This window comes from Stenella coeruleoalba (genome assembly GCF_951394435.1).
Source record: "Stenella coeruleoalba genome assembly, chromosome: 16".
NCBI classification, from domain to species: Eukaryota; Metazoa; Chordata; class Mammalia; order Artiodactyla; family Delphinidae; genus Stenella; species Stenella coeruleoalba.
Window position 1 is genome coordinate 49,568,703 of NC_137162.1, and position 1,153,433 is coordinate 50,722,135.

Sequence of the window (1,153,433 nt, forward strand, 5' to 3'; positions counted from 1 at the left end):
CCAAAATTCAAAAGGAGTCATGTACCAAAATGTTCATTGCAGCTCTATTTACAATACCCCGGAGATGGAAACAACCTAAGTGCCCATCATCGGATGAATGGATAAAGAAGATGTGGCACATATATACAATGGAATATTATTCAGCCATAGAAAGAAACGAAATTGAGCTATTTGTAATGAGATGGATAGACCTAGAGTCTTTCATAGAGAGTGAAGTAAGTCAGAAAGAGAAAGATAAATACCGTATGCTAACACATATATATGGAATTTAAGAAAAAAAAAATGTCATGAAGAACCTAGGGTCAAGACAGAAATAAAGACACAGACGTACTGGAGAATGGACTTGAGGATATGGGGAGGGGGAAGGGTAAGCTGTGACAAAGCGAGAGAGAGGCATGGACATATATACACTAACAAACGTAAGGTAGATAGCTAGTGGGAAGCAGCCGCACAGCACAGGGAGTTCAGCTTGGTGCTTTGTGACCGCCTGGAGGGGTGGGATAGGGAAGGTGGGAGGGAGGGAGACGCAAGAGGGAAGAGATATGGGAACATTTGTATATATATAACTGATTCATTTTGTTGTAAAGCAGAAACTAACACACCATTGTAAAGCAATTATACTCCAATAAAGATGTTAAAAAAAATTTAAGTTAAACGTCTCTTCTGAATTCCTGTTACATCTCCTTTCCTCTTTCTCTCTATTTGTACATGTTTTTTTCCTTTTTTATTTGTTTTGTTGGATGTTTATTTTTCACAACAGAATATTGTCTTCTAATCCATTTTAACCTTTTTGTATTCATTATTTTAAAAAACTTACTTATTTTTTGTTCTAAATTCCCAATGCATAACATTATTCTTATTTCATTACTTTTATTAGTAAAATTTTAAATCTGTAAACTCATCTGTTGTTGCACCTTTGCTACAACATATAACTCTAAATACGGTGCTTTTATAAATTTCATTTATTTAAGTGTATTTATTTCGAACTCTGTGCTAAGCCATTGCTAAGCATTCATGATATAAGTATGACTATGATATTTTTCTTACTACTTGGAGCTTACATGAGTGAAAAAGAAACTGGCAAATAAGGATTTATAAAACATCATGGTAAGTATTAAAATAGTATCCACAGGGTCCCATGGAAACACAGAAAAAAGGAAGCGCATGTGCGAAGTATCATATAATGTTATACAAATATTAAATATTACATTTATTTTGCTTTTTTGCCTGTGTCATCTTTAAGGCTTTATCCAAAATGCTTGACTCTACTCTTGTGTATTCCTCTATATATCTAATCTGACCATCTCTAGGCAGCTGCAGGCTTAGAAATCTCCTTTCATTCATAGACTGGACACCATGAGCTATAAACCAGCTTGAAATAGCAGCATTCCAGTTTGGCCCTTATGGTATATTCTGTTTATTACAACACAGTATTTTCCAAATTGGCTTCCAAAAATGATAGGTATTCTATGAAAACAGTTGGGAAATCTCTAAGTCAGAGAATTATGTTTTCTATTAGATTTTAGAGATTTTAATATGCTTTGAAATCTCTGAGTAAGAAATAAAATATACACAAATTTTCATATTAATTTTATCATGGGTTTCTTTGATCTGGGAACTTCGCAACAGAATTTGGTAACAGCTATTTTATACTACCATGGCTATACTGGGTGTGTGAATCTGCCAGCTTTAGAGAAGGAGACTTAGAAAGGCCACTGTATTTATCTACATGTACTGGGAAATGTTAATTGTAGGATAAATCACAAGTAAAACAAAAGGTACACACATATACAATAAAATATACAATACAGTATGTAAATATATATACTATTTAATATACAAATCCTGCTGTGCCTTATAGTATTATAAAACAAAATTGTTTTAATGAGACTTACCTATGTGTGAAATGTTTCCTAGAGAATAACTATTAGACAATTTAGGGGAAAAAAAATACCCGTTTGTGAGACATTCAGCAAAATGGCATGAACAATGTAAAAAATGATTGCAAGACTAACTTTCCATTTTTAAATTGGTAGGACTTATGATTCGCATTTGCAGGAACCAAACCATGTCCAGCTGGGCCAAAGGAATAACAAATTGAATCTACCCCTACTTGGATGACACCAAAGGGACTCACAGTGAGGAGACAATTTCTGTACTCTTAGGACATGGAAACCACTAGGATTGACTGAAGGTTGGTGATAATTCAAAACAGGACAGCTATACAGGCCATCTTTTTCCAAAGTAGAATCTTATTTAACTCCATATCACTTTTTCTTTAATTTTTTTGAAATAATTTCAGACAGAGAGGAGTGTTGCAAAGCTAGTTTCTGTGTACCCTACACAGTTTCTCCTCATGTTAACATCTTACATAACCATGGTACAATGATGGAAACTAAGAAATTAATGTCAGAAAAGTACTAAGAACTAAACTATAGACTTTATTTACATTTCCTCAGTTTTTCCACTTTTTAAAAAATTCTAGGATCCACCCTTGCATTGTACCTTGCATTTAGTTGTCATGTACCCTTAATCTAAGTGGTGATGCGTCGTCGATTATTCCTTGTCTTGGTGACCCTGACACTTCTGAAGTGTACTGGTCAGGTGTTTTATAAAACATTCCCTGATCTATATTTGTATATGTTCCTATGATTGGACTAAGGTTATACATTTTTGGAAAGAACACCTGAGTGGTGATGGCCCTTTTATACTGTATCATAATCAGGAGCATGTGATATCAATATGACAGGTGATGTTAACCTTGATCACTTGGTTAAAGATGTGTCTGCCAGGTTTCTGTACTGTAAAGTTGTTATTTCCCTTTCCTTACTTTATTTGTTAGATCCACTAAATCCAACCCGCGCCTAAGAAGTGAGGAATTATGCCTCACCACCTGGGAGAAATATCAAGGAATTTGCAAACAGAAGATGGGAATAAAGACACAGACCTACTAGAGAATGGACTTGAGGATATGGGGAGGGGAAAGGGCAAGCTGTGAGAAAGAGAGAGAGTGGCATGGACATATATTCACTACCAAACGTAAAATAGATAGCTGGTGGGAAGCAGCCACATAGCACAGGGAGATCAGCTCGATGCTGTGTGACCGCCTAGAGGGGTGGGATAGGGAGGGTGGGAGGGAGGGAGACGCAAGAGGGAAGAGATATGGGAACATATGTATATGTATAACTGATTCACTTTTTTATAAAGCAGAAACTAACACACCATTGTAAAGCAATTATACTCCAATAAAGATGTTAAAAAAATAAAATCATCATAGTAGTTAACAAATATTTCAAGAGAGATACTTTGAAGACATACAAATATCCTATTTCTCTTTAATATTTCTTCTACTAAATTTGGCATTTATCAGTGGATTTTGTTTGAGCAATTATTACTGTGGCATCCTAATGATTAGTGATTTCCATTTCTGTTATTCTTCTGTGTTTATTAGCTGGGATTCTTCTGTAAGGACAAGTTGCCCTTTATATACCTCATTTAGTTATTCAGTTATGCATTTATGTATTTATTCTTTGGGTTATAACTCAATACTATTATTTTCACTTGTTGCTCAAATGATTCCCACATTGGTCACCGGGAGCTCTTACAGATTGGTTCCTGTGACTTTCTGACATGCCCCCATGCTTTTATTTTTCTTCTTTTTTAAGCATTTCCTTAATTCTGGCACCAATAGAAACTCCAAGCTTATCTTATATTCATCTTGTCCCAGCCCTAGAATGGTCCATTTCTCCAAGGAGGCCACAGTGGTACTTGGAGATCAAGATATTCTTATTTCTGTTTCTATATTCATACATAACATTAAAAAATGTAAGTTCATACTGATATATATGACTCCAGTCCAACATCACGGGTTCATTCTAGCATTATCTCTTTGCTTATTTGTTACATCTTTCTCTGACAGTGAAAAACCTGGCTTTCACTGTATAAATACATATGATTTTGTCCAAGCGTAGTGTATATGTAAAGTAGTTTAGAATAACTAACCTGTACTCCTGTGAGAAATACATTTACCAATCAGACTACAAACACAGTAGTGTTTACGTACAGTTCTTTTTGTCCTTAGCCTTACGATATGACATCTGCTTGAAATCACTGTTTTCACAAAGATAATTAGGTAAGTTCTTTTTTTTCCTATACCTTAGTGTGGTTATGTTTTCCATTTGTAATGCAGTTAGATTCATTTGTCAGTTCAGATTACATTTTGAATTGCTGGGACTTACTGATTTTTCTGCCTACTTGTACTATCAATTGAGAGAGAAGTGTTGAAGCTTCTGATTCTAATAATGGCTCTATCTCTCATTTTACTTCTACCAATTTTTCCTCATGTATTATGAAGCTCTTTGTTAAATGCATTATTTTCAGATTAATGTATCTTTTCAGATAAACTATTTTATCATTAATTAATGTCCATCTTTGGACATTAATGTTTGAAATGTACTTTCTGTGAAATTAATATAGCTACTTCAGTTTATTTTGGTTAGTGTTTGCATGATATATTTTTTCATCCTTTTAACATCTATTTTTTTATTTAATGTGATTTCTTGTAGATAGCAATAGTCAGGTCTTGCTTTGTGTTCAGTATGACAATCTCAGTCTTCTAAATAATTTTTTTATAACATTTCCTTTCAGTGTGATTATAGATAGTATTGGATTTATACCTACCACCTTATTAGCTCTTTTCTATTTCTTCCATCTGTTTTTAATTTATTTTTCTTCTTTTTTTAACTTCTGTTGGGTTACTTGAGAACTTTATTTCCTTTAGTGACTTATTATTTATACCACTTTAAATATTTTAGGGGTGGCCCAAGAGTTTACAATATATATTTTTAAATCTGAGTCTACCTTCAAATAACAGTAAGTGTAAGGATCATGCAAGAGTAGATTCCCAATCTCTCATCCTTTGTGATAGTGTCATCATATCTTTTACTTTTAAACTTGTTATAAACACACAATACAGTTATATTAAATTTACCGTAGGACATCAATTATCTTCTGCAGGAACTAAAAAGTAAAAATTATGGCTTTTATTTCACCACGATATATTCTATTTCCAGTGATCCTCATTTCTAGATCCAAATTTTCAAATGATATCATATTCTTTTTGCCTCAGGAATTTGTTTATATTTCTTGTTGAGTAGATCGTTAGCAATGTAGTATCTCAGAGTTTGTTTGTGAGAGAATATATTTATTTCCTGTTCCTCTTTAAAATAAATTTTTTTTTTTAGTTACCATATGGCAAAACTGACCTTTTCTTGGTGTATGTTTCAACATACAGATTCACATAACCGGGACTCCCTTGGTGGTGCAGTGGAGGTGACACGGGTTCGATCCCTGGTCCGGGAAGATCCCACATGCAGCGAAGCAACTAAGCCCATGCGCCACAACTGCTGAGTCTGTGCTCTAGAGCCCACGAGCCACAACTACTGAGCCCACACACCACAACTACTGAGCCCGTGTGCTGCAACTACCAAAGCCCGAGTGCCTAGAGCTCGTGCTCCACAACCAGAGAAGCCACCGCAACAAGAAGCCTACATCCTGCAACGAAGAGTAGCCTCCTCTCGCTGCAACTAGAGGAAGCCCATGCAGCAACAAAGACCCAACACAGCCAAAAAGAAAAAAAAAATGATTCACATAACCACGGACACAATAAATAAACAGAATAGTTTTGCCCCTAAACAGTCCCTCGTCCCTTTGTGGTGATTCCTTGGGTTTAGACGGTTGGCTGTTTTCCAGAAGTTATTTCTCAATGTCTGCTTCCTTCTTGGCTTTGTATCTTTCCTTTACTCTGTGCTCTGGAAGGAGTTTGTCTCCTGTAGTTTCACAGTTAGTACTCCACTGTTATTTCCATTCTATAGTTATTAGCCTGTTGGAGGGCAGCAAGTGTTTGTTTGGGGGGGTGGTACCTGATGTTTTGACTAAGCATCAATCTTCGGTAGACATTATATCCCTTCCTAGCCATCTGGCACCTCCTCTAGCTTTTGGGCTGTGCCTAGCACATATTCCTGCCCTGCACACAGAGTCAGATTCTTTTTTGTTTTTCATTTTATTTTTTTTCTGTCTGCTTTACCCAACTGTAATGGATGCCCAACAGTGCTTATAGGTAGAACTTTGTGAACTACTCTCACTGCAAATAAGGCTTTTAATCTCTAGAGGCAATAGGGGAGATGCAAAACCTAGAACTTAAATAACTGAATTTTAAAAACTCATTTTAGGGCTTATCAGCCAACTGGTCACAATTAAAAGAGGATTAGTGAATGAAACATAAAACTGAAAAATATTCATACTGAAGAATGGAGAAGTAAAAGCAAGGAAAATACAGAAAAATAGAGTTAAAGGCATATGAAGTATGCTGAAAAGATATAACATACGTGTAATTCAACTCCCAGGAAGAGAGGAGAAAAAGAAAATGTGGAAGATCGATATTTTAACAGATAATGGCTCAGAGTTTTCTATGAACTGGAAAGTAATACAAAGCCACATATTCAAGAAGCTGAATATTAAACAGGAGAGGCATTTGAAAATCATACACAGACGCATAATAGTACAACTACAATCCAAAGACAGAGAAATATCTTAAAAGGAGCCTTGAGCCAGGGGTAGATACATATATTAAAGTGGCAATAATAAGGCTAGTAGGTGATTTCTCACTATAAATAATGGAAAAGGAAAGACAATTATATTATATATTCAAAGTGTTGAAAGAAAAAAAAATCTGTAAATTTAGAATTCTATACCCAAAACAGCCTTCAGATATGAAACAAAAATAAATATATTTTCAAACAAACGCACAAAACCTAGAGACTTTACCACCAGCAGGCCCACACTAAATCTAATATTAAAGTATATATTTCAGGAAGAAGGAAAAAATAATCCCATATAGAAGCTCAAGAGAGCATAAAGGAATAAAAGCAATGGAAAGGGTAAAACTGTAGATAAAAGATAAATTAATGCTAAGTACATTAAAACAATAATAATGTATTATGGGGGTTAAAACTATAGAATTCAAGTAATTAAAAGAAGACCATGTATGGTAGGAGGTGATTAAAAATAGACACTGTGTTATAATGTCTTTGCCTTGTCTAATAAATGATAAAAGTACTGATGTACATTGAACTTTAATTACTCAAGGATGCATGATGGATTTTCTAGGGTAACAAGTTAATAACAAGTGGATGCAGGGAATGGTAAATAGTAATAATAATAATATTAATGATAATTCCTAAAAAAAGGAAGGGAGAGAAAAAAAATGAGATGGTAAAGTGTCAAATAAGAAAATGATAGATTTAAACACAAAAATGGACACTGGATGTAAGAAAACTAAATAATTCAGTTAAATTACAAAGATTAAAGGGCTCTAAATTTAAAATTTGATAAGATATATATAATAGGAGACAAATGAATACACAAAGTTTGAAAATTAAAAGATCCAAAAAGATAACCAGGCAAGTATTAAAAAGAAAGAAGGAATAGTAATATTAATATCAAAGTAAACTTTAAGGCAAAAACCATGGATAAACAGGAATATGTAATAATAATAGAAGTTTTAATTCACCAGGAAATTATACAAACTTTAAATTTCTATGTATCTAATAACATGCCCTCTCCATTAATTTCCAAGGGCTGCTGTAACAAAATGAGAAACAAGAAACATTAAAACAACAGAAATTTGTTCTCTCACAATTCTAGAGGCTAGAAGTCTGAAATCAAGGTGTTGCCAGGGCCATGTTCCCTCTGAGACTCCAGGTAGAATCCTTCCTTGCCTTTTCCTAGCATCTGGTGGTGATGGTCAATCCCTGGAATTCTTTGGTTTGCAGCTGCATCTCTCCAATCTCTGCCTCTATCATCACATGATGTTGTGATGATAGGGCCACTGTGTGCCTCTGTGTCTTCAGATGGCATTTTCCTCCCTGTGTCTCCACTTTCCCTTCTTATAAGAACACTCATTTTTCGTTAGAGCCTACCCTAATCCAGTATGACTTCATTTTAATTTATATATGCAAAGATTCTATTTCCAGATAAGTTTATATTTACAGGTTTGAGGGGTTGGAAATTCGATGTATCTTTCCAGGGGACTCAATTCAACCCACAATAGCCTCAAAATATGTAAAGCAGATATTGAAGGAACTAAAACAAAACAATTACAGAAAGATGAAGCCAAGACCAACGTGGATGATATTAATATACCATTTGTCACCGATAAGAATAAAAAGACAAATCAGCAAGAAATTTGATTAAAATAATGATTAAAACCATGTATCGAACAGCAATAAAATATACATTTATTTTTAAGAACACATTGGCTAGTAACCAAAATTGACCAATTGCTGGGATGAATGAAAATTCCAAATCACTGAAATTTCCAAAACTGAGTGGAAAGACAGTTGAGATGCTACCAATCGTTGAAATGCCTTTGGAAACAACGATTTCAAAGATGCAGTAGAAAAGAAAATACTAATACAAATACCAAAAACAAAAAAAAAGGGAGGGAGGGAGAGGGAGGGAGGGAGGGGGAGAGAGAGAGAGAGAATAAAATATAAACTGGAAACTGGAACAAAGACAAAAATAATGAACCGAATCATAATAAAATATGCTATTATGCAAATAATATGCAAATATATTTAAATCTGTGCTCCCTCTCTAGATCTGTGATTCCAGGTGAATTTATAACCTTAAACATGCAGAATATATGCAAGGTCTTTACTTCAAAAGGTTAAAAGAAAGTATCAGGGCTTCCCTGGTGGCGCAGTGGTTGAGAGTCCGCCTGCCGATGCAGGGGACATGGGTTCGTACCCCAGTACGGGAAGACTCCACATGCCATGGAGCGGATGGGCCCATGATCCATGGCCGCTGAGCCTGTGCGTCTGGAGCCTGTGCTCCGTGACAGGAGAAGCCACAACAGTGAGAGGCCCGCGTACCACACACACACACACACAAAAGTATCAAATTAAACCCAAAAAAGGTAGAAGGAAGGACACAATGAGGACTAGAAAACTTACTAAAATCAAAAACATATCCATTTTACAGAAACTAAACAAAGGCACAAAGTTATTTGAAAAGACTAATTTATTTCCGTTATGTATTGAGGTGCTCCTATGTTGGGTGCATAAATATTTACAATTGTTATATCTTCTTCTTGGATCGATCCCTTGATCATTATGTAGTGTCCTTCTTTGTCTCTTCTAACTGTCTTCATTTTAAAGTCTATTTTGTCTGATATGAGAATTGCTACTCCAGCTTTCTTTTGGTTTCCATTTGCATGGAATATCTTTTTCCATCCCCTCACTTTCAGTCTGTATGTGTCTCTAGGTCTGAAGTGGGTCTCTTTTAGACATCATATATATGGGTCTTGTTTTTGTATCCATTCAGCCAGTCTGTGTCTTTTGTTGGGAGCAGTTAATCCATTTACATTTAGGGTAATTATCGATAAATATGTTTCTATTCCCATTTTCTTAATTGTTTGGGGTTTGTTATTATAGGTCTTTTCCTTCTCTTGTGTTTCTTGCCTAGAGAAGATCCATTAGCATTTGTTGTAAAGCTGGTTTGGTGCACCTCAATACATCAGGCAAATACTAACAGCCATAAAAGGGGAAATCGACAGTAACACATTCATAGTAGGGGACTTTAACACCCCACTTTCACCAATGGACAGATCATCCAAAATGAAAATAAATAAGGAAACACAAGCTTTAAATAATGCATTAAACAAGATGGACTTAATTGATATTTATAGGACATTCCATCCAAAAACAACAGAATACACATTTTTCTCAAATGCTCATGGAATATTCTCCAGGATAGATCATATTTTGTGTCACAAATCAAGCCTTAGTAAATTTAAGAAAATTGAAATTGTATCAAGTTTCTTTTCTGACCACAAAGCTATGAGACTAGATATCAATTACAGGAAAGATCTGTAAAAAATACAAACATATGGAGGCTAAACAATACACTACTTAATAACGAAGTGATCGCTGAAGAAATCAAAGAGGAAATCAAAAAATACCTAGAAACAAATGACAATGGAGACACGACGACCCAAAACCTATGGGATGTAACAAAAGCAGTTCTAAGAGAGAAGTTTATAGCAATACAATCCTACCTTAAGAAACAAGAAACATCTCAAATAAACAACCTAACCTTGCACCTAAAGCAAACAGAGAACGAAGAACAAAAAAACCCCAAAGTTCGCAGAAGGAAAGAAATCATAAAGATCAGATCAGAAATAAATGAAAAAGAAATGAAGGAAACGATAGCAAAGATCAATAAAACTAAAAGCTGGTTCTTTGAGAAGATAAACAAAATTGATAAACCATTAGCCAGACTCATCAAGAAAAAAAGGGAGAACACTCAAATCAATAGAATTAGAAATGAAGAAGGAGAAATAACAACTGACACTGCAGAAATACAAAAGATCATGAGAGATTACTACAAGCAACTCTATGCAAACGAAATGGACAACCTGGAAGAAATGGACAAATTCTTAGAAATGCACAACCTGCCAAGACTGAATCAGGAAGAAATAGAAAACATGAACAGACCAATCACAAGAACTGAAATTGAAACTGTGATTAAAAATCTTCCAACAAAGGGGAAGATGGCAGAAAAGTAAGACACGGAGATCACCTTCCTCCCCACAGATACACCAGAAATACATCTACGCCTGGAACAACTCCTACGGAGCACCGACTGAATGCTGGCAGAAGACCTCAGACCTCCCAAAAAGCAAGGAACCCCCCACGTACCTGGTTAGGGCAAAAGAAAAACATAAACAGAGACAAAAGTATAGGGACGGGTCCTGCACCAGCGGGAGAGAGCTGTGAAGGAGGAAAAGTGTCCACACACTAGGAAACCCCTTCACGGGCGGAGACTTCGGGTGGCGGAGTGGGGGAGCTTCAGAGGCGGAGACTGCGGGTGGCGGAGTTGGGGAGCTTGGGAGCCGCGGAGGACAGCACAGCAACAGGGCTGCGGAGGGCAAAGCGGAGTGATTCCAGCGCAGAGGATCGGGCCGACCGGCACTCACCAGCCGAGAGACTTGTCTGCTCGCCCGCCGGGGCGGGCGGGGTTGGGAGCTGAGGCTCCAGCTTCTGTTGGAGCGCTGCGAGAGGACTGAGGTTGGCGGCCTGAACACAGCCTGCAGGGCATTAGTGCACCGTGGCTAGCTGGGAGGGAGTCCGGGGAAAAGTCTGGACCTGCCTAAGAGGCAAGAGACTTTTTCTTCCCTCTTTGTTTCCTGGTGCACGAGGAGAGGGGATTAAGAATGCTGCTTAAGAGAGCTCCAGAGACAGGCGCGAGCCACGGCTAAAAGTGCAGAGCCCAGAGACAGACATGAGACGCTAAGGCCGCTGCTGCCGCCACCAAGAGGCCTGTGTGTGAACACAGGTCACTATCCACACCCCCTTCCGGGGAGCCTGTGCAGCCCGCCACTGCCAGGGTCCCGGGATCTAGGGACAGCTCCCCCGGGAGAATGCACGGCGCACCTCAGACTAGCAATGTCACGCCGGCCTCTGCCGCCGCAGGCCCGCCCCGCACTCCGTGACCCTCCCTACCCCCCGGCCTGAGTGAGCCAGAGCCTCCGAATCAGCAGCTCCTTTAACCCCGTCCTGTCTGAGCAAAGAACAGACGCCCTCCGGTGACCTACACGCACAGGCGGGGCCAAATCCAAAGCTGAGCCCCTGGGAGCTGTGAAAACAAAGAAGAGAAAGGGAAATCTCTCCCAGCAGCCTCAGAAGCAGCGGATTAAAGCTCCACAATCAACTTCATGTACCCTGCATCTGTGGAATACACGAATAGACAGCGAATCATCCCAAATTAAGGAGCCCTGTGGATGAAAGGCTTTTGGTGCTGCAGCCAGGAGTCAGTGCTGTGCCTCTGAGGTGGGAGAGCCAACTTCAGGACACTGGTCCACAAGAGGCCTCCCAGCTGCGCATAATATCAAACAGCGAAAATCTCCCAGAGATCTCCATCTCAACGCCAGCACCCAGCTTCACTCAACGACCAGCAAGCTACAGTGCTGGACATCCTATGCCGAACAACTAGCAAGACAGGAACACAACCCCACCCAGTAGCAGAGAGGCTGCCTAAAATCATAATAAGTCCACAGACACCCCAAAACACAGCACCAGACGTGGACCTGCCCACTAGAGAGACAAGATCCAGCCTCATCCACCAGAACACAGGCACTAGTCCCCTCCACCAGGAAGCCTACACAACCCACTGAATCAACCTTAGCAACTGGGGACAGACATCAAAAACGGGAACTACGAACGAGCAGCCTGCAAAAAGGAGACCCCAAACACAGTAAGATAAGCAAAATGAAAAGACAGAAAAACACACAGCAGATGAAGGAGCAAGATAAATAACCCACCAGACCTAACCAATGAAGAGGAAATAGGCAGTCTACCTGAAAAAGAATTCAGAATAATGATAGTAAAGATGATCCAAAATCTTGGAAATAGAATAGACAAAATGCATGAATCAGTTAACAAGGACCTAAAGATGAAACAAGCAATGATGAACAACACAATAAATGAAATGAAAAATACTCTAGATGGGATCAATAGCAGAATAACTGAGGCAGAAGAACGGATAAGTGACCTGGAAGATAAAATAGTGGAAATAAGTACTGCAGAGCAGAATAAAGAAAAAAGAATGAAAAGCACTGAGCACAGTCTCAGAGACCTCTGGGACAACATTAAACGCACCAACATTCGAATTATAGGGATTCCAGAAGAAGAAGAGAAAAAGAAAGGGACTGAGAAAATATTTGAAGAGATTATAGTTGAAAACTTCCCTAATATGGGAAAGGAAATAGTTAGTCAAGTCCAGGAAGCACAGAGAGTCCCATACAGGATAAATCCAAGGAGAAATACGCCAAGACACATATTAATCAAACTGTCAAAAATTAAATACAAAGAAAGCATATTAAAAGCAGCAAGGGAAAAACAACAAATAACACATAAGGGAATCCCCATAAGGTTAACAGCTGATCTTTCAGCAGAAACTGCAAGCCAGAAGGGAGTGGCAGGACATATTGAAAGTGTTGAAGGAGAAAAACCTGCAACCAAGATTACTCTACCCAGCAAGGATCTCATTCAGATTTGATGGAGAAATTAAAACCTTTACAGACACGCAAAAGCTGAGAGAGTTCAGCACCACCAAACCAGCTCTACAAAAACTGCTAAAGGAACTTATCTAGGCAAGAAACACAAAAGAAGGAAAAGACCTACAATAACGAACCCAAAACAATTAAGAAAATGGGAATGGGAACACATATCGATAATTACCTTAAATGTAAATGGACTAAATGCTCCCACCAAAAGACACAGATTGGCTGAATGGATACAAAAACAAGACGCATATATTTGCTGTCTACAAGAGAGACACTTCAGACCTAGAGACACATACAGACTGAAAGTAAGGGGATGGAAAAAGGTATTTCATGCAAATGGAAACCAAAAGAAAGCTGGAGTAGCAATTCTCATATCAGACAAAATAGACTTTAAAACAAAGACTATTAGAAGAGACAAAGAAGTACACTACATAATGATCAAGGGATCGATCTAAGAAGAAGATATAACAATTGTAAATATTTATGCACCCAACATAGGAGCACCTCAATACATAAGGCAAATACTAACAGCCATAAAGGGGAAATCGACAGTAACACATTCATAGTAGGGGACTTTAACACCCCACTTTCACCAATGGACAGATCATCCAAAATGAAAATAAATAAGGAAACACAAGCTTTAAATGATACACTAAACGAGATGGAGTTAATTGATATTTATAGGACATTCCATCCAAAAACAACAGAATACACATTTTTCTCAAGTGCTCATGGAACATTCTCCAGGATAGATCATATCTTGGGTCACAAATCAAGCCTTGGTAAATTTAGGAAAACTGAAATTGTATCAAGTATCTTTTCCGACCACAAAGCTATGAGACTAGATATCAATTACAGGAAAACATCTGTAAAAAATACAAACACATGGAGGCTAAACAATACACTACTTAATAACGAAGTGATCACTGAAGAAATCAAAGAGGAAGTTTTAGCCACAGCAATCAGAGAAGAAAAGGAAATAAAAGGAATCCAAATCGGAAAAGAAGAAGTAAAGCTGTCACTGTTTGCAGATGACATGATACTATACATAGAGAATCCTAAAGATGCTACCTGAAAATTACTAGAGCTAATCAATGAATTTGGTAAAGTAGCAGGATACAAAATTAATGCACAGAAATCTCTGGCACTCCTATACACTAAGGATGAAAAATCTGAAAGTGAAATCAAGAAAACACTCCCATTTATCATTGCAACAAAAAGAATAAAATATGTAGGAATAAACCTACCTAAGGAGACAAAAGACCTGTATGCAGAAAATTATAAGACACTGAGGAAAGAAATTAAAGATGATACAAATAGATGGAGAGATATACCATGTTCTTGGATTGGAAGAATCAACATTGTGAAAATGACTCTACTACCCAAAGCAATCTACAGATTCAACGCAATCCCTATCAAACTACCACTGGCATTTTTCACAGAACTAGAACAAAAAATTTCACAATTTGTATGGAAACACAAAAGACCCCGAATAGCCAAAGCAATCTTGTGAATGAAAAACGGAGCTGGAGGAATCAGGCTCCCTGACTTCAGACTATACTACAAAGCTACAGTAATCAAGACAGTATGGTACTGGCACAAAAACAGAAATATAGATCAATGGAACAGGATAGAAAGCCCAGAGATAAACCCACGCACATATGGTCACCTTATCTTTGATAAAGGAGGCAGGAATGTACAGTGGAGAAAGGACAGCCTGTTCAATAAGTGGTGCTGGGAAAACTGGAGAGGTACACGTAAAAGTATGAGATTAGATCACTCCCTAACACCACACACAAAAATAAGCTGAAAATGGATTAAAGACCTGAATGTAAGTCCAGAAACTATCAAATCTTACAGGAAAACATAGGCAGAACACTCTATGACATAAATCACAGCAAGATCCTTTTTGACCCACCTCCTAGATAAATGGAAATAAAAACAAAAATAAACAAATGGGACCTAATGAAACTTCAAAGCTTTTGCACAGCAAAGGAAACCATAAACAAGACCAAAAGACAACCCTCAGAATGGGAGAAAATATCTGCAAATGAAGCAACTGACAAAGGATTGATCTCCAAAATTTATAAGCAGCTCATGCAGCTCAATAACAAAAGAAAAAACAACCCAATCCAAAAATGGGCAGAAGACCAAAATAGACATTTCTCCAAAGAAGATATACAGACTGCCAACAAACACATGAAAGAATGCTCAACATCATTAATCATTAGAGAAATGCAAATCAAAACTACAATAAGATATCATCTCACACCAGTCAGAATGGCCATCATCAAAAAGTCTAGAAACAATAAATGCTGGAGAGGGTGTGGAGAAAAGGGAGCACTCTTGCACTGCTGATGGGAATGTGAATTGGTACAGCCACTATGGAGAACAGTATGGAGGTTCCTTAAAAAACTACAAATAGAACTACCATATGACCCAGCAATCCCACTACTGGGCATATACCCTGAGAAAACCATAATTCAAAAAGAGTCATGTACCAAAATGTTCATTGCAGCTGTATTTAAAATAGCCCGGAGATGGAAACAACCTAAGTGTCCATCATCGGATGAATGGATAAAGAAGATGTGGCACATATATACAATGGAATATTACTCAGCCATAAAAAGAAACAAAATTGAGCTATTTGTAATGAGGTGGATGGACCTAGAGTCTGTCATACGGAGTGAAGTAAGTAAGAAAGAGAAAGACAAATACCGTATGCTAACACATAAAAATGGAATTTAAGAAGAAAAATGAAGAACTTAAGGGTAAGACAGGAATAAAGACACAGACCTACTAGAGAATGGACTTGAGGATATGGGGAGGGGGAAGGGTAAGCTGTGACAAAGTGAGAGAGTGGCATGGACATATATACACTACCAGACGTAAAATAGATAGCTAGTGGGAAGCAGCCGCATAGAACAGGGAGGTCAGCTCGGCGCTTTGTGACCACCTGGAGGGGTGGATAGGGAGGGGGGGAGGGAGGGAGACACAAGAGGGTAGAGATATGGTAACATATGTATATGTATAAGTGATTTACTTTGTTATAAAGCAGAAACTAACACACCATTGTAAAGCAATTATACTCCAATAAAGATGTAAAAAAAAAAAAGACTAATGTAATTGATAAACTACTGGAAGCAATGAACAAGCAAAAATGGATTGATGGGGGCTTCCCTGGTGGCGCAGTGGTTGAGAGTCCCCCTGCCGATGCAGGGGACACGGGTTCGTGCCCTGGTCCGGGAAAATCCCACATGCCGCGGAGCAGCTGGGCCTGTAAGCCATGGCCGCTGAGCCTGCGTGACCGGAGCCTGTGCTCCGCAACGGGTGAGGCCACAACAGTGAGAGGCCCGCATACCGCAAAAAAAAAAAAAAAAAGTTTAGATGGCATAAACTCCACTGTTAGAAATGAAAACCATCCCAACAGAATCTGATGCCAGTTTTAAAAGATAATAAGAGGACACTATAATTTTGAAAATTTTGGTGAGATAAGTTCCTAGAGAATACTACTTAACCAAACTTGACACAAAGAGACATAAATAATCTGCCAATTCCTAGATCTATTAAAGAAATTAAAACTCTAGAAGATATACTTCCCACCAGACAACAGCCCAACCACAAGAACAACTGAAGGCTGAAAGGCTTTGACCAGTGAACTCTACCAAATATTTGTGAAAGAAAAGATACAGATGTTAATGAACCTGTCCAGATAACAGAATAAGAGGGAATTCTGCCTAGTTCATTTTATGAGATCAGTATAACGATAGCAAAAGCTTACAAGGGGTCTGCAAGGAAGGGCAATCTCTTGACGAACATAGGAGCCAAATTCCTGAACACTCATTATTAAACCAAATCCAGAGTTACAGAAAAGCAAATGTACTCTTTTAACAAAGTTCTTTTTTTTTAATTCCAGGAATTAAAGTTTGATTAAACATTTGGAAATCAATTACTGTAATTTACCACATTAATAAAATAAAGGCAAGCAATCACATGATCATATTTAAAAGATCGGTTGAGGTAGAAAAAAGATTTAATTAGTAAATTATAAAACATGCATTCTCATGAGTACACACACACAAACACACACACACACACTCCACTCATGAATTCTTTATTTCATATATGAATTGTCCAAGTCCTAGCAGAAAGAAAATTTAAATACTAAAATTTGTTGGAATGCCTTTAGAAACAATAATTTCAAAGATACAGTAAAAAAGGGAATCCACTTGCCAGAGCAAAGTAGATGTTGGTGGGAGAATGAGTATTGAGCTAAACTTTTGGGTAAACTGCTACTTTTGATAGAATGCAAAATAAAATTCAACGTGACACTATGCCTCTTTCCTCAGACGGAGCCCAGGGGAAGTGATCAAAATTCAGAATGGAAATGGCTGCAGGCATGTCAGTTGCACACAGCCCTGAAAGGGGCTCAGAGTTTTTCTAGCACAGGAGGCTTCCAGAGAAGGAAAGCATCCCTCTGCACCAGGAGTAACATGGCCTTGGGGAAACGATGGTTTCTCAAGTCCAAGGTGATGTGGTTACAGGCACTAAGTCTCCTGTATCATAAAAAGGTGCCTGAGTGAGCTAAGGGAGAGCTGCACAGCCAGGAGCCTGAGGATGGGAAACCAGAGACTGTGGTCATCTGTGTGGACTGAGACCCCCAAACCCAATGCGAGCCATGAAGTCTGAGCATAGGCAGCATGGTAAACAAGGACCTAAACAAGTTACTTCCCACACCACCTGAAAATCCTGACATATGCAAAACTTTGGAAACCTAGACAGTACTCTGAGCAAGGCTGGTGGGTAGCCCTGAGTGGACTATTCTGTTTTCAACTCCAAGCTACTGATGCATCATGTCTCATTGGAGAAAAAAATAAAAAAGGAAGCTACACGTTTCCTACAGCTCAGTTGCTGAACTGCTAAATGAGCATTCTGGGATGAAAGATCTAGCTGTGGAATTTTGGAGCAGCCGGGAATCACTGTAGAACTATAGTCTGCAGTCGTAATTAGGAACATGATCTAGGTCAAAGGCTAGCCAAGGTGAGGAATAGGGATGCAGCTTGGGCACAGAGAAGGGCTACACTCTGGGGTCCAGGGACATGGGTCCTGGTGTTAGTAGCACCATGTACATGGACTGTGAGAACTAGCCCACTTCCATTCATGGGAAAGAGGTAGAGGATTTATTTCATTTGACTTCTCAAGTGCTTTTCCAATTAGCCTGACAAATGGGAATGGCCCAGAGGTCTACTGAGACCTGAGTTTGGCCCATACAGAGCGCTGCTCTCCTTGACTAGGGCTCAGGCGGCACATCCCCATCACTAGCCTTCAGAAACATCCGTCCATCAGCCCAGCACCTTCAAGGGGCCTCCCAACAACCCTGGATCCTGGAAGGTTGCATCTTAGGGATACAATAAGTTGCTAAAAGTTGATCACAGAAAATGAGATTTATCAGGAGAAATAAGTACCCTGGTCCAGATTCGCATCTGCACTCTGTTCTCAAACAGGGCAATGCCAACTGACTTCCTCAAATCTAACCTGCAAGATGGCACAGGGTCTCCACACTACTGGTAGGGGGACAGCCTACTGGGACCTTCAAATGTAGCTTAGCTCCTCTTTTTATATCATTAATTACAAAACATGGAAGTCAGTATTTGTCATACCAAAATAGGAATGGCCCATATGTTGGGATTTAAACATAGAATAAAGTTTGCATGTCTCGCTCCCCCTTCCCTCCAAATTCATCCCCTCTGGGATGACATATTTTTTGTTTGCTCTGAACTTGGAAATAGAATGTTTGTGGCTCTGAGACTCTTCTTGTCTCCTTACTTTATGGGAACAGTGTAACATACACTTCTATTTTGGACAGAGACCTTCTGTTCTGAAAATTTGGGGGAGAGAAAGGCCTGCGGTCCTTTGTCAATACAGCATATGTCAGTGTGAAGCAGAATTAATTTTCTGAAAAAGAGAATGTGTTTGTCTTTAACCTTTGAAGGTGTTGTAGCCGAGGACAGATAGTGGCGCTGGGGATCTCAGAGAAGCTGGTTTTGTGGATGAGTAAGGAAGCTGTGTGGGAAGAACCCAGGTGGAGGTTTCTTTACAGGGGGTCTGGGTGTGAAGTGCGATTGGCATAATTTCTAGCGGGTGCTCTGTGGCACGATCACTAGCAAAGGCAGCCTACAAAGCCATGGGCTCCCATGTCCAAGTCACACGGAACACCACGGACTCAGAGACGGCAGAGGGCTTGTGCTGCCTCCTTTATAGGCCCACATTACTTACAAATAATTTCTTATGAATTTATGACAATGGATCATGTTTTAACTCTTTGAGTTTTGGTTTCTCTGATTATGCTTGGGCAGAGGGTGCAGTGGAGAATGCAGGGGCTTCAGAACCAGACTGGGAATTTGGGGTACACCACCCATCTTATCTGAGCTTCATTCTCTCCTTCTGTGTAATGGGAAGGATAATCAATAATAATAATTTGTCATGCAGATTAAATATGGGAAATGCATAGAATACACTTGGAAAGCAGAAGGTACAAGTTACATTATATGTTGGCTGTTTTTATTATGAAAATAAGATAGGCATCCTCTGAGTAAAACTCTGGCCACCCAGCTGTGAACATCATCCCTCACTGTCGTCTTCTATCAGTCTAAGTAGGATAACAATTCTGTTCTCCCCCATTGTTTTTATTAATCAACCAATCATGGGTCAGGAAATATAATCTCCTTATTCTTTCTTCCGAAAAATGTAGTTAGCATGCTGAATACAGCTGTGCAATGTGGAGTCTTCACAAGTTTGACTTAAGCGTAGGTTGCATTTAAGGACACACACGTACACACATCTATAAAACTGAAAGCATTTGTTTAGGCTTTAATCCAACTTCTCTCTCTTTGGGGATGAGGACTTTGAGACACAGAGAGTTCAAATACAGAGTCAGAGCACCTCAGAGTTGGAAATGACCTCAAGAGAAGCGGTTATCTGATTGCAGATTGTATTTCTTCCACTACATCCCTGAGGAGTCTATTCCTTTCCTTTGCTTATTCATCTCCAGAAAACTCCCTAGTCCAGAGGAAGAGCTCCGATGGTTCAGCAGTTTCCTTTCAGTATCAAATGGAAACCTGACCTCCTAAAGCTTTCACTCTCATTGCAGACCTGGGTTCCTTGAAGAACGAGGATGACCCTCCCACATGCTGGTGCCTCAGTGATTTCTTGGCAGCATCATGCCCTGCTCAGTCTTTCCTTTGTCAGAACCTTCTACTGTCACCTTCCCCACCCTGAATGATGCTCTGAACTAGCCCAGTGTGTGACAAACAGAAATAGATAGTGGCATTTGACATCAGACGGAACCTATGGAGTCAGATTTCTGATTTGAGAAGTGGCATTAAGAGTTAACCACCTCACAGTCACATTGTGAGAAGATGTAGCAAATGTGTTCATTTCTTTGCCTCCTCCCATTTCTGTACCCATATGATTGAACCAGAAATACACTGTTAGCTGAACTGTGGAGGAATAATTGGTAGGAGTCAGATCTTCTTCCTTGCTTACGGATAAAGCCCAAAATTAAGGAAACGAGAAAGAAGGAGACTGTTATGCTGCGTTCATTTTTCCCCCCCAAACCACTGCATAATTACATTGCCTCAAAGCACATAATTAGAACTTATAATTCTTATCTCATTATAGTAGCTTCGAGCTTTAACAAATTTTAAATGTAAGTGATATTTATGGCCTATTATGTTTATAAAAGGGAAAAAACAAAACACAGTGAAGATGCAATTTAAGTAATGATTGTTTTTCTTGATCTCCCTTTCCCCACCCCTGTCTACAAGATAAAGGCAAGATCTCATAGTTGTAGATACTCTTCATCACTTGGCTATGTGTTTCCTTTTTTCTGAAAGTCACAAAAAATAAGGCCTTAGAAAATCAGCTGAAATGTAGTTTTTTAATCCAGCCTCATCCAGCAGAACACAGGCACTAGTCCCCTCCACAAGGAAGCCTACACAACCCACTGAACCAACTTTAGCCACTGGGGACAGACACCAAAAACAACGGGAACTATGAACCTGAAGCCTGCAAAAAGGAGGCCCCAAACACAGTAAGATAAGCAACGTGAGAAGACAGAGAAACACACAGCAGATGATGGAGCAAGATAAAAACCCACCAGACCTAACAAATGAAGAGGAAATAGGCAGTCTACCTGAAAAAGGATTCAGAATAATGATAGTAAAGATGATCCAAAATGTTGGAAATAGAATAGAGAAAATGCAAGAAACATTTAACAAGGACCTAGAAGAACTAAAGATGAAACAAGCAACGATGAACAACGCAATAAATGAAATTAAAAATACTGTAGAAGGGATCAATACCAGAAAAACTGAAGCAGAAGAACGGATAAGTGACCTGGAAGATAAAATAGTGGAAATAAGTACTACAGAGCAGAATAAAGAAAAAAGAATGAAATTAACTGAGGACAGTCTCAGAGACCTCCGGGACAACATTAAACGCAACAACATTCGAATTATAGGGGTTCCAGAAGAAGAGATAAACAAAGGAACTGAGAAAATATTAGAAGAGATTATAGTTGAAAACTTCCCTAATATGCGAAAGGAAATAGTTAATCAAGTCCAGGAAGCACAGAGAGTCCCATACAGGATAAATCCAAGGAGAAACATGCCAAGACACATATTAATTAAACTGTCAAAAATTAAATACAAAGAAAACATATTAAAAGCAGCAAGGGAAAAACAACAAATAACACACAAGGAAATCCCCATAAGGTTAACAGCTATCTTTCAGCAGAAACTCTGCAAGCCAGAAGGGACTGGCAGGACATATTTAAAGTGACGGAGAAACACCTACAACCAAGATAACTCTACCCAGCAAGGATCTCGTTCAGATTTGATGGAGAAATTAAAACCTTTACACAAAAGCAAAAGCTGAGAGAGTTCAGCACCACCAAACTGGCTTTACAACAAATGCTAAAGGATCTTCTCTAGGCAAGAAACACAAGAGAAGAAAAGACCGATAATAAACCCAAAGCAATTAACAAAATGGGAATAGGAACATACATATCGATAATTACCTTAAAAGTAAATCGATTAAATGCTCCCACCAAAAGACACAGACTGGATGAATGGATACAAAAACAAGACCCATATATATGCTGTCTACAAGAGACCCACTTCAGACCTAGAGACACATGCAGACTAAAAGTAAGGGGATGGAAAAAGATATTCCATGCAAATGGAAACCAAAAGAAAGCTGGAATAGCAATTCTCAAATTAGACAAAATAGACTTTAAAATAAAGACTATTACAAGAGACAAAGAAGGACACTACATAAGGATCAAGGGATTGATCCAAGAAGAAGATATAACAATTGTAAATATTTATGCACCCAACATAGGAGCACCTCAATACATAAGGCAAATACTAACAGCCATAAAAGGGGAAATCGACAGTAACACATTCATAGTAGGGGACTTTAACACCCCACTGTCACCAATGGACAGATCATCCAAAATGAAAATAAATAAGGAAACACAAGCTTTAAATGATACACATTAAACAAGATGGACATAATTGATATTTATAGGACATTCCATCCAAAAACAACAGAATACACATTTTTCTCTAGTGCTCATGGAACATTCTCCGGGATAGATCATATTTTGGGTCACAAATCAGGCCTTGATAAATTTAAGAAAATTGAAATTGTATCAAGTATCTTTTCCGACCACAACGCGATGAGACTAGATATCAATTGCAGGAAAAGATCTCTAAAAAATACAGACACATGGAGGCTAAACAGTACACTACTTAATAACGAAGTGATCACTGAAGAAATCAAAGAGGAAATCAAAAAATACCTAGACACAAATGAAAATGGAAACACGATGACCCAAAACCTATGGGATGCAGCAAAAGCAGTTCTAAGAGGGAAATTTATAACAATACAATCCTACCTTAAGAAACAGGAAACATCTCGAATAAACAACCTAATCTTGCACCTAAAGCAATTAGAGAAAGAAGAACAAAAAAACCCCAAAGTTAGCTGAAGGAAAGAAATCATAAAGATCAGATCAGAAATAAATGAAAAAGAAACGATAGCAAAGATCAATAAAACTAAAAGCTGGTTCTTTGAGAAGATAAACAAAATTGATAAACCATTAGCCAGACTCATCAAGAAAAAAAGGGAGAAGACTCAAATCAATAGAATTAGAAATGAAAAAGGAGAAGTAACAACTGACACTGCAGAAATACAAAAGATCATGAGAGATTACTACAAGCAACTCTATGCCAATAAAATGGACAACCTGGAAGAAATGGACAAATTCTTAGAAAGGCACAACCTGCCAAGACTGAATCAGGAAGAAATAGAAAATATGAACAGACCAATCACAAGCACTGAAATTGAAACTGCGATTAAAATCTTCCAACAAACAAAAGCCCAGGACCAGATGGCTTCACAGGCTAATTCTATCAAACATTTAGAGAAGAGCTATCACCTATCCTTCTCAAACTCTTCCAAAATATAGCTGAGGGAGGAACACTCCCAAACTCATTCTACGAGGCCACCATCACCCTGATACCAAAACCAGACAAGGATGTCACAAAGAAAGAAAACTACAGGACAATATCACTGATGAACATAGATGCAAAAATCCTCAACAAAATACTAGCAAACAGAATCCAACAGCACATTAAAAGGATCACATACCATGATCAAGTGGGGTTTATTCCAGGAATGCAAGGATTCTTCAATATACGCAAATCTATCAATGTGATAAACCATATTAACAAATTGAAGGAGAAAAACCATATGATCATCTCAATAGAAGCAGAGAAAGCTTTTGACAAAATTCAACACCCAGTTATGATAAAAACCCTGCAGAAAGTAGGCATAGAGGGAACTTTCCTCAACATAATAAAGGCCATATATGACAAGCCCACAGCCAACATCGTCCTCAATGGTGAAAAACTGAAAGCATTTCCACTAAGATCAGGAACAAGACAAAGTTGCCCACTCTCACCACTCTTATTCAACATAATTTTGGAAGTTTTAGCCACAGCAATCAGAGAAGAAAAGGAAATAAAAGGAATCCAAATCGGAAAAGAAGAGGTAAAGCTGTCACTGTTTGCAGATGACATGATCCTATACATAGAGAATCCTAAAGATGCTACCAGAAAAGTACTAGAGCTATCAATGAATTTGGTAAAGTAGCAGGATACAAAATTAATGCATGGAAATCTCTTTCATTCCTATACACTAATGATGAAAAATCTGAAAGTGAAATCAAGGAAACACTCCCATTTACCATTGCAACACAAAGAAAAAAACTATCTAGGAATAAACCTACCTAAGGAGACAAAAGACCTGTATACAGAAAATTTAGGATGGACTGATGAAAGAAATTAAAGATGATACAAATAGATGGAGAGATATACCATGTTCTTGGATTGGAAGAATCAACATTGTGAAAATGACTCTACTACCAAAGCAATCTACAGATTCAATGCAATCCCTATCAAACTACCACTGGCATTTTTCACAGAACTAGAACAAAAAATTTCACAATATGTATGGAAACACAAAAGACCCCAAATAGCCAAAGCAATCTTGAGAACGAAAAACGGAGCTGGAGGAATCAGGCTCCCTGACTTCAGACTATACTACAAAGCTACAGTAATCAAGACACTACGGTACTGGCAGAAAAACAGAAAGATAGATCAATGGAACAGGATAGAAAACCCAGAGATAAACCCACGCACATATGGTCAACTTATCTTTGATAAAGGAGGTAGGAAAGTACAGTGGAGAAAGGACAGCCTGTTCAATAAGTGGTGCTGGGAAAACTGGACCGGTACATGTAAAAGTATGAGATTAGATCACTCACTAACACCACACACAAAAATAAGCTGAAAATGGATTAAAGACCTAAATGTAAGGCCAGAAACTATCACACTCTTATAGGAAAACATAGGCAGAACACTCTATGACATAAATCACAGCAAGATCCTTTTTGACCCACCTCCTAGAGAAATGGAAATAAAAACAAAAATAAACAAATGGACCTAATGAAACATAAAAGCTTTTGCACAGCAAAGGAAACCATAAACAAGATGAAAAGACAACCCTCAGAATGGGAGAAAATATTTGCAAATGAAGCAACTGACAACGGATTAATCTCCAAAATCTACAAGCAGCTCATACAGCTCAGTAACAAAAAAACAAACAACCAAATCCAAAAATGGGCAGAAGACCTAAATAGACATTCTTCCAAAGAAGATATTCAGATTTCCAACAGACACATGAAAGAATGCTCAACATCATTAATCATTAGAGAAATGCAAATCAAAACTACAATGAGATATCATCTCACACCAGTCAGAATGGCCATCATCAAAATATGTAGAAACAATAAATGCTGGAGAGGGTGTGGAGAAAAGGGAACACTCTTGCACTGCTGGTGGGAACGAGAATTGGTTCAGCCACTATGGAGAACAGTATGGAGGTTCCTTAAAAAACTACAAATAGAAGTACTGTATGACCCAGCAATTCCCCTACTGGGCATATACCCTGAGAAAACCATAATTCAAAAAGACTCATGTACCAAAATGTTCACTGCAGCTCTATTTACAATAGCCCAGAGATGGAAACAACCTAAGTGTCCATCACTGGATGAATGGATAAAGAAGATGTGGCACATATATACAATAGAATATTACTCAGCCATAAAAAGAAACGAAATTGAGCTATTTGTAATGAGGTGGATAGATCTAGAGTCTGTCATACAGAGTGAAGCAAGTCAGAAAGAGAAAGACAAGTACCGTAGCTAACACATATATATGGAATTTAAGGAAAAAAAAATGTCATGAAGAACCTAGGGGTAAGACAGTAATAAAGACACACACCTACTAGAGAATGGACTTGAGGATATGGGGAGTGGGAAGGGTAAGCTGTGACAAAGTGAGAGAGTGGCATGGACATATATACACTACCAAACGTAAAATAGATTGCTAGTGGGAAGCAGCCACATAGCAGAGGGAGATCAGCTCAGTGCTTTGTGACCACCTAGAGGGGTCGGATAGGGAGGGTGGGAGGGAGGGAGACGCAAGAGGGAAGAGATATGGCGACATATGTATATGTATAACTGATTCACTTTGTTATAAAGCAGAAACTAACACACCATTGTTAAGCAATTATACTCCAATAAAGATGTAAAAAAAAATAAATAAATGTTTTTTAAACAAACTTCATTGAGGGTCTATTAAGCACCAAACAGAATGATGATTGTATTGGATTTTTTTTTCTTTCTTTCATAATACTAATGTGTTTCCAATATCTGTAGACAATAGGGGTTTCTGCAGCTCCTGGCAAGTTTCAAGTGTAAAGGGCAGGGAGACAGGGCACACTTCTGCTTCATCTACGACCTGAGTCCTGGTCCTGGACAAAGGCTCCTTCCCTGGATGGCATGGTCTAGGCTAGGGGCAAGCTGAGAGCTCCCGGCGGGAGGAGAAGGGTGAGGAAGGCATGAGATGGGGGTGGGGAGAAGATTGTGTCCATACCCCCAGGATGGCAAGTAGGCAACACCCTTGTAACTCAGGAGGATGGAGCAGCAAACCTGACTCTACTGGAGGCTGAAATTGTATCTGCTGAAGGTATCTGATCTAAGGCTCGGGTTCTGTGAGGCCACAGGGCTTGGAGGCCAAGAATTTTCTGTTACATGGTGAAGGTAAGAGTCACAGGCATTAGCAGGAACTCTGAGTTGACACAAGAGGTGCCAGGAGTTGGATCCCACCACAGGAAATAGGAAAAAGTAGGGCTGAGCAAATGCACATCAAACCAGGAACTGGGCAGAAAGCCCATTAACAGACTGAAGGCACCAGAGGGGCTCATCTGGGACCGCTCCTTGCTCCAGCGTGGCACCTGGAAGCACCCTCTGCTTGGATCCACTGTGGCCTCACTCACTGTGGGAGGAGGATTCTAGCTACACAGCCAGGCAGGCTGGAATCCGCAAGCTCTGGGACTCGGTGGTGAGCTTCCTGCTGTAGCTGGCAGAGCGCTGAGCTGTCTGAGGTGGACAGATTGTCCCTGAGCCCCCAGGTCCTGATGCCAGGGGACCTGGACACAGGAAGCAGCTTCTGCCTTAACGATAAGGGGTGGCCTTAGCACCTCACTCTGATCTTCTGCTCTCCTCCAATCTCATGGTACTTCTCTTGCTCAGATAAGATGCTCACATAGGAGTGATGAAGATTAATTATTTAGTGCCAGAAGAGGGTGGTATTTCTGATGATGAAGAGTTTCATGTAACTGCTAAGTATTATTATAATTAGGGAGCTAAGCAGATACATTTATCCTGCATCTACTAATTAGGCAGGGAAGTAAATTAATTTTTCCCTATCATGCTCATTTTGCTTGTCGGTTATTTTTATATCAAATACAAGGAGAAAACCTTATCTCTTTCAGTATGGATTATATATGCTGTACTCCTCTGTCCAACCAATTTAGATAAAACTGGATCCACCCTAGGGAAATTTCACTTGGGGAAATGGTGGTGGGAGGAGATAAGACCTCCTTGTCCGAGTGAGTTATAAATAGCGGACAAATAAATAGAAAGTCCCAGATGCTGTTGGGAAGAAAAAAAAAAGTCTGTATTTTTTTTTCTTCTCCGGTTACTATATAATTAGCATGAGCCACTGTTCTCCCGGCTTGAAGTGTATGAGGGAGAGAAGGAGGAGGTGTGGAGGAAGACAGCCAGGCCCAGGACTGAGGAAGGAGCTATTCTTCGTTGAGCTTCCTAGAGAGACTGGAGCTCTAGAACAAATGGTACACAAAAAGCTTCTGGTCCTAGTGGGGTACCAGGAGGAAAGGAACATCGTTGCTCAATGGAACTCATAGACAAGACGTTCTGGATGTATGTCCACGATGTGTCATGTCTGCATTTCATTTCCTCTTCGAGGCCTCATTCCCCAGGAGTTGTTTTAATAGATGTCAATCAGTGATCTTCTCATCACTTTTCCCTGCTGCATGTACCTTCCAGGGGGTGTTCATCTGGTCCTCGGTGGTGTCCATGTTGGCAAACTCAGACAAGCTCATTCCCTATCTGGCCTGGGATCCCATTCTCAAATAGGCAAGGCCACTCCAAGACTAGCTCCATCCGAATGAAACCCAGTCCACTCTGGGGTGTTACGAGAGAGGGGTGTTACTTACTCTTGTGATCAAGGGGGATCATTCTACTGCTCTATCTCTTCCTCCTTGTCTCTTACTCAATGTACACACACACACACACACACACACACACACACACACACACACACACAGTCATTCAGGCAAACACATCTCAGCTCCTGGAACCAGCAGGAACTCGATTGGACTGTCTCAGGCCTGCTGCCTAGACATAGCCCCACCTATTTCTGCTCCAGCTCTGTTCTGCCACTCCAAGACAGGATCCAGACTAGGGTAAGGTGAGCAAGGCATCTAGTGCACAAAATTTAAAGGCACACTCATTTTCAGGAGCTGATCCCTCACCCAGGATAATCCTGAAAGTGACGGACTCCTTAAGTCTCAGGCCCTGAGTGCTTCATTCGCCCCACCCTAGTCCCTGCTCTGCTCCAGGGTTCCCCAGGATTTACTCATTAAAGGAACTCTGGAGGCTGAAGAGTGATCCCCAGAGATGTCCAGGTCCTAACCCCTGGAACTTGTGAATACGTTACCTTAAATTGCAAAAAGAGCTTGGCAGATATTGATTAATTTAAGGACCTTGAGATGGGGGAGGTAATCCTGCATTATCCAGTTGGGCCCTAAATATGATCACAGTGTCCTTATAAGAGGGAAGTAGAGGGACATTTGGCGACTGAGACAGAAGAGAGAAGGCAACGCCATGACTATAGCAAAGAGAGCAGTATTTAAAGATGCTACGCTATGGGCTTTGAGGGTGAAAGAAGACACCAGCCAAGGAATATGGACAGCCTCCAGAATCAGGCAAAGGCAAGGAAACAGATGTCCACAGAGGAAGCATGATCCCTTTAATTTTGACCCACTAAGAACCGTAAGAAAATAAATGTGTGTTTTTTTTAATAGATCTTCATTGGAGTATACTTGCTTCACAATACTGTGTTAGTTTCTGTTGCACAACAAAGCGCATCAGCCGAATGCATACACATGTCCCCATACACCCTCCCTCTTGAGCCTCCCTCCCACCCTCCCTATCCCACCCCTCTAGGTCATCGCAAAGCACAGAGCCGATCTCCCTGTGCTATGCTGCTGCTTCCCACCAGCCAACTATTTTACGTTCGGTAGGGTATACATGTCAATGTCACTCTCATTTCGCCCCAGCTTCACCCTCCCACCCCATGCTCTCAAATCCATTCTCTATGTCTACCTCTTTATTCCTGCCCTGCAACTAGGTTAATCAGTACCTTTTTTTCTTTTTAGATTCCATATAAATGTGTTAGCATACGGTATTTGTTTTTCTCCTGACTTACTTCACTCTGTATGAAAGACTCTAGGTCCATCCACTTCACTACAAACAACTCAATTTCTTTTTTTTATGGCTGAGTAATATTCCATTGTATATATGTGCCACATCTTCTTTATCCATTCATCTGTCAATGGACACTTAGATTGCTTCCATGTCCTAGCTATTGTAAATAGTGCTGCAATGAACATTTTGGTATATGACTCTTTTTGAATTATGGTTTTCTCAGGGTATATGCCCAGTAGTGGGATTGCTGAGTCATATGGTAGTTCTAGTTTTAGTTTTCTAAGGCCATCGACTTTGGGGTGATTTATTACAGCAGTCATGGGAAATGAATCAGAAGCCCAGCTCCTTCTACCCTTGGCTTCCCCCAGACCATCTGGGATGCTTCTCATCGTGCCCCAAAACATGGAATAGAAGGACACAGACCTTGCACCCACACAAACCAAAGTTGACTCTTGCCTTCCCTTCAGACTCTGACTCTTAAGTCTTTAGCCTGTTGCCAGAGAGGTGGCTTTTGCAACTCTGAAGCTCAGAGCTGACATAGGTGGTGAAAGTGGAATGCCTGGGTATGAGGCAACAATGAAGGGATCTTGGTAAATATCACAGCGAGCTTTATCTCCACGAAGATGGTGAGCAAAGCGATTTATACACTAGGATATTTACCCATGAAGGTAGCCCAGTTCACCCTCGTTATGCAAGTAAGTAGACAGAGTATCTAATCTCACAGTTAATAAACAGCAAAACAGGGGTTCTCTTTTCTCCTAACTCTTATTTTCTCCTTCAAACCAGGAATTTAGAGCCCCCTCCTGGAGCTTGCAGGATCTGGAATTTAACATCTGCTGCCTACAATGAGCCTATAATGGACCAGGGACAATACATCCCTGACAGCCATCAGTGATGCAGCTCTGTTGGTATGGCCCCACCTCTATTAGTTTTTAGGGGGGTAAAGTTTAAGATCTTACCACTGCTTAGGATGCCCTCTGTGATGTGGCCCTGGCCTCCTGCCTCACGGGGCACGGTGGGTCATTGTGCTGCTCCCCACAGTTGCTCCCACAACCTCTGGCACCAGTCTCTGTCACTAAAAGAATCATGCATCCCCATCTCCCCTGGTTCTGTAGACACACTCGCTTTTGCACGTGCCCTCTCCATTTATTCTGCAAGTGCTAAATCAACAGTATCTTCTTTGGCTAACTCTCTTCTGATACCCTTTGGGCAGAGTGAGGGTGCCCTTCTAGGGTTGCCACCAGAAGCTCTATCTCACTGCTCTATGATTGTTTACTCTCATTCGTTCTACAACAGACAGAATCTGTATCTTACAAATTCTGCATCTTTCCCCTAAGTTTGCACTGTGCCCAGCCCAGTACATAAAGGTCACTCAATAAAGGTTTGTTCATTGAGTGAATAAATGAATTCATAAGTATGATAAAGTAAAATGTTATTAGTGATAGCAATTTCTTTCTGGTATCTCTGAACAGCACCATCTAAGACTTGCTCCAGGGTGAGATAAAGCCTAAGAGAATACTTTGGAGGATAAACTGAAGTCTGGCCCTTTGGAAACAGGGTGAGGGAGGGCTGCAGAGATTTTTTTTTTCTTCTTGGTTTTTAAATTTCATTTCAGTAACTATAACCCATCTCACCCACAGTGGAGCTGTATGTCTTGTAGAGCACATTGAATAGAATGAGTGTGCCTGGGAGATTATGTGGGGAATTGAAGATGAACATCAATTTACCTGGACCTGAAAATAAAAGTTTCATGGTAAGAAAAATCAGTAACGTGAATGTTCCCTTGAACTCAGGTAAGTGAATGGATGAGGCTAAGCAGTGATACTAGAAAAACATGCCACAGGATCTGGGGGAGTGGAAGAAACTTGTAGGGCAGGGAGGGGAAGCCTGAACAAGGAAACACAACTGGAAGACTTATTCTTCTTCGTCCTTCTGCTTTACTTCTCTTACTTTCAGCATGAGGTTGCCCTAGGGTGTACCTGGTTCATGAAACTCCTATTTTAAGAGTATGCCTTTTATCTTAGTGATTATGTATCTTAGTCTCCAAATTCTGTAATTTTTTTTATGTTTTATAGAGGTATGATTGATTTACAATGTTGTGTTAGTTTCAGGTGTCCAGCAAAGTGAGTCAGTTGTACATACATATATATCTTTTTTTTTTTCAGATTCTTTTCCTTTATAGATTATTACAAAATACTGAGTAGAGTTCCCGGTGCTATACACTAGGTCCTTGTTGGTTATCTATTTTATACATAGTAGTGTGTATGTGTTAATACCAAACTCCTAGTTTATCTCTCTCTCCGCTTTCCCCGTTGGTAACCATAAGTTTGTTTTCTAGGTCTGTGGATCTATTTCTGTTTTGTATATAAGTTCATTTGTATCATTATTTTCTAGATTCTACATATAAGCAATATCATATGATATTTGTCTTCCTCTGTCTAACTTCACTTAGTATGATTAACTCTAGGTCTATCCATGTTGCTGCAAATGGCATTATTTCTTTTTTATGGATGAGTAATATTCCATTGTATATATGTACCACATCTTTATTTATTCATCTGTCGATGGACACTTAGGTTGCTTCCATGTCCTGGCTATTGTAAATAGAGCTGCAATGAACACTGTGGTACATGACTCTTTTTGAATTATGGTTTTCTCAGGGTATATGCCCAGTAGTGGGATTGCTGAGTCATATGGTAGTTCTATTTGTAGTTTTTTAAGGAACCTCCATACTGTTCTCCATAGTGACTGTAACAATTTACATTCCCACCAACAGTGCGGGAGTGTTCCCTTTTCTCCACACCCTCTCCAGCATTTATTATTTGTAGTCATTTTGATGATGGCCATTCTGACTGGTGTGAGGCGATACCTCATTGTAGTTTTCCTTTGCATTTCTCTGATAATTAGCGATATCAAGCATCTTTTTATGTGCCTTTTGGCCATCTGTATGTCTTCTGCAAAAATCTGTAATTTCAAAAGCTAGGAAGTCTGGGAAGATGTGAGTTGAGGGAATAAATGACAAGGTGAGTGAGGAATAGGTTTCAATCCTTGACCAGAGAAAAACAAGCCCTACAAAATATGTTTGGCCTAAAAGGTAAAAAAGACCCTAAGTACAGAAGCATTTTCTGTTTCCAGGTTTAATGGAAAGAGAAGCATGTGTTAAGTCCAATAGAGGAGAGAAAAGAGCATGTCCCCTGGGGTCAGAGTGGCCCCAGGCTCATGTCCCAGCTCTATCACTTGCTAACAGAGGGACGGGAAGGTACCAGCCAGCCTTGCCTCAACTTCTCTCGCAGAAGTACGTTCATATCCTCTGTGGCTGTGGCTATTGTACATGACAGGACACACAGACTGTCCCTGACACATGTAAACACACTGCGGAATCACAACAGGTAAGTTCCTCCTTCCCTGTAATTAGCACTGGTCTGCTCATTCAGATGCAGAAATACTACCGCATAGCATGTTAATGGTTTATGGCATGCTTATTATTTTAATGTCACGACATCACCCTCCCTGACTCTTTCCTGGGAAGCTAATTTTAAATTTCTCTAGGTTGGTTATAGGTTTGCTACAAACATCCTCTACATTCTTTTACAGTATTTCCCAAGCTGATAAGAGGAAAGTACAGCCAGACCTCATGGGAGCGTAAACCCTTTAGGCCGACATGATTTTCTATCTCACACTCTCTTCTTGTTCCAGGGGCCACTCAACTTCTTGTCTCAGTGAAACTGACTTCTTCTGCGAGCTCCCTATTTTCTCTCATGGTTTCTGTATACTCGTCCCCCGGACTTCGACTTGCACGTGATGTGATTCCAGCCATTCCTGGCATCACCTCTGGTCCCAACACCACTTACATTTCAGAACAAAAGTCTAAAGCACTTTGAGTTTCTCAGAGTAAAAATATAATGCAGAAAATAAGAGAGATTCTTCTTATATTGGCCCAGGTCCCATCTACTGTGGAGAGGGCTAAGTTCAAGGTCAGGGTGGTGATGTATATGCCACGAAAGACTCAGGCTGGGGAAGCTTGATTTGCATTTCTGGTAAGGGAGGTAAAAGCACATGGTCCAACCTTTTTGAAAAGAAAAGTTTCAGGAATTTGAGAACAGAGTTTTAAAGTTGCTTGGAATCTTTGATCTACATATTCTACTGGTGGGAGTGTCATGTAAGACCCTTATACTGAATTTGGAAACAAACAGTCACAAAAATGTTCAATGAAGCATTAATAAAAGTGGAAAAGAAATTCTCAGTAATAAGGAAATGATCACTTAAATTAGAATCTGCTTCTGATGTATTATTTAACCATCACAATGTATAAGCATGATGACCATCCATTGAGTTAGTTAAAAATAAAAGTAAGATTCAAAACAGTACATACAGAAAAATCTAAAATATGCTAAGAGTATGCATATACAAAATATAAAAAATGTTTGCATCTGGTGGCCTTGGTATACAGATCTGCATTTTTCTTCCTTTTTTCTCTGAAGTTTCGTGTTTTTACAAATTTTGTATTATGAGTGTGTATTATTTTATACTAAAAATTTATGCTAAGTCCTATAACTGTTTTTAAGAGAACTCTTCTGGCTTCCTCTTCCATTTTATCTCCTGCCTATTTCTGGAAACATAAACCAAGACGTGTGCATGGAGGACACAATGAGCAGAGTTACACTGATAGAGGGTTTAAGAAATAAGTCTGGTGTACTCCAATTGGTGGCAAGGAAAATATCCTAAACAGGGCTTTCATTTTGCCAAATTTCAATTAACCTTAGGCCTTTTTAGATATGTTAACACTTTTTTTTTTGTCAGCTAAATGATGATTACTCAGTTTGCATGCCTCCTAACCCTCATTAACTCTTCTACTGAATCCTCACAAATTACAGCATTTGAGAGATGCATTCTGCTACACAATCACAAGAAACCTTAGAAAAATGTCACTGATCACTTGCTTCTTCTTAGGGAAGAAAACACTTAATTAGAGTTATTGGAGGTCCATCAATATAGTCTAAAATAGCACCCATTCTGACAGAGTTTTTAAGCTGATCTCTGAAAAAAGCTGGTGACTATTTTGCATTATAATAACACCTTCCCTCTTCTGTCCCCGCACACATTACCCTGGAAAGTCAGACTTCTTCATGACTGAATGCCTCTTACCTGCATACCCCATTTGAAAACTCCATGGTCAATAAGGTAACTTCTAATACCATGGGGAAGGAAGAAACATCAACACAGTACCATCATAGGCCAAATAGGACTGTTGTCCCCCTCTGAAGCATACCTAGCACCTATGCCACTGTAATTTGCAAAATTGTATCTTAATTTATATGTCCATGTATTCATTCATTTACTCAGCAAGCATTTGTAGAAAAGCCTAGAACAACTATGGCTAACACCTAAAAATAAACTGTTAGAAGAACTATTAGAAGAATATAAAGTACATCTTGCACATTTGGCCAGGCAGTCCTTTAGGTGCTGGGAGTATCGCAGTTAACAAGGCAAGATCCCTGCCCTCATGGAACTTACATATACATACATAATTGACATAGCATATACACGTGTGTTTCTATTGGACCACACACCATGGAGACTGTGTGCTGCTAGAATGGGTTTGGGATTCACAGAGACTTGAGTTTAAACCCCTGGCTCAGTTATGTATTAACTTCATGGAATTCAGCAAGTGACTTAACCTCTCTGAAGAACCAACTTAAAAATGGGCAAAAACCTTGACAAAGATCTCACCAAAGAAGATATACAAATGGTAAATAAGCATTTGAAAAGATGTTCAACATCATATGTCATTAGGGAATTGTAAATTAAGACAACAATGAGATACCACAACATACCTGTTATAATGGCCCATCTCCAAAACACTGACAACACGGAACGCTGGGGAGGATGCGAAGCAACAGAAACTCTCACTCGTTGCTGGTGGGAACACAAAATGGTACAGCCATGTTGGAAGACAGTTTTGCAGTTTCTTGAAAAACTAAACATACTCTTACCATTAACATGCAACGATCATGCTCCTTGGTATTTATATAACACAAAGGAGTTAAAATTTATACCCACTCAAAATCTGCATGTGGATTTTATAGAGCTGTATTTATAACTGCCAAAACTTAGAAACAACCAAGATGTCCTTAAGTAGGTGAATGAATAAACTGTGGTGCATCCAGACAAGGGAATTTTTTTCAGTGCTGAAAAAATGAGCTATCAAACCACCAAAAATATGGATGAACTTTAAATGCATATTGCTAAGTCAAAGAAGCCAGTCTGAAAAGGCTACATACTGCATGGTTCCAACTACGTGACACTCTGGAAAAGGCAAAACTATAGAGACAGTAAAAAGATCAGTGGTTGCCAGGGCCTGGGGGAAAGGAGAGATGAATATGCAGATCACAGAGGATTTCTAGGGCAGTGAAACTCTTCTATATGATACTACAATGGTGGGTATATGTCATCATGTATTAGTCAGAACCCAACACCAAGAGTCAATTCTAAACTATGGGCTTTGGGCAATTATGATGTATCAGTGTAGGTTCATTGGTTGTAACAAATGTGTCACTCTGGTGCAAGATGTTGACAGAAGGGACAGTTGTGCAGGGGCAGGGAGTATGTGGGAACTCTCTGTAACTTCCTTTCAATTTTTTTAAAGTGAAACTGAGACCACTCTAAAAAATAAAGTCTTTAAAAAAATGAACAATTATTTACCTCTCATACTAATAATGCAAAATAGCCAATATTTATTTGATGTTTACCATGTACCAAGTCCACCTATTTCTTTTTTCATATGAAAAAAACAAGATTCAGAGTGGTTAGATCACTTGCTTAAGGCCATGAAGCTAGTACTGAATGGATCCAGGTTTTAAACTCTAGGCTATGTGACTCCCAAACCTATTTTAAGAGTGCACCATCTCCATGGTGTGTGGCCCAATAGAAGCATATTCACACCATGAGTAATTACAAGCTTGAAGCAGGAAAGTGACACACAACACCCAGAGCAGCATTCTCAGGATCTGAGGCCAGGCAAGATCTGCAATGGCAGGCTGGGGGCTTACAAGGCAGAAATACAACCCTCACCTGAGCATTTATGCTATATGATGGACCTGCCAGGTATTCTTTTATTGCCATTTAATAATAATGACAGTAAGCTACAAGGAAGGTATTATGTATTCATTTAAGACACCAGGGAACCGAGGCTCAGAATGTTGAAGTACTTCCCTAAGGGCTGAAGACTTGGCTGTAGTAATGCTTGCCTTTGTCCATTCCAAATACTATCTTTCATTTGCTGGTGCTGAAATATTATTTGTACTTCATCAGTTCAAACAGATTACCAGACACTTATCCAAGGTACCAAAGGACCGAAGACACTGCTGAAGGACACTGGAGCCACAGTGTCACAAAAAGAAACAGACAAGCCAAAGGAGCAGAATTCTCAGGTAGCACAGAATCTCCAGTGCTTAAGGGTCTAAGCAGTGCTTGTTTTTCTGATCCCCCATCTGCTCTGCTGGATTAGGGACCCTTGGGCACCTCATGGGGTAGATCACTCAAGTTTTCACTAAGACTCCGAACTGCTCATTCCCTTTCTCATTTCATTTCATCCATGGGTCATGGATTCTCTCAAATGAGAAAATTAATTGTAATTATTATTTTTAAGAATGTGCATCTTGGTTACTCTTTTTATTCATCTTGAAAACTAGAGAGCCTCTCTGAAAGAGTGACATGTCAATGAATGGGAAAATGGGAGGGAGTGTTTCAGCTTTTAAACTGTTCTTGAAAAACAGTGCAAGCCATCTACTGAAAGAGGCTTTAGTATGGAAAACCAGGTGGTCAGTATCACCACAAGAGATGTGACAAAGAGGATTTAGTAAAAGGTTAAGGAGAAGCAGGCTTCTTTGATTTCCATGATAATGACTAACAGGGTACTTCACATTATTCAGGAAGACTCACAAGTGCTTTGTCGATTTTAACCTGTGCACAAGTCCTTGTAGGTGGGAAGGACTTTTCAAGGACACTCTCAACATGGATACTCTTTGTTTCCACCTTTTAGTATTTATGATATTGAGATTTCTGATACTCACTACTTTTATAATCAGTATATCTGGTATTCTGATTTACATTTTGGAGAATTCCTCTATTCAATATATATATTTATTTATTTATTTTAAATTTTGATTGGAGTATAGTTGATATATAATGTTGTGTTAGTTTCAGGTGTATACAGCAAGTGAATCAGTTATACATACATAAATACATATACACATATGTGTATATGTATAACTCTTTTTTAGATTCGTTTTTAGATTCTTTTCCCATATAGGTCATTACAGAGTATTGAGTAGAGTTCCCTGTGCTATACAAGAGGTCCTTATTAGTTATCTATTTTATATATAGAAGTGTGTATATGTCAATCCCAATCTCCCAATTTACCCCTCCCCCTCTTTCCTCCCTGGTAACTTTAAGTTTGTTTTCTACATCTGTGACTCTATTTCTGTTTTGTAAATAAGGTCATTTACCATTGTTTTAGATCCCACATTTAAGCAATATCATATGATATTTGTCTTTCTCTGTCTGACTTACTTCACTCAGTATGACAATCTCTAGGTCCACCCATGTTGCTGCAAATAGCCTTATTTCATTCTTTTTTATGGCTGAGTAATATTCCATTCTGTGTGTGTGTGTGTGTGTGTGTGTGTGTGTGTGTGTGTGTCTCTGTGTTGAAGCGGAGACAGGAAGGTCAACTCATTTTCTCTTTCAATGACTTTCAGGTAAAGAGCCAGGGATGAAGTGAGGTATTAGCAGGTTCTCATTCAGCTTATGAGGTCTGATAGACATTCACCCTGTTTAGCACTATGAAAAATATGCCTTCCCTGGGAAATGATGCCTTGTTGTACTATCCCCATAATAGGGAAAATGTTTTACTGTTCTTTATCTTTTACTGAATCATCTTCCCATTTGCTCTCTGGATTCCAACATTCAGGTGATGTATCAATACCATCCTATTAATTTAGAAAGAAAAATGCCAGGTTTTATACATTACTTAGGTAAGTAGGGATGAGTTTGTTAAAGTGTTGATAAATCACTACAGCAACTGGGCTCAAATTGTCAAAATTTTCCCAAATTTCATTTGATTCCCGAAGTTTTTAAAGTAAAAGAATTATTATGATTTCTAAGAATTAACATCTCAATTACGATTCATTCCTATAGCCAATACATCTTCTGAAGTTTGAATGTGTACACAAGAGCGCTCAGATACCTAGAAATGGCAAGGCTTTAACACTCGATGCTTTGAGTGCTTTAAATGGGATAAATTACAAAATAAATCACCTGCTTTTGTGAAATAATTCAAATTTGGATGATGTAAACATGGAGCTAATTATTCTTTCCAATTACCTTTAAGAAATAGCCATTGCTTTAAGGATTGTATAGGATGTAGACTGCACTTGGTAAAACAGCAATTCCTGAATTTTCTCTTCCAAATTTGTTAAACTGATATACAAATGATAAATAAGCACTTGAAAAGATGTTCCACATCATATTTCACAAGGGAAATTCCAATTAAAACAACAAGATACCACTATACCCTTGTTAGGATGACCCAAATCCAAAATACTGACAACAAATGCTGGTGAGGGTGTGGAACAAGAGAAACTCTCATCCATTGCTGCTGGGAATGCAAAATGGTACAGCCACATTGAAAGACAGTTCGGCAGTGTCTTACAAAACTAAACATACTCTTACTGTATGATCTAGCAATTGTACTCCTTGGTATTTACCCAAAGAAGGTGAAAATCTATGTCCACGCAAAAACTTGCACATGGATATCTATAGCAGCTTTAATCTTATTTACCAAAACTTAGAAGCAACCAAGATGTCCTTCAGTTTAAGTGAATGGATAAACTGTGGTATACCCACAATGGAATATTGTTCAGTGCTAAAAACAAATACGCTGTCAAGCCACAAAAACTATGGATGAGTCTTAAATGCATATTTCTAAGTGAAAGAAGCCAATCTGAAAGGCTACTTACTATATGATTCCAACCGTATGACATTCCGGAAAAGGCAAAACTATAGGAATAGTAAAAATATCAGTGTTTGCCAGGGGTTGTGGGGAGGGAGAGATGAATATACAAACCACAGAGGATTTTTAGGGCAGTGAAACTCTTCTTTATGATACCATAAGGATGTATATATATCATTATACTTTTGTCCAAACCCATAAAATGTGCACCATGTGTGACCTATAAACTATGGACTTCGGGTGATATTGATGTGTCAATTTAGACTCAATAATTTTAACAAATGTATCACTTTGGTGGGAGATATTGATAGCTAATGGGGGAGGCTATGCATGTGTGGGGTAGGAGGTATGTGGGAAATTTCTATACCTACCCCTCAATTTTGCTGTGAACCTAAAACTGCTCTAAAAAATAGTTTTATAAAAAAACTCTGTATGCTGATCCTTTGGTATAGTGTTTGGAGAGAGATATGCCCTCCTCACTCCCCACATTCCTAAGCATGTTTGCATCCAGTGGATATAATCAAACCTTGGTAGAGAGGCAAGTTAAATATAAGCTGTTTGTCCCCTTAACTCATTCTATTTCTCTCCTTTGGTCATACCTATGTCACTCTACCCTCATTTCTCTGCAGAAAACTCAATTTTTTAAAAAAGAGAATAAATCAATATACCTCAAAGATGATGTATTTTCTCTTTAATTCAGTCATTTGACAAACTTATATTGTGCCTATAATATGTGCCACACTCTTTACTATGCTTTTAGGGGGATCCTATGTAGAATAAACCATCATCACTCTTCTCAAAGAGGGTAAAAAAGAGGAATATTAGATGAGGGGAATTTGGAAATAAAACACAAAAGCAATAGAGAAGATTTTAAAAGCCCAACATTTGTTTTTTGAAAAGATTAACAAGATAGACCTCGGGCAAGACTAAACAAGAAAAATCAGAAAGTACAAATAAATACCAAGTGAAAGGGGGTGATAAATTAGACACATTAGAAAGTTAAGCATATTAAAGCAACAATTAGAGAAGCAAAAACCAGATAGCATGCACCAGATAGCAAGCTGTTCAAACTCATTAGTAATATGAAAAATGCAAATTAAAACAATGGACTATCTCTTTAAACCGTGTAGATTTGAAAATTAGAAAGCTGGATGGTGCCAAGTATTAACAGGGATTAAGAACTCTGGGAGTAAGAACCTTGATTTACTGTGAGTGGGAGAAGACTAGGGCTATCAACCAGGAGAGTAAGCTAGCAGTACCGAGATCCAGCATTTATGCCCCTGGTTTTACATGCCCTGAGAGTTAATTTTATGTGTCAATTTGACTGGGTTATGGGATGCCGAGATATTTGTCAAACATTCTGGCTGTGTTTGTAAGGGTATTTGTGGATGAGATTAACATTCAAATTGATATACTGAATAAAGGAGATTACCCTCCATAATGTGAGTGGCCCTCATCCAATCAGATGGAAGGCCTGAATAGAACAAAAAAAACTAACCCTTTCCTGGGGTAAGAGAGAATTTTTCTTGTCTGTTGGCCTTCAAACTGGAACATCAGCTTTTTTTCTGCCTTTGGACTAGAATTGAACATCAACTCGTCCTGGGTCTCAAGCCAGAAGCTTTTGAGTCTGGAACTACACCATTAGCTCTCCCGGGTTTCCAGTTTGTGATTCACCCTGCAAATCTTGGACTTTTCAGCCTCCATAATCATGCCAACCAATTCATTATAATAAATTTCTTTAAAAAAATTTTTTAAGGCTTTTTTTTTTAACATTTATTTATTTTTGCCTGCACCTCGTGTTAGTTGCAGTACGCGGGATCTTCACTGAGGCATGTGGGATCTTTGGTTGTGGTGCGTGGGCTTCTCTCTAGTTGTGGCATGTGGGCTCCAGGGCACGTGGGCTCTGTAGTTTGTGGCACGCGGGCTCTCTAGCTGAGGTGCATGAGCTCAGTAGTTGTGGCCCACGGGCTTAGTTGCCCTGTGGCACGTGGGATCTTAGTCCCCTCACTGGGGATCGAACCTGCGTCCCCTGCATTGGGAGGCTGATTCTTTACCACTGGACCACCATGGAAGTCCCAATAAATTTCTTGATATATTAATACATATACACACACACACACTCTATTGGATCTGTTTTTCAGGAAACCTTGACTAATACACATGCCAAAGTCTTTATTTACCAGTCCGTAAGAGGACATAGATAAGGGTGCTCCTTTTATTTGTGGAGGTAGAGAGTGGCTAGGTCAAATGTGGTGTGAGTCACATCATGGAGGGCTATACATTAGTCAGAAGCAATGAACCAAACAGAGCTGAAACAGAGGGATAATGAAGACAGAGTGCTTAATGAAAAGTTAGAAACAGAATTAGATATATTACACAATATCATTAGTGTAAATTGAAAATGCATATGTGTAAAACAAGAGTATACATTTTGTAAAACAAATGACTGTTTAGCAAGGATACAGTTTTTTATAGTAATGGAAAGATATATGGTAAATATATTAGAATTTTGCCTAACGCGGGTGAGAGAAATGAGAGCAAACTGTGTGGAAATAAGAGGAAATGATTAAATTATTAAAGTAATAAACAAATAAGAGGAGAGCTTTACATAGGCCAGCAGAAATAATACACCAAGAACTCAGTAGTATGATTAACTTAACTCTGTACTTTGAAGGGAATAAAGAAAATCTGATATCATCTAATATCTACTTAGATTATTTTAGACAATTAAAAAAAAATCAAGCATTCCAGGGTGAGAGATTCACAAATTCTTAGCATTGGAGGGGTCCCTTGAGGTCACTGGCCCAATGTACCTCATGATACTGAACATCCTCTCAGACCTCACTAGGAAGTGTGTGTGCAGCTTGGGACAGAGCACTTGGGTGGTGAAGAGCTCAGAGTCACCTACAGCAGAGACAACGCTGTCTTTGGGTAACTGTGACAGCTAGAAGGATCTCCTTCAAAATGTGATTGAAAATCTGTCTCCTCAAGATTCCTGGCTGCCTCTAGGTCTTGGTTTCCTTTTTCCTGATTTCCTTTGCCTCGTGATAGTCTCAACATAACACCATAGATGTGAACATTTTTCTTTGTATTTAAATCTTCATTGTCATGATGCTGTCTTAGGAATGCTTGGATAAAGGGTCTTCCTTCAATCTCCCAACCTTACTATACAACCCAAAAACATATTTCTACAGCTTACAAAAGCCCTGTGAGGCAAAGAATTACCTTTATTTCTTTCTTAATTGGACTGGAAGTGTAATTAAGAACCTCACAGATGAATAGAATTAGGTGTCACCATAGAAATAATTGTTAGATAAAATATAAAAGTCCAACCTTAGATTTGTAACCATGATCTATTAAATATATATTTTTGTTCTGAAGGGTCATGGTATCTAGTCAGGACAGAAACATCAAATAGAAATGAAGTTGGATGAATATTCAGAACTAGGTCAGCAAATCCGAGATTCAATCCATCAGAGTTATTGCATTCTCTATCATTGATGTCCTTTCATTTAAAAGGATGACACAGCCTTGCTCCTATAAAGAGTCCATTTACATAAAATATCATGGACTAACTCAAGAGAAAAATACCAGATAGCTCCAATTCCTTAAAACGTCATTATGAAATGACAGGTTGGGTGTTTCAAACTAATTCTTTCACTAACAACAAATAAAAAGGCTGGGAACACGTAGAAAGATTTGTCTTAATGACATCAAAGACCAAACGAGATATTGAAGGTTATTGGACCAAGTCACTGGCTGAAAATAGGAGCAGGAAGTGTAGAACAGAATGCCCTGCATGGACATCCTCCTAGGAGTCAGGAGGTAGGCCACCAGGAGGCAGAGCTCTGTGAGCAGGTGGGAGGCAGGGTGGCGTTAAGCCAGGGCACTACATGGCAGGGACCAGAGAGACTCTGCTCTTGTCACGCGCACACACGCTGAAATCCTGTCCCCTCCCCCATCTGTGCTTCCCTGACAAACAGCTGAGAGGTGAGTGGAGCTTTTGGTTGACACTTGGGGTTGACAGGATGGGAGCTCAGATCCACCAAAAGCAGGATCTGTTTGAGGATAACACCTCAAACAACAGAGGTTCTTAATCTTTTGTTTTTTCCTCACGGACTCCTTTTCACGGTCTGATGAAGCTTATACACCCCTTCTCAGAAAAATTTTTTTTAATGCATTGTAATGAAATACTTAGGATTACAAAGAAACCAGTTATATGGAAAAGCAGTTATCAAAGTGTACTTTGAAAGAAAATTTATCCTTTTTAGTGTGTAATTATATGATTTTTGACAAAAGAATATATTCCAGTAACTACAGTGACAAACAAGATATAAAACAGTTCTATCACCTCAAAAAATTCCCCATGTCTCTTTGTTGTCAACCCCTCCACTAAACCCCTGCCTGGCAACCACTGGTTTGTTTTCTTCCTGAATAATTTTGCCTTTTCTACAATGTCATATAAATGGAATCCTAGCATGTAGTCTTCCGCGTTAGATTTCCTTCACTCAGTATAATGCATTCGAGATCTATCTAAGTTATGCATATCAATAATTCACTCTTTTATTCCTGCATAGTAGTCCACGGTATTTATGTACCATGATTTGTTTATCCAGTCACCCCTTGAAGGACATTTTGTTTTTTCAGACTTTTTATGATTAGGAAAAAAGATGCTGTAAACATTAAGTACAGGTTTTATGTGTGTGTGAACATATGTTTTCACTTCTCTTGGATAAATAAGAAGTGTTGGGTCTACCTGTTTTATCGAAAACCCAAAGTTTTAGAGTATATAGTAGAAATGCAGAACTCTTTCTTTCAAATCCTTAACACGTGCTGTCTTAAGGTGAAACTACTTCATTCCTTGGAGGATTTTCTATGCGTTTCAATCAATGGGAAGAGACTTTTATAAATCAGCAAAGTCACTGTTTGCTGATAATGGCTTTTTTCTTAATAATTTCATTAGCATTTAAAGAAAGTTTCTTGATTTTCATGATGAAGGATAAACTTTTCCCTTGTTTACTTGTTGATTCACTTTGTAAACATTTTCCCATTTGAACAGTGTGATTATCTTATTGTGGGTGAGGTCTCACTGGGCTCTAGCTGGTTATTGTGCCATGTCTGGCAGAATTGAAGTTCAAGGTCTTATCCAGGCTAAGGGGTTGGCCACCCTGTCTTGAGAGTGTTTCCTTGAGCAGTGGCAAAAGTAATGGCAGCCTAATGTGTGTGTTGGGCGGGGGTGGGGGGAGGTGGATCCCAGACCTGCATTAGAGAACCTGTATTAGTTCCAGCTCTGTCACCAACTAACTACATGAACTGACCAAGCACTTTGTCTCCATGGGCATCAGTTTCAAGGCTCAACCCTGAGGTGAGTAAGGTGCTTAGGACACAAAACTCCAGGAGGCAGTGCCTCTCAGGGCAGGGCTTGTACCTGTAAGATCTGGTGAGCGAGTGCCCTTCAAATTTTGCACCCTAGTTGCCTCAGTCCCCCAATCCCAGTCCAGGCAGAGATGGTAATTTCTCGGAAAATTACATATTCATTTACTCTTTGACCCAGCAATTCCACTTCTAGGAATTGATACCAAAATGCACAGACAAAAATATAAAAAGTTATAGGCTCTCAGCATTCTTTGCAGGAATATTTGAAATATCAACAGACTAGAAACAAGGCAGGCGACCAACAGTCTCCAGATAGGAGAATGGATGAATAAACTGTAGTATTCCAGAGTGAACAACTCGAATAAACAACCTAACCTTGCACCTAAAGCAATTAGAGAAAGAAGAACAAAAAACCCCCAAAGTTAGCTGAAGGAAAGAAATCATAAAAATCAGATCAGAAATAAATGAAAAAGAAATGAAGGAAACGATAGCAAAGATCAATAAAACTAAAAGCTGGTTCTTTGAGAAGATAAACAAAATTGATAAACCATTAGACAGACTCATCATGAAAAAAAGGGAGAAGACTCAAATCAATAGAATTAGAAATGATAAAGGAGAAGTAACAACTGACACTGCAGAAATACAAAAGATCATGAGAGATTACTACAAGTAACTCTATGCCAATAAAATGGACAACCTGGAAGAAATGGACAAATTCTTAGAAATGCACAACCTGCCAAGACTGAATCAGGAAGAAATAGAAAATATGAACAGACCAATCACAAGCACTGAAATTGAAACTGCGATTAAAATCTTCCAACAAACAAAAGCCCAGGACCAGATGGCTTCACAGGCAAATTCTATCAAACATTTAGAGAAGAGCTAATACCTATCCTTCTCAAACTCTTCCAAAATATAGCAGAGGGAGGAACACTCCCAAACTCATTCTATGAGGCCACCATCACCTTGATACAAAAACCAGACAAGGATGTCACAAAGAAAGAAAACTACAGGCCAATATCACTGATGAACATAGATGCAAAAATCCTCCACAAAATACTAGCAAGCAGAATCCAACAGCACATTAAAAGGATCATACACCATGATCAAGTGGGGTTTATTCCAGGAATGCAAGCATTCTTCAATATACGCAAATCAATCAATGTGATACACCATATTAACAAATTGAAGGAGAAAAACCATATGATCATCTCAATAGATGCAGAGAAAACTTTCGACAAAATTCAACACCCATTTATGATAAAAACCCTGCAGAAAGTAGGCATAGAGGGAACGTTCCTCAACATAATAAAGGCCATATATGACAAGCCCACAGCTAACGCTGTCCTCAATGGTGAAAAACTGAAAGCATTTCCACTAAGATCAGGAATAAGACAAGGTTGTCCACTCTCACCACTCTTATTCAACATAGTTTTGGAAGTTTTAGCCACGGCAATCAGAGAAGAAAAGGAAATAAAAAGAATCCAAATCAGAAAAGAAGAAGTAAAGCTGTCACTGTTTGCAGATGACATGATACTATACATAGAGAATCCTAAAGATGCTACCAGAAAACTACTAGAGCTAATCAATGAATTTGGTAAAGTAGCAGGATACAAAATCAATGCGCAGAAATCTCTGGCATTCCTATACACTAATGATGAAAAATCTGAAAGTGAAATCAAGAAAACACTCCCATTTACCATTGCAACAAAAAGAATAAAATATGTAGGAATAAACCTACCTAAGGAGACAAAAGACCTGTATGCAGAAAATTATAAGACATTGATGAAAGAAATTAAAGATGATACAAATAGATGGAGAGATATACCATGTTCTTGGATTGGAAGAATCAACATTGTGAAAATGACTCTACTACCCAAAGCAATCTACAGATTCAATGCAATCCCTATCAAACTACCATTGGTATTTTTCACAGAACTAGAACAAAAAATTTCACAATTTGTATGGAAACACAAAAGACCCCGAATAGCCAAAGCAATCTTGAGAATGAAAAATGGAGCTGGAGGAATCAGGCTCCCTGACTTCAGACTATACTACAAAGCTACAGTAATCAAGACACTATGGTACTGGCACAAAAACAGAAAGATCAATGGAACAGGATAGAAAACCCAGAGATAAACCCATGCACATATGCTCACCTTATCTTTGATAAAGGAGGCAGGAATGTACAGTGGAGAAAGGACAGCCTGTTCAATAAGTGGTGCTGGGAAAACTGGACTGGTACATGTAAAAGTATGAGATTAGATCACTCCCTAACACCATACACAAAAATAAGCTGAAAATGGATTATAGACCTAAATGTAAGGCCAGAAGCTATCAAACTCTTAGAGGAAACCATAGGCAGAACACTCTATGATATAAATCACGCCAAGATCCTTTTCAACCCACCTCCTAGAGAAATGGAAATAAAAACAGAAATAAACAAATGGGACCTAATGAAACTTCAAAGATTTTGCACAGCAAAAGAATCCATAAACAAGACCCAGAGACAACCCTCAGAATGGGAGAAAATATTTGCAAATGAAGCAACTGACAAAGGATTAATCTCCAAAATTTACAAGCAGCTCATGCAGCTCAATAACAAAAAAACAAACAACCCAATCCAAAAATGGGCAGAAGACCTAAATAGTCATTTCTCCAAAGAAGATATACAGACTGCCAACAAACACATGAAAGAATGCTCAACATCATTAATCATTAGAGAAATGCAAATCAAAACTACAATGAGATATCATCTCACACCAGTCAGAATGGCCATCATCAAAAAATCTAGAAACAATAAATGCTGGAGAGGGTATGGAGAAAAGGGAACAGTCTTGCACTGCTGGTGGGAATGTGAACTGGTACAGCCACTATGGAGGTTCCTTAAAAAACTACAAATAGAACTACCATATGACCCAGCAATCCCACTACTGGGCATATACCCTGAGAAAACCATAATTCAAAAAGAGTCATGTACCAAAATGTTCATTGCAGCTCTATTTACAATAGCCAGGACATGGAAACAACCTATGTGTTCATCATAGGATGAATGGATAAAGAAGATGTGGTACATATATACAATGGAATATTACTCAGCCATAAAAAGAAACTAAATTGAGCTATTTGTAATGAGGTGGATAGACCTAGAGTCTTTCATAGAGAGTGAAGTAAGTCAGAAAGAGAAAGACAAATACCGTATGCTAACACATATATATGGAATTTAAGAAAAAGAAATGTCATGAAGAACCTAGGGGTAAGACAGGAATAAAGACACAGACCTACTAGACAATGGACTTGAGGATATGGGGAGTGGGAAGGGTAAGCTGTGACAAAGTGAGAGAGAGGCATGGATATATATACATTACCAAACGTAAGGTAGATAGCTAGTGGGAAGCAGCCGCATAGCACAGGGAGATCAGCTTGGTGCTTTGTGACCACCTTGAGAGGTGGGATAGGGAGGGTGGGAGGGAGGGAGACGCAAGAGGGAAGAGATATGGGAACATATGTATATGTATAACTGATTCACTTTGTTGTAGGGCAGAAATTAACACAACATTGTAGATCAATTATACTCCAATAAAGACGTAAAAAATAAAAAATAAATAAAACTAAATTGTAGTATTCCACAGTGGAGTACTAAGCAGCTGTTAAAAGTAATGAGGAATATCTCTATATTTTATTGATAATTTGAGGAGTTCTCTAGAATATCTTACTGACTAAGAATAAAGGGGAGAAGAGTGTATAGCTTGCTATCACTTATACAAGAAAATTGAGAATACCAAATTGTGTGTGTGTGTGTGTGTGAGCTTAAATATAGTTGGGGGATGAAGCAGAAATATTCAAGGAGGGACAGAGTTAGAAACTAGACATCTTTGAATGTACTTTTTTTTCTAAGATTAATTTTGGAATCAGATACTTGAAAAATTGATGAACCGGTTTGCAAGGCAGAAATAGAGACACAGATGTAGAGAGCAAATGTACGGACACCATGGGGGGAAAGGGGGGACGGTGGGATGAACTGGGAGATTGGAATTGACATATATACACTAATATGTATAAAATAGTTAGGTAATGAGAACATGCTGTATAGCCCAGGGGACTCACCTTCACTTTGCTGTACAGTAGAAACTAACACATTGTAAAACAACTATACCCCAATTTGAAAAAAAAAAAAGAGAGAGAGAAGTGATATGGAAAAATGAAATTAAATATTTGTCTATTTGGTGGCTAATCATTCAGGGTGGAACTGTTACAACTGACTCAAAAACGCCAATCATTTTACTCTAATATCCTAGTGGGATATATTCTCAAAGAGAAAAACTGCAAAAAAAAAAAAATCTCAATTTTTTTTTTACAGTAAACATATTGTTGCTGTTATTTATTTGTATTTGTCTGTGAGACTACTGAGTATGTGTATTTTGGGATTCACTGAATGAGTAATTATATGATATTCTAATTCAATCAACCCTGTTTCCTGGAGTACCGAGATTCAAACTATAATTTCTATATCTATTACACAAAATAGATATATAAGATAGGTTTTAGATAGAAATAAATATACATGCACATACACACAAGTATATACAGAGATTACCTACATAAATACATACATATGTGTCTATGTGTATTTTCTAGCTCTGTTCCTTGAAAATGCCTTGAAAACATAACAAACCAAATAGCAAGGAACACTCACGGCTCACAGATTATAGTCTTGAAATGCCATTTCGTACCCAAAGTAGCCAGAGCTCCTTTAAGAATGACTGCCTCTAAGTCTGGGGCAGTGTAAGATGATCATGGAATATCTTTTTATACTGGATAACGAGAACTCTATCAACTGGGAGGGTCATATGTAAACAAATTTGAAGTCAACCCGAGTAAGTTGTTATTGGCAAACGTAGTACAATTTGAGCGTCACTAGCACTAATTTCTGCTATGAATTTAAACACATAAAATATGTATAAAACTGTAAGGTGCAATATGATACTGAAAAAAAAATAACCTTGGTGACTACTGGTAACTTGAAAATAAAGGGAAAGAATTCAGCATGTTATCATGTCTTCCCATGTCACCAAAAAGTAGATGAGGCAGATTCTCTTTACAGAAGTATTCTAGCTAATGCATAAGGAAGAAATGAAAAAATCAGAACATCATCACTGTGTAACACATAGTGAATTCATATATCGAAGCACTGGTCATTAACTACTGCTAACATCACAAAAAGTGGCAAACAAATATTCCATATACCCTGATGAAATACACAAATCTATATGCAAAGTACCCTTGTCCTCACTCAGATCAATCCTGAACCTGATCAAGCCTTCCAGGTTCAATTTAGCAAAATATGAAAGACAGAACAATATGTTGAACAACATATTATGTTAAATAACAGATGCTAAAGAACAACTTTAGGGCTGTAATCAGCAAAATTCAGCTTGTACGAAGCTCTACAAGATAAATAATCCTGTTTCTTCAACAAGTACATTGTAAGGGGGATGGAGAAAGATGGAAAGGAACTTAAAATATGGAACTTAGCTGAATACTGAGTCAAAGAAACTTTAAAACTGATATTTATGAGACAATTGGAAACTTGAACATTGTCTTATTTTTTGCCTTGTGGTCATGGCTGCTTGACTCTATACATTTATCAATACTCATGGAGTTGTACACCAAATAGGGTACATTTTTCTATATGTAAATTTTAAAGAATTCTAAACAAAAAGTAGCAAACCGGGCTTCCCTGGTGGCGCAGTGGTTGACAGTCCGCCTGCCGATGCAGAGGACACCGGTTCGCGCCCCGGTCCGGGAAGATCCCACGTGCCCCCGAGCGGCTGGGCCCGTGAGCCATGGCCGCTGAGCCTGCGCATCTGGAGCCTGTGCTCCGCAATGAGAGAGGCCACAACAGTGAGAGGCCCGCGTACCGCAAAAAAAAGAAGAAAAAAAAAAAAAAAAGTAGCAAACCAAATCCATAAAAATAAAAAGTATAGTACCTCATGCCCAAATTAAGTTTATCCCTTGAATACAAGGGTTTTTTTTAACATTAGAAAAATCAAACAATTTAATATAGATGTTAACAACTTAATAGAGGGAAGAAAGACATGATCACCTCAATAATGTTTGAGGAATTTAACATTCATTTTAAAAACTCTTACTGAAATGTGAATAGGACTCCCTTAATTTGACAAGGAAATCTACAAAATGCATAACAAACATCCCATTTAATGATGAAATGTTGAAAGTTTTCCTTTGAGATCTAGAGCAAGACAAAGATACCATCACAGATCGGGTTCTCTTGAGAGCAGACACTGAGATTAAAGCATAACCAATATCTGAAACATAAAACAGGATAAAATGGAAATAACAGGAATTTAGGTACTTAATGAGGTTTAATGAAACTTCTGCTCCAATTCTACATATTGTCTACTGAATCATGATACAAATCCTATTTCTTGTTGTGCTTCACATCACAAAAGTATGAGGAACACCACACAGAATAGAGTCCAAACAGCTTTGTAAGTTACAGGAGGCTTTCCTTAACCCTGAGCTTGCCTACCCTCTACCTGCCTCCATCCTCCTGTTCCACACTTCTTTTATCTTTCTTTTTAGCATTATTTAACAACTTGCAGTTTTTAGAATGCACTGTATAATTTCAGGTCCTGTCTGTTTGCAAAAGAGAATCCTTCCCTAACTCACCCACCGAGTGCATTTCTACAGGTCGTTTAATGCCCAGCTCTAGTGCGTTCCCTGCAAAGGTGATTCACTGCCACCTCTCTGCCCCCTTGAATATACTTCCACTATAGTACTTAGTATATTTCCATTATTTGTGACAAGCTTCTTTATCTCTGCACAGGGTGTTTTTGAAGGCAGGTATTATGCCTCAATTATCTTTTTAACTGAGATAACAGACATTTTAGGAAAGTCAAGAAGTGAGGAAGGGAGAGAAGGAACTGAGCCTTGAGTAGCGGAAGTACATTTCCAGCAATGTCTTTACTTAGGCTTGAGCAGCGTGTTTAGGATTTGAGGTAGCCTTTAAATGGGGAATCCTCCCAACACCTGTTGTCACTCACTGCCTGCCAAGCCTAGCAGCAAACACGTTGAGCCATACTTTCCCACGTGGACCCCTGTCACCCAGGCGCAGTGACATGCCCCCACAGGGCTACTTTCCATAATGAGAAATGGGCCACGGAAGCATTTTGGCTAATAGGCAGCACTGAATTGTCAAATTATCCTCTGCTCTGGGATAGCAGAAGCCTAGCTTCTGTCATCATGTGCTTCTCATTACTGTTAGCTTTATTAGCTTCATGATGCTGGGTAGAACCTGAGGATGAAAATCTACAGATAGCTGAGCTTGAACTCTAGCATTTTCTCCACCAAAGCCCCAAAAGTGATTCACTAATGAATTGGGAAAAGAAGTGCTTCTTAGGGGATTGTAGAAACCATTCTTTCTCTAATAATTCTGAAAATATTTTCTGAGGAGGTATGAGCCCAGAACTGTGCATGTGAGGATACACTGATAAATAAAACAGATTTCTCATCCTCAAGGAGCTTAATAGTCTGGGAATTCATGCAGACCAACAAAGAGAAAAATGTAATGGTGTAAATATAAAAATAGAGATCTGGCCTGTGTGCTTCCCACACTTTAATGTACATACAAATCAGATGGGATACTCGATAATATGCAGGGTCTGAGTCAGTAGGTCTGGGATGGGTCCTGAGATTCTGCATTTGTAACAAGCTCTCTCATGGTGCTGATACACTAGTCCAGGAACCATTCTTTGAATAACTAGGAGCTGGAAACATAGGGAAATGGAAGTGTATCCTCTGATAGCGTGTGAACAGAATAGTCTTCCCAAAGGCTCCAAGGCTTGAACCACATCTTGACAGCTATGTCGCTGTTTCCATCCTGATCTAGAGGGGTTATAGGCATTTAAGGTAGAGAGATGAGCATGCCCACAGTCCGTTATGTTTAAGGAACTACAGTGGTGTCATGGCATGAAGCAGAACCATGAATAAATCAATGACAGGTGACAACCAGGGAAGGCATAGACCAGATGTTCAAGGGCATAGTAAGAAGCAGAAACTGTATCTTGTAGACACTGAGGAACCATAAAAAATGAAGATAGTGTATGAAAATATATGTGCCTTTTAAATGCTGGGGAAAATGAGTGCTGCTGTACCTGTGAAGTAATTTATTTATGAATAAGATTAAGGAAATGATATCAACCCAATGGTTTTATGAATATATTTTAATATTTGCATATATATACATAGATAGTCATATATATATATATGATTATATGATGTGTGCAGATTATTTTATGCTTTTCAAAATGTTTTAGCCCAAATGGAAGCAGAAATAAATGAATTCAAGATTTAAAGTTAGAACCTATATGAGTTAGGGAAAAGTATCATGTCAGGGTTTTTTTAGTCAAGTAAAATTCACATAAGATAATTTCACCATTTGAAAGTGCATAATTCAGTGGCATTTGGTACAATCACAATGTTTGTGCAACTACCACCTCTATCTAGTTCCACAACATTGTCATCATAGGAAATGGAAACCCCATACCCATTAAGTAGTCATTTCTCGTTCCTCTCTCCTCCCAGCTCCTGCCAACCACTAATCACTGGTAAAGGACTTCTGTTGTTTTGCTATTTGTTTCTTTGTGTATTATGTCTTTTTATATGCCTATGTTCCTCCATTACTGCCTTTCCCAATAATCTATAAATTTTTTCTAGTGCATCATTTTGATTTCCTTCTCTTTGTGTGTATTTTTAGTTTTTTTTTCCCTTAGTGGTTACCATGAGATTACAATCAATATCTAACTTTATAACAGTCAAATTTGAATTTATACCAACTTAGTTTCAGTAATATTCAAAAACTCTGTTCCTTTACAGCTTTATCCCTCCTCCCTTTATGTGTTATTGTCCCAGTTACATCTATATACATTATTTGTCCATTAACACTCATTAATAATTATTGTTTTATGCCTTTGTCTTTAAATTGTATAGGAGAGGAAAAACAGGAAATGCAAACTAAAATGCAAAAATACTGGTTTTTATATTTACCTCTGTAGCTACCTTTGCCAATATCCTTTGTTTCTCCACATGGCTTTGCCTTACTGTCTAATGTCCTTTTACTTCAGTCTAATAGACTTTTTAAGCATTTTTTGTTGGACAGGTCTACTAGTAATGAACTCCACTTTTTAAAAATCAGAGACTATTTTAATCTCTCCTTCATTTTTGGAGGATTTTTTTTCTGGATATAGAATTCTTTGTTGACAGGTTTTGTTTTTGTTTTTGTTTTTAATTTAAGTACTTTAAATATAACATCCCACTGCCTCCTGGACTGTATGGTTTCTGAAGAGAAATTAACTGTTAATCTTACTGAGGCTCCCTTATACATAACAAGTTGCTTCTTTCTTGCTGCTTTCAAAACTCTATCTTTGGCTTTTGAAAATTTTACTATACTTTCTGTTATCGTGGATATTTTTGGGTTCATCTAGTTTGCAATTCCTTGAGCTTCTTGAACATGTACACTCATGTCTTTCATCATATTTTGGCCAATATTTCTTTAAAGATTCTTCTGCCCCTTTCTCTCTACCCTCTCCCTCTGGGGCTTTCATTATGCATACGTTCATTTGCTTGACATTGTCCTACAGGTCTGTTAGCCTCTGTACAATTTTCCTCATTTTTTTTTCCGTATGCTCCTCAGATTGGATAATCTCAATTAACTTATCTTTAAAGTTTGCTGATTCTATCTTCTTCATAGTCAAATTTGATATGAACCCCTTTAGTGAATTTTTAATTTCAGTTATTATACTTTTCAGTTCTAGAATTTCTATTTAGTTCCTTTTTACAATTTCTGTCTCTTTATTAATATCCTCTACTTGATGGGACATCATTTTCATGGTTTCCTTTAATTCTTTGTCCATGTTCTTCTTCAGCTCTTTGAACATAGTTAATATAGTCTTTGTCTAGTAAGTCCAATATCTGCTTTCTCAGGTATGGTTTCTATTAATTTATCTTTTTTCCCCTGTGGCTGGGACATATTCCCTTGTTTCTCTGCATGTCTTATCACTTTTTGTTGAAAATAGTCTTCTGAATATTTTACTGTGGCAACTCTAGAAACCATACTCTTCTCTATCCCTGAGTTTGTGCTCCTGCTTGATGGGGGTTGTTTGTTTGTTAATTGACTCTTCTAAATTATTCTTCTAAAGTCTATATTCTCTGCCATATGTGGCCACTGAAATCTCTGTTCTATGAACTTAGAAGTCAACCAGTGTTTTGACAGAATTTTCTTAAATTCCTGGAGACAAGAAAAGAAAAGAAAATTCTCCCAATCTTCGTAGATTGGCTCTGTGTCAGAGCACTTTTTCAATGTTTAGCCAGGACATTTACAACTTTGCCTTAACCTTCACTTCCTGCTGTGTGGAGCCTGAAGATCAGCCAGAGGTGAAAACTTAGTCTTTTCAGACTTAGTTACTAAGAATATATCTATCTGTGGGAACGGGTTTGACCTTCTTGATTCTCCAGTGTCCACAGGAGCTTTTTAAAGCCCTTATTCTCCTCATATATCTCATTTCCCAGCCTCTTCTTTCCTAGGAGTTTTGGTCTATTGTGCTTGTTCTGGCTGTTTTCCCTTGCCCCAAGATGCTGCACTCAATACTTTTGCCTTTAAGTACTTTCACTAAAAGCTGCCCAGCCCTGGGAATGCTCCAAGTCAGGCAAAACCAATGTCAGCCTTTGTGCCCATCATTAAGGGAGCTGCCAGACAGGTTGAATCCTAAAACCAAAATCTTTTTTTAATAATAAAATATTTATTGCTCCTATGGTACTTGCAACATGAACCAGGTGTTCAGACTGCTTTTTTCATGGCTTCTGACATTCTGGAGAGTGGAGAAAGGTAGATGGGTGATGCAAAATGCCACAGCTCTCTCTTACCATAGTGAAGCAATTTCTATCTCCATTAAACTTTTCCTTGGCTATTGTAAGTTTCTGACTAGATTCCAGAGTTCTATAAAAGTTAATTCTGACAGTTTTTGCCAGCTTCTTGATTGTTTTTCTAGATGGACAGTCTTGGAGCTCCATATTTCACATTTGTTGAACTCACCATGATATTGTTTATACAGCCCATGCTGTAATCTGCATTTGTTTGTTTGTTTGTTTGTTGGCCATGCCACATGGCTTGCGGGATCTCAGTTCCCCAACCAGGGATTGAACCCAGGCCATGGCAGTGGAAGTGACGAATCCTAACCACTAGACCACCAGGGTAATCCCCTGTAATCCATATTTCTGCCCAATTTGAGCAGAATAGAGAGCAATGTTGAGTGTTAATTATGGAGGAGTATTTACTTCCAGAGAAATTCTTTTTACTTCTGAGGCAAAAGGATTTCTGATCTTCCATCTACCTTGATTAGGTCTCATTGAGCTGGCCTCATAGGAACACAACAGCTCTGATCACAGCTCTGATCCAACCACTGGCTGAGAAAGTTACTTGTATGTTGCTTTGGGGTGCACATACCTCTGTGCCTCATCTTCGCCTTTTCCTCCTCGTCTCAGATAGGGCTTGTTAAAATGTGACTTTTAACTTTCTAGTGATCTCTGAGAGACTATTTTGGAGGCAGGTCTGGGGCATGTATATCATCCTTAATACTTAGTTATTCATTCAATGTTTAGAATAACTTCACACATACCCTATGCCAGGACAAAGCCAGGAACTGGGGAGATAAGGAGGAATAATGTGTGGTCCTACCCTCATATAGCTCACTGGCAGCAGACGCTGGGTTCCAGATCAAAATAGTCTATCATTATGTAATTGTGGGGAAAAGATTCACCCTAAAAAGAAGTGCAAACTATTAACCTACAGCCATGACTTTTGTTCGCAAGAGAGTGTTAGCAGTTTCAGCAACATACACTTCTATCTTCTCTCAATAAATTCATTTAAATATTCTAATTTGTGCCTTTGTTTTCTAAGTAAAAGCAAGCAACTCTGAAACCCAAATGGATATCTAAAAATCAGAGCGGATCTGTCACTGTTTGATCCGGCCTCTTAACTCAATGTTCACATGAAAGCCAGTCACTACACAGTATGCTCCTTCCTTTGTTAAGAGGTTATGAATGATAATGATCCAAGTTCTAGTAACTTTGTGAAATCTTATTGGTAATTTGAAATGGAAGGAAAATAATTAACAATTAGTTTTGTTAGTAAAATTTACATGAAATCCATTTGGGGAGGTGGGGCTAAAAGGCTAAAGAGTAATAAAGACACAGACCTACTAGAGAATGGACTTGAGGATATGGGGAGGGGGAAGGGTAAGCTGTGACAAAGTGAGAGAGTGGCATGGACATATATACACTACCAAACGTAAAATAGATAGCTAGTGGGAAGCAGCCGCATAGCACAGGGAGATCAGCTTGGTGCTTTGTGACCACCTAGAGGGGTGGGAGGGCGGGAGACACAAGAGGGAAGAGATATGGGAACATATGTATATGTATAGCTGATTCACTTTGTTATACAGCAGAAACTAACACACCATTGTAAAGCAATTATACTCCAATAAAGACGTTAAAAAAAAAGAGTATATTTAACCAAGATTGAGTAAATACTGGATTACTCTCCTTTCATAAGTGAGTAGAAAATTGGACAAAATCTATATGAAAGAATAGGTTCCGACGGGTAGGACATGATTGCGATCTCTGAGTGAAGAGAAACAAAGGAGGTGAGCCCTATAATCACCCTACATTTCTGAGCTGCTTTCCAGAGAATGGTTTTCCAGTGGGAGAGAAGGAGAGCCCAAACATACAGATGTGGTTTCATTTCATTGAGGACAGAGATTCATGGAGGCCAAGGCAGCTAGAATTTCCAGGGCAGATACCAGAAAGGAAGAAGTCACATAAAGAAAAAGCAACGGAAATATTCGTAAGTTTCATAGGTTTCTATTTGAATCTTTGTCTGTTCATATATACAATGATTCCCCCACAAGGCCAGGCAAAGAATGATCAAAGACCTTACCTATAAACTGAGCAATTGTCAGACCTCACACAGGGGTAAGAAACTTTCTAGTTCCAACCAACCAATGTGGAGAGGCCTTGCTGAACATCTGGAATATTCAGTAAATAGCTCAGTAGGGAATCTTACTAGGAAGGCTAAACTATCAAACCTGGAAGGAAAATAGTCAACATTTTAACAGCTTTACTGAGATAGCATTCACATACCATATATTTCATCCCTTTAGACTCTGCAGTTTGGCAATTCCTCAAAATGCTACATGTAGGGTTGCCGTAGTCCCAACAATTCCACCTGGAAGAAAACACAAATCCACAGAAAAACCTGAACAATATATTTCATAGCAACCTTATTCATAAATACTTAAAAAGTAGAAGCAATTCAAATGACCATAAGCTGATGAATGAATAAACAAAACATGTTATATCCGTACAACGGAATGTTATTTGACAATAAAATGGAGTGAAGTTCGGACACATGCTCCAATATGGGTAACCCTTGAAAACATTATGCCCAGTGAAAGAAAGCCCAATTAAGAAAGACAACAAATTGTATGATTTCTTTTATATGAAATGTCCAGAACAGGCAAACATATAGAGATAGAAAGTAGCTGAGGGCTGGGGAGGGGCAAGTGGGGAAGGGGGAGTGACTCCTAATTTGGGGGGTGATAGTATGTTCTAATATTAGATTGTTGTGATGGTAGTACAAGTCGATGAATATAATAAAAACACTGAACTGTACGTTCTAAACGGGTGAATTATAGGTTATGTGGATTAAATCACAATAGAGCTAGGAGTTTTTTTCTCCCATGAGTTTCGTTTTTTGTTTTTTTTTGCGGTACGCGGGCCTCTCACTGCTGTGGCCTCTCCTGCCGCGGAGCATAGGCTCCGGACGCGCAGACTCAGCGGTCATGGCTCATGGGACTAGACGCTCCGCGGCATGTGGGATCCTCCCGGACCGGAGCATGAACCGGCGTCCCCTGCATCGGCAGGCGGACTCTCAACCACTGCGCCACCAGGGAAGCCCTCCCATGAGTTTCAAAGGGCATTAGAACTGGATATAATACCTGGTTCTGTAATGGATGCTCATGAACAAATAAATGAATTATTAAAGACAGTTACAGAAATTTGGATATGGAATGGACATTATCAAGACAAAGAATATTGAATATTGACATGGAAGCATAAAGGTAGACATTGCTTCTCCCAAATAATAAAATAAACACATTAACAACAGAAAAAAAGGTAATTAAAAATGTAAAAAAAAAAGTATACTTTTATCTAATTTTGGTTAAATTAAAAAAAATAACAAGTAAGTGTGTGTGTGTGTCTACACATATGTAAAGATTTGGAAGGACATACAATATAAGAACATGCTCTTAATTAAATTCTGGGTAATAGATGATGTTTCTATTTTCTCATTTTTTCTTTCCTTTTTTTTCATTTCTTTACACTGTACACATATTTATTTTATAATTTTATTTTATTTGTATATGTCAAACAAATGCAAAGTAGAGAGAATAAAGTGACAAACCCCCATGCACCCATCATGCTGCTTCAACAACTATCAGCACAGTCTATTCTGTTTCATCTGAACCTCACCCTTATGCTCCTTGTGTTATTTTGAAGCCAATTAAAATGTTACTTTTAATTCAAAGATTATCATCAACTTGATAATTAACTTGATATAAAAGCATAGAAGAAGGTCTTTTAGGTACATATCAATTTGTGATTGAGAATAGAATAAGGACGCGGTAGAGTGGGTGGCTCTTTTATGATGGAAAAGTATTTATGGAGAATTTTTTAAATCATGCAAAACAGAAAGATAATTTTTAAAAAAGAAGCATTCCTCCATATGTATTAGAGGCATAAGGTTTTCCTCAAATTAGCAAAGGTCCATGGAAAGAAGCTGAAGAAGCACTGAACTAGAAATCAGGAGATGAGTTTTACTTCTATTTCTGTCACTGTAACAATAATCTCTTGAGTCACTGCTTATAAGGATCAAGCATATTATTCACTCATTCCGATAATATCTTTGAGCATCTACTATATGTCCTGCATTGTCCTTATTGCTGGAGATACAGAATAACTTCATTTCCATATTAGTCAAGACTCTTTGGCGGTAAGTAATAGTAACTTTGACTCAAACTAGCTTAGCCAAAGAGAAGATGCAATGGCTTACACAACCACAGAATCTAGGGATGGATCTGACTTCACATGCATCTGGAATCAGAGGCGATTAGAGTTTCATCAGGACCTAGTCTTACTATCTCTCCATCCCATCTCCTCAGCTCCACTTTCCTCTGTGTGGGCTTCCCTTTCATGCAAACTCTCTCAATATGGTGACCCCTGGCAGCTCCATGGTTATATCCTCACTGCATCAAGACCAAGGGCTCTCGGTACTACCTTTCCTCCTCTCGGTCAATTATGATCCCATCTCAATATATTCTCTTGCGTAAAATCCAGAGTGCACCAAGTGAAACGTCTGGCACATTAGCTGCTACGTAAATGTTCTCTCTTTCCACCGTCTACCTACAAGGCTGCATCACCTATGCTTGACAACCAAGTTGTTTCCTTTCTTTGTTTTTTTAATTTTTAAAAATCATTTATTTTTTATGTTTTTATTTTTAATCTATGATCTGTCCTCTGAGGCCATAGTTTGGAAACGATCCATAGCCCATTGACTCATGATGATATTCTGGGCTGATTTTCAATGAATCATCATTGGATGTTTCCCTATTGAACCATCAGAGATCCTGCATGGGGTTACTTTGCCAGTACAACCCACGTTATTCACACTCAGTGCTGATGGAAAAAAACTGTGCTTGTGTTTTCACAGTTACTTCAGGAAAAGAAATGCCCATGATTCCCATCTCTCTTTTGAAGAATTACTTATAGTTTCCCTATTATCCAATGGAAAGTCGCAGCATAACATAGTTCTCTTTTTTCCTAAGGGCAGTGTAAACATCTTTCCTCTCTACTTTCTCTTTCCTTAGAGTCAAGGAGGTATTCCAGAAAGAGAACGTAAAATGGTGTAAAATCCCTCTCATCATCTGCTAGCTGGGGCTTCCTGGAAAGTCATTTGGCCCTTCTGAGCCTCATTTCTCACAACTATTAAATAAGGATAGTAGTGGACCTACCCCACGATGGAGTTCAGAGGATTACGGAAAACTGGTTTATAAAGTTCTAACATACTGCCTGGGACAGACACAAGTCACCTTTCCTCCTCCAATGGCACAGCATGTTCAGATTTCTTTCTTTAGGTCTCACTGTATTTGTTTTTGTTGTTGTTATAAATTTATTTATTTGTTTGTTTATTTTTGGCTGCGTTGGGTCTTCGTTACTGTGCGTGGGCTTTCTCTAGTTGCGGCGAGTGGGGGCTACTCTTCATTGCGGTACGCGGGCTTCTCATTGCGGTGGCTTCTCTTGTGCAGCACGGGCTCTAGGCACGCAGGCTTCAGTAGTTGTGGCACGTGGGCTTAGTAGTTGTGGCTCGAGGGCTCTAGAGCACAGGCTCAGTAGTTGTGGCGCACGGGCTTAGTTGCTCCACGACATGTGGGATCTTCCCGGACCAGGGATCGATCCCTTAACCCCTGCATTGGCAGGCGGATTTTTAACCACTGCGCCACCAGGAAAGCCCCTCACTTTACTTCTTATATGACCATTACTTCTATTTCTCCTATTCATTCATAAATCCCTTGAGCTTGTGAATCATGCTTTGGTTCTATTTATTGTCCATGGAGCTGAGCACAATGCCTTTTCGTGCAGAGGGGCCCTAGCCAATGACTCATAGCTGTAAAAAACGTCATAACTTTGATACTCCTATCCCCAAACTATGGGTAGGAATATATTAATGATACAAGCATCTAATAACCCCACTACATGTGAGACTGTGTTATGTGATTTGTCTATTTTCTCATTTGATCTAACACTGTGAGCATAGGTATGGCTCCTTTCTCGTTTTACAAATGAGGAAACAGGGTTGTAGATGCTAAGAACTCACTGCACAGTCATTCAGCGGGTGAGTGGTGGGCTTTGTCCTTAAACCCAGGTCTGATTACGCTGGACACCTAGCCCCTCTGACTCGACTGCACTGCTGCACATCGCCCGTCTTAGGACTTTGGCATCTCAGTCTGGTGCAGTATCAAAAGACCAGGCTAAGATGTAAAGTCTTCAAGAACCCATACTTCATGGTACAGGTGTATAGTACTGTGGGAGCAGAGATGTGAGTGCTCACAAAGGCAATCAGGGGAGAAACCTGGGCTGCAAGAATTCCTCTCTAGTCCTAAAGCCCAGTCAATTACGTGCAGATAAGCTCTTGTTCCAAATAAGCTCTTGGGCGCTTAAGTGTGGTGCCCATTCCCTGCTCTGGTCCCTCTGAGGATCCTCTTTATGTTATGGTTCCAGGTCTAGCCTGGATTCTCTGTGGATGTTTTGTTTTGAGTCTCAGACCTGTGCCCCACAAGGACACCCCCTCCTTTCCCTCCTGCTACACTGAGGGCTTTGACGTCTTAGCTCCCTTCGCAGCTTCTGCCTGCCAGGTGGTCTAGTCAAACTCTAAATTGTTGTGGGAACCTGGCTTCTCCACCTCTCTTTTGCAAAGTAGCATCATGCTTCACTCTTGAGATTTAAAATTTAACAGCATACATATTCCTACAACAGGAAAACATTTCAGCTCCCTTTCCACTGACTTTTTGCTACTTTAAACCTTCAAGCTTTCTCTTTTCAATAGCACTTGGGTCATTGCAAGCCCTGCCCAGTTGCAGGTGGATAGAGCCCAGTCTAGGTTTACAAAACAAGAATGGGTCCCAAAGTGCTGGGTGGAGATGGTAGAACTACCAGGTATTTGACCCTTTGATCTGGATTCAAAAGGAGGCAGGAAAAATGCACCTGGGGCCAGACACTGGGAAATGAGTGTAGAAGGAAATGAAGCAGGACCCTGAATCCAGATCATGTGACTGGAGAATAGGGTAAGAGCATCATGACTCTGGAAGGCAGTGATGGAGAACCCTACAGATGGAGGCAAAAGGGGTTAGACCAGGAAAGGTCTAGCCTGCCATGTGATACTAACGAAAAGAGTTGCTATCACCTTACAGATGTTATTTCTTTTCATCTTCCAAATAGATCTTTGGTATATATTTGTATATCCATTTTAAAGATGGGAAATTTGAGGTTCAAGTAGGTTAGGTAATCTGTCCAATGTTCTAGAGACAATGGGTGGCCAAGATTTAGATGTTGATTTGTCTGATTCCAGAACTCACACTGATTTTCCAGAGATACTGTATTTAAGGAGCTACACTTCAATATTATCCATGGAAATTAAGATGGTCTCTGAACCTAATGAACTGATGGGGCAGGACGTTACTGATGTAATGCCCAGTCAGATTGCTTCGCCATGGTACTACTCAGGTGACTGTGGTCCCTTATGGCCAAAGGAGACAGGGCTGGTACTGCAGGAGCTCACACACGTGGATAAAGGGTTAGCACTAGAGGGCTTGACCTGGGGCCCCTTGGACGTGGCAAATAGCTTTACCCTCCTTATTTCTCCACTCTTTGACATTTTACTCCCCTTACAGGCTTTCTCTCTCATGCCCCCATAATGTGTCTGCAGTGATTTGAGAAGGTTCACATGCTTTCCCGTGTCCCTCCATGCTTGTAATTCCACAGGGCATGTTCTAAAAATAAAATGAAGCTATTCTGAAGTAGGAATATTCATTTGCTCAGAGCTAAGCTTCTGGGGAGCTGCAGGCAGTCACCGACACATTTTCAGAGACCTGTTCCATCTCTTACAGCACTGTCATCTACTGCCCGGGCCTCAAAATACTGCAGCCTGACTCTGTAGCCCAGTATGACCAGTGCAGATTCTCTAGGCCTCCATTTCATTAAAGATAAAATATATTCAGTGAGGATCAAAGCACAGAATGCTCTAAGCATCCCTAGAGCAATGGTGGGAGCTTGGGAGCCTGCAGTGAACGATTGGCAGCGGCGCAGGGCATGGAGGTGGCATGCAGGGCAGGGAGGCTGTGGGAAGAAGTTATAGAGAAGTAGACTGTGGTCACATGAGGACATTCTAATAGCCTGAGCTGTCTGAGGATGAAATGAACCATTCTGGAAGGCAGAGAGTTTCTTGTCACTGAGAGCGGGACTGTAGCAGCACTTAAGGGTACAGGGGAAGCGCTCACCCCCGCTGAAAACCTGGCCCCCAGGCCTGCACAATGGGGACAGAGTTCTGGGAAATAACGAGTTGAAGTGCTTGACCATGAAGGAAGCCGTTGGCCCAGTCCCATCCTCTCTCTGCGGCATTCCAATTTGGACTGTGTGGGAGCAGGGTGGTAGCTCCCCGGCATCAGCAAGCTGGGTGTTGGCATCAGTCCAGCTTAGCAGGGAGCAGAGGGATGAATGAAGCCAAGTGGGACATTTGGCAGCATCTGACAGAGGAGGGCCAGCTTTGCTTTCTTAGAGTACAAGGTCAAGTCTCAGAGAGCCCACCGAGGGGGCGCTACGGTCCAGGCGGGTGTCCGGAACTCTGCAGAAGCAGAATGATGTGCCCTAGACTCAGATGGTGTGGAGGATGGTGGGAGGGAGTGTTGGGGGCAGGGAGAGTTCCTTTGCTCCGCGATCCTGCCATTGGGCATGAGGTTCTTACGGAAGGTCAGTGTGACACTGCCCAGGGAAGGGCCTGTGTGTCTATACCCACTGAGGCAGGGCAAGCAGGAGCTGACCTTCCCTGCAGGGGCTGGGTGACTGCACCTTATACTGCCTTCCATTCTGAGACCACAGCATCCCATGGCCTGAGGGAATCTGGGATTCAGCCAGAGTTGTGTTAAGTGTACTTAGAGGCATCAGTCCTTGGTCTAAAGCAGTGATTCTCAAAGTTTGGCATGTGTCAGAATCACGTGGATGGCTTTTTAAACCCTGAATGGCCGGCCCCACCCCCAGAGTTTCTGATTCAGTGGGTCTGGTTGAGGTCTGAGAATCGGCACTTCTAACAAGTTTCCAAGGTTGCTGGTGCTGCTGGTCCAGGGACCACCCTTTGAGTAGCTCTAGTCTAAAGTAATACTAAGAAAAAAAGTACCCAGGAAAGTGGTGCTTAGTCTTGATGCCAAGAACTAGAGATATCCCAATAAACAAGACAGAATCCCTGGCGTCAGTGGCTTATTATCTAGAGATACATGAATGGGCAGTTACCAGGCAGAGTACTGCCAAGACAGGAGTAATTAATTACTGGTGATGCTGAGCCTGTGTGCACATGCGTACTGAGACATACAGTCCTGGGACACTAGAGAAAGTTTCTGAACCACTCGACCTTGAAACTGGAAGCTGATTTTAGGGTCAGAAAACCCTGCATCAGCTCTTGGCTCTGCCCTTGGTAGCCAGTTGACCTTAGATGAATTAATTAGGTTCTTTGAGCCTCAGATTCCTCGTTAGCCAAGTGGTCCACAGGCACTCATCACCATGGCCACGGGCATGTTCTAGGCACAGGGCCATAGAGAGTAAGCCTGACAGCTTGTCCCTGTTCCCAAGGAGTTCACACTGCTAGTGGCATTGGGATTGGGGACAGGACACTACCATGTAGATGCATAAATGAGATAAGCTGTGACAAAGTACAAACAGGATAGCCAGGACAGGGAGAGATGAAGGAGGACAGATGATTTTATAGACGGTTGTCAGAAAAGGCCTCCCTGAGCAGATAACGTTTGAACTGAGGTCTAGATGATAAGAAGAAGACTGTATTTGAGTAGATATGTGAGTTCAATAACTCTGATGGTCAACTATCAATAAAATATGCTTATTATTATCACCATCCTTCTCTTCATTACACTTACTGTTGTTGTTATTCTTACAGTTATTACAATGACTATCATGCCAGGAATGCAAGCATATGAGTGAGGCCCAGAGGAGCGCGCCCTCCCAGGTACATTCAGAAAGGTCATAGGTCAGCAGCACTGAAGCACAGAGCATTCAGGGGGCGTGAATGACAACACCTGAGATCCAGTAACAGATCTGCGGAGCTGGCCAAACCCTGGACGTTGTCCTTGGGAGCCAGGGGAGAAATCTGGGTAGCAATGTGACATGTTCATATTTGTGTTTTAGGAAAAGCACCTGTCATCTCGTTTTCTCCTGTGTGCGGCGTGGGGAGTGGGCGGAGGTCAAAGGTTGTGGGCGAGGGGGAGACGCTAGCAGTCTACAACGGGAGGGACCGGTGGGGCAGGTGGTGACAGAGGTATTTAGGAGGGGCGATGAACAGCCGTGGATTGTTCTGGATGGCAAAGGGGCTCGGGCCATGGAGAGAGCCTGCCACAGGAATAGGACGCGCCTCTCCCCAACCTCCCTTCAAACTACGAGGAGGCAGGGCTTTGGGGAACCTGCTGCGGGATGTCAGCCAGGTGACTCTGCCATGTGGGCCTTCTTTCTGTCAAACAGGATATTTTTCTGCTTCCCAGAGAAGAGTATTGTGAGGACTAAGTCAGATGGCAGGTATGAAAAGCACTTTGGCAATTGTAAAACATTGTGTCAAATGTGAGGTGCTATTTTTATTACCCTTCATTTCCTTGTATAGAATGTGACCCAATAACTGGATGACAGTGTCTGGCTGCTCCAGAGGCAGCAACAAAGGAGGCGATGGCAGGCCCCGGGTCCTACCTGCCAGGGCCTCTGGACATGGCCTGAGCTAACTCCCCAGGGGCCCACCTTTCTCAACAATGCCCTTAATGTATCTCTCATTTAAAATGATTTGCTAGGCAAAGCTGTGTACAGCATTAGAGGAAAGGCGGCAGCCTCGGGTGATTCAGTGCCTGCAAAGAAATAATCCCCATCAACTCTAATGGGGGTTAAGACGGCAATGACATGATTACCAAGCATCCTCCCATGATTAAGCTGCACGGCAGCTGGCTCTGGATGCAAACAGGCACTCCCAGCAGGGGCTCCCTGTGCAAAGCATTAACGAGAACTTAAGATAAATTCCTCTTCATTGGGCTTTGGAAATGGAAACCTATGTAGGGCAAGGCTGGGCGTGACACACCATGGAAGTCATTTTACTCATAGCTGATCCCTTCCTTCTTTCCTTTCCTCTCTTTTCTCTTCCCGCCCACTTCTATTTCCCTTCCTCCTCCTGTCCCTCAGGTCTTTCCATCTCCTACTGTGACATTAGGAAGTAATCCCCGAGGCATGTACCCTGATGCATTTGGAGCCCAGCAGTTCAGTGATGGGGGCATCCATGGGAGCTTCTCTGCGTGGGTGCTACGGGGGAGAATTGTGGGAAGCCTGTGGTCACACACACACTTGATTCTGTCCCTTGGAATGTGATGCACAGGTGAACACGTGGCTTTCCCATCCTTGTGTGTGTACACGTGTGTGCACTGTGGCCCAGCAGTGCCTCCTGTCCTCTCGCTCCAGCCAAGCATCTTGAGGACTTGCTCAGAGCACAGTGGCTACTTGAACTGTGAGGCCCCTGAGGTTCCAAAAGAACCTGCAAACATCAGCAGACTCATTTGCTGTGAAGGATTTTATATCAAGACTCCTACAAGGGCCACAGCAAAATAGCTCAATCTCAGATTGCATCCACAGTCGTGGGTCTCATCCGTTCTCTCTCCTTCCCTTCCCCAAGTGATGAGCAATCTTGTCTATCCCAGCTCAGCTCCTAGGAGCTCTGCTCTCACCTTCTCTCAGACTGAAACCTTGAACTAATGAAACTTCAAAGCTTTTGCACAGCAAAGGAAACCATAAACAAGACCAAAAGACAACCCTCAGAATGGGAGAAAATATTTGCAAATGAAGCAACTGACAAAGGATTAATCTCCAAAATTTACAAGCAGCTCATGCAGCTCAATAACAAAAAAAACAAAAACCCAATCCAAAAATGAGCAGAAGACCTAAATAGACATTTCTCCAAAGAAGATATACAGACTGCCAACAAACACATGAAAGAATGCTCAACATCATTAATCTCTAGAGAAATGCAAATCAAAACTACAATGAGATATCATCTCACACCAGTCAGAATGGCCATCATCAAAAAATCTAGAAACAATAAATGCTGGAGAGGGTGTGGAGAAAAGGGAACACTCTTGCACTGCTGGTGGGAATGTGAATTGGTACAGCCACTATGGAGAACAGTATGGAGGTTCCTTAAAAAACTACAAATAGAACTACCATATGACCCAGCAATCCCACTACTGGGCATATACCCTGAGAAAACCAAAATTCAATAAGAGTCATGTACCAAAATGTTCATTGCAGCTCTATTCACAATAGCCTGGAGATGGAAACAACCTAAGTGCCCATCATCGGATGAATGGATAAAGAAGATGTGGCACATATATACAATGGAATATTACTCAGCCATAAAAAGAAACGAAATTGAGCTATTTGTAGTGAGGTGGATAGACCTAGAGTCTGTCATACAGAGTGAAGTAAGTCAGAAAGAAAAAGACAAATACCATATGCTAACACATATATATGGAATTTAAGAAGAAAAAAAAATGTCATGAAGAACCTAGGGGTAAGGCAGGAATAAAGACGCAGACCTCCTAGAGAACAGACTTGAGGTTATGGGGAGGGGGAAGGGTGAGCTGTGACAGGGCGAAAGAGAGTCATGGACATATACACACTAACAAACGTAAGGTAGATAGCTAGTGGGAAGCAGCCGCATGGCACAGGGATATCGGCTTGGTGCTTTGTGACCGCCTGGAGGGGTGGGATAGGGAGGGTGGGAGGGAGGGAGATGCAAGAGGGAAGAGATATGGGAACATATGTATATGTATAACTGATTCACTTTGTTATAAAGCAGAAACTAACACACCATTGTAAAGCAATTATACCCCAATAAAGATGTTAAAAAAAAAAAGATAACAACAACAACAAAAAAAGACTTCTACAAGGGCCACAGCAAAATAGCTCAATCTCAGATTGCATCCATAGTCGTGGGTCTCATCCGTTCTCTCTCCTTCCCTTCCCCAAGTGATGAGCAATCTTGTCTATCCCAGCTCAGCTCCTAGGAGCTCTGCTCTCACCTTCTCTCAGACTGAAACCTTGAACCCTACAGGAGGTCCTGGATCTCCGTAGGAACAGACACTGGATTGGGTCCCCCCTTCTCAGAGCTGCTTTGCCCCTTCTCCCAGGGCCTATGTTGGCATAGGTTATCATCTTCTCCCCAGAGATTACCGCCTTTCCAGCGTAAGACAGTATCCATTCAAGGCTGCACTGTTTACTGCGATAGGGACCACCGTCCCTGTTTGAGCTTCAGTACACAGCTGGCATTTCCATTAGTTCAATAAATGTTTACTGATTAGTGATTAGTGGGGATACAAATGAAAATAAGACATAGCTCCTGCCTGTAAGAAAACCACAATCTAGAGGAAAGAGAAAGATGTAAACAAATAAGTTCAGTAGATTATTTTAAGTGTCCTTTATAATTTGGAGATGTTTGCATTTACAGATATGTGTTCAGCTCTGGAGAAGCCAGGGTGGAATAGAGCATCTGACTCATAATTCCCAGGGATCTCGTTATTACCGAGAGTGACAATAATATTACAAGCTTTACTGTGATCTTCAAGTATCTGTAAGCACTAGTTCCATTAACTGCCAAGGAAACTGAGGCTTAAAGCAGTTAAATGACTTTCCCAAGGCCAGACATCAAGAAAGTGGCAGAGCTATAAATCAAATTCTTACCTATTTGACTCCAAAGGTCTCACTCTTTACCTTACCCCAGCCTGCCTTTCTCTGACACCCTCCTTTTTGGATGGAGACTTGCTACCAACCTGCAAAATGGTGGAGGGTGACCCTTTTTATGTCAGCATGATGTTTCAACTTCTGAAATCAAGCAGCATCGACATGTGACATGACAAGGGAACATTTTCCCCATTCAGAGGATCATTAACGGAAATGAAAGCCGGTGGATCATTGTTACGCACGAGGAAGCAACATAAATGGAAAAATCTATGAGTGTCATATCCATAAGTCTCTGGGGAGTTTGCAATGGAAACAAATGGGCCAGAGTGTGAATGGGTAATGCTTCACCAATGGGAACCTGGGAACCATCAGGCCAAGCTCTCAGCAAAATGATCCATTCTGTTCAGCATGAAATGAATTCTCTGGCAAAATAGAGGAAAGGCAGCTTAACCACCTGTTTCTCAACTGTAAGATCTTATGGATCTGGGTTTTGTCTTCGGGAAGATGAAGGAATGCTAAAGCATATTCCTTTGGGCATGTGGACAGAAGCTCGGCGGATTCTCCTGCAGGTGGCTTAAAGCCCTTTGGCCATGGCCCTGCAGACTTGGCAGAGCTTGGAGATCAGGGCTTGTTCCACACTCCTCAGGTTCGTTCTAAAGATGGCAGCTGGAAGATAAGGCCACTCCAGGAAGTTGGACACGGCATCCAACATGATGCCTCTTAGAACAAAATCTGTTCAGCAAGCCCGGGTCCTTTCTGACAAAGGGACAGTTCCTAGTTGATCAGGGGGATGTTTGCTCATTAGGCCAAAATTTTCACTCTGTCCCTACTTGGGCATGGTCCAAATTTCCCCCAAATCTCTGTCTACTTGGGAATTCCATTCTGCTTCTCCTCAGAAAAGTGTCTTCCTCAGGAAGATTTCATTGATCATCAGTACCAAACTAACAGCCCCTCCCCCTCAGGGTCCTTATGCAGCCACTGGAAAGTGTGAATCATATGGAGAAATTTGTTTTTCCTTGCCCACCATCTATCCTCACTTTGTATAATAGCACCAAGGTTTTCGGAGAGGAACCTACAGGACAGATATTTGTTCTCTTCTTAGGATTCAGTAATTTTATAGAAGAGAGGTTCTGGGCAGCTTCCATGAAATAGTATGATCCCATCTCTTCTTAAAAATAAAAATAAGAATTATAATGATGCATTAACTTCTATTGCATGCTTAAATACATGTACTGTATTAAGCACTTTTCATAAATTATCTCATCTAATCACCACACATACATCTATGAAGAAGACTCTTATTCCCATTTTATAGGGACTGAGAATCAAGGTGCCAATAGTACAGAACCAGGTATTTACACCCAGATGTCTCTGACTTCAAAGCCTTTTCCTTGACTACTATGCTCTGTGCTGCCTCAAAACTCCTTTTTTTCAGATATACAATACAAATTTGAGGATTGAATGCCCTGAGGTGTACTCAGTAAAGAACATTATTTAATTTTGCTTCGTCTTAACATGGAGAGCTTTGTAAAGCTTTTCTAGGTACCACTGCCACTATCAGCAGGTCTGTCCCTTCCTGACCTATATGTTCAGAGGAGGACAATCCTGTAGAAGTTGGAGTAGTAGTACTGGTGGTGGTGGTGGGGATGGTGATGATAGTATTTACTGAGAGCCTATCATGTGCCAGGTGTTTTCCACGTATTATCTCATCTAAGTCTTACAATTTTGGTAAAGAGTGAGTGTTATTATCATCCCTATTCATAGTAGATGAGGACACTGGGATTTTGAGAGCTATCTTGCCAAAGGTCATACTATTAGGAAATGGTAAAACAGGAATTTGAACCCAGACCCACCTGAATTCTCAGCCCCTGGGTGGTGTCTGCTTTTCTCCTAAGCAATGGCAGGCTGCCTTCCCTCGGGGAAGGGCCAGCCTCCAACCCAGCAGAGCCCCACCCACGCTGGTAGCTCAAACTCTAAAAGGACATGATGATTTTCTTTCAAGAAAGAAAAAGGAAGCCTCTTGTCCATCTGTCACCCAGCCTTCTAAACTGTAAAACATCGGAACCTGTGGAAGCTCTGCTGTGACCACAGAGCTCTCCAGCAGGAGGCTGGACACAGGGAGGGAGTCCCACAGGCCTCATGGCAGCAGCATGGGATCATTCTATGTGGAACCCTATAGACCAAGAGTAGATTAAGGCTTCAAGATACACGAATTTCAAAATTGAAGCAATAAAGCACTTTTTTTTTTCTCGGCTGGCAATTGCCCCTTAATTGGACCATGAATAGCAATTACACTATAAAGCCTAACAGGAATTCGTGGGTAATTAGAGTGTGTCTTGGGTGGTGGGTTTTAATGGAGGAATCCTGCTAATCATTGAGTGACTTTCACCCTCTACCAAGTGATAAAATCATCATGTAACGCCTATCAATCATTCAGAGAAATTGCAAGTGTGATTTTAATTCCTGTTAGAGTAAGACTAAGAAGGCTGGAAATCCACTCTGCCCAGAAGGCTCTGTCTGTGTCCTTGAAGAAGTGGAAAAAGCAGAAGCAAAGGTGCTCCCATGGTCTGGGAACTTACAATGCTCTGTCTGTAGCTGCTTTTTACACAGTACTAACTTCAGTCCTCAGTACGGCTTTGTAGAGAACATATCTTTACACCCAATGCATAGATAAAAGCATCGAGATTTGGAGTAATTTACCCAAACTCATATAGCTAGTAAGTGACAGATCCAGAATTTAAATCCGCGGGCTTAATTTATGTCACGCTCAAAGTTCATGACCATTTAACTCTATAATTGCTCAGCATTTATTGAGTACCCACTCTAGGCACTGGCTTTCCACACATCATGCGATTTAATACTTTCAACAGGTACATTGGGTAGGTGCATTTTATCACATTTACAAATGAAAAAGTAGAAATCAACAGGAATGGTGGAAGTTCCTGTTCTGGACTATCACCCTCTCCTACACTTCCCATCTCACACCGCCCCACCCCCCGCACATACCACATTTCTTCTGTCCCTCCATCTCTAGTTTCAAGAAGCTGAAGCCACACTTTTGGGGTTTCCCTCAAAAGCAGGCCGTGAGCCAACAATACAAGAGATACCCTAAGAAGCACCAGGGGGATGGAGAAATGGCACAAGGAAGTTAAGGCAGCCAAGAAAGGATGAGCTAGCAAGGAGGCTAGCAATGTTAGAGCCTGGATACGGCCTCACCGGGAAGCTAGAAAACAGTGTAGACCACACATAGCACTCACTGCAGAGCAACAGGGTGGAAAGTATGCATCTACCGACTTCAGCAGTCATAGCTGGGGAATCCGGAGGTGGGAGACTTAATCCTTCCATGCTTTCAACTTATGACAAAGATAGCAAAATAGGTTCCAGAGCAAGAGAAGGCCCTCAGCAAAAGAGTTCAGGCACAAGTGGTAAAGACCAGTTCAACAGTAATGGAACAAACTCGTCTTCAATGAACCAGGAAGCAAAGGAGAGGCAACAGAAAGAATAGCTCTGGAATGCGATAGACCTGCTTAGGTCTGCTTGCTGTATCATCTTCTGGCAGTGACTGACCTGGGCTAATGTGCTCACCATCTTCCATTCAGTCTAGATCAACTCACACATGAGCCAGGGAGACTGAGGCACACATCCAGAGTGGATTAGAAGATTCTAGGGATAAGACCTGTCCGATCCCAACACTGTACTTATCTGGCAGACATTTGCTGCTCAAGAGAGTAAGTCACCTGCACCTTGAAAACTGCTTTAAAACCAAACAATAAAAGGCAATTTCTGGTCAAATCATTCTTCAGATGGGTCCTCTAGAGAGTAAAATGTCACTTGTAACTTCTCTATCCAAGGGGTCATGGATTTCTTTGAAAATCTATTGAAATCTCCCAGCTCCATCCCAGAAACACACACAGAAGATACAAAAAGATAATCTGCAGGAGACAGAAGAGATACTTCCACAATTATCTGGGGGAATCAATATGTAAACACAAGTACATTTAGTGAATTTGCTGGGTTTTGCCTACTATGAGCATTCCCTAGTCATAATCCTGGTAGTGATGTAAGCCTGTGTGGACTCTTAGAAGAAAAACATCATTTTTGGTGTCTCTGAATGGCTGAGGGCCAGCTAGGACCCTTATTCTGTATCCCGGTTCCCAGCAGCATCAGGACCACATGTTTCAGCAGAGACAGAAGCATGTTGTGAGTCATTTGCTCAGTTCGGCTTTGGGCCATTGGTTTCCCTTCATGTCAGTGTCCTTCCAGAAAATGATTTAGGTCAAGCTGTAGCATAATTGCTGACTGGTTTATTCCAAGCTCTCAAGTATAAGCAGAAGAGTGATGGAAAATACAAGCCAAGTTAGGAGTTACTTAACCTGGCTAAGAGACGTCAGTCTTCCATGGAAAATATACCAATCTGCTGAAATTCTGGATCTGAATTTTGATTTGTTCCTTTTGGGAAAGGAAACCTCTACATGTGGGTGATATAATATCCCACCACCTTTTTTATAACTGAATTCCTAAACTTGGCTTGCTAAGGTTCTGCTTCCCTACCAAGCAGCGTAAATCAGAACTACACAGCACAGGGACCCATTACTTACTTGACATTGCCCTGTGTCCACATTTTCTTCTCCCTTTACTCCCTCCTGCAATATTTCGGGACAGAGAGTTGTGTTCTGAAGCTTCAGAAGAGGAGTCGTACTAAATCTACTTTGTGCCAAGGGCCTCTTCCATGTAAAAATACACTCTGTTCCACTCAGACTCCGAGGGACCGAAGAGGGATCGCTTAACCGCAAGTTTACTGCCGAGCAATCCCGCCACTAGGCTCCCTTCCCGTGGAAGAGGAATCTGCTACCATCCGTATGTGACAAGAGCAAGTGGCTAGGGGACTAAGTCACTGAATAAGGATTTATTCCTCCTTCAGAGATGAAAAAAGAAGCACATTTATGTCTTTGCCACACCTTCCCTGTTATCTCTTACCCTCATTTGTCCTCAGTAAAGTATATAGTTATCAACAAGCCTTTCAAATGCCATGCGACAAGGGTACACAAGAGTGACAGAAAAATAGCAAGAACTCCGCCCCTCCTCACACCCTCCAGTCTCCTGATGTATCTCCCTAGAGATCAGCACATTGTGGAGATATAGACACACAGGCTTAGGAACCAGGTAGCTGTGATCAGAGAGCTGAGCCTCACCTACCAGCCGTGTGACCCTGGGCAAGTCCTCTCTGAGTATCTATTTCCTCAAAGCGGTGACACTCATATCTGTTGGGGTTGTCGAGAGGTTCATGTGAAATACTGGATGTATTATAAGTGTCCAACAGATGAGAGGGCTCTTCCCCATTGCTCTGGGTTCCCGGAAGTCTATATCACCTTTTCCTGCCTCATGTTAAAGTATAACCACATTACTGTGGATCCCACAAAAGCAGACAAAAAGAGACATTTTTAAAAGGATGTATAACCATAGGAAACATACCTGGCATCCTTATACCTTACTGAGACCTAGAATAGGGTTGTCAGGTAAAATATGGGGTATCCAGTTAAATATGGTTTTAGTTTAAGTATTTCCAAACTTGTGTAGGATACACTCGTACTAAAAAATTATGTATTGTTTACCTGAATTTTAAATTTAATGGGCTGTCCTGTATTTTGATTCATTAATTCTGGCAGCTACTTGTGTCTCACGACTCTCAATTTGCCTTACCCGATTGAGCAATGTTAAGAGCTCAAGGGCACTAGTCAAATGACGTTGCCCTAATTTGGATCCCAAGCCCAGATGACTGTCCTGCCTAATCTTAACCATGTTTTAGGCAACATTGGAAAGATATTAACAAGCTTCAGGCAAATAGACACAAACATCTTTTTTATGCTATGGAGGTTTGCCAAAAGCAATACAATAGCAAAATGAAAACAGAGCAGGCAGAACCAGATACAACACGTGACTTCTTCGTTCAGAGGCAGCAATCTATAAGGGAAATTTAAGTTTTGCCATAAGAGTGTGGAGATATACTTTTATGATATGTAGATTTGCCAGGAGCAGTATAAAGGCAAGATGAGAACAGAGTGGATAGAATCCGTAGAACGCGTGTTAACTCTCCATTCAGGAGCATCGATCTCCAAAGAAATTTTAACTTTTTTTTGTTTTAACAATATTTCTTTGTGCTAACATAAGAAATAGGAGAGGAAAACTTTCCAAAGGACAGATAAGATTTGTCCAGATAGAAGATTCAGTGTGTCCTTCTAAATGCCTGATTTGTGGTTCTCCTTCTTTTAGAGGAAGGTGGTTCTTTGGAGAGGGGTACAGGCAAGTAGACTCTTAGAAGGATGTGCATTGGGAAAATCTGAGATCATAGGCTAGACCCCATAATCTAGATGTTTTGAGGCATTTCCAAGTTTGCTGTTCTCTTGTTTCAGCTGTCTATTGTTGTATACCAACCACACACCCCCTACACACACACACACACACTACTTACTTAAATAACCACCATTTATTATCTCTCACAATTCCACAGATCACGTGGGCTTAGCTAGGGTGCTTTTGCTCCTCATGCTTTTGGCTGGGACTGCTGTGGTAAACAAGCGGACCCTATGGGGTTTTCCCAGAATAGACCCCACCCCCATGTCATCTGCCTGCCTTTTGTCTGTAGAAAAACTTCAGTCAAAGAATAAATTTAATCAGAGAAGTGAGAAAATGCAGAAAGGAAAACAATCTAGCAAGGCAAAATAATAATAGTTTAGCCATTAAACAAAGTCAAGAAGCTTTCTTCCTCAAGGACTACAGATAATATTCTGAGCCACGTCCTTTGATCTGTTTGGCAGACACTGAAACCCCCACCAGGTGGAAGAAGTTAACTATATGCTGCCCACAGGCCAGAGACCCAAGACCAGTTGGAACCAGAAGGTTGATAACGTTGACTCCCAATTACCTCACCACCAACCAATCAGAAGAATGTTCACCAGCGGATCACGCACCCCACAATCCCCCTCCCTCACACTGTCTTTAAAAACCTTTCCCTGAAAGCCTTTGGGAGATTGGGCCTCTTAAGCAATAGCTGCGTGGACTCCTTGCTTGGTGCCCTGCAATAAACACTGCTCCTTCCTTCACTACAACATGCTGTTAGTAGACTGGCTTTACTGTGAGTACGGACAGTGGACCCAAGTTTGGTTCGGTAACACTACCACCTGTAGGCTTGGCGAGGCTGGAACAACCAAGATGACGCACTCAAACGGCTGATGTTTATTAGCACTGTTGGCTGGGAGCTTGCCAGGGGCTGTCACCTAGAGAGCTTGCTGGTCCTCTACCCAGACTCTCTAACTGCTTGAGCTTCTCACAGTGCAGCCACTGGGCTCCAAGAGAAAGTGTTCCTAGTGCACAAAAGCTGCACATCTCTTAAGGTCCGGACTTGCAAAATATGCAAGGTCACTTCCACCACACTCTATTGGTCAAAGCAGGTCCAAAGACAGCCCACATTCAAGTGGAGAGGAATAGGTTTCACCTCTAGATGCAGGAGGTGGCAAAAAATGACCACCACCTCTCATTACCCACAGTTCATCTTGTGGCCACAGATCATTTACATTCCTCCCACACGAAAATATACTCCCATACACCCCAGGAACCACAAAAGTCTTATTCAATTATAGTATCAAACTTAGGTTTGAAGTCCAGGATCTTGTCATTTAATCATGTTCAAGAGTGTATGAGAAACTTACCCTGATGTGTCATTCCTTGGGGGTAGGTCTTTTAGTATGGTTTCATCTCAATTTGATGACCTAGGAATTAAAGAGATACAATTTAACATGCAATGATGAAACAGGCGTAGAATAACTACTAGAGAAACTCACGTTCACAAAGGGAGGAAATATGAGGTATAAAACATCACTATTCCATAGAAATCTGAAATCTAGCTGGGCAAATGTCACAACTCCCCCTCCTTTGGGGGCAAGGGATGCATATTGATTAGGGCCTGGTTTTGCTCCCTCACACCTTAGCTTTGTTAGGTCTGGTTCTCCTGCAGTCTTAGCTTTGTTGTCTAGGCCCTTGGTTCTATCTGAATCATCTTTCCTGTATGTTTCCTGTATGTTTTCTTATATTCTATATTCTTTTTTTTTAATAAATTAATTTGTTTGTTTATTTATTTATTTTTGGCTGCATTGGTCTTCGTTGCTGCGTGCTGGCTTTCTCTAGTTGCGGGGAGGAGGGGCTAATCTTTGTTGCAGTGCACGGGCTTCCTACTGCGGTGGCTTCTTTTGTTGTGGAGCACGGGATCTAGGCGCACGGGTTTCAGTAGTTGTGGCACACAGGCTCAGTAGTTGTGCCTCGCGGACTCAAGAGCGTAGGCTCAGTAGTTGTGGCGCACGGGCTTAGTTGCTCTGCAACATGTGGAATCTTCCCGGACCAGGGATCGACCCTGTGTTCCCTGTATTGGCAGGCAGATTCTTAACCACTGTGCCACCAGGGAAGCCCCTTCTATATACTTTTTTTTTTAACATCTTTCTTGGAGTATAATTGCTTTACAATGGTGTGTTAGTTTCTGCTTTAAAGAAAGTGAATCAGTTATACATATACATATGTTCCCATATCCCTTCCCTCTTGGGTCTCCCTCCCGCCCACCCTCCCTATCGCACCCCTCTAGGTGGTCACAAAGCACCGAGCTGAACTCCCTGTGCTATGCGGCTGCTTCCCACTAGCTATCTACCTTACGTTTGGTAGTGTATATATGTCCATGCCACTCTCTCACTTTGTCACAGCTTACCCTTCCCCCTCCCTATATCCTCAAGTCCATTCTCTTAGTAGGTCTGTGTCTTTATTTCTGTCTTACCCCTAGGTTCCTCATGACATTTTTTTTCTTAAATTCCATATATATGTGTTGTCACACGGTATTTGTCTTTCTCTTTCTGACTTACTTCACTCTGTATGACAGACTCTAGATCCATCTACCTCATTACAAATAGCTCAATTTAGTTTCTTTTTATGACTGAGTAATATTCCACTGTACATTTGTGCCACATCTTCTTTATCCATTCATCCAATGATGGACACTTAGGTTGTTTCCATCTCCTGGTTGTTGTAAATAGAGCTGCAATGAACATTTTGATACATGACTGTTTTTGAATTATGGCTTTCTCAGGGTATATGCCCAGTAGTGGGATTGCTGGGTCATATGGTAGTTCTATTTGTAGTTTTTTAAAGAACCTCCAGACTGTTCTCCATAGTGGCTGTACCAATTCACATTCCCACCAGCAGTGCAAGAGTGTTCCCTTTTCTCCACACCCTCTCCAGCATTTATTGTTTCTAGATTTTTTGATGATGGCCATTCTGGCCGGTGTGAGATGATAACTCATTTTGATTTGCGTTTCTCTAATGATTAATGATATTGAGCATTCTTTCATGTGTTTGTTGGCAGTCTGTATATCTTCTTTGGAGAAATGTCTATTTAGGTCTTCTGCCCATTTTTGGATTGGGTTGTTTTTTTTGTTATTGAGCTGTATGAGCAGCTTGTAAATCTTGGAGATTAATCCTTTGTCAGTTGCTTCACTTGCAAATATTTTCTCCCACTCTGAGGGTTGTCTTTTGGTCTTGTTTATGGTTTCCTTTGCTGTGCAAAAGCTTTGAAGTTTCATGTGTTTGTATTTTTTACAGATCTTTTCCTGTAATTGATATCTAGTCTCATAGCGTTGTGGTCAGAAAGATACTTGATACAATTTCAATTTTCTTAAATTTACCAAGGCTTGATTTGTGACCCAAGATATGATCTATCCTGAAGAATGTTCCATGAGCACTTGAGAAGAAAGTGTATTCTGTTGTTTTTGGATGGAATGTCGTATAAATATCAATTAAGTCCATCTTGCTTAATGTATCATTTAAAGCTTGTGTTTCCTTATTTATTTTCATTTTGGATGATCTGTCCATTGGTGAAAGTGGGGTGTTAAAGTCCCCTACTATGAATGTGTTACTGTCGATTTCCCCTTTTATGGCTGTTAATATTTACCTTATGCATTGAGGTGCTCCTATATTACGTACATAAATATCTACAATTGTTATATCTTCTTTTTGGATCGATCCCTTGATCATTATGTAGTGTCCTTCTTTGTCTCTTCTAATAGTCTTTATTTTAAAGTCTATTTTGTCTGATATGAGAATTGCTATTCCAGCTTTCTTTTGGTTTCCATCTGCATGGAATATCTTTTTCCAGCCTCTCACTTTCAGTCTGTATATGTCTCTAGGTCGGAAGTGGGTCTCTTGTAGACAGCATATATACAGGTCTTGTTTTTGTGTCCATTCAGCCAATCTGTGTCTTTTCGTGGGAGCATTTAATCCATTTACATTTAGGGTAATTATCGATATGTATGTTCCTATTCCCATTTTCTTAATTGTTTTGGGTTTGTTATTATAGGCCTTTTCCTTCTCTTGTGTTTCTTGCCTAGAGAAGATCCTTTAGCATTTGTTGTAAAGCTGGTTTGGTGGTGCTGAACTCAGCTTTTGCTTGTCTGTAAAGGTTTTAATTTCTCCATCAAATCTGAATGAGATCCTTGCTGGGTAGAGTAATCTTGGTTGTAGGTTTTTCTCCTTCATCACTTCAAGTATGTCCTGACACTCCCTTCTGGCTTGAAGAGTTTCTGCTGAAAGATCAGCTGTTAACCTTATGGGGATTCCCTTGTGTGTTATTTGTCATTTTTCCCTTGCTGCTTTTAATATATTTTCTTTGTATTTAATTTTTGACAGGTTGATATGTGTCTTGGCATGTTTCTCCTTGGATTTATCCTGTATGGACTCTCTGGACTTGATTAACTATTTCCTTTCCCATATTAGGGAAGTTTTCAACTATAATCTCTTCAAATATTTTCTCAGTCCCTTTTTTTAATCTCTTCTTCTTCTGGAACCCCTATAATTCAAATGTTGGTGCATTTAATGTTGTCCCAGAGGTCTCTGAGACTGTCCTCAGTTCTTTTCATTCTTTTTTCTTTATTCTGCTCTGCAGTACATATTTCCACTATTTTATCTTCCAGGTCACTTATCCGTTCTTCTGCCTCAGTTATTCTGCTATTGATCCCTTCTAGAGTATTTTAAATTTCATGTATTGTGTTGTTCATCATTGCTTGTTTCATCTTTAGTTTTTCTAGGTCCTTGTTAAATGTTTCTTGCATTTTGTCTATTCTGTTTCCAAGATTTTGGATCCTCTTTACTACCATTATTCTGAATTCTTTTTCAGGTAGACTGCCTATTTCCTCTTCATTTGTTAGGTCTGGTGCATTTTTATCTTGCTCCTTCATCTGCGGTGTGTTTTTGTGTCTTCTCATTTTGCTTATCTTACTGTGCTTGGGGTCTCCTTTTTGCAGGCTGCAGGTTCGTAGCTTCCGTTGTTTTTGGTGTGTGTCCCCAGTGGCTAAAGTTGGTTCAGTGGGTTGTGTAGGCTTCCTGGTGGAGGGGACTAGTGCCTGTGTTCTGGTGGATGAGGCTGGATCTTGTCTTTCTGGTGGGCAGGTCCACGTCTGGTGGTGTGTTTTGGGGTGTCTGTGGACTTATTATGATTTTAGGCAGCCTGTCTACTATTAGGTGGGGTTGTGTTCCTGTTTTGCTAGTTGTTTGGCATAGGGTGTCCAGCACTGTAGCTTGCTGGTCGTTGAGTGAAGCTGGTTGTTGGTATTGAGATGGAGATCTCTGGGAGATTTTTGCCATTTGATATTATGTGGAGCTGGGAGGTCTCTTTGTGGACCAGTGTTCTGAAGTTGGCTCTCCCACCTCAGAGGCACAGCACTGACTCCTGGCTGCACCAAGAGCCTTTCAGCCACAGAGCTCAGAATAAAAGGGAGAAAAAGTAGAAAGAAAGAAAGAAGGAAAGAAAGAGAATTAAAAGAAAAATAAAATAAAGTAAGGTAAAATGAAATAAAGTTATTAAAATAAAAAAATAATTATTAAAAAAATGTTTTTTAAGTAAAAAAAAACAAACAAAAAAAAAACGGACGGATAGAACCCTAGGACAAATGGTGAAAGCAAAGCTATACAGACAAAATCTCACACAGAAGCATATACATACACACTCACAAAAAGAGGAAAAGGGGAAAAAATCATAACTCTTGCTCTCAAAGTCCACCTCCTCAATTTGGGATGATTCGTTGTCTATTCAGGTATTCCACAGATGCAGGGTACATCAAGTTGATTGTGGAGATTTAATCCGATGCTCCTGAGGCTGCTGGGTGAGATTTCCCTTTCTCTTTGTTCGCACAGCTCACAGGGGCTCAGCTTTGGATTTGGCCCCGCCTCTGCGTGTAGGTCGCCGGAGGGCATCTGTTCTTCGCTCAGACAGGACGGGGTCAAAGGAGCCGCTGATGCGGGGGCTCCGGCTCACTCAGGCCGGGGGGGAGGGAGAGGTATGGAGTGTGGGGCGAGCCTGCGGCGGCAGAGGCTGCCATGACGTTGCACCAGCCTGAGGCGTGCCGTGCATTCTCCCGGGGAAGTTGTCCCTGGATCCCGGGACCCTGGCAGTGGCGGGCTGGACAGGCCCCCCGGAAGGGAGGTGTGGATAGTGACCTGTGCTCGCACACAGGCTCCTTGGTGGCGGCAGCAGCAGCCTTAGCGTCTCATGCCCATCTCTGGGGTCCGCGCTTTTAGCCGCGGCTCGCGCCCGTCTCTGGAGCTCCTTTAAGCGGCGCTCTTAATCCCCTCTCCTCACACACCAGGAAACAAAGAGGGAAGAAAAAGTCTCTTGCCTCTTTGGCAGGTCTTTTCCCCGTACTCCCTCCCGGCTAGCCGTGGTGCACTAACCCCTTCAGGCTGTGTTTATGCCGCCCACCCCAGTCCTCTCCCGGCGCTCCGACCCGAAGCCCGAGCCTCAGCTCCCAGCCCCCACCCGCCCCGGCGGGTGAGCAGACAAGCCTCTCGGGCTGGTGAGTGCCGGTCGGCACCGATCCTCTGTGCGGGAATCTCTCCGCTTTGCCCTCCGCACCCCTGTTGCTGTGCTCTCCTCCGTGGCCCCGAAGCTTCCCCCCTCCGCCACCCGCAGTCTCCGCCCTCGAAGGGGCTTCTAGTGTTGTAAACCTTTCCTCCTTCACAGCTTCCTCCCACTGGTGCAGGTCCCGGCCCTATTCTTTTGTCTCTGTTTATTCTTTTTTCTTTTGCCCTACCCAGGGACGTGGGGTTTTTCTTGCCTTTTGGGAGGTCTGAGGTCTTCTGCCAGCGTTCAGTAGGTGTTCTGTAGGAGTTGTTCCACGTGTAGATGTATTTCTGATGTATCTGTGGGGAGGAAGATGATCTCCGCGTCTCACTCTTCCGCCATCTTCCGGGATTCCCCGGCCTTTAATGTTTAACGCGATGTTTTAACTAGGATAAGAAACACCTGCCTGAGTTAGCCAGCGCTGCCTAATCAGCCGCTCCTTTAAACCCCTCCCGTCTGGGCGAAGAACAGACACCAGAGGATGACCTACATACAGAGATGCGGCCAAATCCAAAGCTGAACACCAGGAGTATTTTGAATAAGATGCAATCCTACATTTGGAAGCAAAAATAATTGTTTCAATATATTCAGTTCTTCCTTCTTCCTTTCCTCCTCCACACCTGCTAGTATTGGAGGGTCTTCTGCAGAGGCGGGGGGTGGCTGTGGCTCACTGCAGGGACAAGGACACTGGCAGCAGAAGTTCTGGGAAGTAATCCTTGGCATGAGCCCTCCCAGAGTCCGCCATTAGCCCCACCAAAGAGTCTCCCTTCTATATTCTTGATGCTCTGACATTTGCGGCCTTCATCCGAAACAGAATGCCCCTCCCAAGGCTAGCTAATTCCTAGAGATAGGCAACACCTCCCTTTATAGTACACCTTTGATATCAATCAATCCAGAGCTCACACCTCCAACCATTTCCTTTATTAAACTCTCACACACTAAGCCAATGATTCCTCTGTCCTAAATCACCCCAGGGGAAAGACACTTGAAAACTGGGAATTACCCCTATAACCTAGCGCCCACCTGAGATTATTCAAACTATCAAACCCTTTAAACCTAGCATATTCTACCCTGCCTCACCCATTCCTTCCTACAAAAACCCTTAATTGGTTTTTTGTCTCTGGATCATACACGCCCCTCTCTGCCTCCTGACCTTCCCTGGCCCTTCCCCATAAGGCCCTGCATGGCATGCCTTCAGCTTTTAGGGATCGGTGAGTGTAAACTTCTTCCCTCATGACAGTCATTTCTGTGTCTGCTGTCGTACCATATTTGATTAAAACAAACCCTGGGAACATTTTAATACATCTTCTTTTACATAAGAAATAATTCATGTTTACAGTACAATAGCTTTCTCAGGCTGCTTCCTGTCTAAAGAAGATTGCGAGCATGGAATCTTCCTCATTTTCTACAATCAGGGTTCAACCATGAAGGAGATCCACTAAAAGCACAGTGGAATAGGGGATTTGTTACAGTAATTAGAATTTCCACAGTTTGTGGAAGGAGCTGGGTCAGTCAAGGTCTAGAAGGAAAAGGTACAAGATCGTAGGAAAGTCACAAACTCGGTGTCCTGGAGAAATGGAGCAGGCGGACAAGCAGAAGCTGGCTGAGAAAACACCAAAGTGGATGGGGAAGAGGGTCTGGAAAGACATCTACGGAAAGCTGCTGTTTTTGTGTGACTACTGCCTTTGGGGGCCTGCAAACAACTTTCTGATAATGGCCAAGGACCACTATTGGTTAGCAGAGCCAGCATCTGGAAGATCAGGACACACAGCAGATGAGCACAAGGGTCAGCTGAAAGCCATCGGGCACGATGCATTTGACCTTCATCAAATCTTTGCCACACCTGCCTTTACTTCAAACATTCAGTTTCAGTTTTTCTCTCCTTTGCTGAGGACAGTGCTTCCCACTTCCTACGGCAGGAGACTGTGTCTCCCTTCCCTAACTCTTTGTGGACAGACTTGATTCACAGTGTCTGAAGCACTTGCACTCTCCCAGCATTATCCAACCCCCCTTTGCCTTCTGGTCCAAGAGAGAAAATTTAATTGATGGGACTGTAATGCAGTTAAATCTTGACCTCACTTGAGCTCATTCCTCCCTCTCTCCCTCCCTTTCATCTTGCCTTCCTGCCTTCTATCCTTTCCTTATGCAAGTTCTATGCATCGAGTACCTATGATGTACCTAACACTGTGCTAGGTGCTGGGGCAGGTCACCATCTGAGTAACTGAGTAAAGGTACAGCTTCATTTATCTGTGCCTGCCTACCTTATTTATTCATCTAACAGTTGTAATTTGAGATAACATTTGCAGGACTTTGTGCTGGGGTCAGGGAGGCACCCAGCTCATTCTCTGGCAGAGGACAGGAGACACTTACTAATAGGTAAGGTAGATATTGAAAAGGCCAGAGGGGAGTTGAAGACAAACTACTGGAAGGTTGAAAAGATACACTAAAGTCAGATTACGAGAGTCTTTTAATGTTTGTCTAAGGACTCGGCCTTTTTCTGTGCCTAATGGGAAATCATTAAAGACCTCTGAGCTGGAGAAGGCTATAGTGAGAGCTGAGCTTTAGGTAAGTGTATCAGGTAATGCTGCAGAAGGATGAGGAGATGAAGATGACTAGAGTTAGGCTTATCAGTTGGGGGCTGAGGAAAGGTGAGCTATTACTGATTTATTAAATGAATCTCCTTGGAGCTGGAGCCTCGGTGGTATGCATCATCCCGGGATGACTGCAGGTATCTCTGAGTTTTCACCACTGTGGACATGGGAGGTACTGGGCAAGGGTTGTGCCATCCTGTGGCTGGTGGGGGTGTCGAGATTGTAGGGCCAGGGTTTAAGGCATTCTGGAAGACAGGGTATTTGCAGGACTCAGGACACCATGCCACACAAGTTCACTTCATCCCACAAGCACAGTAAACTGTTCTCTTGGCCATGTCCCCTCTGACAAGTGAAACTTCTCTTGCTACCAGATCAATAGTCACTGAGCTAAAGAATTGTTAGAGATAATTTTTAACTCAGTGGAGCATAGTTCCTATATATCGTATTTATTTTTACATCCATGTATTCACAAATATCAGTTAAGTGTGGGCTGTGGCACCGTGATATATAGAACATTAATGGTGGTAGAGATGCGAGTGTGCCTGTTCTTTCCCTTATCAAATGATGGTGATGGCAGTACTTTCTTTTCTTTCCTTTTTAAAATAAGTAAATAATGTCATAACTTGGCAAAATAAAATATCAGCAACCTTATGTTAATACCCTACCTCCCCTGCTGGTCCGTGACTCCAGGGTAGAAATCATTGCTTCATGACAGAGGCTGCACATTGTTTTTATCCTGTTCAAATGATTATTATGGACTTATAAAGGCAATGATGATATTCCTATCAAGTTTCTGCATGACAAGAATAGGAAAGGGGTCTAATATGTAGATATCTAATATGCTGAATCATGATCCAAAACTTTCCAAAAAAATTGCCAGTGCCTTCAGGAGACAGATTATGGAAGTAGCTGGTGACACACGGCAGCGTGGTTCAGACCACAGCTGCACACTGGGTCTAGAGCTGGCCGGCCTACTCTAAGAGCAATACTGACAGGGGGAGTCAAGGAAAGACTCGCCAGGATGTAGAAGCCATCGTTTCAGAACAGGAAACAATTGGAAGAGAGTCGTTTCTTCTTTTTTTGTTTTTCAGCCATGCTGAGAGGCTTACGGGAGCTTAGTTCCTGACTAGGGATTGAACCCTTGCCCCCAGCAGTGAAAGCACAGAGTCTTAATCACTGGACCGCCAGGGAAGTCCCAGGAAGACAGTTGTTTCATAAAAGAAGAGATGGCTTGAGGCAAAATGGAGAGAGTAGCCTAAGAATGCTCGTAAAAAAAAAAAAAAAAAGTTATACAGTTGTATTATAAAGAATTTTGAACTTTTTATGTGTCCCACCAGGAGGCAGAACTAGGGAGAGTGGATGGAAACTACAAGAAACGCTGTTGCTAACAAACGTAGTAAGGTAGATAGCTAGTGGGAAGCAGCCGCATGGCACAGGGATATTGGCTCGGTGCTTTGTGACAGCCTGGAGGGGTGGGATAGGGAGGGTGGGAGGGAGGGAGACGCAAGAGGGAGGACATATGGGAACATGTGTTTATGTATGACTGATTCACTTTGTTATAAAGCAGAAACTAACACACCATTGTGAAGCAATTATACCCCAATAAAGATGTTAAAAAAAAAAAAAGGACTTGGAACAGCATAGGGAAAAAAAAAGTATGGCCATTCCCAAGGGCAAAGGAAGGTTAAAAAAGGAACAATAGGTGTATCCACATATGTGGGTGTAAATAAAATCTAGAACATCCCCCCCCCCCCCAAAAAAAAGAAATGCTGTTGGTCTCCTATCAGAAAAAAAAAAAAAAATCCCTCCAATATTAGCATTTACCCCGCAGGGGATATATCATTGCCTTGTCTATGATCTCATTCAATTTATAGCTCTGCGATGTCCAGACCTCATCTTGGAGCTTTGGGTGGATCCCCAAACAAGTAGCCAGTACGGTGCCTGCTCCTAGTAGGAGATGGATAATTGTGCAATGAACTGAATTAAGTGGATTCACTGCTTTGGTGTTGATTTGTGTCCAGTATGGCAGTTTTTCATACAATTCTTTTCGTCCTCACTCATCATAGTTAATCCACAGATAAGGACTGCCCAGCACACGAACGTTTTAACTTGTATTCCCTGTGGTATATAACTTCTTGAGGCTAAAACAGTGCACTTCCTCAGTTTCTCCATATGTACAAAAGAAATCCCCAGGAGTCCATAAGCCTAAATGATACGCACTTGGAGATACATAAAGATAGGATATCTTGTGATACTACTCTTTCTGCCACTTGTTGACATTGATTGACGATGATTGAAACTCAATGGAGCCAGGTAGAAATAGCAGGGAGGAAGGACATAAGGCTGCCTGTGGGGGTCAGGAAAGGTTTCACAGAGGAGGTGATATTTCTGCTGAATTTGCTAGGTCAGCGGTCCCCAACCTCTTTGGCACCAGGGACCGGTTTCGTGGAAGACAATTTTTCCATGGACTGGGGGGCTGCGGGGGAGGTGGGATGGTTTTGTGATGATTCAATCGCATTACATTTATTGTGCACTTTATTTCTATTATTATTACATTGTATATAATGTAATAATTACACAACTCACCATAATGCAGAACCAGAGGGAGCCCTGAGCTTGTTTTCACTTGCCACTCACTGAGCGGGTTTTGATATGAGTCTGCAAGCAGTTGATTTATTTTGGTCTCTGTGCAGTCAAACCTCTCTGCTAACGATAATCTGTATTTGCAGCCGCTTCCCAGCGCTAGCATCACTGCCTCAGCTCCACCTCAGATCATCAGGCATTACAGTCTCATAAGGAGCACGCAACCTAGATCCCTTGCGTGCGCAGTTCACAGTAGGGTTCGCGCTCCTATGAGAATCTTATGCTGCCGCTGATCTGACAGGAGACGGAGCTCAGGTGGTTATGCGAGTGATGGGGAGTGGCTGTAAATACAGGTGAAGCTTCGCTCACTTGCCTGCCGCTCAACTCTGGTTCCTAATGCGGGTTGGGGACCCCTGTGCTAGGAGGGCAAGGGGTAGAGGGTTGAGGCAGGAGGTGAGAGTGGAGAGCATGGGTAGAGTCAGTCTGGAAGTGTTAGGGGCAGGATGGTTTGGGGAACTCAAAGATGTGATTAGATATGGTGTGAGCACATATTTTGAGAGACAAGAGGTTGATGGGACAAGAAACCAAGCTACACAGACGAGGAGACATGGTAGTCTTAAAAGGCAGATAAGGGGTTAGTGACATCCTGCAGGTAGCTGGGCTTCTCAGGGTGGTCTATTTTGTGGATCATGGAAGCTTCTAATGATGTGACTTTCCTATCTTTAACCCACAACTACTTAGATAATTTTGAAAACTTGTTGTATCCAAAGAGGTTGCCATACAATGACTCAGATATCTAGTGCATTATCTTCCATCAGGGAGATGGAGCATTGGTAATCATGTTAGAAGAAGATCCTTATTTTCCCCTTTGAAATAAATGTTTTCTGTCCTCTCTTGTCCTATACCTATTTCTCATTCTGCTGGCAATAAGAATCACAGATTTGACAAATGAGCAGGTAAGCTACCTTCAGACTAACAACAAAGGCATTTTAAAAAATTACTATATTATATTTTAAAATAAGCTTGAGTTCTCTAAGTCTTCCTGTTTCCTAAATCTATGAAACAGGAAGACTTAGAGAAGGTGGGCCTTCATTGTGAAGAGCAAACACTCCAAAATGACCCTTTTCCCTGCACAGACCTCTTAAAGCCAAGACTACTTGTGTGTGAGAATAATGTTTTGATAAAAAAAAAAATTTATAGCAGAGTTCCCCCACCTTGGATTCATCAGCAGGTATTAAGACATCCTTGAAAATGACATGAGAAATTAGGAAGATTGTCCTAGGGCCACCAACATAAAAGGCTTAAGGAACCCAAATGGTTTTAATAAGATAATTAGAAGCCACAGCCTGAGGTGAGGATTACAACTCTCTCCTTTGTCTTTTTCAGTAGAAAACACATGAGAAATAATGATCCTTAAAGCCATCAGAGCAAAATAAGGTTGTCCAGAAGGGATGGAAGTGTGTGTCTGTGTGTGGGTGGGATGCTGGGACTGGAGCAAGCCAAGCAGAAAAATTGCAACCATTTGCATGATGAATACATCTAGGCAGCCTGTCTGTACCACACACGCTGGAATGAAGGACTGGCTGGTCAGACAGGAGACAGCTGGGAATTCTGATAAAGCAGAAGTGAAGATGGAGTCACACCCCACCCATGCCTGAGCCCTGCGAAGCACGGGGCGTGTAACACTTTCATGAGAAAATGACCTAGCAGGTAAGATAAGGCCCCTCTTTTCCTCCTTTACTTATCACTACTGGCCGAGGTCTGGGTGCTCATTCCCTTTTCCGTGGGGCCCTACTGCCTCCTGGGAAAGCGATCCTGACCATCAGTGGCCCCACACATGGTACTGTGGTCCCCCCCAGCATTCTCAAGCATTGTCCACCAGCTTTCCTGTCCTTTGTCTCCTGTTCCTGTTTGTCCCTTCTCATCTCTTTCTTGCAATGGTGACTCTAAATGATTTCAAATAAATATGACCCTGCAGAGCAAACTGCTGTTGACAGTGAAAAGACTTTGGTTACAAGTACTAGTTATTTGGCAACCAGTACTACTGCTAGGACTTATCCAGCACACAATAAGCATGGCACTAAACGCTATTAAACAGTGTCTCATTTTTCCTCACAAGAAACTTGGGAGGGAGCAAATTTTTATACCCAATATCGTTTGTGGCTGAGGAAACAGAAAGGCCAGGTAACATGTATGAGGTCACACGGCTAGTGAGTGGCAATGCCAGGTTTTGGAGCCCCAGGCCCATCGACACTCTCTGATAATGGCAGTGGGGAGCAGGTTGCAATCCACCCTCCCTGCTGATCACTTACCCATGAGAGCAGGAAATCCAGGACGCCTCTTTGGTACACTCGGACCTCAGCAATTCTGACAAGTCTGATTTTCTGAATTTAATTTCCGTGACTCTTGATGAAAAGAATCAGAGAGTTGCCCCCAGACCTTGTCGACCAGGGAGATTCCCCAGGGCTCACGCACCCATGAGCATGGAATTTGGAAACATACTGGGGGCTGCCCCAGCCTCCCAGAAAAGCTACCTGTGAGCTGGGTGAACACTGAGCTTCTCCATGGAAGGTAATATTTTCCCCAAGCAGCTATGATGGGGGATAAATGAAATCCTGTATGTAAAAGACAGTACAAAACCTGTCACAAAGGATGTGCTTGGAAAACATAAGTGCCTGCCCTCATTCCCTCTCCTGTAATCTGCAGGCTCGTGCCAGGCAGGCCCATGGACAGCAGCAGCCAGGTGGCATGGCTTCATGTGGAACATTTCCCGGTGGCACGGTCAGAGACAGGGACAGGCTGAATACCCCTTTTCTAGAGCCTGTACAGGAAGCAGCATCCTGAAACGTGGAGATCATGATGTTGGGGTAAGAAACTTAGGGTAGAGGTGACCTGGCGCAAGTCACTTAACTGTTTTCAGTTTGTTGATTAAGTTACCTTCCAGACCCTGCTTCTGAGCGTGTTTGAAAGTTACATACGATGACACCTGAGAAGTATCTGGCATGATGCCTCGTTGAGAGGAAATGGTTAATGCGTGTACACTCTCTCTTGACTCCTGTATTTCCTTTCGTGTTCAGATTCAGACCTCTGCCAGGGGTTGATCTCTGATAGGATTTGGAAGATTAACAAAATGAGCTCTGACTCTCGTCAGATCCAGGACTCCGTCCAGGTGAAAGATGCACGGTGCCCTGAGGTGAGTGCCGCCTTCTGGCACGGAGGAAGCAGCATGAAGGATGAGCCTTCTCCCGCCTCAGCACTGGGTCAGGAAGGCAGAAAATCACACTCACTGGGAGCCGTTCTTCATTTTCTGCAATGAAATTTGGAAGGATCATCTTCAATCAGTATCATTCTCCGGCGGAGAAGGAGTCATTTTATATGTTCCTTCTGATTTCCCACAAAAAGAAAACCTGGATGAGGCCAGCCCTGGGCATCTACCGTCCTCCCCATTCACACCTCCCCCACCTGAAACACCTCCCGAAGAGCACAAAGTGCAGCCCACAGACTTGGGGAGACTGCCGTTCTCTGTAGACCCCATTTCCACCTTGTTTCTCGGAGGTGCTCCACAGCTGACACCCAGCGGGTGCGCTGGGGCTCCGTGAAGCTTCTTGTTTCTGCATCCTGTGCACAGAGGACATTCAAGGGGGGCTCTGTAACACCCCCGCCCCCAAACACCAGTCACCGCCCTTGGCCATGCCTCGCTCACAGATGTCCCCACCTCCTTCATTTTCTTTTTGCCTCACTTCCAGGGCTGGAGGAATTATAAACGTGTACTCTTTTTTTTTTTTTTTTTTTTTTTTTTTTGCGGTATGCGGGCCTCTCACTGTTGTGGCCTCTCCCGTTGCGGATTACAGGCTCCGGACGCGCAGGCTCAGCGGCCATGGCTCACGGGCCCAGCCACTCCGCAGCATGTGGGATCTTCCCGGACCGGGGCACGAACCCGTGTCCCCTGCATCGGCAGGCAGACTCCCAACCACTGCGCCACCAGGGAAGCCCTAAATGTGTACTCTTGCCTATGATTCCAACATGGCACTTTGCCAAATGGCCTTAAGGTTCTTGACCAGAGACACTGTCAATTTTATTAACGTCTAGAACTTTTCTTTCGGGTCTGTTCCAGCAGGATGACCACTTGTTTTACCCCTGTCTATAGATGAAGGCTGAGCACAGTCTAAAACATTCTGTACGCCAGCCATGCCTCATCCTCTCACTGCCGTCTTCTCTGTTTAAGTCACTCTCATGGGTCACCTGCATTTGCTGTAGTAACTGCTTGCCTTGTTCCCCTGCCCATGTCTTGCTCCCCCTCTTCATGTGCCTCCAGAGTCTATTCTCAGAGCAGTGGCAACAGAGGGACTCATTAAACGGAAGTAAGAGCTGCTCAGAACTGGCTTGTGTCTTCCTCTCTTCCAAGGAGGAAAAGGCTTTCAGTATCCCAGCCTCCCCTTTCCATCCCAGGCTACCCACGACCTGACCCCACCTCCTACTGTCTTCTCTGCCCCTTGACTCCCTCTTGCTGTCTGCCGACATGCTAGGCAGGCCTCTGCTTCGAGGAATGCTCTTCTCCCAGAAATCCAGCATTTTATTTTTTTCTTCATTTCCTTTTTTTCCCCCCTCAAATACCGCCTTTTCATTGAGGTCTTCAGCAAACACTCCATTTTAAATTGCAGTTTTTGCCTCCTGTACTCTGGCATCTATCATTCTGATTCCCCTTCCTTGCCTTATTGTTTTGTTCACAGTACTTATCATGTTCTAACATACTATGAGGATAGGAGTTTTATCTGCATCCCAGCACCTAGAACACTTCCTGGTACATAGTGGGCTCTCAATAAATACATGTTGGTTAAGTGGACTCTAATAATTGCAGCCAGGTCTGGGATCTGGTCATCTCTCCATCTATCCCCTCTCAGTTTTATTCCTCACTGCTATGCACATGGCCTTTGACTAGACGCAGAGACCCAGAGCAGGAAGATGATAAAGGCATCACCCCTTTCTTCAGAAAACAAATCTATCTAGACTTTTTTCCAGTCATTATCTATGCCCTAACTCTAACTAGTTTTTCATTACCACGTGTCATTGACTTTAAAGGACTCTTTGGAGTGCAGATGACCTTGTACACACCTGTTTCCTGTTCAGGGGCCAGCGTGGAGATGAAGGATGGTCCTGCTCTTATTATAAGTTGTCAAGAGATCTCCTTGGCTTGATCCATCCAGACAACCTTTATTCAGAGGGGAGAGACAAATCAGTCAAATCAGTTATTTGACAAGGTGTCAAAGACACTTCAGTTATTTGGTTGAAACAAGATTTTTCTATCAGTTAGGGTGGTTTTGTTTAGAAACGTGCCTTCCCTCAAAGACTCTATAAAGTACACATATACTTAGTTATTCAAACCCCTAGAGAATGAGCCCAAACGTGCCTCATTTACTTGTCCTAAAACCAGGAACTACTATTTGTGGTTGGACATGGTGGAGAGCTCCTAACTACTTCCCTATGTCAGTATTTGTGAGCTTCGGTAGTCAGGGTCAGATAGGTTGCACTTGAGGGTGGATGGGAAACTAATATTTATAGGGTGGCTACACTGGCCAAGGGCTTTACATAAATACAGCTCCTTATTTCTCAGAATAACCCTATGAGACAGGTTTTATCATCACATGTTACTGATGAGAAAACCATGGTGCAGAGAGGTTCAGTAATTCTCTATTTGATATGTAGCATCAGAGCTGAGATTTGAACCAGGTACTGACTGATTCCAAGCCCAGGTTTCTTTAGTGTTTCAATCTGTATTCCTAGTCTCATTCTTTCTCTTCTAGGTTACTTCTGTGGCCAGTTGAATAAGAACTGTGTTTAAAATAGTCAAAGGTTCAATAGAAAAAGCAGATTAAATATCCAATCTTTTCCCCTCGCATGATCCTTGGAGTGTATCTGCTCTCCAGCTCTGTACATAAGCACTGAGGGGTCAGCCGTTCTTAATATCCAAGGTCAACCATTACTTATTTAATTCAATCTTAACACTCATCCAACTGCTAGAGAGAGAAATCTACCTTAAACTGTCTTAAGGAATAAAGGAAAAGTGTTGGCCTCCTAAAAAGTCACATGCGTAGCACCAACTTCAGCAATGGTGGAACACAGGTGCTAAAACTATGGCACTGGGATTATGTCTCTCTTTATCATACGTCTCTAATTTCTTTCATATCAGCATCACAATTAGCTACACTTATCTTACCCGAGCAATCACAAGAAAGAGCTATTATCTTTCCTAACATATCCAGGAAAATGCAGGAGCTCAGTCTCACTGGCCTGGTCAAGGCCATGTGCCCATACTGAATTCACAAAATGGTCAGGATAATGGAACAATCTGCTTAGCCAGACCCAGGTTGTGAAATGGAGTCAGCCCCATTTCCATACAACATGTACTAAAAAATTGGGAAAATGCATTTTCAAAGGCAAATCAGGGTACTATGACCTGAATAATGGCAAATGATTGCTGGACAGGCAAAACCAATAAATAACCATCAAACCAACAGTGTGATATACGATAGCTTGCGTACCCTATATGTATATCAGTTTCCTTCTCTGTAAAACAAACATACTGTGTATCTCACAGCATTTGAAAAGGATCCAATGATATAATGTTTGAAATTGCTTAGCACAATGCTTGATGCTTTGCAAGGCCTCCAAATAGCATTGTATTATTTTATATTACAATGTCCCAGGCCTCATGACTTCTACATGCAATAGCGTTGAATTATTTTACATTACACTGCCCCAGGCCTCACGACTCTCTTCTCATGCCTTCCTACATGCAACTGTATTGCTGTATTTTCCTCATGCCTCTGGCTCCTTATTTAAATGGTCCGGAATTTGTTAGACAATCTGAATTTTTGATGGCCAGAGGGTCCATGGGAAGCTGGAACTTTCAGAAAGGCTGCTACAAAAGCTGTTGGCAGCCATCATCTTTCAGCGGGAGTTGTGTGTGTGTGATTTGTGTAGAGACGGTATGAGACGGAAGTACACATCTCATTATCCTATTAATCCTCTAACATGTTGCTATTTGGCCATAATCTCCTTTCCCCAAAGACGAAAAGGGAGAGGGAGACAACAACAGTACCGCACATAACAGATTGTGCTTTGATACCCATGAATGATCTGGGGGGAGAATCACTTCATCCACAGAAAATACTTACTCCATAAAATTTGGCCCCAGTAGCAATTAACTGGTTGGGGAATATTTTCGGGGGGAGGGTGAGTCATATTAAATAAACTATGGAAATAAGCTTCTGAGGACAGCTCTTCCTTTCCCTTTCTTCAAATCTGTTCTGTAAATATTTCAGGATAAGTGCTGAGAGCTGACTTTTCCTCCCTGGTGACACATACCATTGTTTCAGAAAACATGGTTTATAAGCAAGTTTCTGTGGAATGCCTTTTTTTAAAAAAAAGCAGCCAACTTTACTTTTCACTCATGGAACATGAAAATGGCTGAGGAAACAAAGGAACTCCAGGGAGCAGGTAACCATGACAAGGACAATGGACAAGTCAGTCTTCTCATTTTGCTTTTAACGCATTCTTTGTCTGAACACAATTTTTTTTCCTCATTCCAGGAGAAGGTGGATGGCAATCAACACTCACTCATTAAACCAGCCTTTGTTCTAGAGTCTAGAGATGTATCTATGAACAGAACAGACGATGTCACTGCTTTCAAGATCCTATGCTCTAGTCAGGGAGACAGAAAATCAACAAGTAATTAAGCAAGAAAAATATCAGAGAATAAATGTAAGCCAAAAGTTAAGCTAGGTTTACGTGACAGTGCGTAGATGGCAACGCTGGGGCAGGTGGTGGCAGCAGGTGAGCTGATGTCTTGCTAGATCCTATCGTCAAGCCAGTGCACACATCCTCCAGCTGCTGGAGGATAATCCTGTGGCCAGTGGCTTAAATGCGAGACCTTCTCAGGAAAATTGTCCTTGGCTGGTAGGAGATGCCCTGGAGTCAGCCAGTGATGGATTGATACAGTGGTACAAAAGCCTGGCTCCTTCCTTCAAGGCTGGCCACCTATGAGGAATGATTTACCCTCCAGATCCCCCATGACCATCACAACCCGTAGATCAGGCCAAGCTAGACATTACCTAAGATCACATCTCAGACCATGTCCTGGTTCTCTTTTCCTCTCCCCCTCCTTGCTGCCCTCACCCTTCTGTAGGTTTTTCCTAAGTATACACTTTAAACAAAGCATGTGCTCCCAAACCCTTCTCTCAGGCTCTATTTCTAGGAAACACAGCCAAGACAGTGGTCGAGGAAAGTCTCTTTTGAGTTATCATATTGAAGCTGGGAAATGAGTGATGAGAAGTAGCCAAGAATGCAAACATCTGTGGCACAAACTTGACATATGCTTAAAGCACCAAGAGAAGATCTTGGGTGGCAGGCACTAGGAAGAGGGAAGGTGGAAATAGAGGAGGTTGGAGGAGCCCCAAGAGCTGGGCCCAGATCTTACAGGAGGAAGATCCTGGATTGTAGTCCAAGTGTAATGGGAAGCTATTAGAAAGCTTTGAGCAGTTGTGTGTTCTGACTTACGTTTAAAAAATTCCTCCAGAGGACAGAAACTCCTGGGGTCAGAATAGAAGCAGGGAGATCAGGTAGGAGACTACAGCGATGACGTTGGTTGGACTAACAACTGTTGTGTGCCTGTTATGTGTCGACAGTTTACCTACACTGTGTAAGTTCTACTAACAACTCCACAAGGTGGGTATTATGCTACCCATTTTAGAGATAGGGAAAGCAAGATAGATTGTTCATATAGCTACCGTGAAATCCCCCAGCTATTAAGTAGTATATCTGCTATTTAAACTAGACCATTTGGTTCTAAAACTGATGTTTTTCTTACTATACTACCCTCCTCATCTGATTTCCTGGTGTACAGTTTTCTTTGAAAATAGCTCAATCACCCTGGCTTGCAATGTTTGGGTCATCAGAGGTGCTGAAGCCTCTGTGTCCCACTGGGGATATGAGTTCATGCTGAAGCATCAGTCTGTGGGGCCCCTGAAAGACTGGCTGCCATTCTTCAAACACATCTGTTTGTAATTATGAGGTGCCCTTACACTTCCCCATTTTGTCAACATAATTACTCTCAATTACATGAACACTCCACCCTGACCAGCCCAGGGACCCACACCCCTGCCAACTACAATGGTTGATTTCCAAAGCCCCTGCCACTCCAGGCCAAACATATGGACCCTCTTCTCAGTTTTAAGTACAAGAGGGTTCAGGTCCAAATACAGTATGAATAGTAGCTACTTCTTGCTCTGTCTGTATCACTATGGCAATGCAAGAAATGGTTAAGTTACTTAGGGCCTTCTTTGAAATTTACAATGACTTTGGCAACTAGAGGGAAATTTTTAACGGGCATTTAATCTGAAAGTGGTTCTCTTGCCACAAAAAGCCATGGCAATCCAAAATCTCCTCCTCCCAAAACGATGCAGAGAGAAAAAGAGAAACCAAATCTGTTTCAAATAATTTAGAATTAAGGCGGAGGAGATGTACCCAAATTCAAGAAGTGCACAGTTCTTTTTTTTTTTTTTTGAAATAAATCCATACATGTAAAGTCCTTAGGACCAGATTCATAGTGACTGCTCAGTAAGTGTAGCTAGCTATAACTATTATACTCTAATTTTTTTTTTTTTTTTTTTGCGGTACGCGGGCCTCTCACTGATGTGGCCCCTCCCGTTGCGGAGCACAGGCTCCGGACGCGCAGGCTCAGCAGCCGTGGCTCACGGGTCCAGCCGCTCCGCGGCATGTGGGATCTTCCTGGACTGGGGCACGAACCCGTGTCCCCTGCATCGGCAGGCGGACTCTCAACCACTGCGCCACCAGGGAAGCCCAAGAAGTGCACAGTTCTGAAGAATAGCAAAACAGGAGCAGCAGCAGTGAGAGCTTTTTACGTGGTTGATGAAGAGTCTAGATTAAAATCCAAACTTTGACAAAGGGCGGTTGAAAAGTTTTCTGTAGTTAGTGTAAAACCCTGAAGTAAATATGAGATGAGTCCAAAGTGCACTAAAATAGGGAAGAAAAAACAGGGGATTATCACTTACTTTGCTTCCTCTTGCCAGGCATGTTTAAAGGTGTTTTACCTTAATGATGACATTTAATCTTTATACCAATACTATCAGGGCGATTATTGTTATTCTGGTTCTCTAATGGAGGAAATGGACTCAGAAAGCGTAACAAGTAGCCAGAGGCTATAGACTTCATAAATGGCACAGAAGTCACCAGAGCTCTGGTCCCGGTGGTTTCAAAGGCTACGGTAGCTTTTTATTTATTTATTTATTTTTCGGTACGCGGGCCTCTCACTGTTGTGGCCTCTCCCGTTGCGGAGCACAGGCTCCGGACGCGCAGGCTCAGCGGCCATGGCTCACGGGCCCAGCCGCTCCGCGGCACGTGGGATCTTCCTGGACTGGGGCACGAACCCGCGCCCTCAGCATCGGCAGGCGGACTCTCAACCACTGCGCCACCAGGGAAGCCCTACAGTACCTTTTTAATCTGCAATAGTGAAAATGGAAAAGCGAAGGAACTAGGGAGAAGCAGAGAAGAGGAAGGCAACATCACTAAGGAAGAGAGATTTCCTTTGGAGATACTTGACCAAGAAGATCAAGCAGCTTTTCAATTTGGCGTGGAGCGAATGAACAGAGATAATACAGAATCCCAAAGCATACTAATTATAGCTTGGTAAGTATGTATGTGTGTGTGCACCCAAAATAGCTATGCACAATTGCCCATCATTCATTGCATAGTGCAGATGGCTCAGTTGCTCTCAATATTCCTCTTTGACCCTAGTAATACTGAAGAATCATTGAAGTCTTTGGGACCCACGTACCATGCAGCTTGCGGAGCAGGTGACCACGCCCCATCATAAGACAGAGCTTAAGCAAATTCCATCTCCACTGGGGTAAGGCAGAGCTTAACCCTGTCCTGCTCAAAGGAGGCTCATTAATTGTCCTGGTTCTAAGTCCAGACCTGTAGAGATCACCTGAAGTTAAATCCATATGCAGGGCAGCGCTGCTGATAAGAGTCTTTCCAAAGAATTCCTTTCCCACGAGTGTCTAATTGGGTCCCTGTGACAGAGATATAAAGATATACAGAGTAACAACAACCACCAATTCCCGAATCTCACGTCAGAGACTGTTGTAAGCACTGTGCCATGCATCATCAATGACAGCTCTGTGAGGCAAGTAGAATTAAAATCCCCACTTTACAGGTGAGAAAAGTGAGGCTTAAGAGAAACGAGAAATAAAGCCTTGCCACGGCCACGCTATAGGTCAGTTTGGCACCCTAATCAGTACCCTTAGCATGTTGTGTCTCTCTCAAGGCTAAGTGCAGGTTAGAGCCCCAGGCAGGTGCAAGGAGGCCTCCTCTGTCTTGGGTACTGGGAAGAACAGAACAAAAGAATTGGACGGTAAGGGGTGCCACCGTGTGCCAGGCACCCTGGGAGGATATATATAGAGAGATGCTTTAGGATTGAACCCTCACCACAATCATGCTGGCAGGTTACTTTCATTGCCCACATTGTGCATGTGTGTAAATATAAGATTGAGGCTGTGAGTGTGTTCCCCAAGGATATTCATTCATTCATTCATTCACTCAACAGCCCTTCACTGGACATCTACAGGGGATCATGTCCTGTTCTGGAAGCTGGAATGAATGAAATAAGTGACATTACAGCTCAGGGAAGGGGCTGCACACTAATCAGACAGTCACAAGAATGGATATATGGTTACAACTGTCACAAGTAAGTGCTCGCCATGGTGCTCTCGGAATGTATGTCTCCTCAGGGGGTCAGAGGAGGCTTCCCACAAGAACTGATGGCTGAGATGAGGTCTAAAGGATGCATAGGTGGTGAAGGGGAGAGGGAAGATGGTTTTAGGCAGATAGAAAAGCAAGTATGAAGACCCTGTGGAAGGAGAGAATGTGACCCATTTGAGGAGCTGAAAGAGAGCAGAGGGGGGAGCCACAGGGCCATGTGAGGCCAAAGAGTTTGTGTGGAAGCCAGGCTTGGCCGAGCCACGTGAGACCACAGAGTTGGTGATGGCTTGACTCGCAGCTACGCCCAGCCCTTGTTGTTTGCTCTGTCACAAACAGAGCCTCTTACAGGATGGGGAACAGGTGTACAAGGAACTGGAATCTTAAATGGTACACTGTCCAGTGGCTCCAGACATTATAGCCTGTCTGACCTCTCACAGGACTGAGACCTTACCAGTAAAGGCCAGGTAGCACTTATTTAGGAAGCCTATATTCGCTAACCTGGCATCGAGGTCTTTCCCAGTCTTTCCAGTTTCAGGATAATCTACTCTATGGAACTCAATCTTCATAAGACTGGGTCCCTGATACAAGAATTCCTACCCACCCAACTCTATTCAATACTCGAGTTTGGATAGCAGACAATTTGGATAGTGAGGGATACATGGACTTGGTGGGATTCCATGATGCTCTCTGAATGCCTGGCCATCCTGTGGTGCCACCTCTCTGTTCACCTGAGTCTCTGCTGAGCTCAGATCTCATCAGTGACTTGCCTGGACCTCGTGTAGACCATAGTCACACGGTGCCAGCTATCTTTACAATGGGAACCGTCTGGCTGCCCACCTGTATGAATGCCGGACACCGGCTGCCACCCATCTGCCAATTGTCTGCCTACCCTCTACTTGAATGTCCACTCTGGATACTTGGGTCCATCTCAGCCTTTTGCCGGGACCACTTGTCTGCCACCTGTTCTCCCCTCCCTGGAACAGATGACTCTCCTTTGCGCTTATCTTTGCATATTTGTGTTGGGTTCTGACCTCAGCAATCACACTCCCTCTGAGTCCTCGAGGCTTGGAACCTTCACATCCAGGCCATCCAGGCCCTAAGTAAAGCCAGCTGAGTTTCCGCAGGCCAGGCCTTTGCAGACAGGGACTGGATTTGTCTCACTGCTCTAACCCTGGATTGTTGCTTTATCCGTGGTAGAGTGTGAGCTTCTACTGATCTCCACCATATATTCCCAATGCGATGCATTTGTACCTTTGCCTCATTTCTTACTTTGCTTTCCTGCTCTCCATACTTTTCCGGGGTCTGAAATTCCTGCCACATGCCTCTTTCTAGGGGAAATCCTTGTCCCCTTAAATCCAGTCTCTGCCAGAGGTTTTCTGCCGAACTGAATGTACTGCCTTGAGCCACAGACTACCTCCCACCGCACTGTGAGGGACAAGCATGCCCTTTGGAAACTTTGTCTTCCTAACTTACAAAAGTTGATTGATGGATGTTGGATGGATGGATGGAAGAAATGATGGTGCCTGGCTTAGGAGGGATGAAGGACTCTTCAGCATGGCCTGGCAGGTGATATGGGTCGGCAAACATCCATCTGGTGCTTAAGTAGATATTAATCTCACCCATATCCAAGTGCAGCTGAAAGGCTCAGGGACATAGTGGCTATTGGGAGCAGCCCTTGGAGGCAAGAGGTGAGTTCTCTGCTAAATGTAGACTCAGTCCCAGGCTCACTGGGGATCAAGGTCAAATTGCTTCACCTCACTTGGTCTTGTTAACTCAGATGGAAAATTGGGTTAGAAGCAAATCACATACATGGAGAAGAGCTGCAGCTACCCAGGGCCACTTTTACAGCGTAGTGGGGTCTCTGAGGAAGGAAGAATAGTTAAGATGGATGCGTAGACAGGAATGAGGAAGGGATGCAGGCTCCCAGGGGACTGGAAATCCCCATTAGCATCAGGAACATCATGCTGGAAAACCTTTTTTCGTTTCCTACCACAAGTAGTTGTCGAAAGTCCCCGCCTTCTGTCAGACCACAGTGAGGATGGCTGCCTAGACTTGGGTTGGGCCTCTGTGGGTTGCAGAAACAGAGTGGGCATTTGGGAATGAGCATTGCCCTGGGGATGAAAGCTAGTCAACACATGGCTGACCAATGAGAGCAAAAGAAACAGCTATACTGCGTCCTGTCCCACCACCCTCATCTTACAACTCAGCTCCAGCTAGAAGCTTTGGTTCCCTGGCTACTTCCGGGCTTCTCAGGTGAAATTTTGATCAGCACTGATTCTGTCCCACAGACCTCAGAGCCGGACAAGTAACTGTGTGTTCTGGCTGTACCTCAGCACCCTTGCCCACTCCTCCCACACTCACTTCTGCCCAAGTGTTCTGCTGGCCCATGTCTGAGAGGAACAACCACCAAAACTTCCTGTAGGAAGCCAATGCACTGCAGGATATTTTCATAAGGAGAATTTATCAAACCCCATTGTATGAAGATCATGATGGAAGAGCCTGAGTTAGGTGTGCTCACTCTCTGCCCCTCCAGCAAAGCACAGCCTCTGGAAAAAGAGATAAATTGGTATCCTCCATTCACTACAGAAAATGAAAATTTTCTGCTGGGTACCCAGAGCCGGACAGGAAACCATTGATCATCCTGAACAAACATCCTTCAATAAATCTTTATCTCTTCTGAAGATAACTGGAAGGACAGTGACTTCTGAGTTTACTCTCTTTCAGTAGTCACCTCTCTTTGACCCTTCTGGGTATATTTGTTTTCAAAGACAAAATGTACTACATGGTCCCATCCATCAAGGTGAAGGAACCTCAAATGATTTCCTATTTCAACTCCAATGTGCTGAGCTTGAGAATTCTCGTAATCCACTGGCTTTGCAAGGTGCTTGGCCTTTTCCATCACAGCTAAGCACATCATGTTGCCTAATTCCTCAGGAAGGATGTACCCACACTACTAACCCCATTGCTCTGTTTGGAGTTAAGACTTCCTCTCTTTTAATGAGCATATTCATTTGTTCATTTCAAATGCAACTGACCATATGCCCATCACTGTTCCAGGATGCCCAATTGTTAAAGCAGATATGATGACAGATTTGCATGTGCCTGAGCTCTCTGGATCCCAGCTTGCTTATTAGTGCCCCCTGAGGTATGCAGCTGAAGCAAAGACAATCATTTTGGTGATTCTATACATTCTCGGTTGTAAAAGTCATTTAAAACACTGAAAACCTTAAACTTGGTATTTTTGATTTGCAGGACTCTTAATTAGCTGTGTAGCTGGTACATCAATATCTTAAGACCCATATTCATTAAAAAAACTAGGTTATTATAATGTATAACTTTTAATAAAACCTTCCAACTATAGTAATGCAAATCATAGCAGCCCTGAAAGCTCTATGAATCAATGCCACCACCTCACACCCAGCTGTGGAAGTTATTTGCTATTCACACAATAACCTTTAAATAGAAGAGTGTGTTCTTAAGCATACTGGGCCTCAACAAGGGGCCCACCCACATGACGAAGAGGACTGGCCTCTGTGTTGCACGTGAAAATATAATGGAAAGAATTTTAATGTGGCAGAAACGAATGTCAACTCTTACAAGAAGAATTCACAAGTATCTATAGAGTTCGAAGATCATCGACACAATGCAGATGGTTCTTTTATGCAAGTGTATGAAATACAAAAAATGATGGCTCCTCTGAACAGAGGAAGTTGTCAGATCTCACTAGGAAGGCTGTTTGAATAAATTTTAAAATAATGAGGAACCAAATGACTTTTACAGTGGAGTAATCTGGAAAACCCCTTGTTTACCGAGTGATCAATGCTAACCTCACCGATAAGGGCATAAATTGGCATCATGTGCCTCCTGGTTTGATGTGCTGAATAGAGCAGAATATTGCTTTCATAAAAAACTGCAAATAGAACTACCATATGACCCAGCAATCCCACTACTGGGCATATATCCTGAGAAAACCATAATTCAAAAAGAGTCATGTACCAAAATGTTCATTGCAGCTCTATTTACAATAGCCAGGACATGGAAGCAACCTAAGTGTCCATCAACAGATGAATGGATAAAGAAGATGTAGCACATATATACAATGGAATATTACTCAGCCATAAAAAGAAACTAAATTGAGCTATTTGTAATGAGGTGGATAGACCTAGAGTCTGTCATACAGAGTGAAGTAAGTCAGAAAGAGAAAGACCAATACCGTATGCTAACACATATATGTGGAATTTAAGAAAAAATAATGTCATGAAGAACCTAGGGGTAAGACAGGAATAAAGACACCGACCTACTAGAGAATGGACTTGAGGATATGGGGAGGGGGAAGGGTAAGCTGTAACAAAGCGAGAGAGAGGCATGGACATATATACACCACCAAATGTAAGGTAGATAGCTAGTGGGAAGCAGCCGCATAGCAAAGGGAGATCAGCTCGGTGCTTTGTGACCACCTAGAGGGGCGGGATAGGGAGGGTGGGAGGGAGACCCAAGAGGGAAGAGATATGGGGATATATGTATATGTACAACTGATTCACTTTGTTATAAAACAGAAAGTAACACACCATTGTAAAGCAATTATACTCCAATAAAGATGTTAAAAAAAAAAAAACACTCTTAGAACTAATAAATGAGTTCAGCAAGGTCACAAAAAAAAAGAAAAAAAAAAAAAAAGAATATTGCTTTCATAGTACTTGTACCAAAAATGTATAGCTTGAATCTAATCCCGAGATAAATGCAAATTGAGGGATAGTCTAAAAAAAAAAGTTTGATTCTTCAAAAACATCAAAACCATAAAAAGGAAAGAAAAGGGGAGAAATCATTTCCATTTAAGCCATGACCCTAGATTAGCACTTGGATATAGATTAAAGATCTATTGATCAATCTATTTAATCTATTTATCCATACATAATTTTCCCTCTAAATCTGTGTATGTATATCTGAAGAGAAGAAGGACATTCACATAACTATACACAGTTATCAAGTTTTGGAAAATTTAACACTGATAAAATAAACAAAAATATTATCTAGCTCTCTGTCCATATTCAAATTTGCTGATTGTCCCAATAATGCCCTTTAGAGTAGGGGTTTGCAAACTACAGCCCACCTGCCATCTGTTTTCATAAGTAAAGTTTTATTGGAACAAAACCATGCCCCATTTGTTTACATGTTGTCTATGGCTGCTTTCGCATTACAACCACAGACTTGAGTAGATGCAACAGAGACCATATGGTCCATAAAGCCTAAAATATTTATTATCTGGCTCTTTACAAAAATAGTTTGCCAACCCCTGCTTTAGAGCTATTTTATTCCAGTCTCATCCAGGGTAATATATTGTACTCAGTTGTCAGGTCCTTAACATCTCTTTTAATCTGAATTAGCTCCTAACCCTTTCTTTGTGTTTCTTAATCTTGGCATTTTTTTAAGACTGCAGGTTTGTTTTGTAGAATTACACTCAACTTGGGTTTATCTGATGTTTCCTCATGATGAGATTCAGGTTATGCATTTCTGGCAAGAACAGATGGATGTTGCATCCTTTTCAATACCTCAGATTAAGAGACATGTGAGTTTATTTTTTGTTTTTTTCCAGTTTCATTGAGAAATAATTGATATATATTACTGTATATGTTTAAGGCATACAACATGAAGGTCTGATTTACATATATTGTGAAGTTATCAAAATAGGTTCAGATAACATCCATCTTCAATACAATAAAAAGAAAAGAAAGAAGAAAAGAAAAAAAATTCTCCTTGTGATGAGAACTCTTAAAATGGTTTTATCCCAATATTGATGATGGTAGCTTTGGTCAGCTGGCTAAGGTGGTGTCCTCCAGAAGAAAAATATTTTATTTTGCTCTAAAAGACATTATCTGGAAGATTAGTAACATTCAAATACAGGTTGTATATTTGGTAACAGAAATTTTGGCATATTAAATTTCCATTTGATCATTGTGATGTGGTTATATTAAAAAGTCCTTGTTCTTAGGAAATTTGTACTGAAGTATTTAGGGATGCAGGGTCATTATAATTACCACATATCAAATGATTTGGCACACACACACACACATACACACACACGATGTAAATTTGGAAAATCTTAACATTTGGCCAAATCTAGGTAAACAGTATGTAGGTGTCCACTGTATTATTCTTACAACTTTTGGGTAGGTTTAATTCTTTTTTAAATAGAAGGTTAAAATAATGATGGATCTATATTACCTGGCACATAAGACAGAACAGAGTGTCAGGAGAACAGTAAAGAAGTGAGACTGAGAATGAAGAACATCTTCCCCTCTGTACTGGGGGGAGCAATTGTGTAGACTCCAGCGGATAATAAAGGGAGCTCCCAGAGGGGAGATCCCAGGCCATTGTCACACTCCCAGCCATAGCATTTGCCCACCAACTGGATAAAATCGATTTTTATTTAATTGTATAGAATGCTTTGGCACAGTTTTGATTTACCCATGAAAGCTACAACTTCCAAATCACTTAGAGGAAAAAAGAAATCAAGAAGGAAGGAAAAAGGAAAAAGAAAGATGACAGTAAGGAATTGTAAGAGATTTGCAGTAAGCCAAAATTTATCAGTTATAAAAATAATACATTGAGAGTCCGCCTGCCGATGCAGGGGACACGGGTTTGTGCCCCGGTCCGGGAGGATCCCACATGCCGCGGAGCGGCTGGGCCCGTGAGCCATGGCCGCTGAGCCTGCGCGTCCGGAGCCTGTGCTCCGCAATGGGAGAGGCCAAAACAGTGAGAGGCCCTCGTAACGCAAAAAAAAAAAAAAAAAAAAAAAAAAAAAAAGTCAACGACCTGATTCCTAGAAAAGAGAAATAAGATGGGTATGTCTCTGGCAGCACACACACACACACAAAAAAAGGCAAAAATAAAAACACAAAAATTTATCACATTATGCAAAGTAGCATATACACGCAGAATAAGAATGGGTGAAACAATTACAATGGGATGCAAAATGTCATTATAAGCTTAACAACATGCAGTTCATTGATAAATGCATGACTTTCTAGAAAAATGTAAACTACCAACACTTATTCATGAAAAGTTAGAAAAGGGAAATAGGCCATTAACTATGTTAGAAAATGACAAAAGTTGTCAAAGAACTTCCTCCAAAATAAATGTTTAAACCAAATCATTCTTTGAAAGAATTTTATCCAATGCTATTTAAACTGTCAACATATAAAAAATTAATGCAAATTTCTCAATGAGCAGCATAAAACTAGGGTAAAACTGATGCAGAACTTGAAAAAAAGATAGCACCAAAAGAAAACCTGCAAATCTCACTATGAATATGTGTGGGTACAATCATAAATAAAATATTTCAAAACGTTTAAAATGATATACTATAGACATGTAAGTGTTAATCCCAATAAAGCAACAAGTCAAAGGAATTAAAAAATTTTGGAAATCCTAATACGTAATTAATAGAGGAAAAAAAAGGTCAATATGATTATCAGAAAGATAAGTAGAAAAGGTATTTGATGAAGATTTGCATCAAATATACTATTTTAATGTAGACCACTAGGAAGATAAGAATAAGCCCTCAGGGACTTCCCTGGTGGTCCAGTGGTTAAGAATCTGCCTTCCAATGCAGGGGACACAGGTTCAATCCCTGGTCAGGGAACTAAGATCCCACACGCCTAGGGCAACTAAGCTAACGCGCTACACCTAGAGAGCCCACGTACCACAACTAGAGAGAAGTCCACGTGCTTCAACAAACCTCCTGAGCGCCGCAACTAAGACCCGATGTAGTCAAATAAATAAATATTAAAAAAAAAGAATAAGCCCTCTGTTTGAAGTCAACAGCCATCATTATGTTAAAATGACATACTAGTGACACCGCCACTAGAGCCCCAAAGGGTCTCAGGGGCATTGCTGTTATTTAACATTGCTAAGGTCAGTGCAAGAAGGCAAGAGAAATAAATATGACAAACATACCTATAGGAAAATGGAAGAGGTGACTGATTACTTGGCAAATCAAAAGAATTTACTCAACAAATTTAGAAAGAGTGAAATAATCTAAGGAAGCTAGTTTACATATAAGTCATGTTTAAAGATTTATCCTACCATTCAGAAGTAACCATTTGGAAAAGATTAAAAAAAACACTCCCTTTCCAGTATCATATGTATTATAAAAATTTAGTAAGTAATCTGCAGAATTCTTTTGACCAAAGCCATAATTTTCACTGAAGGAAATAAACACTTTATATGCATTATATAATGTAATCCTCATAACTAGACTATGAGGTAGACATAATTATCTTCATTTTGCAGACAAGAATACTGATTCAGTAACTTGCCCAAATTCACAGACTTGAACTAACATATATTACATTTTATTTGGGGATCATAAAATAATATAAAATATGCAGTAAAATAAGAAAAGACGGTAATAGGCAACCAACAGAACCCAAGACATTCAACAAAGCATCTGAATAATACATATGATATTTTTTAGTCACTGGAAGAAAAGATTAAAAGAAAAATTAAGCAACTGGTACACCACTACAGAAAAGCATAATTTAGATGCTCATGCCACGATACACACCAAAAATTTTCTGATGGATTATGAGTTAAGTGATAAATAAAAACATGAATACAATTAAACAATGGCAAATATATGTTAAATATCAAACTGGGGAAACCCTCTAAGAATAACATCAAAGGCAAATGACGAATATCGTTAATAGATTTTACTAAATAAAAATAGAAAAGTTGTATACAAAGAAACTCACTATAAATCATAATAGAAGCAGAAAACTGAAGAGTGTATAATACAGGCAAAGAGTCTATGTTTTTAATCTTAAAAAAAAAAAAACTCCTGCAAATTAATAAGTAAAAGTCTAATACGAAATAATCAAACTAACCTACTTTTAGGTATATACGCCAGGTAAAAACTAGAAACGTGTGCTTAGATAAGTTTGTTCTGTGAAATACTGTTTATAAACTCCAAAATCGGGGGAGTGGAGATTAAACATCTAAAAATATCTGTACTTTAAATTACGGTACACAATGTTATACGACACATTAAGAATACTATCACATTTTATATATTACACATAATGTACAAATGCGATGTGTACATTAATGGAAATATATGATTACTAGTATATTATTACTAGCATATTCTTCGTGTGATGGTGCTCACAATTCTACATTTTTTAAAATTATGAAACTTCACATTCAGTATGTTTTCATCTTTGTGGGAAAAGCATCCTTGTAAGAAAGATTTCAGAAGGATTTGCACCAAAATTATATCAGTAATTTATTTGGAGACGTGGGTAACATTTCATTTTTTCTTATGTCTTTGGTGTTTACAATTACATTTTAATGTGCCCCATGATCTTCCACTCACCCTCTAGTCATGGCCTCTCTACTAGGTGTCAGGCGTTATGGAAGCTGATGATACAGTGCTTAGCAAAACAGATGCCCTCTGTCCATCTCAGGGAGGAGCAGCCAGGAAACAGATGAACTAACCAGTTGGTAAGGCCATTAGTTACAAATGCATACAGGAGCTCTCAAGGTACATGTAGGGAGTAATGGGGTTCTCCTTCCAATAAAGTAATTTCTCTGAGCAGGCAATAGTAGAAATGGAACCTGGAAGATGAGGTTAAATTAAAGTATTGAGGGAAAGGTGTGGAGACCACGGGAACAGCAGGTGTCAAGCCTCGGGAGACAGTGGTTAGTGGTGTTACGAGAAGGGAAAGGAGACAGCGGTGGCTGAGTGGTATGAAAAGTGGTGGGAGACTTAGGCCAGGACAAAGAGTTTCGTTTTTATTCTAATTTGACAAAAGCCTTTGGAGGTAACACAGCATCTGGTTCACCCTGGAGGCAGACAGGGTGGAGGGACGGGTGCGGCTGTGTTGGCTGGGAGGCCATGACAGTGGTCCAGGGTGAGGAGGGCTTTGGGCAACATTATGTGCAGCGTCAGCCAGCAAAGTAAAGAAGATGTGATCCTAGGTGATGCGATCCTGACTGCCGGAGACAAGAGTAAAGATTCTGGGGTAAGAGGCCATTCGGTCACTGCAGTTATCCAGGCCAAGACTTTGGAGCCATCGTTCCTTGTTCCCCAACTCCTCTCTTTATACCACTCATCCAATCAATAAGCAGATCCAGTTTGCTTTACCTTCAGGATGTCCCCGGAATCCAATCCCTTACCTCCTGCACAACGAGCACCCACATCCTGTAGTCTCCCAGTTGCTCCCCCCTTTCCTGTCCTTTCCTCCTTTCAATCTGCTTCATCTCCATATAGCAGCCTACACAGTCCTTTGAAAACCTAAGTCAGGTCACGTTACTTCTTTGCTTACTATCCTCCAGTGGTTTTTCATCTTATTGACAATAAAACCCAAACACCTTGCGTTTGTCCACATGCCTCCCATACTCCTCTCTGACACCATGGCATCCTTGTCTCTCACAACTCCCCTCCTCTAGCCACACCGGTCCCTCGCTATTCCTGGAACCCTGCGAGCAGCTTCAGCTCAGGGAAGGCACCGAGCCCTCGCTCTGCTTGCAGTGTTCTTTCACCGGATATCTGTAAGACTCCTTTCCTCACTTTTTTCAGGTCTCTGTTTAACAGGGAGGCCATCCTGGATACCGTATACGAAACTGCCCTCTGCCATCGTCTAGGTCAACTCCATGAGGGCAGGGAGCTCTCTTGGGTTCGTGGCTGTATTTTCAGTGTTCAGGACGTTACCTGTCCTGAGGCAGTTCTCCTTAAATGGTGGGGGAGTAGATGAGTTCATTCAAAACATTTACTGAGAACAGATTAGGAATCAGAAACCACACAGATGCTGAGGAAGCCACTACGTACTAAGAAAACATCACAGTCTAGAGGAGGAGGTAAGTGGAAGAAAAGGGCTGCGGAGTGGGCAGGCGCTGGTGGTCAGCTCCGCGGATGCCTACGTCATGCTGAGTGGCATCTCACTAGCTCTTGCAGCTCCGTGATGTGGACACATGCCCTTCATCCTGAAGAGGGAGATGGAGAACCATGGTAGGATTTCCTTCAAGGGCTGATATGATCAGTTTTGTATCTTAGAAAAATGTCTCTAAGTGCTTTATGGAGCTGGGAGGGCAGTGGGAGCAGGGAGACAGGGGGCTGCTGTGATAGGCCCTATGAGAAAAGACCCTTGTTTGACCTAAGACAATAGATTCATGGGGATGGAGAGAAAGAAATGGCTTTGAGAGAAAGGTGGAGGCAGAACCCTAGCCTTCAGTAATGCAAAACAATAAATCAGGCATAATCTTGAGAGGCAGATAGAATTTCCAGAAGCCATCTCACTTCATCTGCTAGAGTTGTTCCTTTTTATCCCTTTCAATAAAGGCAATTATAAATACTTTCAAACTGTCTTCTTCATCAAAATCGAGGTTGTCCTTGTGCACACTCAGGAGAAATTGATGTCACTATAACCATTCAGCCCTATAGTCAGTCACCTGCCCACACTGCTCAGTGAGTGATGAAACACTAAAGTGAGGACCCTGGCCCAGGGTCTACATGGCCCAGTACTGGTGCCAAGTTTATTAAAGCTTTATCCTGGCATTACTAAAATCTAAACCTGTTGTCAGACTCAGTGGAGAGGCCTCTTCTCCTATAGCATCACCATCACTTTTTGACACTGTAGGCACCCACATGCAGCCAGACCCCCGGTCCCCAGGGATCCTGTTTAACTCCAAATCCAAGACTGCTTGCCTTGGCTTCTCTGCCCAGAGAAAGTGTCTAGGTTAGCGGGACTTTGGCTCTCACATAGAAGGCTAGAGTTTGGGCAAATCTAGCACTAGAGCAACAACTACATGAAGTGGAAATATTGCAAAGTTAGAGAAGAATTTTTTTTTTTTCAGTCCAGAGATTGGTGGTAGATCCCAGGGTATTTAGTTATATATATATATATATATATATATATATATATATATATATATATATATATATAGCCCTGTGTTGACACTAACTCAGCAGTGAAGAGAGAAACAAACAAACATCAGAGGAGCAGAGAGACACAAAATCCACATAGAACCAGGGAAAGTGCTATATGCCCTGTAAGGGTAACGCCACTTTCTTAGACCCCAGTGTGGCTTTGGACAAGACTGGGTTAAGCTGGGCAGGAGGTCCACTGCCTCAATATCTTTATTGTGGATTTCACTGGAAAGGGATCAGGCCTCTGCAACTAGGATAGCTGGGGCACTGGCAGAACGGAGCAGTCACAAGATAAAAAGTACCTCAGTAAGGTGGGCTCTACGTGACAGGTCCCCTGGCAGGTGGGCATCTGATGGTACAATGTCAGTACCCAGCATGCAAAAACTGTCACCACCGTGCATTTATTCACGCAACAAACCCCTCATGTGCATTCACTGCTGGGCAAGAAATGTGGGAAAGTGCTATCCTTCTCCTTTTTCAGCTTCCCATCTAAAAAAGGACATGACACAGCTATCCAAGCAGCCCTCCAGAAGATGCCACTGTTCAGACCAAAGACACCAGAGACCCTTTGACTGAGCCTTCCCCACCCCTCTCTTGAGATGTGCTTTCTTTCTTGAGTTGTGAGAAACAGTTTTCCACGACCAGCTACTGGGAGTTACGATGCTGCTCTGATCTGATGATGGGAGCTCAGCGCCTTGCTTATCTACACTTTTATTTTCTTGCTTTTGAATTTGCAGGTCATAATAAAGCATTGCATGTCCACAGACCAGCCAGAAGAATTAATTAAGGAGAGCCTTTTAATGTAAAAAGCAGCTTACTGAGATAATGGAAAAGGCCTTGGTCAGATTTGGCTTAATTGGAATTTCAAGCAATTCCTGGCTTGTCGTACCAGGGATTTTTACTGTTATAGACAGGATGAGCAAGCTGTTTAAAGAGCTTATGGGCAGAAATGGACTCAGAGATTTTGGCAGAGATGGATTTGGTTCAAACAATCAGGGCTGCCTCAGAAAGTGGTAAGCAGGGAGCATGGACTTGTTCTCTTGTCACTGCACGGACACGTAAGGCTTTTAAGCCTCCGTTGTCTCAGGTAACTCAGAAACCAAGAGATGAACTGGAGGGTCAAGTTCCAGTGCATCACACTTGCTGCCCGTTCCTAGATATAAATACGAAATGAAGCAAAGAGGGACGAAATGCAAAGCATGGGCTTTGGAGTTTGAAATGTATGCTCATGCCCTAATTCTACCACGTACTTCCTGATATAGCCAAATGATAATTCCCGCTCCCAGGAGCAGTGCGGATGTTAACCGTTAACAGAACATGTTAAATGCACAGTGCTCTGCTGTGATGGGTAGTATTCTCTGGGTAGGACACATCAGTGGGCAAGATAAAGACACTTAAAGAGGTTTACAGTGTGTTGTAGACGGCCAACAAATTATATTAGCTGGGATGAAGCCTTTTCTATTTGAATCACTAACTAAGCATTAATGAGCAACCGAAAGATAAAGCCAGTTGAAATGACTGCCTTTAAAGGATATGGCAGGGTTTCAGGAAAGAGGACAGTGACTCTGTCTTTTTGTGGGCTGAAGTGTGCAGGGGCAACAACAGAAGCTGACTGAGGATTCGTCTGACTGTCCCACAGTAGAGCTCTTTGCCTTTTTCCCTGAGTCCAGACGCTACTCATCATAAACATCTATGCCTGCAATTTGATGGGACCATCTGAAGGGCTGTTTGTCTGGAAATTAGCCTGATTCACATCTGAATTACCAATGATTACCAATGATTAGTTGATTATGTCTTGACTTGAGCTACAATTGCTATTAAGTGCTATATGTCACCTTAAAATATATTCCACTGAAGACTATTTCCACTTGCTTCTTGTTGTATTGAGGCTAGGCTGAGATTCTCTTAGCACACCTAAGGGACAGCTTTGGGGAACAAACACATGGTCTCTTGTAACATTCAGTCCACTTACTAGGTCAGAGAGTGCAAAGAATAATTCCTTGGCTCCAAGATAAGGATGGGAACTCTTTCAGGGTGTCAATTTCCCTAGTAGAAACACTGTTTCTGCTTTAGTGATAACAAAGAGAAGAAAACTGAATCCAGGGCATTGTCCTGAAGCTTTTTCCAAGTAGCATATATATATGACTTTGAAAGTAAGCAGCCTTAAATAAGTAAGACCCTAGAGTCAAGAAAGAATCCAGAAGAATATGCATTTACTGGAATAAATAACCTTCTAAATACAGCAACCAAAGCTTCCCCAACGCAACAGAAAATTCCAGGATGAGCTTTTCAGAAGAGGCTGGATTATAGCATTTTATATGAAGGAAAAATGGACCCATATCCATTACTCTCCTCAATGTTTCTTGTACCAGTGCCTGATATGAGTATATTACTCTGAAGAGCTTTCATGTTTGCCCTCCAGTTTTATGTACACATCAACCCTAATGGGTATCTCTTTTACTCCCATTTACATGTTAGGCTACCAGGGCTGAGAAAAGGGAAGTCATTTTCCCAGGTTCACACAGCCATAAGGAGTGCAGTTGAGATGTGGAACACAGGCTCTTTCCTCCAATGATTGAGTGTTTTACTCTACAGTTTCTGGAATACTGTTTTGCTTCCATTTTTGCAATTCTCCAGAGCACTTTCCTGGAGGTTCTACCCTAAAACTCCTACCAGGACCCCTATCCCAGCAGCAGGCAGATCTCAAGACCCTAGCACCCTAGACCAGGGGTTCTCAAGTGGGAGTCCATCTCAGAGTTACCACATTTCTGGGCCCTATTCCAGAGTCTTCTAATTAAGTAGGTTAGGAATGGCCAGAGAATTTGCATTTCTTTCTTTTTTTTTTTTAATTTAACAACTTCATTGAAACAGACTTTACATACCGTAAAATTCAACCATATTAAGTGTACAATTCAGTGATTTTTAACAACTTGACCTACTTATACAACCATCACCACAATCGAGTTTTGGAACGTTCCCATCACTCCAGAAAGATCCTTTGTACCCGTTCGCTGTCATTCTCGGCCCCTGACAAGCACTAATCTACTTTCTGTCTCTATAATTGGCCTATCTGGAATCATACAATATGTGATCTTTTGCATCTATCTTCTTTCACTTAGTGTAACATTCTTGAGGTCCATCCATGTTATAGTACGTTGCAGTACTTCATTCCTTTTTTATTGCTGAATAATATTCTATTCGTTGGCTACACCACTATTTGTTTATCTATTCACTGAGAATGCGCATTTCTAACAAGTTCCCAGGTGATGCTGACACTGCTGTTCTAGTGGCTACACTTTTGAGAATCACTGATTTAGGCCAGCGGTTCTCAACCTTGGCATCCCATGTCCAACTGGAATCTCCAGAGAACATTTTACAAAATACCACTCAGACCTCATCTATATTCTGATTTACATGGTCTGAGGTGGGGTTTGGGAACTAGCACTTTAATAAAACTTCCCAGGTGATCTGAATGCACAGCTGAGGCTGAAAATTACATCTCTAAACCCTTGCTACTCAAAGTGGGTTCCCTGGACCTGCGGCAGCAGCGCTTAGCCTGGGAGTCTGATGGAATCTCCGAATCTCAGGTCCCAACCCAGAACTCCTGAATCAGAATCAGCATTTTAATAACATCTCAAGGTGACCTTAGATACATGAAAATTTGAGAAGTGCTGTTCCAGAGCAGGGCAAAATGCTGAGGAACAGAAGACAGGAATGAAAGGGAAATTTCACTTTCAGATTGAACTGTAATGAGGTCCAAACAAAAGACCATTGATGAACAGGTTGTTCCTTTAGTATGAATTGCCAAGATGAGCTCTTGCATTGATTAAATTATGGAACAGTTGCTGACCTTCCTTCCCAGTCCCTGTGGCTACTGATGAACTTACTGAAGGAAGCTGGGTTAAACTGCCTGCTCTAAATAGATCTCATTCTCTTCCAGAAAGTGTGGCTGGTACATGTTAATGACTTGTTTTGTGTCCATGCTAATGAGGATGGGCTGGGATTCCTCCAACAATCTCTTGTCTGGACTGCTGAAGTCATGTATAGATTCCATGGAACCTTAATATCTCGACCAGATTAGGACAATTTTTTTTTGGTGAACCTATTTAGTTCTGGGCATGGAGAGGTATTAGGGTACAGAGATCAAAACCCAGTGTCTGTCTGGAGGTACCTGGTATACTAAGGGGGGCAGAGGCTCAAAGATACATGTAACATTCAGTGTGATGAGGATAATGGAAGCCCCAGAAGGGAAGACCCATAACCACATATTGAGGGGGAGGTGTAAGCCAGGGAAGGCTTCCTGGAGAAGATTCCAACTGTCACTTGCCCTATTCACCTCCCATATATTGCCTGGTATATTTATATCCTGACCTTTAGGCTTACAGCCAGTGCCTCTTCTGTTGGTGACTGCAGATCTGTACAGTAGTCAGCTCTAGAACTTAAAGTTTAGGTTTCTCTTCCCTCCCTCCCTTACTTTAGATTTAAATTTTCATGCTGCAGCTGCCTGAATACTGAGGGCTTAAAAAACATTCGAAACAAGTGGAAAAGAATTAACATTCAAGGGATGATCTCATTTCAATCCTCAAAATAACTCCATGAAGTAGATAATAATATATTATCCCCATTTTACAAGTTCAGCAACATAGAGGCATATCATCTTGTCCAAAACCCCCATCTAGTAAGTGGTGGAAATGGTCAATCCAAGGTTTTTCCCGGGACCAGGCTGCCCCTCAATGGGGCTGTTTCATGTGTCAGTGGCTCAGCAGACACTAGAGATGCCCCAGTTGCGGTAGTGGTTGGGTCATTATTCTCAGAAACAGACTATGATGATCTTGGGGGCAGTTGTGGCCTGTGAAATGTTGCCATGAATGTGAGTGGATATGAGAATCCCTTCAATCTGCTACGTCTATGATTCCAGGCCAGGCAGCCAAGGGGCTGGCCTGAAAGTGTGCCCACCTGATGTTTCCACGTGTTCCATTGAGAATCCATGTTGCGAGGTCAACACTGGACTCAGACCCAGGGAAGAGCACATGCGTCACAGCTGCAGAACAATTCTGCTTTGTTGGATACCAGCAGGCGAGTTAGCTTGAAAACAAATTATGCCTACGAAAGGGTTGCATGGGTCCATTGTGGACGGGCCTGCAGTATAGCAGGTTATTTCTTGTCCTTAATTACACTGTCCTCTGATGGGGATGGAAAATAAGGTTAATCCATTACATTCTGTCCTCAGAATGGAGACCCCCTTTGATTATTTCAACTTTTAAAATACTCATTTTGTGTGAATGAGTATGATTGTTGTTTTAAATTTGTAAATTAATATAATCAACGAAGAAATCCTAATGAAACTGTGAATTACATTTATTTGGCATCTACTCCATTAATGTCTAACATCTAAAAAGCATAGTTAATTATCTCAACATGGTTAATTGCTGTTTTCTTAAATAACTAGTAGGCCACATGTAAATGATCTTTCAAGCATTAACATTTCATTTGTGGAAAAGTAAAACACTGAACAGATTGCATGATACATTAGACCGAACATGATCTTTGGGCCTTTCATGCTGTATTAGGAGAATGGCAAACCAAGTGAATGATTCTCCCTTACCATCCAATCTAAAACCTCAATGGCCCAGTGGAGCAAACATAACTATACTTGGAAATATGATGAAATTATCAAAAGGACAGTAAGTCTGCAGCATAAATTGTGAAACATAAGTTAGAATTCTGTTTTTCTTATGACTGTAAACTTTGCATTTATTTGTCAAGCTAGGAAACAAAAATAATAATGTCTAACATGTAGGGAGCACTTTCCAAGCACTGTGCAAGGGCCTGGTGCATTTTCTTGCTTCAATTCATTCTCATAACGGTCCTATGATGAAGATAATGTGATTATCTTTCCCTTTTATTTATTTTTTTGCGGTACGTGGGCCTCTCACTGTTGTGGCCTCTCCCGTTGCAGAGCACAGGCTCCAGACACGCGGGCCCAGCGGCCATGGCTCACGGGCCCAGCCGCTCTGCAGCATGTGGGATCCTCCCAGACCGGGGCACGAACCCATGTCCCCTGCATTGGCAGGCGGACTCTCAACCACTGCGCCACCAGGGAAGCCCTATCTTCCCCCTTTTAAAAACCCAGGCAGGGAAAAGTTAAGTAACCTGCGCAAGGTCATATACTAGTTTGGTTGGGATTGGGATGCTTATCTAATAGTCCCTATTTTCCTCCTTTTACATAGGGTTTCCCAGCAGCCTCTTTTGGTGGGTACTACTTTAAAATACCAATGACCCCACCTTCTCTGCTTTTGAGAACCTGAGCTCAGCATCAAGTAAGACTTACGATACCCACTCTCCAGAAAACCTGGGAACCTTCTATAAACCTGCTTCCCATCCAGTGTGTTTGGGACAGATATGTTAGTCTGTTCAAGAAGCATGTTTGCTAGATGGGATGGCAATGCTTTTTTATATTTTCTCCTTCAGAGGCAGGATAAAGGGCTAAGGGTCATGGTAATCTTGGTGAGTTGGAGACAGTGTAGTGTGAATAGCGATAAGAACTCTACAACCAGAGAGTGGATATGCCATGATGCTAATGCAAGAGGAAAAGGTTGTGTGTGTAGTGACGGACATGAAATAAGAACATGACATTTAACTATAAATGTCAATCAACTAAATATGCTCAGCTAAAATACTATACCAATTTAGAACTTTGTTAAATCTGGAAAAGCTGAAAAACATAGAAAGTGAGTGAAGAAACAAAGTCATGGTGATAAGTGGGGTGTGGTTGGTCAGGGCCGATGCATATGGCAGTGAGGGTGAGAGAATAATTTGACCATGAGCACCGCCAAAGACATGGTTCAGAGCACAACTTCCTTGTTAACAGTACTTACTACATGTACTTACTTAATATTTCTCTATGTAACCCGAGGACCTAGCAAGAGATCAGTAAAGTTTCCTGAATGCATAAATGAAGAAGGAAAGTAAAGGCGGGGGGAGTGGGAAAGAGAGAGAAAGAGAGAAAAGAAGGAAAGAAATAAAAGCTTAAGTTCCAGCCATATGAGCTTTGTTTTTGTTTTTTGAGTTATAATTAACACACATATTATATTAGCTTCAGGTGTACAACACAGTAATTCAATATTTTTATACACAAGGAAATGATCACCAAATAAGACCAGTTACCAGCCATCACCAAAGTTGATACAATATTACTGACTATATTCCCTATGTGTACATTATATCCCTGTGATTTATTTATTTTATAGCTGGAAGTTTGTACCTGTTAATCTCATGTCACCTATTCTGTTCGTCCCTCAAAACCCCTCCACTCTGGCAATCACCAGTTTATTCTCTGTATCTATGAGTCTGTTTCTGTTTCGTTTGGTTTGTTCATTTGTTTTGTATTTTGGATTGATGTATGTGAAATCATATGGAATTAGTTTTTATCTCTGACTTATTTCATTTAGCATAATACACTCCGGGTCCATCTATGTATGTTGCCACAAATGGCAAGATTTCATTATTTTTTTAAGGCTAAGTAATATATTTATATATGTATATATAAATATATTATTTAGCCTTGAAATATTATCCATTCATCTATCCATGGACACTTAGGTTGCTTCCATATCTTGACTATCAGAAATAATGCTGCAATGAATATTGAGGAGCATATATCTTTTAATTTAGTATCTATGTTTTCTTTGGATAAATACCCAGAAGTAAAATTTCTGGATCGTATGGTAATTCTATTTTTAGTTTTTTGAGTACCCCCATACTGTTTTCCACAGTGACTGCAACAATGTACATCCCCACTAACCATGCACAAGGGTTCCCTTTTCTCCATGTCCTCTCCAATACTTGTTATTTCTTGTCTTTTTGATGATATTCATTCTGACAGGAGTGAGATGACAGCTCATTGTGGTTTTGATTTGCATTTCCCTGATGATTAATGATGTTGATCACCTTTCCTTGTGCCTGTTGGTCATCTGTATGTCTTCTTTGGAAAAATGTCTATTCAGATCTTCTGTCCATTTAAAAAATTTTTTTTATTGAGTTGTATGAGTTCTTTGTATATTTTGGGTATCAACCCCTTCTTGGATATTTCATTCACAAATATTTTTCCCCACTCAATAGGTTGACTTTTTCTTTTGTTGGTGGTTTCCTATTCTATGCAAAAGCTTTTAGTTTGATGTAGTCCCATTTGTTTATTTTTCATTTGTTGTCCTTGCCTTAGGAGACATATGAAAAAAATATGTTGCTAAGACTGATGTCAAAAAAGTCACTGCCCATGTTTTTGTCTAGGAGTTTTATGAATTCAGGTCTTACATTTAAGTCTTTAATCCATTTTGAGTTTATTTTTTACATGGTGTGAGAATGTAGTCCAGTTTGATTCTTTTGTACGTAGCTGTCCAATTTTCCCAACACCATTTACTGAAGAGACTGTCTTTTCCCCACTGTATGTTCTTGCTTCCTTGTCATAGATTAATTAACCATCTAAGCACAGGTTTACTTCTGGGCTCTCTAGCCTGTTGCATTGATCTACATTTCTGTGTTTGTGTCATTACCACACTCTTTTGATTACTACAGCTTTGTAGTGTAGTTTCAAGTATGGGAGTCTGACACCTCTAGTTTTGTTCTTCTTTCTCAAGATTGCTTTGGCTGTTCTGGGTCTTCTGTGGTTTCATACAAATTTTAGGATTGTTCATTCTAGTTCTGAGAAAAATGCTATTCATATTTTGATAGGGATTGCATTGAATCTGTTGATTGTGTTTTGTCATATATAGTCTTTATAATGTTGAGATATATTCCCTCTATACCCACTTTGTTGGCAGTTTTTGGGGTTTTTTTTTTAAGCCATAAATGGATGTTGAACTTTGTCAAAAGCTTTTTCTGCATCTATTGACTTTTATCCTACTTTTTTTTTTTTTTTTTGGCGGTACGTGGGCCTCTCACTGTTGTGGCCTCTCCCATTGCGGAGCACAGTCTCCGGACGCGCAGGCTCAGCGGCCATGGCTCACGGGCCCAGCCGCTACGCGGCATGTGGGATCTTCCCAGACCGGGGCAGGAACCCATGTCCCCTGCATCGGCAGGCGGACCCTCAACCACCGCGCCACCAGGGAAGCCCTATCCTACTTTTTGTGGTATCCTCCATTTTGTGGTGTCCCCAACACATGGGTCCTCTCTCTTCATCTTTGCTCTATTATAACAGCAATTCTACTAGTGATACTAGTCCATTTTTTTTATCCTACCTCATCTCTCAAAGATCTCAAGGCATATTATCTGTAGGATTGGTCTGAAGAAAGTGCCTGCATCAACAGCATCATATCCAAAGTCAACTCTTCTATCTTCTCTGAGTCCCAGCATCTTCCCTTATCTGCTAAGGTGTGACATTTACATCAGAGTCTTACTGTCCATGAATTTAATTCCAAAGTGCCCAGTGGGTATTTTCTCTCCCCAAAAATGCCTATACGTCCCTTCTGCAAATAGAACTCTTGGGGGCCAGCCCTGATACAGTGCACCATCTCAGAGTCTCTTCTCAGACTGGTTTACAGAAGAGAAATATCTCTGCAACCCTTGCTACATTATCAATGAGCTGACCAAGGGAACATCGGAGGAAGAAATGGAAAGGGACTTAAGGAAAATTGACTTCTATAGCCCACCCTGATTGGATATTGAATTGTTTCTTGCAAGGATGACTTTCTGTCCAGTCATTCTATGGAGTCAGCTGTCAGTATATTAATGTGATCCCTATGCAGTCCAGAGAGAATAATGATAACCTGGCACAGACACGATTACACACTGACAATTTCAGGGCTGCCTCTGCCATCCTTATCCAGCCCATCAACTTGCAGCTTTCAAGCCTCATTCTTGGTCTAGGCAGGGGACTGCCAGCCCACAGGGGTGTGCTCTTCTTTAAGGTCATTATGGGCATGATGGGGTTGTACCCTGAATATCCTGTCATTTTCCCCAAATGCCAGCAAAATATTATTGAGTCTGTTCACAAATATGATACTGTTTTCCCAACTGTTTTGACATTGAGGTTAGGTCTGCAGCAATAACCCAATGGAAAATGTAGCTAAAGAGATGATAACGTGCCACCTGGGAAATGAGGAAGCATCAAAACTCTAATTTCCACAAACAAATTTTCTGAGCACTCACTGATGGGACAATCATATTCACCTAAATCTTTAACTGAGCATTTACAAACTATGGTTCTATTAGATTTTAAACCAGACTATATTTGAAAATGTGTTTTTATAGAAAAACTAATTAAAATAACCTGATATTGTATCTAGTGTGAGACTTAAAAAAACAAAAAGACTACAAGCTACAGAACAAGAATAAGTAATAGCTCTACTTTTCCTGGTGGATATAATGAACCAAAGAGATCTTAAAGCCCTGCTGGAGATTAGGATGAACCTTAATGTAAAATTTGGCACGTGTGCCAATTTTTATTTAATCTTTCAGTTATATTTAATCATACTTCTCCTTTTATGCAGGGGTATTGTCTTCAAGTTTTCTGTGAAGGGTGTACTTTTGGCCCAATGCCTCCTCAAGGACCTTGCGCTTCGATCTCTGAGCCAGACCCATCCAGCGCCCAGTGAGGAGATCAATCACTCAGACATCTCCCAGGACACCAGGTCAAGTGGCGAAAGTTCGTCCTCCAGGATTCTTGGTCCTCTGGACTTTTGTAGCATCGACTGTCAACTTGACAAAGTCAGCTGAGTTTTTGTGTGCAATCCCCAGACAGCATAAGGCAGAGCAAATCCTGAGAGGCCAGCACTAAACTTTCAAGCTTTTTAAAGAAGAAGACTGATAGGACATTGGTCTGCAGTAGGAAAAACAAACCACATATATCCAGCACCATTTAGTAACTGCATCAACATGGACCAATTGAATAACCTCTCTGGACCTCTGTTTGCTCATCTGTAAATAGGGTGGTTGCCCATCTTGCAGTGGGTGAGCTGTCTCTATAGAGCTCTAGACCTGTGTCTTGTGATCCCACCACACGTTCCTCTGAGAACACTCAGAGGGGCCCATTCATTGTTATCCTCTTCTCCCCACCTCCCCAGTCATTCAGCAACATAGACAAAGGGCACAAATCTGTATGTGACCATGATGGAACTTGAAGGAAGATCAATAAGACCTAGGAGAGGGTCCTTGAATAACATCCTCAACCCATCGTTGCTCTGGGAGGAAAAGTATCCACTGCCAAAATCCAAGCATGTATCCCATTAAATGATAAATGCAGGAAGGGCACAGTGGGGCAGTCATTTTGGCAAAGATGCTCAGATTATCATAGCCTTGTCAGATCAGCCTGGAAAAGAGCCACTAGGGGATCCTAGTGAGAGTTCACAATATCTTGACATCCAACAGAGGTTGGCTAGCCCAAGGCAAAAGAATTGTGATGTCCCAGCCTAAGAGTTTGCATCTTATCTGTACAAGAAGAGGGGGAGGCTGGGAAATGGGGATCTGCAGATGGGGGCAGCTGGGATTTTTTCCTAAGTATTTCTAGGAATTATATTCATCCTGTTAATATAGGAGTTAGATGAGAGAGAAGGATACCTCTGGTCACACAGAAGTTTGAGACATGCTGGATTAAGGTAAATGCTAGACCTTTAGTACATGACCTATCATTCATTCCTATTCCCAGCATTTCAAGTTGCAATACCATCTCTCTTTCTCTATAGTGGGAGACGAATTCAATGACTTGCCCAACGTCACACAGTTAGTTATCTCAAGTCTGCCTCACTCTCATGCTGATAGTTTTCTGTGAGAATGTATTCCTTACTGAAGAAAGGAGTGGGCAGTGTTTTGAAGAGGACTTTAAGAAGTAAAAATAAAGCTTGTCAATGAAGGCCATGGAAATCAGAATCAGGCCTGCATGTGTATGGGCAGTATGCAGCTGATGGCGCTCCCATACTTTTAAGCCTGGGAAATATTAACATCCCAAGGACAGGCATAAGCCACATTCTCTGTCCGTGCCTAGAACAGAGTCAGAGCAAGGTAGATGAACACTCTGTGTGGAGAACAGAGGCCTTATTTGACTAAAAAGTGTCACTTGCCCTGCCTTGTGGCCAGTCGAAGTGCAAGCCTCTTCCCTGCTGGGCACTGGGATTAGTCAGGTGGCCAGAGGCAGGACTACCTCTTTCCAAAGCCAGAGCGAACAAGCCCATCAGGCCTCAGGGGCTTGCAGCTAAAGGATGCAAAGCCTTTCACTATTTTTGAGGGGGTGGGAGTGGTGAGGGCAGCCCAGGAGTCTCTGTCCCTCTGATTCTTTGAAACGTGGGGAAAGCATTGCTGTGTCATTCTCCTTTCCTGGAAGCCTGCCCACTTTTCCAGCCAAGCTCCTGTTTCTTTTTTATCATCCAAGCAATATCTCCACTGGCCATCCCTGGACATGACTTAGCTCTGCATGTCTGGACTCTGAGGGTTAAGCTCACAGCCTCCTTCCTTAGAATCAATGCCCTTACACGCCCCCCACGGAAATAGCATGTGCCAATAAGTGCATTCAAGCCTTTTCACAACCATTGGTCTTTTGTTGTGATTCTGGTCTCCCTGGACTTGAAGGGCCGCAACTTCTCCTCCCTCCCTCTTAGTCTGTGCCCCTCCTTTCCAGTGAGTTGTACAGGAGTTTCAACCCTCTCCTGAACGCAGTTGCTTCTGGGGATTCTAAGACCACAAATGGTCACTACCTTTCCCTGGACATGGAACCTCAGAACTTACATGGTTCAAGGCTCTCAAAATTAATTTAATATCTAGACAGGACTTCTCTGCAAAGGGTTTGCTTGAACCATGTTCTTTTAAATATATCTCTATGGGCAACCCACTTTGTCTTGAAGCCTCCAGAGGACAGTGTCCCTGCCACTCAGGAAAGGCATCGGTCATGTGGAGGGTGCTTGGAAATGCTCCTCTTCAGAGAGGCACCAAGAGCTCCCTGGGCCCGGAGCTCTCAGCAGTGAGAGCAGGAGGCAAGGGGGACTTTGGGGCAGTGTTGTTTCTGAAGGATGGTGTGGTGTGGCCCTGTTCTCAGAAGCCCCAGGGTTCTGTCTATAAGTGACTAGAGAAAGCAGGTCTCTGTGGCTACCTCCAAATGGAGGGATATAAATGGCACTAGTGTTAGGCGCCAGGGGGGCAAAACCGTCCAACTGCTGATTATGCGGAAATCAAGTGCTATTTTCTAATATGGAGAAATTACAGGTTGAAAATGTGATCCCAATGGAAACAAAATATAGTGGCTGATCCCGTCCGTCATTCAAATCCTAGTGTCAGCAGGGAATTCCCATGCCATGGGTTAAAATATGATGGTTTGAAAGGGAAGACATTAAAGCATAAATACCAGGTATTTGTATTTTACTTTACGCAAGTTCTTGACCATTTAGCTATTTGGTAATTGCTCTGCACAGCTGAGTAAATATACAGTGAGTCCCAAATCATTCAATACTAAGAAAATGGAGCCACATATATATAACACTTTTCCTTACAACTTCTCGACACTGAGGTTCGTGATTCTTTCTAGTTGTAACTGGAGGTCAGCTGGAATGTTGTAAAATGTCAGAACTGCCAAACATTTTCTTTAATTTCCAATTCAGAAATGTCAGCCAAAGTGATGGGAAATAGAAAACTAGATCTCTCTGAGCACATTTTTTTTTCTTTCCATTCCCCACATCTTTCCTCCCTGAGCAGGTTGGGCATCTCTACAAATAAATGCATTCATTCCCTTCCTTTCTCCCCTCTGGTAGCTATCTTTTCAGGGCAGGGCAGGACCTATAGGAGTGAGATTGACCCAGGATATACAGAACCAGGAGCCTTGTCAGTTTTGTGCCTCAGGACCTTTGCACATGCTGTGCCTTATGACTAAGAGACAACCCTCACCTTACACTCTTCTGGCCAAATCCTCCCTCATCTTTCAGCTCTCGTGTTAAATGTCATTTCCCCAGACAGGCTTTATCTGGCCTGTGGAGACCACGCCATATCTCCTGTGATTAGTTTTCTCTCTATCCTAGACTTCTCTTTTATATTATCACAAGAAATGACAAAGGGATTCTGAGTGGTCAGCAGGAGTCAGAGAACCAGAACATGGGGTCTTATAAGGCCAAGGGAGCCGATTGGCACCTCATCAATATGCACACAATGGTTCAGCCTCTCCAAGAGCATCAGGATCAAAGCAAGCCATAGGGGGCAACTCCAACTAAAGACAGCTGGGACAGACCTTTGGGCAAACTAATTTGTCTTCTTGCTCTGTGGATATTCTCATACTCTAAGGATTCCATCACTGCCCCAGACCCACTTAAAAATATTGTATTTTCAACCAAGTTCTGCTGGATTTTAAATATATATTAAATATATATATTCTGCTGTCTTGAAAATAATTCTCTGGCATGAATCTATGAAAAATTCCTGGCTTTTCTTCTTTACCTTTGTCCTGAGAATCTGTGTCCTCTTACTAGTTAACTCCCCTCCCCTGGTCTCCTTTCTGGATGGCTCTGAACATATCTCTTAGACTTTGACATCTGTCATATCTCAGCTGGGGTCTGACCTGTCACCAGCCATTCTCAGCTGGTCCTTAAATATAAGTGTTCAGGCCTTAGCCTGTGTTCTGAGGAAGAGTTAAAATCCCCAGCCAAAAAAAAAAAAAAAAAAAAAAGGGGATCTTAATCTTTAGGAGGAAAGAACTTTAGAATAAGTAGTTTTATTTCTCCATGCGGCAGACATTTTATTCTTGAATTTAATAACCAGAGCTCCAAACCCACCTAGAGCAAGAGAGTCTTAATGATGAGTTCAGAGTGTGGAAAAGGAACCTCTGATTCCCTTTGGCCTAAATTGAGAATTAATCCCAATAATGAGGAATGGTCCCGGGTCTGGAGTTTCAAGTCAGATGTCTCCATCTACGGGTAAATGCAGATTGTTTGTTCTTATGATGCCAGCATCTTTATATCTCGCCAGGTCTGCTCTCATTTCCTGATGTCTGCAACTTCAAAAGATGAGACACTGACAACTTCAAAAGAGGAGCAGCCTCAGCCAGTGTCATTTCTAAAACAACATGTGCTTGTTGAGGGAAGTTACGGCAACTTTCATTAGTGACTCTACTGCTACATTCCAGGACTGGTTGTGTGTATGGAAATGTGCTTACCTTACCCTATAAGGATTGCTACCCAACAGCTCATTTGGGCTTTCACAGATCATTATCACCTCGTCAGAGAGGGCTGCAGGTCAAACTCTGGCACCAAAAATCCACTGTAGGTAGGTCCTTAGTGGCATGACTACTTGTGCTCTCCTCTTCAGAATTCAATTTACATGCTAATTAACCTTTTGTGCATCGACACACATTTACCTGTATAGAGTAGTCACTCTCTTCTTCCTCCAATTTGGTAGCATTACCATCCCACTAAGAAGAAATCATACTCACTGGGTCTTTGCAGCCCAGAATTGGGGGCACTCCTATTTCAAAACTCAAGAAGCCGTGTTCATTAATTTAGCTTCCAGAGGTGAAGAGCAAGGACAGAACTGCCTGCATTCCTCAACACAAAACACAAAAGAGGGCTTTTTTCCTGCCTGAGTCATTTTGCAGGGCAGTATGGAAATTGGTTGTCTAACATTCAATACTGGAGATTAAGTGACTTCTTTCCATCCAAATGTGGCTCCAAAGTCTTCAAATTGTTACTAAGGGAACTGTTTTGCCCTCTATAGTGTGTTTGTGTGCAAGTGTTCTGAAGCACAAAATGCCAAACTGTGTGCATTAACCGAGGTCTGCTCCTTTGCAGATTTTACTCCACAGTTTTAATTCAAATGTAATTGACCATGACAATGCTGAAGGCGCTAAAACTCTTCCTTTATTGGAATTAACTGCAAAACATTTCACCCATTGGTGAGATATGCTGTACAGGAAGGGCTTATGCAAACAGCCTGCTGAAAATTCATAGATAGGAACATTTCCTGGAAAAGAGTAAAAATGGAACTCAGAGGACAGTGGCATGAAAAAGAGGGCAAATCAAGCACATGGGCCAGCTCTGACTCCTCTTTGATTTCCACCATGTATTTTTATGGCCGTTTAATGAGATGGACCAGCCATGACAAGATGAGCTGCTGTTGTGATGCTGATGTCTCTCAATTGCCTTGATGCTGCTTTTCCCTGAATGATTTATAGATTCCGCCCACACCGGGCATTCTACTAGGGACCTCAGCGTGGGAGTTGGAAGAAGGATGGCAGATTCGGAATTCTATGAAAACACTTTCAGCATTTCTCCTAAATTGGATCCTATAAGTCTTTCTCAGAAAATGTAATTGAAATTGGAGTCTGTACCTCTAGTTGAGTAAGACATGATATGAGAAACTTATCAAGACCCTGAAAGGACAAATGGTGTCTGGGTGGGTATTTCAGCAGTGGTGAGAAAGCCCTGATGTTTACATGGGGTCTAGGAGACCTCAGAGAGCCCTTCAGGATAACCTCAACAGGAAGCATTTGTTGATCACCACCATCTGCCACCACGACCCACTGCCTCAAAAGAAGCCTCTCCCCACATGCCACCAAGCGGCTCCTCAGATATCTATAGTAACAGTTATGAACACTAAATTGCTCTTATGTATTTGTCTTACCCACTAGAGGGAGAGCACTTCAACACCATAATTGTGTTACCTTTGTCTTTATCTTTCTAGACCTTGGCACTCAGTAGGTGGTCAATCAATACTTGAGCTGACCTTTTTAAAAGGCTGTCTAAAGTGTCCATGACGGCAGCAGCAAGAAGAACTACAATCCTGCAGCCTGCGGAACAAAAACCACATTCACAGAAAGGTAGACAAGATGAGAAGGCAGAGGGCTATGTACCAGATGAAGGAAAAAGATAAAACCCCAGAAAAACAACTAAATGAAGTGGAGATAGGCAACCTTCCAGAAAAAGAATTCAGAATAATGATAGTGAAGATGATCCAGGACCTCGGAAAAACAATGGAGGCAAAGATCGAGAAGATGCAAGAAATGTTTAACAAAGACCTAGAAGAATTAAAGAACAAACAAACAGAGATGAACAATAAAATAACTGAAATGAAAAATACACTAGAAGGAATCAATGGCAGAATAACTGAGGCAGGAGAACGGATAAGTGACCTGGAAGACAGAATGGTGGAATTCACTGCTATGGAACAGAATAAAGAAAAAAGAATGAAAAGAAATGAAGACAGCCTAAGAGACCTCTGGGACAACATTAAATGCAACAACATTCGCATTATAGGGGTCCCAGAAGGAGAAGATAGAGAGAAAGGACCAGAGAAAATATTTGAAGAGATTATGGTCGAAAACTTCCCTAACGTGGGAAAGGAAATAGCCACCCAAGTCCAGGAAGCGCAGTGAGTCCCATACAGGATAAACCCAAGGAGAAACACGCCGAGACACATAGTAATCAAATTGGCAAAAATTAAAGACAAAGAAAAACTATTGAAAGCAGCAAGGGAAAAATGACAAATAACATACAAGGGAACTCCCAAAAGGTTCACAGCTGATTTCTCAGCAGAAATTCTACAAGCCAGAAAAGAGTGGCGTGATATACTTAAAGTGATGAAAGGGAAGAACCTACAAGGAAGATTACTCTACCCGGCAAGGATAAATTCAGATTTGACAGAGAAATCAAAAGCTTTACAGACAAGCAAAAGCTAAGAGAACTCTGCACCACCAAACCAGCTCTACAACAAATGCTAAAGGCACTTCTCTAAGTGGGAAACACAAGAGAAGAAAAGGATCTACAAAAAAACCCCCAAAACAATTAAGAAAATGGTCATAGGAACATAACATGTCAATAATTGCCTTAAACGTGAATGGACTAAATGCTCCCACCAAAAGACACAGGCTTGCTGAATGGATACAAAAACAACACCCATATATATGCTGTCTACAAGAGACCCACATCAGACCTAGGGACACATACAGACGGAAAGTGAGGGGATGGAAAAAGATATTCCATGCAAATGGAAATCAAAAGAAAGCTATACTCATATCAGATAAAATAGACTTTAAAATAAAGAATGTTACAATAGACAAGGAAGGACACTACATAATGATCAAGGGATCAACCCAAGAAGAAGATATAACAATTATAAATATACTTGCACCCAACATAGGAGCACCTCAATACATAAGGCAACTGCTAACAGCTATAAAAGAGGAAATCGACAGCAACACAATAATAGTGGGGGACTTTAACACCTCACTTATACCAATGGACAGATCATCCAAACAGAAAATTACTAAGGAAACACAAGCTTTAAATGACACAATAGACCAGATAGATTTAATTGATATTTATAGGACATTCCATCCAAAAACAGCAGATTACACTTTCTTCTCAAGTGCTCACAGAACATTCTCCAGGATAGATCACATCTTGGGTCACAAATCAAGCCTCAGTAAATTTAAGAAAACTGAAATCATATCAAGCATCTTTTCTGACCACAACGCTATGAGATTAGAAATGACTCACAGGGAAAAAAACGTAAAGAACACAAACACATGGAGGCTAAACAATACGTTACTAAATAACCAAGAGATCACTGAAGAAATCAAAGAGGAAATCAAAAAATACGTAGAGACAAATGACAATGAAAACACGACGATCCAAAATCTATGGGATGCAGCAACAGCAGTTCTAAGAGGGATGTTTATAGCTATACAAGCCTACCTCTAGAAACAAGAAAAATCTCAAGTAAACAATCTAACCTTACATCTAAAGGAACAAGAGAAAGAAGAAGAAACAAAACCCAAAGTTAGCAGAAGGAGAGAAATCATAAAGATCACAGCAGAAATAAATGAAAAAGAAATGAAGGAAATGATAGCAAAGATCAATAAAACTAAAAGCTGGTTCTTTGAGAAGATAAACAAAATTGATAAACCAGTATCCAGACTCATCAAGAAAAAGAGGAAGAGGACTCAAATCAATAAAATTAGAAATGAAAAAAGAGAATTTACAACAGACACCGCAGAAATACAAAACATCCTAAGAGACTACTACAAGCAACTCTATGCCAATAAAATGGAGAACCTGGAAGAAATGGACAAATTCTTAGAAAGGTATAACCATCCAAGACTGAACCAGGAAGAAACAGAAAATATGAACAGACTAAGCACAAGTAATGAAATTGAAACTGTGATTAAAAATCTTCCAACAAACAAAAGTCCAGGAGCAGATGGCTTCACAGGTGAATTCTATCAAAGATTTAGAGAAGAGTTAAGACCCATCCTTCTCAAACTCTTCCAAAAAACTGCAGAGGAAGGAACACTCCCAAACTCATTCTATGAGGCCACCATCACCTTGATACCAAAACCAGACAAAGATACTACAAAAAAAGAAAATTACAGACCAATATCACTAATGAATATAGATGCAAAAATCCTCAACAAAGTACTAGCAAACAGGATCCAACAGCACATTAAAAGGATCATACACCATGATCAAGTGGGATTTATCTCAGGGATGCAAGGATTCTTCAATATACACAAATCAATCAATGTGATACACCATATGAACAAATTGAAGAATAAAAACCATATGGTCATCTCAATAGATGCAGAAAAAGCTTTTGACAAAATTCAACACCCATTTATGATAAAAACTCTCGAGAAAGTGGGCATAGAGGGAACCTACCCCAACATAATAAAGGCCATATAAGACAAACCCACAGCAAACATCATTCTTAATGGTGAAAAACTAAAAGCATTTCCTCTAAGATTAGGAATGAGACAAGGATGTCCACTCTCAGCACTATTATTCAACATAGTTTTGGAAGTCCTAGCCACGGCAATCAGAGAAGAAAAAGAAACAAAAGGAATACAAATTGTAAAAGAAGAAGTAAAAGTGTCACTGTTTGCAGATGACATGATACTATACGTAGAGAATCCTAAAGATGCCATCAGAAAACTACTAGAGCTAATCAATGAACTTGGTAAAGTTGCAGGATATAAAATTAATGCACAGAAATCTCTTGCATTCCTATACACTAATGATGAAAAATCTGAAAGAGAAATAATGGAATCACTCCCATTTACCAATACAACAAAAATAATAAAATACCTAGGAATAAACCTACCTAGGGAGACAAAAGACCTGTATGCAGAAAACTATAAGACACTGATGAAAGAAATTAAAGATGATACCAACAGATGGAGAGATACACCATGTTCTTGCATTGGGAGAATCAATATTGTGAAAATGACTCTACTACCCAAAGCAATCTACAGATTCAATGCAATCCTTGTCAAATTACCAATGGCATTTTTAACGGAACTAGAACAAATCATCTTAAAATTTGTATGGAGACACGAAAGACCCCGAATAGCCAAAGCAGTCTTGAGGGAAAAAAACAGAGCTGGAGGAATCAGACTCCCTGATTTCAGACTATACTACAAAGCTACAGTAATCAAGACAATATGGTACTGGCACAAAAACAGAAACATAGATCAATGGAACAAGATAGAAAGCACAGAGATAAACCCATGCACCTATTGTCAACTAATCTATGACAAAGGAGGCAAAGATATACAATGGAGAAAAGACAGTCTCTTCAATAAGTGATGCTGGGAAAACTGGACAGCTATATGTAAAAGAATGAAATTAGAACACTCCCTAGCACCATACACAAAAAAAAAACTCAAAATGGATTCGAGACCTAAATGTAAGACTGGACACTATAAAACTCTTAGAGGAAAACACAGGAAGAACAGTCTTTGACATAAATCACAGTAAGATCTTTTTTCATCCACCTTCTAGAGTAATGAAAATAAAAACAAAAATAAACAAATGGGACCTAATGAAACTTAAAAGCTTTTGCACAGCAAAAGAAACCATAAACAAGATGAAAAGACAACCCTCGAGTGGCAGAAAATATTCGCAAATGAATCAACTGACACAGGATTAATCTCCAAAATATATAAACAGCTCATGCAGCTCAATATTCAAGAAACAAGCAACCCAATCCAAAAATGGGCAGAAGACCTAGACATTTCTCCAAAGAAGACATACAGATGGCCAAGAAGCACATGAAAAGCTGCTCAACATCACTAATTATTAGAGAAATGCAAATCTAAACTACAATGAGGTATCACCTCACATGAGTCAGAATGGGCATCATCAGAAAATCTATGAACAACAAATGCTGGAGAGGGTGTGGAGAAAAGGGAACCCTCTTGTACTGTTGGTGGGAATGTAAATTGATACAGCCACTATGGAGAACAGTATGGAGGTTCCTTAAAAAACTAAAAATAGAATTACCATATGATCCAGCAATCCCACTACTGGGCATATACCCTGAGAAAACCATAATTCAAAATGCCACATGCACCACAATGTTCACTGCAGCACTATTTACAATAGCCAGGTCATGGAAGCAATCTAAATGCCCATCGACAGACGAATGGATAAAGAAGTTTTGGTACATATATACAATGGAATATTACTCACCCACAGAAAAAGAACGAAATTGAGTCAATTTTTGAGATGTGGATGGATCTAGAGACTGTTATGCAGAGTGAAGTAAGTCAGAAAGAGAAAAACAAATATCGTATATTAACGCATGTATGTGGAACCTAGAAAAATGGTACAGATGAACCGGTTTGCAGGGCAGAAGTTGAGAAACAGATGTAGAGAACAAACGTATGGACACAAAGGGCGAAAATCACGGTGTGGTGGGGATGGTGGTGTGCTGAATTGGGCAATTGGGATTGACATGTATACACTGATGTGTATAAAATTGATGAGAACCTGCAGTATAAAAAAACAAATAAACAAAGAAAAAAAATTAAAAAAATAAAGTGTCCATGACTTGCAGAAATGTGCTCTTGTTATGTCCTTTGATTATGTTTATCTTCCCACCCCACATTTCCCAGGCAGGTTAGTATGGAGGGAAAATCTCTCACATCTTTACAGAACATTTCATCCCTTGGCCCCTTAACCAACGAGCACCACCATACACTCATGCCTCCAACTGATGAGGATGATATGGTGCCTGCTATATTGACAGGAAGCTGGGACATTCTACTTAGAAAGCCAGCAAGTTTCCTATTTCTACAGCTATGTGGAGGGGGTTAGATAATCACTGCCTGCCTTAGAAGGAATGAAAGAACCACAGGTCTGGACAGCTACAGTGGGAGGAAAGACTGTTATTTCTGGCCAACCCCCAGATAACATTCATGTACAAAATTCCAGGGGAGGAACTCTTAAATCTCTGTAAATGGTGTTGAGCAAACCCCACCTCAGACAGAGTCTATGTCCTGGAAGCCACTCGAACCTGGAGAACCTCACACCCTTTCCATCTCTGGTTTAAAAAGATTAAACTGATTAGACCAGAGGATACCTGGTATGAGCAGGTGGGAGGTTGGGAGTTGGGTGGGGGAACGTAAGAGTTGGGGGTGTTTGTGGGGTAGGAGACCAATATAAAACTACTCCCATCTTATCCCCCATTTCCTGTTGCTGAAAAGCAACTGGACATTTCACAGATTGGCATCCGGCAAGTAGAGCTTTATGGATTATCTAGCCTGAGACCCCAGAAAAGCTCAGGCTAGTAGAACACTTGGGAGCGAGGTGAGCTACAAGGGAAAAGGGACCTAATATTTCCTGAACTCCTACTATTGCCAAGCACTTTACATGCATTATTTCATTTAATGCCCACAAGATCCTGGAGTCTAGGTATTCTTCTCTCCATTTTAGAGAAGAGAAAACTGGCTCATAAACAATTTATGTAAGGTTTAAAAGTCATTAAAATGGATGAACTGGCTACACTGACTCATTCCAAAGCCTATGATCCGTTTTACTAGGAAAGGAGAAAATGGAAAATGAAGAAAAGGCAATGGACCAAGGAGAGAAAAGAAAGAGAAAAATAAAGGCTATATATGCCATGAGAAAAAAAGATGAGGCATCTGGGCTCATGAGTCTCTTCCCCTTAGTCTGTATTGGAAGGACACCTCGGGATAAATAACAGTGAGCAGATTTACTGGCCTTCTGATTCTTCCTGCTTTGCCTGAAGATAGTTCTCTTCTATATTTGGTTCTTCATTTTCTTCAGGGGGTAATCTGAATTTTGGCACATTTCTGTATGAATATGCCTGATGAAGTAGGCATAATGACTGTGCAAAAACTACATTAATTTTCAGGTCCTTATAACAAATACATGAATAGCTGCATAAGTCAGTTCCTTACAGGAGAATGACTGAGTGCTGAGGTGACCAACCATAACACTGTTTTTATCTTGAGTCAATGAGCAGGACACAGGGCGACCTTCAGGAGTGCAGGTCCATTCATGCTCAATGCACACTGTCTAATCTGTCCAGCTGGATGTGGGAGTCAGGAATCTGGGTTCTGGTTCTCACACCCATCACTGGTTGGATAAATTCACTTGGGATAGACACTGAGTTCTCATTGTTTGTCTTATTTACTGAAGTATCATTCTCAGATTAATTTTGCCTTTTTAAGCTTGGATACATCCTGATTACATTACCCTTTAATCTTAATTTAGCCACATCTGTCCACTTTTTTACTGAGAATTCTTTCATTGCATCTAAGAATGGAAAATTCTCTTCCATGCGTACACGTAATACATATTTACTTCTATTTTACTAAATTGTTTTGTGATTTTTAAAAATTTAAATCCATAAAATTTATTTTGTAGTATTGTATAAAGTAGGGATATGGTTTATTTCCAATTATTCAATACTAGTTATTAAATAATCAACTTTGTCCCTATTGATTTATGATGCTTCTTTTAAACTGGCGGATATTTTAGCTCAAAATTCTCGTGTACTATAAAAATAACGCTTTTCTCCAAATATTCTGACTCATTTTATAGAGGGAGAAGATCCTCCACAGGAATGTTTATAATTTATAGGTGGTTTCCAACCGTGTGTCTTTTCTGCCTTCTCTCTCTCTCTCTCTCTCTCTCTCTTTCTCTGTCTCATCTCTACCCCTCCAAATACTATAAATCTTTGTTTCCTCACTGTCTTCTTTGGCTCTTTCCTCTGACTTCTGGAATAATTTCTCAAATAGTTCTTTCAACATAATTTAACTTTCTGCACCTTCAATTTTATTCCTTTTTGACCCCAATGCCAATTTTAAACCTGACATAGCTTTTTTATTTTTGGTTTTGTGGCAGACTTTAACATTTTTAGCTTATACTATTTTATCTCAGAATTTTGTCTTTTTATCTCACCTGTTCTTTCCTTATATGTCATTTTGTTGTTTCATGGTTCCTCTTTATCTTACCAAGAACACAAATCAGATACACTTTTTAAAAATTTGATCTATTTTCACAGCAACTGTCAAAGATAGGCTTTTCCTCTGAATCCTCCACACCTATTATCCTGCAGACTTTTCTCATAGGCCACAATGTCACATGCAGCGAGAGAGCAAACTATTTGGCAGAGAAACAAATTCCCTCAGCTCTTTGTAGTGTATTGCCTCTGAAGGTCCTGAGAAAAAGAGTGCAGGGGATACACACTGTATCTTATTTGTCACTAGCCTCCACTTGGCTATTCTAAATCTGGAGACACTCCCAAGTAAGGGGTCATCCCAAATCTCCAGCCTCATGCAAATATGAATCCAAAGTTTGTAAATGGCCCCTCTGCCCCCTGTTCCAACCCAAATACTAGCCAGAGTCCTAACCTATTTTCTTTACACAATCAAAGTCTCATCTTCAAATCTTGTGGACACGGGCTTCCCTGGTGGTGCAGTGGTTGAGAGTCCGCCTGCCGATGCAGGGGACACGGGTTCATGCCCCCGTCCGGGAAGATCCCACATGCCGCGGAGCGGCTGGGTCCGTGAGCCATGGCCGCTGAGCCTGCGCGTCCGGAGCCTGTGCTCCGCAATGGGAGAGGCCACAACAGTGAGAGGCCCGCGTACCGCAAAAAAAAAAAAAAAAATCTTGTGGACACATTTTCAGCCCATGAATAGGGAGCCACCTTCGATGACTATCTTCACCAATGGATCAGGTATGTGGATGGCCCTAGACAGCTACATACCCATTTGGATCCTCATAGAAAATTTCTTTGGGGCATATAGCTGGAAAAGTGTGCCCATCCTCTGGCCCACATTCTGCTAGCCTGAAATACAATTGCATCATGATGCCACCACCTAATTCTCCCAGTAGAGAATGAAAATATAGGCCATGGAGAATATGTGGTGGTCATTAGTCACCTTTTTTTTCTTTATAAACTAATTGTGATACCCAAAACACTGTTTGTGTGCTTCTCCTACAATACTCGCTGCTCCCACCTCACATAATATACTTAACCTGGGAAAACTATAATTCCCAAAATGTCCCAACCCACCTTCTCTAACTTTTAGCAACACTGTATAGTGAGGGTTATTTTCTGATGGGATGTAGAAAGCCAGAAACAGGAGAGTGATAGGAATTAGAAATGGATGGTAGATATATGATTTTTGCTTGATGTAGCACTTGTTTCATCCTTGCACTGTCAAACGTTAGTGTGCGTAAAAGTCACCAGGGAATGTAGTTAAAATGAAGATTCTAATTTAGTAGATCTCGGATGGAGCATGTGATTCTGTGTTTCTAATAAGCTCCCAGATGATGCCAATGCTGTTGATTCATGGACCACACTTTGAGGTGCAAGACTGTGAGCTCCTTGAGGCAGGGACCATATTATATGAACTTAGCTCAGTGCCAGGATTGTGACAGACACTTTCCAGGCATTTCTTCTACTGAATTGAAATGAAGCATTTTGGATTTGAAAGGCAGAGCACTCAGAAAAGACAAAATGTGCTTTTTAATCTGGCTGTGCTGGTAACACAGTTATACCTCTTTGTCTTAAAAGCTGACTCTTAGACATTTTTGAATTCCTAATCCCTAAATGACCATGAGTTTAGAATTTGGGGAAAAGTTTGATGGAGATACACTCAGTTGTTTTAATCACAAAACCAAGTTTTCCTTCCTGTATATTTGAGCCTTCTGTGGCTCAATATCCCCCTTTCTCCTGGGCTGGGTGTCACCCTACTGAGCACAACTATGTTCACCAAATGCACATAACAAGTAGATGTGTTCACACAGACACACATGACCATGGTCACCAACCCATCACCACCCTCACCATCCCAGTCCCTCCAACAAATGGCATTCCATTGTGACTTTCACACAACACTAGTTCTGGTGGAGTTTATATCAGTATGGATCCACTCAAGAGATAGAAATTACACTAGTAATTTTATCAGAGGATAGTTGATATACAGAATTGTAAACCGGGTATAAAGTTGTTCACTAGGTATCATGGACGTGGCAAATGCAGGAAGCAGCTCCCACCCCAGAGCTGGGCAACAAGGGGAAGACGTTGAACTTATCGAAAATGAGAAGCTTCAGAGGAAGGGCCCTGAAAACTGAAACTCAGATCCCCAGGGCCGGTGTCTGAGCTTGAGGGAGAGGACCCATGGGCCTGGGCCTGACCCTGTAAGGAGGTGCTGGTATCTCAGAGAGGGATGTAAGAAAGTTGGCTCTGCAAGTGTTGGGAAAACTGCAAACTGGCTTCAGCTGCTGCTACAGGAAGGAAGTGCCTCTGCCAGGGCAAAGAGTTGTTGCTGGCGGGGGGGACACAGTAAAAGGAAGCACAAGGCAAAAGGAAACAGACAAGAAGGAGCTTGTCTGCCTCTTCTTCCTCCGGCCTTCTGTCTCTACCTAGCGTCCCCTATTTGAAGGTCCCATCAAGGAGAATCTAGTCAAACAGAAATGTGATTTGCAGAGGTCCAGCCTCAACATGGCAGAGCTAAGTATGGAAAGATGGGTCTGGAGGCAACAGACAATAACCAACAGCTTAAGAACTGATACACCCATTGTGGGGGTGGAAGGAGTTGTATAAGTAAATAGATTTGGGGAAAACTGGGTTAAGAAAGTGTAAATATCAAAGTAAAATTGTAAAGTATCCTTTGCCTTAAACTATGAGCCCCTATGGTTTTCCATCTATTGAACAAAGCTTTTTCTTACTTTAGAGAAAAAGTAGCTGCCATCAAGAACACAGGAACCACTGGAGGAAAGATGGAGGCTCTGACTCAGAGATGTTCTTCTTTTCCATCAAAAGTGAAGGGGAGCTGGAAGTTCTTCTGGTTCTGGGAGGCGGGAATGAGAGGAGGATAACGAAAGAAATCAGGTGATCAGATATAAGAATCTTGGTTGCTAAAGCTCTAGGAAAAGAAGATGAAAGAGTGACAGAAATTCCAAGGAGGTTGAAGGAAAAGCTGTTTGGAATTCTTGGAGGGAATTCCCCTCAACAGAGGGCCTGGAAATGACACGGGAGCAGCCACATTGTGTGCTTAGGAAGAGGGATAACCAGAGACAGCACCCCTGCTCTCTGCTCCCTTGTGTCATGGATGAAATCTAAAGTTCTGTGTGCTTCCAGGATGTAGGAGGAGGTGGCGAGGTACTAAGACCATGCGCTTTCCCTGGGATCAGTGTGAGCAAGAAGAAAGAGTTCCTGTGGCAGTGGACATCTAGTTAGAAGATATGACCTAAATACAGGGATTTGAAGGGCCAGCAGGAGCCATAGTGAGGTTAAGTTAGCACAGAGTCGTCAGGGAACTCTGATTAAAAAAAAAAATAGGTCATGGATTTCACCAGCCACAAACGTGAGCAGTCGATACTAGTTGGATGCCAAGTGTCTGGGCAGGGTGACGGACATCACTACAGAGGGCTCGTGAGTCCAGAGGATGGCACAAGCACCCTTGTGTAAGGCAGTAGTCCCTTTCCAACCTCCCTGAGGACCCAAAGAAATCTTCAGCAAAAGAAAAACCAATCCCGGTAAGGAGTTTGAACTTTGAATTTGACTAAATATTTATGAGTTTATCAAAACAACATCAAGCTAACTTGAAAGTGATTTTTTTAAATGGAAGAGAATGAAATTACTTTAGGTGATGAGATTTTTCACCACCACTGCCGTGTCTCTCCCTCTCTCCCGCGCTCTCTCTCTCTCTCTCTCTCTCTCTCTCTCTCTCTCTCTCTCTCACACACACACACACACACACACACACACAATTTATCTAGGAGGATACAGGGGGCTTAGGAAAACGATAAGAGACCAAAAATAAAATTAATCATTTAAAAACCTTTCTTTTTTTTACACCTGAGCATAGCCTGCAATTGTGAAACTTTCACTACACAGTCAATCAGTTGCCTCCATCACTTGACCTCTCCAAACTTTTACTATAATAGTGAGCATGTGACTTGCTAAGAGGAGGAAAACACTGTTCCCCTGAAAATGTCCTTAGAGAAATGTACTGTAGACCACCCTTTGGGAAATCTGGATCATGTTTTACTAAGCATCTACTAAATGCAAATAATTGTGGAATCATTTACCCTGAATCGTCACGAATCCTCAGATAGGCAAGATAGCATTATGTCTGCATTACAGGTGAGGAAACTGAGTCTCAGAGAGGTTAATTCTTAGTCAAGATCATACACCTAAGTAGAGTAAAACTGCCATTCAAGTTCACATCTGTTTGGTCTCAAACCCACTATATAAATCAATATAAAACCAAGTGCTAAATAGAATAAGCACAAATTACAAACAAACCAACAAAACTAGACCATACAGAAATAGAGACACAGGTGTAGAGAACAAATGCACGGACACCAAGGGGGGAAAGCGGCGGGGGGTGGTGGGATGAATTGGGGGATTGGGATTGACATGTATACACTAATATGTATAAAATCGATCACTAATAGGGCTTCCCTGGTGGTGCAGTGGTTGAGAGTCCGCCTGCCGATGCGGGGGACGTGGGTTCTGTGCCCCGGTCTGGAGGATCCCACATGCTGCGGAGCTGCTGGGCCCGTGAGCCATGGCCGCTGGGCCTGTGCGTCCTGAGCCTGTGCTCCGCAACGGGAGGGGCCACAACAGTGAGAGGCCCGCATACCGCAAAAAAAAAAAAAAACGATAACTAATAAGAGCCTGCTGTATTAAAAAATAAATAAATAAAATTTAACAAAGAAAACAATCCCATTTACAATAGTATCAAACATAATAAACTACTTAGGAATAAACTTAACCAAGGAGGTGAGAATTTGTACAGTGCAAATTTCAAAACACTGATGAAAGAAATGAAAAAAAAAAACAAAACGAAAAAAACCCAGACCGTAAGTGCTCTGTGATTGGAGCCAATAACCCTCTGTCCTTAAGACAAATACAAGAAAATAGCTTAGAAATACAGTTGCCCAGAGGTCTAAGCAAAAGCATTTACCACTACATTTCAGATCATCTGAAGACAGATTATTTCCACTTTATTTTATCTATCCAATTTTTCTTACAAAATTGTCAAGTAGTATCTCTAGATTTAATTTAATTAAAGTTGGCCAAAGGGCACAAAGACAAGGAAACATACTTTGTAAGAACATATCAGATGCTATTATCCACAGTGCTGCTCTTAATCACTGCAGAAGTCACAGAGGGCACCGCTGAGCTAATTTTTACTTTGTATTTTCCTTACTAGTTCATATTCATATCATCTCTGGCATCTCACATTATTTCAGTTCCTCCATTCTAAAACTGGCACGTATATAACCACATGGCTTTTCAGCTCTCTCCTTCCCTTCCACAGTGATATTTTAGGTAGCCAAGGTGGTATGCACTGTTTTAAATTTTTTGCCTTTTATTCACTCTCCGTGGCATTTTGACTCCTGAACCCCCGCTCTATTAATGATTCAGGCAAAAGCCAAATACAATTGACTAGTAATCAAATGTAGTGGATTCTTTTCAGTTCTCATTCTATTTGGTTTATCTGCAGAAGTTGACGTCAGTGTAACACCCCATCATTTATGAAAACCTCACTTTTCTTCCTTAATTCCTATAATGTCACTCTCTCCTGCCTCTTACACCTCTGACAGCTCTTTCTCTTTTTTGTCAAGTCCTCTTCCTTCCACTTTCTCTAATGTGATTTGCAATGTCTGTCTCTATCTACCTAAAACTAAACTTGTAAATACCCATCTTTTCCCAACTCTGAACCAATGGACGCTCTTTCTAATCACTGACTGAACATCTGCATCTGGATAGACTACAGATGAGCTGACATTAATAGCTTCAAAGTCTGCTTCGTTTTCCACCCACTCAAACCTGAAGTTCCTCCTTCAACCAGTTTTGTTTTATGAGTCTTCTGAACCAGCTAAAGACCTCACACCAGACAATCTAAGTGTTGCTCTGGGCACTCCTTGGTTGGATATCGTTACCGTCCGCTCACTGCCAAGGCCAGCAAATCCGCCTCCACTGCCTCTTCCCTGCTCCAGGTAAGAATCACCTCTCAACGGTGCTGCTGTGACTGTTTACAAACATGCCTCTGCCTCTAGTCTTTGTGCCTACAACCGGTCCTCAAACGGACTGACAAGACCATCTTTCTAAAACACAAATACCTTCACAAGACTCCAAAAAAATTTCTGACACTAGGAAAATGATAGCTTCCCACTACCTCGTTATTTTGTTGTAAATCCATGTGGCACACACTATTTTTAATACGCTGGCTTCACGCCACTTTTGCAAATACACTTTTCTTCTCCTCAAAACCCTCCTGTCTCTATATACTATAATTCTCCTCATTGCCTATAACACTCTGTGTAATTTCAGGACTCTAGACCTTGCTCATTTTGCTTCCTTTCTTTACTATTCAACATTGTTAAGATGCACTGCAAATGTCAGTTTCTGCTGCTCCCTAGGATCCTGGAACAAAATCGATTGCTCACCTTTTCTCTTTATGAATGTGTATAATGTCAGCACATTGCACAAGCACAAATTGTAGTATATAATAAAAAAAGACTGTTTTTGACTTCCGTATTTCAATATCTGTTAGGCTCTGTAACTGACTGCTTCACTCTTAGAAAATAATAATTTCTCCTGTTCCTTCATTTTGCAAGCACAGCCTCAATTGAGATGTTAGGTCAAGTTCCGAAAAAACTTAATAAGCTCCAAAAATAACACTGGCTACTTGGGAGTGGCAGAAGATGCCATGATTCTTCTCTTTTTTTATCATTTATTCTAGAGAGACAGAAGAAGAAAACAGGACAGGGAAGTTCTTTCTGGAGCTGGCCCATCCACAAGGTGTCTTGGTGGTCTTCAGCCCTGGCCAATGTTGATAGTGACTCTCCTGGGTATTTTTGCAGAAATTTGGAGGCTCCCCTGCTAAGGCACAATGCATATAATTTCCCACACTCCTTCAACTACCCAGTTCACCCAGTGCCCTGTTTTTAGAGGTCCACATTCACTCTCATTGAAGTTCCATCACCTCTTACTTAGTGTTCTTGAGAAAGCCACAAAATAGCTCCAGGCTGGCTGTCTCTCCCACAGAGTATGCATGTGGTTCCCAGAAAATGCTCATCCCTATTTGAACTGCCAACAGAAGGGAATTCCCAGAAGCAGCAGCAACTTGCCTTCTTCTCTACAAGTAGAGCAGTTTGCCAGCTTATGTTGCCTGCCCTCCATATACCATCACAGAATTCAGTCCCCTTTCCAGTCTCCCCCATATCTCAAGTCCTCTGTGAGATGAAGTGAAGGAAGTAGCATCCTCACCCATCTACCCCACCTTGGTGGGAACCAGGTAAATCAGGTAACATGTCAGTTCTTGCCAAAGAAATTTCATTATGGTATCTTATTTTTGTCTCCATTCTCTCAATCTTTTATAGCTTAGATTTGTTTCAGGATTCACTGTTTAAAGTGACCATGAGTCATGAAATCAGTTACCAGTCACTTATTATGAAATCCTGCCTTTTAGTCTGGTATAATTTACTTTACAAGCAACATCTTTAGCACTTTGGTTTCCTAGTTAAAACTTTAATTTCAATATCCTATTACACACAAATTCACACACATGCATGTAAAATAGTTGGGAGCAGAAAATGTTTTTCCCAAGTAATCTTAAATTTGGGTAAGCCCCACCTCCTGGGATTGGTAAGAAATCCAATATCAACTAACCACTTATGCCATGAAGATTGTGTGCATTTTTGCCCGTGTGCTGTGACAGTTTACTGGGAATGGCATTAGTAAGGAGGAGTGACTTCCTGATAAACTAATTCACCCCAAAATGATAGCTATGAAAGCTGAATTAACTTAAAATCAAAACAAGAGAACAAAAACCCAAAGTATCTATTCTGAGGGCTTTGGAGACTAAACAAAAGCAGATAATATTTATTAATTTAATTTAATTTAATTTTTTAAACATCTTTATTAGAGTATAATTGCTTTACAATGGTGTGTCAGTTTCTGCTTTATAACAAAGTGAATCAGTTATACATATACATATGTCCCCATATCTCTTCCCTCTTGCAACTCCCACCCTCCCACCCTCCCTATCCCACCCCTCTAGGTGGTCACAAAGCACCAAGCTGATCTCCCTGTGCTATGCGGCTGCTTCCAACTAGCTATCTATTTTATGTCTGGTAGTGTATATATGTCAATGCCACTCTCTCACTTTGTCCCAGCTTACCCTTCCCCCTCCCCGTATCCTCAAGTCCATTCTCTAGTAGGTCTGCATCTTTATTCCTGTCTTGCCCCTAGGTTCTTCTGACCATTGTCCTTTTTTTTTTTTTTTTTAGATTCCATATATATGTGTTAGCATATGGTATTTGTTTTTCTCTTTCTGACTTACTTCATTCTGTATGACAGTCTCTAGGTCCATCCACCTCACTACAAATAACTCAGTTTCATTCCTTTTTATGGCTGAGTAATATTCCATTGTATATATGTGCCACATCTTCTTTATCCATTCATCTGTTGATGGACACTTAGGTTGCTTCCATGTCCTGGCTATTGTAAATAGAGCTGCAATGAACATTCTGGTACATGTCTCTTTTTGAATTATGGTTTTCTCAGGGTATATGCCCACTAGTGGAATTGCTAGGTCGTATGGTAGTTCTATTTTTAGTTCTTTAAGGAACCTCCATAGTGTTCTCCACCAGCAGTGCAAGAGTGTTCCCTTTTCTCCACACCCTCTCCAGCATTTATTGTTTGTAGATTTTTTAATGATGGCCATTCTGACCAGTGTTAAATGATATCTCATTGTAGTTTTGATTTGCATTTCTCTAATGATTAATGAGGTTGAGCGTTCTTTCATGTGTTTGTTGGCAGTCTGTATATCTTCTTTGGAGAAATGACTATTTAGGTCTTCTGCCCATTTTTGGATTGGGTTGTTGGTTTTTTTGGTATCGAGCTGCATGAGCTGCTTATAAATTTTGGAGATTAATCCTTTGTCAGTTGCTTCATTTGCAAATATTTTCTCCCATTCTGAGGGCTGTCTTTTCATCTGGTTTATGGTTTCCTTTGCTGTGCAAAAGCTTTAAGTTTCATTAGGTCCCATTTGTTTACTTTTGTTTTTATTTCCATTTCTCTAGGAGGTGAGTCTTGCTGTGATTTATGTCATGGAGTGTTTTGCCTACGTTTCCCTCTAAGAGTTTGATGGTGTCTGGCCTTACATTTAGGTCTTTAATCCATTTTGAATTTATTTTTGTGTGTTAGGGAGTGTTCTAATTTCATTCTTTAACATGTAGCTGTCCTGTGTTCCCAGCACCACTTATTGAAGAGGCTGTCTTTTCTACACTGTATATTCTTGCCTCCTTTATCAAAGATAAGGTGACCATATGTGCGTGGGTTTATCTCTGGGTTTTCTATCCTGTTCTATTGATCTATATTTCTGTTTTTGTGCCAGTACCATACTGTCTTGATTACTGTAGCTTTGTAGTATACTCTGAAGTCAGGGAGCCTGATTCCTCCAGCTCCGTTTTTCTTTCTCAAGATTGCTTTGGCTATTCGGGGTCTTTTGTGTTTCCATATAAATTGTGAAATTTTTTGTTCTAGTTCTGTGAAAAATGCCAGCGGTAGTTTGATAGAGATTGCATTGAATCTGTAGATTGCTTTGGGTAGTAGAGTCATTTTCACAATGTTGATTCTTCCAATCCAAGAACATGGTATATCTCTCCATCTATTTGTATCGTTTTTAATTTCTTTCATCAGTGTCTTATAATTTTCTGCATACAGGTCTTTTGTCTCCTTAGGTAGGTTTATTCCTACATATTTTATTCTTTTTGTTTCAATGGTAAATGGGAGTGTTTTCTTGATTTCACTTTCAGATTTTTCATCCTTAGTGTATAGGAGTGCCAGAGATTTCTGTGCATTAATTTTGTATCCTGCTACTTTACCAAATTCATTGATTAGCTCTAGTAGTTTTCTGGTAGCATCTTTAGGATTCTCTACGTATAGTATCATGTCATCAAAAGCAGATAATATTTAGAGGGGAGTCAAAATTTAGACACAGTGTCTAGTGGGGAGTGAGTTCCTCCCCACCTTTTTTTCCCTGTGCTATCTTTTGCTTTCCTTCTCTTTCTGTCGTTCCCTCTTTCTACTTTTCTTTCTTCCTTTCTTCCTTCCTTCCTTCTTTCCCCTCCTTCCCTCCTTTCTACTCTCTCTCTCTTACATTTTACATCCAGGGCAGCCATAGTTACGATGATCACAATTGCTCCAGGCAACTACAACTTTGATAGAAAATCCACTAGTTTTCTTATTCAGTGGAGAGAACCCTGGCACTACAAGGATGAGCAGAAAAAGAGAGAGAAACACTAGAAATGAAAGATCAAAAGAGAAGTACAGTTATGGAACACTAATTCTATATGTAAACTCTGTGAAAGTTTATGACTGACTTCTAAATCACATATATGTGAGGTAAACTGAAAGTAGCTTGAACTTGAGCTCAAAGAACTGAACTGGCATTTGGACCACTGCTCACCACAGATGATCAGCTGGATTTGAGTCTAACAAGTCAATTCCCTGCTTAAAAAAATCAACAACCTCTGGGGAAATATGAGAATCCAGAATCCTCACAACATAACATTCAAAATGTTATGATCCAAGATGCAATCCAAAGTTACTTGGCATATGAAAAACAAGAAGAAAGATATGGAACAGATGCCAATCTTGAGATGATATAGATGCTAGCAATATCAGATAAGGACATTAAAAAGTCTATTACAAGTATGCACACTGAAATAAAGTAAAATACACAGACAACACACTTAAATTGAAAAGATAATAAATGTCAGCAAAGAAACAGATAATAAAAAAATTTAAGAAGTTGGACCATCGAGACCTGAAAAATTCAATATGTGAAGTAAATTTTTCAACAGATGGGTTTAATAAGTGTAGCGATGAAAAGGAAAGAATCAGTGAATGCAAAGATGGATTAATATAAATCATAGACTCTAAAGACAAGAAAGAAAAGTATCAAAATAAGTTAAACAGTCTGGGAATCCTGAGGAAAATTTCAAAAGGTTCAGAAGAGAGGGAGAGAGAAGAGGGAGAAAAATATTTAAAGAATTAATGTCAAAAACTTCCCAAATTTGTTCAAAAACAAATATACAGATTTGAGCAGCTCAGTAAACACCAAACATGATACATTTGAGGAGAACCACACCTAGGCACATCATAATCAAATTGCTAAAACACAGTACAAAGAGAAAAAGTTTGAAAGCAACCAGTGAATATCAACACGTTACATACAGGGAAATAATAATTTGGATGACAACAGACTTCTGCTTAGAAACAGGGGAGGTCAAAAGATGGTGAATAACATCTTTAAAAAGAATAAGAAAGGGCTTCCCTGGTGGCGCAGTGGTTGAGAGTCCGCCTGCCGATGCAGGGGACACGGGTTCGTGCCCCGGTCCAGGAGGATCCCACATGCCGCGGAGCGGCTGGGCCCGTGAGCCATGGCCGCTGAGCCTGCGCGTCCGGAGCCTGTGCTCTGCAATGGGAGAGGCCACAACAGTGAGAGGCCCGCGTACCGCAAAAAAACAAATAAACAAACAAAAGACTAAGAAAAATGACATCAGTCAACCCAGAATTCTGTAAGCAGCAGATAGCTTAATAAATGAAGGGAAAATAAAAACACTTGTAGTTAAAGGAAAAATAGAGTAATTCATTGTCACCAGACTTTGTAGCACAAGAAATGTTCACAGGAAATTTTTCAGCATGAGTGAAAACTAGGCTCTTCAGAAATAAATGAAAAGCATTTGAAATGGTAAACATAAAAGATTATTTTTTTCTCTTAGCTTCTTTACAAATATATATGCTGCAAAAAAATACATAAAAAATGTAAATTATCTTACTTGTGTAAGTGGATGCAATACATATAACAACTATATGGAAAAGGAGGTGAAAAGATTAAAGAGCCTACATGGTTGCAGAGCTTGTATATTGCACATGAAGTAATACTATATAAATTCCAGGTAGAATTTGAAAATTTAAGATTGTATGTTGTAATCTCCATAGCAACCAGTATAAAGTAATGGACAAAGGTATTTTAACTCCTTGTTAAAATGAGAAATCTGCAAGATGGCCAGGAAGGAGGACATCCCGCCCTTCCTAACTCCTCCCAGTTCAATTTAAGTAAACCCTCCCTTTCAATGATTCCTGTGAGAAGTTTGTTAATACAACAAAACGTGCTCAGAGAGGAGTGGCCAGGTTCAGCTAATTGTTTCTCTCTCAGGATTTGATGCTGCTTTCCCAGCTAGCTGCTTAGTGCACAAGTTCATTGTGACTCTTTCTGTCCGACACGTGAAATTGCTGGGCTGCCAGTCAGAAGATTTAGAAGAAAATGTAGTAAATTATAGATTAGATGTACATGAAATACATGTAGAGAATAAAACATAAGCAGCCCTGTCATAGAGTGAAGGGAATACAAGGTAATTCTCTGACGGCTGTTGCTACTGTGATTTTATTTATTATATGTTATAAATCTGAAAGTATGCATTTACTTTATTGTTTTTGCAATGCTTTAAAAAAAATTTTTTTTTTTTTGCAGTAAGCCCTTTGGCAGTAGTGAACAACAAAAGTAAGAGCAAATTTCATTAAAAAAAAAAAAGTGCTGAAATTCCACCTCTTACAAAAGCTGATGACAAGCCTGTAGCTTAATTTTTTATCAAAATTTACTTTTTACTATGGGGCCATAGTACTTTTTCTTGCTGCATGGGAACAAGAAGTCAAAAATTGCTAAGAAGTGATGGAATCCACTATTAAACTTAGTACTTTGACTGGATTGCACTGGCTAGGATATCCAATACAGAGTTGAACAAAAGTGATGAGACCTTCGTTTCATTTTTTAACTTACAAAGAAAACTCAGTATTTCAAAAATAAATATGATGTTTACTGTAGATATTTTAGAAGTACTCATACTAGTTTGCTATTTATTTTTTAAACATAAATGGTTATAGAATTTCACCAAATGCTTTTTCTACATGTCATAGTGATCACATGGTTTTTCTCCTTTCTTTTTGTGTGTCAGTAACATTATTGATTTTCAAATGTTAACTCAGCATTACAGATCCAGATAAGCCTTATTAGGTCATGATAGATTATCTTTTTAATATATCATTGAATTTGATTCACTAATATTATGTTTAGGATTTCTGCATCAGAACTATGGTATAGGTATCCAATATAATAAAACCAATGTCTATTAATTCAGAGATATTTTAAATGATATTATTTAACATCTAGGTACCCTCTTTCTCCTTCAAAATTGTCTCATCATGAAAGATAAATTATATGGCACATAATAATATACCATAGCTTAAAATAAGAAGAGCACAGTCAAAAGATTCTGAGGTATAGCAAAGTTCTGGGAAGGATAAGGAAAACACTGGTTGAGGATACAATGCCCAAAATATCTTGGCATCTTCAATAAAATAGAAAAAGACATATCCTCAGTGAAACAAGAGTAGAAAACCTTAAGCCAATGAAAGATAGAGATGGAAATTCAACAGAATGCAATAAGGAATGAAAAAGATGAGCTTTACAGAGAGGTGGATGATCACAGAAGGAGTTACAAGGCATCTACACAACCAAAAAACAGAATTAACATCCATGTTAGAGCATAAAAAAAGAGCAGGTCTGAAATGGCTGAACACAAAATCAGTAGGACTTTCAGTTCAAATGGCAATTTAAAACCACACATTTAACTTGCCTCTCTAACAACCCCACTAAAATGAATAATGAAATATAAAATTGGTAGAAACATGTATCACCGCATGAAACTAAGGAAACATGGCACCCAAAGGCAAAAGAAAAATTCAAAGGCTCTGTGAACTAGAGCATAAAAGCTCTGGATAAAAGGAAGGGCCAACGGTCTCCAACAGAGCCGGCTGTGCTTAGGAGTGGGTGGACTTCCTCCAGCAAATCCTCAACATCAATTCCAAATTTCAAGAAGCAGGACCTGAAGGCAACCTTCGGCCATTGCATAACTGGCTCAGTTCAAACGCAGCCCTACAAGGGCGAGTGGTAACCAGCACAGCAGACCTGTTCTTGTGAACATTGCTCTAAAGAAGGGAGGAGGTCCTGCTCTAACTGGCTGCAAATGAGGGATGACCTTCTCCTTAAAAAATGCATATACTAATCAGATATCTCTAAGCTATCATAAAAAAAGCAAAGATAAAAACAAGAGAGAGAGAGAAAAAAAGAAATCCAGAGAAAAAGAAAGCCAGAGAAAAGGCCTTCTGTACCTTCAGAGTGTGCAGGTACATTTACCTCTTGTGCTTGGACCACTATACATCCATGCAAAAAAGAAAAGTCAGCAAATGTAAACATGTTCTTCTCACTCATCCAGCCCTAGAAATCTGAACAGTGCTCTTCATGGTCTCTAACCATGCCCATCTTGATTCCCAATATTAGACAGACATGGAGCTCCCTCTTTAATGAGAGTAAACAGAAAAAAAAAAAAAAATATATATATATATATATATATATATATATTTTTTTTTTTTTAACTGAGGAATAAGAATAGATGTTTCCTTCTAAGACAGATTATTCTAAGAAGAGGTATTCTAAGGTTCTGAAGGTATTCTAAAAAATACCTTCAGGAAATAGTTTACTTCATATACTTATCAAGATCTGAGATTAAAATAAATGTGTGAAAAGAAGTAAATGAACAATGAGAAAATATTGTTTTAAGATGAAAAATTAGATTATCAAAAAGTGTAAAGTCAATGAAGGTTGGGAATATCAGAAACAGTGATATTCTGTGGAAGCCCAGAAAACTGTGGAAAGACAAACAAATTGTGGAAGACAAAGGGTGGATTAAAAAATCAAGTTTGTGAAATATCAAGTGGAGCCCAACAGAAAAGGATAAGGAGATAAATGCAAGTTCAAGGACAGAATCTATGAACACAAGAGTATTTATGGAGAAAGACACACACATTCAAGAAAAGGACTATAGAATAGATGAATAAGCAATAAATAAAGAAAAAAAAGAGAAATTTTACTGAGTTGAGGATTGAGGCTTCACACTGAAAATTTTTATTAAAGAAGTCTACCCAGACTGTTGATGGTGAACTTTCTGAAATTAAAAAAAATGAAAGGAAAAAAGAGAATCTGAACTCTTATTTAAATGACTCACTGAGCATAAAAATTTCCCTCTTCTTTCTCTCAAAATCTCATGAAAATGACAAAATTTCTCTGATGTAGGGGAAAAAAGGTAATGCTATAATATTAAAAATGCCTTCAAAAGCAAAGAAATATAGAGTATTTCTGGACAATATTAAGCTAATACAATAATATTGATCACCATACCTAATATGTCTGAGGAACCTTGAAACTTATGAAACAGATGAGAGAACCTCTGAAAAATTAAGTTTGTCCAAAAGAGACCCTCAAAAACAAGGTCACAGAGAGCAAGAGCAAAGGAGCTAGAACAGAGTGTGGGCTTATTTTAATGTGTAATTAAAGGATTACAAAATAGTTACTGCAGGTCCCTGCTTTCAGGCCTGCTGTCTGTTATATTTTCCAACTGGATAAAATCTGCAGGGCCACTTTTTACTGACTGTGGGAATTCAGCCAAAGGGTCTATAAAGGGGTGACTTCAGACTTTTGTCCCCCCGATGGGGGACAGGGCCACTTACATTGTCCACATAGGTTCTTTCTGCACCTTTAAGGTACAGCCTGCCTACTTTTACCTTCCTGTCCACTGGACAGAGCTGGTCTCAGCACTCATCATTGTGGCAATCACTACTGTCATATGTGCCAAGGAAATTTTCATGAACCATGATCACAGCTAAATCTATAAGTGTATTAATATATGGAAATGAGCAAGGAAAAAAATCATCAGACATTGGAGGAAAAAAATAATTAAAAAAATTTAACACTATGAAAGGGAGAAATCAAAATCAACAAACAGGATAACTTACACTAGCGGAATCAGAGTTAGCACTGAATACAGGAAGATTTTTTAACTGTCTTGTATTCATATTTTCATAGAATGAAAGGATGCTCTGAAAAATAGAAAGTAATTGTTTCTTTAAATTAAAAACATGATTACTAAGGTTAAAAATACAATAATAACACAAAGGTTGGATAGCAAAATTGTCATGGATAAAGATTATTTTTGTGATTGGGAAGATAAAGCTGAAGAATGATCCCAATGTACAGTTTAAAATTTCAAAGCAGTAAGAGTTGAAAGATACTAAGCAGAAGACATGGAGGTTAGATCTACAGTCGCCAATATCCTTTTAAGATTCCGACTGACATCCAACTTCTCATCTCAAACGCTGAATTCTAGAAAGTAGCAAATAAGAATGAAGGATTTTTGAACTAAAAAAACCCTATCCCTATCAAAACTTTGATCTAACTATGAGAAAAAATAGACTTTTTAGACATCAATGGAAAAAAGCTATATTTTACTTACACTTCTTTTTTCACAAAATGTATTCACTAACATATCCTTGCAAACTGAGAAATGAATCTTAGTATGTGGAGGATACATAATGACAAAAGTAGTTAACTTTAAATAGTCATAGGTAATAATGCTATGGAACCTAATCCAGCTGTTAAATAAGTGTTCTAGGGCTTCCCTGGTGGCGCAGTGGTTGAGAGTCCACCTGCCGATGCAGGGGACACAGGTTCGTGCCCCAGTCCGGGAAGATCCCACATGTCGTGGAGCGGCTAGGTCTGTGAGCCATGGCCGCTGAGCCTGCGTGTCCGGAGCCTGTGCTCCGCAACGGGAGAGGCCACAACAGTGAGAGGCCCGTGTACCGCAATAAATAAATAAATAAATAAATAAATAAATAAATAAATAAATAAATAAGTGTTCTAGTTCCAAAAAATTAGGGTCCAAGAGGAAGAGAAGAATTCAAATCCTATGGAAAACAGTGTGGAGGTTCTTCAGAAAACTAAAAATAGAATTACCATATGATCCAGCAATCCCACTCCTGGGCATACACTATAACTCAAAAAGATACATGTACCTCTATGTTCATAGCAGCACTATTCACAATAGCCAAAACATGGAAACAACCTAAATGTCCATCAACAGATGAATGGATAAAGAAGATGTGGTACATATATACAGTACAATGGAATACTGCTCAGCCATAAAAAAGAATGAAATAATACCATTTGCAGCAACATGGATGCAACTAGAGATTATCATACTAAGTGAAGTAAGTCAGAAAGAGAAAGACAAATACCATATGATAACCCTTCTATGTAGAATCTAAAATATGGCACAAATGAACCTACTTACAAAACAGAAACAGACTCACACACATAGAGAACAGACTTGTGGCTGGGGGGCGGGGGAAGGACTGGGAGTGTGGGATGGGCAGATGCAAACTATTATATATAGGATGGCTAAACAACAAGGTCCTACCATATAGCACAGGGTATCCTGCGATAAACCATAATGGAAAAGAATATATAAAAGAAAAGAATGTAAAAAAAATACCCATTTCAAAGCTATAAGACCAAAGAATAAAACTGACAGATTACAAAATTTTAAAAAAAGAAAAAGACAGAGAGAGAGAATTCAAATCCTACTAGAGTTTTTGCCTGTTCTATGGGACTCTAGGGTTGGGCTATGGTTAGCAATCCAGTTTTGACAAATGTGTCTGCTTACAAGTTAATGTAATAACTAGTAGAACAGATGTGTGAAGTAGAAAGTCCAATCCATGAGGACAACAGAAAAAGATCAATCTAACAAAACTCAGGGTAAAGGAAAAAAAATCCATTGTAACTTAATGAAATAAAGCTTAATAAAGAGAAAACATAAACTGTGTCTAGAAACGTTGTTGATTATATTTTATGAAAATCCTCTCATTTAAAACGACCTGGAAATAGCAGATAAAATTCAATAAAGATTACTTTACTTGCCTAGCTGAATTTTCAAGAATGTTAGAGAAATCTTTATAGTCTGACATCTAGTAATTGGGATCACAAGCTACAACTGAAGACCTGGCTGTACTAAGGGCATTTTCCAGTTATAATAAAACCAGGTTTGGCTCTTCACAACCTCAAGATCTTTAGGAGAAAGGGTCTTAGGTGAATATAGGCGGGAGTTAGATTGAATCCATCATATAAATCCCTCAGAAGGTTATACTGTCAGGTAAAGATACATGTTTTCAAAGAAAGGTAACACAAAACTTTGATTGCTCTAACCAAAAGCAAAAAGTCATAATTTCAGTCTTGCCCATACACAGGTAAGGGGATTAAATTTATTTGAATGTTCCAGAAAGTACCAATTCTGGATGTTAATTTAAAGAGGTTCCAGGTTCTTGACATCCTTTTCAGGAGAAAAAAGAAGACAGCCTTCTCAACTTTGTCACTAATAAATACCTGGTGAAAATGAGCTCATGCACAGAAAGAAGTCATTAAAAGCTAAAGTAAGCTGAAACAACAATCAACAGAATTAAATTTCCAAGGAGTTTAGACAGAGGAAAAATTAGATACAGAACATGAGACTTTTACTGAAAATGTTTAAAGAAATAAAAGAGAATCTAAAATATGTAAAAGAAGATGCTATTTATGAAGAACATAAGTATGTGAAAAATGAACCAAATCAAACACATTCTGAAAATTAAAAATTATACTCATTTAAATTAAAAACTCAGTGAATAGGTTAAAACACAGAATCGACATAACTGGACAGAGAAATAGTGAAAGAAAAGATTGATTTCAAGAAATAACCCAAAGGCAACACAGCAATTAAGCATATGAAAGACAGATTGAGACCCAGTGGTAGACAGACTGATAAGGACCAACATACATGCAACTGGGGTCCAGAAAAAAAAGAGAGAATGAAGGAGAGACAGTATATATTTAGTTAAGTCTATAACTAATCAAATGCCTCGCTCTTCAAATCCTAGAAATAAACCAAATCCTAATCAAAAAAACTAAAGTGAAAATCATACCTGAGTGCTAGCTACCATAACAAACCCTAAAATGTTTCATGGCTCAAACCTGATAGAAGTTAATTTCTTGTTCACATAAAATCCAAAATGAGAATGTTGATTATCGAGTGTGATCTATCATTTCTGCTCACATTTTTTTGGCTGGAAAATAGCTCATCAGTCACAACAAGGTGCAAAGAAGAGTGGAAAATGCAGGGTAGCTTTGAACCCAGGAAAAGTAAGAAAAGGACATTGATGAATGCACAGTGTTTTATCTGAAACACCTTACCCTTCTCATCATGAAATATTCATTTTATCCTTCCCCCTATAGGAGGAGATAACCCATGCTTATCTGGCTCAAAGTTCGGTATTTCCAGATGATTCCCATTCCTCTCCATCAGGTTTGTTTGTAAATCACCATGGGCCAGTGATCTGGGAATAAAAATATTTTATTTGCTCTAATACACAGCGGTGGAAAAGGCATAGAATCTAACCGGGCAGGTTCTGTGAAAATCAGCTGCTTGTATGTGGAATGATTTTCATTCTTCTCTCTGGCCAAATCTGAAGTGGGTAAGGGCACACATATTCTCTCAGATATTAGGAGTTACTATAAAGTTATGTAGTAACTAAACTAGAGTATTAATACCACAGTAGTAGCAGTGCCAAAGGTTTGATGGTGGAACTTGATGATGGAACAAGTTTTTAGTATCACTTAACGTGCTTCAGAGCCTCAAAAAGAAGAAATCTGAATTTGTTGGTAACAGAAAAGGTGCAAAAATGCATAAAAATAGATGAATAGGCCATTGAAACAGAACAAGACAGTCAATGTATATATGCCAATTTAATATATGCAGAAAGTGGCTTTTCAAATAGGTGAGAAAGGAATAGATTATTCGGTTATTCAAAAAATGGTATTGGGACAACCCACCACTATTCACTTGGGATCAAAATATAAATATCTCACACCATACATAGAAACAGATTCTAGATAGATAACATAACTTTTCAGTGCTATAAAATATACTATAAAACATAGAGAATATTTTCATATTCTTATATAAGGTAAAATCTTTCCTAATGAATATTTAAAAAAAGAAACTAGAGGCTACAAATTTGACAAAATAGATTGTATGTATTCCAAATGAAGTTTTGTTTTGTTTTTTAATTACAGAAGATGTGGTAAACAAAGCCAGCAGGCAAGGAAGCTTGAAAAATATAATCCTCTGAAATACAGAGCAGAGGAGATAAGAGGAATGGATTTTTGGCAACAAACAGACAAATAGACTGATACAAAGTGCATTTTAGACTGAAGAACAGAGTTCATTAAATGAGTGGGTCATTTCACACAAAAGGCTATTCTTATTTCAACAAAAGGGAAGAAGTTAAGCAAGCCCCTCAATCTGTATATATGCTTTCAGTTATGGAAAAAGACAAGACTGCAAACAATGACCTGAGGTTTAGTGCTTAAGATCATCCATGTTTTAAATGTGGAATATTTTGCTTGTAGCAAAGACAGCGGTTATGTCTATTTCAGGCAGAGGAACACACCAAGTGCTATCAAAGAGCATGTGTGTAGTCACAATGGGCCACTTAAATTTGAATGGCACTTTGATAACTGCACAGTGCTTTTGGTTGTGTTATCTCATTTAATCCTCTCAAAACTACACTAGTCAGATAATATTGACCTTCTTTGTTTAAGAGAAATAAAGTCTCAAAGAGAGTTAGACTACTTCCAAAAGGTTAGACAGTGAAGGCAGGAGTCAGGATTTAAATCCAGATCTTCCTTGGACACAAAAGCAGTGATATTTCTACCCCTTCAACTATGACCTCTCTCTCTTTATTCAATTGAGTTTAAAACATTCTATAAATAAGGTTAAAAGACATCATGGCTCAAGGAAAATGATTTGCAACATATATAATACATAAAGCATTCATGGCTACACTCTTTAATGTGCTCCTTTGCACCAAAAGATAAAAGGCAAAGAAACCAACAGAAGCATAAGTAAATGACAAAAATGGATAATTTAAAGATAAAATGTATAAATGTTGAGAATAAACTACATTCTCTCATACTGATAATTAGGAAGATGGAAATTGAAAATGTAACTGCTACCTCATTTCTTGCCTATCAATTTGGTAAAGACATTTGATTATATTTTGTGTTGGATATTTATATATTTCAGTGTTTTACAGTGTGTCACTTGATGGTCAGAATACAAGAGAGATGCTATTGATTGATTAGAAATTGATCAATTGATTAGAAAGCAACCCACGTGGTTTTTTCTACTAATCAAGACCAAGAACTTGCCAGAGAAGACAGTGAGGCTTTATCTTCAACTCTCATTTCTATCAGAGAAGATCTGCTTATATGTTAAATCTCTGGATAAGAGTTTATTTTTAAAAAAATTATTCTGTCAAGAAGAAAAAGAGGGGGAGAAGGAGAAAAAGGAAGAGGAGGAAGAAGAGGACAAAGAAGGAGGAGAAAGGAAAAGAAAACAATGAAGAAAAATAAAGGTGTTGGAAAATCCTTGTTGCATTGGAGAGAGTGCAGGCATTGCGGAAAGCAGTTTCAATTTGACATTTCTTCCACCTCTCATTTCCTATGTGGCCATGTATAATTTGCATAACATGTATGAGCCCCAATCTATTCACTTATGCCAATATTTTACAATTTCTACAAAAGCTAAAAAAAAAAAGCCTTCAGAGGATAGACTGGTAACTCAACTGATTGAAGGAAACTAGTGTAATCACAGTAGGGTGTAGTAGGTTCTAGAAGCAACTAGAGAGTAAAAGCACACTAAAGGAATTCGAATACAAAAGTTATTAAAAGTATCATGCAAGCTAAGTAGGTCATCTCTTGGCACAGCTGACTGGACTGCGTTGGGAGTTTGAGCCACTGATTTACAATTACGTTACATGGTAGGTTTAGTCCAACTTTAGGGCGTAGTGCTGTTTTATGGCTACAAGTATAAATCAATCAACTTAAAATGTGGAACAAATCACTTGAATGGTCTTATTTTATGGAAATACTCAAATAGAACCTGAGTGATAAATCATCTTTCATTTTGAATGGTGAGCCAGTCCTCAACAAGGATGAGTCTCTTTAAAATATTTATTGTCTTAACTGAATATTAATTAGCTTAATTTTATATGTCTGCAAATGTTCTAAAGCTTCATTAAAAGTTTTCTTCTTGATTAGGCTCTCAATAAACATATTGATTAATATTACAAAAAAAGAAAAGATCTGAGCAAGGCTCCTCTGTGGAGGACATCTGCTGTTTCTATTTGCCTTGGGTTCGTTCTACCTTTTCTGCAAAGAGTACCTCGAATTACCTTCAAGGATTTCCTCCACAAATCCTTAGGTGACATCACTGCAGTGACACTAGGCTTTTCCCATTGTCCATGCTGCCCCGACTCAAAGCGCCCTTGTCCCTCCTTTGCTAGCTCTGGGAATAAGAAACCAAGGGCTCACAATGAGGAGCAAGCCCAAGTATCAAACATCAGCAGTTATTTTTCTCAGTCTCTCCTCTCTCTGCATCTGCTCTATCTTTCATTGCATCATTAAGGGCCCATTTCTCTACTGCCATCAGTTCCTGCCATTTGTATCTGGGAATTCAGATATCTAATGAGAGACTATTTATCAAAGCCACCCCAGAACTGCTTCCCCCAGTGCCTGTGCTCTCTCTCCAATACAAAGAATGATGATGGGTCCCACTTGGGTCAGATTCCCACCACTGGACCAGCCCACTTGGGCTAGAGCCACACCGCTCCCACTGCAACTGTGTTGATGGGGTTTGGAGAAGGAGGGACTATTCTCAGGAGGAAAAAAAAAAAAAGGGTGCTAGAAATGCAAACAGATAGGCATCTGCCACAAAGCCTGGAGATAGAGTGCCGTGAACGGCAAAGGAGGGAAAATGCCAGGATCATTTCAAAGAAAGATGGAAAGTGTTAAGAGTGACAAAGGCTGCAGAGCACACAGTACCATAAGGGTTGACAGGAATCCCTGGATTTAGCAATGAGGCAGTCACAGATAACCTTGGCGAGAATGCAGCTCGTTGGGTGAGGTGTGAAGGAGACTGAGGTGACCACATCCAAGGGGCTGAGAATGCTATTAACCCAAGTTAGAAAGAATATATCCTTGACAAGAATGCTAGCAAGTTAATTTTGTTTCTTGTTAAAGAATGAGCATGGTCATAGGCTAATAATCTCTGGACTTTATAATCCCTGGTTTTCTACCACGTGAGACTGGGAAGGGAATAGGCTCTGAGCGGATACTGGGGAAAGGACCACACCCCGAGTTTTTTGGCGGTTCAGGATCTCCTGTGTGTTCTTTTTTTTTTTTTAACATCTTTATTATAGAGTATAAATTGCTTTACAATGGTGTGTCAGTTTCTGCTTTATAACAAAGTGAATCAGTTATACATATACATATGTCCCCATATCTCTTCCCTCTTGCATCTCCCTCCCTCCCACCCTCCCTATCCCACCCCTGTAGGTGGTCACAAAGCACCGAGCTGATGTCCCTGTGCTATGCAGCTGCTTCCCCCTAGTTATCTATTTTACATTTGGTAGTGTATATACGTCCATGCCTCCTGTGTGCTCTTAAGAAACCATGTCTCTTTGCCATCCAAGGAACATATGCAGTGACCACAAGGAAGGCTCACCACAAAATATCTCACACTACCTGTACCAACAGATTAATTTATATCAACAATACCATGTCTGTTCAACTCCCTAAGTTATATCCTTTCACGTCTATAAAACATTTTCTCTCCCCCGTGTCTGCCTTCTCCCATCAGTCTGACCACAAAAAGTCCTCTCTCCTCTAATATCAATACTTTCCTTTGCGGAAGTTTTCTGGAGTTACCCACAGAGAGTTAATACTTTTTCATTTGAATTCTGCATCTCTGAATGTCCCTCATGTAACAGAGACAACATTATATTATGATGGTTCATGCACTCATCTGACTTACTTCCCAGGTGTTAATGCTGACCAGGTCAGGAAACGGTGCAGCCATTACAGAATCTCAGGTGTGGGCTGGGGCACAAGACACAGACCAGAGCTCAGGGGTACACTGCACTTCTCTTCCTCAACTGGCCCGCCTTGCAGGATCGTTTGCATACCTACGGGAAAACACCTGTGACGTGAATACACCTAAGTAAGATATCTCCGCTCTGGAACCATCTTGTGTTCTGTCTGCCCAGCTTTCTCTCAACACCTGAAACATCCTGGCATCCTCCAGCTTGCCTCACCTACTGGATGAGACCAGTCAGGACTCAGCCCCACATACTCTGTTCCATTCTCTGCAGAAAAGGTGACCCAGTGTTATGAGAACACATGGGATTTACCCAGCATCTGGACTCAGCACAGAGAAATGTTATATATGAAACGAGGCCACTTGGTGGGGTAGTGCTTGAGTCTCAGCTGGGAAGCTTGCAGGCCACATTTGGCCTGCAACCCTTCGGAGAAGAGGGTGAGCCAGCTCTTTCCAGAAATGGCAGGATGGAGGAAAGGAAAGGGAAAGGCCGGTTAGCAATAGTTGGTGCTCACACGTGTACAACTCTGACTCTCCAGAGAATAAGTTAGCATTTGTTTAGGGATCAGTGACAACAGTACTCACTAAGAATAGGTGAGATTAGCAAGTGGGGCAAAAAAAAAAGTCTTTGGTGCCTCTGTTTAGGGGATCTTCACTGACACCTTGGGTCTCTCAAGGGGAGAAGCCATGAGGCTTTGTGGTTAAAGGCACAGGCTCCAGAGTCCAGGTCCATCCCTGATGGGCTGTGTGATCTTCGACAAGTTACTTAAATTATCAGCATTTAACTTCATTTAAAATTTAAATTTAAAAGTCCTAGCTGGCACGGTTGTTGGAAAGATTATAAAGCATAGAAAGCACTTAATACGTGAAGTGCTTAAGACAGTACCTAGTAGGTGTTCAATGAACAATTATTAACTGGAGGGTTTTCAGATTTCAGGATTTCCAGAAATTTGTGTTTTTAATTTCAGGTAAATGTTTCATTTATTTGATAGGTTTTGTTTTCTCATGCCATCAGTTGTGGTTTTGGGGGGAAGTTGGGAGAAGCTGAAGGAGATAATGCAATGGACTACCCAGTAAGATGCTATATTTGACCGGAAGCCTCAGAGAAAAGTAAACTACATTACTATAGTTTTAATTTTTAAGGTATTTAATTATATTCCAATTATTTGTAATTTGATCATCCCAAGTGGCATAGCTCATATATGCAGTCTATTTAATAAACTACAAATTATGTTTCTTAACTCACTATTCTGGAAAATCTGCCTTAATTGATTTCCCAATTATTGATGACGTTTTGAGCACTTGATTCTGCATGAACTTCTATAAGGAAGGATAAAACAGACTAGTCCTATGTAAAATGCCTTGTCACAAAGAGTTAATGCACTGTCAATGATTATGTTTTTAAAGTTATTTTAAAAAGCAAACCAGAACCCTCAGCAACTTTCAGCCTTCCAGAATATGACAGTAGGCATAGTCAGGGAACTGTTCCGTGCTTTTCTCTACCACTTTTGTGGAGTCTAGGCTCTCCCTGAGCGCAGCCCTGCTTGCTTCCTCAAGTTCCTCTCTCATCACTCTGCCGGGCTCTGTTTGATCCAGCGACATTGGCCTTCCCTCTTCTGGTTTCTGATTCTCCACCAGCCATTTCCTCTCTCTGGGCCTGTACCCACATTACTCCTCTGCATGGTAGGCTCTCTGCCCTTGTTTTGAGGCTGTCTACCTAGGTTTAGCTCCCAGCTTAAGTGCTTCCTCCTCAGGGACACCTCTGATACCATATTCTCCTCCCCGATCCTTTTAGAGCACCCTGCACTTTTCATCATAGCCCTTGTCACAAATGCATTTAAATGGTTACTTATGTAATTTTCACTTAATTGTAGTCATCCCTATTAACATGTATTTTTCATATTGAGAGAGACCATGTCTTTTTGATTTACTGCTCTATTCTGAGCATCTAGCCCAGTACCGGTTCAATAAATATTTATGAACTGGGTGAATAAGTGAGGAAGCTTGTAGGAGAAGCCAAAGCTGTTTCATCTTGAGGCTGGTGCTCAGGCTTTTGAGCTGGACAGGTTTGCGATGGAAACACAGATTTGCTATTTAATTATCCTGTGACTGTGAGCAAGAAACTAAATATCTCTAAGCCTCAGCATTTCCCCTTCTGTGACATGGAGATAATATAGTACTTCCACATAAGGTTACAGTAAGATATAAATCAGGTTGTGTTGTACCCACAAATACCTATTATAGTGCACAGGGTAAGTACTCAAAAATTCCCAGTGCTCAAAGCTCACTACTATTAAGAGTGATGTGGAGTAGAAATCTATTTCCATGATAAATGCCTTGCATGTATCATTAAAACTCAGCTCAGGCAGCTGATATCATAGCAGAGTTAACATCAATGGCAGCTCAGTTCTTTCTGAAAGCTGATTGAGAGTGTAACTGACCCTGATATAGCACAGGCAGACCATCTGCTGCCTCTCCAAGCTCAGCCTGAGAAGCAGTCCTCATCAAGTTGTAGCACTACACAGCTTCTCCCACGAGAGCTTCTGGCTTCCCAAATACAGCCAAACTCCCATCCTCAATTATACTGTTTAAAACAATGTACGGTGTCTCTCCTTCTGGGAGGGCTCAGCAGGGGCTCTTATAATTATCACCTAAGCAACATTCTAGTCACTAGCCAGCATTAGGAAAGAGAATGTTCTGGTAACATCTGGTCTGGGCATACAAATGGACTTCACATCTAAGTATAAAACACGTAGCACTCACCACACCCAACAGTCTACACAGACTGGTAGGATACATGAATATCTAGCTCCTTACATGCCAGTCTCTCCAACATATCCATTTCAGATGCAGTCTGTCCTTTACATCTGCAAAACAAAATCATTTTAAAAAAATCTGTTTAATAACTTTTTCTTTCTAATTACACACTGTAGAAAATTATTTTGTACCAGAAGGAGCACTCGCCCCTTTAGAATACAACTTCTGGAGAACTTTGTAGATAAAAACAATCTTGAGAAAAAAAGAACAAAGCTGAAGGTATCACCCGCCCAGACTTAAGACTATACTACGAAGCTACAGTAATCAAAACACTATAGTACTGGCACAAAAACAGACAAATAGATCAATGGAATAAAATAGAGAGCCCAGAAATAAACCACGTATGTATGGTCAATTAATCTACAACAAAGGAGGCAAGAATATACAACAGAGAAAAGACAGTCTCTTCAATAAGTGGTGCTGGGAAAATTGGACAGCTACATGTAAAAGAAGGAAGTTAGAACATTTCCTCACACTATATACAAAAATAAACTCAAAATGGATTAAAGACCTAAGTGTAAGACCTGAAACCATAATCCTCCCAGAAGACAACATAGGCAGAACACTCTTTGACATAAACCACAGCATTATTTTTTTGGATCTGTCCCCTAAGGCAAAAGAAATAAAAGCAAAAATAAATAAATGGGACCTAATTAAACTTAAAAGCTTTTGCACTGCAAAGGAGACTATTGACAAAACAAAGAGACAACCTATAGACTGGGAGAAAATGTTTGCAAATGATATGACTGACAAGGGGTTAATATCCAAAAATATATAAACAGCTCATACAACGCAACATCAAAACAAAAACAAAAAAACCCACACAACTCCATCAAAAAATAGACAGAAGACCTAAACAGGCATTTTTCCAAAGAAGACATATAGATAGCTAACAGACACATGAAAAGATGCTCAACATTGCTAATTATTAGAGAAATGTGAATCAAAACAACAGTGAGATATCACTTCACACCTGTCAGGATGGCTATCATCAAAAAATGTACAAATAACAAATGTTGGAGAGGGTGTGGACTAAAAGGAACTTTCCTACACTGTTGATGGGAATGTAAACTGGTGCAGCCACTATGGAAAACAGTATGGAGGTTCCTTAAGAAAACTAAAAATAGAGTTACTATATGATCAAGCAATCCCACTCCTGGGCATACATCTGGAAAAGATGAAAACTCTAATTCGGAAAGATACATGCACACCAATGTTCACAGCAGCACTATTTACAATAGCAAAGATATGGAAGCAACCCAAGTATCCATCAACGGATGAACAGATAAAGAAGACATGGCATATATGAAATATTACTCAGCCATAAAAAAGAATGAAATTCTGCCATCTGCAGCAATATAGATGGACCTAGAGAACAATATGCTTGGTGAAATAAATCAGACAGAGAAAGACAAATACTTTATGATATCACTTATATGTGGCATCTAAAAATTAAAACAAACAAACATATATAGCAAAACAGAAACAAACTCACAGATATAGAAAACAAACTAGTAGTTACCAGTGGTGAGAGGGAAGGGAAGAGGGGCAACATAGGGGGATGGAATTAAGAGATACAAACTACTATGTATAAAATAGATAAGCAACAAGGACATACTGTATGGCATAGAGAATTATAGCTATTATTTTTTAATAACTTAATGGAGTATGATCTGTAAGAATACTGAATCACTATGCTGAACACTTGAAACTAATATAATATTGTAAATCAACTATACTTCAATTAAAAAATTAAAAATAAAGAAAAATTAAATCTTAATTGGGGCAGCTGTTTTTAAGTGAATTCATTTTATAATAAAATTTCAAGTAGTACATCTGAGAGAAGACAGTGGCTAAATGGCTACTAAGACAAGGCTGGGTTCGTTCAGACAGAGATGGTTTAGGAGAAAGACCTTCTTGGCTATCTTTCCATCATTACTGAGAACAAATACATTACATGCATATAAAAGGGAATTTCATATTGAGGCGAGTCTTAACATTTGAAACTACCCAAGAAAGAATAAAAATTTCAGCTTTGCAATAGAGTTGATGCTGGAAAGTGGATGCTCAATCAGGGATTATAGTTGCCTGCTCTCTTTTTTTTTTAAATTTTTATTATTTTTGGCTGCATCAGGTCTTAGTTGTGGCACATGAGCTCTTCGTTGTGGTGTGCAGGCTCAGTAGTTGTGGTGTGCACGCTCTCTAGTTGTGGTGCAAGGGCTCAGTAGTTGAGGTGTGTGGGCTCCAGAGCACTTGAGCTCTGTAGTTGCAGCACGCAGGCTCTCTAGTTGTGGTGCGTGGGCTCACTAGTTGCAGTTCACAAGCTTAGTTGCCCCGTGGCATGTGGAATGTTAGTTCCCCAACCAGGGATCGAACCCGTGTCCTAAAATTCGTTCCTTTTTCAGTTTGGTTGCTTTTACTTGTAAACCTTGTACTTCTTTATCATGATACTCCTTTAGTTTTATCCAAAGATCCTTAAAGTCATTAGATACATCTGCAGAACTAGGGCTTCTACAACTGCTTCCTGAGACGTTCATCTTGCTTAATATATGCTACTCTTCTACCGCTTAATGTTTTCTGACCTTTTCTGTTACATTAGACAGGTATGAAGTTGTCTTTGGCCAGTTTAAATACCCAAAGTCACACTGCTAGGACACAGCTACAGTTACATCACGGCTGGAACTCAAGTTGTGATGCCAATGAACTCCAAAATACTTGGCTTGCAAGACTGCTTTGAGATTCTCAAAAGCCCCAGCAGGAAAGCGAGCTCACTTTGGCACAGGGAAGAGATGGCTGTTTGCTCTTCTCATTCCCTCACTAATCTGCAAAACTGCCAGCGGCCAAGCCACCTCCTCTGGGCAGCCTGCTCTTTCCAGGGCTGCGGGAGGGCCCAAGGGCCACCGGCCCCAGTTGCCTGACCTCTTGAATCTAGATGAGGCCATGTGACCAAGTCTTGCCAAAGATAAATGAGCAGATGTGCTGCTTGTTACTTTGGGGCAGAAACATTTAGGAAGTGGGTATGCTGTCTTCATCCTCTATTTCCCCTTCCCTCAGCTGTTTCCCGAGGAGCCTGAGGTCAAAGGGATGGTGAAACCACAAGTTGTAAGGAGCGTGATTCTCATAATTATTGCCCAAAGAAAAGTCACCTGTTGACCAGGACTATCCATATTGTACTGTTTCAGGGGCCAGACGTTTTATTTCTGTTGTCTCAAGGCACTGAAATTTTGTTAGTATTTATTACAGCAGTTAACATTACCCCAACTCATATATTCTTTTCAAAGGAAAGAAAGTCACACATTTTTCAGAAGGTTCTTGAGATCTTTAAGTCATCCAAGAAGTGGAAACATCTGCATGGGTGTGTCTAATATAGGACAGGATTTATCACGGGCACATGTCTGTTCTACTTGCTGAAGTGATATCTCTGGAGTTTTTGACTTTGGCATGCTATGGAATTCTGATAACTATTTCTTAAATATGATCAATTACTAGTTTGAGACACTTCCTAGTTTCTGGCATTTTGCTCCTTGACTTCATGCCCCTGTCATGGACATCGGGGACCACAGAGTCACTATGTGCATGCTCATTATTTCTCCCCCAGTGCACACAAGGCATGACATGTGCAATAGTCAACCCTTTCACTGAGAAGTAGACCAGAAAGCCATACCTCTAATAATCCAAAAATTATAAAGAAAATGAACTCACTGATCATGTTGCAGGCAGACAAAGGACTTAACAATTCTCAGAAGTGGCACAAACTTAGATAACCAGATTCTAGTCCAGTCATAGGATGTATCTGACTCCAAAATTGAAGTTAGGGTAAATTTTAAAGAAAAGTTCAGGTTGATTAAGCCAACAGTGGTCATCAAAGTCAGAATTATTATTGTTGTTGTTGTTTTTAACACATCTAAAGAGTCTGCTTGAGTAAGTTTGGAACTAAGCTTGGACAACTGGCACTTTAAACCAATTTCCCATGTGCTTACAATGTACAGTAACACTTGAGAACTACTGTATTAACTGTAAATCGTAACGTATAAGCATCCATGAAAAGGCAGTGTTAAGGCTGAAACAAAAATATAAATGGAAGCATTTTGTTCTAATGTTAAACACTAGAAATGGGAAGATACAGCTTTTTAAAGGAGAAAACACATATATTATCTGAGAGAAGCTATCTAAATTACAGGTCTTGTTCTTTTACCATCGTCTTGCCCAGGTACCTCGGCCATATAGAGATAGCACACTCCATTGTAGGTTCTTAGTTGGATGGATAAATTTCTGTAAGGAGAGTCTCCATTTCTGAAGCTATATCAGGGTCCATGATGGTGTTGGCATAAGGATATATTCAGGGAAGGCAGAAGATGGAGTGCCGTAGGGTTGTCCATCCTTTATGGACACGTTTCAACCATTCAATGCCAAAGAGATTTCATAGACTCTCTACTTAAAAATCCTAATGCTGGTAGAATAGTCATTAGAGTACAGGTTTGGATTTTCAGGTCTAAAACAGAAGCATTCATACCCATGGTAGAGAGTTGGTCTAAAGGAAAAGATAGAAAAATAATTACCTTGTTCTATGCATTATACTAAACATTTTATTGACAATTTAAGGCTTTACCTTCCAAGAGGTAAGTGCTCAACTACATTTAATTTTATTTATATATATAATTTATTTATTTACACAATATATATTTAGATATATTCTGATATAATTGGGGTGTTAGCATTACCTTCCCATGGAGGAATTAAATCAGTATTTGATAAAAAGTTCTTTCCTAATCCTAGAAATTCATTGACATGCAGTGTCCTGTCCCTTCTCCTTGACAACACCCTAAAGGCAACATAGTATCAAGGGACATATGTAATAGAGAATAAACAACATATTTCAAATATGCAGAGTCTATACCATAACTTGAAGCCTCATTCTTTATTTTTTTTTACTGCTCCTATTAGGCCCACAAAACCATCACTGCAATTGAATGAGAGGTTTCACTTCTAACACTCCTGAGTGATGTCGAGATTACTAAGATGTATGGGTGAGTGACTTCCTGATTCTGAAATCCAGAAATCAGGGTCTTCTGTTCCAGGGACATCATCCACACCCAATGGTTCTTTTCAATATTTATTCCTTGGGAGTCAATACGTTGTGAGCAATTTCAGTGGCTTATTTATCACATTCTCCTGGTCTGTTACTCCCTTGTTACCCTCTCTTTCCAAACATGGAAACAGCAGGCCCACAGCAATGACAGAATCCCAAAGTTGCTATTACTCATTCTAATGAGGTGCCCTGGTACCTCTCATCCCTCCCTCCAGACACACCATCATTACCTGTGCTCATTTATAAGCATCTCTGCATATTTTCAACAACCCTGCCAAGGCTTGGAGAAGCTCCTCTATGTGATGAAATAATCAGAGAAACAGTGACTTTTCCGGTGGTTAGGCTCAGGGTGAGCACTGCTTGGAAGAACACGCCATGCTCTTCAGGCGAACTGCTGTGTCAGGGAGCCAGGAATGCAGCTGAGGGTTGCTCACTAGGGCCAAAGGCAGCATCAAAGGAATGATGTGAAATGTGAAAAAGAATCAATAATCATTCTTCAAAATAATGCCTTTTCAAACACGGCAAATGTCACTGGCTTTTGGCAACACTACTTGGGATTTATTCTCTCAAAAAAGGGCACCACCACAGGGCTGGAATAAAAAGCCCTGGTATGTTATTCTTTGAAATGGCAAAATGACAGAAGAGTGGGCATGGGAATTCAGATCCAGATGTAAATTAAATGTGCATAATTCCTCGAGGCATTTGCATCCATCTCCCCTTAAGGGCTGTGCTGCTAAGCTAGTGGGTCAGGGTAGGTCTAATGGGGGTGGGGGTGGGGGGAGGACAGGAGGGGTCTCAGCAGAGCCTGGATGCTCTCACACACTCCCACATCCCAGTTTCAAATAAACGTCAAAAGTGGGCGCTAACTTCTCGTTTCCTCTGCCGCTTCTGCCTTACATGCTACAACTCAGTGTTTCACTCCTCCCTCTCCTCTTGTCCACTTCTGAACATGTTAATCTCACTCTGATTATTCCACTTCTCTCCTTCCCTTGACCTTGAATCAAGCCAGCTGGGTCACCATGATGGCCTGTCCTCTAGTTTCCTGATGCTGAATTCTACTTGCCACCATGCACCAGTCATGTTTACATCAGAATAATGGGTGCAACACTTAGATCTGCTCATACCACACCTCCTGTTGACCTCTGAAGATGTTGGGGGATGATCACCCAACACAGAGTTCAAGCATCTTGAGGTACATTTTACATCCTTCCCAATGTAGCTCCAATCTTTTCAGTGCAGTCTCCTATATGAACCCCCAAATCCCTATACTGTAGCTACAGCCACCCTGCAAATATACCATGCTTAAATGTATGTCTTCTCCCAACTGTCCATGTGGCAGCAACTTGTATCCATCCTTCAAATACCATTGTCTATAATGGAAGACTTCATAGGGATTAAAAGAGCTACAGGTACACATTGTCCAGGATGGATCTCACAGACCAAAGTTGAGATAAAGAAAACAGTTACCAAACAAAAACCCACCCGTATCATATGAACCCATTTATATCAAATTCAAAAACAGGCAAAATAAATTCATGGTGATCAACCAGTAGTTACCTCTTGGAGGTGGGGAGGATTGGCTGGGAAGGGGCACAAAGAAGCTTTCTTGGGATGTTGAAATGCCCCACCCAATATCTTAATCTGAGTGATAATTACCTGAGTGTGCACATATGCAATAATTCACTGAGCTATACAATGAAGATGTGTGAACATTACTGTATGTATGTTATACCCCACTTAAAAAGAAAACAAATACCAACAGATAAGTGACATTTTGGAAGAAGCATTTCCTATGTCCAACTGGCCACTGCCACCCAACTCTGCTCATAGAATAATCACTCTCTCTTTTATGTTCCCATTGTCTTTTACAGCTTAATTACAACAGATGGCCCTTATTGGTGCCTCTTTTGTTCTTAGCCTTGGGCATCTTTATGAAAAGGGATTGACTAGCATGTTTCTTCTCCTCCCCAGCACTTAACACAGTGTTTAGTCAAATGTTGCTGAATGAATGCAATAGGAAATCACAAACAGAATTGCGTGGGACCCCTGCAAATGTGGAACCATTCCTGCTATAAACGTCTCCTAGCAGGGCTATGCATTTCTCAACAGGCAGAATTCTAAACTGCCACCCTCTGTCACCAAGGTGTCTGTTAATACACTGCACCGTCTTCCCCAATAAGAAGTTGAGTGAAGGCAAAAGAATTTATACTACGTGATGACATTCAGACCACCCTGCTCTGGGCTAAGAGAGCGCACACAGTGAGGCTTGTCAGCTGTGTGAACATTAGGCTGGTTAGTTGTTTAAAGAAAGCAAAATTAATTTTCAGCTGTCAGTCAGTTGAGCAAGATTTGCTTCACTTCTGAAATTTATTGACAGGCTCTAATAACCAGCACTTAAATTGTCTTTTCTGGAAGCAAACAGCGAAAACCAAAAGCTAGAAATCGGATGATCACCTCTGGTTCCCAGGCAAAACAGAAAGAGGCTATTGTGGTCATATAGTTTTTACAGCATTTTCAAATTTTAATAGACATTTTTGTTATTGGAAGTTTCCCAAATTAGCTTGCTGTTTTTCTTTACTACTGCAAGGTTAATATAGTCTGAGTGTTTTCGGCAAGGTTTACAGCACAGAGAGTGGGGGTAAAATAAGAACTGTGATTACCTATAATAAAGAGGGTGTTGAAGACTCAGATTCAACAACCATTTTATTGAGGGACTTCTGGTGATGGGCACTTTGACATATTTTTATTCAACTACTCTTCCCCAAAAGAGGGATTTATTAGACCTAACTACAGATGAGGACAATGAGATTAGTGAGGTAAAATAATTACCCAACATCACACAGTAAGGTTAAAGTCATTTAATATAACTCACACTAAATCCTATGATGTCTGGTGAGGTAATACCTTGTGATGTTATAGATTCAGTTTTTAGGAAGACACAAAGTCCGTCCTAGCTTCCCTCAAAACTCATCACATATGTTTACTTGACTTCAATAAGCCAGTCTCCCAGCCATACCTACCATACCAATCAACTCAAGGCAATATGTATCAATAGCTACTGAGAAAGACACACCTGTTCATCTATTATTTTTGCACACAATAGGGAGTCATGAGGAGAAGAGAATAGCCCTTGCTCTCAAGGAGCCCCCAGTCTACAATTAAGGGACTTGACCACTTCTCCAAGGTGTACAGAAAGTTGGGGTTGGTCTTAGTGTGATGATCTCTGCGCTTGCTACTCAGCAAAGAAAAAAGCAGCAGCCTCCTCTGAGGTTGCTAGTTGTTGCCCTTGTGAGTCATGAGCCTTGGATGTCCAAGGGCTGCAGGATCTTGGATCCCAGGGGACAGCTATCTTTGTCTCCTGGACTTCCCGCTGCAGGTTAGACAGCACTTGGATTGCCAAAGGAATTGAGGAGGTAGACAACGCTTGAATGTCAGGGACTTGGTGGGGAGGAGGCAGGATTTGATCTCCTCTTGAGGAACTGATTATACCTATGGCAGACAAGAACTTAATGGGGAGAAGTGAGTTGTAGGTTAAAGATCTTCAATTCCACAGAGATTAAGTGAGGACCCAGTGGGTGTTGAGGTTGTGAGCCCCAGTGGGGAAGGTAAGATGTAAAAAGTTGTCACTCAGTGTGGGAATGGACCAAATAAAGACAGGGGCAAAGTGTTACGGGGGCACAGAGGAGGTCACATCTAAACCCACCTGGAGTAGCTGAGAAAAGTCAGGCAAAGAAAAATGGAAGAGTATTCCAAGATGAGACCCTAGCACGTAATCTGGCACACAGGCACTAAAGAATTAGTTGTGTATCTGGAACGATGGGGCTTTGACACAATTAGAACACAGGTTTGTGCTGCTGGTTGTTTTGAATTGTTTTTCTACTTGTGGGTTTCTTGTTTGGTTGTTTTGTTTGATGGTTTATGTGATTTTTCTTTTTCTTTTAAAAAAGTATTCCAAAAGGTGAATTATCTCATTTAAAGATAGAAGATCAGGTCCTATCTATATTAGTCAGCTTTCTCCAGAGAAACAGAACCAACAGAATGGTTGAAAGAGAAAGAGAGATTTATTTTAAGAAGCTGGCAAATGCAATTGTGGAGGTTTGGTAAATCCAAAATCTGCAGGGTAGGCTGGCAGGCTAGAGACCCAAGGAAGAACCGGTACTACATACCATTCAAGCCTGAAGGCTGGCTGCTGGCAGAATCCCTCCTTGCTCGGGCGGGGGTGGGGGGTGGGGGTCAGTCTTTGCTCTATTTTGACCTTCAATTTATTGGATGACCCCCACCCACATTATGAAGAATACTCTGCTTTGGGGCTTCCCTGGTGGCCCAGTGGTTAAGAACCCGCCCGCCAATGCAGGGGACACGGGTTCGAGCCCTGGTCCAGGAAGATCCCACATGCCACGGGGCAACTAAGTCCGTGTGCCACAACTACTGAGCCTGCGCTCTAGAGCCCACGAGCCACAAGTACTAAGCCCACGTGCCACAACTACTGAAGCTCACGTGCCTAGAGCCCATGCTCTGCAACAAGAGAAGCTACCGCAATGAGAAGCCTGTGCACCTCAACGAAGAGTAGCCCCCGCTGGTTGCAACTAGAGAAAGCCCACACGCAGCAACGAAGACCCAACACAGCCAAAAATAAAATAAATTAATTAAAAAAAAAAAGAATACTCTGTTTTACTCAAAATGCATCAGTTTAAATGTTAATCTCATCCAAAATAGCCCTTCATAGAAATATCCAGAATAATGTTTCACCAAGTATCTGGGCACTGTGGCCAACCAAGTTGACATAAAATTAGCCATCACAGGTCCATAAAGTAAAAAGACATGTTTAGAATTCCCAGGATTTTGTTTTTTATCTTTTGGGTTATACAGAGCCCTTGAAAAGTTTTAATCAAATAATGATTTATAAAATAGGTAGGGCTGCATTGCAAATGGTGCCTAAATTTTTAATTGAACAGATGCTAATGATATTAACTGAAACAAATATAGAAAGAAAAATAGGATTTGGTCACGTTGAGTTTGAAATAGCAGTGTGACAGCCAGGTATAAATATGCAGGAGGCATTGGAAACACAGGCATGTGTGTCTGTGCAGCTTAGAAGATATGAATTTTGAAATTGTTATTATATAGTTGACAGCTAAAATCACACATTTACAGGAGGTAGAGAATGAGGAAAGAACTGAGGATGGTATTCTGGTATGTACAGGCATTTTATATAGCAAGAGGGAGCAGGGAGAGGGTAAAGGAAGATTAACTCCAAAAAACACTTAGAATAAATGGTGAATAAACATAAAGAAAAGGTCGCAAAATGCAGAGGGGCGGGACTTCTCTGGTGGCACAGTGGTTAAGAATCTGCCTGCCAATGCAGGGGACATGGGTTTGAGCCCTGGTCCAGGAAGATCCCACATGCCGCAGAGCAACTAAGACCGTGTGTCACAACTACTGAGCCTGCGCTCAAGAGCCCAGGAGCCACAACTACTGAGCCTGCATGCCACAACTACTGAGCCCATGTACCTAGAGCCCGTGCTCTGCAACAAGAGAAGCCACCGCAGTGAGAAGCCCACGTACCGCAATGAAGAGTAGCCCCCGTGTGCAGCCATAAATAAATAAATTTGTTAAAAAAAATGCAGAGGGGAGAATGGACATTGAATTAAAGGAAGAAGAGTAAATTATGAACAAAACAAAGCCACAGTGGTCTTCTTGGTAAACTATTCTAAATACTTGTGGGTATGAAAATATCCCACCTGGAAAGCTGAAGGAGGGAGACAGAGGGTAAAAGGGAAAACGGTAGATGGAGATGTGAGAACTCTGAACATGAAGAAAGCTGCTACCACTCAACATCAAAGATGAGTGCAAAGAGGAGGAAGAAAGAATACGCGATCCACCGAATAGCAGAGGTGGGATGGAAAAGTTGACACACTGTCAGATGAATCATTTGAAAACAAAATGGTGGAGGAGGTAAAGGGTCTTTTAAAGACCTTAGGGGAGTTTTCTATAACTGAGAGGAAGGCAGAGTTTATTCCCCAGCCCTTCTTTTCCTTCCAGGTGAAAGGTCATCATTAACATAACACTGGCTGGACTCTCTCTGTCCCCCCACCTAGTCTTCCCCCATGGTGTGTGGAGGGATTTATGTTCTTGGTAAACATGGAAAGAATAAACTCAGTGCACATGACTCAGGGCCTCCCTCTTCCTCTTAGGAGCAAGCCTTGCCAGCAGAGGGTGCATGCCCTCGACTGCTCTCTGCCATGTGGCCAATGAAGGGGCAGGTCTGTCTATCTAATCCCGGGGATCAGTGTTAGGGCCATGACCTACAAACATCTGCCTTCCTCTCCAGTGTCATTATTATAGGTAAGAGAAGAGCTATTTTGATATCACTTCTGCTAATTTTTGGTCTTAGTGCTCCATAGATTCATCTAACTATGCATAAAGGAGAGGATGCTGTTATTAGGCATTTGATTCCTAACAAGGATTAAAGTAAAGATGAAATGTGCATGTTTTCTCATCCACATCTAGACTGAGATATTGGAGGGCAGAGATGGGCTGTCCTCCCGCTTCATTGCCCATAGTACCTACATGACCCATAAGAAGCACCCAAACACATCAGGTTTAATTAATGATGATTGAAATGTTTCCTAACTTCGACAACCTTCATTTATTCTCTTTCCTAAATGGTTAGGGAGCAGGAAAAGGCAGACAGACAGAACATGATTGTAACGTATACAATACAAAACAAGCAAACAAGCAAACAAACAAACAAAACCCAACGTTCAATATGTAGGAGGAGCTCCTACAAATCAATAAGAAAAAAAGACAGTAATCAGAAAGAAAATGGGTAAGGAAAATAAATGAAGCATTTCACATAAAAGGAAATAAAGTGGTCAATTAACAGACAAAATGATGCTCAACCTCATTCACATCAGAGAATGAAAATTAAGCAACAATAATTCTGTTGTTTCACAAAGATTAAAAAGATTGATGATATCTAATGTTGGTGAAGATTCAGGGAAATGGGCAGTGTCTACCGCACTTTCAACGGGGGTGTAAATCAAGGAAGCCTTTTTTGGCAGGTGATCTGGCAGCAGCATCTAAATATTTACTGTGCATATTCTTCTTCCAAGCAACTCCATGAATAAAACTTTATTCTTAAACAGCATGAATACATAATATCAAAAGATATGGGCAGTGGTGATCTTTTCAGCATTGTTAGAAACAATCTTAGTGTTGCTTAGCAGGGGCTGTTTAAACAAATTATGATATAACTATATTACATTATGGAATGCTCCACAGCCAGGTCTCTCAACCTCAGCACTGACATTTCAATCTGAACCTTGATATTTTGAGCTGGATCATTCTTTGTTGTGGGAGGATGTCCAGTGCATTGTAGGATGTTTAGCAGCATCTAAACATGGCCTCTATCCTTCCTGGCACCCATTTCCGCACAACTGTGACAACCAAACATGCTTCCAGACATTGCCTTATGACAACATGTTTCCAGACATTGCCAAAAGACAGCCTGTGGGCCTAGAGAAAAATTACCTCCACTTAAAAACCACTGTTTCACAGATATACAGAGGAAAGTTCCTAGTAAATATCTAAGTATTTGAAATGGTAGGGTTCCAAATCATAGTTTCACACCAGTGGAAAGAGCACGTTACAGAAAAATACATAGAGCACAACATTAATGGCCTAAAAAGATATATGTGAACATAAGCATTGAGTAAGAATAGGATGAGTATAGGAAAATAAACACTAGTCCCCTGTTGCCAGTGGTTTACTCTGAGTGGAGAATGGGAGTTTTTTTCTTTTAATTTATTTTTTATTGAGGTAACACTGGTTTATAACATTATAGAAGTTTCATGTGTACAAGACACGTGAAGCATTGTGTTTTAGTACACTGTAGTATGCACTACAGTGTGCTCACCACCAAAAATTTAGTTTCCGTCTGTCACCATATAGTTGATCCACTTTAGCATTTTAACCTTCCCCCCACCCCTACCCCTCTGGTAACCACCACTCTGTTCTCTGTATCTATGGGATTGCTTTTGTTTGATTTGTTCATTTTCTTAAAAAAATTTAAGAAAATGTTTTAGTGCATCTAACTAAAGGAAGTTAGAAATTGCATTCCACTACAAGTAACAGAGCCTTGAAAATAGTGATTTGAACATGTCCAAAGACAGGCAGTCTAGGGTTGGACTGTGTCTTCCAAGACCAAGGTCCTATATTTGATCGCAGGTAGGCTTATATGTCCAACACCTAGTGCTCACGGGATGGCAGCTTTACCGTGAGCACCAAGTCTTCCTTCCAGGAAGGGGGAGGACAGTGGGCACCAGGTAAGCTGAACTTACCCCCTCCACATACATGTCATTGGCCAGAACTATGTCACATGGCCACATTCATCTACAAGGAATGTATTTTTTTTAAGCTGGCATATTATCAACTTGGACACAATCGATGTAGGCTTCTAATAATACTGCCACACTTGTAAACCTCTTTGAAAATGAAGAGGGGAGGGGAATGGAAAGACGTGAAGGAAGAAAGGGATGAGTGTAGAAGGAAAGATAAAATGGACATAGACCTTGAAGACAGTAGACTTGGGTTTGAAACCTGCTGTCATCACTTCCATAGTTATTGATGAACGTCAAATTAGTTACTTAGAGGCTGCTTTCCCAACTGTAAAATGCCTATCTTACAAGGTGGCTATAAGGATTAAATAAAATTAGTTTTTGTAATATGCTTAAAACAGTGATTGCACACAATAAGTGCAAAGAAAAGTGGATTTTCTTCTTCTCCCTAGAATACCTACAGTCTATTAAATATTAAAACATACAGGGGGACTTCCCTGGTGGTCCAGTGGTTAAGACTTCGCCTTCCAGTGAGGGGGGTGCCGGTTCAATCCCTGGTCGGGGAGCTAAGATCTTACATGCCTCGCGGCCAAAAAACCAAAACATAAAACAGAAACAATATTGTAACAAATTCAACAAAGACTTTAAAAATGGTTCCACATCAAAAAAAATCTTAAAAAAAAAAACACGCAAGTGCACACACTTGGTTCTCTAACTGTTTCATGGATGTCATATTGGATTATAGTGAGAGCTTCTGCTCTTCAAGGGCAGGGACTTTGGCATCCTGTGGGATCCCCTAGAAGATATGCATGTCTTTTATACCACATCCACATTCACTGGACACCATGTACCTTCTGCCCTGGACACTGGGCAGGGCTGATGACACAGTGACTCTACACAGAGGTGAGGCTGGACCTTCAAAGTGAGATCCCAGTGAAGGTAAAAGATGACTATTGTGAGGGCAAGTCCCCCCAGCACATAAACAGGACTGACCTTCAGGATCTGGGTTGGCTATGAGGCTACAGAGACTCAACATGGGAAACGAAGGACAGAGAGATGCTCAGAAAGGAACAGAGGGAACCATGTAGTCTTCGCAAGGTGGAAATTTTGCTGAGTGGAAGTTGTGTTTATGTGGTATGGGTAATTATGGAGGGCACCAGAAACCCTGGTGTGCGTACACACACACACACACACACACACACACACACACACACTTTTCTAAGGCTGGAGAAATCCCCCTGATCATTACCCCTCTTAGACTACCCACTTCAATTCCACGCCCAAACACAGCCCCATCTCCACCCTCTCCTCTCATTAAGTGTGCTCTCCTTTTGGACATCCCAGTCTCTGTCATGGGTTCACAACTGAGTCCCCTTTGACTCACCCGCCAGTCATAAAATCACCTGCCAGTCTTGCCTTTCACAAGACTTCCTTCCTTTGCATTTCCACGGCCATCATTTAAGGTCTGTGGATGGTTTACCCAATCTCCTTACAGTTCTCCTCACATTTCATCTCTACCTCCCCGTCACCATGCAAAACGTTGTCTATTAATTTCTGAAACACAGTTCTTTTAATTACGTAATGCAGTATTACCCTTATTTTCTAGGTAAGTAAACTAAGGTATAGAGAGATGAAAGACCTTGATGTGGTCTCTCTAGCTCCAAAGCTACATGTTTTTTCCTCATAATACCACAGTGTCCCTCAGGCATCAGGGAAATCTCCTCCCCATGCTTCTGGAAGGTGGTTGAGTTCCTGCCTTGCTCAACAGCTTCCTGCCTGTGTCTCAGCTGCTTTAGCATCACTGACAACCAAGCCCTCTACTGAGATCCCTGCTGGAATCTGTAGTGAAGCCAACATCAGGTCAGTATGCCAGTTACTCGGCAGTAGAGTCAGGGAGGGATGAGTGCCAGTGCCTGTAACTTCTGTGCTTTAATATTCATTTAACTTTGTAGAGAGTAATTATATTCCACTCATTCTTCACCAGCTGGTATTTACTTCATCCTCCATCAGGTATCAACAGAGCATGGGGCTGCAAGACAGAAATATTACTCTGGCAAACATAAATATTTCATTTTTCACACCACAAATGTGTTGATGATTTATTAATTAGCCTAAAGGCTTCTGCCTCTGCAGAGCTGAAAATGAAGCCTTTCTGCTCTGTGGATTGGGTCTGTTTGGGGCACAGTGTCTGTGGGTGATGCTTAGCCGGGAACGTGGCCCAAGTTTGGCAAACAGCCTCTGGAATGCCCAGTCCAAACTTTGCAGGCCCAGCTTTGGGTTTTGACTATGTACAGAAGCCCTGCAGAGAACTTTCCTAGCCTCAAAAGTATTTTATCTTTGCCTTTCCAGAAAATGTAGCTGGGACCAAAGCCAACTGGTCTACCTACCAGCTGGCTACTAAGATAAGGCTGCTGACCTGCTAAGGGGGTCACTACCTGCCTTTGACCCAGCTTTTGAGGTTACAGGACTCATCTCAGGGTTAGATATTCAGGAGACCCAATGGAGCCTCCCCTTGAACTTTAGCCACAAATGTCAGTCAGTGACAGGGCTCAGAGTCCTCTCTTTCATAACTGTCTGAACACTATGAGAGGAATAGCTATCCTAGGGGTGAAGCACTCATGTGACAGAGGTCCACTCCAACTGGGACCTACACATCCACCCTATGCAATTCCCTGAGCTCTCTGAAGAGACTTTCATCTGGGTTCTGAATAAGTCATAAACTGTTAAAATGAAGAGTAAAAACAGAGCCCAAAACATCAGCTTTATTGTTGATAAAGCTAAATGAGAGGCCACAATTTGGTGTCAGGTCCAAGTGGTCTGCCAACCCTTCACAATTGTTTAGGGCAGTGCTTCTCGGGGTGGGGTGGTAATGCAATTTTGCAGTATCTGAGACATCTGTGGGGATGCTATGGGTGTCTAGCAGGTGGAGTCCAAGGATGCAGCTAAAGATCCTACAAGGCACAGGAGAGCTCCTACTAAACCCCACACCAACCCTAACACAAAATCACTTGACCGAAATGTCAATAGTGCTGAGGCTGAGAAAACTTGGGCTACACTTGTAGGCAGCACATCTGCGGTAAACATGAGTCTGTAAAGCAGACACACTTACACAGGTCATCCCACTATTCCTGGGGAAGAAGAAAGAAGAATGATAACCCATACACCATGCTCAGAATCTCTGACAGATTGTCATTGAGAGATGCAGTGGTGGTTGTTCTCTACCCAAGTAACTTATTCTATCTTCATAGGTAGGAGTAAAGGGTGGGGCAGGAGGCCAGGAGCATTCTTGGGAAAATCTCCCTCAAAGATACCAGGAACAAGGAAAACACTCTCCCTCTTAACAGTATCCATCCTCAGACTCTAGCCAGACATGTAGATGAACTTCAAACACCAGCAGGTGATCAATGTAACGATCAGGAAGACATCCTGCCGCGTTCCCTAATTTTAACGTGCTTCCCCTTCGTTGTCCAGCCTCAAACCCTTGGCTTCCTAACCTGACTCAGATATCTGTCCTTGGCTCCACTGACTTGCCCCAAACCTTACCCTGGACCTCAGCCTGATGATCCGACTCCTTTCTCCTTCTGGGGTTTATGATCATTTCTCTGACTCCTCATGTATAACTGAAGCCATAGACTCTATATGTAAAACTGAACCGGCCCCTGGCTAGGGATATCCCGGTAAAAGGGTGAGAAATCCATACATGGAAGGTTCCTGGGTTGGACAAAGTTCTTGATATTAAGAAAAGATAGCAATCACTGGGTATTTACTCTGTTTCAAGACTCTCCCAGTACTTTATCTATTTTCTAACTATCAGCATTACACGCATTGCACACCACTAGTACCCCTGTTGTACAGATGAGGAACACAAGGCAAAGGCTAAGAGGATGCAGTTTTCTCAAGATGGCATGGCTAGTAAGTAGCACATAAGGATGAGAATTCAGACCGTCTGGCCCCAAATCTGCCTTTGCTAACCACTACCCTACACCATGCCGGGGGATGGACATGAGAAAATGAAAGACAACTTCAGTGTGGGGAATGCATGACTAAGTTACACACAGGTCACTAAACGGAGACAAAGGGGACCTTAAGTAAGAGAGGAGGTTTCCCCAGAGAGGCAGTGTTTGAGGCTTGACAAATGAGGGCTATTTCGAGGGCTGGGGGCAGTCTTTGGCGGGGCTCTTCTCGCAAAAGCACGAGAACAACAGAGGAACCGTGGCAGTTTGGTCTTGCTAGCTGAAACATGGATCGTGAAGACAAGCACTAAAGTGGAGCAGCTGGTGAGGCAGGCACAGTCTAGATCACAGGGGACCTTAAGACACTGCATAAGCATCTGACTTTTTCCAGAAGGCAGTAGCAGAAGGCCACAGGTCATTTGTGTCTTAGAGAGGCTCCTCTAAGCCCTAGTGTGGTAAACAGGTTGTAGGGTGATATTGGTCAACTAGGCCCAACAAAAAAGTTCTTATGATAAGGCCTGAACCAAGTCAGGAGCATTTGGGCATGGGCAACAGCAGACAAATAAGAGAGGTATTTAGAGGGTGAAAACCTTTTGGGGTTTGAGTAAAGGTAAAAAACAAAATTTCTGTGTAAGTAAAGGGAGAGTTTCCTAACAAACCTAAAACCTCATAATAGCGAAGTTCCAGCACAGGGCACAGCCATCAGTGGCCCAGGCCACAAGAGGTAGGAAGGAGAGAATTCCCTAATGGTGGCAGCAGAATCCGTTCAGCATATTGGGTTGGCTAAAACGTTCATTCCAGCTTTTCCGTAGATGTTATGGAAAAACCCGAACTTTTTGGCCAACCCAATACATCAAAAAAGCTCTCCCTTCACCAGTGGCCCTGTCCACACAGTTGTCAGGCTGGAGCCACAGGCCTCAAGATGAATAACCCACAGCCTTTACATTGGCCAATGTAGCTGGAGAAGCATGGACTGAATTGAACTAAATGAGCAATTCCTAATTCTTATTTTAGTGAATAAGGAACATCATCCGATAAAATTAGTCATCATTCAAAATGATTAACACTAGCAACTTCCCATGAAATAAGTTAACCCACTTGATTTAGGGAATCTGGAAACCTTCCATAAAACCATTATCAACATATAGATAGTTTTCATTATTATTAATAAGAATCTGGTTTAGGCAAGTTGCATTAAAAAATGCTTTTATGCATCAGTATTGAAACAGATGATATTCTTGGAGATGGCTGACGAAGCCTCTATTTACAGATGCTGCATCAAGGTTGTATGCAGGTCTGTGAGATGACCAGCCTCCCGCTATGGGTGACAAAGTCCATGCAGGTCACAAGGATTTTTGAGAGGAATCTGTGGCAATCAGCCTCAGCAGAACCATTTCCTGTGGGAAAAGCCAACGAATATTTGTGGACCTGGGAGTACCTGAGAACTCAGGCTCCAGGTCAGTTTTCCTATGCCAATTCTACTAAATTCTAATAATAATTTGTTAAATGAGATGCCTGTGTATCAAGTTTATTTCTGATATGATAGGTTGATGTTAAAGCAGAAATTGGAAATCCTTTTATTTATATTCCTCTAGGTGTATTTTTTTTCCATCTCATTTATTTTTAAGCATTTCTAAAAAAAAGAAAATTTCAATGTAATAATAAAAAATGTACAGCTTCAATGGAAGTAAAGTAAATGTACAAGAAGTGTCAATGTCTTCCTTATAAAGTAGAATGACTATCATCTCAGAGCACATATTTATCTTAACTTCTGTTGAGCTTTGAAGAAAATGAATAATCAGGAAGTGAAGAGGAGAACAGTGCACCAGATCACTATGGATCCTTTCTTCAAGAGGTTATAAAGAGACACTTGCTCAGAGACTCATATAGTAACACAAAAAGATGAATTCCTAATGGCTGAGCAGTTAAATATTTTTAAAATAAAGCAATAGATCCCTAAAAAATAGAACTGTATATTTATTCAACCTCTGCAGGGAGGACGTTTGAAAACTAAGATTCAGTAGAAGAGATGACAAAGGAAAAAAAAGACAATTCTGACTACCTCAAAGTAAATATCACATGTAAAATAAAAACTTAAAAGGCCAATAAGAATTTGGAAAATATTAATTTATTGATATATTTGTCATACACAAATCTCAAAGTTGATATCTAGTTGATATCTAGGGTGTCTAGTAGCATCAGTGATGAACCAAAGGTAACATTAAGTGAAGAGAAGTGCCTGAATGTGGTTATTCAGTCAGGTATTAACTACATAATTGCAATCCTAGTACATGAGTCATTAGACATATTGCTACATAAAAACAAAAGCCTAGATGTTTATACTTTGGGTGGTCTAGGAACCAGATGACCTGATGAATGCAACTGTTGAAACTACTAAAAGTTCTTGGCAAACAGAGCAAACATTATGTTTACATTTATCAATGATATTGATTTAAAAAACAAAAACAAAATAAACAAACAGGAAACCTCCAGCTTGATAGAAGAAATGGCAAATAGTCTCTGGAGCAAAGAAAATTCAAAATAAGTGTCAAAGAATTTAAATATATGAAGTTTCAAGGAATGATATTTCTTGGTTAAAGATGAAAGCAAAAGGCATATGGTAAAAATCATGAGCGAAGGACAGAAGAAACAACATAGACAAATCAGATCAGCAAAATGTCTAATAGAATTATCAACTTAAAAATGTAAGCTTAAAGGAAAAAAATTGAAACTGTGATTGAAGGACAGGAAAATATAGAATATAACCAAAATAGATTTTTCAAATTATCAAATTGAGATTCTAGAAGTGGAACAAAGTCAGTAAAGAAAATTTAAAAATTCAATAACTAAGTTCAACAGCTAATTCAACAAAGCTGAAGAGTAAAATAAAGGATAGGATCAAATGAAATTATAAAGAATGAAGAACAGTAACAAAGACACAGATAATTGGAGAGAAATTTTAATAAACATTCAAGGTTAAAATGCCTAACATAAGATCTGTTGGAATTGCTAAGAAAATGAGAGCTATTGAGAGAGAGAATTTATTTGAAAGAACAGCTACAGTAGTCAAGATGATGTGATACTGGGGTAAAGACAGACAAATTAAAGAGGCCAGAAATAGACCCACACAAATATGGACAACCCATTTTTGACATGATGCAAAGGCAATTCAATGGAGAAAGTATAGTCTTTTACAAAAAAATGGTGGTGGAACAATTGGATGGCCATATGCAAAAAAAAAAAACCCAAAACCCTTTAGTCCATACCTCCCACCACATACAAAAATCAAAGGGATCACAGACCTAAAATTTAAAACTTAAACTATACAATTTCTAGAAAGAAAACACTGGAACAAACCTTTGTGAACTTAGGTTAGCTGAAAGTATCTTAGATATAACACCACTATAGATTTTTGTTCCCCCAAATACGATATGCTGAAGTGCTAATCTCCAATACCTCAGAATGTGACTTATTTGGAAACAGGGTCTTTACAGAGGCAACTGAGTTACAATGAGGCCATTAGGGTGAGCCCTAATGTAATATGATTGGCGTCTTTATAAAAAGGAAACATGGACAATAGAGATAGCCATGCACAGTGGGAAGACTTGGAGAAAAGATACAGGGAGAATGACATGTGAAAGCAGAGGACTGGAGTGATGCAGCTACAAGCCAAGGAACGCCAGAGATTGTCAGCAATTACCAGACACTAGGAGAGAGGCATGGAACAGATTCTCCCTCACAGATCTCCAAAGGAAGCAACCCTGCTGACACTTTGATTTCAGAACTATGAGATAATAAATTCCTGCTTTTGTAAGCCAGGTTGTGGTGCTTTGTTACAGCAGCAATAGGAAAGTAACACAAACACCATAAACATAATTCATAATTTTTTAAATGATGGTAAATTGGATGTTATCAAAATTAAGAACTTCTGTTCTTCAAAAGTATTTGTTAACAGAATAAAAGGATAAGCACAGACTAGGAGAAGATATTTGCTAATCATTTATCTGATAAATGATTTATATCCAGAATATAAAGACGTCTCAAAATTCAATAATAACAGCCCAACAAAATAAAAACAGCCCAAAAGAAAATGGGCGAAAAGTTTAAAGAAAAAAAAAAAAGATGTACAATGGCAAGTAAGCATATGAAGAGATGCTCAACACCTTAGTCTCTAGGAATTGTAAACTAAAATTACAATGAGATACAACTTCACACCTATTAGAATGGGTAAAATTTAAAAGACTGATCATACCAAGTGTTGGCAAGGATGTGAAGCAACTAAACTCCTATACATAGCTGGTGGGACTGTAAAATGGCACACTTTGGAAAACATTTCTGCAGTTTCCTAAAAAAGTTAACGAACACTAATTTATGATTCAGTCATCCCATGCCAAGGTATTTACCCAAGAGTAATAAAAGCATATAAACATATAACTTATATCTGAATGTTCATACAGCTTAATCTGAAATAGCCAAAAACTGGAAACAACCCAAATGGACATCAGCAGATCAACAGATAAACAAATTGTTTCATATCCACACAATGGTATACTACTCAGCAGTAAATAGGAATGAACTATTTTTACACACAACAGCAAGTTTTTAAATAATTAATGTAAGTGAAAAAAAGCTTGACATAAAAATTATATACTTTGTGACTTCATTTATACATAATTTTAGAAAATGCACATTAATTTATAATGACAGAAATCCAATTAGTGGTTTCCTAGGAATGGAGAGGAAGGGCTGGGAGGGGCATCAGGGAGGGATTACCAAGGTGCATGAAAAAATTTTTTTGGGGGTGGATAATGGATATTTATTATCACGATAGTTTTGATAATTTCATAGGTGTATACATCTGTGAAACTTATCAAATTATATACTTTACATGCAATTTATTATATGTCAATTATACAAAAGTATAATATTACAGAGTGTAAATTTATGTGCATTTTCTTTTATGCCAATTATACAAAATATAATGTCAATTATACAAATCATAATTAAATTGGATTTAACCCCCCAAAATATAAGGGAATAAAGACATGTTTATATTTTAGTATCTTCTTTTATAATAACTATAAATTGAATATAACCTTTAAAAATCGTGAATCACTATGTTGTACATCTGAAACATATAATACTGTACGTCACCTGTACCTAAATAAAAATTTAAAAATGTGATAAGATAAATAAGAGGTAGAATAAATGCAACTTTGTAGATGAATGCTCAGCCTCTGGACAGAAGCAGACTTGGATTCATAATCCTGAATCAGCTACTTACTCATAAATGTGACCTTGCTCAATTAAAAAAAAAAAGAAGAAGAACAGGGCTTCCCTGGTGGCGCAGTGGTTGAGAGTTCACCTGCTGACGCAGGGGACACAGGTTCGTGCCCCGGTCCGGGAAGATCCCACATGCCGCGGAGCGGCTGGGCTCGTGAGCCATGGCCGCTGAGCCTGCGCGTCTGGAGCCTGTGCTCCGCAACGGGAGAGGCCACAACAGTGAGAGGCCCGCGTACCACAAAAAAAAAAAAAAAAAAAAAAAAAAAAAAAGAACATTGGAGGAAACAATATGGCATTAAAGCACATCAAGATACCAAGAGGAGCACAAGTGTATTAATTATCATTGTGGTCCGTGTCCACATTGTACCTGACTCTGTAAAAACATAACGTGACTGATCAGGATGCGATGATGTCTTTCATCTCTGTCATAGGGCTGCCACTGAGTACTGCTCCGGTCTGATCATCAAAACTACAGCCATGAAGAATATATCATCATCTTGCCAGAAGACAATTTACCAGTGACTAGTTCTTTTCCATGAATGTTTTTGGTCAGTTCATATTTGAAAACAATGTGGTGAATCACAACATAAATAGGTTTTATAAGCTTGCTCAAGGTAAGATCCTGGTAGGATACAGGGTTTAAAAGAATTTTCTGTTTTTTCACTATAAAATTAATTTTTAATCACAATTTACACAGTGTTTGAGTTAATATTCATATTATACCCATATTCACTATTGACTCACAAAAATTCTTAGTTATACTGACTTTCTATTTCCCCCCTTTTTTCTTTTGTTTAATTTTAAGATCTATTTGATATAACTGTCCCTAATACACATCACATATTTCATAAAAGTTTGTATCCTTACAATGTTAAATAAATAAAACTTCCCCATAAAATAAAAATTGTATTTAATATATAATAAATATTAAAGATAAAATATCAAATAAAAATTGCATCAATGACCATAGAACAATTAGAAGGGAATGTCTCTTAAAATTATGGAAATTTTTTTCTTTTGAGCTTTCTTTTGAGCTTTCCAACTTTTATTTAATGAGTATATACTATATTTATAGTGAAAGCAGTATCCTACAAATCTCAAAGTCTTAGGTTAAATTATTGTAGCGTGTGATTAACTGTTTTTTGATTAAGCATTACTTTATGATGTAGGTTATTGAATAATACAGAGAAATGGAGCTAAATAACTTTTATTCCTTGTGTCAAAGTATAATGTTCCACTAAAATGGCCAATTGGGTATCAGATGATTTGCTTCATAGGTCCACAAAGGGTGCAAAGTCTCCTAAAATAGCCCCTAAACAGCAAAATGTAGGCCAGAACATCACAAGGGATGCATCTGATGAACTGCATATGACATAATGTAAAATTCATAAATGGAAGCTGTCTGATTCTAAAAATACTTGAAATACTCAAAAGTAGCCAAACAAATCAAAATATTTCCAAAGGGATGCAAGCACTCACTCTAATAAGTGTAACACTGTGTATATCCCATAACATGCATTTCATTGTGTAAATACGGATTTTGAGTGTCACTAGGAAACTTTCGATTAACCAAATTCGTGCCCATCATGGTGATGCCAGTGGGCTGGGAAGACCCACTGCCAGCACACAGACACCTGGCAGAAGCCAAACAAATGTCTGAATGGAAAGGGAAGAGGCACCAGGTTTAGTTGCCCTGGGAGGGAAGTTGACAAGAGGAAGAAAGAGTCTCAGAAAATGCAATCAGTTGACACTCAGTGCTAATATGTGCCATATATAGTGAATAAGAGATCATTAAGAACATGCAGCTAAGAGAAAGAAACAGAAATAAACAATATCATTGTAATATTATAAGCTCAGTATCCAGGTCTGTAAGAAGAGCAAACGAAGCTTAGAAGAGGTATTGGCATATCCGCTTTGAACATTGGGGGATAGAGCTGGGGGTCAGTGAGGAGCTGCCCAGAAAAAGGCATATTTTCGGAACTTAAACCTGAGTAAGATTTTTGTCAAATAGAGAAAAGGGCGAAAAGAATGATAAGGAAAATTGAAAGGGTGTGACTTGCTTATAAAATCAAAAATCCCTTTTCAGTACCAGAGTTTAAATACTTCAGGTGAAAAGTGGCAAATGTGAGTTCAAAGTTAGTTAGAGACAGCGTTTAGAGCTGAGAGAATGCAGGGCTGCATATCTGTAACTTCTTCCTTAGGCATCAGAGACTCCATGAAGGTACTTTCGATGTTGCTGTTGTTTTGTTTATTTTCTTAAGAACAGAAATGAAACATGATCATTATTTTTCAAAAAGCTTTGAAGAAAGGAGTACAAATGGAGGCAGAAATTATTTTAACAGTCCAAGTGAGAGATGATAAGGGACTGAACTGAAGCTCTGTTACTAAGGAAGGACTATAAAAAGACTTTAGAAACATTTTGAGAGATGAATAGTCAGGGCTTGGTTCAAAACTGACTGTGAAGGTGAGAGAGAAAGAGCAGTAGATAAGGACTCTGAAAGTTCTAATTATGACAACCCAGCAGATGGCAGTATCATTAACCCAGATATGGAATGCAGGAAAAAGAGCTGGTTTTTAGGAAGCAGATAATGAGTTTAGCTTTGGACATGCTGATTTGTATGTTCCTCTGGTATATCCAGAAATGTAGAAAATGGAAATAGAGGTCTGGAAATTAAAGGTGAGTTTTGAGTTAGTGAAATAGATTTGAGACTCAAGAGTCCAGTGCTGGTAGTTAAAGCTCTCAGAGAGGATGAGAGACTAATAATCAACAGGATATATGTGTTTGGGTGCTCACTGTGTGATCACTTTACATATATTATTTTACTTAATTCTTACAACGACCCCATACGTTAGGTACTATAGTTGCTTCTCCTACCCACAAGAAGCTGATTCACGAAGGGGTTAAAAACTTGTCCAAGAATAGAAGTGACCAAGCTGGGATTCACAACCAAGTAGTCACAGCACAGATGCTTAGCCAACACTTTTACTTTCCTCAGCCAGTAAATGACAAGGAGGATCACGAATATTTGGGGGGCAAGTCTAGGAAGAGAGACCAATGGACATCACAGAAGATAACCAAGGAGAGTGTAATGTTAAGAAAAGCAAAGGATGAGAAGGTTTCAAGGCAAGAGCAACCCACAGGGTCAAACACTGCAGAGAAGTCTCGGATGCCTGAGTAGGGGGTCGGGGCCAGAGAGCAATCTTCTGGGAGGAGATGGGAAAGGAGGCTAGACTGCAGGGGCCTCTGGTGGCCATAGGAGTGAAGGGACAAGAACAGTCAGAGCAGAAGACTTTTCCAGAAAGGAGAGAAAGGAGGCAACAACTTGATTGGTAACAGAATGGAGGAGAGATTTATGGCATTTTCAAAAGCAGGGGTTGTCCTGACCTACATGTCTGTCTTGACTCATATAAAAAAGCTAAAGTCTGCAAAAGGGGATCACAGCCTTCCCACCAAGCTTGTCTGAATACACTTTAGGTTAACGTAATAGGTCAAAGGGAAGGCACTAGTGTTTAGGGTCGCAGAAGCAGGAACTCCGAAAGGTTGAAGGAAGCCCACTAAGACGGCCCCCGCCAGAGTGAAGATCTTGAGTGCCACAGCCAGGAGGAAGCAGGGACATCGGCATACAGACTGAACAAAGGACACCCAAGACCTTGAAGCGGCACTCACCTAAAACTGCCTAAATGGTGGGGTCTGGGAATCCAGATTTAGCAATGGACTGAGGTGAGGCCCATGTGGTTGGGGGAGGTCTTAGCATCCCCCAAGACAGAACCCTCTTCTTAAGATGACTAATGTCCTTCTAAGCTTCATATTATTCCAGGCTTTGGAGTTTTTGTGCATCACCCCCCCCCCGCCCCGCCTCACTGAATTAATATGCAAAAGAATCTGTCTGTGCTGGGGCACGAGAACACTGGAGGTTACTGGTTCTCAGGGTCCAGTACGGCAGAGGCAGCACCCAAGCCAGAAGGACATGCAGAGAGCCAAACACAGAATTCACGATTCTAAATATAAATTACTGGGAAGTCAGAGGTGGCCAGAGACTTGACAGAGCCTTCCTCTCTTTTTCAGTGAACTTGGGTCTTGCGTGTAATTCCCACACCCACGAACTTTCTCCTAGAAAATGACAGCTAAAACCTCCATTTGGCACCACAGGGCAAGGAAGACATGGGCCTTTAATAGCGGGAAGGAAGGAGCTCTCTGGCCCTGCTCTTCGAATCAACCTACTCAGTACTTAGAAACCCACGTCATCGCAAATCAGCCAGGTACATGGGACCTTAGACAATGGAATTCTGCGACCACCTTCTATTTGCCCACCCTAACTCTTAACTCTTGACATTCTAGGTTCTCTAAGATCCCCTTTCTCCCAACTAGCCTTCCAATACTTTTCCAAGGATATCACTTTTATGCTATCCCTACCTCTTACCTGACAGCCATGTTTAGAATTGCCTATCTGAATTAAACTCCAAGATTTTCAAACAACATAAATTTAGTATGTGCTTTCTGGTCCCTGAAAGATAACTGAAGATAAAAGGTGTGCCATTTTCCATCTGACTCCAGGGTCCAACTAGCCAAGCTCATCTCTTGCCTGGTTTTCCACCAAGGTGAGCAATGAACAGACAAGAAAATAAATCACAAAAGCTTGGGGATGGGGTGTGTATCCTTCCCTGTCAACTGTCCTGAATGATTCTCTTTTCTCTTCCCCAGCAGAACCACATTGGGAAGCCCTCTGTTGTCACTCATTATCTTTGATTTGGAAAGAACAGAACCATTTTGCATAATACATGGGTCTCCCCTAAATTATAAATATGCTGTGACTTCAAATTTTCCCCACTGCCTCTGTCTATACCTTAGTATCAGCTTAAAACTTGTCTTCCCAGAGTCAGGAAGATGAAAGGAAAATTAGATGTGGCAAGATCAGAAGTCAGAGCAAGGAAGTAACCATGTGTCCTGGCCAGCTTCTAAGATGTATGAGAACATTGGACTTAACTAGATTCTCCCACAGCTCATATGAGTCTATTCTTCTGTTTCATTTGCTTCTTCAGTGGCTTCCAATGAGTCCACTGCTTCCCGAGAGCTGGAATCTCCCCAGGTTTGCCCCATTCTGTGCCCTGTCTCCCAGGACCCTGTTCAGCCTGAATCCTGACCCGTGCACTTAACTTGTTGGGATAATTAGAAAGGATTCTGATTCAACTCAGTGGCTTGCTCTACTGGAGGCCAACTTTTTAAATGGCTGATTGGTATGGTTGTTTGTTTGCAGTATAAGATTTCGTAATATCAAATCATATCTGGGTTCCAATAAAAAACAAACATTTTAATACCCTTTGCCTTCTGTTGTTTGGTTAAAGTAAACTAAAGCAGGGATAGATTTAGAAAAAATAAAGAGCTCAAGGTAATAGCTGGAAAATAACTTCAGCCACGCAGTTTTGCCAAATGTCCTGACATCCACTTCTGCTCAATGCAGTGATGTTGGGTCATGGGTTTTCTCACCTTGCATGTTGCATATCTCCTATACTTGTTGAAAAGTCAGGCTGCCATTGAGGGGTTCCTGCTTCTCTGTTTGTTTGTTTGTTTTTCCTGGTTCAGGTCCAAAACAAATCTACTCTTAGAAATAAGGCCAAATAGTAAACAGTTAGGTGGTATAATTCCTGAGAAGCCAAGTGGTAGGATAAGGGGCTATTGTCCCTAATCTAAGAGTAGTAAAGGCAGTATCCAGACACTCTGTCCCCTCCTGCTTATCCCCACTGTTACCTCTAAGAACTTACTACAAGGATCCCTGCAGTATCCCAACAGCTCACTCTTGGCAATGACACAGTGCTTTCAAGCCCACTGGTTCACTTTGTCAATGGGAGGGATCATTTCAGCCAAGGAAACCAAGGCATACAGAGTTTAAAAATGTGTTTTGGAAGCTTGTCTTCATTAACACCCATGGAGAGAGCCCCATGCTGTCCTAAGATCATGTTCCCTGTTGTTGAAGGGGCTTATTAGATTCATGAACTTCCTAGGTATTTACTGGCTGCATACACACTTTCTAATTTAATAATAAACAACCAGGGTACAGGGACTTGTTTCCTTTATCTTATATTCTACAGTACTTTGCAGGCACTATGTACTAAAACTTGGTTCTCAAGTTCAGTTGAATTGAACCTAGCACCATATTCTACACGCTTTTGTTTGCTTTTGTTTTCTTCTGGTATACTTTATTTTTTATTTATTTGTTTATTTTTATTGAAGTATAGTTAATGTACAATATTCTGTTAGTTTCAGGTATACCACAAAGAGATTCAGTTATATATATATTTTTTGATTCTTTTCCAATAGAGGTTATTACAAGATATTGAATACAGTTCTCTGTGCTATATAGTAAATTCTTGCTGTTTATCTATTTATATTTGACAGTATTTGTTAATCCCATACTCCTAATTTATCCCCCTCCTTCCCCTTTAGTAACCATAAGTTTGTTTTCTATGTCTTTGAGTCTGTTTCTGTTTTGTAAATAAGTTCATTTGTACTGTTTTTTAATTTATTTTTGACGTGTTGGGTCTTCATTTCTTTGCGAGGGCTTTCTCTAGTTGTGGCAAGCGGGGGCCACTCTTCATCGTGCTGCACGGGCCTCTCACTATCACGGCCTCTCTTGTTGTGGAGCACAGGCCCCAGATGCGCAGGCTCAGTAGTTGTGGCTCATGGGCCTAGGTGCTCCGTGGCATGTGGGATCTTCCCAGACCAGGGCTCGAACCCGTGTCCCCTGAATTGGCAGGCAGATTCTCAACCAGTGTGCCACCAGGGAAGCCCTGTACTGTTTTTTAGATTCCACATGTAAGTAATATCAAATAATAAATGCTGGAGAGGAGAAAAGGGGAACCTTCCTGCACTGCTGATGGGAATGTAAATTGGCATAGCCACTATGGAAAACAGTACGGAGATTCCTTAAAAAACTAAAAATAGAGTTGCCATAAGATCCTGCAATCCCACTCTGGGCATATATGTGGAAAAGACAAAAACTCTAATTCAAAAAGATACACGCACCCCAATGTTCACAGCAGCACTATTTACAATAGCCAAGACATGGAAGCAACCTAAGTGTCCACTGACAGATGAATGGATAAAGAAGATATAGTATATATATAATGGAATATTACTCAGCCATAAAAAGAATGAAATAATGCCATTTGCAGCAACATATATGGACCCAGAGCTTATCATATTAAGTGAAGTAAGTCAGACAGAGACAAATATTATATGATATCACTCATATGTGAAATCTAAAAGATAGTACACGCTTTCTCTATGTAATAGTCTAATTGCAATGTGTAAGCCTCCACTCATCAATCAGATCCCAGTTTTCTCAAGGCATAAAAATCTATCTTTTCCTTCATTCTGTGCAGTTCTAGGTACACACTGTAAGAATTTCTGGGTGAACTGAAATAAACAATCTTTATGTTTGACTTCTTCTATAGAAGTTGTTTTTTGTTTTGTTTTGTTTGTTTCTGGGTTTGTTTGCTTTTTGTCTTAATAGGAAGAAAATGTTTACATTTTTTACTTCCTTGATCCACTGAGGACTCCCCACCCTCCATCCTTTAAAGTTGAGTGTTGTATGTGCCCTGCGAAGAAATTAATCAGAATCTTTTCCTCTTTAACAAGCCTCCTACTGTAAAGGTATGTATTCCTAGAAATTTATTTGTGTTTTTCCACCTGTCTCAGGGTGCTCATATAGGTCAGGTGTTCTGCAAATTATTTGGTTTGGTGGGAGATAATGCTTGTGCTCATTTACTGTGAGTGCTCTGGGGTGGGAAATAGCACTTGGATATTCAGTGTCCCGCTCAATACTTGACAAATTACAGCATAGGTACGCCGTTAAATTCCAAGTGTCAAGTGGAAGCCATAACTCTCTATTAGTGCCAAGATAGTCCATGTCTTTGGTCAGAAAATGATAATTCAAGGCTTCTTCTAGGAATGTTAAGAGGCTAAGATTACCTTTAAAGACTGAGCTCTTCAATTAAAAAAGATGTAGTTTGACTTTTGTTTGTATTATATTTTGGTGGTTTGAGAGGTTAAGATAATAAAATTATCATATACAGGCTGTGATTATTGTACTTTTTTAGGTTAAATCAACTTTCAAAAAATCTTCCATCTGCATGAGAGGATGTCTCGCTTCAAGAAGCCAACATACAAACAACTGGAGGAGACCACAGATGATGAGCTAAGCCCCAAATAAATAACACTGAGTATCTTATTTAATAATCAAATAATTACTAACAGAACAAAGCTGACATACACAAGTAACGCTGCATTTCATCACTAAAGATCATTCCTTGGACCATCGTCATTCCCTGCAGAGGAGAAATTGTGCCCACATTATTAAAAAGTCCATAGATGATCTGAAGGCACATACCAGGAAAAGACTGGCATTATACCAAGGAAGAACTGTGTTTGTCTGAGAATGGAACCAGGCATACTCTCGGGGCTCAGGTAGACAAAGAGGTTGGGTTGATATTAGTCAATAAGTCAATACCAAAAAGGCTTAAGTAAAGCAAGGGTCTTTGCACTCATAATTTCTACAGTGTTGTGCATCCATGTTGTTCACTCCTTAAAATATATTTATTGATGGCCCACTCTGGGCCAAGCACGGTGAGAATTGACAGAAAAAAAAAAAACAAAACTATCACGTGAAAAACAGACATGGTTTCTGTCTTAGAAAAATTTTGCAACACATAGACTTAAATTCCTTATCCATTATATGCAAAACATTCTTGCAAATTAAGGAAAAATACCAATACCACTTCAATAAGAAGAAAGGGTCAAAATTTTTAATCAAAATTCTATAAAAAGATATACCAAGAATGAATAAATTATGGAAAAGGTATACTTTATCAATAAATAAAAACAAGTATTTAGAGACTGATTATCACATACATAAGTAAAACCATGAAAGCAATAGAATGCCTACTGTTGGTAAGTATAATGATGGTTGATGAGTTGAAATTGAAATCTGGTTGATGAGAATTTGGAATTGGGAGATTGGGATTGACATATACATATACTAATATGTATAAAATAGATAACTAATAAGAACCTGCTGTATAAAAATAAATTAAATTAAATTTAAAAAATAAAAATAAACTGCAACAAAATTTCCAGGTTGTAAGTTTGCAATATCTACCAAAAAGAAAAAAAGCTTCACCCATGACCCTATCATTCAAATTTTAAGAATCTATCCTAAAAAATAATAGCACAAGTTATTATGCTACACGCATATTATAGCACCTTTGTAACAACAACGACAACATAGAATAATAGTCTAAATGTCCATTAATAGGGAATGAGTATAATGAATAAAAGTATAGTCACACAATGGAATACTATATATTTGTTTAAAACAATGAGATTAGTATGAAGGCAGAGCATGAAAACGAAAACAATGCCCCATAAAAACAGACCAGAGTGACCAGCAGAATCCCTGAACAGCTGGGTCCTTACCTTGGTATTCCTTATACTTTACTGTAAACCCTCTGGTCTGGCTGCACCCCTCAAGGATATGCTTTGAAACTCCTGGAAAAGCTTCTCCACGGCTCCTGGTGAACAATTCTTACCGCCCATCCCACTCCCCATCAACACTGCCTCCCACTCAAGGAAGTGGTCATGTTACCTGTTCCTGGAGAACATCTCACTCTCATGCACTGACTACCGCCCCATGTTCGTCCCTATTATACCAACATAAAGAAAGGAAGTGAGGACCAGCTTTGAGTGTCTGGTGAATGGTTATCACAGGCAGGGGAGACCCAAGATCCAGTGCAGTTGTTTTTTACCTTGAATACTGAGATCTTTAAGATACTTTAAAATTGACACTTTTTTAGTCTTACCATTTTTACGCTTCTTGCTCAAACTACTGTTGAGGGAGGAGAGGAATAAAGGTGGACATATGTGGGTCACGAGCTAAGGGTTGCTTTCTGCCTATTCTTTGTGGCTTCAGGGGTGTGGTCCAAAGCCAAGCATCCCAGCAGATGTAGCAAACTCAAATTCAGTTCTGGCATTAGATTATCTGTGGGCATTGGATATGGTGGGGAAAGCAGAACCAGGGAGCATGGAAGTGTTCATTCAAGCAGGTGGAACTGGAGAGACCCTGATGATTCTCTCTGCGTTCATTAATTCAACACACCCAACTCCGGTCAGTATCCCCTCTGAGGGTACAGAAGTGAGCACGATAAACACGATGCCTGTTGTCATAGAGCTTGCTGTCTTTTAAGGGCAATGTACAATTCTGCTTTGGAATAGGATACTGGAAAGAGGGCACATAGGAGCAGAATACACAAACATACATATACACAAACGCACAAACTTTCTTTTCTCTTCTGAACACTCATTTTGAAATATCTTGTATTTTCTTTCTAGAAAATGGGTCTCTGTAACAATGGAAATGGCTGCTGTCTTCAGTCCAAGGGGATATAGGATTGTGTGTTTAAGGAGATACTAAATAAGCTTTGATTGCTGCTTGAATGGAACTTTCAATTTCAACTCTTCACCACTCAAAGCTCCCATGATGGATTAAAGTGGCAACAGGAATCACAGCTGCAGACCCTACCCCTCACTTCCTTAAGTCCAGTTGCAAGCTTACTTCACCCCTGCTGTGCCCTTGGAATTAACAGCAAGAGTGAAGGTAACCGATCTCCCCCATCCCCACCCCTGAAAGACCACACACAATGCAGCTGGGAGAGGGCAGTCGCCACTTTGAGTCACAGCCCCTCACCCCACTAAAGCTCTAAAGCCGACGGATTCCTAGACGGAGAACTAGGGGAGCCTCCTGGGCTGCAGGAGCATCTGATTCCTTTTCCTGGATGCTCTCTAGGGGTCAGATGCTGGGCCTAGCAAGATGCCCACGGGACCTGAAAAATGATTGCTTGGGAAGGCCTGACTGGGCAGGAGCTGAGACCGCTTGACCTGAAGTTAACCTTGTGTTTTTATCTCTGCTGCACTATGTACTTTCTGATAAATCTAGTAAGTCTCCTCTTGTTTAAGTGACAGGCAGTCGGGATGGTGATTTTTGCTTCTGGCAAATCCTCAAAGGGGAACATCAACCCACACATCCCAGAAGGGAGGAGAAATAGGTCAAAACAGAAGCAAAGTTGAATTCCTTAGCAGTGGGCGGAGCTTAGGAGGAGGGGCCCTGCTTTTGACTAGAGACCCCTCTATGCGCCCCAGCAGACACAAGCACCCACAGAGTGGTGAGGGGGCTCCGTCTGACTCTTGGCCCAAAAAGAGAGTTGTGGGCACATGCAAATCCAAGCAGCACAAGCAGGCACATCACAGCGGACAGCCCTGCATCCCAGTGCTACTTTCCTCTCCTTCTGAGATTTCTGTGTTTTCTGGCCAGCTTCCTGGCCTTTGCTTTATTGATCCTGGTAACTGTAGAGAAGAAAACGGAAAGACCACCAGGAAAATTAAATTAATCTACACTAGAAAGGGCAGAAAGCTATGCATGATAGGAAAATAAACAAATAGAAGTAGAGCCAAAGAGATAGGAGGAGAAGGGGAGAGAGCGAGGAGTCAGCCTAGGTTGTGTTTACAGAGGGTTCATGGGAGTTGGTAGACGTGAAAGGAGAGATCGAGGGGCAGCTTCAGCGCCTTATAAATGAAAGGGTAGGAGAGACACCAAGGAAAGGAATTTCAGAGTGTTGGATGTGGGTTAGCTAGTAATCCCTATCTAGTGCTTCTTAAAGAGCCCTCAGTAAAAAAGTCAATTGCTTCTCAGTGCTCTCTGGATATCATACTAGTTTTACTTCTGAATGCAGCTCCATGTATTTGGGCCAGTTTTATGTGGATTACATGCTGATTAAACAAACGTGGTTCAGTGGACTTTCGAGTGCCTGACAGCCAAGCCGTCCAAAAGGGCCTCCAGATTCCGCAGGCTGGAGCCTGAGCCAGCGGATAGCCCGCGATTCCGGGCCAGCAGCGGCTTGGGTACGCTCAGTCTGGAGGTTGAGAATCCTCAGGGTTGTGGCTGAGAGCGCTCAGAAAGGCGGGAACCATGTGCCATCATTTCCCCCTAGACACCCTGTCTGTGCAGCAGCTTTTCTCTGCCACCTTTGGCTAAATGCGGTGGCCATGCTCAGCTCCTCCAGCCACTCTGGGCACTGCTGATCTTTCCCTCTTCCTTGGAACAACCTCTTTGTGTGGCGTCCATAACACCACTCTCTTGGTTTCACTCAGCCTTGCTGGGCACCCTCTCCCAGCTTCCTTCACTAGCTTCTCCTCCCCCAGGTTCTACGCTCAGGCCATTTCTCTGCCCACATCACTCCCTGAGTCATCTCATCTGGCTTCATGGCCTTAAAAGCAAACAAATGATGACTCAAGATTTAAATCTCTGGCCTGAACATCTCTCTGATCTCCAAAACCACATTTACAACTGCCCATACGACATCTCCAACAGATGTCCGACAGGAACCTCAAACATCACAGGGCCAAGGTTGAAATTCCACCTTGCCCTATTCCCCTCACCCCCAAACCTCTCCCCATACAGCTCAGTGTCTCGACAAATGCAATTCATCTGTTCTAATTGCTCAAGACAAAATACCCAAGTCATCCTCAAATTCTCTTTTTCTCATACTCCCCACAACCAGTCCGACAACAAATCCACTGTCCGTTTTCAAAATATATGCCGAATCTGACTACCGTCATACCCCTCACCATCACCACCATCCTGATTCAAACCACCACCACCTCTAGCCTGAACTCCCACAAAATCCCCCACCTCGTCCTCCTGCTTCTGCCTCTGCCAGTCAGCATACAGAGTAACCTTTCAAAGGGGCAGCAGGATAATGCCACGCCTCCACTGAAAGCCAGCCAACAGCTCCCCAGCACTAAATAAAACAGTACACGTGCACATACACACATCCCGGAATTTTCTTCCCCGTTTACTTTGTTATATCATCTTCCACAGCACCAATCACAAATATACTGTATATTTACATGTTTCTTTATTTCCAGTCTCCCCCCTAGAATCTAAGCTCCCTAATAGTAGGAATGTGTCCTGCTTTGTCTTATCCCTTATACCTGGAATTTTCTGACACATGGTAGGTATTCAATTAATATTAAATTAATAGATTATTGTTCTGAGCTTTATGCTTCCCTTTCCCAAGACAGGATATACCTTGCAAGGAACAAGGGTGTGAAATGGGTGCATTACCCTTCCCAAGTAGTTGCTATTCTCATGCAAGAGTATTTTATTTCCCTGTCCCAGTGATTCCAACTTGGCTTGGTGACTTGCTTTCACTAAGAAAATAGGAGTATAAGTAGCGGATACCACTCATAAGCTGATGTTTTAGGACCCACAGTGTGGTTCCCCATCACTCTCATCCCAGATAGAGGCTAACCCTGCATCTCTGGTCCTGGAATGAAGATGTGGGACACAGCCCCAGTCCATCCATTATAAAGACACGGGATGTGAGTGAGAAAGAAACACCCTGTGTTGTAAGCCACTGTAATCTGGGGCCAAGTGTTATGCAGCAGAAGGTAGCCTACACTCAGCTGATGAAGGTATGTATGGGGGGACCTTCACTGGCCCGTGGATGTTTGTGTGGTGCTGTGTTCCTGCCTTGGTGAGCGTGTGCTCTCTGGGATGAGTGGGCTCGTCCTGCTTAGCAGTTCTTCAGGGATGATCCTCCAACTCTCCAATCTGAAGAGGACAGGTAGAGGGGCCACTCTAGGATTTTAGCCATCCCATACAGGTATAATGTGGCCGCTTTACTTTTCCATGATGTGAGTTAGGATCAGTGACGCTGACACACATTCAAAGTACATTGGCTATAATTTCCAAACTTGCTGCTAGACTTACTCATTCTGAGAAAGTCTGAGGAAAGAAAAGAGCCAGCTGACAAGCTCTGTGCCCTCAGCCTGGGCCCAGGTGCTCTGTTGGGGATGCAGAGAGTGGGCAATTCTTCCAACAACCTCTGGGATGAACGAGGGAAGAGTGATAACTAGTTGATGCCAGGTGGTGAGGCCAGCCATGGACCTCATCTGTGCCTGCTTTTTCACAGCTAAAGGGTATATCCTCCAAACACTGAACTGAGCGCAGCTTCCCCCAGGCAACATTCTAAATCATGGGCTCTGGCTGTGTGTGGGGTGTGTGTGTTGATGGGGCCCTCTTTCCTGGGCCCACTCACAAAGCAGACTTTGAGAATTTAGACCCAGGATTTCCACAGATCCATGCACAGCCCTTGCGATTTCAAGGGTCTCCGTCCTAGGAGAATGTGCACCCCTCTCGCCCAACTTCTTTTGGACCACAGAGAACTGAGCAACAGGGTGGGGCTGGACTGCTGCCTCCCACACTCTCTCCTGGCCATTCCCTGAGGTCTGGCTCACCTCAGACAGACGTTAGGGCAATGCTTTGCATTTTATTCCCGACAGAACAATGCTTCTTCTCCTTTTCCAACAAAGGAATTTTCCATCATATGAAACAAAGTACATTCTGTGAATTAATGAGACAAGGAGGAAGGACTTGAGCTTCCTGTGGAGGCTCTGGGAGGGGCTGAGCTGCCCAGGAAATACTTAGAGGCATTTTTCCAAAGTAACAGACCGCAGTAAATTGGTAAAAGTCAAGAGCTGTTTTCCGGAGCCCACAGAGACTGAAACTCGCAGCTGGGACCCAGGCATGATGTCTAACCTTTGCCTGCCTCCTGTGCCTCTGTCCTAGCGTGGAGTTTCTGCCCAGTCCTCTCCAGTCTGTGAAAGCTTCTGTCTTTAAAGTTGGATCATCTGTCAGTCGCAATTACTGCCCTGGCCAATGGACATGGGGGATTTGATCAGATTAGGCCAGTAATACAGAGAACATACAGTTTATGCTCATCATCCATTGCTGTTAGTCAGTTATGAAGCAAAGATCACGTGGACGCTCAGATCTTGCAAGATGTGTTTGTCCCTGAAGCTTCAGGGGTGAAGCACCATCGTCACATACAGCTATCTCCTGAGATGAGAATCTGTCACATTATTTTAGTATCTAAGGAGCTTACAGCCAGGTCATCTATTCACAATCTCATTTGCTGTGCATAAAACTCGCTTTGTTGCCACTCTTACCAGCAGACAGAGAGTCCCACAGAGAATTAGATTGGATTAGAGTGAGCAGGAGAACTACCATACATAATCATTATCTTTGCAAACCTCCAGGTTACAAATAATAGCCTCCAGGACAGGTGCAGCACTGCAGATGCATTAGGTTCTGTCCACACAATGTTGTCAACCAAGTTACACAATAATTTTTTAAAATAGGATATGCCATTTAAAACCATGGATACGTGGTTATTCTTTTTTTTTTTTTTTTTTTTTTTTTTTTGCGGTATGCGGGCCTCTCACTGTGGTGGCCTCTCCCGTTGTGGAGCACAGGCTCCAGACGCACAGGCCCAGCGGCCATGGCTCACGGGCCCAACCGCTCCGCGGCATCCTCCCAGACTGGGGCACGAACCCGTGTCCCCTGCATCGGCAGGCGGACTCTCAACCACTGCGCCACCAGGGAAGCCCTACGTGGTTATTCTTAAACCTTGAAATATCTGGTAATACTGGCTCCAGACTTCAACACGACAACGGTATACCAGAACTGAATAGCTAATTGTTGGACTTGAAACTAGCATACGTTCTTCAGTTGACCAGAGTCTCCACCACTCTCTACTGTATTATTCACATCACATCTCTTGTGGTCATTTGACCCTGTGACCTTAAAAATTTTTGTTTAGTGACACAGCTGCTAGCCAAAGACAATCAGATACTCTAATATTTTAGCTTCATCTCAGGTGGAATGTAAAGCATGTTGGGCTCTGGTCAGGATGTGGTCTCCATCCTGCCCCCTCTGTATTGTGCCATCATTGTTCCACGAACTAGGCACTGCATATCAGATTCCCTGTTTATTACCCCAGTGAAGATTTTGATTTAGGGATCGCTTTCCTGCGGCTGTTATGATTACAGAGGGCTTTTCTGGACTTCAGTCTAATCCACTTTTTTTTTTAAATGTCAAAGTCACGTATTTTAATAATCTCACATATTCATATTTTCTTCCATGTCATTCTCTGAAGATCAGCTTTTTAAAACTATTTTCTAAACTTTTAATTTTATATTGGAGTATAGCCGATTAACAATGCTGTGATAGTTTCAAGTGCACAGCAAAGGGACTTAGCCATACATATACATGTATCCATTCTCCCCCAAACTCCCCTCCTATCCAGGCTGTCACATAACATTGAGCAGAGTTCCCTGTGCTATACAATAGGTCCTTGTTGGTTATCCATTTTAAATATAGCAGTGTGTACATGTCGATCCCAAACTCCCTAACTATCCTTTCCCTCCATCTTTCCCCCCTGGTAACCATAAGTTCATTCCCTAAGTCTGTGAGTCTGTTTCTGTTTTGTAAATAAGTTCACATGTATCATTTCTTTTTAGATTCCACATATAAGGGATATCATACTATACTTCTCTTTCTCTGTCTGACTTACTTCACTCAGTATGACAATCTCTAGGTCCATCCATATTGCTGCAAATGGCATGATTTCATTCTTTTTAATGGCTGAGTAATATTGCATTGTATATATGTACCATATCTTCTTTATCCATTCCTCGGTCAATGGACATTTAGGTCGCTGCCATGTCTTGGCTACTGTAAACAGTGCTGCAGTGAACACTGAGGTGCATGTATCCTTTTGGACCATGTTTTTCTCTGGATATATGCCTAGAAGTGCGATTGCAGGGTCATATGATAGTTCTATTTTTAGTTTTTTAAGGAAACTCCATACTGTTCTCCCTAGTGGCTTCATCAATTTACATTCCCACCAACAGTGTAGGTGGGTTCTCTTCTCTCCACACCCTCTCCAGCATTTATGGTTTGTAGATTTTTTTGATTCCGTCTGCTCCTCCTGCTTTGAGCAGTGGCCAGTCTGGAAGGGGCATTTTGAGAAGGAGATGCAGTCTGTTTGATGGTTTCATTGTTGTCCCATATAGCACCATGTTCAGCCTGTGAATGACTTGTTGTCTCCTCCTAAGCAGGAAGGTTCCTGCTGGTGGATAGGAGTTTCATAGTGACATGTCAGCATGATTCCAGAGTTTCCTCTAGACATATAGAGCAGTAGGATCTGCTGCACATTATGGCAAAAAGTATAGGCTAGAAAGCCCATCAGATATTTACATCTCCCTGAACACAGCTAGAATTGTCACTTGTGTCCCTCACCACTACAGGAAAAAAAAAAGGCCGTCATCTCTTTCTTGCCTTTAAAACACATGTGCTAAGCAAAAGCAGACATTGGACAGGAGTGATCCATCTACCAGAATGACCCGCTGGTCTGCTCCTGTGTTCACTGCTGCACTCACTGGGCTGAAAGTCTTGACCTGAACTCTCATCTAGCCAATGGCAGCCTTGGTCTTGCCAGCTACTGCCACTCAGGGGTGGGTTTCACATCTGATGTCAAATGAATCAATGCAGACAGTTCTCTCTGGACTCCGGAGTCCACCCAGTACTGAGATCTGCTCCTGCAGTAAACAAGTGACCTTCTCTATGGATCATGCTTTTCATATAACCCCAATATCCCTGAGCTTGGGTTAGAATTTGGATGTTCCCTCATTGCCAACTCCCCGTCTGTTTCTTTCCCTCAGTCTCCACCCTCTGAGCTCAGCTCACTGCCTTCCATTCTGAGGAGACTCCATCGTACCAGCTGGTTGGGCTAGTTCTGGTTAGAGCAGGACCATGCATCAAAACTCGAGTTGATTAGTTACGAAGAATTCCTTTTCCTGTTGCTTGCTTATAGAGAATTCAGATGAATATAGAAGAAACAGAAGGAAATAGGTGGTATCCCATTATCGGCTCTCTGGAAAAGAGCCCCGGTATACTTCATTATTAATTTAGCCTTCAGAAAAGTGCTGAGGATCAAACACCCATCTTCTCCACAAATGACTATTTAAATGTAAATCAGATCACGTCACTCTTTTCTCAAGGAGCTTCCAACAGCCACCTGCTGCACTGAGAATAAAAGCAAAGTGTTGCCTATGGCCCACAGGGCTGTCATACCTTGGTCCTGACCTATCTCCTGCAGCTCACCCTTGCCACATGCTTCTCTTTGCACTCCATGATCCAGGACAATCACCTTCTTACAGTTCTTGAAAGGCCATGCACACTTTCCCTCTTCTGGACTTCCATCTCCATAGATCTTTTCTCTCTGCCTAGATCACTCTTCTCATGGATTCTCATAGCACTCAGGTCTCAGTTTCACAGCAAGACATTTTCTGCTGACCCTTCTAGAGCAGGTCACTCTAATCCCCATCACTGCACTTTACAATTTTCTCTCACAGTACTTATCAAAACTGGTAACTTCACAGTAATTTGTTTTTTAACATCTTTATTGGGGTATAATTGCTTTACAATGGTGTGTTAGTTTCTGCTTTATAACAAAGTGAATCAGTTATACATATACATATGTTCCCATATCTCTTCCCTCTTGCATCTCCCTCCCACAGTAATTTTTTAAAAATTGTGTATTGTATGCTTGCCCAACTAGACTATTCATGAGGCTAGAGATCATGCTTTCCTTATATACCAATACATCCTCACTGCTTGGTAGAAGTTCAATCCACCTTTTTTGGATATATAAACAAATTCCAGTTATCCACAAATGAATAAAAGAATTAGTAGTACTAAATCAAATCTCATTTTCTGAAATTTAATTTTGAAGTTATCAACAATCTATATATAGGTAGGGATGCAGGGAATCCTAGAATGCTCTCTTTCTATTCTCTGCTATCTCAGGCCTGAAATTATTTTACCCACTGAGCTTTCTGTTAATTTCATTTGGCATTTGCTGTCACCTGCTTCATCCACGCACAGGAGTAATACCTATAAAAGGGCTGAGACCTTTCTCCTTTGTCTCTAAACTAGAGTAGAAGTGCATCTGTAGCCCTATCTCATTCAAACTATCTTAAGACTTCCCACCTTTGACTACAGGGATTGACTGCCCAGCGTTGGATCTCAGCAGGATTACAAACAGAATTATCTATAACTTCCCTTTTGCCACAGGCTTTGTTTTTCTTATGTTCAGGTTTCCTCTGTGAGTTGGAGAACATCAAAACAGCACTTTAGAGAAGATCAAGAAGAAGAGAAGCATTAATGGCAAATATCTTCCTCTGAATGTCACTGGTATCCTAAAAAGCACTGAAGAGCAGGACGGAGACCAGAGCTTTGGCATTTGACACATCGTCGTTGTTTTTTTTATGACACAGAGAACACTAACTATGAAAACCTTACTCAGAATTTATCCTTTAACAATGAGCATATACTTATCTGTCAAGGGAGAATAATACTATTAACATCTCAGGATTGTTTTGAAGATAACATAAGACAATAGGACACCCAAAATAGTGTCTTGATCAAAAAGGTATTAATTTCACTCCTTCTATGATCTTCAAAGGTCACTCTTCATCTCCAGTTGTAGAAGGAGCAAAGGTCCCCTCAGGAAATTTCCACTCTGGCCTATGCAGTAACCCAGAAGAGGAGGGTCTCTAAAGCATTACACAAAGCACCCCCTCCCATAGTGGAAAAACTGAGTCTTCAGAAAATCGTAAAATACTACTTAGTAGGACGGCCTCTGAAAAGAACACACAAATGAAACCCTATCACCCCATGACTGGGCAACTTTGTCACAAGCTGCTTCTTCCCTCCCTCTACTCAGAGTGATATGTCACCGGTCACTTGATGAAGGATCTACCCAGTTTCTTCATTAATTTTCAGAGTATTCAGAAAGCCTCGGTCTTTCTGTAGTTTGTAGGTACCAAACTTAATGTTTTCTATGAATCTACTGGTGATAAAATGAGTGTGTTTTCCTCCTTTGTCTCAATACTTAAAAGTCCTCTTGGTCAGATCCTCAAGGGGGACAGGAACTGGTAGACAAAGGAAACTTCTTGTCCAGTTAGTGTCCACGTATTTTCTGAGAGAAAACACTCACATGGACACCTCAGCCATCCTCCTGGTCCCATCTTCAGCTTCCACTTTGCCTCTGTGTAGGTTTACTGGAGTCCCAGCTGCCCTTTTCAGTTATACATTGAGCAGTGGCTTTTTGGGCACTTCTTGGTCCAACTGAAGATTCTAATATTGTATTATCTTTGAAACAGATTATATTTCCCCAAATTGATTAGAACACTTTCACCCCACATCCTCATCTCTGACTTTGCTCCTTCAGCATTAAGTGATAGAGTCTTAGCCCCTCCCTCTTGAATCTGGGCAGGAATGTTGCTCATATGGGACCAACAGAATGTGGCAGAGTGATGCTGTGTGACTTGCAAGGCTGAGTCATAGAAGGTGATGTAGCATCCATCTTATGGGCCAGGACACTGACTTTTGGAGCCCTGAGTCATTGTGCAACATGTCCAACTACCCTGGGACCACCACAGTGGGAAGGCCATGTATAGGCACACACCAGTTTAACAGCCCAGATGAGTTCCCAGGAGAAAACCAACAATAACTACCAGTCTTGTGCGTGAGTTGTTTTGCATATCCAGCCTGGCAAGCTTTCACAATTCTGCAGCACCAGCCAACATCTGACTGCACCTACGTGAAAGAACCCAAGTAATATGAGCCTTTTCCAAATTTCTGGCCCACAAGATTCTGAGCAAAACAGAGGTGGTTTTAAGCTATTAAGTTTTAGAGGAATTTGTAAGGCAGCAGTAATAACTAGAATAATCCTGGATGGGCCATAGTAAACAGGTTTTCCTAGCACCTGGTTTATCTGGATTAACTCTAGTTTTCAATCTTATGCCCGAGAAAAAAATAAACTGAAATAGATGTCTCATTTGAAGCTTCCAACAGTCTATTATATGCCTGGAATTAAACTTTCATGTTCAAGCTGCCAGTGAAGATATGGAGCATGTATGTCCACGGCAAAAGTATGTTTGTTGGAAATCAGATTAGACAAGCTAGTCAGGAATGTAACTATTCATTTTGATAGCAAATCTTTTTTCCTTTATTGGGAAGACGATATGAATTCCTTACTCCAGAAGACTTTGGACCATAGCCCTTGAAGGTTGGATAAGGTGGTTTAAAGATTCAAATATCCCTGGGCATTGCAGAGTCTCAGCAATAAGAGATTACCAGGAGCTTATTTATCTGTGTAGAATGTCACCAAAGAGAGGTTTCTGGGATTCAAAAGGAGGAAGCCCAGCTTTTGGTTTCTTTATGGCTGTGGGTCAGGAGAGAAGAATCCCATGAGTCTTCCTCACACCTAAGTGCAGACTATATTTGGCATCTGGGAAAGATTAAAAAGGAAGAGACACAGGGCATCAAAGATTCTGCACACTTAATATTCATCTGAGTACTGGAATCACTATATCATTTTAACTCTAAGGACCAAAGTAAACAGTCTAGAACTCCGAGGTGAAAATGAGAATTGTGTCCTACTGCTCCTATTACAGTTAAGTACTCAGTGAAATCAGTGAGAAGGCTTGCATGGATTACAAAGCAAATCCAAATTACATTTCTAATTAGCCCACAAAGAGAGAATAATTCTATAAAAATAAACAGAGGTAGGTCAGCATGAGTGGATTTATGTTTTAAATTCAAGGCATTTGAAAAATGTTTCTTGGTAGGAAATTGAGTACCACTGAGACTTAATTGTGGAATAGTGGGACAATACATATGGGAAAGCAAACAGAAATCATGGATCTACTACTTGTCATGAATATCTTTCCCTTAAATCCCACTGAAATAGGTATAAAATCTTCCGAAGCAAACAAACAAAATTTTCCTGAATCTGCAAGGATGATTAACAAAATATCTGACCTGACTCATATTTAAATATGACTTTCCGAATACTACTCATGTTGCTGGTGAGAAGTTTTCAGATGCATCTTCCTCTGAGAAGTTCTTGAATCACAGTCATATTAAGAATAGTCTACTATCAACTAAGCAGCTGGAACTCTATTTAAAAGTATTAAAAATTTTTGATAAACTATATGTATTAACTGCAAGAATACTTTGGAAGGTATAAAACAAGAATTGAAAATAGGCAGTGACAAGCCAATTTTGACTAAAAGGTATTTTTGAATTGTTAATCATTTTTTCTTTCCTCCAGGTAATTCAGTTTTCCAAGCTCATTGCCTTGGGAAAAGAATGTGATGAGAAGATAAAGTGGGAGCGAGTTAGGGCCAAAGTCTTGGCTTTGGTTTGCAATAGCACTGGTCCTTTGGTAATGGAGTGCTGTCTGTGCATAAGCATCATACATGGGAAACACATGACGGGAGATAGTGGTCTCCTTCCAAAAGCCTCACAGACCAAAGGGTGGTTAGGAGTTGGAGAGGGATGGGAGTGATACGACGAAAGCAGAGGAATTAGTGGACCTCAGTAGTAGTTACTGCAGGGCTCAGAGAACTGCTCCCTTGGAGCAGCTCCCACTTCCATAATCTCTATTTCATCACATAAGTCCATTGTTTCCCTCAGCTCATGACCCTGATATGAAAGGTCTTCCTTTTTTATATATAATGGCCTCTCTTTGCAATTGTACCTCTTATTAACATTTTAATATCTGTTAAATCTATAGTAATGTTCCCTTTTATATTCCTGCTATCGGTAATATAATCTTCTCTTTACTCTCATGTTCCCCCTTGCTAAGGAAATGTCAGTTTAAATGATGTTTCAAAGAAATAATATTTGGCTTTTTGATTTTTAATCAAGTACTATAAATAAAATAAATTAAGTATAAATAAAATACTCCTTATTTTGTGTGTTGTTTCCTGACTTCTTGTGATACATACTTAGAACATCTATTTTCAGTCTTTTATTTTATAACATATCAAGTGAAGCTCTAAGATTCCTCTAAACATAGCTTTAGTTGTATCCCACAAATTTTAAAATGCTATATTTTCATCATTATTTGAGTCAAAATATTTTCAATTTTCCATTGTGATTTATTCTTTGGCCCACGGTTTATTTAAATGTGTTTTACTTAATATTCAAGTATTTGGGGATTTTACTTCTAGATGGATTCCACTGTGGTCAGAGAATAAACTGTATGACTTCAAATTTTTGAAATTTGTGTGGGTGGCTTTCAGGCCCATCGTATGGTCTATTTAGATAAAAATTTCATGTGTACTTTAAAAGATAATATATTCTGCAGGGTTTGATTACATATGCATAATCAGATGACATTTGTTTCTATTTGTTAACAGATTTGTTGTTATTATGAAAGTCTTCTATAGCTCCATTGATTTCGTATCTCCTTTTCCTACCAGTTACTGGGAAAGAGATGTTAGAATCTCCACCATTATTTTGGACATGCTGAAATCTTTCACACTATCACTTTGCTTTATGTATATATTTAAATTTACATAATTTATCTTATTAAGTGCAAACAAATTTATGTCTTTATAATTTCCATTTGAGCAAAGGCTTTAATCATTGTGATATCTCTTTTTATATTTTTATTCTTTATTTTATTTTACTTTATTTATTTATTTATTTTTTTGCGGTACGCGGGCCTCTCACTGTTGTGGCCTCTCCTGTTGCGGAGCACAGGCTCCGGACGCGCAGGCTCAGCGGCCATGGCTCACGGGCCCAGCCGCTCCACAGCACGTGGGATCTTCCCGGACCGGGGCACGAACCCGTGTCCCCTGCATCTGCAGGTGGACTCTCAACCACTGCGCCACCAGGGAAGCCCTATTCTTTATTTTAGCACGAGACTACTGGCAATAAATTCTCTTTTTTTGTTTGTCTGCAAAGTATTTTTCCATCATTTTTGAAATACAGAACAACAGGTTAGAGAATATTTTCTTTCAGAATTTGGTCTTGTTTCACCCTCTGTTGTTTGTGTCAGTCTTACTGCTGCTTCTGTGAAGCTAATGGGCCTTCTTTTCCTCTGGCTGCATTTAAGAGTTTCATTTTGACTTTGGTTACATCAGTTTTACTATAATGTATTCAAGTGTAGATTTCTTTGTATTTGTTCTGCTATGGTTTGCAGAACCTCGTGAATTTGGTCTTGAGGTCTTTCATTAGATTTTGTGAAATCCTTACCCTGTAACTCTTCAAACATTTCTTATGCCCCGCTTTTTTTTTCTCTCTCTCTCTCCTTTCCTCCCAAGACTTCAATCACACATATTTAGACCTCTTAGTGTGCCCCATTTTTTTCCTTTAGATTTTATCTTTGTGATTAAATGTACATATTTTCTACTGCATATCTTAGTTCACTATTACTCAGTTCTGTTGCAATCAAACTTCTGTTGAACCCAGCTATTGGAATTAGTTCAGTTACAAAATTTCCACTTTACTCTTTTTATAGGTTCCAGTTCTCCATTGAACTTTTTTATTTATTTTCCTGGACATGTGAACTATAGTTTCTTTACAGTATCTGTCTGATAACTCCAAATGCTGGAGTTGCATTGTACATCTGGAGGTTTTGGGGGTTTTTTGTTTGTACGTTTGTTTTTTTTTTTACATCATGGCTCTGTTCCTTTTTTCTCTTGATTTTCAGCCATATGGTCATTTTTTACTGTCATGTTTAGTTAGTTTTATTGTATATTTTTAAAATATAGCGGCTTTAGATGATTTATATTCTTCCAGATAGGATTTAATTTTCTTCTGACAGACTACCTTGGGAAGACTACCTTGATTTAATCAGGAATTAAGATGGCTTCAGGTTGTGTTTCAGGCTTTGTGAGGACTGGCCTTCTTCCAGTTTGCTCTCATTCTTAGGAGGAGCTGTTCAGGGGTCTCAACTAAATGTCTGTGTTGTTTCCCAGATCCCTCCTCCATGACAGGCTTTAAAATTCTCTCTCTCTCTCTCCCCCAACTTCTCTCTCCCAATCTCTCTCTCTCTCTCTCCCTGAGATTATGTACATCTCTTAGCTTTTTAACATTTTAAATATCTGTTTGGCTTCTCAGTCTCTTAGGGATTGGTAAATGCCTCCAGAGAAAACTTCATGCAGAATGTCAGGCTCAGTTTTCTATGACACCCCTTTCTTTTGAATTTTGGACCCTCAAATCCACCCATTCCCAAAACTAAATTTCAAAATGTGGGTCAAATTAATAACAAGTTAACCCAATCTTGATATATATATCAGTGTCAGTCTAAAGAAAGAGTGAATGTGGGGTAGTTCTGTAAAAGGAATTTCATGTAAGAACTAGTTAACAAGGCTACTGGAAGCATCGCAAAACCAAATAAGGGAAGAGAAAGCAATCCAGAGATTAGCAACAACAGAAAGCTGCTTCTGCTGGTAGGGCAGAACAATGTGATGAAGCGTTTATAGAGGGCAGGAGCCAAGTCTATCAGGTAGACACCAGAATCAGAACAGAGGCTTCCAACAAGAGTGGCGAATCACATGGGAGACAAAGCCAGTGCTAAGAAGAGAGCAAGAAATGTGATTCTCCCCCCTCCCCTGCTGCCGCTCAATTGTCAATGTGTCCTTTTGGATAAACCTAACTGGTAGTTGGGAAAAGAGCCTGAGAAATGTAGGATCAGTCTTCTTTGTGCAGAACAAAAGGACACTAAATTCACCTACATGCAAAAGGCAAATGACCAAAAAGGTTCTTTTGGAGCCAGGTGGAGGGAAACTAATAGAAATATAAGACTTCCAATTACCTTCATTGACTGATTAAAAATATTCTTAGATTAGATATAAGTTGAAGGAAGTTAAAGAAAAAAATGGCTCTTCTGAGTCAAAGATTTTCCTAAACAAATATTAACCAACTCTGGCAGAGATCAGTCATTTCAGCAGCAGCCAATTTAGTGGGTCTTGGCCAAGATATATTTTTTTTGGGGTTTTTTTTTTTTTTTTTTTTTTTTTTTTTTTTTTTTGCGGTATGCGGGCCTCTCACTGTTGTGGCCTCCCCCGTTGCGGAGCACAGGCTCCGGACGCGCAGGCTCAGCGGCCATGGCTCACGGGTCCAGCCGCTCCACAGCACGTGGGATCTTCCCGGACCGGGGCACGAACCCGTGTCCCCTGCATTGGCAGGCGGACTCTCAACCACTGCGCCACCAGGGAAGCCCCCAAGATATTTTAAAATAGAATGGAATGGAATAGGATAGAATAGAACATCACAACTCATAGGGACTTTGAGACAAAAGTATTTGTTCAAAAAGTTTTAAATCTCGGCCATCTAGGTGAGTGATTTAAAGTTGGTTTCATTTCACTGAAAAGGAAGCAGACAAGGATAATTTCATTTAAGAATATCAAGTCAAGACCCTTTAAAGAACAGAGAAAGAGGAAAGAAGATTAAATGCTCTTGGAATAAAATTCTAAAGTGCCAAGTGAAATGCAAATTTTAAATATTCCCCAGCTAGTCAATAAATCCTTACAAATGTGTGGATTGTTCATCAGAATTGAAATAAGTTCTTGAATTTTGACTTTAATTAGTCTGGGTACATGCTGTTTAAAGAATCTTTAAATTTAGACCGTCACCTGTGTTGTGAAACATCCGACAGTAAAAACAAATTACCTCCTCGTGGACTGATCTCCGTTTCCTTCATTTTTCTCAGATATTCAAAGTGAAGATAACACTGACCCCCTCACTGGGTCTTCATGAAGTATTTTTGGCTGGGATAAGTGTCTCTAGTCAAAAGAAGGGCTTAATTTCTGGGAAGGCAATTTTAGTCATTTTGATTAGACAGTTTCTGTGACAAAAGGACTAAGAACTGGATCTGAGTAGAGCCAGCTGTATTCCCTTTATTAGCTGCTGAGGTGTTAGGAGAGGGATCTAAGGTAACTGATGACCCAGCAGGTGGGAAATGGGTGTGCATGGAGGACAGAGAGCTCTCCTCTCAGCCAAAATTGTGATTGCTTGTGTTACTAACAGGAGGGTTCATTCTGATATTTTATTACTAATGAAAAATTTATCAGTTAAGATCAGTTGGGTTGCAAGAAAGGGAAAAGTCAAATCATATTCATAAAGGGAGTGTATTAACCTTCAGTTCTGGAGATCAGAGGTGGAGCTGGTTTCAAACACAGTTTGATTGGAAGGTTTGACAATCCATCAGGACCTAGGCTCTCCCACTCTATTTATTCACTTAGATTTCCACCTCACAGCCTTCATGCTCAGACTAGTGGAGAGCCTCATAGTCACAAAAAGCCTGAAGCAGCTTTGGAACTTAAATTCTCTCCTGGTCTCAGGTAGTGTAGGCGAAAAGGAAAGAGTTTCTTTCCAATGACTCCCTGCAAAATCTTTTGTATCTCATTGACTTTGACTGAACAGTATATCCTTGAATCAATCATTGTAGCCTGATGACTACCTTTAACTTAGGTCACATCCTCCACAGAGGTCTATGCAAACACGTGGGTTGTGAATGGAGGACAGAGAGTCGTTCAGAGGGAGATGAAAGTATTTGACAAAAGCGAAGAAGGAATGAAAGGTGGTTAAACACACCCATGATGAAAACACATGTCCTCTTTATATGGTGGCCAAGTCCACTCAGCCACAGCACACTGTCTTCCTGAGGTGAAATGTGTTTTTGTTTGTTGTTTGTCGGTTTTCCCTGTGCTCTTTTCTCATTACATCTTTGAATGGAAAAGTGTGGAGAACATTCCTGAGAGCAAACTTTGGCTTGAGGGAAGGGAAATAAGAGCCTTACCGTATGCTATTAGCTACCATGACCTCTGTTTTCAAAAGCTAATTTGCTCTACTTAAGACATACAAACAGATATTAAAACAACAGATTGAATATCTGTTCATTTGCATTCCTAATAAGGAATAAAACATTGTCAGCAGAACTAAGTGCCCCTTTGAAAATCTCCCCAATTCTCTTCCTTCGTTTCCCAGAAAAATATTATCCTGAATTTAGTGTTTTTTATTCCTACACCTTTATTCATATATTATCTAAAATTTTTATGACTCTCAATACAATATGTAGTACTGTTCTGCATGTTTTTCACATATGCAAATATATAATTATATTAAATATACATATTATAAATATATATTATATTAAATATATATATTTCATATATATGTAGTCATGTTGATTACAACATTTTTCTCAATTATGTTTGATATATGTAGCTCTAGTTCTTTCATTTCACTATTGTGTTGTAGTCCTGTTTTTTTTTTTTTTTGGTGTTTGAATACATCATAATTAAATTATCCTTTCTCCAGTTGATGGACATTTGTATTGGTTCCATTCTAGCTATTAGAATCAATGTTGTATGAGTGTCTTCTACCTGTTTGCTGGCATACATGTTTAAATACCTCAATGGTAGAAACCAAGAAGTGGAACTGACAGCTCTGGGAATACAGGCAACTTCAACATTACTGGTTATTGTCAAATTGTTTTTCAAATAAGTTGTACCGACGTACATATTCACCAGCAAAGTACAAGTATCCCTGTGGCTCCACATCCTTGCCAACATGATACCATCAGATGTTTTCATTTTTACTGTTCTGACTAGTGTGAAATTTGTGGTTTTAGTTTGAATTTCCATAACTAATGACACAGAACATTTTGACATATCTTTACTGACTATTCAGATTTCTTCTGTGAATTTTCTGTTTACATTTTTGCTGATCCCCTGTCCACACCTCAACACCCCCTCTGCTGCTTATTTCTTTTATTAGTGCTTTGTAGAATTTTGTATTATTCTGTATATTATTTCTTTCACTGGGGAGAGGGGTGTATATATATTTCAAATATCCTTCTTCCAGATTTTGCGTTGTCGTTGTATTTCTTAATAAACAGAAAATGTAATTATAATGTGATCAAAATTACCATTTTGTTTTTATGATTTGTGTTTTCTGTGCCCTGATTAAGAGATCCTTCCTTACCTCAAATTTAGAAAGATGTCTTCCTGCATGGCAGCTGGGCTTTCCCTGTTACTGAACTTCATGATGATGTTTATACAGAAGAAAGCCCATCTCACAGACAGATGGCTGGAGAGCTTTGCTAAATTAGCTGTGTCTTTCAATGTCTTTGAAGCAAGTGTTCCACACCAATGTGGAATGATTTCTTTGGGAAAGATCTTTCATCCCCTGTAGGATGCCTGTGGATCTATATACAGCTGAAAGGCATGTCCCATCCCAGTGGCACATAATGTGAGTGCTGAGGGGCAGCTAGAGGAAGGGGCCTTGAGCACAGGTTCAAATGTTCACAGGCGTATGCCAGAATCTCTTATGCATCTTTTTTCCCCACCACACCCCCCTACACACACACGATGTCCAGATAGGCAACCTGGTCTGTGCAGCAGGGCGATCCATACTTAAGCGGTGGTTTTGCGCACCACTGTGTAATTTTAAATTTGAAGCCGAAACACTGGTGCCTGTAAACCCCGATCAAGTTCAGGAACCCCTCTCTCTCTCTTATACTCTATCTCCCTTACCTACTCAAGAACAGCTGCATTTTAGCATTTGATTTTTTTTTTCTCTCTCTACTGTGAGACTTGCAATATGAGGAAAACAGTGAGGAAGACAGGAGAGAAGGTAATGGAAGGTAAAGCTTACAAAACTAGAAAATATTTCCATCTGCCAACTAGAGAAAGCATTCTGACTGTGAAGCTTATGGGGTAGCCACATTTATCCCTGACAGAATTCCGGGAATCACTTTACCTTAAGAAATTTTCTCTAGCATCAGTACTTAGTCTAGTGGCCACGGCCATTTGAGGCACTAGGTAACAAAGCAGAAACTAGGGTAGCTTGTCACCGAGGTTAAGCCTACTACTATGGGGAAACAAGCTCTGTGCTGTGTCAGTCTTAGATGAGGTTGTAGGAATTAGGCTCTTTGTCAAACTGCAATAAAATCTCCATTCTCCTCCCCAATCTCTCCCCACCAACCATCACTATAACAACTCACATCTCATAATAAGCAATCAGCTCCCCTGTAGTCTCAATCTACTGACTGCACCACCAATCAGTCTGTGAATTGCCCAGGTGCCTCTGGAGGCTTCCTAACACTTCAGCATGTGCCCTGTATCCCCAAAGACCAGCATACTTGCATTTGCAAAGGCCCCCTGAGCAGACAAAGAACAAGGCTAAAATGTTTGGTGTGGGGCCAGGGGAGGACATAATTTGATGTGACAGTAATAGGCCCCTCCATGCAATGGCACTCAGTATTTCGGTTTCTTCAATTCAGTTTCTGTTTCTTCCATAATTCTTATTTTTAAATTTTTTTCATTAAATTGAGTGATAAAACTGATTCATGATTCAACATTGATTTTATGAACTATCATATATTAAGTAGTTAACATATTTTTCCCTCTTGAACATCAGGATAAAGAAATTATGTTGGGAAATTTGAGGTGGGGGTCATGCCCCTCTTCTTCCCTTTCTTTTTTCCCCATGCTGTGCTCCTCCCCTTAAGTTATGAATTCTGAAGTCCTCTATCGAAATAAGCATCAGGGGTGTTGTCACTCAAAGCTCAAAGTGAGATCATGGGGTCTCTCAGACCTTGAAGAAAGTCTTACTTATTTTAGAGGCTGTTATCTTTTTCAAAAAAGATAGACTCAAGAAATCTTTCACAAATCCTTTACCTTTCATCCTGGCTATCCAAGGCAATTCATTTTAATTCTGATTGTGCACTTTCCTTTGTTCTTCCTTAACAAGCTTTAGAAAGGTGGATGTCTGCCTCCCTGGGAGAGCCTTTGTCCAGCCCCGTAGAGCTCTGGCACCATTAGCCTGACCTCCCCCCTTCTAATAAAAGCAGCATGCCTGGGGCTCCTGGCAAGAGCTGGGCACAGGGAGGAAGGGCAGACCAGCTACTCTCCTAACAAGAGAGAGTTGATGTGAGTATTCTTCCCTAGAAAAGTATGGAATGTCTCTCAAGGAGATAAGCCATGACCACAAAGTCTTCTACCTGGGAAGGAAACATGGTTCATACTCATTTCCATCTCTGCCTTGAAAAGACTGTGATTCTGCCCACGGAAACATGTCTGGAATCAGTCAGAAGAATAGGACCATCCAGCATGATGTGGGGTAGGGAGTGGGTGAGGGGTTGAAGAAGAATGAGATTAGATGATTAGATGATGGAAGTGGGGGAAATCCTTGACAAACAGATTCTTGCTGTGCCTACTCAGCCCTTCAGCAAACAACATCCTCTGGATGATGTTCTGCATCAAGATGAAAGAAGAGTGTTTTAGGTCTAAGAGTGAAAATTTGGGATCCCAGGTCCTGTAACTGTTCTTGTGCCTGGAGTAGGAGCTTCTGAAACATGTTCAGTGTCCACAAGCCAAGTCGACACGACACTCAGATCACAACCTCACAAGAGAAAACTTTCTTGGAGGAAGTATACATTTAGATTTAAGGCAATTCTCACTCATTCTTTCCTGAGGTGGTTTGCTAGTGTTATTCATTGGGTCTTATAAACAAAACTTTGCAAACTGTTGTTCTAAAACTCCAAAAGCAGAATGTTTTCTGCAGCCAGGCTGATCCAGAACAGGGTCAGAGGGTTAAAAACATGTCCCAAGTGTAGTACTTCCTGAACTGGTTTCCTTCTCTTCACCTGAAACTTTTTGACTTTTCACCCTTTTATCAGCTTCAGATTCCTGGAAGCTTAGTTTCCAACCATCTTCACTCTGTCTCTGATTTTTTTACTATAAGAAGTAAAGACAGGTTGTTTGACCTGAGGAGATCCAGCACTGAGGCACACCTGGCTCTTTGGTGGGACTGATATGGCAGACTTTGGGAGGGCTCATGCCAAGGAGTATTTCCGAGAATTTCTGCTGCCAGTGTCCTTGTCCCTGCGGTGAGCCACAGACACCCTCTGCCTCTGCAGGAGACCCTCCAACACTAGCATAACTTGAAGTCATATCTATGAAGCCAGAGCTGAAATTAATGTCAGGGATCTGGAGCCCTGTTCTGTTGATCCCCCTCCTACAACTGCAGACATTGGACACTTTCTGAGAGCTGCTGTGTGGCGCTGGGTCTTGGTGCTCCGGCTGGGTATCAGGCCTGTGCCTCTGAGGTGGGAGAGCCGAGTTCAGGACACTGGACCACCAGAGACCTCATGGCCCCATGTAATATCAATCGGTGAGAGCTGTCTCAGAGATCTCCATCTCACTGCTAAGACCCAGCTCTACTCAACAACCAGCAAGCTCCAGTGCTGGACATCACATGCCAAACAACTAGCAAGACAGGAACACAGCCCCACCCATTAGCAGAAAGGATGCCTAAAATCATAATAAGTTCACAGACACCCCAAAACACACCACTGGACACAGTCCTGCCCACCAGAAAGACAACACCCAGCCTCATCCACCAGAACACAGGCATCAGTCCCCTCCAGGAGGAAGCCTACACAACCCACTGAACCAACATAACCCACTGCGGGTAGACACCAAAAACAACAGGAACTACAAACCTGCAGCCTGTGAAAAGGAGACAACAAACACAGTAAGTTAAGCAAAACGAGAAGACACAGAAATATGCAGCAGATGAAGGAGCAAAGTAAAAACTCACCAGACCAAACAAAAGAAGAGGAAATAGGCAGTCTACCAGAAAAAGAATTCAGAGTAATGACAGTAAAGATGATCCAAAATCTTGGAAATAGAATGGAAAAAATACAGGAAATGTTTAATAAGGACCTAGAAGAACTAAAGAACAAATAAACACTGATGAACAACACAATAAATAAAATTAAAAATTCTCTAGAAGGAATCAATAGCAGAATAACTGAGGCAGAAGAACGGATAAGTGAACTGGAAGATAAAATAGTGGAAGTAATTACTACAGAGCAGAATAAAGAAAAAAGAGTGAAAAGAATTGAAGACAGTCTCAGAGACCTCTGGGACAACATTAAGTGCACCAACATTCGAATTATAGGGGTTCCAGAAGAAGAGGAGAAAAAGAAAGGGACTATGAAAATATTTGAAGAGATTATATTGAAAACTTCCCTGATATGGGAAAGGAAATAGTCCATCAAGTCCAGGAATCGCAGAGTCCCATACTGGATAAGTCCAGGGAGAATGATGCCAAGACACATATTAATCAAACTATCAAAAATTAAATACAAAGAAAAAATATTAAAAGCACAAAGGGAAAAGCAACAAGAAACATACAAGGGAATCCCCATAAGGTTAACAGCTGATCTTTCAGAAGAAACTCTGTGAGACAGAAGGGAGTGGAAGGACATATTTAAAGTGATGAAAGGGAAACACCTACAACCAAGATTACTCTACCCAGCAAGGATCTCATTCAGATTCAACAGAGAAATTAAAACCTTTACAGACAAGCCAAAGCTAAGAGAATTCAGACCACAAAAACAGCTTTATAACAAATGCTAAAGGAACTCCTCTAGGCAGGAAACACAAGAGAAGGAAAAAACCTACAAAAACAAACCCAAAACAATCAAGAAAATGTTAATACATACATACATATCAATAACAGCCTTAAATGTAAATGGATTAAATGCTCCAACCAAAAGACATAGACTGGCTGAATGGATACAAAAACAAGACCCATATATATCCTATCTACAAGAGACCCACTTCAGACCAAGAGACACATACAGACTGAAAGTGAGGGGATGGAAAAAGATATTCCATGCAAGTGGAAATCAAAAGAAAGCTAGAGTAGCAATTCTCATATGAGACAAAATAGACTTTAAAATAAAGATTATTACAAGAGACAAAGAAGCACACTACATAATGATCAAGGGATCAATCCAAGAAGAATATATAACAATTGTAAATATTTATGTACCCAACAGAGGAGAACCTCAATACATAAGGCAAATGCTAACAGCTCAACAGTAATACAATAATAGTAGGGGACTTTAATACTGCACTTTCACCAATGGACAGATCATGCAAAATGAAAATAAATAAGGAAACACAAGCTTTAAAGGCCGCATTAAACAAGATAGACTTAATTGATATTTATAGGACATTGCATCTAAAAACAATAGAATACACTTTCTTCTCAAGTGCTCATGGAATATTCTCCAGGATAGATCATATCTTGGGTCACAAATCAAGCCTTGATAAATTTAAGAAAATTGAAATCATATCAATTATCTTTTTCCAACTGCAACACTATAAGACTAGATATCAGTTACAGGAAAAAATCTGTAAGAAATACAAACACATGGAGGATAAACAATACGCTACAAAATAACCAAAAGATCACTGAAGAAATCAAAGAGGAAATCAAGAAATACCTAGAAACAAATGACAATGAACACAAGACGATCCAAAACCTATGGCATGCAGCAAAAGCAGTTCTAAGAGGGAAGTTTATTGCAATACAATCCTACCTCAAGAAACATCTCAAATAAATAACTTAACCTTACACCAAAGCAATTAGAGAAAGAAGAACAACAACAAAAAAGAAACCCAAAGATAGCAGAAGGAAAGAAATCATAAAGATCAGATAAGAAATAAATGAAAAAGAAATGAAGGAAATGATAGCAAGGATCAATAAAATTAAAAGCTGGTTCTTTGAGAAGATAAACAAAACTGATAAACCATTAGCCAGACTTACCAAGAAAAAAAGGGAGAAGACTCAAATCAACAGAATTAGAAATGAAAAAGGAGGGCTTCCCTGGTGGCACAGTGGTTGAGAGTCCGCCTGCCGATGCAGGGGACGCGGGTTCGTGCCCCGATCTGGGAGGATCCCACATGCCGCGGAGCGGCTGGGCCTGTGAGCCATGGCCGCTGGGCCTGTGCATCCGGAGCCTGTGCTCCGCAATGGGAGAGGCTGCAACAGTGAGAGGTCCGCAGACCACAAAAAAAAAACCCCAAAAAACAAAAAACAAACCTAAGAATAAACCTACCTAAGGAGACAAAAGACCTGTATACAGAAAACAAAAAGACACTGTTGAAAGAAATTAATGATGATACAAACAGATGGACAGATATACCATGTTCTTGGATTGGAAGAATCAACATTGTGAAAATGACTCTATTACCCAAAGCAATCTACAGATTCAATCCATTCCCTATCAAACTACCAATGGCATTTTTCACAGAACTAGAACAAAAAATTTCACAATTTGTATGGAAAAACAAAAGACCCCAAATAGCCAAAGCAATCTTGACAAAGAAAAATGGAGCTGGAGGAATCAGGTCCCCAGACTTCAGACTATACTACAAAACTACAGTAATCAAGACACTATGGTACTGGCACAAAAAAAATGTATAGATCAATGGAACAGGATAGAGAGCGCAGAGATAAACCCACGCACATATGGTCACCTTATCTTTGATAAAGGAGGCAAGAATATACAATGGAGAAAAGACAGCCTCTTCAATAAGTGGTGCTGGGAAAACTGGACAGCTACATGTAAAAGAATGAAATTAGAACACTCCCTAACAGCATACACAAATATAAGCTCAAAATGGATTAAAGAGTTAATGTAAGGCCAGAGACTATAAAACTCTTAGAGTAAAACATAGGCAGAACACTCTATGACATAAATCACAGAAAGATCCTTTTTGACCCACCTCCTGGAGAAATGGACATAAAAACAAAAATAAACAAATGGGACTTACTGAAACTTAAAAGCTTTTGCACAGAAAAGGAAACCATAAACAAGACCAAAAGACAACCCTCAGAATGGGAGAAAATATTTGCAAATGAAGCAACTGACAAAGGCTTAGTCTCCAAAATATACAAGCAGCTCATGCAGCTCAATATGAAAAAAACAAACAACCCAATCCAATAATGGGCAGAAGACCTAAATAGACATTTCTCCAAAGAAGATATACAGATTGCCAACACACACAAGAAAGAATGCTCAACATCATTAATCATTAGAGAAATGCAAATCAAAATTACAATGAGGTATCATCTCACACCAGTCACAATGGCCATCATCAAAAAATCTACAAAAATCTACAAAATCTATAAATGCTGGAGAGGGTGTGGACAAAAGGGAACCCTGCTGCACTGTTGGTGGGAATGAAAATTGATACAGCCACTATGGAGAACAGTATGGAGTTCCTTAAAAAACTAAAAATAGAACTACCATATGACCCAGCAATCCCACTACTGGGCATATACCCTGAGAAAACCATAATTCAAGAAGAGTCATGTACCAGAATGTTCATTGCAGCTCTATTTACAATAGCCAGGACATGGACGCAACCTAAGTGTCCATCGACAGATGAATGGATTAAGAAGATGTGGCACATATATACAATGGAATATTACTCAGCCATAAAAAAAATGAAATTGAGTTAGTTGTAATGAGGTGGATGGACCTAGAGTCTTGCATACGGAGTGAAGTAAGTCAGAAAGATAGAAAAAATACTGTATGCTAACACATACATATGGAATCTAAAAAAAAAAAAAGTTTCTGCATAACCTAGGGGCAGGACAGGAATAAAGACACAGACATAGACAAAGGACTTGAGGACACGGGGAGGGGGAAGGGTAGGCTGGAACGAAGTGAGTGGCATGGACTTATATACACTATCAAATGTAAAATAGATAGCTAGTGGGAAGCAGCCACATAGCACAGGGAGATCAGCTCAGTGCTTTGTGACCACCTAGAGGGGTGGGATAGGGAGGGTGGGAGGGAGACACAAGAGGGAGGTGATATGGGGATATAGGTGTACGTATAGCTGATTCACTTTGTTATACAGCAGAAACTAACACACCGTTGTAAAGCAATTATACTCCAATAAAGATGTTTATATATATATATATATATATATATATATGCCCCTAAAAAAAAAAAAAGAAATAAAGACCGCTTTGCAGAACGCCCTGTGTGTGAAGCAATCAGCCTTCTCTCTGAAACAAAGATTAAAATTCCACCATAGATGAACCTGGATCACTGGATTTGACTTCATGGGTGCCTCCTTTTCTTTCTTCCATTCATACATCTGTCCCAAGCGACCCCCTTAATGGCTCCAAGGATATATCATGTCCATATGTCACTTTTAACCTCTGGCCCAACTACTGATGCAGGTTTTCTAAAACTTAATCCCTAAGCAAGAGATAGCACAGAATTTTCATCAAGACTTGGCAAAAACTAAGAAGGAAGAAAGAAAAATAAAATAAACATAGAAGGCTCACAGACACAGAGAACAGACTTGTGGTTGCCAAGCTGGAGTGGTGGGAGAGGGAAGGATTGGGAGTTTGGGATTAGCAGATGCAAACTAATATATATAGGATGGATAAACAGCAAGTTCCTACTGTATAGCATGGGAACTATATTCAGTATCCTGTGATAAACCATAATGGAAAAGAATATGAAAAAGAATAAAATTTTTTAAAAAATAAAATAAACATAGAGAAGATACAAAGCATAAAAAAAGTCATTTAACTTTCATTCATTATTCAATCCTTTATTTATTCAACAAGCATTTATTGAACACCCATTAAGTGCCTGGAGCTGAAGATACAATGATGAACAGTACAGAAACTCCTGCCTTTGTGGTCAAAGAGCAGTTTGGGTTTATACTGCAGAGGTTTGTGGAGCTCTATAGTACCTTGCTTCTGGGGATCCAAATTCCTCTTCACTTTCATACTCTTGTCCAAGAAAAACAAACAAGTAGTTGAACAATCCAGGAAGAAACTGTTATCCCATGACTTGGAATCTAATCTTCAATACTAAAGAGCTTCTGACTCTAATTTTCTTCCATGATCCTCATTTTGTCCTCATCATTTTTCACTGTGAGCTACAGAGCTTTACACATCCAGGAATGGGAGGACACTCCACTTGTCAGCTACAAATTTGGAACTTTATCATCAACTCAATGGATAAGTAGAAATCAGGCATTTAGCAGTGAGTAAAGGAAATGCTTAGGTTCACAAAAAGGAAGATTTAAGGTTGGAAAGAACAGATATAATTCAGCCTTGAGAGATATTAGCAAAGCTAGATCTCAGACCCAATTTCTCCTGAGTTGTCTTTCATGTTGTGTGTGTGCATGTGCATGCATTACGGTAGCTAGGACACTGATAGAGACCACATAGGTTTTCATATTACACATAGTGGACTGACAGGATAGAGAATATATTTAGGACTGTATAAACTACACCTAAATCCGGGAAACTACTTCTTCTGCATTTGGGAGTGCCTATCTTCCCTGGCCATGCTGGCTACATAAGCTTCTCTATGTAAACATCCAATGTATTCTAGGTATTCAAAACCATGAGAGGACTGGGATTTGGGAGCTAGGAGATGACTGAACTTGGAACTGAACTTGGAACTGAACTTGGAATTGTCCAAACCCTGGACAATTCAAGAAATAATGGTTTCAGTAAACACTTCAATCAGATAATCACAAGAACTGATAAGAAGTTCTAGACAAGATTGTCATGGGAAATAACAACTGGATGTACTAATTACTTGACTTTACAGAACAGGTGATGATTCCTATCACCCAAGATCTGGGAAATGGATGTTGTTCTTGACCAAATTATACAGGTCCCATCTAATTCCTTGAATTCTCTGGGCAGGTCCCCTCCTTCAGTACAAATACAAATGAAAGTACAGTGAATTTGTAATTTGAGATAATGGTAGTACCAAATGAGGCAGATTAATGAGGTACCTGCATCTTGTAGAGGGTTCAGCAACGCTTTCTTCATCCATTTCTCAATTATCTCTAACAAGGAACTTAATTTATATTTTGTCACCTATTTTCAGGCCAGGAGAGCTATTCTATCAGCAGCATGTGCTGGTTAACTCATGAGAGCAGAGGAATGAAGATTCCCCAGGGTGAACTGTGAAAGAGAAACAACGGCCTCAGAAATCATTACTTTCATTTTATTAAGTCTGTATATTTTTCCTTTTTATATAGTGAACATTTGCTTCTTGGGAAATTGTTTTTTAAATGAAAAAAGAAATCGGTGAATGTCACTATCAAAGAAATGAGTCTAGTGAAATAATTCACAGGCTTTGCACTTGAGAGATGTTTGAAGTAACTACGGGGTGTTTACTTTGGAGAAGAAAAAACTTAGGAGGTCCTGATGATTAGCTTCATGATATAAAAAGGTCAATAGTGTGAAAGAGAGATTCAACTTAGCCTATGTCAACTCAGAGAACTGACCTCAGGATAGCATTTTATTATAAAAAGCTAATTCTCTAAAAATCAGTGTTGTTCTGTAATGGACCAGAATAAGAGTCCCAGGGAAGTGGTGAGGTTCCTGTCACTGGAGGTACCCAAAATGATGGATGACCTTTTGGAGTAGAATGTAATAAAAGAAGAGAAAAGTAGGAATGGTCATAAATTACCATCTATTCTGTGCTAAGACTTTTCATATGTCATTTAATACCTGTTTCCATGAGGTAGATATTATTTTCCCAGTTTATAGATGATGACACTGAGGCTCAGAGAAATGAAGTCATTTGTCTAAGATGACATGCCTAGAAAGTGAAAAGCCAGAAGTAGAAATCCAGTTCCACGGTTCTTTCTAAAATATTTGCTTTTGAGATAGAAGGAATAAATAAGGAGTTAGTCTAGTTGTCTGTAACTATGCTGCCTACTAAATCATCCTGACCACTGCCACTGATGCAAAACTAGAAGGTATTGAGCCTTGGGTACACAACTATCTCAAAGCTAAGGAAAATTCCACCTGCCACCTGGTTCTGTACAAATCCTGGAGACCTCCGAATCAAATTAACAAGGAAGAGAAGTAACTGACATCAAGGGAGATTGCTTCTACCCAAGATGCCAGATCAAGACTTCCTACTTTAGATAAACATGAAACCCTTGCTTTTCTTATTTCCTTTACTTTGGCATTGGCCTGGAAAGACTCGTCCGTATCTCCCAGGCCATTGTTAAGGAGGGTAACCTTTCAGACTGCCGGATTTGTCATCAAAGATTCCTATCTACCCATGATCATCTAGATCAGATTCAGAAGAAATCACACTAAGAAATCTCACCAGCAGCACCTGTCTCTGCAAGGTATTTAAGATGACTCTTTGCCTCAGGCTAGGGAAATGCAGTAAAAACCTGACTAATCCCTGGATTGAACAGGTAAACACAGCAATCCCTGTGAGTGAACCCACAGGGATTCCCTGGTTAGGAGATACAAATGAGAATATGATCAGAAACCAAAAGCCTCGTAATTATTAAGAGTTGACTCAGATGTAATGCTGGTCCTGATGTTTGCTAACTAGGAGAACTTTATCAATTTATTTATCATCTCTGTGCCTGTTTCTTCATCTTTAAACTGGAATAATCACCCTACTTATCTTGCAATTAAGATGCAAAAAACAAAAAAGCACTGGTACATGGTATGCACTCAACAAATTTCAGCTATTACTGCTCATAGTATCAGTTGGAACTAAGAAAAAAAAAATATTTCCAATACATTTGAACATCTAATATCAAACAGGAAACAAATACAGATCGTCATCTGCCCTATTTGATGAAAATTTTTGTGTCTTCTCCTGAAGACTCTGGGACCATGCTTTCTCCTACTCACTCAACCACTACTCAGTGACAAAGGATATTAGAGCTGGGAGAACTGACCCCAATTTCTTGGCTTTCAATTCCATGCTCCCCCATTCTAGCTTCTAGGGCTGGCCATGATGCCCCTGCCCTCAGCTGCAGAACAAATCCTGGCCAGGGTGGACAGTCATGCTTTAATCATGCTCTTAAAGCCCATTACCCTGTGGGCTTGTTGAGGTTCCTGCTGTCCTGAGCTTCCTCATCCAGCCACCTTTCTGGAACTGCGCTATGTCTGGGTTCCAGCCACATTTAAAGAACTTCTGCTACTGTGCAAAGCTGCCCTTTCATGTGGGTTGAACCCCATCCTCTATGACAACCAAAATGAGCTGAGAAGCCTCCTAAGGCAGGTTGGGCATCCAAGACCATGAAGCTCCCCCTGCATGTTGCTGAGTAGCCGGGGAGGGTCAGGGGAGGAGGAGTGTGGCCAGTATCTATTCCACGCTTATTGTCTGCAAGGAACTGAGTTAAGCAGTCTACAAAAGTAACCTTATTAATGTCTCACAACAACCCCTCAAGACAAATACTAAGAGTATCCCCAGTTATCGATGACAGCTACTACATGATGGAGACTCTATCGGAGCATAGCTCTCCCTTGCTCTGAAATCCAAGATTTAGGCCACCGTGTGGTAACTGTTCTTGATTAATATAACTGCTTAGAATTAGGATAGGCAACTTTTGGGCAGAAGAGGGATTCAGGGGGAAATAAGAGTGGGGGATTAAGGAAAGCATTACTTATTAACTGAAAATAAAGAGAACTTTATTGAATCCCACAGGGGAAATACATATATTTAGCATTATGGAAACATTTTACCTTAATATATGTGAGTAGTAGAGGCTATTTCCAATCTGTTGTCTCGAAATTGGATGGACTCCGGAAGTAGTTCTTACTCCCTTGAATCTCAGCCCCAGCCTGGATGGGTCTCAGGTTCTTTTCTTTTCTTTCTTTTTTTTTTTTTTTTATAAATTTATTTATTTATTTTTGCTGTGTTGGGTCTTCGTTTCTGTGCGAGGGCTTTCTTTAGTTGTGGCGAGCGGGGGCCACTCTTCATCGCGGTGCGCATGCCTCTTACTATCTTGGCCTCTCTTGTTGCGGAGCACAGGCTCCAGATGCGCAGTCTCAGTAGTTGTGGCTCACGGGCCCAGTTGCCCGCAGCATGTGGGATCCTCCCAGACCAGGGCTCAAACCCGTGTCCCCTGCATTGGCAGGCAGATTCTCAACCACTGCGCCCCCAGGGAAGCCCCTCTTCCTTTTTTGAAAGGTGTTTTGTGTTTTTTGGTTTTTGGTTTTTTGGCCGCACTGTGTGGCATGTAGAACTTCCGCAACTAGGGATGGAACCCACGCCCTCTGGAGCGGAAGCGTGGAGTCTTAACTACTAGACTGCCAGGGAAGTCCCAGGAATCAGGTTCCACACGCAGTTCTGGACACTGTGATTGGACTTCACCCACCACACTCCAGTGGAGACCAGTGCCCCCCAGTCATCCCAGCTTCCCCTCCATTTCCCTACATACTACTGAGCTCCTAGAATGCGTTGTGGCTAAGCATCTCCAAATGGCGACAACATCATCCCAGTCAATACAAGTGATTTTCCTGGGAAATTATGTGCATGTAAGTTGATTCAAGAAGAATAAGCAAGAACGGAAAGCTGGCATCATGATGCATTTTCTAGCAGTCATGCCTTTCTATGAAATGAATAGCATATTCAAGATACTTTTAAGGTTTATAAACAAAGGCACTATTCACAAATGCATCAGCTGGGTTTAAAGGAACTACAAGAGGTAGTGCAGTGCCTTGGGCTTAGCGTCAGGGACTCTGTTATCCACCCCTAGGCCCAAAAGGATGAGGGGAGAAACTATTTACTAGACTCAAGGTGGAGAGAATGATGTAGAGAAAGCTTCCTTGAGAGGAGCAGAGACCTTCAGTTGGAAAATACAGGCAGCCTTAGTAAACCTTGCAGGGAGGGAGCTGCAAGAATTAATCTCCTGGTCCTACTCTTCTTCTACCTTATCATTATTTCCAGTTACAGCTCCCAAACCCATAGGATAGCAAGAGAAGTGTACATGATCACTTTCCAAGGCAGAAAATCAGATGGAGAAGAGAGAAAAGTAGATCTGGAAAGTAACAGAAAGCAAAAAGAAAACCACACACATAAAAACAGTTATGAATATAATTACACATCACAACTGCTTAGCTTATGAAGACTTATAAGAAGTGCTATAAGAGGTCTGAATAAAATGTTATGAATTAGAGCAGAAGCACACTTGTGCCTTTATTCAAATCCTTCTTAGAGTATCTTCTTCAGAGAGAATTGGTGTTCCTGCAGCACAGAAGGGTTAGTAAGACCAGTTTCCAATGTGGCCAACCAAAGACTGAGTGATATACAACAGAGCCAGTGACACACGGTGCTATGAACTAAACTGTGTCGTCCCCCCCCAAATTTATATATATAAGCCCTAAGACCCAATGTGACTATATTTGGAGATAGGGTCTTTTAGGAGGTAATTATGATTAAATAAGGTCATTAGGGTGGGATCTTAATTTGATACGATGGGTGTCCTTATAAGAAGAGGAAGGGACACCAAAGATCTCTCTTTTTCCAAGAGAGAACAGAGGAAAGGCCATGTGAGGACATAGCAAGAAGGTGGCCAACTACAAATCAGGAGGGAAGGCTTCACCAGAAACCAAACCTGTGACACCATGATCTTGGACTTCCAGCCTCCAGAACTGTGAGAAATCAAGTGTCTGTTGTTTACGCCGCCCAGCCTGTGGCATTTTTGTATTGGCAGCCCAAGCAGACTAATACACATGGCTTCTGAGATTCGTCACCAGACTTTTTGTCACCCTGCCTAGTCCACCCAGCCCAGCCTTGTAAGATTCTCTAACTGCATTACAAAGATGATTATTTCAACCCCAACAAATCCTCCCTTGGACTAGTAAGGAGTTTTACCCCTGATGCTCACAGATCTGTGCTTTGCTACCTTTGTCCACAAACCAGAGAACTCAGAAGGTAATACCTCCCAATCCCCAAGCACTAAACTGTAACTATCCAGCCAACCTGTTGGCCATTAGAAAAATGGATTTTGTCGGTCACAATCCAAGGCGTTATAATGTGCGACCTCTGAGTACCTTCTTGATCATCACAATATGGTCTTTTGGCTTCTGCCCTTTGAAAGTATCATTTAACTCCCATAAACATACCTTGTAGATTATAGTATTATTAAGATCATAACTTTGGACTTTATAATGCAGTCTCATGATCCATTCTCTTTACCCCACCAAGACATTATAAACTGGAAACTGGCCTTCAGACTGCCACTTCAGACATGATAAGATGGTCTTGTGACCATACCCCTTGGACATTATAATGCAGTCTCCAGGCCAATGTCTTGGGATATTATGTTATAGCTTTCTGGTCATCAACTTGGACCTTTCAATTCGGTCCACTGGCCACTGTCTCTGACATTTAGTTCTAACAAATAGATGAATACCTAGGGTTTTAACTTTGCCCACTTCTGGCTTGCTCTCCTCTCTCTGTGCTCCCCTTCTTGCCATCCCAGCAGACCTTGTGGCAGAGCCTGTGTGAATTATGACAAGCTGAAAAATCTAAGACTTGAGCATGCTGGCAAGTTTGATTTTTTTTTTTTTTTTTTTTTTTTGCGGTACGCGGGCCTCTCACTGTTGTGGGCTCTCCCGTTGCGGAGCACAGGCTCCGGACGCGCAGGCTCAGCGGCCATGGCTCACGGGCCCAGCCGCTCCGCAGCATGTGGGATCTTCCCGGACCGGGGCACGAACCCGCGTCCCCTGCATCAGCAGGGAGACTCTCAACCACTGATTATTTTTTCTGCAATTCCAACAAAGTGGAATAATGGAGTTATCTAACTGCAGGATACAGTTAGAAAATGCATTTCCTTAAAAAATCAAAATGTCAGTGCAAGATAAAGCATCTAGACTTTGTTCAAGTCATCAAAATTCTCTCTTATTCTTTTAATTTAGTGGAAAGAAATGTCAGTTGTGACCAATGTCTCCTAGATCAATATTACACTTCAGTGCTCTATGAAGAAATGTACAAAGGGCAAAGTGTGACAACCCATGGCGTCTCCTTATTCTTGCCTATGGGTCTTTGGTGTTGATGCTCTGCAATGGCTAATAAGGAAAAGTTCATGATGTTGCCATAAGGAGAGTATTCTACCCACATAGCAGGGTCTCTCCAGCCTTTAGGACTACCAGGGAATGGAGAAAAAGCAGACACAGTTGATCACCACTGCTCTGTGCCTCGAGTTATAATTTCAGGCTTGACTGAGAAGTCTTAACACACAATTTCTCTAACTTTGAAGCTTAAATAAATATCTCTAGGTTTCTATTTTTTAATTTCCTTTTTCAAAGCATTAACTCAGGTCTCCTTGTTGAGATGCAGTAGATGTCACTGAAAGGAAGCAAAGCTGCATGCCCACTGCTCAAATTCAGGTATGCCTGTACATGTCTCGTCATGTTCTGCTCAGTTGCTAGCACTGGTTCATGTCATGGTATTTATTTTACCCTCCTATAAGGATGAGGTAAAAGCGCAGTTGAAGCTGAGGGCTCTCCCTGAGTCTGGGACAAAGGGAACGAGAATAAATACCATTCTCTTAATTCCAGGCACTAACGTAAACAAGAAACTTGTGTCCTCCCCCACGCCCAACTCCCACAACACACACACACACACTTCCCTGCCTGGGGAGTAAGCCTCAGAAAACCAGTTTTGTCCTTGACCAGTAATTTAGGGCTTTACCCAGGGCATTTTCTTTCATAGTATCTTCAGTCTTAAAGGAAGATGTTCCAAGTTCCCAGGGATAAAATGAAAGACTGAATCAAATTCAATAGTATAATTCTTGGTTTTTCACTCTAAAAGTCTGAGTACAAAGCGGACCTTGTGGCTGAGCGACAGAGCTATATTCTTCACTGGCCATCTCAGAAGGGCAGTAGAAAAAACCTTGGTAACGGAGAGGAAAACAACGCTGAAAGTGAGAGCAAGGGTGTTTGTGGAGAGTAGGTTGCAACAGAGGAGTAACAATGATCTCTCTGGGATGCTGGTATGACATCAGCACAGAGTGTGTGGAAGCCCCACCTAAAGCAAGAGAGGAGGCCTTTTCTGCTTAGACTTTAACTCCATTAAAAACATGATATCAGCTCACATTATTTTATTAGTGATATAGTATCTATCTAAGGCCTATATTAAATAATTCTATATAGTAAGTGACCTTGGACTGAAACACCTTCAGGACCACCAGTGGAGCAGAGACATATTAATGACTCCTGATGTGAAAACATGCCTGAGCTTGATTATCTGCTGGGACCCCGGCACGACTGGCCCCCTTCTATGCCCTCTCTTACATCACAAGGACTACAAGCCTAGGAGCTGCATTTCCTAACCAGCTGGGTTCCGGTTTAGATTCTGCCAGTGAAAGGCACTCATGTGAGAGATGGAAGGTGGACAAGAAGGTGAAGTCATAGTTTTTGTGGCAGATACAGACAGATGCATGGGTTTCAGCAGATGGTAGAGTAGTGCCCAGGGTTTGGAGCGTATTTGAGTGAATCACTCACTTTGGCGCTATGTGAAAGTGAGGCATCTCATGCAGGGGGTGGTTTCTGATGATTCTATCACATATTGATTTCCTAGAAGCCATTAGAAGCTTTCCCTATCGCTCCCTCAGTCCATCTAATGGTATTGTAGTTTTCTACACAAAATAGTTTCCTGTTTGGAATTTTACGGTGCTTTCTACTTTCCTGACCAAATCCCACCTGGGAAAAGGATACTACTGGGATGAGCGTAAGTGGGGTGGCTTAGGAAGAAGCACCTGCTGGGGGGAGGATAAGACATGTGAATATTTCATCAACTCTTCTGGGGACACTGAGCTGTATTCTTCTTGTTGATACCCTACGTTTCTACCAATATGACTTTGGGCTATTTATCTGGGGAAATTATCACTGTACTCATGTAAACATAATTTACATCTCTCCTCCCTCCTCCCAACCCTATCCCCTGCCTTGTTCTTTATCTTATTAACAAAGAAAAGAGACAAAAAATGGTTCTAACAAAGAGCCCATTGTTCTTTGTTACCTTACACACTAGCCCCTGCCCCTCATTCTACCTTCATCTTTCTTAAGGAATTATAATTACTTATATTCTATCTTCATTTGGTTGTTTCCAGTGATAATTCTAGTTTTCTTCTGGAGTTTTTTAACTCTCTGAATCTATTGTAAATTGTAGTAGGCAGACTTGTATCATTCTAACATGAAGACATATAACAAGTATTCAAATTTTCTGAATCAAGATTTAAAGGCAGAAGTTGTTGTTTTCAATCTCCCTCTTGACAATATCTCACGTTTTACTGGTCTTTATGGCTGCTGAGCCAGTGCATCAAGGTAATGTTGCCACAAAACACCCTATAATCCTGAGTTTTGTGTCTCAACTCCTGATTGAAACTAATAGCTGTGAGCTCACTGTTTAATGCAGTTTAATCTGAAGTGTTATTAGATATAACACCTTCTACTCATCCACAGTGAAGCCATCATTCCCTCTTCTCCCAACCAGAACAGTCCTGAAAACTTCACAACTTAATGAAGTCCTCTTTCCTCCAGGACATGTATGGAAGAGTCCAACGGGCCCATCTCATGGAAGCTCCTATATACCACGAGATATACCCACTTAGCACGGAAGGAGAGCAGATCTAGTTAAAATGAGACAAGAGGTAAATCCAGTTAACCAGACACACAGAAACTGCAAAACATAATCCTATACCAAAAGTAAATGAAGTATAAGGCACCACTGTCAACTCCTCCCTGTTTTGGAACCTTGATATTTCATCGACTAAACTTGAGGTGGGACCATGTGACATGTGGACCAAGTAAAGACATCAGTGTCAATCCATATGAAATATTAGTAGAACTTCATTCTTGTTCTTTTTTGATAAACTATTAAAATAGAAGCCCTTATCTTTTTTAAAAATGCATATTGCAATGGATGATCTTGAGCACCCCTAGAGTGTAAACAGCCCATTTTGGAAACCACTGGTCAAGAACACTGCTTCGCACCAGGTGGTTCATGGGCCAAGAAGACAATATTCTTTTGTCTTCCACTAGTTCTTCACTTGGTCCACTGCCCGCTTCTGGCCTTTAAACAATGGCTGTGCTCCCTCCACTTCTCCATGATATCCATTATGAAATGTGTTTGGGGCTGAAAAGTATATTTGTAACATACCTATGAACCAGGATTCTGTCTAGAAAATGTGTCTTTTCTTCTAGGTGGTAATTTTGGAAAACCAAGACCCAGAGGACTTTTTTGACTTTTCTCCTCACAGTTTATTACCCTGCAGTTGAGCGGGGTGTGAGAAAGAGGAAGTAAAAGTGTACCTTTGGGTCAGTTGACTAGCAATTAGTAAACAGTGACCTGGACACAAGATGGCTAGCCAGCCTTGTTCTCAGAGTGGATCCTGAGTGGGGGAACGCACGAGCCTGAATCCCAGTTCCCTGGGGCTCCACGAACCTCCCAGTAACTGCTGCAGGGGACCTGAATCTCCTCACAGGTGCCTCTCAGGAGCCAACCATGAGGACAACACTCATCATGACAGATGAATAACACTCCTCTTCAGAAATCTTTCTCTTAGAGTCATCAGTGGTTCCATTTTTGCTTCAGCTTTACATGGAGATCTCAGAGACCCAGAGAAGGTTAAGGAGAAGTCAAAATTGAAGTTGTAGGTGCTCAGAAGGAACTTTAAATGCATGAGTTTCATCAATCCATGAAAAGAGATCCAAACTTTATATTGAAGTCAATGGGCAGTTAAAGAAGGTTTGTGCACATAGGCATGACATAATCAGACCTATGTTTTAGAAAAAATTCTGGCAGTAGCTTGCTTGGGAGAATGCCAAGTGGTTAGAGTTGATTCTCTTGAAACACCCATATTTTCTGAGTTTCTGGTATCCTTGTGTTTTAATCAAGTGCTCCTTTGAAAGTGCAAGCTCTTTTGTCAGCAATTTCAGTTCTTTGCAGAGCGTCTGGTTCTATCTGGTTGCCCATTGCTGGGCCTGGGAGAATCTACCTCACATAGACCCAGAGAAAAATAAGAGTTCAAGTCAAGACTCTGTGACTATATACTGAGTTCCCAGGTCTCTGGAGACTTCACTACCACATGCCTTCTTTCATTTCCAAAGGAAAGAGCTTTTGTCTGTCTTCCTATAACATTGGCATCAGCCCTCTCAGTAGTAGACTTAGGAAGAGGTTCTCACAAAATAAGGGCTTCCATGTGTGGCAAGGAGGGGAAATGTGGTGAGGAAACATATATCAGTTCCACAGGTTTACTGTCAAAAATCACAAGGGTGAAAATGACCTGAAAAATTTGAAAGACCCTGTCACTGTTATTTCAATGCATGGGTTTGGGTAGATATAAATTCAACAGCTTGCTTGTGAAAACCTATAGCTAGATTGATATCTCCCTTAGCCATCAAAATAATCAAGGAAAGAGGAATCTGAAAGGAAGAAAGCAGGGAGAGAAGGGGGAAAAGAGAAGCATATTTTCTGGACATTAGAGGAATGGAAAGGGGCTGGCATCAACTTTCCCACAGCTTATGTTAATGCCAAGTGTTCCATATGCTTTTTCTCCTCCAGTAATCCACGGCTATAGAAATATACATCCCCAGACCATGTGCACCTTCACTATGGCTACTCCACTGGCTTCAGCACAGAGATAGTTTCCTTCTTTGTGAGTGCTCGAAAGATCTGTTTGTGGTTCTTGTTTTGAAGGAGAAGCCACCCTCTGGTTTGGATATCTCTGGGTGAGGACATGCTCATCTGCCCCAGCCTACACCTGAGGACTAGACAAAAGACCTCTGTGTCTGTGTAGCTCTGCTGTCCGCCTGTAGTGGTGAGGTCATCCTGGAGGAGCTACTTTTGCAGACCACCATCCTGAACTACCCCAGGGGCCAACATTCACATTAAAACCTATTTGAATGGTGTCCCTGGAATACTGACCCTCACCTTCTGCAGGGCTGCCCGTGGTAACTGTGTATTTGGTACCCAGGGCATACACTGATGCCTGATATTTGGATACCACTGAGCAACAGATATCCTTGTGTCCTCTAAAACATATCCTCCCCTAATTGTGAACAAGAATTAGGAGTCTAGACTCAGAAAAGACAATCATCCCAGAGCAAGGTCTCCCTAAAAAGCTCTCACCTCCCTGTACCTATACATGTTAGAGTTCTGTCTTTAACTGTCAATGTTTCCTTGTTATCATATAACATCACATCATATCACATTACATCCTATTACATCATATCCTATCACATCACTTAACATCACATCACATTACATTACATCATATATATAAGGAAGAAGGTCAACATGGAGTCCTGGGAAAGGTACACTGAAGGATCCCAGGAATCATCAACCCTACGGAAATTATGTAAAATGTTTTGCCTGTATAAATATCTGCATTTTTTCATGAAGAAAAATTTCCATAGTTTTTTTTATCAACTTCTCAAAATGTTTTAAAACACAAAATGGTTAGCAACCAGGAGTCTAGAGGTAATTCACTTCTCATTTGGATATTTTAGCCCATCATTATTTGGTAGTTTATGTGGTTTCCAGTTGTCTCTTTCCTCAGGGGTTCAGAAGCCCTGACCACTTTTTTTTTTTTGTCTTTCTTTTGCTCTACTTGAACTCTCTTTCCTTGCTTCCTGTGCCCCCCTCCAGGCTTTCCATTTATCTGTGTGCAAACATACCTGCTGGTCCAAATTATCACTCAGAAGAAATGTTTCATTTCTCATTCGGGAGTATTAATGGCCATAGAGTCTGTATGCTTATCTCATCTGTGTCCCAAGAACGTAAGACACCTCCAACAAGGAAGGTTTTCTTTTCAAATAAAGCAATCTCACACTTGTCATATTCCTCCCTGACAGAATGGTTTGTCTTCCCTGGCTTGCGTGCCCCTCGACCTCTGGAAGACATTTGCCACTTGGGAGAAGATGCCCACCGTGGGGGCAGCCTCTGAAGTTCATGCTTCACACTGGTCCCTTTGTCACCCTTAGTAATTTACAGCAGTTCTCTTGGTACAGTAAGTGTCTAAATGGGAGGGCAAAGCCTTTACCAAGTCTCCTCATAAATGTGCACAGAATATTATCCTGCAATGAACTCCCCAATCCAGGGCACAAAGTAGTCGTATATACGGATGGTTTTCTTTTTTCAGTTTTTCCTGTAGTCTGATATTTTGTTCAGTGTCTGTTGGCGATGGTGTAGTTGTGGGCTACCAGTATATACATTTCCTCTTTCATGCAGCAAAACCCACAGGTCACAAGGCACAGACAATCACTTCTCCAAAACGGTTAATTATGTAAAAAATTCCTAGCCCAATACTGTCATATTGCTGTACATTTTTCAGGTTTGCATAAATATTTTCAGTTGATCTTCACAACAACCCTATCAGGTTGATAGGGAGAGGGTAGTTAGTATCGTATTACACAGGCAAAGACATCTTCAAAGAGATTAAAGTTACCCCATACACTAATAGCTAAGAAGGATCAGACCCTGGAGGATTTTGGTTTTTTTTTTTTAATCAAAGTCCAGTGCATATTCCATGATATGATACTGTATCTGAAATTTGAAAGTACACAAATTCAACGTTAATATGCCTACAATCATCCTTTGACGAGAAGTCTCAATTTAGTCTCTAGGTTTCAAGGGCAAGAAGGTAGAATTTTCAAAGGGTGCTGGGGGTATGACTTCAGGATAGTTATGTAATTCTAACAAATGTCAGACTCCTAGAAGATCTTCCCTTTTCTGAAGTCATGAATAATCAAAGTGATTACAAAAGTGATTCCATATTCTCCTTTGCATCTCTCAAAAGAACACAAACAGGAAAGCAAGTAATACTTCATTGCAGTGCCTCTGATGAACCCAGGGTCCTCTGTCCCATAAATCCCAGATCTCAGAGCTACTCCAGAGCAGCAGCCATGTCATCCTCCCAACACCCCTCCCTGAACTCGCCACATGGCTGTTTATCCCTCTTTACTCTACTCCCTTAAACACCCATCTTGTAGCTTCTTCATTTGTTTATTGACACAGAGATTCGGGCAAAGTACTTCTGACTTCTCTCCCAAATATCAATCCAAAAGTAACACAGAAGTGAAAGGAGTGAGAAAAATGGACAAGAGAATTGATCTTCTTTCTGGTGGCCTGTGTACTTAACCTGCAGATAAAGTTACATCACAGGACCACTAAAACAAGGTAAAAAAAAAAAAAAATCATTGCATACTAATTAAATCATTCTACTTCTCCCTCTTCTTAGTCCCAAATATTTCATAGTTCTCTAGTACATGTTTTACAAAATTATCTAATTCAGACAACTCTACTTAGACCATGTTAGGAAAGAATTGTTTATTGAAACATAAAGTCATTTCATGATTCATCATTTTATGTTTCATGGGCCCTTGACTCTTGTCTAGTCTAATAAAAAGAGCAGCACTATTTAGTCCTTAGCACATCAGGGACCTCAGTTCCTAATCCTTCTCACCCTTCCAATTCCTCTGCTAATGATTATATGAGAAACTTCAGCTTCTGGGGCAAAGATCCTACTGCTCTGTCAGAGAGAAAGAAATGTGGGAAATTTCTGGATACTGATAGACTTTAGGCTCCTGTTCAAATGTAAATAGAGAGAGAGAGACTTGAGGGCAGAGAGGACAAAAAATTACTGTTCTTAGGAATTTGCAGAAAAGGAAACTGAAATGGCCAAGAAACATACAAAAGATGCCCAATCTTACCAGTACTTAGAGAAATTAAAATTTGAACCATATACAGTATGATTCTACACCAGCAATTCTGCAAAAATTTTAAAGTATGACAATGCCAAGTAATGATATGGTATAGAGACATGAAGACATGTATTACACTACTGATGGGAATATAAACTGGTCAACCACCTTAGAAACTATTTGGAAATATCTAATAAAGTTGAAAATTTAGGTACTCTACCACCCAGCAACTCTATACCGGCATATATATTCTATAGATCACCTTAAAATTGTGTCATAAGGAGCTGTATATAAAAACGTTCACAGCATAATAAATTGTAAAATTTTCATACAACGAGATACCATACAGTACTCAAAGTAAGTGAATACAGCTGGAAAAATCAACATGAATAAATAAATAAATCTTACAAACAAGGCTTTGAGCAAAAAAACAAAAAACAAAAAAAACAAAACAAAACAAAGCAACTGGCACTAGAATATTTCCAGTATAATACAATTTACATAAAGTTGGAAAACATGCAACTAAATACCATATAGTCTTTAGGGATACTTAGATGGGGAAGAACAGCATAAAGAAACGGGTAGGTGTGAGAACAGCCAATCAGTATACCGGGCACATTTTGGAGGAAGGACCTCCAAATAATGGGATCAATGAGGGGTATACAGGAAGTTCAACTAATTTTCTACTTCTTGGATGTACTATGCATTAGTGTTTATGACAGTTTTCCTTACAGTTTCAAATGTATAAGATCTTTCATGCTTTATTATTTAAAAAGTTCCAGTGCCTTGACTGCATGTTGGACCTCACTACATTACAGCTTTACTCCTATCACTCAACTGGGTTCTGGAACTTGGCATGGTGGGAGGGGGACTGGGGTGGTCACTGCCAGTGGAAGCCAGGTGAGAAGGTGTAACAGTTAGGACGGATATGTTCCATTGATCTGCCAAATAGAAGGTCAGCAATTCCTCTCAACATCATGAGAAGGTCATGAGTGTAAAAGAAAAAGAAGACAGGACTCAGAGTGTGGTTTACTGCCACTTCTGAAAGTGTAGTTGTACTCCCCATTAAAGGGGAATCCATCCTGGCATGGAAACAAGTTTTCTGTGCAGATGTTTGGGTTTAATGCATCACTTAGGCTCCAACAAGGGAGGCTTCACCTTGAAAGCACAGCTGGATCCTCCTGGCTGGCAGGTTCTATTCTCCACATTAAGGGGTCAGAGAGTAGGAGGGGTTGTGACACCTGTTCCCTAATTAACAATTTAGAAGTGCTTATTTCTCCAGCACTACCCTTGGTAAAGAGAACTGCTAATTGCACTTCTGGGGCTTCAGTGGCCTTGAAGCATAGGTACATGTGGGCCCAGGACAGGACTCTCTGTCTTAAACCAACTGATCTTCTGCCAAATGTGAGGTCCTCACCTGGAGATGAGTTACTACATATACAATTCAAGGATGAAGAAAATGGACAGGCGATCATGTCAAGGGAATACGGTGAAGGTAGACAGGTCGGGTAAGGTGGGGGAATCCACAGGGTAAAAGACACTCATCTGGCTGGTGAAACACTTGTAGAGAAAAGTGTGATCATCAACAGGTGCAAGTGCAAAGGATGGCAGCAGATCGCGGAAGGCAGTTCGTGGCCATGGAAGGCCAAGATAAGGAATGCAAGTTTTTGACTTAAAGGCAGTGGCAGGTATGGGGTATTATGCTGTGATTAAAATGCAATATGATGTCCAGAACTTAGAAAGATCGCCCTATGCTACATCTTTTGCTGTATTTTCCTGTGCAATCCATTTCTCCTTACTTTGTTTTTACACACCTCATCAAAGCATGGAACAAGCGAGCAGGGCCTAGGAATGTGCAGAGACAATACTCACTTAAAACTCTGTGAGCAGGTTAAGGAACGAGCTGTCAGGATGGAAAGTAAACTCACCTCCCCAAAGAGGGAGACATCCATCTCCTCAGCCAATGAGTTGGATAAGCTTTGGGCAGATGACTTCCAACCATAATGTGGTGTTGTTCTGAAATGAAATGAGTCACCAAATTATTGGGGGGTTTACAATCCTGGCTAACTGGCTAAACTCTCTAAAGGCTTTGGAAGATGCCAAGTGAAGAAGTAGACTGGTCTTCTATTGGTCATGCTTTCAAAGAAGCAAGCACCTTCCAGCTGTTGAGAGTTGAGCCCTGCTGTGCCAAGCCACGCCACAGTATCCTAGAAAGATGGTACCTTTCCTTCGCCATGATGAAGGAGGAACCCAAGAGGAAGTGAAGACCCAAAAACTGAGTCCTCTAATATTTTGACCAAATTCTTAGTATAAATATTCTCCAGGAAACTTTGAGTATTTTCCCATTTCATCTTTGTTCTAAAACAAGAATAGGACTCCTATTTGAGGTCTGAGGGAAGATAGAGGGACCTTCAAAATCTTAACTATAAGCTTGATATGAATTGTTTCCCATGGGAAACCTCTGGTTTTAAGCTTCCCCAGTCATGGACTACTTTGACACAGTAGAGGGTGTGGCACAAACTGCAAGGGTTTGCAGCATGATTCTGCCACCCTCCAATTCTATAATCCTGGGCACATTACTTAACCTCCATATGACTCAGTTTCCTGATCTGTGGAATGGAGAAAGTAATGATCACTATCCTTAGGGTGCAAGTGAAGATGAAGTGAGTGCTGGGAGCTTAGTATCTCCGAACAAACCCATTATCCAAATTGTTAGTGTCTGTGGGTATGTCTGTGTATGTGTGTGCAAGTGTCTTTTCAAGATGAAGACAAGTGGGTTCCATTTCACACCACAAAGCAAGAAATTTAATAACATGTAACAGCAGATATTTCTTCTCCCCCAAACACTTCTTTGGTTGCTAGTGTTTAGGACTCCGGCTATTGGAACACTCAGCCTAGCAACTATAATTCCCATGCAGCTTTAGACCTCAGGTTTTGATCTTTGCTGTTCTTCCAAACCCCTTTCTTACTGCAAGAAACTAAGCTCTGTCCTAGCTCCCCCAATCCCTAGAGTCCCTGTCCATGGTTTCTGTTAACCTTCAAAGAAATAGAGGGAAAATAAAATAACACATTCTTTGTCTTGTTATTTTCATACTAGGAAACTGTTAGAATCTGGACGTTGTCCACCTGCCTCATTTAATGTTCTGCTTAAACTAGAGTTGTATCTTGAGTTGATAAAAGAAAAAAAAAAACTTAGCACATCTACACCTCACACATTTATCTCTCTTGTGTGTGAGAACATTTAAGTTCTACTCTCTTAGCAAATTTCAATTATGCAATACAGTGTGATCAACTATAATCATGGTGGTTTTTTGTGTGTGTGTTTTTTTTGTGGTACGCGGGCCTCTCACTGTTGTGGCCTCTCCCATTGCAGAGCACAGGCTCCGGACGCGCAGGCTCAGCGGCCACGGCTCACAGGCCCAGCCGTTCCGCAGCATGTGGGATCTTCCCAGACCGGGGCATGAACCTGTGTCCCCTGCATTGGCAGGCGGACTCTCAACCACTGTGCCACCAGGGAAGCCCAACTATAATCATGTTTTACATCAGATCTTCAGACCTTATTTTATTTTATAGTTAAAAGCTTATAACCTTTTCCCAACCTCTCCCTATTACCCTCAACTCCCAGTCCCTGGAAACCACTTTTTAAATTATCTGTTTCTATGAGTTTGACATTTAAAATTTTTTTTAGATTCCACATATAAATAATACTATGCAGTACTTGTCTTTCTCTGTCTGGCTTATCTCACTTAGCATAATGCCCTCAATTTCCTTCTTTCTCATGGTTAAATAATATTTAGATATATGCCATATATAAGCACATATCACATCTTCTTTATCCATTCATTTATTAATAGACACTTAGGTTGTTTCCATATCTTGGCTATTATGAATAATACTGCAATTAACATGGGAGCACAGATACTTCTCTAATACTTTGTTTTCATTCCCTTCAGATATATATCCAGAAGTGGGATTGCTGGATCATATGGTAGTTCTATTTTTAATTTCTTGAGGAACCTTCATACTGTTTTCCATAGAGGCTGAACCAATGTACACGTCCATCCACAATACACAAGGGATTCTTTTTCTCCATATCCTTGCCAACACTTACCTCACTTGTCTCTTTGATAAAAGCCATTCTAACAGCTGTGAGGTGATATCTCACTGTTTTGATTTGCATTTCCCTGATTATTAGAGATGTTGATCGTCTTTTTCATGCACCTGTTGGCCATTTGCATGTCTTCTTTGGAAAAATGTCAATGCAGTTCCTTTGCCCATTTTTTGATAAGATTGTTTTTTTGCTATTGAGTTGTATGAGTTCAATGTCAATTCATTTATGACAGAGGAACCAAGAATATACAGTGGGAAAAGGATAGTTTCTTCAATAAATGGTGTTGAGAAAACTACACAGCCCCATGCAAAAGAATGAAATTGGACCTCTCTGTTACACTGTACACAAAAATCAACTCAAAATGGATTAAAGACTTGAACGTAAGACCTGAAACCATAAAACTCCTACCAAAAAACATAGGGGTAAGTTCCTTGACATCAGTCTTGGTAATGATTTTTTTTTCTAATTTGACACCAAGAGCAATGGTAAGAGAAACAAAAATAAACAACTTGGACTCCTGGACTCCATCGAACTAAAAGGTTCTGCACAGCACAGGAAACCATCAACAAAATATAACATAGGAGCAAACTATAACATAGGAGAAAATATTTGCAAATCATATATTTGATAAAGGGTTAACCTCCACTGCCATTTAAAAGTCTTTCAGGATTTAGGTTGCTCTAATCCTTGAGAAAGTATTTACTTTTACTTACTTTTAATATATGCTACATTCTAAAAAGTTTCAAAGTGATATACTTTTCCGAAGGGATCCTTCTACCTCCTCAAACCACATATTTGTCAGGTTGTGGGATGTGTCCTCACAACCTGATACAAACTACTTTCTAGAAAGTGAGGTTTCTCCATCCAATATTTTACATGAAAAGTTGCCAAGCATCAACCAAAGATGCTTTGCCATTGCTCATTTTTACAGCATTTATCAATTACCTGACATTTGTAAATAGGATGTTAGACTGTCTGAAGCTTTTGTTGGTCTCTCAATGGTTATTCACAAACAGCAAATAGTCAGAGACAAAAAGTCATGAAGTTCAACACACTTGAGCTGTTATAAGGGCAATGAAGGATAAACACAATTCTGCCAGGGCTACTGTAAGGTTACAGGTGTGTACCGCTTCAAGAAGGGCAATTTACACCATGAAATTGGATTAACAATCTCTCAAATGATCAAAATACAAGTATGAACGTGTTTCCTCAGAAAGGATTTATGTTTTTTAAGGCAAGATATGTTAGCCAGCTCAGACTGGCATCACAAAATACTACAGACTGGGTGGCATAAACAACAGAAATCTATTTCCTCACAATTCTGGAGGCTGGAAGTCCAAGATAAGGGTACCAGCATAGTTGGGTTCTGGTGAGGATTCTCTTCCTGGCTTGCAGATGGCCACCTTCTTGCTGTCTGCTCACATGGCCTTTTCTCAGGGTATGCACGTGGAGAAAAAGAGAAAGATTGATCTTCTGCTCTTCTTATAAGGCCACAAATCCTATCAGATTAAGATCCTAACTTATGACCTCACTTAACTGTAATCACATCCTAAAAGCCCTATCTCCAAATACAGTCACATTGGGGGTTTGAATTTTAACATATGAATTTTGAGGAAACACAATTAAGTCCATAGCACAAGGTAATATAATAAAAGGGATTCCCATCATAGTTTGAGCATCTGTGATTATTCAGTATCTCCAGGCCCCTTAATGAGAACAACACACATGGATACTACCCAACCAGTGGTGCTTATACTGGTGCAAAATATAGTTTCTCATGATCATACCATTCCATAATACAAATGCATTTCTCTGGATCCTTAGTAAATCTGGAATTGTTTCTTAATGGCAGTAAAAATACCAATGAGATATTCAGCTAGTCAGAATGTCCTCAGCTTCTTGGCTCTCTTATCTGTTTCTAGCTATAAAGTGTTTCATGTTGAAGGCATGACATAAGAACAAAGTTTCTATAAGCATTTTAAAGATATTTTCCTGTTTACCTTCAAAAAGGGGAAGATAAAGATTTTCAATCTTCCAAAAATTTTAGATGGAAAATCCCATAGAATTGCATCATGTGGTTCACTCATTGTCCTGAAGCAAAACTCCTATGCAACTAAAGCTCCTTCAAAAGCAGTATCAGAGCTGTACATGCATATGGTAGAGATTATCATGTTCTCTTATCACTTATATTGGTTTCAGTAAGATCTGTAAATGTTAGGCCTAAATCAAGAACTGATAAATTCTAGCATGGGGTATGTGGCCCTCCAAAATAGACAACTATCCTTGATCAGTGAACTGGGTTATTCTAGGTAAAAATAAGAGAAAATAACTACTATAATTGAAAGTATACATTCATCAGAATCTAAAGACTTCAAACTCTGTGCTAGAAACTCTCTGTATCATAGGGTAAGGATGGAGTGGCGGTGGTATAAAGATACATATCTGAACCTTTCTCTAAGAAATGTACTATGTCTTTTATTGCTAAACAACCCACTCTCAGGAAGTCATTGGCGTGTCAAAAGTTGACATCTCTACGGAAACATTTTTCAGGAGGGGAAATTAATGCTTTGACGGGGACATCTTTATCCCTGTATTAATTCAATCCCATGTCTAACTCAGAAGTGACTTAAAGACTATATTTGGAAACAACGTTTAAGACTCTGTTTCCTTCTTTCCATGCCAGGCAGAAAAATCTTCCCTCTGAGGTCACAAAACGTTCTACCTGCCTCAAAGTGCATATACTGCATTTTTCCCCCACCAAAGTGCATATATTTATTTGTTTAACTGTCTGATACCTTTTGTCAGATTAAAATGTCACTGATAGTAAGAATTACATCATATTGCTCTTTGCTATGGTGATAGGAGCCAGAACATAAAAATAGTTCCTAGATTAGTCCCAGCATATGTAGTTTTCTGAAGTTATATAGTGGGGTTCAAAATCGGCATGCATTTGTTGTCAGGAGCACAAGGTCAAAGGAGACAGGAGGTGAGGCCCTGAGGTAAGGGACTCTGACTTTTTCAACTGAGACAAACATGTCACGTTAGCTAAGTCAGTACCCTGGACAGTGCCACGTGGAATGGTTCTAATAAAATTTGATATGCTTTTATCTGTAAAAAGCTCAGAATGATGTTCTTAAAGTTCCATGGTTGGCAAAAGGACAAACAATGCTTACAATGAGCTTTGTTCTTACGGCTCTTGGGATCTGTCCTCACTGTTCTTCCCAGCTTTTAGTAACATCTTCATCAGAAGTGACATTCAGGTCTTGCTGACCATTCCATTAGGATATCTATACTTCTGAACAAATATAACCAATTGACAGGATGGAATTTTTTACTTTTCATGGAACTTTCTTTTTCCTTTATATGCTTTATATGATGGTGAGTATGGAGTAATGACCATGGTCCTTAATAGATATGAAATGGATAGACAAAGACTATTCAGCCATATTTCCATAACACACCTGGCTCACAAATGATTTCTCCTATATGTTTCATGGTAAGATAGTACTTGTTACGTCAGTGCTATGTGCTGTCACACCCTTTGGGGTTTCTGATTTGATTAAAAGAACTAACCTCACTTTTTTTCTTGCTTCAAAACTTCTATTGCCTTTATATGTGCGCCTCCTTTCTGCTTAATAATACAGCTTTACCTCTGGTAAATCATAACTGAGATAGCAAACACATCATTAGGTAAGCAACCTAAGCTGAAAATTGGCTATATTTTCAAAATGCTGATGCATGGGATTTGGAGGTCTTACCTTACCTGACAGATGGCCAAAGAAAATGGTTACAGCAGATCCCTTCCTCCACACTTCAATGCTTTGTTAAATAAGAATATGCCTATTTAATTAATATTGATTTAACACTGACTGTCCTTGAGACATATTACCCTCTGACACATTTTTACCTTCAAAACTGCCAAAATTGCAAAATGTATAATTATAAAAAAAATTCAAATCCATTTCCAATCCCAGGGTTATTGTGGTTTGTTATCACCAATTCCCAGCTACTCCATGAAGGAGCTACATGTCTCAGCAAGCAGCAATGCCTTTATTTATGACCCCCAGAGATTCACTAGTTTTGCCAGACATTTCTCAGAGCATGTCCCAGGTCACCCAGGAGTGGAACGTTAGTGCAGGATAAAAGATTCTGACTATATTTGTCTTATGATCCTGGCATTTGTTAGAACATGACAACTTCACTTTGATAGAAATATTAGGTAGTTATTTCTTTGTAAGTAAATAACATAAAGAAGGGATTTATCACTTGGAAGAAGAGGGCAAGTTTATTATTCTTGACACCTTCTATCTGCATTTGAATAATGGATAAATAACCAGAAACCCTTGTTTACCTAAGGTAAGACTTTTTTTTTCTTTCATTTGCAAATTTGCTTATTCAGTTCTCACTCTTGGATTGCATCCAAGTTTCAGAGAAGGCCTTTGGGTAATAGTCCCTTTCTAGTAAAACCCCGTCCCTCTGTGAGGGGAAATGTACACATCATTAGATCCAGCAAGCATCTTTTGAGATCCACACTCCATTTTCAGTCTCAGAATAGTAGGCCTGTCCTCCCACATATAAATTTTACTCAAATATCTTAATTAATCAGCACCCTCATTTGTGTGATGGTGCAAATCACAACATTTTTTCTAACTCTGACCCCTCAATGAATGAATGATATGCAAGAAGGCCAAACATCTGTTGAACTTTCCAGGTAGACACTGACTGGAGGAGGAGATGGGAGGCACTCATTTCAGCCCTAACCAACCGGAAGTCATCTGCCCTTGGAAGTCCTCTGTCCAAATCTGGGCAAAAACAGTATTTTCAGAATAGCGTGATCAGAGGCTCTCTTCCTGGGGCAATGTAAAGCCAAACGTTAGAGGTCCAGAAGTGAAAGATCTCGGCTACTTTTATCTCTAGTAATAATGGGGTGGATTTGTAAGTAATAAGACAGAAAATAAAGAAAAGCCTGGGACTAGGGTGAGCCATTGCTTCACCTAATTTAAAGAAAGATGCATGGTCACTCAGACTGGTATGATATTCTTGATAGGGTTGAGGTTAAATGGTTGGGCATGAAAAAGGGTCAAGATAAAACCAGTTGATGTAACAGAATGATTCTGAGTTGAAGCACAGAAGTTAGGGCTGGTAGAGGCCATCTCTGGAGCAATCTTTGCTAGAAGCATCAGGGACAGTTCCCCTAGTTACTGCTGCTGTGAGAATGGGGTTTTGCCAAAACAGCTGCCTTATTTTCCTTTCTGGTATGACTTTGCTTTTCTTCTTTGCTTTGTTTCTATGGTAATCATGGCCCGTTTCTTTGGATCATGACTCTGTTCACTATCTAGTCAACATCCATGGCCACAACTCATTTGCACACTCCCATGAAGTAAATTATCACAGAGAATGAGTGTTTGGGGTGTGTTGAAGACAGAGAAATGATATCAAATGTCTCTGTCTGAAAAACTGTAGCAACTAGAAGAGTCATATAATTGTTCCAGAAAGTTCTCACTTCCCATTCCAATCTCTGGAATAGCTCATCCACTTGGCACCTTCCTCTAAGAACACAGCCACACTGCACAAAGGACTTGTATCAATGCAGAGATCACAAGGAAGGTTTAGTGGAGTCTCTCATGCACATCTCAGCATCATCTTCAGTCCTAAAAAGGCAGTTGTCATAATTTCACATGTGGGCATCTTCCAGGAGCCCCTTGGGCAAATAAATGTCCCATCAGTCCAAAGCTTTCTGATTCACACCATACAGTTCCCCAAAAAAAGGAAAAATTGTATTTTGGAAAAAAAAATAGAACTAAAAAGTTGTAACTGTTAACTATTATTTTCAAGTAAAGCATCTCAAGATATGTATGCTTTTTTCCAGAAGATGTTTTATATTATTTCTACAAATATAACATGTCATGCCTGCAAAGTTCACATTAGGAATGTCTGCTTACAAGCTCTGCCAACTCCTTGTTGAATATTTCTATGAAAGAACACAAAGAAGGGGCTGCTCCTGAATCTGCCTCAAGTGAGTCATGGAGTTTTGACTTTATGTCACTGCTGCCAATCATTTCTGCTCCAGAGAAGACTATTAAAAGGATTCGACAAATCCCACCTTTGAAGCTCTCTGTGGTTATAGTCAAGCTTTCTATTTTGATTCTTCCTAAAAGGTGAATATTTGAAACAAAAGGACCTTGCAAGTATCGGGAGGACTGAAACCAATGTTGTGATATCAGAAGGGTTAGTACCACTGGTTGGACTGAAGAATGAAAAGGCAATCATATGAGCCTTTGATTAAACTCTTGTCTCTTGCTACCTTAAACCTTCTGCCTCATTGATCACTGCATATAAACAAAAAATAGACCAAGGCTGAAAACTGGAGCCATACTCTATTTTGACATATACTTAAAATAGGGAGTAAACCCTAGGCAATGAAAGAATCATGGACTTGGGGCTCTGGAATGTGAAGGTGGGCTTATATTTCCCCATTTATTTACTAATCTGCCTTCTTTACTAATCTGCCTTCTTTACTATATCTATATCTATATCTTTACTATATCTATATCTATCTTATATATTACTATATATCTTTACTATATTACTAATCTGCCTTCTTTACTATATCTATATCTTTACTGTATCTATATCTAGATACTATATATCTTTACTGTATAGTAGATATTTACTATATCTCAGCCTTCAGATACGTTCCATATACTACAAATTGTTATACTTTTTCCTTATGTAACAAAAAAGTATGGTCCAGTAAGAGACAAACACCCATGAACAATGCTCAGATGAGCTCAAGCATCTCCTGAGTATTTCATTAGCCATCCCGGTGTTCAGATTGACTTATGCGCCTCAGGTCCATCGTTTCCTCACCATTAGCCATCGTTAGACCATTATGACTCCCTGCAGTCCCTCAGCTTACTGCTTCCAGGGAGGAGGTGCAATCGTGCCCAGTGGTGCTGAGCTAGTTTTCACTATCGCTAATTTTCTGCCAGAATCTATGAGTAATGTCACATTTCATGCTGTTCCAATAAAAACATTTACTCCCTGGCAAGGCTAGTAAAGAGCCTGATGGAGAAACTACAGAAAGTCCCCATGGGGGCAAAAGGTGACTGAGATTTTGTCATGAGAAAAACTGAGTACCCACCTAGGCTGACACAGCAGATCAAAACAAAGAAAAAAGAATGAGGTCATCAGGTCATGACCCAAACACTTTGAGACATTTATTCATTTACTCAAAAATATATTTTTAGCACCTACAATGTGCCAGACACTGTACAAATAGAACAGTCATGTCTGTTGGACACAATCCCTTGGAGCCAGAAGGTCTGGGATCTGCTCCATGTTTCCACCTTACTGAGCTGTGCAACTTAATAAAAACAGCTTAACTTTGTGAGGTCCCTGGCTCCTAATCTTCTAATCTACATAATAGTCATCTGTTTCACAATACACCTATGTAATAATCTATATAATATAACCTATATAATAATCATTCAAATCTTAACTTACTGATAGAAATTCATGGAAAGTGGCATTATACCTATTGGAGGCATATATATATATATACACACACACACACACACACACACACACACACACACACACAGACACACACACACACAGAGGGGGAGAGAGAGAGAGAGAGAGAGGGACAAAGAGAGAGACAGAGAGACAGAGATAGAAACAGAGAAAACCCTTAAGAGGAGGATATTCTCCTATATAAACACTCATCTTCTAACACTGTAGAAGAAAGGTAGGTCCTTCCAACATTCAGCTAACAAATATGTGTCATCTCCACATTGCTGTCTACCCACGAAGCAAACACAAAGGTCAACTGGACATGAGAGAGAGTAATGGGAGTACCCAGTTATCTAGGGCATAGTCTTAAACATTATGCAAAGTTGATATTGAGACATCAGGAAACATGCCTGAAGCATAGTACCTTCAGAAGAAGGTACTGCCAATTGATGGAAGTCTCTAGGACCATCCCATCATTTTCTCTATATTTACAGTGTCTGAGGAAATTTGAACATATTTACATGGATATACTTTCTCCTATGATGGTGCTTTGCTGAAATAAATCCCCCCTTCTGTATTAGCCTCTAACTTGTTATCACTACTGCTTTGAGGCATCTGACTCAGTTTATATGAAGACTATAGGAACATATAGGTAATATAACTATAGGATTTATTTAGTATGCTCCATACAGGTTGCCCAACACCCTCATAGACCCACCCCATTAGTTGTGTCTCAAGGTGGAAATGGGATGCCTAGAACCCTAATCCCTTAATCCTCAAGTGGCCACCATGAGGTAATACACCCTTATTAAGCAGAATACACACTGGACATTGCCCTCTATAGCCACTGACTGGTGCTGCTTCCAGGTGCCAGTCTGTTCTCCTACCATGGTTCTAGAACCATATCACCTTCATGGCCCTTCTAGTTCATCTCATGGTCAAGAAGCTGCCTAAACAGCTTGCTTAATGCTCCCTTCCCTGGAAACTCACCCTGCTTACTTCCTGATGTTGGGTTGTGGGTTCCTCTTGAGAAGGAGGCATCCAGAGGCCCATTTTTAGGGCAACAAGAATAAATAGAAAGACATTTGCAGAATGAGTAGATCCAAAAATTAAAAGAGGAATTGTGGGGTCTCTCAGTCCAGTCCCCCAGCCATCTTCTACCAAAGCCCCTCTGTGGTCTCAGGAACTTTACTCTGTTCCTGAGAACATGTCAGAACTCTCTTCTTAAGAATGAAGAATGAATAAAGGCTGAAATAAAATGAAGAATGAAGGGCAAAATAGGTGAAGGTGGTCAAAAGGTACAAACTTCTAGCTATAAGATAAATAAGCCCAGGGGATATAATGTACAGCATAGTGACTATAGTTATCAATACTCTGTTGTGTATTTGAAAGTTGCTAAGAGAGTAGATCGTAAAAGTTCTCATCACAAGAAAAAAAAATCTGTAACTGTGTGTGGTAATGGATGTTAGCTAAATTTATTGAGGTAATAATTTCACAGCGTATTTATAGATCAAATCATTATGCTGTACACTTAAAACTATCACAATATTATATGTCAACTGTATCTCAATTTTAAAAATGAGGCTGAAGTGACGGGACTTTGAGTTTCCCCTTAAAAATCTGCTAATATTGCCTGTCCACCTCTACCTCACCCCATCCTCAGCCTCACGCTCTTGCAAAGGAGAGGACTGATGATCATTTCTCCCCAGGCGGTATTTAGACTTTAAGACTGAGACAATCGGTGGAACAGAATAGAAAGACCAGAAATAAACCCACACACCTATGGTCAATTAATTTTCGACAAAGGAGGCAAGAATATCCAATGGGGAAAAGACAGTATCTTCAGCAAGTGGTATTGGGAAAGTTGGACAGCTGCATGCAAATCAATGAAGTTAGAACACACCCTCACACCATACATAAAAATGAACTCAAAATGGCTTAAAGACTTAAATATAAGATATCACACCAGAAGAGAACACAGAAGAGAACATAGGCAAAACATTCTCTGACATAAATCATACCAATGTTTTCCTAGATCAGTCTCCCAAGGCAATAGAGATAAAAGCAAAAATAAACAAATGGGACCTAATCAAACTTATAAGCTATTGCACAGCAAAGGAAACCATAAACAAAAAGAAAAGAAACCTACAGAATGGGAGAACATATTTGCAAATGATGCAACTGACAAGGGCTTATTTTCCAAAGTATACAAACAGCTCATACAACTCAAAAACAAAAAGACAAACAACCCAATTGAAAAATGGGCAGAAGACCTAAATAGACATTTCTCCAAAGAAGAAAAACAGATGACCAATAGGCTCATGAAAAGATGCTTAACATCGCTAGTTATTAGAGAAATGCAAATCAAAACTACAGTGAGGTACCACACCTTACACCAGTCAGAACGGCCACCATTAAAAAGTCTACAAATAACAAATGCTGAAGAGGGTATGGAGAAAAGGGTACCCTCCTACACTGTTGGTGGGAATGTAAATTGGTGCAGCCACTATGGAGAACAGTACGGAGGTTCCTCAAAAAAATAAAAATAGAGTTGCCATAAGATCCAGCAATCCCACTCCTGGGCATATATCCAGAAAAAAACTATAATTTGAAAAGATACATGCACCGCTACGTTCATAACAGCACTATTTACAATAGCCAAGACATGGAAACAACCTAAGTGTCCACTGACAGATGAATGGATAAAGAAAAAGTGGTGTATATACACACACACACACACACACACACACATACACACACACACACACATATACACACAGACACAGGCATGCGCACGCACACACACACACACACACAATGCAATATTACTCAGCCATAAAAAAGAATGAAATAATGCCATTTGAAGCAACATGGATGGACCTAGAGATTATCATACTAAGCGAAGTAAGTCAGAAAGATAAAGACAAATACCATATGATATCACTTATATGTGGAATCTAAAATACAATACAAATGACCTTATCTATGAAACAGAAACAGACTCACAGACATAGAGAACAGACTTGTGGTTGCCAAGGGGGAGAGGGGGTAGGGGAGGGAAGGATTGGGAGTTTGGGATTAGCAGATGCGAAGTATTATATATAGGATGGATAAACAAGGTCCTGCTGTATAACACACTATATTCAATATCCTTTGATAAACCATAACAGAAAAGAATATGAATTTTATATAGATATATATATAGATATATATATGTATAACTAAATCACTCAGCAGACATTAACACAACATTGTAAATCAACTATACTTCAGTACAATTTTAAAATATAAAATAAAAATAAAACTGAGACAATTCAGATTGCTTTGGAATACTCTATATTGAACATAGTAGTCTATGAGCAGTGTTTCTGGTAACAGGCCCACCTCCTCCATCACAGCTAATTTGGCTAGCTGTGTCCATCTCAGCTGGCGAGGGCAAGTGGAGGCAAGGTAGAATTACTAGCTAGAATTATTTAGACATTACCTGGTTCTGCCTAATATTCCTGCACCTCTGTACTTCCTACAGACAGACACACACACACACACACACACACACACACACATCTGTCTTCCTGATAAGCCTTCACTCATTTTTCAAACATCTACTGATAAATGGCCTGAAATTGCAGTGTTCCTCCTTGATCATGGTTCACAATTATTAGCTTCTTCCCACGGTTAAGCACTGCACACCACTCCTCACCCTCTCCCCTCCTCTCACTAGCTCCTCCACTCCCAGATTTGCCAGCGTGCTCCCACTACTCTAGGCGTACAGCGAATTCAACAGCACATGTGGATGTGCCAGTCTCTCCTGGGAACCAGTAACGACACAGCTTCTCATCCCATCTCAGCCTTCTTGACTTCTTGCCCTCATTCTGCCAGTCTGATGTTCTTAGTGCCCATGAAATTGAAGATGAGAGAATGTTTATGAAAGAAATGGCCACTTTTAAACTCCATTTTATGCTCACCTCCCAGATATTGATGGGGACCTAAGAATAAGCTAATTATTATCTAGTCAAGAATAAAAGGCCCTAAACAAAGAACAAAGTTTTACTTAGATGGCCAATAGACTGCCATTTGGCAGTACTGACTTGTGGCAACACTTCTCCAACTTTTAGTTTGCATAAGAATTACTTGAGGGAGTTTCTTACAAATGAAGAATCCTAGTCTCTACCCTCAGAATCTTGGAAGCCTTGGTGGTCCCCAAAATATAGGTATATGAGGAGCTTCTGATGGAGGTGGTCTGTGGACAATACTTTGCAAAACACTGGTTTATGGTTAAGAGAAGAGTTTGAGGCCATGCTCTCTGCTTTACATGAGATTATTACTTTTCAATTAATATCTTCTGTGATTATATGGCACAGAAGTTTCATTAAACAAGATTAAAGAGAATACAAAAACTTACATGTTTGTCTGTGCCTTGAATGCTGTGAATATACTTCTGAAGGCAATCTGTATCCCTTTTTATAAAGATTCAGATTTCAATCAGCAATTGAATTCGATGACAGTCCCCATGAGATTAAACAAAATCCCAGTGGACACCCTGATTTTTCTGCTACTAGTTACATTTAAGGGCTATTATCTATAGGACATTAAGGAGGATATTATCTATAATCCTAAACCCTAATTTAAAAATACAGTAATATTACAACTTAAAAAGAAAGTTTTGTGTTTAATACTCTATCTAGGTGCATTCGAAGAGAAAAATACTGATCATTGTGGAAGATGCTTCAAGAAGTCCTTGGATTTAAGGAATATACACAAATAAGCAGTCAAAGCAAGGTAAGGGAACACTAACAAGTATTATTTCTTAAGTATGCTACATAAGGTAAGTATTGCTCAACATATAAAATGCATGTGAGTAGAAAACACTAAAAGGCAAAATATAAACTGGGAAATATATATAATATTGATTTAAAAGGTATAATGGTATAATTACATAAAGAGCTCTTGACTTACTGCTCCTCCCTTGCCCTAGAGGATCTTCTCGTTTTCTCCCTTTCTGCCATTCAAGCAAGCTGCAAACCCTCTGAAAAAAATGCCTCTGCACGTCTAGCTCCTGCAGATTTAGCGTCTTCAGTGGAGTCTCCTATTGTGGGTCCCTGTAGCTGACAGGGTCTTGGTGCTCTTGGCCTGGTGTCAGGCCTGAGCCTCTGCGGTGGGAGAGCCGAGAACAGGACATTGGACCACTAGAGACCTCCAGGCTCCATGTAGTATCAATCAGCAAGACCTCTCCCAGAGATCTCCATCTCAACACTAAGACCCAGCTCCACCCAACGGCCAGAAAGCTCCAGTGCTTGATGCCCCATGCCAAACAAATAGCAAGACAGGAAAACAACCCCACCCATTAGGAGAGAGGCTGCCTAAAATCATACTAAGTTCACAGACACCCCAAAACACACCTCCAGATGTGGACCTGCTCACCAGAAAGACAAGATCCAGCCCCACCCACCAGAACATAGGCACCAGTCCCCTCCACCAAGAAGCCAACACAAGCCACTGAACCAATCTTACCCTCTGGGGGCAGACACCAAAAACAACGGGAACTACGGACATGCAGCCTATGAAAAGAAGACTCCAAACACAGTAAGTTAAGCAAAATGAGAAGACAGAAAAAAATGCAGCAGATGAAGGAGCAAGTTAAAAATACACAACACCAAACAAATGAAGAGGAAATAGGCAGTCTACCTGAAAAAGAATTCAGAATAATGATAGTAAAGATGATCCAAAATCTTGTAAATAGAATGGAGAAAATACAAGAAGAGTTTAACAAGGACCTTGCAGAAGTAAGAGCAAACAAACACGGATGAACAACACAATAAATGAAATTGAAAATTCTCTAGAAGGAATCAATAGCAGAATAACTGAGGTACAAGAACAGATAAGTGAACTGGAAGATAAAATAGTGGAAATAACTACTGTAGAGCAGAATAAAGAAAAAAGAATGAAAAGAATAGAGGACAGTCTCAGAGACTTCTGGGACAACATTAAATGCACCAGAATTTGAATTCTAGGGGTCCCAGAAGAGGAAGAGAAAAAGAAGGCATCTGAGAAAATATGTGAAGAGATTATAGTTGAAAACGTCCCTAACATGGGAAAGGAAATAGTCAATCAAGCCCAGGAAGTGAAGAGAGTCCCATACCGGATAAATCCAAGGAGAATCATGTCAAGACACACTTTAATCAAGCTATCAAAAATTAAATACAAAGAAAAAATATTAAAAGCAGCAAGGGAAAAGCAACAAATAACACGTAAGGGAATCCCCATAAGGTTAACAGCTGATCTTTCAGCAGAATCTCTGCAAGCCAGAAGGGAGTAGCAGGACATATTTAAAGTGATGAAAGGGGAAAACCTACAACCAAGATTACTTTACCGGGCAAGGATCTCATTCAGATTCGAAGGAGACATTAAAAACTTCACAGACAAGCAAAAGTTAAGAGAATTCAGCACCACTAAGCCAGCTTTACAACAAATGCGAAAGGAACTTCTCTAGGCAGGAAACACAAGAGAAGGAAAAGACCTACAAAAACAAACCTAAAACAATTAAGAAAATGGTAACAAAAACATACATATTGACAACTACCTTAAATGTAAATGGATTAAATGTTCCAACCAAAAGATATACACTGGCTGAATGGATACAAAAATAAGACCCATATATATGCTGTCTACAAGAGAGCCACTTCAGACCTAGGGACACATACAGACTGAAAGTGAGGGGATGAAAAAGATATTCCATGCAATTGGAAGTCAAAAAAAAGCTGGAGCAGCAATTCACATAACAGACAAAATAGACTTTAAAATAAAGACCATTACAAGAGACAAGCACACTACATCATGATCAAGGGATCAATCCAAGAAGAAGATATAATAATTGTAAATATTTATGCATGCAACATACGAGCACCTCAATACATAAGGCAAATGCTAACAGACATCAAAGGGGAAATCGACAGAAACACAATAATAGTAGGGGACTTAACACCCCACTTTCACCAATGCACAGATCATCCAAAATGAAAATAAATGAGGGAACACAAGCTTTAAATGACACATTAAAAGAGATGGACTAAATTGATATTTATCGGACATTCCATCCAAAAGCAACAGAATACACTTTCTTCTCAAGTGCTCCTGGAACATTCTCCAGGATACATCATATCTTGGGACACAAATCAAGCCTTGGTAAATTTAAGAAAATTGAAATCATATCAAGTATCTTTTCTGACCACAACTTAATGAGACTACATTATCAGTTACAGGAAAAAAAAAACTGTAAAAAACAAAAACACACGGAGGCTAAACAATATGCTACTAAACAACCAAGAGGTCACTGAAGAAATCAAAAAGGAGTTCAAAAAATACCTAGAAACAAATGACAATGAAAACACGACAACCCAAAACCTATGGGATGCAGCAAAAGCAGTTCTAAGAGGGAAGTTTATAGCAATACAATCCTACCTCAAGAAACAAGAAATATCTCAAATAAACAACATAACCTTACCCCTAAAGCAACCAGAGGAAGAAGAACAAAAAAAGCCCCAAAGATAGCAGAAGGAAAGGAATCATAAAGATCAGATCAGAAATAAATGAAAAAGAAATGAAGGAAACAACAGCCAAGATCAATAAACGTAGAAGCTGGTTCCTTGAGAAGATAAACAAAATTGATAAACCATTGGCCAGACTCATCAAGAAAAAAAGGGAGAAGACTCAAAATCAACAGAATTAGAAATGGAAAAGAAGTAACAACTGACACTGCAGAAATACAAAGGATCATGACAGATTACTACAAGCAACTATATGCCAATAAAATGGACAACCTGGAAGAAATGGACAAATCTTAGGAAAGCACAACCTTCCAAGACTGAACCAGGAAGAAACAGAAAATATAAAAAGACCAATCACAAGCACTGAAATTGAACCTGTGATTAAAAATCTTCCAACAAACAAAAGTCCAGGACCAGATGGCTTCACAGGCGAACTCTATAAACATTTAGAGAAGAGTTATCATCCCTCCTTCTCAAACTCTTCCAAAATATAGCAGAGGGAGGAATACTCAAAAATTCATTCTACAAGGCAACCATCACCCTGATACCAAAACCAGACAAAGACGTCACAAAAAAAGAAAACTACACGTCAATATCACTGAAAAACATAAATGCAAAAATCCTCAACAAAATACTTGCAAACAGAATCCAACAGCACATTAAAATGATCAGATAACATGATCAATTGGGATTTATCCCAAGAATGCAAGGATTCTTCAATATACGCAAATCAATCCATGTGATACACCATATTAACAAATTGAAGGATAAAAACTATATGATAATGTCAACAGATGCAGAAAAAGCTTTTGACAAAGTTCAACACCCATTTATTATAAAAACTCTCTTGACAGTAGCCATAGAGGGAACTTACCTCAACATAATAAAGGCCATATATGACAAACCCACAGCAAACATCATTCTCAATGGTGAAAAACTGAAATCATTCCACTAAGATCAGGAACAAGACAAGGTTGCCCACTCTCACCACTATTATTCAACACAGTTTTGAAAGTTTTTGCCACAGCAATCAGAGAAGAAAAAGAAATAAAAGGAATCCAAATTGGAAAAGAAGTAAAGCTGTCACTGTTTGCAGATGACATGATACTACACATAGAGACTCCTAAAGATGCTACCAGAAAACTACGAGAGCTAATCAATGAATCTGGTAAAATAGCAGGATAAAAAAATTAATGCACAGAAATCTCCTGCATTCCTATACACTAATGATGAAAAATCTGAAAGAGAAATTAAGGAAGCACTCCCATTTACCATTGCAACAAAAAGAATAAAATACCTAGGAATAAACCTACCTAAGGAGACAAAAGACCTGTATTCAGAACACTATAAGACACTGATGAAAGAAATTAAGGATGATACAAATAGAGGGAGAGATATACCAGGTTCTTGGATTAGAAGATCCAACATTGTGAAAATGACTATACTACCCAAAGCAATCTACAGTATCAATGCAATCCGTATAAAACTACCAATGGCATATTCACAGAACTAGAGCAAAAAATTTCACAATTTGTATGGAAACACAAAAGACCCTGAATAGCCAAAGCAATCTTGAGAAAGAAAAACGTAGCTGGAGGAATCAGGCTCCCTGACTTCAGACTATACTACAAGCTACAGTAATCAAGACAGTATCATACTAGCACAAAAACAGAAATATAGATCAATGGAACAGGATAGAAAGCCCAGAGATAAACCCACGCACATATGGTCACCTTATCTTTGATAAAGGAGGCAAGAACATACAGTGGAGAAAAGACAGCCTCTTCAATAGTGGTGCTGGGAAAACTGCACAGCTACATGTAAAGGAATGAAATTAGAACAGTTCCTAACACCATACACAAAAATAAACTCAAAATGGATTAAAAACCTAAATGTAAGGCCAGACAGTATAAAACTCTTAGAGCAAATCACAGGAAGAACACTCTTTTACATAAATCACAGCAAGATCCTTTTTAACCCGTGTCCTAGAGAAATGGAAATTAAAACAAAAATAAACAAATGGGACCTAATGAAATTTAAAAGCTTTTACACAGCAAAGGTAACCATAAACAAGACGAAAAGACAACCCTCAGAACTGGAGAAAATATTTGCAAATGAAGCAACTGACAAAGGACTAATCTCCAAAATTTACAAGCAGCTCATGCAGCTCAATATCAAAAAAACAAACAACCCAATCCAAAAATGCACAGAAGACCTAAACAGACATTTCTCCAAAGAAGATATACAGATTGCCAACAAACACATAAAAGGATGCTGAACATCACTAATCATTAGAGAAATGCAAATCAAAACCACAATGAGGTATCACCTCACACTGGTGAGAACGGCCATCATCAAAAAATATACAAACAATAAATGCTGGAGAGGGTATGGAGAAAAGGGAACCCTCTTACACTGTTGGTGGAAATGTAAATTGATACAGCCACTATGGAGAATAGTATGGAGGTCCTTAAAAAACTAAAAATAGAACTACCATATGACCCAGCAATCCCACTGCTGGGCATATACCCTGAAAAAGCCGTAATTCAAAAAGAGTCATGTACCACAATGTTCATTGCAGCACTACTTACAGCAGACAGGACAGGGATGCAACCTAAGTATCCATCAACAGATGAATGGATAAAGAAGATGTGGCACATAAATACAATGGAATATTACTCAGTCATAAAAAGAAACAAAATTGAGTTATTTGTAGTGAGGTGGATGGACCTAGAGTCTGTCATACAGAGTGCAGTCAGTCAGAAAGAGAAAAACAAATACCATATGCTAACACATATATATGGTATCTTTAAAAAAAAAAAGAAAAAAAAAGTGGTTCTGAATAACCTATGGGCAGGACAGGAGTAAAGACGCCGACATAGAGAATGGACTTGAGGACACGGGGAGGGGGAAGGGTAAGCTGCGAGGAAGTGAGAGAGTGGCATTGACATAAATACACTACCAAATGTAAAATAGATAGCTAGTGGGAAGCAGCTGCATAGCACAGGGAGATCAGCTGGGTGCGTTGTGGCCACCTAGAGGGGTGGGATAGGGAGGGTGGGAGGGAGATGCACGAGGGAGGGGATATAGAGCTATATGTATATGTATAGCTGATTCACTTTGTTATATAGCAGCAACTAACAGAACAATGTAAAGCAATTACACAGCAATAAAGATGTTTAAAAATAAAAAGAGCTCTTGAATATAAGACACAAATTATCCAATGGAAGTAGTAGCAAAATTCACAAACCCTACACTCATAAAATAGAAAATATAAATGGACATTCAACATTTGAAAACGTAATCCAACTAATTAGTAAAAAGAAAATATTGATTTTAATAATGAGATGTTTACCCTAAATAAGCTAGAATTTTTCAAATGATAATGCCCAAATTTAGGAGAATAAGAATTTTAAATTAATATGACCATTTTGGAGAACAATTTGACAATATCTTACTCATTAATTCGTTAAACATATAATTATTGAATACCAAGCCTGACCTGAGGCACTGGAGACACAAAAGTGAGCAAAATTTCTTAAACACCTTAAAAGTATTTATATACATTGACACAGCAAATACTGATCAGTCATTTATGAAAAAGGATGTTTACTATAAGATTATATATAAAACTTAGAAATAACCCAAATGTCTAACACAGGGGCATTTGTTAGATTATTGAGGGTATATCCATCTTATGAAATTATGCAATCATAAAAATAAATATTTAGAGGCATGAAATATATATTCACTACATATATTTAATTAGAAAAAGAAGTTTATAGAAGAGTATACATAGTATGATCCCATTTCACAGAAAATACATATATTCATATTTATGTCTGTATAGAAAAATGTCTGGAAAGTTATACATCTAAGTATAACAGTACAGAATTTTTATTTTAAATTTACTCTTACTTTTTATGCATTTTTCTAATATCTGCTAAGTGTAAATTGCTTTATATAAAAAGTTCTTTTTTTCTCATGGATTTTTTAAATTAAACATTTTTATTTTGAAATGATTGTAGACTCCCATGCAATTATAAGAAATAATACAGACTAATCTTCTGTACCCTTTACCCAGTTTCCTTTAATGGTAATATCTTGAAAAACTATAGTACAATATCACAACCAGGATAATGACATTTACATATTCTAGATATAGAACATCTCCCTCACTGCAAGTATTCCCTACATTGACCTTTTATAGCCATGCCCACGTTCTTCCTGCCCTAAATCCCTCATTAACTCTGGAAACCACTAATCTGTTTGCAGTTTTATAATTCTCTCAAAAACGTTTTATAAATTGATTCATACATATGTAAATTTGGGGGACTGGCCTTTTTCACTCAGCATAGTTCCTTGGAGATTCACACAGGTTGTTGTGTATATTGCTAGTTCATTGTTTTTAATTACTGAGAATTTTCCTTGGAATGAATGAACCACACTTTCTTTAACCACCCATTGAAAGACACTTGGGTTATTTCCAGTTTTTAGCTATTACAAATAAAGTTTCTACTAATATCCCTGAATACATTTTTGTGTAAACACGAGTATTCATTTCTCTGGGAGAAATTCCCAGCAGTGTGGTTGCTGGGCCATATGTAGGTGTATTTTTTTTTTTTAATCTTGAATTTTCTTTTATTTTTTTATACAGCAGGTTCTTATTAGTCATCCATTTTATACACATCAGTGTATATATGTCAATCTCAATCTCCCAATTCATCACACCACCACCACCACCCCCTGGTAGGTTGACTATATGTTGACTTTAGTTTTTTACAAAACTTCCAAATTGTGATCCATTTTTTCAGTATTCACCAGCATTTGACATTATCACTATTTTAAAAATTATTATAGCCATTCTAATAGGTAGATAGTGATACCTCATTGTGGTTTTAATTTTCATTTTCCTAAAGACTAACAATGATGAACATCTTTCATGTGCTCATCTATACCTCCTCTTCAATGAAATGTCTCTTCATGTCTTTTCCTCATTTTCTAATTGGATAGTTTGTTTTTTTCCTGTTGAAATTTTTGATTGTTCTTTATATATTCCAAGTACTAGTCATTTGATGGATATGAAGTCTATGATCTTTTTAAAATTAACTTTTGTATATGGTGTTTGATTTTTTTTAATGTTGAACCAGCTTGCATTCACAAATAAACCCCATTTGGCTGTAGTATATAATTAGTTTTACATATCACTGAATTCTGTTTGGTAATATGTTGCAAAGGATGTCTGCATTTATATTCATGAGGGATACTGCTTTTTAGGCTTCTTCTTTTGTACTGTCTTTATCTGGTATTGGTATCAGGGCAATATTAACTTCATAAAATATATTGGGAAGTGTTCCCTCTTTTTATATTTTATGGAAGAGATTATATAGAATTGATGTTAATTATCTTTTAAAATAAATTTATTTGCTTTTATTTTTGGCTGTGTTGGGTCGTCGTTGCTGTGCACGGGCTTTCTCTAGTTGCGGTGAGCGGGCGCTACTCTTCATTGTGGTGCATGGGCTTCCCATTGCTGTGACTTCTCTTGTTGAGAAGCAAGGGCTCTATGTGCGCAGGCTTCAGTAGTTGTGGCACGTGGGCTCAGTAGTTGTGGCTTGCGGGCTCTTGAGCTCAGGCTCGGTAGTTGTGGCGCATGGGCTTAGTTGCTCCATGGCATGTGGGATCTTCCCAGGTCAGGGCTCGAACCCGTGTCCCTTGCATTGGCAGGTGGATTCTTAACCACTGTGCCACCAGGGAAGCCCCATTAATTATCTTTTAAGTATTTGGTAGAATTCTCCAGTGAAACCATCTGGCCCTAGAGATTCCTGTTTGTGGAACTTTAGAATTAGGAACTCAATTTCCTAAATAGTTATAGGGTTATTCAAATTATTTACTTCATATTGGCTGAAGTGAGGAAGTTTGTGCTCTTCTAGGAATTGGTTAATTTTATTTAAGTTGTCACATTTACGTGTGCGAGTTGTTCATAGTATGCCCATGTGTGTTAAGTTCTCTATGGCTGCTGCGACAAATTAATATAAACTTGGCGGCTTAAAGCAACAGAAGTTTATTTTTTCACACTTCTGGATAAAATTAGTCCAATATAACTTTTATTTGACCAAAACAAGCTATCAGCAGGACCATGCTCTCTCTGGCAGCCCTAGGGAACAATCCATTCTTTACCTTCTTCCAACTTCTGGTGATATTTCCTGACTTGGGGCCATACCACTCCACTCCCTGCCTCTGTCATTACATGTCTACTCCTCTTCTGTATGTATCCAATCTCCCTCTGCTTCCATCTTATAAAAATACATGTGATGGCATCTAGTGCTCATCTAGATGATTCAAGATAATCTCTCCATCTCAAGATCATTAATTTAATCACTTCCACAAAGACCTTTTTCCTAAATAAGGTAATATTTACAGGTCCTAGGGATGAGGACCTGTTATCTTTGAGGCCACCATTCAACCCGCCACACCTTATTATCCTTTTTATGTCTGTAGGGTCTGTAATAATATCTCTTGTTTCATCCCTTATGTTGGTAATTTGTGTCCTCTCTCTTTCTCTTCTTTTGGCCTACATGGGGCTTGCACAGCTTCTTGAGTCAGTCATTTTGTCTCAGACCTTGTTTCTTCCAGTACTTTTTCTACCCTGCCTCTCTCTCCTCTCCTTCTGAGACCTAAATGGCACAAATATTAGAGATCTTTAGATCATTAAATATTAGGACCTGTTAGAGTCCCACCGGTCCATAAATTTTATTCATTTATTTTTCAGTCTATTTTTATTTCATTGTTCAGACTGAGCACTTTCTATTGGTCTATCTTCCAATTCACTGATTCTTTACTCTCGCCTCTCCCTTCTGATGTTGAGTTCATCTATTGAGGTGTTTATTTATTTATTTATTTTAGCTACTGTAATTTCCAGCTCTAAAATTTCCATTTGGTTCTTCTGTTTCTTTGCAGAGACGTTCTTTTTATCCACTTTTTTCAAGCATGTTCGTAATTGCTAGCTGAAGAATTTTTATTTTGGCTGCTTTTAAATCTTTTTCAGATAATTCTAAGATCTCTGTCATCTTAGTGTTGGCATCTAATGATTATCTTTTTGCATTCAGTTTGAGATCTTTCTGGTTTTTGGTATGATGAGTGATTTTTTTCATTGATACTTTGACATTTTCATTTGATCTCCTTCCTGGGTTGCCTCTTGATGTGTTGGCTCAATGGATCTTGTCATTGGAATTTATATTTAGGCTGTGATAGTCCTCCCACCCACTCTTTCACACACACCTTTGAACAACCCTTCCTTACTCAGATAGCACACATCTCTCTCCCCAGTATTCCACTACTTTAAAAGTAAAATTTGAAGCATTTTTATCTTAGCTCCTTCATAAATCTGGTTCCATGAAACTTGGCATTTTCACAGAATTTCACTGGTCCCAATCTCCCGTGAAATGAAAGTCTTCTTGTTATGAGGTTGCAGTAAAACTGCTGTCTCCTTTAGAGTCCCCTCACCTCTTTACTTATGCATTTGTCTCTGACTTATCTAACTCAAAAGAACTACAGGTAAGCCAGTTAGTTACATATTAACTTGGATAACCCTGAAACAGAAATAGCACCAAATGTGTGACCAATGCTCGTGAGTCAATAAATAGAAAGCCAGGTAGGAAGTAGAGTGGGTGAATATGAAGGCATGTGGTTTAGAGTGAAAAAAGGTTTCAGGTGACACAAGAATTGTAGAAAGGTGACAGTAAACAGAGGGATTGCTTTAATTCATGTTAGAGGTCATTTCATTTCTAAACCAATACATTTTCAGTTTGACTTTTCATCTTGACTTGAGCATAGACAATGGTTGTAAAGGCAAATTTCAGGGGCATGTGAGTTAATTGTTCATCAGATTAGGCCAGTCTCCAAAATGTCATTTGCTGCTCTATCCTGCCAAGTAGACCTAGTTTCACACTCACAGGACTTTAATATCAGGGCCCAAGAAGATTTGCACCTCCCAAGATCTGAAGTAGCTCAAAGCAGATTTTCTCCTTGACACATGAACTTCATCAGTTAACCTGCCTCACAGTAGTTCTCAAATACAGACCCTACATGGGGTATTTGCCCTTCTGCTGCTTCTAGCCTCAGCCTCAGTAAAAATCAAACAGATAAACAAATACAGGCTTGAACTGAATTTCAACAGCATTGCTAGATAAATCTTTCAGAGTTTATTTGATACTGGCTGTGTGTATAATATAGCCTGTTTTTTTTTTTTTTTTCCTCCTCCTGTTTAGTTTCCAGGTAGTCTTAGGTTTAAGTGTTGGCCTAGGGACTTAATACCACCCCTGCTCTTCATATATAAATCAGAATTACAAGATCCCTTGGCCTTCTGTTCTTCCTGCCTTGTAATGAGCCAAGAATGGGAAGTAGATGTAATCTTCAGGCTCTTTCATGCTGTGACACATCAGCTGAAAATGACATCCGGGAAAAGGCTGTGTTCTGATCATAATAAATGTGTTACATAATAAATGAAGCTACAGTCTCATGTATTGTCTGTGAAGTGTGCTACATAACTTTTCTCTACAGTCATTAGCCTTCATTTTAATGTTTCTCTTTCATTAGCTTTCCTGAGCAAAAAAGCTGTAACATTTTTTTTTAACATCTTTATTGGAGTATAATTGCTTTACAATGGTGTTAGTTTCTGCTTTATAACAAAATGAATCAGTTATACATATACATATATCCCCATATCTCTTCCCTCTTGCGTCCCCCTCCCTCCCCCCCTCCCTATCTCACCCCTCTAGGTGGTCACAAATCACCGAGCTGATCTCCCTAAGCTATGCGGCTGCTTCCCACTAGCTATCTAATTTACGTTTGAACTCTCTCACTTTGTCCCAGCTTACCCTTCCCCCTCCCCATATCCTCAAGTCCATTCTCTAGTAGGTCTGCGCCTTTATTCCCGTCTTGCCCCTAGGTTCTTCATGACCATTTTTTTTTCCTTAGATTCCATATATATGTGTTAGCATACGGTATTTGTTTTTCTCTTTCTGACTTACTTCACTCTGTATGATAGACTCTAGGTCCATCCACCTCACTACAAATAACTCAATTTTGTTTCATTTTATGGCTGAGTAATATTCCATTGTATATATGCGCCACATCTTCTTTATCCATTCATCTGTTGATGGACACTTAGGTTGCTTCCATGTCCTGGCTATTGTAAACAGAGCTGCAGTGAACATTGTGGTACATGACTCTTTTTGAATTATGGTTTTCTTAGGGCATATGCCCAGTAGTAGGATTTCTGGGTCATATGGTAGTTCTATTTTTAGTTTTTTAAGGAACCTCCATACTGTTCACCATAGTGGCTGTATCAATTTACATTCCCACCAGCAGTGCAAGAGGGTTCCCTTTTCTCCACACCCTCTCCAGCATTTATTGTTTGTAGATTTTTTTAATGATGGCCATTCTGACTGGTGTGAGATGAGATCTCATTGTAGTTTTGATTTGCATTTCTCTAATGATTAATGATGTTGAGCATTCTTTCATGTGTTTGTCGGCAATCTGTATATCTTCTTTGGAGAAATGTCTATGTAGGTCTGCCCATTTTTGGATTGGGTTGTTCGTTTGTTTGATATTGAGCTGCATGAGCCGCTTGTAAATTTTGCAGATTAATCCTTTGTCAGTTGCTTCATAAAGCTGGAACATTTAAAGCTAAGTAATGCAAAATGTTTAAGCAATGCTGCTAGGAGCCAGTGTCCTGGAGATATTGTATATTGAACAAGTTATCACCATCAAGTATTCCCCAGGCACTGAGGCAGCAGATTTGATCTTGGGCATTTGCAAAAAGCATTTCAGATGTGGTCCCTTAATCAGATAGCTTAAAGTCCAAGAGTTATAATACTGGTATTATAATAAAATAAAATAGAGTAAATGTAAACATATGGCAAATAAAGGAAAAGGTGGGAGAGGTAGGTAGGTAGATAGATAGATAGATAAACTGAACTTAGGTAGAATACATTCAAGTAACAAATATATTGTCAGTAGACTCAATAAAATCTTGCAGAGTATGCAAAGTTAAGGGGCCATATGGATAATTAAGAAGAGAAGGCTTGAGCTGGACCAGTTAAGCAAGATTTTGTGGAAGAATGATTATTTCAGGATTTCCTTGCAAGCATTCTAATAACATGTAAGGCATGTTTGGGCTAAGTTTCCAAGTCAGAGGAGCATGATGTAAATTCATTTATGAGATGTCAAAGGGTTGGGCTGAATTGTGGCTTAAGAGACATGGGAGATTAGGTGAAATTCTGAGTATGGATCATAAATGTACAGGACCCAAAGGATATCCAGACAATATGGTTAAAAATTTGGGCCAAAAAAGGGGGGGATTATTTATCTAACAAGAAGCTTTTGAGACATAGCTCACTTAGCTCATACCATTCAGAATCTCCAAGGTTGGCTATTTCCAGAGCCTGTCATTCCTGGAATAAACACATAGGAAGCTTAGTCTCTGGTTTACTGAGTTATTCATGATCTGGCAGCCCGGTGGACTTGCTTAGAAGACCAGGATCAGGGTCTAGGACTCCTAAAATCCAGGGAGTAAGCATCTGGGTGTCACTCAAGTCATTCACATCAGTTGAGAATCTTTTGGAAGCACAATGGTAAAGACAAAAGACTTGGAGTCTTGGAGTCTAGTCTCATCTCTGTGATTAGCAGATATGTGCCCTTGGGCAAATCATGCTGTATACGTGAGTCTCAGTATCTGAATCCAGAAAATGTGGAGTTTCTTCTACATTAGCATTTCCTAAACAGTCTTCAAAAAGCTGTTCAGTGGCTCGTGGTAGATTATATTCAAACATGGCCACAAAAGCTCCTTCTTCCATTCCATGTGCCACTTTGCAATGTGACTATTCTTCCATCAATAGTGGACATTAATTTATATGTCCCTTGAATCTAGCCTGGCCTTGTGACTTACTTTGTTTAATATTATACAGCAGAAATGATGTTATTTGATTTTCAAGGCTAAAGAAGCCTTATAGTTTCTGTTGTTTGTCCTGAGCCCACGTTGAAGGAAGATTTGGGGAGGATGAGAAACCGCATGGAGGAGAAGTGAGGTACCTCAGGTGGCACCAACTGCCAGACCATCTTGGAGTTTCCAACACAGGAAATCTACAGAATTGTGAAAAATAATCCATCATTGTTTTTTTAAGCCACTAAATTTGGGGGTTATTTATTATGCAACAATAGAAAACTGAAATGGTGTTCAATATCAATATGATTTTATTATCAAATAAATTAGTTGAAGATCAACTGAGCAGTATAAATAGGTTTCTCAGACTGGACTGTCAGAGCTTCTAATGTGCTGACATTGCTTTAAAACTCCAAACTGTGAGAGAGATTTGTATACCTTGTCTGCCAGACTTATTTAATCATTGTTTTCTCTAGAAAGCTGTCTAATCACTTGTGGGTCACAGTTTGGGAAACACTGATGTAGTTGAATCCCAAAGGCCCTGCCAGTTCTAGCATTCGAAAAATCTGCAAATGAAGCAGGGAGGGTTTTGGTCACTATTTCTTCTTGATTATCTTGATGACAAGAAAACTCCTTCCATAGTTGGTTGTTACCAAATTTCATTATGCACTTCCACTGAAACCATTTTTTAAACTATTAACAGAAGAAAGCAGTGTTGGAGTTATTAATGAGCAGTTAAATAGAGATTTAAGAGCTATTAACCTGCAGCTTGGTGGTGGAGTCTTGGCTGTCAGGTGGTGTGGGAGCCTGATGGATGTGGACCCATGAGAGGCTGTCACAATGATGAAACAAGCAAAGAGCAGGCTAATAGATTTATCTATTTCTTCTTGGCAGATTGTAATAGTATATGGAATTGTCCTGCTGATCTAGGGATCTACAGAAAGCTCTTAATAAAAAGAATGCGATTAGAAGAAAAAGAACTGCATTCTCTATACCCTATACTCTCTCAGACTAGTCAAATGATCAAAGGGTATACATGTGATGCTTGTGTGCACATATGTGTGAGAGTAGATGTCGGTAAGGGTTTTGCAAGTCCTGTTTTTCATACTGATTAAATGTGGCTCTTTGTGCATATTTATGTTTATCAGAGTGTTTCTGACTTTGTTAAGTTTGTGTGGCCATCTGTACATACATTTTCTTTGTATATTCATGTGGTTTTTGTGTGTGGAGGCAAACATGCATACAGATAAATATGGCTGGGACAGTACGTGACTGATAATGATCCATGGTTCTCTGTGAACCTGCAGGGCATAATGTAAGGTGACAGGAATAAAACAAGAGCCACAGGAAAAGGAAAGGGGCCATTGGGACACAGTGGTTTCATGAGGTCAGTACACCATATAAGTACCTCCACTGAGGGGAAGTTTTGCCTTTGTCTGGGGGTGAGTGAACTGGCTCCCTGTCTTAGTGAGTTCATCCTCCATTGTGGTAAAGGAGATCAGAGACAGCAAGTGGAAATGAATCAATAAGGAAATGCAAGCCTGGGAATCAGATCAGCAACTTCAATCTACTCCTGGCTATGACTGGCCCGATGTCTTATTTGAGATAGAAAGTTGAGAACTATAATAAATAAAGCTTTTTTTTATAGCTTAGAGAGGAAGAGAAAATTCTTCCGTTCTCTCCCCACTTAATTAACATTTGCCCTAGGTAAACTATTACTCTTTTGTTTTTTGATAAATTAGTCCAATCCAAACTCATTTGGGTTCCTGTCATTTAGTAATTTCTAAATTCATAGAGGTCCTCACTCTTAAGTAGTTTGCAGCATTTATTTAGTGTCAAACCCTCCATTCACATTTTACATGCACTGTTTTATTTAATCTTCCTAACAGCTGAATTAGGTGGTATTGTTATGTCCATTGCACAGAGGGGCAAGTGAAATATGGAGAAGTTCAGGACCTGGTCATAGTCACACATCTGTGAAGATTTCAGATTCACAGCTATAGCGGATCGACCCCAAAACCCATGCTTCTGATAACTGCACTACACTGGTTCTCTTAAGAAGAGAATTGCCCAAGCTTACCTCCCATCATTTCTTTCTGCTTGGGGTCAGAACATGGGCATGGAAGGACTTTCATTTGGTTCCTTGGGGCTGATGAAAAAATCTGCTGGCTTTACCCCACTATACCTGCTTCTCAAGAGTATACTGAGAAAAACTGTGGTCACCTAATACACACACCTAGAAGTAAGGGAAGGTACTCTCCTTGGGTGGAATGATTTCCTCAACTCTGCTTCAAGTCCAACTACTAGAGAAGGAAGAGATACCCTGCTCCAGGAGCAATGGCTAGAAGGGGTCTGGAAAAAAACAACTGGGAGCAGGTCACTTGGCTCTATGACCCCAAGTAACAGTGTGTTGAGGCCTCTGGTAGCTAGGACAGGTCATGAAAATTAATGACAATAAATCCATTTTAACCAAAACAATCCCTGAAGCTCATTCCTTCTGGATCAACAATGTTCACAGCTTTCCATGGGGCAAAAATCAGCTGCTATGATCTGAGCAGCTTGGAGCATGTACTACCAGGTTTAATCTACAAGCCTTGAGCTTGTCAAACAGGCAGATACTAAGTAGGCTAGGAAGTTTCCATGAGGTTATAAAAAATTCACTTCTGCAGAAAACTTAGAATTAGCCCTTGATAGTGCTCTTCCTTTTGATTATAGATAAAAAGATGAGATAATAAAATCAGCATGAGCCTCTGGTCCTGACTTCCTAGGCTTCCCTCATAAGAAACTGACAACTTGTGGCCAAAAGGGGAAATATTTTGTTGGGTTAACTTGCAAAGGAGAAAAGAAAGGTGCCAACGTTTAGCAAACACCTACTTCCTACCAATTACTGTGATGGGAGTTCCACACACGTTGTCTTATTTGATGCTTATACCTGCCCTAGGTGGTATATAGGATTGTTTCTATTTTATATTTGAACCTCCAGGGTGTTACAGCTGATAAGAGGCAAAACCTGACACCAACATCAGTACATTCTCTGTTTTTGTTTTGTTTTGTTTTCCACTCTACATCTGCCTAATCCAGGTCATCATGTTATTATTTAAAAAATTTGTTTATCCCCCAAACACATAGATGCCTACTACCTCACTACCAAGGGGGAGCTTTGAAACTGGCAGAAGACAAAATGGCACACAGTGAAACAGGCTAGTCTGGTGGGATAGAAATTTTGTGGGAAAAGTGAAAAGATCCTAAACAGAACCTGACTGCAGAAAACCCTCCTTTGCTTTGGGGAGTGGGGGTCTTGTCTTCTGCATCCAGTAACTAAGATGGGACCCATGACTACCTTCTGCCCTTTCCTTGGTATATCCAAGGGTAGCCAGTAGGGAGCTTCAGAGAAAGGATGTCCATGCAGCGAGCCTCTGAAGCATGCCTTCAAGTGTCGGTCTTGGACTGAGACAACAGCTATCCTGCTTAGTCCACATAGGGCCAATCAGCTCATGAGAGTAGAAGCCATGTGGGCATGTGGAGCTAGAGCTCCTGCTGGTAAACAAGACAATGTCTCCGGCATACCCCTATGCATACATCCTTCCCCCATGTGGAGGGAAGTGTCAGGACAGGGATCCAGTATTCAGACATCTAAATTCTGGCATTATCTCTCATCACGTATTTATAATCCTGCTTTACACAGGAGGAAATTGAGGGCTCTGAGAGATAAGTAACATGAAACCAGTAAGTGATTGCACCAGGATTGCAGGAAGTCCGTCTGAATCTAAAGTCTATTATCTTTCTCCCCACCCCTCAGCTTCAGTCTAGGAAGTTGTCTGAGAAGGGCCTGGCAGTAGGTTATGGTTACAACCCCAAGACATGTACTGAAATATTATGTTCAGGGCTGACACTGTGATTTGCATTGCAGGATACAAAATTACGTATTGCCCCTGCCCTCCAGAAGCTCCTGATCTAGTGGAAAAGACTCAGTAGAGTCAAAAACAAACCATAAGAAGGGGGATAATAAAGGTTTATTGCAGAGATTTATAAGAATAAGACACATTAAGTTTATATTCTCCTAGGAGGCATGAAAGACAGTTTTATTGTAAAACCTGGTCTCTGAAGGAATGGCAGTTTCAAGAAATGGCAATACATAGGACCTTTCAAGCAGTGAGAACAATATGAACAATGACAAGGGGCTCGAAGCCTGAAGGACATATTCAGGGATAAGCAAGTATTTGGGGGGTCACTGCATCAGATGAAACAGAAGGAGACTGGAGAGGAGCTGAGGCTAGAAAAATAGTTTTGAATTCGAAAACAATATTAGCTGATAATAGAGAGGCTTCCATTCCAAGTAGTCTAGAGTGTATTCTTTGCTTAGGACCATATTCTTTGCATAACAGGGAATCCCAAAAGTTCCCTGGTGAAGGACTTTAGGAAACTTCTCTGGTGTCTGTGTAGAGGATCAACAGAGCAGGTGGAGAACTAGAGCCTGGGAGTTCAGGCAGGAGTGTTCATTTATTTAAGAGTAAGAATGATGGGTATGTTTCTCATCGTCTCACTCTGATCTTTGTCTTTCTGCCACTATGTGAGGCACAGACCCAAAGCCCTAGTATGAGCCTTTTCAAGCAATGGTTCACAGCTGGGAAGTGATGATTTTGCTAAGCATCCAGATTAAAGATTTAGGGTGGGATTATCGGGAAACCTGTCAGAGTTTAAAATATCTAGTTGCACAAAGAAATCTCTGTCTTCAGTGTCATAGCAAGGAACCAAAAGAGGGCCCCAAAGGCAGTGTCTCTGGCAAAGCAGAGGGGGCTATTCTCTTTTCCCTTAGGGTACTAAAGAGAGAATATTGACCACGGGATAACATTGTGCAGAAAGGGAATCCAGTCGTCGGGGCATTAGCCAACCAAGGGTGTAACCTGTAAGGAGACACCGGGTTCCGTTTCACAAAGGTTTGGGTACTGCAACTTAGTCTATCTACCACAACCTGTGCCAATGCTGGGATAAGAAGTTCAAGTTGAGTGTCAGATCTAACTGTTTCTAATAAAATTCTAGGCAGGCTTGGTTGTCTGTCTCCTTATCAGGCAGGTGAGCCTGGAATGGGTCTTCAGTGGACCCCAACAGACAGAAGGACAGCCTTCCAACCAGATACCCCAGGTGTGTCCAAGCCTGGTTGTACTCAGGTATTGGTTGAGTCTGGACTCCTGCCATGAATATCTGTTCAAGCCCCCTCGTCCTATTGGCTTTCACTGTAGTCCCCACCCCTCTAACCCATATGAAGGACAGGTCTTGTTCCATTTGCCCCTGATAGAAGTAGATTTAGTGGAGCCATGTCACTACATCTTCCTGCCTATTAGTGCCATACTCCAGGGATCCTGGTATTTTTCCCATACTTATTAGGACAAACCCTTTGCTCACTAACTCCAACCCATGCTAGCCCAATGGTTCCTAAGCTTTTTTAAACAATGTATTTTGGGCTACGTTTTTTCTCAGTGGATCTTGGTCTACCTTAGGGTTTCGTTCTATTCTTGGCCCCACTAGACCTTGCATAATCCTACCCTCCAACCACTTAAAGTCACTTTTAAGTAGTGTGACCTTATGTAAGTTAAGAAACTGCTCCCCATCTCAGTTTCTGTAAGTGAAGAAAAATGATACCTCCTTCAGAGTACCGTCAGGAGGATTAAATAACATCAAGCCTACAAAACTCCTGAGCACAATGGCTGGCATGACTCTGGCTACCCTCAGATCATGAGGGGCAAAATGGAGAATGGCGCTTCTCGGGGAGGGGATCAGAATGTGTGGATGAGAGTGGGAAACGTGGAGCCTTTTTTTCTTTCTCTTTTCAAAACTGATCTCCCTGCAAAATATTTAACTTCAAGACACTAGTCTGTGACCCGTTTTAGACACTATTGTCCAAGGCGGTCTGTGCCAGCTCAGCAGTTCACCCAACTCTGGCTGGAGTATGATGATCTCTTTTCCAACAATCTTTCACCCTTCCAGGTGCTCCCTATTTCTAAAGTGAAAAATTCTTAAAAGTAAGGATAGGAGTTGTGCTCCCAAAACATAGGCATCTTAATAATTTAGGCTGTGTCAGGTGCCCCTTCTATCTCCTACCACAACACTTTGCACTTGTCTCATCATAGGACTTGTTTTGCAACATAGGTTCTAACGATACTCATCCCTGCAAGACTGTGACCTCTGAGGGCAGGTGGTATGTAGTTTTCCCTGTTGTACCACCTGGGAGAAAGCCAGGCACACAGTAGGGGCTCAAAGAACTTTTGTAGAAACAAATGCATGACTGAGTTAATGCAAAAGGTCCAAGGGACTCCATAATCTGGAGACTCAAAAACAAATGGAGAACTAACCTAAGTATTCATCAATGGAGGAATGGATCAAGAAGATGTGGTATATATAAACAATGGAGTATCATTCAACCATAAAAAAAGAAAGAAATCTTGCCTTTTGTGACAACACACATGGACCTTCAGAGTATTATGCTGAGTGAAATACGTCAGAGAGGACAAATAGTGTACAATTTTATTTATATGTGGAATCTAAAAACAAAACTCATAAAAACAGACAAAAGATTGGTAGCTGCCAGAGACAAAGCGAGGGGGTTGGGAGAAGTGAGCAAAGTGGGTCAAAAGGAACAAACTTCCAGTTATACATAAGCCCTGGGCATGTAATATATAGCATGGTGACTGAGTTTGCAATACTATATTGGATATGTGAAAGTTGCTAAGGCAGTAGATCTTAAAAGTTCTCAAGATTGGTTCAAGATGGCGGAGTAGAAGGACGTGCTCTCACTCCCTCTTGCGAGAACACTGGAATGACAACTAACTGCTGAATAATCATCGACAGGAAGACACTGGAACTCACCAAAAAAGATACCCCACATCCAAAGACAAAGGAGAAGCCACAATGAGACAGTAGAAGGGGTGCAATCACAATAAAATCAAATCCTATAACCATAGAGTGGGAGACCCACAAACTGGAGAACACTTATACCACAGAAGTCCACCCACTGGAGTGAAGGTTATGAGCCCCACATCAGGCTTCCGAACCTGGGGGTCCAGAAATGGGAGGAGGAATTCCTAGAGAATCAGACTTTGAAGGCTAGTGGGATTTGATTGCAGGACTTCGACAGGACTGGGGGAAACAGAGACTCCACTCATGGAGGGCACACACAAAGTAGTGTGCAGATCGGGAACCAGGGGAAGGAGCAGTGACCCCATAGAGACTGAACCAGACCTACCTGCTAGTGTTGGAGGGTCTCCTGCAGAGGCAGGGTGTCGCTCTGTCTCACTGTGAGGAGAAGGACACTGGCAGCAGAAGTTCTGGAACGTATACCTTGGCATGAGCCCTCCCAGAATCCACCATTAGCCCCACCAAAGAGCCCAGATAGGCTCCAGAGTTGGGTTGCCTCAGGCCAAACAACCAACAGGGAGGGAACCCAGCCCCACCCATCAGCAGGCAAGCAGATTAAAGTTTTACTAAGCTCTGCCCAGAAAAGCAACAGCCAGCTCTACCCACCACCAGTCCCTCCCATCAGGAAACTTGCACAAGCCTCTTAGATAGCCTCATCCACCAGAGGGCAGAGAGCAGAAGCAAGAAGAACTACAATCCTGCAGCCTGTGGAACAAAAACCACATTCATAGAAAGATAAACAAGATGAAAAGGCAGAAGGCTATGTACAAGATGAAGGAACAACATAAAAGCCCAGAAAAACAACTAAATAAAGCGGAGATAGGCAATGTTGCAGAAAAAGAATTCAGAATAATGATAGTGAAGATGATCCAGGACCTTGGAAAAAGAATGGAAGCAAAGATCGAGAAGATGCAAGAAATGTTTAACAAAGACCTAGAAGAATTAAAGAACAAACAGAGATGAACAATACAATAATTGAAATGAAAAATACACTAGAAGGAATCAATAGCAGAATAACTGAGGCAGAAGAATGCATAAGTGACCTAGAAGACAGAATGGTGGAATTCACTGCTATGGAACAAAATAAAGAAAAAAGAATGAAAAGAAATGAAGACAGCCTAAGAGACCTCTGGGACAACATTAAATGCAACAACATTTGCATTATAGGGGTCCCAGAAGGAGAAGAGAGAGAGAAAGGACCTGGGAAAATATTTGAAGAGATTATAATAGAAAACTTCCCTAACATGGGAAAGGAAATAGCCACCCAAGTCCAGGAAGAACAGAGTCCCATTCAGGATAAACCCAAGGAGAAACACACCGAGATGCATAGTAATCAAATTGGCAAAAATTAAAGACAAAGAAAAATTATTGAAACCAGCAAGGGAAAAACGAAAAATAACATACAAGCGAACTCGCATAAGGTTAACAGCTGATTTCTCAGCAGAATCTCTACAAGCCAGAAGGGAGTGGCATGATATACTTAAAGTGATGAAAAGGAAGACCCTACAACCAAGATTACTCTACCCAGTAAGGATCTCATTCAGACTCCATGGAGAAATCAAAAGCTTTACAGACAAGCAAAAGCTAAGAGAATTCAGCACCACCAAACCAGCTCTACAACAAATGCTAAAGCAATTTCTCTCAGTGGGAAACACAAGAGAAGAAAAGGATCTACAAAAACAAAAAACAAAACCCAAAACGATTAAGAAAATGCTAATAGGAACATACCTATCAATAATTACCTTAAACGTGAATGGATTAAAGGCTCCAACCAAAAGACACAGGCTTGCTGAATGGATACAAAAACAAGACCCATATATATGCTGAGACCCACTTCAGACCTAGGGACACATACAGACTGAAAGTGAAGGGATGGAAAAAGATATTCCATGCAAATGGAAATCAAAAGGAAGCTGCAGTAGCAATATTCATCTCAGATAAAATAGACTTTAAAATAAAGAATGTTACAATAGACAAGGAAGGATACTACATAATAATCAAGGGATCAATCCAAGAAGAAGATGTAACAATTATAAATATATAAGCACCCAACACAGGAGCACCTCAATACATAAGGTAACTGTTAACAGCTATAACAGAGGAAATGGACAGTGACACAATAACACTGGGGGACTTTAACACCTCACTTACACCAATGGACAGATCATCCAAACAAAAAATTACTAAGGAAACACAAGCTTTAAATGACACAATAGACCAGACAGATTTAATTGATATCTATAGGACATTCCATCCAAAAACAGCTGATTACACTTTCTTCTCAAGTGCTCACAGAACATTCTCCAGGATAGATCACATTTTGGGTCACAAATCAAGCCTCAGTAAACTTAAGAAAACTGAAATCATATCAAGCATCATTTCTGATCACAACGCTATATGAGATTAGAAATCAATTACAGGGAAAAAAACGTAAAAAACACAAACACATGGAGGCTAAACAATACGTTACTAAATAACCAAGAGATCAATGAAACAATCAAAGAGGATATCAAAAAATACCTAGAAACAAATGACAATGAAAACACGACGATCCAAAACCTATGGGATGCAGCAAAAGCATTTCTAAGAGGGAAGTTTATAGCTATACAAGCCTACCTCTAGAAACAAGAAAAATCTCAAGTAAACAATCTAACCTTACACCTAAAGGAGCTAGAGAAAGAAGAACAAGCAAAACCCAAAGATAGCAGAAGGAAAGAAATCATAAAGATCAGAGTAGAAATAAATAAAAGAGAAACAAAGAAAACAATAAGAAAGATTAATAAAAGTTGGTTCTTTGAGAAGATAAACAAAATTGATAAACCATTAGCCAGACTCATCAAGGAAAAGGGAGGGAGGACTCAAATCAATAAAATGAGAAATGAAAAAGGAGAAATTACAAGAGACACCGCAGAAATACAAAGCATCCTAACACATTACTGCAAGCAACTCTATGCCAATAAAATGGAGAACCTGGAAGAAATGGACAAATTCTTAGAAAGGTATAACCTCCCAAGAGTGAACCAGGAAGAAACAGAAAATATGAACAGACCATTCACAAGGAATGAAATTGAAACTGTGATTAAAAATCTTCCAACAGGGGCTTCCCTGGTGGTGCAGTGGTTGAGAGTCCGCCTGCCGATGCAGGGGACACGGGTTCGTGCCCCAGTCTGGGAAGATCCCACATGCCACAGAGCGGCTGGGCCCATGAGCCATGGCAGATGAGCGTGCGCGTCCAGAGCCTGTGCTCCGCAACGGGAGAGGTCACAACAGTGAGAGGCCCGCATACCCCCCCCCCAAAAAAAAAAATCTCTTCCAACAAACAAAAGTCCAGGAGAAGATGGCTTCACAGGTGAAATCAATCAAACATACAGAGAAGAGCTAACACCCATCCTTCTCAAACTCTACAAAAAAATTTCAGAGAAAGGAACACTCCCAAACGCATTCTATGAGGCCACCACCATCACCCTGACACCAAAACCTGACAAAGATACAATAAAAAAAGGAAAATTACAGGCCAATATCACTGATGAATATAGATGCAAAAATCCTCAACAAAATATTAGCAAACAGAATCCAACAACACATTAAAAGGATCATAAACCATGATCAAGTGGGATTTATCCCAGGGATGCAAGGATTCTTCAATATACGCAAAACAATCAATGTGATACACCATATTAACAAATTGAAAAATAAAAACCATATGATCATCTCAATAGATGCAGAAAAAGCTTTTGACAAAATCCAACATGCATTTATGATAAAAACTCTCAAGAAAGTGTATATAGAGGGAAACTACCTCAACATAATAAAGGCCATATACGACAAACTCACAGCAAATATTCGCAATGGTGAAAAACTGAAAGCATTTCCTCTAAGATCAGGAACAAGACAAGGATGTCCACTCTCACCACTATTATTCAACATAGTTTTGGAAATCCTAGCCATGGCAGTCAGAGAAGAAAAAGAAATAAAAGGAATACAAATTGGAAAAGAAGAAGTAAAACTGTCACTGTTTGCAGATGACATGATACTATACATAGAGAATCCTAAATATGCCTCCAGAAAACTACTAGAGCTAATCAGTGAATTTGGTAAAGTTGCAGGAAACAAAATTAATGCACAGAAATCTCTTGCATTCCTATACACTAATGATGAAAAATCTGAAAGAGACTTAAAGAAACAATCCCATTTACCATTGCAACAAAAAGAATAAAATACCTAGGAATAAACCTACCTAGGGAGACAAAAGACCTGTATGCAGAAAACCATAAGACAGTGATGAAAGAAATTAAAGATGATAGAAACAGATGGAGAGATATACCATGTTCTTGGATTGGAAGAATCAATATTGTGAAAATGACTCTACTACCCAAAGCAATCTACGGATTCAATGCAATCCCTATCAAATTACCAATGGCATTTTTTACAGAACTAGAGCAAAAAATCTTAAAATTTGTATGGAGACACAAAAGACCCCGAATAGTCAAAGCAGTCTTGAGGGACAAAAACGGAGCTGGAGGAATCAGACACCCTGACTTCAGACTATACTACAAAGCTACAGTAATCAAGACAATATGGTACTGGCACAAAAACAGAAAAACAGATCAATGGAACAAGATAGAAAGTCCAGAGATAAACCCATGCACCTATGGTCAACTAATCTATGACAAAGGAGGCAAAGATATACAATGTAGAAAAGACAGTCTATTCAATAAGTGGTGCTGGGAAAACTGGACAGCTACATGTAAAAGAATGAAATTAGAACACTCCCTAACACCATACACAAAAATAAACTCAAAATGGATTAGAGACCTAAATGTAAGACTGGACACCATAAAACTCTTAGAGGCAAACATAGGAAGAACACTTTTTGACATAAATCACAGCAAGTATTTTTTGATCCACCTCCTAGAGTAATAGAAATAAAAAGAAAAATAAACAAATGGGACCTAAGGAAACGGAAAACTTTTGCACAGCAAAGGAAACCTTAAAGAAGTTGAAAAGACAACCCTCAAACTGGGAGAAAATATTTGCAAATGAATCAACGGACAAAGGATTAATCTCTAAAATATATAAACAGCTCATGCAGCTCAATATTAAAGAAACAAACAACCCAATCCAAAAATGGGCAGAAGACCTAAATAGACATTTCTCCAAAGAAGATACACAGATTGCCAACAAACACATGAAAGGATGCTCAACATCACTAATCATTAGAGAAATGCAAATCAAAACTACAATGAGGTATCAGCTCACCCTGGTCAGAATGGCCATTATCAAAAAATCTACGAACAATACATGCTGGAGAAGGTGTGGAGAAAAGGGAACCCTCTTGCACTGTTGGTGGGAATGTAAATTGATACAGCCACTGGAGAACAGTATGGAGGTTCCTTTAAAAAGTTAAAATAGTGTTACCATATGACCCAGCAATCCCACTACTGGGCATATATCCAGAGGAAACAATAACTCAAAAAGACACATGCACCCCAATGTTCACTGCAGCACTATTTACAATAGCCAGGTCATGGAAGCAACCTAAATGCCCATGACAGACTAATGGATAAAAAAGATGTGGTACATATATACAATGGAATATTTCTCAGCCATAAAAAGGAACGACATCGGGTCATCTGTAGAGATGTGGATGGATCTAGAGACTGTCATACAGTGTGAACTAAGTCAGAAAGAGAAAAACAAGTATCGTATATAATGCATATATGTGGAACTTAGAAAAATGGTACAGATGAACTGGTTTTCAGGGCAGAAACTGAGACACAGATGTAGAGAACAAACATATGGACACCAAGGGGGGAAAGCGGAGGTGGGGGGTGGTGGTGGTGGTGTGATAACTTGTGAGATTAGGATTGACATGTATACACTGATGTGTATAAAATGGATGACTAATAAGAACCTACTGTATAAAAAAATAAATAAAATTATATTTTAAAAAAATTTGCCTTCCAATGCAGGGGATGTGAGTTCTATCCTTGGCCAGGGAACTAGGATCCCACATGTTGCAAGACAACTAACCCCGCACACCGCAACTACTGAGCATGCAAGCTACAGCTAGAGAGCCCGCACTCCACAACTAGAGACAGAAGCCCGTGTGCTGCAATGAAAGATCCCATGTGCTGCAACTACGTCCCAATGCAGCCAAAAATAAATAAATAAATACATAAAATAAAAAACTCATTGTTTTAAAAAAAAAGGTCTCAGCGCACACACACACACACACACACACACACACACACACAGACACTCAAAATGTAACTATGTGAGGTGGTGATTATGCTAAGTAAACTTATTGTGGTGATTATTCCACAATATGTACGTATGTCAAATTATTGTGTTGACACTAAGCTGATATAGTGTTTTAAAAAATGGAGGGCAGAGTAACTAGAAAGGCAAGATACAGTTTCTGATCTATTTCTCCAAGTTTCCAGGGAACTGATTAGGGTTTAGAGCAAACGGGTTTTCTCAGTTTATTCTGCACAAGGGAACTCTAAGGCATTATTCTTGCCATTCATGGTATCTGGGGAGCAACACTGGTCTTGCCCAAATAACCTCCGTTATTTCATTCCTCTACTCTGTGCGAACATGAGCAAGACATTCTAACCTCAGCCTCATCCTGTGAGATTTACAGTGGTTCTGTGCCTTGCCTCATGGCCCTCATGAGGTGAGACCTGGTGTGCAGATGAACACAGGGACAGGTAACAAGTGGGCCTAAGACAAGAACACACATTGTGTTCTTCTCCATCTGCCTGAGTTAATTTTTAATAAGGCAAACAATGAATGTTTGAGCTTCTTTCCTAAAATATTTTGACTAGCAATTTAGTGAGTGAGAAGGTTTTAGCCAGGCTGTCTCCAAAACAGTGAGTAAACAAAGTGAAACATGCTAATTTTGAAGAAAATTAAACTACTGATAGCAAGCAATTTGGTAAAATACTCATCAAAGTGTGGGAAAGGGAGGGAAAATAGTTGCCCAGATTTGTCCTATTGGGATCCTACTGTACCACCAAGGATTTGGCCCCATTTGAAGATCTGGGGGGCTAGACTGTATGCTGTAGTATTAACATTCTTTCAGCAACATCTTCACAAAGTTAAGACAAGTAATGCCAATATAGCAAAAAGCTCTGGATATTCTGGGGCTCAACCCTACTTCCTCCCTCACTGAGCTGATCTGCACTGAATTTCTTCATTCCAAAATGTCCTCAAGGAGGACCTTCAAGATGGCAGAGGAGTAAGCCATGAAGATCACCTTCCTCCCTACAAATACATCAAAAATACATCTACATGTGGAACAACTCCTACAGAACACCTAATGAATGCTGGCAGAAGACCTCAGCCTTCCCCAAAAGCAAGAAAATACCCATGTACCTGGGTAGGGCAAAAGAAGAAAGAATAAACAGAGGCAAAAGGATAGGGATGGGACCTGCACCTCTGGGAGGGATCTGTGAAGGAGGAAAAGTCTCCACACACTAGGAAGCCCCTTAACTCGTGGAGATAGGGGGTGGGCAGGGAGGAAGCTTAGAGCCACGGAGGAGAGCACAGCAACGGGGGTGCGGAGGGCAAAGCGGAGAGATTCCCACACAGAGGATCGGTGCTGATCAGCACTCACCAGCCCGAGAGGCTTGTCTGCTCACCCGCTGGAACGGGTGGGGGCTGTGAGCTGAGGCTCAGGTTTGGAGGTCAGATCCCAGGGAGAGGACTGGAGTTGGCTGTGTGAACACAGCCTGATGCGGGTTAGTGCACCACAGCTAGTCAGGAGGGAGTGTGGGAAAAACTCTGGATCTGCCTAACTGTCAAGAGACCATTGTTTCAGGGTGCGCGAGGAAAGGGGATTCAGAGGACTGCCTGAACGAGCTCCTGAGACAGGCACGAGCCGCAGTTATCAGCGTGGACACCAGAGACAGGCATGAAACACTAAGGCTGCTACTGCAGCCACCAAGAATACTGTGTGTGAGCACAGGTCACTATCCATACCTCCCATCCCGGGAGCCTGTGCAGCCCGCCACTGCCAGGGTCCTGTGATGTAGAGACAACTTCCCTGGGAGAACACACAGTGCGCCTCAGACTGTTGCAACATAATGCCCACCTCTGCCGCTGCAAGCTCGCACAACATTCCATACCCTTACCTCCCTCCGGCCTGAGTGAGCCAGAGCCCCCTAATCAGACACTCCTTTAACCAGCTCCTGTCTGGGTGAAGAACAGATGCCAGAGGGCAACCTACATGCAGAGGCGGGTCCAAATCCGAAGCTGAACCACAGGATGTGTGTCAACAAACAATAGAAAATGAAATTTCTCTGCACGGCCACAGGAGCAGCAGATTAAATCTTCACAATCAACTTGACGTACCCTGCATCTGTGGAATACCTGAACAGAAAATGAATCATCCGAAATTGAGGAGGTGGACTTTGGGAACAATGATATATATATTTTTTTCTCGTTTTCTCTTTTTGTGAGTGTGTATGTGTATGCTTCTGTGTGTGATTTTGTCTGTATAGCTTAGCTTTTACCATTTGTCCTAGGGTTCTGTCTATCTGTTTTTGTTTGGTTATTTTCAGTATAGTTTTTTATCAATTGTTATCATTGGTGGATTTGTTTTTTGGTTTGGTTGCTCTCTTCTTTCTTTCTTTCTTAATTTTTTTTATTATGTAAAAAATACTTTTAATACTTATTTTTTATTTTAATAAATTATTTTATTTTACTTCATTTTCTTTTCTTTTCTTTCTTTCTTTCTTTCTTCCTTCCTTCCTTCCTTTCTCCCTTTTATTCTGAGCCGTGTGGGTGACATGCTCTTGGTGCTCCAGCCAGGCATCAGGGCTGGCCCACTGTGGTGGGAGAGCCAAGTTCAGGACACTGGTCCACAAGGGACCTCCCAGCTCCATGTAATATCAAATGGCAAAAAACTCCCAGAGATCTCCATTTCAATGCCAAGACACAGTTCCACTCAACAACCAGCAAGTTACAGTGCTGGACACCCTGGGCCAAACAACTAGCAAGACAGAAACAGAACCCCATCCCTTAGCAGAGAGGCGGCCTAAAACCGTAATAAGGCCACAGACACCCCAAAACTCACCACTGCATGTGGACCTGCCCACCAGAAAGTCAAGATCCAGGCTCATCCACTGGAACACAGGCACTAGTCCCCTCCACCAGGAAGCCTACACAACACACTGAACCAACCATAGACACTGGTGACAGACACCAAAAACAAGGGGAACTAAGAACCTGCAGCCTGCAAAAAGGAGACCCCAAACACAGTAAGTGAAGCAAAATGAGAAGACAAAGAAACACACAGCAGATGAAGCAGTGAGGCAAAAACCCACCAGACCTAAAGAATGAAGAGGAAATAGGCAGTCTACATGAAAAAGAATTCAGAATAATGATAGTAAAGATGATCCAAAATCTTGGAAAGAATGGAGAAAATACAAGAAACATTTAACAGGGACCTAGAAGGACTAAAGAGCAAAAAATCAGTGACGAAAAACACAATAAATGAAATTAAAAATTCTCTAGAAGGAATCAATAGCAGAATAACTGAGGCAGAAGAACGGAAAAGTGACCTGGAAGATAAAATAGTGGAAATAACTACTGCAGAGCAGAATAAAGAAAAAAGAATGAAAAGAACTGAGGACAGTCTCAGAGACCTCTGGGACAACATTAAATGCAACAACATTCGAATTATAGGGGTCCCAGAAGAAGAAGAGAAAAAGAAAGGGACTGAGAAAATATTTGAAGAGATTATACTTGAAAACTTCCCTAATATGGGAATGAAAATAGTTAATCAAGTCCAGGAAGCAGAGACAGTCCCATACAGGATAAATCCAAGGAGAAACACACCAAGACACATATTAATCAAACTATCAAAAATTAAATACAAAGAAAAAATATTAAAAGCAGCAAGGGAAAAACAAGTAACACAAAAGGGAATCCCCATAAGGTTAACAGCTGATCTTTCAGCAGAAACTCTGCAAGCCACAAGGGAGTGGCAGGACATATTTAAAGTGATGAAAGGGAAACACCTACAACTAAGATTACTCTACCCAGCAAGGATCTCATTCAGATTCAACAGAAAAATTAAAACCTTTACAGACAAGCAAAGGCTAAGAGAATTCAGCACCACCAAACCAGCTTTACAACAAATGCTAAAGGTACTTCTCTAGGCAGGAAACACAAGAGAAGGAAAAGACCTACAAATGACAAACCCAAAACAATTAAGAAAATGGTAATAGGAACATACATATCGATAATTAGATTAAATGTAAATCGATTAAATATTCCAACCCAAAGGCACAGACTGGCTGAATGGACACAAAAGCAAGACCCATATATATGCTGTCTACGAGAGACCCATCCCAGACCTAGGGACACATACAGACTGAAAGTGATGGGATGGAGAAAGATATTCTATGCAAATCGAAATCAAAAGAAAGCTGGAGTAGCAATTCTCATAACAGAAAAAACAGACTTTAAAACAAAGACTATTACAAGAGACAAGGAAGGCCACTACATAATGATAAAGGGATCAATCCAAGAAGAAGCTATAACAATTATAAATATTTATGCACCCAACATATAAGCACCTCAATACAAAAGGAAAATACTAACAGCCATAAAAGGAGTAATCGACAGTAACAGCATCATCGTAGGGAACTTTAACATCCCACTTACACCAATGGACAGATCCTCCAAAATGAAAATAAATAAGGAAACACAAGCTTTAAATGATACATTAAACAAGATGGACATAATTGATATTTATAGGACATTCCATCCAAAAACAATACACAGTCTTCTCAAGTGCTCATGGAATTTTCTCCAGGATGGATCATATCTTGGGTCACAAATCAAGCCATGATAAATTTAAGAAAATTGAAATCATATCAAGTATCTTTCCCAACCACAACGCAATGAGACTACATATCAATTACAGGAAAACATCTGTAAAAAATACAAACACATGCAGGCTAAACAATACACTACTTAAGAACCAATAGATCACTGAAGAAATCAAAGAGGAAATCAAAAAATACCTAGAAACAAATGACAATGAAAACACGATGAAACAAAACCTATGGGATGCAACAAAAGCACTTCTAAGAGGGAAGTTTATAGCAATACAATCATACCTTAAGAAACAAGAAACATCTCAAATAAACAACCTAAACTTACACCAAAAGCAGTTAGAAAAGAAGAACAAAAATACCCCAAAGTTAGGTGAAGGAAAGAAATCATAAAGATCAGATCAGAAATAAAAGAAAAAGAATTGAAGGAAATGATAACAAAGATCAATAGAAGTAAAAGCTAGTTCTTTGAGAAGATTAACAAAATTGATAAACCATTAGCCAGACTCATCAAGAACAAAAGGGAGAAGACTCAAAGCAATAGAGTTAGAAATGAAAAAGAAGTAACAAGTGACACTGAAGAAATACAAAGGATCAAGAGAGAGATTACTACAAGCAACTATATGCCAATAAAATGAAAAATCTGGAGGAAATGGACAAATTCTTCGAAATGCACAACCTTCCGAGACTGAACCAGGGAGAAATAGAAAATATGAACAAACACAAGCACTGAAATTGAAACTGTGATTAAAAATCTTCCAACAAACAAAAGCCCAGGACCAGATGGCTTCACAGGTCAATCCTATCAAACATTTAGAGAACAGCTCACACCTATCCTAAAACTCTTCCAAAATACAGCAGCGGGTGGAACACTCCCAAACTCATTCTATGAAGTCACCATAACCCAGATACCCAAACCAGACAAAGATGTCACAAAGAAAGAAAACTACAGGCCAATATCACTGATGAACATAGATGCAAAAATCCTCAACAAAATACTAGCAAACAGAATGCAACAGCACATTAAAAGGGTAATACACCATGATCAAGTGGGGTTTATTCCAGAAATGCAAGGATTCTTCAATATATGCAAATCAATCAACGTGACACACCATATGAACAAATTGAAGGAGAAAAACCATATGATCATCTCAATAGAAGCAGAGAAAGCGTTTGACAAAATTCAACACCCATTTATGATAAAAACTCTCCAGATACTAGGCACAGAGGGAACCTACCTCAACATATTAAAGGCCATATATGATGAACCCACAGCCAACATCATTCTCAATGGTGAAAAACTGAAACCATTTCCACTAAAATCAGGAACAAGACAAGGCTGCCCACTCTCACCACTATTATTCAGCATAGTTTTGGAAGTTTTAGTCACAGCAATCAGAGATGAAAAAGAAATAAAAGGAAACCAAATCGGAAAGAAGAAGTAAAGCTATCACTGTTTTCAGATGACATGATAGTACACATAGAGAATCCTAAAGTTGCTATCAGAAAACTAGTAGAGGTAATCAATGAATTTGGTAAACTGGCAGGATACAAAATTAATGCACAGAAATCTCTGGCATTCCTATACACTAATGATGAAAAACCTGAAAATGAAATTAAGAAAACAATCCCATTTACCACTGCAACTAAAAGAATAAAATATCTAGGAATAAACCTACCTGAGGAGACAAAAGACCTGTAGGCACAAAATTATAAGACACTGATGAAAGAAATTAAAGATGATACAAACAGATGGAGAGATATACCATGTTCTTGGATTGGAAGAATCAACACTGTGAAAATTATACTACTCAGAGCAACCAACAAATTCAATGCAATCCCTATCAAACTACCAATGGCATTTTTCACAAAACTAGAATAAAAAATTTCACAATTTGCATGGAAACACAAAAGACCCCAAATAGCCAAAGCAATCTTGAAAAACAAAAACGGACCTGGAGGAATCAGGCTCCCGGACTTCAGACTACAGTACAAAGTTACACTATGGTACTGGCACAAAAACAGAAATGTAGATCAATGGAAAGGGATAGAAAGCCCAGAGATAAACCCACGGACATATGGTCACCTTATTTTTGATAAAGGAGGCAAGAATATACAGTGGAGAAAAGACAGCCTCTTCAATAAGTGGTGCTGGGATAACCGGACAGCTACATATAAAAGAATGAAATTAGAACACTCTATAACACCATACAGAAAAATAAACTCAAAATGGATTAAAGACCTAAATGTAAGGCCAGACACAATAAAACTCTTAGAGGCAAACATAGGCAGAACACTCTATGACATAAATCACAGCAAGATCCTTTTTGACCCACCTCCTAGAGAAATGGAAATCAAACAAAAATAAACAAATGGGACCTAATGAAACTTAAAAGCTTTTGCACAGCAAAGGAAACCATAGACAAGACGAAAACACAACCCTCAGAATGGGAGAAAATATTTGCAACTGAAGCAACTGACAAAGGATTAATCTCCAAAATTTACAAGCAGCTCATGCAGCTCAATATCAAAAAAAAAAAGAAGAACCCAATCCAAAAATGGGCAGAAAACCTAAACAGACATTCCTCCAAAGAAGATATACAGATTGCCAACAAACACAGGAAAGAACGTTAAACATCGTTAATCATTAGAGAAATTCAAATCAAAACTACAATGAGATATCATCTCACACCGGTTAGAATGGCCATCATTAAAAAATCCACAAACAATAAATGCTGGAGAGGGTGTAGAGAAAAGGGAACCCTTTTGCACTGTTGGTGGAAATGTAAATTGATACAGCCACTATGGTGAACAGTAGGGAGGCACCGTAAGAAACTAAAAATTGAACTACCATACGATCCAACAACCCACTACTGGGCATATACCCTGAGAAAACCATAATTCAAAAACAGTCATGTACCAAAATGTTCATTGAAGCTCTATTTACAATAACCAGGACATGGAAGTGTTCAATGACAGATGAATCGATAAAGAAGATGTGGCACATATATACAATTGAACATTACTCAGCCACAAAAAGAAATGAAATTGTGTTATTTGTAGTGAGGTGGGTGGACCTAGAGGCTGTCATACAGAGTGAAGTAAATCAGAAAGGGAAAAACAAATACCATATGCTAACACATATATATGGAATCTAAAAAAGAAAAAGAAAAAAAAAGGTCATGAAGAACGTAGGGGCAAAAGGGAATAAAGACACAGATCTACTAGAGAATGGACTAGAGGATACGGGGAGGGGGAAGGGTAAGCTGGGACAAAGTGAGAGAGAGGCATGAAAATATATACACTACCAAACGAAAAATAGATAGCTAGTGGGAAGCAGCCGCATAACACAGGGAGATCACCTCAGTGCTTTGTGACCACCTAGAGGTGTGGGATAGGGAGGCTGGGATGGAGGGAGACACAAGAGTGAAGAGATATGGGGACATATGTATATGTATAACTGGTTCACTTTGTTATAAAGCAGAAACTAACATACCATTTAAGGTAATTATACTCCAATAAAGATGTTTAGAAAAAAGAAAAGAAACCTGGAGTAGCAATTCTCATATCAGACAAAGTAGATTTTAAAATAAAGAGTATTACAAGAGACAAAGACGGACACTACGTAATGATCAAAGGATCAATCCAAGAAGAATATATAAAAATTGTAAATATTTATGCACCCAACAGAGGAGCACCTCCATGCATAAAGCAAATGCTACCAGCCATAAAAGGGGATATCGGCAGTATCACAATCATAGTAGGGGACTTTAACACCCCACTTTCACCAATGGACAGATCAAGTAAAATGAAACTAAATAAGGAAACAGAAGCATTAAAGGACACATTAAACAAGATGGACCTAATTGATATTTATAGGACATTCCATCCAAAAACAACACAATATACTTTCTTCTCAAGTGCTCATGCAACATTCTCCAGGATAGATCATATCTTGGATCACAAATTTAAGAAAATTGAAATCGTATCACGTATCTTTTCCGTCCACAATGCTATGAGACTAGAGATCAATTACAGGAAAAAAATTAAAAAATACAAACACATGGAGGCGAAACAATACACTACTAAATAAACAATTGATCACTGAAGAAATCAAAGAGGAAATCAAAAAATACCTAGAAACAAATGACAATGAAAGCATGACGGCCAAAAACCTATGGTATGCAGCAAAAGCAGTTCTGAGAGGGACGTTTATAGACATAAAAGCCTACCTCAAGATACAAAAAAAATCTGAAATAAACCACCTAACCTTACACCTAAAGCAATTAGAGGAAGAAAAACTAAAACAACCCAGGGCTTCCCTGGTGGCGCAGTGGTTGAGAGTCCGCCTGCCGATGAAGGGGACATGGGTTCGTGCCCTGGTCCGGGAAGATCCCACATGCCGCGGAGCGGCTGGGCCTGTGAGCCATGGCTGCTGAGCCTGCGCATCTGGAGCCTGTGCTGTGCAACGGGAGAAGCCACAACAGTGAGAAGCCCGCGTATCGCAAAAACAAAAAAACAGTAAAACAACCCAAAGTTAGCAGGAGGAAAGAAATCATAAAGATCAGATCAGAAATAAATGAAAAAGAAATGAAGGAAACGATAGCAAAGATCAATAAAACTAAAAGCTGGTTCTTTGAGAAGATAAACAAAATTGATAAACCATTAGCCAGACTCATCAAGAAAAAAAGGGAATAGACTCAAATCAGTAGAATTAGAAATGAAAAAGGAGAAGTAACAACTGACACTGCAGAAATACAAAGGATCATGAGAGATTACTACAAGCAACTATATGCCAATAGAATGGACAACCTGGAAGAAATGGACAAATTCTTAGAAAAGCACAACCTTCCAAGACTGAACCAGCAAGAAATAGAAAATATAAATAGACCAATCACAAGCACTGAAATTGAAACTGTGATTAAAAATCTTCCAACAAACAAAAGCCCAGGACCAGATGGCTTCACAGGCGAATTCTACCAAATATTTACAGAAGAGTTAACACCTCTACTTCTCAAACTCTTCCAAAATATAGCAGCAGGAGGAATACTCCCAAACTCATTCTATGAGGCCACCATCACCCATATATCAAAACCAGACAAAGATGTCACACACAAAAAACTACAGGCCAATATCCCTGATGAAAATACATGCGAAAATTCTCAACAAAATAATAGCAAACAGAATCCAGCAACACATTAAAAGGATCATACAGCATCATCAAGTGGGGTTTATCTCAGGAAGCAAAGATTCTTCAGTATATGCAAATCATTCAATGTGATATACCATATTAACAATTTGAAGGATAAAAACCACATGATAGGGCTTCCCTGGTGGCGCAGTGGTTGAGAGTCCGCCTGCCGATGCAGGGGACACAGGTTCGAGCCCCGGTTGGGGAAGATCCCACGTGCCTCGGAGCAGCTGGTCCCGTGAGCCATGGCCGCTGAGCCTGCTTGTCCGGAGCCTGTGCACCACAATGGGAGAGGCCAGGGCAGTGAGAGGCCCGCGTACCGCAAAAAAAAAAAAACACATGATAATCTCAATAGATGCAGTAAAAGCTTTCAGCAAAATTCAACATCCATTTATGATAAAAACTCTCCAGATACTAGGCATAGAGGAAACTTACCTCAAAATAATAAAGGCCATATATGACAAACCCACAGCCAACATCGTTCTCAATGGTGAACAACTGAAACCATTTCCACTAAGATCAGGAAGAAGACAAGGTTGCCCACTCTCACCACTATAATTCAACATAGTTTTGGAAGTCCTAGCCGTAGCAATCAGAGAAGAAAAAGAAATAAAAGGAATCCAAATCGGAAAGAAGAAGTAAAGCCGTCACTGTTTGCAGATGACATGATACTATATATACAGAATCCTAAAGATGCTACCAGATAACTACTAGAGCTAATCAATGAATTTGGTGAAGTAGCAGGATACAAAATTAATGCACAGAAATCTCTTTCATTCCTATACACTAATGATGAAAAATCTGAAAATGAAATTAAGGAAACACTCCCATTTACCACTGGAACAAAAAGAATAAAATACCTCGAATAAACCTACCTAAGGAGACAAAAGATGTTTATGCAGAAAACTATAAGACACTGATGAAGGAAATTAAAGGTGATACCAACAGATGGAGAGATATAGCATGTTCTTGGAATTGGAAGAATCAACATTGTGAAAAAGATTATATTACCCAAAGCAATCTACAGATTCAATGCAATCCCTATCAAACTAGAAATGGCATTTTTCACAGAACTATAAGAAAAAAATTCACAATTTGTATGGAAACACAAAAGACCCCGAATAGCCAAAGCAATCTTGAGAAACAAAAACGGACCTGGAGGAATCAGGTTTCCTGATTTCAGACTATACTACAAAGCTACAGTAATCAAGACAGTACAGTACTGGCACAAAAACAGAAATATAGATCAATGAAACAGGATAGAAAGCCTAGAGATAAACCCATGGACATACGGTCACCTTATTTTTGATAAAGGAGGCAAGAATATATAGTGGAGAAAAGACTCCCTCTTCAATAAGTGGTGCTGAGAAAACTGGACAACTACATGTTAAAGAATGAAATTAGCACACTCCCTAACACCATACCCAAAAATAAACTCAAAATGGATTAAAGACCTAAATGTAAGGCCAGACACAATAAAACTCTTAGAGGCAAACACAGGCAGAACACTCTATGACATAAGTCACAGCAAGATCCTTTTTGACCCACCTCCTAGAGAAATGGAAATTAAAACAAAAGTAAACAAATGGGACCTAATGAAACTTAAAAGCTTTTGCACAGCAAAGGAAACAATAAACAAGATGAAAACACAACCCTCAGAATGGGAGAAAATATTTGCAAATGAAGCAACTGACAAAGGCTTAATCTCCAAAATTAAGGCTTAATGTCCAAAATATACAAGCAGTTGCATATTAAAAAAAAAAACAAACAAATGCAAAAGTGGGCAGAAGACCTAAATAGACTTTTCTCCAAAGAAGATATACAGATTGCCAACAAACACATGAAAGGATGCTCAACATCACTAAGCATTAGAGAAATGCAAATCAAAACTACAATGAGGTATCATCTCACACTTGTCTGAACGGCCATCATCAAAAGGTCTAGAAACAATAAATGCTGCAGAGGGTGTGGAGAAAAGGGAACACTCTTGCACTGTTGGTGGGAATATAAATTGATACAGCCACTATGGAGAACAGTATGGAGGTTCCTTAAAAAACTAGAAATAGAACTACCATATGACACCAATCCCACTACTGGGCACATACCTGAGATAACCATAATTCAAAGGAGTCACGTACCACAATGTTCACTGCAGCTCTATTTACAATAGCCAGGATATGGAAGCAACCTTAGTGTCCATCAATAGATGAATGGATAAAGAAGATGTGGCACATATATACAATGGAATATTACTCAGCCATAAAAGAAACAAAACTGAGTTAGTTGTAGTGAGGTGGATGGACCTAGAGTCTGTCATACAGAGTGAAGTCAGTCAGAAGGAGAAAAACAAATACCGTATGCTAACACATATATATGGAATCTAAAAAAAAGGTTCTGAAGAACCCTGGGGCAAGACAGGAATAAAGACACAGATGTAGAGAATAGACTTGAAAACATGGGGAGAGGGAAGGATAAGCTGGAGTGAAGTGAGAGAGTGGCACTGACATATATACACTACCAAATGTGAAATAGATAGCTAGTGCGAAGCAGCTGCATAGCACAGGGAGATCAGCTGGATGCTTTGTGACCACCTAGATGGGTGGGATAGGGAGGGAGGGAGGGGATATATGTATACGTATAGCTGATTCACTTTGTTATACAGCAGAAACTAACACAACAATGTAAAGCCATTATACTCCAATAAAGCTGTTAAAAAAAAAAATGTCCTCAAGTCCATCAGAAGTCCTCTGTTCACGTTCTCTTCTCCTTTTGTTCATTCCCGTCCCTTAGTTTTGTCTCATTTTGAAAGGACAAGACAGAGCTTTTTCTTCACCCCAAGCCTGGAGCTCAGAGAATCTGGAGACCCTTTGGTCTGTGACCGCTGAAGGAAGCGGACTGCTTTGCATGCTCATGGTTTCCTTCCTTGAGCTTGAAATTGGCTAAATGCATTCCAAGCTTTTCCTATGCAAAGCAGGATATTGTTCTTTTGTTCTATAATTGATGGTTGCAGCTAGCATACCTGTAAAAATGCAAAGGCTCATCTTACAATTAATCTTTTGTCTCCAACTTTTCTATGAGAATTGAAGTATTAAAATGCAAATTCGTAGGGCAATACATGTGCTAACACTGTCCAACTGAAAGCTTCCCACCCCCAACAAACTGTACGTGTTTCCAAGCAGTTTCTGGGAACCCTGGCACCCCCAAGTGGACAATCCCATGCTGGAAAACAATAGATACGTGACCTAATCGTCCCCACTCCAGCCAACAGCCAGCCAATAGCCAGTAATGAGAGTGACTCCATCCTAGACCAGCCAACCCTCTGCCAGCACACCAGCTGATGAAGACACCTAAACAAACCCAGCAGACATCAGGGGAACCCAGTCCAGACCAACAAGAACCGCTCATTCATAGATCTATGATCAATAGGGTGGGAGGGAGGGAGACGCAAGAGGGAAGAGATATGGGAACATATGTATATGTATAACTGATTCACTTTGTTATAAAGCAGAAACTAACACACCATTGTAAAGCAATTATACCCCAATAAAGATGTTAAAAAAAAAAAAGACTGCATAAAAAAAAATTTTTAAAAAAAACCAGTGTTTTAAGCCACTAAGTGCTGTAGTGGTTTGTTATGCAGCTACAGATAACCAATATACTAAAAGCTATGGTTATTTCATCTCTTCTTTTCTCCTGCATCTTTGCCTTAATTATTCAGAGAATTCACGAGTGTGTTAACTCCAGCCTGGTAGAGTCTGTGAAAAAGGCTCTGCAAGGCCAGATAGAACAGCTTTGCAGCACAGATGGAAGTATAACACAGATTTTTTTTTTTTTTTTTTTTTTTTTGGTCACTGTCTCTGCCTCCAAATACTTGTTGAAGTTGCCATGAAGACCACACAATTCCCTCCTCAATTTTCTGGATAAACACAATCATTTCCAATGTTTTTTTTTTCATCTATAATTTTAGCTTCAGGAAATATAGTAGTCATGCTGAACAAGAATAATCAGAAAGGCTTCTTGGAGGATGTAGGAAAGTACACAATTCTGAAAATGAGTTAGACTTAGTTAGATATTAAGAGGAAATTTCCTGTTCAGGGAAAGGAGAATTGGGCAAGGAAAGGCATTGATTGATTCACCCACAAATATGATTGAGCAACTACTCGGAGTCAGACTCCATTCTAGAAAGTGTGGATAAGTCCGTGAATGAAACAGACCAAATTCCTTCAGGGGAACAGGTAATGAGTGAAAAAGTAAAATATTGTCAGAGGGTAGTGAGAGCTGGAGAAAAATAAAAATTCGGATTTCTGGGGTGTTGGAGAGTGGGTTGCAATGTTTGAAAAGGTGGTCAGAGAAGGCCTCATTCAGAAGATGACACTTGATCTGTGTCCTGAAGAAGACTAGATTGTAAGTTTGGCAGATATACAGGGAAAGAGCATGCCAGGCAGAGGAAACAGCAAGTGCGCAAAGCCCAAGGAATTAGCAGTCTAGGGTCTGCAGAGAAAAGCAAGGAAGCAAGTGCAGCTGGAGCAGGTTGATCAGGGATAGGAGAGTAGAGGGCAGTAGAAGATGAGATCAGAGAGGAAATGGGAGAGGGGCTTTGTGAAGAATCACACTGGCTGCTGTGTTGAGCACAGACTATTGGCAGCAATGGTGGAAGCAGCGACCCCCATCAGGAAACCATGAGCATAATCTAAAAGAGAAGTGACAGTGGCTTGTGCTCTAATGGTGGCTTTGGAGTTTGATATGGAATATGGCACTTGGAACGCAGGTAGATTTTGAAGGTGATGCTGAAAAAATTTGCGGATGGACTGGATGTGCTCTGTGACATAAAGAGAGGAGTGAGAGTGAATCTACTGTTTCATAATTTGCCACTTATAAGAAAGGGCAATCAGGTCTGGGTGAGAAAATACGAAGTTTGGTTTGGAACAGGAAAGTATAACTCCTATGATGCAGTCTGCATATCCCAGTTTGGTCAGTTTGCCTGAAAAATGTGTTATGGGCATGAAACTGGTGGGATGTGAATCAAGAGAGTTTGGGTCAAGATGATGGAAGGTTCTCGAATGTCTTAAATAACAGAGTCAAGAGTTTGAACACTTTTCTGACTGTGGGGATGGGGTCATAGAGGGCCAGAAAATACTTTGAAACTTGTTGTCCATTAGTGGCCCTCAGAGTGTGGTGGGGAAGGGAGTAGGTTATAAAAATCAGGGGCTACCCACTCAAACATTTAGAGCAGCCAGGTAGTGAGTACAAATGAATGAAGCAGGATATAAGAAAGCAAAACCCAAGCTGTCTGTTAAATGCAACTGACTGTTGGTCTCAATGGCCAGGGGACAGTGTGATTGAGACTGGGACCTTCCATCCCTGGAGGGAAGTTGCCATTTATCTCCCAGGTATTATGGCCATATATAAAAGCATTCCCAGCATTGTCAGATCTTCCAGTTTTTGTTTGTTTGTTTGTTTTTTAATGAAAGCTAGAAATCTGGATTTTTATGTGAACTCTCTAGATTTGTATAATTTGGCAAGCTATTGATTTAAACACACAAATACACATACTGGAGGCAAAACAACTTGCAACTTGAGAAAGATGAGGCCCACTGGCTGCTAGTTCCAACCTCTGATAGAGATGTCCTGTATACCCTGCTTTGTGGGAGATCTGATTCAGAAGCCAGATTCTCAGGCCCCCTCAGGACATCCTGACTTTCCCATCAGTCACCATCAGAGGGTAACTACTGGCTCATTCCTGGACCGTGGTCCTTGTAACTCTGACAAGATGATTTGGCTCAGGGTGTGATGAGATCACCAGATCATTGCTCTCCTGCTCCCATCAGAATTAGAGCTTGTAGCAATAAGACTGGTAGTCTTCCTATATATATTCCCTCTGCACACACTGCAAGCACTGCAATTCTCTGTTGTAAAGCTTTCCCTGCATGTAAAAGGCTATTCCCTTAGAAGACTGCAGAATCTGAACCCCTGGGGACAGCCCTTTGTCACTGACAAAAGGAGTTGGTGCGTATATACTGAAGCTTCATCACTTCTTGGGTAAGACGACTCTGAAGCAGCTTCCACACCATCTCCCAGAGGCCCCCAGCCAGACTGAGCCCTAACTGCCAACAGTAGTAACTTACTCATTAGTACTCCATAGACTGACTTCAGTCCCTTACTGGTGTATCCTGGCACAAATATGTGTGTTCAAGTCCTTGTCCCAGGGTCCCCTGGGATAAAGCATCATACACTCTCGCTTGTTCAGTGGCCAGAGCAGCAGTGTGATTAGGTTGAGTACCCACATTTGCAAGCTCCTCTGCTGGGGCTGGATTCTGAAGCATGTGGAGACTCTGTGACAAACAGGCTGATTTTTGGCCCTTCCAAACCTGGTTTGATTGACAAAGGCATACAACTCTGCTTGAAACAAAATGTTTTTTAGCTCTGTCGTAAACAAGCTAATCCACAGACAAAGTACTCCCCCTGCTTCCTCTCCCCTCAGCCCCAGCACAATTTGTTTGGGATCCTTGGTTGACCTTTTAATTGTATTTCAGTGGAGGATGGAGAGAAAAAATAAAAAGCCTCCCATCTGCATTCATACAAGCAAATGACTACAGCTTAGGGCAAAGTCTGTGATCAAAAAAGGGACAGGACACTCTACCAGCTGCCTAGATAAGCCAGGGACCTTTAGAGCCCAGCAGACACCCCAGCTCTGTCCCCCACAGCTTTTAGGGAATCCCTTCAGTGGAGCTAATTGGGGGCTACTTGCATCTGTTCATCTGGCTTAAGAAGAAAGAGAAGGAAATAGGACAAAAACAGCTTAGGCAAGCACTGAACTCAGCAAAGACCCTGATCTGATTTCTGGGGCATCAGGGATGGTTCCCCACAGGACTACATTTCCCCTTCCTCCTTGTCTTTCTCTTGTTATTTTCCTGGTGCTTAAATGCTGAATTTTGTCCTAGTACTACAGTAGGTACAGTCAAAATAAAGCTAGACTGGAAAGACCGTGAGGGCAAGGAATGCGTGTGTCTCATTTTCTGATGTGTCCTCAAGGCCTAGCACAAGTCTGCCAATAGTAGGCATTTATTTAATCACTATATGCTGAATAAGTAAGCAAATACATAAATAAGTCCTAGGGAAACAGTTTCAATATAAAAAGAAAACAAACTTGTTCTTACAATGTCATTAATAGATTTAAACAAACAAACACGCAATCCCCCCTCCCCCCCCCCACCGGCCCACCCACACCCACACACCAGTTCTAGGTGCAGGAAACACAGCAATGTTCTAGCTATGCAAAAAAGGTTTAGGAAACATTTTTAGTCTGACAGGGATACTGTTGCTCTGCCTCCTTCTTTTTCTGTTTATTCTCAACAGTTGTTAACAGGGTCCCAGAATTTTAAAACCATTATCTTATTTGCTAAATTTTTAAGTCACATTTGCCTGTGATTTGCTGGTTCAACGATTGCTCAAACCTTTCCTCGCTCAGTTTTCTCACCTATAAAAGTAGTTATAATAATAACATCCTCCTTAAGAGGTTCTTATGAGGATTAAGCGAATTATTTCAGGAAAAGTACATGGAACAGTCTCTGGCACATGGTAAATTCTGTTAGCTATTGTGATTACCTGACTTCTGAACAATGGTAGAGTAAACAAGATGACATGAACCTTTCTCCACTCTAAATCCCATCAAATTATTCTTCACACCTTCCAAAAAATGTCATTTCTCAGCAGTAGGTGTGACTAAACCTGGTGACAATAGCTTTACACATTTCAGAGGAACCAAACTAATAAGCATCTCTCCATCACTCATGAACCTACCTCCACTGCACCCAGCATGACCTCACCAACTCCTGTTTCAGAAATAAATTCTCTACGAGTAAGACTGGAAGAAAGGCAGCCCTTATCACAGCCTCCTGCGCAGTCCCACTGTGGGTCTGACAGGCAGACGGAGGAAGTGGGCCTGGGACCCCACTCTCATTCCCCACAGCACTGGAAGAAAGCTGCCCTGAGGGCCTCCTCTCAGTCCTTAGACGGTGGCCTCCAACCTCCAAGCCTTAGGCGGAAAGGGCAACCCTCTGATAAGAAAGAGGGCTGTGAATAAATAGATGCAAATAAAGATGCACAACCTGCAGAACTCCCTAATTTCAGTCCTTGAGGACGCAGATCCCTCAGCCCCTGTACAACCAGCTGTATTCAAGCTCTCCTAACAGAAATAATACCCAGTCAGCCAGCAGATTCAACCCAAACCAAAAAAGTCTGCTCAGCCACTTAGAGAGGATATAAATACTTCAGTACAAACATATAGACGGATGGGAAATGAAGAGTTGGAATGAAGAGCTTTCTAACTCTGTAACTAACTTGTGATCTGATTAGCTGATGGGCTCTGCTCTAATTGGGTCTTATGAGAAGCTTCACTAATAACCCATACCAATCAATTTTTGTTAAAAGCAATCCTGTCTATGCCGTATTCCACAAAATCTGGACTTTCCTATTACAGCTGTCTTAGAGTGGGAGAGGGAGAAAGACAGAGATAGGAGCAGGCAGACAGAAAGAGGCATAGAGATAGAGATTTGGTTAGACGTGTTAGCAAGGCAGCTTGCCAAATTAAACACAGAATTAGCTACTTAGGAATTCATGCATTTAAAATTTAAATATAAACAAAAATCAAAACAAAACAAAACTTGATTAAAACTAATTCCAGAGAGAAGTCTTGGTATTAGCTTTTAGGACTGAAAATTAAGAGGACCTGAGAGTACAACTGTCCATGATACGGTTTGGTAAAAAAAAAAAAAAAAAAAAAAGTTGTGATGAATAAATTCTCATTGATATCTGTGGATCCATTTTTTAGGGCTACTGAAACAAAGCCATTAACTGGGTGGCTTAAACGACATAAGTGTATCGTCTCAAAGTTCTGAAGGCTAGAAGTCCAAGATCAAAGTGTCAGCAGAGCTGGCTCTTTTTGAGCGCCGTGAAGGACAATCCGTTGCATTCCTGTCTCCCATCTTCTGGTGGTTTGCTAGCAATCTTTGGTGTTCCTTGGTTTCTGTGGCATCACCCTACTGTCTGCCTTCATCTTCACATGTATTCTCCCCATGTGCATGTCTGTCTCTGTGTCCAAATGTCCCTTTCTTACAAGGACACCAATCATATTGGATTAGAACCCACCTCAACGACCTCATCTTAACTAGATCATCGTCAATGTCCCTATTTCCAAGTAAGTTCACATTCATAGGTACTGGGGGTTAGGGCTTTGGCATCTTCTTGGTGGATACAATTCAACCCATCATAAGCTGAAGGCCTCCATTTTTAGTTTTCAACACAAACAACTTCTTCAAGTGAGTAGAACTTTAGTTTAGCTTAGTTTCATTTAGATACACTTAGTTCCTACAGAAACTCATTTAATTTTGCACCTTAAACAAAATTTTGTGAGGAATTTTTTTTTTTTCAGAGCAGAACTTCCAATCTGTAGGTCAATTTAGAAACTTGACAAACTTTCACAGGTACCATCTGTATTAGTTTCCTACAGCTGCTGTAACAAATTACCACAGATTTGGTGGCTTAAAACAACATAAGTGTATTCTCTTACAGTTCTGAAGATCAGAAGTCTGAAATGGGTTTCACTGGGCTGAAACCAGGGTACTGACAGGGCTGTGTTCCCTCTAGAGGCTCTAGGGGAGGATCCATTTCCTTTCCTTTTAAAGTTCTAGTGGCCACCTGTATTCCATGCCTTATGATCCCTTCCTCCATCTTCAAAGTGCACCACTCCAATCTCTGCTTTCATGATCACATTGCCTTATTCTCTTCTGTAGTAAGTAATTATATATCCACTTCTTCCTTCCTTTGATAAGGATACTTGGGATTACATTTAGGGAACACCCAGATAATCCAGGACAGTCTTCCCATCTCAAAATCCTTAATCACATTTGTAAAGTCCCTTTTACCATATACAATAACATTCACAGGTTCCAGAGACTAGGACCTGGATATCTATGGGCGATGTTGTTCAGCCTACCATACCACCCATCCTAGATCAACTCAAATGACAGTCCACCCCATTTTCACAAAGAAAAACCTTAAAAGAGCATTAGATGTAGAGAAAAGGGAACCCTTCTACACTGTTGGTGGGAATGTAAATGGTACAGCCACTATGGAGAACAGTATGGAGGTTCCTTAAAAAACTAAAAATAGAGCTACCCACTCCTGGGCATATACCCAGAGAAAACCATAATTCAAAAAGACACATGCAGGACAATGTTCATTGCAGCAATATTTACAATAGCCAGGACGTGGAAGCAACCTAAACATCCATCGACAGCGGAATGGATAAAGAAGATATGGTACGTATAGCAACGGAATATTACTCAGCCGTGAAAAAGAACGAAATAATGCCATTTGCAGCAACATGGATAGACCTCGAGATTATCATATTGAGTGAAGAAAGTCAGACAGAGAAGGACAAATATCATATGATATATGTGGAATCTGAAACAATGGTACAAATGAACTTATCTACAAAACAGAAATAGAGTCACAGATGTAGAAAACAATCTTTTGGTTACTAGTGGGGAAAGGGAGGGAGGGATAATTGGGAGATTGGGATTGACATATATACCCTACTATATATAAAATAGATAACTAGCAAGGACCTACTGTATAGCACAGGGAACTCTACTCAATACTCTGTAATGACCTAGATGGGAGAAGAATCTAAAAAAGAGTTGATATATGTATATGTATAACTGATTCACTTTGCTGTACAGAAAGTAACACAACATTGTAAATCAACTATCCTCCAATAAAAATTTTTTAAAAAGAGCATTAGTTTGCTAGACGTTTCCTCAAACTTCCAGTTTTCTTTTCAGGTATAGGTTCCTCTTTCAACATCTTATCAAAGGAAAGTCTGATTTCAAATATAATAATGCCCCATTGATCAGTGCATGGATAGATCTGAACTGTAAGAATATTTGCAACTATTATTAACCTTCAATTCTGCAAACACACAATAATTTCTTATGCATTACCATTTTTACAAAATCTGTGCTGTATGTTTTCTGCAGGATACTGGGAATGAATGCAGCAAAATCCTCTTGGCAAATCAAATCATTTCAAGTTTTATAAATTAGAGATGTTTAGCACCTCTTCTTTTAAATTTACTCCTTAATAATTTTAAACCACTTTTACATGAACTCAGAGCATGTTCCTGTCAAAGTGAATAAAAGAATAAATTTGCCACTGTAGAAGTAAGATTACTGTTCAGAAAACATTCTCTCTTACTCTCATCATCCTAACCTCTATGGAGAAATTCTACTTTGCACCCAATGATGTTGAACTTAACACGTGGCCTTTTTTCAATGTGGATATAGGTGGAAGTGACAGTGTATCACTCCTGAGCTTAAGCTTTTAAATGCTTGTTGTTGCAAGCTACTGAGTACATGGTTACATAGCATTTTATAGCAATAGTTGATAAACACGGTCACTAATTATTTTTAATCATTATAAACCAAGAGTAGCTCCAAAAAGCAATTGACCTTGATATTTGATTGTTAATTAATGTATGGATAAGACATATAACAGCAAAAACATTCACTTTAATGTCAATCAGCATAATATTTATTATTTTGTAGATTAATGTTTATAATTTTCATTAATATGAGTTATTCTTAAATTAAGCTATCAGGAAAACAGCAGGATGTGAAGTTATACATATAATACAATCTCAACTGTTTAAAAAATTTATAGAAAAAATAATAGTGAATTACTTATGGTAAAGTTTGTTTATTATCTGAGTACTTTGTTGTTTCCTGAATATGATCCACCTGATAGAATTTAGCTATTTTCTACATATTATCCTATATTATGTTTATGATGTACCTAAAATACATAATAACAATATTTGTTCTTGAGGAAAAGAACCCAGACGTTCATTTAGGAAATTGAAACATGGATCAAATTTCAAGTTATGATAAGGGGAGAAGAAAGGTATGTGCCCATGATGAATATTAATTATGAATGGATAGATAAGGTTAAGTTTTTAATTTCTTTCTCTCCAATATGCAAGCTAGCTGGGAATATTGTGTTTTCATTTTTAAAAATCAAGTGTTTTATTTTTTCCTTCTCAGCTGAAAGCTGATGATGTACAATAAATGTTCAAGTAATAAGAGCTCCAGAGATATTATCTTCAAAAATTGTGCTATGATTTGGCTTTTATTTTTAAATAACTGATTTTTTAACATTTATTATAATACACCTACAAAAGGTAAAACAGCTGATTTTTCAATCATGATTAATTATATGAGTTTTCCCTTTTCTTACCTAGAAGCACATAATTAGAAAAACTTCCACTTACTTTTATGGAGAAGATCAAGGCTGTGAAGTTGTCATACCATATATTTCTCAAATTCAGAAAAGGAGGAGTCTATGTTTTCTGAATATCCTGGAGTACGGGGCCTTTAAGGGTGAAAGAAAATGAATTACACCAAGCCACAGCTTTCCAAAAATATCTTGCAAAATAATAATTTTCATTTATTAGGGCACATATGCATTCATTTAGCAAGTACTGAGTTGTACCACACATTGTTTTAAACAGGGAAGACCAGAGGTAAACAAGAAATTAGGGTCCCTGCCCTTATAAAGCTTAAATTTTTTAGTGAATTAAAAGCTAGTTGCCTTTTTAAAGGATGAGAAGGAGAGAGAAATTCTGATTCTAATGTCGTTGAGGTCTTTTGTCCCATTTCAAAGACAAACAAACAAAAAACCCATGAGGTAAAAGCATTGGAAACCACCTAAAAGAAAACTCTAAGTATGGGCAATCATTTACTTTAAATAAAAATTTTCTGAAATTTTATTAAAATTGTAGCTGTCTAAGCTCCACCCAGGTCAATTAAATTAGAATCTCAGGGGAGTAGAGACCAAGAATTTTCATTCTTAACATAAATTCACCTAAATTCGTAGAGGCAGAGAAAGTTAAGCAAATTGAAAAGGCAGAGGAACTGCTCTCAATGGAAAGACCAAGGGAACACCACTGAAGAAACAAATAATGAAACAGAAATAAAATTTACCAGATAAAGAATTCAAAACATTATTAATAAAAATGTTAACTGGGGCTTCCCTGGTGGCGCAGTGGTTGAGAGTCCACCTGCCAATGCAGGGGACACGGGTTCGTGCCCCGGTCTGGGAGGATCCCACGTGCCGCGGAGCGGCTGGGCCCGTGAGCCATGGCCACTAAGCCTGTACGTCCGGAGCCTGTGCTCCGCAACGGGAGAGGCCACAACAGTGAGAGGCCCATGTACCGCAAAAAAAAAAAAAAAAAAAAAAAAATGTTAACTGATCCCAAACCCCCTGACTACCCCTTCCCTTCATCCTTCCCCTGGTAACCATAAGTTTGTTCTCTAAGTCTGTGAGTCTGTTTCTGTTTTATAAATAAGGTCATTGGTATCATTTCTTTTTCGATTCCACATATAAGGGATATCATACGATATTTCTCTTTCTCTGTCTGACTTACTTCACTTAGTATGACAATCTGATACAGAAAAACGGATATGTGATCTGGAAGGTAGAATAATGGAAATCACCCAATCAGAACAGCAAAAAGAAAAATGTTAAAAAACTGAAAACCATTTAAGAGATTGCTGTTATTAGTGTGTACCAATAGTGTACCAATATTCGCATTATAGAGGCCCCAGAAGGGTAAGAGAGAGGAAGGGATCAAAAATATATTTGAGGAAATTAGGGACGAAAACTTCCAAAACCTGAAGAAGGAAACAGGTATACAGGTACAGGAAATACAAAGGGTCCAAAACCAGATGAACCCAAACAGACCCACACCAAGACATATCATAATTGAAATGGCAAGTTAAAGATAATTCTAAAGGCAGCAAGGGAAAAAAGGTCATATACAAGAAAATCCCCATAAGGTTATCAGCTGATTTCTCTGCAGAAACTTTGCAGGCCAGAAGGGAGAGGCAGGATATATTCCAAGTGCTGAAAGGGAAAAACCTGTAACCTAGGATACTCTTTGATATAAATTAGCAATATTTTTTGGATTTATTTTCTAAGGGGAAAAAAATAAAAGCAAAAGTAAACAAATGGGAATTAAACTTAAAAGCTTTTGCACAGGACTTCCCTGGTGGCGCAGTGCTTAAGAATCTGCCTGCCAGTGCAGGGGGCAGGGGTTCGATCCCTGGTTCAGGAAGATCCCACATGCTGCGGAGCAACAAAGCCCATGCGCCACAACTACTGAGCCTGCGCTCTAAAGCCCACGAGCCACAACTACTGAAGCCTATGTGCCTAGAGCCCATGGTCTGCAACAAAAGAAGTCACCGCAATGAGAAGCCCAAGCACCACAACAAAGGGTAGCCCCCACTCGCCGCAACTAGAGAAAGCCCATGCACAGCAACAAAGACCCAATGCAGTCAAAAATTAATTAGTTAATTAACTAATTTTTTTAAAAAAGCTTTTGCACAGCAAGGGAAACCAATGACAAACTGAAAAGACAACCTACTGAATGGGAGAAACTATTTGCAAATGATATGACTGACAAGGGGTTAATATCCCAAAATATATAAACAGCTCAATATCAAAAAAACAAACAACCTAAGCAAAAAATGGGCAGAAGACCTGACTAGACATTTTTCCAAAGAATACATACAGATGACCAACTAGCACATGAAAAGATGCTCAACATTGTTAATTATTAGAGAAATACAAATCAAAACAAGATGTCACCTCACACCTGTCAGAATGGCTGTCATCAAAATGACCACAAATAACAAATGTTGGCAAGGATGTGGAGAAAAGGGAACACTTGCACACTGTTGGTGGGAATGTAAGTTGGTGCAGTCACTATGGAAAACAGTATGAAGGTTGCTCAAAAAACTGAAAATAGAATTATCATATGATCCAGCAATTTCACTATTTCACTCCTGGATATATATCCAGAAAGAAGAGAACACTAATTCAAAAAGATACATGCACCCCAATGTTCATAACAGCACTATTTACAATAGCCAAGATATGGAAGCAACTTAAGTGTCCATCAACAGATGAATGAATAAAGAAGTTTTATATATATATATATAGTTATACATATATATATAATAAGTTATATGTATACAATTATATATATAATGGAAAATTACTCAGCCAAAAAAATAATGAAGTTCTGCCATTTGCAGCAATGTGGATGGACCTAGAGAATATTACGCTTAGTGAAATAAATCAGACAGAAAGACAAATACTATATGATATCACTTATATGTGGCATATAAAAAATAAACAAATGAATGTATATAGCAAAACAGAAGCAGACTCACAGATATAGAAAACAAACTAGTGGTTACCAGTGAGGAGAGGGAAAGGGGGAGGAGAAAGATAGGGGTATGAAATTAAGAGATACAAACTACTAGTATAAAATAGATAAGCAGCAAGGATATATTGTACAGCACAGGGAATTATAGCCATTATTTTTAATAACTTTTAATGGAGCATAATCTCTAAAAATACTGATTCACTATATTGTACACCTGAAACTAATATAATATTGTAAATCAACTATACGTCAATAAAAATTGTTTTAAATAACAAAAAGAAAAGGACCAGGGGTGAAAGAGCAGCCCTCACCTAGGACACGTCCATCTTGAAGCAGAGGGAAAGAGAGGATGATGGGCCATTCTAGGCTCTTAAAGTTCTGGTTCAGATGTGACACATACCAGTTGCACTCACATTTCACTAACGAAAGCAAATCAAATGTACAAACCTATTGACAGAGGGGCGAAGTAGCATCTACTTGCAGGAAACATAATCTAGAGGGGGTCCCACAGAGAGCGGAATAGGAATACTTGGCTGAACAGTAGTAATATACTACCTTAGACTTCTAATTATCTAATTTATATTTTATTTCTTTGTTTTGTTATGCAATATCCACTATCTTTGCTGAAATTTTAGTTTAATGATCTTTTTTTAATCTATGGGATTTTTTTTCTTGTAATGAGATTTTTTATGGTACTCTGATCTTTAAAACTTTCTAATAATACCACTTTTTAAAATTTTCTATTTTCTTGTGTGTCACTTTTGGTTGTTTAGATTGTTCATCGCACAAACTTTTAGTTGATGTAACCTACTGGTAGCTAAAATAGACTCATTCAGAAAAGATTTATGTCATGGTTTAATTAATTCATTCTATGACCCATTTTCCTTACTACCTTAGTGGGCTTTTCTCCCCACTCATCCCCCACAAAAATCCCTCTACTCTTATATACTCACTTTATTGCTGAATTTCTTACACAGTTTTAGTGTGTTAAGTGTCACTCTTTTTGTTTTATTGACTGTATAGGATTTTTCCCTGTTACATTAATAGAGTCATTTCAGCAGGACATTGGACGTAGGAGGGGGACAAGAGTGTGAGCTGTGGTCACAGTATTGACCATCATCTTAGAGAATCAATGAAATAAACATTCAATCCAAGAAGCAAAATTTCTCTTTAAAAGCCCTCAAAGTGAAACAAAGAGAACAAGAGAAAAACATTACAATTGGTATATAAAACTGTTTTTTTTATTTTGACAAGACCAACAAAATATGTAAAGTCAAGCAATAGTGATCAAGGAAAAATGAAAGGAAACAGAAATGCATACTTTGGGGAATAATAAAATAGGTATATTCTCAGATATAGAAAAAAATTTAATTCTGTGCTTTTTAAAATATTTCATATTTTAAAGCATAAAGATGGAAAGCATTTTAATTTGTTTTACTGGACTAAAATAACCCTGATAATAAAATTTGTCAAATAGAGCACTAAGAAATAATCTACCAACCAATCCTTCCACTAAATATAGAGACATAAAATGATTAAAATTATAGGCTTGGGAGTTAAATACATCTTACATTTAAATACAAGTATTTAAATACTTGTACTTTAAAGAAATATTTTGTGACTTGGATACTTAACTATTCTAAATCCTTTCTCTAAAGTAGGATTATAATACCTACCTTAAGAACAACTGCCAGGGTTGCACACTTTAAATTTATTACAATTTTATTTGTCAATTGTAACTCAATAAACGTGAAAAAATGCTTTTTTTAAAAAACAATAACTGTGAGGTTTAAAAAGTGAGGTAAATAAGTTCTAAAATACTGTAGGCATTCAGCTTATGGCTTATAATGCTGCTAATGGATGATGATGATGATGGCAGTGGTGGTAGTGGTAGTGGTGCTGGTAGAATTGCTGCAACATCAAAAACAAAATTTCAGCAAACTGAATCCTGGAGTGCAATATAAAATGCATTCAAAGAAGTCATACATTGTTCATTCCGGAAATGCCACAAGAGTTCAACATTACAAATATATTTATTTAATTCACCATATTATAGGTAAAAGAAGAAAAAAATATATGAACGTTTCAAAAAATGATGCAAAGCATTTGATAAATTTCAATGTTCTCTTTGAATTCAAAACAAACTAGGAGGAGACCTTCAAGATGGCAGAAGAGTAAGATATGGAGATCACCTTCCTCCACACAAATACATCAGAAATACATATACATGTGGAACAACTCCTACAGAACACCGACTGAACTCTGGCAGAAGACCTCAGACTTCCCAAAAGGCAAGAAACTCCCCACGTACCTGACAGGGTCGTGGTGCCGTGGCTGGGTTTCAAGCGTGTGCTCCTGAGGTGGGAGAGCCAAGTTCAGGACACTGACCCACCAGAGAGCTGCCAGTTCCCCATAATATTAAATGGCGAAAGCTCTCCCAGAGATCTCCATCTCAATGCTTAGACCCAGCTCCACTCAACGACCAGTGAGCTATACTGCTGGACACACTATGCCAAATAACTAGCAAGACAGGAACACAACCCCAGCCATTAGCAGAGAGGCTGCCTAAAATCATAACAGATCACAGACACCGCAAAACACACCAACAGAAGCAGCCCTGCCCACCAGAAAGACAAGATCCAGCCTCATCCACCAGAACACAGGCACTAGTCCCTTCCACCAGGAAGCCTACACAATCCATTGAAACAACCTTAGCCACTGAGGGCAGACACAAAACACAACAGGAAATATGAACCTACAGCCTGCGAAAAGGAGACCCCCAAACACAGGAAGTTAAGCAAAATGAGAAGACAGAGAAACACACAAGATGAAGGAGCAAGGTAAAAATCCACCAGACCAAACAAATGAAGAGGAAATAGGCAGTCTACCTGAAAAAGAATTCAGAGTAACGATAGTAAAGATGATTCAAAATCTTGGAAACAGAATGGAGAAAATATAAGAAACGTTTAACAAGGACCTAGAAGAACTAAAGAGCAAACAAACAATGATGAACAACACAATAAATGAAATTAAAAATTCTCTAGACGGAATCAATAGCAGAATAACTGAGGCAGAAGAATGGATAAGTGAACTGGAAGATAAAATAGTGGAAATACGGCTTCCCTAGTGGCGCAGTGGTTGAGAGTCCGCCTGCCGATGCAGGGAACACGGGTTCGTGCCCCGGTCTAGGAAGATCCCACATGCCACGGAGTGGCTAGGCCCGTGAGCCATGGCCGCTGAGCCTGCGTGTCCGGAGCCTGTGCTCTGCAACGGGAGAGGCCACAACAGTGAGAGGCCTGCGTACCGCAAAAATAAATAAATAAATAAAAAATAGTGGAAATAACTACTGCAGGGCAAAATAAAGAAAAAAGAATGAAAAGAATTGAGCACAGTGTTAGACACCTCTGGAACAACATTAAACACACCAACATTCAAATTATAGGGGTCCCAGAAGAAGAAGAGAAAAGAAAGGGACTGAGTAAATATTTGAAGAGATTATAGTTGAAAACTTCCTTAATATGGGAAAGGAAATAGTCAATCAAGTCCAGAAAGTGCAAAGAGCCTCACACAGGATAACTCCAAGGAGAAACATGCCAAGATACATATTAATCAAAATATTGAAAATTAAATACAAAGAAAAAATATTAAAAGCAGCAAGAGAAAAGCAACAAATAACACACAAGGGAATCCCCATAAGATTAACAGCTGATCTTTCAGCAGAAACTCTGCAAGCCAGAAGGGAGTGGCAGGACATATTTAAACTGATGAAAGGGAAAAACCTACCACTAGGATTACTCTAACCAGCAAGGATCTCATTCAGATTCAGTAGATAAATTAAAACCTTTACAGATAAGCAAAAGCTAACAGAATTCAGCACCATCAAGCCAGCTTTACAACAAATGCGAAAGGAAATTCTCTAGGCAGGAAACACAAGAGAAGGAAAAGACCTACAACAGCAAACCCAAAACAATTAAGAAAACTGGTAATAGGAACATACATATCAAAAATTACCTTAAATGTAAATGGATTAAAATCTACCACCAAAAGACACACACTGGCTGAATAGATACAACATCAAAACCCGTATATATGCTGTCTACAAGTCACTTTCTTCAGACCTAGGGACACATATAGACTGAAAGTGAGGATATGGAAAAAGATATTCCATGTAAATGGAAATCAAAAGAAAGCCGGAAGAGCAATTCTCATCTCAGACAAAATAGACTTTTAAATAAAGACTATTAAAAGAGACAAGGAAGGACACTAAATAATGATCAAGGGATCAATCAAAGAAGAGGATATAACAATTGTAAATATTTAGGTACCCAACATAGGAGCACCTCAATACATAAGGCAAATGCTAACACCTATAAATGGGAAATCAACAGTAACACAATCATAGTAGGGGACTTTAACACCCCACTTTCACCAACGGACAGATCATCCAAACTGAAAATAAATAAGAAAACACAAGACTTAAATGATACATTAAACAAGATGGACAAAATTGATATTTATAGGACATTCCATCCAAAAACAGCAGATTACACTTCATTCACAAGTGCTCATGAAACATTCTCCAGGACAGATCATAACTTGGGTCACAAATCAAGCTTTGGTAAATTTAATAAAATTGATATCGTATCAGGTAGCTTTTCTGAAAACAATGCTATGAGACTAGATATCAATTACAGGGAAAAATCTGTAAAAAATACAAACACATGGAGGCTAAACAATACACTACTTAATAACCAAGAGATCCCTGAAGAAATCAAAGAGGAAATCAAAAAATACCTAGAAACGAATGACAGTGAAAACACGATGACCCAAAACCTATGGGATATAGCAAAAGCAGTTCTAAGAGAGAAGTTCATAGCAATACAATCCTACCACACGAAACAAGAAACATTTCAAATAAACAACCTAATCGTACACCTGAAGCAATAAGAGAAAGAAGAACAAAAACAACCCAAAGTTAGCAGAAGGAAAGAATCATAAAGATCAGATCAGAAATAAAAAAGAAATGAAGGAAACGACAGCAAAGATCAATAAAACTAAAAGCTGGTTCTTCAAGAAGATAAACAAAATTGATAAACCATTAGCCAGACTCATCAAGAAAAAAAGGGAGAAGACTCAAATCAATAGAATTAGAAATGAAAAAGAAGTAACAACCGACAATGCAGAAATACAAAGATTCATGAGAGATTACTACAAGCAACTATATGCCAATAAAATGGACAACCTGGAAAAAATGGACAAATTCTTAGAAAAGCACAACCTTCCAAGACTGAACCAGGAAGAAATAGAAAATATAAACAGACCAGTCACAAGCACTGAAATTGAAACTGTGATTAAAAATCCTCCAACAGGGGCTTCCCTGGTGGCGCAGTGGTTGAGAGTCCACCTGGGGATGCAGGGGACACGTGTTCGTGCCCCAGTACAGGAGGATACCACATGCCGTGGAGCGGCTGGGCCCGTGAGCCATGGCCGCTGAGCCTGTGCATCTGGAGCCTGTGCTCTGCAACGGGAGAGGCCACAGCAAGGAGGGGCCCGTGCACCGCAAAAAAAAAAAAAAAAAAAAAAAATCTTCCAACAAACAAAAGCCCAGGACCAGATGGCTTCACAGGCATATTCTATCAAGCAGTTAGAGAAGAGCTAACACCTATCCTTCTCAAACTCTTCCAAAATATAGCAGAGGGAGGAACACTCCCAAACTCATTCTACAAGGCCACCATAACCCTGATACCAAAACCAGAGAAAGATGTCACAAAGAAAGAAAACTACAGGCCAATATCACTGATGAACATAGATGCAAAAATCCTCAACAAAATACTAGCAAACAGAATCCAACAGCATTAAAAGGATCTTAAACCATGATGAAGTGGGTTTTATCCCAGGAATGCAAGGATTCTTCAGTATATGCAAATCAATGTGATAAACCATATTAACAAATTAAAGAATAAAAACCATGTGACCATCTCAATAGATGCAAAAAAAGCCTTCGACAAAATTCAACAACAAATTATGATAAAATCCCTGCAGAAACTGGGCACAGAGGGAACCTACTTCATTACAAACCCACAGCCAACATCATTCTCAATGGTGAAAAAGTGAAACCATTTCCACTAGAACAGGGAGAAGACAAGGTTGCCCACTCTCACCACTCTTATTCAACATAGTTTTGAAGTTTTAGCCACAGCAGAGACGAAAAAGAAATAAAAGGAATCCACATCGGAAAAGAAGTAAAGCTGTCACTGTTTGCAGATGACATGATACTATACATAGAGAATCCTAAAGATGCTACCAGAAAACTACTAGAGCTAATCAATGAATTTGGTAAAGTAGCAGGATACAATATTAATGCACAGAAATCTCTTGCATTCCTATAAACTAATGATGAAAAATCTGAAAGAGAAATTAAGGAAACACACTCATTTACCACTGCAACAAAAAGAATAAAATATCTAGGAATAAACCTATCTAAGGAGACAAAAGACCTGTATGCAGAAAACGATAAGACACTGATGAAAGAAATTAAAGATGATACGAACAGATGGAGAGATATACCATGTTCTTGGATTGGAAGAATCAACATTGTGAAATGACTATACTACCCAAAGCAATATTCAGATTCAATGAAGACTGAATTCAAATACCATTCAAATACCAATGGTATTTTTCACAGAGTAGGACAATAATTTTCACAATTTGTATGGAAACACAAAAGACCCCGAATAGCCAAAGCAATCTGGAGAAACAAAAACGGAGCTGGAGGAATCAGGCTCCTGGACTTCAGACTATACTACAAAGCTACAGTAATCAAGACAATATGGTACTGGCATAGAAACATAGCTCAATGGAACAGGATAGAAAGCCCAGAGATAAACCCACGCACATATGGTCACTTTATTTTTGATAAAGGAGGCAAAAATATACAATGGAGAAAAAACAGCCTCTTCAATAAGTGGTGCTGGGAAAACTGGACAGTTACATGTAAAAGAATGAAATTAGAACACTCCCTAACACCATACCCAAAAATAAACTCAAAATAGATTAAAGACCTGAATGAAAGGCCAGACACTATAAAACTCTTAGCGGAAAACACAGGCAGAACACTGCATGACATAAATCACAGCAAGATCCTTTTTGACCCATCTCCTAGAGAAATGGAAATAAAAACAAAAATAAACAAATGGGACCTAATGAAACTTAAAAGCTTTTGCACAGCAAAGGAAACCATAAATAAGATGAAAACACAACCCTCAGAATGGGAGAAAATATTTGCCCATGAAACAACTGACAAAGGATCAATCTCCAAAATTTACAAGCAGCTCATGCAGCTCAGTATCAAGAAAACCAAAGAACCCAATCCAAAAATGGGCAGAAGACCTAAATTGACATTTCTCCAAAGAAGATAATACAGATTGCCAACAAAAACACATGAAAGGATGCTCAACCTCACTAATCATTAGAGAAATGACAATCAAAACTACAATGAGGTATCATCTCACACTGGTCAGAATGGCCATCATCAAAAAATCTACAAACAGTAAATGCTGGAGAGTGTGGAGAAAAGGGAACCCTCTTGCACTGTTGGTGGGAATGTAAATTGATATAGTCACTATGGAGAACAGTATTGTAGTTAAAAAACTACAAATAGAACTACCATACGACCCAGCAATCCCACTACTGGGGATATACCCTGAGAAAACCATCATTCAAAAAGACTCATGTACCACAATGTTGCAGCTCTATTTACAATAGCCAGGATATGGAAGCAACCTAAGTGTCCATCGACAGATGAATGGATAAAGAAAATGTGGCACATATATACAATGGAATATTACTCAGCCATAAAAAGAAATGATATTGAGTTATTTGTAGTGAGGTGGATGGACCCAGAGTCTGTCATACAGGGTAAAGTAAGTCAGAAAGAGAAAAACAAATACCGTATGCTAACACATATATATGGAATCTAAAAAAAAATGGTTCTGAAGAACCTAGGGGTAGCACAGGAATAAAGACACAGACATAGAGACGGACTTGAGGACACAGGGAGGGGGAAGGGTAAGCTGGTACAAAGTGAGAGAGTGGCATGAACTTATATATACTACCAAATGTAAAATAGATAGCTAGTGGGAAGCAGCCACATAGCACAGGGAAATCAGCTCAGTGCTTTGTGTCCGCCTAGAGGGGTGGGAGGGAGATGCACCAGGGAGTTGATATAGAGATATATGTATATGTATAGCTGATTCACTTTGTTTTAAAGAAGAATCTAACACACCACTATAAATCAGTTATACTCCAATAAATACATTAAAAAAAAAACTAGGAAAATTTAAAATAGATAGCTATTTATTTAGTATGATTTTAAGTTAGCTATCTGAAATCAGTAGAAAGAATTGTCCATATCTTGAAACATTCCCATTAAAGTCAGGAAAGAAAGAGAAAACCTAGCATCACTGTAATTATTTTGTATTTTTCTAAAACTTCTAGTAAATGCCACAAAGAAAAAAAATGTAATAATAAAATGGAAGGGTCAAAATCATCATGGTTTTCAAATAATAAGACTGCTTACCTAGAAGAAACTAAAAATATCAGATTGACATTACTATTATTATTGAGAATGGATGAGGATATTAAGGACATATTTGGACAAATTCACAAAAATTATGTTCAAGAGACTCACTGTACAATTCAGCAAGTAGCAAAATCATCTATCCAATCTAAAAGCCTGTTAATAAAGGACTGGCTAAATAAAATTCTGTCATACCATGGAATACCAGCTTGCCTTAAATGTAATGGTGCAGAGCTAATTTTGTCAAAAAACATCTTGCTTTTTTAGAAATTTCAGATGATTTTGCAATAAGCATGTATATATTACTTTAACATCAGAAAACTAGAACTTAGCTACTTATTTATATCAACAAATTTTGGCAAAAACACAGAAAAGCATATCCTCTCATTAAAGGGTAAATTTGTTATTCTCAGGGCAAGATCATCTATATTTATTAAAAGTCTTTAAAATGTCCACACTCAAAAGGATAATTGCACCTCTAAGAAATGCCTTAAGAAAATAATAAGGGATGTTAAAAAATATGCACATCACGGATGTTCAATATTTATTCAGTAGAAACTGGAAATACTGGGAATAACTCAAGTGCATTGAGCTCTTACACTAGGAGGGTCTGTGCTAGGCTCTTCTATGTGCAGCTGGGCAGTGTTATTACCCTGGTGAGTGTGAGAGCTGGACTGTTTCGGTATAATCCTATTTCCTTTCCATGCAAAAACTTGTCCTTTATGTCACCACCAGCCCTCTAGGAATCCATGCACTGAGAGATCATGAGTGTTCTGGGCTGCTGAGCAGATTGTTGTTCATACCGGATGGATGACATGGGGTGGTGCTGAGCAGTCTTGGGACCATGGAATCACTACCAGATGAACGGCCTTGGGTGCTTTGCTGAGCATCACCTATTGCTTATCCCCACCGCACAGCAATGCAGAGGAGAGATGGTCCCCAAGGCAATTCCACAAAAGTGACTGGTGCTGGAGATGCAAGGGAGACTCAGATGGCCCCTCCCCTCCTTTTCCTTTTTAGCCCATGTTATAATTTACTCACTTTGGAGGCAGAAGCAACTACTTTACAAGTATATATACATATCTGTCTTTCTTCTACTCAGACTTGGAATACTAAACTTCGTCAAGTATTTGCAGCCTTTGTTTTCTGGTTCCAAAGTGAGTGAGGTGTGTCAATCATTCTAAGGTAGGAGGGGCCGATGAGAATGAATAGGAAGACAGTCAATGAAGGCACAAGGCAGGATGGAGAGTAAACATATGATGTATGACCTGAAATGTTACCCCTCTGCACAACCATTATTTTATTTAATCTTCACAAGAAACTTTCTATACATAGTAGTATAGAAGAAGTATATAGTCTTATATACTACGGTAGTATACACAATCGTATATAGTCTTTTAAGTCTACCTATAAACATTATATAGACAATATAGAAATATTTACATTTTAAAGACCAGGAAAATAAACATAACCAAGTTAAGACCCATGTCTAAAGTCACAGTCTGTAAGTAACAGACCCAGGATTTCAAACTCAAGTTGTCCAATCTCAAAGCCCATGAATTTAACTCCTAACCCATACTGAAAGAGCATAAAGGTCAAAAAATAAGTCATTGAAAATATAGTTAATGAACAAAAATTTTTAATTGTTAAATCTTATCTAGACATTTCAGATAACTGCTTACTTAGAAGATAACAATTGCATTGGGGATATGTCACAATAGATAAAGTTAAAAATTTGATCAATTTTTAAAAAATAAATTACACATGCACTGAAAAAATACTGGAAACACTGTAAAAGGGTGGGATTTGTTACACTGGTGGGATTGTAGGTGATTTTTATTTTCTTTTCTCTATATTTTTAAATTTCTATTATACACATTAATATCTGTACAACTAGAAAACAATGTTCAAAGAACTGCCCACATGGGCTTCTGTGTAAGTTACTAGAAAAATTTCAGTATAAAGCAAAATAAAGAATTGGACCTTTCACTTTGGAGCATACATTTTCAAATGGTAAATAAATGAGCTGCAGGACGAATCTTAGAATTACTGTAAGTGAGATTTTAAAGGCACGTTAGAGATCATTGCATCAACCTCTTCATTTTGCAGATGAGGAAACTGAGAGAAGAATAGGAGAAGAAAGTCAGCATCCTTGACACAATAAATCATTACCTTCTTAACAAAATTGAGATGGACATTAATTCCTTAAAATGTTTTTGATCTCTTGCCCTTCAGATAACTCAAAATCAAAATGAACAATGTGATCTTTAGCCTCTGCCCTGAGTGCAGAATTTAGATAGCATAGAAGAAATGAGTGTTCTGCAGCATTCATTTTCTCTTTAAAAGCTACAGAGATTTAAAAAACAACAACAACAAAAACACCAAATGCTGTCCCTTCCCCTCCACCAAAGCAAGTGTTGCTCTTGCTTGCATTAGCTAAGAAGAAAAAGACTCCTTGGAGGACATTCTCTTACTTTTGCGTGCGTGCACGTGCGTGTGTGCATGCGTGCGTGGGTGTGTGTGTATGTGCCATTTCTGATTGTGAAAGCATTAGACATCCATTGTAGAAAATGTCGAAAATGCTGAAAATGATACAGAAAATCTTATGCATATATTATATTGTCACTCCAAAACAATGATAGTTAACATATAGTTCTAGATTTCTCCCTTCTCTCTTTCTCCTTTTCTCTTTCGATAACTTTTTATATCAATCTTTGTTAGTCCACTGAAAAAGAATCCATTCCCTAACACATCTGCCCAGCCCTGACGTCTCTGACTGTCTCCCGGTACACTCAGTCAAGAGCTTATGGGGGCTGACGTGGTTTCAATTGTTGTTCAAAGACATTCCCTCCCTGGCTCGAACCACAACCTCCATGGGAGTAGAAACTTCCAGCTCCTTGATATCCAGCTCGGCTGGTGATTTGCTTTCACCAAGGAGATTCTGAATGATACAAACAAAAGCTTGAAATGTATTTGCATGGGGAGGTTTGTCCTCTCCCACTTTTGCCATTTCTCTGAGAAAAGTTTTCCTCTGGTGACTGCTGCTCCTTCTGCCAGGGGCCCAGAGTAGAGCAGAGATGATTCAGGGACTCTGTACACCCAAGGCAAGAAGCAGAGTCACCCCAGCATGCCCGCACCTGAGTGAAAGACTAAATGATTGTTGCTCTAAGCCATTGAGCATTGGCATTCAGAGACCACACATAGAAAGGTACCTCAAGGCAGAGTCCCCACTGCAGATGCTAAACAGAGTCCCCACTGATGGGCCTCTTCATGTCAAGGAGATTTTCCTTTGTTAAAGTTTCTTTGACTTATTTTGATTTTTTTCCACCAGTCATATTCTTCTATTTTCCCTGCGTCACTATGGTGGTCCAATGAATGTTTTTAACCTGACTTTCCTCAGGTCATTTATCCCTTCTACTGAGATAGTTTATAATGCATAGTCATCATTTTACTGTTTTGATTTATTGCTATCTCATTGTGTCCATTTGAAGAAGTGAACCTGAACTCCAACAGACAAGAACCAAGTGAAGGAAAAATAGTGACAGAGTCTGTGAGACCTGAAGTTAAAAGGAGTCCCATGATTGTACATAGTAAAGAGGAAAGCAGGCTGAACCCCTCGTGTCTGTGGGAAGGGAGAGAAACTCAGATGCACATAGACTGAGCAGTGGGTGTATGATCAGAGGGTCCAGGCTCTGGCAGACCCCAGCCTCCATGAGACCCTGTGTGGACATCTGGTATTTGTTTTTTTAACTTGGCAGACTGGCTACCCCTTTCTTTTGGTTGATGCATTCCAATCCCTTTTAGGAAAGTATTCCCTTTCACTACTGCATGTAATCTTGGAAGGACTGAATCAATGAAGTCTAGCCTCCTCTGGCCGTGTTGAGCACGTGACTCAAACTTGGACATTTGGACCTTCCCACTTAAGATTTTAAATCTTGCCCACAATGACATCAAGAAGGAAAACTCTCGGAGATGATTCATCCTGAATAACTGAAAAACTGTCCATTAATTTCCATTTCCTAGGCTTCTGGCACTTTGTAGGCCCCTTGTTCTTCCAAAAGACCACTGCAAAGTTTTCCCTTCAATTCAGGATATTGTAATTAAGTCTCTGGTTCTTATTGTTAGTCTTCCAGTGTCTGGTGTTTTCCACCAGAGAAACTTAACCAATATAGCACAGATTTGGAAAAGACCTGGGTTGATACTCAGGCTGGAATCACCCTTATTGCATTTTGATTTTTTAAAATATTTCTGTCATGAAAGAAAGGCATCTTATGTTTTTATGATCATATGATATACTCTTATAGTAAACATTTTGAATAATTCACAAAAAGCAAAAATAATAATGAAATCTCCTGAAATCCTACCTGAGATCGTGAGCACCACTAACATTGCTTTGACCACCTCTTCATGTGGCTCTTTGCACAGCTGTGTAATTTTACACGAATGGGACTGTATTGTACGTGCCGTTTCTATGGTGAATAACCTCTTAATACAGTCTTTTTTGTTTGTTTTTGCTTTTCTCTCCTTTTCCGCTCATCTACCAATGCCAATATAACCCAGTTGATACCTTTTCATAGCTTTCCTTCTATTTAGATAATTATATACTTATATATTGCATATACAAATGCATACAGATACTTTTTCTGTTGTTTCAGAAAACTAGGATCATATTACTGCATTTTGTTTGCTCACTTCACCCTTCACAGTCGAAATCTATCTAAGTTAACTTATTTCCACAGTCAGTGAGCATTCAATTTTGCGGACAAGCCAACATTTATTCAACCATTCCCATATAGATAGGCATTTTTTGTAGTTGTTCAGTCATTAGATTAATGAAGCAATAAACATTGCTATGAAAACTGAAAGAAAATGATAAAATATTTTTGCTGATAATATGATTGTATACCTGGAAAACTCAAGAGATCCTAGTAAAAAAATGAATGAAACAAGTAAGGGTACATGACAAGGTGACTGGGCCCAAGACAGGTATACAGAAACAATAGTGTCTTTCTATGCTAGACCTAAAGGGAGGAAAAATAATCAGTTCATGGTAGCAACTAAATGAAAAAGATTTCTTAGGAATGAATTTGATAATAAATAGTATTATACCTATAATAAAAAATGATTAAATCTTAAAGGACATAAAAAAAAATAGGAGTAAATGGAACACTGTATTTTTTGGATATAAGATAATATCATTAAAACATGATTTCTCCCATAATTAATATAAAATGTATAAATATATTTAATTCAATTCCAATTTTGTGGTTGCTGTTCTCTTGAAACAAGATAAAATGATGTTTGAGAAAATATGAAAAAAACAGTCGGATAGTACTCAAGAAATGTATAAAGAAGACTAATGAGAGGGACCCCTACTTAGAAGATGCTAAAAGGCATTATAAAGTTGCTGTACACAAAACAGGATGATAGTAACATAATTTTCTCTAATCCTTTTGCTAAGTACAGCTAGAAATTGTAAACATTATCTTTAAAACCAACCTAAGAAGACTCTGTAAGTTGAAGAAAAGAAGGCAAATGGATTAGGGACCTCAGCATCCAAAGAATAACACAGGGGTAAGTTCCCTGAATTTTCTTTTTGCTTCATATACCCCAGACTTGGAGCTGAAGGAGCCAGTAACCCAGAAATTCCAACAAGCACAGACAAAAATGGTCCCAACAAAAGTCTGCTCTTTCCAGTCAAAGGAGCAGGAAAAGGAAGTCTGGCAAAGCAAAAAAGTATTAGACAATAACTTCTATTCCCACCAACACCGCAGAAAAAACTATCACGTCATCCTAACCCCTGCCAAGGAAGGTGGAGTAGAGTAGAGAGTCCAGATGTCTACCTTTGCCAGGATGGAAAGGAGGTACCCTATCCCCCACCAAAACCACCACCACCATGATGGTTATCAGAAAAGGCTGAGTAGAAAGCCAGGATTTTCATCTCCGCTGGAGGCAATGACCCCATACGCCACCTGTGGTGTCAGCCTGAACTTCCACCCACAATTGGCAGTAAAGAGGCGTCCTCCCCACTTCCTACGGGAAGCTTAGTGGAGAGTCAGGAATTTTGCCACTGCTGAGTGATAATGAGGTGACCCTTCCGTGGTGTCAGTGGAGGACACGTAGGGAACATTAAGGAGATACTTCTACCTCTCCCAGCCTGGAGGACGTGATCCAAGGTCTAATGAGGAGCCAGAACTCCCAGTTTCACAGTAGTAATGCAGAGCCCCATCCCACCCCACCCCAGGTGTTAACAGAGGCTGAGTGTAGAACGTGGACTTCTACCCCAACTTGACAGCAGCTAGACTATGCACTCCCTGCCCCTGCTACGGCAGTGTCAGGCAAAGTCAACTGAAAACAGAAGGTTTAACTAAGATAAGAATTTCATAACATAACACCCCAAATGTCCAGACTTCAAATGAAAATCGCTTGTCATGTCAAGAACCAAGAAAATCCCAAATTGAATGAAAATATGCAATCAACACCAAGATGGCAGAGACATTAGAATTATCAGACAAAGATTGTAACCAGCCATGATCAAAATGCTTCAGTGAGCCTAAAGACAATACATATTAAGTTCTTCCGCACATAGCACAGGTCTTAACCTACATAGTAGCTTAATAAATGATAAAATAAACTAAGTCGATGGTATGGTTAGGTAATGACTAGCTGTATCCACCTTAGGAAAATGTGCTTAGCAATTATAATAAATAGAATTCATTTCCTCTCCAGATCACTGCTCTGAACATAATCCTGTCTTCCAGATGTCCGAGATCAAGGTCAGACTATAATTGGGGGTAGGGGGACTGAGGGGAGAGGGAATTAGGGAGATGGTATCAAAATTTTGTTCTCTGAGGGAAGCTCCAACTATTCCTAGAAGGAATGCCTTCCTCAGAGGAAAAGGATGACACCCAACATCCTTGTTCACAAGAGAAAGAAGCAATGCTGCCTGCAGAAGGAGGAGCTGGGGTCTTTGAGCGACAAAACAGGGACCTGGGATCTATTCTGGGGAAGCCCCAAGGTGGGACTGAGTCTAGTGCTCATAAGACTTCAACTCAGTGAAGGAAACAGAAGAAGGAGCAAGAACAACAGGAGATGAAACAGGAGGATGAGGAAAGGAGAGAGAAGAATGAGATGGAATGACAGACTCAGAGGAAGGGCAGTGACTGGGTCCAGGAAGGAAGCAGAGTCAGACACTGGGATCCTTGCAGCTCAGACCTTTCTCATTAATCCAAGGACTCACCGTGTGTATTTTGCCAAGCTGAACTGTGGTTATAAGATGACACACAGTGATGCCTGCTACCTCCCTCTGAGTCATGCCTACCATTTGGGATTCTCCCTTTGATTCCAGCTACATAAGCAAAAAATAACTGTATCCCAGTTGTGACACTGGGATGTCATAAAACCAACATCCTTTGTCATTCTTTTCAAAAATTTTCACTAGCATTTACTGAGCAGCAACTTTGGACCTGATGTAGAACTGGGCTCTGAGGGATTCCGAGCTGATGAAAAAACCCTTTAGGAGCCCCCAGATTGAGCAACAGGAGGGTGGCCAGGAAGTATTAGGGATACCTTTGAAAGAAACGTAAGAATCCAAAAGTTATTTTAAAAAAAGATATAGATATATTTAATTATTACACATTTTAATAGAAAATTATATGATTATTAAAGTCAACAGATAAAAGATAGATGGGGGAAATATTTATAACACAGATATATGATAATTTAATATGACAAAACTTCTCCTGAATTTACAACAGAAAGACAACTATCCAATAGAAACACAAGTAAAAGATACAAAGAAGAAATTGATAGAAGGAAAAATGCAAAAATCAATAAACATGTTGAGATACTTGACCTCCCTAGGAATAAGAGAAATGCAAGATAAAACAGTCTCTCTCCATGTTCATCTGGGCCAGAGCAATCACAGATCAGGTTTGGTCGAACTTAGGTACCTTTGTCAGGAGAGCTCTTTTAAAGGCTCTCTGGGCTTTCTGGTCTATTTGCTTCCAGCCAGTCCATGAAGTAGCAGCCTCAGCCAGGGATCCTGTCAAGTCATATTGTTCAAGGGAGATGGGCTTGGGGAAACTGGCCTCCCGGTGGAAGGTACAGGTGCTTTGCCCATCCCTCTCCACCACAGTATTCAGGTTCCCCCCAAACTCTGCCTCAGCAAGTTGGAAGCACAAGTCTAGAAGCAGGAAGCACCTCAAATCTGCCTCTTGCAAAGTAGCGTTGCAGGACATCTTTGCTGTGCTAGCCATAGAATGTGGAATTAGAGACAGCTAGAAAAGACCCGGCTGGAGTTGTATTTATAGGGTGTAGAGGAGGCGATCAGGATCGTCCGGTATTACCCACTTTCTCACATCCTAGCCTAGCCTGTCTGTAGGGGATTCGCTTTTTCAACTCTGAAAGGCTTCAGGTTATTTTACTCCCACTTGGTTGGATTGCAGGCTTCAGACAGTCTTCCTGACTGAGGCCTCTCTGCTTCTCTTTGGTCCAGATCAAAGGAAGCACCTCACTTCCTTGGAGGGTTTTATGGTAGCTGGTATCCGAATTGGCCTACAATAAACCATCCTTCCAGATATTCTTGTCCTGCATAGTCCTCTCCCCTAGAATCTGGACTGTCCATTTGACTCTCTTTTAACCTACAGTATGCAGTGCAAGTGACACTTTGTGACTTCCATGGCTGAATTATAGTCAGTCTCCCAGCTTACACCTGGGCCTCTTGGATTGCTAGGAACAGTCCCTCTTAAACCCAGCTGCCATGCTTTGAGAATCCCAAGTCACAGGGAGAGATCACATGAAGGCACTCTGGTCAACAGCCCAGCTGAGCTCCTGGAAAGCAATTGGCATCAACGTCCAGCCCTGTGAGTGAGCTGACTAAATATCCAACCCACTGAGCCTTCAGATAACTGCAGATCCAGCCACCATCAAACTTCAATATGAGTGACTATAAGCAAGAACCACCAAGCTGATGAGAGGAAGATGTAGGAAGAGTAAGACGCGGAGATCACCTTCCTCCCCACAGATACACCAGAAATACATGTACACGTGGAACAACTCCTACAGAACACATACTGAACGCTGGCAGAAGACCTCAGACCTCCCAAAAGGCAAGAAACTCCCCACGTACCTGGGTAGGGCAAAAGAAAAAAAAAGAATAAACAGAGACAAAAGAATAGGGACGGCACCTGCACCAGTGGGAGGGAGCTGTGAAGGAGGAAAAGTTTCCACACACTAGGAAGCCCCTTCGCGGGCGGAGACTGCGGGAGGCGGAGGGGGGAGCTTCGAAGCCGCGGAGGAGAGCACAGCAACGGGTGCGGAGGGCAAAGCGGAGAGATTCCCGCACAGAGAATCGGTGCTGACCGGCACTCACCAGCCCGAGAGGTTTGTCTGCTCACCCGCCGGGGCGGGTGGGGCTGTGAGCTGAGACTCTGAGGCTCGGGTTTCGGTTTCGGACGGAGCGCAGGGAGAGGACTGGGGTTGGCGGCTTGAACATAACCTGAAGGGGTTAGTGCACCACGGCTAGACGGGAGGGAGTCCGGGGAAAAGCCTGCACCTGCCGAAGAGGCAAGAGGCTTTTTCTTCCCTCTTTGTTTCCTGGTGCGTGAGGAGAGGGGTTTAAGAACGCTGCTTAAAGGAACTCCAGAGACGGGTCCGAGCCGCGGCTAAAAGGGCGGACCCCAGAGACCGGCGCGAGTCACGGCTAAAAGCGCGGACCCCAGAGACGGGCATGAGACGCTAAGGCTGCTGCTGCCGCCACCAAGGGGCCTGTGTGCGAGCACAGGTCACTCTCCACACCCCTCTTCCGCGGAGCCTGCGCAGCCCGCTACTGCCAGGTTCCCGGGATCCAGGGACAACTTCCCCGGGAGAACGCACCACGGGCCTCAGGCTGGTGCAAAGTCACGCTGGCCTTTGCCGCCGCAGGCCCGCCCCGCACTCCGTGCCCCTCCCTCCCCGCCAGCCTGAGTGCGCCAGAGCCCCCGAATCAGCGGCTCCTTTAACCCCGTCCTGTCTGAGCAAAAAACAGACGCCTTCCAGCGACCTACACGCAGAGGCAGGGCCAAATCCAAAGCTGAACCCCGGGAGCTGTGCAAACAAAGAAGAGAAAGGGAAATCTCTCCCAGCAGCCTCAGAAGCAGCGGATTAAAGCTCCACAATCAACTTGATATACCCTGCATCTGCGGAATACATGAATAGACAACCAATCATCCCAAATTAAGGAAGTGGACTTTAGGAGCATGATCTATGATTTTTTTCCCTTTTCCTCTTTTTGTGAATGTGTATGTGTATGCTTCTGTGTGAGATCTTGTCTGTATAGTCTTGCTTCCACCATTTGTCCTAGGGTTCTATCCGTCCATGTTTTTTTTTTAAATTTTTTTCTTAATAATTAATTTTAATTTTAATAACGTTATTATACTTTATCTTCTTTCTTTCTTTCTTTCCTTCCTTCCTTCCTTCCCTCCTTTAGACAACGAATCATCCCAAATTGAGGAGGTGGTCTCTGAGAGCAAGATTTATCATTTTTCCCCCTTTACCTCTTTTAGTGAGGGTGTATGTGTATGCTTCTGTGTAAGTTTTGTCTGTATAGCTTTGCTTCCAACATTTGTGGCAGGACATTTGTGGCAGGACATACTGAAAGTGATGAAGGAGAAAAACCTGCAGCCAAGACTACTCTACCCAGCAAGGATCTCATTCAGATTTGATGGAGAAATTAAAACCTTTACAAACAAGCAAAAGCTGAGAGAGTTCAGCACCACCAAACCAGCTTTACAACAAATGCTAAAGGAACTTATCTAGACAAGAAACACAAGAGAAGGAAAAGACCTATAATAACGAACCCAAAACAATTTAGAAAATGGGAATAGGAACATACATATCGATAATTACCTTAAATGTAAATGGACTAAATGCTCCCACCAAAAGACACAGATTGGCCGAATGGATACAAAAACAAGACACTTATATATGCTGTCTGCAAGAGACCCACTTCAGACCTAGAGACACATACAGACTGAAAGTAAGGGGATGGAAAAAGATATTCCATGCAAATGGAAACCAAAAGAAAGCTGGAGTAGCAATTCTCATATCAGACAAAACAGACTTTAAAATAAGGACTATTAAAAGAGACAAAGAAGGACATTACATAATGATCAAGGGATCGATCCAAGAAGAAGATATAACAATTGTAAATATTTATGCACCCAACATAGGAGCACCTCAATACATAAGGCAAATACTAACAGCCATAAAAGGGGAAATCGACAATAACACATTCATAGTAGGGGACTTAAACACCCCACTTTCACCCATGGACAGATCATCCAAACTGAAAATAAATAAGGAAACACAAGCTTTAAATGATACATTAAACAAGATGGACTTAATTGATATTTATAGGACACTCCATCCAAAAACAACAGAATACACATTTTTCTCAAGTGCTCATGGAACATTCTCCAGGATAGATCATATCTTGGGTCACAAATTAAACCTTGGTAAATTTAAGAAAATTGAAATTGTATCAAGTATCTTTTCTGACCACAACGCCATGAGACTAGATATCAATTACAGGAAAAGATCTGTAAAAAATACAAACACATGGAGTCTAAACAATACACTACTTAATAATGAAGTGATCACTGAAGAAATCAAAGAGGAAATAAAAAAATACCTAGAAACAAATGACAATGGAGACACAACGACCCAAAACCTATGGGATGCAGCAAAAGCAGTTCTAAGAGGGAAGTTTATAGCAATACAAGCCCACCTTAAGAAGCAGGAAACATCTCGAATAAACAACCTAACCTTGCACCTCAAGCAATTAGAGAAAGAACAAAAAAACCCCAAAGCTAGCAGAAGGAAATAAATCATAAAAATCAGGTCAGAAATAAATGAAAAAGAAATGAAGGAAACAATAGCAAAGATCAATAAAACTAAAAGCTGGTTCTTTGAGAAGATAAACAAAATAGATAAACCACTAGCCAGAATCATCAAGAAAAAAAGAGAGAAGACTCAAATCAATAGAATTAGAAATGAAAAAGGAGAGGTAACAACTGACACTACAGAAATAAAAAAGATCATGAGAGATTACTACAAGCAACTCTATGCCAATAAAATGGACAATCTGGATGAAATGGACAAATTCTTAGAAAGGCACAACCTGCCAAGACTGAATCAGGAAGAAATAGAAAATATGAACAGACCAATCACAAGCACAGAAATTGAAACTGTGATTAAAAATCTTCCAACAAACAAAAGCCCAGGACCAGATGGCTTCACAGGCGAATTCTATCAAACATTTAGAGAAGAGCTAACACCTATCCTTCTCAAACTCTTCCAAAATACAGCAGAGGGAGGAACACTCCCAAATTCCTTCTACGAGGCCACAATTACCTTGATACCAAAACCAGACAAGGATGTCGCAAAGAAAGAAAACTACAGGCCAATATCACTGATGAACATAGATGCAAAAATCCTCAACAAAATACTAGCAAACAGAATCCAACAGCACATTAAAAGGATCATACACCATGATCAAGTGGGGTTTATTCCAGGAATGCAAGCATTCTTCAATATATGCAAATCTATTAATGTGATAAACCATATTAACAAATTGAAGGAGAAAAACCATATGATCATCTCAATAGATGCAGAGAAAGCTTTTGACAAAATTCAACACCCATTTATGATAAAAACCCTGCAGAAAGTAGGCATAGAGGGAACTTTCCTCAACATAATAAAGGCCATATGACAAGCCCACAGCAAACATCATCCTCAATGGTGAAAAACTGAAAGCATTTCCACTAAGATCAGGAACAAGACAAGGTTGCCCACTCTCACCACTCTTATTCAACATAGTTTTGGAAGTCCTAGCCACAGCAATCAGAGAAGAAAAGGAAATAAAAGGAATCCAAATCGGAAAAGAAGAAGTAAAGCTGTCACTGTTTGCAGATGACATGATCCTATACATAGAGAATCCTAAAGATGCTACCAGAAAACTACTAGAGCTAATCAATGAATTTGGTAAAGTGGCAGGATACAAAATTAATGCACAGAAATCTCTGGCATTCCTATATACTAATGATGAAAAATCTGAAAGTGAAATCAAGAAAGCACTCCCATTTACCATTGCAACAAAAAGAATAAAATATCTAGGAATAAACCTAACTAAGGAGACAAAAGACCTGTATGCAGAAAATTATAAGACACATGAATAAATTAAAGATGATACAAATAGATGGAGAGATATAGCATGTTCTTGGATTGGAAGAATCAAGAATATGAAAATGACTCTACTATCCAAAGCAATCTATAGATTCAATGCAATCCCTATCAAACTACCACTGGCATTTTTCACAGAACTAGAACAAAAAATTTCACAATTTGTATGGAAACACAAAAGACCCCGAACAGCCAAAGCAATCTTGAGAACGAAAAAAGGAGCTAGAGGAATCAGGCTCCCTGACTTCAGACTATACTACAAAGCTACAGTAATCAAGACAGTATGGTACTGGCACAAAAACAGAAAGATAGATCAATGGAACAGGATAGAAAGTCCAGAGATAAACCCACGCACATATGGACACCTTATCTTTGATAAAGGTGGCAGGAATGTACAGTGGAGAAAGGACAGCCTCTTCAATAAGTGGTGCTGGGAAAACTGGACAGGTACATGTAAAAGTATGAGATTAGATCACTCCCTAATACCGTACACAAAAATAAGCTCAAAATGGATTAAAGACCTAAATGTAAGGCCAGAAACTATCAAACTCTTAGAGGAAAACATAGGCAGAACACTCTATGACATAAATCACAGCAAGATCCTTTCTGACCCACCTCCTACAGTAATAGAAATAAAAACAAAAATAAACAAATGGGACTTACTGAAACTTCAAAGCTTTTGCACAGCAAAGGAAACCATAAACAAGACCAAAAGACAACCCTCAGAATGGGAGAAAATATTTGCAAATGAAGCAACCGACAAAGGATTAATCTCCAAAATTTACAAGCAGCTCATGCAGCTCAATAACAAAAAAAAAACAACCCAATCCAAAAATGGGCAGAAGACCTAAATAGACATTCCTCCAAAGAAGATATACAGACTGCCAACAAACACATGAAAGAATGCTCAACATCATTAATCATTAGAGAAATGCAAATCAAAACTACAATGAGATATCATCTCACACCAGTCAGAATGGCCATCATCAAAAAATCTAGAAATAATAAATGCTGGAGAGGGTGTGGAGAAAAGGGAACACTCTTGCACTGCTGGTGGGAATGTGAATTGGTTCAGCCACTATGGAGAACAGTATGGAGGTTCCTTAAAAAACTACAAATAGAACTACCATATGACCCAGCAATCCCACTACTGGGCATATACCCTGAGAAAACCAAAATTCAAAAAGAGTCATGTACCAAAATGTTCATTGCAGCTTTATTTACAATAGCCCGGAGATGGAAACAACCTAAGTGCCCATCATCGGATGAATGGATAAAGAAGATGTGGCACATATATACAATGGAATATTACTCAGCCATAAAAAGAAACGAAATTGAGCTATTTGTAATGAGGTGGATAGACCTAGAGTCTGTCATACAGAGTGAAGTAAGTCAGAAAGAAAAAGACAAATACCGTATGCTAACACATATATATGGAATTTAAGGAAAAAAATGTCATGAAGAACCTAGGGGTAAGGCAGGAATAAAGATGCAGACCTACTGGAGAACGGACTTGAGGTTATGGGGAGAGGGAAGGGTGAGCTGTGACAGGGCGAGAGAGAGTCATGGACATATACACACTAACAAACGTAGTAAGGTAGATAGCTAGTGGGAAGCAGCCGCATGGCACAGGGATATTGGCTCGGTGCTTTGTGACAGCCTGGAGGGGTGGGATAGGGAGGGTGGGAGGGAGGGAGACGCAAGAGGGAAGACATATGGGAACATATGTATATGTATAACTGATTCACTTTGTTATAAAGCAGAAACTAACACACCATTGTATAGCAATTATACCCGAATAAAGATGTTAAAAAAAAAAAAAGAACCACCAAGCTGTGCCCAGGCAACCTGCAGAACCATGACAGATAATTATAAATATGTGTTTTAAGCCACTGAGTTTTGGAGTGGTTTGTAACAATACATTAGACAATCAAAACAGGACTTATTAAAGGCGGGGAGAAGTGGCCAACCTCAACCTCCTGATTTTTTTCCAAGATCCCTACTGCTACACTTTTGAAACATGAGTGGTCTGAATCTCAAAAGCCAACACATGACAATTCAACCAGTTAATTCATTACTGCATAACAAGGCATGCGAATCCCTCTGCCTGAAATAGAGGGTTTTCCACCCACTACCCTTCTCAATATGTCAGTTCAGCCAACTTCACATCAGTGCTTGACACTTTCAACTCCTGCTTTCTGGTGCCAAACTCTACATTTGGTTCTTTCAATTGAACAGAAGACTCATTCCAAAATGGCTTAAGTATTGAGAAAATGTATTGATTCACATAATTTAAAAGGCCAGATTTTTTTCTGGCTCCAGGAAGGCTCACAGGATATTCCCTCTGCTTCCTCTGGATCCATTTCTTCTTCAAGCCCTTATCTTCAAGCCTAAGGCTCTCAGTAGCTTTAGACTTCCCCTCATGTCTTTAGCACTTACAAGTTTCACATAATTATAAAGATTCATTTTAAATCCTGGCCCTAGCTTTTACTAACCTGTGACCTTGGGCAAATTAAAAAAGCTCTGGCTTTACTTTTCTTCTCTATAGAATGGAGACAATAATCATAATATATCTCTTAGAGTTGTAAGTATTAAATGAGTAAATATACATAAAGCACTTAAAACTGTGTCCACCATTGAGAAAGAGCCCTAAAAGTGTTACTGCTGTTGTTGTTATTCGTAGTAATAGTGATACTAGTAGCAGTAGTAGTAGCAATAGTAACATTCTCTACCACCAACCAACCACAGCCCGGAAAAAAGAATCTATGTTCCAGCGAGCACCCCATGAAGTTCCTTGGCTCCCTTTGGGTTCCCTGAACCCAAGCCCCAAAGGTGGGATATGTTAGATGGCTCAAGATGCTCAGAGTGATATCTGGAACCAGGGTGGGGTCAGTCCTACAAGGCTGGGAAAGAGGAGCTCTGCCAGGAGAGAAAAGGGGTTATGGATTCCAGGGAGGCAACAGGCATCCCCTAGGAAGAGAAACTCTCAGTACTCAGGCCTCACCGCCATACTGCTGAGCCCACCTTGGCAATGCCTCCTCGTGTTCTTCCCTCAAAGGCCACTAGTGAAAAGACTAACCTTAATCAGTCTGATTCGGAACAAGAGACTTTCTCATACTCCTCTGAGCATCTCTCTGTGTGTAGACTATGCTCTTGGCAGAGATGGAAAATTGATGGAGTAGCAGGGGAGCCTGTTGCTTCTGCTGCGCTCTCACTGACACCCTCTCCCCACACCAGAATGTTCTCAGACCTGGGCAGACTGAGGAAGGGGCCCCTGCATTCTGAGGTCTCTGCCAGGACCATACACATCCCCTGTTTAGGACCTTCCTGCTGCGGTGCAGAAGGAGCATGCCCAAATACTAAATTCTCTGAGTGCCAGACTTCAAGTGTTTCCAGCTCCAGGAAATCCTTTTCATAGTGGGTCCAGATGGATTTGTATTTTTCAGAGCAAGACTGGTTCATGTAATCAGTAGACCATAAATCCTCTCCCAACAGTGCAAGGAGAAAATGCCACACTACAAATGATACATGTTGTTTCTTGGTCTCAATAAAACATTTGTCTCTCTTGTACATAATTAATTGTTAATTGAAAGTATGATGAATTATAGCTGCCTATAATTAATTTACTAAGAGGCTTCAGTGAAATATGACTCTGAGCCTTTCTCTAGACCTATTTTTGCTTTACCAAGCAGAGGCAGAATTGGATCCTGTGCAGACTGTTTTGTGGCCTGCTGTGTTCTAAGCATGACAGATTGGTAGGGTGGGGCAGGCTTGGAGTTAGGCATGGATGTAGCATAATAAAAGGATGGCCTCCCTGAGGACAGCATCTGGCATTTGGGTTATCCATCTTTGCTAGCACAAGGGTGAATGGCTCTTCAGTTCTGAAGGATGAAGCCATCCATTTGAGCAACCATGAAGGCCCTGTCCTGGTAGGAGCAGAGAACTTGCCTCGGGCCTCAGGCAGAAGTCTTCAACCAGCCTGTCTTCGTAATAGAGAAAGAGGTGTCCCATGAGGTCAGGGCCAACCTGATTTTTTCTGGATGTCAGGTAGGGATGGGAAAGTAGTTTATCTTCTTAGTGTGAGATACCTGAAAGGGCTCCACCTTGGTCCAGATGGACTGCAGAGAGCAGAATAAGTGCCCCTGAAGATAACTGCCCCACTGTGTGGGACTGACCCCCGAGGTCCTGTGAGTTTATTCCGTAACATCTCACAAAGGGCCCCCAGAGGGATAATCACTCAGTATTTCTAGGACATCCTGGCCAGATAGCTGCTCACCCCTGCCTGGACTACCTCTAATGGCCCAGAGGCAACCACCTCCCCTAGTAGCTCACTTTACCCTCAGAACTTCCAAACTGGGAGCTGTGTGAAGGATCAGGTAGGGAACTGACTATTTTTCACCATAGTTTAACATTAGCAATATAATTAAAATTTCCTTTGATTTTCCAAACTATCAATATCTCCCTCCTCATGTTGTCTGCATGTTGATTATGTCCTTCATTTATGAAGTCTATTTATGAAGCCACTTGTATTGTCTGTTCCATTCACAAGTGACTTTCTGCCCAGGCTCACTGCCTGTTCTTATACCTCCTCCTCTCTCTCCAGGAGCCCCTTCCAGGCCTCATATTCATCCCTCATCCATACCAGCTGCTTTCCACCTGCACCCAGCACTCCTGTCTCCACTGCCCCATCCTCACCTCTTCCGACCTATGCTCACACCCTCATTCTCCCTCCACACACACTCTCTGCCCATCCCCAGTCTCCTTCTCATCCTCACTTCAGGCTCCCCCCACCACTCTGCCCCAATACCTGTCCCAGCCTCACATCCTACTCTCAACCTCATGGTATCCCTTTCCCTTCTCCCTGCATCCTCACACTGTCTTCCTCATCCTCATATCTGTCTTCTGTGGAGCAATCACACTTCATCCCCAGACACTATCATATCACCTCACCTGGAATAAGTTTACTTCTTCTCTGTCTAAAAAGAGATAGATATCCCCCAATCCTGCTCCACCCAGAGTTTTCTCTACTTAAATGTCTCAAGCTTGGAGACTGGGTCCTATCCTTTCATCCGTAGCCTGTAAGGAAATAAGTAGCATCTCCTCCTTTGTGGGGTGTGGGGAAAGCCTGGACGATTCCTGCCCTCCTAGGGACCATCTTTCCAGGTGACTCCTGGGACATTTGGGAGGCAGATAAAGATGCATGTGTCATCATTCAGTATCATTACAGTCCTCAGAACAGCTGGAGGATGAAGAATGAATTTTCTTGGTAAAGAACACCCTGAGGATCCTTTGTTTTATCTTATTTTTGAGAGAAACTGACTCTTTGCCATTACTACCTTCCTAGGTGGATAAGCATTCCAATCAGTAATAATCATGTTCACACAAAGTACAATTATTATGATATTTCCACCATGCAAAAGTCAGAAACAAGAAGAAGGGTATGGGTGAGAAAAATTTAAGCCAGGTGGCTTGAAATAAGGAGAAATGATAAACAGCTTTGAAGGCTTCTGGTCTAAAAGGATGGCTGGCAGCAGCTCCCAGTACAACCTCTTCCAACCTCTCACTAATATACAGCTGAGAATATAGGGAAAACACAACACAGTAAACGAAGTCATGCAGACTTAGAGAAGAATGGACTCTAATTTTGATGTAGAGAAAGCTGATTTGGGAAAATCCTACTAAGGTTCTCATCAAAGGAAAACTCCACCTTAATGTTACAAAAGAGAGACCACCTTCAAAACTGAAGGAAGAAAAGGAGTGCCTTCTCCATCATTTGTTGTTTGATTCAGAGACCTGAGTACAACCAGAAAACTGGGAAACAAACCAACTTTTTCCACAGAAAATGGTGCTCTGTAAAACAGGCTGAACACTGATCCAATTTTTCTTCACCCAGACAGGTATTTTTAACATAGAGGTAAAAAAATACATATTCCAAGAAAATATTGAAGCAGAATTGTAGCTAAAGGAAACTGATCTTGCCAGTGAATTGCAGAAATGTGGTGCCTACAAGTGAAGTGTTGTAAATAAGGGCTGAAATTCAAAAGCACTATAATCAAAGCTTATTGAAATTGTCGTCTTCCTTGCCTCATTGCATAAGGCACTGAGGGTTGGAAAAATGAATTCATTTGGTAGAGGAAAGAAATACCAGATGCAAATACTGACATGGGCATATTAATCTCATTCTGGCCATAGATCTAAGATGGGGATTCAGGGGACTCACCATCCAAAGCTTGCTACTATTAAGTGCCACTTGAGAGACACTCAGAAGATGATGAATTATATGGAAATGTTCTAATTCCCAGGATTCACTGTCACCTAACTTTTTTCAGACTCTGCTCCTGGAAATAGAACGTTTCTTTCTTTTTTTTTTTTTTTTTTTTTTGCGGTATGCGGGCCTCTCACTGTTGTGGCCTCTTCCGTTGCGGAGCACAGGCTCTGGATGCACAGGCTCAGTGACCATGGCTCACAGGCCCAGCCGCTCTGCGGCATGTGGGATCTTCCCGGACCAGGGCACGAATCCGTGTCCCCTGCATCGGCAGGCGGACTCTCAACCACTGTGCCACCAGGGAAGCCACAGAACATTTCTTATTTGTGATATCCACACCTCCCAGCTCGAATGCCCCTCTGGCAGGCCCTCTCCTTACTCCTTGCATGATGGAATTGTGGAATTTGTCTCTCATTTGTTACAGCTATGAGAGGAAGATTTTTGGGAACACCAAAGGAAACAACACTGTTTCCATCTCAAAGATTATCTCCTACAGTGTAACCTACAGAAGAGAAAGGGTATGAGAATAGAAATGCCCCACTAAGCTCAGGCGTGGGGGGCTGAACCTGCAAATTGGATATGGTGTTACAGGTCTGCTCTGCTCTTGACCCCAACAGAACTTATGCCAAATCCTATAGACAATAAGGAAGAAATATTAAAACAACTTGACATAAGAAAAGAAACAAGAGAGTTACAATATAAAAGCTATTATTTTTCAAAAGGGCCTCATTATGGTCTGTAATCCTGTCCCAGCAACAGCCTTAGAGGACAATGTGCAACATTATTGACGATCACATTAGTAAGACATCAGAAACCAAATTCTCTCCAAACTTGGTTGTAGGGGCAGGCGTTAGGCCCTACAACCAGAGCAAGAAGAAATGGCACCAGTGGAGTGATCATGTGGTAAAGAGAAGGGATGAAAGAGCCTCAGACCCTGGAGAGACCACATGACTTAAATAGAGTGACTTCCCACTGGGAAGCAAAACTGGATCCCTGAGAGGGAAAGAAGCAAGGAGCTTGGGAATTATCCTTACCACCTTATTTAGAGTTTTCCTCCCCCTTTACACTTATTCCCATAATGGTATGCTTATAGAAGTTTGAATTGCAGTGAGAAGGAAGGGGAGTTCTTTCTTCTAGAAATGAATCAAAGGAGCTCCAGTATCCAGGCTCTTTGGAAGGAGAAACCAATGCGGATCCTTTGGCCAGAGTCATGAAACCCAATCTCCATCTCATTGGACAGACAAGAAAGTAGGGATATAGGAATGCAGAAGGGCCCAGTCTGGAGATGGCTGCACCTTGGGACCCCGGCCTCAATCACCTCTGCTGCTGTATTCTTGCCCTTGAGAGCCCTCTGTTTTGATGCTTGGTCACAAGGATTTTTATGACTGTCACCAGTGTCATGCAGGTTAACCGGATTCAATGATTCTCAACCCTGACTGAATATTAGAATCACCTGGGGAGCTGTAAAAACAAACAACAAAAACAAACCCTCAGACAAATTAAACTGGAATCTCTGCAGTGGGGACCCCAGTATCAGTATTTTTATAAAGCTCCAAACGTGCATGAGAAGAGCTCTTCCAGTGTAACCCTGTCCCAGCTGGCCTGTGCCACAGAAGCCTTTGTGAAGCCTGTTAAGCCCATTTTCACCTAACAAGATGCTCATAAGAGTAAGTTATTGATTTTGGATTCTACTTACTACTTAACCTGTAGTCCCATATTATTCTTTCGTATTATTACACTGTGATATTGTCCCACGTTATTGTTTGTGTAATTTTTCTAGGTTAACATAATCCATTCCATCCTCTGTGCCTTTATAAATTTAGCCAAAAAGCAGAGCATAAATCAGACACACACACACACACACACACACACGCACGCCAGCCAATCTCACTGTTTTGCCTCAATTTTCTTCGGAGAGCAACCAAACTCAGAGCCACTAGCAAAATGTGGAAGGAAAGAAAGAAATTTGGGCAATCTGAGAGAATTGGAGATATGACAAAATTAAGTTGAAATTTGCCAATCTGTCAAAAATTCCTAAAGCGCAATTTAAACTGTAATTAGCAGGACCTGTAACTACATCCTAGATAATTTGTTTTTTTCTTTTCTAAGTATCTTAATCTGTTACATGTATAGTTTCATTAGCTGTGTGTTTGTTTTTTCTTTTTTTCCCATGACCACTCAATTCACTTGTAGTGCAATCAATATATCTCAGATTTATTTTCATCTTTTTTTCCCTACCTGCCCAGGTCTGTCCAGAGATGTGGTTGGCAGAATCATGGCCCCCAAAAAACATCCATGTCCTAATCCCTGGAACCTGTGAATATGTCATCTTACAGGGCAAAAGGGACTTTTAGATACGATTAAGGAAAGGGCCTTGAGATAAAAAGATTATCCTGGATGATCTGGGTGTGCCAAATCCAATCTCCTGAGTCCTCAAAAATGGAAGAGGAAAGAAGACAGAGGGGGCGTCAGAAAGATGCTATGTGAGAAAGAGGTGCTGACTTCTGAGAGGGAGGAAGCAGGCCACAAGCCAAGGAATGCAGTAGCCTCTGGAAGCTGAAGATGGCCCATAGTTTACAAGCAGCAGGAAAATGGGGCTCAGGGCCTCCAATGCAAAGTACTGAATTCTGCCAACAACCCAAATGAACAAGGACATGGATTCTTCCCTAAAGCCTCCAGAAACTAACTCAACCCTGTGGATGCCTTTTTTTAAGTCCAATGAGACTGTGCCAAGCTTCTGACTTGCAGAACCATAAGATATTAAGTCCTTGTTGTATAAGTAGCTAAATTTGCAGCAATAGAAAACTAACACAAGGGTGAACTCTACGGTGGTTTGCAAATTAGTAGCATGGACTAGAAGGCCAGCAATCTATACACCAAAGCTAATGGTGAATTCCACTCTTCTTCTCCCATCTTCTCCATTTCTGACCCTTATGGATATAGAGTGTTTTCACTGGTTAAAAAAAATAAATAGAATTCTTAGACTTTTATCAAAGCCAAGTCAAGGAAATTCTCAACTAATAATGCTAATTGGGTGGTAAAACGTCCCTAACTTTACCTTCAGTCTTCTTTCTCTTCCTTGAAGCATATTAATAGGGCAAGTGGGCAGATGTGTGAAAAGACAGTGACCTGGTCACTTAGGAGAGAGTGTGTGTGTCCACACACTTGTGGGACGTGCACAGGGTCTTCCTCAGGGTTTGGAGCAAATATCAAGAAAGCTCACCCTTGAAAGTGAAGGAAGAGAAGGTGCCAATATTGGTTTATTTGTGAATTATCACACTTATTTTACAAAGGTCCATGTACTATGCAAAGTGTCTTATGCATGTCATCATCTTTAATCTTTACAGCAATAAAAGAAAACCAGGAGTATTATGTCCATTCTACTACAGAGGAACTGAGGTTCAGGAAGATCCAGTAAGTTTCCAAAGGCCACACAGAGAATAAGAAGATTTGCCCGTTTTCAAAGTAGTCAAGGATGAAAGTCTCTCCCTAAAGAATATCAAGGCGTATCCAGAAATCTTTCTCCTGCATTTATGGACACAAACCACCTTTCTGGAGTACAATTTTTACCTGCCCAAGCTGCAATCAGCCACTGGTGTCACTTCAAGTGTACCAATGCTGCACGTTTAAGGGCACCTACTACATGCCAAGCAGGAGATTAGGTTACTTACATCTGTTATTCCTCATTCTCACAATAATTTTCTTATGTAGATAATCTCTCCATTTTCCCAAAGAGGAAACTAAAATTCACAAAGGATAGGGATGTTCCCAAAGTCAACGAACTAATAAACAGCAAAGCCAAAGTTTTGATCCCTGTCAGGCTGATCCAAGCACACATTATCTCCAGGATTCCACAAGGTCAGGCCCCTGTGAATCTAGCTCATGTGAAGTTCCTTCTCTGAACTTCTCAACTCTGGGAGAACTGACAGATTCAAAAGCTTTTGCCCACATCTGCCCTGAGGACCCCACGAAAATTCAACTATATTGTGAAGTCTTATTTGAAATTATCAGGCGATCAAGATTAGTTATCACCGTCCCTTCCATGAGATGCGGGACAAATTGTGTCCTTGAAATTTCTACAGAGAACTGTGGAGAGAAAAGCAAACTGGCCAACCCAGTAGGTGATTACAGCAGTTATTGTGTTGACCAAGCTTAATTGACGGAAGCTTCAAACTGAGTTGATATAAACTTTAATATCGTAATCTGAGCTTCCCAATACATACTGCGGGTGTTTGCCTTCCTTGAATACAAGGAAAATATTTATTATATGACTGTGTAAAACATGTAGTATTCTGTTTCCAGAACCAAGAGTTCTCACTGCCAAATACTAAGATCCAGCTAATTGATACACTGTGGTTTTTGGCCAGCCACTGTCTTATTTCCACTGTCTTATTTCCATAATGTCAGTTGGTGGTTTAGTACATTTTATTTTTCTTATGGTTTGCTTGTACTGTTCACTCTGGGTACAGAGCCAATTCATCCACCAGAGCACTCAGCGTGAATTGCTGGCCACCAAGCTGGGGCACTGCAGCTTCTGTGTAGATTTCAAAGACAGGCCGATTATTTTGCGGTATTAATTTGTATTATATTTGCCTGTTACTGTTTTTTAAAAAGAGAGAGAAGCAAACTATAGGAATACAGGTGGAGTCAACTTAGCAAATTCCTAAGCAACAACTCTTTAGCAGAGGAACAGGGGAGGAAGCTGAAATATGAGTAAGAGAATGGAGCCCTTTAGAAAGTCAAATGGCTCAGATATTATTTACTAGCAAGGGTAACAGCCTGTGCTAGATTTTAGAAAATTGGAAATTCTTTGTGGCAGATCTTTCTGTCCATCTTAGAATGATATCGCTTAGTAAGATTTCTGTTCCCCAAAGTTCATTCTCTATGGGCAGGTATAAACTGGACCTAAGCTTAGTCAGTGTTCATTGATGATCTGTAGATGTGGGCAGTTTTCTTCAAGTTGCCCAAGATCATTTCTCTGAAGGACACAGAATAATCAAGTGACCAGAACCATTATCCATTCTGAGTCAACATTTTAAAAATGTTATCCTGAATGTGATAAGACTTACGGAATTCATGAAAGTTCTGGTCTTCTCAAAAATTAGTGTTTATCAGCAAGGTAATCAACATGATGATATAAGCTCTGAATGTATATCTGTATTATCAACATGGTTCAGAGGGAAAAGTCAGATCCAATGAAATTGACATTTTTGGTTGAATTGAGTGCAGTTTACAGTGTGCTAGGTTTTTTTTTTTTTTTTTTTTGTATGATAACCTTGGCTTGTCCTGACAGTTTAGAAAATAAACCTTCATTATATCTCCTGAAAATCAGACACCCATCTGTCAGTTCATTATGGTAGTTGTAGAGAAAACATTTGGAAAGGGTGATTGAACAAAAAGTAATTCTTGGCTAGAGGGAACTCCCGAACTGCAGACAAACAATGGATTGCACCTTGGAAAACACAGAGGTTGGAAGGAACTCAGACCCTGCTAGAAAGGGAACCAACCTGGGAAAGCCTCCTTACAGTAAGAACAGCATGGCTAAGATGGTACATGCTGAAGAAGAGCGGACAGCTGTCAAGTCTGGAGCAACAATAGCCAGACATATAGGCATGGCATTCCGAAGTGTATTGACAATGAGCCTCAAAAAGTATATGGCAGCTGAAAAAGGATGGGCAATGCTGGGTGCTGAGAAACAGAAGCCAGAGTTGGAGAGAGTACTGAGGGCCTGTCCTTTCCCAGAACCCAAGTTGTTGAAGGCAAGCAGGAATTTATGCTCGGGATCTCTTATACCCAGACTAAAAGGAAACCATTCTAATAGACATATATTGTTTTTGCTTCCCTAGCACCCAGCTTCTCTTCTTCTGAAAAGAGTGCCTAATATTTTCTTTTGTGAAATCATCCTTTCCCTTGTCTTTGAATATATACTTGGTTAGGCTCACCTCACTTCAGGTCCAAGAATGGGCATGTGGCCCTAATCCATTCAATTAGGATATCAAAGTCAGAGGTGGAAGTGGTGTGATAAACCATGGTCAGGGATGACCATGGAAAGACCCTAAGGAGATATAAATAGAAACCCCCTAGGCTCTGTCATTTACTGCAGAGAAGAGGAGGCTGCTTAGTGCTAGTATAGCAAGAATCTGAAGGTCTGAATATCATGCTTGGATCACTGCTTGCTGAATAACATAATTATTGCCTTGGATCATAGTAGAAGTCATTTCTGGGTGCTGAAGTAGCTAGATGAGTAAAAGGCATGTGGTCCTCTGACCTCGCGAACATCTTTTCCATAGGAGTTGCTAAGACTTTTAAGCTTGCCTATGAGCAAAACAAGGTCACTGGGAGCCTCATCCACAAAATTGCATCCTCATCTTATCTATATGTATGATTTTTGCCCTGCTTACACCATGCTTTGGAGGTAAAGCAATGTAAGCCACATTTGAACTGAGTCCAAGTTGGATTTATTGCCATCCCTTGAACCCCAGCCAGGTTTTGTAGTTGAACCCAGCAGAATCTGACTATAACATATTAGAACCAATCACAGGTGACCCAGGGATGTTGAGTGAAGCAGCTGAAAGGGAGAGGAGGAATCCCTATTTCTGTTATTTTTATAGCTATAAAGTTACTATACTAGGGGAAAGGGAGCGGGGGAGGGATAAATTAGGAGTATGGGATTAACAGATACAAACTGCTATACATAAAATAGATAAGCAACAAGGATTTACTGTACAGAACAGGGAACTATAGTCAATATCTTGTAATAAACTTAAATGGAAAATAATCTGAAAAATATATTTATGTAACTGACTCACTTTGCTGTACACCTAAACCTAACACAATATTGTAAATCAACTGAACTTCCAATTCAAAATAAAAGTTACTATTCTAACACTGTTGGGAGAAATCTTGCTACCGTATGAGGAGGTCCTGCCTAAGAACGGAAAAGCAAAGAAAAGCAGAATGAGAGATAGAGATCAGATCCTGATGACATCATTTAACCCTATACCTAAACCTAGCTATTTTTTGATTCTTCGCTTATAAGAGCCAAAATTTTACTTCTTGCTTAAGTTAATTTGGGTTCAGAGTCTTTTCATTTTCAACCAAAAAAGGAGTCCTAATTTATAGTCATACATGGACAGTATTTTGGAGGGTTTTCTTGAAGATTCCAGGGATGAAGATTTCCAACTGTGTCAATTAGGTGCCTACTGTTTCTCAGCTCTAATAGCATCCCTCATCTGTTCTGTTGAATCTAGAGCTGGGAGCCTGCAAAATACATTTCCCCAAATCCTTTGCAAACTGTCTTCCTGTTAGCTTTGGCCAATGGGAGGCAGTGGCAGGAGATTAGAAAGGAGGTGGAGGGAAGAAACACTCTTCCAGCTTCCATTTCTGACTACAGGAGCAGAAAGATATGGCTCCAACCTCTAGCATCTTTTCACACTCCTGGCTCCAGTCACTATCAGTGGTACCACCAGCAGCAACACTGCTCTGTCTTAGTGGTTGGAGCACTGACACAAGGTGCCCCACCATAAATCTGAACATCTGCAGCATGGCAACCTCCTGCACAGCTTAAATACCGGCCCTGCTGGAGCTCCTCTTCAAGCCACTAGTGCAGCTCTGGAGTCCTCACTACTTTTCTTCCATGTCCCTAGGCCTAGACTTGTGAGATAAATGTATGCTTTTGTATTAAGCCACCAAATATTAGGGAGCATGTTATCTAGCCCTACGGTGGTCACAGATCATTGTTACAACTTACACAACCAACTTAAACCTCCTTAACATAATATGGTTTTGTTTTCCCCTAAGGGACACTGACTAATACACCAACTAACCCTGCCAAAGTGAGGGGCACAGTGGGACTTGGATAACTTGATGATCTCCAGTGAGGCTATTAATGTTAGTAGGTACATGGTTCTCCTAGGGTCAGGCCAGTTGGTCAATTACTATCCTGGTGACTGGTCTCCCACCTGGTCATGCCCTGGGACTATACTCTTTAAGTGATGCATGGTTGCCTCTCACTGAAGGCATGGTTACCCATGATTAAAGCATGTATTTAGTCTACCCCCACTCCAAGTAACTAGAAATTCCTTATTTTGCCTTACTCTCCCAAATGTAGGATAATAACTGTACAGTGTGTTATTAATAACACTGTACAAATTTCAGCAAAACCTACTGTTCTGATTATCTACTGCTGTATAACAGCCTACCCTAAAATTAGTGGCATGAGACAACAATGATATCATTATGCTCTCAGATTGCACGGGTCAGATATTTGGATCATGCAGAGGAGGGATGGCTTGCTTGTCTCTGCTCCACAATATCTGGGGTCCCAGCTCAGAAGACTTGACTGGGTGAGGCTGATTCAAATGGCTCGGCTGGTATCATCTGGAGACTCTTCACTCCTAAGTCTGGAATATTGGTTCAAATAGAGCACCTACATGTAAGCTCTCCATCATAGAAGCCTAAGGTAGTTGGAATTATTACATGGAACTCAGGGTCCCAAGAGTGAATGTTCCAGAAAATAAGGCAAAAGCTGAAGGGCCTTCATGAGCTAGCCTCAGAAGTCACACAGAATGCTTTCTGCTATACCCTCTTGGTTGAAGTAGTCACAAGCCCATTCAGGTTGAAGGGCACAGGACATATACCCACCTCTATGGTTAGACAAAGAACATGTAGCTCTGTATGAAAACCAACACGCTCACCATTCTCTTGGAAAATGGTATGCAAATAAAGTTAGCCCCTCTTTCTTAAACGTCATCTTTTTATTGCACTATCAACAATGTGCAGCCTCTGAATGAGCTGCGGGTCCAGAGGTCACTAGGATAACTGAAGGAGGACAAAGATCTGGTGGGTTCCCGTACTTGTGGATAGTTTAACTGATCATGTGGTACCCTCTGAAAATACAGCTGTAGGTGATGAGGCAATGAGACACTTCAAGTCTAGATGAAAAATGCCATTTTCACAAATTATAATAGTTAAGCTGCATTTCCACATTGTATGATCTTTTAAAATCTCATTATAGCCTACCTCCTCACGTGCCCGAAATGAAACACATTCCACAATATGGAGCAGGTTCATCTTCAGATGAGATAGATAGAATAAGAAAAAAAAAAAAGCAACCCTCACCCGCAATTGTAAAACATGGTCCTACAGGGGTCTTCTGAAATGATAATAACCTCCTGGGGCCCCTTGTAGTCTACGGAAGCCACCATCGGTTCTAGAAAAAAATCCACAGATGGATTCCTCATGCATCTGGGTGCTCCTGCCAATGGTAGTACTTGGATCCAGATCTGTCCTTTACAACATCCAGCAGTCACACATTAGAGATTTAAATGAACAGTAAACTTGCATAAACCCCACACATTAAATAAAGGGATGGGAAAGAATCTCGGCACCAACTATCTAGCTCTGCTTGTATCACAAATGGAAACTATAAATGTATCTAAAATAAAGGAGGTTACGGATTATCACCACATGGCACCATCCATAGACAATAAAATGTGGGCTGTTCAAAGTTGTCCACAGGGACAAAGGGGTTGAGCATAAAGGCCAAAGCAGTTTGGAATATCTGCTGACTTCAGACCTCTTCCTATTAACTTATGCTCATAATGCTATTACTGATCCCAATTCTAATTTAATTTCCCCTCTTTAAGCCCTTCTGACACGGTCATTAAGGAATTTTGATTACCTTCTGAGCTTCCCTTTGCTTCTAAAATCCAGTTATTTTTCACATCACACACAGTCATGACCACTGCCTAAATATTTTGATTGGAACTCAAACTTCCCCCAAGGTTTTGTAGCACGCATAGCATTTGCAACTTTGACCTCAAACTACCAAAAATTTCAAAAGCACAATCAACAGCCTTATTTGATCCCACTGCCTTCCACTCTCTTGCTTTGTTGCAATGAATGCCCTCAATGATACTCTTTTCATCCCACCTCTTCCTTATTATACACCCTCTGGACTATGGGACTGTGTCTGGAGGAGGATAGACAGCATCAGGATTGGATGGAGATCAGCTGGAGTCCAACAGATCTCTGCTGGAGATGCCCAGGAAGCACTTGGAGGTGAGCTGGCAGAGCCAGATATGGTCGAAAAGAGAAAAAAACAAAACAAAACAGAAAACTAAAATGGAACAGCTCTGTTCTAGGATAATATATTGTTTATTATGTTTTTCCTCCAAGGAGTGCAAATACCTTGCCCAAAAGAACATACTGCCATTCCTGATAAATTGCCAGAAATACTCTCTGCAAGACTCAGAAAGCAAGGTCTCTATTTGTTTCTACGGAAACCTCAGCTTGACATGAGGTACCTCATACTACAGCAATCTACTGACACTAACAACACCTGACTCATGAGTTAGGAGAGAGTGGGAAAAAGAGAAAGGCATGTTAGAACAACAAAGAGAAATTTGAAATATAACTCTTCATTTCCAGGCCCTGGAAAGGCACGTTGCCGGGGACATGGTGAATGTGGAGTTCATGTTTATGGAATGAATAATTTATCTTCCTCACCTCAGTACTAGCACATCCATTGTGTCTGCTAGAATCCTGGTACCTCCTTCCTTCCTTCCACAGAGAGACATCCCACCCCCTGACCCCACTCATGCCACTCCCACCCCCAACAGAACTCTTAAGAAAACAAGAGGCTTGGTGAATGCTCCTTGATAAACCCTTCGGCAGAGTCAGCTGGAAGCAAACTCTGCCCTACCTGCTTATAGGTGCTGCTGCTCTCTGCCCGCCCCATCATGTTCGCCTCTGCAACTGCTGCCTCCAATTTCCTGTGACAGCCACCTCTGTCCAAACTCCTTGTTGCCCTCCTTGAGGTTCCACTGTTAGGAATGGAACCTCAGGGTTCCATTCCTAACCATGCCCCTGTGCCATTACCCTGTGCCATGGATCTATCTGCTTCAGGAGCCCAGACACCCCCAGCACTGGCAATATTACTTCTCCCCATCCTGGGTGGGTGCAGCCACCTGCTTCAGAACCAACCTCACACTGACCCTAAATGTGCATTCACCCTCTGTCTTCCAGCAAGGAAATTCGTTCCAACCCAAGCTGGACCATTTTCCCTCCTCAGCTTTCTGTAGTTGCTTTAACTCCAGAATAATTTCCCACATCCTGAATCAAAGACTAGTTCCTTATCTTAATACCTATCAAGGACCTGTCAGTAAAGTGAAGAGGCATCAGAGTTCACCTACAGTGATAAGAATATGTTTCTCAAAGAAACACAGAAATGATGGAGCATCAAGGGCAAAGGCTCAGTTTGCAAACTCTGGAGAGCTGAAAAAAGTTTGAGCACTGGATTTGATCAAACTGGGTGAAAAGATATTTTATGCAAAAATCAAATGCCAGCCTCCGTCTTTCTTAAGTCCTCTATACATCAAAATGAGCTTCTTTCAGAGCTTACAATGGTGGCTCTCAAATCTTAGTGTGCATTAGAATTACCTGGAGGGCTTGTTAAAACTCAGATTATTGATTCAGTAGATCTGAGATGGGGGCTGAACATTTGCAGGTCTAACAAATTTCCATATACTGCTGATGCTGTTGGTCCAGGGACCACCCTTAGAGAACCTCAAGTATAGAGGCCTGGCTTTTGGAGAAAGTGGCCTTATTCTTTGCATAAAGGAAAGGCTGTGGGTTAGGAAGAGAAAACATTGTAGAGACCTTCAGGAAAGAAACCAAGTTACCCTCAAACTCTTCTGGATAAGAAAGAGATATCAGTTTTCCACAGCCCCTACAATGGGTGAATATGAATGGGGTGAGGGAGTCGGCATGGAGGCCCTCCTCACTCTTGCCATTCCAGAGATAATCCTAGAGGTCCTGGGAACTCAGTCATTAGTGCAAAGTCCTTGGCTATCTTCAGAGCCCAAAGCAGAAATCACAGTTCAACAGCTTCTCACAGATGGCACCCTGCATGGGTCTTCACATCCCCCACAAACTCAATTAAATGCATTATGTTGTTTCCACTCACCCTTGAGTTGAGGCTCAAGCACTACATGTTGTGGGGCTCCCTTGTGTGCTTTTTCACAACATGAATCATCCTCTTTAATGCTAGGATTCCATTAGGCTGCTCCTTTCCCTCTAAGATAGACAGGGAAATGCCTTGTGCACGATCTTAAACATTAAAATGCAGGTATAGGCTCTGCCACCAATGAACTCTCGCTCATGTAACAAAGATGGAGCTTTCCCACATCCAACCTCGGCATATCCTCAACTCCTCCTGTGCCTTTAAGAGCACAGAGGCTGGCAGCATGGGCATGTTTCTATGGAGTAGTTACCAAGAAAATGGACTTTGATGCTCAGGGAAATATTACTTAAAGTGAAAAACAAGGCTGCTGATTTTCCAATATCAGAAAGTAACCCTGTCTATTTGAATTGTATTGCTAAGGGGCTAATAGTTTAACATGTATGAAGCATCAGCAGCCTCCCAGGCTTCCTCCCTGCACAGCTTGTAAGCAATAGCCTTTCCCTCTCACCTGACTGGGCCTCTGGGGCAAGGAGGTGCTACACGAAAGGACACCTGAGGAACAGAGAAGTTAACTGCCTGGTCCAAGATCACAAACCTACCATGTGCCTAACAGGGTCTTGGTGCTCCGGCCGGGTGTTAGGTCTGAGCCCCTGAGGTGGGAGAGCCGAGCTCAGGACATTGAACCACTAGAGACCTCCTGGCCCCATGTAATATCAATCAGAAAGAGCTCTCCCAGAGATCTCTGCCTCAATGCTAAGACCCAACTCCACTCAATGACAAGCAAGCTTCAGTGCGGGATACCCCATGCCAAACAACTAGCAAGACAGGAACACAACCACACCCATTAGCAGAGAGGCTGCCTAAAATCATAATAAGGTCACAGAAACCCTAAACACACCACCGGATGTGGTCCTGCCCACCAGAAAGGCAAGATCCAGCCCAACCCACCAGAACACAAGCACCAGTCCCCTCCATCAGGAAGCCTACACACGGACTGAAGCAACCTAACCCACTGGGGGCAGACACCAAAAAAAAACGGGAACTACAAACCTGAAGCCTGCAAAAAGGAGACCCAAACACACTAAGTTAAGCAAAATGAGAAGACAGAGAAATACGCAGCAGATGGAGGAGCAAAGTAAAAACCCACCAAACCAAACAAGTGAAGAGGAAATAGGCAGTCAACCTGAAAAAGAATTCATAGTAATGACAGTAAAGATGATCCAAAATCTTGGAAACAGAAAGGAGAAAATACAAGAAACGTTTAACAAGGACCGAGAAGAACTAAAGAACAAACAAAAAATGGTGAATAACACAATAAATGAAATTAAAAATTCTCTACAAGGAATCAATAGCAGAATAACTGAGGCAGAAGAACAGATAAGTGACCTGGAAGATAAAACAGTGGAAATAACTACCACTGAGCACAGTAAAGAAAAAAGAATGAAAAGAATTGAGGACAGGCTCAGAGACCACTGGAACAGTCTCAGAGACCTCTGGGACAAAATTAAATGCGCTAACATTTGAATTATAGGGGTCCCAGAAGAAGGAAAGAAAAAGAAAGGGACTGAGAAAATATTTGAAGAGATTACAGTTGAAAACTTCCCTAATATGGGAAAAGAAATAGTCCATCAAGGCCAGGAAGGGCAGAGAGTCCCATACAGGATAAATCCAAGGAGAAACATGCCAAGACACATATTAATCAAACTATCAACAATTAAATACAAAGAAAAAATATTAAAAGCAGCAAGGGAAAAACAACAAATAACATACAAGGGAATCCCCATAAGGTTAACAGCTGATCTTTCAGCAGAAACTCTGCAAGCCAGAAGGGAATGGCAGGACATATTTAAAGCGATGAAAGGGAAAAATCTATAACCAAGATTACTCTACCAAGCAAGGATCTCATTCAGATTCGACGGAGAAATTAAAACCTTTAAAGACAAGCAAAATTTAAGAGAATTCAGCGCCACCAAACCAGCTTCACAACAAGTGCTAAAGGAACTTCTCTAGGCAGGAAACACAAGAGAAGGAAAAGACGTACAAAAAAAAATCCAAAACAATTGAGAAAATGGTAATAGGAACAAACGTATTGATAATTACCTTAAATATAAGTGGATTAAATGCTCCAACAAAAGACATAGACTGGCTGAATGGATACAAAAACAAGACCCATATATATGCGGTCTACAAGACACCCACTTCAGACCCAGGGTCTCATACAGACTGAAAGTGAGGGGATGGAAAGAGATATTTCATTCAAATGGAAACCAAAAGAAAGCTGGAGTAGCAATTCTCATATCAAACAAAATAGACTTTAAAATAAAGACTATTACAAGAGACAAAGAAGGACACTACATAATGATCAAGGGATCGATCCAAGAAGAAGATATAACAATTGTAAATATTTATGTACCCAACATAGGAGCACCTCAATACATAAGGCAAATGCTAACAGCCATAAAAGGGGAAATCGACAGTAACACAATCATAGTAGGGGACTTTAACACCCCACTTTCACCAAAGGACATATCATCCAAAATAAAAATAAATAAGGAAACACAGGCTTTAAATGACACATTAAAAAAGATGGACTTAATTAATATTTATAGGACATTCCATCCAAAACAACAGAATACATTTTCTTCTCAAGTGCTCATGCCACATTCTCCAGGATGGATCATATCTTGAGTCACAAATCAAGCTTTGGTAAATTTAAGAAAATTGAAATTGTATCAAGTATCTTTTGCAACCACGAAGCTATGAGGCTAGATATCAATTACTGGAAAAAAACTGTAAAATATACAAACACGTGGAGGCTGAACAGTACACTACGAAATAATCAAGCGATCACTGAAGAAATCAAAAAATACCTAGAAACAAATGACAATGAAAACACGATGACCCAAAACCTATGGGATGCAGCAAAAGCAGTTCTAACAGGGAAGTTTAGAGCAATAAATCCCACCTCAAGAAACAAGAAAAATCTCACATAAAGAAACTAACCTTACACCTAAAGCAATTAGACAAAGAACAAAAAAAACCCAAAATTAGCAGAAAGAAAGAAATCATAAAGATCAGATCAGAAATATGAAAAAGAATTGAAGGAAATGATAGCAAAGATCAATAAAACTAAAAGCTGGTTCTTGAGAAGATAAACAAAAATGATAAACCACTAGCCAGACTCATCAAGAAAAAAAGGGACAAGACTCAAATCAACAGAATTAGAAATGAAAAAGTAACAACTGACACTGCAGAAGTACAAAGGATCAAGAGAGATTACTACAAGCAACTATATGCCAATAAAATGGACAACCTGGAAGAAATGGACAAATTCTTAGAAAAGCACAAACTTCTGAGACTGAACCAGGAAGAAATAGAAAATATAAACAGACCAATCACAAGTAATGAAATTGAAACTGTGATTAAAATCTTCCAACAAACAAAAACCCAGGACTAGATGCCTTCACAGTCGAATTCTATCAAATATTTAGAGAAGAGCTAACACCTATTCTTCTCAAACTCCTCCAAAATATTGCAGAGGGAGGATCACTCCCAAACTCATTCTACGAGACCACCATCACCCTGAAACCAAAACCACACAAAGATATCACAAAATTGAAAACTACAGACCAATATCACTGATGAACATAGATGCAAAAGTCCTCAACAAAATAATAGAAAACAGAATGTAGCAGCACATATAAAAGGTTCATACACCATAAGCAAGTGGGGTTTATCCCAGGAATGCAAGGATTCTCAATATATGCATATCAATCAATGTTATATACCATATTAACAAACTGAACGATAAAAACCATATGATAATCTCAATAGATGCAGAAAAAGCTTTTGACAAAATTCAACACCCATTTATGATAAAAAAATTCTCCAGAAAGTAGGCTGAGGGAACTTAACTCAACATAATAAAGGCCATATATGACGAACCCACAGCCAACGTCATTCTCAATGGTGAAAAACTGAAACCATTTCCACTAAGATCAGAAAAAAGACAAGGTTGCCCACTCTCACCACTATCATTCAACATAGTTTTGGAAGTTTTAGCCACGGCAATAAGAGAAGAAAAAGAAATAAAAGGACTACAAATTGGAAAAGAAGAAGTAAAGCTGTCATTGTTTGCAGATGACATGATAATATATAGAGAGAATCCTAAAGATGCTACCAGAAAACTACTAGAGCTAATCAAAGAATGTGGTAAAGTAGCAGGATACAAAATTAAGGCTCAGAAATCTCTTGCATTCCTGTACACTAATGATGAAAAATCTGAGAGAGAAAATAAGGAAACACTCCCATTTACCACTGCAACAAAAAGAGTAAAATACCTGGGAATAAACCTACCTAAGGAGACAAAAGGACTGTATGCAGAAAAATATAAGACACTGATGAAAGAAATTAAAGATAATACAAACAGATGGAGAGATACACCATGTTATTGAAATGGAAGAATCAACATTGTGAAAATGACTCTACTACCCAAAGCAATCTACAGATTCAGTGCAATCCCTATCAAACTACCAATGGCATTTTTCACAGAACTAGAACAAAAAATTTCACAAGTTGTATGGAAACACAAAAGACCCCGAAAAGCCAAAGCAATCTTGAGAAAGAAAAATGGAGCTGGAGGAATCAGGCTCCCTGACTTTAGACTATACTAAAAAGCTACAGTAATCACGACAGTAGGGTGCTGGCACAGAAACAGAAACACAGATCAATGGAACAGGATAGAAAGCCCAGAGATAAACCCATGCACATATGGTCACCTTATCTTTGATAAAGGAGGCAAGAGTATGCAATGCAGAAAAGACAGCCTCTGCAATAAGTGGTGCTGGGAAAACTGGACAGCTACATGTAAAAAAATGAAATTAGGAATGAAATTAGAACACTCCCTAACACCATACACAAAACTAAACTCCAAATGGATTAAAGACCTCAGTGTATGGCCAGAGACTATAAAACTCTTAGAGGAAAACATAGGCAAAACACTCCATGACATAAATAACAGCAAGATCCTTTTTGACCTATCTCCTAGAGAAAGGGAAATAAAAACAAAAATAAACAAATGGGATTTAATGAAACTTAAAAGCTATTGCACAGCAAAGGAAACCATAAGCAAGATGAAAACACAAGCCTCAGAATGGGAGAAAATAGTTGCAAATGAAGCAACTGACAAGGGCTTAATCTCCAAAATATACAAGCAGCTCATGCAGCTCAATATGAATAAAACAAACAACCCAATCCAAAAATGTGCAGAAGACCTAAACAGACATTTCTCTAAAGAAGATATACAGATTGCCAACAAACACATGAAAGGATGCTCAACATCACTAATCATTAGATAAATGCAAATCAAAAGTACAATGAGGGGCTTCCCTGGTGGCGCAGTGGTTGAGAGTCCTTCCTGCTGATGCAGGGGACACGGGTTAGTGCCCCGGTCTGGGAAGATTCCACATGCCGTGGAGCGGCTGCGCCCGTGAGCCATGGTCGCTGAGCCTGTGCGTCCAGAGCCTGGGCTCCGCAACGGGAGAGGCCACAACAGTGAGAGGCCCGCGTACCGCAAAAAAAAAAAAAAAAAAAAAGTACAATGAGGTATCACCTCACACCAGTCACAATGGCCATCATCAAAAAATCTACAAACAATAAATGTTGGAGAGGGTGTGGAGAAAAGGGAACCCTCTTGCACTGTTGGTGGGAATATAAATTGATACAGCCACTATGGAGAAGAGTATGGAGGTTCCTTAAAAACTAAATGTAGAACTACCATATGACCCAGCAATCCTACTGCTGGGCATATACCCTGGGAAAACAATAATTCAAAAAGAGACATGTACCAAAATGTTCATTGCAGCTCTATTTACAAAAGCCAGGACATGGAAGCAACCTAACTGTCCATCGACAGATGAATGGATAAAAAAGATGTGGCACATATATACAATGGAATATTACTCAGCCATAAGAAGAATTGAAATTGAATTATTTGTATTGAGGTGGATCGATCTAGAGTCTGTCATCCAGAGTGAAGTCAGTCAGAAAGAGAAAGACAAGTACAGTATGCTAACACGTATATATGGAATCTAAAAAAAAAAGGTTCTGAAGAACCTAGGGGCAGGACAGGAAGAAAGACGCAGATGTAGAGAAAGGACTTGAGGACACAGGGAGGGGGAAGTGTAAGCTGGGACGAAGTGAGTGAGTGGCATTGACATATATACACTACCAAATGTAAAATAGATAGCTAGTGGGAAGCAGCTGCATAGCACAGGGAGATCAGCTGGGTGCTTTGTGACCACGTAGAGGGGTGGGATAGGGATGGTGGGAGGGAGATGCAAGAAGGAGGGTATATGGGGATATATGTATACGTATAGCTGATATACTTTGTTATACAGCAGAAACTCATACAACAATGTAAAGCAATTATACTCTAATAAAGATGTTAAAAAAAAAAGATGTATGAAGCATCAGATGCTTCAGATGGACAATAGTGGAAAGTCCAGATTCATTGAAATAAAAATTCCACTGATAAAAATGGACATACCAACCTCAATGAGCCATTCTCAAATTATTAGTAGCTCAACTTACTCTCGTGTGTGTTTAATTATTTGAAAGATAACATGAGATAGTCTGGTTTAGTTCGATGAATTTTCACTTAGCAGCTGCTAGGTAGTGTGCCAGATGCTAATGGCACACAGATGAAAGCAGCTAGTCCCTACCCTCAAGCTGATCACTGTCTGATTACTTGGAATTGGAGTGCTCCTCTAGCCTCAGGACTGGAGGTTGAGAATTGAGTACTACCTTTAAGAGCATGGACTGTGGAATCAGACATGTGAGGTGTAAACACTGAATCTACAGCTCGCTGGCTGTGTGGCTCTAAATGATTTGATTGATGCCACTGAATCTCAATTTCTCCATCTTTAAAATAGGGATAATAATTCCTCCCTAACAGCCTGTTAAAGAATCGATGAGAAAATGCTTGTGCAGCACTGAACATCAGACCTGATACAGAGCAAGAGTATAAGAGGCATTTTCTTTCTTGGCTCCTGTCCTCCAGGCTGCCTGCCTGACACTGACGTCTAAAACAAGTAAGCTGGCAACTGCAAGCCATGGCCCCCACCTACCTGTACCCTGAAATTGTAATTGGGTAGAATATTAAAGGGTTTGAGGGTTTTACATTTAAGTCACTCTGGATGTTGACACCATTCTAGTTTGTACCTGGTCTCTTGCTTTGAGACTCATGTCTTCATTTCTTTCTTGTTCAGCTGGGTCCCTGTCTTATCCCTACTTTCTCCCTATGTCTGAGATCCCATCTCAGTGTTCTACTTGGTCACCCATCTCCTAAGGAATTACTGACAGGCCTTTCTCCTTTTCTTTCCCTTTATTTTTAGATGAGTATTATTTCTGTGGCCGCAGTAATGAGTTCTGATTCACTGACTCGTCTGCCTTTTAATCTAATTGGATATATCCCCATATATTGAGAACCACTCATTTTATCTCAGCTTCAGAGTAAAACAAGACTGGAGAGTGCTCTTGTCTCTGAATTAGATGAAGCAGTTCAGGTAATGGAGCATATGGATGAGCTCTAGGTAGACCAGAGTCCCCTGTACTAGAATTATGTGACTTCCTTTGAGTCTTGGCCCCAATCCCCACTCCAGAGAGCCTAACACCTTCACTATGAAGCTGACTTACTAGGCATGACTGGTGATCCTGCCAAGGTTATCCTGAAGTTAAAAATAAGGACTACCTAGCACCGAGTGCCCAGACTCCTCCAAGATGTCCTCAATCCCTAGAACGTGGCCTTAATAAGAAATATTTGGTAGGGTTCAGATCAGCTGCTTTAAATAGCAGAAGGAACCAGCCTACCTGGGAATGAGTGCTCAGTGTAAATTTCTCCCACATAGAGCCCAGAGGTCCAGGCTCCCAAAGGAGAATGGAGGTGGCCCTGGAAGTCTTTTCAGAACAACAGACCACTAAAAATGGGACTTTTTTTTTCAGAAAATTCTACAGAGACACCTATCAGCTGCATGGAGATTCAAATGTCAAGGAACAAAGGTAAAAACTAGGAAATCCATCAGTGGACCATTAAGAAAGCCCAGACAATAGAGGAAGGTGGTTAAGTTGAAGGTGGCACTAGTCAAGGTAAGGAAAAGCCATGGAAAATGTTGCTGCATTGATGATATAGCCAACAGAATTTGGTGATGAACTGGATATATAAGCAAGAAGATGAGTCAATGAGAAATTCAAGGATTTGGGCCTGAGGACCTTGAAGAATGCAATTGTTTTTCATTGAGATGAGAAAGTCTGAGGAGGAAGCCGCTGTGGAAGACATTAGAAGCCAAATTTTGGAAATATTAATTTTGAGTTACATGTTAAATATCCAAACAGAAAATGACATAATGCAGACAAGTTACTTGATGTATACAGTAGGTGTTCAATAAATGTTCCTTTCTCCAAAAAAATTAAATAAATATCCAAACAGATATGTGCAACAGGCAGCTGGATACAACATTCAAATCTGGAGTTCAGAAGACGGGTCAGAATTTAAGACTAAAATATATGGATTGGGGCTTCCCTGGTGGCACAGTGGTTGAGAGTCCGCCTGCTGATGCAGGGGACACGGGTTCGTGCCCCGGTCTGGGAAGATCCCACATGCCACGGAGCGGCTGGGCCCGTGAGCCATGGCCGCTGAGCCTGCGCGTCCAGAGCCTGTGCTCCACAACGGGAGAGGCCACAACAGTGAGAGGCCCGCATACCGCAAAAAAAAAAAAAAAAAATATATATATATATATATATGTGGGTTGTCAGGCTGTAAACAGTGTTTAATTATAAGTAATCTAGAGATGACTTTGGTATCCACAGGAGGTCCTGGAACCAACCCCCCATGAATATCGAGGGATGACTGTAATGAACACTTCACCAATCTCTGGATTTTTCATGAGCCCAAATTAAACGTTTTTTTAATTACAGTCTTAATTCAATATTTTCCCTAAATTTATAGTTTGTTAATTGAGTTTGTTCATAATATCTTTTGCCATAAAAAGTTTCAAAGCTTTGAATAAACGTATCTGTTTTCTTTGAATATAAAATTCATTCTTTTTTTTGGCCATATCATCTATAATCTATAACCTTATTTTTTTAACATCTTTATTGGAGTATAATTGTTTTACAATGTTGTGTTAGTTTTTGCTGTATAGCAAAGTGAATCAGCTATATGTATACATATATCCCCAAATCCCCTCCATCTTGCATCTCCCTCCCACTCTCCCTATCCCACCCCTCTAGGCGGTCAAAAAGCACTGAGCTGATCTCCCCGTACAATACAGCTGCTTCCGACTAGCTATCTATTTTACATTTGGTAGTGTACGTATGTGAAGGCTACTCTATCACTTCGTCACAGCTTACACTTCCCCATCCCCATATCCTCAGGTCCATTCTCCATATCTACGTCTTTATTCCAGTCCTACCCTTGGCTCTTCAGAACCATTTTTTCTTCTTAGATTCCATATATATGTGTTAGCATATGGTATTTGATTTTCTCATTGTGACTTACTTCACTCTGTATGACAGACTCTAGATCGATCCACCTCAATACAAATAATTCAATTTCAATTCTTCTTATGGCTGAGTAATATTCCATTGTATATATGTGCCACTTCTTCTTTATCCATTCATCCGTCGATGGACACTTAGGTTGCCTCCATGTCCTGGCTATTGTAAATAGAGCTGCAATGAACATTGTGGTACATGTCTCTTTTTGAATTATGGTTTTCTCAGGGTATATGCCCAGTAGTGGGATTGCTGGGTCATATGGCAGTTCTATTTTTAGCTTTTTAAGGAAACGCCATAGTGGCTGTATCAATTTACATTCCCACCAACAGTGCAAGAGGGTTCCCTTTTCTCCACACCTGCTTCAACATTTGTTTGTGGATTTTTTGATGATAGCCATCGTGACCGGTGTGAGGTGATACCTCATTGATTTGCATTTCTCTAATGATTAGTGATGTTGAGCATCCTTTCATGTGTTTGCTGGCAATCTGTATATCTTCTTTGGAGAAATGTCTCTTTAGGTCTGCACATTTTTGCACTGGGCTGTTTGTTTTTCTCATATTGAGCTGCGTGAGTTGCTTGTATATTTTGGAGATTAACCCTTCGTCAGTTGCTTCCTTTGCAAATATTTTCTCCAATTCTGAGGGTTGTCTTTTGGTCTTGTTTATGGTTTCCTTTGCTGTGCAAAAGCTTTTAAGTTTCATTAGGTTCCATTTGTTTATTTTTGTTTTTATTTCCCTTTCTCTAGCAGGTGGGTCAAAAAGGATCTTGCTGTGATTTATGTCATGGAGTGTTTTGCCTATGTTTTCCTCTAAGAGTTTTATAGTCTCTGGCCATACACTGAGGTCTTTAATCCATTTGGAGTTTAGTTTTGTGTATGGTGTTAGGGAGTGTTCAAATTTCATTCCAAATTTCATTCTTTTACATGTAGCTGTCCAGTTTTCCCAGCACCACTTATTGAAGAGGCTGTCTTTTGCATTGTATATGCTTGCCTCCTTTATCAAAGATAAGGTGATCATATGTGCATAGGTTTATCTCTGGGCTTTCTATCCTGTTCCATTGATCTATATTACTGTTTTTGTGCCAGTACCATACTCTCTTCATTACTATAGCTTTTTTTTAGTATAGTCTGAAGTCTGGGAACCTGATTCCTCCAGCTCCATTTATCTTTCTCAAGATTGCTTTGGCTATTCAGGGTCTTTTGTGTTTCCATACAAATTGTGAAATTTTTTGTTCTAGTTCTGTGAAAAATGCCATTGGTAGTTTGATAGGGATTGCATTGAATGTGTAGATTGCTTTGGGTACTAGAGTCATTTTCACAATATTGATTCTTCCAATCCAAGAACGTGGTATATCTTTCCATCTGTTTGTATCTACTTTAATTTCTTTCATCAGTGTCTTACAATTTTTTGCGTACAGGTCTTTTGTCTCCCTAGGTAGGTTTATTCCCAGGTATTTTACTCTTTTTGTTGCAGTGGTAAATGGGAGGGTTTCCTTATTTTCTCTCTCAGATTTTTCACCATTAGTGTATAGGAATGCAAGAGATTTCTGTGCATTAATTTTGTATCCTGCTACTTTACCAAATTCATTGATTAGCTCTACTAGTTTTCTCGTAGCATCTTTAGGATTCTCTATGTATAGTATCATGTCATCTGCAAACAGTGACAGCTTTACTTCTTCTTTTACAATTTGGATTCCTGTTATATCTTTTTCATCTCTGATTGCTGTGGCTAGGACTTCCAAAACTATGTTGAATAACAGTGGTGAGAGTGGGCAACCTTGTCTTGTTCCTGATCTTAGTGGAAATGGTTTCAGTTTTTCACCACGGAGGCCGATGCTGGCTGTGGGTCTGTCATATATGGCCTTTATTATGTTAAGTCCCCTCTATGCCTACTTTCTGGAGAGTGTTTATCATAAATCGGTGTTGGATTTTGTCGAACGCTTTTTCTGCATCTATTGAAGTTATCAAATGGTTTTTATCCTTTAGTGTGTTAATATGGTGTATCACACTGATTGATTTGCATGTACTGAAGAATCCTTGCATTCCTGAGATAAATCCCACTTGATCATGGTGTATGATCCTTTTAAGGTGCTGTTGGATTCTGTTTTCTAGTATTTTGTTGAGGATTTTTTGATCTATGTTCATCAGTGATATTGGTCTGTAGTTTTCTTTTTTTGTGACATCTTTGTCTGGTTTTGGTATCAGGGTTATAGTGGCCTCATATAGTTTGGGAGTGATCCTCCCTCTGCTATATTTTGGAAGAGTTTGAGAAGGATAGGTGTTAGCCCTTCTCTAAATGTTTGATAGAATTCGCTTGTGAAACCATCTGGTCCTGGGCTTTTGCTTGTTGGAAGATTCTTAATCACAGTTTCAATTTCAGTGTTTGTGATTGGTCTGTTTATATTTTCTATTTCTTCCCGGTTCAGCTCAGAAGGCTGTGCTTTTCTAAGAATTTGTCCATTTCTTCCAGGTTGTCCATTTTAATGGCATATAGTTGCTTGTAGTAATCTCTCATGATCCTTTGTATTTCTGCAGTGTCAGTTATTACTTCTTTTTCATTTCTAATTCTGCTGATTTGAGTCCTCTTGCTTTTTTTCTTGATGAATCTGGGTAGTGGTTTATCATTTTTGTTCATCTTCTCAAAGATCCAGCTTTTACTTTTACTGATCTTTGATATCACTTCCTTCAATTCTTTTTCATTTATTTCTGATCTGATCTTTATGATTTCCTTCCTTCTGCTAACTCTGGGTTTTTTTAGTTCTTCTTTGTCTAACTGCTTTAGGTGTAAGGTTAGGTTGTTTATTTGAGATGTCTCTTGTTTCTTGAGGTAGGATTGTATTGCTCTAAACTTCCATCTTAGAACTGCTTTTGCTGCATCCTATAGGTTTTGGGCCATCATGTTTTCACTGTCATTTGTTTCTAGGTATTTTTTGATTTCCTCTTTGATTTCTTCAGTGATATCTTGGTTATTGAGTAGTGTATTGTTTATCCTCCGTGTGTTTGTATTTTTTCCAGCTTTTTCCCTGTATTGATATCTAGGTCTCATAGTGTTGTGGTCAGAAAAAGATACTTGATACGATTTCAATTTTCTTACATTTACCAAGGCTTGATTTGTGACCCAAGATATGATCTATCCTAGAGAATGTGGCATGAGCACTTGTGAAGAAAATGTATTCTGTTGTTTTGGATGGAATGTCCTATAAATATCAATTAAGTCCATCTTGTTTAATGTGTCATTTAAAGCTTGTGTTTCCTTATTTATTTTCATTTTGGTTGATCTGTCCATTGGTGAAAGTGGGGTGTTAAAGTCCCGTACTATGAATGTGTAACTGTCGATTTCCCCTTTTATGGCTGTTAGCATTTGCCTTATTATTCAGGTGCTCCTATTTTGGGTGCATAAATATTTACAATTATTATATCTTCTTCTTGGATTGATCCCATGATCATTATGCAGTGTCCTTCTTTGTCTCTTGTAATAGTCTTTATTTTAAAGTCTATTTTGTCTGATATGAGAATTGCTACTCCAGCGTTCTTTTGATTTCCATTTGCATGGAACATCTTTTTCCATCCTCTCACTTTCAGTCTGTATGTGTCCCTAGGTCTGAAGTGGGTCTCTTGTAGACAGCACATACACGGGTCTTGCTTTTGTATACATTCAGTCAGTCTATGTCTTTTGGTTGGAAGCATTTAATCCATTTACATTTAAGGTATTATCAATATGTGTGTTCCTATTATTATTTACTTAATTGTATTGGGTTTGTTTTTGTAGGTCTTTTCCTTCTCTTGTGTTTCCTGGCTAGAGAAGTTCCTTTAGCATTTTTTGTAAAGCTGGTTTGATGGTCCTGAATTCTCTTAACTTTTGCTTGTCTGTAAAGGTTTTACTTTCTCTGTCAAATCTGAATGAGATACTTGATGGGTAGAGTAATCTTGGTGTAGGATTTTCCCTTTCATTGGTTCAAATGTGTCCTGTCACTCTCTTCAGGCTTGCAGAGTTTCTGCTGAAAGATCGGTTGTTAACCTTACGGGGATTCATTTGTATGTTATTTGTTGCTTTTCCCTTGCTGCTTTTAATATTTTTTCTTTGCATTTAATTTTTGATATCTTGATTAATATGTGCCTTGTCATGGTTCTCCTTGTATTTATCCCGTATGGGACTCTCTGCCCTTCCTGGACTTGATGAAATATTTCCTTTCCCATATTAAGGAAATTTTCAACTGTAATCTCTTCAAATATTTCCTCAGTCTCTTTTTCTTCTTCTGGGACCCCTATAATTCGAATGTTGGTGCACTTAATATTGTCCCAGAGGTCTCTGAGCCTGTCGTCAATTCTTTTCATTGTTTTTTCTTTATTCTGCTCTGTGGTAGTTATTTCCACTATTTTATCTTCCAGGTCACTTATCCGTTCTTCTGCCTCAGTTATTCTGCTACTGGTTCCTTCAAGAGAATTTTAAATTTCATTTATTGTGTTATTCATCATTGTTTGTTTGCTCTTTAGTTCTTCTAGGTACTTGTTAAACGTTTCTTGTTATTTTCTCCATTCTATTTGCAAGATTTTGAATCATCTTTACTATCATTGCTCTGAATTCTTTTTCAGGTAGACTGCCAACTTCCTTTTCATCTGTTTCATGTAGTGAGTTTTTACCTTGCTCCTTTATCTGCTGTGTTTCTCTGACTTCTCATTTTGCTTAAGTTACTTTTTTTGGGGTCTCCTTTTCGCAGGATGCAGGTTGGAGTTCCTGTTGTTTTTGGTGTCTGTCCCCAGTGGGTAAGGTTGGTTCAGTGCCTTGTGCAGGTTTCCTGGTGGAGGGGACTGGTGCCTGTGTTCTGGTGGGTGGGGCTGGATCTTGTCTCTCTGGTGGGCAGGGCTGCATCCACTGGTATGTTTTGGGGTGTCTGTGAACTTAGTATGATTTTCAGCAGCCTCTCTGCTAATGGGTGGGGTTGTGTTCGTTTCTTGCTAGTTGTTTGGCATGGGGTGTCCAGCACTGTAGCTTGGTGCCCATTAGGTGGAGCTGGGGGTTAGCGGTGAGACAGAGATCTCTGGGAGAGCTCTCACTGATTGATGTTACATGGGCCCGCATGGACTCTGGTGGTCCAATGTCCTGAATTCGGCTGTCCCACCTCAGAGGATAAGGCCTGACACCAGGCCCAAGCACCAAGACCCTGTCCGCCAGACAGCAAACCCCAAGTGTACAGTTGTCCCCAAAGTCCACCACCTCAATTTTGGTTGATTCGTTGTCTATTCAGGTATTCCACAGATGCAGGGCACTTCAAGTTGATTGTTGGTATTTAATCCACTGCTCCTGAGGCTACACAGAAAAATTTCCCTTTCTCTTCTTTGTTCACACAGCTCCCGGGGTTCAGCTTTGGTTTTGGCAGTGCCTCTTTGTGTAGGTTGCCCTCAGGCTTCTGTTCCCACCCAGACGGGACGGGGTTAAAGCAGTGGCTAATTAGGAGACTCTGGCTCACTCTTGCTGGGGGGAGGAAGGGGTATAGTAGTTATAATTGGAATGTGAGGCTAGTCTGCAGCGGCAGAGGCCAGTGTGATGTTGCAACAGCCTTAGGCACTCCGTGTTTTCTCCCAGGGAACTTGTCCCTGGATCATGGGACCCTGGCAGTGGCGGGCTGCACATGTTCCCATTGTGAGGAGGGGTGTGTGTGGTATGTGGATAGTGACCTGTGCTTGCACACAGGATTCTTGGTGGCTGCAGCAGCAGCGTTGGCGTTTCATGCCCGTCTCTGGTGTCCAAGTTGATAGCTGCGGCTCACGTCCATCTCTGAAGCTTGTTTAGGCGGTGCTCTGAATCCCCTCTCCTCGCGCACCCCGAAACAATGGTCTCTTGCCTCTTAGGCAGGTCCAGACTTTTTCTCAGACTCACTCCCGGCTAGCTGTGGTGCACTAGCCCCCTTCAGGCTGTGTTCACACAGCCAACTCCAGTCCTCTCCCTGGGATCTGACCTCCAAAGCCCAAGCCTCTGTCCCAGCCTTTGTCCCAGCTGCTCACCTGGCGGGTGAGCAGACAAGCCTCTCAGGCTGGTGAGTGCTGGTCGGCACTGATCCTCTGTGCAGGAATCTCTCTGCTTTGCCCTCTGCACCCCTGTTCCTGCACTCTCCTCTGTGGCTCCAAAGCATCCCCCACACCCTGCCCAGCCCCACCTGGTCTCCGCCCGTGAAAGGGCTTCCTAGTGTGTGGAAACTTTTCCTCCTGCACAGCTCCCTCTCAGAGGTGCAGATCTCATCCCTATTCTTTTGTCTCTGTTTTGTATTTTTTCTTTTGCCCTACCCAGGTACATGTCGATTTTCATGCCTTTTGGGAAGTCTGAGGTCTTCTGCCAGCGTTCAGTAGGTGTTCTGTAGGAGTTGTTCCACATTTAGATGTATTTTTGAGGTATTTGTGGGGAGGCAGGTGATCTCCACCTCTTACTCCTCCTCCATCTTGAAGGTTCTTCCCAAAATAAACACTGATTGTTTTAAAATATTAATATTGGGGACTGTGTGTTTTAGCTACTCTTACTAAATCACCAGATTTGGGGCTTGATTTTTTGAGGATTTTCCCCAGTTTTATTGTGAAATAATTGGTATACATCACTGTATAAATTTAAGGTATAGAGCATGATGGTTTGATTTACATATACTGTGAAATGATTACTACTATAGGTTTAGTTAACATTCATCATCTCATTTAGATACCATTTCTAAAAAAGAAAAAAATTCTCCTTGTGACGAGAACTCATAGGACCTACTCTCTTAACTTTCCTATACATCATAGAGCAGTGTTAACTATATTCATCATGTTGTACATTATATCCCTAGGACAGATTTTCCTTATAACTAGATGTTTGTACCTTTTGACCACCTTGCTCCTATTTGCCCTCCTCCCACCCACCACCTCTGATAACCACAAATCTGATCTCTTTTTCTATGAGTTTGATGAGGGTTTTTTGGTTTGTTTGTTTGCTTGCTTGTTTCAGATTCCACAATAGAAGAGAGATCCTACAGTACTTGTCTTTCTCTTTCTGCCTTACTTTACTTAGCCTAATGCCATCAAGGTCCATCCATATTGTCACAAATGGCAGCACTTCCCCTTCCCCTATTATGGTAACAGTCCATATTATATATATCTCCACAACTTCTTTATCCTTTCATCTGGTGATGAACACTTAGGTTATTTCCATGTCTTGGCTATTGTAAATAATGCTGCTGTGAACATGAGGGTGCAAATATTGTTTCAAGTTACTGTTTTTGTTTCCTTGGATAGACACCCAGAATTAGAATTGTGAGCTCATTTGGTAGTTATATTTTTAATAATACACTAGGTTTCACTCTTTGACATTTACCAAATTCCCTCATCATTTTCCAGTAAGGAGACTGAGAGATAAGCATCCCTCTTAGTTCTAAGCTCTTGTTACAGTCTCCACTGTTTCCAGCCTCCTCAAAGTCAGAGTCAAAGTCAGCCTCCTGTCCAAAGTCAACAACAGGCCCAGACAACTAGAAATGGAGCAACAGAAGCCTCTGTTTCTCCAGGTTTATGATGACAGTGGAGGGAAGTGCTCATCTCTGTATCGTGCAGGTCAGTCATCCCTGTTCACAGATCCACAGGAAACGAATACAGCTCACGTCAGGCCTTGTGGGCCATGATAAGAACTTGGAATTTGACACTGAAGGAAATGGGCAGTGATTCAGGGTTTTCAGCTCCAAAATGGCATTATATGACTTAGAGTTTTAAAGATATACCCAGGCTGCTGTGTTGAGAATAGCTTGTGTGGTACAGGGAGGGTAAAGAAAGGAGATCAGTACGCCAGCCGATGGGTAACTCGCAACGAGGTATTAATAGTGACTTGGCCCAGAGAGTTAGCAGTGGAGGTGTTAAAAAAAATGTCTGGATTCTGGATATATTTGGAAGGTAGAGCCGACTTGATCTTCTGTTGTGATTCACCTAGATCTCATACCTCACTCTTCTCTTCATTTAACCCTCTGCCCAAATGTAATCATCTCAGAGGGTTCCCCAAACACTCCATCTGAAATAGCCTTCTCATGCCCTATCGCTCTCCATCTTATCCTGCTTTCTTTTACCTTATAGTCTTACCTACCTGAAATTACATTACATATGAATTCATTGACCTATTATTTGTCCCTCCAAATAAAATGCTCTTTTCATGAGGGCACAGATTCGTCTTTGTCCTCACTATATCCACAGAGCCCTGGCCCATAGTTGACACTCACATATTGTTAAATGAGTAAGTGAACCGATGCAATCAATCTTATTGGGGTAACAAATCTTGTTCCTAAAATACCAAGCAATAAATACAAGGCCCTCCTCTGCAGCATATTTGTTGTGATGGGGGGTCATCTCAGTGGTGAAAGAAAGGACTGGTGTGGCCTGAAACCTGGCCCCACTTTGATCTAGGTATCTAGAGCCAAAGTCGCACTAAAGGGCTCCCACTCTGCATACTTCTCATATATTTTATTTTCCTCATCCATCTTGCTCAACAACATTCAATAGATTTCCAATTTCAATCTTTGACCTAGGAACTCCAGGATTGGAAACCACGTTGTAGTACTTTTATGTAGATCTTTTCACTGTCAGCCAAGCATCTTAGAAAGTATTCGCCACTATCATCAGTGCTATGGAAAATTCACAAAAGCCATCTTAGTCTGGTCAAAGGGACCTCAGCATTCTGGATACTATGATTTTTATGGAAGAGGCTTCTTGACTTGTGAAGAACATGTTCTGATACTCAACAGGACCAAGGTCACTGGTCTCACTGACAAGAGCTTTATCAGGAGCTGGAAGAGACACCCTGAGAAGTGACAGATACAAGGATCTGCTCACGACTGGGAAACCAACCACTGAGTCTCCTTCATTTTGTGTCACCCCATTAGCCTCAGTGAAAAACATCCTTTCCTGAGAATTAGAGATGCTGCATGAACTGATGAGCTGTGAGGCACAGGAATGTCATCAAAAGGGAGGAGCTGGGGGAGAAGTGACCATCTTTGTAAGGTTAATTTTACTGCTGATGACAATGAGACAGCTGGATCCATTAGGACCCTTGAAATTAACAATCCAGCTCATTAACAATCAACCTGGCCCTGGGCAACTGTGCCCCTCCTCAGTTTCCTGCTTTCTATCCTGCTCCTGCACACCTAACCTCCTTGCAGTCTACATATATCAGAAGCACAAACATTTATTGAGTATTTACTAGATGTCAGGTACTGACATCATTTCCATTCTGTTTTTTAGTCCTATAAAACTCATAGAGTAAGGCACCTTTATTATCCCAATTCCACACATAAGGAAAGTAACAACCAGTAATGGACCGTTACTACCTAAAAGACGAGCATTTTGGCAACTATTCTAGACTATCTTCATCTTAATTATTCTTAGAAACTAGTCCTCCAATTTCAGCCTTCATTTTCGTGCAACTTCACCTCCTCCAGGACAAGACCAGGCCAAACCCCCAACAACTCAATCATCTCAATGCCCACCTCTTTCTCAAGAAGGAATATTTCAATTTTTTACTGTAAACCTTCAGTAATAGCAGGTTCCCAAGGCCCTTAAGAACTTTTCAATGACAAAGAATTTCCCCTCTTAACAATTTTAAAGTGTATAATCCAGTGTTGTTAACTATAAGCAGTATGTCATACAGCAGATTTCTAGAACTTGTTGATCTTGTCTAACTGACACTTTATACCCGTTGATCAACAATTCCCCATTCCCCCTTACCATTCTTACCACAATAATTTTTAAGTAGGGGTAGGCAGTGCAGGAGGAAACTCTTGGAGGTGATGGGTATGTTTATTACTTTGATTGTGGTGATGGTGTCACAGGTGTATGCTTATGTCTAAACTCATATGATACACATTAAATATGGGGTGTTTTCTGTATATCAATTACACTTCAATAAACCTGTTGTTTTGTTTTTGTTTTTAAAGACATTAAAACCATAAATTTGAAAAAAGATTAAAAGAAAAACAAAATTTCACTTTGAGTGACAGGGAGGTGATCTGGTAAGAGGGGTCACATGACCTCCCACGGCAGGAAATGCAGCACATCCAGAGTGCAGGGGAGCATGTGGCTTCTACTGCTGCTGCTGCAGCTGCCAGTGCTCAGCCTGTCATCTTCATCTCCCCGAGGTTTCCTGAACAGCCTCATTCCAGGTGTGCTTGATTTTGCACACCAGAGCAGTCAAAGCCAAAGGCAATGTTTAAAAGGAATTCATTTTTTTATGATATTGCTTTATTTTTTAATTTAAAAAGGCAACATAAGATTTTTTTAAATGCTCTGCAAACCACCCATCATCCAACCACTCTTACAGAACAATTTTTCTCTTCCCTCCTTCAGACATATTCTTCATGGTTGTGATTGCAAATTCAATAATTTTTCACCCTTTATTTTACTGAATATTCCATTATAAACTTGTTTTTCAGTTTCGGAGTCTTCAAAATACCATCTTCATGGTTTTATAAAATGGCATCATGCCAGGGCAATATGGTTTTTAAACAATCCTCTTAATGCGGGGTAGTTGATTTCTTCTGTTAAATTTTTGCTATAATTATAGTTTATACAACAGAGTGCCTGTGACATGCCAGGTATTTTCTAAGTGCTCCACATTTAACTCATTTGATCCTCACAACAAGCCACAGTTTAGGCTGCAACACTATTATCTGCACGAAGAAACTGAGGCACAGGAAAGTCACATCACTTGCCCAAGGTCACCAGGTAGTTGAGTGGGAAGCTCCAAGAGAATCTGATTCCTCAGGGCACAGACTGGTCCGCTACGCCTCTCACTCTGCTGCAACAAACCTATCTGTGCAAATGTGGAGTCTTTTCCTGGCAAGTAGCTCCTTAGAATAAATTCATAGGGTCTGAAATTATTGGGTCAAGAAATATGAATACTTATATGGCTCTTACTAAATACATCCGCAACACCATTCAATAGAGGTCTTTCCACTTCAAACTCCACCAGCAATGAATAACTGTGTCAGTAGGACCATACACTGGCCAACTTCAAGTTCTATTGTCATAAATTTTCATTTTGCTTCTTTAATAGCTGCAAAATGCTTTCTACAGGCTTTTTACATTAGCAATTCTTGGAATACTAAAAATGATGTGCACTTTTCAATCATTTCTTTGTTAATTGTATATGTACTTTTCTTCATTCTTTACACACTAAACTACTGTGTTCTTAAGAGTACTTATGCATTTGAAAAATAAGCTCTTTATACTCTTTATCTTTTTTCTTTAACCTGTCAGATTTGATATAGACATTTTCTAAATAGGTAGCCCTTTTGTTCTCTCAATTTTATTATATTCCATTTTATTGAATGTGTTGTGGGGTTTTTTGTTCGTTTATTTGTTCATTTTTAGAATCTAGGTATGTATTAGGTTCTGTTGCTTTGTTGATTCCAAGATGAGGTAGCACAACAACTTAGCAGCAAAGTGGCTTTTGACACTCAAGATTCTTATCAGAAAAATAGGGATAATATTGTATGTGCTGTACGGTAGTTAACAGAAAAAAATGATATAAAGTCCCTGAAACCATCAATGTAGAGCCATCTCATTTTCTATTACTGTGAATAGAATTTTTAAAATTTCACCTCCTTTTGTTAATGGTGGTTGGAGTAAAAAGGAAACCTATTGTCTGTCCTTTATAATGCTCTTCTATGTTTTGAAACATGAAAATAATAGTTTCTAAATTGATTACTTTAGATTTCCTAGGTACTCATGTGACCAGCCAATCATCAGTTTATTTTAGTTTATTTTGATATTAAGTCTCTTATTTATTTTTCATGTCTTATTACAAGAATCTTCAAGACAACAGTAGCTGATACTGAGGACTATGGGCATCCATGCACTGAGAAGTTTACTTGCCACCATTTAAGGGTTGTGGGATGGTATTCTGAGACATCATCTCCCCACGGTTTTTTTGTACCCCTTGCACTTTCCACCCCCTTCAGTCAGCAGTGGCATTGCTTTCCTGAGAAAACTGGTACACCATAAAAGCAGTTAAGAGGCTTCTGGATTTCAAAAGCCTGAGATTTGAAGATCTCAGGCTTCAATGTTTATACCATAAACAAAACGTTTGGATCATTGATAGAGAGATCCTCAAACTAGATTAAGATTCTCCAATTGGGAGGAAAAAAAGAAGCAAGTCTGGCCCTAGGAAGGTGGCTGACCCTGGAGGGGAAAATGACAGAAACTTAAGATTGGGTGGCAAAATCCAAGAGTAAATTACTGAGTAGAGATGAAGGGATTCATGGAAGCCTTAAATTTCTCTGATTGGGGCCAACTGTACTTCTCCCAGACTCTGCACAATCAAATTCCTGTTTGGTATTGGTCTACATGTTCCAAGGTACCCCTCTGCAGCCTCAGGTGCTATGGAGGGAAACTTCTCAGTACCGGGACCTTGGCACAGGGTAAAATAAATCAGGGGGAGAAGAATAAGAAGCACAAGGGTTAAGGTCTCCAATTCCGAGTCAAGAGGGTGAGGAGATAAATTCTTGTGACTCAGGGTTAATCACAGAGATCTTTAATGCAAAGGTGAGGGGGATTGGTCACCTCTAGCTATGTGCTCCTCTTCCCAGGTCCCTGACATGCCACCAGCATCTGCAAGAAAATTCTGTAGTACTGCTCAAAGATTGTCCCAAAAAAGAATGTTATAGAGTGTTTTTATTTTTTAAAATATCTTTATTGGAGTATAATTGCTTTATAATGTTAAGTTTCTGCTGTATAACAAAGTGAATCAGCTATATGTATACATATATCCCCATATCCCCTCCCTCTTGAGCTTCCCTCCCATCCTCCCTATCCCACCCATCTAGGTAGAGTGTTTTTAGATGTCTTGGAATTTGTAATCTCTCCTCAAGTGATTTTGTCTTCAGTATTTCTTTTTTAAAAATTCCAATCACATGCTTGACCAGGGTTAGGTTCTAGGAGGAGGTGAAGAAGAGCATGCTCTCTGAGTGATCTGTCACACCCAGGAAGTATCTGGTTGCAACCTGCTGTATCAATAGCCAAATCACTAGGCCTACACACCATAAGCTCAAGGGTATGCAGAGGCAGTAGTGACGAGAGGGCAGGGGGACCTCATCGTGCAAATGGGGAGGCACACACCATCATCAGAATTCCTCCCACAACAGCCCTCAAACAAGCTCCTTTTACTGCCTGAGGTGTTCATGGGAATGCAGGTGGTGAGGGACTAAACAGTGAATAATTTTGTTTATTATTCCTAACCCATGGCCCTCACAGAGGACTGGAATGGCTCCCCAGCTCCCTGGGCCTCAGAGATGCCTATGGGTCTGGGCTGTGGGTATGACTATGGTTTGGGGTTTGTTCTGCTTTCACTGTGTGCTGAACCTCCAAGAATCCCTGTGCCCTGGGTGATTACTATTGAGGTATGCTGGCTGTGAGACAACAGACCAAGGTAGCGGAGTGAACGCAAGTACAGTGGTGTACTAATGCCAGGGCTGGGATATTTCTGTCATAAGAAGAGAGCTCTGAGTGCAGACCTTGCAGGCTCCCAATTAACTATTTGATGACAATTAGATGATTCACTTGTAAGATTTCCGATGTGTATGGGTCCTCTCCATCATTGGATTTGCTTTTGTCCTAGGCAAGTGGTAACGATGAGTTCTGTTTGGAAAGCCCAAAGGGCGGTGCTCCAATACCAGCTCACTCTCTCTTCTGACTTCCAGGGTCCTTTTTCCATTTATCCATTTCAAGAATTGTATATTGTCTTCACTTTTGTATAACTTTTCCCCAAAGAATGCACTAGTGAAGAGAAGGGAATTCTCAGTGCCCTCTTACTTCCCCAAGGCCACAATCTCTTATTTCTCTGAGCATTTCACTGTGCTCTTGCTTCAGTCTATATGCCTTCCATGTCTCCTCCACCTGAGCACTCCCAGATGACCCACAAGACTCAGGTCAGGAGTCATTCATTTGCCTGTGAGGCCACCACTGATTCTGTCCAGATGCCCAGATGCCCTACTCTGAGCACCTCCTGTAACATCTGTATATCCCTCCATCATAACCTTTATAATACATGAGTGCCATTGTTTCAAAAGTACAAACATGTTCCCTACTACAAGCCACCACAGGGACAAATTAAGGATCATTTATCCTAGAGTTTTCACACACTGTAAGCAGAGTGTTTGTTCAATCAAAACACTTATATGCCAAAGTATGCATGTCAGCATCAGAACGACCTGTCTGATTTTCTCCAGTCACCTAACTCTCTCCATCCAATTATCTCATAGACCTTCCAATTCTGGAATTAATATATTCTGAAATAATTATGCTAATTACCCAGTGTGTAAAATATTTGTAACTTTAGATATTGTCCAATTGAAACCTGGCCTCTAAATAACTAAATTGTGAGGCATGAAAAATGATGCAGCGGTGTGCAGCCAGGAAGTGACATACCCTCCTCCTGTGGGGTAGTGCCTTTGAAACAAAACAGAGATGCCTACATGTAAATATTTTCAGACACCACAAAAAATTATTAGAATTGATAACAGACGCTAGCACAATATTTTTTAAAACCCTTTTATCACAGACCTGACATTTTACTTTCATAAAGTTACATACCCTTATTACTCATGATGAACTTTCATATATTCTTCTTAGTTCATTCCATTATCTTCTATTTCATGGTTTAAAGAAATTCTGGTTGTTAATCCAAATAAAGATTATAGTTGAGGTGCACCAGTACCAATTTCTTGGTTTTGATGACGTACTGTGGTTACATAAGATGTTATCTTTGGGGGTAGCTGGGTGAAGGGTACACTAGGATTCTCTGTGGTAGTTTTGCAATGTATTATTTGTCTTAAATGAGTTTTTTAAAAAAACTTAAAAATATATGGGCTGTGAACCCATACATGCACAATTAATCTCAACAAAGGAAGCAAGACTATACAATAGGAAAAAGACAGTCTCTTCAGCAAGTGGTATTGGGCAAGCTGGACAGCTGCATGTAAATCAATGAAGTTAGAACACACCCTCACACCATACACAAAAATAAACTCAAAATGGCTTAAAGATTTAAACATAAGACATGACACCAAAAAGCTCCTGGAAGAGATCATAAGCAAAACATTCTCTGACATAAATCGTACATGTTTTCTTAGGTCAGTCTTCCAAAGCAATAGAAATAAAAACAAAAATAAACAAATGGGACCTAATCAAACTTACAACCTTTTGCACAGCAAAGGAAACCATAAACAATACGAAAAGACAACCTATAGAATAGGAGAAAATATTTGCAAACGATGCAACTGACAAGGGCTTACTTTCCAAAATATACAAACAACCCATACAACTCAACCGAAACACCCAATTGAAAAATGGGCAGAAGACCTAAATAGACATTTCTCCAAAGAAGACATACAGATGACCAATAGGGACATGAAAAGATGCTCAACATCGCTAATTATTAGAGAAATGCAAATCAAAACTACAATAAGGTACCTCACACTGGTCAGAATGGCCATCATTAAAAAGTCTACAGGGACTTCCTGCTGGTCTAGTGGTTAAGACTCCATGCTTCCACTGCAGGGGGTGCAGGTTTGATCTCAGGTTGGGACACTAAGATCCCACATGCTGTGCAGTGTGGCCAAAAAAAAAAAAAGTCTACAAATAACAAATGCTGGAGAGGATGTGGAAAAAAGGGAACCCTCCTACACTGTTGTAGGAATGTAAGCTGGTGCATCCACTGTGGAAAACACTATGGAGGCTCCCCAGAAAGTTAAAAATAGAATTACCGTTTGATCCAACAATCCTACTCCTGGGTATATATCCAGACAAAACTGTAATTCAAAAAGACACATGCACCCCTACGTTCATAGCAGCACTATTCACAATAGCCAAGACATGGTAGCAACCTAAATGTCCGTCGACAGATGAATGGAAAAAGAAGATGTGGTACATATATAAAATGCAATACTACTCAGCCATAAAAAGAGTGAAATAATGCCATTTGCAGCAACATGGATGCAACTACAGATTATCATACTAAAGGAAGCAAGTCAGAAAGAGAAAGACAATTACCATATGATATCACTTATATGGGGAATCAAAAATATGACACAAATGAACCTATCTATGGAACAGAAACAGAATCATGGTGTGGTTGCCAAGGGGTAAGGGGTTGGGGGAGGAATGGAGTGGGAGGTTGGAGTTAGCGGATGTAAGCTTTTATATATAGAATGGATATAACACAATAATAGTAGGGGACTTTAACACCCACTTACACCAATGGACAGATCATCTAAACAGAAAATAAGTAAGTAAAAATAAACTTTAAATGACACAATAGACCAGATGGATTTAATTGATATTTATAGGACATTCCATCCCAAAACAGCAGATTACACTTTCTTCTCAAGTGCACATGGAACATCCTCCAGGATAGATCACATCTTGGGTCACAACTCTAGCCTTGGAAAATTTAAGAAAACTGAAATCGTATCTGGCATCTTTTCCGACCACAGCGCTATGAGATTAGAAATCAATTACAGGAAAAAAATTGTAAAAAAAGCACAAATACATGGAGGCTAAACAGTGCATTACTAAATAACCAAGAGATCACTGAAGAAATCAAAGAGGAAATTAAAAAATACATAGAAATAAATGACAACAAAAACATGACAACCCAAAACCTATGGGATGCAGCAAAACCAGTTCTAAGAGAGAAGTTTATAGCAATTCAACCTCACCTCAAGAAACAAGGAAAATCTCGAATAAACAATCTAACTTTACACCTAAAGCAACTAGAGAAAGAAGAACATAGAAAATCCAAAGTCAGTGGAAGGAAAGAAATCATAAAGATCAGAGCAGAAATAAATGAACTAGAAAAGAAGAAAACAACAACAAAGATCAATGAAACTAAAAGTAGGTCCTTTGAGAAGATAAACAAAATTGATAAACCGTTAGCCAGACTCATCAAGAAAAAAATGGAAAGGACACACATCAATAAAATTAGAAATGAAAAAGGAGAAATCACAACTGACACTGCAGAAATAAAAAGGCTTATAAGAGACTACAACAAACAACTATATACCAATAAAATAGACAACCTCGAAGAAATACACAAATTCTTGGAAAGGTACAATTTTCCAAGACTGAACCAGGAAGAATTAGAAAATATAAACAGACCTATCACAAGTAATGAAATTGAACTATAATTAAAAATCTTCCAACAAACAAAAGTCCAGGACTAAATGGCTTCACAAACAAATTCTACCAATCATTTAGAGAATAGCTAACCACTTATCCTTCTCAAACTCTTCCCAAAAACTGCAGAGGGAGGAACACTCCCAAACTTGTTCTACGAGGCCACCATCACCCTGATATCAAAACCAGACAAAGATGTCACAAAAAAAGAAAACTACAGGCCAATATCACTGATGAACATAGACACAAAAATCCTCAACAAAATACTAGCAAACAGAATTCAACAACACATTAAAAGGATCATACACCATGATCAAGTGGGATTTATCCCAGGAATGCAAGGATTCTTCAATATACACAAATCAATCAATCTGGTACACCATATTAACAAATTAAGGAATAAAAACCATATGATCATCTCCATAGATGTAGAAAAAGCTTTTGACAAAATTCAACACCCATTTATGATAAAAACTGCCCAGAAAATGGTAGGTTCATAGAGGGAACCTACCTCAACATAATAAAGGCCATATATGACAAACCCACAGCAAACATAATTCTCAATGGTGAAAAACTGAAAGCATTTCCACTAAGATCAGGAATAAGACAAGGATGTCCACTCTCACCACTCTTAGTCAACATAGTTTTAGAAGTCCTAGACACGGCAATCAGAGAAGAAAAAGAAACAAAAGGAATACAAATTGGAAAACAAGAAGTAAAATTGTCACTGTCTGCATATCACATGACTATACACAAAAAATCCTAAAGATGTCACCAGAAAACTACTAGAACTAATCAATGAATTTGGTAAGGTTGCAGGATACAAAATTAATGCACAGAAATCTCTTGCATTCCTACACACTAACAACAAAAGATCAGAAAGAGAAATTAAGGAAACAATCCCATTTACCACCACAACAAAAAGATAAAATACCTAGGAATAAACCTACCTAAGAAGGCAAAAGACCTGTACTCAGAAAACTATAAAACACTGATGAAAGAAATCAAAGATGACATAAACAAATGGAGAAATATACGATGTTCTTGGATTGGAAGACATCCAATGGATAATACTGGATAACAATGGATCATTATTGTGAAAATGACTGTACTACCCCAAACCATCTACAGATTGAATGCAATCTCTATCAAATTACCAACAGCATTCTTCACAGAATTAGCACAAAAATATTTTACAATTTGTATGGAAACACAAAAGACCCTGAATAGCCAAAGAAATCTTGAGAAAGAAACATGGAGCTGGAGGAATCAGGCTCCCTGACTTCAGACTATACTACAAAGCTACAGTAATCAAGACAGTATGGTACTGGCACAAAAACAGAACTATAGATCAATGGTACAGGATAGAAAGCCCAGAGATTCACCCACACACATATGGTAACCTCATTTATGACAAAGGAGGCAAGAACATACAATGGAGGAAAGACAGCCTCTTCAATAAGTGGCTGGGAAAACTGGACAGCTACATGTAAAAGAATGAAATTAGAACACTCCCTAACACCATACACAAAAATAAACTCAGGGCTTCCCTGGTGGCGCAGTGGTTGAGAGTCAGCCTGCTAATGCAGGGGACACGGGTTCGAGCCCTGGTTTGGGATGATCCCACGTGCCACAGAGCAACTAGGCCCGTGAGCCACAACTACTGAGCCTGCACGTCTGGAGCCTGTGCTCTGCAACAAAAGAGGCTGCAATAGTGAGAGGCCCGCACACCATGATAAAGAGTGGCCCCCGCTTTCCACAACTAGAGAAAGCCTTCACACAGAAACCAAGACCCAACACAGCAAAAATAAATAAATTAATTAATAAACTCCTACCCCCAACATCTAAAAAAATAATAATAATAAAATAAATTCAAAATGGATTAAAGACCTAAATGTAAGGCCAGACACTATAAAACTCTTAGAGGAAAACATAGGAAAAACACTCTTTGACATAAACCACAAGATCTTTTTTGACCCACCTCCTAGAGTAATGAAAATAAAAACAAAAATAAACAAATGGGACCTATTGAAACTTAAAAGCTTTTGCACAGCAAAGGGAAGCAAAAACAAGACGAAAAGACAACCCTCAAAATGGGAGAAAATATTTGCAAACAAAGCAACAGACAAAGAATTAATCTCCAAAATATACAAACAGCTTATGGAGCTCAATATCAAAAAAACAAACAACCCAATTAAAAAATGGGTGGAAGACCTAAATAGACATTTCACCAAAGAAGAAATACAGATGCGCAAGAGACACATGAAAAGATGCTCAACATCACTACTCATTAGAGAAATGTAAATCAAAACTACAGTACGGTGTCACCTCACACTGGTCAGAATGGCCATTATCAAAAAGCTACAAACAATAAATGCTGAAGAGGGTGTGGAGAAAAGGTAACCCTCTTGCACTGTTGGTGGGAATGTAAATTGATACAGCCACTATGGAGAACAATATGGAGTTTCCTTAAAAAACTAAAAGTAGAAATACCATATGACCCATCAATCCCACTACTGGGCATATACCCTGAGAAAACCATAATTTAAAAAGAGTCATGTACCACAATGTTCACTGCAGCTCTATTTACAATAGCCAGAACATGGAAGCAACCTAAGTGTCCATCGACAGCAGAATAGATAAAGAAGATGTGGCACATATATACAATGGAATATTACTCAGCCATAAAAAGAAACGAAACTGAGTTATTTGTAGTGAGGTGGATGGACCTAGAGTCTGTCATACAGAGTGAAGTAAGTCAGAAAGTGAAAAACAAATACAGTATGCTAACACATATATATATATGGAATCTAAAAAAAAAAAGGTTCTGAAGAACCTAGGGGCAGGACTGGAATAAAGATGCAGACATAGAGAATGGACTTGAGGACACAGGGAGAGGGAAGGGTAAGCTGGGACGAAGTGACAGAGTGGCATGGACTTATATATACTACCAAATGTAAAATAGATAGCTAGTGGGAAGCAGCCACATAGCACAGGGAGATCAAGTCAGTGCTCTGTGACCACCTAGAGGGGTGGGATAGGGAGGGTGGGAGGCAGATGCAAGAGGGAGGAGATATGGGGATATATGTATATGTATAGCTGATTCACTTTGCTATAAAGCAGAAACTAACATCATTGTTAAGCAATTATACTCCAATAAAGATGTTAAAAAAAAAAAGATGTGGTACATATATACAATGGACTATTACTCAGCCATAAAAAGGAACGAAATTGGGTCGTTTGTAGAGATGTGGATGGACCTAGAGTCTGTTGTACAGAGTGAAGTAAACCAGAAAGAGAAAAACAAATATCGTAAATTAACACATATATGTGGAATCTAGAAAACTGGCACAGGCAAACCTATTTGCAGGGCAGGAACAGAGATGCAGATATATATAATGGACATATGGACACAGAGGGGGAAAGGGAATGTGGGACAAACTGGGAGATCAGGATTGCCATATACACACTACCACGTGTAAAATAGATAGCTAGCAGAAACATGCTACAAAAATGGTGCTCTGTGATGACCTAGATGGGTGGGATGGGGGGTGGGGTGGGAAAGAGGTCCAAGAGGGAGGCGATATAGGTATACATATAGCTGATTCACTTCATTGTACAGCAGAAACTAACACAACATTGTAAAGCAATTATACTCCAATAAAATATATATATAGAGAGAGAGAGAATGGATAAACAACAGGTCCTACTGATAGCACAGAGAACCATATTCAATATCCTATAATAAACCACAATGGAAAAGAATTTTAAAAAGGAATGTATACATATATATACAAACTGAAGCATTGTAACTATAATTCAATTTAAAAAAAATTTTTAAATATATGGGCTGTGAATGCTGAGTTGGCTTTATGATCCACTAATGAGTTCCATAATGAGTTTGTAACCATTGGTCCTGCAAAATAGCTTTATACAAGATAAATCTACTTATTCCATGTATCCAGGACTAGCCAGTTTCATGACATTTGCATAAACAATAAAAATAAAAGGAATTATATTATAAATACCCTAGAAAGAGACATGGGTAAAAATAAGTATAAAATATTGTACACCTTTTTAAAAATTCTTGGGATACAGAAGCTTAATAATATATACTACATAAATTTTAAGTTATTTAATTAATGCATGGATTTAATTTTATTCACACCAATAATATATACTACATAAATTTTAAGTTATTTAATTAATGCATGGATTTAATTTTATTCACACCATAAAACTGACTAGTTTTGAGGGTACCTTGATGAAATAATTCCAAAGTTCACCAAGGAAAATAAAGCAAGGATGAAGGTCTCTAAATAGAGTAGTGAATCAGAAGAGGCAGTGGTGTGTTGGAGCCACAGGTACCAGCTTAGGAGACCATATGGTTAAATTTTCAGGAATTCTGTGATCTGATGGATGTCATATTGTAGCTTCGAATCAATGGGAAAGTTAACTCCTCAAGGGTGGATATTTGGAAAGAGAATTATAGAAAACTACCTACCACCAAATATAAGAGAAAATTTGGAGGAATAAGAAGGTAACATACTAAATGTCACAACTGCTTTAAAATGTAGAATAAAAATTAACATAATCAATTTTAATCAAATATTTGGCTCTCGGAGAATGTTTTAAATTTCAATTTAATGAAAGAAATAACAAAGGAAAAAACATAGATATGTTGCCTAAAAGCTTACGAGTTCTGTATTTGACTTTAATTTGTATGTTAGTAAAACTTCTCCCCATATCCACAATTAAAAAGTAAACTTAGAAAAAACAATTGCAACAAATAGCAGAGAAAAGTTTAATAATCCTAACATATAAATTACTTATACAAGAGTCAGCAGAAACACTAAAACTCCAATAGATAGATGGAGAAAAGCCATTACTCAGAAGTCACAAAGAAGCTAACGCAATGTAGATAAGAAGTGTAAACCCATGGAGCCAGGGTAACCTTTAAACTATACAAATTTTACACCTCTAAAATGTACTACTTTAAAATGTACAAATGGAAATAATGAGACTCAGCTCTCTGGCTGCACCAACCTCTCTTTTTTTCATTATCATAATCTCTTTACGCTTGTTCACCTCAAAAACGCCTGCTCCTTCTCTGGCTCAACTCCTAACATCTATCATTCCTAAGGCTCCACAAGGATGTTCTACCTATCAAATGCTGTACTTTTTTCTTCCTCAGCCTCCTTATTTCTATAGAACACTACTCACCGATCCATTTCTGTCCACAAAATCCTCAGACACACCCTGGTTTTCCTACAATAACCCCTCCTCCAAGGTCTGAAATGAAAAGTCTAGAATCTCCTTTCCACTGTTCAACAGTCCTCATGGACCTTTGCTGTGCCTCCATCATGACATTCAATCCACTGACCTCTCCACCTTCTCCCAATCCACTGTCTCCATCTTTCTCCTCATTCAACTTAGATTCCATAGTCCATCATTCTCTTTAAAAACCTCTAAACGCCCAAACTTCTCCTTCCTTCCATCAAGCCCCTGGGCAAAACTCCTCTCTGTATCTGTCATCACTTTAGCTCAGCTATCGTGGTCCCTGCACTGATAAAGTTCAAAAGTCTTCTTTCTCTCCTCTCTCCAAACCATTCTCTACACAGTCTAGCTAAAATGGTCTCTTTAAAACACTAAAAAAAAAAAAAAAAAAAAGGTTCTGGAGAACTTAGGGGCAGGACAGGAATAAAGACGCAGACGTAGAAAATGGACTTGAGGACATGGGCGGGGGGAAGGACAAGCTGGGACAAAGTGAGAGAGTAGCACTGACATATATACACTACCCAACGTAAAATAGATAGCTAGTGGGAAGCAGCCGCATAGCACAGGGAGATCAGCTTGGTGCTTTGTGACCACCTAGAGGGGTGGGATAGGGAGGCTGGGAGGGAGGGAGATGCAAGAGGGAAGAGATCTAGGGACATATGTATACGTATAATTGATTCACTTTGTTATACAGCAGCAACTAACACAACAATGTAAAGCAATTATACTCCAATAAAGACGTTAAAAAAAAAAAACACTAATGTGATAATGTTGTTTCCATGCTAAAAATTAAGCCATCTGGTTCCCACCGTTCTTAAGATAAGGCCCTCGTCCTCATGTCCTCTTGAGCCCAGCCTTATCCCTGGCTGCCTCCCAACTCTCACCACCCCACCACAATGGAAATCTCCCAGCATGTCTCAGCAAGCCATGCTCCCTTTCCTCTCACATCTCATTCCCTCTGCCTGGAATGCCCTTCCCTGCACCTGCCCTTTCCTGGGATACTCTTACTCATCCTTGTGTATCAGATGAAGTGTTACTCTTTTAGAAAAGCCTTTCTAGTTCTTCAAGACTAAGTCAGTTTTCCTCCTTAATCTCTCATAGTAGCATTTACTTCTTCATAGCACACATCATACACACAATTAAGTAGCTGAATTATATATTGTTTTCTGTTTACACTTGTCCCAGAGTATAATTTCCATGGGAGCAGGGACAAAGTCTGTCATCTCCTCACTTTATCTCAGTGCCTAGTACAGTGGCTGGCACACAGTAGGCTCCTCCTTAAAATATGTATCGCATGAATTAACATACTCTCACCTATAAAATTCAGAAATAATCTTACAAGAATTTCAAATGTTGACAAGGGTACAGTGAAATATGCCCAACTGCACACAGCTCTTGGGAATATGATTTATTACAACCGTTTTAGAAAATAATTTTACATGATGTATTACAAGTGTTACTTTTGACCTAGTAATTCCACTTCTAAGAAATAAGCTTAAGCACATGCACAAAAGCTTATACACAGATGTCTTATCTCATTACTTGTAATACTGAAAAATTAATAACATAAATATCCAACAACAGTTAAGTAAATTAAGGTTTGGCATCTAAGTAGAATATTATTTCACTATTTTTAGTTATGTGTACAAAGAATTTGCAATAACTCTGGGCAATGTTTATGTTTTAATGTTTCTGAATAAGCAGTATACAAAATTATATAGACAGCATGAACCCAATGTGTAAAAAAGCACATACAGAAAAAAAGATTAAAACTACAAAGAAATAATAAGAGACATTATAAGAACAACAATGACAATAATGTTAACGACTAACACTTACTGAGCATTTGCCATGTGCCAAACATTGTTATGTCTTACATATACTGTTTCATTCAAGGCTCCTAACAACCTTATTATTTCAATTAGGTTACAATTATTCCCATTTTTAAGATGAGGAAACTAAGGCTCAAAAAGGTAAAGTAACTTCTCTAGGATCACCCAGGATGTCCAATGAAAGAGTCTTAACACTTTAAAATAATAAAAATATTTCCAAAGAATAATCATACCATCTCTTGGTGATATGATTATTCTATACGTGATTCTTTCTGTGTTTTCCTATTTCCTGTAATAAGCATCCCTAACTGTGATAAATGGAAAGAAAAGTTTCATCTAAAAACAGCCCATAAAGAAGAGCTTCTTAGTTGGCACAATCTTTATGCCAAAGCAATCCTGAAGCAGTAGTGTAAATTATAAACGTATAAATGTTTCAGAAACCTACTGTATCACCTTCCAGTGGCTATTAACAGAAGTATCAAGGCCACCTGGTTGCTTTAGAAAAGTAAACCATGAGCAGTATCTTGGAAGTTCTTTCCTAAATGGAACCTCACTCCCATCCCATTAAGCAGCCATCTCTGCCAATGAATAGTGCATTGATGGGGTAAGACGGATCACACAATTTTTTTATTAAGCCATTCTCATGTAAGTACAGGATGATAAAGGATCTGAAATAATGGCACTTATTCATAAATTCAGATGTTTTGTGTGTATATATATATATATATATATATATATATATATACACACACACGTGTGTGTGTGTGTAAAATACCTCCTCTGGTCAGCATTCCATGTTAGCAGGACATTGAAGACCAATTCAGAGTATCTGTGACAGCTATACCCAGCTCAACTTGAGGACACAGGTGTGTGGACTTCTTTGCTCAAGTACAGACTGCCCTTCCGGCTGATCTCTTTCTAATAGGCTTCCAGCAGAGCTTTTAATAGTTTGAAAATAAAATCCATCCATTTTTTTAAAATTAGGCTTAAGTCAATGGAAAGATAAGATTTCATATATGTATGTCTACATGTGTGTGTCTCTGTGATGTGTGTGTATATCGTGCACTCATGCATGTGTGGTATATCCTAAAAGAATGTCAGAGCATAACCCACCAGGGAACCTTTGTCTGGGGGCCTCTTAGGAAGTATCCCTAAGGGTATAGAGAGCTTGAAGTATATAATGATTGCAAGGCCCTTAGCGATACTGAAGTGGAGGTAAGATACTGAGTTCCACAAAGTAGCGGCTCTTCAGCTCTCCACTGACGTTGCCATTCAAAGACTTACACCCAAGACCTAATGCAAAGAGGCTGAATTTGAAGTGAATAAAAATCATAAAAAAGTACAAATCTCCTTCAGATATTGGGAAAGAGGTACAGCACCCCTAGCTTGCTCCACACAAGGGTTGAATATATTTGTCGCAGTTAGGGAAGGTGATGGTCGTGAGTGAATCCAAGATTGAGCTGAGGCATCCCTGCTTGGGAGTACCCAAAGGTATCACCAAATAAATCTCCCTAGGGTGAAGGGAGCCATGGGCCAAAGACAGAGGGAACTTGTAAATATCACCTAGAACCAAGAAGGATGAGTTTCAAGCACACATGAGCCACTTCCTAGATACATACTGTTCTATTTGGGTAAAATTTGGGAGAGAGGTTGGGGTAAAGGTTCTGATTATTCTTTAGATGAGCTCTACAATAAAAACAGCTTGCTAATTGTGATCCTATTGTATCTAAGAGCTGGTATCAACAGCAATGTATGGATTTCATTGAATAATGACAGCAAAAATAACTGCATGATAACCTAGGATAAAGGAATTAGTACAAAGTGATAAGGGACAAATAGTAACAATGTCAATTATACATTCATAAACAAGTTACTTAATGATGAAAGGAATACATTAAGCTAAAACAATATGAAAATAAATAACAATTTAAGAGACACAGGAAGAATAATTTCCTAATTGGCTAAGCATTTTAGAATAAGACAATGAAGATCAAAGACATGTCGCAATCATTTAAAGGAAATCAAGGTTCTCAAGGCAATATCAAATGCCATGCATTTGCCCTCCCAAAGTGGTAAAATACCCTCAGAGGAGAGAGAGAAAGAGAACAAAGAACCAATGGGTTTTTTGCTCTTCTGCTCAAAAATTTACTTTTCTACAGTTGGCACAGAAGAGCTCTCTGGAGGATGCTCCAGATGTTTTCTACGCTCTGACAGACTGAGTCCTCTCACCTCATGACCCACCTTGAGCTTCAAAGCCTCTCTGAGCCTCAGTGCCTATGGAGATGTCAGTTACACCTTACTCATAAGATTAGTGCTGAATTTAAGACAAATGTAAACCCTTACCCAATCCCTATGCTAGTTCTCATGCTTTTCTCTGTTAAGCATGAGTATGTCACTAATATTTTTTTTACTATCCCACTACTGGGCATATCGCTGGAGAAAACCATAATTCACAAAGATACATGCACCCCACTGTTCACTGCCGCACTATTTACAATAGCCAGGACATGGCAGGAACTTAAATATCCATCAACAGAGGAATGGATAAAGAAGATGAGGTACATATATACAATGGAATATTACTCAGCCATAAAAAAGAATGAAATAATGCCATTTGCAGCAACACAGATGGACCTAGAGATTGTCATACTGAGTGAAGTAAGTCAGACAGAGAAAGTCAAATATAATATGATATTGCTTATGTGTGGAATCTAAAAAAATAGTACAAATGAACTTATTTACAAAACAGAAATAGTCATCGATGTAAAAAACAAACTTACAGTTACCAGGGGGTAAAGGGTGGGGAGGGATAAACTGGGAGATTGGGATTTACACATACACACTACTATATATAAAACAGATAACTAATAAGGACCTACTGTATAGCACAAGGAACTCTACTCAATACTCTGTACTGACTTATATGGGAAAAGTATCTAAAAAAGAGTGGATATATGTATATGTATAACTGATTCACTTTGCTGTACAGCAGAAACTAACACAACACTGTAAATCAACTGTACTCCAATAAAAAAAAAAATGAGTTCACATTGTAAAGTTCTCTAAATTGAGAACCATATATTTTGGCCATCTCTCCCCTAAAACTCTGCTATAGTTTTACCTTTTTCAGCATGTCACATTAACGGATCATACAGTACGTAACCTTTTCAGACTGACTTCTTCTACTTCTCAATATGCATTATAAGATCCACCCATGCTTTTGCATGGCAAGATAGTTTATTCCATTTACTGGTGAATAAACTCCATTGTACAGATACACCACTCCAATTTCAGTCCCAAACCATGCCAATGTCTTCTACTCCTGCCTTCACCACCACCACTAAATATATTTGGAGCATTTTGGTTTATTCACTCTAGGGATCCTGAAACTATGGTACCTGACTATCTTCTGGCCATACTTGGCCACTACTACTGGCTACAGATGTAGCTGTGGGAAGAGTGACCCTGAGCCTCAGTAAGCCAAGGTCATGACAACTGAGCACTCCCACACTCTTTCACAGACACAGAGCCCCTTATTCCCACTTAGGGGAAACATGTTGGTTAAAATTAGAGAAATTTTCCATCAGAATTTTGTAACAAGGATGTTTTAAGCTCCAGCCTCCAGTCTATGGCATAATTCAAAATTCTACAAGTATGAACAGAGATGATCAGGACCCAACATCCTGAGTAACTTCTCACGTCAGCAGGGAAATCTCAGAGTTCAACTCCAGTTAGCACAACCCGATTTCCAGCAAAGCCTGGAAAGTCAAGTGGTTGTCCTCTATTCTCTTCCTGTCTGTTGAACATCTCTGCTCTCCCATGAAGTCCTCTTGTATGTGTGTCTGTTCGTATTGTCATGGCTTCAACTCTAGTCCCAGCTGTACCTGTAAGCTATGGTCTCCATTACCATGTGACTGGTTTAGGCTGCCTGTTTCAATTCCCAATGTCTGTATGTAGTAGACGCCATCTGAAGTGTCTAACCAGCTTCCACAGTTTGAACACATCCCATGATCTACAGACACAGGCATCGGCAGCCATGTTCAGAATCCAGCTATTTTTGATTAGGAAAAGGGAAGACCCCAGACCCCCCAAAAAACTAAACACATTTTCTTTCTTGAGAATTTTGGAATGTAAATCAAGATCAACAATTGGGAGTTCACATTGAATGATGTCAAACAAAGCACTCTGGACTAGGATTGTTTTTCAAATTGTAGAACATAACTGATTAGTAGATTATGGGAAAAAAATGAGTGAGTGATGACTAGCATTTTTGACAAAAATTTAAATAGAATAAAGTAAATGGTATGAGAAAATGTTATAGTATGCTGCACATAGTAAAAATAAATACTGTTTCATAAATTTTTTGTTTCAGTTGTATATGTATGCCTTCTAGGGCAAAAGTAAAATGTAGTTCTTACTGTGGGTCATGGTTCAAAAGGGTAGAAAGACCCTCTTCTATAGGGAATGTCCACAAAATCTGAGTGCTCCTTTCTCAAATCCTTGTTGTTCAACAGTCTTTTTGTGTGAGGCTAAGAGGGGACAGTTAATTAAGCTTGCTTGGGTTCTATTGTGAACCAAAATAGCTTCAGCTAATACACTGGAAGCAAGAATCTGTTTGGCTGACCTCCAGTGTAGAGCCCACCTCCAATCCAAGCACCATTGGCAGAATAATGAAATCACATGATCCGCAGGGCCGCCACTTCCTAATCATGAGTCAGGCAAGTTCTACAAGGAGGATATAAGGATGGAAAGGAAATGCCAGGGGTTCTATTGAACTCTTTTCTGACCAAAAAGAATAAACATTTGATGATGTGGATGTGGCTAAGTTAGAAGAAAAGGGCCAGGTTCTCCTAGAGTATATAAACCTTAGGACATACCTCATAGGGTCTTCCTGGACTCCTTCTCTAAAGACCTGCCCTTTAATTCTGTTTTATATTGGAATTCCCTTTGCATCCAGGGCTAGCATGGATATCAGAATGGGAATGCTTTGTGGAGGTCTAGAATTGACACCAGTTGGGATTACTACTTATGTCAAACATATTCCATCTGTGGAAATAGCCTGTAAATACAGAGGTAGGATCCCTGTGTTCTCACCCATGCCAGATATATGACCATGATTTCTTGGTTATAATTAAGTGGTCCAGGGGTGAGCCACTGACCAAAATTTTCAAACTGAAACTGACAGATGCAGGTCACTCAAGAATGGCAGCAGATTGGGTAACTGTAAGCAACTGATCAGGAAAAAGCCAGTTTGTAGTAGGAGACAATAAACCAATAAGTGAAGGAACAGAGAGAGGACCCAGGCAACATGCAAGTCTCTGGCTCCAGTTGACTTGAAGACCAGTTGTACCCCTGCCCTTCCCACAATTATATAAACAATACCCTGATGATCCCTCAATAGATGTCACTTCGTACTTAAGCACAAGTAGTCACCATGTGCCTACAAGATACAATTCCTTTAAGGAACAAACTGGGACCAAAAAAAGAAGTTTTAGTACAAAATGGCATTTTCTTGGGAGATTTCAGTTTTCCCAAAGATGATTTTGCTGGAGATACTTACTAAGAAAGCTAATTCAAGTTGGGTCTCTGTCACTGAGACCAAAAATATTCTATTATGATGACCTATCCAATGCCTTTCTAAGAACAAACTTGTACAAAAACTCAGAGAATTTCAGCAAAGCAAGATATAGAAGGAATTGTGAATAATCAGCAGTACTAAGTGTCATGTAGTATATTGGGCTGCTATCAAACCAACTTTAGGGACTTCTCTGGTGGCGTAGTGGTTAAGAATCTGCCTGCCAATGCAGGGGACACAGGTTCGAGCCCTAGTGCAGGAAGATCCCACATGCCGCGGAGCAACTAAGCCTGTGCACCACAACTACTGAGCCTGCGCTCTACAGCCCGCGAGCCACAACTACTGAAGCCCATGCGCCACAACTACTGAAGTCCGCCTGCCTACAGCCTGTGCTCCACAACAAGAGAAGTCACTGCAATGAGAAGCCCGTGCACTGCAACGAAGAGTAGACCCCACTCGCCGCAACTAGAGAAAGCCCGCGTGCAGGAACGAAAACCCAACACAGCCAAAAATAAATTAATAAAATAAATAAATTTATATTAAAACCCCCCAACTTTAGAAATATGAAAGCTGAAGTCCTAAGAAGGCATCTTTGAAGGCACTCAGATGCTAAATGGCTGAAGTCAGAGCAGAATACAGGTCTGTTTGAAGCTAGAGTTTAGGCTTTTTTCCCCCAAACCACTTCCTCAGTCTGCTGACAAGAAACTTCACCAAGGACAGTTCCTGGTTTCTCAATGAAGAGCTTGCAGTGTAACTTCATGGAAAAGGTAAAGTAATGCTGGCTCACTCACAGAATCTTCCTGACGAAGACAGCTTTTATCACTGTCGGTCTTGATTGGGCCCCAGGCTGCTGGAGCTGTTCATAATGTCTCCCAGTTAGAACCATTAGTGTGTGATGAGGTGTTTAATTTATATTGTGAATCAGAGGAGCACAGTAAATAAATCGAGGAATAGCTACAAGTTTCCTTCCAAGCCTCCAGCACCTACTGGCCCTTCTTAGTCCTCCATCTCCACCCTCTAGAGTATATGTTTCCATGGAAACAGATGCCTGGTGCTCTGAAAAGGCAATTTGAGTTCTGACTGGATTTGCAGGATGAAGCGCCCAATGCCTAAAGAAGTAGCAGGAAAAATGCAAGCTTCTGGGAGTTGTTCCTGGCAGGTAACTGCAATCAGGCATTGGGATGCAGTGGAGTCAGGAGCACGAATCCTAAATTGAAGAGGTGATGAATCGAATTCAACAATGATGAGCCTCCATCCTTGAGAAAGGCCAAGTGTGTGCTCCTCTGGTTTCTTTGTGGCCGAGGTTCTCACTGTGGTTTCTGGATTTGCGGGCTCTGGAACCTTGGATCTGGTGCCCACTGAACTTCCCCCTCTCGCCCTCATAAAGTCAGTGCTGCGTATGCACTCTCTCCATCCATCCAGTACAAGGCACAATCACAGGGGTGACCTTGTGCCTCATTCTCCCCATTTTTTATCTCTCTGTTCCTGGATTTCACCACCATAAGGGCACTTCCCTGACCAACAGAGAGATTGCGAGCTTTGGCCTCAGACACCTCTGGGTTCAAACTCCAGCTGTTTCACTTATTAACCTTGGGAGACAGAACTGCTCAGAAGAAAAATACACCAAGGTATGGAGGGAGTTGAGGACTTGAGGGAAGTGGCTCTGTTTGGGCCAGGGTGCTCAGACTAGAGCAGGACCCTCTCCTCAGGGGCTCTAACCTGCCCCTCACTCTTTGGTCACCTGTTGGGCTCCTGTTCCCTGTCTGAGCCAGAATACCCAGAACTCTTGGAGCCCTCCTCTCCCAGCAAACCAGGACGACTTAGATGACACCACCAGCTTCTCTGGGCTTTGGATCCTCCCCTAAGCCCTGACAGTGACCAGCCTTACAACTGAAGCAGCATCCTCCAGCCTGTCCTTGCCCAGCCCTATTCTAATGCACCCAAATATTACTGCTCTACCAGCCTCCAGGGCTCAGTCTCACGCAGACAAGGCCTCTTATTTGGGCCACTTATGAGCTTGATTAGATTCCCAGGCTATGAGTCATGAGTCTATAATTCATAGACTGCATTCCAGCTCCTCCTGGACTGAAGCAGCCTCAGAAAGTTTGATGTCATATGCTAGTGGGCAGGTACTGTCCCTGCGGAGGGGTGCAGGCATGGCCGTCATTGGCAACTGACACCTCCCAAAGTGAGTTCCCAGGCCTCTCTCTATTTTCTTATACTATTTCTCTGCCTTTCTCTCAGATCACTTTCTTTCTGTCTCCTTCCCTTTAACTCTGCTTCTTTTTCTTCCTCTCCCTTTCCCTCTCTTTTTCTCTCCCTCCTGCCATCGTTCCCTTTCTCATTCTTTCCCATACTGCCCCTATCCCTTTCATTCTCTCTCTCCCTGACTTCATGTCTTTCTGTCTCCCTCCATCTCCCTCTTTTCCTTGTCTGCTAAAGCCATGAGCCCTTTCCCCAGAAAGCTGGAAGAAGGCTGCAGAGTCCCACTTGTTAGCTGCCATCCGATCCATCCTTCATGTTCCAAAGAAGGAACTGGGTTCCCTCCCATGAGCAGTTTGTACTCCAGGGACCACAGATACCCATGTGCCAAGGGAAGCTAGACAACCCCAGACTTGCATCAGAGTGCACTAGATATGCCCTCCACGCTCCTGAGAGAGGCCCACCCTGGGAAGTCCCCATGGGGTGGCAGCTCAGCCCAAAGGAGGAGTCTGAGGCAACTGCTAGCTTCCCTGCCCCCTCAGGCCACCTCCACTGCTTAATATTGCTCCTTGCAAATGCTGTCACACAGCGCTCCCCCCGTCACCAATTCTCCTGTGCCAACCACATGGGACGGGTGATCTGTTACCTCCCTGAAAGCAAGGCTAGAGCTGTATATGGTCTTATTCCCCCAAAGGTTCCAAAGAGAGCTGTGCTCTCGAAGTGGCTTGTGTAATTATCCATGTGGGACCACGCACGTGGGAACCCTTAAGCATTGTTCTTGGCCTTCCGTCTAACATGTAATTTAAACACAGGGCTTTTTCTTCTGTCTGCTGAATTGAAGTTGAAGGAAATGACCTTCTGCCAGCAGTAACCATGAGGAGCCCTGGGGGTCAAGGCTGCCCCATCCCTAGGTTTGGGTACTGCTAATTATTTCCCTTCAGCAACAGGGACAGCATCCTCATGCACCTAGGGGTCTGGGGCCAGCTCTTCTCTAGCCTTGCCTGACCTCCCAAAGGGACCCTCCGTATCAGAAGCAACATTAAAGGAGAAAGGGATATGATAAGATCCTGTCAAATTTCTCCATTCACAGATGTGAAAATCCAGCTGGGAGGGACTGGGACAAGTCCACAGAAACAGAGCCCTCTCCCAAGTTCCAATCCAGAAATCCTTCCATGAGTTGTCTCCCTCTGGCCTCAGATGGCATATCTTTAAAGCCCTTAAGATAACTGGGGACACGTGCATATATTTAGATGTATGCATCTTCCTGCGTTTGTGAGTACAGTGCTTGGGCATGTGTTCAGTTGTGAGGGTTTTTTACAGGATTTCTAGGATTCTATTAGGTAAAGGATATTGTAAATCACTCACCATAGGGCTTGGAGTAATAATTTGTCCCCTTCCTCCTTCACTCCCTTTGATCTCTTCTATGGATGTCAGGAAAAGGATGCTTTATAAAAATTTTTTCTGTCTTGTTATCATTATCTAAATTACCACAATAGGTTGAAATAAAGAGTATTTTACCTCCCTGTTTCCGTACACTGGAGGAGACCAGCAGAATGGAAATAATTGGAGGGTAAGAAAAATTATTTCTCATTCAGTAAGATAGCTGCAGCCACTCAAACCTTCTTTTTCTTTTTTTAAGTTGCTGTACAAAAAAAAAAAAGTGTTTTATAGGATTTTATGTAGAGGAGAAATAATAGAAAAGTTCTATAGAAATCAGTGACAAACTTATTTTGTTTATTCCAACAGTCAGGCAGTTTTCCCATCAGATACCACAGAGAGTGAGTGCTTTGGCTATATTCCTTTGGATATTGTAAGCAATTTTCAACAGCAATTATTTAAAATATTTATGAAAAGTTTTGGAAAAATCTGTCTCCCAAAAAGTGTGTAGATAAGTATTAAAATGTCTGTTTCTAGAGGGCAGATCTAATACTGGAAAGAGCTTTCAAAGCAACTGAATGGCCTGCATTAAAGCTATAAGGGAGATCCATATAAAAAGTGCTCCAAGAATATGTAAGTACGATTAAACCATAAGGGTAGTTTGGGCTTGTTTGTTTGCCTTTGTTATACACGTCTCCTTTAGGTTAGTTTAGTGGCAAGAGAAGGCTTTTCACATCTATGAAATATCAGAATTTATAACGTAAGTATAAGTCAAAAACAGAATTCAGACCCTGATTCACCCTTCTTTTTAAAAGGAAGGGGAAAAGGAGGAGAGGAGAAGGTAAAATATAGGAGGGAGAAGGGGGAAAGTAGAGGTGAGGAGAGAGGAGAGAAATATGAAGAAAATATGAAAATAAGGAGTTAAATTTTTGAGATGTTGCCTGAAGAAAATGGACTTATGAGATGGGGAAAGATGGAGCAGAGGGCTGCTGTTTTTATTAATGTATAGGGAGGGTGGGAGGGAGGGAGACACAAGAGGGAAGAGATATGGGAACATATGAATATGTATAACTGATTCTTTGTTATAAAGCAGAAACTAACACACCATTGTAAACCAATTATACTCCAATAAAGATGTAAAAAAAATAAAAAAAATAAAAAAAAAACATGCTCCAAAATAGAACTGGTCAGCAGAAATATTGATATGCATTTATGTTAAGTGTTTACCATATACCAGGCACTGTGCCTTAATTTATTTAATTCTCAACCCTGCAACCTTGGGAGACAGGTATCATTACCCTCATTTTATAGACGAGGAAACTGAGGTTCGATAATTTGCTCGAGGTAACAGAGCATGCAGTAGTGTTGGTGCTGGAACCCAGGATCATCTGACCCAGAAACTAAGCTATAAATTACAAGTCATGTACTTGGAATAGCACCATGGCTGCCCTCAGTGAAGGAGTAGAGGGGCAGATAGGTCTCAGGCCTGGCCACACATCTAATGCATCAGACCCTGTTTCCTGGACTGATGAAATTGTGACATGAGACAGGGACTGTGCATGATGGTCCTGAGAAGAGAGCATGCTAGTTTGTTGTTTCCACAATTCCCAGGACCCTCCCCTTCCCCTCTTCCTATCCCTTCTGCTCTCCTCCATTCTCCTGCAACACCAACTCAAGGCTTCCTGGAGCCAGGAGAAAGTCACCTGGAGGAGCCAGCAGTGAAATCTGCAATATTCACTCAGACTCCCGAATGACATGCCCAGAGGCTTCAGGCCAGGATGGAGGGACACACAGCTGCAAACCAAGAGGGCAGTGGTGCCTTTGGCAACTCAGAGGTTTGGGAAGGAAATGGAGGGGTGCTTGCTCAGAATATAGTTTCTGATGCCTTTACTTCATCTTGGAATTACAAATAGCATGTCTGTGCTGAAATGACACCCCAAGAGACTATTAGTTCAATTTTTTTCCACTGACAGGTTGAAGCTCAGAGGCCAAGTGGACTGCCAGTGGTGGCAAAGCAGGTAAACAGATCACAGTTGGTTACACAGCAGGCAGGTGGTAGAGCCCAGACATAATGAGGAAGTTAAGACCTGCTCCCCAGCTGGGTGCATGATGCAGCCAACCAGCCCAACCTTACGGCCACTGTGATGGTTAATTTTTTGTGTCAGCTTGACTAGGCCACGGGATGCCCAGACACCTGGTTAAACATTATTTCTGGGTGTGTCTGTGAGTGTGTTTCTGGAAGAGATTACCTTGTGAATTGGTGGATTGAGTAAAGCATATGACTTTCCCTAATGTAAGTGGGCATCACACAACCTGTTGAGGGTCTGAATGAAACAAAAAAGCTGAAGAAGGCTGGATTCTCTCTCTGCCTAACTACTTGAGCCAGGACATCAATTTTCTCCTGCCCTTGACTCTCCTGGTTCACCAGCCTTTAGAGTGGGCTGGAATCTACACCATCAGCCCTCGGCTCTCAAGCCTTCAACCTACACACCAGCCTTCCTGCTTCTCCAGCTTGCAGATGGCAGATCCTGGAACTCCTCAGCCTCCATAATCATGTGAGCCAATTCCTTATAATAAATTTTATTTATTGAAATTCTGTTTGGTTGGTTCTGTTTCTCTGGAGAACCCTGACTAATTACAGCTGCCTTTGCTGGTTTCCCACTCTGTAATAGTGTCTGTAAGAGAGACCAACTCACACTGGCTTAAGCAAAAAGGCTTATCAGAGGCTCTTGGTGGTTTGCCAAGCTGCATTTAAAGAAGAACCCAACAACCAAGCTTCAGAGAGACAGAAAGCTGGATCATCTGGGCCTTAAACGTAGAACCTGGGACTAAGTGTCATCAGGATTCCCTTTTTCCAACCATTGTCTCGGCTTCTCTCTGAGCCCTGGCTCTATTCTTCCCTTTCAGAACTGATTTCTACATGGGGTAGGGGACATGGCTACTGGCCATTGCACATCTGTATTGAAGCAAAAAGCCTTTTCCGTGCCCCTACCCAGGGAAGGATTATTGGCTGGTATTTATATGCCCAGCCCTGTGCGTACGGGAGTGGGAGTATTATGACAGGCATTCTACATTAGAGACACACGACAGGAGTGAGAAAAAATCAAGTACCCAAAAAATCATAGGGATGTTTGGACAGAATTTCGGAGGCTCTTCACCCCTCTGTCTGTGCTATGTGCGTGCAGATGGAGCCCCCAAAAGTGACTGTAACTGGGTAGGGCCTCGACACAGACTTTAAAATTGCAGATTGACCTTGTTCATGCCATAACCTTCCATAGAAAAATGTGAAGGATTATTTGCAGGAAAAGTATATGCATGTGCTGGTCAGAGGTCAAAGGACAAATGTCCACACTAAAATAGGACCTCAGTACATTAAGTTGGAGCCACATGAGCAAAGAGACAAGAGATGAAGCCACAGTTGTCCTAGGATCAGTGCTGGATGAGGGTAAGGTGTTTGGTACCATGAGTAACAGAATTTTACTTCTCCGTTTAAAATTGCTGGGTGCCTGGAGGCAGAATTGTCTTGGAAGACAGTTTAAGCCCTTTATTTCTCAGATGAGGAAACTGAGGTCCAGAGAGGGGAAGCAACTTGTCCAAAAATGCACAGGTAATTATTCGGAAGGTTTAAGACTAGAAGCCAGAATTTCCGGAGCCCAGAACTGTGTTCTTCCCTACTGTCTCTCCCTGTGAAGGCCCATTACTCTGGGCGACCCAACCTTAGATGCTTCTTTCCAATCTCCCTTAGATGGAACTAGGTGGAAAAAATCAATAACCCTCATCCCTTCTCTAAACGTCCCTGTAAATTACCAGGGTCTTGGGACCCTGGCAGCAGCCTACTTATATAAGGGATGAAGAAGAGAGAGAGGCAAAGAGACAGACAGAGAGACTCCAGAATACATGGGGCTGCCTGCTCTCCAGGGAAGCCTCAGACAGTGACCAGCCAAGTGACCAGCCCTGACGCCTCCATAACTGCCCTTTGCAATGGAGCTAAAGAAAATGGAGGTGGAAAGAATGTGGGAGGAAAGAAAAAGAGGAAGGTAAAAACAGTAAGGGAAAATGAGGAAGACAAAAAGGGAGGGAAGGAGGAAGAAAAAGAAAGACAAGGAGAGACAGAGAGATGTGGTGGGCCACATGCAGAGAAAGAGAACAGTGGTGGCAGTGAGTCAGAGGTCAGGGTCACAAAAAGAATGTGAGTTACAGAACCACTCACCCTGCTGCTAACAAGGGGCTGGGTTTCCGACCGATCAGGAGGATAGGCATCCACAGACCTCTGCAGAAGGAGAATGAGCTGAGAGTGAGGGCAGCCTACTCTCCTTCCGGGTCATCCAGTCACAGCTGTTTACTAACACCTACAGTGGCTGAGAGTGATACAAAGTCATACCCTCACCGTGCTTGCCCAGAGGCCTGAGTCTAGCTGTGGAAAGCTTCTTAAATGAAAAGACCACTAACTAAGGAGAATCATTCATCCAGTATATGTTCATTCCATGCCTACGATCAGCTCACTTAGTGGAAACCTTGAACAATCCGTCTCCTAATCCTGGGCTCCCATGTTTTTCCAAGCCATACTGCCTTCCAGTTGGCAACATCATCTATCTCCTTCTTCATGACGATGATTATCATCATCATCATCACCTTCTTCTTCAGAGCAGCTATTCTTCACTGAGTGCTTAATACTACGCCAGGCACAGTATTAAGTATATCATGTATGCTATGTCTTATCTTCACGATTACTGTGTGAGGGAGGCCTGAGGTATATCCCAGTTTTGCACAAGCAAGGCAAGTAATCAGAAAAGTTATATAACTTTCCTGAGAACAAACAGCTGCTGCAAGTCAGAGTCAAGCCTCATACCCATGGGGTCTTTTCTATTCCAAAGTACCTAGAATGAGCTAAAGAAAAGGAACAAGTGAGGTCTCGCTGACAATCCCCACCACTTTAATACGCTACCCACTTCACATGCAGGGACATTGCCAAGTATCAATAGAGGCTCTTTGCCTAAAAGATTGATTGGCTTTTAGAAAAGTTTGAGTGAGTCCAATTTTGTTGAGTATGCACATTCTTTGCACAGGGAGCCCACATACTTTCTCATTCCCTAATTGACTTGTTCCTTCATTCATTCAACAAATATTTATGGAGAGCTTAGATTATGTCTGACACTATTCTAGGTGTTTAGAATATAGGTGTGAACAAACCAGACAAAGCCTATATCCCAATTAAGGGAGATAAACAAACAAATAAGTAGGTCAATATGTAGTATAAACACAAATAGGAATAATTGCTATGAACAAAAAGTAAGAAGAGAGGAAATGGTGGGAGGTGTTATTTCAGATAATGAGGTCAGGGACAGCTCTCTGAAGATGAGACATTTACTAGAAGCTTAAATGAAGTGAGGGGTTGAGTTATAGGGACCTCCGAGAGAAGATCAATCCTGAGAGAAAGGCAAGTGCAAAGGTCCTGGGGCAGAAGAATCCTTTGTGTTCACGGCACAGTGAGGAGGTCAACACTGCTGGAGAGAAGATGATGTCAAAGCAGGCAACTGATAATTAAGGGCTTGGAGGGCCTGATGTGAATTTGGAATTTTACTCAGAGAAATATCAAGCTATTGATTGGGAGTGTCACGTTCAGATTCGCACGTTACAATGGTCCCTCTGGCTACAGCAAGAATGCATGAAGGCAGGAAGACCAGTTAGGAATCTCTGGCCAGTGACCAGGTGACAGGCCATGATGGCTTGGGGCAGATGGTAGCAGAGGATCTGTAAGCAGTGGTCAGGTTGGAGATATTCTGACCAACTGGATGTGCAGTGTGAGAGAAAAGAGAGGAGTCCGGGAGTACTTCAGTACTTTGGTGTACAAGGCTGAGCAAGAGGGTGAATTGAGGCAATGTTCCCTAATTTAGAGGATACTCGGGAAGTGTAATTTGGGGAGAAAGGGGGCAAAAAATATCACGTGTCCAGTTTGACACATGCATACTTGGAGATGACTACGAGCCATCTAAGTGGAAATATAAAGTATGCAGATGAATATATGCCTAGAATTCCAAGAGGAGAAACAAAAATGTGAAAGTCATCAGCATATAGATGATATTTAAAGTCATAGGACTAGATATGGTCACCCAGGCACACACATAACTGAGAAGAGACGAAGGCAGGGCTAAGCCCTGGCACATCCAACATTTAGAGATCAAGAGGACACAGAAGCCCCAGCAAAGGCACTGGGAGTGAGCACCAGAGAGGCAGGAGGGACATTACCAGAGAGTGCAATATCCCAAAACCAGGGGAAGAGAGAGTTTCAAGCAAGAAGGAATCAAAACTTTCCCCAATGCTGTGAAATACCCAGGTCCTAGTCTCTTTGCCTGGGCTGCTAAGAGTGCAGCTGAGCAGTAGGGCCATGTGATAGCCTAGGTGAGAAATGAAGGAGTTCCCATAACCAGGCTGTCCTGACATCATGCCTTTGAGCTTGACTCTGGAAAAATGTCAATCCTGAGAGACAGCTGGGCAATCAGAGGCCCATAACACACTTCTCCAGACCTTGGATGACTCTCAGGGGATACACTCCTCCCAGAGCAAGAACTGTGCCTGTATGCCACATGGCTAGCTGGAGGTCACCAAAGATCCTGTGGCCAGAGTGGACCACTGGATCTCTCTCAGTACCAAGTGCTTGGAGTGTCAGAATACAAGACAGTCTCGGTGTTATTTAGGAATATGCTGGTTTATTAAATGACACACATGCAATCAGAAAAGAAGGCCAAGTCTAAAATCTGGAATGTACTCCACACCCCCAACAGGCTTTCTGCATCCCCTCCAGGCCATGGGCCCAGACCCACATGGGTCACCTGGGCATAACTGGGTAGCGTTAGCTAACTTCAACATGGGTGGCTACGGCTGAAAACTGCCATAATATTATACAGATAACTGTTATATTCACCTTCTTGATTTTAGCTCTTCCTTGAATAAGTTTCTTGGTTCTAAACTAACCAAAGCATGAGCCTCAACGAAAATTCTCAAGAATACAAATTCTATAGATGACCTCATTTCAAAATATGACCACCACACGCAGAGGGTTGATGGGGGAGGGGTGCACTTGTTTCACTGGGAACTATATTTGACCAACTTCCTCACCGGGACTATGTGAGCTTGGCTGAGCACCTGTCCTCAAGAGGCCAACAGATCCCCGTGTGGGCGCTTGCCGAGCTGGCTGAGACTGGGCGGCCTCAGAGGACATTTAAGGGGTGTTGCTTCCTATAACCAAGAAGCCAGCTGCCTCTTCTTTCTCTGCTTCCTATGTCTCATAAAACGATCCCCCTTTTCACCTACAACAAACCACTGGTAGAACTCAGCAACTTCTGAGTTCCCCTAAAAAATCCACACACACAAAAGAATTTGTAAACTAGATGAATGTGCCTGAGGCTATCCTGGAGGAGAGAGAGGAGACGGTTTACATCACCGACCCTACAGCAAAAAGCTTCAAAAGCCCCCCTGGACATTTGTGTTCTCCCAAGTTTCTGACTTCCTTTAATGCTGGGCCCACATCCTGCTGCACCCACTCCACCCCACCCTCTCATCCTCAGACCCCGGACTCTTGTCTCTTCTTAAATCCTATCCTTGTCTTATGCATAGCAGTCTGGAAACCACTTATTTTTTTTTTTTTTAATAAGACACATTATTGAGAGCAGTTCTAGGTTCACAGCAAAATTGAGAGGAAGATATATAGAGACTGTGCATATGCTCCCTGCCCCCCACAAGGTGTACAGCCTTCCTCATTATCAACATTCCCCACCAGAGTGGTATGTTTGTTACAATCCACAAACCTACACCAACACATCATAATCATCCTACTTTACATAAAGGTCCTCTCTTGGTGTTGTGTGTTCTTTGGGTTTTGACAAACACATAATGATGTGTATCCATCATCATAGTACCATACAGAATAGTCTCACTGCCCTATTCATTCCTCCCTCCCTCTCAACCCCTGGCAACTACTGATCTTTTTACTGTCTCCAAAGTTTTGCCTTGTCCAGAATGTCATATAGTTGGAATCACATAGAATATGGCTCTTTCAGATTAGCTTCTTTCACTTATGAATTTAATATGAATTTAAGTTTCTTCATGTCTTTTCATAGCTTGATAGCACTTTTCTTTTTAGGACTGAATAATATTCCACTGTCTGGATGTACCACAGTTTATCCATTCATCTGCTGAAGGACATCTTGGTTGCTTCCAAGTTTTGGTAATTATGAATAAAACTGCTATCATCATCTGCATGCAGGTTTTTGTGTGGACATAAGTTTTCAACTTTGGGGGATGAATATCAAGAAGCATGACTGCTGGATGGTACAGTACGTGTATGTTTAGTTTTGTGAGAAACCACCACATTGTCCTCCACGTCGGCTGGACCCAATTCACTGCAGTGAGCGTTTCTGCTGCTCCACATCCTCACCATCATTTGATGTTAGTATTCTGGATTTTGGCCATTCTAATAGGTGTGTGGTGGTATCTCATTATTGTTTTAATTTGCATTTTCCTGATGATGTGTGATGTAGATCATCTTTTCATAATGCTTATTTGCCATCTGTATATCTTCTTTTGTGGAGTAACCACGTTTTTAATGTAACTTGAGCAGGTTCTTGGGGAGTTGCCTCCAACCCCAAACCCATCAATGTCCTTTTTTCTTCTTATAACCAAAGACCATTTCTATGTTGTTTTCTTATACTTCTGAGTCTATCTGTTCACTTAGACTCGTACTCTGAACAGCATCATCTTTATTTCTTCCTCCAATCATGACCCAAGGCCTGTTGAAACAATCATTATTTCTGACAATTGATAAAGTTATTTGTAATGTAATCTGTGCAACAGCCATGGATGTCACTAGTATCACTCCCACTTTAGAGTTGAAGGAGCTGAGGTCACATTGCTAACAAGAGGCAGAGCCCATCACCCTAAGCATACTGTTTCTGGAAGGATAAAGACGGAAGGTTCATGCCCCTCCTAACTTTCAGTGGTTCAGAAGAGCCCTGCTCACCACTCTGAAAGATCAGGAAGCATCTCTCCCTACCCTGACATTCACAGGGACAGGACTCTTGGCTCAGGAAGGCAGACTCTGCTCTTTCAAAGCTACTGGGTTCTATGCAATGAAACAAGTTTCTACTCTTTTTTTTTTTGAATCAGGTTTTTGTTGTTTTTTTTTAAATTATAGACCAGAGGTACTGTGTGTTCCATGAACAATCATCTTACTGACATGTTATTCTGAAGCTTGCCTTCATTCACCGTGATACACGCGGGTTATGAAACACGCAACTGAATAGAGTTGTAATGAAGTGAAAGATTAAATTGGAATCTGAACTAATGCCAACTAAGGGACCCTACCTCCACTTTATTATTATTATTATGTTTAATAAACAATCATTCACGCTCTAAGGAAAGGGAAATAATCAGAGGCACAGCAGGGGAGCCATAAAAGAAATGCTTTAAACCTTGAATAAAAACATGTTTGTTCAAACCCAGAGCTGGTCATTTTTTTTTTTAAAAAATTCAAAATGCATGCAGCGAATCGTCGAACACCTAGAGTTATTGAGAGGCATAAAAGCGGAGCTAGAGTTTGCAGAGAGAAGGCAAAGGCAAACCTCTTCTCCTCCTCCTCCCAGCTGAGGCCCGGCTACCTGCAGAAGGGAAGACAATCCCAGGCTTCAAGGGGGTAGTTGGTACATCATTCCAACAGCCTTAACACCTGATGAACAGAACTGATAGCTCTTCTCTGTCTCCCGAATACTTGGAAAGATGTTGATCCCCCAGGAGGAAATGAGCATAATCTGTCCAGAACTAAAGAGATTAGCCACATGCAGCAACACCTCAAAGGACAGATGTCACCCCAACTAAAGAAGAGTGAAATTGGCCTGGACATCAAAGCAAAGCACAGCCAAAGGTTAAGCTACTGTTGTTAAATTATTAATCTACCCGAGAGGAGCTGTGTGCATGGAAAGTTTGCCAGCATGGAGCTTAGATAAGGAGTGAGCAATAATGTATTGATGTTTGTCAGCACTGTCTGATGGACAGACAGTGGCTCTAGCCCGGGAGGTATCTTTGGTCACTAAAGAGAGTGCTCTCTCCTGCGGTAAGTGACATGGAGGTGGACCTAGGCAGATAACGTCTGTGCTCCGACTGCGTTTTCCAGCCACGTCTGGGACGTGGCTGTATCGATCTGGGTCCCTCCAGCAGGGTACAGCACACTCAAACTAGGACAAGGCAAAGAGGTACAGGAAGAGTATAAGGAAATCACAAATGACTAGTAACACTGCCCCCTAGGATCAAGGGAGAAAAGAAAGGGGACACTCAGGAGAACAAAGAGGAAAGAAAAGTATGGACATACATCCTGGGAAGAGCTGTGATATCCCATCCAGGGACATAGCTAGTCCCAGGCAACCTTGCAGGGAGGGAACCAAAGAAATAACTACACTGATCATACCCTCTCCCTCTCTCTGGTCACTTGCTGGTGCTCCCCCACTATACTACCCTAACCAGAAGCCACTGTGAAAGAGAGCTTTTTGATATTATCCCCATAGATCATCTTCCCGGGGCAGAGAAGGCTGGAGAGACAATTTAGAGGGACAAATGGAAGGTGTCTAGCCCAGCATCAAAGCAGAGAAGTCTGGCACATGCTTTAAAGTTAACACGAGCCTACATTTAAATTCTGGCCCTGCCATTTAGAGCCGCATGGCCATGAGCCAGTTACTTCACTTCTCCTAGCTTCGGTTACTCCATCAGTGAAGTGACACTAATATTATCGACCTCGTGGGGTTGCTATAAGGAGTCAAGGCTATATTAGACATCTCATGTGCCTTGTCTCACATCCTCTCAGATCACTTTTTTGGTCTGGCCACTGCTGCAGCAACTAGTCACACAGAAGGGTAGCTTCAGGGCCCCTTGGCCCAGCTGCATCAAGCGTCTCTTGCATTCTTCCCCAGGGCTCCTGTGCCCTTCCCTGTGGAATGCCTGCAGGAGCCCACTCGACCATCCTGGCATATATGCACAAACTTGGAAGCTGGAAGGAGTTAACAACACATCCTGGGCATAACCAATGATGGACACAAATCAGGAAATGAATACTTCGATGTCTTGAGCAGACAGTTCTGAAGCACATTCTACCCAGAGGCTCTCTGGTGGGACTGAGCCCCAGTTGCCCACAAAAGTGACCAGCCCAATAAGAGACCCTTGGATCACCTTCCCTTCTTCCCTACTCAACCCTTCCCAGTGCCCACCAACTCTGATTCCCTGGGATGACATCCCAAAATAAACTAACTGCATTCAAGCTGTGGTCTCAAGCCATGCTCTTGGGGAAACTCCACCTAAGGTTAAAAGAACGTTTGTACTCAGCACACATTGGACACTCAATAAATGGTGGTTCTGAGGTCTGTAATGATAATCCCTAACTGCTCATAGGGTTTCCTGATATTTGGAAGGGTGTGATCTAGGTGGAAGGAATATCCTTCACAACACAAGTAATTTGGTGCCCGGTTCAAATGTTGGTCTTTGGTGAGTTTGATTATTGTGAGTGAGTCTCCAGACTCACTGCCTGTGGGAGCCCTGACAATATTCCGAGGACTCCGTCTGAACACTAGGAGCCCCAGGAGTCCCGTCCTCTCCTAAGGCCCAGCCCGAGCTGCCAGTCCTCCATGCCCTGACATCTCTGCCAACATTCATATTTGTCTAAGTCTAGGAGAAGACCCCTGTCTCTGGAGAGGATGACCCCCACTTTCCAGGGAGCCCCCAGCAGCCCCATGGCTCTGGGACTCTCTCGGTCTTCTCAGTTCCCAGGGCTGCAGGGTATTGAGCTTTCTCTGTGTGGAGCCTTGGAAGAAGAGCCAACAATGAAAAGTCTGAGCTATTCGGAGAGTAATCCATGGCCTCCCAAAGGCTTCCATCTGCTTTCCCACTGTCCACAAAGTGGCCCTGTTTTTGAAAGAGCCTGGACCTGGTATCCAACTACAACTATGGGAATGGTCAGAATACAAACTTTTACTGGCTCTACTGTGTGCCAAGCACTGGGCAATGTGCTTTGCGTGATTTATTTCATTTAAGCTCTACAGCAACCCTGTGTGAAGAAGCACTACCCCCGTGTCTTACAGAGAAGACAGCAAGGCTCAGAGAAATTGCGTAGCTTGCTCAGATAACTTAGTGGCATATGTGAGATCCAAACATAGGTCCATCTGATTCCAAAAGCAACTCTTTCCCCTGTTCTTTCCCCTTTTCCAAAAAGAATAGCAATGCAAATAACCAGTTAGGTTTCAATCAAGTAACAAATGATGTTATAAAAATAGTAGAAAAGCAAACATAAATAAATAACTAAAGCTTATTTATGTGACTTCATACATTTAATCCTCTTCTTGTTTTTACTTCTAAAATGAAAAGCAGAGAGAGTACACCAAACAGCAGAGAGGATGGGAAAAAGGGGATCCCAAGCTTCTGAGTCACCCTCAGTGTAGACCTGGAGAAGTCAACTCCCAGGTCTCCCCTGACATATGGGATGTTGTGGGAACCCAAATGTCAGAGGATGAAGTACACCTGTACCATCTGAATGCAGCCTGTACTCTGGTTTCCAGCAAGCAAAGATTGGTGAAATGCCTTAATGACAGGTGCCCTTTGAACCCCTTTCAGTTCATTACTGAGAGAGGCTCAGTGTGACACTAGAAAATTATCTCGATTGTTTTCTTTCATTGGAGACATATGCTGTAGCCCACATTTTTCCATTTTCATTTCATCCCATAAATCACAGCAAGTACTATGATTTGGAAGCAGCATATAGCATAAGCTGAATGTTTATGTGCCATTGCTTTGCTCATAAAACCTTTATTAATTATTAATGCGGCCAATAAATTTAAGATCAGGAGGCTTTTCACAGCTATTCTTACCAAAAAGAAAAGTTTCCAGTTCACAACTTCCAAGAAGAGTCTGATCCAGCTGGCGATGTTAACAGCTGCCAACTCTACAGACTTCCTTCCCCAGCTTCGTGAGGTATGCAGGTGGGGAAGCTATCACAACATGCTTTCTCGGTGTTCTAGGACCAACGGTGCTCATAATTCCTTTAGATTTCACCAGTATGGGCTTTGGGGCCTATCCATGTGATACCAACAATTATACCTTTAAAGAAAGGCATTCTATAGGGCTCTGCTGTAATCAATGATGCGCTGAAGAAGTGGAAAATAAGCCTTAAGAATGTTGGTTGTCTAGAAACAATGAAGCATAGGGCTCCACTGGCACTTCTGAAAATAGCTCCCTTTAAATACAACTATACAGTCTTCTGATTTTATAATTCTGGGTAATTTAACAACAATCATTCTCTGATGAACTAGTATCTTTCCTCTAAGCCCCCTACAAAGGCATTATACAGTGATCATCAAGGCTATGGGCTTAGCGAGACCACAAGTTTTGGATCATATTGTCTCAGCATCTCTTTCTGAACTGTACTTTACACTGTAGCATCCTGCTTTGCCTGATGTTAAAGGGCTACCACAAGAAGGAGCAAAAAATACCTGTTATTATATTCAGGGAAGATTTTGATGAAGACACTTCAAGTCTACCATTCAAGATCTCCTACATAGACAATAAAGTTGATTACTATGTTTCTTTTTTAAACTTGGGCACTAGGAATCTTAGAAATGAACATTCAAATCATCAGTAGTAAATATCCAAGATTCACCAGCCTTTATTTCTGGATTCTAACACCCTACCCCACCCCAGCCATCTTGACCTTGTATCCTGATTTAAATTTTTCCTGATCCTGGGATCTATTTCCTTATAGTACATAAATTTTATTTTACATAGTGCTGACAGCTAACTTTTAAGCTTTGTATCATTAAATAAAATATTGTCTAACATGTATTTATATTGTTTTCCCCTTGTAACTACAGCTGATTGAATTAGTTTCCAACTAACTTCAGTGTTTATTTCAACACTTCAAATAACTTAACATCAAACACTTGGAATTAGACTCCACTTTATTTTGGAAAACAAAAACATGCCTGAGTAGGTTAAGGAACTTATTGAAGAAAATCAATAAACCTGGAGATTGTTTCATTATTAAGGTTCCATTTAAAGTTTCAATTTCACTGAAGGGAACAACATCCATGTGATACCAACAATTATACCTTTAAAGAAAGGCATTCTATAGGGCTCTGCTGTAATCAGTGATGTGCTGAAGAAGTGGAAAATAAGCTTTAAGAATGTTGTTTTTCTAGAAACAAAAGGTGGGGAGCTTCAGATGTTCTGATTCACAGCAAAGGAGTTTCTCTGTTTGCCGTATTTCTTTTTCTGTGCCACTGTCAGTTTTAGAGGATTACATAAAATTTGAGAAAGAATGACTGATGCCTGTCATTTTGAGACAGTTTTTGCAAGCTCAGCCGATGAGCCTGTACGTCTGGAGCCTGTGCTCTGCAATGGGAGAGGCCACAACAGTGAGAGGCCCGCATACCACAAAAAAAAAAGAAAAAAAAGAAAGACTATTACAAGAGACAAAGAAGGACAGTATATCATCATCAAGGGATCGATCCAAGAAGAAGACATAACAATTGTAAATATTTATGCACCCAACATAGGAGCACCTCAATACGTAAGGCAAATACTAACAGCCATAAAACGGGAAATTGACAGTAAAACAATCACAGTAGGGGACTTTAACACCCCACTTTCGATCAAGGGATCGATCCAAGAAGAAGATATAACAATTGTAAATATTTATGCACCCAACATAGGAGCACCTCAATACATAAGGCAAATACTAACAGCCATAAAAGGGGAAATTGACAGTAACACATTCATAGTAGGGGACTTAAACACCCCACTTTCACCCATGGACAGATCATCCAAAATGAAAATAAATAAGGAAACACAAGCTTTAAATGATACATTAAACAAGATGGACTTAATTGATATTTATAGGACACTCCATCCAAAAACAACAGAATACACATTTTTCTCAAGTGCTCACGGAACATTCTCCAGGATAGATCATATCTTGGGTCACAAATCAAGCCTTGGCAAATTTAAGAAAATTGAAATTGTATCAAGTATCTTTTCTGACCACAACGCCATGAGACTAGATATCAATTACAGGAAAAGATCTGTAAAAAATACAAACACATGGAGGCTAAACAATACACTACTTAATAATGAAGTGATCACTGAAGAAATCAAAGAGGAAATCAAAAAATACCTAGAAACAAATGACAATGGAGACACAACGACCCAAAACCTGTGGGATGCAGCAAAAGCAGTTCTAAGGGGGAAGTTTATAGCAATACAAGCCCACCTTAAGAAGCAGGAGACATCTAGAATAAACAACCTAACCTTGCACCTCAAGCAATTAGAGAAAGAAGAACAAAAAAACCCCAAAGCTAGCAGAAGGAAAGAAATCATAAAAATCAGATCAGAAATAAATGAAAAAGAAATGAAGGAAACAATAGCAAAGATCAATGAAACTAAAAGCTGGTTCTTTGAGAAGATAAACAAAATAGATAAACCACTAGCCAGACTTATCAAGAAAAAAAGGGAGAAGACTCAAATCAATAGAATTAGAAATGAAAAAGGAGAGGTAACAACTGACACTGCAGAAATAAAAGAGATCTTGAGAGATTACTACAAGCAACTCTATGCCAATAAAATGGACAATCTGGAAGAAATGGACAAATTCTTAGAAATGCACAACCTGCCAAGACTGAATCAGGAAGAAATAGAAAATATGAACAGACCAATCACAAGCACTGAAATTGAAACTGTGATTAAAAATCTTCCAACAAAGAAAAGCCCAGGACCAGAGGGCTTCACAGGCGAATTCTATCAAACATTTAGAGAAGAGCTAACACCTATCCTTCTCAAACTCTTCCAAAATATAGCAGAGGGAGGAACACTCCCAAACTCATTCTACGAGGCCACCATCACCTTGATACCAAAACCAGGCAAGGATGTCACAAAGAAAGAAAACTACAGACCAATATCACTGATGAACATAGATGCAAAAATCCTCAACAAAATACTAGCAAACAGAATCCAACAGCACATTAAAAGGATCATACACCATGATCAGGTGGGGTTTGTTCCAGGAATGCAAGGATTCTTCAATATACGCAAATCTATCAATGTGATAAACCATATTAACAAACTGAAGGAGAAAAACCATATGATCATCTCAATAGATGCAGAGAAAGCTTTTGACAAAATTCAACACCCATTTATGATAAAAACCCTGCAGAAAGTAGGCATAGAGGGAACTTTCCTCAACATAATAAAGGCCATATACGACAAGCCCACAGCAAACATCATCCTCAATGGTGAAAAACTGAAAGCATTTCCACTAAGATCAGGAACAAGACAAGGGTGCCCACTCTCACCACTCTTATTCAACATAGTTTTGGAAGTTTTAGCCACAGCAATCAGAGAAGAGAAGGAAATAAAAGGAATACAAATCGGAAAAGAAGAAGTAAAGCTGTCACTGTTTGCAGATGACATGATCCTATACATAGAGAAGCCTAAAGATGCTACCAGAAAACTACTAGAGCTAATCAATGAATTTGGTAAAGTAGCAGGATACAAAATTAATGCACAGAAATCTCTGGCATTCCTATATACTAATGATGAAAAATCTGAAAGTGAAATCAAGAAAACACTCCCATTTACCATTGCAACAAAAAGAATAAAATATCTAGGAATAAACCTACCTAAGGAGACAAAAGACCTGTATGCAGAAAACTATAAGACACTGATGAAAGAAATTAAAGATGATACAAATAGATGGAGACATATACCATGTTCTTGGATTGGAAGAATCAACATTGTGAAAATGACTCTACTACCCAAAGCAATCTATAGATTCAATGCAATCCCTATCAAACTACCACTGGCATTTTTCACAGAACTAGAACAAAAAATTTCGCAATTTGTATGGAAACACAAAAGACCCCGAATAGCCAAAGCAATCTTGAGAACAAAAAAAGGAACTGGAGGAATCAGGCTCCCTGACTTCAGACTATACTACAAAGCTACAGTTATCAAGACAGTATGGTACTGGCACAAAAACAGAAAGATAGATCAATGGAACAGGATAGAAAGCCCAGAGATAAACCCATGCACATATGGACACCTTATCTTTGATAAAGGTGGCAGGAATGTACAGTGGAAAAAGGACAGCCTCTTCAATAAATGGTGCTGGGAAAACTGGACAGGTACATGTAAAAGAATGAAATTAGAACACTCCCTAACACCATACACAAAAATAAGCTCAAAATGGATTAAAGACCTAAATATAAGGCCAGAAACTATCAAACTATTAGAGGAAAACATAGGCAGAACACTCTATGACATAAATCACAGCAAGATTCTTTCTGACCCACCCCCTAGAGTAATGGAAATAAAAACAAAAATAAACAAATGGGACCTAATGAAACTTCAAAGCTTTTGCACAGCAAAGGAAACCATAAACAAGACCAAAAGACAACCCTCAGAATGGGAGAAAATATTTGCAAATGAAGCAACTGACAAAGGATTAATCTCCAAAATTTACAAGCAGCTCATGCAGCTCAACAACAAAAAAACAAACAACCCAATCCAAAAATGGGCAGAAGACCTAAATAGACATTTCTCCAAAGAAGATATACAGACTGCCAACAAACACATGAAAGAATGCTCAACATCATTAATCATTAGAGAAATGCAAATCAAAACTACAATGAGATATCATCTCACACCAGTCAGAATGGCCATCATCAATAAATCTAGAAACAATAAATGCTGGAGAGGGTGTGGAGAAAAGGGAACCCTCTTGCACTGCTGGTGGGAATGTGAATTGGTTCAGCCACTATGGAGAACAGTATGGAGGTTCCTTAAAAAACTACAAATAGAACTACCATATGACCCAGCAATCCCACTACTGGGCATATACCCTGAGAAAACCGAAATTCAAAAAGAGTCATGTACCAAAATGTTCATCGCAGCTCTATTTACAATAGCCCGGAGATGGAAACAACCTAAGTGCCCATCATCGGATGAATGGATAAAGAAGATGTGGCACATATATACAATGGAATATTACTCAGCCATAAAAAGAAACGAAACCGAGCTATTTGTAATGAGGTGGATAGACCTAGAGTCTGTCATACACAGTGAAGTAAGTCAGAACGAAAAAGACAAATACAGTATGCTAACACATATATATGGAATTTAAGGAAAAAAAAAATGTCATGAAGAACCTAGGGGTAAGGCAGGAATAAAGACGCAGACCTCCTAGAGAACGGACTTGAGGTTATGGGGAAGGGGAAGGGTGAGCTGTGACGGGGCGAGAGAGAGTCATGGACATATACACACTAACAAACGTAGTAAGGTAGATAGCTAGAGGGAAACAGCCGCATGGCACAGGGATATTGGCTCGGTGCTCTGTGACAGCCTGGAGGGGTGGGATAGGGAGGGTGGGAGGGAGGGAGACGCAAGAGGGAAGAGATATGGGAACTTATGTATATGTATAACTGATTCACTTTGTTATAAAGCAGAAACTAACACACCATTGTAAAGTAATTATACCCCAATAAAGATGTTAATAAAAAAAAAAAAAAAAAAAAAAACACCCCACTTTCACCAATGGACAGATCATCCAAAATGAAAATAAATAAAGAAACACAAACTTTACATGATACATTAAACAAGATGGACTTAATTGACATTTATAGGACACTCCATCCAAAAACAACAGAATACTCATTTTTCTCAAGTGCTCATAGAACATTCTCCAGGATAGATCATATCTTGGGTCACAAATCAAGCCTTGGTAAATTTAAGAAAATTGAAATCGTATCAAGTATCTTTTCCGACCACAACACTATGAGACTAGATATCAATTACAGGAAAAGATCTGTAAAAAATACAAACACATGGAGACTAAACAATACACAACTTAATAACCAAGTGATCACTGAAGAAATCAAAATGGAATTCAGAAAATACCTAGAAACAAATGACAATGGAGACACAACGAACCAAAACCTATGGGATGCGCAAAAGCAGTTCTAAGAGGGAAGTTTATAGCAATACAATCCTACCTTAAGAAACAGGAAACATCTCGAATAAACGACCTGAACTTGCACCTAAAGCAATTAGAGAAAGAAGAACAAAAAAACCCCAAAGTTAGCAGAAGGAAAGAAATCATAAAGATCAGATCAGAAATAAATGAAAAAGAAATGAAGGAAACGATAGCAAACATCAATAAAACTAAAAGCTGGTTCTTTGAGAAGATAAACAAAATTGATAAACCATTAGCCAACAACAAAAGGGAGAAGACTCAAAGCAATAGAATTAGAAATGAAAAAGGAGAAGTAACAACTGACACTGCAGAAATACAAAGGGTCATGAGAGATTACTACAAGCAACTCTATGCCAATAAAATCGACAACCTGGAAGAAATGGACAAATTCTTAGAAATGCACAACCTGCCGAGACTGAACCAGGAAGAAATAGAAAATATGAAGAGACCGATCACAAGCAATGAAATTGAAACTGTGATTAAAAATCTTCCAACATACAAAAGCCCAGGACCAGATGGCTTCACAGGCAAATTCTATCAAACATTTAGAGAAGAGCTAACACCTATCCTTCTCAAACTCTTCCAAAATATAGCAGAGGGAGGAACACTCCCAAACTTATTCTACGAGGGCACCATCACCCTGATACCAAAAGCAGACAAAGATGTCACAGCAAAAGAAAACTACAGGCCAATATCACTGATGAATATACTTACAAAAATCCTCAAAAAAAATACTAGAAAACAGAATCCAACAGCACATTAAAAGGATCATACACCATGATCAAGTGGGGTTTATTCCAGGAATGCAAGGATTCTTCAATATACACAACTCAATCAACGGGATACACCATATTAACAAACGGAAGGAGAAAAACCATATGATCATCTCAATAGATGCAGAGAAAGCTTTTCACAAAATTCAACACCCATTTATGATAAAAATCCCGCAGAAAGTAGGCAGAGAGGGAACTTTCCTCAACATAATAAAGGTCACATATGACAAAACCAGGCAAACATCATCCTCAATGGTGAAAAACTGAAACCATTTCCACTAAAATCAGGAACTAGACAAGGTTTCCCACTCTCACCACTATTATTCAACATAGTTTTGGAAGTTTCACCCACAGCAATCAGAGAAGAAAAAGAAATAAAAGGAATCCAAAGTGGAAAAGAAGAAGTAAAGCTGTCACTGTTTGCAGATGACATGATACTATACATAGAGAATCCTAAAGATGCTACGAGAAAACTAGCAGAGCTAATCAATGAATTTGGTAAAGTAGCAGGATACAAAATTAATGCACAGAAATCTCTGGCATTCCTATACACTAATGATGAAAAATCTGAAAGAGAAATTAGAAAACACTCCCATTTACCACTGCAACAAAAAGAATAAAATATCTAGGAATAAATCTACCTAAGGAGAAAAAAGACCTGTATGCAGAAAATTATAAGACAGTGATGAAAGAAATTAAAGATGATACAAATACATGGAGAGATAAACCATATACTTGGATTAGAAGAATCAACATTGTGAAAATGACTCTACTACCCAAAGCAATCTACACATTCAATGCAATCCCTATCAAACTACTACTGGCATTTTTCACAAAACTAGAGCAAAAAATTTCACAATTTGTATGGAAACACAAAAGACCCCAAATAGCCGAAGCAATCTTGAGAAAGAAAAACGGACCTGGAGGAATCAGGCGCCCTGATTTCAGACTATACTACAAAGCTACAGTAATCAAGACAGTATGGTACTAGCACAAAAACAGAACTATAGATCAATGGAACAGGATAGAAAGCCCAGAGATAAACGCACGCACATATAGTCACCTTATCTTTGATAAAGGAGGCAAGAATATACAGTGGAAAAAAGACAGCCTCTTCAATAAGTGGTGCTGGGAGAAATGGACCACCACATGTAAAAGAATGAAATTAGAACACTCTCTAACACCCTACAGAAAAATAAACTCAAGGGCTTCCCTGGTGGCGCAGTGGTTGAGAGTCCGCCTGCCAATGAAGGGGACATAGGTTCGTGCCCTGGTCCAGGGAAATACCACATGCCGCAGAGCAGCTAGGCCCGTGAGCCATGGCCGCTGAGCCTGCGCGTCCAGAGCCTGTGCGCCGCAACAGGAGAGGCCACAACAGTGAGAGGCCCGCGTACCGCAAATAAATAAATAAATAAATAAATAAATAAATAAATAAACTCAAAATGGATTAAAGACCTAAATGTAAGGCCAGACACCATCAAACTCTTAGAGGAAAACACAGGCAGAAAACTCTATGACATAAATCACAGCAAGATCCTTTTTGACCCACCTCCTAGAGAAATGGAAATAAAAACAAAAGTAAACAAATGGGACCTAATGAAACCTAAAAGCTTTTGCTCAGCAAGGGAACCCATGAACAAGATGAAAAGACAACCCTCAGAATGGGAGAAAATATTTGCAAATGAAGCAACTGTCGAAGGATTCATCTCCAAAACATACAAGCAAGTCATGCAGCTCAATATCAATAAAACAAACAACCCAATCCAGAAATGGGCAGAAGACCTAAATAGACATTTCTCCAAAGAAGATATATACAGATTGCCAACAAACACATGAAAGAATGCTCAACATCATTAATCATTAGAGAAATGCAAATCAAAACTAAAATGAGATATCATCTAACACCGGTCAGACTGGCCATCATCAAAAAATCCATAAACAATAAATGCTGGAGAGGGTGTGGAGAAAAGGGAACACTCTTGCACTGCTGATGGGAATGTGAATTGATACAGCCCTTATGGAGAACAGTATGGAGGTTCCTTAAAAAACTACAAATAGATCTACCATATGACCCAGCAATCCCACTACTGGGCATATACCCTGAGAAAACCGTAATTCAAAAAGAGTCACGTACCAAAATGTTCACTGCAGCTCTATTTACAATAGCCCGGAGATGGAAACAACCTAAGTGTCCATCATCGGATGAATGGATAAAGAAGATGTGGCACATATATACAATGGAATATTACTCAGCCATAAAAAGAAACAAAATTGAGCTATTTATAATGAGGAGGATAGACCTAGAGTCTGTCATACAGAGTGAAGTAAGTCAGAAAGAGAAAGACAAATACCGTATGCTAACACATATATATGGAATTTTAAAAAAATGTCATGAAGAACCTAGGGGTAAGACAGGAATAAAGACACAGACCTACTAGAGAATGGACTTGAGGATATGGGGAGGGGTAAGGGTAAGCTGTGACAAAGCGAGAGAGAGGCATGGACATATATACACTACCAAACATAAGGTAGATAGCTAGTGGGAAGCAGCCGCATAGCACAGGGAGATCAGCTCGGTGCTTTGTGACTGCCTGGAGGGGTGGGATAGGGATGGTGGGAGGGAGGGAGACGCAAGAGGGAAGAGATATGGGAACATATGTATATGTATAACTGATTCACTTTGTTATAAAGCAGAAACTAACACACCATTGTAAAGCAATTATACTCCAATAAAGATGTAAAAAAAAAAAAAAAGAGTGCCAGACCACTTTATGGGGAAAGGTTAGTCTTTTCAACAAATGATGATGGGAAAACTGAATAGCTACATGCAAAAAAATGAAGTTGTACCCTTACATTACACAATATACAAAAATTAACTCAATATAAAAGACCTAAGCATAAGAACTAAAATTATAAAATCTCTTCAAAGAAAATATAGGAGGAAAGCTTCACGACATTGGATTTGGCAATGATTTCTCAAATATGACACCAAAAACATAAGCAACAAAAGAAAAAGGAGATTAACTGGACTTCAGAAAAATTTAAAACTATTGTGCATCAAAGCATGCTATCAACAGTTTGAAAAGGCAACACAAGGAGTGGAAGAAAATATTTGCAAATCCTATATCTGATTAAAGATTGATATCCAGAATATGTAAAGAAGTCCTACAGCTTAACAACTAAAAACAAACAACTCAATTTAAAAATGGGCAGAGGATTTAAGCCATTTCTGCAAAATATACAGATGGTGAATAAGCACATAGAAGGATGTTCAGCATCACTAATTATTAAGGAAGTGCAAATCAAACCACAATTATATAACACTTCACATTCATTTGGATGGCTATTAGGGAAGTGAAAGTCAAACCACAATTATATAACACTTCATATTCATTTGGATGGCTATTATCAAAAAAACAGAAAATAACAAATGTTAGTGAGGATGCAGAGAGGTTGGAACCCTTGTGCTCTGTTAGTGGAAATGGTAAATGGGGTAGCCACTGTGGAAAACAATATGGTAGTTCCTCAAAAAATTAAATATAAAATTACCACATAATCCAGAAATTCCATTTTTGGGCATATACTCAAGAGAATTATAGCAGGGACATGAACAAATATCTGTACACCAACGTTCATAGCAACATTATTCACAATAGCCAAAAAGTTAAAGCAACCCAAGTGTCCATCAACAGGTTAATGGATATACAAAATACAGTATATACAAGCAGTACAATATTGTTCAGCCTTCGAAAAGGAAGGAAATTCTGACATATGCTACAATATGGATGAGCTTTGAGGACATTATACTAAGTAAAATAAGTCAGTCACAAAAAGAAAAATACTGTATGATTCCACTTGTGTGAGAAATCCAGAATAGTCAAGCTCATAGAAACAGAAAGTAGAATGGTGGTTGCCAGGGGCTGGGGGTAAGGGGTAATGGGAAGTTGTTACTCAATAAGTACTGAGTTTCAGTTTTGCAAGATGAAAATGTTCTGGAGATTGGTTGTACAACAATGTAAATATACTTTACACTACTGAACCATATACTTAAAAATGGTTAGGATGGTAAATTTTACATTGTGTATATTTTACCACAACAAAAAATTTAAAAATAATTTTTAAAAGGAATTAAATTCTGACATGCTACAGCATGGATAATTGAAGACACTATGATAAGTGAAGTAAGTCAGACAGAAAGAGACCAGTATCATATGACTGCACTCATATGAGCTTCCTAGAGCAGTCAAATTCATAGAGACAGAAAGTAGAATAGTGGTTGCCAGGGGCTAGAGGGGAGAGGGAAATAGGAAGTTATCATTCAATGGGTACAGTTTAAGCTACAGAATGAAAAATTTCCTGAGATGGATGGTAGTGACGGTTGAACAACAATGTGAGTGTACTTAATGTCACTGAACTGTACATTTGAAAATAGCTTAAATGGTAATTTTTATATTATGTATATTTTACTGGAATAAAAAAAAGAAAAAAAAGGAAATTGAATATATTGCTAACATTTAATGATCAAGAGAATTAACATAAACTAAAAGAAGAGACTATCTGATAATAGTGTACCCATATTCAAAAATGGTGACAGTTGGAAATTAGTGGTTGGCAGGCTTGTCAAGGATCATGAATTCTTTAGCATATTCAGCTCACTACAGTTCCCACCTCCCCAACCCATTCTTCACTCAACATATTGCCCACCTGGACCCTGGAGTCATTTGGGTTTATGACCCCTGGTATATAAAAATGTAAGAAGGAGACAATAATTTTTTACTCTTAGACCACATGGAGTCAGCCTCCTTGCAGGAAATTGACAGTGACTGCTGAGATGTTTCCAAGTTTTGTCAAACTCTGGATAAGAGTGAGGAAGCAAAGAGTGGAGGCAGTATAAAGAATCTTATCTTTCACCAAGCAGTCACATCCTGAGGTCAAACTTGGGTGGTTTTTCAATACAGTTTTCTTGCTTTGTGGTTAGTGGAAATTCCCATCAGATTCTGCTTTGCTATTAGAAGTTGTTGTGTTTGTGTGTATGTGTCTGTGAGTTTGTGTGTCTGCAATCTTTTCTTGCAAGTTTCAGTCCATTATTACTGTCAATTAAGGACATCTAGATCCAACTTTCATCACACAAATATTTTCCATCCCTCATAATTTAATACCATAGATAAATTTATAAATAAGTCCTCTTAGACCTTTACTCAATTTTGTGATAAAGTCTTGAACAGGACAGGAGAGGGAGAAGAACTATGGGCTGGTTTCTAAGAGGCTTCCCTCCACATAGATTATATATTATTGAATGAATACCCTTTGGATACCACTGGGTCACCAGTGATGACACAACTAACCATAGTCTTGGCCCATTCTTATGTCTCCAAATTGTCTATAAAGACCATGTCAAATGGTCCCATTTGTCTACTATATTTCTCTGATGTACCAGTGTAGCATTCCTATCAAAGACGAAATTGTTTCAAAAAGTAATAACGCACAATACTCCTTCTATACCTAAGCTATGGTGAGTTAAGTCTGAAAACGGAAAGAAGTGTGTGTGGCTGTAGCTTATGAAGGTTAGGCGTCAGTGTATAGAGTTTAAACTTGAGTGGGGAAAGAGAAAGGGTTAAGCCAGGAAATGTAGATGTTATCCTTTTACTCTGTTTTAGAGGTTGGGAACATGTCTTAGTAGTAATAAAGTATTTTAAAAGCCTCTTTAACATTTTTTTTCAAAGGTTAAAAAAATCAGCAATTTTGGATCTATAAGTAACTATGAATAATGCTTTTAACCAAAGCATTAGAGCTGCTTCTGGGTAGGTGCTGGATTTATCAGTAACAGCATCCCACAGTCCTTACCACCAAATACTATTAGATACCGCCATCAGTTCAAGGAAGCCACCAATCCTACCACAGCAGCCTCTTTGCCATTCACTCTCTGCTGCTGCCGGATAGCTCCATAGCTCCACAGATCTGGCAACTGTGCAAGGAGCTAGCAAGTGAACAAAGCCTTTGCTCCCTGCCCTGGCAGAGGAGCACAGAGAAAGGAGGTGGAGCACGTGGAAGTGTTTCAGCTGAGGAAGTAACTGACATCTCATTCCTCCTCGAGTGTCAGTGATTCACAAGAACAATGCTGTCCCCAGACTAGGGAAGCTGAAAGGTCCTGCTCAGATTAGGACCTTGTGTAAAATGGCAGATTGGAGACAAAACTGGAGAACAGAGTCACAACGCTCCATGGGAGTGACAGTGGCCGGCAGTCTCTTGGACCACAGTTGGGTTGGCTGGTGGCTATAAAGGACCAAAAGGATAGATTTTGGTGGTCTCAGTAGAGGTCTCAGTGTAGGGGCAGTAGTGGTCTCAGTGGTTCCCATAAAGGGGGTTAAAATGAGCATGTGACTTGTGTGTGTGTGTGTGTGTGTGTGTGTGTGTGTGTGTGTGTGTGTGTACATGTTCAGACTGAGTGTGGATTTTAGTCACCATACTATGGCTATTTAGGGAGACTGCATCAGCCCAATTCTGACAAAAATAGATGACATCAAAATAATCCACAGAGTGCATAATAAAGGGACTACTGACAAGGGTGTGTGCAGGATGTAGGGAAATGACTAAAGGAAAACAGTGTCTTGAGTAAGTGGAGTTACATGCTTTAAGCCCAAAGGAGCAAGAGGATGGAGTGGTTATAGCAACCCAGAGAGGGAAAGAATGCCATGCAGAGGGCCCACTGTCAGAGCTGAGGCCCGTGGACCGGGGACAAGGCACACGTGGCAGCCCTGCAGAGAGGGAGCCGAGGAGCACATGTCCCCCCCCACTCCTGCCAGGGCTGCACATCAGCCCAGTGGTGTGGCCCACAGAGCCTCCCTGGTCAAGAGCAAGCTGAACAAGGGCAAAGAAAGGGTCATGGGGGGCAAAGACAGTTATCACAGAGAGGGAGAACTTTTCCCTTCCAGTGAATACAAAGAGAAGCAAAGGAAGTGGGCTGGTTCCGACTGGGTCCTCCTAGATTCCAAACACCGTGATGTTAGTTTTACATAATCCCTAGCAATCCCATTCCTTTTCTGTGCCAGACACTCCTTTAGATACTTTGCACATTTTGTTTCTTTTAATCTTCACAAACATGATACAAATATTACTACTGGCACATTACAAATGAGGAAACCGGAACTCAGAGATGTAAAGAAAGTGAGTAGGGAAAACTGAATTGAAACCCAAATCTCTCAGACTCCAAGGTTTGTCTGCTGAGCCATGTGGTAGGCCACCACTGGGAAAGAACATAAATAATTAAGGTCAAAAGTGGCCATCAGCAGTGGGGTCTGTGTGGCCTTTTTTAAGTGAATGGAGATCATGAACTCTCTGTCCAGAGGCAGAAAGGCAACCTGGCTCCAGTGAGCTGGTTCTCATCAGCAATTCTGTCTAGAAGGGTGGCCAGTAGGAGTTTTAAGGTGTAAATGGTTGGGTAGCTGGGAGGCTGCTGGTGGTGTTTTTCGAGGCACTAACCACAGAACAAACCTTTCTGAGCTACTTTCCAGGCACAAGAGAAATTTTATGTCACCTTCATTTTTAGGAAACTGAACATGTTGCCATGTATCATAAGATTTCCTCACATCTCGGTCTACTTTTTACTAAATTCGCCCTGAACAATGAGCATGGGGATGGCTGAAAGCTGGACCGCTCTCATAGCTTTCTTTAATTCAGCAAGTAATTATTGAACACCTATTATCTGCTAGACAGTTATAGACAATCCTGGAGATACAGTGGTTTAAAGACAGAGTCATCTCCCACAGATGTGTCAGAGTTTAGCTATTAAATTAAGCAAAAAATGTCAGTTACAAGTATTACTATGAAGGCAATAAACAGTATGAAATGATAAGACAGTATCTGGAAAGCAAAGCGCTGCTTTACACAGACAATAAGGAAAGACCGCTGTGTAAAAATGATGTTTAAGCTAATATCTGTCAGAGGCAGCCATGCATGGTAGCAATGGCAGAGCATCCTAGGCCAATGCAGCTAGAGAGTAGCAAGCTGGAAGGAGAGCAGTGTGAGATCAGGACGGAGAAGTAGGGTCCAGGTCATGCAGGCTCTTCAAGGCCTTTTTGGTTCTATTAATGAAATCCAAAGGCTTCTACATGGGGGAGTGGCATGATACAATTGATATTTTTAGAAGATCACTTAGGCTACTATCTGAGGGGTCAGTTAAAAGGGATGAAAAATTAAAGGAGGGAGAGCCATTGAAAAACTACTGCTGTGGTCCATGTGAAAGGCAATTTGTATGACAACTGTGGTCATGCATGTTGGGTGAAGGTGAGGGGTCTGAGTGTATTTTAGACGTTAAACCTCACAAATTTTAATGAGTTGGGTGTGGGGACAGGGGAGATATAAAGAAAGCAAGAATTATGTCAGGTTTCTTGCTTGAACAACTGTGTGAATGGTGGTGATATTAACTGAGAAGAGGAAAACTGAAAGGAAACAGGTTTGGAAATGCATGAATTCCATTTCACAGGTATTGAATTTGCAATTGCTTTTTGGGCATCCAGTTAGAGTTGTCAGATATGTAGGTGGATATATAAGTCTGAAGCTCAAGTGAAAGCTGGAGAAATAAATTTGGGAGTCATCTGATTTTATGTGATATAGAAAGCATGAGACCAGATAAGATTTCATAAAGAAAGAGCATACTAGTAAAAGAAATAGGCTAAGGACTAAGCGCTAATGTTTTCTAATACTTGAAGCCTAAAGACAGGTAAAAAGTGACAATCATTATGCCATGTTCTCACAGCTTGAAATCCACTGTCTCATATTTCACTTTGTGATGCCAGAGCTAGAACCCTGAAAACAAACTTTATTCTTAGCCAGCTGGTTTCCTTTTAGGTTCTGTCAATAAGAGGCACTAGAAGGAAACCTGAAAGCTGAAGAAAGGAGACAGACTTCTCATTTCCTGTTGCTTGCTGATTTCGTTGCCTCAGCAGCAGCCCTTTCCCCAGACAGAAGGTGACAATTTCAGTCCCTAGAAGTGGTCCTCTCTGCAGTAGCAGTAGCAGCCAGCAGTACTCACTCCCTGAAGTCTGAGCTCAGCTCTGCCACGGCTCTCCTCTGAGTTTCTGGAGTGGCATCACCGGCCGAATGATATCCACTCCTCCCAAGTTTCAGTCCTAATTCCACAAGGACCCTCCTCTGAGATCCTAGTTCCGGTAACTCCAACATCTCCCAGGTATTTCTCAGCCCTTGAGGTGTTAACTGCTTCCTGCAGGTACTATTTCTGTGTTCATTTTTTTTTTAAGTGCTCTAACACCTGTGTAACCAGTTTTCTATATTAAATTCTCCCTGCTAAAATACCTAGTGTGGTTTCTGTTTTCTAGGACTGATAAAGAGAGCCAGCAAAGTGTCCTGAAATGGTAAGAAAACAGAAATAAACAGGCGAGTATGGCTTAGAAGCCAAAATGAGAAGCTATCTCAGAAAAATAATTAGGAAGGAGATTTTCAGCTCAGAGGTCAAATAAGATGAAAAAAGGTAACAATCAATTGGATTTAAACAAATGTGGGCTGTTGAGGGCCTTAACTACACACTGTTTAATGGATTCATTTTCTAGGTGAGGACAAAAGCATTACCTGACTCATTCTGGCTGCCTCAAGAATTGAGATAACACAAAGTTTTGCCTCAGCTTTGGATTAGCCATTTGTGTGATTTTTTTTTCTTTTTATTTCCTAAAAACATATTTGACTGAGTCAATCATTTCTAGTATTTTGATGTCAAATATTGGATACATTTACATAATTTATAATATGTAAGGTATAAAAGATAACAAATAGCCATAAACTCACCACCTGATTTGAGATATAGAACTTTCCCAATGTTACTGAAGGTTTCTCTCTAAAAATCTGCAATTATGTCCTTCTCTCTTCCACCTAAAGGTAACCCCATTCCTGAATTTTTTAATTTATCATCCTATTTCTTTTCTATATAGCTTTCACACATGTGCATTTAGCTTACTACTTTTTGCTCTTATTTATTTTTTGTATTTTTAACACAAAAGTTTTATTATTCAAAACTAGTTTTCTGAAAGTTTTTTTTCTCTTTTGGAGATTCATCTATATAACACATTTATTTCTCACTGTTATACTATTATAGTATTACAGTATTTCTTCGTATGATCATAAAACTACTTGCTCCATTTTTTTCTCAATTGACATTTATTTACAGTTTTCTGATATTACAAATACCACAAGAGTTTCTCTATGTTATAGAGAATGGTCAGGACATAAGGAAAGGTACATCTTCAGCTTCACTCGGTAATAGCAAACTGCTTTCCAAAGCAGTTTTACCAAATCAACATTCCTCCAACAGTTTCTAAAAATTAGCCTTGCTCCATATTCTTACTAATTCTTTGTATCATTTGATATTAACTTTCGCTATTCAGGGAACTATAAATTGTTATCTTGTATTTAATGTCTTTCCTTGATACTAATAAGTTGGAGTATCTTTCGATATATTTATTGCCATTTGCAATTCCTCTTCTGTAATATGACTATTTGTGTGTTTTGTTCATTATTTTACTCTGTGGATTTCTTTGTCTAAATCTTATTGAGTCTGGGGAGTTCTTTGTATATTCTGGATACTAACAATTTCTTAGCTGTATCTGTGGAAAATAATTTCTCCCAGTTTATAACTTGTATTTCCTCCTTCTTTATGGTCTGATGAGCAGGTCTTTTAATTTTATTGTAGTCAAGTTAATCAGTTTGTGCTTGTTGTGTCTTGATTAAGAAATAATTCTCTACCTCAAAGTCATAGAAATATTTCCTTGTATTTCTTACAAGAAATTTTTTTTTTGCAGGATATAAACCACTCTATATATTTTTTAAAATTTTATTTCATTTAATGGTTTTTTTATAGAGTAGGTTCTTATTAGTTATCTATTTTATACATATTAGTGTATATATGTCAACCCCAATCTCCCAATCCATCCCACCAGCACCCCACCCCCCGTTTTCCCCCCTTGGTGCCCATACGTTTGTTCTCTACATCTGTGTCTCAATTTCTGCCTTGCAAACCAGTTCATGTGGACCATTTTTCTAAGATTCCACATATATGCATTAATATACGATATTTGTTTTTCTCTTTCTGGCTTACTTCACTCTGTATGACAGTCTCTAGGTCCATCCATGTCTCTACAAATGACCCAGTTTCGTTCCTTTTTATGGCTGAGTAATATTCCACTGTATATATGTACCACATCTTCTTTATCCATTCTTCTGTCGATGGGCATTTAGGTTGCTTCCATGACCTGGCTATTGTAAATACTGCTGCAATGAACGTTGGGGAGCATGTGCCTTTTGGAATTATGGTTTCCTCTGGGTATAATATGCCCAGTAGTGGGACTGCTGGGTTATATGGTAATTCTGATTTTAGTTTTTTAAGGAACCTCCATACTGTTCTCCATAGTGGCTATATCAATTTACATTCCCACCAACAGTGCAAAAAGGTTCCCTTTTCTCCATACTCTTCAGCACTTGTTGTTTGCATATTTTCTGATGATGCCCATTGTAACTGGTGTGAGGTGATACCTCATTATAGTTTTGATTTGCATTTCTCTAATAATTAGTGATGTTGAGCAGCTTTTCATGTGCCTCTTGGTCATCTGTATGTCTTCTTTGGGGAGATGACTATTTAGGTCTTCTGTGCATTTTTTGATTGGGTTGTTTGTTTTTTTTAATATTCAGCTGCATGAACTGTTTATATATTTTAGAGATTAATCCTTTCTCTGTTGATTCGTTTGCAAGTATTTTCTCCCATTTTGAGGGTTGTCTTTTCATCTTGTTTATAGTTTCCTTTGCTGTGCAAAAGCTTTTAAGCTTCATTAGGTCCCATTTGTTTATTTTGCTTTCTAATTCCATTAATCTAGGGGGTGGGTCAAAAAAGATCTTGCTGTGATATATGTCAAAGACTGTTCTTGGGCTTCCCTGGTGGCGCAGTGGTTGAGAGTCCACCTGCTGATGCAGGGGACACGGGTTTGTGCCCCGGGTCCAGGAAGATCCCACATGCTGCAGAGCAGCTGGGCCCATGAGCCATGGCCGCTAAGCCTGCGCATCCGGAGCCTGTGCTCCGCAACTGGAGAGGCCTGCGTACCGCAAAAAAAAAAAAAAAAAAAAAAAAACCTGCTCTTCCTATGTTTTCCTCTAAGAGTTTTCTAATATCCAGTCTTACATTTAGGTCTTTAATCCATTTTGAGTTTGTTTTTGTGTATGGTGTTAGGGAGTGTTCTAATTTCATTCTTTTACATGTGGCTCTCTGATATGAGTACTGCTACTCCAGCTTTCTTTTGATTTCCATTTGCGTGGAATACCTTCTTCCATCCCCTCACTTTCAGTCTGTATATGTCCCTACGTATGAAGTGGGTCTCTTGTAGACAGCATATATATGGGTCTTGCTTTTGTATCCATTCAGTCAGTCTGTGTCTTTTGGTTGGAGCATTTAATCCATTCACATTTAAGGTAATTATGAATATGTATGTTCCTATTACCATTACCTTAATTGTTTTGGGTTTGTTTTTGTAAGTTCTTTTCTTCTCTGTGTTTCCTACTTAGAGAAGTTCCTTTAGCATTTGTTGTAGAGTTGGTTTGGTGGTGCTGAATTCTCTTAGCTTTTGCTTGTCTGTAAAGCTTTTGATTTCTCTGTCAAATCTGAATGAGATCCTTGCTGTGTAGAGTAATCTTGGTTGTAGGTTCTTCCCTTTCATCACTTTAAATATATCATGCCACTCCCTTCTGGCTTGTAGAGTTTCTGCTGAGAAATCACCTGTTAACCTTACGGGAGTTCCCTTGTATGTTATTTGTTGTTTTTCCCTTGTTGCTTTTAATAATTTTTCTTTGTCTTTAATTTTTGTCAATTTGATTACTGTGTGTCTTGGCATGTTTCTCCTTGGGTTTATACTGCCTGGGACTCTCTGCACTTCCTGGACTTGGGTGGCTATTTCCTTTCCCATGTTAGGGGAGTTTTCTACTATAACCTCTTCAAATATTTCCTCAGGTCCTTTCTCTCTCTCTTCTCCTTCTGGGACCCCTATAATGTGAATGTTGGTGTGTTTAATGTGGTCCCAGAGGTCTCTTAGGCTGTCTTCAATTCTTTTCAATCTTTTTTCTGTTCCGCAGCAGTGATTTCTACCATTCTGTCTTCCAGGTCACTTATCTGTTCTTCTGCCTCAGCTTTTCTGCTATGGATTCCTTCTAGTGTATTTTTCATTTCAGCTTTTGTATTGTTCATCCCTGTTTGTTTGTTCTTTAATTCTTCTAGGTCTTTATTAAACATTTCTTGCATCTTCTTGATCTTTGCCTCCATTCTTTTTCCTAGGTCCTGGATCATGTTCACTATCATTATTCTGAATTCTTTTTCTGGAAGGTTGCCTATCTCCATTTCATTTAGTTGTTTTTCTGGGGTTTTATCTTGTTCCTTCATCTGGTACACAGTCCTCTGCCTTTTCGTTTTGTCTGTCTTTCTGTGAATGTGGTTTTTGTTCCACAGGCTGCAGGGTTGCAGGTCATCTTGCTTCTGCTGTCTGCCCTCTGGTGGATGAGGCTATCAAGAGGCTTGGGCAAGGTTCCTGATGGGAGGGACTGGTGGTGAGTAGAGCTGGGTGTTGCTCTGGGGGGCAGAGCTCAGTAAAACTTTAATCAGCTTTTCTGCTGATGAGTGGGGCTGAGTTCCCTCCCTGTTGGTTGTTTGGCCTGAGGTGACCCAGCACTGGAGCCTACAGGCTCTTTGGTGGAGCTAATGGCAGACTCTGGGAGGGTTCACACCAAGGAGTACTTCACAGAACTTCTGCTGACTGTGTCCTTGTCCCTGCAGTGAGACACAGCCACCCCCCACCCTGCAGGAGACCCTCCAACACTGGCAGCTAGGTCTGGTTCATTCTCCTATGGGGTCACTGCTCTTTCCCCCATATCCTGATTCACACACTAGTTTGTGTGTAACCTCCACGAGTGGAGTTTCTGTTCCCCCCAGTCCTGCTGAAGTCCTGCCATCAAATACTGCTAGCCTTCAAAGTCTGATTCTCTGGGAATTCCTCCTCCCACTGCCGGACACCCAGGTTGGGAAGGCTGACGTGGGGCTCAGAACTTTCACCAGTGGGTGGACTTCTGTGGAATAATTGTTCTCCAGTTTGTGAGTCACCCACCAAGCGGTTATGGGATTTGATTTTACTGTGACTGCGGCCCTCCTACCACTTCATTGCGGCTTCTCCTTTGTTTTTGGATGTGAGGTGTCTTTTTTGGTGAGTTCCAGTGTCTCCTTGTCGATGATTGTTCAGCAGTTAGCTGTGATCCCAGTGCTCTTGCAAGAGGGAGTGAGCGCACGTCCTTCTACTCCAGCATCTGGAACCAATCCCTCTAAACCCAGGAAATTTTTAAAGTATTTCCTTTTTGACTAAAGTATTCAATTCATCCAGAATTGATTTTTGTGAACTATGTAAGATATGAACCTAATATTATTCTCCATGTATATAATCGACTATTCCAACACAACTGTTTTATATAGTTATCTTTCATAAAAGTCTGCCACACTGGCTCCATCATAGTTTAAGTTTTATCTGTTTCTGGACTCTTAAGTCCTTTTCTATTGTTTTAGTTGTCTATTCCTTAACTAATAATACTAATAGCTTTATAAGAAGTTGTGATATCCAGTAGAGTATTTTCCATCAACTTTCTCTTCCTTTTGAAGTGTGTTTCAATTCTACTTGACATTGTTCTCTTAATAAGTTTAATAATCACCTTGTTAGATTCCAGGAAAAATTCTGTTAGGACTGTTATTGAAATCAAAGGGGTCCTTTGTGTGGGACATGACATTTCTAAATTATTGCGTCTCCCTTTCCCTGAACTTGGTATATTTCATCAATTTTATCTTCTTTAATATAATAAAATTTTATAATTTTCTTAATAGAGGACTTGTGTATTCTTTGTCAGATATATTCTTTGATCCATTACATTTTTGGTTGCTCTTATTAAATTCATCTTTTAAAATAATAACATTTTCTATTCTTTGTGGCTGGCATATAGAAATACTATTTATATGTGGATATAGAATTTATGTGTAGCAAATTTTCAAATAATTCTTATTATTTATAAATATTCACCAATAGAATCTTTAGGGTTAGCTATATTTACTTTATATCCTATGTGAATAATGACAGTTTTCTTCTACTTTTATGAATTTTTCTTCTTTTCTTGTCTTACTGCACTGTCTAGGACCTCCAGAACAAGACTCAAGCTACTTATATTATGTTTCATTTTAAAGAAAATGGTTCTACACTTTCACCTCTGAATATATTATATGCAGTAAGTTGTTGACAGATACCCATTAGCAGATTCAGTTAAGGAAAAACGCAAATGAACTTTTTGGCCAATTCAATACTTCCTGGTTTTCTAGAAATTTTTATTATTCAATGCATATGGACATTATGGATAGATTCTCTGTATCTACTGATGTGTTTTTTCTCCTTTAGTTCTTTAATGAGGTAAAATACAATAATAATGTTCTAATGTAAAATCATTCATGCTTTCCTTGGATAATATCAGACATTATATACTATCTTTCTTATATACTATGGATTAATTTAACAAAAATATTTTTAAATTTTGCATCTATGTTCATGAGTGAGATTGGCCTATAAGTTTCTTTCTTATACCATCTTCATATGGTTTTGTTGTTATTTTTACAAAATAAGATTATATTATCTAGTAAAATTTATATACTATTATAATTGTCTGTTACTTGAGTGTATGTTAGGATTTAAATATAAAATGGTCTTGGTCTTTTTTTCTTCTTGTTGTTGTTGCTGATGTTTGGATGGAGAGATTGTTTTTAGCCACAGGTTTAATTTTGTTGGTTTTTATTTCTTCTTGGTTCAATTTTGATAAATTTTATTTTCTGGTAACTTTGTTTTGATTTTCACATATACAGACAAGTCCCATTTATGCATTACCTTGTTAACTTTTAATCTTTGTTGTACAGTTAGACATGCCCTCTTTTTATTCTTAATATTGCTTTTTCCCCTTTTCTTGTCATTTTTTCTGAGTATTTTTCAAGTGATCTTTTAGAAGAACCAACTTTGCCTTTGCATTACACTTCCTTTTTTCTGTTCTTTTGTCTGTTATTCCCTTCCAAGTTTTTTAAGTTGAACTCTTAGTTTATAGATTTTTAGATTTTTTTTTCCGAATGAGCTTGAATTACCACTTGTCTTCATCCTACAAACGTCAACATTTCGTGGTTTTATTATTTTTCCATTCTAAGCATTTTCTAATATTCATTATGATTTTGTTTGACTTATGTATTGTCTGGAAGTATGTATCTTAAATTTCTGAGCCTGTGGGGCTTTTTCAGTAAAAATTGAGTTTAATTATTGATAGAAAATATGATCTGTATACTAATCATTCTTTTGCATTTGTTAAGACTTGATTAATACCTTAGTTCGTGGACAGTTTTTGTAATTATTACATATGTTTGAAAAGAAATATGTATTTTCTAGTTACTGAGTGCACAGTTCTGTATTTCTCCATTAGACCAAGCTTGATAACTGGGTTGTTTGAATCTCCAATTCTTATTATTCTTGCCCATTTTTTGTCAGTTTGATCTCGTACCACCAGGTTTTATATAATTCCAGGAGAATAATTTACACAGAATAGTGTTCTGAAACTATCTTGGCATCAGAATCACCCGTGAAGTTTTGTTTTGTTTTGTTCTGTTGCGGTATGTGGGCCTCTCACTGTTGTGGCCTTTCCCGTTTGCAGAGCACAGGCTCCGGACGCGCAGGCTCAACGGCCATGGCTCATGGGCCCAGCCACTCCGCAGCATGTGGGATCTTCCCAGACCGGGGCACGAACTCATGTCCCCTGCATCAGCAGGCAGACTCTCAACCACTGCACCACCAGGGAAGCCCCCGTGGAGCTTTTAAAAATGCAAATACTTGTTGCCTGTAAAGATTTAGATTCAATATTTCTGAGGTTAGGAAATGACATTTTTTAGAAGGCCCTATGTGATGTGATAAGCAATCAAGATGAAGCAGCACTGTTTTTTGTTTGTTGGATTTCCCTATATTATATTCCTACTAATGTCTTACATAATAAATTCAGCTATACATTAAGAGCCAGCCCTTTCTTGAATCTGCACAATAGTCAAGAGATCACTAAAAACTTCAAGATAGGTATGGATAACTGATTCCTGATTCTATGTGATTCCTGATTCTATGTGATTTCTGATTCCTGATTCTATGTGATTTCCTGAGAAGACTAGATAAGGGAATTCCTGATTCCTGATTCTATGTGATTTCCTGATTCTATGTGATTTCCTGAGAAGACTAGATAAGGGAAATTTAGTCTAGGAATAACCACTGTAGACAAAACCTAGTTCTGGGTCCTCAGGAGATCCTCTCCACTTATGATGGCTTATTGCTCTTTTTAGATATGTATAGGGAAACACAGGACACACTAGCCTGCCAGGGAATATCAGAAAAGGTTCCTTCAACAAACCCCTTCTGGAAGGGAACTGAGTATAAGTGACCTAGTGTATCTTAAGGACCCGAGGACCAGAAACATTGAAATCACCTGAGAGCTTGTTAGAAATGCAGAATCTTGGGCCCCACCCCAGACTTCTGAACCAAAATCTACCTTTAACAAGATCTCCAGATAATTTGTATGTATATTCAAGCTTAAGATACTTTAGAAATGCAGACAGATTCTGCATCTCTAACAAGCTCCTCAATGATGCCAGTACTGCTGGTACTAGGCACACTTTGAATAGCAAGGGTCTATTTCACAAGGAATATAAACAGAGGGAGGAAACCCTTAAAACCATTCAGGGATGCCCATACCTCCTACTGGCACCAAGGATGCTATGAGGGCTTAGGGTATTTCTGAAACTCAAGGAACACATCCCTCCCCCAATTTAACATAATATGGAAGGGCGCCGAACACTGTCTTTGTCAGGCAACAGAGGCATTCAAATACCCACGAGATAAACACTGGGAACAATTAAAACTTCTCACCTTCTTTGTTGTTTCCTCTATGCAAGACAGTCTGCTCCTGTCTGTATAACTCAAATTCATAAATTCTCCTCTGCAAATTTTCATGGGCAGCCTGTAGACTCCTGCCTTTTCCCGCCTTTCATTTCTATAATTCAGTTGTCTATTATCTTAAGCAGCCACGACTGGGGATGGAATCCACAGAGAACATATTTCACTGTTGAAATGAGCAAGATATTTCCAGTTAGTTTTTAAAGATTTAGTGCTCACACACAGGCAACATTCACATAGAAAACATCTCCGCCTGGTTGATCTCAGGTCTGCCCATTTGGGCCTCATTTCTGAAAGTCAAGCTAGTATGGAGGGGAGGCAGAGCAGAACTTAGACCTTCTTCCAGGCAAGGGCAGAGTGGAAGTGGTTCGTTCAGTGGTCACAGTCATCACATCTTGCCAAAGCTCCCCAGTCACTCTTGGTAGAGACAAAGCTCATCTGTCATAGATTCTTCAGGAAGGGCTCTGAGTACAGTATCCCCTGAGTTTTTGAATACACTCATCCCTTGGTATCCACAGGTCCTGGAACAAACCCCCATGGATACCAAATTCTACGGATGCTCAAGCACCTTCTATAAAATGGCATAGTATTTGCAAATACTACATAGTCTATGCACATCTTCCCATATACTTTAAATTATCTCTAGATTACTTAAAATACCTAATACAATGTATGTGCTATATAAATAGTTACCGGTATGCCACAAATTCAAGTTTTGGTTTTTGGAACATTTTGGATTTTTTTTTCTTCCAAATATTTTTGATCCTCGATTGAATCCACAGATGCAGAACCAGCACATAGGGAGGGCCAACTGTATTAAAACTGTTTTTTGTAATTCTGATATATGAAGAACAGTTTGTCTGGACATAAAGTCCTTGGCTATTACTTTTTTTCCTTGAGTTGTTTAAAAATGATGCTCCTCTTTGTTTTTGCTTTGTAGGTTGATGGAAAGAAGTTTGATGCCACACTGTTTCTCTTTCCTTTGTCAGCTATATGATTTTTTTGCCTGGAGGCCAGAGGTTTTTTTTTTTTTCTTTATTTTTAAAGATTAAAAGTTTCACCAGGATATGTGCCAGAGCTGTTGGTTACTGGTCAATTTTCCAAACTTACAGTGTAACATTTTGATATACAGATATAGATCATTTTTTTATTTACAGATTTTTTTTGGATTACAATTTTAGGTATTGGTTTCATTCTATATTTTGTTTTTCTTCTTCAGAGATTCCAATAATAGGTGTTCTGGATCTTCTTTACCTATCTTTTATAACTTGTTTTTCAGATTCTTCTACCCTCTTTCTTAATTGTATTTACTTCTTTTTTTTTCTGTTTTATTACTTCAGTCCACTATCCTTTAGGCACCTATAATTTCGTCTTCATTCATCCGATTATTTGTCCTTTTACTTCAAATTCTTTCCTGATTTGATCACATGTCATTTCATCTTGTTCTTTTAATTTTTTTGGTTCATTTCTCTTGGGAGTTTTTATTTTTGAATCAAAGTTGTAAATTTTGAATCAAGGTGTTCTTTATTTGCAAGTTTTTTTTAGTAGTATTTAATTCCTACCATTTTCCTGTTTCATTTTCATTTTAGGCAAATGTTTTCATTAGCTAAATAAGTTGATTCTTATTTTCAATTTCTATTTAGAGTTGTTTTGTGTGGCCCTTTAATTTTGATTTGATTTCCTTTAATTTTAAAATGTCTTCCATTTTTCTAGATTAGCAGTTGATTTCCTTTAATTTTAAAATGTCTTCTATTTTTCCAGATTAGCAGTTGACCTCCTTCTACGTAGGAAGGTTAAAACTTTTGGATTAGTCTGCTGGGTTTCTTAGTTGAACAGTATCCTTCTCTCTTGCTACAGAGAGTACAATTTACTTGGGGATAGAATCATAAATGGAGAAAGTTGGAGTATCTTCCAATTCATCAGTCCTCTTTTGTTTGTATAGTATTGTTTATTTCTTCTACCTGCTTCCTTCCTCATCTTTGCCACGAAGCCACCCAGAGACGCCCATCCTTTTCAAGACAACTGCAGAAATGGAGCCTTCCCTGGACTGCTGCTCTAGTTTTGCACATTTTTGAGTCTGTTTATTTCAAGTCTTCAGTAACTGTGTTCCAACTTAAGAGGACTCGAACCTGTTCTGGTATTTTCCCACTTTGTTTAGTCTCTCCCCAACTGTCCACACTGACTTGCACTCCAGAGCAAGATCTGCTGTGGGTGTTTATTTCCCCATTTACATTTACCTTTAATTCTAGCTCTGGATTGCATTTTAAAATAATTCATGGGTCAAAGGAGACATCAGAATGGGAAATTAGTATTTTGAACTGAATGATTATGAAAATACAACATATCAAAAGTTATTGGAATGCAACTAAGGCAGTATCGAAGGGGACATTTACACCACTAAATACTGATATTTTAGAAAGAAGAAAATTTTCAGTTCAATGACCACGGCTTATCTCTTAACAAATTAGAAAAAAAAAAAAGAACAAATAAAGACAAAGTAAGCACAAGAAAGGAAACAGTAAAAATTAGATTGAAATTGATGAAATAGAACAGAAGAACAATAGAGAAAAATCAATGAAACCACATCCAGAATATATAAAGAAGTCTAAAACAATAAAAAATAATTTTAAAAATTCAAAATGGATGAAACATTTGAATGGATATATCACCAAAAAAGATACATGATGGTAAATAAGTGCATACGCATCAGTCAAAGGCTATTAGCTGAACATCATTACACATTAGGGAAATGCAAATTAAAACTACAAATAGAACTACCATATGACCCAGCAATCCCACTACTGGGCATACACCCTGAGAAAATCAGAATTCAAAAGGAGTCACGTACCAGAATGTTCATTGCAGCTCTATTTACAATAGCCAGGAGATGGAAACAACCTAAGTGCCCATCATCGGATGAATGGATAAAGAAGATGTGGCACATATATACAATGGAATATTACTCAGCCATAAAAGGAAACGAAATTGAACTATTTGTAATGAGGTGGATAGACCTAGAGTCTGTCATACAGAGTGAAGTAAGTCAGAAAGAAAAAGACAAATACCGTATGCTAACAAATATATATGGAATTTAAGAAAAAAAAAAATGTCATGAAGAACCTAGGGGTAAGACAGGAATAAAGACACAGACCTACTGGAGAACGGACTTGAGGATATGGGGAAGGGGAAGGGTGAGCTGTGACAGGGCAAGAGAGAGGCATGGACATATATACACTAACAAACGTAAGGTAGATAGCTAGTGGGAAGCAGCCGCATGACACAGGGATATCGGCTGGGTGCTTTGTGACCGCCTGGAGGGGTGGGATAGGGAGGGTGGGAGGGAGGGAGACGCAAAAGGGAAGAGATATGGGAACATATGTATATGTATAACTGATTCACTTTGTTATAAAGCAGAAACTAACACACCATTGTAAAGCAATTATACCCCAATAAAGATGTTAAAAAAAAAAGAAAAACACAATGAGATTCCACTATCCACTATTAGAAACTTGAAAATTAAAAGAGTGGCCATACCAATCCCTTCAAGGATGTGGAGCAAGTGGAACTCTCATCCACTGCTGAAAGGAATGAAAAATGATACAAACACTGTAAAACAGTCTGACAGTTTTATAAAAAGTTAAAAATACATCTACTATATGATGCAGCCATTCCACTCCTAAGTGTGTACCCAAGAGAAATTAAAGCATATGCCCATTTAAAGATCTGTTCATTAACGTTAGTAATAGTTTTGTTTGTAGTAGCCACTGACGGAAAACAACACAAATGTCCATCAACAAGATAAAGAAATTGCTGTATGTCCATATGATGGAACACTGCTCAACAATAAAAATGGGAGAAAAAACTACTAATACATACAACATGTTTGAATCTCAAAACAATGACAGTGAGTGAAAGAAGCCAGACAAGAAAGAGTGCATTCTATATGATTCCATTTGTATTGAATTCCAGAAAATGCAGACTAATTTACAATAACAGGAAGCAGATCAGTGATTGCCTGGGGATGGAGGGTTAGAGAGCTGGAGGGTACAATTACGAATAGCCACAAAGTAATTTTTGAGGGTGATGGATATGTTCATTATCTTGATGGCAAAATGGTTTCTCGACGGTTTCATGGATGTACACATCTGTTAAACTTATCAAATGATATACTCTTTATATGTGCAGTTTATTATAAATCAACTCACCTCAATAAAGCCACTGAAAAGTTTGAAAATGTAGTACCACTCACACTGATGTTGTAAATATAAATAAAAGAGGTGACTTAAGTGGGGACATAACTCTGTGTGCTGGGACAAGTGAATCTGTACCTACAGTGATGTAGCATAAGTACCTAAAAAATATGACCAGAAAATACAATAATGAATATCTGAAAATGGGGATTGATGGAACCAACCACTTTATTAATTCCTAGTCCTTAGTGTGCTGTTCTACCTCTGGAAATAGGTTTTGGATTTGTGGGTAGTAAACACACATACATACCCCCATACACCACACAAATTCCTAACTTTTTTTGACAAAGGATACAGACCTTAACAGAAGCGTGACGCATGGCAGGGGCCCAGGCAGAAACAGGCCCAGCCTGTCATTTTGGGCTCTTCTCTTGTTCCTGGGGCCCAAGTCTCCAGTGAACCCTGCAAGTCAGGTAGGACCCAGCCAGAAGTACAAGAAAGCCAATTTTTTCTTTTTTCTTTTTTTTTCTGTGGACATTACCAATCTGGACAAATATACACTTAGAAACTTTTCCCTTTTTTGAAGGGAATGTTTACAAATACGACACTCTCCTGGTTCATGGACCAAAATTAAGCAAGGCTCACGATTGCAAGGCCACATCCCCATCATCGACAGAAAGAGGAATCGTGCCAGCTGTCCCTGGCACTGCCTTCCTCCTGCTCCCCCGGAGCCCAGAAAAACCATGCTGCTACTGTAAGAAAACCTTAGCTAGTAGTGACATGAAGTCATCAAAGCTTGTGGTTCATTTTCAAAGATGCAATGTCTTTCTGGAAAAATTAATAAAAATAATGTTAGTGTCCCCAAATTAATTCACTCACTTAAGTTATGTAAGAGACCAAGAGAGGCATTTTTCAAAGCTGCATTTCACACAAGGAAAAAAGGTACAAGCTACACTATCTATTGATAAAACTCTTGTGATTCACACAGAACTAATGCCAAGTATTCTGCTCAGAACAGGCTTTGGTGAATTCTCTGTAGCAAATAACACCATGTATGAAAGTAGACATGTTTCTTTACTATTGGATGAAACTGCTGACTTGCAAAGAATGAATCAGTTCTTGGCATACATGTGTAGTATTTATCAAGGAGGAATGATAAACATTTATGCTCTTTTGAAGAGAGAGTTGTTTCAGTAAAGTGACTATTTTTGGAGGTACAATTATGGCTAGAAAAGCTGTCGTGGAATTAGTATTGTGGAATTCAAAAATACAAGTCTTCCTTCCTTAAAAAAATTAGAAAATAAAGTGATGAACCCCCCCCATCTCTGATCAAAAAAAAAAAATGAAATTTTAAAAAGCGAGTTTCCCTTTTAAGCAGAAAACCGGCTTCTATAGCAGGGAAACTGTAAGGGGTCTAAAGTACTTTGCTTGTTCAGGCCTCATGTTATAAATTGTTTTTCTTTGCTAAGAAAAACTAAAAATTCAGAATATTCATGATCCAGGAAGCTAAGCAAAAACCTATCTGTGAACTAATCAGGTTGACACAAATGTGTAAGACTCAAATGTGATTCTGTTCGTAAGTGACAAATTCCCCAGGTTGTGTTTTCCTGTCATTCAATATAAAGAGGTAAGTATTTTCTTGTCAGTTTTACTAATTAAGGCTGTTACATCTACAGCACAATCTTTATCCTCCGGTCTTGAGAGAATTGCAAGGAATCACAGAAATGTTTTCATGGGAAAAGAAGAATGTGAGCTCAGGAGAGCCTGTTCCCTTTATCTCCCCTACAATTCATACTGCAAAGCCATCACCAGTGTATTTTTCTGTCTTTCTTTACTCCAAAGGGTATATAAAGAGTGAGAGCAGATTCTGGTTTAGAGAAGAGCTATCAGAATCAATTATCTTCCTTTTATCAAAGAGTTAAAAAAATAATTAAGAACACTCCTGACAGCATCAAACCTAAATAAACTAGAAAGCAGGGTTTAGGGTTTGAAATCCCCGCTGAAGTGCCGACGAGATACGCTGGCTCATGCAAGCATTTGCAATTAAACATCAATCCCCACTTTTCTATATTCTTAGAGATGAGTTGGGGTTTGTATTATTTCCTGATCTTGATTATTTATTGAAGAAAATATGGATTTGATCATTCCAACCCCTGAGCGAATGTCTTTTTAGCATTCTATATGAAGAAATGGGAAAGATACATGATTCTCTTTTCCAAGGAGAAAGATGCACACACGTCTTCAAAATGAAAGATGTGATAAGAGCCGTTTTTTCGTGGTACTGATAATGCCAGCAAAGACGACTGCTGTGACTTTAGGTGCCTGACTCAACTGGCATATCTCAGCGCTAGAGTCAGTTATCTCCAACACTCTGAACCTAGCACGTCAGGGCTGAAATAGCTTATGTTTAATGAGAAGAATGACATGCCGGGGAATTCCTAAGAAAATCAAAGCGTGGTGCAAGCCGCTTGATCAGCAAGTCTGACTCTCCCTAAAATATCTGAGTATCCCTTTTTTTTCAGAGGGGGAAACACCTAATGATGTCAATTTAAAAAATTACATCTAAATTCTATGGTATTATATGACAAAATACATTCTAGAGTTGAGTAAAAGCAACGAGTGGGTTAAGAATTCACTGACCACTCCTTTTCCAAATGAAAACCCGGAACCTCCCAGTATTTGAAAGCGCTTATTAAGAAGGCACAGGATTGCGGGATTCATTCATTCAACCAACTTATTGAGCCCCCACCATCTACCAGATCCATTTCAAGGCACTTGTGATACAACGGTGAACAAACAAATAAAAAACCCTACCCACATTCACCTTTCTTTCTGGTGTGTAGGTGGGAGGGGAGGATGGAGGGAAGACAAACAGCAAACAGTGAAAAACATAGTACATTGGAAGGTGATAATATCTGTGATGAAGATAAAAAAAGCTGAGTAAGTTTACTACCTACTTAGGACCAGGAACGCCTGTCAAAGGAGGGTGGTGGGGAGGGTGGATGCAGGTTGCAATATGCAGATGGCCAACAGGCACATGAAAAGATGCTCAACATCACTAATCATTAAGGAAATGCAAATCAAAACCACAATGAGGTATCACCTCACACCTGCCAGAATGGCTATCATCAAAAAGAACACAAATAACAAATGTTGGCGAGGATGTGGAGAAAAGGGAACCCTCTTGCACTGTTGGTGGGAATGTAAATTGGTGCAGCCACTGTGGAAAACAGTATAGAGGTTTCTCAAAAAACTAAAAATAGAACTACCATACGATCCAGAAATTCCACTGCTGGGTATATATCCGAAAAAAACAATAACACTAATTCATGCACCCCAATGTTCATAGCAGCGTTATTTACAATTGCCAAGATACTGAAGCAACCTAAGTGCCATCAAGAGGTGAATGGACAAAGAAGATGTGGCGCGTACACAATGGAATACTACTCAGTCATAAAAAGAATGAAATTTTGCCATATACGGCAACGTGGATGGACTTGGCATTATGCTATGTGAGATAAGTCAGGCAGAGAAAGACAAATACTGCATGATATGACTTATAAGTGGAATCTAAAAAAATACCACACACTAGTGAATGTAACAAAAAAAAAGCAGACTCACAAATATAGAGAATAAACTAGTGGCTACCAGTGGGGAGACAGAAGAGGAGAGCAGCAATATAGGGGTAGGGGATTAAGAGGTACAAACTATTAGCTGTAAAATAAGCTACAAGGATGTAGGGGAATGTAACCAATACTTTCTAATAACTATAACCTTTAAAAATTGTGACTCACTATATTGTACACCTGTAACTTATATAATATTGTACAGCAACTAGACTTCAATGAAAGAAAAAAATAAAATAGGGTGATCTAAGCAGGCCATACTGAGATAGTGACAAATGAGTAAAGACCAGAAGGAGATAAGGAAGGTTAAGTATGCAGATAACTGCAGGAAAGCAGAGGAAGCAGCCAGTGTGGAGACTGGGAGGAGGTTGTTTGGGTGCTGGAGCTACCAGCGGGCTGCAGTGGAGCCACCGAGCATAAGGACCTCAGGGGATAAGTCTGAGAAGTCACTGAGGCTAGACCACACAGACCCTCATAAGAACATTGGCTTCCACTGTGAATGACATGAAGTATTTGCAGGGTTTTTGAAGACTGGCATTATCTGGTTTAGACATTCCATGAATAAGTTTCTGTACTGCGTTGAAAACTGATTATGCAGGAGGAGCAGAGTAAGAAGCAGTTTGACAATTATTGTCATGATACAGAATGTAGATGAAATGATGAAGGCTCCCCCCAAGGTGGTAACAGAGGAGGCCGTGAGAAGTGTTGAACCCTGGATGTGTTCTGAAGGTAGGGCCAACAGCATTTCTTTACAACATAGATGTCATGTGCATGAGAGAGAGAGAGAGGAACGATGATGGCTCAAGTCTTCGTTTGCTGAGCAACTAGAAGACCAGATTTGCCATAAACTGAGATGTGGAAGATTACAGATGGGGCAGGTGGAAAGAAGGAGCTCTGATTTGGAACCTGTTGTGTTTGAGAGGCTCAAGTGGAAATGTTGAGTAAACTGTCGATAAGTGAATCTGCACTTATCCGAGGAGGTCAGGAAATGAGGAACCAGTTACGGAGACTGAGAAGAATAACCAGTGAGGTAGAAGAACCATCAAGTCGTTTGGCATCCCAGAAGCCAAGTGAAGTAAGTTGTATGAAAAAGAATGGGGGTATTCAGTACAATGTGGAAAATGAAACTATGCTTCAATCCCTATTTCTGTAGACCAGACTCTGAAAGTATGCTTACCTCACACTGGCCCTTGCTTCAGGAAACAGGGCCCTGACTCACTACCCCTAACCAGAAGCAAGGGCCAGATCTGCAGGGATGAATCATGTAGCTCTAGGTACAGCAGCTCCCTCTTATCTGAGCTTTCCCTGTCTGTGGTTTCAATCACACACGATCAACAGCAGTCCCAAAATATTAAATGAAAAATTCCAGGAAAAAAAATTCATAAGTTTTAAATTGTGCCCTGTTCTAAACAGCACGATGAAGTCTCATCCCGTTCGCCCCACTCTGTCCTGCCTGAAATGGGAAGCATCCCTTTGTTGAGCGTCTCCTGCCAGTTAGTCTCTTAGTAGCCTTCTCAGTTATCAGATTGACAGTCGCGGTATTGCAGGGCTTGTGTTCATGTCACCCTTATTTTACTTAATAATGGCCCGAAAGTACAAGAGTTGTGATGTTGGCAGTTCAGATATGCCAAAGAGAAGCCATAGAGTCCTTCCTTTCACTGAAAAGGGAAAGTCGTTGACTTAGTAAGGGAAGAAAAAAAATTCATATGCTGAGGTTGCTAAGATCTACTGTAAGAACAAATATTCTATTGTGAAATTATGAAGAAGGAAAAAGAAATTTGTGCTCGTTTTGCTGTTGCACTTCAAACTGCAAAAGTTACAGCCACAGTGTACGGTAAGGGCATTAAGTTTGTACCATAAGATATTTTGAGAGAGAGAGAGAGACCACATTCACATAATTTTTATTACAGTATATTGTTATCATTCTTCTGTATTATAATTAGTTATTGTTCCTAATCGCTTATTGTGCCTAATTTATAAATTAAACTTTATCATGTATGTATAGCAAAATATATAGCATATATAGGGTCCAGCGCTATCCAAGGTTTCAGGCAGCCACTGGGGGTCTTGGAATGTATCCTCATGGATGAGGAGGACTGCTGTACTCCATCCATGCAACCTCAGGGATGAGCCAGGCCTACAGTCACATTCATTCAGGTACTAAATACAAGGTATTGGAACTCCCTTTACACAGTATATTACAATGCTGGCCATCTGTTTAGAGAAGAAAATTCCAGAGCTGGTTATTTCCATAATCCTAGCCCTGATTCCCTCTCTTTCCCCGCTGACCATGTCACTGAGTTCAACACATCCCACATCAAATCCACTTAAGTGGTACCTCGTAAGCAGGGCAGTCCTTAGCTCTTCATCTCACTACTCCCAGCGCAACAGATTCTCAATGAGTAGTCTGTCAAATTGAACTGAACTGAGACTTTATCATATTGCCCTCTACTGCTATGGCAAAGGGAAAAACAGTTGTACAGGAGAAATGTGCATTCCTTAAATAACCTTTAATGGTGACAGTAAATGTTGCCTTCTGTCATGGCCTCTGATCAGTGAGGTTTCCAATATACAGGCAACCAACTCAGGAAACGCAGAAATGCCTCTTGAGGCAGGCCAGCATTCCCGCTATGGTGAGAGCTCACTCAGAGCCACTGGCTCCTTGACAACAGGGAATGTCAGTTTCACCTGGAAACTTTTTTTAAGTATTTATTTATTTATTTAAACATTAAAAAAAATTTTTTAATGTTATTATTTAAACTTAAATTTATTTATTTATTTATTTTTGACTGCACTGGGTCTTTGTTGCTGTGCATGGGCTTTCTCTAGTTGTGGCAAGTAGGGGTTACTCTTCATGGCAGTGCGTGGGCTTCTCATCGCCGTGGCTTCCCTTGTTGCGGAGCACAGGCTCTAGACGCATGGGCTTCAGTAGTTGTGGCATGTGCACTCAGTAGTTGTGGCTCGTGGGCTCTAGAGCGCAGGCTCAGTAGTTGTGGCGCACGGGCTTAGCTGCTCCGCAGCATGTGGGATCTTCCCGGACCAGGGCTCGAACCTGTGTTCCCTGCATTGGCAGGCGGATTCTTAACCACAGCTCCACCAGGGAAGTCCCTCACCTGGAAACTTAATAGGAGGCAGCCACATAGCCAAGAATGAAGCCTTTCACACATCCTAGGCTCCACTTTGGCTGAGTCATCACACTGAAGCCACGATGGGGCCATGTTCCTTAGGGCTTGGAAGTGTGACTCACTCTCAATTCCAAAACTTACTTTCACTTTCATGGAGTAGCACAAGGACACCACGGAGTGCAGCTGATTGCAAATATATCAGCCTCAATCATCTAAGAGAGGCAACTCAAACCTCTGATTTAAAGACACTGCTGTAAATGTCATTTGCATAGAACAGAAGGAACCGCCTTCATCTCACCCCTAGCAAAACCCGAGGAGCAAAATCAGGGTTATAAAAATTGTTGCATAGAGGATGGCTGAATTCTGACTTAGTAAAAGGTTCTAGCAAAGGCAAAGAGGAGACAGGGCCATAGTAAAGAAAAACATCACTTGGGTTACTCCCAACTAATAGGATCATATAAAAATGAAATGGAGAATAAACGTACTGTGATGTTGACGGATTATGACGAGAATTGAGTTAAGGAAAAATAAGTGCTTTAAATCATCCAATTCTCTAAATAACATTGGAAACCAGGGACCTGGCTGTGTTCAAGCTTATCTGCACGAAATCTGAAAAATGTTGCCAAGGTCACCAACTGCAATTTCACAATGACACGATGGGGCCCCAAAAGCAATTCTGAAGACAGCTTGTTCCCTTGCAGAGATAACAGACTCAGACACAATCCAGTTTCCTTCAAAGGGTCAATTCAGGGGTCACAGCCAAGATTAAGTTTGTAATTGTTGTAATTTCACCTTCAGCTGGCAGACAGCATCGAGTCAGAGGAGGCACTCCCAAAAAGGAGCAATTGTCTCTATAAAATGATTGCCATTAATAGAGTTTATGGGGAAGGTGGCCATCCCTTTGTTCTTTCCCAAGTTCTAATTTTGTGCTACCAAAAGTAGCAAATCACAAAATTTAAGAGAATCTAAGTGATGACCATGTAGCCACAAATTTGAGATCCTATAACTACCAACCAAAAGACCCACTCAGAGCAACATCTCATCTTCTCATCCAAGAGCACTTAGAGAAGCATGTTGGTGTGTGCACTGCCTGGGCAACTCTTGCTGTTTGAGAGAGAGGTGCTTAGACTCTTGCCCATGCTCTGCAGAAGCAGAACAAAGCTGCTAGTCCTCATATGTCCTCGTGGTTAGGCTGGGAAGCTGTAGCACAACTCTTGCTTCTGTGGGAATAGGGCCTTCCTTGCCCATCCAGGAAGTAGCTACTTGCTCAGCTCCTAAAGGCCACATGGCAGGCTTTGCACTTACACAGAATGAAAAAAGGAAACTTGTCCTCAATTAGATCAACTCTCTTATATTGATAATAGAGGTGTTAAAACTAATAGCCAGATTGGGTGAGTGACTTTCCCAAGATTACACAGTCAGTTAGTGGTAGAGTCCATGTTAAGTCTTACACTCTAACCACTGAACCGCACTTTCTACTTGAACATATTTGATGTGGGGAATCATTCTGCCAACCATCCATCTGCAGTGTTTGATATCAGAGTATAAAGCTATGGAGACAGATATGTGACTTTGGTTTGCTGTTTCCTGTTTTTATTGTACTAATTACCATCATTACTGTGTATACGAAGAAAGAGTTTCTCAGCAGAATCTTTATCTAGTGCCAAATAATATGTGTACTTTGGGGATATGTGTAATTACTGTCTTCCCCCCCCCCCCAGTTCAATTGTGAGGGCAAGCAATATCTGTGTCTTTCCATATCAATATTGTTAGCTTCTTTGCCACAAAAAGAGATGTGAGGGCTTCCCTGGTGGCGCAGTGGTTGAGAGTCCGCCTGCCGATGCAGGGGACGCGGGTTCGTGCCCCGGTCTGGGAAGATCCCACATGCCGCGGAGCGGCTGGGCCCGTGAGACATGGCCGCTGAGACTGCACATCCGGAGCCTCTGCTCCGCAATGGGAGGGGCCGCAACAGTGAGAGGCCAGCGTACCGCAAAAAAAAAAAAAAAAAAAAAAAAAAGAGAGAGATGTGATAATTAGCAGATGCAATCAGATCTGGAACATAAAATGCGATTTCCAAATATCGCTGAAAACCAAATGTAGTTTGCTACATTCTTTTGAGCCAAACTTAACTGGAGAACTAATAACACTGGTTTCTGTTGATCTACTTCTGATTTGACATATAAAAGAAAAGTAAAAAGAGTAGGATGCCCTGAACTCAGAAGTCAAAGAGGCACCAGTCTTTACTTCTCAATGTGGGGAACTGAATTTTCAATTGTCATTTGGCTGCCTAATGGGTTAGGCAAAGGCAGGCGTGACTAAATGTGAGCTTTCAGCTCTTTGTTTGTGCCTGACATTGTTCATAACCACCAGGTCCTCAGGTCCCAGCCCAATTTGAAAAAAGTGTTCCCATCTTATTATTAATCATCCCATGATAAGAAGTACAAGTGTTTCTTCTGCAAATTGCAACTCAAAATTAGCACGTTTGGGTAAAAATAAGCAAATATATATATACACACATACATTCAATTGAAAACAAATAGTAATACTCCATCTTCAACCAGCTCTTCTTCTCTGATTTCTCTACTGACTATTGATTTGTGTTCTCAGGGAAAGTCAGATCCCAGCAGTTGGCCTCAAATGGCAAGTCAATCTAAGTGAAAACTATGATTCCTTATTCCTCAGCATCTGACATTTGCAGAGAGTGGTGTCTAATGAAGGTCTCTTTTATGAGCTGCCCCATTAAAAGAAAAGTACCTATCAGTCAACCAATGTGAGTTCACAATACCAAAAGCTCTGGGGACCCAGTTTGAGAGGGGTGAATATGAAAGAGAGAGCCAGCCACCCTCACTGTGAAGTAAATAAGGGTTGTAGGCCTGAGGCTCCCTTCCAACAGCCTGGAATGAACCACCATAAGTGGTCCTCCTATTTGTGTTTCTGCTCAACACTGGAGGGCCTCACTTTTTTCCTTTAATGTAGAGGGAGAAAAAAAAAAAAAATCTGCCCTGTCAAAGCCACACAAGAGAATTCTCTTAAACAGCTCAACTTAACCGCAGGCTTTTCTTTCCATGGTCATATTTTAAATGTATATAATGTTAGATGGCTGCTGGAAAAATGACAAGTGTCTGTTTTCATTAGACTCCCCAAGTGCATGGATCTAACTGACAGCCTTTCTGAGGCATGGAGGAACTTCCAGCTTCAGGGTTTCCATAGCAACATGTCCCCACTGCTAGAACCGCACTGTAGCTCCAGCTCTAAGTCATCGTTCATGGGAACCCACATTTTAGACACTCTGTTAAGTTATCCAGGAATTTCAACATCCTGAAGGTTAACAAATTCAATTTTCCAAGTAGGTAAAATCTCCTGCTCTGGGGGCTAAGGTTCCACTTCAGATTTCCAAGAATCCTTTGTTCAAATTACATGCCTTTTTGTTTATTCCAGTCTGGCTCTGTAGCATACCGATTATATATTTTAAGGCCCCAAGGCTTAAATTGTCCTGGTTATCTCTCCATCTCCCTCCAAAGGAATAACACTGCACCCTTCTCTTCTTCTTGCCACTGTTAATCATCTAAGATGAGCATGGCCGTATCAACTAACTCCCGGTTCACAAGTTTGCAGGTAAAGTGGGATGAGGGGAGGGCAGGCTGGGCAGCACAAGGGCACTTGGCCCAGGCAGGCGCTAGAGGGGGCTGCAGCCCAGCCCACTCTCCACTTACCATGCCAATCAGAGGGGCCACATCACTCCAGAATGATGCCCTTTTCTAAGACAGGCATGCGGCCCGACCACAGGTAACACACCTAGCATACATTATTTCATTTAATCCTCAGAGCCTGATGACAGAGTTCTTATCTATCCTAAATTATATTGAGCAAAACCAAGGTTAAGTACCATGCTCGGGGCCACACAGCCTGTAAATGGCAAAGCCAGGATTTCAAAGTAAGTCCTCTGACTCCCTGCCAAAACATGCAGAGTGTTAATGCCCGGACTTCCTCAAAGGGGAAGGCCTTCTGGACACAGAAAGGGTGGATTCTGCCCCTCAAACTGACCAATCAGAGGGATATCTCACAAACTGCTATCCACACAGGGTCCACGGGCACTTAAAAAAATCAATTATCCCTTAAATGTGCACAGCACCACCTTCTAGGCTTCATCACACACAGGATCCTCTATTCCACCAAGACGAAATGACAGCCACCCTGATAGTTACTGGTACCTAATGCTCTGTGTTCGGACAAGATGATTTGGATCCATACTAATAGATTCTTATCAATTAATTGAATCAGTCATTGCTCATTTACCTGGTCATCTCTGATGGTATCTACAAATAGCACTTCACAATCAAGATCTTCTGGAAATTAGATGGATAAGTGAATTGCTTCCTTCAAACTGTAACCCCTCCACAGTGGGAAAGGAAGGTTCAGGTCTCATATTCCTGTGTGCGGGAGAAAAAGTGTTTGTTAAGCAGAGGACAAGTGTGGGTTTAAGACTTAATCATTTTCATTTCTCTTAATTGAAATATTGTGTCGCAAGGGCTTGTTAAGCAGAGGACAAGTGTGGGTTTAGGGCTTAATCATTTTCATTTCTCTTAATTGAAATATTGTGTTGCAAGGGCTTTGTCTTCACCCTTTTTTTAATAAAAGAGGAATTTAGACATAAGAGAAGTATGTAAGTATGAAGTCAGTGACTGAGTGAATTGGGGAGACTCACCAGTAACTAACTGATCCTCAGACATGATGATGCCTACTCCTATGGCCAAGCCAAGGGCTGCTGATCGCTATGAGATACAGCTCAGTGAATTACCTCCCCTGGTAATTCACATGTAACAGACAATGATGAGGTTAAAGGCTACAGGGATGTAGCACATAGGTCAGTGTCCAATGCTTTGAAGTATGATAACAGAGGAAAAGTTTAAAAAAGAAGAAGAAAAGAAACAAGCCAGAAGATTATCCCCACTTCCTCACCTAGGAAAAATGGGCCTTCTCCAGGCACTCTTCCAAGAATCCTATCTTTTTGCCCTCTCCTAACTAAATCAAGTAGTGAAGAGCACACTTTAGAATGTGCTCTCTCTAGCTGGAAATTCCGGCCATCCAACTGCAACTAAACAGGAGGAGGCATGGAAAGAGAAAGTACTTTCAGGCTTAGAGAAGGAAAGCAGATAGAGTTCACTCATGTATTCATTCTTTCAACAACTATTTACTGGGTTCTTACTATGTGCCAGACACTGTGGAAGGAATAATAAACAAAATATTCTCATGGAACGTACACACTGGTAGGGGAAGACAGAGTAAACAGAAATATTTCTGTCAGATGGTCATCAGGAGGAATGAAAAATAAAGTAAGGTAATGAGGAAAGGATTTTATTTTACTATGGGGAGGTCACAATGGCCTGCTCAATGAGGTAGCATCTGACCAGAGACTTGAAGTGAGGAAACAAGCCATCAGGACATGCAAAGGGAGGGGCAGTATGGCAGAAGAAAGAGCCCATGCAAAGGCCCTGAGGTGCAATCAGGGCGCGCCAAGCAAGGGGCTGAGGAGCTTGAGGGAATCAACTGAGTATTGCAGAATGGGGTCCCTAGGAAGCAGACTCAGAGAATGAGATGATGTTGCAGGAAGTGTGTTTAGGGAGTACACTCAGGATCAACACGTGAAAAAGGAAAGGGGAGGAAGCACGACTGAACAAAAGGAGAAGCTGGACCATGATGTGGTCTTGACAAAGGATTCAGGCAGCCACTCAGTGAGCTGTTAAGCTGGAATTATCCTTCAGAGTTGTCCTGCATCGCCCCTAGGAGGCTGGACTCTATGCCTCCAAATTGGTGAGAACCCTTGGTGACAGGAGTAGGTGACAGCAGAGCTGCCAATGCTTTGCAGGTGAGTCTCTACTGGCAGAACCCAGGGACCCAAGGATTCTACTCAGGCAGGGGGACTGGGAAGAATACGTGTCAAATCTGAGAACCACTGCCCAAAAACAGAAGGATGAGGCGATGCAGGACAACTCTGAAGGGTCATTCCAGCTTGGGCCACAGATGCCCGCCAGTAATGAAACTATCATTGGAGCATGAAGTCAAAGTTTCTCCTTATTCTTTGACAGAAAAACAAAACTCAAGCAATCATAATATCTACGTAGAGGAGCCTGACGCAGACCCTACAGGCTCTCCTCCCATGTTATGATCACAGTAGAACCTGTACAACTTCAGAGAACCTGGCAAGAAACCATGGTGACAGCTCACTACTTGCCTCCATTCCTATGGAAAGATAAGACCCCTACCTGGTGATGCCACAGGTCTTGGGCTGCATAAAGGTATTCTCATGAGGGATTTTCAGTAATGGGAATGCAATGTTTTTTATTTTTTGAATTTTTGAATTTTATTTTATTTATTTTTTATACAGCAGGTTCTTGTTAGTTATCTATTTTATACATATCAGTGTATATATGTCAATGCAATGTTTTATAATCAACAAGGTGGGGGTGGTGGGGACACAAAAATTTACGACAAATCTCATTTCATTTTCGGAAAACTTGAGGGGGAAAATGTGACCCAATGTTTATACTGCCTCAGTCAAGCTATCATTGATAAGTAAAGCTCGCAGAGAGACAAGCGAGCATAACAAACCTCAGAAATCTGTCAACCAATTATGCATCTGACTGAAAGAAGAAAATGAAGGGCTGAATTAAACTGCTGTTGCTTTAAAGACTATTTGAGGAGAGGAGGGGAAGATGGCGGAAGACTAAGACGCGGAGATCACCTTCCTCCCCACAGATACACCAGAAATACACCTACACGTGGAATAACTCCTACAGAACACCTACTGAACACTGGCAGAAGACCTCAGACCTCCCAAAAGGCAAGAAACTCCCCACGTACCTGGGTAGGGCAAAAGAAAAACAAATAAACAGAGACAAAAGAATAGGGACGGGTCCTGCACCAGCGGGAGGGAGCTGTGAAGGAAAAAAAGTTTCCACGCACTAGGAAGCCCCTTCGCGGGCGGAGACTGCGGGTGGCAGAGTGGGGTAGCTTCGGTGCCGCGGAGGAGAGCACAGCAACTGGGTTGCGGAGGTCAAAGCGGAGAGATTCCCACACAGAGGATCGGTGCCGACCGGTACTCACCAGCCCAGAGGCTTCTCTGCTCACCCGCCGGGGCGGGCGGGGCCTGGGAGCTGAGGCTCGGGCTTCAGAGGTCGGATCGCAGGGAGAGGACTGGGGTTGGCGGCGTGAACACAGCCTGCAGGGGATTAGTGCGCCACGGCTAGCAGGGAGGGAGTCCGGGAAAAGTCTGGAACTGCAGAAGAGGCAAGAGACTTTTTCTTCTCTCTTTGCTTCCTGGTGCGCGAGGAGAGGGGATTAAGAGTGCTGCTTAAAGGAGCTCCAGAGATGGGCGGGAGCCGCGGCTAAAAGCGCGGACCCCAGAGACGGGCATGAGACGCTAAGGCTGCTGCTGCCGCCACCAAGAAGCCTGTATGCGAGCACAGGTCACTATCCACACACCCCTTCCGGGGAGCCTGTGCAGCCGGCCACTGGCAGGGTCCCGGGATCCAGGGACAACTTCCCCAGGAGGAACGCACAGTGCGCCTCACGCTGCTGCAATGTCGCGCCGGCGCGACGTCACGCTGGCCTCTGCCGCCGCAGGCTCGCCCGCACTCCGTGCCCCTCCCTCCCCCTCGGCCTGAATGAGCCAGAGTCCCGGAAGCAGCTGCTCCTTTAACCCCGTCCTGTCTGAGCAAAGAACAGACGCCCTCTGGCAACCTACACGCAGAGGCGGGGCCAAATCCAAAGCTAAGCCCCTGGGAGCTGTGAGAACAAAGAAGAGAAAGGGAATCTCTCCCAGCAGCCTCAGAAGCAGCGGATTAAAGCTTCACAATCAACTTGATGTACCCTGCATATATGGAATACATGAATAGACAACGAATCATCCCAAATTGAGGAAGGTGGACTTTGAGAGCAAGATTTATGATTTTTTCCCCTTTTCCTCTTTTTGTGAGTGTGCATGTGTATGCTTCTGTGTGAGATTTTGTCTGTATAGCTTTGCTTTCACCATTTGTCCTAGGGTTCTATCCGTCCGTTTTTTTTGTTTTGTTTTGTTTTAATTTTTCTTAATAATTATTTTTTATTTCAATAAATAAATAATATTTACCTTCTTTCTTTCCTTTCTTCCCTCCTTTAGACAACAAATCATCCCAAATTGAGGAGGTGGACTTTGAGAGCAAGATTATTATTTCCCCTTTTCCTCTTTTTGTGAGTGTGTATGTGTATGCTTTTGTGTGAGATTTTGTCTGTATAGCTTTGCTTCCACCATTTGTCCTAGGGTTCTATCTGTCCGTTTTTTTTTCTTAATAATTATTTTTTATTTTAATAAATTTATATTTTATTTTATTTTACTTTATCTTCTTTCTTTTTTCCTTCCTTTCCTCCTTCCTTCTTTCCTCCCTCCCTCCCTCCTTTCTTTCCTTCTTTCTTTCTTTCTTTCTACTTCTACTAATTCTTTCTTTCTAATTTTTCTCCCTTTTATTCTGAGCTGTGTGGATGAAAGGCTCTTGGTGCTACAGCCAGGAGTCAGTGCTGTGCCTCTGAGGTGGGAGAGCCAACGTCAGGACACTGATCCACAAGAGACCTCCCAGCTCCACATAATATCAAATGGCGAAAATCTTCCAGAGATCTCCATCTCAACACCAGCACCCAGCTTCACTCAACGACCAGCAAGCTACAGTGCTGTACACCCTAGGCCAAACAACTAGCAAGACAGGAACACAACCCCACCCATTAGCAGAAAGGCTGCCTAAAATCATAATTAGGCCACAGACACCCCAAAACACACCACCAGACGTGGACCTCCCAACCAGAAAGACAAGATCCAGCCTCATCCACCAGAACACAGGCACTAGTCCCCTCCACAAGAAAGCCTACACAACCCACTGAACCAACCTTAGCCACTGGGGACAGACATCAAAAACAACGGGAACTATGAACCTGCAGCCTGCAAAAAGGAAACCTCAAGCACAGTAAGATAAGCAAAATGAGAAGACAGAAAAACACACCGCAGATGAAGGAGCAAGATTAAAAACCCACCAGACCTAACAAATGAAGAGGAAATAGGCAGTCTACCTGAAAATTCAGAATAATGATAGTAAAGATGATCCAAAATCTTGGAAATAGAATGGACAAAATGCAAGAAACAATTAACAAGGACCTAGAACTACTAAAGATGAAACAAACAACGATGAACAACACAATAAATGAAATTAAAAATACTCTAGATGGGATCAATAGCAGAATAACTGAGGCAGAAGAACGGATAAGTGACCTGGAAGATAAAATAGTGGAAATAAGTACTGCAGAGCAGAATAAAGAAAAAAGAATGAAAAGAACTAAGGACAGTCTCAGAGACCTCTGGGACAACAATAAACGCACCAACATTCGAATAATAGGGGTTCCAGAAGAAGAAGAGAAAAAGAAAGGGACTGAAAAATATTTGAAGAGATTATAGTTGACAACTTCCCTAATATGGGAAAGGAAATAGTTAATCAAGTCCAGGAAGCACAGAGAGTCCCATACAGGATAAATCCAAGGAGAAACACGCCAAGACACATATTAGTCAAACTGTCAAAAATTAAATACAAAGAAAACATATTAAAAGCAGCATGGGAAAAATAACACACAAGGGAATCCCCATAACGTTAACAGCTGACATTTTAGCAGAAACTCTGCAAGCCAGAAGGGACTGGCAGGACATATTTAAAGTGAGGAAGGAGAAAAACCTGCAACCAAGATTACTCTACCCAGCAAGGATCTCATTCAGATTTGATGGAGAAATTAAAACCTTTGCAGACAAGCAAAAGCTGAGAGAGTTCAGCACCACCAAACCAGCTTTACAACAAATGCTAAAGGAACTTCTCTAGGCAAGAAACACAAGAGAAGGAAAAGACCTACAATAACGAACCCAAAACAATTAAGAAAATGGGAATAGGAACATACATATTGATAATTACCTTAAATGTAAATGTATTAAATGCTCCCACCAAAAGACACAGATTGGCTGAATGGATACAAAAACAAGATCCATATATATGCTGTCTACAAGAGACCCACTTCAGAACTAGAGACATATACAGACTGAAAGTAAGATGATGGAAAAAGATATTCCATGCAGGTGGAAACCAAAAGAAAGCCGAGTAGCAATTCTGATATCAGACAAAATAGACTTTAAAATAAAGACTATTAGAAGAGACAAAGAAGGACACTACATAATGATCAAGAGATCGATCCAAGAAGAAGATATAACAATTGTAAATATTTATGCACCCAACATAGGAGCACCTCAATACATAAGGCAAATACTAACAGCCATAAAAGGGGAAATCGACAGTAACACAATCATAGTAGGGGACTTAAACACCCCACTTTCACCAATGGACAGATCATCCAAAATGAAAATAAGGAAACACAGGCTTTAAATGATACATTAAACAAATTGGACTTAATTGATATTTATAGGACATTCCATCCAAAAATAACAGAATACACAATTTTCTCAAGTGCTCATGGAACATTCTCCAGGATAGATCATATATTGGGTTACAAATCAAGCCTTGGGAAATTTAAGAAAATGGAAATTGTATCAAGTATCTTTTCTGACCACAATGCTATGAAACTACATATCAATTACAGGAAAGGATCTGTAAAAAATACAAACACATGGAGGCTAAACAATACACTACTTAATAACGAAGTGATCACTTAAGAAATCAAGAGGAAATAAAAAAATACCTAGAAACAAATGACAATGGAGACACAACCCAAAACGTATGGGATGCAGCAAAAGCAGTTCTAAGAGGGAAGTTTATAGCAATACAATCCTACTTTAAGGAACAGAAAACATCTCGAATAAAGAACATAACCTTGCACCTAAAGCAATTAGAGAAAGACGAACCAAAAAAACCCAAAGTTAACGGAAGGAAAGAAATCATAAAAATAAAATTGATAAATCATTAGCCAGACTCATCAAGAAAAGAAGGGAGAAGACTCAAATCAACAGAATTAGAAATGAAAAAGGAGAAGTAACAACGGACACTGCAGAAATACAAAGGATCATGAGAGATGACTACAAGCAACTCTATGCCAATAAAATGGACAACCTGGAAGAAATGGACAAATTCTTAGAAATGCACAACCTGCCAAGACTGAATCAGGAAGAAATAGAAAATATGAACAGACCCATCACAAGCACTGAAAATGAAACTGTGACTAAAAATCTTCCAACAGAGCTTCCATGGTGGCACAGTGGTTGAGAGTCCGTCTGCGGATTCAGGGGATGCGGGTTCGAGCCCAATTCCGGGAGGATGCCACATGCCGCGGAGCGGCTAGGCCCATGAGCCATGGCCACTGAGCCTGCGCGTCCGGAGCCTGTTGCTCCGCAAGGGGAGCGGCCACAACAGTAAGACACCCGCATAACACACACACACACAAAAAAAATCTTCCAACAAACAAAACCCCAGGACCAGATGGCTTCAGAGGTGAATTCTATCAAACATTTAGAGAAGAGCTAACACCTATCCCTCTCAAACTCTTCCAAAATATAGCAGAGGGAGGAACACTCCCAAACTCATTCTGCGAAGCCACCATCACCTTGATACCAAAACCAGACAAGGATATCACAAAGAAAGAAAATTACAGGCCAATATCACTGATGAACATAGATGCAAAAATCCTCAAAAAAATACCAGCGAACAGAATCCAACAGCACACTTAAAGGATCCTACACCATGATCAAGTGGGATTTATCCCAGGAATGCAAGGATTCTTCAATATATGCAAATCAATCAATGTGATACACCATATTAACAAATTGAAGGAGAAAAACCATATGATCATCTCAATAGATGCAGAGAAAGCTTTTGACAAAATTCAACACCCATTTATGATAAAAACCCTGCAGAAAGTAGGCATAGAGGGAACTTTCCTCAACATAATAAAGGCCATATATGAGAAACCCACAGGCAACACCGTGCTCAATGGTGAAAAACTGAAAGCATTTCCACTAAGATCAGGAACAAGACAAGGTTGCCCACTCTCACCACTCCTATTCAACATAGTTTTGGAAGTTTTAGCCACAGCAATCAGAGAAGAAAAGGAAATAAAAGGAATCCAAATGGGAAAAGAAGAAGTAAAGCTGTCACTGTTTGCAGATGACATGATACTATACATAGAGAATCCTAAAGATGCTACCAGAAAACTACTAGAGCTAAGCAATGAATCTGGTAAAGTAGCAGGATACAAAATTAATGCACAGAAATCTCTGGCATTCCTATACACTATGAAAAATCTGAAAGAGAAATCAAGAAAACACTCCCATTTACCACTGCAACAAAAAGAATAAAATATCTAGGAATAAACCTACCTAAGGAGACAAAAGACCTGTATGCAGAAAATTATAAGACACTGATGAAAGAAATTAAAGATGATACAAATAGATGGAGAGATATACCATGTTCTTGGATTGGAAAAATCAACATTGTGAAAATGACTCTACTACCCAAAGCAATCTACAGATTCAATGCAATCCCTATCAAACTACCACTGGTATTTTTCACAGACCTAGAACAAAAAATTTCACAATTTGTATGGAAACACAAAAGACCCCGAATAGCCAAATCAATCTTGAAAACGAAAAATGGAGCTGGAGGAATCAGGCTCCCTGACTTCAGACTATACTACAAAGCTACAGTAATCAAGACAGTATGGTACTGGCACAATAACAGAAAGATAGATCAATGGAACAGGATAGAAAGACCAGAGATAAATGCATGGACATATGGTCACCTTATCTTTGATAAAGGAGGCAAAAATGTACAGTGGAAAAAGGACAGCCTCTTCAATAAGTGGTGCTGGGAAAACTGGACAGGTACATGTAAAAGTATGAGATTAGATCACTCCCTAACACCATACACAAAACTAAGCTCAAAATGGATTAAAGACCTAAATGTAAGGCCAGAAACTATCAAACTCTTAGAGGAAAATATAAGCAGAAAACTCTATGAAATAAATCACAGCAAGATCCTTTTGGACCCACCTCTTAAAGAAGTGGAAATAAAAACTAAAATAAACAATGGGACCTAATGAAAGTTCAAAGATTTTGCACAGCAAAGGAAACCATAAACAAGACCAAAAGACAACCCTCAGAATGAGAGAAAATATTTGCAAATGAAACAACTGACAAAGGATTCATCTCCAAATTTATAAGCAGCTCATGCAGCTCAGTAACAAAAAAACAAACAACCCAATCCAAAAATGGGCAGAAGACCTAAATAGACATTTCTCCAAAGAAGATATACAGACTGCCAACAAACATAAGAAAGAATGCTCAACATCATTAATCATTAGAGAAATGCCAATCAAAACTACAATGAGATATCATCTCACACCAGTCAGAATGGCCATCATCAAAAAATCTAGAAACAATAAATCCTGGAGAGGGTGTGGGGAAAAGGGAACACTCTTGCACTGCTGGTGGGAATGTGAACTGGTACAGCCACTATGGAGAACAGTATGGAGGTTTCTTAAAAAACTGCAAATAGAACTACCATATGACCCAGCAATCCCACTACTGGGCATATACCCTGAGAAAAACCAGAATTCAAAAAGAGTCATGTACCAAAATGTTCATTACAGCTCTATTTACAATAGCCCGGAGATGGAAACAACATAAGTGTCCATCATCGGATGAATGGATAAAGAAGATGTGGCGCATATATACAATGGAGTATTACTCAGCCATAAAAAGAAACGAAACTGAGCTATTTGTAATCAGGTGGATGGACCTAGAGTCTGTCATACAGAGTGAAGTAAGGCAGAAAGAGAAAAACAAATACCGTATGCCAACAAATATATATGGAATCTAAGAAAAAAAAAAAGGTCATGAAGAACCTAGGGGTAAGACAGGAATAAAGACACAGACCTACTAGAGCATGGACTTGAGGATATGGGGAGGGGGAAGGTTAAGCTGTGACAAAGTGAGAGAGAGGCATGGACATATATACACTACCAAATGTAAGGTAGATAGCTAGTGGGAAACAGCCGCATAGCACAGGGAGATCAGCTCTGTCCTTTGTGACCGCCTGGAGGGGTGGGATAGGGAGGGTGGGAGGGAGGGAGATGCAAGAGGGAAGAGATATGGGAACATATGTATAACTGATTCACTTTGTTATAAAGCAGAAACTAACACAGCATTGTAAAGCAATTATACTCCAATAAAGATTTAAAAAAGAAGAAAAATAAATAAATAAATAAAAACTATTTGATAAGTAGGTAGAGAAACTATGCAACAGAGAACAAAATCAAAATGAACTGAACAGAGGGACAGGGTTTTTGCTAATAAGTACACTATACTATATGTTAGTAAATATACTAAATATTAAACAAAATTCTCATGTAAAAATTGAACAGTTTCAGTCACAGATTAGGGAAGCTAACCAAAATGGCAGAGTAGAAGGCCGTGCTCTCACTCCTTCTTGTGAGAATACCATAATCACAACTACCTGCTGGATAATAATTGACAGGAAGACACTGGAACTCACCAGAAAAGATAACCCACATCCAAAGACCAAGGAGAAGCCACAGTGAGACAATAGGAGGGGCGCAATCACAGCAAAATCAAATCCCATAACCGCTGGGTGGGTGACTCACAAACTCCTGAACAATTATACCACAGAAATCTACTCAGTGGACTGAAGGTTCTGAACCACATGTCAGGCTTCCCAACCTGGGGGTCCGGCAACAGGATGAGGAATTCCTAGAGAATCACACTTTGAAGGCTAGTGGGATTTCACTGCAGGACTTCGACAGTACTGCGGGAAAAAGAGACTCCACTCTTGGAGGGCAAACACAAACTAGTGTAAGCATTGGGACCCAGGTGAAGGAGCAGTGAACACAGGGGAGACAGAACCAGACCTACCTGCTAGTGTTGGAGGATCCCCTGCAGAGACAGGGGTGTCTGTGGCTCACCATGGGGACAAGAACACTAGCAGCAAAAGTTCTGGGAAGTACTCCCTGGTGTGAGCCCTCCCAGAGTCTGCCATTAGCCCGACGAAAGAGCCCAGGTAGGCACCAGTTTTGGGTTACCTCAGGCCAAACAACCAACAGGGAGGGAACTCATCCCCACCCATCATCAGTCAAGGGGATTAAAGTTTTACTGAGCTCTGCCCACCAGAGCAACAGCCAGCTCTACCCACCACCAGTCCCTCCCATTAGGAAACCTACACAGGCCTCTTAGATAGTCTCATCCACCACAGGGCAGACAGCAGAAGCAAGAATAACTACAATCCTGCAGCCTGTGGAACGAAAACCACGTTCACAGAAAGACAGACAAAACGAAAAGGCAGAGGACTATGTACCAGATGAAGGAACAAGATAAAACCCCAGAAAAACAACTAAATGAAGTGGAGATAGGCAACCTTCCAGAAAAAGAATTCAGAATAATGATAGTGAAGATGATCCAGCACCTCGGAAAAAGAATGGAAGCAAAGGTCGAGAAGATGCAAGAAATGTTTAACAAAGACCTAGAAGAATTAAAGAACAAACAAACAGGGATGAACAATGCAAAAACTGAAATGAAAAATACACTAGAAGGAATCCATAGCAGAATATCTGAGGCAGAAGAACGGATAAGTGACCTGGAAGTCAGAATGGTGGAATTCTCTGCTGCAGAACAGAATAAAGAAAAAAGAATGAAAAGAAATGAAGATAGCCTAAGAGACCTCTGGGACAGCAGTAAACGCAACAACATTCGCATTACAGGGGTCCCAGAAGGAGAAGAGAGAGAGAAAGGACCCGAGAAAATATTTGAAGAGATTATGGTCGAAAACTTCCCTAACATGGGAAAGGAAATAGCCACCCAAGTCCAGAAAGTGCAGAGAGGCCCATACAGGATAAACCCAACGGGAAACACGCCAAGACACACAGTCATCAAATTGGCAAAAATTAAAGACAAAGAAAAATTACTGAAAACAGCAACGGAAAAAGGACAAATAACATACAAGGGAACTCCCATAAAGTTAACAGCTGATTTCTCAGCAAAAACTCTCCAAGCCAGAAGGCAGTGGGATGATATACTTCAAGTGATGAAAGGAAAGAAACTACAACCAAGATTACCTTACCCAGCAAGGATCTCATTCAGATTCAATGGAGAAATCAAAAGCTTTACTGACAAGCAAAAGCTAAGAGAATTCAGCACCACCAAACCAGCTCTACAACAAATGCTAAAGGAACTTCTCTAAGTGGGAAACACAAGAGAAGAAAAGGACCTACAAAAACAAACCCAAAACAATTAACAAAATGGTAATAGGAACATACGTATCAATAATTACCTTAAACGTGAATGGATTAAATGCTCCAACCAAAAGACACAGGCTTCCTGAATGAATACAAAAACAATCCATATATATACTGTCTACAAGAGACCCACTTCAAACATAGAGAAACACACAGACTGAAAGTGAGGGGATGGAAAAAGATATTCCATGCAAATGGAAATCAAAAGAAAGCTGGAGTAGCAATACTCATATCAGATAAAATAGACTTTAAAATAAAGAATGTTACAAGAGACAAGGAAGGACACTACATAATGATCAAGGGATCAATCCAAGAAGATGATATAACAATTATAAATATATATGCACCCAACATAGGAACACCTCAATACATAAGGCAACTTAACAGCTATAAAAGAGGAAATCAACAGTAACACAGTAATAGTGGGAGACTTTTAACACCTCACTTACACCAATGTACAGATTATCCAAAATGAAAATAAATAAGGAAACAGAAGCTTTAAATGACACAAAAGACCAGATAGATTTAATTGATATTTATAGGACATTCCATCCAAAAACAGCAGATTACACTTTCTTCTCAAGTGCACATGGAACATTCTCCAGGATAGATCACATCTTGGGTCACAAATCAAGCCTCAGTAAATTTAAGAAAATTGAAATCATATCAAGCATCTTTTCTGACCACAATGCTATGAGATTAGAAATGAATTACACGGGAAAAAACATAAAAAATGCAAACACATGGAGGCTAAACACTATGTTACTAAATAATCAAGAGATCACTGAAGAAATCAAAGAGGAAATCAAAAAATACCTAGAGAAAAATGACAATGAAAACACGACAATCCAAAACCTATGGGATGCAGCAAAAGCAGTTCTAAGAGGGAAGTTTATAGCTATACAAGCCTACCTCAAGAAACAAGAAAAATCTCAAATAAATAATCTAACCTTACACCTAAAGGAACCAGAGAAAGAAGAACAAACAAAATCCAAAGTTAGTAGAAGGAAAGAAATCATAATGATCAGAGCAGAAATAAATGAAATAGAAAGAAAGAAAACAGTATCAAAGATCAATTAAACTAAAAGCTGGTTCTTTGAGAAGATAAACAAAATTGATAAAGCATTAGCCAGACTCATCAAGAAACAGAGGGAGAGGACTCAAATCAATAAAATTAGAAATGGAAAAGAAGTTACAACAGACACCGCAGAAATACAAAGCATCCTAAGAGACTACTACAAGCAACTCTGTGCCAATAAAATGGACAACCTGGAAGAAATGGACAAATTCTTAGAAACGTATAACCTTCCAAGACCGATACAGGAAGAAATAGAAAATATGATCAGACCAATCACAAGTAATTAAATTGAAACTGTGATTAAAAATCTTCCAACAAACAAAAGTCTAGGACCAGACAGCTTCACAGGTGAACTCTATCAAAAATTTAGAGAAGAGCTAACACCCATCCTTCTCAAACTCTTCCAAAAAATTGTAGAGGAAGGAATACTCCCAAACTCATTCTGTGAGGCCACCATCACCCTGATGCCAAAACCAGACAAATATACTACAAAAAAAAGAAAATTACAGACTAATTATCACTGATGAACATAGATGCAAAAATCCTCAACAAATTACTAGCAAACAGAATCCAACAACACATTAAAAGGATCATACACCATGATAGAGTGGGATTTATCCCAGGGATGCAGGATACTTCAATATACACAAATCAATCAATGTGATACACCATATTAACAAATTGAAGAATAAAAACCATATGATCATCTCAATAGATGCAGAAAACGCTTTTGACAAAATTCAACACCCATTTATGATAAAAACTCTCCAGAAAGTGGGCATTGAGCGAACCTGCCTCAACATAATAAAGGCCATGTACAACAAACTCACAGCAAACATCATTCTCAATGGTGAAAAACTGAAAGCATTTTCTCTAAGATCAGGAACAAGACAAGGATGTCCACTCTCACCGCTATCATTCAACATAGTTTGGAAGTCCTAGCCTCGGCAATCAGAGAAGAAAAAGAAATAAAAGGAATACAAATTGGAAAAGAAGAAGTAAAACTGTCACTGCTTGCAGACGACATGATACTATACATAGAGAATCCTAAAGATGCCACTGGAAAACTACTAGAGCTAATCAATGAATTTGGTAAAGTTGCAGGATACAATATTAATGCACAGAAATCTCTTGCATTCCTATACACTAATGATGAAAAATCTGAAAGAGAAATTAAGGAAACACTCCCATTTACCACTGCAACAAAAAGAGTAAAATACCTAGGAATAAACCTACCTAGGGTGACAAAAGACCTGTATGCAGAAAACTATAAGACACTGATGAAAGAAATTAAAGATGATACCAACAGATGTAGAGATATACCATGTTCTTGGATTGGAAGAATCAACATTGTGAAAATGACTCTACTACCCAAAGCAATCTACAGATTCACTGCACTCCCTATCAAATTACCAATGGCATTTTTTACAGAACTAGAACAAAAAATCTTAAAATTTGTATGGAGACACAAAAGTCCCCAAAAAGCCAAAGCAGTCTTGAAGGAAAAAAACGGAGCTGGAGTAATCAGACTCCCTGACTTCAGACTATACTACAAAGCTACAGTAATCAAGACAATATGGTACTGGCACAAAAACAGAAATATAGATCAATGGAACAGGATAGAAAGACCAGAGATAAACCCTTGCACCTATGGTCAACTAACCTGTGACAAAGGAGGCAAGGATATACAATGGAGAAAAGACAGTCTCTTCAATAAATGGTGCTGGAAAAACTGGGCAGCTACATGTAAAAGAATGAAATTAGAACACTCCCTAACACCATACACAAAAATACACTCAAAATGGATTAGAGACCTAAATGTAAGACTGGACACTATAAATAAACTCTTAGAGGAAACCATAGGAAGAACACTCTTTGACACAAATCACAGCAAGATCTTTTTTGATCCACCTCCTAGAGTAATGGAAATGAAAACAGAAATAAACAAATGGGACCTAATGAAACTTGAAAGCTTTTGCACAGCAAAGGAAACCATAAACAAGATGAAAAGACAGCCCTCAGAATGGGAGAAAATATTTGCAAATCAATTAACGGACAAAGGATTAACCTCCAAAATATCTAAAGAGCTCATGCAGCTCAATATTAAAAAAACAAACAACCCAGGCTTCCTCGGTGGTGCAGCGGTTGAGAGTCCACCTGCCGATGCAGGGGACGTGGGTTCATGCCCTGGTCTGGGAGGATCCCACATGCCGCGGAGTAGCTAGGCCCATGAGCCATGGCCGCTGAGCCTGTGCGTTCGGAGCCTGTGCTCCGCAACAGGAGCAGCCACAACAGTGAGAGGCCCGCGTACCACAAAAAAACAAACAAACAAACCAACAAACAACCCAATCCAAAAATGGTCAGAAGACCTAAACTGTCATTTCTCCAAAGAAGACATACAGATGGCCAAGAAGCACATGAAAAGCTGCTCAACCTCACTAATTATTAGAGAAATGCAAATCAAAACTACAGTGAGGTATCACCTCACACCAGTTAGAATGGGCTTCATCAGAAAATCTACAGACAACAAATGCTGGAGAGGGTGTGGAGAAAAAGGAACCATCTTGCACTGTTGGTGGGAATGTAAACTGATATAGCCACTATGGAGAACAGTATAGAGGTTCCTTAAAAAACTAAAAATAGAATTACCATATGACCCAGCAATACCACTACTAGACATATACCCAGAGAAAACCACAATTCAAAAAGACACATGCACGCCAATGTTCATTGCAGCACTATTTACAATAGGCAGGTCATGGAAGCAACCTAAATGCCCACTGACAGAAGAATGGATAAAGAAGATGTGGTACATATATACGGTGGAATATTACTCAGCCATAAAAAGGAACGAACTTGGGTCATTTGTAGAGACGTGGATGCATCTAGAGACTGACATACAGAGTGAAGTAAGTCAGAAAGAGAAAAACCAATATCGTATATTAACGCATATATATTAACCTAGAAAAATGGTAGAGATGAACCGGTTTGCAGGGCAGAAATTGAGACACAGATGTAGAGAACAAACATATTAACACGAAAGGTGGAAAGCCGTTGGGGGGTGGGGGTGAGGGGGTGATGAATTGGGCAATTGGTATTGACAATGTATACACTGATATGTATAAAACTGACGACTAGTAAGAACCTGCTGTCTAAAAAAAAAATAGAGAAAACCTATTTATTAGGTTTATAGCCATGTGTGCATTAAAAAAAAAAAACCACTACTGTTACCTTGAGAGAAAAAAAAAGACATACATTTTCCTGTAAGCACAGCTTTAGTCACATCCAAGTTTTGGTATGTAATATTATCATTCAATTCAAATTATTTTCTAACTCCAATTGTGATTTGTTTTTTGGGGGGTTACTTAGAAGTAGTGTTTTTCATAACTTGTAGTTACTTTTTTATTACTGATCTTTAGGTCAACTATAAGTCAAAAAACACACTTCGTATAATTTAATACTTAGAAATTTGTTAAAATTTTCCTTATAGCACAATATGGTCAGTTTAAAAAATGTTCCGGGCTTCCCTGGTGGCGCAGTGGTTGAGAGTCTGCCTGCTAATTCAGGGGACATGGATTCAAGCCCTGGTCTGGGAGGATCCCACATGCCGCGGAGCAACTAGGCCTGTGAGCCACAACTGCTGAGCCTGCGCATCTGGAGCCTGTGCTCCGCAACGAGAGAGGCCGCGATGGTGAGAGGCCTGTGCACCGCGATGAAGAGTGGCCCCCACTTGCCACAACTACAGGGAGCCCTCGCACAGAAACGAAGACCCAACACAGCAAAAATAAATAATTAATAAACTCCTACCCCCAACATCTTCTTAAAAAAAAAAAATGTTCCAAGTGTGCTTGAAAATAACTTGTAATTTAAAATTTTGGAGTATAGTGACTATATATCTGCTTGTTGAATCAAATTTGCTGCTCACGTTATTTAAGTTTTTTATGTCCTTACTAATTTTGTTTTTGGGGGGGTCTACTGGTTCTGAAAGAGGTATCCTCTATCAGTGTATGACAGCAGTATGTTAAATCTCCTATTGTGATACTGAATTTGTCTATTTTTTCCTTGTAGCTCTGTTGCTCTATATAATTTGAACTTAAGTGCATACAAATTTAAAACTTCCTGGTAAATTGGACTTGTTGATATGAACTGCCCTTGTTTATTTCTAGTAACACTTTTGCTTTCAAGTCTACTGTATCTGTTATTATACAATTTCCTTTGGGTTTATATTTGCACAGTGTATCTTTTCCAATTCTTTTACTTTTAAACTTTTTGTACCATTATGTTTTATTTATTTTTTAATAAATTTTTAAAAGTTAAAAAAAGTCACAGATTAATAAAGAATGGAAAAGGAGAAGGAGTCATGAAAACAAACCAAAAAGCAAGAAGTTCTTATATTCCATAGAGTTGAAAATGGTTGCATTTCACCATACCTGGATGATTACATAAGAATGCGCCTTTTCGTCTTTAAATAGTCACTTTAATTGCTAAAAACAAGAGTGACTATGGTCCAAACTTTCCTAAGAATAAAGAACACATGGCCATTCAACAAAAAGGCTAAATAAAAGAAAATAGTAAGATGTGTGCTGCTTTATGGGGTGAATAATTTATATCATGTAAAGAAAGGAAGTTGTGTAAGTAGCAGAACGGTGTACTCCTCAAGGAAGGCACCTGAACAAACAGGAAACCCAAAGAAACAACCCAGGACAGCAGCAGCGAGTACAAGATTGCAGACCTGAATCAAGTGTGTGAGGTCTATCCACTACCCATGCTGAGACACCTGTGCCACTAATCAGTATGCCCACCACCCCAAATGTTCAGATCCTTGAGTATGCCCAAGGGAACTTTGCTATGAACACTTACAGAATGGTTTAAGCAAAACCTTTTACATGTATTAGCTACGCAGTCTTCACCACCTATCTCTGAAGAAGGTCACATATTGGTTAGTATAGGAATTGGGTTTCTAACCTATCCAATCTTATGATAAACCCATATTTTAAACTTTCGTGCTGTAGCACATGATACAGATGAGGAAAAGAATCCAGAACACAATAACTGTAAAGTTAGGAGATAATTAAAATAATGTTAAAAATAGCAAAGCTGGGCTTCCCTGGTGGCGCAGTGGTTGAGAGTCCACCTGCCGATGCAGGGGACACGGGTTTGTGCCCCGGTCCGGGAAGATCCCACATGCCGCGGAGCGGCTGGGCCCGTGAGCCGTGGCTGCTTAGCCTGCACATCTGGAGCCTGTGCTCCACAACGGGAGAGGCCACAACAGTGAGAGGCCCGCGTACCACAAAAAAAAAATAGCAAAACTATAGGATCCTGGCACAGCAGACCTCATTTGTAAAATTAGAGCATTAGATGATTCTGTTACAACATAAAAGCAAAAATAATGATGCTAAGCATTCCACTTAAAAATCTTAGGAATAAAAGAGGAAAATAACACAGAATAATAACAAAAGTAGACATAAGTGAATAGAAAAACAGTAAAATTAATAAATCTAAAATCTGGTTCTCTGGAAATACTAACAAAAGAGACAAACTCATATTGGAACTAATCAAGACAAAGAGAAAGACATAAATCAATGAAATGTGGAAGGAGGATGGAGATGTAGCCAGCTATACACAAAAGATTGTTTTAAATTATAAGTGAATATCCCATACACTGTAAAATGATGCCACTGGGGAAAAAAAATCCTGAAAAGGATAAAATACAAAAATTGACACAATAAGGAGAAATATGAACAGGTTAAAAGTGATAGATAAATTGGAAAATATTTTAAGGAAATACTCAGAGAAAGGTCTGTTTTGCAAACCGACTTCTCTTTTCTACATCTGGCATTCTTCCAAGCAGCAGGCAAACGTGGCACACATTTTCAGTGCAGGGACTGCTAGGCTGGCTATACAACTGAAAGGTTATGGAGGCAAATGGGATCACAGATTTTCTCCAGTCAATAAGTACACTATTAACAACCTAGACATAGAACAAGAACTAAAGAGACACCACCAATGGCACTGGAAAGCTCGAGCCCCTGAAGGAGTCAATCAGCTTATAACTAAAGGCTCCCTCGGGAAATTCCTGCAAGGGTTGCTCTTTGGCTCAGAGCTGTGGCTGGCGCCAAAGCAGATGATGAGCCTGGGACCAGAACAGGCAGTGAGTCACAAAAGCACCTATTCTCTTCCAACCTTATAGAAAGAGGTCTTGATAGTCAGTGTGGCTCAATGTTCCTGAAAGCAAGACAAGGGATCACAATGGGGTATAATCTGCTATACTGCTCAGCCCTGGAACCCTAAAGCCTTTGTGGGGGGCGGGCAGTTATTAAATATACAAACTTAACGGCCAGGAAAGAGACAACAAGAGCTGGTGAGATGGCTCTGCCCAGGCTTTTCAGCACTGAGGCCCCACAGTCCCCAGGCTGGGGAGGTGGATGCTGGCCAGACTGCTGGGCTCTGCTCCACCCCACAGGCTGCAGAGAAGGCAGCCACAGGAGCAGCAGTAAAAGGAGACACGGACAGCAGGCAGGAACTTTTCTCAGTCGTAATCAATTTTAGAGAAATAAAGACCAGGGCCCAAAACAGATTCTCAGTTGAGGTTTTGAGTTGTAAACAGTGGGGAATTTTTTCGGGAACTTTAGAAAAATTGTGCACCCTTTGGAAAGTCAGGGGCAACAGGCTGAGCTTTCAGAAATATCACCAACAACCACCAAGGTGGTTCCAGTTAGGAAGCTGCTGGTACATGAACCCACCACCCTGTCACTCTGATTCTACTCCCACAACCAAGAGGGCACCCCATATCCTGCTTGGTTCTCCAAGTGGCTTATACCTAACTGGTAGAATCTAAACCACATGTCTGCACCCTGGCATTAAGGGAGGCTTGAAAATGTTGGAGTTTGGTGGTAATGGTGGTTTTATGATTTTTTTTGCTGTTGGAAAGACAGGATTTACAAAATAGGTCATTGTCAAACTGTGAAGGGAGCACAAATGATTTAGAGGGTCTGTGAACAACCAATGTCAATTACTGTGGCTGTGGGTAAGTCACCTCGGTCTCCTCTCCCATAAAAAAGTAGTAGGTACTAATAACTCCTCTTATGGGACCTGAGAATTAAATAAGGATAAGCATGCACATCGCAGAGGCTGACACATAATTCTCCATGTCAGTTCACAAAAGACACCTGCCCTAAATATATATGTAAAACTGTTATTGGCTCTTCCTGAGTCTGTTCCTATCACAAAGATGCTGAATTTGAAAATGTCATTTCGTATTCCATCCTGGTGGAGGACAAAAACATTACCCAAAATATTCACAAAGAGTCTGGCTATAAAGTCAAAACATCCAACCAGTGACCCAAGAAAACACCCAGAATGGAGTGTTTTCTACATTTCTTCTCCTTTAAAGAGCAAGAAGACAGTATGCTGAGGAAGATGCTCCACTGTTACCTGATGTCTGGTCTAGCCACCAAACAGGCACCATGGCGACAATGACAAAAAACAAAGCAGTCCCCAGAGGCTGAGCATGTCTATGTGCCAAGCACTGTGAGGTGCCCTTTTCTTTTCAACATTATGACATTGACTTGGCACACCAGTCTTATAAGATGAGCAGAACTGGTTCCTCCTTTTACAGATCAAAAAAAACTGAGACTGAGAACATGCAAGGATCACCCCCAAAGGAGTAGGCATTAGAGTTTAGGTCCAACTGTAGCCTAACTCCAAAGCTTTGGTCTTTCTCCTACACCAAGAGCCTCTGGTCTTGGGCTCCTTGCCAACTACCTGGTTTTCTGTGGTTTGACTGTACCTACATTTCCCTTGTCCACGTTCTACCCATGGCTTGACAGGGCCTGTGTGCCAGGTGATTCCTTTAGCTCCTGCTTCTTCAAAACTCTGCTGTCACTGTGCCCCCTGGCACTGACTTTTCTATTTTTTGGCATCTGAGCCTTTGATCTCCATGATCTTTCTTTCTGAGTTCTGTCAAGAACTCCACTGACCACGTTCGGCCTGAACCCTCGAAAGCCCACAGCTAGTAGCTGGCAATTTAAAAAAAACGGATAGATTAACCACGAAAGGGGCAAAGTTCACATTTCGTCTCTTAATTTCAGGGCATCCCTGTGTACAACATTTGAGGATACCTAGCGGCACCTGCTGATGCCCTTCAAAGTTCAATCACTCCCCCACCAGGCAAATGCTCAGCACTTATTCTCCTTGTGATTTCCAGCTTATTAGGGCTGCTGTGATAGCAGCCTGTGCTTCCTTAGCTACTTGCTCCTTAAACTGAATCCCTTAGCTAAATATAACCAGGTGCCTTGGGTAGTTTGCTCTAATTGTGTTGAGTTGCTTTGTTAAGGTAAATAACAGAAGAAACCATCAGTGTACACACATGAAAGCAATAATTTCCTGTTTGCCCCAGATAGTAAGCACTTTGGTCATTGTTTAACAGGCTCATTCAGCTGTCAGATAAATGGGATGAATGATGATGGGGGTCCTGCTCCAGTGACAAGCCCACAGCTGGGCAACATTTAATCACACTCTCCCTGCCTGCTGAAAGATGAGGAGCTGGGATTCCTCAGTGTGTACATTTCAAGTTGGGAACCCAGCCACATATTTCTCTTGGGATGAGGCCATGTAGTAGGAGACTGGTCTGCTGATCACTGCTCTACCACGTGTTTGGATAGCCCAGACCCATAGAGGGGGAAAGGGACATACATCCTTCAGCTATCCTATGAAGGGAAGCAACCACAGAGCTGCCTTAGCCAGCTCTCTCTACAGAGATGTCCAGCAGTCACCCTCCAGAGCAGTGTCTTTCTGATCTCTTTTGAGCCACGGAATCATAAAGCATCATGGCACCGTAAATGCAAGAGCAAAATGTAAAGAGACAAGTTACATGGGTTGAGGTGTGGGTGCCTGGTGAGTCTACAGTTCGCCTCTGCTTTGTCCACATCCTGTGGCTCCACAGGATGATCAGTTGAAGCACAATACATTTGGTCATTGTTCTAGTAGTTTGGGTAAAAAGAGGAGAGTAGATTTCCAGCTATCCCAAATTTACACAGAGGTCAAAAATGAGTGATTCTATCCAGCTTGCCAAATATTCTGTTGGCCATTTTATTTACCTCACAACACAAATACAGTGTCTTAGAAAGCAAGGCAATTAGCTGGTTTATAGTCAATCAGAATGCAGTCAGCTAAATCTTGTATTATTGAATCGCTTTATACCTGTTTAGGTCAATTAAATTTTTTGGTCTCTCCCTGAAGAATACAAAAGGCTGTGGGAGTAAAAACAATCCATTTCTTCTTCGGAGCCTCTGGTCTGTACAATGTGTAAAATGTCCTTGCCTTCAGGGACCTTTATCTTTCTTGTGGACTCAGGATATACCTTCTCAAACTGCCTCAGTTTGGCCCACTATTACTGAACAACTCCTTCATTCCAAAGCTGTGACAGAAGGAGGGGATAGTGAGGTATTGTCAGGCTTTGAAGAGTGATTTTTCATGGGCAGAAGATATGCGAGAAAGACCCAGGCGTTTCCCGACTGGAGGCCCACACTACCCAGTTCTAAAGCAGGGATTGCTGCGTCTTGCCAAATACTTCAATTGTTTTAGATGACACCAACAATTATTGTTGTTTTTATTCGGTGGGATAATGGTCTATCATTATGTAAAAAATATCTGTGTTTTTTTAGGGATGTATACCAAAGAAAACAGGAGTGAAGTAATAAGGTGTCTGGAATTTACTTTAAAATATTTCAGCAAAAGAAGAGAGGCATAAGGGAAATATGGCAAAATCTTAATCACTGTTGAATCTTGGTGATGGCATATATGGGTTCATTTTTTGTAATTAAAAAAAATTTTTTTTTAATTTGAAATTTAAAAATCTTCCTTCAACTCAATCCTTGGAGAGATTAATCTCTCCTTTTGAAGTGAAATGATCTGGAATGCACATGGCCAAAATACCCCTGTGAAATGCTTGTGAAAATCTGAACATGCAAAAACTCGGATGTTGTTGAGGTGAATTTCATCCCGGACAGCCTATGTGTGGTGAAGAGACCAATGGGCTAAAATAACATTTCCCTAAATCTCTGCTGCACAACCCCAGGCTTGTGACAAGCTCCAAGCAAGAAAGGGTGCCACTGTCATGTACACTTAGAAAATAGCTGCACTTGGGGCTCCTGCTCAGTGAGTCATCACGTATATTAGCACTTGAAAGACTGCTGAATCCTACAGGAAAAACACCCTGGTGTTATTTTAACCAATTTGTTTGACTGTTAAACAGTCTAAGACTCAGACTGAGAGAGGAAAGAGAGGTCCAGGTACAGGAAAAGGCAGGGAAGGTACATCCTTCCATCCCTTGGGGCCTCTGCATACACCAGACTTTGTGTTAAGTGACTTTCCCAATGTCTACAATAGGTCCTCATATTATGCATTCTCACAGCACTCTGTACTTCCCCAACTGTAACAGGCATAATGCTTTACTGTGACTTCTAGTTCAGTAATTCATCTTCCCTGTCATATTGTGAACTGCCCATAAGTAAAGTCTGTATCTTGTGTTCATCACTGATAGCTACCACTGTTATCCTTTTCACTTAATGTAATTCTTACTAAATTATAGATGTAGAAGAAATATTTGCTAGGGAAATAGATGTGCAATTTCATATAATCCTCAGGTCATACATAGGAGATATCAGTCTCCCAGTTGTAGAGATGAGGGCCAGAGACCCACAGAGACGAAATAATCTTCTTCAACTTTTTACAACTAGGACGTGGCATATCTGGCATTCAAAATTAGTTCTGTTGACTCCTAAAGTTCTTGCATACCTTCACTAATGAAGATTGTAAAACAAAATTGCAGCAATTCTAAAGAATGGAGTAAGAAAAGGGAAAATCAGTACAATTGAGCCTTGAACAGCACAGTTTTGAACTGCACGGGTTCACTTATACACGGATATTTTTCTATAGTAAATTCTACAGTACTACGCAGCCTATGGTTGATTGAATCCATGGTTGCAGAAGAACCATGGATATGGAAGGCCAACGATAAATTATACACAGACTAACGCCCCAAACCCCGTTGTTCAAGGGTCAACTGTAACTTTACAGTGGAGAAACTTGCAGGCACTATCTTAACCAAAGTTAGCATCACCAATAACAACACCTCATGACATTACATGATATCCTCTGACATGATGTGATGAGAAGGACGCATCACCTCTGTGATATTCTTCCCCCAAACCCATACTTCACTCTAATCATGAGAAAACATCAAACATACTTAAACCGATGGATATTCTACGGAATATCCGACCAGTACTTTTCGCAAGTGTCAAGGTTATAAAAGCAAAAGACTGAGAAATTCACAGATTAGACTAAAGAGAAACAACAACTGATTGCAATGTGGTATCCTGGATGGGATCATGGAACAGAAAAAGAATGTTAGTGAAAAATGGGGGAAATCTGAACAAGCCTGAAGTTTAGTGAGCAGTATTGTACCAATGTTCATTCCTTAGTTTTAATCATTGTACTTTGTTTATGTAAGATTTCAACATTAGGGAAAACTGAATGAAAGGTGTTGTATTAGTTGACTATTGCTGCTGTAACAAATTACCACAAACTAGTGATTTAAACAATACAAATGTGTTATCTGACAGTTCTAGAGATAGAAGTCTGAGCTGAAATCAAGATTTTGGCAGGAGGGCATTCCTTCTGGAAGCCCTAGGGGAGAATCTGTCTCTTTGACTTTTTGTGATTGTATGAATTTTACCAAAGATAAAGTTAACCACTTTCACCATTTTGAGGTGCACAATTCAATGGCATTAAGTACATACACATTGTTGGGCAACTATCACTACCACCCATCTGCATAACTTTTTCATCTTCCCAAACTGAAACTCTATACACATTAAATGATCATTAAAGGTTCACTTACCTTTTCCAGCTTCTAGAAGCTACCCACATTCCTTGCTTCATAGCCCACTTGTACCTTCAAAGCCCACAGCATAACATCATCAAATCTCTGTTTGGGGCTCCAACTTCCCTCTTTCCCTTATAAGGACCCCTGTGCTTACATTGGGCCCACCAGGATAAGATAGAATAATCTCCCCATATCAAGATCCTTAATTTAATCACAGCTGCAAAGTCTCTTTGCATGTAAGTGACATATTCACAGGTTCATGGGGTTAGGACACATACATATTACAGAAGGGGCATCATTCTTCTTCCACAGGTATACAAGAACTCTCTGTTCTACCTCTGCAACTTTTCATACTCTGATTTTGCCTCAGATTGCGTAAGTCTTTTGCTTTTTACTACCTTTGCAACTTTTCTGTAAGTATAAAATTATTTCAAAATAAAACTTTTTTTTAAAGAATACAGCAATAACTGTATGACAACCTATGATAGACATAAATTGCATTAAAATCACAGATTCATAGATTCTCCAGGTTGTATAGGAACTTAAAGATATTTCTGTTCTTGACCAAATTTTGGAGGTCCTTAGGAATTATACTCTGTGGAGAAATAGAGTTGTCTGAAAATAACCCCTTGAGATCTTTCTGGAAAATATCTGGCACTGAGCTAGCTGGGACTAAGAGCCCCTCCAGCGACTCAGTGCTTGGTAAGCCAGGGAGTTATCAAGGTAATTGATTTAAAACACGTGTCTTGCACAGCTGAAAACATAATTCTCTCCCACTCTTCCCTACAAAACCAGCTTCTAGAAGCAGAGGCCTTTGACCTCATGCCAAAACCAAAATTTATATTATATATTATATTATATTGTATCATATCATATTATATGATATTGTATTATATTATATTATATATTATATTCTCTCTAAAGAAAGTGGTTGATGTGCTGGGGGATACTTTCTAGGATAAGTGTGGTAAGTTTGGAAAGGGAAGCTGAGTAGAGCACAGCCAACTCTAGAGATCTCCAACAGACACTGAGAAAAAGGCATAAAGGAAGAAAACACACAGAGCAGCTGCAATGAAGACAGATCAACTCCCAAGTAAACACTCTCTTATAATTTTGGCTGTCAAGAGGAGAGAGGGTCCCCAGCCTGCCAGCCTGTTCTACTCCCACAAACCCAGTGTAAATGCCTCTCCCCCTTATAAGCCATAATTGACTTTTCTATGCAAAGAAGACACTTGTTGGACAAAAGGGCCCATCTTTACTCATAAATATGCAATAATTTTGGTGCATGGTAATACAATTTATGGAGGTGAGGACGATGAAAGGAATGTTAGTTTGGAGTTAGTGATAGAGACCTGGGGAAATGGGTGGAAGAAATCCGGAATTCTATTTAGGACATGTTAATGTGGGTATGACAAAATATCAAACATCAACTCTGGAAAAAGAAATGCAACTTTTTAAAACTCTCCTCTCAAAATCAAAATCTCTCAGATTGAGTGAAAATACAAATATATGCTGCTTTTTTAAGACACAACGAAAACCAAATGATACTAAAAAATTAAAATTGAAAGGTTATAGTGGCTGCCAACAAATGAAAATAACCCAGAGGCAGGCATTTTAGTATCGAAGTAGAATTCAAGGCAAAATGCATTAAGTAGGGAAAAGGTTACTTTACACAGATAGAAAGAGTAGCCTATAATGAAGACCCTAACAATCATGAACTTTGGAAATGAATGAATTACACAGCATCAAAGTGTAGGACAAAAACCATTAGGAATGCAGGAGAAAACTGATGGAAACTATTAGAGTAGAAGGCTTTTAGTGCTACCAAATGTCAAAAGATTAAGTAAGCCAAAAATAAATAACAGAAGTAAATAAACACCAGGCTCCACAAATACAAACTTCTATACTTTAGATTTCTGAACGGCCTGAAGCTTCACCCACATCTCCACGACACTGAATAACTTCTCAGCAAAGGCTGGAGTTAGGAGAACTACAGGTTGAAGATCTTGGGAGAAGGGGTGATAAGGAGCTAGCTGACTCTTCAGACCCCTCAGAAAACTTCCTTGGATTAAAGATGATATATGTGAGAAATAAATGTAGAACCAGGTCAGTGACGGACCCAGAACACTGGCAGGGGACCAAGGAGCTGTAAGTTGCTCTTCCTGTGTTAACTGCCCTGGTAAGACAGGGGCAGGAGGAAAAAGTTGTCTGGTTATATTCCAGACACTTCTCAAGATTCTGATGCTGAAGCTATAGGAACCCGGACTCCCTCCTCAGACTTACCAGGGAATCGGGGAAAAATCTCACCTCCATACTGCAGCTTCCCCTCTAGGCACCATCTAGGGCTCTGAAAATCTTTAAAGTGAATGTCAAATGAAGTGGGTCTTCTGGGGCCTTCTAGCTGGGTTCCTGAGGACTAGGAAGGCCATTTGCTTCATAAACCCTACCCAGTTTAGGGCATGATACCAATAAAAGGCCCTGAGGGGGGCTCCCCTGGTGGCGCGGTGGGGGTCCGCCTGCCAGTGCAGGGGACGCGGGTGCGTGCCCCGGTCCGGGGGAATCCCACGTACCGCGGAGCGGCTGGGCCCGTGGGCCATGGCCGCTGAGCCTGCGCGTCCGGAGCCTGTGCTCCGCAACGGGAGAGACCACGGCAGTGAGAGGCCCGCGTACCGCAAAAAAAAAAAGGCCCTGAGGATCTAAGTCTCCCCACTGTATCCACTAGGTTGGCCAGTACCTACCAGTTTGAGAGACGGGTAGATGTGCCTGGCTGCCCCAACCAAGACACTGAAGTGATGAGCCTCTTCCCATGGTTTCAGTCGACAGAACCAAAGGTAGCTTTCTACCTGGGGGATCGGGTGCTCAGCCTATGTAAGCTCACTAGAACCCTGTGTAGGAAACTGCCAGCTCCGGTTATAAGAAAAGGTCGAGCCATCACCCCAACCCCCATAAATCAGACGTGTCTCCCAGGAAGCAGGTGCCCCTGGAGACAGTATGACGGGGCTCTACAATCTGTCTGTGTGATTATTTGTGATTTTTTTCTTTGCCTGTATTTATGAGGCTCCTAGGAAGGAGCCAGGAGCAGGTATACCCCAGCTGGGGAGAGTAAAGCCGACCGATTCCAAAGAAAAAAGAAGTAAATAAACAAATAAATAACGGCATGGAGGTTTTGAACAATATAATGGATATATATGAAGAATTTTCACAGCATGCACTTTGAATAGTAATCTTCACCAGGCTCTTCTTTTCACCTATCCTGTCTACTCCCTCCTCCCTTCCTCTCCTACTCCTGGTTTCCTCACTTACTTTTTTTTTAGAAAGTGAGGAAATTGGAGCAGGCAGACACACACACACACACACACACACACACACACACACACACACACACACACACACACACACACACACACACACACACACACACACACACACACACACACACACACACCCTTACTTCAAATCCCTTTAGAATGATGGGGAACATGAGTAATTGAGTAAGTACAGGAAAATGCTCTGAGGCTGTGAAGGAAGTTGTTATAGCTACAGACCCCACGGGCCGCTGTTGCCCTTGCCAGAGGCAGAGTCCTGAGCCTTCTGGGTGATGGTTTGAGAACCTCTCTCTGTGACCCCTTTATTTCTATTCAAGTCAAAGACTGTTCAGCCATATAGCTCAGGCTTGGCCAACTGCTGGAGTTTTATGGTGCACAGCCGTTGACTTTGGCATGAAGAAGGGCCATTTTGTTATTATTTTAAAATTGTTTCACTGTTTTTCCTTCTATTTCTGAGTTTTGTACGCATCTTTTAGGGATTCTGCACAGTTCTTCCCAATCTAACGTTTTCACAGATGAGACCTGGGAAGGTTTGATTTGGGGGTTTTACAATTACACAACTGTGAAGTTTGAGGGAACAGTCCACAGGACCACCCTCTATTCTGATACCAGGTACAAGCATGAGGGGTTCTCAAAACCACCTTTAGGTTTGATAATTTTCTAAAAGGACTCACTCATAGCTGTTGTAGTTACGGTTTATTAAAGGAAAAGATACACATTAAAATCAACTAAAGAATGAAGCACACAGGACAGAGTCCAGGAGAAGAACCAAACACAGAGCTTCTAGTTGTTCTCTCCCTGAGGAACCAGGGCACTGTCACTCTTCTGATGATGATGTGTGACAAGGTGCGTGAAGCACTGCCAACCAGAGAAACCTGCCCAAGCCTTAGTGTTCAGAGTTTTTGTTGGGACTCCTTGTGCAAACATGATTGACTGATTGCCCACATGGTTGATTTCAGTCTCTAGTCCCTCTGGAGGTTGATTTTATGACCAAAAACCCCACTCTATATCACACTGTTGGTCTTTCTACCTTAGTAGTCCCCACCCTAACAGTATCTAGTGTAGCCAGCCCCCACCATAAATCATATTGCTAGACTACCTAGCATGGCCCAGGGCCTCTAGGTGAACAAAGACACTCCTATCAGGCATGACATTCCAAGAGGGTAATAGCCAGGTATCTCTGGGGGCAAAGGTAAATTCCTTACTACACAGAGGTGCTACACCTTCAGCTCAAGTAAGGTGTATGAAGAGATGAAAGAAGTGAGGGCCAGATGATAAAGAAGAGAATATTAATAGCACGAGCTAGGACCTGCTGAGCTTTTCTACACATCAGGGACTGTGCTATACCTCCCTGAAGTGTCAGCCCCCAGATGGGATAGCTGCTGATACCCTGCCCCCAACACTGTGCAGACGAGGATCACAAGGCCATGTGATCAGTGCTCAGTTGTGCTGAGACCCTACTCCTTCCTTTGCTGCCTCCAGTTCTAAAGAAGGAAGATGCCTTGCACAGCGAAGGGACTAAATCCACGGACTAACCTCTAATTTCTACTGTGGGTAACTTTGGGCAGCTGCTACTGGAATAAAAAATCAACGCAGGCAGAGAGTTCAGTCTGCTTTATTTATTACTGTTATTATTAAATTATTGTTATAATTGTTAAATTATTATTATTATTAATTATCCTCAAGCTCAGCAGAGAATCAGGCTTCGACACTGACAGAAGCCCATTTCAGGAGTGGAATGTGTAACTGATCGAGTGGGTCCCTCTTTGTGCCCCTCAGGGCTTTTGCATCTGAAAGTTTTGGCAGGACCTGCACGAGGTCCTCCAGGATTGCAGAGGGCAAAACACTCCCAACACAAAACTTTCTTCCACCTTTACAATTGTGCTTCAAGCAACTCCTATTTATTTTCTATTTCATTCATTTCCAATAACATCTTAATGCTTTCTCCCATTTTATTTTGATTTATCCTCTTATTCTTTGAATTTTTTAAGTGTGTAAGATGTTCACTTTTAGCTTTACATTTTTAAAAATGATGGTGTCTGAGGCTGTAAAATTTCCTCCAAGTATGGCCTTAGCTATCTACCGTAAGTCTTTCCATGATACAACCTTATCATTGCTTCCCAGTTAGTTTGTAACTGCATATTTTATTTCCCATCAAATCCTGTAACTGTTAATTTTTTAACTAAAATTCCATATTCGCTGATGATAATGCACTTGAAAGCATCGGCTGAGCTGGATTCCTGGCAGAAAATCTAAGTCTTGTGAGATCTAAAGGCCTGAAATTAAGGTTTTTTTTAAAAATGGGACATGCAACATTCAACAGCAAAGCTACTGGGTGTGCATCACAAAACATCCATGTAAGAGACTGGCAGACCATTTGTGTGGGTCCCTCCTCTGAGGTCCTTCGATTAACAGGCACAGACACCAGCCTCAGTACTTCCTTCTAGTGTTTTCCTGTACTGAGTGTGAACCCCATGCTGGTGCTCAGGGGCAGCTCAGCTCACGGGCTGCATCTGTTAGTATTTACAGAGAACACAATTCGCCACTGGCTATGAGAGTGGGAGAGACAACTGAGGGTCACTCTTAAAAAGAATCTTTGCCTTATGATTTTACCACTATAAATTCACTTTTAACATATAAAAAATTATATCTATATAGTTACTTATCTTTTTAAATTTTTTAGAAGAGTTTCCACTGATCCATGTGTTCCATAGTGATACTGTATACCTGGGTTCATGTGTTTTTTTATATATATATATATTTATTTATTTTATATTTATTTTTGACTGCATTGGGTCTTCGTTGCTGCGTGTGGGCTTTCTCAAGTTGCAGTGAGCAGTGGCTACTCTTCGTTGTGGTGTGTGGCCTTCTCATTGTGGTGGCTTCTATTGTTGCAGAGCACAGGCTCTAGGCACACAGGCTTCAGTAGTTGTGGCTCATAGGCTCTAGAGCGCAGGCTCAGTAGTTCTGCCTCACGGTCTTAGTTGCTCCGTGGCATGTGGGATCTTCCTGGACCAGGGCTCGAACCCATGTCTCCTGCATTGGCAGGCGGATTCTTAACCACTGCACCACCAGGGAAGTCCCTCTGGGTTCACTGTGAAACAAGTTGCTTCCTTCTCCAAGCCTCAACTGTGGGCCACACTAATCCTAGGGGGGCACTGGCTGAATCTATTAGATGAAATGTCAGCATTGCGGATACAAAGCCTGGTGCCCCACTCAGGGATCAGGGCTCAGTAAATCAGTAAATCTCATTTTAGCAAGACCCCTTAATTTCCAAAGGAAGAGGCCCCAGGGATTGACCCACGAATTTATTAACTCCTTCCCTCACACTGAGAATACATGTCACCTCCAGGAGGCCCCAATTTACTCACTGTGTGAAATTGGGCAAGTCATTTCCCCTATCTAGATCTCAGTCTCCTCATCTATAAGGTGGGTGTAATCCAACCTCACTGAATTGCTGGGATAATTAACTGAAAGAATATATGTAAAACACCCAACATAGTATCTGACACATAGTAAGCAATAAATGTTAGCTTTTATTATTATTATTGTTGTGCTGATAGTTAAACTCAGATGAGTTCCCTAAATACTCTTAAATGCATTCTCAGCTAGTAAGTATTTGCAACAGTCCTGATAAGCAAACATAATTTAATAGAAAAATGGGAAAGACCTGTATGCAGAAAACTATGACACTGATGAAAGAAATTAAAGATGATACAAAGAGGTGGAGAGATATACTATGTTCTTGGATTGGAAGAATCAACATTGTGAAAATGACTCTACTACCCAAAGCAATCTACAGATTAAGTGCAATCCCTACCAAACTACCAAGGGCATGTTTCACAGAACTAGAACAAAAAAATTTACAATATGTATGGAAACACAAAAGACCCCAAATAGCCAAAGCAATCTTGAGAAAGAAAAACGGAGCTGGAGGAATCAGGCTCCCAGACTTCAGACTATACTACAAACGTACAGTAATCAAGACAGTATGGTACTGGCATAAAAACAGATATATAGATCAATGGAACAGGATAGAAAGCCCAGAGATAAACCCACGCACATATGGTCACCTTATCTTTGATAAAGGAGGCAAGAATATACAATGAAGAAAAGGCAGCCTCTTCAATAAGTGGTGCTGAAGAAACTGGACAGCTACATGTAAAAGAATGACTTCCTAACACCATACACAAAAATAAAGTCAAATTGGATTAAAGTCCTAAATGTAAGGCCAGACACTATAAAACTCTCAGAGGAAAAAATAGGCAGAAGACTCTATGACATAAATCACAGCAAGATCCTTTTTGACCCACCTCCTAGAGAAATGGAAATATAAACACAAATAAACACATGGGACCTAATGAAACTGCAAAGAACAGCAAAGGAAACCATAAACAAGATGAAAAGACAACCCTCAGAATGGAAAAAAATATTTGCAAACAAAGCAGCTGACAAAGGATTAATCTCCAAAACATACAAGCAGCTCATGCAGCTCAATATCAAACAAACAAACCACCAAATCCAAAAATGGGCAGAAGACCTAAACAGACATTTCTCCAAAGAAGTTATACAGATTGCCAACAAACACATGAAAGGTTGCTCAACATCACTAATCATTAGAGAAATGCAAATCAAAACCACAATGAGGTATCACCTCATACTGGTCAGAATGGCCATCATCAAAAAATCTACAACAATAAATGCTGGAGAGGGTGTGGAGAAAAGGGAACCCTCCTGCACTGTTGGTGAGAATGTAAATTGATACAGCCACTGTGGAGAACAGTATGGAGTTTCCTTAAAAAACTAAACATGGAACTACCATATGACCCAGCAATCCACTACTGGTCATATACCCTGAGAAAACCATAATTTAAAAAAGAGACATGACCACAATGTTCACTGCAGCACTATTTCCAATAGCCAGGACATGGAAGCAACCTAAGTGTCCATCAACAGATGAATGGATAAAGAAGATGTGGCACAATATATACAATGGAATATTACTCAGCCATAAAAAGAAACAAAATCAAGTTATTTGTAGAGATGTGGATGGACCTAGAGTCTGTTATACAGAATGAAGTAAGTCAGAAAGAGAAAAACAAATACCATGTGCTAACACATATATTTGGAATCTAACAAAAAAATACTCTGATGAACCAAGCGACAGGACAGCAATAAAGACACAGACGTAGAGAATGGACTCGAGGATACGGCGGGGGGCGAAGTGTAAGCTGGGACGAAGTGAGAGAGTAGCCCTGACATATATACACTACCAAATGTACAATAGATAGCTAGTGGGAAGCAGCTGCATAGCACAGGGAGATCAGCTCGGTGCTTTTTGACCACCTAGAGGGGTGGGATACAGAGGGTGGGAGGGAGACGTAAGAGGGAGGAGATTTGGGGATATATGTATACGTATAGCTGATTCACTTTGTTATACAGCAGAAACTAACACAACACTGTAAAGCAATTATACTCCAATAAAGATGTTAAAAAAAAAAAAGAAAAATGGGAAGCCTTAAGTTATGTGCTTAGGGAAATAAGAAAAAGAAAAAAATATATATATATAATGTACATCTGTAATTATAATGCAATTAAATATTTAACATATAATTAATATAGATATAAATATAAGTATTTTTTATTTATCCTTTTTTGGATGGATCTCCTTAGGGTCCCAGAACTTAAAGTCCTCAAAGTTGCTACTTTGGCTTCTTATTTATAAGCTTTATAGTGATGTGATTAGCTTAGTATGGAACTCGGAGTAATTTCTGTTTTCTTGAAACTGGTATCACACGTAAGTTCTTCCAGGTCAAGAATTAATATAGATGATGTCTGTCCACCCTGAGTCTGACTTTAGGACTCTATGCTCTGCTTCTGATAAGCAGATCCTGAACATGTGGTGGTGACAGGCCAGGGTCCCTACGATATCAGCAGGAGTTTTTGGCTTCAGCAACAGTTCTCCACCAGACAAGGCTGCTCCTAGCTGAGGACTCACGAACACATGTGGCAATCAGGTGTATTTTAGCCTCAGGATGTAGTTGAAAAATATTTCACTTATTTGCCAACAGAAAAATCAGATTTCATATAATTAGCCAAGCTCATTGTTGTGGTGGTGGTTATTTAATATAGTATGCAAAATTTAGGAAAATGGATTTGTGTGTGTAGACTGATATGACTCAGGAAACAATTTGGTTATACACACGTGCACACACCCACGCGTGCACACACAAGCACACCACACCTTTTGTTATATCGAGAGTACTCAGTATATTTATATACTTTGACCTAGTAATTGTACTTCAAGCGCTGCATCCTCAGGAAATATTTTTAAATACAGAAAAGTATTCATTTGCAGAGATGATTATTATACTTATTTTTAAAAATGAATATTGAAAAAAATCTAAATGTCCAACAATAGGGGAGTTGCTAAGTAATTTACATTATTCCCATCTGTTGGAATATTATGTGGCCATTTAAGTTGTATATAAAGAGTTAGTAATAACACATAATGTGAAATAAAATGTATGTTAAAATATCATAGTTATGAGAAAGTATCTAGGCATAGTAAAGCACTGAAAGAAAATTGGCTCACATGTTATTATGGCTTGTCTTTGGATAGTAAAATTACAGATATCATTTTTCTCCTCTTCTCTTTCAATTTTCTAAATTTAACAAAATAAAGACATTTTAAATGAAACAATAGCCTTTGTTGAAAGAAAGGAAGGAAGGAAGGGAGGGAGGGAGAGAGGGAGGAAGGAAGGAAGGGAGGGAGGGAACTAAAGGAGAAAAGGAAGAAAAAGAAGAGAGGACATTTATTTTCTCCTCCCTCCTCTTCCTGACCCTTGAAAGGTCCCATCACGGGACTTATTCCAAGAAAGGGCTTATGCATTACTGGTTTATTATCTGCCACCAAGGTAGAATGTCCCTCCATATCTGGCTTACTAAACTCTTAACATCTGGAAAGCTGGGGTAGGATTTTACTGTTTTCCAGCTCCACTGCTCAGAACAGGGTCTGAGTACTCAGTAAACATTGAACTAAACAGAGTGAGACCAAATCATGCCGGCCCAATCCCAGTCATTCCTTCCAAGGGGACTTTTAGTTTCAGTCTCCACTTCACACCCTAGATGGCAACAGCATCACAATTTCTCACTGTCTCCCGGGCTTCAGTCTTACTCATCACAAGACACAAAAGTTTAGTCTCTCAAAAAGTCCAGGACCCCCAAGACTGCAAACCTGTCCAGTCCATTGGAGCACATGGCCAAAGATACAAACTGTGATTTGGAGAGACCAGAGACGAACTCTTGGTAATTCAAAGAATGGAGCAAAATCAGTATCTTTTGGGGTCGACTCCACTGCTGTGCCACAAGATAACCTTAAGTTCCTTCCCTTCCCTGCAAATCTGATATTGATCATACATTTGATTCTACTCCCCAAGTCAAAAGCATCCCTTGGCCAGCTCACATTTCTACAAACTGGTGTCTATTTGTAGCAATCTGGTTTATTATCACTGGTCCAGGGACAATTTAGAGCAGACTTTGGCAGACTCTTGTGACAGCAATCTGCCCTGTTCTCCTTACGGAAGACACCTGCTTTGCTAGGAAGATGCATTAGTTGTGGGTGGCTGAATAAGAACACAATTAAGCTGTCAAAGTTTCCACTGGACCCTGCTGGGCCTGGGCACAGTAAACCTCAGTGATGCCCATCTTATATGCTGGTCACAGAACTTGTCCAGTCAAAGGGTCCTACTGCTTTCCTTCCCACATTTGGTGTTAGAAAATATCCATAAAGATACAGAGCACTTAGCAAAGAGATGAGGGCTCGACAGCTTAATAGTCTCTGAGATGGTTATTTCTTCCAGAATCACATGCTTCCAACCCAAGAGAACCCTGGAATCAGCCTACAGCCAAAAGATCTTCCAGAGGTCACAATATTGCCAGAACATGTTGAAATGAGCTTTATGGGGGTCCAGCCTTGCTCCAACTTGAGTCTTCACCTAGTACAGATGCTTCTATTTATTGATGGCCAAGATGATAAAAAGAAATATGTCACGTATCTCTCCTCAGTAAAGGATGACTACCTCTGGAGGTTGAGGGGGTCATAGGTCACAGTTCCTTAACAAATAAATTATGTTTCTCTATCCACTGTGCCAGCCTTTCCCACCAAGAGGCACTCCAATTTTAATCATGGACAGCTTCAGAAAAGAAAAGGGGAGGAACTAATTCTTATTCTTGGTTTTGCCCTCCCTCACCAGTTCCCAAACTACCAGACACTGCAACTGCTCAGCCCCTGGCCTATTAGTTAGTTCCCTTTCATGTGTGATGTGGTTTTGTGGAAAGGGCACATGCTTTGGACCTGCACCCAGATGGCCACAAATTTGGTTTTGACCCTTATGAGCTACAAGATCTCAGGCAAGTGACAATCTCTGTATCAGGTAACCCCTTACCAATTATAATGTGAGTTAAATGAAATTACATCCCCAAAGATCCTGGTAATGTCATAATAGATGTTAGTTCCTTTCTCTGTCATATACCTAGTCAGTAAGGTCAGTCAGGTGTCAGCCCAAGTGTCACTGCCTCAAAAAAGCCACCCTTGACCACCCACTCTAAAGATCCTCCACTTCCCACCCTCAGTAACTCAGGAGCACATCACCTTTTAGATTTTATCCATTTACTCTTTCATCTACTTGATTACCTGCTCGTTTTGTGCCTTGCCAACTCCTACAAACTCCACAATGGCAGGAGCTTGTCTATTCTTGTTGGCCACTGTATACAGCACCTAAAGCAGTTCCTGGGACACAGAGAATAAACTGGGTGAATAAATTATAAGCATGGGCTCTAGCTGAGAAGATCTCACAGTATAAAGAGGGAGGCGTGGCCACTCTGCTTTGTTATGGCACCAACGCTTCAGTAAAGCTTCACAGGCAGACCATGGCTTTCTGGGCCTGCGATGGTTAATTTTATGTGCCAACTTGATTGGGCTAAGGGAGACCAGATATCTCGTAACACATTATCTCTGGGTGTGTCTGTGAGGGTGCTTCTGGAAGAGATTGGCACTTAAATCCATACATTAAATAAAGATCACCCTCACCAATGTGGGTGGCATTTGGTATCATCCAAATTGTTGAGGGCTTGCATAGAACAAAAGAGTGGAGAAAGGGCGAGTTTGCTCTCTTTGCTTGAGCTGGGACATCCATCTTCTCCTGCTCTCAGACATCAGTGCCCCTGGTTCTCAAGGCTTCACACCTGGACTGAATTATACCGGAGTCTTCCCTGGTCCTCTAGTTTGCAAATGGTAAACCCTGGGACTTCTTGGTCTCCATAATTGCAAGAGCCAATTCCTATTTTGTCTCTTGTTGGTTTTCTTTCTCTGGAGATCCCTGACTAATATACAGCCCTAGACAGGAAGTCTCAGCAGATGGTTCAGAGCTCAGGGGTAAGAGTTTTTAGCACAGAATTCACTTTTGTGTGCCTCCACAATCTTTCAAAGTCTCTGGTAAGCAGCCGAACAAGGGGAGAAGCTTCCATCAGACCAGATCATGCTGAGACCCTTGTGTTCTGGACCTCTTAGAGGACATGCCCAGTGTTTCATGGATAAGCCCAGAAGTGAACAGAAGAGCAGGAGGAAACCTTCTCAGAAGGGAAGGCTGGAAGCACAAAGACCCAATTACATGTTTTTCCAGTCACAGAGACTGAAAGCATAAGTCTTGGGGATGTGCCACAAAACACCTTCTGTTCGGTTAGGGAACCATATTTGGGCTCAGTTATCAACTTCTGCTTAACATTTCTTTGTTGAAAAAGAGTAAAAAATCTATCTCTGGTAACAGTAGAGTTTTTTATTCTTTAGCGAAAACGGAAACAAAGTAACATTTTAAAACTCACAGGTAATCTAAAAAATATAAATAAATAAAGTAGAATTTTCCCCCCATCAAATTAGAATATTTAAAATAATTCCCCATACTGACTAAGGTGAGGTAAAATGTCACACTCCTATATGACTATTGGGAGGATAAATTACTATAAAAATTGTGGAAAGGAATTTGGAATCTTAGAAATATTTACACGTCTGCCACTTTTGACTGTGCAAATTATATTTTGCACAACCCCAAGGGGCACTATTCACTGCAAGAACTGCAGCTTAATTATTGAGACAATATTCCCACAAATAGCAGTCAACTGTCTGGAGGAAAGGGTGCCTCTTTCTAATTTGCACAAAGTTACCTTACTAGCTACTGGCAAGGGTGATTCACAAATATGAACACAGTAGCTCCATTTCCACAAAATCTACACAAAGTAAAAAATTCCCCAATGTGGAAAATGTTTTATTTACAAAGATGTTCATATCAGTATTACTCAAAAATTGCAAACAACCTAAATGTCCAATAGTCAGGAAATGATTAAATCAGCTGTGGTATATACAATTGGTATTTATGAAGTGCTATAATAACATAGGAAAAAAAAAAACCTCTGCTATGCTATCACTATAATTTTATACTTAGGGATACAAAATTGTGTATACAGTATGATTACCATCATGTAAAGCAACCCAAAAAATTTAACAGCTATTCATAATAAAAATGCAGGATGGTAATAAGCCAAGGTATTAGCAGCAGCTGTTTTGGGGTGGTAGAATTACAGATGCTTATTTTTGCCACTCTGCTTACTATATTTTCCAAATATTTTAATGAGCATGTATTCATTCCATACTGAATTCTCCATCAATACATTTTTAGAAGCAGACAAGAGTTAGAAATTAGAGGCAGGATTAAAACCTTTCAAAATTCTGTGGCTGAGATAAGAAGACATTAGAACACCTGATGCGGTATTTCAGCACTTATGGAGAATGTTTCAGTACCTGGGCCAAATAAATTATTTTATACCACCTGCTCCGTGAATCTTCATTGACAGCAGGGGCCACGGAAAAAAGCTCCAAAGAAGGAGAGAGAATGCCTCTCACCAAAAGTAAAAGAGTATTACTAATGCCCACGGAAATGCCTCAGTATCAGTCACCAGACCCCCAAATAACTCTGGACACAGTCCATGAGGGGGTAAAAAAGGCTATTTCCCAATCATCATGGGGTAGTTATGCCAGGAATACTCCTAAATATCCCTACTTCACATCTATCAGGGATAGCAACCATGAATTTATCTTAAGTTTCTTAGAAATCATTGGCCTTCTTAGGCCCTCTGTTGCTACATTTACTACCCATGACACAAAGTAGATTTTTAGTTATTCAGGGCTAAATGATCTATTTCCCATTTTCTGTGATTCCACTCCCAGGGAGAAGGATGACTGAGAAGGCTTAAAGGTTGGGAGAGTCATCTTCCCGGTCAAACCAGGACAACTATATTCTTCAGGCTCCACTCTACCCATTCCTTACTTGGGTCCTGGCCCAGCCAAATAGAATATGTAGGCACAACCTACCCCAGTCATAGACACAAGGAAATCTGACCTAAATCCAGGGTCTGGCATGCTACAGATCAGTCAGGTTTATTTTTTCCATAATCCCTATTATATTTCCTCAGCCTGGCCTCTGACTTAGTTAAGACTTCTGTTTGGATTAGAGCCCTGCCCTGAATCTCACCCACTTGGTTATTCTTGGTTGTTCTAATACTCTCACAAGGTTGCTGAGATTCTACTTCAAACAATATGAAGCACCCCACTCTACAACACTGTCTGCTGTCAGTCTTTAGGTCACCACCAGGAGGTTGCTACCACCATGCCTCTCCCACTACATCACTGATGCATTCTTTCAGCAGACAGTTGTGAATATCTACAAGATGTCAAGCATATACAAGGCTCTGTGGATTCCATGATGACTTTTCTGCAGGAAAGTCAAAGCTCCTACCCTCTTGAAAGTTACATTCTAATTAGATAAGTAGAAAATTGACAAATGATCAAATAAATAATTGAAGATAATAAGATTATAGGTTTTAATAAACACAATGGAAGAAATAATTAGAATGATGAGCTAGAGTAGAAGAAATCACATCTAAACTGAAGGATGGGAATGAGCCAGCCATGGCAATCGCTGAGTCAAATTAGGGCTTTCCTAAATGAAGCTAGAGTTACTCACACCCTATAGACACAAGTTTGACCTGTACGTCAGATTGATTTTACTGACTATGGCCATGCCTGTTCCTGGCTTCCCCCTTCCCTAATGGCCCCCCCGCTTTGATTTCACAGCATGCCCTGTAGCTATAAAAATTATGGCTATTGTGAGTATGATTATGAGGAACTGACTGAAGGGTTGAGGACAACCATTAAGATGGGACACTCTCCTATTGTCTAAACAATAGTTCTCAAACTTTAGCAAGAATCATGTGAAAGATGTATCATCACTCAACCCCACCTCCAAAGATTCTGATTCAATATTTCTGGGTGAAAAAAACAAAAATAAACAAGTGAGAGGACATCAAACTAAAAAGTTTCTACGCAGCAGAAGCCATCAACAAAATGAAAAGGCAATCTAACTGAATCGCTTTGCTGTACACCTGAAACTAGCACAACATTGTTAATCAACCATGCTGCAGTATAAAATAAAAATTAAAAATAAAATCAACAAGTTTACAATCTCAAAAAAAATGAAAAGGCAATCTATGAATGGGAGAAAATATTTGTAAATCATATATCTGATAAGGGGTTAATATCCAAAATGCATTTTAAAAACTCAGACAACTCAACAGCAAAAAAACCCAAATAACCCAATTTTAAAATGGGCAGAATATCTGAATAGACATTTTTCCAAAGAAGACATACAGATGGCCAACAGGTACCTGAACAGCTGCTCAACATTATTAATCATCAGAAAATGCAAAATGCAAATCAAAACCACAATGAGGTATCACCTTACACCAATTAGAATAGCTATCATCAGGTATCAGAAAGACAAGAAATAATGAGTGTCGGCAAGGATGTGGAGAAAAGGGAAACCTTGTGCACTGTTGTGAGAATGTAAATTGGTGAAGCCACTGTGGAAAATAATATGGAGGTTCCTCAAAAATTTTTAAATAGAACTACCATATAATCCAGCAATTCCATTTCTAGGTATTTATCTAAAGGAAATGAAAATACTATGTTGAAGAGATATCTTCACCCATGTTCACTGTAACATTATTTACAATAACCAAGATATGAAGACAACCTAGGTGTCCATGGATGGACGAATGCATAAAGAAAATGTGATGTAGGTACAATGGAATATTGTTCAGTTATTAAAAAAAAGGAAATACTGCCATTTGCAACAATATGGACAAAACTTGAGGGCATTACACTAAGTGAAATAAGTTAGACAGAAAAAGACAAATATCATATGTCCTCACTTATATGTGGAATCTCTCACATATCAATAAAAAAAGTGTCATACACCTGAAAGTAATATAATGTTATATGTCAATTATATTTCAATAAAAATATTTCTGGATACGGCTCAGGAATCTGAATTTTTAACAATTAATCCCAAGAGATTTTTATATAGGTACTCCTTGGACCATATGTTGAGAAACAGTGCTCTAGAACAAAAAAGAGTCAATATTCAATATTTGATAAATTGCTACTATTAAAAATGCTTGGGGGGATGCAGTATAGCCTATCAAAGCAGGTAAACACATGGAATTTAGAGTCAGGCAGATATAAATCAAGTCTTGGCTCTACTTACTGTGACCTCAGCCTCATTTTTCTTATTTGTAAAAAGAGAAAATAAAGACGCTTTCCTCACGGGATTATTTTTTTTTCATCATGAATATTATTGAAGGCATTTACTCTGGGCCTGGCACATGTTAAGTGTTCAAAAAATAGGTGTTTGATGATGGTGATGTTCGTGGTAATGATGGTGATGATGATGATGATGGTGATGAAGGTGATGAGGATGACAATGATGATGATGATGATGGTGATGATGGTGATGATGATGCAACAGGAGTATTTGGAAGGATCATTTGGAAACCTACATTTGGTTTTAAACATAGTTCATTCTGAATACACTGCATTTTTCCAGATGAGGCATAGCCCTTCTGCAGTTTCCAGTCTGGGAGGAAAGGAAAGCTTAAATAAAGGAAACAAGAGAAAACAGAAAACAAAGACTTGAGCATTAACTCTAGCGCCCAAATGACCCCAAATGTTTCAGGAGAAGACAAATTCGTGAGGTCTGGATAAAGTCATTAGACTGGACATCTGCTGTTTTGTCTGCTAAGCATTAAGTCCCTTCTCTTTTGATATCAGAGCCTTGATTTCCCTTTGAAAATTCTCCCTTTCCCCCACTCTTATTCTCCATGGTTTTCTGGGTCTGAGCCCACTGTCCAGATCAGGGATGAGATAGGGTCAGAGGCTGCTTACTGCCTGCTTCATAAGGTGGTTTGGGGAATGAAGTGGAAATTAATAAAGACCTTTGGTTTCTTGCTTCTACTAATCAGTGTAGCCATGTGAGGACAGAGACAAAGAATTAGTTTGGTTCCACTGTAGTAAATAGCTGAGCACTTTGGTTATACCAGTGTTCAGGGCCATTACCTCCTCCCCTCAGCCCCTACCCTTGCCCACCTTAACACCGGCCCAGACACATTGCTAAAGGAAATGCCATAAAGAGAAATGAACCAACACTCCAGAATGGCTGTTCTGGCGTTGACTCAGCCTGAGGGACAAGTTATTCCCTACATTCATCCTAAATCCTGCTCTTTGCAGTTTATGCTACAGCTTTTCTGCTTAGCCCTGTCCACTTGGGTTCAACAAAACAATGACTGTACAGGAACCGAATGGCTACAGACCCAGTGTGATGCCTGCTCAGTGTTGCTGAAGACGTGAGCACCATGCACACACATGAATTCTGTCACAGCTGGGCTGTGTGTCTCAAACATGGAACTCTGGCCTTGCAGGAACAGTGTGCACTGCCTCCCAGAAGGAACCAGCCAGTGGTTCCTGCCTGGGCTGAGCCATTGCTCACCAACCTAGGGGCTGTCAGGAGGGGCCTTGAGCTTACTTCTAGACCAAGATGGGAGGCTCCCTGAGGGCCTCTCACACCTGCTGCAGGACCCCTGCTCTGCCTGGCATGAAACAACAGGCTGGGAATTGATTCAGTCTAGAGGGGATGGGAATTTTGATGTACACAACTCCAATTTAGGGTGCCATTCCAAGACTTGTGGCCAATGGACCAGTCACGGCCAAACACAAAGAAGGGAGACAGAGAGGTCACCTTCCCCTGCACTTAACTGTCACTGTGCACAGAGCAGTCCCACCTTCCTCTGGTCAGGCTGAATGCTGAGAGCCATGGAACAAGGGTTGCTCCATGATAACAGCTCCTCTGACTGTGCTTTCTCATTCTTTCCTCTGCATATCACCAACCAAGAAAATTTTGACTGCTTTACTGTAGTTAATGGATATTAGGAGAACCAGATGTGAATGTGCTTTTACAAATTCTATAAATTGCTTACCGTTCAAGCTATTGATATGCCTGCTTTGAAAGCCGTTTGCTCCTTCATCAATTGAGAATAATGACAAAATTTGCGGCATGCCTTCTCATGGCAGGGAGAAAGAGAGGTATATAAAGTAACAGGAGCTGAATTATTTGTTAATTGCCTTTTCTATGCCAGACAGTATACCAGATGCTTCATATTAATTATGGCATATAATCTTCACAAAGATCCCTATGAAATAGGATTATTTCCATTTGCAGATGAGAAAACTGTAGCTGAAAGATCTAACATTGCTTGCTCAAAATCACACAGCTAATAAAAGGAAAAATCCAGAGCTCTCTGATTTCCAGATGCCTACACCAAGAGGTCCTTTACTCATATATGTGCACACACATACATACACACACATATTTGCTCACAAGGACACATGAAAGTACCCACTTAGATGTCTACACAGAGGCAAAAACACAAGCATATAGTCTATGTCTGTACAGATAAAAGTCCATATAGCTTTGTGCATACACACCTGTCTATGTACACATTCTCTCTGGACTGACCAATGGGAACGTAGAAGGCTTAAGCTCATCTCTTGAAGTATTTATATCAGTAAGTGCTTCCACTTACCTTGACCAGTGCCAGAAAATCAAGTTAAAAGTGCGCCAAGCAGGCCTTCCATCCGCACTGCCCTGGACTCTTGGCTGACTGAGCTGACAACCGCCACACGGACCCCAAGGAGCCCTCAAATATCTGCCTGCTTGAAGGCAGAGGCTACACCAGTGGCCAATCAGAGACTTTTTCAGGACTCTGGGTTTATCATTCACCAATATCCTGTAACCCAATTCCTGTCCTCAGTGGGGAGTATGCTTGACCTTCTGAGTGTGGATACTGAGTTAATGTAGGATGCTGGGGTTGAAAACAAGAGCAGCACTTTAGCCTTTAGGCACCTTGAGCCCAGCAGAGTGGGAACTCAATTGGCATCTGTTGACAACTGACCAATTGACCAACCAACAAGGGAGACTAGAAGTTCCAGTGGCAAGTTCACTTCTGTGGGTAATGAGATGGTTTGTAGACTTCGAGCCTGTTACTACTCCTTAGAAGAAAACATTTGCAACTAATTTATCCTAATTAATTTATCATCTTTCATAAGGATGGGGAAGAGGCCTTGGCTCAGCGTCCTGCTTGGCTCTCCCACTTTTCAGATGACATGGGCCTCCTTGCACTAGATCCACCTGGTAAATTCCACCAACCCACACAGGCACCGTTCCCCAGGAGCTGACTGCAAACACGAGTACCTACCCAAGGCAAGTACTGGTCCCCTCACCACATGCTGCTCCTATCATCCTCACCCTCACACTGCTGACTCCTCTCTGCATGACATCTTTCAATTTGGCTACCCTTCCAATCTCCTTTAGGCTTCGTGGATTTATCTTCCTGTTCACATCTGACTATTTCTCCCCCTTTGTTTTGATATCATTTGTAGCATCTGTTGAGAAACCCCTAGTTCAGCCCTGACGCCTCAAAATCTCACTGAAAAAAAAAAAGATCTCTCCCTGTTCCCAACCAGAATCTCAGTCTTCTGAGCATGTTACAGGCTAAGGAATGAGACCACATCCCCATATACACAAACACTGAGAAAGAGGAGGGGACAGGGGTCTTCCAAACATCCCAGTTGCAAAAGGGAAGCAATGCTCTCCTGTGCCTTGGCCGCTGTATTCCACTGCGATGCCTCCAATTTAAATGTCAGTGCAATCTGCCCTTAAAAAAAAAGACAGCTTCCTCCCCCTCCTCCACCAGGGACTGCATCTGTAACCACGGTAACAAAATCCAGGTGCAGCAGCACAACCACTGTTTCTATGAGGATGGAGAACACAGAGAGGGCAAAAGGAAGGATAGGTGCTGAAATGTTCACTTGCAGCCTGGGGTGTGTCCAGGATCCGCCTCTGTCCTCACTTAGTCCTGCCCAGGAGAGGCTAGGAACATGCACATCTATTTTACAATGTAAAATGATCCCTTGCCAGCAATAATACTCTTCTACCTATTCTTCCACCTCATCAAAACTTCTGCTCCATCCAGTTCATTTAGCTAAAAGAAAAGGTCAATTTCAGGAACAAAACAGCTGAAGTCATTGGTTGACTTGCCTAAAGCCAGGATGTCTCTCTGCACAACAGATGTGTTTCAGCTTGCTTTTCCAATTGAGTGAGATACTCTTTCTTCTCTCTCTCTATCTCCTCTTTTACTTTTTCACACACACACACACACACACACACACATCAGGCACAAAGGAAGGGGAAGAGGGAGAAGATGCTAAGAACTTCCGTTCCTTTGATCACCAGACATGGCACTAGTGCTTTAAAAGTGACTTATTTATATGTTAAGTCAGACAGAGGAAGACAAATATTATATGATATAGCTTATATGTGGAATCTAAAAAAAGGCTACAAATGAACTTATCTACAAAACAGAAATAGAGTTACAGACGTAGAAAATAAACTTATGGTTCCCGGCGGGGAAGGGAGGGAGGGATAAATTGGAAGATAGGGATTGACATATATACAGTACTATATATAAAATAGATAACTAATAAGGACCTACTGTAGAGCACAGGGAAATCTACTCAATACTCTGTAATGGCCTATATAGGAAAGAATGTAAAAAAAAAAGAGTGGATATATGTATATGTATAGTTTGCTGTACACTTGAAACTAACACAACATTGTAAATCAACTATACCCCAATAAAAATATAAATAAATAATTTTTTAAAGTGACTTATTTAATACTTACATCATTTACACTCTCCCACGTATGTGCCAGTACATGCATCTATGTGTAGGTGTACATGTCTGTATGACTATATGTACATGTGTAGGTACAATACAGGTTTAATAACTTGCCTAAATTAAAGTTACTGTCAGAGTTAGGCATGCTCAGGATTTATGGCTCCAAAGATTTCTTTTCATTAGACCATGTTGTTTCCCAAGTAGAATTTCAAGGACTGCCCAGAGGCAAGCAATAAATTTATTTATTTATTTATTGACATGAAATTCAACTGTCATGCAAGACACACCACAACCTGGGACAAACTAACAGGAGGGCGCCTCTGTTGAGTCTCTACTACGGGCTCAGCCTGTCTTGGCCCCTGAATAGTCTGTGTGCCCTCTTCCTACAGGCACATAGGGAACTCACTGACTGTCAGAAGTCCTGGGCACCTTTAAAGAGGTGGGGAAATCCTCTTGAGGACAGAGCACAAATAAAAGAAGCTGCAGGAAGAAGTATCAGGAAAGATTTTTGCCAGACTCAGGGTACACTCCCAGAGAGAATCCTTTACTTTGACTTTATTGTATTTCTTGATCTCCACTTGGGCACCCACCCTCTTTATCTCTGACACAGTGATATCCATTCATTCTCAGTTTATGACTTTCAACTTCACCTGTGCTACACTGACCACTCTGACCTTAACCATTTCATTTGCTAACCCTAATACTGACTTATAAATTGAAACTCTACTCTGCAGACATTGACACCTAATCACTTCTGTGTTCGGACACAGGAATTGGGATCAGCTCAGTCATTCTCAAGGCTCAGTCCCCACCACCTGCTGTGGTCCATTTTGTCCCACCTTCCATAGTGGATAGAAAAACTAGACAGAAAATCAGCAAGGATATATTAAGACTTGAAATAACACTAAACACCAATAGACATCTGTAGAGCCTTCCATCCAACAATAGCATAACACACATTCATCTCAAGTATACATATAACAATCTCAAGGATAGATTATATGTTAGGTGACAAAGCAAGTCTTAATAAATTACAAAGTACTTCAATCATACAAATTATATTCCCCAAACACAATCGAATAAAATTAGAAATCAATACAGACAGAAATTTGGGAAATTCACTAATACACAGAAATTTCATAAAACACTCCTAAATAACCAATGGGTCATAGGAGAAATCAAAAGGGAAATTAGAAAATTGTTTGAGATGTATGAAAATGAAAATGCAGTATACAAAAACTAATGGGATACAGCAAAAGCAGTGCTCAGAGGAAAATTTATAGCTGTAAATGCATATACTTACAAACAAGAAAAATATCAAATCAGTAAACTAAACTTCCACCTTAAGAAACCAGAAGAAGAAGATCAAAACCTAAAAACAAGTTTACTAAACCTAAAGTAAGTAGAATGAAGGAAACACAAAGATTAGACGAATAAATGAAACAGAATAGAAAAAACATTACAGATAGCCAATGAAACCAAAAGTTAGTTCCCAGAAAAGATCAAGAAAATCGACAAACTTTCAGCTAGAATGAACAAGAAAAAAAGAGAGAAGATTCAAGTTGCTAAAATCAGAAGTGAAAGAGGGGCTATTAACTATAGAAATTAAAAGAATTAAAAAGGAATACTCTGAAAAATTGTGCCAATTAATATGTATCCTAGGTGAAATGAACAAATCCCTAGAAAGACACAGACTACTGAAACTGATTCAAGAAGAAACAGAAATTTTCAATCTACATATAATTAGTAAAAAATTGAATTAGTAATTTTTAAAAAATCCCATGAAGAAAAGCCCAGGACCAGATGTCTTTCTTGATGAATTTTCCCAAACATTTGAAGGGTAATTAAAATCAATCTTTCACACACTGTTCAGAAAATAAAACAGCTGATGAGGAAAAACCTTCCATCTTATTCTAAGAGACCAATATTACCCTGATGCCAAGCCAGACAAATACATCACAAGTAATGAAAGTTATGGACCAATATCCCTAATGAATATAGATGCAAAAATCTTCAACAAAACACTACCAAACTGAATCCAACAGCACAATAAAAGGATTATACACCATGAAGAACTGGGATTTATCCCAAGAATGTAAGATTGGTTAACATATGAAAATCAATGTAATGAATCATATTAATATATTAATAGAATAAGGACAAAAAACACAGATCATCTCTTTAGACACCAAAAAGGCATTTGAAAAAACTTAATATCCCTTCATGATTTAAAAAAAAAATACTCAACAAACTATGAATAGAAGGGAATTCTTTAACCTGATAAAAGGCATATAAAAAACACTCACAGCCAACATCATACATAAAGGTGAAAGACTGAAAGCTTTATTCCTAAAGGTCAGGATCAAGACAAATAATTTTTCTCTCATCACTTCTATTCAACATTTATTGGAGGTTTTAGGCAGGGCAATTGGTCAAGAGAAAGAAAGAAAACACATCCAGTTTGGAAAATAAGCAGTAAAATAATCTCTATTTCATATGGCATGATCTTGCATATGGAAAGTCCTAAGAAATCCACAAGAAACTATTTGAGCTAATAAATGAGTTCAGAGAGGCAGGATAAATGATCAATATACAAAAATCAATTGTATTTCTATATACAATTCAAAAATGAAATTATGAAAACAATCCCATTTATAGTAGCATCAAAATTAATAAAATACTTAAGAATAAATTTATCAAAAGGGGCAAGACTTGAAATTTAAAATCTACAAAGCATATTTGCAAAAAAATTCAAGATCTGTATAAATGAAAAGGCATTTCTGTTCATGGATTGGAAGACTTATTATTGTTAAGATGGCAGTACTCCCCAAATGAATCTACAGATTCAATATAATTCCTACCGAAATTCTAGTGCCCTTTTTTCTTTTCTCAGAAATTGACATACTGATTCTAAAATTCACATTGAAATGCAAGGGACCCAGGATAGTAAAACAGTCTTGAAAATGAAAGACAAAAATTGGGACTTGCATTTCCTAATTTCAAAACTTATTACAAACCTGCAGAAATAATGTGTGGTACTGGCATAAGGATAGATATATACATTAGTGGAATGGAATTAAAAGTCCATTAGTAAACCTATACATTTACAGTCAATTGCTTTTGGTAAATGTGTCAGGACAACTCAACAGGGAAAGAATGGTCTTTGCAAAAAGTGGCACTGAGACAAGTGGGTATCCACATGTAAGAGAATGAAATTGAACCCCTACCTCATAGCACATAAAAAAATTAACTCTACATACATCAAAGACCTAAAAAAGTTAAAACTATAAAACTCCTTAAAGAAAACATAGGGGTACATCCTCATGACCTTGGAATAGGCAATAGTTTCTTAGTTACTACACCAACAGTAAAAGCAACAAAAGTAGATAAATGTGACTTCATCAAAGTTAATAACTTTTGTGCATCAAAATAACACTATCAAGGAAGTGAAAAGACAGTCCACATAATGGGAGAGCTCATTTGCAAAATATATCTGATAAAAGTCTAGTATCCAGAATATATAAAGAACACAATTTCATAATAAAAAGACCGATAATCCAAGTTTTTAAATGGGAAAAAAATTTCAATAGACATTGCTCCAAAGAAGATATACAAGTGGCCAATAAGCACATGAAAAGATACTCAACATCATTAATCATTAGAGAAATGCAAGTCAAAATCATAACAAGATGCCACTTTATACCCTTCAGAATGGATATAATTGAAAGGACAGATGATAACAAGTGTTGGCAAGGATGTGGAGGAATTGGAACCCTCATTCATTGGTAGTAGTAATGTAAAATGGTGCAGACACTTTAGAAAACAGTTTGACAGTTCCTCAAAAAGTTAAAGTTACCTTATGACCCAGCAATTCCACTCCTAGATATATACCCAAAATAAATGGACATAAAACATATGTCTACCAAAAAAATAAATGTTCATAAAAGCATTATTCATAATAACCACAAAATGGGAGCAACTCAAATGCCCATCAAATGATGGATGGATAAATAAATGTTGTATATCTTTACAATGGTATGTCATTTAGCCATAAAGTACCAATATACACTACAAGGATGAACCTTGAAAACATTATGCTAAATCAAAGAAGCCAGACAAAAATGGCCATATATTGCATGGTAACATTTACATGAAATGTTCAGAACAGGCAAACCCATAGAGACAGAAAGTAGGTTAATGGTTGTCAGGGGCTTGCGGGGAGTGGGGGATGGGGAGTAACTGCTAATAGATACAAAGCTTCTTTGGGGGGTGATGGAAGTATTCTAGAATTATACAGTGATGATGACTGCACAGCCCTGTGAATATAATAAAAAGTATTAAATTGTATACTTTAAAAGATAATTTTTATGGTAAGCAACCTTTATCTGAATTTTTAAAAAGAATATGTAACCTCAATCTAACCACAAGGAAATATTATTCAAACACAAATGAGAAATGTTTTATTTTTTTAAAGGAAAGAAAGTGTTCTTCAAAAATTTTGATGTCATAGATGTGGGAATGTTCTAGATTAAAGGATAATGAACAGGCATAACAGCTAAATGCAATACTACCTGACACTAGACTGGACCCTATACTCAGGGCGAAAATGCTTTAAAGGATATTATCAGATCAACTTCTAAATTGGAATGTGGAATATTATTTCAGTGTGAATATGGAGTATTATAATCAATATAAATTTCTGAAGTTGAGAACTGTGTTGTGCTTATGTAAAAGAATATCCTTACCCTTAGGAATTACATACTGAATTATTTAAGGAGAGAGAGAAAACGAGAGATATTGCTTTATCTAACAATCTATAAAGTGAGATCATGCAAATGATAAAGCACATGGGATAAAATGTTAACAATAGGTGAATCTATTATACTATTCTTATTCTAGCGATCTTTCTGTAAATGTGATACTATTTTAAAATAAAAGTTTTTAAAAAATAATGCAGAGAGATCATAGGCTGTATTTTTGAGAAGAACAAATTACCATCTTATTCTCTAGTTAGGGAACTGTGCTGCAGAAACACGAAGGCTTGAAAGGTCTTGCCTCAAAAGTTCTTGAAAGAACCTGATACGTACTCCCTAAAGCGTGGGTTGCAAAGAGATAGACTGCCAACTCTCACCTGGACAAGTGTGGGAAATGGTCAGGCAAGGAAAGAGGACAACAGGGGGTCAGCTACATCTCTACCATCTGCAGGAAAGGGATGCAAGGATTCCCATGGGGCAACTGGATGCTGTGGGAAGCGAAAAAAAAGTCACTTTGAAAGGATCCTGAACAAGGGGGTGGCCTACCAAGATGCAAGGATCCCAGAAGTATTCAGCCACACAGGGACTGACAGCAGTCACAAAGGATGAGGTACATGAGAGGTCCTTGTGCAGAGGTATGCAAAGAACAACAAAATTATGTTTTGGAAAAAAAACCTTTTGCACTCAGGCTGTAGAATGTGGCTGAAGGAAAACCAAGCTGACTAGTTTTTGTTTAAATTCATGACCACTAACCCCAAGGTATCATTAGGGCTGCTGGAATCCCGCAGTCACATTTCCCTGAGTCCTTTTACTTCCCTCCTCTTCTTCATATTTTCACCTCTCTCCTCAAACCTGCAGCACCTTACCCTTTCCCAGAAGATGGCCTTTGCAGTGGACAGTGCCAGGCTCTGTCCAGATTCCCTCCTACTCCTTTATAATTTCTACAGTGACAACTCCCAAATTCAAAACTTCAACCTAGATCCCTGAACTCTACTTTTCAGACTTAATGAGTCCAAAATTCAAACCTGTTTTCCACCAACCTCCAGATGAGCCCTGTTTCTCCTGCAGCCTTTCCCATTTCGGTAAACAACAGATCCATCAGTCTAGTTGCGAGTGGGGTCATCTGGAGTCCCTTCTTTCTTTTTCATCTCAAATACTACCTATAAATAAACCCTGTTAGATTTACCTTCAAAAGATCCAGAATATGACTATTCCTCCTCCACCCCCCTAGTCTAAGCCACCACCATACTGCAAACCCCCTAACCGGTCTCCCCACTCCTGACCTTGACTCTAGAGTCTATTCACCCAGAAGCCAGATGGTAATGTTAAGGCCAGATCACATCCTTCATCCTCACACATACCTCCAGTGGCTTCCCAGCCTACTGAAATAAAAGCCAAAAACCCTGCCGTGACCTAGAAGCCTAACGTGACGGCCCCACTCCCAACTGCCTCTCTTTCCCAACATCTGCTATGTTCCACCTCACTCATCCCATCAGCCACAGTTGGCTCCTTGGGTTCCTTGAGCACTTGGTCTCCTCTGCTTAGATTTCCCTCCCTGTATCTCTCCATGGCTCACTCCCTTGTTTGCCTCAAGGCACTTCTCAAATGTCACTTTACCAGAAAGTCTTTCATGGATGGCTCTATGCAGAAGAGCAAACTCCATTCCCAGGACCCCCGTTCCCCCTTTCCACTTTATTTCTCCTCACAGCCCTATTATTTTCAGATATACTATACTGTTATTAGTATATCTGTCTTGCCCTTCTTGAATATAAGTTCCATGAAGGCAGGGATGTTACCACATTTGTTCATACCCAGAACTCCGAACAGTGCCTAACACAAATTAAGAACACAGTGAATATTTGCTGAATGAATGAATGACTCCCTCCACCAAGCCCAAATCCAGGAGGACCCAGAGGCAGTCAGAAAGTATGGAAGTAGAGCAATGCTAGTGAAGGGTGGAAGAACAGACATGCTCCCCACCACAAAACTGGTCAATGAGCAGAGAGTCAGGGTGAAAAGGGCTAGAGGAGAGCTTTAAACTGCATCTGGGAAGGAAGTTTTGATTTAAATAGGTCTCAACTTGGTAAAACCTGAAGACAAGACTATTTTGATATCTGAAAGAGATTAGAAAAGCTGCTAGATCTCCCTAAATATGATCTAGCAGTGAGGAAGGGAGAGTTGACAGAACAGACTTAAAACCAGTGTGGGAGAATACTAAAGCTATTTTAGAGTTGCTCCCTGCCTAGTTCAGTCTATTTAATAAACCAGGTGCCTTCCTCACTGCCGGAGCAGAACACCGTGTAGAGGAAAGTATTGTGACCAAATCAGAATACAAGCAAGTCACTACTGGCGTGGCAAGATCCCTTTCCTTAACAAGGTCGACAGCATCTTGCACAGTGTGAAGTGAAAAAATGCATATAAACGGAACCCATAGGAACGGGTAAGTGTTTTTCTGCATCCCGCTTTTTGAGGCAAAGCCAGGATTTGCCAACAGAGCTCTGGGTCTATCTTGATTAAAGCACGATGGCCTTGGAAGTGCCCTAGAGAGGAAGGGCTGATCATCCAAGAAAGGCATGTCCCAAATATGTGAAAAGAAGGAATGTCATGAGGAAAGGGTGTAGAGGTAGAAATCTACAGCATGTGCTGGAAAACTCAAGCAAGGCAGCACAGAAATAAAAGATGAGGAATGTTAGGATGTACAGTGAGACAAGCAAGAAGGGCTTAAGCTGAAAATACCTTTGCGAACCCCAATTTTTTTTAGCCAACATATATGATGTGCATCCCCCAAAGCTCCAATGAGCATGCCATTTATAACTTCACCAAAGTCACTGAAGAGCATGTACTGCAGGACAGCTGTGGCCAGAGGACGCACTATATTCCTGGAAATCCTCCTCCAAGTTGACTTTAATAAGTTAATATACACCATGTGGAGTGGAGAGTCAATATGGTCTCCTTATTATCCTGGTTCCAACTGTTATTTTTTTAATCTTGTCCATGGAAAAATCATGAGAGGTTCTACAGAAGGTATTGTTTAAACCAAATAAAGTATTTCTCTACATTTTGCACGTTTGAAAATCTCCTTAGTGACAGAACCAAACTGTACATCTACGCACAACAAATGGGCATCCCATATTTACAGTATCATTCAGAGGGAGCGATCCCCACTTACGCAATGTGGCATTCATATACATAAGAGTGCTGATAGCATGATAACAGGCCAGGCAGTATTCTCAGAGCTTTATAATTATTAAATCATGTAATTCTCTATAGAGATGGAATGATCATTAAATCACTTAACATCTCTAAGGACAGAGGTGGTTAAGTAACTTGCCCAAGGTTAAATAGCTAGTAAGTGGTAGAACTGCATTTCAGTTCCCAGAAGTCCGGCTCCTGAGTCAATGTCCTTTAAAGGCAATTAAGCCTGAGAAACAGAAGCAAAAGCTAGACTATGCACTCATTCCTTTTTCCTTCTGAGCTACCCTCCCCTGAAGGTGACTCCAGTCCAACTCACGTCTAAGTTGTCATCAGTATGGGTGTTGTTTTGTCCCTCTTCACGAGCCTTGTTTGCTTACCTTTACACATTTCAGGCCAAGGATGCAATACCCAGCCCTTCTTCTTATCCTCCTCCGCAAGACATATCCTTTGCTCTCTTCCACCCAAAATCAGTCATGCCCTCTTTTCACTACTTCTCTAGTAAAAGCTGTTGCATGCTTTGTACTATATATAAAGACTTCTTGAAACTCTGAGCAAAAAGGCTAGCCTGGGACTGGGCGAAACTAGTCAGTCTCGACCTTGTAACTAGAATACTGGGATTCCTGAAGAGCCAAGTGTTATATAACAATTCCCCTTTATATATATATATATATATATATATATATATATATATATATATATAAAATTTTTTTTTGCCACACTGCGAGGCTTGTGGGATCTTAGTTCCCTGACCGGAGATTGAACCCAGGCCCTCAGCAGTGAGAGCGCAGAGTCCTAACCACTGGACCACCGGGGAATTCCCAATAAGTCCCTTTTAGGTTTATAGCCCCCACAAGACAGTTATTCCCTGGTAACTGAAATTCTAAGGACATTTGAATGCCGCAGTATTAACAGCATCACCACTTGATAAGGCACCTATCTATGGTCATTGTACAGACTGTTTCTGCTTTGTTTTCATCCAGCAATGTGCTGGCCTCCACACAAGGATGGTCCTGAGATTGCCATTTCAAAAGCCTGGACTGCTGACTCTCCAGGCTACAACAGTTGCTTCTGAATAACTTCCCAGGGAGGCCAAAATGAAGAGCTTACACGTTCACTCTATCTATAGCAAGAGCCCTGTGAAAATTAATGAAGACTAATATGGCTCACAAGAGTGTAAGCAAAGCATATTAAAACCAATGGGAAGCACTTCCATAAACTCTAACATGGCAGGTGGAAGGGGTAGTTGGTAGCTTCCAACAGCCTCCTGGAACAGTTGTCTTCAACATTTGGCAAGTGGTTAAATCATCCCCACTTGAGGGCTCAAGTAGTGACCTCGAGAGACAATCCAAGCCATCCGAGGTCTGCCCTGTTGTCCACTAAAAAAAATAGAATGTATAGTAAAGGTCATGGGAGAATGCTCCTGTTTCATTATGTAAAACGTCTGGGACAGGATCCAATATGAGCATCAAGGTGATCCTAACATTTTGCACCTGTCTGACGATCCAATAGAGCCAGCCTGAAAAGCAGACGAGCTGCCTTCCCCCTGGGAGAAATGCATACAACCACAGAGGAAACCTTTCATACTCTTAACATAAAGGAAGAAAAGGAGAAGATGGGTGAGGGGGACAAAGAGGAAGATGAGAGTAAAGGGATGGAAGAGACAATAGGAAAAGGAGGAAAAGGGGGAGAAAGAAAGAGATCATTTTTACTTGTCTCAAAATATAATTATAAACTATTGTCAGAAGCTGACAATTTCCCCTTCTCATTTCCCTTTACTTATCTCACTTCCTTATCTCTTTTTAACAGAAAATTGTTACTGACTTCTCTCCTTTGCTTTCCTTTTGGCTAAGAGTATCATAGCCTAAATCATTTCCCATTGAAAAACCTTTGGACTCCAGTTTCCACGTTTTACAGTTTCAACATGGAAAAAAACTTGGAAGCTGCTTACTCTATCCTCACAAGAAAAAGGCGAGCAAACTGAAAATTATCAACTCTTCTTTGGTCCATCAGAGAATGGTGGGCACAAGGCAAATCACTTGCCCAAAATCTGGAGAGACAGGTAAATACAGTGAATGAGGGCTTACCAGGAGCAGAAGCCACAGCTAGAGCCTGGTAAGAACACTTTAAGGTTAACTAATTTCTGGAGGCTAGCTTAAGAAGATAAAACCTCCTGGGGGCTTACCCTTAGGGGGTGGGGTGGGGAACATCTTCATGAGTTTTAACTCTAGGAACTCCATCAGCTTATCAGGGTGAAGATCAGAGAAATATCTCCTCATGCTGCAGGAAGGAGGATGGGAAAAGTAACCATTTTGAAATGTACCCAGAGCTTTCTGTTCTCATTAACAGAGACTGACCCTCGGGAAAACTATTTCACCAGAGGTTAACAAGGACAAAGGAAAATACCCACCTTCAGCCACTCTAGCCTTCCTGTGTCACCTAAGGGGGGAAAAAGAGGGAGCTGAGGAGCACTTATAAAGGTCACAGCACAGGGACACAGACTCATCAACATACTGAGACCTGAGCATAACAAAATGGAAGGTGTGCCCTCTCCCTATATCTTACCACCACATCAACATATAATAGGAGATTACAGCTGAAAAGAACTACAAGGCTCAGGCTCTACTTAAGAAGGAGTCTCTAGGGAAACTCAAAGACAGCAGGTGGACACAAACAAGAACACCAGAGGAAACTTTAGCTTCTGACACCTAAAACTATAGCAAAAACTAAACAGCCTAACTGCTAACCAGATAAACATAAAACCTCATATTAACGGCCTATTTATCTCAGTTCCTTTTATCTAATATATCATGTTCAGCTTTCAAAAAAAAATGCAAGACATGCTAAAAGGCAAAAATAAAAAATTAAAGTTGGAGGAAGAAGAGTCTGAAGATACAAACCAAGCATCAGAACCAGACTCAGGTATGGCAAATATTTTGGAATTATCAGACTGGGAATTTAAAATAACTATGATTAATATACTAAGGACTCTAATGGAAAAATTGATAGCACTCAAAACTTATGGGTACAGAGATGAACATATGAGCAGAGAGATGGAAACTAAGAAACAATCAAATGGAAGTTCTAGAAACCAAAAACACTGTCACAAAATGAAGAATGCTTTGGATGAGCTCATCAGTACAGTGGACACAGCCAAGAGAAAAGCATCAGTGAGCTTGAAGATACATCAATAGGAACTTCCCGAACTGAAAAATGCAGGGAAAAAATAAAGAATTAGAAAAGGGAAGAGAATATCCAAGAATCATGGGACAATTATAAAAGGTGTAACATATGCATATTGGGAATACCAGAAGAAAAGAAAGAGAGCAAAAAAAAAAAAGAAACATTTGAACATATAATGGCTGAGATTTTTCCAAAATTAGTGACAAAAAACCAAACCACAGATCCAAGTGTCCAGAGAACACTAAACACAGTAAATACCAAAAAAAAAAAAAATCTACAACTAGGTATAGCATATTCAAGCTGTAGAAAATCAGAGCCAAAGGAAAAATTCTGAAAGAAGCCAGAGGGGGAACATCCCTCACCTACAGAGCAACAAGGATAAGAATTACATCAGATTTCTCCTCACAAACCATGCAAACAAAAAGAGAGTGAAGTGAAATATTTACAGCGCTGAAAGAAAAAACAAACCAAAAACAGACACCAAGCTAGAATTCTGTATCCTGAAGTGAAATTATCCTTCAAAAGTGAAAGAGAATACTTTCTCAGACAAAAAATTGAGGGAATTTGTCACCAGTAAACCTGTTAAATGTTAAAAGAAATTCTTAAGAAGGAAAATGAATTAGATCAAGAAACTCAGATCTACACACAAAAAGGAAGAGTATTAGAAAAGGAATAAATGAAAGTAAAATAAAATCTTTTATTTTTCTTATTCTTAGTTGATCTAACAGATAATAGTTTGTTCAAAATAATAATAGCAACAATATATTAGATGATTGTAACTTATAGATTATAACTTGAGGTTAAGTGAAATGAATGACAACAATGTTAGAAGGGACAAGGGACAGGAGGGAGGAATTTGGAAATCTTGTATAAGGTACTCACTCACACCACCTGTGAAGTGGTATAGTGTCATTTGAAAAGTGGATTTAGATTAGTTCTAAATGTGTATGACAAATTCTAGGGCAACCACTAAAACAAACAAACAAACAAAAACTTTAAACCTTTACAAGCCAGTTATTCACATAAGTTGCTTTCCAGATAACAGCCTTCTCCTCTAATCTAGGATATACTTCTGTGTACTCTTCCAGAACCTTGGAGTACAGAAATAAGGAAGAGCATACAGATGGGTGCCTAGGACACAGGGACCCACATCAATGATTCGATCTGGGTGGTAATAGGTGAGGTAGTGGTGGGTGCCAAAGGAGACTCCATAGAAGGAGTCTTACCAACCCTATACACTGCTTTTGAAGCCTCTCAGATCAGATCTAGTCTGACCACAAGCTCATTGATAGAGACTAAGTGTCTACAGATGTAGCTAACTTCACATTTTCTGCACTCTTCTCCTTCCTTCCAAAAATCCAACAGAAGTAATCAGAGACCCCTTGAATACACTCCAACACATCTATGCACTTCCAAGAATCAGGGCTCAAATACTTAATCTTTCCTTCTGGTATGCTGAATAAACTGCTCTAACTCCTAGCTAGAGTCAGCCCCTTTATTTTCATACTAGATCCCCACCCTTCCCACCTACTCATAAATGGAGCTCAACAATTCTCTTCTTGCAGCATCACTTCTTCTCCTGCTAATGGATTATTCACAAATGTGATGTTATTTCTCCTATATTAAAAAAAACCAATAACTTCCTTTACTCTGCTTCCCCTTCCAACTACTGCCCTATTTCTCTGCTTGCCCTTTACAATAAAACTAATAAAAGTAAGAATTGTATTTACTTGCTACTTCTAATTTCTCTCCTCCAGTTGTCTTTTGGAGCCACTACAATCAGGTTTTTCACGCTCCCCATTCTTGTCAAAGTCACCAGTGATCTCTAGGTTGCTAGGAACAATGGTCAGTTCTCAGTCTTCATTTTACTTGACGTTCTCTCTTTATCTACACACCTCCTTTACTGTTCTCATCCAATATTATGGATTTAGATACTATCATTGTGCTGATGACACCCACATTTACAGCCCCAGCCTGGACCGCTCTTTGATTTCCAGACCTATCTGTCCAATTGCCTCTAGACCTCACTATGTGGATGCCTAAGAGACAGCTCCAGCTAGCAACTACAAAACTGAAACCCTGATCTTCCCCACCACCAAAACTTCCCAGAGTCTTCACTAATGGGAATCCTATCCTTCCAGTAATTCAAGTCCAAAGCTTAGCCTCATTCTTAACTCCTCTGCTTCTCTCACTTCCCATACCCAATTGGTCAGCAAATCCTGTTAGCTTTCCTTGAAAATATACCCAGACTCTTACACCTCCTCCCATATTCATTGCTACCACCTTGGTCCAACTGACTACCACTTCTCACCTGGACTATTTCAATATCCTCTTAACAGATCTTTCTGCTTGCACTCTGGCTGGCCTACAATGTAGTCTCGATATTTGAGCTAGAATCAGTTTATTAAAACATGATCAGTGTCACAGCTTCTGCAACTCTATTCCCTCCATCTAGACCATTCTTACACATCACTTATTCCCTTGCATCCTGAAGTTGGTGAAATGCTCTTTCTCAGAAAAGCGTTCACTGACCGTCCTATTTAAAACTGACTCCCCATCCCTAGAATTCCTTACCCACGCTTCCAACTTTATTTTTCTCCGTAGCACTTATCTACACACTTTATTTCCTCTTCTTTATTTTGTTTACAGTCTCTCTCTCGCCCTCTCCACTACACTACAAGATCCATGGGGGTAGAAATTTCTATCTGTTTCGATTACTGCTCTGCCCCCAACTCCCAGAAAGATGCTTGGCACATGGAAAAGAACAAGAAGAATTTTATAATAAGCAGTAACTATTTGATGAATTAATGCATCAATCCTTTTGCTACTTAATCCTATGTATCAAACTTCTATTCTTCAAACATCTTCCACAAAATTCTCTTAACACTTTCTTGGAGGTTTCTAGCATCTTTTGAAATTCAAAGCACTAAAACTAACAATTTCTTAAAATCCATTTAGCTACCTCTACTCTTTGCAGGAAACTAATCACAGGTGTCAGTTACAATTTTAAGTGAAAATTGTTTTCCTTCCAATAAGATGGTACTGTTGACATGGCATTCTAGGAAGACTCTGAAACAGCCTGCTTACCTCTGCAGTTCTAGAAGCATTTCCACATTTCACTGCCTTCAGGCATTCCCCCAAATTATTTAAATTGGTTCCCAGTCATCTACTACACAAGTCTGGAATCTTTTCCAAATATAGCAAACACACACATATACACACAGAGAGACAATTATGGAATCAAAATGGCCTAGTACTTCTCAGTAAATTCTATCAGAGTCTAGTAGCAGGTACAGTTCCAGTACAGCCTGTAGCTGTAGTTCCAGTACAGCCTGCAGCTTTGCATCCATAGTTTCAAGTTCCATTGTGCTTTCACCCAAAGCCCACCAAAGAGTACATAAAATTTCACAATAATTGCTCATAAACATTTCCCCTACCCAAATTAAGAACAAGTAAGGCAATCACCCAACTGAAGAATATAATTATATAATTAAAATTTTATTAATATGGCCTAATTTCCATTCCCAAATTGTCCCATATCATTTTATCAGATGGTATTAGTCTCCTTTTTTTTCATTTTCATGAGCAAAAAACGTGCCAAGTTAAAACATACCCGTTCATAGGGACACAAAACGCAGCTCTCTTTTCCCGTGATGCACCCAGCTGCACCCAGCTGCAACCTGAGCACCCCTCCCCTGCAGTGTCTTATTCTGCTGGACTCACCTGGGACTTGTTCTGCCAGTAGAAGAAAACAACAAACCTCAGGGACCAGGTCTTAACAGTCGCTCCTCTCCTTAGTGCAAAGACACTTCTAGAATGTGTTCTATTAGGTAGACGCAGAATTTACCCCAGAGAAATCCTTCATGCACCATAGAAGGTACAGTTAACCAGAGCTTTCATTGTTCTGCTCTCCTGAATGCCTCAATACCCAACCCACCCTGTATTTTAGTAAGGAGGTCACTACTCCACAGTGTTCACCCCCAATTGCCACCACATCAGCTCAGAGAGGACAGATTTTGTGACCACTGGAACTCATACAAAATCATCAATAAATTCTCCTAAGGCTTTGACCTTTGACTTTCCCGATTTCCTTTTTCTCCCTTGATTTAATGGAACCTCTTGCTTATCCACTATGCACTGTCAAATATCCTGCAGCCCTTTCGGTGGTGGCTACCCTTCCCCCAACAGGCTTTGTACCACTATGCCTGGAGGTAGGGTCAGTACTCTCTACTCTCCTCACTGAAGCACCGCCGTGCCCCCCTCATGTCACTATTCACCATTGCTGTTGCCACATCACAGACTAAGCCACCAGTACCTCTTATCTGGACTATGCAGCAGCCTCCTGCTTTCTTTTTGTTTGTTTGTTCGTTTGGGGTTGTTTTTTTTTTTTTGGCGGTACACGGGCCTCTCACCGCTGTGGCCTCTCCTGTTGTGGAGCACAGGCTCCGGACGCGCAGGCCCAGCGGCCATGGCTCACGGGCTCAGCCGCTCCGTGGCATGTGGGATCTTCCCAGACCGGGGCACGAACCCGTGTCCCCTGCATCGGCAGGCGGACTCTCAACCACTGCGCCACCAGGGAAGCCCAGCCTCCTGCTTTCAAACTTGCTCTTTCACCGTCCATTCTTCACATACCTCCATAGTAATCATCCTAAATTGCAAACCAGACAGCACCATCTTCATGCTGAAGACTCCCAAGCAGCTTTTCATTGCTATTAGAATAACACCAAACCCCCTACCACATCAGAAAGGCCCAGTGTTATTACACCGTATCTGCCTGTCTAATATCCTTCCCCTCCCCTTACTCTTTTGCTCATTGTTCACCAGCTAGTGGCTTTCTTTCTATCCTTCTCAGCTTCCCACTTCATCCCATCAAGATCTTCTTGGAATGCTCCTCAGCTAGATCTCCAAATAGCTGTTTCCTTCTCAAATGTCACTCTTCAGAGGAAATAATAAAGATCAGAACAGAAATAAATGAAATAAGAGACTAGAAAGACAGTAGAAAAGATCAATGAAACTAAGAGCTGGTTCTTTGAAAAGATAAACAAAATTGACAGTTAACTAGACTCATTAAGAAAAAAAGAGAGAAGGCCCTGACCAATAAAATCAGAAATGAAAGAGGAGAAATAAGGATACCACAGAAATACAAAGGATTATAAGAGAACACTATGAACAGCTATCCACCAACAAGCAAGCTGGACAACCAAGGAGAAATGGACAGCTCTTAGAATCATACAACCTTCCAAGACTGAATCAGGAAGAAACAGAAAATGTGAATAGACTGATCACTAGTACAGTACTTGAAACGGTAACCAAAAAGCTCCCAAAAAACAAAAGGCCAGGACCAGATGGCTTCACAGGTGAATCCCACCAAGCATTCAAAGATGTAATACCTATCCTTCTCAAACTCTTCCAAAAAATGAAGAGAAAGGAATACTTCCTAACTCATTTTACGTGGCCAACATCACCCTGATACCCAAATCAAATGTCACCCTTCAGAGAGACCCTCCTTGATGACCTAACTTAAAATTGTCCCTTTCCCCAGTCAATTTCTATTATATTACTAACTTTTATTTTCTTCATAACACTTATCAATTCTTCAAACCATCTTTTTTATATGGTATATATATAACATATAACATATATATATGCACATATATATGTATTTATATTTATTTGCATGGTTATTTTCTCACCAAATTAGTCTATGGCTCCTTAAAAGCAGAGATTCAATTATTTTTCTACTATCTGCTCAGCATCTAAATCAGCACCTGAGACAGGGTAAGCTCTCTATAAATACTTGTTGTGTGACTGGCTGACAAATATAATAAAATAAAATGTAAAGTCGGTAATTTAACACCTAATCCTGAGGAAGTTATAATTTACATGACTATTTTATATTCAGATGATGCTTGAATTTTCTAATTTCGTTGGCTCATTGATAGAGATATTGCAGCCTTGAAAAAGCACAGAATCACATTCTCTCAGGTAGTTAAGGCTCAGGAAGAAAATCACACATTTAAAGTGAAATTTACCCTGCATACACACATATTTATCCCAAACAGGTGCAAGCCCTCACCTGTACAGACACATTTAACATCCCTGAAAGCCTATTTTCCCCATTCAGCCACAGTAACTGAGATACCAGCTCCTTACACAAACAGACCGTATAATCACTGGTTTGCTCAACATTTATCATTCTCATGGCTGTGTGCTTCTCTAACCCAATATTGTTCTCCATATTCTTTTTCTCCTATATTTGAAACAAACACCCAATTACATTTACAGAAATATATAGTTAACAATTTTAAAAGGTTGAAAATCCACCCAGGCCTTGTGTTACTGGAGCTATGGCTTGCTAAATCCATAGGGATCAATGAAGATCCATCGAGGAGGATCAATGAGACAAAGGGGAAACAGGTTACCTGAGGCCTCTTTCTGCCCAGGATACATTTCATCAGGCTCATAAGCATGGGTAAACCCTTGTAAAGCTCTGCCCAATTCATCATTTTTGCCTCGTGGGCTCTGGGGCCGTAGCCTCTAGCCCCAGTGACTGAGCAATTCCAAAAACCATCCACCCTGTTGAAATGGCCCTAAGGGGTAACAGTTGACAGCATCTCTTAGCTAGCTAAGATATGTGCTAGCTGACCTATGGTACCACTTACTTTCTGGAAGACATAAACGCACACGCACACACCCATATACGCACACACAGGTGATGTTCTAAACAGATCCTTTAGGTCTTCCTCTGCCATCTCTCCAATGATAAAACACCTCCACTTCCCTCAGACCAGACCAGAATGAAGACAAATGCCACTAATTTCACCAAAGCTGTAACTGGGCAGGAATAAGCCAATAACTGGGCTACCTCTATCACCAAGAGTTCCAATACTCTTAAGACAGAACACACTATCTTTTTCTTGAGCTTTCCCAGCATTAGCTAATCACCTCATAGGAGTAACAATCCATTCAAGATTCTGAAACCAAGGCCTGGGAATAGATTGTATAATCTCCCCTCTCCTGTGCATTCCCTCTGACAGCCTCGTTGGCAGGTTGCATTTTCCAAAAATGGCCACGACAACGTCTTCCATCCCACCTGCTCTTCTTACAATTTGATGTTGACACCTCTCCCATCATGAACTGAGGTCTGTGTTCTCTCTCCTTGAACGTGGACAGGACTCTGTGACTGATTCCAGAAACAGAACATGGGGAACGTGATGCTGCGTGAAGGGATGGCAATGCAGCTGGGAGCCCGGCCACCAGGCTGTGAAGGAACCCAAGCAGTCTGGGGGTGAGGCCATTAAGAGGCCTATGTAGAAATGAACCAAGGCCCTCAGACCTCAGCCCAGCTGAGCTCCCAGCCAACAGCCAGCAACAACTTGCCAGGCACATGAGTGAACCATCTCGGGAGTGGAAACCCCAGCCCCAGGAGAGCCACTCCAACTGACGGTGATTCCAAAGCGATGGGCCTCCCTCCCTAAGCCCCATTCAAGCTGCAGACTCTTGAGCTAAATCGACTATTGTTCTGAGCCACTGCATTTAGGGCTGATTTGTTACACAGTGACAGTTACCCAAAACAGCTGCTGTCCCTTCCACCTCTGCCACATCCTCCCTATCACACAGCCAAGGTGATGTCTTCTTTGTCCTCATCTCTGGATCTGGCACGGGGATGTTTTGACTCATTCGCCTTACTCTGAATCAAAATCTTCTTTGTCCTTTCAGTGCACAAAACTTAGCTCTGCCTGCCTACTCTTTGCCACAACCACCCTGCGTTGCTTTGGATGCAAGGCTACCTCTACTCCCTTCTCAGGAAACTACCCCATCTAGTCACCTGTCCAAGGCGGTTGTCAGGTTTATGTAAGAACTTGAAATGCAAGCCATCCGGAGAGACTAGAGGAGAGGGGACTCCATAGTTTGAGAGGCTCTATAAGAGTTATAAGTGTGGGGCAAACTGTGACTCAGAGCCAGTCATCCAGTAATGCATCTGGGGTTGGAGCATCATAGAGTCAAAAGGTGAGAACCTAAGCAGAGTTACAATAAGGGATCAAGGGCCAAGTAAAGTGTGGAAACGCCTGCAGAGGCTGGGGTGTCGAAGCAATATTCTACTGGTGATCAGTCCATGAACAGCAACCTCCAGTCACAGCTGCTATTCCGGGCAACAATTATTAAGGTCACTCCTCACAACCTGTTATCTCCAGTAACCTTATCAACAAAAGGAATGAGGGTAAATGGAAATTTGTTCTCAGAAACCCATCTGTGTCCTAGCGCTCACACCTTCTCTATAGATGCTCCCAGGCCATTATTTGCTGTGTATGTGCATGTGTGTGCGTGACAAAGCAGGTCCTGTACTTAGGGTCACCATTTGATAAAGCCATGTATAAGACAATACGCATGGATCTATCATCTCCAAATCATGGGCCACAACGTCAGATCTGGGTTCCACCCCTGACCATCAGTGTGACCTCAACCAAGGTACTATATATATTTCTAAGCATCTGTATTTTAATTATATAAAATGAGGAGGATAATAATGCTCATGCTCAAAGCATTTTAAATTAAATAAAATAACAATTAAATTATAAAGCACCCTTGGTATGTGATATAAATTTTGAATCCTCTCCTACCTCCCACATGTAAACTGTGGTGAGCCTACCCAGGACGGCCAAACAAAACCATCTGCCCTCAAGCATTCTTCAGAGCTTAACCCTGGCAGGTCTGATCCTAGGGCTGATCCAATTAGTCACTTACAGGCTGTGGATTCAGAGCTCTTGACACCATGCTAACAACTCTCCTCGGCAATTCCCTCCTTTCCTATTTTCCCTGATAGCTACAATCTCATTTCATCACCAGACAACACCATATTCCCCTTCTTGGCCGTGTCTAAAGCAACTGGTTTGCCCCAGAGCCTCTCAGAATATATCCCTGAAAAGCAATCCCACCTCAGGGTCAGGGCCTGATTCAGCTCGATGATGGCAACATTCTTAATGAAGGTCACGCAACAAGGCCTTCAGAGAGTCCGTCCCAGTGGAAGCGCGGCAGGAAACAGATTGGGTTCATTGTCTATGTGGCTCCTGATTGTCCAAGCTTTAAAGCACAGCAGAACTGAAAATAGCCAATTTTTCTTCATATTTTCACAGTGGCATCCTCTTTAAACCAGCTCCTTTCCATAAATGTCTCATCTCTAGGGACAAATATAGTAGGTAAACCAGGGGACCCTGAGGGACAACCTCGATCTTCTCTGCCTTCTGAATCCTGCAGCTGTATTCTGCCTGCAGGTGTCGGGGTGAGGCCACCCCGCAGTAGTTCTCCCTTTTCAGACGAGGTATAAACATGTCTGAAGAAAACCTCACAGAAAACTCCGAATAGAAATGTGCTTTGTCCCTGGCAGTGTGCAGGACTCAAGCCTGCATCTCAATAAAGAGTCTCTTTAACGCCTCCCTCACATAACAGCGGAATATAAAGGTCAGCCCAGAGGGAGCCGTGCTTCAGAGAAATCCTCCACAAAGGGAGAACCTGTCTTTCTGGAGAAACAGCAACAGCTTGCGCTCTGCAAAGCAATGCTGGGACCCTCCAGTAGGGAAGCTGCACAGGGTCACGCAGACAGCTGCCCTTGATGTAAGGCCCACCTGGACTGAAATCCCAGCTCCTTCAGTGACTAGCTATGTGACCTCTGAAACTCAACATTGACATCAGTAGAGTGGAGAGAAAATGAGCTGGACTCAAGATCTAGAGAAGGAATTGAGATGCCAAACGCCTAGAGAGGCATAATGCTTACAAAGCTCCCCTCAGAAACAGAGCCAGAGCTTCAAGAAAAGAACCAGGGAAAACAAGGACCCATGGGTCAGTAGGGTCTACAATAGGAAGGTGGTTGGTCTACAAGTCCAGTGGCAATTTCATTATCTTCCCAGAGAAGGTTTGACTGGGGAAAGAGAGAAGGACATGGGAACTGTATAAGTTAACTGGATTTGCATTTCTGGAGCAAAATTGAAGATAACAAAATTGTGAACTCTTAGCCAAGGTGATAATCCCCAAGCCTGTATCCAGAGACCAGCTGATCTCAGAGAGAAGATTTTAAGCTGAAGAAGAAGAGAAATAGATAAAGTGAGCCGAGAATCCTGTCACGTACACACACACACACACATACACACAACACTGGTCAGATCTTTTCTCACATAACACGGTTGTGGTACCCTCACCACACCTGTTGCTGAACGCAGAGCATAGACATGGTAGCTCCAGTCCGTCTTTGAGGGGATTCTTCCAAAACCCACGAAGCTGAAATTCTAACACAAATCTTCTTAAAACCCCAGTGTTTACAGGTCTTTATCCTGTTTCTCTATATCAATGTCTAGGAAAACAGGTAATGAAGGAGAAACTTTGCGATAACCATTTGCCATCTAGTGGCCAGATGCCTCGTAGGTCCCCATCTCCGTTTTGCAGGAGGAAGATCATCCACGTAGCCTTAGCTCTGAACCAGTGTCAGGCATTCCTCTGCTAATCTTTGAATTGCTTTGGTTTATAGGTATTTGGGATTGTTACTTTCAGTCATCCCACAGGGGAAAAATTCAGCCAAAAAATCCAAGGGCAGGGTGGGTAGGTAAGTATTTTCAATGGTTATTGGTCTAGGACCAAGAGAGAAATGCCTAAATAAGCTCATGGAACAAATTCCTATAGACGAGAGCAGTTATGACTTTAATTTTATTTTTTTTGGCTGCGTTGGGTATTCATTGCTGCATGCAGGCTTTCTCTAGTTGTGGCGAGCGGGGGCTGCTCTTCGTTGTGGTGCGTGGGCTTATTGCGGTGGCTTCTCTTGCTGTGGAGCATGGACTCTAGGCGCACGGGCTTCGGTAGTTGTGGCACATGGGCTCAGTGGTTGTGGCTCACAGGCTCTAGAGCACAGACTCAGTAGTTGTGGCGCACAGGCTTGGGTGCTCCATGGCATGTGGGATCTTCCCGGACCAGGGCTCGAACCCATGTCCCCTGCATTGGCAGGCGGATTCTTAACCACTGCACCACCAGGGAAGCCCCAAGAAGTTATGACTTTTAAATGATAACAGCAGTCATAGTTTACTCAAAGAAATAGCTGACTCAGATAATAATATTTATTGCTTTTGACATCTGTTGAACAAAACACAAAATGTATTAAGAGAAATGAAAACAGTATGGGAAATACGCCCGCATGCTATCACCATGTCTGCACAGGAAGGAACTCAAGCTGGGAACAATCAGATATTAAGAGTCTGTCGTACTCAAAAGCTACTGAACTGGAGAGAGAAGTGGCCGAGGTAAAGGAAGTGATCACAACTGTCTCAGACTTTCTTCTGACCACTAAGAAGGAATGGTCAGTGAAGTGAAAACTATAGAAACTTAAATTTATCATATCACCTCATGGTAGCAAAAAAGAATCAGCGGGGTAAAGTTCAAGGTATGTACTAGATTTTAAAAGGCAGATTTTGGAAATTTAAGAGAAAGCGTAGGCAGGATTGTAAGTCATGATACTTTGGGAAGGAAGATAATTCTCAAAACTGCGATTCCATTTTGCATTTGTAAACGACCCTGGTGAAAAAGAAGAGGTGGAGAACTCTTGCCCTGGGGGCCACCACCGGGCAAGATAGAACAGAGTAGCAGCTAAGAGTCTGGCCCTGGGGTTTGGCCAGTGGCACTTGAACCTCGGCCCCACCACTTCACAGCAAGGATCTTGGACCTGTGAACTAACCTCTCTACATTACAGTTGTCTCATGCATAAAAACGGAGATGTAGGGGGCTTCCCTGGTGGCACAGTGGTTGAGAGTCCGCCTGCCAATGCAGGGGACACAGGTTCGTGACCCAGTCTGGGAAGATCCCACATGCCGCGGAGCGGCTGGGCCCATGAGCCATGGCCGCTGAGCCTGTGCGTCCGGAGCCTGTGCTCCGCAATGGGAGAGGCCACAACAGTGAGAGGCCCGCGTACCGCAAAAAAAAATAAAAAATAAAGAAAGTGTTAAAAAGAAGATGTAACAGCATTTTTTTTCCATATGATTACTGTGATGCTTGAATAAGATAATAAAGTGCCTGGCACCGAGTACAGCACAATAGATGGAAGCTATTGTTATCTTTACGTGCTGGGCTCCATTCTAGGCAGAGAAAAAAGGATGAGGCTTAGTCCCTGCCCCCAAGCAACTGCTCTTTTAAATAACTAAAATGCAATGGGTAATGATTAGTACAATACAGCTATAGCTGCCTCAAACCCTCCCAGGAATTAGATGTGGAGTAAGTTAATCATTTTCTCAGTCAACTAATCAAACTGTTAGCTCTAGAAAGCATTGGGTCTGCCCCAAGCAGTAACTAATTCATATTGTAAAAGAACATACTCAAAAGAAGAGGAGGAGGAACATGATCAAAGTTGATGAACAGAAACATGAAAAACAGACCAGTGTGAGCTGCAGTTTGCAGAATGCTGAGACTCTCAATAAGGCTTTCTCAGTTACTCTGAGAGGAAAAGTCCACGGAAGGGGTAAACTTGGGATCAGTTGTGGAATATGGATGAAAAAAGGAAAGTGAATCCCCTTATGTTCCATTTGCTTCTCTCTGCTCCAAGAGCATCGTATTTGGACTTGGAGGAATAGGATTAAACCACCATGAGAGAATTAAAGCCTCAAATCCATTAGGAGATTGTAAAGGCACCCACGTTCTCTCAGTGTTTTCAAGTCTCTTGGCTGACACATTAGAGTTCAAGGTACAAAGAGAATTTTCGACTGGAATCAACAAGCTTCTGTCAGCGATCTTTGAGAAACAAATGTAAAATGGCAAGTTTTCGATAGACTGGAAATCATCAAATGCCATTCTCATTTTCAAGAAGCAGAATTCTGCAAACCACAGACGGGGGCTTGGCGAAGGCGGTGTGCTGGTGTAAAAAGCACTAAGAAAAGGAAACCACAAAGAAGAAAAGGATTCGTAAGAATAAGAGATAAATCAGTGAGCAGAGTAAGAAGACTAGAAACTGTGGCTCAAAATTATTTGAGCACCATGTCACGTGCCAAGCACTATTCTAGGTACTTTTATATACATGATCTTATTTAATTTCCCAAGAGCCATAGGTATCATTATCTCTACTTTTTACAGATGATGGCACTGGTATACAGGGAGAAGGATTAAACAACAAGGAATCTGTGACCCATTTCAGAGCTGAAACCACATATTCAGGGTCCTGCCCTTGGAGGATGAGCACCCGGAATTCTGGAGAAATAGAAACATCCCAGACACTACAGAGGAGTGAGGTGACCCCACTGGAGAGAAACTGTACTTATGTCCAGGACTGTGCGGCACTCAGTGAAGCCCTCTGGGGAACACTGCGGCAGGCCCCTTTTGGGATGTCCTTCCAGCCTGTAAACCACTCCCTTTTCTGAGAACAAACCACCCCCTCACAGAGATGCAGTACTCTGCAGTACTACATGACACAGCTGACTGGACCCAATCGGAGCCAGTGAATTTTCCCTCACAGGAGTCTGGATTTGGGAGATACTAGTCAATCTCTGCTGTGTATCTGAATTGGGAAAAGGTGAGAAACTAAGCTGGAGGTGACCATATTTGCCCTTAATCACATGCACAAAAGCGAAGGGAAGGCGTGGAGGACAAAGGGGCACAGAGGTGAGACTAGGCAGCCCTGAAAAACAGAGAATAACCCTGGCTCCAGATGTTCTGTCAGGTCCTGACTCTAGTCTTCTGTGGGTCTATCTATATTTCTTGTTCCTGATTGCTCCTGTGATATTCCTACAGATCCTTACAGGGCTTAAATTAGCCTGACTGAGTTTGGTGAAATAATAAGCAAAATGCCTGGTGTAGAGGACCACGTACTGCTATGACCGGTATGCTCTCCTCTTGAAACATGAGTCTGATACATCACGGAGAGTTTTATGCTATGCACCCAGCACACGGATCATGAATTTTACCTAGATCATCTGGGAGCAAATAAAATCAAAAAGAAAATTAATTGTACATCTAGAGATTTTAAAGACCTGAGGAAATACGGAAGCATGTGAAGACAATGGTTATATTTTAATTTTCTTCTTCTTCCTAAGGATCATAATTTTGTAAGAGAAAGGACTATGCTGTCTCTGAAAGGAGAAGCTAACACAAGACTCAAGTCTCCCGACTTTGCACAAGAGAATGGCTGAGTCACAGCAAAGGACAGATGGAATTTTATAGGGATAGGGAAGAATGTGAGACAGTCAACTTAAAAACAGGATCAAAGATGATGATGGGCAGAATTGTCAAAGAAGATGAAAACTTCATCTGAAAATTATGCCCCTGGAAACTAAGAAGGCACCAGACTTGACACAGAAAGGATTCTCAGATAAAAATAATAGGTAAGGAAGTTAAGATGAAAATACATTGTCATTTCGGAAAGATACGACTGTGAGGGAATCCATGTAAGTCCCTTTCTCCCCATTTCCTCTTAAAATATCCATGACATTTTCTATCAAAGGGGTAAAAGTCCACATTAACATCCAAAATGTTTGACAAGAATGTTCAGCATATTTCCTATTCAGGAATGAATGTATAGTCTTTCTTACAAAATTTGGAGAGAATTAAGAGTTAGCACCAGCAGCCAACCCAAGCCCAGGACCCCAACTTATAAGGGATGTTGCGTCAAGAGAAGGGACTGACTGCAGCCTGAGCTCCTGGAGCCAACTCAGGGCTTAGAGTCTACCTATAGCTGAACAGCCAGGACATGATTGAGAAATCTCACCATGTGAGCTCACACTTCAGGCCATGATCCAGGGATAGCCTATTTCCTCTCATCTGCGAGCTTTAAGGTGAAAATGTACAAACTGGCCGGAGCCCCAGTCCTACTGCTGTTACTGGAGTAGTACTCTGCCAATATGATTACAAAATGAGGGGTGCTTTTCTGATCCTCACTCCAAATTGAAAAGAACTCCTCATTGATCATAGTCCATATTTGGGAACACTTGATATGCTGAAAAGATAGAAATAACAAACTTTTTCAACTGAGACTACAAACTTCAGCAGCACCGAGAAATCATCATCATTCAACCCTGATTTGACCTGAGGATTAAGAATGTTCCTTTAGGGCTTCCCTGGTGGCACAATGGTTGAGAGTCCGCCTGCCGATGCAGGGGACACGGGTTCGTGCCCCGGTCCGGGAGGATCCCACATGCCGCGGAGCGGCTGGGCCCGTGAGCCATGGCCACTGAGCCTGCGCGTCCGGAGCCTGTGCTCCGCAACGGGAGAGGCCACAACAGTGAGAGGCCCGTGTACCGCAAAAAAAAAAGAATGTTCCTTTAATAATTACCCAACCCCAAATCCAGGACGTGGATGATTCAGTCTTTTCCATTAGAGAAGCAACAAAAGCAAAACTTCAAAACAGCCTCTCAGGAAACCTGATCTCTGGGAACATTTGAGCAAACAGGAAAGCTTAAAATCATAATGAGATATTTCCATGGCATCTTCAAAAAAGGAACAGAATAAACTTGAATCTCACTATGGGACAATTTCAATCAGTATTGGAAGTAGTTAATGATAGAACTGATGTTGCAGAAAAATCAATTATTAAAATAGAAAACATATTTGAGACACAGATGTCAAAGAAATTAACACAGTGGAAAAGAATATAAATAAATGTTTCTTATATCCACATTCTACCTGGCTTTTCTGGATGCTGGGAATACAAAAATAAAGAAGCCATTTGCACCTTCCCTCAAGGTGATCACCGCCCAGTTTGGGAAGTAGAGAAGTAAATAGATAATAATCTGGATGTTATTAACTGATACCAACTCACTACCCCAGAATTGAAAAAATATAACTTTTCTTATATCTTATATCCAGAGATGCTATACAGAAAGAAAGATTACAATAAGACACCAAGAATATTCTAATGCACTTTAAAAAGAAGAAATTTTATGTATTTTATTCTCAGGACACACACTAATACATGCAAAAATATGGAAACTAAGCCTTAGTCTAAACAACAAGATGGAAATTAAGAATTCTTCAACAGTCTATTTTGGGGAAAAAGGTAAATTTTATAAAACTGTGTATCATAATCTATGAGATATAAACACAACTGTATACAGAGAGAAACATATACTTTCAATGTTTTCACCATTTCTAATACTATGGTCCCATTAGGAGATAGATTAGTAAATGAACTACTGAAAAATGGAAAACCATAGGAAATACTACAACACAAAAAAGACAACCGAAAATCTATTCAAGAGAAAAAGAAAATTTATTTTTAAAATTACAAAAGGCTTCTCTTTTCATATCCTAATTACATAAACAAGCCTTTTCGTGGTCGAAGGAATTTTATTAATATTATATATTATTAAAAGAAGAAGAAAGCAAAGAAAATAAAAGGTCTTAGAACAAAAAAGACATGTTGAAAGGTACACAAAATATGGAATTTCTGTAATAAAAAGCTCAATATAGGAGTTATGGTTCTGGGTAAAATAAACTAAGTACAGTCCACCCTGGCTCTTCTACCGAATGCAGCTATAAAACCTGACAAAATGCATGGAGCAGTCATTTGAGGAACCTGAAAAGTAAACAGTAGCAGGCAGATTCAGAAAGAAAACCAGAATTTGAAGTGCTACCAAACTGATGGTAAATTTACCATTTTTCCCCTCTGGCATTCCATCAGCCCAAAAAACCACCTGAGATCCAGAACTGGGTGACAGGGTATAGAAAGTGCTCCAGGGGAAGCCCTCTAGTACCAGCTCAACAAGCAATAAAGGGGATTTCCAATGCTCAGAGAGAGTGTGGAAGTCCTCTGGAATTGATTTTCTGTTTCTTTCCTTCTTCCGTTTACTTGTGTCCCAGCCCACAGCAATCTCCCCTTGTGGCAGCAACAGTAGTCCAGAGGAACCAAAACTCAAAGGGGAACCCTGCTTCGCAATCCATGGAGCTCTGGTCTCAGGAGGGTGGGTAAAACGCCCACTGATTTTTTTTATTCTCCCTCTGTCCTCCTGCTGCCTGTCTCTGAATGTGGAAGCAGTTGAAGAACACATGACAGAGATTGGCAACTGAAACCCCAGCGTTCTGGTCTAAGGATTAAAAAGGGGAGACACAGAACTAGAACGTAATACGCAGGAAATCGCAAGAGAGACACGACACCCATGCAGTTTTTCAATGAATTCCCAGACTTAATCCAAAGTTGTGCCTGTGTGAATCTGATTTAATCAATGTAGTAAAAAATCTGAGAATAGAACTAACAGATCCCCAGCTCTCCAGCTGACCACTGGGTGGCACACATATAAGATAGCTCCAAATAACATGGTAAAAGCTCTGCAAACTGAATTAACTGTGGAACCACAGGCCACAGAAGGTGGGCAGGAATGTACACGTCGATTACCTGTGAAAAGTCTCTGCTTCACTGCATGTGCCACTTTCTGAATAATGGTGTCCCATCTGCGCAGAGTGTTTCTTTTGGACTGGTGCTTCAGCTGAGCCTTCAGCAGGCCATTCCACAATTCTAGCAGGCTGGCAGCTTCTGGGTGGAGAGGCATGTAATATAATTGGCGAATCCCATGGTCATAGGTTCACTCCCATACCTCCTTCTCTATAAAGTTGGTTCCCTGGTCAGATGTTATGGTATATGGGATTCCATGGATAATGGTTCTGGCTGAGGTCCATGGATTGGAAATGTGAACCCATAGCCAGAATAGGTATCCATTCTTGGAAGAATAAAATTCTGACTCTTCCAGAATAGAAGGGACTAATCTTGCCACCAAGTGGACAATTGATCTCCTCAGGGAATAGCGCTATCCCAGCTGCAGAGCATAGGTCTCTATTACTGGCAGACTGCACATTCAAAAGAGGCAGTAGCTAGAATGGCCATGCTGAATGTGACTCTATGATGTTAGCACCTTGTATAACCTCCATCTCTCTGCCACTGTGGCCACTTCATTTGTGTCCATTGCACCAGCATGCGGTGGCCACAAACAGTGTTGAGCTAAAGGGGAGCTGTGATGAGGTCAATCAATGCCAATTCAGACTCTTTCCCCAAATTCCCCAAATGCTTGAGTATTTCCCTTTCTCTACTTGAGAAAATGGCCATAGACCCTTTGGGAAGGATACAGGATTGATTACAATTCCTATCTGTTGTAGTGTGGCACTGTCTTCCCCTGGTGGTCTGGCCATGTCTTCAATAGAGGTCCCAGGTCTGGAAATTGATGCAGGTCCAGAAACTAAGAAAAGATCGGAGCTTTTTATTGCGGTGATCACCCTCAGCCTCCTGCTTCTCCATTCTTGTCTTCTTCTGACTATAGAGGTTAATTAAGCAGCACCCTCCTTGGCTGCCCAACTATTTTGGCCTTAAAGATACCATGTTCTATTAACCAACCACATCCACATCTTTTTGCAAGCCAAGTCCTCTTAGCTGCCCCTTCAACCCCGCCTACCATTATGTGAATTGCAGCTCCCCACAATCCCACCCACACGAACCCACTTCTGATAGTTAAGCACCACCACCTGCCCTCTATGGCTCTGTGGGGGAGAGGAAGGCTATCAGCCCCATGGCTATTAGTGAGCGGAAATCTGTGACAGCCTCTGCAACTATTAGCCCCAGCCTGCAGAGGAGAGCCATATCTGAACTTCTTAGTAAGCGCATTCCTGGTCACCTTAATGATTATGTGTCACCATGGCCTTCTGATAGAACATAATCCTCTGGTGGTCTTTTAACCTCAGATAATATATCCATTCCAGCATGCCCACTTCCTGATCCTTTTAATCCCTTCCTGTACCATCTGCCACAGAAATTCAGGCATTTCAACATCACTCAAAGCGGGCTCTTCCCACACTTTTAAGAATCACCTTAACAGCAAGTTTGCACCAACCCCTAGGTTCCTTCCAGGATATTGAACCCTATCCCTTGTCCAATCTTACGCTCTGGCCCCTTTAAGCACATTCAGAACCCAGCCTCAGAGATACTCCCCCAGCCCCTGGCTAGGTCATTCCCTTAGTTATAGATGATTTCCTTCTTTCTGAGTCTCAGAACACCCCCTGCTGGATTATGGTGCAATTCAATGCTGAATTGGTCATCTCCAGAGGGGGTAACTATTGCCTTGTGGGAGAAAAAGCTCCGTATTCCCATCCCACTTGGGGGTAGTGGGTAGTAGATCTTAACAGAGAGTTTGGGGGCACCTCTACAAGCTCAGAAGATTTATAGAAGTCTTGGGAAGCAAACTTCTTAGGGAAATCCATCCAGATTGCCCCAGTCCCAGGTGTCAGAGTCCAACATTTCCTCAGTTGGGGACCTGACTTCAGCATAAAAGACCTACCATAGTTGAGCAGTCAACCATCTTTGAAATATAGCCACTCTGTTAGATCTTGGGTTGATGTTCAGCTTTTTCTTTGTTTACTGAATGAGAAAAGGGCTTTTTTGTTAGCTACCAAAGAGACTGTCTGGCTCTAACATTCAATATTCAATTGCCAGTTAATTGCTCTCAGCCTTCGATGATCTATCCATGGGGTATCAATGAAACTTAATAACAACCACTCAATTCTGTTACCCTAGTATTTACCATTTCCCCCATGTATTCCAAACACCTGGATCATCACGCTGATCAATGCATTCTCCTACACTGCAGCATTCTCCCAAGATTCCACATTAAAGTTTAGGCAATGGGGCCACCACTGTATGCCAGAGTCTGTCCATGGTCCAGTGACCACCTGGGATGGGGTGTATTGCCAGCTGGGCGGTGATCCAGTCACAAAACTCTACCTTATTGGTGGTTCTCTAGGAAGCACAGGACCAGTTAGAGCTCTCTAGGAAGAACACATGGAGATGGAGATAGAACCTCAAAAGATATACTGGGGGAGAAACACTTACAGAAAAACACAAAGAGAAGAAGCAGAATTGGGCTGCAAGGAGCAGGTAAGTTGGTTCAGCTACCAGAAATGGAGGAATATGCAGCCAAAAAAATCCATTATGTACCCTGAGCTCAGCACAAAGATACCCTATTTCATTTCTGTCACTAACGTATGCTCCAGGTTTCTCAATAATTGGCAGGACTCCCTATCAGTTTACTTGGGTCAAGAGCCCCTGAATTCTGTTAACCTTTTAGTCCTTCAAATGGACATCTGGGCACAGAAGCATTCTAGCCCCAAGCTCCTCCCTCCTAATATTGGCAGTGGATGGAGGTATAGCTGCTCTCATGCACCAGTGTGATGACTGCAAGGAGAGCTGGTTTCACATTCAAATTGTAGGGTGTGTCTACACTCGATGGTGGTGTCCCATATGCTTTCGCCCATGGAAGAGGCTGACTGCAGTGCCCTGGGGATTCCATGTGCGGGTCATGGGTGGACTTGCAAAGTAGGAGGTGTGTTTCTGTGTGGTGTAGCATGAACTGCACAGGCTTCAGTGTTGTCTGTCTGGGATTTTATTTCTGGCTGCCCCTTGTGCTAAGCTACATAACTTTGGGCAAGAATACATGTCCTCTCTCATTCTTAGGAAGGGTAAAAACAATGACGCCTACTCAAGGACCCCGAGGATTACATGTGATAGCATGTATAGGGTTTCTACCAAGGGACCTGGTATCAGCAGATGTCGACTACCTGTGAATTTTCCTCCCCTGCTGCACTTCCTCCTCTTCGCTGTCCTCATACATCTGGGTGAAATCAGCCTATTGATATATTCCTGTTATCTTGACTACAGAAAGAAAAATGCTAAGAATCAGGATGTGCTGGGCACACTTGATGCTCTGCACCAGGCAGGTCTGTTTACAGGCATCCACAACTCAGCTTGAGGTGGGCAAAACTGCTCAGGCCCCTTCCCTTCTGGCCTGGTACACAAATCTCCCCCAGATGCATTACACTGACAAACAGCATGCTCAGGGTGGCAGAGCCATGAGATCGATGCCATCAATGGGCAAGAATGATAGGATTTCATTAACCCCTGATGTTGCAGGGCAGAGGACTCCTGAAACGCTGTGCATCTATCACCATCAAGGACAGAGGAGTCATGGGGTGACTGACCACCTGCCCTACCTTGATTATGCAAAACACATCATGGACAAAGCAAGAGGATATGTTCCACGCTTGCTGACAAAACTGAGGAATTCAGGAGGCACAGGAAGAAAAATGAGAAACATTCAGCAGTGAGAAGAGGGAGTCTTCAACTTCTTTGTCCGTCTTCCCAGCTCTGCTGTCTCTCCCAGACCAGCTACCAACCTCCTTCTCTCTTTCCAGTCACAGTTCTGTTGACCTCTTAGCAGGGGTCAACAAACTATGGCCCATGGGCCAAATTCAGCCTGTCGTCTGACTTCGTAAATAAAGCTTTATTGGAACACAGCCATATCCATTTGTTTCATCATTCTCCATGCCTGCTTTTGTGCTGCAGTGGCAGAGTTGAATAGGTGCAACAGAGACCTTATGGCCTGCAAAGTCCCAACTATTTACTACCTGGCCCTTTACAGGAAAACGTTTGCTGACCCCTGCCCTTCAGAATAAGACCACACAAGCTAAACCTAATCTGTGATCCATGGGACACTAGACTCCTGGGAGTTGAGTTCGTGTAACATTTTTTTTTAAGTCTCAACATTTAATGAGTTTAGAGTTCTCTGGATTAGGCAGAGCAGTTTCTGGAAGAATTCTCAGAAACCATATTATCCTATATATATGAATCTCCAAAGGAATGGATGTTTTAATCTAGGAGTTTTAGCCTCACTTTCAAAAGAAAATCAGCCTGGGTTAGAGGCCTTATGTGCTATTACTTTATTAGGAAATGCAAACCCAGGAAGCATGACAGAGGGACAAGGGGGAAAAAGCAGAGAAAGCAAAGAGGAAGTATGAGGCCGGCTGCCACCAGATGGGGGTGATGCTGGCTCCTTTGTACTCTAGTGTCAGGAAAAGGGAAATTTTATCCATCAACCTGTGCAGGCTCAGAGTACGACCCATGGTGAGAGCAGGCAGTGGAAGGCACAGGTGTATGCTTGAGACAAGGCACCATTGGGTTGTACCCACCTGCAGTCAGAGTCCATGCAGAGCTACTGGCCAGAGATGCAGCTAGAACAAGAAAGGGATGGAGCAGAAAAAGATCTGAAGTGACGCACACACGTTCTGATGCCAGTGAACACCGAATGCTGGGTTTTCCAAAGCTATGTGACCGTGGAGTCATCTTTCTCATGAGTATCCAACTGACATGTCAAAGAGGACTTACATTCTTCACAATGGTGTAGACTTGCCAGGCTACCCCTCTCTCTGCACTTCCCCATCTCCCTGTAGTACCTGCAGCCTGATGCCTGTCCTTCTTATTCCTATACCACCACTGACCCCTCCTGAATACCTTCCAAGCCAGTGATCTCTTCTCAACATCAACCTCCCCCTCCTACCTCAAGAGGCAGCTGAGCATTGTGAAAAGGGCACACACGAACCTTGGGATCAGAGAAACCCAAGTTTAAAAACTGGCTCTCTACTCACCAGCTGGGGGAGCTCGATCAGGTTACTCAACTTCTATGAGCTTCTGTTTCCAGACCTTGACCATGGGACTGACAGCAGAGGGTGTGCCATGAGGAATGACAAGGTAACTCATGAAAAGGGCCCTGCCCACAATAGTTACATCAGACATTCTACTTATTCTTTTTATTATTATTACTACGGCATCATTTGATATTGTTGACCTTGCATGTCCATGAACCTTCCTCTTCCCTGCTCCCCTGTCGGTCCCCTTAGTTCTCTCTCACCTCTTTTTTCCATCATTCCAAGTCACCTTCTGCTATGGACTGAATTGTGTTCCTCACTCCCAGTATTCATATGTTGAAGCCCTAACTCCCCAAATGACTATAATAGAGACAGGGCCTTTATACAGGTAATTAAAGTTAAATGAGGTGATACGGTGGGACTCTGATCCAATAGGATTAGTGTTCTTATAAGAAGAGACACCAGAGCACTCTCTCTCTCCATGTGTACACACCAAGGAAAGGCCACATGAGGACACAGCAAGAAGGTGGCCATCTATTAGCCAGGAAGAGGGTTCTCACCAGAAACCTACCCTGTCAGACATTGATCTTGGACTTCCAGCCTCCAGTACCGCAAGAAATAAGTGTCTGTTGTTTCAGGCACCCAATATGCAGTACTCCCGTGGGAGTTATTTCCTCTTTCTAAGAGGAAAGTTTAAGCGTCTTGCCTGGGATCAGAGTCAGTAAGTGATAAAACAAAGTTTGGAGACCAAGCAATCAAACTCTAGAGCATGGCTTCAATCAGGTCACTGGACTTTGCTCAACCAACCTTCCCTCCTCTATCTGGGTAACCCCATGCCCATCCATGTCCTATCTAGGCCCCTGACACACAGGAAAATAGCAATACATGTTCACACTCTTTTACTACCTGTTCCCCCTCTTCTTCTCCCCTTTTCCATCATTGCCCACTTTACCAACACCATTTCCACAGCCTAGAACTATCACACTTTCCCTTGAGAACAGAGGCATGTGTCACAGTATGTATGAAGCGTTTCCTCATTTCTCCAGGTGAAATTCATCACTCCTTCCCCATGCTCCCTCCAAGCTTATTTTATTTTTACTGCTATCAAAGGACATATTTCTTAGTATGAAAGTGAGCTCTGTTTGTGTGCCCTGCTGGATCACCAGCTCTGGGACAGCAGGGACTTGACTGGTTCATCTCTGTGTGCCCCATGTATAACAGAGCACCTGCCCCAGAGTAGGAGGTCAATAAGTGGCTCTAACTGATGCTGAATCAGCCACAAACTTACCAAGGCTTTGGCTGTTTGGACCAGTGGGGTGAAAAGGAGCTGGGAGCTGGCAAGGACCTGTGATTATGACCAGGAAACAAAAGGGTTACATACTGGAAACTTCCACAAGAGGGGAAACTTTTTTTAAAGGGGAAAAATTATATCACAACTAACATCACAGACTCAAAAAAATCAAGCATGCCAGTGGCAGAAGGGCGCCAACTTCCTGACCCAGGCTCCTTCCTAAAAGAAAGAGGATTTTGCCAATGAGGAGGCTGAAACCAGAGGTTTCACATCATCAGGTAGCTCAGTGGAGGGGGGGAAGGTAGGATAAGGCCACTTTCTGCTTAAGTAACACTCATATCGTCCCCAAAATGTCCACATCACAGAGACACATATGTGAATTGCTCCAAAGTATAAGAATATGTACACATCAGAGCACATGAACATGGGATAAGTTCTATCCACAAATTTAGGGCTGGAAGAAACATTCAGTCATCTGTAACTTATAAATCAAATTAAATCTGTGTGCCACCAGGGTGGTAGAAAGTTTCCTCTCTAGACCTAGAGGTAGATATGGCAGACTGAGCATTTGCATCCAAAGCACCCTCTCTGACAAGCCCATGAAAACTACAGTAAAGAGATTTTGTTTAAAACAAATGAAATCAAAAGGACCAGGAGAAGAGAACACAATATCTGCCTCATTTTGAAGGCTGGAAAGCAGATGCATGAGTGGTAACCAACTTGGAAGCTCTAAGCCAACAGTGGGAAAAGCTGGAAAGGGATCCAAATAAGAATGCAAAGTCCTCAAAAGGCTTAGGACTGGGCAGCACCAGGTAGCACCTCCAGAAGTGAGGTAGAATGGTGGATGGCTAAGAAAAGGAGGATCATTTGTAAGCTATGTAACTGTCAGACCCCGAGCTGACAGTGCAATATTGTCAAGGTGACACATTAAGGAACCCAACTGCCTGGTTCTAAGTCCCAGCTGGCCCCTTACTGGCTGAGAAGTCTGGGGCATAATACTTTACCACTCCGTGCTATAATTCCTGCATCTGAAAAAACGGGATATTAACACTTTTTCCCTCTTTCTAAGCTATGGTTTGTAAAGTATATATACCCATGCCTGGCACATAGTAAATTCTAATGAATGAATGAATGAATGAATGAATAAATAAATAAATAAATAAATCCTCACTGCCATTACACACCACTGGGCTATTACCTCTTCTCCACCTCAGCTAGGCTGAAGACTTTTTCTCTGGAAAGAATAAAAGAAACGATATGTGAATAGCAGAATACCATGCACATTTAGGGGCAGAGTAGCACATAAGAAAACAGAAGTATTAGAGAACATTGCACACTAAACAGCAACCATCCTCTTTCTCCTTGGCTCCCAGAGCACTGGCAGCCAGGCCATACCTTCCCAGCAGGAGTTCGGAATGGCCTTTTCTGGAGAACCTGACCTAGCCCAAGAGAAAAAAGCTAACAACACTGACACCTGAGGTTCCCCAGTAAGTGTCTGCAGGCCCACCATCCTACAGTGAAGCTCATAGTCCAGAACCCACACTCAAGTATTCAGAATTTGTGTTTTCATTTCTTAAACCACTTGACTCCTAAACCCGAACAAACAGCCAAGGACCATCAGACGTGGGAGGAAAGCATCTAATATGCAATACAGAGAATTAACTACCAGCAAACAGGAAAGAGCAACCAGCAGAAAAAGACAAGACATTGCATCCAACAAAGGAAAAATAATAGGATATGATAAGGGGAAAAGAAAAGCAGAAAACAAAAAGGAACTTTTGGAAATTGAAAATACATAGCAGAAACAAAGAAACTCAATAAAATGATTGGAAGATAAGTTTTGAAATGACATAGAAAATGAGCAAAAAGAAGAGAGATGGAAAGTACTTTTAAAGATACAATCACTATATCAAAAGATCCAACATCCAAATAATACGATTTCCAGGAAAACAAATGGGAGAAAATGATCAGCAAAATAATTCAAGTAAATTTCCAAGAACTAAAGGACATGAGTTTCAGATTGAAAAGGCTCACCAAATGACCAGGAGAATTGATAAAAATAGACACACTCACAGCATAATAAAACTCTAGAAAAGTGAGGACAAAGAGAAGATTATATAAGTTTTCATAAAGAAATATCAGGTCACATACAAGGGATCAAAAGTCAGATGGATTTGGAATTCTTAACAACAGCACTAGGAGCTAAAAACAATAGAATGATGCCTTCAGATCCTGAAAGAACTTTTTCCAGTTCATACTAGAATTCATACCAAGAAAAACTATCAGCCAAATATAAGAGTAGGGGAAAAAAGATATTTTAAGATATATAAAGTCTCAAACGCTTTCCATCTTTTGTAAACTACTGGATGATATGCTCCACCACCAAAACAAGAAAGTCAACTAACCTTATAATTCACAGGACATCAGCAGAGTACTCAGAAGAGTTTCACCTCAGTAGTAGGGGAAATTAGCCCTAGACTAAACGCTGATCAATCTGGTACTGCCTAACAGACTAAAAGCAAGAAGGAAAATTATCAAACTGTTTCCAATTAATTTAACTGCTTAACAGAACAAATTGTAAGTACATGTACCCAGCACTCAACAGATAAAATTTACAATGCCTGGCTTCTAATCAAAAATTAGCAAGCACATTAAAAAGCAGAAAAATATGACCCAAATGAGGAGAAAAATCTATCGAAACATACCAGGAATGACAGAGTCGTTAGAATTTAAAATCTTTAATTAAAGACTTAAAACAAGTATTATAATTGTATTCCATATGTTTAATAAGCTAGAAGAAAGACTCATTATGTTAAGTAAAAACAGAGACATATAAAGAGCCAAATCAAATTCCTACAGATGAACACTAAAATGACTGAGTTGAAAAATCCCTTAAATGAGTTTAACACTAGCAGGGGCAGGAGTTAGTAATTTGAAGACATATCAATAGAAAATGTTCAGACTAAAACCCAAAGGGAACATGTACTGGGGGAAAAAAAAAACAACAGCATCAGTGAGTTGTGTAACAATTTCATACAGGCTATCACTCAGGTAATTGGAGTCCTCAAAGGAGAGAACAAAGATGGGTAGATAAAATATATTTGAAGAAATAAAGGCCAAAATTTTAAAAAATTGATAAAAATTATAAATTATAAATCTACAGATTCCAAGCACAAGAAACATAAAGAAAACAATGCCATTGCACATGACTACTGAAAACCAATGATAAGCACAAAATCTCAAAGCATCCAGAGAAATAAAGACACAGTACATAAAGAGAAACAAAAGATAAAGTGGTAGTGGATTTCTAAGTAGGAGCAATGCCACCAGGAAGACAGTGGAACAGCATCTTTATAGTACAGAAAGAAAAACAAACAAAATTCTATAACACTGAAACTATCCCTCAAAAACGAAGGCAAATTTTTTTTAATGTTAGCCATACAAAAGCTGAAATAATCCATTATCAATAATATTCCAATATCAGACCTGCAATAAAGGTGCAAAAAAACCTACAATAAATGTTAAACATTTTTTTTAGGTAGAAGAAAACTGATTCCAGATAAAATCTGGATCTATACAAAGGAACAGCACTACAAATGTTAACCATGTAGGGAAAATTTTTTTTAATTCTTATTATTTAAATATGTCTAAAATATTACTAATGTTTAAAGTGAAAAAATAGTAAGAATGTATTAGGTGGTTTATAACATATGTAAAATTAAATGTTTGACAAAAAAAGCACAGAAGCTGACAAGGGAAAAATAGAAGTATAGTGCTGTAAGGTTCTTACATTACACATGCTACAATATTCTACTTGAAGGTAGAATGTTATAGGTTATAGATGTATATTATAAATACTAAGGTAATCACTAAAACAACACAACAAAGAGAAAAAGCTAATAAGATAACAAAGGAGATAAAAATGAAATTTAAAAACACATTCAATTTAAAAGAAGGCAGAAAAAGAAGGGGGAACAAAGAATATATGAGAAAAATTAAAAACAAATAGCAAATTGGTGAATTTATTTATTTTTTCAAATTTTATTTATTTTATTTTGGTAAAAAGCATATGAGATTACCCTCAACAGATTTTTAGGTGTATGGTACAATATTCAATTATTATTTTTATTTTGCTATTTGTACAATAATTGAGTTACTAATCATACCTCACAACTCAAGGCTCATTACTATATCTAATCTGTGTAAGGATCATCTCTTGTTTATTTACATATATATTCCCAAATATCTTCCCTGTTATGTCCATTTTCCTTGCTTGCCTGCTTTTCAGTGCACGTTTTACAAAAGTCTAATGAAGTACTGGAAATATTTTGAAGGTGTGATATTGTGATGTATATCACAATATCATGTATATTTATATGATATATGATTATATGAAATATATATTTTATATGAAATATATATTTGGTCTTCCTCCCTATTCATAGCACAGAGCTCCTAAAACCCTTGGAATTTCCTAAGTGATGAGAATCATAAAGGTGTCTTGATATTCAAAACGAACCTCTGTCAACGACACCAGACTTTGTGTTAATGAGGTGACTTTGGGAAAGTCCTTGAGGATGGGGGCAGGTTGCCAGGGGTACCAACCTAGTGAGATGGGGTTGGAAGTTTCAGTCCCACCCTGACCTCCCAGGAGGGGAGAGGGGCTAGAGGTTGAATCCATTATCAATGGCCAATGATTTAATCAATCATGGCTATGTAATGAAGCCTCCATAAAAACTCAAAAGGATGGGGTTTGGAGAGCTTCCAGGTCAGTGAACACCTGGGGATTTGGAGAGAGTGGTGTGCCCAGAGAGGGCATGAAAGCTCTGTACCCTTTCCCCATATCTTGCCCTATTCATCTCTTCCACCTGGATGTTCCCAAATTATATGCTTTTATGATAAACTGGTGATGTAGTAGGTAAAATGTTTCTCTGTATCCTGTGAGCCACTCTAGCAAATTAATGGAATCCAAGGAGGAGGGTATAGAAATCTCTGATCTATAGTTGGTGGCTTGGAAGCAGAGGTGACAACCTAGACTTGGGGAGGAAATAAAGGTTCTTGACTTTGTTTTATGGCTAAACTACTATTCTGTCTTGCTTCACTGTTTTCCTTTGTTTCTGCATTTTCTCATTTCTCTGATTAAATTTGTTCTTTGGAACTCTGGGGAGGCCTACACTACAGTCGTAGAACATGACAGTTTGGAATTTAGTGAGCGCTCCTCTATGACTGAATGGATGGGTTATTTTTGCAAATGTTTCCTGTGTGCTCAAAAGGAAAGTGGGGGGGCTTCCCTGGTGGCACAGTGGTTGAAAGTCCGCCTGCAGATGCAGGGGACATGGGTTTGTGCCCCAGTCCGGGAGGATCCCACATGCCGCAGAGCGGCTGGGCCTGTGAGCCATGGCCGCTGAGCCTGCACGTCCGGAGCCTGTGCTCCGCAACGGGAGAAGCCACAGCAGTGAGAGGCCCACGTACCGAAAAAAAAAAAAAAAAAAGGAAAGTGGGTTCTCTGCTTGCTGGTTATAGTTCCAAAATTTTGAGGTTATTAACTGTATTATTAAGCTCTTCAATATCACTGCTTAGCGGGCTTCCCTGATGGCACAGTGGTTAAAAATCCACCTGCCAATGCAGGGGACACGGGTTCGAGCCCTGGTCCAGGAAGATCCCACATGCTGTGGAGCAACTAAGCCCATGAGCCACAACTACTGAGCCTGCGTGCCACAACTACTGAAGCCCGTGCGCCTAGAGCCCATGCTCCGCAACAAAGACAAGCCACCACAATGAGAAGTCTGTGCACCACAGCGAAGAGTAGCCCCCACTCACCGCAACTAGAGAAAGCCTGCGCACAGCAACGAAGACCCAACACAGCCAAAAATAAATAAATAAATAATTTTTTTTTTTTTAAAAAAGACCATCTGGGAGAGCACAATATCACCACATGGATCAGCAGCAAGAATCGGCACTGAAAAGATGAGCTTATTGCATTGCAAAGTAATAGTCTTAAATGTCCTCAGTGAAGAAAGGTACAAACACTTGTCATAAAGCCTGCAGAGGGGACAGGGTAACTATCTGGTAGCCAGGGATGAAAAGATGCATAGAATAAAGGACCTCTGTCACCCCCCGACTGCTGCCCTCTGCTGCTGTAGATCAGAGGCAGCACTGAAGTTGAAACATACACAGTGATCCTCACACACAGGTCAAACACATCAGTCAGAAGTGAACCACTGGTAGTCGAGAACCCTAATATCATTCTGTATCTAACATTCTATATCATATCACTAAAAATCAGCATATTGACACCATTCTGGTGGCCCAATCTCACACAATCCCATAAAACAAATACCATAGGAGCCAGCAGGAATAATCCACTTTCCATACCACTCCTCTGGAACCTGAGTCTGGCCACTGGGTCCAGAATAGCCCCATAGGTGCAAGGTTGAGCTGAGATGCTCCCTGGGGTGTCTGGTTGACTCTACATATTTGATAGAAGGTCAGCAAGCATTGCAAAAGGGAGAAGCAGGGACTGGGACTACCACACATCCTGGTCGAGGATCAAAGCACACCATCAAGATAGCTCTACCAGTTCTGGCCCAGCCAGTCCCAGGCACTGGTGTGGAGGGGGGGACCTAGAAAATTGCCATGTATACAACTGGGACCCATGTGGGACTAGTCCAAACTCAGAGTGCCCTGCCAGCCCTAACTGGTCACAGCTACCAGAGAGGGACACAGACAATTTCAAGGAAAGTACTCCTCTGAAGCATAGGACATTGGACAAAAGCCTCATTTCCTGAGAAGTATGGGGAAAAAGCTCCCCTGCCTCCCTGAGTGAGGGTAACACAAAGCAGAGCACATGAGTCAACCTGCAGTAAGGATGCAATATATGACAGAGAAATCAAAGTTATGGTTTTGAGCCATTGAGATTCAAGGCTGTTCCGGCAGCAACTTAGCCCATCCTGACTGATGAACAGGATGACAGCTGTCACCAGGCATAGAACTATCAGTCCATATCAAAGCAATGTAATTCAACAGGAAGATATGTTGAGGGGAGTCAACCCCAATATGCTTTCTGCTGTTAACAATTCTTAAATATTTTTAATAGATAAGGTTTGGGTAAGCCTAACCCATATTCTTATACATATTTTATTTGACAGGACCATGAGATGTTGAAGTTCTTTCATTAGAACATAAATTTGACTAAGGAGACAAAAGACCTGTATGCAGAAAACTATAAGACACTGATTAAAGAAATTAAAGATGATACAAACAGATGGACAGATATGCCATGTTCTTGGATTGGAAGAATCAACATTGTGAAAATGATTATACTACCCAAAGCAATCTACAGATTCAATGCAATCCCTATCAAACTACCAATGGCATTTTTCACAGAACTAGAACAAAAAATTTCACAATTTGTATGGAAACACAAAAGACCCCGAATACCCAAAGCAATCTTGAGAAAGAAAAACAGAGCTGGAGGAATCAGGCTCCCGGACTTCAGACAATACTACAAAGCTACGGTAAGCAAGACAGTATGGTACTGGCACAAAAACAGAAAGATAGATCAGTGGAACAGGATAGAAAGCCCAGAGATAAACCCACGTACATATGGTCACCTTATCTTTGATAAAGGAGGCAAGAATATACAATGGAGAAAAGACAGCCTCTTCAATAAGTGGTGCTGGGAAAACTGGACAGCTACATATAAAAGAATGAAATTAGAACACTCCCTGCACCATACACAAAAATAAACTCAAAATGGATCAAAGACCTAAATGTAAGCCCAGACACTATAAAACTCATAGAGGAAAACATAGGCAGAACACTCTATGACATAAATCACAGCAAGGTCCTCTTTGACCCACCTCCTAGAGAAATTGAAATAAAAACAAAAATAAACAAATGGGACCTAATGAAACATAAAAGCTTTTGCACAGCAAAGGAAACCATAAAGAAAATGAAAACACAACCCTCAGTATGGGAGAAAATATTTGCAAACAAAGCAACTGACAAAGGATTAATCTCCAAAATATACAAGCAGCTCAATATCAAAAAAACAAACCACCCAATCCAAAAATGGGCAGAAGACCTAAACAGACATTTCTCCAAAGAATATATACAGATGGCCAACAAACACATGAAAGGATGTTCAACCTCACTAGTGCAAGTCAAAACTACAATGAGGTATCACCTCACACCAGTTAGAATGAGCATCATCAGAAAATCTACAAACAACAAATACTGGAGAGGGTGTGGAGAAAAGGGAACCCTCTTGCACTGTTGGTGAGAATGTAAATTGATACAACCACTATGGAGAACAGTATGGAGGTTCCTTAAAAAACTAAAAATAGAACTATCATATGACCCAGCAATCTCACTACTGGGCATATACCCTGAGAAAACATAATTCAAAAAGAGTCATGGACCACAATGTTCATTGCAGCTCTATTTACAATAGCCAGGAGATGGAAACAACCTAAGTGTCCATCATCGGATGAATGAATAAAGAAGATGTAGCACATATGTACAATGGAATATTACTCAGCCATAAAAAGAAATGAAATGAGTTATTTGTAGTGAGGTGGATGGACCTAGAGACTGTCATACAAAGTGAAGTAAGTCAGAAAGAGAAAAACAAACACCGTATGCTAACAATATATATGGAATCTAAAAAAAAAAAATGGTTCTGAAGAACCTAGGGGCAGGACAGGAATAAAGACACAGATGTAGAGAATGGACTTGAGGACACAGAGAGGGTGAAGGGTAAGCTGGGCTGAAGTGAGAGTGGCATAGACATATATACGCTACCAAATGTAAAAGAGACAGCTATGGGAAGCAGCCGCATATCTCAGGGAGATCAGCTCTGTGCTTTGTGACCACCTTAGAGGGGTGGGATAGGGACGGTGGGAGGGAGACGCAAGAGGGAGGAGATATGTGGATATATGTATATGTATAGCTGATTCACTTTGTTATACAGCAGAAACTAAGACAACATTGTAAAGCAATTATATTCCAATAAAGATGTTAAAAAAAAAAAAAAGAACACAAATTTCACCCCCACTAAAGTGTTCTGCTTTGTCCCAACCCTAAGAACTAGACGTTGGCCGTGGTGAACTTCAAAGCAAAAAACTCAGAGTAGTCTGACCCTCCTGCCCAGCCTCTTGCCCCCACTACAACTCTGCCACATGCCCTTCCAGGCTCCTGAGTCTCTCACATACTCTCTCCCACTGACATCCTCAGAAGGTACTTTAATAAAACCTCAAGGTTCTGAGGGCTGAACAATGAACCAAAGGCCTCATTCACCTGATCTTCTCCTGGAGGCCTTCATCTGATAAGAGTAATTATGCCTTTCCTTCCCCAGCTTGCTACTCCATATTTCTATTAATCAGCCTTCACATTCATTTAAAGACAACTTTGATAAAATTATAAAATATTGGCAGAAAAAAGAAATTTACTCTCATTTGTTACTGAGCCTTCCTTCCCTCCCAAGTCTGCAACAAATGGACCCCTAAATGGTGCCTGTAAAACAGCAGGGAGGTCTCTACTTCCCATCATGGTTGCTACTAACTCTTTCATGGCTCAAGGCCCCAGCAGGCCTTTGGGAACCAGCAATACTGGCATGGGACAGGCTGCAAGAGTTTTTAGTAAGGCTGAGAATTCCAAGATAAACAGAAATTATATGCCATTCTCCCTGGATATACAATGCAGCTGTTTCCCCTGAGGGAACAGCTCCCACTACAGAGCTTCCATTAGGCAGTGGAGGAGGTGGGCCGGCCTACTCTCACCAGCCGTTTCGCTCCTGTTCTAATCTTTTTGACCTCTTTTCTTGCAGGGGGCAACAAACCAGTCTCCCTCTCCACTTGTTGGCCTGAAAGGCCTTTAACAAAATTTTTTCGGTGTTTTAGGTTCCAGGAAAATCCAGGCCTCAAAGGGCCACGTCTTAAAAGCCACTTCTGCTTTGGATCCTGTAACACACTTGTCTCCCCCACTCCTCATATCCACCAACCATGTCAAGGATATAACAGCCTGCCTACTCTCCTGGAGAAATACAGGCAGAAACTCTGAAATTAATCTGCATCCAATGAGCAGAGAAAAATAGGGTAGAAAAACCTCAGATGAGTACACACAAAATATACATATACAACTTAGAGACCCACATAAACAAGCATAAGAGAGTAAAGAACAGATGATTTACACCTATAACTTTCAAGTACAATCAAATCCAGGCAGAATTCCTTGGACCATTTCTTATGAATTTTTGTAAAGAATCTAAGTGCTCAGCAGATGTTCCGGTGGATTCATAGCATTTAACAGGTACCTCTGATAAGTGGTTCTAGAAGCCACTGTTCCTTTGCCTAATGCAGTTACTTCCCTGAATTGAAACCCATTTCGGGGCTATAACGTGCAGAGCCAACAGTGTAAAACGTACCCGCAAAGTGAAGTAAACAGGGTTTATTCAGGGACTTCTGAGCCCAGTTGTCTGTAATGAAGCTCTCATTTCTGCCTCTTCCCGGCCTCAGCTCTGATTCTGGAATATTACCACCGACGGCTGCGCACACTTAGGGCTATCATTAGTTATGGCCATTTTTGCCTCAGCTCCAGCACTTGTGGGCTTCCTGCACTTCCCAGTGAATGGCTTAAAGAATGAACATTTTTCAAATTACTACTCTGTAGGTCAAAATTGTCAATTCTTCCTTAAAAACAACTGCAGGACCCCATTTTGAAAATGACTATTGTTATATAGCACTGTAAGGAAAAGACCAACATTACTGAACAGAGCCATCAAGAGCAATTTAGACCCATTTCATGCCTGCCATATTTATCCCTGCTCCTTGGTGGAGCTGTGGTCTGTGAGTATTTAACACCCTTTGTGGCGAGGAGTGCCAGGCTGGCTATGTATTCTTAATGGGTCTGTCTCTACAGTCCAGGAATGAATGGGAGACCTGATTTCAAGTTCAAGTACTGTCTTTGACAGACACATAAAATGAGTTGCTACAAAGCTGGGCAGGACCCCGTGTGTGTATTTTTTAAGTGTATGTAAATGCACAGAACTTACTCTGTGTGTGCGAGCAGGAATGATCGGGCAGGTGGGACTTCTGTGTGCGATGGTGCCTGAGCTGCAGGGACATGGAGGGTGTATGGTGCTATCCTGATGACACACTTTAAGAGTAGCATGTTCAACATAGCCGGCTACCTCACAGAGGTAGCAAACCACCCTCTGCCATGTGCAGACAAGTCATGGCAGAGACACCCCACAAAAAGCAGATTAAAAGGGCTTCAGTCTTTGGGAGGTAAGAAGAGGAGAAAGCATGCTCAACAGCCAGGCCGGCCCTCAGCGGGGGCACATGAGAGAAACCCCAGTACTTCTCCAATTTTAGAGAGGAAAGCACCATGCATTTGTGGTCATGGCAGGTCAGCTGGGGGCTGGTTTGCATCCGATGGCCTCATTCACATGTCTGGCAAGTGTGACCAGGGCTGCTGGGCACTCACTGGGCTGGCTTGGCCTTCTTCACAAGCCGGGTCGCAAGAAGGCAAGCCCCAGCGTACAGGTAATGATCCACCCCATGCTCACATCACATCCCATTGGGCAAGGCAAAGTGACAGCCTGGCCCAGAGTCAACATAGGAGGGGGTCCATGCAAGGACAAGGCACAGGAAGGTGTGATTCGTGGGGAGCCATTCATGTAACAAGCTACCACGAACTGTACGGTGCTGTGTCTCCCACTGCATGGAAAGCCCCTTTGGAACAGGCCTGCTCCTGCTTCCTCCTTATCCCCCAATACTCAGCTTACAGTCCAGCTGGCTGGGGACAGGCAGAAGCTGTGGCAGGAAGCCAGAGTTTTGTCCAAGGGGCTGTACGGAAGAGACTCTCAGTAACGATGCTTTCCTCAGTCCTCTGTCACAGCCGCTGGGTAATTATTAGGATTAATAAGGAGAGACTTCTGTGGCATTTGCCCAGGGCTACCCCAAGTAGAAGCACAAGCAGCTTGGCCAATGACTTGCTACAAAGCCTTCTTCTCCAAAGAAGTTTCCCATGCATCCTACAGGTACCATGCTCAGTGCTTATTATTTAATTTATTCCCCCCACACAACCCTGCAGAGTAACAATTATTAAGCCCATTTTATAGATTGGTAACCTGAGGCTCAAAGCACAACAACTTACCCAAAGTCACAAGGCTTGGCCTTGCTTGTCACAAGCATGCCTGTCTCTATCCAAAGCCTATGTTAGACTGCACACCTTTTTGCCCCTGAAAGGCTGCTCTGGGTCTAGATTTCCAGCCAAACACCAGGAATGCTAGGTGTTCTAGCCTATGGCCCTGCCTGCATTTGAGAATGATGTGCAAGGTAACGGAACAATTGAAAATGTTGGCTTTGGAGTAAAACTGTCAGGGTTTGAATAGATTGCCTCTATCTTAGGCAGTTTTCTAATTTGTAAAATGGGATCATCATCATTTTACTAAGAGGGTTGTTTTGAGACTTAACTAAGTGAGATGACGAAAGTGCTTAGAAAAGAATGCCAGGAGCACTCAAAAAAATATTCATGGTTACAATTATAATAGGTTGGGTTCCATGCTGACCCTTGAGGGCAAATAAACAGTGTCTTACTAGCAGACATAGCTGGGCACAGGAAGACCAACAGCAAAGAAACTGTGTGAAGAATGACAGTGTATATGAAGGTAATATTGAAAATAACTCCTGTTTGGTCCAGGAGAGGCAGTGACCATTCGGAACAGACTTCAGTGTTAACTACCAGTGTGTCAGGTGTCTTATGACAGACTGAGCATGAGTCCTCAAGCTGTGGACCTGACCTGGGAGGTGAGGAGAGGGGCTGGAGGGCAGAGCTGGCCCAAAAGGCTGGGAAAAGGGCTTCCCGAAGGCTTCCTTCTCCAGTGGCAGGAAACGACTGGGAGCAGGGCCCCAGCCCTGAAGGGTAGAGGTCCTGGGTAGGGACTCTTGCCAAGGAGCGGAAGGAGGTTTCAGAAGAAGACAGGATCCACTAACCTGACCAGAGTCCTGGGTGGGTCTGGGACTGGGAACACGGCTGGAACCACACCAAATGGGATCCAGGGATGAGCCCCAAGGAACTGCGGCTCCTTTGCCCTGCCTGACTCAGATCTGGATTGTCTCAGGAGACTGTCTGCCTACAAACAGAGTAGGGCTTGGTGGTGGAACAGGAGGAACAGAGGGGAGTAGGGTGAAAGCCATGGAGGAAACGGGCCTGTGAGACTAAGATCCTCCCCTCTGAGAAGCCACCTAGCACTGTGGATCCTGACACAAGTGGGGACCGCAGTGGCCCAGCTTAGCCAGGACAGCTCAGTCTGCCATGTCCTTCCCTTCCTCCTGCCTGTCAATAAGCCCTGATCTCCCCCAGAGAAAGCACACCTGAGCAGTAATAAGAGCAGCAGGCTCAACACTCCAGTTTCAGAATTCATGCCAGCCACCTCCCCTCTGCCCACTCTGACCCTTCCTTCCCCCTCTCTCTGCACTTCAACTCTCATGAATCATCTGGTCCTGCTTTACTGATAGCCCTTCTCTGACCCTTCAGTCTCCTTGAGGGCAAGACTCTGGATGCTGCCTCGTCCCCAGTCTCTCACATTAGATCACCATAGGGCTGGAGACCCTCTAAAGCCTCGGTGGACTCCACCTTCCCAGGCCAACAGAGCTGACCAACTTCTCGCCAAGAAGGGTATCCCACTGTCCACTTGGGATTAGGCTAGGTGAAAGCCTCCCAGTCAGGCAGAAGAGGTCCAGGCTGCGTGTCCTCTGCACCCTTCCCCCTGGGGCTTCTAATGGACAGTTCTATGTATTCGGATGAGGAATGGAGTTTGCCAAAGAGAAAAAGATCCGGGGACAGATCTTTGAGTTTCTCCCTGGATGTGTTTAGGAAAACCTACCTTGGCTGAGCTGCTTCTGCTGCTGCAGATGCTGATAATTAACAACCAGCAGGGGCAGTAGCTCTTGAAGATGATTTGGCCACTGACTCACAGAGAAAATTCACAGCATCATAGCGAGAAGGCCACCCTCAGCAAATGCAAAGGGGCCAACCTCACATTCTCGATCAGTGCAGTAGGATTTGGAGTCAAACAGACCTGAGTTCCGGGCCCAGGCAGGACAACCTTGAGCACATTACTTAGCTCTGAGCCTGTTTCTTTTTCAGCAAAATAGAGATTAAAATGCCACCACCACCACCACCCCCAAGGATCCAAGGAGGATTAAACAAGATAACCTAGATAAAGTGTCTGCCCTGCCGTTGGTGGTGCCCAATGAAGTTTCACTCCCATTCTCTGTCCTCCCTTCCCCTCCTAATAGCAGTGGCAATAAATCCTTTCCTTTCCCTCCTAGAAGGTGCCAGAATTTTAAGCAGCATCTGAGGCTCACGCTGGCTAGTATTTCGCTGCCCAAGCTATGCATCTGGCTCAACAGAAGCCCCTCCTCCTCCCTCCTCCTCCCTCCCATTATTTAGCATCCTTCTCATCTCCCATCCAGGCCATTTATATAGTCCCCTAACTCCCAATCTTACCTTCCTAACCCCTCCTAAGCCCCAGACTGAAAAGAATTGCCTTTTTCCACTCTGCTGACCACCTCTAGATGTACAAGTCACTTAACACCGGAGGAAATAATGAATTTTCTCCTGTTCTGCTGAGGTTACCCACCACGGGCCATTAAAAAGATACCCATTTTTAAAATATACTTGACAGTCTGGAAGATATATTTGAGATATCAGAAAACTGAGCCCATTATGTGACATTTAAAATATATAGTGTGGCGATATATTTCTAAAATGTGTGATATACCTTATGAATTTATATTGCGTACATGGCACTTAGATATTTGTATTATTTTTCCTCTGTGAATTCAAAGTTTCTAGATAATTTCCCCATTTGAGCTTCCTATTACTGGGCACTTGGCCAAGACAGAATGGAAAAAAAAGACATGATACAGAGTTCAAGATCACTTAGTTGTTGATTTCACGTCATGTAGCCCCAGGGGAGCCCAGAGGGAGTGCCGAGAAGGAAGGTGTTTCTGTTTGCCAGGCACACATACACACGACCAATGATTATATATATGTATCAGGTAGGTGCTAATGAGAAAACTGAAGCTGGAGCAGTGAAGTCCCTTGCTCCCAGTCATGCAGCCAATGAGGGGCAGAAGCAAGATTAGAGCCCAGGTCAGCCAGATGCCCAACCCGGCATGTCTGCCCACAGCACCCCCCTGCCTTCAAGGAAGAGCCCAGGGTCTGAAGGCTACTGTCTTGTAGGGAAAACAGTGATAATGGGATAGGACTTGAGTCTGAGACTCAAGAGGACATGCAGGCTCATCCTCAGGACTTCTGAGGCTGGAAATCACCTTGGCTGGAACAGCAATGAGACTCAGAGTAGGCAGGAGGAAACAGACACAGTAACTAACATGAAATGCCACCTCCTGCACATGGCATGCAAGGTCCTCCCTGATCTGGCCCCAAGTGTTCTGTCCTACCTCCTCTCTCTCTCTTGCACCCCTGATGTCTGACAGATCTTCCCATCCCCCACAAATGCTCTGTCAAGTCCTGACAAATGACGTCATGTCTGCCTCTACAAGGCCTCTCTACTCTCTTCCTAGCTGGTCCCGCTCATCATCCTCACTCCTCCTCCAGTTCTTTGCTAACCCTCCACCCACAGTCCTGGAGGCTTTCTCACTAAGCGTGTGCTGGACACCTGTCACAGTGAGCATCCCCTCCTCTAAGGACCTTGTTGTACGCTATCAATAGTTAAACCCATTTTACAGATGGGAAGAGTAAAACTCAGTGGACTCCCTTAACTTACCCAAGGTCCACACTAGTGACTTTGGAGCTGAAACGAGACTGAGCTCCCTCTGACTTTAGAGTCCTGCTATACACACGACACCTTTCTGTGTCTCCCATAACCCCAGTCTTGGGCTGGGAGCCTGCTAAGAATGCCAGGCAGCTTCAGGCAAGACAGAACCACCTCCCTCCTGCCTCTACCTTCCTTCTTGACATGTGGGCCTCTGTTACTGTGCCCTCCTGTCTCTCCACGTCAATACACATGCATCTTCATGTTTATTCCTCTCTTAGTCGTCCTCCCAGTCATATTCCACTAGACCATGCTCTCTGCTCCAAGAAGCAACACTTCTAAATCCACAGCAGGACCTTGGTTCAAGGCATCTTCCTGATCCCCTCACTTTCCCCAGACTCAGACATTCCCTGCTCTTGCCTCCTAGAGTGGTGAGCTTATATCCATGCAAGGCCACATTCTCCCAAACTGCCTCCTCACCAGTGGCGGCCTCGAGCCGTGTCCTTCAAATGCAATTATTAGATAATGTGCTCACAAATTCAACCGGCTCACTCTCTTTCCCTCTCTCTCCCAGTACTTCTTTCATCACCCCTACTGTCTACAAGAATAGACTATTCCTAAAAGCCAGCTGCATCAGCTCCAGCTCCCTGTCTCTGAGGCCCACACCTGTCACAGCCAAAGCTACAGCTGGAGGAATATTCGGGCCACTGCCATTCCCAGGAGGGCACTGCTTGTCCCGGGGTTCACCACTCTAAGAATGTTCTCCAGGCTTCAGTCAGATTCTATCAGGCCCTAACCAGCCCTACCTTCCACTTGGATTCCTGTGATTATAAAAAGAGCAGCCATTCTGAGAGTGGGCACTAGAATGAACCTCAGATTCTCAATTCAAATGAACTTGACAGAGCAAGAGATCTCTGCTCTTGGCCAGAAACAGATACAACTGTCATTTATGGTGGTTTCAAGAAATTCCAAACCTTCCAAATAAAACATTAAGCCCAAATCCAAATCTGGACACTTCTTGAAGATCCAGATACATCATTATCACTATCATCATCATCATCATAACAATATCAGGTCAATCCTAACATTATAAAATAGCCGTAGTATAGGAAATGGAGAATCGGATTGTAACTGGCTTGCCATGGGTGACAGACCACTTTCTATTAACCAATGACTGTGTGTCAGGCACCCTTCTAGGAACTGGGGGACAAAACAGTGCACAAGACAGAGGGCCCTGCCCTTAGGAAACTTACATTCCAGGAAAGTACCTGACACAGGCCGCCCCAGCTGGGTGCAGAGAAAAGAGGGTGGCAAGTGCAGAGTGTCTGCTAAGCCCCAGGTGAGGGCCAACCGGGTGAAGGAAAGCATGTCTGGGGCCACGGGCAGCAGCTGGTGGGCCAGGAGCCTGTGCAGCTGTGGGAGCCCCAGGGGCGGGCTCATGGCTCTTCGCTCACAGACACCGCTCTACCTGCACCCAACTTAGCACTTGAAAGGGACTCAAGTCTCAGAGGATTTCCTGCTGCTCAGTCCTTAAAGTACACTCTGCTGTCACTGCTGTTTACAAAGAATGACAAGAAAGCTAAATGCCCAGAACCGGTACTCAGAAAGCTTTTAGGACCTCAGCGCTGAACAGGTGAGCCTTGGGAAAATGTGAGTCTGATTTGAGCAAAGCCACTCCACTCACAGGATTGCTTCGGGAAGAAGGGAGTCCCATTTTACAGCCAAAAAGGAGAGAAAGGACGTACGAACAGGGTGACTTGAGCATCCCCCAAATCCCCGGAGTTAGATGGGTTCATCCTACTAGGACTCTGACTCACGTGGTTTACTCTCCCCGAGCTGAGCCCGAAGATGGTGGAGGGGAAGCAGATCCGTGCCCCTTCCATCCTGTGGCATTGCTCCAGACCGAACTCCAAGTGCAACATCCAGAGGTTATTTTCCTCCCTTGACAGACAGCCGGAGTCACAGTTGAGCCCAGGAATGGGGCTGGGGGGCGAGGGTCGCAGGGAGGATGATGTAAAAGCTCCAGCAGAAGAAGCCAAAGGTGACAATAGCAGGGCCTTGGAAACAGCCAGAGAGGCATCAGCCTCGAGAAGTACAAAACATAACTACAAGAACAGAAGCAAGACGCACAAAAGTGAGGTGCGGAACATAATCCTCGGAGCACAAAGCTGTGAGGGAGTTGCTGAAAAGCCTGTCCGAGCTGTCCTCCCAGGGGCTCCTAGCTGTGATCCTATGACTGCCCAGGACATCTGCGTTTGCTGTGCCTTTAGCCCTGGGGAAAGTAGACCTCTTAACCCTGGGATGCGTGAATGGGCTTCGGGAAGGACTACAGCAGAGCATCTGAGACATCTAATTAGTGCACTAAGGTTGCATGCCTTGATTTGAAGACGCTAAGCATGCATTTTTGCATTGATCTCCCTTAAGTGTCATTTTCAAAGGTCATGCCCATATTAATACAGAACTGCTGATACCGTATCTAACCACAACTCTTACCTGCCCACGTGATATGATCTGGCCCTACTAGATTTGTGTTGGCTGGACCTGTGTTTATTCACCTGAAAGAAGAGTGGGTGTTCTGGATAATGTCTGCAAGAGGTGGTGCTGAATTTGCAAAGACTCGGCGCCACCCAGATCCTTCCAGCCCTCTCATTTCTGTGGACAGGGAAAAGGAACCTGAGATATTTTTTGAGTATTCAAAGTCCTAATTAAGTCACAGAAGCCACGAGGCTAAGTTGTATCTCTGCCTTTCATCCACATCCACCCCTGAAAAAGAAATCAGGCAATGGAAAGTGAATGGCTGGGGATCTAGGTGGCAAAATGGACCACATTCAGTTTTCTAGAGACCCTGCTGTTTCACAAACTGGCCCCCGGACACGGAGGGCAAGGAGAGACTGAAGAAAGAGGTAGACCACTCCAGACTGCTAGATGGCAGGTTTAATAAGCAAGGGAACTTACAGAGAGGCTTGTCTTGGGTGACAGCGAGACGAGTAAATCTCCACACGCAGCCACCAGAATTTTAAAGTTGCTATAGACGCCTTAACTGGGTTCGGTCACGTACACCGTCCAGACGGTCTCAACCACGCATTACTCTCTCCAAGCTACATGCTTGAAACAGCTCCCGCTGTGGAATCAGTGGGCAGTACGTACATTCCAAGGACGGGGCGGGGATGGGGTAGGGGGGCGGTGAAGGCGGAGCCTCCGGGTCACATCCTCTTGATGGCCTCCTCCGACAGACCCTAATTAAAAGTCTGAAATAAGGGGCACCTGATGCTTTGGGAAGAGAATGTTTCTCTGAGACCCAGCAAGTGGGTTGAGGGGCATTCAGCTAAGATTTAAGGAGCATGGAGATAAACAGTCTAGATAAAACTAAATCTAAATACTTCCGAGGACAGAAAATTTAATAGAGAAAGAAAAACCCACAAGTGTCTTCAGCCAAATTAATAATGTTTGATGACATAAGCTGGGAAATATACACAGACCTGTTCATTGTATCATTTTATATTACTTTGTGGATATCCAAAATATTTCAAAAGAAAAGTTTTAAAGGAAAAAAAAATACTTAAAAAAAAAAGAAAAGAATGGAGGAAGGGAAGAAATGAAGGAATAAACAAAAAGCAAGGTCCAGAAAAATATCACTGGTTAGAAGTTTTGAACATCACACTCTTACTTAAAGTAGGAGCCATACCTGGCAGAGGATGCCAGAATCCTCATTAAACCTGCTCTTGTACCATGAGCCTCTTCTGCCTTTTTTACACTGAAATCTAACTCACATACCATAAATTTCACCTATTTTAAAGTGAAGAATTCAATAGTTTTTAGTATTGTCACAGAGTTGCATAACCATCACCACAATCTAATTTTAGAACAAAAGAGCCAAAGAACAAAATTACCCCCAAAAGAAATCCCATACCTGTTAGCAGTAATACCCCATGCCTGCCCCTCTCCCCCAGCCCAAGCAAGCAATAATCTACTTTCTACCTTTATAGATTTACCTATTCTGGGAATTTTGTATAAATAGAAATGTACAAGATGTGATGTAGTCATTTATGGCTGGTATCTTTCACGTGAAATAATCAAGGTTAATCAGTTGCCTAACTCTATAGGTTACAGAGATCCTATTTCTAACTGTCTAAGAGTTTTGTAGTTTAAGCTCCTATATTTAGGTCTATGCTCTATTTTAAGTTGTTTTGTATATGGTTGTGATACAGGAGTTCAACTTAATTCTTTTTAACGTGGATATCCAATTATTGAAAAGACTATTTTGCCCCCCATTGAATTGTCTTGGCAGCTCTGTCGAACATCAATTGTCCGTAAATGTAAGGATTTATTTCTGGACTCTTAATTCTATTCCATTGATCTATATATCTATCCTCACATCAGTACCTCATTGTCTTGATTACTGTAGCTTTTTAGAAATTTGTAAAATCAGGAAATTTGAGTACTCCAACTGTGTTCTTTTTTTTCAAGATTGTTTTGGCTATTTTGAGTTCCTTACATTTCCATATGAATCTTAAGATCAACTTGTCAATTTCTGCAACCAAAAAAAAAAAAAATACAGCTAGAATTTCAATAGGTACATATCAAATCTACAGTTCAATTTGGGAGTGTTGCCGTCTGATCCATGAATATGCAATGTCTTTCCTCTTATTTTTGGCTTTCTTTAATTTCCTTCGACAATATTTTGAAGTTTTCAGTGTACAAGTCTTGCAATTCTTTTGTTAAATGTATCCCTCAGTATTCTTAGTATATAGTATGTACTAAGTAATATTCTTCTTTTTTCTGTTATTGTAAATACAACTTTTTTCTTAATTTCATTTTCATACTGTTCATAGCTATTGTATAAAAAACTATTGTTTTATAAATTGATCTTGATCCTTCAACCTTGTTGACTTGTCTTTGGCTTTTGATAATTTGATTATTAAATGTCTAGGTTTGGATCTCTTTGTGTTTAACTTGGAGTCTGCTGAAAACGCTTGGATGTTTTAATGTTTTTCATCCATTTGGAGAGGTTTGGGCCATTATCCAAACATCCTTTCTGCCTCTTCCTCTCTCCCCTCTCCTTCTGAGACTCGTATTTGTGTATGTTATACTTTATCGTGACCCATGAGACTCTGAGGATCTGCTCATTTTTCTTCTCTTTTTTCTTTCTGTTCTACAGACTGGATAATCTTAATAGACCTACGTTCATATTTGCTGATTCTTTCTTCTGCTTGCTGAAATTTGTTGTTGAACGCCTACAGTGATTTTTTTTTTAATTCCAACTATTATACTTTTCAACTCCCAAATTTCTATTTGGTTCTTTTGTATAATTTCTATCTCTTTACTGATACTCTTTATTTGGTGAGAAATAATTTTCATAATTCACCTTAATTCTTTAGACATGGTTTCCTTTCATTCTTTTAACACACTTATAACAGCTGATGTAAAGTGTTTGCCTAGTAAGTCCAATATCTGGGTCCCCTCAGGGACAATTTCTATTGGTCACTTTTTTCCTATGTCTAAACCATATTTTTCTGTTTTTTGCACATCTTATAATATTTTGTGGAAATCTAGACATTTTAGATAATGTAATGTGGCAACTCTAGAAATCAGATCCACCCCACTCTCCCAGGCTTTGTTCTTGTTGCTCTATTTTGTTGTTGTTATGGTTGTTTCTTTGTTTAGTTACTTTTCTGGACATGTCCTGTGATGTACAGTCACTGAAATCTCTGCTTGATTATCTTGGTGGTCAGCTAATGATTGACAGATGTTTCCTGAAATGCTTCAAGGCAGTAAGTCTTCCACGTTTACCGAGCTCTGCTGCATGTTGGGGCATGCCTTCAGCACTACAGTAATCTATTTACAGGTCTAACTTAGCCATCACTCCTACTTGTACAGCGCCTCAAGGTCAGCCAAAGCTAAGACATTAAGGCCATTTGGGTATTTTTTAGTCATGAGCATAGCCCTACCCATGACTGTGGCCTTCTAGATCCCCAGAAACATGTCAAGAGCTTTTTAAAATCCTCTGTGACCATCTAATTTCCCAGACTTTCTTTTTAAGTTTTTTGGCCAGCTTCTTGTTTGTTCCAACTGGTATTCCTACCTCAGGCAGCTACAATATTTAAAAATTGATGCTGATTGTTTTTGACAAATGCCCTAGAGATACAGTTTTCCCACTGAGCGAGCTCTAAATGGGGTCACATAATAAGAGTCTTATGAATGAGTCTTTTTCAGGGAACTGGCAGACAGGTCAAGTAGTGGCAGTTCTCTGAGGGTGGGGCTTTTTGAGGAGCTCAAACTCAGTCTACTGCTGAGTTTTCACAGGTACTATGATCCACATCTGCTGGTTTTCACAGGTACTATGATCCACATCTGCTGGTTTTCACAGGTACTATGGTTACTAAGCCTCTCATTTTCAAGGCTACCATGGTTCTGAGGGAAGGGGTTGGTAACAGGCAAGGTGAAATGCCACACAGTTTCAATATTCTTACTGGGAGTCAGTCATTTTTCTTGAATTCTTGAATAACATTCCTTAGATCCATTCTAGCCTTTGGTTAATTTCCAGAGTTCTGCCAAAGTTGATTTTGCCCGTTTTTGCTGCTTTTATAAAGGAGTGGATTTATAAAGATCCTCACTCCACTATTCTAGAAGTTCTGGTCCTCTTCATTAAGGCGTATCACAGTTAAATGTTATATCTATCTATGTGATTGCTTTATGATATGTGTCTCCTCCACTGATCACTAAGTGCCATGAGAACGTCTTCATTTTGGTTATATTTTATCCTTGCTAGATTCTATCACAGTGCCACATAGTATGCACTCAATAACCATTTGTTAAATCAATAACAGATCATTAGCACAGCCTAGTGAATAGACACAATCTCCACAGACTGGTATTATGATAAATAATTGTTCAATAGCCCCATGGAGCCCTCAATCTTGTTGAACTGGACTCTTTATACCTCTTGAGGAATGTACTTTCTCACTGTCCTGAAACTATGACTTCCTCTCTCCCCATTCTCTGATGATCTTGGCTTATTTGTCATAGAAAATATCAGACCAAAATTCCCTCCACTTTCCACCTGCAAATCTATCAATATTCCCACATTGGTTCCCATATTCTTCTTCTTTCCTCCTGTTACAGTGGAAAGACAACCCCTCTTCCTGGCAAATGTCAATCCCCATGTGTGTCCTGTGTGCAACCCTTCCTGCTCTCTCTAGAACCTCACCCCAATTATTCTCCCTCTTCTCACCTGCATCTTCACTTATTTCAGCTCTACTGAATTGTTTCCAGCTGCATTAGGACATATTTTTCCCTAACTTTTTTTTTTAATATACTAAGCTTGGACCTCAACTAATAAACCTAGGTTGGACACACTTCCAGTAATGCCTCACTCCTCTATTTTCAAGCCAGATTTCTTCAAAGGTTTGGCTACAAACTCTGGTTCCATTTCCTTACCTTCTACTTAGTATTTAACCCGTTCTTATCTATTTTCTATGTCCACTAGGCAGCTAAAATGGCTCTGATATTTTCATTTCATTCTTCCAACAAGTAGTGATTGAGTATCCAATATCAGTGCCAAACACTGCTCTAGGAACAAGATACATGAAACAAATAACAAGATAAATATGACAAACAAGGTCTTTGGACATTTTCTTTATAGCTTTCATCAGCATCAGGCACAAGTGACCACAACCTCCCCGTGGAAATGCCTTCTTTCCTTGACTTCCAGGGCTCCTTACTCCTACCTCTCCAGCCAATCCTTTTCAGTCTCCTTTGCTGGATCCTCCTCATAGTTCCATTCTTTATGATTAAGGGTTCTTAATGATTGAGGTGAAATGCACATAATGTAAAATTAACCATTTAGTTCCAGTCTTTAAATGTTAGATTTTTTCCTGGAATTTTCTCACCTTCTTTTCTACTCCCTCTATAAAGAACCTCATCTACTGCTTTAATTTTAAGTGCCTTCTGTTTGTATACCTTCATTTATAGTTGTAGCCTAAAACTCTCTCCTGAGGTCCAGACACCAATAAACAATCATCCCCACTCGGTTATTTCACAGGGGCTTCAAACACAGTATCTTCCCCTATAGCCTGCTGCTCCTCCAGCACCCCTATGGCACCAACATCCATCCAACTGCTCCAGTAGAAAACCTGGTAGATAATCTTGATAATTCTCTTTTCTTCACAATTCATGTCAATTTTACAAACCAAACAGGTCTCAAATTCATCCATGTCTCTCTCCATTTCTACCAATGACACTCTGAACTCTCATCCTGAGACATGTTCTCAACTGTTCTTCCCATAGCCAGTGTCCCTACTCCTACCAAATCCACTCTCCACATAGTAAATAGAATTTTATCCTCCTTGACCAAGTCAGGCATCCAAATATAAGCTTTCATAGATTCCTCAACTTCTTGATTCAATTTTTACTATTTAAATTTTTTCGTGATTGGTCTTAATTCTCCCTTCCCCCAGTAGAATATAAGTTTCATAAGGGCAGACTGTTGGTTGGCATTGTTCTCAGTTGTTTGCTCAATGTCTAATCACATTTCTTAAAAAGAGTAAGTGTATAATAAACACTTGTTAAAAGTTGCTGAACAAATGCCTCTTCTTCCTAAGCCTATGTCACAACTTACCAAATAGCACCAATCACAGGTAGACGGTTATGGGAGCAAAAGCCATGAATGAAGTCCTTGATACAACTTTCTCTCTTGTCCATTACCTCTAAGCCATCATAAGAAAATTATACCTAAAGGCTAACTACAGCTGACCATCTCCACATTCATTACCAGACTCTAGCCTAGACTTGCAAAACAGCTACCTTACCCACTTCCACTCTTGCCACCCTCCAGGCCACCCTCTATTTAACAGCCAAATGTGTTAGTGCCCCCTTTTAACCCATCAAAAATCCCCACAGCTCCCAGGAGAAAAGACGTTAAAAGACATTAATGTCTCATGTCCATTTAGGCATTATAGTGCACTGGTTAAGAATATGGGCTTGAGAGCCAGACCTCTAAATTTGAACATCAGCTCTGTTGCTTACTTTCGCCAGCTTACTGGTGATGGGACTTTCACCAGCTTACTCAAATTTTCTGTTTCTCAGTTTTCTTATGTGTAAAATGAATTAAAATGTAATGATACCTTGCTCATAGTGTTGTGTGGACTCAAGGAGCTAATTCATCTAAAGCTATGAAGATATGCCTAATACTGATATGGTAAATGCTCAAAAATGTTAGAAATTATTACTGATTCTTGTTTTATCAGGAAATACAGAAGATATATTTCTAACATATCACAGTTACTTATTAAATATGATGAATGGTATAAAAAAATAAATCTCCATGTCTTGGTAGAATGGTATCCATGAGAGAGAACAGCAACAACAACAAAAACAATTAAAAATACGTGTGTATAAAATCCAGAAAAAAATGATAAGGGGCTTCCCTGGTGGCGCAGTGGTTGAGAGTCCACCTGCCAATGCAGGGGACACGGGTTCGTGCCCCGGTCTGGGAAGATCCCACATGCCGCGGAGCGGCTGGGCCCGTGAGCCATGGCCGCTGAGCCTGCGCATCTGGAGCCTGTGCTCCGTGACGGGAGAGGCCACAACAGTGAGAGGCCCGCGTACCACAAAAATAATAATAATAATAATAAGTATAAGTATAAATGATCTATATGAAGAAAACTACAATACATAATGAGAGGCATAAAATAAAGAGCAACTTGAATAAATGGAGAAACATGCCACATTGGATGATTCAATGTTGAATAGGTATCAATTAGTAGGAGAGAAAAAATGTATACAGTCAATTACATGAATTGGATGATGGGGTACCATGAGAAATATAGATCATTTGTTATGAAAGACGATTACAGGAGTCTTCACAAAGGTGGTAAGGAGAATGTGAAGAATCCTGATAGATGGAGCCGGGACAGAAGAGCATTTTCCAATAAAAGCAGAGAGAGAGCAGAAATGCAGTAGACCCAGAGTTTTCAATGGGAGGGGTCTTTAAAGGTCACCATTCAGCCAGGGAGTAATAGAAAACCTAAATACAAGTGGCTTAAACACAAAGGTTATTTACGCTCATACATAATGAGAAATCCCAAAGAAGGAAGTCCCCAGCTAAACATTGTCAGGGCTGTGAAAGACTTCCCTTGGCTTTGCCCTCATGGTCTCAGGATGGCTGCAGCCCTTTCAAACATCAAGCTCTCCCACCATCCTGAAAGGTGGGGAGAACAGGGCATTTTTCTTCAAACCACTCTCTCTTCTTACCAGGGAGGAAAATCTTTCCCACAAGCTCCCCAGTGAACTACCACTTAACGTCCTTTTGTTCAGAACTGGTCATGTGCTGTTCTATTTTCTATTTTACATAATTAACCACCCCAAAACCTAGTGACACCGAACAACGACCATTTTACTTTACTATCAGATTCCGTGGATCAGGAACTGTGACAGGGCACTACTCCATGATATACAGTGCCTTATCTTGAAAGACTGAATTGGCAGGGGATGATTTGAAGAGCTGGGGGCTCACTCGGAAGTTTCTTCACTCACACGTCTGACACCTGGGCTGGGAAGTCTCAAAGCTTGGGCTCAGAGACTTCCCTGGTGGTCCACTGGTTAAGACGCTGCACTTCCACTGCAGGGGGCATGGGCTTAATCCCTGGTCTGGGAACTGCTGTGGTGCAGCCAAAGAAACAAAGCTCGAGCTCAGCTGGGAGTGTTGACCAGCACACCTACATGTATCCTCTCCACATGACGTGGGCTTCCTCACTGCATGATGGAGAAATTCCAAGAGGAAACATTGCAATAAGATGTTACAAGAGAATCTAATGGATGCTGCATGATCTCAGAAGTCATATAGTGTCACTACCGTCACTTTCTACTGGTTGAAGGAGTCACAACCCCCCAGATACAAGGGAAGGGAACATAAACCCTACAGCTCAATGGGAGGCATGTCAAGGAATTTGAACTCACATTTTAAATCAACCCCTAAACCAATTCTAATAGGTGAGCCAACAGCTGGACAAAATAAGGGTCCTACATCAAGAAAGAAGGGAAAATGGCTGTTGGTTTCACAACAAAGAGCATCTTCTACAGTCATCTAATCCATCCTCTCCACCACCAACAATTCAAGGCATCAGCCCTCTTTACAAATACCCCTCTTTAAATGTCCAATCATCCTTCAATGACAGGGAGCTCCCTCTCTTCCTAGAATAACGGTTTTACATTTGGACAGCTGCTTAACAAAGTAAGACTTATCCCAAGAAAAACATTTTTCCTCATGTTAGGCCACTTTGGTCTGAGCTGAGGATGGGAGATGGGAAAATTCGGGACAGTGAAATAGATTGATGGGCTGCTTGGGCTTCCCTGGTGGCACAGTGGTTAAGAATCCACCTGTCAATGCAGGGGACAGGGTTCAAGCTGTGGTCCGGGAAGATCCCACATGCCGCAGAGCAACTAAGCCTGTGCGCCATAACTACTAAGCCTGTGCTCTAGAGCCCCTGAGCCACAACTACTGAGCCCACGTACCACAACTACTGAAGCCTGTGTGCCTACAGCCCCTGATTCGCAACAAGAGAAGCCACCGCAATGAGAAGCCCACGCACTGCAACGAAGAGTAGCCCCCGCCCGCAGCAGAAAGCCCGCACACAGCAAAGAAGACCCAACGCAGCCAAAAATAAATAAATAAATAAATTCATAAAAAAAAAATAATAACGATGGGTTGCTTGATCAGGGTCTTCCGATCCTCAAAGTGTGTGGATGTTCAAGAATTTTGGCTTGGTGGATTGTGGGGTCCTTGGTCTGTCAAAATTATATTGTCCAGTGACCAGATACATTTTAAATAAATCACTCTGGATTTTACTGACTTGTCATCAACACTGCATTTATGATGTGGCCTTTGAAAAGGCCATCAGTCCCTCCTGGAATCCTCTCAGTGCAAAGAGTTGTCAGATTTCCTAGCAAGGTCTAGAGCAGGCAGAGGAGACACACCAGGCACAAGCTTCACTCCTTCTCAGTTTTCCTTCTAAGTGATTCCTCAGCCATTTGACAATGTAGAAGTAAGAGCAGAGTCTTACCCGGGTGTCCTGCAGGCAGCTCTACTGCACACATCCCAAGCAGAATTCATTATTCCTATCACCGAAACTTACTCAGACTCCTGTATTTGTAATCTCATTCAGTAGCATCCCCTTCTAGATGTCAGCTGAGCCAGAAATTCTGGATTGGTTCTTATATTATCCCTCTCTCCTAACTGCCAAAATTTAATCTTCACTATATCCTTCCAGATTGCGTCAGCAATGTTTCTTCTCCATCACCATACTTATTGGTTGGTTCAGGGTATCACTGTCTCCTTGCAGGGCTCTTGCTGCAGCTTCAGGCCTCCTCCAGGGCCTGTCCCTCCATCCTGCTTCCAGAGGAATCCAATACCATCACTTCCCCACAAACCTCTGCCTACCCATCACCCCTGTGCCTAGAACATTAAGCCCCAACTCTTTAGCTCTATAAACAAGACTTCAGATGTATGGTCTCGCCACAAACTATACTCCAGTGTCTAATCTCCGAGCACCCCCAACCCGTGCCTTCTTACCATTTGTCAAATATATCAGATTTCCGATTTTTATCTTTACATAAAGCTGTTTATTATCGCTGCCTGAAAATACAGATCACCTCTTCTTTACTTTGCACAAGATTGCATGCTTAAAGATCTAAATTAAATATCACCTTCTTTGTTTTTATTACTGCTATTATAATTACATTCAGAATTTATCGAGCACATACTATGGGCCAGCCCATGTGCTAAGCACCATATGCGGATCATCCCATTTAATATTTACAGCCACGCTGTGAGTCATGCAGATAAGGAGCTGAGATTTGAAGAGGTCCGCTTGCTTATGTCCCCACAGCTAGAACTCCAAAGCTGGTGCCCCTAACCCTGTGGACCACACTGGAGGCAAACTCAGGGAGCCTTCCAACGAGCTCTGCCATATATGTCGTTAACACTGCCATGGCACCCAGCACACAGTAAAATACAGTTGTTTGAGCTTGTTTGGATACTGCTTCAAACAAACCAACTGTTCATAAAACACACTTATTTATGGAACAATCAAGAATATGTGAATACTAACAACATTTGTGATACTAAGGAATTACTGTTAATTATTATGGTTAATATGGTTATGTTTTTTAAAGTCACTGTCATTTGGAGATAGACTAGAGATAAAATGGTTTAAGGCTAAGATATGCAAGAAGGGACGTTATGTGAGGATAGATAGGTTAACACCCTTTAGCATCATGTTGATAACTATTAAAAAAGGGATATGTGTGAAATGCTGCCATTTGCAACAACACAGATGGACCTAGAGAGTGTTATGCTTAGCAAAGTAAGTCAGAGAAAGACAAATACTCTATGTTATCACTTATAGGCGGAATCTAAAGAAACAAAGCAAATATATATAACAAAGCAGAAACAGACTCACTTATACAAAGAAGTGTTACCTAGTGTTACACTACTGGTTACCAGACACATGCACCCCAACGTTCACTGCAGCACTATTTACAATAGCCAGGTCACGGAAGCAATCTAAATGCCCATCGACAGACGAGTGGATAAAGAAGATGTGGTACATATATACAACGGAATATTACTCAGCCATAAAATGGAACGAAATTGGGTCATTTATAGAGACGTGGATGGATCTAGAGACTGTCAGAGAGTGAAGTAAGTCAGAAAGAGAAAAACAAATACCGCATATTAACGCATATATGTGGAACCTAGAAAAATGGTACAGATGAACCGGTTTGCAGGGCAGAAATTGAGACACAGGTGTAGAGAACAAACGTATGGACACCAAGGGGGGAAAGCAGCAGGGGGGGTGGGGGTGGGGGTGTGATGAATTGGGAGATTGGGATTGACATATATACACTGATGTGTATAAAATGGATGACTATTAAGAGCCTGCTGTATAAAAAATAAATTAAATTAAAAAAGTGATACAAAGAAGTGTTACGTAGTGTTACACTACTGGTTACCAGTTGGGAGAGGTGGGGGGGAGGGGGGGAGGGGCAAAATAGGGGTATGGTACCAAGAGATACAAACTACTATGTACAAAATAAATAATCTACAAGGATATATTGTTCAGCACAGAGAAATATAGCCATTACTTTGCAATGACTTTAAATGGAGTACAATCTATAAAATATGGAATCACTCTGTTGTACACTTGAAACTAATAGAAAATTTGAAATCAATTATACTTCAGGAAATACATAAATACAGGGAAATGTGTACACAGAAGTTCATTCATGTTACCATTTCTGTATATGTTTGAAGTTCTCTATAATAAAAATATTCGGTAAACTCAAACAAATAAGCTTTTGTGTTTATCCCCCACTTTGGGGTTGATAAAGAGCAGAGGACATCTGAGTCTTAATCAGCTCAAATCTGTACCAGTAATTGGCACAGAGTAGAAACTCAGCTAACATTCCTTGCTACCTTGATGAGGTAGCAACTATGACGGTCACCTGCAAAGGCGGAGAATGGTGCTGCCTGTCCTCCAGACTGTCTCACCGCAGACCAACAACCCCATGGCCGCCAGCATTACGGATGGGCCCCTAAGGAGAGCTGAGGCCAGCAGCTGGAGTCGGACACACTATTCCTGTACCAGCTTCCTTGCTTCTAACCTATTTCCACACTGATCTGGCTCCTCTTGGGGTCTTGGGTCACAGCCCTCGGAACCCAGCTGGCTACCTCGTGATTCCTGGACGCCCTCAGGGACTGTGGCTTGGATTTCTATGTATGCTCTTCTTGGTTTTATAAACTAGCCCTTGGGACCCAGCCAGAGAAGGGATTTGGCCTTAACTCTTAAAATGTGACTGCTCGCCTCATCCCCACGGCTTGGCTTGACTACTGGTCCTGACCTGGATGGGAGTAATTTGAAGTTAGACATGTTTTCTTTAGAGTGACACAGATCTGTGAGCAAAAGGCAGAGACTGCGTTTCACAGAAGAATTAACTCATTCAACACCTCTGGCCCCCGTCCTGCCCCTCCCTACGAGCATGTTCATCCGATGGCCAGAGCCTGCCTGTCTGGTGTGTGAGACCTACCAAGGCCCAGAGCCGAGACTGCCTGGGGAATTCAAGGCAACTTTGGCATTCTGCTAGCAGCAAGGGCTCAGGCTTTTGCTGTGCTCAAGTCACCATGCTCCACGATCACCAACAGCTGTCCTGGAGAGTGAGGAAGTGCCTTCCCCACAGGGGGCTGAGGGGGGCCGCAGTGAGCAGGCTTGCTGTGGTGTGAGAGTGAGCCTCTGGGGAGCCTGATATTTAAGCCAAGCCTCACAGCAGCCCCCAAAGTAGAAGAAAACAGCCTCATGGGGGAGAGAGAGTAGCAAGCCAAGAAGCATCCAAATGAGGCACTGAAACCCCCAGCGAGCCAGAAGTTCTTACAGGCTTCCACTGTGGGAGGCTCATCCTCCTGGATGCTGCGTGAAGAACACAGACTCTTGCTGCATCTAGTCCAAATCTCCATCTAAGAGAGACAGACAGCAGCTCAGAAATGCCAAAAGTAATGACATGTGCAGGGGAGAGTATTCTAGAAAAAAACCAATACACAGTGGTGTGATGGAGGCTGTGAGGCTCCACTAGATCCCTTTAGGAACGAAAGACTTATTCTCCCAATTGCTGCGAGCGCTACTACAGAATGCCCAGGTCATGTCCCTACCCAGGGCAACCCATATCCAATAATGATGCACAAGGTGGCATAAAGGCTCAGCTCTCGCTCCCCAGCTGGGACAGCTCTGAAGACTTATCCCGTCACCAGATGTCCCTGTAGGGTCAGCTGAGGTTTCCATTGAGACTGCATCATGGATCAACTTCTCCCTTTACCTAATCTGCTTCCTTCCTTCCCTTCCCTGCCCTTCCCTTTCCTTTCTTTCTCTTCTTCCACAGGTATTGGTCCCCAAAGCATTCCCTAATAAGCCCATTCCCACTTTATGTGTCTCCTGTGTGCCGAAGACCATGAATGGAGCAGGCGATAGAAAGGGAAGATGCAGTCCTCACCTTCAAGAAGCTCGAGGGGACCCACATGTGTATATGTTTGTTTGGTGGAAGATGATTAAGAGTAAAGCTTTGGAGTCTCAAACAGCACCTCTGCCATTTTCTAGTTGTGTAATTTTGGAAAAGTCATTTAACCTTTCTAGGCTTCAATTTCCCTAACTGTAAAATGTCATTAATAACACCTGCTGAACTGGCTGTCATGGGGGTTAAATGAGATGTGTTTATAAAAAGTTTATTACAGTGTTTGGCTCGATAAACAATGCTATACATCCAAATACTGAAGTATCCTAAGGAAGAAAATAGTACAGACAAAGGGAGGTTTAATTCTATCTGGAGACAGAAAAGAAAGACTTCTCAGAGGCAGTGAGGCTTGACCTGGGAAATGAATTTGTTTCATTCATTCACACATAGAGGGAGGACATGATGGGAATTCTGGGCTACAATGCCATCAGGCTCTCCATGATTCAGCTTCTCTCGGTCTGCCCTTAAAATTCCACGGCAATACAGGAAAGTTGCAAAAATAGGTAACAAGGGATTCCAGTGTGATAGGCAGTCTGAGAAGAATTCCCCTCCACTTAGCAGCAGTGAGTATCATCACAGACCCAGGCCCACTCTGCCTTCTCTCAATCTGTAGAGACCCTCGTACAGAAAAAACAGAGCTATGATAAAGAAGATGCATCAGTTAGGTATTGCTTAGCAGCAAGTGACAGAAAACCACTGAACCATTTCAAGACTAAAGAATGTGTTCTCACATGACAGCAGTCCACATGTGGGCCCCCATCCTTATTCTGTGGTGGCCCTGACTTTGCTCCTCCATGCCTGGCTTGGCCCTCAGGAAGATCCCTCATCACCACAAGTAACTTTAGCAATTCCAAGCACCACATCCAGACACAACAGACTCCCGAGGTAGGAAGGGGGCTGTCTCTTGTTTCTTTTTAAGAACAAAGAAACCTTTCCTGGAAGTTCCCCACATCCCACTCATCAGAATTAGGCCCAGGTCAGTCACCAATAGTAGTAACTTACCTTATGTGTGTGTAACGTTTTTCCCCTTAAACTTTTCGTGTCTTTGTTTATTAAGCTAGCTCATTTTTTTTTTTTTTAAACAGCTGCACAGGACTTGATTAGGGGAATGACACCAAAATGACTAGACAGACAAACCAAAACCCACCCTCCTGGGGCAGAGGATTTAGGCATCTTCCCTAATACAGAGACCTCATGCAGAATGGGGTGGTACTGGCAAAACCAGGAACCTGTGTATCAGGAAGACACTGGTAAAATAAATGAGCCTGCTCGATGTACAAAAACAAGGAAGATTAAGGTGGAAATGTTATATAAGACACATAGCTTACCATCTATGTAAAACCCAAACAGAACTCTCTCTACATATATATATTTGTGTGTGTGCATGTATAGTATATAAATGTATATGTATGTGTGTGTATGTGCACGTGTCTAAGTGTGTGTGTGTGTATGTGTGTGTGTGTATATATATATATATACATATATATATATCTCCATTCTAAAGGACGAGTAAAGTCTTGAATGAAGCCTTCACAGAGCCAGCCAAAGGCAGCTTCCATGGTAGCCATTTCAACCACATCCTTACTAATAGCCTCCATCTCTTACCTGCATCGCAGCTTCCTGGCAAGAGCCCAGCCCAGGATCCAGCCCACCAGGGCTTGAGTGCTGCTAAAGAGACTCCACAGGCACACAGAGCTGATGAACCACACACCCATGGGCACGGCCTCCAGGGGGTCCTCAGTTCTTCCTGGCACTCCTTCTGTTTCCTGAGTCAGTTCCATCTCCAGGTCAGAATGCTGGGGAGAAGGCCAAAGCAAAATTTAGTGGCAAATATTTTAAATGTAAATGTGTCTGTTATTGAAAGTGAAGAATATAACTAAATTAATTAATTATTAACTTAAAGAGACTTTTTAGGAAATCAAGAAAAATAAATAAATCCAAAAAAGAGAAAAAAAGTACCACTTGGGGGGAGGAAAAAACATAAACAAAGCCAGGAGTTTATATTTGGAAAAAGTATTAAAATAGATACATTTCAAGATAATCAAATCAAAATGTATATAAGCAACCAAAATCATAAATGAGAAATAAGATACAATAACATAAAAAGAATACTTACAAATTATATGAAAATATTTAAGTCTATTCTTGAAAATTTGAAAAATATCAATATTCCATGAGTTCCCAGGAACTACATGAATTACCACAATAATTCAAGAAAAAGTAAATATCCTAAATGGATCAATAACTGTGGAAGAAACTGAGTAAAGAATGAGTCCTATATAGACTTTAAAGTCAGATTTTTAAAATATTTTTCCAAATTTAAATTAATTCCTCTGTTATTAGATCTATCCTATAATTAGAAATATTAGAAAGCAAGCACAACTCTGATACCAAAGCCAAATAAGCACAATTTGCAAAAAAGAAATCATAGAATATGTGGTCATATTAAAATTCAGTACTAAGGACTAGCAAATCGAGTCCAGCTGTACATTCAAAGAAAATGATGACACAAACAAGTAGAATTTGCTACATGTTAAGATTTGATACATAAAGTGGAATGGTTTTAAATTTTACAAATTCCTTGACCCTCATCCTATTAAGTGGTGGAGTCTGTGTCCCTTTCCTTTGAACCTGGGCAGGTGGGCCTTTGTGACAGCCTCAATCAATAGCATGTGGCAGAATTACGCTCCGTGACTTCTTGAGCTGTTTGTCAAAGTCATGCATATTCTGCTGGTTTCTCTAGGGACACTCACTCTAGGAGCCTCCAGGGGAAGTCTGTTTACCCTGGGCCCCCATGTGGAGAGACCACATAGAAAGTGGGAAATGCCCACGGAGCCCCAGCTGCTCCAGCCCCAGCAGCAGCAGTCTGAGTCTTCTCAGCCCAGGACCAGGCATGTGAGTGAGGAAACCTTCAAGATGACCCCAGCCCAGCCACTGTCTGTCTGCCTGCAAACACATGAGTTATCCCAAGCCAGAACTGCCTGGTCAACTCACAGATTCATAAGCAAAATAAATGGTGGTTACTGCTTTAAGCCACTGCTTTGGGCAGTTTGTTCCAGAGCAACAGACAACTAGAACATATCTAATCATCAACCGATTGATATAATAATATATGATAATATTCATATGTGACCCCCCACAAAGGCATTTGGTAAAATTTAACATCTATTCCTCATCAAGAACTCTTAGTAAATGATCAAAAGGAAGAGAGTCCTTGAACATGATCACGAAATCTGTCCAGAATATGAACCAACACCTTGCACATTATGAAACACTGTAGGCATTCATTCCCACTAAAATCTGAGACAAGATAAAGATAATTGGAATTACACGACAGTGTTCTGGACGTTCAAGCCCATACACTAATAAAGGAAAAATGAGTAACAGGTATAATATCATCAAGGAGATCAAATTAACAACATTCATAGTTGATCTGGTTGTCTACCTCAAAAACTGAAGGAAATTAAAATATTATGAAAAAGGACCAAAGTCACAATTATCAAAACACATGTGCCGTTGGGCCTGTCAAAAATTAGCAAGCGATCACTGTGTCACACTCATCTATCGCCTTAAACACCAAACGAACTACACAAAGATTTGAAATTACTGCTTATAAGAAAAAGCCCAGGGGATGGAAGAACCCAACAAATAAAGATCCCTAAATTTACCAGTATCTGCACTCCCTAGAAATCACAGGAAAATTAGAAGAAAAAAAAAGAAGAAAGAAAAAGCTCAGGCTGATTGTGTGGGTAGCAAAGTGCTTAACTGCTTAGGCTCTGGAGCTAAACTGCCTGGGTTCAGATCCTAGTGCCTCCAAGTCACTGCTCCTAATGGCCTTAGGCACATTCCTTAAACTCTTATGCCTCAGTTTTCTCAACAGCAAAATGGAGACATTAGTAATGGTACCTGATACATATGGTTGTGATAACAATTAAATTATTTTCTATCTGTATTCAGAACAGTGACTAGTAGACAGTAAGCTTTTGCCATTATTATTAGAATAAATTCTTAGGCAGGGTCTCCATCTGACTCAGAGAAGTAGGTAGTTGTTTTCTTCCAATAACAAACACTAGTGATTTTGCAATGAATCTAGAAATAGCTGTGCATATATCCATTAAAATTTAAAACACATATAACCTATGCCTCTCATTTTAGGAATTTATCCTAGAGATGTTGTAGGTATGTTTGCAAAATTTGTAGATACAAAGTTATTCATTAAAGCATTGCTTGGAATATCAAAAAAACTAAAATGTCCATCAATAGGGGGCTGGTTAAATATATCATAGCACATGCATAAAACAGAATATGTTACAGCCATTAAAAAGAATAAGAAATAGCTTTATGTGCTACTATATGGAAAGAACTCTAATTTACATTTGATTTTTTTTTGCTTTTTTGTTTTGTTTTGTTTTGTTTTTAACATCTTTATGGGAGTATAATTGCTTTACAATGGTGTGTTAGTTTCTGCTTTATAACAAAGTGAATCAGCTACACATATACATATATCCCCATATCTCCTCCCTCTTGCGTCTCCCTCCCACCCTCCCTATCCCACCCCTCTAGATGGTCACAAAGCACCAAGCTGATTTCCCTGTGCTATGTGGCTGCTTCCCACTAGCTGTCTATTTACATTTGATTAAGTTTCAGAATGGCATGAATAGTAGTCTACCCTTTGGTAAAAGTTAAAAACATATACGTGTATATATGTGAATTATAATATGTATAATTTACACATAACTCATATATTACAATTAACATATATGTATGCATATACACATATATAATGTACATATTTACATATATGTGAATATATATTTCAGCTTATATCTATGTACCATGTATGTATTTCTCTGGAGTATACCCTAAAAATAGGCAAATGGTTGTCTCCTGGGAGGTAAGCTGATTGGCTAGAGCAGAAGCGTGGAAAAGAGTCTTATTTTTCACTGTATGTCTTTTTGCTTGTTTTGAATTTTGTACCTTGAGCTTACATTATACTACAATAAATATTTTTAAAGGCATGTGCAGGACCTAAATAAAGAAAATCATATAGTTCAACCCCATTAGTAAAACCAAAGAAACGTAAAATTACACAACAATGAAACAGTATTTGCCTATAGAAACGGCAAAGTCTTTTTGATTTGTTTTAAGGTAACAAAAGAAAAGTGCCAGAAAATGAGAAATCTCATAAACCGTTGGTGGTAATCACTACAAACACTTGGTAAAGCAATTAATTCACAGTTTCAGGTGAGAAATCCACTTCTAGAAACCTATGCCTAAGGAGTTAATCAAAGTTGGAAACAAATATTTATGTACAAATGTAAATCCACATGACTAAATAAATGTTTCAAAATAATGTTTGAAATAATGGTTTTGAAATATATGTAACAAAATAGGTATCATGCTTTGGGGGTGGGGGGTTGTTAATGGCATAATACTTTTTCGAGTTATTTAAACTTATTTTTTTTGATAAAAGTAGTACTTGAACATTTGAAATAATGGATATTAATGGATAACCTCATGAGATATTATTAAATAAATAATAGTGTAATGAAACTATATATGCAGTATCATTCTACTTTTTCATATATTTTTATGCAAGTGCATGTTTGTCTTATTGGCACCAGGAAACTCCAACCCTCCCTCACACCCCAATAACAATGGGCAAGACACGGCAAACAATTTACAGCAAAGAATCTTACAGTTATTTTATCAGTATAGCATCACTGAAGTAGACTAAATCTGATGCTAAAACAGGGACACTTTTTATTAAGGACCCTCTGCCACATTACACAACACAGTATCCTCTCAACTGTCTCAGCTAAATCCCTGTCCTTCTCAGCACCTTCCCAGTACTACAGGACTGACAGTCATGAAACTAAATTTCCAAGACTCTTTTCCTTTGTTAGATTGGCTACTGAGAGGCATTCACATGAGATCTGGGAGGCAGAAGAGAAGGAAGAGCCATTATTTTGTCCCACAGCAACTTCAGACAAGCTCATGGGCATCAGTAGGTGGCAGATACGTGGATGCATCAGAAGCTTCCAGTTTTCTTCCTAAAAATGGCTTACATTGCTGCTACATGCTACTGAGATCATCAGTAGCAAACCCTCTGGGATTTCTGCAGCCATCTGACCTCCAAAAAAACTTTTCTTTGACTCCAGCTTTCCGAATTTCCTGAAAGCCAGCAAAACCCTCCACAATCCTCACCCTCCTGCCCAGTTCTTCTAAGGGTTATACAAGCTCCTAGATCCCTAAATTAACTCCCTTTCTGATTAAAATACCTAGGGTGGTTGCTCTGACCCTGACTAACCTGACTGATAGGACTTCCAAATTCCTACCTCTCATATCGCCATAAAAATCCACATCCCACCACAAAAGGCATTGGCTAGAAAGAAAAATAGAAACACAGATGTTGATATTCGGGTTTTCAGAAATTCCATTAACATGTTTATCTTCTTGATATTTCATGATCTAAAATACAACCAATTAAGAGTCCAGAAACTCTGGTGGTCCTAACTTCTAGGTGTTCAGCAGGACATGTTAAAATAGTGGTTCTCACCCAGGGGTGATTCTGCCCCTCCCACTCTGGGACATTTGGCAGTGTTGGAGGGATTTTTCGTTGTCCCAGCTGGGAGGAGGGAGTTATGCTACTGGCATCTAGTGGGAAAATGCCAGAGATGCTGCTAAACATCCTACAATGCCCAAGGAAGACCCACACAACAAAGAATCATTCGACCTGAAATGTCCCGGGTGCCAAGGATGAGAGACGTTGCCTTAAATCTTTTTCATCAGTTTTCCAGGATCATTACATAAAAAGCTCAAGTTACATAAATTTTATCTTCTATATGATAAGGGAAGAGAAATCTTTACAATTAATTCCAAACGCTGGCTATCATCAGAACCTGCGACATAGATGAGGGGGAATACAAGTTGAGGAAGAGGATACCCTGCTTTTACCCAGGTAACAAACAAACCAGTAAGTCAGAAAGAGAAAGACAAACACCATATGATACCACTTACATGTGGAATCTAAAATATGACACAAATGAACTTATCTATTAAACAGAAACAGACTCACAGACATAGAAAACAGACTTGGGGTTGCCAAGGGTGAGAGGGTGTGGAGGAAGAGGAGATTGGGAGTTCGGGATTAGCAGATGAAAACTATTATATACAGAATGGATAAACAACGTCCTACTGTATATAGCACAGGGAACTATATTCAATATCCTGTGATAAACCATAATGGAAAAGAATAAGAAAAGAATGTATATATACTGACAAGGAGCTTCAACATGGCGGAAGCGTAAGACGCAGATATCACCTTCCTCCCCACAGATACATCAGAAATACATCTACACGTGGAACAACTCCGACAGGACACCTACTAAACGCTGGCAGAAGACCTCAGACCTCCCAAAAGGCAAGAAACCCCCCACGTACCTGGGTAGGGCAAAAGAAAAAAGAATAAACAGAGACAAAAGGATAGGAACGGGACCTGCACCAGTGGGAGGGAACTGTGAAGGAGGAAAGGTTCCCACACACTAGAAGCCCCTTCTCAGGCGGAGACTGCGGGTGGTGGAGTGGGAAAGCTTCGGAGCCGCGGAGGAGAGCACAGCAACAGGGGTGCAGAGGACAAAGCGGAGAGATTCCCGCACAGAGGACCGGGGGCCGACCAGTACTCACCAGCCCGAGAGGCTTCTCTGCTCACCCGCCAGGGCAGGCGGGGCTGGGAGCTGAGGCTCGGCTTCGGTCGGAGTGCAGGGAGAGGACTGGGGTTTCCGGCGTGAAAACAGCCTGAAGGGGGTTAGTGCGCCACGGCTAGCCAGGAGGGAGTCCGGGAAAAAGTCTGGAGCTGCCAAAGATGTAATAGACTTGTTCTTGCCTCTTTGTTTCCTGGTGCTGGTGCGCGAGGAGAGGGGATTAAGAGCGCCGCCAAAAGGAGCTCCAGAGACGGGCGCGAGCCGCGGCTATCAGCACGGACCCCAAGACGGGCAGGAGACGCTAAGGCTGCTGCTGCCGCCACCCAGAAGCTTGTGTCCGAGCCCAGGTCACTATCCACACCTCCCCTCCTGGGAGCCTGTGCAGTCCGCCACTGCCAGGGTCCCGTTATCCAGTGACAACTTCCCCGGGAGAACGCACGGCGCGCCTCAGGCTCGTGCAACGTCACGCCGGCGTCTGCCGCTGCAAGCTTGCCCCGCCCTTCGTGCCCCTCCCTCCCCCCCGCCCCCACGCCGACCTGAGTGAGCCACAAACCCCGAAGCAGCGGCTCCTTTAACTCAGTCCTGTCTGAGCGAAGAACAGACGCCCTCCGGCGACCTACACGCAGAGGCGGGGCCAAATCCAAAGCTGAACCCCGGGAGCTGTGTGAACACAGAAGAGACAGAGAAATCTCTCCCAACAGCCTCAGAAGCAGCGGATGAAATCTCCACAATCAACCTGATATACCCTGCATCTGTGGAATACCTGAATAGACAACGAATCATCCCAAATTGAGGAGGTGAACTCTGGGAGCAACGATATATTTTTTTTTTCCCTTTTTCTCTTTTTGAGAGTGTGTATGCGTATGCTTCTGTGTGTGATTTTGTCGGTATAGCATTGCTTTTACCATTTGTCCTAGGGTTCTGTCTGTCCGTTTTTTGTTTTTGTTTTATTACTTTATAAAAAATTTTTTTTATTTTTTGTTTTAATAACTTTATTTCACTTTATTATATTTTATCTTCTTCTTTCTTTCTTTCCTTTCTCCCTTTTATTCTGAGCCATGTGGATGACAGGCTCTTGGAGCTGCAGCCAGGCGTCAGGGCTGTGCCTCTGAGGTTGGAGAGCCAAGTCCAAGACATTGGTCCACAAGAGACGTACCAGCTCCACGTAATATCAAACGGCAAAAATCTCCCAGAGATCTCCATCTCAATGCCAAGACCCAGCTCCATTCAACGACCAGCAAGCTACAGTGCTGGACACCCTAGGCCAAACAACTAGCAAGACAGGAACACAACTCCATCCATTAGCAGAGAGGCTGCCTAAAATCATAATAAGTCCACAGACACCCCAAAACACACCACCAGATGTGGAGCTGCCCACCAGAAAGACAAGATCCAGCCTCATCCACCAGAACAGAGGCACTAGTCCCCTCCACCAGGAAGCCTACAAAACCCACTGAACCAACCTTAGCCACTAGGGACAGACACCAAAAACAACGGGAACTACGAACCTGCAGCCTTCGAAAAGGAGACCCCAAACACAGTAAGTTAAGCAAAATGAGAAGACAGAGAAACACACAGCAGATGAAGGAGCAAGGCAAAAACCCACCAGACCTAACAAATAAAGAGGTAATAGGCAGTCTACCTGAAAAAGAATTCAGAGTAATGATAGTAAAGATGATCCAAGATCTTGGAAATAGAATTGAGAAAACACAAGAAACGTTTAACAAGGACCTAGAAGAACTAAAGAGCAAACAAACAGTGATGAACAACACAATAAATGAAATTTAAAACTCTCTAGAAGGAATCAATAGCAGAATGTCTAAGGCAGAAGAACAGATAAGTGACCTGGAAAATAAAATAGTGGAAATAACTACTGCAGAGCAGAATAAAGAAAAAAGAATGAAAAGAATTGAAGACAGTCTCAAAGACCTCTGGGACAACATTAAACGCACCAACATTTGAATAATAGGGGTCCCAGAAGATGAAGAGGTAAAAGAAAGGGACTGAGAAAATATTTGAAGAGATTATAGTTGAAAACTTCCCTAATATGGGAAAAGAAATAGTTAATCAAGTCCAGGAAGCACAGAGAGTCCAATACAGGATTAATCCAAGGAGAAACACGCCAAGACACATATTAATCAAACTATCAAAAATTAAATACAAAGAAAAACTATTAAAAGCAGCAAGGGAAAAACAACAAATAACACACAAGGCAATCCCATAAGGTTAACAGCTGATCTTTCAGCAGAAACTCTGCAAGCCAGAAGGGAGTGGCAGGACATATTCAAAGTGATGAAGGAGAAAAATCTACAATCAGGATTACTCTACCCAGCAAGGATCTCATTCAGATCTGACAGAGAAATTAAAACCTTTACAGACAAGCAAAAGCTAAGAGAATTCAGCACCACCAAACCAGCTTTACAACAAATGCTAAAGGAACTTCTCTAGGCAGGAAACACAAGAGAAGGAAAAGACTTACAATAACAAACCCAAAACAGTTAAGAAAATGTTAATAGAAACATAAATATCAAAAATTACCTTAAATGTAAATGGATTAAATGCTCCAACCAAAAGATATAGACTGGCTGAACGGTTACAAAAACAAGACCCGTATATATGTTGTCTATAAGAGACCCACTTCAGACCTACGGACACATACAGACTGAAAGTGAGGGGATGGAAAAAGATATTCCATGAAAATTGAAATCAAAAGAACGCTGCAGTAGCAATTCTCATATCAGACAAAACAGACTTTAAAATAAAGATTATTATAAGAGACAAGGAAGGACACTACATAATGATCAAGGGATCAATCCAAGAAGAAGTATAACAATTGTAAATATTTATGCACCCAACATAGGAGCACCTAAATAGATAAAGCAAATGCTAACAGCCATAAAAGGGGAAATCGACAGTAACACAATCATAGTAGGGGACTTTAACACCCCACTTTCACCAATGGACAGATCATCCAAAATGAAAATAAATAAGGAAACACAAGCTTTAAGTGATACATTAAACAAGATGGACTTAATTGATATTTATAGGACATTCCATCCAAAAATAACAGAATACACATTCTTCTCAAGTGCTCATGGAACATTCTGCAGGATAGATCATATCTTGGGTCACATATCAAGCGTTGCTAAATTTCAGAAAATTGAAATTGTATCAAGTCTTTTCTGACCACGACGCTATGAGACTAGATATCAATTACAGGAAAAAATCTGTAAAATATACAAAACATGGAGGCTAAACAATACATTACTTAATAACCAAGAGATCACTGAAGAGAAAATCAAAAAATACCTAGACACAAATGACAATGAAAAAAACGACGACCCAAAACCTATGGGATGTAGCAAAAGCAGTTCTAAGAGGGAAGTTTATAGCAATACAATCGTACCTTAAGAAACAAGAAACATCTCAAATAAACAACCTAACCTTACACCTAAAGCAATTAGAGAAAGAAGAATAAAAAACCCCAAAGTTAGCAGAAGGAAAGAAATCATAAAGATCAGATCAGAAATAAATGAAAAAGAATTGAAGAAAAAATAGCAAAGATCAATAAAACTAAAAGCTGGTTCTTTGAGAAGATAAACAAAATTAATAAACCATTAGCCAGACTCATCAAGAAAAAGGGGAGAAGACTCAAATCAATAGAATTAGAAATGAAAAAGGAGACGTAACAACTGACACTGCAGAAATACAAAGGATCATAAGACATTACTAGAAGCAACTCCATGCCAATAAAATGGACAACCTGGAAGAAAGGACAAATTCTTACAAATGCACAACCTTCTCAGACTGAACCAGGAAGAAATAGAAAATATGAACAGACCAATCACAAGCAGTGAAATTTAAACTGAGATTAAAAATCTTCCAACAAAGAAAAGCCCAGGACCAGATGGCTTCACAGGCGAATTCTATCAAACATTTAGAAGAAGAGCTACCACCTATCCTTCTCAAACTCTTCCAAAATACAGCAGAGGGAGGAACACTCCCAAACTCATTCTACGAGGCCACCATCACTCTGATACCAAAACCAGACAAAGACGTCACAAATAAAGAAAACTATAGGCCAATATCACTGAGGAACATAGATGCAAGAATCCTCAACAAAATACTAGCGAACAGAATCCAACAGCACATTAAAAGGATGATACACCATGATCAAGTGGGGTTATCCCAGGAATGCAAGGGTTCTTCAATATACGCAAATCAATCAATGTGATACACCATATTAACAAACTGAAGGAGAAAAACCATATGATCATCTCAATAGATGCAGAGAAAGCTTTTGACAAAATTCAACACCCATTTATGATAAAAACCCTGCAGAAAGTAGGCATAGAGGGAACTTTCCTCATCATAATAAAGGCCATATACAACAAACCCACGGCCAACATAGTCCTCAATGGTGAAAAACTGACACCATTTCCTCTAAGATCAGGAACAAGACAAGGTTGCCCACTCTCAACACTATTATTTAACATAGTTTTGGAAGTTTTACCTACAGCAATCAGAGAAGAAAAAGAAATAAAAGGAATCCAAATCGGAAAAGAAGAACTATAGCTGTCACTGTTTGCAGATGACATGATACTATACATAGAGAATCCTAAAGATGCTACCAGAAAACTTCTACAGCTAATCAATGAATTTGGTAAAGTAGCAGGATACAAAATTAATGCACAGAAATCTCTTGCGTTCCTATACACTAATGATGAAAAATCTAAAAGAGAAATTAAGGAAACACTCCCATTTACCATTGCAACAAAAAGAATAAAATATCTAGGAATAAACCTACCTAAGGAGACAAAAGTCCTGTATGCAGGAAATTAAAAGAAACTGATTAAAGATGATACAAATAGATGGAGAGATATACCATGTTCTTGGATTGGAAGAATCAGCTTTGTGAAAATGACTCTACTACCCTAAGCAATCTACAGATTCAATGCAATCCCTATCACACTACCACTGGCATTTTTCACAGAACTAGAACAAAAAATTTCACAACTTAAATAGAAACACCAAAGACCCCAAATAGCCAAAGCAATCTTGAGAAAGAAAAACAGAGCTGGAGGAATCAGGCTCCCTGACTTCAGGCTATACTACAAGCCATGGTAATCAAGACAGTATCATACTAGCACAAAAACAGAAATATAGATCAATGGAACAGGATAGAAAGCCCAGAGATAAACCCACGCACATATGGTCACCTTATCTTTGATAAAGAAGGCAAGAATATACAGTGGAGAAAAGACAGCCTCTTCAATAAGTGGTGCTGGGAAAACTGGACAGCTACATGTAAAAGAATGAATTTAGAACACTCCATAACACCATATTCAAAATAAACTCAAAATGGATTAAAGACCTAAATGTAAGGCCAGACACTATAAAACTCTTAGAGGAAAACATAGGCAGAACACTCTATGACATAAATCACAAGAAGATCCTTTTTAACCCACCCCCTAGAGAAACGGAAATAAAAACAAAAATAAACAAATGGGACCTAATGAAACTTAAAAGCTTTTGCACAGCAAAGGAAACCATAAACAAGATGAAAAGACAACCCTCAGAATGGGAGAAAATATTTGCAAATGAAGCAACTGACAAAGGATTAATCTCTAAAATATACAAGAAGCTCATGCAGCTCAATATCAAAAAAACACACAACCCAATCCAAAAATGGGCAGAAGACCTAAATAGACATTTCTCCAAAGAAGATATACAGATTGCCAACAAACACATGAACGAATGCTCAACATCATTAATCATTAGAGAAATGAAAATCAAAATGAGATATCATCTCACACCGGCCAGAATGGCCATCATCAAAAAATCTAGAAACAATAAATGCTGGAGAGGGTGTGGAGAAGAGGGAACACTCTTGCACTGCTGGTGGGAATGTGAATTGGTACAGCCACTATGGAGAACAGTATGGAGGTTCCTTAAAAAACTACAAATAGAACTACCATATAACCCAGCAATCCCACTACTGGGATATATCCTGAGAAAACCATAATTCAAAAAGAGTCATGTACCAAAATGTTCATTGCAGCTCTATTTACAATAGCCAGGAGATGGAAACAACCTAAGTGTCCATCATCGGATGAATGGATAAAGAAGATGTGGCACATATATACAATGGAATATTACTCAGCCATAAAAAGAAACGAAATTCAGCTATTTGTAATGAGGTGGATGGACCTAGAGTATGTCATACAGAGTGAAGTCAGTCAGAAAGAGAAAGACAAATACCGTATGCTAACACATATATATGGAATTTAAGAAAAAAAAATGTCATGAAGAACCTAGGGGTAAGACAGGAATAAAGACACAGACCTACTAGAGAATGGACTTGAGGATACGGAGAGGGGAAAGGGTAAGCTGGGACAAAATGAGAGAGTGTCATGGACATATATACACTACCAAACGTAAAATAGATAGCTAGTGGGAAGCAGCCGTATAGCACAGGGAGATCAACTCCGTTTTTTGTGACCACCTACAGGGGTGGGATAGGGAGGGTGGGAGGGAGGGAGACGCAAGAGGGAAGAGATATGGTCATACGTATATGTATAACTGATTCACTTTGTTATAAAGCAGAAACTAACACACCATTGTAAAGCAATTATACTCCAATAAAGATGTTTAAAAAAAAAGAATGTATATATACATATAACTTAGTCACTTTGTTGTACAGTAGAAATTAACACAACATTGTAAATCAACTATATGTCAAAAAATAAATTAAAAAAAAAAGAACCAGAGAGGGGCTTGATAAGAGAGCAAAGAGAAGAGAAAAAACTCTTAGGCATAGAAATTAGGCCTTCTTTCTCCCCTGAAAAATGACGGTGGCTATTTCTGTGTGACCAATTATCGATGCCTTTCCTTTTCCTCTTTATACTTTTTCATATTTTCCAAATTTTATGTAATAGCCATACATTACTTCTATAATTATAGAAAAAGTCAATAAGCATTATGTTTTTAATAGACAGAATGGGAATAAGCAACCCTTTTGAGGAAATATTCTAGTCATAATTCTGCAAGTACTTTACATCCTCTCTGAAATCCTCATGGGAAATAGAAACAAACAGAAAAATTATGCAGCTCCCACCAACCTTATTGTTCTGCTTTATAACTATGCACCCTCCCACCAAATTTTATTAACAAGGTTAATAAAATTGTATTCTTTTATTAATTTAATAAAATTAATTGATTTAATAAATTAGTAACAAGCTATTGTTTATTTATTATAATATATAAATTATTATTAATATTATTATCAATAATAAATTAATTGATTAAATTTAAAATGAATTTATTTTTTTAATTTATTAAAATTTTATTAACAAGGTTTCTCCAATTTACCCAGAACGGCCAGGAATGAATTGTAAATTTTCCCTCAGCAACAAAGGTGTGCAGGAACAAGTATTCCACTCTGTTTGGGTCAAGAGATTGTTGTTCAGAGGACACAGAGGCCTCATGAGAGGGGGAAAGAGGCAACGTCCTTCTCGGTGTCCCACTAGAGGAAAGCCAGGCAATCAAACTTGATTTCTGAGGCCCCTGAGTGTGAAAGTCTGTCAGCCCAGAATTATGTGTGTCCACGAATAGCAACATTTTACTGTGTTTGTGACTAAAGGTTAGCTTTTAATCAGATTCCCTGTGGTCGAGCCTACAGATTCCCTATGATCCCCATGGGGCAAAACCAGAATATGGGCTCCCACAAAGTGACCCATGAGGCTGAGGGGGCTGGATGTTACCCCTGGGTGAGCTGAGAGTGTTTTTGAGAACACAAGATACTAGCATCTAATCTAACCTGGAGTGAAGAGAAGAGAGAATGTCAGGGAAGATTCCTGGAGGAGTGATGTCTATCCTCTTTCTTAGAGGAGATACAGAAGTGTCCAGTTGAGAAATGGGAAGGGTAGTGACTTCCAGGCAAGGAGAAAACCATATACAAGGTCACAGATGTGAAAAAGAAAACATTATGGGGCAAAGCACATAAAATGTCATGTGTTGAATAGGGATTGGGGACACCATGGCTGAGAAGGTAAGCACAAGATAAGATATGAAGATTCTTGAATACACTGCTGGGAGTTCAGACATCACACCACAGGCAAAATGGCTGCAATCCAGGGGTTGCCTGGCATAATCATACATGCCTCTTGCAAAGATCACTGGAGGGCAAGGAAAGGCTAGAGCCAGGAAGGCAGACAGGAGTAATCCAGAGCTAAGTGTTGAGGCATGGTCTCAGTAACAAGAGCATCATGGAAGGTAGTGATCTCTTAACATTTCTCAGGGAAGGCACACCCAGGTTCAACAGAACTACAAAGCTCAGCCACACCCACAAGAATTAATTTTCTCGACCTGCACAAGGCAGATACCTTTCTCTCACTTTTAAGGTTCTGTTCTAAAATATTATAATTGCTCAGAGTTCCAGTTTTCTGGACTTCTGGATCCATCCTCTGATTCCACCTTCTGCCTATGGCTCACTGATGCCATCTTGTTACTTGGATCTTGCTACACTGTATAATTGCCTATTAATTTCTCCCTGGATCCTGACCCAGATTAGCTCGGAAATCTGCCTCTGCTACACCTTGATATGTGGAGACAGGATCCACCAACTGGTATCTTCATAGCATGTTGGGGCATCAACATTACAATTCTATGTGCTCAGCCTATGGGGAGCTGTATTAGTCTGGGTTCTCCAGAGACACAGAATCAATAGGATATACACACAAAGAAATTTACGAAAACTCCTAAAATCTGCAGTCAGTAAGCTGGAGACCCAGAAGAACCAAAGAACCAAGAAGCTGATGGTATAAACTTCAGCCTGCGTTTAAGTCCAAAGGCGAGAGAAGGCCAATCGCCCAGCTCCAAGACAGAGAAAGAGAGAATTCTTTCTTACTCAGTCTTTTAGTCTGTTCAAGCCTTCAATGGATTGGGTGAGTCCCATCCACATTCAAATGTTAATCTTATCCAGAAACACTCCCAACAGACACACCCAGAAAAATGTTTAACCAAATATCTGTGCACTCCATCATGGCCCAGTCAAATTGACACACAAAATTAACCATCACAGGGCTTCCCTGGTGGCGCAGTGGTTGAGAGTACGCCTGCCGATGCAGGGGACACGGGTTCGTGCCCCGGTCTGGGAAGATCCCACATGCCGCAGAGCAGCTAGGCCCGTGAGCCATGGCCGCTGGGCCTGGGCGTCCGGAGCCTGTGCTCCGCAACAGGAGAGGCCACAACAGTGAGAGGCCCGCGTACCACAAAAAAATTAACCCTCACAGGAACTAAGAGGACCCCAGCCAGGATTTGGAAGTCTTGGATATAGATGCCAGTCCCTGGAGCTGTACTGTTCAACAGGGTAGACACATGCCTGAAATGCAGTTAGTCTGAATTAAGAAATATTGTACCAGCAAAAGACCAGATTTCAAAGACTTAGTACCAAACAAAAACGGCAAAATAACTTATGAAAAATTTTATATTGTTACATGTTGAATGATAATTGTGATAATATTCAGACATATTGGTTTAAATAAAATATATGTTAAAACTAATTTTACCTGTTTTATTATTTTTCTAACGTAGCTGCTAGAAAATGTCAAATCATGTATGTGGCTCGCATTCAATTTCTCTTGGCCAGTGTTGCTCTAGCGGGCTGGGTAGTAATTAGTTAACAAGGATTAGGGGTAGCATCAGGGGTCCAAGTAAAAAAGTTAAAAATTCAAGGTACGGTTTTAGTCTTAATAAAGCATGGCTAGACTAACAGGGAAACTGAGGCATGGGTTGAGCTTTCATTGCTGGGGTAAGGGGCCACTGTGGTTCCCTGGGCCTAGGACTCCTCAGATCTTTGGCTTTGACCACATAAGTAAGACCAGACTCCACTCCAGGTGGATTGGACACTGTTCTGTTTCGGGGACTGCTCTGGCTAGACTTCCAGGAGGAGGCTCTCCACGGTGCCATCAGCACCCTGCTGGAGAGAAGGGGTACTAACACGCCTGCCGTCTGCCTCCTTGCTTCTTTGAGTCAGGCAAATTCTACTCGGGAGGAACAATAACCTGTCTGAAGCAATTCTTCCCTCTGATCAAATACATTATAAGTTTGTGTTTCCAACTGGCTACTTTGGGCCAGAGGCCTCAATGCCCATATCATGGGACAAATAATAAGCCTTCCTTCTCCTTTGTTTGCTCTTCTAAGTACTGAGAGGTAACAGATAGATTAACTCCCTTTACTGAGAAAATTTCAAATCCATTTGTAAATACTGGTTTGGTTCTTAAACGGTCCTTGAGAGGTGGTATATAATTAAAGGCTGTTTAGATCTCATGTAAACAAGAAGCTTCTGAGGCAGGCAAGAGTGATGCTGCTGGAGGTGTGTGTTTACAGACCTTATTACGGTCTTTAAGCATCTAGAAGTGTCCACCAGGCCTCGGTTGGCAAATGCCCAGAGCACGAAGGAGGAAGTTACAGGGAGAAGGCAGGCTGAAGGCTGAGGAGCTTCTGAGAAAAGCAGGAAGAAAGGAAAAAATAAACAAATAGCAGGTGAGACTGGAAACAAGAAAGCCTTTTTCCAGTTCAGCCCAGCTACCATGACTTCACGGAGAGAGGTCAGAGCCACAGTGAGCTGGGAAGCCTGGGTCCCGCTAGGATGGGTTTGGCGAGGTCTTGGTGAAGCACCCAAGATGTCCCAATGCTGTGTCCTCCTTGCCAAGTAGTCATCACCATGAAAGAGCCCTCTTTGGCCTCTCCAGTGACAACCTGGCCCCCCCAGCCCTTCCCTGACAGGCCTCTGTCCCTTTCCTTGCCATTTCATTGAGTCTTCTTTGGCAAGACGAAAGTGATGAGATGGTGACTATTAACCTGTCAGCATGTCTGGCTTTGCCCCTCCCTGAGGTTGCTAGACATTCCGTCTATCTCCCCCTCACTACCCTCCAACAAATGTCCTGCTCTGCCACACTGATCCTTGGGCTTCCTGAGACAGAAAATGAGAGGAAGTGGAGGAGGTCCACAGGAGGCGTGTGGGGTGAGCACTAGAGGAGGCTACGAAGGACTGTAATGAGAGCAGAGGGAGCCCGGGCTGAGAAGCCGAGTTGGGGTCTCGGTGCCACGTTACGGCACATTGTGGCTCACTATTGGCGGAACAGGGAGGACTGCAGGGCCTGCTGGGACTTGGACCTAAGGAGCACAGAGGTGAATTTCAGATTAAGAATATCTAACTAGGGCTTCCCTGGTGGCGCAGTGGTTGAGAGTCCACCTGCCGATGCAGAGGACAGGGGTTTGTGACCCGGTCTGGGAAGATCCCACATGCCACGGAGCGGCTAGGCCCGTGAGCCATGGCCACTGAGCCTGCGCGTCCGGAGCCCGTGGTCTGCAACAGGAGAGGCCACAACAGTGAGAGGCCCGCATACCGCAAAAAAAAAAAAAAAAAAAAAGAATATCTAACTATGTATGGCCTGAAAGTTTGTTTCCTCCATGAGTGCACAAAGGCTGCACTCAAGGTGTAAAGACATGAGGCAAGCAAGCATCAGGGCTCCTGGAAGTCCCCCAGAGCCACGAGGACATTATGGAGACCTCATGGAGCTTGGAATTAGAACTAGGCGGTGACTGAGACGTTCAGACCAACACATTCCACCCATGGCACTGGACTCCCATGTGTGACAGACACTGCCAAGTGCCAAGTGTCCATTCCCCTGCTCCCTTACCCAGAATCACATAGGGTGGTAATGTACCAGCTAGAAAATTACACTGCAACCTCCCTTGCAGCTGAGAGCCGGTGCCCACGTGCCAATGGGACATGAGAAGCAGTCTGCTGGGAATATCTGGGAAAGCCTTACTGTCCATAGATAGCACTGCCCCTTTTCCACAGTCACTTCCTTCTACTTCCTGCCAGAGACATAAATAGGGGACCAGAGAGGGAGCAACCACTATTCTGCCACCAAATGGTGACCACGAGAATAAAGGATGTAAACCGAGAACAGCAGAACAGAAAGAGAAGGAGTTGTCGGGCTACAGGTACCACCATGCACCCCACACCTAGACTCCTATCCCATATGTCTGGTTCCATGAGAAGTAAATAAGCCCCCTCCCCCCTTTAAACTATTCCTTTTCAGATTTCTATACTTGCATCCTGCCAAGTAGACGTATTATTATGTGGATTCACTAAGCAGAGGAAGTTAAAACACTAATTGTTTTAAATTACCAGTTCCACAGACACCCAGGTTCTTCAAAACTCGGAATTCTTTAGGGCTGCTGGGAATTAGTCAATCCAAATGAACTCTGACTTCTGCCACTAACACCACCACCGCCCTCAAAGCCATGGCCAGAGAATACTGGTCAGGTCTGAAATCCCTCGAGACTTGGCTGGGGTCACACAACTTACTGTGGAAACATTGGCATGAAATTTAAGAAATCAGTGGGAAGAGATCAGGGTTTGTAGAAAAGGAGTTAAAGGCATGTTTAGATGCACCACAGAGACAACGTGAGGATGAAGTGACACTGAGACCCCCACGGGATCATGGATGTGGCCTGGCACTAAAGGATGTTCACGGACACAAAGCCATAAAGCACTTTCTCTGTGGACGGGGCCTGAGGCTCATCAGCCAGATCAGTTTCTGTTTCTCATCAGCCGCAACAGTTACGTGAACAGAGATAACTTAGCGCAGAGTTGTTAACTAGGTGACTGAAAGGGGAAAAAGAGAACTCAGGTACCATAGAGGTAGTAACTGCAGGAAACAGCTACCATCGCTAGAGTCGAAGGAACAAAAGGAGGAGGTTGGAATTATTAAAACTTAGAAAAGTAGGGTAGGCGCCCTGTGAGCTGAAACTTAGGAACAGGGGGCGCCAGCCAGTGCTGGGTCTCTGTGGCCATGAGGAGTGGTGCTATCATTCCAGTTTTGTGAGAGCTGAGAAAACTACAGACTGGGTTCAGAGGCTGCTACAGAAAGGAACTGCCTCTGCCAGGGCGAAGAAGCGCTGCTGAGCAGGGGAGGTGTGGTGAAGTGAGGACCAAGTTCCCCACTCCCTCTTTCAGCCCTGCAGTCCCCTTCCACACCCCCTACTGGCAAAGCCTAGCATAACCAAGCAGCTGGCAGAGCATTGTAAAGCAGAGATGGAGGAGGGGCTTGGAGTTAAAGACAATTATTTAAGAACTGGCACAAGATTCCTGTAGCAGATTCTCAGTGAACACTGTTTGCCTCCTTATTCTGAAAGATGCTAATCAACAGAGGCCAGAAAATGGGTCTTGTAGGCTCAGAAGCATCTAAACACACTGAGGGAATGAGGAAGAGAGGGAGTTGTAAACAGTCAGAAATTAATAAGCAGCATTTGATTCCCAGGAGTCACCCCATTCTCACTATTGGCAAATCAAATCAGGACAGAAGAAATAGGGGAGGGATTGGACCCACAGCAGGAAATAGCAACTCAGGCAGCCAGAGGCTGGAGAAGCCAAAAAGGACATCACTTGGGTTTCACACCTCAGAAACGGAGCTCAGCCGAGCACGGTCCCAGCGGCTGGAGATAAAGTGGTCCTCAGCCAGTGCTGGTTGAAGACCTGGCTTGTACTGTGCTTTCAAGGCCGAAGATAGGCCACGGGCAAAATCCTACAGGCATCAGGGGCTCGCCCCTTGGCATGTCACAGAGCAGGTATGGATTGACTCTGGAGGTGAGGAGAGTCTCACAGTCGCTTTGGTTGTGACAACCAGAGTGTCAAACGGTTTCTTGTTCTCAAGGTCCCTTTAACTCCTCACATCAAAGACATTGGTTCTACAGGGGAAGGGGATTAAATGCTTCATCTCAGGTTGATGAGGTTGCTTGTTCCCCAGTCCTGAGTTTGGTAAGGAGAGTCTGAGTGAACTCAGCCAGGCGTCTGGAGGCTCCCAAAATGCTAACACACACTCAGAGTAAAAGAAGACAAAGCTGGCAGGAAGGCATGGGAATGTGAGCTAAAGGAGTCGATGAGGGGCTCAGTGAGTGACTGACATCTCTTTGAGGAGGCCATTATACTGCTTAGGTGAAAGGGGATGGAATAAAAATATTAACTTTATTAATACAATATGGCTTTGCCCCAGTCCCCAGCCCACGCTTGCTGAGTAGTGTTCCAGCCTGGCCTGATGCAGTTTCTCCCCTCCCCACCCTCCTGGGTCCCCAAGCTCGCCGAGTCACTGCCAGGGCTTTTGTACTGGAGAGTGGAGAGGAAAGAGACAGAGACTGAGGATGAGGTCCCAGGGATGAGAGGACCAAGTCCTAGGGGACAGTGGCCACGAGGGAAGCAATGTGAGGAAGAAGAAAAGGAGAACTTAAAACGTTGCCAGAGACCATGCTTTCCCTTCATGGGCCTAGAGATGTACAAGAAAAGAACATAAACTGTTTGCAAATTACTTCGGGCTGTATATGCTGCGTCCTTTGAACCACAACACCGCTTTGGGAATAAACCATGGGAATGGTGCCTCCACGAAAGTCAGAAAAACAATCTAAAGAGTCCCTCACAGACACAGGGGCTGCCAGAGAACGCCCTAATTCTTTTCTGCTTCTCTTTCCGGGCCGTTTCTTTGGCCAGGCCGGCTCAGGCAGGGCGGCCTCCCCACTGTGGCTCTCACAGACCCAGCTCTTCCTCTCCTCCCGGCGCTGCCAGCCATGCTCTGTCCCTCAGGGTCCCTTCCCCGGCCTGACTGTGGAGGCAGACAGTTTCCCAGGCCTCTCTTGCTGTGCCTGAGCCCTGCAGGCCTGGACACGCTTTTCACTCCTTGAGGTAGCTGTCATCAACAAATCACACACACACACTTTCCTGGAGATAAGTCTGCCAAGCCAACCAGCACAGAACAGCGAAGGCAAAGTTCTGATGGCTCAGGCAACGTATTTGTCTCCGGTGGGTCTGTGGCTTCTCCAAGCCCCCTCACCTGGGGGATGAGGCCCTGGCCCTCCCTGGAACACCATCACTTCCTTACAAGGAAACAGTAACCTGGGTCCTCATGTGTAATTCCAGTCCTGCCTCCTGGAAACAGGAAGGTGTACTTGGGAGAGGCACCTTTGGAAGAACAGTGCCATTAGTAATAGGTGGTTTCTGGGAACCAGGAACCGCAGAGAAAGTGGCAGTGGTTAAAAAACAAAGTCCAATCCATGACTCAAGTATCAAGCATATTTAACCTCATCCACTGTAGAGCCAATTATTAACTAACTGCCTTCAGCTTCACCATCTTCAGACACTTCAACATCCTCACCCAATCCAACACGCTAGCATTAGGTTCCTTGGCCTCCTCAACCCTGGGAACCCATATCTGAGCTCCATCCCCAGTCACACCCACCATCACCATCACCACAACCAACACTTCTTCCAGCCCTTTCTCCCATACTCATGGGAGTACATCAACTCATAAAGACATTCAGTCCTTTAGACCCTCATTTTCTTCCAATCTACCAGCCAGTTTTTAGCCTCATTTTCTTCCAAATTCCGTTAATCTCATCATTAACTATCTGAATCATTTTCTCCCGCTGGAATTAGTGGATTGCCTGATTTTGAATCTTATCTCTAGCACATTCTACATATGGTAACTTTGGGCTAATTTTATTTACACTTAGTTTCCTCATCTGTTAAGTGGATCTAAAATTAATTTTACCTCCTAGAGTTGTTAAGAAAATTAAACAAAACAATATATGTAAAGAGCGTAGATCATTATGTCTGGAGCACAGCACGCACTCAGTAAACTTTAGGTGTTATTATCACTGTCATTCTCCCACTCTTGTCCATCAAAATCCCAATCCTGGTTCAGTGCCTCAACACATCTTCTAGAATCCTGTACCTAGGAAACTGAGTGCTGCTAGAGAAAACCTTCTAACTCTGAGAAGATTCCACCACTGGCAATTAAACATGAGTGTTCTCCCTGGATTCTCAACTCCACCAGCCATGCCTTGTCTGTGGTTACCCCTCACATTCATATACCCTAGTTTCCAATACTTATCTTCTTAATTTTTCTCAGGTCATTTACACAACCCCTGAATATGCCCAGCATAAAACTCTGTCTCCTATTTCTTTAAGAAAATGGAGACCACAAGCACAATTGCCCTCAACCTCTAACCTGTAACCTATACATCAACTTACAGTCACTTAGACAACTGCCTCCTCTCCTCCAGTCCCCTTCCTGTCCAAGTCCAAAGGTCCTCTCTGTCCATCCTCTGGTCCTCCAGGACCTCCATCCATCAATTACCCCTTCCTATACCTTCAGCCTCTCTACTGGGTGTTTTTACTCAACCTGTAAATAGATGTGTCCTAGTCATTCCCCTACCCCTAAGGAAAAACCCCAGTTTTAACTCTGTGCCCCTTCTAGTAAGATTTCTTTTCTTTTCACAGGAATTTCTTACAAGTGTAGTCTAACTCAGTCTGTGCACAAATAATGCCCACTCATCCCTCAACCTCCTCCAACCAGACCTCCATTCCCACCACTCCATCTATGTCAGTCCTTATCTTATCTTCAACTCCCCTAAACTCCTGGCACTAGTGACCGTTCCTTTTTATTCCAACACCCCACCCCCACCCTTGTTTGAACATCCACATCAACACACCTTCCAGGTTTCCTCGGTCTCCCTCCAACTTTGCCTGCTCTGTCTTGTTATGGAACCCTCTTCCTCCAATTGCCTCTTAAAGGTTACTGGGTTCTCTTTTTGACCCACTGCTCTTCTTATTCCGTATACCCTCGCTGGGTAACTATATCCTCCTATGTGGCTGTATGTTTCCAAATCTCTAACTCCAGTTTTTAATCCTGTCCTAAACTTCAGATCTTATTGGTTGTCTGAAATCTTCATCTGGACATCCCGAAGGACCTCAAACACATGTTCAGACCTCATCACCCCTCTCCACATGCCTTGATACCTCAAACTCAATGTTCCTGACCCCAACCGATGACATCACCATCCACATTGCCCCGAGTCATGACAACTAAGTTTTTCCTCCAGCCCTACACTAACCTATTACCACTTTTTCTAACCTTTACCTCTTAAATATTTACCAAATCTATCTCCTTCTTGCTTTCCCTGATGCCCTAGTCCCAGCTCTTCTCATCTCTTACCTGAAGATTTTCTTCTCATTGACTTTCCATCTTTGATCTTGCTGTTCTAAACCCTCCCTGCACGTGGCCTTAGAGGGAGATAACCAAACACAAATCTGACCCACTTACCAGCCCGCTTAAAGCTTTTCGCTGATTCCCATTTTCAAGCATTTTATCACAGCCTCAAACAGCCCATGTCATCTGGTTTTTAGAAAACTCCCATCTTCCTCCTTCCACTCCCCGCCTTGCATACTAAGCTTCAGCTAGACCCAAGGTATATAGCACCCCACACACTGTATGTCACACTTGCACCTATGTATCCTCCAAGCCCTAGCAGATGGAGTACATCTCCTTTTCTGTGTTCCCTTAGCAACCCTCACATACTGACATCTGAGATTTCACCACACATTATAGTTGGGGAAATTCGTTACTTTCTGGCTCCCCCACCAGCATGTGAACTCCATGAAGGCAGGGCCAAGTCTTAGCCTTCTCTGCATGCCTGGCACCTTCCCAGCCCCTGACCTATGCTAGGTCTTGAGTAAAGGGTGGTTGAACTGAGCCGAACTAAGTTGGCCGCTCTGCCGCTCATTCTCAGAACTCTCCGTATTTGCCTACATCAAACCTTCCTGCAGCTGCCTCTTCAAAGGCGGAAACATTCCTTCCAGATGAAAGTCTTGTATTCCACGGTCACACACTCTTTTCCTAACTCTCGTTATGTGAGTTGCCACTTCACTCGTACGGTCCCGTAAATGGAAGTTATTTTCTTGTTTTAGATAAAAGTCACCCAACACCCAAAAGTCATCCAGAACTATTTATGTGTGATGGAAGGGACACCCAACAGGGTGTCAGGACACTCGAGTTACAGTCGCGGCTCTGTGGCTGATACACAGTGGAGAAGAAGCGCTGTCAGGCAAGGGCTTCATCCCCCTCATTCACACAATGATCGGCACCAGGGCCATACTGTCCTACGTGTCAAAGAAGTTTTCTGTTTCGCGTTTACCTGGCATCATTCCAAGCATGATGGTGCCACGCTGGTTGTCAGAGTGGCCTCGAAGGAAGCAGAGAGGTTGATAAGATGATGGGTTGGGGCGGGAGAGCAAGAAAAGGCATAGGGAACAGGCTGTATTTGTCTTATCTAAGGATGAAGCCAGGACAAGGAGGCCCCTGAAGGAAAATATGGGCCTGAGATTCAGGCTTCAACCTGCTTGCCCTGGCGCTCTTAGCTCTCTGGATTCCTCGCTGCCCAGACTTATCTCACTTGAACTTGTTCACTTCTCACTACCTCTCAGCCAGTTCTTTTCAAATAAACACTTTCCTATAAAGCTTTCACCTTCATCTGCTCTGTTACAAATGGCCCTAAAGCCAGAAGAACCACAGCAATGAAAAGCTGCTCTCGGCCCCAAATCTTGCACGGCGCCGGGGCTCTCCTTCAGGAGCCTGGCACATTCAGCTCGCCCTGCACAGGCTGCCCTGCACGCTCCCTGACTCAGTGAATCTTCGAGAAAGATAAGAACCTGCCCAGCTCTGTGCTCCCAACCTCAGAGGGATCGCAGAAAAGAAGGGAAGCTTGTGTATTTAAAACACCCAGCAACAAGTGGACGCTTCCTAGCTGGAGAGGAAAGGCACTGACTTTTAGTAACTCAGCAACGACTCACTCGCCAAGAACGGAGCACACGGTGTGCTCTATGGGGAGTGTGAAATTATTTCTTTCACACTGTTGCTTGTTGGAACATTCCCCATCGACAGCAATCACTCACCCTCCCAGAGAGATAGGCTCAGACAAACAACAAAGGACAGAAGAATATGCAGGACTGCACAGGGACACACAAGCACACAGATGCACACACAGAAATTCACACACAAACGCCCAGTGAACACACACTCAGACACCCATTCACAGGGACGCTTAGACGTGCCCAGAAACAAACTAGCATTCATCCACTTGGACCTTCACAGCCGCAGACCCATGGATGTTCAGTTCCAGACCCAGGCACACTCACGCCCCCGGGCACTGATCGGCACATCACACTTGGGCATATGGAGCCCAGAGAAATATATAGACATTCGAAGAATAAGAAAAGAAAATGTAGAAATATACATTGCCACCTCAACCCCTGACACAGACAGGAGCAGAGGCAATGAGAGGATGTTTAGGAGGGAAGTGACGTGCCAGATGTGTAGTTCAGGAATTAAATGTGGACAGAAGAAGGGTGAGTTGATGGGAGAAAACAGTGCTGGGGGTTGGGGAGTAAGAACTGTTATCACACTAGTTGGAGTGAGAAATGAACAGGGGCTGCAGAGATGGATTCAGAGAAATTTTTAAGGTCAAATTGAATTAACTTAGTGACAAATCCAATGTACCTAGAAAAGTGGAAGAGGGGGTATGCCTCTTGGGATTCTGGCTTGGGCAACAGGGTATCACTCACTGTGATGGGCAATACTGAGGAAGGAGCTGGGAGGATGGCCAGAATGACCCGTGTGGTTATATAAACTATCTACTGAAAGCATCCTGAGTACCCATCCTTAAGGGCATGGCCAAGACTTGGGGAGCCTACAGCCTGAACCCCAGTGGGCTTTCAGAGTCCCATTCCAGGTATTTTGCCTCACAGAAAAAGATGAGCACACAGAGTTCAGATCCCAGGGAGAGCAAGGAGCCTAACCAGAGGCTGGAGGAGCCTGGAAACCACATGTGGTCGTGACTCAGAGCTTTCCTGCCCGAAACGCTTCTGATTGATCGGTTTCCTCCATCTCCCAATTATTTGGGCTGCCATTAATTACTATAGTCTAACGGCATGACCCCAAACTTCCCTTTGGATTCAGCCCTCTCTGGATTCAAAGATACTTTTGGAGATGAAGGTCACCCTCTTCCTCAGCCCTTCCCCCAGGGTTCTCTGCTTTGGACAAGAAATTGACATGTGCCACAGGGTCCTGTTTCCATAACCTTTTTTATCCTTAAAACCATGGTAATTTTAAAATAAAGGGGCACCTGAGGAAGGACTTAGTAAGTACCTAAGTGCCACCTGGCAGTATTTATGGCCCCAAGAGAACAACGGAGAACACTCTAGAGCAGGTGCACTGCCTCCGGGACTAGCTGTGATAAGCATGGTTGAAGGAGAGCCTCGCAAAGGCAGCAGCTAAGCTGGCTGCATTTTTAGCATTAAATCTTCCCTGTGAAGGATGAGGGAAATTCTCTCAAAGGCCTAATTTCTGAGAACTGGGTGTGACTTTGATAGAAACCAGGTCCCAGTGGAGGAAACGCTGGAGAAGTTCTGAGAGCTTCAGATGAGCTCAGCTCTTCCCGGAAGAACTGGGTTTCTGTTCAGCGTCTTCACTCCCACCTGCCCCATCTCCAGGTCCCCCTAGTTGGAGGGCACATTGTTCTTAGTACACAGGGAATAAAAGAGACAAGAGCCCTTAACATGTCAGCCCTGTAGAAGGACAGCAAGTCCTCAGCTCTGCCCTCAGCCCCCAATGCACCAAGCAAGATCACCCAGATGACCAAGGGGAAGGGAGAAAGGAGAGCAGCCCTGAGAGTAATGCTCTGAGGGATGAGGGGTCCTCTTCTCCTTCCCTCCTGCTTAGTTCAACAGACCTCTAATAAATGACAGCAATGCAATAGACAGGAGAGAGATACCAGGAAAGGTGCATGGTCTGCTAGTTCGGACAGACTTGTAAACCAGTACTTTAGAAGACAGTGTGGTGAGTACTAGTAATGATATGTACAAGGAGCTATAAGATTGCAGGGGAAATAGTCACTATCTCTGCATTTGTGTGTCCTGGGGAGAGGAATATTATATAGAAGACTTCATGGAAGCAGAAGGGAGTCCAGGCAGGAGGAGGAATGTGTTGAAAACATAGGTTGGGAGGTGCATGCCAAGCGGTCTGAACATCTAGGGTATTTGACTGCTGAGAGCCAACCACAGACTAGGCACTGTACCTCTCTAACTCTATCCAGGCAGTTTTGAGAAGCTGCCATAGTCTTTCCTGACTCTTCCCACCTAGACCAGACTGAACTACTGAATCACTTTCCTGGGATATTTGGACTTGGGATGGGTAGAATCCATTCCTCCTTGGTGGCTGAAGCTATAAGATACAAAGAGCAGCAAATTCTTACTAATAAGAACCTGCTGTATAAAAAAATAAATAAAATAAAATTCAAAAAACAAATAAGTAAAACTAAAAGCATTGCTTACTTGAAAAAAAAAAAAAAAAAGGCAGCAAAGAGTCAATTCCCAGAGAAGAGCAGTGGTGAGAGGTGCAGAAGCCTGACCACAATTCAGGTCCTGGCTCCAGCGGTTCCTGAGGCCAGCTGCAGCCCTGACCTGCCCCAAGACTTGGCCATTCCAGGAGATGCCACAGGATCCTTCCAAAAACATCCCCTGTTTGATAAACTAAGCTCCAGCTGGTTTCTTCACTTGTAACCAAGAATACTTGAGTAACAAGATGCGTGGGAGTGGGGGAGGTTGGAATGAAGCTGAGGACAAGAGCGTGAAAGCTCCTGAATGTGACTTGAAGTGTGGACATTAATCTTCAAAAGACGAATCAGTGCATGTTTCTGAGCCACATCGAGAGAGCTGTGACCTTGTAGAACATGGACTAAAACACTGTGAGACCAGGAGAGTGGACCACATGAGAAGTTCTCAACAACACAGTGGAGCACAGTTGGGACAGACCCTAAATCAACTGTGTTGGGATAAAGAGAAGAGGGAAGATTCTAGAGACGTTTCTGCAGCAGAAATCAAAGGATCAGGCAGAGGATGAAGAGGCAGCAGATTCCGAAACGGCATCGTGAAAGCCACGGAATAAGATAATTTTAAGGAAAAAAAAAAAGATACTCAACAACACTCCCACCACCACCAAAACAGAGACCAAGAGATCAAACAAGGCAAAGTGATGATTGGGTTTGGCAATTCAGAACCTCATGACCGTACAACAATGTGTTAAGTAGGAAATGTGAAGAAAGGAATTGGGAAAATGATTACTGACTCAGTTTTTAAGTCCACCAAAAAGCAACCAGTAGTATTTCCATCAGATAACTCAGCATTAAATGTTGTCAGGATAGGACTTCTCTGGTGCCTTAGTGGTTAAGAATCTGCCTGCCAATGCAGGGGACATGGGTTCGAGCCCTGGTCTGGGAAGATCTCACATGCCACGGAGCAACTAAGCCCATGCACCACAACTACTGAGCCTGCGCTCTAGAGCCCGCAAGCCACAACTACTGAAGCCCATGCGCCGCAACTACTGAGCTCACGTGCCACAACTACTGAAGCCCGCGTGCATAGAGCCTGTGCTCCACAACAAGAGAAGCCACCGCAATAAGAAGCCCACACACTGCAGCGAAGAGTAGCCCCCGCTCAATGCAATTAGAGAAAGCCCATGCGCAGCAACAAAGACCCAATGCAGCCATAAATAAATAAATAAATTTATTTTAAAAAAATGTTGTCAGAATAATTCAACTTGACAGAGGTAAAATTATTCCATTTTTTGACAACAGCTTTGTGTTTCCTACTTCTATTTTTTAAAATAAGTTACACAATTTATTTCATTCAAAGAAAAATGCACTTTTTTCTCATCAGCCACAAGAAACTTAAGCTGATAACTCCTTTCTCTATGTATATATTTATTATGTTTTTATTTTTGAATAGGTAATACATACATATGACTTCTTTAAAAACTCATAGAGTACAGAAAAGTATAAAGTAAAAAGTCCATCCCCTCCTCTCACCCATTCTCCCATTAAAAACAGTTACCAATCTCTTGCCAGTATATCCAGAGGTGGTCCATGCATACACATCCATATAGATATATGCCTTCTCTTTTGGCATCTGTGTACACTGTTTCATGCCTTGCTTCTTCCACTGTTCCATCTCTGCTTCTCATTTTGAAATGGCCATACGGTAGTCCTTGGATTGACTTACCGTATTTTATTTCATTAGACACCTATGGATGAACTTTTAGGTTGTTTCCACAATTTCCCTAACATAATCAGGGCTGTAGTAAATTTTCTTTCTTTGGGTATGTATGCAGGACAAACTCCTACAATTGAAACTGCTAAGTTAAAGAAAATGTGCATTTACAATTTTGATAGGTATGCTCAAACTGCCCTCTCAGGTTCCCAGCAACAATGTAAGAGAGTGACACCTACACTCCACCCTCACCCAGCACAGTGTGTTATGATGCCTTTTGCTCTTTGCCAATCTTGGAGGTAAGGGTTAACCTCAGATCTGGACTGATCCAGGAATGCTGAGACAATGACCTCAAAGTCCTGTGTCTCCAGAAAGTACAAAGTAAATGCGGAACGTTGTGTCTGCCTCAACTGCAGTGCGGGATTGTTCTTAGATTAAGGGAAATGTGAATGGGCATGCAGGCCTCAGGCCACCATGAATACAGGCGAAAAAGAGAGTGTCAGGTGGCACACACACACACCTTGGTACTTGCCCACTTAGGAAGGTGCTTGGTCTTCCAAGGAGATGAAGATACTTTGTATCTTCATCCCTGCATCCCTGCATCCCTTCAGAAAGCTAGGTAACCTCAGTATTAGTTTAGAGCCTATTATAACTCATTAATATGTGCAAATGCACATCTCATTGGTTTAACTTTGCATTTATTTTATTATAGGTGAAGCTGAGCATTTTTCCTATAAGTTCAATCCATTTTTATGAACTGTATGTTCTTTGTCCACTAAGGAGGTGATGGTTATATTCTTATTGATTTATAAATACTCTTTATGTATTACAGGATGCGTCCTTTGTCGTATGTGTTGAGAATTTTTTTTTCCAGTTTTTCATTTGTCTTCGGACCATGCTTATGGTATTTCTTACCATGAAGAATCATTTCATTTTTATAGTCATATGTATCCATCTTTTCTCTTAAGACTTCAGGATTTTGTAAAGGTCTTTCAATTGTCCCTTTTATTTTAAGATTATAAAAGCTTTCTTTCATGTCTCCCTTCTAGTTCTTTTAGTTTTTCCATTTTTTTAGTATTCAATATATCTGGAATTCTTTTTTTTTTTAAATAAATTTATTTATTTATTTTTGGCTGTGTTGGGTCTTCGTTTCTGTGCGAGGGCTTTCTCTAGTTGTGGCGAGCGGGGGCCACTCTTCATGGCGGTGCGTGGGACCTCTCACTGTCGCGGCCTCTCATTGCGGAGCACAGGCTCCAGACGTGCAGGTTCAGTAGCTGTGGCTCACGGGCCTAGTCGCTCCACGGCATGTGGGATCCTCCCAGACCAGGGCTCAAACCCATGTCCCCTGCATTGGCAGGCAGATTCTCAACCACTGTGCCACCAGGGAAGCCCCTGGAATTCTTATTTTAGCTAAAGAGTGAGGTATAAATGCAACTCCATTTTTTTCAGATTATTACCTAAGTCAGTTCCTTGAAAATAAAAGCTTCCATACTCCACTACAAGGCACTGTTATAAGCCCTTTTTCAGAATTAGACTCTCAAAATGCTTAAAATTTCTCTCAGCAATATAAAACAGATTATGCCAACAGAAAGCCTGAGACAGCTAATATTCTATTCCACCTTTTTATTAACTATTCCTAAAACACACAATATAATAAAAGGATTTGTAAAATTTCAATAGGAATTGAAATTGTAATTTAGGTAAACATCTGCCCGATGCTCAAAAGATTGTCCACTAGTCAAAAGAAGATAAATAAAAGTGTGTGTCCACCCACCCCTTGCATACGTCTTCCTCAAAAAGAACAGGCTTTTGCTGACTGATTGGGAAGGCACCAGAAAGGGAAGGAGCAACTGAGGTGACAAGGGGTAAATCAACAGGATTCCTCTCCTGCTTGTAGCTTTCTCCCCAGAGAGTTCTAGACAACTCAGTTCAGCAACACCAACTCCCAGCCACATAAAGCAGGGGTGTAAGTGGGTTTGGTGTTAAATTCTCTACCATGGTAAATCCTCAGCAGTGGGCACCAGCTGGGCTTTAAAGAGCCCAGCAGGTAGAACACAGATGGGCACAGAGTAGGAGTTGGGGGGAAGTGTGAGTGTGAGATCTTCATTCCTGTTTTCTAGACACAAAGCTACATTATCCAGGAAATGAAATTCCTTCCTTGTAGCAAATATCAGAGAAATGGAACCAAGAGAGTCTTTCCTAGCTCAACAGATTTGCACTAAATAATTAACTGCTAAACCCCAGCAAATGTGGTTGGGAGCTGTGCATGTCAGCCATCCCATAGCTTAAGATCTGGAATGATGATTCTTAACAGCAACAAAATACATGTGAAACAGTTCAAGCAAATTGATCCACCAGCTAATAAGGAAACACCAAACCTGAACAGACCTTTCACTTTCCAAGTAATCCAGGGAAACATCAGAGTTTAAGCAAAAATGTATGGTATTGGTCAGGGTTTTTCCTTGCATTAAATGGAAAGCAATTGTGATTATCTTAAGCTAAACAGGGAACTGAGACATAAAAGATGGCTACAGGATAAGGGGTGAAAAGAAGCAGAAACCAACAAATTCAGAGACCTAAAGAGCAGAATGCATCAGTCAGGCTCTTACTTAAATGCTACACAAACTGCCTCTGGCTGACTTCAGTGAAAATAAATTGACTGACAGCATCCTTAGGAGCCCTAGAATTGACAGAAAGACTGGAGAATGGGGCTCAGGAAATGATCAGGATTAAGGAGAAGAGGCATCACCAGAAACACATGAACTCCTCCCACAGTGATGCCACATCTGCCTCAGAAGCTAAACACTGTAACATGTGAGCATCGCCCCAGTCCCAAGTGACCATGACCCAGGTCACGCCCCAGCACCATCACTTCTGCCCCTGGAAATTGGCCATGGCTGTCACCACGGCAGAGACCAGTGAATTCTCTACTGGCCCAGGTCTTCTTGGCATCATGAGCTTCAGAATGCCAGGTAAGTCCAGCTCATCAGCCAAGTCCCATGCCCAGCTCCTGGCTTGTTCCAGGGCCTGGGACTTCATATCTGGCTTTTTAGCTTCCATTGTGGTAGACTGACTCAGGGCTCCCCAACAAGAGGATAATCTGGGCTGAAAGGGAAGTGACAAACGGCTATTAAATGGACAACCTAACACAAATGCTCTGGGCGGGACATCGTTGCCACGTGTGCTGAACACCAACATTGTCACCCCTGCACACCACTGCTCTTGCCTCTGTAAATGAACTGGAACCAAGTCCTGGCTGCCAGAGTAAGGGACGGTGGAAGTATTTGGACCCTCAGGCTTCCAAGGAGAAAGGCAAGCAATAATGTTTTACTAAAAAGAGGACGTAGCCACCAAGGTTCAAAAAGAAATTTTTTTTAATGTTTTAGAAAAATGTTTTTTTAAATCACATGCTTTGGTTTTTCATTTAAAGTAAGGTAAGCACAGAGTCTGTAAACCAAAAGATAAAGAGAACAGGGACCTAGTTTAAGGAAGAATATAAAAGGATTAATACATCATATTTGGGGAGACCTTCAAGATGGCAGAGGAGTAAGTCGTGGAGATCACCTTCCTCCCCACAGATACACCAGAAATACATCTACACGTGGAACAGCTCCTACGGAACACCTACTGAATGCTGGCAGAAGACGTCAGACTTCCCAAAAGGCAAGAAAACTCCCCACATACCTGGAAAGGGCAAAAGAAAAAAGAAAAACAGAGACAAAAGAATAGGGATGGGACCTGAACCAGTGGGAGGGAGCTGTGAAAGAGGAAAGGTTTCCACACACTAAGAAACCCCTTCACTGGAGGAGATGGGGGAGGGGGGCGGAGGGGGGAACCTTCGGAGCCACGGAGGAGAGCACAGCAACAGGGGTGCGGAGGGCAAAGCAGAGAGATTCCTGCACAGAGTATCTGTGCCGACCTGCACTCACCAGCCTGAGAGGCTTGTCTGCTAACCCAACGGGGCGGGCAGGGCTGGGAGCTGAGGCTCGGGCTTCGGTTGGAGCGCAAGGAGAGGACTGGCAGGGTGAACACAGCCTGAAGGGGACTAGTGCGCCACAGCTAGCCGGGAGGGAGTCCGGGAAAAAGTCTGGAGCTGCTGCAGAGGCAAGAGACCATTGTTTCAGGGTGCGCAAGGAGAGGGGATTCAGAGCACCGCCTAAACGAGCTCCAGAGACGGGCGCCAGCCGCGGCTAACAGCGCGGACCCCAGAGACAGGCATGAGACACTAAGGCTGCTGCTGCCGCCACCACGAAGCCTGTGTGCAAGCACAGGTCACTTTCCACACCTCCCCTCCCAGGAGCCTGTGCAGCCCGCCACTGCCAGGGTCCCGTGTTCCAAGGACAATTTCCCTGGGAGAACACACGGCAAGCGCCTCAGGCTGGTGCAATGTCACGATGGCCTCTGCCGCCGCGGGCTCACCCCACATTCTGTACCCCCCCTCCCCCTGGCCTGAGTGAGTCAGAGCCCCCTAATCAGCCGCGCCTTTATCCCCCTCCCCTCTGAAGGGGGAAAAGACACCCTCAGGCGACCTACACACAGGAGGTGGGGCAGAATCCAAAGCAGAACCCCAGGAGCTGTTTGAACAAAGAAGAGAAAGGGAAATCTCTCCCAGCAGCCTCAGGAGCAGCAGATTAAATCTCCACAATCAACTTGATGTACCCTGCATCTGTGGAATACCTGAATAGACAACGAATCATCGCAAAATTTAAGTGGTGGACTTTGGGAGCAACTGTAGACTTGGGGTTTGCTTTCTGCACCTAATTTCTTCCTGGTTTTATGTTTATCTTAGTTTAGTATTTAGAGTTTATTATCATTGGTAGATTCGTTTATTGATTGGTTGCGCTCTTCCTTTTTTTTAATATATAGATATATATATAATATTTTTTTTTCTTTTTCTCTTTTTCTGAGTATGTGTATACATCTTTGTATGATTTTCTCTGTATAGCTTTGCTTTTACCATTTGTCCCACGGTTCTGTCATTTTTTTTTTTTAGTATAGTTTTTAGCACTTGTTATCATTGGTGGATTTGTTTTCTGGTTTGGTTGCTCTCCTCTTTTTTCTTTTTAATTTTTTTATATTTAATAATTCTTTTATTTTAATAACTTTATTTTATTTATTTATTTTTCTATCTTCCTTTCTTTTTTTCTCTCTTTTCTTCTAAGCCATGTGGCTAACAAGGTCTTGGTGCTCTGGCTGGGTGTCAGGCCTGTGCCTCTCAGGTGTGAGAGCCGAGTTCAGGACACTGGTCCACCACAGACTTCCCAGCCCCATGTAATATCAAATGGCAAAAGCTCTCCCTGAGATCTCCATCTCAATGCTAAGGCCCAGCTCCACTCAATGACCAGCAAGCTACAGTGCTGGACACCCTATGCCAAACAACTAGCAAGACAGGAACACAACCCCATCCATTAGCAGAGAGGCTGCCTAAAATCATAATGAGGTCACACACACCCCAAAACACACCACCAGATGTGGTTCTGCCCTCCAGAAAGATAAGATCCAGCCTAATCCACCATAACACAGGCACCAGTCCCCTCCATCAGGAAGCCTACACAACCCACTGAACCAACCTTAGCCACTGGGGACAGACACCAAAAACATGGGAACTACAAACCTGCAGACTTCGAAAAGGAGACCCCAAACACAGTAAGTTAAGCAAAATGAGAAGACAGAGAAACACACAGCAGATGAAGGAGCAAGGTAAAAACGCACCAGACCGAACAAATGAAGAGGAAATAGGCAGTCTACCTGAAAAAGAATTCAGAGTAATGATAGTAAAGATAATCCAAAATCTTGAAAATAGAATGGAGAAAATACAAGAAACGTTTTAACAAGGACCTAGAGAACTAAAGGGAAAACAAACAATGATGAACAACACAACTGAAATTAAAAATTCTCTAGAAGGAATCAGTAGCAGAATAACTGAGCCAGAAGAATGGATAAGTGACCTGGAAGATAAAATAGTGGAAATAACTACTGCAGAGCAGAATAAAGAAAGAAGAATGAAAAGAATTGAAGACAGTCTCAGAGACCTCTGGGACAACATTAAATGCACCAGCATTCGAATTACAGGGGTCCCAGAAGAAGAAGAGAAAAAGAAAGGGACTGAGAAAATATTTCAAGAGCTGATAGGAGAAAACTTCTGTAATATCGGAAAGGAAAGAGCCAATCAAGTCCAGGAAGCACAGAGAGTCCAATACAGGATAAATCCAAGGAGAAACATGCCAAGACACATATTAATCAAACCATCAAAAATTAAATACAAAGAAAAAATATTAAAAGCAGCAAGGGAGAAACAACAAATAACATACAAGGGAATCTCCATAAGGTTAACAGCTGATCTTTCAGCAGAAACTCTGCAAGCCAAAAGGACATATTTAAAGTGATGAAAGGGAAAAACCTGCAACCAAGATTACTCTACCCAGCAAGGATCTCATTCAGATTTGATGGAGAAATTAAAACCTTTACAGACAAGCAAAAGCTAAGAGAATTCACCACCACCAAACCAGCTTTACAACAAATGCTAAAGAAACTGCTCTAGGCAGGAAACACAGGAGAAGGAAAAGATCTGCAACAACAAAGCCAAAACAATTAAGAAAATGGTAATAGGAACACACATATCAATAACGACCTTAAATGTAAATGGATTCAATGCTCCACCAAAAGACATAGACAGGCTAAATGGATACAAAAACAAAATCCATATCTATGCTGTCTACAAGAGACCCACTTCAGACCTAGGGACACATACAGACTGAAAGTGAGGAGATGGAAAAAGATATTCCATGCAAATGGAAATCAAAAGAACTCTGGAGTAGCAATTCTCATATCAGACAAAATAGACTTTAAAATAAAGACTATTACAAGAGACAAAGAAGGACACTACATAATGATCAAGGGATCAATCCAAGAGGAAGATATAACAATTGTAAATATTTATGCACCCAACATAGGAGTGCCTCAGTACATAAGGGCAAATGCTAACAGCCATAAAAGGGGAAATCGACAGTAACACAATCATAGTAGGGGACTTTAACACCCCACTTTCATCAATGGACAGATCATCCAAACTGAAAATAAATAAGGAAACACAGACTTTAAATGATACATTAAACAAGATGGACTTACTTGATATTTATAGGACAATCCATTCAAGAACAGCAGAATACACATTCTTCTCAAGTGCTCATGGAACATTCTCCAGGATAGATCATATCTTGGGTCACAAATCAAGCCTCAGTAAATCTTAGAAAATTGAAATCGTATAAAGTAACTTTTCCGACCACAACGCTATGAGACTAGGTATCAATTACAGGAAAAGATCTGTAAAAAATATGAACACATGGAGGCTGAACAATACACTACTAAATAACCAAGAGATCACTGAAGAAATCAAAGAGGAAATCAAAAAATACCTAGAAACAAATGACAATGAATACATGACGAACCAAAACCTATGAGATGCAGCAAAAACAGTTCTAAGAGGAAAGTTTATAGCAATACAATCGTACCTTAAGAAACAAGAAACATCTCAAATAAACAACCTAACCTTACACTTAAAGCAATCAGAGAAAGAAGAACAAAAAGACCCCAAAGTGACCAGAAGAAAGAAATAAAAGATCAGATCAGAAATAAATGAAAAAGAAATAAAGGAAATGATAGTAAAGATCAATAAAACTAAAAGCTAGTTCTTTGAGAAGATAAACAAATTTGATAAACCATTAGCTAGACACATCAAGAAAAAAAGGGAGAAGACTCAAATCAATAGAATTAGAAATAAAAAAGTAGAACAACTGACACTGCAGAAATACAAAGGATCATGAGAGATTACTACAAGCAACTATATGCCAATAAAATGGACAACCTGGAACAAATGGGCAAATTCTTAGAAAAGCACAACCTTCTGGGCCTGATCCAGAAAGAAAGAGAAAAATATAAGCAGACCAGTCACAAGCACGGAAATTGAAACTGTGATTCAAAATCTTCCAAAAAAGAATAGCCCAGGACCAGATGGCTTCACAGGCAAATTCTATAAAACATTTGGAGAAGAGCTAACACCTATCTTTCTCAAACTCTTCCAAATTATAGCAGAAGGAGGAACACTTCCAAATATCATTCTACTAGGCCACCATCACCCTGATGCCAAAACCAGACAAAGATGTCACAAAGAAAGAAAACTACAGGCCAATATCACTGATGAACATAGATGCAAAAATCCTCAACAAAATACTAGCAAAGCAATCCAACAGCACATTAAAAGGATCATACACCATGATAAAGTAGGGTTTATCCCAGGAATGCAGGGTTCTTCAATATATATAAATCAATCAATGTGATAAACCATATTAACAAATAGAAGGAGAAAAACCATAGATAATCTCAATAGATGCAGAAAAAGCTTTTGACAAAATTCAACACCCATTTATGATAAAAACTCTCCAGAAAGGGCATAGAGGGAACTTACCTCAACATAAAAAAGGCCATATATGACAAACCCGCAGCCAACATTGTTCTAACCGGTGAAAAACTGAAAACATTTCCTCTAAGGTCAGGAAAAAGACAAGGTTGTCCACTATCACCACTATTATTCAACATAGTTTTGAAAGTTTTACCGACAGCAATCAGAGAAGAAAAAGAAATAAAAGGAATCCAAATCGGAAAAGAAGAAGTAAAGCTGTCACTGTTTGCAGATGACATGACACTATACATAAAGAATCGTAAAGATGCTACCAGAAAACTACTAGAGCTAATCAATGAATTTGGTAAAATAGCAGGATACAAAATTAATGCACAGAATCTATTGCATTCTTATACACTAATGATAAAAAATCTGAAAGAGAAATTAAGGAAACACTCCCATTTACCATTGCAACAAAAAGAATAAAATATCTAGGAATAAAGCTACCTAAGAAGACAAAAGACCTGTATGCAGAACATTAAAAAACACTGATGAAAGAAATTAAAGATGATAGAAATAGATGGAGAGATATACCACGTTCTTGGATTGGAAGAATCAACATTGTGAAAATGACTCTACTACGCAAAACAATCTTCAGATTCAATGCAATCCCTATCAAACTACCAATGGCATTTTTCACATGCCATTGAAATAGAAAAAAAAATTTCACGATTTGTATGGAAACACAAAAGACCCCGAAGAGCCAAAACAATCTTGAGAGAGAAAACTGGAGCTGGAGGAATCAGGCTCTCTGACTTCAAACAATACTACAAAGCTACAGTAATCAAGACAGTCTGGTACTGGCACAAAAACAGAAATATAGATCAATGGAACAGGATAGAAAGCCCAGAGATTTACCCACACTCATAGGATCACCTTATTTTTGATAAAGGATGCAAGAATATACAATGGAGAAAAGACAGCCTCTTCAATAAGTGATGCTGGGAAAACTGGACAGCGACATGTGAAAGAATGAAATTAGAACACTCCCTAACACCGTACACAAAAATAAACTCAAAATGTATTAAAGACCTAAATGAAAAGCCAGACACTATAAAACTCTCAGAGGAAAACATAGGCCAAACACTCTATGACAAAAATCACAGCAAGATCCTTTCTGACCCACCTCCTAGAGAAATGGAAATAAAAACAAAAATAAACAAATGGGACATAATGAAACTTAAAAGCTTTTGCACAGCAAAGGAAACCATAAACAAGCTAAAAAGACAACCCTCAGAATGAGAGAAAATATTTGCAAATGAAGCAACTAACAAAGGATTAATCTCCAAAATTTACAAGCAGCTCATGAAGCTCAGTATCAAAAAAACAAACAGCCCAATCTAAAAATGGGCAGAAGACCTAAATAGACATTTCTCCAAAGAAGATATACAGATTGTCAACAAACACATGAAAGAATGCTCAACCTCACTAATCATTAGAGAAATGCAAATCAAAACTACAATGAGGTATCACCTCACATCAGTCAGAATGGCCATCATCAAAAAAATCTACAGACAATAAATGCTGGAGAGAGTGTGGAGAAAAGGGAACCCTCTTGCACTGTTGGTGGGAATGTAAACTGATACAGCTACTATGGAGAACAGTATGGAGGTTCCTTAAAAAACTAAAAATAGAACTCCCATATGACTCAGCAATCCCACTACTGGTCATATACCCTAAGAAAGCCATAATTCAAAAAGAGTCATGGACCACAATGTCCATTGCAGCTCTATTTACAATAGCGAGGACATGGAAGCAACCTAAGTGTCCATCAACAAATGAATGGATAAAGAAGATGTGGCACATATATACAATGGAATATTACTCCGCCATAAAAAGAAACGAAATTGAATTATTTGTAGTGAGGTGGATGGACCTAGAGTCTTTCATACAGAGTGAAGTAAGTCAGAAAGTGAAAAACAAATACCGTATGCTAACACATATATATGGAATCTAAAAAAAAAAAAAAGGTTCTTAAAAACCTAGGTGCAGGACAGGAATAAAGACGCAGATGTAGAGAATGGACTTGAGGACACAGGGATGGGGAAGGGTAAGCTGGACGAAGTGAGAGAGTGGCATGGACATATACACACTACCAAATGTAAAATAGATAGCTAGTGGGAAGCAGCCACATAGCACAGGGAGATCAGCTTGGTGCTTTGTGACCACCTAGAGGGGTGGGATAGGGAGCGTGGGAGGGAGATGCAAGAGGGAGGTGATATGGGGATATATGTACATGTATGGCTGATTCATTTTGTTATAAAGCAGAAAACTAACACATCATTGTAAAGCAATCATACTCCAATAAAGATGTTAAAAAAAACCACCATATTTGAATTTAATATTGCCTTAGAGATTGCAGAAGAGAAAACCAATAAAGACAAGAAAAGTCACAAAATCTTTCCCGTAGTGCAGAGAAGAAGAGCAAAGAAATAAAAAGATGAAAAATACAGATGCTATTAGATGAAGAGCCACACTGACATATGCAATACACTGGAAAGGGACCATAAGACATTGAAAATAAGCAATCATCAGAGATATAATAAAAGAAAACTTTTCTGAACAAAAGCAATACCTTCTGAGAACTCAGATTACAGTTTTTCTCCAAGAGCCAAACATAATCAACAAAAAGGAACAACACATACATATGTCCCAGCAACTTTAAAGATGACAAGAATAAAGAATTCTATGAACATGAAGACAGGGATAAACTGATGGCATAAAAAAGGAATAAAATATCAAGCTAGACTCAGACTTTTCCTTTTAATCACTCCAGATGATTCCCACATCCTTGGCAGAAAACTTGTTTTAAATGTATTGGAGCCAATCTCAATAAAAATCACACTAAGTAAAAGAAAGTAAAGAAACTAAAATATAAAATATTGGTAATGAGCAATGAAATCCCATATGTAAACATCTGTCTAAATATTTGTTGTAAATATGGTTAAGAGAATAAAACAAATGCCAAATTTTATTCGAAAAGAGAATCTAAAAGATAACAAAACTAATAATAATTATCTTAAACATTTTTTAAAGGACATGAAACTTAAGTGAAAGTAAACGTGTGTTTTCCTATGCTAAAGTTGACGAAAAGAAGACATATCTGGGACATCCCTGGAGGCACAATGGTTAAGAATCAGCCTGCCAATGCAGGGGACATGGGTTTGAGCCCTGGCCTGGGAAGATCCCACATGCCGAGGAGCAATTAATCCCGTGTGCCACAACTACTGAGCCCACGTGCCACAACTACTGAAGCCCGTGCACCTAGAGCCCATGCTTCACAACAAGAGAAGCCACCTCAATGAGAAGCCCGTGCACTGTAACGAAGAGTAGCCCCCACTCTCTGCAACTAGAGAACACCCACGCACAGCAACAAAGACCCAAAGCAGCCAAAAATTAAAATAAAATAAAATTTTTAAAAGAAATATCTAATTCTACATTGCCATTCTGATTTTGAAAGAAAAAAAGTTTATATACCAAATAACATAGCATTAAATACAACATGTGGTGAGGAGCAACAAAACAGACTGAGAAGGCAAAGTTTGGACCATCCATCAGCATTCCACGTGACGTTGCATTTGCAGAACAGAGCCTTGAGAAGGGTTGAATATACTTCATTGTTTTTTAAAATCTCCATGACACCTATCCAAAAGTTAGGTTATACATTCAGTGTACATCAATATTTAGTTTTAATGGCTGCTGTAGTCAAAAAGCTACTTACAAAAGCCCACGGAAACATATAAAAGAATCACACCATTGGCTGCACTCTCTCAATCTACTATGCAAAGGGGTTTTTTGCTAAAATTATGTTAGTAAATTTTCATCATTCCAGCTGTCAATCAGTTATTCATGCCAAATAATTGGAAAGCAATTTGATTTTTTTTTACCAAATTAACTCAAAAACAGTAAAATTCTTTGAACAGTTTTTAAAGCAAGTTACCTTTTTTTTTAATTCCAAGGTTTCTGGGTGTGCATATGTGAAAGATATTATAAGTGACACATATTGTTCTCAACAGCAAAATCATGTAAGCGTGAAACATTCCAGACATGTGTTTTCAAAACGCTCTTTCCTTAGCACAAGTTTCTGTCAAAAAGCAGTTTCTCACTTGTTAAAACATCATCTCTACCTTGAAGGGAGGCATGGAATGGGTTGTTTCTTCAAAATGTCCACTTGGTCACCAAAGGGGAAAAAGTCATCAAATTTGGGATGGTTATCTTTCTGCATGAGAAAAATGTGTTTCACTTTATCTTGAAATTTGACCTTTGACCTTTGAAACCTTTTGCCATGAGACAACCAACTCTCCTCTGTGAGGTACAAGTAATACCCATGACCATAGCCCTTCTCTCCTGAGTGTGTTACAAAGATTCTCCCTCTTTTTTAAAAAATATGTCACTGATACTTCTGGCTTCAGCTAGATACATTCCCTAATCTACGATGGAGGTAACGGATAAATTTCATGTGTGGTGCAATCCATAACTCACCCTAGGACCCATTTTATTCCAGCAGAAGCAGCTGCTCCATCTGTAACTACACTTACTCAGTTTTCCACTCCACCCCCCTCTATAAAACAGCAGGGTTTTAAAAATTATTGTTAAAGAAGTAATGTACTGTTGGAAAATTATCTTCTCCAGTACATTTAGAGGATGTGTTACAGGGGCTCAACACACTCTCTCTCTCTCACACACACATACACACACACACAACATGCTTTGTGCATTTAATTACTGAAAGATCATCTAGTAAACACGCTAAGTTGAAACGCCTTAGAGACGTGTACTTTTATCTAATTATATACAGAAAACCTCCCATATTGAAGAATTTGTTCTAAAACTTGTCTTTTCAAATATATAACAATGCATTTTACCTATCTTCAAATACTTTTTGCTAATAAAGGATTATACTTTTAGATTGTCATGATATGGGTATAATTTCCATGACTTTTATCATGAAAGGAAGAACAGGTGCATCTCCTATGATGTGTGGCTTTTTGTCATTTACTGTACAAAAAGAAATCTCAAAACAAGTTTTATATTTTTTAATACATTTGAGTTGAATATCTTATGACTTAAATATGACTGGAAAAAATGCAGACACTTGTCTTCAGGTTCTCAACACTTAAGTTTCAAATGCCTTGCTATTTTGAGGGCTATACTTAAGCACACTTAGGTGAGACTTGAGTACACCATCATTGCTTTCACCTCTTAGTGTGACTGAGCAAGGCTTATACTTGGAGTAAAAGAAGTGTTGCTCTACCATTTGGTTGGGGCGGGCGGGGGGTTCTTGCTATTGTTTGTGTTTTCATTATTAGAATCATCTTCTATCTAGGGTCATTTTTCAGGAATCTTTATAATCCACTATTTCATTTAGGAGGAATTAGTTTTGTTAAAACTAGAAAATTATCTTTAAATCTACCAAGCTGGGAACAGGTAAACTGCAATGCCTCACAATACGTTAATGACTAACAAAAGCAGGATTGAGATGCTATCAATCCTCCTGTTTGGAAATTGTCCACCAATCTTTTAGTAAAACTTACATGTGACACATGGCATGTAACTCTCTGGCATCAGTTATCTATGGCCAGAATAAAGCTGTGTAATAAACAGCCACAAAACCTTAATGGTGTATGACAATAAACACCTATTTCACTCAGAAATCTGAGAGGATCAGCTGATTGCAGCTGAGCTCACTAACAGTTCTGAGGTCAGCTACAGCTTAGCTAGGAGGCTCTGCTGATCTTGGCTGGGCTTGCTCTCATGTCTGAGAGTTGGCTGACTGTCAGCTGGTTTTGCATGGCCTCTGCTGGGATTAGTGGAGCAGCGTGGCTCTTTTCTACCTCTCATCTTCCAGCAGGCAAGCCTAGGTATATTCTCATGGCAATGGTAGAAGGCAAGAATGAGCAAACCCAATCCCGTAAGCACTTTTCAAGCCTTTGTTTGCATCAGGTTTACTCCCATTCCATTGGGCAAAGTAAGTCATATGGCTGAGCTCTGGGTCAGAGTGCGAGAGTACCAAAAGTGTGGAGGCAGGGAAGGGAAAAGAGTTGGGCTATCATTGTAATCAATCTACTGGAATCAGAGTGACCATATCAAGCATATAGTAAACACTAATACAACTTAATTTGTTTTATTAAAATAAAAATGAATGTTTTATTATTTACTTTCTAAAACCTGTATATCCTCTGAAATATATACAAAGTACTTTTGATACTATTGGCTCTCAGGGGTCTAAATAATTTTAATGATTAAGTAGATGCATTGATTTATTTTTTGCCCTACTGACAATACTTGTCATTTTTAAGACCACAAATTAAATTTCAGTAAATGCTAAAAAGCAAAACCATAGAACAGATACCCTTGCCACAAAAGAAGGAAACAAAAAATTAAGAGCATTCCTTTTAAAAACAAAAAGGAAAGACTTGATCACGTAAAAAATAACATTTCAAAATAATTATATGGTGTCAAAAAGAAATCAAAATCCCAATTATAAACTATTTTTAAATACAACATAATAGAAAAAATTACTACATATAAATATATGTGTGATGTAGCCGAATCTATAATTCAAATTAACTGCTTTAGAAAAGAAGGAATAAAACTATATGAACTATTTGAAGAAATCAAGGGAAAAACACATCTTAAAAATGAAAAAAAAATAGTAAAGATACCAACAGAAAATAATGATTTATAGAACAGAAAATAATAGAACTAACAAAATATTTATAGGGTGAATATTAGAAAGAAGTAAAAAATATGCAATAAAAAGAGAAAGAGAGCTCACATGCACAATATTAGAAATAGTGAGAAAAGGATAAAGAAAGAGAGGCAGGGATTTTTTTTTTAAATAGAGAATTACACTCTTAAAAGTCCATTCATACGGATTTAGAAATCTTAAAGGAATGGGAAATTTTAAAAAGCAAATATAAATCATCAAAACTGACCCAAGACTAAAGGAGAAATTTGAAAAATTTCATAGAGAAAAATCTGAAAACACTGTCAAAGAATTAAGCCCAAAAAAGATCATGGTCACAGATAATTTTCCAGGTGAGTCCCTTCAAATCTCTTAAGCATTACTTCAACTACCTTCTAAATGGCTGAAAAAAGAGTACTAAATAAAGGAAAACTATATATCAATTGAAAATATAAATGCAATTATCTGTGAAATTGAATTCACAATATACTCAAATAAAATATACAACATAACTATATAAAAACTTGTCCATGAATTCAAGGGTTGCTTAATACTTGCAAATCTATTAAAACACTGTGGTACATCAATAAGTTAAAAAACTACATTATACCTGGACAGAAGCAGAAAAAAATGTATGATTAAATCAAGATCTCATTCATAGTGGTGGGAAAATACTAAGAAAAATTAAAGCATATTTCTCTAATGTGACAAAAATATATATGCCAGGATAAGAAAAGGCATATTTCTTTATGATTCAATTTAGAGGCATTCTTATTCAATTCAGGAGCAGGAAAAGAATGCTAGCCATGACCACCATTATTTTGCTACTGTCTGGGAATTTCTAATCTGTACAATAAGAAAAAGCAAAAATAAGAAACTAAAATATCATAGATAACTATATACACATAACATATATATTATATATAAACATACATAAGAATATATAAAATTCATTATTTTCAAAGATCAACAAGAACCAATTAGAACCAGTAAGACATCTCATTAAAGTAAATAATTACAAAATAAATATGCATACAACCAGGAGAAGAACTGATCAATTAATGTGGAAAAATTCACTCATAATAGTAACAAACAATGTAAAACATTTAATATTCAATTAATGAAATGGGAAGAAAATTACTGTTTTCCTGCAAAAATAAAAAAAGCTTGAATATATTTTTTTATTTTATGAAGAGTTATATCACAAATGTACATAAAAATTAAACTCAAAATTTTTTCCTTTTAATGGAATTCTAATCAAAATTAAAATAAAGTTTACATGGCACTCACTAAAATAAATATATTTCATCATAAGAACAAAGGAAGGAAATATCTACTTTGTTGAAGAAGTGTACTATATATTTCCAGCCACATAAATGTGGCACTAAATTAAGAATTAAAAGACATTAATGAGGGGAAAAGATTGACAAACTCAGAAAAAGACCCATGTATTTATACGCACTGCTGATATGATGAGAAGCATTTGAAACCAATGCAAAACAGGAGTTTTATTTAATAAATAATATTGAGACCGAAACCATATACAAGGCCCTGTGTCCCTGTTCTTTGAATTAAATCACTTTCGCTTTAGTCTCCCAGCCCTCCCTTGAGTCTCAAAAGGCTGACTCAAGTTAATGATTGGTGTAAATTAGGTGACCATATGTGCATGGGCTTGTCTCTGGGCTTTCTATCCTGTACCATTGATCTATATTTCTGTTTCTGTGCCAGTACCATACTGTCTTGATTACTGTAGCTTTGTAGTATTGTTTGAAGTTGTAGAGCCTGATTCCTCCAGCTCCGTTTTTCTTTCTCAAGATTGCTTTGGCTATTTGGAGTCTTTTGTGTTTCCATATGAATTGTAAAATTTTTTGTTCTAATTCTGTGAAGCATGCCATTGATAGGAATTGCATTGAATCTGTAGATTGCTTTCGGTAGTACAGTCATTTTCACAATATTGATTCTTCCAATCCAAGAACATGGAAGAACATGGTATATTTCTCCATCTGTTTATGTCATCTTTGATTTCTTTCATCAGTCTTTTATAGGTTTCTGAGTACAAGTCTTTCACCTCCTTAGGTAGGTTTATTCTTAGGTATTTTATTCTTTTTGTTGCAATGGTAAATGGGATTGTTTCCTTAATTTCTCTTTCTGATTTTTCATTGTTAGTGTATAGGAATGCCAGAGATTTCTGTGCATGAATTTTGTATCCTGCAACCTTACCATATTCATTGATTAGTTCTAGTAGTTTTCTGGTGGCATCTTTAGGATTTTCTATGTATAGTATCATGTAATCTGAAAAACAGTGACAGTTTTACTTCTTCTTTTCCAATTTGTATTCCTTTTATTTCTTTTTCTCCTCTGATTGCCATGGCTAGGACTTCCAAAACTATGTTGAATAACAGTGACAAGACTGGACATCCTTGTCTTGTTCCTGATCTTAGCGGAAATACTTTCAGTTTTTCTCCAAAATATACAAACAGCTCATGGAGCTCAATATCAAAGAAAACAAACAATTCAATTAAAAACTGGGCAGAAGACCTAAATAGACATTTCACCAAAGAAGACATACAGATGGCCAAGAGGCACATGAAAAGATGCTCAACATCACTAATTATTAGAGAGATGCAAATCAAAACTACAATGAGGTTATCACCTCACACCGGTCAGAATGGCCATTATCAAAAAATCTAGAAACAATAAATGCTGGAAAGGGTGTGGTGAAAAAGGAACCCTCCTGCCCTGTTGGTTGGAATGTAAATTGATACAACCACTATGGAGAACAGTATGGAGGTTCCTTACAAAACTAAAATAGAACTACCATATGACCCAGCAATCCCACTACTGGGCATATACCCTGCAAAAACCATAATTCAAAAAGAGACATGTACTACAATGTTCATTGCAGCTCTATTTACAATAGCCAGGACATGGAAGCAACCTAAGTGTCCATCGACAGATGAATGGATAAAGAAGATGTGGCACATATATACAATGGAATATTACTCAGCCATAAAAGGAAACAAAATTGAGTTATTTGTAGTGAGGTGGATGGACCTAGAGTCTGTTATACAAAATGAAGTCAGAAAGAGAAAAACAAATATCGTATGCTAACACATATATATGGAATCTAAGAGAAAAAAAAATGGTACTGATGAACCTAGTGGCAGGGCAGGAATAAAGACATAGACACAGAGAATGGACTTGAGGACATGGGTGGGGAGGGGGAAGCAGGGACGAAGTGAGAGTAGCATTGACATATATACACTACCGAATGGAAAACAGATAGCCAGTGGGAAGCAGCAGCATAGCACAGGGAGATCAGCTCGGTGCTTTGGTATAACCTGGAGGGGTGGGATAGGGAGGGTGGAAGGGAGGCTCAAGAGGGTGGGGATATGGGGATATATGTATACATATAGCTGATTCACTTTGTTGTACAACAGAAACTAATGCAGTATTGTGAAGCAACTATACTCCAATAAAGATCTATTAAAAACAAAAGTTAAAGGTACAAAAGAAAAAAAGGAGTTAATGATTGGGAAATGTGAAGGTGGAGAAACAAAGAAAAGCTTTTGGGCCTGGAAACTGGTAACAATTTAGACTACAAATCGGACACATAGCAGAATCCCAGTTCCCTGAAAGATATAAATAAAGGCCTGACACATATGCCTAAGTTGTTTTTACAGGAAGCTGACCCCCACCAGATGAAAACTGATGACCACAAGGACACAGACCCTAGACTGGTTGAAACCAGAAGGCTGATGATGCTTGAAACTTCACCTTGATGTCAGCCAATCCAAGAATTGTGCATGAGCTGATCAGCCCCCTCCCTCACGCTGCCTTTAAAACCCCTTCCCTGAAAGCCACTGGGGAGTTCAGGTCTTTTGAGCACAAGCTGCCCATTCTCCTTGCTTGGTGCCCTGCAATAAATGCTGACCCTCCCTTCACCACAACCTGATGTCAGTAGCTTGGCTTTACTGCCCGTGGGCGATCAGACCCAAGTTAGGTTCAGTAGCAATTGTTTAAGCATTTAAAAATAATAAAATTAGATCTTTACCTCATACCACACACTAAAATAATTTCTGAACAGTTAACAAGCTAAATCTAAGAAACTAAACCACTGAAGAAAGTAGCAGTGAATAGCTATCTGATCTCAGAGGTAGGAAGATCTTTGTAATCATGAGAGCAAATGAAGAGTCTGATTGATTTTACTACATTTCAGTAAACTAAACAGATTTTCAAACTTCTGAATATCTAAAAAAAAAATAAACAAAATTAAAAGACTACTGACAAGGGCTTCCCTGGTGGTGCAGTGGTTGGGAGTCCGCCTGCCAATGCAGGGGACACGGGTTCGTACCCCGGTCCGGGAAGATCCCACATACCACGGAGAGGCTGGGTCGGTGAGCCATGGCTGCTGCGCCTGCGCGTCCGGAGCCTGTGCTCTGCAATGGGAGAGGCCACAACAGTGAGAGGCCCGCGTACCGGAAAAAAAAAAAAAAAAAGACTACTGATAAAATGGGAAAAATATGGGTAACCTATACACCAGATCAAGGGTTTGTTTGGTTTTTTGGCCAAAAAAGCAAAACATAAAACAGAAGCAATATTGTAACAAATTCAATAAAAACTTTAAAAAAAATGGTCCACATCAAAATAAAACAAAATAAAATCATGGACAGAAGATTATTTAGTGAGATAAGAAATTCTTCATAATATAATGTTAAATAAGCAAAGCCAACCCATGCATGCAGTGTGATCACCTACTGGTTTATGAAAGAGAGAGACTTAGAAAATAGGCCATAATTTTAATTTTGATGGTAGTTCTTTTTTGTGCATTTCTAGTTTTTACAATGAACATATAATACATTTATAAATCAGAAGGAAAATAATGAATCTTCAAATTTTACTCATTCAACATTTTTAAAAGCACAGTGTTCTCCAAGGTTAACTTTTTAGCAACTCTCCTAAATAATCCATTGTCCCTTCAGATAGATTGAAGTCATCTGTCTGCAATTTTGAAAGCTGACAGCAGCCATTTCAGACCTTCCAGCATTCTTTCTCCCAGATGTAATAGAAAGAGATCATCATGTAAAATAATGGCAGAAAGAAAGTATACAATGGGAGTTTTGATTCACATTTTGAAAGAGAGAATGTAACAAATAGAGTCAAGTGGCAGAAAAATACAAAACACACCGATAAGAAATTTCCCAACTCCACACTGCCAATAGGTCCAGCATATTGTCTGTCTTTAATCTGTTTGGCAGAATATAATGCTGCAAAGAGAAACAGGTAAATCAGGACAAACAGCCATCGTTCCCGGATCCCAGAAGGACCGTGTGCTACCCTTCTTCAGTCTGAGAAAGCTTCCAAGAGACAGGGCCATGGGGTGTGGGGAGCTGCTCCATTCACCCAGCTTCCAATTTTAGATTCCATTCTCCAGGCTGGAAGCAAGTAGCGCTCAGAGCAGCACAGCCCCAGTTATCAGGAAACTATTTATCCAGAATCCTCAAGGTCTGAACAGCCCTGAGCCCGACACAGAGACTTGGAGGAGGAGGAGGTAAGGCCGGGTGGGTGGAAGGTGAAGAGGTGAGTATAGCAAAGTCCATGACCATTAAAGTGATGCTGAGCAAAGGAGAGAGTAAAAGGGCTGAGGATCATGCCCACCCGGGGTCTCCCACTGTGAGGGGCAGGCACTGTGCTGGCCCAAATTATCTCCTTAAAGCCTCTCAAGGGTTCTGGGCAGTCAAGAGATGAGAGGTGAAGGGATTTACTCAAAGTCACATAACAGGGATTGGTGAGCAGGACTTGAATGCAAATCTGCTTGGCTGCAAAGCCCCTGCTTGTTTCACTGCACTCTCGCTGGGCAGTGGTGTACGTGCAGCCCAGCAGTGAGAAGGGGTGCAGACAGCCTCCCTTTTTAGGCTCATGGAACAGCAATCTCACTTTCTCTCACCTTTTTTATCCTCCTCCATCTTTGCTTTACTGCAAGAGTCTCATTCCTTCCATACCCGTCCCCCCTTGTCTGGATGGCTATTCCTCATCATCTTCTCTCCATCACCCACTCTTTCTCCAGGCTTGCATCCTCCTCCCACACAGTGGAATCTGCTGACGCCCAGGGTCTAGGTCCCTCTTCCTGACCTTTCTCTTCTGCTCTCCACGTACCCCAACAGCATTCTGAACTATAAATGTGTAGAAGCTCTTGTAACGCCAAACGTTTTCAAGAAAAAAACAGAAAGACCTAAACTCACTCCATAGAATGAACTACATATGCATTTTACTAAATGAAGCAGATTGATGCATGGATATAGCTACAGAAGTAGAGACCATCCAAAAAAAGAAGAGGTAGCAAGATCAAATAAATTTAGGCAACAGAACATACTCAGCTCCTCTTCACCATGCATAAGAGCCTTAGGCTTGGAATAGTCCTCCAGTTAAAGGACCATTTTTTAACTCAAATTTCTTTGAACACAGAAGTCTTTTATGTAGGACGCTTCTAAATGTTTCATAGAATACAAGTAATACAGTAATAACCAAAGAACACAGTTTGAGAAAGGCTGATATTTACTTTACAGAATAGTATAAACCATAGTATGCCAGGAGAGGCTGAGCAACGGGCCTGCTCTGGACATGCTCTCAAATTCCTTTTCTTTGGTTGTCTGGTCTGCCTCTCCCCTTCCCCACCCACCTCGGGGCTGCCCCTGGCCCCCCATCCATGAATGGGCAGGGTAGTTCGGACTCTGCAGACATGGATCCAAGTCCTCCCTGACAAGTCCCTGACAAGTGGGCCAACTTCTCTGGGCATGAGATTCCATGCTGTCAAATCAGCAGCATGCTATCTACATACCTGGCGTAGCCCTGCCCACAGGAATATCCCCTCCTAGACACAAACACTCTGTCTCTCTGTCTCTCTCTGTCTTTGGCTCTGTCCCTCTGTCTCTGTCTCTGTCTCTCTCTCTCTCTCACCCCCACCACCCCGAATGATCTATACTGAATTGGTCTCTTCTCTCTATCAGGGTCGATATACTCACTGCAGAGTCTTCATACCCTGTGTCTAAAATTGCTTCAAATTCAGCCTTGCAAGCACTAACTTCAGCAAATGTAAGTCTATTTCTTGAGCTATTTCCATTTTCCATTTGTTAGTGACAGATGCCTGCAATTACTGGAACTTCAGGAACAACACTTCCTTCCAAACCACCCTGCAAATATCGGAGGCAGAACACCTTCTCTTGGCTGCTACACTGGGATGGAGGATTAGGGAGGTTGACAGTCCTACCTCTGATGTTAGAACAGCTTCCAAGCTGAATTTTCCTGAAAATGTCTTCCTCTCGTGGGATTTTTCTGCACTCAATGACTGTGTCCCCTCTCCCACTCTCAAACCCTCCTTCTCCCCGCCAATTTTTTTTAAAGCTGCACCTCCTGCCTTACTGGGTTTGTTGTGTCATCCTTCGAGGCCAGGTGTCCTGGCACACCTGCCCCAGCTCACAACAGGCCTAGGCAGCAGTCAGTTAGCTTGCAAAGTGCACTAACTCATTTGCAACCCAGATCCAAACAGTTGCCCTTTGATCTTGGAAGATATAACACTGTAAGTAATTACCCAGAGAGACTAGCACTTGGAAATACAATCACATTTTCTTGTTACTTATTAGAACAAGTAAGACCGCATCTGGTTCTTCCATGTTCCTCCAGTCCTGGCATTTTCATTCCTGCATAAATAGCATCACTAAGCTCACCAGCACATGCCACTCTTGCTCTAGAATGGGAAAATACCTTTTCCTGACAAAAGACTGGTGTTTGAATACCCCAATCAGAAGAAAAGCTCAAGGAGGAGTTCTAGGAACCTACCTGAAGGAGCCCCTGGGACTGTGCCCTCCAACCTGGGCCTCCAAGGTTAGCAGTTTATTGCAAAACAGAATTGAAACAACTCCCCCCGAGGGTTTGTCCCAGCCTCCCAGGTTGGCATGATGGAAGAGCATGGGCTTGGGAGACGGAGATGTGGATGAAAATGTCTGCCCCACTATTTGTTGGCTGTGGGATACTAAACAAGCCTGGCTCCGGGCAGGAATAGATTTAAAAACGTCTGGGCCTCTTTTCTCCTTCTGAAAGCATTCACAGGTTAGCCAACACATTCAGCCACCACCATAGGAAGTGCCTCTGTCATCATTACAAGGGAAGAAGTTCTTGTCAAAGTGTGGATAAACCTCTGGGCGCTCCACCAAGACCCCAGGAGAGGCATGAAACAGCAGAAAGAGTGTCCTCTTATGGGGTGCTGACCCAACCTCCCTCGAGGGCACCTTCCACTCTGCAGACTGCGAGAACCAGGTCTGGATGAGAGCTTGGACCCGCCTCTAGCTGGGCTTTGCATACAGAAATAAGGCTCCCTCTGACAACAAAGTCACCCTTAGGAGCAGCTTGTGAATTAGTTTTTTCAAGCCCCAAACATCATTCCAATCCATTCCCTCCTCCCCACACCTATTGCCCAGTCTGCAGACTCATCAGTTCTCCTCTGAGCCCCTAGGTAGCTCCTTAACTCCAGCATCACTCCCCTCCAGGAACCATCCCTCAGCTGCCAAGGTCAAGTTTCAAAAATAAGAACCTGGTCAAGCTAACACTGAGGTGCGGGCCCCATCATCTTCCACAGAAATGAATGCAAACATCCTCCCCACGACCTACCCACACTGGTCCCCTTATGTCTTCTCTTGCTGTATTCCATAGTCCACACTCCACACGAGCCGAAATGATAAGTTGAAAAACAGAAGTTAGGTCACGTCATTTCCCATCACACTCAGAAAAGAATTCAGATCAGGGGACCATGTATGCCCTTCCAGCCTACTGCTCCTTTGATGCTCATTGCACTCACGCCCTCCACGTGTCATCCTCCGTCTGTGGGACCTACCCAATTCACTCCAACCTCTGCCCTCGTCACTTCCTCAGGCTGGAATCCACTTCTCCAGATCTTGTGCAGCTGACTTCCCTTCTCTCCCTTATCACTCCTCCAAAGAACTTCCTTGACCTCACAGGTTGGAACACTCAGGGAATCAATGCATTTATTGTATTTCTCCCTCTACCAGATGTAAGCTGCATAAGAACAGAAACATGCCTTTCTTGTCTTGATCACCCCGCTATTCCCAACTCTGAGACTAGTACTTGGCACTTTCAATAAAGTTTTATTGAGTAAATGGATGGAAGGATGGTGAATTATGTCACTTCCTTGATTCAAACCAGCCAGTGACACACTAGGATCCATGGCAGGCAAAGCCCCACAACCGCCCTGCCTACGTCACCACCTCATCCTCCACATTTCCCTAGTTCCCACCTTCTGGTACTTAGGAAACGAATGCCAAGCTTAGAAATAAGACAAAAAAGCTTCTTGTGCCTTTCAATGTCACTCTGACGCACTGCTTAACGAGCCCACCTAAGGATCCCCTGATGTTCTAGGGAAAAGTAATTTTGTTTGACTTATTGTGAAGGTAGATGTTAGCTTCAGAATATTGATAAGTTACAAATCATTTAACTTAGTAGAGATCTAAATGAAGTTTGTCCAATAGAAAAGATACCAAATGTTACAGTTGTACCACCATGTGGAATATTAACCAGTTGGTATCTAACCTAACAATCTTATTTCAGCATTCTTTCTTTCATTGACAACATGTTTCAAGCTCTCATATTGTTCTTTAGACCAGTGTTACCATTCTGCTGGTTCCCCCTTTAATGTGTTAAACCAATCTTTGATACGTGATCACTATATATTCTGGGGTATTTGAGGATATCATGCTTTGCCACTAATTACTAACACTCGACTATTCCATGTTCTTACAGCTCTGCTGTATTTGCTCCTTTTGCTGCTACAACATGCCTTTTCTCAGCCCTGCCCTCTATAGCCCCTGCCCCCAACTCCAAACCCACTTTCCTCCAAGTTGTCCCCTACTAATCAGGCCAAACTCAAATGTCAATTCCTTAAGCCTTTCCTGATGCAGCCAACACACACACAAACATACACACCTCCCTGAAATACATAGCTTTTTCTCAGAAAAAAAAGGAAGAACATGGAGTAGGGTAGGCCCCCTAGGCACGTGCCAAGACTTAGACTAGCATCAATGCCTTTCACCTGTGAAGGGAGTAACCCAGCTCCTCCTGGGACATTAGGGACCTGGCAGAAACAGAAATACTTCTGGAAAATCTCCACTCCTCAGAATCCAAGTATATACTCCAAACGATGCATCAGGTGGCGACTTTTCTTCCACAGAAGTGCTCAGCTCATACTACTCAGTATAGCAAAGTGGTTGAGTGCGCTGCCTCTGGAGCTGGACTCCCCAGCTTCAAATCAGGTTCAAATCTTACTAGCTGTGTGACCTGTGTGACTTTAAACAACTTACTTAACCTCTCTAAGCCACAGTTTTCCCCTCTGTGGAATGGAAATAATAATAATAGTATACCTGTGTCCACATAGACTACTATAAGAATCAAACAGAATACTGTAACTAGAGTGCTTGAAAAATGGGAATGATAATAATACTAAACCTATCCTCATTCTGTTTTAAGAATCAAATGGATTAGTATAGCTAGAGTGCTTAGAAGATCAAGTGGCATGTGAGTGACATGTGAGTGCTTCTATGGTACTATGGTTCTTATTCCAGATAAGCCTCTTAGGCTCGCTTCTTCCCCAAGTCAGCTAGTGCTTCAGTGATGAGACCTGGGGCACCAGGAATATAACTGAGTAAGTAAAGAGGAGCTACCGCAGCAACGGATATAAGACCGTACGTTCCCACTGCAAACATACTGTAGACAACTGGGAATTCTGAGTACCCAACCCAGTACCTGGCACAGAAGGTATCCAGTAAATGCTGTGTCTTCCCTCGGCCATCTCTGTTCTATCTGTTCCCAATCCCAACCTTTATCTTCCGGGCAAGGAAGAGTTTGAATGCTTTCAATGTTGTGTAGAACACTGACTCAGGGGTCAAGGGCTGTTTCTGATCATTATTCATCTTTTCATTACTGTCATGTATTTTATTGATCTTGCATTGAAATTTTTTTCCAACATTTTAAAATGAGACTCTTGCTTCAGCAGATTCCAGATCCTAACATCTGGTGAATTATAAACAATTGTGTGGGTTTCTTTTTCTTCTTAATTTTAATTTTAAAAATCAATAAGTAGTCTGTGGTGCCTTTAAAAGATATTAAATATCACAATCAACTTGGATTTTACTATGAAGATGACATTTTCCACAGTGTCTACAAAATCACAGGATTTGTGAGACCTTGAAGTATTGGGCTTTCTGGAAAACTTCTCATTATGATCTGGAACAGAACTAGAAGGGCCCATCATTCAGGCCAGCAAAAATTTTACATGAGAACAAGTTCAAGGCAAATTAACAGATTTACTGGAAATGACTTTTTTCCCCATTCAAAATTAAAGTAGCTTTTTTTTTTTTTTTTTGCGGTACGCGGGCCTCTCACTGTTGGGGCCTCTCCCGTTGCGGAGCACAGGCTCCGGACGCGCAGGCTCAGCAGCCATGGCTCACGGGCCCAGCCGCTCCGCGGCATGTGGGATCTTCCCGGACCGGGGCACGAACCCGTGTCCCCTGCATCGGCAGGCAGACTCTCAAACACTGCGCCACCAGGGAAGCCCTAAAGCAGCTTTTGAAGAAGCTTTGGAATAATCCTAAGTTTACCTACAATTTAATGAATAGCAGAACATCAGTTAGAACACAATGCTGCTTTGAGCCACTGAAATATTTATATCTAGTCCATGTGAGAAGAAACAATGTGAATCACTCACAGGGGAAATAGTAGAGGCCAAAGGCAGAAGCCACGGCCTTGGAGAGCAGGCAGTCCAAGGGGAGGGGGCAGAGGGGAGGGGGAAAGGAAATGAGAAGTTGGAAGCTTGGAGAAGCATGTATCTCACCTGACTTTTTAAGCCATCAGGGGACAGAGACAGGATGGATCCAGCCCTCCTTGTTTGCTGCCCTGCACCCTTCCCATTTTTCCACATTAGAGGTAAAACCTCAGAAGCTCCATCATCCTCTACCAGTACAGATGTTGCTCCAGGTAGCCCCCTTGGGCTGACTGACTTCCACATAGGAGGCAGCATGAGACCACTCACTAGCCTGCCCATGTCCATGCCTTCCCCGTGACAGAGTTCCACCCTCACCCTGTAGTTCACTTTCCTCCAAATCAAGTCCGCAGCTCAGGAAGAGCATTTGTCTAACCCTGTCAGTTCCTCTGAGCGCCCAGCTCTGCCAGCACCAGAAAGGCGTGGAAGTCACGGCCTGGCGATTCCTTGGTAGCTGAGACAACACTGACATCTGGTGGTCTGGAATTCTGCCTGCCCCAAGCATCACAGGACAAAGCCACCCCCAAGCCCACCAGGAGGAGACTTTCCCAGCCCTACAGGTAGGAGTGGATCAGTCCTGTGGGGACCCTGCGTGCAGGGGGCTCAAGGTCCAGCAGGACACCCAAGTAACCAACATACACTGGATGATACAGTCTGTGATCAGACCTGCCATGCACATGGGTTCCGACCCAGTCAGCAAATAATCAGTGTGCAATACTGTGGGCAGCTCCAGAACCAGGTGGTAGTAAAAGGCATGCAGGCAATTACAATCCAGTGAGCAAAGTGCCAATTAAGGTATGTATGATATCTGTGAGAGCTCAGAGGAGGGAGGGGCAAACAGCCTGAGAATGAGGTAAGACTTTAGAAGTAACACTGGGTCAGAATCTCCAAGAATACTTTGGAGCCATCACAGAAGCAGGTGAGGAACGAACAAGTTAGAATTTCTGACCTTGCAGAATAAATTCAACTTAGAGATGGGGTACTAAGCTAGGGAGATGACTTTACAAGTGTGGAGGGGTTAGGCACGTGGTTTGGGGAGAGGCAAGAGTAGGGGGCACAGATAGGGAAAGGACAGAAGACAAGTCTGGATAGAGAAAGTTTCAAATGCCAGAATGAAGAGCTCAAACTGTATTCGATTGCCGGGAATCACATAATAAAGTTGTATTTAAGAAGAAATAACCTGGCATGGAAGGAATAGAAGACAAGTCTGGATACAGAAAACCTCGCATGCCAGAATGAAGAGTTCAAACTGTATTCAGTTGCTGGGAATCACATAACAAGTTGTATTTAAGAAGAAATGATCCTACAAAGATAAAGCATGAACTATATGCATAAAAAAACACCTGGAAAGATATTCACCATAGTGTCAGCAGCAGTTATCTCTAGGGCAGCAAGACTACATGTGCTTACTTGTGTCCTTTTTTTCTTTTTTTTTCTGCATATCTAATTTTTCAGTTTTAATGAATTTTTATTACCTTTGTAATGAAAGAAATAACAACGCAAGTTATTATATGAAGTATATGAATGGTGGAATTTGGAAGCTGCCCACTGGCTCATGCTGTGATGGTCAGTCTCATCCATGAGGAAGGGGGCAGGACAGGGGACCATATAAGATTCAGGATCAGAGACCAGCATCTGTCACACTGGAGGAACCTTGGGTACCTACCCAAACTCATACTTCAGACAGGGAAGCAAGGTCTGCTGAAGGGACAGTGGCTCGCACGAGGACACACAGCCCTCCCGGACCTCAGGATTCAAGCTCAGCTCCTGCTTTCCACTCAGTACCCCTACGTCCACCCCTTGTTGCTCACCACCTCTTATAACCTGTGGCCAGAAGCTCACCATGCACAGCAAGGACCCACAGCTCTACAAGGCCTCACTGGTAGCAGGTGGGCCCAGGCAGTGTTGGCAGGTCTGCCTTTCCACAGGCCAAGGTCAAGTTCCCTCTATCACATTAAGACATGCTGTAAAGCTCAACTTGAAACAAGAAACAACAGAATATCAGGACTTTCATATGATTGCGCCCAACAGTTCTAAAAATGGGGTGCTGGGAGCCATGGAAGTCCCTATGGCCCTTTCAGTGGGTCTGTGAAGTCAAAACTATTTTCACAGTAACATTAAAGTACAACTTGGCTTCTGCACTCTTGTTTCTTGCATGAACATACAGAGGACTTTTCCAGAGGTGACCTGATGTGCAATGTCGCAGCAGATTGGATGGAGCTCCTGAAGTCGCTGTTGAATGATGAAAAGGCAAGTGCAAACTTTATTCTACTGAATCTATTCAACTGAATGCAAAGGCAGAGATGAGAACCCAGCTGTCTCCCGTCCAGCTAGACATTAAAGAAAGTTGCGAAAATATAAAACCATGCCACTCTTCTCATTATTTATTCTAATTTTAGAAAATATAGTTACTTTTAAGTGTTAGGTTTACAGTTTATTGTTTTATTTGAATGAGTTCATAAATACGTAAATTTAAAATTTATCTTTTATAATTTATAATATTGTAAATATTGCCTGATATAACCCACACAAACAAAAAGTCTTTGGAATCTCCATTAATTTTTAAGAGTGTGAAGAGGTCCTAAGACAAAAATTCAGAACCTCTAATTGGACTTTCCAACTTATCATCCTGTGCCCCTCCCTGCACTGACACCAGCAGCTGCCCGTGCCCCCCACCTACAGGGGACAGTCCTTCTCTCTTATCCCTTGTGTTCTCAGATGGACACCTAGCACATTTCCTACCAGATGCATCTCTCTACCAGATACATATCTCCTCTCTCTCTCTCTCTCTCTCTCTCTCTCTCTCTCTCTCTCCCCCCCCCCTACCTCGCCACTTCACCCCAAGCTGTGCCCTTGGCCTCAGGCAGGGTTGGGCTGACAGTGTTCTGGGCACAGAGTGGCTTTCTTCCCTCTCTCCTGCTTTCCTGCCACCAGTTGCAGCCCTAGAGCCTGCATCCTGTAAGCTACCTGTCTTCCTTCCTTCCAAATGCTTCTAAAACAGCACTTCTCTCCAGAGGTTGGCCCCCAAACCTCTTTAAGGGGATCACAGACCAAGGAACCTGAGAGAATGAAGCTTACACCTGCCTCTTCATCATTCAGCCATCGTTTCAGGAACCCCAGCTCCATGCCAGCTGCTGAGAATCGGAAGACGAGAAAGACATGTCCCTCAGCCTGCTCACAGTTTACAGGGAAATGAAGACGGAGCTAGCAGCTGTGTCTTAGGAAAGCCGAGAAATGTTTCCCAGAAGATATAACATTTGACATGGGTTATACAAAATGAGGAGGTGTGTATCAGTTGAAGAACTGAAGATGTTTTCCTGGTGAGAGAAGAGTCCTTTCACAGTCAAACAAATGCTAAAACGTGCAGCATGTTTAGGGAGCTGAACAGATCGATGTGGGTAGACTACGGTGTGCATGTATGTGTGTGCATGTGAATATGCATGAGTGTTATGTGTGCATATGTTGTGTGCATGTGTGTGCGGCTCTATGTGCATGTGTGCACATGTGCCTGAGGGCATGCATGCGTATGTATGTATGACTGTGGGTATGTGCCTTGTGTGCACGTGTGTGCATGTGTCCACATGTGTGTTTGTGTGTGAACATGGTGATAGCGAGGGAGGTGCGTCTCTTGGGAGAGAGAGGAGGAAGTGGGAGGGAAGGGAACTGTGCTAGACACCTTACACATGGTCTCTATTTAGTCCTTGCAGCAGCCTTGCCATATGGCTGTCATGGTACCCAACCTACAGAGAGGATTAGTGAATCGCCCAAGGACAAACGAGTAACAGGTGATGAAGCTATAATTCAGGCCAAACCTCTAACCAGCCCCAACCACAGGGACCTGAGACTCGAGTACTGGAAAGTCTGGAAGCCCAGCTCTTTCACGTGCCCACCTCTCAAGTGGAATCTCACTGAGTCCCTGAATGCCCGACATTCCGCTGAGAAAACCTCACTGGACGGCGCTTATTTCCCAGAGAGTTCCTCCAGCCTCTGCAGGGCAACTCTACACCTCTGCCACTGAGGCAGAAACTAACGCTTTTTTACAAAGCTTTTCTTGCAATTTAGAGAGCCAACAGGGCAACAAAAACTAGGATTTGAGTCTTTTGGAATGGCCCATTGGGAAATAAAGTAGGAGGTCAAGGTTTGAGGAAGTTGGCAAGGACCATCAAATCCTCTCCGCCGGACTGGGCCTCTGAGTACTCGCCTTAGCTCCGCACAGAAACGTCCTGGCTCTGCCGGGCTCACTGACCTGGGCTCTCCTGTCCTGCCTCCTGGTAAATCTGCTCACTAAACAGTAGTGACTCGAACTCCGTGCATCAGCTAAATGAAAAAGGGGACTCCTCCTTCTATCAGGTACCAGGACACTACATTCTCTCACTTAAGCCATGCCAGTTTGCTATAGGCTACACTATATTTCTATATCATGTTGTAGAGTAAAATTGTACATCACATATTACATATTTTATCATTTATCATATATTTAATATATATTTTATATATGTAATACACAATTATTTAATTATGTATTAAATATATAGTTAATGAAATACATATTAATTTACATATTTAATATAATTAATAAAACTAAACATTTTCTGTGTTTAATACATAAATACATAAATATGAAATGTTATGTATCCCATGTGGCTTATTACATGTTTTATTTTTAGTACAATCATTTGAATCTGTTATTTATCACCCCATTTTCAGACAAGAAAACGGAAGCCCAGCAGGCTTTGATAACTTGCGTAAAGTCCTGCTATTAGGAAGTGACAAACGGAATGCAAACCTACATCTTCCTGAAACTAGAATCGTGCCTTTTTCTCTGCCGCAGCTCTCTGGACGGGTCTCATGCTCAGTCACAACTAGAATGTGACCAGAGGCAGCCTGGACCCCATGGTCTCACCTCCAGCCTCCTCTGCTCCCTGTGCACCAAGGCTGACTCAGCCGGGTCCAGCCACCACCATCCCTTCGCAGCCTGAGGGTGGTGGCAGCCCTATGGACATGCTTGTGTGTGGTGTGTGTGTGTGTGCCTGTGTGTGTGTGTGTGTGTGTGTGTGTGTGTGTGTGTGTGTGTGTGTGTGTGTGTGTGTGTGTGCCTGCTGTCAGGCATTGTGCTGATTGTAGGCAGTGGCTTTTATTTTTTTTTAAATCGTGTATTTTTATCTGATAATGAGAAATCTTGTGGACATACTTTTAAAGTCCTGGCCTGAAATCATTCAGCAAAGTATGGTTCATCCAGAAATACAATATTACAGAGCCCTTAAAAAGTGTGTTTACAAAGTGTTTTTGTGGCCATGGAAATAAATGCTCACATGTAAAGCTAATAATAAAAACAATAACAGATTCATATTCATAGCATGAGATCAACAACGCAAAAAAAAATTCATAGAGGAAAAGCCAAATAGGAAGGTCACCTAACGCTAACAGCGGTTATTTCTGGATGATGGGCTTACGGGTGCCTGTTTCTTCTTCTTTTGACTTTTCTGTATTTCACAATCTTCCACAACAGACACGCATCGCTTTGCAATGCAGTGTGTGGGATGGGGGCAGGGAGGGTATTTAGAACCTGACTTGCCTTGAAAACTGTGTGACGCCCCTTTCCCATGCACTTCAAAGCACCCAGGGCTGGAGTGCGGTTCCCCATCTGGAGAGCCTGCCAGAGCCTCTCAGCGGGAGCTCCACGCCCCTGCACGGGCCTGTGGTTTGATGTCTCTGCCCTCCTGTTCTCCCTTCTCGCTTCACCTGAATTTCCCTGAAGAAGGCACAGGCTGCAGCCTGAATTCAATCTTCCCTCCCCAGCCAGCCCACATCGCTCAGCTCTGCAGCCACCAAACCAGACACCAGGCCTGACTGCTGGGTAAAATGAGCCTGCCCCACAACAGACCTCATCCCTGGGGGCCTCGGAGAACCCCCCTAGCCCTGTATGGGCAAGTGTACAGCCCTCTCAGAGGACAGGGCCCAGAAAGGCACCCAGGAAGCCCTGTGCCCCCTCCCTCTTTGTCCATCGCTGTCCCCCAGGACCACATATGGGACACTAGCAACTCACTTCTTCCTCCCACAAGCATTTAATCTGTGCTTACTACAGGGGAAGCTGAGCAACCCCCTGCTTGGAGGAGGTCAAGTTCCACTGGGGGACAGACACATAACAACACATTGGATGAGTGGAGGGATCTGCACCACGTTCAGTGGGGTGGCAGTGGGTGGAACAGACCCTGTGCCTGGGAAAGGCTGCCCGGGAGCAGTTGTGTCTGAGCCAGATTCCTGAAAGATGAGGAGTGATTGGTTAGAAGAGAGATGGGTCGGAATTTTGTGCAATGCAAACAGTGTGGGCAAAGGAGCAGACACAAAATCAGAGTGTTTGAGATCTCCGGCGGGAAGTAAGATGGTTAAGATGGGAACTGAAATGGTACCAGCCCCGTCTGCAGTGCCAAGGAGATGGGAGTCTCTCCTTTTGGCAAACGGAGCCAGTTGGGTCCGTAAGCGGAGGAGCTATCACGGTGACAGCACAGGAGAAAAACCTGAAGGCAGAACAGCCACGGGAGTTGCAGTGGATTTTTTGTCTGCCCAGCCCCCTAGGACCTTAATGGAAATCTACCATAGAGTAAGAATCACATATTTGTTCTGCCCTGGTCCAGACATGAGCAGTGACAGAAACGGTGTACATTTCAGACCCTTTCACAGTCTCAGCTCTGCTGGGGAAACTGACCTGAGCTGGCCAGGGAGTGCCACGCCTGGGAACTTGGCACTGGGAACCAGAGACGCTTAATCTCATCTCCTTTGGGGGCCCTGGTCTATGACTATGAACCTGAGAGAAGCTGGTGGTGGTCTTATTTGACACCAGATAGAGCATAGCGGGAACTATTCTGCAAAAAATGAAGCAAACAATACAGGAGAAACAGAGGAGAGAGGTCACGATGGAAAGCTGTCTGGGCTCTGCACTGCCCAGTCTCTGGTCCCATTTCTGAGGCCCAACTTCAGCTCTGTCCTTCCTCTGCATTCCATGGAGTTGGAAGGAGAGTCTGATTTTTTTTTTTTTTTTTTTTTGGTTAACATTGCAAGTTGAATCTCTGTTACTTGTAACCAAAAAGTCCTAATAATGTTTTATTTAAAATCTTCAGCAGGGTAGTGGAGCTGGAGAGAACAAGGGTTATTTGGGAACTACTTAGATTATGAAGTCAACCAGACAGGCAACTGGCTGATTTGTCAACTAGCCAAGGTCAATTACTTACAGACAGACCCCCTTGCATAGCCTCCAAAAGCATCTATGGGCTTCAAAAAGAGAATGCATCGGCTCTATCTAGAAACCACCCATCTGCAAGCAGATGGCAGGGCAGCTCAGTAAAAACAAGCAGGGCAGGGCTTCCCTGGTGGCACAGTGGTTGAGAGTCCGCCTGCAGATGCAGGGGACACGGGTTCGTGCCCCGGTCCAGGTGGATCCCACATGCCGCGGAGCAGCTGGGCCCGTGAGCCATGGCCGCTGAGCCTGCGCGTCTGGAGCCTGTGCTCCGCAACGGGAGGGGTCACAACAGTGAGAGGCCCGCGTACCGCAAAAAAAAAAAAAAAAAAAAAAAAAAAAAACAAGCAGGGCATCCTCTACATAAAATGACGGAGGGTCCCGGTCATCTACTAAGCACTTTGGTCCCTACAGCCACTTAGAGGATGGTTGAGTAACTAGTACTGTAGAACCTCTCCAGACTGAGGTTTCTGAGGCCTGGAGCTAAATGGCATCACTACCCTTAGTGGGGAAGCAAGTTGCCTGTAGCAAGCTAATGAGAATTCAGGCACCACCGCTGCCAGGGACAGAGGAAAGACGGCAGAAGCTCCAGGGCAGGATGGAGTCCCAGGGCTGGTCTGAAGACATCCAGCCTCCTCCCACTCCTCCTATGTTTGTAAATGTCACTCAGAAGACATTGATCCCTTCAGTTAGAAACCTCTGTACTCACACTTCATGTGCCAAGTTCAGTAGCTTCACCTTGCAGCTTGGGAAGTTTTCCATCTTAAAAAAAAGTCTTGCCCAGACTTTTCATCTGATCCAGATTTCAGTGCAGCAGTATACTGGCTGGCCTCATTTAACAGAACAAGAAGAGGGCTCAGCCAGGCTTCAGCTTGGCACAATTTATTATGGGCATCTTCTGGAAACAGGCTCCAAACTAAAGTAAAGGTGTAGCTTTCCCAGGTAGATGGAGTTCAGCCAATTCTGACCCAAATTTGCATCCCAGGTACGCTGGGTGAACAGGGAGGACGTGTGAAGCCTGGAGGGCACTGGGAGAAACCCATCTCTTCTCTGCAAAGCTTGGCCATCGTCCCCAAGTCCCTTCATCCCCTGGGGTTCTGCCCAGGGCGCAGCCAACTTTGTCCATTTCAGCCAAGACGAAGGCCTACCTCCACTCACAGAATCAGACCACAGGGTTGCAGCAGACGTTTCTCCTTTTGATACAAAGATTCAGGTAATATTTAAGCATTAAATGTCCTTCTTCCCTAAGATGAAAAGTCTTGCTTCCATTGTTGCAGAATGGAAGAGAAAAAACTTCTTATTTTCTCCCCTCTCTGGTTTCAGAAGGATTAAGCTATGAGGCCAATTCTGCTGGTTTGTACACAAATTCCCTCCCTGCCTGGGCCCCCAAACCCTTTTCTAATGACTGCCCTGAAGCCGTTTTACAGACGCAGCCTCAAAGCTCAGAGCAGATGTGAGACACTGGAGGCGGCCACACAGCTGCCAAGTCTGCAGAGCGGGAGGCGGCGCTGTCGACTCCATGAAGGCGGCCTCTGCGACCCACCAAACTGTCCATCTTAGGTCCCCCGTGCGGGGTGTCAAAGCCCCTCGGGGGGGCTGTCAGCTGCAAACAGGCAGGTTCTTTTCATCTCCTCTGACGAAGCCTCTGTCCTCTGTGGCCTCACCGAACGTTTACTGAACACTTAGTATGCACCAGATGCCCTCGTCATTCCAACTTTAATGACATTGTTTCTTTTGCCACTCCAAAGAGGCCAAGAGTTTTCAGGACTCCAGTCTCTCTGCCCTTCTAACACCTCCAGTGAAGAATGCCACACCAGGAACGGGTATACATGGTGAATACCATGTCCAGCTTTGTCCAGAGGCAGCCAAATGGTTGGCTTTGCGGGGTCAGCCACAACCAGCCAAGAAAGAGATGTCGGGGACTGTGGCTGCACCTGGAGATGGACTCAAAGCAAGTTGCCTGCTGGAAGCCCAGCTTCCTCTCCAGCACCAGGGCTGGCTTCTCCTTCTACAAGCTCAGGAGACCCCAAGAAGATGTACTGCAGCTCCTCTAGCTCTCCAGGTGCTACACAGCCTCTCCCTTGCCCACTGCTGGTCCCAGCCCCAGACCTGGGAGACCTACACCTGAAGGGCAGACAGAGCCTGCCAGGGAGAGGGAGGCCAAGACGCTGAGATCGCTCGCCACCTCCATGGGGTCCCCTCTATCTCTCTGCCTTCCTCCAAGGCACCCCGGGGAGGGGCCAGTCCCTCTCCCTGTGATGCTGGAGCAAAAGACCCCATGGAGCAAGGGCACCACTCACCCCAGGAACACGAGGCCTGGAAGGAGCAGCCGGCCACTGAGAGCCAGGCTGAGGGAGACGCTGAGCAGGTGACAATGAGGCCGGCCTCTCCAGGGCCCCGGAGGAGGCAAATTCTAGGTGGGCCAATCCCACAGAGCCTCTTCAAACCAAGTTTTTAAATGTATTCAACACCGTAGAATAAGAAAGCAAAACAGATTTTCTGTTATGTTTCCTTCTGTTCCGAAGAAGAGGTTACTTTTACCTAGAGAACATTACGTAACATTTTAACAAATTCAGAACTGTCTCTCAATTCTCAATTTTTCTGCACCTTTCTCAAAAGGATTAGTTACGCTCACAGGAGATGAAGATAACTTACAAGGAAACAGTTATAAAATCTGGTTGAAGATATATTATATATATATATATATAGAGAGAGAGAGAGAGAGAGGGAGGGAGGGAGAGAGAGAGAGAGAGAGAGAGGGAGAGAGAGGGAGATAAATATATATATTTCTCTGGCATTTACCTCAGCAAAATATTCCGTCATCTGTAGTGCTTGTTCTCTCCTTGGATGTTTATTTGTTTGTGGGGATGTGCAAGTTTCTGCACCAGACACCTTCTTGAATTTAAAAATTAGAGAAACAATAACTGCCTTCTTCCTGGTAGTGATGCATTCTTAGGTCTCAGGATTTCAGCCGACACTGCCTGCCAGCTTCAGGGGGCTACCTGCTCCCTGGTCTCAGGCTGAGAGGTGTGGCCTATGGTTGCGGCATTCCGTTTGCGTGTGTGCATGGCATAGAACTTACACAGGAGACGGGTCAGCGCTGGAAGACCAAGGGGGCAGGAGACAGAGATATTCTGGTGTGTGTGTGTGTGTGTGTCTGCTGTGTGTAGTGTGTGTGGTATGTGGTGTTTGTGTGTTGTGTGTAGTGTATGTGTATATGGGGGGTATAGTGTGTGGTATGTATGTGGTGTTATAGAGTGTGTTTAGTGTGTATGGTGTGTGTCCATGTAGTATGTATGTGTGTGTGGTTTGTATGGTGTGTATGTATGTAGCATGTGTGTGTGATATGTGTATAATGTGTATAGTGTGTATGCTGTGTACGGGGTGTGTGTACGTGTGGTGTGGATGGTGTGTATGCAGTGTGTGTGCATGTGGTGTGTATGGTGTGTGTAGTTTCTCCCCCTGCCCCCCACACCTGTGTGCTCTCTAGTCTGAGAGCAATGGGGCTAACAGCCCATCAGGCTGCATGTGGAGAGATGCTGTGTGGCACACCGTATTCCCATCAGCTCCCCTGAGCAAGCAGCCCCTTGTAGCTGGTGTCCTGGGAGCAGCCTGGCCAGCGCGGGTCTCCCTGTCTGGTGGGCACCACTCCTGGGCAGAGACCTCGACTGAGGCTGGGCTCAGAGGACAGTGGGACAGCCTGTGGAGCGAGGCACCCAGCAAGCCTTCCTAGAGCTCTGAGGGGTGCATGGTGGTGCCCTAGAGGAAAGGTCCCCATTCTCTTGGATCAAGTTTCCACACAGAAGCCTGTGAGTCTTGGTGCCCACGCTTCCATGGGACCGGGGCGTCTCTCAAGGGTAAAGCCAGTTCCACTCTCCTGGGGACACAGGGGAGGGCTGCAGACTACAGACAGACAGCTGTGTCTCAGCTTCTCAGGCTCCAGTGAAGAGCAGCGTGCACTGCACTTCCTGGTTCTGGTCCACCTACCCTCACGGGGGTCCGCACACTATCTCCACTCAACCCCCCTTCTGGATCCCAATGCCTGCTGGTCTGTTTTCCCCCCACGCACTCCTTTGCGGCAGTGGCTGTGAGAGATGAATCCATCTACAAATAGAGAGAGGCAGCGTTCATCACGGTGGCATGTCCTGCAGTGTTCTCAGCCCCAGAGATTCCCCATACCTCTAGGCAAAAGAATGGCCTGTCAGAATACAGAACTGTCTTCCAAGGCCTCCCCACTGAGCTTCATGGAAGGGTAAGAGGTCCTCAGAGGGAGCCAAGGCTGGGGGCACAGCAGCCTTTCCATGGATGACCTGCCTTAACCTATCTATAATCTTTCCCTCTCCCAAATTCCGTTCAGCCTGATGGAATGCAACAGAATTCAACGATCAGCCAATCAAGCAGGGACCTCTGGTATATGACCTGAGCCAGGTCTGTGGTAAGATGGAGCTAAAGGCTGAGGACCAGTGCAGGAAGGAAGTCACCATAGGTGTCCTGGCCACGGAGAGTCCAAGAGCAGGACCTGCCCTTGGGCGGGGGCTGGCCAGCCTTCACCTCAGTCTGTCCTGAAAACCAAATAAGCCTTCGCCCGATGCACTGGGGAGAGCGCGCAAATAAAGTAGGAGCCGGCGATCAGGTTCTGGGCAGGAGTGGGGCCCAGTGTGCAATCACACCACCCCTCTCAGACAAGCGTGATGAAACCCCGGGTGGACAGGCCACCCTACCACTGAGACCATCAGGATTGAAAACCCTCCCCACACTGAGGAGCTGATGACAGAGAACTAAGTCTAGAGGCAGAGAAGGCTGGGCTCGGGCTAAAAACATTTGATAAAATGGCAGTGGCAGAATAGAGGTTGTGGGAATATGGATCTCCACGATGAAGGTATTTCATCATTGCCATATGTTAGAAAATTGTTATAATAAAATGTTGGGAGGGTGGGGGGACATTTTCTCCTGCAGAGGACAAGGGAATAGAGGGTGACAGTAGCTCATATGAACATCCGTGCGTCCTCAGCCCCTGCTCTATGGCTCCCACCACCAACCCACCAGCTCCTGGTCCTCAGAGCCCCTCCCGGCAAGCTTAGCTGTCTAATGGGTGCAGCTTTCTCCCTCCCAGCCCTGTGATTCCACAGCCACCATGGTAACTAGACTCCTGCAAGACTATCATATATTCTGAAATTGTGTCCCTGATTTTGTCATTAAAATGTTATTCTTTATGTTAAGTGATGAAGATAACAGATAGTCTTTTTTTTTTAATGCTTACATTTGGTAAAATAAAAGGTTGGGTTGGTATCTAAAATTCTTTTTAGAAATAGAACTGACCTGTGAAAACCAGATCTGGGGACTGCAAATGCAGGGGAGCGTGTGGACTTGGATTCCTACAGGCATGGCCAGAAGCCCAGGTTCACTGCCCACTGGCTGCTAGCTTATTCACTTCCAGGGAGCAGTGGGGAGGCCCTGGTTTCCACGCCCTTCGAAGCATAAAACTTAATTGGATCTTGACTTTTTTTAAAAAAAGGCAAAAAAAGACATTTTGGGAAAACTGGGGACATTTGAGTATAGACTGGGTTTTAAATTATATTGGGGTATTATTAATTTTCTCAGGTGGAAAAGTAGTATAGTGGCTCCGTGGGAGAAGTTTCTTATTTTTAGGAGATATACGCTGAAGTACTTAGAGGTGAAGACTAATGATGCCTGCAATTTCCTGTGAGATGGTTCAGAGGGGAGAAAAAGAAAGCAAGAAGCAAATTCGGCAAAATGTTAAAAATTGTTGAACCCAGATGAGAGATACATAGGTCTTCACTATGCTAATGCTCTTAAATTCTCTATCGTTTAAACGTTGGCATAATAAAAAGTTAGGGGGGAAGGCTTTAAAAATACCCATTTGCTGATTTTGGGGGCAGATTAAGTAAAACGATATACCAGAGAAATTCTTGTTTGAGAACAAGGAACAGAAGGGCAAACCTGTGACCCAGCCAGTCACCATTCTCAGGACTCAGGAGCTCCGTCCTTCGCCCACCAGAACAAGATGGCAGCAGAAGAAGGCCTTGGTGAAATCCAGCCCAAGAGATTTATCTCCCTTTAGGATACTCTTAATTTTCAACCCCACCGGTAAGCTCACAAATGTGTTTCTGGGATCCCAAGGTATATACATTTTATGTAACTCTGGGGCTGGTTACATGGCCAAGAAGTCCAAGAAATAACAAAGGACTTCTAAACCAATTATAAGGGGGGCAGATAGGCAGAGAAGAAGAAGAGGGAGAAGAGGAAGAGGAGGAGGAAAGGGGGAAGAAGGAGAGAAAAGCCCCTGAGTAGATCCCTGGTCATTGGTCACTGGGAGGTTTTCCGAAGCCTGGATAATCAGACCAGGGGCAGAATAAAAAATGTCCGCTCCCTTAGCTTCACTACCAACTTTGTTTATTGTTAATCCTTCTGGTTAATGCTCTTAAGTCTCAGCATATGTTTCTACCTTTATAAAAGCCTACACATCCTCTTTCAGAATGACCTATTTGGGGTCCTTGAACATTCATTGAGCTGAGTGCATGCCCAGGTCTGGAATCAACACATCAGATGGATGACAGACTGACCTCCAGATGGCCAGAGGTGGGAGTGACCCTGGGCCTCAGGGAGGTCTGAGGGTCCCAAGTGGGGAACCAGGCAGGTGCTGAAGACAGTGCATTTCTTGCCATCTGATGCTCTGGTCCATCCCAAAATAGGAAAGCTCTGATCTTAAACCCAACTTGGCAAAACTGAGGAGAGGATCAAGGGAAAGCAGTCCCAGAGCACTTGTGACACCTGCTGTCATCAGAGGTCCTTAAAAGGGTCCTTTGTACCCGAGAGGGAAGCTAAGCCCAGTGGTGGGCTCCTGCAGCAGTCTCTAACTAAAGACCAGGAAGTAAGCATGAGGACCAAACTGCCTTGGCCAGAGCCTCTGGCAACAGCCCATGACTCCCCTCTAGACTGATATTAAGTTCCTTGTTCTTGGTCTAAGACCAAAGCCAAGAACCACTCCAAAGGGACCTACCAATGGAAGTAAAGAGTAAAAATTCCCACTGAGATGGTGGAAGCATAGTTCCCTGGATCCTGGACTCTTCCACAAACTCTGAGAGGGGTCTGAGAGCCCATCTCATTTCCTTTATATTCTCAGCCAGCATACAGGTAGGGGTCTCTGAGCAAATTAAATCTGATTTAGAGAAATAAAGGAACATGGCATGTCACATATTCTGTTGCTGTGGACTGACTGTCATGACAGGTCAAAACTCCCTGGCTGAATGCTTACAGCTCTCCGTGATCAGATCCCAACCTGCACTTCTAGTCTAACCTACCCCTCCACTGCCTAACATCTATCACATACCATGTTTAAACATACCCTGTGTTTTCTCACGCTTTTGTCTTTACAAATTCATTTCCCCTACAAGGAGTGTACTTCATCCCTTTACCATCTGTTGAAATTCTCCCCAGTCTTCAAACTCATAGGGTACCTATTTTAAGACACACAACTGGATCTTATATCCAGACAGAAGTGATCTCTCCCTTGTTTGTATCGTACCCACATCTACGTTTGCTTCTACCCCTGTGACATTTATCATGGTCTGTCTCAGTATAGAGAACTGCCCACTTGTCCCCATTTCCCTACCAGATTGAAAACTCGTTGAGGAAAGTATTAGCATGAATTTTATTCTATATGAACTGTCAGTGCCTAGGGCAGTGTCCTGCACAACACAGATTCATAGTAAATCTTGTCCAATGCATTAATGAATGTATCAGTGAGTGAACAAATAGAAGTTGGGTGGATACATGGATGGATAGGATGGTCTGACAGTCCTATATATGAGGTAAAAATGGAGCTTAGCTTTACATGGCCCTAACTTAGTGTCCAAAAGACCTCCCTATGCAAGTGTGAAGCCCAGGATTGGGAATACCTTACGTCTGATGATGGGGCCGCAGGGTAGGGGGGTACCGAACAAATATTTCTGCTCTTTGAGTTTGAGAAGACATGGGTTCAACTTCATTTCTCAGTTCCTATGTAGATGGGCCTCTGATTTTTTGCCCAGGAAGGCTGTGTGAAGATAAAACTTCCTTCCTACAAGAGGGACAAATAAGGCATGCGGACCCAGGCAGCCACATTGTCAGTCCTTTAGCCACTGTCCTGCACCCAGAGGAAAGGGAGCCTGGAACACAAGCCACAATTTAAGTGGCTTTCTTGCAGAATGTGGTCTTTCTACACAGCCCGTGATGTGATGCCACCAAATTCACTGAGTCTCTAGCAAGGAAAGGTAGCAGAGAAACTTATCAGATTTCATCTTGGAAATTCCACCAAGCCCCTGGAGCTGGGCATCCCCCGGGTTCGTAGCATTATTGCTTTAATGAAAAACATATCAAGAGCAATATCATTGTGTGTCATATGGTTCTATTCAACTTCAGCAGAGGGAGGGAAGGTAAAGGGGAGGGAGGAAGATAACTGAGCCGGAGAGAGGAGGCTGAGAGAAGAGATGGAAGAGGAGGGAAGGGACAGAAAAGAAGACGGCCTCAAACCAAGGAACAGAGGAGGAAGAATTCACCTCTCAGACCTGCCAGGCATGTTTAGGGATGGAGGGGTAAGATCAATGATTCTTCATCTGACTCTTCCAGAGCAAGGTTAGTATGCTTTGGGTGGGATCACAGGTGGGAACTATTTATTCAATAAATGTATTATTTTTATTCAATAATCCAGGTGGTAATCGAGATGAGGAAGAAACTCACATCTGCTGAGTGTGCAACTGTACTGTTCCACTGACTCACTGAATTCTCAGGACCTTGTGAAGTAGGTACTACATTCCTGTTTATGGATGAGGAAGTGGGACTGATCCAGGGTCCTCCAGCCAGTAAGCAGCAGTGTCAGAATCCATCTTCATTCTATTCCACCCCAAACACCACACTGACAAACCAGTGCCACCTCCACAGCTCATTATGTCCTAACTCACAAAGTAGACTTGATGTGTATTACATAATGCCTTTTAAGACGCAAACTTTGCAGATTTTTATATTAAAAATAAGAATGATATTTTGAAACTATTAAATGATATCACGTTCAGAAAATAGAAGTGCAAGTCTTGCCCAAGTCCAAGGATCCTGATGACCCAGATAATGACAACAGAAAACAGGAACCAAAATCTCACTCTGTTATTGGCAGGGACAGTGCCAAGAATCCACAGGGCAGAGATTTAATAAATTTAGTTCCAACATTTGGCTTAAGATTGAGCCCAAGACAGTCCTTCAATTCTATTCTATGTCACAAAACAAATCTTGTTACCTTATCATTGTCTGGTCACCACGTGGAGCTATGATGAGGATCCTCCAGCAGTTGTTAGTGATTTGAAAGAGGGTTACCTGAAAATACCAAAGGGGATTTTCCCACTCCATGTATAACCCCATGACCATCAATGAATAATGACCCTGCCCCCTAGTAAACCAGGCAAAATCGATGTCTTTCTTCTTCCTCCCTCAAAGAAAACCTAAGAAGGTTGTGAGTAGAGAGAAAGCCTTGGCACATGGGAAGGTAACGGCGTGTTTCCGACCCCACTTTACTATTCAGCTATTTTAATAGCATGAAAAATGGACCCAAAGACACATGGCACATGTACAAATGGGAATGGCCCCCAGAGAGGCAACAAGAGGCAGTTCCGGTAGGAAAAAACTGGCAATGTGAAACAAATAGTGTGTCTGTATAGGGGTAGAAAGGGGTTCATCCTATTTATCCTATCCCTGAGGGAGGCATAAGTTCACCTCCCTTGGGTGAAAACAAGGGGCAAAAGATAGATTGAGGCAGCCAACCTATCGTCATCATGAATAACCTATACTCATTAGGGTTACCAGTAGCATGAGCCCTCCAGCTCCCAGGACAGAGCTTCTTTGTGTAGTAGAACTGACAGGTCAGACAATTAGATTCAGAAACACTCAGGGACCTGTGACACACCCAGCAGGAAAAAACAGACAGGAAGTGCCCAAGAGTTTTCAGTATCTCAGGTCCACTGAACTCCTTCACCTTTATCCTCAAATCAAACTTGTCCACATACATAATGGAGTCATTATACTCTCCACAGTCTCCTCTCAAATTGCAAACCAGTTCCTCTCACTCTTGTGATGGCCAGAAAGTTAAAAACCCAGCCTCTGTTGTGTGCATTGTGGGAAAAAGCAAAAGATGATGTCGTTATGATCATACATTTAGAAAGACACTTGCAACAGTAATTGGGAAGCAAGTGAAATCCCAGGTGAAAACCTGGGATTTTCAGCATAAGAGAAAGGAGACACAGATATAAAATTGATATGGTTAAGTAGAAATTCAACAATCCTGAATTAGAACTGGAAGTAGCAATATGAATCCATGATGCATTTTATTTAAAAACAAATACACATTTCCTAGCTATGTTTACTAAAAAGGTCTAGAAACAATAACCAACACAATAGCAATGAGCGTTCCTAGCATTCACATGGTGGTCTCCAAATCCCATGAAAGGGAGCCAGGATTCCAAGGGAGAAATGTGGATTCCAGATCATGACATGAACAAGATGAGTCTGTTACATCTTGTTAAATTAGAAAGTAAGAAAGCGATCAGGACTTCCCTGGTGATCCAGTGGTTAGGTCTGCGCGCTTCCAATGCAGGGGGCACAGGTTCCATCCCTGGTTGGGAAACTAAGACCCCACATGCTGCATGGCACGGCAAAAAAAAAAAAAAAAAGCGATCAGTCACGTCCACAGGACTCAGAGCCAGTTTGAACAGACTGATCTTCCAGGCAAAGAAGGTACAATCTGGGCATCAATAAGGATAAAAGCTATGATGGACTGACACATATTAGATACGTTTCAATCCATAAGTTCCATAATGATGCTCAACAGAAGGAAAAAAAACTACATTGGACACCTTTGGAGAATGTTCTGGAATCAGCTCACTGGTTTTTTTCGTTTGTTTGTTTGTTTTTGTGGTACGCGGGCCTCTCACTGTTGTGGCCTCTCCTGCTGCCGAGCACGGGCTCCGGACGCGCAGGCTCAGCGGCCATGGCTCACGGGCCCAGCCGCTCCGCGGCGTGTGGGATCTTCCCGGACCGGGGCACGAACCCGTGTCCCCTGCATCGGCAGGCGGAGTCTCAACCACTGCGCCACCAGGGAAGCCCCCAGCTCATTGTTTTGAAACCTTATAAGTAAAGGGGAAGAATTAAGCCTATTTCTCTTTCCTATACAACCAGATTTCCAGGTAATCCAATAGTCAATGAAGCGAGGTTTTTCTTTGTAAATGTTTTCCAGCTTATAAATGAAGAAAAATGATAAAAATAGAATGACACTGTGGTGCTATTTCTAATGAATTAACAATCCTAAGCTGATCTTCATAGCTGCTAATCATGAAAATGAACAACCAGACACTCCATGGCTCCTAATGGAAGTCACAACACCACCTAGGAAGTAAGTGGTACCAACAAATGTCCCCTGAATCTGGGCACGCCACTAGATCTGTCTGCAGGCAGTGCAAGAGACAAGGAACATGTAATCAATCCTGAGGATGCTACCAACCAAACTGACTGTGGGAAACTTTACAGGAGAGACACCAACAACAAAATAGAGAGGCTTAAAAGACACTAATCTCAAAATGTGGACCTTATTTGGATCCTCATTCCAATAACCTATTTAAAAGTTTAATATTTATCAATATTAAACAGGGAAGTTTATACACTGACTGGATATTGATGTTGAAAGAATTATTATTAAATTCTTAGACGTAATAACTATGTTTGGGTTATTTTGTTAATGTCCACATCACTTGTAAGGGATTTGCTTCAAAAGAATTCTGAAAAAGAAGAAACAAGGTTGGCCATGGCTGGTAATTATAAAAGCTAAGTGATGAATCTACAGAGAATATGAGTTTCTCTTCTCTACTTTTGTGTAATTATTGAATTGTTCATAACAACAAGTTTTAAAAAATGAAAAGAGAGTTTCTTCCGCTTTTTCATGCCTGTCTTGCTTATTGTATCATTGACCTAGGTATATTTTTCTGATTCAGCTGAATTAGTACATTCTAATTCTACGCCTATGAAAAAGGATAATACACAAAATATTTCTAAACACAAATATCTGATAAGATAAATTTCCCAATCATATTACCTAACCTAAAAATGTCTTACTTAATTTTCTTACTTAAATTTCTTTTTTGATTAGCATCTCTCATCACCTCCTTCCCAACACTTGCTGCAGGTGTCTTTCTAAACATGTGATCTAAACATAAAAGGAACCAATTGCTGAGTAGCTCCCCAACTCATCTCCCGTCAATATCCCCAATACAGAGTCACTACAACTGGAAGTTTATCAGCGCTTCACTAAATAAAAGTGATGGATAATCACCAGTCAGAAATAGGAGGAAGAGGAGCTGGTGGTGGTGTATGGCCTTTGCTCTCCAGCTGACCTGTCTCTACACTCTGTTCCTTGGGCGGATTATTTCATCTCAGTGACCCCTTCATAGAGTTTTCATAGAGAATCAGATAATGCATATAAATATTAAAAAGAGGTCCAGGGACTTCACTGGTAGCGCAGTGGTTAAGAATCCACCTGCCAATGCAGGGGACCCAGGTTCGAGCCCCAGTCTGGGAAGATTCCCCATGCCGTGGAGCAGCTAAGCCTGTGTGCCACAACTACTGAGCCTGTGTTCTGGAGCCCGCGTGCCACAACTACTGAGCCCACGTGCCATAACTACTGAAGCCCGCGTGCCTAGAGCCCGTGCTCCGCAATGAGAAGCCACCACAATGAGAAGACTGCGCACCACAACGAAGAGTAGCCCCCGCTTGCTGCAACTAGAGAAAGGCCCGTGCGCAGCAACAAGGACCCAACGCAGCCAAAAATCAATCAATCAATAAATAAATAAACTTAATAAGAAAAAATGAAAATAAGAAATAAAAAGAGGTCCAGACATAGAAAAAGTGCCCAAAGTAGGCAAGATTCTTTCCCACTGAAAATGGAGGCCAAAAAAGACAATGGGAACCCCAGTGGTGGTTAAAAAGAGGGCCCAGAGGAGTCAAAGGAGCCCAGAGACAGTGTTCAAGGTGCAGGTACAATGGCCAAGGTGACAGAAGAAGAAAGCTTCTTGGGATACAGTCAAGTATCGACTACAGGAAATCTTAGTGGACCCACAAAGTAGGTCACCAGGTCCCAGGAGATGGGGAGGCCACTGTGAGATCGTGTCCACATGGGGAATATAGGGCCACTGCTCATTCCTGATCTGCTGTCTCCACACACCTGCCCCTCACCTTATACCTGCCAGCTGGCACCCACCCCATGCTGCTCAGCTCCCGGCCAGCTCAGCCTCTCCAGTGTGGCCCGTCCTTTGGTCTTCCTCCCTGTGTCACTTGTATACTCCAACTGGTAGTTTTCCCTGGCACAACTTCTTTGTGCCTAATAATCTTATCCATGGGTCTCAGGCAAGAAAGAAAAGGCTTAGATAATATATTCAAATGATCCATGAAATCAGATTTTGAGGATCAAAAGCTACAGGCCTGCGCCATCCACACTGAGTAGGGGTCCTTGCCACACATGCACAAACGGGGATTCCCAGTCCAGACAGCTCCCTCCTCCCTCAGCAGGAGCCCCTCCCCTGCCTTAGGACCTATTTGCATGAATTGGCACCCAAGTTTCCAGGCAAAAGAGGCAAGTAGAGATAAATGAAGGTTTGCTTGATGTCTTTTTCTAACTAACCCTGAAGGGACAAAGTGACCACAAGCAAAAGCTGAGAGTTCCTTTAATGAGCACCCATGAGGTTCCAGACACAGGCTGGGCTGCCTGAGGCCCAGGTGGAAAGGTGGCATAGAATGTGGGCTCCATTTCTGCCTGACACGTGACCCACTTTGATTCAGGAAGGCTGAGGCATATGCAGCACTGTGGAGGCCTATTTGAAGAGCACTCAGAGACAAAGGCCAGGGAGGAGAGGCCGTGGTGAGGGGCTTCACTCAAGTGACAGCAGGAAAGGACCCAGCAAGGAGACCAGAGCAGAAGAAAATGAGAGGACAGGTTGTAATCCCATCTGACATTCCCCCAGGGACCCCAAGATCTCTAAGCACAATTGGGAGGCTGAGATCCTGCCTTTGCCGTGGAAGTAATCAGCCACCAGCATTCAGACTAGTAATACTGCCGCTATCTTTTTGTACTTACATGCTGACGGTCCCAGGGCACTCAAATCACACACACATGTGGCCTGAACACCTGTGCAAGGAGATTCAAAGAAAGGGGGCCTTGTCTCAGGCACTTAGGACACAGCTCCCTGCAGGAAGGACAGGGTTTATATTTGACCAGGAAGACCAGCTCTAACCATACACAATAGCCCACGATCTAAGGTACAATGAATACCAAAGAAAGCAAGAAATTTGAAATTCAGAAAAGCTGAACGTCAGTGTGTGCTGAGAGCTCTGAGAAGGCATCTCAAAAAAACTGTGTTTGTTCTTTCCCTGAATATTTATTTATGGAGCAGTTCCCAGGAGCGAGCCAGGCATTGCTCCCATCTCTGGGAACCAGAGAGAAGTCAGGGTTGCCCTCAAGATGCTCAGAGCCTTGCAGGGTAGCGGGCTGAGGCGCTGTGACAATCTCTCTGCGGGTCCATAAGGGAGGGAGCTGTGGGAGCACAGAAGGGGACTACTCATGCCACCCAGGCGGGAGGGAGGCACGAAGCCTTCTGGAGGCGACGACTGCTCCAAGCTTAAAGCAAAGGAGCAGCGCTAGTCCAGGCAGGGGGACAGAAGCAGCAAAGCCCCTGAGCTGTGATGGTTTGTCCATGGAAGGTCTGTGGGGTAGGAAGTAAAGGGGGGAGCCAGACCCCAAGGGTCTTTGAGCCCTGATAAGGCAGAAAGTATCAGAAATGCCAATGGGACTCGTGGCTCTGGGGAAAAGAGAGAATGAATGAGGTTCGTCAGTCAGAGGAAGGAACCAAAGCATCAGGAGTGAGAAGGCTCATCCTGGCAGCCTCCGCCCGGCTGTCGCCTTCTCCTGGGCTCCTTCTCCTCCTCTGCTAAGCAGGAGCCACCCTGACCCTCCCCCTCCTCACCCCAGACACAAGGACCCAGTGAACTGCGGTCTGTAGAGTCCTGAGACTAGTTCCAAGCGCCGTACAAGCACTGGAGCAGCTCTGCTGTGAGCTCCCAGAGCCAACCCGGTACATCCCAGACAGCGGCACACAAACAACGAACCCGCTTAATAACCATGCACTCAGAATTGTATCCAAGGGTGCCCGGCTCCTCTTTTCTAGGTAGAAACCAAGTCTAGCGGATTTATTTTAAGTGAGAGTTACACAAGTCATCACCAAGTATGGATTTAAGCTTTAAGAATTAATGAAAGGGAAAAATTGTGAATGTGCCCAAACCACGATCCAAATGAAGCTTTGTCCTTGAACAATCATAATTTAGGACTGTCATCTGTGGGCCTGGTAATGAAAAGGAGACTTTATCCAATCCCTTCTCCAAATACTAAAAATTGATTTTTGACCAAGGTCAATCTAGTGTTCTGGATCATTAACTCCAGAGAATAAATCATTTTTCGATGCAGTAAAACTGGTTTCTGGGGGTTTGCTGTTTCAGGCGGCTGGTAATGCAGAACTGAGAGACTCTTTCAGCCTGAAGCAGCTCTGGGGAGGACAAAGGGGCCCCCCTTTTCTGATTCTATGGGCTTCCTTTCAGGCATCTGAATTCCAACTAGACCTGCGTGCTTTCAAAACAATCCCATTTTAGCCTTCTCCTCCGGAGGCCTGAATTCCAGCTTTTCCTTCAGGAATGCCCTCTGCCCATCCGCAGTCTGGGTCACATCAGCAGCTGCTGACCCATGGGGCCCTGGTTGGACCAACCTGACTTGGACAGCGGAGCAGGAGAAAGTGGGTGTCCCCCAAGGCCGAGATCCGTGGCGCTCATTCAGAATCCGAATGAGCCATAAGCAAACTTCATTATTATCAGTAAGAAGTAGGAACTGTAAGACATTCAGGAAAAAATACATTCTTCTCCCTCAGGAGTGAGCACACGACGATATTCGCCTGATTCTTATTCTGGGTGACAAAGGTGTCTCTTCCCAGCACGGGGACAGGAAGCTAGCACTTTTCAAAGGATCAGCAAGTGACAGATGTAGTTCCAGGGCCAGCAGCACTTCTGGCTTCCCCTCAGCAGCCCGAGCTCCTCCTCTGTTCTCAGCCCACTATCCTGCCCCCTGCCTGTCAGGACAAGGAGTGGGGTGGGGGTGGGGGGTACTGTGTTCAGGCCTCAGGCAGGACTTTCCCCAAACCCTGCATCCTCGCCACCACAGGGGAGCGGAACGCCCTTGCATCTTACCCTCCTCTTCCCACCCAAAGGGCGGAACAACCCACATTTCCTACTCCTTAGACCTCTGAGTCTCCTGGTCCAGCCTTACAGTCAGATTCGACGCACAGAGAAAAACTGCTTTATCCTAAGGTAAGTCACGGGAGGAGGCATTTAAAAAACACTACCCTCTTTTCATTTAAATTGTCTTCAGTCATGTTCTTTTACTTGTAATGATCCTTAATGAGTATAGGACTGGACAAGACATTCCTGTTTGGACCTTTCCAAGGACAGCTTTTGGGGCCTCTGCCTTCTGAAAACACAAGGATTATGGGGGTGGGGGAGGATTAAGGGGAGTGGAGGGAGGGGTTCAACCTTTGATTCCATCTGTCCAGTGACCTCCAGGGCAGAGGGGTCCCTAAGCACAGAAAGGAGGGCCTCTGGGCTGGCCTGCTGCTCGATCCCTTCTCAGGTGAGTAGAAAAGTCAGGGGACCTGGCCCTCTGGGGTTGGCTGCACTTTGACACGTGAGCCTCTTTCCACTTCCTGCACCCTGATCCCTGGAGGGCAGGGTCTGTCCTAGATGTCAGGTGCCAGACCGAGACTGACACCTTTCCCACCTGCCCAGTCCTCCCTGTCTAGCTTTCACCCTGTTCCTCATGAGCCAAGCCACTCATTGTCATGGACTCTGCAGAGATCACAGCACTGGGCACCGCGTCCCTCCACGGCTGGGAGGAGAGCACCATCTGGCCAAGCAAGGCCTGAACCGCCCACAGTGAGAACTGGCTCTTTAGATACTGTCATTAGAAAGCTCACCCCTCCCACCACCTGAAGCCCCAGTTCACTGCCCAGGCCTGCTCACTCCACCCCCGGCTCTAGGGCCTCCCCTGGCCATGCCATCCCTGGTCACCGAGGCCTCAGCAAGCGCACACTGTCAGGATGCAGTGCTCCTGATTACCCTTAGATCCACGTAAATATCACTCCCCAACAGATCTAAAAGGACACCACCAAAAGCTTCTTGCCTTCATTCTGGCCTCAGCTATTTGTGGCTTGAGAATCCAGGAAGCAGCGTCCTCAGGTCCATCGGCACCACTGCCCACCCCCAGCCGTCAGTCACCCCCTGCAGGGGCTCTGCACTTCCTCTTGGTGGAATCACTGTGGCTGGGTAGGTAGAATCCACTTCTGCAAATCCCAGAGGCTTGCGCTGGGGGAGGGGAGAGGAGGGACACTGAATGAGCAGGGGTGCCCATCTAGGACAGCAGGGAGGGAGCTGCCGTTGTGGGAACACTGGGGTCCTGCACATTTGCTCCCTCGAGGCAAGCAAGGTCTGAGGCTGACTTCCCTGCAGACGCATCTCCGCATCTCCATCTGGGATTGGAGTCTTTGATTGAGTTTAATATCTGGATTCAAAAATGCGTTACCATTTATAAAATCATCTTTAATAATTTCATACCACAATCTTCAAAATTTAATAAGCCCTCCAGAGATAATTAATAAAAACGTGACCTAACTTAAAAGTAAAAGGTAGTGGTAGAATATCTTCAGATATTAAAAGGCTGTTCCCAGGCATCCAGTCCTGTGATCCTTTTCCCACCTTTCTGGGAACCTTGGCTTTTTCCCAGCACTGCCCTCAGCAGGAGGAGGAGGGAGAGATTCAGACCAGAACAAAGAGTTAAATTCTCACCTTTGAGCTCAATTCCAAGAGCTGGGTGCTTAAAAGGGAACTGATTCTCCTTTGAATTTCAAAGGATGGATTTGAGCTGGATAATGTGGAACCACAGCTCTGAGAATGCAGCCTGGAGTTAAAGTCCCAGAGTGGAGGAGGTGAATGTGGGGAAGGAAACAGGAAAAGACAAAGAAGCCTCTCCCTGCTGAGATGGGGCTGGGGGTCAGCAACAGGATTTGGAAGTGGTGACACCAAGAATGGGACATTGCCTGCGTCCCTTTGAAGGGACTGAGAGAGCTGAGTTTTGTGGAGGGGAACCTGAAAGCAGAGGGAGGGAGACTGCCCCACTTCCTGCTGAAATTCTGGAATATTATCACCTAGATGCTTTACAGCAATGTGGGACCCCTAGAGAATAGAGCTGGTGGCACGGCATGTTTAGCTAACATATTTGTCAAGATTCTTGGTTTAAAACAAAGAAATCAATTCTGGCTAAATAATCAGAAAAGACATTTATCAGCCGGGTATCAGAGCATCCCCAGAATGGACATAAGGGACATGGAACATGCAGCCTTGGTTGGGCAGTGGAGACCTCTGGCCTTTGGCCTCTGCCCTTGCAGATGCCACGGCTGAGTGTCTGAAGCTGGTGCAGCTCATGCTCTCTGCTGGCTGCATGAAGCTGGCCCATGTCCTTCTGTAGGTGACGCCATCATTCTTGCACTGCTGACCCTCTGAGACTCAGCCATGCCCACCCTTGTCCCCAGCCCACTCCTCACTCACTGGGAGGACCATGCCTCACCCCACAGTGACCTCTGGCAGGCACACTGTCTCAGAATCCCTGGATAATGTCTGCATCATTCTCCAAGAGGTACAGAAACTGTTGTGGATTTTCTCTAGGCTCTGCGAGAGATGAGACAGGCTGGGGTAGGTGGGCAGAGGCTGACTCAGGCCCTCTCTGGTTCCAGAAAATATTTATCACTTTGGCTTTCCAAAATCCAAACATCTTTCCTATGTGGGGGAATCCCAAGACAGAAAGGAAGCAGCTCTACCTCTGAAGCCATGGAGTGGGAGAACAGGTGGCAGATACTCCCTCTCCCCACCTGCCAGCCCATGGGGTAGACATGTGACCTGAGTATGGCCAATCAGGCGCTACCACCAGGTCTTGGCTCCTGAGTGATGCAAGAGCTCAGGGTCAGGTAGCTGGTTTCCATGGTGGCAGAGATGGGATGAAGTCCAGCACTCTGGGGGCAGCAATGCCCATGGTCAGGTGAATAGGGCTCAGCTGTCAGCCGTCCATGTCTATGAAGAGACAGCCCCGTGATGGTGTCTTGCTGCACCCTGCTGTACCCTTCTCAGTATTTGCCTGAGCCCCGTCCTGCAGCCTTGCTCCAAAGCCAGGACAACACAGAAACAGACACTAAGAACTTATTTCTCCCCAGAGGTGAGGACAGGAGGAGGGCAAAGGGTCAGTTCTGAATTTGGCTGAGTATTTAACCAAATCTACAATGTCTTAAACCAGAAGAAACTGCATTACTAAGATTAAAGTTAGTTGGTTGGTATGTGGTGAGAGGGGTGGTCCTGCCTTCATTGAAAATGAGGTCTCCTGAGCATGTTCGGTTCAGTGATATAAAAAATGAGATTGTTTTATGTCTGGTGTAGATAGTGAGATTAAGTGTAAAGAGCCTCCAAGCAGTGATCTAGAAAGAAATCACTGCATATCTGATCACAGTGGGTGGCCATGAGTGGGTCCAGGGGGAACAGGAACTCAGCCATGGGAGGGGACTGGCCCACAGGCCTGGAGCCCTGACACGGGAGCAGAAGGCATCACTTGCTGCTGATGGGAAACTGTCTCCCTTGGAAGACTTGGGGCATGGAGCCAGACCAACCCCTCTCTATTTTCTTGAGCGTTCCTGTCTTTTCCAACACCCTTGGAGTTTTCCCTTTTACCCAGAATTGCACTCTCTTCCCTGCCCTTGGATGATGCTGCCTTTGGCACTGTGCCCTGGACCACTGTCCTTAGTGCCCTGTATCACACCACTGCTGTACCCACCACCAACCCAGGGGCCAGGCATCTGCCCTGAAATGTGGGTCTCGCCTGCCTGGAGACTTGGTCAGACATGGGACACCATCTCAGGAGTGATAAAGGCAAGGAATGGAGCTGATGAAGGAAAGACCACAGGACAATGACAGGAACCCCCATAGAGCCCAATGGGTGTCTCTGACTCAGGAAAGAGTGGGGGAACCTGGAAGTAGAAGAAAAGAGGGCCAAATGGCCTCCATGGACCCCTCACTAGACTCCCCACTCACCAGCAGACAGGAAAAGGGGAGGTGGGGCTGTGAACCAGATACCCTTCTACTTGAGAGATACATTTCCTGATGGTTCAGCAGAAGATGTGGCTCAGAAAGAAAGACAACTGGACCATCTAGCTAGAACTCAGGGGTGGAGATGATTTCAGTAGCTCTTAACTGATGTTCCCAAATCCCCAGGTGAACAGCACATGTCTGAGGACGAGGAGAGAGGGCAGGACAACAGTGTTCTCCCCACTCACAACCATACCCAACAGCCTGCTCCTCAATCCTGGGCAGACACCAGCAGCTGAAGGTGACAAGTGCAGTCCCTCTAACCACCCCACTGGAGCCCATGCCTGCCCTTCCATCATAAAGGAGCAAAACCTACTGTTGAGTGACAGTCTCCCCATTGCCTGAGAATTAGTGGTTAGGGCCCCCACTAAAAACACATCCTAGGGCTTCCCTGGTGGCGCAGTGGTTGAGAATCTGCCTGCCAATGCAGGGGACACGGGTTCGAGCCCTTGTCTGGGAGGATCCCACATGCCGCAGAGCAACTAGGCCTGTGAGCCACAACTACTGAGCCTGCGCGTCTGGAGCCTGTGCTCCACAACAAGAGAGGCCGCGATAGGGAGAGGCCCGTGCACTGCGATGAAGAGTGGCCCCCGCTCACCGCAACTAGAGAAAGGCCTCGCACAGAAACGAAGACCCAACACAGCAAAAATTAATTAATTAATTAATTAACTCCTACCCCCAACATATTCTTTAAAAAAAACACACATCTTAGCTTCCAAGAAGGTGAGATGTAAATCAAGGCTGAGATTGAAGGTGTAAATTTGGATTAAATTTTAATAGCCAAAAGAGACCTGAAAGTTACAGAATCTTACCAAGATACTGTGAAGGATGGGAAAGAGATTCAACAGGGTGTGGATAAAAAAAATGACTGGGGAAAAATAAAACTGCTCATGTTTACACCCCTCTGGGCTGAGCATCCTCAACCAGCCAGTTACAGGGAGACTTCAGCTCAGTCACCCACCCCTTGAAGCTCCAGACAAGCTGGTAGAGAGAATTTGCTCCCATGTCATCATTTTCTTAGGGAACTGAAACCATATACACCTGGCCTTTCTTTTCCCATCTTCTGTGAAGGAGCAGGAGATGGAAAGAGGTGAGAAGAGAAAGAGAAGTCACATGATGTTGGGTTTAGTGCTTCCCATACATTATTTTCCTTATCCAGGCAACCCATTCAACAGGTAGCAAAACTGAGCCTCCAGGAAGTGAAGCAACGAGCCCAGGTGATCTTAAATTTACACGCAGTTGTGTCTGATGCAAGTCACACTCCTTCCTCTATGTGACAAATAGTATGAGATGACGCCGTCCCTGCCTAAAAACAAACCACTTTCGTCTTTCTCCTATTTTCCCCAATTCATACCACTCTGCACAGGCCTCTTCCCCCTGTTCCCTCCCCCAGGGCCTGGCTTTGTCATCATCAACGATGCATTTCCTGATATTTTCCTGGATATTGGGAATGACGCCAAACATCTGAGCCCCCCGCCCCCCTCCATGAGAAGGTGGCTGTGAAGACATGTTTTTCATGAATCACAATCCTGAACTCACTGGATGTTGCCTTTAGCACTTGAAAATATGCCAACTAAGAAGAAGGTGACGTTTCTTCCCCATAAAATGCCACTCTATTTTTACAGGTTCAGCTCCCCATGCTTGGTCAACCAGCCTGGATACTGTGGGTCCCAGAGGGAATTTCTGCTAGGATTACTAGGTCAGACTAAAAACAGCTCATTTCTCTCCCCAGACTGCCTCCTGCCCAGTCTGCCGGGGCTCAGCTGATGGAGGAGCTGGGTTTTGTTCACTCATTCATCCCCTCAGTCATCCACTGGACCAGTCTTTGCTGAGCACGAGGTGGGGGGTAGGTAGTGAGCCCTGGAGCTCAGGCAGGGGAGATGCTGGCGAGAGTTGGCCAGCAGCCCACGGGGGCCACGGGGAGCTCTGAAGGCACAGCAGGAGGAGGCCAGACTCAAATCCAGGAGGCCAGGAAGGGCCTGAGGAGGTGGCACATTGACTGGGATTGGCTGGACTGATGTTTGCTGGCTAAGAAAGAGTCTGCGTGTGCCTGGTGCTTGAGGGGTGGTGGGAGTGAGACATGCACCGGGGTGGACTGGGTTCAAGGTCAAACGTGGTTTCTCCTGCTTCTGGAAAAGATGCAGTAACAGGGACTGGATTTAGCCTCCTGCCTTGAAACAACAACAAAAACATTAAATGTATGAAATAATGGTTTTCAAGATACTGGATCTCTGGCCATGAAGAACGGTGATCCTTGAGAGATGGGAAACCGACACGGTCAGCTTCCTGCCTTGAGAGAGCGTCAGGGGAGGCAGGGAGGGCCCACACAGGGTCCCGGGCTCCGTGAGTTGAGGAGACAGCAGTGAGAGTCCAGTGAGACCAAGGCGGCCGGAGTTCACAGGACACAGTGGGGATGAGGACAGAAAGACACACGGAGGGAAACCCGGATATGTGTAGCCCATCCCCTCGGGTACCTAGCAGAGAGTGTGTGTGTGTGTGTGTGTGTGTGTGTGTGCGCGCGCGTGCACATGCGTGTAAACCACCTGAACCTTGCGTGGGAGACACCTTCAAGTATTAGAGTGATCAGCACCCAACAGGGCCAGAAATAGCATCCATTCCCACAGGCCAGACTGGAAAACCAAAATCATGAAATGTGGGTCCCACCGACAAGGGTCTCTGACTTCAACCCCAGGTGTGAAATCTTCATAAGCCCATCAGACACGAACCTGCCTCTCAGTGTCCTGTGGTGCTTCTGGGTGGGCGGGCGTCACACTCCTGTCTTCACTGTCCCCACCCAGTGGCGCTCCTCCTGGGCGGCCCTGGGCTCATGGCCCTGAAGTGGACCTCACCTGTCTTGGCTGAAGCTGCAGCTCCTGTGGCCACCCCACTACAGACCTGTGATGCTTTCATTTCATTTCTAATCACTGCACTCACTGCAGTGTCCTGACATGTCAGCTTTGGATGTTCTCTTTCCCGGCCAGGGAGGACTAGTGTGTCTTTTCTTACAGCTCTTTCATTTGGCTCAGTTTTAGGTGATTTGACACCTCCTCTCCTTAGCAACTTGGAGGACCTTCTGGGGACTGGCCAGGAAGCAACAGATGTGATACTGATTGAAACACTGTCACTCCACACTGCCCCTGTACAGCGTTCACCCTCTTCCCCACAGTGCACACTGCCCAAAAGGCCATCAGGAGGAGAAAAGGGTGAGAAGAAGGGAGACAAGGACGAGGCGGAGGACGAGAAGCATCAGATGCTTTGCCAGGCTCTGCCCCCTCCAGAAGGGGACTGCTGCCGCACTGCCACCCATGTGGCTGGCCTGGAAGACAGTGGAAAAGGGCAGTCCTTGCAGCTGCCAGAGCTTTAAGAGGTACAGCTATTGTGAGTCTGCCTGAAAGGTAACATGAAAATGCACAAAAGTCCAGTTCACAGAGTCTTCAGAAACCACCAGCCATTTCTACTCACACTGCAGCATTGCCCTCAGATTTCCATTAATTTTTTTCCCCAACTGAAGCCAAGGAGAGTGTTCTGGTCATTGTCACTGGAGAACAAGCCCACAGACAATAGCTTAAAGTGTCTTCTGTTGCATGGAACACTTCAAGGACACAAAACATTAACTGTAGGAAATGAAATGAGGAAAGTGTACACAGAGGGAAGGAAGAGAAATAACTAACCGTTACTGAATACCTTCTCTCCAGACCTTTCATTATCTGACTAGACGCACCGAGTGTAACTTCAACAGTTCCAGCAGATCTCAGTAGTTATTAATAAGACAGTTCTCCAGGTACTGGGTGTGTTTGGCTCTTGTCTCCGGCACCTTGCATTGTCGATCTCCAGGTTAAACATATTCCCCTGGTTGCCCTTCTCTGCTCCTTCCAGCTTGCTGACAACTGTAGCCCCAGTACTTTCACTGGATGGGTGCTAAGGGACTCCTCACGCTTCTCTTCACAAGTACACTTCTCTTTATTCAATGTGCTCTGCTCATCCTCATGGCTCCAGCACTTCACTCAAGTGTATTGGTTTATTTTATCTCATTTCTAACATTTCATTTTCATTTCTTCCATACTTTCTCAGAATTCTTCCTTGTGGGAAAAGGAGTTTTTCACCACTTGAACTACTTAAGCCCTTGGGTAAGGAAACATTCTCAAAATACATGATATTATTTGATTAAACTCTCAGAAACATAGCATTGATATAAATGCTTATACATCCTCAATTTTTTTTAAGTAGAAGAAATTTATTAGTAACTAATAAATTAGTTTCAATTATTTTTGACATACTCAAACACAGGCTACCTCCACCTCATATCTTAAACTGTGTGTGTGTGTACACATATATATGATATTATGATATATATCAGTTTAATTGAGATATAATTCACATTGCATAAAATTCATCCCTTTAAAGAGTACTATTCAGTGGAGTTTAGTATATTCACAGTTGTGCAGACCCCTTATCAACAATATCTGCGTTAGAATATTCTCATCACCCCAAAAAAGAAACCCCATTCCCGTTAGCAGTCACTCCCCCTCAACCTCTAGTAAACACTAACCTATGCTCTGTTTCAATGGATTTGCCTGTTCTGAATACGCCATGCAAATGGAATCATATAATATATGGTCTTTTGTGACTGTATTATGTTGCTTAGAATAACGTTTTCAAGGTTCATCTATGTTGCAGCATGTATCCATACTTCATTCTTTTCTATTGCTGAATAATATCCCATTTTAATAGATATACTACATTTTGTTTACCCATTCATCAACTGATGGACATTGGGTTGTTTCTGCTTTGGGGATGTTATGAATAATGCTGCTACAAACATTCACGTACAAGGTTTTGTGTGGACATGTTTTTATTTCTTTTGAGTATCTACAGTTGGCTCTCCATATCCATGGGATCCATACCTGTGGATTCAACCAACCACGGCTCAAAAATGTTTTTTTTAATTCCAGAAAGTTCCAAAAAGCAAACCTGAATTTGCAGCACCCCAGGAACTATTTATGTAACACACTGTATTAGGTATTATAAGTAATCTAGAGATGACTTAAAGTATACAGGAGGATATGCATAGGTTATAAGCAAATACTACACCTTTTTATAAAAGCAACTTGAACAGCTGAGGATTTTGGTATCTGCAGGAGTCCTGGAACCAATCCCCCGTGAATCTAGAGGGATGATTGTACATAGGAGTGGAACTCATGGGTCATATGGTAGCTCCATGTTTAACTTTTTGAGAAACTTCCAAAGTGTTTTCTAAAGTGGCTGCACCATTTTACATTCTCACGAGCAATATATGAGAGTTCCAATTTTTCCACATCCTCATGAACACTTGTTATTATTGGTCCTTTTGATTACAGCCATCCTAGTGGGTGAGAAGTAGCATTTCATTTCAGTTTTGATTTGCATTTCCTTAACTACTAATGGTATTGAGCATCTCTTCACGTGCTTATTGACCATCTGCATATCTTCTTTAGAGAAATACCTATTAAAATATTTTACCCATTTTTTAATTGGGTTATCTTTTAACTATTAAGCTGTAAAAGTCCTTTTTATGTTCTGAATGCAAGTCCCTTATCAGAGATATGATTTGCATGTATTTTCTCCCATGCTGTGGGTTGTCTTTTCACTTTCTGGATAATGTGATTTGAAGCATAAAAGTTTTTAATTTCAATGAACTCTAATTTATCTATTTTCCTTTGTTGCTTGCGTACTATATCTAATAAACCATTGCCTGACCCAAGTTCATGAAGATTTACTCCTATGTTTTAATCTAAGAGTTTTGCAATTTCTCTTACATTTAGGTCTATAGTCTAATTTAATATGTATGTGGTGTGAAGTAGGGGGTTCAATTTTCATTTTTTGCATGTGGATATCCAGATCTCTCAGAAATATTTGTTGAAAAGACTTTCCCCCATTGAATTGTTTTTTGTTTTGTTTTGTTTTGTTTTTGTTTTTAGAAAATATCTTTTTTTTTTTGGCTGCATTGGGTCTTCGTTGTTGCATGGCTTTCTCTAGTTGCAGTGAGCAGGGGCTACTCTTCATTGCAGTGCATGGGCTTCTCATTGAGGTGGCTTCCCTTGTTGCAGAGCACGGGATCTAGGCGTGCAGGCTTCAGTAGTTGTGGCACACAGGCTCAGTAGTTGTGGCTCGCGGGCTGTAGAGCACAGGCTCAGTAGTTGTGGTGCACGGGTTTAGTTGCTCTGCAGCATGTGGGATCTTCCCGGACCAGGGCTCGAACCCATGTCCCCTGCAATGGCAGGTGGATTCTCAACCACTGAGCCACCAGGGAAGCCCTCCCCCATTGAATTGTTAAAAACACCTCCCTTATAGAGTTCTTAGTTGGAATCACTGAGCTAATTTGTTTTGTCTGGTAAAAAGTAGGCACTTGAAAAATATTAGCTGATATTATTAATTGCCAGGCTCTGTGATGAAAATACATAAATAAACACGATGGCCTGCTTTTAAAGAGCTCTCCCTCTACTAGAAAAGACAGAAATGGACACAGATAAATTGCAAAAAATAATATGATCCATGACACAGAGGTTTACAGGTGAAAGCTGCTGTAGGAACACAGAGACTAGATCTTGGGAAAGTCAGGGAAGATTTCACAGAAAGAAAGAGGTGGAAGGACATTCCAGCTGGAGAGGACACCCTATGCAAAGTCAAAGAGTCATGGAATAGCAGCAGTGTTTTAGGAAAAGGAAAAATGTACAGTGTGGCTCCAGTTTTAGATCTAAAGAGAAGGATGGTGAGAGATGAGGAAGAAGGGGGAAGTAAAGGTCAGTAGATGGAGGGTCTTGTGAAAAGTTAGAAAATATTTCTGTTTGCAGTGAATAGCCCTCAAGGGAGAATCATGATCAGTGTTGTGCTTGAGGAAGATAGCTTGGACCTCTGGCAGCCCTGTGAAAGGTCTATGGGGGAGAAGTTAGTAGAAGGAAGGGGAAGAACAGAAGGGAATTGTTTCCATGTTAGGGTGGGTCCTCTACCAAGGTGGAAGAGAAATTCTGGGAAGTAGCACTTAAGGCCCCAAGCCCTCTTCTTCCAGAATCCTCAGCCACAAGGGCCCCAAATGGGATGCTACTCTTCTGCATAGATCCCTGACAGCCTTGGAGAGAAAGGCAAAAGAGAATAATCATTTATTAAGCACCTTCTGTATCCTAGGTACTCACTCTTGGAGGCATCATTTGCTTGTAAGGAAAAGAATCCAGTTGAGCTAACCCTAGCAAAATGGAGAATCTATTCGAAAATTCAGGTGAAGCTCACAGAATTAAAAGGGAGAAGATGCACCTTGGACAGCGTACCAATATTATAAACCTTGACAATTAAATTAATAAAAGGATAGAAAATCACCACTAGAACACCACAGTAATAAATGCTTATAAGCAAGACCCAATGATGCATGCTAAAAATTAGTGGGCAAATTTTCAGGAGAAACAAGGATATTTGCATAGCCTCAAAGTATCTCCACCAAACCATTGCTATGGTGGTTTTAACATATGTCCAGAAATTCTTTGGTACTCCTCCCTCTTGAATGTGGGCTGGACTTAGTGACTCAATTCCAAAGAGCAAACTATGAAAAGGCAGAAATAGCGACTTTACACTGGAGAAAACTGACAGACATCAACCTAACTGAGCAGTCAAGGTTAAATCACCAGTAATAAGTCATTTTGATGTCATGTACCCACCCCGATATGATATGACAGGAAGGGCACTGCTTCCTTCACTCTCTTGTATTCGTAGCCCCAGACCATTCATGAGAAAATATCGGACAAACCAAAATTCAGGGACATTCTACAAAATACTTGACCAGTAAGAAGTATCAAGGTCACGTAAATCAAGGAAAACCCAAAAATAGTCACTAATCAGAGGAGACTAAGGAGATATGAGAACTAAATGCAAAGTGATCTCTCTTATTGGATCCTGGAACAGGAAAAGGATGTTAGTGGGAAAACTGTGGAAATGCAAATGAAGTCTGTACTTTAGGTAACAGGGTGACCAACCATCCCAGTTTGCCAGGACTGAAGGGGCCCCTTGGGCATGGGACTTTCAATTTAAAGAATCAGAATAGCCCTGGTTTGTCTGGGACTGGGGCCTTCCTCGCACAGGAGGCTTTCAGTGCTAAAACCAGGGAAGTCTCAGAAAAACCTGGATGAGTTGGTTACCAAGTTCATTTCTTAATTTTGACTAGTGTCTCCTGGTTATGTAAATGGTAACATCAGGGGTAGCTGGTGGAGGGTATACAAGAACACTCTGTACCACCCTTCCAACTCTTCGGTAAACCTAAAATTATTTCAAAATAAAAAGGTTAAAATAAAACAATAGAACTAATAAAATAGTGGGGAGGAGGCAAGAGGTAAAAGGAAGTATAATTATCCTAATAGCCTCTCTTTTCATGGCAAAAAGTTGATAGATACAGTCAAGGATCAGGAGGGAATCAGAAATGGAAAAGTCTAGAACTAGACTCCCCTGCGTATCCAGGCTACAGCGGCAGGTCTCATTCCTCTCTCAGCCCTTCATCTCCCAGCAGCCCTACTGCAGCCTTCTTTCTCCCCAGCCTTCTCCCTCTGCGCACATGGGCGCCCCAGCTCTTCATGACACCTCCTCCCAGCACTCAGGACTGCAGAGGCAGAGTCTCTGAGTCCTATGCAAATTCCATGTTGAACAAATCTGGGTCTTGCGCCCACCACTGATTCAATCAGTTATAGGCAGGGGTGTAGGGGACATAGCCCACCACCCCTCTATCAGCAGAGAAGGTGAGTGATAGACAAGCAAAGGGGTCACCAGATCACTAATGCTTATGGTGGGGTGAAGTGAAAAAAATCCAGATAATACTGAAGAATACATAATGTCATTGAGCACCTTGGTGTTGCCTCCAGACAAACAAACAAAACTGTTTTGGTTTGGTTTTATTTTTTTTTAAAGGTGCATATTCATTCCTGCTCAAAGCAAAGACCAAAGGCTGCCATGGCCTCCTGCCTGGATCACATACACACAGACCCTCAAGAAAGACCCCGTTAGTCTCCTCCTCTCCAGCCTCAGCCACCGTCTCTTTGCTCCCTGTCGGCATGAGAGGGGTGGCCTCCTCCTTCATTTTCTCTCCAGTCTTACCATTGTGATATACATTCTGTACCTTGCCTCACTTGGGCTTGCCCTTTTGAATCTTAAGAGCCTGTTTTTGGGAAACAAATAGTTGAAATTTGCCTATTCCTTGCACTTTTTATTCCTATTTATCTTACTCATCTTGAAGACTACGTGAGGGTCTTGCCTGACCAGAGGTGAGAATCAGGAAATGTATACAAAGAAATGGCAGGAAAAAGCGGTAAGCATATGTTATTACTGTACACACCAAATATGTACTGGAAGAAATAAAAAGTGTAATGTGAGAAAAACCTGCAACAGACCTATATATTTTAAGTGTGTTTAGAGGTGGTTCCATCTTGGAGAGGGTAAATAAATATATCATGTAACCCCCAGTTATTTGTCCTAAAAGACATAAAAGATCTTTGCCTCTTTTCCTTAATTTTGTTCTTTTCTTTCACAACCAAATTCACATTCAGCTGGTTCAAGTCCAGTGAGTATCTGATTCAGGTAAGAGATTTATTACTTTTGGCACGCCTAACGATTTCCACCTTTGATCCTATTGGTTTAAATTTATGAAACCTACACTTCTTATCTGCACTTTCATTTTTCCCATCTTCCCCTCATTTTTATAAAAGAGGGACAAAATGCTGAAGTAGCTTCATAAAGGCACACTGCTGTGTAGACAAAGAAGGTGTGCTGTGGCCAAAGCTGGACTGTTGGCCAGTGGGCAGTGCCACCAGCACCAGCTGAAAGGGTGATTTACCGGCTGATGGGCAAACGTGTAAGTTCAAAAATGCAAGGTTTTATCCCTTTCTTAAATGCTCTATTAGAAATGTTTAAATGTTTACTTTAAAAGTTGTATGTGCTCATTGTAAAAAGATGGACAATCGAGTTGCATGAAGAAAAATGTAACTCTCTCACTCTCCCACATGCCCTTTCACCCCCAGTGCCATTGCTGGAGATAATCAATGTTAATTGCTTGGTGTGTTTCTTTCCACATCTTTCTCTATACAAACAGAAATGTATACAAACATATGCAGGCAAACGTTTTTTTATGCTTTGTTGTATTATTTTGCATCTCAATGGATTCATATTATGGACATTATCTTGCAACCTATTTAGTCAACAGTATACAATGGACCACCTTCTAGACCTCTGCATAGAGCTCTAGTTAGTATTACCTTATGCATAATGTTTCATATCATGAATTTATCAAAATTTATTTAACCATTCCCCAAGATGAAACTTCAGATTAGTTCCAGTTTTTTGACACCAAATTTTCTCATATGTTTAGAGAAAAAAAAATAGCCCTGTTACTTCTGTAAGAGAAAGATAGCTAAAACTGGATTTATTTACTAAGTCAAAGGATTTGTATGTTATTTATATTATTAATCACCATATTACTTTCCCCAAAGTTACAGAAATTCACACTCCAACCAGCAATGTTTAAAAGTGTTTACTTCCCACTGTTAGGGTGTGTTATCAAGTGCTTTAACATTGCCAATTTGATGAGTGAAGAATGGTATCTTGTTTTCATTTGCATTTACCTGCTTCATTAGTAAGATTAAGCATCTCTCCAAATGTTAATTGGCTAATTCTGTGAATTACCTGTTCATATCCTTTGCCTGTTTTTCTGTTGAGTTATTTGTCTTTTTCTCACTGTATTAGTTTTCTATTGCTGCCATAACAAATTACCACAAACTTGGTAGCTTAAATAACGCAAACTTATTTTACAGTTATATGGTAGAAGTGAGAAATGGTTCTCACTGGGCTAAAATTAAGGCGTTGGCCAGATTATGTTCCTATCCGGAGGTTCTAGGAGAGAATCTGTTTCTTTCTCCGGCTTCTAGAGGCAACTCACATTTCTTGGCTTATGGCCCCTTCCTCCATCTTCAAAATCAACAATAACCATCCAAGTCCTTCTCACGCTGCCATCTCTCTGGTTCTCTGCAACCAGGAAAGGTTCTTTTGCTTTTAAGGATGCATTAGATCAAGCCCACCTGGATGATCCAGGCATAGCTTTCCATCTCAAGGTTCATTAATCACACCTGCAAAGCCCTTTTGTCACCTAAAGCAACCTATTCATCGGTTCAGGGGATTAGGGTGGGGATATCTTTGTGGTCCATGAGTCTGCCTACTACACTTAACAATGTATGGAAATAATTTTTTAAAGAGGGTATTTGCCCATTGTCAGCACAAATGTTGCACACATACTTTAACCCTACCATTTGTTTTTTTATATTGTTTATGTCTCTGCTCTCTTCAGACTTGGAAATACCTTTCTGATTCACCCACCTTAATGTTGTATAATTATTGTGAGGTAAGCGATAGTCTTCTGCAGTTTCCGGAGTCAAACAGAAGCAGCCTGAAGAACCAGAATGACACCCTCACCAGATCTCTCATGGTAAAGTTAGAGTAATAATTGGAATGGACCCTTAGAATGGGGTCATTTGAGTAGATCTGGATAAAACCGAACACCTCAAATTCCCAAATCCTTCTAAGTCATCCTTTGCCAAGAGAAGCCTCCCCTCACTCCTCAGGGATGAGTGCATAGTTCTGCCTTGCTTAAAGAGCTTTGCCCTTACCTGGGGTCAAGAGGATTAACTGCAAGAGGAGTCTCATTCTCCTTAAGATCCACACCTCCACTACCACCACTCCCTCTTGCCTGAAGACCCATTACCAGGATCAGATCCCAGCATAACTCAGGGGTATGAGTCTAAATACGGCACAAAGTGGAGCTCTGCTGGTTTCAAGCTCGTAATTACTAAAGGAGAAATTATTCCACCAGAGACATTGGGGGTTAAGATTCCCACAGCTCCTCATGCTATTAAACCAGCAAGCAACAAAGGGGACTAACTATACAGACTGGGTTACCTGATCCTGATTATCAAGGAGAAATAGGATTGCTGCTTCCCAATGGAAACAAGGAGGAGAATTCTGAAATAGTGGAATGATATATGCAAAGTACTAACTGACAGCTAAGAATGTTATACCAGCATAAAAATCCTTTATGTCCTTCACAGTAAAGACAAAATACATTTTTTCAGATAATCAAAAACTAAACAGACCTACATCAGATGAAACACTAAAGAAAGTTCTTCAAGCAGAAGAAAAATAATTCTAAATGGAAGCACGGATTTCCAGAAAAAAAAAAAACAAAGAGAATTAGAAAGGATATACAGTGTACATACATATAGACAGATCTAAATGAATACTGACTGTATGAAACAACAATAATAATGACATCATGTGAGGTTTAAGAATATACATGCAATTAAGATACATGAGGAAAACAGTAAAAAAGGCAAGAAAAACATTAAGCTGAAAGTATCCTAAAGCCCTTGAATTACTGAGAAATGAAAGATAATTTATTAGAGTTTAAAAAATTAAGGATGCCTACTGTAATGTCTAAGATAACCATTTAAAAAACAGTAAAAGAATATAAAAGCCATCAAACTAATAAAGAAGGGAACAAATTTAAACTACTTGATGAATCTATAAGAAAGCAAGAAAACATAGGGAAAGGAACATAGAACTGCTGAAACCAATAGAAAAAGCCATTAGGATGACAGATTTAAACCCATATCAACAATTATATTAAAAATAAATAAGTTAAATATTCCTTAACTTATTAAAAGGTAAAAGTAATAAATAAAAGGTAAAGGTTATCATGGGGGAAAGGTTCTCATGGGGAAAGGTTATCATGGGGATTAAAAATCAATTACTAGGGGGCTTCCCTGGTGGTGCAGTGGTTGAGAGTCCGCCTGCCGATGCAGGGGACGCGGGTTCGTGCCCCGGTCCGGGAAGATCCCACATGCCGCGGAGTGGCTGAGCCTGTGAGCCATGACCGCTGAGCCTGCGTGTCCGGAGCCTGTGCTCTACAACGGGAGAGGCCACAACGGTGAGAGGCCCACGTACAGCAAAAAAAAATCAGTTACTATATGCTTCTTGTAAGAGGCATACCCCCAATATATGGATATAGAAGGGATGAAAGTAAAAGATAGAAAAGAAAATGCACCATACAAACACTATCAGAAAGCTGATAGCTATAGTAATACCAGATAAAATAAACTTTAGGGACAACACATTATAAGTGGTAATGTGGGATATTTAATAATGATAAAAGAGTGAACAATCAGTAAAATTGGAAAAAGTCTAAAATTGTATGCACCTAATGGCATAGATTCAAAATACATAATTCAGGAATTGACAAACCTAAAGGCAAAAAAATTAAATGAATCCACAATTATAGTGGGAAAGGTTTTAATATACATCTCTTTATAACTGAAAAAGTAGACAAAAATCCAGAAAAAGAGAGTATTTAAACTTATGTAGCACAATTTAGCTAATTGACATATATAAAACACTATATCCCAAACTACATACACCATTATTTTCAAGGGCACATAGAAAATTTGCCAACATCAACCATATACTACTGTTCATAAAGCAAATATCAACAAATTTTAAGAGATTAAAATTTCACGGAGTATAACCTTTGACTATAATGGAAGTAAACTAGAAATGAGTAACAAAATTAACTAGAAATCTCTCAAATGTTTAGAAATTAAGCAGGGCACTTCTAAACAGTACCTAGTGAAAGAAAAAGTTACAATGGAAATTAGAAAATATTTGGAGCTGAATGGCAGTGAAACATGGCATGTCAAAATGTATGAAATTCAGTTAAAACTGTAAATAGAAGAAAATGTTTACTATTAAATGTACTCATGAGAAAGGATGAAGTGCCAAAAGACAAGGATCTAAACATCCATCTTAAGTTAGGAAAAGAATAGTAAATCAAGCTCAAAGTGAAAGAAAATAATAAAGAACAGAAATTAATAAAAAAGAAAATGTAGAACAGAGAAAATTCAAGGGAACCAAAGTTCAAAAACAAAGCTTGCTTCTTGAAAGCTTTAATAAAATTTATAAATCCCTAAGAAAACTAATCATGGGGGGCAAAGGGAAGGTACAAGAAATCAATATCAAGCATGAAAAAGGGAAATGACTACATATCTGCCAGGCATTAAAAAGAAAATAAGTAGAAATAATGAACAACCTTTGGACAATAAATTTAAATATTTAGGTGAAAAGGATAAATATCTAAGAAAATACCCCCAAAACAGGAAATATGAATTGTACTATGCATTTTAAAGAAATTAAGTCCATAACTAAAAATATTCCCTCAAAGAAAACTTCAGGCCCAGACAGCGGCACTGGTGACCTCTTCCAAATATTTAAAGGGAAATAATGCCAGTCACACCCAAACTCTTCCAGAAAACAGCAAATAGGAAACACTTCCCTACATGTTGTTGTATGTAGCAAGTACAACCTTTCATTACAAAATCTGACAGCCTTTATAAGAAAGGAAATCACAAGTTAATCTCTCTTATAAACACAGAATCAAAATTCATACAAATCGCAGAGCAGCTGGGCCCGTGAGCCGTGGCCGCTGAGCCTGCATGTCCAGAGCCTGTGCTCTGCAACGGGAGAGGCCACAACGGTGAGAGGCCCGCGTACCGCAAGAATAAATAAATAAATAAATAAATACATTTAGCAAAGTCACTGGATACATGATCAACCCGCAAAAAGTAGTTGTAGTTTTACATTCCAATGAGCAAGTAGATAAGGAAATTTTAAAATACTCCAATTATAGTATGGTAAAAAATAAACCTGAAAATAAATTTAACAAAGAAGGTACAAGAACTCTAGTTTTCACAGAAAACTACAAAATACTGTGAGAAATTGAAGATCACCTAAATAAATAGAGGGCTATACCATATTCATGGACTCTACCAAAATTTCAGCAGGATTGTCTAATTCAGCTTGGAAGTTGGCAAGACAATTTTAAAATTTATATAGAAATGCAAAGGGCCAAGAAAAGTGAAGAATCTCTTGAAGAAGAACCAGATGGAATAATAAGAGCTACTCAGCGTAAAGACGTAGAAAGCCAAAATAATTAAGGCAGTAATTAAACTAATGGAACAGAATATGGAGTCCAGAAACAGGCAATCCAATATGACTCCTTGGTTTCTAACACAGGTAACTTTGTATAGCACAGGGAAAAATAATGTTCTTTTAATCAACCTGGTGTTGGGTCAATTCGATAAACATTTGGAAAAGTTGAATCTTGACCTCTATACCATCAACAAAAATTAAACATATGTGGATTGTACACTTAAATAAAAACATAAAATTTCTAGAAGATAATATGGAGAAATTTCTTCATTATCTTGGTGTAAAGAATCATTTCTTAAACAGGACCCAAAAGGCACTAACTTTAAAGGAAACAACTGCTAAGTTGAACCTGATTAAAATTGAGAACTCTTGTTCTCCAAAAGATACTATTAAGAGAATCAAAAACAGGTCAGAGGATGAGAGAAGAACTTCTGCAATATACATATGTGAGTAACAACAGACTTGAATCTAGAATATATAAAGATCTACTACAAGCAAATAAAAATAATACACCACAATAGAAAAATGGGAAAGACTCCTGAATGGGCACACAAAAGTATGGAAAAATGCCCAATAGACATATGGAAATGTATTCAATTTCATTAGTCATCAAGCAATTGTATATTAAAACCACAATGAAATATGATTTCACACCCACCAGAACAGCTAAACTTAAAGAGATGAGTAATACCAAGAACTGTCAAATATAGCAATTGGAACTCTCATATTTGTTTAAATAAATTATGATTCAACAGATCGACACAATGGAATACCACTCAGTTTTTTTAAAAGAATGTGGTATTTATATGTGCTTACATAGAAAGAACTCCAATGCATGTTTTTAAATGAAGAGTAAAAGGAAGAACAGTATATTACATCATATGTATTTTTAAAAGAAAGGATACAAACATGTATATATATTTACATGTATTAATATAATTACATAAACATTTTTGAGTTAAGAGCATATATCTGAGACCAGAGAGAGCTAGATGTGAAGACAACTTCTGACTCTTGTTAGCTCTGTGACCTTGTGCAAACTTCTTAATTATCTCTGAGCCTCGGTTCTTTGTTAAATGGAAATAAAAATGGCAACTCCTTTATGGAGTTGCTTACATGATTAATGCACACAAGTGCTTAGCATAGTTCTAGGACACAGTAAATGCTCAATATATTCAGCTAAAATTATTTCATTTTACCATTATGGGCACATAATAGATTTTTTTTTTTTTTTACTCAATAAATGAGCCTACATTCAGGGAACCTGGGGTTCCTAGCATAGCCTGTTGTGCTGGGGCTGTCCCCAGGCCTCTGCCAATTCTGTTTTGCTCCTCATAGAAGGTCTGGGGCTGTAGAGGGTCCCTCCCCACAGTCCTGCCTACTGCCTTGGGCCCAGGTCAATTCTGAGCTTCTGCCTGTCCCATTCTTAGCAGTGGCTGGGTCTGGCATCCTTCTAAGCATGCCCCCAGAACAGAGGACCACTACTGGCTTAATCACCAATCCTACCACCACCCAGAGGCACAGCCTCTTTGACCCTGATCCCCAGTCCCAGGTTCCCCGGCCCCAGCCCTAGCTGAGATGCAGAGGCAGACCAGAGGCCACCATCAGTCCCTTGTTTTCTATGGATGGATGGATGGCCTCTCCCAATTAGCCACATTCTCACTTCAGTCTCAGGCTAAGGTCATACTGGGGAAGAAAATAGACTGATTCACTGAAAATCAGTTCGCCAAAGCCAATCTGTAAATGACTGAGTAATAAATTTTTGAGAATTAATTTTTGTTTTAGTTTCATCATAGCTTTCTTGCAGCCATTTAACCACAGAGCAACCTGCCGGGGTCAACTGCATATGGAATCCTTGTATGTTTCACTGTTCAAAAGCTGTTATTTAACTGCAAACGGATAGACTTTCCCTTCATCTCATGGTTCCTAGCTTCTTTATTTTTAAGGATCTTTGCCTAACCCTTGCCTTTGCTTATGCGTCTTCTCTACATGTGCTTCTTGCTCCGACAGCAAAACATCTACAGCCACCACTCCTAAACGAGGTTGAGGGTTTGACAGTTTTCAGTAAACTGGTCATTCAGTGATTTAATGATTCAGCAAATTTATTTTCAGCAAATTAACTTTTGGTGAATTGGCTTTTGGCAAATTAGCCATTCAATAAGTTAGTTTTCATCAAATTGACCTAGTTCCATCAGCAATCTAAGTTCCCAAGTGATATTTTAGAGTAAAATGCCAACTGGTAGCGAAGAAAGAGTCACATTTTTCTTACACTGTAAGAGAACTAGGACTCACTAACTGTTAATCAGACTGCATGCCAATATGCGAGTATAAACACACAAACACACACACACAAATATGTTCTTAACAAAGCATGACAGATAGCCTCATCCAGCAGAGGGCAGACAGCAGAAGCAAGAAGAACTACAATTCTGCAGCCTGTGGAACAAAAACCGCATTCACAGAAAGATAAACAAAATGAAAGGCAGAGGACTTTGTACCAGATGAAGGAAGAAGATAAAACCCCAGAAAAGCAACTAAATGACGTGGAGATAGGCAACCTTCCAGAAAAAGAATTCAGAATAATGATAGTGAAGATGATCCAGGACCTCGGAAAAAGAATGGAGGCAAAGATCGAGAAGATGCAAGAAATGTTTAACAAAGATCTAGAAAAATTAAAGAACAAACAAGCAGAGATGAATAATAAATTAACTGAAATGAAAAATACACTAGAAGGAATCAACAGCAGAATAACTGAGGCAGAAGAACGGATAAGTGACCTGGAAGACAGAATGGTGGAATTCACTGCCATGGAACAGAATAAAGAAAAAAGAATGAAAAGAAATGAAGACAGCCTAAGAGACCTCTGGGACAACATTAAACGCAATAACATTTGCATTATAGGGGTCCCAGAAGGAGAAGAGAGAGAGAAAGGACCTGTGAAAATATTTGAAGACATTATAGTTGAAAACTTCCCTAACATGGGAAAGGAAATAGCCACCCAGGTCCAGGAAGCACAGAGAGTCTCATACAGGATAAACCCAAGGAGAAACACGCCGAGACACACAGTAATCAAATTGGCAAAAATTAAAGACAAAGAAAAATTACTGAAAGCAGCAAGGGAAAAACGACAAATAACACACAAGGGAACTCCCATAAGGTTAAGAGCTGATTTCTCAGCAGAAACTCTACAAGTCAGAAGGGAGTGGCATGACATATTTAAAGTGATGAAAGGGAAGAACCTATAGCCAAGATTACTCTACCCGGCAAGGATCTCATTCAGATTTGATGGAGAAATCAAAAGCTTTACAGACAAGCAAAAGCTAAGAGAATTCAGCACCACCAAACCAGCTCTACAACAAATGCTAAAGGAACTTCTCTAAGTGGGAAACACAAGAGAAGAAAAGGACCTACAAAAACAAACCCATAACAATTAAGAAAATGGTAACAGGAATATACATATCGATAATTACCTTAAACATGAATGGATTAGATGCTCCAACCAAAAGACACAGGCTTGTGTAATGGATACAAAAACAAGACCCATATATATGCTGTCTACAAAAGACCCACTTCAGACCCAGGGACACATACCGACTGCAAGTGAGCATATGGAAAAAGATATTCCATGCAAATGGAAATCAAAAGAAAGTGGAGTAGCAATACCCATATCAGATAAAATAGACTTTAAAGTAAAGAATGTTACAAGAGACAAGGAAGGACACTACATAATGATCAAGGGATCAATCCAAGAAAAAGATATAACAATTATAATATATATGCACCCAACATAGGAGCACCTCAATACATAAGGCAACTGCTAACAGCTATAAAAGAGGAAATTGACAGTAACACAATAATAGTGGGGGACTTTAACACCTCACTTACACCAATGGACAGATCATCCAAACAAAAAATTACTAAGGAAACACAAGCTTTAAATGACACAATAGACCAGTTAGATTTAATTGATATTTACAGGACAGCAGATTAAACTTTCTTATCAAGTGCCCGTGGACATTCTCCATGATAGATCACATCTTGGGTCACAAATCAAGCCTCAGTAAGTTTAAGAAAGTTGAAATCATATCAAGCATATTTTCTGACCACAACGCTGTGAGATTAGAAATCAATTACAGGGAAAAAAATGTAAAAAACACAAACACTTAGAGGCTAAACAGTATGTTACTAAATAACCAAGAGATCACTGAAGAAATCAAAGAGGAAATCAAAAAATACCTAGAGACAATGACAATGAAAACACAATGATCCAAAACCTATGGGATGCAGCAAAAGCAGTTCTAAGAGGGAAGTTTATAGCAATACAAGCCTACCTCAAGAAACAACAAAAATCTCAAATAAACAATCTAACCTTACACCTAAAAGAACCAGAGAAAGAAGAAAAAACAAAACCCAAAGTTAGTAGAAGGAAAGAATCATAAAGATCAGAGCAGAAATAAATGAAAGAGAAACAAAGAAAACAATAGCAAAGATCAATAAAACTAAAAGCTAGTTCTTTGAGAAGATAAACGAAATTGATAAACCTTTAGCCAGATTCATCAAGAAAAAGAGGGAGAGGACTCAAATCAATAAAGTTAGAAACGAAAAAGGAAAAGTTACAACAGACATTGCAGAAATACAAAGCATCCTAAGAGACTACTACAAGGAACACTATGCCAATAAAATGGACAACCTGGAAGAAATGGACAAATTCTCAGAAAGGTATAACCTTCCAAGACTGAACCAGGAAGAAATAGAAAATATGAACAGACCAGTTACAAGTAATGAAATTGAAACTGTGATTAAAAATCTTCCAACAAACGAAAGTCCAGGACCAGATGGCTCCACAGGTGAATTCTATGAAATTCTATCACCTATTATTCTATCACCTATTTAGAGAAGAGCTAACACCCATCCTTCTCAAACTCTTCCAAAAAAATTGCAGAGGAAGGAACATTCCCAAACTCATTATATGAGGCCACCATAACCCTGATACCAAAACCAGACAAAGATACTGCAAAAAACGAAAATTACAGACCAATTATCACTGATGAATAGAGATGCAAAAATCCTCAACAAAATACTAGCAAACAGAAGCCAACAACACATTAAAATGATCATACACCACAATCAAGTGGGATTTACCCCAGGGATTCAAGGATTCTTCAATATACGTAAATCAATCAATGTGATATACCATATTAACAAATTGAAGGATAAAAACCATATGATCATCTCAATAGATGCAGAGAAAGCTTTCAACAAAATTCAACACCCATTTATGATAAAAACTCTCCAGAAAGTGGGCATGGAGGGAACCTACCTCAACATAATAAAGGCCATATATGACAAACCCACAGCAAACATCATTCTCAATGGTGAAAAACTGAAAGTATTTCCTCTAAGATCAGAAACAAGACAAGATGTCCACTCTCACCACTATTATTCAACATAGTTTTGGAAGTCCTAGCCATGGCAATCAGAGAAGAAAAAGAAATAAAAGGAATACAAATTGGAAAAGGAGAAGTAAAACTGTCACTGTTTGCAGATGCCATGATACTATACACAGAGAATCCTAAAGATGCCACCAGAAAACTACTAAAGCTAATCAATGAATCTGGTAAAGTTGCAGGATACAAAATTAATGCACACAAAGCTCTTGCATTCCTATACACTAACAATGAAAGATCGGAAAGAGAAATTAAGGAAACAATCCCATTCACTATTGCAACAAAAAGAATAAAATACCTAGGAATAAACCTACCTATGGAGGTAAAAGACCTGTACTCAGAAAAGTATAAGACACTGATGAAAGAAATCAAAGATGATGCAGACAGATGGAGAGATCTACCATGTTCTTGGATTGGAAGAATCAATATTGTGAAAATGACTATACTACCCAAAGCAATCTACAGATTCAATGCAATCTCTACCAAATTACCAGTGGCATTTTTTACAGAAATAGAACAAAAAAAAAATCTTAAAATTTGTAAGGAGACACAAAAGACCCAGAATAGCTAAAGCAGTCTTGAGAGAAAGAAACGGAGCTGGAGGAATCAGACACCCTGACTTCAGACTATACTACAAAGCTACAGTAATCAAGACAACATGGTACTGGCCCAGAAACAGAAATACAGATCAATGGAACAGGATAGAAAGACCAGAGATAAACCCTCGCACCTATGGTCAACTAACCTGTAACAAAGGAGGCAAGGATATACAATGGAGAAAAGACAGCCTCTTCAATAAGTGGTGCTGGGAAAACTGGACAGCTACATGTAAAACAATGAAATTAGAACACTCCCTAACACCATACACAAAAATAAACTCAAAATGGATTAGAGACCTAAATGTAAGACTGGACACTATAAAACTCTTAGAGGAAAACATAGGAAGAACACTCTTTGATATAAATCACAGCAAGATCTGTTTTGATCCACCTCCTAGAGTAATGGAAATAAAAACAAAAATAAACAAATAGGACCTAATGAAACTTAAAAGCTTTTGCAAAGCAAAGGAAACTACAAACAAGATGAAAAGACAACCCTCAGAATGGGAGAAAATATTTGCAAACGAATCAACAGACAAAGGATTAATCTCCAAAATATATAAACACCTCATGCAGCTCAATATTAAAAAAACAAACAACCCAATCCAAAAATGGGCAGAAGACCTAAATAGACATTTCTCCAAAGAAGACATACAGATGGCCAAGAAGCACATGAAAAGCTGCTCAACACCACTAATTATTAGAGAAATGCAAATCAAAACTACAATGAGGTATCACCTCACACCAGTTAGAATGGGCATCATCAGAAAACCTACAAACCACAAATGCTGGAGAGGGTGTGGAGAAAAGGGAACCCTCTTGCACTGTTGGTGGGAATGTAAATTGATACAGCCACTATGGAGAACAGTATAGAGGTTCCTTAAAAAACTAAAAATAGAATTACCATATGACCCAGCAATCCCACTACTGGGCATATACCCAGAGAAAACCATAATTCAAAGAGACACATGCACCCCAATGTTCACTGTGGCACTATTTACAATAGCCAGGTCATGGAAGCAACCTAAATGCCCATCGACAGAAGAATGGATAAAGAAGATGTGGTACATATATACAATGGAATATTAGTCAGCCATAAAAAGGAACGAAATTGGGTCATTTGTAGAGACGTGGATGGATCTAGAGATTGTCATACAGAGTAAAGTCAGTCAGAAAGAGGAAACAAATATTGTATATTAACGCATATATGTGGAACCTAGAAATATGGTGCGTTGAACCAGTTTGCAGGGCAGAAATCGCGACACAGATGTAGAGAACAAACATGGACACCAAGGGGGGAAAGTGGCAGGGGGTGGTGGTGATGGTGGGATGAATTGGGAGATTTTGATTGACATATATACACTAATATATGTATAAAATAGATAACTAAGAAGAACCTGATGTATAAGAAATAAATTAAATTAAATTAAAAAAAAAAAACATATGCCATGCAGTTGCCACGTACAGCAGCCAGAGTCTATTTGAACTGATCCAGCAGCCCTCAAGAGAAAGGAGGTTAAGAAGATGGAATGAGGCCACTTGGCATGCTGCCATCTGGAAACAAGGGACTGTGGAAGCCTGAATACACTCAAGAGTTGGTTACTGAATAAGAGCAAGTTCAATGGCTTCACCCTAGACGAATGGGTCTGATGATTACAACAGGCAATGTATTATACATTGGGCCCTTAAAAGCACAGGCATCATCCTAAGTCATTCCATTAACTCTAGAAGGTAATTATTGTCAATTATCCCCACAACACAGATGAGAAAACCAAACAACAGAGAAGTGAAGTAACTGGTTCAATGTCACACAGCTCATGAGTGGCAGAACCAGGGTTTAAATCCCGAGCCCAAGCCCCTCTGCTTCTCTGGTAGTTGTCAAAGCTGGGTCTCAGCTAAGATGGAGCATTAGGAAAGACCGTATCCGGGCCACAATGCAACAGAGTGGAACAAAACTATAGCCCAGGAGTAGGAATAGGGGAGCACAAGGAAAAGAGAGGAGAGAGAAAAAGAGGAACTAAAACATGCTGAGCGCCTCCTCTGTGCTAAGAATTTGGCCAGCACTTTTCTCCCAATGGTCTTGACACTGAGGCAATGTCCCTGTTGCACCGAGAAGGAAAATGAGGTCCAGAGAAAACAGCCAAACTGCTCAGGGCTCACAGCTTTGAAGTGGTGGAGCCAGGCTTAGCATTCAAATAGGTCTGACTGTAAAGCCCACAGAAATTGGACTCAAAATTGGGGCTGAGTGGGCTGAGAAGGAAAGACGGAAAATGGGAAGATGGTCTGCATGTGAGCAGGCAAAGCCTGGTTCCAGCAGGAGAGCCATCTCTTTTCCCAGAGGCAATATTTGAAGAAAACTCAAGGCCAGAAAGCAATCACTTGGCTCTCAGAAGTGTTTCTGAATGAGAGGAAGGGTGTTCTGGATACAGCCCCTGCCCCCAGAGGCCACCAGGCACTCACAGAGCCCTTTTATAAGCCCCCTCCCGGCCGTCAAGCACAGAGTTCACCGTCCACCGAGCCATTTAATTTGGCAGGGCAAACACTGGTGATCAGTCAGAACGCTTATCAAATGTCAATTAGAGCTCTGCCGTAATTGATGTCTACTTAACAGCCTGTTCTCCGATGCCAATTAAATGCCTAAACAATCCATCCCATTTTATTGTACCAGCAAGACAGTGATTGTACATTTCTCAGTCAGTAACTTTGGAGTTAATTTTATCATGAGCCTTTCGGAATATGGAAACCCAGAGAGGACTCTTAGGCAGATATTTAATTGATACGCTTCTTTGATACTGCTAAAGTCTTTCTGATGTTCACTACCTTCCCCAGGAAATCAAATTATTCCTTTCTGTAAAGGTCAGACTCCACTCTTGGTATTGGTGCCATGCTTGGGTAAACACGTGTGACAGCAAGGAGCTGGGCAGGTGAGGAGGGAAGGGAGACAAGCACAGAGGGACTTGGCTTCCCTCCCTCCCTGCCCAGCCTGGATCTCTCTGGGAAGGGACTTGGGAACTGCCCGGGACTCAGCAGAATATGGGCTCTGGAGCAGCCAGGAGTGGGGATGTGTGCAAGGCTGAGTCTCAGGCCCTGCATGTAGAGGACATACTATGCATGTTTCTCAGTTTGGTTTGGAGAGGGACCTTACCACTCGGCTATCTGCATCCCATGGAACAGTACAATGGCTACGTGGGAATCTGAGGCCAGATTCTGAATCTGTGGAGCAGCCAGAAGGCTGAGCAGAGCCCACCTGGCCTGTGAGAGGAAGTGGGTAAGGTGCACGTCCAGAGGTATGAGAGACAAGGCCTCAATCTGGGCCATGGGAAGATGTGCCAGTTACTCCAGTGCCTTTCAGCTCTGCAGGCAAAGGACGAGCTCTTTCAGACACCATGGAAGGAGTGGGAGGTGAGCAGACATGACCACTGCAGGTAACCCCAGTTCTGGTCAGTGTGACTGTCAGTCAAGGAAAACTCTTGGCAAAGCCTGAGTGACATGGAGAAGGAAACAGGAGGGAGTGGAAGGGTATGGCTTCCTGTCTGTGTCTGTGGGGTGGCTTCCTGTCTGACGTGATGCAAGGACACAGGAGATCATGCAAGCAGTACAATGCCTGGCATGTGCAGTGTGTAAGCAGCCAGTAACTGGACACTCTCACTCCCTGTCTTTGTGGGCACTGTGGCCCTCCCGGTAGACGCCTCACCAGCTCCCCCTCCCCAGGCCCCATGGCGGGGTTCTCAGTCTTGGCTGCATGTCACACTCAGCTGAGAGGTGAAGAACTACCTGTGCCCTGATATAGAATTAGAATTTCGGGGAATGGGGTCCAGGTTTTAATATGTGCTGGAAGCTATCACCACTCTCACCTCCACCCAAATAGTCTAATAGGCAGCTAGGTCTGAGGACCACTGACCTATGTCTGTGGTTTCCAGTGCAGCCTAAAACATTAGAATCACCTGGGGAGCTTTAAAAAAAAAAAAGAATCCCAGCTTCTGGGCCCTACTCACAGGGTCTGCTCATACACAGCTCCTCTGACAAGGGCGGGGTACCCCACCAGTCACCACCACTGAAGTCGCTGATGGGGACCTGTTATATAAATGAGCCAAAGATGGCCTCTGTGTGCTGGCCTCCACATTGTTTTATTTCTTCATTGCAAGCTAAGACCCCTTAGCTCAAAAGCCTGCCAATGCTAAATTCAAATTTTTACACATCCAATTATTGTTAATATAGTCCAAACAAGCACCTTTTAGCCATTTAGAGAATGACTGCTTTGCAGACCACTTCACCCAGCAGCTGTTACCTACTGACAGGATGGGGCTCTGCAGTCACAAGGCCCCAAGCTGCTAAGAGACCTCACCAGATACATAAGCCCCCTCTCACTTCCCTTCTCTCCTGGGGAGTTCCCTTGCCCTCCTCCCCTTGAGTAGCAACCCTGAGCTGCCATGCCTTCTGGCCAGGCTCCTGCTACAGTGGACTCCTTTCCCCCACACGCAACCCTGTCCGAGCATCACCCAACAAAGCTTACTGTGTGTTACTGCCTCTTGTGGTCGTATCTTTTTCTTTAATCAGCCCCCCCAAACCCTCACACCCATACAAGACTGCAACCTCCTGAGAAGAAAGGGCAAGTGTGGACCCAGCGACCCACACCCATCAGGAGCAGTGGCCTTTCACGACAGGCCACGGAAGTGGGGATGGGCCCAAGACCCCTCTATTGAGAGGCGCTAGAGGTAAGGAACAATGCAGGCTGGTCCAGTGGGAACTGGAAATGCACTCTAGAAAACTCCCCTGGAACCTGGACCTTATTTTTGTGCGTGGAGTGAAGCCAAGGTTTAACTGCTCTGGTTTTCCAAATATTCTGGCAGAGGCTGCAACACCATCAACTAGATCATCATCGTTCCGCTATTTTGATATGCCCTTTTTATTATGACCAAAATTCTAATATTACTTGAATATATTTCTGCATTTTAATATCATCCATTAATATATCCATTTCTGGACCAGTACCATATTCTTTCAATTACTGTCCCTTTATGATAGGTTTTATTATATGAAGGAAGTTTAATTCGTGGAAATTTTTCATCTCAGGATTTTCTTGGCTGTTCTATGTTCATGATTTTAGATGAACTTTAAGAATAATTTGATTAAGTGTTTAAAAAATAAAATAAGACCCTGATGATATTTTAACTGAACTGCAATTCTATATAGACAAACTCGGGGAGAACTGCCATCTCTGGAGTGTTGGGTGTTCTGGTCTTTTCATTCATTTACTGAATAAATTATTAGTGAGCTCTCCTATGTGCCAGGTGTACTGAAGGTGCTGGGACACTGTCAGCTATGATCCCTGCCCTCTCAAAGCTTATTCTGAACTTTATTTACTTAAAGAATCATTCACACATAGATGAGAGTTGAACTGTGGCTGCAAGTGTGTCTTCGCTAATAAAGACATGATTAGGACTCAGGACTCCAGTCCCCACTTCTCCCAGGGTGAGTGCTGGAACACAGGGCCAGCCCTCACTATCTCCGTGGAACACCCAGGCGCTGCCCTCCCTCAAGTGTGTGTCCAAATGTAGAGAGCCTGGGAGCCTGCTGAAAGACTCAGCACAGGAGCAAGATGGGAAAAAATTGGAAATAAAATGTCTAGATGTGAGCCTTGAGGATCATTGCTAATGGGTTCATCTTGGGAAGAGGATTGAGAGCCTAGCTCATTTCTTACTGCCCCGAAGGACCTTAGGGAGGTCTTGGGAGGAACTGTTGTCAACTGTTGTCAGGAAGACCCAGAGACTCTTTGCTTTGTGGAGGGTGGAGTTGAGAAGGGTCACTGGACTGGGCAGCCTCCCTGACCCCTTCTTCTGGGCTCTGGGAGGCTGTGATGTCCTCAGTCCTCACCGGGTGGGTCAGCTGCTCCTGCTAAGTCCCTTCCCCAGCTTCTCCTCCCCACCCCACTCCCCAAGAGGCTTTCTTTAAAGCACAGCCTTGGACCCTTGGCTCAAATCCCTTCTCAACTTCCACCCTCCTGCCCTAACTGGCCATCGCTAACTTTCTGTTCACTCAGATTCTAGCCCAGGGAGACCCATCTCCTCCATCCCAGTCGTACAGTTGGGCTGGCTTCTCTGCTTCCCCTGGTTCACCTCCTCACTCTCCGGCAAACATTCGCCAGAGGCAGCCTGGGTCTGGCCCTGAGGGAGATGCAGGGATGCAGGGACACACTGATGGATAAGACATGGTGTGTACAGCAGACGAAGGAGTCAGCTCCAGGACACAGAGCGACAAACAAGCCACTAGGAAAACCGACAGCTCACAGAAGGGAAAATTTGAATGACCAACAAACATATGAAAAGAGGTTGAGGGCTTCCTTGGTGGCACAATGGTTATGAATCCACCTGGCCAATGCAGGAGACACGGGTTCTAGCCCTGGTCTGGGAAGATGCCACATGCCGTGGAGCAACTAAGCCTACACACCACAACTACTGAGCCTGTGCTCTAGAGCTCTCGAGCCACAACTACTGAGCCCACACGCCTAGAGCCCATGCTCCACAACAAGAGAAGCCACCGCCATGAGAAGCCCATGCACCACAGTGAAGAGTAGCCCCGGTTCAGCGCAACTAGAGAAAGCCTGCGCACAACAACAAAGACCCAGCACAGCCAAAAACAATAAATAAATAAATTTTTTTAAAAAAGAGAGAGAGAAAAGACAAAAGGTTGAGCCTCAACAGTCATGGGGCAAGGAGAATGAAACAAAACTTCCTTCTCTTCTACGCAGAGGAACAAACATTGAAAAGTCTCCTAACAGTCAGTGTTGGTGAGGTTTGAGGGTATCTCAGAACTGAAATCCCTTGGGGGCATGTGAGCAGGTACAACACCCTGGTGAGAACTCAGTCAAAGTTTATTTAAGGTGAGGATGCATGGACTCTACATACTTATGAGCCAACATTTCTACCACTGGGTTATCTGCTGATACCTTCCTGCCTGTGATCTCAGGAGACACATGCAAGAACATTCCCTGTAGCACGTTTATAACATTGAAAAATCAAAAACAGAGCCATTCATTGGGAGGAGAAAAAGGATAGGTAAACTACAGTTTATTCTTAAAATCAAAAGCCCTCCATTATGGTACAAATGAGCAAAACATATTTACATAAATCAACATGGATAATTCTCAAGAGCATAATGTTGAATAGAGATTCCATCCAACTGCAGGAGCCTGGGAGCGGAAGGAAAGGGAACGGGGGAATCGGGGCTTTGGTGGTATTTTTTAATATCTATTTCTTCAAAGAGAAAGCTAAAACAAATGTGGCAAGCTGTTGTTATCTATCAAATCTGGGTTTTGAATACATATTTGTAATTTTCTGTAGTTTTCTAATGTTCCGTAATAAAAAATTTAAAAGAATATTTTATAACACAGTCCTTAAGGAACTTCCAGGCTCCTGGGGACATGAGACAAGAAGGCAGCTGTTAAAACCGATAAAGAAAGAGCCAGCACAGAGAGCCTGAGCACAGACAAATGCCTGGGAAAACCTGGGGGACGCATCACAGAACAGGTGACACTATCTGGGTCCTGAGGGATACACAGGAGTTTTTCTAGCTGGACGGCAGGGGTGGCTGGGCACCTCAGGCACATGCACATGCAAAGCATAAGCATGGGACAATCACGATGTTTGGAGGACCTGGACTGGTCTGAGGAGGCTGTAGAGGGGGGCAGAGGCCTATCCAGGAAAGGTTCTGTCATCACACTCAGTACTCTGGCCTCATCCTGCGGGCGTGAGAACCACTGGGGTAGTGAAAGAGGAGTGGCATGCTGAGGTGTTGTGTTCCACAAAAATGTCTCAGACAGTAATGATTCCGGATGGAGAAAAGAAAAATGGGGGCTCAAAATAAGGCATCAGCAATGCAGGCAGAAAAGGGGATGGACCTAAGAGCTATATGGGTGGGAATCCCATATTTGCGGGACCCATGCTGATTTGCCTTCCTAAAACATCCCAGTGGGCTCTGGGCTGGACCCTGCTTCATCCCGCCTGCCTCCCCGTCATCAAGCATTGTCAGTGAGAATGAATCACCAGACTCAGGCAAGGATGCAGGACCATCATTTGGGGACCATGTGATTCAGGTGGAGTCCACGGCCCAGGGCTGGCCAACCGGAGCACTGCATTTCGACTGGCACGCTGGTTGTTTTAGGGATGGGCACACAGGCCAGAGTCAAAGGTAGGCAATGACACGTTCCTGGATGCCCTAGAAAGGGACTGTCCCTCTTTCCCCAGAGCCTGCCAGGATGTGGCTGCACTGCCAGGGGCAAGGGTCTAACCACGACGGGGAGCCTGAGACAAGACCCAACATGGGAGAGAATGGAGTGCAAAGCAGGAAAAACGAGAAATGGCACTCTTATGGCGTCCTTTAAGCCCAAATCAAGCCACATCGAATCCCTTCTGCTTAAGCCAGTTTGGATCTAGTTTTCTGTCATCTACTTGAGTCAATCCCATGGCTTCACCCCTGGCCCAGCATGGAGTCAGCTGCCCTGTCTTCAATGTCAGGTCCCTTCCTTGGCCCCTTAGACTGTGGTCTGTCTCCTCCCAGGCCTGCTGGGGTCCAGGCCGACCACCTGAGGTTTGCATCCCATAAGATCCCTGGGGTCATCCCCAGGAACACCTGCACTAGGCCTAAAGGAGCAAATGCCTGACGTAAGAACAGAGCAATTGCTGGAAGGACTCTGGGGAGGGGGCTCAGAGGGCCACAAACACCCTTTTCTCCAGGAAACACGAAAGTCATACACTGCTTGTTCATCCTCCTTATTGAAATGGGGCCTTCCACCTTGGCTACATTGCAACAGGCATATTTAACATCACCCTTTTCAATCTGTGACAGCCATTTCTGCATTCTCGTCATCGCCATTAACATAGAAAGAGCTCTATAATGACTCCAAGCCTTACTGAGCATCCTTTCCGTTTATCTCATTATAAATAAAACTATCTTGTTATTTGGGTAAACTAGAAAAAGAAACGTTCTGTGTCAGATGTCACAGGGCAACTGCTTCTTGTTATTTCATCATATCGAAAGGAGTTGGAGCGGCTGCTGAAAATCTGCTCCCATTTTTGAGTTTCAGAGAAGAAGCTTGGACATCAAACCCAGTGGATCCTATGGGGCCCCTGCGTTTTCTGACAACTCTCTGGTATTTTCTGTCTTTGCACAAAGCAATGCCCAGGAAGACATGAGATGGTGGGGAATGGGGAGGGCATGGAGCTAGGGGAGATCCAGAGCTGGCCAGAAATTCCCCCAGTCACCCACCATGTCCAAGTGGGCAGCAACGGGGGGAAGGGGAGCCCGCAGTGATTGGCCAAAGCCAGCTGTCAATGCCCCACAGGAAGCCTCCGGAGGCTTCTACCTACCCCATCAAACCAGAGGGTGGAACCTTGTGAAGCTGCCTCGCCTCCTCTTTCTCTGAGTTCTAATGGTGGACCTGCATGGGCTGTGGCCTGCCCTCCACACCTCGGCCCACTGCTCACATCATGGCTTTTCCTGGCTGGTGGCTGACTGCTGTGGACACCTGTGCTGGGCCCTCAGGTCCCTATTCGCAGTGCTTTATGCCTCTGGGGAAGGAAACCACTTCCTGGCGTGTAAAGTCAGGGCAAATCAGGATCTTTACACCACAAAGTTGTACTTAAATTATGGGCGGACCAGAAAGTCTGTAATGCTTGGAAACCCTGATTCACCGGCGACAGTACCTGCTGTGGCATCAGAATGGAGACGGGACAATGGCCTTACCTCTACCCAACAGAGGAAAGACAAAATCAGAATCTACCCATAGGCAGCAACTGTTCCATAAGCAGAAGGCTTACAGGACTGGAGGACGACTACTAATGAGGCTGCAGTGTCAAGCCGCCTCGTCTGTAAAGTCTAGGAGGACCTCCATTCAGGGTGACGTTGGGTGGGAAACCGGCCCCCCACCTTGTGCAGGCCATTTGCCTGAGCCCTGACCGGAGATCATGTCCTCTCCCCACCAAACATACACACACACACACACACACACACTCACACAACACATACATACCGTACATACCTCACACACACCACACACACACACAATCTCACCACACACACGCACCATATGTACACACCATATATAACTCACTCATATCACATACTCACACCACATATGCACACCGTACACACACACCACACACACTACATGCACACCACTCATATACACACACCCCACATACACACCATACACACACACGCACACGCACACAACAAAAACTCCTCCCCCAGGAAAACCAATGGCAGTCTAGCTTGCACAATCTTCAAAATATTCGTGTCTCCATGAAGTCTTTTATATCATGGAATTGGGCTGTAACTCATTCAGACCTGACCCCAAAATGGCACTAATCGTTCAGCTTTGCTGGACAACCGCCACAAACACTCAGTGGCACATGACGGTCAGCACTTATTCTCATGCTTATGAGTGTGGCCCACTGAAGACCACCGGTTGAGGCTGGGCTCAGCAGGGCAGCCCTGCTTCAGCTGTGATCTCCCCACTATGGGCTGGCACCTGTTCTATATGCGCTCATCCTGGGGCCCAGGAGGAAAGGGCAGCAGTCATGGGGGAAGCTGGCCTCACGTTCGATCCCCAGAGCCCAGGAGGGCAAAGTCAATCTGTCATGGACATCACAAAGCCCCGGGCATCCCTCACAGATGGACAAGGGATGGATCCCAGCTCTGTCACTGCTTCAGACTGAAGGGTTGGTTTCCCTTCAAAATATCATGTCGAAATCCTAATCCTCAACGAGACGGTTTTTGGAGCTGGGGCCTCTGGGAAGTAGTTAAACCCTGTGGGTGAACCTCTTGTGAATGGGATTAATGCCCTTCAAACAGACACCCCTCACCCCTCTGCCAAGTGAGGTTACAGTGTGAAGACAGCATTCAATTAGGAAGTGGGCTCTCACCAGAACCCGACTAAGCTGGCACCCTGATCTCATACTTCCAGCCTCCAGAACTGTGAGAAGTAAATTTCTGTTGTTTATAAGCCTATTCCATTGTAGCAGCCCAAATAGACAAAGACAGTCGCCCTGTGTTAACCCCCCTCCTCCAAAAGGAAAAACATGGCTGGACCTCCCCCAAAGGGGGGAAGGATGATGATCACCCTTGGGCTCTTCTACTTCTCCCCCCACTTTCTACTCATTCTCCAATTTTCTCTCTTCTACACCATCCTGTTCGACTGCTGAGTCAGGTGGGCGGGGACTGTGGCCAAGAGGGCAGCATGCCTGTGGGGCTCCCTCTGGGCTTGGGCTCGGCCTCCTTGGAACACTGGCAGTTTCTTGCCGGACTTGCCTCTGCCCTACCGCCCTCCATGGAGCCCTGTGGGGTCACGTGGAAAACCTGGGCTTGGAGTCAGGAGGGTCTGGGTTTGACCATACCCGCTCACCCTGCCTGGCAGCTGACACGGGCAACAACACTCATAGTCGCTGAGCTGCTGAGGATTAGGGGCGATGGTGCATGTGGATGGGGTACCGGGGAGGCATAATGTCATGTTGGGTGAGAGATGATGTCTAGCAGTTCGGGTTTTTACTAGTTGAAACGTCAAACAGTGGAGAAGACCTTTGTTTTTTTTGTTGTTGGGTTTTTTTTGCGGTACGCGGGCCTCTCACTGTTGTGGCCTCTCCCGCTGCGGAGCACAGACTCCGGACGCGCAAGCTCAGCGGCCATGCCTCACGGGCCCAGCCACTCCGCGGCATGTGGGATCTTCCCGGACCGGGGCACGAACCCATATCCCCTGCATCGGCAGGCGGACTCTCAACCACTGCGCCACCAGAGAAGCCCCGAGAAGGCCTTTGTTTAAGACCCAGCCCAACTAACGCCTCAGGACACACCCCTCCGGAGCACCTGTGTACCCCTCCTCAGGACCCAGGCAGTGGAAGAGGCCTGGTGGTTGGGATGAAGGGGAGGAGAAGCTGAGATGGTGGTGGGGCCGGTGAGAGCGGTGGGCACAGGGCCGCCTGATCCTGGCTGGGCCTGGGACCCCCTCAGGTGAGGCCGAGGAGGACAGAAGGTGCCCTGAGGCCGGACGCCACTCTCCTCCAGCTTCCCCCAGCAAAGTCACGCGCGACCCGCGGCGAGGGAAGGGGGGAGGGGAAGAGCTTCCCCAGGCACCCCACGGAAGCATTCACCCAAAGCGAACTGCATTTTAGTGAAAAGTCACAGACTTACCTCAGGTTGTCACAGTGTCGCTCTCTAGTGGAAACGGGGGCTGTGAGCCATGCAGAATTGTGTCGTAGAGAAATAACACGACTATTTTGATACACCCAAGTCCGTGACGGTCAAATTCACGTCTGCCACGTGCTGGGAAGGAACTCAAGCAGCAGAGTCGACGAGTGTGCCCGGGCTGACCACTGACTGCACAGAGGGTGGTCGGGGCACTGCTCGGAAGGGCACTACGGGCAGAGACCGGAACGTCCAGGGCTCCTCCGGCCCATGTGCGCAGGCGCTGCGGGGTCAGAAAATGAGAGCTGAACGGTCTGCAAGGGAAAGACCCACAGCACCAGAATAACGAAAAGTGGGGATAAGCTCATCAGTGGAGCCTGGGCATTGAAGCTGCTCCATCACGGACCGGCTCGTGTGCCGCAGGGACATACCTGAGCCAGGCGGGAAGGGAAAAGGCCTATGGGTACGTGGGTGGCGGACTTCCGGCGCGGAGGAGGGGCTTGGGGGGGAGACGCGCCGTGACCACTGCCCCGCCCACTCCTCCCATCCTCCCTGCCGCCCAGATGCGCAGCCTCCCAGGTGCTGACAGCGTTTGGGGCCTCAGGGGCCTGTGAGAGGGAGGCCCAGCCCCTCCACCTGAGGGGGATTCGAGCATAGAGTTTGTGAGCTCTGCTGGCCAATGGCACGGCTCAGCCTAGAATGGACGTTGGAGGCGGGCGACATCTAGAGGCCCAGACAGGAACTGACACCTGGAAAGCCAGACCTGGAAGCCAAGGGCACAGAACAGAGGGCCCAGCCTCCTTTGCCCTAGGAGGTCGATCAGGAGCCCATGGGCTCTCCACGTGGCTCTCCACAGAACAGGCCTGGAGTACAGAGGGAGAAGCACTTTGGAGTCATTTGGACCTGAGTTCGAATCTCAGCTCACCGCTTCCAGCCATGTGATGTGGATTAAGTATTTTTTCCTCCCTGAGCCTTAGTTTCCTCCTCTGTAAAATGGGGATAATAACACCAGTCTATAGATATGGTCTCTGCCATACAAGTCACTCTGTGACAGCCCCTTGCACCCCTTCTCCCAGAAGCAGCCCTCTCCTGGCTAGTCACAGTCAGCAGTTCCCAGATGGCCCAATCAGAGCCCTCCCTTGGGATTCCCACACTGAGGCTGGAAAGCCACAATGCCCAAGGGCCAGGGAAGAAGCCCAGAAGTAGCTGTGTGAAATTGAGATGCCCCAGGGCCAAGTGCACAGCCCTGCAGGAACGTAGCATCAATCTGCCGGTCGTCAGAGGTCATCTGCAGATTGGCTATAGGCTGTAGATGGGGAGGCAGGCAGAGAACTAGGGAGGGTATCTGGTCCCCCAATGGATGACCAGCCTTCCAGGTTTTCCCAGGACTGAAGGGACCTCTCGGGTGGTGAGACTTTCAGTCCTAGAGCCAGGCCAAATCAGGACAAGATTTTCAACCTCTGGCAGTCAGCAGAGGACTCTGCCAGGACCTGGGCTCTGGAATCTAATCACACAGAGATAGGCACTTGTGCACATATGGCTGGGGCATCTGCCTGCCAAGCAGACAATGAGAACCATGTTGGCTGGGAGACCTGACTTCCAGGGCCACCGTGGGCTGACCCCTCGCAGACCCATCCACAGGAGACCTTATGAGTTCCCGAAGCAGGACGCTGGGGACACACATGCGTCGGGAGCCTTGCAGCTGCCTCCTCAGCACATTAACTGGCAGAACTTCTAATGATTTTAAATAAAACACTTTATGAAGGGCAAATTCCACATTTTTGCCCGCTGCTATCTAAAGTTTTAAATTCCACGTTATCATACAGTCAAATATATTACAACTGTAACCAGCTACTCGTCTAGAGGACGTTCACCTTTTTGTCGATTTTCTTGTTTCCATGTCCCTGACCTTGTATTTACAGGAAATGCTGTCTCTGGAGCCTTTGAAAATATGACCCATCATTTTTCTACAGATGCCAATGCTGAGGACTCTGGGGGGCCCAAAATATGCACCCCATCTGCACCAGGGCTTGAAAACTTGCTTCTCCAGCCCCAGCAGCCTCGGGTCAGAGGGTGGGGTCACTTGGTTAACTGCACGTCCCTCAGGGATTAAGTGAAACGGCATCTTCTCAGTGAGGCCTGCTCTAGCCTCCCAATCAAAAACAGAATCACACACACACCCTCACACAAGCTCCTCCTCTCCTGTCCTTTTTTTCTCTAGCACACATCACCATTTAAAGGTCCATGTATCTTCTTTTCTGTCTTTCCCACCAAAATGTAAGTTTCATGAAGGTAGGGATTTGTGTCTTTTTTCTTCATACTGGTGCATCCCTAACACCTTAAACTGGGGCAGACATAGAGCAAACACCTTAAAAATATTTGTTGAATAAAGAACTCCAGACTTTCACATAAAACATGGAAGAATCCCCCGGGAGTTATAAGACACCTCCCTGGTCCTTCACAAGTGGAATTCCGCACCATGGGTCAGCCTTTACTCTGGGCCTAGACCTGCCCTAGGTGTCTTACAAGAAACTCATTTCACCCCAGCAGTGGTGGAAGGTGTAGGTGGTGTTAGACAAGGATGCTGAGCTCAGATAGCAAACCTGAGAAGCTGCCAGCTACTAGGAGAGCAGGGATTCAACCCTTGGGTGAGTCTAGGTCCTGGACCCTGCAGTGGTTAAGGTCAGACCCCACAGCTCTGTAACCCCTACAGTTGGATAGCTGTGGGCAAGTTCCTTAAGCTGACCATGCTTCCTTTTTCTCACCTGTAAAACCAGGACCATGAGCACCTACGTCCCTGAGCGAGGGTGGGATTAAATGAGGTACCACGTGAGGCGTGGAGTGCTGGGCCTGTAGTGAGTGCCGGGCGCTGGAGCCGCTACTGCGCAGGCCCCAGCCCCTCTGTCACCGGGTCTGTACCTGGGCAGGGCCCCGTCATCCCAAGCTCTCCTTTGAGAGTCTGGAGGCTGATTCCCTCTATCACTCAGGACAGGACTGAAGGTCAGGAACCCCTGCTTCAGCTGTCAACTTTATGGCCAGCCCAATTCTCTCATCGTGCAGGCTCCCCAGCTGGGGGCAAAGGCTGGGGCCCTGTGAAACACAGACAGAGAAACAGACCCATGCCCGGAGGCGGGGAGGAGGAGAGATGCGGGGACCGCAGAGGGTTCCTGATGGAGACCCCAGCCTGCCTGTTGTTCCTAGGCCTCCGCGGCACCCTGTCTCCGGCTCTGCTGCCCACTCTACCGCCAGGACGAACCCCCAGCACAGACCCCCGTCAATCTCCCCTGCACTTGAGAAGTACTAATTGAGCCCTGTTAACATTTTCCATCTCTCAACAACCCTGCAGGGAAAAGCTACTGTTACCGATCCCGGACGATGGGCGGGAACCCAGGCTGCACCAGCGGTCCCCGCCCGGGGGGCCTTGGAAACGAAGTCGGAGAAGACCTCCAGGCGCAGCGGCGTCCCCCTTAGATACTCAAGGGATATCCCGCCCTGAAACAGGCGTACAAGGAGGGGGCCCAGGGGCCCTGCGACCCTAACAGGAGTCGTTCTCTGTCCCCGGCCTGGTTGCCTTTCTCCCTACTCTCCCGACCCAGACCCAGCCGCTGCTCCGGAACGGGAGCCGCGCGCCCCCGTGTGGCCATTTCTGGGAACGCAGGTCATGGAACCTGGCCACCCCAGGTCAGAACCGGCTGGGAAAATGCCCTGGGGAGGAAGCACCACCGAGGGGGGGGAGGGGGGCAGGAGGAGAAAGAGGGGAGGAGGTCCCTGCAGCACTTCCACAGGCCTTACTCAAATTGGAAGACACTTGATAGAACAGGACCTCCTAAGATAGCCACCCCCTGAGGAGCATCCTCTTCTCTTCCTCTTGGGGGCTTAAGAAGCACCTACTGGCCCAGGGTCTTGGCCCTCCCATGAGAACTTTAGCCTGAGCTGGGTGCAAGGCCCCTCCAGGGCTGCCCTAAAGATGTGGGACAGAACAAAAGAAGTGGCCCAGAGTAACAGGCAGCAAGACTAGCACTGCTCACTCAGCTTCATCCCTGCAGTCATTCAGCAGGACTGATGGAGTGCCCTCCAAGAGCCAGCCACCTTCCTGGCACCAAAGCTGTGTCCTCTACAGGCTACTAGAGTCTTTAGATCTATCCCCCAAATTCAGACTTACCAAAGAGCCAAGGCCCCACAGTGAATCCTGTGCACCTCAGCAGGAGGCTTCTCATCATTCCCCGCCCTCCTTCCAGCCCCAGGTGGAGGCCTCCTGCACATCTGGCTCCCCTAATGTGGAAACTCATACTTAAGGAGGAGTTACTGTGTGGGAGGCACACACACCCCTCCGATAACTCCGGTGGGCACTGGTCCTACCTAACCTTATCTAAGATGGAGTATGCCCTTAAATGCATTAGGAGTAGACCGGAAAGTTTGAAGAAGGCCATCCAGGCAAGTTGCCATCACATTTTGGCCAGTCTGCCCAGGGTACATGGAAGAGGTTGATGCCATCTTTTGGATTTTGCCAGAGATTCCTGTTGTCCTCCAACAGCACTCTAAGGAAATTTTGCTTCATTTAGTCATTATGCAGAGCATGGCACACTGGGATCTGTTGACATTCACTTGACGTGACTGTGAGGGTTTGTTACTGATTGGGTAGTCAGAGAAAAGCCACTGAAACTTCTGGGAAATTGACTCAATATTGTAACACATTATGTTGAAAAAAATGGAATCACAGTAATGATGAGCTCAGTTATGTGATTGGAGACTTGTGGTACCTTCATTGTTGAAAGCGTGTGTACTTGTATGCACTTAGGATATTTTATAGTTTACAAAAACGTTATGCTCTCATCTCCCTGACTCTAGCCTTTTCAAAACCCAGAGGAAATCTGCAGAGATTGGCCTCTTAAAGCCATAACCAATGCAAAAGCAAATCAGAGTGTGCCTTAGAGGGTGGAGTCTAAACCCTGGCCCCTGGACCTAGACCCTGAAGAGGACTCACCAATATACACCTGGAAACTGAAGAATATTTTACAAAGGAGAGACCTACTTCAGGTACATGGGGTTGTTCATTTTGGACTTCAGAAAAACAGACCTGCTTTCTGCTTCTTCCTCTCCCGCTGTTGGCAAAACACCCACCCCCCCATCCCAGGACTATTTACACACATATAGAGAACCAGATGTCCCAACCGACAGAGCAAAGTTGTTTGAGACTACTGAATATTTTAGTCAAATTCTCCAACTCGAACCCAGCTTTGGCATGGTTCGTATCAGGGTCTTGCAAATCCCCTCTGGAGCCAGCCTGTATGTGGAAGACAAAGACAAGTATTCTTCTCTTGATAGCACAGAAGATTCTTAAGAGTCCTGGGCATCACAGGGCAACCACACTGCCAAGTCCACCTGCTCTCTGGTAGGAGCCAGGAAGAGGAGGGTAAATGGTCTGGACCAGCACTAACAGAAATGCAATGCTAGCCACATATGTGATTTTAAATTTATTTAAGGACACATTTAAAAATTGTAAAAGAAATAAATGAAATTAATTTTAATGACATATTTTATTAAACCCAATATGAAAAAATTTATTCCAAATGTAATGAGTATAAAAATTATTAGTGAGATATTCTATATGAAATCCGGATTTTATACTTACAGGACATCTCAATTCAGACTAGCCACATTTCAAGAGCTCAGTAGCAATGTGTGGCTCACAGCCACTTTACTGGACTGTTCAGGTCTAAAGTTCATTTCTGCGAGTTCATGACACAACTGAGCACCATCATTGTCATTCTCCAAAGTCCAAACCAGGGTGTCAGGTCCTCAGTGCTGCTTCTGAAATATAACTGGGCCAAAAATACCAAACCTGTGGGCATGGGGGCCTGTAAGATCTAGTGCATAGGAGATTGGTTCAAGATGGCAGAGTAGAAGGACGTGCTCTCACTCCCTCTTGTGGGAGCACCAGAATCACAACTAACTGCTGAACAATCATCAACAGGAGGACACTGGAACTCACCAAAAAAGATACCCCACATCCAAAGACAAAGGAAAAGCCACAATGAGATGGTAGGAGGGGCACAATCACAATAAAATTAAACCCCATAACTGCTGGGTGGGTGACTCACAAACTGGAGAACAATTATACCACAGAAGTCCACCCACTGGAGTGAATGTTCTAAGCCCCACATCAGACTTCCCAACCTGGGGGTCTGGCAACAGGAGAAGGAATTCCTAGAGCAGACTTTGAAGGCTAGTGGGATTTGATTACAGAACTTCGACAGGATTGGGGGAAACAGAGACTCGACTCTTGGAGGGCACACACAAAGTGGTGTGCACATTGGGACCCAGGGGAAGGAGCAGTGACCCCATAGGAGACTAAACCAGACCTACCTGCTAGGGTTGGAGGGTTTCCTGCAGAGGCAGAGGGTGGCTCTGTCTCACTGTGAGGGCAAGGTCACTGGCAGCAGAAGTTCTGGGAGGTACTCCTTTGCATGAGCCCTCCCAGAGTCTGCCATTAGCCCCACCAAAGAGCCCCAGAAGGCTCCAGGGTTGGGTCGCCTCAGGGCAAACAACCAACAAGGAGGGAACCCAGCCCCACCCATCAGCAGACAAGTGGATTAAAGTTTTACTGAGCTCTGCCAACCAGAGCAATACCCAGCTCTACCCACCACCAGTCCCTCCCATCAGGAAAATTGCACAAGCCTCTTAGATAGCCTCATCCACCAGAAGGCAGACAGCAGAAGCAAGAACTACAATCCTGAAGCCTTTGGAACAAAAACCACATTCACAGAAAGATAGACAACATGAACAGGCAGAGGACTATGTACCAGATGAAGGAACAAGATAAAACCCCAGAAAAACGACTAAATGAAGTGGAGAGAGGCACCCTTCCAGAAAAAGAATTCAGAATAATGACAGTGAAGATGATCCAGGACCTCAGAAAAAGAATGGAGGCAAAGATCAAGAAGATGCAAGAAATGTTTAACAAAGACCTAGAAAAATTAAAGAACAAACAAACAGAGATGAACAATACAATAACTGAAATGAAAAATACTAGAAGGAATCAATAGCAGAATAACTGAGGCAGAAGAACGGGTAAGTAACCTTGAAGACAGAATGGTGGAATTCACTGCTGCAGAACAGAATAAAGAAAAAAGAATGAAAAGAAATGAAGACAGCCTAAGAGACTTCTAGAAAAACATTAAACGCAACAACACTCACATTATAGGGGTCCCAGAAGGAGAAGAGAGAAAGGACCCATGAAAATATTTGAAGACATTATAGTTGAAAAATTCCCTAACATGAGAAAGGAAATAGCCACCCAAGGCCAGGAAGCGCAGAGAGTCCCATACAGGATAAACTCAAGGTGAAACACACCGAGACTATCAAATTGGCAAAAATTAAAGACAAAGAAAAATTTTTGAAAGCAGCAAGGGAAAAATGACAAATAACATACAGGGAACATCCATAAGGATAACAGGTGATTTCTCAGCAGAAACTCTACAAGCCAGAAGGGAGTGGCATTACATATTTAAAGTGATGAAAGGGAAGAACCTACAACCAAGATTACTCTACCCGGCAAGGATCTCATTCAGATTCGATGGAGAAATCAAAAGCTTTACAGACAAGCAAAAGCTAAAAGAATTCAGCACCACCAAACCAGCTCTACAACAAATGCTAAAGCAACTTCTCTAAGGGGAAACACAAGAGAAGAAAAGGACCTACAAAAACAAACCCAAAAAAATCAAGAAAATGGTCATAGGAACACACATATCGATAATTACCTTAAATATGAATGGATTAACTGCTTCAACTGAAACACACAGGCTCACTGAATGGATACAAAAACATGACCCATATATATGCTGTCTAAAAGAGACCCACTTCAAACCTAGGGACACATACAGACTGAAAGTGAGGGGATGGAAAAAGATATTCCTTGCAAATGGAAATCGAAATAAAGCTGGAGTAGCAATACTCATATCAGATAAAATAGACTTTAAAATAAAGAATGTTACAAGAGACAAGGAAGGACACTATATAATGATTAAGGGATCAATTCAAGAAAAAGATATAACAATTATAAATATATATGCACCCAACATAGGAGCACCTCAATACATAAGGCAACTGCTAACAGCTATAAAAGAGGAAATTTACAGTAACACAATATTAGTGGGAGGCTATAACACCTCACTTACACCAATGGACAGATCATCCAAAATGAAAATAAATAAGGAAACACAAGCTTTAAATGACACAATAGACCAGATAGATTTAATTGATATTTATAGGACATTCCATCCAAAAACAGCAGATTACACTTTCTTCTCAAGTGCCCATGGAACATTCTCCAGGATAGATCACATCTGGGGTCACAAATCAAGCCTCAGAAATTTAAGAAAATTAAAATCATATCAAGCATATTTTCTGACCACAATGCTATGAGATTAGAAATCAATTACAAGGAAAAAAACATAAAAAACACAAATACATGGAGGCTAAACAATACGTTACTAAATAACCAATGGATCACTGAAGAAATCAAAGAGGAAATCGAAGAATACCTAGAGACAAATGACAATGAAAACACGATGATCCAAAACCTATGGGATGCAGCAAAAGCAGTTCTAAGAGGGAAGTTTATAGCAATACAAGCCTACCTCAAGAAACAACAAAAATCTCAAATAAACAATCTAACCTTACACCTAAAAGAAACAGAGAAAGAAGAACAAACAAAACCCAAAGTTAGCAGAAGGAAAGAAATCATAAACATCAGAGCAGAAATAAATGAAATATAAACAAATCAATAGCCAAGATCAATAAAACTAAAAGCTGGTTCTTTGAGAAGATAAACAAAATTTATAAACCGTTAGCCAGACTCAACAAGAAAGAGAGAGGACTCAAATCAATAAAATTAGAAATGAAAAAGAAGAAGTTACAACGAACACCACAGAAATACAAAGCATCCTAAGAGACTACTACAAGCAACTCTATGCCAATAAAATAGACAACCTGGAAGAAATGGACAAATTCTTAGAAAGGTATAACCTTCCAAGACTGAACCAGGAAGAAATAGAAAATATGAACATACCAATCACAAGTAATGAAATTGAAACTGTGATTAAAAATCTTCCACAAATAAAAGTCCAGGATTAGATGGTCTCACAGGTGAATTCTATCAAACTTTTAGAGAAGAGCTAATACCCATCCTTCTCAAACTCTTCCAAAAAATTGCAGAGGAATGAACACTCCCAAACTCATTCCATGGGGCCACCATCATGCTGACACCAAAACCAGACAAAGATACTACAAAAAAAGAAAATTAGAGACCAATTATCACTGATGAATATAGATGCAAAAATCCTCAACAAAATACTAGCAAACAGAAGCCAACAACACATTAAAAGGATCATACACCATGATCAAGTGGGATTTATCCCAGGGAGCAAGGATTCTTCAATATATGCAAATCAATCAATGTGATACACCATATGAACAAATTGAAGAATAAAAACTATATGATCATCTCAATAGATGCAGAAAAAGCTTTCGACAAAATTCGACACCGATTTATGATAAAAACTGCAGAAAGTGGGCACAGAGGGAACCTACCTCAACATAATAAAGGCCATATACGACAAAGCCACAGCAAACAACATTCTCAACGGTGAAAAACTGAAAGCATTTCCTCTAAGATCAGGAACAAGACAAGGATGTCCACTCTCGCCACTATTATTCAACATAGTTTTGGAAGTCCTAGCCATGGCAATCAGAGAAGAAAAAGAAATAAAAGGAATACAAATTGGAAAAGGAGAAGTAAAACTGTCACTGTTTGCAGATGACATGATACTATACATAGAGAATCCTAAGATGCCACTGGAAAACTACTAGAGCTAATCAATGAATTCTGTAGAGTTTCAGGATACAAAATTAATGCACAGAAATCTCTTGCATTCCTATAAACTAATGATGAAAAATCTGAAAGAGAAATTAAGGAAACACTCCCATTTACCACTGTAACAAAAAATAAAATACCTATGATTAAACCTACCTAGGGAGACAAAAGACTTGTATGCAGAAAACTGTAAGACACTGATGAAAAAATTAAAGATGACACAAATAGATGGAGAGATATACCATGTTCTTGGATTGGAAGAATCAATATTGTGAAAATGACTATACTACCCAAAGCAATCTACAGATTCAATGCAATCCTTGTCAAATTACCAATGGCATTTTTTACAGAACTAGAACAAAAAATCTTAAAATTTGTATGGAGACACTAAAGATCCCGAATAGCCAAAGCAGTCTTGAGAGAAAGAAACGGAGCTGGAGGAATCAGACTCCCTGACTTCAGACTATACTACAAAGCTACAGTAATCAAGACAATATTTTACTGGCACAAAAACAGAAATATAGATCAAGGGAACAGGATAGAAAGCCCAGAGATAAGCCCACACACCTATGATCAACTAATCTATGACAAAGTAGGCAAGGATATACAATGGAGAAAAGACAGCCTCTTCAATAAGTGGTGCTGGGAAAACTGGACAGCTACATGTAAAAGAATGAAATTAGAACACTCCCTAACACCATACACAAAAATAAACTCAAAATGGATTAGAGACCTAAATGTAAGACTGGACACTGTAAAACTCTTAGAGGAAAACATAGGCAGAACACTCTTTGATATAAATCACAGCAAGATCTGTTTTGATCCACCTCCTAGAGTAATGGAAATAAAAATAAAAATAAACAAATGGGACCTAATGAAACTTAAAGGCTTTTGCAAAGCAAAGGAAACTACAAACAAGACGAAAAGACAACCCTCAGAATGGGAGAAAATACTTGCAAATGAATCAATGGACAAAGGATTAATCTCCAAAATATATAAACACCTCATGCAGCTCAATATTAAAAAAACAAAAAACCCAATCCAAAAATGGGCAGAAGGCCTAAATAGACATTTCTCCAAAGACATACAGATGGCCAAGAAGCACATGAAAAGCTACCCAACATCACTAATTATTAGAGAAATGCAAATCAAAACTACAATGAGATATCACCTCACACCAGTTAGAATGGGCATCATCAGAAAATCTACAAACCACAAATGCTGGAGAGGGTGTGGAGAAAAGGGAACCCTCTTGCACTGTTGGTGGGAACGTAAATTGATACAGCCACTATGGAGAACAGTATGGAGGTCCCTTAAAAAACTAAAGATAGAATTACCATATGACCCAGCAATTCCACTACTGGGCATATACCCAGAGAAAACTATAATTCAAAAAGACACATGCACCCCAGTGTTCATTGCAGCACTATTTACAATAGCCAGGTCATGGAAGCAACCTAAATGCCCATCGACAGACGAATGGATAAGATGATGTGGTACATACATACAATGGAATATTACTCAGCCATAAAAAGGAACGAAATTGGGTCATTTGTAGAGATGTGGATGAATCTAGAGACTGTCATACAGAGTGAAGTAAGTCAGAAAGAGAAAAACAAATATCGTATATTAACGCATATATGTGTAACCTAAAAAAATGGTACAGATGAACCAGTTTGCAGGGCAGAAATTGAGACACAGATGTAGAGAACAAATGTATGTACACCAAGGGGGGAAAGCGGCGTGGGTGGGGGTGGGGGTGGGGGTGTGTGATGAATTGGGAGATTGGGAGTGACAAGTATACACTGATGTGTATAAAATTGATGACTAATAAGAACCTGCTGTATAAAAAAATTAATTAAATTAAAAAAAAGATCTAGTGGATAGTTTGCTAAAGCCTTCACAGGGCATTCCCATCCCAGGAGTGACTGCCTGCAGAGAGTAGGAGGTTGAGTCAGGGCTCCTATATAAACAGGCACACCTGTTCTATTGAGACTCTATGCTGGCTTTTCCAGGTAAATGAAAGTCCACACTGAGGGAACCTCCAGCATTTTTAGTGCTGTTGTTGTTGAATTGCTAATGAAGTCCAAGACCAGTAAATCTCTTGTGATGTACTGATCTACTTTTTTTCTGGCAGTGATAAAAATGGAACACATTAAAGTTCCCCTCTTTGCCTTGGCTGCCAGGAAACTCAGAACCAAGTCTGCTCTCAGTTAAAAGATATTGCCTCCACCATTACCATGTAGTTGTTGTCCCTTCACTCTTATTTTAATGCTTTGGGGATTTTGCAGGGTTTCTGTCTTCTGAAATATTAAGCAGCTTTGAAGTCTTTTGGAAACGGGTAAGGCAATGTACGTGTAAGGATGTTTCCAAATTTTACCACTAGATGGCAGCATAATTCAATAAAAATATATTGGCTTCAGTCCCACCCCCACCCCCACCCCCACCTCCACCCCGAACCAATTCTGCTAGTTAAATAAGTGTGTGACTTTGGGCAAGTGACTTTTAACACCCTGAGTCTCAGTTTTATCACATGAGAAAGGAAGGGCTGTTGTGAAAATGAACTGAGATGAAATATACCTTGGGAAGCGGTAATGGCCTTGTGATTAAATTGCATGGACCCTGAACCAGATGGCCTCGTTTCCAATTCTATTGTGTCACTTAATAGCTGTGAAATTTTAGGCAGCTTATTTAACTTCTCTGAGCCTTACCTTCCTCTCTGTAAAACGGAGATACTGCTGCCTGCTTCATAGGATTGTTGCTAGAATTAAAAGAGTAGCACAGGGCTTCCCTGGTGGAGCAGTGGCTGAGAGTCCGCCTGCCGATGCAGGGGACGCGGGTTCGTGCCCCGGTCCGGGAGGATTCCACGTGCCGCGGAGCGGCTGGGGCCCGTGAGCCATGGCCGCTGAGCCTGCGCGTCCGGAGCCTGTACTCCGCAGCGGGAGAGGACAACAGTGAGAGGCCCGCGTTCCGCAGAAAAAAGAAAAAAAAAAAAGGGTAGCACAGAGTGCTTAGAATGATGACTGGCACGCATAGGACACCAAGGGTTATTAGCTATCATGACTGTAATGGACACATACAGTACATATCAGAGTACTTGTCACAGCGCTTTTTTATAAACTAAGGTTTGTGTTACTATGCCTGTTAGTATCTAAGATGTTTGAAATGGGACCTCCATTTGGCCCACAGGCTCTTCCGTGTGTGAGGCTGTAGGATTGACTGCTGGCCCTGCTTCTGTAACACGACACTTCTATAACCCTATTAACAGGACACTGTGAATTAAAACTGCTACCTCAGTGGCTGGGCCCCTGGAAGCAAGACATCTATGGGCTGAAGTCAGCAAGGGAAGGCGGCTTAAGATAGCTGAGAAACCTCAAAACTAAATCTTGACCAAATCACCTATGGAAGAGAATGCAGAATACTTAAGACTATCCAGTACAGCTAAGAAAGGCGTTCTTGAATAAAATCAGATTATAAAAGGCCAGGTTTTCAAAGGGAAATAAAGAACTGTAACCAAGAAAGGTAACACAGAAGCAAAGATGAGAACAGTGCAAGGGAATTAAAGCCCAGAATGAAATGAAAGGAGTGGAGTTTTACTGTTATCCCAACAAGATGATGAACTGGATGAGAGGGTATTAAAAACCACCTGTGGGTTCTTCAGCTCCAGGAGGCAGAGACCACGCAGCCTTCCTCTCTGCCCACCCAGCAGCCAGTACAGTGATGGCATACGTAAGATACCCAGCAAAATTACTTAAACCCGATCATCACAAGAAGTTAGAACTTCTACTTGTTTTCTCTGTTGGGGAAGAAAAAGATTTTCAGGATGGAAAATGTGGGGAAAAAACATAATGGGAAACAAATGACTGCACTTGATGAAAGACTAAAAAGGAAAAATTTTGAGTTAATTTAAGAGAATACTTGCTAACAACTCAGAGGGCCTTAAAACTGATATAGGTATCTTAAGACATGGTAAATGCCATTATCACATTTATTGCTAATAAAATTTCATTCACTCTTTTCCTGGCATTTATGGAAACATTTTCGGTAATAATGTGATATATCACTGAAGCAACTTCAAATATCCTATTATATAAAGTCTATCACATATATCTAAACTGGAAAATAAAATAAATTATAAATTCCCTATTCCTTTTACTCAATCAGGGCTGGAAGTGTGGTGTGTATGCTGAAGGGAGTGTGTGAAATGATACAGAGTTTGAAAAAAAATCAACGAAATGAATATTTTAGATCTTTGTGGAAAAGAAGTTATGAGAGAAAGTACACTGTGGACGTCAGTGTTGAGAAGGACAAGGAAACTTTTATAATTATGAACTTTATTTTTATTTACTATGCCAACATTTTCAGGAAAGAGACTTTACATCCAGTTTTTATAATTCATTTTACAAGCAAATTCTAATATACAGTATTTACTCTGAACTGTTTTTTTAAATCGGTGGGAAAAACAATACTGCAGACATTAAAGATCGTGGTGTTTCTGATTTTAGTCAGCAGTGACTTAAGAGATTTTAAATTCTTAGGGTCAGTATTATTTTGTTACGGCAATGCTTTACCAAGGAGAAAGTGGGTAGCTTTCCCCCAACAAAGTTAAAACATATGATGTATCTTTAACAGCATAGTTGTAGATTGGTGCTCACCATCATAATCATTTACCCAAACATACTCTTTCAAATTGCTGCAGCAGAAAAATTGAAGGGAGGTGTGGAAAGAAAATTTTAAAATATAATTCAGGCATCAGAATTAAGAAAAACAGCAAGGCCATCATCCCCAAGGAAAAACATCAGGTATCTGTATTACAGCTATAATTAATGTCCAAATGTGTGCATAAGCATGCAAACATAACCACCCCAACTAATTCATAAACACGAAAACTATTATGTAAGATTGACAGTAAACTGAAACTATGCTGCAGTCTTACTGCTCTTCACTGCAAGCCTATTTGATGATTCCAAATTGCATCCTCAGTGCCCTAGAGGCCAGGAAACCATCATGACAACTCTGCTCAGAAATGAAGAGTGCATCTCTGTGTCTGTTACACCATCCATGCTACAGGAAGATTTAGAAGTGACAGCTCTACGGGGACCATGTTCTCTCTGATGCATCTGAGTAAAATACTTAAGGGGACAATGAAACATTCAAAGAACTTAGTGCTTTAATGGAGAAAGTGACATGCTTAGAATACAACTGTGAAAGGCTGTACTTCGAACAGCAACAATTATAGAGAAATTCATTTCAACAAAGAAAGCCACACCCAATAGGAGGCATTTCGATATTTCAGGCACAACTCCAAGCAATTAAGCTCATTTAAAGTGCAAATCTGATATTTTCTTTCATATTCAGATTTTTACTTGTTAAAATACTTAGTAAAGTTCCCTAACGTCTATATAAATACGATGAACAGTAGTCTATAGGCCTGAAAATATTGCACAAATTAAAATGAGACTCCAAAAGAAAAATGCTAGAGGGTCTCAGTTATTAGAAACATTCTAAATGATATTACTATACAATCCTTTAATGCCTTAAAATCATCTGCACCTGTACTGATTAACTCCTTAGCCAAGCTGTCTTTAAGGAATTTTATATGCACCCCATTAACAGCCAAATGTATAATTCTACATACTCTATTTCCTCTTTCACCAATGTGAAACTTAACCAATGCCCATAAGACTTCTTCCTCGGGATTTAGAATTCATACACTGCCACCATCTTCACCGAAATCACAAGAACAAGGAAAAGAGTGATCTGAGTTCCTGTGCAGGGGGATTTGGCACAGAGTTGACTTACAGAAGCACTAAAGAGAGATCGAGCCAAATGTGAGTGAGCTCTGATTATTCAGGTGAGCTACAGCCTCACCTCATTTCTGACTTAACATTTACTAAGGAGCAGACTAGCATAATATTCTTGCAGTTTTTAAAGAAAACTGCAGGCAAATACTTTGTTGTTTCATGCAAGCATCCTAGGTTTTTTCTCTTAAATTTAATAGTATGCTTCATAATTATATTAATGAGCCTTCTGCCAAGACTCAGGCTCAACAAAGGTACAGAGAAATTGAACTGATGGATTAATATTTCTGCAAATTCATCAGGGATAAAAAACAGAGCAGGAAAAGGATTAGAATAAACATATTGCAGGAGTCAACATTTTTAATAAAGACATTTCCCTCAGACTAGGGGGTTAAAAATAAAGTAAAAATTTAAAAATTTTCCCCTAAAGATAAAGGCCTACTTGTTAATAATGTTTCACAAGAGTTTATATAATTTCTAAATAAACCAAGACCTACTAATCAGTATGTTTTACTTTAGGGAAACACCCCATTTGCAATATCTGAGATCAGTTTTCTTTCTCCTTCAAAATAAAAACCACATGTACCCACTTACAGCTTCAGCTATTACTGCTTGTCCCTATGAAGAAAAAAGAGCCTTCCTGATATGTCTGATCGCTTAGCATAGTAACAGTATCTAGACTATGGGAAAAACTTTCTCAACTTTAGTGCTTCTCTGGCAGAAGTGCTGTCAGATGAGAGTATGATACTAGATTTGTGTTGCTCACCTCTTACCAAATCCAAGAATCGCTGATATCTGGTGAATGGCAAATTCATTCAAATGGTTCCTTATAGGTAAGGGAAGACTGCATCAAATGGTAGTAAACACCTCTTTTCAAATTTCCGCTAGAGTACTTGCTGTGTTGTTCCTCTAAAATGGGGCGATGTACATTTTTTTAAAGGGATCCCTAGGAATTTGAGTGACTGATTTTTTGGCCATAAACCCTTTTGATAAATTTTTGGTCAGCTGATCACAACAAAGATTGACGTTGTAAATACTATCTGTGTGAAAGACATTAATTCTAACAAAAGCAGCAACAGTTGAACAGCCTAGAGATGCCATGATTTGGGAGAACAGGAGGGCAAATTTACTGAACCACCTGACAAGCGGCCTGCAGCATAATTAGGTTAATGCATATGGTCCCTTGGCAGTTCCACAGCTACCTTCTTAGCACATTAAAATAAATAAACATATTGCCATTGAAATATCTTTTAATACCTTTTAATAAAACATAATTTCCCCTTTCTAATTTTATTTTTCTTCCCAAATCTACTTTCAAGAAATTGTCATTCAAACATACACCAACATAAAAGGGAAACCTGGAAAACTCAAAAAAACACAGCTATGAATTCCGGTTTTCTCAAGATAGTCTTACTTAAATTTATAATTATATTCAAAATACTTTAACTTGCTTTGCTATAGAAAATAGTTTTAAATCCCTATATACGGGATATTTATATCCCATCAAAGTTCTGTGCAAACATTTCAAGTCCATTATTCCAGTCTTCGGATATTAGCAGAAAGTCAATAAATATAAACATTGCAATAAAGACTTAATTTAAAATATATACTGTGGAACCTCAAAACAGCTATCATGGATCCATAAGTCGATAGGGTTCAAAATGGAATTACCAGCAAAACTCTAGCACCAACATATGTTACAAATGAATACATCTTTACGTCAGGTTTCAAGATGTATCCTCACTCGAGCTTTCCAAAATTTATTCAGTAATAAAAACAAACACAAATGGTGTGTGTGTGTGTGTAAAACAAGATGTTAAAGCAACATATAATTGGTTTATATACATAATATGAAACATTTTTAGCCAGGGGAATTTGTCTGGTAAATAAATATTGAGACTATAGCAAAGAAAAATAAAACTTACATAAACTTCCCAATAAAAGCCTGATCTCCTGTATTCATCACAGAGCTTTTGCATAGACCTTTTAAATATACAAATCACTGGCCAGAACTCTACGTACAGACTACCATCTTCCATTATCACCAAATCTTTAGTTATAATAGTAACCATATTCACAGGAGGGATGAGTGAAAAAGGGTGAGGCTGTGACAACCACAATTAATACAGACCTTAAAAGGACTAAATCAGCAAAGCACATTTGTTGCTTGCTAAGTGGAATATTATGAATTTTCTGATGTGCAGAGGGATGGATAACATGATTAGAGCCTTCTGTAGACCTCTGAATGGGTAAGCAAACTTTTGTGTTTACCTGAGACAAATATGCTCAAATACTATGTACTTCAACCAGGATATAAAATGGAAGAGCCAAACTAGTAGAAGCTTCCACATTTTAATTTTTAGATTTGCAAGCTTTCAATGGAACCTCCATCACAGTAGCAAACTGCACATAAAGCTATTACAGACTGTTTTTTAAAAAATCAAATTGGCAGGTGATGGCTATGCTTAATGTATCTTTGGTTTAGGAAGACGAGAATATTGATTAGAGGCCAAACAATCCCCAGAATTCAAATTGTCATTAGGATTCTGCATGATTTCTTTTCTTCTTGTTAGTGGCCTTGGGATGCTTGTCTTGGCCTGGAAGTTTTGAGGCTCTAGTCGGGGGCTGCTTATTTGTTTTTGTTTGAAAGAGCCAGCAGGGGGGCGGAGCTTAGATGCTTTTGGATTTGGATTATTTGCAAGATTTGTTTGACTAGATGTTGGCTGGAGTTTTGCAGAATTACATGGTGTGATTATTGGTGACTTCTTACAAGTGGGATTCCCACTTGGACACATTTCAGGAACTGGAGGAGGTACCACAGAATTCAAGATGGATGGCTTAAAAAGCTTCGAGGACTTGGGCTGAGATGTGTAGCCCTCTGGTGAAGACTGATTTCTTCCAGCTCTCTTAGCCTGGTCTACTATACTTGACTGGGGAAGTGTCTGAAGAGAAGTGGTTACAAATTGCATGTCACTAATTTGATTATTTGCCAAATGATAAGGCTCTTGAGCATTTATGGTCATGTTCAAGTCTGCTTCAGAAGGTGTACTCTTCACCACATCCTTAGTGAATTGTGGGCTTGATGAAAAAGGCCGGTCTCCCAGACCACTGCTGCTTTCTTGTTGCAAGCCGTGTGTAAAGCTTTCATCCAGAGGTGCAACAGCCTGATGTATGCCCTGGATTATGCACTCACTGTGGGCCTCGGTATGTTGTGGCTTTGCTAGTTTTCCCTGGGCGTGGTCTGTGGGTCTGGGAAGGCTGCTGGAAGGCTGTAGTACTTGAGGCTATTAGAATTAAAAACAACATTAGCAACAATTCATTTTAGAAATAACACCCAGAATTAATATAAGTTCCAATTAGGCTGTGTTGGTACTTATTATGTTTTAATATGAGAAGCATGTGGGGGTTTTTCAATTAAAACATAAATTGCAATATTCAAGTAATTCATGAGACACATACAAGAGTGATGATGCAAACAAAAAATGGTACAGGCAGTAAACACTAAACAAGATCCAAAATCAAACAGGAGAAAAGAAAAATATTAAAGTACTGATTTACTGTAAAAAATGATTCCTACCTTAATTGATTCATTAATTATTTAAAACTTTATCTATAAGACAGCTTGACAGAATGATAGCAACTATGACCTTCAGATCTTATTACCCATTTTAAAGGCTTATTTTTTAAGGGAAGATCTATGCCACTTCAATACACTTCATCAGAGGAAGCATTAACTTCAAAGTGTCAGGTGCTGTACCTCTATCGAGAATTAAAATTACCAGCAGATAAACAATTTAGAATGAAGATTATGTTCTCAGTTGATGTGGAATTCTAATTACTTAAAAAAAAATAGGTCAACATCTTTAGCTAATGTTAACCTACCTTTAATATTCTTACTGAAAAGTTTCAGAATAAAATGTTTTCACAGCTTATTTGTTCTGTCTCACTGCCATTTGAGGGATCAACCAAGGTTCTCTTATGGCTGATATATGAAAAACAGATTTACCTTCCCCAAGAGCAAATGTCCATTAATAAAACTAAAAATAACCAGCCTTTCGAATGATGTCTGAGATTAAAACGGATTTCAAGTTGCCTGTAACTTGAACTAAAGCTCAGAAGCCTACAAAAGTAAAGTTCTTACGGCTCACATGCCTTGCACACACTTCTCTGGAGCTTACTGTGTGATTATATTCTATACAAATCAGAGGAAACATACAACTTCCATTACTTTGGGGCATTCAGTAAAGAAATATGAATCTTAAAGTTATCTTTCAATGGCCCAAACAGTTAAAAGTTTATGGGGCAGAGCCTATTGGTCATATCATGATACAGGAATAGTTGCTCTAAATGTTTAAACACACACACACACACACACACACACACACACACACACACACACACTCATATATACGTTCTATTAAATAATGTGGGCTGAAAATGCCAAAAAATGTGGCAAAGGGCTTTGAAACATGAATGTTTTTAAAAGACCATATTTTACTAATAATTTTTTTACTATGCTAATCCACAAACAAATCTACACAGTATCTCTAATTTCCCCAAAAGAAAGGGTGAATCTATTTATGTTGCATCACTTGTATTTTGCTCCTTTTTTCACCTCCTTGACCAGCACTGGACGATGGCTACCAGAGTCAGAAATCAGGGATTAGATTATGGAGGGGTTACAAGTTACAGAGAACAAAGGTCACCAATTCATGGAGGGATGGTTGGTCGTGATGGCATGGGGTCGACTTGCTACTTATAATAATAATAAACATCAGGAAAATGACTACTCAAAGTTAATCCATGCAGAATATGCTACATTAAACTTTTATCTTAGAATATTTAAAATAAATAAGTCATCTCAGTTTTTGCTTCAAGATAAATGTCCTAGTTAAAGTCACTGGGCATTTTCACAATATATCACCATAGAGATGATTTAGAGGTACTAAAATCATCAAGGAATTTATTCAAGACTCTCCTTGGGATTCCCTAGAAAAAACTGGCCATGCCAAAGTGATATATTCTTTAGAAAGATCAGTAAAAATATAAAGCAGGGCCCTATTAAGCAAACCAAAATCTACCTAAGGGAAAAAAAAAAAGCAACCAAGGAGGAGAAAAGTGCAACATTAAACGGTTAATTGAATGGGGATCTGTTTTCCCTTTTTACCTCTTTTCACCTTTAAAAACAATAAGATAGTCTACTCTCGAATTAAAAATCTTAAAACAATTTAAGACCTTTGAAAATATCAGTGACAATCTAAATAAATGATTTTATTGTAATGTCTATTGCCCATAAGGAAAAAAATGGTATAAATATGCACTACCAGCTCAAAGCATACAGGTATAATTTTCTAAGTAAGATTAAACTGATTATTAAGACAATCAAGCCTCCAGAAAAGGGGCATTATGAACTGTAGATAAATTATCCATGCGCATTGTTCTGATTACTTATATTACCCAAATGACCACTGCTTACCAGAGAACTAAATGGAAATACAACAGAGTGTCATGTCAGAAAGATGTTCTGCTTGTATTAAAGGCAATAAAGCTCAATAACAAATACTAAAGAACTAGAAAATAATCAGGTTTTTAAAAAATAATAAAATTTTGAGTCTTTTAACTGAGAGGAATTAGACTAACCAATTATACAAAAAGTGTCCATACTATCATTTAATTACATTAAATAAATCAGTGGTTTCTAAATGCTGAATAATATAGATTTTATATTTTTATTAAAAGTTTATTTTAAATAAAAATTTAATTTCCCTATCCCAAAATAAACGTCTTATTTTATTACTTATTTGAAAACTAGTTTGTAAATCAATTCTGCTACTTGATCTTCTGTCTCTAGAAGAAGATCAAGAAATGACTATAGTGAGGACCAAGGAAAGGCTTACTCCTGATTTGTGGAAGACTGTAAAACTGGTTACCCACTAAAGACTGGGTTGTCATTAATTACCTGTTGACAAGTAGAACAACAAGTTGCCTCTTAACATCTAGCAAGCAAAAGCAAAGATGTGTTTGGACAGCTTGCTGCTTGCAGTACAATCCCCCAAATTCTAAACTCTCAGCTGTATATTAATAATTCATCTTGCCCACGTTTACTACTGCACCACCACAGGTGTTTTCAGAATGCATTTTAAATATAAAAAGAAAAACCCCATGTAATCAGGGATAATAAGATCAATAGGAAGGAATATCAAAACCATTCATTCATTTAAAAAATGTCTGATATATCATGCACTGTAGTAGGTGTAGGAAAATATGAACCTGAACACAATGCTGTTCCTGTGGTTGAGAGGCCTCATAAGAAAGAGTCAGGTAGACAAATGATGAGACCATGTCTCAAGCATAACAAAATGTAGAAGCAAGAAGAAAATATATGCCTGATTAGAGAGGTCACAGAAGGCATCCAAGAATTGCAAACGTCTGAACTGAGTTTTAAGATGAGTAGGAGTTTGCCAAGAAGACAAGAAGGGAAGAACATTCAGGGTAAAGGGCCAGTACATGCAAAACACAAAGGCAAAAAAAAAAGAACATGATTATGTTCTAGTAACTTCAAATTGTTTGAATTGGCAAGCACAATGTTGGTAGGAAAGTGTAGGCAAGGGCCAACTCATAAAGGAACTCGCATCAGGCCAAATAGTTCTGACTCTGTACAGTAGATGATAGGAGACATTGATGAATTTTAAGCAGAGGAACTGTAAGACCCAATGTGTATTTTAGAATGTCACTCTGGTGGGATCGGTGAGGAATGTAACAGTAGGGGATGAGACTGTTAAGCATAACACCCAGGTAGTACGCCATTGCTAACAGCCCAAGTGATAAATTATAAGGGTTTAAAATTAGGATATAGGAAAAGAAACTGGAAATGATTGAAAGAGTTTTGAAGGAGATAGAGAAATTTAAGATGAGTTCAGGTTTCCAGCTTCGAAGATGAAAGAAGAGGTATTGCCCTGTATCAAAAAAAGACCTCTGGGGAAGTTGCCCACCAGCCCATTCATTACATAGCTTCAGCCGCCCACAAGACTCAGAGGGCAAAACGAATTCCCCCACTACTGCAGGGACCTCTGGAAACTCTCTGTAGTCATAAATTCGTAGAGCTTTAGTACTCCATCCTTGCAACTTGTAGAAAGGTTGGTTACTAAAGCTTAAAAATGTGGATCCATTCCTAGACTGAAAGAACTCAGGGCTTCTAACTGGACTCTGCAACTTCAAGTCTTACTTTAGTAGTTAAATACATACACTTCAGCACACTATTCTGAGACTTCTCAGATGCAATGGCTACAGATGTTAAGGTCAAGAGTGCCAGCAATAGGCACTACTGGGTAATTATGCAAGGGATTGATAGGCATCTTCAATGATAACCTTAAATGTCTTTCTGTGCTGCTTACAAAGATAAGCAGAGACTACGCGCTTCTTAAGGCACGTACCACGCTTTATTCATTTTTTGTTGTTGTAGTTGGTATCCTCAGTATTTGGCACACAGCAGGGATTAAATATGTATTTACTAGATAATAAATAAATAAATGAGTATTGGTAAGTGGTATATTCCAGCACGGCTTCTTTGGTAACAGACTAGCAAAATGATACTCCCCTATTAGGTCAATGATGCAGCACTAATTTAAACGAGTCTTAATAACTGATGGAAAAGAAATCTTATAATTAAAAAAATGTTTTCTCTAAATAAGTTTGGGGTCAGCTTAATGATTCATGTTTAGAAACATAGCATGAAGGATTCATTACATGTTAGCTTGAACACAGCACCTCCCATTATGACCTGCACCTCCCATAATGATCCACCAGCTACGCCAGAGATGTTTTTTATTTGGGAGACTCGACATTTCTGGATGAAATATGTTAGGGAAACTGTCTTAACAAGCATTCAACTATTTTCCATTTCTAATTCTAATAATTAAAAATGATTATAACTGTAAAACACTTAGGATAGAACCTCCCAGAGCACATCAAAATTGCTCAGTAAATGTCACTCACGACTATGAAAAGGTGTGAAAATGATTAATTCAAGCCATTGTCCTTTTGTAACTACATCTTGGGGGGGCGGGGAAGCAACTTCTATAATAGTATTATAATAAACTAGTTGCTACAGATTGCAAGGTTTCTAGGCTCCAAATACATATCTCAATAATGTCAGTCATATCTAAATGTTTTAAATCCACAGGAGGCATATCTGATATGACACAGAAGTCAAGATTCCTCAAGTGTCCTCCTGGAGATAAACTAGAGCTAGGACATGCAAGGCACTTTAACGTTTAGAGAAAATTTACATGTGGCTACATGAAGGAGCTAGTACAACACAGTATTGAATCACTGAGCTTTGGAAGTCAGACTGATCTGGGTTTGAGTTCTGGCTCTATCTCTATCAGTGAGATATTGGGTAAATTATCTTACTACTCTGAGATGGAATTTTGTAACTTGTAAAATGAGGATAATAGTGCCTACACCTCATTGAATTGTTGTAAATCACAAATGATAACATGCATATAAAGTGCTTAGTATTATGCCTGACACATTACATATACTTGAGAAATATTATACTCTAGACTGTAAAAGAAGGGTTTCCCTTCTTTCCAATGGTAGACAACCAAACTCTATGCTCACATGCATAATCTCTAATTATCACAAGACCTTAGGTGGAAGGTACTATCTTCTTTTTGTAAATGAGTAAACTGAGGTTAAATGAAATTAAGTAGAATCTCCAAATTCACAGACTTTAGTAAATGGCAAAGCTAGAATTTGAACTGACAGAGAATTTAAAATGCAGCACTAAAATTTTATTATTCTTTGATATTTGGGTTAAGTCCAATGAGTTCACAGACTTTCAGAATATGCAATATAGCCAGATGATTGTTTTAAAAACTCAAAAAGACAGATTCAATACCAACATTCAGGTATTAACTTTCCTAGATAATGTCCTATTTCCTTCTTAGCTGATCTGTCCTACAGAGGATAACTCTCAGACACCAAATTCAAGCCACATGGTGAAGCAGTATTTCCAGGGAAAAATGGTTCCAAGAGACCCACTGGAGGAAATATACTGAACACAAGGAAATGCAAATTAGCACTCATCACAAAAACTCTTCACCTTCACCATTTCATAGCACTTCAAAGATTTCTAGCATTAACATAAGAAAAAATAGTCATATCTGTAAACATACAAAGGAAGTTTCTGTAAACATTCTTGTTCTAAAGTCACCAATAGTAAGACAGCAGCTAGAAATATCAAGTCCTGATGGAGTAAAAATATGTCAAAGTGTGTAAGGTAGAAAACAGAAAATGTTCATAAAAATGCTATTGCATAACAGACACAGGAATGACCTAATATTATTTTCTTGATATATACAAGTTTATTATCATTATTAAATACATTTCAAAGGTTAAAAGGAAGATGGTAATGGAGCCATTTATAACATGCCTGTAACTTCATGCAGGCTCTGACATGCATCATGCAAACTGGGGGGGGAAAAGTTACAATGAAGAAGGTGGTAGGAAAAAATCTGAAATTGTACTGTACCACGCTTTGTCAGAGAAGTAATGGACTAACTTCTCAACTCCTTGCCAATGGCATAATGGGAGAGCAGAGACAAGAAAAAGACAGGACAGTGGTGTCAGAGACCACATACAACACCAAGGAATTGCCATGACTGGGTAGCATACAACGGTATTTGCTTTTCTTTTGTTGTATTTTTCTAGGACTTATTATTTTAATATATTTCTATAAAATGAAAACATATTCTTAATAGATTTATACTTTCTTGCTGAAGTGGTTTGCAAGTTAATACAAATATTCATATCCACAGAACAGTGTATATAATCTTCTTACCCTTAAAAGGAATCACTTGAAGAATCTTACCAAATAAAATACTGAAAAGAATTTTGACACAATTAATATTCATACTCCAAAGATCTAAAAAGGTTTAGCTGCATGTAATCCCTTATAAAGGAAGTAGAAATTATTTTTAATAATTTCAGTCTTGCATATTATAAATACAACTGAATGTTTACTTTTAACTGCTGCTGCATTAAAGACCAATAAAAGAATAATCTGATTTTCATGTATGTCTTAAATATAATGTTCTACATTATAAGCAAGGCTCCCCACATCACTATAGAGATGGAAGACAGGACTGGATCCCTAGTATAACTAGATTCAAAGAATTCTGGTCTATAATTCACATGACCCCAATCAAAGCTTCCAAGGATTCCTGAGGACCAGGAATGCTCTCATTCCCTAGATCTCAGAATAGTGCCTCTAGATCTCAGAGAACTTAGGGAAGATATATGACTGATAAATATAAATTATAAATAAGCAATTTCTGAAATAAGGAGTTCAATGACTTTTCTAAGTTGATCAGTTAACTGCTTTTAAAAACTATCAACACAACACTGTAAAGCAACTATACTCCAATACAAATTAATTAAAAATATAAAAACTATGGACGTGAATAATAGTGACTTAAGTAAGTATTTACTGCACAGGCATAATTAGTGTGAGATGCTTAATTTTCATGAGTCTGTATCTCTAAGACAAAGAACCCATCAGCATCTACCCCTGGGATGGAGAACAGTTCAGGGAAAAAGAAAAAACTAAACTAAATAACATCATAATAGTACAATTCCACTGCTGTGACCAATACGCATGGTATATTTATCCAGAGTAGGATACTGCAGGCACTATGATATGGCAACAAATACAGCTAACAAGACAATCCCACAATCTGCAGAGCAGGCTATAAAAGGCTTATACAGATAACAGCAATTGCTTTGTTTCTCATAATTGCAAGGTGTTGAGAAAGAAACTAACCCATGCCTACGTTTATGGGACGGCCTCCTGGACCATGAGTTTGATGCACATTTCTAGTCAATTAACCAATAACTAATCTGCACTTGAATTAACTGCAAATATGGACACAGTGCCATATTCTATATCAACCACACTTTTAAAAAAATAGCTTACTGTAAAATCAAATTGTTCAGTTTTTACTGAGTTACTCTTTTCGACTTCATCAAAAATATTTTATTTTTATGAAAAGTCACTCTCAGAGCTAAATTCTGATTAAAGCACTGACTGATGCTATCTTTACATGTACAATTGATTACAGTCACATGGTGAAGCCAATCAGATTGAGCCACGTTAATGTATACCTTATGAACATGTTTGACAGTTCAACAATACACATCAAGCATCTCTAAAAAGCACACATCCTTTAAGAACCATCCTTCTAGTGCTGACACTGATCTAAACACAAGAATAAATTGCACTACAATAGTATCTCTGTTTAATAGGGGAAAATGGAAACAACATCAATGTCAAACAACAGGAAAACATTAAATAAATGATATCATAGTCACATGATAATGTATTATCATGTAGCCATTAAAATGTTTTCAAGAAATATTTACTATATAAAAAATGCTCATATAATACTATGTGAAAAAAAGCAAAACAAAAAATTGGGAAAAAAATATGAGAGTATCATATGTCCTAACAGAAAGTACTGTTTCATGAATCTTTAATCTGAATATTAAATATACACACGTGTGTCTTGGGTTGTAAATATATAGTTTCATTCAGTAAATATATACTGGGTTATGATGTAAAATGAATTTGTCAAAAAAGGTTTGTGAAACAACCCCTGAAGGTTGTAAGAGGAGGAGGAAAATATAAGGCAATATAATTGCCATTCTTAATATAATTCTGGTGAATACAATTAGTGATTATTATAATATAAATTTAGAAATCAGGCAGCACTGCATCAAGAAACTGCTGGGCTGGATTGGGAGTTTGGGATTACCAATGCAAACTATTATATATAGGATGGATAAACAACAAGGTCCTACTGTATAGCACAGGGAACTATATTCAATATCCTGTGATAAACCATAATAAAAGAGAATATGAAAAAGAATATATGTATGTATAACTGAGTCACTTTGCTGTACAGCAGAAACTAAATACAACATTGTAAATCAACTATACTTCAATAAAATTTTTTAAAAAAGAGACTGCTGGGCTTAATATGGCTATTAAGACATAAACATGTATTTGTTACTTTTGTTGCTTAAAAACAACTTTTTTCTTCCAATTTAAGTTACTGTATGTGGAAGCTAAAGGAAGTTAAGATTTCTAAATTCTTTCAAGAAAGGTGTTAAACAGCGAATTTTAAGTCTCTTTAGGCATGATAAGAAATAGGTATTATTCCAAGATATACTTTTTGAAAAGTCAGGTATTCCTGAAAGCACATGCTCTGGCAAGAAATGTTATTTGAGATTACCATTAAGGCTGTTACTTGCCAAAAGTAATTATTTTTATTAAATTTTCATACTGTGAGGTAGGTTATATATATATCATTCCTAATTTTACACAGTTGGAAATTAGAAAGACTAAACCAATGCCAGTTAAGTCAGTTGGACAAAAGCTGAAGTGCCTACTGACAGCAGGAAGACCTTTGAATGTTTAAATGTAGATATTTTCTGCTAACCTAGGGAAAATTTAATTTGAAACTGGGAGATAAGCATCATCAAGCTGAGACTAGTAATACACCTGAGAAAAGGAATGTAAGTCAAAATTTCCTGAGAAAGTAAAAAAAAAAAGACCAGGATTTTCCTTTTATCTCCATTTTTTTAGAGTTATTCTTAAATTCACCAAGAACATCCTTGGCCACTGCAGCTTTCTGGAGTTACCAGAGCTAAACAGTCCCTGTAAACATTAGTTATTTCACTCTCTGCAATATCTACAACAGGCTATCTCTTTATGCCTGTTTTATTAGGTCCACTACTCTTACACATTTTAAAAAACAAAACCAAAAACAGACTACCTTACTGAAGACTAATAGCCAAGCTTACCTGGCTTCTGCATTTACAAAAAAAGGCAGTTCGCTTAAGTTGATGTTCAAGAGGGCATCAGAAGGAACTTATTATTGAAACACGATAATGTAGGAGAACTCTCTCAACTACATACCATCACTTACAGAATTAACCTCTCAAAAATTAAAATCAGCACTAGAAATCACAAACTGACTAAATGTGGAGACAAATATTATTTCACTGAATACATAGCAGTTTAGTGCAGGAAATGGGGACACCTATTCCAAAACTCTCTGAAAAACTACTGGATTTACTCCCATAATTTCATATCCTTCTCCTTCTCTATATTTTATCATTATAAAATAATAATCATTATTATTTTACACTCTTTTATATTATTTTTTTATACTCCTTCAGGCGTTCTCAGGGTAAATTTAAAAGTGTAGTAGTTTAAACATATTTCCTTTAAAGGAACCTTCAAAGCTCAATAAGAGCTGTCAAAAAGCTGTGAACAGGGCTTCCCTGGTGGCGCAGTGGTTGAGAGTCAGCCTGCCAATGCAGGGGATGCGGGTTCGTGCCCCGGTCCGGGAAGATCCCACATGCCGCAGAGCGGCTAGGCCCGTGAGCCATGCTGCTGAGCCTGCACGTCCGGAGCCTGTGCTCTGCAATGGGAGAGGCCACAACAGTGAGAGGCCCACGTACCGCAAAAAAAAAAAAAAAAAAAGCTGTGAATAAGTCCTCTAGTTAGCACTTTCCACAAACAGAGTTCTACAAGTCTCAATGATCAAGTCTCAGGGCCAGTTCTCTTAGCTGCATAAGCCATGAGAACTTACCCAGGAAAAGACTCCAATGTATATACCTTCTCCTAGGTGGCCAACACATCCAAACTCTGGTGAACCAAACTTTCTTTTTGCTAACTTGGAGATGCAGAGAAAGCAGGTTTGACCTAGAAAAGCTAGAAAGACAGTTCTTGATATAGTGCTGAAGGACAGACGGTGCTGCTTCATAGTCAGAAATGAAAAAAATACCTCTGAACCCAAAGGAGAAAGAAGCATTTGGAAATGGAGAGCCAACGATTCAGGTGAGGGATAAGTAATTTCTAAAGCTATACTAATGAGAAACTAGTGAAATGGGTGCTTCTGGGAAACATGTTTTAAAAATAAATCTAAACTATTTGTAATACTGAATAATTAACCTTAAACTCCAATTCCATATTACATGTAGCTGAGAAGGAGAATAGGGGAGAAGAACAGTGGAGAAAAAGAACAGGGACTATAAGGGGGCTTCAGAAAAGTTAAGGTAGGTGCGTAATTTACCTCAATCTGAGGTAAATCTGTCAACCATGCAGTATACTGGCTACAGTTTAAGAATACATTATCATTTGTTGTAATTGCCCTTTGAAATTCAGATTAGTTCACTAGCAATTTAGTATAATTCTTTATGTGCTAGCCATCTTCAAATAGAGAAGAAAGCAACCTAATTGAAGCAAAGGAAGTAAAAAGGAGGATTTACAAAGGTGGTAGGAGATGGGAAAGGAGGAAAAGGGAGGAACGCTTTCACCCAACAAATTAACTTGCTAGTAAATAAACTTGATATAAAAGCCTATGCAAATTCTATTCCATTGTTCTTTAAAAAGTGCAAAAGGGAAGGAAAGGCATAATGGTCAAAAAATAAACTTCAAACCTTGTCTCAAATTCATGTTGATACTTTATAATTGACTAATTCAAGAAATAAAGTTTTATTTGAATAAATCACATTTTAAAATTTTAACTGCTTAAAATTTCCCCCTTTTGGACCTTTGATACTTCACATGACTTTGATAAGAATAATTTATGAAAAAATTGATATGAATCACAAATCAGGGCAAATCTATGGAGAAGGCATAAAAGTGACTCTGACAACATTTATATCTTTTTCATTAACATTAGCTTTTTTTGGGTGACTTTTCAAAAAAGATAAAATATAACCAACTTACCAGTTATATACTTAAGTACATAATACAAAATAATAAACGCTGTTTTGGAAAGCAGATTTAATGTAAACAAAGATTTTTTTTAAGTCAAACAATTACTAAATCATTAGAAATGTTAGTAAACCATGCATATTCAAAAGCCATTTCTTCTGTACTGTAAAGCAGCTGATAAATTACAAAGACATATTAGTTATTAAAAAACACTCTTAAAAATGATTTAAAAGATTTTTGTATTAGATGACAGTGAAACACAATCAACACCTTTTGATTAGAAAATATTTAAAGAAATGTGCAATGGTCTAGTAAGCCTGCTCCCTAAACAATATGCATCTGTCCATTATACTACTGCAGATAGTGTATACATTTTTAACATGACTAGATTTAAAAAATTTTTATTCATATATCTCAAGGTCATGAAAATAGAAAATATATTAAAGACAGATGCATGTCAGTAGGTATAGGGTCACTGGCAATAGGTTTAAACGGCATTAGAATGACATTAACTTCAGACAGCTTTCCTAAGGCTCTAAGGAGAAAAGTCCATTTACATGCAGTCAAAGGAAGTATTAATTAAGAGAGGAGAGCCCAGGGAGTGCTGGTTTAGCGTGTGCCTGCAGGTCACTCTGGAGGGAGAGGAGGTGCTGGGGAGGGATAGTCATGCAGAAGGGGAATACCATGAATGGGAAGCCAGAGCAGGATAGGAGTGAGAGACACAGACTCACTCTGTCTGCGGTGCGGTGGAACAGTCCGTGGGATGCCTTGGAAGGAGCCCTGCCAAGGAGAGAAGGAGGGGGCAGAATACCCACCCTGTGCAGAGAGAGATGGGGGTAGGGAGGTATAATAAAAAAGGGAACCAAAAAATAGAGAAACCACAGTCATACTTTTAAAAAAAATAACAGTGTTAATGAGAAGACAGATTTCATTTTTTTAAATACAGGCAGCCCAAATTACTAAAAATACATCATAATCCAAAACTAGTTATTTTTCATATGTTAAGAAAAAAATTATTTTCCTCTAATATTTGTAGTTAATGCATATGAAATAATGTATTTTTTCTGGCATACAATTACATTTATCATCATGTATCTCTTTTTAAAGTAGCAGATTCCAGTTTTTTTGCAAAAAATGAAAGCATTTAAAAGGGGAGATAGACTTTAAGAGTTAAACACACAGAAACTGCATCAATAAGAAATTAGGCATTAAAAAATTATCATACAAAATTTTTTTCTTTTTAACTCATAGGTTTTCAAAGGATTAGCAGCTAAAATAAAGAACATTAGCTGAAGATAGCAGAACCAACACAGCATTCAAAAGACTTAGGATGTTGTAAGAGTGAGTACTATATCAAGAATGTGACATACAGGCCACAGGTTACACATGCAAACTTTTTAATTTTATTAACTTGTGGCTTCTTAGCTTTACTTATTTTGATCAGATTATCAGAACTGGAAAACAACAGAAATGTCATTTACTTCTATTTCCTCACATTCCAGGTGAAACTGGGTCTTCAAGAGAGAATTTGTTCACACAAATAGAACCAGATTGGGTCTCATGTCTCTCTCTTCCTAGCCTCCTCACTGATGAGACATATCCACACATAAAACTATAGAAACACTCATGATAGCATCAAGAAAAATGAGCTTGTAAATCATCATCACACCCAGCTCAATTTGCAAAATAAAGTATGCATAATTTTTCACAGCAATTAATCTGATATAGAAATGATGTACTAGAAGATTACTAATGTATTTTACTGATGTTTAGATATTTCGGGAACACTGATCCAAATAAAAAACTTATGTCCACTCCTGTATCAACATTCCTTGTCTCAGGTTCAGTATAATCAGACACATTTAAATTTAAGAATAATCCTACATTGCTCACTACAAAACAAAAACCAAAAAAAGATCCATTTTCTATGTTGATTAAGGAAACAAATAGCTACAAGAAATTAAATAAAATTAATGATCTTTAGAGTATCCTAGTAAATAAAGATCTTGTCTTTTGAAATTATTGTAACTTCTCCACTAATTTAGCCATGGGTGATTAGGAAATATTTAATAGGGTGATGACACCAGGTGCTCTCCATAGATATTACCTGATACAACTCGATTTTGCTGTTTCAGAGATGTTTTGGTCCAAAACCTTTACACAAAGCAAGTCCTCAGCCAAGAAGGGGCATGTACTTTTCTCCCTATGGGTTTCACCAGGCAGGACCAGCTTCTACTCACTGCACTGGGTAAAGAAACTTTCAGATAGGGATTTTGTAAATAAACTAAACCAGCAGTCAGAGATTCCTTCTCAAAGAAATAACGTCTCCCTGAGGGTTTATGGAAATAGTACCCACTGGGAATCAGGGAACTGTGTTTTTCCTTGGATCTTCTAAGAGCCTATAACCTTGAGAAAGCCACTGATCTTCTCTGAGTCTCAGTCTCTTCATTTGTAAGATGCAGGATTGGAATGTGCTACAGACTAAGTCATTTGTGCTCCCGCCCCCAAGTTTCATATGTTGAAACCTACTGCCCCAGTGTGATGGTTTGGAGGTGGGCCTTTGGGTAGTGATTAGCTCATGAGGGTGGAGCCCTCACGAATAGGATTAGTGCCTTGTGAAAGAAATCCCAGAAAGCCCCCTCACCCCTTCCACCATGTTGAGGACACAGGGAAAAGACGGCTGTTTATAAACCAGGAAGCAGGCTGGTGCCTTGATCTTGGAATTTGCAGCCTCCAGAACTGTAAGAAATAAATTTCTATTGTTTATAAGCCAGTCTGTGGTATTGTTATAGGTGCCTGAATGAACTAAGATAGAATGGTTCATCTCTAAGAAACGTCTCACTTTTAGTTGTAATTCAGTTGGCTCACACACCCCCAACTCCAGAGTCGCTGTTATCCTTTAATTTTATAACTCTATTTATACGGCACTTAAAACAATCAACTGTATTAAATTGTCTCTCATGATAAATCATTAGTTCTTTAAAATAATTTAAGTGAAAGTATCTGTAAAAATACCTAGAACCTGTCAGGAGTTTAAAAGATGTTAAATGTCCCACATTCCCTGCCTAACCGTCCCCAACAAACGGGAGACTCTGTTTACTGATTCAAACTGAATTAAATTAAGTTATTGTGTTTACCTAGAGATGAAGATATAACATTTGACAGGCCTGGACACACACTGCAAGCACCTAAAAATCTTAAAAAACAAATACAATGATACCCATTCTTTACTCCCCCAAGACAAACAAATCAATGAGATATCAACTACACACCTACCAGAATGGCTAAAATTTAAAAAATAATAATGACAACACTAAGCGCTAGTGAGGATGCAGAGAAACTGCATCACTCATACAATGCTGATGAGAATCTAAAATAGCACAGCCACTCTGACAGTTTGCCAGTTTCTCTGAAAACTAAACGTACAGTTACAATATTACCCAGAAATCGCACTACTGGGCATTTATCCTAGAGAAATGAAAATTTACATCTACACAAATATTTATAACAGCTTTATCTTTAATAGCCAAAAACTGGAAACTACCAACATGTCTATCTATTATAGACACAAGTGGTTAAAAAAACCGTGGAACATCCAATATTATGGTCTACTACTCGGCAGTAAAGAGGAACAAATTACTGATAGACACAACCACTTGGATGGATCTCCAGGGTATTATGCTGGGTGAAAAAAAGCCAATCTCAAAAGCTCACACACTGTATAACACCATTTATATAAAATTCTTGAAATGACAATATTTAGATATGGAAGACATTAGTGGTTGTCAGGGGTTAGGAATGGTAAGGGAAGAAGTGGTTGTGACTATTAAAAGGCAGCGCAGAAGAGAGAACTTTGTAGTGGTGCAATAATTCTGTGTTTTAAATATGGTAGTTGTTGCAGGAATCTACACAAGTGATAAAATGGCACAGAACTATGCATTCTCTAAAGTCAATTTCGGTTTTGACACTGTACTACAGCTATATAAAATGTAACTGTTGTGGGATATTGGGTGAAATAAGGGATCTATTTTTGCAACTTCCTATGAATCTACAAGAATTTAAAATAAAAAGTAACAACACAAACAGAGGAGTAAAAACAATGCACATTAGAGTGATACTGAGGAAAATTATTTGAAACGCTAATTATATTGGTAGGATCATATTTTCTTGGGGAGAGAAGGAAAACATGTTTAACGACCTTCTCATCTCTATAAACTAAAGGTAATTTCCCTGATAATAAAAAGATGATTATATATTCCTTTCAATAGTAAAAAAAAAACTGAAACAACTATAAAACATGACTAACTAAACCTTGACACCAGGCAAGTTCAGAGACAGCAGACATGTGAGCAACAGCAAGCAGCAGCGCTAAGAAACAGCATGTGCTGGCTCCCCATGATTCCATGTCTACTGGAAGTGTTTCTACAAAGAAGGGAACTTGTACGGAAGACCCTAACTTCGAAACTAGGAAGATGTATGATTTATAAGATCTAAGGAAAGGATGGGAAACATGATTTTGAGCAAAAAGACAGTATTAACGAAGAAAGAAAAATTTCCCAGACGGATAGATCTCTTCCAGCAGTGAGTGCTGGAATACACTACACTCCTGAACTGAAGATTGCTGGAAGTCACGGCCATGTGAAGATAGATTTGAGAGCCAGATGGTCTAGTCCCCGTAACTGGAAGACATGTCCACCATCCTCTGGTCCAGAAACAAGGCCTCACTGTCCTATCATCTGATTTACACTTTGCTGTCTGTCCATGAGTACCATAAACTAAGAATCAAGCAATGTCTTTTATTTAGTATCCAAAGCCCTTAGTACTGGGATTGAAATATAGAAAAAACTAGTCAAAGTTCAATGAATGAATGAATAAATGGACCCATGGTTTAAAACCTGAAGGAATTTTCTATTTTGTGTTATTTTTTGGTTAATTCCTGCTACATAGTTCAGGTTTAAAGCCAAACCCAGTGACCTCCATTCAGAGCTGCACTATCCAATATGGTTGCTAGCAGCTACATGGGGTTAAGCAGATAGTCTCAATCGAAATGTGGTATAAATGTAAAATACACACAAGATGTCAAAGACTTCATACGAAAACAAAAACTAGAATGTAACGTATCTCAATATCTTCTTTATATTGATTACATGTTCAAATGGTACTACTGGGTTAAATAGAGTATTTTATTAAAATTAATTTTGCATGTTTCTTCTTGCTTTAATTTGGATACTAAAGCATTTATATTATATATGTAGCTCACATTACATTTATATTGGAGCACTAATTAGAGGGCAGGAAAGTGCATAATTCTTTCCTAGTTGATGCTGTGAAGATCCCTAAGCTCTGCCCAGGAAAGGGCCTTTTGCTCAACTGAGTCTACTTTAAATCTTCTGCTGACTTTTAAGATGAAGATATGAGACGCTTTCTGCTGGAGAAATCACAATGGTTGTATATAAAAACAAAAAGCAGTAGGAATGCATATGAATATATCACATCCAAGGGGAAAAAAAATCTACTTGTAGGAAAACATAGGATATCTGACATATAGTTTAACCATATGCATAACATTCTAGTTACACTTTAAATCGGTGGGACAAAATACATACATATGCACACAAACAAGAACAAAATAAAAGAATACGAAAACATTAAAAAACAAGAGTATCTGGATTCAGGGTTTTAGAGGAAATTTCATTTCTCTCAAGATAAAGCCTAGGGAGACCAAGTAAAAACATCTTTCTGTGAACTCAAACCTTGTGGGATAAGATAAAGAACAGTGAACCGAGTTCTTCAGAACACATGCAGCTCTTCCCTCAGCAGCTGCTTTTTCTTAAAGCAAGCGATGAGAGCAGATGAGAGTTACCACCTGAGCTTAGAGGATGGAGAATTTTTAATCTTAGCACTGAAGAGATAAAACTTTTCCTGATTCAGGAAGATTAGTTTGCTTGTGTCTCCCTCTTCTGGGAGAGCTTAGGAAGCCTCCTGGAATGGTCTTATTTGCTCCGAAAGGGGTCTGTGGCAGTTGGCACTGTAGCACTGAGCTTCCTTAGTGGATGAAACTCTTTACTAGAGATTTCTGTCTTCCATAAACTCATTCCCACCTCCCACCGCCCCACTTTGAATCTACATCTATATCTAACTTCTCTGGCACTTTTCAAGTTCCAATCCTACATATTCAAACTCCTCTACCCTTCTGTCCTGCCAGAATCTCAATCTCAAGTGATTAAAATATATATTTAAAACCTTTAGCAGTTTTCTTACCAAATAAAATCCCTTCTCTTGGTTCTCCTATTTTCTTAACTGACATGTCATCTTCCCAGTCATCCACATTTGATAACTTACATCCATCTTCTTCCCATTCATCACACCTTTTCATCTAATCACTTTTCAAGACAACAGATTCTGCCTCAGGGATTTTCTCTCCATCTCCATGAGAGATCAAAAATCATAGGTTAGCCTCATCTCCTGGGCTATTATAATAATCTTCTAAGTAGTTTTCCCTGCCTTCACTGTGTTCTCACTGGAACTGATTCAATCCTACTGGGCCCTGTGCTAAGCCAGTAAGCACAGATGAAGGAATGAGACACAACCCCTGCCTCATGACAATCACAGTTTCTCCTCTCACATTACTCTCCCTGTAACAAAATACAGTTAAGTCTGGCCCCTGCTAGAACCTTCTGGCTACAGAATTAAGTTGAAAGTTCTCAGTCTAACATCTAAGTCTCTCCGTAATGTGATCCAACTCTAACTCTCCAAACTTCTCTTTCCTCATAATAATTCTTATGTAATCATTACTACTACCACCACCAATAACTACACTAAAACATGGCAAAGCATAGTAAATGATTTAAAAAAACAGAGAGGTAACAATCCAAATGTTACAGTTACAATCGTAAAAGAAATTTCATCTGGTTGGTAAATTTTTATTTAATCCATGCCCAGGTATTCCTTCTGTGAAAGATGACAAGCAGCCCCTAGTGCCCAGTGATCTCATAAACAATCTCACAGAATACCATGGTTACTCTGAGACCATGGTAACATGAAACAAAATAAGGTCACTTCATAATTTTGCCTAAGTACAGATAAAGGTAAGGTCACACTGTGCCATCCAGAAAGTACTCTAGACTTTTCTATCTTCTGATAGTATCCAATCTGAGCAAACCCGATTCCTTAGACCCTCCCTCAAATCATCCAAGAAAAGCTCAAATCCTATAAAAGGTTCTTTCTGATACAATCTTGATATCATTTTTCACGATCTGTGTTCTCCCTGGCTGCAACAAGTAATCCACCCAACTTGTTTTACAGATATATTCCTGGTGGGCTTTGGCTGAAGGTACATTGACACTTCACTGCTCTGAATGATCAGGATAGCTATATTTGCTTAGAAATTTTAGGACTAGGTAAGAGTAATGGTATTATTTTCTGCTATATCAGGAATATCAATGTAACTTTTTGAAAGAACCCTCTGAGCATAATACTAAAGAGACATTCTCTAGGAAAAAATTTTAGTTACATCTGACATTTAAAAAATAGTAATTTTCTAAAACATCTGTAAAAATGTTTTTGTAATTACCTAAGAACAACAGAAGTTAGAATGCTCCAACAAATAAAGGCCTAATAAGTTAGCACTCTGCTAGCATAAACTAAAAGAGGAGCAACTTTTATTACCTCTTATGGAAGCTGATTAATTTCTTCTAAAAGACTAATTTGATCATGCTGCTTCTTGGAAACTTAACAGGATCATCCATTTCTCACTGATTGCTATCTAACATTAAATTCTAAGAGTAAAATCTCTCTATGCCCTGCCTACACCCTCACTGTGTTAAGTCAGTAAGTTAAACCCTACATTACACACATGAAATGGATACCAGCAGTGGAAAACTTTGGTGCTGTCCTTTGTTTTCTAACTACTGTGCACACAAACTTTGTTTCTTTCAGTGGACATTTTATTTATTTTATTATTTTTAAAAAACTTATTTATTATTTATTTATTTTTGGCTGCGTTGGGTCTTTGTTGCTGCATGAGGGCTTTCTCTAGTTGCGGCGAGCGGGGGCTACTCTTCATTGTGGTGCATGGGCTTCTCATTGCGGTGGCTTCTCTTGTTGCAGAGCCCGGGCTCTAGGCGCGCGGGCTTCAGTAGTTGTGGCATGCAGGCTCAGTAATTGTGGCACACGGGCTTAGTTGCTCCGCGGCATGTGGGATCTTCCCTGACCAGGGCTCGAACCCATGTCCCCTGCATTGGCAGCCGGATTCTTAACCACGGTGCCACCAGGGAAGTCCCTTTCAGTGGATATTTTAAACAAAGTTCCAAAAATGCCTACTTCAGTTCTGGTATTTGGTATTAGAGGATACGAATTTACATACCCTTAAATTTATGACCAGATAAATCACTCAGCTGCTCTAATATCTATATTTCATTTGTCCCTAGCCTTGTAAAACAATTCCATTTTTCAGTTATTGGTTTCAGGTGCTATTGCTCATAAACTACAGTGTAAAAGACACATATAATAGAATTCTTGGTGTGTTGTCATACTCACATGCCTACTAAAATGTGATGTCTCAGTACAAAGATGGTTCCTATCAGCATTTAGCTCACTGAAACATAGGTCATATTTAACGTTCAATGTCTAATATTGATTAAACATTATTGCATGACCATTAAATATTACAAGTTTATACACCAAAGGATATAGATATTTCACTTAAAATACTTCTAGTGGCATATTTTAAATATAAGTAATAGTGAATATAAATAAAAAGCTTAGCAAAGAAATAAATCCCTTAATTCCCTTTGGAAATATATATAAATAGTAATGTAACGACTCTCTAATTGGGAGAAAATGGCACATCTAAGTTTAAAATCAGGTTATTAATCTTACATAAAAATTAACTAATAATACTGCCCACTTCCAAATCAGAAAGGCATGTGGTCTAAAAGAAAAAGGACTTAGGAAAGAGTACTTGAGACAAATCTTTGGGTTATATTGTTCCTTATATTTAACATTTCATCTTATCTCCCAGGCAAGGGGAAAAAAAGGAGCAAAGTTCTTTGCTAGCACATATATCATGACTGGTAGGACTAAGTAAATTCCTTCCCCTTTGGGAATTATAAACAATTGATTTTTTTGTGTGTGATATGTCTGTGATATATTTTTCTGATTCAATATTTTCTATTTTATAAATAGTTACAATAGGAACATAGTTGACTGTAACATTTTGCAATATATGTATGATCCAATAAATCTGAGTCATGCGAACCTAATTCTAAGCACAAAGGATTGCAAATAATGCTGATGATATTCCAATTCTTGAATTTATATAAATTTTATTCATATCTATTAAATATGCTATAAAGTGGATTAATCTGTGATTCAGTACTAGAAACTAATTCCAACAGAGCATTTAAATTTTATATAAAAGCATCTTTCTTAACTCCTTTGCTATATATAATAAGAGTTAGTTCTTAAAATATGAGAGGAAACTAGTATCAGGTCAAATTGTGCACAATCTGAGTTTTAACTGATTGGCAGCTTTCCCAATGATACCAATAAAACTGTTTATTCCTACACTCAATTTTCAGAGTAATCCAGGTTGGGTCATTATGTAAATCCTTTGGGTCCATCTTGCAATCCCTTCTTTGAGATTCAAGGGCATAAATAATAAGCTTTGATGGTGTGAGTCTAGAAATGTATTCTGATATTTTGTCTTCTCTAGTTAATTTAAGATGTTCAAACAAATGTTCTATAAAAGTACCTATCATGAAAATTTACAATTTACTTAATGTGCAAAATAACTATTCAAATCTTCAAATACTGATGTTAAATCCTTTAAAAATGATATTGGAAATACATGTTAAAAACTTAAAATTCAGTCCAAGATAGTATTATTTATAAGAACATGCTTGTACATGGATCAACAATGTCATACTATGTTTAAAATATAGTCTTATAAGTTTATATATTTAAAGTGAATCCTTATTTCTCACATAATCACCATTTTCCTGCATATGCCTAGTCTCTTCAAGTATTCTTGTATGAATGATTAGGCACCTTCCATGTTTTTATTCTTCTTTCCATGTTATCCATTTCACTATTTTATCTGGGCATTCTGTCCCTCAGATGAGAACATTTGGTCAGAATTTGACTTATCCATTCTTCTTCTGAAGGTACCATCTTCTCCTACAACTCATTTTTACCTTCTTTCTCTCTTTTTTTCCACTACCTAAATATGAACTCTTTTTTATTTTCCTTCATTTCTTCCAAAAATTGCCTTCACTGACTTCCCTTTATTGTTCCAGGTGGCTTTCCTATAATCCATCTAAGTCTACTTCATCATTAACTCTAGAGATGCTTTGTCCAATATGGTATCTACTAGCCATATGTGGCTATTTACATTTAATTACAATTAAATATTATTTACAGTTATCTTCTGCAGTCACACTAGCCACATTTTCAAGTATTCAACAGTCACATGTAGCTAGTGGCTACTGCACTGGACCTCAAGGAAACTCTATGGAAGAGTGCTGATGTAGAATAGTCTCTCATTCTCAATTCTGGAACTCGTCTCTGTCTACTGACATCTTTTGCTTTCTATGATTCAACCACTACCTTCACCCTTTTCACCAAGCTTGATTCCTCCACCTAGACTTTCCCAATCCTTTGAACCTTACAGCACTTTCTACACTTTAACTATATCACACCGTCAGTTCCTTTAATAAGCACTTGTTAATGGAAGAATCCTTATTTGTCTGTATATTTTCTTTCCCAATTCCCCACTTCTACTTCAAGAGGCTAATAACTGAGATGGGAGGGGCTCACCAAACTTTTGTTGAACAAATTAATTATTAGCTTTGTACTTTATACAGAGCATACAAAAAATAACTACTTATTAGATGAAAAGAAATAAGTATCGTATAAACTTTAAAGGCCTATAGCTAAGTTTAAAAAAAGCAGATTGTTGATTACACTAACCATTATAATTCCCTGTTCATTTGTGTTAACGAGGATTCCACTGCTTAAAATAAGGCAAAAGAAGAGCAAGGCTGGCTTATCAGGCATTCTTTTACCATGAAATACCTATTACTTGGCACCATACAATAGGATAACAATGACTGATAGCCATGATGACTCTCTGGCTCAGGCATATCCTGAGCGAGTTCAGAAAGTGTATTTTTAACACTAAACATGTTTTGAGATGTAGTATTTTTGAAAAACAATGAAGAAGCACAGAATGCATGGTTATTTTCTACTGTTTAGAAGAAGCCATTCCCTACCCTAACTATGCCCAAAACATAACCTTTACTATCTGTATCTTAATGCATTTATACTTCCTAATAGCCTCAATATTTGTTTGAGTAATTATAATAACAATATATTTGAAAAGTCTCAACAAATAAAAAGAACAGGCTACATAATATATTTTCAGAGTCATATGCTGCTAAAGAGGGAAGACTGCATTTTGGACTTCTTTTTCTTGTAGGGCATGGGGAACTACTACTCTCATAAATACATGCAATAAGAGAGAGACTAGACACTCAAATAAAATGACCTACGGTATGCAGAATGGAAAAGCTATTAAATGCACATTCATTCAAATAAGACACAGAAGAGAAGCTTTAGAAAGCACAGAAACACCTAAGAACAAGAAAAATCCACTTACCTTAAAAAAAAACTGACAGCCACAGCAGATTCAAAATTATTAGCGTAAAAGGAGTAGAACAAAACATTGAAATAGTAAATGACAAGAAAAGAGGATAAGAGTATGTGTTACTTACAGGAATTCTTCTCCAGGGTGTTTGGGTATATTTATCAGCATATGTGCGTTTTTCCTCTTTAGATTTTTGATGGCAGTTACACCGAGTTGCCTGAACAAAAACATAAATTTTTACATTGGTATAATTCTATATATACACATATACATACAAACAAAGTAATTAGGGTCTTTCTTAGGGGGTTAAAATAAAAAATGCAAACATCAAAATCTATTCAGTAGTCTCCCATCTTTTTCACAGACTGGATTTTAGATTCACCCAGCAAGGCAAAATTTTGAGTAGTCAAAATTACCGTTGGCAATCTCTTATACTGCCTATACAACACACTACCTATGATTTTATTTATATAAATATATGTGTATATAGATGTAGAACATATACAGCAATATACAGTATATATAGAATATAATAGCAAAACTTTAAATACGTCCCTAAAGTATTATGGTACTACAATCACTGCAGCACAGTTTCTTTCTTAAATTCATTTTTGATGGGACTCGGCTATTAAATACCACCAGTCCACAATTAAGGTTGTCACTTCACCCGTGCAACGCATTTAAAAGCCCTTTTAATGATGTGTTGACTTTACTGGACTGGAACATTTTAAAGGATCTCTGCCCTTTGACAAGATCCATCTGACCATCTCAGTTCATAAATAAATTCTCTTCACATGACTTCACTCAGATCATACTCATTCAGTAATTTATACAACACAAAATAACGTGCCTATTGTGTAAACTACGGTCTCTCAAATAAATATCAAATTTTTAAAAAAGGAAAAGATTGATAATGATAATTTCTCCTTGGTGTGAGGTTGGAATATAGCCATATTATTTATTAAACAACCCCCCTGGAGGTAAATATGCTTTCTTGTAGGAAAACCTACATAACAAATTCTAGATTATTGCATCAAGCTAAAATGGTAAGTTTTTACTTTTAAAATATTTACCAATATTCAAATTTTTTCTTAATTGCAATCGGATCATCCCAATTTCCATAATCAAAATAAAATCTAATCAAAACAAAAATCTCTGTAATACAGACGTGTTTCACATTCTTTGTATTCTTAGTATAGACATATTTCCCATTCTGAAACATGGGACAGTCACTGAAACAAAATTCAATATATATGCAGGTCAATCAAGACCTCCTGGAATTCAATATAATAGGAATTTGTAAAGAAGAAAACAGATAATATAAGACATTTATCTTTTTTTTTAAACATCTTTATTGGATATAATTGCTTTACATTGTTGTGTTAGTTTCTGCTATATAACAAAGTGAATCAGCTATATGTATACATATATCCCCATATCCCCTCCCTCTTGCAACTCCCTCCCACCTGCCCTACCCCACCCCTCTAGGTGGTCACAAAGCACCAAGCTGGTCTCCCTGTGCTATGTGGCTGCTTCCCACTAGCTATCTATTTTACATTTGGTAGTGTATATATGTCAATGCCACTCTCTCACTTCGTCCCAGCTTACCCTTCCCCATCCCTGTGTCCTAAAGTCCATTCTCTATGTCTGTGTCTTCATTCCTGTGTGCCCCTAGGTTTTTCAGAACCTTTTTTTTTCTTTTCACATTCCATATATACGTGTTAGCATACGGTATTTCTTCTTCTCTTTCTGACTTACTTCACTCTGTATGACAGACTCTAGGTCCATCCACCTCACTACAAATAACACAATTTCGTTTCTTTTTATCGCTGAGTAATATTCCATTGTATATATGTGCCACATCTTCTTTATCCATTCCTCTGCCGATGGACACTTAGGTTGCTTCCATGTTCTGGTTATTGTAAATAGTGCTGCAATGAACATTGTGGTACATGACTCATTTTGAATTATGGTTTTCTCAGAGTATATGCCCAGTAATGGGATTGCTGGGTCATATGGCAGTTCCATTTTTAGTTTTTTAAGGAACCTCCATACTGTTCTCCATAGTGGCTGTTCAATTTACATTCCCACCAACAGTGCAAGAGGGTTCCCTTTTCTCCACACCCTCTCCAGCATTTATTGTCTGTAGATTTTTTGATGATGGCCATTCTGACTGGTGTGAGGTGATACCTCATTGTAGTTTTGATTTGCATTTCTCTAATGATCAGTGATGTTGAGCATCCTTTCATGTGTTTGTTGGCAATCTGTATATCTTCTTTGGAGAAATGTCTGTTTAGGTCTTCTGCCCCTTTTTGAATTCGGTTGTTTGTTTTTTTGATATTGGGCTGCATGAGCTACTTGTATATTTTGGAGAGTAATCCTTTGTCAGCTGCTTCGTTTGCAAATATTTTCTCCCATTCTGAGGGTTGTCTTTTTATCTTGTTTATGGTTTCCTTTGCTGTGCAAAAGCTTTTAAGTTTCATTAGGTCCCATTTGTTTATTTTTGCTTTTATTTCCATTTCTCTAGGAGGTGGGTCAAAAGGATCCTGCTGTGATTTATGTCATAGAGTGTTCTGCCTATATCTTCCTCTAAGAGTTGTATACTGTTTGGCCTTACATTTGGGTCTTTAATACATTTTGACTTTACTTTTGTGTATGGTGTTATGGAGTGTTCTAATTTCATTCTCTACATGTAGCTGTCCAGTTTTCCCATCACCATTTATTGAAAAGGCTGTCTTTTCTCCATTTCCCTTGCCTCCTTTAACAAAGATAAGGTGACCATATCTGCGTGGGTTTATCTCTGGGCTTTCTATCCTGTTCCACTGATCTATATTTCTGTTTTTGTGCCAGTACCATACTGTCCTGTTTACTGTAGCTTTGCAGTATAATCTGAAGTCTGGGAGCCTGATTCCTCTAGCTCTGTTTTTCATTCTCAAGACTGATTTGGCTATTCGGGGTCTTTTGTGTTTTCATACAAATTATGAAATTTTTTGTTCTAGTTCTGTGAAAAATACCATTGGTAGTTTGATAGGGATTGCACTGAATCTGTAGATTGCTTGGGTAGTATAGTCATTTTCACAATGTCGATTCTTCCAATCCAAGAACATGGTATATCTCTCCATCTGTTTGTATCATTTTTAATTTCTTTTATAAGATAGACACTAATGTCTTTTGTAAGACATTTATCTTAATGCAAGCACATTACTTGTTCTATCCTGACTGCTGCAATTCCAGAAATAATGTCCTGTCTGTGGCCTATGTGGTAACATATGAAGAACAATAACCGCCAAATATTTGAATTTTCCACAATTTGGAAAACCTAGTTTTTAGTGATTTCAATAGATAGAAAACAGCTACTCAAATCACTCCCTCTCCATCTGCATTCTTTATTGCTGACAGATTCTGTTCAGATGCTCACCTTCTATGCAGTCCCATATTCAGGGATTCAGTATCCTCTCTTGACCCAGTGATAGAGTTTGATTAGTCTGAACCAGTCTGATTAATCCCATTCCTCAGTGCTTAAGGGACAAAGAACCCAAATCTAGCCAATAAAACATGAGGCAAGCCTGGGTTATTTCTAAGAAAGTGCTCTTAATTTTTAAAATTGGTATGCTACAGAAAATAAGTGCTTTTCATATCTTCGGGGACTACTGAGTATATGACACATACAGCTATGGCAGACATCCTGTGACCATGAAGGGGTAGCCAAGAGGATTCCAAAAAAGCTACCCTAGAACTTTGCCATTACCCAAATGACCAATTAGGAAACCATGGAAGCAGATGGGACCAATATACTTTCTTGTTATTTAAGTTTATAAATGTTCTTATTTTCAAGTCACTTTTAGTTAGACTTTTACTTAAAACTTAAAACATCATTAGATATGCACTGATTACTAGCTGGGTGATTTGGGACAAATCATCAAATAAGAGTTATTATTTATCATGCACCCATGGGCCAACTGTAGCATTAGAGAGTTTACATATGTAGTTCAATTAGCTATCACAACCCTATATGGTCAGTATTATTTTTATTATCCTCACATATAGAAGAGGCTTAAGAGAAATTAAGTAACTTCCCTAAGAGAAGACGGCTACTAAGTTTCAGAGCCAGGATTTGAACCCAGGTCTATGCAGCTTCAGGCTGGTTATGGCTTCTCAAATATATTACAGTGCTAACCTACTTAAGCTGAATTCCACTTTCTAATGTCTCCACAAAGAAAATTCTACACAATAATTTCATAAGATTATTCTGAGGATTCAATAAACAAATGCATCTAAATTAACTATCATTTAACTAGTACACTAAGATGAAAATAAATGGGCATTCTCAGCACTTTGGAATAAGGTTCAAATAGTCATGCCTCTATACCTTTCAGTTTCATTTCTGGAGCACTGCAATCTGATTTTATATCTGTATATTTCACACAAAATATGAATTTAACACATCATATTGTCGCTATATTTTTCTTGAAGTTTGCATGTAAACATAGGTTAGAGCTGAGTGCCTATTTTTGAAAAAAGATAAAAAGTATAGAAAGCTAGAAATGGAAAAAGACTTTGAAATCATCTAGAAAAAACACATTTTTGATAAAGAAAGCACTAGAGACTAATGGAAACTGCCAATGTCATTCAGCTAATTAATACTGAAGACAAGAGATTCAGCTAATTAATACTGAAGAAAAGTTATCTAATTCCTATTCCATGGCTCCTCTGATGCCATTTTGCTATTTTTAAGAAGAGCAAATTAGGGATACAAGGAAAGAAAAAAACTGTAAAGAGAAAGGCAATTTTAATTTTGGTAATCTGAAAAATGCTCTTACCTATCTCTACTTTCAGTGGTTTATATCTCTTTAAATTCTCTTGATTTGAACAAGTGACTTCCCAGTTCCACAACTAAACTAAAGGTAGGTGATGGGATCTTCCAAGATAAATACGATTTCTAAGTTTAATGTATCAAATACAGAGAATTTTGAAGCACATATCGCTGAAGAGTAATGTTTTCACTTTTCTTTGCTTTTCTTCCTTTCTTTAGGATTCTCTTAGATATTTCTAAAACCTTTCTAAAAGTTATTTGTAAGGTGAGATATTGTTAAGGATAACTGGCCCAGTCTCTTCAGTAAGTCAGTACAATGAAAAAAGAATAATTCTAAAGTAAAAGAGACTTAAGGAATAACTAGATGTAATGTACAAATGTACAGGATATTTTTAGAACTGCAGAAATCTGAATATGGAATGGATATTAGAAAATATTTTAAAAATTACTATTAACTGGTTAAAGATAATACTTCAGCTAGGAAGAGAACATTTCTTATTTTTTAAGAGGCACACTGCAGTTAAAAAGGACACTATTAAAAGTTCTCAGCATAAAAAGCTATATCTTTCATTATTTATTAATCATATATCAATATAAAGTGACCTCTTTTCATAATTTTTTTCAGTCTTAGATTTCTTCTTCTAATTTTAATACTGCAACTTCAGTTTTTTAGATGAGAATAACTTTATTGTCTCACCCAACCTTTTATATTCAGCATTATTGTGCTGTTTTACTTTATCTAAATTTCCTTTATACAAAGCAATTAATGGATTTTGCTTTAAATCCTCAACAAAGCTCTCTCCATGAGATAAGGCCATTTGCATTTACTATTATATTTATTACATTTGGTCTAATTTCTGTCACTTTACTTCTGCTGTTTTTAGACATCCTTGGTATTTCTCTACTTTAGATGTCTTCTTACTTTCATCTTTTGCAAGATACATTATTCTAATCTACTATTAGTTATCTTAAAGCATTTCACAAACATTTATCTAAGTATATAAAAAGAATAATTTTAGATACCCATTTGTAGATACACAATCCAGTGCTACTGACTTCTTCAGCATATCCCTTAACTCTTTTCTCAAACCTATTTTATTTAATCTAAATATTTACAAAAATTAATAGCAATTTAAAATTTTAATTAAAATTTTTTATTTCAAAACATGTTTTAATTAATAAATTAATATTTTTTAACATTAAATTATATATAATTACATAAGATTAAATAATGAGCATTAAGTTTTCTCCCGTTAGTAGTTGGGAAGTTGATCCCACCTAATCTCTCTAAAGATGGTTTTCATTTCACCACTCATTCATTTTAATCTTTATTTCCTTATTCTTGAGTTTTTTTTTGTTTTTTTTTTGCAGTACACGGGCCTCTCACTGCCATGGCCTCTCCCGCTGCAGAGCACAGGCTCTGGACGCGCAGGCTCAGCAGCCATGGCTCACAGGCCTAGCCGCTCCGCGGCACGCGGTATCCTCCCAGACCGGGGCACGAACCTGCATCCCCTGCATCGGCAGGCGGACTCCCAACCACTGCGCCACCAGGGAAGCCCTTGAGTTATTTTTAAATTTCTCTCTCAAGCATTTAGGATGCATTATTAAATAATTTTACAAAGATAACTGGGTGGCATATTTTTCAATATGCTAAAGGTCTGAGAATGTATCTTTGTATATAAATAAAAATGCATTTAGTTATAAAATGTGAGGGTCATAACCTTTTTTTCTAAAGTGCACTAGATACAACTTCTTGTGCTCTGTAACAGATTTTTGCAAAATTTGAAGCTTAATTTCCTAAAAGTACCTTTTCTTCTCCCTAATAATTGGTTGGGTTGGGTTTTGTCTTTAGTTCTTAAATACGAACACTGGTCTTACTCTTTTCCTTTTTAATCTTATATGTAGTAGGCCCTCAATTTGCAATATTCAGTTATTCTTTTTTCAGATTCATAAGTTTTCTGATACCCTTAATCATAACATCTGATCCATCTGTTCTTACTATTTATTCATAAGGTGGATTCTGATCTGACCCCAATGGCTCAGAGCTCAATATATTATATCCTTTATATTCTGAGTGAGATTACTCCTTCATATTGCTGCATTGCTTTGCTATGTCAAAATAAGTTTTGACTTCCAACAAAGATTTTCTTTGGCCTCTTGTGATTGTTATGCCATTATATTCTTGTTATCCTGGCCTTTTATTATTACAAACCAAATTATAATTAAATTCAAGATACAGCACATACAGTTTTCATATGGAACTAACATTTGATATCATAACAATTATAAAATTATAAAGATTCAGACATATCTCTGAGAGATCACTCAGTATCATCCATGGGCAAGAAACATTTTTTTTTAGAACAGCCATTCTAACAGACAGCCATTCAGATTCCTAAGACTAAACACCAGTTTCGTTCCTCAACAACATGAATGTAAATTGGTGAATTTCAAATACCCAAAACAGAGGCAACTGAAAATGGATTGAGTTTTTCACCTTGAAAATTTATTATTTAGACTGAAAGTTAAACCACATACTTTAAGAGAGCATGTAACTTAAAAATAATACAATATTGCAATCTTAAAAGCTAAAAATAAAATCCAGTTTCAATTCTGGCTAGTTTTATAAAAAAATATACATATTGCCCAGTTTGAAAAGCCTGCACTTTACATACTACACTATAATACTTACAAGCTGATGTTCTAATAGTTGGATTTTTTCATCTTTTTTCTTTATTTCATCTTTAAGTTGTTTTATTTCATTTAATAAATCTTCATTCTGAAATATTTTAAAAAATTTAACATGAAGTATTTAATTGTATTTAAAAACACTAATGAGAAGCATTAAATCAATGATGAAGACTGAGTAATGAATTGGTTGTTTATTTAAGGGGGAAATTCTTCTTAAATATGTCAGCTATTAATCCATTAAAAAAAAAAAAACCCATTTTGGTCTTCTAAGAATTCATAGTCTAAGGAGTCTGACACGTAAACAATGAACAGTAATAGCAGCAACAGCTAACATTCATTGAGTATTAATCAGGTGCCAAGAACTAAGTACCTTTTAGGTATCTAAGTAGTTGATTCCGACTGCAACCCTGAGGTAGGTACTATTATCCCCATTTTACAGACAAGAAAATCGGGAACTAGGCCACGTAGTAAAATAAATTACACACAAAACAGTAACTTCAGCTAGATTTCAAGGAATGTATAAGAGTCGCCTGTCAGAAGAAATGAAGGCCACAAGTAGAGAAAACTGTGTAATTAAAGGCACAGAGTCATTTCATGGCTGGTTCAGAAATCAGCAGAAAGATAAACGTGCCTGAAGGATAACAAGGAAGATTCTTTTTCCATGAGCTACTTTCATGAGAACTGCCTAAATCAAAGAGTAAATACCCTGTTAACTTAGTCTAAGTTCCTAATAGTATTAAGAGAAACCTATTGTCAAGGTTAGCAGGAATCCAGTTACATTTCCAAGTATAAGGTATCATTACCCTATAGTTAGCCCATTTTGTTTACTGCTATTCAATTATCCAGAAATATATACTGAAATATATACTGAAATATATACTGATGAAGTAATATATATATACTGATGAAGTAATGCAAGCAAGGAAATCACAGTTGACTCTTGAACAACACAGGGATTAGGGGCACCAAAGCAGGGGTTAGGGGCACCGAACCTCTGCAAAGTCAAAAATCTGGGTATAACTTTTAGTCGGCCCTTGACATCCACAGTTCCTCCACAACCACAAGGCTCACATCCTTGGATTCAACCAACTGCAAATCGGTGTAGTACCACAGTATATATTATTGAAAAAAATCCGCATGTAACTGGACTCATGCAGTTCAAAACTGTGTTGTTCAGGGATAAACTGTAGAATATATATGTGAATGATACATCTTTCCAGAGAGAAAAGTGAGCAAATAATTATAATGTGTTGGTCATGAGCAAAGTATACACTCGTCTTCAGATATATTGGGAACAAAAAATAATATTGCAGTCTCATTAACAAGAGATTGGAAACAGACATTTTATGAAGGCTTTCACATATCAAATAAGCATCGCAATGGGGAAGAAACAACAGGGAAGAAAATATTTTTTAAAATGCTGTTATGTATACCACCATTGGGAAAGACTAATTATTATATATAAAAAATGACTTCCAGTTGAATTTAAAGAGTTTAGGGCCTTTAAAAAATAATATATCAAGACTAAAAAAAAAAGATGGACTGCAAATCATGAAGGACATATTTTTAAACTAAGTGGCAAACTAAGCTATTAAGAAATGATAAGTATATTTGATTATATAAAAATTTAAAGCAACGATACAATTAACATTAAAGTTAAAAGCTGGTGAAAAACCTATGCTAATATGACAAAGAATTTATAACTCAAGTGTATTAGGAGACTGTTCAAACATATAAGATCATTTCTAGGCCCCAATAGACAAATAGTCAGTTCTCACAAATATACATATAACTGGAAAAATGTTCTATTTGACTTATTGAAGAAATACAAATTAAAGTATTAAAGGTATTGTTTTACAGGTATTAAATTGGGGGAGAAATACTCAATGTGATTAACAAGACTGCAGAAAAAATGGTACATTATCAGACATAACAACTGACGTTTCTGGACAAACGTATATCTGTATATACAAAAGTCATAAAAATTACTTGCACTCTCTGATTCAGTTATCCAACTCCTATGCCAAAGAAATGATCCTAAGTACGAGAAAACCTATAATAAGATATTCTCTTAAAGTTACAAATTTAGAATTGTCCTGTAAGAGGACAACTGAAATACAATACAGTAAGCGACTTGATGGAATACTACACAGCCATCATTCAGTCATGGCTAGGTTCTGCTGGTGCTGGAGGAAATGGACTCAAAGCTGAAATCAAAACACAGTATGGTAATAACATTTATAGCCGACATGCATATAGCACTTACTTTAGAATAGGCACTGCTCTAAGGATTTTACACATAAAGACAGGCAAAGGAGAACACATCAGGAAATGGGTAATTCCAGTGTAGTCTTAAAGGATAAGTAAAAAGTTCTAAGGACACAAAGTGTGTCAGGCTTTGTATTTTAGGGTAAGGGATTCTATAAGACAATACAGAGATGGGGACAAGCATAGCATATTTGGAGAATTACAGGCAGTGATGCTGTCACATGAAGGCTGTGGTATACAGTGGGGAGCAATGTGGTTAGTAAATTAGGCAAGGGCCAGATCATAGAGGGCCTGAACATCAAGCGTGGCTTTAGTCAGGGAGTAACAGATAGATCTGCATTTGAGATGGCTTTGACAGCTGTTTGGAGGATATACTTGACAAGGACAACGACAAAACTAGGCTAGGAAACTGGTTAAGATGTTGTAATATGCCAGGTAAGAGCAGGGGCCTGACCCAAGAGAATGATAATAGGGAGGAGAAGAAACAGGAGAAAAGAAGATGTTGGCAATTCACTGCATGAGAGAGAAGAGCACAGAGAAGTAGTCAAGACTGACATCTCCATTTCTAGCTTAGATGATATAGTAAATAGAAACAGAGAATGAAGGAGGAGAAATATGTCCAAAGAGAAATACATATATGTATATTGGCAGCGTCGTGCAGCTCATGGGATCCCTGACTAGGGATCAAACCTGGGCTCCTGGCAGTGAAAGCGCTGAGTCCTAACCACTGGTCCGCCAGGGAATTCCCCAATGAGGAATATTTTTGAGTTTTAAATACATTGCTAGAGGTACACACACCTCTTGAGAGGTGTGTTAGAGGTATTCCATCTGTGAGTGGGACACACAGTGGAAATGTCCAGTGGGACAACTGGATTACCAAGTCTGAGAGAGACTGATCTTATGTGTTATCAATATATATGTTACATGTGAAATCATGACAGTAGAAAGTTTGATGAGGACTGGACTAAAGATATAAATCTACATTCTAAAGAAGAAAAGGAACCTACAAAGAAAATGGAGGGGGGCGATGTTAAGGGGTATATAGGGAATTCAGACAGAAGTGACACAAAAACCAAGGGATAAAGCTTGTAGGACGACAAAGGCCAGGCCAAATGTCTATTTTCCCAGGTTTCCACATTAACTGGAAAGGTAGTTTAAGGAGAGTCAAGAAAAGGTTTATTCGATTTACTGAATTTAGGATAGGTAAGATACAGAAATTTATAAGGTGAGGATGAAGGGGAAGTTGAGAAAGCACACTGCACAGAGATGAGAGAGGAGGTCTTTAACTGCAGCAGAAGATAAGAGTCCAGAACACGAGAAGAAAGGTTGGTTTTCCACAGCACAGCGGTCACTTTTCCCTACAACTGGAATAAAGTGATTGAGAGTGACATAGACACAGACTAAGTCAGAAGGCAGGCAGCAGAAGATCTTGCTTGAAAAACACAAGGCCACCTGCAGAAGTTGAGAAGAGTAGCTGAGAAAGAGGCTGAGGAGAGTGGCCAATGTCTGGAACAGCTCATCAAGGGAATGGGAGAGACAGCTGTCCTGAGATAAAGGAAAGACTGTAGACATGGCAGGTCCAGTGTAGATTTTAGACCCTAAAATTGTAATGGTATAAGTCACCATATTTGTATCATTTGAAACTGAACTGCGAAACCATCTTGGATAAGAAGATGACATACTTGGGGATTTGCTGATGAAAGTGAAGGACAGTCTAGTGTACTGGGCTGAGACAGTGTGAGCTATTGCATCTCACCTTGGAAAGAAGGAAGAAAGACTAGGAATGATCTGCCTGAAAGGAAGGCACTGGGGACAAGAAATAAATACATGATATGTCTATCATGTAGTATTAAATTAACAGACAAACTGTAAAGGAAGATGGACAAAATGAAGACATTAATTCTATAAAAAAGTTGGAATTAAACTTTTTTTCTTTAAAAAGAATTTCTTTACATGTAAAAAACTTTTCACAAAAAAGAATTCAGGAAAAAAGTCAACTTTACTCTTAAAATATCAGTCACAAAACTTAAAAAAACTGAGATAATCAGAAATCATCTAAATCAATGGTTCTCAATTGAGTATGCAAGTAAAAGTTTTTTAAAAAGAGATGTCCTACTGCAAACCTATTATTATACTCACAATAGGATGGAAGCCCAGAGACGGGAAGAAATTTATATGACAACAGGTAGGTAACATGTTGAAAAGCCAAGATTAGATAACCAGATGTGACTACTATCCTATATTCTTTTGATTTTGTGTTTTATACATAAATTTGTTCCCAATAGGTCACTCCACATCCTATGAGAAAATTACGTTTCTCTGACCCCTAATACCAAGCGTGGCCACTTGACCTGTGTTGGAAACGACATATGTTACATCCAAGCAGAATCCACATGTTATTATGCCAATGTTACTTTCCCTCAGGTACAAAAAACATGTCCCAGGATAAGTGCTGATCCTTCAGCCTGGATCTCAGAATGAAGAGGACACGTGAAGTCCCATTGATCTACAACCAAAATGCAACATATCGAGAAATAACAAGAAATAAACTTTTGTTATTGTAAGCCACCAATATTTTGAGGTTGTTACTACAGATAAGCAGCACACACTGACTATTATACCTTGAAAACAGAATGTGAAAGGAAACAATAATTTTACTTGGAAACATGAAAGACATCAAGAATACCTGTATGTGCTTAAGAAGTAAATATGTGATTCAGGTAGATGCAAAAAACAAAAAGAGCTTTCTTCAACTAAAAATAGACCTCAAGGTGAGAACTATAAAGAAATACACCTTCAAACACTAACCTGCATCTGCATTCTATAATTTTATCATTAAACATGAAAAAAATAAATTAATGTCATTTTCATTAATATTTCTTCAATGTTGTGATTATATATGAGAAGTACCTATTAACTGTTTTAATTTTTGTTGGTAGTCATATTTTAAAAACTGTTATTCATAATTATAAAAAAGAATTTAATGATTTTTATTTTTTTAAAAAGAATCCTGTACCAATATTAATACAGGGACAGATGATTATCCAACTGATAAGACAAACTCAAATTAAAGCACCACAGTGATATCATTTTAACTTAATAAGGTAGTAAAAGAAATCTGATTAAAATCCAAGACAGCAAAGCTGCAGGTTTTAATATATTTATTATTAAATGTTTTAATTATTATTGCTTTATAATTTTAGTAATAAAAATTTTTTTGAAAAATTCAGCATGACTACCTAGTCATCATACCTTGTATATTTGATCACCATCTTCTGGTTCTGGACTAGATGACAAGGAGAGTTGAACATCATGCAATGAACCACTTTCATCATGCTGTCAGAAAGAAGAAAAAGAAAACGTAAGATTAATACAATTAACTGCAGACACTGAATTCAACCTGAATTCACCCCAGGCCAAATATAAGCATGGCAAACAGGAAATAAGATTTTAGAAATCTCCTTTTCATCTCTATGCACTGGTAGAAAGAAATGTGGAACAGGAAACAACAGAGCTCAGGAAAGAATATTTTGTGGGAATAAATAACATACACTATACAAGTCGATGATGCAGAAAGCCACTGAAAGTTTTAAAGTGGGAAAAGGAATATGGGAAATTTCCTTAAAAATTTTAAGACTACCTCACCTATGAAAAATGTAAAATAAAAGTCAAATTAAGTCTGATTTGAATCAGCTGTGGTGTTCTGAGTATAAAGGAGTCAGAAACAATAATATTAAATGGCTCAAAAAGGTTTGACCATGGGCTTCCCTGGTGGCGCAGTGGTTGAGAGTCCGCCTGCCGATGCAGGGAACGTGGGTTCGTGCCCCGGTCCAGGAAGATCCCACATGCCACAGAGCGGCTGGGCCTGTGAGCCATAGCCGCTGGGCCTGTGCGTCCGGAGCCTGTGCTCCACAACGGGAGAGGCCACAACAGTGAGAGGCCCGCGTACCACAAAAAAAAAAAAAAAAGGTTTGACCACAAAAATCATTTGATTAAAAATACTAGATACATATTGCATGACTCTATTTATATGAAGTTTGAGAAAAGGCAAAACTAATTTATGGTGCTACAAATCAGAAGAACAGTGGCTGACTCAGGGGAAAGGGGTTATTGACAGTAAAGTGCATTATACTCCATAAGGATGCTGGAAATGTTCTATGTCTTGTCTGTATGCGTACATACAAATGAAAAGTACAAGCTTTACACTTAAGACGGGTACACCTTAAGCACTTTACTGAATGTATGCTATACCTCAATTTAAAAAATTGAAAAAATTAAATTTTTGTCCTTAAACTCAATTTTTTAAAAATGACAGAATAGTATTATGTCCTACCCCTTGCTGAAGTGGTTTAGGAATAACCAGCTGAAAGATGGCCATGTTCAATGATTCACGGACAACCTTAAGAAAGATGAACCAGAAAAGAATATGCCTGGGATGATGGTGAGGGACTGAGTCCCTGACCAAGGCAGTACAACTGCGGCTCAATACCTTATTTGTTCAGATGGTACCTAGCTGCCTTGGGACACCCACTGAGTCAACAACCTTCAAGGAGTACTGCCATAGCAACCTTCCTCAGACCTATCTGTCCTGAAGGAAATCTCCCAGACCATGGAAATGTCCTGTATTGAAACAGGAGTGCTAAAATAGGAGACATAAGTATGTAGATCATTTTCTTCTTTACTTATTGTACTGTATACCTATTGAATCAGAATCTCTAGCGATGGGGCCTAGGAATGAGTATTTAGAAAAATTGAACAGGTTAACAGTGATTGACAGTGAAGTATTAGCAGTTGCCAAATTTCCAGCAGAGATAAATTACATTTTTATTGGTGATACCATACAGACATTAAGAATCTGACCTGAGAGAGAATGTAACATCCTAATGAAGAACAAATGTTCTCAGAAAACATTAAAAAATGTTTAAAAAAAAGAAAAAGAAATTTTACAAGATTCATCTCAGTAAAAAGTTTATCTCTGCCTTGACATATAAAAACAGGGCCAGTCCTACAAACAAGTATATATTTGAGAAAAAAGGACTGTAAAATTTGACTTATTTCCCAACATCCACAATAACTTCCTGCCCAGTGCAGAGCAGGAACCTCAAAGAAGAGGAGGACAACATAAACTCAACTGCCTTGGACATGGGGGTAGTCGTGGGAAGAAGCAGAACAGGAAAAATAATACATCAGTTTTCACTGTACAGGAATAAAAAGGTGAGCCCAGGAAAATGGAAAATAAGGAAGTCATAAAGAAAATGACTCCAGGAAGTTGTATGTAAATTACTAGATTCACCATTCCTGAACACCACAGTTGCTAGTAACTGATCCTAAATAGCATTTCAAAGACTTTGAGAAATAAACTAAAACTATGCCCAGGTCCCAAGCTAGCCTTTGGAAGGTGTACACTCAAAACAGATGTGGCAAGCATGGCCGAGGCTTTGGAAACAACTGATATTACAACCACAATCCAAAGGTGGCTAATTAGAACTTGCAGTTTGACCCTAATCAGATCATTTGTCTGCTTTAAAAAAAAACAAAAAACAGGGCTTCCCTGGTGGTGCAGTGGTTGAGAGTCCGCCTGCCGATGCAGGGGACATGGGTTCGCGCCCCGGTCCAGGAAGATCCCACATGCCACAGAGCGGCTGGGCCCGTGAGCCATGGCCACTGAGCCTGCGCGTCTGGAGCCTGTGCTCCGCAACGGGAGAGGCCACAACAGTGAGAGGCCCGTGTACCACAAAAAGAAAAACAAAAAAACCCAAAAAACAGTATTCTCCGTAAGATTTAAGCAAGATCCAGAGTCTCACAACACAACATTTGAACATCTAAAATGTAATCCAAAATTACTCAATGTAAAAACAACAAAGAAAATCTCAAGTCACACAGAAAAAGATAATCAACAAACATCAATGACAAAATAAAAGAGAAGTTGAAATTAATTAGAAGATTTTAACAGAGCTATTATAAAAATTCTCCAAAAGTAAGGATGAAATCTTAAAGGGAATGGAAAGAGAAAGTCTCAGCAAAGACAGAATATACAAAGTGGAAACAAATGAAAATTTTAAAACTGCAAAGATTCAATAATCAAAATTTTTAAATGCACTGGATGGACTAAATTCCACCATTTGAGGTAACAGAGGGAACTTGAAGATATATCAACATAAATCATCCACTCTGAACAATGAACAGAAAAAAAACAGAGCCTGCTGCAGGAGCTGTGGGGCAATAACAAAAGATCTAATATTCATATCATTGAAGTCACAGAAGGAAGGGTGTGAGGCAGAAAAATATTTGAAGAAATAATGGATAAATACACCTCATATCTGGTGAAAGACATGAACCTACATATTTGAGAAGCTCAATTTAAAAGTAGAGAAAATAGAATGTGCTCCCTGAACATAAGGGAATTTAACTGGAAATTAATAACAGAAAAATTATCTTCAAACACTTAGAAAGTAAATAACAAATTTCTTTGATCTGTGGGTCAAAAGAAGAAGTCCCAAAGTAAATGAGAAAATATTTTGAATGGAAGGCAAATGAAGTCACCACATATCAAAATTTGTGGAATGCAACTAAAGCAGTGCTTAGAAGGAAAAATTATTGTATGAGATACTTATATTAAAGCAAAGGTGTCAAATCCATAACTGGAGCAAATTAAAGCCAAAACAAACACACAAAAATAATAGAGAACAGAAATTAATGAAACTGAAAATCAAGAAACGGAAATCAATAAAACCAAAGCAGGTTTTTTGACAATTGCAAAATCATTAGCTAAACTGCAAAAAAGGCAAAAGGCATTTATAAAGTGGCTATTTTTTAACAATAGCAACAACAAAAATAATGATAATGTGAAAGTCTGGGGTTTTTTTTGTGTGTGTGTGGTAAGCGGGCCTCTCACTGTTGTGGCCTCTCCCGTTGCGGAGCACAGGCTCCGGACGCGCAGGCTCAGCGGCCATGGCTCACGGGCCCAGCCGCTCCGCGGCATGTGGAATCTTCCCGGACCAGTGCACGAACCTGTGTCCCCTGCATCGGCAGGCAGACTCGCAACCACTGCGCCACCAGGGAAGCCCAAGTCTAGGATTTTTAACTGACTCCATTAACTCACAATTGTAAATACTTTCCAAAAAAGCGCATTCCATTTTTTCAATATTCATTTGTCTCATAATTTATATACCTGATCAAGGACTTATATATAAAGAACTATCAAAAATCAATAATAAAACAGACAAAATTTTTGTTAATAGGGAAAACAGACACTTCACCAAAGATACACAATTGGAAAATAAGCATACAAAAGATGCTCAATATCATTAGTTATTATGCAAATGCAAATTAAACAGTGAGATACCAACGTATACCTATGGGAACGGCTTTTGAAAAATATTGACAATACCAAGTGTGGACAAGGATGTAAAACAATTGGAACTTTCATTAATTGCTGGTGGGAATACAAAATCATATAACCACTTTGGAAAACAGTTCGGCAATTTCTTAAAAAGTTAAATATATACTTACCACACAACCTAGCAATCCCCACCCCCAGGCAAGAAATGAAAACAACCTCACATGAAAATTTGTGCGTGAATGTTTACAGTGGCTTTATTCATAATTGCCAAAACCTGGAAAGAGACACAAATATCCTTCAACTGGTAAACAGATAAACAGACTATGATATATGCATACAGTGTAATACTACTCAGTAATAAATAGGAAGAAACTACTGGTACATGTTACAGCATGACTGGATTTGAAATGCATTACAGTAAGTGAAAAAGCCAGACTCCAAAGACTAAAAAATATACAAGTCCACGTATGTGACAGTCTTGAAAAGGCAAAACTGCGGAGACATAAAACAGATCAGTGGTTGCCAGGAGCTAGCAGTGGATATAGGGATTGACTTAAAAGGAAAAAAGAAAAGAAATTTTAAAGTGTGATTATAATAGCTGCACAACTGCATGCGTTTGTCAAAGCTCACAGAACTGTACAACAAAAAAGACTGAAATTTACTGCATGTATATACCTCAATAGAACTGTAACAGGTTGAATAGTGTCCCCCTAGAAATTCATCTAACCCAGAACTTGTGACTATGACTTCATCTGGAAATAGGATCTTTGCAGATATATTCAAGTTGAGGTCATAATGGGTTAGGGTGGGGCCTAAATCTAATATGACTGGTGTCCCTGTAAGAACACAGAAATTTGGAAGCATGGGTCATGTGAAGATGGAAGCAGACTGGAGTGATGCATCTACAAGCCAAGGAATGGCCAGGATTGCCAGCAACCTCCAGAAGCTAGAAAGGCAGGAAGGTTCCTCTCCTAGAGCCTCAAAGAACACATGGCCCTGATGACATCTTGATTTCAGATGTCTAGCCTCTAGAACTTTGAGAGAATAAATTTCTGTCGTTTATGCTGCCCAGCTTGTGGTACCTTGTTATGGCAGCCCTAGAAAACTAATGTAAGGCCTAATAAAACAAAAGAAAACAAAAAGAGAGAAACACCAGATAAATCTCAACAATCCCAAGGAAAATAAAGCTGACACAGCAATATTATTATAACACACGGGTTATAATTAAGGTATAATTAAAGATGAAAAGTATTAATGAGGATAAAGAAAGGCTTTAATTAATGACCACAGGAACAATCCACCAAGAAGATGTACCAATCATAAAGATTTATATACCTAATAAAATATCCTAAAGATACTAAAAGATTAATATAATAGATATACCACTACATAAAACATAGAGAATATATATCCTAGTCAAACAAACGTAGAACAGTCACAAAAACTGACCAGGCTCCAAGCCAGGGGTTAGTTAACAAACTATTGTCCACAGGAGAACTCCAGTCAACTGCCATTTTTATTACAGTCCATGAGCGAAAAATGGTTTCTACATTTTTAAATGGTTACATTTTAAATGATTTTATTAATATCTATATAACATCAATTTTGCCTCTCAGCTGAAAAGGCTAAAATATTTACTATTTGGCCAAGGAAAAGTTTTCCACCACAAAGGAAATATCAACACATTCCAAAGAATTTATATCATATAGATATTATTCTTTACTATTAATGTACTAAAATTAGAAATTAATTAAAAAGCTAGTCTCATATTTCAAACCAATGTTTTTGAATACTGAAAAAATTCTTCTAAATAAAATAAATTTATAGTACAGCCCAAGACAATTGGGAGTCATTAATGTTTAAGTTATTTCTATGTCTCAAAGGAAAAAAAAATCCTTCCAATTTTTTTTTTTTTTTTTTTTGCGGTACGCGGACCTCTCACTGTTGTGGCCTCTCCCATTGCAGAGCACAGGCTCCGGACGCTCAGGCTCAGCGGCCATGGCTCATGGGCCCAGCCGCTCCGCGGCATGTGGGATCTTCCCGGACCGGGGCACGAACCTGTGTCCCCTGCATCGGCAGGCGGACTCTCAACCACTGCGCCACCAGGGAAGCCCCCCAATTTTTTTTAACAGACTAGTAGTCTAGATTCAACAGATCAAAGAAGGAAAAAGCTATTATTTCCATCAAAGCACAAGAGCTTAAAGATCATGAATATAATCTCCAATCAATAATAAAACCACCTACCCTCCAAATATCTTTGACCCTAAATAATGGTAGTACTCGCTATAAAACCTTGACTAGGATGAGAAGTGTTCAGGTCAAACATTTTGAGACATTAGGAAACATTTTGAGACAAGTTTTTTTAAGCATTAGACGGGGGAAAAGCATAAAATGTACAGAAAACATTCTCTTTTAAAAACACTGAATAACAACCATGCATGCAATTTTCATGCTTCATACTACACATACTAAGGAGCTAACAGTTATTGACCAGTGCTGGGAACTGTTCTAAGCATTTTGCATAAACATATTTAATAAATACATAGATACAAAAATAATACATAAAAACTATAAAACACCACTGCACAAAAGTAAGCAATTCATAGTTAACTGATTACCGAAGTATTCTGGCTGCTTTACTAAGTGAAGTGTCTTAGTGGGTTCTAGTTAGGATTTTTGAATTCTGGATGCAATTAACCTTAAGTTAATTGCATTCAATTAACCTTAAGTTGATTAACTCTTATGTCATTAACTCTTATAGCATTTTACTAAAGATTCCAAAAGATAGGTAAACCTTCCTCTGTCCTAAGAGGAAGATGTCCATGATATTCCACTTTTCTTTTTGACAAAGCAGAAAGGTAAACTTTTATTCTAATATTAAACTCTTCACATATTAACTTGTTGGAAAACCGTATAACAAACTCCATCTTACCCAAGTGGTTCTTCCATGAGTTTGCAAAAACTGGGATCTTCCTATGAGTTCCAGAGCAGCTGCAATGGACATGGACACTTGAAATGACTAACCAAAAGGTTTGGCAGCACTGACCAATCTCTGCTGACAAGCAGCATCAGTGATGTCAACAAAACTGCCTTGTGTTTCAGATATGCTACAACACAATCACAAGAGGCATCCTAGGAAAGGGAGTAGAGGAAGAGGAGAGATTTTTTTCATTTTCTTTTCAAAAGTCACTTTTTAAAAAAACAAAAGTATATATGGATGAACATCACATCACAGAATGTGTGCACTGAGAATAGTTTTTTGAGTAATACTGTAATTCACCTATGGGACTTAAAATCTAATGATTCAAGCTACATTTGGAAAGATTTTAAAGATACGGAGTCACAAAGCCTGATTTTCAGTAAGTGTTTCAAAGATGAGTTGATCCTCACAGATGGTTTGGGGCAAAGACATTTTCAAAACAGAAAACTCTCCCCAGCATTCAAATTGACTAGAACATTGTTATATATGGGTAAAGTCTGTAATATTCTAAGCAAACCTTACTTACAAATATCTTCTGTTTAAACTTTTTTTTTTATTAAACCTAATTGTTTAATTTGTACATATCTGACTCAGGATATCCTTTTCTGTAGGTTTCTTTTGTCACTTAAAAATATTAGTTGTAGATTTCTTCTAATTTTTCTACATTAAAAAAAAAATATTTAGGGCTTCCCTGGTGGCGCAATGGTTGAGAGTCCACCTGCCGATGCAGGGGACACGGGTTCGTGCCCCGGTCCAGGAAGATCCCACATGCAGCGGAGCGGCTGGGCCCGTGAGCCATGGCCGCTGAGCCTGTGCGTCCGGAGCCTGCCACAACGGGAGAGGCCACAACAGCGAGAGGCCCGCGTACCGCAAAAAAAAAAAAAAAAATTTAACTCTTCAAACCACCTGAGTTTACTATAATATAAAACAAGAAATTAAATAATTCCTTCTATACTACTGAGTTTTTCTCAACATTTATTTCAAAACCCTTCTGTGTCCAACTGATTTTAGTACATACTTCAGCACATATTTCTGGGTTTTCTATTCTCTTCCACTGCTCTAAGTTTCCATTTGTGTCAATATTATAACCTGCTCTAAAGGGTTTTTCCCTCCTTCTCTTTTTGTCTTTCTTAATGTACACAAATCTTACACTTTGGTGTTAACAATTTTGGAGTCATTTTGATTAATCCCCAGAATAAAACTGTTGTGATTTTGGCTGAAATTGTATTACATCTACCAATAGTACCAGGAAGAACTACAGGCTCCAATCACACACTCAGATTGTATCTTATCTTTGCTCTTTCAAACACATCGTTCTTCCCAGCCACCCAACACCCACTCCTCACACCCCCACCGTGGGAGATAGAGGTCTCCCATGTGCCTCTCATGGACTAGACTCCCTGGCAATGCCTCGGAGAGAAAGGCTAAGGAGTTCCCATGAAATCCGGCTTCAGGGGAATTAGCAACTCTGTTTAGGAGCTGGATGGACCCTAACAGTACAGTGTGTCCCCCAGAAGTTCTTGCATATGGCCCAGTCTATTCCTACGTGGGTTGGACCTGGAGACTGATCCCAGGGAGCCTGGATGTCAAGTCAGTGTGACACGCCAACACATCATTCTTACAGTTATTTAATACTCGTATGTTCTCCTAGACTATAATGTAGCCTTGATTACTACATTAATATCCATGGATTAAGATAATTTTTATAATATTTAGCCTCCCTATAGAATATAAGTATCGGTATTTTATCTAAATCTTTTATACAAAGTTTTGCAGGGTTCTTTATAAAACATCACAAACATCTCTCAGATTTATTGATGATTTAATGTTTTATTGATGCAGTGGTTATTTCATTATTTCCAATTTAAATCTTTGATTTATTATCCTTGAAGTCTTGAGTATAGTACTGTTTACCTGTTGGAGCAGGTTTTTTTTTTTGGACCATGTCCCACAATAAGGAATACATTTTACATCATAACCATGTACATATATACTTGAGTATGTGTGCATGCATGTGTGTGTATGTTTGCACGCATGTGTCTAAAAAAAGATGGTGGATGGATAGATGGATGGTAGACAGAGAGATACAAATATCACACTAAAAACAAGTTTCACAAAACAATATCTGTCCTTATCATGCATACGTGATGCCCCCTAATAGTTTCTATACCATTCTACTTTATTAGGAAAAAAGTCTAGTTATGATGGACAAAATTTATTTCAAAACCCACTAACCATTTGTAATGTGTAGTTTTAAGAACAATGCACTAGATATAGGAAAGGATTATGTCTTCTTTCTTTTTATCTTCATTACTACCACAATCCTTGATACTCAACAAGTGCTTAATAAAGTATACTGAATGATGAAATAACAATACATGGATACTAAAATAAATGGAATTAGCTTTTTGGGCAGCTACATAAAACTGTAAGCAATGCAAGCAATTAAAAAACTTTCACATTTTTACCTTTGTTGATGTTTCTATTGTCAGTAAAATAACAGCTAACACTTACTTATTAACTGCTTTCTATGCATCAGACACTATGCTTAGCACTTTATCTGAATTTCCTCATGCTTTCTTTATAACAGTCCTGAGATAGGAGCTAGTATAATCTCTATTTCTTTTATGAGGAAGTCTAGGCATAGGAAATTTAAGTAATTTAATTTATCCAAGATAATTTATCCACAACAAACAAGTGGGGAAAATGGCCTAAATTCAAATTCTGATTTTTTGAATACATCTATTATTATTAACTTTCATCATTATTCTAGAGATTCGACATTACCCCAATTAACCCACAACAAAAACAACTCAAATGTCTATCAATGGGTAAATGGATAAAAATAAAATTGTGGTGCATACATGTATAATGGAATGCTATTCAACAATAAAAAGGAATGTACTGAAACTCACAAAACACAGATGAGTATCAAAGCCATTATGGTGAGTAAAAAAATCCAGCAACAAAAAAAAGCACACATTGGATGGTCTAGAAGAAGACAAAGCTTTTAGATGAAATTCTAGAAAGGACAAAGCTTTAGTAACAGAAAGCAGAGCAATGGCTGTCTGGGCCAGGTTTGAGAGAAGAGTGACTCCAAAGGGACATGACAGAACATCAGCAGCAACCGCAGTGTTCTATACCTTGATGGTGGGGCTGGGGGTTTCACAACTGTGTCTATTCATCAAAACTCCAGCTGCATACTAAAAATGGGTACACTTTACTTGAATGCAAATTCTACCTTGATAAAGTCAATAAATTTTTTAAAATTTGCTTCCTCTTCCTCCTCACTTTCCTTTATCTTCCTGAATAAGCCATCAGGTGAGACAACAAAAGATAAGTCTCCACCCAAAACGACAGCCCAGCATAGGGTTTCAGAGTCTAAGTGGGTTGAGAAACATGTCCCTGCAGGGGGTCAGCTTACCAAGGCAAGTCAGAGCTCAGAGGAGTAAAAAGGGCATCCACAGAAAGGATGGGGGAAGAAAGATTCCAGTGTCAAACCTGAATAGAATGAGGAGGGTGCGTGCACACAGGGGCAGCCTGGTCTGGGCTGTCAGAGTCTAAGCTGAGTGGGGTGGGTGTACTCCCACAGGAGGGCCTGGAGAGGGCTACCAGAACTCAAGCAGCATGAATAGGGCACTTATGCAGGAAAAGGCCCAGTGCCAGGTGTCAGACCCAAGGAGGGCTAAGAGGGCATCCACGTGCAGGCATCAACTGACACGTGGCATCAAGCCCAAGCAGAGTGAAGAGGCATCCACAGGAGGAGGAGACTGGTGTGGGGTGTCAGAACCCATGGGGCTGACAAGGAGTCAGAGCCCAAGTAGGGTGAAGAAGGTGTACACAGGTGAGCAGCCAGGCATGGGGATTCAGAATCTTAGAGGGATGAGGAGGGCAACTGCACAGGACAGGTGGTGAGAAGCTGGTTATAATCAAGAGAATTGGTCAAAAGAGTAAGTTTATTAAGGTCATCAAAGTCAAGAGAAAACTGAGGAAGTACTACAGTTCGAAGACATCTACAGAAACATGACAGCTAAAAGCAATGTGTGATTCTAAACTGGATCTTTCTGCTTCTGCTATAAAGGACACTACCAGGACAAATGGTGAACAGGCTCTAAGGATTAAATGGTGGTAATGTGTCAATGTTGATTTCCTGATTTTGAAATGCAGAATAAAGCCACAACTAAATATCACTAGATTCCCATCACATGACAAAAATTAAGAAGTGTGATAATACGAAGTGTTGCTCAGATGTAGAACAATGGAAGAAAAAGCATCTATTACTTGAAGGAGTGAAACAGATTGAACAATTTTGGAAAATAGTTTGGTATTTGTAGGGTGGAATATTTCTATGCCCCATGATTCAGAAATTCCACTCCTAGTTAGTTACTCCAGAAGAATTTTCACACAAGTATACCAGGAAAAGTTCATATCAACATTATTTGTCATGGCAAAAAAAAAAAAAAAAAAACTGGAAAGAAACAAAATGGACATCAGGAATAAAATGGAGAAAGAAATTGTTCACAGAATTGGACAGTGCAAAAATGAAAATTAATGAAGCAGAACTAAACGTAAATATGAAAGAACCTTAAAGAAAATGCTGAATGGAAGAAGCAATTCACAGAGAAATACTTACAGTATAATTTCATTTATATAAAGTTCTAAAAGAGGCAAAAATAATATTCATGAGGACACAAACAGAGACAGTTAAAAATTAACAGAAAAAGCAAGGGAAATACTAGATTCTGGAAAGGGACGGCACTACAATCAGGAAGGATCACATAGGGAGCTTCCTAATGTCTCGTTTCTTAACCTGGGTGGTGAGTACAAACCTGTTTCACATTATTCATTGAGGTGTACCCTTATGTTGTATATGCTCTTTTTATGTATATTTCATAAACTTATTTCTCCTGGAATGAAGAGAAAAGTCTGGGGATAGAGAAGCATAAGTTCCCTGACTTTTCTATAGTTCTCTGCCACCAAGTGGCAATCATTCAGCAGCTCCTCAACTCTTAGTGCACCCTCCCAGGATGCTGCTGCTGTAAATATTTCATCCACCTGCCACTGCACCCATGCATCCACTCCCCCCCATACAGAGACAGAGAGATAGAGACACAGGAACAGAGAGAAAGAGTCAGAGGCAGAGACAGGCAGACAGACAAAAGAATTATGTGAGGGACAAGTTACTGGTTTTATTCTCAACACTGGAGCTGAGAGGAAATAATAAAACAAAACATTTGTATATCATACTTGACAGTTCATAAAACACTACTATATACCCCTTTATTTTTATCCCCAAAAAAAGGTAGACAGGGTATGAATCATCAGGATCAAATATTTTGCAATCCCAAAGAAAAATGTCAGAAAAAGATACCATCATATTCTTCCCATTACTCCACCTTAGATATTTCATTTCTCACTCCAAGGTCAGAAGAGATGCTCAATGTGATAATACGATAAAAGCATACAGGAAAAATAAATGAGAGTGAAGAAAATGGATGAGTATAACCACTCTGGAAAACCGTTTTACAGTATCTACTAAAGCTGATTCCACTCACAGGTATATACCAAACAAAAATGCACACGTATGTTCACCAAAAGACATATACCAGAATAATGTAGCAGCTCTATTCATAATAGCCAAAAACTGCCTAAGTGCCTATCAACTGTAGAACAAATGAAATAAATTGTGGTATATTCACATCATGTAATACTCTATAGCAATAAGAACAAATGAAAAAAATGAAATAATTCACAAATATAATATTGAGCAAAAGGAGCCACACACAAAAAGGAAATATAATGCATTCCCTTCATTTATGTAAAGTTCAAACACAGGCAAACTCATCTATGTTTTCAGAAATCAGATAGTCACCACTAGAAATGCAGGTTAATGACTGAAAGAGGCTTCTGTTCTGGGGTCCTGGTAATGTTCTTCTTCTTGCTGGGTGCTAAGTCCATGGGTATTTTCAGTTTGTGAAAACTGACTGAGATAGACATTTATGAATTGTACCCTTCTCTATGTGCATATTATGCTTCAAGTGGTTGAAACAGGAAGTACACAATTAAAGTAAGGAAATAAGACACCACTAAAAATTTTTTTATTCTGTATGTGCCCTTGTCTTCAGATCAGGATCAAAAGTTCTTATTTAAAATTCTCTAAATTAGGTAATACAATATGAGAAGTATTATGCTAAAATATTTCAAAAGCCTTGGGTTTAAAATACATTCTGCATTAGTATGCAACCAGGTGACCTTGAAAAACACAATAAATCTGGGAGTCTCAGTTTTCTGACCATTAAAATAGGATCACTGCCATCCTCCCTATCCCACAGTTACTGAGAAAGAAAATAAAGTTCACAAAGGCGCTGTTTAAATTGTGAAGTACCCTTGAGTTGCATTAACAAAAACAAAAAATAGATCAAGACTAAACACAATTGTTTACAATTTTTAAATTTTATTTGTGTGCACTGAGAACTTTGTTCAAGTGAACTCTTAAACACAGAGGCCTATTTAATAAACCATTGTTCTGGGTTTGGCTGAAGGGATGCAAGGCGATGGTGAGGAGAGTGCTAGAGGCTGCCTTCACACTCTCCTCTTCCTGTTGTACCCCAGGGTATCTCCTAGAATGCCACTGTGTGCAGCAGGCCTTGGAGTCCATATAGACTGGGGTAAAAACTCCGGTTTTATCAATAATTAGCTCTCTGAGTCTCAACTTCTTCAACTGTGAGATGAAACCAATATCACCCACTTTTCAAGAACTAGAGATAATATACATTACAGAACCTAGAAGAATGCCCAGTATGAAATGTATGACCACTACATAAAATTTTTACATACAACTCTGTAAGACATACAGGAAAGAGAAGACTTTTTAAAAACTTTAAGCTAAAACCTGGATGTCCTCAACAGCCGCCTAAATATTATGAGTTAAGTCACTCTCTCTGCTATTCATTTTCCACAGATCCCTTCAAGTAATATTTTTAAAATACCAATTTGGCCATGTCACTAATCCCAGCTTATTACTGCCTACAGAATAATGCCCAAGCTCCTTCTGTGGTACACAGACCCTTTACAATCTGCCCTAAGCCTATTTATCATTCCTGCCTCTTCCCTAATACTCTACATTTTAACCATATCCAATTTATAACTAATCTTTAAGTAGGACACATACTTTTTCAATAGCCTTTTATTTTTTCCAAAACAGTAAATATATATTGCAGAAAATCAGGAATTAGAAAATGTAAATTAAAAAAAAGAGATCACATTCTCACCACCCAGGTATCATCACTTACCGCCTTAGTGCATATCCTTCTGGAGATATAAGTATACAGATATACAGAGATAAAGATATATGATCATAATGCACATACTGTTTTATAACCTGCTTTTCTTCAGTCAACAATCTTTCCATTTCAGTAAAATTCCACCTCATCTAATACATAGGCCATAGTCAAATTTCTCCAACTGACCCAAAATGTCCTCTATAGTTATCTGTCCAACCAGTATCCAATTCATAATTTCACATTGCATCTAGCTGTCTCTTAAATTCCTTTTAAGGTAGCACTGTCACCTCCCTGTACTAAATTTTTAGGACACTAATAAGCTGAAGTGACGTCACTAGCTTTCCTACAGAATTTCCAACCATTTGAATTTCTTTGGTTCCTTCCTTCTTTAATCTTCTATCATTTGTTTCTCCTATAAAAAGGAAGCTGTAAATAATGACTTGAGGAATTAAAATTAAATATTTTTGCCTAGAATATATTAAACATAATGCTGTGTATCACATGAGAAGATACACACTATCTGGTTAACGCAACTCAGTAGTGATGGGAAAACTAATCACTGGATTGGGGTGATGGCAATTTGATCTCTCCAATGAACACTTATGTGTTTTTCTCTTGCAACCAAAAAGTAAGTTATACAACGTTACTTTGGCACTATATGAATTGTCTGGGAAAGCATCACTCTTTCACCTAATGCTTGTAACAATAATAATCTCCGCATAAATTTCATTTATGGAATTTCATTAGGGTTTGTAAAATGATGTTTCTCTAATTGTATCACACGTTCTACATTCATTTGCTGGCACTCTTCAGCAGAGATGAATTATCTTTCATGAAGGATCTCTTTAGTTACTGAAATATATATCCTACTATAAATGTAGCGTAAGTGCTTAATGATTTCCCATTAATAAACTTTTTTAGAGTAAGAAGTTGTATTAATAGTCACCTCAAAGTGTACCAAGTGAGCCCTGATTTTTCTGGTTTTCTCCTTGTTGAGTATCTTAGTACTTGTGGGTTTTCCCTCAGTCAATGCAGCTCCTAAGAACTTATGCCTTTGCACGTGCCAACTCCACTGATCTCCCCAGAATTCTTCACCTGATACACTCAATTTTCAGGAAGCAAAATATCAATGTCTCTAAAATGGCATACGGTGAATCTCTTCATCTCCATTCCCAGCGCATTTTCTCTATTGCATACTACATAAATATACCTCTGATATAACATTTGGTTGCACATCTTTTTCATTCCCTTCATGTCTCTTTTACAGGTAAGGACAGTATCTTACACCAGTGTTATTCACAGTTTGATTTGCAGAACAGTTCTGGTCCACAAACTGTTTCCTGTCTATGACACAGTAAAAAGCTTGGACCAGAATATAAATCAAGTAGTCAGTAAACATACTGTTTAATTTGGCTCAATTTTTTTCCCTGGTAGCAAGAATTTGTGGAAGAAGGATGAAATGTGTTGATGTCTATTCTGGCAAGAGCTACTTTAACTCTAGTGGACCAGGAACAGAAAATTCATGTACAAGTTACTTTGAATAGCACTGCTAATCATCAATTTACCGTTACTACCAGAAACACAGAAGGAATATAAACAACTGCTGGTAGAGAAAGAAGGCAGTGTAGCAGGAGTGGGGACCATGGGCATGTCAAGATATCCCTTCTAAGGTAAAGTATAAGCTGTTGAATCTGGATCTTCTTACAACCAAAAAAAAGATGTACAATGTCTAGTGGACCTCTTTGGATTTTGAATACAATATATTCTTCATTTGGATGTGTTATTTCAGCTCATTTACCAAGTGACTGGAATAGCTGCTAGTTTTGAGTAGGGCCCAGAAGACTCTGCAACAGGTCCAGGCTGCTGTGCAAACTGCTCTGCCACTTGGGTCACATGATCCAGCCGATCCCCTGGTATTGAAGTGACAGTGGCAGATATGGATGCTGTTTGGAGACTTTAGCAGGCCTCCACTGGTGACTCTCACTGTAGGCCCTTAGGATTGTGGAGCAAAATCCATCCATCCTCTGCAAATAACTACTCTCCTTTTGAGAAACAGCTCTTGTTCTGCTACTGGATCTCAACAGTGACTAAATGTTTAACCTTGAGCCACCAAGTTACCATGCTACCTGAGCTGCCCATCATGAACTAGTATCATCTGACACACAAAGCCATGAAGTTGCGTGTGTACAGCAATATTCCATCATCAAATGGAAGTGGTATATATGTGGATCAGTCCCAAGCAGACCCGGATGATACAAGTAAGTTACATGAAAAAGTGGCCCAAACGCCCATGATCCCTACTCCTGCTACAGCCTTTCTCTCTCAGCCTGTACTATGGCCTCATGGGGAATTCCCTATAACCAGTTGATAGAGGAAGAGAAGACTCAGGTCTCGTTTACAGACAGTTCTGTACAACATGCAGACAACAGCTGAAAGTGGACAGCTAAAACACTACAGTCCCTTTCTGGGACATCCCAGAAAGACAGTGGTAAAGGAAAATCCTCCCAGTGGGCAACTTCAAGCAGTAAATCTAGTTGTTCACTTTGCTTAGAAGGAAAAATGGTACAGTTATATACCAATTCATGGGCTGTGACCAATGGTTTGACAGGTCAGGAGTTGGAAGGAATATAAGTGAAAAATTGGTGACAAGGAAATCTGGGGAAGATATATATGTGGATAGACATCTCTGAATAGGTAAAAAATATGAAGGTATTTGTGTCTCATGTAAATGCTCACCAAAGGGTGACCTCAGTAGAGGAGGATTTTAATAATCAAGTGGATAGGATGACCCACTCTGTGGATACCAGTCAGTCTCTTTCCCAGCCACCCCTATTATCATCCAATAGGCTCATGAACAAAACAGCCACAGTGGCAGGGATGGAGATTATGCATGGACTCAGCAACATGGCCCACCTGGCTACAGTCACTGCTTAGTGCCTTACCTGCCAGCAGCAGATCAACACTGAGCCCCTGATATGGCACCATCCCCTGGATGATCGGCCAGCTATCTGGTAGCAGGTTGATTACACTGGACCACTTCCATTACGGAAGCAGTGTTTTGTCCTTATTGTCCTTACTCTGGATATGATTCACTTCCCACACTCGCAATGCTTCTGCCAAAACTACCATCAATGTGGACTTACAGAATGCCTCCCGAATGTGGGTGGGCCTTATCCAACCTGCTGAGGGACTGAGTAGAAGAAAAGGTGGAGTGAGGGAGAATTCACATTCTCTCCATCTGACTGTCTTTGAGCTGGGACACTGGCTTTTGGATTCTGAACTTACACCATTGACTCTCCTGGTTCTTAGGTCTTCAGAATCAGTCTAGAACTTTATCATCAGTCTCCTGGGTTTCCAGCCTAACAACTACAGATCTTGGGATTTCTCAACCTCTATAATTATGTGGGCCAAATCCTTATAATAAACCTCTTCATATATTACATGTGTGTGTGCATGTAGATAGATGAATACACACACACACACACACACACACACACTATTGGTTCTTTTTTCTCTGGAGAACCCAGACTAACACAAAAGCAATTCCTTCAGACTGGTAATAGATACTAAAGGGAACTACAAAATGCAAAGGTGACTTCTACCTCTACTCCAAGCAAAAAAAAAAAAAAAAATCAGAGGTTTCTTCTCTGTAGAAACTGTAGCAAAACCTAAGAAGGAAAAATCCTCCACTTAGGAAGTACTGAGGGTCCACTGACATCCATCCATCACTGTAAAATGAAGCCAGCCAGTTGACAAGCCCAGCCCATGTATAAAGAGTCCTGAACCAACTTTTTCCCCCCTCACTCTTAAATATTAATAAACAAAGAATCATTAGACATCTAAAGAAATATTCCAAAAGAGAAACTAAAATAAACACAAAGAACAAAATGACCATTTAGAAAGAGATAATAATGTAGGGAACCTGAGAAATCTTAACAAAAAAGAACAGAAACAAGCTACTTAATATAGTTTACTGACAAAATAAGAACTGAGATATGAATAAGGAAAGATATACAATAAAGAGTTCTTGGAAACTGGAAATACAATTGCCAAGATAATTCAACAGAAACAGGGAGCTGGAATATGAAGTTGAGGAAATATACCAGAAACATAATCAAACTCAAAGAAAAGGAAAATATGCAAGAAAAAAGACTGAAAATTCGTAAGTTCTAGTTTTGACTACCAAGAATTCCAGAAAGAAACAGAAAACAGGGTAAAGAAAATAATCATAGAAATGACTTAAGAAAATTTCACACTACATGAATCTTCAAAAGCTCACTAATGACCCATACATTAAGTGGAAAACAAACAAAAAAATCCCAGGATATCACTGTGAAACTGCAGAATGCCATAAATAAAAGACTAAAAATCTCCCAGAGAGATTAAAAACAGACAAAACAAAATGTAAAATGGATTAGAATGTAGTAGACTTTTCTCAGTGGCTAAACTGGATCTTAGAAAAGCAATGCCTTCAAATTTCTAAGGAAAAACTCACTTCTATCCCAGCCACACTACTCCATCCCTGCCAAACTATTAGTATCAATTAAATGTGAGAGTAGATAAAAAGAGATTTTCAGTGACACATTAATTTAAAAAAATTTCCCACCCATTTGCCCTCTCTTAGGAAGTAAATTAAGGATATACGCCAGCTAAATAAGGGAGTAAACTAAGAAAAAAGAAGATATGTTATCCAGGAAATAACAGTTGAAATCCCAGAATATGACAAAAGAAGTCCCTGTATGATAGTTCTAAAGAAGCTTCAGATAGTAACCTGTTCAGATTAGAAAAGGCTGACTGAAGTGGGGAGAGGGACAGAAATACTGTTTTTTCATTAAGCCTCTCTATACTATGTGATTTTTTTAAGCCATGTATATGTATTACACTGAAGTTTTTAAAATTTAATAACATTAAATTTTAATGTTACTAAATAAAAATTTAGTAACATTAAGAGGCAATTGGACTTTCCTGGTGGCGCAGTGGTTGAGAATCTGCCTGCCAATGCAGGGGACACGGGTTCAAGTCCTGGCCCAGGAAGATCCCACATGCCGCGGAGCAACTAAGCTCATGTGCAACAGCTGCTGAGCCTGCGCTATGGAGCCCGTGAGCCACAACTACTGAAGCCCATGCGCCTAGAGCCTGTGCCCCACACCAAAGAGAAGCCACCGCAATTAGAAGCCCACACACCGCCATGAGGAGTAGCCCCCGCTCGCCGCAACTAGAGGAAGCCCGTGCACAGCAACAAAGACCCAATGCAGCCAAAAAATAAAAGAGGCAATTATACAAAATATTGGACTAATTCAGCTTTTAACTTCTATTAGCATTTTGGGAAACTTTAAAGATGTCTTAAAAAGACAGTTTTCTTCTCATAATTTGTTTTCACTGCGTGAACAAAGGATAAAGTCAATCTGATCAATGTGTACTATCTAAAATTTCAGAGGCCATAATGACAGAAAAGAGCCATTAAGATATTCACAGTTTTTCATAAAGTGTCTCAAAGAACAGTCTTCTATTTTTATGGTACCTATGGTTGGTTACCAATTCACCTATTCTTTCCTGAATTATGCTACTTTACTCATTATTAGAGGTGGCCTGGTCTTAATTAGATGATATTCAATCATGCTTCATGTTTCAGGGCAATACACCCAGACACAAAAGAGGCTATGTGGTAAAGCTAGTACAATGACTAACTCCAAGTAGATATTTAACATATTTTAGCTATTTACCACCTTTTCTACCTTCTCTTTCCTTTGTCTCTGAAGCTCCTGACAGAAAATCTTCTCCCGGAACCAGCAAGAAGAGAAATACTACGAAGAGAATCTATATCCTAGTTACAGTTAAACTAAGTTGTAAGCTTTATGTATGGGTGTTTCAATCACTGAATCTCTTTCTGCCTCAAGAGGAGTACAAGAACCTCAGATCCGAAAAGGATCCTCCACTTTCTTGCTCCCGGCCTTAGCACAGAAAAGTGTCTTTTCAAAAGGTAGTTAAATATCTACCTTTTTGAATGGAGAAGAATAGGGACTTCCCTGGTGGCACAGTGGTTAAAAATCCGCCTGTTGGCGCAGGGGACACGGTTTGATCCCTGATCCAGGAGGATCCCACATACTGTGGAGCAAGTAAGCCCATGCACCACAACTACTGAGCCTGCACTCTAGAGCCTGTAAGCCACAACTGCTGAAGCCCGCACGCCTATAGTCCATGCTGCGCAACAAGAGAAGCCACCGCAATGAGGCCCGCACACCGCAACAAAGAGTAACCCCCACTCACTGCAACTAAAGAAAGCCCGCACGCAGCAACAAAGACCCAACACAGCCAAAAATATAAATAAATAACTTTTTTTTAAAAAAAGAATGGAGCAAAAAATAAATAAAGAAATAAAGAACGGAGAATAGTCCAGAGAATCCACAATCGAGTAATATAAAACAATTTACATGACTAACAGGATATTCACACTAATTGTAGTTATTAACAGAGGAGCCACAGTTCACTTCAAATAGCCTTTACTGAGTATCTATCTTGATGGCTGCTAGATGGTTTTGATGGCCGCCAGATGGTTTTGATGGCCACCGGAAATTCTAAGACTTGGTCCCTGATCATAAGAAGTTAGAATATACAATCCTGAGGAAGGTAACTCAGAATGTAAACTGAGAAGAAAATCCAGACTGTTCTTTCTCAACGATAATTTTAAGTTAAACTTGCCCAGTCTACAAAATACAAATATAGATTTAAAACTAAACAAAATATATTCCCAATTTAAAATTAGTATTTTATTCCTTAGCTTTCTGCTTTGCATTGGACTTTGTCTGTATGTGCTCTGTTCAAACAAAGAAAGTGCTATTGAATCAGAAGCCAGGTTCTACCATCAGCTCACCATGTGTCTTTGGACAACCATATCATCTAGCTTTTCTCCAAAAAAAAATGAAAAGACTGGGGATGATTAAACTTGAAGGTTTCAAATAAAAGTGAAATTATATGATTATGTACATTGCTATTCCTTATTTCTCACTTAGCTGAAATTATAGTAGCAGCCACTGAGGACTGAACACCCAATTTACAACTACTAACTCTAACTCTCTCAACAAACTTACGATGTAGGTACTATAAAAACGAGGAAACAAGCAGAGAGTTTACCAAATATCACATAGCTCATAAATGCTGGGGACTGTATTGAGACCACCATGCAAAATCACACATTTTTTTCCTCTCAGAGAAGTTCCTATTATGTACTATTTAAACCATTATTTCTCCACAAATCTAAGTAGACATTAGAAATTCAACTATACTTTAAAAAAAAAGTAAAGTCAATCCATTTTGCAATTCAAAATATCAGAGCTGAAAATGTTCACTACATACTAACCTGATGCAGCAGCCGTTTCAGTTTGAGTAACTGAGTTTTTACAGCGGTGCAATCCTGAACCATGTGCCGGAGGGTCATCTCATCCAGTATCACTGTATTTTCTGGTACATCTACAAACATCTTCTGAGCCTGGAAAAAGGGGGTCCCTCCATAGCTTTCAAAATGGCCCAAAGGAGATTCTCTATAGGGAGAGCCTCTGGAAGGGCAGGGGAAGAAGTTGGAGGGAAAAGATATACAATATAATTTCAGAAAGAAATAAAGGTTATAAAATTATTACAGTGATTATTATAAATCATTTATCATTATCACAAAACCTTTGACTTTTACTCACTTCAGATACTGAATTTGTTTCCACTGAAAAGTTCAATCAATCCTAGTTGTCATTAACACAATTATCATCTGCACTCCCTCCTCTTGTGTATTTTACACATTGGTTAAGTAAATCTTATTCCTTAGGAACTAGAGTAGAAACAAAAACCTCTGAGGAAAGGCCTTGCCTGGAAAAAATTATACTTATTTTACTTTTCTGCACTGATAGTCTGATCTTTAGCTTCTAATTTTAATTACCCTCTTAAACTTCACATCTTTTTTAGCTGCATCACTATTCTACCCTCATTAATTCCCAGTTTGGACACACCCCTGGACTCCTATGTCCTCAAAGTGCCAGAAGACAGTTAAGACAGATACACTGTTATTCTTTTGTTTTTACATTGTTGATAAACCATCTTTTCCAATAAAGATTAAACAAGGTTTTATAAAAGTCTTTTACATACCACATATTTCCTAATTTTAAACTGCCTTAAAAAAAATTCTACTCTAAAAAAATTTAAGCTTCCCTTTAGTTTCATGCAATAACATACATGCTGAATAAGAGGGAAAAAAAACAACACAACTAGGGATAATGTGTTTCACGGACGTGAAAAACACAATGTTTTAACCAGAAGTCATAGCTATAGCAATTTAAAAATTACTGCATTCACATTACACATAATTCCAGGTGGTTTTTAAGACAATAACTTGTTATATGTGTGAAATCTCAACATTTAAAGTAATACATTGAAAAAGTATTCTCTCCAATATAACGGCTACATTAACATATTAGGATTAAAGTTAAATTCATGGATGCATTAAATTTCAAAAGTAGAAATACAGTTTCTATTAAATTTTCTAGCTTTTAACAAATATTCCCAAATCTCTAAATTCTCAAATATTCAATATGAGCTTGGTTTTCATAAGATTATTTTTCTCTGCAGCTACTTCTCATACTTGATTTCAGGCCTGATTTTTCTTTTAACCAAAGAAGAGATTTTTAAGAACCTTTAAATTGCTGATCCATAGATAAGAATTAATTGTTTTATTTTTACAGATTCAAAATATAGTTGAATTATTGAATTTCAAGTACTGATCAATTATTAGTAAGAATTTATCATCCATAACTGAATAGAGAAGCTATACACAAAGTGATGAAAAAATTTTTAAATAGTAAGACAAAAAGATAGCACCACCTGGCAAATGAATAGTAGAGACAAGAGTTATGGTTCTGGAGAAAAAGCTGACATAGACATACTTTGGGAAATTTTCTTGGGTAGGAAAGAAGCTGGGATGAACTATAAAGTGTGAGGTTTGAGTTGGACTGAAATGAAAGGTAAAGTTTTCTAGAAAAAGAAAATGAAAATAAATGGCACAAAAGTGCATGTTTTTCAGGGACAAGGAGACTCCTATACATGGCTTATGAGACTACAGACAGCCTGAATACAATTTATTCTTCAACTTCATCCCTCAATATACCTGCCTCCCTCAGACTGACTTCTTAATCCATAGCCAATTTCCTGAGACTGCCAAAGCACACGACAATCGCCCTCATCTCCAAACCCATGTCCTCAACCTCTCTGTACTCTTGGCCAATCTACCCATTCTGCCCTCCACTGCACACTTGATCTGGAGAATGAAAACTCCTCTTCAATTTAAATTAGTTAGCTCTTCCTCAGGGAAAGCTTCCTTAATCCCCTAAAACAGCACTTGGTACTTCCACAGGTGTCCTTATAGAGCCCTCTGCTGGACTCCATCACAGTACTTGCCACAATACATTGCATTCATTTGCAATCCATGCCGAATGACAAACTCCATGAAGACACAGACTGTGTCTTCTTTTTTCTGTCAGAAACGACTTTTTGTTTGTTTATTTTTGTTGTTGTTTTTATTGAATGAGTAACAAGTATGAATTTTAACCACTAGGTTGGTTTTTCTTTTTAAGCTTCCGTCTCTGAGATTCTAAAATTCTTTATCTGTGACATGAAAAAGCACTACTTTAAAATTATAATCTGTAAGCAGTCATGTTAAAAAAGTTCCAGATAATAATCAAATTAAGATTACTTTTTATTTTACCAGGTAAGTAAGAGAAAAAGCAGAGAGGAAAGAGACTGAAGAAAACTGGTCTGTAGTCTACAGCATAAGAATCAGGAATACAATAATGGCTTATATTAGGTTTAGGCATAAATATGAACCACATGCAAGAGACTAACCAATTAAAAACATTTCAAAGGAAGTGTCAACAGGCCTTGATCACTAACTGAATATGGGGACAAAGAACTGGCATCTAGAAAAGCCACAATAGTATAAAAGAGACAGCTCTGGCCTAGGATTGAAGTTTATATCTTGGCTGACAGTAACTAGCTATTAAAAATACTTAATATCGGGCTTCCCTGGTGGCGCAGTGGTTGAGAGTCCGCCTGCCAATGCAGGGGACGCGGGTTCGTGCCCTGGTCCGGGAGGATCCCACATGCCGCGGAGAGGCTGGGCCCGTGAGCCATGGTCGCTGAGCCTGCGCGTCTGGAGCCTGTGCTCCGCAACGGGAGAGGCCGCAGCGGTGAGAGGCCCGCGTACCGCAAAAACAAAAACAAAAACAACAACAACAAAAAAAACTTAATATCTTCGGGCCATAGGTTCTTTAGTTCTCAGTGTTGTCCAGTGCCTACCAAATAAAGTTCATATGCCTTAGGCTGCATTTCAAATACCTCCACCATGAGACCCAAAACTAAACTTACATCTTCTCCTAGTCCTGATGCCCCTTAACTAGATAAAACTGTTTTATGACGCTTAACTTCTTTCACAGCATAAGTGAAAGAAATCTGCATAAATATCACCTCTAACTTGATGATAACTTGAAAACAGGGACTTATTCATTTTTATATTATTCAATTAATGCACAGATTATCTGAGCTCAAATCTCAGCTCTGTCACTCACTAGCTATATAACACACAGGGCAAGTCACTTTATCTATGCTTCATTTTCCTGAGCTGTAAAATGGGGATAACAGTATTTATCTCATTAGGTTGGTATAAGGATTAAATGAGGTAATAATATATGTTAGAATGCTTGGAATGGTGCTTGACTTACAAATAATTGTTAAATAAAAACCAATTACTATGTATTATTATTATCAATAATTTCTAACTTCTCTATATTGAAATTTTTTTCTAACATAAATGTCAAAAGAATACTATAATGCCATATACCCCTCGCCTAGATTCAACAATTGATAAATATTGACACAATGCTTTATATCTATGTGTATATTTGTTGCTAAACCATATGACAATAAGCTGGAAATAACATAATATCTCAATGAGGGCCATTTTAAGGTTGCTGGAAAAAATGAATATAATTGAGAAGGCTCAGAGGCAGAAGAAGACAAAAATGAAACAGAAAGCAAATACATAACAGAAGTTATTTTCAGAAAGTAAAAGGACACTGTTAAAACAGGAGAAGAAACAAAATAAGATAATGAAAGATAATGAAGATTTTGAAATTTCACATTCTGAGATGATGCAGTTCACATAGGAAAACCTGAACCTGTGAAACAGAATGAGAGGTAAAAACATGAGACAAAAGAGGAATTACTGGATGGAGGTTCCTTAAAAAATTAAAATAGAACTACCATATGACCCAGAAATCCCACTACTGGGCATATACCCTGAGAAAACCATAATTCAAAAAGAGTCATGTACCACAATGTTCACTGCAGCACTATTTACAATAGCCAGGACAGGGAAGCAACCTAAGTGTCCATCGACAGATGAATAGATAAAGATGTGGCACATATATACAATGGAATATTACTCAGCCATAAAAAGAAATGAAATTTGAGTTATTTGTAGTGAGGTGGATGGACCTAGAGTCTGTCATACAGAGTGAAGTAAGTAAGAAAGAGAAAAACAAATAGCGTATGCTAACACATATATATGGAATCTTAAAAAAAAAAAAAAAGGTTCTGAAGAACCTGGGGGCAGGACAGGAATAAAGATGCAGCCATAGAGAATGGACTTGAGGACACGGGGAGGGGGAAGGGTAAGCTGGGACAAAGTGAGAGAGTGGCATGGACTTACATATTCTACCAAATATAAAACAGATAGCTAGTGGGAAGCAGCCGCATAGCACAGGGAGATCAGCTCAGTGCTTTGTGACCACCTAGAGGGGTGGGACAGGGAGGGTGGGAGGGAGACACAAGAGGGAGGGGATATGGGGATGTATGTATATGTATAGCTGATTCACTCTGTTATAAAGCAGAAACAAACACACCACTGTAAAGCAATTATACTCCAATAAAGATGTTAAAAAAAAAAAGGAATTACTGGAAAAATACCTCATGTTAGGTTAACAGTCATAAATTTATACTTTTGTACAAATTTTAACAATGATGGACTTCTAGTAGGGAAATTAGATCATGAAAGCAACAAAAGACTCCAAGCTGCTTTGGGCAAAACACTGGAAGGCTGGCAGTGTGTTTGCAAAGGCAGAACCTATGTGGCCAATCATAGGCCAAGACGGCTAGTGGATATGAAGAATTGAACCAATACAGGTATGGATGAAGGCAAAAATTATTTCAGTGGTTACAGAAGCATAAGAATGAAATGCCCACTATCATTAACATTATTTAACATTGTTCTATTAAGTACAGCCAATAAAGTCAACAAGAAAAACAACACGATCAGAATAACTATAAAAAGGAATTTTTAAGAAATAAGCTTTTTTAAAACCAATTCAAACTTAATCCATATACAGTAGCAGCACCTGATATTCAACCGACACACCTAATAATCACATTGCTACATAATCACTTATTGCAGTTTTAAAGTAATCTCCCCAAATTATATGGCTCTATCCATATATTTATATTCTTCACCACTACTATCAGAGCTTCTTGATTACTAAGATGTGTGATTTTTGTGCAAATCTTAAGATTTGTGATTCATAGGTTAGACTGGTGAATGGAGATTGTGTGTGTGTGTGTGTGTGTGTGTGTGTGTGTGTGTGTGTGTAATGAGAGAGAGAGAGACAGAGAGAGATTGAGATTTTTCTTCCTTATTTATTTCCTAATCTGAGTCACAGTTTGACTTCACAAAACCTTTGTTTCTTTTCTCATCATTAATAAAAATTGTATATTAAAAGTTAAACATATGTATTTTTACCTTCTTGGTTACATTTTTTAATGCTAGATTCAACATAATCTCAATTAAAATCCCAGCAAGTTATTTTGTGGGTAGCAACAAAATGATTCTAAAGTTTATATGAAAAGGCAAAAGACCCAGAATAACCAATACAACACTGAAGAAGAAAGTCAGAATACTGACACTATCTGACTTACAGATTTACTCCATCAAGTGACAGTAATCAAGACTGTGGTACAAAAAAACAGATCAGTGGAACAGAACAGAGGGTCCAAAATACACCCGTACATATGTATGGTAAAGGAGCAATGGCAATTCAAAGGAGAGAGGACAGACTTTTCCATAAATAGTACTAGAACAATTAGACATTCACACCTTCCACAAAAATTAACTAAACATGGATCAAAGACCTAAATGTAAAACGTAAAACTACAATATAACAACGAATAAAATCCAGGTGACCTTGGCAATAAGTTTTTAGACATGACACAAAAAGTACAATACATGAAAGTAAAGATTGACTAGCTGTACTGCATAAAATTAAAAACGTCTGCTCTGTGAAAAACATCATTAGGAGAATGAAAAGGCAAACCACAGGCTGGAGAAAATATTTGTAAAATATGTATCTGATAAAGGACTGGTATCTAAAATATATAAAGAACTCTTAAAATTCAATAAGAAAACAGATAACCCAATTTAAAAATAAGCAAAAGATCTAAACAGACATGTCACTAAGAAGATACACAGATGGCAAATAAGTATAAGAAAAAATGCTCAACATCATATGATTAGAGAATTGCAAATTAAAACAACAATGAGATGTCACTACACACCTATTAGAACAGTTAAAATCCACAACACAACACCAAATGCTGACAAGGATGTGTATCAACAGGAGCTCTCACTCATTGCTGGAGGAAATGCAAAATGTACAGCCACGGCAGTTTCTTACCAAACTAAACATACCCTTACTATATGACCCTGCAATCGTGCTTCTTGGTATTTACCAAAATGAGTTGAAAACTTACCCACATAAATGTTTAGAGAAGTTTTATTCATAATTGCTATATCTGGAAGTAATCAAGAAGTCCTTCAGTAGGTGAATGGATAAACAAACTATAGTTCATCCATACAATGGACTTTTATTTAGTAAAAAGAAATCACTGTTCTTTAGTGATATAAAGCCATGGAAAGACACAGAGGAACCTTAAACACGTATGGCTAAAAACAGCCAATCTGAAAAGGCTACATTCTGTTTCAAACTATATGGCATTCTGTTTAAAAGGCAAAGCTATGGAGACAGTAAAAAGATCAGTGTTTGTCAGGAGTGTTGCCAGGGGGTAGCGATAGGGAGGAGAAGAAAGGGATGAATAGATGGAGGATGTGGGGTTTCAAGGGCAGTAGAATTATTCTGTATGATACAGTAATGGTAGATATACATCATCATGCATTTGTCAAAGTGCATAGAATGTACACACAACTTATTGGTTCCAGGCATTTAAAATGAAACCTAATATAAACTATGAATTTTAGTTAATAATAATGTATCAACATTGACTCATTAATTGTAACAAATATTCTACACTAATGCCAGATGTTAGTAATAGAGAAACTGTGCATAAGTGGTGAAGGAATATATGAGAACTCCCTGTACTTTCTGCTCAAAATTTCTGTAAACCTAAAACTGCTCTAAAAAATAAGGCAATTTAAAAAAAAATCCATGACAAAAGGAAAAGAAGGAAGTACTTACAGAATGGCAGAATAAAAGATCTCAAAAATCCACTCCTCCATAAAAGCTCTGAGAATACTGGCAAATTTGTCAAAACTTTTTCAGAGCTCTGGAATCGCTTGCAACAACTGAAGAGCACTTACTGAAAAAAACTACCTGAATCTCATGAGAAGAACAAACTCTGTGACATTTTAATTTATTCTATTTCCCTGCCTATCTTCCTAGCTCTGTGTTGGCTTGCAAAACAAAAGCTTTACAAGTACAATGGCTGTGAAATTCAGCAATCTCTAGGGGCTGGGATAGGAGGTAAACTGGGATTGGAACTCTCCAAAAAGCACCATTTCTAGAGAATTGTTACTATTTGACCTAAATGGCACCTCCCTAGAAAAGGCCCATTCTCAGCAGTTGTTTTATTTGGCCTCATTCAGGGCTCCCTCAGGGGGAACAGCCTTATCTCTAGTACATTTGTTTTAAAAAAACAAACAAAAAAAAATCAGTGGCAATTGTTTTAAACCTCAGCTGCCTAAGATGGCAATACCACTTGGAACAAACAAGAAGGTGACCAAAAAACTTAAAAGGAAAACCTGAGGAATGAGATGTACACAGGAGTCTTTGGAAAGCTCCAACATATTCCTGGGCATAGAGAAAGCCATGGAAATACCTGAGTTCTTAGTCCTTCACCTTTTGCTAACCTTGAGCCTCTGAGCAAGCAGGAAATGAAGGCTAAGAAAGTGCTGCAATCTGCTTATCAGGTTGCTGAAGGCACCCCTGAACACACACACACACACAGAGCCCCTTGGCAAAAGGCTGCGAAACTTACTGGTGTAAGGCATTTAAGGAAATCGCTTTCTAATCATTAGCTCAACAAACTCCAAAATATGATATATCATAACCAAAAGAGACACATCATAGTTAAACTGTCAAAAGCCAAAGAAAAAGTGAATCCTGACACAGCAAGAAAAAAGTGATTTATGGAATTCCCTGGTGGCGCAGTGGTTGAGAATCTGCCTGCCAATGCAGGGGACACGGGTTCAAGCCCTGGTCTGGGGGGATCCCACATACCCCGGAGTAACTGGCCCCATGAGCCACAATTGCTGAGCCTGCGCATCTGGAGCCTGTGCTCCGCAACAAGAGAGGCCGCGATAGTGAGAGGCCCGCGCACCGTGATGAGGAGTGGCCCCTACTTGCTGCAACTAGAAAAAGCCCTCGCAGAGAAACGAAGAGCCAACACAGACATAAATAAATAAATAAATAAATAAATAAATAAATAAATAAATAAATAAATTTTTTTTTAAAAAAGGCAAAATTCCTTAAAAAAAAAGAAAAAAATGATTTATTATGTAGAAGACATGCTCAATAAGACTACAAGCTGATTTTTCATCAGAAAGCATAGGGATCAAAAACGTTAAAAGAGGGGGGAATCGGGAAGATGGTGGAAGAGTAAGACGCAGGAGATCACCTTACCCCCACAGATACACCAGAAATACATCTACACGTGGAACAATTCCTACAGAACACCTACTGAACGCTGGCAGAAGACCACAGACCTCCCAAAAGGCAAGAAACTCCCCACGTAACTAGGTAGCGCAAAAGAAAAAAGAATAAACAGAGACAAAAGAATAGGGACGGGAACTGCACCAGTGGGAGGGAGCTGTGAAGGAGAAAAAGTTTCCACACACTAGGAAGCCCCTTCGTGGGCGGAGACTGCGGGTGGCGGAGGGGGGAAGCTTCGGAGCCGGAGCCGCGGAGGAGAGCACAACAACAAGCGTGCGGAGGGCAAAGCGGAGAGATTCCCGCACAGAGGATCTGTGCCGACCCGCACTCGCCAGCCCGGGCGGGCGGGGCTGGGAGCTGAGGCTCAGGCTTCGGTCGGAGCGCAGGGAGAGGACTGGGGTTGGCAGCGTGAACACAGCCTGCAGGGGGTTAGTGCACCACGGCTAGCCAGGAGGGAGTCCTGGGAAAAGTCTGGACCTGCCAAAGAGGCAAGAGACTTTTTCTTCCTTCTTTGTTCCCTGGTGCGCGAGGACAGGGGATTAAGAGCGCTGCTTAAAGGAGCTCCAGAGACACGCGTGAGCCGCGGCTAACAGCGCGGACCCCAGGGACGGGCATGAGACGCTAAGGCTGCTGCTGCCGCCACCAAGAATCCTGTGTGCGAGCACAGGTCACTATCCACACTGCCCCTCCCAGGAGTCTGTGCAGCCCGCCACTGCCAGGGTCCCGGGATCCAGGGACAACTTCCCTGGGAGAACGTACGGCACGCCTCAGGCTGGTGAAACGTCCCGTTGGCCTCTGCTGCCGCAGGCTCGCCCCGTATCCATGCCCCTCCCTCCCCACGGCCTGAGTGAGCCAGAGTCCCGCAGCAGCTGCTCCTTTGACCCCGTCCTGTCTCAGCGAAGAACAGACGCCCTCAGATGACCTACACGCAGAGGCAGGGCCAAATCCAAAGCTGAGCCCCGGGAGCTGTGCAAACAAAGAAGAGAAAGGGAAATCTCTCCCAGCAGCCTCAGAAGCAGCGGATTAAAGCTCCACAATCAACTTGATGTACCCTGCATCTGTGGAATACATGAATAGACAACGAATCATCCCAAACTGAGGAGGTGGACTTTGAGAGCAAGATTTATTATTTTTTCCCCTTTTCCTCTTTTTGTGAGTGTGTATGTGTATGCTTCTGTGTGAGATTTTGTCTGTAAAGATTTGCTTTCACCACTTGTCCTAGGGTTCTATCCGTCCGTTTTTTGTTTTAATTTTTTCTTAATAATTATTTTTTATTTTAATAATTTTATTTTATTTTATCTTACTTTTATCCTCTTTCTTTTCTTCCTCCCTCCCTCCCTCCGTCTCTCTCTCCCTCCTTCCCTCTCTCTCTCTCTCTCTTTCTTTCTTTCTTTCTACTTTTTCTCCCTTTTATTCTGAGCCATGTGGATGAAAGGCCCTTGGTGCTGCAGCCAGAAGTCAGTGCTGTGCCTCTGAGGTGGGAGAGCCAACTTCAGGACACTGGTCCACAAGAGACCTCCCAGCTCCACATAATATCAAATAGCGAAAATCTCACAGAGATCTCCATCTCAACACCAGCACCCAGCTTCACTCAACGACCAGCAAGCTACAGTGCTGGACACCCTATGCCAAAAAACTAGCAAGACAGGAACACAACCCCACCCATTAGCAGAGAGGCTGCCTAAAATCATAATAAGTCCACAGACACCCCAAAGCACACCACCAGACATGGACCTGCCCACCAGAAAGACAAGATCCAGCCACATCCACCAGAACACAGGCACTAGTCCCCTCCATAAGGAAGCCTACACAACCCACTGAACCAACTTTAGCCACTGGGGACAGACGCCAAACACAATGGGAACTATGAACCTGCAGCCTGCAAAAAGGAGACCCCAAACACAGTAAGATAAGCAAAATGAGAAGACAGAAAAACACACAGCAGATGAAGGAGCAAGATAAAAACCCACCAGACCTAACAAATGAAGAGGAAAGAGGCAGTCTACCTGAAAAACAGTTCAGAATAATGATAGTAAAGATGATCCAAAATCCTGGAAATAGAATAGACAAAATGCAAGAAACATTTAACAAGGACCTAGAAGAACTAAAGATGAAACAAGCAATGATGAACAACACAATAAGTGAAATTAGAAATACTCTAGATGGCATCAATAGCAGAATAACTGAGGCAAAAGAATGGATAAGTGACCTGGAAGATAAAATAGTGGAAATAACTACTGGAGAGCAGAATAAAGAAAAAAGAATGAAAAGAACTAAGGACAGTCTCAGAGACCTCTGGGACAACATTAAATGCACCAACATTCAAATTATAGGGGTTCCAGAAGAAGAAGAGAAAAAAAAAGGGACTGAGAAAATATTTGAAGAGATTATAGTTGAAAACTTCCCTAATATGGGAAAGGAAATACTTAGTCAAGTCCAGGAAGCACAGACAGTCCCATACAGGATAAATCCAGGGAGAAATACGCCAAGACACATATTAATCAAACTGTCAAAAATTAAATACAAAGAAAACATATTAAAAGCAGCAAGGGAAAAACAACAAATAACACACAAGGGAATACCCATAAGGTTAACAGCTGATTTTTCAGCAGAAACTCTGCAAGCCAGAAGGAAGTGGCAGGACATATTTAAAGTGATGAAGGAGAAAAACCTTCAACCAAGATTAATCAATCCAGCAAGGATCTCATTAAGACGTGATGGAGAAATTAAAACCTTTACAGACAAGCAAAAGCTGAGAGAGTTCAGCACCACCAAACCAGCTTTACAACAAATGCTAAAGGAACTTCTCTAGGCAAGAGAAGGAAAAGACCTATAATAATGAACCCAAAACAATTAAGAAAATGGGAATAGGAACATACATATCGATAATTACCTTAAATGTAAATGGATTAAATGCTCCAACCAAAAGACACAGACTGGCTGAATGGATACAAAAACAAGACCCATATATTTGCTGTCTACAAGAGACCCACTTCAGACCTAGAGACACATACAGACTGAAAGTAAGGGGATGGAAAAAGATATTCCATGCAAATGGAAACCAAAAGAACTCTGGAGTAGCAATTCTCATATCAGACAAAATACACTTTAAAATAAAGACTATTAGAAGAGACAAAGAAGGACACTACATAATGATCAAGGGATCAATCCAAGAAGAAGACATAACAATTGTAAATATTTACACACCCAACATAGGAGCACCTCAGTACATAAGGCAAATACTAACAGCGATAAAAGGGGAAATCGACAGTAAAACATTCATAGTAGGGGTCTTAAACACCCCACTTTCACCAATAGACAGACCATCCAAAATGAAAATAAATAAGGAGGGCTTCCCTGGTGGCGCAGTGGTTGTGAGTCCGCCTGCCAATGCAGGGGACACGGGTTCGTGCCCCGGTCCGGGAAGTTCCCACATGTCATGGAGCGGCTGGGCCTGTGAGCCATGGCCACTGGGCCTGCGCGTCAAGAGCCTGTGCTCCACAACGGGAGAGGCCACAACAGTGAGAGGCCCGCGTACCGCAAAAAAAAAAAAAAAAAAAAGACAAGAAATAAGGAAACACAAGCTTTAATTGATACATTAAACAAGATGGACTTAATTGACATTTATAGGACATTCAGTCCAAAAACAACAGAATACACATTTTTCTCAAGTGCTCATGGAACATTCTCCAGGATAGACCATATCTTGGGTCACAAATCAAGCCTTGGTAAATTTAAGAAAATTGAAATTGTATCAAGTATCTTTTCCGACCACAAGGCTATGAGACTAGATATCAATTACAGGAAAAGACCTGTAAAAAATAAAAGCACATGGAGGCTAAACAATACGCTACTTAATAACGAACTGATCACTGAGGAAATCAAAGAGGAAATCAAAAAATACCTAGAAACAAATGACAATGGAGACACGACGACCCAAAACCTATGGGATGCAGCAAAAGCAGTTCTAAGAGGGAAGTTTACAGCAATACATTCCTACCTTAAGAAACACGAAACATCTTGAATAAACAACCTAACCTTGCACCTAAAGCAATTAGAGAAAGAAGAACAAAAAACCCCAAAGTTAGGAGAAGGAAAGAAATCATAAAGATAAGATCAGAAATAAATGAAAAAGAAATGAAGGAAACGATAGCAAAGATCAATAAAACTAAAAGCTGGTTCTTTTAGAAGATAAACCAAATTGATAAACCATTAGCCGGACTCATCAAGAAAAAAAGGGAGAAGACTCAAATCAATAGAATTAGAAATGAAAAAGGAGAAGTAACAACTGACACTGCTGAAATACAAAGGATCATGAGAGAATACTACAAGCAACTCTGCCAATAAAATGGACAACCTGGAAGAAATGGACAAATTCTCAGGAAAGCACAACCTGCCGAGACTGAATCAGGAAGAAACAGAAAATATGAACACACCAATCAAAAGCACTGAAATTGAAACTGTGATTTAAAATCCTTCAACAAACAAAAGCTCAGGACCAGATGGCTTCACAGGCAAATTCTATCAAACATTTAGAGAAGACCTAACACCTATCCTTCTCAAATTCTTCCAAAATATAGCAGAGGGAGGAACACTCCCAAACTCATTCTACGAGGGCAACATCACCCTGATACCAAAAGCGGACAGAGATGTCACAAAGAAAGAAAACTACAGGACAATATCACTGATGAACATAGATGCAAAAACCCTCAACAAAATACTAACAAACAGAATCCAACAGCACATTAAAAGGATGATACACCATGATCAAGTGGGGTTTATCCCAGGAATGCAAGGATTCTTCAATATACGCAAATCAATCAACATGATACACCATATAAACAAATTGAAGGAGAAAAACCATACGATCATCTCAATAGATGCAGAGAAAGCTTTCAACAAAATTCAACACCCATTTATGATAAAAACCCTCCAGAAAGTAGGCATAGAGGGAACTTTCCTCAACATAATGAAGTCCACATATGACAAACCCACAGCCAACATCGTCCTCAATGGTGAAAAACTGAAAGCATTTCCACTAAGATCAGGAACAAGACAAGGTTGCCCACTCTCACCACTCTTATTCAACATAGTTTTGGAAGTTTTAGCCACAGCAATCAGAGAAGAAAAGGAAATAAAAGGAATCCAAATCGGAAAAGAAGAAGTAAAGCTGTCACTGTTTGCAGATGACATGATACTATACATAGAGAATCCTAAAGATGCTACCAGAAAACTACTAGAAATAATCAATGAATTTGGTAAAGTAGCAGGATAAAAAATTAATGCACAGAAATCTCTTGCATTCCTATACACTAATGATGAAAAATCTGAAAGTGAAATCAAGAAAACATTTACCATTGCAACAAAAAGAATAAAATATCTAGGAATAAACCTACCTAAGGAGACAAAAGACCTGTATGCAGAAAATTATAAGACACTGATGAAAGAAATTAAAGATGATACAAGTAGATGGAGAGATATACCATGTTCTTGGATTGGAAGAATCAACATTGTGAAAATGACTCTACTACCCAAAGCAATCTACAGATTCAATGCAATCCCTATCAAACTACCAGTGGCATTTTTCACAGAACTAGAACAAAAAATTTCACAATTTGTATGGAAACACAAGAGACCCCGAATAGCCAAAGCAATCTTGAGAACGAAAAATGGAGCTGGAGGAATGAGGCTCCCTGACATCAGACTATACTACAAAGCTACAGTAATCAAGATAGTATGGTACTGGCACGAAAACAGAAAGATAGATCAATGGAACAGGATAGAAAGCCCAGAGATAAACCCACACACATATGGTCACCTTATCTTTGATAAAGGAGGCAGGAATGTACAGTGGAGAAAGGACAGCCTCTTCAATAAGTGGTGCTGGGAAAACTGGACAGGTACATGTAAAAGTATGAGATTAGATCACTCCCTAACACCGTACACAAAAATAAGCTCAAAATGGATTAAAGACCTAAATGGAAGGCCAGAAACTATCAAACTCTTAGAGGAAAACATAGGCAGAACACTCTATGACATAAATCACAGCAAGATACTTTTTGACCCACCTCCTAGAGAAATGGAAATAAAAACAAAAATAAACAAATGGGACCTAATGAAACTTCAAAGCTTTTGCACAGCAAAGGAAACCATAAACAAGACCAAAAGACAACCCTCAGAATGGGAGAAAATATTTGCAAATGAAGCAACTGACAAAGGATTAATTTCCAAAATTTACAAGCAACTCATGCAGCTCAATAACAAAAAAACAAACAACCCAATCCAAAAATGGGCAGAAGACCTAAATAGACATTTCTCCAAAGAAGATATACAGACTGCCAACAAACACATGAAAGAATGTTCAACATCATTAATCATTAGAGAAACGGAAATCAAAACTACAATGAGGTATTATCTCACACCAGTCAGAATGGCCATCATCAAAAAATCTACAAACAATAAATGCTGCAGAGGGTGTGGAGAGAAGGGAACACTCTTGCACTGCTGGTGGGAACGAGAATTGGTTCAGCCACTATGGAGAACAGTATGGAGGTTCCTTAAAAAACTACAAATAGAACTACCATATGACCCAGCAATCCCACTACTAGGCATATACCCTGAGAAAGCCAAAATTCAAAAAGAGTCATGTACCAAAATGTTCATTGCAGCTCTATTTACAATAGCCCGGATGTGGAAACAACCTAAGTGCCCATCATCAGATGAATGGATAAAGAAAATGTGGCATATATATACAATGGAGTATTACTCAGCCTTAAAAAGAAACGAAATTTAGCTATTTGTGATGAGGTAGAGAGACCTAGAGTCTGTCATACAGAGTGAAGTAAGTCAGAATGAGAAAGACAAATACCGTATGCTAACACGTATATATGGAATTTAAGGAAAAAAAATGTCATGAAGAACCTAGGGGTAAGACAGGAATAAAGACACAGACCTACTGGAGAACGGACTTGAGGATATGGGGAGGGGGAAGGGTGAGCTGTGACAGAGCGAGAGAGAGAGAGGCATGGACATATATACACTAACAAACGTAAGGTAGATAGCTAGTGGGAAGCAGCCGCATAGCACAGGGATATCAGCTTGGTGCTTTGTGACCGCCTGGAGGGGTGGGATAGGGAGGGTGGGAGGGAGGGAGGCGCAAGAGGGAAGAGATATGGGAACATATGTATATGTATAACTGATTCACTTTGTTATAAAGCAGAAACTAACACACCATTGTAAAGCAATTATACCCCAATAAAGATGTTAAAAAAAAAAAACACTCACATTTACCATTGCAACAAAAAGAATAAAATATATAGGAATAAACCTACCTAAGGAGAAAAAAGACCTGTATGCAGAAAATTATAAGACACTGATGAAAGAAATTAAAGATGATACAAATAGATAGAGAGATATACCATGCTCTTAGATTGGAAGAATCAACATTGTGAAAATGACTCTACTACCCAAAGCAATCCATAGATTCAATGCAATCCCTATCAAACTACCACTGGCATTTTTCACAGAACTAGAACAAAAAATTTCACAATTTGTATGGAAACACAAAAGACCCCGAATAGCCAAAGCAATCTTGAGAATGAAAAACGGAGCTGGAGGAATCAGGTTCCCTGACTTCAGGCTATACTACAAAGCTGCAGTAACCAAGATAGTATGGTACTGGCACAAAAACAGAAATATAGATCAATGGAAAAGGATAGAAAGCCCAGAGATAAACCCACACACATATGGTCATCTTATCTTTGATAAAGGAGGCAGGAATGTACAGTGGAGAAAGGACAGCCTCTTCAATAAGTGGTGCTGGGAAAACTGGACAGGTACATGTAAAAGTATGAGATTAGATCACTCCCTAACACCGTACACAAAAATAAGCTCAAAATGGATTAAAGACCTAAATGGAAGGCCAGAAACTATCAAACTCTTAGAGGAAAACATAGGCAGAACACTCTATGACATAAATCACAGCAAGATCCTTTTTGACCCACCTCCCAGAGAAATGGAAATAAAAACAAAAATGGGACCTAATGAACAAATGGGACCTAATGAAACTTCAAAGCTTTTGCACAGCAAAGGAAACCATAAACAAGACCAAAAGACAACCCTCAGAATGGGAGAAAATATTTGCAAATGAAGCAACTGACAAAGGATTAATCTCTAAAATTTACAAGCAGCTCATGCAGCTGAATAACAAAAAAGCAAACAACCCAATCCAAAAATGGGCAGAAGACCTAAATAGACATTTCTCCAAAGAAGGTATACAGACTGCCAACAAACACATGAAAGAATGTTCAACATCATTAATCATTAGAGAAATGCAAATCGAAACTACAAGGAGATATTATCTCACACCAGTCAGAATGGCCATCATCAAAAAATCTACAAACAATAAATTCTGGAAAGGGTGTGGAGAAAAGGGAACACTCTTGCACTGCTGGTGGGAATGTGAATTGGTACAGCCACTATGGAGAACAGTATGGAGGTCCTTTAAAAAACTACAAATAGATCTACCATATGACCCAGCAATCCCACTACTAGGCATATACCCTGAGAAAACCATAATTCAAAAAGAATCATGTACCAAAATGTTCATTGCAGCTCTATTTATAATAGCCAGGAGATGGAAACAACCTAAGTGTCCATCATCGGATGAATGGATAAAGAAGATGTGGCATATATATATACAATGGAATATTACTCAGCCATAAAAAGAAACGAAATTTAGCTATTTGTAATGAGGTGGATGGACCTAGAGTCTGTCATACAGAGTGAAGTAAGTCAGTAAGAGAAAGACAAATACCGTATGCTGACACGTATATATGGAATTTAAGAAAAAAAAATGTCATGAAGAACCTAGGGGTAAGACAGGAATAAAGACACAGACCTAGTAGAGAATGGACTTGAGGATATGGGGAGGAGGAAGGGTAAGCTGTGACAGAGCGAGAGAGTGGCATGGACATACATACACTACCAAATGTAAAATAGACAGCTATGGGAAGCAGCTGCATAGCACAGGGAGATCAGCTCGGTGCTTTGTGACCACCTAGAGGGGTGGGATAGGGAGGGTGGGAGGGAGGGAGATGCAAGAGGGAAGAAATATGGGAACATATGTATATGTATAACTGATTCACTTTGTTATAAAGCAGAAACTAGCACACCATTGTAAAGCAATTATACTCCAATAAAGATGTTAAAAATAATAATAATAAAATAAAAAAATAAATAAAATGAGCAAAGGATATGAATAGATATTTCTCCAAAGAAGATATATAAATGAGCAATAAGCATATAAAAAATGTTCAACATCATTAACCATCATGGAAGTGTGCATCAAAATCACAAGATTCCACTTCATATCCTCTAGGATGCCTAGAATCAATAAGTCAAATAACAAGTGTTGTCGAGGATGTGGAGAGATTGGGACCCTAATAAACTGTAAATGTGAATGTAAAATGGTTCTGTCTCTTTAGGAAACAGTCTAGAAGTTTCTCAAAAGTTTAAACAAAGAGTTTCCATATGACCCAGCAATTCTACTCTTAGGTGGCATACCCAAGAGAAATGAAAACATACATCCACACAAAAACTTGTACACGAATGTTCATAGCAGCATTATTTATAATAGACCAAAACTAAAAAAGAATGAAATGACCATCAGCTGGTGAATGAATAAATAAAATGTGGCATATCCATACAATGGATTAGTATTTGTTGATAAACAGAAGTGAAGCAATGATACATGCTACAACATGGATGGACCTTGAAAACTCATGTTAAGTGCAAGAAGCCAGACACAAAGGACAACATATTGTATCATTCAATTTATATGAAATATCCTAACGGGCAAATCTATAGAGACAGAAAGCAGATTAGTGGTTGCCTAAGGCTGGAAGGTATGGGCGAGTAGGGTAGGGGGGTGACTAAGGAATATAGGGTTTCCTTTCAGGGGTGATGAAAATGTTGTAAAATTGATTGTGGTGATTATTGCACAATTCAGTAGATACTGAATATAAAAAGCCATTGAACTGTACACTTTGAATGGGTGAACTGTATTAGATGTGAATTGTGTATCAATAAAGCTGTTAAAATTTAAAAAAAATAAAATAAAAAGGACAGAAAAAAAAAAACGTTAAAAGAAAGCCTATCAACCAAGAATCCTATATCCAGCGAAACTATCCTTTAAAATTAAAGAGAAACTAAAACATTCCCAGATAAACACAAACTGCGTGAATTTGTTGCTATCAAACCTTCCCTACAAGATATATTTAAGTTGGAGACTTTAATACCTCCTTCTCATTAATGGATAAAACAACTAGGAAGAAGGTCAGCAAGGAAACAGAAGACTTGAGCAACACTACAAACTAAGGAAACCAAACAGACATGCACAGAATATATGAGATTAAATTAGTAATCAAAAAGCTCACTGCAGGGCTTCCCTGGTGGTGCAGTGGTTGAAAGTCCGCCTGCCGATGCAGGGGACACGGGTTCGTGCCCCGGTCCAGGAAGATCCCACATGCTGCGGAGCGGCTGGGCCCGTGAGCCATGGCCGCTGAGCCTGCGCGTCCGGAGCCTGTGCTCCGCAACAGGAGAGGCCACAACAGTGAGAGGCCCGCGTACCGCAAAAAAAAAACCCAAAAACAAACAAACAAAAAACTCACTGCAAAGAAAAGCCAAAACCCAAATAACCTCAATGGTGAATTCTATAAAACATTTAATGAAGAATTAACAAAATTCCTTCATGAACTCTCTCAAAAATAGAAATGAAACACTTCCCAATTCAATTTATGTGATAATATCAAAACGACGAAGACATCTCAAGAAAACTACAGACCAGTATTTGTTATGAATGTATACAGAAAAATCTTCAACAAAACACTAGCAATTTGAATCTAGCAACATCTAAAAGGATACCATGACCAAGAGGGATTTATTCGAGAAATGCAGGGTTGATTCAACATCTGAAAATCAAAGTCATACACCACGTGAACAGAATGAAAGGAAAAATGATTATCTCAATAGACACAGCAATAGCATTTGAAAAATGCTATCTAATACCTGTTCGTGATTAAAAAAAAAACACTCAACAAAATAGGAATAGAAGGGAACTTCCTCAACCTGATAAAGAGTATCTATGAAACCCACAGTTAACGTCATACTTAACAGTGAAAGACCAAATGCTTTGCTCCTACTATCAGAAAGAAGACAAAGATGTCTGCTCTCATCACTCCTTAACTTGTACTGGAGATTCTAGCCAATTATGCAGGGGGGAAAAAAAGGGAAAGCATCCAGATTGAATAGAAAAAGGTAAAACTATCTCTATTCTCAGATGACAGATCTTATATATAAGAGACTCCTAAGGAACTAGGTAGTCGGAAGGTTAAATGAATCATGCACATGAACATTGGAGGCTACACTCAGAGTTGTAGCAAAGCTTACAATGAAGAGGGAAAGTGAGCCAAGGGCCAAGATTTTTGTGAGCTAGGGATTGGGACCGTTAAGGAGGAGTTGATAAAGCCAAATGCCCTAAGTGTCAAATGAAAGAGGCTTAAGAACACTTCATTTAGAAGTAACAATGAGGAGCGAAGACAAAGACCTCACCCCTAAACAGCACAGTACTAGAGTGCCTGGAAAATAAGAATCTTTCATGTAAGAATGCTACTGAGGAATTAGTACATTTAGGAAAAAGTTACAATCAGGAGAATATAGGTGAAGAAGTCAAGGATATGGGTTTGTTAAGATGTGAAAGAATTCCATATGGTTAATGGAGGGTGCAGGGAAAAGGGGAGGTCTGGGGAGAAAAGAGGAATAAAAGGATAGGCCAGGTGAAAAGAGAAACAGTACTGACAAAAATACAGAGAAAGTAGATAAGTGGTTCTGAACCACCAGTCCCCTGAATTACAGATTAAGACATAATCCTGTAATTAATTATGACAACGATGGGAACTGAAGGACAGACAGGAAAGGGGACCAGCAACATTCAAGAAGTCATAGAATGGGAAGAGGAATTTTTACACATGTAATATTAAAAGACCCTGGGGTTAGTACATCCAATTCTTTTAAAATCAAGGTATAGAAAGAAAATAATAGTTTTAAGGTTTGCTGGAGTAAGGCTTATCTTGGATGAGATTTCTCTCTCTACCACCCATCCCCATAACTGGCTCTGAGAAATCTAGAAGTCCCAAACCTCGCACAGCTACCCAAAAGCCTGAGGGGATCCATAAACTGGTTAACCTATAACCAGTCATAACAAACCAGTATGTGTCAGTTCACTTGTTGGGAAGTTCTGCGCTGAGTCAGATTAGCAACCACCAAGAGTTCTGTGCATTTCTCTCTCCTCATCGAGACTCACAAGTGTGGATGATCCACAAACCACTAGTCCCTCAAAATACACTGTGTAGAAGGGATTTGTCCTCATGTTTTGGAAAATGGCTACATATTTTCCTGTACCACCTTTTGTAACATCACAGTACTATAATTATATATTAAAGGCACTGCAGAGTCTACTATTTAAAAAAAAAATTAACTTCGATTAACTTGTTCTTCCTATACTCATCTGATCAGTCTCCCTTTTCTACACCTATTGAAATCCAGGAATACAGTTTTTGAAAAATGTTGCTTAACTTTTCTGGCAGATAAATAATCAGTCTCATTGATCTCTTGATCAATGAGATCTCATTGATCTCTTGATCTCTTGATCATTCCCAGGGACAGAGACTGCTATCTCCAGGTAATTCATTCCATTTTGGATATTCTGATTAATAGTCTCACAAAGCTGAAATTTGCCACCCTTTATCTTAAAATGCATAGATAATTTTGCTATCTACAGTTAGAGATCACATTTATTCATTCCTCCAATTGGTAGTTCCTCCTGAACTACCAATTCAGCTAGGAACCTAAGAGCAGTTCTCTGAAAATGTCACTGTTTCATACATGGTTTTGCACATGCTATTTTTTCCATCTGAATACTCACCCTTCTACAGAAACTGATCCTCTGCAATTGCTACAGTCATGGTTATCAGTTCAACAGGAACTTTCTTTATGCATCACTATCCTAGACAAAAACCTGTATGCTCCTGGAGTCCTGTATACAACACTCTGAGGCACCTCTCATCATTACACTGTACTAATACTGCATTATAACTATCTACATACCTGTCTCTCCCATACACTAAACACCCTGGCAGCAGGAAGTATTTACTACTCATATTTGTATGGGATGGAAAAGGCACAAGAGTCTGCTACCTACCTGATAATTGCAATGATTCCAACTGACCTCACACACTGCATAATTCTTTTTAACCTCCTCAAAACAATGCTCCCAGAAGCCACTACCAATCTACAGCTTTCACCTCTCACACCATCTCCAACTTCATTCCAGCTTGAGAATTCAGCACAGAGCTCAACATACAGGTTCTCAAAAAATACTTCTCAAATGGTTGAATAAATCTTGTCTTATAAGCAAAGGTTCATATTTTAGGTAGGCTTCTAAATTTTCATAAGTTGGCCTTAAATTTACCTTCTTATAAACCAACCATCAAAGATGAAGGAAGCATCATCTTCATTATTAGCAATGAAGACTATCTTTACATCAGATTCCTGCCTGATAATACCAACTCTCTGATGTCCATCCCTTATCAAAAGCCCAGATAACAGAAACAGAACAGCCAAAATAATGCCTGGAAGGGTATGTACTCCATACATTCTTCCAGATCTTCTAAATTTTATCCTGGCATCAAATTTTACCAACAGAAGGATCTTTAGTTGGACCTCACTGTTTCATGATCCACTGTACAACTGCCTTTTGTCACTTAAGAGTTTTTTGTAGCATGGATTGAAGAACATAAAGAAAATACAGACTTAAGGAATTTATCATTATTTCTACTTTGGGAAGCTGTCTGAGACCTGTCCACTATATCACAAGGTAGTCTCCTTATAAGAAATCATGCAAAGCAACTGCTTTCAGGTTTCTATCTCATAAAAGCAAATTAACTGAGAAACATACCCTTTATCTTATATATATTATAAATCTTGTAATGGATCAAGTTTTGTTCTTTGCTTTTGCTGCAAGGAATCTTAATTTTTTTTCTTACTTCAAGAACTATACAGTGCCTTAAGTTTCCCCCCTTCCATTGTGTCTTTATCCCAATTTTATTATTTGTATTGTAAATGTGCTCCAAAAGGACCTCAAATCCCTAGGAGAATGAGATGACAGAGTAAAAAGGGAAAAAATTAATAACTGCCATCGGGTGCCTATAGTAAGTCAGACACTGTTCCAGGCACTTTTATCCCTGATCCTTGAACACTGAGAGAAAGGTATTATTAAGTATGTTTTACAGATGGTAAACTGAAGTAGAGAGGGGTTAAAAAATTATCTAAGCTCACAAAACTAAGTTGTACCAGGCCAGGGTTTGATCCCAGGTTTGAATGACTATACAGCCACACTATACATAAGGTCTGACCAAATTAAAGACTATGGTACACTTCAAAAAGAAAAAGAATTCTAGTACAGTACTTGAGGAATTTTAAAATTTCAATTTATTATATAAGCAAAAGAAGACAAATCACTTGAAACTAATTTTACACATTAATATCTTAAACATAATAAACTTCAACAAAGTCAACATCTCTGATCATTCCCAAATAAGAACCAGAAAACCACACGAAAATTTAAAGTTCAAACAGCAAAAATTTAAAGTTCAAACAGCTAATGAAAAAAGATTTAAGTCAAAAGAAAAGAATTAGACAGATTATTCCAATTAGTATCACATATAACTTGAAATGTTTTTTGGTGCCTCTAAAAACAAAGACGAAAAACAGTTTTAAGGGGTGGGCGGAAATATGATTCTAAACTAATAAGATGGAAAATATAATTGAAATTAGACTCACCTGCTCAAGTCACTTTTTCCATAGTGATGATAGTGGTCAGGATGGCTAAGGTGGTAATGCTCCTGTCCACTCCACCTCTGGGGTGGCCTTTTCCAAAATCCTTCTTGAGACTGCCGAACATTTCTGTCTGATCGGTCAAAGCGGTTCATATTGTCACACTCCACTAGACAAATTCAAAAGCGAAACACTAGAAACATGTACACAAACTCTATAAAAGCTAACTACTTACAGCTCAATAATTAAATGCTGCTGAAAATATAAAAGTAATGTTCTAAAACTACCAGCCATTTATGTTAGCTAACCACAAAATCAAGATTTCCAGAAGAAAAATGACTAGTTCTTTCAGTGAAAACCAAACTTTATATTATTCAAACTGAAGTAAATTATAGAACTTTCATTATCACAGTCACTTAAGTAACAACAGTCCCACTGTTTTAAAACAAGCAAATTATCCTTGAAATCAACATTATACATTTTAAACACCAGTAGTCAGTTTTAAGTGGTTTTCATCATTATCAGTAGTTGGTTCTGACTTCAGAATGAAAATGACAAGAAAAAGTAGAAGATTTTAAGTCTGGTAGAGAACTCATTCCTAAAAATGAATGCCACAATTAATTTTTACTGATTTCAAGAAGCACAAATTAACTCTTCATCATAAACAAATCATATTTTTTAAATTAAGCTCACAGTTTTAGAAAGTAAAATGCTCCAATCTGCCGACAGTGGAGCTTGTTCAAAAATGCCACTGAAAACAAAGCCAGTACTTTGCAGCAACAAACAGTACACTCCCTGAAATCTAAATGCCACAAAAACATGAAAAGAATTTCTTTGAAACACCCCAAGCTTCTCCTTCACTTACCCAAACACTTTTTCCTCACATATCTGAGCACTCACTAAGAGAGTTACTTTGTACGAGGGAGACATTGTGTCGCTTGCTGCCTACTCAGACATAGTTGCATACAAGGCACTGACAAACAGGCCTTCCTTCCTGCTCAACTCCCAGCCCTCCCTGTGGGAAGCAAGCCCAGTTTACCCTGTGACTCCATCTTCACTCAGTGCTTACATAGCCTCTGAGTTAAGACTGTTACTAAAAATACAACTAAACACTAACCCAAGGCAGGAACAGGAAAGGTTTCTCTAGTCTGAGAATTATTACATGAGAAAGTTCAAATTCTGCATGTTCAGAATCCCTTGTGATAAGAAAGCTTTAGAAATCAACGTAATCCTCCCCAATTAAAATTAAAAAAAAAACCTCATTATTTAAATGATTTTTTTAACTTAACCTAAACCTGAATTTGTTACATGGCAAGTGTTTGATTACAGTATACCAGATAAAAACAAACTTCCCCACTCCAAAAAAAGGTTGATATAATTAAAGTGTATATGTTCAATTCTCATATACACTGAACTCACTGTGAACACATTACTTGTATATGAGTAACAATTTAAATAAGGTTCTAAAAGACATTGAAATTTTGTTTATTAGAAAATTTCCATTAGAGAAATCAATTTGGGGAAAAAAAACGATAGGTTTTATAGTTTAAACAAATTTTTTTTAAGAAAAAATTTTTAAAGAAGACTTACATTTGAAATTATTTCTAACAATTTCTCATCATCTTATTGGGATAAATTAAGATATACATATTTTTTTAAAGTTCAATAAAGAAAACAGGACTGTTATGTAAATAAAGGCATGGTGATCATTATGCCGCAAAAGTAAGGAGGAGAATATAAGACGGCAAAAGAAAAATAAATTGAAAAATAATCCTAAGAAGGCTTAAAAATGCTTTTAGTTGACATTCACATTATACTCATAGACTCAGTTAACTTCCTTAAGTATTTTTAAATGGCATTAAAATGTTACTTTAGGTTAAGAAATTCTGTATAGCTGAGGGATAATCTATATCTACTTTTAAATCTGAATTCATATTTCCTCTTAATTCACACAGGTAAAATTCCACTCACTCCCCAAAAAAGAAATTCTGCAATAAGAATCTGATATATAATTAGTATATCATCCACACAGTGCACTCAGAGTAATAAGAAGCACACTAATCAGGAAAACAAGTCAGGAGATGGGGTTAAATGCTGTGGGAAATTATAATGCAGAAAATGATGTGCTGCTTTTGTATTTACTAAAGATTGTTGGTACTACACACAGGCTCCAAATAAAGCACTTTCATTGAAACATGAACTCAACCATCACCATAACGACAAATAGGCACCGGAAACAAATATTTTCCGTGACTACAAAACACTATTGTTAGAATTGGGACAGAGGGGGGTTTAAACTCTCAGAAAAATGTCTCCTCCAAGACTCTGAAGGAAGGAAGGGTCCCGCTTATACTACTACCTGCAGTATCCATCAATCATGTTTTGATACACTTTAAAATGTTACTAAGAAGAGAATGCGAAATAACATTAGTGGTGGTTTCTTAGAAAAGACTAAGGGCAGAGAGAAAGAAATAACATAGAAAATAAAATGGAAAGCCAATAAAATTACAAGATGGAGTTAATTTAAAGCCAGTTTCCAGCGCCAATGAAGGAACAGGACAAACAAGACTAAGAAAGGAAATAAATCCTTCTGAATGTGTAATATCATAGGGAAGGATGAGGCAAACCTAAAGGCTTTCCAAAAAAAATTTTAACCAATATGCTGATCAAAACTATCTACACACCAGATTTGACCCTAATTATGAGTTTAGGAATAGAGAATAAATAAACGCCTTCTAAAGGGGCTTTCTAGCTCCCAAAGTAAAAGGCAGATTTTAGTAGGTTTTTTACTATGAGTAGGAGACAGAATTTTCAGTACTTCTACCCTGTGATGAGGGAAAGAGAATCTAACATAGCTAACTGAAAGGTATGGGATATGGAGATGCCTATGTCTAACACTCATCATACCCATTTCTTCTGATTTGATAAAGAACGAAATATGATGCCAAAAGTACCCTAGATTCTTTCTAATAACTTAAAGTCCTAAGAAGATAATGGCTGACACAGGTAGTATTCCTATCTATGACTAACAACTGGCTATGAAGATAGCAGGAAGAAATTACATATCAGAAAGTCTGGAAAGGATGTGTCATGCAGAAGGTTTTACAATATGAACAAGAAAGTTTTTTAAATGAAATTTGGTTTGAAAGGAGAAAAGCTCATGCTAAAAAAAAAAATCATGAAGTTGATATTACTAAATGCCATTAGTACTGAAAAGATAAATTTCCAGAAGAAAATACAGTAATTGGAAAGTGGTAAAGGACAATACTATTGACCTCATATGACTATATCTCAATAAAATGTTTAGCAAAAAAGTGGCCTTAGGAAATATATTAATAGCATGAAGTAAGTGCAATTTAATAGGCACCATAATTTGATGGGATAGGATTCAGGAAGTAATTAGAAAGATATCTTTTTCAACAGAGAAAAGTTTAAAACAGAACGAGTGGAAGAAAGATCACACCTAAGAAAATGTATACTATGGAAATTTCATAAACCTAAGGATGATGCTATGAATGTGCCAAATGCTAGGCTTTAATCTGTAGGCAATGAGTGGCCATTAGAAGTTTCTGAGCAAGAGAATAAAACAATACAACTATGCCTTTGGTATAACCAAACTGTTTATATGAGAGACACTTTAGAACAAAAAGCAAGCAAAGCTCAAATACCCACTGGTCCGCTAAAAGAAATTCAGATTCCAAAATTTCCTTAAGAGATTCCCTCACCAAGGTAAAAGAAAAATATAAAAGAAAATAGTCTCTCTTTTTAGATCCTCCCAAATTGCTACTCAAATCTAAAGTCCTTTTTCCTTTTATTCCTCTTCCCTCATTCTATATTCAATTTCCCTCCACCCCATCTCTCCCTTTAACCTCTTTCCCTACCCCTCAAGCTGACCAGAAACCTAAAAAACTCTATACCTCTTAACCCTCCTTCAGAAGACGGAAAATTCCCTTAAGGTTGACTTGGATCTGGTCTCATCCTGAGCTGAGAGCCATAGCTACAGACTTTCTAAGGTCTAAACAAGACTGGGAGAAATTTCCAGAAGAATTTAGAATACTTTTAGCAATTGATAATCCAGGGCCTCCAGATTTATACCAATTAGTTCATACATTAGAAGGAAATCTAGGTGCATAAAAACAGTATAGAAAAAGCACAGTGTGAAAAACCTAAAGTTGACTGAAGAACCCACGACTGTGTAGTAGAGGAGGAAAGATTTTCTCAACTCTCTTAGGGCCTGAAAATAAAACTGATAAGATAGATTAATGGGAGAAAAGCATACAAATTTATTTAATATGTGACATGGGAGCCTTCATGAGAAAATGAAGACCCAAAGAAACAGTTAGACCTGTATATTTTTATGCTAGGCTTGATGAAGAGTAGACAGTCAAGGAGGAATGTGACAGGTTAAGGAGTCTAAGTGTGGTAAACTGGGGGAAACTTTAGCAAGGCCTGTTTGTTAGGATCTTCTTAGTCTAACTTTGTCTTCAGAGATAAGGATGCTCCTTTCCTCTAGGTATGGGGAAGGTGCCCCTCACATGACGGTTTTATGACCTGTTTCAGGGAAGATGGGCAAGAGGGGGAGGAAATCAGAGTGATTTTTCTGCTTCTGCCATTTTCTCAAACTCCTTCAGCTTAAAATATTCAATATGCCAAGGTGCCATATTTTGGGGTCGTGTGTCCTGAACTCCATCAATTGCAGAGGAAATCAGAAGTTAGAAAAGGACTTTCAGAGGCTGTCAACAAAGTATTTCCTGTGAACGTAGACTGGGCTCTGATTCAGTTCTGTAAGCAAAGGAAGAATAAATCCACTAGAGATTTCACAGATAGACTAACACCATCAGATAGCATTCAGGAATAGATGCTGAAAGAGATGTGACCTCGTCTCCCTCCTCCCTTGCCAGACTTCCACTGCTTGGAAAGAGACTTAGAAAAAAGCAGAATAAGACTCAGAATAAAATGATGTCCTTCATATATAACGAGATGCCTCCACCCCAGTAAATTAAACACTGGAGAAAGGAGTCTCTTGATACACTTATAGATAAATAGCAGGGCACTGAAAAACTGTCTTGCATTGCCTAAGAAATAAAGGAGAAAAAATAAGTGGGCAATTAGTCAAAGTGTTCTGAAGGAAAAATCAAGCACCCAATTTCAGGTTTTACCCTTAAACTCAAAGATAAAATTTTCTAAACAGTAAAGGACAACCCTGAAAATATATTATTGATATAGGCACTATAATATCAACTTTAAACCCTGTGACTATTATATAACCTCCCCCTCAGTGTCACTAAACCACCCAGTGTAGCTATCTCCAATAACTCAGACAGTTCCCAAGTCCTAGCCCATAACTGTCCAAGAAACATTTGACCAACAAACATTCTTTCCTTGTCTGTGCTACTACATATGCTACCTTAATAGGTTCACAAATGCAATTGCCAGATAAATATTCTCTTCATGGCCTCTTCCTTGAAATCCCAGATGACTTCCCTATTCATAATAAAGTCACAGCAAACTTGTGTCCAAATCAAACCCAAACTAAAGATCTGAACAAGGTGCCAGTCTTCTTGTTGACAAAAATTCCACTGATACTGGCAGAATTAGTGGGGCTGAACCCATAAAATCCAGAGTGATCCATCCAAAACTCTACCCAAATTTGCACAGTAGCTTCAAAAACCAGAAGCTAAAGGCAACTAAAACCAATAGTCTAAGTATATTAGAAGACCCCTTAAACCTTGTACCAATCCTTGTAACATTCCTATCCTGCCAATAAAAAAACTCAGCAGCAGTGGGTATAGTCATTCAGGACCTCAGACCTATAAAGAGAATAGTCATTCCCTCCTTCCCAGTAGTACCAAATCTAAATACTGTTTTATCTTTGGTGCCTCTGAAGGCTACATATTTTAGATCCAGGTTCTGCTTTCTTCCGTGTTCAATTAGCTCAAAATAATCAATACTTGTTTGCCTTCTCCTAGGAAAATCTATAATATATGTGAGATGTTATACCTCAGGAGTTCCCTCCTACTTTTCACAAGTCCCCAGCCAAGACCTCAGAAACTTTAAATTGCCTTGTGATTCTACTTTTACCTAATATATGGATAACTTTTTGTTGTGCTCTAAAGATGAGGCAGGCTCTAAGACCAATGCCATCTCTCTATTTCCTGGTTTAGCTAAGGTTTCCAAAGAGAAGTTGTTATAGTTCTGTCAAAGTAAAATGCATTAGATAATTTATTCCATGGAGGTAAATCCTTCATTCCTCACTACCAGCCCTTAAAACTTCACATTAAATCTCCTGGATCATAAAGTCTCATTATTTTTTCCCTTATAATCATTAATGGTTTATGTTTTTCTTCTGTGTTCTAAAATACTTTTCCACTTGATCTTCCAGGCCACTAATTCAGATTTCAACTATGCTTTCTGTCATAGATTGAACTGTTTTGTTGGGAAATCTTCTTTTATAATAAGCTCCAGAAAGTATTGTGCTGCAATTGAATCTAAGTGCTCTCATTATCATCTCTTTCGGCCACTCTAATCCCGGGAGTTCTGCTGTTTTCCCTGTTCCTCTTCCTGGGTACTGGCTGTGGTTTTTCTTTCTCAGTTGACTAGAACTCAGCACTGATTGCTAGAGTATCCCAAGTGACAGCAGAACCACAAGAAGATGCAACAGTCTCTACCCCTGTGGTAGAGTAGATACTGTTCTCAGCTCTACACTCTGTCCTTCAATAGACTTATACATCCAATGTCCTCTGCTGCAGAGATTCGCACTGTGAATAGAGTATACTTCCAAGTCGCACTGCTCTTAGGGTTGGCCATGTAACTTGCTTTGGCCAACAGAATGTGGGTAGAATACCAGTGTGCTGGTTCTAAGTGAAGACTTTAAGAGATACTATATGCATGCTTCTCCGCACCCTATTGTCCTTCTGCCATCTGCCATGAGCACAACCTGCTCCAAGGAGTCCTGGTTTCAAAATGAAGAAGCAAGGAGTAGACCTGAACTCAGTCCCACAGTCTGAGCTATCCCAGCTAATACAAAGATCCATGAATGAGAAAAATAAATGTTTATTTTGAAAGCCACTGAGATTCTAAGAGTGATTATTATACAGCATCCTGGCAGCAGGGGAAAAGAAAAAACAAGCAAAAAAACCCTGACCATAAGACAAAAGTGAACAGCAAGCAGGCTCCTTGTACCTCGATGAAGCACTAGAACAACGAACCACGCTCTCTGAAATATCCTTGCATTTTTCTAGCAACATGTATAAAAAGGACTTCACTACCCTTTTTAGTTCATCCCTGGCCCCTGGAAGGCCTAAGAAACCTGGCAAATGTTGACTAACAGGGAATCCACAGCTCTCTGAGATTCTTCTTCCAGGAGGATCCTCATTTCAACCCTTGCCCCAGAGGATTCCTAGGCTGGTCTCTGGTTCCTGACAAGTCTTTAAGACAGAAAATCCTTCAAATGCTATGGCAATGGGGGCAAGAGCACCCAGGCCCCTCTTGCACATGGATTATCTAAAGCCCCACTCCAGCAGTTACTGGGATCCAGAGACGAAGACAGACCAGATTTGAGAGTAAAAAGGATAGAATGATTCATTCAGGTCACCATTTTCCCAGAATTGATTTTTTAAAAGTATTTATTAACTTAATGGTTTTTGCTGCTGTTTTACAAGTCAAATGATATCTCTTTTTCTCTAAATTTGTTTTCTTAAAATCAAAATGAGATAAAGGAATAAAAAATTGGATAAGACAAAGGGAAAAAAGGACAAATCCTATCTACCAGATACTTTAGGATATAGGTATACAATCTTATTGGATCATACAGTTATACGTAAGACCTACAAAGTCAGGTTTTAAACATTTAAATAATTTTGCAAAAGAACCTGTTTAACATCACTTATGATAAATTCTCAGCCTGAAAAGGCTACCACCATAGAGATAAGGAAGTCTGTAAATAACAAATACCAAATTGGATGTAGTCAAGTAGCTCAACTATATACTTCTGAAGGTTCAATATTGTCCCCCCTACCATTCTCAAGAGGTGCATCCTCAGGCAGATCCACATCAAGCATAAGGTCATCATCCTCAAGGTCACATGATTCAAGATTATTCAGAATATCCTGTAAACAAAAGCAGAAAAAATGCTATAACCTAGCTCAGTGTAATCATTATTTTCAAACATCACTATATGAGAATCTTATTTTACTCAATGTTTGTGTGGTTAAGAATAGATTTTAAAGATAAAATTAAAAAAAAAATAGATTCAACTGGTTTACTTGGTTAAGCTATTTGTAACATCCTTTTCCTAGTCTTCTTCCCCACCAGTAATTTTTATTTGTATTTTTAAAAACTTACACAGTGCTCACTATCTGCAAGATATTGTTCTAAGCACTTCACAGCTATTGATTTCTTCAGTCTTCACTATGATTTAGTGACTAGTATAATCTCCATATTATACATGATGAAACTAATGCACAGAAAATCTAAATCCCTGGCCAAAATAGAATGTGAACAACAGGAGGTCAATCTCCCGAGTCCACGCTTTTAACAACTTCCCTAATAACATGAATAATCAAAAATGGTAAACAATCTCACAGGATGTATTCATATTTGGTGTGGGAGGTGGTATTTTATTATCTCTAGGGATCTGACTACTTACATAAATTAATGAAGTGAGTCTTTAATGATGTCATTATTACATTTCCTTTCCTGAGCCAAACACCGATGCTACTACTACTTTCAGCACCACTACTGCTTCCTTGGTTTATCTTAATTTGTTCTTTCTCTACAGTAGGACTGGACTACTCAAATTGGTTATAAGCAGTCCCTCCTGGGTTCTATTTGCAATCTTGTTAGCTATTATCTATCCTTAGAAAAGTACTGTTTTGCTTTAGAAGACTCTTATTCTGAAGTCTAAATAACTAAATAAACAAAAACTAAGTTTAAGGTAATGAACTCAGTTTGACCTATAGCCCACTAGTGAATCCCTCCAGTCCAAAAACTGATCTAATACTGCAAAATCTTGCCTTAGTATATACAAGTAAAAAGATCACAAATTCACAAATCTTTAAATGGGACTGAGAGATTATGACCTTGAAAAACACTCACAGAAGGGGAATATCTACTTTATTACAGATAATATGAATAAAATTAGAAGTGTTTCCTGTATTGGATATTCCACACAAATCTTTTCAATTTTGTGTTGGGCCTTCCTTCCAGGATCCACTGAGAACTAAGAGTAATTGGAATAATTGTTATTATTTAAAATGAACAAAAAAGCTGCATAATTATTTAACCTTGGCATAAGAAAAAGTTATTTCACAGAACCTCTTTCCATTATGAAATATTTGCTGTTCTTAAAACAGTCTTCCTAAAAAAATCAAGGAAAAAAATGAATATGGAAAAAAAAAACTGCCAAAGGCCATAATGGACAATTCACAAAATAAATAGAAAATAAACGGCCAATAAATACAATGTAGGAAAGAATGCTACCACACCAATGTGGATCTATCATGATTTAGAGGAATCTAGTATCCATACAAACCATCTGGAGGCCAATTTGTTAAAATTTAGCTAAAGCCTTTTTGAAAAAGGCAAAGTCTTCCCTCCTAATAATTTATCCCTTAGAAACAGACAAATGCAAAAAATATATGTATAAGTGTGGCTATTGTAGCATTGGACAGAATGGCAAAACAAGTAGAAATGAGCTAAATGTCCAACAACAGAAAAATGGTTAAACAGGAAGTACGATATAGTCATACAACAGAATATGATGTTGTTCTTAAAAAAAGGTAATAAAAATATATTTACAGACATAGAAAGATGTTAATTGGGGAAAAATACGGACTAGTTTGTTTCCAATCTTTTGCTCTTACAAATAATGTTTCAACAAATCCCTATATGTCAACATTAAATTGAAATAAATGAATCTGTATATCAGGTTGATGGTATAACACTCAGAGAGAAACTATTTCAAGTGGGGGAAAAAAATCCTCAAACTATTTTCAGTAATCACATTACAGATGGTAATAATAGTGTTGTTATTCTGAGACTTGTGTATATTGGTATTTGCTGAAAAATGGATTCTCATCTCAGGAAAAAGAAAATAAAGATGTAAAAAACAATGAAATTAAGTAAAAATTCTATGCTATGTTCCTGAGTATAAGTGGGAAGTATCAGTATGAACACAAGATGTTTTTCATCTTAAAATAAAAGATACATTTCTTCCACTGAAAAGGCCTACATGTTAACTGGAAAAAAAAAATCACGTCTCTAAAACAGCACATACAGAATTATCCATTTTATTAAAAAAAACTGTATAATATTCATTGGAAAAAACTTAGAAGAAAACCAAAACACAGGTTAACTATTTTAGGATTCTGAGATTTTTCTTTTTCTTCTTTTTTTTTTTTTTGATTAGAGTACCTGTATTTTCTCATTTTCTGCAGTAAGTATTATAACTTATATAATTTTACTCCTAAAATCATATCTTCAATTAAAAACGTTTGGCTATTTGTATGAATATGTGTGAAACAAGATGATGTTGGGCACCCCAGGCCAAATCTGACAACTAAAGACACAGCAAAGAATCAAAGGCAATAGAACCTCATTTTCTAAGTCCAAAGTAGGGCTTGCTGAGAAGCACCAGTCAGCAAAAGGAGCACTGTCACCACTGCCAAAAAGGTGTTCAACTTTTAATAACTAATTAAACTCTACATATGTTTTGTAGGGTTTTCTGTAGGTTTCATTTTATAACAAAGATTTAAAAACATAGTCTTAGGGAATGGGAATGAGCCTGTTCTAATGAATTCAAAAGTGGTCAAAAAATTGTATCACTTTGAGAAGTTACTAAGGCTCAATGGAAAAGTAAGGGGGACACAGTTAGCAATAGTTACAGAAAGGGAAAACCATCCACATTTATGCTTCAAGTTAACACTCATCAATAAATCATTATATATGATATTTCAGAAATTTATCTAGACACATGGAAAGATGCTCTGTAAAATGGTGGGCGGGGAAGCAATTATATATGTACAATATGACTTCATCTTTAATGCTGTAAAATACATTTAAATGTCTGAATGGTGATAAACCAAAGAATTGTTATTATTTTCCACTATGTGAGACAACATGCGCTTATGTTCTTTGTATTCCTTTTGATTTTGACTTGCTACACTTTTTTTGATTTTGTAATAAGAACATACTGCTTTTATAATAAGCAAAACTTCACACTTAAAACAGTGAACCTCCCTTAGCAACAGCAGGGAAGTTCAAACCACACAAGTCTAGCCTGCATGTGGGAATCCTCAACCCAGCCCATCCCCTAACCACAATAATAACCAGAGCCACCTGCCTCTCCCCTCTTCACTCGAGCCATTCTGGACTAGTTTGGGTGTCTGTCCTGGTGTTCCCAGAAAGTCTCACTATGTGAATAATAAATGTTTTCACATTCTCTTGCTACATGTGTGGCACCATCTTTCTCGACACTGAACAAATCTGGGGGGAGGGCAGTTGATCCTGCCTCCATGTGGCAACCACAAGACACACCATCAAAAATTCAACACATATGAAAACCAATATATGCAAGGCATAATTCTGGGTACATGATATATTCATGTAAAAAGACAATCCCTATCTTGAGAGTTTGCTAAACTACTCAATGATATTGCTGCCCTGGCATCCATTTTGTGTGACCAAGAAGTCTGCAGGGGCCTGCCCTAGATAACAGTTCCAGAGTCATAAGCAAATGTAAATTCCTAACAGGACTTCTCCAGCAGCCCTTGTGAGCAACAGTTTCCCCTGCCCCCCAGGGACTGCCCCTTGTGAAACCTTAGATAAGACCGCTGCTGAGCTTACCAAAACCCTGCACTTCTTGGTTTGAACTGCCCAATCAAGCCTTAGCCCAAGAACCTAAAAGCACTCCAGCCATGGACCCTAATAATAAAAGCATGTGCCCCAGGTTCCTGCCACTCTGTTTGCCCTTGTATGGCTCCTCGAGGCATGCCACGTTTTCCCATATGGCCCCTGCAGGCATGCCATGTACTTCCTCCAGGACCTGAGAGTAATAAACTTCTCTATTTCTATTTCCCTTGTGGTCTTTTGTTGAATTGGGGCTCACCAAACAACACCTTGGGGCTCTACTTAACAAATGTTAATTTAACAAAGTCACAACAACCCTCCAAATTTACTTGTCTCCCCTCAAACAGAAAATTCCTCACAGTATGGTATTCCCAGGTGTCATGAGGGTATATCACATGGATATATATCTTGGCAAATCAGAGCCAATCTAAAACAAATTCAATTGCAACAAAAAAAATAAAATACCTAAGAATAAACCTACCTAAAGGGACAAAAGACCTGTATGCAAAAAACTGTAAGATACTGATAAAAGAAATTAAAGATGATACAAATAGATAGAGAGATATACCATGTTCTTGAATTGGAAGAATCAACATTGTGAAAATGACTATACTACCCAAAGCAATCTACAGATTCAGTGCAATCCCTATCACACTACCAATGGCATTTTTCATAGAACTAGAACAAAAAATTTCACAATTTGTATGGAAACACAAAAGACCCCGAATAGCCAAAGCAATCTTGAGAAAGAAAAACGGAGCTGGAGGAATCAGGTTCCCAGTCTTCAGACTATATTACAAAGCTAAAGTAAGCAAGACAGTATGGTACTGGCACAGAAACAGAAATATAGATCAATGGAACAGGACAGAAAGACCAGAGATAAACCCACACACATATGGTCACCTTATTTTTGACAAAGGAGGCAAGAATATACAATGGAGAAAAGACAGCCTCTTCAATAAGTGGTGCTGGGAAAACCGGACAGCTACATGTAAAAGAATGAAATTAGAACACTCCCTAACACCATACACAAAAATAAATTCAAAATGGATTAAAGACCTAAATGTAATGCCAGACACTATAAAACTCTTAGAGGAAAACATTGGCAGAACACTCCATGACATAAATCACAACAAGATCCTTTTTAACCCACCACCTAGAGAAATGGAAATAAAAACAAAAATAAACAAATGGGACCTAATGAAACTTAAAAGCTTTTGCACAGCAAAGGAAAACATAAACAAGACCAAAAGACAACACTCAGAATGGGAAAAAATATTTGCAAATGAGCAACTGACAAAGGATTAATCTCCAAAATTTACAAGCAGCTCATGCGGCTCAATACCAAAAAATCAAACAACCCAATCCAAAAATGGGCAGAAGACCTAAATAAACATTTCTCCAAAGAAGATATACAGATTGCCAACAAACACATGAAAGGATGCTCAACATCACTGATCATTAGAGAAATGCAAATCAAAACTACAATGAGGTATCACCTCACACCAGTCAGAATGGCCATCATCAAAAAATCTGCAAACAATAAATGCTAGAGAGGGTGTAGAGAAAAGGGAACCCTCTTGCACTATTGGTGGGAATGTAAATTGATACAGCCACTATGGAGAACAGTATGGAGGTTCCTTAAAAAACTACAAATAGAACTACCATATGACCCAGCAATCCCACTACTGGGCATATACCCTGAGAAAACCATAATTCAAAAAGAGTCATGCACCACAATGTTCACTGCAGCTCTACAGTGAACCTTTACAATAGCCAGGACATGGAAGCAAACTAAGTGTCCATCGACAGATGAATGGATAAAGGTGTGGCACATATATACAATAAAATATTACTCAGCCATAAAAAGAAATTAAATTGAGTTATTTGTAGTGAGGTGGATGGACCTAGAGTCTGTCATAGAGAGGGAAGTCAGAGAAAAACAAATACCGTATGCTAACACATATATATGGAATCTAAAAAAAAAAAAAAAGGTTCTGATGAACCTAGGGACATGACAGGAATAAAGACACAGATGCAGAGAATGGACTTGAGGACATGGGGAGGGGGAAGGGTAAGCTGGGATGAAGTGAGAGAGTGGCATGGACATATATACACTATCAAATGTAAAACAGATAGCTAGTGGGAAGCAGCCACATTGCACAGGGAGATAAGCTCCTTGCTTTGTGACCACCTAGAGGGGTGGGATAGGGAGGGTGGGAGGGAGACACAAGAGGGAGGAGATATGGGGATATATGTATAGGTATAGCTGATTCACTTTGTTATAAAGCAGAAAACCAACACACCATTGTAAAGCAATTATACTCCAATAAAGATGTTCAAAAAATTTAACAATTTAAAAATTTTTTAAATAAAATAAAATAAAATTGTTTTAAATGAAACAAAGTCAAGTCAAGACAACCTAAGAAACAACAAATTCAGCCTCTAGAACGTGGAAGAGGAGACTATATTCTGCATAAACAGTATGGTAAGGGCAAGGAAGCAAAAAGCATAATCTATTCCAAACGTTGGCAGAAACTTTTTTAAAAGGTGAAACGTATTTTAGATTTTGCAAGTCTACAGAGAAAATCAAGTATATTATGTAGGTACTTATATAACCATTTAAAGTGTAACCTCTGGAAGTGTAAAAAACATTCTTAGTTTTCAGGCTGTGAAAAAAACAGGTGGTTGGCCAAATTTCGCTTACAGGACATAGTATGCTGATCTGCTCTATTCAAATAACTTCAAGTAGCTCATTAACACTTGTTATGGACTGAATGTTTGTGTGTGCATCCCCCCAAAATTCATATGTTGAAGCTCTAACCCTCAATATGAGGATATTTGGAAATATGGCCTTTGGGAGATAATTAGGTTTAGACAAGGTCATGATGGTGGGGACCCGATCATGGGATTAGTGTCCTTAGAGGAAGCAAAAGAGACCAGAGCACACAATCTCTCTCCCCACCATGTGAGGATTCTGTTAAAAGGTGAAGAGGGCCTTCACTAGGAACTGAATCTGCCAACACCTTGATCTAGGACTTCCAGACTCCAAAACCGTAAAAAATAAATGTCTCTGTTCAAGCCACACAGCCTACAGTATTTTGTTACAGTAGCTACAACTAAGACAACACTCAAACAGAGTGTAAGGGGAAGGGACAGAAATATATCTACATCATGAAAAACTATTTCAGCCATGTTAAGGAGTTTGGACTGTATCTCAATGACAGGGATATGACTGTTGAGTTTTAAGAAGTGACAAATTGAGATCTACATTAAAGAAACATTATTCTGGTTACAGTGTAGACAATGGATTTAAATCGGGGAAAAAAAGCAGTTTTGTAGCTACTGCAGAATCCATGTGGCATATGACAGCAGCCTGATATTAATTAGTGTCAGTGACAATGAAAGAATAGCAATTATAAGACACACTGAGGAGTTCGGATCTAAAGAACCAAAGTTAACTAAGAAGTAAAGAAAGAGCCATGAATGACTCCTTGGTTCCTGGATTTAGAAACAGGTGGGTGATTCCCATTCACTGAAATAAAGTACTAAAAAAGGATGACCAGATGTGATAGGAGATTAAAAAATTAATAAATAATATTAGAACCTGACAGTTTTGACATGCCTGCTGCATCTTTAAGAAGACATGTCCACCAGACAATTAAATATACAGGGGAGTGGAGTTGAGGTGTGGGAGTCACTACCACATAGATGACAACTGAAAGTTGTTGAATAATGAGTTTGACAAGAGACACAATGCTGACTGAGAAGACTGGATTCTAATATCTGTCTTAGACAGTTTTTCCCACATTCCCATAGAAGGTCTCTGTTTCTCCAATATCAGATTTTGAGAACAGTAGTATCAGAGATATTATTAGACCTTTCAGAAAGGATTCAGGCAAAGAGATAAGAAAAAAATTATTATAATTTTTCTTCACTAGTGTAGAAATCTGTCATTTGTACACTCTAGGAAATGCATTATTATAGGAAGAAAGGAAGCCATATAAGCATGGAGACTGCTTAACATGGCAAAGTGTTTCTCTTCCATGTTTGTGATGGTGGCAGGCTCTTCCTCTCACTGGCAAGCCTGCATTTGTTGGAAGCCAACATCCACATATACCTGGGAGACGATCTAGCACAGCGATTAGCTGGGAGTATGACAATGAAAACATAAATCTGTATACTGTCTGGCTTCCAGAGGCTTCCCACAAATCTCACTGGAATTAAAACCCTGACTAAACACATATGAGCAGAAGTGCCACAGAACTTCCTCGGTCTCTGAGAATGCTTTTCCATTCAAAAAGAGTGAACTGTGAGATGGTGGGCCAGTGCTTCCTTAACGAGTTTCTCCTTCAGTAATACACTGAAGAAAGCCTAAATGTTTCTGGCAAATAAAGGACTTCATCACAAGTTTGTATTCATCACCATGCAGTAAAATTAATTTTTTCTTTTGGCATACAGTTTATGAATTTTAAAACACATATAAGTTTGTGTAATCACCAATATAATCAGGACACATAATTTCTTCACCCAAAGAAACTTCCTTGTACTATCCAGTTTTAATTACACCCTCTCCCACCCATCACCCCTAGCAGACAATGATCTGTTCTCCATCACTACAGCTGTTTTTTTTAAGAATGTCATAACTGCAATCATACACTACGTAACCTTTTGGGACTGGCTTATTTCACTCGGCAGAATGCCTTTATGATTAATCTAAATCATTGAATATATCAGTAACTCATTACTTTTTACTAGTGAATAGCATTCCACTAAATGGATGTAACAGTTTGTGCGTCCATTTACTCACTGAAGTAAACTGGTTTTTCCAGTTTTTAGTTATTATAAATAAAGCTACTACGAACATTCATGTACAGGTTTCTGTGTGAATATAGGATTTCATTTCTCTAGAGTAAATACCCAAGTGAGTAGGACTGTTCGGTGATATAGTGAGTTTATGTTTAACTTGATAAGAAACTGCTAAACCATTTCCCAGAATTGCTGTAACAATTTGCATTCCAATTATCATTGAGACCAGCCCTTCCCATATGCCCCTCCCCAGCTTGACTGCAGACTTTAAAGTAGACCTTGTTCCCAGTGTGGGACTCTGCTACCTGGTTCCAAAGGGCACAGTGGCAAACTTATTCATGAAATACTGTGTTTGTCCGCTCTAACCTGTCTGGGGTTACATGAATAACTAACACAAAGTGCTTTTCTTTGTTTTGCCCAACTTGGAATTCACTCAGGCAGAAAAGCTGTGGGCACTGCTCAAAAACTACTGTAAGTCAAACAATCCACAATCACCCTGGGGCAAAAGATTATAGTTGATATAATAGAATACTAAAAGACTGAGAAAAAAGGCTGGGGAGAGAATTTCTTTGGGAAATTAGGTAATTCAAAAGTGCCATGTATGTTGGAAATTTAGAAAGCCACAAAAATGCCCAGGGCAGAATGTATTCTCAGTAAAGACCTAAGAAAGCCCAAAGCTTTCACCTCTGGCTGATCTCTAGGCCCAGAAAAAGTAGCAAGTGAAGGCTAAGGTAGAACTGTAAATGGTCAGGCTAAAGATTGAAGGAGTGGCCCAACACAGAGCCAATATGCAGACAGAGACACTGAATGGGTTTTTTTTTTTAATTTTGACTGTAAGATCTTTTAATTCTCCTTCCTTTTAATTCTTTGTTGTTTCTCTGCCTCCTTCTCTTCTTCTTTCCCTTATTCCCTTCCTCTTCCTCTCTCCCTCTTTTTTGCTTTTCTTTCTTTCTTTCTTTCTTTTTTTTTTTTGCTGTACGCAGGCCTCTCACTGTTGTGACCTCTCCCGTTGCGGAGCACAGGTTCTGGACGCGCAAGCTCAGCGGCCACGGCTCACAGGCCCAGCTGCTCCGCGGCATGTGGGATCTTCCCTGACCAGGGCACGAACCTGCATCGGCAGGCGGACTCTCAACCACTGCGCCACCAGGGAAGCCCTCTTTTCTTTCTTTTTATTTGCCATCTGGCACTCAAGGAAATCTCTGCATAAAACACTAAATAAACACAAGCTAAAATAACACACACTTCATAGACCACACATGAAAAGAGAGGCTTTGGAAAAATAGTTTAGAAAATTCACTAAAAAAAAAAAAAGGGGGCACTTCCCTGGTAGTCCAGTGGGTAAGACTCCATGCTCCCAACGCAGGGGGCCTGCATTCAATCCCTGGTTGGAGAACTAAATCCCATATGCATGCTGCAACTAAGAGTTCACATTCCGCAACTAAGAAGCCCACATGCCACAACTAAGAGTCCGCATACCACAACAAAGATCCTGCATGCTGCAACTAAGACCCAGCACAACTAAAAATAAATAAATAAATAAATAAATAATTTTTTTTAAAAAAAACAGCTATAGCCTAAAAAAGTAACAAAAACAAACCCTAAGAAAGATGAAGGATACGATTTCCAGTGTTGCTATATTAAAATATTTAAAATGACTAGTTTTCAACAAAACCTTAGGGACCTGCAAAGAAAGTATCATCCAGTCACAGAAAAAAAAACAAAAATTAACAGAAATGATCCCTGAGGAAGCCCAAGCACTGAACTTAATAAAGGCTTTAAATCAACTATCTTAAATATGCTCAAACCTCAGGCAAAGTATATTTAACCAAGTACAGAATATCAGTGAAGATATAAAACATAAAGGAATGAAAAGTAAAAATTCTGGAGGTGAAAGTATAACAATTTAAGAGAAAAACTCCTAAATACATAAAACAAGTATTAACGAACACAAAAGGAGAAATTGACAGTAACACAATAATAGAAGAAGACTTTAAAACCCCACTTGCATCAACAGACAGATCATCCAGACAGAAAATCAATAAGGAAACACTGGCCTTAAAGAACGTGTTAGACTCATTAAACTTAATAGCTATCTACTGGACATTCCATCCAAAAGAGCAAAATACACATTTTTTTCAAGTGCACATAACACATTCTCCAGGATAGATCACATACTAGGCCACAAAACTAGTCTCAAGTTTAAGAAAACTGAAATCACATCAAGCATTTTTCCCACCACAACACTATGACAACTAAAAATCAACTACAAGAAAAAAAACTGAAAAAGACACAAACACGTGGAAGCTAAAGAATATGCTACTAAACAAACACTGGATCACAGAAGAAATCAAAGAAGAAAGAAAGAAAAAAAAAACTGGAGACAAATGAAAATGGAAACACAATGCTCCAATATCTATGGAATGCAGCAAAAGCAGTTCTAGGAAGGAAATTTATAGCAATACAAGAAAACATCCTCAACAAAATACTAGCAAACCAAATTCAACAATACATTACAGGGATCATACACCTTGATCAAGTGGGATTTATCCCAGGGATGCAAAGATGGTTCAATATCTGCAAATCAATCAGTGTGATACAACACATTAACAAATTGAAGAATAAAAACCATATGGTCATCTCAATAGATACAGCAAAAGCTTTTGAGAAAATTCAACATCCATTTATGATAAAAACTCTCCAGAAAGTGGGTATAGAAAGAATATAATAAAGGCCATATAGGATAAGCCTAAAGCTTATATCATACTCAGTAGTGAAAAGTTGATAGCATTTCTTCTAAGATCAGGAACAAGACAAAGATGCCCACTCTTGCCACTTTTATTCAACATAGTATTAGAAGTCCTAGACACAGCAATCAGACAAGAAAAAGAAATAATAAATGGAAAGTAAGAACTAAAACTGTCACTGTTTGGAGATGACATGATACTATATATAGAAAATTCTAAGGACACCACCAAAAAACAGAATAAGTGAATTCACTGAAGTGTCAGGAAATAAAATTAATATACAGAAATCTGCTGCATTTCTATACACTAACAACAAACTATCAGAAAGAGAAATTAAGAAAATCCCATTTATAACTGCATCAAAAAGAATAAAATACATAGGAATAAGACTTTTACTCTGAAAACCGTAAGACAATGATGAAAGAAATTGAAGATGACACAAACGAATGGAAAGATATATGTCCTCACGGACTGGAAGAATATTGTTAAAAAAAATCATACTACCCAAGGCAATCTACAGATTGAATGCAACTTCTATCAAAATACCAATGGCGTTTTTCATAGAACTAGAAGAAATAATTCTACTAATCTTTTGTGGAAACACAAAAGACCCTGAATCTTCATGACTTTGCATTTGGCAATAAATTCTTTGGTATGACATCAAAAGCAGAAGTAATAAAAGAAAAAATTAAATTGGATTCATCAAAATTAAAAACTTTTGTGCATCAAAGGACATTATCAACAAAGTGAAAAGACAACCTACAGAATGAAAGAAAATATTTGCAAATCATATCTAATAAGACTCTAGTATCCAAGATACATAAAACCACAAAAAATCCAATTTTTTTAAGTGGGCAAAGGACTTACATAGACTTTATCTGAAGAAGATATACAAATATCCAACAAGCACATGAAAAGATGCTCAACATTATTATTCATTTGGGAAATGTAAATCAAAACCACAATGGAATATCACTTAATATCCAGTAGGTTGACTATTTAAAAAAAAAAAGACAGTAAATAAGTGTCATCAAGTATGTAGAAAAACTGGAAGACTTATACATTGCTGTATAAGACTTACACATTTTACATTGGGAATGTAAAATGATTCAGCTGCAATTAAAAACAAAACAAAAACGGTTCAGCAGCTCTTCAAAAAGTTAAACACAGAATTACTACATAATCCAGCAATTTCACTCCAAGGTATATACACCTCAAAAATTTAAAGCAGGTACTCAAACAAACACATGTACATGCATGTTCATAGTAGCACTATCCACAACAGCAAAAAGGTAGAAACTGCCCATATGTCCTATGTCCATTAATGGATGAATGGAATGTACATATGATGGACTATTATTCAGCTTTAAAAAGGAATGGACTCCTGATACATGCTACAAAAATGTGGAAGAACCACAAAAACACTATGCTAAGTAAAAGATCTGGGCACAAAAGGTCACATGTTGTATAATTCCACATATGAAATATCCAAAATAGGTAAATTCATACAGACAGAGAGCAGATTGATGGTTTCCAGAGGCTGGGGAGGGGTGAATGGGGAGTAACTACTTAAGTGAGTACAATCTTTACTTATGGGTGATGAAATGTTTTGGAACTAGACAGAGGTAGTGGTTGCACAGTATTGCAAATATACAAAATGCCACTGAAATGTTCGCTTTAAAATGGTTAATTTTATGTTGAATGAAATTTCACTCAAGAATAAAAAAGAGCTTTTGAAAATTAAAAAATATTGCTCAAATTTCTAAGAAAATTACTTGTACATTTAACCTTTGATCCAATATCACCATTCTATATATCTATCCCCAAAATGCAAAAAGACAAGGCTATTTATTAAAGAACTAGTTGTAATAGCAAAAGCATAATATATATGTTTAGAAGCTGAGAGGTGGTAAATATATTCATATTTGCTTACTTTTTCTAAAAAAAATGAAGTAATAAAAAATTAATTTAAAACTTTTAAACAAATATCTGTATTTTCATACTCCTTCTCCTACCTTAGCCTCTATAATATGCTATTCTTATGTAATATGAATGTTATTTGGGTGTTTGTGTTGTTTCCAATATTCTACTATTGCAAATAATGCTTAAACGAATCCCTAACAGTCAAAAGTAAAATAATATACACAAACCTGTGTATCAAGTTCATGGAATAACCATTCAGAGAGAAACTATTACAAATAGAAAAAAAGAAAGAAAGAAAAAAAATCCTCAAGCTGTTTTCAATAATTATATTGTTGGTGGTGGAATTATTGGGTTGGCCAAAAAGTTTGTTCGGGTTTTTCCATAACATCTTACAGAAAATTACAATATTATTCTCAGACCTTCATAGGACAATAGTCCCATCAACTTTGCATTCCTAACAGTAGCCTCTATTAAAATTTCACCAAACAGTTTTGCTTCACAATACTAGATAGGGTATAATATCCTTTTCCGTAAAACATTCAGCTAAGAAGACCAACTACTTCACATAAAGCCTGTTTAAACTTTCACTTGAACTTTCATCTTAATCCCATCAACCAATGCATTACTATTTTCTCTCAGTCTAAAGTGGCCCCAGTTAAGACATGTTCGTCAACATGTTTTGATACCAAAGTACATGGGGGTCTGTGTCAAGGAGTCCCAGAAAGGTCTCTTCTACACCTGGTGACCATTTTACCCACTCACATACATAAGGCCTTAGGTCCCCAGAGGGGAAGAATTAAGAGCCAAGGGACCCTATCCCTTCTGTCAATCTTCACTTTCACTAATCTACCAGAACACTGTCCCAGGTGATTCCAAGTCAGGTTTCTCAATTTTACCTTTGCCTTTAAGCTTTTAAAATTCCTCCAAACTGGGATAAATACAGTGGTATTGTTCAGGCCCCTTTAAAGTTGTAGAACCAGCATTAGCTCCCATTGGTACACTCAATCTTCAACACTGCTGCATTAACACCTTTGTCTTAACCTCATCAATGTCCAATATATTCACTATATTTCTCATAAACATCGACCCCTGATGGGACGAATCCCTTAGCTCTCCCCTTCTGTTTTCCTCCCTTTTCTTTTTAATGACTTTTTTTTTCATCTTTAACATCGATAAGGGAAACTGAGACAACAAATCTAATAACGTTTCTCAGCTGCTTGGTTTTACAACAGTATTGTTTCATGAGGTGCCCATGTAAAAGGGGCCCTCTTAATCACAAGAGTTACCATGACCTGGTTATAGGGCATATTCAGTAGATAAATAACCTTCATATGAAAAGCATCAAGTCAATCCAACATGGCTTGCTATGAAGTGCACAGACTCTTCATCTGTGGTGTTCCACTTGGCATTTATAGAAGAAATACAGTCTCTCTTCTCAGATAAACAGACTTTACAGCAAGTTTTATCCAGTCCACCAGGCTACCCACTCCCTCAGGTAACCTACTATGGACAGCCATCTGTGATTGTTCTACAGTGAGCTGTGGGTCCTATGTCAACCCAACATTCTCTTCCACTCTGTAGCATTCAAAACCAAAGATACTACCCCTAAATTAGTCACTCTCGCAATCCATTTTACTAAAAGTTCTTCAGGAAGTTGACACAGATCCACAAAATAAGACTACTCCTTGGCACTATAACCCTTGGTTTCAGTAGTTTCTTGGGTTTTCCTTCTCCCTAACTGGACCACCTTCCTGGTAACCAGAGTTCATAACAGTACTGCCTTTTGTCCTAGAATAATCTCTCTCATTAGGGGTGGCTTTAAAGTTATTGGTGGTAGATCAGACTGACTGAAATCTAAGCTTGGCCCAGCATCAGGATCAGCCCCAGCACTCTATATTACTTTCACTTTAGCTATTATAAGTAACAATAGCCAACACATTATATATTTAGTTTGCTTATTATTCTGCATTTCCTTCTGTAACCAGTGAGCCACCTCATTGGGGATTGTGTCTCCCACCGTTTCTAAATTCTATTCCACAACTTTTGCCTTTAGTAATGGATCATAGCACAGCTGCAGTTTCATATCATGAGTAACTAGATAGCCATCCAAGAATCAAAATTTCTTCATCCCCAGTCCTTTCATCCTTTCTCTTCCCACAAGCTACAGTGAGGCAGGGTTATCTAGCATATTCCACTTTTTCTGACACCAACTACAAGGACTTTTGACACTAATGATCCAGAGTTAGGACAAACTTCACAGGTTAAGGGCACAGTCTTCCACAAGACTGACATTAATTCAGACATCACTGGCCAAAAAAGCTCAGGGGTTCCCAGGCCCTGTATGTCCTACTAACTGCCTACAAATGCAGAGGTTCCCGTGACTCCCTCAGGTTATTCACTAGAACAACTCACAGAACTCAGGAAAGCAATATACTTCATGATAAGTTGTATTATAGCCAAAATGGTATAAATCAGGACAAACCAAAAGAAGAGACACACAGGGCAAAGCTTAGGATGGTCACAAACGCAAAGCTTCTGTGTTCTCTCCCCATGGAGTCAGAACAGGTCACCTCCTTGGCACACAGATCAGCAACGTATGCAGAGAGTATGGTTAATTAGGGATGTTCACCTGAGATTCAGTGTCCAGAGTTTTTATTGTAGTTTCATTACAAAAGCATGCATGGTTGAATCATTGGCCACATGACTGAACTCAATGTCCAGCCCACTCCCCCTGCTCCCCAGAGATCAGACTAATAGCAGAGGGCTCAACACCCCAACCCTCTAATCACATGTTTGGTTTTTCTTGCATGGACTACCCTGACCTTGAGCCGCCCTGTTAGCATAAATTATTAGGGCCCACAGTGAACAAAAACACTTCTATCACTTGGGAAATTCCAAAGATGTAGAGGCTCCCACGCAGAAACTAGGAACAAAAGCCAGCTGAATTCTTCATTATACAACACAAGACTTACTATAAGACATAACAAGACAGTAATCAAGACAGAATGTGACTGGCAAAAGGACATGTAGATCAACAAAAAAGAACAGAGAGCTCAAAAGTAGACCCACACAAATACACTCAACTCATTCTGACAAAAGAGCAACAGCAATTTAATGCAGAAAGGATAGTCTTCTCAACAAATAGTGCTGGAATTCTTAGACAAAAGTTTATGCAAAAAAATTAACTCAAACATAGGTGTTACACAAAAATTAACTCAATATGGATCACAGACCAAAATGTAAAATACAATACTATAAAACTTCTTGAAGTAGAAAAACAAAGTAGAAAAACTACATGACCTTGATCTGTGAAAGAAAAAATTAAGTTGGAATTTATTAAAATGTTTGGTCTGTAAAGGATACTATTTTTTTAACATGTTTATTGGAGTATAATTGCTTTACAATGGTGTGTTAGTTTCTGCTTTATAACAAAGTGAATCAGCTATACATATACATATATCCCCATATCTCCTCCCTCTTTCGTCTCCCTCCCACCCTCCCTATCCCACCCCTCTAGGTAGACACAAAGCACCAAGCTGCTCTCCCTATGCTATGTGGCTGCTTCCCACCAGCTATCTATTTTACATTTGATAGTGTATATATGTGAAGGACACTTTTAAGAGAATGAAAAGACAAGGCACAGGCTGGGAAACACATGCAAAACACATATCTGATAAAAGACATATCCAAAATATACAAAGAACTCTTAAAACTCAACAGTAAGAAATGAATTTTAAAATGGGCAAAAGATCCAAACTGACACCTAAAGATATACAGATGACAAGCATATGAAAAGATGCTCAACATCATTTGTCATTAGGGAATTGCAAATTTAAAACAATAACAGGATACCACTATACACCTATTAGAATGCCTAAAACACAAAGCACTGACAATACCAATTGCTGGTAAGGACACAGAGGACCTAGAACTCTCACTCACTGCCAGTGGAAATGCAAGATGGTACAGCTACTTTGCAAAACAGTTTGGCAGTTTCTTATAAGGCTAAACAGTCTCACCACGTGATTGAGCATTTGCACTCTTTGGTATTTTCCCAAATGAGTTGAAAACACCTGTCCACATAAATACCTGCATGTGAATATTTATAGCAGCTTTATTCATAATGGCCAAAAATGAAGCAACCAACATGTCCTTTGATAGCTGAATGGATAAACGAACTGCGGTACAATGCAATATTATTCATCAATAAAAAGAAATGAGGTAGCAAGCCACAGAAAGACCCGGAAGTATCTTAAATTCATATTGCTAAATGAAAGAAACCAATATGAAAAAGCTATGTGCTGTATGATTTCAATTATATGACATTCTTAAAAAGACAAAATTATAGAGATGGTCTATACATTAGTGTTTGCAAGGGGTTCACTGCAGGGAGGGATAAACACATAAAATATAGGGGACATTTTTTGGATGGTGAAACTATTCTTTATACAAGACATTAAGCATTTGTCAAAATTCAATGATCTTTATAGCACAAAGAGTAAATCTTAATGCATGCATATTTTTTTTTAAGTTTATGAAACAACCTCACTGAAGGAGGTGAAGGGAATAAAGCACTGTCCAAAGTAACTGTGGAAATGAATGGAGTCTGCAAGACTAAAGGTAAAGGAATTCTATATAAACACCTTACTTTAATTGATAAAGGTGTTTCCTATGGGGGTACACTTAAGTGACTAATCATTTAGGTTAGAACAGCAACTTCAACAACTCCTAAAATTCATAAAAGGCATTTAACTCCTCAGCCTCAGTGTCCTCACTAACCATAACTAGTTTATAACATCTATCTGATTCAACTCACAGAATTCAGTATTTTCTTCATAAATATTACTAACTATGCATCTACTCTATGCCAGGTCCTATGCTAGGTAAAAGGGACCTGGTAGTGAACTAATTACTCTTTTTTTTTTTCTTTAACAAACTACTTTTATTTTTTTAATTCATTTTTATCCGAGTATAGTTGATTTATAATGTTGTGTTAGTTTCTGCTGTACAGCAAAGTGAACCAGTTATACATATACATATATCCACTCTTTTTTAGATTCGTTTCCCATATAGGTTATTACAGAGTACTGAGTAGAGTTCCCTGTGCTATACAGTAGGCTTTTATTAGTTATTTTACATATAGTAGTGTACATATGTCAATCCCAATCTCCCAATTTACCCCTCCCCTGCCTTTTCTCCCTTGGTAACCATAAGACAAACTACTTTTAAATTCACTAACTTTTTCTCTGAAACACAGGCTTTGACCCAGAAGGAGTTTAGACAGTCCAATAATTCCATTTTTATGAAAAACGAAAAAATGCTCAGAAAAAAATAGTCATGGTCCCAGTACATAGACAGGAAGTGTGTATAAAGATCTGAAATAGAGATATTGATATAATATTTAAATTATATCTGTCTTATTCTAAAATCTGATTTGTAAACATCACTTGTCTTTCTGATTTGAGATACAAGATTTTTCTTCCTTTCCACTTTATTAATTCCACAGCTTCATCTCTAATTTCTCTCTACTTCACACTTTATACTATTAGTGTGCAGATATTCCTCTCACACATCACGATTTTGTGATCCCTCCAGGTCACTGTACATGCTATTCTTTATGCCTAAAATGCTCACCCTCCCTTTTCCTTGACCAGTTGGTCAACTTTGTATCCATTTTTCAAAACTCAACTCAGATGTCACTTCCTCTTAGTATATCATGCACATGCTAACACAGCATGCATGATATCATTTAAAAATTATACTATTTTGAATTCATAAAGGACAAAGACAGCCTTACACATATTCAGTAATTTCAGCACTTAACAGTGTGCCTGAGACATAGCAGAAGCTCAATAAATAATTACTGAATTGAACTTCATATTAAAGATTTAATCTACAAGAAACAATATAGAGTGAAGAAAAACATTATGTTTAAAGGGTCACAACAACCATGTGTGATAAATTTAAACTTTGTTTTTAAACCTAAAAGTTACATTAACAGGCCAAAAAAGAAGCTATGCTAGTAATTAAATAGACATGGGAAATTCACTAGTCTAGCTAAAAAAAAGGAAATTAAGAAAAATTTAGTTTTCCCATCTCATTCCGTCCCCTTATCTGTAAAATAGTTAAATGAGTTGGATTACATCCCTTCTATGCATTCAAGTTCTGTATTCTGTATCAGAGCATACTGTAAATATTAATGTCAGTTTGAGATTTTCATTTACCTATATCAGGACGGTCTCAACTTTCTGTAAGCTGTCCCTCCACTATTACACCTATGCTAATGTCACATTTTTAGTTACTTGCAACTTGCCATTATGACACGTGGTACCTTAGAAACTTACTTTGTAAATAGATTATGTCACAATGTGTATGGAAAAATACTGAATAATATTAAGCATTATATTTAGTTTAAGGGTTTCCATTTATTTTGAATTAAATGGCATGTCATCATGGCACCCATTTCAAAAAGTATGTATTGAGTCTTTATTTAGTGCCAGAAACCTAAAAGAATGATGAGAGAGAGAAATATCAACTATATTCAAGACATGTAGTAGGAACTGGAGATTAAAAGCAACTAGACAGACCTATATAAAGTGAGCACAGACCATGGAGAGCCAGTCAAGGAGTTTACATTTGACATTATAAGGAATGGGAAAATCATCAGGAAAATAAGAAGTCAAACTGATAATTTAGGATGATTCTGGCAAAATGAATGAGAGCAACAGTACTAATCATAACTTCTAAACGGGAGGAGGTGACACTTTTCTCCCCTACCGTCAATGAGTAACTGAATTTCATCAGCTGTACCCTCTAAACCCGTTTTCAAAATTGCTGACCCCACTACATCTTCACTCTGCCGTCACTTTAGCCCAAGCCACTACCACCCCTCACTTGAATGACAGCTTCCAGCATACTTTCTCTCTCTCTTCTAACTCTGTCTTTTTTTTTTTTTAAATTTATTTATTTACATTTTTGGCTGTGCGCAGGCTCTCTCTAGTTGTGGCTACTCTTGTTGCGGTGCACGGGCCTCCCATTGCAGTGGTCTCTCCTGTTGTGGGGCACGGGCTCCAGGCGCACAGGCCTCAGCAGTTGTGACCTGCGGACTCCAGAGCATAGGCCCAGCAGCTGTGGTGCACGGGCCCAGGTGCTCCACGGCATGTGGGACCTTCCCGGACCAGGGCTTGAACCCGTGTCCCCTGCATTGGCAGACAGATTCTTAACCACTGCGCCACCAGGGAAGCCCCCTAATTCAATCTTTATACAGAGCGTTTTTAAAATGTGAATCAAATTATGTTCCTTTCCAGCTTAAAATCCTCCAACAACTCCCCTTCAGTTTTTAGGATAAAGATTCAAACCCTTTGTGCTCCATAAAAGCTCTATACTAATAGCCTCCTCTCTCCTGCCACTCCTCCCCTCTGTGTCAGTGCTCAGGCCATACTGGCCTTCTCATATTTCCCCAAACACTCCATGATCCCTTCCTACTTCAAGGCATTTCCATATGCCGTTTACTAAAACACCTGACATTCTTCCAATTACATATACCCTTTTTACCTACTGTATCCCTGGGCCAACTAAGCCTAAACATCATTTCCTGAAACAGCCTTACCTTACACTCACACCAGACCAGGTTTTCCAATAATACACTTTCACACTTTGTAATTCTCCTTTGTAGCACCTTCTCCACATATCGATTGAAGATAATGAGTTAGCTAAATATTTCAACTACATGTGCCTTAATAGAATATAAGCACGAAAACAGATCCTACAGCTGTCTTGATCACTGTATCCTCAGTACTCTGCACATGATGGTCACTCAAATATGTTAAATGAATTGATGGCTACCTTCCACTGGGGGTCAGAGGAAGAACGGCGTAGCAATGACAACAAAGAGAAAATTAAATGCCTAAAAATATTCCATAGACTTTTCATTGGTCTAAAAAGTTAACTCCTGAATCTTTAAAATTATCTGCAGTGTTCTAATGTAGGGGTCAGCAAACGTCTTCTCAAAGCCCAGATAGTAAATATTTAGGTTTGTGTACAATAGTCTCTGTTGTAACTACTTAATAGTGCCACAGTAGCATGAAAGCAGCCACAGACTACATGTAAATTAAACTTTACATATACGTAAATTTACTTACAAAAATGGGTGGGGCTTCCCTGGTGGCACAGTGGTTGAGAGTCCGCCTGCCGATGCTGGGGACACGGGTTCATGCCCCTGTCCGGGAGGATCCCACACGCCACGGAGCGGCTAGGCCCGTGAGCCATGGCCGCTGAGCTTGAGCCTGCGTGTCCGGAGCCTGTGCTCCGCAACGGGAGAGGCCACAACAGTAAGAGGCCCGTGTACCACAAAAAAAAAAAAAAGTGTGGGCAGCCTCAAGGCTGTAGCTTGCTGGTTCCTGTTAATATACCCCAAAGAAACAGGAAACAGAAATTAAAGCCAATAAAACTAAATACGAAAAATAAAAACCAAATTTGATATTCTAGTATTCCTCTGCTACATTTCTAGACCACAGGAAATTCCAAAATTCAGTGCAAAAAAACCTATGGGAGTCCTATTCCCACATAAATTACTGCTAAGAATATTAAGATATTCGGCATACATTTAAGTCTCAATAAAGTCTAGCAACATCAGCCACGAAGGTAGAAACCCAAATCTAGCCAGCTCTTCCCTTAGTAAAACACAGGAAAAAAATGTGTAATAAAACGTGTTAGCATCATGAGGCATAACTACTTACTGATGTGTCAAAAGCATTCAAGCAAGAATTTGAATCTACATTTCAAAGTAAAAAAGGTTCTATTTAAATGATAAGGTTAAACCTGCCTACTATGTGAACATAAGTCAAGGCTGATAAAATAGAAAAATAAAGCTAGACACTTTCAGGGAAAATCTGGTTCAACCACTTCTTTAGCCTTCCATAAAAATCCTTCCAAAAATAAAAGCACTCCATGTGATGATTTAAAATTATCAATCCCTAAATATATCAGTGTTAGGAAATCAGTCATTGTGACATTGTAATTCAATTCCTCTGCAATGAAAGCTCTTATATTGGTCACAGCACCACAGCAAAGAGGGTTGCGATTCGCTGTACAACAGCGAAAATGTTTTTGCCTCTAATTGTTCACATACACTATGATTCGGACAATATTTACTAACAAAAAAAATGCTGTATTTCATGTTCAAAAAAGTTAAATGTCGACTAAAAGTTTCCTGAGTTTTAAAATGCTCAGTTATCCTGAGTAGATAGAAGGCTGAAAAAGAAGAATACCGGACCGAGAGTACAACAGTCAGCAAGCTAGTTCCCAACCTATCAATATCAGTTTACTCAACGCATCTAAACTCATCCAAATCTGAAGCAAGAGTTAGTAACTGGTCGATAGCTACTTCAAAGGATTATTATAAAAATACAAAAGATGATAAATTAAAAATATACTTACTGCAGCAAACAAAGATAACTTCAAATCAGTACCTATGTCAGAGTCCTCAAGACCACCCCCAGGTTAGATGGTTCACAAGAAGGACTCACAGGACTCAGCAGTCATAGATATTCACAGCTAAGATTTGTTCCAGCACAAGGACACGAAACAAAATAAAAAAAGGAAAAGGTTGGGGCTTCCCTGGTGGCGCAGTGGTTGAGAGTCTGCCTGCTGATGCTGGGAACACGGGTTCATGCCCGTGGAAGGGTCCAGGAAGATCCCACGTGCCACGGAGCGGCTGGGACCGTGAGCTATGGCTGCTGAGCCTGCGCGTCCAGAGCCTGTGCTCCACAACAGGAGAGGCCACAACAGTGAGAGGCCCACGTACCTCAAAAAAAAAAAAAAAAAAAAGGAAAAGGCACATGGGACGAAGTTGAAGAAACAATGTATAAGCTTCCAAGAGTCCTCTCCCAGTGGAATCGCAGTGTGTGCTTAATTCCTCAAGCAACAAGTTGTAACAACACATGAAAAGTGTTGTCTATTACAGATGTTCCTAAGAAATTCGGTTGTTTTTATTGAGGGCTGGTGACATGGGCACCCTCTGCCTAGGACATAACCAAAACTCCAGAACCCCAGAAGGAAAGCAGGTACACAGCATAAACCACATGCACAGTTGAGGCACAGTGAACCACTCTTTATCACTTAGGGAAAGTTTTGTATCACAGTAAGGGAACTGTTTACCAGCAAAGGGCCAGCTAAGGAATAGGCAATCTCAGGCCTGCTGTGTTAAGTCTTTTTTGCACAGCAAGTATATTATGAAAGAATATTACTGAGGGTAAATTATTATGCCTCATACCAACTTCAGATGGATTAAAGTCTTAAATGTAAAAAAATGAAGACAACAGGAAAATAATAAATGGCTAACATTTGTTGAGCTCTTGCTATTTCCCTGGCATTAAGTATTTTATATGTATGACCTTACTTAAGGTTCACAGCAATTCCAGGGGGTGGTCCGAGATGACACTCAAAATACTCAACAACCATTATCACATAGCTGTTAAAACATTCACGCATGTACTTCCTAATATCAGCCCTGTAGATATATACTGTTATTATCTCCATTTTATTAAAAAAAAAAAAAAGGAACAGAGAATCCAAAGATATACAACTAGTACATGACAGTGACGGGATTTTTAATCTAACCTGTCTCAGAGCCCTGGCTCTTGTCTTTATTACACACACACACACACACACACACACACACACACACACACACAGTAAAAACCATAAAGAAAAACATCACTAAATTTAATTACATGAAAATTTAAAACTATACATGGTAAAGGCAACAAAAAAAGTCAGAAGCCAATGGCTGACAGAAGATATTTGTGACACATTTAACAAGAATTAAATTCAGACCACACAAGAAACTTTTTCTTATCAATAAGAAAAAGACAAACAACTCAGTAGAAAAATCAGTAAATAAGTAATACACAGAAAAGGAAACCAACCAGTAAATATATGAAAAAATTATAAAATTAATAGTGATATAGATGCAAATTAAAATGAGTATCATTTCACACTCAACAGACTGGCTAAAATTTTAAAGTTAGATAATAGCAAGTGGGCTAAGATGAGGAGCAAGAGAAATTTTCATTCACTGCTGCAAAGTATAAATTAGTAGAACCATTTTAGGAAGATATTTGGCAGCATCTGGTAAAGCTGAATATCCACAGATCCTCTGATCCAGTGATGCTATCCCTAGGTTTATATCCTAGAGAAATTCTGACGTATAAGATCAAAGAAACATGAGTAAGAATGTTCACTGCTGCACTATCTTGATATTATCAGTGAGGAATAACTTGAATGTCCATTAGCAGAGGAACGGAGAGCAAAAGAATGGTATATTTAAATGATATTATACAGTAGTAAAAATAAATGAAATAGACCTATAATATAAATACACATGTACCGCAAAGACATAAAACTGAGTAAAAAAAAAATCACAGAACATCATGTATCACTTATATAAGTTGTAAAACAGACATACAAAACAATATCATGTATTATCCACAGATACATAAATGCATTAAAGGTTAAAGAAAAAGATGGCCTATATAACATGGTTTAGAATTCATTGTTTTAAAGTAAGACACATTAGAAGAAACTCATTTTTATATTTGCTACTAGGGTGCTAATGAATGAATTAGCAGGAATCAGTAATCAGGAAAGAAAAAGTGAACATCACTACAAGACCATAAGGATGTTTAAAAAAAAATAAGATAATCCTGAACAACCTTCACCAACAAATGACATCTTAGATGAAATGGACAAGTTCTCAAAACCAACACAAGAAGAAATATATATATAAACCTTAATGGGCCAACATCTATTTTAAAAATTAAATCTGTTCTTAAAATTCTTTTCCCAAAGAAAACTCCAGGTCCAAAAGGTTTCATTGGTGAATTCTTTTAAACATTTAAGGAAGAAGCCACATGAATTGTACATAAACTCTTCAAAGGAAAAAAAAAAAAAGTAACACTTTTCAACCCATTTATAAAGCCAACATAACCCTTATACCAGAACACCACAAGAATACCCCTCCCCCACAAAAAAAGAGGAAAATTACAAAGCAATCCTGCTCATGAACATAAATGCAAAAAAAAGAACATAAATATATATTCAATATTAGGAAATCAAGTTTATAATAAATGTTAAACAACATTTATTATTATAAGAGGATAGTACATCACACTCAAGTGCCAAGTAAATCTATTTCAGGGATGGAAAGGTGGTTTAATATTTGCAAATCAATAAATACAATCTAGGGAATTCCCTGGCAGTACAGTGGTTAAGACTCCACACTTCCACTGCAGGGGGCATGGGTTCAGTCCCTGGTCGGGGAACTAAGATCCTGCAAGCGGCACAGCACGGCCCAAAAAAAAAAAAAAAGAAATGCAATCTACCACACTAACAGAAATAATAATAATAATTTAATCATTTCAATAAATGTAGAGAAAGTGTTTGATAACAAAATTAACATTCACTCACAACAAAAATTCAGCAAATAAAGTAAAAGGGAACTTCTTTAATCTGATGAAAAATATCTACAACCCCCCCACACACACAAATATCCACACACACAAATATTAATGGTGAGCTATTAAAATTTTCCTAAAATTCTATCACCATTTCAATTCAACATTATGTTGGAGGTTCTAACCAGTGCAATAAAGGGTGGGGTGGGAGGGGGGGTTAGGAGGGATGTTGAGCCTTTGCAAATGGTATCACTGTATAGTATATGTAGAAATTCCAAAAACATTCACAGGCAAATTATCAAAACTAGTAAGTGGATTTACCAAGGTCACTGAAAAAACAGGTCAAAATATAAAAATCAGGAAATAAAATTTTTAAAGTGGTACCATTTATAGCAACCAAATCAAATACCTAAAAATAATGCAAATATGTATAAAATTTTACAGAAAAGTACAAAATGTTAGCAATAAATATTTCTTAAAGTCCCAAATAAATGGAGGAGCAGACCATACCCATAAAGTAGAAGACTCACTATAGTAAATATGTCATTTCTCCCCAAATTGGTCTATAAATTCAATGCAATCCCATTCAAAATTCCTATAGGTTCTTTGTAGAAACTGACAAACTCATTCTAACATTTAAATAGATTACAAAAAGCCAACTAGGGAAACCTTGGAAAAGAACAAAACTAGAAGACTTACACTACCAGATGTCAATACTTATTTTAAAGCTACAACAATTAAAGCAGTGTAGCACTGACACAAGGATAAACAAAGAAACCAATGAACTAAAAGAGAGGCAAGAAATACATAGATACAATTACTAACTTAGGACAAAGAAAACCCTGCAGTAGAGTAGGAAAAATATGACTTTTCCAAAAAAAAGAAAAAAAAATTAATCTTGACCTCTACCTCATATCATGCACATAAATAATTCCCAGATGGCTTGTAGACCTTACTATGAAAGGTTAAAAAACAAAGCTTTTAAAAATAAACATTGGGGGCTTCCCTGGTGGCGCAGTGGTTGAGAGTCCACCTGCCGATGCAGGGAACACGGGTTCATGCCCCGGTCCAGGAAGATCCCACATGCCGCGGAGCGGCTGGTCCCGTGAGCCATGGCCGCTGAGCCTGCACGTCTGGAGCCTGTGCTCCACAGCGGGAGAGGCCTCCATACCGCCAAAAAAAAAAAAAAAACATTGGAATATACCTTCATAACTTTAGAGTAGACAAAAAATTCTCACAGTGCAAAAAGTGCTAATAATAAACGAAAAATGTTAAATTGTTAAATTCTACTCATCAAAAGACACTATTAAAAGGTTTTAAAAGCAATCCATATATATAAAAATGTATACACATATGTGTATATGTGTGTATATATATAAAATTTATATCCAAAATATATAAAGGATTTTTACAAAACAATTAAGAAAAAATACATAAAGCCCAACAGAAGGCACTTCACAGAAGAGTATATACTAATGGCAAACAAGTAGTTACCACAAACCACAGGACAAAAATCTCAATGCAATACTACTATACCCCCACCAGAATAGCAAAAATGCAAAAAAAAAACAGACAACATAAAGTATAAACTAGAAAGTGGAATTTCGGGAATGCTTATTTACTGCTAGTGAGAGTTTAAACGGATACAACCACTTTGGAAAACTGAAAGCATCTAAAGCTATAGACATAAGTATACACTATAATCCAGCAATTCCTCTCCTACATATTTTGTGAACAGAAATGCATAAATGTTCACCAAAAAACATGTTGCAAAATCTTCACAGCAGAAGCAGTAGCCCAAAACCAGATACAATCTAAATGTCCACCAATAGCAGAATAAAATAACTTATAATATATTCACACAATGGATTGTTATGTAACAAGAAGAATGAGCAAACAACTAACAAATATGCATATAACATTTACTGGAAGAAGCCAGATATAAATAACACATGTCTATAATTCTACTCATATTGAATTCAGGAATAGGCAAAACTAAGCTACAGCAATAGAAATCAGAACAGTGGTTGCTCCTGGGGTGGGGTAACAGAATGACTGAAGAGCACAAGAAATATTCTGGTGTGCTGGAAATATTCTATATCATAAATGTGGATGATTGTTAAACAAGTATACACATTTTCAAAATTCCCTATGCTATATGCAAAAGACTTGTACATTTTATTGTATTTAAATTATACCTCAACAAACCACTGTCAATATTTAAGCAAAAAAAAAAAGCCTAGATTCTAGACAAGTGCTATGCAAAGTCGTCCGTCTACAAACTGTGAGGACCTATGACAAGATAAGGAGCTTGCACCAGACTGCATCAACACACTGCTTTCTTCAAAGAGAAAGTCAGCTGAACTAAACAATGGATTTCAACTAAACTGTTAGTTGTGGACACAGCTGACTCACATTCTAGTGAAGGCTCCTAACCTCAACCTGGACCGGAATGAGCACTGTTGTAAAGAACAACCATAGTGGTGCTTGTGGAGAAGATTAGGAAATGTCTTTGGTGAGACAAAGGAGGCAATGGAGAGACAAAGGAAAATGAGAACAGGCTAAAGTTCTTTTGGGGTAAGTTAGATATACTATTTTAGAAAAAGGAGAAAGAAGAAACAGAAAAAGTGAGATAATTTAAATAAAAATATAAGATAACAGAGTTAATTCCAAGTATATCAATAAATGCAAACATAAAGGACCAAACTCACCAGTTAAAAACAAAAGACAGACTGTATTATTTATTTATTTATTTATTTTAAATGTTTTTGCGGTACGCGGGCCTCTCACTGCTGTGGCCTCTCCCGTTGCAGAGTACAGGCTCCGGACGCGCAGGCTCAGTGGCCACGGCTCACGGGCTCAGCCGCTCCGCGGCACATGGGATCTTCCCGGACCGGGGCACGAACCCGTCTCCCCTGCATTGGCAGGCGGATTCTCAACCACTGCGCCACCAGGGAAGCCCACATAGTATTTTTTAAAAAATAATAACCTATTATATATCAAAAGAGCTGATAGTGAAAGGATAGAAAATATATAAATAAAACTGGTAAAGTATACTAATTCTGAAAAAAAAGAGGCCTTAAGACAAAAAGCATAATGAGGCTTAGAGAGGTTCACTAAACAATGACTGAAAGTCCAATTCACCAAGGAAACAATTCTAAACAGGTACACATGTAACAAAATTAATTTAAAATAGAAAAAAGCAAACAGTTGATAGAATTTTAGAACATAAATGGTAAATCTACTATCACAGTAGATCTTAACACACTCTTTTCAACTTTTACCATCAATTCGCCATCCTTTCTCCGACTATCTTCTTAGATCCGAAGAGAATGACACACAGACACCATTCCGTTCCAAAGCACAGAATGAACACTTTTGTAGTCTCCCATCCCATATACACAAGCCAAATAATCAAGGAGGAAATTCATGGATCTTAGAGACTAACGGTCAATTCAGATGTGTACTGAAGTCTTCCAGAGGCTATTTCATCATTTATGTTACAAGAACAGTGAACTGTCTGAAAAATGTCAGGTACTAGGCAGCTGACTGCTGCCATCTACTGGACACAATGGTCATTTCAACTTCAATCATATTCGCTTAAAAAGTTCTAGTAAGAGAGCACATAAGGCCCTAAACCGTAATCTTTTCTGAACTTCCTTTATCTAACGAAATAAGAGATGTTGCCTCTAAATTAAGTACGTGTCCTCTCCATGTCTGTGCAATTTAACAAGCCTCTGGTAACATTTATTTTTTTCCAAGTCACAGGTTTATATGAATAAACCTGTGAAAATTACATCACCTGAAGTCTACCTGGAATTTAATATACCACAAAGACTACCAATTTTCCCATACAACTACTGGAAAATTGATTTTATATACTCAGTAACTACAGGGAGTAACTTTAATCACACCAACTATACTTTACTCACATGGCATATAATCCACATTACTTGCAATTTTTCTTAAAATATGCATGTATAAATATATGGTAGGTCCTCTAGTGCTCATTCATATCTGGTGCCCTCGCCTACCAGGCACACAGGAAAATTACACTTCCTGCCCACTCAGTACATAAGATTAGTTCCAGTCAGTATGTTGTGAGTAAAAGTGCCATATGCCACCTGCAGGCCACAGCAGTAACTGCATGTGTGAGACCCTCTGCCAGTAACTGCATGTGTGAGAACCTCGTTACCAGAGTGACAAAGGGTCTCAAAAGAGCCCCAAGATCAAAGCAGCTTGGAACACTGAAGACAGTTGCCCTAGAGAGTTGTCCAGACCTACAATAGACATTTTAAGGGTAAAAAATAAACTTTTATTGTGTTAAGTCACTGAGAGTTGGCACTGAGAATGTTACCTCAGCACAGCCTAGCCCAGGATTTCTCATCAGCAGCACTATTTACATCTTGGGCTGGATAAATCTTTGTTGTGGGTGCTATCCTGTGCATTACAGGATGTTAAGCAGTATCCCGGTGTGTACCCATTAGTTGCCAGCAGCATCCCTCAATGTGACAACCAAAAATGTCTCCAGACATTGCCTTCCCCTACTGAGAACCACTAACCTAGCTTAACCTGAACAGTACAGGGTGTCCATATGAATATGTGTGTGTATTTATGTACATACAGCTGACCTTTGAAAAACATGAGGTTAGAGGTGCTGACCCTCTGCACTGTTGAAAATCCACATTTAACTTACAATCGGCCCTCTATATATACACTGTTCCTCTATACCCGCATTTCCGCATCCGCAAATTCAACCAACCACAGACTGTGTAGTACTGTAGTATTTTTACTATTGAAAAAGATTCATATATAAGTGGACCCTCGTAGTTCGAACCCATGTTATTCAAGGGTCAACTATATTATGAATGTGTATGAGAACATATTTAACTCGTGCTATATTATACAAATATATGCTTTATTATGTATTAAGACCAGATGTTTTGTAGGCCTTTAAGAGATATGAATTCCCATTTCTCAAACTAGGAAAGTTAGTTCATAAACTTAAAAAATCCAATCAATATCCCAAGTCTCTCTATAGCAAAGTAAACAAAATGTTCCAAAATGGTATATAAATCCATACATACTATGCTGTTCATCTCAGAGGACTCATAGCTCCCAACTGGGTGGACATTTCCAATGGGCTCCAAGCCCTCTTCATCCCACATGTACGTTCCATCAGAGCTATCAGATGGAGAGAGTTCAAATGAAGAACCAGCTCTGTAATCTGTATCTGGTGAAATCAAGTTGTTTCCAGAAGCATGTTTTGAACATTCACTCCTGTCTTCAGTTGATTTTTTAAAAGAGAGGAAAAATAAGTTATTAATTCATAAAAATATAATTATTTCTCAGGTTCAAAAAATATAAGATTTAATAATTTGATATATTATAGCAAAAAAGTTGGCAAAAAAGTATTCATAACTAGAATCTTCTAAATCTAAACAATAAAAAAATCAAGATGCAAAATCTTAAAAATAAACTACTGAAATATTTCCCAATAAAGAAAATTCATTGAGCCATCTTTCACTTCTGCAACATTTCTAGAAATGTACATAAAGCCTCATATTCTTTGAATATTTCCTAAGATATTTATTTTTAAGCACTGCCCAGGAAAGTCTTTACTCTGTGTATATCATTTAACCTTGCAGTTGACTCCTTATAAGGAAATAACTTGCTCCAGCAGTCACTCCTAACTAGAAGACCCTCAGGCAGTCAAGGGTGTATGCATATCTCCAGGGATGGCCTAGTCCTTCAACCAGATTACATGCCTATACCCAAACCGTCAGTTTGTTCCTTTTTCAGGCCAGATGGGCACAGAGATAAATTTTCTCCAGTATTTAGCACCAGGATTACCAAGTATAAGAAGAAATGTTTAACAGGTGCTATCTCACTCTCAATTAAAAGAATTAAGCTCCTCTGAAAGTTTAACTATTAAGTCTACTAAGCAAGAAATCTAACTCTTCCTTTAAAAAAATGAAAATTGCCTAGGATAAAAAAATTCATTAGATTGGACATAACCTATATTAGTCCATTTACCCTTTGGTACAGCTTTACTCTTAACAAATAGTAGTGATCTACTACCCTAAAGGAAGAGATGGTTTAAAACAGGCTGCCACTGATTGGAGGAAGCAGGGAAAAAAAATAATTTTGAAGCAAGCAGGAATAAGCCTGCGTGTGACAAAGAAGAGCAAAGGTAAAATACCATAAGGGAATGAATATTTTTATGGATGTTGTTTTAGCATGAAAAATAGAACAAGGGACAAAAGTCACAAGGAAGGTAAATGTTGCCCCATTCCAATTTTGTCTAGATCCATCCTTCCATGAAATTGTTAGTACCCTGGTATTAATCAGAAGATAATCCTAAGTGGAAATTCAGTTCTATTATCTAGGAGAAAGCAAAAAAAATTAAGGACATTAATATTTACCAGAGACACTTATATCTATCCACTCATCAGTTTTACTGAAGGATTTTTCATTTTCCTTGGGGGAATCAAATATATCCTTTGGTGGTTCATTTTCACACTTTTCTTCTTTGAGAGAAATTTCTTCTGGAGTTACTCTAGTTCTGTTGGAATCTTCTATATCTATAAAATCATCACTGAAGTCTTCACTTAAATCATTCTTATCAGAAGATGACAGAGAAGACAATGAAATGTCATCCACATCATCACCCAGGTATCTAATTTTAGTATCATGTTTCATGGTCTGGTCATTTTCTGTTATATAACTATCATTTTCAATTAGTTCTTGGTCCTTATCCTTAGCTCTGTCCTTAGCCACAAGTGCAGCATCTTCCTCTATACATGTGTCAGCCGGTGAATTTTTATTACCATCAACTGTGATAGTCCCAGAAAATGGAGATCGGCCAGATTTCAGTAGAGAGGGATGAACCATCCTATAACCCAAAGTGGAAGTTACACCCGGGCCATTTGGTAAGGCCAACTTCTTTCCACCAGCAGCATAAGGCCTATTAAATCCATACCTTAAATGTTCATTCCCATTGAGTACTTCTGACTGCCGAGAATTTCTTGCTAGCATACTTGACCTCAGAGGCACTCTAATGGGTAGCTGTTGATTCTGATAAGGCTTTGTAAGATCTGCAGCTCTATTGAAGGAATGTGATCTGGTTATAGATGAAGGTGGAAGGAATGAATTCTGAATGGAATGTGAAAAACTCTGTGACCTAACCATTTTTTCACAAGCAAGAGATTTAATATTATCTAGGGATTGTGCTAAGCTTTCTCCAGAACTGCTTCTGGTGGCACAGGAGTTTGCTCTAGGCCTTTGGATGCTACCAGCTGATCGGTTTCCATAAAATCCATTCAACTGCGACTTTGGAGCACTGACTGAAGCATATGAAGTCCTTCCTAATAATGTGCCTTTGGTGAATTTACCCAAATTAGACGGTCCAGACAAAGACTTTTGGTTTAACTCTTCTGCAGATGACACAAACATAGTAGATGTCTTTGCTAACTTTGATGTGAGTAAAGAAATACTTTTCAAACCTCCCTTCATCCCATTTTTATCAAACATTCCTTGAGCAGGTGCATGTTTTTCAGGATCAATTTCTTTATCATGTGAAGTCTGAGTACCGTTAGGCTCTTCAGGACTTTGTGCACTAAACTGGTATTTATTTGCCGTTCTCCAATTAAATGAATGGGACAATGAACAATCAGAGCCATTATTTTTGATGTAACTTTTGGCATTGCTACTCTTGGAAGTTCCCAATAAATTAACAGGTTTTCCATTTGGCATTGGCTGCAGCGTACTTCTTACAGGTTTTGTTCCATACTTTGGCAACTTGGAACCCAAAAAAGTCTTGATTTGTGTTTTTTCTTCCATGAGCTATATGGTGCATTTGTTCTTAAAATTTGACAAAATCTGAGGAGACAAAAAAGCAGATTAAACATTTCTAAATAAGGATAATTACATGGATTATTACATAATATGAATGCATATTCTTAAATAAATGCAGCAAAAACCAAGTTACTCATAATTCCTACAGAACTCTTAATAAATACTGATTACACTAATTAATAACTTCATGTTAGAAGAAAATAAACATTTTTGTAAACCCTTTTATTAACTTGGGCTATGGATGATGATAGCAAAATCCAGAAATAATAAAATTAGACTATCAAATTTGTATTAAAAAAATAACACTTCTACAGCACATCTTCCAATTTCCAATCCAAATTATTTTTTCCATTTTGGGTAATATTATTTCCTTCAAAAATAAAAACGTGACTTTGTTTTTTTTTTTGGGGGGGTTCGTGGGCCTCTCACTATTGTGGCCTCTCCCGTTGTGGAGCACAGGTTCCAGACGCGCAGGCTCAGCGGCCATGGCTCACGGGCCTAGCCGCTCCGCGGCATGTGGGATCTTCCCGGACCGCGGCACGAACCCGTGTCTCCTGCATCGGCAGGCGGACTCTCAACCACTGCGCCACCAGGGAAGCCCTGGTTTTTTTTTTTAAGTGCACTTGATCTTATAAAAACTGGAATGCAATTTAAAACTTTCTTGTTAAAGTTACGAGAAGGATGTAGATAAAGAATCCAACAGCACCAAAAAAATTCTTCTGGCATCAAGGGCTGAAATGTCAGCTGTCATGTTAAGCAAATATCTCAAAAGAATTTCTATCCAGTAATATAAACAAACATTACAGTTAGTGTCAGGGTGAGAAGTATAATGAGTTAGTAACATTGATTAGTCCATTAATCTCAACCTCTCAAATTTTTTTTCTTTAATATTTATTTATTTGGTTGCACCAGGTCTTAAGTTGCAGCAGGCAGGCTCCTTAGTTGTGGCATGCGAACTCTTAGGTGCAGCATGCATGCGGGATCTAGTTCCCTGACCAGGGATCGAACCCAGGACCCCTGCATAGGGAGCGTGAAGTCTTATCCATTGCACCACCAGGGAAGTCCCTCAAATTATTTTAAAGGTAATAAACAACAACAAAAAGGTTCAATGAACACAAAAGAGCATAAAAATAAAGTGTCCTCTATGTGAGTAACTTTAATAAATTATGTCATCTGATGAGATTACAAAAATGAGATAAAAATATTAAAATGCCCTAACATTAACAAAAATATAATATGGTCACTATATGTTCACTGTGGTTATATAAAAATGTTGTAACACGGGCTTCCCTGGTGGTGCAGTGGTTGAGAGTCCACTTGCCGATGCAGGGGACATGGGTTCGTGCCCCGGTCCGGGAAGATCCCACATGCCACGGAGGCGGCTGGGCCCGTGAGCCATGGCTGCTGAGCCTGCGCGTCCAGAGCCTATGCTCCGCAACGGGAGAGGCCACAACAGTGAGAGGCCCACGTATCGCACACACACAAAAAAAGAGACAGACTAGGGCTACCCTGGTGGCACAGTGGTTGGGAATCTGCCTGCCAACGCAGGGAACAAGGGTTCAAGCCTTGGTCCGGGAAGTTCCCACGAGCCACGGAGCAGTGAAGCCCATGCACCACAACTGCTGAGCCTGCGCTCTAGAGCCCGCGAGCCACAACTACAGAAGCCCCGTGCCTAGAGCCCCGTGCTCCTCAACAAGAGAAGCCACCACAATGAGAAGCCCGCGCACCGAAACAAAGAGTAGCCCCCGCTCGCCACAACTAGTGAAAGGCCGCGTGCAGACCCCAAAGCAGCCAAAAATAAATAAATAAAATTAATTAATTTTTAAAAAAGACACAGACTATACATACGTGTGTGTTTCATTTTTCAGCCAAAAATCCACCAGCTACAGTCGAACAAGAAAATGCTTAAACTAAACATCTCTAAACTTTAAAAAGTAGTGGCCAGAAAAAGATTCTGCACAGTGTGATCTGGCTCCTAGCCTGATTACACTGCCTAGAAGCAATAATGAGAAAAATTGGTGAGTTCATAAAACTTGAAAATTTTAATATATAAATATTTTAATAAATATCCTCCGGTTTGGATATAAAGACCTGCTTTGGCATGCCCTAGAAAAGTCCAGGAGAACATCTTCAGCACAGAAGCTTTAAAACCTAAGCTGAGACAGGCAGAGTGGCCACCAGAACCTGTTGACTTCCAAGGCATTCTTCTGAGTTAAAGAAAGGGTCTGAAGCCCCTAGAAATGTACTACACCCTCGGCAGGATGGAATAAGGCCAGTACAGGACACTTAACAAAATCTAAGGAGACAGGAGAGCCTGGAGCCCCAGAAGAACTCTCCCCCCACCACCACTTTATATCCTTCAACTACAGAGAAGCAGACAGAGAATAAAACACACTGCTCAAAAGATGTATTGAGGGGGTACAGTAAAAGGAGGAGACAAAGTCACAGCTAAGATGAGGATGGCATCAAGGAGAACTCACCCATGTTATATCAGGGCAGATACAAAGTCTTGACTTCACTATCCAAGTATTTACCTAGCAAGATATAAAGAAAAGGCCATGCAACTGTATAAACAAGAGGGTGGAAAGACGAGGAAAGAAAAAAAGAACCTAGTTTGAAAGCAAACATAACACAGGAAAATAAGGAAATCCCCAATGAGTTCTTTGTAACAGAAAACAACCTAATAAGCACATACATTTAATAAATCAAAAGCTCAAAGATGAAAAGACAAAACAAGTAAGTTGAAAAGAAAAGCTATGGAGCTAAGAAAATCAATTAAGAAAAATGAATTTGAAAAAAAAGCAAGAAAAAGAACCAAACACTGAAAATCAAACTAATGGCAAGAAGAAAAATCATAAGAAAAATCTCCTAAGTACTGAGGAGAAAAACAGACAGAGATACCAAGGCAATCAGATAGAATAAGTAGGACAGAGACTAAACAGAAAGATACTTAGTATCCCTGAAGTAGAATAACTAAACAAATAGAAGAGAAAAAGCAGGTAGACATGATAGAAAATAGTCCTAAAATAAAGGTAAAGAAAATCTACAAAAGGAAAGGAAAAATACAATAAACCACAGATCCAAATACATATCTAAATTAAATTAATAAAACAACAAGGATAAAGAAATAATTCTCTGGGAATGCAGATCGAAAAAAATCATTTTGTAAAGAAAATTTTAAGACTTTTGAATAAGCAAAAAAGATCCTTCTGATGAAATGCTGCAGCTTCTAGGGATAATTTAATCCTACAGGAATTGTCATTGGACTATTTTACCACTCTGTAAAGATAGAGGTTAACATATAGAAAACTAATGGTAAAGTACACAATTCTTGTCTACAGACATGCAAATAAATTCTGCCCATTTCAGTTGACTTCTCTCCACCATGATGGAAGAAGCCAGCTTTGCAAATTCACTTCAATATTCCTGATCTATAAATGTACGTGTCCTTTGCATTCTCCCTTGGGCCAGCTATAACATATCTCTGACTCCCTCATTAATGATTAGATAAATAAAACCTTTAACATGTCCATTTGATATCTGAATAAGAGTCATGATTTAATTCTTTTCTAAAATTTATCCTTAGTAGTTTTGGAAATTCCACCAAGATACCCAGTGGATTCACCTGACAGAGCTAGGTAACTTCTTTGCCAAAATAGTACATACACCTCACAGGCAGCTCAAGCCCAGACATTTCTTGTCTCCCAGAGGTGAACTAAGAACAGCAATAGAACTTTGTTAACTGTGCTTTCTATTTTAACTTTCCTCTCTTCTAATTTTGTTTTTGGTTTATTTATGGTCAATAAGTTATTCTCTGTTGGTGATAACAATGATTCAGAATTTGATTTTATGGACTGTCATTCAGTGATCTCTGTAAACAAATTAATGGTTTATACAGATCTGTGTTGGGTGAGAGAAAAAGAAGAATCTGATTCATTAGTCACCTGTTCACTTATCTCTTTTGTTTACCTATCTTTTTTTTTTTTTTTTTTTTGCGGTACGCGGGCCTCTCACTGTTGTGGCCTCTCCCATTACGGAGGGATGTGCAAGCTCAGCGGCCATGGCTCACGGGCCCAGCCACTCCGCAGCATGTGGGATCTTCCCGGACCGGGGCACGAACCCGTGTCCCCTGCATCGGCAGGCGGACTCTCAACCACTGCGCCACCAGGGGGGAAGCCCTATAAAGTCTCTTAAAGCAGCTCTGTTCCGACTGGCTTATAGAGATAAATATGCACTATTTTTATAAATTGAATATTACCAAAATTCCCAGAAAATAAGCAAATTGATCTTCTAATATTTTAAATGTGTTATATATTTTTAAATTATTCTTACAGAAATTAATTCAGAAAGGTTTTAAGAACCAAGTTCATATAATTAAGGTAAATGGCAAATAAAAATAGTTTAATAAAATAGGTTTATCTTCTTCTTTTTAAAATCAATGTTAAGTATAATACAAGCATACATCTTTATTCCATTAGAGTAACTTTCTAAAACATATATAGGCTTACGGATCAAATAAGCCAGTATTACTCACACACAGTGTTTAAGACTATGAAAATGTAAAACTGTATTTAAATTGAATGACTATTCTGACAAACTTTTCATTTCAACAGTAATTATGTTTTATAGTATGTCAGCTTACAAATAATTTCCAAGAACTTTAAGGTAACAAAAGCTTAGACTAATATTAAACTGAATTAATTAGTGGATAATCACTGGCTTGCTAGATCATTTCTAAGTAAGAATATTAAAACTTTGGTTACTAAGCATAATTTCAAGTTTATATGCTTTTGCTTCTTGTTATTGTGTGCTACAGAAAGACCCTCTTTGGGACATGTAAATGAACATGTTCGTTTTTGCTACTTTGAGAAATTGTACACTAGATCCCATTTTTATAAAAGTAACATGCCAGATAGATAGATAAATAGACAGACAGAGGATATAACATAGAGATGTGCGTGCACCTATATATTTAAACACACAAACTGTTAATAGTGATTACCATTAGGGAAGTGAGAATTAGGTGAAAAGAAGTCTTCTTTTCACCTTTATATCGTTATTGCTTAAATACTTTAAATATGCCCATATTTTTACCATTTAAAACATGTTAACTAAAAAACTGCATTTAAAAAATTAAAACTATTTATTCAGTATCAAACAAGACTCTTAAACAGTTTAATCTTACCAAAAAAATTATTTAAAATTAAGTTTAATATTACAGAAAATATACTTAAAAGACATAAAAATAGAAGTTTGGATAAAACACAAAAGAGGATTTTTTTAGTCAACAGACATTATTTTTTCATAAATTACTATTTCAATTTCTCCAGACTTCAACCTCAATTTATTGTTTCACTTATCAATTTTATCTTTAACATTTTATTCTAAATTCACCATATCCATTCCACAATTCTAGTTCTTACCCTCATCTCTTTCTGCATTACTAAAAAGCCTTCCTATTCCTACGTTATCAAGATTCCGACTCCATTTCTATTCAAACTGTCAAAACAGTTATTCTCTCAAAGCACAGATCTGATCATGTCATTCTATAGATTAAAAACCACGTGTGGCCCAGGAACAACAAAATAAAATCCAAAACCCACTGTACAGAGATCAAGCTTCTCTATTTGCTTCTACCCTATCACTGCAGTACTATACATTCTAGCCAAGATACATTGTCTATCATTCTCCCAAATCCATCCTATATTTTGTACCTTCTATGCCTTTGCTAAAGTTGTAAAGACCACCTTGAAGATCCTACCCTCCAAGTCCAAAATCATTACACTCACAAACCTTTCCAGTTAAAATTAATTTTGCATCCTTCTCTATTCCCTTCACACCAATAATAGAGCTGAGTCTGTCTTATAATTGTGTGCATGTTTATTTGACCCATAAGAAAGTATGAGAACATAAACTGTGCCTGCTATAGGATCACAAATATGACAGATGGTCAACTTTTAAGTAAACTCATAATCTTAGTGCAAATTAATTTAATAAATAGTAATCCAAGACTGAAAAGTAATTTCATTTTGTGGGCCTGTGACTGATTGGTAGTAGCGGCCTTGAGCAATACGTTGAGGACTCTGAGGTGAAATCTAGACTCTGCAGTAAAGAATCTTGATCAAACAGCAATATCTGCCATGAGCAGGAAAAGGGACAGCATATCCATGCTGGATGACTGCCATCCTCATTTTCTGATAATGACCTTTACCACAAAACATACTCCACACCTACAAATACTTTCAGGGTGACCATAAGAAAACTAGTAATGATATTAGATATAAGGGTCATTCTGCAAATCATTAAATAACACACATTAAAGATTCTGTCCTCTGGTGAGTCATCTGTGAGTCAGAAAGGCCTTAACATTTCCCTGCCAGTCACAAGTAGACTGAGAACAGAACACTCTATTCTTTCACTTCTCTATGCTTCTACCTGACTGTCTGAAATGAGGGTAATATATGTTATCCCCCAAGAACATCTTAAGTATTAATAACTTAGAGGCACAAGATAAGCCCACAAGAAAGACACACTGTTACTACAAAATGTTTAGGGTACTATCACGTGGCAGGGGAGAAAAAAGATTAGAACCTGAATGTACTATTTCCTATCAAGATTATTTACTGATTTCTAAATGCACAAATAACTGCAACATAATTGTTATCAATCATCTTGGACTGTGGTCTTAAAACTAAGCTAATCTGAGAGCTCAACTCTATAAAGTTTCCATATTTGCTTATGTTATGAATATTGTCACTTCATTTGTTGATGAGCTACCTTCTGTCTTTAAATATTCATGAAACTTTCTCCTATACTTACTTGTAACTCTGAAGTGAAATAAAACAGACATTGTGAATCTGCTTCATTTTAGTAGTTGTGCTGTCTTTGCTACACTTTACCTGATATGCAGTCGGTTAAGCAATTAAAAAATGCAGTCATGGGCTTCCCTGGTGGCGCAGTGGTTCAGAGTCTGCCTGCCGACGCAGGGGACACGGGTTCGTGCCCTGGTCGGGGAGGATCCCACATGCCGCGGAGCGGCTGGGCCCGTGAGCCATGGCCGCTGAGCCTGCGCGTCCGGAGCCTGTGCTCCACAACGGGAGAGGCCACAACAGTGAGAAGCCCGCGTACCGCAAAAAGAAAAAAAAAAAAATGCAGTCATAAGTCTGAAAAAGTACATGTTGACTACATCATCTAATGATATAATCTTCTCTGAAATACTTTAACATTGTCTGTGAGCTTTAGTTTAATGCTGAACTAAGAATAATACCTGGTACAGGGCCTGGAAATATCTGAGATTTTGAGTTACTTCCTGTAAGAATAATTTTTTTAAGTATAGCACATTTAAAGTATGGTAGTTCACATATGAAAGAATTTTCAGAACTACTTATAAATTCTTTTTTTTTTAAATTACAAATCAAAGTTTTTTGCTTTTAAAAGGAATCCACAATTGGATAAGAAGGGAAAAGAAGGAGCAAATATTACTGAGTACTTATATAACAGGTAACATCCTTACCACATTGTCCCTGTTAATTGTTTAATCTTCCTAATATTATAAGGTGGTAGATTTCATTCTATTTTAAACAGATAAACCAAGATTCAGAAAGGCTAAAACACTTGCCCAAAGTCACAAGTTCATAAATTACTTAAGAGAATTCAGGTTCAACTCTACCTGATTCCAGGATCCAGGCAGACTGCCTTCCTGACAAAGGAATGAAATATTCTGAGAAGTTTACTGATAGCTAAGGACAACAGTGAAGGAAGGAACTGGATAGCTAAGGTTAGAGGAGAAGCATGAAGACTGCAAAGAACCTAGGTATTGATTAAAGAAGTTTTTGCAAAAGAACAAGTAAGAGCTTTCTCTTTTTCAAATTTCTTTCATTATCAATTACCTTATCATCTTAGGAACCACCCACTCATATTCTTTTTTTTTAGTTTTTCAAATAGCTTTTTAGAAAGTATGAAATGCATACATTTTAGGGATTTTACATAGGCATAAATTCACTACTGAGTCCAAGAGCAGTTAACTGAACAACAATGCTGATGACTACATGCCCCTACCAGTCACTTCTTGAAACTTGCTTTCTCATTCAGATAACTACAGTTAATTTAAAAAAAAAAATTTTTTTTTTTTTACCTTGTGTTACCCAACCATTTCCCTCATATCTTCTTCTCCCATGTTTTTTCTGGCTGTTATCTATGTCAAGTTGATTCAAAGCCTTGATTATAGCAATTAAATAAGTAAAAATAACACCTTCAAAAGTAAAGGTTTAAAACAATACAACTTCATTCCAGATTCTTCACGGTTTTAAAGAGTGCACACCGAGCTCAACCCAAAACCCCATTTTTTTTTTTTTTTTTTTTTTAAATCAAGCTGACCTTTTTGTCCTCTAGCTACAATTTTTTACTCAGGCAGATGGGGATCAAAGCAACTTGTGTAAGTCTCAAAATGAATTTGTGGTTTGGGAACATTAAATGATGTTATTAAATGCAGATTCAAAGTATATTACTTCCTGAAACTTTAATTTAAGGAACAAAGAGAATACTAGCAGCTAAAGAAGAACTGGAAGCTCCCCTGGCCAACCACAAAAGCTCTCTCTCCAAATTTATTTAGTTCAGGTAAAACTCAATAACTGCGTAGGACATTCAAATGAATATGTACTCCTATTTCTTGTCAACAAGCCAAGAAGGGTTCCTCAGAGCACTCCAGGTTTATGTTCCCTTCACTGGAAACCAAGTTCTTTGAGAATACAAACTATGCCTTTCACTCTTCTGTTTCCTCACTGTGGCCCTAGGACATAGGCTCGCACATAATTGGCATTTTATAAATGCAGGTTGAAAGCAAGAAAAGCATATCCCTTAACAGTGATTTTCTGAGAATTTTGTTAGTTTTACCTCTAATCAACAATATAAGCATTTAGGGCTTCCCCGATGGCGCAGTGGTTGAGAATCCGCCTGCCAATGCAGGGGACACAGGTTCGAGCCCTGGTCCGGGAAGATCCCACATGCCACAGAGCAACTAGGCCCATACCCCACAACTACTGAGCCTGCACTCTAGAGCCCGTGAGCTACAACTACTGAGCCCGCGTGCCTAGAGCCCGTGCTCTGCAACAAGAGAAGCCACCGCAATGAGAAGCCCACGCACCACAACGAAGAGTAGCCCCCGCTCGAAGAGAAAACCCACGTGCAGCAACGAAGACCCAATGCAGCCAAAAATAAATAAATAAATTTTTTTAAAAAGCAATAAAAGCATTTATATGTATAAAGCATAACACAGCCTGACACAAGTACAAGCTTCTGTTAATAAACTCCTATTTTCCTAGGTAAAACAGGTACCCAAATTCATGATACTGATTTTTTTCCCACCCCTCCACAAACCACACTGGGTTATTAAACCCAATGAAAAAGCCAGTCTCCTCCCTGGTAGCTTTCTTGCTTAAGAATTTATTCTAATTTGGAATCTCATTCCCTATTCATACCCATGGCACCTAACTCTTTAAGTTTTTTCCAAGAAACCTACAACATTTGGCATAAAACATTATTTTAAAAAAATAAATTACAGGGGCTTCCCTGGTGGCGCAGTGGTTGAGAATCTTCCTGCTAATGCAGGGGACACGGGTTTGAGTCCTGGTCTGGGAAGATCCCACATGCCGCAGAGCAACTGGGCCCGTGAGCCACAACTACTGAGCCTGCGCGTCTGGAGCCTATGCTCCGCAACAGGAGAGGCCGCGACAGTGAGAGGCCTGCGCATCGTGATGAAGAGTGGCCCCCGCTTGCCACAATTAGAGAAAGCCCTCCCACAGAAACGAAGACCCAACACAGCAAAAATAAGTTAATTAATTAATTTTTTAAAAAGTCTCCATTCTTAAAAAAGAAAATTACAAAAGAAATGGGACATGACACAATCTCAGTCTGATTGTGCTCTTTATATGTTCTTTGTGTGATTTAATTACAAAGTATTTTAGATAATTACTCTGCAACTTTTAATTGAACTAGGATACTCATATTTTAACATTTTTAAAAAGTAAACATCCTTAAACTAGTTAACAGCATTTAATCAGTCCCCAGAGGTATTGGCACTGAGAATCTTATTGATTTTGTAAAAATCAGAGTGATTAAAGTTAGGTACAATATTTGCATCTATAAGTTGATCATGATGTAAGGCATAAGGACCACTGAATATAGGAGCAATCTTATTGTGCTTAGGCCTATCACAATTCAACTTCTTCCTCTGCAGGGAAGCCCCACTTAATTCACTGCATACCTCCACCTCAGATTACTATAACACTTTTTTGTTAAGCATCTATGAGACAAGATCCTAAAAAATAAACAAGGTAGGATATAATGCCTGCCAGGAGAAGCTTATGATCTGGCAAAGGAAGGAATGTTTTCATCATGGTCATGACTTAGAATACATTAATTCAGTCATCAAACATGTATTGAAAGCCTTTTTGAAGACATTTATTAAAAGATTTATTACAAATCAGGCTCTATGCTAGAGGATGTGGATACAACAGACACTCCAATACAGAGAAAAAGACATATAGACAAGAAAAGGGCAATGAAGTGCTATAATTGCTATAGGAGAGTATATGGGATAGTACATGAGGGTACAAAAAAGAAAGTACTTAATGGGAGAAGGGGATTTCATAAATGGCTTCATAGAGGAAGCCAATGCTTGAGTTGGGTCCAAATGATAAATAGTAAATAATAATATAATAATAAAGAAAATGTGAGAAGCAATACAGCCTAAGTAAAGAGTATAAACAAAAGCACAGAACAAGCATGGCACATTCAGGAAACTGTTATTAATTAAATAAGGGTAGTGAACAGGGTTCAAAGAAATGCTGCAGGAAACGAGAAAAGTTCAATGGAAAAAATACAGCCTGCGAAAGGCCTTAAATGCCATACTAAGAAATTTGAACTTTACTACAGGCAGTAAGGAAGCCAAAGGGTTTTAAGTCAGAAAGCAATGACCTGACCTGAATTTTGAAAACTGGCTCTGATTTCAGTATGAAGGATGGACCAAAGGAAGAAAGGTAGATAGGTTAAGAGGTTTTAACATGAAAATGACGGCAAGGGTTGTAGCAAAAAGGTTAGAGAAAAGATACAAATACAAAAGATATTAGCAATACTGAATCCTGAGAATTTGATCATAACAGTGGACACAAAATGAGAGCACAATATTTAATGAATAAATGGATGAATAATTGACTGCCTGATTAGGTGTAGGAGATGGAAATGGATAACTGATTGACTAATTTGATGTAGAGAGGAGAAAGGGTTCATGATTCTAGGCCTGACTGGACAGAGGGTGGTGCCTTTAATTGAGGGCAAACATTATGTCTAGGGAAAGAGATCGTAAACTTAGCATGTCAAGCTGACTTTGAGGTAACTTTGAGGTACCTACAGAGGGTGCAGGTGGGGATGTTTACAAGCCATGTAAAGAAGTCTGAAATGCAAGGGCAAGATCTGAATGGGAGATGATTTGGGAACTGTCAATACAAAGAAAACAGTCAAATGTTCTACCAGAAACAGGTGAGGTCATCTGGGGAAGATGTAGAAAAAGGAAAGAAAGGCTAAGGAGATCCAGGGGATCACGAACATTTAAGGAATGGACAGAAGGGGAAAAAAGCAACAAAGGCGGCTGAGAATGCACAATCCAAAAGGAAAGAAAAGAACTGGAAGAGAATTTGAAAATAATAGGCAGTAGTGTCAAATTCCACAGATAAGCAAAGAAAAACTAAAGACTGAAAGGAATGATCACCCTTGGTAGTTTGCAAATTTGGTCACCTTTGCCAGAGGAGTTTCAGGAGACAAGATGAGGCACAGAAAACTACAGAGTTCATGAGTAAAAATAAGGTAAAGAAATAGAGTCAGGAAACGTTAATCCATTCTTTCAAAGACTAGAAAGAAAAAGGCAGTAACCTGAGAGGAAATAAAGGCAGTAGTTTTGGTTTTTTCTAATTTTGTGCTCTCTTTTCTAAGATGCAGAGAAAGAGCTAAAACAGCAGATTAAAAATAAGAAAATGGTGGGAAGAATAGCTACAGCAAGATACCACAGGATATAAGATGAGAATGGGCTTCCAGTCCCATGATGAGGCCTGGAATGCTAGACAGGAAAACAAGGCAGACATTCTGATTTACAGCTGAGTCACGAAGAAGGTGGTAGCTTGACAGGCACATTGCTCAGGGCTCTAGCCCTGGGAACACTGGACACTACTGCAGGCTCCACTCACCCACCTTAGTCGGGACTGGCTAAACCTGCAGGATGTGGGAATTGTGCTTGCAGCTGAACGGGGCTGTAGAAAGCAGGGACTAGGTCTTATTAGATGTTATGAGCAAACTCAACCAGCAAGATTATTGAGACAGTGGGCAATACAAATAATTTCAAAAATATAAATGTAATGAAAATGTCTGTAATATTTACTCAATAGCTTAATTTAAAAACTCATTTTTAAAGTTCTCATCATCTAGCACAGAGCCTGGCACATAACAGACATCAGCGCACACAACTGAATGATGTTGTGGGACCGACTCAGGGCAATATCCCAAGAGACAGAACACCTGTGGAAGGCAGGCTCTGCAGTGTTTCCAATGACCTGGATAGAAAAATCTCCTTCCTATGGGACCAGGAGGGTGGAAAAACCTAATTGTCCCTACTGAAAACAAAAGAGGACAACATGACTGTGAGGGGTCTTAATGATAACATTTTAAAAAAAACATTAATTTTTATTAAAAACATTAAAAAAACATTAATTTTTATCAAGAACAGTATATGTATGGCACTGTGCTGATCAGTTTATAAGAATTACCATATCTTAACCTCATTACAACACACAACAGGTACATTTATTCCCATTTCAGAGATGAAGAAACTCAGTTTTCTTCAGAGGTTAAGTAACTTGTCCCAGTTCACATAGATAATAAAGAACCAAGACTACTGAACCCAAGTCAGTAGCACTCAATATGATGAGTAGTGATAGTAGTGGTAGTAGTAGTAACAGCAGGAACAATAGCAGCTAACAAACACTCTTATAGCTCTTACTATGTGATAGGCAATGTTCTAACGGTTTCATATTTATTAACCTTCACAACTACTTTATGAAGTAAATGTAATCATTTTACAAAGCAAGAAAGTAAACACAGAGGGGTTAGGTAGTTTTCCCAAGACCACACAGCTACTAAGTGGTGGGGCCAGGATTCAAATTTAACCATTACCCTATACAGCCTCTCTCCTATTCATTTTCTCTAAGCTAAGATGCAATATACTGTGTTTTTCAAACTGTTGTTCATGACATCAATGTATTGGTTTATGACAAGCAAGTTTTGTTGTAAATGAAAAGACTAGAATAGAATGGACTACTCCACTCTTTTCCCAATACCTTCTCTAGTGCTGGACGAGATGGCCAACATCCTGGGTGAACTACAAGAAAAGCATATGTAACGGATGTGTTTGTTTAGTTTTGTAATGGATGGGGAAGGAATCAATCAAATTTAACAGTGAAAAATATTCAAAAACTTATTCATGGAGCACAAATCAGAAAATCTGTTTCTTCTTCTTTAAATGTAAAAGTTGTATAGAATAGATAAGAGAAAATGTTTAAGAATTATTCAAAGTAACAGTAAAGTCAATTTCAATGAAAAAAAACCCAAAGAATAATCTATTTTTTTGAAGAAATCAACACTTCAGGGAAACAAGAATATGATGAAAAGGGTCAGGGATTGAAAATAGAAAGCTGAAAAAGATGCTCAATTTAACTCCAATAAGAGAAAAAAATGTAGCCACAAGGGGGAGACAACAGTTACTAGAGCCTTCTGAAGAACTGAAAATAAATAATATACAAATTGCAGTTTTTTTCAAGAATATCACAGTAAGAGGGCTTCTCTGGTGGCACAGTGGTTGAGAGTCCGCCTGCCGATGCAGGGGACACGGGTTCGTGCCCCGGTCCGGGAAGATCCCACATGCCGCGGAGCGGCTGGGCCCGTGAGTCATGGCCACTGAGCCTGCATGTCCGGAGCCTGTGCTCCCCAACGGGAGAGGCCACAACAGTGAGAGGCCCGCGTACCGCAAAAAAAAAAAAAAAAAAAAAAAGAATATCACAGTAAGAAAAAAATTCACTTTTTAACAATGAATTATAACGTGGGTAGGAACTGTATCTTAAAATAATTCTTTATGCAAACATAGCTAAAGCCAAGAAAATGGAACAAGGAATGCAAATCAGACAACTATTGCAACCAAAAAAACGGAAGTCTCTTGTACGCTGAGTCAAAGATACTTCTTACCACCTAAAGGAATTAGAGGTAGCTAAGAAATCAACAAAAGGAAAATGAAAAGCAATTCTCTAAACAGGAAGATGACATAAGAACACTGGAAGTAGAACTGTCTGATTCAGATGATGCAGACAGAAGTTCTAAAAGCAGTTTGGGAAAGAAATCCTAAGTAAAAGGAGAGATACTGTCAGCTTCATCATTAAAAGTAAGTTACGGAACAAATAAGGAAAAACGAAGCTATAAAATGACAACTGGGAAATTTTTAGTGAGACAAGGCGACAGACGAAGGAAGACATTTTTGCAAAGACGTAGCAGGTGAAGTTCAGGGAAATCTAAAACTTATTAGAGAACAAATAGAAGGCAAAGAGATGTTGGAAGAGTACACAAATAAATGTAGGCATTGATTGTTTGAAGAAGAAAAACAGCAAGGAGGGCTTCCCTGGTGGCGCAGTGGTTGAGAGTCCGCCTGCCGATGCAGGGGACATGGGTTCGTGCCCCGGTCCGGGAAGATCCCACATGCCGCGGAGCGGCTAGGCCCGTGAGCCACGGCCGCTGAGCCTGCGCGTCCGGAGCCTGTGCTCCGCAACGGGAGAGGCCACGACAGTGAGAGGCCCGCGTACCGCAAAAAAAAACAAACAAACAGCAAGGAGAAATTCTGATTGATGTAATTGAAAAATCAAAATCAAAACTGTCTGAAGGTGAAAAATAATTATATTATTTGGGGTGAATTACAAAATAATACTGGAATGGACCACTGTGAGGGAAAATGCCAGCAAAGGAGGACAGAAGTTGCAGATAACCTCAAAAGGCTTTATCGGAATTCTATTATCAAACCACCGATGAAAGATTAAGGTAGATTAAAGACAGTAAAATGTTGACAGACTCAGTCTTTTCATGTGAAGTAAGTGATTCCATTTGTGTGTAGTAATGGTCTTACTTGTCAGACCAAAGAAACGAGGCATGTCACATTCAGTGGACTTAGAGTAATAAACTTGCCTGCAATGTTTTTTCAAACCTGAAACAGTACTATAAAATGTAATTATTTTATGTAAACATTTTTGCCTTTGTATTTCATATAAGGAAAACCAGTGTAGAACCTAAGACAGTTACAGCTTCAGCAGTTGTTATAATGTTCAGTTGGATTTTTAAAATTAATTTTGCAACATTTCACTGAGTCATTTTTATATATTTTGGAAACTAGATTTATTTTTAAAAAAGCAGTTTACTTATTTAAAAAAGCAGTTTTTCCCTACTTAATAATGAATCAATACCTTTGCTACATATACAGCAATAAGAATAGAACAGAAAATATCAGAAGGCATCATGCATAGTGAAAGTACTTCATGACACTTTAGTTTCAGTTATGTGTATATATGTGCGTGCAGCATGTAAAATGTTCTGATTATAAGTTTTAAAATACACAAGGATAAAACATTTTATTGCAACATCTAAGAAACTTGTAAAATGTAAAGACCCTACTGACAAACTTTTCCATATATAAAAAAAAAACCTTGCACACTGGCTGCCACTCATCCATAGGACTGCTCCCCTCATTCTTCCCCTTTCCCCAGACCTGAGTAGACACTGTCACCTGATGGCCAGTGTAAACAATTGTATGTCTTTGGGGCCCTGTTCACACATCTCCTCTCCCTCACCCCACCTTCAAGATTTAGTCTCTTTAGCCTTAAAAGGAATGTGTGCACACAAGTCACCATTTTGTCTGTCTCCACTCTCATGAGTAATCCCATTCCATACAATCTCTTATTCTAGCACTATCCATAAAATTTTCTACAATAACGGAAATGTTCTATATCTGCCCTGTCCTATACAGTAGTCACTAACCACAATTGGCTCTTGAGCCTTAGAATATGACTACAGTAGCTAAGGAAATAAATTTTTATTTTTATTTACTTTTAACTCATTTAAATTTAAAAGCTACACGTGGCTAGAGGCTACCATAATGGACAGCACAGTCTTATACACAAACTTAAAAACCAAATATTTATCCATCTCTCCTTCTGTCTTTTCAAATTCTTGCCCAGTTACTACTTCAGAGAAAAAAAAAACAAAAAATCCTCTTGTTGGGACTTCCCTGGTGGCGCAGTGGTTAAGAATCCACCTGCCAATGCAGGGGACATGGGTTCGAGCCCTGGTCCAGGAAGATCCCACATGCCGTGGAGCAACTAAGCCTGTGCGCCACAACTACTGAGCCTGTTCTCTAGAGCCCACGAGCCACAAGCACTGAAGCCCGCACCGCCTAGAGCCCGTGCTCCACAACGAGAAGCCACCGCAGTGAGAAGCCTGTGCACCGCAATGAAGAGTAGCCCCCACTTGACACAACTAGAGAAAGCCCGCGTGCAGCAACGAAGACCCAACACAACCAAAAATAAATTAAAAAAAAAAATCCTGTTTATTTTCACTCCACTTATAAATCACAAAACGTGCCTGAGGAAGACAGATAAACCTTGAAAATTAGATAAACAGTTAAAAATGGCTTATCATGAAAAATATTTTAAAGTAAAATTAGATATAATAAATAAAAGTGCTATAAACAATCTCTATATCCTTAAAAATGCCACTCTGTCATACAGTGTACTTTAAATTTAATAAACCAGAACTTTGGAATTGGGAAATTACAGATCATATAAGAAATTGAGTCCAGAGAAGTTAAAAGAATTTCCATTCAGATTCTGTTGACCACAGAGCCAGCTTTTCTAACACAGAAAAGAAACCTAGAAATTCTAGAAATTTCTAGAAATTCTTACCTAGAAATTCTTTCAGAATTCACTCAACAACCATTTACAACAAATTACTAGATACAAAGAACAGTAACACAGAAATCCTGCTCTCAAGCCCCTCATTCTTTTTAAATGTCCACCTATCTCCTCAATACTCATCTAATAAAACTTGATTTTCTTCACATATCAATTAAAAAGCATAATTTCAATCAATTTTATTTTCTGGATTTAATTACTAACATCCAATGGTGTTACTGTCTATTATTTTGGGTTGACAAACATAAAATAATGGTTTTATGAGAAAATAGCTTTCCAAGTATTAAATAAAACATCTTTAAGTTTGGAAATTACTATAATTCAATTCTAAAGACATTTCTCTGTAAAAACAAAGTATGGAGTTATTTTTAAGTTTGCTTTTAAATATGCTAGTTATAGTATATAAGTAAGCTTCTCAGAAAAAACTTTCTAAACTTTAGTTATAATTACCACTTAATTATTAGTTTTAATTGAAAATATTAAAATAGTAACCTATTTCAGGATAGTAGGAATTGTAGTCTTGGTAGAAAACATTCAAATAATATACCAGCAGTCTAAGGTTTTGGTACCTTCAAGAAATAATTTAGACAGGAAAGAATACCCTAAACAATCCCTCAAGTCATTCAGTCTATTTCAGGTCTCTAAGCCAATCTGATACATTACTGCAGAAAAATTAAAATGTTTTTAAATCTCAAGAAAATAAATTTGGGGCCTTAGTTTAACTTTAGCAATTTTAGTTGATGAGCTCAAAAGGGTTAACAGTGTGATAAGGCCACACACAGGCAATCTTAGACTACACTAAAAGAAATGCACCATGGGGTTTCCCTGGTGGGAAACCTGTGTGCGTACCAAAAAAAAAAAAAACAAGGACCACAACATATTTGGGTTTTTTTAATTCTTAAAGATGTAGGAAAAAACACTCAGTAAAAGCTGAGGGAAGAAATAAAAGTTACTAAAGAACCTAAATATGTTATGACTACAATTCTAGTAAAAAGGTGTTTTGGTTTTTTTCTTTACCTTGGACATAGCAGTATGTAGAAAGAGTCTTCCTCTAATTACATAGCAAATGAGACACAGCAACTAGGGGTTGCTGATAAAGAACTGAAATATTAAAAACACTATGCACAATCCCCAAATCGTGTTTACTTCAGTAACACAAATAATAATTTCATAACTACTTCAATAACAAATAATTTCATAAACTATGACTGAAAAAAAGTTAAAGGCTGAAGCCTGAGTATCAACCACACCTTAAAATCAAAGTACATTTATATTTAACCTATGCTGGCAACTGGTCAATACAACGCAAGGAACGCTTCAGTGACAAGAAAATACATATGATAATATTCTAGACACAACTTTGTTCTCTATTATGAAAGTAACTTTAAGTAAAATTATGTTAGGTAAGAATAAGCAACTTAGTAAACAAATTAAAAACTAATCATTTTACTGTGAAAGGTAGTTTTCAAATACTACAATTAAACTTGCCAGTCACAATATGATTAAACGAGAATACACATAAAGTACTTCAAAAACAAAACTATAAAGCAGAAATACATCTTTACCCAAAATGACTATAATAATACTATTACTATAGTAATACTGCAAAATGTCTCACTATCAAACGTTGAAATACCAAATGCTTGAAGGATACTACTGGGCTTATAAAATTAACAAAACTTAGGTTAGTCCTTAGTGGGGCTTGATCCTCTTTTAGTACTTAGAAAATCCAAATATATCACAACACTGTCAGTTTGTCCTTCCAACCCCTTAGGAACTAGCTCTTTCTCTATTTCATGCCTGGTACTGCTTAAGGTCTACTTGTGGTCTACGTCACTTCTCTCCTCCACTCATGAAAGCTTCCTGACACTTGGCATATAATCCCCATGTGCTGCCCAAAGTTACTGCTCTGGACTCATCCAGAGTTGCCCAAACCCTCCAGCCCCATCTGGGGAACAGTAGGCAACCCAGCTCAGTCATTAGTTCCTTGGCAATGGCAAGTACTTGCTTCTAACCATCCTCTTCTGCACTCTCTTATTATAAGTAGGAGAATACAATGTTTCCTACTCATCTAGGTACTCTGTCTATATGATGGCTGTCTATTCTCCTAGTTTCCTTTAGATCTCTCCAACTCGTGGAATACAATGCACATGTCAATTTGTAATAATTCTCAACTCTGTCCTGTGTTCTCCAACACTACCTCATTTCTTAATCTAGAATCTTATCATCTAGAGCCAGTATTCTAGCATAAATTTCCTTAATTCCCTACCTTCAGTTTCTTCCCCTTCAATTCATCCCTATAGTTTTCCCAGAGTTGATATTTAAAATCATAAATCTGGGGCTTCCCTGGTGGCGCAGTGGTTGAGAGTCTGCCTGCTGATGCGGGGGACGCGGGTTCATGCCCCGGTCCGGGGGGATCCCACGTGCCACGGAGCGGCTGGGCCCGTGAGCCATGGACGCTGGGCCTGTGCGTCAGGAGCCTGTGTTCCGCGGTGGGAGAGGCCGCGGCGGTGAGAGGCCGGTGTACCGCAGAAAAAGAAAAAGAAAAATCATATATCTGATGTCACTCTTCAATTTAAAATCCTTCAGTGGTCCTCCAAAGAACAAACACCTTAAAACAGTACTAACAACAGCAGGTGACAGCTGCTGAGAAGTTGTATGCCAGGTACCTGCATTACCTCATTTAAATCTCACAACAATCCTACAGTGTAGATATATTCATTATTCTTATTTTCCAGATTTAAGCAAAACGAAACTTGGAAAAATCACATGATCTGTCCATAGCCACACAGTAAGAAAATGCAGCTAAGATTACAAAAGCCTTCAAAATCTGGCTTTTACTCCTTTGCAGCAGCTCTCTCCCACAACTACCCAATAAACCCTGCCTTCCACTTATATTAAACCACGCAAAGATATGTGACCATACTATGATCTTTCAGGACTCCTTACCAGTCTTGGTACCATACTACCCCCCTTGGCTCAAAATGCCCACTCACCCACCTTGGTCCACCTTGGGAACTCTCTCTGAAGACTTTTTCCTTTCTTTCTTACCTCCTCCACAAGGGAGGTTCCTAGGCAGAACAATATAAGCCAAAATGATACACACACCCCACTCTGAACTTCAAAATGCTACAATACAGAATGCTCAAATAGATTTTCCAAGGTAATTTCCAGGTGAGAATATAGTGCCAGCCTCATAAACTCTACATTTATCAGAAAAGTAAATAAAGATCAACAATGTAGCAAGAGCAAAGGCTAATAAAAATACATTTAATACTTTTGCAAAACATTCACAACATGTAAAATTCAATTATTTTGAAATATGTGGTAAATCATCCCGAATATAAAGGATCAAATTTAAAAATACTTTCTTCTGCAAGTTTGGACTTCTTTAAATGTAACAAGCAAGATAAATTCTACAAAATTTTACAAAATCTGTTAGCAAACCAAGACAAAATTCAAGAAACTAAAGAGCTCTTCTATGACTATATCTGGGATCAGAAAATGACGATTCAATACTAAACAACTTGTGCTTATGAATATTAGATGATGTAGAGGTACAGGGATTATGTTACCACATCTGCAGCATCAGCATATTAGGCCTGCATCTTCCAGGAACATGCAACAATAATATCAGGAGTCTCTTTTGGGTATTAACTGAGTTTAAACAGCATTTCTTCAAGGTACTACTCAAATACATTAGCTTACAATTCCCCACGCTAAAGCTCCTATTTTCATCTATTCACAGCCTCAAGATCTTCCTGCTTAAGGGTTAAGCTAAGAAAGGAAGAAGTCTTCAGAGTTTCCATGATGGACCAAGGTGGGTGAGTGGGTATTTTGAGCCAAGGAGGTAGTATGGTACCAAGACTGTTAAGGAGTCCTGAAAGATAGTAGTATGGTCACAGATCCTTGGGTGGTTTGGTATAAGTGGAAAGCAGGGTTTATACTTAATTGCTCTTTAACTGGCATTTGGACACAAAGCACCAAGTGTTACTTTCAAAGTTTTAATCTCTTTTCTAGCTCATTAAGAAAATGTCCTATAAGAGCACTTCTAGAACTTATCCATATATCTTTTCTTGCTTTTCCCCACTAATCCTTACAAATCATATTCTTAACTCTTAAGCAAATTTCTTGTAAAAAGCATAAACTACTTCTTAACAATATCACCTAACAGAGATATTTAGGAAATTGACCTTTAATGGTTCAAGCACTATTCTAGGGTGGCATATCCAAAATTATTTTGCCTTTGACATTCCTACTGGATACAACCAACATGCATTTCCTGTAGAATATCCAGGACCAAGCAGAAGAATTACTTTCAAAGGGTTTTTTTTACAATGGTCTACTCAGGATATTAGAGCCTGGCCGAAGGAAACAGTAAGGAGAATGGAGAAGGAAAAGCTCCATCAGCAGAACTTGACAGGCAAAGGAAAATGAACAGAAGTCAAGATGATTCTCAGGTTTATAATTTGGGTAACTGAGTGACTGGCAGCATCACTAACCATGGCAGGAAATGAAGTGAATACATAAGTCTGGAGAAGACCACGTACTAATTTTTGATGTTTTAAATTTCAGGTTTTCTGCTGAACTATCAGGTAGGCATTCTAAATAGCAAACTTAAGGACTGTAATGCTCAAGAGAGAAACTAGGGTGGATAAAAGAACACAGATATGAGATAACAAAAAATAATATGTTCAAGAAAGCATAACAATGAAGAAAAAAAAAGTCAGGCTGAAACCTTGGAAAACATGAACATTAAGGGACAGGAGTTAGTAATGATAGCTGAGAAAGAAGAGGTAAGAAAGAGAAACAGGAGAGAGTGATATCATGGAAGCCAAGAAAAAGAGGGTGTCAAGAACATGGGCACGATCAGCTAAATGGTTCACTCAGGATTTAACAATTAGGAACTATGTCCAAGGTTAATACAATTTCAACAAGTAGAGGAAGCAAAAGTAATAAAAACACTGTTGGGAGAAGGAAACAAAAAAGGAAGAGTGCAAAGTGTATTTGGCAAAGTGTATTTGGAACAGAATGTAGAAGAGTTTTGCTGGAATGGAAAGTTCATGTAGCAGAAGACAAGACAGGAAGTCTGGGCCAAAGACTTTGCATTCAAGATTTTATTCTATTTTAGATTTTATTCTGTGAGGAAGAAGAAAGACAAGTAGCTTTTCTTTTTTCTTTTTGAAACAACTACCCTGGTGACAACATTCATGATGAACTGGAATGACGAGAGTTACAAGCTATTAAGCAGCCTTAAAATTATCTAAACATAGTAATGAGGGCCTGAAAGAGGTTGGCAGTAGACAAAGTAAGAATTAAGAGATACATGAAGGAGAGATATTCTCTAAGCCCAGTGTGCCCTAGATATTCCACTATTACTATATTATTATACTCATCACATTGCACCATAATCATCTGTGGACTGGAGTATAATAATAATCATAGGGCTTCCCTGGTGGCAGAGTGGTTGGGAGTCCATCTGCCAATGCAGGGGACACGGGTTCAAGCCCTGGTCCGGGAAGATCCCACATGCTGCAGAGCAGCTGAGCCTGTGTGCCACAGCTACTGAGGCTGCACTCTAGAGCCCGCGAGCCACAACTACTGAGCCCGCTGGCCGCAACTACTGAAGCCCGCACGCCTAGAGCCCGTGCTCTGCAATAAGAGAAGCCACCACAATGAGAAGCCCGTGCACTGCAACGAAGAGTAGCCCCCGCTCGCCGCAACTAGAGAAGGCCCGCACACAGCAACGAAGACCCAACGCAGCCAGAAACAAAATAAATAAAATAAATTTTTAAAAATAATCATATTATTATACTCATCACATTGCATCATAATCATTCGTGGACTGGGACCCTCTCTTATTCGGCCTCTCATTACTAGAACTAACAAAACAGGACACAGGAAGAGGCCAAAAAAATTTTGTTGAATTACAATAGAACTCAGTAATGATAAAATATAGAAGTGGGACTTAAAGTTACTGCAGAGAAACCTAAGTGACTACAAGACGGTAATATAGAAAACACTAATGGAGAAGTTAAGATCAAGTTTAGGGAATGAGTTTAAAATATGTTTAGGATGAGACGTGTCTAAGGACAACATTCAAATAGAAATATCAAACAGCAAAAAATGAAACCACAGAAGGAAAAAAAAACCCATAGGGATTAGGGGTGCCAACCCTCCATTCAGCCAAAAATCCAAGTACAACTTACAGTAAGCCCTCCCTATACTTGGTCCCTCTGCATCACAGATTTCACCAGCTAAGATCCTGTAGTACTATAGTATCTACTCTTGAAAAAATTCCACACATAAGTGGACCCATGCAGTTCAAACTTGTGTTGTTCAAGGGTAAACTGCATTCAGATATTCAAACAAAAAAGAGAATTTTGAGATACATCATGAAATCATCAACAAATCTTATTATTTGCTCATAAGAACAAATATTTAACAAAATACCAATTTCCTAAGACACTTTGGGGGTATGACTCTATCTTTAAGAATGCTATCTGAATTGCTTACTTGCATATTCTGTAAAAATTAAATTGATGTAAAAGCCCAACCAAATAGGTCAATCAAAACTGGGTCAATAGGGCTTCCCTGGTGGCAGAGTGGTTAAAAATCCGCCTGCCAATGCAGGGGACATGGGTTCGAGCCCTGGTCCGGGAAGATTCCACATGCCGCAGAGCAACTAAGCCCATGCGCCACAACTACTGAGCCCGTGCTCTAGAGCCCGAGAGCCACAACTACTGAGCCCACAAACCTAGAGCCCATGCTTCGTAACAAGAGAAGCCACTGCAATAAGAAGCCCACGCACCGCAACGAAGAGTAGCCCCCACTCGCCGCAACTACAGAAAGCCCACACGCAGCATAGAGAAAGCCCGCCTGCAGCAACGAAGACCCAACGCAGCCAAAAATAAATAAATAAAATAAATTTGTTTAAAAAAAACTGGGTCAATACTAAATAATTACTTGCTTTATTTATTCATTCATTCAAAAATATTTATTGAGTGACTATCAGTTTGCATTGGGACAAGGGGAACCAGATACAAAGCAAATAAAGTAACATATAGCAAATACTACAACAAAGTCACTGCAAAATGTAAAGAAACACAGGTAACACAGAACAAAGAATATAATGGAGGATGGGTAGAGAAGGCATGATGAAAATAGACCTAGAAGCTGTCCTGGAAGAGGAGACACCTATGTTGGGCTTTTTAAAAGATGAAGTGATTTAACAAGATAGCTAAGAAGCTGAATGGTATTCTGGAACAAAAGGAATAGTATGTGCAAAAGCATGGAGATGTCAAAAAGAGTTTCTCATCTTCATGGAAACATGACAGATATGTCATGGCACAGCTCATGGAAGACTTTCTGTACACTGATAAGGAATCTGACCCTTATCCTATAGTCCTGTGGTAAGAAACATCAGATGTGCATTAGAATGCCCTAAGGAGTACTCCAAATCCCCTAAAGCAGAGTGCAAGTGCAGGCAGGAGATGGAGAAGCAAAAAACAGGGCAGAGCCACAGAAGATTTTTAAGCAATAACAAAACTTGTTTCGGAAATCCAAAAGTCAGTAGCAGTGGCTAAGGGAAGAAAACCTCGAGGAAAACTGAAGAAGATTAAGAAGCAATTGCAATAATGCTCCAGCACTAAATACTGACAACTACCTACTCAAACATAAATGAACCACAGAAAGAGGCACATAAATGCTGTAACTGTAATATGCGCTTTGAACCATGAGTTTCAGAATTCATCTCTGATAACAACTCAATAATCAGAAGCAATTACAGTAAAAGTACAATCAGGGACATTAAAAAAAAAGGGAAAAAGAGTGGCCACCAAATTTTCCCCTTAAACGTACTTCATCTATACTTTAATTTAAAAGGTTTTTTTTATTAAAAAAAATTTTTTTTCTTTTTAAAAAAGATACTTCATAATAAAACTACCATAGCAGGCAGAGATTACTAAATCCAAATTTAGAACCTACCAAATGGCTACTAGCACTGTGCAAAACTACTGAGAATGATAATCAGTAAAAAGTTACCAGAGGGCTTCCCTGGTGGCGCAGTGGTTGAGAGTCCGGCTGCCGATGCAGGGGACACGGGTTCGTGCCCCGGTCTGGGAAGATTCCACATGCCGCGGAGCAGCTAGGCCCGTGAGCCATGGCCGCCGAGCCTGTGCGTCTGGAGCCTGTGCTCCACAATGGGAGAGGCCACAACAGTGAGAGGCCCGCGTACCGCAAAAAAAAAAAAAGTTACCAGAGAAAAACTGGTCAATAACAACAACAACAAAGATTATTTAACGGATTCCTAATAATTCATTAAAAATTTTGTTACCCACATATAAAAACAACAGTTTTGAACTGATGAAAATTCACCAAACTGGGGGGAAGGGATGTTCTTTAATACCTATCTCCACTAGCCACTGTCTTCATTTGAAAAAATATAGGTCAGTACATAAGGACACATATATGATAATGACAGACCTTAGGGTCACAGATAAGGATAAAATTAATTTCATTTATTTTTCAAAGAAATAGTTCCTGTAATTTTTTTTCTCTCTACTGGGTCATTCCATCAGCTACAAATATACTAGAAAAGCACCCATCTTTTAAAAAAATTAAAATTCCTTGACTCCACATCCCCTCCAGCCAGCACCCTGTTTTTCCTCAGTTTCAGTTGAGACTCCTTGAAAACACTGGCTGTCTCCAATTTCTCTCCTACAGGTCCCTCTTAAACCCTCTCCAATCAAGTTTTCATCTCCATTAATCCACCATGAACAACTTAAGGTCACCAATGATTTTCCTTTTTTGTTTGTTTGGTTTTTTTTTGGTTGTACCACGAGGAATGAGGAATCCTCATTCCCTGACCAGGGATCAAACCCATGCCCCCTGCAATGAGTAGAAGTGCGGAGTCCTAACCACTGGACCTCCAAGGAATTCCCACCAATGATTTTCATATTGTTAAATCTAAGTCACATCTTAGTCCCCGATCTAACTGCAGCCAACAAAACTGATCACTCACTTCCCCCTTCTTAAAACATTTCACTTGGCTTCAGAGATAACCACTCACTCTTCATTTTCCTTCTTTGGAGGGTGCTTCTTATTCTCATTTTTTAGCTCTAGCACTAACTCTCTCTCCAGGTCCCTCTCTCTCATTAGAGGACCCCAAGGCAAAGTCTCTGACTTCTCCAGTCACACTCACTTCCTAGATTATCTTAATCAGTTCTAATGGTATTAAATACTATCTCTATGCCAATGACTGGAAATTTATATCCCCAGCCCCTCCTCTGAACTGAAATGCAGACTCATGTATACCCAGATGTCTAGACAGTATCTCCACTTGGACTGCTAACATATCCAAAACTGAACGCCTTACTCCCCCTAAAACCTGCTTCTCCTGCAGTCTTCCCCATCTCGGTAAACTCCATTCTTTCAGTGGTTCAGGTCAAAACCTACAACCCACATCTAATCCACCATCAAATTCTGTTGGCTCTGCCTTCAAAATATACTGTGAGCACTTCTCCTAACCCTGCCTAAAATCACCATCATCTCCCACATGGCATTATTGCTGAAGCCTGCTGAATTATCTCATTAGGCCCGCCTATGACATTCTCTACACACCAGTGGAAAGGTCTATTTAAAACAAGTCAAAATCAATGGATGGCTTCCCACTTTCAGGGTAAAAGCCAAAAAGTTCTATTGGCCTGTAAGGCCATATATGATCTATTTTGCACTCCCACTACCATCCCTTTGTCCCCTTCACCCACCTCTCTGGCCTCATCTTCCACCAATCATTCCTCACAAGGCCTCCAATGATCTGTTTATCACTCCTCAAACAGGACAAGCATGCTTCAGACAAAAGACATCTGCACTCTTATTCCATCTTCCTCAAATGCTCTCCCCTAGTATCTGTACAAATTAGATCACAACCTCACTTCTTCCACATCTCTGCTCACCACTGATCACTGCAGCATCCCCTGTGTTCTTTTCACCTTATTCTGCTTTGTTTTTTTCCACAGCAGTATAATAGCTGACATATTGCATACATACTTGTTTATTTTCTGTATCTTATTATTAGAATATAAGTTCCACAAGGTCAGAAAATGTGTTTTCTTCACTGCACCATTACTAGCAAGTGCCCAGCTGGTATTTGTTGAATGGAAAGATGGCATGAATGAGGAAAATCCAGATTCAGGATCTGGTCTCAAAGTCTGGGTTGAGGAAACTTACAGTGTAGAAATCCTCAAGTAGTGAAAAAAACATCAACTGCAAAAGTGGCCACAACAATGGCCAAGTCTACATGTCTAGCTGATGCCAATAATAAATAAGGGCTGACAAGTCCAGACTATCTTAAAATAAAGAAAATAAGCTTGAGATAAAATGTTTAAATAAAAATAAAAGAAAGAAGAAGAAATGGCCATCCCTGCCTCGCTATTCCCTGTAAAGAAATACCACCTGGATATGTTTCCTGTAAGCTGGCCTACCAAGTTAGACCAAAATATTACCAGACCCATTCTACACACTTAAATAGCTGTTAGGAATAGTCCCTGCTTTTCTAAGGTATGGGCTTCTGAGAAAATTGTAACTCCCAACCCTAACGCTGGCTGCCAAGACATAATGGTCAGAGAAAGCTCTCAAATTTCCCCAAAGCACTCAGGCTGCAACCAAATATCATTAATGTAATGACAACAACAATTCAAAGTACCTTCTGGTGTCTGCCTATCTTCATTTTCTCTAGTGTATGCACTAGGGTATCTGTCATCAAGAGACTGTGGTATCTTGATATGGGGGGAGGGAGGTGTGTGGAGGGGGGAGAAGGGGAGAGAGAGAAAGAGAGGGAGGGAAAGAAAGAGAGAGCAAATTCAAAGAAACAGGACCTGGATTTATTTTTTTCCATTTTAAAGAGAGGTAGATTGCCAGGGAATAGAAAGCATCTGTTAAGATACAAGATGTCACCTGGGCTCTTCAATATGACACCAAAACAGAGATCACAGAGGAACCAAAACCCTGAGAAATCCAGCATTCCTCAGCTAAAGAGCTGTCTTGCATCTCCCATTACCATACATAGAATTGAAGAGATGGCGCAGGAGACCATGCCAAAATGGACAGCTGAGAGCAGTAATGGGGGAGGGAAGAGTGGTAACAACCATGGAAAAGCAGGGGAGAGGAATAATTACCCATGTTTTTTCTCTTTTCCCCCTTCCTATTCTACTTACCAAGTATAGAAGAAACTGGGCAGATGAATACAAGGAAGGACAACACAGACAGTGAAGGATAACGATGCTCTGAAGCAAAAGGTAGCAGAAGAAATCATGCACAAATTCCTTTTCTAAGTCACTCTTCGAAAAACAAACATGAAGTTATGAACTGACCGAGGAAATTTAAAATTTAAAACAAATTCCCACACTTTAGATAATAACAGAACTATACAAAGAGAAGAGAGATTCTTAATTATTTGGAATGATGGTCCTGGGGCATTTTTAAGATCAACAATCCTCAAAGATGATCTAAATATTTTCGAAGTAACTTACTGATCAACATGGGAAAGGTGAAAATCTTTCACTTTCATGGACGCAGGCTTTAAGAATTCTCTGGCTTCCCAATGGCTCCACATCTCAAAATAACCCATTTGAAGTCAGAGAGGTAACTCTGGGGGCATTCAAAGGCAATCAACTCAGCAGAGAAGAGCTAAAAACTCAGAGATTACACCTATCATACTCTTGATTGGTCAATTCACTTAAAAAGAAAGGAGCGTTCTGATTGGTTGCTCTCTATAGGCTGAGTCACGCCCCAGCATCAGCACCTGTAGCAAGAAGATGGTAGAAGCTAAAAGAGGGCACAGGATACTCTGAGAAAGGGGGAGGGGCGGGGGGCCGGGGCGGGGGGCGGGGAGGTCAGTAACAAAGGAAAGACGATTTAACGCCATGCAGCCACTGGCCATCAGCAAATCACAGTAGTGCACGCGAACCAAAACTGTTCGTAGCGTGAGGTGGCATTCCGTGTTTACTTCTGTGCGAATACTTCCCTCTCCTTAAGGCTCCTCTTCTAATCCTGCACTGATGGCTCTTCCCCCTCCTCCCTGACAACTGTCATTCTCTAGAGCTTCTCTTCCTCCAGCCACTTTTTGATTTTGGTGTTTCCTACCCCCAGTTCAGTCTCTTGCCATCTTCCTGAATTAGCTCATCCTGTATTAGCTCATGCTTTCTACTCAGTCCCTGTCCTTGACAAGTACATAACCCAGTGGGGGAGTTAGTTGTGTCACTAAGTTAGGTACAATAAATCCCAGTCAATGCTATGAAAGAAATATAACAAAGCGCTGTGAGCGCATATTCATCTGTCATTACCCCACTTGATAACGTCCAAATCAACACTCCAGCTTCCCACTCTCTTATCAGTTACTAAGCCCCACAGCTTTCCATAATACCCCTGATCTCCACTTCCAACTTGCAGTTTAGGCTTCATTTCTCATTAGACCTATTTCAACCACTTCCTATCAGAAACACAATTCAATATATTTCCACTTTGCCACATCAGCCATCTCCCTAAAAGATATAACATACTATATCATCCCTTTGCTTTGAAACATCTAATATTTTTCCAGTACCTAAGAGATAAAGTTCAAATCCTTAGCAGAGAAAATAAAGTAATATAATATACTTTTCAAATAGAGCCCTTTAAAAGCAGGCTGTTTGAGTTCTGGTTCCGATGCTTCCTAGCTGTGTTACCTTTGGCGGGTCACCTTACCTCTCTTTCTCATGTGCAAAATGAGGATATGAAAAGAACCTACATCTTAGGGTTGTTATGAGGATTAAGTAAGAAATTCTATCCAAGTACCAGCAAAGTAACCAGCACTCAATCAATGTTAATTACTACACCAGGGTTGTCTCATCTATCTAGAATGTCTTACTCCCAAAGGAAGAAGATAACCAAGGTTTTATTTTCGTACATTTTAGAATGATTAATAAAAGTTAAATCAGAAATGATCTTCTAGTTAATCCAGAAACAACAAAAACTTCAATTAACCAAAAACTGCTTTCATGAAATTTTTGCCTAAGTTTACTATAACTTATTAAAAAACAAATACCCATTTATAAAAAAAACTAGGTTAGTTTCGTTTTGTTTTGTTTCCTATTCAAGTTCAAGAAGAAAAAAGGCAGCAGTTTACCAATGGAAACTCACTTAGATATTTATAAGAATGTGATTCTCTATAGTATAAAATCCACAAAAATTAAATGCAATCTCAATTGCATATATTATTGTTAAAGATATATACATATAACAAAAAGAACCATAGAAGCTTAAGAAAATAAAAATATGCATCAGATGGTAGAGTGACATTTGTTCGTAGAGCTCACAATCAAAAGATGAAATCACACACAAAAATTGTCAATGATTTTTTTTTGGTTTTTGTTGTTGTGGTCAATGACTTTAATAATTTTAAAACTGCAAAGTCTACAACAATAAAAATAACAAAAATAAAACAGATCACAAACATATTTCAAGAGAATAATATATTTATGATGCTAGGTACTAATGAAAATTGGTAAGAAGAGTCCAGTAAATTTATGGGCAAAGGACAAACAATTCATACAAAGGAGGAAATAAAATGAGAGAAATACTGCACTTCCTTTTGTATTGTGAATAGTGATCTTAGACAGCAGGTACCCTTATACCCATTTGAAAAAAAAAAAAGTTCAAAACAAAAGCCTGTAAAAGATAAAACTGGTCAACCAAACTGCTGGAAGCAGTAAAAAAAAAAATACTACCTTTCAGAAACAAACCTAGCAATATTTTTCAAAAGTGACAAAACCCTTCATACCTTTTGACCTTATAATCCCCCGCCTGGGGCTTTAGTCTAAAGGAAAGAAGCAAAACAAAGGACATCTCCATGTTAACTGCATCCCGTGAAAAACGGGAAGCAGCTGAGATGTCCAATAATTATAAATAAGTAAATAAATCAACTCACTGTAACACTGTATGATAATTTAAATATATAAAAACTATAGCAGTAAGAAAACATAAACATGAAGGCAAAAATTGAACTGTAATGCTGTGATTACAGTACAAAATCATGTATATATGATGAGAAATGAATAAGAGAATATTTTAAGTTTATTTTTTTTCCTTATTTCTTTGACCATTAAGTTGTCTGTTAGAATTGATCAGGCCTCCCATAGGAAGTACACATTTCAAAACTAACTTTTCAAAGGCATAAAACCACAATTTTTCTTTTCCAAAAAACCTATCACATAGAAGTAATCAGATAGGCTCTTTTCACGTACAGACTAGCGATACATGTAATTTTAGCCATGCTATTAGCCAGCTGCAACCTTATTTTATTAAATCTCATTTTACCATCAAAATGTAACTGTATGTGGGGGTCTCCATATGGTGAGCAGAAGCCACTTATTAAGGAGCACTCTATCCAGCAATGAGGTCAAAAACCCCAGACGAATGGAATAGTGGAGGTTAGGTTTCTCCTATATCCTAAAATGAATCATCATGTTTCTTAGCCTCAAGGGCTCTAAGACCCTAGAAGCAGCAGGCAATTAAGCAGCCAAAGAGATTGAAAGTGGAAGCTGATTTGCTCTCCCTCTGAAAATTGACAACTTCCTCATTTTCCCCCAAAGCACCATGGAATAATGAAAAATACACAAGTGTGACATCAGGAGATGTGGGATACAAGTGACTCTTAGTAACTTCAAGTAAGTTTCTTGCCCTTTGGGGTGTCAGTCGTTTAACGGGTAAAATTTTTAAAGTTGAAACAAATAATCTATGAATTCTTTCAAGTTCAATATCCTACTAATAGACCCCTTTAACCAATATACGTCCAACTCTCTCAAAATCTCCCAGTCTGATTATAAAACAAGACTTAGAAGTAGGCAACTGGGGGCAAGGACACAGATGGTCAAAAGACCTGGATTGTATCCCATCTCTGTCCCCTTCTACCTGCATGACCTTGGGCAAATTTCTTTGTCTTAAAGTCCTAAATTAAAGAAACAGCAAGGGCTTCCCTGATGGTGCAGTGGTTGAGGGTCCGCCTGCCGATGCAGGGGACATGGGTTCGTGCCCCGGTCCGGGAAGATCCCGCATGCGGCGGAGCGGCTGGGCCCGTGGGCCATGGCTGCTGAGCCTGCGCGTCCAGAGCCTGTGCTCCTTAACGGGAGAGGCCACAACAGTGAGAGGCCCATGTACCGCAAAAAAAAAAAAAAAAAAAAAATTAAAGAAACAGCAATACTTACTGGCCATATTCTTTTTATTCTTGTGTCATAAAACATATTGGTTTTTTTCTGTCTTAAGTGGGGTTTCATTCCTAACCAGCAACAACAATTTTGACTTTATTCCTGGAAATTTTAAAGTACCTTGTGCAGTCACCGCTTCTAAGTTTTCTAACACAGAAAGAGGTAGTTAATATACTTTACCTATAAACTATATTCAAGATTAGGAGCATTCCTCAAAAGTTCATTCAGTAAACAGCTTGTGAGCACCTGTGCCATAAAACAGCATTTGTTAGAGTTGCAAAGGTCCCTTCCCTTAAGAAGCCCAAAAGTCTGGTGAACACAGCCATATTAACAAATCATTAACTACCAACTGACAAGTCCTAACTGCAGAATGTACAATGTACTAGTGGATCAGTGAAGACAAGTGAGATAAGATGTCTAGACAAGATTCAGAGGTGATAATTTGGTCAGGTCTTGAAGGGTAAGTTGTTTACTAGATGGAGAAGAATTCTCAATAGAGGCAACAGTGTAAAACCACAAAGGAAGATGACATCTTCAGAGAACTCTAAGTAGTCTTTATTCAGAGGGCAGGCAAAATGGTAGAAGATGAAATGAGAAACAAAGACAAGTACGAGAAATCGTGAAGGGCTCTGACTTTTATCAAATACAGATTATGAAGAGTCACTGCCAGACTTTTAAACATGAAATCAAAGTCCCCTCTTCTTCCCCAATCAAATTTGAGTCAAGACAACAAACAGAAAATGAAGGTCTGGATGTGAAAAGGTACAATAAATTGCCTTGTTGTGTTTTTAAATGGAGAGTTCCTGCTGTTCAGGATGGCTTCTAGCAGTTTCTTACTATGGCGTATTAATACAACACTGAAGTAAAACAGTATGAATTACAGCTAAAGGTTCAAGAAAGTGTGTGTTTACCCAAAGATTATTTGACATCAGTGTTGTTGAGAACACTAAAGAAAACAAGCAAATAAGAAAATACTAAAGATACTAAGTAATAAATTAAGAGAGGCAAACAGTAATAACATCTAAGACTGACTTCAGGCAAAACATTCAGGAATGTTTAAATCCTTATAATACATATATTGATTACAGATAAGACATGTTTTTTGTGACTATCTTTTGCAGAAGGCAAGTATCTTAAATGCCTTTTGGTTAAAGAAGAGGTGCCACAACCAAACTCTCTTTAAAACTAGTCTAGAAGATGATGCTTAAGAAGAAGAAAAAGAAAAAACTGGCAAAATTAATAGGTTCCATTAATATTTTAATGCTCAGGAAAAAAAGGGAGAAAAGAACTGCCTTTCAAAAGGTTATTTTGGAAAGCCTAAGCTCCATTTATCTCACCAATGGGAGTGAAACACAGACATTCCAATCTGGGACTACGAAGAGTCCCTGCATCAGTAATTTCCCACTGTTCAGGCCTAGTCTAGGAACAGCAAGCCTAACTGGCTGGGTAGCCCACAAAGATGAATTTGCAATTACTGAAATTCAAACTCAAGCTTAGCCGTCAAATGCTCCCTCAAAGGAGTCATTCTCCCTTTGCCTGACAAAAAAGAGTAGGTGCATTAAAAATATATATATATATGTATAAAAACAGCAGATGTCTAAAAAGGAGAGAGAAGAAGCATCTGAACCTATGGCAACGGTGTGGTCCACCAAAGTTTTGTCTCAGGATGTGTTTAGGGTGTGTCTTTGTTTGGGCCCAGTAATTAAAAAAAAAAAAAACCACAGTCATTCGGGGCACCCCGGTACTTGGTACTTTCCCTATCATCCCTCACTAGCATCCTGGCTCTGAAATCACTGGGTATCTCAGCCTCGCCCTGATTTCTCCTTGAGAGAGGGCCGCAGCCGCAGCGGCCCACGGGCCCTGATATGCCTGTCACAGCCCCAGGGGCGAGGGGCGTCCGACCTCCCCGCTCCACGCCTGCCTGCCCTCAGGCGGCTCGCGGAGACTCCAGAGGGTCGCTCCGGAGGGCAGGAGGCCGGAGGACGCCACGGCCCTATCCCGGGCGCCCGGACCTGGGCCCCGGACCGCGCCCCCTGCCCAGGGCTGCCGCGGGCGCTCGCCCCGCCCCGACTCCGGCCCCTGCTCCCGCCCCGACCCCGACTCTCACCGTGCGGAGGTCGCGCTGCCTCCTCAGCCGCGGCCCGGCTGCGGGTCGCCCAGCGACCTACAAGCCAAAGGACGGCAGGTGAGGCGAGGGGCCGCCCGTCACATCCCCGCTGGCCCAGCCGCCCGACCCACAGCAGCCAGCATCACGTCCACGGCCTGAGGGAGCGCTGGACTCCAGAGCCACCGCGCCCCCTCCCTCGGCCGGCGCCCGCCTGGACTCCGCCCTCCGGGGCCCCCGAACCGCGCGCGCGCAGCCCCGCCCCCCCGGGACGCCCTGCGCAGGCGCGAGCCTCACGAGGTTAGGCCCCGCCTTTGGGCCCGCCCCTGCCGCCTGACTCCGGCTTCTGCCCATTTCTGGCACCGCCCCCGCCCTCTCGCCAGCCTTTCCCAGGCTACGCCCCCACTTCAGGACCCGCCCCCTTCCATTGACCTTGCCTCTCTGCCCCCTGACTCAGGCCTTTCCTGCGCCCAACTTGTGACGCCAGCCTGGTGGCTGACGCACCTATAGCCGGCCTCCTGGACCAACATTTGCCTCTTTACCTCGGTCAAACCTGTCAACTAAACCTCCTGACCCCGAAAAGTTAGGAGTAGTCTGAGCTTTGGGACTGACATGGGCTCCTCTCCCACATTTCGGTGAAGTGGACAGATCTAACATTTTGTGTTTTCAGGTCCATCCCTGTTTTCTGCCCTCCGGTGCTTGCTCTGGATAATGCCGGATCTTACTGAGAACCAACACTCTGCCGGATCTTACTGAGATTGAGTGGAAGAAATAGGCACACCGGAGTGCTGAGAGTGGAAACAGCTTCATGACATAATCAATCTGGGTTTCTTTTGCCGGAAGCCAGGTCTTCCTGCCCTCTGGGACTTCCATCAGCCATAGGCCTTCTCTTCCCCTCCTTTCTCCCTTGATGGCTTGGCTTGTTGAGTGCCCTTGCCCCTGGAAGCCTCCCTGGTCTAGCTGGATGTAAAAGCCCTGGAGGTTCCCCTGTCTGGCAATAGACTTACCTGAAATCCCTGTAGGCCACGCTTATCAGCAGCTCCACTGCAGTAAATAACTTTGAGGATTTCTTGAGAAATACTGATTTCTTTCATGCCTCCAGATCAGTGATACTCCAAGGGGAAAGGGAGTGGAAAGTACCAGACTGATATGAGGGGGCATGCCTGATTTGTAGAACCAGACTTCTCTTAATAATATACTTTTATATTTGGAAAATAGTGTCATGTTTAAAATCAACCCATAAAATTAAAGATTGAATTTCTTGGAAGATAAGATGTATGCTTAAAATGTAGAGAAAGACTAGAACTAAACACTCTACGATTTATCTCTGGATTAAGTAGACTAGAACTAAACACTCTACGATTTATCTCTGGATTAAGTCAGGTCATTAGGCAAACACCAGACTGAACACTTGAACACACCCCTCAAGAACATCCCTCAAGAAATGCAGTTACTGGACTTCCCTGGTGGCGCAGTGGTTGGGAGTCCGCCTGCCGATGCAGGGGACGCGGGTTTGTGCCCCGGTCCGGGAGGATCCCGCGTGCCGCAGAGCGGCTGGGCCCGTGAGCCGTGGCCGCTGGGCCTGTGAATCCGGGGCCTGTGCTCCGCGGTGGGAGAGGCCGCAACGGTGAGAGGCCCGCGTACCAAAAAAAAAAAAAAAAAGAAATGCAGTTACCAGCATGTGCTTTGGGGTTTATGCCATCAGCTAAAATGAGGTGGTACAAGAAATGTCTCCTCGAGCTTCCCTGGGCACAGTGGTTAAGAATCTGCCTGCCAATGCAGGGGACACGGGTTCAAGCCCTGGTCCAGGAAGATCCCACATGCTGCAGAGCAACTAAGCCCGTGCGCCACAACGACTGAGCCTGTGCTGTAGAGCTCTCAAGCCACAACTACTGAGCCTGCCTGCTGCAACTACTGAAGCCAGCGGACCTAGAGCCCATGCTCTGCAACAAGAGAAGCCACCGCAATGAGAAGCCCGCGCACCGCAACAAAGAGTAGCCCCCACTCGACGCAACCAGAGAAAACCCACACGCAGTAGCAAAGACCCAACGCAGCCAAAAATAAAAATAAATAGATTATTTAATTAATTTAAAAAAAGAAAGAAATGTCTCCTAACAGCTTGTATGCGGGAATTGGAGAAGGTGCTACATACTAGACAGTCTGCATGTGAGGATCTAGGAAAGGAACATCTCTGTTCCAAAAACCAGAAAGAGCTATGCTATAGCTCTTATATAGGTTGCTATCTTGTGATTCTCTAAAGACGTGAAGTGATTATGTTTTCTCTTTTCTTTAGCAGCTCTTAAATACTGTCACCTTTCCCTTCTTCCTCTACAAAGGTTACTGGGGGCTTGCTGTGTATGAATATTTCCCAACTTCATCTAATTTTCCTTATTGCTGTTTAGTCTTTATCCCAATTTCCTCATTTACTTGGTTGTTATCATGTCACATTAGTTCTGTCAGGCACATCAAGCTATATATAGAAAAGCTTTTAATATTAAATATAAATATATTGTATATACATATTATATATATCCTTAGAAGTCTGACCTCTGAGAGTCTGAAGCCTGCTTATGACTGAGGCTAAATGTGAGAGGGCAGATCAAGATGAGCAGTGGTTCACAAATTTTAGTTAGAATTACCTGGGGAACTTAGCAAACTGTAGCTTGCTGGGCACCACCCCCAGAGTTTCTGATTCAGAAGGCCTGGGTGGTACCCAAAAATCTGTAGTTCTAATAAGTTCCTGGGAGGAATAATGCCCAGGGACCACACCGTAAGAACCATTGCACTAAACTACCTCTTCAACAATCTATTCTACAATCATCCTAATCAGGTAGGAGATGACCATCTCCCAGAAACCCATGAATGACTGATGGGAGACAAAGGTTTAAGTGTCATGTGTTATGTGGATAAGTAACCCAACTGTGGCAGCCTTCAACACAGGCTAGGCAGCAGAGAAGGCCTGAGAAGGCCAGGGTATAACCCCAGCCCCACGAGCAGGGGAAGTAGAACAGAAGATGAAGAGTCAGGGGCAGATGTATAAAATGCTGTGGTGGGAACGTTGGTAGTTTGACAAACCTTCCCAGTGTTTTTTGGGATGGGCCCAGTGGTGTCAGGGAAAACAGGGAATCAGATGATCTTTTGGATCGCAGTCTGGACTCGCTTATTAAGAAAAATGGTATGATAACACAGAATGTTTGGAGGAAGGGGTGTCTGCCTTACAGATGTCTGTATGGGAATGAGTCTAGAGAAGAGTCAGCAAGCATATTTATATATTTTTACTATGCATGTTTATTAGATTAAAAAAGTATCTACAATAGGATCATAATGGGTAAAACAAGGAAAAGACTTCTCACAATTCTCAAACACACTTAATACAATCATAATAATATTTCAGTGTATTTTCTTAAGTTTATAGACATCTTAACATGTTTTACTAGTTTGGAGTTAATATTCCTAGGGACTTCTGTATTTATTTATTTATTTATAGCTTAAATACTGTAATACACATTTATTATCTTTAAAAAGATGCTCAACATCACTAATCATCAGTGAAATGCACATCAAAACCAAAATGAGATATCACTTCACACTTGTTAGAATGGTTATCATCAAAAAGACTAGAAATACATGTTGGTGAGGATGTGGTGAAAAGGGAACCCTTGTGCACTGTTGGTGGGAATGTAAATTGATGCAGTCACTATGAAAACAGTATGAAGTTTCCTCAAAAAATTAAAAATAGAACTACCAAATGATCCCACGATTCTACTTCTGGATTTTCATCTGAAGAAAATCAAGACACTAACTTGAAAAGATACATGAACTCCTGTGTTCAGTGCAGCATTATTTACAATACCCAAGATATGGAAACAGCTGTGTTATTGACAGATGAATGGATAAAGAAGATTTGGTATATATACAATGGAATATTATTCAGAGAAGAAAAAAAAGAAATCTTGCCATTTGTGACAATGTGGATGGACCTCGAAGACATTACATGAAGTGAAATAAGTAAGACAGAGAAAGACAAATACTGTATTATTTCTCTTATACATGGAATATAAAAAAAACAAAAAAACAAGCTCAAGCTCATAGATACAGAGAACAGACAGATTAGTGGGTGCCAGAGGTGGGGGTGTGAAAGGGTGGGAGAAATGGGTGAACTGTTTTTGGTTTTTTGGTTAAATAAATTTCTTTTTTTTAAATGTTAAAAAAAAAAAAAGGGAGAGAGAGAGAGATCACCTCATACCTCTTAGAATGGCTATAATTTAAAAAAGAACAAAAAACAAGAGATAAAAAAATGCTGGCAAGGATGTGGAGAAAAGAGGACACTTGTGCAGTATTGTTGGGAGTGTAAATTGGTACAGCCAGTATGGAAAACACTACAGAGGTTCCTCAAAAAATTAAAAATAGCACTACCATATGACACAGCAATCCCACTTCTGGGTATATATTTGAAGGAAAGTAAAGCACTATCTTGAAGCTATGTCTCTTTCTCAATGTTAATCACAGCATAATTCACAAGAGCCAAGACATGGATGAATAGATAAGGAAATTCTTAATTGAGAATGGTCTGTGGTTTCCTTTTATTGGGATAAAAATCTTTGGGACTTCCCTGGCGGTCCAGTGGTTAAGATTCTGTGCTTCCAGTACGGGCCGGGGTTGGCGGGGGGCGGGGGGGGGGGGCGGCGGGCGCAGGTTCGATCCCTGGTCAGGGAACTAAGATCCACATGCCACATGGCACGGCCAAAATAAAATGAAAAAAAAAATTTACAGATGGAATAAACATCTTTGGAATTTATCCTAAATGAGTTGAAATGTATTGGAATAAAAACCTGATAATCTTCATCAGGTTTAGAGATTAATATTATATATAGTTTAAGTAACAATGAAATTATCTGACCTTTAAAGATTATGTGGAATTTCGTTTGGCTTGGTGACTCTTTGTGTATTATTTTGTGCAATAACTCTTTAGCCTTTTCATTTCTTTTATAGCAATTAGTTTGTTTAGACTTTCTGTCTTTGTTAGGATCAATTTTGGCAACTTCTGTTTGCCTGAAAACATGCCCATTTCTTCTAAGTTTTCATGTTTATTTGCAGAGTTGCACAAAGTACTTTATTCTTAAAAATTGTTTTCTCTGTTTTTATGCTATTTCCCTTTTATTTTTGTGATTTCTTTCTTTTTAAAGAATAAGTTAGCTAATGGTTTACTCCCTTTTATGCGATTTCCCTCTTACATTTGTGATTTCTCCCTTTTTAAAGCTTAAGTTAGCAAATTGTTTGTGTATTTTGTTGTGTTTTTCAAATAACCAACTTTTGGATTTATTAGTTCTACTCTTTTCTGTTTTCCAAGTCATTATTTATAATTTGATCTTTATTAGTTTCCTTCTCCTTTCTTTTAGTTACTTTTTTCCTAGCTTTCCATTTTGGTTGCTAAATTCATTTATATTGATGTTTTTATTTCTATTGCACCAGGTGTTTAAAGCTATAAGTTTTCCTGTGATAACAGCCTTAGTAGTATCACAGAGATTCTATGTCATGTTTTCATTATTATTATTTTCAAGAAATTCTGAACTCTTGTTTTTTTATTTTCCTTTTAATCCAATGGGTGTTTAATAGTTTTTTTAAATTACCAGGAAAAAGGAAATTTTACATTTTTAAGAAATTCTGTCACTAATTTCTAAAAGTTTTATTGCATTATGATCAGAGAATGTTATTTGTATGTTTCTATTCTTTGGGATTTCTTGAGATTTTCTTGGCCACCTAATATTTGGTTAATTTTCATGAATTTTCCACGTGCACTTCAAAAAATGGTATATTTTCTTTTCTATAGGTACAGAATCCAATATAGTTTTATAGGATTCCTTAGTTCCCCCTTCCTGCTTAACAATGAACAAGAAACCAAAATTGCAGCACACTAGAAGACAACCTCTAACACAGAAGACAGAGACCCAAACAAATAGACCTGTAAGGAACCAGAAACTCTGCAGGAAGAAGAAAACTACCCCCCATTCACTTGCCTCACAAAAAAGTATAAATAATGTGTTTAAGGAAATATGAAAGAAATAAGAAATATCCTTGCATCCATGAAACAAGAATAGATGTCATAAAAAAAGAAATGTTCTGAAAACACTGTTCAAGAGCCTTTGGAAATGAAAAAGATGAAGCAGCAAAGAAAAAACTCAATAGAAGGGATAGAAAATAAAGTTGAGGAACTCTCCCAGAAATTGATGAAAACGGAAAAAGAGATTGAGAACAGGAGATTAAATAATTTAATGAGATCTCCTGAAGGTGTGCCAAGTTCCTGGGGTAAAAAGAGGAAGCTCCTCACTAGCAGATGATTCACTAGGGGACATGGATTTCATAGACTTTCCCAGGAGGCTGGGCAGGCAGCACCTAGGGCAAGTGCCCACTCCCACAGTTTCCTCTCCCCACTGTGCAGCCTGCCCTGGCTGGTTGCCTCTGGTGTAGGACAGCCCTTCTCTAGTCTGACGTCCACCCTGGCCACTCCAACAGAACTCCCTACAGTCCTCTGCCCCCACTGGCATTAGACCTGACCCTTTCCCAACTATATACCACAGATGGGACCACACAAGTATGGGCCAGTTACTGGACCCCAGGACCTTTCAAAGGACTTCTTCCTGTCCCCTGTTCCCAGGCATTTCTTAGGGTGCTAGCTCCAAATCCATCTAGTACCTCTCCTACAAACTCTCATTTTACTTCTTTTCTGTCATAATATGACTTAAATTCCTTTCAGGCAAAGCTTCTCAAAAAGGAGCTCTACTAAATGAAGGAGGGCCCACCAATCCTGAGAAACACAATGGCCACTCTGCTCCTTGGGGATGAGAGGAAATGCCTTAATTCTTTCTGGATGAGTCACTGTTCCTGAGGATGGTCAGAAGGCTACTTGCTAAAGCAGCAAAGGCATCAATGCAGGTTTAATTTTCATACCCTGGAATAAAACTATAATTCCATGTGACTCTTTAAACAAACATGTACTGACATGGAAAACTGCCAGGAAGTATTATATTTCAGTGAAAAACCAAGTTTCCCTGTGCTGGTGGAGCATGTAGCTCTGGTGTCTGTCTAGCTCTGAATCCTGGCTCTGCCACGTGCCACTGATGCTTTGTGAGGCTTTAGAAGTTACTTTCTCTGTCCCTCAGTGTTCATATCTGTAAATGGAGAATAAATGAGGTTCTTATAAGAATAAGATGAATTAATATATGTAAGCCCTTAGAGTAATGCCTGGCACAGAAGAGGTGCTAAATAATTAGATATTAGTACAACACACTTCAATTCATGTAAAAATTAAAGTCGTAACGGGGATGTAAATTTATTTACACTATTATTCAGATATGCAGATATATTAGTTTGCTAGGGCTGCCATAACAAAGTACAAAAGACTGCGTGGCTTAAACAACAGAAATTTTTTTCTCAACTTCTGGAGGCTGGAAGTCCAAGATCAAGGTGTCGGCAGTGTTGGTTTCTTCTGAGGCCTCTCAACTTGGCCTGTAGATGGCCATCTGATCCCTGTGTCCCTCTGTGTCTATGCCCTAATCTCTTCTTACAAGGATACCAGCATGTCGAATTAGGGCCCACACTAATGACTTCATTTTACCTTAATTACCACTTTAAAGACTCTATCTCCAAATACACTCAGTACAGGGGGTTAGGACTTCAGCATATGAATTTTAGGGGGACACAATTTAGCCCATAACAGCAGAGAAATTTAAATTCCTTTATTTGACTATAACTAATCTGACTTTTCCCCTGACTCCTTATCTGCTGGATTTTGGAAAAAAATATATCAATCTGCTTAAAACTTGGACATAGCTGATGTTTTAAACAATAAATTTTAAGAAGTCTTTGATTATTTCCTGGTAAAAAGACCCGATATCTCTATGGCTTCATCTGTTCCCTGCTTCTCTCTCTAAGAAGGTGTCTGAATTTATGGGGGATGGGAAGGGCTATAGCTTTTAAGACCTTATGGTGCTGGGGAAGAGTTGGGGTCCTCAAAGATGCTGTCTCCTGCCTTCTGTAGTCACTGGAGCAATGTCCCTTGTTTAACCTTCCAAGTGGAAGACTCCAAGTAAGGTAGCGGGAGGTATAGTCCTCTTGACTTGTTCAGGGCTCAGTAACTCTCTCTGGATGACTTGGCCTCACCTTGGCCCCTGCAAACACAACAGCACCTCTGAAATCTGTCTGTGATCCCGGGCAATTGGCTCAACAATGGGCCAGGAAGGAAAGGGATGATGGGTGATCCCAAGGCTCAGGTCACTGAGGACATTGTAGAGAGGATTTCCAATATAGGGGGCAGGGATTCCAAATCAGCATGCAGGGTACATAGCAAATATGAGTTACATTATGAGCTAGTATCCATCCCAGTCTGGTGTAGTGATGGAGCCCAGAATCAACTTCTCCAAGCAATATGGACACTGTTGGCAGCACCTGAGCACTTCCAACTGACCCATCTCATTCAGAGCTGGGCAGAGTGTAGGGACCAGGCACCAGCAACCCAGAGAGGCTTCTGTCAGAAACTACACAGATTACCCTGGACCTTTAAGCTGGGTAAATGTGCCCATGCACCATCGGCCAGTAGTGGTGCCAGTGATAGGAAACCATCTGCTTAATGACCCATGGGCTGCCTTTTTCACTTCTTCCCAACTGGCTCCTATGCCAATTCTGCTGTCAGTTTCCCTGGTACTTGGGACTAATCATGGAGAGGATATCCATCGTAGGCCACCGACCAGTAGCCAGCTCTTCTAACAGACATAAAAGAGGATGTGCACCCTTGAGGAGTGAATGACCTGCTCATGATGGAGAAGCAAGACATTAAGGGTCAGGCGGATGTTGGGCTGATCACACAGGTGTGTAGAGTACCATCTGGGTAGCCTGGGCATATTGGAATCCAACCTCCTGAAAGAACAATTCCAAACTCCTCTATACCCCCTGCCCTGCTCCACATGCATACTCCATACCCCCTCCTCAGGCTCACGCACTGAGTAGGACTGAGGTTTCAAGCTGAAAAATTAACTGTGTAGGTTGGAAAGGCAGGGGGCTGAGAATGGCTGATAGCTTTTAAATCAACAATTATAAATTAACCCTTGCCGTTACTAATAGCAGAGATTTTAAAATAAACATGAAAATATATTTCTTCAGAATTCTGAGTGGATGGTAGTTTATGACTTAGGTAGGGATGGGGAAAAAATTCAGCAAAATTCAACCTGACAGAGGTTACAACCACACCAGAATTTCTTTTTTCCTTCAAGGAAAAGTCAAGAGGTACATGTCCAGTATCGTTATGGGGCTTGGCGCCATCAGTTTCTCTTGAAGTTCCTCTACCATCCCTAGGATGTGGCTCTCGCCTTCAAGGTCTAAGTCAACAACTGTGTTCTAAGCACTAGGCTGGAGAAAGGAATAAAGAAAGGGCAAAAGGCATGCTCCAGCAGTCTCTTAAGGTAGGTTCCCGAAAGTGGCCACAGGACGCTTCCTCTTATATTTCCTCAGCCAAACTTTAGTTCATGGCCACACCTAGTTGTAGGGAGGCTGGCAAATGTGTTCTTTCCTCTCTACAGTTCTGTGCCCAGATATAAAATCTACGCCTATGAAGAAAAGGAGAATGTGTATTAGAGGCAGTTTCTACCACGGACGACTTCAGTGCAGTATCTGATTCCTTCTCCCTTCCATTCCCTCCTTTGCATTATCCTGAGCACCAGGGCATTAAGCCATGGAAGCCAGGAGACTCTGCTTGACACACCTGATCTGTGGACTTGTCTGGAGAAAGGAATAGGAACCAAAAGCAAGCAGGAAATTGAGCAAAGGTTTTTATCCTTCCCGTGAAATTACAATGAACATATCAATATTATACAAGAAACAGCCATCAGGTTTTAGAGCATGTGAGAGGGAAGATTGGAGAATTAAAATAACAAAACAAACCAAAAAAAACAACTGGACTGAGAATAGGGACCTTCGAATACGGTTATATTCTTGGTACCTAGAATACAACCTGTAACGTAGTGAGTATTCAAAAATATTTGTTGAATTGGGGAGAAAAAGGCTAACTTTTTAAGAAGTGATAATACAATAACCTGCATGATCAAGGAGTAAAGAAATTGAGATATCCTGCCGCCCTGGGCCCTGAGAAGGATGCTGACTGTTCCTCGTGGAAAGTGACCCCTTGTTTATTTTACAGGATAAACATGCAGATAAAGAAGAAAGGATTGCTGATTTGATATTGCTGAGCCTTGCCCTCCTGTATGAATGCCATTTGCCCGCTATGGCTGGGGAGGTTTTTTGACTCTGTGCTCCTCGCCAGGCGTCAGCATGTCATTGTTGAAGGTCCACAGACTCCCTTCCAGAAAGCACCATTTCCCTTTTCAGCTCAGCTGTTCTGTGGGAGAAATAAAGTGCTGTGGCTAGAACTGGCTCGTTCCTCTCCATAATTGGCAGGAAAGCCTGGGAGAGTGGCAGGGATGGTACCAGTCCCTGAGGGTGGGGTGGACTGAACGGAGTACCTCTTACTGGAAGCTGCAGTGTGGGGAGTAGAAGGCAGCTTTGAGGGTTCTCAGAATGACCCAAGACATTTCCAAAAGTCAAGGCCCAAGAAATGTAATGACATCAACAACAATGCGCAGGTCTCCACGTGCTGGAATGGAGCTCCCTTTAAGTCACGATGTCAAGGGGAAAATGCCAGGTGTGAAGTATATGTATAACGTGCCACAACTTGTTTAGGGAAAAGTAAATAGGTGTATATACACAAATATTTGTAGTTTCAAAGGCCATCTCTCAGAAGATACTCAAGAAACTTCTAACTGGTTGCTATCACAAAGGGGGATTCTGTTACTAAGAGATGTGGAATGAAAGGAGACTTTATTCCCACTGTATACTCGTGTAGCTTTTCAATGCTGTACCATATGAAGAAAATACCTATGCAGTATAGGAAATAAATTCAAATAATAACAATAATAATAATTTTAAAACGCAACCAAAAAGGAGAGTACCAGAATCATTGGTTGGAGTAAGAAGGCTTGAGGGAGGAAATGGCAGACAGGATTAGGAGCCAAGGGTGCAAAATGCAGAAAAGCCCGGTGCCAGGACCACAGGATGATGTGAGCTGGAAGGACGGCAGTGGGTGAGTGAACATCAGGGGCAGGGAGCCATTCTCTGGCGCTGGGTGTTCATGGTCTAGGGGGTAGGAACAGACTCAAGTATATTTCATCTGTTGACTTAAAGAAAAACACAACATAAGAGTTGTGAGTTTAAGTTTTATTCAGGGTCTTACTGAGGACTATAGCCCTGGAGAGAGCCACTCATTCAGCTATGAGGTAGGAGAGGAGCCAGTTTGTATATGATTTTTTTTTGGCTAGGAAATACATATAGTCAAGGATACATCATGGTAAAAGATTACTGCTAATCACAAAGAACAGACATCTCAAGTTAATGATTTTAGTGTTTTTTTTTTATATATGTGGGAAGATGCAAGAATCTAGGGTCATTGAAATTCTTCCTGAGATAGACTTCTCACTCTCTAGGAATATAGGGGCCCATTTATTCAAAGCACAGAGTGCCTCATCCTGTTTTTCATCCTGAATCCCTCTCAGGGTGTCCTCTTAGTGGGCAACCACATGAGTTTCGATTTAACCCTTGTATAACTGGGTGATGAGTGACGCTCTCTGTTCTTTGTTCACACATCCCATAGTAAAACCCCACCATAATCCACTTAGAAGAGTCCAAAAAATTCAATTTTGTAAAATGTACAGGTTTATGTTACTGCAAGTTTAATGACATGAAAAGATGGGGGTCACATCTTTGTAGCTGGGATTTCCCCAAATCCATCCAGGATCTGGCTGCATTTGGTGTTACCTGCTAGCTGATGGCTGTCCCAACATAAATATTCACAGGAGTGCATTTGAGTTCTGTGGCTGATTACATCCAGGACATGAGCAACAGTCCCAGGATCTCTTACCTGGTGTTTTCCAACTGACCTGGGGCCAATGGGCCAGGGGAATCCCAGGAAATTGGAGGCCATATTCTCTTCACTCCATTGCCCAATCTCACATCTTCTAAGATTCCCCTTCCTGTGAGGAAGATAAGAATTTTAGCTGACCCCATTTGAAAAGGAAGAAGAGGACTTCCCTGGTGGCGCAGTGATTAAGAATCCGCCTGCCAAAGCAGGGGACACGGGTTCGATCCCTGGCCTGGGAAGATCCCACATGCTGCGGAGCAATTAAGCCCGTGTGCCACAACTACTGAGCCTGCTCCCCTAGAGCCTGTGCTCCACAACAAGAGAAGCCACCATAGTGAGAAGCCTGCTCACCGCAATGAAGAGTAGCCCCTGCTCGCTGCAACTAGAGAAAGCCCACGCGCAGCAACAAAGACCCAACGCAGACAAAAATAAATAAATAAATTTAAAAAAAAAGAAAAGGAAGAAGAAGGCTCAGAGGAGGGGAGGAACAAAGCACTGATCTCAGTAAATTTAGATCTAGTATGTCTAAATTCACATTATCTATGAGGCAACCTATAGCAGGATTTTAATGTCTATAGAAATTTAAAGACAGTGAGAATCCTACATGTCGAACTAATAGGATACAGCCAAAGCATTTAAAGAAATAAATTTCTAGCCTCAAATGTTCTATTATATAAGAAGAAAAAGGCAAGGGGCAGTGCTGATGCAAAGGGATGATGTAACTGAGGGTGGCAGAGAAGGTATCCACATGTGACATGATCCCATTTATGTAAAATTACCTATTTACAGTATGTGATTGTGAAATATATTGATATTTTTAAAGTTCAAGATGATGAAAATTAATAAACTAAGCTTTCTGTTCAAGATGTTAGAAAAAATCTAAAACTGAAGAATGTCATAAAGGTAACAATATTATTGAATGTGAAAATAGGAAGAAGTAGAATTAATAAATCAAACCAAATAAAAAAGCATAAACAAATAGACAAATGTCTGGCAAATGTAACAAAGAAAAAAGATAACACAATTACTGAATGTATCAGAGACAATCTTTTGAAAACATTAAGCCATGTTTTTTTTTTTTTTTTTTTTTTTTTGCGGTACGCGGGCCTCTCACTGTTGTGGCCTCTCCCGTTGCGGAGCACAGGCTCCAGACGCGCAGGCTCAGCAGCCATGGCTCATGGACCCAGCTGCTCCGCGGCATGTGGGATCTTCCCGGGCCGGGGCACGAACCCGTGTCCCCTGCATCGGCAGGCGAACTCCCAACCACTGCACCACCAGGGAAGCCCAGCCGTGTATTTTTTAATATTCTCTCAATCATGTTCCCCAGAAGCCACTCTGCCATTATGGCCCCAGGGAAGGCGGCCAAATGTCCACCACAGGAAGAAGGAGGCATTAACAATGGAAAAGTGATTTTCAGACAAAGCGAGCAATGAAAGAAAGCCTTTTTGGTTCTGGGAGGAAAGGAGAGGAGAGAAAGAGATACAAATGATGTCAGGTGCCAGTGTCCTTGTGTTTACCCTTCCCCACATTTGGTCCTAGTTTTTTGTTGTTTTTTTTTAAGATGTTGGGGGTAGGAGTTTATTAATTAATTAATTTATTTTTGCTGTGGTGGGTCTTCATTTCTGCGCGAGAGTTTTCTCTAGTTGTGGCAAGCGGGGGCCACTCTTCATCGTGGTGCGCGGGCCTCTCACTATCGCGGTCTCTCTTGTTGCGGAGCACAGGCTGCAGAAGCGCAGGCTCAGTAGTTGTGGTTCACGGGCCTAGTTGCTCCGCGGCATGTGAGATCCTCCCAGACCAGGGCTCGAACCCGTGTCCCCTGCATTAGCAGGCAGATTCTCAACCACTGCGCCACCAGGAAAGCCCCGGTCCTAGTTTTAAAATGGAAGAACTACCTCTTCAGATCGAAGCCTAAAGCAAAGGGAGCTTGTGCTTCTCTTCCCATTTGGTACTTTGGAAGGATGCCTCTCACAGGGAACTCCCACCTCATTTTAGGGGAGAGGAGGCAGCATGGAATGTTCATCCAAGGGAGAGCTAGAGAAAGCACTTCCGCAGCACCCACCCCTGTTTCTTTTGTGGAATACAAGAATCCAGAAATTCTCCTAAGTTCCCAGTAACATGTGGGGTAGGCAGCTTAGTTAAGAGCCAATGAGCCAGCCATAGGACCACCTTGGTGAGAGCAAAGTGACCCCAAAGCAGAGGCTGTGGTGGAGACGTGGACCAGGGCTGCACAAAGTATGGTCTTTGGACCTGCCTTACCTGGGAGCTCGGTAGAAATACAAACTCTCACAGCCCTATCTCAGACCTGTAATCAGAATCTCTGGGTATGGTGCCCAGGAATCTCTTTTGACAGGCTCTCCAGGTGATTGCTTTGTGTGCCAAAGATTGAAAAGCACTGGTGAAGACAGACTGGCCAGGGGACTGATGGAGAAAGTGTCTAGGCTCAGAGGGCTTGCAGGAGTCAGGGGTCAAGGGCTCAGGTGGTAGAAAGGGGTCCCCAGAGACTTCATGCTAGACCCCATGACCAGAGTACACAGCTCCAAGCTCTGCCCTAGGACCTGCCCCCTCATTCCTACACACACTGTGCTCCCGTCAACCCAGATACCAATTTCAGAAGAAGGAGACTAAATATTGACAGGCAATTTATCTCTAATAAGAGAAGAGATAGCAAACTTTTAAATGGCAAGTCTAAATTTCTGTCATTACACCACCTGATAGAGAATACCTTGTGATAATTACGGAGAAAATTTAAAGCTGTACGCTTTTGCACCAGAGGAGACTGTGCATAACTTTTTACCCCACCACATATGTACAATTTGAATAATAAAATGCTGTTTGTAATTGGCAATGGGTGCTAATAAAGAATGATACAAACATGCAAAGGAATACTAGGCAGCCCCTAAAAATTATGTTGTTGCCTTTTTTTCCTGACAAGCGTACATGATTATTCTTAAGTGGTAGAAAGAAAATTATAAAACAGTACACAAGATTCGTTTTGTAAAGTGTGTGTGTGTATGTGTGTGTATGTGTACATACACACATATAGGAAATAAAAACTTGAAATATATACACCAAATATATTGTGGTTGTCTTTGAGGAGTAATATACTGCAAGCAGCTTTTCTTTTCTTTCTTTCTTTTTTCTTTTCTCATCTGCATTGTCTATTTTTTCTATAATAAATATAAATTATTTGTATTATTGTTTCACAAAAAAAATTGTACAAGGATGTTTATCAAAGTGAGCTTTAGGAAAAAGAAACCTTATATTTAAAAATGAGGATAGCTAAATTTAAAAAAAGTAATAGCTACAATTTATTGAGTGCTTACTATGTAACAGATGCTGTTTTAAGCACTTTGCATGTATCCACTTATTTAAATCTCACAACTGCTCTCGGGAAGCAGGTCATTTTACAGAGGTAGAAACCGAAGCTGTGTCAGGTGGCAGAGTCAGGGTTCCAGCCCAGAGGATGGGACTGGTACACTTGCATTCTTAACCAGCAGTGTTGTTTTTGGCTTTGCCACTAACATGGGATTGTCACGACATGAGACTAGATATCATTTTGACCAAATTTCCAAAGGATGTATATATTGCACACACACACACAAAATGCCCATAAGTGTAAAAAGCAAGACACAGAGATATGTGAAACATCAGTGTCAACCTCGACTTCCCCATTCAAAGCCAGCTTCCTCTTACTTGCACAAGCAGAGAGAAGGTCTAACGTGTGTCTCTCAGGAGGGGTCCTTGCAGGGTGTCCTCAGCATTAGAGCTGCTCCCTGGACTCCACCTGTTAAATGGCTGGCTGCTGTTCGTCCTCCAACACAGCACAGACATGGGGAGGCGGGGGTCATGCGGGAGGCCCCTCTCCTCCACCACCCTCCTGTAGTCCCCAAGACCCCCTTTCCGTATACCAGCCATGTAAACAGGCATACTTCCATTTCCCAAATAATTTCATAGATTTAATTTTTTGGGTAAAACTTATACACAAACATGGCTAAGAGAACTAAGAGGAAGAGTAGAGGAGGATGATAAAGCAATACCTTGCACCACCTCTGACCACACCCCAGCTCCCCGGATGAGCACTTTGAATCATAATTTATTAATTTTAGACATTCTCTCTTTACTTCCTTTAGATCATGATTTAGCTTTCTTACATCATCTTCTTCTTCCATTCTCCCAATATAGCTCCATTACTATTTTGGTTAAATCAATAAACAAAGGCTACCTTATTATGTCCACGTTGACAATGCTCTCTGTGGATCTGGGGAGAGTATTACATTTTCTTTCTTTGTGTCTTTCTTTCCCAAAGTCCTCACATTCTTTCTTTTCTTCCGTTGAACAATAACCACAAAAACAAGGCTTCCTCGGTCTCAGATATGGAGTTATCTCCTTTGTCTCCAGAAGACAGAGCCCCTCCCAGTGGCATCTGTCTGTCTACTCTGACCTGGGCCTGCTGCTCTGATGTCATTCAGGGGCTTTGATTAGGGTAGTGGAGGAAAAGGATTTGTCGCATTGAAGGTGATAATTAGCATTTCTCCCCAGAACCCAAAGAAACAGTACGAAAGATGAGCTCCTCGTGGAGGAGCCCCTCAGGGCATGACCCAGGTCCTAATTTGGCACTAGGCCCCTGCTCACACCTGCCCCACTGTGGTGATGCCTCTTTCTTTAAACCTCCACCCAACTTTTGAGCAATACAGCCCTCATCCCCACGCCCACCACTTTATAAGGCGCCAGTGCCTTTCCCCAAGCCTGAGTCTGTGATCCACTGGGCTTTGGAAAGATGATGGGGGAACTCCCACCCAATAATCTAGTCCCCTGCACATCCTGGGCCTGGGAGGGGCTTTGGCCCTCAGATATCAATGGTCGAGGTGGATGCTGGCATCAGATCGGCTTTCCTTTGCCACATTTCTCCCAGGGAATGCACCTGTTACACCCAGCTTCTTCAAATGATGCACCTGCTAAAGCCAGCATCAACACCCATGTGTCCCAAGGACAAACAGCAATGCTAGTGGTCAGAGTCAGTGTCCAAACCTGCAATGAGAAGGGAGTTCTTCCCTGAGCAGCTCCATAATTTGAGTGCACCTCCCTATTTCCTGGGAGTCATCATGCTGCATTGTTAAGCTATGTCGTGTTTGGTTTATTTCCTGCCTCTCCTTAAGCCTGGCCTGAAAAACAAAGGAGTCACATTATGCCTCAGAGGAGGCTCCCTTGGTTACCCCGAGAGGGGCTGTGAAATGACGCTTCTAACAATGCCTTCACTTCATTCTCAGCCAAGGGCCTTTGATCTCCCAAGTCCTTCTGGAGGAAACGGAGATAATGGCCAATTCTTCCCATTACCGGGATGTGTGGTATGTTTCCAATTTCATATATATTGGGGAAAAAAACTGGAAGGAAATATACCAATATATTAACAATTGTTATCAATGGATCTGGATGTAAAAATGATTACTTTTCTTTTTTAAACTTTTCTGCGTTTTCCTATTTTAAAGAAATATCTACCACTAAGTGCTATTTAACAAATGTTTAAAAATATTTTTAAAAAATATACGTAACATAGCAGGGGTAAGAGAGCCCATCATGAGTCTGAACTGGAAGCAGGCCTATTTGGACACATCTGACCACTGGGACACATCTGACCACTGGTGTGATGGGAGCAGAGGTCCCTTTGCAAGAAGGGGCTCTTCAGGATGGTGGAGGCTGTGTGGGCACTGCTGAATCCCCAGCGCCCAGAGCAGTGCCTGGTGCGCAGGCACTCAAAGTACATTTCTAAAATGCACTCGTGAGTGAATGAGAGGGGAGGAATTCCCTCAGGTTGAGCCTGATCCAATCAGGAGCTTGGTTATCAGGAAGGAGCCAGACCTGGCATCTCTCAGCTTTGTCTCTCAGCCCAGCCGTTAATGTCCAAGTTCTGGCAGAACGGGATGTAGTAAGTAAAATCAAGGGAGCTGTCCTTTTAAAGGCAAGCACCTTACTTTATAATCACACCAAGAAAATCCATCACAGAAAGTAGGAAAACTCTATTCACTCCCTTGCTTGTTTGAAGACCACCCACGGTCTTGGACCAGAGGGACTCCCTGTGAAAGGAGGCCCAGCCAGTCCCAGTGGAGCCGAGGTGCTTGGTGAAGCAGTGGCATCAGCTGGCAGGGGGAACTCGGTTCTGAGCAGTTTAGCTCTCACTCCGTGGAGGACAGTTATGAAGATTCAGCAAAGCAGTAAGATGCTCTGTGACAAGTTCCTATTTGGGGAGAGGATGGTGGCCATTTCTATCTGTGTGGTTTTTCCTGCCTTGCCAAATCTAAAAGCTCATTTTTAATTAATTAATTAATTAATGTATTTATTTTGGCTGTGTTGGGTCTTCGTTTCTGTGCAAGGGCTTTCTCTAGTTGCGGCAAGCAGGGGTCACTCTTCATCACGGTGCGCGGGCCTCTCCCTATCGCGGCCTCTCTTGTTGCGGAGAACAGGCTCCAGACGCACAGGCTCAGTAGTTGTGGCTCACGGCCCCAGCTGCTCCGCGGCATGTGGGATCCTCCCAGACCAAGGCTCGAACCCGTGTCCCCTGCATTGGCAGGCAGATTCTCAACCACTGTGCCACCAAGGAAGCCCCTAGAAGCTCATTTTTGGGAGTCAGAAGACAACAGCATATATGGGAAGTGAGATTTTCCACTTCAATCATCTCTGATTATTAGGTTTGTGGCTTAATCCTTCCTTGCTCTTACCTACACATAACACTGTGGGGCCTATATCAGTGTTTTTAGCATTTTTGCCAAGGCTCAGCGTCTCCGGGACTGAGAGCCTACTTTCAGGTTCAGGCGACTGTTTTTTCCCTCTCCTTGGCAATGCATCTTGTATGAAGTGCCTCAAAATACCCTTGTTCAACAGCCAGAGTCTGAAGGAGGCAGATGTTCCCAGAACAATGGGTTTCTGGATAAAGAATGTCCACTTGAGGTAAAGGCACAAACATTTTCTACCTCATTTTAATCTCTAGGCTATTAAGAGGAGCATTGTACGGGGGAGGGGTCTTCTGTATCATCTTCTCTGAAAATAGGATCAGGAGGCTGGTGAGTGCCCCTCAGAAGTCAAAGGGGACTGGACGTGCCCAGCTGGCCTTCCACATACTTTCTTTGAACCTGGTGATGGTTAATTTTATGTCGGGGTGGTTCAACTATGGTGCCAGTCTTCTGGTCAAATGCTAGTCTAGATGTTGCTGTGACGGACGGTATTTTGTAGATGTGATTAACATTTACAGTCGGTTGACTTTTAAAAAAGCAGAGTACCCTCCATAATGTGGGTGGTTCTCATTCTATCCATTAAAAGGCTTAAGAGCAAAAAAGAGAAAACTGAGGTTTCCCAGAAAAGACATTCTGCCTCAAGACTGTATCACAGAAATTCAGCCTGGGTTTCCTGCCGGCTGGCCTACTTTATGGATTTCAAACTGGCCAGCCTCCATCATTACATGAGTCAACTCCTTAAAATAAATCTCTTTCTCTCTCCTTTCTTCCTTCCTTCCCTCCCTCCCTCCCTCCCACCCCCCCACCCCTTCTCCATATCCATATATCCTGATGGTTCTGATTCTGATACTGACAAAGGATTCTGACTGATACTGACAAAGACTCCCCCCTTGATCCGCTTGACTAGGTCTCATCCTTGACCTGCTGAGCCTAATTTTACCAAATAATCCTGCTAAGCCAGTTTATGAAGAATCTCTCCCAACCACCCTTTGATTTCCAATCATACTCTTCTTCCTCCACCTTTTATCAAGGGCTAATGCAGTTCTTCTTCCTCCCAACTCTTGATACCCAACCAAGTTCCTCCTATCCTCTCCTTCTCTGTGTGTATTCAGAGTTGAGTTTGGTCTCTCTTCTGTTGCAATAGTCTTGAATAAACTCTGTCTTGCCATTTTTAACAAGCATCCACTGAATCATCTCTTTTTAACAATATGGACCCTAAGCCTAAAACCAGTTATTATAAGAATTTTATAATATTACAGGGTCAAACTCAGTTTCTCATGTGACTGCTATTTCCCCTGTTCCTATAGCAATCAGAAATACTGAAATCAGGAACAACCCATGGGCTTCCCTGGGTTACAGTAAGCAGGTGGAGGGGAGAGACTGTGTTTTAGTGCATCCACTAAGGGGTGTGGCTCAGAATGGAAGGTGGTAGCTTTAATGGATGGGAAAACTTCTGAATCACTTTGCCTAAGTGGGTAAACCAGACAGCTGGCTGCCATCTGTTGTGAAGTAGGGCCCAGGAACCGAAGAGCAAGACTGTTTAATTATAAGCAGCTTGTCTTGTGTATAGGATGTCCTTTGTGAGTTTATCTGCAACATCCACAGGGACCTCAGCGATATGATATTTTGGGGAAGATTGGGAAGCCGGTTAGGTCATCATAGGATGGGAGAACCTCTCTACAAAGCAGCTGGTGATCCACAGGTGCATGGCATGTGCTCATCTGGGTGATGGGGTCACAGTGACAGCTGCCACATTAAACACAGTGCCATTATTCTTCTGACAGGCGGCACTCACAGAGGACTGAGCTCAGCTGTCGTCTTAGGGCGTGGGAGCCTCTTCCCCCCAACCTCTGGGCAGGGGACCACAAGATCCATGTGGACATACAGCCCCAGACCAGTGTCCAGCAGAGAAAACCAGTCAGAAGTCAGGTCAGATGGACAAGGACAGGAGAAGGGGTGGCCTGGGATTCAGTGGGCACCTGACAAGAGGCTCAACTGTGGTGCAGCTGGTGGGTTGAGGCCATGATGTCCTCCTGTCCTGGTTGGGAATGATTCAGGAGATGGGTGGGGCTGCTTCTGTAGAGGAATGTGTGCAGAGGAATGATAGTCCAACAGGGAGGGCCTGGGAGGGAAGTGAGGCCAAGCCCATCTTGTCTTTCCAGCTCTGCTTCAAGGAATATGGAGACACGCTAAGGATCTTCTTCCTTTTATTGTTGAAACTCTGCCTTTTCCTTCAGTGACCTGCATCACTGCAGAGTAATGATGTTAATAAAAATAGGTAAAGTTGATTGAATACTTTCCAGAGGTCAAGCATATGACATACATAATTGCATAAGATCAACTCTATTATCCCCATTTAACAGATGGGAAAACTGAGGCTTATGGGGTTAAATAAATGCACCCCAAATTACACAGCTAGTGGAAACAATGTGAATGCAGACAGCCTGAGGTGACATTAACCACCATGCTATTACCTTACCATAAAAGGTTTACCCCATAGTGTGGTGTTTGTTGAACTGACCACATCTCAGGCATGGCTTCAAGATGGGGTCCTGGTCTTAGTGTGTGAAGCCTCTTCTGTTCCCTGGGACCTAACCACACACCAGCAAATCCCTTGGTTGCTGTCAAGCATTGGCCTTCAATGGCTTAAGTCACTGTCCCAGGGCATTGCCAGCCCATGTTTTCAGGAATGACCTCACTTTCTCCCACTGAGTAGGAGTGAAGCTATTTGCAGGATCTTTCCAGCACCTAGAGGAGCTCCCCTGAAAGCTGAAGAAGGGGTGTAGAGGGATCAGTATCCCCTGACTTCAAGCAGAGCACTTCGATAATAAATAATCCATATTATTTATTACCTAATACAAATGCTATTTAGTTCTTCTTAGGTCAAGAGTCCACTGTTTTGTTGACTTTTTGGAAATGGCAGCATCCAGAGTGTAAGGAGCTGGAGCTTTGGACGGAGAGAGACCTGGAATGAAATTCTTTCCCCACTGCTGATTAGCTAGGTGACCTTCCGCCAGTTACTCCAGTTCTCAGTGTCCTGGGTTGTTCATCATTAGGGAAACGCTGACACACTTGCTGACATATAGTGTTGTGAGAACCAAATAAAATAATTTTTATGAAGTACCTAGTCCAGTGATAAACACAGAGTACACATTCTACCAGTATCCACTCTTTTCTTCCTCCCCTTTAAAAAGGTTATGTGGGTCCAAAGGCAGCTCACATCAGGCCAGAAGGCCTCAGCTGATTCAGGTTTTGTTTCATTTTCTTTTAAGAGACTTTTTATTCCTAGGGGTCCTCAGCTCTACTAGCCTGTGTTCCCTGCCATTTCCACAATATCCTGTTGTTCACACATCAGCCCTATTCACTGTAGGAGACAACTACAAAAGGGCATGAAGGCCAGGAGGTGAGCATCATTTGAGGATCTCAAAGCTGCCTCCCAACATTTGCATAGAGAAACTGTAATTTGTTCATCTGTCAGGGCTGATAGCAAATCATTGCTTCCTAAATCCCATGGCCATCTGCCTGATATCTGTAGCAGACAGTTTTTTTCTAAGTAATAAAGAAGGCGAGTGGGAGGTGGCTATTGGGTGAGCAAACAAATAACAGTGTCTGCCACAACATTATACACTGGTCAGACAAGAAACCCTTCTTGTGCTCACCGTACAATTGGCCTCTACATGTTTTCTCCCAGCTTATTAACCAGAATAAATTGCTCTTGTGTCTTTCAGGCCTGGTTTGCACAAGCCAACTTTGTGTCTCTCTGATTGAATAGACAGCCTTTTCATGGGGTGGGGCTGGATTTCTGGGCAGAGAGTAAGGGGAAAAAAATGAGGCTGATGTGCAAGGCAGAGTTCTTTCATCCCTGAGGAGACAGGGGTAAATAATGTTCTTACCACATTTGGCCTGATCACAGGTGCATAATCCCGAAGCTGTTGCTTGCTGGGTTAATAAGCAGGTTGAACAAGAATGTTCCGTGACTACTCCCAAGGCAGTATCTTTGGAAGAATTTGAAATATTTTCATAGCAGTGTGCAATAAAGCCAAGAGGGGTGAAAGTAGTTTCTATAACAAAGTATTTATGATTATTAACATTTGATTCCTTGATAATATAAAGGGCACACATGAATTCTGAGGTAGGAAGATGCTGTCATCACAGACTGCTTTTACTGAGAACTTTAAAATGAAGAGTTCCAAACAACAAATAGTTAATAAATCTTCACCTTGTAGAAAGATGTGAATGAAGTAGATGCCACAGATTTCCTTCTTTATTCTCCCCAACCTCCAAATGGAAGACTTAAATCCAAGGATTCTCAAATATAAAGTGTATTTTCCTTCTAATGGAGATTACCGGGTCTGGGACAAAATGCTTTGAATGTAGCTTTCTTTATTAATCAGATCATTTGTCCCGTTCACCTACAATGAGGGTACTGTGTAGAAAATCACACCACGCACGAGGCTTGCCAGACTGAATAGAACCATTTGTGGTGGGATCAGTAGACAGGCAGATTAAAGAACTGCTTTAGACAGTAGTATCTGGACTTCAGCAAGGCACAGGATGAATGAATACCTTCTAAGTACCATGAAGACAGTAGTGAGGGATGGGGGCTGGATGGCAATATCATAGAGAGAGTAATAATTGGTTGTTTTAAAAGGGTCCCAAATAACAATCTCTATTGAACTGAAGTGAGGTTTCCTTTCTTCCTCATAGAAACTATTAAATGTGTTCTTGTCAAAGTACCTCTTAGAGGCATTTTGACAAGAGGGTCTTTTGCACAGCTAAAGTTTTTAATTTTTTAAATTAATTTTTATTGGAGTACAGTTGCTTTCAAAAGTTTTTAATTTTGATGAAGTCTAATTTACCAGATTTACCTGTTATGAATCGTCCTTTTGGTGTCAGGTCTAAAAACACTTTGGCTGGCTCTATACCCTGTGAAGTTTTTCCCTAAATTATTTTCCTAAATGTTTTATAGTTTTGCATTTTATATTTATGCCCCTGATCCATGTTGAGTTAGTTTTTGCCTAAAGTGTGAGACTTAGGTCAAGTTAATTTTTGTTCATTTACTTGTTTGTTTGTTTGTTTATGCCTATGGACTTGCATTGCACAATTTGTTGAAAAGCTTACCCTTCCTCCATTGAGTTGCTTCTGCACCTTCCTCAAAAATTAGTTGGGCCTATTAGGGTGGGTCTTTTTCTGGGTTATCCACTCTCTCCCACTGATCTATGTGACTATATTCCTGCCAATATACTACATAGTCTTGGTTATGTAGCTTCATAATAAGTATTGGAATCGAGTAGATGGATTCCTCCCAGTTTATTCTTCCTTTTCATAAATTTCAGGATATTTAAGTTTCTTTGCCTTTCTATACAAAATTTTTTAAAATTTATATCTACAAAAATTGTTGCTAGGATTTTAATAGGAGCTGTGTTATACTTTTACATCAATTTGGAGAGAATTACCATCTTTGCTGTGTTGAGTCTTCCAATTCACAAACACGATGTGTCTCTCCATTTATTTAGGCCTTTGATTTCTTTCATCAGCATTGCATAGTTTTCAGCGCACAAGTTCTATATATGTCTTCCTAGATTTACACCTAAGTATTTCATTGTCTTTGAGCAATTGTGAATGGTATTGTATTTTTTTTTTCTTTCTTTCTTTTTTTTTTTTTTGTGGTATGCGGGCCTCTCACTGTTGTGGCCTCTCCCGTTGCGGAGCACAGGCTCCGGACGCGCAGGCTCAGCGGCCATGGCTCACGGACCCAGCTGCTCCGCAGCATGTGGGATCTTCGAGGACAGGGGCATGAACCCGTGTCCCCTGCATCGGCAGGCGGACTCTCAACCACTGCGCCACCAGGGAAGCCCGATGGTATTGTATTTTATTTTCAGTTTCCACATGTTAGTTGTTAGCATATAGAACTACAGTTGATTTTTTATGTTTTTCTTTTATTCTGTGACCTTGCTGAACTCACTTATTAGTTCTAGGAGTTTATTTGTATATTTGCTGGAATTTTCTACATAGACAATCTTGTCATCTGCAAATAGAGGCAGTTTTATTTCTTCCTTTCCAAACTCTATGCTGTTTATTTCCTTTTCTTGCCTTGATTATATTGGCTAGAACTTCTAGGACTATATTGAATAGGATGTATGAAAGTGGACGTCCTTGTTTTGCTCCTGATCTTAGGGAGAAACATTCAGTTTTTCACCTTTAAATATAATGTTAGCTGTAAGTTTTTGTAGATGCTCTTTATCAAGTTAAGGAACAGTGTTTGTCTTTCTTTGTCTGACTTAAATAACTTTATCCTATCTTTTTGAGAATTTTTATTATGAATAATATGGTGTTGAACTTTATCAAATGTTTTTTCTACATCTATTTGTATGATCATGTGATTTTTATTCTTTAGTCTTTATTCTTTAGTTAATATGGTGGATTATATTGACTGAAGAAAAATGCAAAACCTAAAAATTCTGAGTTCTGTTTTATTCAGGGACCTTCCTGTGGACCACAGCCTGAGAGACAGCCTCTCAGATAGCTCTCAAGAACTGCTCCAAAGAGGTAAGGGAGGAGCAAGGATATAGAGGAGTTTTTGATGAAAAACAAAACAACAACAACATGTAGTTGAACATCTAAAGACTGCTAATCACAAAAACCAGACAACCCAAGTTAATGATTTTAGTGCTTTTCTATGTATGGGAATATGCAAGAATCTGGGCATACTGAAATTATTCCTTAGATATGCATCTTAACTATTTAGGGCCAGTATCCTGTTTTTCTGTATCTTGAATTCCCCTCAGGGTGCACCGTGGGCAGGTGGCAGCTGCAGTGGCTGACGGCTTGATGGCAGGCAACATTTGTGGTTTATTGGAAGAACAGGCAACATTCTTTGTTTGTCCACAATTACATTGATAGATTTTCCCATATTGAACCAGCCTTGTATCCCTGGGAATAGATTCTCCTGATCTTGTTTTTACATATAATTGTTTGTAAGTATTTTTGATTTCTATGTGCTGATATTCTGTTAAGGGCTTTTGCGTCTATATTCATGAGGTATATTGGTCTGTAGTTTTCTTGTCTTTGTCCGGTTTTGGTATCAGGGTAATGATAGCTTCATAAAATAAATTGAGAAGCCTTTCCTCCTCTTCTACTGTATGGAAGGGATGGCATAGAATTTGTGTTAGTTCTTCTTTAAACATTTGGTAGAATTCTCTGGATCTGGAGATTTTTCTGGGAATTTTTAAACTATAAATTCAATTTCCCTCATAGGGCTATTCAAAAGATCTGTTTCATATTGGATGTGTTGTGGTAGTTTGTGCTTTTAAGGAATCGGTAAAATTTAAGTTGTCAAATTTACGCGTTGAAATAACATTTTCCCGTGGTATTTAATTAAATTGGGGTGGTTATTGCCTAAATGTTTTCTGTCTTGCCAGGCTGCACCTTTCCTGTTGACTTGGCTAGAGAGAGCAGGTTTTTATTGGGGTTCTATTTTTTTCTTCACTGATTGTCGTGACTGGAGGCTGGCTTCCTCAGCTTCAAATCTGTGGTATTGGATGCAAAAAGAAAACCCAGGGAGCAAACCTCTGTGTCATTTCTCCATCCTGAGGTCTCTAGGCAGGCTTCCTTCTCTCCATCTCTCAGCCATTTTCTTATGTTTGCTTTATATATCATGTCCAGGGTTTTTAGTTATACTTGGCAAGAAGAATAAGGAATCGCAAGTCTATTCCAATTTCCTGAAAACAGGAGTTCTCTCCTGGTTTTAATTTGCATTTCCCTAATGCCTATAATGATGTTGAACATCTTTTCATGTGTTTATTTGTAATCCTCTTCAGTGAAATTCAACTTTTATTTTAAACCTTCTTCATTCTTATCATTCTTCCCAATCTTCTGACCTTCTCACTTTTTCCCTTGCTAATAGCGGACTTCCTCTTTCACAAAGAAAATTGAAGTCATCAAATGGGAATTTCCTTAAAATTCTGCCAGTATACCCACAAACATCCCAATCTCCCTCCCTCCGCCCTTTCTCTTCTCTTGTGTTAGGTCCTATCTACTTCCTCTTCTCAGAACCCTACACTATGTGGATGTAGAGAAAGATAACATTTATACAGAAAAGAAAATGTGAAATGCTCCTCCAAATTAGGAAGTTGTGATAGCTTCATTTTCAACATGAAGACACTGTATACCTAAAAGTTGAGAAAAACATGTTTAGAAGTGCAGATGCTTAAAATCACATCTCATATGTTGCCATAAAAAAGAATGATATTTTTATGGACTTAATAAAATTTCATGGGGCTTCCCTGGTGGCCAGTGGTTGAGAGTCCGCCTGCCGATACAGGGGACACGGGTTCGTGCCCCGATCCGGGAAGATCCCACATGCCGCGGAGCAGCTGGGCCCGTGCGTCATGGCCACTGAGCCTGCGCGTCCGGAGCCTGTGCTCCGCAACGGGAGAGGCCACAACAGTGAGAGGCCCGTGTACCGCAAAAAAAAAAAAAATCTCATGGACTTAATAAAACCTCAGCTTTCAAAAGACTTGTAAAATTTATTCTTTTTTTTTTTTGTAAAATTTATTCTTAAGCAGGTTCTGTCCTGCAGTTAAATCAAGTATTTAAAAGGATTTTGATAACTTTTCCCTTTGGCTTACACTGTAATCAGCTCAACTAAATCATGGTCTTTGTGCCATAGAAAAATGAGAAACTTTGATTCTGTGCATACCAGAACAAACATAAATAATTAAAGTGATAGGCTCTTTTTAAAAAAAATTAAAATGAAACTTACACTACGAATTACTGCTTCTCTTTCCCATATGTACAGTTGTTCCTTCTCAATAGAGCTTTCCCATTAACATTTAAGCTTACTCACATCTCGTCCTTCTTAGAGTTCACAGAGTTCCCTTTCTCCCCCACATTACCTTATTTCTATTTTTCACCTCACAGTTAAAATTCTTGGAATAACCTCCTGTTTCTCCACTCTGGCTTCCATTCTCTTCCCTTCACTGAGACAGTTCTTACGCAGGTCAATAATGGCCACCAAGTCACCAAATCCAATGCACATTTTCCCATTCTTACTTGACCTTGCTTTCCTTCTCGACACACTCACTTCCCTCTACTTCTGGACACCCCCCACTCCAGGTTTTTTCCCCCCCATTACTCTGGATATTCATTCTGCAACTCCTTTCAAGACTTTTCCTCCTGCATCAGGCCATTAAATATCTTGGGGTTCCTCAAGGCTCGGTAGAGGCTCTTTTTCCCTCTCCATGTATAATCTTTCCCTGGGCAATCTCATCTCGGAGTACAGCTTCAGTTATCAACTCTGTAGCAAAGACTCGCATATCTACATCCCATTCAGACTTCTCTTATATGCAATCACCCTCTCTTCATCTCCACTTGGCATCACACGGGTATTCCAACCACAACAATCCCAGGCTGAACTCATAATCTTCCCCGTAAACCCAGCCACCTTCCAGTCCTTTCCTCCACTTCCACTGCCATCATCACAGCCCAAGTTACCACCATATTTTCCCTGGATGTCCATAAATAGACTTTAACTGGTCCCCTGCCTCCGCTCTTCCTAACAAAGACCCTTCTTTGTGCCAGAATGTCAAAATATAAATTGGATTATATTGACCTATGCTTAACCCCCTTCTGTGCCTTCCAATTACACTTAGCGTAAAGTCTAAAATCTTTAAACTGACCTGTGTGGTCTGGCCAGTGTCTCCTGCCCCAGCTTATATCATTCCTTTCCTTACATTTATTATTTCAACTCCAATGGCCTTAGAGCAACATCTCCTTTCTCATCTCATCAAAAGCACCCCAACTAAAAGGGTATGACTTTCTCAAACCTCAGTGATGTTAAGGTCCATAGAGTGGTGGGGTGGGGGAGTGGAGAGCAGGCAATTTCTGTGCTAAAGATGAACGCTCCTTCCTCCAGGACCTAGAGTTAGGACTCCGTTCCTCCCAGCCCATCTCCAAATCTATCCTCCATCAACGGTGTCCCTTGGATGCTTCCACCACTGTTTGTTGCTCTGTACTCTGTCCCCTTTCTGATCAATACACAACCTAATGGATCCTGGCATTGGGCCGTGGTTTCCTTATCAGCATTGCTTTTATGGCATGCAACCGTGGTGCAAGCATAGTGCGTGGCAAAACCATGCTACAAGTCACTAGATAATGCCCCTTACACACCCGGACATTCAGCCCCTAGCACGCCCCTTCCCTTCCATTCCCATGGGCTGTCTCTTTCCCACCTTGCTCCAGCCTTAAACATGTGGAAGATGTGAAAATTCTCATGCTAGATGTCTATTAGACATTGATTTTAAAATGACTATGAAAAAATATATTCAGATGTAGAAGAAACTTCCACTGAAGAAAGGATGGACAAAGAGAGCTAGGAAGATTTTGTCAATGTAATGTAAAGCCTGTATAGAGGAAAGGAAGGCACTAGGAAGAAACATCAGCATGTGAAGTGGGACCTTAGTGCTGTGGTGAGACATTGCCTTGGAAGGTGATTGTGAGCCAACTATATTTCAGAGACTTGAGAGCTAGGAAGAGAAGAACTTATATCACCTCCTCAGGGAAGCCTTCTTGGATGCCCCTATAGCTTTTAACTTTCTTCTGAGCTCCTGTAGCACTTTCAATTTACACACCCTAAAACTGAGCTATATGGTTGAGATATATATTGTTCCATCATTCCTGCTGACACCCCATGGTATTTTGAATCAACTTTTCTATTATAGCACTTGTAACAAATAATAATGTATGACTTTATTTTCCTGCTAGGCTGTGAACTCCTAGAGTGAAAGGATTATGTCTTATTCACCTCCTATCTTCACCTCCAGAGCCAAGTCAGGTGCTTGGTAAATAGCGGGCTGCTATTGAAGGAATGAGTGACTGAACTCCGAAGAAGTAACCACCGAGGACAAGTAATTGTGCTATCTTTCGATGCTCTGGCTTTATTTCTAAATCCTAGAGAATCTTAGAAAAACTATTCTTCCATTGGTATCTACATAATTGTGAGGGTTTCTATCCCAGTTGTGTCACTTATTAATAGCATCCTAAGGCAGTTTTTATAATCATTTAGAGCCTCAGTTTTCACATATATGCAATGTGGGAAATAGTACTTAGTATCATAATACTGTGATCCTAGTATGGTTCAGAGGATTAGATGGGTTGACACAAAGCAAGGTGTCAGGCATTGTTGCTCATAATTACGAGTGTTTATTCTTCCTGCCTTTCCTAACTCCAGGGAGCCCTTTAATCACTTCCTGTTTAAATTAAGCAAAGGTTTGGCAAATGCACCTGCCAACAGCGACAGATGGATAATAGCGTCTTTAGCTCTCTGTTGCCTGAGCTTCCACAAAGGTCTTCTTTGAAACCCAGGCAGGCAGAACAACCAAGATGCTCCATCCATGGGGCTCATGCCCTGACAGAGCTATGAACAGAGGGCACCTGCTGCCTTGTGGGGCTGCGAGGTGTGAAGACAGGGACTCTGAGACAGCTTTCCTGGGGCACTGGAGGCTTTAAAGCTGGGGGCAGGTAGGAAACCCCAGGACTTACCTAGAAAGGCAAGCAACCCACAGACTCCTAGAAAGCAAAGCAGAGAGGTCATCAGACCTTCCAGGATGATGGTTCTTGGAGAAGAGGACTGGGGACAAGTTAGGCTAGGATCCCTCTAATTTATTTACATCCTGGTGTGGCTTTTCTGAAACAAACAAACAAAAACTTCCATTTTTTTTAAACTTTGAAAACAACTGATATAATCCAAACCCCTTATTAGATGAAAATACAGACCAGAAAAATTTAGTGACCCACCCAAAGTCAGACAGGAAGGGAGCAGCAAAGCTGGAACTCCAAGGTGGGTGCTGTGCTGACTGGGAGCCCAGGGTTTCTTTCCACCTTACCTGCTGCCACCCTGTTAAGTCACCTCCCAAAGCACCTGAAAAAACATTCGAGCACGTGCTGTCTTGAATCATGTACGTATTTTCCAAGAATAGTTTATCTGGCCATAGGTATTTGGATCTGCAGGGTTTGGAGGCTTAATTTAGAATCAAGGGGAAGGGGTTCAAATGCAGGCTCTGGTGTCATCAGTTAACCTGTGTGAATCTCAGTTTTTCATCAAAAAATGGGACTCCAAAGCCCCTTCCTGCTTTCCTCTTTCGTTTGTTCTAAGGATCACAGAAATAAAAGACTTGAAAAATGTTTTTAATTCTAATTTTTCCCAATCCACATGTTCACTAAGGTCCTCCATTTATTCCCGTAGTAGCAGAATACTGATGCTCATGGCTTTATTTATTTCGGAGAATCACAGGCCCTAAACTTCTCAACAGAATCCTAGAGCACTCCTTTCCTCATGCTAATTCCTGGGCTGTCAAGAGAGACTGTGCTAAGGCTGGGAGTTTGTGACTCTGTCCCACACCTAGAGGATGCCATGTGATGTTGCCCCGCCCAGGGCAACTCCCTTTAGCTCCTGCCCATGTTTCCAAGTGCTCACTGGGCACCACCTCAGAGCCGTCTTCCCTGACCACCACTGCCAGTCACTTCCCATCTTAGCCCTTATTTATCTCCTTGCACAGCACAGTTCATAATGATCTATTTTATACACTTATTTATTGTCTTAGACTGTAAACTGCAAGTGAGGACCTTGACTGTCTTGTTTAAACGGTGTCCTGATAAAATTAGGCCAAATAAATATTTGTTTCACGAACACCCAAGAGCAGCTGAGCAATATGAAATCCTGTAGGGAGGTGTTCCCAGAGCGCCACCCAGTGGTAGGCTGAGTCATGGCATGGAGGTCAGCCGATCTCCACAACCTGATGACACACCTTGAATCTTTGGTCTGAAACATCTGGCAGGTGAGGGAGACTGAACGAACACCCCGGTCAGCTGCTGGGAAGGGAGAGCCGTGCAACGGGGACCAGGGATCATAGTGTGATGCCCTGGCCAAACACACTACAGCTTCGGCCGCCTTGGCTTCACTTGGGAGCTTGTTAGAAATGCAGAATCTCAGCCCCACCTGAGACTTACTGAATCAGAACGTGCACTTAACAATGATTCGTGTGCACTTGATGGCTTGAGAAGCCCGGCTCTCTACCTCCTGCATCTGAATGGCCAGCACTGATACCCAAAAATCTGGGCTGAGAGTCAGGAGTCATGTTTCCCCACGTACTGTATGGCCTTAAGGAGTATGTTTAACCTCTTTATGCCTTTGTCTCTCCATCAGTTACAAGACCTGACCCTGTTCTCTTGTAAATGATATCATGGTGATAAAACAAAAAGCCTTAGGCTGAAACTCTACTGCTGGGTCCATGATCTTTGGGATTTGGGGAATTAGTAAGAGAAAGATGAGAGCAAGCCATAGGACTAGATGGGGGTGAGTAACTAAGAAATAGACTTCTAGGGCTTCCCTGGTGGTGCAGTGGTTAAGAATCCTCCTGCCAATGCAGGGAACACGGGTTCGAGCCCTGGTCCGGGAGGATCCCACATGCCGCGGAGCAACTAAGCCTGTGAGCCACAACTACTGAGCCCACATGCCACAACTACTGAAGCCCACACACGTAGAGCCCATGCTCCACAACAAGAGAAGCCACTGCAGTGAGAAGCCCACGCACACTGCAACAAAGAATAGCCCCTGCTCGCCCCAACTAGAGAAAGCCTGTGCATAGCAATGAAGACCCAATGCAGCCAAAAATAAATAAATAAATAAAATTAAAAAAAAAAAGAAATAGACTTCTAGAGAGAAATGTGTATGCATATGTGTGTGTGGATATAGATATATAATATATTCATATAAAACAGCAAATAATAGCCTCAGAGATGACTCAGAGTAAATCTCAGCTAAATCACTCTTCACAGAATGAGCGTCCATAACCCCCACCCCTAGTCAATGGTTCTTAATCCTGGCTGCACAATAGAATCATCTGGGAGCTTTTAAAAGCCTCAAGCCCCGCCAGCCCTTCAGACCAATTACATCAGAGTCTCTGTGGGAGGGACCAAGACTTTACAGTCTGTAAATCTCCGCTGTGCTTTTCAAGCTTTAAGATGCATACAGATGACCTGGGGGTCATTTAAAAAGCACATTTGGATTCGGGAGGTCTGGGGTTGGGGCCTGGGAATCTACCTATCTAACAAGCACTCAGATGCTTCTGGTCCAGGGACCACTTTGAATGGCCAGGCCCCAAGATGCTTCAAAGGTGCAGACAAGTTTGAGAATATGTTTTTGAGGATGTTGTGGGGAATTAAACGAGGTTGTAGATGTGACACATGTTGCATATAATTGTCACTCAATCATCATAATTTTCCTGTACACCCCTTTCTTGAGTAATAGTAAAAATCAGGGGATAGCAAGGAATAGTCGATAAGGTGGGACTCTAATATTTATTGAACACCCACTATGCACTATGTGCTTTAAAATATGCCACCCCAATGAGGCCATGTTGGTGGGAGCAGAACAAAATCAGAGATAAGAAACTTGCTCAAACTTGGTCACACATTGAATAAAAGGCCAATCCTGGATTCATGCCAGGTCTTTCCAATAACCACACCTAAGTGCTTTCCAAGCTGCCACGCTGCCTCTCACCTAGACGGCAAAGGACTTGCATGTGTTTTGACAGCTGCGAAAGGAAGGGCAGCTGGGCAGAGCAGGCCTTGCAGGGAGACAGTGGAGGCCATTGTAGCAGCAGCTGCAGGGATGTGTGGAGTCAGGGCCAGGGAGCAGCTTAAGAGTGGAGAAGCAAGTTACCTCAACCAAGAGGACAGGAAGATTTAGGGATTGTGATTTTGGCCTTCACCCAGGGCTTTTCCAGGACTTGTTACCTTAGAAATGTTACCATAACCAAAAGCCATTTACTGCACCTCTGCTGAGGCTCGGGCTGCTTCTCTGGGTACGGTCCTTGCAATGCCCTTATGTCCCACATCCCATAGTTTACTGTGTGTTCCCACATGTAATATCAGCATAAGGTGCTCTCACCTCCACTTTCCAGATGAATAATCCAAGTCAGAAAAATTCAGGGACTGCCCCAACTTCTCATGATTAGACAGAGGCAGAAGCCAGACCAGACGTCCTAACCAGATCCTATGCATGGGAAGACTTTGGAGGTTTACATCTGGCAGAACTTTCAATGACTGTTCTGTAGGCAGGAAAAAGGGAGCTGTATAGGGCCCTCTGGGAATCCTCCAGACAGTGGGTGTGCAATTCTGTGTGCCCTTCAAGGAGAGATGTGGAATCACGTCATTATTTGGAGTGGAAAACAACTAGACATCAGGTTTCTGTAGCAAGAGCAGAAAAGAATGCTTGTCCAGGATCCTGCAGGAATCTATAATTCACCCCAGTAGCCTTGTGAGGAACCTCCAGGCTCTTCAAAAGACACCTCCGGGACTGGAGACCCAGGTTGAATTAATTTATCATTGAGTTAGCACTGCCACCCTGTGGTAGAAACTAGGCACTGCGTCATCCTTATCTTCCAGGTAAGGACTTCGGCCTAGCACGCTGTTGCATTTCCCCGCTTTCTTCTCTCTTCATTTAGCTTATATGACAGGACAAATAGTAATGGTATTACTGAGATGGGAAAAATAATCCAGGAGACAGTTTTGTTGGAGGGAGAATGAGCCTGTATTTCAACAAATTGAATTAAGTGTGTCTGTAACAGGGAAAACAGCAGAATTCCTTTCAATTTCATGGCAAGGGGAAAGATATAAATAAATTAGGTCTACTACTTTGCTATTGAATGTAGAAAATTTGTAAAATCCTTTTACTTTTAATAGAAAATATAGATGTAGTTTAGGCCATAATTAATTTATGTTTCCTTTTTTTCTAATCAATCAGGCACACAGTCCCTCCTCTTCCCAGGAAAATTGTCCCAGTGGGGATCTTGGGGAGGAGACCAGGGATTGTACATTCCTTTACCTCAGAGACAACTTGCTACTTTATTTGTAACCTTAATTCAAGTCCATTTGTCAATAGGCAGAGTCATCCTTCCCAGCGAGAAGATGGGGGGGGAGGGATGGGGGATAGTATTCTACTGTACTTATATTTCTTTTTAATAAGAGCTTAAATAAACTCTGAAATCAATGGATCTTAGAATGTAGGCACTCTTAGGAAGCAAATTTTGTGCCTTTTAAATTGAGCTTTATACAATCCCGCGGTTCTGCAGAAGTGGCACCTTGATGAGTCTCCCTAAACCCATTCCCTGAGTGAGATGCAGGGGTATGAGTGGGTGGACTTGGGGCTTCTGAACAAACAGCTTCAGGTGGGGCTCTGGTCATTCCCCACCGGGTGCTGTCAGCCCCTCCCATCTCCTGCCGACCCAGCCCAGGGTGGAGATGCCCCAAGCCCACCTTCCCCTCTCCAGACAGACTTGGGGATACAGGGCTCAAGCTGACGCTGTCCTTGGCCACATCCGGCCAACCTGTCTTCCTCCCTTCCTCTCTGAGCACCAGCAGGGGCTCGATCTGTTTGGGGACATGGGCCACTCTTGCTGGGTGTCTTCAGCCTCGTCTAACCTTCCAGCCCTTCCCTATTGGAGTCTTGGGCTCATCTCCCCTCTTCTCAATGTGTTTCCTCATCCCTCCTTAAGGATTTAGTGTTTCTAATGGGGACATAAAGGGCGGGTCCCCAATAAAGACCATTTAAAGGTCCACGGGCTGTGGAGGCAGAGTCAGTATCTCTGGGCCGCAGAATCCATCGCTTTCCTGGTGACCCACTCCGTCGGTGTGTGAGCCCGGCTCAGGTCCCAGGTTTCCCCACCCCATCCCCACTCCAGGGCTGAAGACAAGGACCCTGTGTGGACGCTGGAGTGAGCCCGAGTGGCATCTCGACCTCCACAGTGCCTGGCACAGGGCGTGGTCTAGGAAACAGTGCTGTGTGAAGGCTGCGTTCCCCTCCCCACCCCACAAGGTTTTGCAAACTGACTGAAACGGCCTCTGCTTTGAGCAGACTTCTTGGGAGTTAGATGTTTCTGTGGCCTGATTTTCTGCATCTGCAAAACCAAGAGGCAGGTCCTGGTCTGCAGGGACCCCAGATGCTGTTCTCCTGGCCACCCGCGCCCACCCCCGATGTGGCCCCTCCTCCCCTCAGCTCCACGGGATTGGCTTTCAGTCTGCTGCCTCCGCGGTGCCTGGGGCAGCTGTCCCTCCAACATCAGACCTTCTGAAGAGCCCTCAGTCACCCTCCACCCATCTCCATTTCCCTCTAGGGCCATGGGTCTCGCCCAGGCCCGTGCACCTGCTGTGCCTCGTCCCTGAAGCGCTGGCTCTGTGGGAGGAGCAGAGGGACATCCAGGGATGGGGACCCCAGCGTTAATGTCTCAAACTCAGATGCCCGTGGGCTCCGCAGGGAAACACACAAGCTGTAACTGATGGCAGAGCACGTGCCCTGGGCAAAGGGCAGAGCCACCCCGCATCTCAGACTGTCACCATGGAGCCTCCCCTGGGGCTGGTGGGGCCTCATCTTCAGATGTCTGGAGTTCTAAATAAATTGTCCTGAGTTTTTAAATGTCGGCAACTAAGCAACGTACAGCTAGCTGTCTTGACTGGTGGGTGCTGGCGGCTACTCTCAGTGAGCAATTCGCATGTGCCTGGTAACATTCTGGGCCTTTCTGCACAGTTAAGTCACCATTACTGTCGTCACACCTCACAAGTTGGGAAACAAATGCCCAGAAAGAGTAAGTCATTTGCAAAGATCACGATTTAATAAGTGGTATTTGAACGCTGGCAGCCTGGGTTGAGCTCCCACAAACAAACCTGGGGCTTTCACCCCTTTCTATGCAAGTTTCTGAGTCCTAACAGCTGTTCTAATGAGCAGCAGCTTCTGCGTGCGTGGTGAGGACACACTATCATGTTCAAGTCTCACGACAGACCTGAGGTGCATATTAACATCCTTATGTTATGGGTCAGGAAGCTGAGTTCAGAGAGCATGACTTTCCCAAGATCTCTCAGCCTCCGTGGGGACCGCTATGACCAACACTCAGGTCTGTCTGGCTCCAAAGTCCCGGCTCCTTCCACGCAGCTTGGTTTCTCTCTGAATCCCCGGTGTCCAGCCTCGGGCCAGGCTCAACAGGCCCATCGGGGCTCCTGAGGGTGCTGGACAGGACTCCGGGCAGCCTCCTGCGAGGGGCTCAGTCCAGGGTGGCCAGGGTGGGCCTGGGTCTGAGCAGCGCCCTGGAGAGGCTCACTGCTCTCGGTCCCGCTCTCTTTTCTGCGGCGAGAGGCACTGCCAGATTCCCCTGTGCACCATCTCACTGCCCAGAGCATAGTTGATGGCGTTGACCGTGGGCACAGCCTTGGCAATGAGAGCGGGCACCTGTTGTGACAGAAAAGTCCAGGAGAGAAGTTTCAGAGCCTCTGCTCCTCTCTCTGGTCCCAACTGGTGACCGCAGTCCCCCATGCTCGCCCCGACATCCCCCCAGCTGCCAAGCATCTGTCCTTATCTTGATTCTGCAACCTCTAAGCCTTCTCTGACTATGACATACGTCGGTGGTTGATGCATGGAATCACAATCCTCTGGGCACCAATCTCAGCCCCTGGTCCCAGAGGGTACGTGTCACCATCTGGCTGGCTGTCCCTGTCATCTCACATAAGCCTAGGCCATGTCGAGCAGCGGCCCTGCGTCACCAGGGGACAAGCTAATACCCAGTGAGTTATGAATGTTCAAAGGAAAAGAGAAAGAGAGAGCTTATCTTGGAGGCCATAAAGCCAGAAAGAGAGATGGGGTGAAACAGAAGCACAAAAATGGGGAGAGCTTTGGGTACTGGCGGTGTCTGTACCATTTGCAGCTTGGGGGAGATGGAGGTCACATCCGCAACGGCTGCGTACAGATATAGGAGAGCGTAGGGGCCCCAGCCGAACAGCAGCGTCCTGGCTGGCAGAACGGTGTTCACCTGGGGAGACATGGGTAAAGGAGGGAGGCATCGACTTGCTCTAGGTGGTCGGCAGCCCCGTGAGGTCCAGGAACCAGGTCGGCACTCAGCAGGGCTGTGGGAAGATGCTGAGTCTGTGGGGGAACCTGGGACCAGATGAATCTCTCTTCTGTTTAAGATGCCTGACCCTAGGCCTCTCGTTCAAGCTTACTTGACCTCAGCTGCCTTGTCTGTAAAGTGGCCTGATAATGCCTGACTTGCCTGGACTGGCGTGGATAATGAGCTTCCTTCCTGGTCTGTGTTCTGAGAAACCAGGGGCTCTATGAGTGTGAATGTGTGCGTAAGGGTCCTCAAGCTGCGCTACCCTCACAACTCAGCCCCAGAACCAGCTGGCCATCAGTAGCTGCAGCCAACTTGCAGGTCAACCAGTCTTGGGTTCAAAGGGGCCGCTTTCCGCCGTGTGAGATAGAATCAAGCAGCAGGCGATGTGGTACCATATGTGGCCACAGGAGGGCGCACGACTTGCGCTCTAATTTCAGGGTGGAACTTGCTAAATTCCAGCTCCCCACATACATTCAGAGGTTAAAATCCTGACGCTAAAAATCAGTGCCTATTTACTTATTGACCATGTCGCCTTTTAACAAAGAAGGTGACTTAAGCTCGCAGGTGTGGTCCCTGGGACAACGCGTGGCGACCTCTGCTGATGTTACTGAAACGGATGGTTTAAAGTCAACCCGGAAAAATCCGTGTGGCAGCCTTGTCTCCTGGCCGATTGAACCTCCAATAAAATGTGCTGACTTTGAGCACCCAGGCAGGGCTAGGGGAGGGCAGAGTGTGGAGGACAACCGTGGAGGCGGTGATGAGCGGGAAAGCAGCAGCACAGCCCTCGCCCTCCTTCTGTGACCAGGGGAACCTGGGTCCACAGCTAAAATCGATTTGTACAGTGCTTTTCCAATTCAAAGAAAAAAAAATGTGGCAGATTGTGGCAGAGTGTTTCTTTTATGCACTACGATTGCCCACTTGAGTGGTGGAGTCCCAGACCTGGGTTTGATCCAACTCTGCTATTACTAATTGCATGGCTTTTGAGTTGTTTAGCTAATAACCCCTTTCAGCCTCAAATTTCTAATCTGTGACCTAGGGACAGTAAAACCTTCCTTCCTCGGGGAGTGGGTGCAAAAATGAAATGACATAATGCACATAAAGTAACATTAGTACCTGGGTTTTTTGGTTTGTTTTGTTTCTGAGTTTTTGGTACTTCTTATGACTCATCTGCTAGAGACTGTTCAGTTGATAAAGTTAAAGGAAAATCGTGGCAAGAGAATATTAATGCAGAAATTGAGAAATGACCAGGAGGGCTTATTTTGATGTATTGTTTTTCTTGGACAAATGTGCTTTCAGGTGTGGTTTTATGTTGTGGGTAACAGCCTGTGCCTGTGATTCAATGAAACATCTTGAAGCAATTTATAAGTAGCATTTAAAATGCATGTAATTTTGTGCCAACCCTCACATTCTTGGGAAGGAGCAAGTGTAACAGCAAGGATGGTGTCCGGTAGGGCACCCTGGCTCTCAGAGTTACGGGGTCTGGGTAAGTCTGAGCAGTTCTGATACTTCCTCCCAGGTCTTGGTGATCCCCAGCAATGGGGAAGGTGTGTTTCTGCCCTAACACCCCATATGCTCAATGTACGAAAGCTGGATTTCTTTCCTGATCGTTGAAAACACAGAGAACCCCTGGTTGTTGTCGCATCATTCATGTTCCCTGGTGTCCCTGAGAGGGACAGAGAGATTTCTCCTGCTCTAGGTGTTGATCCTTACCGGAGGACGGCCAGTCTTCCCGAGTTTCTGCTCCATGAGCCGATAGGATATGACTGTGATGAAGAGGGGCAGGAGGAAGTTGAAAAAGGCCATGGTGAAGAGGAAGCTGGTGAAGTTTCTGCAGACAGAGGGGATGGAGGAGTCAGGATTGCCTCTCAGAGACGATCAGCTACCCTAGAAAGCCCACCAGACTTTGCTCTAGACAGTCAGGTGCACGGAACTGCTCCCATCAGATGCGTTTTCAGGGTGTGGGTGCTCCCAAGTCCCAGCTGAACTCCCCTCGGAACCAGAGAGCTACTAGGTCCTCCTGGAACCTGCCTTTAGGAGCCAGGGAGCTGGAATGAAGGATAGTCCTCCTTTAACTTGCTGTTGGGTGGTTCATGTGCTCAGCCCTGCTCTCTGTATGTGCCCCAAGCATAGAGAATGGGACACTTTAGTTTGGGAAATGTGTTTCCCAAATGGAGATGTCAGTGGACCAGGAGAAAGGCTCATCCAAGGAGTGTTCTTGGCATAGGGATTTGGAAGGACCCTGTGGATGAGACTGGACGTTGTATCACTGAAGAAATCATTGAAGGGACCAGAGAAGAGCCTGGGGTCCAAGGTAGTGGTCACGGGGAGGCAAGAGAGCTGCCCAGAAGCAGGTGGGAGTTACAGGGAGGTAGGCTGCCATTTCATGAAGGGGAGCCCATGTCACCTGGGTGCTGTCCACTAAGGAGGAGTGGGAAGGAGGGCTGCCAGAAGGACTGGACACCAGCTCCGGAAATACCTGCAGGGAATGCCCTGAAGGGCATTAGACAAGACCCAGGGTTCTCCAGTGGGTTTGACCAGGGAAACGGGTCATCAATGCAGGTGCTTTATGAGTAAACATCAATAAACATGTAAAGCAGATGAATGCAATGTGGCTCTAGTGGAAGCAAGAGGGGGGCTGAAGCCCATGTGGTCCCTCCCCAAGGCAGCCCCTAGAGGGAGCTCCGGACTCCCCAGAGCCAGGTCGACCTGGCAGTATACTAGACGTGTGGCCCACAAAGGTAGGCTCCATCATGCATTTATTCTTGTCTCTCCAGGGCTTGGCTCACAGCAGACGCTCAAGGAATTCCGAGAACTGAACTCTATGCCAAGGAGGTCCCTTCCAATGCAAAGACCTTAACATTCTTTGACGCTATCGAACCAAGGATATGACTCCCTGTAGAAGTTGGTAAGTCAGAGCTGGGACATCTGACTGTACTGAAGGTGGAAAAGGGGTCCTGGAGCTCAGTGAATGTTATAACCAACACAGGCCAATAGCTCCCCAGATAGGACCCCTTCTGTGGCCCAAATCTGTACCCCAGTTTGCATAACATTCCCATCACTTGGCCAGTCTTTGGAATGGGCTTTCCTTAGTGGGTATCATGACTAGGGAGTTGAGATTGTCTGGCAAAAGCTGACATGTCCCCATTTGGATTTTCAGCTGACACTGCTGTCCTATAGACTCAAAGCCAAGACTCCCATGGAAAGGAGCCTCGAAGCCGCTCCCCTCACCTCACCTGTCCCTCCTGGAATAGTCCAGGGTGCAGCATGTCCCCAGCGGCTCACGGTCATAGTGTCCCCAGCCCAGGAGGGGCAGTGTTGCCCAGAAGGCAGAAGACAGCCACACAAAGAAAACCAAGGAGACGGCCGTGTTCCAATCCAGTCGGCTGCCTGCATGGGACACAGGAGGAGGGTGGTTGAGAAGAGGAGATAGCTTGGCAGAGTGAAAAATAGTGGACTCTATGGTCATGCAGAATGTCCCTAACTGCTGGCTCCAATGCTTAATAGCGTAGTGCCTTGGGCAATTAAGAGTTTCTCTGAGCCTCAGTTTTCTCCTTCACAAAGTGGGAATGATACTCCCTGCTTCAGAAGATTGTTATGAAGAATAAAAGAGATAATTTTTATTATAACACCCCCCCCCTTCCCTCTTCCCTGTTTTCGTGCTGCTCGTCTGTGCCCTCCAGCACGGGAAGGGCTTTGATCCAGAGGCCCATGTGACAGGGATTAACTGCTCTATATTAAGGCCGAGAGAAGGTGTGCATTCACGTGTGCACATGTGAGAGTGCATGTGTGTGTGTGTGTGTGCACGCATGCATGATGGTCTGAGGGAGCTTTGGGGACAGGGATGGGGTAGAAGTGGTGGGAGAGGCGCTCCAAGGTCAGATGGGGTGGGAGGGGCTCAGATAGGAGTTAGGATAAGAACAAAGGCTTTTTTTTTTTTTTTGGCCTGGACAGAGGCATGTGAATTTGTGGAGGGCAGGGGGCCATGTGTGTCTGTGGCCAGGGCAGATCTGCGATTCCAAAGGGGAAGTGCTCAGGTCTTGAGGTCATGCTAGCTATGGACCCCAGAGTAGCCTCTGTGCCAAGCAAATCCACAGCTCCAGGACTCAGAGCCCAGGAGACAAAGGGAGAGACTCCCTCTGGAGGCATCCAGGCCATGCCCAATCCCAGCTCTGCCCCTATACCTGTGTGACTCGGGGCAATCTACTCAACTTCTCTGAGCCTCTGCTTCCCAGTCTGCAAGCTGGGGGTTTGCTGTGAGTGGTAACTGAGCCACGGCCCCCCAGATACATGTTTATGTATCTCTGTGGTGAGTGTTATTCTAAATGGTCTATGGGTGAATGTGTTTTTTTACTTTAATGTGTATTATTATTATAAGGACACTAAAGTTGTGATTTCACAGATATTTTTTGGAATGAGACTAAAGCAGGTGTTTAAATTTTTTAAAACGGGTCACTTTTAAGAAAAAAAATAACACAGCAGGTGGTACACTGATATGGATAATTATGAAGATGGAATTTGACAATACAGCTTGAAAAATCTGGAGCTAGACTCATTTTCATGAAGCCTTCGCATGACAGAGGCTCCATGGAAGTGTGGGGTGTGAAGGCACATGCCCAGTTTTACACACACACACACACACACACATACACACACACACACGCCTCCTCTCTGCCTCCCAACAGTGCCTGTTTTCAAGGGTATTTTCTGTATCCAGGATCTCATTTGATTTTCAAAATAAAACTGTGAGGTAGGTTATAAAAATCATCCTGCAGAGGAGGAGACTAAGTTCACAGAGGACCTCTGACTTGCCTGAGGCTGTAGTGGGGGCACAGGCAGCCTTCCCAGCATGTGCCTCAACACCTCTCCTGCACTCTCCCCACCCCTCCTTTCCTGAGTGCCCACACCCCACGCTCAGGGTCACCTACACCCACCCACAGTTCCCTGAACTGGGAAACACTGAGCAGACCTTCTCCCTGATCACCCTCAGTAGGTGGATGTCCCTCCACTGTGGGAACCCGAAGACATACGGGTGCAGTAGTGGTGATAGCGCCCCCAGGCGATGGCTGCACTGCTGCAGATGCTGGCCAACACGGTTGCAAAGCCCTGGAAGCCGTGAACCTGGCATCCTTCTGAGCCATAGGGCCAGCGCCTGTGGGAGACACGGGGCACCAGTGATCCCTCCCCCCGTCCCTGTCTTCCTCCCTCACCTGCTCAGCAGCAGCTTGGAAGGCACTTTTAGCTCCTTAGAAAAGGGCTTTAGTATCTGTTTTTCCTATGAGGAAACTGGGGCCTTAGAGATGGAGCCGCTGCGGTGAAGGGGTGGAGCCTGATGCCGACTCTCCAGGCTCAGGGTCCTTCACGGCACCTCTGTTGGACCGAAGGGTCTCCCTGGTGATCAGATGCCTGCATCACAGGAAATGGAACAACCTGGTTGGGAGGAGAGCTTGTGCCTGAGGCTCAGAGGGGAAAAGGTACTGAGCCAATGTCACACAGCAGATGAAGACAAAGACAGAGGGTAGATCCCAGGCCTCCCAACTCCCACCCTCATGGGCCAAGCAAGGTGGAAGCTTCAGTTGTCCCTCCCCAGCCCTGGGAAGCGGTAGGAGGAGAACAAGGCAAGGAATCCTCACTGATTCAGACCCTACAGACTGGTCAGCTCTGAGTGTTCATAGGAGGGCAGCGGTGGGGTGGGGGTGGGGCTCTAGCTTTCACAGGAATGTTCCGTCTGCTTAAGAAAACAATCCAGTAAACACCTTCTGAGGCCACTTTGGAAGACCCTGGTTTGCACATAAGGTCTTAGACACGTGTCAAAATCCTGTTTGCTTTCACAAACACTTATTTATGGCTTCCTAGGTGCCAAGCATTGTTTTACGTTATTTACAAATAATAAGTCAATACTTCCAACAACCATATGGGTTAGGTAATAATATGCAATTTACAGGAGAAGCCGAGAGATAGAAATAATGAAGTCAGGATTCCAACCTAGGCAGCCTGGTTGCAGAGCCCATGCTCTTAATCCCCGCAGTCAGCCAGCTCTGATGGTCAGGTCCGAGCAACTCCTGCGTTCCAGAAATCGGCTGGGGTTCTACAGGGATAGTCTGGAATTCGGATTTAACCTAGTTCAGTCTGCCCACCCTCTCCCCTATCGTCTTCTACAGGTAGGCAGAATGTCTCTGGCTTGCTGCCCAGTGCCCAGAGGTCGGGCCCCAGAGCCCAGGGACTGCGGAGGGGGCAGGTACCAGAGGAGGCTGGACGTGGCTGCCATGAGGGCATTCAGGCTAATCCCACTGTCCGACAGCGCCAAGCTCAGCACCAGCAGGTGGCTGGGAGTCCGCAGCTCCGGGTTCTTGCAGAAACAGAGGATGGTCAGGCTATTGAGGCTGAGGCCGGAGAGAGCTGAAAGGAAGGGGAGAGCTGGCACCGGGGCTGCAGAGGCCCTCCTGGGCTCAGAATGAGGGGCCATGGGGTGGCTGGGGCCTCAGCAGCCTCCCCGAAACCCTCAGCATCCATCTCAGTACAGCTCACCAAGCCCCTACACAGCGGGCTGGCCCTCAGGTACCGAAAGCCACGAGCTGTACACCCTGCCCTCTACCAACGCACGGTCTGATGAGAAGACAGACAAGGAAGAAGTCCGCTAAAGTGCAGCACGGTGTGTGCCGGAACAATTACAGTCATGGGCAGCCACTGAGCCCTTATCACGTGCCCGGCAGGGTGTTGCGCACTTTACTTGGGTCCTCCCTCCCAGTCAGTCTTCACCTGGACACTGTCCTCCCCACTTACTGCAGAGAGGCCGAGGCTCAGAGATGCTGGCCAGCTTGCCCTAAGTATGCAGCTAGGAAGTGGCGGAGCTGGGACTGGAAATCAGGTTTTTCCAATTCCAGAATGCCTTCTCCAAGGGCTCTGGAACAACGTCAGGGAGAGCACTGGCTAAGGGGTGGCAACGTAGAACTGGGAGCTTCCCAGGACACCAGGCAGTGAGGTGAGCTTGAAGGGAGTGGTCTCCAGTGGTAGACAGACTTGACCTTGAACTTCAGTTTTATCACTCATTTGCCGCCCCTTATGCTCCCTGCACCTGGGCTTCTCCCGTCTAAAGAGGAATGGGGAAGGATCCTGCATTCAAACTGTGAGCGTCCACTAGGAGAACAAGGAGTGGAAGAGCATTCTAAAAAGAGGGAATAGCACGTGCAAAACCATCAAGCTGTAAACTTTCAAGGCATGTTTGAAGACCTAGAGAGATGCTAGACTGTAGGGTTCCCAGTGGAGAGGAAAAGGGGCTTCGGCCACCGGACGATGACATCCAGGGTCTCTGGGACCAGCCTGGTGGCTGCGGCTCCCTCTCCACTGTCAGTTCTTGTTGGGTGAGAGAATGTGTTGATTATTTCTCTGGACCTGCTTTGAACAAGGACTGCAGCCCCCATCAACCTAGTCTTGGGCTGTGGCCCAACTCCAGCACCTGCCGGCCCAGCTCTGGCCTCAGTGAGCATCTTAGGGGCTCTGGATTGAACCTGGTACCTCATGGACCCAGGTCACCCCTAGAGCAGGAGACCTTAGGGCCAAGGGAATGGAGATGGTGCAAGTAATGTGGGGCTGGAGAGGAAGGGAATGAATGAACTGAAAACCCTGGGTGTCTATCTAGGCCAGCACTTTATGCCCTGATCCCATCTAACCTTTACCGCCACCCACTTGGCACGTCAGGGCACCAAGGGCCAGAGAGCTCAAGTGTCTTGGTTTCAGTGACACAGACAGCAAGTGTCAGAGCTGTCTGCCTCCAGAGCCTACCAGGGGCCTGATCTTATATGAGATTCTTAGCAGGACTTCCAGGGAGCGGATTCAACTTTCTCTTGGCTGCAGAGACATGAAAAGCCCTGGTTCTTGGTCATGCCCTGCGCAGACGTCCCCTTCTCAAAGTTCCTCCCTCCCTGAGCCTGACCAGCTTCTCTCTCTTGGCTTCCCAGCCTGCGTGCCGCATCCCGCAGGTGCAGCCATCGGAAGACCCCATGGGTCTGGGCACAGAGGAGTAGGGTTTGGGGACCTCTCCTTGCCAGCTTTGCAGCTGCGGTCTGGGTTCTGGGACCCAGCTGAGTTCCTGCTCCACCCCGGCTCCTGCCTGGCTCACCTTCCACCAGCAGCACCGTTCCCACTGCCAGGACCTCCAGCTCGCCGAAGCCGGTGGGCAGGGTCCCGGACTCTGCCATTCTCTCTGCCTTTCTCCCCGCTGATCCAGCTCTTCTCTGGCTCCCCCAGCCCAGGTGCCTCTGTTATAAAGGGCCATTCCACGTGCTGGCACATGCAGGTTATTATGCTAGACATTGAGCTCCTTTTTGCTGCCTTCCCTGGCCCCTCCAAATCGTCCTCTTGGCTCGGGCAGAAGGAACCCATTCACCAGTTAGACAGTGCCGCCTTTGTGAAGCCAGCACAGAGTCCTGCCTCATTCATTTCGGCTCCATCGGATTAAGGACCTGGAATCCAAATGGTGTATGGCTGAAAGCTAAATTAGAAGAGAGTTGCATAACGCAGGGAGGGATGGGGGCAGAAGTGGGGATATGAGCTGCAGCTGAGCCTGAGAGCGGGTCAGGAGCCAGGCCCTTCCATGTTTTCAGGTGCTGACAAGCCTAGCACCTGTGTGCATGTGTGTGCACGTATGTGTGTGTGTCCACCTGCTCATGTGTGTGTTTTCACAAGCGATGGGGAAAGAATGCTGGTTGGGAAGTCATTTGCTGTCATAGAAAGAGCTCCAACTGGGACTAGAGACTGGTTCTGGTTCTGCATTAACCATTAACTAGCTATGTCCCTGGGGCGGGACCACTCGGGTCATCTCAGTTGCCTCTTTTGCAAAGTAAGCATCTTTGCCCCTGGCCTGTGTGAGTCTCGGCCAGAAGAATACATGTTGGATAGAGCCTTTGGGGCTGCATTTCCTGTCTCCCATAGAGCACTTAAGTTATGCAAGCACAAGCATCTCCCAAGGCACTGGATTGGGACAGAGGGGCTTCTGTCTTCTTGTAAGTGGCCCATGACCCACTAAGAGTGGTGCCTTCTATAAATGAGGGACTGCTACGAGTTACACACTGGCTTATAGTGACAGTTACATCAAGAAACACTATTCCTGGGAATTCTCTGGGGGTCCAGTGGTTAGGATTCTTCGCTTTCACTGCCAAGACCTAGGTTCAATCCCTGGTCGGGGAACTAAGATCCGACCAGCTGCACAGCGCAGCTAAAAAAAATAAGAAAGAAAAAAAGATAAGGAAAAAGAAAAAAGAAACACTAATTCAGAACAACTTAATTCATTTTCAGGTAAAGAGACCAAGGCTCAGAGTGCTACCATTACTGAACACAAGCTCATGTGCCCGATGCAGTGAGGCTAGACAAACGTAAACATCAGTTTGAAGCAGAGAAAGGTTTATTGCAGGCCATGCAAGGAGAAGGAGTGGCTCGTGCCCCCAAAAACGCAAACTCCCCGAAGGGTTTCAGCAAAGCATTTTTAAAGGCAAGGTGAGGGAGGGGCATGGCTGGTGGTTGCAGACTTCTTGGTATCAGATCCTTTGTTCTTGCAGCTGTCCACCTATGTCAGGCCATGATGTTCTTGTAAACCTTCAACAAGACAAATGTTATTCTCTCTCTGCAACTCTTTATCTCTTTATGAATGGCAAAGTGTTATACTCTTAAAGGTCAGAGCTTTGAGAATGGGCTATTCTGTATCTTTCAGGCTATAGTCAACGTTCTTAACTCTAAGCCAAAGCAATAGAATAACAAAGTTAAAGAAACAGATCTAATATGGAGTCAGGTTTGTTCTTCCTTATTACACTACCAGTAATATAGCTAATATTTATTGAGAGCTCGCTAAGTAAGGGCTAGGCACTGTGCTAAATGATCTTATGATGATTCCTACCGCAAATGAACAAATTAGATACCATCATCCTTTTTGTTCCACACAAAGAAACTGAGGCTCAAAGCAGTAAAGAATTGGCCTGAGGTCATGCAGTGATTCAAGGATGGAGCTGGAACAGAAGCCCAGTCTCCTACTGCCTGGGCTCCTGGTCAAGCAGCTCATTTTATCCTGTAAATGTTCCTTTCCCATGCCTTTCCTCTTGTTGGCCCTTTTATCCAAGCCTAACCACCCCTCAGGGCTGAGCTGACTTTCCACGTGTTCCTGGAAGCCTTCCTTGATTACCCAGTTACCAGAGAGTGTTCCCTGCCTTTCCTGATTTCCATCTTGCATTACTGTAACCAGCAACATATGTCAGGCTTTTTTTGTTCATGCCTGCAAGATTGCAAAAGACTTCAAGGGAGAAGAGAAAGCAGGACAGGACCAGGAACCAAGGTTAGAATTTAGGCTGGCAAAAGAGAGCAGGGTTGTTGCATCCCCAACAGAAGGAGGAAAAGCCAGCAGGAAGTCCCTGGTGTTCCAGTGGTTAGGACTACGTGCTTCCACTGCAGGCGGGCATGGGTTCAATCCCTGGTCGGGGAGCTAAGATCCCACATGCCATGCGGCATGGCCAAAAGAAGGAGGAAAAGCCAGAGAGGTGGGAATGGGCAGGGCTGGCTTTCTGGTTTGGGGAGGAGGAGGTACAGGCGGGAAGCACTGAGAAAATCACATTGGCTGAATCGGAAGATAGGAAGGAATGGGAACCAATGTTTCCTGGAAGCCAATATTGTCCAAACAGGCCTGGCACAGGTATTTTGTGCGTATACCAGGGCCCCAGGTATCTGCCTTGGTCACACCTCACTGGTGTAGGTTTGTCTAGGCGCATGGGCTGAGGAACCTTCTGGAAAAGCCATAGGAACCAGGTAGGGTTTTCTGGGCCAAAGAGCAAGGCCTTGGAGTCAAACGTGAAGAATCAATGAGTGACAGGTGGTGTCTATGGTGGGATGAGGTTGGGGGTAGGGGACAATCAGTAAAAACTGACAGAAGCTTTTAGCTTCTCTCAAAGCTCTGGGAGATCCTGCTCTGAGACCCTCCTTGGAGTGAGATAACTTGAGGGGAGGGGCACTCTCCACCCTCAGGCCAAGACACCTCATGCCTTTGGCATTGGTGGTAATGCCCTGAAGGCTCAGATGGCAGTGATCTGAGACTCGGTGCCGCAGGGTACCCCAGGAGGCAGCTGTTTGACCAGCGGGCTGGGAGAGCTCCTGAGTCCATGGGAGACACCTCTGCGGTTGTCCCCAAATAGCTGATTCTTCCCAGCTCCTCCGTGAGCAGGTACTTGGAAGTGCCCGTGGAACTGGGTACTTACTACTCCCAAGAAAGCTTCTGTTCCCACAGGCTGTCAAGGTCTGAGAAACTTGGGTTGTTTAATTTTCATAAACACCGTGAGTAGAGTAACATTACTTCCCTCTGGCAGATAAGGACACAGAGGCCACAAGAGACCGTGTGACTTACCCGACATCACAGCCTGCAAATGGAAGAGCTGGGATTTGAACCCAGCTGGCCTGGCCCAGCACTTGGGCTCTTTCTAATGCCTTCACCACCTTCATCTCAATGCCTTTTCACTATAAGACAGGGTCACTGGAGAGGATTTCCAGTGGCCCTTATTAGAGGCCAGCGTCCATCTCTTTTGAGCCCAGGCACCCTGTGGGGGCTGTGCATCCTCAGCCTGGCTGGCATAGGCAGTCCAGCAGCCGCTTGCCTCTGGGGGGCTGCCCACTTCCTGCCGGACCCTACGTGCTCTGGGCCTGAGGCTGTGGCTCTGGAAGGGGATGCCCCACCCCCATCTTCAGGACTGGGCGATTCCAGGAAGCAATAAGCCGCTGAGCCGCTGTGGCCAGGGCTCCCCCTCCCTAATCCCCAGCCTGTCCATGATTATCCGATGGCTTCAGTTGGGGGTGTGGGCAGCTGCTGGGTTTGCTGGGCCAGCAGGACAGAGCAGTAAGGGACAGGCCTCTGCCCGGCCTACAGAGGAGCCAGGAGCCATGAGGGTGGCGGTGGGCATTCTGTGGCTCCTGGCCCTCGGAGGACCCCCGCAGGCCCGGGGCGCCTGCCCTTCTCAGTGCAGCTGCAGCCTCCATGTCCTGGGCGATGGCAGCAAAGCCAGGTACGGCGCCAGGTGTGCGGGGGGGGGGGTGCCCAGCCTCCCAGGCTCCACCAGCTAGGCTGGGCTGGGAGGGGTTGGATGCATGGCCCTAGGATCGTGGGGGGGTGAAACCTCCATCTCCCTGGCCCTCAAGACCCAAGAGTCTCGTGGGGCTTGTCTGGGCTGCATTTTCTTCCAGTCAGCAGGGTGTGGCTCTGCCTTGGGGGTGGACCTGAAGTACCAGGTACCTTTACACATGGGGCAGGGGTGGGGCACAGGTGTGCCAGCTCCAGAAATCCTTCCTGAGTCTTCCTCCAGGATCCTGTGAGTGGAACCCTCTTTAAGGGCACAGGAAGTCTCCCCCTTACCTCTTTCTCTTCCTCTCCTTCTCTCCTGCCCCCTACTATCTTCTATCTCCCCAGCCCCTTCTTTCCCAGGACTCTTCCATTCTCTTGCCCCACCTCCTGGGGGTACCCAATCATATCCCAGGTATTTCTTACTGCCCCACCCATGATGGGACCACCCGATTCCTCATACTCTTCCCACTTTGGGTCTCCTCTGGCCCAGCCCCCAGGAGCCTCAGCCTTGACCCCTTTCGATGGGCTCTCAGAAAGGCCAGGAGTGCCCATTCCATTGCAAACAAGGGTCCCTCCATCCTCAGCCTCTTCTTTGACTTTCCTCATTCCCCATCTGAGCCCTGAGAGCACCTCCATCCTCTTCTCCTCCTCTCCCTGGGACGTCCCCAAGGTTCCTGTGGTTTGTGGACCCTTGCTCTTCCCCCATGACTCATTCCCTATCTCTCTTTGGCAGTCTTTAAACTATCTTTTCTCTGACCTCTTCAGCCCATCTGTTAATGACCACTGCATTTCCCAGCTTACTCAGAGATTTCAGTCTCTGGTTTAGGGTCTTTCCTACCATCTTTCCAACCTTCTGGAATTTCATCCTCCCTTTCTCCCTTGTCTTAGATGGGTGTTGGGGAGCCACTGATGGCTTCTGATCAGGACAGCAATGTTATCAGTGCAACTTAGTGCAACTCTTTTTTTTTTTTGCGGTACGCGGGCCTCTCACTGCTGTGGCCTCTCCCGTTGCGGAGCACAGGCTCCGGACGCGCAGGCTCAGCGGCCATGGCTCACGGGCCCAGCCGCTCCGTGGCATGTGGGATCTTCCCGGACCGGGGCACGAACCCGTGTCCCCTGCATCGGCAGGCGGACTCTCAACCACTGCGCCACCAGGGAAGCCCTCAGTGTAACTCTTTCAATGATCTTAGCAATAGATCAGGCTGATTGGGTGTGAGGGGAGGCAGAGAAAGTGAGGCACCCCCAAGAAAGGATACCCCACGTGGTCTGAAGAACAGGAAGAGCTCCATTTCTGGCCCAAAGCTGTGATGCTCCAACTCATATGGCTCATCAGAGGTAAGGATCTTCTCCCCAAGGGAAGCCAGGGCTAAGCCCTGAATAGGCCAGGAATAGCCCATGGCCAAGGACAGTGTGACCAGGGTGACAAAGAGCCTCCCTTTCAGCCTACAGAGAGCACAGGGCTCAAAGTCATACAGCATCAGTGGCAGAGCTGGTCCTGGAACCCAGAACTTCAGTTCCATTTCAAGAACTCTTCTTACCTGGTGATGCTGCCATGGGCAGGGACCAGGAAGGGCTTCTGATAGCAGGTTGACTTTAGGATGGAAAATGAAATTCCAAGGGCAGTTTCCAGGGCCCCTAACATCAGCTATTGGTAATGCCTCCTCTGAAGCCAGAGCTCTCACCGTCATTTCTACCTGCCCAGAAGTCCCACAGCTGATAGGCACCGGCCCATCTGCATGGAGTGTGAGGAATGAGGGGAATGAGGCCATGAAAGGCTGTTGGGAAACCTGAGATCTCCAGTGGCCAAGGGCACAGGTTGTGCAGTCAGACAGAGTCTCCTTTTGTGTCTCAGACACCTTCCTCACCCCATCTTTAACCGGGGTCTCTCAGAGGGCCCAGCCCTTACACCTGAGCACCTGATGGACCTGCCTGTGCTCCACGCTCCCCTATCATGAACAGAGTGTGTGTACTTGTGGGTCCTGGGGTTTCCTGGGGCTGCGAGGGGGGGAGGAGTCTGGGCACCTGGAGAGATGTGCCCCCTTGTCCTTCATGCCTGATTTGCCCCACCAGGAGCCGTGCGGTTGGCCTGTGCTGGCTCTTATCGGTTTCTTTGATCCCTCCATTGACCGTTTTCTCCCCCTTCCAGCACATGTTTTCCCATCAACTCCCTTCCTCCCACCTACTTCCAGACCTTCCTCCCTGCAACACCCAAGCTTCCATTATCACTGAAGGTATCATTGCCTCCAATGCTTTTTCTTCCTTTGCTGGATTATAAGCTGTATGGGGACGGGGGCTGTGAGCCTGATATTCTTCTGTCACTCAGCAGGGGTTCCATGTATATCTAAAGAATGAATATGAGTGGGCGGAAGTAACTGGGCCTTTTGTGGGCACCATTGACAAAAGCAAGCCAAGCCCAGCTGACTTTGAGTACTGTATGAAAGTTAAGCTGAGGGATGCTGGTGGAGCGTGTGTGTGTGTGTGTGTGTGTGTGTGTGTGTGTGCACGCGTGTGCGTGTGTGTGTGTGTGTGTTTGTGTGTGTGTGCGTGTGTGTGTGTGGTGTCAGGAAGAATGATACGAGCAACGCGTTATGACCTTACAAGAGAACAACCTCTCTTAGCAGAGCTAAACAATATCCCCACCTCACTCCCACCCCACCTCCTTCAGTGTGAGCAGAAACATCCTCCAGACGAAACTGGGGCTGCCCAAGGGCTGGGTCCCTCACGGCCAGACTCAAAGTTTCGTTCTCTTGAGAATCTTTCCCTTTTTACCGTCTGTGTGTGTGTTGCTCTCAGTGATAGCATTTAACACAGTCCTGCATTGTCAGCTCCTCGAGGGCGGGGACTGCCTCCTGTTATCTCTCTATCTGCTTTAGTGTCAAACTTAATAGAATGAGGTTTAAGAAGTCACTGTTTGGGCAGAAGGAGCATTGGAAGGAGCTGGTAAGACTGACCTGATGTACTTGCAGTGCTGGGATGCAGAAACTTACAACAGTGGTCAATAGCAATCGGGCTTCTACAGGTGACAGGTATGCAGAGCTGGTACACACCTGAACTCATTCAAACACCCAAACCACCCTGTGCGATGGAGTCTATTATTCTGGGGAAACTGACGAAAATAGAGGTTACATAATAGACTCAAGGATACACAGCCAACAAGCAAAGAGCCCAGAGGTGAATCCAGCTGTGGGGCTGCAAAATTCCAGCTTTTAAACACCTTGATCATCTCATGGTCCCTCAGTGTCAGGAGAGGCTCGAGGCATCCCGTGTGTGGCTTCCAGTTCTGATGCCGTTGCTATATATATATATATTTTTAAATAAAGAAAAGCCAAAGCAGTCACAAAAACTGAGCTATAATTTAACAAAGGAACCCTTTTAACTCATAGATGCAATGCTGCAATGCACAAAATGATCTCAGGATTTATAAATACTATTCATTCTTAGTGCACTGCAGGTGGTGTAGGCTGTAAGGGGACATAGTAGTTCAAGCTTGAGGTCCTTCAGGCCAGTGACCGAGACCAAACGGCCCTCCTGGGACACTTATGAGAGGCTCTGCAAGCAAGAAGCTCCCAAAGAGAAAACAGAAGGAACCTTGTTACTAGCCCACCTCCAGGGCACACCGCAGTCTGGGTTTGGTGTCCTATGAGGCCATGCGCACCAGGGGGTCTCTTGAAAGGAGGTTAAGTAAGGGGGAATCTCCGACCCCACAGGACTTTTGCTCAAATACTCCCATTTCTGTAACCAGGACAGTGGTGTGCAACGACCCTGACATGACCCTGCCCCCAGCATCTGTCCCTCTGGACACCTCCAGCCTGCGCCTGGAGCGGACGGCCATTCGCAGGGTGCCCGGGGAGGCCTTCAAGGCGCTGGGCCGCCTGGAGCAGCTGTGGCTGCCCTACAACGCGCTCTATGAGCTCAACGCTCTGATGCTGAGGGGTCTGCGCCGCCTGCGTGAGCTGCGCATGCCCGGGAACCACCTGGTCACCTTCCCTTGGGCGGCGCTCAGGGACGCTCCCAAGCTGCGGCTGCTGGACCTGCAGGCCAACCGCCTCTCGGCTGTGCCCCCGGAGGCCGCACGCTTCTTGGGGAACCTCACCTTCCTTGACCTCTCCAGCAACCAGCTGCTGAGGCTCCCCGAGGAGCTGCTCACCACCTGGACTCACCTGCAGAAGGGACCCTTCCTTCCCGGCCACCACGTCAAGCTGGTCCTAGGTAAGAGATGGCATCCTTCACTTGGAACCACTTTAGTGAGACTTGGGGGTCTTAGGCAAGTTTATTAAAGCCTCTCTGAGTCTCAGTTCTTTACCTGGAAAATCACACTTGCCTTCTGGGTTTGAGTAAAGATTGAATGAGAGGCACACATTGGTAGGTAGGTTTAGGAGCTCAAGCTCCCAGCCAGACTGCTGCAGTTCAGACCCCAGCTCTGCTCCTTTCCCTTGTCCCATGAGGGGTTTGGAATCATGGTGAGGCCCTGCCAGAAAGTGGGTGGTAGGGAGTGGGTGGGCAGTGTCAGAAGAGAGGCCTCCTCGCAGGTGTCCCTGGAGCATGCCTCGGCTCATGTGAGGTCCAGCACCGAGGGCTGGAGCAATCTTAGAGCAGTTTGGGGCAGCTCCTGCCCTGAGGCCTGGGAGAGTCTCTCAAGGAGGGAATATTTATTTATTTATTATTTATTTTTGCTGTGTTGGGTCTTCGTTTCTGTGAGAGGGCTTTCTCTAGTTGCAGCGAGTGGGGGCCACTCTTCATCGCACTACGCGGGCCTCTCACTGTCGTGGCCTCTCTTGTTGCGGACAAGCTCCAGACGCGCAGGCTCAGTAGTTGTGGCTCACGGGCCTAGTTGCTCCACGGCATGTGGGATCCTCCCAGACCAGGGCTCGAACCCGTGTCCCCTGCATTGGCAGGCAGATTCTCAACCACTGCGCCACCAGGGAAGCCCAAGGAGGGAATATTTAGACCCCTCACTTCCTGGATGTGGAGCAGGGAATAGCAAAGCCCATTCCAGCTCCATCCACCCTACAGACTATGTCACCTGATAAAGGACATTGTATAGGGTAGTACTTACATGGAAAGACGTTGTTTCTTTGAAAATCAACTTTGAATGTCCTATATATATATATTTATATTTTATGCCCTCTTCTTATAATTCCTTCTCCCCTCCTAAAAAGTAGCCACTGTTATGTTTATTTGCATGTTCCCTATCGTTTACATTTACATACACATGCATATACAAACATACATGCACATAGAAATTTTAGCAAACATACATGCATATAGAAATTTTAGCTGTGTGTTTTGCATAAAACTTCATCATATCATATGTATCAACCAGCACTTTTTTTGCCCTGCAATATGTCTTGGAGATCTTTGTAAGTTACTACAAATGGATCAACTTCATTTTTTAAAACTCTGGCATAATATTCCATCATACAGTTATACTACAGTTTATTTAGCCATTCCTCCTTTCATGGGCCTTTAAATGGTTTCCATTATTTTGTTAACACCTGTGATGCCGCAGAGAACATTCTTGGCAATGCATCCTCGTGCACCGAGACAAATGTTTCTCTAGACTAGGAACGGAGAAGTGGAATTGCTGGGTCACGGAGTATGCACGTTAGATGTTTTAATATTAATCATAGTCTCTAAAGTGCCAGTTCCTACCCCCCACCAGTAGTGTGCACGACCATCCATGCTTGTGTCCACTCTGCAAGCTTATTTGAATGCCAGCCAATGTGTGGGCTCCATTCTAGATGCTGCAGATACAGCAGTGAACAAGACGGATGAACATCTATTCCCTCATGAAGCTAACAGTTAAAGTGGTCAGAATGTTTAACTTTTGCCAGTCTGACTGGTGAAAGTTTCATTGTCCTTTAACTTTGCCATTTGCATCAATTCTTTGGGGATTCTGTGTGAAGTCAGATAGCTCACCACCAGAGCTGGGCAGTGATGACTCTTGGGGTGCAGATGCATCAGGAAATGCATTTAACCAGTGACACAAGGTAGCCGTCACCTGGCTGGGATGGGGGTGGGGAATAGCAGAGGAGCCGGCGCCTTCCCAGCTAGTGCTCTAAAGGACCCGGGAGTCATGGATATACAAGGAGGTCTGAATCCACCTTCCCCAACCCTTGACATTTCCATTCCCAAATGTATCAAATACAGGTATGCAAACATATAATATGCTATTGATTAGATGCTATCAAATTTAATAACAATCCGTGGAGGGTAGAAAGGACATCACATTAAATGCATTCATTTTGTATTTAGAAATGCAAACATGAAAAGGAACTGTGTCTTAGAACTGAGGACCCACAATACCTCTCTATATGTTGAAGGTTATTTGACAGGGTAGGTGCAGTGACCTGCTTTCAGCTCTATAAAAGTGTTCAATTTTAAAGTAAAGATGGCTGGGAATATAACATAAGATTGGGTTCCCTGTCATCCTCACTCTTGTCTTTTTGAGCCTGTGTCAAAGGGACCGTGGCTCAGAACAGCCACACTCTTTGCTGGGGTGATGCTGAAAGTGCCACTTATACTGGGAGAACAGGGGTCAGGAATTCCCTGGAGGTCCAGTGGTTAGGACTCCAGGCTTCCACTGCAGGGGGCCTGGGTTCGATCCCTGGTCAGGGAACTAAGATCCTGCAAGATGCAAGGCAAGGCCAAAAAAAAAGCGGGGGGTGGGGTCGGGTTCATGAAGCATTTCTAGAAATGGATGGATTCTGGTGTATTGCAGTTATTGCAGAAATACCCACTGCCTGGCCGGTAGCCTGAGAGGATCAGTCTGAGAGTGGCAGCAGTAACTGCCAATTTTGTCGGCACGCTGTATGGCTTGCCCGGCGCTTAATATCATTTATCTTTATTTATGCTTATAGCCACCCAGAAACGGGAGTAATGCTGTCATTCCAGATGAAGAACCGGGCTTAAGGTTGTAGTGAAGCAGGGAGCTGGGTCTGGAGGCCAGTTCTGCTGACCCTGAGCTCACAACGTGCCTTGTCCTCCCTGGGGGAGAAGGGGGGCTGGGACTGGGGATCTGAATATCTAGGTCTCACCTCCTGCCCTGCCTTTCACCCCTGCAGGGCTGCAGGACAACCCCTGGGTGTGTGACTGCCGACTCTATGACCTGGTCCATCTCCTGGAAGGCTGGGCCCCAAACCTGGCCTTCATAGAGGCCAGGCTGAGGTGTGCCAGCCCGCGCAGCCTGGCCGGACTGACCTTCAGCCAGCTGGAACTGAGGAGGTGCCAGAGTCCGGAGCTCCGTCCGGGGGCGGCCAGCGTCAGGTCCCCCTTGGGCAGTGCAGTATTGCTACGCTGTGGGGCCTCCGGGGTCCCTGGGCCGGAAATGAGCTGGAGTAGGGCCAACGGGCACCCACTCAACGGCACAGGTGTGTGAGCTCTGGGGACGGCTGTGCTGAGATCCAGCCTGGGGTGGGTGGGTCATCATCCCACATGCGGGGGAATGGGGCTTCAGGTTTGCCAGGGAGAGGGAGGTAGGCTGAGCAAGGCTCTTTACTCCCACCCTGTCTGAGTGGAGTTGGGGGACTCCGTCCAGAGGCTGGACATGGGGACAGTGGCTTCAGTAATAACAATGGATCTCAACCTGTCCTGTCATATTCCACCAGCCACTCTATCAGAGACGTGGGGCCCACCCTGAGAGGAGCAAAACACTGGTTTTTTGGTAGAAGATGCTCTCTTAGTGTATTTAATATTGATAGTAAGGTTCCAAGTTGTAAATATGAAGCCAGTATCACTAGGAGTAACTAATGCTAGGAGTTACCATCTATTGAGCGCTTCATGTGTTAAATGTATTATGTACAAGGTGTCACTGAACTTTAAAGAACAAACTGATTATCCTTCTATTTGGGGTGTAAGTAAACCGAGGCTAAATGGTTGGTCTGCAGCACACAGCTCGTACAGGGAGGAACTGCCTGTGACGTTTTTGCTGTGCAGATAGAGGTGCTCCATCCCTGGCACTTGGTGGGGGAGGTTTGCAGGAGTCACAGCCCACCTACATGCAGAAAGAGGGTGAAGGAGGAATAATTTCTTGGCACCTGACCAGAACACCTCCCATCCCTCCCAGCTTTCTTCTGTGTTTCCCCCAACTAGGTTGGCAAGCGTTGCTCTAGGACTGTGGGCTTGAAATCAATGTACAAACAAAACTGTGTAAGGAGCTCCACTAATGTAATACAGAAAGTTGGAGATGCTGTGATTGAAGTGGCAGTGGGGCCAGGCAGGGGTGTGCAGAGCACTTCTAGCTGGGCCTCTGCCTCAGGTTCACCCAACCCACCATACTCCCAAAGCATCAGCCTGCCACCCCTGACGGGTTAGCTCTGCAGAACTCAGGCCCTTGAAAGACACAGTGGGAGCATTTCAGATTTAGAAGGCTGATCGTTCTTAGACTATGTCTCAGCCTGTGTCTCCCCAAATTGGAGCCCAGGTGATCTCCATCCCCATGGCTAATCTAAGAAAAGTTCAGTGATGCCCAGTCTGTTCTTGGGATAACAGGGTGTTTGGCAGAATGTACACAGTCCAGGGGCTGTGAATTCAGCCCTGGAAGGAAGCTTGGGGCAGATGGGCCCGTTCATTCTCCCACACGTGCCTCTTCCCCACAGTGCACCAGGAAGTCTCCAGTGACGGCACGATCTGGACTCTGCTGGGCCTGCCTGCTGTGTCCCACCTTGACTCTGGAGACTACATCTGCCAGGCCAAGAACTTCCTGGGAGCCTCTGAGACTCTTATCTCCCTGGTCGTCTCTGAGCCCCAGACATCCACGGAACACAGTGGGGACCCAGCGGCACCGTGGGCAAGGACAGGTGAGGGGGCAGAAGCAGCTGCATACAACAAGATGGTGGCCAGGCATGTCCCCCACATCCCCGAGCCTGCTGTCCCAGCCACTCGGCCCCCTGTGCCCAACACGAAGGAGCAACTAATCCTCCAGCCCTTCCAGATGGGGGCCCCAGGAGAGCACCTGGATGTGCAGGCAGGACCCCAGGAGGCCCAAAGGGTGAGCTCTCTCAAGGTGGTGGGGGACACTTACCAGAGCGTGACATTGGTGTGGAAGGCCCCCCAGGCTGGGAACACGACTTCCTTCAGCGTCCTCTACGCAGTCTTTGGGCAGCGCGACATGCGGCGGATGGTGGTGCAGCCTGGGAAGACCAGTGTCACCATCCATGGGCTGGTGCCCAAGATCAAGTACGTGGCGTGTGTCTGCGTGCAGGGCCTGGTGCCCCGGAAGGAGCAGTGTGTCATCTTCTCCACGGACGAAGTGGTGGATGCTGAAGCCACTCAGTGGCTCATCAACGTGGTGGTGATCAGTGTGGCTGCCATCATCGCCCTGCCCCTCACGCTGCTCGTCTGCTGCAGCGCTCTCCAGAGCCGCTGGCGCAAGTGCCACACCAGGGGCTCCGCTGAGGCCACAGGTGCCTACGTCAACCTGGAGAGACTGGGCCACAGTGAGGATGGCTCAGAGGAGCTGTCCCAGCACAGCCTCAGTGAGGCCGACAGGCTCCTCTCTGCCCACTCCAGCCTGGACTCTCAGGCCTTGGGCGTCAGGGTGGGCAGACGGATCAACGAGTACTTCTGCTGAGGGCCGTGCACACAGGTGCCTACACGCCTGCTCCCAACCACTCTCCCTCTTCGCCTCCCACGCGCTCACTCTGACACCTGAATCCATGCTCACCCACTCTTACCTACTTGGGTATCTGCTTACTCATACATTTACACACCACCACCGCAACAGCAGCTAACGCTTATATAAGCACTTACTATGTGCCAGAAAGTGTTCTAAGTGCTTTATATACATTAGCTCATTGAATTCTTATGACAACACTTTGCAGCAGGCACCACTCTTCTCCCCACTTACCTGGAGAAGGAACAGGGTGAGTAAGTAACTTGCCTGTATCAGTCAGTTTTTGCTGTGTAACAAATAAAGGCAAAATTGCAGTGGTATACAGCAAAAAGCACTTATTTTCACACAATCCATAGGTCGGTGGGTTGACTGTGGTGGCTCTGCTCCGTGTGTCCTACTTGGGGCTCAGGATGGAGAGTCAGTGGCTACCTGGGGCAGGCTTCTTTCATGGAGATGTCAGATGATATCAGAGAAATGAGCAAAAACATGTGATGCCAATTAAGCTCCTTAACACTGCCATTGCTTCCCATATTCTACCTGCCAAAGCAAGTCTCATGGCCAAAACTAAACTTTAAACAAGGCAGGAAAGGATAGTTCTCCCATGGAGGTAATGGTAGGGCAGGACATATTTTGCTGAGCAGTGATCTAATCTATGTTGCCCACAAGTACACAGCTAGGAAATGGCAGCTCTAGAAATTGGACCATGCACTTGATTCCAGAGTTGATAGTCCTTGCTACTTTCCTATACTGCATCTTGATTCCATTTATGCTAACTCGTAGGCACTCACACATAGTCTCTTTATGCATTTGCCACATTTGTACAGCCACATACACACATATGCAGAGACCCTCACTGTGGACACATGGATTCTAACATTTTTTTCTCCGGGTGCCATTCTGCCTAGAGATAATCATCTGATTTTCAGTAAATTCTAGAAGTTTAGATGATGCCCAGGAGACTACTGCTCGTTTACTCTCAGAATGTCCGGCTGGAGGGATCTGAGAGACCCTCCGTGGCAGGTGGCACAGTACACTCAATGCTGTCTGGCACACAGCTCACCTCTGTCCCCGTGTAGCAGCATTTGTGATTCTAACTGAAACTTACCTGGGTTCCTGAGGGTGTCTCAGAGCCTTCTGGGTCACTCAGTAAGCCACTTCAAAGGAGGATTCCTGTTCAGTTTGCTTAAAGCTGGGAAACCTCTGAGATGTCATCTCTGTACATAGGAGAAGACAAACGTTCCCAGCAGAAGGGCCAATGTTCTGTCTTGTCTGAAGGAGTGGCTTCTAACGAAGGGAGCATCCAGGCTGTTTGGTGCCAAGGCCTTTGGGTAATAACTGAGAAAATTTGGGGACAGCAAGTGATGCAGGAAAGCTATCTTTCCAGTATCACCTAAGAGACACCATATTGTCTTGACTCTTTGCTAAATATAAAGACCAGCGTGATGCAGTGATGTCTAAAGTTACTGTACTTCCTCTCACATTTACGAAAGACCTTACAACAGATAACCTTACAACTTTTTTTCTTGGTTTCTCTCATTTTGATCTTCACAATGACCTGTTTTGAAGGCTGGGCTATTTGATTTTACAGACAAGAAAACTGAAACCCAAAGAGCTGAATAATTTATAGAGCACAGTGATGGATTTTCTTGGAGAATCCGTGGCTTTGATAATGTTCTGGCCAGGCTGAGGGTCTTTGTTCAGAACTGATCTCTGCAGTGTGACCCACAGCAGTTTTACTATGGAAATGGATTTTTTTGAGCTACTGAAACCTGGGATCAGAATCCTGAGAGCACCAGTGCATGTGAATGTGGGATTTCCATACATGGCTATTCCCTGCCCATCACCTGTAGGGTGCACCTGACTTTAACTTGGGGGCTGTTGCTATTGGTTAGAGAAAGTATTTGGTTGGAAAATGACAAAGCCACTGTCTACATCATAGGTCAACAAACTTTTGTTTTTCTATAAAGAAAGCCAGATAGGAGATACTTAAGGCTCCATTACTACTCCTCAACTCTGCTGATGTAGTGTGAAAGCAACCCCAGACCATATGTAAGTTAATGAGCATGGATGAGTTCAAATAAAATGTTATTTACAAGAACAGGTGGCAGGCTGGATTTGGCTCCCAGGCTGTAATTTGCCAACCCCTGATCTAGATTTGTAAAGGCATTTCTGCTATGCCTTGTGAGACTTAAGACTCAACTCTGATGGTTTGGTATATGAGACTGACAGACACTCCCCAAATCAGAACAAATATAAGTGCAGTGGATGACAGCAGCCATCTGTTGAAATGATAAAGATGTTTTCTCTAAAAGATTGGCTGAGCCAATCGAGACTGAACAATTATTGACCCAACTAACATGCAGTTTTATTGAACTCTGTTTGAAGAAAAATCAGGAACTTGAAAGCAAGAATGTGTTAGTATTTATCCAGTAATGTGTGTGTGTGTGTGTGTGTGTGTGTGTGTGTGTGTGTGTGTGTGTGAAAGAGAGAGAGAAAGAAAGTTTCAACTTTCCAATGATTCATGAAGACCTACCTTGGTGGTCTGAATGGAATGGCCCCCAAGATGGTCAGCCTCCAAATACCCATATGTCAGCCTTTCTTTGTGTGTTCTGTCTTCCCTGGTTTGCTCTTGTAGAGAAGAATCATCCTGGATTGTGCTCATGAATATTCAAGTCACTGGAAAAAACAAATTCACGCTGTAAAAAATAAAATGATGTCCTGTTTATATATTAGTCTTTTGGTATATGAATCTGGTTAGTATGAGTCAGTCCCTGGAAACCTAATGTCTTCTTAAAATCCTGGAAGAAGAATTTCTAGGACTTCCCTGGTGCCACAGTGGTTAAGAATCTGCCTGCCGGTGCAGGGGACACGGGTTCGAGCCCTGGTCCGGGAAGATCCCACGTGCCATGGAGCAACTAAGTCCGTGCGCCACAACTACTGAGCCTGCACTCTAGAGCCTGCGAGCCAAAACTACTGAGCCCTCATGCCACAACTACTGAAGCCCGCACACCTAGACCCTGTGCTCCACAACAAGAGAAGCCACTGCAATGAGAAGCACACACACCACAAGGAAGAGTAGCCCCCACTCACCACAACTAGAGAAAGCCCACGCGCAGCAATGAAGACCCAACACAGCCATAAATAAATAAACTAATTAATTAAAAAAAAAGAATTTCTAGTCTCTCAAATGCTGAAGACCAGCCTGCACTAGGGTGATCCCACAGCATGTGGCCCTTGGAAGCCTTGTTTGGAGGTTGGTTGGAATCATGACATCTCCAACATGTCTTTTTTTTTTTTTTTTGGCTGCAACATGGTTATATTCCTCCTGACCTAGGCAGAGGGTATGTCTGCTGTCACTTGATGTAGACATGGAAACTTACAGGGAACCAAAAGGCAGACAACAGAAATTTTATCCTGGAAAGTGGATGTGGCTATTAAAACTAGGCTGTTAGTCAAGGGGCTCAGTGAGCAGTGCGTTTAAAGGGCTAGAGCTGGAAACTTTTGTTTTAACTATCATATAATCCAGGAGAGACAAAAATCAGTTTACAAGCACTTGAGCATATTTTATTGTATGGGCATTGTAGTCAGGATTGGTTAGGCTTATGCTGTGCCAACAATTCTCAGATTTCAGTGGCTTAACAAAGAAACATTTATTCCTGCTCTCGCAGAGTCTACTTGAGTGAGTGGGAAATGAGGATGGAGGGAGGGGTCTGCTCTCTTCTTCACTCAGCGACCCAGGCTGATGAAGACTTCACCACCTGGAATGTCAACAGTTGCTGCAACAAGGGAAAAGAGAACCTGGAGAATCACATAGGGGCTTTTAAAACATTATTTCGTCCAACATTTCATTAGCCTGAATATTGGTCACGTAGCCCACCTGTTTCAAGGGGGCGTGGGGATGTAGTCCTCTGTGTGTCTATCACAGGCGCAGGGAGCCAAGAAGACCGTCTGAGACATGGTTGGAGCAGGTGGAGGAATGAAGGAAAAACACCAGCTTGAGAAAGAGGAAGGACAGCCTATCTGCTTCCTGGTAGGTTGCCTAGTTCTCTGTCTGAACTCTCCCAAAGTTCCGATCATATTGGGGGATGGGGGGAAGGGGGCGTTTTCCAGTTGAAAAGACAAGCCAGGGAGCTGCTGCTCAGAAGCCATTTTTATCTAATTAATTTCACAAAAACAGAGTAACTCCTCCCCCAGGATTCTGTCTCTACTAAAAATCCTAAGAGCCAAGCTCCTAAAAGCATCCTTCCAGAAGGGTGATAGGGCTATAATATCCTCAGATTCCCTCCTTCCTTCCCTTTGTTGTTAAGTCTCTTGAGTTTAGGGACACCACTTAACCACTAGTTGTTTAAGAGAAACGACACGAGCCAAGCTAACTTTAATTGTTCTAGTCTCCTGTTTTAACTGACAGCACAGCTATTCCCTATGCCTATATACAAAATAAGGAAACTAGAGGATGAGGGAGTCAGGAGAGAAGAAGGAGCAGTGATTCCAGAGATGACATACCAGTGGGCATCCTTCTCAATTTTCCGGCAGACCACTGAATGGTTGAGTTGAGCTGGATTCATTTAAAGAGGCTGGATGGGATGAACAGAGAAGAAATTGTGGGGATGTAGGGCTCTTTAGGCCTTTCTATTTTGGGGTGAGAAAAGAACTCACTAGTCATTTGTGATACCCATGGATTGAATCACATTTTCCCGCAAAGCAAGGCTGGCAAAATTTTGGCCAACCTGGTAGAGAACTCTGGAATGAGAATCACCCATCAGAGTTGCCCCCATCAGGCCAGACTGGCCAGGGCCCTGTGCCCTCACCTCCCTCAGTCTCTGCCTGGGGCTGCCTGGGGAAGGGCATGACCTCATGCAAGCCCTCCTTGGGGTTGAGCATCGACTCATTCCTTGAAGGGTGTCTAGGCAGCACCTCTCCACATCTGCCACAGCTTTGTGCTCATTGTACTCTCCTTGCTTTTTAAATTTTCACTTTGAGAGGAAGTCCAGAGATCTAGCCAGATTGTAGAGTTAGACTGTCTGGAAATTCCAGCAAAAATATCTGGCTTGGATGGAAAGCCTGGGGTGTAATCAGCTTACGTGGTGACCCATTTCCCCTCTCACTGGTTAGCTACTAAGCGGATTTTCTTCCCTGAGGTCTTTTATAGAATATAATGTATATCATGAATCTTAGGGGAACCCATGGAATTTCAATAGTCATCAGAAAGTACCCCAGGTAATGGAAAGCAGACTCTCTTCCAGAGTCTGTTGGTGTGGGAGGTGAATTAAACTTTATTGGGCACCTACTTTATGTTAGGTACTTTATTTTGCATAATATTAATATTTCCTAGAAACACTATAAAGAATTCATTAATTTTCTCACTTTGCACAGGAGAAACCGACTTTCCAAAGATCTCAAAACTAGGAAGTATAAGCTAGATAGAAGACCCCATGGGACCGGATCTATAACAGTATTGCTCACCATGGCCTTCCTTGCACCTAGCAAAGGTGTGGCTTAGAGCAGATGACCAATATATATTTGTTGAATGAATGAAGAATAGCAGATCAAATATACAAAACCACATATTATCTCACTTAAAAAATTTTAACTGGGCTTCCCTGGTGGCGCAGTGGTTGAGAGTCCGCCTGCCGATGCAGGGGACACGGGTTTGTGTCCCGGTCCGGGAAGATCCCACGTGCTGTGGAGCGGCTGGTCCCGTGAGCCATGGCCGCTGAGCCTGAGCATCCGGAGCCTGTGCTCTGCAACGGGAGAGGCCACAACAGTGAGAGGCCCACGTACTGCAAAAAAAAAAAAAAATTTAACATAAGAAATACACAGCGTTCAGGGAAGATTTATGACATATGAAATACACAGCATTCAGGATAAATTATGTGATCCAGGATAAGAAACATGCTTTGATTTAATCAGAAAACACAATCTCGTGGTTTAACCTCTGTACTGTGATGCTTCTGATTCTGGTCATCCAAGCAGCAGGTGCAGCTGTCTTAACGCAGAAGAAAAATGAATCCACCACGCGAGGTGCTGGGGAGATTACCACTGATAGGAGTGGTTGCAGAATTACTTTGTTAACCATTATCTGCATTCACTTTTAGAGACTGGTTGAAAATTCTAGGTTACAGAAGCCAATTGTGATTGATGAAGTATTAGATGTATTCTGGCCAAATCTCCTGAACCATAGTGCTCAGGATAGCATTACCTGTTTGTTTCTCAGATCTTTTTTTTGTTTGTTTGTTTGTTTTTTGCGTTACGCGGGCCTCTCACTGCTGTGGCCTCTCCCGTTGCGGAGCACAGGCTCCGGATGCGCAGGCTCAGCGGCCATGGCTTACGGGCCCAGCCGCTCCGCGGCATGTGGGATCCTCCCGGACCGAGGCACAAACCCGTGTCCCCTGCATCGGCAGGCGAACTCTCAACCACTGCGCCACCAGGGAAGCCCTCTCAGATCTTTTTTAGGAGACTGAGGGGAGGCAGTATCAGGACTGAATTGGACATCTGGCTTATAGTTTGCTCTCTGGACTCAAAAACCAGAAAAACGGTAAATCTTCTGACCTTAGTTAAGAGACATAGCTCCCTCTTCTGGGTTCTTACTGAGCTTGTGATCTGGGCCATAACAGACCTCAGAGCATCCAGGGGCTTTGCTGCTGCTGTGCTGACCTACATCATTATGGATTACCAATAATAGGATTTGCCACTCGGAAGCTTGGACTATACTTATTCAAAAACTCATAAGGTAGTTTCTCACAGAAGAATATGGCTTCAGTTTCTCACTATTTCTTGCTAGTTCTGGTCTTTCTGGATTCACATACAGCTCAGCTATCCTGTCTGCCAGGATGTACCTGCTCAGAGGAGAGTTTTGGCAGGTGCGCTGGGCTAACAGGATCCCAGTAGGGGACGGGCTTTCTTTGGGGATGGTGTGAAGTGGGAGCAGGCCAAGATTTGGCAGGAAATCAGCAAAATCTCTGTGAGACTCCCTCTAACCGGTGCTGAGCTTTGATAAACTGCGCGCTTTTACCAAAATGGGTCTAACTCTTGTATTTCAAGAGAATCGTATTATTTCCTTCTAATGCATATGTCTAATGCCAGGATAAGCCTGATCCCACCTCCCAGTTTCCTGATGTACATCTCAAAACTGTTGTGGTTTTTTGTACAGGACTCTGCAGTGCGTGTCTATCACTTTGGGAAAGATCCCAAGGAAACTTCCTGAAGAGTTCAAGCAAGTGAGAATTGAAAATTCACCCTTATTTGAACTGCCCCGAGCGTCTTTCATCAACATGAGCACCTTGGAGTACCTTTGGCTCAATTTTAACAATGTCACTGTGATCCATCTAGGAGCCCTGGAGCACCTGTCAGAACTGAAAGAGCTGAGACTGGAGGGCAACAAACTCCGCTCAGTACCATGGACGGAGTTCCGTGCCACCCCGCTCCTGCGGGTCTTGGACCTCAAACACAACAGGATTGATGCACTCCCTGAACTGGCTCTTCAGTTCTTGGTCAACCTGACCTACCTTGACCTATCCTCCAATAGGCTTACAGTTGTAGCCAAGAGTGTCTTCTTGAACTGGCCAGCCTACCAGAAACACCGGCAGCCTGGCTGTGAGACCGAGATTCTCTCCAGCATGATGCTGGCGCTGCACGACAACCCCTGGTTATGTGACTGTCGCCTAAGGGGACTTGTCCAGTTTGTAAAGTCCATCAGTCTTCCAGTAGTCCTGGTGAATCCCTACCTCACGTGTCGAGGTCCTCTCTCCAAGGCAGGGCAGCTTTTTCACGAAACAGAGCTCAGTGCTTGCATGAAGCCGCAGATCTCAACCCCCAGTGCCAATGTCAGCATCCGGGTGGGACAGAATGTGACCCTGCGATGCTTGGTACAGGCTAGCCCCTCACCAACTATTGCCTGGACTTATCCCCTGAGCAAGTGGAGGGAATTTGATGGTAAGTGCATGCACCCTCTCCACGTATCTTGGCGGGGGGCGGTTGGGGAGGTCTGTAGCAACCCCGCCCTCAATAGAGAAGTTCTAAACTGGGTCAATCATGAAGGAGGGGTGCAGGTAAGACCGGGACAGACCTGAATTATACTCACCACGACAGAAAAAATTCCGAGACAGTGTTCCACTATTGGCATTATTTTATTATTATTATTATTTGGTCATGCGACTCAGTGAAAGCCCGGAATCCTAACCACGAGGCCGCCAGGGAACTCCCTATTGGCATTATTTTACATGGTTGCGTACAGATCTCTATAGGATATAAGATGTAAATATATGTACTCCATATAATATATATTTATATATTTGTTGCATACAGATCTATCTATCAATATAATATATATTTGTTACACACATATATGTATAATATATATCTATATATTTTTGCATACAGGTCTCTATAGGAAGTAAGATGTAAATATATATATTACATACATATTTGTTGCATATATATATATTTGTTGCTTATAGATCTTGATAGGATGTAAGATGTTAATATATATGAATTGACTTAACAATATTGTATTGATATAAATACTATAGAATTGTATATGAACACATATATTCTTTGAAAGCCTTCTAGATGCAAAAAAACCATACCGTGTATTTTTAAATCAGAGAATTTCTGACTAGAACTGATTCTAGAGATTATCTATTACTTATTTCTTAAACTTCTCTGAGCAGAATCACCTGGGGTGCTTGTTTCAAATAAAATTTTCAGGCCTCTCCCTGGAGATTTGATTCCGTTAGTCCAGGGGAGGGCCTGAGAGAATGTATTTTAACAAGTGTTTCATCCCTCTGCCATTGCCTACCCCCCAGCTAACTCTTACTAGGCAAAGTTGGGAAGTCCTAGATATTGACTGAATTTTACTTTTCCTACCGCTGTGTTGATCAGACCTTATTGGCTTGAAGTTGCCATGCTGGGACCCAGGGAGAGGGAGTGACCCTCGTGGGCCCCACCGCTGGGATTCTAAACTGCCTCTCATTTCCTGAAGTTCATGCTCTGTTATCACACCTCAGCTGAAATCACCTTTAATGCCACCCTTCAGCGCTGGGGTACATCACAAAGCCAGGGATGGCCTCTTTAGAACTATCTCGATGCTTCTAGAAGACAACTAGAAATATCTAAGTGAAACTTGAGAAGTACAGTCAGTCACCCAGATATTTGTTATATATGGTGACAAACTCTGGATGATTAAAAAATACTTAATTAGCTGAAATTTTGACTTTTTCCTATCATTTGATTACGTCTCATAGGCTTGAGGTTAAATACCAATGAAGGAGAAACATAGGATCTGTTGTCGTAGCCTCTTTGAGAATGATGAGATGCATCCAGATGTTATCTTTTGTGATGTTCTATTATCATTCTCTTCGGTACCATGTTAGATCCATTCTCTCAGTAATAATAACAGCTAACACTGAGCACTTACTATCAAACTTATGGAGTAAATACTGTTATCATCCCATTTTACTGATGAGGAAATTGAGGCCAAGAGAATCTAAGCAACACATCCAAGACCATATATTTAGTAATGGATAGAATCCAGGCACTTGGCTCCAGGCTCTGAGCCACTCTACATCCTGGAGGTAAAAAGGCACTTCCTGAAGCTCACAGTATTGTACAATCACACTGTTGTTAGCGATCTCCTGGAAACCACGTGTTAGCTCAGCGAGACTAAGGTCGTTTGGTGGGAGGAGCTAGTGAAGTTAAAAGAGTGTGGTCTGGGGCTTCCCTGGTGGCACAGTGGTTGAGAGTCCGCCTGCCGATGCAGGGGACGTGGGTTCGTGCCCAGGTCCGGGAAGATCCCACATGCCGCGGAGCGGCTGGGCCCGTGAGCCATGGCCGCTGAGCCTGCGCGTCCGGAGCCTGTGCTCGGCAACGAGAGAGGCCGCAACAGTGAGAGGCCCGCGTACCGCATAAAAAAAAAAAAAAATAGAGTGTGGTCTTCCTAGACAGAAGAACTAGGTTCCAGATCAATCGACACCCCTGAACGATTCTCACTGTAGGCAAGTTGCTTAATCACTCTAGTCCCCAACTTCCCATGCGTAAAATTTGGGTGCTTACCTTACAGGATTGCTGAGAGGCAACACCTGGCGCCTAGTACATGCTTAATAAATGGTCACCACCACCTTTTAACAAAAAACTGGCATTGCTGGACACTCTCCAGCTGACTGTCTATCAGAGAAATGTCCACCTGAGCTGTTTTGCTGTCTCTCTACCCAGTGTTGACCTCGTCCACTGCAGAAGATGCTGCTCTGTCGGAGCTGGTCATACCTGCTGCCCACCTGGTAGACAGGGGCAGTTACACCTGTGTAGCCTCCAACTCCATCGGCAGGAGCAGCTGTGTCATCTCCCTCCACGTCCAGCCCGCCCAGGCCGCGCCCACACTCCATTCTCTTTTCTCCACTTCGGAGGGCAATGCCTACGTTGACCTGCGGGTGGTTAAGCAGACAGTGCGTGGGATCGTGCTGGAATGGTTTGTGGCGGCCGACACCCCTGAGAAGTGGTTCACCCTCTACATTGGGTCGGAAGAAGCCCGCAGGAAGGAGGTCGTTCATGTCGGCCCAGGAATCAGCACATACTTGGTGGATGATCTCCTCCCCGGCACAAAATATGAGGTCTGCCTTAGCCTGGGGCGCCAGCCCCCACGCCAGGGCCGGTGTGTGGTCTTTGTGACGGGCCGAGACCACGGCGGGCTGGAGGGACGGGAGCGCCTCCTGCACACCACGGTGATCCTGTGTGCTGTGCTGCTCTCGGTGCCTGTGGGCGCCTATGTCTGGGCAGTCCAGGCTCCCTGCAGCTGCAGGGAGTGGGGCCTGCGCTGCTGTCCTCATCGCAGGAAAGCCCCCAGATGCCCCCTGGCAGTCCCAGAGCACAGGGATGTCTCCTACAGAGACCACACAGCTGTCTGTGAAGATGGCCTGGGGCACAGAGGTGCTGAGGGGGAGGGGGACGACGAGAGAGATGAAGAGGGAGATAGTGGCCCGGGGGGAATGGTGTGGGCCTCCAGCCCCTAAATTAAATCTCTGTGGCAGCTCAACTTGGCTCGACCCATTTAGTCAACAAGTATTTATTGAGCAGCTACTCAGTTCCGGGCTCTGAACTTGACACAATGATCCAGGAGACACAATTCTTATCTTCACAGAACTGGTGCCAATGGACCCTTGTCCAGTTATCCATGGTGACTCGAAATTAATACATGTTATTTTCTAAATATCTAACCCTATAACATTTACATGTTTACATGGAACATTTACATATAACACATTTCACACGTGTTATCCTCCTGCAGAAAGGTAGGATTCTAGCCTTTGTTACAGGTGAAGAAACAGAAGCCCAGAAAGTTACAATGACTTGACCAATGTCACCCAACTAGTAGGCAGGAGGCACCACCCAAAGAGGTTCTAGTTCCACTGTTTCCTTTAAATGTTTGCTTTGAAGTCTCTTGTGTCTCCGGTTGTTCAGAAAGTATTGTTCTTCCTTTTAACAGCAAACTCCCAACTGAGATCACATAAGTTTGATGTTCTAAAAAGCTGCCTTTTGGGGTGATGAGAGCCTGGTGGGTGATGTGAGTCTCTATTTGTGGGTGTCTGTGTCCCTGTGAGCAGTCCTTGGTGCTCCTGAGAGCCTGGTGCTATCAGCAGTGAGGAACAGGGGACTGGCTGCAGCCCGGGGCTCATGGTCCAGTGATTGATGGAAAGCAGGGTCACAGGAGCCCTATTTGGAAAGAAAAGAATTTATATAAAATCATATAACTATAATTATTATTATTGCTCTTATACTTATTACAAAGAGGAGGCTACACAGTCCTGATTCCCACCTAGTTTCATGCGATTGTGAGATTAAGGCTTATTTTTTCAGCCCTGTGTCCCTAGTATTGCAGTGCTGAGTGTGACAAATGTTTTTATATGAATAAGGAAATAATCCGCACTCCCTTCCCCATTTAATGTTCCAAGCTCTCTTATTAAACCCCTGAGAGGTGGTTGTTTCCTCTTACGGGGCTCACGTGGAGTGTGGGGACAGCTCACTGTCCCTGCACGCACCCCTGCTAGTGAAGGTCTTTCCCAGGATTTAAACCGACATCTGTGTCCTCACAGCTTCTCCCGCTGGCCACAGGGAGACGCTCTGAAGACTCAAGTGTGAGCTGACCCCCTTGTGACATCCCCAGAAATATTTTCTCTCTCCTTCCCACCTTCCTTACCAATTCCTACTCATCCTTCCAGACCCATCTCATGTATCACGTCCTCCAAGTAGCCCTCCTTGACTTTACATGTCTAGGAAAAAGAAATAATGAGTGGAACAGGATATGCAATGTCTTTGTTACTTGCAAGCCCTTTGGGGCAGAGAGTGACCTTTCTTGCTGTAGCTGCTGGGCTCATCCAATACCTGGACTGTGTTGATAATCAGTGTTGGTTATGATGAATTTTAAAAAAATTGAAGACAGCTCTCGTATTCAGACCAATTGTTACCTCACTTCTTCAAGTTCTCCTCATTTATCTTTTTCTGAGCACCAGAAGCTTTTTCATGGAAAATTTCTGTCACATCAAAAGTGGAGGAAATCTTGTTCTTCTCTTCAGTCAGCTTCTGTAATTTTTTTTTTTTTAACATTTTCCACTCTTACTTCATCTAGTCCTTGCTCTCAACAGGTTTTTTAAACTGGAGTATTTATGGTAAATACAAAACTCATCTGTGAATATTTTAGTTCTATCTCCAAACAGATAATGAAGTTTCAAAAAGACACGACCACAATTCCACTGTCACACCAAAGAACATGAATTTTTTAACTATATGTACATATATAGTTATGTATACCTATGTGTACAAATAACACACACATATAAGTAATGTAGCGGAGAATTTTTTTATGAGAGATTTCCCATGATAAATTTAGAAAAAAAGTGGTCGGAGCAGGGTAAGAACGTACTTCCATTGGCCTCTGCGTACTCCTTTCATAGGCTCAAAGGCTGTCCGTGGGTCATGAGGGGGCACAGTCATCGTGAAGTGGCCTGGGGCTACCTTGAAGGCAGGAGTGGAGGCTTTGGCCTCCACTTCGGGCAAAGAAAGCTTCGTGGTGGGTGTGGGCAGAGGGATAGGAGGAGGGAAGGGCTGCGGAAGAGGAGTGTGGGTAGCAGGGAGAGACAGGAGCATATCCTGAGCAGGGGCAGTGTTCAGCTGCGTCTGTGACATGGAAATTTAGGGAGAGGGAACATAATCTAGAGAGGATTTCTGAGAATCTGATATTTTAAGACCCTTAGACTGCCCCTTAAAAAATCCTGAAGATGGGGCTTCGCTGGTGGCGCACTGGTTGAGAGTCCGCCTGCCGATGCAGGGGACACGGGTTCGTGCCCCGGTCTGGGAAGATCCCACATGCCGCGGAGCGGCTGGGCGAATGGGCCATGGCCGCTGAGCCTGCGCGTCTGGAGCCTGTGCTCCGCAACGGGAGAGGCCACGACAGTGAGAGGCCCGCGTACTGCAAAAAAAAAAAAAAAAAAAAAAAAAAAGTCCTAAAGATGCACGTTAGATCGATTAGGCAATATGATGGTAGGGGTAATAGCACCTACCGCATAAGGTTGTCCTGATGCTTGTATGAATTTTTACATGTAAAGATCTCAGAACAATGCCCGGCACATAGTAAGCCCTCAATAAGTATCACCATTTAAGGCATCCATGTCCATTTGTGTTTTCTCTGAATGTGACTCAGAAGACAGACTGGTCATTTGGAACAGCAGATCTTATTAGGATTACATATGTGTGTCTATGTAGAAATACATACATATATGTATAAATACATATAAAGACAGGGTATCTATGCTAATGTCCTTCCCATTCTGTTTAATTAATGCTTAATTAATGTTCTGTTCTGTATAAATAGTGTTTCAAATATGCTATAGTTTTAGATTCAGTTGTCATGCTCTTGGGAATCTGTTTAGAGCGTAGACCATGTCTTTTTAAGGTAAGTGCCTTTGATACAGGAGACATTTGTAAGCAGGGCTACTTGCTTTTAGAATGAAGCCAATGCTAGTCCTAGGCATCTGTTATTAGCAACCTGAGAGAGGTGTTTTGTCCTTTTTTCTTTTTGCTTGTTAGAGCCTGTGTCCCTCACACCAACAAGAGGGCCTGACACAGATGATATACTCAGAAATTGTGTTATTGAAAGAATGATTGAGAAAATTATTGATTAATAAATAAATGACTGGACCTCACTCAGCCAAAGAGGTGCATTTGTACAATTTTATAATGTCACCAATATCACCAGCCCATTGCTACAAAATAAGGTCACTTACTTTATTGATCAAATTATGGTTGCTTAAGCCTTACCCACTTCATTCTAGAAACTAAGACTTTCTATTTTTTTAAAAAATTATTTACTTTATTTTTGGCTGAGTTGGGTTTTAGTTGTGGCACGCGGGCTCAGTAGCTGTGGCGCGCGGGCTTAGTTACCCCGAGGCATGTGTCGCTTTAGTTCCCTGACAAGGGATCGAACCTACATCCCCTGAATTGGAAGGCGGATTCTTAACCACTGGACCACCAGGGAAGTCCCAGAAACTAAGACCTTCTGAGCACTGCCCCTCACCCAGTTATTTCTGTGAATCTCCTAAGGGGTCCTCCCTGTGTCCACATGCCAGTCAGCAGTCTTAGTCCTCACCTGGCATCCTCCCCATTCTCTCTGCCCATCCTCCCACGCTCGGGGCCCTTGAAGACTGTCGGGGAAGTATTCCTGCTTGCCAACAGATGCCAACATCCATGCTGGGTGAGCTGACCCAGGATTTTCTCAAAACTTCCAGTCCTCATGGTGGGGAGGGATAAATTGGGAGATTGGAATTGACATGTACACACTACTATATATAAAATAGATAACTAATAAGAACCTACTGTATAGCCCAGGGAACTCTACTCAATACTGTGTAATGACCTATGGGAAAAGAATCTAAAAAAGAGTGGATATATGTATACGTATAACTGATTCACTTTGCTGTACAGCAGAAACTAACATGACTTTGTAAATCAACTATATTTCAATAAAAATTAACTTAAAAAAAAGTGTCCGGTCGTCAGAGAACCAGGAGACTCCGGCTCCTGCCCAGCTCTTGCCAAACTTCGCCAGCTGGACTCTGGGGGACAGCTGTTCAGTACAGAGTCCCATGGGTCCTCTTAGGGGCAGTCTCATTGGTTCCTAACTCCCTGGGAGCATAGATGCTCAAATGCAATCTGTAGGGCTGCAAAGGTCACAGATGTTGTGGTGTCTGCCCCGCCCTCCCCCACTTGCCTCCTGGTCCACTCTCCTCTCTTCTCCTATCAGAGGGTGGAAACATCCTGGAGGTAAGGATGAGCAGAAGAAATCCTTTCCTCAGGGTATGATGCTGTAGCGTGGGGACCGTCAGCCGTCCTCAAATGCCCTCGTGTACAACTAAGAATAGCGCCTGTCTCCTGAGCTTGTATCAGCAGAAACAAAGCTGGTGGCAGGTGCTTTGCATAGATTAGCTCTTGTCATCCTCATAGCAGTGATTTTTGCATCCTGTACTGATGAGGAAAGTGAGCCCCAGGGATGCTTGGTATCTTGTCCCAAGTCACACTTAGGTGGCAGAACCAGGATTCAGACCCAGGGCTGTCAGATTGTAAAGAGCAATGTTTGTTTGTTTTTGTTTTCTCGGCCACACCACGCAGCTTGTGGGATCTTAGTTCCTCAACCAGGGATCGAACCCGTGCCCCCTGCAGTGGGAGCACGGAGTCCTAACTACTGGACCGCCAGGGAATTCCTGAGCACGATGTTATTTCATATAATTAGGAAGTCTGAGCTCAACCACAGGAAAAAAGCACACACTGTTCTACAGACTTCTTGGAGTCACATCTGTTAGTTGTCCATCTATCCTTGGGGCCCAGGAGTGGTAGAGCCCACCCAATCTGTTACCCCTGCCTCCCAGCTCTTTACCTTGAGGTCTAGCATTGTGCCTGTCCTAGTGTGACTGCGCAGGCAGTCCCTTGGCCCACACTATTCCCTAGTGCAGTGGCACTTGGCCTGGCCTCACTCCCACTGTCCAGAGGGTCCCCTCCAGTGCCACCACATTTGCTAGTCCCTTGGTGTTAGCCACATCTTCCTCCTCTTTCTCAATATGGCTTGTGCTGGCAGCTAGGCACTTTCCCCATGCTTCCCAGTACAAGAGTTGCTCACATGCCCAGTTTCCACAATTGCCTCTCCTTTGGTTCAAGCTCCTGGGCTTGTCCTGGAGCCCCCATTCCCCACCCCTGGGCCTTGATACTGGCCTGAGCTTCCAGCCCAGGGGCCTTCATGTCCCAGAGACAGCACTGCTTCCTGGACTTTCATTGCCTATACCAGGCCTCCCAATTCCTGCCCTCGCTGGGCTGGGCTGGGAGAGAATTAATTTTAGCTGCAGTTGCCACTCCTCCCCAAGCAGCCCTGCTGAGGCGTGTCCTGCTCATCCAGGCTCTGATGAGCCACACTCAGGTAGACAAGCCCCACAGGCGTGTTGCTGTTACAGATGTATGCGTGGCAAGTTGGACAAAATTTTGCAGCCCCCCCCCAGTCGGATCTGGGGGTCGGGGGATGGATCCACCAAAGGAGCCAGGCAGCAGGCTGAGCTTGGCTGTCGGGACAGTTGGTCTTCACAAGTCAGCGAACACTGATGTTAAGCAGGCAGCCAGAGGTCAGCTTGGCTTTTGGTTAACAGATTTTATTTACCATTTACAAAAGAGGTTGATTGCATGCAAGTTGTAAGGATGCTGCATTGCCTATGGAGGGCAAACACGATCCAGCACAGCCCTGTCCTGAAACCTGTACCTGTTTGTTCAGTCTGGGCTCCTGGCTTGTTAGAGCCCAACCCTTAATACAGCTTGGGCTGTGGACTGCAGAAACCCTGGCAAGGAGCCTGCACACCGGCACATCTGAGTAACACACCTTCAAACACCAACTCAAAAATCAAGAAAACCACATGTGCATGTAATCTGTTTAAATAAAATCACGGACATATTCTAGAGAGGTTATTAGTGAGTGGAGTGAAACACAAAGAATTGTTCCGTTTCTCTCTGGGCACACGTTTAGATTTCCTCTTGGCAGATTTCCTTAAAGTCAGATGGAACTTCTTTGCATTAATAGAGGCCTGCATGTCGTCTCTGCTGGAGGCCGTGGTCACGAGCTGATGAGGTGTGCCCCAGCTACACAAACATGCTGAGGGGCCGGGAGCCCTCAACCCAGGTCCCTGCCGCCAAACTGCTACGTGGCCTCTTGCAATCACTCCTCTAGGGAACTCATTTTCGTCATCTTGGCAAAACGGAGCCTTGGCTGGATGTGCTGCCCAGCTCTGGCCCTCTCTGACGATGGCTGTCCTGGGCTGCACGGGGGATGTAGCTGGGGGTGGGGTGGGGAGGGAGGAGACATGGAAGGGAAGCTATGCCATCATCACCCAGCTCGGGCTGTGGTGGATCAGGGGCAGTGCCCTCACCCAGCACAGTGCCTCCTGGGGGGGGGTGCTTGGAAGAATAGCTGAGGGGCTCCCAATACTTTGTGGAAGAGCTGCACCCCCAGAGAACTGGGCTGCGGAAAAATACTTTGCATTTGTGCTGCTTTGCACTTGGTGAAAGCCCCTGTCGCTACTACTTGTTTTGAGCCTCGCCCCAGACCCATGAATGAGGCAGACTCACTTTCTTCATTTTCCAGATGAGAAAGAGGATGAGCAGGGAGTTTAAACAGCTTTCCCAAGGTTACAGCATGTGAGTAGAAGAGCTGGATAAAAATGGAAGTCTCCCCAGATCTCAGCCCTGCACTGCCTCTTCAAGGACTTCTGGTGGGACAGCTGCTTAGGGGACTTGATGCTTTTCCGGATATCTCTAGGGCTGCCAGCGTGGCTCCAGCTATTTCTGGGACCAGGGCAGGCCCATGTGGGCAGAGCAGGGGCCCACAGTCTCTGCCCAGACACCATCCTCCACCTTCCAATGGCTTTTAGGCACAGGCCCACAGTCAGCGTGAGTTTTCAGTGCATCTTTGCCCTCCCCTGCTGCATCTGGTCTCCTACAGCCTGCAAGGTTCGCTGACCCTCAACCTTAGTCAGCACTGAACCCCCTTCTTCTGCTCCTGTTCTTAGCTGAAGACTTCAGGATCCAGGTTCTAGTTGACCTTGTCACATGTGGCCAGGGCCCTGCTCCTGGATTGAGAAAGCTGGGGCCCCAGCAGGACCCAAGAGACACTGTGAGATCTGGGGCTGGTGAGTAGAAGACATAGATCCGGCTCCTCGTCAACTCCTAGCCTCTGCAGAACAGGGAGCACTGAAGCCGTGCCGAGGATCTGGGTGACGGCAAAGTATTTGCCAATTGCATCCATAACCAGAGAAATAAATTCCTCACCCAAGGCACTGTCCTGAGGCCTGGATGTGGGGGTTACACCATTGCACAAAACAGGGGTGACCCTGAGGGGCAGAGCTGGGGAGTACGGCCCAAGCAGCTGGGCAATCGGGTTGGGAGAGAGGGACCACAGGACACGTTCTAGAAGTAAGCCTCGTTATGCACATTCTTCTTCTCAAACTTTTGCCTGAGCTCAGAGACCAGAGCTGACTGGACGGGTCTTCCTGCAGCCTCGTGTTCCGCCAAGGCCTTGGGTTTTGGTGATGGATGGAGTTGCTGAGGGGCGAGGGAGCCAGAGACTGTAGGCACCATCCAATGGGCTGGTCCCATGCTGGGCGCTGTGCTGGGTGGTGGAGGGGGAGTGGGGACTTTGGGGGGCGGTGCACTTCCCAGGCTGTTGTTGTTGCAGTTCTCATTGGGAGGATCCTCTCTGAGCACAAACCTGTCAGCGGCCTTGGTCCTTCTGAACTTGAGCCACTTGACGCCGGCGGTGCGGGGTGCAGGGCTGGGCCGCTTGCGGAGCACACGCCGCACCGGCAGGACCTTGTTGGACTTCTTGTTGCGCCAGAAGGTGGCGGTGGAGATGAGGACGGTTATGGCCACAATAATGGCCATGATGCCGGCCAGCACACCCACGGCCTTCATGGGGTTGTCTTTGGTCTGCATCAGGAAGGCAGCCATGGGGTTTCGGGACAGCATCTGGAAGAAAGATGCATTCGGCTGCTCCTGCCTCGTCCCCGGAGGACAGAGCAGGGGCCGTAAGCTCCCTTAAGCCTGATGGTTTTTAAGCTTTCTGGGGTCAGGCATCCCTTGGAGAATCTGCTGAGCACTACGGGCTTCATTGCAGAAAAAATGCACACAGAGAAAACACAATGCATGCACCTGTGCAGAAAAGTGCACACAGAGAGAGCATGATGCAAGCACCTCTTCTGGATGAAGAACTCCTGCATTAGCTGCTACTGCTTTCCTTTGACTGGGGGGAGTGTGTGTCACGTTTGCCCAAGTGCATTAAGAACCTCTTAAGTGATGACTTCCTTCCAGACCCTGAGCTGAGAACTATACATAATGATTTTACTTCTGCCTTTCAACACCCATGTGAAGGAGGCATCATTAGTCCCATTTTACAGAAAGGGAGTGGAGGCTTAGTAAAGTCCAAAGTCACACCATCACAAAGTGTTGAGACTAGGATTTCGAGCTGGTTTCAAAGCCTGTGTGTTCGATGGCACAGGTGGTCTTCGAGAGCATTGGGTGGGTGTCTTTGGAGGAAGGTGGTCTTTCTCCCTCTGGCCACGTGGCAGCGAGGTCTGAGCTGGCCCTCTGGCCCTCCCCCCCACCCCCCCCGCAGATCAGGGCTCCGTACCCACCTCAGTGTCTACGACGTCAATCTTGAGTAAGGCCGTGGTGCTGAAGGATGGGGAGCCGCGGTCCTTGGCCTGCACCTCTAGCGACCACGTGTGGTCCCCGCTGGGCGTGATGTTGTGCAGGGCATCCAGGGAGCGGATGGAGTTCTTGAGCCGGATCTCCCCCGTGTGCATATCGATGTCGAACACGTTGGCTGGCTCTGCGTGGATGATGGAATAGTCTACCAGGTTGTTGGGCTCCTCTGCGTCCTGGTCTGTGGCCTGTGCACAGGGAGGGACAGACAGAGCTGGGCTTCGGGGGCGATACTTGTGTACCCTGGCTCAACCAACACGTCATATAGAGCTGGCTGGGCTGAAGGGAAATGGTCCTAATCCTATTTGAGTGAATGGAGCTGGGAGAGGAATTGAATGAGCCAGGGTGGGTCTGCGCTTGGCTCTCTATGTGTGTTGTAGCAATTCATTCTCAGGACAAGTCTAGGCAGCCCAGTATTGTCAAAAAACAAAAGCCTGGAGGCGGAGTGACTTGTCTAAGGATGGAGAGGTAGAAGGAGGGCAGCTGGGATCCAGAGTCAAGTCTGTTGGGTTCCAGGGTTCATGCTTTTTCCGTATCGGGAAGGCAGTGCAGTGGGGAAAGCGGTGCTGTAAGGGCAGGCAGACCAGCTGTGTGAACTCAGGCAAACCAAACATGCAACCTGCCTGAGCCTTAATTTATTTTTATGTGTAAAGTGGCAAAAATATCTTCTTTCTCAGAGGTTACTTCTGGGTTGAGGTGGGGATGAGGGTGTATAAAGTACCTTAAAAACCCTTGCTTATTTCAGGAATCCAGTATATTTTAAAAGAAATTCTTATGCTACAGTGCCGCTTGCAGTTGCAGGGACAAGACTTTTAGGGGAGCTCAGCTACCTTCGAAGCCCACCTCAATTTTCACTGGGGTCCCCAGCACCATTGTCTTCTCCTGGACGCTCTTTCCAAACTGGGGGTAGTGGTCATTGACATCCAGCAGCGTGACGAACACCTCGGCTAGGCTGTACCTGCCCTCCATGTCCTCTGCCTTCACGTAGAAGTTGTACCTGGCAGTGTCCTCGGCGTCCAGGCTGGCCCAGGGCTGGGTGTAGATGATCCCAGAGGATGGGTGGATCAGGAAGCTGTCGGGCACAGACAGAGCAGGCGAGGGTGTGCACAAGCACACTCACGTACATGCGTGTACACTCACAGAGGTGCACACGTGCCTGCGGTAAGGAGCCGCCTACAGGAAGGGGCGGTAATGCACCACGCAGCTTCCCCAAGGCATCCCGCAGGACCACCCACCTACTTAGCAGTCTTATCAATGTAGAACTTAACCCGAGTCACAGCCCTTCCCTCTCCTCCCACCACCTGCCCCTTCCTAGCCCAGCACTGCTTGCCTGGCCCCCAAGGCCACGAGCCCCAGCTCCAGGCCATAATGATGTCCCTTCTCCTCTCAGACTCACCTCACCTGGTGGGTCCCCACACCTCGACCTCAGGCTGTCTACAGCTCCCCTCCATTCCTTGCGCCCAGGCTCGCCTCCCCGACCCAGGTCCTGCTCTTCCCAGGCTCCTCCTGCCTTTAGCACAGATCCTCCTCCACCCTCAGCCTCCCAAATCCCTTGCCTGAGGTCCTGTCCGGGATTCTGGATCTACTCACAGGTCTGCCCCGGATCCATAGATGGAGTATTTGACTTCACCCCAGGGACCTGTGTCCGGATCGACGGCCTGGAAGAGAGAAAGCTCCCAGTGGCCCCTGCCCCTTTGTCAGGGCATGTTGGCAGCTCTTGCTTTCAATGGCAAAACAAGGATTTGGGGGGTTTGCCCAGCTGGGGAGAAACTGATCTGGAGCCCTGCTCTGGAGCCCTAGTTTCACCCCAGGAGATCTCAAGCATTGGAGGAACCAGATCTGGAAGGCCTTGTATTTCTCATTATATGTCCTCATTACAGTCCTGTGAGGTGCTGTTATTCCCACTGTATAGAAGAAACAGGCTCAGAGAGGGCAGGTAGCTTGTCTAAGAACACAGCCAGTGAGTGTGGGCTTTGCGATTCAAACTGGAGCCCCAGTTTGTCTGACTTCACAAGGCCCCCTTCACCCCCAGTCCCTGGGTCAGCCCCAACCCACTGTGACAGCCAACACGTTGGAGCCCCCTGGGGCATTCTCGGGGATCCTGGCAATGTAGTAGTGGGACGTGAACTTGGGGACATTGTCATTGGTGTCCAGGAGCTGGATCACGATGTCCGCTGTGGAGCTGAACTTCTCTGGGGTGTTCACTTCGATGGCCAGGAGCTGGGGAAGGAAGGAAAAGGAGGACTTGTCTGGGTGGCAGTCGCTCTGCAGAGAGCCTGCCACGTCCCGTCTCAGTATCATCCCTGCCTTGTCTCCCGTTTTCTCAGCAGCCAGCCAGCTATGCCTGCCCCCACCTGCAGGGGGCACCTCTAAGGCACACATCATTTCCCTCCCCACTGACTGCAATGCCCGTTTCCTTATGGTTGCCATTTGCATTGGGACCAATTTCTTTTGCTCCACTGATTTGCATATTCCTTTGTTTTAAACTTCCATTAAAAAAACTATTTTGCTTCATAATATACTTTAATATCTGTTAGAGCAAGTTCCTGCCTCACATTCTTTTTACCTGAATTTCCTGACTATTCAGGTTTATTTCTCCAGATAAAAACCAGTATAATTGTGTCAAGCCCCCTCCCTCCTCCCCTAAGGAAATTCTGGGTAAGACTTAATTGAGGTGGTGTGATTCTTTATTAATTGACGAGAATTTGCATTTTTAAACAGATGTGTCTTTATACTTCTTGCCTTCTTTATGTCCTTTTGTTAAATTTGTGCATTTTTTTGTCATTTAGATGCTGCATATTTCTTGTTATGGTAATTCCTAGAAATTTTATCTATTAGTTGTTACTGTAAAAGTGCTCTCTTATGCCATTATTCTCATTGCTATTTTTTGTACGTAGGAAAACTATTAGGTTTTGTGTATCAACTTTATAATCAATCATGTTAGCAACTTTGCTGTGTCTAACAGTTTTTCGATCATTTCTTTTAGATTTTTCTAAGCAAACAATCACATCATCTAAAATAATGATGATAGTAATAATTTTTATCTCTTCCTTTCTAATGTTTGTACCTTTTGTTTCCTTTTTTTATCCAGGAATAATGTTATTCTAGGAATAGTGTTAAAGAATAGTGGTGAGAGCAGTTATCCACGTTTTGTTCCTGACTTCATAGAATGCTTTTAGAATTTCACTTTTATCGACTGACTGATTGATTGAAGTACAGTTGCTTTACAATGTTGTGTAGAATTTCACTTTTAAGCATGATGCTAGCTATCGGTGTCTATGCATTTATAATCATGAATAATTAAAACAATTTAAAAAATATCAACAAAGTATTTTTCCTTTTTATTAATATAAATTATGTATTTATGTATAATATGCATTATTTATGTTTATCATTTGAAATAATTACAAGTGAAAAGGAGTATATTTTTCATCTCCTGCTAAAGTTTTTAACAGAATAGATGACATATGTCAAATGTGTATGAGAAAACACCTATCCTGAGGATCAAATGGTTTTCTTCTCTCAATCTATTCACATGGCACATCGTACTGGTAGTTTTCCTTTGGACACCCCTCCATGCATTCCTGGGGACAGTCGTAGTTTAGAAGCGGGAGTTCAGTGAGGCTGTGTGCAGTAAGAGAAGGTTCTTGTGTCATGATTATTCTTCTCCCTTTTCCACTTACTCCTCAAATCAGCAGGAGGGGCAGAGAAACTGAGAGGAAAGGAGTAGGGCCAGGAGGGGCAGAGTGTGACAAGGGACCCCTTAGGAATGAATCTAGGTACTGCTGTGACCCCCCATTCAGGGTAGTGCAAAGCATCACCTACCTTGAAGGTTAACACTTTGAACTTTTCAAAGTCAATGGTGGCTGAGTTCTCTACAATGATCGTCACTTGGGCTTCATTCAGGACCGTCTGGGGGACCACTCGGAAGATGCCCCCAGGTCCCACCAGCCGCAGGTTGAATTTGGCATTGGCTCCCTGGACAAGAGTTTGGAGAAAGGAAACAGGGAAGATGGATGAGAACAGAAACTCATTAGATAGTCGCGCTGTGCAAGGAGCCTTCACGTGCCCTTGACCCCGGGAGGTGAGTATTATTACTTCTTTCTATAGCGGAGGTGATGAAGAATCAGAAAGGTTGAGCAGACTATGAAGACTCACCAAGGAAACAAGCACAGAAAGCCTAGCCCTGAGCCGGGCACAGGAGGCAACAGGCCACATCTGCAATGTCTGGAGGGTCAGACGCACAGGTGCTTTCATTTGACTGGCTTTTTCCTTTTAATTGATTGTGAATATATTTAGGCCAAGCAGCTAGTCTTTGATTATCTACCCTCCCTCCTCTCTCTCTTGGTTACCCACTCTTGCGTCATTCATTTTGTGACTCTCCAGGCCCCTGTGACATCAGCAGGAAAGGCTCATGCAGGCTCAGCTTTGGGACTTGGTCCCATGTGGTTTGCAGGAAGACAGAGTGGAGGGCAGGACCACATACCTGGTCTGAGTCGTTGACAGTGATCTTGAGGCCCCGCAGGATCTCCCCCTGGGGCGGGTGCTCATACATGGACAGCTCAAATCTGTTCTGGGGTCCACTCTCTCCATAGAATGTCGGCGGATGGTTGTTGAGGTCCACGATCCGGATGGTGACAGGGGCCATGGCCTGGGCAGCTGGGGTCCCTGCAGAGCTGACCTCAGTCACCTGGGGTGGGGACAGGTGGCTATGGCTGTGTGGCAGGCTGATTCCAAGATGGCCCCAATGATCCCTGCCTCCTCCTGGTATTCATGCCCTTATGTAATCTCCTCTTTTTCAGTGTGGCCTGGCCTAGTGACCTGCTTCAAACTGATAGAATATGGCAGAGGTGATGAGATATCACTTAGTGATTAGGTCACTAATTTGTGATTAATCTAATCACTAATAAATGATTAGATTAGGTCATAACTTCTATCTTCCAGACAGATAGAAGATATCTATCTATATCTATCTTTTGCTGGCTTAGATGAAGCAAACAGCTGTGTTGAAGAGGCCTGTGTTCCTAGGAACTAATGGTGATGTCTAGCCAACAGCCAGCAAGGAACAGAGGTTCTTAGTCTGACAGCCCACGAGGTACTAAATCCTGCCAATAACCATGTGAGCTTGGACGCTAACCCTCCTCCAGCTGGGCCTTCAGATGAGAACCCAGTCCTGGCTGAAAATTTGTTGGCAGCTACGTGAGAGGCCTTGAATCTGAGGACCCAGCTAAGCTGACCCTGTACTCCTGACTCACAAAAGCTGCAAGATATAAATGTGTGTTGTCTTAAGGCACTAAATTTGTGGTGATATGTTACAACAGTCATAGGAAACTAGTATAGTGCTATTCCTTGTCCTGTTTTACAGATGAGGCAAGAGGAGTGAGGGTCACACAGCTGGGCTAGGAAGAAAGTAGATGTGTCTGATTCCTTAGGCAGTGCTCTCTCCACCTCACTGCACTGCCCTCTCCTTGCAGCCAGAGGCGGGTTCAAACCCTAGCTTTACCATGTTCTGCACTTGTGTCCACTTGTCCAGGGGGAGGCTGCAGGGAGGGGAGGTGTGGCGATGCACAGTGGATGACAAATACAGGCTGCAAAGCCAGGGCCAAGAGTCCACAAGCACCTCAGGAACGGGTGGCAAATACCATATGAGGCCCTGCAAGGGCTTCCTTCCGCTCTCCTATGAGCATGTCTGGTCTTACCTATCCTCAAATGATCCTCCCTGCCCTCTACTCCATCACACACTAGCTGCTTCCTAACTCTTCTTTGGTAGAAGCTTGTGCCCTCTGCCCCCTTTCCTCCCTTTCAATGCTCAGCCCGTCCCCAACTCAGATACTTCACACTGACTTCCATGCTGCAGGTGGCACTGCCCGCTCCCCCTCCCCCTTCCGAGTGTGCTGTCCCCTTGGCTAAAGTGGCTCCCCTTTGCAGGTTGAACTTGACCCCTGGTCTCTCCTTCCCTGGCACCTCCCTCTTCCTCACTCTTATCCTGGGGTGCTCCCGCAGTGGCCTTCTGAGCCGGTGGCTCCTCTCTCCCCCCAGCCCTCCTCTGGGTGGCCTCATGCCCTCCCCTCCTTTCACAGCTACCTGTATGTTGATGCTGTCTGCCCTGAAGTCCAAACCTGTACCCACAAGTTTGGATGTTTCAACTTGAATGTCCCCGAGGCACCAGAATGTCTCATGCCCATTCTACTCAACTTGCCTTCTCACCTGTGTTCCTGATGGCACGGTACCACCCTAGATGCATCCCTCCCTCTCCTTTCCCCCACCCCTCATGGCCCCGTTCTGTGGAGTCTGTCTCCTTCACAGTTTGCCGTTCGTCCATTTTCACCATTCCGCCTCCGCTCATCCCCACGGCCCCTCGACATCTGTCACCTGGGCTGATGGCTTTGCTTCCCTACCTCTCATCCACTTCCCTCCAAACCCAAGTTGGGACCAGTGCTCTCAAACGTCAGGCTGAGACTGGTGCCAGAATCACCTGGGAGCTCAAAACATGCAGAATCCTGGGTTTCCCCCAGACATACTAAATACCCATCCTCAGGAGTGTGTCCTGGAAATCTTTTTTTTTCCAAGCTCTCTGATTTTGGGAATCCCACTGGTCTAGTGAGCAGTCAGAGTGAGCTTTTAACAAGACTCTAATTCTGCTCAAATCTTTCCATGGCTCTTCCCTGCTCTTGGGCAGGACTAGGTACATAGTTTGCAGGCCCAGTGAAAAATGAAAATAGGGGGCCCCCTGAGAATTTCAAGACAGCAAGAGCAGAGCATTAAGCCCAGCATGGGGCCCTTCTAACTGTGGTTCCTGTGTCATCTCACAGGTTGCATGGCCGCAAAGCTGGCCCTGTTGCAGGGAAAACCCATGCCTCGTATTCAAGGCCTTTACTCCTCCGGCACCAGCTGGGCTCCAACCGTTTCCCCTTTACGTGCTGCCTGTGGACTCTTGGCTCCGGTCCCACCTGACCCCTCATTGCGCCCCTGCTACATCATGTGCTCTCACCTCCAGCCTCGGCTCATTGGGCTTTCCTAGCTTTGCAAGGCCTCCGCCTGCCCCACCCTAAACAGTGCTCCCCAACACCAGTCTCCACTTGCTGGGTCCTACCCATGTTCATGGCATCGCTGCTTCCAGCCTTCCTTCTCCTGCCTCATCACAGCTCCCCTCGCCAGGTACCACCTCTTGTAGGTGCTCCTTGAAGCAACATCTAGATCCTTCCTCCCTAGATCCTGCGAGCCCTGGGGGGTAAGGGGGCAGCCCAGGTCTCATCACCTTTGGAACCTTCCAGGGCCGAAGGGTGGGGAACGCCAAGCTCGTGGGAGGGTACCTGTACATGCAGCTCATACGCCTCTCTCCGGAGCTGGGCAGGGCTCTGGGTGATGGAGATTGCTCCAGACGTCTCATTAATTTCAAAGGCTCCATCACTGCCTGTCACAGAAGAGAGATGTGCCCTGCAGTTCTGAACAAGGCCACACGGTGGCGCAGGGTGCCATACGTTCCTCAGATGTTATCTCATTCAAGTCTCCCCTATTACCATCTGTGTCTTGCCAACGAGGAAACTGAGTCTCAGAGGCGCTAAGTAACTTATCTAAAGTTACACATGAGTGCAGAACTGGGACTCAAGCTCACTACTTTCTGGCTCCCAGATGCTCTAGTATTTTGCTTCTTGTGTGTGTGTGTGTGTGTGTGTGTGTGTGTGTGTGTGTGTGTGTGATAGAAAGAGAAAGGAGAAATAAAGAGGTATAGAGGAAGGGAGATGGGGGGTGGAGAGAAGGAGAGAAAATAATGGAGGGAAGAAAGAGAAAGACTGGAGGAGGAGGAGTAGAGGGAGATGCAAGAAGACAGGAGAGGAGATGGTGTGGTGTGGGCACTCGGTAGGTGTTTGAAGGATTGCAGCGGTGGAGGGGAGGGAAGGCAGTCAGAGATCTGCATGCCTGGGGAGAGATGCCTGTGTGTGACAGTGGACACATCTGCACGTGTGTGAGCTGCTGGAAGGGCAGTGTGTACCAGGCATGTCCCAGGGACAGGGTCAGAGGAGGTGATGGTGTCTGAGTGAGAGCACAGAGATGTGTGCACGTCTGGGACCAGGCACGAGGTGTGGTGGTCCCCTGGAGGGGACCAGGTACGAGGTGTGGTGGTCCCCTGGAGGGGACCAGCTACTGAGGGCTGAGCCCTCCCCAGGGCTGGCTTCTCCTGCTCAGTTGCTGCCCAGCTGTGGAAAGAGCCCGCAGACTTAGGTTCAAACCGAATGGGAACTTGGGATAATTTAGCTTCTCTGAGCCTCAGTTTTCTCACCCATGTACAGGGCTAGTACTAGGCACACGCAAAATCATCATTGCATTTAATTCACTGAATTCAACTCTATGCTCTAGGCCAAAACATTTAAAAGAATGAGAAAAACACATGGCAATTTAAAGAGTATAAGAAATCTTGCCACCCCTTCCCATTAACGAGGTATGCCCAGGAGCCTGTGGGAACGTGAATTGGCACCACCTGTGCCGCGCTCAGTAGCCAGCCCCCAGCCCCTCCCTGCCCAATGCGTCTCTCCCTGTTGCTGGACCTAATGAGAAGCAGGGACCAAAGCAGACGCCCAAGGAGACGTGCCACCTCCTGCAGGGACCCAGCCACTCTTCTCCACGCATCTTGTGCTTCTGGCCTATAGATGAGGAAACTGGGATCCGGAGAGGTTGGATCTCACTCTGGTTACCCAGCGAGTTGTAGCTGCAGCCCAGCAGTGAGCCCCAGACTCACCGTTCACGAGGCTGTAGAGAACACGGTTGGGTTTGCCGCGATCTCCATCCATGGCGACGACGGTCAGGACCTCTGAGCCCTTGGGGGGAACAAGGATTTTATCCTGTGGCCCTGGGAGGCCGTTCAAAGGCTTTGGGAAGTTGCCCCACCTGACAAGCCCTGCTCGATCCTGGCCTGCCGCCCCCTCCTGGTCCCCCTACTCAGGCCCGTCTCCCCGGAGGCCTATCCATCCTCATGGCAGCTTCCTGACTGTCCTCTCCCCCCGCCCCGGCACCTCCTTCCCGCTTAGCTCCTCAGCAGGACCGTCTGGGCCTCGCCCTGCTCTGACCTGCGGCCCCCATGCGAGCAGCCCGGCCTTTCTCTCTCCCTCACTCTGTGCCCTTCTGCATAACTCAGCTGCCAGCATCTGAAAAGGTGATGTCTTAGCTTGGGCCCAGCACACGAGTAGTGCTCAGTAAGTGTTTTCATTGTTGTATAAAGTTGGGAATTATCAGAATCCGGGGAAGTGAAAATTGAGAATGCAATTCCATTCCACAGAGAGTTCTTGAGCCGTGGCCATGGGAGGTGTGGCTGGGGGGGCACATAAACACATGGGCTCACCCCAAGGAGGGGCGTGCCCGTGGAGGGGTGTGCTGGGCGTAGGAGCAGACATCAACCGAAGATGTCAGCGAAAGCAGTGCCTGGGCTGAGCCGGGAAGGGCAGGAGGCGTTAGGCCCATGGGCACGTGTCCGGCAGAAGGAAAAGGGTGCAGTGGTGAGAGGGCTGGGCTGGGCTGAGTAGAGGATGGTGGGGGCCCCCCGGTGGAGGGGAGGCCAGCCCCTGGATGCCAGGCCTAGGACTGGAACCTGAGAGGTCAAAACACGAAACACAGGGGTGGCGGGGGGGGGGGGGGGGCGGGAAGGAGGGACGGAGACTGCGCTGAAGGGGGAGGAAGCTGAGGCCAGCCTTCCAGCTGGGCCCGCGTGTGATGTCCGACAAGGGTTGTGGTGATTCGGCAGCAAACTGTGGCGGGGGCTACAGGGGCCCCTGAGGGGCCCCAGGCTACAGGCTTGGAGGGAGGGAAGCGAAAGGCACCTCACCTCCTGTACGAGGTGGAGGAAAGGGCCACCTAAACCAATCATCAGCTCTCTTCCCAGCCTCTCTTCTCAGCCCTTTTGAAGGGCTGACATGTGCAGCCGGGCTGGCGTAAGCCTGAGTGAGTGAAGAGACGCCTGGCATAGCCTGGGCACCCGGTACGTGCTCCACACACAAGCCGCCGCTTCTTCCCGGGCCTACTTCCACATGCAAAACGACCTGTTTGTGGCCTGAGTGAGGGGTCCAGAGCCGGCCTCCCCGTGAGCTGAGGCGCGCGAGCCCGGGTCGAGCCCAGCCATCCAGCAGGGGGATCCTCGGGCAGCGCGAAGGACAGGGCAGGAGGTGTCTGGAGGTGACACTGGGCTGAGGGGCGCAGCCACCCACCGGAAGGGTGTCCTCGTACACATAGCCGTAGTAGGGCGTGCCCACGAAGACAGGGGCCATGTCCTGCACGTCCTCCACATTGACTGTGACCGTGGTGGTGGCCGAGAGCACCACGCTGGCCCCTCGCAGCCTCCCTCCGCCATCCTGGGGAAGGGTCGGAGAGGGAAGAGAGGTTGGGCTCTGGAGTTGAGCAGACTCCCACGGAATCCGGCTCCTGTCACTCACTGGCTGCCCTCCCTGATTTCCGTTTGCTTCCGTGTCCCCTGGAGATAATTTTGCCCTCATACGGGTGTTAGGAAAATTAAATGAGATGATGCAAGAAGGTCTTCAATCAGTGCCTGGCATGCAGTAGGCGCTCATAGGCATTCCTTTGGAAAGAGGGTTAGGTTTCTCTCCAGGGAAATCATGTCTGATCAGTAGCAGAGGAGGAGGGGGTCAGAGCCAAATCCCCTCTCCCAGCCCGGAGCCAAGCCTCAAACACTCCTGAGGACCTGCTAAGAGCACGATGTGGACCCGCGCCTGAGCGTGTATGATGGAGCCGTGCGCCCACCAAGCCAGCGCTCGTGGAGTGGCTGGCAGGCAGGCCCGGCACGAGCCTCCTGGTGCAGACTGAGGGGGGTGCCCTGTAGCCAATATGTGACCAGCAGGGGCCTTTCTGGAAAAGAAAATGGGGGGCTTAGAGGGACGGCTGGGGTTTCCTGCCCTCGGGAAAGAGCAGCCGCTTTGGCCGAGCACCTGCTGAGCTGCAGGTCCCATGTCACACGCTTTAGAAGTATGAGGAATTTAGTTAAGTCTCGGGGTGGGCAGATGAGACAACTGAGGCTCAGAGAGGGTAAACGGTCACACAGAGAGGAAAAGGAGGGTGAGCAAGCCCGGGCAGAGAAACAGAGGTGCCCAGAGGCCAGGCTGTGTGGATGTGAGCCCTCTCTGGTTCAGAAACACCAGCCTCCCTGGAGAATATGTCCATGTCTGGGCAGGCTCCACGCATTAGAGATTCCGAGCGGCTGCACCCCCCATCCCCTCCCCATTGTACCTTCTGCCCCGAACTGCCCCCCAGTTGTAGAACCTAGCTGCTCCAATCCAAGGGCAGCTTCCCCTGACGGAGGCTGAGGAGAGTCCAGGTGCTACCATTCCTCCCTCTCTATTACCTTGGCAACCACAGCAATGAAGTGGGCCGGGGCCTTCTCGTAGTCCAGGGTGGCCCCAGCCTGGAGGCGGAGTACACCACTGTGGCGGTCCACAGAAAACTTGGTGGAGTGTGGATTCTGTAAAGAGCGAGGGGCAGGCTGGGCCTTGGGGAGGGACCCAGGGCCCTCACCTGCTCTGCTTCCTGAAAGGGGGTCTTCACCGTCCTCCCTTCATCACACGAACTCTGGTCTCAGGGCTGAGATGCACACTTCAGGGCACTCAGTCCTCCCGGCCCCCAGGGTCCCGCTTCCTAGGGCTCTGGGCTTCCCCTCCCTCTCCCTCAGTCCAGCAAAGACGTTCCCTTCCAGCAGGGCCTCAGCTCTTTTCTCAGCTCAGCTAGAAAACAACGGGGCCCAGCTCGGGGCTAAGCTCTGGCCTGGAGTTTCCAGCAGGCAGAAATGTCAGCAGAGTTCTCTAACCTAGAGGAGGTGAGGGCTGAGAGCCATAGTGACAGAGAGAGCCTTCGGGATCTTCCAACTCCTCCATTAAGTGACTGGGGGTCAGTCAGCAGCATCTGGGTAGGGGGTTGGGGTGGTCAGATGGGGACAGGGGACAATCCTCAATCTGAAGAGGGGTGACTGTGTGTCAGGAGCTGTTGTTGGAGCTGGACACGTATTTAATCCTCGCAACTATCCAATGAGGATGCGCTTTCGACTTGCCCATTTTACACAGGAGGAAACTGAGCTGGGAAAGTCATACAATGACGGAAGCCCCATGCGTGGGAAGTGGTGGAGTCTTTCCAGAACCCGTGGAGCCCAGGGGCTTTCTCCAGAACCGGTGTCTCTAGCCACTGAGCTATACTGCCTTGAAAATGGTGAGAGCAAGTGATTAACTGTGGAGAGCAGAGAAGGTGCTGCAGAAACAGCAGCCATGGGAAGGAGGGCAGTGGGTTCTGGAGGAGTCCAGGGAAAGGCAGGAGGCGTGGGGAGGGGTCTCCGCCTCCGACAGGGTGGGATGGATGGACAAGGGTAGGGTGGAGGTGTCACAGCTCTGCTCATTCTGAGAGTTGCCCCTTCTGCCTTTTTTCCGATTGACACTTCTAGGCTCAGACAAGTTTCTTTTACTTGGTGTGTGTGCAAAGTGCCCAGGCCATCTTCTGGGGGAGGGGTTGGTAGGGGGAGAGCTGAGGGTCCTGAGATCTGGGGAGAGGGAGGCAGGTCAACTCAGAGGGAGCCAGGATGGGCCAGTCAGGGGAAGATGGCTTCCTCTCAGGCCAGTCTTAGGTCCCCACCTATTCATCCCACACCTGCATTTACTGAGACCTTTTTGGGTGGGATGCACCATCTCTGACAATCTTTGGGAATAGCTGAGGCACTGACCTAAGGGCTTTAGTGATGGAGATGGGGGCTGTCCAGGCGTCCCTGCTAGCCCAGGCCTCTGGTTATTTCCTGTGTGTCCCACCTTACCTTCAGGAAGTAGGTGACACTCCCTCCAGAACCTGTGTCCCTGTCCACTGCACGGACCTTGGCAATACTGCTCCCAGCAGGTGTGTCCTGAGGGGTCACAGCCACAGAAAGTCAGTCCCAGGGGCAGTGACAGATGCTCGGGGAACTGGGGTCTGGGGGCACGGAAAGGTGGAGTCAGGGAAGTGAGGGGTGAAAAAGAGGTGAAAGGTGGTGATTGACCCAGGGAGCATCCAATAGGAGGAGGGGCCTTGATGGAGCAGACACACTGGAGTCAGAGCGGGGTCAGGAAAGGGCAGAGGGAAGGAGGAACAAACAGACATCCTCCCCCTGAGAACGGCTCCAAATAGACAAAGGCTTTAAATATGAAGTGACTGTAAACAGTTAACAAACACAGACATATTCCGTATCACCAGGGATCACACACGTGCAGCTTAGAGCCAGCGCAAATATCTTTCTCCTACTGAATTAGCAGACATTTAAAACTCCCAGAATGGCCAGTGTCGGCCAGGAACCAGGAGACAAACCCTTTCTCACATCCTAGGGGAAAGGCAAACAGGTACCATTCTGGAAAATCAATCTGGCAACACCTCACAGGCACCCAGGCTTTGACCCAGCAATGTCAAATCATTCCAATTAGAGAAAGGAACTTTTATGCTCAGAGTCTGTTGTTTGGTGTTTCTTATGACGGTAAAAACTTAAAGTATCTTTAATATCCAAACATAAAGGAACAGTTCAGTAAATGCTGGAATATGCACTCAAGGAAAGCTATTAAAATCTTAGTTACCGCAACTTTACAATTACTGAGGAAAATTCTTATGTTATAAATTCAGTGAAAAATAGAATACAGAAAGCACATGTTTAGTATAGTCAAAACTATGTAAAATAAAGAGAAAGCAAGAACCTATGATCATGAAAATGATGAGGAGGAAATACCCCCAAATTTAACAATGTTGTCTCAAGCTGGAGGGATTAAGGGTGGTTTCTGAAACTCTTTTTTCCCTACTTTTCTGTACAATTCACATTTTCACGATAAGAGTACATTATAGGGAATTCCCTGATGGTCCAGTGGTTAGGACTTGGCATTTTCACTGCAGGGGGCGAGGGTGCCCCCCAAAAAAGAAAGTGCATTATAATTCTAATGGAAAATGGTCAATGAACATTCCTTTGGAATAAAAATGTGAGGGGCTGGCAACAGAGGTGGCAGGAGGACACAGAGGGGAGGGGTCTCCAGAGGGTAGTGAGTGATGGAGAGGGCTCTTCACTCCAATGCCTGGTCCCCTTGGCCAGGTCACAGGGCAGCCCAGAGGCCTGGGGCGGGAGTGCATCGACCCTTCCTGGTGGCCCCTTGCTCACCTCGGGAACCTGGACAATGTAGGGCTCCTGGATGAACCTGGGTGCCTCGTCATTGGCATCCGTCACCAGGATAGTGACTTTTTCCGCCACCTGAGAAGGGGCAAAGGGGACAGGTGTTGGAGCATTGAGACCTTCCGGGTGATAAAGGGACAATGGCCTCTAACACCCTAGGTATATGTCTCTGCCCCCTCCTTCCCCCTCCCTTCCACTCCCTCCCTCCTTCCTTCCCTCTTTTATTCATTCATGCAGCACATACTGTTAAGGAACTACTCGGTGCCAAGCACTGTGCTCCATGCTGGAGACAGAAGACACAGTCTGATGGTGTGAACTTTGCAGGGTGGAGTGGTGGGCAAATAGCAACATATGAAAGAACAGTCGTGATGTCATTCAGGGCGGCAACCACAACAGGCTGGGCGCTGGGGGCTGGGGCCTGCACCACATGACTCTGGGGGCACCGTGTGCCCCAGCCTCGGCAAAGGCACCAGTTTAGGGGGCTACATCCAGAGGCCCAGAGAAGAGGCATCTGACCCAGCCTGCGGTGGCTGACAGCAGGGAGGCCTCACAGAGGTGTGAGAAGTAAGGTCTGCAGCACTTTGTCAGGTGAGAGGGGAAGAGGAGGAAGGTGTGTCAGGAAGAAGCAGCAACACGGGCAAAGGCAGAGCGAAGCACATACGTGGGTTTAGAGCGCAGAAGCAGATTTAGGGCTAAGCGGCTGGGTGGGTGAATGTGGGAGAGAAGGTGGGTGAGTCTGACGGTGCTCTGAATGGCAGTCTGGAGCTTGGACTCCACCCTGAGGGCAGTGGAGGCCAGCTGCTAGCGCTTTCTGAGCTGGGATCTGTGGCCAGGCCTTGCACTGCACAGTGATGGCTCCAGATGTGGATTGAGGTCGGGGAGCCTTGGAGGGAGGGGAGCCCCCAGGATTATCCGGGAAGCAGTGATGAGGGCTGGGCGAAAGTGGCAGCTGTGGGGAAGGAGGGGAGGAAGGAGGGGTCGAGTGCCCAGGTGTTCAGCTTGGGTGACGGTGCAGAGCCAGGAGCCAGGCGGGAGGAGACGGATGGGCAAGCAGGTTTGAGGAGACACTGCTTGAGGAATGTGGGTGTGCTCTCCCTCCCTTCCTTCCCCTCTCTCCTATGAGCACGTTGGGGCAGATCTTGCTGGACCTCAGCTCGGGTTTGCTGGGAGCCCTGCCCCGCGTGCTGCCAGGGGCTGGCTGGAGTGTGTACTCACCAGATTCAGGCCGTCGGAAATGCTGACAATGGCTTCAATCTCGTCCTCCCTCTGTGAAGCACAAGGACAAAGTGTCCAGGAGTCTGAGGCACCATAGGGACCCCTGGAGGCTGGGTGCAGCAGAGGAGGCCCGGGCATTTCAAGGGAGCCCTGGAGCAGGGCGGAGTGGCTGAAAGCTGCCTCTGGCCATGCTTGAGACCTTATTTTGGGGCTTGGCCCATCAGGCGTTCTCATAAACCCAGAGGGTGGAGGTGCCAACAGAAAATGTACCCCTGTCAGAATGAGAGATGCTAACGAGTGTGCTGGAGGACCCAGGAAGAGGTTTTTAGTCCATTTAAAATTTTTCCTCTTTTTGCCCCTTATCTCTCCCTCGACTCTCCATATTCTACAGTTCCTCAGAGGTCCAGGTCTGTGGTGTCTCAAGCTCTCCCCTTGACACGGTGGGTGTCGAGGTCCCCACGTCCCGTAGGGTGACAGGGAGGGGAGAACAGTTTCACCTCCTCTGCCGTGTCCCCCAGCTGTCTCTGGGACCCACCCTTTCCCTTCTCTGTACTGGTGGAGTCTGCCATTGGATCAGAGCTGGCAGCATCCCGCGGCTGAGGTCCAGGTACCTGGTCCACCAGCCTGGTGTGGGATCTCAAAGGGAAACATAGCCCACGCCCTGTCACCCGCAGGTTCAGAGGGCACAGAGGGGGAGGAGTTTTACCAAGCTCAGAGCCGCTTTCTAAACCAGTCTTTCCAGCCCTGATCCGCTGGCTGAGTTTTCTGTGATTTATGGGAGCTCTCCAAGGATGCTCTCTAGGGCACCTTCCCGCCCACAGAGCTCTGTCTACATGCCTGGCAGGCAATGTTCCTCACAGGTCCCCATACCTCTCTGTCCAGCTCTTCAATCAGGGTTATGTTTCCAAAATTGGGGTCAACCGAAAAGACACTTCTAGCGCTGGGGTCAAAGCTGATGTGGTAGGAGACGGGGTCTCCCTCGGGGTCTGTTCCATTCAGGGTGTACACATGAGAGCCTGGAAAGAGACAGTTGAGCGCTCACTGCTGGCCCCGTCCCAGCTGGCTGCTTCCTACTCTTTTTCTTTATTCTTCACGACTATCAGGTGGTTGTTAGTACCTGCCACTTTACAGATTGTAATCTAGAATACGGATTACAGAGGGCTTCAGGGCTGCTGGGTCTAACTCTAGGGTCTCTGCCTGGAAATGACTCCTGTCCCAGGAGCCAAGACTGGGGATGCGGGATGAGGGAAAAGGGAGGAGCCTTAAGGTGGAGGGGTGACCCACGGGCAGCACTGTTCCCCATGCTTGGATTATTCGGGGAACTCTGAGCAGGTGCTTCCTGCAGCGGTCCTTTTGCTCAGGGTTCCCAGACCAGGTGATGGAGAGGAAGTGTGAACCTCCCTCCTTCTCCCGCTCCTCTCCCTGCAGATGCCACTGAGTTCATTGTTCTGGGGCCATTTTAAAGCCTAGAGCCCTGGGGCTCTGGCACGTTAGTACTTTGCTCAAGGTCACGCAGTGGGTAAAGGCCCCAGCGCTGAGGACTGCCGCCTGCCCCTGGGGCCGGCCCCGTCTCTGGGCTCGGCGCCTGGGTCTCCAGGACTGGCCCAGCTTAGGTGTCCACGGCCGCCCGTGCCCTCCTTTCCTGCAACTGCCCCAGGGAATTCAGAGCGCTAACAGGATGTCCCAGGAGTCACGGGTTCGGTCTCTATGTCCAGGGGAACGTGGGCCGCCCCTCCGGGAGACCTATGTGGGGCAGACGCCAGGCGTACTCACCCACAGGAGTATCCTCCGGGAGGCTGAAGAGGGCCATGTTTCCGTTGGTGCTGCCCACCCCGTTGTCGAAAAAGTAGGGGGCGAAGTCGGCCTGGGCTAGGAAGAGAACACAGAACAGAGGACACCCGAACACGCGCAGGGACAGCTCGGCACCGGCGTGGTCGCGCGTCTGGCCCACCCGCGGGCAGGCGAGGGCTCCCGTCCCAGAGCCCAGCGCGCCCACCGGGGCCCTCGGCCACCTCCTCCCGTGGGCTCCGGCTGGGCTCGGCCTGTCAGGGACACGCACCATCTGGGCGTTTGGAACTCAGGCAGCGGCCAGTCTCAGCCCCATCAATGGGCAGACTAGGAAGCCTCGCCCAGAGAGGGGCAGTGCCCTGGTCAAGGTCACACGGGGAGTGAAAACACCCTCCCACAGCCCTCGGGGCAGCTGCCAAACCTCCGACTGTGCTTCTGAAGAAGCGGAGAGTAGCGAGAATCCCCTTTCCCCAGTCCGTGTCCCCGTCCCCCATCCCGAGCCCCACTCTGGAAATGAACGGTCCAGAACTGTCCCTGGGTCCACCCGGCTGGCGCCAGCACCCACCCCTCGTCCCTACCGGGGCCCGCGGGGCCTGCGGCCACTCACCCAGGCGGTGGAACAGCAGCCCCAGGGCCAGGACGGCCCGCAGGCCGCGCCCCATGTCTCCGCGGGCGGGTCTTGCTGCTCCCCGCAGCAGAGGCCGGGCGCCGGAGCACGGAGCATGCCCTGCGCGCGCGACGAGTGCAGAGCCGGTGGTGGGGTGGGGGCGGCGGCGGGAGGCGGGCGTGGGCGGGAGCGCCGAAAGGTGCGGAGGGCGCTAAGCGGATGATACGGCTCGGATCGGCGCCGCTGGAGCGCTCCCGCCCGCAGCGGAACGAGACCAATTAGTGGGTGCAGAGCTGAGGGGACCCGCTACCAGCAGCGGGCGGGGGTGGGGGCCGGGAGGGCATTCCTCTGTGCTACCGCGACCTCTGCCCCCAGGTCTGGAGCGCAGGAGCCAAGGGGACCCCAGGGCCGCAGGGCACTGGCAAACTGGGACTTTTTCCAGGTCTGCAAATCCTGGTAGGGCTGGGCTCCACTGGAGTTTTCCCTTCTTATGAACTTCCTCTGTGACTGTCAGAGAGTTTGCCGCTCTCTTTGAGCCTGACTGTAAAACAGCGGCAGGGCACGGGCGCAACCTCAGCGCGGAAGGATCCCTCCCACTAGTCTCTAGGAGAAATGAGGGCGGGGCAGGAAGGGGGTGGGTGGGCTCTGGGAAGGGCATGGCCTGAAAAATCCAAATCGACTCCAGGGATGTTTCCCTGAAGGCTTTGGGGGTGAGCTTTGCGGTTGGGAAAGGGGCAGATGGTGAGGATTTATCAGGACCACCTCTCTGAGATCTCAACCCATTCCTGTCCTGCCCCCCCCAGGCCAGGCTAGCTCTCCCAGAGGGTCCGATTACTAGTCTGGTCACTAGTGGGGGTCCACGTGTGTGGTGGGCAGCAGAGAGGGCCTTCAAGTTTCTAGTAAGGTGGAAGGCAGAGATTGCCAGGCAGCAGGCTAGCCTCCCTCCCCATCTGCAGTGCCCAGCTGTGACCATTGGAAAAGCAGCAGACCCACGCACGCCTTGCAAGGAAGGGCGAACTGTTTGAAAGCAGATTCAGGCCCCATGATGGGACAGACTTGCTAACAGAGCTGGCCAACACAGGTATGGACTGTCCCAGGAGGGGTGAGCTTCCCATCCCTGGAAGACGTTTAGGCAAGCGAGGCGCTGCTATGGGGGCCCCGGGTGCTGACAGCTGGGAGAAACACTTAAGCTCAGGAGCCTTCCTGGTTGCTGATAAGTTTCCCTGGGCTGGACCTTCACTTTCTTGCTCAGACACCAGCATCTGGTTGAAGAAGCAGCCTGTTCTCCTTATAGTCACAGGGTGTACAGGGCGGACACTTCAGGCCCGAGCTTGGTCGCTCTCAAGGATATCCTTGGGAGGGTGTGGCCACAGACAGAGAAGACCCCTTTGTGTGCTCCCCAGAGAGGCTGGGGTCCCAACATTTCCTCCCCAAGCACGTTCACAGGAGTAGAGCATCCCCCATCCCCCAGACCAGTCCCCCTCCAACTACTGTTAGCAAGAGTTAGGGATTCAGGCCAAGGAGAAGATGAATGAGCAGTCCCAGAGTGTTTGGCAATTTTCAGGCCCAATTAACCAAAACCCTTCATGTTGAATCCCCTCAGGCTTGGCCCTATCACTGAAAAGGTGCACTTTATTTATTTTTTGAAAAGGTATAACAGTTATTTTTATTTTATTTTATTTATTGAAGTATAGTTGATGTACAATATTACATAAGTTACAGGTGTACAATATAGTGATTCAAAATGTTTAGAGGTTATACTCCATTTATAGTTATTATAAAATATTAGCTACTTTCCCTGTCTTGTACAATATATCCTTGTAGCTTATTTTATACTTAATAGTTCGTACCTCTTAATTCCTTACCCCTACATTGCCCCTCTCCCCTCCCCTCTCCCCACTGGTAACCACTAGTTTGTTCTCCGTATCTGTGAGTCTGCTGGAAAGATGCACTTTAACTTGCACAGACATTCCTGCATCATTCGTGTTACAAAATGCTGGGACAAAGCTAGGGCAAGCATTCCCTGTGTGCTACACAGAGATGAGGAGACTGCGGCTCTCTGTAGATCACCCAGTGAGCTGGAGGCACAGACAGGGCTTCCTGGGGCAAGTGTCAATGTGCTGAGAAAAGCCAGCTCTCCCTGTGTCCCATCTGCCCATCTCCTCACCAGTGGTTGGTGCTTTTGACTCCTTTCTCCTCAGTTCACTCAGTCAACAGACTTGTACTGGAGAGGGATAGAGAAGGAGTACCCCACATGCCGTGTGTGTGTGTGTGTGTGTGTGTGTGTGTGTGTGTGTGTGTGTGGTGTGATTGTCCCTGCTTTCGAAAGGAAGAAGTGAAAGCACAGAAAGGGTAAGTCACTTGCCCAGGCTCACACAGCCAGTGAGGGAAAGAGTCTGGATTCACACCCAGTTTGGCCTGGCTGTAAAAATAGTTGAAACTCTTTCCATGGCAGAGGAAGATGACCGTGAAGCTCCTGAAGCTTCAGCTCCTGAGCCCCTTTCTCACACATCCTTCCAGAGCCCTAATTTTGTATTTGTAGTTTATATTCTTCTGTCCCCCTTCAGTTGTACAGGTTCAGATCTCTTATAGTGACTAGCGGCCTGGTTTGCCTGGGACTGAGGGGATTTCCGGGGTACTGGACTTTCAATGCTAAAACCATTAAAGTTTGACTTAAACGGGAATGAGTTAGTCACTCTAGACCGGCCCCTGTCCTCAAACAAAGCATCTGAGAACGTAAAAAACAGCAGCTCTTTATGGAGGTTCTCACCATGGACCCTGATCTTGACCTTGTGGTGCTGAGGGTCTGGAAACTGTCTGGAGGGCTCAGTTTCTCATAGCTGGGAAGGAAAGTCCCACCTGCCATGAGACATGGGGCTTGGCCCTCACTCAAAGACCCCGGGCAGTCTCGGGCACACCTGTCACCTTATCCTCCACGGGCCCGTCACCCCTGCATGGTGACAAGCTCCCTCTCCCCTGGGCCTCCTCACCATGGCACCTGCTGTGAAATACCAACTCAGGTCATCTCTAGGTCAGGTTCCGAGAGCTCTTCCTCAGGTAGATGTAAAACAGCTGGTCCCGCTGTTAGAAAGTGGGGATTCGAGTGCCAGCTGCCAGACTGGGCATGCACGTGTGTTCTAGCCCCATGTGCCAGCATGTCACCCCAGGCTCTTGTGACCTCTTTGATCATATCTGATCTGAGCGTGCTAACCCGTGGTGCCTTTGCCCACATACATGCACGCACATTCACACAGCTGCCCGAAAACACACGAGTTCTAGTCCCATTTGCAGACCCATTTGTGCACACATGCGTGCACAGCCAGCGGATCGCTCACATCTCCTCATTTAAACACGCATGCCCAGGTCACGTGTGTGCACCTGCACTAGGGGAGGTTGGGCAAGGGGCGCTCTCAGCTCTTTCTGTTGCTGAGCAGCAGAGGCCTGCTTTCGGGCTCATGTTCCTAATGACTCTGATCTAGGAGGGGGATAGGGTTGGTCTCCAGCACCCTGCTATTGCCCCAGCTGTCTGGGATGAGACCATCTGGCAGACTAACGTCTGCCCTGGAACTTGGCATCCTGAGCTGTTCTGTTCAGTTGCCAAGTTCCAACAAAATGACTGCTCATGACAGGGAAGCCGTGGTCCAGGATGGGGTTTGGTACTGAGCATGAAGGCATAGGGTCAGGGGATGTACCTTCTCTGGACACGACTGTGAGGTCCGACCTATCCCAGCCCAGGTGAGGTCCTGAGGACTGTCCTCTACAGGTCTGGGTCAGGTATACCCACCTGGCTGGAATTTGGGAGTCCCTCCCTACAGCAGTGGGCTCTGTGGGGCTGAGGAGTCCTGGACATTATCTACTCTGAAATGTGGCCACTCTCTGACCCCTTGCTGTGTCCAGGCCAGGTATAAGGTGGCTGCCTCAGTGTCCTTTGACATGGGAATGGCATTTTTCCTCTTATCTAAGGCCCGACTTGTTCCCCTAACTGAGAGACTGCAGGAATCTGGGGCTGCCACCTATTCCCCCAGTCTCCATCTAGCTGGAACTAGTACTCACTTGCTGGGATTCCTGTGTCTTAATGCTGGCTCTTGGTCACTGTGGCATTCACACAGGTGGGCAGAAACTCCAGTCCTGGCGTTGCCTATTTTCACCCTATAGCCGTCTCCTTTGCTATCTCAGCCTGCCAGATGGCTGAGCCTGGGTAGGGGATATTCCCAAGAATGTCTTCTCCTCCAGAGAGTAGTATGCTTCTGTCCCCAGACAGAACTGGTCCTTACTTGGGACCTTGACAGGACCCTTAAAAGAATTTAGTGCTGTAATCTGTCTGCTTTGGTGTCTCCCCCAGAGTGCCGTGAATCATTTAGGGGAGAGACCATGTTTCATGCATAGGTTGCTTCAGTATCCACATAGGTCCTGTCCCACGATAGATCCTTGATGAGCAGCTGTTGACTCGCTGAATGATGACTGAATAAATGAATGAATGAAGAGACACCTGACAGTGTCATAAGTCTTGGTTCCTGGTCCTAGTCAACAACTGGCCCTCTTCAGGCCTTTGACATTCTCCCTCCCCCTCCACGCATCCATAAATGGGTAGGCTGAAGTAGCCAAAGGGTATACACTGAAATGCCTGCTGAGCCAGGCAGGATGTGGAAAGGTGTGAAATGGCTGAGGGAAAGGCAATAGGGAGTGGTGGGAACTACTGCACACGTGTAAGCGTCCATATGTCCATATCTATAGCGTATTTAAACGTTGAGTTGAACAAGTGAAATGGTGGCATTTTGACGTGGAAAAGGTCTGATATCTTGTAATTTGATAAATTCCACCCTCTGGTTCATACTTTGCAAATCCTGAGGGTCAGGGCAGTTTGACAGATTAAACAGCAGATGAACCAAAGACCTCTTCCAGTGATGGAGCTGTTGATAACAAGCCTACCACCTGCCTCTGGACCTGGCCACATGTTACCAGACTGCTTGTAAACAGGCAAGGTCCAACCACCACTTGGGAAACCAGACTAGATACCTAGACACACCCATATCCTAGAAGTTTTATGATGCTTCCACTACAGGGCAAGTGGCTCTGGAGTCAGTTGGAGGGAGTCACACGTGGGGTCCTGCGTGAACATTAACCAGCTGGGACTCTAGAAAGTGGTTTACCCTGGACAGTTGGCCCAGAGATAAGCTCAGAGATGAGTCAGCAGAGTGGGTGGGCACGCAGGGCTGTAAAATGCGTGTGGTTTCCAACAGGAGGTTCTGTGATAGCTGGGGATGGAACTGGTCCCGGACGACCTAGTCTTTTTTTTTTTTTTTAATTTTACTTTAATACATACATAATTTTATTGCAAAGATGTGATCAGTAAAATGTTTTTCAAACACAAAAAGTATTACATTTGGATAACATTTTATGGGGAACTGGAACATAAATATAAGTTATAAAAGAGCAGTGTAGAATTACCGAATGTTAAAGAGCTCATTCATATAATTTTTTTTGAATTTTATTTTATTTATTTTTTGTACAGCAGGTTCTCCACCATCCCTGCCCGCTACTTTCCCCCCTTGGTGTCCATACGTTTGTTCTCTACATCTGTGTCTCTGTTTCTGCCATGCAAACCGGTTCATCTGTATACCATTTTTCTAGGTTCTGCATATATGCATTAATATACGATATTTGTTTTTCTCTTTCTGACTTCCTTCTGTACCTGAAGACCTAGTCTTGAACAGGGGTGGAGAGGGGGAGAGTTCTGGATCCGTTTAGTTTGGTGGAAACAGATCTGGGATGACAGTTCGGCTTCTATTTCAGAGCCAGACATTTCTCATTTCCTCTCCCTAACAGCCCTCTGTGACAGGCAGTCTTGGCCTCATTTTCCAGATGGGGAACCTGAGACTCTGAGAGGTCGTCTGACCTCCCTGATGTCATACATTCAGCCATCACCTGAACCCAAGTCCGTCTGGGAAGCCTGTGCTCTGTCAACTACACTAGGGGTCCCACCAAGTCAGGGAGTGTGGGCCCCTTCAGTTACCATGGGGACTGCACACTTTCTCTAGCGACACTACTGTAACCTGCCAGTGTGTTTAGATTCTTCAAGGAGTCAATTAAGGCAACAGAAGAATTCCAGTTTTATAACGTAAAGTCACTTCCAGATGTCTGGGTTTTCTTTGTATCCTCTTAGGGTCCCTGTGAGCCTTGAATAGCCTTATTCATAAGACTTTCCCTGTCAACTCAATACCCTTTGAGGGTTAAGTTCTTCCATCAAGTTTAAAAGCCCGTGTCACAAGTTCTGGAGAGGGCATCCCACAGGTGAGCGGGGGAAGGAGAGTGTTTGGCATTTGGACAGCATTCGGCTCTGCATGGGCACCTCTGTTTGCTTGGGAATTGGTCTCAGTCTTTCCCTTGCTCCTCAGAGGAAGGACAGATGGGGCAGGGTGGGCGGGCAGGTGCAGGGTCCTCAGCTCCTTTCTGTGCCTCCCACTTTTGGCCTGGGCTGTTCTGAGGGCTGGTGTCCCTGGAAGCCCCTCTGGGTCACTGTCCATCTGGCCCAAGGCTGGTCTCTTTCTGGCACTCACCTCCCCCAGGCCAGTGGCTCAGAGCTGCGGGGACTGCATTCCTGCCCCTCAGAGACAGCCTCCTCCCAAGGGCCAGGCTGTGTCTTCCTTTTATTTGTGTACCTTAAATGACTTCCCTAGCGCGCCCTCAAAGATGCCGAAGCTTCTGCGGTTGTGCTTTCCTGAGGAATTGTTGGCCTTCGAATTGTTCCTCCTGTTGACTCTCGAGCACGTGTGTCTAGTTTCGTGTGAGTGTTTTCTTTATCTTCTCTTGGGTAAGGTGGAGTGCGGTGGAGCGGAGAGGAGATGGGCGAGGGACGAGGATCTGGAATGGCCAGCTCCCCCATTGCTGGGCGGCGAGGGGTTCACCTTGCAAGAGAGTTCCTGGTGAGAGTCCCACACAGCGCAGGAAATGTCCACTGTGGACTTGGCCCCCAGCCCATACACTTACCGAGCCTCAAGCCTGCTCCACTGCTGTTCAGAAGCCCCTGGAATCCCTCCCCTGTGTCCCTCCCCTGCTGTTCTGCCTTCGTTCCAGCTCATTCCATCTCTTCCTGATGGTCCTTCCTACCTGCGTTCTCTCCTGCTCACAGACAGCTCTGGCTCTCCATCGTCCTCAGGATAAGCTCTAAATATCTGATAACGTTTGGGTGCTCTCATGGCCCCAGACTGAAAACTCCACTTCCCTTTTGTCCCGCGGTTTTGCTGTCCAGTTGCTAGATTCTTCTCAAACACTCAAGTCTTTACCCCTGCTTCACCCTAACACACACACACACACACACACACACACACACACACACACACACACACACGAACACACACACACACACACACACACACACACACACACACCCCCATTCTCCCGCTGGGACTCTCCCATAACTCAGTGTAAGCATAAGCTCCTCCTCTTTTCACGTCCATTCCCGTGCCTGGTCCTCTGTTCTTGCCTCACAACTGCGTGACGATTTCTCTGCCCTCGAGGACCATATTTGCTCAGCTCTGAGCCTCACAACTAGCACCGTCTGACCATTACCTACCCCCAGGAATGGATAACTGAGTGAGTGAATGAGCTCGCAAATGAAGTTCCTGGAAGGAAGGCAAAGGTCTGTCCTAGGACAAGGTAGGGACTTTGAGCTTGCCCTAGGACCTTTGTCCCCATTGCCCAGGGCCAGGGAAGCTCTGCCTATCAGCCTCGCACCTGGTGGGCCTGGACTTCTCAGACGTGCCTGTGGGATGACGTGGGGAGGGCCTTCTCACCTTGCCGGGAGAATCAGATTAGAAGGCATTTACTGAGGGATAATCCTCTTAGACCTGGGCCATCTGTTCCCTCTGAGCCTTCTCTCCGCAGTTCTGTGTTCACTTGGGCATAAACACTCCCCTAGGGTGGGGGGCAGGGAAGGCAGGGGCTTCCCGGAACCAAGCTCCTCTGTGTGCCAGGCCCCTTGTGGGCATTTTACAGCTGTCTACTTGCCGGAACCTCATGTTAACCCTCTGAATAGGTCCTGGACTCTCCATCTTACAGACAAGGGAAACTGACTTGCCCAGGTCACACGAAAATCCTGGGGAGGACTGGGGTTTGAGTCCTGGTGCGTCGGACCAAGACCCTTGCTCTTGTCACTATTCCTCTCTCCCCTCTTTTGCTGGTTAGGGTGTGCTGTGAGGAAGGCGTGGCCTGCAGGAGAGACCTCAGGGTGTGGGGTTTCATCTAGTAGAAAGCTGTGGCTCAGGCCCTACCACCAATTTTCTCAAGCAACCATGTGCCATGCATTTTGTTTATTTATTTACAATTTGTTTCTTTGAGCGTTCTTTCCAGCAGATTCACATTGGGAAGTCAGGAAGGGGTTCCTTCAGGAGCCACGGGATGTGGGGCTTAGGTGTACTATCTCAGGACAGATGAACCTCTGCATGGCTGGTTGGCTGCTCTTGGGCTCCTGTTACCCTGCACCCTAGCAGGCTCAGAAGTCTCCAGATTTGTAGCTGCCACAGGTCACAGTGGAGTCTTGACTGTCAGCGTTCAAGGCTCCAGGTGGAGACTGAGGCCAGGTGGGCTGAACCTGGCACACAATAACTCTGAAGGTTGGTGGCATGATTGAGACCAGGATCTGGAGTTCTGGAACTTTCCCAGGGCCTTTGCTGCCCGACACAAAGCCCTCCAACGTCCCAGCTCACTGCCATGAAGGTTGAAAGGGGTTAGTGAAGCCCATTGATGCCTTCCTTGTATGTTTTGTCTCGCTGGATTTTATATCTCTGAGCCAGCATGAGTCCAGAGGGGCTAAGTTACTTGTCCAGGGCCACACAACAAGACAGGCATTCCAGGACTTTGACCTTTGAATCCATGTGGTGGTTTTCAGAAGATTCTGGTTCTGGCTTTTCTAAAAGGCAGCATGAGCACAGTCCAACATGGCAGGCAAGAAATGTTGTGTTTAAGAGAAGAGGCTCAGGTTCATGGGCAGAGGCTTTGTCATCAGCCCCAACTTTGAGGGGAGTATTCTGGGGGAACCTAAGTCTTCTGGGTGTCTAAGGCACTGAGCATGAGGGTCTAGGCTATATGGAGCCTGTTTTGGGGAGCACTACACCTGTGGGAGTGCCCCAGGCACCACCCAAGAGTGGGGCTTTGGCTTGAACTTGCATGGTCTGCAGCTTCTCACATGGTGTCCTGGGAAGGAGCAGTGGGCAGACAAGACCAGACAAGAGGCAGAGAGGCAGACAGAGTCAAGGTGGGGGAGAGGGGAAAATACAGTTAAGATTAATTTTTAGATACAAATATTTTTTTTAAAAAAATTAAAGCAAGAGTCAGATCTTACACTCCTTCCTGGAGGCCCAGAGGGGGCTTTTCATTGCAAACATGACCAGCCCAGGCTATTTCTATCCCAGCAGGCAGTAATCTGATTTACAGGCAGAAGATGGAGAGAAGGTAGTTTACCTGTTCAACTGTCTCTGTCAAGAGCAGAGTCCACTAAAGTTGAGGGGTCTGGAAGCCCTGTTTCTGATGGCGGTGGTGGGAGGGTTCACCCACACCTACTTGCAGGCCCTTGGACCCTCAGGCTGTCTCCTCCCTGTCTCAGGCAATATGTGTCTCATCTTCTGACAAACCAGTCCCATTTATGGGAGGCATAATCCATAAGGAAAAAAAACCTGCATGCATTAAGCTAGTCTTCATAGTTTTTTTTGTTTGTTTTTTTTTTTAAGATTTTTTGATGTGGACCATTTTTAAAGTCTTTTATTGAATTTGTTACAATATGGCTTCTGTTTTATGTTTTGGTTTTTGGCCACGAGGCATGTGGCTTCTTAGCTCCCCGACCGGGGATCGAACCGGCACCCCCTGCATTGGAAGGCCAAGTCTTAACCACTGGACTGCCAGGGAAGTCCCCATAGTTTTTTATTAAGGTAATTAATTAATTAATTAATTTTTTGACTGCCTTGGGTCTTTGCTGCTGCACCCAGGCTTTCTTTAGTTGTGGTGAGTGAGGGCTACTCTTGGTTGTGGTGCGCAGGCTTCTTGTTACGGTGGCTTCTCTTGTTGCAGAGCACGGGCTTTAGGTGCACAGGCTTCAGTAATTGTGGCTCGCAGGCTCGGTAGTTGTGGCGCACGGGCTTAGTTGCTCCACAGCATGTGGGATCTTCCTGGAGCAGGGCTTGAACCCGTGTCCCCTGCATTGGCAGGTGGATTCTTAACCACTGCGCCACCAGGGAAGCTCCGTAGTTTTTGTTATCTATCTATTTATTTATTTTGGATGCACTGGGTCTTTGCTGTGTGCAGGCTTTCTCTAGTTGCAGTGAGTCGGGGCTACTCTTCGTTGTGGTGTGTGGGCTTCTCATTGCAATGGCTTCTCTTGTTGTGGAGCACGAGCTCTAGGTGTGCGGGCTTCAGTAGTTGTGGCACGGGCTCAGTAGTTGTGGGCCGCCGGCTCTAGAGTGCAGGCTCAGTAGTTGTGGTGCACGGACTTAGTTGCTCCACAGCATGTGGGATCTTCCCAAACCAGGGCTCGAACCCGTGTCCCCTGCATTGGCAGGCGGATTCTCAACCACTGCGCCACCAGGGAAGTCCCCATAGTTTTGTTTTTAATAGCACAAAAAAATTCTGGAAACAATCTGAATATCCTATGGTAGAGAAATGGTTAATTAGTAAATGGTACCTCGTGATGATGGAAATGTTTAACAGAGATAAAACCGTGTGATTATGAAGACTATATAGCATCATGAAGAAAAATGCTTGCAATGCAATGTTAATTTTAAAAATTAAAAAATGAGGTACAATAAAAATAAAACTAGGTAAGTATGTTTGTATAAAAAAAAGGAAACACAAATGAATGAGGAGGGTTATTAAATTATGGTAATGAAATTCTTCTTTCTCCTGTTTTCGTTTCTGGATTATTATTATATGCAAGGTGGTATGATTGTTAAGAACATAGAATCTGGAGCCAGATTATTTGGATTCAAAGCCCAGCTCTGCCACTTACTTACCCACCCTAGCTGGGTGACCTTCAACAAGTTACTAAACCTCTCTGTGCTTTGGCACCTCATCTGTAAAAATGAGGATAGCAAAAGTATCTAGGATTATTGTGAGGGTTAAATGAGTTAGCAGATGTAAGTGCTGCACAGTAATTGCTATATAATCACTAGCTATATGAAAAATAAATTTAATTATCATAATTCATCCATAGCTTCATCTCTTAATCATAAATAAGTGCTAATATTGGTGTAATTTTCTCTTTTTCTTCCTATTTGAAAGTGCTTTTGCCTTTCCATAGCGATAACCATAGTAATATACACTGTAAACTACTCCTTTCTATTAGTATCATATTGTGAGAGTTCTCCACCAGCATTTTTGATGGAGAACCATGATTTCCTGATCACTGTTTCCCCTCCACCCCCTGTCCCCACCCTCAGGCCCCAAGATTCTCTTCTGTGGCTCCTACAATAAACACTGCAGTTAACTGACTGCAAATATGGGTGCAGTTCTCCACCCTCCCTTTGCAATGTGACTTTGCAGCTTCTCTCATCATGATAAGGGGTCTATTTCCCTGCTGCTTGAATCTGGCCTGGTGACTTGCTTTGACCAAGAGAATGCCGTGGAGATGAAGGTGGACCAGTTCGGAGGCCTGAAGAGGCCTTAGGTACTTCCACTCACATAGGAGGAGCCCTGCAGCCCCAGGTAGACAAGTCTGAGTTTGCCTGTTGGAGGATGAGACACCATGTGGAAGAGAGTCCATTTGCCCAACTGAGACCATCCTAGCTTCAGACCACCAACCCCCAAACATGTGAGAGAGCCCAGCCAAGCTCAGCAGAAGTGCCTGTCCAACCCTTGGAAGAATGAGTGAGCCCAGCCAAGACGAGAAGAACCATTCAACTGACCTGTTGACACATGGAAAATGATAACTACTTATTGTTTTGGGCCACTGAAGTTGGAGGTGTTTTGTTATGCAGCCGTGGCTGACAGGTATAATCACAAAGAGCAAGACTGCTGATCTGAGTCCCTCTGATTGGTCCACTGGGCAGTATGGGCCGGGCACCCTCTCCACCTCCTCCTTTCCTGCATCCATTGTACTGAGCCCTTGTGTCCACCCTGCTACCACCCAAAGTTGCCAAAATTCTCAAGTCATCACACTCGTGGTCCTCAGTGGGTAACCTTTGTCTCTGCAGTCTGGGCTCCTTTCTGAAGACAGTGGCAACCCCACGGTGGGCAAGAAATCTCTCTGTGTCCCTTTCAGCCCCTGTCTCCCACTATGGGTCAAGTCATTTTGCTGGGCTTCAAAGCAGCGAGGGTGGCACGGAGCTCTCAGGCCTCGGGAAGTCTGTGGGATAGGCAGGCACACTCTCAGACTCGAGGGACCCTCCCACAAGGCCGCCCCAGCCTTCCCCAGGAGCTCCCTCTCACTCACAGCCTCAGGACACATGGATGGAGGGCAGCTTGACAGAGTCCCCAGGGTCACAGAACTTCCCAGCTGGCGGGGTCTAGACAGCTGTCAGTCTGACCCCAGCCTAAACCTGGGGTTCCTCAAGTGCTAACAGAATCAACAAATTGAACATTCCTTTTAAAAATGCTGCCATATAGATTGCTACAAACTTTTCAAATGCTTTATAGAAAGCCCTCTTTTAGTAAATTGGTAAATGTGGTAAGTTCAGCAAATTGGCCACTCAGCACATTGATTTTTGACAATGGTTTTGTCAAATTGACCCAGAGTCCTGTGCCCGCCTCTTCCTGTCACCGCCACGGTCCTAGAAGAGCACATAGGTAAAAGCCATGCTCAGGAAAGATGCCTTAGATTGGAGGGTAGGTGATATTGTCCTGCGTGGGTCACAGCTGGTGATGTCAGTTCAGGGACCTCCTCCAGGCTGCCCCAGGTTACCTTCTCTTTTGACAGACATGCGCAGACACTCCTATGTCAGTGAACTGGGATAGAGAGGCTGAATTCCCAGAGCCTGGCACACCCAGTGTCCCTGCTGTTGATTCCACAGCATTGAGTGAGCCCCAGGGTCAGCCCTGGAAGATGGCGAGTGGAACCTCCAAGCCTGGGCAAGCTCAGACTTCCTCCACAGCCACGGGAGGGCAAGTTTATGGGGTAGCTGGTGCCAGGCCAATGCCTGGCTTTATAGTCATGACCCCATGGACAATGAGGTAATAGACTCTATGAAAATATAGAGTCCATTATTATACCCTTTCACAGGTGAGGAGACTGAGGCTTAGCAGAGCTGGGGTACCTGCTCAAGGGCGCACAGCTAGCCAGTGGTGGAGCTGAGATTCCAACCCAGATGGAACTTTCCTTCCAGAAAGTATGCAGTCTCCCTTGGGCACGCACATGTCTTCATAAGCGTGATGCTGGAAAGTTCTCTCTCTGGAGGACAGCGTTTGTTGCAGTGGAAGGAGGAAGACAGATCCAAGTTCCTGGCTCTGCCTCATAGTCTTTCTGAGCCTCAGTTTCCCAATCTGTAAAGTGGTGACCGTGCTTCCCCAGGGTGGTTCCAAGCATTTAAATGAGACCGCATGACAGGGACCTAGTAAAAATGTTTTTTGCTCTTCTTGTTCTAAGTTGTTTGCAAATTCCTGCAATGGAATTTAAAAGACATATACACTACAAGAAATCCAGACTCAGCACGGGAGCCATGCACTTAGATTATCCTAAAGTCTTGTGTGACTGAAAAAAGAGCTGCCATTGTACTGTGCACAAGGAGTTAACCCAGCTGTTTCCTATGAACCGTGTGGGCTTGTCTGTGCGTGTGTGCATGTGTGCGCACGCACCATGCATCCTTAACTTCTCTTATGTTTATTGTGATGAAAGAAATTTTCACAGGGAGTTCCCTGGTGGCCTAGTGGTTAGGATTCTGGGCTTTCACTGTCGTGGTCTGGGTTCAATCCCTGACCGGCAGACTGAGACCCCACAAGCTGTGCAGCGTGGCCAAAAACTAAAATTTTTTTCACATATTGAGAAATAGGGAAGTCATTCTGGCTTATACGCGAGTTAACTTGAATTTTATGCTAACTAAAATAGCCTGTGTGTGGCCTTATCAAACATGCATTGTACATCTGCTTTGAATAGTAAAAGGGCACATTGACCAGAAGTAAAGAATGTCCATGTTTAAAATATAGATTAAATGCCCCTCTTCCTGGGATGCCAGGGCTGGTACTCCTTTGATTAGCATTCCTTCCCAGGTGCCAAGGTCATACTGAGTCGCTGTGTACATGCTGGTCTGTTCTTTTTTTTTTGAAACCTTGAAGAAATGCAACCCTGACTTGTTTAATGTTCTTTGCTCTGACAAGATAAAAAACTGTGCTGAAAACCCTGCTTCTCCACATTTTCTCAGAGTAATCTGGGAGGCGGGCTTCTGGGCTAGTCCTCAGTTTGGCTCAAATCAAACTATTTTCTATTCTTATTATTGATTGTTTATTGATTATCTTCATCGACAAGGGCCTCTGAGCAAGTCCATCCTGGGGAGGGGTTGCAGGGTCTGAGCATACCCTGCCCCTCCCCATGGGGAAGGACTCACACACCTCCTCCTCCAGGCTGGAGCCTCCGGGGAGAGCAGAGCTGCAGTCAGCCAGCCCCGGCCTGGCATCACACTGGGGCTCAGTGTGTGAGAAGTGGTTATTTTTACCCGACCCCAGCGGGATGTGAGGCCAGTCTCAAAGGAGGGGCTGTCAGCTTCTCCAGAGAAGTGGCCCGAGGCTGAGCCGTGCAGCCTGCCTCCCTCCCTCTGCTTCACACCCAGGCCCCCACCCGCCCCCAGCTTGGTGCACAGGACTCTTGGTAGCTGGGAGGGGTGTGGGAGCTCGGCTCTGATCACAGGTTCCCTGGGCCACCGCCCCAGAGGAGCCAGCAGGGCTGGGGCCTTCTCAGACTTCTGAGAAGTGGCCTTAGGCTGCAGGGGCGGGGTGGGGGGGCAGCGGTGGGCGGGCAGGCAGGAACCCTGGGTTTGTGTCAGGCCTGGCTTGCTTTTGCCATGGGAGCTCTGCCAGGTCCAGGCTCTAGGACCCTCCTACCAAAGGCCAGCAGAGGTCCAGCTGTCCTAACCTTGCACCCCAGGTCAGGCAACTCCCATGCGTCAGCCTGCCCCTGGCCTGGTGCCCCAGTCCTGGGAGCTGGGTGCCTGCAGCCCTCTGCTGGCCCGTCTCCCTCACTCCCCAGTCCCCTCCGGCCTTGGAGGAGAGGGTAGCCTTGCTCTTCGAGCCCTCGCCCTGGCAGGGAGCCCGGATCTGCACCTCTAGCCTGGCGCCTTGGACGGGTGCTGCTTGCCCACAGCTCTGGGACTCCCTGGACCTGTGTGCCCCATCCCCTCTGGTCACCCTGCCTCACGTGCCAGCTCACTCACGAGGTCAGCCCTGCCTTGGTTCGTAGCTTCCGTGAGTGCCTCCAGACTCCCCCCACCCCACCCCTCTTGCCCATCTCCTGCCTGCTCGCCTGCTGCTTCCCCGCCTGCCCTGCCCTGTCCCCTCCACACTCTGGGTGCCAGTTCCTTGTCTTTCTTCAGGTCGCACAAATGTCACCTGCTTTGATGCCTCCCACCCAGGGTAGGGGTCTTTCCCATCCCATTTTCTAATTGCATCCTGTTCTTTCCCTTGTGGGAATGTATTCAATTCAAGGTGATTAATTGTTGACTTTTGGGGGGGGGTCAGTTTCCCCCACTAGACGGGAAGCTCAGTGAGGGTGAGATCAGGTCTCTTTGTGGCCCTTCCGCAAAAGTGCCTGATGTCCCCCAGGCACGGGGGCCAGGGGTGCATACACGGCCTGTCTCACGGCCTCCCCAGAGCTTCTCCTTACATCTGGGCAGGTGCTTACCTTTCCGGGTCATCATGTCAGGGCCAGGAACTCGGGGACAGCAGGGCTTGCCTTTCCCGGGCTTGGCAGGATGACTCAGATGCCTTCTCCCTGAGGGCAGACACAGGAACAGAGACCCTCTCTTAGCGTGCTTGGGGTTGCCAGGGACTGGGTCTGTACAAGAGTGACAGGAGGGAACTTCAACTCCCAAGGCTGAGGGCTCAGGAATGTTTATTCAAGGAAACTCAGGATGGGCCAGGCTACAGGAGGGCCTGTGGGAAGAGTGGGCCTTGAGGTGATCTATTTTCCGTAAATAAAAAAGTCAGGGCTTCCCTGGTGGCGCAGTGGTTGGGAGTCCGCCTGCCGGTGCAGGGGACGCGGGTTCGAGCCCCGGTCCAGGAGGGTCCCACATGCCGCGGAGAGGCAGGGCCCGTGAGCCGTGGCTGCTGGGCCTGCGCGTCCGGAGCCCGTGCTCCGCAACAGGAGAGACCACAGCAGTGAGGCCCACGTACCGCAAAAAAAAAAAAAAGTCAGTGTGGGGAGATACTCTGCCTCCAGAATACGTCTTCCTCGTGTCCCTTGTCCGAGTAACAGTTCAGCACCGTCACTCAGAAGTGTCTACGCCCTTTGACACAGTAATTCTCTCCCTTTGGTAATCTAAGAAAATAATCCTAAACTTAGGAAATGTTTTATGTACACACATGATTTTTACCATATACTTAAAATAGTGCAAAGTTGTGACTCATTTGAACGTCTAAACATGTAAATTCATCACAGCACATTCACCTGATGGCAAGTTATACCTAAAAATATTAGTTAAATAACACCACTTTGGGGAATCTGCTGGATATACTCTTAAATGGATAGGAAACTTAACGAGGAAAGGCATTCATCTTCATTGAATTGTCATTAAGGTAACACTGGCAACCTCTAACTTTTCCAACAGAAGAGGTCTGATAAATTGCATTGCTATAGACTGTGTTTATGAGGAACTCTAATCACTGTTTTCCATGTTGTATATGTGGCAATGTTCATTGCAGAAACTTTAGAAAACAAATACTTTCTATAATCCTACCGTGCAGACAGAGATGGTTGTTGTTGACATTCTGGTATAAATGCTTCCAGATTTCAATCATAAGTATTTTTGGTGACTATAATAATATAGTGATCAATAAAAGAGATACGAGATTGAACACACAGAGCGTTTTCAATTACAAAGATGCTTGTATGCACACCGAAAAGAAATAAACAAAATGTTGAACACGGCCATTCTTGAGTCATGAAACTATGGGTGTTTTTCCCTCCATGTTTATTTCTATATCCCCAAACTCCAACAAATGTTAAAATAACCATAATTGCTAAAACAAACAAACAAAAAAAAGTAGGCAGTTTTTAGAGGGTTAGGCAAGAGCAAAAGCTCAAAATATTCAGCTATCTGAACTGAGAAAGACAGAAGAGCTAAATACTCATATCCACGGAAGTGCAAGGGCTGTCTCCCCCAGTTCCAAATGCACACGAACATGCCCCCCACCACATACTCTCATCCCATCTGTCTGCCACAGGTGTTTTTTGTGCGTGAGATTTGGGGGTGTTCAGACTCAGATGGTCTACTAGTTAATTTATTCATTCACTCAACACAGATCGTGCCCCAAGCTTCATGCACGTGTAATAGAGCGGCTCCAGAACTTCCAGCAAGGGAGGACTTCGGTGCACGAAGCAATCTAGCTGGCAGGTTGTGTGTCCGAGTGGTCAGCACACTGCTCTTACTTAGTTTTTGTGTGTGTGTGTGTGTCTGGGGAGCTGGGGCTGTGGATGGAGATGGCAGGGGTTTAAAACTCCCGAGCCACCCCCGGTGCTGCCACTGTGGATAGAGGTGCTGTACAGGTTCAGGGGTGACAGCCCGTGTTTCAGGGCCCAGCACTGCCTGTGAGGGCCTGCCCTCCAACATTTCCTGATTCCAATCTTCCCAGACATGGGAATCCCTGTTCAGGGACCAGCACCTTGGGCGGGGGAGGGGGATAGTCCTACCTTCTGCGGAGACGACGGACAAGCAGAGAAGCAAGATGCAGAGTAGGCTGGCGAGGGCTAGAAACCTCATGGTGGCCGGGTGGGAACGTCACGTCCCGGGGAAGCCGCTGTGCCGCAGAAGTCCTCCCTTGGGGCCACCGGGGACCTTTATAGAGTGGCAGAGAGAGAGGTGTTTCCTGGTGGGCAGGGCACCAGCAGCCTTGGAATTCTCATAAAGGGTAGAGTCAGCCCCTCCCAGGAGGAAAAAACCCTCAGCTTTTCGAGAAGTTGAGAGCATTTCATGAACTGTAAAACAGAAAGCTATAAATGCCCAGCCCCAGGAAGGAGCTCCCGACAATGGCCTCAGAAAGCTCCTGGCAGGGAAGAGCCACTTCTCAGGGTTGAATATTAACTTTTAGTGTCAGTATTCATTCCATCAAATACAGATTTTCCTGTTCATTCCTTAGATGTGGCAGAGAGGTCCATAAAACCCCTTGCAAAGCCTCAAGGAAGAGTCTTGAGCAGTGAATGAAAAATAGGGAGCACACTGCTAGGAATCAGATGACCTGGGTTTGAGTCCTGGCTCTGCCACATATCCGCAGTGTGTCCTTGAATTTGACGTTGAATAGCTTTGAATCTGCTCCCCGTCTGTGAAATGGGCACAGTGCTCTCTTTCCCACAAACCTGAACGAGGACATGTGTGAGGAGCCGCCTGCGACATGGCAGATGCTTGTACGGCTGGAAAGGAGGTGGACCAGCGGCTGCACCTTGATGGGCGTTTAAGACAGTGATGAAGCAAAAGAACATGTCAGGTACAGAATCAAACTGAGCCAAGATGTGGAGAAAGAGAACATCCTACAACGGCAAGCATGGGGGAAAGTCGGCTAATGGTGCAGGAGCCTCAGGAATCACCGTATCCATTGGACACACACCATGGGCTAGGCTGTGCACCTGGCCCCAGGGACACAGAAGACACTGCCTGGCTGGTCTCAGGGAGCTTCTCGTGGTGGAGGCAGTCATGCAGACACACAGAATTTGCATCTTCCCTTGAAATATTATGTCCATCTTGTCCTTTCAGAAGTGTGCCCTTCTAACCAAAGAGCTGGTTCCCAGCCTCGAAGGGTAAGTGGGAAGATGATAGTATCAGGTTCAACACTCTAGGATCATCCTGGCTCCCGGCAGTCAATTCAGACAGTCCCCACTGCCCGGAACTGGCTCTATTCTCTTGCTAGAGATTAGAGATTCAGGATACATCACATGCTCAGACAGCTTTCCCCACTGCCCGGAACTGGCTCTATTCTCTTGCTAGAGATTAGAGATTCAGGATGCATCACATGCTCAGACAGCTTGGTGAGCAAACTGTTTGCCAGGGGATATTTTGACAGTCAGCCTGTATGCTTTCATGTGTTCCCAAGAACCTTAAAACCAATCCACACAAAGAAACTGGTTGGGGCGCTTAAGGACCAAAATGTCATACTGTGTTAGTCACCTGCCCAGCCCTGGCCTGATTCCCTTTCCAGGCTGCATTCTGAATCCTGCTCTCTGTGGTGAGCGGGCAGGGGCCATGGCAGACGGTGTGGTCAGGAAGACCCAAGGGGTCTACCAAGGACAGCTCCAGAGCTGGGGCCCAGGAAATGCTTGAGGCGTGGCCATTGTACGAAGGAGGGTCGAGAAGAGGATGGGACTTGTCTTGAGTCTCCATCCGTCAGCCCTCATGCTGTTTTTTCTTAGATTGCTTGTTATAGGTTCCTAAACCCAGCAAACTTTCCCAAAGATGCTTCCTGAGATTACAACCATGACCCACATCAAGGACTATTACCACTATTTTCTGGGGTCATTTAGGGTGCCCCCACTGAGTTCTCTGGGCAACAGCCTACCTTTGGCTGCCACTCACTCGTTACCTGCTGTAACAGGTACTCTTTGGATTGGCATGGCTCCTTCTTCCTTTTGGCAAGCCATCATCAGAGGGGAAAAGAACGAGGTACTTGGGCAGAGGGGGCAGGGATTGGGCCGCATATTCAAGCTGAACTCTACCTGCTTAGCAGTGGTGCAGAAATTAGGAGAGAGTCCCAGGCTAGTGAAGAGAGAGATTCGTTAGGAAACACAGTCAAACAAAGCCAGGGCTTGGGTAATTTTCCCAGAACCCTCAGCCACAGAGTCAGAAATAGACTCTGTTAGGTTAGGTTCTCAGTACAGCTAGGTTCTGTACTGCTAGGTTAGGTTCGGTTCTCAGTACAGCTTTTTGGGGGGCACTGAACAGCTAAGAACAGGAAGAACTTGTAATCTCAGGGGTCTGTTCCTTACACACTCACACATACAACTCACGGATTTGCAGGTATTCCCAGGACCATGTGTTTAATGGGAAAAGCAGATTCAGAGGTCAGAATTCGACCTGCTTTTTAAATGCTTCTAAAAACTTACTGAAGCCATCTATGATGCATTAATTTGAATAACACAGGGTATTAAGTATAAGTTCCATCCAAAACCCCACTCCCCAGAGACAATCCCTGTTCACAGATTTTCACCTGCTTTTTTAACATTTCAAAGATAACTGTCAACTTCTTACTTTAAAAAAGGAAGAAACACCTCTGGCTCTTTAGAATTTTTGAAATCTCATGTTGAGCTGAGAGAGGTGAAAATGAGAAGCATTTTAACAGGAACACCTGTTAGTTTTAAGCACATGCAGTTTGGGTACAAAAATAATCAAGTTTGAGGCTTTGAATCATTTCCAGAGATGATTTTTGAACACTTGGCAATCTTCCTGAGAAAAAAGTCTCCAGAGACACACCTAACACACAGGGGAATTTACAAGGAAGAAAAAAATTTTCAAGTCAAATCTGTGATTTCTAAGGTCAATTAGGAAAATGCCTGGAGCCCTTTATGGTTAGAGCATTTTGACCCATGTCCCTCCTTCACTCTTGGCCACCATGCTCTTCTTTAAGGCTGTTATATGGGCCCTGTGATTGATCAGAAATGACTCTCCATCCTTTATTTGCTCAGGAAATTGCAGATCAGTTTATAATAGAGGGGCCAGCATCTGGTGTGATCCTTCAGTTGTCTTCTCATTTAATTCTCCTCCCACCTCAGGGATGCAGGCGTTTCATTTCCATCTTACAACAAGGGAAAGGGAAGTTTTCCTTCACCTAAGTATGTTATGGCAACTTCTTACCTGGAACCAGGTGTGTTTGCCGCCAAATCAGAGGTTCTTTCCTGACAGTGGTACCGTTAGAACTCATGAGTAGTTGAAAAGAATCCACTACACTTAAGTTTAGCTTACACACTACCCTCAAATTGTACCAAAACCTGACAACTTCCTCTATTTTTTACAATGAATTTGAACTTCCTCATAAGCCTCCAACCCACTGGATCTCGCCTGCCTCTGGGTGTCCCGCTGCTGGGGACAAGGCTGGTAAATTCAGGGTCTGTTGCCTCCACTTTCACCCTTGCTGGTCCCCTAGGTACTCAATGATGCTGTGAATCCACCCACTGTTACTCATGCCTCCCTCCCCACTGGTGTGGGCTACCCTGCCTCACCATGGTGGCTGCCAGCAGGCCTGCAGGCTCCTCCATGGGCATGTGCCACAATGTGACCTTCTCTTCCACACCACAAAGCCACCTGGGGAGGCTAGAAGGCACTGTGTTCTATCCTGTGGCCACCCCATGCTGGTGCTGGAACACCTGTGAAGCCACCATCTCTGAGTCCCTAAAGGGAATAGTCCCTTGGCTTTCTGCTCTCTCTCTGGAGTCCCTGGCCTTTTGCCTCCACCCCTTCACATCCACCCCATGGTCTTAGCCTGGAGTAGGGGACTCAGGACGCTTGCTTTCTATTTCTGTCTCCCTTACTCCCCTACACTCATGAAAAGCACAGGCTCTATAGCCACATGATGCAGGTTCTCAGCAGAACACTTGGCAATCTTTAGCTGTGTGACCCTGGACAAGTTGCTCAACTTCTCTGTTCCTCAGTTTCTCTCCTCCTCAGTAAAACAGTAACTGAAGTTGGAGAGGAAGAGATCCCTTTGATGAAAGTGAATGCTAAAGCATCGTGCCCTATGAAAAGAAGTTTTTGTTATATTAGGCAGTCAGTTGTCAGCAGTGGGGAGCATAGCTTTCCCTCCCTTTTTTAATAACCTGTCTCCAAGAAATACCAATTCCCCAGTTGTGCTCAAGGATGTATGACGCTTCTTTAACGTGGAACGATGACTGTCTTTTCTTGCCACGATTTGGGGCAAAGAAGAAATAAACACTGAAATTCAGGTCTAAAGGACTGATAGCAGACTCACCCACACGTGTGGATTTTGATGGAGAAGGGTGAGAGGACCAGCAAAGCAAGTGCCACTGACTTGGGCAATGGGGAGGAGGGAGGATGCCAAGGTTTCCGGCTTTTGCCAGCGTTTGGAGCTGGAGAACGGCAGGTGGGGTTGGGATGGATCCTGTTTGTCAGTGTCTGTTGCGTGCTTTGCAGGTTTGGCAGCAGGCTTCCCAGAGGAGAGGTGTCCCCTTCCCTTACTCTTGCCCCACTCCTGGAAGCACTAGGACCAGGCGGATGCGCAAGGTGCTGACAGAGCCCTGCCATCCTGGGCTAAACTTCAACCCTGATGTCACTGCAGACACAGCACCTCAGGGCTAAAAGGGCCTTGAAGGTTCTGGGTTCAGTTCCACTCAGAGGTGAGATGGTGCCAAAGGCCACAGGGTGGAGAGAGTTTCTGCTTTCCCACTAAGTTCCTAAAATCTGAAAAGCTTCTTTTGAGGTGTTCAATGTATTTTCTCTCCATATGGACTTACTTTTCTAAAAAACTACTTATGGGCAGATATAATATACTGAAAAAGATACTGAACACCCCATTTCCCTTCCAAATGCCCATTTCTTCTGCCACTCAGAAATAACAAGAGTGAAAATCTTGTCATAATTTCTCCAACTTTGTTTTTCTTTCTTTTTTTGGCCGTGCCAAACAGCATGAGGGATCTTAGTTCCCTGACCAGGGTTCGAACCCGTGCCCCCTACAGAGGAAACGCGGATTCCTAACCATGGGACCGCTAAGGAATCCCCCAACTTCTTTTTAAATACGTCTTCTACTTAAATGAGGTAGGTGACCATACTTCTTTTCTGAGGCACCCAGTATAAGGGTGACATAATTTGTGAGCACACAAGTAGAGTCACAAACACATTTGGTTTGCAGGCGGAGAAGGCTGGGTTCTCTGCAAAGTAGGTCCAGATGCTTCCCATGATGCTTTGCGGGAAGGCTGCCCCGGACATGCCCCTTCCCACCAAAGCTGGGAGCCCCCTCCAGCCCCCAGCCTTTCTGTGCTGGTGTGTGTAGGACACCTGTGTTCCTGTGGGCACTCAGCATAGTGAAACTGCCCCCTTTCTCTGAACTCTTGTAGTGAGTAGTCTCCATAATGCTTTTGTAGTTTCTGAATAATCACTTCACAATTACCTTGGGTCATTTATTGCTGTTTCTCATATTTTAGCAACATGGTACCAAATAGAGTGCCTATCTCTTGACCTGATCTCTTAAAAAAAGTGACTTGTAAAGATTAATGCTGTTATGGGGGTAGGAAAAGGGATGGACTGGAAATTTGGGGTTGGTAGATGCAAACTATTACATGTAGAATGGATAAACAAGGCCCTAATGTACAGCACAGGGTATTATATTCAATACCTTGTGATAAACCATAATGGAAAAGCATATAAAAAAACTGTATATAGGTGTATAACTGAGTCACTTTGCTGTACAAAGTGACACATTATAAATCAACTATACAGCAAAAAAAAAAAAAAAAAAATTTAATGCTGCTGTGTTCAGGCACAAAATTCCCCACCAACAGTAAGGGTTTCTGTCTCCAGCATTCCCTGCTCAAAGGTCAGCAGGGCCAACGGCCCTCTCTCACTATGAGATCTCTCCTGGCCACCACCCACTGCCTCTGCCCATCTGATGCTGTCTTCTAGCTGACAAGCCCCCAGCCAGGCTGTGACAGCAGGGTGAAAAGGGTCTCATTCACCCTGGTTTCTCCCCACAGTTGGTGCTAAGAGTTCATTCCTTCAAGGAGTACTGAACTGAACCAAGTCGTTAATCCCTTTTATGAACAGCCAGATCACGCCAAACCACAAAATCTTTCTCTCTCAACTTCTACTGGCATTCCTGTTTGGAAGTCATTCTGCATTGCTGGGAAATCAGTCCAATTCAACCTGTATGAAGTACATAACTGGGTGGGGCTAGGTTGTGGAAGATTCTCTCTGAATCATCAGATACCAGTTCCTACAGGACAATGAACTATTAGAAATGGAAAACAAATCATTGAAAAATGCCATTATTTCTTCAATTCTAAGATGCCACTGATTTAAAGATACGCTGTTTCGTTTGGTGGAAAAAAATCATGAAATGGAACACACATATCAGAAATGAAGTCTGACAAATACTGCATCTTAGAACAGGTAGCATGACTAATGAGCTAATAAAGACACGACACCCTTCCTAGGAGATCAGATGATGTTTCAGAAAATGAGAAATGGATTTTTTTTTTTTTTTTTTTTTTTTGCCTAAAGCCCATCAATTTGCAGGTCTCCACTCTTCCCTTGAGTGATGTGAGGAAAAAACCCCAGTGGTATGTTAACAGTAGCCAAAGAAATAGTGATTTTTCTTCTGTTATCATTTAAGTCTTATTATAATATTTTAACTTATATTCACATTTTATATTGAAGTCTTCACTGTCTTAGCAAAATCAGAAAAAGTGCTATAATAAAATGCTGTCATTAAAAAAAATAAACAAAAAAACCCCCTTTATTTTCTAGATAAGCCTTTGCCTGATACCACTGTTGAAATTATATCATTTTGTGTTGTGTGTATATCATCCCAACATAAGGATATAAACTTTGTGTGCTAAAACGTGACTGACAACAGGACCGGTAAGATTTCACTCTAAGATCACACTGTACAGGGGCTACGGTAGAGAAGGGAACACACAGAAGTTTCATAGATCTTTCTTAGGAAAAAACCCTTCAAAACCAGCCAGCAACAGCAGCTAAAACTTACATAGCGTTTACTAAGTGCCTGCACATTTCACCTTAACCCTGAGGTAGGTTCTGTATCATCTTCATCTTACAGATAAGGAAATGGGCACAGAGAGGTTAAGTCATTTGCCAAAGGTCATGTAAGGAATAAGTGGAAGAGCTGGGGTTCAGATAAATGCAGTCTAGCTGTAAGGACCATAGTTATAATCATACCATACTCTATATACTACATCAGTAAGGGATTAAGTTGCTTTCTTGAACAAATCTCCTATTCAATAACATGCATATGGTTCAGCTGGAAAAATTACAGACCAATCACCATCTGGCTAGAACCATTATTATTTCAGAAATAGGCATCCTATGTAACTTGAGGTGGGGAGAATAGTTATTTATGGATTACTGTAGTAAATATTTGTCAAAACACCAACTATCTCAATAATCATACACTTATTTCATTCATAAGAACTTCCAAAAATAACTCTTCTGTATCAAAAAACTTATAAATGGCACAAGAGAGTTAAATAATGGCCTATGGAGGAAAGGAGAATTCTGCTAGGGGAAACTCTAGTGAAACATTTTCTCCATTACATTTTTGATTGATATAGTTCATGAAAGAAGCCTCGCTTTGCCGCCTTCTTTTTTTAAATAAATTTATTTATTTAATTTATTTATTTTTGGCTGCGTTGGGTCTTCGTTGCTGTGCGCGGGCTTTCTCTAGTTGCAGCGAGCGGGGGCCACTCTTCGTCGAGGTGCACAGGCTTCTCATTGCGGTGGCTTCTCTTGTTGCGGAGCATGGGCTCTAGGCACACGGGCTCAGTAGTTGTGGCTTGCGGGCTCTAGAGCACAGGCTCAGTAGCTGTGGTGCACGGGCTTAGTTGCTCAGCGGTATGTGGGATCTTCCCGGACCAGGGCTCGAACTCATGTCCCCTGAATTGGCAGGCGGATTCTTAACCACTGCACCACCAGGGAAGCCCTGCCTTCCTTTTTTTAGTGATTCCTCTGAGAGGGAATGCAAGAAACTAAATCTGAGGGGGCAAACTGCTTTCATAATCTCAAGTGTAAACCACGAATAGGCTTTTCTGATATAAAAGTTAAAGCCTGAAGAGATAAGAAAGGCAAGCATTTATTCCTTTAAACATTTCAATAAATTTGCAAAAATATTCAGCAACTATGCACATATTGTTTGTATACTTAAAATGCAACAATTTTCCTGCTTCGAATATTATTTTCCTGAGTGTTTTAAGGATATTTTGTTCTACTAGACGATTCAAAAGTAAGACTTACACACACACATAATATATGTAACAGGAATTCTCCACATGATTAGCACTGTGGACTCTCCTAACAGTGTCAAATAATGAGAAGCCAAACATGATCACATCCACGTCGTAAGGAGAGCCTGGAGAATCACCTATGTCTTTGTTTTCTGCTCAGTGCTTCTGATAAGTTCAGCAGATGTACAGCCATGACTTGTTTCCAAACATCCAGACCCCCTCACTGGCTCACCACAACGACACAAGCGCTAAGTTCTAAGTATTCAAAGAAAGACTGCAGGTGTCGCTTTACTTCTCTCTGGTCCCTTTACCAAACCCCTACATCACTTATGACATTACTTGCTAATATTCTGCAATCCAAAATGAAAAATGCAGGTATACAAGTTTGCTAAATTTCACTTAACCAAATAAATTTAAAAATAGATAAAATACTTAAATTTCTGCAACACAAAACTTGGTTTTCATATTCATTAGAACATTTTAGAATTACTCAAACACAAGAATTGAAAATGTGTGTGCTATTTGGAAGAGAACTACTGAATTTATTCTCCAGAAGAAAAAGCAGACCTGAAGCATCACATTACTGGAACACCTGAAACATGTTGACAAGTTCTTATCTTCTAAACTTCAACGAAAGCTGCTTGCACAAACTATTTAAAGAATATCTGCCCCTATTAAACAAGCCAGATGTGTTAAGGAAGTCAGAAGCTGAGTCACTTCATTTCTTTCTGTTGCCTCCAGTTGCTAGAATACTGGCAATTCGCATAAATATGTTTAATGTATCCATGTAGATTCCCAGCATCCTAGAAAAGAAATTATGCCTGTTAAATATGATGTAATTCTTGTAACAATGACAAAAACTATTTCGTAATGTAGGAGAGAAGAAAGCGCAACACTGATTATTTGTCCCAGGTATATGAAATGGAAATTTTAAAAAAGACGCCAACTAAGGAAGTCCTAGACTAGAAAACTATCAAGATTTTTCTTTTGGCAGATTAATCTTTTAAGTGTTAAAGGGCAGTTTTAAAAATCATTATATTCTCTGACACTCTACTATGAGTACAGTATCTTGCTTTAAAAAAAAAAGAAATGGGTGATAGACACTGAAATAATCAAAATAAAAACCAAAGAAACACCTTCACAAAAATGTGTCAGACACAAGTCTGGCATTTAAAAATATAACACACTCCCTTCAATGCCTCCCCTGATTACCCCCAAAAAACCTGCCACAAATCTGTGAGCATTATAGCAATGTTTAAAAAAATCATTACATTAAGTTTTAAAGAAATAAAAATAAATTACTTTAAAAAATGTGATAGACACCATGAAACTCAAGGAAATTACTTAAATAAAATAACCTACTTTGGTGGAGAGGCCAAGGAAAGGAAAAAGCATTATTGTACAACACAACATCAGCTACAGTTGAATATCTCCATAATGGAATTTTCAACTTTTAATAAAAAATTAAAAATTGAAGTGTTTCCAATTTTTAATAAAATAGGCTTTTCTATTAAAAATTTCAATTATGTACACTTTCCAAAAATAACACTTGACTAATACATCTTTTCTTCAGTTTTAAAGTCTGTTAAATATAAATTACACAAACACACACGCAAAATTAATTGACCAACAAAAGCACTATAAGGCTAATTAACAAAATAGGTAAAATACTCTGAATCAATTGAATATATACCTAATTATTACACTTAGTTGCAATATAATCAAATGTTCTGTGTATACATAGCTTACTAAGGAAAGAGAACAGACCAAATAATAACAGAAATAAAATAGTAAAATTCAACAAAGTCATTGTTGCAGGTTGAACTCAAAAGATATGTTCAAGTCCTAATCTGTGGTACCTGTGAATGTGACATTACTTGGGAATAGGGTCTTTGCGATTATAATTAAGATGTGAGTTAAGAGGAGGTAATACTGGAGAAGGGTGAGCCTTAATTCAATATGGCATCATTATAAGAGACAGAGATACAGGGAGAATATCATATGAGGACAGGAGTAAAGATTAGAGTGATATATCTACAAGCCAAGGAATGCCAAGGATGGCTGGCCATGACAAGAAGCTAGGAGAGAGGCATGGAGGAGATTCTCCCCTAGGGCCCTCAGAAGGTACCAACCCTGATGATACCTTGATTTCAGACTTCTGGACTCTGGAACTATGAGAGAATAAATTTCTGTTGTTTTAAATCAGCCAGTTTATATAATTTGTTATAGCAGTCCTTGGAAACCAACACAGTCATAAAACAAAATAGGCCAAAGCAACACAAATGTCCTTATGCAACAAAGAAAAGACATTAAAGGCTACTTACGAATTGATGGGATCATATTTTTGAACTCCATACACTGGTACTACTTCTGCACGCTTGATTACTTTCTGTGTATCATACAGAAGAAACATGCTGAAAAGAACTAATCCACCATAAATTGCTACCGAGTACAGCGTGGCGCCAGCCACAGTGGTAGGTGGAAGAAACATAGATCCTGAAATCAAAATGGGGAAAAAAAGTTTTTCTGGGAAAAAGGATTTTTCTGTAACTGGATTTACAATCAGCATCACTTAAAAAAGTTTTCTTCTTTGGCATGTTGCACAGATAGGGAAACATCCGAGTATGTGCTCTAATTTTACATACATTCAGTTCAAAACCCATTATACTCATTCTTGCAATGGGTCACTTGCCCACATTATAGGAAAGTTCCTGCATCAGAGCAATTTTCATGTTCTCCAGACCAACTTTCCCATTTTACATGTATTTGGTAAAACCAATAATAATGGTTTGCCATGATGCCAAACGAGCAAATCCAGTCAAATTAGCATATATGTTTTAACCAACTTTTAAAAATGACACTTACTAAATTCTCTCCATTAGGATACCTGAGTATGTCAGATGATTTTAGGACATCATGAACCAAGAACCAAGCGTCAAAGCACAGTGGCTTACCTAGTGAGGACACAAAGACGACACCCAGGCCCACGCCCAGGGGTGCTCCCATGTTCAAAAACTTCTCACTGGGTGCACACATGGCCACAGTGGAGAGGCCTCCCACAACACCAGCTGTGTACCATGCGGCTCTGATGAGAAGAGGCCCCCCTAATATCGTCAGAGGAGCCACCACTGCACCCATCACACCTGGAGAAAGAGCAAGCAGCAGTTAAATATTTACTAAACAACAACCAAAAGGAAAATGCTTCTTCTAACATGCCATCTGAACATATTGTAGCTTATAGTTAAACAATATGATTACAAAAAGTCTTCTCCTTATTTAGGTGACACTATCCCCAAACCCCACAACTAAAACTTGTACCTACCTAAATTCTAAATCACAACTAACACGATTCCTAGTCAATCAGTCAAAACTCACACAAGTAAAAACACTAATCTAGAGTTTTAGTAACTAAGTCAAATTCAGTGTAGTTCATTATTTGGATCTGAGTCTACCAATAGTCTTTATAACAATATTCACATTTGGAAGAACTGAGATGAAAGGCTTAAAATAAATGAAGGTCAAATCTACTGTGCTGAAAGAGAACACAGTAAAAGGAAAGAATAAGTATATGATGCTAATCTTAAAGTAGGAACTTCACAGACAGATGCTGCTGTTACCTTGTGTAATAGGGAATGTAATCACAGCTGGAAAAAGCAATTTTAGTTGTTAGATATTTATAAACATGTCCACCCAAAGGATAGTAACAATAATTTCATTAGCAAAGGTAAATAGAAATCTTTTATTTAAAAAAAACAGATCTCAGATAAGGCATTCTTTCCGTATTGAGTAGAACAAGCTATACCCTTTTCTTTTTTTTTTTTTTGGCAGTACCATGTGACTTGTGGGATCTTCGTTCCCCAACCAAGGATTGAACCTGGGTCCCCTACAGTGGAAGCATAGAGTCCTAACCACTAGACAGCCAGAGAATTCTCAACTATACCCTTTTCTTAAACATTAAATGTGCATAGTTGAACTCATGGAATAAGCACAGAGCTACCTTCACACTGAAATTTTAATACCAGTGTGTCTCTTGAGACTAACATTTCTAGATCAAGTAATAGGGCATATTTTATCACATGATGATGAAAAATTAAAAAATTTTTTGCTCTAGGAAAGACATTGGATAGAAATTCGTCTGTATGACATTTCTATCAGAATTCCTATCAGTTTTGCAACTGACAGCAAAATTTTAAGAAAAACTTTCAAGGAGATTATTGAGATTTTTTCCAATGATACTGATAGAAATCTTAAATGGCAATAGATGTTTGCTGCTTAAGGACAAATCAATTACAAAACTAAAAAGAATAGCTCAACATTATTATTGTGAATGAAAACTGCCCTTCAGGAAATTAGTACATCCACTGGGGAAAACAAGTATGAAGGTTCCTCAAAAAATAAACACAACTATCATATGATCCAGCAATCTCAATTCTGGGTTTATAAGCAAAGGAACTGAAATCAGGATATGAAAACAACCCAAGTGTTTGTCAATGGATGGATGGATAAAGAAGATGCGGTATATATAAACAATGGAATATTATTCAGACTCAAAAAAGAATGAAATGTTGCACTTCTTGACAATACAGATGGATCTTGAGGGCATTATGCTAAGTGAAATAAGTCGGACAGAGAAAGACAAATATCGTATGATCTCACTTATACGTGGAATCTAAAAAAGTCAAACAGAGAAACACAGAGCATAGTGGTGGTTACTACGGGCTGGGGAGAGACGAAAATGCGGAGATACCTGTCAAGGGGTACAAGCTTCCAGTTATGATTAACAAGTTTGAGGACGTAATGTACATCATGATTACAGCTAATAATACCACATCATAAATGCTGCTAAGAGAGTAGATCTTCAATGTTCTCATCATAAAAAAGATACGGTAAATACGAAATGAAGGTTAATGCTATGGTAGTAATCATTTTGTAATATATAAATGTGTCAAATCAACATGTTGTATGCCTTAAACTTATACAATATCATGTATCAGTTATATCTCAATAAAGCAGGGGAAAAACACAGAAGAGACTAGCTTTCAGCGAGCGTTTCAGTAATTCTTGCACAATATCACTTAGGCCTGATTGAGACCACAGCTGTGTCCACAAGGTATTAAACATCTGTATGAAAAATGAAAATAGAATGCATTGGGATGTTTATCCTGGGTCAAAACCTGGCTTTGATGTCTCTTTGACTCTGTGAGTGGTTGCCCTTAGGTCATCCACTTTGGATTAAAGGGGTCTGAAACTCCATCATGCCAGTGAATGAAGAATTAGACAGAGAGTTGGACTTTAAGAAATAACATTGGGGGCTTCCCTGGTGGCGCAGTGGTTAAGAATCCACCTGCCAGTGCAGGAGACATGGGTTCGAGCCCTGGTCCAGGAAGATCCCACATGCCGCGGAGCAACTAAGCCTGTGCGCCACAACTGCTGAGCCTGCGCTCTAGAAGCCACAAGCCACAACTACTGAGCCTGCGTGCCACAACTACTGAAGCCCATGTGCCTAGAGCCCATGCTCCGCAACAAGAGAAGCCACTGCAATGAGAAGCCCGCACACCACAACGAAGAGCAGCCCCCACTTATCGCAACTAGGGAAAAGCCTGCGCATAGCAACGAAGGCCCAATGCAGCCAAAAATAAACAAATAAATAATAAATTTATGGAAAAAAAAGAAAAGAAAAAAAGAAATAACATTGGGGGTGTCAGTCTTGACTTTGGCACTTCCTGCTGTGTGACTTCACCCAGCCTCAGCTTCCTCATCCATGAACATATGGACAGGCTAATGCCTGCACACACAGCTTCCCAAGATGTTTATGAAGAATAAAGCAAATTCTGAAAACAAATTAAAAAAAGAAAAAAATGGCATTCATACTGCGCAAGAAAGGGTTAACACAGCAGACCTAAGCCTACCTTTACCGAGACCTGCTTGTAAGGTTAGTCCTTGGCTGGCATCTGAGAACTTGGCACTGGAACCATTCTCTAACCTTAGGGTTAGACTATTTATGCAAAAAATGAGTTATGCTGAATGCCTGCTTTCCTTCTGGGAGTCTGGATTTTGGTAGTTGCTAGGAGGGTCCCTAAATGGTCAGCCCCCAATAAAAACCTTGGGTGCTGAGTCTCTAATGGGCTTCCCTGGGCAGAAACATTGTACATGTTACTGCACATTTCGCATTCTTGCCGTGTGCCCTCAAAGGGGGGAGACAGCACTGAAAGCCTGTGTGTGGATTTCTCCACACTCTAGACTTTGCCTGTATCTTTCTCCCTTTCTGATCCTGTTGTGTATCCTTTCACTGTAATAAACCTTAGCTCTGAGTGTAACTATATGCTGAGTCCTGTGACTCCATCTAACAAATTGCTGAATGAATGGGTGGCCTTGGGGACTGCGCTCCAACACACATAAGACACCCAGAACTGGGTTTCCCTGGTGGCGCAGTGGTTGAGAGTCCGCCTGCCAATGCAGGGGACACGGGTTTGTGCCCCGGTCTGGGAAGATCCCACATGCCGCGGAGCAGCTGGGCCCGTGAGCCATGGCCGCTGAGCCTGCGCGTCCGGAGCCTGTGCTCCGCAACGGGAGAGGCAACAGTGAGAGGCCTGCGTACCACAAAAAAAAAAAAAACCAAAAAACCCCCCCCAAAAACCACCCAGAACTTAAGTAATTTATATGTTACAATAATATCAGATAAGAAGAGGTTTTCTAAGCAACACAGGTAGAAAGGCTTACTTATTCCAGCTCGAATTAAAACTACATAGCTACTTTAATTCAACAAGTGGATCTACTATTTATCAGAGATAAAATGACACTGAACCTGTTTATTCAAGGAAACAGTGTCTAAAATGGGAAACAGGTGTAGAACTCTATTTACTGGCTAAGACGTTGAATAATCCTTGAATATTTATATGGCACTAAGAGATATTAAATTTTATAGCAAATGCACACACTACGTTTTAAGTATTTTTTTTCTTAAAAGCAGGTTACTGGTATTAGAAGAAAATATTGGGACCATCGCCCTCCCAACCACAAAAGTTCTGTCTTGTAAAGGTCCATGGAAAATATCTATGGTTGAATTACCTAAGACCTAATGGAAGAGAGGCTTGAAAACCAAGGCTGGGAAGTCATGCTCTCTCACATTCACCAAAACAAAGCCAGCACATGAAGAATACAAATGATATATTTCACACTGGAAATTCATCATACTGGGTACCCCAAAACTAATTTCCATTTATTAACCCACGTTAAAAACATTTCAGTCTGTCTCCCTGGAATTTTCATGGAAATGCTTATAAAATTTCTCTTGGCTTGTGGTAAAGATCATGCATCTAGAGCATTTTTGTTTCTGCATCTGGTGTTCTTTACTCAACCCAGAGGCACAATACCCTGGGATACTTGCAATGGAAAATACTTCATGTAAACTTTAAAATATTTGTCTTTCCATAATTAGGGAAAATATTACATATACGTAAAGGAATATTAATACTGTTCCACAATACCAGGGTTGGGCAGCCTCTGTCCTGCCCACAGTAACTTTGTGCCAAAAACTATCTACTGACCCAGCTAACCACATCACACACAAAAGTGAATTTCCAAAGATCTTTTTGACTGCTTTCTTCTTCCCAATGCTCCACTGCAAAAACCTCTGCTCCTATTCTTTCACACATCTTACGTCCTCCTTCTCTGGTAGAGACCCCCAGTTTCTTATTTTTCTAAAGATATACAACAAGAACAATTCTCAAGTGATGTGTATCAGATCTGAAATCCTACTGGTATTAGACAAAACACATAAAAGGAAATCTCTGCATATACTAGACTGTCACCAGAGGCAAGTGTAATACTGGGGCTGTCCATGGTCTTAGTATCAGAATCATTAACTTTCCAGAGTGGAGATCTGGCAATAATACTACCAGGAATAAGTGCAGAAAACCGTAAGTATTTAGCAGACATGAGGCTTAATTAAATTGTGTACATATCATTTACGACTGTGAAGAGCCATCAAAAAAGGCAGTGTTTAAGATTGTTTAACAACAATTGTAAAACAGAACATACCAGAATGTAGTAACCAAGCAAGATGCTTTGGGCCTGGGCTCTGGTCATATGATATCGACTGGACCAGCATTCCAGCTCCAATCATGGCTGCAAAGGTTGCACCAATTGTCTGAAAGACATGTATTACTAAGAAAAATTGATCCTTATACAACAACAAAGTAGAAACTCACAGGTTCCAAGTCCAGTTAGTCCCTCCAATAAACCATGTTTAAAAAGATGAAGGGTAATAAACAGAATCCTATATTTTTCTAGCACATTAAAAGGCCTTGTGCTTATTTCAGTTTGGTCAAATTAGCAAGAGCACCCCCTACTATCATACATAAAGTTTTCCAGACAACTTTAAGTCAATGAGTAGAGCTCTGGAAGATAACATCATCTTTAAAAAATTTTATTCTTGTTAGACAAAGGTATAACAAAACCCCTTTAAAAATCCCAGAATAATTATTTTTAATTATATTTATTTTGGTATAGCACAAGTAACATTAAAAAAGTTAGTCATGATACACCAATTAGAATATATATATATATATATCTCACATTGTCTCAAACTCTATATTTGCTAAATGAAAACCTGAAAAAAAGCAGCACATGGAAAAGATGAGAAATAAGATTCTACATTTCTATCCTCCCAATTTTCTGGCTGAATTGGCCCTCATCCCCTTTCTTTGTCTATCTTCGATTTCCATTGTTATACATTTAAATATTCCTTGTGCATAACAAGGAAGAAATGTTTGTAATGAAAGATGATAATCAATCTTCAGGAAATTTAAAGCAGAAATTGCAAACTTGCAGCCCTTGGGCAAGATCAGGCAGCAGATGTTTTGTTTGGCCAACTATTCAAAAAACAATTGAGCGAGAACGCATTTAGTTGGAAGGCTTTCTCTAGATGCCAAAATCCCACGTGACATACCAGGCCTGCCTCACTCATCTGCATTATGACTAACCCATGGGCATCTGAACAGTCAACCTCTGAGGTAAAGTACAGGTAAACATAACAGCTGTTTTTGCTGAGAATGCGAAAGCCTTCACTGGCACGCTGGGTTCTACTTCACCACCTTCCAATGGAGAAACAATTACTAAAAGCTACTTCATCTATCTCTATGCAAAGCATTTTCAGGATATTTAACACAATTATATATTTTTCTTTTAAAGTCCTTCATCATCCAGGTTCATTTTTTGCCTTTTACCTTCCCATACTCTACACTCCAGGTACACTGAACTGGTAGGCTGCAAACATGCCCCAGTTTCACACCTCTTTAATTTTGTTTATTGTGCCTAAAAATACGTCCTTCCTATCTGGTTGACATATTCAAGGATTACCTCTTTGCCTGAAAAGTTTTTCTGGTAGGTACCCTGGCTGTAATAAGCAGTGTCAGATGTCTCTACTCTGTTCCAAAAGCACTTGATACAAACTTTGACATTATCTGTGTGTATGTCTGTCACCTCCCAAAGGCTTCTTCCTCTCTGTAGCACCTGTCTGGCTTTCTAAACTATTTTACTTAAGCAGCCCTAAAGGCAGGTGAGACTGATCTTATGCCCACAAGCACCTGAGAATATGGTGGCCCAAGCACAAAACCTCCTTGAAGTCTTATTTTAGGGGCTAAACTCTTTTGTATATTTTAATCTTTCATGTTTGCTTTATTACAAAAGCATTGCTTTAAATTGTTTACCTCTGATTAAAACTGACATACCTGATGAGAATGCAACAAGTTGATTCTGTGCCTTCAATAACCTCTAGGCTAGGAGATTCATGACACCCATCTGAGAAGCAAGACCCTACTACTGAAGTGTCTAAATGGCTACACAACTGCAAATGGTTCTCCTTTTGGAAAGTACAGAATAGTGGAAACATTACAGATTTGGAAGTCATAGGGATCTGGGTTGCCCATGGGAAGAATCAGTGGGAATGTGCTGTGGGAAGTGTGTGTTATATAAACTTTCCCATCCCCCATTCCCTTCCAGTCTCACACTCGTTGCTCTAGTTTGCATTACCATCATTTTAGACCTTGAAAAGGCACAGCTGGTACACTTGCTTCCTGTCTCTTCCACATTAGTTCTTAAAGCTCAAATACAAATCATACTTTTGCTGTTCTAGTATCTGCAATGGCCTCTAACCGCTTAGGTGCTCTCCTCAGCTCGGCAATCAAACACACCCTTTCTATTTGTGTCTTCTTCACACTCCAGACCTCAAACACTTAAACTTCACTTGAATGGGATTATAAAGTCACTTGTAATGACTACCTCCTCTCCTTTGCCCAAGCTGTTTTTTTTCACAAAACTCGACTACCCTGTCCTCTCCTACTAAAATAAAAAAATGCTAGTAAAACAACAAATGCTCAAGAAACTCTCACTGAATATAAAACCTTATATAGGGTCAAGAAAAGTTCAGAATAGTGCCAGCACTATTCTACTCCTAGTAGTATAGAGTGCTTGGGTTTTTGTGACAGCTATTCTCCACTGACCTCTAAGATGGATTTTTTTTAACATCTTTATTGGAGTATAACTGCTTTACAATGGTGTATTAGTTGCTGCTGTATAACAAAGTGAATCAGCTATATGTATACATATATCCCCATAACTCTTCCCTCTTGCGTCTCCGTCCCACCCTCCCTATCCCACCCCTCTAGGTGGTCACAAAGCACCGAGCTGATCTGATCTCCCTGTGCTATGCGGCTGCTTCCCACTAGCTATCTATTTTACGTTTGGTAGTGTATATATGTCCATGCCACTCTCTCACTTCGTCCCAGCTTACCCTTCCCCCTCCCCGTCCATTCTCTGCGTCTGCGTCTTTATTCCTGTCCTGCCCCTAAGTTCTTCAGAACCATTTTTTTTCTTTTAGATTCCATATGTGTTAGCATACGGTATTTGTTTTCCTCTTTCTGACTCACTCTGTCTGACAGACTCTAGGTCCATCCACCTCACTACAAATAACTCAATTTCGTTTCTTTTTATGGCTAATATTCCACTGTATATATGTGCCACATAAGATGGATTTTCATCGGCTTTATTTTTTAGTAAATTACTACAAAATAGAGCTGTTTGATATCTGCTGCTAGATAAGTAGAATGTTCCTGTAAGTTTAGGTTCCAACATCTTTGCTGCTACTAAAATACATATTCAACAAGGAATAATAGCTGACTTGCCTAAGAAGGTATTTCCTACTTTGTTTCAGCTGCACTAATAATTCATATATTACTTGAACAAAGATCTGTTTAATATAGTAAGGTATTCTTTCCATTTAATCCCCTCCTCCGATAGTTTTCATTTAATCTTTTGCTATTTAGTGGGAAAGGAAAACAAAAACAAGCTAACTTACCACCCAAGAGCCTCTCATCATGAAGTTCATGAGGGCAGGAGTTCTATTCACTGCCAGGGCAGACAAAGCTGTTATGCCGATACTTCCTGCTAAGTACATATAGGTGGTATGAATTCTATCCTTCACATACTGAGGCCAAATTCTGTAAGAAACACAACACAGTTAATTTATAGAATTATGAATGTGAATTTTGGTTGAATCATTTACTAGGTGGGAGATCTTGAGAAATATCACTTTATTGCTCTAAATCTTATTCCAGTATCATGGAAATAATGATGCATGTTGGAGTTACCATAAAAAATTAAGTAATATAAAACATATAAGCCCTTGGCACATATACAAAACAACACATTTGCTTCTTGCTTAAACATATATAACCTTGGTAAAAGATTTTTATTTATTGTTTGAATAAATATATGCCAAGGAAATGAGAGATTCTATTTTTTTTCATGTATATTTCCACATAGTTGGAACACTGGACATAAAATACTCCAAAAGTGGTGAAAGATAAGGATGAGAAGAAAACTGGAACCTTTAAGGCACGAATTGTTTGAGAACAATTTACTTACACGGCTTTTTCAAGAGCTCCAATCTCATTAGACATTCCCAAGCCATAGTAGCACAAAGCTCCAAGACCAACAGCAGCCCCTCCAGCAATAAACCATCTTCCCATCTGATCAACTGAAGAACACAGGAGGAAATGCAAGTTAATACTGCTGGCTTGACTAAAATGATTAGACTTAATTAATCTTTAAGTTCACTCTAACAAAATTTGCGGAGGTGGTGTATCTGTAGATGTAGGGGTACTTCTGTGATGTATGTTATTTTATTCATAAGAGATGTGTGTTCTCGTGACACTCTTAGAAAATAAAGATGAGAAAAACATGTTAACATCACGTTATATTTAATATTGTGTCTAAAGTGCTTTAAACAAAGATGATGCTTTACATGGAGTCAAGAAAAAAATGAACCAAAGAAAAATGTAATTAGTGTTTATGCAGCAGGATCAAGGGAGAGTGTGCTCTTGGTTTTTAGAGTACCGAGAGGAAATAATTTATCAACTCTTAACTGGATGGAGGTATTCACAAAGAGCATCTTGCTCCCTTTAGTCAAAGTTTGTTCCCTAAGAATGTTACTACACTGTTGCTATGATTCATATAGTTTGGTTTCTATGGCCCACTGACCAACAGAAATGCCCTGAGGGATGCCAACTGGGGCTCTCTCCCATTTTAAAATACAGATGGTCCCCAACTTAAGATTTTTAAAAAACAATATGCATTCAAGTAGAAACTGTACTTTGAATTTTTAATTTTGATCTTTTCCTGGGCTACTGTCATGCAGTACGATACTCCCTTGTGATGCTGGGCAGCGGCACCCAGTCAGCGAGTTGATCATGAGGGTAAACAGCCGATACACTTATAACCATTCTGTACTCACCCAACAATTCTATTTTTCACTTTCAGGATTCAATAAATCACAGGAAGGATTCAACACTTAATTATAAAATAGGCTTAGTGTTAGATAATTTTGCCCAACTGTAGGTTAATGTTAAGTATTCTGAACACGCTTAAGGTAGGCTAGGCTAAGCTATGATATTTGGTAAGTTAGGTATATTAAATATATTTTGAACTTCAGGACATCTTCAACTTATGATGGGTTTATCAGGACATAACTCCATTTTAAGTCAGGGAAGATGGGTATTGACCTTTTGCAAGGCTGTTAAGGAGCAGTAGTGTTCTTTGATTTTGGGTAGATTACCAATCTAGATTCTGAACTTGCAAAGCTGAAATCCAAACTGTGAACCAAACTGATGTCATTAGGGTATTACTTCCTGAGAGGCCCTAAATGGGCAGTCAATCAAGATGACCCCTCTTGAACAACTAGCTTTTTATTAACATCTATGTTTTGGTGATTTACTCTTGACCTGAAACATATACAAATATTATGTTTGAAGTAAGATTCTACGTGGCTTCAAATGAACTTCAATAACAGATTATAACTTTCAGATCACGGCACATTACCTAATAATTCTTAAAAAAAAAATGGTGAAAGTAAAATTTTTTTCTGGAAGAAACGTGACTGGGGACCACTGAGCTCAGTGTGAAGTACCAACCTTTTCAGGGTCATCAGATACCTGAGGATGACTGCCCTTATTCTCACAAAATGCACATATGTACAAGTTTGCATATACTTTAAGGAGGCTGTTCATGGACCTTTTTTTAAAACACGAGTTTACTAAAGGCTGGCACCTACTTTTAAATATTTTTTCCAGTGATGGCTCCAACGCTGCCTCCTTGAGTTCTTGGCTAGTTTTCCCACGACGAATTCCAAGTCTTGTCTTGGTGGCATATTCCTGATACACATGGAAACAAAGACACACACCACCCACACCAAAAGAATGTTAACAACAAAATAAAACAGAGAATCTCATCATCCTAGAAAACTCTATAATGTAACTTGGTACTTTCTATGTATGTAAGTCATACATACTTCACTATGAAAGTATGTTAGCCAATCTAAAAAATTAAATGTAGACCCTACTTGTGCTCTATCTTCGAAGTGATTCACTAATTCATTACAACCTAACTTCTTAGTTCAGGTTTCAGAACTGTTTATTTCATAAACTACAAATTTTATTTATATCTCTAGAATTATCATATTTTAAACACTAACTTTTAAAAGATACGCATTCAGTAAGTATTAGCTGCATTTTTTCATCTGGGAAATGGGCTCAATCCTTCCTTTAACACAAAGCCAAAGGGATGGATGACTACTACCTCTATTTTAGCTCTTTTTCAACAGTGGAACAGTTAATTTAAGAGAAAAAAGTTGTCTCTTCTAGCTTCTGTATATTTCCTTATCTACCTCACATTTCAAAATTTATACTCCTAATTTGAATGCTAGAGCAGAAATCTACTACAAAAGGAAATGGGTTTCTCTCTAACTTGACAGATTTTGTTTTACCATTCTCTAAACAAGAGCTGAAATGACATGTTTAGTAACTTATTAATAAGTTATTGGCCAAATCGTAATATTCTTAAGCTTTTGAAAATAGGCTCCACGATCTCTCTGTTGAACCATACAGCTCTCAACCCTTCACAAATTACTCTAAATTCTCTGAATGAGAAATTCTAAGAGCTGTAAGTAAAGGAGAAGTTACAGGAGTTCTTTTTCATATATGATAAAGATGGAACAGAACACTAATAGGGAGAAAGAGCTGATTTGGTACATTTTCACAGCTGTTTCAGTAAATCACTAATGGTAGAATAGGGAGCTTCACAATCTGTCAAAAAAATGGTCCCAGGAGCATACAGAGAGACAGACAATATAAAAATATTCAGATTATCTTTACCCTGCTGGGTGGTAAGAGCCACTGATTTTTCGTGATGGAATTCTTCACAACAGGGGAGGCCCTGGTGAGAGCTGGGTGGAAAACCCTGGAAGGTAGTGTCCGGAGACACACAAGTCTTGCGGCCAGCATGGTGGTGCACCAGGTTTACCAAGCAGATCTGAAATGCTAGTTAGAGACAGAGACAAAAAATCACCCATTAACCAACCCACCGGCTCTAAGAAAGAACCAATCATCTCTTAGGAGAAAAGGTGAAATAAAGTGACCTTTTAAAATGATAATGATGAATACTCTGCTTGTCCCTTGTTAGTTCAAGATATCCATCCCACAGAACTGGTTTGGGATGGACCACCAAAATGGGTTTAAATCCCAATCGGAACAATAACAAGAGGAATGACTTTTATGTGTCCAATACAGAGTGGATTTAATATCAAGAGAATTAAGGGGTGTGTGATGGATTTTATACATGTGGTTTTGTCTGAAGATTTATACCAGCATTCAGTGGGAAAATTTAAAAAAGGGCTAAGAATAACTTCTGAGCAGAGGAAAAATGTCATCCAAGAAGTGATTAACTCTTCAAGGTCATACTACATTGCAAGGTTATAAAACATCGGTGGAAACCAAGCATGCGAAGTATTACTTCCCTTCAAAATATGATGTAAAAATATTCAAAGTATTGAAACCACCTGAGATGTACCTTAAAAATGTAGATTCCTAGGTCTAACTTCGGTCCTAATGATTTAACCTCTTGGAATAAGACACAGTAATATGTATTTTAACTAGCACCCCAAAAGCTAAGAATCTTTGCTTTTAAATACCTATCTGAATGTACTTCCAACTCTGCCACGGGATCTGCGAGGGGTGTGCAAAACTGACCCCTATTCTTTGGAAAAATACCGAATCATTCTAGCACTTTCGTGGCATTACATCATCTCAGCCTAAAGATGCTGTGCCTCTCATACCTCAACACATCTACTGAGGAGCACCAGCTCAGAGAGGCCTCCAGAGTGGGAATTCTACTTCTATCATAGGCTAGAAGTGGCCTCGTGCGAATGTTTGATCCCTGAGACTCAGGTGCCTTAACTACAAAATAGATACTATTACCGACCCCGTACGCTTTCGTGTGCATCGATGAGCTCGGATCACAAGACTCGGATGAGAGCCCGGCAGCAAAAACTCTAGCCTCCCAAAGTCAACGCACTCCACAGCACACCAGCCGCAGGCACCCCCTTATCTACCACAGCGGCGCCTGGGCGGCCCGGCCGCGGGGATGATTCAGCACCTCGCTGCCCAGGGAGAAGCAGGCAGAGACAGCGGGCCCCTGCCCGCCTGCCCCAGGCCCCGAAGTCGCCGTCCCCTCCACCCGGTCACCTGCAGGACGGCCCTGACACGCCGCCAGCCCGTGACGCAGCCCGCAGCGCCGCCGCCTCCAGTCCTCCCCACACACACGCAGCGGCCCAACGGGGCCGGTTGTCAGTAGTACGGTGGATCGCGGTGCCTCACGGCCCGGGGGAGCCTTACCTCAGTCCCTGGTCAACTCAAGCGCGCAGTTCCCCTTCCGGGCCGGCGAAACGCAACGACCACCACCTCTCGCGCCCTCTGCCCACCTCTTACTGCTTGTGAGCGCAGTCTCTTTAGCTCGCTGCGTGACGCAACATCCGGAGAAGTCGCAAACACTACGGACAGCCAATCATGAGCGGAGGCCTAACGGAAGGGCGGGTAGTAGGAAGGAGGGGTTCCTAGTTGTAGGGGCGGGGCCAGTGGAGGATTGTTTGGAGCCTCGCAGTCAACGTCCATCGCGGGTGTGGGCAGAGAAGGCATTTCAGCCATTTTAGCTCTGGGTAGCGGCGCTCACCTTCGTTTTTCTCTCAACAGTTTCACTTGCAGCAGTTAAAAAATTATTTTAAAATTGAAAGAGGGTAGTATGAGAATTAAAAATTATTCCTTCGTCCCGTTTCTTTCCTCTTGTCAAGAATTTATTTCCAGATAGTGTGCCAAATTGGCAGTTTCAGACCGGAGCCAACGGGTTTCTTGCGGCGGATGTGAAATCTACAAAAGGAGCTGAGTCGCACGAGGTGGGAGAGTCGCCTGGCCGGATTTTAGGAGTTCTTTCATTGCTTTGTGACCTCCCCATGACACATTTTCAAGGTTCAGTGAATACTAGCTAGTATAATAGGTTGGTACAACAGGCTCTGCCTCTTACCCGGGGTTGTTTTGAGATCTATTCGTATGCATGTAATTTGTAAGTTGAAAAACCATTTCTTGGCTACGTGAGGAAGATTTTCCCCTCCTATCATTCTCATTTACGCGTTAAACAAATATTTACTGAGGCTCACTTTGTACCAAATTCTGTACTAGGGATACATACAAATAAAAGACATATTGTACCATTGTTTTGGCAAAACAAACTCCTTGCCCTTATGGCGTTTACTTTCTGGTGGAGACAAGAAAATAGACAAAATGTTTGTTAGTGATAAGTACTAAGAAGAAAAATAAATCTGCGTAAAACCCTAGACGGGCACTATTTCGATAAGGTGATTAATAACATGTAAAATTCATGAACCTAATCTCCTAAGCTATTGTTAATTGTGATTTACGATAATCCTCTAACCATGTAAATCTTGACAAACAAAAAGGTTTGCGTTTTATGTGGGTAATAAAACAGCTTGGCAGCACACAGGTCTTATTCACTCTGAAAATGGCAGGAAAACACTGGAGAAATCTGTCGCTTGAGATAGTGAACAGATCGAGCATGATCAATTTAATCTTACTTTAGATCTTCACCCAATTTAATCAGCTAGCAAATAAGTTCTCTGTTTAGTTCCCTTAGTGCTATTTTTCCCCTAGAGCTTCTGTTACCAGCAAAGAGAAGGCATTCACAACACAGTACCTGAAAAAACGAAATACCTTTTTAAGTCTTAGTGAATTGCTTCAAGATTATTGATTAAAGTTTATTATCTTCAAAAAAGAAGAAACATTTCTGATTTCATGTTTCCTTTTCTTACCTATGGGGCTAGTGTTGTTTCCACAGCTGTTAAATGTTTTGAGGCAGGAGAGTTACCTTGTCACATCCTTGGGAAGATATGCTTAGTGTGGAGGGAGGAGAGGTTTCATTGACTTTGAAACCAATTGGGAATTTACTGCAATTGTTTAAGCAAAAAGTGATGAAGGCTGGAATTAAGACAGAGGGACAGAGAAGGGGTGTATGACAGAGATAAACGACTAAGGAGGAATTTACAGGTTTTAATGACTGATGACTATCACTGATAAGGAAGAGGGAGGCACCCAGGATAATCCCTCTGTTCTGAATTGAGTGAAACTGTGTGGATAATTGCACCATTAGTTTAGAGATAGATTACAGGATGAGGTACAAATGTGGGGGAAGTAGATAAAACTCAGTATGAAGTGTTAAATTGTAATTTCTCTGCTTCTAAGACCTTGGAGCATAGGACAGATAAGATAAAAAGTCATGAATCACAAATCCTAATGCTGTATATACACTACAAGTTTTATTAAAGGCTGCTGAGTGGTTTCTTATCCTCCACTTGCTGGCTAAGTGGAGAGTGGGTTATAGAGGAGAAAAATCAGACTCGAGGACTAAAAATATTTTATTTCTTTTTAGTTAAAATAAATACCCTCACCCTGTCTTACTGAAACTGAACAGGATGCTGAAGGGCCCTTCTGCGTGCAAAAGCCTTTCCAGGTCCCTCATTTCTTATTTGCAGGATAAAGGCTTCAGCCTCCTAGATCTTCCCTGAGCTCCAAAGAGCAGATTCAAACAGTTGCCAATCAGGGAAGTGGGGGAATGCAGAAACAAGGGAGGAGCAGTGAAGAAACAATAATGCAGCCTTGGGGCAGGTTCCTGGTTCCTTCTCATGGAATGTACATAATATCTTTAAGTTCTTCTGCAGGAACAAAATCTCCCACCCATGTGGAGGATGGTAACTTCAGGCTGAGCTCTTGATTCCTGGGGTATCGCCCTGTTGCCTCACCACCACCCAATCAGAAGAAAGTCACACACTCTGCAGCCCTCCCCGCAAATTTTGCCCATTAAAAACTTCTCCCTAAAAACCATTGGGAGTTCGGGGTTTTTCAGCATAAACCACCCATTCTTGCTTGGCCCTGCAATAAACCTTTCTCTGCTTCAAACAAATTTTGGTTTGTTTGGCCTTACTGTCCACTGGGCACACGAACTTGTAAGGCCAACTGGCCCGAGGCAGGGGAACACAATCAGATTCACAGGTTGCATCAGACCGAAATTCTCCGGACCACCCAGTTCCAGGAACTGACCTGGGGACTTTGAACCCAGCCCAGCCTTCCCGCCTTTCGAGGGGCGGGACAAACGGTCCCCCAGGATACCTGAAAAGACCACCAAATAAGGAATACCCTGCGCCCTCCCAGATTCACCACACCCCTTTCCCTTCTTCCCCTATAAAATCTTGCCCAACCCTCGCCCGGGTGCACTTCTCTGGCCCCTTTCTCTAGGACCAGTGAATCTCGCCCGGGAGCGCTCCCTAATAAAGCTCACTTGAAGCTTTCCTCTGTTTCGCGGTGCCGTTTGTTAAGATCCGACCTTACAGAACTTATGTTCAGTAACACTACTAGACTTTTCCATCAGGAGATGTGGTATGGCTGAAAGAGAGTTGAAAAGGGAATTTGTGACCTTTATTCTCTGCCTTCCCCAACGGGGTCTCATGTGGTCACCGTGTTTCCCAACAAAGGTGCTCTTCTCTGAAAGTTTGGTGACATTTCTGAACGCAGGAGACCAACTTCTCAAATAGTGTTTAAGTGGCAGAAAACAAAGCAGGTATGAAGGAGTCAAGATCTTCCTCACCCTGTTTTCTCTTGGTCTTAAAGTTTGCTATGTCAGAGAGTCCTAGAATCCCTGAGGCCTGGATAAACTCAAGACTGTAGCTATGAGCATGAGCCAGCTTGTTTGTACCCTTCAAGACACTGCTCAGTAGTGAAGGGGTCACCAGAAATATGCATGGGCAAGACACCCAGATGGGCATCAACAGACCATGACGTGTTCTATATGACAGAGCCAGCATCTGACTCTGGGTGAGAGACAAAACTGTGCCAACCTCAACAGTTAAATCCTCCCAGCAACTGAAAGAAAATGAAGCCATGGGTGAGAAGGGGGCTGCTCCCTCGGAGATCTGCTGAAGGCATCTACCCGGGAGCCAGTACATGGAAGTAGAATGGAGGGATAGAAAACAGGCCACACCTTTTTCCTCTTGTTTAACATGGATGTTTCTTCTTTCTTTCTTTTTTTATAGTAGTGCTGCTCTTTATTTATTTGTTAAATTAAAAAGTTTTAATATATTTTATTTTATTTATCTATTTCTTAAAAATTAAAAAAATTGTATACAATTTTTAAAGATTACTTTCCATTTGTAGCTATTACAAAATACTGGCTATATTCCCCATGTTGTACAATACATCCTTGAGCCTATCTTACCCCAACAGTTTGTACCTCCCACTCTCCTACCCCTATATTGCCCCTCCCCACCCCCACTGGTAACCACTAGTTTGCTCTCTATATCTGTGAGTCAGCTTCTTTTTTGCTATATTCATTAGTTATAAGTTTTAGATTCCACATGTAAGTGATATCATACAGTATTTGTGTTTCTCCATCTGACTTATTTCACTTAGCCTAATGCCCGCCACGTCCATCTATGTTGCTGCATATGGCAAAATTTCATTATTTTTCATGACTGAGTAGTATTCCTTTGTGTATATTTATATATCACAACTTCTTTATCCATTCATCTGTTGATGGACACTTAGGTCATTTCCATACCTTGGCAATTGTAAGTAATGCTGCTATGAATATGAACAGCGGAGTGCATGTGTCTTTTTGAATTAGTGTTTTTTTTGTTTTTTTTTTGATACCTACCCAGGAGTGGAATTGCTGGGTCATATGATAGTTCTAGTTTTAGTTTTTCGAGGAACCTCCATACTGTTTTTCACAGTGGCTGTACCAATTTCCATTCCCACCACAGTGTATGAGGGTTCCCTTCTCTCCACATCCTTGCCAACATCTGTTATTTGTGTTCTTTTTTTAAAAAATTAATTAATTAATTTGTTTGTTTATTTTATTTTTGGCTGTGTTGGGTCTTTGTTGCCGTGCGCAGGCTTTTCTCCAGTTGCGGTGAGGGGGGCTACTGTTCATTGGGGTGCGTGGGCTTCTCATTGCAGTGGCTTCTTTTGTTGCAGAGCATGGGCTCTAGGTGCGTGGGCTTCAGTAGTTGTGGCACGTGGGCTCAGTAATTGTGGCTCGCGGGTTTAGTTGTTCCGCATCATGTGGGATCTTCCCAGACCAGGGCTTGAACCCATGTCCCTTGCACTGGCAGGCAGATTCTTAACCACTGCGCCACCAGGGAAGCCCTTGTGTTCTTTTTAATGATAGCATTCTGACAGGTGTCAGGTGATATCTCTTCATGGTTTTGATTTTGCATTTCCCTGATGAATAGCAATGTTGAGCATCTTTTCAGGTGCCTGTTGGCCATCTGCATTTCCTCTTTGGAAAAATGGGAAAACTGGACAGCTACATGTAAAAGAATGAAATTAGAACATTCTCTGACATCATATACAAAAATAAACTCAAAATGGATTAAAGACCTAAATGTAAGACTGGATACTATAGAACTCCTAGAGGAAAACATAGGCAGAACACTCTTTGACATAAATCACAGTAATAATTTTTTGGATCCATCTCCTAAAGTAAAGGAAATAAAAGCAAAAATAAACAATTAAACTTTTTAATTTTTTAAAAAGCTTTTGCACAGCAAAGGAAACCATTGACAAAAAAAAAGACCACCTACTGAGTGTGAGAAAATGTTTGCAAATGAGATGATCAATAAGGGATTAATATCCAACATATATAAACAGCTCATATAATGCAACATCAAAAAAAAAAAAAAACCCAACCAAATTAAAAAATGGGCAGAAGAAATGAATAACGTGGATGCTTCTAATCCACATGGGGCCCAGCAGAGGAGAAAGTGCTTTGAACTTCTGGTGGAGGATGGTGATAAGTCCTCAATATGACTGGCAAATTGTCAGATTGTCCTGAGCTTGCCAGAATGGAATAAACTAAGCTATCTGCTTTAGGCTGACTGGGGGCTCAAAAGCAACATTGATGCCAGATTGAGAAAAAGTGTAGCTTATTTTTGTATTCATTTTATTGGCAGCTTTTCAATGTACACCACTCACAGAGATGCAACCAAATACTGTACATATGTCAAAGGGCAAGTCCATTAATGGAATAGTAACTGTGAAGGGGCAGAACACTGGAGGAATCTTGAGAATCATCTCACACTTCCTGGTCAGATTGTAAGGAGTAAACTAAGACCCAGAAATGATAATAGCTTAAGAAAACCTAACAAGGTAATGGTGGATCTGGGTCTAGAACCTACCTTCCCAATGAGGGTAAAAACTGGTTCTGGAGGGGTGAAAAAATTCTTTATACACAGGCAGACCTCGGAGATATCGTGGGTTTGGTTCTGGACCACTGCAATAAAGGGAATATCTCAATAAAGTGAGTCGCATAAATACTTTGATTTCCCAGTGCATATAAAAGTTATGTTTACACTATGCTGTACTCTATTAAGTGTGCAATAATAGCATTATGTCTGAAAAAAACAATGTACATACCTTAATTAAAAAATACTTTATTACTAAAAAATACAGACCGTCACCTCATCTTCAGTGAGTCATAGTAGTAACATCAAAGATCACTGATCACAGATCATCAAAACAAATATAATAATACTGAAAAAGTTTGAGATATTCTGAGAATTAAACAAAATGTGTCACAGAGACATGAAGTAAGCAAATGTTGTTGGGAAAATGCCACCGACAGACTTGCTCACCGCAGGGTTGCCACAAACTTTCAATTTGTAAAAAATGCAGTAGCTGCAAAGTGCAATAATATGAGGTATGCCTGGATATATATATATATATACATATATATATCTCACAGCTATACATTACATACAGTACATGTGCCAGTATATCTGTGGCATTAAAATTTCATGGGGGAAGGCAATTATGGCTCCTTAGGGAAGCAGTCATGAGAAATTGGTTGAGAAACTTTGGTCTAGAATCTAGGACTCCTTTGACTCGTGGTGGTCCACTCTGGTAGCAGACCTGCTCAGCACAAAAATCTTAGTTTTCCATTTATGATTCTATCAGTGAGATGTTATTTGAGGTAATTTTATGACCTCTTGATAAAAATTCCATATCTGTATTCTTTGTGTTCCAATATATTATTTCTAACTGCTTCGGGACATCTCCATCTAACTTGTCTAAAACCAAGTTATAGCTAAGGGGTGGTCCAGCGGATTGCACGTAATAGATGTACTCCAGTATTCGTTTCTCCCTGAGACTTCAGATTCCTTTATAGTAGTGCTCTCCAAGTGTAGGGATTAATAGGTCCTAGGTCCTCGTGCCAGTAGCAATGGCATCACCCCTGAGCTTGTTAGAAATGCAAATTCAAGGCCCTCCTCAACCTACTGGATCAGAATTTCTGGGTCTGGGGCCCAGGAAACTGTTTAACCAAATCTACAGGTGATATTTATGCATGTTAAAAATTAAAAATCACTTTTCAACAGTATGCTAGAGAAATTTTGCCATCTCATACTTATAGTATAGGTTATTGTTTAGTCCAAGCTTCAGTTAACCAACTAGAAAGCTATAAAGACACTTCCACAAGCTCACACTAACACATTTAAATCCTGAATGCCAGGGAAGTGCATCCATATTGATAATCAAACCATACATTTTATTTTCTTTAAGACCCTTAGAGTCTACTTCCATAAATGCTAACCAGACTCCTGATCATACGAATTGATGAGATCCTATTTCTCCTTGGTGTGTAATATGTCTCTCCGAGAACAGGCTTTGTATTTCTTCATCTGGGCTATGCTGAAATCTGACTTGATTTATAGGAATGGAGGGTGTACTTGTAATAAAGCACAGTCACCCAGATATTTCAGTACTGGGCCACATGATCAGAAACCCAGAAGTGTGGGGCCCACATGGATCTTAAAAAAAAAAAGCTAACAGTGGTGAAATAGTTTGTTAGCTATTAGAATTACACCGTTTTAGCAATAATACAGAAAGTAGGACAAAAGAATAGTTTAATAATAGCTAAAGCTTATTGAATTCTACTATGTGCAGACGTTACTAGTTTTTGGTCATTTTATATTTATTATATTGTGTACTCTTGTAAGATGGCCTCAGAGGCTTGACCCTGCCCTATCCCCTGTTACCTCCCCGCCAATGCCACTACCCCCCCCCCCCGAGAATTTAAATCTCTTGATTGGATTTGACCAAGGATGCTTTTTCAGGTGTTGTGTGGGTCGGTAAAAAGGGCAAACAAATTAAGGGTTTTCAAGGGAGGGATTATAATGATGGACCATAGGCTCTAGGCTGGGTCAGGATGAATGTAAGAAGGGTGAGAGAAACTAAAAACCTGCTATAGTTAACGGGCTGGAAGTTTTCGGATTTGTATTATTGCTAGAGTTAGTGATTTCAATGAAATGAGGTTGTAGTAAAAAAAATTGGGGTATTTGAAATTCAGATATTGGAGGAAGTGTGGTTGATGGTAATGGCAAGGTCATGAGTATGACCATGGGATAAGTGACTGAAGTATGGTGGAAGAAAATATGATTATTAGCACCAAAGAGCTGAGAGGTCTAGGTGTTGGACAGATCTTCCAATGGATGCTGATACACTGAGAATGGCGACAGGACTAGGGGTGGAAGGGAGGGTGGGTATGTGAGTACAGTAATGGCCCCCTAAAAGTGCCCATGTTCTAATTTGTGGACTCTGTGAATATGTTTCCTTACATGGCAAAAGGGACTTTGTATATATTATTAAGTTAGGGATCTTCAGATGGGGAGTTTACCCTGGATTATGGGGCTAAGGGGCAATTAGTCACAAGGGTCATTGTAAGAGTGAAGCAATAGGATCAGAGTAAGAGAAGGAGATGTCATGATGGAGACAGACATTGGAGTGATATGGGGTTATGGCCCAAGGAATGTGGGCAGCCTCTTGGAGCTAGAAAAGGCAGAGAAATAGATTCTCCCCTTCTAGGAGGTAGCACCTCCAGAAGGAATGCAGCTCTTTCTGAAACCATTTTAGACTCCAGAACTGTAAGGTAATAAATTCGTGTTGTTTTAAGCCAATAAGTTTGAGGTAATTTGTTACAGCAGCCATAGGAAATTGACACAGCAGATGTTAGAGTCATTAATGAATTAGGGAGAGTGATGGTAGTTGTTAGGAGGCGGGGTGGTAAAGGACGGAATTAAGGAGGTACACCTGATACATACATTCAAATGTTGCTGGGGTTTTAGAAGGAGGAAGGGAACTTACAGGTGATGGATCATGAGTTCCACGGCTCATGATGGAAGGTTTGGGAAATAGGATCAGATTAGGATGGGTCTAGATCACTATAGGGATATGTTGATGGAGAACCTGGAGATTTTGGGTTTCTGTGGCACCTGGAAAACAAGGAAGAGAGACAAGAGTCCTGAGGTCTGTTATCTCCAGGTAGTTTCATTTATTTATTCAACATATACTTATTCAGCACCTACTCTGAGGAGGGTCTGTTATGGGCATGAATGGTTTGGTGACCCACGGGAAAGTTAGTGCATCCTTCTGGGGAATGCTGGTGACTGTTATTTTGAATGCCAGAAATTTGAGGTGCTCTAAAATATTCCTTTTCCTGTTCTGTGGGCAAAGTGGTCTGACAGGCTAGATGGGTTGAGGGGAGATGAGAAGGAAAGAATGTTGATGGCAGTGATGTCTTATTTGGAATAGGAAGCTTGGGACTTTCACTTTCTCCAGTGGCTTGATGGGCTCCACTGGCTTGATAGTGGCTTGATAAAATGAAAGAAGAATCAGACTGGCATCAGATTTCTTATTCACAACATTAGATGCTAGAAGCCAGTGGAGCAATGACTTTGAAGCTCTGAAGAAATAGAACTGAGGACCTGGAATTTTATACTAGGCAAGAATATAAATCGAGTATGAGTGAGGGCTGGACTTTGCTCTGGGATAGATTCCTTGCCTTTCCTCCACTGTGCTCTGTACTGCAGGAGACTTGTTCCGTAGGCTGCACTTCCCAGGCTCCTGTTTTACTGCCTTCTGGTTGGGTTCAAGCAGTGAGAGAGCACAGGAGGAATGAAGATACCAGGATATAATTCCTCCCAATCCCTCCCACCCCTCCCCCTGCTGTGGAATCTGACCTTTGCTGTGTGTTCACTGTGGCTCAAGTTTCTCCTGGGTTACCTGGCCCAGGGGTGGGATCTGTGAACACCACCTCTTGCTTTGTCCCTCGAGCCTAAGGATGACCGTGAACGTCCACAGTCTGTAATAATTGCGTTGCCTTTCTCCTTGTTTGGTTTCTTAGTTCTTCCATTATTTATGTAACCAATTTTTTCCATGAAATTTCCTCTGTTTAAATGCTCTAGTGGCTTTACTTTTCCTGTTAGGAAGTTGAGTCATATGGCAAGATAAAGATATTTTTGGGAATTCATGGAATCAGAAAGTTTATCTCTGGCATAATCCTTCTCAGGAAGTTTTATGATGATATACTCTAGAAAAGCAAGGGAGGAATTCAAGAAAGAGGCTGGATCTACTCCAAGAGGACAAGAGGGAGTGGTGGATCCAATTCTAGAGGGCAGTGAAGGAAAATCCAGGATAAGAACTATGCCCCAGGCCTGTAGCACAAACATATCAACTTGAAATAGGAGTACAGAGGACTCCAAAAAAAGGCAATTTAAAACTCCCCCCCACCAAAAAATAAAATCTATGTAAGACCACAAGCTGTTGTGATCCAAATTTGAAGCAAAATAAGATATGCAATGATTTTAAACATAATTGATAGACTATAAGAGAACCCATTTCATCTTGACACAAGGATCATTCTTCTCACCATGGCCCAGGGGTTGTGACATTGGACTTGTAAAAAAGGAAATATAATCATAGCATTATATTTGGCTTTGCAGTAAAAAATATTGAGTCATATTAATGTAAATGTTCTTTATTGGTTTTTTTTTTAGCTCTGAAAGTCAAACTAAGTACAAAGAATAGGAGACCTGATTATGGTTGCAGCAGAGAATATAAACGTTAACAACCTTGGTACTATAAAAGTAAAAGTGCAAATGCAGAAGGTCAGGGGAAGAAAGTTGAAAGGAGGTATGAGGAATTAATATTCTCATTTTGCAAAGGGAAGAATGAGCCAACTAAAGTTGATAGAATAGGTAGAGGACCACTATATAATTTAAAATGATTAAGATAACCAATAGTAGACTTCGAAGCTGTATTGTAATTGTCAAACATTATGAGATGCAGGAGTAGTGTACCTGATTTCAAGAAATACTTCCTCCAATTGTCAAATCAAGAAAGAGGCTGTGGAACTTCCCTGGTGGTGCAGTGGTTAAGAATCTGCCTGCCAATGCAGGGAATACGGGTTTGAGCCCTGGTCCGGGAAGATCCCACGTGCTGTGGAGCAACTAAGCCCGTGCACCACAACTACTGAGCCCGCGTGCCACAACAAAGAGTAGACCCTGCTCGCCACAACTAGAGAAAGCCCACGCGAAGCAATGAAGACCCAATGCGGCCAAAAATAAATAAATAAATAAATTTATATTAAAAAAAAAAAGAAAGAGGCTGCTTCTGGGGTAGGGGCTGTGGAGCAGGAATGGCGGGGGTGGGGGCAGGCTATGTTTCTTTCCAACCTCAGTTCTCTTTTATTCTTTAATTTGTGTCCATGAAGTTTTGAAACACTTTGGAGTAAAAAGAGAAAAACAGTTATCAGAATGTATCTCTGGGAAGTAAAACTGTATTTTCCCCCTTTTTTTTGCTTTATCCTTTGAGGTATCTATATGGGCATCTATTTACTTTTCCATGAAAGTATTTGTTTACTTTTATAAAAACAAGAGCAAGTATTCCACTTTTCTTCATGCTGGAGAGTTAAGTCCAGACTCTTTATTCCAAGAGCCAGTAGTGGGTGGTGGTTCTGGGCATGGTTGAAACCTTACTGGCTATGTGATCTCAAGTCAAGTTATGTAACCTTGCTATACTTCAGTTTCTTACCTGTGAAGTTGAGATATTAAATACAGTACCTACCTCTGAGGACGAGGATTCTGAGGATGACATGAGTTAATTGATAGAAAGTTTGTGGACTGGAACCTGACACATTGCAGACACTATGCAAGTGTTTTCTATTTTATTACTTTGCTGTCTAAGATTCTTTATGATCTGGCTCCAGGATACCCTTCAAATGTGTCTCTCTTTCTACTTTCTTTCTGAACTGTTCGCTATTCTTCATACATAAATTGTGTTTTCCCACTTTTCCCTTTTGTCCTAATCTCATTTCCAAATCAAACTTTTCTTCAAAGTCCAGCTCACGTACCACTTTTCCATGTAACTTTACCTGATCTTCCAGCTAGAAGTATCTCCGCTACACATCACAGTTTTTATCTGTGCCATGAAGAGTTTTATGGCATTTAATACTTCCTACGCTGTATTCTGTTATTTATGTATATATGTATATATTTTTCCAATTAGGTTGGATGCTCCAAGGACAGAGTAAGTATTTTATTTTCAAGTACTTGGCAGACAGTAGATGTCTCCAAAATGTTTTTTTTTTTTGCGGTACGCGGGCCTCTCACTGTTGTGGCCTTTCCCGTTGCGGAGCACAGGCTCCGGACGCGCAGGCTCAGCGGCCATGGCTCACGGGCCCAGCCGCTCCGCGGCATGTGGGATCTTCCCGGACCGGGGCACGAACCTGTGTCCCCTGCATCGGCAGGCGGACTCTCAACCACTGCGCCACCAGGGAAGCCCCAAAATGTTGTTTTGAATGTACGTTGAGTTAGAGAAGAAAAGGACAAATAATGTGATACGTTAGTTAAAATAAAAGGCTCAGTAACGCTTTACCCCTCTGGTAGAATTGTGCTTGTTTCACTTTTGTTTTTCTCTTACAATAGGCTGGGATAAGACTCAGAAGCAGCCTTGATGATAAACCACATTTTCCATTTCTAATAACCCTTTAGTAGCTCAGTGCTGAAGCTCATTAGAGTGAGGTCTCTTTGTTTACTGAACAAAGACCACAGTTTTTCACTAAAATGATGACTCATTCCTTTATGATGTTTGATCCGGTTCAGTTTTTGCGGAAACAGCCTGTTTGCTGTTAGCACAATTTTTTATTTTTGTTTCTATAGGTGGCGCTAGCTGTGTGTGTTAAAGCCACAAACCGGGCTGAAAATTAACCTTGTTTAGAAATAATTGAATGTCCATTTGCTTTTCATTCTTTCTCTCAAGCTTTTTGCTTCTTTGTATTTATTTACTCTTAGAGAATTGCTCTAAGCAATGCTCTGGAGATGCTGCTCTAAGATAGGTCATTAAAACCAGGTCCATTAACAAGGGATCACCTTCAACATTTTGGGTAGTTCAGGTTTTAAGGAAAATATCAATAATAAAAAATCTTAAATTATTTATAGTGATTCTGAATCTATTATGCTATAACATTAATTTAAACAAATCATGTACTAATCATGCCTAGCTAAATACAGAATGCTAATTTATTAACATTAATGGAAGTACTCCTAGCATTTCATATTTGATAATACTTCATGCCTAACCTCCCTGCAGCCTTTTTATTTTACCTCTAAGTAATAATGCTGACATTTCTTCTTTCAATATTCTTTTTGTATTATGAATGTGAGCATTTGATATTATTATGCTGAAGGCAATATTTTATGTTTGAAAAATAAGGTACATCAAGGATTTAAAGGTGAGCATCTTGTGCTTTGGCCCATGAATCCATGGTCTAAAGAAATCTAACAGTAAGCTCATTGAGATTGGGTAAATGAGAGTCAGTATTCTCTACTTCTTTTTGCAAAATGCATTCCTTAGTGTTCTTGAAACACACACACACACACACACACACACGTGCATGAACATATATTGTCTATATGTAAGAAGTTGATTATGTTAGCTTAATGAGAGGGGAGTAACATCAGGGAAATCACGGATTCATGGAGAGAAGTGTAGCCAATATACATGGCACTCATTGCAGGAGAAGGTGAATAACATTTCTATAAGCAGGGATGTCTTCATGGGCCTGCGATCTACACAGTCACATAGGACCCTTTGCTTAGAGAAATCCAGTACTTGGTTTAATGTTCTGCTTTTGCTGTCATGAAAATGTTCAAAAAGTATTAAGAATTTCATCTTGCACTGGACCTCACAAATCATGTAGGCAGTCCTGTCTTTAGGCTTAATAGCTTTCAAGACAGTTGCAGGGCTAGAGTGGAGAATTTGTAATAGATGTCATGCCCTATGTGACTAGCTTCAAGGCTTTGAGATTGAATGAAATGGAGAATCAATGAGATTCCCTGAAAATAGCCCCAGCACAGGGTCATTGTCAATGGGCTGTGGAGGAGCCTTCTCTGAAGAGCCTGAGCAGATGGCAGCTGAAAACTCTGCAACTAGCCTTCCTCACCCAGGTTTCAAAACACACACTCAGCATGCTCATGCTGAGAACTTTTTTAAATTAAGGATTTTTGACACTTTTCCAGAAATACTCCTATCACCTCCCGTTGCGTTCAATTCCTGAATGGATGTCTGAAACACTTCTTTTCTGGTAGGTAGAGCATGTTTCCTGGACATTCCTGCTAAGTAAGACAATAAAAAAAGGCAGAACTAAAAGTCACCTATATATTTAGCCTAGTGCAGTGGCAACACACCTATAATTGCATTAGCAAATAAGGTGGTTTTGAACTTTGGAATTGAAACTCATAACTACATTGCTGGTATCCTTTTGCCGAAAGAGATGACTTTTATCAGCTGTTCACATGGTTGTGTTCATCAGCAGAAAATAAATGAGTCTGTGCTTAATACAATTTCTCCTTGGAGTGAGCTTGCCCTGAAGTTTTAAAAATTAGATCTGGGGAAAAAAATCTGAGCATGCCATGGTTTTCCCTCCTGCTCTGTATTCTAGATGCCTCTCCCCGTACGTTGCACAGGGTTTCAGGGCCTTATCTATTGCAGCTATTTACATTTATATTTAATAAGAGAATCTTCTCTGTTCTAGGCTTTATAATATATATTTCAGCAGGGATTACCATGGACTTGGGAACAGGGTTTTTGTTTTGTTTTGTTTTTGACTGCACCGCGTGGCTCGTGGGATCTTAGTTCCCTAACCAGGGATCGAACCCACGCCCTCAGCAGTGAAAGTGTGGAGTCCTAACCACTGGACCGCCAGGGAATTCTTGGGAACAGAGTACCTGAGAACATATTTAGCGTGTTGGGGTTCCTGACCCTTGTCCTCAAAAGAAACTAGAATAATATTTAGATCCAAATCCTTTTTTTAAAAATTAATTCTTGTGAATGCTTCAAAGTTCAGTCTTTATATATATATATATATATATATATATATATATATATTTATATATTTATTTATTTATTTGGCTGTGCCGGGTCTTAGTTGTAGCGTAGGAGATCTTCGTTGCCGCATGTGGGACTTTTGTTGCCGCACAGAATCTTTAGTTTCAGCAAGCGGGATCTTTTAGTTGCCACATGCGAACTCTTAGTTGTGGTATGTGGGATCTAGTTCCCTGACCAGGGATCGAACCCAGGCCCCCTGCATTGGAAGGGCGGAGTCTTAGCCACTGGACCACCAGGGAAGTCCCCAAATACTTTTCTATGTGGAAGCATTTACGTTCATCATTCATTCATTCTCTATTTGCCATTTATTCTTAGTTCTTGATTTAGAAATGAATATGGATTTGAAGCTTCCCTTCCAGAGAAAGGAAGGAATTTGTTAAAAGCTGTAGGTTTACTAGTATCCACTTGAAATATGCAACTTCCTTCGAGGCTAATTTCAAGGAAGGAAGTCATCCTATATTACAGAGCTATCAGGTTTTGCATAGCAGATTGGCGCTAAACAGCTTGCACAATTGCCATAAGATTTGACTCATTAAGATAGTGGGGATATAACATTTGCTTGCTGTTGCCAGTGTATGAGTACTCATGAGCCAGTGCCTCTGAGTGGTAGAGTGGGGCTTTTTGTTCAGAAGTCCTTAACGACACACACACTGAGGAATCGTCTATGAATAATTTTACCACGAAGCAATTCTTCATCTTCCCATTTTTGCAAGCAATCTTGATATTTAATTATACATTTTTAAAAGTTTGCGGTCAGAAAAGGCAACATGGAAAAACTGTCAATTTCAGTTAATTTCAGGTGTAAGATAAAAACACCTGAAATAGAAACTAGGGTTAATATTTTCTTCCTAATAAGGGTTTCATAAATATAAGATAATAATGCTGTTCTTATAGTAAAGAACTTTATTTGCAGTTTTTATAGCCTCATTTTAAAAAGTGATTAAAATAATAAAGGAAGGAACTATGGAAATATTTGGGAGGTACCTGTCAGATAAAATCGGTATTTCTATCGAAAAATATGCTAAAAGTTTATTTTTCTTTTCAATAAAAGCACTTAGCAAAGGTACCCAGATCCCTTTGATTTTCTTTGTCCCTTCTTTAGTTCTCTGTGACAAAATTCCAGGTCCAGCAGGAATATTTTGTCATTTGGTTTAATTTTTTTCCTAGAAAGGATGCTGTCTAGAGGTGGGACATCCAATGAGCAACCAAGGTTATCCCAGAGACTTGTAAGAAGTAAACACGCTGCAATAAAAACAAAAAACAACAATAAAAACAAACAAAAACTATTGATATACACAACAACATGGATGAATCTTAAAATAATGATGCTGAGTGAAAGAGCCAGACCCCTCCAGAAAGAAGAATATGATGCCATTTATATAAAACTCTAGAAAATGTGAACTATTCTGAAGTGAAAGGAAGCCAGTCAGTGGTTGCCTGGGGAGGGCGGAGGCAGGGAGAGGCAAGAGGAAGGGGTTACAACAAAAGGGCATAAAGAAACTTTTGGGGTAACAGATATGTTCTCTATCTTGATTATGGTGATGGTTTCATGTGCGTGTACATATGTCAAAAATTTCCAAGTTGTACACTTTAAATATGTGCAGTTTTTGTACGTCAATTATACTTCAAAATATACACATTTTTTGGTGTTAATTATACCAAAAAAAAAAACCCTAAACTAAGTGCTCTGCAGAATTAAACATAAGAAAAACAAAGCAACCTATAATCCCAGTGGTCAGAGATAAACACTGTTAATGTAATGGTTAGGTACTTCTAGAACCTTTTCTGTGAATGTAGAGTAATCACTGTTGGTCTATCCATCTATCACTTTCATTGATCTATCTTCCTGTTCTCCCAATATATATGTATCCATAAGGTCATTTTACTATTTTTGTTTTGTTTTGTTTTGCGGTACGCGGGCCTCTCACCGCTGCGGCCTCTCCCGTTGTGGAGCACGGGCTCCGGACGCGCAGGCTCAGCGGTCACGGCTCACGGGCCCAGCCACTCCGCGGCACGCGGGATCTTCCCGGACTGGGGCACGAACCCGCGTCCCCTGCATCGGCAGGTGGACTCTTAACCACTGCGCCACCAGGGAAGCCCCATTTTACTACTTTTAGGACAATTGCTGTTTTCACGTACTCTGCTGTCCTCTCCCCTAGAGAAGGGATGGGGTGAGATTGCCCAAATCTTCCCCTCATCCCTTCCCTTCTATGTCTGAGGTGTTTGCCCATGAACGTGAGCCTGCCTGGGAACTGCAGCTCCGCACATCCACATCTACAAATCTACCTCAGGACCTTCGGCGACAGAATAGTAACTCTAACTTCAAAATGTTGGCATCTTCAGACATGGCACTCTTGAGTTTTGAAAAGTGGTATTTACCTGACTGTGGACAATTTCTAGAGCAGAGTCCGTTGCTAGCCTTGGGCGTAGTTGCTGTGATCCTTTCCGTCCAGGCAATTTTACATCTGGTTCCGCTGGCTGGAATTGCAGGGTGTTCCACGGTGCTCTTCAGCATCTCAGGAAGAAAAGCTTTCAACGGTATTGCAGTCCTTTCTGGCCCACGATGATTGCTTGTCTGCTCCTGGGGCTTCTAGTAGCTCTTTTCCTCATTTGAGTAAGAAGTTTACCCTTCTGCTACTTCAAATTGCTATTCTTTAAAAAAAAAAATAGAGGTTGGTCACCCTGTACTTCTGCAACCAAGAGAGAAAGGAAAAAGAGACAGGGATTGTGAAATAGAGAATTTCATTTGCTGTCTTCATTTCTTTTATTTCAGAACCCTTCACTTACCTCCGGGCCCATCTGTCTGTTCTCTCTGCTCTCTTTACTAAGGCATTAGCTTTTAAAGGAAAGGATTTTGGGACCTAAAAAGTCAATAGGACTCAAAGAATTGTCAACATACACATATCCAGAAGTGAACCAATCTCAATCAACCTCAGATAAACACATCTAACACTTGTCTATAAAGAAAAGGTGTTTCAACTGTTTGCCAAAGCATAGATCTATGAGCCATTTTATTTGCCATCTTCACAGACACCATGTTATTAAAGTAATTCACCTGCTGGGAATATTTTCAAAAAAATTATTCCCCCATGGGAAATTATAAAAACTTTAGAATGGCACATTTTAACTACTGAATATTAATGCAACCTTTTCTAACTACTAATAAAAGAATCAAATCCCTGTTTGTGAATATATTAAAAAGTTAGACCAGGCTATTTCATATGCAACCAGTAATTTTTTCACTGTGACATTCATTTTCACTTTAGAATTTAGACAGGACTGTAATGGGACTGATAAAAGCAGAACTATACACTTTGAAATATATGTAAGTGTGCACATTTTTGGCTTCATGACAATTGATTTCAGTGTTTGCTTTTGAGGTGAATGAGTTCAGAGTCCTCAATTCTATGTGTGACATACACCATTATAGGGTATTACTCCCCATCAAAAGGTTCAATTACGTGGGTGGTAAGATTAAGTTGATTACCTTGACTTAGCTATGACATGTGATTTGACATAATTTGGCTGTTCCAGTGAATAGACTGGAATTATATTGATTCAGTAAAGACTAGTGGTTTAGGAATTGGGAAACGTGGAGTTTAGTCCTATGTCCATTTATAATAAAATTGGGCAATTATCAGTGGGTCTCGTGTTTTGTGTGTGTGAGTGTATATGAGTGTGAGTGTGTATGAGTGTGTGTATTTGTGTGTATGTTTATAAAAAACGGTACAAGGTAAGACATTTAGTGTAGCTGAAACATTGGGTGTGTTATGAGTAGTGGTAGAAGATAGAGGTGTACGAATAGGTCAGATCATAAGAGACATTATATGTCATGCTAAAGAAAATGGATTTTATTTTACAGGTACTAAGGAAACACTCATGTTTTAAAACTTTTAATTTGAAATAATTTTAGACTTATGTAAGAGTTGCAAAAATAGTACAAAGTCCCGTATGCTGTTTACCCAGCTTCCTGTAATGTCAATGACTTATATATTTATCAAAACTGAGAAATTTTCATTGGTACAATACTAATAACTAAATGATAGACTTTGTTTAGATTTTTATCAGGTTTCCCATTAATTTTTTCTTCTGTTCCATGATCCAATCCAGGATACCACATTGCATTGGGTTGTCATGCCTCTTCAGTATTCTCTTATCTGTGACAGTTTTGCAGACTTTCTTTGTCTTTCCTGACCTTCACATGACTGAAACATGCTGGTCAGGTGTTTTGTAGCTGTCCCTCAATTTAGGTTTGTCTGAAGTTTCCTCACGATTAGATTGAGGTTATGCTTTTTTTTGGCAAGAATACTACAGAAGTGAGTTGCCCTTCTGAGTGCATCATAGCAAGTGGTACTTGATGTTGATGTTATTATTGGTGATTTCAACCTCATTCATTTGGCTAAGGTGGAGTATGCCAGGTTTATCCACTGTGAAGTTATCTTTTTCTTTTGTGATTATTAAATATTCTGAGAGGATGTTCTTTGACACGATACAAATATCCTGCTTCTCCTTAATTTTCTGCCCACTAATTTTAGCATTTATCCATGGATCTTACCTGGAGCCATTATTATTGTTGTGTTCGAGTGGTGGTTTCCTATTTCCATTATTCCTTTTACACTTATTAATAGGAATTCTCCTGTAAAGAAGAGTCAAAATTATTTTGAGGAATGATTACTGTGATGCTAATATGTGGATATTATTATTATTATATTATCTCCCCTTTTCATACTCGTAAGTTATGGTTGTGAGTATAATATTTATTCTTTATACATTATCACGTGTAATTTCCCTTATTTCTCCGGGTGGTTTATATTAAAATACACACACACACACACACACACACTATTATCTGGTGACATTCTAGATAATTCATCATTCCACTGAATGACTGTGCTTCACCTGGCTGGCACAGAATCGCCTACAAGCCTTGCATTATTATATCTCAATTCAGCGTGTTTGGATTGAGTATTTGGCCAAGGTCTCCATGTACTCAGCAGACAGGTCAATTTGCTTTGCTTGGCGAGGCTCCTGAGTGCCCCCCAGTCCCCAGCCTTACAAATGCATCATCATCAGCTGAACAGAGAGCAAGGTGAAAGGAGAAAGGATAGTTCAGGTCAAATCTATCCCCATGAGAGAAAAAGCAATTCAAAACATACGCCCTGCTCACAGAGGAGCAAAAGCATTATCTTTGTACAACATTACTTCAGCATAGAGGTCAAATTTTCCTCAGTAAACTCAATTATTTCCTTTATTCTATCTGGAAAGAAAATTTTGCCTGTAGAACAGCCTGTGAGCATGAGAAATTAACCCTGGAATATGAATCATTTGAGCTAAAAGTATAAGATATTCTGGAAGCTGAGTTTGGCCTTGTAGCTATTTATTAACATTTATAAGCAACTTCTTTTGATTGTAAAAACAATGTAATAATTTTATAGAAAGTTAAGAAACAGAAAAGGGAACCACTGCTAATCTTATTAGCATAGTTACTATTCTTTCGGGGTATTTTTGTGTTTCTTCTATATGCACTCATATTTTTGCATAATTGCAATCATACGGATTATATATTATCACTGGCTTTTTCAGTTGACTTATAAGCATTGTTCTGAGTTGCTAAGTACTCTTTATAATTATGCTTTTTATTCTTTGTAAATGATTGTGTAATATTCCATGGAGTGTATGTGCCGTAAGTTAATTAAGCATTCCTCTACTGCAGGACATTTAGTCTGTTTCTAATTTATCATCATCATAAATAAGGCTGTATTAAAAATATTGTATGCCATGGTTTCATCCCTATATTTTGTAGTGTTTTCTTAGGTTGTATTTTCAAGAGTGAGATTGCTGAGTCATAGAGGATGAACATATAAACTCTTCATATTTTCTTCCATATTGTCTTTTAAAAGAGTTTACTTATAATGATGTCACCAACTAAGGTTAGCTAAGTGGGTGGGCGGAGGTGTTCAAAAGGCCAGAGCAGGGTCAGGTAGGATGGCTCTCCCATGTGGACAGAGGTGGAAGGGCACTGCAAGTTCCGTCTAGGGATCTGCTGACAACAAACCTTAGTGAAGCTGAAATTCTGTGAACTTCAAACTGGAGGTGGAATTCCAAGTAGGAGGAACAAAAGGAAATAGGAAGTAAAAAAAAGGTCAAGGGCTTCCCTGGTGGCGCAGTGGTTGAGAATCTGCCTGCCAATGCAGAGGACACGGGTTCGAGCCCTGGTCCGGGAGGATCCCACATGCTGCGGAGAAACTAAGCCCGGGCGCCACAACTACTGAGCCTGCGCTCTAGAGCCCATGAGCCACAATTACTGAGCCCGCATGCCACAACTACTGAAGCCCGCGCACCTAGAGCCCTGTGCTCCGCAACAAGAGAAGCCACCACAATGAGAAGCCCATGCACTGCAACAAAGAGTAGCCCCCGCTCACCACAACTAGAGAAAGCCCGTGCGCAGCAACAAAGACCCAACACAGTCAAAAACTAAAAAAAAAAAAAAAAAGTCAAAAGTCTGAGAGACAGTTAAAAGATGGAAGACACAGTGGGGCAGAAAAAGCCAAGGTTGTGGGGAGGGTAAAGTACAACACAATTGGAGACCATAGGTTTGAAGCCTGTATTGGTCATGAGCTGTGGGTGTGGCGAACTCACATGGAGTGTTTCAGACACGCACAATGACACTGGGCTCAGCAATAATTAAAACTCAGTTAATTTTCACTGTCTAGTAGATACTGTCTTAAGTTTCTCAGGGACGCCCTCATTTCATCTTCATTACAATGTTAACAGGTGCTATTAATGCTCCCATTTTCAGGTGAGAATGTCAAGGCTTACAGGTGAGCAGACAGGCGACTGTCCTGAGAAGCCACAGTGGTCAGCTGTCAGGTGATCTGATGCCTTTTCCTTTGCCACACCCTGCTCTCCACTCCGCTGGAGTTTCAAATTTTGTGAACATACTCTGGGTATAAATATACCTCATTATTCATTCCATTTATATTTCTATGGTTTCTTGTCGTGCTTAATATTTGAATAAGACACTTAATATAAGAATTGGGAAGAGGGATTTCTTCATACTACAGTAATAATGATTATTTAACCATTTGATATCCCCACCCAGCTTTGTTTTATTTCACTTTTGTGGTTACTCAGCAACTGTTGTTGAAATGTCAAAGAGTTTTTGTAAAAAGCTAGAAGAAAATTTTTGAAATGTTAACAGTTGCCTTTACATGGTGAGAACATGAATAGCTGTTTACATCCTTCACTTTGGCATTTTCTAAATGATATACAAATACGATGGATTGCTTTGAAATAAATAAAAAATTTATTTTATTATTATTTTAAAACATCTTTATTAGAGTATAATTGCTTTACAATGGTGTGTCAGTTTCTGCTTCATAACAAAGTGAATCAGTTATACATATACATATGTCCCCATATCTCTACCTTCTTGCATCTCCCTCCCTCCCACCCTCCCTATTCTACCCCTCTAGGTGGTCACAAAGCACCGAGCTGATCTCTCTGTGCTATGTGGCTACTTCCCACTAGCTATCTACCTTACGTTTGGTAGTGTATATATGTCCATGCCACTCTCTCACTTTGTCACAGCTTACCCTTCCCCCTCCCCATATCCTCAAGTCTGTTCTCAAGTAGGTCTGCGTCTTTATTCCTGTCTTGCCCCTAGGTTCTTCTGACCATTTTTTTGTTTTTTTGTTTAGATTCCAAATATATGTGTTAGCATATGGTATTTGTTTTTCTCTTTCTGACTTACTTCACTCTGTATGACAGACTCTAGGCCCATCCACCTCACTACAAATAACTCAATTTTGTTTCTTTTTATGGCTGATAATATTGCATTGTATATATGTGCCACATCTTCTTTAACCATTCATCTGTTGATGGACACTCTTGGTTATTAAGTAGTGTGTTGTTTAGCCTCCATGTGTTTGTATTTCTTACATATTTTTTCCTGTAATTGATATCTAGTCTCATAGCATTGTGGTCGGAAAAGATACTTGATACGATTTCAATTTTCTTAAATTTACCAAGGCTTGATTTGTGACCCAAGATATGATCTATCCTGGAGAATGTTCCATGAGCACTTGAGAAGAATGTGTATTCTGTTGTTTTTGGATGGAATGTCGTATAAATATCAATTAAGTCCATCTTGTTTAATGTATCATTTAAAGCTTGTGTTTCCTTATTTATTTTCATTTTGGATGATCTGTCCATGGGTGAAAGTGGGGTGTTAAAGTCCCCTACTATGATTGTGTAACTGTCGATTTCCCCTTTTATGGCTGTTAGTATCTGCCTTATGTATTGAGGTGCTCCTATGTTGGGTGCATAAATATTTACATTTGTTATATTTTCTTCTTGGATCAATCCCTTGATCATTATGTAGTGTCCTTCTTTGTCCCTTGTAATAGTCTTTATTTTTAAGTCTATTTTGTCTGATATGGGAATTGCTACTCCAGCTTTCTTTTGATTTCCATTTGCATGGAATATCTTTTTCCATCCCCTCACTTTCAGTCTGTATGTGTCCCTATGTGTGAAGTGGGTGTCTTGTAGACAGCATATATATGGGTCTTGTTTTTGTATCCATTCAGCCAGTCTATGTCTTTTGGTTGGAGCATTTAATCCATTTACATTTAAGGTAATTATCGATATGTATGTTCCTATTACCATTTTCTTAATTGTTTTGGGTTTATTATTGTAGGTCTTTTCCTTCTCTTGTGTTTCCTGCCTAGAGCAGTTCCTTTAGCATTTGCTGTAAAGCTGGTTTGGTGGTGCTGAATTCTCTTAGCTTTTGCTTGTCTGTAAAGCTATTAATTTCTCTGTCAAATTTGAATGAGATCCTTGCTGGGTAGAGTAATCTTGGTTGAAGGTTTTTCTCCTTCATCACTTTAAATATGTCCTGCCACTCCCTTCTGGCTTGCAGAGTTTCTGCTGAAAGATCAGCTGTTAACCTTATGGGGATTCCCTTATGTGTTACTTGTTTTTCTCTTGCTGCTTTTAATATTTGTTCTTTGTATTTAATTTTTGATAGTTTGATTAATATGTGTCTTGGCATGTTTCTCCTTGGATTTATCCTGTATGGGACTGTCTGTGCTTCCTGGACTTGATTAACTATTTCCTTTCCCATATTAGGAAAGTTTTCAACTATAATCTCTTCAAATATTTTCTCAGTCCCTTTCTTTTTCTCTTCTTCTTCTGGAACCCCTATAATTCGAATGTTGGTGCATTTAATGTTGTCCCAGAGGTCTCTGAGACTGTCCTCAATTCTTTTCATTCTTTTTTCTTTATTCTGCTCTGCAGTAGTCATTTCCACTATTTTATCTTCCAGGTCACTTATCTGTTCTTCTGCCTCAGTTATTCTGCTATTGATTCCTTCTAGAGAATTTTTAATTTCATTTATTGTGTTGCTCATCTCTGTTTGCTTTTTAGTTCTTCTAGGTCCTCGTTAAACGTTTCTTGTGTTTTCTCCATTCTATTTCCAAGATTTTGGATCATCCTTACTATCATTATTCTGAATTCTTTTTCAGGTAGACTGCCTATTTCCTCTTCATTTGTTAGGTCTGGTGCATTTTTATCTTGCTCCTTTATCTGCTGTGTGTTTTTCTGTCTTCTCATTTTGCTTATCTTACTGTGTTTGGGGTCTCCTTTTTGCAGACTGCAGGTTCGTAGTTCCCGCTGTTTTTGATGTCTGTCCCCAGTGGCTAAGTTTGGTTCAGTGGGTTGTGTAGGCTTCCTGGTGGAGGGGCCTAGTGCCTGTGTTCTGGTGGATGAGGCTGGATCTTATCTTTCTGGTGGGCAGGACCACGTCTGGTGGTGTGTTTTGGGGTGTCTGTGGCCTTATTATGATTTTAGGCAGCCTCTGTGGTAATGGATGGGGTTGGGTTCCTGTCATGCTAGTTGTTTGGCATGGGGTGTCCTGCACTCTAGCTTGCTGGTCATTGAGTGGAGCTTGGTCTTGGTGTTGACATGGAGATCTCTGGGAGATTTTTGCCGTTTGATGTTACGTGGAGCTGGTAGGTCTCTTGTGGACCAGTGTCCTGAACTTGGCTCTCCCACCTCAGTGGCACAGCCCTGACACCTGGCCAGAGCACCAAGAGCCTGTCCTCCACACGGCTCAGAATAAAAGGGAGGAAAAAAAAGAGAGAAAGAAGAAGATAAAATAAAATAAAATAAAGTAAAATAGTTATTAAAATAAAAAAAATTATTAATAAAAATACTTTTTTAAAGTAAAAACAAACAAAAAAAACAGACAGAACCCTAGGACAAATGGTAAAAGCAAAGCTATACAGACAAAATCACACACAGAGGCATACACATACACACTCACAAAAAGAGAAAAAGGGGAAAAAAATATATATATCGTTGATCCCGAAGTCCACCTCCTCAATTTGGGATGATTGGTTGTCTATTCAGGTATTCCACAGATGCAGGGTACATCAAGTTGATCGTGGAGCTTTAATCCGCTGCTTCTGAGGCTGCTGGGAGAGATTTCCCTTTCTCTTCTTTGTTGGCACAGCTCCCGGGGTTCAGCTTTGGATTTGGCCCCGCCCCTGCGAGTAGGTCGCCTGAGGGCGTCTGTTCTTTGCTCAGACAGGACGGGGTTAAACGAGCAGCTGATTCGGAGGCTCTGGCTCACTCAGGCCGGGGGGAGGGAGGGGTACGGATGCGGGGCGAGCGTGCGGTGGCAGAGGCCGGCGTGACGTTGCAGCAGCCTGAGTCGTGCCATGCGTTCTCCCGGGGAAGTTGTCCCTAGATCCCGGGACCCTGGCAGTGGCGGGCTGCACAGGCTCTCCGGAAGGGACGTGTGGATAGTGACCTGTGCTCGCACACAGGCTTCTTGGTGGCGGCAGCAGCAGCCTTAGCGTCTCATGCCCGTCTCTGGGGTCCTTGCTTTTAGCCACCGCTCGCGCCCGTCTCTGGAGCTCCTTTAAACAGCGCTCTGAATCCCCTCTCCTCGCGCACCAGGAAACAAAGAGGTAAGAAAAAGTCTCTTGCCTCTTCGGCAGGTCCAGACTTTTTCCCGGACACCCTCCCAGCTAGCTGTGGCGCACTAGCTCCCTTCAGGCTGTGTTCACGCCGCCAACCCCAGTCCTCTCTCTGCATCGACCGAAGCCCGAGCCTCAGCTCCCAGCCCCGCCCGCCCCGGCGGGTGAGCAGACAAGCCTCTCGGGCTGGTGAGTGCCGGTTGGCACCGATTCTCCGTGCGGGAATCTCTCCGCTTTGTCCTCCGCACCTCTGTTGCTGTGCTCTCCTCCGTGGCTCCGAAGCTTCCCCGCTCCGCCACCTGCAGTCTCCGCCTGCGAAGGGGCTTCCTAGTGTGTGGAAACCTTTCCTCCTTCACAGCTCCCTCCCAATGGTGCAGGTCCCATCCCTATTCTTTTGTCTCTGTTTATTCTTTTTTCTTTTGCCCTACCCAGGTGCGTGGGGGAGTTTCTTGCCTTTTGGGAGGTCTGAGGTCTTCTGCCAGCGTTCAGTAGGTGTTCTGTAGGAGTTGTTCCACGTGTAGATGTATTTCTGATGTATCTGTGGGGAGGAAGGTGATCTCCGAGTCTTACTCTTCCGCCATCTTGAAGCTCCACCCCCAATAAAAAATTTTAAAACAAGCAAAACAAAAAAGAATTGGGAAGAGAACAATAGGGTCACTTACCTATCTGAAAAATGTAGCCACAGACAAGGAGGTGAGTGTATTCTAAATTGGTATTGAGTCAACACAAAACTAAGCGATGGCATTCAATTTCAAATTCAAGAATGTTTGCCTAACACTGAAGCTTCCTAGATTATGGCTTTTATTGTAAATATTCCATCTTTAGAAATGAAAGGGAACACAGTTAAGGCTTATTATTCCAGTGTGCTGGCCACATTGTACATGGGATCAGATCTCTTCAAACATAACCATTATAGATAATAAAAAACTGTCATTGGGGAAGAGTGAACTGAGAATGAAATCAGGCTCTTCTACAAAAGTCTGTGGATGTCTTGAGCAGAAACACCACAACCAAGTGTTGCCAAAATTTGGCCTCTGTACATCAGTGCCAGATTAAATCTCCGTGACAGAGTTTTGGGTGAAGTAGAAATAGCTTTATTGCTTTGTCAGGCAAAGGGGGCCACAGCGGGTTAATACCCTCAAGACTGTGTGTCCCACCAAGGAGGGGGTAGTGAGAAGCCTGATAGTGTTCAAGGAGCAGGACGTGATCAGCTGGTGGACATTTTTCTGATTGGTTTGTGGTGAGGTAATTGGGAGTCAGTATCATCAACCTTTTGGTTCCAACAGGTCTGGGGGCTACGTGCTTGTGAGCCGCATACAGTTAACTTCTTCCACCTGGTGGCTGCTTCAGTATCTGCAATACAGCTCAAAGGATGTGGCTCAGAATATTATCAATAGTAATTGAGGAAGAACTAAAGGTTCTTGACTTTGTTTAATGGCTAAAGTAATTTTTTTTGGCTAAAGTATTAATATTGTGTCTTGCTTGACTGTTTTCCTTTCTTTCTGCATTTTCTCACTTCTCTGATTAAATTTATTCTTTGACTAAAGTTTTTCTGCAGTCAAAAGGCAGGCGGAGGACATGGGTGAGTCTATTCTGGGAAGGCTCATAGGGTCCTGCTCAGTTACACAGGCACCTAAGTTTTCATCCTCTTAGTTTTCCAACAAAAGTTCTGAGGAAGATGCTTCAGTGGCACAGATGGTTTTCGGTTTTGAAATGACGTATGAATGTAGTTTTCTTTCTGTTGAGAACTTTCCTTTATGAAGCTATGATGTTTAGATTAACATTGAAAAGACTTCCAGTTCAGTTTCTACATGTGAAGAGCATGGAATCTGTCACTCCTTACAAGAAAAAACTGGACAACCTGAAAACCAGTGACTTTTCTTGGCTGTCTCATGGAAATGAGGATGCAGGGAAAACCACCATCCTGAATCTTGGGTAGAGAATGAGCTCATTCTCATAGAGAGAACAAGTGTTGAAAATTAATAAAGAAAATAAAAACAAGTGTTTTAAAAATTATTTTATCAAGGGGGTCCTCGATTGGGGTTCAGGACCACCTGGGCATATCTGGGATATTAACTCCTGGGAGAGAAAGCCACCTAAAGGAAGAAGGAACCAAGGAGAAGTTTTGAACCACCCAGAGCCAAGGGGATGTGGTTGGGAGGACTTAGAAGTGTTTGTTATTCCAGTTTGTGTTCAAGTCCTTAATCCTTGGATTTCCTAGAAGACGTTGGAGTCCCTTGGAGAACAGGTGTGTTGTACATAAACTCCTACAAGGATGTTTCTCCAGAACACTAGGGCATGAGCCACAGAGCTCTGACACTCTTGCAACAGAGCATAAGACAAAGGGAGAGGGACCACTGTGCACTGGTGATATCTCAGGGGTTCAGGAATTCAGCTGCAGTGGGAGAGGGGACATCTGGCAGGAGACAGAGGGACAGCAGTAGCACTCAGATGGAGCAGACATGTTCATAAATACACCTGAGATATACCTGGGGACTCCAAGAAACACTTCAAGTGCCGGGCAGGGGCATGACCCAGTGAAAAATGAGTTATTTCTGCTAATGTCACACTATTAGCTCCCACAGGCTGTGAAGAGCTGGGTGGGCAAAGTCTCACTACCTCCAAGAACAGTTTTGTGTCTTCTCATTCTGGTCATTCCTTCAATAGCCCTTTGGTTGGGCTGCTGAAACATCCCGAACTCACGTGAGAAAATGCTTAGGAAGCAATATTATGTAGGACAGTCTTCTTGGCCCTGTGAATGGATCTGTTTCTCTGCTTGATTTTATTGTAGAAAATATGAATTTCATTAATATCTCCTTGAAATGGATAACGTGGACGAGCATATTTGTTAGATCCTTTGTGCCATCTAGGTTTTATCCTCCTTGAATAATAGAGTTTGAAATTCGTTGAACTCCACGGTACCCAGGTGCTTAGCTTTTATCTCACACTTTACAAGTTTCCCCTAAGAACACTGTATTTGCTTTTCAGGACTTTGGTTGTGTGCTTTATTTCCTCTATGGGAAGACCCAGGTAAAGTTTAAATTACAGTTAATTGATAGAGGCCAAGGAGGAAGATTGCAAAATTTAATTAGTTTCCCTGTAAAGTAATGTGTATTAACCTGACTTTCCACACTAGAGACTAACATATCTTAACTTAAGGTGCACACGAAGTGTTCTGTTTAAATATACCGGGTCTGAGTCACCCTCCAAGCTTATTTTCTGTCTAGGCAGAGGAGAGAATCAAATCCCTTTTAAATTATAAAATTGTTCTGTGATTAGATACTATGGCTGTCTCCTGAGGCACTCACGGAACGTCATAAATAGTTCACACCTGTTAACAGTTGATTATTTAGGAGGTATGGACCAGGTGCTATTGGTGTCCCGTGCTGCCCAGCTTGGCTTCCAGCTATGGTGTGGTGGGAGCTTTCATGCAGACCACCTCCCACCTTACACACTCATGGGTCTCAGCTCTCTGCCTTAGGTCTTTCTCCAAGTCCAAGGAGCTTGCTCAGCCTGTGTGCTTGGGCCTGGAAGTGTGAGACAGGAGTTGGTACTCCCACAGTAACCAACAACCAGGAGTTGTTGGATAAATACCCCAACACTGACCTTGGACCGATGACTCTAAGTTTCATTTCTGTGTGGTTTCCCTAGCAGGACTGAGCAGTAACCAGCTCAATCAAGCAGCCTTTATCAGGTCTCCTTCCCTCTCTCTCCAGCTTCTCTGGACACTCCCAAATGAATTACCTGAGCCCGCATCCTTGTCTCAGTCCCTGCTTTTGGAGAACCCAAACTAAGAGCTGGTTAGTTTGGAGGCTCAGACAGGCTGATCTTGGACATACATTTCACTAGCGCCTGCCTGTGACTATTCATTCACCTTTGAGAGCCTCCTGTGTGCTAGGCGAGGATTTTTGGTGTTGAACAAAACAAACAGAACGTCTGCCCTCATGAACCTTCCATATGACTCTTTCAAACTTCACAACCACCATGTGAGTTAGATATTATTATTACCCCCATTTCATGTGTAACTAATGTGATTGAGGATTCTCGGCTCTTTGGGGATATAAACATGAGTTTAATTTTTCTAAAAATGCCTAGCTTTTCTCTGTGGAGAGGCGCGTCCCCAGATTTCTTCCCAATTTTATAAATTTTCAGCCGCTTCTTTTAACTAAACAATCTCATTCTAGTTTTATGTCTCACTCCCATGCACTTTTTAAAAATTGAAGTATAGTTGATTTACAATGTTGTGTTAATTTCTGCTGTACAGCAAGGTGATTCAGTTATACAAATATACATATTCTTTTAAAAGTTCTTTTCCATTATGGTTTCACAGGGTACTGAATATACGTCCCTGTGCTACCCAGCAGGACCTTGTTATTTACTCATTCCCATGCACGTGCACGTTAAACCTTCAGCGTCCTAATCAATTCTAAAGTGCCCACGCCTGTTCTTGGGAGGGCTTAAAAACCCCACTTGGAGACTTGTGTGAGGTGTGTGTGTGTGGGGAGTGGTCTGTAGCCTTGGCAAGCAACTGAGATGACACTGTCGGAGGCGGCTCACTGAGAGGACCTGACTGTCGGCTGACCCAGGAGCTGCACGGGGCAATCCATTCGGAGGCTCTGGCCCCCTGCTCTAGTCCTTGGGATGTGAGTTCTGCTTGCCTTCCCTGAGCTGGAAGCTGCCTCACGGACACAGCCTTGCGAGAGGAGGTGTTGTTGAGACCATCTGGACGGTATATTAGACTGAACCCAGTTAAAGCCTCTATAGAGAAGTTTCTATAGAAACTTCTAAGATTCTGGCAGGCAGGAACGGAAATCTACTTATCTCGTGGCCGCCCAGGACAAGCCTCGTGAGTACGTTCCCTGGCTTACTAAGCCTGCCACCTACCAGTCTGGAGTGGTCTGCCTCTTTCTTTGGTCTGGCCCTGCCCTCCATGTCCAGGGGGCCACTTTCGAATTTTACCCTGGGAAGCTCCCAAGGTAGGAAACCAACAACTGGGGAGGCAGCCAGGAAGCTGAAGAATGGGTCTTGGGAAAGAGACACCCAGGGGGTGGAATCCTGAGTTGGCTATTGGCCTCTGTGTGGAGAGGGGTGGCATGTATGTTAGATGCTTGGGGATCCCGTGAGTACAGGGACACCCGGAAAACGCCGGCTGGTCTAATGCGCTTGTTTGAGGAACTGTGCAGTGCCCCGCGGCACAGGAGAGAAACACATGGGTGGGCGGTGGGCCAGGCTCTGCTGTGGGCAGGTCGCTGCACACTGATGTCCAACTAGAGGCTCAGCTCAAATCGGGAAATTGGAAGGAGAGCTGAGGTTAGAGAAGGACGTGCAGGTGTCCACTACTCTGCTAGCTTGGGGGCTGGCAGACAAAGCAGGAGTGCAGGATAATATGTTGGAGCCCTTAACGTGCCGTTTTGCAAAGCCAGGAGGGCACACGCTTCAGAGGAGGGAACTTATGACAAAGAATCTTTTTTGGTCTCTCCTTGCCCTCCATGTACAGAGGGCGGGGGGCAGTCTCAGATTTCACTCGGGGAACTCCAGGGGTTACCAACCAACAAATACAGAGATAAGATTGAACAAAAGGGATTCTAAAGCCTTCAGGTCCAGGGATACTCCCTTGCAGTGAAGTTTTCTTTTGAGGAGTTTCTGATATTCAAATCAAATATAATGTGTATGTCATTTATACCTTTGCCACTGGGAGAAGGGAGATGGAGAGGAGAGAGGGCAGATACAATCATCTGCAATTCATTTATAATCAGCTTAAAATGACGTGATCTTTGTAGGGTGGAGTGGCAGATTTTCCTGTTTATTCTACTTTGCTTAGACTGGGAATGGAGACTATCTTGTGATTTCCCAGTCAGCTATGTTAGGCAGTGGTTGCCTGGAGAGCCCTGTTGGGAAAGAGTCTGAGGCCATAAGCAGGTGTAACAGGAAGGTCATTAATTAGTATCAAATTAATTATTAAAGCCAGTCATGGGTGTAGGAGGGGAGAAAAGCCACACTTTTAAAATGTGTTTGCCGTCCTTGATCCGGTTTCACGTTACCAAGTTGCACTTACTAGATGAGGCAACCTGAAAGACTTCCAGAGTTTTTAATTTACTAGGTTTTACAGTTCAGGTCCAGGGCTGCAAACGACAGGAAATTAAGCAGAAAACCAAAATGTGCTGTAGGATACTGGATAGTTCACTGAATCTCCAGGAAGACTGGAGAACTTAGCTCACAAAATTGACAGCAACCAAGACGACCCGGCATGGCCATAGGCAGGTAACCCTGGTGTCACTGGATGCTCACCAGTTCCTCCAGCACACCACTGCTCTGGGACCTTCCCTGCAACACTCTTGGACTTGTTAAAAAGTTTTAAAAACCTTTTTATGAAAAATTTTAAGCATATACAACAAGAGCAGAGTATAATGAGGCTCCATGCCTTCATTCCCAGATTCCCTGATTATTACTGATACAATTCTGTCCATCTTCTTTTATCTATCCCCCATTTAAAATTAAAAAAAAATTTTTTGCTGGAATATTTTGAAGCAATTCTAGACATAATAAGTCACCTGTAAACACTTTGTATTTTTCACCAGCCGATAACTTAAAAAAAAAAAAACCTTACCCACAGCACTATTACCTGAATTCGAGATGCCTTCTTCCCTATAAACTAAATTTTTATAGGACTTAGTCATTAATCAATCCTTTTTATTGCTTCCTCAAGGTTCATCCTTACATGCCTACACTCCTGTAGCCCAGGAGCTAGGTTGCCCCTTTGTCATCCATGATAGGAGATGGGGCTATACTGCCCAACTATCTTGGAATTACTTCCAAATAATAAGGGTGTACACAGCCTGGGCAGAAAAAATGGCAGATAAGACATAGTAGAGATTGCAACTGCTCACAAAACCATCAGATAAGTAGCCACTTGTCAAAATTGCCATTTATATTTCCTAATTGCCTTTGACTTATAGACTAGCATTCTATAATTTCATAAATATGCTTTGATAGTCATTGAGTGTTGATTTAAAGTGATGTGGTTTCCACCTGGTTGGAAGGCTATTTTCTTCCTGGGAGGTTTATTAGCAATTACATATGTAAATCTATGCATACTTTCTTTTGATACATTCTCTTGGGAAAAATTACACCAAGAAATTATTAATGTACATGAAAACAACAGTTAAAACTCCCAGAGGATAATCGAGGCATTGAATATTTTTATATTTTAAGGTATCCACCAATATCACTCGAGGGTGGGAGTGTTGAGGAAAGAATGTTAAAATAATAATTTTCCCTGTTTAGATGTTTTAAAAATTTGACCAATGAATGTGTTTATATTATACCAGAAGAAGAATTAAGGTTGTGGACTATAGAGTTTCCAGCAGTAAGGTGGAGTTAACTGCAGGTTCTTGGCTCTATTTGGTAGGATCCTTACTTAATGCAAATTTATGACGTTTCCTTGCATGGGAAGTGGGATGCATAATTTTTCTTTATCTCCGTGTTTTGAATCACATATTCACCATCATTTGCACTTCCTATTGTCTTTCATTATCTTTCATCATCATCACTAGGGATCATGAGTGATAATCACAGTCTAATTTCTTCCATCAGCTGTCACTGGGGACTACAATTATCGAAATAAATAAATTCAACAAATATCTATTGATTGGTATTGATATATCCATTATAGAGATGGAGGGCATAGCAAGGTTCTGCGTCCTCAAGGGGATCAGGGGAGATGAGATGCAAACCCATAAGATAAAAGTGTCAGAAAAGGGCTAAAGTAAAAAGTTCTTAGAGTTTAGAGAGGGGAAAGATTACAATGACTCTTGCCTGGAGAGATCAAGGAAGGCCTTCTGGAGTATGTGGCATTTGAATCGGACTTTTCTTTTTTTAAATTTATTTATTTTTGGCTGCATTGGGTCTTCGTTGCTGCGTGCGGGCTTTCTCTAGTTGCGGCGAGCGGGGGCTACTCTTTGTTGTGGTGCACGGGTTTCTCATTGCAGTGGCTTCTCTTGTGGAGCATGGGGCTCTAGGCGTGCGGGCTTCAGTAGTTGCGGCATGCAGGCTCAGTAGTTGTGGCACGTGGGCTCTAGAGCGCAGGCTCAGTAGTTGTGGCGCACGGGCTTAGCTGTTCTGTGGCACGTGGGATCTTCCCGGACCAGGGCTCGAACCTGTGTCCCCTGCATTGGCAGGCAGATTCTTAACCACTGCACCACCAGGGAAGCCCTGAATTGGGCTTTAAATACTGGCTTCAAGGCATTTAGCGTGGAGGAGGCACATTCAGAAAGTACGGGCAGGCTCTAGGAATTGCCCAGCTTAAGTGTGTGTGTGTGTGTGTGTGTGTGTGTGTGTGTGTGTGTGTGTGTGTGTGTGTGTGTGTGTGTGTGTAGAGAAAGAGGACAGTGTTCCTCCGGTTGGATTCTGACTGAAAACAAGACATTTCAGAGTTTATTAGCAAAGTCTTTAAGAGCAAAATGATTCAAAGTTAGTAATAAAAACTATACAGAGAAATGTCACGGTCACATAAGCGCCTCCTACTTGGCAGCACCCTAGTGGGGCTGCACACCTCCTCCAGGCCCCAGCTCTGCGGGGCAGGCAGCCACAGTGGGCACACAGCCCACGTGGGGAGGCGCCCTGGGGAACAGTGCTCCCCGGCTACACCAGCAGGCTTTACCTGTGCTTCTCGGGGTCTTACATATGTCGCCTCCTCCTTGTGACTTCCTGCTCTGCCTTTCACTGGTAGTGTAGCCGAAATTTGGCCTCTGTACCCTGACACCGAATTCAATCTCAGAGACAGACTTTTGGGTGAAGTAGAAAAGAATAGCTTTATTGCTTCGTCAGGCAAAGGGGGCCACAGTGGGTTTGTGCCCTCAAGACTGTGTGTGCCACCCAGGAGGGGGTAGTGAGAAGCCTGATAGTGTTCAAGGAGCAGGGTGTGATCAGCTGGTGGACATTTTTCTGATTGGCTGGTGAGGTAATTGGGAGTCAGCATCATCAACTTTCTGGCTCCAACAGGTCTGGGGGCTACGTGCTTGTGAGCAGCATACAGTTAACTTCTTCCACCTGGTGCAGTTTCAGTATCTGCAAAACAGCTCAAAGATATTGTCACGTGTATCCCTCGAGGGGGAACCAGGACCCCGCCCCAAGGCTGTACTATTGTTTTTTTTGTTTTTTTTTTGACTGCTCCTTCCTTGTCTCCACATCCCCTCCCTTCCCTGATTAGCGTCTTTTTGAACCTGCTCCTTGGAACACAGGTGAAGGTCTTGGAGGCTGAATGAAGCCTATTTCTTGCCAAAAAGAAACTCAGGGCACATAAAGACTTTTGTGCCCAGGAGTCCCACAGGGTCCTGCTCTGTTTCAATAGGGGTAGGCACCAATCCAGGACTGAGTCAGGGAGCTTTGCAGTGGAGTCTTGCTTGCGGTTTTATGCTAAAATCAGCAGAAGCAAGGTCTAGAGGTCGGCATGTGAATAACTTTCCCTGCGGGGGAGTTGAGCGGGCCTGAGTTTGAATATTGGCTCCAGCGTTTAGAATCTGTGTGACTTCAGGTGAGTTGCTTTTTCTTTCTCTGTTTCAGTGTTGTCTCGTCTGTAAAATGGTGGGAGCCATACTATTTTCTTGCAGGGTTCTCCTGTGTGTTAAGTAAGTTAATGGGTATAAAATGTTGGAACGGGCCTGCTGGCTTGTGCTCTCACTGGTGCAGCAGTGTGTGGGGAGGAGCCTTGGGGGATGGGGAAGGGGCACTGGCTGACTTGTGGACAGCCTTGCGTGCCGGGCCAGGAGGCTGAGGCAAGACCCCTGCTTGCTGCAACATTTGGCCTGGGCCTGGATGAGCGTCTTTTTTTTTTTTTTTTTTTTGCGGTACACGGGCGTCTCATTGCTGTGGCCTCTCCCGCTGCGGAGCACAGGCTCCGGACGCGCAGGCTCAGCGGCCATGGCTCACGGGCCCAGCCGCTCCGCGGCATGTGGGATCTTCCCGGACCGGGGCATGAACCCATGTCCCCTGCATGTGCAGGCGGGCTCTCAACCACTGCGCCACCAGGGAAGCCCAGATGAGCGTCTTTTATTTCGGAGCTCGAGATTATTTCCAGGGGACTGGGAGTGAACCTAATCCCTTTCTAGGTGCTGCAGGAGAACTGGGTTCCTCTTCTGTGGTTACCAAGGTTTCTGGAGGAGAGCTCTGGCGTGGACCCAATGTCCTGCATAAGTCTTTCACACAACAAAGTGGCATGCGATTGTATCAGAGGAGTGGCTAGTGGGGACATATAAAGGTGACTCCTAAGGTCTCATCCCTGTACCAGGAAGTGTCCATTCTAAGGCAGTTCACACACGAGGCACAAGGGATTACAGGATACAGACGCATGTACAGGGGAACAGGCTTGTCAGGCTGCAAAGATGAAGACCGTGGGTAAAGGAGTAAGAAGTGAAAATTCAGGCGACTGTAAATCTTTGAGCCATTTCGTACATCGTGACAGCATCGCCTTAGTCAATACAAAAGCCTTACATTGCTGTTCTGAACAAGTTTTGCAGAGCAGGAAATGTAAAAAAGTAAGATTACCTCGGAGAAGATTGGTGCCCTGGAACCTGCAGGGCCACCCATCACATTGCAGCTCACTGAGCTTGGCCAGGATGAATTAGCCTCTGCAGCGCCTCTGGGCTGAGTCTGAGTGTCCCTGGAAGAAGCCAGCCCTAGGTTCAGTGGAAGGACTACGATGGGAGTGAAAGCGTGGGAAAGCATTTGAGGAGAGCCTTTGGTGAACATATATTCAAGGGCAGGAGAAAGGTCCCCATCAATTCTGTCCTGGGTGAGCACAAGTGTCCTAGCGCCCCATCTCTTGCCCAGGAACCTCTCATTGAGAAGATTCTCAATTCTTTATCCAGAGCTGACTCAAAACCATTGAGGGAATGTCAGCTTCTGAATATATCTTAGAGACCACATTGTCCAGTGGTTGCTCTTTTTTTTTCCAGGAGAATAATAAAATTTAGAAAAATTGATGAGGGCTACTGCGTATTTTGCCTTCTTATTAGGGTGGTACTAGGTAGTGGTATCTGTCCAATAATCTTAGCCTAAGAAGCTTTAGTCTAATCCAACCCTCTCAATTACAGAAGGAAAAAAATTGAGTTGCAGAGACAGGGAGCAGTTTACCTGCAGGTTCCCAACTCAGCCTGTAAGTGGCAGAGGTGAGACAGGGACCCAGGTCCTCCTGGGTTTCAATTTTAGTATCATTTCTACTACACTAACCAGAACAATGTGCTGTGCGTCTCTAATTGTTTACATATTGTAATTGCCTTAATATTATCTTCCCTTTAGCTGTTTAGATAAGCACCAAAGATTATGGGTCTTATTCTGTACAAGCTGGCATCACTTAGGATATTGATATCTTAGAAGGGAAATGGAAGAAGCTAGCAGCTCTATTTCAAGTTCTTGATATTTCCAAATGTCTCCAGTGATGAGCATTTGTTCGAAGAGAAAAGCTTAAAATAGGGCAAAGTATCTTCCTTTCCATCAGGAAAAGGCCAACAGCTCACAGAATCTTTCTTAGCCTTTCTGACATTTCCCAGAGAACACTGCAAATTATTTGCAGTGATTTGGAAATAATGAAGGACCTTACACATTTTGTAGTATCGTGTTTCCTCAAATGTGTTACACTCATCAATGGTATGCGAGATGATTTTAAGTAACATAAAGATCAGACCTTTTAGTTTACTAGTAGGTATAAATAGGTATTTATTTTAATGTATGTAATGAAATATATGATAAAAATATAATCAGTACAACAAACCTATAACATTTTATTGCTTAGAATGGAGATAATTATAAAAGGAAGTTGTTTTAAAGAAAAGTGTCAAATAATAGTATAAGTTAGTATAAGTGATGCCCAAATTTGTCAAAAATTGGAACAGTGATATCTGACATTCTACAGCTTGGGAACTACTTATTGAGGCCACATGTAACAGGTATAAACTGAACAGTTGTAACAGTCCACAAAACTTGACAGCACGTCAGTGGAACCCCCAGTTAATTTATAACTGTAAATGAGGTTTTTATTCCCACGAATGGCGGAGAACTTAATCTTGGTCCTTTCACAAATAGAAACTGTGATTCAGAGGTTTGCACAGTGGATTCAAGATTTTCTCAATCCCAGTGTGGTACTCAGCTGTGGCCCTTATCCCGCTGGCTTCCCCTGAAGAGTCTCCTTTGGTGATTGATGAGGGGTTGGAGGAGGGGAGAGCGGGCTTCCTCTTCGTCTCCAGTGTTTCTCTGCCAGGGCCATCTCTACATTGCTTAGTCAGCCCTGCCTGGCACAGGTGGCATCACTCCGCCAGCCTGCAATGCGCTGCAGGTAGTCTGCGCTGCCCGCCTACACTTCCAAGGTGTACAGCAGTTTCCCCTCCCACCTCCATCAGTATACACATGCGTGCACGCATGCACACACACACTCACCTCCAGTGAGTGTTCACACACAGACCTCTGAGGCAGGTTCTTTGCTTTTCTGAAAGGACCTTAGAACCTTATAGATCTCTTCTAAGCCAGTTCACTCTGCTGGACCCTGTGTGGGTCTGGAGTTGTCTTTGCCCCTCCTGCCCAGCTGCACCTTTCTGTTAGCTCTCCTCTCCTTTTCTCATGCCTTGTGGGTACCAGATGCACCTGTGGAGGTTGCCTCTGAGCCAGATTCCCTCTGGTCACACAGCGGCAGTCTCCCCTAATGGGTGGAGGCACAGGGGCCCCACTCACGCTCTCCACACATTTCCTCTCCATCCCTTTCCTCCTTGCTTTAGAGCTCTTCTTTCTTCTACCCTGGCTCCCTAGGTGACCTCATCCAGTCTCATGGCAATTAACGATGAACAGGACAGAAGGGGTACCTGCCCTCATTGAGCTTACATTCCACTGGGGCTAGAAATTCGAAAGGCAAGAGAATTGACAAGTAATATAAAATAATACAACTTATAATAAATTTTTGTAAAAGAAGGGAAGGAGGCTGCAGTTACCATCTCTTGCTCGAAATTTTGCTCACTCTTCAGATGATTACAGACTCTTACAAGTGGAGCTGTCAGGGAAAAGGTGATCATTTTCCAGCTTCTGGTTACATTTTTCAAGGTTTCTTAGGTGGAGACAGTAATTCGGAGAAGTTTAGTATGCTTAGGGGGGTGTGTCCCTAATATTTTGAGCTAGGAATTAAAGAAGGAAATAGTCATTAAAAAAATTGTGTATCAGTCAGGGTCCAGTCAGGAGACAGTAACCATATAGTAACTTAAACAGGGACATTTTAATGTAAATGATTAACTATATCAGTGTATTATCTACTAAGGAGAAAGAGCTATAAAGAACACAGGAATAACAGATAAAAGGAACAGTCACTATCTCTAGGGCTGTGGCAGAGAACCAAGGAAGGAACGAATCTTGAACAGGTTCCCCATTAGGGCAGAAATCTAGGTCTAATTAGAGAGGGCATGGCTGTGGCCCACAGGACGGTGAAGTCTGCTGCGGTGCTGTACCTGTAGGACTCGCTGGGAATCTACCCTCTAGGGTACCAGGGAAAGTTGTTCCCAGAGATGTGCCTTGTGCAGAACTTGTTGGGGAGCTACTTGTAAGACTGGCATTGCTGAAACTCCGGGGGGTGGGAGGGAGTGTCATGTGAGTGCCTCTAGTGTCCCTGCGATGCCAGCTGCTGCCTCAGAGAAGCAAATAGAGAGGATTCAGGAGGAGAAGCCCCCTTCTCCTCCAGGGTCCCCCCAGCACCCTCTGCCAACAAAGTTTTACATTGTGCCAGTTGATAAGGAAAATGTGTTCCAGCATCCCAGGAGGCCAGCAGAGGATGGATTTGGAACTGAGAGGCAAATATACCAATTCCTGTTCTTCTTTGGTGGAAGATCAGTCCTGGGACATTCATTCACCAGTACCTTTGGCCACGTCCTGTAAAAGCCAATCGTATATTTTGTGGCTCAAGAAGGCCCTCAATTCACTGGCCTGTGATAAGAAGCACTCAGTTTGTGCTGAATGGTGGGTGCCCTGGGGATATGGGTGCAGTAGATGTCATCACACACGGTGTACATTTATGCATCTATTTTCTGTATTGTCTGTGTCCCCACTCTAGAATGTAGGCTTTATGAGGGCAGGAGTTTTGTCAGCTTTATAGACTGTAGCCAGAACAATGTGGGGTGCATAGTATAGACTCAGTTCATTTTTGGTGAATTAATGAATGGATTTCCTGCAAATCTCAGGGAGAGGATGTGAATATCAATGACCTTGGTGTGCCTGGAGTACTAGCTCACGGGCTGTAGAGGGTCTCCTTCCCTATTCTTGGGCTGGTAAATATGGACACATCTAGAGCCGCCCACACCTTCCCATTCCGCATGACGGAGTGCACGCCAGCATTAAAAGGATCAGGGAGAACACAGTTGCTAATACTTCTGGACAGCCAGCACAAGGCTCGAGATTGCTCATTTTTCAAGGGTAATTGCAAACCATAGCAGCTGTCCTGGCCCGAGCTCACCGGGCATATTTCACTGCAAGTGGGAGATGGCTGTGACTATTGCTGACAAGGGGAAGCAAACCCAATGCGCACAGCCTTCCTCAAGGGAATTAAGCTCGGCTCCTCTGAGCAAAGTATTCTTAACCTCCTCAGCTGTGAATGTTCAGGAATCTCTATCCATTAACTCCTTCAGGCAGCAACAGCGTATTCAGTGTGCTCTGGTTTTGGCATCAGAGGAACGTTTGCACTCCAGGTGTTTTATTTACTGTTTTGAGAGAGGTTCTGTATTTCAGGGTAATTTATTTTACTTTCAGATGAAAGTCTCTATCAATTTTGTCTAACATCAAATTATCTTGGACTGTACTAGAAAAGGCCACATTTTAATCTTACCTGATATTTTTATACATCCAGAATATCTTTTTTATGGGATTCGGGGGGGCAGAACCAGAGTCAGGATGTGGGCTTTGGCGTCTAACTAGAGGTCCAGGTAACTCACGTGGAGACGAGGACAAATTCCAGATTAAGTTGGTGATAAATTTAGAACAGTGTAGAGTTTATCCCTGAGCCTGCAGTCAGGGCTTTTAAAATGACTGAGGGTATGAATACATGATTCAAAACTAATCTAAGGAACTAACACAAAGTTCAGAAGATTTATCAATGCTAGCTAGATCCATGGGGTTTGAGATGAAATATTATAAATCAAGTGTGAGCCGGTGTTAATCCAAATCCCGCCTCTAGCTTGGAAGATTATGTGTGAGGTGAGAGAATCACAGGGAAGAAGCCCCTGGAGGAAAGGACACTTTTTCAGTGAGGGCGTGCGGCGTCTCAGACTGAGGGCCCTGGCACTCAGGAATCAAGTTTGTAAAACAGCGTCCCCTTGTCCACACTGCAGTGCTGAAGGGTTTTCACTTCACCTTCTTTAGACCTAGATACCAGGGCATATGGGAAAATAGGGATATGGTACGCTCAGGGCCTGAAGGGCTGAATCTGTCAGTGTATTGTTTTGGGAAAGCACCTGGTGAGGTGGCTGAGAGCCTTGGTTTTTCTCACTCACAATACAAGAATGACAACAGCACCGAATCACAAGTTTGTTGGAAAGATTAAATGATATAGTCCATGTCAAGTATATAGCACTTAGCTAATAGTCAACATTAAAACATACTAGATGTGATGATTATTTTCATTATTAATGTATGCACATCTTGTGGTTTGAAGTATTACATTCCTCAAAGCTGTATCTTTTCATTTAAATTTAACTTTTCAGTCCAGAAGCCCCTGGGGTTCCTAGAATATTTTAAAAGCATTGAGTACCTGGACTCTGCTAACAAGCCCACTAGGTTAGGGTCCAACAGTGTCCTTGCTTGAAGAAGATGAGGAACATTTTAGGCAACATGTCAAACAGATTCAGTTTTTAAGCAATCAGAAATACACGTTCTTGGACTTACCTGGTGGCGCAGTGGTTAAGAATCCGCCTGCCAATGCAGGGGACACGGGTTTGAGCCCTGGTCCGGGAAGATCCCACATGCCGCAGAGCAACTAATCCCGTGTGCCACAACTACTGAGCCTGTGCTCTAGAGCCCGTGAGGCACAACTACTGAGCCCATGTGCCGCACTACTGAAGCCCATGTGCCTAGAGCCCGTGCTCCACAACAAGAGAAGCCACTGCAATAAGAAGCCTGTGCACTGCAACAAAGAGTAGCCCCCACTCGCAACTAGAGAAAGCCCGCACGCAGCAACAAAGACCCAACACAGCCAGAAATAAGTGAGTAAGATAAATAAACAAATAAAAATAAATTAAAAAAAATACACGTTCTTGAAAAACGTATTCTTGAGCATATATTGAGAGCAAACTTACCACAAAGCACGTTAACTTCCAAAACCAGTAAAGGTTTGGTTCAGTTGCGAGTAACAGAAAAACTTAAAATAGTAGTGGTATAAAAAGTTTGTTTTTCCTTTACTAAAGGAACCTGGCAGGTTGGGCACCCCTTTGATCATCAGCAACTCAGCCTTCTTTTTGTTACTCTGTCATCCTTAGGATGCTGTCCCATGGTTCAAGGTGGGTGCTTAGGCTCCAGCCTTCATGTCCACATGCCAGCCAGCAGAAATGAGGAAAGGACTAACAAGGACAGCCCTTCTCCCTTTCAGGAGTCTTTCCAGAATTCACACATGATACTTTCAGTTAAATTCCATTGTCTAGAGCTTTGTCCTGTAGCCACACTTAGCAGCAGCAGAGTCTGGGAATGTAGTCTTTACTTTAGGTGGCCATGAACTCAGCTAAATATAAGGGATTCATTTATTAGGAACAGGATGGAATGGATACTGGGGGACAATTAATAGTCTCTGTTACACATCCCTTCCCTTTGTTCTGTAGCAGATCTTGTTAGCTGCATTGGACCACTATATCTGAGGCGTGTTTCTGCCCTTCTTTCATAGAAAGACAATGGATGGGACTCCCCTCTTTTACAAGAACACTTGGAGGGTATTACTTTTTTTATTTTACAGATAATAAACCTAAAATTTAGAGATAAGTACCTTCTCTGAGATTACACAGTAATTGATGGGGACAGGATCTGAGCCCGGGTCAGTCTGACTGACAGTGAAGACCCGTCCTCCGCCTCCCTTCCCCACAGCAAGCGGCTGCTAGGAGCAGATGGGAAGGCTCACTAGTCACTGGATGGCCTCACAGCCCTAACATCCTCATGTGTGCACCAGGCAAATTGCTCTGGAAATAAAGAATTATGGCTCCCTGGCCTAGCAAATCCTCTAATAGTCTAGTGGCAGGTCAGGTACATGTTGGTCAAATGGGCCAGTCTCAGGGGCTGGAGTTTTTGCCCCAGGAAAGTTCTCCTGGGATGTCTAAGGTGAAAAAAGCATCCCAGAGGAAGTGCTTTTCAAGTATTGATTAAGGGAGCGTTTGGCTTTCATCTTCAAAGAGGCACAGTTGGTTGGTTCATCTTCCAGATTCTAGTTCTCACTCTCTCTCTCTATCCCTCCTTTATATTTCCTGGATACATTTGTTGCAAGACTGCTATCCCTTCTTTTATTTTCACTGTGAAATGACAGGGCAAGGTCTGAATCAATTTTGGAGAACATCAAACTACTGAAAACCCAGGGTGTGTTCCATGAAAATGAAACAGAGAAACCAGAAAATCCAAAACACACTCACATTGTAATAGCTGGTAAAAGACCAGGCTTACACACAGAGATAAACACTTAGGGTTGGTTCTTTCTGGAAGTGGTACCTGGGGCACTGCACTGGGCTCTGCAGCAAAAAAGCAGATGACACTGCAGAGGGTTTCCCTAGGGATTTTGGAAAGGATTTGTTTACAATTTCTTTTGTCCAGGACTGCCCACTAATTCACATATTAGAAATGCCATCGGCCTGCAGGGTACCAAAAGAAAATCACATGATTAAGGGGTAGCGAGCTCTATCAGAAGGAACACAAGCTTTGGAATCAGATAGATCTGGGTTTTTCAGTAGCTGGTTCTATAATTTTCTTTACGTGTGACCCTGGGATAGTCTTTGCATCAGTTTCTTCAGCTATAAGATCGGAGTAAATACATCTGATTTGTAGAGTTGTTGTTGTTGTTTTTTTTTTTTTTTGGCTGTGCGATGCAGCTTGTGGGATCTTAGTTTCCTGACCAGGGATTGAACCCGGGCCCTTGGGAGTGAGAACCTGGAGTCCTAACCACTGGACTGCGAGGGAATTCCCTGTAGAGGAGATTTTAGAAGATATATCTATATATATCTATAGCTTCTAAATATATGTATATCTCCTAAAATATTTACAAGTGACTTTAGATATAAGGTGTCACAGTAGTGGGTCACAGAGGACAGAGGTTAATGTGCACACTGATTCTATAGTTGGGTACCCTCATTAGTCCCAGTAGGCATTTTATATATCAGCTCTCTATTGCCGTGTAACAAACCACCCCAAAATTTAGTGCCTTAAAACATAGGATTCTACAACCTATGGGCAAGGTTCAGTAGGGACAGCTCATTGTTGCTCCAGGTGGCAGGGACTGGGGTCACTAGAAGCTTGGTTGGGCAGAAACAAAATGGTTTTACTTATACATCGAGTACCTCTGGTGCCTCTGTTGTGATGACCAGAACACCTGGGGGCTGGCCAGGCGCTTTTCTCCTTCAGTGTGGTCTCTCCAGCAGGGAGGCCACCTTAGCTGGTGACTGAGAGCTCCAGGAGAGCAAAAGAGGAAGCTGCCAGGCTCTTTAGGGCAGGCTCATGCTGCATTCTGCTGGGTCTAGCCTCCATCTAGCCCAAATTCAAGGGCAAAGGATATAGACTCCACGTCTTGATGGGAGGAGAAGCAAGAATTTGTAGTCATCATTTAGCCATGACAACCATGATATAAAATTAATTACTTTTTCCCAGCTCTATCTCGACCACCAGCAGTGAATGTTGGCAAATCCTAAATTAGGAAGATATAATTGCTGCCACTTGCCAGAACAGAAACAGGTGCTGTTAACAGGCCCAGAAATATGTCTGGGGCTCTGGGGGCCAGGTGGGGGAACAAAGTGTCTCTCGGAGCCCTTTTCCAAAAGTGGCACGTTTACAAACATTTTGAATGTAATGTGTTAACATAGTGTTTGTTAAGGCTGTGAGGAAAAGAAGCCAGAGGAAGCCATTTAACGGCAGCACCTTGAGACATACAGATAATGCACACGAACGGTAAACGTTTATGTACTTTTCTCCCTTATGAACACTGCAGACCTCTTTCCCCGCCCCCAGCCCGTAGATGAACATGGTCTTCCTTGATATGAGAGCTCACCCTGCCTCTCACAGGGCCAGAGCATCCTGGGACCTTTGCTGTGAGGTCACGTGTGTGTGTGTGTGTGTGTGTGAGTGAGTGAATGAGTGTGTATAAGCATATGACGGTGTGCATAAGAATGTAAAAAGGAGTGTTTGAGTTGTGTGACTGCGTGGATGTGCATGTGGGTGTGAGAGTGTGTGTGGATGCAAGTGTGTGTGGGAGTGTGGAGACAGAGAGCGTGGGAGTGGGAGTAAACCCAGAGCTGGGCAAAGAGAGAGCGCGTGGAATCCTGATTCAACGTGATGGGATTAGGATCTGCCGGCCACTTGGAGGACTGCCTGACTCCAGAGCACGCAGCCCCTTCTCCTCATTGCTGATGGCGACATATCAGAGTCCTTTTTTTTTTGCGGTACGCGGGCCTCTAACTGTTGCAGCCTCTACCGTTGCGGGGACCCCAGCCTCGGGACTCGCAGGCTCAGCGGCCATGGCTCACGGGCCCAGCCCCTCCGCGGCATGTGGGATCTTCCTGGACCGGGGCACGAATCCGTGTCCCCTACATCGGCAGACGGACTCTCAACCGCTGCACCACCAGGGAAGCCCCAGAGTTTTTTTTAAGTGATTGAAATAGAATGCTCTGATTCCTGCCAGCCCACAATTGTCTGAGTCTGGAGAGCCTGGGGCCAGAGCTGGGGGAAGGAGAAAACATTGACGGTGTAGGGATTGGGGATATCCCGCGTTGGAGCAGGAGGGTTCTGTGAAGCAGGCACCGTGTTCCAGAGCTCACGCTGCTCCCTCTTGATCCTCTTCATCCTGGCTGTGGGCATCCCTGAAGAGGGGAACGTAGCGCACTGTGAACTGGCATTTTTCTTTTGGTGCTTTTGAGGGTGGTCCCCACCAGTCCCTGCAGACACTGTTGTGTTCGTCCCAGGCTCAGACACACCCACTACATCCTCCTATTACCTAACCACCAAACCTCCATGGATCTAGGAGCAGATCTGATCCCAAATGACCACACACAGTGCTTCCTTATTAATCCCTGGTTTTCATGTATACTTGTCACTATGGGTGTCCATAGCTTTGACACTTATTTTTGTGACAAAAATATCTGTATGGTAGAAAGAACTAACCCACTGAAACTAAGAAACGCTCTTCTAAATAACCCTTGATTCAAAGAGAAAATAAAATTGATATGACAAAGTACTTACAAATAGAAAGGAGAACAAACTATATGGGATACAGCTAAAGATGTATTGAGAGGAAAATACATTGTTCTTAGATGCTTTTATAACTTAAAGATCAAAACTAAATGAACTAAGTTTTCAATGGAGGAAACCAGAAAAGAATAGCAAAAAAAGCTAAAAGAAAATAGGAGGGGCCTAATGTGTATGAAATAGAAAAGAAAAATAATAGAAGTGGTTAATAAAACTAAAGCTAGTTAAAGAAAAAAACAAATAAAATAGAAAGCTCCTTGAGAGAGAGAGAGAGAGAGAGATGATATTAGGAAGTGGCTATAACCAAAGCATAGAAAAATATTTTTAAAAGTGTAAGAGAATGTTATAGGAAGCTTTATAGAAATACATTAAAAATACATTAAAATGTATAGAAAACAATTTTCTATGAAAACATGCATCACTAAGTTTGATTCAAGAAGAGACAGAAAACTTGAAGAGACCAATAACATAGGATAAATTGGAAACTTTATTAAAGATCACCATTTAAAAAGGCAACAGGCTCAGGTGGTTTTACCCTTGAAATACATCTGCTTTAAAAAATAAATTATGTCTCTGTTAACACAACTCTTCTAGAGAATAGAAGAAGAGTTTTATTTTTAGTTTATTTTATAAAGCTAGTACAAGCTAATGCCAAAAGCTTAAAAAAATAACACAAAGCAGAAAACTATAAGCCAATTTCACTTATGAATATAGATGTAAAAATTCCATATAGAGTGCTCAGTTATAAATCAGTTCTAGCAACACATTAGAAGAATAATATATCAAAAATAAGTAAGATTTCTTCTATCAATGCAAGGATGGTTCAATATTAAGAAATCTGTTAACATAATTCATTACACCAACAAACTGTGATTATGTTCTTAATTGCCAGAAAGCCATTTAATAAGATTTTGAACAGCCAATTAAAAAACAATGAAAAACCAAAAGCAAATAAACCAAAAAAACCTAGTATAGGATATAGGCTATTTACTAGAAACTAAGAATAATCATTATACATGGTGAAATACTTAAGCCTTTGTCCTTAGAATCGTTCCCAGGACATGTTCGCCTGCTGTTTCTTCTGTCCAGACACAGTGCTTTGGTTGCTCTTTACATGCCAGTGACTCACAGATGGAACCTTCAGTTTGGGCTTCTCTCGTTAGAACAGATTGATAATAACTGCCTACTCAGAATTTTCATTTGAATGACTTACAAGTTTTCTGTGGCCGCATTGGAACTCATGATCCCCTCCCCTGCTCTAAGCTGACCCTTCCCTGCTGTTTTCTCATTTCAGTAAATGGTACCACTTTGACCAGAGCCATCTTTGTTCCTCGCCTTTCAATCTCATCTATTAGCAAATTCTGTCTTTTCTACTTTAAAAAATGTATCTTAAAACTGTCTCCCCTGGAGATTAGGGGACTGGCGAGGAGATAATTAGAACACCCATATTTGCATTGTACAACTTGTTACATGCATAGCTTTTGTAATTTGAGATCTAATAAAGTAAAAGGTAAAAGAAGGGAAAAAAATCACTTTGAGTCATGAAAAGTGCTCCTTGTTGCCTTTTAAAGCCACATTTCTGAGAAAGCTTTCTGACTGGAATAATAAGTTGTGCATGAAAAACATAGAAACAGAGGAGAGGGCAAGGTCACCACTGAAATGGAAAACTAAGTGACACATGGCTTGAGAACTCTCTGAATCACTGGCATTCTCCTGATCAGGCTGAGTGGAACAAAGAACTCCCCAAACAAAATGCCACAAGAGCAGTCTCTTTCCTTTCTCCCTCTCCTTTCTCCCTTCTCTCCCCCCCCCCCCTCTCTCTCTCTCTCTCTCTCCCTCCCCCCCTCCCCCCCTCCCTGCCCCACCATGATTGGAGAAACTGTATCAGCCTATCATCAAGTAAGTGGTTTCAAAAAAGTAACAATGTTTCCAATATTGTATTATGAACATGACTGTCATACTGTATGCCATAAAAATTTTATACCAATTCATTCATTAGTGTATAGGCTAGGCTACCATGAAGCCATTGTGTCGATCACACTAGGCTACCATGAAGCAATCATATTGCTGCTGCTTATCACTGCTTCTAATTGCTGTTAGCAATGCATGAATCTTTATACCTGCAAATGAATATGTTTCTTTTTCACATTATCTTTTCATTCTTGATGTCTAGTGTTAGTAATATGTATATCACTTGCAGTGTTTTGTATCATATAAGACAATATTTATGTAGGTACTGACAGACAATTCATCCAGTAAAGAGATGATGTAAAGTAGTGATAAACATAGTACAGTACTGTAAATGTGTTTTTTCTTCCATATGATTTTCTTAATTACATTTTCTTTTCTCTAGCTTACTTTATTGTAAGAATACAGTATATAATACACATTAATTACAAGCTATGTGTTAATCGACAATTTATGTTATCAGTAAGGCTTCCAGTCAACAGTAGCCTATTAGTAGTTAAGTTTTTTGGGGATTCAAAGTTACATATGGATTTTTGACTGCATGGGGTATCAGCGCCCGTAACCCTTGCATTGCTCAAGGGTCAACTCGATTTAAAATTAATTTGGATTAGGTTTGATGTCCTATTGCTCTCCTGTTTTCTGATATGAATCTCCCTCTCTCGTTCTCTCTTATTTATTTATTTATTTTTTTGTGGTACGCTGGCCTCTCCCTTCTGTGGCCTCTCCTGTTACGGAGCACAGGCTCCGGACGCGCAGGCTCAGCGGCCATGGCTCACGGGCCCAGCCGCTCCGCGGCATGTGGGATCTTCCCAGACTGGGGCACGAACCCGCGTCCCCTGCATCGGCAGGCGGACTCTCAATCACTGCGCCACCAGGGAAACCCTCTCTCTTATTTTAATAGCAGAGATTCTTTTATTTACCGGTTTCTTTTAAGTGCTCAAACCAGCCAGATCTGGTGGTGTTTGTGCATCCCCCCCAAACCCACCCCATCCCCTCATCTCCTTCCACTTTTTCTTCTTCTGCCAGGTCTGGACACTAAGGAATCAGAACTGGTGATCTCTGCTTGATAGCAGTGTGATTTCTTCATCTAATGACTCCTGTTCTTGAAAGCTTCATGGTATTTTTACCCCAGTACGATTTCTGTTTGAAATTTCTGTAGAGCAGAGTCCCCCAAGCCTGAAGCCTGAGGACCAGGCAGGTCACACAGCCCAGAGAATATCATGTTGCCTTCACAAAGGGTTTCCACAACACTGGGCTTCCAGGTGGGCAGGTTAAGAGCCTGAATAAGGTTTGGTTTACAGGGAAGCCAGCATGAATAATTGAAGACATTTGCCTTGCCAAGCTCCTCCGGTAGCACAAGAAAACTCAAATTAGCTATGGTCTTGCATGGAGTGCGTCTTACATGCGCTTTCATGGTCTCTGGAGATCCATACTCACAGAAACTGCCATTCAACAATGTTAAATATGGGGGAAAAAATCTGCCAGTGGGATAGTGAGTGGGACCGTATCAGAATTTCATTCACTATTTACTTCAGCAAGACATTTCTCAACTTCCACAGGTTATAGCAAAACCTGAACTGTGATAGTTTTTGTGTTTTCTCTGAGAAGTCAGTGGTTTTCATAATTGAGTGAAAAATGGTGAAGTTGCTTCTTAATAGGTATCAACTGGCATTTCAGGGATCTCCAAGGATTGTAGCTGTATCTTTCTAGCTTTGAGCTAATCCGATAGCTCTGTATTCTAGAAAAGACTCAACAGTGCCTGGAGATGTGAGGTGTCTCGCCCAATATCAGCTGGGCAAGGAACTGCAAAGGAGGTATATCAGTTAAGGTCCAATTAGGAGATAGAAACCAAACAGTAATTTGAACAAGGAAGTTGCCTATAAAGAATTATTATTTACAGGAACTTTACTAAGGGGGATAGAAAAGAACTCTAAAATATACGCTAGGACTCTGAGAGAGTACCCAAGGAAGGGCTAACTTGGAAGGGGAGACCTTCCACATGCCTGGGACTCAGAGCTCATTGCAGAGGATGTGGTTATAGCCCACTGAATGCAAGAGAAGTTCACCAGTTTGCCTGGGCCAGCATTGGTCTGTAACTGACTCTGGAGCTATGGGCTGAGGCTGGTAAGCTGGAAATACTCACGCTAGGGAGCCAACAGTCCTAGACTGACTGGAAACTACCTGCTGGGATGCTGATGAATTTCCTGGGAAGCTACCTATGGAGGGGTGCTGCTGAACTCACTGCTAGGAAACCAGCTGGGGCGCTCGTGGAGCTCACTTGGGAATCCATTTGCTGGGCAGGAGTGCAGCTGAAGTCTCCTTCAGAACTTCCTGGGAAGCTGCCCATGGAGGATGTTGCTGAACTTCCTGCAGAGAAGCTAGCACCCTAGAACTCACTGGGATTCCATCTGCAGAGGTGCCACTTACATTTGCTAGGGGAGAGCTTGGTGTCCTGCACACCAGCCTAGCCCTGCAAGAGCAAGAAGCAAGGAGGAAAGGATGCTCTTATCCCGGTGTTCCTACAGCGCCCTCTACTGACAAAGGTTAATATCGTGCTGTAGGCAGGGGAGAAATATTCCAGCATCCCAGGTAGGGCAGTGATTTGGAGCTGAGAGGCAGTAAATGATAGGCAGCACAGGGGACATTGAAATTTAGTTCTTTTACCTTCTAGTGAGCTCACCCTTTTACTACATTATGTGGCATACCCTTAATGATCGTTGTTTTTCTCCTTTATTTATTTGTACACCAAGAGACAACAATTATGGTAGAATATTGGTGTAGATACAGATAAACAAAAAGGGATCTAGAACTTATTCTAAATTTTATTACATTCTCTGATCTGAATACTTAGAGCAATGATCAAAATTTAGCACCAGAGGGAATTCCCTGGTGGTCCAGTGGTTAGGACTCTGCACTTTCCCTGCTGAGGGCACAGGTTCAATCCCTGGTCAGGGAAATAAGACCCCACAAGCTGCGTGGCACGGCCAAAAAAGAACAAAAAACAGCCCCAGACACTTGGCCTTAGTTCTGCACTGCCAAAGAAATACTAGGAGAATTGAGACAATTAAATATGAAATTCAGCCCCACTTTTTTCCAGCATCACAGTCAAAGCAAAGTGAGGGCTTTGGGGGGAGAATATCTAGTGAATTTGTAGAGACCTTTACTGTCCAATAGAGTAGCACTAGCCATACGTGGCTTTTGAGCACTTGATACATGGCTCGTGCAATCAAGGAACTAAATTTCTAATTCAATTAATGAATTATAATTATTATTATTTTTTTGTGGTACGCGGCCCTCTCACTGTTGTGCCCTCTCCCGTTGCGGAGCGCAGGCTCCGGACGCGCAGGCTCAGAGGCCATGGCTCACGGGCCCAGCCGCTCCGCGGCATGTGGGATCTTCCCGGACCGGGGCACGAACCCGTGTCCCCTGCATCGGCAGGCGGACTCTCAACCACTGCGCCACCAGGGAAGCCCGAATTATAATTATTTAAATTAAAAATTTCAGAGTGATGTTTAATTCAGGTATTGAAAAACTTTTTAGTATGTTTAGAACAACTTTGAGGAATGCGTGGGAGGTTTTATGGGCCAAGCTTGGAGGAGGCGTACTTAGCTTTTGCTCCCAATCCATTGGCTAGAACTCAGTCACTTTTTCACAAGGAAAACTGTGACCCTGAGGAAAAGGGAGCCCCTTTGGTGGATGAGTAGCCAGGGTCTGTCTCCTGAGGTTTAGATAGAATTAAACCTACCTGGGATGCCAGAGGAGGGCCCTGTGTGGTTTAGATCAACCAGCTTATCTCATCTCTTTGGGCATCATGGTTAGTTCAGAGTTGAGGAAGTGATCCAAGCTGATCCAATCGGAGCGAACCTCAGGACCTTGGCAAAGAATGCTAGAACACAGACTCTGTCCACTGGGGTAACGATAGGTGGTTCAGAGCTGCTATGCCCATGAGGAGAGAGCCTGGACTGTTGAAAGATGTGGTCAGGAGCCTGAGTGTGGAGCCTGTTCAGAGGAAGCAGAGCCAGTCCTGCTGCTGTCATGTGAGGTCTAGATCCAGACTGTTGGAAGCCGGGTTGTATAATTATGCGACCCAGTACATTCTCTTTTAACCTCAGCCAGTCTGTTGCTTGTAACCAAAAGAATTCTAACTACTCCAAGTGGTGTTCTGCGGTAACTGGGTTCTTTTGGGTTTTTTTTTGTGATATGCGGGCCTCTCAGTGCTGTGGCCTCTCCCGTTGCGGAGCACAGGCTCCAGACGCGCAGGCCCAGCGGCCATGGCTCACGGGCCCAGCCGCTCTGTGGCATGTGGGATCTTCCCGGACCGGGGCACGAACCCGTGTCCCCTACATCGGCAGGCGGACTCTGAAGCACTGTGCCACCAGGGAAGCCCGGTTCTTTTGTTTTTAAACCAACACCTATTCAAGCTACCTCAGGAAAATGGAGGCGAATTATAAAGTTATGCATGTAGTGAAAGTAGAATCTGGCAAGGAACAACTCTAGGAACAAGTTGCTCTCTCTATCCTTTCAGTGTTCTCACGGTCTCACACATTCTTATATCTCTGCATCACTGTGGGGATCTGCTCTGTAATTCATAACTTTGATTTGCACTCTGCCATTGTATTGGGATCAGATGTCCACTGTGCATGGTCTGTTTTATATCTCTTATCCTGGCATCCCTTCTGGTTGAGCATTTGTCCTGAATTTTTCATTTTTAATGAAATGTTCTCAATAAATCACAATAAAATAAGCCTGGGTAGATTTGGCAGAGCTTTATTTTATACTTTCAGCTTTACCATGGTCTTGTCTGATAAAACATGAGATTCCAGTGCAATGAAGCAAATATCATTTTAAGCCATGGTTAAACCTGAAAGAAGTCCTCGATAATCTTCCTCTTTTCCAGACCTCTTATATTAGATGTGACATAACTAACACACTCTTTCCTTTTATTTTTTATTTTTAAAATTTTTTCGTTTTTTTGGCCATGCCATGCGGCATGTGGGATCTTAGTTCCCTGACCAGGGATTGAACCTGGTTTTAACCACTGGACCACCAGGGAAGTCCCGACACCCCTTTTTCAAGGACAGTATGTAGGTTGCTCACCGATAAAATAAAGAATGTGCTTTCCTAGGGACAGCGACAGCTAACCCTCTGGCCTGGCTGGCTATAGGAGAAGTATTCCAGCACTGCCTCTGCCAGCCATTTGTTCTATCAGCTGGTTGTGCTGTGGCCTGAGCCTGTGAGATGCACAAAGTTGTCATCAGGCCTTTGAGATATTTAGGAAATTATGGTGAAATCTGTGAATTAAGTACAGAAAATAGAGGCTGAGTAGTCCTGGCATAAAGCCCATCAATGACATCTGAATGTTCCTACTATGGTGGTTTTGTAACCTATTGTGTGGAATAAATCTATTTTTGGTAACACCTTCATAATTTCCAGTAATTACAACTGCATAACTTTAATATTTTTTCATATCCTCTTTCATTCTCAAAAGTATCTCAGTTTGGGTGGTAAATTATGTGGTCACCCCTATTGTGAATACTTTTTTTTTTTTGCAGTACGCAGGCCTCTCACTGTTGTGGCCTCTCCCGTTGCGGAGCGCAGGCTCCGGACGCGCAGGCTCAGCGGCCATGGCTCACGGGCCCAGCCGCTCCGCGGCATGTGGGATCCTCCCGGACCGGGGCATGAACCCGTGTCCCCTGCATCGGCAGGCGGACTCTCAACCACTGCGCCACCAGGGAAGCCCCGTGAATACTTTTATATCAGTTTTTTAGTTCCAGCTCTCTCTGTTAATTGGCTCATTCCGTCCCTCTGTCTCTCTGTCTCTCTTTAAGCTAAGATTCCCAAGACAATCTCTTTGGTCCAACTTGTGGGAATGCCGGATTGTTTGTCATTGGTTACCAGTGAATTGGCTACTCTTGAACCAAGTGCTCTCACTTGGTCCAATCAGCTGTGGTGGGATTGCATGGTGTGGAGTTGTCATGTGATAGAAAACGTGTTTGTCCACAGAGTAGTCAGTTTTACTTAAAAGTGAATACGGGCATGGTAATAGATTCAAATTCCTGTGTAAAAGCACTTAAAAAGAGCTGCCAGGGCTTCCCTGGTGGTGCAGTGGTTGAGAGTCTGCCTACCGATGCAGGGGACACGGGTTCGTGCCCCGGTCTGGGAAGATCCCACATGCCGCGGAGCGGCTGGGCCCGTGAGCCATGGCTGCTGAGCCTGCGCGTCTGGAGCCTGTGCTCTGCAACGGGAGAGGCCACAGCAGTGAGAGGCCCGCGTACCGCAAAAAAAAAAAAAAAAAAAGAACTGCCAAATCTTATAGCAGAGTGAAGAATTGATACTTGAGAGCTGAAGCACTGACTACTAATATCACTTAATAGACTTAATAGAATCACAGTTGTGTCCCCATCATCTGTGAAAGTGCTGGATCCATAAAATAGTTATTCAGTAAATATAGATATATTAAATAAATGGATAAATGGTGAATCAATTTCAGGTGTTGGGCTCAGAAACAAGAAAATGCTCTCTACTCTGGAGGAACTTGGACCAATTTTTCATCATATGTTGTTGCTCCATTGAATAGGGAGTCTATGGATTATGGCTGCAGGTGGAGAGTCAACCATGATGGAAGCAGGGTAGCTGTGATCCATATCTTGTCTTCTCTTTCAGATTTCCTAGAAATCTGAAAACAGTAAAAAAAAAAAAAAAAAAAAATTGTCTGTTAAGAGCACCCTATAACCTAATACTAAAGCCTAAACTCCTTCTTTGGTAAAAGAGAAGACTCTCCACGATCTTGTCCATGCCCCTCTTTGTAGCCCCCTGTACCACATTCTTTCTGTTGGCCTTCATCTAGACAAGCCATACCTAACTACTCATGTTACCTGAGAACTGGATTTGCCTCTTGGTGCGTGTTGAGCCAACAGATACAACCAAGCCAAAGGTTGGGAGAAAGGATTTTTAAAAAAATTTTATCCAAGTGTAGTTGGTTTACAATGTTGTGTTCATTTTTTTCTGTACAGCAAAGTGATTCAGCTATATATATACATATATATATATATGTTTTCCATTATGGTTTATCACAGGATATTGACTGTAGTTCCCTATGCTATACAGTAGGACCTTGTTGTTTATCCATCCTATATATAATAGTTTGCCTCTGCTAATCCCAAACTCCCAGTCCTTCCCTTCCCTACCTGTACCCCCGTTGGCAACCACAAGTCTGTTCCCTACGTCTGTGAGTCCATTTCTGTTTCCTAGATAATGTTCATTTGTGTTGTATTTTAGATCCCACATATAAGTGATATCATATGGTATTTGTCTTTTTCTTTCTGACTTACTTCGCTTAGTATGATAATCTCTAGGTCCATGCACGTTGCTACAAATGGCGTTATTTTATTTTTTATGACTGAATAATAGTTCATTGTATATATGTACCATATCTACAGGAGAAAGAAGGATTTATTACTTGCAGCAAGTAAGGAGAACACTGAGCATCTTTCCCAAAGCAGTGTCTCTCTGAACAACGAAATTGGGGAAGTTTTTTTTCTTTTTTTTGAATTTTTGAATTTCATTTTATTTATTTTTTATACAGCAGGTTCTTATTAGTTATCTATTTTATACACATCAGTGTATACATGTCAATCCCAATCATCCCACCACCACCACCGCCCCGCCACTTTCCCCCCTTGGTGTCCATAGTTTGTTCTCGACATCTGTGTCTCTCTTTCTGCAAAATTGGGGAAGTTTTAAGGCAAGGGTACCTGCATATTCATGAAGGGGCTTGGGCAGTTGTCAGAGTCCTAGCTTTGGTTGACTGAAGTCAGGAGGGTCGGAAGAGGTCAGCAGCATCTTCCCTTAGGTTCCAGTTGATCTGGTGGTTGAGTGATTCCAGCTGATCTTTACCATTGAAAGAGAACTGGGAGTCTTTATAACTGATATTATCTTTTCTATTGTTACTTCTCTTGCCTCATAACAGGCAGTGTTTCTGCATTCTTTGGTTCCCTTAAGATCATTAATTACTGAGATCTCTTCAAGGATAAGCATTGTGGCCAGGCTTAGGTCACAGAATGGCTTAGGCCAGAAATGGCTTCTCTTATGTCAAGAAGGTCTTGCCTGGTTCTCTTTCTCCGGGGACCCCCTCCCCTATCTGCTTACACGCACAGTCCCCCAGACAAGCCAGGGTTTTCCATGCCCCTGTGCTATTTCCTCTGACTGGAGAGTCTTTTTCTTCCTACTTGGTGAGCTCATATTCCATTTTTGATGCTCACCTCTTATATTGGTTTACTATTGCTACATAGTGGCCCCAGACTTAGGAGCTTAGAACAACACACATGTACTATTTCACAGCTTCCATCAGTCAGTAGTGTGGGAATGGCTTGGCCAAATCCTCTCATCAAGATCTCAAAGACTTCCGTCAGGTGGTGGCTGGGTGCTGTTCCTTTCTGAAGCCCAGGGTTCTTTCCCCAGCTTGAAGTTATTGGCAGAATTTAATTCTTTGTGGTCGTGGCACTGAGGTTCCTGTTTTCTTGCTAGCAGTCAGCCAGGGCCCACTCTCAGATCCCAGAGGCTCCCACGGTTCCTGATCACGTAACCCCCTCACAACATGGGGGCTTACATGTTCAAGGCCAGCAGGAGTCTTTCTCACTACAGTCTGCTATGATGGATTCTTATATAACATAACACAATCGGAGGAGGAGTTACTGGGTAGAAGCATATCACTGAATCCACACACACTCAATGGGCGGGGAATATGCCTGGGTATAACTTATTGGGAGTTACCTTGGGGTGTCTGTTGCAGTCCATCGTCCAGCCTCCAAAGATTCATAGCCTCCCACACACAAATACATTCATTCCACCCCAAAGGCTTTAAAAGTCATCCCATTATATCTTCTCTCTGAATTGTTCCCTCCACTTCTTCAGCAGAATTGGATTTCCTTGCACCTGTGCTTCTGTCTTATTTCACTCATGCTGCTGTTACAAGGTAACCTGAAAAGGCTTAGGTCTCCTTGGGCGATCCATAGGGTCAACTTGATTATGTCATCAATTCCTTCTAAATACAATTAAATAGTGAAAGGCATTGATGGCTCACAGAGGAGGCTTTGTGAGGGGAGGCTTATATTTCACCTTGCACAGCAAAAATTATCCCTCCATCACCTTTTAATATCTTGGCTTCTTTCCGATGTCTTAACCCAGGGAAACTGCCCTGGTTTTTGCTCTTCCTCCCTCATTCCTCTCCCGTTGCCAGTGTCTCTCTTCTGTCTTCCAGCTCTAGCCCTCTCTTGGCCACATGTCTTTTCTCTATATCTCAATCCTCCCTTCCAGATCTCTTTATCACTTTTTTTTATGTTTCCATTTAAACTTCTCCTCTTTTGTGGCTTATATCCCCACTTTTCACCCTAGTTCAACAAAATCAAAGGTTCTTTTCAGTATCCACTGTCTTTAGAAATCAGGGATTATAAGTAATTACCTAATAATTATTCCCCGTGTCCTAATAGCACCCATCAGGTTTTCCTCCCATACTGCCATATATTACTTCATTCATTCATGGTTGAGTAAATCAATGAGCATCAAGGTAATTTATCTGGACAATTCAAACTACCCCCAAGTCTCCACTTTGGTTTTGCTTGCTTTATCTTTGGCCTGAATTAACACAGTGCCTCAGTTGGCATGCCTGTACATCTTGGAACCATAGAATCTGCTTGGGAAGGACTCGCAGGATGACGTAGCTTAGTATTAATTCCAGCGCTTCAATCCCCTCTGATGCATCCTTATTTGGTAGTCTTCTGCTGTAGACAAGTCATCACTTCCCTCCCGCAGTGGGCTCACTGGTTGTTTGCAGCTTTGATGGGTGCCTGCTGAAGAGAGCATTCACTAAAAGGGCTTAGGGCAGGGCATGTGAAAATATGGGGTGGGTCACTGTGGTTGAAACTAATGCTGTTCACAAATATCCCAGTTCTCGCCTCCCCCCAGATACATGGTAGGATGGGGCTTCTTCACCCCCTTTGAATGTAGGTGTGATCATATGACTTGCTTTGGTCAATGAGATGTGAGTGGGAGTGACGTCTGTCAGTTCCTGCAGCAGCTTGAGCAGCCATGTTCCCTTCTGGCTACGGTGGTTGTGAAGCACACGGGGAGAGGAATCCTCTACCAGCCTGGGTGCTAAAGTGACCCAAGCTTCCCCTGCCCCTGCCCTGCTTCAGATGTATGGTGTGAGTGAGAAATAAATATTTGCTGTGTTAACCCCTGAGGTTGGGTGTTATTACTGCAGCTTAGTCTGACCGATACAGTCACTGATATTCAGGTTTGCCATGGTGAATACATGTCCAGTCATCCTCAAAGTAATTTGATAGAATCACATTTTCGAATCTTCTGAGGCGTATACAGAAGATGCTGCAAGGGATACTTTGGCTGACTGGAGAGCCTCTGCTGACAGGAAATAAATTTGGTTTTAGCTCTCCTTTTTTTTTTTTTGGTGATCTTTTTCCAGGATGCAGTGGCTCTAAAGAACCAATGGATGTAAATCCTGGACAATAGAAAGAGTTTGGAAAGAGGAGAGCACTCAATTGCTGCTCCCTAACGCTGAAATGATTTGCTCACTTTCTGGAGAGATTCAATTTCCCTTCAAGGGCACAGTCTCAACTCTTCTTCTCTCACTACTCTCTCACCCCTTCTCTCTAAGTCACGGAAGTTGCATTTGGAGACACTTCATTCAACTCGGATAAACATCATGTATTAAATGATGTATTCTTCCCCATCAAGAAAGCCCATTATCAACGTTTTTAGTCTCCTTGTTTGTATTTGAGCACTGGGTGGGAGTCTTATGATCCATGGAGTCCACTGAGTCTTGCATGTGAACAAGAGCAGAGGCAATACTGAAGTTGATGAAGGGATGATGGGGAAATGAGCCCCCAAGGCTTCTGTCCTTCCCCCTCACAGGATCCGAAGGGCCAGAGGAAGGATGGCAATTACTCTCTTTGGCTATCCAACTGTCTGTCTTTGGAAAATGATGGGATGAAGAGAAGAAGTCACAAATAACTTTCCTACTGCCCAGGTATAAAGAGCTGTTTATGATCCCTGCTGTCTTTTAGGTTTGGATTTTATTTTTTCTCTGTACTAAAGATTAAACCTTAGTGGAGGTTTGTAGTGGAAGAAGGGGATGCTACAAAAAACAAAATACTTGCAGACATCTGCAAACAACTGTATATTTGTCCCCTTCATAGGAATCTCTTGGAGAGGCTGTACACATATCCAAATGGAATTGCTGTGTTATAGACCTTTAGAGCTGCCTTTTTTTCAAAATCATTTTTCAAATCTTCCTTAATACAATTCACTCATCCATTCCTTTAAGAAATGTATGTTGAATTCCTGTTATGTGTTAAGTACAGTGCTAGAACTTGGGAAATAATGGTGAGTAAGCTGGTCGTAGCTCCTACAAGATTTTTTACCAGTTATTGGGGGATCATAGACAGTAAACTAGATGCTTTCACTGTGGGTTTCACAAATGCAGTGGTAGACGTGTGCACAGAATGCTATGGGAAAAAAATAGGAGGGACACACAACCCAGACAGATATATGGTCAAGGAAAGATTCCTGGAGCAAGTGGCTTCTCAAGTGAACTTTGATGAAGTAGGAGTTGTGTGAACAAGAGGAGGGAGGAAGTGTGCAAAGGTCTGGAGCTAAGTGGTAATGTGGCCAATTTGGAGACCAGCAAATCATTTGCATGGGTAGAGTTAGCGTTCAAGAAGGAGAGGCTATGGGGTGTGAGGTAGGAAGGGGTTATGTTAGGTTTGAGGGATCTTTTACATCCAAATGAAGATGTAGAGTAAACTTACACATACATATACTATGAGTATATGTGTATATATACCAGTGTGTAGATATCTGTGTATCTGTATCTGTATGTATATGGAGTTTAGGGAGAGTTCTAGGGATATACATGCAGTCATCACATTGATGTTTAAAACCATGAATCTGGATAAGATCACATAGGGACTGAGTGTAGATAGAGAAAAGGAGAGGTCCAAAGATGGGGACCTGGGACACTTAAAGATTAAGAGGTAAAGATGACAGAGATTCTTATTTCCAGTAAGTGAGCTTGGCTATTCTGACTAACCCTTCTACTGAAAACAGTACAAAATGCTGGATAAGGTATGAAAAAAAAAATCACCCTCACCAATTTAAGAGCATTGAAGACCTGAGGAGAGAGTCTAAATTCTGTGAGAAAGTCTGAAGTTAAAGCGATAAATGAATTATTGGAAGGCCAAAATCTGCAGGGCTTTTGTTGTTGCTACAAACTTGGGCTTCGGTTAAGTGGCCTAAAGATCAAAGGAGGCAGATGTCCAGGGTCCACCTCAGGTGAGATGTCTTAAAGGAGTCTATTTCCATATTAAGCTGAGATTCCCAAGGGTTAGATCTAAGGTAAGGATAAAGTATAACCAAACCAAACTGCCTCCCTGTCATCCAGTGACAGGGAACTGTGGAGAACTCTGTTTTTCTACCAAAGAGAGTAGGAAACAAAAACAAAAAAGTAAAGAAAAAAACCTCATTTATTCCTGAGAAGTTGTGACAACAGATTGGCCTTGGTGTAGATGTGTTTCGTGTGTATACACATACGCTGGGTGGGCTAGTCTGCCTTAAGCTGTGAGGCCGGCTGGAAGTGATCCTCTCCCCGAGGACCTGCAAGAAGCAAACTAAATGCATCTCTGGAGAAGAGCACATTCATCTGAGACCTCAGACACTTTATAAAAAATTGCTCAAAGGCAATGTCCCACACACAAAGCAAGCTCACAAAGAAATAAGGCAATGTAAGTGAGAACCAGCCCCCCCTCCAAAAAAACCCCAAAAAACAAGAGCAGAAATAGACTACAAATAATTCAGGTAATTATCAGGCATGGATTCTAAAACAAGTATCCTTCCTAGTTTAAAGAAGTAAATGACAACCTTAAAAATATTAACAGAGAATAGGAATCTATAAAAATGACAGAGAAGATTTTCAAAAGAGCTACATAGAACTTCCAAAACTAAAAAGTTCAATAATTAACATTAAAAATTCAATGGAGATCTTTGGCCAGATTACACACAAACAATCAGTGAATTACCATATATATCAGAAGAAATTAACCATAATATAACATAGAAAGAGGGAAAAAACAGGCAGAATTTAACTGTGCATGCTGTAATTTCTAGAGTAATCACTGTGATGAACTGAATGTTTGTGTCCTCCCCTACTAAGTTCATATGTTGAAGCCCTGACCCCCTGAAGATGGGCCTATCAGAAGTAATTAGAGTTAGATTAGGTCATGAGGCTGGGGCCCTCATGATGGGATCAGTCGCCTTTAAGAAGAAGAGGTCTCTCTCTCTCTCCACATGCACACACATGCACCCAGGAAAGGCCATGTGAGGACACAGTGAGAAGGCAGCTGTATACAACCCCAAGAGACAGCTCTCCCCAGACAACAATCCTGCCAGCACCTTGATCTTGGACTTCTCAGCTTCCAGAAATATGAGAAGTAAATTTCTGTTGTTTAAGCCAACCAGTCTTTGGTATTTTGTTATGGCAGCCTGAGCAGACTAAGACAATCACTAAAGAAATAGAAAGGGTATAATCTCTAAGCTCATAGAAGGTGTAAAGGAATAAAATAAAAATATTGTCAATCCATATGAATGCAAGAAAGGAGAGAAAAGGAAGCATAAAATTGATGGAACAAATACAATGTGAAAAATATGTTGGTAGATCCAAACTCCATAGCATTAGTAGTTACATTAAAAGTAAATGTACTGAATGTTCAAGTTAAAATACAAAGATTATCAGACTGGATCTTAAAATTCCATCTAACATCATATCATGTTTATAAGAGATATATATAAAATATAAGGATTTAGAAAATTTGAAAGTCAAAAAGATAGAAATAATAAAAAGAAAGTTGGTATAACTAAATTATTATTAGGTGAAATGGACTTCAATGCTAAAAGTGTTACTAGAGGCAATGAGAATCACTGCAAAATAATATGAGGTTTACTTCACCAACATGATATGAAAATTTAAATTCCTTATGATTCTAATAATATAGTCTCACAGTGTATAAAGCAAAAGTTGATGGACCTACAAATAGAATAGAAAAATACACAATCATGGTGGGAGATTTAAACGTGTCTCTCTTAGGAGAGAAGTTGTTCTCATTAAAAGTGTTGGTGCCTTTTGCAGAAGAGGGAGAGGTTTTCATTAGGAAGTGATGGGAAGGGCTTCTGGAGTTCAAGAATGTTCTATATCTTGGTCTAGGTGGTGATCACACAGTCATAGACTTTACAAGTATTTATTGAACTGAGCATATAGGCTTTGCTTACTTTTCTGCATGTATATTACATGTCATTAAAGAAACATTAAACAAACAAATGAAAGTAACAGATGAGCAATTTGCATAAGAATTGAGAAAATGTGAGGGGTGTGGTAGGAGGAAAACCTAAAGTAATGGTCCAGGGACTCCCCTGGTGGCGCAGTGGTTAGGAATCCTCCTGCCAATGTAGGGGATACGGGTTCGAGCCCTGGTCCAGGAAGATCCCACATGCCGTGGAACAACTAAGTCCATGAGCCTAGAACCCATGCTCCGCAACAAGAGAAGCCACCACAATGAGAAGCCCGCGCACCACAACGAAGAGTAGCCCCTGCTCGCCGCAACTAGAGAAAGCCCGCATGCAGCAACCAACACCCAACGCAGTCAAAAGTAAATAAAATAAATAAAAAAAAGAATTAAATGGTATCTTGGCAGGTAAGTACAGGAAATATGTCAAGGAAGATGAACGAAGAAATGTGTCACATGCTGTTGATGTCACTTAACACAAAGACTGAGTACTGACATCTGGATTCAACAGCATGGATGCCATTAGAAACTTAGACATGAATTGCTTTAGTAGAGCAGTAGGGGCAAAACCTGACTGGGGTGGGCTGAGAAGATATAGGAGGAGAAAAATCAGAGATAGCCATTATATTAGTTTGCTAGGGCTGCCATAACAAAGTACCACAGACAGTGACTGAAACAACAGAAATGTATTGTCTCACAGTTTTGGAGGCTGGAAGTCTGAGATCAGGATGTCAGCAAGGTCGATTTCTTCTGTAGCCTGTGAGGGAGAATCTGTTTCTTGCCTCTCTCCCACACCTGGGGTTTGCTGACGATCTTCGGCATTCCTTGGCTTCTGTGGCATCACCCTGGTCTCTGCCTTCACCTTCACATGGCATTTTCCCTATGTGTGTGCTTCTGTGTCTGAATGTCCCCCTTTTATAAGGACACCAGTCATTGGATTAGGGGCCCACTCTACTCCAGTATGACTTCATCTTGTTGCATCTGCAAAGACCCTATTTCCAAATAAGGTTTATTCTTATATAAACCTTAGAGGTAGCGAGGGTTAAAACGTCAACATATGAGTTTTAGGGGGACAGAATTCAACCTATACCAGCAAGTACAGGCTAGCCCTAAATGGGACAAAGAAATGGAGTCTGCTAGAAGGAGATGTAGGATAAAATTTTTTTTTAAAGGATGGGCTAATGAAGAGCATGTTTGTATGTTGGTTTGAATGATGCAGTAGAAAAGGGAAGAATTGGTGACTCATGATTGAGAGGAACAATTACTTGAGAGATGTCCTTGAATGGGTAAAATGATATAGGATCCACTGAGTAAGCAGAAGCATGGACCTGAGAGAAGAACGAGGACACTGTATCTATAGTAACAGTGGGAAGGCAGAGAGACAGGTACAGATGGAGTGGGTTGGTTGACATGGCAGTGGGATGGTGTGGAAGGTCTTTTGTTTGCTTCTATTTGTCAGGGAATGGAAGCAAGACCATCAGCTGGTAGGAGGGGAAGGAGGTGGTGGATGGTTGCCAGGGGAGGAGAAGGTATGAAATGATCTTATAGGATAATGAGGTAAAGGAATGTAGTAGGATGGCTGGGGCACACTAAGGGCTGGTTTTAGATTATAGCTGTGATAAAGTACAATTAGTTGGTTTGCTTGTGGCTGGTCTCTAGCCGTGGTTAACTGCGTGGGTGCAGTTCAGAGTAGGCACAGAGTTGGATTTAACTCAGGACTATTTTGCCAGGTGAATATTGCAGAGTGAGAGAGGCGAAGGAGTTGAGGGAATTTGCAAGTGAGTGATTATAGGATGAGCCACTGAATCCAAGCTGGTTAAGGAAGAAAGCAAGGACAGAGAGAGAGGTGGTGGGATCTGGCTAGGAGTGTTGTGTATGCTGGGATTTCCTCTTTTCTCCTGCCTATGGTAGTGGAGAAGCTGGGGAAGAGTGGCCTTGCCTGGAAAATGCAGGATCAGAATAAATATTTTTCCTTTTTCTATTAGTTTACTAGGTCTGCCATAAGCAAATACCGTAGACTGGGCAGCTTAAAGAGAAATTTATTTTCTCATGGTTCTGGAGGCTCGACGTCCAAGATCAAGGTATCAGCAGAATTGTTTTTTTCTGTTTTCTCTCTCCTTAGCTAGTAGATGGCCCTCTTCTTGCTGTGTCTTCACATGGTCTTCCCTCGGCCTGTGCATATCTGTGTCCTAATCTCCTCGTCATATAAGGACACCAGTCATATTGAATCAGGGCCCACCCGTATGCCCTCATTTTATCCTAATTACCTCTTCAGAGGCCCTATCTCTGAATACAGTCACATGCTGAAGTATTGGGGTTAGGACTGCAGTACTTAAGTGTGAATGAATTTTGGGGGACCATATTTTCAGCCCCCAATACCTTTTCATTCTGGAATAAATACACAGCATCCTAGGGGACTATTTTGAGGTCATTACTATTATTACTCCCTATTGGAGATGAAGAAGCTGAGACCCAGAATTGTTCAGCCTTGCTCAAGGTCACACTGCTAGGGCAGATTCTGGAACTCACTCTAAAGCATCAAACCATTCTGTCCTGCCCAGACCTACACCAGTGCCTGGACCATAGTGGAGTTAATAGAGTTCGCAAGTGCACGGTTTTGATTCCAAGTCATTTCTGTCTATTGCCCAAAATGAAATCTTCTGAAAACAGAAAATAAAGCTTATCGCTACTGAGGAAAGATCGAGGACTCCAACATTTATTGATTATTAATACTTCATGGACTTAAAACAAACTCAACATCATTATGGTATGAGTGTTCTTATTCCTGTTTTTACAGAAGAGGATATCAAGGTTGAGAGGAATTGAGAAGCTGCTGAATGTCACAGAGATAATAAGATGCAGGGCTTGTGATTTAAAACCCATACAGGGACTTCCCTGGTGGTGCAGTGGTTAAGAATCTGCCTGCCAATGCAGGGACACAGGTTCAAGCCCTGGGCCGGGAAGATCCCACATGCCGCAGAGCTGCTGGGCCCGTGCGCCGCAACTGCTGAGCCTGCGCTCTAGAGCCCGTGAGCCACAACTACTGAGTCCGTGTGCCACAACTACTGAAGCCCATGCACCTGGAGCTCATGCTCCACAACGAGAGGCCACCGCAATGAGAAGCCCTTGCACCGCAACGAAGAGTAGCCCTTGCTCACCACAACTAGAGAAAGCCCACATGCAGCAATGAAGACCCAACACAGCCAAAAATAAATAAAAATTAAAAAGAAAAAACAAACCTCTAAGACCAGTGGGGGAAATCTGAATATGGACCATAAACCATAGATTAAAAAAACAAACAAACAAACAAAAAAAACCCGATACAGTTTCCAGTATACCAACCAATGACATTATACATATATATTCTGTTTTCTCCAGAGTAGCTGTGTTCAGATTGCAGGTAGCATAGAGAGATCCTGTGAATAGTAAGAAGAGTCAAGATGATAATTGGATAATTCAATTCCAAAATAGAATTTTTATACAGACTTTGGGATAAATGCACAGCTTCTCAACATGGTGACTTTGAAGGAAATGGGACTCATTTGAATCTTTTAACATTTTATCCTAAAAGAAAAACATTTTTGTGGCTTCAGTTTAAGTACTTCTGTTTATATTACTGTAAGCAGATCACTGTGTTTTGAAAGGTCAGTCCTTTCAAAAGGCTTCCATTACCACTTAGCAATTAGTTCAGTGCTTTATATGTGCAAAATAAAATGTATTAATGTATTTTATTTTTAAATGAGTATTTTTATAAAGTGTCTTCCTTTTTTTGTTCCCTCTAAAGAAATTCTCAGAGTCTGTTTTATTAGACTCAGAAAGCCCTTCTCATTCTCTTCTCAAATCATCCAATTTCAAGCTCTCAGAAGCTGGCAGGCATGGGGAAGTCTTTGCCATACTGGTGAATCACAAAAAGACACATTTATTTGTTTTGAGTTTTAGAGACATCCAAGGGGGAAAGGGAAGTGAATGTTTGTTATTTATTACAGTCCTGACTCTAAATGTGGTTTCTGACTTTAGTGTCCTGTCTTTGCTGTCAGTACCTTCACGTTTCAGCGCTCCTTCAAGGGAGACTTTGGGCTCCTGGAGTTATCTGTCCATCAAAGCAGAAGTCAGTTCCCGGAGGCTGAGCCTGAGCTCAGGCGTGTCCAGGAGATGTCTCTATCTAGGTCCTACCAATGGCAATGCTCTCACTCTACTCCAGGCAGTTGTGTCAATACAGCAGGTACCTTGGACAGCAAAATACTACTCTTAGCTGCACTGCCCTTAGTCTGGGAAGTTGAATCTTCGAGGCTGTGCATCACTCTAGGTGGAATTGGGCTTCACAAGACATTGGGCCCCGTTGATGGTGCAGGAGGCTGCACAGCACAGCATAGGCACAGGGTCAACCAGGTGGCCATTCAACTCTTCCCCCAACCTTCTGGTTTCCCAGATTCTTTGTCCCTATTGGAACATTTAATCTGCCTTTAAGAAACTTGATTGAGGTAAAAAAAAAAAATTATGTACAATAAATGCAACCATTTAAAGTGTACAGTCTTTGACAAATGTATATACCCATGAAATGAGCACAGCAGTCAACATATAGACATTTTCATCACCCCCAAATGCCTCCCCACGCCGCTTTGTAGTTAGTCACCTTCCTCCACTTCTAATCCCAGAAAACCTCTAATCTTTTTTTCTTGTTATTATACATTAGGTGGCATTTTCTAGAAATTTATATAAATACAGTCATCCAGTAGGCATTCTTTTGTGTCTGACTTTTTCACGTGGAATAATGATTTTGAGATTAAGTCTACCATTTTATTTTATTTTTTGTTTATCCCTTCTATTTTTTGTTCTCCCTTCCCTCCTGTCTTTGGATTATTTAAATATGTTTTTCAGAATTCTATTTGAATTTAGTAACTTTAAGCTCTATCTCTTTGCATTATTTTTTAGTGGAATTTTTAGGGATTAGACTATAGATCTGGGAAAGTTGTCAGTTTATTGCTTCTCAGTTCCAAATCCGTTCCCTCCAACCTTTTTTTTTTTTTTGGTCCTGCTTTATGATACTGGAGCTGGAACTCGCACGTATTTCTCCCTTGACAGCTGGTGCAATGTTAGGCTTTGCCAGTAGAGGGCACTGGAGGGCTGCAAGTCTATGGCCAAGGAGAGAGCTGCTTTTCCTGGTTCTTGGGTTCTTTTTCCTTCTATGGCATGGCTGCCAGCATATTAGCACTGAGAAGGTCCAGGGGATGCTCACTCTCCAGAGAGTTTCTGCCACCCAGGAAACCTCTTCTGCTGAAAAGATCAGGCCCACCAGTACCCCAGCCGGCCAAGTCCTGTACACCAGGTCCAGCCTGCTTTTTTTTTTTTTTAACTATAGTTGATTTACAATATTGTGTTAGTTTCAGATGTACAGCTTCAGATTCTTTTCCATTATAATCTGTTACGAGATATTGAATGTACTTCCCTGTCCTGTACAGTAAATGCTTGTTGTTTACCTATTTTATATATATATATAGTCACGTGTATATGTTAATCCCAAACTCCTAATTTATCCCTTCCCCTTGCCTTTCCACTTTGGTAACCATAAGCTTGTTTTCTGTATTTGTGAGTCTATTTCTGATTTGTGTAAATAAGTTGATTTGTATTATTTTTTTTAGATCCCACATATAAGTGATATCATATGATATTTGTCTTTCTTTACCTCACTTACTTCACTTAGTATGATAATCTCTAGGTCCCTCCATGTTGCTCCAAATAGCAGTATTTCATTCTTTTTTATGTCTGACTAATATTCCATTGTTCGTGTGTGTGTGTGTGTGTGTGTGTGTGTGTGTGTGTGTGTGTGTGTGTGTGTCTCTCTCACAGATCTTTTTCATCCGTTCATCTGTTGATGGGCATTTAGGTTGCTTGCATGTCATGGCTATTGTGGATAGTCAGCCTGTTTTTACCTTTTGTGAAACTATTTAACAGGCTGTTCCAAAGACCAACTCTGTCTCGTATATGGTGGTGAATTTCTTTGCCTCTGGAAGGCTACATGTTCCTGTGGTGGCCACAACCTCTCCAATTAGGTCTTTTAAAATTTTTAAAAATATTTATTTATTTGGTTGTACAGGGTCTTAGTTGCAGCTGGCAGGCTCCTTAGTTGCAGTAGACAGGCTCCTTAGTTGTGGCTTGAGGACTCCTTAGTTGCGGCTCACTGGTTTCTTAGTTGTGGCACACGGGATCCTTAGTTGTGGCATGTAAACCCCTTAGTTGTGGCATGCATGTGGGATCTGGTTCCCTGACCAGGGATCGAACCCTGGTCCCCTGCATTGGGAACGCAGTCTTAACCACTGTGCCACCATGGAAGTCCCTCCAATGAGGCCTTAATCTCAGCCTTGAGAGCAGGCAGACCCTTCCAAACTTGTAGTTTCTCCCTTGTATAATTTCTATCAGCTCTAGAGGTAGCAGCTGTGTCCTGTATTTGCTATTTCTTTTTCTTTTCTTTTTTCTTTTTTTTTTTTTTTTTTTTTGCGGTACGCGGGCCTCTCACTGTTGTGGCCTCTCCCTTTGCGGAGCACAGGCTCTGGACGCGCAGACTCAGCGGCCATGGCTCACGGGCCTAGCCGCTCCGCGGCATGTGGGATCTTCCCGGACCGGGGCACTAACCCGTGTCCCCTGCATCGGCAGGCGGACTCTCAACCACTGTGCCACCAGGGAAGCCCTGCTATTTCTTAAAGTCAACTTTTACGCCTTTAAATAGTTAACCGCATTTTACTAATTAAAATTTTTTTCTATTACATTTGCTCTGTTCAAACAACTGGTATGGTTTCTGTCTCCTGACTAGATCCTGATTGATAAGATATCCTTAGCTACTTAGAGTTAATGTTCTAACATTTACTACAGAAGCACTGCAACCATAGAAGTCCATTTCCCAGCCTCCTGCCTTTAAGCTATAATTGTCACATGCATGGCTTCTACCTACTTTATAAACCCAACAAGGCAATGTCATATCCACTTAACAGAAATTATGAGGAAAATAATAGCCTTTTCCATTTACTTAGATATTTACTATTTAGAGTCTCTTTGTTCTTCTCCAAAGATCTAAATTTCCCCCGGTATCATTTCTCATAAGCCTGAATAACTTTCTTTTGCATTTCTTACAGTGTAGGCGTGTTTGTGTCAGATTCTCTTAGTTTTACGTTATTTATATATGTCTTCATGTTGCTTTCATTCTTGAGGGATGTTTTTGTTGGATATAGAACTCTGAGTTGACACAGTCTTCTGTCTTCCATGGTTTTTGATGAGAAATTTGCAGTCGTTTGAATCATTTCTCTCTCTGAAGTTGGCATGTTGATTTCCTTCAGCTGCTTTCAAGATTTTTATTCTTAATCTTTGGTTTTCAGCAGTTTTAATATAATGTGCTTAAGCATAGTTTTCTTTGTATGTGTGCCATTAGGCATTGCTGAACTTTTTTTTTTCATTGCTGAACTTCTTAAATCTCCAAATTTATGTCTTTCACCAAATTTGTAAGGGCTACCAGCCAAACTTCAAAGCCTGAGTCCTTGGCCTCTCTCCATGTGGAGGTGGGGCAAAAGAATGGTGGGGATGCCAGATAAGGTGTCAAATGTTATTTCTTAAGTATTTTTTTCTGTTCCATTTCCTCTATCCTTTCTTTCTTGAGGTATATTATACTGTTTGAGATTTTCCCAGAAGTCCCTAGGTTCCTTTAATTTTTTTTTGTCAATCATTTATTTCTCTATTCATCAAATTGGATCTTTCTCTCTCCCTCTCTCTCTTTCTCTTTCTCTCTCCCTCCCCTTCTCTCCCCCTCCCTCCCTCCCTCCCCCCACCCACCCCCCAGGTCACTGACTCCTTTGTCATATCCATTCTGATATTAAGCCCATCCACTAAGTTTGTAATTTTCAAATGGTATATTCTTCATTTCTAAAGTTTCCATTCAACTCTTTTTATGTTTTCTATTCACCTAAGATTTCTTTCATCATGAGGGTATTTTCCTTTACCTCATTGATCATAGTTATAATAGCTGAGCTGCAGCTCAAATTTCAGTTCAATTTCCCACCCCTCCCCTCTCCCACCCTTTTTTTTTTTTTTTAAGCTGGGATGTTTGCAGCCTGCCCTGCCATTTGTGATGCAGGAGTCAGCCAGAGAACGGGGCAGAGCTTACACACGACATTGGGCTCCCCTTCTTTGGTTCGCTTCTTTCTGGAGTGCCCCCTCCTGTGGCAGCCCTAGGCTCTTTTTTCCTCTGGACAGAGAGATGACAGTTTCCCCTCAGAAGCGACTTCATGCTTTGCTGTGACCACAGCTCACCCCTGGACCAAAGCCATAAAGATGGTGAACTTACCTGATGTCAATCCCTTCTTCCAAATTTCAGCTCCCCTGCAAATTCTGCCAGCCTTTGTTCACTCCACAGGGGATTCAGGTAGTATTTTATTAGTGTGCCCAGAATTTATATTTGTTGTTTTCAAGAGGGTCAGTCTGCTGGGAAAATTCCCTCACCTTACCAGCAGGACTCCCTTGCCCACTGCTCTTTACTACCTGCACGGTGGGTATGAATCTCAGTCCACAAACACGGGTATATGAGAACTTGAGTTCTATAATTTAACTTTATTTCTGTTTGGAGCCCCCATTTTCAGATCTTTCAGGGCTTTGCTTTCCTTCTTCATGTTTTTTCCCCCAGTTCCAGGGTCATATGACAGAATACAGACATTGGTGCAAACAGGTCATTGTGCAGCTATCTTTTCCCCTGTGTATATGGTGCCATCAAATCACTTGGCTTTCTGATGCTCCTAACCACACAGGTGAGGCTCCCTCAGTTCCTGGATGCTTGACAAATGAGCCACCCTTTCCCCTCTATGGTCATCCAGTTCCCTGGTGGCACTGTTGGAGTGGAAATACGGGCCCCTCTTCTCCCAGGACCCCTAGAACCTCTCTCTTCCTTTAGTTCTTTTCTCCTTTTCTCCGAGCAAAAGAAGAATCTTGGTCTAGTCTAGGACAGATTTTTCCTTTAAGTTTTTTCAAGACACACTATTTTTTTTTTTCATACAATGTCTGAGGTTCTCTGAGGAACTTCAGAGCCGGAAAGACATGAGCTACTTCTGTTTCTACCCTGCCAAATGTCTTGCCTGAGGCTATGAGCTCAGAACTAACGAAGGGGTTGCATAAAGGACAATTGGGCAGCCAGGGAGGGAGAAAATATTGTAGGAAGAAATCCCATAGCTTGATATCTCCAAATAGTACTCAGACAGGGACAATATCTTATTTGTTTCTGATTCCCCAGCCTGTGTTTCAATGTAAGGCACATGGTGATTTCTCAATAAATGTTTATTAAATCAATGAGCTAATATGTTGTATAATATTGGGCAAGTCTCATGACTTCTAACCTCTGTTCTCTGAACTATAAAATGAGGATAATGATACTGATGTCACAACGTTGTTGTAGGATTAAAGGAGATTATGCGCTCTTTGTGAAGAGTTCTCTAACTGTAATGTCTTATTACTGTTATTATAAATGTTCATTGAGCTGAGATAGTGCTTGGAAGCTTTTCCCAAGCTCTGGGTGGTTCCAAGCAAACCTAGTCAACTGGAAACATGCTTTTCATCTTTCTACCGGAGAAGCTGTATAATTTCAATGTATTTTGTCTGTACTCCAAATTATTTATCCTCCCGATGACAGTTTTTATGTCAGTTTGCTCAATGATTTCTAGATGATGAGAATCGATTTTGGATTAGGGTCTACCCAGCAAGGAGTAACAAGTACAGTACTGAGAAAATGATGGTAATATTATATCTCACCTTAAAGGCATGCTTTGGCTATTTTCATATTTTAGTTAGAATTTAGACTGAGTTCTAATCACATGACATGTTAAGGTATGCTTTAAATGCACCTTTTAAGTGTTAATAGAAAATGTTTTCCAGACTGCCTGATGAAGTAAAGATTGAATGAGATATTTCCCTTATTGAACCCTCTGTAAATAAGCCAAGTGTTTAATAAGAATTTATAGTTTTTGGTGGCATCTGTGTGAAAAGGACATCACCCATGTCTAAAGAAACCCAGCAGTAGGAAGGACTGGCTGGTACTCAGTGACCTGGTGTCTTCCAAGGAGCTCATAAGACATGGCAGATTGTACATATGCTTCTTTCAAAGTTGTAGGGACAGCTGGACAACAGCGTGGCAGACACATCCACCCTGGACAAATCCTGGGGTTCAAGCATGGAGCAAGCCTAAGGCCAGGATTTGAGAGATGGAATGATGTGCACATGAATCCTATGTCGGGTCTGTAGAAAGGGACAATATAGTGTGAGGGGTATTAGTCAAACTTTACGGTTATGACGGTTAACAATACTGTATTATATCAATATATTTGAAAGTTGTTAAGAGAGTAGATCTTAAATGGTTATTCTGTGAGGAGATAAGATGTTAACTAACCTTAGTGTGGGAAACGTTTTGCAGTATATGCTTATATCAAATCATCACCTGTGCACCTTAAACTTGCATGTATGTCAATAGTATTTCAACAAAGCTGGGTGAAAAAAGTAAGCCCCAGGTCGCAAACATCTCTCCCTGTGGAGGTGAGGCAACAGATTGGTGAGAATGCCAGTAGGAGGTGATGTCATTGTTGGGAGGTCCCTCTGCAGGCCTTCATATCTGAATCCAGAGGACAAGGATGTTCAGGATCAGAAAATCCAGTCCCTGAAGGAACCAAGATGCCAAGGCAGGGATCTTGACTCTGGGCAAGAGATTTTCCAGTTACTGTATTGGGAGAAAGAGAAAGTTGATAATTCATTGGCACTTTCCAAAATATTTTTCCTTATGCTGTATCATATATATTATAGGATATATATATGTGACACAGCATATATGTATATCATATACATTCATATGTATGATGCAGCATATATCGTATACATTGTATATGGGGTGTGTGTATATTATATATGTATAGGGTTGATACTGGCACCACTATCTAGTAGCTGTGTTTTCTTTTTTCTTTTCTTGGCCATGCTGCGTGGCTTGCAGGATCTCAGTTGCCTGACCCAGGGCCACGGCAGTGAAAGCACCGAGTCCTAAGCACTGGACCACCAGAGAACTCCCCAGTAGCTACGTTTTCTTAAGAAACTTACCTCTCTGTGCTTTAGTCAGTTTACTAGTAAAAGTGAGATAATGACAGTACCTACTTCATAGGGCTGGTGAGAGGATGAATTATTTCACGTAGAGTTCTTAGAACAGTGCCCAGTATGTACACAGTAACTGCTATCTATTCACCTAGTATCATTTCATAGGGCTGGGAAGTTGGGTGCCAGGTCCGTGCAGGGCTGATGTGGGTGATCATGGGTGACCCTGAGCAGTGGTGAGTTCCTGGTGATGCAGGAAGCCGTGTAGAGGGAGTGGGTGGCATTGGAAGGAGGCTCTTGAGAGTCTAATAAGAGGGAGTCAAGGTCAAAATCCAGTAGGGAAGGACAGCTGGGGTCCTGGGCAGGAAGCCTGGCATCAGGGGATTGGGCATGGGTTCTGTTGTGGTTAGCAAGGCAGTGTCTGCCCCTTGGGGGTTCAGTGTCTGTAGGTACTAAGGTTGGGGGGATATGCAGCAATATGGACTTAGTGTTGAGACGATGAGGGGACACTTTACATTCTTCCTGCCTATGGATGGGTGGGGCCTGGCTGAGATAAGACTGGGCTGTAAATCTGATTTGTGGTAATAACAACAACAGTGCTACTACTGTTACTAATGACTGCATTTATCGATTATGTACTATGAACCAGGAACTCCATTAAGGGCTTCATTCACAACAGCCTTATGAGGGAACTTTATTATCACTGTTTTTCAAATAAGAGCACTAAACACAGAGAGAAATTCAATGTCTTATAAAGACTGCAGATTAATAAGTGCAGGGGCCAGGTTTGAGCCTAGAACAGTCAGACCAGACCCCTGCTCTTAATGAGTTAACATACTGCCTCCTAAAACTTGGGACAAAGTAATGGGAGAAAATATTTGCAAATGAAGCAACTGACAAAGGATTAATCTCCAAAATTTACAAGCAGCTCATGCAGCTCAATATCAAAAAAACAAACAACCCAATCCAAAAATGGGCAGAAGACCTAAATAGACATTTCTCCAAAGAAGGTATACAGATTGCCAACAAACACATGAAAGAATGCTCAACATCACTAATCATTAGAGAAATGCAAATCAAAACTACAATGAGATATCATCTCACACCGGTCAGAATGGCCATCGTCAAAAAATCTAGAAACAATAAATGCTGGAGAGGGTGTGGAGAAAAGGGAACCCTCTTGCACTGTTGGTGGGAATGTAAATTGATACAGCCACTATGGAGAACAGTATGGAGGTTCCTTTAAAAACTAAAAACAGCACTACCATACGACCTAGCAATCCCACTACTGGGCATATACACTGAGAAAACCATAATTCAAAAAGAGTCATGTACCAAAATGTTCATTGCAGCTCTATTTACAATAGCCAGGACATGGAAGCAACCTAAGTGTCCATCAACAGATGAATGGATAAAGAAGATGTGACACATATATACAATGGAATATTACTCAGCCATAAAAAGAAATGAAATTGAGCTATTTGAAATGAGGTGGATGGACCTAGAGTCTGTCATACAGAGTGAAGTAAGTCAGAAAGAGAAAAAGAAATACCGTATGCTAACACATATATATATGGAATCTAAGAAAAAAAAAAAAAAGGTCATGAAGAACCTAGGGGCAAGATGGGAATAAAGACACAGATCTACTAGAGAATGGACTTGAGGATATGGGGAGGGGGAAGGGTAAGCTGTGACAAAGTGAGAGAGTGGCATGGACATATATACACTACCAAACGTAAAATAGATAGCTAGTGGGAAGCAGCCGCAAAGAACAGGGAGATCAGTTCGGTGCTTTGTGACCACCTAGAGGGGTGGGATAGGGAGGGTAGGAGGGAGCGAGATGCAAGAGGGAAGAGATATGGGAACATATGTATATGTATAACTGATTCACTTTGTTATAAAGCAGAAACTAACACACCATTGTAAAGAAATTATACTCCAATAAAGATGTTTAAAAAAAAAAAAGCACATGCAGTATGGTCCATTGTGTTTTCTATTTCCTATATATTTGAAAGTGGAGCTGATTAGATTGCTGCCGGATTAGGGTCCTGGAATCATTTGTTATTTGAATTGCAAATGTCCTGCTTGCATTTGGCTGAGCCTATCTCAGTACTTATTTTAGTTTAAATGTATTTGTGTGCGTGTGTGTGTGTGAGTGTGTGAGTGAATTTTTCCTACACACAAAGGATATAGAAGGTGGAAAATGCAGCAGAGATGCCTGCAGAACTCTCCCAACATTGGCGCTAAGTGGAGAGGTACATGAAATTTCCATTTCAATCAATTGAGTTTCCCATTAACACAGAGATTGATTTAGTTGCCAGTTTTAAGTTCTCAGAAACTGCAGTGGGTCACTTACTATGTTATCGGTCCCATGCCAGTAGAGAGGCTTTGTTCAATTCTCATGTGAATATTTTTTTTGAGACCTAATGACATTAAGATGAAAACAGCATCATATAGTAATTGGACTCCAGCTATTGTCTTGAAAGTTTTTGAACCACGTTAGTTCTGTTGTAACCAGTGACAGTGCTCATCATGTGAGGGAACAACTTTCCTCAAAAGGAAAAGCAGACTCAAGGCACTGAAAAGATTTTGCTGAGATTGTTCTGGGGGTAGACTCAGGTATCAGTAGTTGAACACGTGGTCTTTACAGCTTCCCCAGGGACTCAGCTTTCACCGGGTGTTTGTCCAACTAATTCCTACTGCCATCATGATGACGTGCGTGCCGCTGTGTGTGTGTGTGTGTGTTTGCGGTAGGAGACCAGGGCAGTGGGCACTACTTTCACTTTAAAATCTTCAACAGAAGTGGAGAATAAAGCCCTATTTGTCCTTTGGCTCAGCAGAGAGAAGTAGGGAAGTTCGCAAAAACTAGATAAGATACTAATAGAGAATAGAATAGAACCCAGTGGATAAAATATTGAGAGCACAGAGGCAGTTTAGTGAGTGTAGATATTATAGATTGTTTATTTTGTGGCTCTCAGTGAGCCCCGCTTCCGAGTCTTCATTCTTTCTGCTTTCTGGGCTTGACCGTTTCTCTTGCTTTGGTCAGTGGAGTGTGATGCACTCAGACCCTGGGACTTGTCCTCTTGGAACAGTCACTCTTAGGATCCAGCTACCATGTAAAGAAGCCCATGTGGAAGGACCACATGGAGGGAGAGAGACATCCCAGCCTTCCAGCCAGATGTGTAGGAGAAGCATCTTGGAAGGCCCAGCCCTAGGCACCATCTGACTGCAGCCTCATGAAAGACCCCAGGTGAAGATAGCAAGAGAACCATCCAGCTGAGCCCTGGTCAACCCACAGATTATATGAAATGAAACAAAGAGAGGCTTTTGCTTTAGTTCACTAAGTTTGGGGTAGTTGTTTATGCAGATAATTGAAACAGTGTGTTTCTGATCCCCTCAGATGTAACCGAGTTACAAGGCTCCCAGGCTCTGTCCGACGCTAACCTGCTGCCTTTGATGATCACACTCTAGTCCCAAAGGCAGGTAGTTTCACAGACAACTTCCCCATTATTCCCACCTCCCATGGCCCCCAGCCAGGCTGGTAGGGTCTGAGGAGGCATCTGTTACCCTGACTAAAGCCTCTTAAACTGTGACAAGAGTTGTGGCAGAATCTTCCAGAAGTGGGGGGCCAATCCTTTCTGTGTCTCCTGGGTTAGTCCTTTGGGGAATCCCAAGAATAGTCTCAGGGCCTGGACTTTTTGCTCACGTATCTGGAAATCAAGCTCAAAGCAAATTGGCAGACACAAAATATCCAGGATCAACCCTAACCCACTGGGGAGACTTTCCTTCACTGACTCGAATTAAATACCTCTTTCGTGTTACATACGTCTGTTAAACTAAAAGCCTCAGTGAAATATTTTTGAGTATCAAAATCAAAGGCTCCATTCCCTTGGTATTAAAATAAAGAATATAGCCCCCAGCTGCTCAGTTCATCAAGGGGAGAGAAAATGGGGGAATATGGAAAAAAATTGGAAAGTGGGAGTATGGACAAGAGGGAAAAGAGACAGCACAGTATTAGAGAAGGTGAAGGGGAGGAGAGGATGTTAAAGGCTTCAGCAAGACGGAAGAAGAAAGCAGAAGAGCAGACCAGTGGGGTGGGGCGGCTTCCTTAGGCTCCGAGTGGAGCATTTTATGAGTTGTATCCTTTTGACACAGACTGCTGTACATTTATGCTGTGGGATTTGAGTTCTCTGTTTCCTTGTCTCTGAAATGCTAATTAACTGATTGCCCAGTATCTGTTCTGTAATTGCTCTTTATTCTTAAACTTTCTGAGGCACAGCCTTCAAGTGTGCCTTGGTGGCCCCAGTGGAGTGGAGTAGGAGAATGTTCACCTGGCCAGGTGGAAGGAGGCTGACGCTGGAGATGCCCCTGGGTGGTGCCGTGCTCACTTCCATTTTAGAGGGGAGGGTACTACTCACTGAGTACCTGCTACTCACTAGGGAAGTTTCTATTTGCTCTCATATCTTTTAGTCTTCACAGAACCCCTGTGATGTTGCAGGTAAGGTTCAGAGGGGTCATCTAGCCAGTAAGTGGCTGCCCAGGTCATAAGTAAGTTGTCCACATTGACCTGACAAATGCCAAAATTTTTTCCATTCCTCTGCACTCTCTCCAAGATTGATGTGAACATGTACTTTAAAGAATGCTTATTGTGGAAAAGATAAAATACTGAAAAGTCTGAAGAAGGTGAACTCCCATATTAAAGAATTAATCAGGGCTTCCCTGGTGGCGCAGTGGTTGAGAGTCTGCCTGCCGATGCAGGGGACACGGGTTCGTGCCCCGGTCCGGGAAGATCCCACATGCTGCGGAGCGGCTGGGCCCGTGAGCCATGGCCGCTGAACCTGCGTGTCCGGAGCCTGTGCTCCGCAACGGGAGAGGCCACAACAGTGAGAGGCCCGCGTACCGCCAAAAAAAAAAAAAATTAATCACTGTTAAAACAATTATTTTTAGTTATATATTAGGTTTTCTTTGGTGTTAATATATTTAAAACAATTTTCCATTTAATATTTAAATTTATGTATATTTTTAAGACATGGCAACTAGAACCATAAATTGTTTTTAGTACAATGTGGAAAACTATGAAGCAAAACTAATTGTGAAATGAAAATTCTGAATTGACTGAATTAGACTTCTCTTTTTTTTTTCCAATGGTAATGGATATGTAAGGATATTGACAACAACATTGGAATAGCAGAGGAATTGAAAATGCTATACATTGATCCATGGGAAACTAGCTAAATTAATTATATTGCATACATACAATAAAATACCATGAAGAAAGTAATCACATATATAGTCTTTGGTTGAACCATATATCATTCTAAGTGCTCTAGATTACATGTACTATCTCACATAATTTCCCAACAATACTACTACTATCCCATTTTACATATGAGACAAGAAGTTAAGTAACATGCCCAAGATGACACATATATATATATATATATTTTTTTTTTTTTTTTCTATGTCGTAATATTGACATTCAGTCCAGGCATCCTCCACTGTAACAGCTCCTTTACTTTGCAGTGAAAATTGATTTGTATATTTTTTGCCTCTGAGTACTTGTGGGATTTTTTTTTAACTCAAACAGAAAGTCACAAAAATTACAATCATCCTCATCAGTTCACTCAGTCCCATGTAATTAATTTTTTTTCATCTTGATCATTTGTTAGCACTTTTATGAATTCATCAGTTTTCCATTAGAGTTCTGAAAATGCTTATTCATTCAGTTCAGCAGTATAGTCAGTTACCAGAAACCTGTACTTGTCAGAGTCTTTTCCATGAATTCCTTGGAGATGAAACCCTTTTATAGGAACATTTTTGCAAAAGTACTAAAGAGTACACCCAGAACTGTCTGTAAATGACAAAAGACTTAAAAATGACCACGGTTAAAGATTTGATGAAAGTTCATAATGCAATTGACAAGGAAATTTAGTTATTTCTGAGATATACATTTTAAAGTTATAACTAGAATTATGACTTATAACATTATACAAGACATATAAGATTTTTAGAAATTTCATGTAATGTCTGAAACATTTATATTAACATATTTCCATACAAATAACCCAAAGAAAGTTTAGTATTAGTTGTTATTTTTTTTGTTGGTTTTTTTATACTGCAGGTTCTTATTAATCATTAGTTTAATACACATCAGTGTATACATGTCAGTCTCAATCGCCTGATTCAGCACACCATCATCCCCACCTCACCGCAGTTTTCCCCCCTTGGTGTCCATAGGTTTGTTCTCTACATCTGTGTCTCAACTTCTGTCCTGCAAACCGGTTCATCTGTACCATTTTTCTAGGTTCCATATACATGCGTTAATATATGATATTTGTTTTTCTCTTTCTGACTTCACTCTGTATGACAGTCTCTAGATCCATCCACATCTCAACAAATGACTCAATTTCGTTCCTTTTTATGGCTGAGTAATATTCCATTGTATATATGTACCACATCTTCTTTATCCATTCATCTGTCGACGGGCATTTAGATTGCTTCCATGACCTGGCTATGGTAAATAGTGCTGCAATGAATATTGGGGTGCATGTGTCTTTTTGAATTATGGTTTTCTCTGGGTATATGCCCAGCAGTGAGATTGCTGGATCATATGGTAATTCTATTTTTAGTTTTTTAAGGAACCTTCGTACTGTTCTCCATAGTGGCTGTATCAAGTTACATCCCCACCAGCAGTGCAAGAGGGTTCCCTTTTCTCCACACCCTCTCCAGCATTTGTTGTTTGTAGATTTTCTGATGATGCCCATTCTAACTGGTGTGAGGTGATATCTCATTGTAGTTTTGATTTGCATTTCCCTAATAATTAGTGATGTTGAGCAGCTTTTCATGTGCTTCTTGGCCAGCTGTATGTCTTCTTTGGAGAAATGTCTATTTAAGTCTTTGGCCAATTTTTGGATTGGATTGTTTGTTTTTTTAATATTGAGCTGCATGAGCTGTTTATGTAATTTGGAGATTAATCCTTTGTCCGTTGATTCGTTTACAAATATTTTCTCCCATTCTGAGGGTTGTCTTTTGGTCTTGTTTATGGCTTCCTTTGCTGTGCAAAAGCTTTGAAGTTTCATTAGGTCCCATTTGTTTATTTTTGTTTTTATTTCCATTACTCTAGGAGGTGGATCCAAAAAGATCTTGCTGTGATTTATGTCAAAGAGTGTTCTGCCTAGGTTTTCCTCTAAGAGTTTTATAGTGTCTGGTCTTACATTTAGGTCTCTAATCCATTTTGACTTTATTTTTGTGTATGGTGTTAGGGAATGTTCTAATTTCATTCTTTTACATGTAGCTGTCTAGTTTTCCCAGCAACACTTATTGAAGAGACTGTCTTTTCTCCATTGTATATCTTTGCCTCCTTAGTCATAGATTAGTTGACCATAGGTGTGTGGGTTTATCTCTGGGCTTTCTATCTTGTTCCATTGGTCTATGTTTCTGTTTTTCTGCCAGTAAGATATCGTCTTGATTACTGTAGCTTTGTAGCATAGTCTGAAGTCAGCGAGTCTGATTCCTCCAGCTCTGTTTTTTTTCCTTCAAGACTGCTTTGATTATTCATGGTTTTTTGTGTCTCCATACAAATTTTAAGATTTTTTGTTCTAGTTCCGTAAAAAATGCCATTGGTAATTCGATAGGGATTGCATTGAATCTGTAGATTGCTTTGGGTAGTAGAGTCATTTTCACAATATTGATTCTTCCAATCCAAGAACATGGTATATCTCTCCATCTGTTGGTATCAACTTTAATTTCTTTCATCAGTGTCTTATAGTTTTCTGCATACAGGCATTTTGTTTCCCTAGGTAGGTTTATTCCTAGGTATTTTATTCTTTTTGTTGCAATGGTAAATGGGAGTGTTTCCTTAATTTCTCTTTCAGATTTTTCATCATTAGTGTATAGGAATGCAAGAGATTTCTGTGCATTAATTTTGTATCCTGCAACTTTACCAAATTCATTGATTAGCTCTAGTAGTTTTCTGGTGGCATTTTTAGGATTCTCTATATGTAGTATTATGTCATCTGCAAACAGTGACAGTTTTACTTCTTCTTTTCCAATTTGTATTCCTTTTATTTCTTTTTCTTCTCTGATTACCGTGGCTAGGACTTCTAAAACTATGTTGAATAATCGTGGTGAGAGTGGACATCCTTGTCTCATTCCTGATCTTAGAGGAAAATGCTTTCAGTTTTTCACCATTGAGAATAATATTTGCTGTGGGTTTGTCATATATGGCCTTTATTATGTTGAGGTAGTTTCCCTCTGTGCCCACTTTCTGGAGAGCTTTTATCATAAATGGGTGTTGGATTTTGTCAGAAGCTTTTTCTGCATCTATTGAGATGATCGTATGGTTTTTATTCTTCAGTTTGTTAATATGGTGCATCACATTCATTGATTTGTGTATATTGAAGAATTCTTGCATCCCTGGGATAAATCCCACTTGATCATGGTGTATGATCCTTTTAATGTGTTGTTGGATTCTGTTTGCTAGTATTTTGTTGAGGATTCTTGCATGTATATTCATCAGTGATATTGGTGTGTAATTTTCTTTTTTTGTAGTATCTTTGTCTGGTTTTGTTATCAGGGTGATGGTGGCCTCATAGAATGCATTTGGAAGTGTTCCTTCCTCTGAAATTTTTTTGTAGAGTTTGAGAAGAATGGGTGTTAGCTCTTCTCTAAATGTTTGATAGAGTTCACCTGTGAACAGTTTTAATTTCATTGCTTGTGATTGGTCTGTTCATATTTTTTGTTTCTTCCTGGTTCAGTCTTGGAAGGTTATATCTTTCCAAGAATTTGTCCATTTCTTCCAGGTTGTTCATTTTATTGGCATACAGTTGCTTGCAGTAGTCTCTTAGGATGCTTTGTATTTCTGCAGTGTCTGTTGTAACTTCTCCTTTTTGCTTTCTAATTTTATTGATTTGAGTCCTCTCCCTCTTTTTATTGATGAGTCTGGTTAATGGTTGATCAATTTTGTTTATCTTCTCAAAGAACCAGCTTTTAGTTTTATTGATCCTTGCCATTGTTTTCTTTGTTTCTATTTCATTTATTTCTGCTCCGATCTTTATGATTTCTTTCCTTCTGCTAACTTTGGGTTTTGTTTGTTCTTCTTTCTCTTGTCCGTTTAGTTGTAAGGTTAGATTGTTTAGTTGAGATTTTTCTTGTTTCTTGAGGTAGGCTTGTATAGCTATAAACTTCCCTCTTAGGACTGCTTTTGCTGCATCCCATAGGTTTTGGATCATCGTGTTTTCATTGTCATTTGTCTCTAGGTATTTCTTGATTTCCTCTTTGATTTCTTCAATGATGTCTTGGTTATTCAGTAACGTATTGTTTAGCCTCCATATGTTTGTGGTTTTTACGTTTTTTTCCCTGTAATTCATTTCTAATCTCATAGCATTGTAGTCAGAAAATATGCTTGATATGATTTCAGTTTTCTTAAATTTACTGAGTCTTGATTTGTGACCCAAGATGTCATTTATCCTGGAGAACATTCTGTATGCACTTGAGAAGAAAGTGTAATCTGCTGTTTTTGGATGGAATGTCCTATAAATATCAATTAAGTCTATCTGGTCTATTGTGTCATTTACAGCTTGTGTTTCCTTATTTATTTTCGTTTTGGATGATCTGTCCATTGGTGTAAGTGAGGTGTTAAAGTCCCCCACTATTATTGTGTTGCTGTCGATTTCCTCTTTTATAACTGTTAGCAGTTGCCTTATGTATTGAGATGCTCCTATGTTGGGTGCATATATATTTATAATTGTTATATCTTCTTCTTGGGTTGATCCCTTGATCATTATGTAGTGTCCTTCCTTGTCTCTTGTAACATTCTTTATTTAAAAGTCTATTTTATCTGAGTATAGCTACTCCCGCTTTCTTTTGATTTCCATTTGCATGGAATATCTTTTTCCATCCCCTCACGTTCAGTCTGTATGTGTCCCTAGGTCTGAAGTGGGTCTCTTGTAGACAGCATATATATGGGTCTTGCTTTTGTATCCATTTAGCAAGCCTGTGTCTTTTGGTTGGAGCATTTAATCCATTCACGTTTAAAGTAATTACCGATATGTATGTTCCTTTGACCATTTTCTTAATTGTTTTGGGTTTGTTTTTGTAGATCCTTTTCTTCTCTTGTGTTTCCCACTTAGAGAAGTTCCTTTAGCATTTGTTGTAAAGCTGGTTTGGTGGTGCTGAATTCTCTTAGCTTTTGCTTGTCTGTAAAGCTTTTGATTTCTCCATCGAATCATAATGAGATCTTTGCCGGGTAGAGTAATCTTGGTTGTAGGTTCTTCCCTTTCATCACTTTAAGTATATCATGCCACTCCCTTCTGGCTTGTAGAGTTTCTGCTGAGAAATCAGCTGTTAACCTTATGGGAGTTCCCTTGTATGTTATTTGTCATTTTCCCCTTGCTGCTTCAATAATTTTTGTTTGTCTTTAATTTTTGCCAGTTTGATTACTATGTGTCTCGGCATGTTTCTCCTTGGGTTTATCCTGTATGGGCCTCTCTGTGATTCCTGGACTTGGGTGCCTATTTCCTTTCTCATGTTAGGGAAGTTTTTGACTATAATCTCTTCAAATATTTTCTTGGGTCCTTTCTCTCTCTCTTCTCCTTCTGGGACCCCTATAATGTGAATGCTGTTGCGTTTAATGTTGTCCCAGAGGTCTCTTATGCTGTCTTCATTTCTTTTCATTCTTTTTTCTTTATTATGTTCTGCAGCAATGAATTCCACCATTCTGTCTTCCAGGTCACTTATCTGTTCTCCGGCCTCAGTTATTCTGCTATTGATTCCTTCTAGTGTAGTTTTAATTTCGGTTATTGTATTGTTCATCTCTGTTTGTTTGTTCTTTAATTCTTCTAGGTCTTTGTTAAACATTTCTTGCATCTTCTCGATCTTTGCCTCCATTCTTTTTCTGAGGTCCTGGATCATCTTCACTATCATTATTCTGAATTCTTTTCCTGCAAGGTTGCCTATCTCCACTTCATTTATTTGTTTTTCTAGGGTTTTATCTTGGTCCATCATCTGGTACATAACCCTCTGCCTTTTCACCTTGTCTATCTTTCTGTGAATGTGGTTTTTGTTCCATAGGCTGCAGGATTGTAGTTCTTTTTGCTTCTGCTCTGAATTAGACTTCTGAATCTGTTTGTTTGTGTGTGTGTGTGTGTGTGTGTACAATTGGCCCCAAACAAAACACAACCTCAACTTGTTTGCTGTTTCATAAATTTATATTCTGAGTAAAAGATTCTGCAGTCATTTTGCCTGAGATGTAAAAAGCAGCTGAAATTCTGTCAGAAGTTTTGGTTGATAACACTTTTCTTTGAGAGAAAGGGCTCATAATAGTCTTGTTGAGAATGACTTGGGAAATTAGGATTGTACAGGAGCCATGAAGATGTCAAAATCACTTGACACAACAGTACAATTTCTTGGATTTTTTTACCTAAGGAAATTAAGGAATCTATCCAAAAAAAAAAAAGAAAAGAGTTGTATGAACAAAGAAGCTCACTTTACATTAGAGAGAAGTTCCTTTAGCATTTGTTGTAAAGTTGGTTTGGTGGTGCTGAATTTAATGGTGATTAATTCGTAACAGCCTTTATGTCAAATAAGAGAAGATGGTTAAGTAAAATAATATAACTATCTACTCCATGGAATATTATGTAGCCATTAAAGATGATAGTTGGACATAATGTGTCACCAGAGCAAAGATTAACTGCATGCTAATAACCATAATAACATCGATTTACTTAATGCTTACCATGCGCTATGTATACCCTCCACGTGTTATTTAATCTTCCCCAAACCTTGGTGTCAGACATTAGTATTTTCCTTATCTTAAAGTTAAAGGAACTCTCTGGCTAAGAGATGTTCCATGTCCAAGGTTAAAAACCTAGTAAGTGGAAGAATATTCTATTATTTTTATAAGTTAAGATAAAGAAAGAAATGCAGGTTGATAGAGGGATAAAAGGCATTGCATGACTATGGCGCAGGGAGGATCTCCTAAGAAGGTCTTTATTGTTTCTTTCTCTTGCTTTTTTAAAAAAATACTTAACACTTTGATATTTTTTGTTTATTTTTAAAATTTATTTATTTTTGGCCATACTGCACTGCATGCGGTGTCTTCCCTGACCAGGGATGGAACTCTCACCCTCTGCAGTGGAAGTGTGGAGTCTTAACCACTGAACTGCCAGGGAAAGTAAGCAACTCTCTTGCTTACTTTCTCTATCACCTCCTGTTCCTGAAATCCCAGCTGCCTGTACCTTCCTCCTCTAGTTTGAATAAGAAAATTGTTCAGAAACCTGGTTCAGAAATTGTTCAGAAACCATATATGGTTAATAACTCTAACATCCTTAGGTATGGGCATTTCTTGAAGAGTTACCCTAGACAAGGATTGGAAGTTGGATGGATGTAGAAACCCCATGAAAAATGGAATTCTGTGGAAATGAATAGCTATGTCACCTTTCTAAGATTTATCTCACAGCTTGTCCCAGAGGTATCTCTCCTCCTGAAAGAAATGCTCTGGGCAATAGTCATAAAATAAAGCATTTTATCTCACTGCTTCCAGTCCACTTCTAGAGACAAACATTCACGACAGTAGCCACAGGATTTCCTATATGCTGGCTCTGTGCGGTGTGCTCTATGTGGTGTTGCCCTGGGGAAATAGAGATCCAAGTTTGCAATTTAGTTGTTTTTAAAGGAATATTATCTTCTCTAGTTGAGAGACCACATACTGGTGAATCTGTTGTGTGTCTTCTCTTCTGATTTAATCAAAATCTCAGCAGAACAAATCCATCTGCTTTTCCACCCATTTAAACCACTAGGGCTTCAAATTTGATCCTGTTATCTCTCAACCTGGGTGATTTCCAACAGCCTCCTAATAGCTTTCCTGCCTTAGTCTCTCTCTTTCTGAATTGAGCTCTCCACACTGCTGCCAACGGATCTTCCTGAAATGCAAACATGATACTGACAATCTCTTGCTTTAATTCATTCAGTGGTGCTCCATTTATTCAGTATATAAATGTCCTATCAAGGCATTGAGAAACCTGCACGATCCCTGTACACATTTTCAGCACCATCACTATGTAGTCACTTTTCCTTGTGCTCCAAATATTTCAACCATATTTGCCATCATTCCTGAACAGTGCTCCCTTGTGTTTCAGGGCCTTTGCAGATAGAGTTCATTTAGTTTAAATGACTAGACTAGAATGACTCATCTTTAACCCTCACTGCCTCTGAGATGCCTTCTTGCATCATTTAATCCTAGGTAACCCTGAACATTCTCATGTATCACTCAGGTTCTTAGAGGCAGACAACAGAATCCACTCTTAAGCAGGAATGGATTAATCAAGGACATTAGAAAGCTCCCTGAGTTGTTGGAAAGGCTGGAGAAATAGGCTCTAGACTCACCTTCCAGAAGCAGTTCCCAGGAACACACGTCCTGATAAAGAAGCTGCTTCTGCCTCTGGCCCCAAACCATGCTCTGCTGCCACCTGTACCACTGAATTGGTGTCCAGCACCCTTCCTTATTTCCTTATGTAACTCACTTCCAAATCTAGATCTTGTGTAGATGTGTCTGATGGATAGAAACAAAGCCACATGCCTACATTCTAGCAGCAAAGGAGACCTGGAATGTTTTCATTTTTGATTTTACATTGAGAAGGCAGAATTCAAAATGTGGAGAACTAGAAAAATATTGCAAAAATATTTAAAAGATAGGGGGCAGCATGAATGACAGAGTTCCACTGAATCTCTCTCTCTTTTCTAAACAATTCTTGCATTTCACTATCATTGTCTTTATACATGTATACTTCCCTTGCTAGATTGAACATGAACTTGAGTTAAGGTGATGTCTTACTTATTTCTGTATGCACAGCCCTCTGGCACAATGCCTGACATATCAGTAATTCTTTGCTGATTACTAAAAGAATAGAGCTGTAAAAATTCCTTGTGTAAAACTTTTTGCATGGTTAATTGCATCATGTTTTTATCTAGTCTTGAAAGCTGCATCCTGGGGTCTTGCTCTGAAAAGCAATAAACCAAATCTTAAATAACTCAAGCTGCAGGCAACAGGACTTTAAATACTATTTTAAATTTGGTCTCTAGGAGCAAGACTGTAGATTCTTCCAGAGTGCTTATATTCAGTGCCACCTTATATGTCATGTGCCATAATATGCAAAGTGGGTCCTTTAGCAAATGACAGGGATCTTTACTGTTCTTTCCCTCCCCTCTCAGCCCTCCTCTCTTCTTAACTGTATCATACTTTATTGTCCTTCAAGGACCTTCACACCGTTATGTATTTAATGACCACAGCTATCCTGTGTGGTTTTATTATCTCTGTGTAATAACGCAGCCAGAGGATGGTAATCTACAGCCTCAGGGCCAAAACCAGCTACAGCCTGTGTTTGTAAATAAAGTTTTGTTTGGGGTGCAGCCACACTGTATTAGGGAGTTCCAGCTGCTAGAACAGAATACCATAGACTGGGTATCTTAAATGACAAACATTTATTTCTCACTGTTGTGGAAGCTGGGAAGTCCAAGATCAAGGCACTGGCAGATTTGGTGTGTGGTAAGAGCTCTCATCCTGGATTGCAGACGGTCACCTTCTTGCTTTATCCTCCCATGACAGAGAGAGAGAGGGAGAGAGGGAGGGAGAGAGGGAGGGAGAGAGGGAGGGAGGGAGGGAGGGAGGGAGGGAGGGAGGGAGAGAAAGAGAAAGAGAAAGAGAAAGAGAAACCACTTTAGTCTCTTCCCCTTCTTATAAGTAAGGACACTAATCCTATTGTGAGGGCTCTACCCTCATGATCTCATTTAAACCTTATTACCTCCCAAAGGCCCCACCTCTAAATACCATCATATGCAGGATCAGAATATGAACAACATATGAATTTTAAGGATGGAAGGAAAAAGTCAGATTTGTTTTCTAAAAGAACAACTCTAGTGGCAGTGTGGAGGGTATGGAAGAGAGATTCATGGCTGGGCGACCAACTGGAAGCCTCTTAGATGAAGTTCATCTGAAAGAAAAGCAGCCTTGGTAGAGCAATGGCAGATGAAAGAGAAGGAAGTGTCCCATTCACAGGCAGAACTGATTGGATTTAGTGACAATTGGACAAGAGGCATAAAGGAGAGAGAGAAGTGAAAAATGAGTTTAAATTTTCTAGTGTAAAGAATGAATAGTGTATTTAGAGTTGTGTTTTGTCATAACTTCTGTTTCCTACAGTTTTGTCTTGGTTTTGGCCCCTTGTGGCACCTCTTGGCCCTTGATCTACATTAGGACTTCTCAGAATTTGTTTTATTCTCTTTATCATATCTGTTTTATGTCTCACTATGAGCTGCTTGATTTCTCTGTATTTCGCAACTCAAATTCCTGAGAATACAAATCTGATTAGCTTAGCGTGTCCTGGTTTGAGTGGTGTGGTTTGTACCAGGTTACTTCATGAGTCATCTACTGCATATGGATATTGGGTCAGTAGTCCAACTGAGTACAGTAGACAATGACTGGGGGCTGGGGAAGAGGGCCAATAGCTTTATTTGCAGAGGCTGTGAGTGGGGCAGTTTTATTTAGAAGGGGCCAAGAATTTAGCAGCTCTTATGATTACAATTAGGTTGAGTGGAGCTCAACTTATCCTCCCCTCTCTGAATATCCCATTCCATCATCCGTGGGACAATGTATGTTGGCCTGGAGGGTACAGTGAAAGGACAGGGGAGAGTAGAATGAGGATATGAGGAAAAACTTCACTGAAATTACTGACGCCATGGTCCAGGGCCATAGATATAGAAAATAAAAGGAGGAAAGGTCATGGTCTGCAAAGAAGTAAAGAAGTTACTGCAGAGGAAAGACCTGGTAGAGGTCTTGTTTAGTTGGAGAGAAGGACTAAGCTAGCAAGAAAGCTATGACCTTTGAATTTAGAAATGAGAGCTATCACAGTTCTAGGTAAAGAAAATCTAAGATGTGGCCATGGAAGGAGATCCCCAAAGGGGGAAGAAAGTTAAATCTTTTCTTTTTTTACTTGAATAATATGTGTATATTTTTTATACAGCAAGTTCTTATTCATCAATTTTATACACATCAGTGTATACATGTCAATCCCAATCGTCCAATTCATCACACTCCCACCCCCCACCGCTTTCCCCCCTTGGTGTCCTTACGTTTGTTCTCTACATCTGTGTCTCAATTTCTGCCCTGCAAACCGGTTCATCTGTACCATTTTTCTCGGTTCCACATATATGCATTAATATATGATATTTGTTTTTCTCTTTCTGACTTACTTCACTCTGTATGACAGTCTCTAGATCCATCCACGGCTCAACAAATGACTCATTTCATTCCTTTTTATGGCTGAGTAATATTCCATTGTATATATGTACCACATCTTGTTTATCCATTCGTCTGTCGATGGGCATTTAGGTTGCTTCCATGACCTGGCTATTGTAAATAGTGCTGCAGTGAACATTGGGGTGCATTTGTCTCTTTGAATTATGGTTTCCTCAGGGTATATGCCCAGTAGTGGGATTGCTGGATGATAGAGTAATTCTATTTTTAGTTTTTTAAGGAACCTCCATACTGTTCTCCATAGTGCCTGTATCAATTTACATTCCCACCAACAGTGCAAGAGAGTTCCCTTTTCTCCACACCCTCTCCAGCATTTGTTGTTTGTAGATTTTCTGATGATGCCCATTCTAACTGGTATGGGGTGATACCTCATTGTAGTTTTGATTTACATTTCCCTACTAATTAGTGATGTTGAGCAGCTTTTCATGTGCTTCTTGGCCATCTGTATGTCTTCTTTGGAGAAATGTCTATTTAGGTCTTCTGCCCATTTGTTTTTTTAATTTAACTTTTTCCAATGGTAAACTAGCTAAATTAATTATACTGCATATACACAATAAAATACCATGAAGAAAGCAAACACATATATAGTCTTTGGTTGAACCATATACCATTCTAAGTGCTCTACATTATGTATACTATCTCACATAATTTCCCAACAATACTACTACTATCCCGTTTTACATATGAGACAAGTTAGGTAACATCCCCAAGATGACACACACACACACACACACACACACACACACACATATATATATATATATATATATATATTTCTGTGTCATAATATTGATGTTCAGTCCTGTAATCCTCCAGTGTAACAGCTCCTTTACTTTGCAGTGAAAATTGATTTGTATATTTTTTGCCTCTGAGTACTTGTGGGATTTTTTTTTTAATTCAAGCAGAAAGTCACAAAAATTATAATCATTCTCATCAGTTCACTCAGTCCCATGTAATTAATTTTTTTTCATCTTGATCTTTTGTTAGCACTTTTATGAATTCATCAGTTTTCCATTAGAGTTCTGAAAATGCTTATTCATTCAGTTCAGCAGTATAGTCAGTTACCAGAAACCTGTACTTGTCAGAGTCTTTTCCATGAATTCCTTGAAGATGAAACCCTTTTATAGGAACATTTTTGCAAAAGCATCAGAGTATACCCAGAACTGTCTGTAAATGACAAAAGACTTAAAAATGACCACGGTTAAAGATTTGATGAAAGGTCATGCAATTGACAAGGAAATTTAGTTATTTCTGAGATATACATTTTAAAGTAATAACTAGAATTATGACTTATAACATTATACCAGAACATATAAGATTTTTAGAAATTTCATGTAATGTCTGAAATATTTATATTAACATATTTCCATACAAATAACCTAAAGAAAGTTTAGTATTAATTGTTTTCCTTTGTTTGTTTGTTTTATACTGCAGATTCTTATTAGTCATCAGTTTTATACACATCAGTGTATACATGTCAATCCCAGTTGCCCAATTCAGCACACCACCATCCCCACCCCACCGTGGTTTTCCCCCCTTGGTGTCCATATGTTTGTTCACTACATCTGTGTCTCAGATTGCGTTGTTTGTTCTTTAATGTTGAGCTGAGTAAGCTGTTTATATATTTTGGAGATTAATCCTTTGTCAGTTTCTTCATTTGCAAATATTTTCCCCCATTCTGAGGGTTGTGTTTTTGTCTTGTTTATGGTTTCCTTTGCTGTGCAAAAGCTTTGAAGTTTCATTAGGTCCCATTTGTTTATTTTTGTTTTTATTTCCATTACTCTAGGAGGTGGATCAAAAAGATCTTGCTGTGATTTATGTCAAAGAGTGTTCTGCCTAGGTTTTCCTCTAAGAGTTTCGTAGTGTCCGGTCTTACATTTAGGTCTCTAATCCATTTTGAATTTATTTTTGTGTATGGTGTCAGAGAGTGTTCTAATTTCATTCTTTTACATGTAGCTGTACAGTTTTCCCAGCACCACTTATTGAAGAGACTGTCTTTTCTCCATTGTATATCCTTGTCTTCTTTGTCATAGATTAGCTGACCATAGGTGTGAGGGTTTATCTCTGGGCTTTCTATCTTTTTCCATTGGTCTATGTTTCTGTTTTTGTGCCAGTAAGATATCATCTTGATTACTGTAGCTTTGTAGCATAGTCTGAAGTCAGCGAGTCTGATTCCTCCAGCTCCGTATTTCTCCCTCAAGACTGCTTTGGCTATTCGGGGTCTTTTGTGTCTCCATACAAATTTTAAGATTTTTTGTTCTAGTTCCATAAAAATGCCATTGGTAATTTGATAGAGATTGCATTGAATCTGTAGATTGCTTTGGGTAGTAGAGTCATTTTCACAATATTGATTCTTCCAATCCAAGAACATGGTATATCTCTCCATCTGTTGGTAACATCTTTAATTTCTTTCATCAGTGTCTTATAGTTTTCTGCATACAGGTCTTTTGTTTCCCTAGGTATATTCTTTTTGTTGCAGTGGTAAATGGGAGTGTTTCCTTAATTTCTCTTTCATATTTTTCATCATTAGTGTAAAAGAATGCAAGAGATTTCTGTGCATTAATTTTGTATCCTGCAACTTTACCAAATTCATTGATTAGCTCTAGTAGTTTTCTAGTGACATTGTTAGGATTCTTTATGTATAGTATCATGTTATCTTCAAACAGTGACAGTTTTACTTCTTATTTCCCAATTTGTATTCCTTTTATTTCTTTTTCTTCTCTGATTGCTGTGGCTAGGACTTCCAAAACTGTGTTGCATAATAGTGGTGAGAGTGGACATCCTTGCCTTGTTCCTGATCTTAGAGGAAATGTTTTCAGTTTTTCAGCAATGAGAATGATGTTTGCTGTGGGTTTGTTGTATACGGCCATTATTATGTTGAGGTAGGTTCCCTCTATGCCCACTTTCTGGAGAGTTTTTATCATAAATGGGTGTTGAATTTTGTCAAAAGCTTTTTCTGCATCTATTGAGATGATCATATGGTTTTTATTCTTCAATTTGTTAATATGGTGTATCACATTGGTTGATTTGTGTATATTGAAGAATCCTTGCATCCCTGGGATAAATCTCACTTGATCATGGTGTATGATCCTTTTTATGTGTTGTTGGCTTCTGTTTGCTAGTATGTTATTGAGGATTTTTGCATCTATATTCAGCAGTGATATTGGTGTGTAATTTTCTTTTTTTGTAGTATCTTTGTCTGGTTTTCGTACCAGGGTGATGGTGGCCTCATAGAGTTTGGAAGTGTTCCTTCCTCTGCAAGTTTTTGGAAGGGTTTCAGAAGGATGGGTGTTAGCTCTTCTCTAAATGTTTGACAAAATTCACCTGTGAGGCCATATGGTCCTGGACTTTTGTTTGTTGGAAGATTTTTTTTTTTTTTTTTTTTTTTGGCTGTACGCGGGCCTCTCACTGCTGTGGTCTCTCCTGTTGTGGAGCACAAGCTCCGGACGCGCAGGCTCAGCGGCCATGGCTCATGGTCCCAGTCGCTCCGTGGCATGTGGGATCTTCCCGGACTGGGGCACAAACCCATGTCCCCTAGCATTGGCAGTCAGACTCTCAACCACTGTGCCACCAGGGAAGCCCTGTTGGAATTTTTTTTTTTTTTTTTTTTTTTTTTTTGCGGTACACGGGCCTCTCACTGTTGCGGCCTCTCCCGTTGTGGAGCACAGGCTCCGGACACGCAGGCTCAGCGGCCATGGCTCACGGGCCCAGCCCCTCCGCGGCCTGTGGGATCTTCCCAGACCGGGGCACGAACCTGTGTCCCCTGCATCGGCAGGCGGACTCTCAACCACTGCGCCACCAGGGAAGCCCTGTTGGAATATTTTTAATCACAGTTTCAATTTCATTATTTGTGATTGGTCTGTTCATTTTTTCTATTTCCTCCTGCTTCAGTCTTGGAACATTACACCTTTCTAAGAGTTTGTCCACTTCTTCCAGGTTGTCCATTTTATTGGCATACAGTTTCTTGTAGTAGTCTCTTAGGATGCTTTGTATTTCTGCTGTGTCTGTTGTAACTTCTCCTTTATCATTTCTAATCTTATTGATTTGAGTCCTCTCCCTCTTTTTCTTGATGAGTTTGGCTAATGGTTTATCAATTTTGTTTCTCTTCTCAAAGAACCAGCTTTTAGTTTTATTGATCCTTACTATTGTTCTCCTTGTTTCTATTGCATTTATTTCTGCTCTGATCTTTATGATTTGTTTCCTTCTGCTAACTTTGGGTTTTATTTTATTTTCTTTTTCTAGCTCCTTTAGGTGTAAGGTTAGATTGTTTATTTGAAATTTTTCTTGTTTCTTGAGGTAGGCTTGTATAGCTATAAACTTCCCTCTTAGAACTGCTTTTGCTGCCTCCCATAGGTTTTGGATCATCGTGTTTTCATTGTCATTTGTCTCTAGGTATTCTTTGATTTCCTCTTTGATATCTTCATTGATCTCTTGGTTATTTAGTAACGTAGTGTTTAGCCTCCATGTGTTGTGTTTTTTATGTTTTTTTCCCTTGTAATTCATTTCTAATCTCATAGCGTTATGGTCAGAAAAGATGCTTGATATGATTTCAGTTTTCTTAAATTTACTGAGGCTTGATCTGTGACCCAAGATGTGATCTATCCTGTAGAATATTCTGTGCACACTTGAGAAGAAAGTGTAATCTGCTGTTTTTTAATGGAATGTCCTATAAATATCAATTAAATCTATCTGGTCTATTGTGTTATTTACAGCTTGTGTTTCCTTATTTATTTTCATTTTGGATGATCTTGCCATTGGTGTAATTGAGGTGTTAAAGTCCCCCACTATTATTGTGTTACTGTGAATTTCCTCTTTTACAGCTGTTAACAGTTGCCTTATGTATTGAAGTGCTCCTATGTTGGGTGCATATATATTTATAATTGTTATATCTTCTTCTTGGGTTGATCCCTTGATCATTATGTAGTGTCCTTCCTTGTCTCTTGTAACATCCTTTATTTTAAAGTCTATTTATCTGATATGAGTATTGCTACTCCAGGCCTCTTTTGATTTCCATTTGCATTGAATATGTTTTTCCATCTCCTCGCTTTCATTTGTATGTGTCCCTAGGTCTGAAGTGGGTCTCTTGGAGACAGCATATATATGGGTCTTGTTTTTGTATCCATTCAGCAAGCCTGTGTCTTTTGGTTGGAGCATTTAATCCATTCACGTGTAAGGTAATTATCAATATGTATGTTCCTATGACCATTTTCTTAATTGTTTTGGGTTTGTTTTTGTAGGTCCTTTTCTTCTCTTGTGTTTCCCACTTAGAGAAGTTCCTTTAGCATTTGTTGTAGAGCTGGTTTGGTCGTGCTGAATTCTCTTAGCTTTTACTTGTCTTTAAAGCTTTTGATTTTTCCATCAAATCTGAATGAGATCCTTGCTGTGTAGAGTAATCTTGGTTGTATGTTCTTCACTTTCATCACTTTAAGTATGTCATGCCACTCCCTTCTGGCTTGTAGAGTTTCTGCTGAGAAATCAGCTGTTAACCTTATGGGAGTTCCCTTGTATGTTATTTGTCTTTTTTCCTTGCTGCTTTCAATAATTTTTGTTTGTCTTTAATTTTTGCCAGTGTGATTACTATGTGTCTTGGCGTGTTTCTCCTTGAGTTTTTCCTGTATGTGACTCTCTGTATTTCCTGGCCTTGGGTGACTATTTCCTTTCCCATGTTAGGGAAGTTTTCAACTATAATCTCTTGAAATATTTTCTCGGTTCCTTTCTCTCTCTCTTCTCCTCTGGGACCCCTATAATGCAAATGTTGTTGCATTTAAAGTTGTCCCAGAGGTCTCTTATGCTGTCTTCATTTATTTTCATTCTTTTTTCTTTGTTCTGTCCCGCAGCAGTGAATTCCACCATTCTGTTTTCCAGGTCACTTATCCGTTCTTCTGCCTCAATTATTCTGCTATTGATTCCTTCTAGTGTAGTTTTCATTTCAGTTATTGTATTGTTTATCTCTGTTTGTTTGTTCTTTAATTCTTCTAAGTCTTTGTTAAACATTTTTTTCATCTTCTCGATCTTTGCCTCCATTCTTTTTCCGAGGTCCTGGATCATCTTCACTATCATTATTCTGAATTCTTTTTCTGGAATGTTGCCTATCTCCATTTCATTTAGTTGTTTTTCTGAGGTTGTATCTTGTTCCTTCATCTGGTACATAGCCCTCTGCCTTTTCATCCTGTCTATCATTCTGTGAATGTGGTTTTTGTTCCACAGGCTGCAGGATTGTAGTTCTTCTTTGAAATCTTTTCTTAGAGGAGGTCAGGACATCTTGATTTGGGTTGAGTTCTCCGTGTGGATGGTGTGGGTTGAGGAGATTGAGCCATCCATGTGGATGGTGAAGTTGTCCATGACGATAGCCAGAGTGTTCTGGGTGTGCAGAATAATCAAGCACCAACAGCAGTGGGATGGATAAAAGGCAGGTCTTATTGGAGCTGGGGGCCCAGGACGAGGGGATTTTGGTTGAAATAGAGAGTAATAGCCTGAGAGTAGGCAAAGCAGCATGAAAAGAACAATAATTCTCTTTATTTATATCTATGACAATCCTTCTATAGCCCTGCAAACAGGCCAAAAAATATGCCCTGAAATAAGAAATAGAGCTACCAGTGGAGCATCTGTTCTTGGGGATAGGACAATGGAGAAAGCTGGATTGTTCAGGAATAGGCAAGTGACGGTGGTTTGGGAACCACTGAGGAAAAAGAATGAAGGGAAAGCAGAGGTTGGCTGAAATGATATATAAACTCCAAAGGACTCTCAAGAAAGAATCTGGGCAAGTGGGTGATATTTGGAGCAGCAGGGAGATGGGGGTGGAGTAAGAGAAGCTTGGAATAAATGGCAGAACATGCTGAGTTATCATTGTCTTTATAGTCCTAAGGATGTTGGATGCAGGATAAGAGGGGGAAGACAAGACTGACTGACTTACTTGGTTCTTGAGTCTCTCTTCCAGGAAGTAGAACCCATGGTTAGGATACAAGTGGAAGGGGAGAAAGACAAAGAATTGCTCTCTGGAGCCTCCTAGCAAAGGCTTCAGTGAGAATATGGGGCAGACAAATCCTTCTTAGAATCTGATGAGTGAGTAAGTATAAATGAAGTTCTTTCATTTTTCTGAAAGTCATCTCATCTTATGAGGACAATGCTGTGTAAAGGACACTTTGGAAAAACACCAAACAACATTTTTTAAAAGATAAAGTAAATCCTATTTGTTGAGATGTTTCTTCGTGTTTGGAGATAAATCATATTATTATATTTTATCAGCAGATAGGTGGGCAGTTGAGCAGTGTAAAACTGGCAGCAAAAAGGAAAAGGTTCCTAGCATCTATGAAGAAGCCATTATTTTATGCAGGCTTCTGGACAGTGTCAAGTGGGTCTCTGCAGAGAAACACAAGGCAATTATGTAAATTGAAACTGCTTAATGGGGAGTGTCTGCAAAGGGTGAGAGGGAGGGTGGTGAGGGGGGAGGTAGGTTGAGCGTGGGCCAGAGGGTGGGCATGTGGGGGATTCTGCTCCTCAGGGTAGACACTGTCCTGAATGCAAGTGCTGGTGTATAGAGGGACACAAAACCATGAGGGTCAACATGGTGCCTCTTCTTGAAATGTCCTTTTAGCTTAACCCAGTAGTCAACGTAGTGATCACCAGTGTGGACTCTGTAGCTACACTGCCTCGTTCCCATCCTGGAACTAGCACTTTTGACCCTAGTTGATCTTCGCTCCCTCCTGTATAAAAAAGGGCTAATCATTTTACTTACCTCACATGATTGTTCTGAGGATAAAGTAAGATAACATAGGAAAAGTGCTTAGAGAAGTGTCTGAAACAGAGCACACATGTAATGTTACTAGTATGGTTATCTACATTTTATGTGCTTTATAGTCTATATAGACACAGATGTCCAAGGGCCCTAAGAGTCAGGTCCCACCCTGCTTTCTCTAATGAGACAGAATTAAGTCAGGATTTTCTCTACCAAGTCACAATCATGTAGACACCAGCATGCCAGTGGAGGAGAAATACTGAATTCCTAAATGGAGAGCTCGGGTCATTGAAATAGCTCTGGGGCTGCCTTAGGTTTTCACTTTTCATTGAGATGTGAAGTCTTGGTTTCAGTGCAGCAGTGTCACCGGGGAGTAAAGTCCCAGTTGGGCGTTGTATAGCTGAGTTACAGCTTCAGCTCTGCTATAGCTGAGCTGGTTTCCCTTGACCTAATTGTAGGCACAGTGGGCAGAAATAGTGTGGCTTGGCATGAGAGACACACAGAGCCCCTGGTGGGGGTCAGATAGCATTCCTTGGTACTGCCACAATGTCCTATGCAGCTTCTAATGTTACCCTTCCAAAGATTTCCATAATTATGTTTATGCCTTTGTCTTTTCCACTAGACTATTAGCTCCTCAAATATGAATAATGATAATATCAACATTTATTGAGTCCTGGTTATGTCTTTGATTCTAGTATCTTTTAGATCCCACAGTATCTGGGACATGGTAGGCACCTATCAGATGTTCAATGGATGACTAGATACAAGAATAAATGACCTCTGTTTGAATCAGGCAGTTACTTAGCTTAGGGAATTTGCACAAATTTCTCAGTCTTTCTGAGTCTAACCTGCTCATAACACGTGGCACATACTAGGCCTTTAATTTATTTCATTTAAGCGAAATATCCCACTTTGCCAGGTTAAAGGTACAAAATAGGTTATGATGTACAATTATTCCCAGTTCTCTATCTCAGAGATGGTACCACCATCCACTTACTTGCTGAAAACAAAAATGTAGGAGTCATCATGGAATCTTCAGTTTCCCTCTCACCCAATATCCAACTCTTGCGCAAACCCTCTAAATCCTATTTATTTATTTGACTGTGTTGGGTCTTAGGTGTGGCACGTGGGATCTTCATTGTGGCACGTGGAATCTTCCGTTGCGGCACGTGGGCTTCTCCCTAGTTGTGGCTTGTGGGTTCCAGAGCGCACGAGCTCAGTAGTTGTAACGCATGGGCTTAATTGCCCCGCGGCATGTGGGATCTTAGTTCCCTGACCAGGGATCAAACCTGTGTCCCCTGCATTGGAAGGGGATTCTTCACCACTCGACTGCCAGGGAAGTCCCTCTAAGTCCTTTCTGAGTCTGAATCCTTCCTCTCTCCACTACTTCAACCCTTGTCCAAGCCACAGTCATTTCAACTGTGGACTTTTGCAGTTGTCTCTTAAGTAGTCTCTGTCTCTTCACTCTTCTACATCCACTCTTTTTGGTCTTATGGATCCCAACCACCCCCGGCTCCTTCTAAGAAAACGGTGGGTGGAATGGAGTGATGACCTGTGCAGCTGAAAGACTTGGGGTGGAGGGAGGAAAGGCAGGATGTGGGGTGTGTGTGTGTGTGTGTGTGTGTATGTATGTGTTTGGGGAGCTCAGGGTGCTGGAAGGCAAGGGAGCTTAAGGAAAGTAAGGTCCTATAATAGGCAGCAAGAAAGGGAATCCATAAGTGGGAGCACGTGGGACAATTAATGAGCAGGAGAAGGAAGGAGCCCCTGAGGTGAGCTCAGCCTGGGCGGATCCATCACGATGTGCCCTGAATGGGCTGCAGAGGCTGCTCTGCTGGAACCACTGTGTCCATTCATCAGACTCCATGTGTTTAACTAAGCAGCTAACACTGTACGTGTTTTGGATGTAGGGCCTACTCTCACACCCTCTTGATGGACATTAAGGGCATGATAATAAGTTTATAATAAAAACATTCAACCGCAAAAGGGAATAGAGTCAAGGCTCCAAGCTTCCTGGACATATTTGCCTGCTGTCTTCCCAGCAAAACATGAATTCCGGATGTGGAGGCGGGGTGGCCTTGTTGAACCTGAACCTTGCACTTTATGGGCAATTCCTGCCTCTGTCATATGAGGATCTAACTCAGGGCTGCCCAAGGAGAGGACTCATCAGAGATTACTGGGTCTTTAATACCCACTGGTGATCCATTTTGAGATCTTCAGGAAGCATGATGTGGTTTCTTTATTTGCAGTCCCACTGCTGCGAGATGATTGGCACTGAATTTCTACAGTTTCACATTGTGCTGTGGTACACATAGATTTCTAAAATCCTTCCAATTGGAGATAATGTGTCAGCTCTGATCCTCTTACACTGGAAGTGAAATACAAAGAGAAGCTAAATGGGATTCCCTGGGTGCAGACCTCAGCTTAATGTGGATAAGACTCTGGTCAAACATGAACTTCCGGTTTTCAGAGTATATTTAATTGAGAGCTGTGTTTTATTTTGTTCCCTGAGCTAAATTGGCATTTCTACAAATAAAAAATGTGAAAAATCGTAGCTGCAGGCTTAGGAGAATGCCAGGAAGAAAGAAAGAGAAATTGTGTTTATAAAACCACAGGGCTGAGCTATTCTTCCCTTTTATGATCATTCTTCCATTTCTTGGTCTTTCTTGGCTGGAGTGCCAGGGCCAGTGATATTTGAGAGCTATCTGTACAGAGCCAGAAGGCCAGGAGCACACCCTCTTCTGCCCTCCTTTCTTGCTATTGTTACAAGCTCTAAATCAATCTATAAAATTTGTCTAGAGCCGTAAGAAAGGAAATCGTTCATCCTTTCTCCTCTGGGTGACAATGGTGTCTGCTCTCTCTTCCCCTTGGCCTCTTGTCAGAACCTGGGAGCTAAAAGTATAATACCATTTCAATTTGTGCTTCTGGAACTTGGACCAGGCTCTACTGTTGAGTTGAAAGCCTTCAATACCTGAGAACAATCTTAGGCGTTAGGTAAAAAATAGTCCCCAGAATTTTATGCTTAGAGTTGTAACTCTGTATGCTCCAGGACTATAGTTTTCCACATTTGCCAGCAAACAGAATATCTGCGATGCTTAAATCTCAGAATTGGTAGTGATTTGGAGGTCATCTCATCTGACTTTGTAGAAGAAAATATATCAGTTGTAGAAATTTTCCCCCTTTTGCAAACTGGCATCACTTCTCAGGTTTCAAACTTGAAAAAACAACTCCACAATAAGGCAAGCCTTCTTGCTTGGCTTGCTTTCTTTTCCAGGAAACTTCAGTACTATGATAGATGCATGTAGTGAGGGAAATCTGTCTTCTCTCTGGGATGCATAAAAATACCAGGGAAATCTGCTGGCTCCATCATGGCCCCATTGTATTGTATTTTTTTTTTTTTTTTTTTGTGGTACGCGGGCCTCTCACTGCTGTGGCCTCTCCCATTACGGAGCCTGTCCGGATGCGCAGGCTCAGCGGCCATGGCTCACGGGCCCAGCCGCTCCGCGGCATGTGGGATCTTCCCGGACGGGGGCACGAACCCGTGTCCCCTGCATCGGCAGGCGGACTCTCAACCACTGCGCCACCAGGGAAGCCCTGTATTGTATTTTTTTATGCTCATAAGTTTTTGTGCATCATTCAACCTCAAAGGCCAATAGGGATTCCAGGAGATGAAGCTGAACCATGACAGTTCACCTCCAGAGGAGGGAGGACTCTGATATTCATGTCCTGTGGCCCCTCTTCCTAACAGAACTCACCGACAGCCATTCCCAGCAGGGCTCAGGGCTGTTTGGATGCTACACGCTTTTGGTCTGTAAGCAGGGAGGAGGCATGAGCAAACTGCTTGCCCGTTTCTGAATCAAGCCTCTTCCTCAGATTCAAGACCCTGCTCCGTCTGTGACCTAATACCCCTTCATTTCTCACTTGTGGTAGCCAGCCTTGGAGAAGGCCAGGCTGAGACAAGCACAGGGAGCCAGCAGGTCATGGAGAGTTGATCCAGCCTTCTTCTCATCCCCTCCCTCCTCCTCCATCTTTTCTCTTTCACTGCTGCATCTGCATCTGAAAAGGCAGTGCAGTGAGAAGACACGGGGAGCCAGATATCTTTAAAACATGCCCTTTGTAAATCGTCACTGTCTGTAGTCACAATGCAAGGAGGGCATCAGACCGAAGTGGCCGCCTGCTCTTAGAGCCCGGTCCCAGGAGGCTGCAGGCAAAGGAGAAAAGAGGTTCTCGTGTGTGTTGGCAAGGGCAGACAAACGGCATTTGAATTTGTTGAGATGTGGGGCTGATCCCAGCAGCTGTTCAGGCCCTCAGAGGGCTGTTCAGAATGTGCTGGAGCCTCCAGGCAAGCTGTTCTCCTGCTGCTCCTGGCTTTTTAAAAGCTGCCTGCCTGCTTGCCTTACATTTCTATGGCGTTTGAACAATTATGAAGACCTTCCATATACATGACTGCATTTCATTCTCATGGTAACACATGAGAGCTAGGTATTACTGTTAACCACTGTTCTATAGGCCAAAAAAGAGAAAATCTCAGAGAGGATAAGTGCCACGCCCACAAGCAACCTCAGTAAGTGGTAGAAATTCGCACTGCCCGTGGTCTGGGTGGTCCTCTTGTCACGTTCACTGTCCTCTGTCATATTCCTAAAGCCGAAAGCAGTGGTCTCAAACTTGAGCATGCCTCAGAAGCACCTGGAAGGCTTGTTAAGGTGCCCAGTGCTGGTTGCCACCTCCGGATTTCCTGAGGTGGGGGATGGGCCTGAGGACTTGCATTTCCAACAGGTTCCCAGGTAATGCTGATGCTGGTCCAGCAACCTCACTTTGAGAACTGCTGATAGCTAGAAAAGCACCCTTCTGTAGTGTAAAACCATTGCTAGCTCATTTTGGAAGACTTATTTCCATGTCCATAGAGCAGTGTAGTGTCGATGTATGTTGGGCAAAGGCATGGGGGTGGGGTACAGAAGTCAGAAAACACCTGTGGAGCTTGCATTGCTCATGGATGCCTCCTCTCTGGACTCTGCCTGGTCATTCCTCTCATGCTTAGTAACTTCCAGAGGCATCCGTTCCTCCAGGAAGCCACCCCGACTCTCACAGTTTGGGTCCCCCCACAGGCAGATTCTGAGACAAGGATTTTAATGCAATAGCTTATTTGGGAAGTTCTGAAAATCTAATAGAAGGCAAGGTCTTTTCACCCCTGGAACAAAGCCCATTTCATTGTAGGTTAGCATATGTGCATGCATTAATTGGTATGGATGTTTGTGAGCAAACTTATAAAGGCATAATGCATGCACATAGATTTTATCTTATTCTTTTAGTCTCTGAAAATAGTTAAAAAGCCTATATGTTATTTATTTTGCAGTGTGAGAAAGGAAGGGAACACATTCCAAACCCTGTGAAAAGAAAATGTAGCATATTTTGGGTGTGAGGGTGTGGAGACCCACAGGATTACAGCTTGGGATGGTGAGATAGTAGGACATATGGGGTGGAACACCAAGTCCAAGTCCTGACTCATTCATTCCGTCAGCCACCCTTCCCTCTCCTGGACCCCGTCTGAGTTCTGGGCCCATGATGTGCACCGGGGAGACAAAGATAAATACCACAGTCTGTCCTTACGGCGGAGGAGCTCACGAACTATTAGGGGAGGCAGATTCACAGACAGATGTGGTGAGATGCTACTTTTAAGCTAGCAATTTCTCTCCCTCATCTTTCCTTTTCTCCTTCGGACCTTTCTCCTATTTAAGCAGCTAGGCTGGTCTGTGCTCATCCACTCAGGGAAAGGATATGACAATAGAAGGAAAAGAGGAGTCACTTTCTGGCTTCTGGTTTTTAAAGTTTCATCTTTCATTGGGAACAGAAAGGACTGGTTGAAGAAAAAATATTGGGGAGGAAAAAATAAAGATTCCTCCTCCAACCTCCTCCATCCTTTAGACTAGAAAAGGAATATTTTGGCTTGGAGGAGAGAGAGAGAGTTGGAGAAGTGATACCACTGATGCTGCTGATCATGGAAAAGTGGTACCACGACCCTTCTACTGGGTACAGTCCTGGGAACGTGGCGGGACCCTTCCAGTAGGAGATACTCATTGGACATAACTATTATTATCACTCTCAGTTTAATACTAATCATGATTATTTCATGCAGTATGCTCTCAGACCTACATTGACAAAGACTGTTCAAATAACTTGATGCTTTCCTTTTTACTGACGGTGATAACAAGATTGCAAGCTGGTAGGTGTTCTGACAGGCATACCCCTCACCTGTGAAAAGCACAAAATGCATAATTACATTTTCATACTAACAGGGATTGAGAAGTGGTAATCTTACTTTCTCCATTTTTGGTGGTAACCTCCACTAACCCCCACCTAGCATTCTCTGGTGGGAGATCACATAATGACGCTTTAGTCTGTGAGTTAGACGTGAACCTGTGGGCATATCAAAGCCAATCACTGCTGTCAAATAAATCCAACTGGTAAAGAAGTACCAATTTGAGAGAAGAAATGGAAGTGCCCCAGGGGTTTTAGCAGTAGGATGATTTCCTTGCGCATAAAATGGCAGGGAGATAGTGGAGAGAGGCTCAGAGCCTGGAAAACATGGAGACAGACCTGGGTTTACCCAAGATCAACTCAGTTGGATCAAAAATTTAGGTCCAGGCAGGGGGATGGATATCTCAGCTCACATGCATAGATGACTTTGAGAACCTGAGATTCCATCCCTGTGACTGCTTACTACAAGTCCCCTGGAAATGATGTCATCTTGAGCTGGAATTGAGTTATACAAAAAGTAGACAAAGTTACATTCCCTTGATGTCTGAGCTTGTGGGTTGGGTTTCAAGTCTAGTACACAGGTAGGTTACATTGTGGAGTATGAGGGCCATGTAGAAGCATGCCCTGGTATAGCAGTAACTCAGATGAGGCAGTAATGGATCCTCAGATGAGTTGCCTTTCTGGAGGGGATATGGCTCGAGCTAGCAGTTGATAGATAAATGTAAATTTAATGATCTTTTCATTTTTTAAAACATGATCTTGCCAAATGCAGTTTTTCCAATTTCGTTATTTTCCATGACCGTAAGCCTGTGATTAGTGAGAAATTACTAGAGATTTGTTTCATACGTAATATCGAACAATTCTATGCCTCTTTCTAACAATTCTATGCATCTTTAAGGCTAAGATCAAGTCTTTCTTCCTCTGAAAAGTTGGCCTGCCTGGGCCATGGTAATCTTTCTCTTCCCCATGGCTGTTTGGAAAGTTTGTCAGTTTTGTACATTTTAACACATTAGATCATGTATTATGCAAGCTTGATCTCTGATTCATTTGAGTCATTCATATTTTCCTGGATTAATTGTAACTGGATTTAGATGTTTCATTGAGTAGATGTTCTCAAAGTTGGGACAAGTCAAGTTTCCACTTTTTTAAGTTTCTCTAATGCTTACTAAGAACTTGTGTGTGTTGAAGCTGCTCTAAGTGCGGTGCAGACATTATTGTAACCCTGTTCAGTGCAGTAGGTGCTATTATTATCCCTATTTAACATATGAATACACTTAGGGTGAGTCAAGACCACAAAGAGGAGGATGGCCTGAGCTGTGACAATGAAAAAAGGACAAGACGTTTATGGTTCTAATCACAACAGAAGGAAAATGCCTGGTGTCATTTATCAGAGCATCTTTTTTTTTTTTTTTAATTTAAATTTTGAAGAAGTAAGGATTGGAAGTTAGGATCAGAACCTCCATATAGGTTGGTTACCTTTTCTTCTATATGGGTTAATTTGAAGGTAATGATCTAGTAACCATTTGATGGTTGGGCCCTGCCATTCTCAATGAATCATTTTGTACAAGACCTCAGCAGATGGTGTTATAACTGGAGGCCGGGTTCAAGTATGCCCCATGATTCTTGCAGTGAAGTTTCCCCTGTCACCCTGAGAACCTGGAGAAGCATTCTATCAGCAAGAAGGCTCTTACTGGTCTGTATTCCTGTCTGCATAGGCATATGTTACCCATCTGGGCCCTCCTCTGATAGATCTCTGTGCTGCTGTGTTTAATCACCTCCTATTCACCCCATTGGTAAACCACCCTGGGGTTATGAGGATGGCTAAACACACAGCCCCTGAAAACAGACAGATGAGATCAAGGGCAGTTTATTTATCACACATACAGCCTGGAGTAGCTTCCACACACAGCAGCACACGGGGCCAGAGGACAGTAGAACTCAGGAATAGAATGAACAATTCTGGGCCGTGGAAGACAGGCTTGGTAGTATCAAGAGGATGAAGTGGCTGTAGATTCGTGGTGGGAGGGTTGATGGGATGTGGCTGGTTGGTCTGAATAATTCCATGGGCTGTCAGGGAACGGAAACCCTCTACTCAGGGATAAGCAGGCACTCCACCTGGCCCATTTGATAAGGAGAGTTGTTTGGTTAAGACACCTTATCTATAGAGCAGAAGGGAAGATGAATTGTGGGTAAGCCATTTGAGGCCATCCTAGTTTTACTATATATCAAGATAGCACTTGATATTGAACCTTACTCATGGGCCATAAGCCATGTGCTATGGGATGCTCGTGTGACAGCTCTCATTTTATCAGCTTATCTTTACTTATCATATAAAAAACAGGATCTCTGACCTGGTGGCTGTCAGCTCCAGGATATGGATATTCTGAACACAGAATGCTGGCTCTTCAGATTCTTGACTGAGCCTTACTTTAGAGTCGTTTTTCAGTTTCTTTCAAACTGAAAGCAGAGCTTACTGACACTTGAGGGGAAAATCTGAGGGATGTGTTCATTACTCAACTCTCAAACTTCCCCAGGATTCATATCGTATTCCCTAAACTAGACCACTAGGAAACTCCAGACCTTCTTAAATTAGATCACCCTGGGTAGTTAGGGCTCTCTCAGTTCCACGGAAGAGAAATATACATGATTCTCTTCAGGCAAATATGGGAGATTTGTTAAGAGCATATAGATTGGTTTTGGAGAGCACAGGGCAGGGAGGCAGCTGGCTCTCAGGAATGAATGGGAGCAAGGAGCTGGATGCTCACAGCCTTTCTAGACCTCACCCACCTTCATCTCTCAAGTTCACCTCATTTCACTTTCTTTGCAGACAGTCCTTATATGCCTCCAGGCCACATGGTATACACCATGGTCAGCCCATAGAACGGCACCTGAATTGTCATCTCCTCTTCAATAGATTGAGTCAGATTGAAACCTCTTAGTCTCAAGTGGAATGTCTTGGAGAAGGAAGTCTATTTTTCTTGGATCAACACTCATGGATCAACAACACTCTGGAATCAGGGAGTCTGGATCACTTTATTTATTTACTTGTTTTTTGCGGTACACGGGCCTCTCACTGTGTGGTCTCTACCGTTGCGGAGCACAGGCTCCGGACGCTCAGGCTCAGCGGCCATGGCTCACGGGCCCAGCCGCTCCGCGGCACGTGGGATCTTCCCGGACTGGGGCACGAACTCGCGTCCCCTGCATCAGCAGGCGGACTCTCCACCACTGTGCCACCAGGGAAGCCCTGGATCACTTTAGATAAAAGGAAGCCAGGACTCTTGGCTATGTCCGTATGGATCAAGTGAGAGATGGAGGAGCAGTTCTTATAGGAAGGGCTGGGATGACAACTCCACTCTATCACTCTTGCTTCCTATGGAATCCCTTTTACAGAGCAGAGCTTATTGTCGTGACATCAGTGGTCTCCAGTGCCATATATTGCATGGCTCTTCTTTTATTTATTTACTTATGGCTGCGTTGGGTCTTCGTTGCTGCGTGTGGGCTTTCTCTAGTAGCGGGGAGCGGGGGCTACTCTTCGTTGTGGTGTGTACTTCTCACTGAGGTGGCTTCTCTTGTCGGGAAGCATGGACTCTAGGCACATGGGCTTCAGTAGTTGTGGCACGTAGGCTCAGTAGTTGCGGCTTGCGGGCTCTAGATCGCAGGCTCAGTAGTTGTGGCGTATGGGTTATTTTGCTCTGCGGCATGTGGGATCTTCCAGGACCAGGGCTCGAACCTGTGTCCCCTGCATTGGCAGGTGGATTCTTAACCACTGCACCACCAGGGAAGTCCATGGCTCTTCGTTATGGTGGTAAAATTCCTATTGAGGGTAGCATTTGTTATGTTGTTCCACAATCCACATAGAGCCAGATCACATTGTTCTGAATTTTGTCTTGCAAATAGCTTGAATTAGGCAAGTTACTTAACCCCAATCAACTTCAGCTTCTTCATATACTATAACAGGATTGTTGTAAGCATTGGATAACTCACTGTTATCTAATTGTTATCTAAGTGCAAGCCGATAACTCAGTGTTACCGGCTTGCACTTAGAGTAGGAGGCAGTCAATAAACAGTAACTCTTATTATTGTTATTAATTTAATACTAATCATTATTATTTCATGCAGCATGCTCTCAGACCCACATTGACAAAGGCTGTTCAAATAAATTGATGCTTTCCCTTTTTACTGATGGTGAAAACAAGATTGCAATCGGTAGGTGTTCCGAGAGGCATGCCCCTCGCCTCTGAAAAACAAAATGCATAATTATACTTTTCATGCTAACAAGGATGGAGAAGTGGTAATCTTTAATTTTTCCATTTTTGGTGTGGACCTTCACTGACCCCCACCTAGCATTCTCTGGTGGGAGGTCGCATAATGATGCTTCAGTCTGTGAGTTAGATGTGAACCCATGTGCAAACCAAAGCCAATCACGGCTGCCAAATAAATACAACTGGGTGAGAAGTACCAATTTGAGCTGGCGTGTGCTTTTTGTTTTTCAAGTACAATTTAAGGAGGATCTGGGGTGAGAACAAAGAAAAACATTAAGTTGGAATTTGCGGTTCAACACAGTACTGAAAAAGAACAAGAGGAATAAAGGGGATTATTTTATAATTTACTAAGATATGGGTCTCAGCAGCCAATGTTTCTCGAACAGTAAAACAGTTCCCCTGTAAAAGAGAATCCCTGTGGAATACACACATTTCCTTATTTCAGAGCCTAGAGAAAGCTTATGTTTCCTAAACCTATTACATGTATGTCTTTAACCTGCCTGCTGGGAAGCCGTCCATTTTTTTTGGTTAATTTTTTAATTTTATTTTTTTATACAGCAAGTTCTTATTAGCCATCAATTTTATACACATCAGTGTATACGTGTCAATCCCAATCGCCTAATTAGCCGTCCATTTTTACTTGGTAGCTTTCCTTACCAGAATTTTTTAGTATCACATTTTTCCTAATTTCTTTCTAAAGTATGTGGCTATTGTGTTCCATCTTGAGTAAATGTCTTATTATACTTCTTTTAAGGTAAACTGTTTCAATTTCTCTCTGTCTCTTTTGTCTTTGGAAATAGGCAGAATCTAAATAAATAGGATTATGCAATCTAAAGTTAAAAGCTAAGTAAGGCAGATGTAACAGAAGAATCAATTCTCTTTCTCTCTCTGTATTTATGCATACATACACACATTATTATACATAACTCCCAAATTACTAAGTACAAGAGTAAACTTAAAGCTGTAACCAAACTTGACTATCTCTGTTCTTCACTTTGCAATGAAACACAAAGAAGGGACAGGCTAATTAATTACCCCTTTTAGGAGTGTCAGTGACACCTTGAGAAACTAAAATGGAGGCTGGGAACACAGTGCAGTGAGGTGGCATCACGTTCCAGAATAGAACACACCACTGGAACCAGAAGGAGGTGATTTAACTCACCTACTTTGCTCACACCTTCTAGACTCATCTCTTTGCTCCCTTTCTTCCGGCTACAACAGACCCTTTGCTGTTTCTCAAATGTTTGGTGGGACATCCATTTTCCTGCTTCTTGTCCTTGCTTTTGTGATCTCCTTTCCTGAAATGTTTTTCCTACCTTTTGCACCTGGGAAAAAAATCCTTCTCAATGCAACAATATTTTGTTTTCTTGAAAGCCCTGGGTTTCCTCAGCCCTGGGTTTGTTGGGTAAACATTTTGATTAGCAGCCTGGAGTAGGGGGAGAGATTCTCCAGGGGCCTACTACATAACGAGTTATGACTCCCTGAAGGGCTTCCTCATGAGGCTCTTTGTAAACCTTGGACTCTTGTTTATTGCTAAGTTGGACATAAAGGCTGAGGCTGGGAACTGATGCCTCTGGATGTGTGAGAGATGAGAGGGATACGCGGGGCACAAGGGGAGAAATGATGCAGCTGGGAGCTAGAAAAAGACTTGAGCAAGGAAAAGAAATATCTCACAGGGATTTAAAAAATTGTGTTTGCTTTTTAGTGTATGATTTAACATTGTCTCAATCTCCCCAAGAAATCTTCAGTGAAAGTCAGTGTTAATTGCCAATGCATGTTGAGGTGATCCGGCTTCTGGGCTTTGGACAAAGCCCTTATTTTAGGCTCAAGACTGAGAAATGAGGTTCCCTGTGGGAGGCTCACTATCTATGAATGAATTCAGGAGTCAAGGTCCATCTTCCAATGCCATCTCCTCCAGGCAGTCCCCCATGATAGCCTTACATAGAGTTGATGATTCTCCTCTGAGTGTTGAAAGCACTTTATTCGTCAGCAAGCAGAGCTCTAAGCCCATGGTCTGGGGTTATTAATTCATGTGTTTGGGTCACCCACTAGACTGTGAGTTACTTGAAGGCAGGGTGCTAGGCTTTCTTGCTCCTGTATCCCCAATATGGACTTGTGATAGGCCTAGAATTGGTGCCCAGTAAATGGTGGAAATGAGTTGGCAGGTCCAGTTCTACATATGGCATCTTCAGGTGTGTTTGCTGTTGGAATGACATCATCCTGATGTAGAGCATTAAATGGAGCAGTTCTAGGCAGCTTTCAGGTCTTTTTTGCTGAGCCATCTAATGCAAGAATGTTATTGGCTAAGGCTTTCTGTAGTTTGACATTTTGCTTACAGGTCTAATAAGAATGTCCACTTTTCTCTGTAGCAGCTGGGAAGCTGTCTTTTTCTTGACTGCTGACCTCCTGACCCCATCTGGGAATGTGGCATCCAATTAAGGCAGAGGATGTGCAGACCAAGGAGTTGGGGTTATAACCAGGTCAGCCTCTCTCTTGAAATAGTTTTGAAAAAGAACTCTTAAGCAAAATAACTCTGAAGGATGTTTCAGGACAAAATAGGAAAAAATTGAGGAAAGAAATGAATGTTTAGCTATAAGCAGAGGACAAAGAAGGAGGGCAAAACTGGGTGTTTGTTCAGTAGAATGGTACTTGCCACTGGCCACTTGATTGAAGGATGGAAAGTTTAAGTGTGTTTGTGTGTGAGAGTGTGTGTATGCGAGAGGGAGGGAGGGAGGGAGAGAGAAAGTGTGTGAGAGGGAGGTTACCAACTTAACTCTTCTGATATCCTCCTCTGTTAAATATCACCTTCTAGAGTGAGATTTTGGAGGGGACTATAGTTAGTTCATGTTCAAGCATACTAAGTGGCTTCCTGCATGGCTAATTTGAGTGTTCTCTGATTCCATAATTTCTCTATCACTGTTCAGTTCATGAAATTACCATGGAAGGTTGAAAGTGTAGTTCAGTGTTTAGACTCTTGGGCCTTGGAGCCAGACAGAGAGGATAGCCATATGACACCTGGGTAAGCAGTTGCCTTCAAGTTAAAAAGCAATGTTCTTCACAGTTAACTTGTATCGCATTAGACAATTATGTCAAGTGAGTACTTTGTGGAGTTTGATATCAGGACAAACATTCTTTTTAAATTTTTATTTTATTTATTTTTTTATACAGCAGGTTCTTATTAGTCATCAGTTTTTTTTTTTGTTTGTTTGTTTTTTAAATAAATGAGCATCTCATTATTGGGCAGCATGTGGGGGAAGGTCTGTGGCCTGGTCTCATGGCACCCAGAAGATGATAGTTATGTCAAGTTCCTCATATTTTCTGCAAGTCTGGTAGCTCGCTTATTCCTGGGAGGGTTGGAGCCGGGGGGTGGGGTGGGGTGGGGTCATGCTCCCTCGCTAGCTGTAGCCTCAGGTCACATTCTGTGCACGCGTCCCTCCAGGGCCTCCAGCTCAGCCAACACCTCCTTGGGTAGTCATCAGTTTTATACACATCAGTGTATACATGTCAATCCCAATCTCCCAATTCATTACAACGCCCCCATCCCCCCATGGATTTCCCCCCTTGGTGTCCATATGTTTGTTCTCTACATCTGTGTCTCAATTTCTGCACTGCAAACCAGTTCATCTGTATCATTTTTCTAGGTTCCACATATGTGCATTAATATACGATACTTGTTTTCCTCTTTCTGACTTACTTCACTCTGTATGACAGTCTCTAGATCCATCCACGGCTCAACAAATGACCCAATTTCATTCCTTTTTATGGCTGAGTAATATTCCATTGTATATATGTACCACATCTTCTTTATCCATTCATCTGTCGATGGGCATTTAGGTTGCTTCCATGACCTGGCTATTGTAAATAATGCTGCAGAGAATATTGGGGTGCATGTGTCTTTTTGAATTATGGTTTTCTCAGGGAATATGCCCAGTAGTGGGATTGCTGGATCATAGGGTAATTCTATTTTTAGTTTTTTAAGGAACCTCCATACTGTTCTCCATAGTGGCTGTATCATTTTACATTCCCACCAACAGTGTAAGAGTGTTCCCTTTTCTCCACACCCTCTCCAGCATTTGTTGTTTGTAGATTTTCTGATGATGCCCATTCTAACTGGTGTGAGGTGATACCTCATTGTAGTTTTGATTTGCATTTCTCTAATAATTAGTGATGTTGAGCAACTTTTCATGTGCTTCTTGGCCATCTGTATGTCTTCTTTGGAGAAATGTCTATTTAGGTCTTCTGCCGATTTTTGGATTGGGTTGTTGGTTTTTTTAATATTGAGCTGCATGAGCTGTTTATATATTTTGGAGATTAATCCTTTGTTGATTGATTTGCAAATATTTTCTCCCATTCTGAGGGTTGTCTTTTCGTCTTGTTTATGGTTTCCTTTTTTAAAATTAATTAATTAATTTAGTTTTTGGCTGCGTTGGGTTTTCGTTGCTGTGTGTGGGCTTTCTCTAGTTGTAGTGAGTGGGGAACTACTCTTCGTTGCAGGGCGCGGGCTTCTCAATGTGGTGGCTTCTCTTGTTGTGGAGCACAGACTCTAGGCACGTGGGCTCAGTAGTTGTGGCATGCGGGATCAGTAGTTGTGGCTCGTGGGCTATAGAGCACAGGCTCAGTAATTGTGGCACAAGGGCTTAGTTGCTCCGCAGCATGTGGGAACTTCCGGGACCAGGGCTTGAACCCTTGTCCCCTGCATTGGCAGCTGGATCTTAACCACTGCGCCACCAGGGAAGTCACTGTTTATTGTTTCCTTTGCTGTGTAAAAGCTTTGAAGTTTCATTAGGTCCCATTTGTTTATTTTTGTTTTTATTTCCATTACTCTAGGAAGTGGATCAAAAAAGATCTTGCTGTGATTTATGTCAAAGAGTGTTCTTCCTATGCTTTTCTCTAAGAGTTTTATAGTGTCCGGTCTTACATTTAGGTCTCTAATCCATTTTGAATTTATTTTTGTGTATGGTGTTAGGGAGTGTTCTAATTTCATTCTTTTACAGGTAGCTATCCAGCTTTCCCAGCACTACTTATTAAAGAGACTGTCTTTTCTCCATTGTATACCTTTGCCTCCTTTGTCATAGATTAGTTGGCTGTAGGTACGTGGGTTTATCTCTGGGCTTTCTGTCTTGTTCCATTGATCTGTTTCTGTTTTTGTGCCAGTATCATATTGTCTTGATTACTGTAGCTTTGTAGTATAGTCTGAAGTCAGGGAGTCTGATTCCTCTCACTCCTATTTTTCCCCTCAAGACTGCTTTGGCTATTCAGGGTCTTTTGTGTCTCCATACAGATTTTAAGATTGTTTGCTCTAGTTCTGTAAAAAATACCATTGGTAATTTGATAGGGATTGCATTGAATCTGTAGATTGCTTTGGGTAGTATAGTCATTTTCACAATATTGATTCTCCCAATCCAAGAACATGGTATATCTCTCCATCTGTTGGTATCATCTTTAATTTCCTTTATCAGTGTCTTATAGTTTTCTACATACAGGTCTTTTGTCTGCCTAGGTAGGTTTATTCCTAGGTATTTTATTCTTTTTGTTGCAGTGGTAAATGGGAGTGTTTCCTTAATTTCTCTTTATTTTTCATCATTAGTGTATAGGAATGCAAGAGATTTTTGTGCACTAATTTTGTATCCTGCAACTTTACCAAATTCATTGATTAGCTCTAGTAGTTTTCTAGTGGCATTTTTAGGATTCTCTATGTATAGTATCATGTCATCTGCAAACAGTGACAGTTTTACTTCTTCTTTTCCAACTTGTATTCCTTTTATTTCTTTTTCTTCTTTGATTGCCGTGGCTAGGACTTCCAAAACTATGTTGCATAATAGTGGTGAGAGTGGACATCCTTGCCTTGTTCCTGATCTTAGGGGAAATGCTTTCAGTTTTTCACCAATGAGAATGATGTTTGCTGTGGGTTTGTCGTATACGGCCTTTATTATGTTGAGGTAGGTTCCCTCTATGCCCACTTTCTGGAGAGTTTTTATCATACATGGGTGTTGAATTTTGTCAAAAGCGTTTTCTGCATCTATTGAGATGATCATATGGTTTTTATTCAATTTGTTATTATAGAGTATCACATTGATTGATTTGCCTATATTGAAGAATCCTTGTATACCTGGGATAAATCCCACTTGATCATGGTGTATGATCATTTTAATGTGTTGTTGGATTCTGTTTGCTAGTATTTTGTTGAGGATTTTTGCATCTATATTCATCAGTGATATTGGTGTGTAATTTTCTTTTTTTGTAGTATCTTTGTCTGGTTTTGGTATCAGGGTGATGGTGGCCTCATAGAATGAGTTTGGGAGTGTCCCTTTCTCTGCAATATTTTGGAAGAGTTTGAGAAGGATGGTGTTAGCTCTTCTCTAAATGTTTGGTAGAATTCACCTGTGAAGCCATCTGGTCCTGGGCTTTTGTTTGTTGGAAGATTTTTAATCACAGTTTCAATTTCATTACTTGTGATTGGTCTGTTCATATTTTCTATTCTTCCTGCTTCAGTCTTGGAATTTGTCCATTTCTTCCAGGTTGTCCATTTTATTGGCATAGAGTTGCTTGTAGTAGTCTCTTAGGATGCTTTGTATTTCTGCGGTGTCTGTTGTAACTTCTCGTTTTTCATTTCTAATCTTTTTTTTTTTTTTTTTTAATGCGGTACGCAGGCCTCTCACTGTTGTGGCCTCTCCCGCCACGGAGCACCGGCTCCGGACGCACAGGCTTAGCGGCCATGGCTCATGGGCGCAGCTGCTCCGCGGCATGTGGGATCTTCCCGGACCGGGGCACGAACCCGTGTCCCCTGCATCGGCAGGCAGACTCTCAACCACTGCGCCACCAGAGAAGCCCCCTCATTTCTAATCTTATTGATTTGCGTCCTCTCCCTCTTTTTCTTGATGAGTCTGGCTAATGGTTGATCAATTTTGTTTATCTTCTCAAAGAATCAGCTTTTAGCTTTACTGATCTTTGCTATTGTTTTCTTTGTTTCTGTTTCATTTATTTCTGCTCTGATCTTTATGATTTCTTCTCTTCTGCTAACTTTGGGTTTTGTTTGTTCTTCTTTCTCTAGTTCCTTTAGGTGTTAGGTTAGATTGTTTATTTGAGATTTTTCTTGTTTCTTGAGGTAGGCTTGTATAGCTATAAACTTCCCTCTTAGAACTGCTTTTGCTGCCTCCCATAGGTTTTGGATCATCGTGTTTTCATTGTCATTTGTCTCTAGGTATTTTTTTTTTTTTTTTTTTTTTTTTTTTTGCAGTACGCGGGCCTCTCACTGTTGTGGCCTCTCCCGTTGCAGAGCACAGGCTCCAGACGCGCAGGCTCAGCAGCCATGGCTCACAGGCCCAGCCGCTCCGCGGCATGTGGGATCCTCCTGGACCGGGGCACGAACCCACGTCCCCTGCATCGGCAGGTGGACTCTCAACCACTGCGCCACCAGGGAAGCCCCCTCTAGGTATTTTTTGATTTCCTCTTTGATTTCTTCAGTGATCTCTTGGTTATTTAGTAATGTATTGTTTAGCCTCCATGTGTTTGTGTTTTTTACATTTTTTCCCCTGTAATTCATTTCTAATCTCATAGCATTGTGGTCAGAAAAGATGCTTAATATGATTTCAATTTTCTTCAATTTACTGAGGCTTCATTTATTACCCAAGTTTTGATCTATCCTGGAGAATGTTCCAGGTGCACTTGAGAAGAAAGTGTAATCTGCTATTTTTGGATGGAATGTCCTTTAAATATCAATTAAATCTATCTGGTCTATTGTGTCATTTAAAGCTTGTGTTTCCTTATTTATTTTCATTTTGGATGATCTGTCCATTGGTGTAAGTGAGGTGTTAAAGTTCCCCGCTATTATTGTGTTACATGAATTTCCTCTTTTATAGCTGTTAACAGTTGCCTTATGTATTGAGGTTGCATGCATATATATTTATAACTGTTATATTTTCTTCTTGGATTGATCCCTTGATCATTATATAGTGTCCTTCCTTGTCTCTTGTAACATTCTTTATTTTAAAGTCTATTTTAACTAATATGAGTATTGCTACTCCAGCTTTTGATTTCTATTTGCATGGAATATCTTTTTCCTTTTCCCCTCACTTTAACTCTGTATGTGTCCCTAGGTCTGAAATGGGTCTCTTGTAGACAGCATATATATGGTCTTGTTTTTGTATCCATTCAGCAAGCCTGTGTCTTTTGGTTGGAGCATTTAATCGATTCACGTTTAAGGTAATTATCAATATGTATGTTCCTTTGACCATTTTCTTAATTGTTTTGGGTTTATTTTGCAGGTTCTTTTCTTCTCTTGTGTTTCCCCCTTAGAGAAGTTCCTTTAGCATTTGTTGTAGAGCTGGTTTGGTGGTGCTGAATTCTCTTAGCTTTTGCTTGTCTATAAGGCTTCTGATTTCTCCATCGAATCTGAATGAGATCCTTGCTGTGTAGAGTAATCTTGGTTGTAGGTTCTTCACTTTCATCACTTTAAGTATATCATGACACTCCCTTCTGGCTTGTAGAGTTTCTGCTGAGAAATCAGCTTTTAACCTTATGGGAGATCCCTTGTATGTTATTTGTCATTTTTCCCTTGCTGCTTTCAATAATTTTTGTTTGTCTTTAATTTTTGCCAATTTGATTAGTATGTGTCTCGGTGTGTTTCTCCTTGGGTGTATCCTGTATGGGTCTCTCTGTGCGTTCTGGACTTGGTGGCTGTTTCCTTTCCCATGTTAAGGAACTTTTGAACTATAATCTCTTCAAATAGTTTCTTGGGTCCTTTCTCTCTCTCTCTTCTCCTTCTTGGACCCCTATAGTGCAAATGTTTTTGCATTTAATGTTGTCCCAGAGGTCTCTTAGGCTGTCTTCATTTCTTTTCATTCTTTTTTCATTATTCTTTTCTGCAGCAGTGAATTCCAACATTCTACCTTCCAGGTCACTTATCCGTTTTTCTGCCTCAGTTATTCTGCTACTGATTCCTTCTAGTGTAGTTTCCATTTCAGTTATTGTATTGTTCATCTCTGTTTGTTTGTTCTTTAATTCTTCTAGGCCTTTCTTAAACATTTCTTGCATCTTCTCGATCTTTGCCTCCATTCTTTTTCCGAGGTCCTGGATCATCTTTACTGTCATTATTCTGAATTATTTTTTGGAAGGTTGCCTGTCTCCACTTCTTTTAGCTGTTTTTCTGTTTTTTTTACGCGTTCATCTGGTACATAGCCCTCTGCCTTTTCATCTTGTCTATCTTTCTGTGAATGTGGTTTTTTTCCCACAGGCTGCCGTATTGTAGTTCTTCTTGCTTCTACTCAGGACAAACATTATTAATAATAAATGTGTCTTCCTGGCTCACATCTCAATTCTGTGACCTCATGTAAGTTACTTAGCTTCTCTGAGTCTCCGTTTCACTGTCTGTAGAGTGGGGAAAATGGTATCCTTCATAGGGGTATTGTGGTATGAACTGAGCTAAGGTGTATAGTATAGAAAGTCTTTGATAAAGAGTGTTGATGATGGTGGTGGGGTTGGGTGGTGATGATTGAGTGAGAGATAGCTGGTCGCTACCCATTATCTTTGTTTTGTCTTCTTCCCTTAGGAAAAGAGCCCTGGTGTATGTCAGGGTGACGGTGTGCCCAGTGTAGACCACATTTGCCAGACTCTGTTGCAGCTAGGTGTGAGCATGTGAATATTTCTGGCCACAGGGCAAGCTGAAGTTTTCAGGTAGAAGATTTAGGGTGACTCCTTAAAGGAGAGACAGCCCATTTGTCCTTTCTTGCTTCCTCCTTCTTGGTGCCTGGCATTCAAAGGCGATGGCAAGTGCTCCAGCAGCCATCTGGACCCTAAAGGGACTTTGACAATGGAAGCCATGATCTGAGGGTGACAGAGCAGCAAGATAGAGAAAACCTGGGCTCTTGATTTAGAGTGGAACTCTTTGCCAGAACTTCTTTTAGGTGAGAGCATTGTCAAATCATAGTTGTTTTGTTTTTGAGTTTTATCAGCAATCTTAATTCTAATCAACAGTGATGAGGAGGGTTCTTTCTTTTTGGAGTTCAAGAGGAGCATCTCTTTGGGCATTTTACAAAGATTGACTCTTGGTTAGTTGGTTTCCAACAGGCAAGTCTGCTGGAGCAGTCGCTTGAGGGAATAGGTAAATGCTGGGATAAAGAAAGAAAGGGGCTTCAAAAGACCAGTCCAGGAAAAAAAAAATCTACCAGCTCTGTATTTCCCAGCTGTGTCACCTTGGAGAAGTCAGATAACAGCCCTGACTTGAGACTTCTACTTGAGGGCTGCAGCAGGAGTTAAGTGAGATCATTGTTACATGACACAGTTCATAGTAATTACCCAAATAATGTTTCTTTCCACTGATTTATTAAAATAGGTATGGAGAGGAGCTTCCCCTTGGCCATCAAAATGTAGGTGGAAATATTTTTTCTTGCCTGAGTTTGTGTGGTTTGACAAATAAAAAGCTCACTGTTTCTTTCCTGGAATTACTTACCCAGTTCATATTCTGCACCCTCTGATATCCCCTATTCCTATTTGTGGCTGTTGACAGGCCTGGGCTCCCAGGTCCTGGGGGATGTTGCGGGGAGGGTAGAGAGGGTGGATACCACCCTTCAATCTCCATTCTGGTGTCCCCTGGCATATTCCTGCCCATAGAATAGCCGATGACTTTTCTTTTCCCCTGGGACCTTATGCTAAACACAGTTACATGCAGCATTTGACAACAGAGCTGGTAATTTATGTTCTGCTGGAATGAAGAAGAAGAGTAATTGAGATGAATATAAATGCACTCTGAAAAGACACAATATTTCCCCATCTCTTCCAGGAATCCGGAGCTGATTATAGAAGGGAGGATGTTAACTGATCACTTGGTGGATTGATTTAAAACCCATCTGCCTTTAGAATGATGTGTAGGGGAGATGTATTATCCACCCTCCCACCAAGGATGATTTGGTGTTGGGATGGTGGTATGTTTGGGGGTGGGTGGGGGCACAAGTCAGTATCAGATTGTCAACTGGCAAATGTTTGATGAAGTCATGGACCTGTGAGATCTTGAGAATGTTATGACACCTCTTTGAATCTCGGTTTGCTGTCTTTAAGTGAAGGATAAGAACATTATCTCATTGGGTTGTTCTAACGGTTAAATGAAATACACTGTTTAGAGCACCTGGAACAGTTGCTCCAGGGTTTTTTTTTTTTTTTTTTTTTACCATGATAGCCTCCATTTTAATTAATGTTCTATTACATACACTGCTATTGATTTTTTTAAATGGTTTCGTGTTCGGTATCTGACAATTACACTGAAAACAATACAGCCCATATTCACACTACTGTGCAATTTCCACTAATTTCTGACAAGGGAAAATACACATGTTCGGTTTTTCTCTGGCACAAAGTAGGTAGTCCAAAATTCATTCCCTTCCTTATTTATAATTGAAGGATCACACCTCATTCCTGTCAGCTTTTGTGAAAATTTCTCCTTGCAAAATTTCAACAGTGACAGAAGATCCTTTCATTACATTAAAGAAGGGTGAGTTTTTATTTGTCAAACCATGCAAACTCAGGCAAGAAAAAAATATTTCCACCTGCTTTTTGATGGCCAAGGGAAAGGTCCTCTCCACACCTATTTTAGTAAATCAGTAGAAAGAAAGAAGCATTTTTCTGGGTAATTACTTCACTGTTTAGCTTCACTGTAAGAAAACTTTGTTTTGGAGAAGAGGTGTCTGTGTGTTTGTAAATTCAAACATCTTACAGTTTTTTAAAATTAATTAATTTATGGCTTCTTTGGTTCTTTGTTGCTGTGTGCAGGCTTTCTCTAGTTGCTGCGAGCGGGGACTACTCTTTGTTGCAGTGCGCGAGCTTCTCATTGCGGTGGCTTCTCTTGTCGCGGAGCACGGGCTCTAGGTTCGCGAGCTTCAATAGTTGTGGCACACAGCCTCAGTAGTTGTGGCGCACGGGCTTAGCTTCTCCGCAGCATGTGGGATCGTCCCGGACAAGGACTCGAACCCGTGTCCCCTGCATTGGCAGGCGGATTCTTAACCACTGTGCCACCAGGGAAGTCCTATCTTACAGTTTCTATTTTTCATCAACAGTACTTAAAAAATACCATTGCCATACTATCATCCCATTAAATGCAGCTCCCTCTTTTCCTTCCCGAGCCATACTCTGAGATCCAGAACATTTCCCCCCAGTACTGGAGCTGGGTCTCTCTCTCCCTGTGTTACCTTCATGGCAGACTGAGAAATACTCCAGATTGATCCAAGTCTCAGCTCTTCTCTTAGAAGGGTGAGAAGTAGGGACCCCAGATTTTATTTTCAGGAGAAAGAAACAATATGGCTAGTGAGGCCTCAGGCAGATCTGGGCTGCTGTTCCTATGTGGATCCCAGGAAGGGGCGTTTTCTGTGCACGGCACATCGACACCAGCCCAGAAAAAAATTCCTCTCTTTGGAGAAAGTCCTCAAGAAGAGTCCTTTCTCTTCCTGACTTTTTTCGCTGGCTGCACAGAGCTCTTCACTGTTTTGTGCTCTCGGGTTGCGTTTCCGCTTTGTTTTTCTTTCTCTCTTTAGTCTCTTCTGGCTCCTCACTTGGCTCTCTGGCTGATCCCTCCCCGCAGCCTAAGGTCTAGGAGTTTTCAACCCTTCCCTTGTGAACCCATACCTGTCCTCCAACCCCCAAGAGAGGTGAAGAACTGGGGTAGATCCAGCCTTGTTGAAGGTCCAGAAGACCCTTATTCCACCGAGCAATGGAAGTGATTGAAGAGAGAAGCAACAGCAATCATCTGTCTTGTTTTCTCTTATGGGGAACTGGCTACTTAGCATGTCTCCCTCACTGGGGGAAAGTCAATGCTCATTTATGTTTCTTTTCCTGGCTGCTTTGCCACAGTCAGTGCAGAGCAGGTGCTTGGTCTCTGTTTGTGGCACAAAGTAGAATTGAAAATCTCTGTGCTCATGTCCAATGGCTCTAATCTATGCTTTGTCATTGGAGCTGGAGCCTCCCCAAACTCCTGCTCCCTGGTTCCTGGGCTAAAACCAAAGCCCTTGGACTCAGTGGTGGTGTTGGCTGCTCAGAATCACTGAAACTGGTTCTGGCTCATCTGGTGTGGCACTTACACTCCTTGTCAGTGTCAGTCGTGTTCCCTACAGCCCCTGAAGCCACGGGTTTGCCTGGCCTACCCCTCTGAATGGGCTGGGCATCCTCTTGCAAAGCCAGCAAGGAAGAGCCGTCGTTCCATCTCACAGTGATTCTCTTCTATCTAGAGGTCATGCCTTCATCTCCCCTTCTTCTCAGCTCTCCTCATCTCATTCATGTCTTCAGGCTCAGTGTGACTGTTGTTCCAATGTGCCTTGTTGGGCCTCCTCCATGTGGCAGTAGGACCTAAGAAGCCTTGTAGGGCTGGGTCTTTGATGACTCCTCTTCCCCTCCCTTCATGCTTACTTTAAAGAGTGTATTATTTGTTTTCTGGGAGTTCATGGAAAAGCCTAAGTAGAGTAGATCTCTCCTGAATGTAGTAAAATATTTAGAAATTTACAGAAGTTTTCTAAAGACAGAATTAGAGATTACATAATTGCAACGTGTGTCTCTTATGCTCACATTGTATTTATTCCAGTCAATCGCTAACCTAATCAGTCAGCCAACTCACCAATCCATCATTTGGATAACAGGTTATTGAGCTTTTGATGTGAGCTCAGCTATGTAGTAAGGGCCCTGGGGAACACAGAACAAGGGAAAGGCACAGCTCCTGCTTTGAGACACACACGATCCAGTTGAGGAGAGAAGATAAACCCTCATGTCACTACAGAAAAACCCACCAGGCAGTTGTGTGTGTGTGTGTGTGTGTGTAAAACACTTGTCATGGGAGAGGTAGTGTGTTGACATGAAGCCCGCTCAGGTTTGGGGATTGGAGGAACCAGGTTTGAATCTCGGTTCTCCCTCTTACTAGTTGTGGGGCTTTGCATTCCAAATCGCTAGCAGGAAACATCTGTTGAGGATTTTTGTGCGCATCGCCCACCTGCAAAGTGCTGTGGGATTGCAGGAGAAAGGCGAGGCATGACGCCCACCCTTGAGCTGCAGTCTCAACAGAGACAACGAGACAGAACAGCAGATGACAACATCCTCCGTGTTGGCCCCGGAATGGATGAAGGGGAGTCTATGACTGTGAACATATGCCCTGCCAGATTGATACAGGGAAGGGATTTATGGTTCTGTAGTGAGCAATTGCAATTAAAGGCTATCCCATTTATGGAGCTCCTCCTGTATTTCAGGAAGCAAGTGAGTGAGGACTGCACGTGAGCATATACTCCACATGAGCTGCTGCTGCTTTTTTTTTTTTTTTTTCACATTAACACCTTAAATTCCATCATCTGGATAATGTTCTGCAGGATCAGGTGTGATCCTGCTCTTTTTTAAAAATTTTATTGAAGTATATTCAGTTTACGATGTTGTGTTAATTTCTGCTATACAGCAAAGTGACTCAGTTATACATATATATTCTTTTTCATATTCTTTTCCATTATGGTTTATCATAAGATGTTGACTAGAGTGCCCTGTGCTATACAGTAGGACCTTGTTTATCCATCCTATGTATACTAGTTTGCATTTGCTAATCCCAGACTCCCAGTCACTCCCTCTGTCCCCTCCCTTCCCCCTTGGCAACCACAAGTTTGTTCTCTATGTCTGTGAGTCCGTTTCTGTTTCCTAGATATGTTCATTTGTGTCATGTATTAGATTCCACATATAAGTGATATCATATGGTTTTTGTCTTTCTCTTTCTGACTTACTTCGCTTAGTATGACCATCTCTAGGTCCATCCATGGTGCTGCAAATGGCATTATTTTTTCTTTTTCATGGCTAAATAATATTCCAGTGTGTGTGTGTGTGCCCCACATCATTATTCAACTGTTGATGGACATTTAGGTTGTTTCCATGTCTTAGCTATTGTAAATAGTGCTGCTATGAACATAGGGGTGCATGTATCTTTTCAAATTAGAGTTTTGTCGGAGTGTATGCCCAGGAGTGGGATTGAGACTGCTATTTTTTATGTAGAGGAGGAAATTAAGGTTGAAAGAAGAAAAGTACATTGCTCAAGGTCAAAAACTCATAAGTAGGTGAAGCTCAGATTCCAGCTCACACTGTTCAGACACCATCCTGAATTTTGCATAGTTTCCCTGAGTCTTCACATCATTTTCTCTTTTGCAGGTTAGGCAGCTGAGGCCTAGCTAGGGTAAATGCTTTCAGGTGATCCTTACCCTGAGCTGGGATCTAAACCTGCATCTGTCTGGCTCTAAAACCTGAGGCTGTTCTCGTACACAAACTTGGGGAGCTGTGGGGAGAATTTGGGATGTGAAAGAAAGGGTTGCCGTGTTTAAAAAAATCCAGCATAGTAGTTAAACTGAAGGGATCTCCCATTATACAAAACAACCCTAAAATAATCTAAGCTAGTGCTTCTAAAGTGTAATATACATATGGGTCACCAAGGGATCTTGTAAAAACTGCAGTTTTGAGCCACTGAGTCTGGGGTTGGGCCTGAGATTCTGCATTTCTAACAAGCTCCAAGTGATGTTCTGCTACTGGTTGCTGAACCACACGTTGATCAGCAAGAGTCTAAACCGGGGTTCTTAATCTAGGCACTACTGACATTTTGGCCAGTTAATTCTTTGCTGTGGGGCTGGCCTGTACATGGCGGGATGTTTAGCAGCGTCCCTGGCCCCTTCCCACTAGATGTCAGTAGTACCATCCCCCAGTGTGACAACCAGAAATGTCTTCTGACATTGCCGCACGCACCTGCGGGGCAAAATCGCCCCCCAGGTAAGAACCACGGCTCTAAACCAGTGGTTCCCAAACTAGCCTGCACATTGGAATTGCCTCGGGAGCTTCAAAACTCCTGGTGCCTCTGTCCTACTCGGCAGATTGCAGTTTTACTGGACCTGGAATGTGGCCCGGTTTTTGAAATATTTAAAAGCTTCCCCAGGTGGTTCCAAAGTACAGACAAGTTTGGCAACGTCTAGTCTAAGCTCACACTCTGGTCCAATCAGCTTCTCCCTCTTCTTCAGCTTTCAGGAAGCTGCCAGGTCCAATACTCCCAGCTGCCCCTGGCTGACCAGATACCTGGTCCTGGGAAAGGAAGGGAGGTTTCCAGCCTTCACTCATCACACAGCGAGGACAGCTCTGAGTTGGCTCTAATCCTCCAGTAAAGAAGAGCAGAAAGAAATTATGCAGGGCTGGAATGTCTTTAGCCCCATGATCAGTATCAATGTCCATCATGTTGTCAGGGCTGCTTTGAATACAGAAGTATTATCTGTCTTGATCTCCAGAAAAATCCCATTTTGAGCTGTGATCTCCCATAGATGCTATAAAGGCCTCTGCCATGTTTTGGCTCCTTTGCCTACCTCCCTTGGACCTTTGATAGAATCATCCTTTATTCCACTTGCACCTGGAGCCTAGGATAATAGTCTAACACTTGGCAGAACTTTAGACTGAGCAGGTACGTAAGATCTCACCCAGTGGACCCTGGGAGGAATATCTATTTTTAGTTTTTGACTCAGGTGGTCGTGTGTGTGTGTGTGTGTGTGTGTGTGTGTGTGTGTGTGTGTGTGTGTGTGTGTGTGTGTGTGGTGTGTTTGTATGTGTTGTAGAACTCATCAGGCTACCTAAAGCCAAGTATATTTTGCTGTCTGCTGTCACATGCTGTGAATGTGGGCAAAACACACCCATACTGGGGGCCTTGGATAGGAATTCCTTATTAAGGGCTCACCCTTGTCAGATAAACTTCCGCTTCTAGGGAAATTAATAGAGGAAGGATAAACTCTTAGGGCTGTTATTCTTTCTACCTATTGCTTGATGCCTCCTTTTGCTTTCTTTTCCTGGGTAGTACGGGAGAGGAGAGACTGAATTGCAATGGCTGGAAACATAGATGAGAGAAAAACACATACTCATCATTCAATGTGCCTGGAGCATTCTTCTGGGTGGCAGTCTGGTGCTGATGGGACTTTGGCGACAGGCAGCCTGGTGCTGATGGGACTTTGGCGACAGGCAGCCTGGGCTAGGTTTCCAGGTCCAATTTGATATCAAGGTTTACTAGCAAATGACCTAAACGCCCTGAGCCTCCATTTCCTTATTTGTAAACAGGAAGATGAATAGCACTTGCAGGCTTGTTATGATGATTACATGAGAATAAAATCTAACGGTTATCCAGCACTACCATGTGTCAGAAACATGTATCCGCTCAATTAATCACCCTAACAAATCCTTCCCATATTACGGCTGAGGGAATTAAGGTTCAGAGAGGCTGAGTAATTGACCTGAGCTCACACAGGGAGTAATGGCGCCAGGCAGTCTGACCTGAGAGCACGTGGTTTTAAGACCTCACACTCTACTGCTTACTGCTAAAGTGCTGGCAGTTGGTGTTCCACAGACGTTACTGTTCCCCTTTCCTACTCTGTGCAACACATTTATTTTCCTAATTGCTAACTTTATCAGTGGGTTGGGTAAAGATAAAGGGGGGAGGTTTAGTAGAAGGATTGTTCGTGTATCTTTTGGATGTGAGAATCAAACACCTACAGAACCGGGGCAGGCTGAAGTGAGGGGCCGAATCTAACAGGATAGACTAGGGATATATATCCTGCTCTTAGATATTGAAAACAACTGCAGAGATTCAGGAAAAAACATCCAACACTTACAAAAAGGGGATTTAGGCTGAGAGCTAAATGTGAATGATCTGTGTACCTAGATTATGGTAAATGGATTACAGAAGGACCCAGCAATCCATGAGGTGGCTATGACTTGGCCGTCTGTATACTGTCCTCAGTTCTAGAAGCTCTGAGAGCTCTATCCAAATTGGCAGGCACTTCACAGCCCAGTTTTCCAATCAAGTGCCCATGCATTCACCAATACTCTTTTTTTAAAATCCAAAGTAATAAACTCAAAAACATCATCTGATTTGGATTTTGAAGTTAAATTCCTCTGACTGATCCACCGGCAGATGAGATAGTGCACATTAAAGTGGCAACCACAGCACCACCAAAAACCATTTCTTGAGAGCCTGCTATGTCCTAAGCCCTTCACTGAATGTTTGACATGCATTATTTCATTTAGTTGCTCATGGCAACCTGATGGGGTGGGTCCTTGTCTTGCTTCTCTTTTATAGATGAGGAAACAGGCTCAGAGGGATGATATAATTTCCCCAAGGTCATCCGCTCAGTAAAAGGAATTGGAATCTAAAAGAAATCACATCCAGAAGGGGTATTTCAGGAAGAATTGGCTATCTGAGGGCCTTGAATGACCCACAGATTGTTTAATGGGCCCCCGGACAGCAGGCCCTGGCTCTGCTGGGGGCAGTGAGTGCCCGGTGTGGCCGAGGCCCTGGAGATTGCTTTACAAAGTGTTTCTGAATGAGTCTCCATGCTCTCAGCACATCTCATTGCTGCCCGAGATAGATTTTCTATCCCACTGTGTGAAAGCTTCTCCTAAGTGTTACTGTCACTGGCTCAGTGATAAGCAGGGTGGTTTCCATACTTTTCCCAGCTTGTGGAAGGTGAGATAGTGACACATGTGCTAAAGCTCAGAAAAGCCATAATGTCTGCCTCATCTTTTTCTTCAGTTCATCTAAACAGGTTCAGATCTGTTCCCATTTTGCATTTATCAGAACATAACACGGAGGTGAAAATTCAGCTGCTGTAGTTTAGCAGGTTGCCCTGAATCTTGCCAATAGAGCATAAGGGACCCCAAGAATCACAGCGTTCTTGGTCCTCCCCCTGTTTAGTCACAAACCCTGAGCTACTTTTTTTCTGATTAAACTGTAAAAATGGTCTGCCCTTTGTTTTCAGCCAGGAGGGATTTGTGCAATTTTTTGGGCGCAGGAATAATTCAGGCGGGAGCATTTACATTCGCCTGTCAAGTTCCCCCCTGTTTTGGGGTCTCTGAGGTGTACTCTGTCATTTCCTGTCTCCTTTTCCTATGGGGCACTGAAAAGATCCCCGAGGTTGGTCACTAATTTACTTCTTGACTTGGGGCAAAATTACCCTTGAAGGGGTAAATTACTTCACAGCCCTGGGTCTTTGTTTTGCCATTGGAAAATTAGGAAATTCATTCCTTCAACAAAAATTGTTCATTACTTCGTATGTGTTGGGTGCTTCAGGGCCAAGCACCAGAATTATGCTGGTGAGCAAATTCAGACATGGTCCCTGACCTTTCAGGGCAGAAATCTCATGCACCGAAGGGTTTGCACTGGGTGACACGCAGTGTCAGACACATCAACTCAGTTGTCCTTCACAACCCCTGTAAGGCAGGTATTAGCACCTCCGTTTAAGAGATGAGGGGGTGGGATGCAGCCTCACACAGCAATAAACCGTAGAACTGGAGCTCAGATCTGGTTCTGTTTGCTTCCAAAGCCCACTGGTTCTCCAGCCCACTGATCTGCTCGCTTAAGGGGAAGGGAGCTAATATTTACTGAATGCCCCTCAAATTACAGCACTCTTAAGTACGTCACCTAATTCATTCTCACATCCACCTCTGAAATAGGATTTTCACCTCTATTGCGTGGATGAAGGGCCTCGGATTCAGACATTCCCAGAGGTTTACGCAGCCTCGCAGGTGGCAGAGGCCCGAGGAGTGGTCACTCCAGCCAGCTCTGAGTCTCCAGAGTTCACTGCTAGGTCTTCATCTCCCTGGGCTCTGGCTCCCTGGGCCTGTAAAAGAGCTCACCTTGCACCACTGTAAGCTCCCTGCTTCTGTTTGTTTACTTATTTCCCGACTGCTCAGCTATCCATCTCAGAAACCTCATCTATTCTGCTTTGGTTAACTGCCTCTCCTCCCAACCAGCACATGGTAGGTGTTCAGCAAACATTGGTTAACTAAATAAATTAATACTAATGATCATCCTCCAGAAAGCAGGGCCTGCGCCTGTGTCACATGTTCTGTTTTTTGTCCTAGAAAGTAAAAGCATAGACTACAGCTAACACCAGTTCCTCCTGAGCTGGCACGATAAGAAAAAGGAACCAACTTCTTATAAAATATTTGAAAGATGCTTCAGTCAAGAGTCCACATTCATATGTGAGGCCTTGTTTATGGGATAAGCAGGGCCACCAACTGATGGGTTCTGCTCTGGATTAAGCAAACATCCTCCTAGCAAGAATGGATTTGTATTGACATGCAACATAGTGGACCCTGGCTTGTTATTTTGGAGACTTCCCCCAACCTCACGCTGACCCTGCAGGCAATCAGATCATCATTTGCAGGCTAATTATTTCCCTGAAGAGCGGCCATCATCCTCTCCCACCCTCTGCCATCCTACCCTGCTCTGTGAACTCCCAAGTTTAAGAGAAAAATAATGCTAAAAGCAAAGGAACCATGCCATACCTTAACAGCAGTGGGCTGTGCTCCTAACATACAGACTCTGGAATGTCGCTTTCCCGGGACATAAGGGTTTCCTGAGCTTCACAGCTGTTAGCCGAGATGGCCAAGCATTTGTTTCATTTAATTGTGCAGCCTAGATTCTTACCGCTCACTGACAGCGCATTAAAGGAAGCTGCACCTGCATTTATTAGAAGGAAAATTCCAGGTCTCAGTGCCTTAACAGCCAGGTGGAGGGGCTGGACTCTTAGCAGAAGAAGCTGAAAACGGGCTGATAAGGAGAGCAGGGCACAGCAGCTAGTGAGCAGAGGACCAAGTGCGTGCTGAAGGATTTTACTGAGCACCTGAATTCTTAAGGGGATGCAGAAGCAATAATAATTCCACCTTACATTCCTTTGCTATTTAATCATCACAGCTATATTGTAAGACAGGTATTGCAAGCACCATTTTCCAGATCACAAACTGAGGCCCCAATCAGAGTAACTTGCCTTTGTAAACTTCATAGCAGAGCCTGGACACAGACCCTGGTCTGTGGGATTCCAAGTTCCGTGTTCACGTCCTCATGAGACCATCTCCAGGCATGTCCTGTGTGCCAGGCTGTGCTTTAGGTACAGGTTGTACAGAGAGGGTGAGACCCCATCCCTGGCCTCAAGGAGTTTCTGGTCTAGAGAACAGCCTATAAAGTCATAGTGCATGATCACATAGCAGGATGGGAAACACAGGGAGGTCTGCAAAGCCCAGGGAGGAGGGTGCGCCTGACTCGGGGGGGTGGGGAGTCCTGGAGGCGGGGAGCTGGGTCCTGAAAGATACCTTGATGTCTGCTGGGTGGCCAAGGTCAGCTGTGGGAGGGGCACTTGAGGCTTTTAGACAAAGTCCACAAGGAAGGTCACAGGGGCATGAGATTGGACTTGAGTCATGCACAAGTGCAGGGGTAGAGCATTCCAGCCATAGCAAAGAGCAAATGTAAGGGCCTTGATAAAGTTCATATCAGCTTAGTTTGTATATTTTAAAATATTTTTATCTTATGAAAAATTGATACATGTATAAGGTATACAATGAAAAGTATATCTTCCTGACTTACCAGTTTCTTATGTCTTTCCAAAGATATTCCAGCATAATCAATCATATATATATAAACACATATATATATATATATGTGGCTCCCTATTTTTTAGAATTATGAATATACCTCTTTCTAAAAACACTTCTTCTAAAATACCCCTTCTAAAAACATTTCATGTTGGCAGGGATTTTGAGGTCCTTCATCCTCTGGCTTCACCTCATGTCTTCGGCTCATCACACAGTCCCCCTTGCTCACTGTGACCTGGGCACACGAGCTTTCTTTCAGTCCTTTGGACATTCTCCCTGTCTCACAGAAACTTTGCATGCATTATTCCCTGGTTGGAAGGCTCCTTCCCCGCCCCTGCTTCACCTTAATCTAGTTCAGGCGTAGAGTCCTTGATTCATCCTTAATAGGTACTTTCTTACTGAAGTCTCAACCTCCCTCTCCTCTCTCCTCCACCCGATCCTTACTTCAGTCACCATGGCTTGCTTTTTGCTCTTCAGTCGCACCAACCACCTTGCCGTCACCGGCCTTGGTCTCAGCTGTTTCTGATGCCTAGGATGTTCTTCCTCATGATGATGCTCATGGCTGGTATCACTCAGATCTCCACTGGAACTTGATGAGAGAGCCTTTCCATGGCCACCTGGCGTCAAGCGGCCACCCAATCTGTCTTTCTCCTATCATTCTATCTTAGGTCTCTGTTGATATTTTTCTTGATTGACTGATTTGATTGATCTCTCCTGCTCCACTCCAAATATAAGCTCCGAAAGAGAAGAAAATTGTCCTCTTCATCCTGTATTCCTAGTGCCTGGGGCACAAGGTACCTAGTATCTGTTAAGCAAATAAAGACATTATATATTTGTGAGCACAGAAGTGCAGGATGAAAGTGGTGCTTGAGGAGGACTACAGATCAATAAAATTCAGAGCAATCAAGGACAGCTTGGATGCAGAAATATTAGAGAAAGGAAACTGGAGGAGAGCACATTCATGGTGTTTCTGCCACTTACATCCCCTCTGCCAATTGAATCAGAATCTGCGAGGGTGGGGTCCCCATATCTGTATGTTTTACAAGCTCCCCAGGAGCTTCTGGTATCAGCAGGGTTGAGAACGACTGAACTAGGTGACATTTAACTGTCCTGCCCACTGAAATAGAGTGCCAGCTACGTAGGCAATTTAAAATTTTCTAGTAGTTATGATAAAAGTAAAAAGAACAGGTGAAATTAATTTTTATCATATGTTTTATTTAACCCACTATGTCAAAATATTATTTCAACACGTCATAAATATAAAAATTATCAATGTGATATTTTATACTCCTCTTTTTAGAAATTAAGAAGTCTTCAAAATCAGGATGTAGCTTGTACTGACAGCACATTGCAATTCAGACTAGCCACATTTTAAGAGCTCAGTAGCCTCATAAGGTTGGGCTTCCTGTATTAGCTGGTACAGAACCACAGGTTCCTTCTGGTTCTGGCATCTGATAACCGATTCTGAGCACAGCTCTGTGATTCTGAAACTCAAAGCAGCCCAGCATGTACTGGGAATTGCGTTTCTTTCTTGTTCTTATTCACATCCGTGTTTTCCCAAGACCTGCCTTCTCTTGGCTCTAGATTCATTTCTTTGCATGCTGTCTGTTGGTACCCGAGAATCCCCAGCCTGGATCAAAGCTCTCTTGCTAACCTGTGGGGAGGTTTTTTTTCTTCAGTGACTATGACACGGAATCTGAGTTTTAGCCAGTGGATGTCACTGTTTACTCAAGGAGGGTCCTTGGAGGAAGAGGCCATCTAACAGGGACAAATGCAAAAACAGCAGTCAGTGTCTCCTTGTTCCCTGTATTAGTGTTTCCCTTCTAATTTGGAGGAGTGACAGATTTGTAGGACAGGAACTGCAGGTGGTCACTGCTGGCTCACCAGTGTCATCTAGAGGAGTTCATTGGTCTTGGAGATTCGAAGTTCCATTTAATAAAAGGCATCATCCAGAATGACAAGGCAATCAGCGACCCAGTTAATTGCAGTCAAGACTCCCTGATTTGCCCTTTTAAAAAAAGGAGATCTGTATTTCTGTAGAGCAGAGGTCACAAACAGTCAGCCCGTAGCCAAGTCTGGCCCACAGCTGTGTGACCCACACAGTGTTTGGGAAACAGTCGAGCCAACATTTACAGTGGAGAGGATTTCACACAAACATTTGGATTTCTGGCTTTGCCTGAAATGTTAGCTCTGCCACGTTAGATTCACACCCTGCAAAGCCACAGCTGAGATGACGATCAGTTATCTTTTAAAAAAAAGAAAAAATTTTTATTTAAAATTTTATTTTTGGCTGCATTGGGTCTTCGTTGCTGTGCGCGGGCCCTCTCTAGTTGAGGTGGGCGGGGGCTACTCCTCGTTGCGGGGCGCCGGTCTCTCATTGTGGTGGCTTCTCTTGTTGTGGCTCACGGGCTCTAGGCGCACAGGCTCAGCAGTTGTGGTACACGGGCTCAGCTGCTCTGCGGCCTGTGGGATCCTCGGGGACCAGGGATTGAACCATGTCCCCTGCATTGGCAGGCAGACTCTCAACCACTGTGCCACCAGGGAAGCCCAGTCAGTTGTCTTTTAAATGGACATGTTCTCTTCATTTTCCACAGTCCTCACCATTCCCAAGTACCCCCCAAATCAGGTCACTTCACCCATTCAAGTTGGCAGCCTAACCCCTGTTGGCATTTGTGTTTCTTGGAGTAAACACATACATAGGTATTAACCACTTTTGCAGGCATCTGAAGGATAGGATGATTTAGAAACAAAGGTGTTAATGAGATTCGTTTTTTAAGATCCTTTCCACCTTGAGGTTTGGGGCTGGAGAATTCTTGGCTCATGGTAGGACTAGTGGCCTGTGGCTTGCACCTACTTCTTCAAGGTTACAGATGGCCCAGATGGTCAAGAGCTCCCTACTGTAGCCCAGGGTATGGGAGGTGGAAGAAAACTGGTTAGAGAAGGTAGAATCTTTGATGCCACTATTGGGGGGTGATGAAGATAGACCCCACTGGCCTCTCCTGACCTTCACTCCAGTGAGTGCAAGCTGGGTTTCCCTTGTACCTTTTTCTAAAGCAGTGGGTCTCAAATTTGAGTGAACACCAGCATCACCTGGAGGACTTGTTAATCACAAGCTGGGCCTAAGTCCCCAACCTTTTCATTCAATAGGTCTAGAGTAGAACTTGAGAATTCACATAGGAATGAAGCTTTCAGATGCTGCTGACCTGCAACCACACTTCTAGAACACTGAGATTGCTTCAAAGGCAAAAGAGGTGTGTGTGCGCGCGTGTGCACGCGTGATGATACACTGAAAACGGGATCTTGATTTCCTTTCCAGAACACGTGTATGATACAAGGCCCAGCACGTTAGCAAAGGCAGAGAAGAATGAACTCAGGCACAAGCAACCGTGGGCAAGGTTCTGGCTTTTTCTTTATCAGTGTGTTAGATATCCTTCTCAAGAGAAAAGACCAAATACCATTGGGTGGCCTCTAACTCGGGCTGATCACCTGACTGTGGATGAAATAACCTTTTTCTGAAAAGAAAAACAAGACAGCAACCACAGGCCCACCTCTGCTGGCTCTGACAGCACCGTGCAGAGGTGGGGAAAGGAGCTTTGGAGCGGTTGGGGTTGACGTTTACTGAGCACTCGCTGTGTGCGAGGTGCTGTGTCATAGGCTTACCCGGATATCTCACTCAGTTCTCTCACCGTGCCAGGAGATACGTATTAGATATATTTCCATTTTATAGTTGTGGGAACTGCCTCAGAATTGTTAAGTAACTTTCCTAAAGCCACACAGCTGGTGGGTGATGGTCAAGTTTTGAGCCAGGCTCATCCAGCCCCACAGCTGGAGCTCTGAACCACCGTGATGCGAGCCAGAATGGGGTTTGAAGTGTAGGAATACCACTTAGAAGCTACAGGAGAGGATAATTGACTTCGCTCCTTTGTGCCTTAGCTTCTTCTGCTGCAAAATGGAAATAATAATACCACTTCCTAGACTGCTGTAAGAATCAAATTGGCTGAAGTCTGTGTATCATCTGATAATTCCTTGTCTCAGTGTAAGTGCTAATCTGCTTCCCTCTTCCATCACTGTGTCTCATGGATTCCCCAGTGATTTTGCCCTGTATCTCAAAGCATTCGTTCATTCGGCATTTATTGTGCACCTATTAAGTACGCTGTGAACAATCGAATTGGACACAGTCCCTGCAGAGTGGTGACAGGGAGGAGCTACAGGTTGATGATCTCACTGCCAGCTCACCCTCTCCAGATGCAAGTCTCCCAGGGCCCTCAAGTTCAACATGCCCCTCAACCTTGGCTCTTCTCAGAGGAAAGCCCTGTTTTTGTTGACAGTGCCAGACACCCTTGTTCTTTTGAGCCAATAGCCTGCCTGTTCCCCTACACATATTTCTTTCAGACATTATACTCAGGCTCCAGGTCCTAGGGGTTCTAGCTGGGGAATCCATTGAATCCCGATGACTCTTATCTAATTAAGGTCACCACTCACTCCTTACCAGGATCTTCTCTGCCTCCGAAGAGGGAACTCCTTTTCTGCCTATCTTGATCCTCCCACTAGTCTCCACATGGCTGGCAGACTGAGTGTTCCAAATGCACCTCTGAGCCCATTGCCACCTGCACAGGTTCTGCGGCATCTCCTCCTTGCTCTCAGACCCCTGTCCAGCCTTCGGCACGTCCAGCCTCTGGGATGCCCTGCCTGCCACCTCTTCTGGCCTCCTGGCATCATCCTCTTCTATTCTCCAGCAACCTCTGGGAACCTGTCCTCTTACTCTACTGGCTTGTGCCTCCATGGCTTTGCTCAGGAAGCTCTCTCTGCTGGTTCTGCTGGGAATACCCCGCCCACCCCTTCACCTGGCTCATTCTTACTCATCCTTTCCAACCCAGCTCAGGAACCTGCTTTCTCAGAAAGCCTTTCCCGCTTCCCAGTTTGGAGTAAATTCTTCTCCTGTGCTCCCGTAGACCTTGCTCAGCATCCTTTGCACACCGTAAGGCACTTATCTGCAGCTGTCTCTTGCACCGATTGGAAGCTCCAGACATGTCTTTATTTTTGCATTCAGGTTGAGAGCAACCAGCCATGGTCTGGGTCCCTAAGATCTGGGAGTGTGGAAGTGGGCCAGGGAACTGGGTGTGGCTGGGTGGAGACCTCCTGGGGTGGGTGGAGAGCAAGGTCCAGAGCTTTCACATTCCCAGCATCGTGCACCTGTGAGCAGGCATGCTCCTCGTGAATGGCCCCTAGGGTAGCCTTTGGAAGCTTAAATAGCTGCAGAAGTCAGCATCTTTATTTCAAGACCATTCTTTCTGACGTGTCTCCCCATAAATGCCACTTGTACTGAGCCACATGGAGACATAGGTCCGGGGGGGTTTGACCTATTCAGAGGCCTGTTTATCAATCAGAGGGAGGCTGAGTTGATCCTGATTCCCAGCTGGGGGCCTTTGGACAGCAGCCAACATCAGCTTAAGTCCAGGACTCTCCCACTCTGCCTTGCTCTGCCTGCTTGCTGGCGATCTCCTTCCCTGGGCTCTCTCTCTGCACAGAGACCAGCCATAAATTAAGACAGAAACTTGGTGACCTGAGTTCCTCTCTCCATCTCCTCCTCTCCACCAGGCATGTGAACTATCCCTTTGTGGCTCAGTGAGGATGCCGGCGACAGCACCCTGGAGGGTCAGGGTCAGAGGCAGCCAGGGATGGAGTATGATGCTGTCGCCAGCGGGGACTCCTGATTCCTCATCTCTCTTACGGGCTCTACAAGCTCTGAGAAAGAGCTGAGGGCTTTCTTCTTTTCAGAGACCTGGGAAATGTTGGTGTAGTTGTCTGACAGGGGTTTCACTCTCCACAATCTTGGAAAAATGGCCACAGGCCTCCTTGTAGGGGACCAGCGAGGGTCATGGGAATGAACTCTCTATTTCTTGAAAGGGTAATTTCTTTTTCCCTGAAAGCAGCTCCCTGCTGGTTTTGTATCCTGTTAACAGGACGAAAGATGACACCTATTGTAGAGTGAATCGGCTTCTAACCGCACTTGCTCTTAATCTGATCCTTTATCAACCTATGAGATGGTGGGTGTGGGGCATGGCGTGGCAGACAGGCAGTACGCTCCATCCTTTACAGATGAGGAAACTGAGGCCCTGAGGGATTACGTGTCACTAATGAGGTTATCTTTCATATTTGCCAAGGCTCTGAGGCTTGCAGAACATTTGCATTTAAATGTGTGCGTTTACATTCTTATAACAATTACATTCTTATAACAAGAGTGGAAGGTAGATAAAGGAAATGTGAATAATGACATTGACGACAACTATAATTACAGGCTTGTATATGCTGGGTGCTCTTCTACATGATTATTAGATCTCAGTGGACAATTGACTCTGTGGTAGCTGGTATCATGCCCTACTTGTCCAGGACTTAACTGAGCCTCAGGTAAATGAAATAAACTGTCTGTGTGACACACAAGGTCAGTGTCAGAACTGGGATAAGAACTCAGGCTACCAGGTCTTCAGTGTAAAACTTTCTCTACTACTCATCCAAGATCATGTGCTTGAGTCTCCTTCTAGAATCTTCTCTGGAACTTCCTTAGTCTTTGAACATGAGCAGGGGCTTCAGTTATTTCAGAAGGAGGGCCCCTGCCCCCTCACTGCCAGCAGGCTGGGGAGGCTGGTTGATGATGCCCAAGGAAGGCTTAGTGTCCACTTTTGAAAAATGCAAAATGTGGACAGAACTCCCAAAAGTAGTAATGTCCCCATTGAGCATTCTGCTCTGGGAAATACTTTAGTCTTTCACCTAGACTTCTGGTTGCCAGATTTGGGTTTTGGGACTTAACAGTTTGTAAGCATCTAAGCCAGTCATGTTATACTCACAACTTCACTTTAAATTCAAGTTTCAGAATTTTCTGTTGAGACTGTAATATTATCCTAAGCTTATAAATGAGGACTTTTAAGATGCAGGAAGTTAAGTGATGTGCTTCAGCTCACACGGCCTGTTCAGTCTGTAAGCTGCATAGCAGGGATTTGAATCTCAACCTGGGTGACCCCCAAATCCCCCCAGTTTTAGACTTCAGTGTAGTATGGAGGAGCCGGAAAGGCCGAAGGCAGATTATGGTGACACCATACAGTGCCTCTGAGCAAATTAGGAAAAAGTGCCTCCACTGGGTGTCGAAATTAGGAAAAGGAACCAATTCCAGGCACAACCCTGGGACATGAGACTCAGGGAGCCAAGCCTTGTGGGAAGGCAAAGGCATCCCTTCCTCCAGGCCCAAGGCACAGTGCTACCCTGAGGGGGCGGGGGGGGTTGGACTTCAGCCCCAGTGACCCTCCCCGTAGGGGCATGTGTGCCCAGAACAACCTGGAAACTGGACAGGATGGTTCCTCCTGGAGCCCCAGTCTGTGGTGGTCAGAGATGAAAGGGTCTTGCTTGTGTCCAGGCATCCAGGTACTGTAGCCAAAAGTACGTGCTCTGCATCAGAAGGCCTGGGTTTGAATCTGCATCAACTCCTTCCAAGCCCTCAACCAGGAATAAGCCACACAACCCTCTGTGCTTCAGTTTCCCTCCAAGGGTTCTTAGAAGGATTAAATAAGACATCGGTTGCTATGTGTGTACCTAGCGCCAGCCTTACCAGCTCTTAGGGTTTGTGGGTAATACTAGGAGGGTTGCCTGGAGGTTCTTCTCAAATCAGTCACCAATGTTTTGTTAGTGAGTCTGTCTCCCAGGCTCTCTTTTCATCAGCTGCTTTGGCGTGGTAATCAGAGGCCCACAAGGATCTAATTAGAGACGGATAAACAACTCAGGAAAAGAACAAGACGTTCATTATTGGCAAGCGCACCCAAGTCTCAGTTCCCTTCTGTAGGTACAAAACACAGGTGGAAGTATCTTCTACCCTTATCCCCACAGGAAGCTCCTATTCATTCTTCCAAACCACAGCTTAGAGCGCTCATCCTTGGAGCTTTCCCTGATCCCTTAGGTACATTTAATCCCTAGTTCTACTTGAGGCCATTTTCATATGCATCTAACACCTGCTTACTCATTTGTCTGCTAATTAATTCATTTGATTGTTTGTGCAAGTAAGACACGAGCACCTACCATGTGCAAGGTATGGTAGTAGGTGTGAGGGTGCTGTTCATGGGGGAGGACTCTGGCTTTTTCTTTGTCGTTTTTGGTTCCTGGACATCTTGGGCAGAACACCTCATTCTGTTTCTGCACCCAATTCAAACACTGGCTCAGGCTCGTGCCTACCCTGGACCCCCCTCCCCTCCCCCACGCCTGGAGTAACATGGCTGAGGATGACCAGTGGAGCTGTGTAACAAGAGTGACCCCCTTGCTGGCCACATCCCCATGCCGGAAGTGGCAGGGGCCACGAGGTGAAGATAGAGGGCAGGCGGGCACAGGAACCAGCCAGGCAATGGCAGGGATTCAGACCCAAGGCTCCCTGGACTGGTGGGAGAGGGGGGCGTGGGGAGTGCAGCGTCTTGGCTTTCGGGGCTGATTTGGCCATCCCCTCCCCAGATGTTAGCGCTTCCCATGGCTGGGGAGGCTTTAGTGCAGCTGCTCTCACAGCTCTCTGTGTTATGTGTCTGCAAGAAGGAGTAGAAGGGAGAAACCCCACAAAAACAGAAACAGCTGGTGAAGGAAGCCAGCTCAGCAATAAGGGCATCACTGAAGCAACCAATAGACTTGACCCTGAAGGAACATTAAACCGCCTTGACAGCAACCATTTTGTACTGCAAAATACAGACACTGGAGAGCTGGTAGCTCCGGGAGAGGTCTAGGGCTAGATGGGTGGAGAATTCCTGTAGATAGTCAGGATTTTTATTAGTAATTACATGGTGAGGGAGAGTGCCAAGGACAGAGGCAGGCGGAGAAAGGCCATTTGGGAAAGTCCAGGAAAGCAGCAGTATGATGTAGGATGACATAGCTAGCCTGGGATGAAATCTCGTTTCACTGTGCAAATTTCCATGGAACCGAGCCCCTTGCAGTCCCAGCTCTGCTCTTGTTCTCAGTAGCAAGCACTTGGCTTGAATCCCTGCTCTGCACTTACTAGAGGTGGGATCCTGAGAAAACTATTTACTATCTCTGGAGCTGCCGTTTGTACATCTGCAAAATGGGGATTGTTTTAGCTGTGGGAGTTTAGACACAATGTGTATAATGTGTCTTGCACAGTGCCTGGTAGGCAATAGCCGTGACTAAATAAAATGTAGCTATTAGACTTTTTGGGAGACTATGATGGTGGTGGTGGTATTAGTGTAACACTAGCTGCTGGGAAAAGGAAATCCCTTAGTTTCAGTTGCATAAAACGATGGAAATCTGTTTCCTGCACATGTAACATTTCAGTTCAGGGTTGGAGGCCAGAGGGTGGTTTTCTTCCGTATGTTGATTTAGGGACCCAGGTTCTTTTCATTTTGTTGCTCAGTCATCCACCAAGACTTCAGAGTCCACAGTCGGCAGAGGGGAAAGAGAGTGGAGAAAGTGCCCCACTTCCTGAAAGTCCTGGATTGGATCTAACCCATGGTATTCCTGCCCATATCATGTTGATAAGAACCAGTCATGTGCCCACCCCTGGCGACAAGGAGGGAGCCTCACCAATGACCTACGGCTGGGAGCTCCCTTCCAGGGCTAATGTTACCCTGTTGAAGGAGGTACACGCGTGTTTTGTGGACAGTTAGTTTTCTGTGCTCCAGCGGCATGAGTGATGATGAGGGATGGTTTGGGATGATACAGATGCCTTCACAGAGAGCTAATCCTGGCCAGGCCAGGGGCTAACTGATCCACTGCGTGCGGCGTGCTCTGCGGCTCCACAGCTTTGGCATTGCTCAGGAGCTTGCGTGCCATGCAAAATCTCAGGCCTCTCCCCAGACCTCAGGGGTTAGAATCTGCATTTACAACCCTCCACCGAAACCTCTTCCTGTCCAGCGGAGCTTCTGATTTAGGAGGGCTATGATTGGACCTAGGATTCTGATTGTTTCTAACAACTTCTCAGGTAATGCGGTTGTTGCCGGTCCATGGACTATACTTTGAGTAGCAAACATGCAGAGGACGCCAACTTCAGAAGCTCAACTTCTCCCTGAACAAAATGAGAGTTTTCAGCGTCTATGTGGAAGTGGAGGGGCCTCTCGCTTTCCAATCCTTGTGTAAATGGCAGTCATCTACTTGACATGGGTATCATTTCTCTAAATAGAAGGTTAAGTAGGTTCCCAAGCTCTTGTTTTGTCTGAGAAAGGAGGAAATCCAGAGACCACCCACAGAAACCCTACAGCTGTGTGTTTACTGACAATGGTGGTTGAGCAGAGAGATGCTTTTTTCAGATGTGTGGTTAGAATCCATCTCGGGTGGACATGAATCTCTGTGCAGCTGAGATTTTCTTGCAGTTGTCTGCCGCGAGGAGCATTAGTTAATGAAGCCTGGGCTAGGCACACAGGTAATCACCCTCCTCCCTCCTCTCACCCCCTTGCCCCTGTGACAGTTCATTCTTCTGGAAAAATTCATTAGCCTACAGTAACACTTTTCACTGGTGACAACTCTAAGTAAAAGCAGCCTGGCATTTCTTACTTTTCACAGACTATTCTCGCAGCTGCCTGAGAATCACACACATTTCAAAAGGACAAAAAATAGCCTTGATTTGGGATCAGTGCTCCTCTTGTAAAAGCACTGAGCTGAAGCTCTGTGGTTGCCTAAAAGTGATTCTGGTCTGTATTACAAGTTGATGGCCAAGACATCTGAGAAACTGTAGAGTGGAGGCTGGGAAGGGATGAAATGTACATTTATCACCTACTATGTGCCATGCACTTTTACTTTGCAAACGATAAATGCAAACATTTTATCACCTACTATGTGCCATGCACTTTTACTTTCCTTAATCTTGCAAATAAGGAGGGAGCTGGTGTTTATTAAAATCTTCTCGGTGCTTTACTTTATGCAAGGCACTCTCTGTCATATGTGCCATCTAATTTAACCTGCAACCCCTGCAAAGATTGGACATAATTGTTATGTTATAGATGAAGAAGGTGAGGTTTGGAGAGAGATTAAGTAGACCCCAGAGCCAGGATTTAAATGCAACTCCTCCCACACCAAAGCCTATACTCTTCCAACTTCACTACAAGGTCACTGTCACTGACAGCCAAGTGGTGGACTTTTAGAGGGGCGGGTTGCTTTTCTGTAGTTCCCAGGTCCATGAGATTGCTCAGCTTGGGGGTCAAGGGCAGTCTAGTAGGGCAGCTAAGAGTGTGAACTTTGAGTCAAATCCATCTGTGTTTAATTCCTGTCAACTGGAAGTTGCAATCAAATTACTTAACCTCTCAGAGGCTCCGTTTCCTCAACTGGAAAATGGGGATAAAAATAGTACTACCCTCAGAGGAATAATGTGAGGAACAATGAGACAATAATATAGGTTTTAGTGTGACTCCAGATACATTAAATAAGAAGTGTTTAGTAAATGCTAATTATCATTACTAATTTTAGTATGTATAGAATCAAGTTCCTTTTGGCTGCAAAGGACAGACATCACTGACCTCAGGTCACATGAATATAGGGTGGGGCTATTGCAAAACTGTGAAGAGCAGCGAGACTGGAAAGTCAGATGTGGATACTCCTTTCTCCAGCTCCCCTGGGCCCACATGTCATCCTCACCACTGCTTCTCTTGCTGGATCTTGGTCTTCTTTCTCTTCACCAGGGTGCTGTGTTCACTTGTTTTGCTCAACTCCAAGTAAGGTTTCCCAAGCTCCGAGTCTGCATACCATTTTATCCTAAGCACCTGCCGTCTGTAATGGACTTATGGACTCCTAGGACATAATTTAAAATTAATGAGAGAGCATCATGCTAGTTGAAGGCCAGCAAACAGATGGACATCTGCAGTCTGGGGTCTGTTGGCTATGTTGAATGGCGTTTACTCTCTGTTCTAGGGACCAGGTCTCCATAAGCACTATGGGTGAGGCAAGCAGCCCAGTATGTCTACAATAGGAATTTGGATTATTTCTTTCAATGTGTTTTATTTATTTATTTTTAGGATTATAAATAATAGGTTTTTTTTAACATCTTTATTGGAGTATAATTGCTTTACAATGGTGTGTTAGTTTCTGCTTTATAACAAAGTGAATCAGTTATACATATACATATGTTCCCATATCTCTTCCCTCTTGCGTCTCCCTCCCTCCCACCCTCCCTATCCCACCCCTCTAGGTGGTCTCAAAGCACCGAGCTGATCTCCCTGTGCTATGCGGCTGCTTCCCATAGCTATCTATTTTACGTTTGGTAGTGTATGTATGTCCATGCCACTCTCACTTTGTCACAGCTCACCCTTCCCCCTCCCCATATCCTCAAGTCCATTCTCTAGTAGGTCTGTGTCTTTATTCCCATCTTACCCCTAGGTTCTTCGTGACCTTTTTTTTTTTTTCTTAGATTCCATATATATATGTGTTAGCATACGGTATTTGTTTTTCTCTCTCTGACTTACTTCACTCTGTATGACAGACTCTAGGTCCATCCACCTCACTTCAATGTGTTTTAGAATTTCCTATTTTCTCTCTCTTTGTCCTTCAATCCATTCTTCAGTTGGGCACAGGTAATTCATTGGCTTATTGAGGGATAAGAATTTGAAAATTAAGAATCTGAGGTGATAAAAGCCATTTTCCTAGAAATGGCAGATTAGCAAAGAAAAGCAGAGAAGGATGGTTTCATGTGCTTGGGCCTGTTACAAGAAGGACTGTGCTATGCTTCAAGCCTTAAATGGCCTCTTTGGGACATTATGTTCTGCATTGTATGGGCAGCCCTTGATAGGTGTTTCCCTGTTTCTTTCTCTCTCTTATGCCTTTCGACATAATTGCTGCTATTTTTCATTAGAGAAGAATTTTCTTGGAGAAATTTACTTTCTCAACCCTTTACTGTTATCATGACCTAAAAGTCATTGGCAAGTTCTAGAGCCAGGATTTTGTCTTTTTGTTTCAAGACCTAATTGGCTGGAAATTATGAGCAAACCAACTCAGCTCATCGAAGAACCTCCCAAATAAATTTCAAGAACTCTGCTAGGGTTAGTTACTCATCCACGACATGGTGATTATGAGCATTGAATGGAAGCTTAAGCAAATGGTTTGGGGCTTAGAAGAAGAATTCAGATGGATGCAGAGTCTATCCTTCCTCCTAGGGTGGGTTGGGGCTGGAAACAGATCTGGACTCATTGCAGAGTGTGCAGAATTTGTTGTAAACGATCACTTATTCATTCATACATTTAATCAAAAATATTTACTGAATATTTATGGTGTGCCAGTCTAGTAGAAAGAGTAAAGCTCACAAAATATGCTTATGGTCTCCTATATTTCCCAGACCCTTTGCAGTTAGTTGTGGCTGGAGACTCCTCTTGGCCAAGGATCTATGAGGGAGCATGTCCCTCTGGGGCCAAAATATTCAATCGCTGGCACAAGACCCTTCCGCATATGAGCAGCTCCTGTGACTGAGGAGCTATATATTCCAGATTGTGTAGCTATGGTAGAATGGTGTATCCTCTGTCTCCCTGGGCCCCTCAGTGACAATTTGGAGCAGAGCCTCTTACTAACTCATAATGGGAATGTAGCATGAGTAATAAAGAAATAGACCTTTATTGTATTACACCACTGACTTTTGACGTTTGAAGATTTGGTTCTGTGGCCTCACCTAGTCTCTCCTGCATAATTCAGCTAGGCTTGTGTTAAATGATGAGGTTCAATGAAGAATAAAATTTTCATAATTCCTATGGAGTTGTAGTCTAGTCAGGGAGACACAAATTATTCAAACCACCATGCAAATAAACAAAACTTTGAAAGTGATTCAGAGAGTGTCAGAGAGCTATGATGAAATGTTCAGAGCTCTCTCTTTACAAAACATGGGCTTGGTCAACCTCGGAATGACCTTATGTCATCATCATCATAAATTGGGAGTGAAGAAGTCCTCTTTGTGTTGCTATAAAAATATACCTGCAAAAAATGAATTTAACCTGACTCTTAAAGATACAGTGCTAGTGCCCAGAGGTGGCAGACTCATGAAAGGGCTTCCCTTTTCTGAATTAATAATTGTAGTAATAATCATGACAATAATAGTACTAACTAATATGTCAGGCTGGGTAAACAACCCAGATAAATCTTTGTTCTCATTGAGCTTATCGACTGGTAGGTAAGTTTTACTCCTGAGGAAACTGGCTTGGAGAATTCAAGGGACATCCAATCAGGAAGGGGTGAAGAAGGGGACCAAATGCTAGAAGTACAGATAACAGCTGTCAGGGCCTGCCCCTGTAGCCAGGGATAATCTCTAGGGAAGGAGAAGTTGTTAGGTACACACCCCAAGAGGGCTGACTGGTTTTTACTCTTTTATTTACTGTGGCTGTTTATTTGCTCAATTTTTCTGTATAGCTGCCAAACCCGTTACTGATCTGCATATACTTACTTAGTTCATTAAGAAAGAACCTGGCTGACAAGCTGTACAATCTCTCTTGAGACCAGTAGCTGGACATGTGGACATGCAGCAGAGATAACACCTGCAGGATGATATACATTATGTAGCTCCTCTGAGCTCCCTGGTGAGGAGAACTGAGACTTGTCTTCTGCAGTGCTTAGCACAGTGCCGAGTAAATGCTTAATGACAGAATATAGGACATTGTGCTTATAAAGCATTTATAGGAAAAAAGCAGGTATTGGATTCCTGTTATAATATTCTTCTTTCATTGATCTGATGTGTCCTATTGATTTACCTTAATAGGACACTGTGATGATTGATTTTATGTGTCAACTTGGCTGGGCCATAATGTCCAAATATGTGGTCAAACATTATTCTGAGTGTTTCTTTGGTTGTGTTTTTGGATGAGACTGACAATTAAATTGGTGAACCTTGAATAAAGCAGATTGCCCTCCCTAATGTGGGTGGGCCTCATCCAATCAGTTGAAGACCTGAACAGAACAAATGACTGACTTCCTCCAAGCAAGAGGGAATTCTGCAGCAATTCCCTGGGTCTCCAGCTGGATGGCCCATCCTGCAGAATTTGAACTTGCCAGCCTCCGTAATTGCATGAACCAATTACTTAAAATAAATCTTCTGTACATGTACACATCTCACCTATGGCCTCTGGTTCTCTAGAGAACCCTGATTAATACAGATACCCATTTATTTAAACTCCCAAACCTCCATATTTATTTAATACCTACTATATGCCAGGTACTGTTGGCAAAACAAAAAAGAATAAGCCATATTGTCTGACTTCAAACTCTATTCATTCATCATTTATTTAGAAAATATTTATTGACTACCTCCTATGTTGCAGACACTGTTCTAGGCACTTGAGATACAGCAGTAACAAAACAGACCTGAGTTCTTGCCCTCATGAGTGCTGGGGGAACATAGGCAGGCAATAAACAAAGTATACAAGTAAAATAAAAAAGTAAAAATTGTTGTGTTGGCCAGAATGTTCATTTGATTTTTCCCATAAGATGGCTCTAGTAGTGCTTAGTTGTCTTTAACTTTGTTCGACACAATTTTTGTTAAATTGTATTGTGACAGCTGTTATATCAGCATGCATTTAAAAAAACTTATCAAAATTGGTGAATTTCTGTGTAGCCATTTTAATATTGAAGATGGAAGAAAAAACCAACATTTTCAGCATATTATGCTTTATTATTTCAAGAAGGGTAAAAACATAACTGAAATGCAAAAAAAAAAAGATTTGTGCAATGTATGGAGAAGGTGCTGCGACTGATTGAATGTGTCAAAAGTGGTTTGCAAAGTTTCGTGTTGGAGATTTCTCACTGGACAATGCTCCACGGTCGGGTAGACCAGTTGAAGTTGATAGTGATCAAATTGAGACATTAATTGAGAACAATCAACGTTATATACCACGTGGGAGATAGCCGACGCTCATAATATCCAAATCAAGCTTTGAAAGTCATTTCCACCAGCTTGCTTATGTTAATTGCTTTGATATTTGGGTTCCACGTAAGTTAAGTGAAAAAAGCCTTCTTGACCATATTTCCTCATGGGATTCTCTACTTAAATGGAATGAAAACGTTCCGTTTTCAAAACAAATTGTGACAGGTGATGAAAAGTGGATACTGTACAATAATGTGGAACAGAAGAGATTGTGGGGCAAGTGAAATGAACCACCACCAACCACACCAAAGGCCGATCTTCATCCAAAGAAGGTGATGATGTGTATACGGTGGGATTGGAAGGGAGTCCTCTATTATGAGCTCCTTCCGGAAAACCAAACGATTAATTCCAACAAGTAATGCTCCCAATTAGACCAACTAAAAGCAGTACTTGACGAAAAGCATCCAGAATTAGTCAACAGAAAACGCATAATCTTCCATCCGGATAATACAAGACCACATGTTTCTTTGATGACCAGGCAAAAACTGTTCCAGCTTGGCTGGGAAGTTCTGATTCATCCACCGTATTCACCAGACATTGCACCTTTGGATTTCCTTTTATTTTGGTATTTACGAAATTCTCTTAATGGAAAAAATTTCAATTCCCTGGAAAAGGCACCTGGAACGGTTCTTTGCTCAAAAAGATAAAAAGTTTTGGGAAGATGGAATTATGAAGTTGCCTGAAAAATGGCAGAAGGTAGTGGAACAAAACGGTGAATATGTTGTTCAATAAAGATCTTGGTAAAAATGAAAAATGTGTCTTTTATTTTTTATTTTATTTCTTTTAACATGTTTATTGGAGTATAATTGCTTTACAATGGTGTGTTAGTTTCTGCTTTATAACAAAGTGAATCAGCTATACATATACATATATCCCCATATCTCCCTCTTGGGTCTCCCTCCCACCCTCCCTATCCCACCCCTCTAGGTGGTCACAAAGCACCGAGCTGATCTCCCTGTGCTATGCAGCTGCTTCCCACTAGCTATCGGTTTGACATTTGGTAGTGTATATATGTCCATGCCACTCTCTCACTTCGTCCCAGCTTCCCCTTCCCCCTTCCCCTTTCCCGTGTCCTCAAGTCCATTCTTTACGTCTATGTCTTTATTCCTGTCCTGCCCCTAGGTTCATCAGAACCATTTTTTTTTTTTAGATTCCATATATATGTGTTAGCATACAGTATTTGTTTTTCTCTTTCTGACTTACTTCACTCTGTATGACAGACTCTAAGTCCATCCACCTCACTACAAATAACTCTGTTTCATTTCTTTTTATTGCTGAGTAATATTCCATTGTATATGTGTGTTACATCTTCTTTATCCATTCATCTGTCAATGGACACTTAGGTTGCTTCCATGTCCTGGCTATTGTAATAGCACTGCAGTGAACATTGTGGTACATGACTCTTTTTGAATTCTGGTTTTCTCAGGGTATATGCCCAGTAGTGGGATTGCTGGGTCATATGGTAGTTCTAGTTTTAGTTTTTTAAGGAACCGCCATACTGTTCTCCACAGTGGCTGTATCAATTTACATTCCCACCAACAGCGCAAGAGGGTTCCCTTTTCTCCACACCCTCTCCAGCATTTATTGTTTGTAGATTTTTTGATGATGGCCATTCTCACCAGTGTGAGGTGATACTTCATTGTAGTTTTGATTTGCATTTCTCTAATGATTAGTGATGTTGAGCATCCTTTCATGTGTTTGTTGGCAATCTGTATATCTTCTTTGGAAAAATGTTTATTTAGGTCTTCTGCCCATTTTTGGATTGGGTTGTTTGTTTTTCTGGTATTGAGCTGCATGAGCTGTTTGTAAATTTTGGAGATTAATCCTTTGTCAGTTGCTTCATTTGCAAATATTTTCTCCCATTCTGAGGGTTGTCATTTCATCTTATTTATGTTTTCCTTTGCTCTGCATGCCTTAAATGCTTGAGGAGCGCTTTCTCCAGGCAGCAAACTCCACTTCCCAGTGTGATAGGAACTCAAAGATATTGATGCAAAGGTGCTGAGTTCAGGTACAGCACTGTCCTTGCCAACTCTGTGAACTTGGTCAAACCACCCTTCTTATATTGTTTCTTCATCTATTATATGTCTAGAATGAAACAATGCACCCTTTACTTGGATGAGGCATTTCAAGAAAGTCCTTTTGACATGCTCAGTATATAGTATTTCTCTTTGGTGGACTGAGAAATGTGCACAATACGTTTTCCTGCTGCTTCCCCTCTCATCCCTCACCTGTCTCAGATTCCCATTGTGTGTGTCTATGCTGGGGGGATTGAGAGTGGGAGAAGGCTGTAGGTTACTGTCATGGGGTAGGGTTCAGAAATAGGGCTAAGATCTCTGTTCTTCACTTAATCTGACAATTAAAACAGATATTAGTGGCTTATCTTTAAAATATGTCAGAATCTTTTTCATCAAAATAGTAGCATCAAAGAGGTTGCAAAAAAGTCAGCATAGTAAAATGTTTTGTGTCCATCCATCCACCTCATAGGGTTGTACATAGGTATGAGAATAAAACAATCTATAGGGTTACGGACACTAAGTTGCTGTGTAAGGGCTAAGTGTTATTGTTGTAAACCAGCATGCCTTTGCTTGAAAACTATTGCATTTGAGATCTGCTACTCGGCAATATCTTAACCTCTCTGAGTTGGCAGGATATGGGGAAAATTAATAATCAGTGTATGGGGGGGGGGTGAGTCAAGGACAGCTCCCATGAGGAGATGAGATCTGGGCCAGGTCTCCAAGGCAGTGATCCACACGGATTTGCGGAAACAAGGGTGTGAAGAGCTCTGGGGGCTGGAGGTAAGCATTGGCAAGCTGGGGGCTGGCCCCGGGCATCAGCTCCTTGTAGTCTTCCACTGCTGACAGGAGTATCTCTTGCTTTTTGTGTGAGAATATGAATGAGTTCTATTAGTTCAGCTACGCAGGAAGAGCTCTCGCTCTGTGATTGATCCCCAGGCTGTCAACAGGCAACTGAGGTGTATGAAGCAGACGGGCAGCCAGCCCCTCTTCCTCTACCTGCCTTCGCCTTCCTAGTCAAGAGCTGACAAGACACCTCCTCCTCCCATAAATCATCAGTCTGGCCACACCCAGATGGGGAGAGAGGAATGTTTTCTATTTTCATTATTATATTTTTAGCCACTCACGCTATCAGGCTTTGTAAGCACCCTAAGATTTCAGAGAGTAAATCATTAACATCCTATGTGGGAAAGTCAGTTGTATGTAACTGCAGCATTGGCAAAGTAAATGGAAAGTGGAAGGCTAGAAGCAGGGAATTAATTATCCTGTGCTGCAGACAGAACTAGGGCAGGTGTTTATGGCTTCCATCTAGCCGCTGCCATGGCTGTGCTGGCTCTAATTAGTGAGATCATGTCCGTGGGGCACATCTTCCCATTCCCTGTCAAGCAGCCCTCTAGCCCCAGCAATATTACTGTGAATTCAGGAAAAATAGAATCTCTATTGATAAGATTCCTTGAGGGGATGGTGTATTAGAAAGTCACTTCCCTTCCATTCAGGCAAGTTTTGTTAGAATAGCCATTCTGGACATTTCTCAAATACACACTTAAGAGAACATTATTATGGTTCCCAGGGGAGAAAGGAGGGCGGGGAGGGATAAATTGAGAGCTTGGGATTGACATATACACACTACTATATATAAAATAGTTAACTAATAAGGACCTACTGTATAGCACAGGGACCTCTACTCAGTACTCTGTGATGACCTATATGGGAAAAGAATCTAAAAAAAAGAGTGGGTGTATGTATATGTATAATTGATTTACTTTGCTGTACACCTGAAGTTAACACAGTTAACACAACACTGTAAATCAACTATACTCCAATAAACATTAAAAAAAAAAAAAGAGAACATGAGGCCAAACATCACCTTTGGGAGTTACAGCAAATGGGTCTGGGATGGAAAAGGTCTCCCCAACTTACATGGGGATTAATAAATGTACCCTTGAATGAGTGTAAAATAATGAGAATTTAAAGAATTGGTCCTAAGAGAATTGTTATCCTCTTGGCTCCAAATCCTTTCGCTTCTGTTGACGTCTTCTGTCCCCTGATCGGGACCTCATGATCCTCATTCTGTATCTCTTCTGCCTTTTGTCTCTGGCAATTTCCAATCTCAGTTCAACAACCGCCATGGCTGTTAAAGCTGCCTTGCACGTGGCGTTATTTTGATGTTATTGCGCTAAAAGACCTCTCCGACAGGGACGAGGGCAGTCAGGATCACAGAGGGCGAAGAGGGCAGGTACTGCTCCTCTGCCGTGTGAAGCCTTGGGCTCAGGAAGCGGGAATCCTCAAGACAGTCTTAAGGATGGTGCTGGAGCTGTGGCTCCATACTGTTGCCTTGAAGGTCTGGTTCCCAGGCTGCTCGGGTTGAGGCTGACCAGCTTCTGTGCAAGAGACAAGATGGCCTTGTGGGCCTAGGGTCTGGCTGGCCGGCTCCCAGTTTTAAGGGGGTCTGCCTCCTTTTTGTTTTGGTCATCTCTTTTCCGGGGCTTCAGAGGCTGACTCATATTCAGTAAATAGTTCGGCTGTGACCTGGACATGGGTGTGTATAGGGCTGTTGCATTGCATCACTCCGTGATGGCCCTGCATATTTAGAGAACATAGCAAAGCAACACTTTGCTGGGTAAATAAGGTGTGCACTCCTAGAACGAGGACTGCAGCGTTAAATGAAACAACACACACATGTGCACGCACACATACCCACACATCTTGCTTCTAATTATTAGCTTCAAGAACAAAATGACATTTTCTTACTTAATCTAGCATAGGATGAAAAATTTAATATGATTTTATTTCCTTTCTCTCTACATTTTCTACTCCATCCTTCCCTTCCCTGTCACATTTCCTTGAATTTTTTCATAGGGTTTGGGAATTTAGATTGAGATTATTAATAAATTAATTTCTTTGTAATGACAATCGCCAACTCTATGCTGGACACTAACGTAAACCTTTTACATTTAATCCTCACAACAAGATTTATTTTTGACATTTATAGTAACTTTTATAACCATATTAACAATAATTATTTGGACAACTTATTATGCTAATTTATTGTTCCTTTATTCTGTGACTTCCCCAGTTCTGATTTTCTGGTTCTAATTCATCTCTTGGCAATGTGGGGCATGTCTATTTTCAGGAAGTATGATACACATGGTGAACATATTTGGAACAGCTGAGACTGTTTCTGTTCTCCTTGTACATGTGTGAGAGTTTGTCAGGATCAGAATTGAGTCCACAATATTTACCCTCAAAAATCATGTAGAATTAATTCATTCATTTAGGATTTTAGGGAAGATGTCATCATTCATCTGATTTTTGTTCCTTTGAAGTAGTGTACTATATCTTGTAGAGTGCTTATACTTTTTTTCTTTAGCTTTGAAATGGAAAAAATAAATAAGAGGAACCAGGAGAGTCAAGGTGTGGCCATGATTCTATTATTTTGGCCTTTCACTCAAGGATCCCTTTGGATTTTCTGGCTCAAGTTGGCACTGAGCAGGTAGATAGTTGGGGTTTTCCCACATGAATATAAAGGAGGGAGAGAAGTAAAGGGGATGAAGACTCTGCAAGGGAGCAATTATAATGAGGAATTTGGAACCTAGATTGTACTAAGCAGAAAGTAAAGACAGCAGGGACATAACGGATAATGCAGTCATGGAGAGAGTCGATGACGGGGAGGGCTTGTTGAGGATAGACAATTACATCATTGGGGGTGCTAAAATAAACTAACTGGAAGACAGGAAGGACTCTTGAGGGTGGAATTTCCAAAATGAAGGTTTTTGTGATGATTCTGTTTCATTTAGGGAATGCCTGTGGGACGGGTGGGGGAGCTGGGATGGATGGGGGATGATGTGGAGGTCCAGTAGCTGATCATCTAGGCTAGGTGTGTGGTAGGTTATGCCCATGGATGTTGGATTTGCTAAGACGATGCCAGAGGGAGGAGGGTAGACTGATCCTAGAAGTCTAGAGTGAGTGCAGAGTAAGGCTAGGCGGTCAGTTAGATTACAAATTTGAGAGGGGTTGACGGCTGCAGGGCACGGCCTCTAAGCAGGGTGCTGGAGGGACTATTTGAAAGCACAGTGGGCGTGGGGCAAGGAGGACTCCTACTTCTGTCTCACCGGGAGAGGTGAATTGAAAAGGCAGTGAGTGTGACAAAGAGAGTGGCATGGACATATATACACTACCAGACGTAAAATAGAGAGCTAGTGGAAAGCAGCCGCATAGCACAGGGAGATCAGCACAGGGAGATCAGCTTTGTGACCACCTAGAGGGGTGGGATAGGGAGGGTGGGAGGGAGACCCAAGAGGGAGATATGGGGATATATGTATATGTATAACTGATTCACTTTGTTATAAAGCATAAACTAACACACCATTGTAAAGCAATTATACTCCAATAAAGATGTTAAAAAAAGAAAAAAAAGGAAATGCAGCAGCAGCAGCTGGGTAAGTCTTTAGGGGAGGCAGTGGCCTCAGAGGGTAGCCAGGTTAAAGAAGAAGGGGAAGGAGAAGTTTAGGGAGGAATGAGAGTGCTTTCTGGTCACAGGCCACGAGTTCTAGAGAGTACAGGTCAAGGGTAGGGTGGCTTAGCGTGGACGATGCTCAGATTAATATAAGAACGATGAATTGGTTGGTGCTGGATTACCAAGTAGGTGAGATTTTGATCAGTCACTTGGGTAAACAGGTGTAAAGAGGAGGCAGAGGCAGTTTCATGGGCATGTCCCCTGGGTGGTCACGCAGGGGCTCCTGCTTAGAAGGGCTTCCTGCTTGGTTTAATGCTCTGCTGTGGCTACCTTAACATGTCTAACAATTTTTGAACACAGAGCCCTGCGTTTTCATTTTGCTCTGGGCTCCACGAATTTTGCAGTTGCTCCTGGGACAGGGTTAGGTGTGAGGAGAGTGCAGTCCCCGCACTGCATGTGGTGCTGTGGGTGTGCTGGGCTGACTGCCCAGGCTTTACCAGTCTCTTTGCCCTTCCCGGTGGTGCTGGTGTAGACTATTTGTGTCAGTCGACTGATCCAAGGCTCAGCTTCACTTCCTTCCCACACATCTCCCAGTTGGAATATTTGGGGGGTTCTACTTGGGTCTCTTATTCTAACTTTGTCAGTTGTTTGTGGAAAGGAATAGGCCACATCAACCTTTCTTCAAACCAGCCAATTGTATAGGATGTCCTATTGAAGTTCCTAAAAGTTTCTAACATGAAAATGTCTCTATTTCTCTGTGTGCACCACTGATAGGTTTCCCCCTAATTTTATGAACTTTGGTCATTTTATGAGAGCTGGGGTGTAACAAAGAAGAAGATATATAGTTATGTGTATTCAAAACACCATTAGAAGAGATTTTACTTTCTCTTTCTTAATATGTTCTCCCCTCTTTTTATTTTATTTTTTGTTTTTCTGCCATACAGAATGTCTTTTGTTTAAATTGAAGTATAGCTGATGTATAATATTATATAAATTACAGGTGTACAATATAGTGATTCACAACTATTAAGGATTTTACTCCATTATAAAATATTTGTTATATTCCCTGTGATGTACAACATATCTTTTAGCTCATTTTAAACCTAATAGTTTGTACCTCTTAATGTGCTACCCCTATATTGCCCCTCTTCTCTTCTCTCTCCCCGTTGGTAACTACTAGTTTGTTCTTTATATCTGTGAGCCTGCTTCTTTTCTGTTATATTCACTAGTTTGTTGTGTTTTTCAGATTCCACATATAAGTGATACCATATAGTGTTTGTCTTTCTCTGTCTGACTTATTTCACTTAGCATAATGCGCTCCAAGTCCATCCATATTGCTTCAAATGGCAAAGTTTCACATTCAGCTGTTGATGGACACGTAGGTTGTTTCCATGTTTTGTCAATTATAAATAATGCTGCTATGAACATTGGGGTGCATTGAATTAGTGTTTTTGTTTTTTTCAAATACATATCCAGGAGTGGAATTGCTGGTTCATATGGTAGTTCTATTTTTAGTTTTTTTTGAGAAATCTCCGTACTGTTTTCCACAGTGGCTGCACCAGTTTACATTCCCACCAACAGTGTACGAGGGTTCCCTTTTCTCCACATCCTCACCAACATTTGTTATTTGTGTTCTTTTTGATGACAGCCATTCTGACAGGTGTGAGGTGATACCTCATTGTGGTTTAGATTTGCATTTCCCTGATGATTAGCATCTTTTCATGCACCTCTTGACCATCTGTATTTCCTCTTTGGAAAAATGTCTATTCAGTTCTGCCCATTTTTAAATCGGGTTGTTTGTTTTTTGATGTTGAGTTGTATGAGTTTTCTATATATGTTGGATTCCCCTAACTCTTTTTAAAGGATCAGGGCGTATATCCTTGTCTTCCAAGTTCTCTTTGCTCTGAGAGACACTTGTATCATTAGACATAGCTGATGGCTATATAATTTAATTTTGGTAAGTTGCCAATTCTCATTGTTAACTATTAATGCAAGAAAAGAGAACTATTGACTACACGAAAATCAATTCAGGGTTGATCTATCAGCACCTGATGTAGTATCAATGGGTTACTTCTTTCTGAAAAGGAATTACTTTTTCTTTTTTTTTTCCTATATACCCTGTTGCCTATATTGACTACACATACTTCCAAGCACCAACATCATCAATTTACTGCTGTATTTCACATTAAGTGTGTGAGAAAAAAAAAATCTTAACATAGCGGAGATTAGTTTCCTGTGCATTCAAAATGAGATCTAAATAAGCAAGACCTACAGGGGAAATGACCTTCTTCATCTTGTTTATTCTTCACACTTTATCTCACTTAAGGAGGGTGAAAATCAAGTTCTTTTTGCCTTCTGACATGCAGTGTGGCCTGCACAGCCTGTGACAGTTATGGATGTAGGGAGGACGATGTGTGAGGGCTTTTGAATGTCATCAGTTCAGCCAAATACCAGGGCTTTCTGTTCAATTCAACAGAGAGTCTATACGCCTAATAAAGATGCTAACAAGATGTTGCACAAATGAGCCTGCCACTGGAAGGGAGTCGGGGGTCGCTGGAATTTATGACACACCTATTATATGTTAGTTGACACCTCCCTACTTTTATTTGTCATTTCAGCAGATGAAATGACAGTGCTGTGTGGTTTATTTCCCATTTCTCATGGAAGGAAACTGAGACACAGGGGGATTAAGGATGCTGGTCCTATGTTATAAGTCATGGACAAAGCCAAGCGTGCCTAGATATGAAGCATGTGCTTTTTCCAATTCCTGTGTATTATTTTCTGGGTTCCCACATGTGGGGTTGTAAAGATCTAGTTCCACAGTGAAAATGGATATTGAAGCAAGGTTTAAGTACAGCTCGCCCTTTCTTTTGGGTCAAGATGCATGCTTGGACTGGTATCCATTTGGACACCATGGGGGAGAAGACTTGGCATTTTGTAGGACTTGAGTTTGATACATCCTGCCCTGCTGGCTTCCCCCAGCATTTCCCTCCAGTTCAATTCCTAGGTGTGTTCTGATGCTTCTCCTCTCAGCCTTCACTCATGAGAAGTGGTGTGTGTGTGTGTGTGTGCGTGTGTGCGCGTGCGTGTGTGTGTGTGTGCGTGTGCGTGTGCACGCGCACTTGCTTTGGGGCAGGATGAAAATGAAAACTATTAAGATATTGAGCATTTGGCAGATTAACACTTTATCCACAGGCATTAAAATTGTCCATCTCCGGCAAGAGAATCAATCCCAACCTTTATCTGAATAAGCTTTTAATTTTTTCTTTGCGGAGAGATGAGTTGGAATATTGAAGAGGAAAGCAGTGTGCGTCTTGACTTGCTTAAAAGCTTGTTTCCTGTTCCCAGCAGATTATGCTTTCTACTTTACCCTCTTCCGTCCAGATCTGCCTGATCTGAAGTTTTGAAACCATATTTATACTGCTATGATCATCTTCTAGACAGCATCCCTCTGACCCAGATGCACAGTGGGAGTACCTTTTGGCCTGTTGGGGATGGTAGTATGATGCCAGTGATATTTTATCCCTGGAGTTGGCTGAAAGCCTTGGATTTGTGGGGCAAATGTAATTTTCTAATAAAATCCTTGGCTTAAATACGCATGGGGCAGTTGCCGAATTTGTTGGAAATTCTACTTGCTGTCCAGAGAGGTTACATCTCCACAACAGCCATTTCTCCCTAAAGCTTGGGCTCCCGTCCACTTTAGCAACATGGGATATCTACCCAGATAAGAGATATAAGAGATATAATTTGTGCTTTCTAAGTCTATCTAAGTAACATAGTAACGAATTCCTTTCCTTTCTCCCTTCCCTAAATATCAGTGCATAAAGAGTATATGCTGGGAACTAGAAATTTCGAGACTAGGAAAACCCAGTGTGACCTTAGAAAACAGGCATGTAAAACACTGATTAGAACACAATAAAAATCATTACAGGTAAAGGGCATCAGAGAAAGTCTTATAAGAGATGTTATCTTTGGGCAAATCTGGAGGATGGGTATGAATTTTCCATGCTGAGAAGGCAGGAGAAAGGCACTTCAGGCAGAAGAGGGATATGAAAGAGTTTGACTTGCTTGGGAAAGAGTAGTTGGGGTGAAGTTGGCATTAATATGTGAAGGATAACAGCAGGAAGGGAGGTGATAAAATGTATTGAAGGCCATAAACCCTAAATGCTGTGGTGAGGAGTCTGAATTTTATCCTATAGGTGATGGGAGCCATTGAAGGTTTTCAGTAAGAGTGCCATGGGAAGATTTGTATTTTAGAATAGAAGCTAATGATGTGTCGAGGTAAACTTAGCTGATTGAGGGTGAGGAGGGATTAGGGAGCAGGATTCCCAGTTGAGGCTGTTTTACTGATCGAGCCGAGCACCTGAATTATGTAACTGGTGATGAGAATAAAGGGGAGTCATATGTTCAGGTGACATTGTGGAGACTGAATGGTTGGGACTTAGTTACTGCACGTGGGCTGGGGACGTGGGAAATGCTAGGAATGGTCCCCAGTTTCTAATTGGACAATGGAGGGGATGGTGGTGACCTTCACTAAGCAAAGAGCACAGGAAGAGGAGTGGTTTGTTGAGGGGATGAGGGAGGATAGGGCACGTTACATGGGAGGCATGGCCTTCTCCAGCACTGGTAGCCTTGGATGAAGAACCAGTTTCCTCCAGGGAGATGCCAGTGGAGTTCTCCCTCCTTTCACAGTAACCTTCAAGGCTCAGTAGGCCTCTGCCGCGTGAAGAGCTGTATCATCCTGAGCTCTCCATCCTAACAGATGCAAGCACAGCTAATCAGCAGCATCGGAGTTGTATGAGCAGCAGCAAGGGGGTGTTTGCAGCTCAGGCTGAATGACCAGGGCAAGCCAGAGCTTTACTCTAATGCAGTGTGACGGTGGTATCAGGCCAAAGCTTACTGCTAATAAATTTCAGCTTTGTCCTCAAGTCATGATCACTCAGTATTCAAAAAAGCTACCTACAGCAGCTTCTAAGTCCAAGTCAAATGCCCAGAGACATTATAGGGACTCTCCCCTGATGACAATTTTCATTCCTCAGCGCCTGGCGTTGCCACTGGTGATTAGGACACTGACAATGTACCGGCCAAAATGTCCTCTTGGGGAGTCATTCTGCACCTGTCTGGGTGAATAGAAGTGGTGAGTAAGGCAGACAGATATGGGCTGGCTAGCCAAACACAGAAAAGATAGAACAGAAACTCTAAAACCTTGTTGAACCAGAACATGGCATGAAGGAGAAACACATTTTTCCTAAATACAAACTCCTGCTTTATGCAAGTCATCTCAGTGGAAAATATTCTTACTGGCCAGCTCTTCCAAGAATTCTTACAGTGCATGGAGAAAGCAATGTCCCAGCGTTGGTGAAATGCCCTGAGGGTGTCTTCGACCATTTGTTGAGAGTCAGGGAATGTAAAGGGAAAGTGATAGAGAAGAGTTTCCTGTGCCTCCCATTAGCAATCATTAAGCAAGCTTCTAGAGGGCCAACCGTGGATTGGGAGGTCCTGCTGTCTCCCAGTGACAAAGTCAGGGGAACAAGCTGAAAGCAAGAAGCCTGAGTGATGGATCAGGAAAGACCAGTGGAGCCCCACCAGCTCCCCATGATCCGTGGCATCCCTCTCTTTTCTCTGCACTCATTGTCATCAAGGCACAAAGAAGCTTTGTAGTTGTCTGGCCCAAGGCCAGCACGGCCCATCAAATTTTATCTGTATTCTCTGTGTAAGGAGAAAACCACAGGGCACAAAATTGAAGACAGGAGCAATTAATGTGGAACATGCACAGCTAAATAAGCTATTTAAATGTATGACTACAAATTCCCAGGTCTGCCCATTGGGATGGGGACCAGCAATAGAGCCCTCATCAAACGTTCCAGAACTGTTTGCCAGGCAGATATCTCAGTGCAAAACCCCAGGGGGGCTGTCGGGAGATGCTCATGAATTATTTTTATGAAGAGTCTGTGAGGCTCAGTGGTGGAGATTTTCTTGGCTGATCTGGGTGGACAGGCAGAATGCTGGGTCTTAGGGGGAAGCATTCATTTCTCTTCTGTTCTCCAGATGGAGTCAAATTTGGCCAGAGAGGCATAGTACGTGGTAGACTGAAAGTGAGCATCAGCTGAGCTTGGATTCTTGGGTTTTTGATTATCTAAGGAGACTCTGAGTGGGCCAATTTTCCTTCATCCTGAATGTCAGGGGAAGATAGAACAAAGCAGGCTCAGAAATATTCCCCTTTCCTAGAGACTTTTATGGTAATTTGATAGCGTTGCATGATTCAAATGTTTGTAGGGATTTTCAGACGTCCAGTAAAAGTTGGAAAAAGACTATGAAACTGGATTGGCTAGATTAGCTGAGATGGTGATGACAACTGCTGACTTGGAAATTTTCCTAGACACGTAGTGATAAAGTAAATAATTTTATCATTTTTTCCCAGGAAATTCCCTGGAGTCCATGAATTCTGCTTTTTTTTCCCCAGACTAAGAAATAGTCATATTTTAAAAAGACACAATTCTTCAGGTCATTGCCTTTTAGATTATTTGAAGTCAAAGAATCTTTCTGTTTAAAAATTACTTAAAATATAGGAAATTTGCTGATTCATTGTGAAGTTGACCTCTTTGCTTTCTGGCACAGTCCTGGATTCAACCGGGGAATAAATGAACGGTTATAGGATTGCTATAAAATTGTCATTAATAAAAGAAAGGATCCTGATTTAGAAATATCTCTTCACAACCTCCATATATGAAAAAGAAATTCTTCAAAAAACTTAAAAGAAGACCCAGCTAGCTATTGCTTGTCTCTGGGAATCCTTCGTAGAAATTTTATAGGGAGGTAAAATGCATTAAAATGGGAGTCAAAAGGCTTTATCATTAACATAACAAGCTTAGGCAAACCAAACCATTTAACCTTCCTGGCTTCATCTGTGTAATGAGAAGGTTGGATGGAGTGATCTCTAAGGGCTGGCTTCTATCCGCTGCCTATCCCTTTCCAACCGTAATTGCTAAAGACTTACATCCTTGCTAGTCAGATGCACAAGATGTGTCCTGGGACCAGCAGCTTCCAGATCACTCCCAGGTGATTATGAGAAATGCAGTATATTGGCCTCTACCCTAGACCTACTGAATCAGAATCTGCACATTAATAAGATCCTGGGTGATTCATACGCACGTGAACATTAGAGAAGTGCTGGTCTACAACCTGCGGATCCCTTTCTTTTGTACTCTACCATCCTTGTTCTACCACTTTTTTGACTGGGCATATCCCTTTCCTCTGTACCCTCAATTTCCCCCTCCCTCCCTCATATACATTTTAGGGTCCTGCTTCAAACAGACTGAGCTCCTGGAACAGGATACCACTGACTGGGTCTTGATTGCCATTCTACTCAAGTCAGCTGTATGTAATTCATGTCTTAGGTAACTGATACTGCTTGTCTCCGTAAAGACTTTTGGTATGGTTACAGATAATTATCTGATTGGCTGTCATATACTTACTAGGATGATTAATTTGGTGCCCAGAGTAGACAAAACAGACAGGGCTTCAATCTAGATTCCACCTTACCAGTTTTATAGCTGCCAGGAAATGTTGCATGTTACAAATGCGTGTGAAATTACACATTTACTTTCCTTCGCTGTAAACCTTCTGCGGCCCAAATACATCAGATACTTTAATAATGCACAATATCTTCATCCAGAGTTGACTAAGGAACATTTATTTGCAATGACTGAGTTGTTCCATGAGTTTAAGATTAATTACTGTGTGAATTCCAGCTCTGAGAACTGATTCCAGTGTTCAAGTTTCAAGGGCAGACATTACCAGACAATTATGCTCTGATTATATGGTAGCTGATTTTCAGTTTTCAAGGTTAGGATTAATAGAATAAATACAGTGCAAACACAACATTGACGTTTTTAACCTTTTTTTCCTACTGAAAGAGAAAATCATTTTTTCCCTGAACTTGCTGAGCCAGCTGTCTTTGTACAGAAAAAGGCCCCCTCCTGTTATTAGCTATTGCTGGAAATGGGAGAGGCGGCTGCTGGACCAGAGCAGGCTTGGCTGCCACTGTCAGAAGTGGGACAGCTCTTAGCCTGGGGACAGTGCTCTTTTGCTTGATGCTTAAGATTGACAGCACAAAGAATTTGTATAGGATGGGAAAGAAGAGGAGGGGACTCAAACCCAAGTAGGGCAGGGCGCATAAGGCAACACATCTTTAGCATGAGAAACTGCTACATTCACAGTTAAGATTAGGATAGTCAGAACTTCCAAGAGGATAGTCAGAACTCTAAGATTGGTGAACTTTCTTGCTTACCCTGTATCAGGGGTCGACACAGTATATGCCCCATGGGCCAAATCTTGACAGCTGCCTATTTTAAAAATAAAGTTTTAAAACTTTGGACCACAGCAATCCCCATTCATTTATGTACTATCTATAGCTGCTTTTATGTTACAAGGACAGAGCTGAGTAATTCCAGCAGAGACCTTATAGCCTGCAAAGCCTAAAATATTAGCTATCTGGTCCTTTATAGAAAAAGCTTGCTGACTTATATCCCATTTTATTCTTGAATTTTAAATATTATGGAAGAGGGGAAAGTAGATGAATTTCAGTTAGGATCATCATTTATGATGAAACTTCATCCTACTATAATATACACTTTGTTCCTGAACAACAGTCAGAATAACCTGATTTTAAAAAATGGGCAAATGGCTTGAACAGATGACAGGCAACTGGCCAACAGATATAGGAAGTGATGTTCAACATCGTTAATTACCAGGCAATTGCATATCAAAACTGTAATGAAATATTACATCACACCTGTTAGGATTGGCTAGTATCATAAAAGGAAAGATAACAAGCATTGGTGAGAGTGTGAAGAAATTGGAACACTTGTGCACTGCTGGTGGGAATGTAAAGTGGTGTAGCTACTATGGAAAACAGTATAGTGGTTCTTCAAACAATTAAAAATAGAATCACCATATGGTCCAGCAGTCCCATTTCTGGGTATATCCAAGATAATTGAAGTCAGGATCTCAAAGAGAGCTCTGCACTCCTATGCTATTGCAGTGTTATTTACAATTGCCAAGATATGGAAACAACCCAAGTGTTCATCAATATATGAATGGATAAAGAAAATGTGGTATATAGATACAATAGAATTTTATTCAGCCTTAAACAACAGGAAATCCTGACACTTGTGACATCATGGATAAACCTTGAGGATATTACGCTAAATGAAATAAGCTAGACAGAGAAAGACTGCATGATTCCACTTACATGAGGTATTTATAATAGTCAAACTCATCAAAGCAGAGATCACTATAGTGGTTGCCAGGGGCTGGGATGTTGGGGAAACGGGATATTCTTGTGCAATGGGTATTAAGTTTTACTAGAGATTGGCTGTTACGTAGTACCTATAGTTAGCAATACAGTAGTGTGCACTTCAAAATTTGTTAAGAGAGTAGATCTTACCACAGAAAACAAGAAACAAAACCAAAAGGACACAAGGGAACTTTGGGAGGTGTTGGATCTTTCTATTACCTTGATTGTGGTGATGGTATCGTGGGTGTTTGCATATGTCTAAACACATCAAACTGTACACATTTAAACAGTGCAGTTTTTTTTTTACATCCATTATACCTCAATAAAGCTCTTATAAAAAGAAAAGAGAGAAGTTAAGTAGAAACTCTATGACAGGGACTTCCCTGGTGGTCCAGTGGTTAAGAATCTGTCTTGCAATGCAAGGGATGCCGGTTCGATCCCTGGTGGGGGAACTAAGATCCCACCTGCCGCGGGGCAACTAAGCCTGTGCACCACAACTGGAGAGCCCGAGTGTTGCAACTATAGAGCCCATGTGCTTTGTAGCCCGCGTGCAGCAACTAGAGAGAAGCCCACACACCGCAACGGAAGACCCTGCGTGCTGCAACTAAGACCAGATACACCCAATAAATAAATAAATAAATATTAAAAAAAACCCCAAAAAACTCTGTGACAGATGTTTCCAGTTTTTTGGTCCAGCACATTTTGAATTGAGCCCTGCAAGAGATTGGGCTATGTCTCCCTCCCATTCTGTCTTTACAAAGGTTTAGGTTGGGGAGAGCATGGAAGGAAATTGTTAAGAAGACATCCTGGAGGAAATCACGTAGGGCAGGAATTATTTTCAATATTTCACTTTGCTGACTCCTCAGTCTCAAAGGCCTCTTACCCAGTGCCTATTCTGAGTATTAGTAGCAGATCTACTGACATTAACATGAATTGGAGGGCAACCCATAGAATACCCCTTCAATATTATTGGACAGTTAGCATCCATCTTATACTTCTTTTTAAAAAAAATTTTATTGGAGTGCAGTTGACTTTACAATGTTGTGTTACTTTCAGGTGTACAGCAAAGTGAATCAGTTATACATTTATATATACCCATTTGATTTCAGATTCTTTTCCCATATACGTTATTACAGAATATTCAGCAGAGTTCCCTGTGCTATACAGCAGGTCCTTATTAGTTATCTGTTTTATATATAGTAGTGTGTGTATGTTAATCCTAGTCTCCTAATTTGTCACTTCCCGCCATGTTTCCCCTTTGGTAACCATAAGTCATCTTATACTTCTTTTTAGTTCTAGTGCTAATACCAGTAACTAGCATTATTGAAAAACAATCTCCTAAAATGAAGAGTCTTTGTAGTATATTTATTACCCTGGTCTTGTAAACCAGAAAAGGAGAATAATATATCGCCCTAAAACTCAAGAAGGAAGCCTAAGATCTACCATCAGTACCCAAAGCTGAAATTATACTTAAATTATTCCCTGATACTTGTTATGGGACATTCCCATAATTTTTAAGTACGATGTCGGTATTAAACTAGCATTGTTTTCCTCCCATAAATGGCTATGTACTTTGTGCATATTAAAATATGTCATTGCTACAGTGTGAGGCAGTTAAGAGTAGAAAGCAACTTTACAGTCATGGCCTGTGAAATTGCAGGTTCTACTGCAGTGTTGTGTTGCTAAAGGCCAGTACTAGTTATATTATGATAAGCATGAAGATTCAAATTCTCTGGGTCAAAAAACAACACAACTCTGATAAGTGTCTGGAAAAAGTTAAAGGGAGGAAAACAGCCCCAGCAAACACTTTGAAAGGAATAGTTTTAACTTCTTCCTTTCATTCCCTTTTTTCTATTAGATTTTTTCTTTGGTTAGATTTAAATTTTAATCTAGATCCATAGGTCTGGATTTTCCCATGTCATAAAAAAACAATGGCATAGAATTTGGAAAGAACAGTCTTTAGAGCCATAGCAGGTTTTGACTCCTAGCTCAATAGCTGTTACACTAGCTATATGATTTTGGACAAGTTCATTGATCTGAGTGTCTGTTTCCTCATCTGTGAAACAGGTGTAACAACAAAAACCCTCTGTGTTAATGTATGTGAAATGAATGAAATAATGTTTATAACAATTCCAGGCACTATCCTGCACATTAGTAGGTTAGGAAATTAGCAATAAATTAGGTTAATATGTTAGTGAATAGCTTAATAAACATTTAAAGCCCTGTCTATTCTCATACTTAAAGGGCAGTATTATCCCATCTTGTTTGGAGTCAGAGTAGCAGAACTGGCTGCCATTTGCGTTGGAGTGACTTATTTTTAAATCTGGATGGCTGTTTTCAAAACTAAACTACTAAAAGATTCAGGATAGTGAGAAATTAAATCATGGTCTAATTGTTTTCTACCAGATCCAGTTTTATGCACCTCTCCAGTTCCATATGATCTAAGAGGCCTGCCTGCCTCTTAGGCCTAAGCTGCTGTCCTGGAAAGCCTTGGCCAATGCTTTTAGCACCTTGTTTCCTGAGACCCCAGGTTGGCTCTGTCACTGGAGGCAGAGGCTGGGTGTTAGCATTCCTCTGTTGCCATGGCAACTCCAATGCCAGGTCCAGGTTGACCAGATGCACAGGGGCTATTAGAGGCTGGGGTGACACAACCTGGAAGTGAGGAGGAGTCAATGTCCTCTGGGGGCGGCTTTAACCAATAAGAACATTCAACAGAAGATAGTAAGGAGTCCCTGGACATATATGTCACCCTTCTCCCTGAAGGATGCTCCAAGACACAGTGAGTCTGTAGGCTTTGCAGAGACATGATAAGCAACAGGCTGGGTTTTCTTAGTTTTTACATTTAGTGACATTTTTATACACTTTTATTACATCGTCTCTTTTATCTTTATATAGGTGTAAAATCTCATATGAAAAATAAGATTCGTGAAGATAATTTTAACTCTATTAAGACAGGACAAAAATCATACATAATAATGAGGAAGTTTAGGGTGAGAAATGAAGTAAAGTAGAACCAGTGAGCCTACCAAAGGCAGAGCTAGGCTGGCTTCTGGGTCTTTTCAATCCAGTCTTAAAGTCTCTCCAGTACAGCACGCTTGTGCTCCTACCTGCATTCCGCACAGCGTGTGCACAGTAATGCAGTATCGTATAAACCAGGGGTCAGTGGCAAACATTTTCTGCAAAGGGCCACATGGTAAATA

The 1,153,433-nt window shown here is 41.4% G+C and overlaps 7 protein-coding genes and 1 long non-coding RNA gene across 22 annotated transcripts; 2 read left to right on the forward strand and 6 right to left on the reverse strand.

Moving 5' to 3' along the window:
* Nucleotides 1-34,814: 34,814 nt before the first annotated feature.
* On the reverse strand, nt 34,815-673,757 carry LOC307175353. Of its 7 annotated transcripts, XR_013824319.1 has the most exons (15): nt 673,712-673,757; nt 673,287-673,563; nt 556,468-556,658; nt 441,688-441,821; nt 426,424-426,616; nt 302,620-302,720; nt 239,155-239,242; nt 162,415-162,518; nt 159,589-159,739; nt 92,890-92,986; nt 90,090-91,084; nt 82,818-82,989; nt 77,382-77,441; nt 58,216-58,300; nt 34,815-35,525 (listed from the first exon to the last, which is right to left on the reverse strand). It is a non-coding gene; the product is annotated as an uncharacterized lncRNA (long non-coding RNA). The 7 variants fall into 7 exon arrangements; XR_013824325.1 differs by having other exon boundaries at nt 673,287-673,729; XR_013824320.1 differs by lacking the exon at nt 426,424-426,616 and having other exon boundaries at nt 673,287-673,729.
* A 13,604-nt stretch (nt 673,758-687,361) lies between these two features.
* CCSER2 (coiled-coil serine rich protein 2) lies at nt 687,362-849,917 on the reverse strand. Of its 7 annotated transcripts, none has more exons than XM_079899192.1 (11): nt 849,720-849,917; nt 847,793-847,858; nt 813,894-815,349; nt 812,556-812,752; nt 781,708-781,798; nt 773,697-773,859; nt 750,128-750,323; nt 728,418-728,501; nt 722,899-722,985; nt 715,521-715,610; nt 687,362-692,239 (listed from the first exon to the last, which is right to left on the reverse strand). In XM_079899192.1, the coding sequence occupies exons 3-11, from the start codon at nt 815,308-815,310 to the stop codon at nt 691,421-691,423; spliced, it is 3,144 nt and encodes a 1,047-aa protein (XP_079755318.1). In that variant the 5' UTR covers nt 815,311-815,349; nt 847,793-847,858; nt 849,720-849,917; the 3' UTR covers nt 687,362-691,420. The 7 variants fall into 7 exon arrangements, with proteins under 7 accessions (XP_079755318.1, XP_079755317.1, XP_079755322.1 ...); XM_079899194.1 differs by lacking the exon at nt 847,793-847,858 and adding an exon at nt 704,478-704,562 and having other exon boundaries at nt 691,999-692,239; XM_079899193.1 differs by lacking the exons at nt 687,362-692,239; nt 847,793-847,858 and adding exons at nt 702,211-702,445; nt 704,478-704,562.
* Nucleotides 849,918-886,232: 36,315 nt separating this feature from the next.
* RGR (retinal G protein coupled receptor) lies at nt 886,233-895,536 on the reverse strand (the record flags this gene model as incomplete). Of its 2 annotated transcripts, XM_079900050.1 has the most annotated exons (7): nt 886,233-886,683; nt 887,147-887,260; nt 889,052-889,169; nt 890,575-890,728; nt 892,369-892,490; nt 893,581-893,737; nt 895,458-895,536. In XM_079900050.1, the coding sequence occupies 7 exons, from the start codon at nt 895,534-895,536 to the stop codon at nt 886,552-886,554; spliced, it is 876 nt and encodes a 291-aa protein (XP_079756176.1). In that variant the 3' UTR covers nt 886,233-886,551. The 2 variants fall into 2 exon arrangements, with proteins under 2 accessions (XP_079756176.1, XP_079756177.1); XM_079900051.1 differs by lacking the exon at nt 887,147-887,260.
* A 3,712-nt stretch (nt 895,537-899,248) lies between these two features.
* LRIT1 (leucine rich repeat, Ig-like and transmembrane domains 1) lies at nt 899,249-908,997 on the forward strand (the record flags this gene model as incomplete). The annotated part of the gene is made up of 4 exons (XM_079900136.1): nt 899,249-899,370; nt 903,169-903,635; nt 906,491-906,796; nt 908,024-908,997. 4 exons carry the CDS (start codon nt 899,249-899,251, stop codon nt 908,995-908,997), a joined length of 1,869 nt encoding a protein of 622 aa, XP_079756262.1.
* Nucleotides 908,998-915,789: 6,792 nt separating this feature from the next.
* LRIT2 (leucine rich repeat, Ig-like and transmembrane domains 2) lies at nt 915,790-920,042 on the forward strand (the record flags this gene model as incomplete). Its single annotated transcript, XM_079900589.1, has 3 exons — nt 915,790-915,899; nt 916,190-916,971; nt 919,249-920,042. 3 exons carry the CDS (start codon nt 915,790-915,792, stop codon nt 920,040-920,042), a joined length of 1,686 nt encoding a protein of 561 aa, XP_079756715.1.
* Nucleotides 920,043-925,702: 5,660 nt separating this feature from the next.
* Nucleotides 925,703-946,949, reverse strand: CDHR1 (cadherin related family member 1). 2 transcript variants are annotated; one of them, XM_079900780.1, is made up of 17 exons: nt 946,578-946,949; nt 945,956-946,051; nt 945,053-945,198; nt 944,183-944,233; nt 942,956-943,045; nt 941,603-941,689; nt 940,157-940,273; nt 939,009-939,152; nt 937,550-937,628; nt 936,126-936,226; nt 933,299-933,502; nt 932,638-932,790; nt 930,868-931,032; nt 930,403-930,470; nt 929,656-929,884; nt 928,743-929,000; nt 925,703-928,077 (listed from the first exon to the last, which is right to left on the reverse strand). In XM_079900780.1, exons 1-17 carry the CDS (start codon nt 946,630-946,632, stop codon nt 927,520-927,522), a joined length of 2,601 nt encoding a protein of 866 aa, XP_079756906.1. In that variant the 5' UTR covers nt 946,633-946,949; the 3' UTR covers nt 925,703-927,519. The 2 variants fall into 2 exon arrangements, with proteins under 2 accessions (XP_079756906.1, XP_079756905.1); XM_079900779.1 differs by lacking the exon at nt 946,578-946,949 and having other exon boundaries at nt 945,956-946,542.
* Nucleotides 946,950-955,683: 8,734 nt separating this feature from the next.
* GPR15LG (G protein-coupled receptor 15 ligand) lies at nt 955,684-964,465 on the reverse strand (the record flags this gene model as incomplete). The annotated part of the gene is made up of 3 exons (XM_079900257.1): nt 955,684-955,769; nt 962,389-962,478; nt 964,396-964,465. The coding sequence occupies 3 exons, from the start codon at nt 964,463-964,465 to the stop codon at nt 955,684-955,686; spliced, it is 246 nt and encodes an 81-aa protein (XP_079756383.1).
* Nucleotides 964,466-973,178: 8,713 nt separating this feature from the next.
* Nucleotides 973,179-989,008, reverse strand: GHITM (growth hormone inducible transmembrane protein). The gene is made up of 9 exons (XM_079899921.1): nt 988,884-989,008; nt 987,366-987,530; nt 986,267-986,366; nt 984,583-984,694; nt 984,014-984,155; nt 980,698-980,806; nt 975,612-975,800; nt 974,982-975,153; nt 973,179-973,460 (listed from the first exon to the last, which is right to left on the reverse strand). The coding sequence occupies exons 2-9, from the start codon at nt 987,492-987,494 to the stop codon at nt 973,376-973,378; spliced, it is 1,038 nt and encodes a 345-aa protein (XP_079756047.1). The 5' UTR covers nt 987,495-987,530; nt 988,884-989,008; the 3' UTR covers nt 973,179-973,375.
* Nucleotides 989,009-1,153,433: the final 164,425 nt, after the last annotated feature.

Bases quoted from the DNA above. Each gene is read 5' to 3' on its own strand.
- GHITM (XM_079899921.1), bottom strand. From the start codon at position 987,494: ATGCTGGCCGCAAGACTTGTGTGTCTCCGGACACTACCTTCCAGGGTT. The intron at 986,367-987,365 runs GTAAAGATAATC...CATGTGTATCAG, and splicing joins GGCTCTTACCACCCAGCAGG to GAATATGCCACCAAGACAAG. The intron at 975,801-980,697 runs GTATGTTCTGTT...CTCTTTCTCCAG, and splicing joins TGCTTGGTTACTACATTCTG to GTGTGATGGGTGCAGTGGTG.
- CCSER2 (XM_079899191.1), bottom strand. From the start codon at position 815,310: ATGGAAGAAAAAACACAAATCAAGACTTTTTTGGGTTCCAAGTTGCCA. The intron at 750,324-773,696 runs GTGAGTCTAATT...CTGCCCTTCCAG, and splicing joins GGAAAAAGTGACTTGAGCAG to AGGCTCTCCCTATAGAGAAT. The intron at 722,986-728,417 runs GTATGATGACTA...AAAATATTTCAG, and splicing joins ATGGTGATCAAATATACAAG to AATGAAGATTTATTAAATGA.
- CDHR1 (XM_079900779.1), bottom strand. From the start codon at position 946,244: ATGGTGCGTGTCCCTGACAGGCCGAGCCCAGCCGGAGCCCACGGGAGG. The intron at 937,629-939,008 runs GTGGGTGGCTGC...GTTCCCCCCAAG, and splicing joins TGTACGAGGACACCCTTCCG to GGCTCAGAGGTCCTGACCGT. The intron at 932,791-933,298 runs GTATGTGGTCCT...ACTCTTGTCCAG, and splicing joins CTGTCAACGACTCAGACCAG to GGAGCCAATGCCAAATTCAA.